General features: G+C 39.2%; 10 protein-coding genes, 3 long non-coding RNA genes, 1 other non-coding gene and 4 pseudogenes across 35 annotated transcripts; 8 read left to right on the forward strand and 10 right to left on the reverse strand.

Annotated features, from left to right (window-relative positions):
- Window positions 1-24158: 24158 nt before the first annotated feature.
- Window positions 24159-25711, reverse strand: LOC123000328 (phospholipid phosphatase 2-like; annotated as a pseudogene).
- Window positions 25712-66840: 41129 nt separating this feature from the next.
- On the reverse strand, window positions 66841-96847 carry LOC130543181 (uncharacterized). 2 transcript variants are annotated; one of them, XR_008958324.1, is made up of 3 exons: window positions 91816-96841; window positions 88221-89307; window positions 66841-67063 (listed from the first exon to the last, which is right to left on the reverse strand). It is a non-coding gene; the product is annotated as an uncharacterized LOC130543181 (long non-coding RNA). The 2 variants fall into 2 exon arrangements; XR_008958323.1 differs by lacking the exon at window positions 66841-67063 and having other exon boundaries at window positions 88141-89307; window positions 91816-96847.
- Window positions 96848-104372: 7525 nt separating this feature from the next.
- On the reverse strand, window positions 104373-138786 carry CLHC1 (clathrin heavy chain linker domain containing 1). 3 transcript variants are annotated; one of them, XM_026485750.4, is made up of 12 exons: window positions 138680-138786; window positions 132806-133064; window positions 128827-129014; window positions 126915-127048; window positions 124501-124702; window positions 124275-124387; window positions 123807-123900; window positions 122301-122407; window positions 114755-114929; window positions 110636-110838; window positions 106038-106217; window positions 104373-104689 (listed from the first exon to the last, which is right to left on the reverse strand). In XM_026485750.4, exons 2-12 carry the CDS (start codon window positions 132980-132982, stop codon window positions 104493-104495), a joined length of 1770 nt encoding a protein of 589 aa, XP_026341535.1. In that variant the 5' UTR covers window positions 132983-133064; window positions 138680-138786; the 3' UTR covers window positions 104373-104492. The 3 variants fall into 3 exon arrangements, with proteins under 3 accessions (XP_026341535.1, XP_057165254.1, XP_057165255.1); XM_057309271.1 differs by having other exon boundaries at window positions 104373-104558; window positions 138680-138782; XM_057309272.1 differs by lacking the exon at window positions 138680-138786 and having other exon boundaries at window positions 128827-128890; window positions 132806-132886.
- A 323-nt stretch (window positions 138787-139109) lies between these two features.
- Window positions 139110-141370, forward strand: RPS27A (ribosomal protein S27a). Its single transcript, XM_026485740.4, has 6 exons — window positions 139110-139149; window positions 139251-139315; window positions 139779-139833; window positions 140217-140302; window positions 140679-140810; window positions 141181-141370. Exons 2-6 carry the CDS (start codon window positions 139268-139270, stop codon window positions 141328-141330), a joined length of 471 nt encoding a protein of 156 aa, XP_026341525.1. The 5' UTR covers window positions 139110-139149; window positions 139251-139267; the 3' UTR covers window positions 141331-141370.
- Window positions 141371-142229: 859 nt separating this feature from the next.
- Window positions 142230-163595, reverse strand: MTIF2 (mitochondrial translational initiation factor 2). Of its 6 annotated transcripts, none has more exons than XM_048222715.2 (15): window positions 163528-163595; window positions 162973-163206; window positions 161289-161514; window positions 160800-160911; window positions 155997-156168; window positions 154469-154491; window positions 154315-154377; window positions 152144-152283; window positions 149959-150083; window positions 148371-148575; window positions 147740-147992; window positions 146752-146892; window positions 144705-144869; window positions 143226-143366; window positions 142230-142606 (listed from the first exon to the last, which is right to left on the reverse strand). In XM_048222715.2, the coding sequence occupies exons 3-15, from the start codon at window positions 161505-161507 to the stop codon at window positions 142434-142436; spliced, it is 1932 nt and encodes a 643-aa protein (XP_048078672.1). In that variant the 5' UTR covers window positions 161508-161514; window positions 162973-163206; window positions 163528-163595; the 3' UTR covers window positions 142230-142433. The 6 variants fall into 6 exon arrangements, with proteins under 6 accessions (XP_048078672.1, XP_044233978.1, XP_026341497.1 ...); XM_044378043.3 differs by adding an exon at window positions 155396-155556 and having other exon boundaries at window positions 154315-154491; XM_026485712.4 differs by adding an exon at window positions 155396-155556 and having other exon boundaries at window positions 154315-154491; window positions 163473-163594.
- A 10379-nt stretch (window positions 163596-173974) lies between these two features.
- On the forward strand, window positions 173975-179661 carry LOC113245563 (prolyl-tRNA synthetase associated domain-containing protein 1). Its single transcript, XM_026485701.4, has 2 exons — window positions 173975-174132; window positions 175187-179661. The coding sequence occupies exons 1-2, from the start codon at window positions 174049-174051 to the stop codon at window positions 175619-175621; spliced, it is 519 nt and encodes a 172-aa protein (XP_026341486.1). The 5' UTR covers window positions 173975-174048; the 3' UTR covers window positions 175622-179661.
- Window positions 177176-300872, reverse strand: CCDC88A (coiled-coil domain containing 88A). Of its 7 annotated transcripts, none has more exons than XM_044378024.3 (33): window positions 299967-300872; window positions 299770-299870; window positions 271115-271223; window positions 258959-259028; window positions 256925-256983; window positions 250322-250405; window positions 248626-248766; window positions 239330-239502; window positions 233469-233550; window positions 231103-231261; window positions 229495-229641; window positions 228264-228408; window positions 225086-225270; window positions 221864-222001; window positions 219602-220672; window positions 218078-218205; window positions 214828-214966; window positions 211614-211778; window positions 206644-206805; window positions 204990-205267; window positions 204624-204767; window positions 201984-202170; window positions 197356-197501; window positions 194183-194275; window positions 193843-194057; window positions 190381-190464; window positions 189182-189385; window positions 188516-188587; window positions 187460-187540; window positions 185411-185679; window positions 184763-185225; window positions 181088-181187; window positions 177176-180543 (listed from the first exon to the last, which is right to left on the reverse strand). In XM_044378024.3, exons 1-32 carry the CDS (start codon window positions 300027-300029, stop codon window positions 181123-181125), a joined length of 5622 nt encoding a protein of 1873 aa, XP_044233959.1. In that variant the 5' UTR covers window positions 300030-300872; the 3' UTR covers window positions 177176-180543; window positions 181088-181122. The 7 variants fall into 7 exon arrangements, with proteins under 7 accessions (XP_044233959.1, XP_057164990.1, XP_026341452.1 ...); XM_057309007.1 differs by having other exon boundaries at window positions 185411-185676; window positions 214828-214969; XM_026485667.4 differs by having other exon boundaries at window positions 214828-214969.
- LOC113247609 (U4 spliceosomal RNA) lies at window positions 206278-206431 on the reverse strand (annotated as a pseudogene).
- On the forward strand, window positions 244323-246418 carry LOC113269073 (sushi repeat-containing protein SRPX-like; annotated as a pseudogene).
- Window positions 300873-366154: 65282 nt separating the features above from the next.
- On the forward strand, window positions 366155-395129 carry CFAP36 (cilia and flagella associated protein 36). The gene is made up of 10 exons (XM_026485618.4): window positions 366155-366516; window positions 369512-369576; window positions 370568-370669; window positions 383294-383408; window positions 387029-387116; window positions 388793-388844; window positions 391107-391209; window positions 393964-394103; window positions 394286-394435; window positions 394962-395129. The coding sequence occupies exons 1-10, from the start codon at window positions 366402-366404 to the stop codon at window positions 395061-395063; spliced, it is 1032 nt and encodes a 343-aa protein (XP_026341403.1). The 5' UTR covers window positions 366155-366401; the 3' UTR covers window positions 395064-395129.
- A 1136-nt stretch (window positions 395130-396265) lies between these two features.
- On the reverse strand, window positions 396266-456691 carry PPP4R3B (protein phosphatase 4 regulatory subunit 3B). Of its 3 annotated transcripts, XM_026485594.4 has the most exons (17): window positions 456091-456642; window positions 454726-454781; window positions 445267-445365; window positions 436313-436936; window positions 429407-429484; window positions 428711-428827; window positions 427288-427404; window positions 417040-417171; window positions 415826-415928; window positions 414517-414593; window positions 413457-413517; window positions 411644-411802; window positions 408144-408313; window positions 405876-406015; window positions 405307-405491; window positions 403670-403863; window positions 396266-398824 (listed from the first exon to the last, which is right to left on the reverse strand). In XM_026485594.4, the coding sequence occupies exons 1-17, from the start codon at window positions 456230-456232 to the stop codon at window positions 398729-398731; spliced, it is 2550 nt and encodes an 849-aa protein (XP_026341379.1). In that variant the 5' UTR covers window positions 456233-456642; the 3' UTR covers window positions 396266-398728. The 3 variants fall into 3 exon arrangements, with proteins under 3 accessions (XP_026341379.1, XP_026341368.1, XP_026341369.1); XM_026485583.4 differs by lacking the exon at window positions 414517-414593 and having other exon boundaries at window positions 413457-413498; window positions 456091-456691; XM_026485584.4 differs by lacking the exon at window positions 414517-414593 and having other exon boundaries at window positions 405307-405470; window positions 413457-413498.
- Window positions 456692-467493: 10802 nt separating this feature from the next.
- PNPT1 (polyribonucleotide nucleotidyltransferase 1) lies at window positions 467494-512317 on the reverse strand. 2 transcript variants are annotated; one of them, XM_026485610.4, is made up of 28 exons: window positions 512100-512317; window positions 505132-505192; window positions 504522-504592; window positions 503721-503826; window positions 502803-502852; window positions 501486-501549; window positions 501338-501385; window positions 500303-500416; window positions 495054-495240; window positions 494035-494086; window positions 493616-493673; window positions 491251-491347; window positions 490691-490793; window positions 486954-487024; window positions 484937-484973; window positions 482710-482776; window positions 482528-482617; window positions 481112-481165; window positions 476677-476783; window positions 476102-476173; window positions 475946-476009; window positions 474584-474667; window positions 474187-474270; window positions 473019-473125; window positions 472885-472940; window positions 471317-471395; window positions 469118-469165; window positions 467494-467769 (listed from the first exon to the last, which is right to left on the reverse strand). In XM_026485610.4, exons 1-28 carry the CDS (start codon window positions 512232-512234, stop codon window positions 467611-467613), a joined length of 2325 nt encoding a protein of 774 aa, XP_026341395.1. In that variant the 5' UTR covers window positions 512235-512317; the 3' UTR covers window positions 467494-467610. The 2 variants fall into 2 exon arrangements, with proteins under 2 accessions (XP_026341395.1, XP_026341387.1); XM_026485602.4 differs by having other exon boundaries at window positions 504522-504596; window positions 512100-512312.
- LOC113245427 (uncharacterized) lies at window positions 473518-900556 on the forward strand. Its single transcript, XR_008958273.1, has 14 exons — window positions 473518-473618; window positions 545516-545693; window positions 545926-546135; window positions 612141-612252; window positions 681150-681298; window positions 683857-683890; window positions 684749-684838; window positions 685081-685207; window positions 832493-832602; window positions 842633-842733; window positions 854393-854493; window positions 854905-855030; window positions 899486-899696; window positions 900241-900556. It is a non-coding gene; the product is annotated as an uncharacterized LOC113245427 (long non-coding RNA).
- Window positions 477504-477675, forward strand: LOC113247588 (U2 spliceosomal RNA; annotated as a pseudogene).
- EFEMP1 (EGF containing fibulin extracellular matrix protein 1) lies at window positions 622537-681934 on the reverse strand. The gene is made up of 11 exons (XM_026485613.4): window positions 681686-681934; window positions 680334-680421; window positions 675933-675981; window positions 675358-675768; window positions 639333-639455; window positions 635266-635385; window positions 634167-634286; window positions 632946-633065; window positions 628978-629101; window positions 628698-628893; window positions 622537-624119 (listed from the first exon to the last, which is right to left on the reverse strand). The coding sequence occupies exons 2-11, from the start codon at window positions 680412-680414 to the stop codon at window positions 623958-623960; spliced, it is 1506 nt and encodes a 501-aa protein (XP_026341398.1). The 5' UTR covers window positions 680415-680421; window positions 681686-681934; the 3' UTR covers window positions 622537-623957.
- Window positions 651204-651308, forward strand: LOC113247671 (U6 spliceosomal RNA). Its single transcript, XR_003313335.1, has one exon. It is a non-coding gene; the product is annotated as a U6 spliceosomal RNA (small nuclear RNA).
- Window positions 763419-784197, reverse strand: LOC125283167 (uncharacterized). The gene is made up of 2 exons (XR_007190824.2): window positions 784059-784197; window positions 763419-772717 (listed from the first exon to the last, which is right to left on the reverse strand). It is a non-coding gene; the product is annotated as an uncharacterized LOC125283167 (long non-coding RNA).
- Window positions 900557-906411: 5855 nt separating the features above from the next.
- On the forward strand, window positions 906412-1096465 carry CCDC85A (coiled-coil domain containing 85A). Of its 5 annotated transcripts, XM_026485566.4 has the most exons (7): window positions 906412-908908; window positions 915648-916605; window positions 1059260-1059336; window positions 1083814-1083948; window positions 1086952-1087071; window positions 1090403-1090501; window positions 1094639-1096465. In XM_026485566.4, the coding sequence occupies exons 1-7, from the start codon at window positions 908642-908644 to the stop codon at window positions 1094726-1094728; spliced, it is 1746 nt and encodes a 581-aa protein (XP_026341351.1). In that variant the 5' UTR covers window positions 906412-908641; the 3' UTR covers window positions 1094729-1096465. The 5 variants fall into 5 exon arrangements, with proteins under 5 accessions (XP_026341351.1, XP_057164965.1, XP_057164967.1 ...); XM_057308982.1 differs by lacking the exon at window positions 1090403-1090501 and having other exon boundaries at window positions 906414-908908; XM_057308984.1 differs by lacking the exon at window positions 1083814-1083948 and having other exon boundaries at window positions 906414-908908.
- Window positions 1096466-1153433: the final 56968 nt, after the last annotated feature.

Genomic DNA, 1153433 nt, shown 5'->3' on the forward strand with positions numbered 1-1153433 from the left:
GGGGAAATATTTGCACCTTCAGACCCTCTGAAAGCATCTCAGGGGCATCCAGGGTCAGGGGAGGCTGAGCTAAGCTGAAGACAACAGATGCATTTTACTAGCTCAGAGCCGCCCCTAACGAGGCTGATTAAAATAGCTATGGTTACTCCAATCGTGTTCAAGAAATCAATTATTTAGGCTATGTAGTTCTAAGCTTTATTACTGAGATGCAAAGAATGTTTCTCATCTCTATCCGCGTTCTTCCGGAAAATTAAAATTAACGTTACTTGGCCCTCTGCACCTCCTTCCTCACAAAAAATCAGCAAGTCCCTATAATACTTAAAATGCTCCTCTTAGAAAGTACATTCAATTCTGCCATTTTCTAAGAGCTGGCTGAAAATATCTGCATGGCCAGAGAAGACTTATGCACAGTCGATGAATATTAAGCAGATAGAGTTACGACGCATGGGGGAGTGTGGAGTGTAATTGTTTACCCCTGTTCCAGGAGAAGAGTAGAAATTTACTTTACCTCTAGAAAAATCAGCCTGTGGGTTTTAAGGCACTCAGGGAAGACTTCTGCTTCCTCCACCTAACCATTCCTCCAAAACTAATAATTGAACTTTTAAGATAGGCGGTCCCCAAGAGAGGCCCAACCAACATTCCCAGGGCGCCTCCTGGGCCTGCGGCTCCACCCAGCAGCCAAGCTCCGCCCAGACTCAGTGCTGGTGAGAGAGCTGGAAAAGAGGGCCCAGCGGGGAGCGGAACCAAGTCAGCCTGCTGGCAAATGGGATGATGTTGGAGGAAGACACAGGAATACGAATGAAGCCAAGCAGATAGGATGAGAACTGGGGAGCGGGGCCCAAGGCAGGGATGAAGCATGAAGAGGAAGCGCCAAATACGGGATATAAGGAACACATGCACCAACTCTCTTTAATTTTAAAGTTTGGTTTGTTGTGTTTTTTTTAAGATTTTATTTGTTTATTTGACAGAGAGAGAGAGCACAAGTAGGCAGAGCAGTAGACAGAGGGAGAGGGAGAAGAAGACCCCCGGAAACCCCCCCTCCCGACCCCCGCTGAGCAAGGAGCCCCATTCGGGACTCGATCCTGGCACCCTGGGATCATGACCTAAGCCGAAGGCAGACACTCAACTGACTGAGCCACCCCAGCGCCCCTAATTTAAAAGTTTGGCCAGTTAGTGCATGTGATTCTGATGGCGGCGACTGTACATGTGACGAATGGAGAGCAACCACCATTAACCAAGGCAGAGAAACGTGCAGAGCAGGGTTCGTCAAGCCTTGGCACTAGTGTCCTTACGAACCAGGTAATTCTTTGTTACGGGGACCATCCTGTGCCTTGTACAATACTTAGCAGGATCCCTAGCTGCTACCTGAAAGATGCCAGTAATACTCCCTCCCGGTTGCGACAACCAAAAATGTCTCTAGACATTGCCAGATGTCCTTGCGGGGAGCAGTGAGGCGAGGGGGCTAAATTACCCCTACTTAAAAACCCCAGGTCTAGATGTATTATTATCTCAGCATATAAAACTCTCCATTCCTTTCAAGGACAAACTGATTTTTTTGTAATGTGACTTTCAATCTCAAAGCTCATGCTGAGTTCTCGGGGATAGTTTCAGATTCTGCCTTAGTTTCTTCAGGAAACAAGGATTGGCTACGAGGGGGCTCCCACCTGTGATCTAGAAGGTAAAGCGTCTACCGGGAGTCGGTCACCCGGGTCCTACTACGGCTCTGCAATTAACCCCTTGGGCCTCACATCATTTCTCAGAGGGGTATGATAGCACCTCACCTACTTCTGACAGGAAATTATAAGGCCACAATAAAAGGAGATGTCAAAGGGCTTTGAAAAGTTAGGAGAAAATATAATCAGACATAATTAACTTCAAAACGGAAACCCATTACCGAATGACTTTAAGGCGTTTGATTTGCCTGGCTGGCACAGGAGTGGGACCCATCTGCCACTAAAATACCGGTCACTTACTTGCTACTGCTTGTGCAGAGAACAACCGTGACCTGATTCTATGAAAAATTACTGCAGGCAGTCACTGACGTCCCACACGCCATTTGTAGACGAGCTCTTCCTAGCAAACAGTAGCCCAAACCCTTCACCAAAGTCCCAGCGCTGCTGCCGCGGCTGTGACTATAATGGGGATAAAGCCCCAAACACCCCAGCACCTTTTGAGAGGTTCTGTGCATTTATTAGTGAAGGCAGGAAGAAGAGTGGTAAAAGCCATAAATAGTTTAGGAGAGAGAACTCCAAATAACTCTGTGACACGGAGGTGTTGTAGTGACTGAGTTAGCTTGACAATTTTAGGATCCGAAAGAAGAGAGAAGAGCAGAAAGGAAAGCTGGAAGATTGTTAAGATAAACTGCATTTTCCAGAATACAGAAAGTAGAAATGGTCACTATCTTCCTCCCTCTGCTTTCTGGCCTCAATGGTTCCCATCACTACTCCATATCATTAAAATATTCTTCCTTTGTATGGGCGTGCCCAACTTGTGTAAATAATTCCTTACTGGAAATGTGCTGTTTCTAGCTTTTCTTTCTTTCTTTTTTTTTTTTAAGATTTTTATTTATTTATTTGACAGAGACAGCCAGCAAGAGAGGGAACACAGGCAGGGGGAGTGGGAGAGGAAGAAGCAGGTGATGTGGGGCTCGATCCCAGGACTCTGGGATCATGCCCTGAGCCGAAGGCAGACGCTTAACGACTGAGGCACCCAGGCGCCCCTGTTTCTAGCTTTTCTTTTTTTTTTTTTTTAAAGATTTTATTTTTATTTAATCGACAGAGATAGAGACAGCCAGTGAGAGAGGGAACACAAGCAGGGGGAGTGGGAGAGGAAGAAGCAGGCTCATAGCAGAGGAGCCTGATGTGGGGCTTGATCCCACAACGCCGGGATCACGCCCTGAGCCGAAGGCAGACGCTTAACCACTGTGCCACCCAGGCGCCCCTGTTTCTAGCTTTTCTATCTTTCCACTTTCTTCCTTTCCTTCTTTTTCTCTTCTAATTATAAATAAAACTGGGTAAACACCATCAACAAACTGTTATAGGTACATATATGTTTCCCTAGATGCTGTGGAGTTTCTGGATGACAGGCACATTTTAGAAGATTTCTTTAAAAAAATATTTCATTTGGTAAGTTTTTTGAGGATTCTTTCTCTTTAATTACCGTGGTGCCATCTTGCTGTTCTAGATATATCTGTACTACTTAGCACTTGAGCCCTTGCCTAATGATACTTGATATACATTCTAATTTTGAAATTATCCAAAGGAATGTTTACGTGATCTTCAAATTTGGAAAATCCCTAAATATAAAGATCACAATTATAATCATTCTTTTTCTTTTTCAGGATGACCATTTGTGCTTTATACTTCTTTAAATGTGCCATATTTATTTCAAATAATCAAAAGAGAAATTATTCCAGTGTTCTTTCTGAAACTCTACCTGCCCCCCACCCAAACAAGCTTGGCCAGTTGCTGGAATTCCTCATTCTGTCATCTTCTTTAATTGCCTCTTCTAATTTCCACCCCCTCCCCCATGTAATTATTTATTTCTGCAATTTTATGAGGCAATTCTATAAAGAGGCTAGACTGGATTTTACATATTTTAAAATTAATTATAAACCAAAGTTTTGCTGTAGGTACTATGCAACCAAGACCATTCTAACTAGCCATCTTTTCTACAGAAACCGTTTTTTAAATGAGGTTTATTGCCACATGTAAACTTCGATGAGCTTTTTCTTTCCTGCCAGGGAAAACCTTTAGCTCTCATTATATATCTCTTTCCATAAATATCAAACAGCCAAGAGCATTAATTCCATATTCCAATGTGCATCTTATCATATGAAACTATTTACAGTAGTGTCTACAAATCACTTTATAGAAAACATAAATATGCGACAGCGTAACAGTCGGTTGTGACTATTATAAGAAACGGTAGCAGTAACTCAGTTTTCTTGTGTTGTCCATAGGCTGAGAGCAGAAGGAAAAAGGCAGCATCTTGGTACACTTAGGGGAACGGCTGACAGCTGCCTCGGTATGTTCTGGGAAGAATTCTGAGAAGGACAACAGAATGCTAACACGTGACGTTTGCATGAAGCGACATCACTATGGCAATGTGCAAAAATACCAGGGAATCTTTTAGGTGCCGCTTGAAAATACAATCTCCAGAATTCCAATTTGTCTTCAGACTGCTCACATCAATGGCTTCCTGGGGTCATCTGCTGTACTGATGTACTGAAAATTGTCTAAGAGCCCGACGCGTGGGTATTGAAAACCAAGAAGAACATTAGAAATAAGGAACAATTTTCTTCACATACAAGCAAAGAGACTGCCCATCACTGGTAAGTGACAGCGTCAGGACCTGAGCCTCAGTCTCTGACATGAGACGTGGTGGACCAGCCACACTACCACAGTCTGAGGGCCACCCGCCCCAGTCACATCACAGGTTAGGCCAAAGCCACAGCATGTCCCCAGAGCAACACACAAGCCTCCTCCATCAATGAAACTAGGTGGCAACTAGCAAGCACAGTCTACCCTTCGCCTGTCCCTCGGGCACTTGCGTTCTCGCGGGTGACATGCTTCGGGACTCACCTGCTCGGCAGGCTGCTGTGGCACTGAGCGACTCTAAAGCTAGCTCAGAGCGGAATAGCATCAAATAAGGAAACAGCAACGTAGAACCATGTTTGCCCCATTTTTCTCAGATGGGATAAAGTAGATTTAGAAATGATACTCCAGTTCTTCTTTTACATTATAGAGGTGAGGCAGCAGTAACCAAGAAAGCAATCGATTTTCTATTACTAAATACGTTTGGGCTTTGTTGGAGATTTTAGCCTGCCTTCTGTCTCCCTTTCTTCAAAGGAAGAACAACGCAAACCTGCTAAAAAGTACTTGCAAGATACCACTCTGAGAATCGTGGGTATACAAAGCGGCCATACAAGATCATTAAAAAATGAACTCTACTTTCCAAAGATTTACCGTCCAGTAGGGACACTATGTGTAAACAGAGTGAAAGGGGTAAGTGCTTTAAAAGGCGGTACGTGCAAAGTGCTGTGGGAATTTAAAGGAAGGAGTAATTACTTCCAGCAAGAAAGATTCAGGGAGAAAGTGAAATTTAAGGCTACTGAAAGAGAGGTAAAATTTGAAAAAGTGGTTAGAGAGGGAGGGAACTTTAGATTACGAGCATGGAATGATGACAGAAGTAGAAAAAGCGAGGGCAGGTACTGGGGAAAAGGAAGTTCGAATTCCACCTGAGCATGGGAATAAGGATGGGACATGGGAAGTGGAAAATAAAGTCAAAAAGATCAACTGGGCCAGTAGACCTGGTAAAATGTTACAGATCAGGATGGTCCAGGCAGGAGGTGAGGAGAGACTGTGTTCAGGCAGCATCTTGGAGGTGGGAGTGGGGAATGCAGAGAAGGTTCTGGACACAAGAGCTCTGCTGGTAGAATCTAGGTTTGGCAGCTGATTGATCGATCTACCAGGCAAAGAACAAGAGAAGAGCCAAAAAGGCTGTCAAGGCTTCAAATCTCAGTGCGTGGGGAGATGATGGGGATAAACCCAACCATCTTGTCCTCTGGAAGCAGAAGGTCACACCGGTGCTGGCGAGAAATGGATTGTGTCCGGTGGGTGACTCGTCCTGAAGGAACAAACAATCTGTCTTCTTCCACCTCTTGGGAGGACAGACGGGGCTTGGTGTCCTGCAGGGCTAGCCTTCGTGGCCCCAGAGCAGAGGTGAGCGACCTTTTTTCCTTCAGGTCTCATCTGCCGAGTCTGTCAGGTAACCTAGATGAGGAAAGAGCCCGATATCGAAACGGTTCGTGGTCCCGTGAGAACCTTGGCAGGGCTGCCGGACTTTCTGATCCTTCGATGCAATCTTTTGGTCTTAAAAAGGCAAAAGAAAGGAAAACAACTTCTTTTGGAAGGAAGTGACATAATACTTCTTTTTCCACATTTGGAGGTCTAAAAAGGGCGCTGGCTTTATCCTTTTTGCAGCTACTACACACGAGAAAATGAACCCCAAACGCATTCCCTGTCCGACCGTGTTGGATGTATACAACACAGCCTTGTGTGTGCGCAGACGCACAGGCAACATTCTGAATATTAACGTTTCTGATTATTGTACTAATTGTGAACCCAGAGAGGGTTTTTTGTCATCCCAGTGATGAAAACGCCCCTTGCCTTTGTGCTCATCAGGACTGCTAATTCAGTTTATCAAGTACGGGGGAAAGAAGACCTCAACACACTTAAATTCTGCTTTGTTCCTCATGCTGATTTTAAATACGACAGCCATTTTATTCTCCAGTAGATGGGTCGTTTACTTGGGAGAAGGCCAAAACCAAATATCATTCTTTGACATAATCACGAAGCATAAATGTGCAAAACTTCATGTCCATTGTGATTGTATCTGTAATCTCTGAAACTAGGAAGATCATTTCTCATTGGCTCTACCATTTGCTGGTCTGGAATACAGGCTGACGGAGCTGTATATATTGTTAATATAGGAACCAAAATGTATTATTTGCCTGGTGCCTTGGTCTACACTGGCTCTCCATAAAAGCGCTAGTAAATAATCACCACTGTAACTGTTTTCTACACTCTCAGAAGTTACACCACAACTAAAATGTTATTGGAGATGCATTTATGCCCCCAAAGTCAAGGACTCAAGAAGAGCCAAATTAGGAGCAACCACTAAAAACTAAACCACCGCACTCCCAAGGAAGGCCGTAAAATAGGCAGTCCCCTGCTGGGCTGCCTTGGCAAGCCCAGGCTTGGTGACTAGCCCCATTTTACCCACTCCCGGCCAGTGTCTATTCCCTTCACTATGGGACAGGACTCCTTTGGTGCCAGCAGGAGTCAAAGTCAAACCCACTGGTTACGACAACGGTCATGATTTATGGCAGATGAGGCCTGCTTTCATGCATAAATGCACTCCCTGTTGGCATAACAACCACTCACATTGATACAATCCTTTTAAGAGACCAACCTGCAACATGTTTCAAGAGCCTTGCCTGTCTCTATCCTTTGACCCAGTAATTCCACTTAAGAAAATAATCCTAACTTTTGGCAAAGCTCACTAAAGCAGTCAACAGTTCAGCAAATATGTACTGTACTGAGCACTACACATCATAAACCAGGTTAGATGTTGGAAATCATAAAATCATGGCAAGCCCTTGGAGATTTCGCGGTTGACTGGAAATGTATTTTTATCATTTACTGAATGCCTGCCATGTGCCAGTTACTCTGCTAGGCATTTTTATGTTTTCTCAATCATTATAACCTGTAAAGTAGTACCACCCACGTCTCACACTAATGTGGTCGAGTAACTTCCCTAATTCACACAGCTAAGCAGCATTTCTGAAATTCAAACCCAGGTCTAGAGGTCTCCAAATTATGTGCTTTACTCACTACACCTTGCTGCATTATAATTTTTTTTTATTATGTTATGTTAGTCACCATACGCTACGTCATTCGTTTTTTGTGGGTTTTTTTGTTTTAAGATTTTATTTATTTGACAGAGAGACAGCGAGAGAGGGAACACAAGCAGGGGGAGTGGGAGAGGGAGAAGCAGGCTTCCCGCCGAGCAGGGAGCCCGATGCGGGGCTCGATCCCAGAACCCTGCGATCATGACCTGAGCCAAAGGCAGACGCTTAACCAGTGAGCCATCCAGGCACCCCGTACATCATTAGTTTTTGATGTAGTGTTCCATGATTCATTGGTTGCGTATAACAACACCCAGTGCTCCATGCATTACGGACCCTCCTTAATACCGTCACCAGGCTAACCCATCCCCCCACACCCTCCCCTCTGAAATCCTCAGATTGTTTCCCCGAGTCCACAGTCTCTCATGGTTCGTCTCCCCCTCTGATTTCCCCACTTGATTTTTCCCTTCCTTCTCCTAATGTCCTCCCTGCTATTCCTTATGTTCCACAAATAAGTGAAACCGTATGATAATTGTCTTTCTCACTGCATTATAATTTAAAACAACAGTAACAACAATCGACATATCAATAACCACCAAAGGTTAACAATAAAGAGAGGAGTAAATAAATTAATATCAATAGGTTGGATATGCAGCCGTTAAAAGTGATGTCTGTGACAGTGGTCACAACACAGAAAAATGCTTGCATGTGAACATACTAACAAAAGCAGGATGCGAATCTCTAAGTGCAGAATGATCTCAAGTATGTTTAAAGTAGAGAGATACACACACACACACACACACACACACACACACACACACACAGAGGAAGGAAAAATACCGTCGTGTTTTTTTAAAATAGGCAAACCTATACCTTCACTTAAATAATACAAAACGAAGGGGATTGTAAGAGAAGTTGTGCTTCCATATGTAACCTGGATAGAGCAGCTCCCCCAAGCCTGCAGGATTCACTTTGTAAAATGGGCACTGGAGCCTCTCTTTTCTAACAGCCATACAGAATTTCCTCCCCCTCCTCTCCTCTTCCCTTTACCTAACCTGGGAGTCAGGTTTCTTCATAGAGAGAGAATCAATAGGATGTACAGAGAGATTGGTGGTCAGGAGATGGCTCGTGCAGTTGTGGGGGCTGGCGGGGTCTGAAATCTCAGAGCAAGTGGCAGACTTGAGACCCTGGAAAGGGTGGATGCGGGTGTCTTGAGTCAAAGGCAGACTGGAGGCAGAATTTCTTTCTTTGGCAGGATCTCAGTATTTCCTCTTAAGGCTTTCGACTGATTAGATTATGTCCACTCACAGGAAGAGTGATCTGCTTTACTCAAAGTCTACTGATTTAAATGTTAATCACATCTAAAAAATACCTCACAGCAACCTCTAAACATACTTGAGGGTACAACTAGGCACCAGCATCAACCAAGCCGACACATAAATCTGACACGAAATCCTTCTCCAATCTACACACACACACACAAAGGAATTTGTATTTCAGAGCCTGTCTGAACTCATTCCATCCTTTGGTGCATTTTGTAAAGGCCCCAGCCCCTAGCAGTAGACGTTATGAGCCATGAATATCATCTTGCTATACATTTGTTGGGTCATAATAAATTGAATTTGGAGCGCCTTAAGGCTTACAAAGTAAGTTCGTGGATACATCTTGTGTGATCTTCACAACAATCCATCCTTGTAGTCCTCGAAGGGCCAAAATTAAGGCCAGAGGATTCCTTTTTTTTTTTTTTTTTTAAGATTTTACTTATTTATTGAGAGAGAGTGAGCGAGCAAGGGGAAGGGCAGAGTGAGAGGAAGGGAAAAAATCTCAAGCAGACTCTTCGCTGAACACAGAGCCCGACTCGGGGCTCCTCGATCTCATGACCCTGAGATCACGACCTGAGCCAAAATCGAGAGTCACACACTTAACTGACTGAGGTGCCCCAAGGCCAGACAGTTCTCATGACATGTCCAAGATTGTAGAGTTAATAGACAACAGAGCCAAGAAAAGTCAATCTTCTGAAATCAAGCCCCTTGTAACAAACATATATCACAGACAGAAATGCCACAGGTCCTCAAGGATAGCAGCTATTTTAATTTAATTTAATTCAATTTCTCAATTAATCTACATTGAAAGCACATAAAGATGAAGGTGCCTGGCTTATTGCCCAGGAATCCAAAGCTGTGTAGCAAGTTCCAGAACTAAACACTGTCCACAAGTAAGGGTTTGGTTTGTTTTTTTAACTTTGACTAAAGTACAGCCTGCTACTCAGATTAGACATTTACAACTTAACACATTTTCACAAAACGAATACCCCCAGGTCACAGTTACTGAGAGCAAGAAATGGGACCTGACTAGCATCTCAGAAGCCCCTTGGGGACCCTTCCCAGCCAAAACCTTCCCCATAAAGGTTACCACCATCCAGAAGTCTATCACCGCCCACCGATTTTGCCTGCTTTTCTGCTTTACATAAGTGAAATTCTCTTATATGTGTTTTTTTGTACCCGGCCTCCTCTGTTCTACAATAGATTTGTGCAATTAATCCACTACTTTGTGCAGCTGTGCCGCTGGTGCGTAGCATCCCATGGTCTCAAAAGGCATACCATTGGTGTATCCAGCCTCCAGATAACACTCTGGGTTGTTTCCAGCTCGGGGATACGGTGAACAGGGCTATGAACGTGCTTGAACGTGAGTCTCGGTCCATCTACATATGTAGTTCTGCTTGGCATAAACCTCGAAGTAGAATCGCTGGGTCACATATCTGCATAAATTCAATTTTACTGAAAAGTGCCAAATAGCTTCCCAAGTGGTTGTACTGACGTACACACCACTAGCCTTTGACGAGATTTCCAGCCGTTCTACACACCGTTAGCAATCGTTGTCTTTTCAGCGTTACGGATGTGTTTTACAACACGTGGATCTCTCCAAAACAACATATACATAGGTTTGCATTTTTTAAACTTCATATAAATGGTATCATGCTGAAAATAGTCTACAATTTGTTTTTGAGATTTATTTCTATTTATACATAGAGTGCAATTTAGTCTCTTTTACTGCTGTTGAACATCCCCATTTTTCAAATCTGAATCCTGCTGATGCCCGTTAAGGTTGTTTCCATTTTTTCCACAATTAAAAATGATGATGCAAAGACCATTGTTCGGGTACCTCTGCACCCGTGTGTGAGGATTTCTACAGAAGGCGACGGCTGACGATAGTATATGCAGAGTTTCAGTTATCCTAGATACAGCCAAAGTGCTTTCCAAAATGGTTACACCAACTCCTGCTGCTACAGCAGCCTCCAAGAGTATCCTTTGCTCCAGATTCTTGCCAATAATTTGTATTTCCGGGATTTTTAAAGTGTTCGTCAAGCAGCTGGGTGTGTAATTTTCTTAACTCTCTGAAGTTTTCCAAATAATTTATAAATACATATACTTGCATTTGCAAGGAGGACGACAGCTTCATTCCCCTTCTCTCCTCCTACAAAGCCATGGTTCTAGAATGTTAGAGCTCTTCACAGACGTGGCCCAGGAAGCTGCTGGATTGTGTGTGACGTTTGAAGATCGTGTGTTGGGGCGGCTGCCCAAGGCCTTGTCCGTACAGCTGGAGCAGTTCTGACAGGCTCACTTCATGCTTCGAGCTCCCTTGTCCCAGGCAGGATGCGTGCGGCTGGGAAGCAGAGACGAACTCGAGGCACAGCCCACAGAAGGAACCCCGCGAGTATCCCAGGACAGAGGGAAGGAAGGCGAAGCGGGAATGACGACTTCCCCGCTTGGTCTGCGTGAAGTCTGTCTAGTTAAAAACTCAAACCCACGGGCATTCTTTTGGATGAGCTGTTAGGTGCTTTGATGATATTCTTTAAATAGTTTTTGACTTGGACTAACTCATGTCCTATGCAAACCCTTTGTTGTATATTCTTTTCTCACACGTTCTGTCAGGAGAGCTCTATGTGGAAGACGGTCAGAGCAGGGCACTCGTTGGATCTAATGGTCAGTGGTACACGATCCGGGATTGAGCAGCAAGGACAAACAGGGAATCATGGTTAGAAGGTACCTTAGAAGTCATCGAACCCAAGCACCTCATTTTACGGACAAGGGACTGGGAAGACTTGCCACGTTTACGGACGAAGAAGCAGGAAGGAGAGTTGCCGGGGCCCCACGCGGCAGCCAGAGCGCGTCTTCCCACAGCGGTGTCTTTGCCCCATCAAAGGAGCAAGTTCATGACTATAAGCCAGGGCTTCTAGCCCCCTCCCCACGTCCTGCAACCACTGAGTCGTCCTTCAGGGCAGGGTCCTTGACATGGGGTTCATGGCAAGACTTTGACCCTCACAATGTTTGTTCCTGTACAGACATTTTCCTTAGGTGAGGGTCCACACCTTTCCTCAAAACATCTGGGGGGCAAAGTACATTAAAAATGACTACTTGATTTGGTGAAAGCGAGAAAGACAAGACTCTCCCAAAAGCAGAGGAACAGAGACACAGAGGGAGGAACAGAGGAAAGGAGAGAGACAGCTAAAACGGTAGAGTCCTACGACAGCAGGACACCAACCCCAAATGGATCCTCATGGGGCAACATTGTTCTAAGGGGAGGCCTTTAAAACCTTATCTGATTTCCCATCCTCTGGCCAGACGATAGCCCAAGAACAAGGTTGTCTTTAGGGTTCTTCTATCTCAGGCCACTACAAAGGAAACAAGGGGCTTAGAAAACTGAAGCCCTAGCACATTATCTATCACTGACTTAAGCATCCATATGAGTACTAAAAGCTGGTACTAACAGAGTGTGCTATTAAAATACCCTCCCCCCAGGACAGCGCTGTTAAACCCACACTCCAGGGTGAGAGGAGGGTCTATGCTTTGGCACTGAAGCCACAGAACCTGGACTGTGACTTTCCTGCTTCTCCAGTTCTTTCCGGTCACATCCCACTTCGATCAACCCAGCCTCTCTCCTGCCTTAGCTGCATGAATGGACGTGTCAGTCGCGTATCTGTCTCTTGCCTGGATGCGCTCACAGTTCAGTGTTGAAACAGCAGAGATGTTCTACTCCAGCTAAGCAAACGGTAGCAACTGCGTGTCTGGTGCTTCAGCTATTTCTGTTTTTAGCTGTCATTTCCTAAATCTGTGAAATGCAGAAGCACTTGAGGTACAAGTCTTTTCTAGAGCAAAATGCCTTCTGGGGCTCTCCCCCTCGCTGTTCTGCAAAGGCCTGTAGTCCTGAGGCCAAGGGGACTTAGTCCAGGTGTGTGGTAAAAAGACGCCCCTGGGGGGCTCAGTGGTTGAAGCGTCTGACTCTTGATTTCGGCTCAGGTCATGACCTCAGTGTCCTGGGATTGAGCGCCATGTCTGGCTCTGTGCTTGGCACAGAGTCTGCTTGTCCCTGCTCCTTCCCCCCCACCGCCCCCACGCACTCTCTCTCTCTCAATCTCTGTCTCAAATACATAAAATCTTAAAAAAAAAAAAAAAAGATGCCCCCTGGGACTCCTGGCACATAGACTATTTTCCTCATTACTGTGATCAGCGGCTGGGGAGGGGCACGTAAACTGAATCCCCCCTGCCCCCCACCCTGGGGGTAGGGAAGCTGCCTGGATATCCGAATAGGCACACGGGGTCAAGGATAGGATTGTTAAAATTGAGAAAGGCTTACTTTCTGTAAACAGCAAATGTTTTCTAAAGAGAGATTGGCTTAACGAAAGTCTGTTTTTTCTGAGTTCTCTCATTTTTTTCTGAGTGTATTCTGATTTGAATATATAAAAATGGATCTGGAGCTGCCTTGGGGGTAGGGTGGGGCTTGGGTGGAAGGTGTGTAGTTCCTCTACCTGGAAAAGTCCAGGAGCTGGGAACGCGAGACATAATAAGGTCATAGAAGTATCCTTACAAAAGAAAAAAGAAAGAAAAGGGGCCCCTGGGTGGCTCAGCTGGTTCAGCGCCTGCCTTCGGTTCAGGTTGTGATCCCGGGGTCCTGGGATCCAGCCCCACATTGGGCTCCCTGCTCAGTGGGGAGTCTGCTTCTGCCTCTCTTCCCATGCTCGTGCTATCCTTCTCTCAAATAAATAAATAAAATCTTTTAAAAAAAAAGAAATATCCTAAAATATGCCTCACATACAGCAATCTAAGACATTTTGAAAACAGGGAAGACTAGTATTCCATTTACTATTATTGATGGTATTTAAAAAATATTATTCATGTCACTATAGTATTACCCCACATTGTCCCCAAACATGCACACTCCCCTCTGTCTCCAGCAAATCTGTAATGCTGTTTCCTACACACTCAACAGCTTGACTGACTATGGACATCAAGGAAGTGGCTCAACTCCCTCTGCGAGGGAAGAGTGCTGCAGAGGATAAACTGCACTGATTCCAAACAGACAGAAGCTGGAGCTAGAGGCGACAAGGAATGAAGCCCCACTTCCTCCCTGTCTACCAAGATGATTCTACCAAATCATCATGAGGGCTTTCGAGTTCCACGAAATGTGGGGAAGGGCTTCGAGGCCATTCTAAGGGGCAAGGAGATTGCAGCTAATGATTCCCAAAGACCCTTCTCCAGCCCTGAGCTTGGAGCCAATTGCCTCCCCAAGTCCTCCTGGTAATATCTAGCAGATTACTCAAATTTAAAACCACCCAAACCAAACCCGACTCCTCCCAACAGGCTCTTCCATTCATCTTCCTCATCTCGTTACCAGCCCCACACCCACACAGCGGCTGAAGCCCCGAACGACAAGGCATCCTGGAATTCTCTCTCTCATTCACCACAGCAGCAAGCCCCGCCAGGCCCACCTCCAAGACCATCCCAAGCCTGGACATTTTGAAAAAGGACTTCCACTACCTCCGCTCTGACCTGAAATTTTCTAATTGATTAAGTTCTTCTTTCTAGCTTATCTCTTAACTCCAGCAAAAGACCCTGCGAGCAAAGCATCCCCTCAAGAAATAAGGACGGCCCTGAGCCAGCAAGCCCCCACCCATGATTGATTCCAAGGCAGGGAGAGATCTGATCTTTACCACCCACCTGAACACACTCACTGACCTCCATCCCACATTTTCCTTATATAATTCTGGAAGTATTTTCAGGATGTTGGAGACAGTCTTCAAGACACTAATCCCCACTGTCTTCCCAATACTGGTTATTGTTTCACTGATCCCACCGAAGTATCAGCCACCATTCCTCAACTGAACTAGTAGTATAAGAACCTCCTTACTAGTCATCCTGCCTCTACTCTGGTCCCAGCGCCCTTTCTTCTACCTAGCAGTAACAGACAGGTAAGAATGTGCGTGTGTCCAAGTCAGAACTTATCACTGCACACTTTACCGTCATCCACTGTTGCACTGCAATTCAACCCCACCCCCCCACTGTAGTCTCTGGGGCCCCAACTGACCTGGCCCTGCTCACCTCCCTGACCTCATTTCCTTCCACACTCCCTGCATTCATGGGGCATCAGGTACACTGGCCCCTTTCTATACTCACGCACATAAGCAAGCACGCGCGCGCGTGCGCACACACACACACACACACACACACACACACACGATGCTGTTTCTTGCTTCAGAGCCTTTGTACTTGCTACTCTTCCACCTATGGTGCTTTCCCCTTAAATTTCTGCCAGGCTGCCGCAGTCCCTGAACTTCTGTCCCCCCAGCCACTCTCTAGCCTTTACTCTGTTTTATTCCTCATAACTCTTATTTGTGGTTTGATTTGCATTTTTCATCTTTCTCTCCCCATTCGGGAGCTCCATGAAGGGAGAGACTCTTATCTGCCGCTCCTAGAACAGTCCCTGGCACAGAATGGGGCTCCGCAGAACCCGTGGAATGAACGCAGCTGAGTTTCACCTGTTTCCTGCCTTCTGTCTCCCCAAAACCATCCCGAACTGCAGCGTCCGGTTGAAGCCTCAGGCGTCAGAGTTTGGTCATGACGGCTCCCCCTAAGTCGGGTAAACCGGACCAGCCGTACCTGCAGGTGCCCTGCAGGCTCCCCTGGGAAAGGCGGAGTCCTCACCGAGCTGGCAGAGGCCCGGGCAAGTGCAGATAAGACACAGGCTTCGCTCTTTCCAGGGATCCAGTTCTGTCCCTTTTCAGACCTCTCTGAAATGTTCTGCTCTTGCCATTTTTCTCTTCTCTTCAGACCTTTTCCCAAAGGGTCAAACCTTTCAGCGTGACCTTTAGTCGTGAACCACAATCAGTGACTACAAAATTTACTTTTTCTGTTCTCAATTCAATGCTGCTTACTGGGTCTGATAACTGACCTAAATAACCATGTGTGTATCTGTGTGTGTGTGTGTGTGTGTGTGTGTGTGTGTGTGTACGTGTGTGTATAAACAGCAGACGGTGAGGGCCTTGCCTTATTCCGGTTGACGGGAACCGTGCTCTGCCAGCCCGGGATGCATTTCACGAGCCTGCAGGTTGCTGTGATAGCTCTGGTAGTAAAGGACTGTTGCGTATGGTTTTTTAAACATATAAACAGAATTTGTATCTGTTCCTAGTAAATACCTATAAATACTTAGTTCAGGGGCGCCTGGGTGGCTCAGGCAGTTAAGTGTCTGACTTTGGCTCAGGTCGTGATCTCAGGGTTCTGGGATCCAACCCAGGGGCCGGCTCTGCACTCAGGAGGGAGTCTGCTTGGGATTCTCTCCCTCTCCCTCTGCCGTCACCAGCCCCCCCCCCGCTCGTGCTGTCTCTCAAATAAATAATTAATTAATAAAATCTTAAAAAAATACTTAGTTCAATGAATTTTATAGTTGAAGTGCTCAGAAATATAATTGAAATACCATTGAACTCGAAATGTTTTACTCACGTATGTGTGTACTTAGACATGTATGTATTCTTATACACACACACACACACACACACACATATATACATTTTGAATAAATTAAGCAATAACCTCCTTGGGCCCCAAGAGAGTGTCATTCTCCTGTGTTGCCAGAAAGGTGTTTATTGTGGTTGAGGGAGCTCCTGGCTCTCATAACCCAAAAGTGATCCCCCAGCACAGTGTAGAGGTGACACTTCCCCTGGAGCAAGCCCCACGGCATGTCCTGTGTCTCCCCTGAGACCGGGAGGAGCCAGGACACCCACAGCTCTCTCCCCACCAGACCAGGCTGATTAGGAGAGAGTCAAAGACAAGAAAAGGAGGAAAAGAAAAAATCGCTAAGAGGAAAAGGATAAAAGGGTAAATGTGGCCAACTCTGATTGGTCCCTCCCCTGATTCCAGGCAGAGAAAGACAGTCTGAGGGCCCTTCAGCTAACTCCTCTGTAAGATCTGCCAAGGAAAAAAATCAGCTTCATTTAGATATGTGTTTGTGGCCTGCACGGTTTGCTTCATCTAAGGAAAAAAAAATTGGAGAAGCAATTATAAAGGAAAAAATTTCTTGCTTTTCATTTTTAAAGAAATATGAGAGGGACATGGAAATACCATAAAAGAGTCCATTCTCCCGCAATCACCACAATCCGACACCAGTGCACCTGGGTAGCAGAGGAGATGGGGCTTCAGTGGATGGAGTCATAATCTCTCTCTCTCTCTCTCTCTGCCATGTAAGGACACAGCAAGAAGAAAGCCATCTGCAAGCCAGGAAGAACGCTTTCACTAGGAACCATATTGACAGCACCTTTATCTGGGGCCTCCCGCCTTCAGAATGGTGAGAAATAAATGTCTGATGTTGAAACCATCCAGGTTACGGTATTTTGTTAGAGCAACGTGAGCTAACAAAGACAGCGTTTTCCCTGAATTCATTCAGAGGAGATGTCCTGAGCCTGCCCAGGTACTGTTCCCGGGCTGCGGAAAAAAGCATGGCTAAAGCACACGAGGTCCCACCTTCATGATGGGACTTCGATTCTAATGGGAGGGTTAGCCACAGACAGTAGGCAAGTAACCAAACAAGTGAATTTTAGACCATGATAAGAGCCATGAAGAAAACACAACAGGGGATGCAACCTGGAGTGATGGGAGGGGCTACTTGAGATCTGGTAGTGCAAGAAGGCTTCCTGGGGAGGGAAGGGTTGAGCTGAATGATCAAGAAGAGGCGATGAGGCATAACCTGGTGGAGTAACATTCCAGGCACAGGGGATCACGTTTGTGCCTATGTAAGACCTGACAGTTACCTTGGAGTCAGGGCAGGCAGGGAATGAATAGACTTGACATAGACTAGAGTATGAATATCCAGAAGTGGAAGTAAGAGATACGTAGCAAGAACATTCAAGTAAGAAGCTTCAGATTTTGAATACCAACGAAATAACGATGGTCTCAGAATGGCCCTCTACTCCACGCGAGGCCGCCTCTGCCTTTTCCACATCATCATCATCCATATGACATGAAACATCTACACGACACCATTATGCTCATCACAGCCTCCAAGTCTGTTTTATTAGACAGTGGGGTACATTTGCTACAATTAACAGACCAATGTTGACACCCATTTAACTAAAGTCAACACTTAATTCAGATTCCTAATGTTTTTGTTTTTGCTTTTGTTTTCTGTTCTACGATCCCATCCAAGGTACCACAGTGCACTTAGTCACGTCTTCTCTGGCTCCTCTTGGCTGTAATTTCTTAGAAATTCCTTGTTTTTGACAACCTTGGCAGTTTTAAGGACTACTAGCCAGGTATTTTGTAGAATGTCTCTCAACTGGGATTTGTCTTGTTGTTTTTCTCATGATGAGACTGCAGCTATGGGTTATTGGGAGAAAGACCAGAGAGGTCAAGTGCCATTTTTAGCGCACCATATCAAAGGTCCATACTATTGACATGACTTATCACTATTGATGTGGCCCTTGATCCCTTGGCTGAGTTCCAAATTATTTTTGATTCTTCACTCTCTCATGCCTAACACCCTGCCAGTCACTGGGCCTCTCCTAGTGGTACCAGGGTCTCTCCCCAACCCCACTTGTTGTCATCATCCCAATGGCCTCTGGTCTACACTCCCAGTCCCTTCTCAGCACCCAGCACCACACTATCAGAGCTGTCTTCCTAAAATACAACTCTCATCATTCATATCCTTGCTCTAACCCCACTTAGGAACAACACCTCTGCTTTAGTTGGAAGATAAAGTCCGAGTCTTCCAGCATTACATGTAGGCCTCTTTCTCAACCTGACCAGAAGCGACTTTCCCGCTCTGTCTCCTATCCGAGCTCTGCAATAACACTCCTTGGATCACACCCCAGCTCGTTCCTTCACGCAGGCCCCTGGGCTGTGGTTTATCACACTTTCATTCTGTGGCAGGCCCCTTCTAGAAACAGCTCACAAAAGGCTCCTGACAGTCAAGGAGTGTGGTGAATTCGAGTGACAAGCATGGTGAGCAGGTAACTTCAGGGTACGGAAGGAGATGCTTGATACTAATTTAGCTGTGTGCAAATTGCACAAGGAGCACCTGGGCCAAAGCCCTTCGCGGTGGCTCTGGGGCTTAGGGGAGATTACACAAGGGACATGATATCCGACCAAAGACTTGAAGAAAGAAAAAGCTCACTAAGTGAACAAGAGGCCAAGAGAAGGTCTAGACAGAAGGTACATCGTGTGGAGAGTAAGTCATGGCCATGAAGCAATTTAATACAGAAGTATTTGCAGAATGTGAATATGAGCTAGAATGTGACAAAACAAGCTAGGAACTTGGACTTTATCGTTATTTTAAAGTGAAATAGAACAGAGGAGAAGAAGTTGGTTTGTGGACATTCATTTCTTTCTGCATGTATAAATATGTGTATGTCCTGCTTTGCAATGTAAACTATATTTCTTACGGGAAATCACTTTAAATAAGTGGTTTAAAACACTGCTGTATCGGGGGTGGCTGGTCAGTTCAGTCAGTAGAGCATGTAACTCCTGATCTAAGGGCCATGAGTTCAAGCCCCATGTTGGGCATGGAGCTTTAAAAAATAAATTTTTAAAAAAGCAGTGCTATGTGGAGGTCTTACAAGGATACGTACCAGAGTTGGGTGTTCCAACAGCATTTTTCAAACTTCCCTGAGGATAATACTATTTCAGGGCCCCAACCTAGACTCACAGAATCAAAATGTCCAGAGGAAGCCTGGGAATCTGCATTTTCATGAGCACTCCATGTATTTCTTGTGAGGGAAATTTGGGAACACTGAGACTCTGAAAGCAGAAGAGAACATAGGTTGGAGTGGAAAGCAGCTGGAAGAGGAAGACCACTGCTATTGTCTGAGAGACGGTGAGGCTTGAAGCTGGCAACAGCCGTGGGCGACAGGGGAGGTGAGGGGGAGGTGGTGGCTGCAGGAGACCTGTAGAAAGCGGGCTATCACATGTGGAGGTGCGGGACACACGGGCACCTAGCTCTCAAAGGTCTGTATCTTGGATGCCTGCATCGATAGTGGCTACAGGAGAAAGACAGTAGGTTTATGGGGAAAATAACGAGTAGGGTTTTGGGACACGAGGATTTTGCAGTGAAATCCATAATAAAGCATAGGCATTTGGGGATGGAGCTCAGGATAGGGGCCAAGAGGGAAGATAAGGATTTCTGAGTCATTAGCATACAGGTTAGAACATGAAAAATTCCCAGGGAAGTGGGTGGGGTCTGCAAAGCCAAGGACGACAGGCGGAGGCTTGTCGCTCTCACCACTCCTACTCATCACTTCGGCCACACGGAACTCCCCCCACGAGAGAGCCCTTCACCCAGTCCTTTTCTCTGCCTAACACAAGCCCAAAAGGTATTTCTCCAACTCTCAGCGCTCCAGCTGGACCGAACCCCAGCGCGGAGCTACAGTATCTCCTTGCACCCTCTCTCCTATCCCCACCCGTTTCTGATTAGGGTTGGTGGTGTCCCATGTTCCTTTTTTTCCCATGAGAGGCAGAAACATTTCTGGAGTCCCAGCACCTAGCACAGAGTAGAACCGTAACAAATGTTTGTGACTTTGTGGTGAAGATTTAAGGGCAATTCATCAATTTGAACTTAAAATGCTAGCATTTAAACGGTAAATGAATCTCTTCAAACAATAGCTACCAAACTATTACAAATTATCGCTGATGATATTTCCTCACAGTACCATCTGGTTTTTATCTTCCTATTTCTAGCTCAAGGATCTCACGTTTTAATATAACAATAGCTACTCAAATTAATCTCTTTATTCCATTGCATAGCTCAGGAAAGGCATACGTTGAAGTCATGAGTGTGAAGTTTGTTTCATCTTAACACGGAAAGTATCTAGGGCTAAATAACTCAGGTATTCTTTGATCAGAAATAGTGTGTACCTTGTGTAGCCCCCAAATTAGTTGCTGCATTTAAAAACCACATTTTATTTAAAATTTTCAAACATATACAATGGTGGAAAGAACATTAATAAACCTATATGTACCCATTATCTACTTCAATAATTATCAACTCACAGTCAATTCTGTTTCACCTCTACCCCCAACTTCATTGCATATTATCTAGAAGCAAATCCCAGAGGGAGCATACTATGTCATCGGTAAAAGTGAAGACCTAAAAAATAAATAAATATATATATATACATACACATATATACATATATGTACATATACATACATAAACATATATATAATTACACCTCAAAATATTTACAATAGCTCTTTAACATTACCAAATATTCAGTCACTGGTCAAATTATCAATTCTTTCATAAATGCAATTTCTTTACAGTCTGAAAAAAAAATTAAGATCTAAATAATACCCACACATTGCCATTGGTTGATATGCCTTTTGAGTCTCTTCTATTAATCTATAGGCTTCCTCTTCTCTCTTTGTTTCTTGTAAACTATTTACTGAAAAGATGAGGTCCTTCGTCCTGTAGAGTTTCCCACAGTCTGGTTATTTGCCGTTTGCATTCCCAGAGTAGAGTGTAACATGCTCGTCCGTCCTCTGCACTTTCTGAAGCTGGGAGTTGGGATGAGCAGTTCGATGAGATTTGGATTTTTTGGCAGGACTTTTTCATGGGCGTTGGTGTGTTCTTCCTTTCTCCATGAAGAGGTACATATTGTTTGGTTGTCTCTTCTTTCGTTTTGTTATAAACAATCAGTGACGTTCAGGGTCGAGACACATTAGTTCTTAGGGAGTTGCAGAAAGGTGTTACTCTAATGTCATCATTCCTTCGTCAGTCAGCAGCTGGAACACTTCTATAGAGAGGAGCTTCACCTCGTGCATTATTCAGTTACCCAGGGATACAAGTGACATCAAAAGGTCAGAAAAAATAATGGAATTTATATACAGTTTTCAAATCAATAATGAATTGCCTCCCAGGCATCTTCTAGATGGGACCGATTTTTTGAGCATCATTACGAACTCAGAGACTTAAACTTATTTGATGTTTCAACTTATTGCCATTTATTATCCTCTTAATGCTCAAAAAGTCCCATCTTTGGCCAGTGGGAACGTCATTGGGTTGGCTCTTGGGTTCTTTTGAAACAAACCTTGTAGTCTTTGATAGCTTCCTCAACTATCCATATGACAAGATGCTTCGAGTTTCTCCTGTTCATTTCCTGCCCGAGACATGAATCAGCCTGGCTCCTTTTAATGGGAGATGGTATTGCAAGACCTTATCAGGGCTCTGGGGGTGCTCGCTGCACCTTGGTTGATCTGATCTTGACTTTGAAGTTTTAAATTTCTCAGACATACCAGTGGCTGGCGGTGCAGACTCCACAGGTAGACTGCCTGGGTTTGAGTCACTTCTCTACCCTTCTTAGGTATGTGACACTGGGCCAGTCTATCAACTTCTCCATGCTTCAGCTTCTTCGATTATAAAAGGGAAATAATAACCATACCTAAATTCATAAGATCCTGGTGAGATTTAAATGAGGAAATTCATGTAAAATGCCTAGAATAGAGCCTGTCACGGAGGGCTGAGTAAAAGTTGGCTATTAATATTCTTATTACTAATTTCTTCGCAGCCTTGTCACTGTTGCCGGCTCACACTGTGGGTCATCTGGGATGTCATACAGACTTACATTTTATTCATATCTAGTGACACACTGATTTATTTTTAAAAATTATTCTGAAGTCCCATCTGCAGCATTCGTCCCACTATCGTGCGGCTCTAAATGATGCAACACTCACACATATTAGAACATTTCCTATAAAAGAATCCAAATTCAACAAAGCTAACGGCATTCGTGAAGTTCCCAAGCACCAGCGTACTTCCTGCTTTTTATACTCGTTTGGAAGGGGGTACATTGGCAGAAGCCTGGCTGGGAGCGGCCCAACCGTGGAGTCGAGGTCTTACTTTGCATTGCCAAATCACATCTCTCTGGTCTTCCCTAGTTGAGCACAGGGAGCTATTAGAGGTGGTATTCCCCAAAGCCTACCGGCTCCCTTTGTAATCAAACTGGTGGAGCCTCAAGACATGTTGCAGATCACATAAATCTTAATACTGGTTCTGTCTGGACGCTCATCTCTATTAAATCTTGATCCATTTAGCCATTTGCAATACAAATCTTGCTCCAGGTTTGAGAGGTTAAAGATTTCAGGGCTGCTGCCACTGACTGGTCAAAATAAAGACAGTGAAAGGGAGGCAGAAGCCCAGGGGGCTGTTTCCTTGCTGGGTCATTGGATTCCAACAAAGCCTTAGGTACCTCTCTAAACCTGAAAACCCTACAGAGCCCTAATACGAACAGTCTCTAAAGTGGGTATGCCCTAAGTTCCTTAAAACAAAGACTTTTGTTTGCAATTTTACACACTTGCATCACTGGCATACGATTGCATTGTAATTGCATCAGCTGGGCCAGGTTGTCTATAGAGCTCTGGCCAGAAATTCCCAGCATGCACCAAGGTCTATCAGTGCTTAAACATTTACTCGCTTGTTTTAATTTTTTTTTTCTCTTTTTGTGTCTTATGGCACTCAGCATTTTTTAAGTAGCTGTTTGCCATTAAGGTGACTTTTAAGGAACTTTAAAAATAATAATTGTAAAAAAAATAATATGTAACGTACATGTTTGTCAACAGGGAAGTGGGTGTAGACAAGTAATGGTAGATTCATATAATGAATCCGTCACTAAATAAAGTGGATCTTCAGGTATTGATATTTAAATGTATCTTTAGGTATTGAAAGAACAGAAACAAGTTTCAAACATACTCAAAAAAGTATGTATAGTAGGATATTTCAGTAAAATAATAAGTATTATATATGTTGGTATATGCATAGAAAAAATCTGAGGGGGCGCTTGGGTGGCTCACTCAGTTAAGCGTCTGCCTTCGGCTCAGGTCATGATCCTGGGATCGAGTCTTGTATTGGGCTCCCTGCTGCATGAGGAATCTGCTTCTCCCTCTGCCCCTACCCCCTGCTCCTGCTTGCTCTCACTCTCTATCTCTCAAATAAATAAATACAATCTTTGAAAAAAAATCTGAAGATAGGTAGCCCAAGCTGTTAATAGGGGTTATTTGGGGGGCACCTGGGAGGCTCAGTCAGTTAAGCCACCACTCTTTAATCTCAGCTCGGGTCATGATCTCAGGGAAGAGTCTGCTTGAGAGTCTTTCCCTCTGTCCCTCCCCCCTACTCTAGCACTCTCTCTTCAAATAAATAAATAAAAGTTTTAAAAAATAGGGGCTAATTTCAGATGTGAAATTGTAATCAATTTTTCTTATTTCTATACTCCTTGAAATTTTTTATGAATAAGTATTACTTTTTCAATCAGAAAAAAGGATTTTTTTGAAAATCAATGCTACAATGTGTTCAAAACATCAAAAGACTCCGTTATTAATTGTAATAATATTTGTGATATTTCTCATGGTAGCTTCTCAGTTAAGAGGTATAATATTAGTAACCTCCCATGAAAATAGTAGTTATTATAACTATAATAACTGATGGAGTTAAAAAACAGTATAACTAGCCCTCACTGAATCCAAAACAATTAGTACAGGGTTTTGTTTGTTTGTTTGTTTTGGGACTTTTGTGGGGTTCGTTCTTTCTTTCTTTCTTTTCTTTCTTTTCTTTCTTTTCTTTCTTTCTTTCTTAATGTCTACCAGTTTATGAAAGGATGTGATAAATATGAACCAGCACGAGGATGAAGAGTCACGCAGACCGAGGCCAGGGCAAAGAGTGCACCGCTCTCCCTATATCTCCAAACGACCATATTGCAACCAGCTACTCTGATACCTAAACTCAGCTGAGGCCCCGACAAGGATTATCTCCCCCACTGCTGTAGGAACAATGCAGCCATAAGGAACAGAGGCTGATGTCATTTTCAAGCACTCTATTTCACTAAAAGTCGACATAGACATATACGTTACACTTTACAAAAACAGCATCTATTTGGATCTCTCGGCCACCCCCAATCCAACAAAAGGGGGTTCTGAGGGAGCTAAGAGGACAAGATCCCCCTTCCAAACACTGCAGCAGCCCGGGCAACCCTAGGCCACCGGGCCAGTGCACAGGAGGTGAGGTTAGTGGAAGCCCCTCTGGCAGCCAGCACTGGGCACCTGGAGCCTGTCCAGAGCCCTCACAGCCACCCCAGGGGAGGCCCTGCCAGGAACAAGAACACACTGACGCTCTGAGCCCTCACTGGCCACACAGACAGGTCCTGCCACAGCAGGAGACAGGGACCCAGAGTGGTTGCAGTCAGCCTCGCCTAGGGTCACTGTCCGTGATAGCCTGGGCTTTCAGTCCAGCTCCTCCTCCTCCAGGCAGCGCTGGGAGACCAGGACTTGAAAGCGAATGGTGAGGCCGGCCACCAGCGACCCCTGCAGGAGGCCAACAAGGACATCCCTCCAGTGCTTGTGGTCAGACCCGCGGGTGTAGCCAATAGAGAGTGCAAAGGCCAACAGGAAGAACTGCACCGTGGGCCGCAGACGTTGTGCCCACTTCCAGGAGAGCTGTGCCTGCACGTGGAGCCCCAGGAACATCATGCAGTACATGCCAAAGGAGGAGTGTCCGGAGTAGACAGTCTGGACTCGGTTAGCGGGGCTTCCCCTGCACACCGTCTCCACCTGCACGTAGACGGAACAGTTGATGGGGCTGGAGTCGGGGTCACACACCGCCAGGAAGCTGGGCCACAGATGGCCGATCGTGTACTTGGCCCAGGTCTATCAGCGACTGACTCACTGCAGCCCCAAACAGGAACTTCCCCAACACCTTCTAGATGGCAGCCTCATAGTTGTTGAAGTCGGAGCGGGAACAGAGGCGGTCTTTGCACACCAGGTAGGCCTCCCTGGCCCAGACAAGAATGGTGGTGGCTGTGACGGTGACCCCGGCCATGAGCCCACAGGTGATGGTGTACGGGCGGTACGGGTACCAGATAGAGTCATCACTGCAGTAGAACCATGCTTCTATGGGGCGTTTGCAAGAGTCAGGACAGCAGAGGGGCTGCACTCAGAGAAAGGCAGTTGGGAGGACGGCAGAGGAGGAAGAGCCTAAGCCACCTCCTCCGAGGCCCACGCCGGGGCCACAGCTTCATATGGAGCAACCTGCTCTGAGAAGAAACCTGAAGAGCAGCTTTTCCGTAGCGGAAGATAAAAAGACAAAGCTACACTGAGAAGAACAGGAGAGGCAGAGACACAACACCCCTAGCATGACGACCCATAAGCCAGAGGGCTATCACAGGGGTGGAGGTGCTCCCTGAGGACCATCAAGCACACCCCACCCTGGGGTTTTGTCCTGGGAACACTAGCTGCCGTAACATCTGGCAGTGAATATCCACAGGGCTTAACTCCGGAGAGCGATACAACCCAAAATGCCACTCTTAAAGGGCCCCACACAATCTCACTTGCTCCAAGATCCAGCACAGAGGCAGTGGTTTTAAAAGTGCCTGGCGCATATGTGAAGATTGACTAATTATAGGGCATGCATCAGAGGGGCAAGGATGTGTAGGAGCTTTCAGTGGGAATGGAAGCACTGATGGGCACCATTTTTCTTACCCTCGTACAGCCTAGATGTCCAGACATTGGTGGGTACCAATTCTAACATTCTCCATCCACCTTGCTAGTACCACTCGCCCTGCCCTGGCATTCCCCTGGGGACCCATCCTGCCCAATATGCCCACCCCACAGGTGCCCCACCAAGGAGGCTCCCATCCTGCCACACCCAACAGGAAGCCTCAGCCAGGACCAGTACCCCTCAAAAGTGACACCAGCCACAGGGAGGAAGAGCAACAGTAATGACCTGGCCTCATAGCCAGACCATACCAGGAGCTAACCCCACCGTCATGCCTGCAGCAGCCACAACTGGGCCTCTAAGCCATCCAGGCCAGGGCCAACTCTACCCACCAGTGTGCCTACAGCAATCATGGCCCCACCACAACAGGAGGGCTCATGCAGCTGATACAGGAGACACTTCTGGAGTGTTTCATTCTAGTGACTGTAGGGGATTGGGCTTCTGGGCCTCACCAGACTCCTATATAAGGCCATACCTTCAAGACCAGGAAACATAACTGACCTATCTGATTCATAGAAATAAACACTACAAGTCAGACAAAATGAAGAAACAGAAGAATCTGTTCCAAATAAAAAAACAAGACCAAACCTCAGAGGGAAAAAAAAAAAAAAAAAAAAAAAAGCTAAATGAACGAAGATAAGCAATCCACCCAATAGAGAGTTTAAAGTAATGTCATAAAGATGTACACCGAACTTGAGAGAAGAGTAGATGAATTCAGTGAGATATTCAGAAAAGAAATAGAAATATAAAATAGAACCAATCAGAGCTGAAGAATACAATTGAAATGAAAAATGTACTAGAGAGAGTCAACAGCAGATTAGAGGATGCAGAAGACATATCAGTGATCTAAAAGACAATAGTAGAAATCATTCAAGCTGAACAGCACAAAAAGAAAAGAATTTTTTAAAATGAGGCTAAGTTAAGGGATCTCTGGTACAACAACAAGTATGCTACCATTCACACTGTAGGGGCCTCAGAAGGCGAAGAGAGAGAAGGAGGGAGAAAACTTACTTGAAGATATAATAACTGAAAACCTCCCTAACCTGGGGGGGGGGGGGTGGAAAACAGATACCCAGGTCCTAGAAGCACAGAGAGGCCCACATAAGGTGAACCCAAAGAGGTCTACACCAAGACACATAATAATTAAAAAATCAAAAATCAAAGATAAAGAGAGAATCTTAAAAGCAGCAAGAAAAACGTAACTAATTACATACAAAAAAACACCTGTAAGACTATCAGCTGATTTTCAGCAGAAATTTTGTAAGCCAGAAGAGAGTGGCATGATATATTCAAAGCACTGAAAGGGAAAAACCCACGAGCAAGAATACCCAGCTAGTTTCTCATTCAGAATTGAAGAAGAAATAAAGAGTTTCCCAGACAAATAAAAGTTAAAGAAGTTTAACACCACTCAACCAGCCTATCAAAAATGCTAAAGGGACTTCAAGCAGAAAAGGAAAGGCCATAACTGGAAGTAAGAAAATTATGAAAGAAAAAATCCATTGGGGGCGCCTGGGTGGCTCAGTCGTTAAGCATCTGCCTTCGGCTCAGGTCATGATCCCGGGGTCCTGGGATCGAGCCCCGCATTGGGCTCCTTGCTCAGTGGGAAGCCTGCTTCTCCCTCTCCCACTCCCCCTGCTTGTGTTCCCTCTCTCGCTGTGTCTCTCTCTGTCAAATAAATAAAATCTTAAAAAAAAAAAAAAAAGAAAGAAAGAAAGAAAGAAAAAAACCCATTGGCAAGAGCAAGCATACAGTGAAGGCAGTAGATCAATCACTTATAGAGCTAATACAAAGGTTAAAAAACAGACAAAAGTAGTAAAATCAACTGTATCCACAATAACTAGTTAAGGGATACACAAAATAACATGATGTAAAATATGATATCATATACATAAAATGTGGTGATGGGGGTATAAAAATGTAGTGCTTTTAGAATGCCTTTGAACTCATACGACGATCAGCTTAAAATAGACTACTATATACTAGGATGTTATATGTGAACCTCATGGTAACCATAAAGCAAAAACCTATACTATATGCAGAAAGAGTAAAGAGAAAGGAATCCAAGCATAACACTAAAGAAAGTCATCAAATCACCAGGGAAGAGAGCAAGAGAAGAAAGGAACACAGAAGAACTACAAAAACAACCAGAAAATAATTAACAAAATGGCAATCAGTATATACCTATTGATAATTACTTTATGTATAAACGGACTAAACACTCCAAACCAAAGACATAGGGGTGACTGAACGGATAAAAAAAACAAGACCCATCTTGCTGCCTATAAGAAATTCACTAAAGACCTAAAGACAGGGGCACCTGGGTGGTTCAGTCAGTTAAGCATCCAACTCTTTTTTTTTTTTAAGATTTTATTTATTTATTTGACAGAGAGAGAGACAGCCAGCGAGAGAGGGAACACAAGCAGGGGGAGTGGGAGAGGAAGAAGCAGGCTCCCAGCGGAGCAGGGAGCCCGATGCGGGGCTCGATCCCAGGACTCTGGGATCACGCCCTGAGCGGAAGGCAGACGCTTAACAACTGAGCCACCCAGGCGCCCCAAGCATCCAACTCTTGATCTCAACTCAGGTCTTGATTGTAGGGTCATCAGTTCAAGCCCTGCATTGGGCTCCACACTGGGCATGGAGCCTACTAAAAATACAAAATAAATAAAAAATAAAGACCTAAAGACATATACAGACTAAAAGTGAAGAGATGGAAAAAGATATTCCAGGCAAATGGAAATGAACAACAAAAAAATGAGGTAGCAATACTTATGTCAGACAAAACAGAATTTAAAACAGACTATTGGAACAATAGACAAAGAACAGCTTTACATAACAATAAGAGGATGTAACAAATGTAAATATCTATGTACCCAACATAGGAGCACTTAAATATGTAAAGCAAATATTCAAATATCTAAAACAGAAGAATACACATTCTTTTCAAGTGCATGGAACACTATCCAGGATCCGTTATATGTTATACTACAAAACAAGTCTCAATAGATTTAAGAACACTGAAATCATAGAGCAGGTTTTCTAACCACAGTACTATGAAACTAGAAATCAAATTCAAGAAAAAAAAAAACAGAAAAAACACAAACACGTGGAGGCTAAAGAACATGCTACTAAACAACCAATGGGTCAATGAAGAGGGGCACCTGGGCGGCTCAGTCATAAGTCTGCCTTTGACTCAGGTCACGATCCCAAGGTCCTGGGATTGAGCCCCACATCAGACTCCCTGCTCAGCAGCAAGTCTGTTTCTCCCTCTTTCTCTCTCTGCCCCTCCACCCCATACACACGTGCTCTCTCTCTCTCCTAAATAAATAAATAAGATCTTTTTTTAAAAAAAATAGGTTAATGAAAAAATCAGAGTAAATAAAAAATATACCTTGAGGCAAATGAAAATGGAAATACAACATTCCAAAATCTTTGGGACACAGCAAAAACAGTTCTAAGAGGGAAGTTTACAGTGATATAGGTCTATCTCAAGAAATGAGAACAATTTCAAATAAACAACCTAACTTTACACTTGAAAGAACCAGAAAAAAAAAAAAAACTTTCTTTGCTCTTTGAAAAAATTAATGAAATTGATAAACCTCGAGCCAGACTCACCAAGAAAAAAAGAGGACTAAAATAAAATCAGAAATAAAAAACAAGTAACAACAAACACCAAATAAAAAAAGATTATAAGAAATGGCTACAAAAAATACATAAAAATAAATTGGACAACCTAGAAGAAATGGATAAATTATTAGAAACATAAAATCTTTCACAATTGATCAAGAAGAAGTAGAAAATCTGAACAGACTGATTACTAGTAATGAAACTGGATCAGTAATCAAAAACTCCCAACAAACAAAATTCCAGGACCAGATGGTTTCACAGGTGAATTCTACCAAACATTTAAAGAGTCAATACCTATCTTTCTCAAACTATTCCAAAAAATTGAAAGGAAGAAACACTTTCAAATTCATTTTAAGTGGCCAGCACTAATACCAAAACCAGACAAAGACACTACCAAAAAGAGAGAAAGAGAGAGAGAATTGCAGACCAATATCAATATCCCTGATGAACACAGATGCAAAATCCTCAACAAAATATTAGCAAACTGAATTCAACATATATTAAAAGGATCATTCACCACAATCATGTGGGATTTATTCCAAGGATGTAAGGATGGTCCAATATCCACAGGTCAATCAACATGATACACAATAATAAGAAAATAAAGGATAAAAATCATGATCACCTCAATAGATACAGAATAAGCATTTGACAAAATTCAACATTCATTCATGATAAAAACTCTCAACAAACTGGATATAGAGGGAACTTATCTCAACATAATAAAGGCCGTATGTGATAAACCCACAGCTAACATCATATTCAATGGTGAAAAGCAGAAACCTTTTCCTCTAAGATCAGGAACAAGACAAGGATGTCCACTCTCACCACTTTTATTCAACATAGTATTGGAAGTCTTAGCCACAGCAATCAGAAAAGAAAAAGAAATAAAAGGCATCCAAATTGGTAAGGAAGAAGTAAAACTGTCATTATTTGCAGATGACATGATGCTATATATAGAAAACCTTAATGATTCTACTAATAAATAAATTCGGTAAAGTCACAGGATACAAAATCAATATGCAGAAAGCTTTTGTGTTTCTATACACTAATAGCAAACTATCAAAAAGACAAATTAAGAAAACAATCCCATTTATAATAGCATCAAAAAGAATAAAACAGGGGTGCCTGGCTGGCTTAGTGGGTTAAGCGTCTGTCCTCTGCTCAGGTCATGGTCCCAGGGTCCTGGGATCAAGCCCCACATTGAGCTCCCTGCTCAGTGCAGAGGAGTCTGATTCTCCCTTTCCCGCTGCTGCTCCCCCTGCTGTTCTCTCTACCACCCCCAAATAAATAAAATCTTAAAAAAATAAAAAAGAATAAAATACCTAGTAATAAATTTAACCAAAGAGGTGAAAAAACCGTACTCTGAAACTGTGAGACATTAATGTCAGAAATTGAAGATGACACAAACAAGTAGAAAGGTATAACATGCTCATGGATTGGAAGAGTAAATATTGTTAAAATATCCATACTAGCCAAAGCAATCTACACATTGAAAGGGACCCCTATCAGAATACCAATCATATTTTTCACAGAACTAAAACAAAAATTCCTAAACTTTGTATGGAACCACACACACATACACACACATCTTGAGAAAGAACAAAACTGGAGGTATCACAATCACACATTTCTGTACTATGAAGCAAATCAAAACAGACTGGTACTGACATAAAAATAGATCAATGGAACAGAATGGGGAGCCCAGAAATAAACTCACACTTACGTGGTCAATTAATCTATGACAATTAAGGCATTAATATACAACGGGGATAAGACAGTCACTCCAATAACGAGTGTTGGGAAAACTGGACAGCTATATTCAAAAGAATGAAAAAGAAAAGCAAAAATTAACTATTGGGACTAAATCAAACTGAAAAGCTTTTGCAAGTGAAGGAAACCATCCACAAAATGAAAAGGCAACCCACTGAATGGAAGAAAATATTTGCAAATGACACATCCAATAAAGGGTTAATATACAAAATATATAAGGAACTCCTACAAGTCAACACCCCCAAAAAATCTGATTAAAAAGAGGTAGAGGATCTGAATAGACATTTTCCCAAAGGAGACACATAGATGGCAAACAGACACATTGACAAGATGCTCAACATCACTAATCATCAGGGAAATACAAATCAAAACCACAACAGGATATTACCTCATGCCAATCAGAATGACCAGTGTCAAAGAGACAAGAAATAACAAGTGGTGGTGAGTATGTGGAGAAAATGGAATCCTCATGCACTGTTAGCGGGAATGTAAATTGGTACAGCCATTATGGAAAACAGTATGGAGTTTCCTCAAAAAATTAAAAATAGAAATAGCATATGATCCATCAATTCTACTTCTGAGTATTTACCAGAAGAAAACAGAAACACTAATTTGAAAAAATATATGCACCCCTATGTTTATTGCAGCATTATTTACGATAGCCAAGATACGGAAGTTACCTAAGTCTCCATCAATAGAAAATGGATAAAGACCATATATATATATATATATATATATATATATATGGGAATATTACTCAGCCATATAAAAGAATGAGATCTTGTCATTTGTGACAACATGGGTGGAGACAGAGGGTATTATACTAAGTGAAATAAGTCAGACAGAGAAAAATACCATATGATTACACTTACGATGGAACCTGGAAAACAAAACAGAAACAAACTCACAAATACGGAGAAAACTAGTGTTTGCCGGGGGGGTGGTGGGATGGGTGGAAGAGGTAAAGGGCATTAAGAGGTACAACCTTACAGTTATAAAATAAATTAGTCATGGGGATGTAAAGTACAGCATGGCAAAGAGTTAATAATGTTGTAGTAATGTTTTATGGTGACGGACTGTAACTACACTATCATGGTAAATATTTCATAATGTATATAAATGTCAAATCACTATGTTATATACCTGAAACCACTATAATATTGCCAACTATATTTCAATAAACAGAAAGATAAACTCGGTTTCATACCATATTATGGTATGAACCAACCTTATGCATATCCTGGGTCATATCAGAAATTAACTAGAATTAATGCATGTGAATAAATAATAAGCAAAAAATTAACTATGCCTTTACTCGAATTTTTATTCCTAAGTGAATTTTTTCCTTTGAATAAGGGCTAAGTGACTAAAATGCATATTTCATTGGCATATTCAAATTTCACAAAATCATCAATCACTGTGATATATATTTTGACACTTTTAAATCAAATATAAAATAAAAAGAACATAAATAGATGAGAAAGCTTATCTTCTTTCCTAGTAGTATTTCAGTTCTAGATGTAACCACTGGATTCTAAGGACATTTAGAATCTAAAAAAATCTAAAGGACACTAGATTCTAAGGACATTTAGAATCTAAAGTCTCTGGTCTTATTTTGAATAAAATTAATGAGTCAATTTTTTAAAAAATCATTACTACCAACTTCCTTAAAAATGAGATATTCTTGGGACAACTGGGTGGCTCAGTTGATTAAGTGCAGACTCTTATTTCTTCTCAGGTCATGATCTCAGGGTCCTGAGATTGGCTCCACGCTCAGTAGGGAGTCTGCTTGAGATTCTTTCTCTCCCTCCGTCCCTGCCCATGTGCTCTGTCTCCCTCGAAGAAGAAGAAGAAGAAGAAGAAGAAGAAGAAGAAGAAGAAGAAGAAGAAGAAGAATGGGAGGAGGAGGAGGAGGAGGAGGAGGAGGAGGAGGAGGAGGAGGAGGAGGAAGAGGAGGAGGAGGAGGAGGAGGAGGAGGAGAGGGAGGGAGGGAGGGGGAGGGGGGAAGAGAAGGAGAAGACGAAGAAGAGCTATTCTTATTTCCTGTCCTACAGTTTCAATCATGCCCAATTCTTAGTAGTCCTTTCTTTTGAACAGATGATGATTTAGGGGGCGAGGAAAGGGAGCATCAACGTGTCAAGTGAAACAGAACTGAACTTATATTTGTAGAACTGGACTTCCTTGAACACAAATGTCTGCTATTACTCTAAGCTAAGGCTCAGCAGATTTTGGCTATGAAGGGCCCAGACAGTAATGCTTTGGGCTTTGTGGGCCATGCAGTCTCTGTCATGATAGGGTTCAGGACACAGTGCCCCAAAATATGTCACCTTGGCATATTAAATATCTTAAGCTAAAGGACTTTTTTTTTTTAATGGCAAAAGCAGGAAGGTCACTCAGACTTCCCCCTGCCCCACCATACTTGTATTTCTTCCCTGAAACAGTCATAAAATTCCCATGTGAGAGGTGCCCTGTACCAGGAGGAAAGAAGGGGGTGGGGGGGGGGGAGAGAGAGAGAGACTCTCAAGCAGACTCCCAGCTGAGTGTAGAGCTGAGTCAGGGCTCAATGTCATGATCCCGAGATCATGATCTGAGCAGAAATCAAGAGTCAGGTGCTAAACTGACTGAGCCACCCAGGCACCCCAAAGAAGACAGACGTTCTTACCACCAGAAGGCAGGGAATTTAGGGCCAAGAAGTCCATATAAGCAAACTTTGTTAAACTGACCCTTATCTTCTGATTTACTTCTTCCCTATTTGCCATCTCTAGCCCAAACATCTTTGTCTCGTCAATTCTTCACAGATTTACTGTTTGTCTCGGAGTTATAAAGGCTTCCCTCTCTGGTCACTTCTGGTCTTCATTCTTGTGAAATCTCCCATGTAAAAATTCAATAGAGCTTGTATGCTTTTTTCCAGTTAATTTGTTAATCCTGACAAGGTTTAGTTTAATTTTTAGACCTAGTCAGGGACCCTAAGAAGGTCAAAGAAAATTTTTTCCTCCCCTACCCTCACAATGACTTAACTCTGCTCTTGTCACACGGAAGCAGCCATAGTCTGTACATAAGCAAACGGCCATGACTGTTTCTCAATAAAACGTTATTTACAGACACTGCAATTTAAATGTTATATAATTTTCACATGTTGTGAATATTAGCCTTCTTTTGGTTTTTTTCAATCATTTAAAAATGTAAAATTCATTCTTTGCTGGCAGGCCCTACACAAATCAGGTGGTGGACAGGTGACCATGGCCATAGGTTGGGGGCCTCTGCTCCAGACCAGAGCCTGGGGCTCAGAACCTACTGCTTCTCTTGAGTCCTGGAATTGAGGGTGGGGAGGAGGGGAAGGGGTCCGAGAGATCTGTGTTACTTTTCCAAAAACAAGTTTAAGCCACTTCATTAATCCAAGAAGTCATTATCATAACATACATTTTTAAACGAAGTTTATAAAACATTTAAAGAAACAATGAGTTTTAAAAGGCAGCCCTGAATAAAAGAGCTGTTCATTCATTCACCCCCATTTTTCTTGCTGGACATTGAGGAATAGTCATTAAAAAATAAAAACAAAAACAAAACTTCACCTTAATTAATAGGTGAGAAATACCATCTCTTGTTGCTTTCATGTACATTTCTTTAATTACTACTCATATGGAATTTTTTTCCTGTTCATAAGCCATTTATAGTTATCTTTTTGTTAATAGCTCATTGCCTTTTCCCCATTTTCCTATTAAGATATTTTTTCTAATTTATTGTGAGTTCTTTATATTGCTATCAACCTTTTATCTACTATACGTAACAAATATTTCCCCATTCTCCCTTGTTCTTTTGTGTAAGATGTTTATGATAGTTCATCTTATTATAGTCAAAAACAGTCTTGTCTTTTACATTTTATTTCTTTTATGCTTAAAATGAACTTCCCCATTTCAAGATCACGTATTCAATTATATTTTCTACTACTTGGGGAACTGCACTTTGTATATTAAGCTGCTGGGATTTGGAATTGAGTTTGGTGTATAAGCTAGGGACCCACAATAGTATTTTCCCAAATGGCTCACCTAGTCTCCTGCGTTCCAACCCTGTCTAATCTTTGCTGTTGGCTCACATGCTCGTCCTCCGCAAAAGCTCTCAGGATGCCCCGCTTGGGAGAGGGCTCATGCTCCTCTCAATTCCTAACTGTTCCTCCTGCCCTTTGTGCCCCATGATTCTTCTCTCTTTCTCAAAGCTGAATTATCTGTGCAATCTCCTCTATGGTACCACACTGTAAGCTCCGTGAAAGCTGCCACTGAGTTTTATTCATCTTTGTATTGCCCAAAGCCCTCGTCCAGGGCCTCACACATTTGTGGAAAGAATGAGTGAGTGGGGGCAGCCCTGAGCCCTACCCCCTTGCCTCTGCTCCCTCTCCCAGAGGGAGGGCAGATCGAACCTCACAGCGAGGAAGGGAGTGCCTGCCCTGCGCCTCTGGGGGATCTGCAGTGGCCCCAAGTCCAGGGCAGCTTTTATTTAAACACGGCTGGTATTTATAGAACCAGGTCACGTACTCCAGGCTGCACAGATACTGAAGTGGAGATGTCAGTCAGGCTCTGGGGAGATAAAGGATACTCTGGGCATGCAGAGCCCTTATGCCCGTGAGCATCAGGAATGTGCATGCCACTCCCTGGACAAACACGCATCCCAAGGCAGGATTTCTCCCCCTTGACCAGTTACAATCACAAAACCAGAGATTGTGAGATACTTTTGGAGTGAGTCAGGAAAGGCTACAATGGACGGTCGGGTGATTCTGGACAACCTCACAACTTTAGAGCCTGGGTTTAACTCCAAATCACACTTTTCTTAACATGTTAAATTAAGTTAATTTGTGTGTGTGTGTGTGTGTGTGTGTGTGTGTACGTATATAGTTTTAGGGAAGTGTGAGTAACCATTTAAAAATATTGGCCTATAGTCTCCAAATTCTAAGCTGTTGAGCCCTTAGTAAGTTGAATGCCTATTTCTTGACAGGATGGAGGATGAGCCTGGAGCTCTACTGGGGTGTGTGTGTGTGTGTGTGTGTGTGTGTGCATGAATTATATATTGAGAACTGAAATTTATTAGGGGCAAAGAGTCCCTTGCTGGCCGTGGGTGGGTGGGGTTGTTGCTGTCATTGTTACTCTTTTGCTTTGACTGTACTTTGAGTAGAAGAGTCAGAGAGAGCAGCTCCAGGGGAGGGACTGGGGAAGCAATGCTAATAAAAGTTGACCATTAGGCCTTGTCTCTATCCTTACCTAGCTCTCCTCTCTTATTACCCTGACCCTGAAAAGAAATAAATAGTGGACAAACTTCTATGGTGAAAATTGTAGAAAACACTAAGAATAGAAGGTCTACAGGCACAGTTACACTCCTCAGAGAATAGCTCCAGGAGCTCTGTGCTAAACATGTTCCCAGGAAAATGGCAGAGGGGCGCCTGGGTGGCACAGCGGTTAAGTGTCTGCCTTCGGCTCAGGGTGTGATCCCGGCGTTCTGGGATCGAGCCCCACATCAGGCTCCTCCGTTATGAGCCTGCTTCTTCTCCCACTCCCTCTGCCTGTGTTCCCTCTCTCGCTGGCTGTCTCTCTGTCGAATAAATAAATAAAATCTTTAAAAAAAAGAAAAAGAAAAAGAAAATGGCAGAGACAAGGTCAAGGCTAGAAGATTTTTCAAGCCCATGGTATTTTCCAGTGACAATCGGCTCTGCTCCAAGTACCACGTCTGAATTATGAGGAATGAAGTCGCTTAAAATCTACAAATTGAACTCGTATTTTTAAATTCACCCACTTATGAAATGTCTCAGCCACAGTTCTTAAAAGATAATAAACTATGAACTCCTAGAATCTTGAAGAAGGAAAAAAAAAAACCACCACCCAGCTATCTACAAAAGAGTGCTGACTTCCTTCAAAAAGGCAGTAAGTGTCCAAAATCACAAGCCATCATGCCAAGTCCAACGAGCGGATGCCAGCCTGGGAGAAAGTCCCCGAACAGCCTGGGCCCGGCGATAACAGGTACAAGGTTGGGGAAGGTCATCGCCGGTACGAAGGGGCTCGGGGTGGCGCGCCCGCAGCTTCTACTGCCCGGTGGCGTCAGTGCCGCCGGTTCCGCACGTTTCCCCCGGCGCTGTGGAGCCCCAGCGCGTGCGGTTGGCGTAGCGAGCTGCGCCCTGGAGAGAACGTGCCCAACGCGGCTTCGAGAAGAATGCCTGTCCCCGGAACTTCTGCCCTCTGACATGTTTTATTACAGGTATTCACCAACTATTCTGAAGAAACACCCTCTAGAAAAGGGAGAGCCTGAGCAGGGTGGGGGTTTCGCTGGAGCAAGGGGGTGTCCCGTGCAGGCGGCCCCTGCCCGGGACTCAGAGCAGGTGTGGCCCGGGCGCCCGGCAGCGCACGGGGTCTTCAGGCAGCGGCCGTATCCTCCAAGCATCCGAAAATGAGAATTACTCAGGCAGGGAGAGCGGAGACCGAAGGAGCACCCGAATAAAACCCTAGACCTGGGAAGGGTGTTATTTATTCCCTGTGAGGGGGGTGGGGGGTGGCTGCTTCTTCACGGAAGAGTGAGACACTCGCCTTACGCTCATAAGCAGTAAGAGAAAACTATGGGTAAAGAAGGGATGCTAAATAGTGGAACAAATTATAAAAAAAAAAAATATGGAATCTCAGTTTCAGGGGGTGTCTCTCATCAACAAAAAGTACAATTGTGGGGGTGCCTGGCTGGCTCAGTCAGTGGGGCGTGCTGAGACTCTTGATCTTGGGGCCATGAGTTCGAGCCCCATGTTGGGGGCAGAGGTTACTTTAAAAAATAAAATGTTTAAAAAAGAAAGTAGGATTGCTGTCGGGACAGGCCAGATGACTCTTTAGAATCCCTCCGTGCCTCCCATTTTCTTATGATAGATTTTTACCCAAGGTTACAATAATGTCAAAAGAAACAGAACATCATGAATACCTTGTGACAATAAAGCCTCAAAAAAATTCTTGCTGATGAAGAAAACAAATGTTCCCAAACAGCATTTCCTGACTACTTATCAATAATGCAGGCCAATGTCAATCCATCTGAAGAGACTTATACATCCATTTAGATCTTTATTTGCCTCATTCTTTAAATAAAGGCCAGATGTGTTCACAATAAAATTGAGAGCCAACCTCAAATCAGGAAAAATACAGATTATTTAAAAAAAAAGAAAGGAGTACATTAGCTTTCTTTTCACTTGCTTGCCTGCAAACCTTGGGAAATTTGCTAGTTACAAAGTTGCTTTTTATTTTCCAACGATTTCTGAGAGAATATTGAAATATTTGTGCCTAAGAAGCCACTTCACTTTAACCTTACTCTTTCAGGATTTTAAAACAGAAAGTAAGTACAGAGATAATGGCAAAGCATTTTTTAGCAGCATCTTCATACCCTGGACTCCAATAGACAGGGGAGTAACATACAAATACCCATAGCAACGATGGAAAACAGTTCTCAGGGCATAGTCCGGATTGCGGGTCACTTCCTTTTGTGACACCTCACTCAATGCCAGGCAGAAATGAATGTTTTCCACTCTTGTTCCCATCATTTCACTTTGAGTGTGTCTGCAGGGAGGGTGGGGGAGGGGAGGATTGTCCCCCGCACCTAGTAGCTTTCCCTTCACGGCCACCTCCCACCCTCCGCTGGCTGTCAGAGACTCCCCACAAGAACCCACTCAGGAGGGTGTCTGGGGCTGTCGGAGGGGTGGGAGTCCCCACTGAGTAGTTTGGGTGGGGATCAAAAAAATTAAAGCCCAACCTAGAGCCAGGTGGGTGGTGTTTAATAAATGGTAACGCCCATCCACCCTTCTTCCTTCCAGACACATTAAACAGAACCATGCAGTAAAAGCCCCTTGAAAAATATTCTGTACACCATAGCCATTCATCAACACGACTGCTGCCTGCCTTTTGTCTTGGTGACTGGCTTCGACCCTGCAGTATGACTCAGCGTGAAGTCTGGCTTTGTGGGCAGGCTCAGCTCTAAAAACTGCCTTAACCACCAGAGGCAGCTGATTGCAGTGGGCCTCTGGGGACCCTGCTCCAATGATGACAATCAAAAGAAAGTGAACCCTGGAGCAGTACCTTCTAATTTAGTGCTATGGAAATCAAGGAAGAGCGCCCCTGGCCTTGTAAGGAGCTCAGGGGCTCCCCAGGTGAGCTCCCCCTTACCAGCCTCCTGTTGGGCTGTGATGACTACGGTGACGGGTGACAACAAATACTAGAACTAATGAAAGCAGTACTGACTGAACGTTTATTCGTTGCTAAACGCTTGCCCTAGGTTGCCTCATTTACCAACCCCCAAACACTCCTGGAAGGCAGAGACTGAAATCCTCATTTAACAGATGAAAAAACTCAGACTCACAGAACCTAACATCCACTGGTGATTAAACGGGAGTTGAGCCCAGACCTGGGGGGCTAAGAGTCCAGACCCCTAGCCACTTCAACGCCACCGGCTTTGGAAAGGCTGCACTATCCACGGCAGTATGGGTCTAAATCTAAGCGTGCAAGGGAAGGGATAGGAAGCCCCCCAGTTGACCTCTGAGCTTTTTATAGAGTAGCATCTCCCCAGGCACTGCCCCCCTCCCCGAGAGAATGTGGAGCCAGGCTGCCTCGGCTGTGTCTGCAGCAGCCCTCGGAGGCTCTTCCGGAACCCGACCCTGCGGTTCACTGCATCCATGCTGCCTCTGGCCCCGGGCCCAGCCTTGCAGCTTGTGCTGTGGAAACAGATTTCCAAATGGGTAAACCCTGGAGTTGCAGGGATAGGCCTGCACTTTTATAGCAGAGTAAATATGGGTTGAAGGAGCAAGGATAATTATAACAGATAATCCCCAACTGTCATTTAACCATGAATCAAAGTTCTCCTCTGCCAGAGAATTCATCAGAGCTGCTCATGACTCTGGCTTCCTTGTTTAATTTCTTCTGCCAACACTCAACTGGAGTTTGTGGAGCAATAAAACAGCTCAAAGCCAAAAAGGGAAAGTGGGAAGAGTCTGGCACCTACCAAGACGGGGGAATTGGTTTCTGGAGAACAAGCTGTAGAATGAAAACCTGTGGTCAGAGCAATGGGAGCACCCAGGAGCTCAGTGGACGGTCCGTAGACAGTAGGCCCGGCCACACCATGATTCCAGGACCTGGATGAAACCCCAAGGCTGGCATGGGGAGGAAGAGGATGGTGACCTGACAGGTGTCCTGTGCTATCACTAGAAAAATAAAAAGTCTCATCAGCAAGAGAGCTCCCTGCTTCTTCTAGGAGGAGGGGGGCAGCTTGGATCAGGCCTGGAGTGGTAGAAAGTATATTCTCTTCTCTGTCGGGGAACATTGTTTACCTACGGAAGAGGACCCCTCAGAGGTCTAGGACCATGGTTTCTAAAGTCTGGGGACACTGTGGAATTGAACTCAAGCCTCATCAGTACTCACTGACAACAGACTCGAACCTCAGGTGAGGTTATGGTGACCTTCCTGCTCATGAGCATCCCTGCCTACTCAGGCCTCCCTTGGGAAGCTTCTGTCAGTCTGCCTACAGTGGGGAGAGGAGACAGGGTGGCGGTGGCAGCTGCTCTGTGGGGACAAAGCCCTACAGTGGCCCTTACTGCACTTGGACAGTATTATGGGTTTCCCTTCAGCAGGTGACTTCTCCCCCCAACCTGTAGGACCCAGGACCCCAGCATAGGTCAACTGGCTCCTCAGCCTGGCTTCATCACCCATACTGCCCCTGACCCCACCTGAGAGTTGTAGGGGCACTTACTACCCTGGTAGGAAGGGGAAGGAAAGGGGGGGACCTCCCGTCCAAAGGGGTTGAGGACCATGACTGGCCAGCCTGGGATCAGACGGCCAAGGAGCCTCCTGCCTAAGTCTGGCGCCAAATGTAGGAACTTCTCTACCCCTAGGAATGTTCTTGGCCATCCCTCCCCTGGCCAAAACCAGAAAATCAAGTACTTCTGATCCTGGGCCCTAAGGAGCTAAGCCAGCTTGTAAAAGAAACACGTCTGTGCTCAGCCTACTGGCCCCTGAAATGGCCTCACAGACTCTCTCAGGGAAACGGTATTTAAAAGGTGATTTGATTTTCTTGTTCCTGTTGAAAGTTTTATTTTTCTTTTAAAATGCTAAATATACAGCTTATAGGAAAATGTAGTAGACTTTTCTCCAGTCTGCAGTTTGGAATTCTCTGTCTTTACATTAATCTATAGTAAGACAGGCACATTTCGAACATTTTGTGATGTCACTTCTTCGTCTGGGACTTGGTGCGTCTTTTGTGAGGATGCTGGTTCGTTCTTCCCCCTGCTTCTGTGAATCAGTCTGCAGCTCCACGCTGCAGTCTGAGACATGAGTCAGCACAAGGAAAACAACTCCCTTGTCTAAGCAGGGGCTGGAGCTGGAAGGGGGGCAAGGAGGCTCCGAAGTCCAGGGCATGGTGGATGAGGGTGACTCCAGAGAAGCATAGGAAGCTAGCACAGCATTCATGGTGCCTTTGAAAAATGGTCCTACTGCGTTGTCCTCTGAAGCCTCTCTGGCTGCAGAGGCTCTGGGGTGGTGACAGTGTGAGGACTAAGAGTCCCCATGCGCCTTCCCATCTCAATCCCAGGGGACATCAGAGGGTGCATCCCCTGATGAGTAGCTTTGAAGACAGCTTCAAAAACTGAGCTCCTTATCCCCTGTTACTACTGTTCGTGCCACACTAACACTTACACCTGGGCGTGTAAGTCTCATGAACTTGAGATATAGAAGCCAGACTGGGAAAGAAGATTAAAAATTGCCCCCCCCAGTCTACCAAATTATATTCTTGCCATATGGGTTAAATTGTGTGTCTTAATTTTCTATAGCTTCTATAACAAATTACCACAAACCTAAGTGGCTTAAACAACATAAATTTATTATCCTATAGCTCTGTAGGTCAGAAGTCTGACACAGATCTCAAGGTGCCAGCAGGCCTGCATTTCTTTCTGGAAGCTCTAGAGGACGATCTATTTACTTGTCTTTTCCAACTTCTAGAGGTACCCACATTCCTTGACTCATGGTCCTCTTCCTTCCTCTTCAAAGCCAGCAATGGCTGGCAGAGTCCTTCTCCCATGGCATCGCTCTGAAATGGACTCTCCTACCTCCCTCTTCTCTTAGAAGAACCCTTGTGGACCCCCCTATATCAACAGGTTCCAGGGGTTGGGATGTGGGCATCTTTGGGGGGCTGTGATTCTGCTTACCATCCTGTAGAAGGTCTTTAGAAACATGAGAATAAAAAGAAAATGTCCTTATCACAAAACTGTGGGAAAAGAAGGGAGGTATCCACCCCCCTGTCTAAAGTTGCCAAGGTTACTGCCCAGAAAGCACAGTCTTTTCCCAATAGCCCCTCAATATTTTACTCCAGGACACTGAGTCTTTGTCACCAATAGAAGGAAAACATTCTGTCAAGCTCTTCCCTTTCTATGTGCTACTGCTTCTTTTACCACATGTGGGCAGAGGAAACTGTTCAAAGCTAGAGTCCCTAATATGTCACTCCCAAATGACTGCCAGTTCCTTTAAGCCATCCTTTCTAGACCATTTTCCAACCCTTGAACCATCTGACTGCTCACTGCTGCAGAATCGCAATCCAGTGAGGCACAATGCTCTGGAGCAAGCCAGGGCTTCACGAAGCGACAGCTAAGCCCGTCTGCTATGCACCTAGCAGGACCATGGTTGTCAGCAGCTTCTGTTGTTGAGGACGAATGAAACAGAGTGTCATATAACAAGCAGACAGAACCATCCTCAGAGTCCAAAGCCAGTCTCATGTGTTGCCCCGGACTGATCCGGGATGGGCAGCTGGGAGGACCCTGGCTGTGCTAGAAGAGGCATGGGAGAGGCGTGAAACAGATGATGAGAGAAACGCACCAATACCAAAGCCTAGACATAAAACAATCAAAAAATATGGAACAGTTATCGAGCCATACCCAGAGTGGGTTAGAGCAAAGACTCTGGCAGTAGACTACTTCCAACACATGCTAGCCATAGGATCACAGGAGGGTTTCTTAACCTCTCTGCGCCTCAGTCCCCTCATCTGAAAGTGAGGGTAACAACAGAACCAATCAAATAGGGTTACAGAACCGGGTGCATTGAAAGCGTTCACTGGGGGCGCCTGGGTGGTTCAGTAGGTTAAGCGTCTGCCTTCAGCTCAGGTCATGATCCCAGGGTCCTGGGATCCAGCCCCACGTCGGGCTCGCTGTTCAGCAGGGAGACTCCTTCTCCCTCTCTTCCCCACTCGTGTTCTCACCATCTCTGTCGCTATCTCTCAAATAAGTAAATAAATAACATATTTTTAAAAAGAGAAAGAAAGCTTTCACTTTTAGCTGGAATTGTTATTAGCCAGATGCTATGTTAAGCATTTTTCAAGCATTTCTTAATTAATCATCAAGATAGAAAAAGAAAAAAAAAGATAGCACCATGAGGTATGTACTATTATTATAACCTCCACTTTTAAGATAGAAAATGAGCTTCAGGTCACATAGTTGGTAAGTAGCAGAGCCAGGACCAGAACCCAGTTAGGTCCGACTCAAAAGGCTATGCTCTTAACCTGGGTGGGGGATGAGAGCCTGGGGGGAAAGACTAACAGTAACTATGCCCTAGATGTCGTGTCTCTTCTCCACTTTCTGCCGTGTGCTTATGCGCAGTTGCTGTTTGTGCGCTGGATCAGAGAACCTGAGTCAAACTACCAGGCAGACAAACATGTGTTGCCTTGAAACAGCCCTGGATCACCCCCTACCTGATCCAGTACCACACATTGGGTGAATACTGGGTTTTGAGACCCCTGGGAGCTCAGGGTCTGAGCACTTCCTTTCATGAGATGCCACCTCCCGACCATCTCCTTGGTCCCATCCCTGCCACGGAGAATACAGTTGGAGTCGTGCAGCAACAATTCCCAGTTCTCGTTCAGCAACATCCTGGGGAATCAATGGTTGGCTCAGGAGCACCATGAAATTCTATTAACCAAATTAATTTTAATTTGCTGTAATTTCAAAGGAAAAATCCGTGCTTCTCTAGGTGTTATTATGGATCCAAAAACAATGAGAGGGCATTGCAGCTATACAAAGGACAATAATTGTTGTAATTGAAAGCTTAATGAAATCCTGCAGACAAAATGTTGAGCAAAAGAAACCAGACACCAAGGAATGTATGCTTTGTGATTCCATTTAGATAAAGGTCAAAAACAGGCAAGACTACCTCGTGCTATTTAGGGATGTATTTTTAGATTGTAAAAATATAAAGGAAAGAAAGGTAGTGACGATCGCAGAAGTCACGAGAGTGTTCCCTTTGGGAAAAAGGTTTGGAATTCCTTTGGGAAATGGACTCCTAGGGTTCTGGCAAGGTTCTACTTCTTGACCTGGGCGGAAATAACACAGGCTTACTTTTATTATAATTCATTTCGTTTTTTAGGGTTCTCTTCCTTAATTCATCTCCATACTTTTCTGTGTGCTGTATTTCACAATAACAAGGTCAGATTTTGTTTTGTTTCACTAATGAAATTTGCAGCAACCCCATCTGAGAAGACATTTAAAAAGTTATAGGAACTAAGTAAGTTTTAATGGGACAGAAAAGACCTTGAGATAGCATCAAGCTCAGCATATAACAGTCATCTAGAGGACATGGCAAAACACAGATTCCTGGACCGCACCCCCTCCAGAGATTGGGATTCAGTAGGTACAGAGCCTGGGCCCCAGGATCCTAAATCCCTAACGAGCTCTCAGATGATGCTGATACTACCACAGCTGGAGTAGCACTGATCTTGTCCACTCCCGAAGTTCTGCCCTGTCCTTTAAAAGACACACAAGGAGACAGTCCGCATAATACAAGTTATAAGATACAGTCCTCTGCCTGTTTGTTAATGCAGATCTAGCTTCTAGTCTTGACACATCACTGAATCTGAGTATTTTTTTTTTTAAGATTCATTTATTTATTTGAGGGAGAGAGAGAGAAAGTACGAGCAGGGGGAGAGACAGAGGGGCAGAATCTCAAGCAGTCTCCCCGCTGAGCATGGAGCCTGACTCCAGGCTGGATCTCGAAACCCTGAGATTATGACCTGAGCCAAAATCAAGAGTTGGAATCTTAACCCTAGGTGCCCCTCTAATTGAGTATTTTTATGTGAAATAATCCTCCTTGCCCCCCCAGATACACACACACACACACACACTTTCAACATAATCAATTATCTGTGTCAATTCGAACTTCTACAAAACCAGGAGTTAGTGTCGAGGTTTCGAAGTCATGCAACTGGCCATCCGTGCAGAGGTAAAAGGATAAAAAGGTTCTAGCTCACGGGATCCTGAAAAGAGACTGCTCTGTAACGCGGACGAAGGCACAGCCATTTTGTCGTCCCTGTTTTCCTGACGGCTACCAGCCTCAGCCATCGAATATGGACGGCTGCCAATGTGTGAGGAAGAAAACTGCCCGGCTTCTCCCTGCCTAAATTCTGCATTGTATTTCCTTATGCCACACAAAATGCAAAACAGAAGCTAAAATTAGAAGCTGAGGTGCTAGTGAGGCTGATACGTGTGGGGAGAAGGCAGAGGGGCGATGTCACAGAGAAGGAGTCAGAGGAGAGCTGCCCGGGGCCGCTTCCTTCCGTGTCACAGGCAGCAGCGCAGAGAGAAACAGACGGGGAGCGGAGGCAGGGCCCCCCCGGACTGCCCAATTACAACACCTGCGGGGAAGCCTGGTGCGTTTTTTGGGTTCCCTGAGAGGGCCCTCGTCTACTTTTTTGAAATGCTGTTTCCTTACTTATCCAAATGTACTCTGAGTGAATCCCAGCCCAGCTTCGGCGGTTTCCCAGCACAAAGCTGCGGCTTCCACGCTGGGGGCTGCTCTGTGTGTGCGTGCGCAGTGGAAACGCACCCAGCCGCTCCACAGGAGGACTTTAACTTGACGGCAGGGAAGCTGCCGTACTCCAGGAGTCCGTCCGAAGAGCTGCGAGCAAAGCCTCGAGTCTACTTCAGCACAGGCAGCGCATGCCTGAGAGCCGGCTGGCTCCACTCCTCGGCGGGGGAACACTCGGGGATGAGTGGAAAAGCCTTCAGGCGGAGGAAGGAAATGTAATAATAATGCCCTGGATTTATAGGGCACTTTTCTTCGTGGAACCTCAGGTGACAGTGTAATGCCATATTCTCTGGGCACAGTGACCAGCCTAACTCGAAACCTCACTGAGCAGTAGTGAAAACTGCATTACAGGGAGCAGAAAAACCGAACCAAAAAACTAGGGACAGGAGACAGTAGGTCCCCGGCGATCTCCCAGGGCGGCGTCGCTCCCAGGCAGGTGGAGGGCACTGAGGACCCAGGGCCTGTGGTTTCAGCAGCGGCCTCCTCCTCCCACGCGCCACTCGGCTGTTGAGAAAATGAGACAGACCGCGTGGACACCCCTTAATTATGCAGGGGTGTGGGGATCAGGCCACTGGCTGGCCGGCGTCTCCTCTCCCCTGTTCTCAGCTGCAGGCGGGCGCATGGTGATGGGACTGTGGGAACCAGCGGGATCTCGGGGGCTGCAGGGGTGCCGCCTCGGGGGGGGGGGGGGGTTAGGGGGCGGGGGCGGGGCTCCCCTTCCGCTTCCTCCCTCCCACAGCCGCAGCGGAGGGGCGGAGCCACACAGCCCAGGCCCTAGGGGCAGAGATTCGCGCAGGAGCAAACCGAGGGTTCTTAGAGGACCACCCTCCCTGCCCCTCTTACTGCCCCCCTCCCCCACCAAGGTCGCTTCCGCCCGTCTGCCGCCCATCTCCCCCGGCCCGCACCGGGGAGCCCCTGGCCACTGTCCCGCAGCTCTGCTTGCCCCTTCCACTGTTCAGCTGCCAGAGGGCGAGCTGGAGGGGAAATTCGAAAACTGGGACCTGAACAGATTGACTTGGAGGTGGTTAAATAAATGTCCAAATGAGTTTTCTGTGTTTCTATGCTCCTTTGACTCCTGTACTAAAACCAGTGAAAAATGTCTATCTGAGTGACGCCCTGGAGCTCTGGCTAAGAATATGGTGTTATTATTAGAGCAACTGGGAGGGAGTCATGCCACCTCCGGGCAGGGCTCACTGGGCCGTGTGGGAGGCGATTGTCAACAGCTGCTGGGAGGAAGGCTGGTTTATTGTCAGCAGCCAGGCACAGAGATTAAGACAGACTTGGTCTCCAGATCACACCCACGGAGCCGCAGGCAACGGCTGCTCCAGACACTGCATCCAACTGCGGAGGTCCCCGGGGTCTCCATTCAGGAATGACGCAACCCGCAAGGAAACCCAAGAGGCCCCAAGGACAGCTGGGAAAATTCCAACCAACCAAAGATTCCCAATAGCAAATTGCAGTATACAATGCCTTGTCCAACAGACTAAACCCAAGAACCCGGAACCAGCTAAGAGTCCCACACAAGAGCTCCCTGTGAAAGTGTTCTTTAATCAACACCAAATACTTATTGCGCACCCACTCGGGCAGACGCATGGACCTGGGAAGAAAGCAGTGAATGAGACAGTCCCAATCCCCACTGCCATGGAGTTGACTGTCTGGAAGAAATCACCTGCAATTAAACTGGTCATTATGTGATGAGTGTGATAATATAGTTACAGGAACCAAGAGCATAATAATAAGGGAAATCTAAACTGAACACAGGAATTGCCTTGATCAGGAAACTGTCACTAAGAGGTAAAGTTCAAACCTATTGGGGTCTCGAGAGAGGTCAGCCTACAGCCATCCCTACTGTTTCTCTTTCTTCAGCTAATTAAACTTTTAGCTAACATTTACCCATCTGGTGTGTGTTCTATTTCATTACCACCCTCTTGAACATAAAGCTCTGAGAATAAATAATAATCATAGAGCACCAACCAAAGAACCCAGAATTCTCTGGGAAGCATGACAGATCCCTTTATCCACTGAGGTCATTATAACCAGCATGCCATTCTCATCGGCCATTATTCTTACTCTTCTTCCTGACAGCAATAATCACCAGAAACGTCTCCCCCAGGAAGGCCCAGCCCCCTATGGCATCATATAGCAGCCTCCTATCAACTAAGAACAGAGGATGAAGTGATACCCTCAACCCCAAAAACAGAAAAAGTGAGGTGATGAGAAGTTTCATGGACTTCCCCAGCACAGCAACCAGGGTGAACTTTTTAAAATGTAAGTTACATGATGTTCCCTTCTCTTTGAAAGCCTGCACTATTCCCCAGCTCACTCAGACTAAAAGCCAAAATTCTGACCATGACCCACAAGGCCTTACACGATTCAGCTCCTCATTACTTGTCTGACTTCTTCTCCTGGCTCATTCTGCTTCAGTCGTGTGTCTCCTTGTTGGTTTTCTCGAACATGCCAAGCACACTCCCTCCTCAGGGCCTTCGTACTCATCATACTCTCTTCCTGGAACTTTCTTCCCCATATATCCACATCCTCACTCTCTCCTTCCTTTGAGCCTCTGCTCAAATGTCACGTTGCCAGTTTGTAAGTGACACCTCCCCTGGCCACCCTATTTATGATAGCAATAGTCCCTCCACAATCTTTCTCTTCCTTACCCACTTTATTTTTCTTCATAATTGGTGTCACTATCTGACACAGTTTACTTTCTTTGCTGCTCCCTCTGCTAAAATGTTTGCTTCTTGAGAACAAAGTTTTTTTCCTGTTTTTTTCTTTTTCTCACCGGTTTCCAATGCCTAGAAAAGTGCCTGGAACATACTACAACCTCAATAAATATTCAATGAAAAAATCATTGAATAATAAATTAGTTGGGAAAGGAAGAACATCAAAAAATGGTGTTGGAATTTTTGGTGTTCCAGATAGAAAATAAATTCAATTCCTACCTCACAGTACGCACCAAAGCAAATTCTAGATGGATTAAACATCTAGATATAAAAAGTGAAACCTTAAAGTTTTTTTTTTTTTTGTTTCTTTTTTTTTAGAGAGAGAGAGAGAGTGCACACCCATGTATGCGAGCGGCCGGTGGGGGAGAATCCCAAGCAGGCTCCACACCCAGCACAGAGCCCAACGCTGGGCTCAAGCCCATGACCTTGAGGCCATGACCCCAGCCAAAATCAAGAGTCAGACGTTTAACCGATTGGGCCACCCAGGCACCCCAAAAAACTTTTAAATGACTTAGGAGTCCATATGATTTCAAGATAGAGAAAGTTTTCTGAGATAAGAAGTAAAAAACACAAACCACATGGAGAAAGATTGATGCATCTGACTACAACAAAAATTAAAACTTCTATCCATTAAATGACACTATAAACAGTACAAAGCAAAACAAAGAAAATAAAGAAGGATAAGAGATTTGTAACATACAAAAAACTGACAGAATTTAGAATTCAGAAAGAATTCCTACAATAATAAAAAGCTAAATTCCAATAGAAAGGGTTCAATAAAACGGAAAGGCAATTCACAAAAGAAGAAACTTGAATGGCTAAGAAATTTGGGGAAAGCTGCCCAACCACACTAGAAAACAGAGAGACATAAATAAAAGCAACAAACCGCTCACGTCCGTTAGATTCGCAAGAATTGAAAATCTGATAAAATTAAATGTAGATGAAATTTTAGGGAAAAAAACAAAACAAAAAAACCCACGAGACCTCTTATTGACCACTAGCTGGGGTCTAAATTTGAATAGCAACATTGGGAGGGGGCGGGGAGTTTGGCAGTCAAACTGCAAATGCCACATTCAACTCCGAAGTTTACTTGTTCTGGAGAAACTGTCACACATAGGCACAGGCCATATGTGAGCATGTTCAGAGCAGTTCTGTTCCCAAGGGTGGACACTGGAAGCAACTTCAACGTCCGTTAGTTGGCAATGGATTATTACAAAGGAATATTACACAACAGGGCTCAGCAAACTTGTTCTGGGCCAGAGGGTACACATTTCGCTTTTGTCAGTCACCTCAGTCTGTATTGCAGATTCTTTTTTTTTTTTTTTAGCAACCTTTGCAAATGTAAAGGCATTCTCAGCCAGATCTGCTCCCAAGCTGGATATGCTCACAGCCGTAGTTTGCCAACCGCTGCTGTAACAGCAATTAAAATCAGTGAATTAGGTATATATGCACCAACTAGAGTGAGTCTTAAAGACAAAAATGAGTGACAAAAGCAAAGTCCAGAAAAATTATATACTTTTTAGGTGTTTAATTCCTTATAAAATATAAATACATGCATGTAATAAATCTATAAAAATGTGTATGTTAGGGCAGCTGGGTGGCTCAGTCTGTCAAGCGTCTGCCTTCAGCTCAGGTCATGATCCCTGGGGGCCTAGGATCAAGCCCTGTAGGGCTCCCTGTTGAGCGGAGAGTCGGCTTCTCCCTCTGCCTCTGCCCCTCCCCCACACTCATGCATGCTCTCTCTAATAAATAAAATCTTTTTAAAAATTAAATATAAAAATATGTATGTTAAGGATATATATAAATTTACAATTGAAGTTGTTTGTAGGGGAGGAAGACGGAAAACAGGATTTGAGTGGGGCACCAAGGGAACTTGAACTTTATCAGCAGTATTTCTTTTATATAAAATAATCTTGAGCAAATACGACAAAATGTAAATACCTATTCAAAATACTGGGTGCATGAACGCTTATCATGTTTTTCCCTGTACTTTCCTATAGTCAACATGTTTTCCTGAAATATATCCAGAAAAACAAACAAAAAGATTGCTAGAGTACATGTCAAAACTTTAAGTGATTATTTCTGCTACATGATATTTCTTATTTTTACTTATCTGGATTTTCTAAATCGACACCTGTCTCTAAAGATTGGAATTGATTCTGTAATGAGAAAATAAAGTTCTAAAAACTTTTCAGGCACCATCTTAACTACGGAATTCATCCTATGTTTGGATTCCTGGATGAAGAGAAACCTCCACTTTCATCTTCAGAGAACTCGTGGGTCACCCTGAAGAGAGCACCTGCCGTAGGGCTAAAACAAGACCAATCGCCTTGCCTGGGCATTAAGAGCAGGTCTGCTTCTCTGTCTCCTGTTTCTCCATCCAGGGAGCATTCTTCTCCTTGGCTGGGGGACCGCTGAGGCCATTGCCCAGCGCTCTCTAGCACTACGACAGGAAGAGGGCTGTGATGACAGTGAAGAGTCAGTGGTCACCCCTTGTGCTCAGCTGACCCCTCACTGGCCTAGGTCACCAGACTGGGGCAGAGATGGGGCAAGTAAGTAGCACGAGGTGCTGAGTAACAGCTTCCTCTCTACCCTGGGAAAAATTAGCCCTCCAACCTGTTGATTCGTAGGGTGCACCTTCTTTACAACTCGGGATGCCCCAGCTATCCCTTTGTAGACCACGGTCCTGATATTTGTGGGTCCCTTGGCTTAGAGTGCTTTCTGGCTCACAACACAACGATGCCACTGCCTCCCCATCAGGGTTTGCACACAAGCTGACCCCATGGGTGTGCGCTCTGTGCCATCCCACAGAGCCCAACCAACTCCCAGATTCAGTTTAAATGCTCTGTGGCCACTATGCCAAAGTTCCAGATGACATTACTTTTGAATATGTTTTGCAAGCGAAGTCTGATGAGAGAACAGAGCAGGTGTGAGCAGAGGAGCTGGTCTGGCAGCAGCGCGCACACACGTGGTTTCAGGGGACCGAGCAGAGCAGGCAGCGTGCTCAAGGCGCAGCCAGGCCCAGCCCTGAGACAGACTGGTGACGGGGGCGGTGCTTGCAGAGGAATCACCCCAGGCAGCAGCCTCTAGCCACGGCGGGAAAGGCTCCTCCCCCCGGAAGCAGAGCAGGGACAGCAGCGGGAGACCAGTGTGCCGTCCTTGCCCCCAGCCCATCCCTGCAGCATCTGCACAAATTCTAACCCTCCAATCCCAGCACCGGGGCTGCCTGAGCACCGGAATTGCCAGTCCTCGGGCAGCAAACTGTCAGTAAACTACTACAAAAGGAAATTGTGCTCATGGACATTGCAATAAAACCTGAGAGTTCTTTGACTTCTTTAAAGAATTTAGAGTCTCTGGGCTTGAAAATTGTCACATCCCGGTAAAGCAAATATCCACAGGCTGAGAAATAGAAAGTAAACCTACAGACCATTACTTTCAACAGAAAGGCTCTTATTTTCATACGAAGCTTGAGCTAAGTCAATTATTAATAAGAAAGACAATTTAAAATTAATTTTTCTTATAATGGAAGATAAAGCAAAAAAATGCATAAATAAGCATGTTTATGAAGCTGCTTTCAATTTCTCGTACAACCTCTACAAGTTACAGGAAATGCCAGAGGAAACATTAAAATGCCATTGTATAAATGTATATTTAAAATTAGACTCAGACTTACATGAAGCTCATCATCAGCTCCAGATGTACTTCTTTTTTTTTTTTTTTAAGATTTTTTATTTATTTATTTATGTGACAGAGAGACAGCCAGCGAGAGAGGGAACACAAGCAGGGGGAGTGGGAGAGGAAGAAGCAGGCTCCCAGCGGGGGAGCCCGATGTGGGACTCGATCCCGCAACACCAGGATCACGCCCTGAGCCGAAGGCAGACGCTTTTAACGACTGCGCCACCCAGGCGCCCCTCCAGATGTACTTCTATTTCTGTTTTGAAATAATTTACCAGAAATTTACCCCAATGTTGTCCCAGCCTCTAAAATATACCTAACATTTCCAGTAACTCTTGTACCAACAGAAAGATCCTTCTCAAAATTAACAATTATCAAAAATTATTTGCAATCTTGCATTTGCCAAGAATGACTAATGTCACTTTCAATTATATCTATTGAAAATGAAATTGCTGAAAGGGTAACTTTTGATGGCCTGATAAGTGAATTCGCAAAAAAACAAACCAGAAGAATCTTAGGATCGAGGTACCATGTTAATAAAATACTATCGGTATTGAATTACATAATATTACATGACACCAAAAGCATTACTCTGTTTGCATTTGTAAGTTTACCTTGTTATTCATGTAATACCATTATGTCTATCATGTTTATAAGTAACAAGGCTTTTTAAAAGAAAAAGTTTTATATTTTAGAGATTTTAATGGCATTTTGTTCCTACTCTTTGAACAAGGGCCCTGAATTTTTATTTTGCACTGGGCCCTGCAAATGATGTAGCCAGCCCCACCTGGACTGTTCTCCAGAGGTGATCGAGCCACGCACCGCCCTTTGTCAAGAAGGCTGGGCATCTGTTAGACAACTGCTCTTGGGAAATAAACTGGCCAATTCAGAGATGAACTGGGGATCTTGTGTCCTCATGCAGTGGCCAGTCACAGGCCTCCTCTGTCAACCACAGTGCAACTGCTGGCCCCCCACATGTGGACTCTGCAGTGAGTTATGGCTGAGCGCATCATCCCATCCTCCCTTTCTTTCGTCGGTGTCTTTTCCTTCTCTGATGGGCATCTGCACTCCTTTGGGGACATGGCGTGGAGAAAACTGAATTCCTATTGACGGAACTCAGCACAGGACACATTACATTTTTGTTATTGAGACGCCCACAGCCAGTTTCTCAACCTTTCCCTCTGAATACTGTTTGGTGACTCCTGGTCAGATACCCAGAAGGGGCCACTTCACCAAGCCTGGTCGTAGTCTTGGCGATGGATTAAAGCCCTGTAGACTGGAGGCTAAACTGAAAGAAAAGAAAAGTCAACCTTGCAGGGAGGAGCCTGGGGACGGACGCTGCATCAGCTGATGCTCCACTGTCCTCTGCTGAACAGGGCAGGACATGGCTCCCCTGGCAAGGCCATCTCCTTCGGACTGCTTCATCTCATTTCACACAAAACACATTTGCCAACTTTCATAAAAACGCAGCCACAAATGGGATTGTACTCGAGCCACCTGAACTCTAGACCCTTCTCCAATTTCCACAACCATACAACTTGACTGTTTCCTGCCTTGTCCTGTTTCCTGTTTCCACGTGCGTACATCACAAACTCCTTGAGGACAGAGACCATATCTTCTTCTTCATGGGTCACCCAGACGTCAAGTGTAACAACAACACTGTAGTTCTTAGAACACCTACAACTCACTTCACCATTCATTAACTTGTCAACCCTCACAGCACACCCCTCCAAGCCACGATAATGCCCATTTTACAGAGGAGGAGATCAAGGCCTCGAGAAGTTCACCAGTTTGCCCAGTCTCACAGCTGTTCAAGGCCAAGGTTAGGACTCACTCACAGATCGGGCTGATTATGTATGACCACACCTTTGTGGAAGGGGCGTCATTAAAAACACACACATCACTCTTTTTGAGCAACCTCAGCACAGAGCATTACAACAGCAGGTATTTCACGAGACCTTGTGATGCTAGATGTTTCCACATTTAGCATCAGAACCACAACCCAGTAACTGTGTTTTCTATTACACGGCAGCACATCCTGAGGGTATCTGTTCTCTTATACCCGCCTGCATGCTTCTGGGACTGCTGAGCATGTCAAGGACTTTGAGCACAAGGGGATAAAGATCTCCCAAACTCGCATCTTCAAGGTGGTCTCTCACTTTCTGCACCTTTAGGAGGTAGAGGGGGTAGCAACGCTACTTTCTTTTTTTTTTTTTTTTTAATATTTTATTTATTTATTCAACAGAGATAGAGACAGCCAGCGAGAGAGGGAACACAAGCGGGAGGAGTGGGAGAGGAAGAAGCAGGCTCATAGCAGAGGAGCCTGATGTGGGGCTCGATCCCATAATGCCGGGATCACGCCCTGAGCCGAAGGCAGACTCTTAACCGCTGTGCCACCCAGGCGCCCCGCAACGCTACTTTCTAAAGGCACTCTGCCTAGACTTGCTTCCTGGCAGCAGTGGCGACCCACAAGCCATGGCTTCCGTTTCTTGCCCTCATCGATGAGGAATATGTGGAGGTACAGGGTTCCAGAGCATAGCCCCACTACACGGGCTTCTTTAAGTGTCTGAGGCCCAGCAGATTCTGGCCTACAGGACAGTCCTGACTCGTTATCACTTTAATAAATGGTTTTCACATATTTATAACCATGGGGTAAGAAAAACCTACTGAAGGTACAAAAACACAGAAGCCCTGAAGAAAAAAAAATGACTCAAAGCCTGGGCAGCCTAAGAATTCAAAATTTAGAACAATAAAATAGATCAGAAAGTGAAAAGAAAGTGGTATATTAAAATATCTGCAGCAGGTATAACAAAGGATTAACAGTCAGGATGAAACCACTTGAAAGCATAAAGTTGAACAAAAATCAAATGGCTGCACTAATGCTTCTTCGAGGCTGTACCACCCTCAGGTGGAACCCAGTACCCATCACCCTCAAGACATGATGAAGGAGGCTGCCAGCACTTACACAATTTCTGTCCAAACTGGCTAGATCCTATATTTCCCTAAAAACCCCCAGCCCCTTCCCCTGGGGCCTTGCAGTCTTTGAAGGCCTTAGCCTGCTGTAGCCTCCTTTGCCCAGCAAAAGAATAAACTATCTTCCTCCTTAATACTGAAACTCCGCCCTTGCATTACATATTTTGGCTCCAGAGCACAGAGGTCAATTTACAAGTACCAGCAATCTTACAATAAGAAAAAGGAAGGTGAACAATTTAATTGCAAAGATGCAAAAAATATAAAAGAAATATAAATGGCAGGGGCGCCTGGGTGGCTCAGTCGGTTAAGCGTCTGCCTTCGGCTCGGGTCATGATCCCAGGGAGCCCTTCCAAAGAAGGTATACAAATAGCCAATAAATCCATGAAAATGTACTCAACATCACTCATCATCAGGGAAATCCAGACCAAAACTACAAAGAGATACCACCTGATACCTGTTAGAATGGCTAGTCCCCAAAAGACAAGTGATAAAACAAATACTTTATGGTCTCACTTATATGTAGAATCTGAAAAAGCCACACTCAGAGAAACAGAGTGGACTGGTGTTTGCCAGGGCCTGCAGGATGGGGAAAATGAGGCGATGTTGGTCAAAGGATATAAACTTCCAGTTATGAGAGGAATAAGTTCTGGGGATCTAACCTCCAGCATGGCAGCTATGGTTAACAATACTGTATTGTGTATTTGAAAGCCGCCAAGAGAGTAGATCTTAAAGGTTCTCACCTTAACAACAACCACCACAAAAGGTGATTGTGTAAGGTGATGGATGTGGTATCTAGCCTTAAGGTGGCAGTCGTTTCACAATATATATGCATATCACATCCCTACATCGGACACCTGAAACTTAAAAAAATGTCCTATGTCAATGAGATCTCGATAAAGCTGGAAGAAAAGAGAAAAAATATCCAGTGTTGGGAGTTAGGAGGGCAAGTAGGTTGCATCAAATTTTAAAATGTCTGTGCTCTTTGACCCAGCATTCTACTCCCAACAGCTATCCTAGAGAAGCACCTGAACTTGTAAATGAAGAATCAAGTAAAAAACATTAATTACAACACTGTTTGTACAAGCCTAACACTGGAAACAAACTTTAATGTCCTCTAGTACAAACATGGCTTAATAACACATGGGGCGGTCACAGCAGGGATCACTAGGCAGCAGTTATGCTGAGCACCCAAATGGAAAGATTCCTAAGACATAAGAAGTAAAAAGGGTGACTTGTTCAACAATATGCATAGAGTCATCTATTTATTTTTCAAACACGTACACCCACAAAAACCACGTGTTTCTATATGTACCTATGTATATAAATGGATAGAAATACATCCAAAAATGAGACATACTAACCTGACAATAACTGTTCTCTCTGGGTAGCAAAGTGGGCTTGGGGATGCAGCAGTGGAGAGACTTTTGCAAGGACTGTTCTGTGAACTGACATTATTACAAGAAGAACGTACACGTATATTACACGTACAATTTTAAAATGTGATGGAAAAGGGAACTACCATAGCCTCAGGGCTGTTCAAGGACAGATCTATAAAATCCATTAGGCCTGCCTTCCCTGGAGGGGACACAGCTAGCCTGATCAGGGCATGGGGTAGAGAAAGGGAACCACACGTGCCCAGTGTCAGCCCCCACGCAGATGCCAGTACGTCTCCTTCCTGACACTCTCCCTAGCCAGGAAGTTTCCTAGAAGTCTTCTTCCCTTTCCTGATTTGATTCCACTGTGTTTACTTGAGTAAGGCCATCCTCCCTTCTGTTTTTGTGTTCCCTCAATTACAATTTTTATAATACTTGGAAAGTAATGTGTCAATTACATAGCATACCAGGGCTCCTAATGAATTCCAGGAATTGACAGATGTTTTTCTATTTTCCATTAATGCTGCAGGTCAAGTTCCCTGGGAAATAGCCTCTGCGGCGCTGAGATTTGCATGCAAGAGAAGAGCTGAGAGAAGCCCTTACAGGCAAGAGCTCTTGGGAACACCAGCGCTGGGGGAGTGAAGACAGGACTGGGCAGAGGAAGAAGGGGTGTGTGTGGCTGTCACAACAAAGGCCTTGGCAGATCCCAGAAGGAGGTCTGGAGCTGAAGGGCCATTTGGAGTTATTCCAAAATGAAGAAAGGGCTCTGGACCTTTGCACCTCCACCTGGATGGGTCATTGGATGTGGGCTGATCTGGGAAGCGAGTGTGACTTTGGCCAAAGCCACTTGTTTCAGTCGAGGGCAAGTCCCAGGAGAGACTGAGCTGTGGGTGGCAGGTGGGGGAATGAGCACCTCAGCTCTGAAGGGAGATCTGGGAAATTGGCCGCGTCCAGAGGAATCTGGAGCTAGGCGACCATTCATCTCTGAGGGTGGAGGAAATGAGACAAGGGTACATACACATCTTTATCTCCATTTTACAGGTGGAGAAACACCTGGTTTGTTTTCTGCTATGCCCTGGAAGTCGGTCACCAGTGCAAGTAGGGAACTGGGCGCCCAGGCTGAGGCATTGTTTACCAGGTTTACCGGCGTCAGCCTGAAACGCTGAGCGCAGTGAGGACCCGCAGTTACCAACACAGAGACATTTATTCTTATGCCACTCCTATTCTCAAAGGAAATAGTCGCTCTTTCCCCCACAAACTCTGAAGAAACCTGGGTAGCCTGGTTTAGACCTTTTGCTTGTATTTGGCAATTCTAGATCACTGTGGGGAGGGGCTGGGGGAAGTAATAGAAGGTCCTGATTCCTTCAAAGATGTCAGTCTGCGAAAACAGGGACGTCGCACTCTGGAAATCTTTGATTTATCAAACTTGGTGTCCAGCAGATCCAGAGCTAAGCCCCTAACATGCATTGTCTTCTTGAAACCTTGCGACTCTGAGGCGCATGCTAATATTATCTGTTTTACATGTACTAATATTTTTGTTTTACAGATGAGGAAATTGAAGCTCAGAGACGTAAAGTAAGTTGCCTGAGGTCACAGAGCCACAAGTAACACAGAAAGTTTTCAGTCCAGGTCTGGCTGATAACTGAGCCACCAAGAAGGAAGGTGGCTTAGACTCAAGGTTAGCCAGGATAGAGAAAAATAAGAGCAACAATGGAGAGGTATTAAGAAGATAATTAATATGATTTTTCTGAATAGCAGGTTGGAACAGAGATATCCAAGAGCCAGCCACACAAAAGTCCTGGGCCCCTTATTTATCTTCACTATACAAAGCAAACCAAGCATTTAATTCCCTACAGATTGTATAATGCTATTTTTAGCACGTTTAAAACAGATATTTACTATTTATTATATTTATGAATATTTACTATTAAATATTGATATATATTATTTTTTTAATAGAAACAAATTAAGTATAAAAACATGCAAGAGAGACAAATGCCTATGCGGAGTGGGGGTGGGGTGGATGAGGAACCTTTTAACAGGCTTCAATTTATATCATACGGATTCTTAATTATTGTCTCCATAAAAGGTAGAAAGAATAATTTAATACCCTTTGTATTTCAAAACAATGTATAACTTTGTCAAAAAGAAAAGCACTTACATAAGAAAACTTATAATAACTAAGCAGTAGCACATTATTTAAATTTGTCCTTGGTGTTTGCTTATTTTGACTCTTACTCTAATGTGGGGCATTATAGGACTTAACCATGGACAGTACACATTAATAAATGTGCAGGTCCCTTAATAGACACTGTTTATAGAACAAAAAGACCGGTGAGTGCAAAGGACAGCCCACGTGCCAAGCCTTTAGCCTATTCTAATGACAGATGTATATGTTACTTTTGTGGTAAGCCACCTCGATCTTTTGTGGAAATAGGATAGAAATTAAAAACACATAGGTAACGTATATATGGATTGACAAGGGCTGTTCTTCAGTGGGACAGGTTTTAACTCCGCCAGCCACTGTGCCTCCCCTCCTCCTGCGCCCAGTCTGCCCCCTTTCCGTTGTGAGGAGCACGGAATGGTAGGCTTCTCCTTGCCAAACATCCTGGCTCCCCCCAGCCCCACCACGGCCCCAAGGCCTCTGCTAGTCCCTCAGGACATCCCAGCTCTCCTGAGCTATCGATGACCCAGCTTCCTTCTCCTAAGATTTGATTGCAAAAGTGCAAGGGGCTGTGGGGAAGGGGGTACAGAAACCAGAGGTGAAGAGTACACCTCACGCTGCTTTCAGGGAGTACAAGCCCTGCGATGCCTGAATTTCTGAAGCAGCCCATTCCCTCAAGAATCTGAACTACCGGGGGCACCAATTCCCCCCTCCTTGGCTACTTCTGCACTCAGGGTTCCTACACAGATCCTTCCCAGCAGGACACTAGGTGGGACCTACACGGTCACCATGAGGCCTCTAGCTCCACAACCAGGGACGGTCCCCAGGCCAGTGAGCACCACACAGGCCCAGGAAGTGATCTCCAGGCAGCACAGCTCATGGGCCACAACAAGAATGGCATTTTTAAAAGTATTTTTTTAAATACTTTTTTAAAGTTTCAAGTGTCCTTTTACTGATTCGAACAAACCAATGGGTAAAAGATACTTTTAAGTCAATCAGGAAAAATGAACACATCATTTACTATATATTTTAAAAATTACTGGTAATTGTGTGGGTGTGCTAACGGCATTCTTTTATTCCGTCAAAAGGGCTTATCTGTTACAGATTTCTATTCAGGTATCCATGTGTAGAAGGATGTGGTATCGGGAATTTACTTTAAAAACCACCAGCACAACAAAGTGGGTGCAGGATGACGCAGTGTGTGGACGCAGTGTGTGGATGCAGTGTGTAAACCGTCAAAGTTGGGGAACGGCTACGTGAGGTTTCATTTTACCAGGCTTTTGATTTTTGTGTGGGTTTGAAAATTTTAAATAAAAAGTTAAAAATGAATATACTTGACACTTTAAGGGTTAGTTTCTCCTACACACAGATACATGCACTTTTCTCTCTCTTTTTTTTCTTTTTAGCTTTTTCTCTTTCTCTGCCTTTTTTTTTTTTACTTGCAAAAGTAATGGATTCTTGTAAAAATGTCAAACAATACCAAGAGCTGTGAATCCATTTTCCATTAATACAGGCGAAGACTGTGTCATGTGTCTCATAAGCTTCTCCTTCCGCGGGACCCTGCCCGGCACTGGTACAGGCTCCACTGAATGCAGTTAGGGTCACTGTTCCTCACAAGACTGGAAGGGACCTTTCAGATTGTCTTTAATTCCTTCACTTTACGGATGGGGGAACTAAGATTCTGAGAAGAAGTAACGGTCAGGGTCCTTGAGCCGGTAGTAGCAGAACCAACCGCAGGCAGCTTTGCTGGGTAACCCCGAGGGGACCCTGCAACCACAGGGCTAGAGAAGCTGCTGTAGGTTCGGCCACCAGCACCTCCCATCCCCTCACCCTTTCTTAGCTCTCCTTGACAGGAGTGGAAGGAATGGGGGCAGTTTCCAGGCTCAGAGAAGGCTTGCGGGGGGTTCAAGGGTGCTCTGCACCAGGCTGTTCCCAGGCTGCCAGATGCAGCCCCCAGACTCACTCCATCCCTCCGAGGCTGATGCCCACCCCACGGACGCCCTCTGTAGCTCTGCACATCCCCACTTCCTGCCCCATACCAACCCCTGCACGCAGTCAGTGAGGTAGAGTTTGCTTCCTAGCGCTAAAGGGAAAGAAAGAATTCCCTTCAAGCAAACAGATATGCAAAGAGAATGCTACATCTCAAGCTTAAACGTCAGAGGGAAGGGAGGGTCGGCAGGGAGGTGGGAATTCACGCAAAGTTCTAGGTTTATGATCTAGACTCTTCAGAGCCACAGCCCCAGAGAGCCCAAGCCTTTCAAGGCCACAGAAGGGGGCTCTTGAGGCAGCTCAAAACTATGCCCTGGACGGACTGCAGAAGTGGTTTGCCCACGGTTTGCCCAGTCTCACAAGAAAGCCACTCCAGATCAGGGGAGGGGGTTTCGCTAGCGGGTCTAGATCTCCGCTGTCCAGCATGGTAGCTCCCAGCCACACGCAGCTACGCTTGCACAGCGGCTCCAGAGTGAGGTGTGCTGTAGTGTAAAATATGCACACCAGATTTCAAAACAGTACGAAACAAGGTAAAAAATCTGTGAATAAGTTTTATATTGATTAAATGTCAGAATGATGTTATTTTAGGTATATGGGATTAAAATATGTGAAAATTATTGTTTCATTTTTATTTTATTAAAGTATAACTGACATACAATAAGCTGCACCTACTTAAAGAATTACAGTTTGGTAAGTTTTGGCATTCTACACCATGAAACCATCGTTAAAGTCAGTATCACACACAGGCCCAGCACCCCCAAAAAGTTGTCATGCCCTTTATATTCCCCCCTGCCCATCTCCCATCACTGGTCTGCATTCTGTTACTACAAAAGTATGCATTTTCTAGAGTTTTATTGAGTACAATCAGAGAGCATGTGTAATTTTTTTCTGCTCGCACTCAGCATAATTATTGGGAGACCCGCTCACGTCGTTCCACATATCAGAAGTCCGTTCCTTTTTACTGCTGAGTAGCACTCCATTATATGAACATATCCCAGTTTGTTTCCCCATCCCCCTGTTGACAAACATTGGGCGGGGGGGGGGGCTATCACAGATCAAAGAGCCATGAACATTTATCTATTTAAGTTTTACCTTTTTTTTAATGTGGCAACTAGATATATTAAAATGTGCTCACATTATATTTCTTTTGAACAGTACACCCCTTGATTCTCTGCTAGGCCCCCCACTTCCCCTGCTTAAATTGTCTGCCTACTAAATGGAGTTTAATTCAACAAACTGGGCCAGGTGCAGGGTGGGGAACTGTTGTCATAGAAGTGAAGGGCCCAAGAAGAGAGGTAGACTGGGTACCTATTCCCTCCGTGCCCCCCAAACCGGCCTTGAGGGACTGCCTCAAGGCTCTGGCCATCTGTAGGGGAAGGAGGCAGATGCATGAATAGTCACCTCAAATCCAACGCGAGAAGCCGGAGAGAGATGCATAAAGGCTCTGGTGACAAAAGGAGGAAGCACTTACGTCTGTCTGGGGAACTCAGGGAGGTTTCCCCAGGAAATAATATTTGAACCAGGTCTTAGAGGAAGAGTAGAATTTACCAAGCAGAGTTGGGGGAGGGCTTTCCAAGTGCAGGAGAAAGTTCAGGAATTCCCCAAGGCAAGGCAGATTCTGGGAACAGGGACATGTGAGCAGAAAGGATGGCATGGGATGGGGGTGGAGGGAGAGCAGGCCAAGGAGGGACTGGCAGGCCAGAATGAAGGGCCTGCTACACCATGGTGAGGGGTTGGTTCTTGTCCTCCAGGCACAGACACTTCAGAACCAGGGAAAAGAGCCAGGCCAGACTATACTTAGGAAGAACACTTGGGGGAAGAAAACAGGAGTGATGAGTACTTGGATGATGCCACTGGGAACAGACAACAGGGACTACATTCTGGAGAGTTCCACAGCAGATTGCACAGGGATTGCCAATGGGATATAAGGCATGCAGAAGAGTCAACTCCAGTGTCCCTCATGGCTGGAGCTCCTGGGTAGTCGCTATCTTCTCTTCCTCAGTTCTGGTGACAGCCTCCCCACAGGTGTTCCTCTCACTCTGCCAGACCACCCAGCCCACTGTTGGCACAGAAAGACTTAAACTCCCTGTTTCCTGACAACTCAGTTTCCCCTGTGGCTTTCCACCACCTGTAGAATGAAATCTCACTTCCCTTAGATGGCCACAAAACCCTGGGTGAGCTGGGCCCACCTACTGGCTGGTGCCACCCTGTCCTGCCACCCCGTCCTGCCACCCCTAAGCAATCAGCAGTTCTTCTCTTCTCTGCCTCCTGGCACCCCCTGCCCACCACACAGACACACACGGTACAACAGTGCACTGATTCTCCCTCTCCATGTTTCCTTCCAGGCACGGCTTGAGGCTCCTTCTCCAGAAGCTCCCCCTAAGGACCCCAGATGCAGGAGTTCACCCCCTGTGTCCCAGTGCACACTGTGTATTGCCCTCTGTAACCTCCTTCACACCCACTCAACTGTCCCGTCTTTAGGACAGTGTCCTCCTCTTTCATTTTTGGGACTGGAGTGCTAGAGCAGAGATTTTAGAGTAAACTGATGTAAGCAGGAACTGCCTTAGGAATGCTGAGATCAGGAGAGTGTGTGGAGGGATGAGGGCAGAGACCCAAGGGCCATATGCTCTGGGCGTGCACCAGGATTTCTGACCCAGAGGTGATCTCTCCGGACAGGGTCGTTACTCTATTCTCTACTCTGAAAAGTCCTGGGGAAGGCTTATTTTATCAAGGGGGGGGGGGCAAAGCTGTATGAAAATAAGAAAAAATAGCCAAAGTTTCCTGCTCTTAATGTATTAATAATTACGATGAAGAAGACATCAAAACATTGGATGTCCAATGTTTGGGCCAATATTGTTAAAGGAGCAACAAATAAATGTGACTTACAGGGCAAATCTGCGTGGAATTAACTAAGTATTTGCTGAGATCTTACAATGTGCTCAGCATTGTCCTCGAGCTATCAAAGATGTTACAGGTCAACCTAAGTCAACTGTTTGTCTTCAGGTGTGAACACTCATGCTGTGGAAGCAAGATGAATACACATGAAGACATTTGGGGATAAATGTATTGCCAGGTGGGCAGGACAAGCTGATAAATGCATGGCTATCTAGGAAGGGATTCCAAACTTTACTGTGCACGCAATATCCCCAGGGATCGTATTGAAACGCCAATCCTGGTTCAGTAATTCCAGGGTAGAGCTCGAGATTCTGCATTTCTTTTTTTTTTTTTTTAAGATTTTATTTATTTATTTGACAGAGACAGCCAGCGAGAGAGAGAACACAAGCAGGGGGAGTGGGAGAGGAAGAAGCAGGCTCCCAGCGGAGGAGCCTGATGTGGGGCTCGATCCCAGAACGCTGGGATCACGCCCTGAGCCGAAGGCAGACGCTTAACCACTGCGCCACCCAGGCGCCCCGAGATTCTGCATTTCTTACATGTTCCGAGAGAAGGCCAGGGCCTTTGGAGCAGCAGGACCCTGGTGAACGGAGAGAGCCATGTGAACCGGAAAGCTCTATCAACAAGCAAGTGTAGAACTGACGGCAGGGTGCACTGGACAAGGCAGGAGGGGCTTTTCGGGTGAGGCGAGGCTCAGCAGTGACCTGGAGCAGAGTGCAGCTCACAGAGGGGCAGAACCATGGCCCAGGAAACGGACATTGGAACTGACTGTTCTTATCAGCCAGTGGCACCAACTAAAAGGGACTAAGTTATGTGCCATCTTAAATGCCACACTGAGGAGTTGCAATTTGTTTAAAAAGGAAATAGTGAGCTGGGGGTGATCCTTGAATCGAATTTTGCTGATACATTTAGGAAAAGTAGGAGGAGAGGAGGAACTACATCCCCATGCAAAAGATACGGAGAACTGGAGGACTGTTTCTCTCACACTGTGCCTTGTGTACTCGAAGAAATTCAGTTCAGCTGCTAGACACCATGCCCCCATCCGTCACCCTTCATCCCCTCACCGCCATCCAGGCCTCGCTCCCCGAGTCCTGGGCTCCAGAAGCCTTTCGACAGAAGAGCTAAGTCTCAGACGATCCAGCTCCAGCAGAAAGAACCTTCCTTCTGCAGTTCGGTGGAGTCTTTCTTTCTCTCCACGGATGTATAAACAATTCGACAGCACATGATAAAAGTGAGGGGAGGGGGAAACCCACATTAATTTCCTCGAGGCAAATGATAAGCTGGCAGGTCTGGCTCTATGGAGGAGATAAAAGCTCCAAACACGGCCGAATGACTCTTGGGATCCGAGCCTGGTACGGATGCAAATTAAAATAAAGACTATATAAACAGCAGCACAATCGCACCATTCAGGGCTCCTTCATTAGCAGCCCGCGCTCCAGTGCCACGGCCCACAAAGACAACTTCCCTTTCTTCTCCCTTCTAACTAGTTGCCAAGCTGGTCAACAAAAGGGGGCTGAGAACAAAAGCAGTCCTAATGGATGAGGCTCTGGGGAGAGGTCGTTGGGGAGATTCATTTTATGTGTGCAAAGCAAAAAGCAAATGTGATGTGTCAGACCAGCCGAGGACAGGCCTCCTGCTGGGGAGTGTGGAGGTGCCAAGCTCCTCCCTCCAAGCTCGCCACGGCGCGATAACAACCCAACGGTCCCAGCCACCGGCCCAGGTCTCCCTGCGCCCGATAGAGCCAACTTCCCCAAGTGCTGCCTCGTGTAGGGGGACCTCATTCAATGATCAGGCCCGCGAGGCAACAGCTCCCTGCCACAGCAGCCTCTACTCTTCCCGGGAGAGGACAGACTCGCTCGTCGTATTACCACGAAGCATACTGTGGTGGGCAGTTACTGGGGCGAGGAGACACCGTTTTACCAATATCCGTCTACGGCTGAACGCTCACGCTTCAGGAGGGAACCGCTGTTCACCAACGACAGGTTTCTCTGTCTTCCCGATCGCCTACTCCATGCCAGGAACCTCTTCAAGTGACCGAGCCCCCCAGCTGTCCCTCACCCCACATGCCTGTCCTCTAGCCACTCTTCCAGATTCCCTCACGCTCATCCGCCATCCTGCACTCCTCCTCAAACTTGGAATCCCCTATGTCCCTGCTCTCCATGAGAACCCTTTCAGCCTCACGAAACTCATGCTTTATCACTTTAAAATAGGGGAGGGGCGCCTGGCTGGCTCAGCCAGTAAAGCGGCCAACTGTTGGTTTCAGCTCAGGTCGGGATCTCAGGGTCATGCTTGTGCTCCACACGCAGCAGAGTCGGCTTGAGAGTCTCTCCCTCTCCCTCTGCCCCTCCCCCGCTCATGCTCTCTCCCCCACGCTCTCTAAAATAAATAAAATCAACAAATCTTAAATAAAATAAAATAGAGTAATAATCCTTGCTCTACCATCCTCACGGGCTACTGGAAGGCTCGTGTGAAATGAAGGACAGGAAAGCAACTTTAAGTGGCATACACGTATTAACAGAAATGTCTTCATTGAGGCTACAGCCTGGACCATTTAGTGACTGCGAAAAACCTCTCTATTGCTGAATGAGACAATTGGAGGAGGGGGGATTCCAGCCATAGGCCAAATGAAAATCCTCGTACATTAACACCAAAATGAACTTATAGTATTTTTAAATGATAGAAACCAAAAGAGCCAAAGTGAACCATCTCCCGCCTTGGCCCCTAAGTGGTACCCCAGAGTATCTTGCCTGCACGTGCCTGGTCCTCATGCTCTGCTTCCTCCAGTTTATGCTTCTGGCCACATTGCTGGCATCAGGTGCAAAGGCTGGTGCCTGGCAGAGGGAAGGATCAAAGAGAGTAGTGAGAGTGGGAAGGTTACTTTTCTCTAATTTTGAAGATTGCTTTACTTTGTCCCTGTAGGGAAGATTCCATTATTTAGAAGATGGATTGTGGCACTGTTCTTTTCTAGCTTATATTATGCTAAGAAGCAAACAAGGAACGGAGATAGGAAAGAGATAGGAAAGTCCTGTGAGCAGACTGCGCTTTCCACCACACCCAGTCAGCTAGGTGGTCACTAAGCTATATGGTTATTCTCTCATTTTCCCAGCTGATAAAGAGAAAAGAAGCAGTATCTGCCACAGGCAGCCCCTGGCTTTAGGGGAGGAGAACCCCAGGGCTGGTGGTTAATAGCATGTGACCCAGCACTGTTTTCCTGGTCTCTTCCAAGCCCTGGTGCATCAGCCTAGACAATACTGTTGGAAACATAACAATATGTGGTTGGAATGCTCAGGTCTTAAGTCCTTCCCAAACCGCACTCGCATCACCACTTGCATTAGTTTACTAGGACTGCCGCGACAAGCTCCCACAACCAGGTGGCTTCAAATCAGAGGCATTTGGGGGCTCCCGGCTGGCTCAGTGAGTTAAGCACCTGACTCTTGCTTAGCGCTCAGGTCATGATCTCAGGGTTGTGAGACTGAGCCCCACGTCGGGCTCACAGGCTGAGCATGGAGCCTGCTTGGGATTCTCTCTCTGCCTCTCTCTCTCTCCCTCAAAAAAAAAAAAAATAAAAATAAAAATAACAAACAACAACAAAAACAAGAGACATTTGTCTGTGCACACTTGGGGAGGCCAGAAGTCCAAAATCAAGGTGTTGGCAGGGTTGGTTTCTTCTGGAGGTTCTAAACTCTTTTTTTTTTTTTAAAGATTTTATTTATTTATTCGACAGAGATAGAGACAGCCAGCGAGAGAGGGAACACAAGCAGGGGGAGTGGGAGAGGAAGAAGCAGGCTCATAGTGGAGGAGCCTGATGTGGGGCTCAATCCCATGATGCCGGGATCACGCCCTGAGCCGAAGGCAGACGCTTAACCGCTGTGCCACCCAGGCACCCCTCTTCTGGAGGTTCTGACAGAGAATCTATTCCATGTGTTCACTACAGGCAACCTTTGTCATTCTATGGCTTGTGACTATATCACTATAATTCCTACCCCCAACTTCATAACCTTTTCCTTTGTGTCTGTGTGTCCTCGCCTCTTCTTTTAACGACACTTGTCATTGGACGCAGGGCCCACTCCAAGTCCAGGATGATCCCATCTCAAAGTCCTTACATTACATCGGCAGAGATCTTTCTTCTAAATAAGGTCACTTTTGCAGGTTCCGAGGGTTAGGATTTGAACATATCTTTTGGAGGGGCCACTATCCAACCACTATGGTACCCAAAAAAAAGGGGAAGGGAGAAGAGGAGGAAACCACCCTGAGCTCCTATTCAAACTTATAAGAATTCATGGGACAAAGTAGGGACTGGAGTTATTTAGTCAAATTATGGTAGCAAAGGCCACAGTAACTGAATGGACCTTCAGTGTGGCTGCAGTAGGGAAGAAGGGGCAGCAGCCTGGAATCTGCCCTCCACTGAGACTGAGGTCACTAGGTGGCTGGAATGACAAAGTTACAGGAAAGAGCCAGGTCATCAATCTCTCTCCCCACTCACCCATCCTCTTCCTCTCAACTCACTTACCCCTGCTGGGTAACCTATGGATAGCCCAGAACTTTGTATCCTCCTGGGGGTGAGCAAGGCAGCAGCCTGCCTGCCCAGCACGTCGCTGCCTGTCTCGTGGAGGTCAGCCAGCTCTGTCCACCCTGGGACAGCTCAAAAGCTTGCCCTTCCATGACTGCTTTGTGAACACAGGATTCAGCATTTATGTTTCTTCTGTTGCGGTTAATATTTACAGAAGGAAAAGCCTTCCAAAACTTAGGTAACAATATTCAATTTAAGGACCAGAAAAAGGCACACTACATACAAAAATTCTAAAAGTTCCTTTCTCCAAGAAAATATTGAATGAATTATCAAGTTTCAAAGGAACCGTTCCTTCAGTTATTAATGTGACCTCCCTCCAAAAATGCTGCCAATTGGGTAAACAGAAGTTGTGTTAGTGAGAGTTACCAAGAAAACTTCTGAGCCCAGAGATCAAGACCATGCCTATAATATACGTCTTATTTTTCAGGCCTGGAGTCCACGAGCTTTTCCCCACCGTGTTAGGATGACGAAGTCTAGCAACTGTTGTCTGAAGAAATTCTTTTGATGAGAGGCTGAACTTGAGTAGGTATTTGTTGAGTGTGTACCTCGTGTCGGTCACTCCGGTAGATGCTAGGGATATAGCCATGGACAGCAATCCCAACATGGCCCTGCCTTCACAGAGAGGGGGAAAGGGAGATATTAAACTATCACACCAGTAATGTGACAAAGCCAGAGTACAGAATGTCATGAGGCATACATCAGGATACTCTGCACACCTAACAGAGGATTTAAATGAAAACACAGGACATAAGTACTTTGTCCCCAGTGATAATGAAACCACCAGTATATCCACTCTAAAGGTTTCATACATATTCTCTTTCCAGGATAGTAGATGGAGTTTCCTGCCCCTCCAGGAGCTACAACAATTTGAAGCAAATCTCCACATACATTTTGGGGCTGCATGCCCAGTGAGCCCTGAGAGGATCCTGGAGCCCCTCCGGGTAGGAGAGAGATGCTCCTGGAAAGATAAATGCAACAGAAACAGGTCTGCAGGGCTGAGATTAGAAAATAAGGCTCTAACCACCTCACAGTTGTTAGAACGGCTAATATCAAAACGGAAAGAATAAATGTTTGCAAGGATGTAGAGAAGTTGAAATTCTTGTACATTGAATGTAAAATGTTATAGCTGCTATGGAAAACAGTATGGAAGTTCCTCTGAAAACTGAATTACCATAGGATCCAGCAATCCCACTTCTAGTTATCCAAAAGCATTGAAATCAGGATCTCAAAAAGGTATTTGTACCCCCGTGTTCGCTGCCACATTATTCATAATAGCCAAGTTGTGGAAACAAATCCAAATGTTCAAATGTTCATCAGTGGATGACGGGATAAAGTAAATGTGGTATATACATACCGTGGAGTATTTCTCAGCTTTAAAAAAAGAAGGAAATCCCGCCACGTGCGACAACACGGGTAAGCCCGAGGACATGATGCTAAGTGAAATTAACCAGTCACAGAAAGGCTAATATTGCACGATTCTACTTACATGAGGTACCTAAAATGGCCAAACTCACAGAAGCAGAGAGTAGAATGGTGGTTGCCAGGGGCTGGGAGGAGGTGAAACAGGTAGTCGCTGTTTGATGGCTACAAAATTTCAGTTATGCCAGTTGAGTAAGTTCTAGAGATCTGCTGTACAACACTGTGACGATAGTTAACAATTCTGCACATGATGCCCTTCAGCATGTGTTAGCAGGGTAGATCTCATGTTAAGTGTCCTTACCACAAGAAAGAAAGAAAGAAAGAGACAAGACGAGGAAAGACAAGGAAAGGAAAAGAAAGAGAAGGAGAGGGGCGCCTGGGTAGCGCAGTCGTTAAAGCGTCTGCCTTCGGCTCAGGGCGTGATCCTGGCGTACCGGGATCGAGTCCCACATCGGGCTCCTCCGCTGGGAGCCTGCTTCTTCCTCTCCCACTCCCCCTGCTGTGTTCCCTCTCTCTCTGGCTGTCTCTCTGTCACATAAATAAATAAAATCTTTAAAAAAAAAAAGAAAGAGAAGGAGAGAAGACTTTAGACCCAGGGTTGACTAACGACGGCGAACAGGTCAAATCCAGCCTGCTGCTTCTTTTTGTAAATACATAAAGCTTTACTGCAACACAGCTACATGCATACGCATCGTCTATGGCAGCTCTCACACTCCCACAGCAGAGCTGAGTAGTCGTGACCGAGACTGTATGACCCACAAAGCCGAAAGCCCTGACTCCTCTACACGAGGGTGTCAGCTGTGGGTCATCTTGGTACTCTCCACATTTTCGTTCTTGATATTCCCTCTGCTAAACTTGAAACATGTCCTACCGCCAATAGTCTTTCACTCAATCTACAAACTAGGCTTAACCTTATTTGCCATAATCCTAATCCACATGCGCCAAGGTTTTGATGTTTAACAAGCTAGTCACCAGCCACACGGCTATTTAAATGTAAAGGAATTACATGTGGCCCTTGACAAGAACACTCTTGCACCCCTGCCTTAGACTCCTCAGCACTCTCATCACCACACCAGAATGTCTCAAACACCTTTACCTGAACTGCTTTAGAGGAAGAGGGGCCAAAACCCAACAAAAAGTCCCTGTACTAAGAACATCAGAGGGCACTCATAAGCACCTACTGTGAGTCAGACTCTGCTTTGAAAATATCATGGCATTTAGCCCTCACGTCAACTTCTGGAATCACATCACATCCTCACATCAGGAATGATCCCCATCCTACACATGAGAAAACAAAGACTCAGAGATGCCCTGCTGAGCTGGCAGAGCCATACGTGAACTGAGATCTGCCTCTCTGTGCACTTCCATACTGTCTGTTGCTTAAACATTCCTATACAATTACCAGGAGGAAGGTCTATCACTGTAGATACAGAGATGATCAGCAGGAACTATGCTAAATGAATTCACTTCGGAGGACCTATGGTATCAGCCTGCCCCCAGAGCCTGATGCCACTGTGTGTGTTCCTTGGAGAGTCAGTTATCATTGGGTTCCTTTTTGAATTTTTATAGTTGTGTGCTGCAGTAAGGGTGTGTGGAGGAGGGGGCACTATTCAGAGCAAAGTCTGCCTTATTCTAAGACCGTGGAAGACCTAGTTGTTCTCTGCCAATTTATTATTGCTCCAATAATCACATGATAAACGTCCATGCTCCTCACCCAAAGGAGAAAACCAAAATTGTGAGGTGGTTCTGGAAACCACATCGACGAAAAACAGTTACAAGACCAGGGGATGCTTAGTTCAGAGAAGAGAAACTCTGATGGAAGCATGTTGGCTGTGTGCTATGTTTTCAGGAAGCTCTGCCATATCAAGAAGGGCAGCCTTCTGTGTGTTCTTCCAGAACTGAGAATGAAGACCAGTAGCTGGAAGTAAAACGGAAGCAGATTTTGGCTCAAAAGTTGAAAGAATATTCCAACAACTACAAATATCTAACAACGCAATGAGCTTTTGAGATGATGAGCCCATCCAGGTCTGGAGATGTCCAAGCAAGAGCTAGATAACGTCTGCTGGGAATACTGTGGCATGGGCTTTTGTAAAGTGTGAAAGGTTATGGGGTGCCTGGGTGGCTCAGTCGTTAAGCGTCTGCCTTCAGCGCAGGGTGTGATCCCAGAGTCCTGAGATCAAGCCCCACATTAGGCTCCATGCTCCTCTGCGAGCCTGCTTCTTCCTCTCCCACTCCCCCTGCTTGAGTTCCCTCTCTCGCTGGCTCTCTGTCAAATAAATAAATAAAATCTTTAAAAAAAAAAAAAAAGAAGGAGAAAAGAAAATTGTGAAAGGTTAGACTAGCTCACCTCCATGGCACCCTCCAATTCGAAGAGCCCACAGTTCTGTGAACAGACACCAGCCCAAGGACCACACTGAGAAAACGAGTGCTTTGAACCAAAGGTGCTCTGTCTAACTCCTTCCACATTCTAATGCCAACATCTCACTCACTGAAGATAAGCTAGTGCTTATTTCCAGCCAACCCCCCGTCACCTATGGTCACAATCCAGGACTAGCCAATATTCATGGTTTACCTATAAGAAGAAGGATTTCTCCATTTGTCAAGCAAAACTGAAGGCTCTGGCTTTGGAGGAGGCAGCCAGGGAGTGGATGATCAAAATAATATTAACTGATATTTACATTAAACTTTGCCATTTACAGGGGACCCATGATCCAATTAATCTTCCCAAAAGCCTGCAGAGGAAGCAAGACATGTTAGTCATTATCATCCATTTGTACTGAGAAGTTGCCTGGTTGCCCCGCAAATGCACATTGCTACAGATCTGAGTGACATCTCAAAGATGGTAGGGACCAGTTTGGTAGACGCCATTTTGATCAATGCCCTGTGGACACTAGCTGAGAGTTGAGGACTATTAGTTAAAATTTGTTCGTGGTTCTCATAATGAAGGTGGTCATTTTGGCACATGGAACATGGCAGAAGGGAACATATTGCTCAGAACATCATGTGCTTACAGTGTATACTTTCTACAAGCCTACCAGCATTTTCCAGTGCTTAAATTGTTAGAGTGAGTTTCACATCCTGAGGATGCATTCAGCTTGGGAGGCTAGATACTGCCAAGTGCTAATTATCAAGGCTTATGCCATTTAAATATAGGTTGCCATTATTGTTCATTGCTCCCGTCAGTGCTACTGGATTTTATATCCTGTTTTCCCATCAGGTCTGGACTGAATCATCCCCTCTTCTGTCACAACACTTGCCTTTGCAGCCTCCCAGAAGGAAAACAGTGTGCAAATGTTAGTTAACCTATGTGCTCATTAGAGGATGCTTGCAAATGATCACCTGGAGAAGCCCTTTGGTGCTGCTGGGGTTATTAGGGTGATCAATAAGACCTCAGAGTAACTGGAGATCGCCCTCACTGCTTCTTAAACTAAAACATCCATCATCAGAAACGTGCTTGCCAGCATTTACAGCAGGCAAATGCTGTACCAGGTGGAGAATTGGACAGACACACAATGGAAGGTAGGGGAGAGCATTCCAGGTAGAGGAGGCATCTGAACAAAGGCAGAAGGCATGAAAATGAAGGGCCTCTTCCGCATACCAGAGGACCGAGTGCACAGACAGGCACTGGGAGGCTGAACAGGTGGCCTGGGGTGATGCTGTGAAGTCCCTCAATGGTAAACTCTAGAGAATACTTAATGCTATAGTCCAGCGCTGGTCAAATGTGCTTGTCAAAATCACCCGCAGGGCTTGTGGTGCCCCTCCTGCAGAGTTTGATTCAGTGGGTCTGGGTGGGGTCCGAGAATTTGATTTCCAGCAAGCCCCCAGGTGGTGCCAAGGCTGCTGGTCCAGGGACCACTCTTTGGGAACCACTTCTATAGTCACTCAGCACTGTTTTGAGTAGGGAAGAAAGACGATCAGAGCTGTGTGTTTACGGTCTTTAACTGACCAGCTTGAAGAGCCCATAATTCTGTGATAAGATATGGAAGGAAAGGAAAAAGACTTAGCCAGGCAGTGGGTCTGTGTTCAGTGGTGAGATGTGATCACAACTTCTCACTTTTCACCCAGCTGGCGCTAAGGCACATGACACATGTTGCCCACAGAAGAACAATTGAACCTCAAGAGTTTTTTAAATTACCAGATAACGCATGCCACTTAATAAAACTCTAGAACGGAGTTTTTAAAAACAGAAAACACATTTTCTTAGTGTCGGTTTTTCTAAGGGCATTTATCATGTTGGTGGTCATCAATGACCCCATTAGCTGATGGAAGGAGTGTTACATAGCTTTTCCTCCTCCTGATCTCCTAGGTGTGAAGAGGGAATGACAGATTGTGAGATTTATTCTGAAACATCTTCAGTTTCACTGCCGTCACAGAAATGCCAACTAGAAAAACACTGGAAGGGCCCAAAGCTCTGCCCTGTCTATAGGAAATCCTGCCATGGCCCAAACAGGAAAGCTAACATGGCATTCTTCTAGGCTGATTATTAGAAGTTGCTGCCCTGACCAAGGAGGCCACATGATTTAGGGCAGAGCAGGAGGAGGAAAGAAGGGGAAGGGTTTTTTGGGGTTTTTTTGTTTTTTTTTACCAGTAGCAGGGATGGGAGCAAGTTAGTCTTAAATCCTCTCCTAGTGGCCTGGTTGATTTAAGAGAAAGCTATCACCATCCACATTAAAGCATTATTAATGATTAGAGCTTAATGCATGGCTTTATGTTATACTGTATACAGGGGCTTCTAGAGTCAAGTGCTTTAGTCCTGTCCAGCTGGAGAATGTTGTATTTCAAGCCCACACTACAGAAGAGCTGACACCCTCACCTAGCTTTTGAAGGACGTGGATTCTTTTTCTGGTTCTGCAACTCTGAATTTGATCAAGAGCTTATCTTCTCTGGACCTCAGATTTCTCACGTGGGAGAGCAGCAAGGTTGTACGTAGTTATCTGTATAATCCTGCCATCACTGATCTTCAGGGATTCTGCACCCCATTTGCTATGAAACCAGCTTTATGGAATCAGAGTCCTGAGCAGTGGTCCTGGTACCAACCCCCCTTGGACAGCTTAGTTTACTTGAACCCGGCTAAGTTTAATTCCCTCATTCCATTAGCATTTACCTCTCTGCTGGCTAGAAAAGACCAGGGTGGAAATGTTTCAGTATAAACAAGTAAGAAAATTATCTAGGAAACGAATGATCTTATCTGGTCAGGATGAATGAAGAAGGTTCAGTGCTCATCTCTTCATCAGCTTTATGGAGAGCATTTATACCACAGAAAGAAACAAACATCATCGATCACTTTAATTGACTTCTACTAGGTCTCAACACTACTCTTCCCCTTCAGATCCACTAAGGTTGGCCAATCCCATCCTCAGCTCACACTCAACACTTTCTCTCCTTATCCATCACCCCAACTCTGTTCACTCCTCTGTATCATGTTTGTATGTGTCCATTTCTTCAACCACTCCATCACAATGTGGTCCTCTCTGAGGGCAAGGGCCACAGTTGGTTCTTCTTTACGTGATCTTTGTGTTCTGTACCCATCAAGTTTGGGGAAACAATTAAGGCACAACTATAATGCCTTTGACCACCAGGGTCATTCCTGGAAGTCCAAACTCCTCATGGAGGAGGGAAAGGAAGGTTGGAGGCCTGCGAAGTCAGATGGCGGGAAAGGACTTGTAAAGAAAGCTGGAACATTAGGGCTGGAAGAGGTAAACGATAACATGGCAAAATGAGACTGGGAAAGAAGCAATCAAGGCAGGAAGATGCCCGGTACCTATTTGGTCCAGCCTGTAGCTGTCTCTCCAGAGAGGACCAGGATGGAGAAGTGTCAGTATACACAAGAAAGCAGTGTGGAATACTGTACAATTAATGACCCCACAAAGACCGGCAGAGGTAAGACGCCGGGCCACCCAAGACTCAACTGTGGGAGTCCTAGTCTTACCTCTGTCTCCATCCGTCTCTCTGTCCTCTGAATCCCAGAAGCCTTATGAGCCCTTACCATGCTCCACCTGTGGGGATGCCACTGCCCCCCTATCTAGAATATAAACTGTTCTTGGCACGCGCGAAGTGGTGAGGAGAGTGCTGACCACAGGGTAGACATTTAGTGACGGGACTGCAACCCCAGAACAAAAACCAGGAAGATGGCACAGACTTCCCACAAGCCCTGTAGGGAGAGCACGAACTCTGCCATCCTAAAAACCGCCAACACCACATCTGAAATATCGCTCTGTCCCCTGAAAATTCTCACAGGGCTGTTCAGATGAGAGTCAGTGAGGGGCCCTCACAAACTTAACCCGGCGGCTATGCTCTGAGTGTCCACTGTGTGTCAGATGCTTTGCGGGGGCTGGGGCCACAGGGAGAAGAGACACGGTCCCCTACTTGTCAGAGCTCAGAGCTCACAGTCTCATGGGGAAGATGGGCATTAACAAAGAAATCACACGCGTGATGAAGGTTACCGGAGCATCCTCACAGCGCTCAGAAGTTGGGTGGCCAGGCCTTTGCTTTGGCATTGTGCTGGCAGCTCCTACCCATCCAAGGAGCAGCCCATCAGACAAAATGGGTCAATTTCCCGCTGGAGACTGAGGAAGGAAAGCTGAGGTTGCTCCGCTAACCTTCAGCGACTTAGTAAAATAGAAATCAGAGCAGTGGCTTCTGTTAAAGGGAGGACAGGACATAGAGGACACTGGCCTTTTCACACATGTAATGACTCCATAGCCTGCAATGTCCTCATACAGGCTGACGTGCATTTCCCCAGGGGCGGCTCTGCTCCGTGTCCGTGCCAGTAACACCCTGGAGAACTGGAGGCTCTGACTTCCTACACCCCGCACCGTCTACAGCGGAGCCCTGAATTCTGGAATAAACGAAGAGGCCCCCTGAGCCCCAGGGCTGCAGTCACAAAACCCACGTGCTTCTTTTTCTCCAGGAAAAAGAAGACATTTCCAAGTCCATAGCCTACTCTGAGAGAAATAAGGCTGTGGACTAGAAGAAGCAGAACATGGCAAAGCCAGGAAGAACAAAAGCGGAGAGTCCGGGGAACAAAACTAAAGGTCCGGGGAAATAACAGCACACAGCAATACGGCTACGTGGGGGACAAAGGGCCAACCCCATGAATCTCAGCTGCTTTGAGGGAGTATCACTGAGCTACAGCAGTATTGTATACTCTCTGATATCGACTGCTGCATGTCATTAAAATAAAAATTATATTACCTTAAATATGTAATATATAAGAAACCAGGACTATCTTACAAAAGTTAAAAATCTTGAATTTTTTTAGTTCAAGAGGTAAATTTTAGATGCTAGGAAAAAATATGCTATTTGGAATACATCATTTTCTGAGAAGCTTATAGAAAGTTGGAGAAATCAAATGTTACCACGTATAAGAACTGGCTCTTAAACTGCTGCCTTACTATGCATCCTTCCCTAAATAACTAAACATCAAGAGGGTGATTACCACAAATGGGAAGAAGAAAAAAATGTCTTACATATACAGTATTGACTGGGATTACATAATACGGACATTTCACAAGTATTCCGGATGCTGTATCCAAAATCTCCTCTGAAGAGCTAATGAGAGGCCCTGGGAAATTCTGGTCCTGGCAATCCATCAATAAGACAAGAAGCTACTCTCCAGGTATCAAAGGCTAGGATGCCCCTAAAGGGGTTAGTGACAGCCTGGCCTCTGAAAAAACAACCCAAATCCATACTGATTCCTTGACAATGACATTTAGAGGACACAGAACACTGGAATGATTGTGTCGGGGCACCGTGTGCCAAAGGCAAATGCTTGCACTTCGGAATGGCAAACCCTGTTCGGGAGCAGATGTACGACAAGGCAGGCCTGGCTGCGCCGAGAGCCATGGAAACTCTGTTGCAAGCTGCTGTCACGAAGCAGTAATAACACTCCCAAAGCCGGCTTCAGTGCATATTTAAGACAGGTTTCAACTCATCAGCCACCACACCCGTTGTCTGAAAGCATCACCGAAAAGATAAGCATACAGGCAATAAAATGAACTAGGGCAAAGTTAACAGCTTCCAGGTAATCCATGTTGCCAGAAAACTGGGCCTTCTGGAAGCAGCAGGACAGAGGCCCGATGCCCCGTGCCCAGGGAAACCACCTGGCTCTACACCTGCACATGGGGTCAGGTAGGAGATAGGGGACTTGCTGCATCCCTAGTCCAAGAGGGGAGAGGGCCCTGAGTGTGAGCCGAGTCTGCCCCAGACAGATTCTTTCCTTTTCTGAGCTCTGTCATCCTCCACACAGCTGCCAACTATGAATGTGCAGGCTTCTATACAAAAAAGGCTGTGTTTGGTCTCAGATGGCATTTCAACCAAAGGCCAAGAAAAGGAAGGAGGGTACTATGTTGTGCCCACCACAGCCAGCCTAAGCACACATCACTGGGTTGAGTGTTGGCACTGCCAGCATTGTGTTTAGTACCGAGCACTGTGCAGTCACCTTTTCTGCCACGAGCTGCTTTCTCTGGGCTGATTCCACTCATTTGCCCTCAGAAATCTGAGAAGAGGGGCCAAGAGCTTGTGGGGCGTAGTGGGACATGGCTTTGGCACCAGTTGGGCCTGAGTTGCAATCCTGGCTCTACTACTTATTAGTGGGTCCCCTCTACCCTTTCCACTAACCACTCTGAACCTCAGTTTCCACAAGTGTAAAGGGAGACTAACAATACCTCTCTTTCATATCTGTTTTAAGAATTCAAGATCATGTAATATCCTGCTGAGAACTGACACATAGGAGTTGCCCGGTAAATAACAGCTTTTATTATTAGTTACCAATATCATCATATGGGGTTCATTACTATGCGGGAATGATTACAAGGAAAGTAGGAAGGGACGAGATATTGGCACAAACAAGGAGAGGGGCTTCACTTATTAAGAAAGATTTTTCAGACCACAACGTAGCTCTCCTATAGGAAATGTTCACCAGGTCAAAATCCTACCTCCCTCAAGGGTATTAAGAGTATATAAATATCACGTATCCTCTTTAAGTTTCCCACAGCCTGTGATCTGCAGCAGGCAAGTTTCGTCCTGTTTTCATGGGTAGGAGAAACTGAGGTACAAAAGATCCCCTAATTCTCTGAGTGAGTCAGAGGCACCTCCCATAAGTAAACCCAGGGGCATCAGTCTCCATGCTTTCTGGACCCGAGCTGTTCAGCAAATGATTCATATTGATAGAGATCCCAATTTAAAAAAAAAAAAAAAAACAATCCTACAATAGAGATCACTATGTTTTTGGCAACCAGCAAGCTAACCTTCAGAAGCCCTGGGCTGGTCTTCCATAGCACGTGCTCCGACACCATCCTGTGTTGACCTCTTCCCTCTTGGTTGTGTCTGCTTCTCAAGAGAGAAAGCAGGAAGCAGCATAACTAGACTGAGCCCCATGGCACACTCTCCCTAGGGCCTTCTGGACTCAACCAGCAGTGGTCCACACTGCCTCACAAGGGATGGTGTCGACTCTAGGCATCTACCAGCTCAAATCTTGGCTCTCGTACCCCACCCGCCAGTTCTTGGGCATACACCTTTCACCCAGTCAGCTAATTCCGATTAGGGTCACCAAGCCTGGGTTGGGGCCATGCAGAGCACCTCTGCTAGTGTAAAGGAACCAGCTTCCTCAGAAGTGAGCCCCCACTTTGCAAGACTCCACATTGGGTTTTGCTCCCTGCTTCGTTAGATTATTTACCTATCTCTCTTGTGCCTCCTGCATACACACGTCTGGACCAAGGCCTTTTCTTCTGAAATTTGGAAGGCTCACAAGGGATGAAGCTGAAGCCTGTGGCCAAATGGCTGCCAGAGGCCATGGAAGAAATCCCTTCTCTCCATATCCTTCCTATTAGGTGGACAGTTCATGCTTCCCCTGGAAGAACTAGAGGCTGGGATTCCTGGTTCATATAGCTGGATAGTGTTCCCATCCTGTGTATTTAGGCGTCCGAGGGAGGCCTTCATAAACAGGCACTTGGTGTTGCACCTAGCAGAGGGACTTGAACGTAATTGGGACAAAAATATCTGCTGAATGAATGAATGTTCTTTTCATGGCACTCATATGTGCTTATTTCATGTCTTGCTATTTTTTAATTGTACCTTAAGTGATGATATCCCAGCTTTTGTAAATGCAAATTCCAATTAAGTTCCTTTAGAGAAGCAATTAGAATTAAGCTATGTTCAGGACAGGCTCAGGTGAGCAAATGCAAGGACCAAAAATCATCTCATCAGTAATTTTTCTGGCTGAAAAGATGCAGAGACCGGTTAAGTGTTACTCTATTTCAGGGAGCAGAGGCATTCCTCTGTGCACAGTGAGAGGAAGCCAAAGCAACTTCTTGTGACAAGTTCAAAAAGCCCAAGAGTTTAGCAACCTAGAAAGGCCTCCCTGGGCCTGTAAGACTCTGCTGCCAGGGTCACCAAGACACTAGCAACATAACAAACATCACTAGCACCAGCCCTGCTGGAGACAGTGCTTTCAAACACATTTGCGCCTGACCCCGGGCTTCTCTTCTTTCCTCTTCTGCTGCCCAGTTCTACTGCAGCCCTTCGGAAGCTCTGCATCACAGAACTGCTCCCTCTCCCTGCACATTCCTCATGCCAATCCTTTGTAAATGTTTGCTTTAGACGTAATCTGCAGCTTTACTAAGATTATGTCCCGAGCACACAGTTTTTAGTCATCCGAATCTCTGCGCCAGGAGAGCAACCGCTTTCCCGCACCCTTAATTCTTGTCCCTGCTTTATTCCTTAGACTCACCCAGGTCTTTCTGTTCTGCTGGGGGCACTTCAGACGCAGAGCCCTACAGAATCCTGGAGGACAGCGATCGCTCGTTACCCTTCCTATCTTCTATGTGTCTCACGCATGGGAGGCACTCAACAAATATTTTTAGCAAACTAGTCTACTCATTGCTCCCTGAACTCATGAAGCACATTCCCATCTCCAGCCCTTGCTGAAGGTCTGCCTCCTGCCAAGAATGCACTCCCTGCTCCTTTCCATGTATGCAAATCTGGACTGTCCCTCAGGACCAAAACCAAGCCCTCAGAGAACCCTGTTCTCTTGGCAATTAACATGGTAATTTTTTAAATATTAGTTTGTTTCTGGTCTTGTCTCCTCAATTAATCTGAGGTTGTTTTTGCTCCATCTGAGCCAAAGCAACTTGCCAGAACCAAGACCAGTGGTCTGGCTGAGGTGAAAAAGGGGGCCTCATACCAAGACTTTTCCTTAGGGGTGAGGTCAGGGATCTTTCCAAAACAGACCCCAGGATAACAAATGAAAGACACCCACGTGGAGGCAGAATCTATGTGAATGATTTAGACTCAAAGGTAGGAGCAAAGGGACAGAACAGGTACAGAAGCTGAGGTTAGGATGTGGCCAGTCCAGAGTGACGGCCTTTGCCAAGGCTCACTTGCCCTGCTCAAGTCCTGCTCCTTCAGGCGGGATAGGTTGGCCCCTGAGGTAGTACTCCCCAACTCTGGCCCTGACACTCTTGAGCAGGAGCTGTTGAATCCCTTATTACAACACCTTCACTTCCACGCAGCACAGTGAGTGGTACACAAAACACAGGTTTTCCATTGGAAGAAAGGGAATAATGAGGGAAGAAAAGAGACAAGTAGATTGTTGGTCCACTCCTCTCTGCCAGTTCAGAAGGCCAAATTGAGCCCATGTAAACTGCAATCCCCACCCCCACCCACTTGCACACACCCACCCACCCAGTTGTTTTGTGATAATCACCACATCTTTCATGATTTGGGGATTGCTTTTTTTTTAATGCATTTTTTTAAGAGCTCTATGCCCAGTGTGGGGCTTGAACTCACAAGCCCAAGATCAAGAGGTTCATGCTCTACTGACTCAGCCAGCCAAACACCCCAATTTGGAGATTGCTTGAATCACTCTGGTAGGTCTTGAGCTCCTCAATCACAAGGACTTTATCTGCTCTTTTTTTGTATCTACCACTGAGGAACAGGCGCTGGTTCCCAGCTCTGAGATGGGCATGGAGGGTCTCAGCGCACAGCTCACAAGCGTCTCTGGGCAAGACTCTGCTTCCAGTTAAGCAAGAGTGGTTGGGACCCGTCTGCGGGTTCCACCCCTCTGTCGTTGTGTAGTTTCCCACAGTTATCTCTTGCCCCACTCCCATCCCAAACACCTGAAGCCAACCATGCCAAGAGAAAGGCAGAGGTCCCCACTCCCGTAAACCTTCCCTCTGCCCCTGCCTATTCAGAGGAAGTGGATAGGTGTGCAACTGTGCCCCAAGGATCCTTCCCATCACCACAGGTCCATGATTATGGCCCCGCCTGGGTCCTGGCCAAGGGAACCAAGAATGGACTCGGCAAGAGTACCCCTGGACTTGAAATGGGTCTGCCTTGTCTCCCTCTTTACTGCTTTTCCAGGCAGAATCACACCCAGGGGAAGACAAAGTTACTCTCACACTGTTGTTCTTACAGTGGCCTCTCCCTCTAATCACACGCAAGATTGGAAAACTAAGTGTGTCAGGGGAATTCCAAGCAGTAAAAACAAAACAAGATTAAAAAACAAAACACACACTCCTCATCAACAAAAGAATGAGAAATTCTGCCCCATTAGGTGAAATCTGATTTCAAATAAACGAGTATAGTTAGAGGAAAAGAGCCCATGTGACCGAAGAGCAAATTAAAGCTGCCAAGCAAAATCCGAAGAGCGAACGGGGGAGGCGTGTGCTTATTTTTATGACCAATGTGAAAGAGAGGTTACGGGAGAGAGAGGGCTGGGAGAGAGAGGGCTGACCCAGTCAGAGCCGCAGGGAACCAAGCTCTCTGACCAGGCAGGCAGGCAGGCCTCGGCTCACCTTTCCTCTTCTAGGCCCGGGTGTTATCTCTGAGCAAACAAAAGCTTGTCTCTTATCAGGTGGAGCACACAGACGGTGTTGACCCAGCACTTGACCCACACAGAGGCTCCCCCTCTGGACCTGAACTACAACCCCATGGGTAGGCAGGACAGGGACTGCTCCAACCATTATACAGATGAGGAAACCAAGTCCCAGAAAGATTTGCTCCAGGTCTTCTAATTAGAAAACTAATGTAACCAGAACTTGAATCTGGTCGTTCTGACACCAAGCTTAGAGCTCCCTGCACTGCCCCCTGGGCCTTGGGCCTCTGCAGGAAGGGAAGGAACTCAGCTGGGTAGTCCGTAAGGTCCCTTGGGCTTCTTTCATCCCTTTTAAACAGGAAGTGAGAGCACAGACTCCTGTCCAACCCCCAACCTGCCCAATTATTTCCGTTAACCCCAGGGCTCAACAGACTTTCAATGGCTACAAACTGGCCCTTGAACCAAAGGCACCCAGTCAGCCACACTCTTTCATGCCAAAGCTTTCTCTGATAAAACAAATCTATAGAGAGAGATTTTGACTAACGGGCCCCACCCAGCTCAGCCAAAGAGAGATAATGGGTGGGTGACAAGGCTTCCTATTTTAGGAAATCTGTCAGTTCTCTATCAGCAGAGCCTGGGCCTTTGGCCAATAAGGCCCTGGGGAGAGGAAGAGTGAGGAGTCAGGGCCGCTGTCGAGAACTGGCGCCCCACCACTGAGGCTGGCAGGCTGGGTGCGTGGGCAGGGCGGGGGGGGGGGGTTGCTCAGCCCCTCTGAGCTCATGCTAGAGCACGGCCACTGTGGCCCAGCTCCCCGTCCACCTCCGAGGGGCAGAGATGCCCTTCCCACAGCCTGGCCGGGGGAAAGGGGGTTAGGAGTCTACCCTGCTCACTCCCAAGTGTCCACAGAACAGGCCCAAACCCGTCCTCTACTCCTATTTCTCCCCGAAGAGGAAGAGGTGGCCCCCTACAGCAGCCGCGGGCCCCTAGGCAATTTCCTCTTCTGTAAAAAAGTGACAGCAACACCTTCTTCATGGAATACTGTGGTGATTAAATGAGAAAATGTGTGTGAAGCACCCAATACATGGTGGGCACTCAAGTACAAGTCATTTGCCCCTTCCTCCCAGAAGCAGTTCTGATTGTCCTGTGGCCTCGGCCCCTCATTGGTCTTAGTCTGTATCATCCATGACAACTTTCCCTAATCCCCAAAGACATGACTCTCCACCCCCGCTGAGTATGCCCATCTCCTTCGGGCCGCTGTGGCCGCACTGCTGCCGTATATCTCACACATCAAGCACAGATAGCATTTGCTCTGTGCCCAGCACCCTTCTACGGCCCTTACGGATCTAAGCTTCCCTGGGGGAGGACAAAGGGGAGCTTCCCACAGCATTTCAGGGCAGGAGGGACCACCCCTGGGTGCAGGCCCTCTCCTTTGCCCATCACAGTGTCCATCCAACGCTCTCAACAGCATGCACGAGGTACAATTTTGCAGGGTACTAACCCTTACTTTGATTTTCAAATACAGCATCTTTCCTTTTATAGGATGTTTTCAAAGTCTTATTCCACCGATTTCTGATGTTAATGCATGGTCTTTTTTTTTTTTTTTTAAGATTTTATTTATTTGACACAGAGAGAGACAGCCAGCAAGAGAGGGAACACAGGCAGGGAGAGTGGGAGAGAAAGAAGCAGGCTCCCAGTGGAGGAGCCTGATGTGGGGCTCAATCCCAGAACTCCAGGATCATGCCCTGAGCCAAAGGCAGACGCTTAACAACTGAGCCACCCAGGTGCCCCAATGCATGGTCTTTCTTTGAGAACTTTCCTTGGGTGGGCCTCTCCCATCCTACATTCCAAGACTGAAGCAACGTCAAGAGCTGAGGCCAAACTGCTGTGCCAATTAGGAGTGTGGACGCCCTCTCTTCTCAGACCTTTTCAAACTCAACAGTAAGAAGGATGGCAGTGGCAGGCTGGGGGCCCCAGCAGAGTTGGTGGGGGCAGCCACAGGAGAGAGTGTCAGCAGCTTCCAGAAAATGAACGCAGACATTTTAGGTTCCAATCTCTGCACGGGCCCCAGGCCAGTGCAGCATAATGCAGTGTGATTACAGCAAGCAATGTAAAAATCAATTTTGAACAGGCAGCCAGCACAGCACCTATGAAAACAGATGACCCCTGGGTCCTTTCCTCCAAAGATCTGGTGGCCACAACCAGCTGCAACTCTAACAAGCAAACTTTCCAAATCGAACTAGTATCCTGGGCCTGAGGAATAATAAAAGACAAACCACCAGAGCTCAGGGAGAGGTTTTAATAAAGTCCTAAAGCACCTGAGCAAAGAACAGCTAAAATAAGACAAATCCCCTGAAGGGTTGTCAACCGTCATCATCATCATGGCCCTGGCTACCTAATGAGAGGAGCCAGGAGGTAAGAGCAAGAAGTTGGCAGCTGCGGGGCCTCATCATCACCCCCATCACCGAGCCATGGCTCCCCCTCCCCACGGGACGCAGTGCCGGCTCGGGGCCTGCCCACTGGTTGATGAGGTAAATACGGAGGCTGGAGTTGTCTGTAGATGGGAAAGCAAGATATAGCGGTGCGGAAGCACAAAGTCGCTGCCCACAAGGCCTCCTACCAGCTATTGGAGACTGCACTGATCGCACCAGGAAACAGGAGGTGATGGGATGGCCCGAGGCAAGGTGTTCGCTGCTGTGTGTGCCCCTACCGGCACCCCCTTCCTGGGATCCTTGAGTTGGAGCACATTTTTAAAGTACCCAGGGACACCCAAGTACCCCAGGCCCTGTCGCACATCTTTTCCTTTCCTATTTCAGCAAGGGCACCCTTTGTTGCTTATTTAGTGATACTTTACAGATAATTTTCTTCTGGAGCAGGGCCAGTCTTATCAGATAATCCAGGCGTCTATGGGGAGTCCACCAACATGTCTTATTAAAAAATGAATGCTGGGGGTGCTTGGGTGGCACAGTCAGTTAAGCATCCAACTCTTGGTTTTGGCTCAGGTCATGTGTGATCTCAGAGTCGTGAGATCGAGCCCTGCATCAGGCTCCGTGCTCAGCGTGGAATCTCCTTAAGACTCTCTCTCCCTCTCCCCCTTCCCCCTCACCCTACCCCCATGCTCTCCAGAATAAATAAATAAATCTTTAAAAAATAGAATGCTGTGTGAGGGCTGATTTATTAACTAAAGAAAAGAACAAAAACAAAAATTACACACCCAGAGATGACGGGTCCAGGACATGGGGGCAGGGTGTGGTTTATCTCAGACCAACTCAGAAGGGTTCCCCTTCAGGACAGGCAAGGAACCCTAAACTGCCCAACCATGTAGGAGCCTGTCTACTCCTATGCTTCTTGCTCTGAGGCTACTGTCCCAAGAGGACCTCCCAGTATGTAAGAACCAAGGCCAGGCATTTGTGCCTTTCTCCAGGCTGGAGCCCGGTCTCCTGCGCTCCCAGCCGTCAGAGGTCCTGCTGCAAGTGAAAAGCCCAGTCTGATGAATAGCCAGCCAAGCTGCATCAGGCACACCTGCCCCTCTTCCCCTTTCCTCCACCGCACAGAACGGGAAAGGGTTTCTTTTCTGTCGAGCCCACAGCCGAAGAGCTGCCGGGTGCCACCTGACGTGAACTCCCTGGTGGCGGTCCTGTGTGGTTGCCATGGTGCCCTGCAGGGCCACTCAGCTCCCACAGCCCCAGCCTGCAGCTCCATAGGCAAAAAGGCAGAACGTCAATAAGACAAGATAATGAGCAGGGGCACTGAAATCTCATTTCAGCCAATATATTCCTCATCAACCCCAACAAGCATTCGACTTGCTTTTATACTCTGTCAACCCTAGGGAGCAGAGGTTAAGACAAAACCATAAAGGACAGGCCTGGTGGATGAAGGCTATACAAAGAACGCTGCCAATCCATAAGGCAGAAAATAAGGCCCTGGCACAGGGCAGGGGCTCAATAATAGCTGTTAAATTGTTAAATGAAGAAGTGAATAAAAGCAACTCAACTGTGATTTAGGCCTCTTGAGGAACATATTCTGAATAGGCACAGTCGGCATTAATAATTGGTATATTTGGTGTATCGTTTTCTGCCTTCGTGCGTTCTCACTTTTGATCTTTGCAATAAGAAAGGGCACTAGAGCTGGGCTGGGCCATCATTTCCATCTGCAGCTGAGAAAAGTAAGACATGGAGAGGTGGCCTGACCAAATGACTCAGCACATTGGTGGAGGCCGCGGGAGGGGGACCTGGGGCCCTGGCCTCCGACCCACCCTTCTCCTACCTCCTCTAACAGCTCGGCCACAGGCTCTCCTCCTCCCCCTTCCCTGGACATCGGACATCTGAGAGGAGGCAGGGGACCCAAGCGAGCAGTGATGTCCTGTCCATGCCTCAGCTCACCGGGGGCGAATGATGAAATATTTATCTGGTGATAAGACTTTGCCCTTCAGATCAAATGGCCGCTCCTGCCTGGATTACCTTACAATAAAGTAAGACCCAGTGTCCGCGTCTGCTGCCTGCTGGCCCAAGCTGCTGAAGGGTCACTCACTCCAGCCTGCCTGTGAGCCACAGCGAACAGCTTCCCACCCCAAGCCCTCGAGCAGGGAAGCAGAAAGACCAGGAGGAAAGTCTGAGTGTCCCTCAGCCCCAACCACAACCCCTCCCTGGGACCGTCTGTCTTCTGGCCTTTCTGCTTCCCTTTCCTCCCCCAGTGATGTCACCAGGGAGCCACCCTCCTCTTCTTCCCTCAGAACACTGCCGCTGCCCAGAGCAACCCACAGGGTTCTCGCCCCTCAGGACTGCCTGTGGAGTAGACAACCTTCCTACTACTGGGAACCATTCAGGATAAAATGCACAAACGTGGGGAAACTACAAAGGCTGAAGAAAGCGGAGACTGTCTACAGTCACTGTCCCAGTGACTTCCTTTCTACTTGGTGTTTTAGAGCACCTGTGGCCTTGAGCTCCACATAATGGAGCCGCACACTTGCCCAAGTCCCCTCTCCTCAGCTCAGCCAGAACATGCCCTCAGGCATGAGTGTGCGCTGTGCCCACTGGCCCCTGGTATTCTCAAGAGCCCCTGGCTCAGAATTGCTTGAGTATCGAGGATTAAATCAGGTAACACGAGAGAAGCTACATTAAGTGTTTTAAAATATATGTGCGATATGATAATAAGGTTAGTTGTCTGTGTTATTCTCCATTTCACTCACCCCCATGTGTTCTCAGTCCCAGGAGGCTGACCCCTGAGAAAGGCATCCTCCTGGGCACCCTTGCTGGTGACTTCTGGCTTGGCATCCAAAGGAAAAGAGGTTCAGGTACCAAACTCCCCTTCTTCTCTTTGCCCTTTAGCCTCGGGAGGTAATGGCTCCCAGCTGAGGGAACTCCCTGGGCACCTCCCTCTTTGTTCCCTTAGCCCTGCCTGCATCTGTGTTCATCTCTTAATTAAAGTCTTTCATTTGAGCCACCTGGGATAAATTGTTTTCCTGCCGGGCCCCTGACTGATAAACTCAGAGACATCCACATCTGTGTCCAATCAGCTGAAAGGGCCACTCCTGTGCTCCTTCATCATTGGGAACAGAGAAACCACAGTGTCCACCGATGGTTAACTTGTCTTCAACACAGAGCCTCCGAATTCCAAGCAAAGCGACCTTGCCCTTCCTTCCTCCTCCCATCTTTCTAGCTGTACATTCTTATAAAGCAGCTCGGCGTGGGCTGCCAGCAGTCTGACATCAGGATGGAAGAATACAGAGGCCTCAGAGGTTCTGCATTTTCTGGAATCTAATGATTCTGCTGATCCTCTGGTGTTTGGCAATAGCTATTTCAATGTCGAGATGCTTAAATCACTTCTTTGTTCTTTCTGCTGTGTAACTAGGGCACCACTAGGAGTCTGGAGGAATTGCTACTTGAGGTAGGTGTTTTGGGGGTGGAGAGGGTTGTTTTTCCCCTTGTTCTGGAGGAGTTAAGCCATGCACTTGGAAGAAGGTCAAATTTGTTTGGGCTTTTCTTTTGCAGTAGGTCCACAGCTGACCCCTTCTTCAAATGGTGCTCCTTCTGTCCCTCCGTCTCTAACATTACTTCTTCCTCTCCCTTCAGAGTGGCTGTCTACTTTGGGAAATATAAGTCCTTCCTTCTTCTTTTGTATTTATCTCCAACTCCAAGGAGCTGCAAGCTTCACTGCCAAGTGTCATTCATTATACATTTATTTATTGAAGGCCTGCCATGCACCCGGTGAGACTCGGGACATGGGTAACATTAGTGACCAAACGCAGGAAGTCTTATGGTCCAGGACCTCACAGTCTGCCAAGAAGGGAAGGCAAGAAAAAGCTCAGGGAATTAACAGAACACCTGGGAAGAGGGGGAACTTGGGGATGGGGGCTCCCCCTCGGCTCTGCCTCTTGACCATGAGTGTTCTAGGGCAGGGATCAGGTTCACAGCTAGCCTATTTTCCACACCTCAGAAAACATGCACTTCATAAATAAGTAACCACACCTGAGTTCCTATGCAAATAAGCTCAGCTCTGCTCTCTGAACAGCCAGGTTCACTTTTCCACCAGCCTTTTCTCTCCAGCTTCCACCCTCTGTGCTATCTGAACTCTATGGCACTCATTTGTCATAGTCTGTCCTTACTGAATGAGACAGCAAGCCTGAAAAAGAAAGGACAATTTGAAGGGTCTTCATCTGGTCTCCCTCAGCCTGAGTTCCCTTCGGGGCCAGTGCAAAACAACAACGACAACAACAAAAACACCATGCGACAACTGCTACGGAAAGCAGCAGCGGGAAGAGCTAAATCCATTTAGATTCGGAAAAGGGAGGGAGGCCAGTAGAAGGAACCCAGCGGGCAGCTGCTCTTGCCGCAGTGAACTCCCTTGCACATTTCACAGGCGGCTCCGCGCTAGTCCCAGCTCACCCTCGCTTACCTCACAGCCAAAGGCAAAGGAAGGCTGCTGGGAACTTTGATTTCAGTTCAGACTGATTTCCAAACTGTCCTGGGGATTCTAAACCTTCAGTACCCCCACCCCAGACACTTCAGACTAGGCCGTAAGGAATCCTACGTCTTGCATTTATCTGGGAGAGGACGTTCCAGGAGTCTATGTGGGTGAGACTCAAAGCGAAGACTAAATAGGAAATCTGACATCCCTTTTCGTACCCGTTTCCTTCTGTGAAAACCCTTCAAATCCAGAAGTCACTGAATGTCGTAGTGAGGAGAGATGGTGGGGGTCGGTCAGGCCAACGGCCCATCCTCGATTTAGGAGCTAATGGAGAACACAGGCGGTGATCAAAGTCCCACGAGCCAGGGGCTGAGCTGACCCTGGGCTCCAGGCCAGCATTCTGCCGGCCGCACGCTGCCCTGGGAATTCCTGCACCAGGCGCAGGCAGAGGGTAAATATGTGGCCACTCAGGGAATAACGGAGAAACTTCAGAGTTTCAGAGAAATCAGCTGATATTTAGTTGGCCATCCAGGCTGGCTGTCACGAGGCTCAAATTGGAAGCAGGTGAATCTGCCTGATGTGAGCTGAAGGAGGGACGTGAGGAAGAGGGAGGGAGGAGAAGAATACATTTCGGAAGGAACAGAATCTGTGACTGCACTTACTCTATGCTCTAGGGTAGCAAGGGTTGGCTCGGAATGAGGTAAGGGAAATGCGTTCCTGCAAAAGGGAAAATGCTTCTTGAATAAATAAAGCTCAAGGCAAGTCTCAGATGGGAGCAGCAGACAGGGAAAGCTGCTTGCGGTGAATGCAGTGATCTGTCCCCCAGATTCCCTTTCCTGAATGAAAGATTTATCCCCCCCACCCCACCCCACACACATGTGGAGTGCTGCTGAAAGGAGACTCTGGGCTGTCAGCCCTCTTTGGGAGTGCCTGGGCTAAAGGAAGCTGCCCCGCCCAAGGTAGTGCCTTCTTCCAGGGGCAGCCCCCATCCAGTGACCCGTCCACAGTACAGAGGCCTGGCCCTCTAGCCCCAACTGCGGACAGCTCAGCAGCTTCAGAGTTTCCCAGTCAGCTGACTTCTTCGCTGGGATTGCTTCAGGCCTTAACTCCTCCCCCTGCCCATCCTACTTTCTCCCCTCCTGTTCACAGCACGGGCACCAAGAGCACACTCCCTCGTGAACAGCCTGCACCCTCAGCTTCTGGGGAACCCAAATGGCAGCACTGCTGACTAAGTAAATATACAAGGCCCCACTGAAGGCAGAGAGAAAACCTCCGTCCATTGAAACTGGTCAAGTAACCTGTCCCTGTGAAAGAACGCGGCCCACGTCCTGATTTAGAGAATGAAGGCGAGGCTCTGTCTAGGTTACAGGTTGCCACCTCACTGCCAGCTACAAGGTGTATATTGAGCCATTCAGGTGCCAGAGCAGTGAGACCAAAAAGGCCATTCCTTCCCTCGTAGGACCACACCCTCTCCGAGCCAGTCAGCCAGAAACAAGTCCAGGCAATTCTCAAAGCCCTTTGAAGAAGATTCCCAAACCACCCCTTGTGCTGGCACCCCTTGTAAAGTTGATAACCCTTAACTATCAGAAGTGTTCTCCTGAAATAAACTTAAATTCCTCATACCTTATATTAATTTTTTTGTTATCTTAAGCAGAGGTAGAAAATATTTATAAACTGCTCTGTTTAGGGACCCTTTATGATTCCTCTCCAATCTTTTTTGTCAAGGTGAATGATTCCATTTCCACTAGTTTTTCCACAAAAGGTCCTGCTTTCAATCCTATCATCACCTCTGTGGCTTTCTGTGAAGGCCACAAAACACCGTCTTTCAAAGCTGGGTTTGAATGTTGGTCAATTTCAGGGCTATGACAATTTCTCACCTTTTAGAATCCATGCGATCATCCTGTGTGAAATATGGCACTTCAGTACACAAGTCACCATCCACAAGCCAGCAAGGGCACTTTTCCTCGGTTACCACTCTTCAAAGCAGGCATTCCCACAGCCTGGAGATCCTAACAGGTTTCTCACTGAAGAAGCAGGAAGGCATCAAGAGGTGGGAAGAAGAAGGTTAAACCTGAGGCCACATGGTTCCCAGGAACAGAGAAGCCACTGTGCCCCAGACAACAGGAGGGAAGAGGGACTCCGCAGAACTTAGCCACAGGCAGGCAGCTCACATTTGGGAGTAATGAGCTTCTGCCTATGTGAGAAATCTAAGCACATTAGTTACTTTTTTCTTGCCAAGAATCCTTGAGATATTTAGATTTCTCAGTTATGAATTGAAAGTGAGATAGTCCTTTTCTATTTGTTTGTTTTCCTGTACTTACCTCAGGATGCTTTCCGGATCTGCAGGGCAAATAACAATTTACAAAGGACTACATTCACTAATTTTGATATAGCAAAATATCTTTGATCCTCTTTGCAGGAAAGCCACCCGGTAATTATTATGTTTTAACTGTGGACTGGTAGAATTTCTATACTCATTAAGAAAACTCACACCAGTGATTTTCAACCATTTGTCAAGGCCTGTAGACATTTCTGCTAGTCATGACTGGTTGCAGTGGAGAGGGGAACACTACCGACATCTAGTGGATAGAGGCCAGAATGCCGCTAACCGTTCTAGAACACAAAGGACAGCTTCACACAACAAAGAATTATTTGGTCCACATGTTGATAGCGCACAGATAATTCCTAGTCCTCCTAAATGTACTCACCTCTTCAGAAGGCTGCAGGCATTGTTCTTTTTTTTTTTTTTCAGGCATTGTTCTTTCTCCTCCTCTGGCCTGGAGAAATTACAAACTGCTTGACCGACAAGCTCACAGGCTTACCTTTTTTTTTTTTCTTTTCTTTTTTCTTGTTTTTCTTGATGGAGTCAGAGCTAAGGAACAAAGACAAGTAAAACCCCAACTGTAAAGTGAAAACAAGCTTGATCTTGGCCCATGGACTCCCTTCAAAAGCTATGTGTTATGTGGGTATCTGTGAATAGGCAGGCCAAGTCAGAAAATAACAAGGAATTCTCACTAAAAACCATAAGATACCTAGGAATAAAACCAAAGAGGTAAAAGATCTATACTCTGAAAACTATAAAACACTGATGAAAGAAAATGAAGATGACACAAAGAAATGGAAAAACATTCCATGTTCATGGATTAAAAGAATATTGTTAAAATATTTATATTACCCAAAGCAATCTACACACTTAATGCAATCCCTATCCAAATATCACCAGCAGTTTTCACACAACTAGAACAAACAATCCTAAAATTTATATGGAACTACAAAAGACCCCGAATAACCAATACAACATTGAAAAAGAAAAGCAAAGTTGGAGGCATCACAATTCCAGACTTCAGAATTATGATCAAAACAGTATAGTACTAGCACAAAAACAGACACATAGATCAATAGAACAGGATAGAAAACCTGGAAATGAACCCCCAATTATATGGCCAACTAATCTTCAACAATGCAGAAAAGAATATCCAATGGAAAAAAGACAATCTGTTCAACAAATGGTGTTGGGAAAACTGGACAGCCGCATACAGAAGAAGGAAACTGAACCACTGTCTTACACCATACACAGAAAAAATTCAAAATGGATGAAAGACCTAAATGTGAGAAAGGAAACCATCAAGATCCTAGAGGAGAACACAGGCAGCAACCTCTTTGACATCAGCCATAGCAACTTCTTACTAGATATGTCTCCTGAGGCAAGGAAAACAAAAGCAAAAATCAACTATTGGGACTTCATCAAAATAAAAAGCTTTTGCACAGTGAAAGAAACAATCAACAAAACTAAAAGGCAACCTACAGAATGGGAGAAGATTTTTGCAAATGACATATCTGATAAAGGGTTAGAATCCAAAATCTATAAAGAACTTATCAAACTCAACACCCAAAAAACAAATTATCCAGTTAAAAAATGGGCAAAAGACATGAATAGACATTTTTCCAAAGAAGACATCCAGATGGCCAACAGACACATGAAAAGATGCTCAACATCACTCATCATCAGGGAAAAACAAATCAAAACTACAATGAGATATCACCTTACACCTGTCAGAATGGCTAAAATCAAAAGCCCAAGAAACAACAGGTGTTGGTTGGCGAGGATGTGGAAAAGGGGAACCCTCTTGCACTGCTGGTGGGAATTCAAACTGGTGCAGCCACTCTGGAAAATAGCATGGAGGTTCCTCAAAAAGTTAAAAATAAAACTACCTTATGATCTGGCGATTGCATTACTAGGTATTTGCCCAGAGGATACAAAAATACTAATTCGAAGGGATACATGCACCCCCACCCCAATGTTTATAGCAGCATTATCAGCAATATCCAAATTATGGAGAAAGCCCAAATATCTGTCGACTGATGAATGGATAAAGAAGATGTGGTGTGTATGTACAATGGAATATTACTCAACCATAAAAAAGAATGAAATCTTGCCATTTGCAGTAACATGAATGGAGCTAGAGAGTATAATGCTTAGTGAAATAGGTCAGAGAAAGACAAATACTGTATGATTACCCTCATGTGAATTTGAGAAACAAAACAAATGAACATGGTGGGGGGAAGAGAGAAAAACCAAGAAACAGACTCTTAACTGTAGAGAATAAACTGACAGTTACCAGAAGGCAGGTGTGTGGAGGATGGGTTAAATAGGTGATGGGTATTAAAGAGAGCACTTGTGATGAGCACTGGGTGCTGTATATACGTGATGAATCACTATTGTACACCTGAAAGTGATATTACACTGTATGTTAACTAACTAGAATTTAAATAAAAACTTAATAAAAAATAACAAGGAATTCTCAGAATTACTTCGTAGGTCAGGTCTTATTCTGAGGCACAAAGCAATGCCTCTTGCTCTCAACTGTGTTATAATCTCATCTCCTACACTTTGAATCAAGGATTGAACACCATGTAAGCAAAATAACCAGGTACCCTCTTCGGCTGGTTTTAAAACCATCCCAGTGATTCTAAGAAAACAGACTTTTCACAATCTGGCTATAAACTGATCAGCTTGGGCTATTTTTATGTAGACATTTCTTGCTTTTCTGAAGAATAGACTGAATGAGTGTGTCAAAAATTTTTGAAGCTAAAATTATGATATAAGCAACATCTTTGCAGCCAGCCTATGCTTTAACCTAGAGTAGCACAAACAGAAAAGTCAGCTAAGTCACGAGGCCCCAGTCAAGCATATAATAGTGTGGGATCACCGCATAACAGGCAGGCTCCTACTACAATATGGCCTTTGAAATGTCTTGAAAAGAAATCCTATGTCTAGAAAACAAAGCCCTCATTTCCAGGACCCAACTCACCCCACTCATCCCACCCTTATCCCTGCTTCAACTGAATGAAAAGCTCAAAAAAAGAAAGTGCTAGAATTTTAAAACATTTTAATATAGAGTAACTATTTTTTCCTTAAAGGACCATCTTCCTAAGAATGCAAATCCCAAGAATGGTTCTCAAGGAGGATTCTGGGAAGGGTGAGGAGCACCAGGAATCTATCTTTCCATCTAGATAACAATTGCTTTGGCAGATTCTGTCTGACAGTCTAACTATTTGGGGACTCTAGAGTCTACTGAAGGCTTTTAACTTCCAGGAGAAGGCTTGGACAGTAAACTGTGGTCAACTCAGGTCAATTTCAGCTGTCAGTACAGTAGCAGCTCCCCCTCCCACATTCCCAGCCCCATAGCAGGCAGCTGTGCACCTGTTCCTGGAGCAGCGTACACAGATTGCAGGAGCCTGGGTAGGTAAAAAGGACCCTGTCTTCCAAATATAGGGTATGTGTGCTCTGATCACTGCTTGCTGCTTCTGATCTCAGAGATGCCAGCAAAGAGGAAGTTGGTTGTTGGTGGTGGTGCACCTCCCTCCATTGTTGCAAGCTTCTCCCCCTTCCAGCTGAAGTGACTTCCAGGGGATTTAAAGAGCCAGTATTCTCTTTTTTCCTCCTTCCATTTTTCTCGTTTTCCCTTTTTGGGAACCGACATGAAAGAGTAGGACATTCAAAAGCAACTCTATACACAGGGAACATTAGAAAGTCATCCTGCACACTCAGAGAAGGTGCAGGCTCAGAAAAGACTTAGGAAGACATTAAGTTTATACCTCAGGCAGATCCTTGGCACAGAGACAGCCTACAACAGTCAAAAACCCAAAAACAATAAACAAAAACTAGAAAACCTTACAGAAGGGAGAGAATCTGATTTCCAGAGTTACCACACCACTAGATTCAAATGTCCAGTTTTCATTAAAAAAAGTCACAAAGCATATAAAGAAATAGCAAAATGTGGCCCATTCAAAGGAAGGAACAAATCAACAGAAATGCCCCTGCAAAAGAACTGATAACAGATCTACTAGACAAGGATTTTAAAACCACTGTCTTAAAGATACTCAAACAACTAAAAAAAAGACGTGAAGAAAGTAAATGATGTCTGAACAAAATGGAAATGAATAACGAGATAGAAAAACTAAAAAGAAACCAAAAAGAAATTCTGGAACCGATAAGTGCAAAAACTGAAATGAAAAATTCACTAGAGGGATTCAGATTTCAGCAGAAGAAAGAATCAGCACACTTGAAAATAGGACAACAGAAATTATCAAGTCTGAGGAACAGAAAGGGGAAAAAAAGTGAGGAAAAGTGAACAGAACCTAAGGGACCCGTGGAACACCACCAAGTGGAGCAACGTATGCTTTGGGGAAATCCCAGAAGAAGAAGAGATAGAGAAAGAAGCCGAGAGAATAGCTGAAGAGATAATGGCTGAAAACTTCCCAAATGTGATGAAAGACAAGCAATAAACATCTAAGACTATCAAGGAATTCCAAGTAAGATGAACTCAAAGAGACCTACACTGAATCATATAATCAAACTTTCAAAAAACAAAAACAAAGAAAGAGTCTTAAAAGCCACAAGAGAAAAAAGACATCATACACAAGAGGTCTTCAATAAGATTATCAGCAAATTTTTCATCAGAGATTTTGGAGGCCAGAAGGCAGTGCTATTTAAAGTGCTAAAAGAAAACTGTGAACCAAGAATCCTACATCTAGCAAAACCGTCTTTCAGGAATGAGGGAGAAATTGAGACTTTCCCAGATAAACAAAAGCTGAGGGAGTTCATTACCACTAAGCCTACCTTGAAAGAAATGCTCAAGGGACTACTGCAGGACACTAGATAGTAACTTGAAGCCATATGACAAAATAAAGATCTCAATAAAGGTAAATATATAGGCAGTGAGAAGAGCTATTATTACTGTAACAATAGTATGTAATTCTACCTTTTGTTATCTGCATGACTTAAGAGAAAAATACATTTTAAAAAAATTATTAGTCTAAAAGCTAATATTACTATAACTTCCATTATAACTCTAATTTTGTTTTCTACCTACTTTAAGAGACTAATGCATTTACAGAATTAGTCTACGGTTTTGGCCACACAGGCAACTAAAAAGTAACATTTTCATCTGTTTAGTTTAAAAAAAGTGAATGACAGTGGTTAAGCGTTTGCCTTCGGCTCAGGGCGTGATCCCGGCGTTATGGGATCGAGCCCCACATCAGGCTCCTCCACTATGATCCTGCTTCTTCCTCTCTCACTCCCCCTGCTTGTGTTCCCTCTCTCGCTGGCTGTCTCTATCTCTGTCAAATAAATAAATAAAATCTTTAAAAAAAAAAAAAGTGAATGACTATAATGGTTATTTTTTAACTAACCCAGGATTTAGAAAAAGTCCTAAATGTTAAGAAAACTTTTCATTAGATTAAATTTTTCTTTCAGAAAACCTCTAAACCTTTCCAAATAGATGAAATTAATGGAAATTCATTTTGATAAATGATAAACATGTAAGTACAATTAAATATTTCTGACTCTGGAAGAAACATTTTCCTCTCGATCGCTGCTATGGTAGAAAGAACACCTAATCTGAAGTCAGAGATTTAGTTTATCATGACCTTTGCCATGTGATCTTCAGCATATTGCTTTGCCCTCTAATCCCTTTTCTTCACCTATAAAAACAGGGATCATAACAAATATTTCATAAAATTGTTGTGAGGATTTTAATGAGAGTGTGAATCAAAATAGCTAGCACAGTGGCTGGCACATAGAAAGCAATTTAAAAATTTCTGGGGGCGCCTGGGTGGCACAGCGGTTAAGTGTCTGCCTTCAGCTCAGGGCGTGATCCCGGCGTTATGGGATCGAGCCCCTCATCAGGCTCCTCCGCTATGAGCCTGCTTCTTCCTCTCCCACTCCCCCTGCTTGTGTTCCCTCTCTCGCTGGCTGTCTCTATCTCTGTTGAATAAATAAATAAAATCTTAAAAAAAAAAATTCTGTTCTTTTCATACATGGGAGGCAAAGAGGTTCCCCATATAAAAAATGAAAAAAAAACTCAGGGCTCCTGGGTGGCTCAGTCATTAAGTGTCTGCCTTTGGCTCAGGGCGTGATCCCAGAGATCTGGGATCGAGCCCCACATCGGGCTCCTCCGCTGGGAGCCTGCTTCTCCCTCTCCCACTCCCCCTGCTTGTGTTCCCTCTCTCGCTGGCTGTCTCTATCTCTGTCAAAAAAAATAAATAAATCTGAAAGAAAGAAAGAAAGAAAGAAAGAAAGAAAGAAAGAAAGAAAGAAAGAAAGAAAGAAAGAAAGAAAGAAAGAAAAAGAGAAAAGAAAAAAGAAAAAAAAAGAAAAGAAGAAAGAAAGAAAGAACCCATGGGGAATGAATAGGTAGAGCACTGAGAATTTTTAGGGCAGTGAAACTATTCTGATACTGTAATAGTGGACACTTGTCATTGTAAATTTAGCTAAATCCATAGAATGTACAAAACCAAGAGTGCACCCTAATGTAAAGTATGGACCTTGGGTGACAATGATGTGTCAGTATAGGTTCATCAAATGTAACAAATGTATCACTCTAGTAGGGGATGTTGATAATGGGGGAGTTTGTACATATGTGGGGATACATGGGAAATCTCTGTACCTTCTACTCAATATTGCTGTGAAACTAAAACTGCTCAAAAAATATTTTTTAGAGCCATGGGTTTAGAAAAATGACTAATTTTAACCCAATGCAAAATTTCTATTATAACTATTTCATTATAGCTGTCAGAGGATAATATTATAAATCAAACATTAATATAGTGCTGACCCTGAAAATTATAGCTACTAGTATGGCCTAATATATACCCATCAATACACAACCTAAAAAACAAAGCACGACTCCAACAAAAATGCACACATGTTCACATACAAGACATGTACAAGAATGCTCTTGGAAGCACTATGTGTATTAGCTCTGCACTGAAAACAACCTAAATGACCATCTCTGGTAGAACTGGTGTACTTATATGATGGAATAATAAATAGCAATAAGAATGAACAATTGCAAATACACATGGCATGGACAAATCTCACAAAAATAATAAAGGGCAAAAGAAGCAAACACAAAAAAATCATTATGATTTCATTTATATATAATTCAAAATCAAGCAAAACTTATCTATGGTATGAGAAGTCAGAATAGTGGCTATCTTTGGGAGCGGGATAATAGTGACTGCATGGGGCTTCTAAGATGAGAGGGGTATTCTGTTTCTTCACTTTGGAGTTAGTTACACAAATGTGTTCACTTGGTGAAAAAATATTGAGCTCTATAGTTCTAATATGGGCATTTTTCAGAATGTATTATTGGGTATATGTATGTTTATACAGCAGTAAAATTTATCAAAAAAATATAGCAACAGTAAATTTACAACATGAACATTAAATATGGAAGATACCAGGTCCAGCCTGGTATTTATTCATGCAATTATTTTTGAAATTCAATTTGTACCCAGTACTATGTTTGATTTTGGTGATACAATGTTAAATGTTATAGGTTGAATTGTGTCCCCCCAAAATCCCCATGTTGTAGCCCTAACCCCCAGGACCTCATAATGTGACCTTATTTGGAAACAGGGTCTTTACAGAGGCAATCAAGGAAAATGAGGTTAGGGTGGGCCCTACACCAATATGACTGGTCTTCTTATAAGAAGAGGAAATTTGGACACAGACATGAATAAAGGAAAGATGATATAAGAGACAGAAGTTGGTCACCCATAAGTCAAGGAGAGAGGCAGTGGCCTAGAACAGATTCTTCCCTTAATAATCTTTATAAGGAACCAACTCTACCCAAAACCTCAGATTTACAGCCTTCAGAACTGTGAGACAATACATTTCTGTTGGTTAAACCACTCAGTTTGTGGTACTTTGTTTCAGCACCCCAGAAAACTAATATATCAACCCTCCCCCATTTCCCACACCCTCAAAAGATATTGTCCTTGCCCTCAATTACACAACCAATGAATCACAAACATTATATCAAAAACTATACGTTGGCTAATTGAATATAAATTCTTTTAAAAAGAACATTAAAAACAAACAAAAAAAGGTGCATGGTATGATCTCAGTCTTCTTAAATCTATTGAGGCATGTTTTATTGCCTATTATGTGATATATTCTGGAGAATGTTCCATGTGCACTTGACAAGAGTGTGTATTCTGTTGTTTTGGGATGGAATATTCTGTATATGCTATGTCCATCTTGTTCAATATGTTATTCAAAGGCATTTTGTCCTTATTGATTTTCTGTCTGGAGGATCTCTCCATTGATGTAAGTATAGTGTTGAAGTTCCCTATTATTATTGTATTACCATCAATTTCTCTTTATAGTCATTAGTAAAATTTATGTATTTAGGTGAAAAAAAAAAGTATTGTCCCTGACCACAACCATGATAGCAATAAAGACAGCCTATAAAAGGGAAAATTAGCACTAAATTAAGGAATTCATGAACGGCTTCCCTGCGGAAGTTTTAACTAAGCTAAGAATTGAAGTAAAAGAAATTATTGACTAGATAAAAACAAAGGGATGAGCGTTCCAGATAAAATAAATAGCATATTTTAGGGGCATCTGGGTGGCTAGTGGGTTAAGCGTCTGACTCTTGATTTCAGCTCAGATCATGATCTCAGGGTCTTGGGATCAAGCTTGGCATAGGGCTCCCTATGCCCGGAAGGGAATTTGCTGGAGATTCTCTCCTTCTCCCTCTGCCCCACTGTTCGCACACACTTTCTGTTTTTGGGCAAAAGGCTTGAGCAAAGGAGTGTAGAAAGGGCCCAGAGCAACCCCCTGGCTGAATACATACAGGCCCATCTGTGACCCACCTGAAAATATTCACAGGCCATAACTGATCAATGGGCTACTTACAACCAGGCACAGTTACCAAAAAAGAGAAGATTCCATATATCACCACACCTCCTCACCTTCCTCACCTTTAAATTCAGCCCCAACCCACTGCCTCCTTGCAGATAGCCTCCCCTTTGCTGTCCGGCTACGCGCTCCCTTGCAGTGTATTCAGTAAACTTCCATCTCCTTTGTTGTGCTTTGGATGAATCCTTTCGCCGCCTGCAGCACTGGCATCTAACTGATCTCACCCCACTTTTGAGGGTCCCCATCCAATCAGGAGAGATACCACATTTAGCCACCGTGCCTTACAAGAGGAACAAAAAGAAAGCCCACATCTGGCCAAGAAAGGGAGGAATACAGTAGGACAGAGGCTGGAGGGGCAGCTGGAATCCTGATCATGCAGGCCATGTTAAGGATTTTGGACTCCATCTCAAGAAGCAATGAGACAACCAAACACTTAGTACATCGTAATATGATCAAATGTGAAGTACTCAACATACCTATAAGTATCCTTGCCAAAATAGCTGAATCTAAATCTAGTCAAGTCTTTAGAACTAACCCCCATTTATAGGAAATATGGGAAATAGAAGAACAAATAAAGTAATACCATATGGAAAAATACCAATCAGACAAATCTGGAACGTGGAACATTCCCAGTTAACAACCAGCCAGTCCAACCAGTCAATGGCAAGAGAAAAATAAGGGAGGGGAGGTGGCATAACTCTAGATGTACAGATACAACAACCTGAACAAAACACTTGAACCTTGCTTAGATCCTAATTGAAACAATTCAACTATGAAAAGGCATTTTTAAGCAACTGGCGAAATTTGAATATGGACTGGATATTAGATGATACTAAGGAATTGCTGTTAATTATTTTTAAAAGTATGCTGTGTCTTGGGGCACCTGGGTGGCTCAGTCAGTTAAGCACCTGCCTTCGGCTCGGGTCATCATCCCCTGGTTTTGGAACGGAGCCCTGATTAGTGGGGAGTCTGCTCTCCCTGTCTCTCTGCTCCTGCCCCCTGCTCATGCGTGCTCTCTCCCTCTCTCTCAAATACATAAAATCATTAAAAATAAAAAAATAAAAAATAAAAAGCATGTTGTGTCTTTCCACTGAAGCCGTAATCTTGATAGCAGACACCATCCACAAAATAGGTATTCAGTATGTGTCGTTGATTCTGATGCTGAATCTTGGCATTTCAAAGGGAGGCAGGTCAAAAAGTACTGGGGAATCATTTGTACCTTTGCAGAATTACAGAATTTTTGAGTTAAAAATGACAAGAGGAATTATCTAGTCAAAATAAATTCATGAGGAAAAGGACACAAAGCCAGGCTGTGGCAGAGCTGGTCTAGAACGCAGGCTCCTAGGCCGAGAGCTCACATTCCACGTCTCTCAGTTCAGCTCACTGGAGGTTCTGACTGCTTCCATGCCCACCCTGTGCAGCTCACAGCTCAACGCCCTCTCCTTCCCCCATGTAACTTCATATTCTTGTTCTTCCTCCCAACTCTATCTCCAGACATTTTAATTTATATTCACTTGACAAGTTTCACATTCCTTGGGAAAACTGCCAAAGGTAATGCTAACAGAGAAGGAATAATAATAAGGGGAAGAAAAACATTTTAAAACCAAAGCAAAATTAACAGTAACAACAACAGCTGCTGTTTCAAGCTTTTTCCACATTTATGTTCCTACTTTGTTCCCCTGGCTTTCATGGACACATTATTTTCCTAAGTTCTGTCAATGTACAAGTCTCAAAGAAAAAAAAAAGTTTTTAAGCCGTTGACATTAAAAATCAATGCTGCTAAAAATAAATAAAAATCTTAAAAAGTTTTTTAAAAAAAATCAAGGCTGCTGAACTATCTTTTCTCTTTCCCTTCTTTTTTTCCATCCTTCATCATTTTTTCAAAGATCACAGCTAATATGGAGGCCAGAAATCAAAATATTGTTAGTTATTATAAACCTTTGAGTAATACATTGCTTTTTAAATTGTGTACATGTATTACTTTAAAAAATATTATGTTTTAGAAAGCTATAATTATGCATTACACAGTCTGTGTTTAGCAAAATGTGGAAAAACTAAGAACTCGGCCAGTATTCTTCAAAATTTGTAAGATAAGCCAAGCGGCCCTAATATAAGCGAGGACACGTAGCTCAATACAGGCAACAAGGTATGTCGACACATCAAATACTCCAAAGAAGGATAATTACACAACTGCAAATGGATAGATATGTGGGATTTAGTAAATATAAGCCAAGTAGAGGAATATGTATTTCCGGGACCTATTACATAGAAATAAGTTTTCTTCTATGAAATTCCTCAATTATGTTATATACTTACATTACACAAACATATCCCTAATCCTCATGGCAAACCTTTAGATGAGATATTACTGCCCACATTTTGCAAAGAAGAGGTAAGACCAGAATTTGAATACAAGACTGTCTGATTCCAAGTTCATATTCTTTCTGCTATAGAGTAAAAAACAGACACACAATTTAAATTAAGTAGGGGAAAATTGACTTTTTACTCTGACTCCATCTAACAGCAGTTCATTGTTACCATGTTCTATGATCAAGGCTTACATTCAGCTGGTATGGCATAAGAGCTAAAAGCTGTTATGATCAGTTGGGTATCTTTTCTGTTTGACTAGGGGTGCCCATGCCATACTCATCACTAAATATTTTTAATATCCTACCTGTCCATGACACAGAACTCTGAGTATTCCATCACTTACTTATTCTGACACTTGAAATCATCCAAAACATATTTTCCATACCTACAGGTCTACATCATGCAAAATTTGGCTGGTCTTCTAAGTAAGAACATGCTAAGATTCCCAATTTTTAGAGTAGAAACCTAACATTTGCCATTTACATATACCAAAGCAAGGGGCACACCTTTAAATCAGTAGTATAAAATTACTATATTGTAGGTTCTCACCAGTGAGTCCAACCTTGAAATGACATCCTGCCTTTCTTGTTAAAAATCAGTCTCAAAGCATTCGTTATCTGGGAAATTAGTCTGACAGGATACTATTCATACCTTCCTCAGTTCTTGGTATAAAATTAGATCCCCAGAAAGAAATACATCTAGACATTAGCTTATGCCCTTAGATAGAAGTGCCTAAACTGAGTTTCATACAAAGTTATACTCTTGGATTTTATCAAGATTCAATATCAGAAATGACCATACAGAAAAAAAGAAAGCAATGGTATAAATGTCATCATAACAAAAGCAGCACAATTTATTTCTGAGAGCTTCATACTTTAGATTTATTTTTAAGTTAGTTATGCCAAAATCAGTTTGCCCAACCAACACACATAAAATGTTATATAAGCTCCCTCAACTGGTTAAGACATAGAACTACCAAAAAACGTGTTCCATTAAGTTGACTGTATCATCCTCTTCAGAAATTTCTGTAACTCCAGCCTGAGATTGAAGAATGGACATGATATCGTGAGATAATTTGTCAAAGCCATTCTGTAAACATATATTTGCCATTTCTTGCCAGTTTTCTAATGAGAAAAATGGATCATTTATCATAAGATGTTCGACTATACCTGAGGGAAAAAATTATAATATTATAGTATGGTACTTATCTTATTTGAAAACACACACTTCAAAAATAGAAAGGGATATCATTTCAACTATTAAAGTTACTATTAAACTAGATCCCTGTAAATTTAATGTGGAGGGTTTCAGCCAGTTCGTGGTAAGTAACCAAGTGTTAATTTCTTCATTTTTTTCATTAACCTTTTCATGTCTCACATCAACCCTCTACTATCTCTCACATTCCCACACTTCTATTCATCTTCTTCTCGGTTGAAGGCTACAAGGGAGGGGCCTCAGAAAATGAAGAACGAGGATTCAGCCTTATTCAAAGTCTCTAAGGCACCACTAAACACTACCACATAACTGGGGGCCTACAGGTCTAGTTTTCATGATTCTTCAAATTCTTTTATAAATTCCCTAGTAGTGCTGACCCAAGGGCTTGAAAACCTCCTTGGCAAATCCTTCCTCCTAACTCTGGATAGAAGGAGACCTCCTAATGATGGGACTTCTATAACAATTATTTTTCTAAAGGAAATAAAAGAATGATTTTGTTTATTAAAGAAAACTAATGATATTACTTACTTTTGTAAATCAATTACAGTGACCCTCTTTGGAATATACTTATTTAGGGAACTCATTTCTTACCTGTTACATGCATTACTTATGATACTTAATGAAAGAGGATCTCTTTTAAAAATATTGTCAGCACTATTATTTTACTTCTACCATGATTATTATTTTTCTGTCAAGTAAAATACTTTATTTGGTATCTGTAATGATAATTTCAAAATTATCTTCCCAAATATGTTTTCATGTAATTTGCTATTCAGTCTTTAACCCCTTATAACAATTTAAAATCAAGCTATCTGCTCAAGTTCCTATATTAAATTACAGAAAGGAAAGAAAAAAGTGAGATGTAATTAGTTATTCTTGATCCCAGTCCAGAGTTACATTCAGAGTAAACATCATATGGAAATGACATTTACATATGTATTTGGTTTAAGAATAAAAATATAGAGAGATTATGTCTAAAAAACATTTTAAATACATAAAAATTACTAAATATATACATTTGTTAATATATGTACAGTTTTTAGAGTAGTTAGCCAGTATAATTATTAATATGTTCCCCTAAAGCTTCATAAAATTCTCTCTTCTTTGTAATTCCCTCAAGAAATACATACTATTGTCAACAGACTATTATTGACATGGTAATCTTTACATTTATAAACTTCTAAAGTCAATTCCTGCCAAGAAAGAACTCTTAGGAAAAATGAGTTAACTCAGACATAATAATCTTGAACCTTTCCCTAAATAACCCACTACTTTCCTTCTACAACATTTTACTATACTTACCTTTCCCACCTTTACTTATTTCTTGAAGTAGCTTAATGCCAACTTTTTTCATATCTACAGAAAACAGATGAAGTGTAACAAGACCAAAAGATAAAGATGGTGGTTTCCCGTTCCATTCTCTAGTGAGACACTGAATTAATTCAGTGTGGGGACATAACTTTATTAACTGCATCAGGTCATCTGAAAGAGAAAAATAAAAAAAACTATGTCTCAACATCCTAATATGACACATCAGCTACAAACAGGGACCAGCTAATGTCTACAACTGCCAATCAACACTTCTTTTTCCAATCCTTCCAAAGCCCTCAATGAACTCAACGGTACTCTCTCCAATAAAAAAAAATTTTTTTTAATTTTAAAAAATCATGCTTGGCATAGCAAAAAATGAAAGAAAACTACTTATAACAGACTATCAGAAAAACAAATTATCAAAGAACTGTAGTAGAACAGAAAGGATTAGATTGGCAATCAGGAAACCTGAGCTCTAATCACAGTTCCATCAATCATTTATTCTTTTGGATCTCAGTTTATGCACCTTAAAAGTGCTAGAATTGGTATCTCCAATTTGTAAGATTCCTTCTAATATTACATTGTGTTTGTCTATATCCTGTTGTTCATATTTGGACCAGTTCCTAGTGAGTATAATTTATTCTTTCTGTGCCTTGCATAGAAAAAGGGTCTCCGTAATTTTTTTCCTAAAATTATCAAGTATTTAGAAACTCAAAAATGAAGACTTTAAGAAGCTATCAACCAGTTCAAGTAGCTGGAGGCTGAGCCATATGAAGTTGCCTGTATTTGACCATTTTTAACTCCAAAAAAGCAAATTTGTACGGTTTAATATACTAGCTAACTATTGAGTTCATCTAATACTGCAATCATGATTTACATTCTTAAATTTATAAACTTTGTGTTAATTTACTAAAGTTTTTCATGTAAAAATATTCTTCTTGGGTCACAGCAGAGGTAGTTTTCAGAATAATTTCTGAGAGCCTTTCAAGAACTACCATAAACATAATTTGCACTCTGACAGGCAATATAAGATAATCTAGTGTTTATTAAATACATATTTACTGTACTGGGAACTTAAATCTATTAAATCACTGAATTTAATATATAATATAAGTGAGATATTATTATTCTCACAGTGAAAGTGAGGAAACAGGCTTAGAGAAGTTAATTTTCCCACAATTATACACATGATATAAAGTAGAACAGTTCATCTGACCCCCCAGAGTCTATGACCTTCCAATCTATAGTAATGGTCCTCCAAAATAATAAATATGTGTATGTGTGTGCATTGTATGTATGTATACACACACACACACACACACACACACATAAATACAGAGACAGAAAGAGAGAGAGAGATGGTAAAAGAAGAAACAAGGAATAACAATATAAATCTATATCAATAAAGTCAAACAATTTTTTTTTTAATTTCCCTAGAGAAGAGGTAGAAGTTTATGATTTGGGTCACTCAAACTGGCCTCCACTAAGTGAAGCTATTTATACAGCACCCCCCAGCCTCCAACATTTTATAACTCACACATCTCACTCTGCTTCATTCAATCAAGTATTCAAATCCCCTTCTCCCTGAATTGATTGATTAACCAATATTTACTCAAAGATGTGCAAGATATGTTCTCTGACTAATTAGAAAGAATACAAACTCAAATCCATGACCTTTCCCCTCTGCTTACCACACTTTGGAATCCATTTCATCATTCCTTGGTTTGACATGTTATCAATCTTTTTTATTTTTTTATCTCATGGATGTTCTGTTTTAGTAGGCCTTTATACCAAATATGATATCTGTTTAACTCACAAATATCTAGAGCAGTGGTTCTCAAAATATGGTCTAGGGTCTACAAAGTCAAAACTACTTTCATAAAAATACTAAGTTGTTATTTCCCTTTTTCATTCTCATTCTCTCACAAATATACATGAGACTACATGACACGTGGTATTACAACAGACTGAATATAGAAGGAGATACGGGAAGCCATCTACCTTCTATTAAACCAGACATTACAGAGATTTACAAAAACATAGGAAATGGAACTCTTCTCATGAAAATCTTTGGTTTTGGAAGTTATTTTTTATAAAAAATATTTTATTATGATAACATGTCATGGGCTTATTGTTACTTTAAAGGAATAAATAAATATTTTAAAATTTTCTGCTTTAATGTCTAATAGGATAAATATCAACAGACAATACCCATGTAAGTAAAAGCTCTTTGGGATGTTCAGTGCTTTTTAAAAGTGTAAAGGAAACCTGAGGCCACAAAGTTTGAGAGCCTGACATCTAGAATAATCCAATTTCCAGATAGGTATATTCACCTATTTAATGATAATAGGAAGGTGAACTAACAAATCAATTCAGGCTTTATTCGAAAAATTATTAGGGGGGAGAATAATTTTTACTTTTAAAACAGATGCTTTTAGTCACACTTAACACTTTTGAAACAAATTTCTTAGAACTTTTCTGTTTTTGTTTTATTTGGGTTTGGGTTTTTTAATTTGTAAATGTATAACTGATAGTCTAAATCTAAGAGAGAACATTTTTTTCTGAAACCAGAAAGTATTAACAAATTGAATCTGTCCCCAAGGCCAATATGATACCATGGAAAGCTGTAGTTGTTTCTAATTAAAAAGTAAAATAAGGAAAGTAATTTTTCAAACTGTTTCCATCTTATAAGCTTAATTTTTTTAAGTTATTATTTTCATCTTATGATGTGCTAAACAAATTCTGAGGATAAACATCAAGATTCTAATTACATAAGTGTTACTGCTCTGTAAATTATTACAATACATATTTAATTATTTTAGATTGTAATTTACAACTAGAAGAACAGAATAATATAATGAGTCAATCACGTTTCTATGCATTTATGCAAGGCAAATTTTGTAAGCAAACCGGAAACTTAACATTTCGGTCAATAAAAATTCTAAGAGTAATTAAACCTATACTCCTTCCATGTCTAAACTGACTAAAATCTCTTACCATGGAAAAATAACACTTAAAACAGAAACTGAATCTATATCCTTAGACAATAAAAATAAAATATATAATTCATTCAATAAATATTAATTGAGTAGTACCTACTATACCAGATTCTGTTCTGTTGCTATGTGTGTGTAGGCAAATTACTTACCTCTTTGAGCCTTAGCCTCTCTGTGGAAACATTGTTTGTTTGTTTTTTTAATTTATAAAATAGGGATAATAACAAAACCTACTTTATAGTTAACATAAGGGTTAAGTAAGATCATGCATGTAAAAAGCCAAACTATAGTATCAGGTGTTCTGCTATATAACAAATAAATTCATAACTTTAAAAACTAGATTCTAAGTAAAATTCAATTTATTGTTTGAAAATGATCAGATTCAACAGCCATCAATGATCTTCTTTCCTGGAAAAATATGACCCAAAAGTGCTATGTTTTATTCCATTTGCAACTTTTTAGAATTGGGGTACGAAGCCTACAAATCAGAATTAAGACATAGGCCTGGGATGTGGGAGATGTCAGGATGCCTGTACATTTAGGTTACTAGTGAACTAGACTCAAAATAAGAGATCAGCTCATTCAACTAAGGTTATCCTAAGGTTGACGATGCTCTCAGATCAATGCCCAATTGCAACCAGGTGTTTCAAAATTTTGAAATGAACATTATTTTACTAATTCTTCATTTCTAATGCTTTTATCGTAGTCCAGAACATTTATGTAACAAATAAGTACAGCTATTTAAAAAAAAAAATCCTCTAAGTAGCATGGTCTAAAATATCTGCAAAATAGGGGCGCCTGGGTGGCTCAGTTGTTAAGCATCTGCCTTTGGCTCAGGGCGTGATCCTGGTGTTCTGGGATCGAGCCCCACATCAGGCTCCTCCACTGGGAGCCTGCTTCTTCCTCTCCCACTCCCCCTGCCTGTGTTCCCTCTCTCGCTGGCTGTCTCTCTCTCTCTGTCAAATAAATAAATAAAATCTTTTAAAAAAATAAAATAAAAATAAAATAAAATAAAATAAAATATCTGCAAATAAACTGTACTTCAGAGGGAGAGAAGCAGTGACACCCAGACATCCACCTTCTCCAAGGCTGCGAGGCCCTCCCCCCAGGACAGCCCCAGGCTCAGTCCCCAATGCCTTTGCCAGACATGCTAGGAAAACAAGATTTCCTCAGCAACAACTGACCTTAAGGCAACGTTCACCCTGATGGGGCTGGCCACAGTTACCCAGGACCATGGACTTGACAAACTTCTCTCTTGGTTCATTGTTCCCTCTTTGCAAGCCATGGCTCATTTCCCTCTCTGGGCCTCAGTATCTCCACTTGTATGATGGGTCTAGCAGTGCCTACCTGATGGGACTGTTGTGGGGACTGGCTGGAGGGATGTGAGAACACCCTACCCAGAGTATGGCACAAAGCAGTACTCAATAAAAGTAAGATAGGTTTTTGTTAAAAGCAAACAGACAAATCTACTTATCAGCATACACAAAAGAGACTTTATAATGTAAATCCAAAATATTGCCTACTATCATGGGTGATATTACAATTAAAGTCTAGAATTCAAATGTATACAATTAAGTAGACTGTTTCACTCACCGTAAGTAAAGTCCTTGAACTGTGGTATGTATTCCATGGCCCTGTGAATCTGACCCTGTTTACATAGGCAAAGAAGAGTTTTCTTGTGCAGGCCACATTCACTGTAGATCATCTGAGCTAACGCCAGGCACTTGGCCTTGTTGTAAGTATCCTGTTCCCCATAATCACAAATCACATCTCCTAACTCTTCAGAAAATGTGACCCTAGAGCAAGCAGATCAATAGGTGTACTTTAGAGAGTTCTGGATGAGTGGATGAGAATAAAGTATTTGAAAATTCAGCACGGTAGGGCTGGATTTTCCATGATCTGTAAGAATTCCAAGTTAATGGGCAATTGATATAGAAGAAATTAAATACATCTAAGATTTAACAACAAGAACAAAAATGATCAGCACGTATTCTTTTGGGGAGGACATTTTAGCAAAACTGAGCTCAAGTTTTTACAAAATCTACAAACAAGGTTAAAACTCTCCTAAAAAGACTGGCGGGATTTAAAATGAGAAGGCAAACAAAAATTCTCTTATAATTGAGGATCTCAATGGTCTTGGCAGTTATCTAATCTAGATTCTAAACCCTGTAGAATGTAAGAACTTATTAAATGTTGGTTAATGACTGACAACAAATTTTAGCTCAAAATTAGTGACAGATCTTGCAAGTGTTTGCAAGAAACATGTGACACCAGTGTTATTTTTAAAATTTTTATAGATATATACAAAACGACAGGGAGGAAAAAGGATATAAGACGCCCCTCCTAGGAGAGACTGAAGAAGTAGTTCTTTTGAATTGGCTCACTTAATAGGTGTCACTTGTCATCATTTAAAAATTTTTTTTAATTTTTTTACTTGTCATAACATTTTAATGCGCCATCTTCAAACCAAATTGAAGTGAACCATCTGCACCAGCACGTTGCACCTAGAAACGATCAGCATAGGCCAAAACACATCTGGATATGATTAAAGATATTACTTCTAATCACTGGTTGTACGGAAATTTTACTTTAGTTATATTTTTGATAGGTACAAAGTTGATCACAATTCACAGAACCTCAAGTTGCAGAAATGGGAAGTACAAACTCCCTGTGATGGTTAATTTTATGTGTCATTTTGACTGGTTCATACAGTGCCCAGATATTTAGTCAAATATTATTCTGCAAGTCCGTGAGAATGTATTTGAAAGAGAGTAACATTTCAATCGGTAGACTGAATAAAGCGGATTGTTGTGAATGTGGATGGCTCTCATCCTATCAGCTGAAGGCCTGAATGGTACAAAACGGCTACCCTCTTTCAAATGAGGGGGAACTCCTCCTGCTTGACTGCTTAGCTGGGACATCAGTCTTTTCCTACCTTTGGACTCAAACAGAAACATTGGCTTTTCTTGAGTCTTGAGCAGCCTGCAACTTACACCATTGGCAGCTCTCTTGGGTCTGTAGCTTGCTGACTGCAGATGTTGGGACTTACCAGCCTCCATAATCACATGAGCCAATTTCTTCACACACACACACACACACACACACACACACACACACACACACACACACATTTTATATAGGGAAATGTATGTGTGTGTGTGTGTGTGTGTGTGTGTGTGTGTGTGTGTATATAAATATATATATATAATTTCCCCTATTGATTCTGTTTCTCTGGAGAAGCCTAATTAATATCTTCCCCAAGTGGGCTACTGGGAGTGATAGCTGAGCAGAGCCTCTCTTTCATCTCCCAGACCCAAGTATTCTACCTCCTGGGGATACACCATATAATTGTCACTAGTTTAAAGAGTGCATTCCATCCTGAAGCATCTTTTTCCATCTTCAAAGGGTAGAGTGACAAGCTGGCATCACCTGGACACAACCTGAACCAACCATGAACCAAGTTTGGGTTTTTTTTCCTTGTCTGTTGGTCTTAGGTCACCCCACCCCTGCATGAGGCCATAGGTATGAGCTGTGGAAGTTGTGTCAGTCAGTTGGTGGTAGTTGACATGGGTTCTGGGCCACCTATTCCTGAAGCTTAACTTGATGCTCGGGATCTGCCTGAGCATGATCTTGATTGTACCTGATTTTAGATGCTCTCTGAGCCCATCTGACCTCATGACTTGGTGAGCCTGTCAGAATCCAGTTCATGATGAGCAGTTCCAGTTCCACAGTCATTGGTGTTCCCTGGATAGACACTCCAACTTTAGCAGGACCCAGTAGGTGTTTTTTTAATAGTATATTGTTGCTTGTTACGGGTGGCAGATAATCTACTGGGATATCTCTGGGTAGTCCCAAGCTAAATGAAAACTGTTAGTGGGTATCAATTATCATGATTTGATAAAGGCACGGCGACCACAGTCATCCTACCAGACAAGCCATCAAGACCAACAGAAGTGTAAAAGTGAAAAGAATATAAAATGTTACAGGAGAAAGATGAGTAATAATTAATATGGATGAATCTCAAAATAACTATAAGTGAAAGACCCAGACCAAGAAGAAAAAATAATACATAATATATAATTCCATTTTTATAAAATTCTAGAAAATGAAACCTCATCTATTATGACAGAAAGTAAATCAGTGGTTACCTGGAAATGGGGTGGGGGTGGAATGAGGTTGATTATCTCAGCTGTGGTGATGATTTCATGGGTGTATACATATGTCAAAACTTGTCAGATTGTACACTACCAATATGTGTAGTTTATTATATGTCAATTGTATCTCCACAATGCTGTTTTCCAAAAACTCAGCAAACTGTACATTTGAAATATGTATCGATTATTGTATGTAAATTATATCTCAATAAAGTTGTGAAAAAACAAATTATAGCCCTAGGATCCATTATCATGACAAGGGCTATAGTATATCCTCCTACCCTCCTCTTATAAGATTCCCCCAGAATTATACCCACAAAACCCTGGAAAAGTTGTGCCTAGACAGAGTGAAATTAAGGTGAGAAGCACATACATAGGTGTTGTGCAAGTGGCTGACTATAGTACATGCTGTTTTAATGTCCTGCCAGGATCCTCCTTCCCCCTTGCTCTGGGTGTTAGCTGCCAGTGGCTTACAGGTCCCCCACTTCCACAGCAAATTGCCCTTCACTGGGGGGAGCCACCATGCCCAGGAAGTAATGCCCCATCCAGGCAGCCCATAGCCCTAATAGAGACTAACAGAGAGGTACAAAAGGCTGGCCCCTTGCCTCAGGGGGACAGCTCTGTGGTGTGGTTTATGCTCCAAAGCCTCTATAAATAAGACCAAGGTTAGAACTTGCCTGAGATCACATCCTTTCTTGGTTTCCCAACACACACACACACACACACACACACACACACACACACTCTTCTCTATTCTGCTTCACTCACTCCCTTACAGGGTTTTCTTGAGCTCTTCCTCTATCAATCATGTACACTCAAATTCCTGCCTGAGGCTTTAGTTCTAGGGAATCTAACCTAAGGGAGCTCTAGTACAAATCTGCCAATCTTTACTGAAACCCAACTCCAAGAAGCCATCTCCTGTCTATCCTTACTGATTTGTATGTTCTAAATGTTACCTTGGTCCACATCCATTCTGCTTTTAAGTTTTCTCCTAGGTTTATTCTTTACATGTACCTATAACCTATCTGGATCCAGATTCCTGCCTTATCCCTCTGAGTAGCATGAGACTGATTAATTCTTTTCTATCCTTACCAATCAACTTCTTTTTTTTTTTAAGATTTTATTTATTTGACAGAGAGAGATACAGGAAGAGAGGGCACATAAGCAGGCGGAGTGGGAGAGGGAGAAGCAGGCTTCCTGCTGACCAGGGAGCACGATGCGGGGCTCGATCCCAGGACCCTGGGATCATGACCCAAGCCGAAGGCAGATGCTAAACGACTGAGCCATCCAGGCACCCCTACCAATCAACTTCTATCCACCATCTAGTGGCCATGAATCATCCTGTAAGCTGCCATTACTCAACTCCTGATCTGGGCTCATTCTGACTAGACCCCATTACTGCATGAATGCTTAGTAAATCCTTTTGACCAATTAATTGTAACAGAGACCTGAGATAAATGTTCAAATTATGTACTAATAAAAAACTACCGAAATCTTGAGAATAAACAACTTCATTAACCAACTATCAAAATTAAGTTAAAAACTTAACTTTGCTTACCTTTCCTGGGTGACCCAATTGATAACTAAATCTAAACGTTTTTCAGATAATCCACATTTGATTCCTTCCAGGGTTAGTTCTGCATCAATAGGACATCTAGAAGCATGACTTGTGCTAAAGATGGCCTCAAAAAATAAGAGTAATGGAAAAGGCTTGCCTCTAATCTTTCCAACAGCTATAGAGAGAAGAAAAGTTTTTGAGTTGAACACTTTATGTAAATAGTAGTTAGTTTTTTCTTACTTCGTATTATTTTCATCTCTTTGCATCTTCGAAAAATTTTAATCTAAAATAACATACTTAAATTTTTAACTAATGCTTATGGATTAAACATTACATTTTGGATAATGACTAAATATTACATGCTATGTGAAAACAGAGGCAGAGGCTGGAGTGATGTGTCTACAAGCCAGAGAATACCAAAAACTGCTGACAGCTACCTAGAAGGTAGGAGAGAAATATGGAATGTAATATTCCTCAGAGCCTTCAATGGAAATTTTAAAAGCTGAAAGAATATACCACCAGCAGACCTGCACTATAAAAAATGCTAAAGGTAGTCTTCAAGCAGAAGGAAAATATCAGATGGAAATATGAATTACATGAAGAAGTGAAGACCAGAAATGTTATGTGCTATGAATATAAGTATTTAGAAGTATATTGTTTTTATGTAATACATCAAGTGGTATAACATCACCTGAGGGTAGAATGTGGTAAGTTAAAGATACAATCTATAAACCCTAAAGCAACAACCAAAGTAAGACAACAAGGAGTTATAGCTCATAATCAGCAAAGGAGAAAAATGGAATCATGAAAAAATTCAACTAATCCAAAAGAAGGTGGAAAAAGGGGGGGAAATGGTAACAAAGAAGACGTAAGAAAAATAGAAAACAAATAAAACTCAATCATGTCAACAATCATATTAAATGTAAGTGATCTAAACACTCCAATTGAAAGGCAAAGATTGTCAGAGTATATAAACAAGTAGTATCCAAGTGTACACTGCCTAGAAGACACTGACTTTATTTGTTTTAATTTCCAGTTTTTATTTATATTCTGGTTAGTTAACATATATGGTAAAATTAGTTTCAGGTATAGAATTTAGTGATTAATCACTTATATATAATAACACCCAGCGCTCATCACAAGTGTCCCCCTTAAAATCCATCGCCCATTTAGCTCATCCCCCTGCGTACCTCCCCTCCATCAACCCTCAGTTTGTTCTCTATAGTTAAGAGTCTCTTATGGTTTGCTTCCCTCCCTCTTTTTTACCTTTCCCCTATGTTCATCTGTGTTGTTTCTCAAATTCCACATGAGTAAAATCATATGGTATTTGTCTTCTCTGACTTATTTCACTTAGCATAATACACTCTAGCTCCATCCATGTCATTGCAGATGGCAAGGTTTCATTCTTTTTGATGGCTGAGTAATATTACATTGTAGGTAGGTAGGTAGGTAGGTAGGTAGGTAGATAGATGTAGATACATATAGATAGATATAGATATCTCCTTTATCCATTCATCAGTTGATGGACATTTGGGCTCTTTCCATAATTTGGCTATTGTTGATAATGCTGCTATAAATATCAGGCATAGGGCTGCATGTAGAAGACAATGACTTTAAATACAAAGACACAAAAAGATCAAAAGTAAGAATATGGGAAAAGATATACCATGCTAATACTGATCAAAAGAAAAATGGAGTCATGCTTCTAATCTCAATGCTTACTACAAAGCTACAGTAATCAAAATTGTATGATACTGATACAGAATGGATATCTAGAAAAATATAATAGAATTAACAGTTCAGAAATAAAAAGTTAACAGTTTAACACCCAAAATGCACAGTGTCATCACTCATTATGTATGAATACTTCTGGAGGGTAACGTGACCTGATTATCAGTCAGTTATCCAATTGTAAATAATTGTTGGAATGGTTTCTTGACTTTGAGTCCACTGAATAAAAGCTACAAGATTATACTCTGTGTTACATCTACTAGGATACAATAATGAAAATCATGCACACAAAAATGAGATAGGTCATTTCCACACAATTCACAGTCAAGCAATCTCTCTAAATATATATGTTTATATGTATCATGTATATGGCAACAAATTTTTCACGTTCAAATAAATGTAAAAGAACATTTTTTTCAAATTGTTGAATTTAAAGTGTTTTTTGGGGAAAACTTATGAAAAATAGGCTGTATATATTTGACATCAAACACTGTCACTTAGAATGAAAATAATAAAAATTATCTGTATCTGTAAGCTCCACTGAGTATATTTCTCCTTATTTACACCTCTCTATTTCTTTCTGAGTTTCTCATCTTTTTATTTATTTTTTATTATTTAGTTTTTTAAATTAACATATAATGTATTATTTGTTTCAGGGGTACAGGTCTGTGATTCATCAGTCTTACACAACACCCAGCACTCAACACAACACATACCCAACCCAATGTCCATCACCCAGCCACCCCATCCCCCTGCCCCCTCCCCTCCAGCAACCCTCAGTTTGTTTCCTAAGATTAAGAGTCTCTTATGGTTTATCTCCCTCTCTGGTTTCATCTTGTTTCATTTTTTCCTCTCTTCCCCTACGATCCTCTGCTTTGTTTCTTAAATTCTGCATATCAGTGAGATCATATGATAATTGTCTTTCTCTGATGACTTATTTTGCTTAGCATAATACTCTCTAGTTCCATCCATGTCATTGCAAATGGCAAGATTTCATTTTTTGATGGCTGCGTAATATTCCATGGTGTATATATATATATACACACCACATCTTCTTTATCCATTCATCTGTCTATGGACATCTGGGCTCTTTCCATAGTTTGGTTACTGTGGACATTGCTGCTATAAGCATTGGGGTGCAGGTGCCTCTTAAGATCACTACATTTGTATCTTTGGAGTAAATAGCCAGTAGTGCAATTGCTGGGTCACAGGGTAGCTCTATTTTCAACTTTTTGAGGAACCTCCATACTGTTTTCCAGAGTGGCTGCACCAGCTTGCACTACCACCAACAATGTAGGAGGGTTCCCCTTCCTTTGCATCCTCACCAACATCTGTCATTTCCTGAGTTATTAATTTTAGTCATTCTGACTGGTGTGAGGTGGTATCTCATTGTGGTTTTGATTTGTATTTCCCTGATGCCAACTGATGTTGAACATTTTTTCATGTGTCTGTTGGCCATTTGGATGTCTTCTTTGGAGAAATGTCTGTTCTTGTCTTCTGCCCATTTCTTGATGGGATTTTTATTTTGGGGGTGTTGGGTTTGATAAGTTCTTTATAGATCTTGGATGCTAGCCCTTTATCTGTCATTTGCAAATATCTTCTCCCATTCTGTCGATTGTCTTTGGGTTTTGTTGACTGTTTCCTTTGCTGTGCAAAAGATTTTTATCTTGAGGAAGTCCCAAAAGTTCATTTTTGCCTTAGCTCCCCTTGCCTTTGAGACATGTCTAGCAAGAATTTGCTGCAGCCAAGGTCGAAGAGGTTGCTGCCTATGTTCTCCTCAAGGATTTTGATGGATTCCTGTCTCACATGTAGATCTTTCATCCATTTTGAGTCTATTTTTGTGTATGGTGTAAGGAAATGGTCCAGTTTCATTCTTCTGCATGTGGCTGTCCAATCTTCCCAACACCATTTGTTAAAGAGACTGTCTTTTTTCCATTGGATATTCTCTCCTGCTTTGTCGAAGATTAGTTGACCATAGAGTTGAGGGTCCGTTTCTGGGTTCTCTATTCTGTTCCACTGATCGATGTGTCTGTGTTTGTGCCAGTACCATACTGTCTTGTTGATTACAACTTTGTAATAGAGCTTGAAGTCCAGAATTGTGATGCCACCAACTCTGGTTTTCTTTTTCAACATTCCTTTGGCTATTCAGGGTCTTTTCTGGTTCCATATAAATTTTAGGATTATTTGTTCCAGTTCTGTGAAAAAAGTTGATGGTATTTTGATAGGGATTGCATTGAATGTGTAGATTGCCCTAGGTAGCACAGACATTTTAAGAATATTTGTTTTTCCATTTCTTTGTGTCTTCCTCAATTTCTTTCATGAGTGTTCTATAGTTTTCTGAGTACAGATCCTTTGCCTCTTTGGTTAGATTTATTCCTAGGTATCTTATGGTTGTGGGTGCATTTGTAAATGGGGTCAACTCCTTAATTTCTCTTTCTTCTGTCTCATTGGTGTATAGAAATACAACTGATTTCTGTGCAGTGATTTTATATCCTGCCAGTATACTGAATTCTTATATGAGTTCTAGCAATTTTGGGGTACAGTCTTTTGGGTTTTCCACATAAAGTATCATATCATCTGTAAAGAACGAGAGTTTGACTTCTTCTTTGCCCATTCGGATGCCTTTTATTTTTTGTCGTTGTTGTCTGATTGCTAAGGCTAGGACTTCTCGTACTATGTTGAACAGCACTGGTGAGAGTGGACATCCCTGCCATGTTCCTGACCTTAGGGGAAAAGCTCTCAGTTTTTCCCCATTGAGAATGATATATGCTGTGGGTTTTTCATAGATGGCTCTTATGATATTGAGGTATGTACCCTCTATGCCTACACTGTGAAGAGTTTTAATCAAGAAAGAATGCTGTACTTTGTCAAATGCTTTTTCTGTATCTATTGGGAGTATCATATGGTTTTGTCCTTTCTTTTATTAATGTAGTGTATCACATTGATTGATTTGTGGATGCTGAACCAACCTTGCAACCCAGGAATAAATTCCACTTGGTCATGGTGAATAAACCTTCTAATGTACTGTTGGATCCTATTGGCTAGTATTTTGGTGAGAATTTTTGGATCCATGTTCATCAGGGATACTGGTCTGTAATTCTCCTTTTTGGCGGGGTCTTTGTCTGGTTTTGGGATCAAGGTAATGCTGGCCTCAAAAAAAGAGTTTGGAAGTTTTCCTTCCATTTGGATTTTTTGAAACAGCTTCAGAAGAATAGTATTAATTCTTTTTTAATGTTTGGTAGAATTCCCCCTGGGAAGCCATCTGGCCCTGGGCTCTTGTTTTTTGGGAGATTTTTGACTACTGCTTCAATTTCCTTGCTGGTCATCGGTCTGTTCAGGCTTTCTATTTCTTCTTGGTTCAGTTTTGGTAGTTTATACGTCTCTAGGAATGCATCCATTTCTTCCAGATTGTCTAACTTTTGGCATATAGTCACTCATAATACGTTCTTATAATTGTTTGTATTTCTTCAGTGTTGGTTGTGATCTCTCCTCTTTCATTCATAATTTTATTTATATGGGTCCCTTCTCTTTTCTTTCTGACAAGTCTGGCCAGGGGTTTATCAATCTTATTAATTCTTTCAAAGAACAAGCTCCTACTTTCGTTGATCTGTTCTACTGTTCTTTTGGTTTCTAGTTCATTGATTTCTGCTCTAATCTTTATTATTTCTCTTCTCCTGCTGGGTTTAGGCTGTATTTGCTGTTCTTTCTCCAGCTCCTTTAAGTATAGGGTTAGGTTGTGTATTTGAGACCTTTCTTGATTCTTGAGAAAGGCTCGTAGTGCTGTATACTTCCCTGTTAGGATCGCCTTTGTTGCATCCCAAAGATTTTGAACAGTTGTGTTTTCATTTTCATTTGTTTCCATGAATTTTTTAAATTCTTCTTTAATTTCCTGGTTGACCCATTCATTCTTCAGTAGGCTGCTCTTTAGCCTCCATGTATTTGAGTTCTTCCCAACTTTCCTCTTGTAATTGAGTTCCAGCTTCTCATCTTTCAAGAATTCAGTTTAGTTTTAAAATAAAAGGAATTTTTAAATTCTAAGCATCAATTAAGTATCACCTAATACTGGTGAATTTCTCAGCATAAGATCCACATACCTAGAAAGCTAATAAAAGTTGGCTGTTTTCCAATTTCGCTGGTAATTTTACCTATTTAAGCATTCCTTAATTGTAAGCTTTGACTTTATTAAAACTTGTAATCCATACTTTGAGCAGATCCAGTCAAGGGGAGAAGAAAAAAACCTTAGGAATATACTAATATCACTTTTAACTTCACCAATTTCAGAACATATCCAAAGGAAGAGTTCCTGGGTACTTGTAAGATGTTTGAAAATTTTTAAGTAAAATATTAAATTTTTCAACATAAAAAAAAAGACCTGAAAACGGAACACTACAAAACACTGCTGAAATAAATTTTTTAAGACCCAAATCAATGTAGAGATATGCCAAGTTTATGGGTTCATCAGACCAAGTAGCCAATATTGTTCAGTGCCTATTCTCCCAAAATTTATCTATTATTTAATGCAATCCCCAGCAGAATTTTTTGTAGAAATTTACAATCTGATTCCAAAAATTTAAAGAGAAATATGAAAGACTCAGAATAGCCAAATTAAATTTGATAAAGAAAAACAGAGTTTGAAGTCTAACACTCTGATTTCCACACTTACTATAAAGCGGCAGTAATCAAGACAGTGTAGTATTAGCGTCAAGATAAACAAATAGATCAGTGAAACAGATTAGACCTAAAAGTATAAGGACAACCGATTTTTCAACAAAGGCAATCATGTGGAGAAAGTCCTTTTAGTAAATTATCATGGAACAATTGGATAGTTACAGGCAAAAAAAATACCTTAACCCATACCTCACACCACATATCAAAATTAAATCAAACTGAATCATAGGCCTAAATGTAAACCTAAAACTATAAAATCCTAACCAAAAATCATAATCATAATCATAGGAGTTAAAATCTGCAGATTAGACACAGATTTCTTAGGTATAACACTAAAGTCATGATCCATAAAAGAAAAAAAAATTCACAAATTGGATCTCAACAAAATTTAAAACTTCTCCTAGAAAGAAACTTCTAAGAGAATGAACAGACAGGCCACAGACTGGAGAAAATATTTTTAAATCATATCTGATAAAGGATTCGTATTCATACAATGTAATACTACTCAGCAATAAAAAAGACTGAATTACTAACAGATGCAACACACGGATGAATTTCAAAATAATGATGCTGAGTGCAAGAAGTCAGTCAAAAAAGATAACTTACTATGTAATTCCATTTATGTAAAATTCTAGGAAATGCAAACTAATTTACAGTGACTAAAAGCAGACTAGCAGTTGCCCCTGAGAGGAAGTTGTGGGAGAGAGGGAGATGGGAAGGGTGAGGAAGAGTCAGAGAGAAGGATCACTGAGGGCAATGAGGGAACTTTTGGGTGATACAAATGTCAAAACTTATCAAATTGTGGAAATACATACACTGTGTTGTATGTCTGTCAACTTACAACAACAAAGCCGTTTTAAAAGGAAGTAGAGCAAATTTGACAAAATGTTAACATTTACTAAATCTTGATAGTGAGTACATGGCTGTTTTATGTTTCTCCACACTTTTCTGTATACTTGAAATATTTCCTCACTTCATGTTGAAAAACTAATCAAGTTCCTCAGTGTGACGCTAAAGAAACTGAGTAAATAGCAGAGATAGGGCTGGAGCCTAGATCTTTAGTCTCGGACTTCAAAACTCTCTCCATTCTATCAGGGGGAAAAGTACAATCTGCATACATACATAAGGTTCAGAGAAAAATGCTTACCCTTAAATTTATTCACTGTCCCAATGTTTTGAAGAATTCTTCTAGGACTGTTTGCTGCAAAACAAGCTGCCTTTTCATATTCACCAAGCAACATTAATTCATTGAACCTACAGCCGTTCCATTTCGTTATACACAAAAAAGAAAAGAAAACTGATTAGAAATGTCTAAAACAGACTAAACACAGTAATATAGAAAAACCATATCTAGATTCATTCACTCGGTAAGATTTTTTTTCACTCTTTCTGTAATATTCTGTCATCTCTGTATCCTCAGAATAAAAATCTCACCTGACGGAAGACTTTGAACCTTACCCTGTACTTCATTCCTATAGTAATTATTGCAAGACATAGAAAATGGAAAGAACTTGACCTGATGCACAATGAGCTCAGATTTTTTCTCTTATATCATCTGCGGATGAAAGGGGATCTCAGGGGAAAGAGGGGCAATCTGCTTAGAGACTCAGCTTAGGGGAAACAGTAACTGAAACACCAAGAAGGTGGAACTGGAGATCAAGAGGTGTCCTTGGTATTCAGAAGCCTATGTTGCTCTGCCAGACATCAGACTCCTGGTTAATTATGAGACTAACACAAGAAGAAAAAATAATAGTTCAGTTAACCTAAGCCTCTACTCCTCTTCCTAGGGCAAAATGTCTTCAACCCAGCCCTTATCCCACAATTAATAAAACTATGGCAAACAGGATTTACAGTGTTGCAAATGAATTTGAAACCCTAGAGGAGAAAAACACTAAAGTCATACTAATAAGCAAAATACATAAAACTTCTAATCTCAACAAGGGTTTTGCTCTCATATCTAAAGCTGATAAACCGGGAGATGCATGCAGTGTAAGGAAACAGCACAGACTTTGGTGCTGCCCCAAAATGACCTTCGCCCCTCTTTGTACCATATCAATAAGACAATCGACAATTAAAAATTGTTTAACATATGACTAGGACTATTACATATGTTCCTTACATATTGGACTCATAGCCTATAAATTAATCTCTTAAAGAACAGTCTTAGGTCTTCTTAAGCCACTATTATACATTACACATAGTAACAAACATTAGGGAGAAATACACCTCTTAATATGTCATAGGATGGAAATGATGAGAAAAAAACGATTGAATGAGTTAGGATAATCTGACTCAAGAAGACATTCTCAAAAACATTTCATAATATCAGGCTAATGGCTAGGAAATGCAAATATATATATAAATAAAACTTAAATCAACACTACGAGCCACCTATATCCTGTGAAAAATCTCCTAGACTACCAATCTAATATTTTTCACACAAAGAATCTATTTTTTAAAATTCTAGTTTATTTTCCAATGTTTGCTAGAGTAAAATTGTAAAAATACAAAATCTAGAGACTATAGCTCATCAAGATGCTAAATAAATGCTAAACATTTAATAAATATTAAATATTTACATAATATTTCAATGAATCTTAAATAAATGTGGTAACATTTTAACAAGGAAAATCAAAGCTTTTAAAATATTTGCCTTTCGATGTAGCAAAGCAAAATTTCAGCTTCTTTTGCCTTGCCCGGATCGTCTTCAAGCAGTTCCTCAACAATGCCTTCGTCACCTATAATTACTGAAAACACCACAGGATATTTAAGGTGATCAATCAACAGAAAATAATAAATATACATGATTAATTAATCAGCAACTTAATGCTATGGTTTCTAACAGCACCAACCTCTTCCTAAACTGAGTGGCCTCCCTGTTCATGTCTCCGTATTTTCAGGTACATTTTGAGGTATTCTCTCTTTGGTTACCACATCTACTATTTACCAATTATCTGTTAGCTGTCGAAGGAAGAAGCTCATAGGGTAATAGAGATATAACAAAGGAAGCACATTTTTTATTTCTTTAAACTCAGCCTAGGTAAACCCTCTCTCTTTAGCTTTCTGAGGGGAAAATGATGTTTTCCATTATTTGCGGTAATTAAAAACAAAGATAAATTACCATGTAAACTTTGAGTTTTCTGAATTTGCTCCACAAAGTCTTGAAATGAGCTGCTCATATCAGATTTTACCCAAGAAGTAAGTGCATTTGAAATAATCAGCAGTCTTTGATGACTACAAAGATAAAAAAAAAATCAATATACTGAATGTAAAATCAAATAGTGGAGTAACAGAATAAACACAAATAAAAGCTTCAAACTTAAAAAGTATATAATCAACTTTCATACCGAAATTGTAATTCTTTGTTCAGATTTTCAGCTAAATCTCTCCGTTTTAATGTCACAATCATTTCCTCATCTAACTCTGCCTTCCTCTGAACTGGTACATATTTTTTCAACATAGCCTGTTTAATTTCAGCATATTTATCTTCAAGATGTTTCAGGTATTTAGTGAGAGCAACTAAACTGACGGAGTCTTGGAGAGTCATGCCTATGGGGAAAATGGAACAAGTCAAAAGTGAAACCGTGTTGGGGACTCTTATGCTCAAATGGCAAGTCTTAACAAAATAGATCATAGTTCGCTACGTTAAGAAATAATTAAGGGACGCCTGGGTGACGGTTAAGCATCTGCCTTCGGCTCAGGTCATGATCCCAGGGTCCTAGGATCGAGTCCTGCATTCGGTTCCCTGCTCAGCAGGGAAACTGCTTCTTCCTCTGCCTCTGCCGCTCCCCCTGCTTGTGCTCTCTCTCTTTTGCTCTCTCACAAATGAATATAATCCTTAAAAAAAAAAAAAAAAAGGAAAAAGAAAGAACTTGTTTAAAAAAAAGAAATAATTAAGAAATGGTAGTAAGAACTTATAACTTACTGAACATAAACAGAATTAGCACACAATTTTAAATGTGTGGCATTTTTAAACATATCATCAAGGAAGGCTAATTGTTCAAAACTTAGCATCTTCAAAAGTTTTTTTAAGCTTTTTAGTTTTTATTTTATTTTTTATATTTGAGAGAGAGAGGGCGCACAAGCTGGGGAAGGGGAGGGGCAGAGAGAATCTTGAGCAGGCTCCACACTCTGCAAGGAGCCCAACTCGGGGCTTGATCTCACAACCTTGAGATCAGGACCTGAGATGAAATCAAGAGTCAAAGTCCATCTGGGTGGCTCAGTCAGTTAAGCGTCTGCCTTTGGCTCAGGTCATGATCCCAGGGTCCTCGGATCGAGTCCTACGTCGGGCTCCCTGCTTAGCGGAGAGCCTGCTTCTCCCTCTCCCTCTGCTGTTCCCCTTGCTTGTGCTCTGTCACATAAATAAATAAGGAAGGAAGGAAGGAAAGTCTTTAAAACAAGAGTCCAACGCTTCACTGACTGAGCCACCCAGGCTCCCCTACATGTTAAAAAGTTTTAATGACCTCACTGTCACACCCCACAAAACTTTAAATATCACTGTTACTCAATACCACAAAGAGCTTCTGCCTAACAATTCAGGGTTTTTGTCCAAAGATTTCTCACTAACCAAAGATTCCATTAATCTACTACAGCAAACCCCACGGAAATCTGTTTATTCTCTCCAAAGCAAAGTTTATGAAACCTGCCAAGCCCTCAGTCCTCTCCCCCTCTTTGCCCTCTGTATTCATTATTCATAACGACTCAATCACAGACACTTGAAATGATTCCCTTATTCAGGCCAATTGTTGGCTTTAAAGGCGTACATCAAAATTCTCTCCTAGAAACACCGCTGGATTAATCCTACTTAATTTTTAATCATTCCCTTACCCTGAATCCTCTCAGCATTTAATCAATTTGACTTATTCTGTGCTTATTCATATGTACCTTATTTGTAGTTTGATTATCACAATTTTATATTTGAAAGTGTATCTAGTCCCTGCTTCCACCAAATGCAGGATCATCGTCCAAGCTCAGGTGAAATCCTCTGGTATGGAGCAGTTCATTATTTTCAAGACACAGCTGCTTCTGTTGAAACCAACTCTGACTTCCTAAAATTTCCACCTATTGATTCTGCCTTTGGATAAACACTGGTTGAAATCCTTAAAAGTTTTAAGTACAGTTAGCTATTCTAAAGTCTCCCTTTTCTCCAAGATGAATATTTACAATTCTATCCATGCATCATACAAACCTGTCACCATCTTCGAATTCCAGGATATACTCCAATTTCTTAAAATGTGGCCTAGCTGAAGATAAAGAACCAGGGAATGCCAACAACAATGGGAATGAACAACATTCACTAGAACCTGATACACTACAGTTTTTTTATCTATTATACCAGGGACTCTCAAACTTTAGAACCACCAGAAGGCCTTGCTAAAACACTGTTGAGTTCCACCCCACCCCCACCCCAACTCCCGTCCCTGGAGTTTCTGACACAGAAAGTCTGCAGTGGGGTCAGAATTTGCGTTTCTAACAGGTTTTCAGGTAACGCTGACACTGATGCAGGAACCAGACTTTAACAGTCACTGCCTTATACTTTATATATTCCAGCCAGTCTGGAACTCTCTCAGGCTTTCAGCGTTGTTGAAGTTGTCTCATTCCCTTGTATCCACCAGGAGCCCGGCTGAAGTTGTTTGTGAAGTCTGGCAAAGTCCTGGTGCCCTAGCAGACATGCACATTGCAGCACATACATACTCATTTGTATGATAGGTAATAACGGAAAACAGTTGGAATTTCAAACATTTTAAACAAAATACAATACCTGGAATAGGTTTTGAAGGATCTTTGGAGAAAGTATGATATCTTACTTCTTTTGCATCATATTCTGCCCTAAGTTGTTTCATTTTGTCTATTTGCGATTGAATCTTTGAGGAATTATTTTCAATAGCCCTCATTCTGAAAAACAGAAAGGCTTTCTTATCTTTCTTTCAACTAGTTTAGTTATTTAACCATAAGATTTAAGGTAAAACAGGTTAAATCATGACTTTATTTTGGCTAATTATCATTTTGAACCATTATGGACTTAAGTGTTTAGTTTACAAAACAATGCCCATAAAAAGTTAACTAACCTCGAAAGTGAGGAACAGTTTTCTTTCAGAGCATCAATAAAATCTTACACTATGATTCACAACCTTACTGGAAATTACCGCGTATTAAACATAATAATCTGGCCACAAAGTACTATGTCTTTCCCTACAGTAGGACCTTTGCACTTACAATTGTTTTTGTAATTACAGTAGCTTCCTGCGGCTGCTTTAACAAATTGCCGAAACTTACTGAGAGCTTCAAACAACAGGAATTTACCCCAGAGATCAGAAATCCACAGTCAGTATCACTGGGCCAAAATCAAAGGGCTGTGCCTCCTCTTAGAAGCTCTAGGGAGGAATTTACTCCTTGCCTCTTCCAGCTTCTGGGGCTGCGGGCCTTCTGCGGCTACAGCACTTCAGTCTGTGCCTCCGTGACCACACTGCCTTCTCCCCTGCTGCCTCTCTTCTACAAGAACGCTTGTGATTGTATTTAAGGCCCACCTGGATAATTCAGGATAATCTCCGTATCTCAAAATGCTTAACGTAGTAACATCTGTAAAGACCCTTTTTCCAAATAAAGTTACAATTCCAGGTTCCCAGGATTAGTACCTAATATCTTTGAGGCCATTTTCAGCCTCCTATAGTAATTTTCATCCTAGAGCTGGAGGAAGAATAGCACCTCTTTGAAATAAAGCTGTCTTATTCCAGAAATGGGGATCTTAAAGACCATTTCTTTTAAGCATTATTTGAAGTTCATTGCCTACTTTATCATTGATATGTTGGCCCTGCGAGGAAATAACAGATTAAGATATATTAGATATATAAAGGCCAGTTTCTGGAAAATTAAAAACAAGTTTGTCAGTAGAGAACTTCTGTCCACGTCTGATTACTATACAGAGTTCCTGGTGACTACAGATGGCTCAGCGTAAGGGCCTGCAGTATTTATGAAAGAGGGACTGTGCAAATAAAAGACCCTTTGGCTTTCATCCAAAAAACTTATGCTTGTGGAAGAAGAGAATGTTAAAAGCAGACAGACTTTGGGGTGTCTGGGTGGCTCAGTCGGTTAAATGTCCGACCCTTGATGTCGGCTCGGGTTGTGTCTCAGGGTGGAGGGATCGAGCTTGTGTAAGGCTCCGCGGTCTGCTTGAGATTCATTCTCTCCCTCTTTTCCCCTCCACTCACGTTCTCTCTAAATAAATAAAATAAAACCTTTCAAAAAAAGAAAGTAAGCAGACTTTCAAAAGAATTGAAAGCAGGGACTCATACTTCTACATGAATGTCCATAGTGGCATTATTCACAATAGCCAGAGGTAGAAACCACCCAAGTATCCATCAACAGATAAATAGAAAAAATGTGGTATATTCATACAATGGAATATTATTCAACCATAAAAAGTAATGAAATTGTGATATATGCTACAACACGGAAGCGAAGGCATCAAATGGTTACTTCTTTCTGTAACTACTTTTAGGATCTCCTTATCTTTGACAATTTCGCTATGATAAACCTAGTTGAGAATCTCTTATTGTTTACAATGCTTGGGATTTGGGGGGCTAAGAACCACTCTTTGTAAGTTCCATTGACTAGGTAATAGAACCAAGTAACAATTATCATCTTTTGGGCTACTTACTAATATACTCACTTACCTGGCTTCAAGTTGGATTGTTCTTTTCCTGTGATACACCAGTGCCATGGGCTCTGCTGCCAAAGCTTTAAGTTTTCCATGAAGACAAAATACAGTTCTTTGGCTTTCCTTCATTGTCTCAATAAAAGCATCATATTCTTTTTTGATTGAAGTAAGAATGGATTTGTATGCAGTGACATGCTCTATTACCTGAAACATGATTTTTCTGCCTATGGTACTGAATTTTTTCTAGAAGATTATAGAACAAAAGCCTTGCAAACAGCATTGTAGATTATTTCTTAAATGAAACATGATGAGCAGTTAGAAGTCTTAAATTTTAATACCCAAGATATTAAAGACAACTAATATTTACTCAATATGCACTTTGTGAATCATTTCAATAGTATGAGCTTAAACATTCTTGCTCTACTCAGTAGGAACACGTACATCACATGATGTCAGTTAAAACCAATAGCAGGTCTAATTATCTCAATTATAGATCTTTGAAATATAATTATCTATCATCCCTTACTATCTCCAAATTTAGTCTCTGGCTTCATTCAGACCTTAAAATCCTGGATTCCCTTCACTTCTCTGTTTTTCTAACCTATCAGCTCCTGCTGGCTTATCAGTACTCTCAATTTCCCAATTACATTTCTATTGCTAAGATGTCAAGTGCAACTATAGAAAACCTGCTACATATTCATGGTTTCCAATGGTGTGTATAAGTACAGAATATCTCTAGACGGGTAATAAAAGAAAATAGAAACAGTGGGTGCCTGCAGAGAAGCAAAGAGAAAGCAGGGTCTGAGGTAAAAAGGACCTGATTTTCCATTGTATATTCTTCTTTATTGGTTTCCTTTCCTTTCTTACCCTCTCCCTTTCCCTCCCCTTTTTTCTTTCTTTCTTTCTTTCTTTCTTTCTTTCTTCCTTCCTTCCTTCCTTCCTTCCTTCATTTTTCTTTTTCTTTTCCTTTTTCTTTCCTTCTTTCTTTCTTTCTTTCTTTCTTTCTTTCTTTCTTTCTTTCTTTCTTTCTTTCCTTCCTTCCTTCCTTCCTTCCTCCCTTCCCTTTCCTTTCCTTCCTATCTTGTGTATGCATTACCCATGCAAAAATAATTAACATTTTAAGTTAAAAAACAAAAAATTATAATTTACAGTTTCCAAATTCCGCACATGAGGATTTTAGAAAGGATCAATATGTATAGGGAATAATGATCAATCCATAGTTTCTTCCGAAAGCTATACTTATGCTGTTTACCCCAGCTACATCTCTAGTCTCTAGTATCCCCCATCGGTTTTCTGTTAGCTGAACTGTATCTAGAAAAAATTATCTGGTCTGGAAAAGATCTGGTCTATCAAGAAATAGTACAAAGAGATTATAGATCGGTGGTAAATACTAGTAAAGGATATGTGAGTGGGAGATACTGGTTGTCTTTTTGACAAGACCATATTACCCATCTACCCAAACCAGGAGGACGGCCACCCAGGAACTTTTAATGAAACAGAGGCCATTAGTCTGTAGTCTTCCAAATTAAATACCCCACTGTTCCTGGCCATTCGCCACTTCACATGCCTCTAAGATATGCCACAACAATCCAATATAATTTGGATACGTTAATGGAGAGAAAAGACTTGAAGTGACACCACAATCAGCTCCCATACCTGCTTGTTAGAAGACACAGATTTCAGAACACTAATGGAAACCGTTAAGAATGCACAGGAAATGCATAAAAGTAAAGGAAGCACACTGGCATGCTACAGGTAGAATCCAGTTTTGCTTGACTCACAAAATATTTTAAAAGGCAGGAAATTTCACCAAAAGCTATATTTCCAGCTTCTCTTGAAAACTCTACCAACATGAACCCCCATTCCTTAATGGCAGTAATCAGCTGGAGCTTTAGACTGAATTGGTTCTTCATTTTGCCACAGTTCTCATGACTCCTTATTCTCTTATAGCCAACCCACTTAACTCTTTCATACAGCCTTCCTGGCCTCTACGTCATTCAAGTTTGAGAGGCAGGTTTGCATTAAACTCGAGAGACTTGGTAAATACAGGGGTCTGAGGGAGATGAGGAAGGGTAGTCATTCCACCTCAGCTCCTATATATGGACATAGGCTATTTGTACAGGCTACCAGAAACACAAAAACCAGCCATTTCCAGAGGACAGTTGCCTCCATAATTCACCCACTTCTGTAGAAGTTCACCCTTCCTAGCTTTGGTCTTCCTTGTTTACTGTCTTTGGCTCTTTCTATAACCTACCCTCTATTCTTGTTACAGGAGTCTCAGGTCCTCCTTGCTTTGATTCAGGCAAAGTTCGCCAGATAAAATCCTCTATGGGTGATTCTAAGCAGAATTTGGTATTTGTTCTCTGATTTCAAGTACTCAGAGATGCAAGTTAATACTTTCATCTTTGCCCAATTAGATACTTCCAAGGAAAGAAGGAAGATTAGAGAAGGCAGTCATTAATAGTTTATTAACAATCAAGTGTGCTGGAATAACATGAAAATGAAAAGATTGATTATCTTGAGAAACTAGAAGAAAAGTTTCTCTAAATTCCAAATAATTTCTATTTCAGACACCCTCTCAGTCCTGAAGAATAGGATTCTTTACAAGGCACAAAGGTATAACTTATAATGTACAATGGACAGAGAGTCCACATGGAAACCTTGGGAGTTAGGGAGAAAAGGACTATAGATGTAGATATTATCTTTCATTTATTCCCATGTCTTTTCTCTGAGAATTAAATTAACCAACACCACCTCCAAAATGACTTCACTAGAACTATACTAATTTAAAGCAAACAACTCTTCCAGTAAGAAAACTCCAATAAGTGTCAGCATTCGAGCATGCAAAGATAAGCGTGTCACCGTCATAACTTTCCTCTGCTGGTTTGAGGTAAGCAGAGTCTTAGCATGATTCTTGATATTGATGAAACCATTCAAAACACTGCCTTTAAACATTCATCCAATATATTCTTTAATGACTCAAAAGCAGTATCACTGATCATAACAACATATAAAATGAAGCTAACCTGCCAATGTGCCAATTCTAAAAGACAGTGCTTCGAGATGACTGAAAAGAAAAGACTGCTTCTTTATTTTTACCCTTATGGATACTCATCAATTTTCTTAATCCACTTGTAGGTATAGATCACTACTTTGCGTTCATTTTTCCTTAGAGTGATGCACTGTTTTTAATTAGAGGAGAAATAAGATTCATAGTGTATAGTGTTTAAAAATTAAACAAAAGACTAAGTTCCTGTTTTGCCTGTGGCTGTTCTACTCAGAAACCAATAATCAACAAAACTCTTAAGATAAATAATTATTTCTTCTGGGTAAGGAGGAAAAGATGCTGATTTCACTTATTTTACTGCCAGGGCATCTTTCAAGGGGGTTTTAAAAAAGGGATGGGGGGAGAACCAAAGGCGAAACTGCATTTGTTTATAGGAAAAACAAGTGTTTCTAAAACCTTAAAAAGCAAAATCAAATGTTATATAAAGCCATAATACTTTCTAAACTCATCTATTTCCAGTGTTCAGTCCAGTCAAACCTCTTGTTTACCGGACCTATCTAGACCTCTAACTCACAAAGGCTTCCAACTTAATATGCTAGTTCAAATCTAAGCCAAGACTTTAATGATATCACAAACCTAAAACAACAACTACCAGGTTCCTGCTTGGCAGCCCAATTCCTAACAAATCAGATATTTTAGATAAAAGGCCAAGTTGATGTTAGAAGGCACAAGTAAGTTGTTGCTCAAAAACTGACAGGCTGCACTCAAGCTAAAACAATCGAAACACTCGTTAACTATCTAGTGATAGAAATCCAGCACTGTATTTTCCCCATTCATCCCTTCCCAATACACTGGATGAACTTCTCAAAATTGACAAATGAAGTGTACTCAAACAAGCGGTGATGTTATTAAGGCAGGAATATTAGTTGTCGAGATAGACCATTGCTACCCCCATGAAAACTCCCTCATCTGAAGAGTGTTATGATACCTTATCAAAAACGTTTCGGTATATGATGTAATATTCATCAGCAGGTCCTTCCTCATCACAGCCCACTCTTTCAGTTTCTGTGATTATGTATCTTTGCATACGTTCCAAAAATTCCTTGTCACTTCTACTAATGATAGGAGGGAGAACTGCATGTTTATTTATTTCTTGGATCGACATATGTCACAATCTGCACACTTGTTCACCAGAGAAGAGTTAAGTCTTGACTTGCTTTTGCAACAAAGCCAAAACTTTGATAAGCCTGAAAGAAAAAAAAGACCATCAATTGATCTGAAGCTTAAAATAAATTAAGTCATTGCTAAAAAATTTACAGTAAATTAAAACTGGCGTAAAATGTGTATTTGTCACGGGAAAAAAATTTCCCATGAATCTTGGAGATAAATATCTCAACCTAAGAATTCAAAGGTCTAACCTAGTGTACCGTCAAGTGCTACGCCTCTGGGGTAGAAATACCGAACACAGTCAGTAAGGACCTCTTGTCTTAGCAACCAAGCCTATGTGTCACGTGACTGGACGGTTTCTTATGCTTAATTCAATACTTTCTAACAGAAGGTTTACCATTTTGTTTGTTTCACATGAGAAACCCGGTTTGGAAGCCTCCTCATGATACAAACAAGGTCAAATACTTCTCTACCGGTGTGCTTACTTGGCCCAGGCCTAGTCATGACAGCTACGAACACCTCATGAATTTATTTTATGATAAACTTTATTATAATTCTTATCTTTCAAATAAACTTACTAACTAAAAAGTAAGAAGTCAGAACTTCTGCTAAAATCCATCCATCAATGATGTCGAAGATAACAGTCCTTTTCTAGCACAGTTTCAAGCAGCTACATTCCATTGCTCTTTAAGTAAAGAATCATTATCCAATTAGAGTTGGACACAGAAGCTGATTCCTGAAAACTTCGTTAACATCAAACAGAACCCATGGCTTGCTGAAAAATGTCTGGCAAGGCAAACATTGAACTCTTCCCAACTTCTCCCCTACCCATGCACATTCAGATATAAAATTTGGAAAATATAAACCAAAGAAAATTAATGAAAAACTAAAAATCATCCAGAATCCTCTATTCAAACATAATGATTATTTAATATTTTGGTATATTTCTTTCCAGTTATAAAAACTGGAATTTTTATAACTATAAAAATTAGGATCACACTTTATATTCAGCTTTGTATCCTCATGCTTTTCACTGAATATAAAAAACACTTTACTACGTCGTTGAATAGTTTTCAAAAACATGACTTCTATGGGCACCTGGGTGGCTCAGTCAGTTAAGCAACTGCCTTCAGCTCAGGTCATGACCCCAGCGTCCTGGGAGAGAGTCCTGCATCAGGCTCCTTGCTCCACCGGGAGCCTGCTTCTCCCTATGCCTGCCACTCCCCCTGCTTGTGCTCTCTCTCTCACACACACACAAATAAATAAAATCTTTAAAAAAAAAACAAAAACAAAAACATGACTTCTAAAGATTGTGTAGTATTTCATGGTATGATACACATACTTTTTTGGAGGGCGAGTACACGCACAATTCGGGGCAGGGGAGGGGAGAGAGGGGCAGAGGGAGAAGGAGAAGCAGACTCCCCTCTGAGCAGAGAGCCTGACGCGAGGCTCCTCAATCCCAGGACCCTGAGATCATGACCTGAGCCGAAGGCAAACGCTTAACTGGCTGAGCCCCCTGGTGCATACTTGGCTTAATCATTCCCCCACTGTTGGACATTTCCACTATAATAAGTAGCGCTGTGATGAATAAATGTCTAAATCAATTTTACCATGTTTTAGTGATATAATTGATGTCTGGTTATCTAAAATGATATATATGGCCTATAAATCCTGCCCACAGGTCATACGCAGGAGGAAGGAGACACCAAAATAATTTCAAAGTTAAAAGATCTAATTTACTTTATATTGATGAACTGGATAATGAAAAACCAATTTATAAATGAACATAAAGTAGTTCCAATAGGTAATAATCCACAAATGGATCAACAGTTTTCCAAAGTGAGAAATCAATTTCCTTATTCATTCATTCAATCAATATTTATTGTTTACTAAATGCCAGCATTATTTTATAACTACAGATTCAGTAATAAATAAGATAAAGTTCTTGGCTCCTTGGGGCTCACAATCTAGTATGAGAAACAGACTATAAATAAACAATGTAATTTCAGATAGTAAAAGATAATAGTCAAAGGAGGAAGGAATGGGTGTGACCACTGGGGAGTTAATGGTTACATGTGAATACCAGTGGCCTCCTATTAACCTTAGGATAAAATCCAAGTTTCTTTACTTAGCCTATGAATGCCCTATACCAACCAGGTAGTCCGCCTTTTCATGCCCCTCCCCTCCTCATAACTGCCATCCCCTCTCCCATCAGTTTGCTGAGAGTCCTGCATAATTCTCTCCCATCTCTGCATTCCCTCTCTCCATCTTCAACACTCCCTGCCCCTCCAAGATAACACTCTTACTACCACTCTCATTTACTTGGCTTTTACTCATTTTTCAGATTTCAGCTTATACAGCTCCAGGAAAGCTGCCCTGAATTCCCTTAAACTTGGGTCAACTTCTACATTGTCCCACGGTCCTGTGCACTTCCTCTATCACTCAGCCACTCTGTAATAGAGACTTTCTGCTTACATTCTCTATCTCTCCTGGTAGGCAGGAACCAAGATGTTCTCACGCCCCATTATCCTTCCCTACGTATATGCATTCCAGTGCATACATAGTAGTTTCTAGCAGAATACATACTCAAAAAATGCTTAATAATCACCGAGCAATAATCTGGTCTGCTCAGAAGACATGACTTGTGGTGTCCTCAAACCAGAACACAGCTAAAGTGATTTTCTCAGCATCTACAAAATGTCCCAGAGTCACATAAACCAACTTAGATTACCTTTCACTCACTCGTTCATACTAGACACGTAGGGATGCAGAGAAAACAAGTCACAAAGGTTCCCAGTCAAGTCCATTGGACTAGTTAAATAAGCCGTTGCTACAGAGCAGAGAGGGCAGTGCGACAGAGGTGGGCACAATGGGCTCCAAAAGTCCAGAGGGGCACCTCACTAGTTTGTGGGAGAGGGCAGGGAAACATGAGGAAAAACATCTAATGGAACAACACCTAAGGCAATGCTTATGTTGTGCTGCATTTATTTATTCAGTAAATTGGGAGGGGCACCTACTGTGTCTGTCGCTATCCTAGATACTAAAGATACAGCGTCGAACAAAACAAAGTCCCTAACCCCCGAGAAGTTACATTCTGAGAGACAGACAACACCCACAAATACAGATGACACATGGGGCTAAGTTGTATAAACGAACAAAACAAGGAATGGGGACTAGAAAGAAGGTGGGAGGGTGCTATTTTATACAAGGCATTAAGTTGGGAAAGAGGAAAGCCCTCACTGATAAGGTGACATTTTAAAAAGTAGTTTGAAGATTCCTGGGAAGAGTGGTTGGTGCAGACAGAGCAGCAAGTCCAAAGGCCTCAAAGCAGGAGAGCATCTCTGACAAACAGCAAGAAGGCCAGTGGGGCTAGAAGAGAATGAGAAAGGAACAAAAGAGGTAAGGTCAGAGAGGTAGCTGCCAGGTCATGTAGGATATAAGGCCTTGAAGGCAGGACCACTACCAGCCCCCTCCCCCCACCATGGTGCATCTTCGCACAGGTTAGAAAAAGGTGTCCCCTTTCACTAGGCAGACTTGGCAAGAGGAACAATGGGCTGGAACATGGCCTTGTCGTTCCAGTGCTGGAGCAACAGCCTCACTTATAGGAATTTATGCTTCATTCTCAGTGATGTGGGAAGCCATTGGAGGGCTATGTGCAGAAGAGTGACGCTGACATACATTTTTAATCTTTCTTGCTGCTCTGTGAAAGACAAGGGTCAAAGCTGGAAGAACTGTTAGAAAGTGACTGCAATAATCTGGGCAAAAGCTAATGGTAGCTTGAATCAGGTGGTAACAGTAGAGGTGGTGAGAAGTGTTCTGTACACTGAAAATAAAGCCAAAAAGAATTTGCTGTGCATTAAGAGGGTATGTGGATATGAAAGAGCAGTCAAGGATGACCATAAAGTTCTGGCCTTAGCAATGAGAAGATGGGAATTGCCATTTACAGAGATGGGAAGAGCAATTTCATGAGATCAGGACTTCGGGCTTGCCTACGAGAGGTGTTGAGTAGTCGGCTGGATATGTGAAGGTAGAGTTCTAGTGAATGGTCTAAGTGAGAGATAAGTTTATCAGTCATGGGCATATAAATGGTATTTAAAAGTTATGAGGCAGATGGGTCACCTGGGTGGCTCAGTTGGTTAAGTGTACGAATCTTGATCTCAGCTCAGGTCTTGATCTCAGGGTCATGAGTTCAAGCCCCACATTGGGCTCCACACAGGGCATGGAGCCTACTTAAAATAAAATTTAAAAATAAATAAAATAAATAGAGTTATGAGACAGAATGAAAATGACCTGGGAAATGTCAAAATGCAGAGGTCCAAGGACTGGGCCTCTGGGGTACTCCAAAATTTATAGAGGTCTGGTAGATCAAGAGAAGCAGCAAAACAGCCTGGAAAAGAGTGTCCATGGAAGTAGAAGTGAGAGCGGTATCCTGGAAGTCAGGTGAAAAAAAATGTTTCAAAAAGGGAGGGAGTAATCAACTGTGTCAAATGCCGACAGATCAAATAAAATTAAATGACCGGTGAATTGAGCAACATGGTGGTGATTAGTGACCCAGAAGAGCTATTCCACTGGAATGACAGGGACAAAAACCTAACAGAAGTAGGTTCAATCAACGGAAGGGGAAAACTGGAGACGATGAGTATAGACAACTCTTTGAAGGAGTTTTCTTGTAAAGATGGAGACAAGTTGGCAGAATATGGGACGAAGAATGTTCCAGGAAGAAGAAATAGGTTTTTCAGAAGTGCCAAAGCATGACAGAGGTAAGCTAGGAACTTCAATTAGCTCAGTCATTAAAGTGTAAAGTGAGTAATGGGTTTGACCAAATAGGCTGTAAGGGAGGCAGAGGCAGAATATCATAATAAAGAATTTGGATTTTATTTTGAAGGTGAAGTAGAATAATGACATAATCATCCTTACTTTTTAGAATGTTTTGGAGGCAAAAGTGAGCATGGGTTAGAAAAGGAGAAAGACTGAGGTGAGAAGTTAGACAACTCTTCCAGGAGAAAATCAAGGAAGGCCTGAATTTGGAGCTGGGGATGCAGAGGAGAGGGCATAGAGAGATAAACAGAGAAGACATTAGGAAGGTATATTAGAAGATTCCGTGGTTGAGCAGTGGAGAAAGGCCAGAGGAAGGTGTAACTTGCTTCTAATTGGCCCGCCTTGCGAGGAGAGAACCCTGCACAAACTCCCAAACTCTTCCTCTTGGAAGATTTCCTTCACAACCACTCCGAATGTCCCGACTTGGAAATTCTACAACTAACTTGTCAGTCCGCAGGTTTCTTGCCCCATATGGCTTCATTTTAAATTTGAAAACTCCTGAGGTTTTCAACATATTAAAATGTTTCACACTAAGGAGTGCTACACCAGGCCCAGAATCTTCCTCAGCCTAGGACAGATGGGGGGGGGGGGGGGTGAAAACGGGGAGGAGCTACAGGTTAGAAAAAGATGAACCCAAGGTTGTAAAGCTACTACCTATCCTTGTTTGGCTGGAGCTGGCCCCGGGAATTCCCCTCCCTTGGAGGCCAAAGCGTCTGCTGGCACATCGCTGATCCTCCGTCCTAACCGCCTCTGTTTGTGAGTGAACGACACTTTCGTTCCCCGATCGTTTTCCTACCTCTTAACCTTTCCTACTAGTCATTTCCGACCCGTTTCCACTTCAAACCATTACTCCGCCTCTCCCGTCCTTCCTTCTCACCTGAACAACTTTCTCCAAACACTGACTCCAACACTTGGAGATAGTTACTAGGGGACCGGAGGGGTGGAACTGCATCCTGGGACACGTAGTCCTAACTAAAAGAAAGCAGTGGAAAACTACAATTCCCAGAAGACAGTTCCTTCTCCTCCCTTTTCCTCTGTGAGGACCCCTTAACCTCGCCTTTTGAAGACCCTCCTAGCCACGTGGCTTGTATGGGAAAAGCCTTTTAAAGGCATTTTTCATTTGTTTAAATCTACTATTTAGAGACCATTCTGAGGGTTAAAATGAGAAACAAGTTCAGGCTAGAGAGAAGGAGTAAGTTTCATGCCCAATCTGGCATGTGGTTAGACAGCCGGTGTACCAGCGGTCCGGCATTTGGCGTGGTCACCTAAGAGGTGGGGCCTCTGGCGGGGGCGCCGGGAAACCCCGTGGGCCGGCGCTTTGCTTTCCTTTCCGATCCGCCATCTGCGGTGAGTGTGTGCTCTGGGGCGTCTCTCTGGCCGCGGGCTTACCGGCTTCCCACTTGTGTGTTTCCAGGTCTGACCCTTCTCTTCCTTTTCCTCAACTTCAGGTGGAATCGCCGCCAAGATGCAGATTTTCGTGAAAACCCTTACGGGGAAGACCATTACTCTCGAGGTACGGGCCCGGTGGCGTGGGGAAGTCAAGGCCGGAATAAGGACCTGAAGTGGAGTCAGGAACCCGTGCCGCTCTCTGCAGTGGAATATGTTTAGGAGTCTGGATTCTGAAAACTGGCCCTGAATTGAGGGTTGTTCGCTGAGGGCTGGCTTCTGATGCCTAAAGTGGCTATCACCTCTTCAGTAGTTCTAGTCAGGTAGCCAAAGCAGGGGGCCCGCGGTTGGGGTAAGGAGACGCGAGCACGTGTGGGGCACCGACCGCCGCTGTTCGCCCTGGACTGGGCTCAGGAAGTGTGCTCGCCGGCGGCATACCTGGGGCGGTTGCCTTCCCCCGGGTCAGTGGCCAGCTTTGCAGTGTAGCCTTCAGTCCTCCACCGGCTTGGTTCTTTGCTAATTTCCAAATCGAATTAGGCGTTCTAGTTTCTTACTGTGTTATAAATACATTTGCATTTTTAAACTCGTAGGTTGAACCCTCGGATACAATAGAAAATGTAAAGGCCAAGATTCAGGATAAGGAAGGCAAGTAATATTTTCTGTTTCAGTGAAGTTAACCTGTAGTGGTGCCAGCCTACCTACTGGACATACTTGCTGTTGGGGTGGGAAGAGGTCGGATTGACAAAGTGAAATGGTTTTGAAATAACAAATGTTTGTGAGCATTGGGCCAACCAGGGGTACTCTTCACATGTGTGAATTCGGGTGAGCTATTTAATTCTCCAGCCTGCTTCATTTGTAAAATGAAGGTAATATTAACGTGTATTAAGGTCAGTTGTGCAAGCATTTAAAATCATGCCTAGCCTATAGTAAGAAATCAGTGACTGCTATTAATACCCTTTTTTGGATTAAGGATTATCCATAAATCTAAGCAGATACACTTGTTCTGATGTGACTTGATTTTTTATTAGGAATTCCTCCTGATCAGCAGAGACTGATCTTTGCTGGCAAGCAACTGGAAGATGGACGTACTTTGTCTGACTACAACATTCAAAAGGTCTGTTTGGAGGAAAGAGCAGTCCTTTAAATGTAAATCTTATTTTGTAAGTTTTGATCAACACACAAAAGTGGGGGAGAATAACATTAGATTAGCAGTAGATGCCTAGGTGACTCCTGCGTTAACATTTCAGAAACACTGCTGTAGTTTCTCACATTCTGGATTGTGTAGATTGCATCCCATGGTGTGACTTAATGTGTTCTTTTATCTCCCTATAAACAAGTAGTTAATCCCCCCCAAAAAAACTTCCTTATTTGTAGTATTGTGTACTTATTGCTTCCAGTTAGAAGGTGCGTGAAGTAATTGTCCCTTTCTTAATGGAGTATGAGCATTAATGTAATTATTTTAAAGCCTGTTTCCTCCTCTTCATTAACAGGAGTCCACTCTTCATCTTGTGTTGAGACTTCGTGGTGGTGCTAAGAAAAGGAAGAAGAAGTCTTATACTACTCCCAAGAAGAATAAGCATAAGAGAAAGAAGGTTAAACTGGCCGTCCTGAAATACTATAAGGTGAGCCAACTTAATAAAAATGTTTTTATCTGTAGGTTAATAAATTTTGTTTGCGTCTCTGGTTTTAGACTTTTAAAGTTTTCTTTTCTGTTTGGTATTTGTGAACAAGCTTCAAATGATGAGGTTCACCTTTAGCTGTTTATTTCAAACTAAGTTCTGATTTTGAAGTCAGATCTGTTTTTAGGTATTACCACTTACAAGGCTAGACTTTAATGGGCTCTGAACTATTTTGTTGTAGTAATTACTAGTGAGGATTTGGAATGCTTTGTTTACAAAAAACTGACTTTAAAGGTTGAATATTTTGAGTCATGTAACTTAGACTTCAGAATATGTTGTAAAATTATCTTAACAGCAGGTCTGTACTTTTTAGGTGGATGAGAATGGCAAAATCAGTCGCCTTCGTCGGGAGTGCCCTTCAGATGAATGTGGAGCTGGAGTTTTTATGGCTAGCCACTTCGACAGACATTATTGTGGCAAATGTTGTCTGACCTATTGCTTCAACAAGCCAGAAGACAAGTAATTGTATATGGGTTAATAATAATAAAAGTCATGAACTAACATTTAATTGTTGAATTTTATTCCAGTGACTTAAAGAGTGGTTTTAAGTATCAAAATTTGACAATCACACCATTTTGATAAACTACATATACTTTGGCAGAAGAATTAAGATTGTATTTAATATCAACTATGTACATATAAGCCAGTTTATGTTTCTGTCAGCTTTTTATGTCCACACTGTTGAAATTTTGGATGAGATAATTCTTTTTTATTTTTTATTGTGGGGGCTATCCTGTACATCATGGCCTCTACCCACCTGGTGCCAGTAGCACGTCTCCCATTCCCACCACCAGGTATATCCAGACTTGCCTGATCCCTGGGATGGTGGGGGCGGGGAGCTGCCCTCCCACCCCCACTTTGAGAAACACTGATTGGTATGAACTGGTGTTACATCTTGCCTTAAAAGGCTGTGACCTATTTGTTTCATATATCAGAAATGTAAAGGCTAAGGTTTTAGTAGTCAATTAAAAAATGTTATTCTGAGTCCCTGGGTAGTTTGGGGATATATGCTGTCCACAGTACAAGGGAACATTCTTCAGTGTTAAGAATGAAATCTTGGAATTTTAAACACTTTGTTCACTAGTGCTGTTAACATTGAGAAATACAGTTTTGAGCAGTATTTGGCACCATATTTTGCCTGTGAGCTAAATTCAGGGAGGTTTGCTTATCTTGATACCACTCAACTAAAACATGCAGTTCGAAGTTTATTATAAACATTACATTCAGTGGCATATCAGTAATATCCTTTTACCATATTCTTCCCCAGGATTTCTACTTGGAGGCATGCTTAAATAAGATTTCCTATTTCTGTAGCATTTTGACATGTTATCCATGTTAACACTTGGAGTAACCACTAGCCTATTTTTTTTTTTACCATTTTTTTTTTATTGAATTCTTACCTTCAATAAAGCAAAACCAGTTGCTCTCTATAGTAAACCAAGATATTTGTTCACAGTTTTTAATTTATTTTTTTAAGTAATCTCCACCCAGCGTGGGGTCTGAACTCTGGGATCAAGAGTTGCATGCTCTACCAGGCACCCCATTCTTTACATTTTTAATACAGTTTTAAAATCCTGGATCCCAAGACGTCTTGGCTGGAACTTCTTTTTCTTCATAACAAACAATTTCATCTCCCACTTGAAATTCTATCTTTTCTTCACTCAAACTGAGACCACAATCCATTCCAGTTTTGATGACTGAAATGTCATCTTTATGGTGTTTCAACGAGGTTAATGAACCTTAAGAAAATAAAAACCCAAGGTACATATAGTCAACAAATAATAAATACCTACTAAGTGCTATATAGTCTGGTGTTAAAAGGATATTAAATTATAAACACTGAAATTCTTAAGTTTTATAGTCCTACCATGTTAAATGATAGAACTAAATACTAGGGAAACCAAAGGAAAATGGTTTGCTGTAAACAAGATTTGGTTTATAGTGAAAGAAATAAATCCCCCATTTCAAAGGCAGACTAACTTTGCAGAGGATTGGCATACTCAGGACTTAATGAGAGAAACTGGGTAAAAGACTGCAGGCAAAAGGTCAAAAGGTAAGCAAATACAATGCTGTAGAAAAGTATAGAACAGAGCTGGCAAGTTAGTTTGGGGCCAATTTTTAGAAGCTTAGAAAATTAGATTACTGATATAACAGTATTATTATTCTAGGTTATTATTACAGAGTTATCAGAATTTAGAACTTGAAAGGGAGGGAGCCTGTCAATGAGACCAGGTTTGAGTTGACAAAAAAGAATGCCTTGAACCAGGATATGGGAGTGAAAGATTTCAGATGGTTATACAGAGTCAGGTTTTGGTGACGATTTGAGGTCTATTAAAAACAGATTGTGACGTTACTTACCCTTCCAAATAACATCTCCATTACGGATTAATTTAAATTTTTTTTGTTTTTCTAATTGTCCCTTTTGGACTCTGCAGCCAGCCACAGGAACTTTTTTCTTCCCTTCTGTTACAGAGAAGGTAGCTAGTATAGAAGCCTCACCTTAAGAAGGAAAAGAACATTAAGTGCACAGAAAACAAGATTCTGAGAAACATAATTTCACGTATTCTGCATGGCAAGAATTAAAAGTGTGAAAAAAACATAAACTCATGCATAGGGAGAAGTCCAGGTTTTCTTTGACTCTGCCAACTATTTTCCCGACCGCTATTTGAAACAAACATGAGGGACGCATGGGTGGCTCAGATGGTTAAGCTTCTGCCTTTGGTTCAGGTCATGATCCCAGGGTCCTGGGATGCAGCCCTGCATCCCCTGCATCACCATCATCACCATCACTACCATCACTACCACCACCACCACCACCATCATCATCATTTATCAGGCTCCCTGCTTGGTGGGGAGCCTGCTTCTCCCTCTGCTCCTCCCCGGCTCCCGCTTTCTCTCTCATACGGTTTCTCTCTGTCTCAATAAATAAAAACATCTTAACAAAACAAAACAAACCCCACCATGAAATCCCTGGGTTTTCTTGGAAAAGAAAATCACAAAAATACACGTTTTTCAAAAGAAAGAACAAGAGAAAAGTGGAATTAATTTTTTTTTTTAGCTGAATAAAATGCACTAGAAGAGAACAGTTTACTGTCTGCTCCATAAAAACCTATTTTTTAGCTGTCAATATATTTTCTCGAAGAGATCATCTGTTGTTACCTGACTTATTTTTAATCTCCCCACTGGTAATTTATATCCACTTAAGAATACTAATTCTGTGACTCAGCTTAATTTTTTTCACTGAAAATTAAACTATAATAATGACATGCTATCACACACTATAATATACCAATTTACTGGTGTTAGTGTAATTTGGCTCCTAAAAACCCTCATAGGACTCAAAAAGTTTCCCAAATTGCACTTAGTACAAGAACATACAAATCTCTGTATGGTCACATTTAGCAGGTCAGAAAAAATCTAAAATCTCTGGACCATAAGAACAGATAAAATGGTTCAATCAGTCTCAGATAAATTTAGGTTTCCATCTGGCCAAAGGATATGCTAGAAAGAAAATTTTTAAAGGCGTGATTCTTAAATGTAAACTTTCTTCTCATGGTGGATTTCCCTGTCAGCTTCCAGGACAAAAATCAATGGCTTCCTCCACAACAGTATATATAATCTTTATCCTTCCCATCCCAGTCTAATTTGTACTACTGCAGACAGCAGGTGTTTACAATACCTATGAAGTTACACTGAATGTATCTATAGTAGTCGCAGGCTGTATATTGGAACAGTGAAGGTTTTTCAAAAGTGAACTACATTTTCCCCTCAACTTTGCTTTCAAGTGTTACTTACAGCACCTAAGCTATGATTGTTTAACATTCAGTGAACACTCACCTATTGGGTGCTCTTCCAAAATGCAGGGCAATCTGCTGCTCAATTCCTCCTGCAAATCCTCAATCAGACGGTAAATGATTTTGTGAAGTTTAATTTTTACTCCTTTTTTTGCAGCAGACTTCTGGATAACATTGCCTGCATTCACATTGAAGCCATATATAACACCTGGCAAGCAAAAATACAATCAATAAAGTAGCATAAATACTGCATTAAACACTTTTCTTTCAAGCAGAAACACACATCTAAATTGTTTTAATTTCTTCTATGTAAATTAAAAGCGGGTAGGGGAGATGAGAAATTCTATAATTTTTTCTCATGAAAACTTACTAGTTTTCAAGTTAATGAAAGGATTTTTATAAATTCTATTGTTTAATAAGGAAAATTTCTTTATGATTTTTAAATCCATACATTTAAGAGACAAAAGTGCCCAGTGTAAGGCAGTATGCTAAACAAAACTTTGGTTTTTATACCAGAGAAATACGAAAACAAAAATTGATTAGGGGTGAAATATTATTACATTATTTTAATAACAACTGTATTACTAAATTATAATCTTATTGTCTACAACTTTTTGTGGCTTACTCTTAAGTATTCAGTTGGCCAAAAGATGAATAGTAACTTAATTGGTAAAGTTCAAGAGTTATTTTAGAAGTGAAAGAAGTTCCATGGAGCTGACCATTTTACCAAAGAATAATGTATTTAGGGGTTCCTGGGTGGCTCCGTAGGTTGGTTGTTTGACTCTTAATTTTGGCTCTGGTCATGATCTCAGGGTGGTGGGATGAAGCTCCGCCCTCAGCCAGGATTCTGCTTCTCTCCATCTCCCTCTCCCTTTGCCACTCCCCCTGTACACACTCTCTTTTTCTCTCTCAAACAAATAAATGAATCTTTAGAGGAAAAAAAAGGAAAATGTATTTAACTGCAAATACTTTGGAGGGAATAAAAAAGCAAAACACTGTTGGGACGCATGGGTGGTTCAGTTGGTTAAGTGTCTGCCTTTGGTTCAGGTCACCTGGGATCAAGTTCCACATTGGGCTCTTGCTCAGCAGGGAGTCTGCTTCTCCCCCTGCCTCTGCCTGCCACGCCCCCGCTTGTGCACACGCGCGCTCTCTCTGACACATAAATAAAATCTTGAAAAAAAAAAAAAAAAGCAAAACACTCTTGCTTTAAGTGAAAAAAAGTAATGCAAACAACTTAAGAGAAAAACACAACCACCTTGAAAGTCTTATCATTAAGAATTCATTCAACACAGTATCAACATTTCATAGTATAGTATAGGCCAATCGGTGCCTGGAAAATACTTGGAATTAACCAGCATTACTAAAAACACCTTTTCAGTAGTAGAGGTAACATCTAATTCTAATCAAGTCTAGTCATGAAGTAGCTCCTTCCTAAGTGATTCATTAATCACTCAATAAAATGTCAGTGCTTTGCTAGGTGTTAGACTTAGTTAAAGTGACAGTCATGAGTCACCTTTTTGTACTTTTTGTATATTTTAAATTCAACTAATAAACAGTCCCCCTGCCTTCCAGGCATTTAAAGCCAAAAAGTGTTCACTTTGGAGCACATATACTAAAGCTAAAAACAGCTTTTAATCTAAGAGAGATTTGATTTGTAAAATTACCAATAAACAAAAAATAGGCAGACAAAAGTGAAAGATGAAATAAAGTACTGAAGAGGGGGATTACAGTATTAAGAACATTCAAAAGTCTAAATAAAAGATAACCAACCTTGGACTGGGTAGGGAACTGCGAGGGGTTAGAAGACAGTAATCTTCAAAAACAAAACAAAACAAAACAAAAAAACAAGAAACACTACTGGGGCTTGAAGGAATTCCCCAAGGTTGCAGTACGGGACAGTAAGTGGAGCTATGGCTGCAATACTGCACATTCCATTTGGCTCCATGGCTGGGGCTCGACTACAGCAGGAAGGGGGAATGCTTGTAAGGGTAAATGGCAGATTGACTAGCCAAGCAACAAAAGACAAAAGCAAATGGTTCACAGTGTGTTCTAGGGAACACGGTTAAACAAATAGGAAAGAGATTCCTTACCACGAAATGTTTCAGCAAGGTTAACATCATTTTCACTGACATCACCAACACCAAAATGTACTAATTCAAGTTCACACTCATGTGAAGCGTCATAGGTATGCATAATGTTCACAATGGCCTCGACGGAACCATCAACATCACCTAAAAGCAGAAGTTTAAAATTACTAGTGTTAAGAGGCATTAATAGACACAAAAATGATAAAAATCTATTTAAAGCCATAACAGGAATGCCACTTACCACTAAATCCACTTTTATTTAGGTTTAGCATTATAAATATCTATTTAACTTTAAATAAAGTATAATGAACCAAATGTATATTTACAACAAAATCAGCAAGAAAAATGTTTATTAAAATCTCCCCCAGTGAGGGGTGGGCAAAAAGGGTGAAGGAGCGGAAAGGCACAAGCTTCCAGTTACAAAATGAGTAAGTCATGGGATGTAATGTACAGTATAGCGACTACAATTAATAATACTGCATTACGTATTTGAAAGTTGCTAAGAGAGTAGACCTTAAAAGTTCTTATCACAAGAAAAAAAATTCTGTAACTATGTATGACGATGGATGTTAGCTAGATTTACTGTAGTGGTCATTTTGCAATATATACTAATATCAAACCATTATGTTGTACACCTGACACTAACATAATGTTATATGTCAATTACACCTCAATAAAAAAAAAATCTCTCCCTGGGGCACTTGGGTGGCACAGTCAGTTAAGCACTGGACTCTTGGTTTTGGCTCAGGTCATGGGATCCAGGCCTATGTTGGGCTCTGAGCTCAGCGTGGAGCCTGCTTAAGTTCTCTCTGCCCCTCCCCTGCTTTTCTGTTTCTCTCTCAAATAAATAAATAAATCTTAAACAAAACAAAACCTCCCCCTAAATGCAAAATAATTTTAGCTTACATTTAATGGCCCAAATTACTTGTGAGAATGAAAAAATACATATATTCCAAAAATGAATTGTAAAGTACAATCTTTCTAAAGTCACCTTTAATAATTACAGGAAGTACGTGTGAATCCCTTTCTTCTTTCTCTTTTGACTTTGAAGATTTTTGTTCTTTTTTTTCTTGGTACTTTAGAAATGATCTCTCCTTCCAGTGCATATTGCTATACTTCTCACGGGCTTTCTGATGTGCTTCTTGGTGTTCCTTTCGCTTTTCTTCTATTACTTTCAGATCCTCTTTATTTTTCTCCTGTTCTAGCTCGTACTTCCTCCAGTCAACAACTGCACGTGCCCTTGGCTATACAGGGAAAAAAACAGGCATTATTTAACCAAATAGAAACCAGTAACTTATGGGTTAAAAGCTTTGTGTTTTTCCCCAACTTAGCTTAGCTTAATTTACACATGAAACCACTAATTTTATAAATTTCAAGAAACTTATAAAACTTTAATCTGGGGGCTTTGTGTATAACAGATGATTTAATTTAAAAATGTTACCTCAAATTTTTAAAAAATTCTATAGCCAAATTCTAAAAGGGCACTACTGCCCCCCCCTTCACAGGCCCTTACAGTCTACAATTATTTGCTAACATAAATATACGTATTTGGTATAACACTATAGATTAATATTTAAAATCACTGTATCATATCTAATATATAGGAATTAAGCTTGATATACCTCAGATTCTACTTCAAGAATTTCATCTCCTGCAGAAGGGAGGTCTCTCCAGCCAACAATTCCCACTGGCGTGCTGGGACAAGCCTCATGGATTATTTTTCCATTCTCATCAAACATTAAGCGTACTTTTGCCCAACTCTTTCCAGCAACCAGAATCGAGCCTTTCCTCAAAGTTCCTCTTTGAATTATAGCTGTAGTAACAGGACTAAAATGAAAACAAATGTATATATTCTTAATGCCATAATCAGGATGTAAGAACACTTTTTTTTTTTTTTTAAAGATTTTATTTATTTATTCGACAGAGATAGAGACAGCCAGCGAGAGAGGGAACACAAGCAGGGGGAGTGGGAGAGGAAGAAGCAGGCTCACAGTGGAGGAGCCTGATGTGGGGCTCGATCCCATAACACCGGGATCACGCCCTGAGCCGAAGGCAGACGCTTAACCGCTGTGCCACCCAGGCGCCCCGTAAGAACACTTTCTTAAGTAGAGCAAAGATATCTTTATAAGACTTAAATATATATAATATGTACACAGAGGGTTAATCCCACTTCTCAAGCAGGTTTTCATACTATAAAAACATTTCTATTTAATTGCCAAAAGGTAGAAGCAAACCATACGTCCATCAACTGAAGAATAAAGAAAATGGAGTACATACAATTATGTAAAATTATGCCAGCTAAAAAAAGAAGGAAAGCCCTGTCATATGCTCCAACATGAATGAACCTATCTCAAGGACATTATGTCAAGTGAAATAAGCCAGTCAAAAAGGACAAACACTGTATGAATCTACTTATATGAAGTATCTACAGTAGTCAAAATCATAGAAACAGAGAACTGAAAGACAGATGCTAAGGGTTGGGGAAGGAAGGAGGGGAAATTAGTGTTTTATGGGTATATGGTTTTAGTTTTACAGGATTAAAAAGTTCTAGAGATCTGTTGTACAACAATGTGAATATACTTAATACTACTGAACTATACACTTAAAAATGGTTAAGGTGCTAAATTTAATGTTATGCTTCTTTTATCACAATTTTTTTTTAAATGGAAAAACAAAAACCATTTCTTATAAGCTTATGGTAGTGGAGGGTGCAGATAGCTGAGTGTTCTGACAGAATCTTAATCCTCCTTCTGTACCTAATTTGTTAAGCATTGAAACTTCTTGCTGATAGGGAGAAAAATTAAAGAAGAGAAGAGCAATCCAAAGACTTTCCTATATATTGTATTAATGCGGAAGGACATAAAGAATTTAGGAACCCTAAAATGCAACAATTGCCGTTTCATTCCAATTTGTTGGTCTATGAGGCTTTATATACCAATTCAGTTAAGTCAGTGGGGAAAAAAAATTCAAACTGAACTACTTACATCATCTAAATGTGACCCGTAGATGTTACAGATAGTTGCTATGACCTACTGATAACTGCATTTTTTGTTCTGTGTGCTAGTGCAAAATGCTTTTCAAAACAAATGCTTTGAAAATACTATTCATATCTAATAATAATATACAATAAAAATACTACACTGTTATATAATCAAGTCATAAAAATAATGAAACAAAATTATTAAAAAGCAAGCATTTTAACAGTCCTACCCTCTTCCTTTGTCTGTGAAAGATTCTATTACTGTTCCTTCTACTGGACCAGTGGGGTCTGCTTTCAATTCTAATATTTCTGCCAAAGCAATCGTCGCCTCTGCCAAAGCCATCAGATTATCACCCTTTAACAACAACAAAAAAAGGGTGTTAATATACAATGATAAAATGTTACCTGTAAATTTATATACCAGAGTCAGAAAGCCAAACAACCCTTTACAGTTTTATTATACTTTTCTCTTAAGCATTAAAAGCATGAATCATCCAATCAGAAAGGAAGCAAGGAAAGGGGGAAGGAAGGAAGGGAGGGAGGAAAGAACAAAGGAAGGAAAAGCAAAAACACCTGAGCCAGGGACAGATCTTTCAAGGAAGAATGGCTATTTTATTAAAAGGATGGCCACTAGTGGTGCTCGTTAACACCCTTTCGTAAACACATGCTTCATTCATTCTCTCTCCTCCATCTGTCTCTACAATTGTGTCTTCTTCCTCTCACTTTCTTTACAATGCTACTTTGCATTTGAAGTTTTTCCAACTGAACAAGCTTTTACATCTATTATTTCATTTGATCAACTTAAGAATGCTATAAAATAAGTAAATCAAACATTACTTACTCTTACTAAATAAATAAGGAGAAAAAGTATGGACCAGACCCAGGCTTTAAGACATACTCAATAATCACCCAGCTATGCAACCTTGAAGAATCACTTCTCTTCCCTGGATCTCCTTTCCTCAATTGTAAAATGAGGAAGCTAGATTAGATGATTGCTTCACCTTTAATGATCTATGTTTAACTATGAGTTCTAGGGCTCCAAGATCGCACAGCTGATTAAATGGTGATGGAATTGGAACTGAAGGGCAAGAGATTTTTCCATTCTCAGTGTCAGCTAAGAGACTGCTCAGTTGTCAGAGTATAAAACAATGGGGACAAATGTAAACAAAGCTGATGAAATACCTTGCTTACCTCTCCACTTACTACTAGTATTTATTCCAATTTACAAAATGCTGCCCTGAAAAGCAGGGTTGGGGTGTTTCTTTGCATGAAGCGTCTTCTATCTCTACTTGGGAAAAAAAGGCCTCATCTTACTTCCTGCCACTCCCTCCCAATTCTCTCCATTCCCCAGGAATCATCTCTGCCATGCCTCCAAGTTTGCCTAAGCAGCTTTACATTTATCTACTCATCCCCTGGTATCTGGGCAGAAAAGGTGACCATGTCTTCAAACGTTTTAATCTTGCCATGCGGCTTTCAGAGTACAATAGCAATTGGGGTACAGTGGAAAGATAACAAAGCAAGGTGGTATTTTATGAGTTTCAGAGAAAAAGAGGCATGGCTTTACTATTAATGGAGGCGGGATTGCTAAGCATCTTAGAGGTAACAAATTTAGGAAAATTAACGATAAAATGAGACCTAACTAGAGGAAGGTGGCCAAATATAGTACCATCCCTTCAGTGAATGATAAGGGAAAAAAAGTATCATATATTATGTATAAACCATGGAATATGGTAAGAATGGACAAAAAAGGAAATTGTTACTTCGCAGCAACCTGTATAGGATAAGAGAATTGGAAAATGCTGTCACAAAGCAGGTACTCAGCTTCCTTGGTGTTTCTCATTCAGAAAATAATAATTGGTCATTTGAAAGAAAATCGAATTCATCATAGTAACGTAAAACTTATAACAATTTAATTCACAGAAACACTGAATCAATCAGTAACACACTGAACCCAAATGTTTTATCTTTGTATCAGCGAAGTTTTTGTTTAAATCTCCCTTAAATGCCCTAAGATCTATTCTAAATTTTTTCCACTATAAAAACAAGCACTTTCTATTACAAATTGGACTTCATTTCTGCTTAAAACAGTCTTTAGCAGCTTACTATTACTCTATCCTCACATCATTTACCATTTGTTCTCATTCTAAGTATCTCATAATAAGAAAAGCATTAGAGCTGGACTTGATCCCCCACTGTTAAGCTGTGTAACCCTGGACTGGCAACTGACCTTTCTGAGCCTACTTTCTAATCTGCCAAACCAATATATACATAATGATACCAGCTTTGCCTGGTACTACAGAGGACCTTTAAACAACAACAGAAATGCCATGTGTCAAGCTGTTGTTTCTGTGCACTATGTACTTGAGGCAGAGCAGGCCCATCTGAACACATCATCTCTGAGGTGCCTGCATTTACCGTGAGCGCAGAGACGTGCACTGCTTGGACGTCACCTCCGTAATCCTCACAGACCACATCATAAGCTAGCAGCTCTTTTTTCACTTTTTCAGGATCAGCCTCAGCTTTGTCACATTTGTTTATGGCAAGGACGATGGGAACTGAAAGAGAGTTAAAAAGAGTGCAGATGCGGACACCTTCAATGCCAGGTATTGACAATCAAAGACACCAATCTTTTCTGGCTTTCTCTTTACTCAGTAGATGTACTAAACTAAAAGACCTAAAAAACCCTGCTTTAGACCCCCTCTACTCTGCTTTCTGCAAGGAGGATTCTGGATGTGAGATGTCAAAACTATAATTATAAGTAGATTCTGAATTAAGAATAGATACCTAAGATGATAAAAACCAAACAAACAAAAAATTGCATTTTGGGTAGAGAAAGGTCTATCTTTAAACCTGAACGGAAGATCAGCAGCTACACTGAAGATAATCTCCAGGGAAAAAAAAATCAAGAGAAGATTCTAATCCAATTCTAAATCACTAGATCATTTATGTCTTCTTTCCAGGAGCTATTAAGTCATTGTTAAAACCCAATATCTCATCCTGGGGTGAAACTAAATAGTATTATTGTAAACTTTCTTTTAGGATTTACAGCAATTCTCTATTCATACATACTCAGTGACTGACACATAGATTCTCAAATAAATGTTTACTTAATGAATGAACCAAGTAATCTTATAATCTACTTGTCAATATTAAACATACCCTCCCATTAGAGAAATCACATAAAATGCTATGAGATAATTCTCTGGTTGGGTTTCACCAACTTTGCAATTTTCTCAGGTATCAAAGAAGAGAAACTGAAAATAGACACAAGAAAGTTATGCAATCCACAACTTACTATTATGAAATAGTACATTCCATACAGATGAGCTGGAACTTAATAGGGACAAGAGAACAGGTATAGAAAGCATAATGTAAGAAATTTATCCTACCTCAACCACCTGCTTTGTTATGCGAATCCCTGCGAAATTTATCACTCTCCTCTTCATTATATTCCCTAGAATCATTATGAACATAGTCCACTCCACTAAGGTAGTTTTGAGGAATTAAAAAGGAAAAAGAGTAACACTAGAAACTAGAAGACCAGATTCCAAATGTGGACATGATACAAATTAACTGTAACTGGAGGCAGTTCTTGCCATTCTCTGGTTCTTAGTTTTCATATTTTAAGAAAAGAACTGGCCTAGATAGTGACTGTCAACCTTTTTTTTTTCTCTTGCCAACAAACCTAGGGGAATATGATGCACTCTCCATCAGGTTCATTTTCTTAAGATAGCAGTATTTTCTCAGGGGGTGTAGGGTCATATCAGAGTAAGAATGAATGTACAAAGTATGTGTTTGGAGGAGGTGGCTATTACTGAAGTTTTTAAATGAAGAAGCAAGGGAGAAGACAGCTAAGTGATTTTCTAAAAGTCACACCTTTGACCAAATAAGAACCTATTTTAAGCATATGAAGGAAAAGTTTTTATTTTTTTTTAAAGATTTTATTTATTTATTTCAGAGAGAGAGCAAGCACGAGTGCGGGGAGGGGATGGAGGAGCAGAGGGAGAGGGAGAAGGAAAAGGAGACCCCACTGAGCAGGGAGCCAGACGCAGGACTTGATCCCGGGACTTCAGGACCACGACCTTAACCAGCTGAGCCACCCAGGTGCCCTGAAAAATTCCCCTTTAGAGAAGCATTCCAGACAATAAATGAACAAGGAATAACAGAATCAGAGTATCACCACTTTGCAACTCCTAATGTATTTAGGTGATGGATACATACAATTTCATTATTCTATTCTTTCTTTTATAACTGTTTAAAATTTCCACGATAAAAAGGTTTTCTAACATTGGAAACCATTAAATTCTCACATACCAAGTAAGTAAACAGTATTGGAAGGACTATATTTGTGATCCCACATCCCCAGTTGAATCCTACTACACTCTTCTTAGTAGTTATGTCTGTGGGAAAACAATTCAACTGTCTTTGAGCCTTATCTGTAAATAGGTATAATAATCCTGGGATTGCCAGAAAGATTAATGAGCTACATGTAAAGGGCCCCAGAACTGCGACTTTAAGTAGTAGAACATTTTTTTTTTTTTAAAGCAGCTTCTTTTCTGCTACACAGTAAGTCAGCCACACGGTACCTTGAGCATCTTTGGCATGCTGAATAGATTCTACGGTTTGTTTCATCACTCCATCATCTGCAGCTACAACCAATACGACAATGTCAGTAACCTGAGCACCTCTGGCTCTCATTGCTGAGAACGCAGCATGTCCTGGAGTATCGAGAAAGGTTACCTTTTCCCCAGAAGGCAGAGAGACTGTGGAAACAGAAATCCAAGAACACCAAGGATTCAAATATGTACTTTCTTAATACAAAGGAATATATGTGAAATTATCAAACAGAATCAACAATTCTTAAAATGACTTATTCCTTCCATTAATCTTAATCAGGAACAATACAGATCATCATTTCACACTGAAAAATAACAAAACAGTGAAACCTTTCGGGGTTTCTTTTCATGCAATAATTTCAAACTAAAACTCTACTTCTAGAATATACTTTTCATAAATATACCAACTGGTATCTATTCTGAAGAGAGAACAGACCAGTAGTTTTACATAGGTAGTCTCCCTTTCATTAGCAAACATCAGCTGCACAACTGCCTTCAGCAACAAAGGCAATTTAATATGGTTAGGAGCTCAGGATTTGAGCCCAAACCCAGGCATGAGTGTAAATCTTGGCTTTGCCACTTACTAGCTATGTACCCTGAACAAGTAACTTAATCTACACAAGCCTCGGCCTCCTTATCTATAAGTAGGAATATTAATACCTACCTCGTGATGTTGTTGTGAAGATAAAAAAGAAAAAACATATGAATAAGGTGCTCACCACAGTGCTGGGCACATGCTAGATGCTCAGTTAATGGTAGCTGTTATTTAATTATTATTAGCAACATTATCACAACCTAGCATTGAAGAATTGTAGGCTCATTAAACCAAACTAAGAATGAGCCAGAATAAAAAAGGTAATATAATTTTCTTCTTACACAATGTACAAAATAAGCTTTACTAACCACCTGCTCTAGATTTCATCAGACTAATGGCTTTAAGCTTTAGGCTTCCCTTCTACTTTGAATTTGTCTATCTCATACTATGACATTTGGTTTAAGAAAATAGCACGTGGGGTTTCCAGGCACATTGTAAGATAATGTGTGTCCATACCAAGAAAGGCACCAATGTGCTGAGTGATGCCTCCAGCTTCCATTGCTGCCACTTGAGTTTTTCGTAGTTTGTCAAGTAACGTCGTTTTCCCATGATCAACATGGCCCATTATAGTAACAACTGGGGACCTTGGGGTTAATAAAGCTGGATCTGCCTGAGGCCTACAATTAACAGCAAAGGAGTTTCACTTCTTAAATAACTTTACAGCCAGTGAATTGGTTTGCAGTCATCTCTGTGAACTACCATTAACAATCAAACCCAACATTCAGCTTTGATTAAAGTATCTTCCTCTTCCATAAATATAATGACCTATGACAAAATATATAATAACTGCCCATGTACAGTTGGCATCTCATGACAATAAGCAGACAGAATAAGATTTTTAAGTTCAGGATCAATACACACTCGGCAAACTAAGAAAAATAACCCTCAGAGTTCTATAACCTGAATATACTAATTTTTTAAACACTTTGAAGAAATGTTTAATCTATACTCCCACATCATTTTAACAGCAAAAAAATTTTAAGGTATATCTCTCCATTATAAAGTGTGAATAAAACTATGTGGTTTCCTTCCCCCAATATACATGGTTAAGCTTTACCTTCTTACAGCATCTTTATTTTCTCTGATTTTGTCCTGTTTTAATTTGCTCCATTTTAACTTCATCCCCGTCATCTTTACCACTTCTTTGATCCTGCCTTCATCTAAACGTGAGTGTGCTTCTAGTGAATCTATGTCAATAGCAGTGTTCATTAAAGCTTCATATACATAATCTGGGTGGAACAGATAAGACCTTTTAGGATCATGAATTAAATGTTTACAAAAGTGACCTCTATTAATAAATGTCAATACATGAACAGTATACTAAATGAAAAGAATAACTATATAAGCTGTTCCTCTGATGTTAACAAATCACAACCTGAAAGAAAATAATCTTTAAAATATGGTTCATTTATATTTATTACATTACTGCATTCATAAATATATGAATATTTATGTACCATAAGAATCATCTGAGCTACCAATAAAACATTACATGTTGTATACATTTATACTGAGTAATTTATCACAGCCTAGTTCTTTGAAAACTTGTAGTTACATACATACATACAAATGTATATGCATATATAGTCGAGTCTCATTATTCACGGTGAGTACGTTCTATAAACCCACCACGAATACTGAATTAACAACTACTAAACCATCACTCCAAGGGGAAATACAAGGTTTGGTTCCTCCAATTCTTGATTACATCTTCATTAGCCAATCAACACATATTATGTGTTTCTGATTCAAGACACCTTATTATATACTGTTGATTTGGTAACGTTGAACTCATAGCCAAAAGCACTAAACCAGTATTTTCTCTGTAAAGCACATTATGGCCTTCTTGCACGTTAGTAACACTAAACAGCAGTTCACTCAGCACTATGCTTAAGAGGCATTTTAATCAACAAAATCAACAAAAAGGACAAAAATGTGAAAACATGACACTAAGCCACAAAATGACGCTTGTTTACAGCGTGTGAGCTAAAGCAAGACGGCCAAATGTTGCCTTGTTGAACCTCAGCTAGGAATGCGTGATTGGGCAACTCAAATTTTTCACTGCTCCACGCATACTCAGGAATGACTATAAAAGCATTCTGAATATTGATTTGGGGGCTATAAATACATTTTAGAGAACTCGGCAATACAAGATCCCCAAATAACAAGGATCAACTATATGTATACGTGTGTGCGCGCGCACACACACACACACACACAGTGTCTCAGAATAAACATACGTACATATATTTATTTATTTATGTATGTATGTATGTACCTATTTAGGGTGTCCAAAGTCTTGAAATATATAAAAAATATTTACTCGGTATTCTTTTTTACATTTTATTTAATGTACTTTGTTTTCATTTCAATCATATTTCCCTGTAGATGATAAATGAATGTATCTGTGGTAATAATGAAATAAGTAGTTTTATGTTTCTAGACTTTTAATCACCCTTTATTTATTTTTTTAAAGATTTTATTTATTTATTTGACAGAGAGAGAGACAGCCAGCGAGAGAGGGAACACAAGCAGGGGGAGTGGGAGAGGAAGAAGCAGGCTTATAGCAGAGGAGCCTGATGTGGGGTAGATCCCGTAACGCCGGGATCACGCCCTGAGCCGAAGGCAGATGCTTAACGACTGCGCCACCCAGGCGCCCCTTAATCACCCTTTAAATATATATTTCAAGAAACAGATGTGAAAGAAAGGGATCCTCAAATAAGAACACTATACGAAAAGAACATCTACTCACTAGTGTGCAGGTAAATGTTTACTCATAAGACTCTCCAAAAAAAGAGAAAAAAAATCCCTGACTGTTATAGCATTTCTCAATTTCCATAGTGCAAATACTCCCACCGTGGTTGATTTCAGCTGCCAACATGAAGTCACTGAACACAGAGATGGAAAGAGACAGGCACACCATTATACAGTACTTCCACCATATAGGTACATGGGTGTAAATAACCTCGAGAACACAGAAAATAGCAAAACACAGTAAAATTAAGAGTGAAGGGGTTTGAGGAGTATTTATTACCCTTGTTTATGATTTAATTTTTGTTAATGGTTGTGTTTACCAGCTCACATACTTCTTCAGAAGTTAGCAATCGGCCCAAAAGCTGGTGGTAGTCAGCCCTACATATCACTGATCCTACCCTGTAATAATTGCCAAGAAACCCTTTCCTATGTATATCCCCACCACACCCTTTCCCAAGAAAGCACATTTTAAAAGAATGATACAGTGCAAATTTTCTATATGGATATTCACTCAGAGAACAATAAAACTCTAAACATATAAATTATGAGTACAATTGTTTCTAATAATGCTAAAATCCCTAATAACCCAGTAGCTACAGTTTTCCAACATTATCCTAAACTTTTCAAAGTAGCTTATACAAAGATAATCTCCTTCCCTCTGTATTAACAGCATTTAGTATCAATATATTTTATCTTTATCCAAAACTTAAATATTTACAAATAGAAAAGTGCCCAAAGCATTTCAACCAGAAATATTACATCTTAAGTTATTTTAATTGAACCAGGGGAGGAAAAAAAATTTACTCACATTGCTAATATAGTAGTTTAAAATATTTACCATCTTTTTTTTTTTTTTTTTTTTTTTTAAGTAGGCTCCACACCCAGCATGGAGTCCAATACAGGGCTTGAATTCACGACCCTGAAACTGGAGACCTGAGTTGACATTAAGGGCCGGATGCTTAACCGACTGAGCCACCCAGGTGCCCCAAAAGTATTCACCATCCTTAATGCAAATATAATATTAAATAGGCTTCAAATAGATAACTTGTATTTAAATCATGGCATATCAGTTTTGGGTCTAGAGCAACAATCCTTAGGATTAAATTTATATTTTAATGACACTATTTATTTGGCAATACAAAAGAATTATTACAGTTACGGGCGGGGGGCAATGTTTAAAAAGAAGAATCCTCCGGGAGCCTGGGTGGCTCAGCTGGTTGAGCGTCCACCTTGTGATTTCAGTACAGGTCGTGATCTCATGGGTCCTGGGATAGAGCCGCCTCAGGCTCCCTGCTCAGCAGGAATTCTGCTTGGGATTCTCTCTTTCCCTCTGCCTCTGGCCCTCCCCCTACTTGAGCAGCTCTCTCACTCTCCCTCTAAAATAAATAAATATTTAAAAAAAAAAAAAAAAAAAAGAGGGGTGCCTGGGTGGCTCAGTTGTTGGGCATCTACCTTAGGCTCAGGTCATGACCCTGGTGTCCTGGGATCGAGCCCTGCATCGGGCTCTCTGCTCAGCGGGGAACCTGCTTTTCCCTCTCCCACTCCCCCTGCTTGTGTTCCCTCTCTCACTGTGTCTGTCAAATAAATAAAAAAATAAAATCTTTAAAAAGAAAAAAAAAGAATCCTCATCTTTAAGTGATAAATACAGAAATATTTGTGAACTGATACATTAATAACTGTCACTGGCTTATGCATATATTATGCTTATTATTCCATTCTTCTGCTTTCATATATGTATGAAATTGACAACAGTAAGTTTTAAAAATCACATCTATTATCAATATTATTTATAAAATTATATCAATACAATTTTCCTTGGAAAAACTGTCAATAATACAGCCATATGTATTTGTTCTCTTAAAGTTTTTTAATATAATGATTACATAATCCAACTGCAAAGTTATAAAAATGCAAAACTGGGTGAATTTTCTATTCTTTGTAAGGATGTACATGTACAAAGAGTGGTAACACTTTCAGGCAGGAAATACATTAAAATTCTAGCTCTGCTGTAATTTACAAAATAACAATTCCTGAGAGATAATTTGGTCTGTGAATAAGAGCATGGCCTCTGTAGCCATACTCCCTGAGTTCGTTTCCCGGCTCTACCACATACTGTGTCAATTATTTATCCTCCCCATGCCTCAGTTTCTCAACCTATAAATGGGGGTAGTAATTACACCTACCTGTAGTACATTGTAAGAATTACATGAGTAATTATATAAAGTACTGGTACATGTAATAGCTCAATAATATGAGTTATTATTTTTTTCTTTTTTCCAAGAGTCTGCCTTGTCGCTTTATTTTGCTACAAAAATAGGCTATTTTTTATTTACTGAATTTTATTTCTTTTTAAAGATTTTATTTATTTATTGGAGAGAGAGAACATGCTCACACAAGCTGGGGGAGAGAGGGCAAAGGTAGAGGGAGAAGCAGACTCCCCGCTGAGCAGGGAGCCCGACGCAGAGCTCAATCCCAGAATCCTAGAACCTGAACCAAAGGCAGATGCTTAACCAACTGAGCCACCCAGGTGCCCCATTTACTGAATTGTAATGTCAGTTTACAATGAGAACTCAAATTTTGTTCCAATAATCGTAAATTGGTAATAAATACACCAAGAGTGCAATGAAGAAATAAAAAAAGTAACAATGATGCTACACATTTATAAATAAAAATAGTATTATTAAAAGTTACTACTGCAAATATTTTTCTGCTGGCACTACAGATATTGTTACAATGAGTGAAAAAAGAAAATCAGGAATTATAGACAACAAAGGGAAAGTAAGTAAGTATAAATACAGTCCCTCAGTCCAAAAACATTCTTTGGACTTACTCTAAAGCCTACAGAATTTCTGAGAAAGAAGGGTTAGTACAGATAAGAAAATCTTTTCCACTTTTATTAAAAGCAAAATCTTAGAGAACTGTACTTGGCAAAGAGACAAGAAACTAATTATAGAGTTCGTGACCTAAAGTGAGAAATACTAGAATGATTTAACATCTTTTAAACCATCAGCCTAATTTTCATCTTTGAATGTCTTAGTCTCATTGCAAATAAAAATGCCAGGTATTCCATTTTCCATATTTTTCCTTACAAAATTATCTGACCCACCTATGTCTTTTTCCATTGCTCTGGCCAGTTCCTCAATGGTCATTCCAATCCATACCTCCACCTCCTTTTTGGATTTTGTTGAAAGTAACTGAGATTTCTGTGATCTCTCTTCCTATTAAAAATTCAGGATGCATACAGAAGGAAGAAAAAACTTTTAACAGTGTAGATTTATTCTGGAATACCTACCACAATAACAGCTTCTATTTATACCAATACTCCCACAAGTAGTTAAACCTCAGACTAAAAATTTACAGTCCTGCACTCCTAATTCACTATTATATACCAATTTCCAAGTAATCAAATTTATCAGCATTACTGAACAACAAACTAGAACTTCCCTTCTTCACAAAGATTTACTGCCTGGACTGCAGCATTAAGGAATAAAGATTTTATAAATGACAAAATACCCAAAATGGATTTCTACTCATGGCTATAGGTATTTCCATCTCAGACCAAATAATATAGTAACTGATAGAAATCTATAACTACCTTCTTTGTTACTAGAAGCCTATATTGAGATAAGGCCGCCCCAATGAGTGGGTCTGTTTGCCAGGGCCGGATGCAGAGCTGAGCTGTCCACACCGGGTAAGCAGATGAAAACACATGATTCCACTGTGCTAATATTCTTCTTTGACCCAGGCTGTGCAGCTGCCTAAAGACAGTATGAAATCGTAGCAAGTTCTCCAATTTCAACAACTTCTGGTTCATGTTTCCCCTGGAAAAAATTTTAAAATAATATTTTGGTTAATATGAAAATCAAGTTAGCAAATATTAATCGGATATCTACTCCATGAAAAACACTGTGCTAGAGTTACAACAATAAGTAGACCTCAATTCCTGCCCTGAAAGAGCTCACAGGCTAATCAGGGAGATGGAATTCCATACTAACTACTCTCTAGATGTTAACTATCATTATTGTTAATGTACCTACTACCTTCAGACAATAGAACTGAAATACAACTTACAAAGGGATTTTTTTAAATTCTTGAAACATCAACTAACCAGATCACAACTAGAGTGATTTTTCTAAAATGCAAATTTGAACTCATCATCTCTTTGCCAAACACCCTCCAGTGGCTGGCTATTATTCTGTTTCCCGAAAACATGCTATATAAGGAGTTATTATCTGCCCTCTGCTAATCTCTTACTTCATCTCTTATATTCTTTTGGTCCCCTCCCTCCTATCTCTAAGCTTTTGTTATTCAGACTCCCCCCCCCCCCCCCCCGCCCCCAATCTCCAATGGCTTTTTGAACCTCTGCATATGCTTTCTCTCCTTGGAATTGTCTTTCAAGCCTTAATATTTTTCCCTCTTCCCACCTCCCCCTCCCCAAAAAAAGATGCTTCTAGAGTGGGAAGAAGGCATCTAATAAATATTTGTTGAATATCTTTTGAATATTATTCTTGGAATGAAAGAAGAGTTACCTAAGAGAAAACTGCAACAGAACTCAATAGTGTAGCTCAGAACTCAAGAGTATAGTTATTTTCCTCCTTTCTGCTCTCAGTACTGCATTTCTACAGCTTTGCTTTTGTTTTTAAAGAAAAGAGCAACTGTGGGGCGCCTGGGTGGCTCAGTCTTAAGCGTTAGCGGCTGGAGCCCCACATCAGGCTCCTCCGCTGGGAGCCTGCTTCTTCCTCTCCCACTCCCCCTGCCTGTGTTCCCTCTCTCGCTGGCTGTCTCTGTCTCTGTCAAATAAATAAATAAAATCTTTTTTAAAAAATTTTTTAAATAATAATAATAAAAATAAAGAAAGAAAAGAGCAACTAAAATAACATAAGATGTACATGTTTTCTCAACAAACATTTCCTGAGTACCATCTTCCAGACATTACATTTGAGGATGTTGATTCAAAGTTTAATGAGCCAGAGTCCCTTCCTTCAGAATTTACTGTCTTTAAAGAGCTCCAATATTAAGATTCTCAGGCACAGGAAAACACCTCAGGAATGGCACATTTTAAAAATCCTATTTAGGTACATGTTTCTGGCCTAAGAAGTAAAGGGATTCCTCTAGGAAAAAAATTTTTAATGAGTCTAAAACCAGATCTGACAAGAGCATAAATTAACGAAATGGAAAGAAAAGCACTACATGGAGATTAACCAAAACACCGACTGAGGCAGGAATCAGATAAACAATGGGGGCAATAATCCGGGTGTGAAAATTGGAAGGAACCTTACTTGTTACTACTTATTCCAAGCTCCTCATTTCATAGAAAAGGGAAATGAAGAGTCCAGAGAGGTCAAAAAGATTTCTCCAATGTCATAACACCAGTTAATGACAAGCCTAGAAGACAGGTATCTGACTCCCAATTCGGTGCTTTCGCAGCGAGGATATCCTTATCATGGAATCTGAAAAGAGATGCTGGAAATACGTAGCTGCGTTGGTGGAAACGGCTGAATGCTGGAATTTATCTGAAAGGTAAAAAGAAATCATTGTAGAAAAATAACGGCTCCTCTGTGACTGCGCCTCGAACCCGGGCCGGGAAAGCTTGGTCCCCAGGCAGGCGGGGCGCGGGGAGCGGGAGCCACTTTCGCCACGCCTGAGGCGGGGTCACGCAGGTAATAAAGGCCTGGCGGAAAGGCTTCCGATCGCTCAGTGTTTACAGCTGGTGCCACTCCCACTTCAGGCCAAACAATACACGACCCCCGGGACGACCCGGCAAAGGAACCCCACTCACTTCGCCGCTACATTAAGCCCTGGGCGTCCGGATCCTGAACCAAAACAGAGATCACCTTGTGGATCCGGGACGGTAGCCTGTCAGTCCGTCCCCGAAACGGTCCCCGTCGGACTTCCGGTACCGCCGGAAGCGGTCCTTCCCGGAATTCGGAAGCCCGAATGCTGCTGCGGCCAGGAGTGGGGTTGTCCGAGGTGACCCAGTGGGCGCCCAGGGGAGGGGTGGGGAGGCGCTACTTCAACCTGTGGCGGTCTCCCGGGGTCAGCTGCGCATCGGCAGTCGCTTCTGCACGTCCCTTCACTTTCTGCGAGTCCCTTACTGCTACCGTGGGACTTGAGCGGCCCTGGTGCTGAAATGTGGGAGAAATGATACGGTTTTAAAAGACACATACCTAACAAGGAGGGAAAAATGCGAGGGAACGTGGTGATGGAACAGTTAGTACAGGGCGAGGGGCGCCTTCTCTTTGAAAAGTCGCCTCATTCGTGGGTAGCCAGAGTTCCAGTCTCAGCTCATTCCCCGTTCTGTAGGCTTGGGGACGTTATGTAAACTCGTGTGTCTCGGTTCTGCACGATGGTAATGAAAGCAGCTGCTCCATAGAAGAGCAGTAAGGTTTGTAAGAACACTGGGTGCGTAATTAGGATTTGCAGTTGGCGGTTATTACAGCCTCCTCCCAGAGCACTCCCACACCTTGATTGGACATTATGTCTTTTGGGCTGTCCCCTTGACCATAACCTGCACCACTTCTCGAGTATAAGTATTGTTTTATCTCTGTCCTCAAGGTCTAACGCTACCCTCAGCTAATGATATGGTACAGAAGAGTTTCTTACTCAAAAACATACTTACCGTTACCTCCCTCCCATAATCTGGCCTCCTAACTCATGCCTCCTCCCCCTTAACTTTTTTATATTATTATTTTAAAATTTTATTTGTGAGAGAGAGCACAAGCAGGGGGAGCCGCAGGCAGAGGGAGAAGCAGGCTCTCCGCTGAGCAAGGAGCCTGATGCAAGACTTGGTCCCAGGACCCTGGGATCATGACCCCAGCCAAAGGCAGAGGCTTAACGGACTGAGCCACCCAGGCGTCCCTCCTCCCCCTTGATTTTTATCTTCCCACTGCCTGCCACAGGTGTGCAATCGGTGTTGCTGAATGATTAATGGAAACCTCTGTCCTGGAAATTTTTTTAATGAACCTAACACTCACTTGAAAACTATTAAAGTTCATTCCACTTGCTATCATTTTACTTACCATTTACAAACACCCACTAAAGTGCAATTTCTGCAACAAATTGTTCTTTGCTTATTTGCTTTACCAAGCCCTTGAGAAACAAGCAGAAATTGGTTGGTAGAATACCAAAGTAGTCGTCATATTCCGCCCCCCCCCCAGTTTTAAGTGAAAATAACTGATACTTTTCTTAATCGTGAAGATCATACTAGTAGAAAATTCAAGCAATATCTCCCCTCCCCCATATATAGAAAGAAAGTAGCTAAAAAACAAACAAAAGGATGAGGGCAGTTGAAAGAACAGAGGAACCAACCTGGAAGACTACCTAGTGGCCAAAGCTGGAAACAATTGAGCAACAAAATAACACCCTGTTGGATTACAATCCAAAGTATCGAGTATATATGCATTCATGTTGATATAAATCAATGATTGAATGAATAAATAGGGGAGAAGGAACAAATTCTCCCTACAGAAGAATTCTGTATTTATATATCTATATCTATATCTAATCTATATTTATATTTATATGTATAACAGCCACTAGGAGGTAAAGCTTAATTCCTCTCCACTTGAGTGAGGGCTGGGCTTAGTGATTTGCTTCGGGAGAATAGAGTATGGAAAGGGAAAAACAGTAACTGGTAGACACCACCTTAACCAACTTACCAAGGTAAACATTACCAGTGATGTCATGTTGATATCACATACCCCCTAAAATGATGTGATAAGGACATTTTATCTCTGTAGAATCCTTCCCAAAACCCACAACTCTACTGTAATCATGGGGAAAACAACAGACAAACCCAAACTGAAGAGCATTTTACAAAATATCTGAGCAGAACTCTTCTAAACTGCCAAGGTCATGAAAAAGAAAGACTATCACAGATCAAAAGGGACTAAGGAGACATGATGACCATATGCAATGTGGAATCCTGGAGACAATCCTGGAACAGAAAAGCACCTTAGTGGAAAAACTAGTGAAATCTGAATGAAATCTGTAGTTTAGTTAATTTTAATACTCCAGTGTTAACATCTTAATTTTCACAAATATATCATGGTTGATACAACATAAGAGAAAACGGGGTGGAGGACATTTGGGGATTTTCCACTGTTTTTGTAACTTTTCTATAATATAAATTTATTCCAAAATGTAGAATTTCTTTTTTAAAAAAGAAAGTGAATCAAATCCTAAATCCCACCTATCCAGAGGTAACCACTTTTATTATTTTGGTGAACATCATTCTATTTATCTCTATGTTTAAATACATGTATGCATGCAATTATATATAAATGAGATTCATAATATAAATGCTGCTTTTTATCTTTACAACATATGTAATGGAAACCTTCCATGCTGGTGAGCATAGATCTATATCCTTTATAAATGACTGCAAAAGATCCCATTATCTATAAGTGTCATATTTACATAGCTACATACATGGGTTGTTTCCAGTATTTAACTTATAAGCAATATTGCATTGAATATTCTTTTTTAAAAAAATTTTTATTTTTAAATAATCTCTACACCCAACATCGAACTTGAACTTACAACCCTGATGTCAAGATTGCATGCTCTGCTCTTATTTCCCTCTGCTCTCTTCCCCACTCTCCATCCCCTTTAGCAACACCTAGAGGGTTTAAAGGGAGGCAGATTTAGATGAAATGAAAAATGATACCTACTTCATGGTGGATGGAAGAACCAGAGATTTTGATAGGGGCCCTAAGCAGGGAAAACTGGACAGAAGACCACAGGCAAAAATGAGCAAAATAAAAAATTGGGCTAAGATTAAGACTCGCTGACAGAGCCTTCAAGGATGAGGTTTTCTCTGTCAGTGGTAATGGGGGGAGAAATACTTTTTCTCAGGATTTCCACGAGGGAATTGAAAGGGATTGGAGTGTTAAGTGTATTGCCCAGAGAAGAGTTCTTTAAAGAAGCAAAGCAACTTTGGGTGCTCTCTCTTGTTTTCATTTGCTTTAATCTGTGCAGAAGATTAATACTGTGTTTTTTGTTTCTCTAGTGTTTAGTAAAATAACATTTTCTGTTTCTGCTTACTGGGAAAATTGAGCTGTATAAGCGTTCTTTTTGCTTTCAATTGGGAATATTTGGAAAAATAACAATTTCACTTTCCTGTAAGATATAGAGACTTAAATGAATATGAGAGTTTTCAACTTCTTGTTTCTGTTAAAATTGTATCCTTAGAAATATAATTTGAGTAACTTAATTTTGTCAGATTCTGAAGACTGGGAATTGTTGTCTTCATGGAAGAATAACCTACAAGAGATGTTTGGCTTGATTGTCTTCCTTGGTAATTTATCCTGGTAACAACTTAGTCATTGATGTGTCTTTTTTCCTAAATATAAATACTTGTGAGATTGCTCTATTAAACTGGAAATGTACAATTGGCATATTTTTTCTTCCTTTTATGTGTCGTAGTAAAATAAAAGCATGTTACTCGGCTAAAGAAAAAAAATTGCATCCCCCCCCCCACCCCCGGCTGAGACAGCCAGGCACTTCGCAATAAATAGTCTCGAGCGCACATCTCTGCATGCCAGTTCAGTTCTTTCTCCTGAATAATGCCTGAAGCTGGAAGCTCTGTTTCCTTTCAGTGGAGAATGGTATTTACTACCTAAGCTCTGGGTGTTAGGTGTGTTCATTGCTATTGGAGTTTCACTGCTATCAATCTCTCTGTGGACAAAGCTAGGGAATATATACACACATATGCACACCTTTCCAACCATATACATTGAAAATCATAAATTCTTACTAATATCACCAATTCCAATCTAAGATCATGAGTTCACTCTGGTCTTTTCCTTTTCCATGTTTGTAACTTCTTTTTTTGGCAGTGAGAAACTTGACTTTCATCAACCTTGACATATTTAATTATTTGAGCAATTCTTAGGATCGCCTTTGCCCATGTTTTATTATTTTCCACTAACAACCAAATTACATAAAGCTTTTCTATGGGTTTCCTCTTGAGTTTCCTCAACTTCACTGATTTCTTCATATGCAATTACATCTCTTTAAAAATGTCTATTTGCTGTAAAGTCTTTGATTTCGTTCTTTCCAGCTTTACTGAGGTATAACTTACAAAACTGTAAGATAGGTAAAGTGTACATGCAATAATTTGGTATACATATACATTGTGAAAGTATTCCCCTTCCATTGAGTTAATGAACACATCCATCACCTCACAAATTTACTTATATTGATTTATTTATTTATTATTGGGAACATTTAAGTTCCACTCTCTTAGTAAATTTCAGTTATACAATACAGCATTATAAACTAGAACCACACTGTTATACATTAGGTCCTCAGACCTTGCTCATCTTAGAATGTTTGTACCCCCGTACCAACCTCCATTTCTTTTTTTTTTTTTTAAGATTTTATTTATTTATTTGAGAAAGAGAGAGATAACACAGCAGAGGGAGAGAGAGAGAGAGAAGCAGACTCCCCACTGAGAAGGGAGCCCAACCTGGGACTCGATCCCAAGACACAGGGATCAATCATGACCTGTGCCAAAGGCAGACGCTTCACCAGTGCGCCACCCAGGCGCCCCAACCTACATTTCTTATTCCTACATTCTTGTCCTATCTCTTTCCCCAGTGAGTATGAAGATTTTGAATAAGACACTTAACCTTTCTGGTGATCAATATCTTTATTACAAAATTAAGAAGGTTAAATTCTTAGAGTATTATTTTTGAAGAGTTTAAAAATGTTGAATAAATACAAAGTGATCATGTGTGTAAAGATGTATTTCACTCATTAACAAGGAAACCAACAAGATGGTAAACCTCATTCAAAGAGAACTGGGGAGTGCCAAGTATTTACAATGGCTGAAAGAATGAATGCTTGAACAAGACTGCTAATACAGACACAAAATCGGTTAATATCCTACAGCAAAATAAAGCTGTAACTTTTGGGTTTATCTTTGCTATGGGACAAAAATTATTCACACCTCTATGGGACAAAACTCAGTTATATTACTACCAGTTTTCTACCCATTAAGATCTACCCTTACAGAGTTGTACAATACGTGTATACTAAAAAATAATGTAAATATTTTAAATAATTAAATATTTAAATAAATATTTTCAATAAATAATAAAAAAAAAATACCAAGTCAAAAAAGGTGACCATTCCTAGAGAATCAGAGAATCCCCAGGAGTGTATGCTTAACAGATCCCAGGAGGACACTGAAAGGGCAAGCAGTAATCCCTTCGCTTATTTCCAGGTTTTGGATAATTTTTCTTAACTAAGAGTCCTATCAGTTTTAAAACAAAGCTTCCTTAGGACCATCCAATTTTAAATGAGTGTTTAAAGTGAACAAAAGGGAAACATGCTACTTCTCTGCTTAATCAACTGTCATCTACTACATGCATTTTGTTTATGTTATATGAAACCAATATTTCTCCAGGCAAGAAAACAAAATGTTTTCACCCATTTCATATTTTAATTGGGAGGTAATTAAATTTAGTCTGCCCACTTATTAATTTTTTTACATTTTTTTTATTTTAAAGATTTTATTTATTTATTTGACAGAAATAGAGACAGCCAGCGAGAGAGGGAACACAAGCAGGGGGAGTGGGAGAGGAAGAAGCAGGCTCATAGTGGAGGAGCCTGACGTGGGGCTTGATCCCGTAACGCCGGGATCACGCCCTGAGCCGAAGGCAGACGCTCAACCGCTGTGCCACCCAGGCGCCCCTAATTTTTTTACATTTTAACTTTCGTTTCTTTTGAAGTCTTTGTTGAAAATACCCTCATGTGATCTTATTTGTGGACACATGGTTTACATTTCTTTATTTCTAATAACTTATTGATTCCCCCCATTATAAAAATACATAGAAACAGAAATTTTCAGAAGATAGAAAATACAAAGAAAAATTTTTACAATACCCACAGTTCCATTAGCGAGAGATAACAACTTTACTTTTTTTTTTTAATATTTTATTTATTTTTCAGGGAGAGGGTGAGAGAGCACAAGCAGAGGGAGCAGCAGGGAGAGGGAGAAGCAGACCCCCACTGAGCAAGGAGCTCAATGAGGGACTCAATCCCAGGACCCTGGGATCATGACCTGAACTGAAGGCAGATGCTTAACGACTGAGCCACCCAGGCATCCCCAGAGATAACCACTTTAAGAAATGTATTTTTAGCAGGTGAGAATTTTAGTTCCCAGCTCTAGCGTGTGGGAACTGGAGCCTTGCTTGTTGAACTCCAATCAACTGACCGTCTTTCAATGCCTCTTCCTTGATTTGCTTCCTCCCACCCTTGCACACAGTGTCATGCTGTTTCCTCTGCCTGGTTCACTCTTCTCTCCTCTCTCTGCCCTCTTCATTCCTACTCATCTTTCAGATTTCAGTTTGCTTTACTTCCTCAGAGAGGCCTTCTTTGACCCACTCCTCCTTCCCCCAGAGGAGGTGAGATTCTCCTATGATGGACTTTCCTAGCATTGCATATGTGTCCTTCTTAGCACTTGCTACCCATGCAATGTAACATTTGTTTCTGTGATTATTTGACTAATATCTGTCTCCTGCAATATACTGTTTGCTTCACAAGGGCAGGGTCTCTGCCTGGTTTTGCTCACTGCTTTCCCTTTAGCCCATAGCTGATCTTCAATCATATTTTGAGTTGAATATAATATGGCCCATGTCCCCACATGTTGGAGCTGCAAGGAACGTTAATCTGAGGCTATTGCTAAGATTTTCTCCTTTCTCCACAGAATCATCCAGGAATCTGAGACTTGGGAGGAGTCAGGGAACTGGACTGTGGGGTTATTGTCTTTTTCTGTGATGGCTCCTCATTGAGCAATGATGCTTAGATGTACTTGTGTCTCATCTTCTTAGGAAGTGCTGCCCCAAGTAGAACTGCCTTCCACTAACAGCAGTTTCCCATCTTGCTACCCACTAGAGGGACAAATTGCCAAGAAAGAGACTCTTCTCTACCCTCCCATCCTTTCCACTCCAGTCCTCACCTTCTTTTCTGACTCTGAGGAAACTTAAATTTCCTCCTAGATCCAGCTGCTTTCTCCTTTCTTATTCTAGGAACCAACCTCCATCTTCTCCTGACCTGGGAAGAATCCTCTTCCATTGGCCTTTAGAAGCCAATTTTTGTAGAGTAGGATTAGGGAAAGATGCTAATTTAGTTTTTTTAGTTACTGTTATACAGCTATGTATATTTTGAAGCAAAATCGGGGCTGTGTTGTCTATCCTCTCCTATAATTCATTTTCTCCATTTACTGAATTGTGTTTCCCTATATTTTCAAATATGGAGAGCATGATTGAGAATATAGAATTCCCTAGGAAGATGTCACCTAATTTATTTAACATGGCCCTTCATGGTGGGATATTCCTCGTTCCTTAATGTAGCAGGTACAATTCTTTTTTTTTTTTTTTTAAGATTTTATTTATTTATTTGACAGAGACACAGCCAGCGAGAGAGGGAACACAAGCAGGGGGAGTGGGAGAGGAAGAAGCAGGCTCCCAGCGGACGAGCCTGATGTGGGGCTTGATCCCAGAACGCCGGGATCACGCCCTGAGCCGAAGGCAGAGGCTTAACGGACTGCGCTATCCAGGCGCCCCAGCAGGTACAATTCTTTGTGCCAACTTCTAGCCTTGTCTTCTGCTGATGGGCCTCTCATTCTGCTCTACTGTCACACCAAATCATACTGCCCCGGGGCATACCGTGCTTTTTCACCTCCATCCCTCAACTCCTGGGGTTTCCTCAGCTGGAGCACTTTTTTTTTTTTTTCCTGGCAGAGTCCTACTTATTCTTCGAACAGGTGCCATCTTCCCCTAATGCTTTCCTTGATGCACCAAATGAGTCTTAGCACCCTTCCTCTGGGCTCCTAAATCATCCACATCATCCCACAAGTCACATTTTCTTGGATTTATCCTCTGTGAATGTTTCAGTCCTCTCTGCTAGATTTTGAAGTCTTTGAGGGCGGAAAGCACAGCACATAGAGATGTTCCAAAAGATATATTGAAGAGACATAGATTAAAGCAAGCACTTTTCCCGATTGTTTCATTTGTTTGAGGTATGTACGGCTTCCTAGGATGGCTTTCAATTTACCTGTTCTGGAATTGTCCTTTGTTTCACTCAATAATGGGGATTTCTAACATTCTTCATCTAATAAATGCCATGATACCCAATCTCCACGGTGTTGATAAATATTTCAGCTTTTTTTATTTCCTTTGCCAGGTAGGCTACAGTTGTAACTGTCTCTTTCACTTTGAGGAAATTTAGATGGGGGTCCTAGTTTCATGGACCCTGACATAACTCCATTTTCCAGCTCTTTTTTCCAGATTCTGTCCTTTTCTGTCAAATATCCATACTCTTCCTAATAATAATGAGTCTTTCCCTCAATATGTTCTTGTATAAATGCCACAAAACTTCTTATTAAGTCTTTTCCTGTTTGTAAAACAATTCAATAAACTGCATTTACCAGCTGCTATTCCTCTCAGAATTGTAAGATTTCTTTAATTTTTTAAAATTCTAGTTCTGTGACAAAATATCTGGCTCCTCAAGCTCATGCTGATCATTTTGAATTTCATCTGTTTCATGTTGTTGTTTCCAGTGTAAATTTGAGATTGCATTTGCCTTGAAGACAAAGGACTATACCAAGGATAGAGCATTTCTTTTGTATTTAAAACAATGTTGACATAAATGCTTAATACATATCAATAAATATTGCACTAAATCGGGGTTAGGATAGTTTTAAAACAGCGATGTGAAGTTCTTTTTACCATAGACAGATTTAATTCCATTTTATAATAAATATCTTTGGTTGTTAAGACTTGCTTGGAGGACACTTGGTCATTCCACTACAGGTGGACTGAAATTAAGAGAACATTAGTATCAGTCAAGTGGGGAAATGATAGTAGTTTGGGCTGGAGTGATGGAGGTGGTCAAGTGAAAGGATTTGAAAAACTGAACTGTGATGGTGTGTGTATGTGTGGTGTGCTGGGCGGGAGAATTCCTGGTTTGAATAACTGATAGATGGCAGTTCATTTCCAGAGACTTGTAGGTCAGAAAACTCCACTGCCTAGACAATATGAGGGAAGCCATTGCCAATTTTGGCTCTTTGCGTTCCTCTTTTGTAGCTGTCATGGAGATGCTACCCTGGGTTAATGTCTTCCTACTTTTGGACATACTTACCTTTCTTGGTTACAATCAGATTCCAGTTTTTCTTTCCTCTGTTTACTCTCAGTTCACCATGATTTGATTTGGGTTTTCTTGAACATCTTCAAATATTTAAGGACAATTATTTGGGATATGTCATATCTTCAAATGAGTGATCTTTCCTACTCTAATGCTAATTTCATTTTTAGAAAGAAACCTAGTTAAAGTGGTGACTGAGGGTTTCACAGGATAATGGAAAACCCCCACCAAGAGGTAGGCAAACTGCCTCCAAAAAAAGGTGAGTTGTGGTTGCCACCGCGAATTATCTGTAGATGAATAATAACAAAAGGTAACTTTCAGGAAAGGTCAAATGTAACATTGTAATTTATAAATTAAAAATTGAAAAGTCGTAAAAGAATAGGCATTTTGGCCCCCTCCTCTCTCCCTATTGGTTCAAAAACCTCTTAAGTTCCTCAGGTAAAATCTGAAACTGTCCCCCTTTCCACACAAGGTAAAGGCAAGGAGAGACTGGAAAAAAGGCAGACCACTCCATAATGACTAGTGCCAAGTTTAAAAAGCAACGGAACTTAACAGGAGGCTTGTCTTGGTCAGCCACAAGACAGCGATCTCTGCACCCACCTGCTATAATCTTGAGTGTACGCAGAGGCCTTAAAGGGATTTCAGGCACAAAACTGGTTTCGATAACACCTTATTCTGTCAAGGCAATGTCCTTCAAGTGGTTCCCGGTACAGGAACAGCGGACAGAAGGTACATTTATTTCAAGAACAGGGGAAAGGGTACGGAACTTCTCTGCCTGGGGATTCGCCCGTGGTCACATCCTCTCCATGACCTTCTCCCACACTCCCTACGCTTAACTTTGTTAGGTGGCCCTGATTCTGTTTAAATGGAAGTTATGCTCTAGGGAACCTGAAGCGGGGTTAGGCTATGAAAAACCATGTGCCTTCCTCCGGTGGAATGCGGAGTAAGGAACGCCTTCGGCTTTTCCGGCCTGGTAGACTTCGCAGACGACTTCCAGAGGCGGTGGGGGGCGGGGAAGACGGAGAGAGGAGCGCGCTACAACCGCATGAGTCCGCCTCCGGAAGGTGCCGCACTGGACTTCCGGGGCCCCCTAGTCCCTCCGGGTACTTCTGCCCCTGCCTCCAGTCGGCCCGCGGAGCGGGAAGTCACGCCCCTTTCACCGCTCTTCCGCGCAGTCTCTCTCCGCTGGCCACGACGGCAGCATGGCGGGCGCGGGATTGCGGGCGGCGCTGGAACAGCGGCTCGGCGCCCTAGCCATCCGTACGGAGGTCGTGGAGCACCCGGAGGTGAGGTGCTTCTGCCGGGACAGCCCTGCAGGACGGGTGGGCTCCGCTGCGGCGTTTCTCGGGCTGGGCCGTGAAGCCCAGATGCCCCAGCGGTAAGGTGCCGCAGAAACGTCCGTTCTAGGACATTTTCCGGGTTCCAGAGCACAAAAGGGACCCGACAGGAACATCAAAGGCCTTTCGGGACTACGATGTTATTGTGAGAAAACAACGTTTTTCTCTTGGAACGATTTGGTCACATTTCAAGAACTTCTGCGTGTTAAACTGGTGTGTAAGTTTGGGTCAGTGTGTCTTTATGGTGTAAGTTACCAGGCGGTAAACCGTCTCTGCAGTGTCAGCGGTGTATCAGGCATCATGCATATAGCAGGACACCAAGCTTAGAGAGTTTGATATGAACATGGATTCATGTATTGATGTGAGGAGTTGCAGACATTTCGCGGAACCAGTGTAACTTGAATGGTGCAGGAGCATAGTAACATAGCTTGAGTAACAGTTAATGATAATAGCTAAATATGGTGATCTTCGAAGGGTTGACAAATGCTTTTAAAATCAACTTTACAAATTTAACATCAAAACTATCATTTTCTCTGACCTTCTTTCCGCCCATATAGCACAGTTACTCTCCCTCTTTACCTGTGCCTGTTGCCAGCTCTTCTGATGTTATTAGTCCAGGTCCCATTCGGGTCTCATTCCCTGCCCATGATCTCAGCCTCACTGTGGTTATATATTTGTAAAGCGGAGGTTGTCCCGTGGTCTGGATGTAATGGAATGCTAAGGAATAGGAATCTGGGCTGGTGTAAATTTTCAGTACCAAAAGTTTAAAGAAAAAAAACTTGAGTAGGAGTGCTTGGCCAGCACATTGGAAAAGAGAACTGGCCTAAGAGGTCTTGAGATGAGGGATTGAAATGGCAAGGTCTATTATTTGGTAACGGGCTGGGAATGAGTCCCTACCAGTCACATCCATGGCATTGAGTACTCCCTACCTTTGCTGTTTTTACCCAGCAAGCAGAGTATGTGTACATGCACATTTTTGACATTTTCATGTGCTATTTTTCAGGTGTTTACAGTTGAAGAAATGATGCCCCATATCCAGCATTTGAAAGGAGCACATAGTAAGAACTTATTTCTTAAAGACAAGAAGAAAAAAGGCTATTGGCTGGTTACAGTTCTTCATGATAGACAAATTAATTTAAATGATCTTGCCAAGCAGTTAGGTGTTGGGAGTGGAAATCTTCGGTTTGCTGATGAAACAGCCATGCTGGAAAAACTAAAAGTTGGCCAAGGCTGTGCCACACCTTTGGCACTCTTCTGTGATGATGGAGATGTGAAATTTGTTCTGGATTCAGCTTTTTTGGAAGGTGGACATGAAAAGGTGTACTTTCATCCAATGACCAATGCTGCAACCATGGGATTGAGCCCTGAAGACTTTCTCACATTTGTGAAGAAGACAGGACATGATCCCATAATACTAAATTTTGATAAAAACAAATAAGTGGGCTGATATTTAGAATACATTTATTTCCGAAAGCTATTTTTCTTATTTGTAATTTATAAAAAGCATTAAAACTGATAAGAATATTTAGCACCTTGGTTTGGTGACTAAATCATTTTAGGAGGAACATTTCATCTAAAAGGAGCTGCTTTTATTTTTTAAGTAATCTCTATACCCAAGGTAGGGCACAAACGCACAACCTTGAGATCCAGAGTCACATGCTGTACTGACTGAGCTGGCCAGGCGCCCTATAAAAGAAGCTGCTTTTAAAAAGATATATTGAGGTAGTTTTAGTCAATTCATAGAGTCCACCTCCCATTCCCCATTAGCACTATTCATTACAGGAATTCCTTCAGCAATTAAGAGGAAATTAACAACAAAACTAAGGCTAGGTAAGATTACCTATCTTATATCTTCTTTAGGGTGTTTACTTGAAAAAAGCAACTTGCAAAAACAGCATATGTAAAATTATACATATATCGTACATATAGGGAAAAAATAAAAAGGGATATAGGAATATATTAAATTGTTGATAGTGGTTCTCTTTGGGGAATGAGGATTAAGGAAAGATTTGTTTAATCTTTTGAGAGGTTAGAAATGTGACCACACTTCCTGTTCTGTAGGCTGTATTAAATTTTACTCATCCCCCCCTTCAATTGTGGCATCTGAAACAGTGTAAGAACTCAGGATTATGTACTGTCAGTTCTATAGAAGCTAGTTGAGAAACATACTTTTTCGATTAAATTAAAACAAAGTCTTCATTAGTTGAAGGGCTGAGGTAGACTATACTATAGAAATAGTCTAGAGATCTTGTAAAGAAAATTCTCTTATTTTCCTCTGGTACAATCAAATGGGATAGTCGTGAGGTAACCATATTTTACTAAGTTTGGTCACTCAAAAGTAACTTCCATCTGGTAGTGATAGTGTAACCAATTTGTGTTACTAAAAGGAAAATAAAAGTAAAAACATTATTTCTTGATATATAGGATTAGAAACTACAAGTCTACTCATGGCCAAATTTCTATAAAGAATGAATTTAAGAGATGTGGGGTTAGTAAATATTTTCTATAAATGATAACTTATTCTACGGTGCCATGTTACTTTTTACCTGCTGTTTACTACATCTCTAAGAGGAAATTTTAGGTTGCTTTGCACATAAAATGAATGTTTAATGAATAGAATCAAAGACTGAGGACAGTAGACCATGTCCTTCCCATCTTATAGTGAGAACAGGCTCAGAAAGACTAACTTGCCCCAGAATACACAACTGGTTGCCTCCTCTAACATTCTGCCTCCCCAAAATCTATAAATGAAAATGAAAGACACTGCTTTGTGCAATATATTGTATTTAAACACCTATGTGGGGATTAACAGAATTGATAAGATTCTATTCTTTTCCCAAACCTCCAATACTCATCCCTAAAAGATTTAGAAAGAATCATCTGAACAAGGTTATGGGTTGTGTCTGAAAAAAAGGTTTTCCAGGGCAAAGGGAAAGGAAAGATGATACTTAACTAAATTATATGTTACAATTTTTAAATGATTATTAACCACTTGTTATAAAAGTCACCTCTTTGTTTTATTTTATATCAATCAGTTTAAGTGAATGTTAAACCAACTTAATTTTTTAGGAGTAATACAGTTAAAACTAAAATGAAAAATAATGAAATGTTTTTAAAAAGACATATCAAACCAATGATGGTTTGTTAGGAACTGGCTTCCTGTGGTTGATAATAGGTATTACCAAGTAATAATCACTGCCATTCAACTCCAAATCCCTCAGTAACATTACTTTTAAAGGAAATGTTACAGCTTTTATATTATTTGATTTGGTATTTAATAACAATTTAAGTACAATGGCAAACATTGAAAGAGAACCCTTGGTAGAAAAGAAAAAGACAATTTAAAATCAGGTTTTGTTAAAGGGTGTTATAAGTGCAACTTTATCCATAAGCATTCCTTTTAAGGCATTTTCATTGTCCAAATATCTCAACATGTACATCAAGGTTTATATCACAAAATGGGCTCCTTTTGTATTACTCATTCAAGGCTTAAAGAAAAAATACATCTCAGGACGAAATGTAGCAGAAAAGAAAAGCACAAAAATTCACTTTTCTCATAAAAGTAACTTAAAATACAAAGTCACTTAGCATACATTATTACTCCTCATTGTAATTCCAGATTTGGTACAGTATCTTTTTCACCTCCTGACATAAACTGTAAAGACAGTGCAGGCTGTAATACTTCATTTGTGAGGTGGCTGCAATTCCGTAATATGCACAGTGATTTTTTAATAGGCTCTTACCATGCCTTGCATGAAAGGTGCTACATACAAACCTGTTACATGAACTCTTTGGTAACCACCAGTTCAAAGACGTGGACCAAACCTTTCCACATGGCCAGATTTGAAGCACTTTATTGGAGCTCTTTGCGGAAGCCATTACCCTGTATATTAATTCTTCAGTTTCCTTGGGGTGGGGGGTGGGGGTGGGGAGTGGGTGTTAGGTGTTGATTTAGAAGACAGCCAGATAAAAGCATGTCAGGCCCCAGTCAGGAAAGTGGCCCCAGTAAGTTTCTCGGTAGCCATACTATTTTGTTTGGCAGAAGCCGTTTATCTAAGGGAAAGTAACTTCCTACTAAGTTTGCTTCCGAATCTTTTGGAGAAAGTAAAATATTCATGGGGTGATTATCTAGTCCTTTCTTGAAATTGTATGAAGGTGATGAACATAACTGAGAGTATTCCTACTTTTATGGTCTTAAGTGTTCCCCCTTGTTTGTCTCTAACTGCACTTTCTCAGGGTCAGCCTCCTCAGACTCAGTGCTATATAGGCTGCCCCTAAGCATGTTCTATGTGAAGCAATAATGTGCTGCTTAAGTCAACAGGTTCTCTATTTTAGGACATTAGTGTTCTGGAAAGGTCAAGCTGTGGTATGATTCACCCTCACTGGGCCACTTCCTACTCATTAAATTCCAACTTTCAGTAATTGTCCTGGGATGTGTCCTAGTTGTGCAAATTAGATGCTAGTTAATATAAATCTAAGTTACCCACTTACTGTATTTAGCTAAAACATAACTTCTATATTTACTTTCAATTTATCCACCTAAAAATGAATTTACATTTTTTACATGCAAGTATCTCTAGACTGCCATGATGCCCATTATCAACTGGATACTTGAATCTAGGGAGTCACAAGAGAGATGTTTCAAAGTCTAGAGAATAAGTTTTAAATATGTCTGTTGTGCAATAGTTGTATTTTAGTAAGAATCCTTTTTATTTACATTTACATAGCACCTTTCATCCAAGAGTTTAAAAGTGATTTAATTTTACAGCATTATTTGGCGGCAAAACCTAAGTTAATGGTGGCATTAAGTCCAAGTTCTCTAAATTCCTTTTTGATTTCTGGTCAACTATACATGCTGTCTTTCTTTTCATTAAGTCTTTCTGAAAGTAGACTATGAACACAATACTGCTAACTGGCCTACCAAAAAGAGAGGGAGGGAGGGAGAGAGAGGGAAGAGGGGGAGGGAGAGAAAAAGAAAGAGGGAAAGAAGACAGGGAGAGAGAGACACACACAGTTCTCATGGCTACTAGGTTAGTGATGAAACACATAGTTCCTAAACCACACACTATGAATATGGAATTATTCCAAAAAGATTTTTAGAGCTGGTAATGAGAGCCTAAGAAGTATACCATTAAAATAAAAAAGTCATTATCTTTCTCATTTCAGACCTTTAAGATTATTCTGATATTTATGTTAAATAATGAATTGGCATTAATAAGTATCAATGCATTTTTTGATTTCATAAGAAAATAAAACTGTGATATAAAATTGGAGCTACAAAAAAACTGATGTATCCCTGGGTTAACTAAATCTACTTTTTTTGTGCTTCTTTCAAATGTTTAAGGTAACAAATGCATACAAATATTTCAAAAGTACCAATAACAGTTACCAACTTTAATGTAATATTATAAAGGACAAAAACAGAAAAGTTCTTATTAATACGTGATAACCTTAAAAATAAATGAGTTCCTGGCAAAATGCAGATCATAGTAAATTATTTACATTTTTTTGCCATAAGAAAACTTCTTAAGCAACAGTCAGCTCTCATGTTAAAAAAAACAAACACACATACATAACCCAATACTAAAGAAGGGAAATGAATTTAAAACATAACAGCATTATCTTGGGAATGCAATTTGCTGGAAAACCACCTTACTAAAAAAGTTTCAGAAAAACTCTTTTTAATTACCTTGGATCCATGTGTGAATGCTTAGTGTTGCTTAAAGGGGAATACGGAAAGATTAATATTACTGTAAATTTTTATAGCTCCTAGTTTTCAGATTTATCTTATAAACTGAATTTCTTTTGCAGTGCATCAAAATAATTGGCTAAAAAAAAGAATACCAACACATGCAGTCTGCTAACCAAATAAGGCTCTGACATGCCAAAACAATGTTCTCTGTATCTTGATATATAGTACATTCCACAACATACTACAGCATTTAATTTAGATTTACACAACTAAATATAAATGGCTAGATTTTGGCTAATACTTAGTAGAAGCATTAAGCAAACATGGATAAATTCATAAACAAATGACGAAAGAAGTAGATTGTTCTTGGAGTACTTCTTGGAACCTTAAAACACTTGGTCCTTAGTGAGAGAATATCCTTTATTCGGTAGATCTTATCAACACAGTGTATAGTAAGTCCTAAAACCTTCTAAAAATTTTGGCAGTTGACTCCAGTAGTGCTCCTTGATTCAAGGAAGGAATGAAGGTTTTGTATTTCTTGCCTGCTCTAGTCACGATGGATTGTTTAAAGTCTCCTTAAAGATTTTTAAAATGATTCCTATAGTTGGGTGTCTTGTTACTTCAGAAATAAAGGCTTCCCACTGAGAAACTGAAGGACACTTTTCTCTCTGTATTTAGTTGGAAGGTAGAAAGAAGAAAGAAAATATAAGAAAAGCTTGAAGATAAGAGAGAGATATAAAACACAGAGCAGCCACTATTAGAACAACATGCACCAGATATTTCTTCTATAGGAATGAGAGAGTGACAGAAAGTCAGAGACAATTTTTCTTTGAGTGGCTCTTCATATAAAAGATATTTAAATTTATTGTTTATTCTCAATTATCAAAAACACTGTGGGAAAGTTGTATTCCTACCAAAAAAAGAAAAAAAGAAAAAGACTTCAAATTAAAAAAGGAATTCCTAAAACATTATTGACAAGTAAAATTAAATTTAAGAAAAAACAAAAAACAAAAAACATTTGTTTCCTGCACTGACAGGCAAAAACTTAAAGCAACCAATAAATCTTGCTTGACTAGTAAGTAGGACAGAAAATCATGAAATAAGCAAGCAATATTTACATCTGTTAATGCAATGTGCACTTATTCTTATAAGTAACACGGTTAGTTTGTATAAATGAGACTAATCCCATTTACATTTAAGCAAGGAACTCACCACTTGGCCCACATGTCATGTAGTGGGAAATAGAATTAGGAGCTTTGTTGCTCCCTAGACCTGCTTTTTGAATTTCTGCTTTCTTGTACTTTGTCCACATCTGCAGGAGAAAAGCATTTCATGTTATTTAATCAAAGGTTAAACATAATGTAATTCATGAAGTTAAGAAACTAATGAACTCTTGTTGAGTAGGGCAAGGAGAAAGAATCTAACTCTGGGAAATTTATTAATCTGATAGACATCTTATTACTTAAAGACTGTTGTATTTTAAAAGCTGGAAATAATATACTTATGTCCTTTTAGTAGCATCAGATAGGTTTACTTGCTATGTTTATTTACTAAATGGTCACAAATAGTTTTAAAGTACAAAATAATCTTGCATGTTGCCACAGAAACATCCACAATGAAGTATTTGTTTTATTTACTGAGAAAAATTTTATAATATGCCTACTTTCACTGTTACAGCTAAAACTGCTTTGGTCAAAGGGGACCCAATTCTTAACAATGTCAGTTTACAATGTCAGACAAATAATAAGGGTATGATTTCTAGAAACCCAGGGTAGGAATGTGAATGCTACTCAGTGTCATCTAAAATCAGGGTACTGAATCTCCAAATAGTTTTCCAAATATTCCTTTATGAAATCGTAGGATATTTATGGAGATGTCTTAGAGGAAAAAAGTGCAGCTGCTCGCCTGACTCAGAGTTGGTTAATTTTATCTTTAAAAACAATAATAAAAAAGTTAAAATACTGGTGCATCTTTGTAAGACTTATAGCAAGTGGTACGATGATTTTTTAAAGTTTGGGAAACACTGGCTGTATATAATTTCTAAGGTTCTTCCCATGCTAAATATTTGATTCCAAGTGCTATGAAGAAAACGTAAGGAAGAAACTGGTATTTTGAGGAAATTTTACGACTCCATAGCCCTGGTGATAGTCTCTGGAGGAAGTCTAGCCTGTTTTCTCACAGACAATCCTCAAGACACATGGACATGGTATGGATCTGTCTTATATGCACAGTGTATATGTTCCTTTTGAAAACATGTTATACTATAAACTATAGCCATATGTATTGGAAATACTGTTTTCCTGTAAGTCTAATTTTGTAAAATAACCACACAGTTTTAATATAATAGGACATGATTTCTCAATATATTTTGCATAAATAAATTTAATATGTTTAATTTAAAGTATGTGGCCAGATTTATAATATGTAAAGAGTTGAAATGGTTATAACATAATTATTGACTCAAAGTGGAAAAGAAGTAACACTAATCATTACATTTTAATCATATGTGGCCCCCCAACTAATCTCACTTATATTTACCGTTAAGTTTTATTATTGTTATAAAAAAAAAGTAGAGATGCCAAAAACATTTTTAATGTTAGGACTAGCAGTGAAACAACTGATAAGACAGATAGATGTATTATTCATGGACAAAATATATTACGTCGTACTAAAAAATATGAAAATTTTCTGATTGTGCTTACGTGATTATTTGCAGTAGAACCATTTTAGTAATAGCTGGCTGTGAGAAAAGAAGCATAGTCAAAGATAAAAAGGGAGAGGGCCTAGCCCCCACAATGATCTTGTGTATAAGTACTAGAGAATGCCTTAATTTAAAGGAGAAATTTTGTTAAGCAAAGATTCTCTATGGATTCTATTTCCTTTGGCCTAATTAATAATAACTTAATGTAACAATATGTATAAAATAGTGATTTCCTCCCCATTTAGAAAGTTACATTTCAAAGCATTCTTTTCCAGATGCCAGGCTGAGTTATTAGCAGTAATATTTAGACTGAATCAAACTGGCAAAAACATTCCAGAGAAAGAGCTAAGATCTCCTCCTCCAGGAGTAAGTGAATCAGGGTTATGGCTTTGTTTTGTTTTTTTTTAAATTCTGGGAGTTAGAGATTCAAGTTTAGCTGATTTTGCTTTAAAAGTGCTACAACCACAGCAAGATAATTTTAAAGTTTATGACACTGGAGTCAGAGTTAGAAAATATTTTCTTTATCTTATATGTTATTTTCTTAGCTAAAAGTTGGTATTTATTTGTAGTTCTAAAATTTGTTCCACTAAAAACACACTTGTTTATTTAAATTCTAATGTTAGTTTTATTTTAGCACAATGTACTCATTTAAAAAGCTGTTTTAAGGAGACACATATAATTTAATAAATACAGAAGCAACAATCTTCACTACTTTTTAAACTTACTACCTTTTTTGAACAGAAGTAAAAATGCAAATTTCCAACACATTGAGTATGATTTGATTTATTTCTCTTTGACTCTATATAAAAAAAGAACTGGCAAAACTAATGTATTAACTGATTCCAAGTAAAAAAGTCATCTTGAAGGAAAGATAGTCCTTGAGCTCTTACATTTATCAGATGAAGGAGAGTGAAGAAACAGAATTAACACAAATGCTCCTAGTCACTGTATAAGTAACATGTAAATCTGATGGGGTTTTTAAAGAAATACATTAGATTTATGAGTATCAATGTTTTAAATCTGAACAATTTTATAAATATGGGCAGTAGTTAATATTTACTACATAAAGTGTTAATGGAGTTACTGACTATATCCTTGGAAATAAAACAGCAGGACAGAAACGTAGTTAAATGGCAAAAGAAGATGACATCTTTTTACACAGTATGTGTGCAACAGGAAGTGCACATTCTGGGGGAGGAAAGGAATGAGGAGTGAGGAGGAAGAGAGGGAGGGAAAGGGAGCAAAAACGGAGGGAGGGAGAAAATGAGCATTCTTTTTTAGGAGCAACAAGGTAAATATGACTTGGAAATGTCTTCTTGGTAATTATAGCATGCAACTATCTTAATATGCTTCCAGGTATCAAAGTAACAATCTTGTATCTGGTGACAAGAAATGTGAAAGAGGAACATGTATTGTTAAGGTTTTTAAAGTCATGCAGAAAGTGTACAATGCAATTAATATTTCATGCAGGCTTTGGTGTGATTACACATTCATATTTATACACATGCCATCATGTACAAGTCAATACTATGCCACAATTTAAAAATAAAAATGTAAGCCTAGCCAAATTATACTTTTCAACAGCAGCTCTTCAAATCAGATTAGAAAAGCACAGTGCATATCAAGTAACATCAGTATTATATTGTGCAGTTTTGATCAAACACAACCATATTCATACCAAACAGTCTGATTATCCTCAGAAACCAACAGTGCAGCTTCTGTGTCATCAGGATAGAAGCATGCAGAAGTGATAAGATTACTGCTATCTGCAGAAGACTGTGGGTTACTGTTACTAAGGTTCTGATTATCAGAAAACTGTTCATTATCTTTCTTTGCAGCTTTATCCAAAGAGGCAGAAGACTGATCAGTTACTCTGGTGATTGGCCTGGGAGGTAACCCACTTATGTTACTAACTAGTTCCGTATTCAGGGATAAAAATGGCTGAGATGGATGAGCCACAGTAAATGACTCTATGCTATCAGCTGATATTCCAAATGCATCATTTGACATAGTAATAATGGCAAAAGTTTGGTTTGGAAAATGTGACTTTTCTGTTCTGGAGTCTCTAGCCTGGGCATATAGAGACTTGGGCTTATCTGTAGCTAAATCATTTTGTGCATGAGAACCTACAGCATGGGCTGCAGTGTGAAGTGTATGAGAGGACCACTGGTGTAAAAGGTACTCACTAGAGGCTGCAGTGATGTTGCTATCAGCAGTAGCTGGTGGTGAATCGACTGATACAGGTAGTCTACTGTCCTTGGTCAAAAAATCATGGATGCTTGTCCTTCGAGTAGTTCCTTCGGCAGTAGAGATCACACTGCTTGCACGAGGTAAAGTGGCATAAGGATTGCTATCTTTTGATTGTCGTGACAGAGAAGTTTCTTTTACTAATTTTATCTTTCCTTGAGTGCCTAGTGTAGGTTTTCCTGGAGAGCTAATGAAGTAGGCATCTTCAGTCTTTCGAGGACTGGGTCTCACAAATTGTTCAGGCTTATTTGTCCGTCTATCGTAGAAGTCTCCTGGGGTTTTTCCACTTACTGACCTGGCCAGACCACAGCTAACTGGTTTGTTTTTTCCCAAAAAGTCAGAAGAAACAGACAAACTTTTCATTACTTCATCTAAAAGATTCTCTTGACTTGAGGACTTTATCTGTTAAAAAAGATATCACAACACATTAGTGAATGCAGCCAAGCTTTTACTTTCCTGATATAGCAGACTGTATGATATAAAATTGCTAAGCACCCCTTAACTTAAAAAGAATCTCTACAGTTCAGTCACAGAAATTTAACTTGCTGTGTCGATCTAAATTAAGGTCCTACTTAGATAAAACTAACCTGTATTGAGGTAAGCTTGTTGCTTTCTTCCAAAAACTGCTGTAGAGTAACAACTTCACTTCCAGGGGAACCAGTTTTGATCTTGTGATGTGCTCGACTCTCTAATGATTCAGGCATTTTGTGCTGGAGCATTGGACTTGATCTGGTCTGTCTTTTCAAATACTGGATTGGACTGCTACCACTGCTGGACCAAGCCTCATGATCATGAAGCAGGCTAAATTCTCCACTGCTGTGGCTTTGTGGCCTGCTTTGGATATTAACTGCACCTGCTTTTGGAGTAAATGGTGTGTTAAGAGTTCGGTAATAGAAATGAGATTAAAACTATGTAAGTAATGACATTTGTTGACTGGATTCTTATGAATAGCTAAACTGACTTTCAAGCTTTATTTAGAAATGCCTCGTGAACTGTATTCATCATTGTCTACCCTAGTCTCATTTTGACAAATATTTTAAGTTCTACAAGGGCAGAACTTGCTTTCACCATTACGCTCAGAGCCAAACTACAAAGCAGGCACTCAATACATTTGATGAATGAGTGAATAAAAAAATAATACATTTTAAAAAATTCAGGTTCAAGTAACTGTAAAACACCTCACGGTTTAGAACAAAACACAATTGTATGGATTTTAAATTATTTCAGAACGTTAAAACCAGAATACAAATTCAGATGTTAAAAATTCTAATTATTTGCTTCTCTATGAAATCTTCATTCCTTATTTGAAGGTTTCTCTGTTCATCCTGAATGAATAATCTTAAAGAATTTTTAAAAAATTTAAATAGCAGACATATAAAGGAAAATCAATGGAGATATGATAAAATTACTTAGCAAGTTCTAGTCAAAATATAAAATGAAGTATGTTTTACATTTTATTCTTTAATGTCTGAATCATCTGCTTGCTCTGCTTTCCACTGTTGGTATGTGGCTACACAGCCTTAAAAGACTCAATTGAGGTTGAGTAACTGTATAAAATGCAAATTACTAGTTCTGGAAAAAAGCTCCCTAATGTTTAATGCTATTCCTTATGTGGATTCTAACTGACAGCAAACTGTATACATACAGTATCATGATGGAAAATACAACTTTCCATGCTCTCCTAATCATAGAGAGTAAAACGGGTCATGAAAGAATTTGGCTCAAGTTATATAACATTTTACAGAAGGAAGATTTTCTTAAATTTTCAAATCAGAAAAGAAATACTTTGTATTTTCAGACTAAATTTTTCTACTGTATATAAAAACATGATTATAGAAATAAAAACAAGATCCCTAAAAACAAAATCCCTTCTTGAGATCAGATATTTCAGACCACTGCAACAGAGTCATAGCATTAATGATAAAATTACAACTGAGACAAAATGATTTTATAATACAAAAAGCAACAGAACACATGCATTATAATTTGGCAATTCTGGACTATAGAGAGTAACTACTTTAACCAATTTTTATAATCTATTAAACAATTCCAGAACCCGAGTAGGCAGTATACCTTTTCAGGGAAAAAGTACTAGTCAAGGCCTCTAGCATTTACATAAAAACCTTACCTTAGAATGCACATTAAAAAATAGAGAAAAAAAACTTGAATTCTTTATATAAGCTATGTGCATCCATTTGTCTGTTATACACAAACACAACTGTCTTCTCGAATTAAACAAATTATTTCCCCTTATTTCATGAATAAATTAAGCTAAAAGTATTTCTAAAACACTTCTGTAATGGGAGTTCATGGTACATGCCTCATGAGAAAATTAAGGACAACCATTTTTATGACGAAGACAAAATGTAAGAAAAATAAGGACCTACATGAAGTTAAAAATTACATAAAAATATTTTATCTGTGAAGATGAAAAATGGCAACCAAAATTACTGCTCCTGTTTTTACATTTATATACATTGTATACACTGTATTACAATGTAAGAAGTATAAAATGTTCCAAGGAACTATGCATAGGTGATTTGGATTTCATACTTTACTCCAGAAACTTCATCAATCTTCTAATTATAAAATCGTGAAACGGATGGACAATATTAATAAATTTACCTACAGCATACCTTTGACTTCATGGAGTGAAGCATTATTATTACTATTGCTAGTGGATGTTCTGCCACTATCAAGGCTGGCTGGTCTTGAAGCTAAATGAAAAGATCAGGAGACAGTGTGATAAAACTCCTAGCTAATGACATTGAACTTTTACATTCTGATCACAGAATGCTCTGAGGAAGCAATCATGCATACTGTCACAGGCTGAGCATGCCCAGAGTTGAATCTTACAGACTAGAGAGCAAAAGCATTTCCAGGTAGTTCAGTTAGATACTTTAGAATAAGACTCTTCTGAAACACTAGTTGAGATTCCAAGAAAAGAAAATAAAGTGCATATTTAGTTTTGGAAATGATTTCTAGATGGATACCAAAACTGTTCTGGTTGAGTAGAATGACATGCCAAAAAAAAAAAAAAAAAAGTGCTAGTGATTAGGTCACTTACAACAGATCAGACAAGGAACCCTGCACACTGCAGAGATGCCACGAACAGGAGGAACATGAGCATCTGCAGAGTTAATGTCCTGCATTCCTATCCGTACAAGGGGAACAATTGCACAGTTAACATGACCCTACCCCGTTTCTTAAAATCCTGCTTACATATGAAATTCCCTCAACATGTTATCCATTTATTATTAATAATTTAGCTTGGTAAGATATGGTTTTGCAGATCTCTCCAAAAAATTAAAAATCTGAAATGCTCACCACTGCAGAAAATGTGGTCTCTTAGAGTTCATCCTTTATCAAACTAAATATTTTTTAAACCAACGGTAAAATGTGTTTCTCATAACTTTAACCTTATATCAAAATGGCAAAATTACCTTCGAGCACTGTGCAGGCATACTTTATAAATGACCTTGACCAAGAGAGAGACTACTTAGATGAAGGAACAACCTTAAAAAGGGGCAAAAGGGAGTATTAGGTTTGAAGAAATGACAGAAGTAGCAATGAGATGCAGGTTAGAGAAAACATGCTTGCTGGCAATGCCACATTCACCAAATCAATGCCAGAGCCTCAGCATTCCCATTCTGTATGGAATATGTACTCTCTAAGTAAAGTTCATATCTTACCATGAACTCTTGATCCCGTACTAGAATCATCACTAATACCTTGTGGACTTATGTCTTCAAAGGATGTAGTATCTACATAAAATAGCAAAATGGATATAAAAATGTTTTTATACAAAAAAATTATAAAATTTCATATATGCAGACATGGATATTCTTTTTCAATCACATGTAATACATCTTGATTTAACTTATTTCATAGACTTAACCAGAAACTGGAACTAGGAATAAGAAACAGAATAGCTGTGATGAGAGTTGACTCGCTTAACACAGAAGCAGTGAAACAATCTCCCCAAAGACCCTGCAAAGCAAAGCAAGAGCCGGGGTTGTTCTATGTGGTTGTCTCTGTTTGAAGTTGTAGTGTTTTTAGTTTAGTTTTTATTTTAAAGCTTCTATCATCACTTTTTCCCTTTCTCACTCTTTACTTGGCTTATTTTTCCTTTTCTTGTTAGTTCATTAGCTGTTTATTATGAAAGGCCTAGGAAAGATTTTAATTATTTGTATATTTAAAATTTTTGAAATGATTTGAAAATTCTCTCAAAATGAATCCAGACTGTTTTGGTAAATTATTTCAGGTTGTTGCTGTCAAAAAAGTATACATGGAAAAGTCAAATTAAAATTCCTGTTGCCAACAGTTACACCACAGTGCAAAGAGCAGACGGCCTATACCTTTATTATTAACCAACTGCTTGGATCTGAAGCCTGTAGAAGAGTTGACAGTTGAAAAGTTGATGGCTGTAGTAGAGAAGGCCATAGCTCCCAATTCTTTTCTCCTTTTACCCGTTGAAATATCATCAGGAACCTCCAAATTTTCAGTACTACCTGTCCACTGTCCTCCTGCTAGGACCATGGACTGCACCAGGTCATTCATGGCTGGGATGCAAATGAAAGCAAATGAATCAGCATGGTTAATGTATCTGCTCTTACTTCTATCTTGTATTATAAATGATCTGGTTTTTGTCTATGGATTAATGCAAGTGAACATCAAAGACTATAACCACAAGGTCATTCAATTATGACATGCACTCAGCTGAATGAAATGAGTAGGCCAAAGGCTGATAAACTTCAGTAAATATTTTTATCCCACCTCCACCCCCTTTAAAGATAGGAAAAGGAATTTTACTCTGTACAACTGCCATGCTTTTGCGCAGTGATGTGCAATATAATTAGAAGCCTTCATAATGTGGTTTTGTGATGACAGAAATGGAATGAATAAAGGTAAGATGGAGAGCAGTTCTTATACAGCATCATTATTGAAAATGACAAAGAGTCCTTGGTCAGAGCAGGTTACTGAAGAAATCATTCATTTTATGAATCAAATAAGTATACCATTCAATAAACACCTGAAAGAGATGATATCCAAAGTGACATTTAATTTGATTATGTAATTAATTACCCATACCACTTTTAAAAAAACAGAGTATTAATATATAAAGAATGACAAACGTTTTCAAGGGTTACAGGCCATTTTATTTATTTATTTGTTTAATTTAGTTCATTAAGAAAATAAATTCCTAATGCTAAAGGTTTTGTTATATCTTAAGTAAATTTCTTTGGGAAAAAAAATCTCTATGGCATAGAAAATTAAAGTTTTTTTTTTGTTTTCTGCCAACTTTTAGAAGGCACTGGAAAATTATATTACATGTATGACTAAACATATATGCATGTATATGTATCAGTGAACATACATATAATGCGAATTCAGTGCCAGTTTTGAAAAAAAAAATTCTTCCAGCTCCTTGAATTAGAGGAAGACTGCACTTTGCAAAATAAGAAAATTGGCACAGTCCAGAGAAAGGTTAGTGAAAAATTAGTAATGGAAGCCAGTGTAGTCATTTGAAAGAAGCTGAACTGTCATAAAGTCTTACACATGGAACGACGGTAGCAGGCCTTCATTTTGTCTTTATCCTTCGGTCTGTTCCTCAAAAAGGGCAGTCTTTTCAGTGCAACCACTTTAATGTCAGAGCATGAGGAAAAACAGAAACAGAAAAAATGAAAGAAAAAAGGGAGAAGAACAGATGGGAGTTAAATGTTGAAATTAAGGACAGAAATGAATGTCTGAGCTTCAGCTATGTATGCTATACTAAGCTATTATTCTCATGCTGCTGAGTGATAATGAAATATGAAATATGTACTTTGACACTTTAAAATACTTGGAAAGCACTGAAGACAATGATGAGGAACATATACTTTGAAGCTTGGATTGGCTAAAGTCCTACAAATACAGGAACTGATTAGAAGTATTTACTGAAGGAACACTTTTCCTAGTTAAGTTGTAAAGGTATACCTTTAAAATTAGGGCTATTGGTGGGCCACAGTATACAGGATGAAAATGTATAAGGCTTTTCAATCCTCTATTTTAACTTTTTAAATAAAAAGACTTCATCTTGGAAAAAAGTTACTCGGGAAAATGCACATTTTACAAGAGTATTCTAGTAATAAATATTAACAAAAACTAGGGTGCCCAGGGAATGTTTAAAACAATCTAAAGAAACTTTAAAAACTTTCATTATTTTCTTAAACTTAAACAAAGAAAATAGGTGATTTTGGGGGGGGGGGTTAATTTGAATTCTGGTGCATTATTTAACAGCACCATGAAAATATTCTTCTGAACAAAGTCTTCCAAAAGATGACATGAGCAATTACATTTATTCCATTTTGCGAAAGCATGGGTGGGAAAAGAGAAAAGCTAGCACTAAGCTCTGTTAAAGCTAAAAGATAAGAGGCACCCTAATGCAAGCAAAAATGACAGAGAAATGTGTACTCATAACATTTTTAGCTATTTTGAAGGGCTTTTTGGGTGAGTTTGTTAAGAAAAACAAAGGTAGCACTGTGCAGAAAAATTCTGTAAATGAAAATTAGGGTTATAAATGTAGGAGGTGTCATTACCATAAAAATTAAAATGCTCACTAGAGTCACTAACATTCTTGAGTTATATTTTAACAAGATTCAAATACAGAAAACTGTTACACCTTTTGGAACTGCAATTTAGGAGTTAGGGAGAGGATGTGAATAAAGACTTAACAGCATACTGTACATAGCCTTACTAACTATACTCCTTCTCAAGGTTTGCCATCATCTTGTAAGTAATCAAAAGTTCTTCTCCATTAAGGAGAATGCAATAGACATACAGCTTTTTAACTTATTTGACTGCTATTAGGAATAGTCATGATTCATTTAGGCTTTTAATTTGACCTATTTCTTTTCTAGCTTGGTAAACACAGCTGTTTTTAATGATTAAAAAGAAATGAACTGAAAGCAATGTAAAAATGGACACTTAGCTAAAACAAAGCTGAGTGGTTGCAGCATGCACGTGTTGTCTTGTTTAGATACTTCTGTTTCAACTGTTTTCCAAAGACTGCTTTACTGACAGACAGGATAAAAGGAGTTTTAAATTTGCCAGTGGTGGAATATGATCCTTCTTATATCAACTAGTTTGTAGATATACAATGTTCTTTTTCCAACATGCTGAACTTCGGGAACATTAGCATTGCTGGGTTTTGTTTATTTAAAACATTCTAAAACTGAACAACTGCAGGAAAGGAGAATATTACTGCCTTCTGATTCTTATTCTGGATGTTCCAGTAGGGAGTATGAAAGAATGTCAGCCTTATATTAAAAACAGACAAGTTGACCTCAAAAAGGACTGCTGTGCCTTTCTTGTGTTACATTATCATATCTGAATTGAAATATCTTTCTTTAGGGTGCCTGGCTGGCCCAGTCGGTAGAACATGCGACTCTTGATCTCAGAGTTGTGAGTTCAAGCCCCATGTTGGGTGTACAGCTTACTCAAAAAAAAAAAAAAAAAAAAAAAAAAAAAATCAATCCCTTACGAAACATCTTCCTTTAATTGGAAAAAAAATTAAGTAGACCTATTACCATTTCTCATTTAATAAGATGTCAGATATTTTATATCTAAAGGTAACAAAATTATGAATTATCTGGCATCTTTTTAAGGTAAACCTGATGGTTTCTCTAGAAGAATACTCAGAGATTTCGTGTAGATTTGACTGATAAGACTAGATAGCAAAAGACCCAGGTAACGATAATCTTGTGTGGAAATACAGAATTTAACCACTTTCTTGAGACTAACACACACACACACATACACACACACACAAGTATGTATGTATGCATGAATACTTATGGATTCTAGTTTTTAGGATGCTATAGTTGTATTCTGAAATATACGCTATAATGAATGTCTCATCTCCTACACCCTAAAATACTGTCTTTTCAGAGTTAATTCCCCTGAGGCCAAAACATCTATAGTTTTTTGACTGTTTTGAGTGTTGCCATAAGAAGAGTCTATCCCTGGGGGAAGTAGCAGCTGTTTTTGCCTACTTACTTCAAAAGAATAGCAGTGAAATTATATAGATCTATTTCATATAGATATACATATACATATATACACACATAAATATATATTTTTTTAATTTAGTGACTCTGGTGATGGTATGAGTGGATTCAAAGTATCTTGTTTACATATTCTATAAGAACGTTGTTAGTAGTCAACTTATTGGACATCTTCAAAGGGCCTAGCACTGGATTCTTTTCTCTTTCTCTTAAAATATACCTCTTTAGGCTTTTATTTTGCTTTTGTTTAGTTAAGCACACTAGTAATGAAATAAAAATATTATGAATTGTATAGGGCATGTTATGATGTGATACTGCTATATTTGTAAATAAAAAAAATTAAATCACAATTTTATACAGTTTATACACATCAATTTTAATCAATCCTTTACCAAGCAATCCTCAACAATTTTTACAACCTTCAGTTACTTCTAAACCACTGAATAACATTCTTTTCATATTCATGTCTATTTTTCTTTGCTTCTCACCAATGTGACTTTGCTCCAATTTGACACCAAAGTATATGAATAAAATCCCATTATAAAATGCCTTATTATTCTATTTAGTTACAAATAATTATCAAGATGAACTCATAAACATTTCTCACTTGCTCTCTGCAATCACCCTGTGCAGTATGACACAAAGGTGAAAGGTGTGCCCATATTAATACAACTAGCAAGTGGCAGAGATATTCCGGCTCTTATCTCAATGTTCTTTCGACATTGTTTTTACCTCCCTGGCTAAATGATGGTATTTCTGTGTTTGGTATATTTCTAAACACATAATACAGAAAATCATGTAGTTATGCAGTACTGCAATACACAATGAATTTTATAATCATATAGAGTTAAAAAATGCATTCATCAGACTATTACCCCAAAGGACTGCTGAAGTTATAAGTTAAAAGAAATCTTTTGAAAGGATTTTAAATCAATACTAGAGATCACAAATGTTTAAAGAGTTTAAGCACTCACTGCTGCTTTTCTTGGTCCCCAAAGTTTGGCCATCTTCTAAAGAGTTTGAACCTACTGAAGAACTATCTTGACTATCTTGATGGGGGAGCTGAAGAAATCCTTCACTGGAGTCTGAGCGGGTAGGTGTTAATGTTAGAGATTTCTGACGTTCCCGATTAATATCTTTCTTAGACTTTATCAATTTTCTCATTTTTAGAGTAATCCAGTTGCCTCTCCTAATAGAATAATTTAAAAAACTCTTATCAGTCTAAAATTCAACATATAAGTCCTTCACAAAATTAAAAGTCTTAACTTTCTTTTTTTTCCAAAATAAAAATGAATAAAATTTGGTTAACAGTACCTTCTAGGAGGAGATGGGTCATAAAATTTGTATTGATCCATTATCTTCTCTTCTAATTTCTCCTTTTGTCGTCTTAATTCATTTAACTTATCACTATAAAAATAAAAATTGCATTTTAGGACATGTACCATATTTTGTACAGTTATGAATACTGAATTATTTTGTGACTACAACCTAACTCCTGTCCAAAACATAAATAAATACAGATAGTAGAGTTGAAAACTAAGTCTTAGGTATTAACAATGGGATTTTTTCCAAGTTTCTCCTTTATATTTACAAACACACTTAATAAAAGGATATAGAATTTAAAATTCAATTCTTTAATACATTATTTGTTTGAAGAAAATTTTCCATATTATATTCTCATTGTGACAAAGGAATTCTCTCAACATCTTTTAAAAGCTGTTAAGTGACATTATATTAACAGTGACTATTCTCCTATTCTTGGATCTTTTAGTATCTCACATCGTTTTTGGAATGAAGGGTGATTTAATATAATTTATATAAGTAAAAAACTAAAATGTTCAATAGTTTGCTTACAATTGTAGATATAATAAATAATCTTTCAACCACATCTTCATGTAAACAGACTTTTTTCCTTTGCGGGAGAATTACTTAGGCTTACTTTACCTTTGGAGAACTATTTCCTGCCTTCAGCAATACGAAATACACTAGTTTCACCATGTCTTAGTCTCATTTATGTCCTTGATGTTATATATTACATAGGCAACATCAAAGATCACAGACTAAAGTAAAATGATCTAAAAAAAACTGTGATGCCAAACTGCGATGTTGTTTACTCAACAAATATTTAGTGATCATTTACAATAAGACACAAAGAATATATAAGACAATAAGGAGCCCAACTCTGCTTATAATACAATAGGAGAGAGAGAACAAATATACAGAAATGACTATTACAATCCAAGGCAGTAGGGGTGCCAAAATAAAAGCACTGTGTTAAGTACAAAAGAAACTTATAAAAAGGAAAATATTTCTATCTTGGATGACCGAAGAAAGCCTCATGGAGAGAATGGCCGTATTAGGTAGACTGAAAAGATAAGAATGCTAAATTAAGCAGTTTAGTTGAGGGGAAGCAGTGAGGGATTTTCAGGTTTAGATTTTGCTCAATAGTAAATCAGAACCTTGAAGGTTTCATTACAAAGTGGTGTTATGAAATCTTCGCTGTAGGTACCTAAACTCCATAATGAAATAGTATCTATCAGAAAGGATGGTAGTAAGGAAAACATCCAGGAGGCTAATGAGGTAGTCTTGTTGAGTGGTTAGGCTGAATCAGGGTAGTGGGAACCGGAACAAATGGATTTGAGAAATTTTTTTGAAGAAGATGCTTTGTGAACAGAGGCTGCCAAGAGTTACCCCACAGCACAATGGTGGATGGTCTATACCTCCCAACTGTTTTCTCTTTTTACCTGTTGAAATATCATCAGGAATCTCCAAATTCTCAGTACTACCTGTTCACTGTCACTCCAGCTAGGACCATGTGACAGAGGCATTCAGCTAGAACTGTCTGACATATAAGATGGATATTTTTAATTTCAATTCAAAAAGTCAAAATAGATACTAATATTTCTAAGTCAACTATATAGATACAGTTACTGAAACTTTGGAAATGGATTATTCACCAAGGCCAGAACATTAAGATATTCTAAAGATATCCAAAGATAAAGCTTTAGATAATGCCTTTGTTTTAGGGACAGAAAACTTAAATGTCAAGAGCTTTACATATATTTACTGCTTCTTAAGCAAAAACACCTCTTAAGGCAGAGAATAAAGGAATACATATCCCTGAAAGGATTGAAGGTATAGTCCAAAGTGCAAGCCACAAATGTGAAATTTCTTTGAAGTTTTGCATTTATTTTGAAAGTTCATGCAAACTCTGCTTTTTGCTCCATAATATGTCTATTAATATAAAAATCATGTTCCTTGCCCCAAATTTTATAAGAAAACTGATGCTTCGAAAAATGTATGCTGTATACTGGTTTCACATGTGTCCTAGCTCACCATCATATATATCATGCCTAAAAGGCACATATATATTATTTCATTTATTTCTTAGGATAATCTTGGAAGTAGATGTTATATCTCTATTTTAGAGAAAAAGAAACCAATGATCAAAGAAACAAAGTAACCCATCTATGGTCACATAGCTAGTGACTAGAAGAACTGGGATTTAAATTAGGAACTGCCTAATTTCAACATCTGTGCTATTTCTATTATACTATAGTGTTTTTCATTTAGAGAATAGGGGAAGAGAAGAATTTAGTAAAGATGAATATTGGCGCAATACAAGAACTATCCAGTGAGTTGATCAGGCCCAAATTCCTGATTTTACCAGATTCCTCTACTACTAATGGAGACATAAATTACCAATATTAAGCCTTGTCAATTCTATCTTTTACATCTAGTATTTGATCTCAATTACCACCCCTTATGAATTATGATTCACTAGATTACTACAACAGTCTTTCTAAAACTTACTCCTTGTCTCTACTCTCAGAACCTCCAATCCATACTCTAAAACGCCATCAATGCTTTTTTAAAAAAACACAAATCTGATGGTTTTATTCCCCTGCTCAATGTTTTCAGCAACTCCTTTGTGTGGCATGGAAAAACCTTTGTGAAGTAGCTCCTAAGTTCTAGCCACTTCTCTATTGCTCCTTCTTCCTCAATTTTGCTCCACCAAGAACTACTAATTTTTAGGTCCTATACCATACCATAATAGACCTTCATCACAGCTCTATGTTATTGCACTTGTGCTCCCTTGGCCTGGTATGTCTCCTCAGGCAAACTCCCATGAGCCTTTAAGTCTCACCTTGAGTAACCATCTTTGGAAAGTCCACTTCGTCCCTGCCAGATTAAGGCATTTCTTCCCCTGTATTTGTTGTATTTCTATGTCCTCCTACATATACTTCCATTACAACAATTATTTGTATTTCTTGCTTTATGTTATTAGTTCCTTAAGAGCAGAACCTATGTGTTTTCATGTTAGTATTTCTGGTTAGTAGCATAGTGCCTAGAACATAAGCATTCAAAAAAATGTGCGGAGAAATAATAATGTTGAAAAATTTTTAAAAATTAGCAGTGAGTTTTCTCTGTTACCAGTTGGGAAAAATGAAATCATGAGTATTATTTCAACATTATTTGGTACCTACATGTACTGTCTTTGTTCAACATGAAAGAGATCCTTGCTCTCCATATTCTGCTCCAACAGTGTTCTGTTCTGTAGCATTAATGTCTGAATTTGATCTAGTAGATGTCGATTTTCTTCTTCTAAATTTCCTTTAAGTTGGCTTAGCAACTGTTTAAACACAAACATTTTTTTAAAAAATCAACATTTACATTTAACATAAATCACCCAAAACATCTGAAAAATATAAAGTCTTGGAGTGCCTGGGTAGCTCAGTTGGTTGAGTGTCTGACTCTTGGTTTCGGCTCAGGTCATGATTTCAGGGTCAGGAAATTAAGTCTGTTTTGGGCTCCACGCTTAGCAGGGAGTCTGCCTGAGATTCTTTCTCTCTCCCTCTGCCCCCCCTCCCGCTCCCACATACTCTCTAAAATCAATCAATCAATCAATCAATCAATCTTAATAAAAAGACTTAGGTGTTCTGCTACTTGAACAATTAGGTGCACTTTGATCAGAACATGAATGATTTTAGTTATAATGACAGCTAAATACTGAGTTATGTACTGTACATATTTTTTAAAATTCTTATAAACGCTGGGTTTAACATATAATAAATTATCTAGTTCCAAAAACACTTGTTTCTTTAAAACTATTTAACTTATAGTCTGAAAGCTACCTGGTCTTCTATTTAAGGAGCTACAAAACACTGGACAAGTAAATTAATTCTCTGGGCTTCGATGATCTCATCTATAAAATGAGAATAACAACTCACACCACTGACTGTTGTAAGGATTAAAGAATACATGTAAAGTATCTTGTGTCATGCCTTTAACATATAGTAGGTACTTAATATACCTCATTCTTTCCTCAACCACCATTTTTTAGGAACCTTAAAAGTTTGTATATAGTTTTTACGATTGATCAAATGGACTCAGGTAATCCTGTCAATGGTTGGTATTACTAGCTGATACTACTGGTAGTTGGGCTGCCAGCAGCATTGGGCTGCTTCTTTGTAGTTAGAAGAAACTAGATATATGCCTTGGTTAGGCAGAGATTCCAGTAGAAGTCAGAAAGCCCAAAGTAGTGATTTTCAAAATTCAGCACCACTCAGAGACTATTAAAAAATGTAGATTTCCAGGATCATCTGGATGGCTCAGTCAGTAGAGTTTCTGACTTTTGGTTTCGGCTCAGGTCATGATCTTAGGGTTGTGAGATCGAGCCCCACCTGGGGCTCCATGCTCAGCTTGGAGTCTGCTTGAGATTCTTTCCTCTTTCCTCTCCCTCCTCTTCTCTACCTCCCCCTGCTTGCACCTGTGCACCCATGTGCGCTCTCTCAAATAAATAAATCTATGTCTTTAAAAAATGTGGATTTCTGGGTCCTAGCATTCAAATTCAACTAGTCTGAAGTATAGCCCAGAGATCTATACTTAAAAAAAAAAAAAAAAGAAAAGAAAAAAAAGAAACAAATATTTTCTGTTTTCTGTAAGATACAGAAAAGCAGACAGTAGGGGCGCCTGGGTGGCTCAGTCATTAAGCGTCTGCCTTCGGCTCAGGGCTTGATCCCGGCGTTCTGGGATCGAGCCCCACATCAGGTTCCTCCGCTGGGAGCCTGCTTCTTCCTCTCCCACTCCCCCTGCTTGTGCTCCCTCTCTCGCTGCCTGTCTCTCTCTCTCTCTGTCAAATAAATAAATAAAATCTTTAAAACAAAAAAAAGAAAGAAAGAAAGAAAGAAAAGCAGACAGTAAAATACTATGAATATCCCTAAATAGCCATTTAGATCTAACCACTATCACTATTGTGTTGTATTTGTTTTATCTATATATTGTTAAATTGAAACACAACATGTGGTAGATTCATGCAAAACTGAACGCAGTTTTTCTCCTCCAGGTATCTATACCCTCTTGTGCTGTGACTTCTTGTTCTTATCATCAAGAAGTGGAATTTATTTTCCCTCTTTTTGATTTTGGAATGCCCTTGGCAACAAGAAGGAAGTGGAAGTGATGGAAGTTCCAAGCCTAGGCCTCAAGAAGCCTTATGTGCTTCCACTTGGAATCCTGCTGGAGGATGAGAGACCACATGGCACAGAGAAGAGTTATGCCATCTGGGGCCACCCTAGGCCGGCCAGCCCTCAGAATATGTGCCAGTTAACTGCAGATGTAGGACAAGCCCTACTAAGATCAAATTACCTTGGTCATATTAATACATGCCATCAGCACATCTGCTCAGGCAATCCATAGATTCATGAGCAAAAATAAATGTTTACTGTCCATTACACCAAGGGTTCTGTGTTGTTGTATAGCATTAATTACTGTGTCAACAATTAATAAAACATATATATATATATAGAAAAGAGAACAAATTTTATGTAGCTGCATCTCAATGAATTAGTGCAAAGTGAACACGTGTGAAAACAGCACCCTGAACAAGAAACATTAACTATATTCCAGAACTCATTAACTATATTCCAGAAATACCTTGTGCTCTCTTCTAATTACTGTCCCTTCCCACAAAGATTAACTGCTATCCTGGCCTCTTACACTCTGGATTCATTTTCCCACTCACTCTAAGTCATGTTATCATTTGACTTAGCCCCTAGCCAAGGGTTAACATTTGACTTGAGTTGGGACTATCAGCCAGAGATAAGTAGGTAGCTAGGTCCTTTCTGGTCTCTCCTGGACAGCTTTCCAGGCCACCAGTGTCAGGCAGGACCTTATCAAGGCTCACTATAGCTGGATATTTCATTCCCTGGATCTCCCAGTTACATTTTTGACTAATTTGCTGGTCTATTCCTTGCAACCAATATTCCAACCTCAGACCATCTGAGAGTTGACCTGTGACAACTCTCCTGGGTATGGGGACTTTTTTGTGCTCTGCTCAAATCAAGTCAGTCTGCTCTGGTAGCAAAATTGGTGATTTTCACAGTATGCCCCTCACCTGAACTACCAGGTAGTGGAACGGGGCAGGGGGAGGGGAATGGGAGAAATCACAAGATAAAATGCCTCAGACAACCATAGTTCCTACACAAAGTCAAGTGGCTTTTCTTTAATAAATGCTTCTCAATTTGTTGTACACCTTTCCTTCAGTTCCAGAGTACTACAATTGTTGTTTTTGACAATTTTGCCCAATTTGTTGTTCCTTGGGGAATTGATTTGTCCTCTTCCTCTTTCTGTAAGTCCATCACTCCAATTATATTTTATTTAGACTTTTATAAATCACAGGCATAATGAATCTTCTATACTTTCTGAGCCATGTTGGGTAATTAAATGTATTATGATTTTAAACTAATTTTTCTTTCTATTGCTTTATCATTTCAGACAAAATGCTTTTAAGTATTACTTTTCTGATAATCTATTCCTATTTCCCTTTAAAGGTTAGCTTAAGTGCTTGTTTCTTAAAAATGCCATTAAATTCAGGTGTTAAGCTATATTCAAACTTCAATGATTTGGGGGCCAACCAATAAAATTTAAGGATTTTCTAAGGCTTTCGGTATCCTTTTATACTTTAAAACTCATTGTTTTACCAAACCATCACAAAGAAAGGCATGGAATTATGTTAGTAACACAAACTGTATACATAAGGCCAATGTCATTTCTGTTCAAAACACTCAAATGGCTCCCCTGTTTTACTCAGAATAAAGTTATCTTTGCTCAAGGATGCCTACGAAAACTTCAATCTATACTCCTTTATCTATATTCAGTTTATATTCCTAATGCTGGAAGTCCTCGTTATCCCCTTTACTCTACTTCATTTTTACTTGCACATAACTTACCTACCTTGTAACATACCATATGTTGCAGACCAATTTTCAAAATAGTTAGAGTAGTATGCCCAGTCCACATGCTCTTGTAAGAATCTTGACATTCTCCACCGAAAGGTGAGTCTATTTTCTCTTTCCCTTGAGCCTGAATGTGACTTTGACTGCCTCAAGGAATGGAATGCAGGGGAAATGATGCTGCATGACTTCTGAGGTTTGATCATTAGAGTAGAGATGGCTTCTGTCTGGTTATCACCATGTTGTGAGAAAACCCAAACCAGTCCTTGGGGAGACATCATGTGGAGAGATGACCGATGCCTCCAGCCAGTAGCCAGTATCAACCACCAAACATTCATGTAGCCTTTCAATCATCAGGCTGAGGACCCAGTTGCAAGTGGAACAGAAACGAACCTGCCCCACCGTCCCTGTCCAAATTCTGATCCACAGATCTGTGAGCCTAATATATGGTTGTTTTACATCACCAAGTTTTGGGGTAAAGTGCAATATAGCCATGTTACAAAACACTGAAATACTATATATTTCACTTACTTGTTGTGTTTATTGTCTATTTCCTTCCACCAGAATATAAGCTCCACAAAGGGAGAGATTTTTACCTTTTTGGTTTACTAGTATGTGCCAGGTGGTAAGTAAACATTTTTTTCATTAAACAAGGGCGCAATTTTACATTTTTAAAGTATGTGGACATGTAAGTTTAAACTAATAGTAACTGATGTTGAAATTCATAATAAAATAAGTTTTTATGAATTACTTATGAATTTGAATTACCCCTGACCAACTCTTTTAGAAATACCCAACCAAATATATACTGCTATTCTCATTTTAATATGATTATTTTTTAGGCATGTCTTGATTCCTAAAGGAAGAAACTTGTCAAAGCTCACCTCACACTGGTTATTTAGCTTGGTGGATGTGATGTCCAACTGTTGGTATTGTTCCTTGAGCTTTGAAAATTCAGCTTCTAATCTTGTTTGTTCCAGTTTGGAATTATTTAGAAGACTTTTCAAGTTTTTATGGTCAGTTTGTAAAACTTCAGTTTCTTTTACAAGCTGATTATATGTATGATTCAACCTATAATTAGAAATCATGATAGAAATATAATTAGATTCCCTTAATAGCTTTCATTGTAATTTATACAACATGAAAATGCTGTGGATCACATTCAGACAGAGAATATAAAAGACTCTTTAGTCAGTGACTAACCTCATTAAAAATCAGTTTCTATTCTGTAAAACTATATTTAAAAAATTCAGACTACTCTTCCCTTGAAATCTTCTAGCATGTTGTATGTTGCATGTTGGCTCATAAAAAGCTATTTTTCCCTCTATGCACCCCCCAACTTTTACAATGCAAAAATTGTTCTTAGTTTGGGAGCTGAACCAAAACAGGATGGAATTGTTAAATTACTATATTATACTACTGAAACTAATATAACACTATATGTTAAGAACAGAAATTAAAATAAAAACTTAAAAAAGTAAAAAAAAAAAACAGGTAGAAGAGCTATACAATAAAATCTGTTTTTAAATCTGAAAAAAGGAACAAAAACAAGAACAAAAAACAAGAACAGGATGCAGCCTGGATCTGGTCTGCTGACCTGGCTCTAGTTAGAGACTTTTATCTTATGGCATTAAGAGATGGTACTAGCTCAGAAACATTTAATAATTTACTTCAACTCAATACCCAAAGAACTGAGTCAGCTTACAAGAATTATAAAATAAATAACAAAATAATATGTTTAAAAAATCAAGACTTGGTAAAAAAAAATAAAATGGCAAGACCAGGAACATACAGAAAATGTTCCATAAATAGGTCGAATCCATGAATGAATGTATGCCATGAGTTATAACAGCTGGTCAGACCTCACTGAGACACACAGACAGCTACGCAGAATTTATCAATACTTAGGGAGATCAAAGATTTACCTATTGATTTACCTACTGCTTCATGGGGGTGATATATGAAAAGATACCATATACAATGTCCTCAACATCATCTCTAAGGCAAATGCTAAAATGAACTCTTTAAGAGAGTTTTTTACACTGTCCCTTCAAGCTGAGAACATGAACACCAAAATGTAATTCAGTGAACACAATTCTAATGAGGCCAAGACGAACTAGTCCATGTAAGAAACTTTCCTGGTTTGGCATTATAAAAGATTAAAACTTAGGTTAGTTAGAGAAATGGGTAAACAAACTATTGTTCTTGAGACAAGTCTTCATAAATATCTTTTTTTGGTGAAAGAGCTCTTTCAGGTTTTACTTAAAGCCTTTTCTTGCCTTACAACATTGACATGAGTGCATAAAAGCTGGGATAGAACAGCTTTGAGAGACAGAAAATACTCAGAACCACCATTCCCTTCCAAGCCTGCAGAATCTCCTGGTTCAAGATCATCCTGCTCAATTTCTTTTTATCATGTAGGCTGAGTTCTTTCTCAGAAGGCTCCTCAGTAATGAATACAATTAGATTCCGAGAAGGCCTACCCAAGCTCACAAACTGTCCTAGTTCACTGTGAATCCCAACAACGGGAAAAGGTTAGGTTTAAGATGGGACTTTGACAGTAAATACCTTCCCCAATGTTAAGTGTGTAATAAAAATGACCCTATCCTTATATTCTATAACTTGTCACAACGTGGTCTTCTACTGCACATACCATAAAGATACATTCTTTTTGATTCTAGCTTGGTGTAGAGCTTATTGAAAGTTTAAATCGCCCAGTACAGTATTTCTATTTGTAACAATTACTAAATTAAAAACTACTGAGCATGGAAATCAAAATAGCTCTAGAAGCTTAGGGATTTTTTTTTTTTTTTGTAAAGGAAAAGAAATACATTCTAAAAATGGATTATATTAAATTCATAATAGGACAAAGAGTCAATGAATGACCCCCATTTGAATTCTGTGTGCTGCCTTTCAGCACTTCAGCAGCTACGGTTAAGTGCAAGTGCAACGCAAATGTTCAGGCTGCTTAAACTTTTCAAAGGTTTCTAAAAACCTTTTGATATGTACCCTTATGAAGCCTGATTACGGGTTGGCAAGTTTTGATTTTCCCAGGCTTACAAATAAAAAGTAACTGCCTCATGGCAATATAAGACCATTAATAACCAAGACAGTTAAAAATAAGAGTACAAATCAGCTAGGATACTGGAAGCTGCTCACTTGTAAAAACTTTGAAAGACAAGAACTGAGATACCAGACTAGCAAAGACAGACAGACATAAAGAATCAGACTTCATTACATTCTGTCACAATAAAGTATGTAAATGCTGTCAAGGTACAGAAATTTCATTATATAATGTGGCTTAAAAACTTAATTAGTTGAATAAATCAAGAGAGAAACAATAAGTGAAAACAAGGGATCTAGGTTTCAAGCCATTTTATAACTAGCTGCATGATTTTGCTGCGTAATTTACTTATTGCTCTGGGGTCTTTTTAAAAAATTTTAAGATACAGATGGTACTGCAAAGGGGCAGTATACACTTTGGATGTAATGAATAATACAAAACTAAAATATACAAATATTACCTATCATTTTCACCACAAAGTTTCTTGTATTCTGCAGCTATAGTCTCATGGTTTTTGTTTTCAAGCAGCATTTTTTCCTGTTCTACTTTCAGTGTTTTTTCCAAATCTTCCAATTGTCCTTTCCGTTTTAGTAACTGATTGTAACTGGAAAAAATATTAGGTATTTGTTTTATAATATTTCCTTAGAAAAAAGAAAATACTTTAGAAATGAAGAAAACAAGAGTAATTTATTAGTAAGTATCACATAAACATGATACATAAATTTCCTATATAAATTATCTTAGATCTGTTTAACATAAAATTTATTATATTATCTAAAAAAAAACTGGTTTTAAACTAACAACACAAGATGAGATAGTAAATTACCGATCTTCAAGGTCTTTATGCTCCACCTCAAGATTTTTGTGGGCAGACTTTAGAGTTCCATGTTTTGAGATGAGAGACTCATACTCTGAAGCCTGCCGTTCATGAAGAAGTTCCAGCTTTTCATGATCTTTGATCAGAGAATCATAGAGAGATTTCAGGTCTTCTCGCTCTTTGATTACAGCTTCATTTTCATTTTCTAAGGAAGACTGCTGGATTAGGAGTTGTGCATTCTGGTTCATAAGTGAAGTACTTTGGGAATTAAGGGTAGAATTTTCAACCTATAAGAAAGTATACTGTCATCAGACATAAGAAAAATAGTTATCTTGTTCTTCTAGAAGAGGCAAATATGTGGTATGTGTTTATTGCAGATAAAATAATTCTCCCATGTTAAAAATTATTCAAAAAAAATTCTAACGGCAACATAAAAAAATATAAAAGATAATATTAACTTTAGGAAGCTCTACATATCACAGCATATATAGTCATATTATACTGAGAGAATCTGGTTTTTAGTATCTGAAAGAACAAGTCTACAATTTAATGTTATCCATTTATATTACTTAATTTAATATTATGAGATACATAGTATTATGTGTTTTGGGTTGAATTATTTTAAATGAAGGTGATCAGAAACAATCTGTATTACACTCAGTACAGAATTTCAAATGCTAATTTATCACTTTCTAAAACTTGAGAGGAGACAGAACTGAAAAATGACTTGTGAAAATTCAACTGGAAATTTTCTCAAGAGTCTACATTATATTAGTATATGTTTAGCCATTTGGAAAAGATTTACAGAAAGAACTTTCAGATTCAAAGATGGAATTTTTTTCTTTGGCTCTTTAAGAGGTTTCAATGAGTTGTACTTTTTCCGACCTGATCATTCTATGTGAAAAGACACTGCAGCATTAAGTGCAAGATGGATCCTCTGAACTAAGGAAAAGATCGAAGACAAAACTGTCATGCTGTGTTGTTTTCTAATAACTGATATGAAAGCTGTAAAAATGAAATAAGCAATGGTATGTTGCAATCATACTCTAAAGTAAGGGTTTCTGCTTAGTTAATTACAATCAACTTGTTGAAACAGGTAAGAGGCCATAAAGTAAATACAAATAAAATAAAGACAAAATTATGTTTTAAATAAATACTTCATTTTGTTTATTTATTCTTTTCTTATGCAGGGCCTTGCTGGCAGGTGCTGCTGCAGCTCCCCCAGCTCCTTGTGCAGTTGTCATGCTCCACCATAGCCCTGGGCACTCCCGTAAATATTTTAAATAAAAATTTTAAAATATAAAAATATTTTTTAAATATTTTAAATAAAGATAAAGTTAGCTTTATTTTATTTATGTTAACTGAGTGATTTATTGGGAATAGTTTTCAATTAGCAATAATTGTGCCTCAGATAAACTTCATTGGCTATGATACTGCCACTGCGCAAAGCTCGTTGAGCGAATTTATTAGTTAATACTTAGAGGCTCTGATATTTAAAAAAATGCTGATATCTGAAAGCCTGGCAGAGTGCTAAGTAGATATATTTTAATTTATCTTCCATTAATTCGGTTACTAAGAAATAATGTTACCAGGTCTAGTTACCCTTATTTTAAAAGCATAATTCAAAAGTTTGATTGCATATCCCCAAATACTACATTACAACCTGAAGCTTTGCATTCTGGGTTTGAAGAGTAGTATTCTGCTCCTGTAAGGACACTGTCTGCCTCTGAAGCGCAAGAATCTGAGCCTGCAAATTATTGTTCTGTGTCTCCAGCTGCTTCAGTTGAGTTTTCAGTGCTTGTTTCTCTGCTTGCAGGGTAGCATTCTTAATAAAGAAACACACATATTTTAAAAAGTAACAAACATATTTCTGTTTAACAGATATTAGAATTTTACAACAAAATAGTTGTTTAGAATAGTTGTTACAATCCAAAAAAAATCCCAACAATCCTAAAAGACTTAACAGTTAACAGTTCCCCTCTAACCCAAATTGTAAAGAGAGATTTAATCTAAGAGAAAGAAAGCACTAATACTAAAACCTTACTCTTGTGTCTCTATGGTGTCTGCTTTATAATGCCCAAAAAATAAAATATTCCATTCTCAATATATTAACACAAGAAACTAGAATGGGGTTGTTAGTTATATGCTTTTTGTGCTGTTCAAAAGTATGTAGGACTGTGTCTAGCTAATAAAGTGCACATTTTCTAACTGCCCAAAGGCAAAAATATATAAATATATAAATATATAAATATATAAATATATAAATATATATATATATATATATATATGAGAGTGCTGGTCCCGGGGGTAGCAGCAAAACTAATTATTTTAATAAACACAGTTTTGGAAGAGAAGCAGGAAAAATTTTAACCATGTGTTTAAAAAATTTAGTCCATAATTGACCTAACAGATGTTACATATTTTCTTTAGAGATTTTTTTTTTCCCATGGTATAAAACACTCACTAAAACTCTATTTTATCTATAGGACTTCTGGAGCAAATCCAAACAAAGCATACGATTTTCAATTCTTCCAGTACATTTGACCGTATTTCAATTTTATAGTTAAACAGTGAATTACTACGCAAATCACAGATTATTAATTTAATGTGACAGATACTAAAATGTTTGTCATGGATATTTTCAGGATTATTTCTAAATAACTTTTGATAAAAAATTAGCATCAAAAAGTATAAACAAAGAACCATCTAAAAAACTGAAATAAAACGTTATATACAAAAAGGCCAGAATTTGTTGCATATAATTGCAATATGCATAAGAAGTTACGACTGAATCACAACATACCACTTTTATCATATCCACATAGGGGACAATGAAATCATTCATTTTATAGGCTTTCAAGTTACATATACTACATGTCACTGTATAAAAGGCAAGTAATGATTTAACCCATATATTTTATCACAAAATCAAAGGTGAGAAAGCAAAATGCTTTAAGATGGGTTTTGATATTTTACTTCTCTTGTGTTCATTTATTCAAATAAAAAGGATGAAAAAATTTATACTGGAAAAATAATATGGAACACTGATATATTTATATACCATCTTGAGACACCAAAAAGTGAACAATTTTTCACTTATATACATTAAGTACTACTGTAGTTCAGCTCTTAAGAAACCAAAACGTACAAGTTCTAATGGCAAGTCTGGGTATCCCTATAGTAATTAGAAACATTCCTACAGTCTATAAAGAGTAAGACAGAGTAGAAAGGATATCTCAGAGCTGGAAAAGATTTACAATGGAAAAGTTAGGAGGTCAGTAAATATACTGGCAAATGCACCAAAATTATCAGTCTAATATAAGGCTAGCCAATTTTATAAACCATTATGTAAAATAAAAGGGCTACAAAATGACAACCAAGTAACTTTTTTCCAATAGAAATTTATAAAGGAATTCAATTGGAAAAGAGATTTACCTTATAGAACTTTTACATGCCAGCTGAATTTTTTGAAATACAACTATTAATCCAAGTGATGGAGGTGTGTATCTATGTGCATATACATATATATATATAAATTACTATATATATAGTGATTATATATGATATACATATAAATCACCAAAGAATTACAAATAGGTATTCATATATGGCTGATAGATAAAAAGATGTAAAATAGCTTGCTAATTTAAAACATGAAAATTAAAATATTTTCTTATTGCTTTAACAAAAGTTAAAAGGCTGGTAACACCAAATGTTTATCTAAAAAAAACAGATAATTGAAAACTGATGTGATCTTCAAAGGCTCACATGATAACATTAAAATTACACATACACACACACACACACACACACACACACGCTTTGGCCAATCAATTCTGCCATCAGGAATTTACTACCCTATCAACATATTATACATGGATTTTCATTGCAGCAAAATCTGAAAATAACCTAAATGTTCATCGATTGGGATTTATATAAATAAATTATGGTAATATCCACCCTACAGAATAATACGTGGTTATTACACAAAATGATATGATCTATAACTGCCTAAATTAGAGAGATTTCTAAGATAACATAATTGAAACATGCAAATAAGAATATTGTATAGCATGATTCCACAGATGTAAATTTGTAAGAGAATTATACTCCTAGACATACAAATGGCTAACAGACACATGAAAAGATGCTCAACATCACTCTTCATCAGGCAAACACAAATCAAAACTATAAATGAGGTACCATCTCACACATGTCAGAATGGCTAAAATTAACAACACAGGAAACAACAGATATTGGCGAGGATGTGGAGAAAGGGGAACCCTCTTACACTGCTGGTCGGAATTCAAAATGGTGCAGCCACTCTGGAAAACAGTATGGAGGTTCCTCAAAAAGTTAAAGATAGAACTACCCTATAATCCGCAATTGTACTACTAGGTATTTACCCAAAGGATACAAAAACACTGATTCGAAGGGATACATGCACCCTCATGTTTAATAGCAGCACTATCTACAATAGTCAAATTATAGAAAGAGCCCAAATGTCCATCAAATGACAAATAAAGAAGTTGTGCTATATATGCATACAATGGAACATTATTCAGCCATAAAAAAGAATGAAATTTTGCCATTTGCAACAACATGGATGGAGCAAGACAGTATTATGCTAAGTAAAATAAGTCAGTCAGAGAAAGACAAATACCATAGGATTTTACTCATGTGTGGAATTTAAGAAACATTAACAGATGAACATGGCTTAAGAAAAAAAAAAAAGAGGCAAACCAGAAAGCAGACTCTTTTTTTTTTTTTAAATGATTTTTTATTATATTATGTTAGTCACCATACAGTACATCCCCGGTTTCCGATGTAAGGCTCGATGATTCATTAGTTGCGTATAACACCCAGTGCACCATGCAATACGTGCCCTCCTTACTACCCATCACCGGTCTATCCCATTCCCCCACCCCCCTCCCCTCTGAGGCCCTCAGTTTGTTTCTCATAGTCCATAGTCTCTCATGTTTCATTCCCCCTTCTGATTACCCCCCCCTCAGAAAGCAGACTCTTAATTACAGGGTTACTGGAAGGGAGATGGCTGGACGTATGGGTGATATGTGTGATGGGTATTAAGGAGGGCACTTGTGATGAACACTGGGTATTGCATGTAATGATGAATCGCTAAATCCTACACCTGAAACTAATATTACACAATATGTTAACTGAAATTTAAATCGTGGAAGAAAAAACAAAAGAACTTTTTTTTTTTTTTCTTTTAAATAAGTAGGCTTCAAGCCCAGCATAGAACCCAACAGGGACTCTGAACTCACGACCCTGATAACAAGACCCGAGCTGAGATCAAGAGTTTGACGCTTAAGTGACTGAGCCACCCAGGCACCCCAATAGAAATACACTTCTATTCACAGATAAGTTACAAACATTTTTCTGGAGGACTGTTAACAGTGATTACTTCTGGATGAGAAAATAGGAATCAACAGTGTAGGAGATTAATTTTTGGCATTATGGCTTAAAGTTCTCAATTCATGCTACATTAAAACAATAACCACCACCACAACTATTTTACTTCTTAGTATATAAATTCCTTAAGCTAATTCATCTTTAAAGGATAAATGTTTGGTGAATTAGTTTGATTACTGTTTGTTGTCAAATATTTCTCTAACTTATTCAGTGAGTATTTACACTGTCTGCTATCTACCAGGCTTAATTCTACATACTAAAGTCACAGTGGTTTTAAAAAAAAAAAAAAGAGAGATAAGCTCCTGCTGTCAAGGAGCTTTTTTCCAGCAGACAACCAACAAATAAATAATATAATTTCACTAGTGAGAAGTGCTACAAAGAAACTAAATAAGGCAGTGGCGTGATAGTGAATGGTTTAGGTTTCAAATAGCTACTTCACTGGGGAAAGGGGTCAGGAAAGACCTCTTGCAGGAGATGTGATTTGAGGCCTGAATGCCAGCCATGTGTTCCAGGTAGAGGACCCAAACATAAATCTCTGGAAATAGGAACAAATGAAAAAGGCCGGTAGGAACAAACAGAAAAGGCAAATGTGACTACAATTGATTTACTTATTATATGCCAGGCACTGTTTTGTGTTTTCCAGGTATCGACAGTAACAATATCTCAAGATTAATAAACAGAAGGGGTGGAAGAGTGGCATGGTATAAGGCCAATAATATAGGCAAGGCGAAGTCAGGAATGAGCTTATAGGACACTGAGAAATTTGGATTCTATTTTAATTGGAAGGGGAAGCCACTGAATATTTTAAGTAGAAAAGTGACATAACCAGGATTATGTTTTAAAAAATAACCGGCTACTGCAAGAAGAATGGGTTAGATTGGGCCAGGAGTAGAAAGGGGGAAGCCAGCCAGTCAGGCTGCTATTCTAATAATCCAGATGAGAGATAATGGTACCTTAACCTAGAGTGGTAGCAGCAATGATGGGACAAAAGTAGATGGGCTTGGGTTACATTTTCACAACAGCATTGACAAAGTTAAGCGTGATGGAGAAAAGTATATTAAATTATTAGTTATTCACTCTTTTTTAATAAAATAAATCAGTCAAGAAAATATAAGACCAGATTAGATAAACTTCAAAGTTATATATACAATGATAATTCTAAAAAAAACCTTTTCCTACTAAAAATTTAAAAATACTTACATTTCTTTCTACTTCAATTAATCTGTCTTTAACTTTCAGAAGCTCTCTAGTTGTTTCTTGACTTTCTCGCTCCCATTTATTATCTTCACCAGAAGTTGGAGGAGAGCTCTGTACCATCCTTTCTTCATCTTGTCTCTGTTTGAGAGCTTCATAATTCTTTTTCACCTAAAATTTTATTTAAAATACGTTAATGGGGAGAAAAAGAATCACCAAAGTTACCATTTCTCACAATTAGACTTTGCAATCATCTGGTGAATGTAAGAGACACTATTTAAAAATGTGATAAATAATATGTATGATTATCATTACTATCATGATCACAATTTACACTTTGTAAACTGCAAATCCTTTTCTCCTAGAAAATATTAAATATACTCTGCTTATGTGCCATACTCTAGTAATATATTCTGTAATTTCAGATTTCTGTTGTTTATGATGAAAATATCACTAAAGAATTGATTAACTGGACATAGACATGTTGTTAAATATTAATAATTATTTTTTGACCCATCTATAGCTGGATTTAGAAATTTCAGAGATCTCCATGTAAAGGACAAATGAAGACTTGACATACATCGTTTCTTCTAAAGAGATACCTAAAGTTGAGGAAGTATCTATATATGTCTCCCCTCTTAAGAAGGATATGTTGCCAGGAATGAGCAATATTAATAGATAAATTGATGACTTCTTTATTAAGATCCTAATCCACATATAATTACTGTAATTTATTTTATAAAAAATGAGCAATCCAAGGATTTATCTTACCCAGAGTTTTCTGGTGTGATTACAACCAAATCCTACTTTAAGAGAGTCAACTCAAAACTAAGAACTTGGTCATCTTACATTACCAAAATTACTGATTAACTTAATAGCTCTCTTCAGTTCAAGCTGATTATTATTACACTTCTCTTGAATCATTAGTTTATCCTAGGAGACATTTATCACAAATTTCTACATTAAAACCAAACTTTATATTAAGTCAAAAATATGAATGTCAAAATAATTCAATATCTAAAGCAAATCTTAAGAAAGCTTATGACTCAACAATAACCTTTGCTACTACTGAGTTAGAAAATGACGTGAGATTAAAGAAAAAAGGTGCCCAAAACAGAATATAATGTAAAGCTTGGCTGAATGATCTAATAGGTGTTCTGGGATCCTAATTTTCCAGTTTTTTAAAAAATTTAATATCCTAATAACAGATGAGTGATATCATTTCCAGTCTCCTATTTTACATTAATTTCCCACAGGATCTTTTCTCTAGGCTCATAAAACCTATGGACATATGCCATTATTAAGAAGGGGAGTGCAGAATAAAACTCAAAGCTTCTTATTTTTAGCCCATTGTTCTTATAACTAAGTTTCAAAAATCGTCCCTTTACCTTTTGTATCCTTAAGCAGAATATCTAATTTATGTTCTTAGAGGCAGCATATAGGTGGGTCTTGCCTTTTAATCTATTTATTAATCTCTGCCTTTCAACTGAGATGTTTAGAACTTTTATATTTAATGTGATTATTGATCTGGTTTAAAACTGCTATTTTGCTATTTGTCCAATCTGTACTTTTGTTCCTTGCTTTATTGTGGGTTTTTTAACTTTTTATAATTCTATTTTATCTCCTTTGCTGGCATATTAGCTATACCTTTTTGTCATGCATTTTAGCAATTACTTCAGGCCTTCAACTCACATTTAACTTTCATAGTCTTCGAGTGATGTACCTCTTCACAGATAGTATTAAAAGTTACCACAGTCTAATTTCAGTTTTATGGCAGCCTAATTTCCTGTTTATGGCAGGTAGCTAGTCTAATAGCTATGCCAAAACTGGCTGGAAGTGGAAAACAATGATGAAATTTTAAATCTCTGCCCCCTAGCCTTGAAATGCATATATACCAACCCATACCCCAACTGGCTGAGTAGCTTCATGAAGCTGACTTTCTTTGCAACCTAGATACCACAGATTAATTAAATCTGGCACCAAATTTTTTTTGGGTAATCCTTTATGTTAACTAAGCAAAATTCTAGAATTTCTCCTGTAACAATATATGTTTCATGGTACAAATACCAAAAATGATGGTGTGGGCAAATGGGGAACAAAATCTTTTCCCTTTTTGTATAAGAAATTCATCTTTGGTAACTGTGTCCTTAGAAACCTGAAAAAATTGGAATGCTCTGTGTTACCAGGCAAGACTGCATACAAGAAAAATGATCCAACTGGTAAATTATATTTAGACTACAAGAACTATAAATACCTAACAGGAAGCCATATCTTTAAACTTCCCTGAGTGCAGCAACTCTTAAAACTAGTATATCCATTGTGGAGATCTTATATCTATGCCTTCAGAGTTTTTGCAAGAGATGACTACTATGGGGTATGAAGTCTCAAAGACGAATCTCATTGTCTTGCACCTGAACTGTCATCTGGTGGGAATATGACTTTCAGACAACTATAAGAAGAGGGACCCATGACAGTGCCCTGGTATATATCTGTATTTCCAACCATGTTCTGAATCAAACGGTTCTAAATGTGGCTCACAGTAATCTTCTCAATCTGAATGTTTAGTTGATTGTAAAACAACTCCTGGTGGTACCACAGAAATGATAAAAGGGAGAAAAAGACCAGAACATGATTCTGCCTATCTACCATATACTAGCCCTAAGGAATGGGCAAGCCCCTTTGATTGCAATTTACTTATGTAAGGGAAAACAGACAGTTGCTCCTGCCTTGCTTACTTCACAGAATAATTCCAAATATCACAAGAAAGTGGAACTAGGGGAAAACCTCAAATTTATGAGATCATGCTTTCTTATACCACACACACTATTTCCCTCTGCGTGGTATCCCCATACCCACATCTCTGCCTATCAAACTTTCACCTGGATTTTCAAAAGAAGTGTGTCAGAGTGAAGTGTCAGTATCACATTGAGAGGTTTTCTAAAAAAGAGATAGTAAGACTATCTCTTCCCCATCCCATTCCACAATACTGATATGTCTCTAACTGCATGGGGGACATATGCACATGAAATAGAATTAAACAAATTACAGTGTATAAACAAAATGTAGTTTGTCATAGACTAAATGACCAAGACCTGTTACTCTCAAATTTAAGAAAAAGGAAGAAATAGAATAATAATGACATTGCTTTTTTGTTTTCTTACTTTACACTTTTCTGACCAAATATTTGACAATGAAAATTCTTTCTAGGGAAATCACTTACTGTTTTAAGTTCTTGGCGCAGCTGCTGATTATAATTCGTGGATTCTTCTAATCGAGCTTCTAAAGCTGCAATTTTTTCTTCTTTTATTTCAAGGGACTTCTTTAGAGTGGATTCTAATTTTGATTCCAAAAGTTTGTACCTACTATCCAAATACAAAAATAACATAGTTCATAGAGGCAGATGTGAATGTCAATATTTTAGTTATCTTTTTGAATGGTGGGTTCATAAATATTATTATTTGTAATTAAACATTTTTTACAGAAAGGACAGTGCATGAATATAGTTTGAGAGTCAGTCACAAACTAGGGATTATGATTAATTCTTATACCTGTGAACCTTGATAACTAAACCAAATAAAACCTAAGTACATATATGAGAAATTTTGTCATATTCTTTTACCGTAATTAATTTGCATATATGTTTTTGGCTCAACCAGTTTTTAAATTCATTGAGAATAGAAAACAAATCTCACTCATTTTGGTATTGGCTTGAGCAAACTGGCTTGAGACATTTTTAAAGCATTTAACGAATCTAACTTTGGATATGTTGAATGCGTGATGCCCAAGTTGCTTCTACACTGTCCAGACAGAGATGTCCACTAAGCGGGGAATAATGTGGCTATCAGGTAAGATAATGGATGGCAATGCATAGCATTCCGAATAAATGATTAAGAGGCCTAAGAACATAACTCTAGGAAACTATATTAAGAGAAGACATAGGAGGGTGGGAGACTGGGATAGGCCGGTGATGGGTATTAAGGAGGGCACATATTGCATGGTGCACTGGGTATTATACGCAACTAATGAATCATCGAACTTTACATGAAAAACCAGGGATGTACTGTATGGTGACTAACATAATATAATAAAAAAACATAAAAAAAAAAGAGAAGACATAGGAAAAGAGCTGTTAAAAGAGAAAGACAAGAGTGACTGCTTAGCACTCTATTTGTAACCCTACCTCTAAATTTATTTCGTTGCATTTTATCTATACATGCAAATCCACAACTTAGACTATTCCTTGATGGCAAGAATATCTTAATTGAATCTTAAAAGGGTCAGAGGGAATGACATCAATGAGAAAGACAAAAAGGTTAGACTAATAATTAGGGACACCATCTGAGATTAGAGGTAAAGACAGATGCAGATATAAATTCCAAGACAGAGGGGATGGAATGTTAAAGGAATTTATGTCTGTGAGCTTTTATTTTCTTCGTGACACTAAGGCTAACGTAATGCTCAAGAAAGAAGCTGGTTTAGTGGCTTAAGACCTTCTTTTCCTGATGTACCAAATTTGATCATGGTCTCAATCCCAGTTCTTAAAAAATTTAGTTCAATATATACCCTTAGCTCCATTTCTAAAGCTTTCATTATATACATAAATGTGTAGATTAATGAATGCATCACATCTTGCCTAGATTATTTTAATAGCTTCCTAACTGGCCTCTGTGCCTCCAATTTGCCCCTCTCCTTTTTTTTTTTTTTGTTTTAAGATTTATTTATTTGAGAGAGGGGGGAGGTAAGGGCAGAAGGAGAGAGAGAATCTCAAGCAGACTCCTCACTGAGCTTGGAGCCAGATGCAGGGCTCTGAGATCATGACCTGAAACAAAATCAAGAGTCAGATACTTAATCAACTAAGCCACCCAGGCGCCCCTGCTCTTCTCCTAATCCATCTTTCGTGTCACTCTTAAGAATTACTCGGCACATCTCTGTGCTTTATTTCCATGGAATGCCCTTCTCCACCATTTCCACCTTGCAAATTTCACTCATTCTTTAAGGTTCAGCTGAAGCATTATCATTTCTTTGATGCTTGATGATCGGCAGATGAAAAGAGCTCAATTAACATTGACAAGTTGTTTGAATTAAGGTTTGGAAAGAGGTGGCAGATAATATGAAGGACCCATCTACAGCTGGGTTCTAAAAGGTCAGTTAGGGTAGCAACATGGTATACTGCTTTCCCCCCCTCTACTAAATGTTTTACACATGATGAGTAATAAATCAGTATGAATAAATAAGTGATGCATATTTAGTATCTACATTAAGAGGTAGTCAACTCAACTGGCTCTTAACTATTTAACCCAAAAATAGTTTCTCATGAAATAGTTGTATGATTAATCCAATTATGGTTGCTTGAATTCATTGCTATAATAAATGCCTCAAATTACTTTTTTTTTAAAGATTTTATTTATTTGAGAGAGAGAGACAGAGCACAAGCAGAAGAAGCTGCAGGTAGAGGGAGAAGCAGACTCCCCACTGAGCAGGGAGCCCGAACGAGGGCTCGATCCCAGGCCCCTGGGATCATGAACTGAGCTGACGGCAGACGCTTAGCCTACTGAGCCACCCAGGCGCCCCTCAAATTACTTCTATTAGTTATTACAGAACTAACCTTTGACTATCAATTTTATTAACTTTGAATATTTTCAAAATTAAATAAACAAAACCCATATAATCAGAATTAATTTTTCCTATATACATTTAATATAGAATATAAATACTAGAACATTAATAGTGGGTAGACAAGAAGACAAAAATTATATTACAAAAATTACAATGAATTAAAATCTAGTCTACATAAAACAATATTTTTAACAATACACAGTTCTAGTCTAGCTGGAGTCACATGGCTGACTGGATGCTAAACAGTAGACTACTTGGAAATCTGTCAAATAGACTGTAATTACCATGGAAGAATAAAAATTTTTAAGCTTGTATTGATCATTCTCAAAATTAAAAGGTATATAAAGTAATTTTTTATTCTGTTTGTCAAGCCTTATTTTTCCACATTATTTTTATACCTTAATTACCTCAGTATATTTTCCTTTTTTCCATGTTTCTCCTCCATCTCTCTTTAAGTCCACTTTTAGCACACAAAATAAATGAAAGAACTGAGGCATTTAAGCACACGATTCAAATAAAAAACTAATTTTGTATTTCAAGAGAGAGGGGTTTGTTTGTTTTCAATGTCTCATTCTACTTTGATAGGTAATTACAGCCTCTGGTGTTCTGCTACCTGGCTGGCATCCTCTTTTCCTATTACATAACTATACTAATATTTTAGCATTTTTTTCTTGTATCAATATTAGGTTGTATTTATCTGGGTTTTTACTTTTTTCTCTTATAGAACTTTCTCTATGGGAAGGAACCAGAAACAGGGTGAAAGACATATATATTCTGTAGTTAGTACAGGAAAGAATGTTTGAGCAAAAAAATAATAATAATGCAACTGTTTGCCAAACAGACTTAATACTCACCTGTCATCAGTACTTTGCTCATCATGTAAGAGTCGCTCTTTATTTAATCCTATCTTCTCAAGCTCATGAGTTAATTTTTCAAGATCATTATTCATTTGTTGAGTCTTCAATTTTTCGCTTACCAAATCCTTATTTTAAAAGGAATGCAAAACTCATGTAAGTGTCATGACCATGAACATCTAACAAATTCAGCCAAGACTATAACTACCATTATCCAGGAATACATATAATTCAAACCAAGAAAAAACAGAAATGTTGTTGAGTTTTTCCTTCATCAATAAAAAGTAGTTAAGCAACAAAATAACCTAGTTCAAACAATGTGGTTTTCCTTTTTTGTTTTTTGCTAATATTTCTTTTAACTTTTTGTGTTAAAAACTAAAAGGAAAAACTCTTTGTGAACATTTCAGGTTTGAAAACTGTGAGAAAAAGGATACATATCTGTTAACTTTTTAATAATGAGCTCGAACTTTAGTGCATATTTCTTCCTATGCAAATATGCTGGATTTAACACTCTTCTTACACCACAAGCACCCCTCTGCCAATGGAAAAAACCTAAGATACTGATCTGAAGAAAAAAAGGACATTTTTAGAAGTTCAGACCCAAGGAACTGGTCATTCATGACTGTAGGACTGCAAAACAACAGAGAAAAAAACCAAAAAATTACTAATGGGTCCCTCTCAATGTCTCTTTAGCAGAAGTGCAGACTTCCCAACAGGACTTTCTGCCAGAATGCTAAGAAACTTTTTAACTCAACTTAAAGGGTTACCATGTATAGTATAGCATATGGATAGCAAAAAAGAGCCTTCTGATCTATACCATGTTTCACAGGACCTATAGCCAGTCTACTGAAAGTTCCACAGTTCTTCTCAACACACAGATCCAAGCAACTACCAACTGTTTAGTGTTCTCTCTTAAGTTCAACCTGATTTGCATTCTCAGGCTTAGAGGTCAAACTTCATTGGGTTTTGGCGTCTGAAAGATCTGGACTTGATTCCAATAACCCAATTTTGCCATTTATTAGCTGCGTGATCCTTAGTAAGTTACTTAATGTCTCTAATAATTTTTAATCTAATGGAGATAGTATATATAGAGGATTAGTTGTAAAAGTTATAGAAATATACATAATTACAACTTATGAAGCCCTTATAGCCCAGTACTTGGCACATAGTTAGCATTCAATAAATAGTAGCTGTCATGCTTCCTATTATACTTTAGCATTTAGTAACAGTCTTGATCAAATATTTTAATATTATTTTGAAACAAAATGTAAAATTATAATGTAATAAGTGAGATACCACATGGAAATCTTATTACTACAATATCTTAAAAAATAAAATTTATGTGTACTTCTTGGTGTAACAAAAGTAGGAAACTTAGAAACTGTTTCTAGATGTAATTCCAAATTTCTACTTTCAACCATAAACAAATGATGCAAATTTCTGATGGGTCCCAATAAAACTTAACAAAGCCCTAAATTAAAAATATAAAAAGTATTTGCCTTAAATTTAGGTAACTATATTTACCTCTCGTAATGTAACCAAAGTTTTTATATCAATAGTTGCTCTTTTCACAAGTTCCTTATTTTCTTTCTCTAATTCTTTCAGACGAATGCAGGATTCTTTATAAATACTGATCTCTTTGAAAAGAGTTTTGTTTTCTTTTTCTAAATTTCCAATTTTCACATTATTTTCTTCTAATGTGGTATCTTTTATTTCTGCTTGTTGTCGGAGTCTTTTATTTTCCTTCTCTAGTTGTTTCTTATCCTTTTCCAGTTGAGAAGTCTCTTGCTCTAATGATTTATTTTCTTTTTCTAGCTGTTCTAGTCTTTTGCTAGATATTTTTAACTCTTCTAGGTTTTTCTGCAATGTTTGATTTTCCACCTCTAAGTCTTGTAGCTCACTCTCTAATTGTTGAATCTTCTTATTGCTGTTTTCTAGAGCTTTCTGTAGTCTTTGATTTTCTGTATCTAAACCCTGGTAGCTAACTTCTAAGCGTTCTGTCTTCTTGAAAGATGCTTTCATGAGTTCCAAACCTTTCTTAAGTTGCTCTTTTTCACTTTCCAGTTCTTTATTTTCTAGTTGTAGCTGAGCCATTTTCATGCTTGCACACTTCAAAGATTCCACATTCCTTCTCAGTTCTAAGTTTTCCTCATCTAGTTGGGAATTCTCTTTTTCTAGGGATTCTAACTGAAAAGTAAGGTTTTTAAAGCTATCCAATGTTTTTTTTAATTTCCTATTTTCTCTTTCTAGCTCTGAATTTTCTTGTTCTAAGGCCTCAATTTTTTCACAAGTAATTTTTAAATTGGTTATCTTTTTCTGTAACAATTCGTTTTCTTTCTCAAGATGATGCAACTCATTTTCAAGTTCTTCTGCTCGTTCTCCTTTTTCTTTATAATGTTCCAATTCTTTTCTAATTTGTCTTTTTTCAAACTCAATCTTGCTTAGCTTGCTACTTGTTTCTTTGATAGATTCATGGAGAATTTTATTTTCTTTTTCAATATCTTTCACCCTTGCTTCAGCACTTATCTGGGAGCGCTGCCTTAAGGAAGACACAGTTTGATTCAGATGTTCATTTTCCTGTTCCAATATTTTAATCTAATTACAAAGAACAGAGGAGAAAATTAAAAACTTAACTGAGCATAAACTAAATATTTTAAATTACAGTTTTTCCTTTCCAAAAACTAAAAGGGAAATCAGAACATAAAAGAGTACCAATGTGTCTATCTTACTTTTAATTCTGACAAATATTTACTGAGGGACCCCTGTGTACATGTACTGCCAGGTCATTAAAGTTCTTTCTTTAGGGAGTTTGTAATGTAAAGAAATGGTTAGAAGAGATGTATTTAATATTAATCAAAGTGATCTCCAGATTATTCATAGTTACATGTTTCAAATTCAAATAAGAATACAGGTGAAATGTACACATATATCTCTTTATGAATATTAGTTTTTATTTTCTTTAAATAAATTTGCAATGCATATACACAGTGGGTTCTTAATAAATATTGCTATATTTATATGTATATATGTGGGTGTGTATTCATTCCCCTAAGAATTCTAATTTGGAAACATCAAAATAACAAAATCCTCTGGTACACTTGAAAACTAATCCATCCAATTTATATCATGGTCTAATTTTATGGTTCTCAAAAGTCAGTGTGTTAAATAATTCCCTGAGAACCTTGTAAAAATACAGATTCATGCTTAACTCTAGAATTTTTATTCTGTAGTTCTATAGAAACCTATATTTTTACAGGTAGCCTGAGGACTATATCTGGATAATATAAAACAAATCATTTTACTTCTAAAAAAGTAACAGAGACTTTAAAATAGCAAGTCACTCAATATATCCAGTTCTCAGTTTCCTAAAGCATAACATGAGAATGACCAATAAACACTGGAAAGCAAATGAGAATGCATCTTAGAGGCTGTTGCCACATCTCCCTCTTAAACAGGGTTGGAGTAAGCTGCATTTCTCCCCAACTCCACTCAGGAAATTTATAATCTTCAGTCCTATTCCACAGACACATGAAAGCACAGGTACAGTAAAATTTTATACCCAATAATTATAAAGCACACTGGCCATTTAAAAAATTCTCAGCTTTCTCTTCACCTTTCCTAAAATAGATAGGAGAGAAAATGAAGTAAAACCATAGTTACTCTAAAATTTAAGCAATTCTAAAATATTTCCCTTTCATGTTATATGAACATTTTTGTTTGCCTAAACTGTAAAATAACTTTTGTTAATGCATTTCAAAGTATATGCTTAATAGGAAATTTATGAACCTGTCTCTCTGAATTTTCTCTAAGTGTTTCAATTGTTTTTTCAAGTTGAGCTTTCTCCTTCATTAGATCCTTGCTTAAATTTTGACAATTCTGAAGACTTTGCTTTTCTTGAATAATCTCATTTTCAAGAATTTCAACCTAGAAAAAATTAAATTAAAAAAATAATGTATCATTAAATACTTTACAGTGGAAACATGTCAAAACAAAAGATAATTTTCAAATAAAAAATTAAATACAGTTTTAATACTCAAATGGTGAAATTTAAGAACTGAATAGAGAAATTCAAGTAATATTCCATGCTACTTTTAGCACCTGTATAAAATATGCAGACACGACTTTCTTAACCTGTGCATCTTTGAAGGGTACATTTCTACTTATAAACAAAAAGATAAATCCAAAAGAATATATGGTAATTATGTGCTATATGAAGACTGTACAAATCTTACTGAAAGACTCTTTTGGCTTGAGGAGATTTATAAAGTAAAATTTTAATTACAGTCCAATAATTTCAGTCAAGAAGGGAGAAGAGAATATAAAAAGCATGAATGAAAGATAAGAAATCGTGATTTAAGTTTAATGAGAAAACAGAACGGGATTAGGTTTAAAATAAAAAGGAAAGAGGGAGAAAAAAGGAGAATAATACTAGAGAAAAAAGGGCTGAACAGAACTCCAGCAAATGTTTATAGTCTAGGTTTAAATGTATTTTCAATTACACATTTTAAAGATATGATCAAGTATGTGGTTCACAAGGATAAAACAGCAAATTCCAGTTTAAATTATGCCAAATTGATTTTCCCATTATTATACAACATATTCAAAGCAGGTTATAAAAGAAAATAAAGATTTAGTTACACAAAATATTCCATTTCAAGTTTAAATATTAATTAAATCCTTATGTCAATAGTGAAGAAATCTAAGAATTTGAATAGTCTTAAATACATAAAGCAAGTTGAAATTTCCTATTTTATTATCAATGGAAGATAACCATATACGGAACACCATCTTCCAGTAATATCTCAAAAGCATCAAGTCACAAATCTTATCCAGTTACTCAAATCAATATAAATATGTTCAAGAAGCTTTTATTTATTATGAATCCAGTTCTCCCATTAAAGCTTGAAACATATGGGTAACAGTTATTAATTAAACTCATTTGTTGTTTTACATCAATGGAATTCAAGCGAAATATTCAGTTTACAAAAGCACCTTTCAGACAATGAATTTATTAAAAAAATTGCTAGAATCACTAAAAATTTATTAGAATTCAAAGCTAATTTTAAAGTCAAATTATAATTTCCAGACCCAGTTATAATGATAACCAAAATAAAACTGTTTCAAGTTCTAAACAGCCACTCCTACTTTTATATGACATTGTTAAATGCTTATTAAGATTATTTGGTTAATGGATTAAAGATGATGGAAAAATGTTTTAAAAGAGTAAAAATCTGGCAAAATAATCAAGGAGTCTTTTGCATTATCTAAGGCAGTGGTTCTCAAGGCATGGTTCCAAAAAACCAGGAAGACCATCACTTTGGAATTTCTTAGAAATGAGAAATTCTTCACCCCTAGCCCAGACCTACCAAATCAGAAACTCTGGGCATGGGACTCAGCGATCTGTGTTTTAACAAGTCCTGAAGGTGACTCTGATGCATTCTATAATTCAAAAACCAGTGGTCTAAAGGTTAGGGAGATTTTCATAAATGATTCTAGAAATCCAGCATCTAAAGAAAAAACTAGACATGGCTGACTAGATACAGAAATGAAAAGGAATACATAAGGACAAATGTATAAGAATATTTATTATAGTATTGTTCACTGTGACCAAGACCCAGAAACAAAAGTGAAAGCACATATTGGGGAGCAGATGTGATGGGGAGTATTCATGATAAAAATATCATGTATGTTGTCATGACAATTCTATTTATCTACAATATGTGTATGTGTGTGTGCAGAAAGATACTCAAAAATAAATTACTTGGTCTGTTGCACAATTGGAATATTTCTGTTGAACCAAAACATAGGTAAAATTCAGGTTTCACAGTGCCTAAATTGTGGTCCTTAAATACTATTTCCCACTAAAAGGAACAAGGGCTTTCTGGAGAAATGGCTATCTCCAGATCTGGGGCAGGAAATGTTTAAGAGAAGCCTACTATGGCAAAAGCACAAAGGTTCACATCAGGGGCTAAGGCTGTGTCACAGGGATTCAGAAAGCAGCTTAGAAAGGTAGGATGTAAGAAAAACAAATGCAGTAGACTGAAACACTTCGAATATTTTTAAATCCATGAGTTCATAAAGACACTAAAACAAAAAAATCACTCATTAATTATCTCAGAAGGATATGAGAGAACCAATTCATTACCAGAAAACTGGTAAATAAAGGGAAAGAATCAAACATTCATCTTGCTTTTTCCAATGAGAGTTCCTCGTCAGGATTTTGCAACCTCTGTTGAATTAAGGGATCCAAGCATTTTTCATGACAATTAACATGACAAAAAGAAAGACAACTAGACATGTACCTCCTGACTGAAACAGACTCCTTATGAATATTCTTACTAAGCCTCAATTGAACCTGATTAAGCCTACAGATAAAATAAGACCTATTAGGAACAAAAGAACTTGCAAAATGACACAAAAAAGATGCAGTAAGCAAAATACAGATTGTGGAAAAACTAGATTAAACCACCTGGTTTCTTTAACAGAACAATTACTAGATAAAAAGAGTAAACCTTACATTAAAAAAGACAACAGACATCAGTTGATTGAGCATATTGATCTTATTCTAATTCAGACTTGAACAAAATGCAAAAAAAAAAAAAAATCCCAATAGATTTGGAGAAACTGAAATGCTAACCAAACTCTATTAAATTTTTAAGTGTGATAATGTCACTGTTCTTGATTTTTAAAAAATTCCTTACTTTTAAGAGATACATAATGAGATATTTATTGGTGAAATGATACCATGTCTAAGCTTTACTTCAAAATCATCTAGTGGTTGTGGGGAGAGCAAACAAGGGTAGAAATTAGATTGGCTATAAGTTAATAATTGTTGAAGATGAATGAGTATAGAAGTTCATTCACCTTCCATTTATGTATGTTTGAAAATTTCCGTAAGTTAAAATAATTAGAGTACATTAAAAACTGGAAAATACACGTTCAACCACAGGGCTATTTATACTTTTACATATATTCTTTAACTTACATTAAACATTAGTTTTTATTTACCTTTTTACTTAGTCTTTGATTTTCTTTTTCAATTTTTAGGATTTTGGAAGTGTTGCCTTCTGCAGAATCCATAGTACTCCGAAGTTCTTCTACAGTTTTTGTCAGACTCTGGTTTTCCATCTCCAATTTCAATAACCTGCTTGATGTTAACTCATTCACCTCATGGCCCAAGGATTTTTGTGGTGCTATAATAATGAAAAATACTGTCATTGGTAAAAATACATTTACTCATTATTATAAATGAGTTTATAATAACTCACTATAAATAGTGAGTGTAAATGTACATCATCTGGTCCTTAACTTCATAAAAAAATTATAGTTATACAAGATAGACAAATGAAAAAAAAAGATAAAAGATGGGTAAATCTTGAATTTTTAATGCACCCATAAGCATTCTAGAGAAAAGAAAGCACAAAATCTAGACTGAAAGGATAAGAGTTTCAGTTCCAGTTCCATAAGAAACTACTTGACAATGCCCAAGCCACTTTAACCTCAGTGAATCTGAGGATACGTGTACAAAACATAGTAATTGTTCTGTGTGTCTCACTAAGCTATCGTGTGGTTCACATAAGTATATAGCTAGCCTATGCTGCATCTTCAAAAATTAAAGGAAGACAGTCTAAGGGGGGAAAAAAATCCTAATTTCCTAATCCTCATTCTGAGGAAGGCAAGACAGTATACACTGGTCACCTTGAAAAAGTCTTTCTCTAAATGAAGAATCATGCTAAACCTGAGTATAAAAAGCAACATGAATACCATTTTGCCAAAAAGTTGTATTTCTAAGTAGATTTTAGCATAATTACATTTTTTAAAATAAGAAAGGTCAGTTTCTAGTTCTGTATATGATGCAAATAAAAAATAATTATTTTAATAACCTTATAGCAGATTCATTAGATATTTTGATGATATAAAAATTAGGATTTAAAGTGAACTATGACACCTAGATTCATTTTGAAACCCTAGATTTCAGGAAGGGAAATGGAGAAGTATAGGAAGGCATTCTAGGTCTATCTATCTTTATGTATGTTTGAAATTCTCCATCATTAAGTAGAGAAACACATAAACACACACACATACACAAAACAACATATTCCCAACAAGTATATAAGCATACATTCTTTTCAAAATTAGGTATGGTAACATATCCCCCAGACTGTAAGTAAAGAAAGCCTCAATTCTTATTTCTAACTTTTGTTCTAGTTAGCATATTATTCTTCAATTGGAAGCTGGTATAATTGATAGTCAATGACTTTTTAAATTCCACTAGTTGTCCAAGTCTTTAGTAAAACTTTACTTCATGATCTGTAGTTATGCATTTCAATTAAACAAGATTAGACTACAATACTCGATATACCTTAGTAATACTTTCAATACTATGACTGTGTTTCAAAGATCCTTCAGGTCAGACTATAAATAATTAAAAAGGATGCTTACAACACATTTTTTAAAAGTAATCTCTATGAGGCAACATGGGATTTGAACTGAAGACCCCGCGAACAAGAGCTGCATGGTCTACTGACCGAGCCAGCCAGGTGCCTCCTTACCACACATTTTTAATAACATGGGAGGCTGCCTACATTATAATCTTAGGTGAAAAAAAGAACCTACATTGTATATATACATTGATCTGATGATGTCTAAAATATCTATTTGTGTGTAGGAACATTTGGTGCTTAAACATTTGTGTGTCTAAAATATCTATCTGTGTGTAGAAACATTTTGGAAGCAAATTTTTTGAAATGTAAAAAATGATTGCAGAAATTTATTAGTGACTTTCATTTCTTTACATTTTTCCACATTTTACAAATCTTCTAGAAAGCAATTCCCTTGTATAGTTAAAAACAACAACAACACACCACATTAAAACAAGTATTTAGGTCTAGGAGCCTAAAATGAATTGCAAAACAACTGTAATGATGATGATGATGAGGATGATGATGATGATGATGACAAAAATAATAATAATAAGCACTCAAATACCTACCATTTACCAGGTATTCTACTAGTGGCTTCATAAGTAGTAATGAATTCAATCCTTGCAATATCCCTACAAGGCACCTATTATTGTTCCCACATAACAGATGAAGAAACTCTTAACTGTGTAACTTTAACTAGTAGAAGTAAACATTTAAGTCTGTTTTCTTTATAACTTATTTCACAAAAAATACAATAAAAAAGTTCCACAAATACTTTTAAGTAACACATCTCAGCAAGTTCACTGGCTGAATATCATCACTTACTGTGTAGTAAATTTACAATGGGGTCCCAGAATTTGGAATTAGGTATCATGTATAAAATTAGGAAAGCCTAATGATAATAAATATGAGGATCCATTTGTAGAAGTAATTATCCTGTAAACATCAGACTATAAGCTCTCTCAAACCTATGTCTACTTCACCACTATATCCTCAGGGGCCTGGTACATTTTATACATGGGAGATGCTTAATAAACATCTGGAAGGAAGGAAAACAGGTGAAATAATCTAACACTGGGTAACTGAGGAATTATGGAACTAATCTAATTCAAATAAATGTGACACGGGCATAATTTCTATAAAGTAAACCAGTATTAACATACTCAAAGCTATGACCCAAATAAGGAAAAAAGAGCCAAAAGTTAAAAATTTATCTGGTGGTCTTTCATTATCTCTAGGGTAAAATTGGGCTGGACTGATTGGTAGGTATAGTGCTAAAATGAAGTACATATATTGATGAAAGTAGCCATAAAGATCCTTAACTTGCTTTACATTGGCTACATACTCGCCTAAGAATCTTCCACTATATTATGACTTCCTCTTTAAGTTTGTCTATAGTTAAAGAACAGGTTGACCAGCTAATATGACTTTTCTATTGAGTAGATGACCTTCTTTCCTAAAATAAATAAACTGGTAATCCCAGCTTCCTGTGATACTAATATAAAACAGTGCCTAAATGACTGATCAAATCTGTTACTATGCTCGTAAAGTTGAGTTGGAAGACGTGCAAAGATAAGGACCAGACCCAGGAACATAGAAATGAACATATTATTCTGTGAAATCATACCTAGGGAGATACCTGGCCTCCTAGGTATCTCCAGCAGGGGAAAATAAAGAATTGTAAAAAAACATAAAAAAATGTAAGCATAAATACAACTTCAGGAATTTATTTACTCATTTAAATAAAAAAATATTGGGAATACCTTCAGAAAGTTCGCTAGTTCTGGATATTTGTTCCAACTCCCAGCCAAGATGTAATGATTCATCCATACTTTGTTTCTGTGCCATTTCCAACGTCATATTTTCTTCCATTAATTCTTCAATCTTTTTTCTATCCATATCACGTTCCTTTTTTATTGTCAGGGAGCAGGAAGAGAAATGAAAGCTGTCAAACAGTGCAATTTCAAGCTAAATATTCTATTACTTATAACTTTTATCAGAAACTGAGTAAAATGAGGGTAAATTCTGAGTTCCTTAAAATTTTCAGTTTGAAGGAGATAATAAGTTATAATTATTCATGCTGGTCACTATATTGATCAGGTGTCTGATATCCTTTTTTTTTAAGATTTTATTTTTAAGTAATCTCTACACCCAACATGGGGCTCAACTCACAACCCTAAGATCAAGAGTCACTGACTGAGCATGCCAGGCACCCAGGTCTGATATCCTTTTAAACTGATCCTTGGGGACAATGAAAACTCTTCTTCATGTATTTCAGTATATATAGTAAATGATTTCTGACCCAATGCTAAATTTTAGCAAATAGTTTTCTAAATTTTTTTTAAAAGATTTTATTTATTTATAAGAGAGAGAGAGTAGGAGTGGGAGGAAGGGCAGAGGGACAGGGAGATGGAGAAACAGTCTCTCTGCTAAGCAGGGAGCCTGATGTGGGGCTCGATCCCAGGACCCGGGGATCATGACCTTAACCGACTGAGCCACCCAGGCAACTCTAATGAACAGTTTTATTTCTGTATTTTATTTAAAAAAAAATTTTTTTTAGATTTTATTTATTTGTCAGAGAGAAAGAGAATCAGCACAAGCAGGGGGAGTGGCAGGCAAAGGGAGAAGTCTCCCTGCCAAGCAAGGAGCCCCATCCCAGGACCCTGGGATCATGATCTGAGCCAAAGGCAGATGTTTAACGGACTGAGCCACCCAGGCATCCCTATTTCTATATTTTAAAGGCATATTCACACAATAGTTTATTAGGGTTTTTTCAAAGCAGAAGACAAAATTAATAATTAATACCACTCTGTAACAAAAGCAGAAATTTATACTAACCTGTTTTTATAAAGAATTGGAAGCATCTAATTTATTTAGCCACTTCTTCTCTGTTAAAGCCACAGGAGCTAGTCATCATTGTCATTATGCGGAAATCAGATGAATCTGAGAGATTTCCTAAGAGGCCACGCAACTGTCAAACATTACCTTACTTACCATTTCCATATCATGCAGTTTAGCCTTTAGTTGTAAATTCTCTTTTTCTAATTCATGTAATTTATCAGAACGAGCTCTAGTTCCTTCTAACTGATCTTCCAACATGGTTTTTGTTTCTAATAAAACTTGATTGTCTTCTTTTAATTCCTATAAAAATTTCAAATAGGTTTTATCACAAATATGTTAATATCTGTTAATTTTTCAAAGCTCTGAAACAAAAAGTCTGTATTGTAAAATAAGACGTTAAGCTGTCTTTATCAAAAGTTCTTCATGCAGGAGTAAAAGCTACTGAATAACAACAGATACAGTTGATGTTTTCCTGGTTTCATTTTTTTCCCTCAGAATTTATGTTATTATGCGAACATAATACTCAGTACTTATGCTAGGATGAGTAACACTACTATAATTTCACATAAAATTGTCAGGGTATATTTAAATTTCTTAGTCACAAGGATAAGGAATTAAGAATAAGTAGTTTTTCTGATATTTAAGACACAAATCTCCACAGAATCAGGGCTAATTCTTTTTTTTGCTGAAGTAGATTTAAAGATTTCTCTCTACTTAAACTATAACTTGAAAGTGAAGTGTTGGGTTTCTGAGTGAAATACCAATACTTGACCTAAGACTCACCTAGATCATAAACTAAGGCTCCTATCAATAAATATTTTATATCAGCATCTTGAGAAAATGCTTAAAATCCATACATATGTTTTGAAGACATGTGTTCACAAATCTGTCTTGCTAAACTACATGTCTGTGGTTTATAAACAAATTTATAATTTGACTTTATAAATTATAAAGTCAAAAGAAAGTATATTAAAACAGTGGCATTTAGAAGGATCTCTTAACAGTGCCATGCATATACTGTTTAAATAAATGGCAAAGAATTAATAAGCACCTTGTGTTTGCTATCTACTGGGTCTATTTTCTGGCAACTTTCAGGCTAAAATATTCTAACTACTTTCTCTTATAATGTTTTCACTTCTTGACTTTGTATACTCCTTCCTTTTTATCACCATACTGAAACTGATAAAACTCTCCTCTGTTTGCAGAAATGAAGAAATTAACTGAGAAAGAAAAACGGAATGTAGAAGCAAGGATTGTCAAATTCTTGCTGTCAAACTGAACTTCATGTAACACTGAACTGCAACTATTAAGAAAAGCTGTCTTTTACACACACACACACACACACACACACACACACACACACACACAACTTGGGGAGAGGGAGAGTGCCTTCATTAATCCTAGTTTAGTATTCTGAGTTTACCAATGATCAGAAACATGCTTTAGTTTCACTTCTAGAAACAAGTTTGAAATTAGTAGAAGTATGTATTTTGATAATGAGGGAAAGACTTCACGTCTTCCTTACCTATCAAGCTAAATAAAAGAATGAAAGAAGAACTCCAAACAGTTCAATAAAATTAATAATGTCCAGAGATCCCTTTTTACAAGTATAAGCAATATGCTGATCGACCATAAAATAAGCACCTAAAGTATTTATAATTTGTTCAACATTTCAAAAGTTGCTTAAGTTTATTATGTGCATTTTGAAAAATCTAACTTTTAAACAAAATAATTGTGAATAGCTTAAATTATGCAACATACCTCAACTCTTGCCTTATAAAATTCAATATCATGTAGTCTTTCTTTGTATCTGCTGACTTCACTTTCAAGCTTATCCACTCTGATTGCTTTTTCTCGAAGTGCATCTAACTCATCTCGGTACATTCTAGCAGAACGAGCATCCGAAAGCAAATTCATGTTCTAAATATAAATAAATATTAATATTTTAAATATTTTCTATTTTCAAACTGATAATCTCTGGTTGCACAACTCAATGAATTTTCTAAAAAACCCCCAATGAACTGTATGCTTTAAAAGTGTGAATTTCAAAGTATGTAAACTATACCTCAAAGATGGAGATATAGGAAAGCTACAGATGATGGCTGGTACTGACGACTGTTATACCTCAGCCAGGGGCTGCTCTGCCACCCTGGGCAACTTCGCCAAGGCAACTTCTGAGGCCATTCCCAAGACCTACAGCTATCTCACCCCTGACCTCTGGAAAAAGACTGTGTTCACCAAGTCTCCCTGTCAGGAATTCACTGACCATTCTGTAAAGACCCACACCAGAGTCTCTGGGCAGAGGACCCAGGCTCCAGCTGTGGCTGCCACATACGAAAAACATTAAGTGAGTTAAAGCCTGTTAAAAAAAATAAAAAAATAAAACAGGGAGATATATGAAGAGTTTTTTTTTTTAATCAAGAACACAAATTATTTTAAAATATGTTCATATGCAAATATAAACATGCTTACATACAAATTTTTAAAGAATGATCACTACTTAGGAATGTAAAAACTACTCAGGATATTTTAAAATAAGCTCACCTCTAGCTAACATAACCATTTGAAATTAATTTAAGGAACAAAAGTTAACTTTAAAATACAGGATAATGAAAACACAGAAGAGGCAAACTGTATTACTAAAGTTGATCATTAGTTACTTTAGAGAAATTATGTTTCTATCCAGATGTGTTGTAACATACCAAAATCCTGCTGAGTTTTTCTAAACTTCCAAATGAATATTGGTTGCACGTGATTAGTGCTTACCTTAATAACATTTTAGACAAATATCAAAAATTCAATCTTTAAAAGCTCTCTCGTAATCCTTTAGAACAATTTATCAAAGTATGACCCAGGGACATCTGTGGGTCCCTGAAACCCTTTCAGGGAGTGCATGAGGTCAAAACCATTTTCATAATAACACTAAAACATTATTTGTCTTTTTCATTCTCATTTCTCATGAGGGTGCAGTGGAGTTTTCCAGGGCTACATGGCATGTGATATCTTAATAGACTGAATGCAGAAACAGATATGAGAACTTAGTAGTCATCAAATAAGCCAGGCATTAAACAGATTGCAAAAATGATTTTAAAAAAAGAGATTTGCAAAAATGTAGAAGAGTAGGATTCTTCTAAGTTTTTTTTTTTTTTGAAAACAATGGTTATAAGCATATAATTTTTATGTTAACATGGAATGGGTTGAGAATTATTTTTAAATAAACATTTTTTAAATGCTAAGTTTTAATTTCAAATACAGAAAATACCAGTAGATATAATCCACATTAAATAATCCTCATTAATTTTTAATAGTACAAAGAGCCTTGAGACCAAAAAGCTTGAGAATCACCGTTTCACAGGGAGCACACATACAAAAAACCATGCTACCAAGAAGAACCACAACAGCAGTCACAGCATATCTAGAAATGAAGATTATGATTCCCAGTCTCATTCATCTGGAAAGGTCCCAGTTTAGGATTCTGCAAGTGGAGTAATCCCTGAATTTAAAATAGCAAGTTAGGGAAAGTAAGGAGAAGAAATAATTGTCTAGCTTTACCACAATCCTTACCATTTATGGGTAAAAGGAGACTTCATTCCTACCTCCAAATAAAAATGAAACTACAAACATTAAAAGAAGTGAATTCTTAAACAATCTTGGTTCAGAACGAAAAAAACCCCACAAAGCTTTAGTAAAATAAAAGTAACTTTGAAAAGGTAAAAAATTTTTATCTTACTTAGAAAAGAGTAAAAAATTAAAAAGCATTCTGTCATCTGAAGTTAACACAGAGCACTATCAGAGACCAGAGACTTAGGGAGATACACATAAAGCAGAACAGTTTACAGTAGAGCTGTTCAGCTTTCCAGCCCACGGAAGCCAAATACATAAAAAGAGAAACTTGAACTACCCTTTGAATTCTAGGGAAGTCTGAATAGCACTGATACAGAAAAAAGTAAAGTCCAAAGACTTTGATTTCTAGGGCTCTGGAATTTTTGAACAGAAAAACACTGAAAAAGTCACCTTTAAGCCTCCGTAACCTCATAAAACATTAAGGTAAAGGTTATAAATTTTAAGCAGAAAAATCAATTTCCAATTACTTACTGGTCCCATATAATAAAAGTTCAGGTACCAACCTCTTGTTGTAGCCTTTTTAGTTCTATTTCCATTTGCTCAAGTTCCTGTTTACAGTCTAACAACTGTTCAGTCTTTTCCTCCCTTAAATGAAAATATTATTTATTAAATAATCAGTTTACTATTTTTGAAAACCATGATCAGCATCTGCATTAACACAAATATATTATCATTACTGAATATCTAGTTGAAAATCCTATTAGCCATACACTAACCCAGCGGGAAAAGACAAAGCAATGGATATTAGGAATGTTTATGATTACATGTCATCAATCAGATTCCCCCTTAAAATTCCCCAAAGGCTAATGACCTCAATGACTGACGTCCTCTAAGTTCCTAAAGTAGTTTCTTTCTCATTTTTCTTGTCATCCCCCATTCTCACTCTCCTTTTTGTCTTTTTCCCTCTCAAAGACAAATACACTGGAACAGTTTTTAAGCAAGGCACTACTATCTGGGTCTGACTCTTAAAGGATCTCCAACAATTTTCAACATTTACAGTGGCCTAAAGGAAAGTATACACTGCTACACAGATACATAAAATCTTTATATCCCTATTGGTTTCTTCCCTATAGGCCATAAACATCTTCAAAGTTCTCCTATTCTTTTTTTCTTCTTACACTACTTTACTTCTCCCATTTTCTAACTCCCTTTCAGAGCCAAGATGCTCAAACTCAAGTTTCCGTTCACTAATTCTACTTTTCCACCTTCTGTTCTTTAATTAAAAAAGGTAAATGTTCATTGTATAAAACAATCCATTGCTGACATCTCATCATACCTGTACTTTTTTTTTGAGAACCATAATTTTTAATGAAGAAATAGTCCCTTTCTGAATTCCATTTTTCACTGTAATGAATAATGTTTTGGTAAATAAACCTCAGTATACATAAAACACTGTATGTTTAGGGGCACTTGGCTAGCTGAATTGAAATAGCATGTGATGCTTGAACTCCGGGTCATCATAAGTTCAAGCCCCTTGTTGGGTGTACTTTACTTAAAACAAAACAAAACAAAAATTTAAAAAAACCCTCCCCCACCCTCCCCCAAAAAACCCTATATATTTCAGGCCAGATTTCTAAAAGTACATTACATGTTTAAAGGTTCTTGATACATACTGTCAAACAGCCCTCCAGAAAGGTCATTACCAATTTATAATGCAACCAGCAGAGGATAAAAGTGCCTATATGGAAAACAATAACTGAAAAATGCTGTGTTACTATTCTAACTTGCATTTGTTTGAATACTAAGACAACCTGGAAGAAATGGGTAAATTCCTAGAAATACATAAACTACCAAAACTGAAACAGGAAGAAATACAAAACTTGAACAGACTGATAACCAGCAAAGAAATTGAATGAGTAATCAAAAAACTCCCAACAAAAAAAAGTCCAGGGCTAGATGGCTTCATAGGCAAATCTACCAAACATTTACAGCAGAGTTAATACCCATTATTCTCAAACTACTCTAAAAAACAAAAAAGGAAGGAAAACTTCCAAATTCATTCCATGAGGCCAGCATTACCCTGATACCAAAACCAGATAAAGAATCCACTAAAAAACAGAACTACAGGCCAATATATCCCTGATGAACATGGATGATTATAAAAAACTAGGAATTATACCCAAGACCTTGCCTTCTCCTTTACTTCTTCTTCTCCAACCCCATTTTTATAACCTTACATCAGGTCCGTACCACTTCTTATCTGGACTGTCCTTCAACCTACCTCACACTGCCATCAGAATTTATTTTCTCAATGTGAACATTCACCAAAAGTCAACCACTAGGCTAGCAACTTTTCAATAAAACATAAAATGGATCTTGTTATTTTTCCTATTCAAAATATCTTCAATTGGTTCCCACTGTTTAAAGTCCAAACTTCTGAGTACTGCATATAAGACCTTTCATGTATCCACACCATCATTTTCAACTTCATTTCTTGTGATGCTTGTCCTATAGCCTACTGAACCTGCTGTAGTTCCTTCTGCTTAGAATACCCAATTGAGCCTTTTCAACCTAGTAAATGCCTGACATTAGCTGAAAGGTAACCATCTCTATGAAATCTTCCTGACACCACTTCCTTATTCTCTTCCAAGTCAGAAATGACCAAAACTCCTGTGGGTTTCAACTGCAGGGTTTCACCTATCTGTTTAAAAGTTTATCTCACAACTCAATTTTAAAATGGGCAAAGGATCTGAATAGACATTTCTCCAAAGAAGATATACAAAAATGACCAACAGCACATGAAAAGATGCTCTCAACATTACTAGTCAGCAGGGAAATGCTAATCAAACCACAATGAGATATCCCTTCACACCCACTAGAATGCATAATCAAAAAGGTGTATAATAACAAGTACTGGTGATGATACAGAAAAACTGGAGCCCTCATACATTGCTGGTAGGAATGTAAAAAGGTGCAGCCAAATAGTTTGACAGTTACTCAAAAGGTTAAACATAGCACTACCATAGGATCCAGCATTTCCACTCCTCAGTATATACCCAAGTAAAAACACATGTCCACACAAAAAACGTGCACATCAATGTTCATAAGAGTATTATTCATAATAGCCAAAAAGTGGAAACAATCCAAATATATATTACCTCATAAATGGATAACCCAAAGGTGGTATATCCATATAACAGAATATTATTCAGTTGTAAAAAGGAATAACATACTAATACTTGCTACAACATGGATGAATCTTGACAACATTACGCTAAGTGAAAGAAGCCAGTCACAAAAGGTCATATAATGTATGATTCCATTTATATGAAATGTTCAGAACAGACAAATCCAAGGAAACACAAAGTATATTAATGGTTTCCAGGAGCCAAAGGCAAAGAGGGTGGGGGGATGACTGCTAATGTGTATGGGGCTTCTTTTTGGGGTGATGAAAATGTCTTGAAATTAGATAGTATGTGATGGTTTCACAACTCAATGAATATACTAAAAATTACTGAATTACATTTTTAAAGGATGAATTTTCTGATATAAATGATCTCAACAAAGCTGATATTAAAAAAAGAATTAATAATTTGTATGACGGGAAAACTGAAAATATAGGATCCATGGAGGCAGAATTATTAAAGGAAGTCTCTGATAGTGTACTAACTACTGCATAAAAGTGAAATTTATAAGAAACTAATTCTTCCATCCAAACTGCAAATTAGGTGGGAATGCAAACTGGTAGAGCCACTTTGGATAACAGTTTGGAGGTTCTTCAAAAAGTAAAAATCCAGCAATTAACACTACTAGGTATTTACTCAAAAGATACTAAAATATAATTCGAAGGGATACATGTACCCTGATGTTTACAGCATCATTATCAACAATATTCAAACTATGGGGGAGGGGCGCCTGGGTAGCGCAGTCGTTAAAGCGTCTGCCTTCGGCTCAGGGCGTGATCCCGGCGTTCCGGGATCGAGTCCCACATCGGGCTCCTCCGCTGGGAGCCTGCTTCTTCCTCTCTCACTCCCCTGCTGTGTTCCCTCTCTCACTGGCTGTCTCTCTGTCACATAAATAAATAAAATCTTAAAAAAAAAAAAAAAAAAAACAATATTCAAACTATGGGGGCACCTGGGTGGTTCAGTTGGTTAAGCATCTGCCTTTGGCTCAGGTCATAACCTCAGGGTCCTATAATCAAGCCCTGCATTGGGCTCCCCGCTTATGGGGGAGCCTACTTCTCCCTCTCCCTCTACCCCTCCCGTGCTTGTGTGTACACACACTCTGTCTCTCTAATAAATGAAATCTTAAAACAAAACAAAACAAAACAACAAAAACAATAGCCAAACTGTGGAAAGAGCCCAAACATCCATCCATGATGAATGGATAAAGAAGATGTGGTGTGTATATACACAACGGAGTATTACTGGGCCATCAAAAAGAATGAAATCTTGCCATTTGCAATGATGTGCTAGAGTGCATAATGCTAAGTGAAATAAGTCAGTCAGAGAAAGACAAGTACCATATGATTTCACTCATATGTGGAAGAAACAAAACAGATGAACATATGGGAAAGAAAAAAAAAGAAAAAAGAGAGGGAAGCAAACCATAAGAGACTCTTAACAATAGAGAGAACAAACTGAGGGTTGATGGAGGGGAGGTGGGTGAGGGATGGGCCAAACGGGTGATGGGTATTAAGGAGGGCACTGGTTGTGATGAGCACTGGGTGTTGTATGTAAGTGATGAATCACTAAATTCTACTCCTGAAACCAATACTACACTATATGTTAACTAACAAGAATTTAAATAAAAATCTGAAAAGAAAAAAAAACCAAATTGCAAATTACATTTTTACTCTGCATATTAATAAACTAAAAGCAATTATATTATAATGTACCACCTGTAAGTAAGTATGCTATTAGTTAATCTGCATGTTCTCATTACAATTATTTATTTCCATTAGGTATAAGGCAACCGGAACTATTTTTAACCACCACGATTTCCATACTTCATTATTTTGGAAAGATCTGTCCCAACAAAAAGACTTAGAACAAATGTTAATAAAAGAAATCTGTGAAGAAACACATTTTCAAAGGACAAAAAGATGGTATTTGATGAAATGTTAGTTATTGGGAATAGTTGCTATATCTGGCATATTTATTTACTCATTAATAATATTCTTACATTTTCCAGTCAGTATATGAGAAACCAAATTTTATCAATCTCCCTAAGTTGTTTGGGATTTTAATAAACTCCATGGCCAAGTAAATTTCATTTAAAAATCAAATTCTAATACAGTGCAAAATGTTAAATGAATTCACAACCATCATTACAGTTCTAATTGCATGCTTTATCTAAAGACTGGAGAAGATTGTGCTAAATTATATGGCACGAACTAGTGTTCACTGTTTAGGCTATCCATTAGCTGCCAGTCAAACTAATAACAGCAATCTCTTCCCTAATTTTCCTGGTGCAGCTGTTTATAGAATATCCTGGGCGTGTTCACTTCAATAGATACATAATAGCGCAGACATCCACAATGAAAGCTGTATTTTTTTTGTTTTCAAATTTTCCTATAGACTGTATATTTTTTCTACCTTGCATATTCAATCACTTTCTTAAACTAACTGCTTTAAATAATCAGTGAATAAACTTAATTGTTATATTGTGGCTTTAAATTTTAAATCTACACTGAAGCCCAAATTCCAGGAAAACAAACCAAAAAGAAAAAAAGAAAAGAAAAAGGCCCCAAACATAAAAATCCTTTGTTCTTTTTAAAGTACAAAATAAAAAATCTCCAGCAGAGACTCGTTATGCCTTTACATGTGATTCACCAAGGAATACTTATGTGACATTTACACTGACTTTTCTCAAATGATCTTTGAAAGTTAAATAAATGTAATTTCATCAGCACTAACCAATCTGAATATTTACTACGTCTAAGTACATGACTCAGGCATTTCAATTACTCAACACAGAAGGTACACACACAAAATTATTTTGTATAATACTGTATACCAACAATTCAGTCTTTTATAATATTAACTTTTAAAGAACTAAGCTTATTGGCTGAATCAGTGGTTGCCAGTATTTTGGATGTCAAAGAATATAAAATTTAAAAAATTAAGGAGACCCCAATTTGCCAAGAAAGAACAATATATTATAAAAGAAAGATCGTTTTAATATAAGAAAGGTAGGAAGGACATGAATTCAGAATAAAGGACAATCTTTAAATTGATAAGATTTAGGATTAGGAAAACGTTATGCCAGTCTCCTTATTTTTCATTTTGACAAATACTAGTGAAAACTATGACACAAGCTAGCAGTCGGAAAAACTGATCTATATTCCATAAGCTGAAAAAACATTTTTAGGTCACCTTTGCAACCATGTAAATTCAATAAGCCTTGAAAATCACCAACTTACAATTCCTGCCTAAGCCTTCTTATCTTTGCCTTAGCATCTGCCAGTTCCACCGACAGATGTTGTCGACTTTCCGTTCGCTTCATGCCTGGAGAACCACAGGGTGACTGTGCAGATGAAGAGGCATGCGGTAAAAAATGAAGACCATCCCGTTCTTCAGAGAGTTCTATGATAGTCTAAGGAAACATAGAAATAAACACAGAATCACTGTTAGTATTCTACATATCAGAGAACGAAACACATCAAAACTATTCACTAAGTACTATCCTATAATACCGAAACCAATTCACCAGTCAAAAATAACTTTGTGATAGTTAGCTCTCTTTTTAAAAAGTTTCATGCAACAGTTCATGGATTAGCTATTTACTGGATAACGTTAGAACAAGACTTAATACTTTTTTTCCCCTTCCTAATTTTTTAACAAAGGGAATCAATTGTAGTAAAATAACTACACTAAACAGCAACTGTTAGGAAGGTGTAAAAGACTTGTTGACATAGGAAAGAAACCAACCCAAGAGCAACAGGTCTACAACTATGCTGTCCAATATGGTAGCCAGTAGCACAAGTGGCTATTTAATTACAAGTTTATTTTTTATAAAGATATTATTAGTTAATTAATTAATTAGTCAGAGAAGAAGGGGGAGAGAGAGAGAGAAAGAGAGCGCGGGCACACATGCGTGCACAAGCAGGTGGAGCCGCAGGCAGAGGGAAAAGCAGGCTCCCTGCTGAGCAAGGAGGCTGACGCAGGACTTGATCCCAGGCCCCTGGGATTATGACCTGAGCCGAAGGCAGACGCTTAACCGACTGAGCCACCTAGGCATCCCTAATTACAAATTTAAAAGGTTAAAAATACAGTTCCTTAGTCATACTAGCCGCATTTTAAGTATATAACAGCCACATGTAGCTAGTGATTCCTGTATTGGACAGCACAGAAATACAACCTTGCCATCACTGCAGAATTCTACAATATCGCTGTAGAATTGTAAAAAGGGATCTCAGAGGGACCAAGAAAACCTCAGAGATTTTGTTCAATCTCTTAACTCTGCAGGTTAACGTAACTGAGGCACAGAGACTGATTTGTCCGTGATCACAAAACTTGTAGCAATGCCAAGACTCCAGGTCCAATCTCTCTCTCTCTTTTTTTTTAAAGATTTTATTTATTTATTTGACAGAGAGAGAGAGAGAGACAGCCAGCGAGAGAGGGAACACAAGCAGGGGGAGTGGGAGAGGAAGAAGCAGGCTTCCAGCGGAGGAGCCTGACGTGGGGCTCGATCCCAGAATGCCAGGATCATGCCCTGAGCCGAAGGCAGACGCTTAACGACTGCGCCACCCAGGCGCCCCCAGGTCCAATCTCTTGACTCTATATTCTATGTTCTCTTTCTTGCAATACTAGTTGTAATCTGCTTCCCATCTCAACATTTCCATTATTCCTTTCTTTAGTCTCTCCATGGGACACAAATCTCATTCTACTTTTCCCAATTCTGAACTTTAAGGGCTACTTAACCTTATATTTACCTCAAATTCCTCCATTCCTCCAATTTTCCTCTTATTGGAAAATTCTCTTATTCTAGACCAATTTCTCAGCTATTCTTTCAAACTTCTCAGGCACACAGAAATTATCTTGAATAGTAATTTCAACTGTTTTACTCCAGGTAGAATAGGTGGGTTAACCACCTCAGGACCAGGAAATCACCATTTTTGCTTTCTTATCACCAAGTCTTATAATGCCCTCACTAAATCATTACTTTATCCTTCTTCTTCTTCTTTTGTTTTTTTAAACCACCCATAAGGATTCATTTCTTCATCCTTGGGATATATTTCAGCACCTAATCAAGGTCTGCCCAACTACTGCTTTCACAAATTCCAGTGGCCCTACTAATAAGCTACAGAACACAACTTCTCAGTCCCTTTTCTCTTTACAACTCCACATCCACTGCTTATTCAATACATACAGACTTTTCCAATGAAGGAACCACTCCTCTTCTCTTGTGCCATGCCTCCTTTACTAGCATTACTCCGATGGCACCATACGTACACCTGAACCCTTCATCACTCAACTCCTCCTTTCTGTACAGATTATTCCTGGCTACTCTAGAGTTTCTACTCAGCTTGAAACTACAGTTAAGAGTTTAACTGTCATCCTTACTTTCCAATGTAACACTACAATGCCATTCTTTGACTACAGCCCACTCTTTGGGGAAAAACAAAAGGGAATGAATATTTATAGAATTCCAATTAGGGGAATTTCCAACAAGATTTCATCCAATACTATAATCTACAATAGAGGCATTATGGCTATTTTAAAATAAGGAAATTGAGGCTCATATAGATTAACTTAACAAAGTCACACATTTAATGACAGGTATAACAGGGATTCAAATTCAAGTTTGACTCAAACACTATGTCATTTTCCTTACCCACCATCATTTTTTTAAAATTCCTTCTCCAAGCTAATAAAGAACTCTAAAAGGAAAACAAACAAGAAAATACACAGTCCTATGACACATCTTGCCATCTATTTTCAGTTAAGCTCTTTTCAATGCCCATCAATCCTTTAATTGAAAATCTTAATTTGACAAATTTCTCTACAATGACTGTTTTAAACATATTTTTTTCTACTTAAGCCTCCATCTGTAAACTGCTATTATCACTTCTGATAAATGACCTCTCCTCCAACTTGTCAAAGAAACAAAACCACCTAAGATTAAATCCTCCATTTTTATGCATCTTTTGCTCCCAACATATACTCCTTATTTCTGGAACATTTTCAGCTTCTCTCTTCCTACTAGCTTTTTTCTCCTTGATCTTCAAATATATACAAGTATCTTCTATCTAGGAAAAAAAAAAAAAAAGACCACATTTCCCTCTGTTACGCTTCTACTTCTCTTTCATTGCTACTTTTTGAAGGGTAGTTTATACATTCACTGACACTACTCATCTTATCCACCTACCCAGCACGCCCAGCCCAAGTGCCTGTCTCTGTGAATAGTGTTACTAGTAATCTCCATAGTAGCCCAGGCTCAGTCTTCATGGAGTCAAGTTTTATTTATTTTCTTACTGTCTCCATTATCTTTAATCTTGTCTTCTAACATCTCCTTAACCTAATAATAGTGCCTGTGCATAGTACTTAATAAATATTTGTTTCATGCACAAAGAAATTAGAATTTAATTATATGCTATCTTGTGTTTTTCATTTACAATGTGGTTTTTCCCCCATAAACCTGATACAATCTTTCTTATACCTCCTCTGTATCTCTGATCTCATTTAGCATAGTACTGAGCCCAAAACAGCTGCTCAAAATTATTGAGTTCAATGATTCACAAAGTGGAAAACTCAAGAAAAGTACAGAAGACATGTGCTACATCTGAACTTAGTACGTGGTATTATGGAGATATCAAGAGTTTCCAGATGCCAGTGTACAAAAGAACTATGGGCTGCGAAATATTTTCTAAAAAGAAAAAAGAAAGAAACCTCGTACTAAGAGTTAAGAATATTCAGAGGCATTTTCCATTAAAGATTATGTAGACAATGTGACTTTTCTCTAATGGTAGTAGTTTCTTTAGCTCAAGGCCTCCAAACATTTTTAAAAAAACCTGACAAAAAATGTTACTAAAGCATAATCTAATTTCATGAGCCTTCTCTGATGCTTTTGATGCTAGACATTCCACTAGCAACTGTAAGTAATGTCTTCCTTCTCTAAATTCCTATAGTATTTAGATATACAATTTTGGGGGGGTACTTATTGCTTTCAAAATTTTATTACAGTAAAGCAAAGCTGGAGGCATCATAACTCCAGACTTTTTTTTTTAAAAAAAGATTTTATTTATTTATTTGACAGAGAGAGAGAGAGACAGCCAGCGAGAGAGGGAACACAAGCAGGGGAAGTGGGAGAGGAAGAAGCAGGCTCCCATCGGAGAAGCCTGATGTGGGGCTCGATCCCAGAACGCCGGGATCACGCCCTGAGCCAAAGGCAGACGCTTAACGACTGAGCCACCCAGGCGCCCCAACTCCAGAGTTTTTATACAGTTATATTACAAAGGTCTAGTGATCAAAACAGTATGGTACTGGCACAAAAACTGACACGTAGGTCAATGGGACAGAAAACCTAGAAGTGAACCCACAACTATATGGTCAATTAATCTTCAACAAAGCAGGAGAGAATATCCTATGGAAAAAAAAGTCTCTTCAACAAATGGCATTAGGAAACTGGACAGTGACCTGTAAAAGAATGAAACTGGACCACTTTCTTATACAAACACAAAAATCAATTCAAAATGGATTAAAGAACTAAATGTGAGACCTGAAACCATAAAAATCCTAGGAGAACACAGGCAGTAACCTCTTTGACACTGGCTGTAGCAACTGCTTTCTAGGTGTGTCTCTTGAGGCAAGGGAGACACAAGCAAAAATCAACTATAGGGACTTCATCAAAATAAAAAGCTTTTGCACAGCAAAGGAAACAATCAACAAAACTAAAAGGCAACCTACAGAATGGGAGAAGATTTTTGCAAATGACATATCTGATAAAGGGTTAGTATCTAAAATCTATGAAGAACTTATAAAACTCAATACCCAAAAAATGAATAATCCAATTTAAAAATGTGAAGACATGACCATTTTTCCAAAGACGGACAGATGGCCAACAGACACAGGAAAAGAAGCTCAATGTCACTCATTATCAGGGAAAACAAATCAAAACTACAAAGAGATGTCATCTCACACCTGTCAGAATGGCTAAAATCAAAAGCACAAGAAACAACAGATGTTGGTGAGGATGTGGAGAAATGGGAACCCTCTTGCACTGCTGGTGGGAATGCAAACCGGTGCAGCCACTCTGGAAAACAGTATGGAGGTTCCTCAAAAAGTTAAAAATAGAACCACCCTCCGAACCTCAATTACACTACTAGGTATTTACCCAAAGAATACAAAAATACTAATTCAAAGGGATACAACAGCCAAACTATGGAAACAGTCCAAATGCCCACTGACTGACAAATGGATGAAGAATATGTGGTGTGGTGTGGTGTGGTGTGGTGTGTGTGTGTGTGTGTGTGTGTGTGTGTGTGTATGTAATGGAGTATTACTCAGCCATAAAAAAGAATGAAATCTTGCCATTGCAACAACATGGATAGAGCTAGAGAGTATTATACTAAGTGAAATAAGTCACTCATATGTGTAATTTAAGAAACAAACAAAAACCACAAATGAGCAAAGGGGGAAAAGAGAGACAGAGGCAAACCAAGAAACAGACTCTTAAGTACAGAGAACAAACTGATGTTTACCAGAGAGGAGGTGGGTGGGGTGATGGGTGAAACAGGTGGTGGGGATTAAGGACTGCATTTCTTGTGATGAGCACAGGGTATTGTATGAAGTGTTGAATTACCAAATTCTACACCTGAAGCTAGTATTACACTGTATGTCAACTAACTGGAACCTAAACAAAAACTTAATAAAAAAACCCCTGAATTATTTTATTAAAATAACTTCCCCAGCAGATTGTAACAATCTTTCATCCTTTTTTGAAAGTTTGTCAGTTTGTTGCTCCCAAGCACTCTTAGCACAAGATCTTGCAAAAAGCAGGTATTTGTTAATATACCCTGAAGAATATATATAACAGAAAAAGATATACCAAAGCTAAGAAAAAAATTCAAGTGACTTAATAACTCTACTTACAGAACTCCCAATTAAAGAAAAGAATCAGAGATGTGCTCAGCACAATCATGGTTTTGGGCAAAGGTTTTAGAAACTGGAACACGGGTTGGAATCAGATTTGGGAAACAGTTTAACTTCCCTGAGCTCAAGTATCTTCTTTTTTTAAGATGGGGTCATTGTACTGACTTACAAAGATAGTTTATTATACACATAACATAATGCTTGGCATAAAATAAAGAGTGACAATAAAGAGATCTTAAATTCATTAAAATCTATTTGGTTTTTAGTAAAAGAGGATTTAAGAAATACATGTTACACAGAATTAATAGGAGTGAAGAATAATTAAAAAGAGTGAACAAATTACACTTTCTAGATGAAATAAAAGAATTACCACAAAAGATCAATCAAAACAGAAAAAAAGGACTCTGTTTTGACAAGGAAGGGCATCCCCTGTGAGCAGCCTGAAGCTTCCTAATACTGACTGAAAGGGATGTCTAACCCTTGCCATGACAGTAAATGGAGGATATTTAAGTGCATAGATGGTGCCTACTTTAACTCCCGGAGTATTACTGCTCATCAGGATATACAACATGTATGGACAGAAAGCCCTGGAGCAGCCAACTAGCCTCCCTTGTTGATATGGAACCTCCTAGAATTAAGTGGCTAAGTATGAAGAAATGCATTGCTTAACTTAATAAGCTGCCAGTCTGGGTTCCTTGGAGACCCCTGAGGGAAGAAACAAGCAGAAAGAATTCTAACTGATGTTATTCTAAAAGGGATCCTCCAAAGCTCAAATTTTCTAGGAGGTCACAAACCCAGTACAGTCTATGACAGAGCTGAGAATAAGGACATTTGCAAATTTCAAGTTAAAGTAAGAGTCAGACAAAAAAGTAAACTCAACACCCTAGGGTACGCTTACATGATGTGTTCCAGCAGCAGCAATAAGTACAGCCACCTGCTAGTTCTCTTGCATAAGTGGCTACAAGCTACAGGGTAACCCTGCTAGAGTCTGTTGATTCAACCTAACCTGGATTGGCATGGAGCCCACCTGCACAGCCATGAACATCAATGTGGGTGTCAGAAGAGCAGTTTTATGACTCCTATACCAGTTTTATGAGAAAAGGAGACTCTTCACTGTGTCCTTATCTACAGCCCTCCTCTACTGGCTGCAGATGGGAATGTCTTCACAAGCACAGTATGGCCTGGATCTTTGACACATCACCGCGGTGGACCTGACAGGCAAGTTCCTGAGCCCCATCAACAGGATAGGAGCAAAAATTATGCCTCCAGCACTAGCTCTGCCAGTCAGGCTGTTACTGCAACTTCTACTCTATTTCTTCAGCATGGTGTTTGTGGATAAGCATGGCACAAACAAGGAGCACACCTTCCCCTTAAGAAAGATGGGTCTGCAAGCTGGAAAGGCCCAGATGTATGTGTAAGACCTGATGTGATGGTTCCTCTCTTGGAAGTTCCATTTTTCTTTCTACATAATGCTACACACATGGAAGGGCCTTAAAGGTATCTTAATGTACAGATTTTTATTTGTAATTTTTAAAGTCTTTTATTGTAAGTTTTCTTTGCACTTAAAAATGAACATGATGCTTTTGTACTCTGAATGTTCCAAAAAATGTTATGAATATGATACTCCTTTCTTTCCTCCAGCATGGCTGGTAAATTTTGTAGAGAAATTAGAAACCACAACCATACACACGCTTTCAATGTGTTTATTCAGTGTGACATATAACTTTCTTCTATTTTATTTTTTATATATAAAATTTTTATATAAAATATTTTGGAGGGAAAAACAGAAGAGCTAAAGGGAAAAATCTAAATAAGAACCTGTTTCAAGCCAATTGATTGCTACAAAATTATTCCATTTATATATTGTGTTTACATTTGTCTAATATTTTTCATAATTATTTTTAAGGATCTTTTCTAATTAGTCCACTGGTGACCCAAATTAAAAAATTTTCCCCTAGAGAACTGGGTTTAAACCAGCTAGCAACTTGTTTCCAAATACCTTGAGACAAGAGAACACGACCACTTTTTTCTTGTTAAAAAAACAAATTCAACCAAAATGCTTAATCAGGCAGGATAATATATTTTAAAAAGTTTTTCAAACAATCAGTATAGTGTTTCATATTCCTTAGTTTTAACATAAATCATATAATGACAAACATTTTGTTCTCATTTCTCCAAAATAATATCCTCCTTCTTCATCCTATATTAATAACTTCATGGAAGTGAGATCAAACAATGCATACATGCCCTCAGAAGCTGGAGGACATCTTATCAAAACACAAATAGAAGAAATACAAATAGAAGAATATTGTAGAAAATTAATAAAGCGGTAAAAAGGTGCTAATATAAGAAGATAAAGCATATGGGTCAAAACTCCGATTGAAAATGAAGTAATCTCAGTATCTCAGGATAAGTTTGATATATATTAGGGCCATTTTTTCCAATTCACACTTCCTTTGCTCTTACTGTCTTAGATTTTTTTAAAAATTTAGTTGTTGCTCTAAAGTATTTATTTCCCATCTTTTGTTCTCTTTTAATGCCTAAAGAAAAACTGAAAATTCCCATCTATATTGTTCAGGAAAAAAAAAAAAAACCTTTAGGAATTTCTTCTATGCAAGTCTTTCATTAGCCCAAAGAGTAATCAAATTCTCTGTAAATAAGCTCAAAACTGTCTCTTCCAGGGGCGGCTTGGTGGTGTACTCAGTTAAGCGTCCAACTCTTGGTTTTGGCTCAGGTCATGATGTCAGGGTGCTGGGATTGATGTCTACATTGGGCTCCACGCTCAGTGCAGAGTCAGCTTGAGATGCTCTCTCCCATTCCCTCTGCCCCTCCCGCTCATGCTCTCTCTAATAAATAAATAAATAAATAAATAAATAAATAAATCTTTAACCCCCCCCCACACACCTGTCTCTCCCATGTAAATGGAAAAACTGATCAAAGCTACACATTCTTCTGAACGGCAGAGTACTTTGGTCTGCTATTAACAAAATACTACTCACCATCACATGCACTGAAGTCTAGACTCCTATAAAATTATTAGCTGTTTTCAGAGAGTGCAGGCAAAATACCTGGTACAATTTTACTCTTTTAAAAAAGCAAAGTACTCTCTTACAGGAGCCTATAATAATTCTTTTTTAAAATCACACCTCATTTACTGACTACAAAAATTTGAGACCTTTTGTGAGACATTTTATTCAGAACACCTGTTATTCTCCTTTTATTAAACTTATTTTTCCAACCTCAAATGTGGCAATAAAACTAAGAAATTAACCTTAAGCAAATTCTCATGCTTCAAGGCAATGATTTTTCCATTTACATCAATAGTATTTTCAGTTTCACACTTTTGTACTGTTGCCAGAGCTGTGGGGATGACTTAAAAACACACGAGAACAAAATCAGAATAATAATTTAAAAGAAAGGACAGCAAAAAAATCTAATCGCAATCTCTTCACTAGCAATTTGGGGCTCTTATCTACCCTTTTTTGGTTCCTGTGTTGCACAAAAAACACACATAAAGTACTTTATTACCTGTTTCTAAGAAACAGAGTATCAATTTTGAAAACCCTCTGAAATCACTCTTTTTGGAAAGCAAACTTTCACAATATACTGAAAGAAGTTTACAAACCTCTGAATGTTCATCTCTCTCATCTATAAGTCTTTTTAGATGTAATGCCATATTTTTCAAGAGTGGTTCTACTTCCTCTTGAGACATATCGGTCACTTCCATCCATTGCAGATCAAACACATTTTCCTGATTATGGGTTACCTTTAGCAAAGCAACCAAAATAAACAATTTTTTAGAATGGCTAATACTTAAAAACTGATTTCATTTTAGTACAATATTAGCTCAAATATCATATATCCCTTATCATAAAAATATGAGAAGCAAATATGATGCCTAAAGAACAGCTGAAATTAATGAATGATGAAAAAGCTAAAAATAAGAATTATTTTTACTAAATATTATCTATAAATAAATTTACATTTGTTTTTCTGCCAACTAAAAAGTTAAACATTTAATTCAGGCATTACTAGGGGAAGGTAATATTGATATGTTTGACAACTGTTTTAACAAAATCAGTTGAACTTTTCTTTAGGTAAGACTAAATTTATTGTGCTTGATTCAAAAGCCAAAGTTTTTTAATCCTGTAGGATATATGTTATTGCATTTTTATACTTGAAAAGCTACATCTTTATAGAGTCTGAAGATGACACTGTCACAGAACCTTAGGAGAAAAGGACTACTAAAATAAGGATTTTTTAAAGAATGGAAAAGTTACATAAATGAAATACTTATTTCTTGCTTTCCTTTTCTCACTGTGATTCTGATATTCTGCTTTAACTTTCACAAGAAACCACAAAAATAACACTTTCAAGAATGATGGCAAATTTAGTAACTTGCAATACTTAGCATTTATTCAAAATAAAATACAAACCACAAAGCTAGCATAAACAGACAAACGTATGTAAGGGGAAACTACCAAAAACCCTCCCTCTATCTTGTGGAGCTCTAATATGCTTACTGTTGACAACAATATTACAGACAAGAAAGCTGGACTCTATGAATGCTAACGAAGAGAAAAGATGATATATGCAACACAGGTCATTCAAATAGAGAATATTTTAAACACTACCAGTTTTTACTATTTAAAAATTCTCTCCCTTTCCTTAGTTCTCTTTCTAATCAACATGTAGAGTTTAACATGCTCTAGTTCTAAAAAGTCTTGTTAAGTGTATAAGATTAAAAGCTCAAGACTAGATAGATACAGAAATAGCAGCTTTTAAAATCCATCTGTTAACTTAATTACTTATTACTGCACAATATGTCCTAGACTTAGTTTTTATATGGATGTTACAAATCACTAATGCGTTATAATTCAAGTAATATCTTCAATAAAAATTATACTGTGTCCATTCATTCAAACGGAAATCACTGGAATGGCTTAGTACTAAGGTTATCATCTTACCTCTCACTTTAGTTTTGAATTGAATTGAAGAAAGTGGTCCACTTTCTGCTGCTTCCATTTACAATACTGTTCATTCTGTGCTAACAAAGACATACACTTCATTCCTTAAACACTTTCTACCTAACGTCCCTATGGATAAAGGCAACAGTACACTGAAGTTAGCACTGTGCCATGAGGATTCGTTTAAGAAGTTACCTCTAAAGAGAAGACGATAATGTGTCTAACGGCAGGGTTCATCTGTATCTGACCTTGATTTGTTCTTGCTTGCCCTAGGACTTCAAGTATTTGGGGAGATATAAACACACCACAAGCTTCAAAAAAATTAGTATATAAAAACTATGTGTAGGTTATTACCTCTTGAATATGTGCTGCAACTGCTGCCTTTGTATCAAAATCTAAACCTTGAATTCTTTCAATAAATTCTTCTTTTTTCTGACACTAAAAGAAATTAATAAAATGATCACTCACATTTTATGCACTATAGTCATAATATGTTGTAAATAACCAAAAACTCATCAGGCCAAAATCTTCGTTATGTTTTGAACAGTACAATGAGGGTTTTGTTTGTTTTGCATTTAAATGGTCTAATATACTTACCTAATGAAAAGATAACAATTTAGAAATATTTATTTAAAAAGCACAGCACTGAAAACCCATACTATTTTTATGCTGTAAAGTTCTAAAGTGGGAAACCATTACACAACCCATCTGAGGTCAGTACAATATTATTATGCTAACTTTACAAACAGAAAAGTAAAGAATCAAGAACTTGTTTCAGGGAGGATAAGTTACTTGCCAAAAAACACAGTGAGTCAGTGGCAGAATTCGGAATACTGCCAAAAAGCTCAGTCAGTCTTTGGCTATCATCAAACAAAACAGCCTTTCTTCTTGGGAAAAAAAAATTGTAAGCAATTTTTACTTCAAGCTTACAATCCATTCTCACATCTTCATCCTATCAATCTTAATAAAAGAAACCTACTTTTGAGGCCCAGTTCAACATTTATAAGGTAGTACAATAAATATTTGATTTGTTTCTACCATAACATAAAGTTACCAGGGGCAAAAATTTAAGAGTATATATACAAGTACACATGTACTGAGTGGAATAAAGGCAGTAGTTCTTTATTGTATAACTTTTAAAAATCTTTATATAAATTAAAAATATTATGAAGTAAACCTAATCTTTTTCTTTCTAGTAAGTACTGAATAACAGTTTAACATGCATCTTAATATCTCTGCCTCCCGTCTACATCTCTTAAACTGCAATCCAACTGCTGGTATAACTGTATTCTTGCAGCTACCAAATGAGAAGTGCATACAAAATAGACAGCAGTGCTTTGTCTAGCTTAGTTGCATCTCCTGGGCCAATTACTCAACTACTAGTGAAGAGAATATATCACAAAAAGAAAAACTGGTTCTTTGATCATTAAGAAACTTAGCAAGGTTCTGCTTTGTACTCTACATATTTATTATATCAAATTATAACATTCTACTTCTATTGCCTACAATTTAACTTAACACATTCCCATCGGTGCAAATAGTTCTGTCCTGTAAAAACAAAATTATTAGAGTGAAATAATAATACTTAAAATTAAATTACTAACAATGTACAATTTCTAGCTGTGACTAGGAAATCGAGTTTTGGGGGGATGGGATGAAAATTAGTCAATTTAAAAACAAAAATTTTTTTTTAATCTAGTAAATAATATTTGACAGGTCTAGTGAGAACAATTAAGAATGACTTTCTGATAGTACATATGTAGCATAACTAACTTTTTAGGAATGGTATGCCCAATTTTTAAATTTAATGCTTCCAAAGATGTTGCCCAAGTGTGGTTTTCGAGCCAATGAGCACATAAAATAGCAGGGTTGTGATGACTATGACTCATTGGAAGGGTCTCCCAATTCAACTGCCATATATTTGTTTGCCTTCAGTTTAAACTTAACACATAAACTTTCCTTCTAAGCCCTATAGCCACTGTTTCTTCACTTATACTATCTTTAGGAGCTCATCTTTAACATAGACTCAACACAAATCAATGAGAATTCTTCTTTTACTCTTAAAATACTCACAATTTCTATTAAATCTCATCTTTATTCAAACTCTAAAAGTTTTTAAGAATTCCAAATATGCTTTATAAATAGGTTAAGCCTTCTTAAAGAATACAGAATAAAGGTTATAGGATTTTGAGGGACAGAAAAAAGAAAAACTATCAAGATGGAAAAGAGAATGAGAGAAGATAAAACTCTGAAGTTGAATAATCGGACCAAACATTTTATATCAGTGTTGCCCAGTACAGTAATCACTAGCTATAAGTGGCTACTGAATATCAAAATGTAGCTAGTGCAACTAGAAATTGAAATTTTCATTTTATTAATAATAATAATTAATAGCAATTAATTTTAATTTAGCCACATGTGGCTCACCCTGGCTACTGTACTGAAGCCCCATTCTAGAGCATAAAGAAGTCTGGTGTTAAAAATAGACATAGAAATAGTTTTACTTCCATCTATGAAGACTCTTGTGAAGACTAAATAATCATCAGCAAATTGGTTTTTTCCACTTAAAATTGAGCTCTCTTTTATCTTTATATAAAGTTCTTAATGTGTTATGGACACTAAAGTTATTTCTAACTATATTATAACGGCTGATACCTAAAGTCAGCAGATTACCATGATATTCCAAGAAAAGTACAGAAAGAAAAGTGCGGAAAAGTTATTTGGGGGGGGTTTGCTTAGGTGGCTCAAGAGGTTAAGCACCTGACTCTTGATTTCTGCTCCGGTCATGATCTCGGGGTCCTGGGATCGAGCCCTGCACTGGGCTCCTTGCTGAGCATGGAGTCTGCTTAAGATTCCCTCCCCTTCTCCTTTTGCCCTTTCCCCTGCTCTCTCTCTCTCTCTCTCTCTCAAATAAATTAATTTAAAAAAAAAAAAGAAAAGTTACTTTGGTAGGAAGTTGGGGCCTGGAGGAAGCATTGCATTAACCCTAAAGTTCTACATCTTTCACCAACTAGTTTAAGCTCTTAATTCCTCAAATTCCTCACGCTTTCACTTGGTACTCTCAGTGCTTTCTCTTATTAAAAAAGACAGGATTATGAGGAAAAACTATACTAAAATAGAGGAAAGAGTACCCAAAACAAAGAAAACAATAAAGTGAGAAACACATTACAGTGTTATCAATAAGAATAAGAACACCAATAACTGAACAGATCATAGTTCTATCAAAAGTAAAACCAAAATAAGCACATAAAATATAAATAAAAATAAAAAACTAAAATCCCCTCTTTAAAGAATGGCTTTCCCCTTGCCCCCAAAACAGAAAATAATAAATGTTGGCAAGGATATGGAGAAATTGGAACCCTGTGTACTGTTAGAGGGAATGTAAAATGGTACAGACACTATGGAAAACATTATGGCAGGTCCTAAGAAAGTTAAAAAAAGAACTACCATATATGATCCAGCAGTTTCTCTTCTGGATAGACAGCAAGAGAACTGAAAGCAGGGACTCAAACAGCTGTTTGTATACCTATGTTTATAACAGCATTATTCACAATAGGCAAAAAGTGGAAGCAACCCAACTGTCCATCAATAAACAAAATGTAGTATATACATACTATGACTATTATTTAGTCTTAAAAGTTAGGACACTGACACGTGCTAAAACCCAGATGAACTTTAAAGACATTATGCTAAGTGAAATAAGTCAGTTATAAAAGGACAAATACTGTATGATTCCACTAATGTCCTACAGTAGTAAAATTCATAGGGACACAAAGTAGAGAATGGTGGTTGCCAGGGGCTGGGAGTAAAAGAGATACAGGGAGTTATTGTTTAACAGATATAAAGTTTCAGCTTTGGAAGATGAGGAAAGTTCTGAGATGGGTAGTGGTGATGATTGCACAACAATGAGAATGTATTTAATGCTGATGAACTGTACACTTAAAAATTTAGTAAAATGGTGAATTTTATATTATTATAAATTTTCCCTGACTAAAAAAATAAAAAACAGTATCAGCAAAAAATTCCCTCTTTATATTAAGCTACATTTGCTATTTTCATGTATTCTCAGACAAAAAAAAAGCCAAGCTATGTACTGTTTTATTTCCTCAAAATGTAATGGGATAATTAATGTTCTAAAATGCTAATTTTTAGGATGCTTTATAGATAACTGGTAGGAAAACAACAGGCTGTAGCCCTCAAGCTGTCCAAGTTCAAAATAGTTTCTGAATCAAATACTAGTGTTAGAATTGCTTGTGAGGGCACACATAAAGGTCAAAATTTTAATTCCAACCACACTTGACACTCAGTTACTTTCAACACTATGCAACCTTGGGAAAGTCCAAAATAAATAATATTTTTGGATACTGAGTAGTCAGTATTAATATAAAACTAAGTTCTGCTGAATTTTACATGGTCTTTGAAGAAAAATATTTGTAAACAACATACACTGCAAACATTTTTCCTTCTGTGTAGGATGATTTCGCATGGTAATCTCTCAACTATTTCATGGATGGGATGCAGAGCGATGTGTCCATAAAAATTTTAGCTGGTGCTCTGACAGCTTCAGAAGATGTGTTATCCACTAAAAAAAGATTCTGGTGGAACTGGACTGGTTTAATTAGTCAATAATGGAAATAGCTAAGCCCTGGCCTTGAAGAGTCTTCTTTGTATTCAAAGTTATTCCTGTGGTTTTATGTATAATTGAGGATAAAAAGTCTTAATTATAAATTTATTCTTAATTATAAATTTATAAATTTGAACAGTGACTGATTTACTGGTTTTTTTTTTTTTAAAGATTTTATTTATTTATGTGACAGAGAGACAGCCAGCGAGAGAGGGAACATAGCAGGGGGAGTGGGAGAGGAAGAAGCAGGCTCACAGCAGAGGAACCCGATGTGGGACTCGATCCCGGCATGCCGGGATCACGCCCCGAGCCGAAGGCAGACGCTTTAACGACTGCGCTACCCAGGTGTCCCTGATTTACTGTTTTTGAATGCTGCTTCCCCTTAAGAATTTCATACTTTCTTCGTCAAAAGAAACAAATTTTTTCCAATTTCCTTATGCTTCCTTCCATTTCTATTTCTTTTCATGAATATAGTATCTCTTAAAACTTCCTGCCCTTTGATGGACTTTAGTATCATATCAGCAAACTTTAACTTACTATTTCTACCTATGAATCACAAGTATAACAGATAAAACTAATCCTGATGTGGAAAAACATATTTCTGCCACTTACATATTATGTTAAACATTAGACTTTTAATCTGTTGAATTACACAAGGACAGATTTTCTGTAACAGAGATTACATTCTAGAAAGTGTTCAAAGAATACTTGTTAGCTGATTGATTTTGTCAATAGTCTCTTGTCCTGAAGTACATTTTAGCTCTTCCGTATCAACAAAGATTTCTAATTGTTCTTATAGACAGTTAAAGACTGACAGGAGATTCTGACTGTTACACATCTGACGTCATTAGCCAATGTTACACATTGATGTCAGTGGTTCCCAAATACCGACAGGATGAAATCTAAATTCTATCTTAAATATAGCATATTACCGTTATAGAAAATAGGGTAGGGGCTAGCAGCTTAGATTTTATAAGCTTTTATTGTTCCTTTTACAGATGGTAATAATGATGGTTTCTTTAATATTTTAGGCTTTCCCTAAACTGTTCATAGAAAGTCCTTAGTTCCACTCCATTCCCACTGTCAACTTTAGTGACCAGAAATAACAACCAAATAGTAACCAGAAGTTACAACCAAAATTTATGCTGTCACTATGTTACTTAAATTTACATAACATCCATCAATAGAGGGTATTTTTAAAAGCAAATACCATATTGAAGGCTGTAAATAATTAAGGGCTGTGTTTCTAATTTAGGATCTGATGACCAAATTGGAACAGCAATGACCACAAACACTATATTTACTGAATAATCAATTATGAAGTAAACACCTGTATATTACAGACCACGGAACTTTAATAACATGCATTGTGTAAGTATATAGCTCCCAAGCAGTTAGCTCCAAAAGCCACGTTCTCTTGGAATTCTAATTTCTGGCATATGTATGTAAAAAATTACTTGTGATCACAGTATTTATTTGTTTACAAATAAATTCATTCCACAAATAATTGAGATAGTTTAACACTGTAATCGCTTATCCAAAAAATGGCCAATTAAAGGAAAAATCAACATAGCGAAATAGGTTTTGAAGTCAGACCAGAGTTTAAACTTAACCCTTTGGCCTGCTGGCAATACGAATCTAGAGCAACCGCCTTGGTTTGTCAGACACAGCCCCAGCTTACAGATGCAGTTCCATTCTAACTGTTAGCAGTACCCTTTCCGACTCTCACAAGTGTCTTAATTGGGTAACTTAAATATCATCCTATCTAAACACCAATCTCCTTATATGAAAAAAGATATAAGAAAACCTATATAAGAATCATACCTGACACAAAGTAGGCATTCAATAAATCATAGCTGCTATTATTTATTATAATCACTCATCAAAAGGGTAATATAATAATAATCCAGACTCCTAAATAACATTTTTCATAATTTCTACCTCTCTCTGTTGTTAATCCTCCCTTCTGTAACATACAAACACGCACACATAAATCATAAGGATATTCTGGGAGAAGTTCTTAAGAATACCTCTAAGGAAATTTGAAAAACTTGAGGCCAGTAAAAGCCTCAAAATAAAAAATAATACAGTAACATTTTTTAAAATACAACTATCTGATAATATACAACTATCTGATAATGTAAGTACAGTTTGAAATAAAATAATGGAGTGTTTTCCTTCAAAATCTCCTTGGAAGGTCATAGTTATTGAAAAGTTCCTAACATAGACTTTGAAAGGCAACAGTCCATCTTTAAGTTTTTCAGAAACTAGAGCCTGAAAAAACATATAAAGAAGTTATTAAAATGAAAATATGAAGAAATATTTTAACTTACCTGAACTGCACAACCCAGTAAAAGTAAAAGCAACTTTTTAACTTCTTCTGTGCCTTGTTCTGCAATAAAAACGATTGCTAAGTACTACATTTTGCTTTAGTTCAACTCTCTTTCTTACATTGGTAGAATCCCTTCTAAAGGTAATATTCACAATAACTTGACCCGAGGATTAAGTATGCAAGTATAATGAAGAAGTCAAAAAAGTAGCTCTGTGTGCACAATGTGGTAAGAGAAGAAATGGGCAAGGATGTCAATTTTGAAGGGCTGCAGCATAGATAAAATGGCTTTCAAGGCTCTATATATTAAAGTATGCTAACTATATAAATCCACCAGTTTTCCATAAATGACTATACCACACCAGTATACCAAATTACCTGCTGATATAGGGACATGCCATAAATTCAACCAAATGGTTCCTAATAGGTCTGGCTTCTCTTAGGCCTATTAATGTTTCTTTCTAAAACACATATCTTATATATGATTCAGCTACCTATAAAATTTAAATGGCTTTCCACTGTAGGCTTATGAGGATCAAAACCTTAAATGTTACAGCAAAGCTGATAAAATGAATGTATATAATAATCTGGATAAAATTAATGATCTGTAACAGAACTGGATAGTACATTTGCTGTTGAACAATACTCAATTCAGATTTTCTCAAAACATACAGCCGGAAAAAAAAAAAAAGTCACTTCTTTGGGCTAAATTTCACCATCAGGGCAATCGTCTATGACAAAGTCCAAATCTTCTTTTCAAACATTTCTTCCTACTCTCCAGGAAACAACCTACTAATTACCACACTAATCACCCTTCCCCAAATATATACACATCCACACTCCTCTGCCTTCGCTTCTGTCACTCTCTTTCCTTGTCTTTCTTCCCTACACTCATCCCTCTAGTGAACTACTTACTAATCATAATCCTAGGCACAGCTCCAACATCTCAGTGTAGTCTTCCCTCGCCAACAGCCCACCAATGGTCCCCAAACCTCACTAATCTGCCAACTTTAAGAATAATGGCTCCATATTTTATATGTCTTAACACTTTTACATAGCTCTATTTTGTATTAATTATTATATGATTTCCCAGTCATCTGTGTATCTCTCACCAAAACACAAGATCCTCCAGAGTAAAGACCATTTTCTTTATATTCCTGGTCTCTATAATTTGGTAGCTAATTCCTAAATGCATGTAAAACTGAAAATAATTCCATTCTACATATAAACTTTTTTCATTTTTTTAATTTATATAACCGAATATCCCAGAATATCTCTAAAGACTATCTAAACTCCTAATTCACTTCATCTAAATGGTAATTTCCTCAGGAAAAATAGCTGCTTGATTTTAGTTTTTATTTTGGCTTTATTTTTGTTTGGTTTGAATGAGAACTGGGGGTGGGGTTTGGAGAAAATATACTTGGATTTGGGTTCTGGGTAGCCTAAAAGAGTAAGTCCATTGTTGAAATGGTTAGTAGCTGCTAATTTCCTAATTATTTAAAAATCAAAACTCTGAACAGGTCACATTTAAAATCTGACAAAAGGCAGAAACTTCTGCCTTAAATGATCTAAGAAAACTGCTTCTCATCTTTCCATTTAGAAGTAGTGTAATATAAACTACAACATCAGTCAGTAAAATCTTAGATTCAAACAGCTCTGGTAATGCAAGCAGATGTAGGAATACAAACCTAGAAATTACTTCAAAATCACTTCTTTCCTAAGGTTATGTTCCTTTGATCTTATACCCACATTATCTTCTATACTTGTTTATAATGAGACACTAAAAATCATTACAGAAAAGTAGCTATTTGGTAGAGTTGAAAAAATACTGGACTTAAACAAAATGTATGTCTGATCCCATCTACATATTACAAATATTCTGTTTATTTTCTCTTTACAAAATGGAGTATCACCTCTGACTTTCCCTAGGGTCATGAAAAACCTGTCGTGTTCATATAAATAAGCAAGATCTTTATAAGCATTACAGTATTACACAAAGTTAAGACTAGTATCACATTATGCCAATTTTAATACTTACCAGAAAAAGGATTTTTGCCAATGATTAAGACATTTGGCAATGACATCATGATCAATTGTTGCAAAGTCTCCTGTAAAAAGAAATCCCAAAGGTTATATGGGTAATGCTGATTAGATAATTATTAACAAGCTATAACTTACGATTTGTGCACTTCTCTGTAGACAGGCTATACTGCAATTAAAAAGCTTTTAAAAATGTGAAAATAGTTAGCCAAGGTCTTAAAGACTTACGGTTTCACTAATATGTGGAATACAAGGAATAGTGCAGAGGACCATAGGGGAAGGAAGAGAAAACTGAATGGGAAGAAATCAGAGAGGAAGACAAACTGAGAGTTACAGAGGGGAGGAGGGTAGGGGGATGGGGCAACCAGGTGACGGGTATTAAGGACCGCAAGTAATGTGATGAGCACTGAGTGTTATATGCAACTAATCAATCATTGAACACTACATCAAAAGCTAATGATGTACTATATGTTGGCTAATTGAACATAATCAAAATAAATAAAAAATAAACAACAACGAAAAAAATGCAAAAGAAAAAAAAAGACACCAAGGTCTTAAACTTTTTGTAACTTTAAGTTAATGAATTAAGTAACAAAAATAATATCAGCTAGACTTAATAACATATCTATTACCTACAAAATAGGGGCGCCTGGGTAGCTCAGTTGCTTAAGTGTCTGCCCTCAGCTCAGGTCATGATCCGAGGGTCCTGGGATCAAGCCCCACATTGGGCTCCCTGCTCAGTGGGGAATCTGCTTCTCCCTCTTCCTCTCCCTCTGCCCCTGCCCATGTTCTTGCTCTCTCTCGCACACTCTCGAATCAATAAAATTTTGTAAAAAATAATACCTACAAAATAAGTGTCCAATTGGAACAGGTCTAATATTTATTATTTGGAAATCTGAGTTTTAGGCATTAGATACTTAAACAACATTCCTCAATAAAAAGATCAAGCATGTGTACTTTCTTTGACCTTTTGTTACTTCTCTTTAAGGGAATTAAAAACCTCTATTAAAATTAAGGAAGCTAGTTACTTCGTTAAAAATTGTGTCTTATGATCATTTCATGCAAGTGAGCTCTTCCTAAGTGTATCATTATTTTTCCCCTCTATTTACAATAGACGTTTTACTTCGATTTCTGTCAAACTTTCAGTGAGAAGAATATATACACATTCTGATAGTATAGGATGATTCAGAAAGAATTGAATGCTTTCATATTACTCCTTTTAGGTAATAAATCAACTATGCATCTTCCAGTTATCATACTCCTTTTTTGAGGAAATGAAGGAACACAATGTGTCTGTCATTACTAATAATGACATGCTACAAAGGGTCTGGAATGAATTAGACTACAGAACTGATAGGTGTCCTGTGATATTACTAAGTCTTTGCAAGATTACAGAAATAACTGTGAATGCCCTTACAATTTGGCTTTCACTACATATTCAAACATTACTAGTTACTGAAGAGTAAGTTTTCTAAACTATTTAATTCTGTCTGAATCACTCTTTACTTAATACTATGATGAGGGAGCAAATACCATGAAAAGTTAACTTGTATTGCTTTTTAAGGTGTAATTCTAGATCCCATAAAGCATTTCCCCATAGTCAGTATGTGACATGTACCACGGGCTCATCAGAATTAACCTTTTATCTTTAATTCTTTATAGATATATATGAGAAAGTTTCAAAACATATTCTTCAGCATTATACTTACTAGCCCTTTAAAAAACTATTACCAAAAACATGCATACATTTAAAGAAAAAGTATATACTCTGTATGTGTATCTGGTTAGATAAATAATTAAGAATAAGTGTCAAAAACTGCGAAAATCATTTACTCCGAAGACTGAGACCAAGTCTGGTTATTTAATAAATGAATTTTCCAGGTCAAAGCAAGTTACCTCAAGATGGAATATGCTATTATCTAAGCAGGTTACAGCTAAATGGACTGAAGGGAATGAATTTCTAATTCTTCTAATTTTTAGTTTCCTTGCCTTGAAGCAAAATTATCAGGACTATCACTGTACATATGTAAAAGAAATCATAAATAAGAGATGTATTAAAAAAGCAATCACTATTTTGTCTCTATTCCATTTAGCGGATAGTCTAAGTCAGAACAAAGGACATTCAAATTCAGTATCATAAAAGGAGGCATTAAATTTTAAGAGATCCTGAATTATTAGAAAAAAACTTTATTTCAACTTCAAGATAAAGGATTAATTCTCATTTATACCTCTTATTTTGGAATAACATGAGTGAAAATTGATAAATCATACTAGAAAACATCAACTTTTCAAGGCAATTTATTATATTGATTTGCGATGTAACATCCTATGTTGGTACACTGTTATAATGAAACTGTCCACGTGAATAGTAATCTTCAATATGGTCACTACCTTGTTCCTCCACCCTCTTCCTCAGTTGGCTCCCCACTCTCTGCCTACTCTGTTACTCCATGTCTAATGCTAACTCAGTCTCTTCACAAACACGAAAGCAATCTCTTATTGGATTTTTTCATCATATGGTGTAATTAATGACCTCATGTGTTTCACTTTTACACTGTGAAATTCTATTATATTTGGATGACACAATTGCTACAGGAAACGACTAAATTTAAACTTATCTCCATGTATCTAAAAATGTACTTTAGTATAGAAGAATCTGATACCTAACATAGCATATTCTGGTGGAGTACAGTCGGAATGCCTAGGCTTAAATAAAAGTTCCATGACTTACTATGTATGTGACTTTTGCTGGGAAGGGTAGGAAATAAAATGAAAGTATAAAGTTTTTTTTAAATGATAAAGGTTACGAAATATTAGTTAATAGGAGAAAATCTACTTTTCTACTCTACTTTTACTTTATTTCTAAGTATTAAGTTTGTTATGTCCAAAAGTACTAATATTAGGCAAGGCAGCTAAAAACTACACAAATTTAAAAAAAACAAATTATTCTAAAACCTCTGTTTGGTTCTATGGGTTCTTCCGAGGATTCTGGTTACATTTTTGTAAAAATTCCTATTTCCCTGTTCTAATCTTACAAGTAACATCAAAAAATATAGAAGACATAAAAGATAGGAGAGGGTAAAAAACCTGATTACTACTGTTAAACATCTATTATATATCCTCAGACTTCCCAGACTTCACCTAGTTCTTAAGATGCGCATCATTAAGGTGCTAAAGAAATGGAAAAATAATATATAAATGAGCCCAAGATAAATATGACGTTAAGTGGTGGGAACAAATTAATTGAAGGGTTAAGGATGATAATATATATATGCATATGAACTAGTAAAGATACTTCACTTTATTAGAAAAGTGTTAACATATTAAAAATGTATGGAGAAAGAATTTTAGCAATACAACTGAAAGAGCTAAGAAAGTTATAAGAAAATCAGGGCTGGGACGCCTGAGTGGCTCAGTCAGTGAAGTGCCTGCCTTCGGCTCAGGTCATGATCCCAGGGTCCTGGGATCGAGTCCTGCATTGGGCTCCTTGCTAAGCAGGAGCCTGCTTCTCCCTCTGCCTACCTCTCCCCCTGCTTGTGTGCTTTCTCTCTTTCTCTCAAATAATTAAATAAAATTTTTAAAAAATCAGGGCAGTTATTCATTCAACAAGTATTTACTGTGTGTTTATTATCTGCCAGGCACTGTACTAGACATTGGAAATATAGCAATGAATAAAAAAAAAAATCTGTGCTCTCATGGAATTTACATTTTAGTAGGGGTAGACAGAGAAAAAGTAAGTAAATCGTTTTGATGATAAGTGCTAAGGATAAAAATAATAAGACAGGAAATGAAAAGGATTATTGGAGGTAGAGAAGGTTGTAAATTTTTAAAGGTATGCAAGTATTCAAATACAAAGAATCTGAGAATTTTCAGGATCATTTAAGTAAAGTTTCATAGACTAGGGAGAAATTCTATCCTCATATGAAAACAGTCTGGAGAACAGCAATACTTAATAAAAAGAAAAAGATCAAACAAGAAAGAACTGGTAGAAATTATGTTAATAAGAAAATAATAGTAGAGGTGCTCTGATAGATACAAGTAATTTTATTCCCATTACTTTTTGTTGACTCCTAATAACTTTTCTATTAAAAAATGGTATATTAACTGTATTTTTAATTGATCATCTAAAAACTCTTTTTCCTGATATACAAGTTTCTGTGAATTAAAGTTCAGTTGCTAAAGCACTGTAAGAAAGACTATTTCATGTTTGTGCCAGACACAGACAATATTTATTCTTTAAAGATAACTTAAACTAGGCTTCTCCTTCTTCCTATAAGTTATCCATAAACTACCTCCACAGTAAGAAATTAAACACTCCTGGCAAAGGTCTGGGTTCATCTCCCTTTCTTGAGTCACACACTTTGCAAAATCTTATTACTTAAACCACACATTACATATAGTACTAAATATAAGTTTCAAAGATTTCTAAAACATAAGAGTGTCTTCTTTAGGACTCTTACAACCTATTTTAAAAATTCAAACATAACTGCATTTATTATAATATTTGTGTTTGTCCTTTTATCTGTGTTACTAGTGAAAAGCATTAAGGGGCACCTGGGTGGCTCAGTCGGTTAAGTGTCTGGCTCTTGATTTTTGGCTCGGGTCATAATCTCAGGGTTGTAAGATCGAGCCCTGCATCAGGCTCTGCACTGGGCAAGGAGCCTGCTTAAGATTCTCTCTCCCTGGGGCGCCTGGGTGGCACAGTGGTTAAGCGCCTGCCTTCGGCTCAGGGCGTGATCCCGGCGTTATGGGATCGAGCCCCACATCAGGCTCCTCCGCTATGAGCCTGCTTCTTCCTCTCCCGCTCCCCCCTGCTTGTGTTCCCTCTCTCGCTGGCTGTCTCTATCTCTGTCGAATAAATAAATAAAATCTTTAAAAAAAAAAAAAAAAGATTTTCTCTCCCTCTCCTTCAGTCCCTTCCCTTTCTTTAAAAAAAAAAAAAAAAAGAAAAAAAAACTTATTTTACCATATTTTAGTAGTCTATAGAAAAGTAAATGGATGGCATTAAAAGAAAGACCATCTGACCAAAGTGTCAAAAATATGATGGAATATAACGTATGTGTTGTATAAAAAACAAAAGGACTCATTTCCTTGGCTACTAAGTTTTATTAATAATCCAAATGTTGCTTGTTATAACAGATGTTAAACAAAAACCTTAAAAAGTACCAGCTTTCTCTGGCAACTAGATTTATGGTACCAGATCATTTTGTTTTTAATATGACATCAACCATGCAAAAACTTCCTAATAAATTTAAATTTCCTAATAGTAAAGTGTTCTTTTCGTTCTGAGCCTCAAATGATTCAGCTTATTATTTTAATGGTGGTTGAAGAACCACCTTGCCTCTTTTAATACTTATTTAAACCGCAGCCAGAGTAGTCAAGGCAATCACTAGCTGCTGACAAGAATTCTAAAAATGGATGAAGATTTTTACTTGTAAACTGTGTCTCTGATAATCAAATTCACTATCTCTTCCTCATTCACAGGAATAAAAATAACTTAAAAAAAATCAAAGACTAGGGGCGCCTGGGTGGCACAGCGGTTAAGCGTCTGCCTTCGGCTCAGGGCGTGATCCCGGCGTTATGGGATCGAGCCCCACGTCAGGCTCCTCCGCTATGAGCCTGCTTCTTCCTCTCCCACTGCCCCTGATTATGTTCCCTCTCTCGCTGGCTGTCTCTATCTCTGTCGAATAAATAAATAAAATCTTTAAAAAAAAAAAAAAAAAAAAAAAAAAAAAAAAAAAAATCAAAGACTAGGAAATTTTACGTAATAGCTATAACTTCCTTATTTCTGACTTGAAAATTTTCCAGACAAAAAGAAATGTTTGCTATATATGGATCAAGTGATTATTTGAAAAGGTCTGGGCTGCCACTTAAACACGAAGAAGTGTATATTCAATAAAATTCTCATAATCTAATCTTATTATTTCTCTCAAGACCTCCTACATTACTCCTTCATTGTTCTTATTTATCATAATCAAAATTATTTTATTTAATTATTTACTCATCTATTATCCCTCTAATAAAACCATAAGTTTCATGAGAATAGGGACATGGTTTGTTGTGTTTACCACTGTAGCCCCAATGCCTTGGCATTCAATTACAAGTAGCAGAACAGAGGGGAAATGTGAATGACATTATAATTTTTTTTTTAAAGATTTTATTTATTTATTTGACAGAGATAGAGACAGCCAGCGAGAGAGGGAACACAAGCAGGGCGAATGGGAGAGGAAGAAGCAGGCTTCCAGCAGAGGAGCCTGATGTGGGGCTGGATCCCAGAACGCCGGGATCATGCCCTGAGCCAAAGGCAGACGCCCAACGACTGAGCCACCCAGGCGCCCCTGACATTATAATTTTTACTGAGCTTTTACATATTCTAAATCAATGAAATGAAAAAAAAAATACTGACACTTAAATTTACCTATCATTACTGAAAAGATACAATGAAATAATTCCTTCCACTAACAATCATCTCACGGTATCTGTCAATTTTCTTTTCTCCCTGGGAATCATTTCTGCAAAATAACCCTGATTCTTACCAACCTATTAAAAAAAAAATTGGAGACACACACTTGTGAATTTTAACCTACCCAAATTCACTTCCCTTTTGTGAATCAGAAACACCATAATGTGCTAAAATATTTTACCTCAATACTTTTTCTGAGGAGTGTATGAAATATAAGACAAATTTTGGGGAAAAATCTGATTTTTCCAACAGATAGGTAATTTAACAGGTGACAAGAACTGCACTGATTTAGACTTTAACTTGAAATCTGTCTTATATTAAACAAGGCCATGAGTGTCTTGGTTACATACATGAGAAAAAAAAATTTAGCAAATCAATTAATTGTGTAAATAAGACGGTTGATCTATTCCGGAAGATACTTTACAAGTGTCTTGGAAACATTTTATCTCAGAATATGAAACACTGGGTTGATGGCAGAAATGATTTTGTAAACTGGTTCTAAAGGAAAAACACAAGGGAATGATACAAGGAGAATTTCAACCTTCACAATATTCTGTGTTTTAAATATCTGAAACAATATTGACAAAATGTTAAGATATTCAATCACTTCTGGCACTAAGGTAATCCATTGGTATTCAAACTTAGATTAATGAAAAGAAAAGGGTATAATAACTGGTCACCCAGCAAATGTTAATGAAGTATTTACAGATGCATCTAAAAAAAATGGTGATAACTCAACAAAAGTAAAAATGTTAATACTAAAATCACCTGGCATTATAAACATTTGGACTTCTCAATTTTGCACTATTAACATTTTGGGCTGGATAATTCTTAGTTTTAGGAAACTGTGCCGTGCATCATAGGATACTTAGCTGCATTCCTGGCTTCTACTCACTACATACCAGTAATATTCCTGTGTATGACAACCAAAAATGTCTCTAATCGCTGCCAAATGTCCCTGAGGGGATAAAAGCACCCTCCATTGAGAACCACTTATCTAAACTGCTGAACTGATAGATTTCAAATTTGCTCCTCCCCAAATTTTTTTTTTATTTATTTTATTTTTTTTTAAAGATTTTTATTTATTTATTTGACAGAGATAGAGACAGCCAGCAAGAGAGGGAACACAAACAGGGGGAATGGGAGAGGAAGAAGCAGGCTCATAGCGGAGGAGCATGATGTGGGGCTCGATCCCATAACGCCAGGATCACGCCCTGAGCCGAAGGCAGACGCTTAACCGCTGTGCCACACAGGCGCCCCCCCCCCTTTTTTTAAAGATTTTATTTATTTATTCGACAGAGATAGAGACAGCCAGCAAGAGAGGGAACACAAGCAGGGGGAGTGGGAGAGGAAGAAGCAGGCTCATAGCGGAGGAGCCTGACATGGGGCTCGATCCCATAATGCTGGGATCACGCCCTGAGCTGAAGGCAGACACTTAACCGCTGTGCCACCCAGGCGCCCCATCCTCCCCAAATTTCTTGATGACTATAACATCATTAGATTAACACGATTAATAAAACTGGGGGCTTCAGAGGGGAGGGAGGTGGGGGAATGGGATAGGCTGGTGATGGGTAGTAAGGAGGGCACGTATTGCATGGTGCACTGGGTGTTATATGCAACTAATGAATCATCGAACTTTACATCAAAAACCAGGGATGTACTGTATGGTGACTAACATAATAAAAAAACATTAAAAAAAAAAAGGTAATTTCAACACCTGGCTTTAGGCAGGAGGAAGACAAAAAACAAGACAACAGTAGTTTAATAAAAAAGAAATACTACTACATGTTACAACATGAATGAACCTTGAAATCATTAAGCTAGGTAAAAGAAGTCAGTAACAAAAGACCACACAGTATATAATTCCATTTTTAAGAAGTCTCCAGAATAGGCAAATCTATGGAGACAGAAAAAGATTTTAGCAGTTGCCTAACACTGGGGTAGTGGGGTAGTGGTGATGGTGGTGGTATATGTATGTGCAGGATAGGGAAAAATAGGAGTAACTGCTTATAGATACAGGGATTCTTTTTGGGGTGACAAAATTGTTCTAAAATTGGTTGTACTGAATGCAGCACAACTCGCTAAATATACTAAAAACCACTGAAATGGACATTTTAAATGGGTTAATTGTACAGTATATGAACTGTATCTCAATAAAGCTGTTAAAAAAAATCCAAAAGCAATAGTATACAATACAGAATTAGGTTGCATTGACAACTGATTTAAGATTCTGATGCAGAAATTCCTTTGCCTTCCAAGGAATCTCACTGAAATTTTCAAGGCAAATCTCCATCTCCCTAAAGATAATATAAAACCAAAAACATAGGATTGTTTTAAATAAGAACAAAACTGATGACTGTCAAAATAAGTCACTGTATCACTTAATTTATTCATTTGTTTCAAATCTAAAAATACTGATATGAAACAACATTAAAAGACAAAACAGAGGTCTTGTTTACTCAAATCAATTTGAGGAAGATGACAGCTGGAATATCGGCCAGTAATACAAAAAGTTTATTAAAATATCTAGCACAGACTTATTTCTGGCAACAAGGAGTACTAGATACTAGAAAGGAAGGAAGAAATCCAAAAATACTAGATAATTTTTTAAAAATTCTTTTCAAATGACTGAACTAAAAAAAAATAAATAAAAAGATAACCCTCAGTTAAAAGATAAAACAAAAAAAATGGAACCCTACAAAAACAAGAAAGAAGTTGTTTTTCTTGGCCTTTGGTAGAGACTGAGGAGGGTTATTTCTCTAAGGATTTGCAATAACGTAGTACCAGCCTAAAAAAAATACAAACACATAAATACATAATTTACATACCCATAAATGCAGAGAAAGAGATCCAGCATACATATATTCAAATGCTAACAGTGGTAATCTCCAGGCACTGGAATTATGTTTGTATTTTCTCAATTTTTTAGTTTTCTATAGTATACAACTATTGCTTCTAAAATAATATAGAGCTACTTAAAATAAATTAAAGTGGTTTTGGGTTGGTTGCACAAATGAAACAAATCCTCTCTGAAGCAATACATCCTTGGCCCAGACACAAAAGTATTCCCACAGATAAATCCCCTCCCACCCAAAATAAGGTCACAATTAACACACACACACACACACTCTTCACTGCCACTGCTGCCACCACTACCATGAGAAATAGCAAGCTGAAAACAAAACGTATATTCAGATACCCACAGATCTGACTTCAGATTTTGGAATTACCATGCATAAAATCAAAAATTTAAAAAAATTAATTTCTAAAGAAATAAAGGAACTAAAAGATAAAAACAAAACGAAAAAGCAAAGATAAAAAGTATCAAACAGAACTTCTCCAAAGGAAAGATATAATTACTGAGTCAAAAGTTAATCAGTGGGTTAAACAGAAGATGTGACACATATGAGAGGCAAATTAGCAAAGTGGAGAAACAGTCCTGAAAAAAATACTCAGAATGCCGCACAAGATTGATAAGGTAAAAGAAAGTTTAATAAACATGGGAGATAGAATAAGAAAGTCTAATAAACATGTAATAGTAATATCTGAAGGATATCAAACTAATAGAATAGGAAAGAAACTACATTAGAGAATATTAGCAGATAAGAGAGAAAAAAGTTTAGGGGCGCCTGGGTGGCACAGCGGTTAAGCGTCTGCCTTCGGCTCAGGGCGTGATCCTGGCATTATGGGATCGAGCCCCGCATCAGGCTCCTCTGCTGTGAGCCTGCTTCTTCCTCTCCCACTCCCCTTGCTTGTGTTCCCTCTCTCGCTGGCTGTCTCTATCTCTGTCAAATAAATAAATAAAATCTTTAAAAAAAAAAAAGAGAGAGAGAGAGAAAAGTTTAACCTAAGTACAAAAATTAGACTGATAGCCGACTTCTCCAGAATAAAAAGGAATCCCAAGGTAGAAGAATAAAATCTGCAAAACACTGAGAGAAAACTAATTGTTAACAAAGAACTGCATACCTAATAAAACTCTTTCAAGAACAAGGGTAAAATAAAGGCATTCTCAGACAAATAAACATTGAGAAACTTTACCATAAACAAGCCCTCTCTAAATAAACATTTAAAGGATATACTTCAGTAAGAAAATGATACCAAAGATAGTTCTGAGATACAAAAAAAAAAAAAAAAAAAAAAAAAAAACCCAAAAACGAAAACCATGAGAGGGCGAAAAAAAAGGAAAACACATAGTTTGCTCTAAAGGAACATTGATTCTATTTATTTAACAGTACTTTTAATATCTAATTTATGAGGTTTTTAAAAAAGCACTAAAATGCAAGACAACAGAAGCTTAAAAAATCATAAAGAGGAATAATATGAGTTAAAGTATTCTAAGATCATAGTACTATTCCATAAAAGAGTAAAGATATTAATTAATTTCAGCCTTTGCTAGGGTAAGAATGGAAGGTATAATTTCGAGAGTGGCCTTTAAAAAAACAGAAGGTGGGTGAAAAGATTAAAACCAGTAGAAAAAAAAATATGTGGAAACAATTATTATAAATGGTATAATTCTCCATAACAACTAAAAAATTTAAAACTCATTTGCATTTAGTCACGTAGCTTTCAAGTGGAAAAAGGCCAACTCGACAAATCCATTATTGTAATGGGAGACTCCAACTTACCTTTCTCAATAACTTATAGATCAAGAGACAAAATTAATCAGGCCACAAAAGGTTGAAAGATGCAATTAACAAACAAGCTTGCTCTGACTCTGCACCCAAACAACTGGACAATACCTATCTTTCTGAAGCACACATCAAACCTTAATAAAAAACTGACAACGTAATAAGCCAAGCCAAGTAATTATTAACCAATGTCAAAGAATTAGTATAATACAAACTATATTCTTTTTTAATTATTATTATTATTTTTTTTTATTTTAAGATTTTTTATTTATTCGACAGAGATAGAGACAGCCAGCGAGAGAGGGAACAGAAGCAGGGGGAGTGGGAGAGGAAGAAGCAGGCTCATAGCGGAGGAGCCTGATGTGGGGCTCGATCCCACAACACCGGGATCATGCCCTGAGCCGAAAGCAGACGCTTAACCGCTGTGCCACCCAGGCGCCCCTACAAACTATATTCTTTAATCAAAAATAAAAACCAAAAAAAGGTTGCTTGAAAAATACTTTATGTTCAGAAATCTAAAGGCATACTTCTTCTAAATAACTTAAGTGGAATAAGGAACTACAACAAAAATGAGAAAATGCACAAAAATAAACATTTTAAAAAATACAACATACTAAAATTTGTGTAATGCAGCTATAGTGATTCTTAGAGGTATAGTGATAGCCTGAAGAATGCTCATATTTAAACTCTGAAATATGCATCAATTTAAGTTTTAAAAAGGACAATAAAAAGTATACTTTTCAAAGGCATAATTCAAGTAGCTTAACAAAGTGCTGCACTACTCAAGCTCTCAGAAACTGGTTTTTAAAATTCATAAAATATAATTATTTTAAAAATTATTTTAAAATTATAATTATGAAGTGCTTGCTTGATCTTTAATATTGCCTAAGAAATAAACTGTCAATACTGCTCTATCTCCAGCAAATGAACCAGTATCTGGCACATAATAAGCATTTAGTATATGTTAGGCGAGTGATACTCTCACCTCTTGTTATTACACAAAAATGTGAATACACAAGCATTTATTAAAATACTAAACAACAACAAAAAAAGGAGCACTTACCTGGTAATAAAATTTTATCTGTCTCACCAAAATGGAAAGATTATGAATTCTAAGTGAGGCATCATTGTTGACTTTTTTATTTACTCTCTGACTCTCCGATTTAGGATTACTGTAAGAAATTAAAAAAAGATGCTTTAAACTAAAATTACACTGAAATATACCTATCAACATACAGATGACTGAAAATAACCATAAAATACATTTTTTCTTGAAAAAAATTGTGTATTCATATGCATTAACAGAGAAAATTTGACATGTATTCTGTGCTTCTAATTAATATAAATGCATCTGATATTTCTAAGACAATGGCAAAGTAAATTTGAAACATAAGTCAGATATTGCCTTTCATTCTCATTTTGCTTCTCTATCTTCCTGAGATGAAAAACCTCTTATTGCCTTTGAATATATATGTATTTCCATCACCCAAAATAAATCTATTTAAATCAAGAATGTAAAATATGAGCTAATAACCAAGAAATGCTGTATCTCCTCACTGAATAATTGGGACTATATTGGAGTGGGCACTGTCCCACAGGAATTAAAGAATGCAGTTATGACATGGGTTAATACTTTAATCTTGGGTAAACTTTATATATTCAATTAAAGCAAATGGCTGAATGATTCTGAGGTAACGGAAACTGAGGAAAAATAGACCATGGTTAAGAATGTGAAATTCAATGACACCAAAAGCAAAGGCAATATAAGCAAAAATAAACAAGTGTGACTACATAAAACTAAAAGGCTTCTACACAGCAAAGGAAACCATCAACCAAATGAAAAGCCAACCTATGGAATGGGAGAAAATATTTTCAAATCATATATATGATTAGGGGTTAATATCCAAAATATAAAAAAACTCCTACAACTCAATAGCAAAAACCAATCTGATTTTAAAATGGGCAGAGGAACTGAACAGACATTATTCTAAAAAAAAGACCTACAAATGGCCAATAGGTACATGAAAAGTACTTAATATCACTAATTTAAAAAATGCAAATCAAAACTATAATAAGGTATCACCTCACATCTGTTAAAAGAGCTACATCAAAAGCATAAGAGATAAGTGTTGTCAAGGATGTGGAGAAAAGGGAACTCTTCCTCACTGTTGTTAGGGATGTAAATTGTTGCAACCACTGTGGAGGTTCAAAAAAAATTAAAAATAGAACTACCATATGATCCAGCAACCCCATTTCTCAAAATATAAGCCGAAGGAAATGAAAACAGAATCTCGAAAAGATATCTGCATATTCACTTCAGTATTATTTACAATAGCCAACACAGGGAAACAACCTAACTGTCCATCAACAGATAAATGCACAAAAAAGATGTGAAATACACACACAAACTATATATATATATATATATACACATATGTATGTATATGTAATATATATATATTAGAATTATTATTCAGCCATGAGAAAGGAAATCCTGCCATTTTCAATATACAAATGGACATTGAAGACATTTGATAATAAGCCAGACAGAGACAGTCATTTATGTTCTTTTTAAGAATAGGAAACCCAAGTACAAATGGCAGCACTAGAACAGAAGGGAAGCTGATGCCACAACATAAGCAGGTATGAGTTAGTTCCTCATTAGGGGCAAGAGGTCAGGCTGGAGGAGGACGGCCAAGTGAAACAGCAGCCATTAAATCAGGATTCCCTATGCAAGGGCTGAGCGCATAGTATCATAAAGTAAGAACCTTAGCAGTTGTTGGGACGCAGTACCATCCTATGATTATGACTTTAACAGCCACACCTCCACACAAGAATGAAGAGAATAAAGAAATTGATACCTATACAATAGAGAAAAGGAACTGAATAGAACCTCTCATTCCTTAATCCTTCCCTTTTCACCTAGTCCATTAGACCCCGAATGCCTTCAGTTTCTTCCCCAGATTAGACTGTATGATGCTTTATTTTAATAATTCTCAAACTTTTAGGTTCCAAACAACTTTTTTGTGGACTATATTTACAGTGACAGAAATTAAAACTGAGAAGATTTCATAGGTAGTTTACGTATTAACTCATTCTTTAAAATAATAAATTGCATGCTTAAAAGTACCAAAGTAAAAAAAAATTAGTGAGAAGAGTAGCACTGTTTTACTATTTTTACACATCTCTTTAATATCTAGTTTAAATTTGAAAAACAGGCTTGCTCATCGTTGTTTCTGCATTCATCCATTGTTTGTGGTATTTTGGTTCATGTACATGAAGAAAATTTAGCATTACCCAGATATGTACTTTGAAGTAGAAAGACCCTACGGAACGAGAGGATCCTCAAACCATACTCTGAGAATTATTGCTTTACTTCAACTATTCTCTTGCCAGCACTTCCAACATATTGATCCTTTGTCATGTGACCAAGTTCACACAGTCCAACCCCAACACTGGATCAGTTCAACCATATACAGTGAGATTGCTCACAACATTAGATGAGAAAATAATACCACCAAAGCAAGCTAAAATATCAAATAGGATGGAACAGCTAGTATCAAACTTGCCCTCTTGCCATAAAAAGCTAGAAAACCGTACAAAACATGAAATAACAGTTTCAGACTTTGGACAGCAGGTAATGCAATGTTATAAACCCTCACAAGGTTCTCTTTACTGAAGCAGTGAGGCACTTTCCAGAATGAGGTATTGGGAAGGGTAGCCCAAGTTTCACTGAATTTAAGGACCCAAAATTTAGAGTTCAAGGAAACTGAAGGAACTAAAACTTTCAGAAAAGAACACTAGAGACAGGAAACTATCCTAATGTGTAAGAGAGTTCCAAATATATGCTGTGAAGATTTTGGCTAAATACTAAGTTGTGCATGTGTACTCTAAATTCTACAAGGCTGAGTAGAGGACAACCACAGGAATGCTATAAGCTAAATAACCACCAAAGCTCACAAAGGGCAGAGAGAAATTCAAGTTCTGACCAGCCAGAGTGAAAAAGAGGCCTTTTTAAACACCCAGAGCATTTAGGAGAGAAACCTCAGAAAAGTATCTTAAAAGTAGGAATAATCGAGCAGTTGAGTAAAAACTATTCCAGAACCTCCCCAACAAAGCTTTAAAAATAAGCCTTGAAAGGATCAAGCTAATTAAGAGCAACTTGACAACATGCCAAAACAAAATTCATAACTCCTTAGAGGATAAGATCCAGACACTCGGCAATGTAATAATCAAAATGTCCACTATACAATCAAAAATTACTAGACATGCAAAGAAGGGGGGGAGAAAAGTGATTCATGACCAGGAAAGAAAAATGCAAAGTTAATAGAAACAGACTCAGAAATGAAAGAGATCATGGGATGAGCAGACAAGAACTTTTAAAAAGCCATTATAAATATAGTGGTCCCTTGAATGACATGGGATTAGAGATGCTGACCCCTTGCACAGCCAAAAATCAACATAAAAATTTTGATTTCCCCAAAACTTAAATTCTAATAGCTTACTGTTGCTCAGAGCCTTACCAATAATATAAAGTTGACTGACACATATTTTGTGTATGTATATATACTACATTCTTATAACAAAGTAAACTAGAGAGAAAAAGAAAATTATAAGAGAAAAATACACCTATAGTATTGTACTGTATTTATTACAAATATCTGTGTATAAGTGGACCATGCAGTTCAAACCTGTTATTCAAGGGTCAATTGTACAGTAAAGGACTAAAAAGAAAACATGAACTTTATGTGAAGAGAAATGGAAACTGTCAAAAAAAAAAAACCAACAAAACCAACCACCCAAATGGAACTTCTAAAGCTAAAAATTACCTATCTGAAATGATAAACTCACCGCATGTGCATAACAGTAGATAGGAAACTGTGTAACAAAAGATTAGTTAACTGGGAGACACACAATAAAATCCAAAGCTGAGGGGGAAAAAAAAATAAACCAGATGAAAAGAATCAAGTCTAAGTGATTTATGGGGCAGTATCAAACGTACAGAAATGCTGCATGGACAAGTAGTCTTTTTCCTGAACCTCCTGAGAATAAGTTGCTGACCTGATATCCAATAATCCCCAAATATTTTAGTGCTTATTTTCTATAAACACATGTAATTATTAAAATCAGTAAATTAACAATAATATCTTCCTTTTTTTTTTTTAAGATTTTATTTATTTGACAGAGATAAAGACAGCTAGCGAGAGAGGGAACACAAGCAGGGGGAGTGGGAGAGGAAGAAGCAGGCTCATAGCGGAGGAGCCTGATGTGGGGCTCAATCCCATAATGCCGGGATCATGCCCTGAGCCGAAGGCAGACGCTTAACCGCTGTGCCACCCAGGCGCCCCAACAATAATATCTTCCTATCATCCAATCTTTAGAATCCATTCAAGTTTGTCATTCCCAAATAATGAATCGATATCCTTTTTGGAAAAGGATCTAATTCAAAATCACACTTTTCATTCAGTAGTCTGAATTTTTATCTTTAGTTTCTTTCAGCTTGCAACAGCTTCTGTCTTTCCTCGAGTTTCATGACCTAGGCATTTTAAAAGATTAAAGCCAGTTATTCATAGAATATTATTCAATTGGGTTTACCTGATTAGACTGTGTCTGACTCATAATGATGTTCAGATTATGTATCTTTCACATCAAAAACACAGAAGAGATGCAGTGCTCTCCTCAATGCATCCTAGGAGATGGTGCATGATTTCAATTTGTCTCATTACTGATGACATTCCCTTTTATCACTTGATTAAACTGGCAACTGCCAGTTTTCTCCATGATAGTTATTATTTTTCTTTTGTAATTATTAATATTTTGTGAAGACATACTTTGTAACTATGTCAATAATCTGATCATCAATTTTTGTATTTATTTATATCAATACACACTCATGGTTCCCTATAACATTTAATGGATCATAATCTATTACTATAATTACTTTGATAACTATTGTAGATTGTCTTTTCATTTTGCTGTTTCTTTTATTGTGTATAAATTTTTAGTTTGATGCAATCCCATTTGTCTAATTTTGCTTTTGTTGCCTGTGCTTTTGGAGTCATATCAATCATTGAGCTTTTCAATTTATAATTTTCTCTAGGAAGAATTATTACATATATGCTTGAATGCCTCCTAGTTTTTGCTGTTAGAGTGGATGTAATATTTTAAAAATATTTTTGCTAATAGGTTATTACTACTATATGAATGCTATCAATTTTTGTGTATTGCTCTTCTCTTTGGAAACCTTGCTAAACCTTCTTATTCTCATAGGTTGGTGCTTTTGGAGGTTGTCTTTAATATAATTTGTAGTTTTTCCATATTGAATTTTCCCAACACCAATTACTAAAGAGCTTATTTCTCACTGATCTCTATGATATATTAGATTCCCATGAAGTGTGGGCCTACTTTTGGAGCCGGTTGTATCCCATTACCCCATTTGTCTATTCCTGTCTTTAAAAACTTTTTAATATTACTACAGGTTTATTAGTATCTTGATTCTATTACAGTAAGCTCCTAGGTTTATTAGTATCTTGATTCTATTAGAGTAACTCCCCTCTTTTGTTTTATAAATTGTCCTGATTACTGCTCTTTTCTCCGAATTTTAGGTTATTTATAAGGTTCTAGGAAAAACCTGGTTGAGAATTATTAAGATCTTATTAATAATAATTATTTGAAAAGATTGACATTTGCATCAGTAAAATTTTTAAATTTCCCCACAAGATCTCATACATTTAAATAAATTTTTTTTCTTATTTGGGTTCTGGTTTGTGAAATGAATTTTTCTATTATTGTGTACTTGGTCATTGCTAGTGTGTAACTGGAAAACTGTAGTTATTGTAGATTGCACTTCTGATTAACCAGCTTTCAAAATTGAGTTTATTTAATTTTCTTGGGTTTTCCAGTATAAAAAATTTTTTTTATCATCAGCAAATAAGTTATTTCCTCTTCTTCAATCTGACACCTCATTTCTATTTCTTTACTTGTTGCATCAACAAATAATGAAGAGCTATCCTTATCTTGTTCTCAAATTTAATAAAACAGCTTTTAATGTTTCACCATTTATGTATAATGTTTGCTGTAATTTTTTGATATATACCTTCCTTCAAGTTAAGTTCCCTCCTATTCTTTACTCAATATCTGAATGGGTGCTGAATTTTACCTAAGTTTTCCTACATCTATTCCCATCTGATTCTTCTTCTTTAATATCTTAATGTAGTCAGTCACATTGTTACATCTTCTAATACTGAGTCATCCTCACAATCCTAGACTGAGTAAACAGTATAACAACCATTCCCCCTTTCTGGTACATACTCTATCATAGGCCTTCTAATATTTAATTACCTTTATATCTCTCACTTTTTCACTTGACTATAAGTACCTTGACAGCAGAAGTCATATCTTATTCACATTTTTATCTCTAAAAGTTAGGACATATCCTAACAACACTGTTTGAATAAATAAAAATAATAAATAATCTGATACTAAGAATAGTGCTTAAAAAATGGGTGCTTCCTAATAAGAGTTATGAGATGACATTCTCCAAGCTAACAACTCATTTGGAAGCCCAGAATAGATACTCCCCACGAAGGTTTGTATCCCAAAGATCAGCTGAATAACAGAGTCCTAACCTACAATTTGAGATCTACGGAACAAGGAAGAATAGTAGTAAGGCAGGCCAAATCTGACCTGTGACTGATTTATGCTTAGTGCAAGGGAATTAATGAGTAGCCCAAGGCAAATGAGTATAACTGGAAAAGTGGGCCTCCAAAGTAAAAGCACCAACCAGAACTAGTTACTTAGAAAAACAAAGAGACTGTATTGCGGAAGTCAGATTATGTGTGATGGCAAACAAAGACAAACAGCAGCATGGTCAGGAAGTCATGGTTAAAAACTCAGAATGCTGAAGGGAAAATCTTGTTTTATATAATCAACTGTGATACACTTAGTAAGTTAAACAAATACTCATTGAGTACCTAATGTGGCCATATTACTTAATGTATAAAAGCATAGTTCAGTCAATCTATCATTGTGGAGAAAAATGTACAGATAATTGTAATTGGGAGAGGAGAGTAAGAACAACCCTAGTAACAAAAATGTTAGGTAAACCTACAATTATGTAAATTTCACTTGCAATCATAGAGATTCAGTAAATATCTCTCTAGCCTTCTTCTATCTTTTAATTTTTATTTTCCTTACTCTATATTTGAAACCTCTTACATACCTCTCACCTGTGACTGCCTCCTATTCATACACTGATAACAGACCTAAAAAACACTTTGATATTTTAATAAACCCAGACATTTAATTCTAACAACAAATATTTAAGAAAGATTTCAATATTGGGATGCCTGGGTGGCTCAGTCGGTTAAGTGCCTGCCTTCGGCTCAGATCATGATCTGGGATTGAGCCCCGTGTGAGTGGAGTCTGTTTCTCCCTCCCCACCTGCCTCTCCCTTGCTCATGCTCTCTCTCTCTCGAATAAATAAAATCTTTAAAAAAAATAAGAAGTATATATAGATTAAAAAACGGTACAAATTTATAGTGCAAACCCATTATTACATGACAATATATAATTTGGATTATACTTTGAAATGGATGCGTGATATTCTAATAAACACAAGTGATTTCATTCCCACTTTAACAAATTTTATAATGTAACTATTACCATTGTCCCTGACAGTTGTTACCACATTTCTCTGCGTTCTTTAAATTGATATACTTCTTAAAGTTTTAAAGATTCTCTTAAAAATTTTTACGCCCAACATTCCTCACATGGTATTTCAAAATGTATTCAGTTGCCAGAAAAGCCTTTGGCCTCCTTTGTATAAAGCTTTTCTAAGAATTAGCAAGTTTTAAGAATTTAGAATTTTGGTTTGCTCAAAATCTTTTAAAAACTTTTTGTAAAGAAAATTTTATTTATCAATTTAAGTTTTTCAGCCTTTGAAAAAGATTCCTTGAAACAAGACAATCCTGACTATAAAAAGGTTTAGTTTTTACACACTAAGTATATCAGATGAAATTATTTTAGCAATCTGGGAAAAACTAAAAACTGAAACTTAGAAAAGCAAGAGAAAGTACTTTGAAAAATTTGCAGAAAAGTACTTCAACACCTAAAATTAACCTCACATTCAACAGGGATTATTAAAGATAGGGGAATGAAAGTTTCCTGCATCTTTCTATAAAACTGTGGAGCTTTGTGTTTACAAATCTTTGCTGTAAGGACCTGGGATTTGAGCGGATTTCTATGAGGGCTAGTAGACTCATTTGGAAAGCCACTAGAATAGTGCAGTTCTTTCGTAGAGCAGGCTAATACTAGATACTCAGAGTCTCAGTTTCGGTTTTTAATCCACACTGTACATACTGAGAGTTATTTTAGTATGCAAACAGAACTGGAAAGTTCTCATTTGTTTAGAATCTGAGTAATACATCACAGCCTATCCATAAACCTGGACTTGTGAGACCAGGATAACTGCTAAGCACTTTTAGCATGGACCAAGAGAACAATAAACTTTCAATTACAAGGCTTGGATTTCCCATTTGATTCATGCCTAATTTGAGTTAGGGTCATAATGACATATGTTAGGATCACAGAAAACAGGCCCTTTTGCCCTAAGAATGCAATCTCTTTATGTGAGAGGGATGGACTACCCTCAGGTGAAACTGCCTGAAAAGTCTTAATCTCCACTCCAATGAAAGATAGCTGATTACTTAAGGATAGACTCACTGAAAATTATGTACATCAAGAAAATCAGTAACTTCAGAGAAAACAGGTTTTTTTTCCCCAAAAAAAAGGTAGGTCTGCAGAAAACATTATACAGTTATACTAATGTGAATACTGATTTGACTAAACTTGTAATAAATATATTAGAAGGATAGGATAAGGAGATATAGAGATGGCCAAAAAAACCCCAAAAAAAGCTAAAATCTCATCTACCATTATCCAGAAGCCAAAAGACAATGTCTCTAAAAGGGATAAATCAAGAAATATGAGGGTAGGCATATTATCACCATAAATGGGACAAAATGACATTAGAGATTGCTTTTAAAAGGTTAAGTTTTTACTCTAAGAAACAGAACTGAGAGGTAAGTAAGGGCAGGGATTACTATTTTTCACTATAAACCTTTTATTTATTTATTTTTTCAAAGGTTTTACTTATTTATTTGAGAGAGCAAGACAGAGAGAGAGAGGGAGCATGTGCTGCATGCACTAGTTGGGGGCAGGGGGAGGAGGGCAGAGAGATAGGGAGAAGCAGAGTCCCCTGATGACCAGGGAGCCAGAGAACTAGGGGCTCGATCCCAGGACCCTGAGATCAGGACCTGAGCCAAAGGCAGAGGCTTAACCGACTGAGACACCCAGGCGCCTCCACTATGAACCTTTTAGTATTAACTAATTCTTTAAATACGTAAAGCATTTATTAAAGAGAGTAAAGATACCCATAAAAAAATCGTTTCATGAAGCCTGTCCATCTTATTTACTTCTAGGAAAAAAGATAAATGATTGTATCTGTTACTTAGCTGAAGCACCTTTAATGAGGCTATAGATGTAGGATTCAGTGCAAGAGATTCAGAGTCATAAGACATTTGTCAGACTATGATAAACATAAGAAAATAAAACAGTATTAAAAATTACATCTGTAAAAGGTATGCATCCCATGTAAAGACAGAAAGCACTACATTCCTGCTTGTATTTTAAGTTTCTTCTTCTTCTTTTTTTACAATAAAAGTCACAGTACAGTAATTTAAACAAACTGGGTATAGTATGAATCCAGAATGCTCTAAAAAGAGATTAGTCTATTACTCTCAATACTCTGGCTTTCCTTCATGTTTACTACTTAAAATGCTAAACAAGGATTAATTCAGAATACAGTCATGATTAATGCAGTTTTGATTAAACTCTTTTTGAAAGCATTCTCTTTTTTTTAGAATTTATCTTTGGAAAAACCTTTTTCTAAAATAAAAGATGAGCTACTGAATGATACACATATGAAATGTGAGCAAGTAACTTTCTAATCATACATAGCTATGTCTGAGCCAACATAATCACAGATCAACCATTTCCTTTTATACAATGAAAACCGAGAAATGCTTTAGAGGCAAACAGCCTAGCAATATAGTTCAAATCTGTCCAGCCAGAAGTTAAATACACCATGGCAATAAAAGGGCCTCAAGCAATTTTACATTTATAAATGACCTACTTATGACAAGATGAATTTCAATAAGCAGGCAATAGTATTATCTACCACTGTACACAGTAATTTTTAAATTAGGGTAAAAGATGAAGAGAAAGTTAGCAAATCTGCAACACTAACATTCTAAGATTTGGTCTTTATATAACCAAGGAATCTGTCTTTACTTATTCATTGACTAATATCTATGAGAAACAGAAATCTGATAGTTTTAATGGCTTTGTGCTCTCCTACCCAGACTGCAAGCCTGTTATGCATCCTCCTGGACCATCTGTTTAGTGTTGGTGCTTCACAACTACATGTGCTCATGTTTTTGATCGTGCCATTCTAATATAAAACTAGTTGTAACAGAATTTTTTTTTTTTTTTGGTAATAGAACCAAACTTTCCAATGGTATCTTTTTTTAAAATTTTTTTTATTATATTATGTTAGTCACCATACAGTACATCCCTTGTTTTTGATGTAAAGTTCGATGATTCATTAGTTGCGTATAACACCCAGTGCACCATGCAATACGTGCCCTCCCTACCACTCATCACCAGCCTATTCCATTCCCCCACCCCCCTCCTCTCTGAAGCCCTCAGTTTGTTTCTCAGAGTCCACAGTCTCTCATGCTTCATTCCCCCTTCTGATTACCCCCCTTTCTTTATCCCTTTCTTCTCCTACCGATCTTCCTACTTCTTATGTTTCATTGATGAGAGAAACCCTATGATAATTGTCTTTCTCTACTTGACTTATTTCACTTAGCATTATCTCCTCAGTGCCGTCCATGTAACAGAATTTTTAAAAAATTTTTGAGATATTTTTATGATAACATATAACTACATAATATTTGCATGTCACTATAAAACATCTGAGGTAAGTATTTGCATATCTAACTTCAAATGTGCATATACCAGAACGATTGCTTTATGAAAAATAATCAACTGGGTAAGCATCATCACCATATAGGGTTATCCAAGCAGTAAGATATCCCTGCCTTGAGTATATCAAGGAAATAAGTTGTTTTGTTTTTTTAAAGATTTTATTTATTTATTTGACAGAGAGATAGAGAACACAAGCAGGCAGAGCGGCGGGCAGAGGGAGAGGGAGAAGCAGGCTCTCCGCTGAGCAGGGAGCCCGAGGTTGGGCTCGATCCCAGGACCCCGGGAACATGACCTGAGCCAAAGGCAGCCGCTTAACCGACTGAGACACTCAGGCACCCCAGGGAAATAAGTGGTTTTTCAAAAAAGTATCCCTTCACCTTAATTTCTCTCCCTTCTCACATCAATCACTGCACATGATGGCAACCAATAAAACCCAGTATCAATATCATCTTGTATATATCTACAGGATATTTTCATATATATTAACTAATTTGATCTTTACAAAGACTGAGCAGTCATTTTTGGAGAGAGATGTAACACATAATTACCACACAGAGATCTCCACACTGCTTTCCTTCATGTGCTTTCTCATAATTTAAGATACATTAAGTTACCTTCAAAAGTTGAAAAACATCTATGACATTTTCTAGTTAGCCCATGACTGAACTAGCAGCATTATACTCACTGATTTAACAAAGAGAACTAATGCTTTAATTTAAAAATTGCAAACGGACACCAAAAAAATAAAAATTCAATACTATACATATAATTAACTTTGGTTTTATGTGAGTTGGATAAAATGACTGAATATCTATCTACTTTTTACTTCTTATAATGAGCCACATGGGCCCTTCAAATACTAAGTTAGCAGTTTTCCAACTTTTCAATTTGAGAATCCCTTTCTTTCCACTCTTAAACATTACTGAGAACTCTAAAGAGCTTTTGTTTGAATGAGTTATATTTATGTATATTTACTATGTCAGAAATTAAAATTAAGAACCAGCAAATAATTTATTAATCCATCTAAAAATAACAAACTCATTGTATATTAACATTTTTTACAATAAATAACTATATTTTCCAAAAACAAAAAATTTTAGTGGGGAGTGACATTCTTTTACAACTTTGTAAATCTCTTTAATGTTTAGCTTAAGAGAAAACATGCGGATTCTTAAATCTGCTTCTGCATCCAATGTGTTGTGACATATTATTTTATTCAAAATATGTGAAAAAAATTGACCTCTCACAAATATGCAGAATATTTCAATAGCTAGCCCTTTCAGATAATTACTGATATTCTTCTTTGATACTACGAAACTTCATTACAGTAGTACTTTCTTAAAGTTTGGTTGCAATATAGAATCTGAAACCCCATCAGCGAACTCTTCTTACTGTTATACATTAAAATCCATTGATCTATCTGGCACGTTTAATACATGTCTTACATATGTGTGATTTCTTATCATGAAAGGTTATTTTGAAAGTATTTGTTCACTGAGTTATACAGATTTTCCAAACACTAAACATTTTATTATTCAATATGAAAAATCACATTGATTAGTATCACCTCCAATCTCATCTGAAGTGTCTTTAAATATTGAGAAGCTACCAAGCTCATGTTTTCTGTAATTCAAATTTTATCACAGACACCACAACCAGTTATCCTTGAAATGGCAGGCTCGCTTTGTTCATTTTGGAAAAAATGTCTGCCCAATAATCAAGCCTGAAGAGCCAGTTTGTCTATTAGTCATTTTTTCAAATAAAAAGTGTTCCACAAAACAGAGACTTCTTCAAAGGCTTGCAACTCAAGAAAAATTTATAAGTACTCTTCCTTGAGATAATCGTCACATTTTATTATGTAACAGAAGTGTTTTATGCATACGTCCCATTTTGTCCTATAGAATATTAAAAACAAATATATGCGAGGGTCAAAGCTCAATACAATAACTTTTACTGCTTCAACAAGAACATTTTAAAGTGAAACTCAATTTCTTTTTAACTCAAAGTACACAGAGTGAAGAATATAATGGCTATCAGACAGCTTGGTACCACTCCTTGATTCATGTTAAGGTGTCAGCAGTTTTACCCATCTTTGCTTTTGCAACACAAGCAAAGAAGGCAGATGACATCTTAATATTTTATAAAAATAATTTCAATCTCGTAGACTAGCTGGGGTCTGTTAGGTCTCACTTTGAGATCCACTGTACTAGGCAAATAAATTCCTGTTCTTGGTATGGAGACCTGAGGATTTGCTGTTATGGCTAATCAGTGTCTTCTTAAGATAAGAGAACCTTCTTTTATATGGTGGTCAACCACATGGTCAGTAACTAAAACAAAGTTTATAGCACCAACAAGCATCACTGATCTGTGATAGAACCTTCATCCGTTGTCCTTAAACTTTATCACAGGGTCACAGAGAAATTTGTTTTAGTTGGTATTTTGGGGTAGCATTTGCTCCAAATCCAATCAGTTCTAGAGACTCAAGAAATCTCAAACTGAGCTGATACACAATTAGGTATTTTACTTGATCAGTGATAGATTTGACTGGTACAGCTTTCACTCACGTACTATCAACTCAATACAGAAAGAATTCTTAATCTTAAATTCATAAACCCTCCTAGGATAATTTCAGTAGTTCACTTGATTAATCACCAGTGACAGGTATAATGGTTATTTTTGAGAAGAAAGCCCTCTAAAATTAAAAAACAAACAGAAAAACTTTAAAAAGTACAATCTCTTCTAATTAACTAAAATATACAGCCATAGAAACCTACCTTAAATAAGAAATTTTAAAATTCAGTAACAAATCTTTTTTTGTTTTAAAGACTTATTTATTTGTCAGAGAAAGAGAGGGAGAACACAAGCAGGGGCAGCGGCAGGCAGAAGGAGAAGCAGACTCCCTGTTAAGCAAGGAGCCTGATGCAGGACTCGATCCCAGGACCCTAGGGGATCATGACCTGAGCCGAAGGGAGACACTTAACTGACTGAGCCACCCAGGGATCTCAAGAAAATCTTTTTGCATCATCAGTTTCTCTAATATTAAACAAAAAAGTCCCTCTACAGAATTACTGTAAAAGTCCCTATAAGAATTCTATTAGAAGCAGAATAAAATTACCACAATATTGGCTTAATTTGCTCATTTCAGTGTACCATAAAAGTGCTCCAAAGGGATCACAAACTAACTCCATTATAAGCCCACCAATTAAAGGGGGGAAAAAGATAATCCAATAAAAAAGCGCTGCTAAAAACAGATAGATATGAAAGAATACAATAAAAAGTAGTAGTAAAATAGAAAGGAAATATAACCCACATATACAAACTAAGTACCGTATTGGAAAATACGTGAACTGAAAACCAAGGTAGAGGAAAGGTACACAAGTAGGGAAGTAAGGAATTATTAACAGACAAATTAAAGACTTTGCAGCATGGTCTACAAATGGCTCAAGAGAAATAAACTGTTTTAGGAACCTCCAATTTAATAAAATGGGTCCCTGGTTCTTAGAAGACAGAGGAATAAATGACATAAGATTTTAGAATATTTTGAAAGCAGGTGGGAACGCAAAGTTGATGGATAATGGGATATTCAAAAGAAAAATGTGCAACACTCAATAAATACTGGACTTAATTTATGCATTGCAGAATTAAAACAAAAATAAAAACAAAACTTCTGGAGAACTATACAAAGACCAAAATTCTCTTCCAGAATAAATAACTCAGTAACAGACTTTTTTCAGAATAAAGTATAAAACAGAGCAATTATATGAATACTCTCAGATAACAGAAAAATTTATTGAGAACAGCACTGCCCCAAAACACTGGCCTGAGCTCTTTCTATAAGCACAGACAAAAACTTCAAATCATTATAGTTAATAGAAGTATAACACAAAGATGGCTAAATTCTAACAACTGAGTAGTTAAAATGCAACTCAATATTTTGGGAATTGTTAAATCTCCTAGATAAGTTAGATCCTATAAATGCAGACTTTAAAGCATTCTGACAATCCAAAAGAATTAAAATAACACAACCTCAAAACTATTTCACTAAATAAAAAAATGAAATATATACTAACAGTAATGAAAATGTAAACAAGAGTACAAATACATAGCTATTGAAATGTTTCTCATATAAAATTAGGCATCATTGTCAAAACACATTGCTATACTACACATTTAAATGTTTTCAGCTGCAAGTTAAATAAAATAAATGTCCTTATTTTCTCACACAAAATTAAGTATCCAAACTTAACATCCTCTTTCCTAGAAATACATAATTTTAAGTCTGTCTGTTCAGCTTTAACCTTGGCATATCATCTTTCATTCTTCCCTTTCACACACTATCTAGAATTCCATCAATTCCTTTTCAAGTTCTTGAATTTGCTTCTTCTTCTCCACTCATATACCCTACCCTGACTAGAACAGAACCTCACCACAAGGACAGAATGCTATCCGTCACTACCCATCTATCTTCCACTATCACCTACTTGTTCCTGCCTATTCCTCATCTTTGTGCCAAGCACTAGCACAATATAAGTTTCACTCATTTGCTGATGTAGTCGCAATACTGCAATAATATATAGTGTATGCTTCATAAATACTGGATGAACAAATAGAGTCCATATTCAATCTATCCTATAAACTAACAGCAAAGTGATTTTCCTAACACTTTTAATTCCCTAATAAGTAATTTTAAATGGCTCTACAATGCCTGCCATGTGCAGCCTAAATTATACTGGTTATTTTTCAAGTTTCCCATAATCTGGCCTACTCTGTCGATGCAAATTTATACTCTATTTCCCAACTTGGATGGATCCTCTACCAAGGCTAGTCTCCTCACCACCTCCCAAATCATAAGTATAATATGCTTTTTCCTCATGTTGATTCCCCAGCTTAAAATACCCTCCTCCCCTCACCTATGGCTGCTCAAGTCCAATCATTTTCAAGGTTTGAATTAAATCTAACTTCCTAGGGCACCTGGTGGCTCAGTGGGTTAAGCGTCAGGCTCTTGATTTCAGCTCAGGTCATGATCTCAGGGTCCTGAGATTGAACCCTTCATTGAGAACCGCATTGGGCACTACGGTCAGTGTAGAGTCTGGTTGTCCCTCTCCCTACCCCCACCTTGCTCTCCTGTGCACGCACCTGACCTCTCTCTCAAACAAATAAATAAAATCTTAAAAAAAAAAAAATCTAACTTCTTCCCCTTGACTTCCCTATCTATACCTCTAGAGGCCAAACCTAACTTCTAACTAACTTCTAAACATTAGGGCTCCCTAATCTACTCACACTAACATACACATCCTCTCTCTCACACACACACACACAAAAAAACATAAAAAATTCATACAAATTAAAAAAGAAAAAAAATAACAAGATATTTGCTTTCAAATACATACTTGGGATCATTCACCATTCATTACAGATTTTTTTTTTTAAGATTTTATTATTTGACAGAGAGAAAACGCACAAGCAGGGGGAGTGGCAGGTAGAGGGAGAGGGAGAAGCAGGCCTCCGGCTGAGCAGGGACCCAGAGGTGGGGCTCCATCCCAGTACCCCAAGATCATGACCCAAGCCAAAGGCAGACGCTTAACTGACTTAGCCACCCAGGTGCCCTTGGATTCATCTTAATTATATATATATTCAATACTTTACACAAAGACCTAAGTTTAAAACAAATGACATGTACATTCTATATACAAAGGTGGAAATACAGTTCATTTGCAAAGATTTAAAATACAGAATTGGAAAAAAATAAAATAACTTTTAATTATGAGAAAACTCAACACTCCATTTTTCCTCAGCATTCAAGTTAACAGAGAATTTACTGTGGTTTACCCTTTTATAACCAGTCTTGGCAAAAATAGATCGGAGTATTGCTTCCATCGTTTTTTCTTCACAATTTCTTATCCTCCACAACGCTGTAGTAATCCAGGTCTTAAACAATGAGTAGGACCCAACACCTAAAACTAAACTATCTTCCTTGGTCCTTTACCACCCAAGGAAAGGAAATAGTCATGTTGTCAATAATAACGTGACGTTCACCTTTTTTTTTTTTCCTAGCCTTCACTAGGAAAGCAAATTACATTAAGAATACACCATTGTTTTAAATTTCCTGAAAGACTACTGAGATATTCCACAAAGTTAGATGTTTAAAACAAGCAGTATACTAATACGAAAAATTAAAATTGGTAGTCTTCTTCCTTCCTATTAAATTTTCCTTTAATTATAACACCGTTAAAATTAGCTATTTATTTCCCAGCTTTCAAAATACTCATTTCTACCTCTAGTCTTAATCAAGGAATCAAGAATAAGGAAATAAATTCTTTCTCAACCTTAGTTATTCTCACTCTATTCCATTTTATCCACCCATTAGCAAGGTCTAACCTTGGCCCTAAATCATCATTCAGAACTGCAACCTTCAAAATCTCAAATTCTGAAAGTCCCCTCTGACTTCAACCTCCTATTCATATTCACCCTTTCTCACCTTCTCCTTCTAATCCTACTCTTCCTTCATCCTATCGTGACCTCCAGTCTATCAGTCTTCTCCTGATGACACCTGCTTTCCTCCTCATTTTAATGCTCACACTCTATTCATTTCAACTGTTCACCTGGATATCCCACCCTACATTATCCATCCCCAATTCGGAGTAAACTCCACAGATCTTTTTGTCAGTTTCTGAGCAGCGAAGTATCATTGGGTAAGTTACTCAACTATGCTAATTGGCTCCACTACAAATACGTGCTTTCCAAATCTCAGATAAGTCATCAACCTTACATGACAATATTTGCATTCATCTTTAACTGACTCCCTTTGTGATTTCCTCTCAGCAGCCTTGTGAATTTTCTTACTTTCCTCAAACTTCCAGCCTTTTAATGTTGCTGTGTTGTTGTTTCCTAGGATCTATCATTGGCTCCTTCTGTGTTTTTTTTCTGACACCATGTCTTTAGTTTCCATCACAAACTTAAAAGCAAATTCCTGTATCTCTCTCGATTCTAGACCTTTCCCCTGAGCACCAAACCTATGAATATCCACCTGCTCACAAGATATTTCTCAGTTCACCAGACACTCCAAAATTAACTCAGAACTTATTTTCTACACTTCCCCTCCCCTCAAATTTTCATCCTCTTGTAATGTCTTACTTAATAAGGGCACTACCATCTGCTCCTTATCCAAGTAAAAAGTAGTCATCCCAGTAATCCCTTTCTCATTCTTCGTATCAAATTGGTAACCAAGACCCATTATTTCCATGCTCTCTTCCCTATCACTTCAACATCAATGCTGTTTCTATCTCTATTCTGGCCCCCCTAAGCACCAAATTCAATCCTTCTAAAATGCAAATGCTATCTGTTTCAATTCCTTTTATGATTTGGATAGCCTATATTACTGTTTTTCAAGCTGGAATAAGGTAATGACACCTTTTTAAAAAACAAAATTACCCATAACCAGGATTTGGGATGCCTGGGTGGCTCAGTCAGTTGAGCCTTTGGATCAGGTCATGGTCCCAGGATCGAGTCCCACATGGGGCTCCTTGCTCAGTGGGGAGCCTGCTTCTCCCTTTGCCTGCCACTCCCCCTGCTTGTGCTCTCTCTGACAAATAAATAAAATCTTTAAAAAAAAAAAGAATCTCTGAGGATTAGTCTACAGATATCCTAAGAGTCCAAAGACCCAGTATGAGAAAGTGACTTAAGACACCAGTCTTATTTATTCTATGAAAAAAAAAAAATCTCTCAATTGTGAATTATCATTGCAAAAGAACTTTGTTATTACCACCTCTGGAAAAAGAATTTAAATTACTGAAATGAAAACACAAAATTAAAATTCCTAAATTACCACAGACCCCCCCCCCCAATATCTGTGGACCTAGCTTAAGAAACACTAGCTTTGATGTTTAATTTTATGTGTCAACTTTGATGGACCACAATGCATAGATATTTGGTCAAATATTATTCTGGATGTTCTGTGAAGGTGTTTCTTTGGATAAGATTAACACATAAATCAGGGGACTCTGAGTAAAGCAGATTACCCTCCATAACGTGAGCAGGCTTCATCCAATCATTTGAAGGCGTTATTGGAACAAAGGCTGACCTCCTTCTAGCAAGCTGCCTTTGAACTCAATGCAATTCTTCCCCGAGTCTCCAGCTTGCCAGGCTGCTAGCCTGCCCCATCAATTTTTAAACTACCCAATCCTCCACAATCTCATGGGCCAATTCCTTAAAATAAATCTTTCTCTCTCTCTCTGTATACACACATGCACGCATGCACACACACACACCCCTTGATAGTTCTGTTTCTCCAGAGAGACTCTGAAGTAACACATGTCTCTACAGGAAAAAAATCCAATCTTCTTAACATGGTATCTAAGGACAGTCTCCCAATCCCCACCTCTTCAAACTCATCTCCTATGTGCAAAAAATCTCTGCTTCGGCTATACAAAATAACCTATAGTTATTTGATTCTACTATTTTTAGTCACATCTCCATGCCTCTTTGTATGCCATTTTCCTCCTACTCCCACTGTTTCTGATTTCAACTTACCAAATTGGTCCTATTCACCGTTTATGTCCTAGTTCAAATTTTCCCTCTTCCTCTTTGTGCCAACATTATTTCAAGAACATAATTCCACTATATAGCACATGTAGCACACTGCAGTTTATTTGCATGTTGTCCCCCTTACTAGTGAGCAAAGATCATACCTTACGCAGCATCATATCCCAGTACCTAGCAGATAGCTTGTGATACAGTGAGCACTCAGAAACTACTCACTGACTAAACTGATCTTTGACAGAATCATCCCTTCATCTTCTCACTGAGTACTGTTATTTAGATTCTGGCAAAACAGATCTCAGCCCTGAAACACACTCTGGCCCTCCTCAGGCCATGCCCCTCACCACTGGACAAGGAATCTATGGAAACAAGAGGATATATCCATCCCTTCCCCTTCTAGATGACACTGCAGTCACCAGGAACTCTGGAATTTCTTGCCCAAATATCTCTAACCCAATTACAGGGCTTGCACAGGAATCTTTCCTAGGTCTGTCCTGAGGATGGACCATGCTACTGATGTATATACCCCTGTGCCAAGGATTGCTGTTTGGAAGAGCTTGGATCTTGGGCATGCATGCAGGATGTCCACAGGCATGCACATGAGACCTCTCTGTGGTGTTAGAGATATGGATGTGGGGAGGTGGTTGGGCTCCACGACATTCTGATGTGAAATTGAATATTGGAATTCTCAATTCTATAAATTCTTAATTTGAATCTTTCCTTTTAAGTCACTATGAAGGTATATTTTTCAAGATAAAAGATCAGAACATAGTCAACAATTTATTAGCCTAGTTTATAACCTTTAAATATTTAGGCCTATTGTGTAAATGAATGCTTGCCCTGAGTCTCACAAATGTCAGAATAAAGTTGATGAGTTTCACCAACCTAGTTTTATTAAATATTGAACTAGTAAAATAGAGCTAAGATAGCACAGGAATAAAATAAGGAAGAAAGAATATAGACGTACCTCTTTTTATTGTACTTCACTTTACCGCACCTTGTAGATAATTACGTTTTTTACAAATGGAAGGTTTATGACAATCTTCTGTTAACCAAGTCTATCGGCACCATTTCTCCAACAGCATTTGCTCACTTTGTGTGTCTGTGTCACCTTTTGGTAATTCTTGCAATATTTCAAACTTTTCATTATTATAATATTTATGATGATCTGTGATCAGTGATCTTTGATCTTGCTATATTGTAAATGTCTTGGGGGTGCCACAAACCACACCCATGTAATATAGTAAACTAATCAGCAAATGTGTGTGTTTTGACTGCTCCACCAACCATCCTGATCCAGGAATTAAATTTATAACTTTCAAGGTAGTTATTTTTCCTCCAAACCACACCAACTCTCTAAAAATAGCTAGCTTGGTAATGACTAAATTAAATATTAAACAGACATCTCTTAATATCAATTAAAATCTCAAATATCATTTTTAAATATTGAAATATTATGCTTAGAGTGGGACCAGTCTGTTTCACAAATCCTAAAAGAAGGTTAACTTGTGTCCTGAAAGAGTGTAGTTAAGAACTGATGTTCCTCGGGGCACCTAGCTGGCTCAGTTGGAAGAGTGTGCCACTCAGTCTCGGGGTTGTGAGTTCAAGCCCCACACTGGGTGGAGAGATTACTTAAAAAAATAAGTAAATAAAATAAAAAATTAAAAAATAAAAATAAAAAAGAATTGCTGTTCCTTTATGAGTTTCCCATATTAATACATATAATACAGAAAATTTGCAGTTAGAAAATTAACAAATACTCCCATATGTAGCAACTACTTTCTGTTCTCTAGGTTCTTATCACTTTTTATAGCTTAACTAGATATGAATCAGAGAATCAAACAATCACAATAGACTGCTCTTAAAGACCTCAGTCCAATATAAGGCTGTGGACAAAAATCTCAATATGTTGGACATCATCAGTAACATTATTGGAAACCAAACTGAAGTCACTGCATATTTTTTTTAAAGATTTTATTTATTTATTTATTTGAGTGAGAGAGAGAAAGAATGAGCACAAGTTGGAGGGAGGCAGAAGGAGAAGAAGACTCCCCACTGAGCAGGGAGCCCAATGTGGGGCTCGATCCCAGGCCCTGGAATCATAACCTGAGCCGAAGGCAGACACTTAACCAACTGAGCCTCCCAGGGACCCCAATCACTGTATATTCTAATACCATATAAAAGCATGGATTATGACTTGTTCTTACAACCTCAACTCAAGCTAGACATAACATAGGTAGGGAAAATATTCAATAAAAGTAATTAAATAACGAGACAGAGAAAGAACAAAAGAAGAGAGAAATAGAAGACAAACTAGGGAGCCTGGGTGGCTCAGTTGGTTAAGCATCTGACTCTTGGTTTCAGTTCCAATCATGATCTCAGGGTTGTGAGATCAGGGATCGCGTCCATACTGGGCTCCCTGCTCAGGGAGGGTCTGCTGGAGATTCTTTCCCTTTCCCTCTGTCCTTCCCCACCACACTCATGCTTACTCACGCTTGCTCATGCTCTCTCTCTCGCTCTCTCTTTAAAAAAAAAGGTAAAACAAACTAAATTCTATAATATTAAAACTAGAGTTCTCAAAATTTTTAAAGTTAATAAAATTCTAAAATTTTTCATTCATTCCTTTGACATTTAATAAAAACTAGTGACATACCAAATCTATGCTAGGTGCTGGTGATACATAACAAAAATCTCTAGCGTCTAAATGCTAACTATCTAGCAGCTGCAGCACTTTAACACAATTTGGTAAAGACAGATATGGGATGATAGGGGAGAGAGCAATTAACTGTGCCAAGAGACTTCAGAGGGTGTTACAGAATGAGTAAAAACTTGCTAGGCAAAAAAAAAGGGGAAAGGGCTGTACGGAAAAATGATTATAATAATAATAGAAATAAAACTAAGATCAATATCTAACAATAATTTAATCATGCTATATGCTAAGCACTGTGCACAAATTATCCTATTTGATTCTCATAACCATGTGATTCTTTTTATCCTGTTTATAAATGAAGAAATTGAGAAGTAACTTGCTAAAGATCATACAGCTATATACAGGTGACACCAACAGAGATTATGCAAAACTAAGCTGTGAATGATCATGATTTGTTTGACAAAACAGAAATAGGTAGGTATGGCCTAGCACATGATAATAATTACGACAGCAACCAACACTGGGGATACAGTGGTCAACAAAACAGAAAATACATACTATCTGTGCCTTATTAGATTAAGTCTACTCCAGGAAGGAAACATCATCGTTCATCTCATAGATGTAGGAACTGAGATTTCAAAATGCTAAGTAAATTGTTTAAGGTCACACACTAACAAGTATCATAGTGAGAATTAAACCCTGTCTGACTTAAAGTCTGTCTGACTCAAAGCCCAAATTCATTCGACTTTACCACATTACCTCTCCATTATTCATTCATTCAACAGAAGTATATCAAGTACCTACTATATGTCAAGCACTATGCTAGGAATAAAGATGAAAGATAGTCCGTGGCTTCAAGAACTTCACAGGTTAGTCAGTGGAATCAGACATACCAAGAGCTGCAATCCAGTGAGATAAATGCTATCACCAAAGTACATTCAGAGTCTTACAGAAGCACATATGATCACAGATGAGAAGAAACTTGAGGAGGGGCAAGCCCAAAAGTAAGACCAGTCAGGGCTACCACATTAATTCAAAAGTCAGCGATACATCTTACAAATATTTGGAAGATAAATCACAAAACTTGGTAATAAGACAGCAACTATGACTATATCATGTGTGTTTTTAAAGAAGCAAAAAACAAAAACTAAACTAAACAAAAAAATATGAGGTCCAATGAGAAAATCTGAGATGCCCATACCAAAATTCAGAGTCAATGCCATACTTGGGTAAGAAACCCATATTTTTTATAAGTCATTTTAAAGTCATTAACTTTATCATCATAAAGTTAGCACAACCTACTTTTGAATCTTTTTTTCAAGTATAATTAACATACAGTGTTATATTAGTTTCAGTTATACAATATAATAATTCAGCAACCTTATACATTACTCAGTGCTCATCAAGGTAAGTGTACTCTTGATCCCCTTTATCTATTTCATCCCTCCCCCATCTACCTCCCCTTACTTTTGAATTTTAAACATTCATAGAACTAAGGAACACGTCTCGGTCAACTTCCTCTATTAGACAAATGGCTTCTTATAGATATACTTTATGAAGCTGTATCTCAGGAAATACTTAAGGAGAATCTACATGACCATGCGTCACTTAATTTTTTGTCATTATTAATTTTTTAAATTAAAAAATTATTTTCCTAATAGAGGACTTCTAAAGTTCCTTCGAACTCAAGATTCTAAAAGAAGAAAAGCCATAACAAGTATATCATAACGGCCAGTATAGATCTCTATAGTTATCTAATGGGGTTGAATCATGTCATTGCTCTGAGGACTTCTAAAGTTCCTTCCAACTCAAGATTCTAAAAGAAGAAAAGCCATAACAAGTATATCGTAATGGTCAGTAAAGATCTCTATAGTTATCTCATGGGGTTGAATCATATCATTGTTCTGATATCATTAAAAATTTTCTCAATACTTAAAACCCTAATATAGCCATATTTTCAACTTCTTAGATAATATGAATACACACTTTTTAAACTTTAGGATTATGAAATTCACGATAATGTTATGAATTTCTTAAAATTTCATAGCAAATAATATTCAAAATGGGTTACAGAACTGCATGACATCTCAAACAGAGAAATGATTATTTATACTGTCACCAAGCCTTATATCCGATAACTAGCACTGAGAAAGAAAGATTTCATTTGGTTGAAGTACGGAAATGCCCTGAGGCATGCAGAAGAGCTGGCCCATCATTCCCAATCTCTAAAGAGCTTTCCCTTCCCATTAAAGAGGACTGATGTGATGTCACAGGCTCTTACAGAGATTCTTTGATTCAAGGAGCTACTCAATGAAATCCAGGATTCATCTCTAAATGCAGTGAATCCCAAGCCAGTGAACAGATTTCAAAATTATAAGGCAGCGGTGGTAAACTGCATGAAGTCGTCGATATAAACAAGGTCCAAAATGGCAAATCCAAAGTCACTAATCAGTATTCTTACTTTTAGTAAACATTGTAGATGAAAAAAAAAAAATTCTACCATAAGCCTTCTATAAAAAAAATTCTATGTCACAACTGAAAGCAGGAGTACCAGAGTAGCAAGCCAAACATGTAAATTATAAGTATATAAATAGATTTCCACTTTGGCCAAGATGGAATATCAAGAACTAAATTTACCCTCTTGCTTGAAACAACTGGAAAAGCAGGACAAAATATATTAAGTGTTTTTCAAGGCAATGGACTTCAGACAACAAAGGACAGTAGATCCCTGATAGATGGGAAACATACCAGATGAATCCTCAACTGCCCCAACTTATTACCATGAAGGAGTTCCTAGGCCACAGAACAGAGATGGAGAACACAGGTAGAGCAATGACCTCCCTGAGGTGAGATGCAACTTAATCTATAAACAGCAAGATGACTGTCATATACAAAGTAGAGTACCTAAGAGTAGAGAGGCTCACAGAAAAATCCAGAGATCTGCCGAGGGTATCCCTCAAGACTTCCGTGAGTACATTTTAGTATCTACATGTGAGGAAACTACCCAAGAACAGTGAAAAAACCACCAAAAAGGATTAGAGGGACCACCACCCAGGCAGGGCTCACACAGGTACAGGAATAGCTCCTGTTCTTACCACCCAGAGTACTCAGAGGGTTTTGCCAATAGAGTGACAAAGTGGTACTATGTGATATAACTTAAAAGCAGGATCTGAAAAGATCAAACTATTTCAAAGTAATTTAACTATATCCCAGAACAAAGCTCAAGAAACCTAATGAAATACAAAAATACCCAGCACCTAAAAAGGTAAAATTCCAAAGTCTAAGATCCAATAAAAAATTACCAGGTACGCAAAAGCAAGAAAACACAATCCTTTATGAGGAGAAAAATCAATCAAAACCGATCTAGAAATGATACAGATAGAATTAGTAGAAATAAACATTAATCCAGTTATAACTATATTCCATATGCTCAAGAAGCTACAGAAAAGACAAAGCATGAAAGCTATAGAAATGGGAGATATAAAAAAGGACTGAAATTCTAGAATAAAACTGTACTGTCTGAAATGAAAAATATGCTGGACACAATTAACAGCAAATTAAACACTATAGGAAAAAAAGATTAATGAAGTTGGAGACATATCAAGATAATCTAAAATGAAACAGAGAAGACTGAAAAAAACTGAAAAGAACATCAGTGAACATCAAGCAGCCTGATTTACATGTAATTGGACTTCCAAAAAGGGAAGTGGGGGCAGGAAAAATACACACACACTTAAATCTTTATAAATATGTATTTTTTAAAATAAATAATGGCCAAAATTTTTCTGAATTTGTTTGTTTTTTTTTAAAAGATTTTATTTATTTATTTGACAGAGATAGAGACAGCCAGCGAGAGAGGGAACACAAGCAGGGGGAGTGGGAGAGGAAGAAGCAGGCTCATAGCAGAGGAGCCTGATGTGGGGCTCGATCCCACAACGCCGGGATCACGCCCTGAGCCGAAGGCAGACGCTTAACTGCTGTGCCACCCAGGCGCCCCAATTTTTCTGAATTTGTTAAAAACTACAAACCCACAGATCCAAGAAGCTCAACGAACTCCAAGCAAAACAAACATGAAGAAAAGTATATAGTTTCATTTAGAAAGGGTTCTCACTCACAAATTCTGTAAACAAATCAGAACAAAGTCAGAAATGACTTAGACTAAGTCTAACTTTTAGTTTAACTTACTGGGTACAATTTCAACTGACAATTTAATAGAGTACATTAAATCAAACATTAACTTGAGTGAAGTACTTACCAGAAATCTTAATGATTTTAAAGTTAGCAAAGTATGGCTTTAAAAACAATGTATATTTTGTTGTTTTATTAGGTCATTAAAATAAATTTATCTTATTTTAGCAAACGATTTTTTAAAAACTAATGCCTATTTCTTTTTTTCTTAATTTTCTTTTCCTTTAATTTATATAGGTCATTCAGAACAGAATTAGGACACTGAAAAAACTTTTAAAGAAACTGAGAGGTGGAACTGAAAACAGAAGCAGATTTGAGGTTTGGAATGGAGCTAGTCCTCCCCCCCAAAAAAAACCAAAAACAAAACAAAACAAAACCTGGCAACCACTATTTTGAACACCATTACTTTCAAAATATACATATGTATTTTTAAATATAAAACTGCACTCAAAGTGGAAACAAGTTAAAGTGTCTGTTTTTAGCACCTCTGCTAACTATTCAGGACTCAAAAAAATTGAAGTATTTTTTGGAAAAAGAATCATTAAAATAAAAAACATTAAAGTGGAGAACAAGGGGTGCCTCGCTGGCTCAGTGAGAGCACGAGACTCTCAATCTCAGGGTCATGAGTTCAAGCCTCATGCCTTGGGCATGAAACCCACTTTAAAAATAAATTAATTAATTAAATAAAGTGGAAAACTAAAATAATGTATTTTCCTATTATGTAAAACATTTTTTTTAAGGGTTCAGAATACAATTTCAAAATTTTCTGTCTAAAAACAAGAGAGGGGAACAAATTCTGAGTATCTACTGTAATGGCTACCCTTCCTGTCATGTGTGTTCCTTAAAATAGAAGTCAATTTAATTATTCTACCATTTTGCTTAGGGAATAGTGGGATATTTCAAAGATAAAAAATAGTTTCAGGGAGAGAGCTGCCAAAAATATATTTACTATCCCTGGAAATAATTAATGTCAACATTCCTTTTTCCTTTCTTAAAGAAAAAAACATATACACACATTTAAATAACATATATATATATATTTCTTTGGGTGCCTATACAAATAAAACACCTTCAGAAAGCGTACAGTAGTATAATACCTCCCTGAAGGATAAACACATACATGAAAAACAGCACACAGACTACAAATATCTCTGAGCACACAGACTGAGAAGTTACCACTGGAACATTTATGAATTTGACTTCTACCTCTTTTAAATAAAAAATCTAAAAAGAAACAATTTTCTACAAAATAGAGAAATGATACTTTATGTTATTAATCTATTCACTGTAAACTTATTCCTTAGTAACAATTATTTATTAATAATGCACTTAATTCCCACATATATAAAAGGTAAGAATGCCTTGAAATTGAAAGTTCCAAACTACTCTTGTAATCAGATTCTATTCAAGAGACAGAAGGCTAAATACACATATTTTGAGTACAACTATAACATTCAGAGTTCGTACTTAGAAAACCTACACTGATGTACTTAGAATGCATGTGTGCTACAACACCTATAATGATAAAAATGGTTATTTCACTGATCTAGCTACCAACATGATTTTGATATCAATTCCCATCCTAAAAACACTTTCCTACTTAATACAAACCCAATATCACAAACATAAAAGACAAAAATTTTCCTACTAAATCATTATTTCATTGTCATCAAGATGTCAGTTACTGGCATTTCACAACTAGCCTTAAAAATACCTTAAAATGATCTCCCAAATATTAATCTGTTAATTCACGTAATAATCTCATAAGACTTAAGTTACTGTACCCACTTAAATTACTTGCTACAGCAACAGTTCTCACCAATCAGAACTGCCATTTGAAATTCTCTCTTCTGAAATGTTATTACTTCACTAGTTTCAAAATTTGAGCCACTTATTTTTAGATACAAAGGTTAATAAGAAACATTTCTGCATCAAATACACACTTCACAGTAGAGGCTTTATTCTCCCTTAGGAAACAATTCTCATATTCTCTCTCTTTTTACCAAATGATCAGAGGACAATGTGGTTTGGATTTCAGCACTGAAGACAATAAGTGACAATATACGGTTTGCAGAATAAAAATTAAAGTTTCACAATTTTAACAGGTATAATTATTAGGTTGTGATAAACGGGCTGGTGGGCACATAAGACTATCACCCCTTTCAAGGTCCAATTCTTAAACCACCTGAATTCCTTTGGCCAAAGATCCAAATTAGGAGCTTCAAACATAAAGTAAGTTTTCAGTATGCCCTTTTTCAAAGAAAACAAGTTACCTAGAAAAGAACACTTACATTTGGAGCATGACCTGGTTCAAGAATACCCCATCCACCAAAGCCACATATTCATCCAGGTTGGTCCCATTTCCTGCAGCCAGAGGTCCAAACGTTTTAACCTAGAACAGAATGATCATAAGGACACGAACGCCCGTCTCCATCTCCGCAGCTACAAATAATGCAGCAAAATATACAATAAATAACACCCTACTTACCCAAGTGACCAAGGGGCTGGTCATAAACTGCTCCAGAAGGGGAGTAAAAATCTCGTTCTCCATTTTACAGATAATGTATTTGAAAAAGGGAACTACCACAAAAATACGCCTAGGGAATAGATCACTAAACGTTGAAGAAGTAAATAGAAATCAATGAAAGTCCATTTTGGCACAGGAAGAAAATCCCATCGCGGAGGGGAGAAAAACTCTCCCTCCTCAAAAAACACCCCAGAGGGGAAGGAGTCGAAAACCCGAGAAACGGCTTCGACAGCAGCCACGAGCGGCAGCTTGCGCTGGAAATGTCTGTACCGGGCGAGGAGGGGCAGAGAAAAGGCATCTGGAGGAGGAGGAAGGGAAAGGGGGCTGGAGCAGCAAGACAAAAAGCCCGTCAAGGTTGCCCAGCTCCTGGAGGAACCAGACCAGCGAAGCTGCCCACAATGAATTAATCCCAACGTGGTCTAAATGAAATACCACGTTAGATACCACGTTACGGGTTCCGAGCGGCAGCCAGGCTGGACCTCCGCGTTCCGCTCAACACGTTCCACCCACCAGTGGGCATGGAACCGATTCGACCCGCGGAGCCTCCCCTGCCCGCAGCCCCTCACCAACGACAGGGAGGGCTCGCCCCTTCCCCCCGAGCAGACACCATCTCTCCGCCGCCCTCAAGCCTCGCCTCCAGCCCCCTTCCCCTCCCGGGGGGTGGGGGCTTGAATGTGTGTCCCTAACCCCCCAGTTTCCTGAGCCCCGCAGCCTTTTCAGCGCGCCTCTGGGAAGCCCTGGCACAAAATCTCCGCCGCGCTCCAGCCTCCTCCTCCGCCCTCTCTGGAGGAGCCGGAGTAACGGCCTCAGAACCGCAGTGCCGCATCACACCCCACTCCTCGCCGCCCAACCAGAGCCACGAGCCCTCCGTCAAAGGGAGCGCGCTTCTCCCTCCGCGCCCATATCCTTCCGCCGACTCTCCGCCCCTCCCGCGCCGCAGCCTCTGGATTGTGGGAGAAGAAAACCGCTGCATGAGCGCGCTCCCGAGCGCGCGCGCCCCCGGGCCGGGCCCGCCGCCGCCCAGATTTTGGCGGCGGGCGCGGGCGTGGACGCGCGCTCGCTGCAGCTGCTGCGGTGACCCGCGCCTCGAGGGAGCTCAGGACTGCTGCCAGGGCGTGGGGGGCGGGGATGGGGAAGGCAGAGCAAGGGGTCTGTCTGCTCGGTCGCTCATGCCTAATTATGGTTTATTTCCTCCCCGAGTGCCTTCTTTGATGTGTGAAGGAGAGGGAACGAAATCCTTCTCTTTTAAACAGGAGGGATGCAGACAGCCTTTTTCGGACAGTTTGATTTGATCTCTTAAGCGTGCTTTCGCCCGCAAAACGGAGTAGGAAAACTCAGTGCAGCAGATAGCAAAAGAGGGACTTGAGCTGCAAACTTGGTTTTGCTTGTTTTTTTTCTTTTTTCCTCTTCTCTTTAAAAAATACAGGTCACTAAAGCATGAATGCTCTTCAAAGTTGCAAGTGAATGTAGTAGGATTTTAAATAACCAAAGCTGTCTTTCAGCATGTTGGTATTCCCTGACTGGAGCAAACGTGATTCAGACATTGTTGTTTGACTATTTGGCTATTGAAAAAAAAAAAAAATCCAAACAAAATCAAGAACTACTAAAAGGAAACATTTGGAAGTCATCCAAGATGGGTGACAGATTACATATTTGTCTTAAATCTCTATGCTATGCACGACTGGAATCATCAAAGTAATTTTAACAGTTCCCCAGCAAAATCAAATGTTACTCCTCATTTTGAAGGAACATAAAAACCTTTTCCCTGGGACAAAATGGGCATGTAAAACAATTTTTTTTTTTGAGAAAATAAATATAGTATTACAGTTTTGTACTGTTTGCTGTTTACATTTACATAAATCTCTACTTTGAGTACTTATATGATATTTTAAAGTAGCAGTAAAAATATTTTATAACACTAAGAAACAGCAAAATTTCTTAATTAGGTAATTGAGAGCATGGGGCTCTAGAGTCTTCCTGCCTGCTTCAATTCCAGGCTCTGATACTTCCCAGCTGTGTGAGCCTAGGCAGGCTAGTGAACCTCTCTGTGCTTCACTCTCTTCATATATAAAGCAGGGCTAATAATAGGGTTAAATTAAATGGCAATCTATAGTAAGTGCTCCATAAATGTTATTGATGTTGTTTTCATCATTATTCCCCCAAATGAAGAATCTTTAGGAAAAAACTTGAAATGTAACTTCTCCTACTTTAGTTAGAGGAGAAAGGATCTTGCTGTAGAGACTAGAGAAATGCCCTTCCAGAATCATCTTCATTAAAATTAGGATGCATTCATGTGGCACTTTGCAAGGCGTACACAGAGTAGAGCCTTGTATTGCCTGGGCTAGTACACAGCTTTGGGTCATCCTGGTCGCTAGCAATTTTTTCCTTTTGCTCTTGATGACTCTTTCTTAACCACAATCCTTTATTTGGAAAGGCAGACCAAGAAAGAGCTGGCACCAAGAAGAAAGCATGGCTTTCAGAGCAGCCCAGTGCCTGACATGCCCACTTTTCTTTGTAATCCCTAGGAAGCTCAACCAAACAACATGGAAGTATTCATGCGTATACTGGGGTTTGTCCTCAGATATACCCACTTGCTTCATCCATAGATGAAAAACTCATAAAGAATTAATACCAGGTACAATAAGCTAGGGGCATTTTGGACAGTGATGACCGAAGGGTTAGCACATTAAGATAGAATCGTGTATTCAGTTTACATGTAGTAGATAGCCCTCACAAATCTGGATTCCCTTCTACAGCCAAATGGCCCCAGATGCTTCCTGATCTAGCTTTAGCTTTTACACACACACACACACACACACACACGCACACACGCACACATACACACTCAACAAAGAAACATGAGGAGTTAATTGTAAAAACAGGAAGCTTTAGACCAGACTGAGGTCTGGAGTAACTTATTTGAAAACCTACCAATTCACAATTCCCTAGTTTAACAGCAGCCTTAGAAATGCTTTATAATATCTCGAGAGTACAATCAGGAAACTTCTTTGTCTGGCAAAAAAGGGATTGTACATTATACACAATTTAATGGTCCTCAAATTGCAACATCCTGTAAGATTAAATCCAAAAGTTTCCTCCTATCTGCCTTTCACTTAGGAAGAGATTACTCAAGATTTCTTCCAGGTATTTTTTTTTTTAACTTGGTAGTCATTTATTTATCCTGAATTCATCCTTTCTTCGAAAGTTAAATCCAACAGGAAAGGACTTTGGAAAAAATCATACCTATCTGACTAGGTCCCGAGTTATTTGTTCAGTCAGCTCTCTTCTGATCAGAAGTTAAATGTTTGTTATGGACCATGATCCCATTTAGAAGTCACTAGAGAAAGATTCCCTCCTGTGTGTTATAATTGAGGCTTCCCCTGCAGGTTACACATACATGATGCTACCTGTATACCAAAAGCATCCATGTTTATCTCCATGCTGATCTACTATAGTAAGTGATAGACTCACCCCAAACACATATTGGGTGACACATATTTACAGAGCTAATCACTCCATAAGAAAGTATAATAAAAATAACACAAATACAACAGAATGGCACCATTGTTTGTAATAGCCAAAAAATGGAAATAACCCAAATGTCCATGAACGATAAATGAATAAACGAAATGTATTATATCGATACAATAGAATGTTTTGGCAATAAAAAAGAATAAAGTATGATACATGCTACAACATGGATGAATCCTGAAAACATTATGTTAAGTTTAAAGAAACCAGTCACAAGGTACTACATGTTGTATGATTCCATTAATGTGAAATGTCCAGAAATGTACAGATATATCTATCTGTATAGATAAAAAGTAGATTACTGGTTGCCTAGATCTGGGGCAGTTGGGAGGAAATGAGGTCAGTGGCTTAGGGATGCCTGGTTTCTTTTTGAGAAAATGAAAATATTCTAAAGTTGTGACAGATGCACAGTTCTGTGAATATACTAAAAATCATTTAACTGGATACCTTACACGGCTGAATTGTCAATTCTCAAAAAAGCTGGGTTGTTTTTTTTAAAAGATTGACACCATTACTTCATGAATATTTAAGAAGAAACGCCATCAAGAAATCCAATCTCTCATACACTTTTCAACAAACTCTCTAAGTCCTCTTGAGCTAATGAATAAGATTTTAAACTCACCTAAGATCACAAAAGGCATATGTCTTAATTATCTAACGTAGTTTTAAGAGAAATGTTATCTAATGAGAAGGAGAGAAGAAGTAGGTATGTGGTTTAACTTCTTTGAGCATCAGTTGAGCGTCAGTTTCCTCAACTGTAAAATGGGCATACTGGCATCGTTTCTTACTGGGCACCTGCTTAGGCAGTAGGCCTGCTCTGTCCCCCATGTAAACTGCACAGAGGGAAAGAAACTCGGAAAAAGATGACGAGGCCGAGAGAGGGGTCCTCCTCTCAGCCCACTTTCAATGGTTCCTCTCAAATGCCCTACTGCTTTGTGGCCAAAAAAGTGAACCCGCACTAATTCCCCACTATATTCCATGCTACCACACCTGTCTGAAAAGGTCTTTTCTGCTTCCTCACCAGGTCAACTCCCATTCGTCCTTCAGGATTCAAGTGCCCGTCTCTGTGAAACATTCCTCTTCCTTGGGTTGAGTTGACCACTTCCTGTTTTGTGCCTTGCATAGTATCTAACCTCCCTTTATTTCTGTAACTTGCTCTAAATGGCACTGATTTGCTGACACGCTCTTCTGAGTAAATGGGGAACTCTTGGAGACTGACATTTTTAAATTCATCCTTGTGCCCCTGGCATTTAGGACAGCGCCTTGCTATTATGGGCACTTGCTGTCAATATGTCAAAGAGTGTTCTTTCAACCATGGTGACCGGTTTAAATTCCTAACAATTGGCAAGAGCTCACAGCAAAGCAACTTCCGAGAAGGACTATTCTAATTAACTTAATGACCTAGAGGAAGCATAAGCAAGTGATTACTGCTTGCTAGTGAATTTGAAGAACTAAAAAGACATTGAGATCATAAAATAAATGGCTTTCAAGATAAGTTTTTCCCAAGTCTATATAACTTTTTTTCAGAGAAAAACTTAGGAGAATATGTAAACATCGTGTATTCTTTTATTTCTCAGCAGCATATAATGGTATTTAACCTTTTCAGCACTCAGACTGTGTTTCAGTTGTTATCATTTTGATGCAAATCTTCTAGAAAGGTATCACTGTCTAAGCTTTATTGGACAGCATACTCTGAACAGAAATTGACCTTTTATTAAAGAAATATAACCTCGCAATCGACCTAAATGACTGTTGTGCTTTTAATATAATTATGCTTTCACAGGCCCTTAAGAAGTGCATGAGTGTTCGACCTACATTCACAAACCCAAGACAACTATGTTTTGAGTTTTTAATTTTACACTGAATAGCTCTCGCTTTTTGTTGCTGACAATATCTCTACTGAAAGTCCCGTTTTAATTTGCTGCTTCTCATTTTCTGTGTGTAGGGAATTCACAGATTGTTAAAACAGTCTAAAAGAATGAATACTTTTTTAGTGAGAACCTGATGGGCTCTCTTATGAGTATAGTCCATGTATTTATGGTATGCCTAAAAGTGTCTCTTGGTGTAAAGTTTCTTCTTTCTTTCAGTTTCTTGGTCTTAGGTGAGGTGGTGCTATCCTATTCCTTTAACTAGTTTGCTGTGATAGGACGTGAAATAATCTTGTAAGTTAATGGTCACTTACCAGGTATTTCCAGGGTATGACTGTCCTATCAGGTGATCAGTTCCTTGTGTTTGCATGGTTCCTCTAATTCCTTAATCCCGTGCAATAGGTGGTGACTCATTCCTACTTCCAATGCTACTGATGGAAAGCTACTAAGCAAATGAAAACCTGATAGAGGAGAAAATAACAAGTATAGAAAAGGAAAAATATTATAAAATGGACCTTTAAAAGGGGGAAAAAATCATTTTCTTATTCTGACTGTAAGCCTACTCCCAACTTCTATTTTCTACCCATTTAATCCTAGAGACAGGCATCAGCATTACCTGATTAAAACAGAACCTAGCCTATGTCAGAATAAATGATGGATCATTAATAAAACAGACAGAAACCAGCAAATAGGTTTCTACAGAAGGCACTGGTGCTTTTAGGCTACTGAAAATAAATGTGGGCTAAAACAATTAAATACTTCTACTCCTAGAAAAAGATGTAGATCTGCAAAAGAATAAAAATGTATTCTCTGAATTTAGGATAAAACTAAGGTTATGGGTTCTATATTTGTCAGTGCATTCTCACCTTCTCATTAATCAATATTTATTGAGCTACCACATGTGCAAGATAGCATATTGAACATACAAGACACAAAGAAGGTTATATCTAAATGAGGCCAAATGAAATAAAATGGCAAATACATCATTCAATCAATTAGTTCAGATGGGGGCAAACCTTTTCTGTAAAAGGCCAGGTAGTAAATATTTTAGGCTTCGTGGGTCTCTGACCCCATAGGGTCTCTGTTGCAACTGATCACCTCTGCCATGCTAGCATAAAGCAGCCACAGACTATGGGTAAAGAAAAAGCTGTGTTGTGGAAAAGCTTTATTTGCAAAAAAAGCTAGTGAGTCAGGTATGGCCCCTAGGCCATTGCTTGTCCACCTCTCAGCTAGTATTCATTCTATTTACACTGGATGCAAAGCAAAACGAAAAATCAGGACTGAATTCTTTTCCAGTCAGTTAGTTAACTTTATAAATAATTAAATTAACCACCCAACTGTATTGTATAATTATGTTCTGGAAGTGCAGAAGAGATGGTCTTCAAGTTGCTTGGAAACGGAATTCCATCATTCTGGCGTATCAGATATAGTTCAAATTGCTCTCAATCTCTTGTGTTACCACGGAAAACCTTTCCCCAGATATGAAGTTATTTTTTGTTGTGGGGGGGGGATTCTCTTGAGTCCCAGCGGGAAACAGGGGGCACTCTGAAGGTGCTTAACTAAACAGAATTTTGTGAAGGGACAACTTAGGCATGGGGAGTTAAGCGAACCAACAGAGGGTAGGTAAAGCGCCCAGGGATGAGCAATAGCGGGGATCCCCTTCAGTCCTCAGCCAGAAGGGGCAAGAGGATGAAACTGTTACCAGAATTCTGCACGACCATAGTCTTGTTAGAGGAGCCACTGGACAGGAGCTAGGTCCACAGAGAATGGGGCCACTGCCATCATCATGGGGCAGAAGAAAAAATTGGGAAAGAATATCCCAATGTCTCTATCCTTCTCACTTATATTAACAGCCAGTGCTCCCCACTGCTGAATGCCATGAGAAGCAAAGAGCAAGAGAACCCAGATGATGCAGGCCACAGAGGTCAGCCTCCTGGCACAGAGAAAGACAGAGGGAGATTGAAACTAAAACCCCCAAATGAAGCTATCTAGCACAGAGTTGCATGTGGAAAGTGTGGATAACACCTAGAACCATTTCTGTAGTTTCTCAGATAGCCAAACAAGAGGGCAATTCTTTTCAAATTAACAGAAGCTTAAATATTTGGTGGAATGCCATGATGAAACAGAGGGAGCTGATTAGCATGTTAAAAATAAAATGCCACACAATTTGTGGCTTATACCCTGACATATATGACCTGTTCATGCAAGGTATAAACCAAAACTTTTTTTTTTTTTTTTTTTTGCTGACAGATCTATAGTACCAGCACCCTGCATAGTGTGTGCTCTGTAGTAGCTGAACGAATAACTTTGTGAAAATAACTCATTTTTCATGACTTTCATTTAAATGACTTGATTTGTAAGTAGCAGGAAATATAATTTATTAAAAGATACTATTTTAAAAGAAAATAACAAAATTTGGCTAATATGACTATGGGGTACTTGTAATTCTCTTACCTGTGTCCTCCACTCACAGCAGAAACTGGAAGCACTACGTACAAACCAGCCTTCACTAAAACCGATTCACCAACGTTTGTTTAGAATGTATTCCAATTTGAAATCCTTAGTCATCATTTTGTTTAATGAAAGTAAAATGGACAACAAATCAGAAGTAGGCTCTTTACTTGTATTTGATAAATTTCAATTAGCCTCTTCCAAAATCACTGTGAAATCAACATAGTAGACAGCCATGGAACTGGCTGCAATAATGTTAGTGGGTAATAATGGCTCCATCTTCTGTATCTCACATTAATCATGTGAAAACTTTGAGTCTAAATTAGGAAGAGATCGTCTGCATGTTAATGTCACCTTTCATAATCACACGCACACCATCTGTGGAAATGTACTAGCATAAGTCTAACAACAGGTTTCCAAGTCCTGCAATGGGCATATTTTGATCCCAGAAGGCTTTAGATCTCACCTTTCTTCTTTTTAGTTTAAGATAGGGCAATAGTATATCAATTATATTATAGCTACAAATGACTTTCGAGTTTTGGTAATTCTGAATTAGTTACCCAGCTGTCTCTCCTTTATTTCTCTCTCTCTCCCTCTCTTTTTACTATGGCCCTCTCTAACTCACACTTGATTTTTTTAAAAATTTATTTAACAAGGGTCATAAGAACAATGGCCATATTTTTCCTGTAGCACAATGTGAAAGCACTTTTCTTTTACTCATTTTGCAAGGGCATATCGAATTACACGGAATTGGCAAAAATCAACATGATTTTGTGAGGAGCAAATCCTGCCAAGCTAATTTCTTTTCTTTTCTTTAACCAACTGCAGAACCTGACAGATGGTATAGTAATGATTACCTCTACAAAACATCATCTGTGTCTACTTACCGGTATATATATCATGTGTTTTTAAACATAGTGTGGTGCTCAAGTCTGAGGTGGAATCATGAAAGGAATGCTTCCTCTCCCCTCATTGTACTCTTGAATGCTGATCTCAGCATAAGGGCGTAAATGAGACTGGAATCGGTTATTGAGCGTGCAGAGTACACACAGACCGTAGATCATCCCTTGTCTCCAGAGAAGCAGGAAAGTGGAATTCCACCTGGCCTAGAAATCAAGTGACGTGGTGCTTCCAGGATTTCTCCACACTCTAAACAGCATAATATCCCTGCACTTCTGTGTGAAAGGACCCTCTCTTGACAAGTACTACATAAAAAAATCTGGCCACTAAGAAGAGGTGAAGAAATTAAAATTCACCAAAAAATTCCTGTATATTTCAAAAAATAACCCTTTGGCAATGCCTGATACTTCCTGAACATGTGAGAAGCACCAGCTACATGCCACAATGTCAATCTAAAATTTTATCCAGTGTGTTTTGTTCAATATGAGAACTTCCTGCTTAGCTCCTTTTCTTCTGGCCAGTGAAAATGCATTTTGAGTATTTATTATGCCCCAGGCACTAGGGATACAAAGATGAATAAGATGTTTCCTTATGACACATGAACCTTCAGAGACATTATAGTCAGCTATTCTAAAACAGTGCAATGCGTGATATGTGCCATTCGAAGGAAAGACAAGGTTCAGTTTTAATGGAATGCCAAGAAAGGCTTCACAGAGAGAAGACTTTTCAGCCAGCCCTTGAATGAAAAGGAGATGTTTAATGGGGAGAGGAGGATCAGGGAATTTTCGGTGGGAAAACTACAGAAGCAATGCATCAAACTACAGAGGAGCACAGGGTGTTTGGGGAGTCATGAATAGGTTCATGTGGCTAAAAAACACACTTTCCCAGGGGTGGAGAATGGTGGGAAATGAAAGTTGAAGTCATATCGTAAAGAAAACAAAATACCACACTAAAGAATTGGCTTTTTCCTATAGGCAATAGGGTTCAACTGCAGCTTAAACACACACACACACACACACACACACACACACACACACACACAGAAGGGAATGATATCAGATTTCTCCTTTAAGAGGAAAATTCTAGCAGCACTGTAGTGCAGGCGTTGGAAAGAGGTGAGACTGTAGGCAGAGAAGCCAGACAGGAGTTCTTCCTACTAAAGTTTTATAGATTCAACTTATGCTGCTTTTGTTTGTTGAAAGTTTAATATTGACTTTCTTGAACTTTGTTGATAGATGTGAGAAGATGAACATGATCACCAGTCCAGCAGCTTGTTCATGTTGCCCTCCATTGGCAGAAAGGAAAGGAAGTTACTGTCTAGGGCATTATTCCATACTTCATTAGCTGACAGTATTGCAGTATTTCCGTTTCTATTGCAACTGTGTGCCAGTAACTGTGCTAAGAGTAGAGGATGAAAAAAAGAATCTCAAGAAATTCATAACGTAAGAATAAAAATAAAATTAAATTACCATTAATGTAGTGGTCCCAATGCATAAATATTAACATGTGTTATACAAAATAGACACATAGCTAATTCACAATTCTTAATATATTCAATAATAAACACATTAACAAAAACTATATACATAGTTATGTAAGTTAACTTGTAAGAATATGTCTTCACTGTAGGAAAATCAGACACTACAGGTAATAAGATAAAAGAGAAAAAGGAAAAAAAATGGAAAAAAATTCCACTAATATCTCAACTACCTAGATGCTTCCAAACTGTCACACAGACACACGTGCGCATGTGCACACACATGAGATCATATCATAGACAATATATAGTATTTTTTCCCCACTTAATAAGATACCAGGGCTACATTTACATGTCAATAAAAAAGCTTTTAGAACATAATTTAGATGAGATGGAAACCAATTAAAATTTTTTCCAGCTTTCTTCAGATATTATTGACATATAACATATGTAAGTTTAAGGTGTACAAGTGATGATTTTATACACATTTTCATTGCAAAATGGTTACAATACAAGATACACCTCCATCCCCTCTCATAATTACCATTCTTTTCCGTGTGGTGATAACATTTAAGATCTACTCTCTTAAAACTTATAAGTACATAATAAAGTGTTGTTGATTACAGTCACCATTCTGTATGTTAGATCTCCAGAGCGTATTCATCTTATGCTGTAAACTGGTACCCTTTGACCAACATTGCTCCATTGCAATCACTGGCAACCACCATTCTATTCTCTACTTCCAAGAGATTTTTTGATTTCACATGTAAGTAAGAATACAGAGTATTTGTCTTTGTCTGACTTATTTTGCTTAGTATAATGCCCCTAAGCTCCATCAATGTTGTCATGAAAGGCAGGATTTCTCTCTTTTTTATGGCTTAATAATATTCCATTGTTTAACCATCTGTCTGTCATCAATGGACACTGAGGTTACTTCCATGTCTTGACAATTGTGAACAATGCTATAATGAACATGGGAGTACAGGTATCTCTTCATGATCCTGCTTTTATTTCCTTTAGATATATACCCAGAAGTGGCATTGCTAGATCATATAGCAGTTTAATTTTCAATTTTTTAACGAAGATTTATTTACTTATTTTAGAGAGAGAGAGTACACACATGCTGGGGAGAGGAGCAAATGGAGAGGGAGAGAGAAACTCAAGGAGACTCTTCGCTGAGCATGGAGCCCGACACAGGGCTTGATGTCATGACCCTGAGATCATGACCTGAGCCAAAGCCAAGAGTCTATGGCCCAACTGACTGTTCCACCCATGGGCCCCTTATTTTCAATTTTTGAGGAACCTCCACACTGTTGTCCATAGTGGCTGCACCAGTTTACATTCCTACCGATAGTGCACAAGAGTTCCAATTCCTCCACATCCTTGCTAACATTTGTTACTTCTTGTCTTTTTGATGCTAGCCTTCCTAACAGGTGTGAGGTGATACCTCATTGTGGTTTTGACTTGTATTTCCCTGGTGATGACTGATATTGAAGACCTTTTCATGTACCTGTTGGCCATCTGTATGTCCTCTTTGGAAAAATTCCTATTTGATCCTCTGCCAATGTTTTAATCAGATTGGGGTTTTTTTGTTTTGGGGGGTTTTTTTTGTTTGTTTGTTTTTGCTATTGAGATGTATGGGTTCGTTTTATGTTTTAGATATTAACTCCTTATTAGATATATGGTTTGCAAATATTTTCCCCCATTCTGTAGGTTGCCTTTTCAATTTGGTGAGTTTCTTTGGCTGTGCAGAAGCTTTTTCGTCTGTGTAAGTTCCACTTTATTTTTGCTTTTGTTGCTTGCACTTTTGGTGCCATATCCTAAAAACCATTGCCAAAGTCAAGGAACTTTTTCCTTATGTTTTCTTCCTCTAGTTTTATTAGTACTACATTCAAGTCTTTAAACTATTTCAAGTTAATTTTTGTGAGTGGTATAAGAGAGAGGTCTAGTTTCATTCTTTCATGTGAATATCCAGTTTTCCCAAAACCCTTTATTGAAGAAACTATCCTTCCCATTGAGGATTCTTGGTTCCTTTTAAATAATAGTTGAGCACATATGTGTGCATTTATTTCTAGGCTCTGCCCTGTGTTCCATTGGTCTATGTCTGTTCTTATGACAGTACCATGCTATTTTGATTACTATAGCTTTGTGATAAAGTTTGAAATTAGGTATTGTGATACACCCAGCTTTGTTATTTTTTCTTAAGATTGCTTTGGCTATTTGGGGTCTTTTGTGGTTTGATGTGACTTTTAAGATTATTTTTTCTATTCCTGTGAAAAATGCCAATGGAATTATAATAGGGATTGCACCAAATCTGTAGATCACTTTGGGTAGTATAGACATTCTAACAAGAGTAATTCTTTTTTTTTTTTAAGATTTTATTTTTAAATAATCTCCATACCCAATGTGGGGCTCAAATCCACAACCCTGAGATCAAGGGTTGCATGCTCTACCAACTGAGCCAGCCAGGCGCCCCAAGAGTAATTCTTCTAATCCATGAACATAAATGTCTTTCCATTTATTTGTTTTCTTCAATTTCTTTCATCAGTATCTTATAGTTTGGATCTTTCACCTGATCTTTCACCTCTCGGTTAAATTTATTCCTAAATATTTTATTGTCTTTGATGGTATTGTAAATGGTATTGGTTTTTAATTTGTTTCACATCATCTTTCTTAGTTTATAAAAATGTAACAGATTTTTGTATGTTGATTTTGTATAATCAACTTTACTGAATTTGTTTATTAGTTCTAAGATGGTTTTTGATGGAGTCTAGGATTTTCTATATAAAAGATTATGTCATCTGCAAATAGAGACAGTTTTACTCTTCCTTTCTGTTTTGGATGCCTTTTATCTCTTTTTCTTGCCTAATTGCTCCGGCTAGGACTTCAGTACTGTAATGAATAGAAGTGATGAGAGCGTGCGTGCAGCCTTGTCTTGTTCCTGATCTTAGAGTTTTTACCCTTTCGCCATTGAGTATAATGTTAGCTCTGGTTTGTCATATATGGCTTTTATTATGTTGAGGTGTGTTCTTTCTAAATTTGTTAAGAGTTTTTATCATGATAGGGTGTTGGATTTTGGGAAATGCATTTTCTACATTTATTTAGATCATAATTTTTTAAATTTTATTTTTTTAAGTAATCTCCATACACCCAACGCGGGGCTTAAACCCACAACCCCAAGATCAAGAGGTGTATGCTCCACTGACTGACACAGCCAGGTGCCCCAAGATCACATTTTTTTTAATCTTTCATTCTATTAGTGTGGTGAATCACATTTATTGGTTTGCATATGTTAAACCATCCTTGCATCCCAGTGAGAAATCCCACTTGATCATGTCTATAATCCTTTTAATTAAAAAAAATTGTTATAGAGGTAAAGTATGAATAACATAAAAGTTACTATTTTAATCATTTTAAACTGTATAGTTCAGGGGCACAAAGTACATTCACATTGTTGTGCAAACATGACTAATATGCATCTCTAGAATTTTTTCATCATTCCAAACTGAAACTCTGTACCCATTATATAATAACTCTCCATTATTTCTCCCTGATCCCCAGGTATGGGTAACCATTCTACTTTCTGTCTCTACGTTGTTGACTAAACTATGTACCTCATATAAATAGAATCATACAGTGTCTGTTCTTCTGCTCTGGTGATTTCACTTAACATAATGTCTTCAAAGTTTATTCCTGTCATAGCATGTATCAGAATTACATATCAGGAGTATGAAAGCCCAGCTCTCTTGTCTCAATCTGGGACAAACTCTGAGGTATAACTAACATCCCAGAGGTCCCCTGTGGGACAGACTACCCTCAGTGGGACTTTGCCTGACGTCATACCTTTGCTTGGCTTCTTCCCCTTCCTTATCCTGCTTCTCATACTCCCATATTCTTTTCTCCAGGGAGCACTTTCTAATTAAATTACCTGCACTAGAATCCTCCTTTCAGGATTTCCTTCTGGGGAACCCGACCTACGATATCAAGAAACAACCCGTGTCCAGAATATTTTTTTAAAAGTTCTTAAAAAAAAAAAAGGAAAATGTAGACTAATAGGAAAAGGGCAAAAGATTTGAACAGGTAGTACATAAAACAGCATATCCCAATGGTCAATAAACATATGAAAAGGTACCCCACTTTGTTAATCATCAGGGAAATGTGACTTGAAATCACTGTGGTATACCACTACACACCCACCTGAAAAGCTAAAATAAAATTGCCAAGGATTGGTCAGGATGTGGAGCAAACAGAGCTCTCATATTGCTGGTGGGAGTGTAAACTGGTATTTTGGAAAACCGTTCAGCAGTATAGACTAAAGCCAAATGTGTATATTCTGTAATATAGTCATTCCACTCCTAAGTAAATATCCAACCGATACGTGTGACTATGTGTCCCAGAGGCCCGTGCTGGAATGTTCATGGCAGCACTATTTGTAATAGCTCCTAACTGGGAACTCCCCAAATACCCATCAACAGTTAAGTTGATAAATAAGGGGTGCCTGGGTAGCTCAGTTGGCATCTGACTAGTGATTTCGGCTCAGGTATAATCTCCTGGGTCTTGAGACTGAGCCCCATGCTGGGCTCTATGCTCAGTGGGGAGTCTGCTTGAAGATTCTGTGCTTCCTCCCCTCCCCATTCTTTCTAAAATAAATAAATCAATCTTTTAAAAAATGGGTAAATAGCATACTATACAGCAACATGAATGAATGATCTACACAGAACAATATAGATGATTCTCACAGTCTAATGTTGAATGAAAGAAGTGAGACACAAATGAGTGCATATTGGAAAATTCCATTGATATTAAGAGCAAAAGTAGATAAAACTAATCTTTAGTCTTAGAAGTAGATAGCAGTTAGTTATCATAGGTAGTGGGGACAGTAACAGGAAGGAAGCACAAGGCAGGCTTTTGAGGCACTAATAATGTTCTGTTTCTTGACCTGGTTACTGGTTACCCTGTGAGTTCCATTTGTGAAAATTCATTGAGCTGTATACTTTGATATGTCATATAATTTGATATGTGTAAAACATTTTTTAAAAAAATGTATATAATTTAAAAGTAACTCCTCTTAGAATAATCGAACAAGCTATAGTGCAGCAACCCAAAGGCATATCACACAGCTATAAAAGAGAATGAGAAAGATCTCTATGAACGGGTATGGATTGATTTCAGGATAAAAGTTTTAGGTGTAAAAAGCAAAATACGAAAAGGTATTTATCTTCATGTAAGAAAAACAGGAAAAGAAAATACATCTCTGTCTGCTTATTTGTGGACGAAGGAGAAAGGGGAGGAGGAGAAGGGACAGAAAAGGAAAAGAAAGGAAGGGGAATGGAAGAGAAGGAAAGGGAGTGGGGAGAGGAAGAATAAACCAGAAACCAGTAAGGCTGTTTACCTACAGGGAGTGGGTGGAAGCAAAGTGCAAAGGATGGAAGAGGAGTAGGAACAGGGTAAAAGGATTGAGAGGGTGCTGATACTTTTGGAGGTAAACTTCCTTGTATAGCTCTGACTTTTAGAACCATTTTAATGTTTCACATACACAAAAAATAAATTATTTAATTCAACCAGGATGTGAGAGGCACCAAAATGGAATCCAAATAGTAACAAATGAACCCAACCATATTACAAAAGAATAACCTAATCACACTGAAGGAACAAGGACAGAAAAAACTCATCCAGGGAACTTTGGACATCAACATTTTGACTACATATTCTAAGGCAGTGTTTGACATATTAAGGCCTATGGGCCACATCCAGTCCACTGGCTACTTTTGCAAGTTAAGTTTTATTAGACACATCTACGCTTATTCATTTATGTGTTGCCTATAGCTGCTTTTGAAGTACAATGGCAGGGTTAAGTAGTTGTAAAACAGACAGTATGACACCCAAAACTGAAAGTACTTCCTATCTGGCCCTTCAGAGAAAAAGTTTGCACACCCTGCACTAAGCCTGAAAAGAAAAAGAACTATGCATTAATATCTTATTAGAGTTAATAATTCTGTTTTTCAGAAGAGAATGAGTTAGAAATTCTGAAATTACTTCATGTCTGTTATGGGATTAAGCCAATAAGTAAATATATTGTGAATACTAAGAGCAAGATTTTATATAGTAATGATGTCAAGTGATTCTTATTTAATCTATTATTTTATTTTATTTTATTTTATTTTATTTTATTTTATTTTATTTTATTTTATGAGTCAGGGAGAGAGGACGAGAGGAGGGAGGGTCAGAGCAAGAAGCAGACTCTCTGCTGAGCAGGAGCCGGACCTGGAACTTGATCCTGGGACTGGGGATCCTGACCTGAGCTGAAGGCAGATGCTTAACCGACTGAGCCACCCAGGTGCCCTTCATCTATTACTTAATGAAAATTTTAAGAGAATTTCTTTTTCTCTTACCTTTTAGCACAGAAAATTTCAAACAGAGAGAAATTAGTATAATAAACCCATGACACAGTTCAATAGTTATCACTATCTTGCTGATCTTGTATTATCTATTTACATCCTGCCCCCATTTTTCCTTCTCTTGGCTAGTGTATTTTAAAGCAAATCTTACTTTTTGCCTCATTGCATCTGAGAGGGCAAGATGGGTCACCAGCAGCTCTATTGGAGCCATCTGAGGAAATGTGGCCTGGGTTCTCCTTGCGTTCTTGCGGTGTCTGCTCAAACTGTCCTGATCTGATCCGGAAATACCGCCTCAATATGCGTTGAAAGTGTTTCCGTCAGTACGTCTAGGGTACTAGCCTCATTCAGTTGGATTAAGTGAACTTCCTTGAATGGTCATCCAAGATACCTACCTTAACTGCAGATATCCAGGATACCTACTATAATGGCAACTCACTGTACATAAAATAAAAATACTCCAAAAAAAGAATAAAGCAAATCTTAGACATGTCATTTCACCCATAAAAATACTTCCAGTATGCAATTTTAACCCAAAGGACCTTTTTCATGGTAACTTTTCAAATCTTTAAAAATGTTTACATATAACTGAATGATTAATCAACAAAATTTTTAAAAAGAAAAAAATATGGGGGAACTTGACCCTCCAGATAATGAAAATGTATTAATTTTTTTTTTTTTTAGAGGTTGGGGAAGGGCAGAGGGAGAGGGAGACAGAGACAGAGAATCTTAAGTAGGTTGCACGCCCAGTGCAGAACCCCGAATGGGGCTCCATCTCACAACCCTGAGATCATGACCTGAGCCAAAATCAAAAGTCGGATGCTTAACGGACTGAGCCATTCAGGTGCCTCCAAAATGTATTATATTTTAAAGCTACAGTAATTAGGACTGTATTTGGCCAGAAATGGAAGCATAGGGGATAGGGAAAAAACAATTTCATATGCCATTAATAAGTGTAAATTGGTGCAATTTTTCTGGAATGCATTTTGGCCATATGAATTAAAAGCTTTTAAAATGCATACACTTTTATGCAAAGTGAAATAAGTCAGTCAGAGAAAAAAACTGTATGATTTCACTCATATGCGGAATTTAGGAAAAAAATAACAAGTGAACAAAGAAAAAGAGACAAACACAAAAACGGACTCTTAACTATGGAGAACAATCTGATAGTCTACCAGAGGGGTGGCTGGTGGGGGGATGGGTAGAATAGGTGAAGGGGATTAAGAGTACATTTATCATAATGAGCACTGATTGGCACATAGAATTGTTGAATCACTATATTGTACATCTGAAACTAACACTGCATGTTAACTATACTGGAATTAAATTTTTAAAATGACTATAAAGCGTACACCTTTTTATTATATGCAAATTACTCTTACATGATTCAAAGAAAGAAAGAGAAAATAAATGTGGAGAAAGTCAATACTTGTTGAACCTAGGCTTCATTGTACTATTCATGTAATTTTTTTGTAGATTTGACAATTTTCAATACACAAAGCTTTGTTTTTAATGTGCATCTACTTGACCTGCAAGTTCTATGAATTTATTCAGAGAACTAAAGAACCATACGAAGATAAACGTACAATGAAGAACATGGAAGGATGTTCACAGCAATGTCGTACATAATTGTGAAGAACTAAAACCAACCGAAAGATTTAAAAGCAGAGGCCTGTGAATCATTGGGGTACAGGTATATAATTAGGTACTGTGCAACCATTTGAAATCCTCTTGGAGAATGTATATATTACCATGCAAAATTTGCATAAAATATTGTTTTGTTCGTTAGAACCCTTTGTATGCAAGGGACAGAAAATGATCTGAGCTGCCAGGCCAATTATCCTCTGACTGTCTCTCTGCTTCCAGCCCACCTTCCTTAGTGTGCTTTGTGCTGCTGGGGCTGGGACCCTTGAAGCATTTCTTCCTGGTTCCTCCTCCAAGCTTTCAAGTTTTAACAGTCCCAACCATGTCCCTCTGTTCCCTCCAACCCTAATGATGGTATCTGCTTCCTGCAGTTGCTACCTCTGTGATACCTTCATGTTTTCTTTTTGTCTTTTCAACTCATCAGTACCTAGTTAGCAATTCTTTATATATAAAATTATTTCTGTAAACATAACTAGTGTGGTGTCTGCTCTTGGCAGCTGGCCGGGGCTGGAAAGGAGAATGTACTCTAAGGACTCAATGTGTCTTCTAGAATCTGAGGGCAGAAGTACCTCAGACGGAGCATGGGATATTAAAATGGTTAGCAACCAGGAACCCAGGAAATGCCTTCTCATATCCTGTCTTGGCTTCTCTGTTGAATTGTCATTTCTTGCCTGGCAACCATCTCTGCTGCTCAATTCACCCATCAGTTTCCAGCTATATTCCTGCTTTGAAGTTTTAAACTTTCCTTCACTCAAGACAGTGGATCAGTCTGAAAAAGAATATTATGGCCCCAATTTCAAATTCCTAGTAGAAAACATCAGATGGAGCAGGGTTGGGTCTGATTTCTACCCATGATGTGATCATCTGTGATCAGGGAATGAAGTCATACAAGTAGAGACATGGTTGTCTGGGGCCCATCTTCAAGGAGAAGGAAGTTAAACTAGGTCATTGTGAGATGAGCCAACACCCAAAAAGAATTGAATACAGTTCTTGAGTGGAAACAAAAAAGTATGTATGTATAATACAATCCCAGTTCTGTAAAACAGAACCAAGCTACCTGTATATAAAATGTCTATTACTAATACATATCTTAGAAGAATCTGGAAAGATTTTGGTGAACAGGAAAAATTTTTTTTTTGTTTTTTAACTTTTTATTATGAAACTATTTCAGACTTACAAAAGAGTTGCAAAAATAGTATGAGGAATTCCTGTATACCCTTAACTCAGCTTCCCCAAATATTAAATGTTGCACAATCACATTAAAATGATCAAAACTGAGAAAATAACACCAATAAATACCACTAACTAATCTACAGACCACATTCAGGTTTTGCCAACTGTCCACTAATGTCTTCCTTTCCTTGGACCAGGAGGCAACAACTCAGGATCACACAACACATTCGGTTATCATGTCTTCTCAGTCTCTTTGATCTGGGATAGTTTCTCAACTTTCCTTCGTCTGTCGTGACCTTGACACTTTTTCTCTTTTTCATCAGTAAGTATTTTCTGGGGAGATACTTTGACATTATGTAAAAATCCCATTTCTTTACACTCTAGCCCACCGATTTTAGCATCCATTAATGATTCTTGGTTGAAACAATGTTTACTATGTGTTTGGCAAATGGTGATTACCTGTTTCCATCACATCTTCAACATTTATTCCTTGAAATTCTACTATAATGAAGAGCTTTCCCTACTCCACCAATTTTTTATGAGATGGCCTCATGGACATTATTTTTATTCCATGGGTTATAAATATGTTATTATCATGATTTATTTTGTTCCTTAAATCATCCCAGATTTGGCCATTGGGACCCCCTTCATATTGGTTCCTATGTTCTTTCAACATGCCCCCATCATTTTTTGACCACCTACCTTTTGGTATTACAAGATCGTTCCAGGCTCCTCTTGTTCTCTTTCTGTTTCAGACCCTGGAATCAGCCATTTCTCTAAGGAGCTTTGGTTTCTCTTTATTTTTTGGAAAAGTGTAGTTATCAAACAAAATCTGGGCACCAAGTATGTTTGTTGCTACTGCGGTATCATTGTTTCTAGGCCCTCTCAGCAGACAGAGCTAGGAAATATATTTTTATGCACATAAATTAATATCTATATCTATATATATGCACACACCTCTATTTCTTTATTTATCAAAAACCATTAGTTCATACTGATACTTTTTAAAACCAGTTTAATTGAGGTATAATTGACAAATAAAATTATATATATTTAAAATGTACAACATGATTTGATACATGTATACATTGTCAAATGACTATCACAATTAGGTCAATTAATACATACACTTCTTCACATAAAAATCTTTTTTGTCTGTGCGGTGAGAATGCTTAAGATCTATAGACTTGGCAAATTTCCAGTATACGATAACAGTAATCTTAATTATAGTCACCATGCTGTATATTAGATCCCCAGAACTTATGCAAATAAAGTAAAACTGTTCTTCTTGCCCTCTTCATTGTGTCTATTCTCAGATTTTTGTTCCAGTGATGTGCTGGAACTTCTCCAATGGACTGCCAGACACCCACAAAGGTATTCTCACCTGTGAATGACTGTCAAAACTGATTCTGTGCTGGGACAACAGCAGAAAACTCCTATTTCACTGTCCTGCTTCTGATACTTTTTATTCCAGTTCAACATCATAGGGCTCATTCCAGCCTTCCTTCTTTTCTTATTTGTAATTCCTTCTGATGCTGCAAATACTAATAAAAGAATTAAAACTTATTAAGTACCTACCTTCTATCAGAACTGTGCCAAGAACAGTTACCTCCTATAGTAGGTAATATTTTTAGCTGCATTTTATAGAGAAGAGAGTGAGATATCAAGAGGTTAAGTAATATTGCCACTTATTGGTGATAGAGCCAAGATTGGGACCCTTGGAGTCTGACTTCAGAATTCATGTGCTTGACCACTATGCATAGCCTATTAATAAAACCTGAAGAAGCTAGCTAGCACAGTATAAACCAATCTCACCCATGCGTATAGATATTATAGTTTAACCAGAGGGGTTAAACACTTACATGTAAAATTTCAAAAAATAAAGCGAGAAGAAAATATAAGCAAAGATTTATTCAATCTCGGAGTGAGACAGAACTCTTTGACCTTACGAATGTCCACTCCCTAGCTGCATCAGTCTCTTCAGGTTATACGCAACTCTTTCAGCAGTAACCAGGTTAAAAAAGAAATTGTGGCTGTATGTATTTTTTGTCAGAGATCATTCTTGGCTCATCTGCCTTCCTCCCTGTTTGAACTCTCTTTGCATTGCCTGCTCTGTCAGACAGATCGGCTTCGAACCTGAGATTCCTCTTCTCCTTGTTCTCTCTGATTTTGGCATCCTGACCCTAGACTATTGGTCTTGGCACTACTGACCCAGTAACTCCATAGGAAACTGACCTGGTAATTATCCTCTTGGCTCCATTTATCACAGCCTCATGCCTGCTTCCAGCCTGCCCACTCAGGGCTCTACCATGCCCCTCAGCCCCCCATCTGTCCAAGACAAGAGTTCTCGCCAAAATATACATGCAAACAAACAAGAAAAGATGGATAGATTTGACTAAACAGTGGCACGTAAAACTTCTATTCTTCAAGACAACTTAAAATTCTATGATTCTATGTACAAATATGCCCAGGCACGTATGCAATAATTGATTTTTAAATTGCTAACATTTCTTAGTATTTAGTCTTTTCCTAATACTATCCTTTTTTTTTTTTTTTACAAATTTAGATTTTGAAAATTTCAAACCTACAAGAACCTTGACAGTACAACGAATACCCACATACTCTTTACCTATATTCAACAATCAAGAATTGAATTTTCTGGGAGATGGGGTAACCGGGTGATGGGTATTAAGGAAGGCATGTGTGGTGATGAGCAGTGGGTGTTATACGCATCTAATGAATCACTGAACTAATCAAAAACTAATGATGTACTATATGCTGGCTAATTGAACATAATAAAAAAAAAGAAATAATAAAATAATAAAAAATAGAAGAATTTAATTTTTCCAGCAGATCTAAATATTTATTTTCTCTACCTACCCCCCAAAAATCGTGTGCGTTTTGAATTTTGTTGCATACCATATGTTTCAGGAGTCCCATGACCACCCCATGTTTGGCGATTCGTTAGAAGGATTTATAAGTCAGTTCAAGTGTCAGGGTTTGAGGTTGTTTTTTTTTTTTTTTTAAAGATTTTATTTATTTTTTCGACAGAGATAGAGACAGCCAGCGAGAGAGGGAGCACAAGCAGGGGGAGTGGGAGAGGAAGAAGCAGGCTCATAGTGGAGAAGCCTGATGTGGGGCTCGATCCCAGATTGCCGGGATCACGCCCTGAGCCGAAGGCAGATCCTTAACCGCTGTGCCACCCAGGTGCCCCAGGGTTTGAGGTTTTTATGAAGGTCTGGTCACATAGGCACCTTCTGGTACATGACTGTACTGAAACTCAGGACCCTAAAAATGAAACCAGTGCACACCAGCAATCTTGTTGTTTGTGCAAAGCAATTCTGACGAGCTGGTAAATCATAGGCCATTGTTCCAGGTGTATATGACAAAATCATCAAAGTTCAACATCAACTTCCAAAGACCATACACCCAGGGGTTGGCGATGGTCAGTTATGGGTCTAGGTGAGGAGAAGGTTAGCAGACCTACTGTATTAACTCCTCATATCACACCTTTGCTCGTGCTGTTCCTGACGTTTGAATTGCCTTTCTCAGATGCCTGGCTCAAGTCCCACATTATCTACAGCACCTGCACGAGGCCCTTCTTGGAGCAGGTATTTTGTAAACATGTGCACAGGGAAGGAATCTTGAGTGAAGCCTGCCCAGATCTATTCAATCCAGTGATCTCTTCCTCTCCACTGACTTTTCTGTTTATTTTCTAATTAATCATATAATGCCTAGAGATAGCTCTTCTACTCCTCCCTGATACTGTCATTAAATTTTTCAAGTTCATATGTTCTCCTTGACTATTTTGTTAAATGATGATCATTTCTGAGGTCCTTTATGTATATTCTGCTGCTCCTAGAACAGCGTATAGGTTGTAACATACACTTAAGTATTTGTTGATGCTGATTGATCACTGGTTCAAAAAGTACCTTTCTACAATTTAAGTTTTAATTAATATATGAATAGTAAGGAGTGAATTGGCTAGGGTTAGCTAGAACACAAGCTGAAATGATTTTGCCCTGGTACTAAGTAACATAGGAAATTCAAGTCTTCCAATCTTGTGAGAAAAGAGTTAAAAATAAGAATGAATTTTCAAAGAATAACTGTTACAGAGAAAAGATGCCTTAGGAGTATCAGCTGTTAGAGACAGCATTGTCTCTATATGGCACTGGTTAATGATCACGGAGTTTAGAACTCCAGAAGTAAAAACAACCTGAGAAGTTCTTGTGGATGACTTACAAAAATGGAGGAGGAAAATGAGACCATCTCAACCCATCTAATGTGTGTGTGTGTGGGTGTGGGTGGGTGGGCGGTTTAGGTGAAAGAAGTCATTGCAACACTAGAGGTCTACTAGAGGTCTACTGCTGCGAGTAGCAACAGCAGACAGGGAGACCCGTGCGTCACACACATCTACATCACCAAGTTCTATCGCTCAGGCAGTGGCACAAGCCACCAGGAGAGTGCTCATCACTAATTAGGATGGTGTGCCTCTGCTTTAGGGTGCACCAGAAGCATGCAGAAGCCTTGTAAAGCACAGATTGCTGGCCCGGCTCCCAGAATTTTTGATTCAGTGGGTCTAGAGTAGGGCCAAATCATTTGCATTTTAAACAAGCTCCTGGGTCCTGCCGCAGGACCCCATCCTGCACTTTGGGTATCCAGGTGCTATACCACTCATGCACACAGAACAGTATGCACTTTCAGTATCCTAAGTGCAATTCTCAGCAACCAACTAGGTCCTAAGTAGCAGAAGTTAGACGTTATCACTTGACACTCCATTTTTATTTTGGTCTGATCCACCTATATGAGGCCACTGTCTTTCATATATGAATAGGAATGTCTTTTTGCTGCAGTGGCACTGCTTTTCAGAATCTATTTAATAATAGAATTTCATGCCAGAAAGTTGCGAATAATGACATCAGAGTGTTTCTGTTAACACTTAAAATTGCAACTGATACCATTTGTCAAATTTTAATCAACCCTGCTATAAATTAGTCATCATAATGTAATGGTCAGATATCTCACCACAATTTGTTGTTTGAATAGCGTTCTTGCAATTTGTTCTCTTTGTTCTTCTTTGAAGCTTCCCAGGAATGGAGAGAAGTGGAAAAATAACGTTGTCCACATTGCATGTGGTCAGTTTTTCACCTGGCACATGGTGTCTGACAGACACGATGTGGAGTGAGCTATTACCAGCAATCTGTTCATTCTACCCTCCAGTAGGCACAGCAAATAGGATGTGTTCCAACTAGGCCGTAGGTCTCCTTGAGAGCTAAATACTACATATGGCATTTGTTGAATCATTTTATTGTCCACAAAACAGAGAGATATTTATCAGGAGCATCATTCACCAGGAAAACCCAGGAGCTTTGAATCTATAGATGATGATTAAAAGTGCAAACAGACCATCTTAAAAAGTCCCCAATTCAATTAATTTCAATGTTTCAAGGACATGTATTTTGGTTATGATATTTGCTGCTATGGCATATTGGCATCTTTTTTTTCCATATCAATGTTAGCCCACCTCTGCTTATGAAAACCTTCAGACTTCCATTGTAATGGTATCGTGGGGGGAAGGGGGAGGAAATCCCAGAAAGTTCTCATGCCAGCTGTTCTGCATGGTCTCTGCAAGCTAAAAACAGGAGGTGGATCAAAGTTTATGTGCTACAAAATCTTAAGACATAAAAGTTTTAATTCTTCTTGCTTTTTGTAATATCCAATTTAACACACACAAGCCAAGGAAAGCAGGGTAAGAATAGGGAGGGTGGGGGAGGCTGAAGTAGGGGTAGTTTGGGGCCATTTGGCTCCACCCTTTCTTTTGATAACAGTCCTCTCCCACCCCCAAAGCACAGGACAAGTGACCCAGACTTGAGGTACCTCAACCTCCTGCCAGAGGGATGATCCAGGGGTTATTATTCAGAGCGGGCGACAGAAATTGAGATAATCCACGTCTTTCCTCATCAGGTACTCAAGATCAAGCCCTGAGTTGGCTCTTCGCTCACCAGGGAGTCTGCTTGAGCGTCCCTCCCTCAGCAACCCCCACCATTGTCGCAGGCACGTGCTCTCTCTCTCATATAAATAAATAAATCTTGAAGAAATAAATTAAAATAGAGGAGCCCCCTGGCTCTGTGTTCATGGAGCTAGAAGGACTTGAAGCTAAAAGGGCTGAATGCCTTGTAAAAAGTCTTTTCAGAAATAGAAGAGAAAGAGGCCAAAATGCAAGAAATAGACCTGTGAGGCAGAAACACAATGCAAAGGGAAAGAGAGAGACAAAAAGAGAATGAGAAGAGATTTCAATATCCTTTGAGTCCTTGGGTCCAGAGTGCCTTGGTTGGATCCTTCCCTATTCTCACCAGGACCACGATCTGCTAATGTCTGCTCTGCTTAAATTAATTTGAGTAGGATTTCTGCCCCTTGACTAATAGTAAGGCACACTGCATTTTCTCTATTTCTGAGTCATGGTAACTATTTTTAAAACCAATCTCACTTCCACCCTGGGAGGGAAAAAAAAATACTGTGAGAAATAAAATTAGATTTAAACGTTATTAGTTAAAGGTGTCTGATATTTTGTCTGGAATTTGCTTAAAAATACACTGGTTTGATGTGAAGGTGTTCGTACATTAATCTACATCCCAGAGGCAATGATTTAACATTTTTAACAGTCTGGTCAGGAGTCCACACCCCAGGTAGAGGTGATCAGTTAGCAGGTCCAAGGACCTTAATCACTAGTCCATCCCCCAAAGGAGGCTCAGGCAGTACTCTACATATTGCTATCTGAACCAGCACCAAGAGATAGCAGGTATTTTTTTTTATAATGAACTATAACTACGGGCATAACCGTACTATCGGGCATAACTATATTACCCAGCTATTTCCACTTTGCATAAATGGAGGATAAGCACCTGGCAGCCCAGAAGCCCAACAGCGGTTGAGCACCCAGTGCCTCTAGCGTTGTTTCCTTCTGTGTCACTCTTCTTAATACAGAATTCTTCTACTTGAGCTGATTGGAAGTTTGGCTCATCCTGTCAGCCTACAGTGTATTGGCCTCCAAGTGAATCTTCCGGCAAGTTATCTTGTTAGATTGCCAAGAACAAGATGTGTGGACTTCACTGAGTTCAGAGGAACTGTGTGTGCGTGACCACTCTCTTCAGCCTCTTGGCTAATACATGTTGGTATCTGTGGAAAATTTAGGTCTGAGACTGGATTATGTCATAAGAAATCATAGTAATGATGCTGTAGGAGAGGAAGCATTATCCTAAGAAGAGTTCTGAACCACCTTCAATATCTGGAATTATTACTGTTATATTTACTAGAAGAAGCTGGCAATTCCTGAACTGACAAATTGGCTTGGACCAGATCTCAAAGATGAGAGAAGTTGCTCCATTCCCCCTGATGACTTAGATTCTCAAACTGTCTCTGGGATTTTATCCAGTTTGGTTTCTTGATGCCTGCTTCTAGTTTCATACTTCTATGATCTCTGTTTCCTGTTCTAATCCAGCTTAGTTCCTGGGCATTAGTTTTTATGTCTACTTGCAGTCCACCTCTGGTTTTGCACTTAGACCAACTCACACATTCATATGCTGTGCAGATCCGCCCCTCCCCTTCTAGCCCCAGACCTGTTTCATCTAACACTGAAAGAGTTTGTTTCTAATTTGAATGTGGAAAACCTCTATCACTGTACGTATCACTAGCAATAATCTGTCCATAATTAGAGTATCCCACATTTTTACATAAAAGCAGAATTTCTATAACTAAAAAAGAGTCTTCAAAGACTCTTTCTTTAAAGACTTATTTATTTATTTTAAAGATAGACAGCACGAGCGGGGTGGAGAGGGGCAGAGGGGAGGGAAAGAGAGAGAGAATCTCAAGCAGACTCTCTGCTGAGCTCAGAGCCTGATGCAGGGCTTGATCCCACAACACTGAGATCATGACATAAGCCTAAATCAAGAGTGAGCTGCTTAATTGACTGAGCCACCCAGGCACCCCAGAAAAGTCTTCCATCTTAAATACTATTTCACCATGTAATTTCTTGAGTTTCAGCTGTAAATACGTGTTCCTAAAGCAGAGACCTTTTTCTTTGGAGGCAGGCTAATTTGCTCATGCAGCAGCATCTTTGGCCCAGTTCTTAGCCATTCACTTTAAGAGACTGAAAACAGAAAGGTTATTCCACCTCCATTAAGAAAACTACATTTATCTTCTCACCTATTAGAGAGCATTTCCAACGTCTTTGTATTGGCCTGAAGAAAAGTATACATGGACCCAACAAGCAATTAAATGGGAGCTGCCCCCAAGGGGATGGGGAGGAGGGTTTGGCAGAGATCTGTGTCCCACTTATACACGAGGTGTGAATGGGGAGCTGTCTGCATGGAGTCCCAGAAGGATGCTGGCTTGGGAGACCTGCCCACGCTTGAGTCTGGCATGAGGAAGTAGAGCCACCTGTTTTCAAGGGACTGTTTCTGATTATGGAACACCTGAAGTCGTAATCACCCTGGCCTTCCCTAAATGTTCTAGACTTTCTAATTTTGCCCCCATCATTTCCAGTATTACCCCAGGACTGCAGCAATATTTATCGTACAACTGTATCATGGAACAAATTCACACATATCATGAGTAAATGCACTATTAAACAAATCTAGATAAAGTTATTTATAAGGTAGTTAAGCCAACAATGACTTCTTGTTTTTCAACAATGGCTTCTTGAGGATATCTTTTTTAAACACTATGTATTATGGAAGGTTGCAACTATATGAAGTAGATGGATACTTTGGCTACATCAGAGATTTCTAAGCAACAGGTCTGGTTCTAGCTCATTGAGATATTGACTGCTCTAAGTCCTTGGAGAAGCTGGTCAGAACCCCTGGCTGCTTATCTTCAGCTGTAAGCTTTTTGCCCCAGTATGCAATACAAACACTGTATTATCATTTCTATGTGTGCCATTTTGTTGAGAAGCATTGGTTCATATGATCAATAATGGTTAAGTGCAAGGGGGAATGATGTTCTTTAGCTGCATCTCCTACTGACCAAATAATTTTAAACAGTTGCTACCTGAATTCAAGAAATAATTTATCAGATGGAAGGGCAGAGCCAGAATAAAAGCAAGATTCATCCTAGGAGTTATCGAAGTTCCTATGGTATTAGATACTCAGTAAAGTTTCTGGATAGCACTTCTATTCAGATATAAAAGTGTCAAATAGTATTTCAGGAAACAGTTTTTTCCCCTAGTTCTATAATCATAGAAAAGTAGAGATTAAAGCCTGAACAGAAGTAAAATTTAGAAACCGAGCAGAAGTAAAATTTAGGAACTGAATCCAACCATTCTTTTCCCACCATGGAGGTCAAACCTGTCAGACAGTCTCTGATTCACCCTGGGACTCTATCTGGTGTTCCTTCCTTCTTCCCTCCCTACTTTGTCATTCAATCGAAGTGTCCTGATTTAGGAGGGTTAGGCTTTCTGTACTCTCTGTCTCTCTATAATTAGGAAATAGTACTAGGGAAGTAATTTTTCCATCCTGGTTACACACTGAAAATCACGTGGAGAATTTTTTCCCCAAAAATCTATCACTTGAGTCTTAGCCCAAATCAGTACTTCTTAAATGTGGCCCCCAGACCAGCAGCATCCGCATTACCTAGGAACTTGCTAAAAATGCAAATTATTGGACCCCACTTTAGTTCTATTGAATCAGAAATTCTGAGGTTGGTGCTAATTTATTACTTAGCAATAAATTTAACCAAGAAGCAGCAAAACTTACTGACTGAAAATTAAAAACACTGCTGAAAGAAGTTACAGAAGACTTAAATAAATGGAAAGATATCTCATATTCATGGATTGATAGACTTGCTATTATGAGGATGACAGTATTTCTCAAAGTGATCTACAGATTCAATGCAATCCCTATCAAAATCCCAAGCCTTTTTTGAAGAAATAGAAAAGCCAATCCTCAAATTCATATATGGTCTCAAGGAATCCCAAATAGCCAAAACAATCTTGAAAAAAAAGGACAAAGATGGGGAACTTACTTTCCAATTTCAAAACTTACTACAATACTACAGTAATCAAAATACTGTGGTTTTGGCATAAGGAGAGATATTTAAATCAATGAAATAGAATTCATAGTCTAGAAATAAACACATATACCTACAGCAAATTGATTTTTCACAAAGGTGTCAAAACCTTTCAATGAGGGAGAGAACAGTCTCTTCAACAAATAGGTCTGGAAGAACTGGATATCCATGTGCAAAAAAATGAAGTACATTTATATACGAAAATATACAAAAATGTATTCAAAATGGTTGAAGGACCTAAATATACAAACTATAAAACTATAAACAATAGAACTCTCAAAACAGGGGCACCTGGGTGATGCAGTTGGTTAAGCATCTGACACTTGGTTTCAGCTCAGGTCATGATCTCAGGGTTGTGAGATTGAGCCCTGTGTTGGGTTCTGCGCTCAAAGTGGAGTCGGCTTGAGATTCTTTCTCCCTCTCCCTCTATCCCTCCTGCTCGTGATCTTTCTCTCCCTCTCTAAAATAAATAAATAAATCTTTAAAAAAAATCTCTCAGAAGAAAACATAGGAGAAATCGTCATGCCTTTGTCTTAGTTAATTCAGGCTGCTACAACAGAATACCATAGACTGGGTGGCCCATACACAACCAAACACCTCTTTCTCGTAGCTGTGGAGGCTGGGAAATCCAAGATCAAGGTATGGGCAGATAAGTGGTTAGCACTCATTTTAAAAATGAGCAAAGGACTTGAACGAACTTTTCTCCAAAGAAGATACACAAACAGCCAACAAGCATATGAAAAGATGTTCAACATCATTAGTCATTAGGGAAATACAAGCTAAAACCACAATGAAATACCACTCCACACTCACTAAGTTGGCCATATTTTTTTTTATTTTTCAAAGATTTTATTTATTTATTTGACAGAGAGAGAGAGAAAGCACAAGCAGGGGGAGCAAAAGTTGGAGAGGGAGAAGCAGGTTCCACATTGAGCAGGGAGAAAACAATCCCATTTAAAAATGCACCCAAAATAATAGTAAGAATAAACTTAACCAAGGGGGTGAAAGATGTGTACTTTGAAAACTATAAAACATTGATGAAAGAAATTGAAGATGACACTAACAAATGAAAGATATATTCCATGCTCACGGATTGGAAGAACCAATATTGTTAAAATGTCCATATTACCCAAAGCGATCCACAGATTTAATGTAATACCTATCAAAATAACAACAACATTTTTTTGTAGATCTAGAACAAATAATTTTAAAACTTGTATGGAGCCACAGAAGACCCCAAATAGCCAAAGCAATCTTGAAAAAGAAAAACAAAACCGGAGGTATCTCAATCCCAGATTTCAAGATTTACCACAAAGCTGTAGTAATCAAAACACCAGTACGGTACTGGCACAAAAAATATACACATAGATCAAGGGACAGAATAGAGAGCCTAGAAATAAACTCATGATTATATGGTCAGTTAATCTTCCACTAAGTATGCAAGAATATGCAATGAGAGAAAGACAGTCTCCTCAACAAATGGTGCTGAGAGAAGAAAAACAACTACTACTCATCCAATTAAAAAATGGGCTAGAAGACATGAACAGACATTTTCCTTTTTCTTTTTTTTAAGATTTTATTTATTTATTTGAGAGAGCGAGAAAGAATAAGAGAGGGGGCGGGGAGAGGGAGAAGCAGGCTCCCTGATGAGCAGCAAGAAGCCTGCCGAGACAGGGCTTGATCCCAGGACCCCGGGATCATAACCTGAGCTGAAGGCAGACTCTTAACTGACTGAGCCACCCAGGCACCCCTGAACAGACATTTTTCCAAAGAAGATATATAGATGGCCAACAGACCCATGAAAAGATGCTCAACGTCACTCACTATCAGGGAAACGCAAATCGAATCCACAATGAGGTATCAACTCACACCTGTCAAAATGGCTAAAATCAAAAACACAAGAAACAAGTGCTGGTGAGGATGTGAAGAAAAAGTGACCCTCGTGCAATGTCGGTGGGAATGCAAACTGGTGCAGCCACTGTGGAAAACAATATGGATCTTCCTTAGAAAATTAAAAATAGAACTACCATATGATCCAGTAATTCCACCACTGGGTATTTACCCAAAGAATATAAAAACACTAATTTGAAAGGATATATGGACCCCTATGTTTATTGCAGAATTATTTACAATAGTGAAGTTATGGAAGCAGCCTAAGTGTCTGTCTGCCATTTGCAACATGGTTGGATCTAGAGTGTATTATGCTAAGTGAAATAAGTCAGTCAGAGAAAGACAAATGCCATATGATCACAGTAAAATTTAAGAAATTTAGGAAACAAAACAAATGAACAAAGAAAAAAAAAAGAGACAAACCAAAAAAACTGACCCTTGACTACAGGGAACAAACTGATGGCTACCAGAGGAGAGGTGGGTGAGGAGATGAGTGAAGTGGGTGAAGGGGATTGGGAGTGTACTTGTGATGAGCACTGGATAATGTGTGGAATTCTTGAGTCATTTGTACTAATTGTACTAATATAACACTGTACGTTAACTATAGTAGGATTAAAATAATAAATATGTTTAAAAATGGCTATTAATTTTGTTACGTGAATCTTACCTCAATTTAAAAAAACCTTTCAGGCAAACATATGAGGTAAGAGATGCTAAAGTAGATGGGAGGACATGCTGGATGCCATTAGATGTCTGTAGTTCTGCCGTTGTTTGTTGAGTATATGGCTCCTCGTCTTTGGGGATGTCCAGACAGAGCGTTATGCAAGGGGAGATGGCTCAGACATATTCAAGTGGAAACACAAACAAGAACATTGTGTTTTGTAAAGTTCAAAGGACAATATTTCTCTCTGAGATAAATAAAGGCTATAATGTTGTAAGAACCTTGGGACATTTATAACTAAAGTTCCAGAGGAAGAAAAAGGAAGAAGCAATCATGTCTTTCAAGGGAAAGTCCAAACTAGCCCAACTAGTTCAGAAGGCAACTTTCAGTGAGTATTGGTTATACAGCTCGTTTCCTCCAATCTTGAGGGTTTCAGCAGTAGGGATCCTTGGGCGGTCTGGTTTGGGTACTTCTCCCCTTGTGTTATGCTGCTCAAAATACCAAGTCCCTGATTGCACAACATTGTGAATGTACTTGATGTTACTGAACTGTGCACTTAAAAATGGTTAAAATGACAGGGTTCCTGGGTGGCATGGTCGTTGAATGTTGAACTCTTTGTTTCAACTCAGGTGGTAATCTCAGGGTCATGAGATCAAGCCCTGTGTCGGGCCCTCTCTCTCCCCCTCTGCCCCTCCCCTCACTCACATGCTCTCTCTCAAATAAATAAATAAATCATAAAAAATGTAAAAAATGGTTAAAATAATAAATTTTATGTTATATATATATGTGTATGTATATATATATATATATATATATACACACACAATAAAGAAAAAATTAACAATAATCTTAATATAGCTGAATACTGAAAATTTCAGTAGAGTAATTTTAGAGCAATGAAACATAAATATATAGCTTTTAATCTTTTTAGGGATTAAATGATACATGATAATATATAGACTTAAATAAATCTGATCAAGTTAAATAAAATTGATGCAACAATGTTTGACTTTGGGAGTGACAGAGATAGACAAACAGAGTTACAGAAACACAGGTCACCAGACCTTGACATTTCTTTTTTCCTCCAGTGAAGAAAATACTTTTTTTCAGGTGTTGTCAGTTTCAGTACTGGGCACTGAAAGGACTTTTAAACATATCATTTCTAGCACAAAGCAGTATTTTCATCAAACTAACTTACATTAGTATAATGGCTTATATTGGTAATACAGGGAAAAATATTCCTTGATATTATATCTGTAAGATTTGCTTCAAAAAACCCTGCAGCCTGGAGGAAATGGAGAAGTATCTAGATAAGTCAGAATAGCCATGTATTAATCATTGTTGAGAATTAGTTAGAGTTTATGGAGATTAATGTATTGTTCTTTCCACTTTTGTATATGTTTAAGTTCTCCACAGTAAGAATTTTTATTAAATCTTTAAAAAAAAAAAGAGTTTCAGAACAGAAAGTGTAGCTGGTCTAGTTTTGTCTCATGCTCACCCCTTGACTACACAAGGAGGTGAGAGGTAAGTGTAGGGGGAAACCCTAGGGGGCTCATTTGGTTTCTGTACCAGGGGAGCACTTGGATTTACTATCCTGTCAGTGAGACACAGGTAATTTCTCCCTCTCCCTCTGCCCCTCACCACCACACACTCCCTTTCTCTCTCAAATAAATAAATAATTACTTAAAAAAAAAAAGAAGTCACCATGCTTTGCTATTTGCTTGCCACCGTCCTAGTTTACACACCCTGTCCCAGTATAATGTAGTATTTATATCACTTTTCACTCTTAAAATGGTCACAGTTTGGGGGCGCCTGGGTGGCTCACTCAGTTAAGCACCTGCCTTCAGCTCAGGTCATGATCTCAGGGTCCTGGGACTGAGACCCGCGTCGGGCTCCCTGTTCAGTGGGGAGCCTGCTTCTCTCTCTCCCTCTGTCCCTTCTCCCGAGACCTCTCATGCTCTCTGTCTCTCAAATAAATAAATAAAATCTTTTTAAAAAAAAACCCCACAGATTACTGAGCCCCACCTTGAGAGTTTCTAATTCAATATGTCTGGGGTGGGGTCCCAAGAACTTGCACTGTTAACAAGTTCCCAGGTGAGATGTTGCTGCTTTTGGTCCAGGGACCACAATTTATGAACCTCTGCTTTAAAGCACTGTGTCCAAATCCGACAACATCTCAGCCTCACCTATAGAACTGTAAAAAAATATTGCAGGGGGGTGCCTGGGTGGCTCAGTTGTTAAGTATCTGCCTTCAGCTCAGGGCGTGATCCTGGCGTTCTGGGATCGAGCCCCACATCTGGCTCCTCCGCTGGGAGCCTGCTTCTTCCTCTCTCACTCCCCCTTCCTGTGTTCCCTCTCTCACTGGCTGTCTCTCTCTCTGTCAAATAAATAAATAAAATTAAAAAAAAAAATATTGCAGGCCCACAGATTTAGACACTCTGAGAGTGGAATTTAAGAATCTGTATTTTTAATAGATTTCATAGGTATTATTTCTTATGTGGTCCTGACACAATTTTTTGGATAGGCATTTGGGGACCATTGTAATAGTCTGTGGGCACTGATTAGCCAGAGTAGCAAAGTGACAGAAGAGCCTAACACGTTTCTTCCCAATGTGACAGAAACAGCCCTGAAAAAAGAGTGCCTTCCCACTGGTTAAAAGATTATGGGGGCACCTGGGTGGCTCAGTGGATTAAGCATCTGCCTTCAGCTCAGGTCATGATCCTGGGGTCCTGGGGCCGAGCCCCTTGTTGGGGTCCCTGCTCAGTGGGGGGAGCCTGCTTCTCCCTCTCCCTCTGACCCTCCTCACACACTCATGTGTGCCGCATGCTCTCTCTCTCACTCTCTCAAATAAATAAAATGAAATCTTTAAAAAAAAATCATGTAAGTGAAGATGAACATAACTTTACACAAATATTCAGGAAGAATTGATCCTTGCTTGTAATTAAAAAATTTAAAACCACCAATGTCCATCTCTTAAATGAACAAAACATTAAAATAATTTAATAGATTAGAGACATTATTTTTTTTAAAGATTTTATTTATTTATGTGACAGATAGACAGCCAGCGAGAGAGGGAACACAGCAGGGGGAGTGGGAGAGGAAGAAGCAGGCTCCCAGCGGAGGAGCCTGATGTGGGACTCGATCCCGGAATGCCAGGATCACGCCCTGAGCCGAAGGCAGACACTTAAGGACTGCGCTACCCAGGCGCCCCAGATTAGAGACATTATTAAAATAATGTAATAGATTAATTTGATTAGATTAGGGGCAAGATGCTGTTGGCATGGTACACTGATAAGCTCTTTCTGAAAAGTGATTTGGCAATCTCCATCAAGAACCAGAAAATGTTTGATTTCGTCATTTTGATTCAGTTACCTTTGACTCAATAATCTCACTTCTGGGAATCAGTCCAAAAAAATAATTCATAATATTTTTAAATACAATAAATCATATTAAAATTATATAAAATACATTAAATTACTACAAATAAATACATAAAAACATTATTGTAATAGTAAAATGCTAGAAGCAATCAAAATATCTAAAAATAGAATATTGATTAAGTAAATATATGCACTTAATGAAATATTATAAAGCAATTTAAATGACTGGTTATTTATTCATTAAAGCAAAAAATAAAATAGTTGTCAAATTGTCCCCAAAGGGTTAAACTAATTTGTACCCTTCCCAACATTGTATCTGTATGCCAATGACAATGCATATTATCATTTTTTAAAAGTTGTCAGTGGTAGGAGTGCCTGGGTGGCATAGTTGGGTTAAGTATTCAACTCTTGCTTGGTTTTGGCTCCGGTCATGATCTCAGCATCCTGATCTCAGGGTCATGGAACCAAGCCCCAAGTCGAGCCCCACACAGGGCTCTGCACTCAGCCTGCAGTCTGAGTGGGATCCTCTCCCTTTCCCCTCCCTCCACACTCGCTCTCTCTCTCAAATAAATAAATCCTTAAAAAAAAAATAGTTGTCAGCAGTATCATGTGTTGTTTTATATATTACTTTCATGATGGAAAAATGGTAAAATTATACTTTTAAAAGATTATGTCAATTAGGGAGGGATGTATATATATGTCATCGTTGAATATCCGTGTTTTTATTTCTTTTCACTTCTATAATTTTATGTGGCTTAAATTCTGAATTGGGTTAATTCAGGACAGTTTTTGTCCTTAAAAGGAACTATTCATTGAGGGTCTAATGCTATCTAATATTTTTCCTCTTACTTAATCCTATATATTTCATTCACTTAATCCTGATTATCCACGAAGAAAGAATTCTCGTTTGTGTATATTTGTATTCGTCTAATTAAGGAATCATATTTAAAATAGATCATGACATTGGAGGGGGCCCTGAACACTGGGACTTGGCTGGCATGCAGACCCCCCCTTGCTGCTTGGCACACGGTGGTTGCTTAATAAATGTAAGTTTTATTGTTAAAAAAATCAAATCAAATAAATAAAATAAAAGAGATCATGAGCCGGAGCGCCTCGGTAGCTCAGTATGTTGAGCATCTGCTTAGGCTCAGGTCATGATCCCAGGGTTTTGAGATGGGCCTGAGTTGGGCTCCCTGCTCAGCATGGAGTCTGCTTCTCCCTCTCTCTCTGCCCCTCCCCCTGGCTCATGCTCTCAATCTCTCTCTCACATGAATAAATTTTAAAATCTTAAAAAAAAAAACCAACAACCCCCCCAATATTCTGAGCCTTTAAAATATTCTAATATTTAGTTCCAGTAATTATATTTCAGAAAACAAATGCTAGGGTTATAATCCAAAATGATGATAGTATTTCAAAAGTATCAAATAATTGAGAAAATTTTAGAAAATTTTATTTATAAGGTGTTTAAGAACATGGGAAAATGTTATATTAAGTAGAAAAGCAGGAGATTAAGCTTGAATATTTATTATAATCATAACTATGCAAAATAAATTTATCATGATCATAACTATGTAAAGCAAGCATTTCAAATACTGCAAAATTTCTAAAATGTTAGCCTGGTTATACCCAAAGCATGAGAGAATAATTTTCTTTTTTCTCTTTACTCACTTGTATCTTCCAAATTCCTTTTAGAGTGAGCATGCATTACTTTTATATCTAGAAAAATAAAAATACATAGAGACTACTTTAGTTGAAATTCACAGAAACACAACCCAAATTAATTTAAGCCAAAAAGGGAAAGGATTTGAACGGAGAGGGAGAGGAGGGAAAGAGAAGTTCATGGAAGGATTTGGTTTCAAGCCCAGGTGGAAATTATATCTACAAGTCTCTCTCTTCCACCCTCTCCCCAAATCTCAGCTCAGCCTCCTCTGTGTAGTGACCTCATTTTCTTCCCTCTTCCAGACTGCCAGAGAATTAGGTTGCCCACAGCTCTAGGCTTACAGCATCTGCTTTAGGAATCTCATTGCAAAGAGACCTGTCTCCCCCAATGTCTACATATCAAACCCTGTGAGGGACTCACAGTCTCTGTGTGGGTCTCATGCCCACCTCTATATTCATCACCATGTCTGAGGAATGCAGGATTAAGATTGGGTGGGTTTCTGGCATGTGCCCATATCTGTTCCAGAAGAAAGAATCTGGTACTGCAAGAAAGAAATAGCATGATGGCCATCCAAATTAAGGAAGGTATCGGGCAGCACTTATGCTATCACAGTTCACTGTTACCATTCACACTTTTGCCTTTCTGAAAGGCAAATTCCAAAAATGTCCCACCCTGAATTTAACGTAACAGCCCCACGTACTGTTCACCTCGCAACAAGACAACGTAAGGTCTCATCCAGTGACTACCTCGTCTTTAAGTCTAGTATTTCTGGGCCATAGGCTTTCCTCCTGGTCAGGTGGAAAGGGGGCTCCTCCTGGACCTACAATAGAAATAGCATCCCAATTGCTTCCCTTGCAGTGAAGTAAGTTCTTCAGTGATTCAACCTTGCTGCCCCTAGATCTGCACATGTGGGAAACAAGTCTCCCTTCCCCGTCATGTTCTAGGATGGCAGCACCTTAGCCCCCGACTTCTTGTTGCTCTCATTATGGAGCCTGGGTATTGCTTTAGGCTTTGAACGGTCAAGGGCTTTGTTTCCAAGTTGAGTTTTTCTGGCAATGCGATCCTCTTCAGATCTCAGCTGGTTTTTTGCCAATTTCGTATGTGGAGATTTCATAAACTAAGCACCAATACCAGAAATATTGCCTTGTCCCCATAGTTTCATTTTCTTAGCAACAGATCTCAGCTTTGCCCACCCTGTGGGCTCTCTCCCATGATCGTTAACCTGCCCCTAGTCTGCCATGGGCATGACTTCTAATTATACTTGGCAGGGAAGAGCACAGCTGTATAAGAGGAAGGGGCAATGGAGACAAGATTCCCTAATTTTTACCGAGTCTCTGGTGTGTTTCCTGCCTCATGCTTTTGTATTAATTTTAGATTGAGACACAGGATTCAGCTTTTTCAACTCAGCAAGAATTATTATTTGACTCTCAGTGGTCCTGGAATACTGGCTAGAGGCAGAAGGGGTCTCACCGTTGGCTGTTGCCTTCGTGCTTTCAGACAGGTGAGCGTGGATTCAAGCTTGTCCCTTCCTCTTAGCCCAGCGGGGTTCTTCCTTGCTCCTCCACGTTCGCGCGATCCTGGTGTGTCCGTATGTCCACAGAAACAGGGCGCCTTTTTTGATTGGACCGGGTCATGTGCCCACCTCCGATCGCACAGGGCCGACTGGAGAGACGCAGGAGGGCTGGACATCCATGCTGAGGCCGACTAGGAGCTACCATTTTACCTTTATTTTTAAAAGAAGTTAACACTTCGTATAAAAATTAGCCAATTTAAAACTGAAAATGTATGAGTAGAAAAGATTCTTAGGATCACACCCTCATGCTTAAAAATTGCAGGGTGATCTCAAACAGAATGAGAAAGAGCCGGAACCAGAGAATGAGGAAAACAGAAGACTTTGCCACCCCGCTTCACAACCTCAGAAAGGCAAGAGACGCTGCTGTAAATTCTCAGCGACTTCCTTCTCTTTGCACAACCGACAGCTCCCGCATGTTTGACGGGTACAGTCTACATTTCAAAAGCACTTTTATTTAAAAGGTGCATCTGTCAGTGCGTGATCCATCATTCTCATCTACATATGTTTTGTGTTTATAAAATATTCTGTTATTAAAATCTTCTAGCTTTATATTAGCATTTAGTGACTTCCTAATCTGACAACCTAGAGGATTTCCTCTGCAGTGGAGAGCCCTCTGTCATTTTTGAACCTCCTCACCCGGAAGCTCTTTCGGTTCCAGCCTTTTTGGTTTTGCATCTTGCTTCTATGCCTTGTTTTCCCCCATAGTCCCGAATCCAATCCGGCTCCCTGGACTTGTGGGTCTGCCCTCTTATTCATGGAGATAGACTGGAAAATATAAATTCAACATTCTGCTAATTTTTTTGAGTTAAAAAAATATAATCTTTTTATTGTGGAGCAATTTTAGATTTACAGAAAAGTCACAAAGGTATCATGGAGAGTCCCTGTATGTCCTTCATCCAATGTCACCTAACGTTAGCATCTTACCTAGCCAGGGTGCATTTGTCAGAACTAGGAAATTAACAGTGGTACGTTACTATTTACTAAACTCCAGGCCGTATATGGATTTCACCAGTTCTCTACTAATGTTCTTTTCTATTCCAGGATCAAATCCAGGATAGCACATTGCATTTAATGTGCTAAATTTTAGAACAAGATATTTTTCAAGTCCTTTCCAGTTAAGCTATGACAATTATGAGGAATGTGGCATTTTAATATTTAAGATAAAATATTCATCAGCAAAAACAACACAAGTTGTCAAGATGCCACTTGTTCTGTGATTATGAGCTCCTCTAGGGAAGAGTCTCTATTATTTGTTTGGCATGTTTTAGCTATATATAGTTTCATACATTCACTTCAGGATGTAGTTTTCACAGCAATAAGAGTTGAGAAAAGTTTAAGAAAATTTAAAACATTCTAACTTAGTAGAAAAACTTTAATTCTTCCTAATGGAGTAGAGTTGGGATTTTATTCCAGTGACATGCTACAAAGGTAGTGGGAATATAATTTCTGAGTACATTACGGATCGGTTCCAATCATCATAGTGTAAGCCAGAGAAACCACAAAAGACCACAGAAACCGATTCCTGTCCAACCAACCTCTCTGGGGGGGAAAGCATGTCAACAAAACCCAAAAGTTCTCGCTAGGAAAAGAAAGCTCTCTCCGGGAGTAATATCTGGAATAATTTGGAGGAAAGTTAAAGTGGCTATGCAATTTTACACAAAGATCTTTAGACCTATAGAAGCTATCTTGATAGAAGAACTTTTAAAAAAATTTGCATGTGTCTTTCATTTTAAGCGAACAATTTCATGGGTATTATAACAAAAGAGCTATAAAGAATTCAACTTGAAGTCAATTCAAGGACTTTTCTTTTTTTTTTTTTTTTTTTTTAAAGATTTTATTTATTTATTTGACAGAGATAGAGACAGCCAGCGAGAGAGGGAACACAAGCAGGGGGCGTGGGAGAGGAAGAAGCAGGCTCATAGTAGAGGAGCCTGACGTGGGGCTTGATCCCGTAACGCCGGGATCACGCCCTGAGCCGAAGGCAGACGCTTAACCGCTGTGCCACCCAGGCGCCCCAATTCAAGGACTTTTCTAACCCAAGAGAAATACAGAACTTTGCTAAGTATATATTCCATCAAGTTCCTGCCACAATTAGTAGTTATTTTCAGCACAGCAATCACATGTAAAACTCCTGTAGAATCTCTTCCTCCATCCCAGAAAAAAAGATTCAAGACTTATTTAAATTATTTTGTAAAACTTAAAGAAAGCAAAGACAGGTGAGAAAAGCAAAGGGAAATAACAAAATATTTTGCCAAGCATTAGCCTATAAGTTAAGAAGGCAAACAGGATATTATGTATTTAGATTTTTGTTTAGCAATTTGTATTCTGGAGGAATAGGGAATATAGTAATTTAGCTAATTAACTTATGAAAGAAAGAAAAACTGAACATTTACATAGCATCTTACTGCTTCTTACTTATTTCTCATTATAATATATTGAATAGTTAAGGGGCCACGTATAATTTAGTCACAGTGGCCATGGTGCTGGCACAACGTATACAATGCCTGCCTAATTGTCCTCTGAAGCCACTTCAAACGTAACCACCTCCGTGAAGTGTTCAGATTACTTCCAGGCCCTCCATCAAAGAAGAATCTGCCCTCTTCCTTCTGTGCTTCCAAGATATGTGACCAATTTTACATACTTCTTTGATAGCACTTATCACATTGTCACCTATTTTAGGAGTACCATCTTATCCAATATTTTATCTTCATAGGTAAGTGGCAGTGTTATAGGCTGAGTTGCTTCTTTCCTTCTTCCTCCAATTCATCTGTTGAAGCCCTTACCCCTAGTTACTCAAAATGTGATTGTGTTTGGAGATGGGATCTTTAAACAGGTGATTTAGTTCAAGTGAGGTCTTTGGGGTGGAGCCTAATCCAATCTGTCTTTATAAGAAAGTTGTGCATGCAGAGAGACATAGGGCTGAGCATGCACACAGGAAAGACCCCATGAGGACATAGCAAGAAGGCTGCCATCTGCAAGGCAAGGGGAAAGGGCTCAGAAGAAACCACACCTGCTGACATCTTGATCTTAGACTTCCAGCCTCCTGAAATGTGAGAAAATGAATTTCTATTTAAATAATCCAGTCTGTGGTATATTGCTAGCCCTAGCAGACTAGTACAGATTGTCACAGGTGAATGATATATAGTGAGTGCCTTAAAAAATGGTAGTTAGCATGTATAATCAGCAGTTATTATTTATATATATACTTCTTCTATATATATTATTCATGCATATGCTTAGCAAGTTTTAGGAATTTATGTGTGTCTGTATTCATGTCTCCTTTAGGGTTGCCTTTAGGTTCTATGGGTGTCTGTTTGTGCATTAGGCAGCTGAGTGAATTATTTTTCTAAAGCTTTGCATTCAAGAAATTTGGAAAGTATGCTTAGTCACTACAAAGACTTCTATCATGGATAAAATGGATTCTCTAAGGTTAATAATTTTGTTCTACAACTCAATTGTACAAACATTTTATTCAAGCAAAGGACACATAAGTTTTTCAAGACTCAGATTAATTCAGGAGATAAGTAGCTCTGGATTTAATTTAATTTTTCCAATTTTTTTTCATAAATTTTTATTTTTTTCAAAATTAGTTTTTCATAAGACAGATGGTGAGGAAGTAAAGTAATAGTCAATAATTTTTGATAAAACCATAAGAACAAAAATCCACAGGAAAACTGGGTCATAAAACTTCAGGTCTTGGCCTGTACAATTTGTGGACCCAAGGAAAATGTAAATGCGATTCTCAACACTGTAAGAGCTTTCACTCACTTGTCTTGAGGGCCTTGAACAATCCTTCTCCAGACTACTTGTTCTGATTTCACTTTCCACCTTGTTCCCCTTTCTGTTCTTCAGCCTCAGAAGCTTCCCTGTGGATCCTGAAACATGATGAACTAATTCCACTTGCCTGAAGGGCTGCTTTTTCCTGAGAGTCATATGATTCACCCCTTCTCCTTTATTCTGCTTTCTACTTCAATGTCAGTGATCAGGGAGGTCTTCCCTAATCATCTGGCTAAAGAACATCCCCTGTCATTCTCTGTCTCCTTACATTCCCCCTCCCCAGCATCTATTAATATCACGGCATTATGCCTTCGTTTACCTGCTTATTGGCTCTCTCCCCTCTACCAGATTTTCAGCTCCATGAGGCTTTGTTTAGAAATGTTGGACAGAAATTTGTACCATCAAACACTAAAGCCTTCAATATTCCTTAGTGATATAATGAATATTGCAATGAAGTAGTCAAACAATGCTGAAGAGATGTTTTCCACTATCGATTGAGTACATTAGGTTATCCCAGAAATCTGTTATTTTGTACTATGTAGTTGACCCCTTTGAGGGTGTCTGTTTTGCTGCGAATTTTTGTCTAGTATCTTGGAACTGCCCCTGTCCTCAGAAATGGATCCTTCATAGCTATAAGAAGAATGCTGTCCAGGAGAAATATACTGTGCACGACATATATAGTTTAAAATTCTCCAGTAGTAATATTTTTTAAAAGTAGAAAGAATAGTTAAAAGCAATTTTAATATTTTATTTAACCCACAATATCCAAAATATTATAATTTCAACATATAATAAAAATAAAAATAAATACAACTATTAATGGAATATTTCTTCTTCTTCTTCTTCTTCTTCTTCGTCGTCGTCGTCGTCTTTTTTTTTTTTTTTTTTACCAGTGTCTTCAAAATCTGATGAGTATTTTCCACTGGCAGCACATCTCAGTTCAGATGGTAAATTTTAGCAATTAAAGTAAAAATGTAGTTCCACCCAAACAGTGAAGTTGTAGGTAATGGAAATATATTTTACATTGCTTCAGTTTCAAAATTTAAACCAATAACAAGTAAAATGAAAAAATTCATTTCCTCAGTGTCCCAGCCACCTTGCAAGTGTTCGGTAGCCGCACGTGGCTGGTGGCTCTGCATTAGAGGTGCACATACGGAGAAGCAACCCTGTCTCCTGGCCATCCTTGATTGGAGCAGCAGCAGCCTGCTGATCACAGCACAGCCAATCAGATCCTCCTGCCCAAGAATTTGAATTTTGAACTGAGATACACAGAGATCAGAGACGTTTGGCTCTGAGTCCTGTTAATGGCAGAATTCCAAAGGGAAGATTTGTGAGCAGCTGTTGTCAGGGTCCCCAGAGCTTTCCTGTCTTCTGCCTTTCCAGAGGCCCGTTTGGTAGTTTAGTTCTTCTTGGATTCCATGAGAGAGCCTAATAGATTTCCAATAAGTTTTCATTTTCTCTTGAGCCAGCTCTAGCTGGTTTCTGTTACTTGTGATGACATTAACAAAAAAATAAAATGAACAAAACCTCTGAGATTTCTTTAAAAGGAGACACATAAGAGAACATAATTACACAAAAGGGTATATACATTTATGCAAAAGTGCTTTTAGTACCTTAGAAAAATCGTAATTGTCCAGAGTGTTATCAGCTCCGAACAGAATGGAGCACTGTGTAGATAATTCAAAACAGTAAATTGTTACAAAAAGAGCATCTATTTGATTTTGGAATGCATTTGTGTGAATTGGGGGTGGGGATGAGGGCAGAGCAGAAATAAGATACAGCTTCCTGATTGTTTTAGGGAGAATTTAATCAGCATGAATTCTCTAAGAATGACGTTGATCACACAGCAGGTGCTTGATAAATGCATGTTGATTAATTGACTTAGAATACACCAGCTGTCGATGAAAGAATGTGATCCACAATCAAACCATTTGACAGAAGAAAGCCAGGATGGCTTTTAAAATTAGTAACAACATGGAATTCTATATGCAAATAATCCCTTCTTTGGTTCCCTTCCTTGATGAGAACAAGATAATCATACTCTGCTTTGAGAGGAAGGTGTTTAGGGTTTAAGGCTGTAAACCTAGGTAAACACATTCTCCATTATTTGTTCCCAGTTTTCATTAAGAATTTGGAAAGCCTTTCGGTTACATATATGAAGTCTGTGTGTGGGTTTGTGTGGAAGGGGTTTGGAGGCTGAGGCAGTGTAATGCAATCATAAATGATCTCTCCTGATCATGGGGAGCTTTGATTTTTATCTCTTAGCATCAGATAATCAATATTTAAATTTTACAGCGTAGAAAAAAAAAAGTAAAAAAGAGTTTCAGAATAACAGGTTTAAATGGGTGGAGGTGAATCTAATTAATCTAGCAGAGTAAAATTACCATACTGGTTATACTCTCCTATAACTACTAGTTTACAGAAAGTATCAGAAATAAGAATACACACGGGGACACAATCACCCAAATCCAGAATATGGAAAATTCTACAGAACAAATGACCTGGCTTTTTAAACAAATAAATAGTCTATAATTATGTTGTAAATGTCACAACTACTGGAGGCTAGTGCCACCTCTGGTAGAACACTGTTTTACTCTAAGTTCCCGACATACAAATTCCTAAGGGGAAGTTGCACGCAGAAGTTTACTAGAGAGATACCTCTGAGGAAGTGAGGAAGATAGGACTGGACAGTGGAAAAGCTGACCTAGTGAAGTTTCAGCTGAGGCCTCAGTCATCCTATGGGGAGTTCTGGAGCAGGAATGACTCTCTGGAGTTGTCCCAAATTTGAGCAAATTTTCTTCCTGGAATTCATCTAACAATTATAGTTGCACATTTGCATACAGATACCAGGGTGTTCTTTGCAGCATTGTTTGTAAAAGCAAAATACCGGAAACCACCTAAATATCCATCAATAGGGGACTAATAAATAAATTATGATACAATTCTAAAGGCTGGTATACTATGCAGTCATTATGAAAGAATGATTTAAAAAATTATCATTTTAAAATCTCAGTGTAGGGGAGGGACATCTGGGTGGCTCAGTCGGTTAAGCATCTGCCTTTAGCTTAGGTCATGATCCCAGGGTCCTGGGATCAAGTCCCACATCAGGCTCCTTGCTCAGCAGGGAGCCTACTTCTCCATCTGCCTGCCGCTCCCCCTGCTTGTGCATGCTCTCTCTCCCTCCCCCCCCAAACAAATAAATAAATAAAATCTTAAAAAAAAAAAATCTCGGTTTAGGGGAGCCTGGATGGCTCAGTCCATTAAGCATCTGCCTTCGGCTCAGGTCATGTTTTCAGAGTCCTGGGACTTCTGCTCACTTCACGCTCACTTCTCGGCAAGGAGTCTGCTTCTCCCTCTCCCTCTGTCCCTCCTCACCGCCCCCCCCCCCGCCCCCGCCACCACCTTGTGCTCTCTTTCTCTCTCTCAAATGAATAAACAAAATGTTTAAGTAAATGAATAAATAAATAAATAAAACCTCAGTGTAACGGATTCAAGCAAGGGTCATCAAGAGATGCTAAAACCATCAAGTCAAAGGTGATTGGGGAACAGGAGATTTACATTGTCTTGAAGAGTCACCCCATAGACTTTTTTACAAAGGGGAAGGATACCTTTGCACTGGAGAAATTCTAGCTGCTACCATCTGAAGAAGATGATCATTAGCATCATCACCAATGAGATGAACTGGCATTTTGTGTCTTCTGATGTGATGCGATGGGAAGTGCATACTTCTACTGGATATTCTTACAAAAAATGTTTAATCTTCAGAATCTAATCATGATGAAGGACTTAGATAAATCCAGAATGTAGGGCATTCTTCTACAGAGCAATTGCCTGTACTCTGCAAAAGTGTCAAATGTACTGAACACCCTCTCTCCCCCATCCAAAAAAAAGCAAGGAACAACAAAGGAGACTAAAGAGGTATTTCTGTTACATGTAATGAATGAGCTTGATCGAATTCTAGATAGAAAGAAGCTACAAAGGACATTTTGGGGGATAACTGGGGAAATCTGGATATGGGTCATGTCACAGTATGTTAATATTAAATTCCTTGGGTCTGATAATGGGATCGCGGTTTTGTAAGAAAATGTCCTTGTTGTAGGAGAAAATGCAAGTGGTGAATTGTCAAGCTGTCTGCAATGTGCTTCCAAATGACTCAGCAAAAACAAAAGCGAAATAAAGCAAATGTGGCAATTTTTTAACCATTTATGAATCTAGATAAAAGATGTGCAGACATTTATTGTACTATTTTTTTCAGCTTTTTTTGTAGGTTTGACATTTTTGAAAATAAACTTTTGGGGAAAAGAGAGTAACAGAGCTCTAGGTACTGATTGTTATGTTATTATCATTGAAGCCAAGATTTTCAGCCTAAGTGAAAAGAGATAGAAATATAAAATCAAACCAGCCAAGTAAAACTGGTATTTTAAATCTGAGCAGTCTTTTTTTTTTACATGATCTCTAAGGGTCCCTGTGGAGAGGAAAATGAAATCTTAGTATCTAATATTTCTATCAACAATATTTACGTAGTTACAATATTTACATTGTTGTTATTGTCAGTAGTTTTCAATTTTTAGAAGCAGCCTATGAAACAAACAGGGAAAACTTAAATATGGGTTACTAGAGAAAAAATAAATGCCAACTTTAATAGGGGCATTAATCTGCTCACCTAATGTACTGATTTACCAATAAATCAAGAGATAGCAGGAAAGGCCCCTTATTTAGAACTAGGGAAGTAACCACTAAAAAACCTTGAAACAGAAACAATTAAAAGTGGTTCCTTTTGGGAAATCGAATTAGGGGTGGGAGAGGATGGGGCAGTAGACAATGGTTTTCATTAAAAGCCCTATTATATTATTGATTTTTCCCATGTGTGATTATCGAGTTTTTAAAAGAAGAAAATTTTAATAAAGCAAGGGGAATGGCCTACAATTCATAGTGCCTGTACCAGCATAATAAAAACCTGATGTTTAAATGTTATCAGTTTCACAGCTTCCAGGGTAGAGTTGGTTACTGGAGGATAAACAAGCATCCACAGCAGAGGAGGAGGGGGGAGGGGCTGGGAGAGAGGGGAAAGGGGAGGGAGAAGGAAAAGGGGGAAGGGGGGGAGAGGGAGAGAGAAGCTTTATTGAAATAGAAGGTTTGGCTGTCAGAGTAATTTTGAGTATTAATCATATTATTCTCTATCCAGTGGTGTCCCAGCAACTAGAAACTTGAGCCAAAGCCCTGGGGAAGGATGGCTATTAATTTAGAAAAGAGTGAAATCCCTGGAGCCTCTGAAGGTGTGAGCTGTGCAAAGCAGCTGTGCTCTGTAGACATCTGGAGGTGGGAGGGAACACTGCTCTCTTCTCAGCAGGCTAGGAAGGCTGCACAGGCCCCTGGAGGGATCCTCCTGGGCACCACTGGACTCCTTGCAGAAGCACATGCAGTGCCTGGTGAGGCTTGAGAGAGAGATGGGGTCTTGCATTGCTGTGAGTGTAGGCTAAGCTAGAAAAACACTGTTTTCCTAATGTTATTATAAGCCATGGTAGCCAGAGCCATGTGTGGCCTATAAAAACATGATCAGCACAACTGATTTTATAGCAAAAAGCATTAAGGGAGACAAACAACATTATAGTGTGATTGAAGATACATTAAAAAGGGAAGCATAAATGCTATAATGGTAAATCTCAGATATAATCCAACAATAAAATAGAGTTTTGAATTGACAGAGATGCAAGGATAAACCCTTCTGGTTGCAGCATCATGGGAGCGAACACAGGCCTAGATTATACCATTGTTCCCTATTATCTGTTGCTCTGCCTATAAATGGATTGTGTTCACCACTGCATGGCCGTCAAGTTTAGCCTTATGACTTGCTTTGTCTGTGGAATGTATGTGGAAGTGATGTATGCCCCCCCATCTGAGCAGAAGCTTTAAGAAACATCCCAGGGTTTAGCCATGAACCAGTGTGTCTCATATAGAGGGCTGCTCCTTCAGTCTACAACCCGGAATGAAGATCCCAGAACAGAGCTTAGCCAATATGTGCGGTGATTGAGTAATAAAACTTTGCTGTCATAAGCCACCGGGAGTTGGGTGGTTGTTTTTCATAACCTAGTGAAAGCTAACTAATGTATCACAATCTTCAAACCCTTTTGCTACCAACACCTAGAAAAGCTGGTTGAATTGTAACAAATATGATTTTAAATGCATGTGTAAACTCCTCCAGGACCTCTAAGTTCAGGGATACTGAAACAAACTATAAGTGTTTGAAATAATGCTGTTGCTATAAATAGCAATAAGGAAAAAAAGGAGAGAGATGCAACATAGAAAACAGAACACTAAATACATGTACCCAGTGACTATTCATTTAAAAATTGTTTCTCCCTGTTGTGGTCCTTCTCTCTTACTGATTATAAACTATCATGGGTTTGATGTTTACTTTCAGAAAACCAATATGTTTTTGGTACATTAATAAATAGCAATAACAAATTAAAGTTACATATAGGAACAAATTAAGTTCTGAACACATGTTTATGCTTCCTTTAAAATAAAACAGAATGTATTCTCCAGCAGAAATTCTACATCCTGACCATAGAGTTGTCATTATCTAGGTCAGTGTTTTTCAGTCCAGGGTTGCAGCCTAATGAATCATGAAATCAGTTTAGTGGATTGCAATTTACATTAAAAACTGGAAGAGAATAGGGGTGCCTGGTGGCTCAGTTGGTTAAGTGATACTTAACCAGGCTCAGGTCCTGATCTCAGGGGTATGATATGGAGCCCCGCGTTGCACTCAGTGCTGAATGTGAACCCTGCTTAAGATTTTCTTCCTCCCTGTCCCTCTGCCCGTCCCTCCCTCTTGAGGTCCGCATGCACTCTTTCTCTCTCTCTCTCAAAAAAAAAAAAAAAAAAAAAAAAAAGGAAGAGAATAGAATTGAAAATATCAGAGTACAGAGCATGTAGTAAAGATTAACACTGTGTCATGAAACATGGGTTTTGAGTTATATAATTGTGTGTGTGTGCGTGCGTGTGTGTGAATTGTGTGTATATCAGGTTGACATCAAAATGTATATCTTACTGTAGGTGGGTTGGAGTCAAAAAAGTTTGAAAGTCACTGATTTAGGTCCCTGTAATCAAAAGTTATGGTCAAAACATTTTACACTGGTAAAGCTCGGACACAGGCCCGTCAGAACTAAAAGCTGGATGCAGTGTCAGAACAGGGCTCTAGGGAACTCTGCTATGCCGGGGTGTCCCCTTTTGTTCCTGGCTTAAGAGTCCCAGTGCAAGGGCAGGATGGCCAAGGCAGCAAGTGGGCTTAAGGCAGTGGCTTTATGTATAATCAGTTTTCTATTGCTGCAATAACAAATTGCCACAAATCTAGTGGCTTAAACAACACAAATTTGTTATCTTATAGTTTTATAGGTCACCAATCAGGCTCATGTCTCACTGAACTGAAATCAAGGTGTCAATAGAGCCTCCCAGAGGCTCTAAGGCAGATTCTGTTTCCTTGCCTTTTTCAACTTCTAGCGGCTGCCCACATTACTTGACTTGTGGCCTCTTCCTCTGTCTTCGAAGCCATCAACATTTTATCTCCCTCTAACTCTTCTTCCATAGTCTCATCTTTCTCTGATCCTAGCTGGGAAAAAGTTTGCTTGTAAAGAGCCATGTGATTAGACTGAGCTCACTGGATAATCTAAAAAATCTAATTTCAAGATTCTTAATCACATCTGCAAAGTCCTTTATGCCATGTTAGGTAACACTTTCACAAGTTCTAGAGGTGGAGGGAGTGGACGCTTTGAGGACAATTATTCTACCTACCACAATGGGTATGGATGTGTTTCATTGTCTGAACAAACAGTATAGCCACACCTGTGCAGATGGCCTGAATGCAAGTAAGTACTGGTAGTGTGTGAAAGCACTCTAGGAGTGTGTCTTGAATGTTCACCCTACTACCTTGAAGAGGAGAGAGGGGAAAGTTTAAGTTACACAAACCAATATAACTTGATCCACTGCTTTTACCTTTCCAGTATTTTCCTAGGAGGATTAATTATTAAATGAATCGACTACTTCAGTTCCATAAGAACTGGGAGAGCATTGTGCATAAACATAAATACCTGACCAAAATATTCTTCTTTTTATCACGTGAAAAATTTAAATGCACATATATATATATATATATATATACACACTTACTTTATTATTTTTATATTAATTTTCATTGGTTATAATAGTATTTCATGATGACAGCAAGTGGCAGCTTAAAAAAAAGTAGTTCCAGAAACCCATTCCAACTTTTATAATTCTAAAATATTTCATAATTCTGACATAAGTCTCTAGAACAACATTTCAGATTGGTACCCCACAAAACATAGTCATTAACTTAAGGTATCTATACTCCCATTTATACACTCTGGCGAGGAGCAGACAAAGTTCATTTTAAAGGCTAATGTTTTAAGTTCCCAAGATTCTAAAAATTAAATGTACTTTACTAAAAAGAATTTTCAAAACAATCTTTGAAATGATCTATACATATTTACTCATAGAATATCCCCCTGCTCAGCATTGCTCATTGAATGTTTTCTATGCCAACTAACAAAATAGGAATGAACTCATTTTTGAGTCAGAGAAGCCACAAAATCCCAGTAAACTCCAACAAAGCATTTTGTGAATCAGAGTGAGGGTGGAGGAAATACAAAGAAGTTTAAAAAATTCCACATCAGGTATCAACTGATGGTAATGTGAGCTTTTTACAAATGCTAGTGGATATCCCTGGGTGGAGTATGGAAGGGAGCTAATTTGGGGACATAACTGTGTTATGCTGGTCTACTTAGTTATCTAAACACATGCAAGGATGCTAACGTATGTAGCTTTTGTATTTTTGGTGACTCATTTTTGTTCTATTTTAAAGGAGATTTTACATATAATTAGTAAGCTAGATTTTTTTCTTCTTATGAAACTCATTGGCTCTTGCTACTCAGACAAAAGAAAAGGTTTTTATTGTTGTTCTTCTACCTCAGTCCTCAATTTTAGAGGCAAAATGTTTTCTCATTAGAAAGGTGGAGTCTTTTTCAAAATGCATGCTGGCCTCTCAGATTAATTATCCAGATGTCTGCCCCTGGACCTGTTCTGTCCTGTCCATTCTTCCCTTTCTCCACCACCCTTGGCTCCCTAGCTGTCTTGTGCTATGGCCACTTTAATAAGCCTCAACAGCAAGATTTCTCAGGAAATAATCAGAAAGTGATTAGTCCTTTACACTTATCCAATCCATTCAGAAGTAATTTTCCCCCAAACAGAAATGATTAAAAATGATAAATGTCTACCTAAATGATGTTATTGTGCCAGGTTTGTTTGTTTTTTTCTTTCTGTTGGCACAATGCCACACTCTCCCTTCTGTAGTCTGTAATTGCAGGGGCTGGAAGCCTATAACTCCATTCCCCAAATCCTTTACCCACTGGCTTCCAGTCAGATGTGGCCAATGGGAGTCACTGGTGGGAGAAAAGAATAAGCCATTCTAGTCTGGTCCCAGTGGTAGAAGAGTCTCAATGGCAGATTGGCACTGGCCATGGGGAGCCCCTTCTGTGAAGGTGGAGTTAACATGGGCCACACAGTAACTTTCTGGCAGCACATGCAGCTGGAGGGCTCCAGGCTGAGTGGTGGTAGCAGCTTGCTCATCTCTGGACGACATTCCTTTCTTTCTCTCCCTTTCTCCTCTAGCCCTTACAACACGTTTGTAACCATTTTCCAGAATTAAATCCCTTATCTGTTTGAACTATGTACAGTGGTTTCTGTTTTCCTGACTGGACTAATTGGACTGACTATATATGTTATCAGGTAGGTTTTAGGCACTTCCTAGTCCTAGGCACATGGAGCTCCACCCAAAAGCAATGGATCATGGAGTTCAACTGAGTCCCGTTTCAAGGGTACAGTTGAGATATACCCAGTGTGTGGTCTGGACACTCTGAACAGTGGCTACGGGCAAGTGAAAAGTCCTTGGCCAATGTGCAATATAAATAGCTAGGTTGATCTACTGTTCAGAGATGCTGCAGAATGAGGTCTCAGGCTCTGGTAGTTCCTTGAAAAGTCATTGAGAATATTTCATAATTTGCAAGTGGGGGACAAAGTTGGTCAGGCAAGAGAAAGTTTAGTTATCTAACTGAATTTGGAGTGGTGGTTTAGGGGCTGTCTTACCTAGTTCTTCATCTGTTTGACAAATGTGTCCAGTAGGACAGTCTTAAAGTCTATTTCCAGCCTTTGTTTCACAGATCAGGGATTTCAGATGGGAAATCCTAAAAGAAAAAGCATTAATTAGGGTTAGATTTCCTGTGGGTGGTTAAGGTCAAATTGAAGGGGTTCCTGTGGCTGCCACAATTTCTGGATTCCTCAAATTCTCCACTCCAGGACCAGATGATGCATTTATCTGGGTGAGCATTTAATGTCTTATCTTCCCTTAAGCTTTATTTTTGCTCATCACTATATCCTCAGGGCATACAAAGTGCTACAGATATTCATTCATTCAATTAAATTAAATGCCTACTTTATTGCCAACACATCAACATAACAGTAACATCTTCAAAAGCTTCAGAAGTTTATGGCAACAAATTCTGAACACCCGTAGGGTAATTTTTTCTCTAACAAAATCTTCCCTATGCATCCTTGAATGTCTAAGCAGAAATTGCTATTTCTTTTTTTAAATCTTTATTTTTAAAGACTTATTTGAAAGAGAGAGATAGAGAGAGCGAGCAGAGGGAAAGGGAGACAAGCATACTCCCTGCTGGCTAGGGAGCCTGACATGGGGCTCTATCCCAGGATCCTAAGATCATGACCTGAGCTGAAATCAAGAGTAGAATATTTAACTGACTAAGCCACCCAGACACCTCAGAAATTACTATTTCTAAGTTGATCTGTAGATATTCTGGAGTACGATTTGCCTTTGTTATCCTAAATCTGCTAGAAAGAGCCTTCTGTCTACACGTGATAGGCCAGTGCTCCCAACCCTAGTAAGTCTCAAACTGTAATAAACATGACATGTATGAAATGAGTAGGTTCTATTCTGATTAAGTAAATAGAAAACAAGGGGTGCCCAGCTGGCTCAGTCAGTAGAGCATGCGACTCTTGATCTCCAGGTCATAAGTTCGAGTCCCACGCTGGGTGTAGTACTTAAGAATAAAATCTTAAAAAAAAGAATAGACAACAAAAGAAACTTCCATTTCAGGGAGAGAAATATAGAATACTTTAAAAGTTTGGGTAAAATGGATGGAAATATATAAAATTGAAATAACATTCATATGTACCAACAATACCCAGTTTGAAATACATAATTAAAAAGGAATCCTGATTTACAGTAGCAGCAGACATGAATATATGTTAATGACCTTTAATGAAAAATATATCACTAATATGAAGAAAATGAGAGGACTTTCCTGAAAGATATTAAGTACAAGAAGAGTTATATTTCAGAAGACTAATATTTTAATACTGTCATTTCCCCCACCAATTAATTAATATACTTCAAGTTATTAGGCAAAATCCTAATAAAAATACTTCTGGGAGAACTTAGCAAGATAATTCTGAAGTTTACCTGAAATAACGAACAGGCAAAAATAGCTTATATTATTAGCTATCATAAAAAATGATCTTACATTACATTCATTTTTAAAATGAGGTAATCATGCAAAAACAGATAAAAAGAATCGTCTCGTGTTTTTTGTTATTTCTTGTGTTCATCCCATTATTTTGTTAGCAAAACTTTTCCTAAGATACAATGCAAACTTAAATTTGTGAGTCAGTGGGGACCCAGGGAATAAGATTATATTTTATCAAAATGTTGGGCTAATCTCAGTTACTGATCCGAGTGAGGTGTAGCATTTTGTTTCTGCTCCTTCCTGAAGAGTTTGCCACCTCTCTCATCCCTCTGAGAGTTGGCCTCCACCACCAGTCTCAGGATCTTGATAGAAACTTGGGGTCTTTTTTTAAGTACCCAGGCAGTCTAATATTTCAGTGTTTTCAGTATTTGGATTCTAGCCACAGGTAATTTCATTAAAAACTAGCTTTTGGTTTTTTATATTTAGGTAGCTACCATTATTCTCAACTGCTGAAGATCACGACTTGAATGATGAATTAATTTATTAAATGATGAAGCTTTATCTTCGAATGAATCGTTGTTTCAACCTCTCTAAAAATAATACTTTGCAATCTGTTAATGAAAAGATAATTCACTGAAATAATTCATTGATCCTATTAGGTCGTTTGGAACCATAAAAAGTTTCCAATATATGTTCAGATTGCTCCTACAGAAATGCAAGAAGCAACTCAATGCAGTACTGCTACAATAATGTAACCACCAAATCTTAAAATTTTAATAATAATGGAGCGGGGTGTGGAGACTACGTGTAAAACTGGTGTATACCGATACACATTTTTAGCAAGTTTAAAGTGTAATTACAGTAATGGATTCAGTGAAATGGCTTCATCTTTGAAAAGGAGTTCAATGATATGGCTGCAATTTCCATACTAAAGTGCCAATTCTATTCTTAAGTTTTCATTACATTTTTTGCCAACTCTTCTTGATCACTCTTTTTTACCCATGCCCGGTTTATTGATATAATTATCCATCATTATACATGTCATATCCATGTTCATGTCAGTATTTAAACCCAATTGCTTTATTTAAAGAAACTAACAAAAATTCAGATGTGAAATTACAAAGACACCTAACAGCAGAGCTGAAAGCATGTGAACAAAGAGCAGCAACAATAGCAAAATGCCAGTGAGAGGAAAAACAGAGACTTCTCAGAATGGGAAAAGGTGTCTCAGACAGGAGAAAAGTATTAAACCAACTTTTTAAATGCAAGCATAAGTGATTTTGGAGGAGAGAGCAGAGACCGATACTGATTTTCAGTTGTCAAAATACTGGCAAGTGAAATTTATTTATGCACAATAGGGAAATGTTTCGTGCTGGAAACATTCTGGGTCCTTAATGTATCTACACTCATTCAATTTCATGCTTTGAAGCTGCGTTGTCCAGTATGGTAACCACTAGCCTCTTGTGGCTACTTAAATTTAAATTAATTACAATTAAATAAAAGTAAAAATTCAGTTCCTCATTGGCATTAGCCACATTTTAAGTCCTCGGAGCCACAACAGACACAGGTATGCATTGCACACACAGAACACTTCCATCATGCCAGAAAGTTCTGTTGAACAATGTTGTGACTGGTCATGAGAAGGGTCATAATGAAGTTTTATCAATATTATTCATGGAGAAGTTTACCACGACTACTTTTTTATTATCCAAGCCATGACTTACTTCCAGAGGCAGGTCATACAGCTAGATAAAACAAGGGTCAAATTCTTTAGTGCTTCCCACCCCCAACCAAGAAAGACTTCCTTGGAATATTATTATCATACCAGAACCTGAGAAATCCAATAGCTTCTTGTGAAAACTATATAGGCAGCAACTTTTGACTTGGTATAACATTTCAGATGCTGAATCACTAGGCGTAATTTTATTCTTTCCATGACTGAGCAGAACAGCTGAGAAAAATAAAGGATTTTGTCTGCTTTATGTAATAGTGTAACCCGTAGCACACCCAGACAGAGATAATCTTTTATAATGGGTTTGGCAGGCATTTCTTTAACATGTTGGGGTGGGGAAAATAACCTTTATTTTAGCTCTTTAAGGTTCTGAATTGTAAAAACGCCTCTACTGTAATACAAGCATTTCTTTATTTTCATTTTTAAATTTTAAAAATAGCATTCTTTCCAGAACTGCCTTGGGAACATAATAATAATAAAACAGATAAAAATCATTATATATTTATTCTGGAACATAAAACACAGAAAATTATTGGATGTTATCCAATTCTTTTATGAGCTAAATATAGCTCTAACACTACAATCCAATAAAGATATGACACTCCCCCAAAATTTACAGACAAAACTTACTTATGAATATTAGACACAAAACACTGGCAATGTAAGGAAACATTAATAAAATAACCACATAAATTGATTAAATAAGAAAAAGTACGTGATCCTATCAGTAGATGTTGAAAGGCCACTGGATGAAATTTAATACCCATTTATATTCTTAATAAAAACATGCCATTATATAAATTTAAAATAAACATGAGTATCTTTTCCAAATAACTCAATTATATGTAATAAAGCTATATTTTATCATTACTATTAAGTTTTTACATTTTTATGTCATTTTTAGCCAATATAATGACACATGAAATAGAAATAAGAGAAATAAACAGTGGAAAGGCAAATACAATATGGTATTTTTCAGATTACATAATTGCAAAGCAAGAAAACTAGAAAGAACTAATAGCTACTTTAATAAAAAACGAAATTAAAATTTAATCTGCAAATACCAATATATTTCTGTAAAATCATCAAAATCCGGTTAGAATATACGTAAAATAAACCCACCCCAAGTAAAATTCTTTTTTTTTAAGATTTATTTATTTGACAGAGACTGTGCACAAGCGTGGGGGCGGGGGGGGGGGGGCGAGGAGCGGCAGGCAGAGGAGAAGCAGGCTCCCCACCCGGTCAAGGAGCCTGACGTGGGGCTCAATCCCGGGACCCTGAGACTCGATCCCGGGACCCTAAGACCATGACCTGAGCCTACAGCAGACGCTTAACAGGCTGAGCCACCCAGGCGCGCCCTCCCCCAGTAAAATTCTTAATGAATGATATGCATGATCTTTATAAGGAAAACTGCAATCCTTACTAAGGGATACAAATGGAGGCCTAAATAAGTGGGGAGAGCATCATGTTCTCTCATGAGAAAAAGAAATACAAAGATCTTGATTTTTTTATCAAATTAACTTATAGGTTTGGTGCAATTCCAATTAAGACATTATTTTTGGAGGCCTTTAGAATGGTAATAACCTTTATAGGGGAAAAACATAAACGATATTTTATCTAATAAAATACATCACATAATAAACCACATTACTATCAGATAATTAAGCACATTACTATGGTTTAAAACAATGCCTCTGACTAATCTCCCGCCCCCCCCCCAATACTAACAGGAAACCAAGTTCTGTAACACTTGGTCATCCTGGAGCTGGGTCTTGGTAGGTTTAGATTTCTTCCTCTCCTTTTTCTTTTTCCCCGTGGTCTGCCATCTGGTGGCCTGCATCAGTAACTTGGTTTTCACTGCGGCAGGACACCTAGGGTTGGCTCTCATTACTCCTTTAGTTCACAGTTTTTCTGGTTAGCCAAGGAATTAGAGGTGAGGGCCTGGGTCAAAGGGCACTAAATGATATCCTCCAGTCTTACTTAAAAGCACTCTTACATGAAATGACATGGTGTTTGAGCTTGGCAAAAATGTTAATAACTGTTGAAGCATGGTGGTTCTTTTGTATATATTTGCAAATTTGAACAATAAAAGGAAACAAAACAAAGAATCTTTGCTCTCACAAATATAAATGGCTGGTGAATATATGAAAGAATCCACAATCTCATTAACAATAAAACATAGGCAAATTAAAACAAGTAAATGAGGTGCTTGGGTGGCTCATTTGGTTAAGGGTCTGCCTTCGGCTCACGTCATGATCATAGGGGTCCTGGGATGGAGCCCGAGCCCCCTGCTTCTCCCTCTCCCTCTGCCATTCCCTATGCTTATGCTCACTCTCTTTCTCAAATAAATAAAATTTAAAAAACAAGTAAATATTTTTTAGCTTTCACATTACGAAAAATCACGAAAACACTAATAGTTTTTAGTGCTGAAAAGGTGTGGAAAAATAAACACACAAATCTTTTGGTGGGAGTATCAGTTGGTATTCCTTTTGCAGGGCAATTTGGTAGTACTGATAGAAAATTTTAATATTCCACAAATGTTTCATATCCTTACACCTGGAATTTCACTTCTCTTTTCTGAAACTACTCAGGCAAGAATGCAGAATTACATGTATACTATTGTTTATTGTAGCATTGTTTATAAGAGCAAAATATTGGGCATGAGCATAAACAAAATAAAGAGATATCCCTATATAACGGAATACTATGCATCCATGTAAAAGAACAATTTCTTTGTATTACTATTGAAAGATATTCTTGGAAAATGAAGTAAAAACTGTTGTATAAATAGGAATGGTCTCATTTTGGTTGAAGAAGACAATAATACATGTTAACATGTGCATTTAAAAAATCTGGAGGCCAATAACCACACAATTACAGTGGTTTTCTTTAGGTGGTAGGAAAAATAGGAGACTTTCACTTTCTTCCTTGTATAGTTCTATAATGTTTGCGCTTTTTTCAATGCACATATATTACTTTTCCAACAGAAAAAGCAATAAAGATACAATTTTTAAATGAATAAATAAAAGAAAGTTTCCCTGCCATCCTTAAGAAATGTTCCATTATTAAGCTAATTCCCTACTGCCTCCCACATCAGCATGGTTCCCAGATAGGATGGTTCTACCTATTCTAAAGGTACAAGAGGCATTTATTACTCTTTTTGTTTGAGAATTTTGATTTCAATGTGCTGGGCTCCAAAGATGACTCTCAAAATTGTCTTTACTCTTTCCTCCCATAATATTCCAAAAGGGAATAGAACAAACAGGTTGCTCAGTGGCTTCCTTACAATGAGAGAAGACCAAACTATAAGTTTATCAAATCCAAACTAGGGGCTTCCACAGTGGGTGCACTAGATGATCCACTGGCACTCAGGGAAAAAGTATTAGAATTTCAACCTATATATTTTTATCTCACCCTTTGTTAATTTCAATTTTTTTTCAAGTTTTGTTTTTAAATTGTCTATTATACAATTGTGTATATTCATATATGTGTATGTACATCTATGTAGCTCATTAGTAAATATATATTTGTATATTAAGGGGAGTACTCAAAAAATTTTTACTGATGGATTATCTGGTCAAAAAAATTTAGAGGCCATTAACCTAGACTGCAGCTGATTTTAAGAGAACAAAAACCAGATATAAAACACTATAAGCATGGTCTATAAATTAGTTACCCTCCCCAAAAGCCAGTAATAGAAGAAAACAAAACAGAAAAATAGGTGAGAAAACACATAGGAGACAAATGTAAGAGTCAGCTTAGTAGGTAATAAAAGGTAGAAGGAAAGAGAAGGGAAAAAAGATATGAAAAATATTTACACACACACAAGTAAAAGAGTGAACAAAAAACCCAATAATGAATAAAGAAAGGGAGGTGAAATAAAAAGAACAAATGCCACGAAAAGACCCTGAACATTTAGAGATGAAATGAAAATAAGCAATCTGTCATGCACTCGGAATTTAGAAGGTACCAGATCCAGAGCTCTTTATTCTGAGCGTCTAGCACAGTGGTTGGCACATAGTATGCACTCCATTAATAAAGAAAGGTTTTTAAGCTATGGCCAATTTATACCAAATGTATATATTTAGCCATGATTTGAAGTCATTGTGTTTTTGTTATTTCTTTGCTGCTATTTTATTTTAAAAAACTTTTTCTTAGGCAGACACCACACCCAGCCTAACATGGGGCTTGAACTCACAACCTGAGATCAAGACTTGAGCTGAGATCAAGAGTCAGATGCTTAACTAACTGAGCCACCCAGGCACCCTTTTTTGCTGCTATTTTATATCAAGCTGCTGGATATTTTATAGATTATGAGGAGCAGAAAACAAAAGACACTGAAAGGAGAATGAAAATTCTGTGATGCCACATCTGCACATGCAATAAAAATCTAAGGATTCATCGGAGAATTTGAAGATACGGTGGGTAATTTTTTATTTGCCAACCCATGGAAACCTCCTCCATCCCTTTGCTGTTACATAGACCAAATAATCAAGAAAAGATATTTGCAAATAACCTATAATTTAGAACTTCTAAAAAGTCGTTCTATAGCCAGGATAAAAGCAATTTATAGGATTAAAGCAGTGACCTTTTTTCCCCCTCTCACTTTACTTGAAATCATACCATTTGGAGTAGCAATTAGATAGTTCATTAGTGATGTTTTACATGTTCTATAAATTATATATGAAGATGACATTTCTATTGCACAGGTATTTTGAAGCCTATTGCTAATAATAACTAAACCATTTGATCTAGAATGGCAAGCATGTTTCGTTAACATTAAAAAAAAAAAACAAAACCCTGCTCTGCCAGTAGTCATGCCTTTACTCTCACTCCCAGGGTCAGAAAAAAGAAATGGATTATTTTTAGGCAAACATGAGGCACTATATGTTCTCATCAATATTCACATGTTCATCAAATACTCACTGTGGGTCTCTTAGCACCAAGCATTGTGTTGGAGATGTATTTGTGAGATTAAAGAGTCTGCTTCCTCCAGAACTCACTTTTCTCTGGTCATACTTTGATTAAACTGGCAATTTCCAAAGTATCTGGGATATATTTGTGCACATGTATGGATGTGTAGACTCATGGATGTAAAGGATAAGAATTACTTAGCATTTAACTGTGATTATTGCAGAATGCACAATACTTTCTCTTAAAAAAACCTTCATGGGTACAAATGTCTTTAAAAACTGCATATGGTGTGATTTAGCAATTCTACTTCTAGAAATTTGTCTTCACAAAATGATAAAGATTAGGTGCAAAGACTTAGTTACAAGGATGCTCACTGTAGAATTATTTTTTAAATAGTGCAAGAAACCGCCTAGGTCAATACGGGATTGTTTAACTAAATTGTGTTATGTTTATACAAGGGGAAAGTAGCTGTTTTTCTGTCCCTAAAACTCATATGTTGAAATCCTAACCCCTAATGTGATGGTATTAGGAGGTGGGCCTTTGGATGGTATTAGGAGGTGGGCCTTTTAGTAGGTGATTAGTGGTCTTATAAAAGGGACACCCTTGTAACTTACACCTGTGAGGGCACAGCTAGAAGACAGCCATCTATGAACCAGGAAGTGCGCTCTTGCCAAACACCGCATCTGCTGACATCCTGATTTTGGATTTCCCAGACTCCAGACCTGTGAAAAATAAATTTCTGTTGTTTATAAGCCACCTAGTCTTTGGTATTCTGTCATAGCAGCCTGAGCTAAGACACTAGATAACATTAAAAAGAATCATGTATTTTCACGGATATAGAAAAATTTCTGTGCTATATTATAAAGTGAAAGTTGGAAAGTACCTTGTTGTTTAAGTATCAAGTACAGGGACGTGTAAACCCTGACTTTGCTCTGACCCTGGGCAAGAAATTGGACCTCAAAAAGTTTCAGTTTTCCCATCTGTTGTGGGCTGAGTTGTGCTCTCCCCAAATTCATATGTTGAAATCCTAACCCCCTACACAAGAATTTGACTGTATTTGGAGATAGGGCCTTTAAATGGGGATAATTAAGTTAAAACGAGGTCATTCTGAGGCGGGGAGCCCTAATCCAGTACGACTATGGAGGGAAGGAAAAACCTTTCCCCCTACCCTCTTAGGTTTAGTAGCTGGGGCCTGAGAATTAAACTGACAAAAGAATAACAGGAGAGAATAACAGGATAAGAAAATACCTAACTTTAAGTATCAACAAAATTGTATATGCATGGGGGCTTCACAGAAAAGAAGTGAAAAAAGTCAAAGAGCAGACAGACTTGGGGGCTTACGTAAATCTTCAAAAAGAAGAAGAATTTATCACCTTTTTAACAGAAGGTGATAAATTGTGGAGAAGTAACTAGACGAAGGAAAGGGGATTTGGGCTTCTTGAGTGCATTAATTGGGCAAAAATGAATAGGAAATATGTGTGGGGGACAAAGATCTTTTAATGTAAGCTAAGGGTTGTTTTAGTCAAGTCTGTTTATGCAAACTCATCTCAGCATTGACTCCTTGCCTGCAGTGATAAGAGTGCTCTCCTCACCTCTCCTCTTCCTGGTACTCTCCTGGAAATTTATGCCCTACTTTTATGCAGATGGCGAGAGAATAGAGAGTTCTCAGTTGCCTTCATTTCAGCTCAAAATAATCAATATTCTGAAAGTGGCATATTTCAGGATATCATATTCTGACTCCCCTTCAACTGATGTCCTTATAAGAAGAGGAAATTTAGATACAGATGGGTAAAGAGGGAAGACCATGTGGACACAATGAGAAGGCAGCATCCACGTGCCAAGGAGAGAGGCCTTAGGAGAAACCAACCTTACTGACACCTTGATTTCAGACTCCTAGTCTCCAGAAGCGTGAGAAAATAAAATTCTGTCATTTAAGCTACCTCATCTGTGGTACTTTGTTGCAGCAACCCTAGCAATCCTATAAGATGGGAAAAATCTTAATACCGTCTTTATTTAGCTTTCAAGGTTGCACTGAGTCAAATAGACATAAATCCCTATGTAAACTACAAAGCACTACACAAATGGGAGCAGTTGTTACTCACATGGTCCCTGAAAAACCTAAAGGAATGCAGTCATCTTGTTGAGACTGGACTTTATAGGGGCACCTGGGTGGCTCAGTTAGTTGAGGATCTCACTCTTGGTTTCAGCTCAGGGCATGATCTTGGGGTCATGGAATCGAGCTCCACATTGGGATCCACCCTCAACACAGAGTCTGCTTGGGATTCTCTCTCTCCCTCTCCCTCTGCCCCTCTCCTTGCTTGCATGCACTCTCTCTCTCTAAGTAAATAAATCTTCAAAAAGAAGAAGATTGGACCCTTTCATAAGGCAGAGGCTCAGTTCCCATACAGAGGATGGAAAGAAGCAGATTTCAGCAGAACTGTCATGAAGAACACAAATGACTTGCAGGGGAAGGAGAAAGGCAAAATAAAAAGAATGGTTTCTTACCGCCACACTGCAAGATGTTAAAAAAAAAACTACACTATATATAACAGTAATAGCCAATATGTATTGAGCATTTACTAACTACTAAGCACGGTCCCAAGTGCTTTTTATGTGTTCTATAATTAAACCCGTATCAACCCTATGGTAAAAGTAATGTAGGGGTGTGTATGTTTATGTGTGTGTGTGTGTGTGTATACATACATATATACATATATATATATTTGTGTGTGAAGAGTATATATATATGTTTATGTGTGTATGTAATCTATTTTGGTCTCTCTTGTTACAACACATACCTGCAATACGAAAATCTGTTTATATGTAGGAGATAAAAAGTAATAAAGCTGCCAAAATAAGAAGTCGTGATTCTTCAAGAGATGACTATGCTTTGCACTACTGTGAAACTGGAAAAACACTACTTGACTGAACAAAGTAACCTATGGTAAAATGCACAACACACATCCACATTGTCTTCTTACTCTTACCCCAGCGCACCCACATGCGCTGCCCTAAGTACGTGCATTGTTCTGATGAGTTTGTGTTCTTTCATGATGAACATGTTGAATATATTTTGTTAAAACTGTATGAGCATACTGGTGCTAAGAATCCCAAGTAGTGAATAAAAAGAAAAGCCTTACATTTTGAGGTGAAAGTTGAAACACTTAAAGGTTTTGAAATAAATGAGAAAAATTCAAGGCCTGAGGAAATCCACACTATCCACATTCAGGAATAATGCCGAGAAAATAAACCAAAGGAGAGCTTGTGCATCCCAGTTATTGTCTGCTTCTAGTGAAATGGGAAAGCACTTGGAAGACACGGAAGATGAAGACTCTAATGCCAAGTAATGCCAAGTGCAGTTGAATAGCATTCTGTGGCCTCTAGGCTCATTAGAAACCATACAAGCAACTTCTTTATGAAAAGAGGAAACTGGCAGAACACAAGTGGGATTTCTATTTTAAGCTGGTTTAGGAAACAGAAAAACAGAATAATAAACTACAGAAATCCACCTCTGGTGTCACAATAGGTTGGCTTAAGAATGATGATATCCTTCTTTCCTTTTACCTCTACTCAGTAATTAAAAAACCACAACACTTTATCACACCCATTTCCAGCAAGTGGTGTTTGGAACATAGCTATTCACTAAGGAAAATAATTAACTTATAATCTCCCATTTCAAGTCTACATGGAAAATACAAAACTTCCATATAGCAAAAGGCACAACGAAATAAATTAAAAGACAAAAGACAAGCATGTCACTGCAACATGTGTCAAAGGGTTAAAATTCTTATAATATTGTATAAAAAGCTCTTATACATCAATAATAAAAAATAACTTCCCAATAAAAAATGGTTGAAGGATATGGAAAGAACCCAGGAACAAAAACAAAGGCTAATCCATGTCAAATAATGCTCAATTTCAAATTAAAAAATGCAAAGTAAAACTATGTTTTATTTTTGACCTAGTAGATTGGCAAAGACATTTTTCAAAAGAATTTTAAAAATAAGTTCAGTAATTTTCCATTTGGGAATTTATTCAAAGGAAATAATGAGATTTGGGTTCAAAAATTTATGTGAAGTGTGTTCATTACAGAACTGTTTATGAGTTTTAAACATTGAAGTAATTTAATCTAGCAGTTGAAGATTAGTCGAATAAATCAAGACATCTATGCTTTCATTTAGCAATTCTGCTGGAATCTACCCCCTCGAATAGTCCATAAAATCAACAGTTCTTAGTGACACACAAGATGTTTATTTCAGCAGTTTGTTAGAAAAAAATGGTAGCATACACCCACAACAGGGAGGGAGAAAAAGACTGCACAGTAATGATCACATTTCTGCATCCACTAAGATACTGTGTGTGTATATATATATACACAAAGTAAAAATAGACTAAATGGTAGTTTATAGAATACTATGCAGCTGCAAAAGAAGTTCTATATTTTCACACGAAAAGTGACCTCATAGTGAGAAAAGTTCCTTGACTGTACATATAATATGATCTCATTTACATAAATATATCGTTAAAAAGAAAACCACAGGCCCAAAATGGGGTCACTTAGGTTAAGGACCAGAACCAGTAAACCAAGACTTAAAAAATACCTAACCTGTCATTCTGCCTAGAAACGTAACTTCTAACCAGTCAACATGGGAATTTCTCGGTCAGCATTAGGAAATCTACCGATAAACCCTTTCCGTCCCCCTCGGGAGGGTGACCTTGCCTCAAACAATGGATTTTGCTAACAATTTCCTTTTTTCCACACCTTTAAAACTTTTAAAAAGCCTTTAAAAACCTTTCCTTTCCTGTAGCCCTTTGGAGCTCTCTTCTACTTGCCAGATAGGTTGCGGCCTCATTCATGAATTAATAGTCAACTAGATCTTCAATACCTAGTATAACAATATATAAGGCTGTTTGAAGAGATTTGGGGTCACCGAACACCTTGGCAGTGACCTCTGAAGACCCATTCCACAATGGACCCTAATTTAAAAATTTGAGTTAGTGTTGTCTGACATAAAGATTTGGCTATTTAACATTTATTTAAATGAATATTAAGTTCGATTTTGCCCTTGAAAATCTCCTAATTCTAGTTGTTTCTATCTACCCGTGAAAGGTGAAAAGACCCGCCTGGAGCTATGAGATGCAAAGATAAAGCCAATCAGCAAATCTTACAGAGCTACGCTGCTCGGCTTTGTATTTTCAAACAACCCTTGTATTAACAAAGATTTCTGGCCCAGTGGGTTTGAAAATGGTTGGCACTGACATGCATTGTATACAACGGTGAACCCAAGCCTCTGAAGCCCTTACAGGGGTAGGACCCGTCACTCCAGGTACCTCACTGCGCCATTTCCAAGCCTTGACTCCCACGCACTTCGAAGAGGGAACATCGAGTCCTGCTAGGGCCTCCAGCCAATGGCTACACTTTTGCTCTCAGCCCTAGCAACTCCGGGCCAATGGGCGGAAGGCTATCTTTTGATCCGGTACAGTCCTTTTCCAGCCAATCGGAAGCGTTCTTCAAATGCGCCTCTCTGAGATCGGGGAAGCTGTCTTCACTTCCGGGAGGCTGTCAGGGGCGGCTGCGCCTGTTGCCATAGCGACCATTTTACGTTAACTGGTTTGTAGGTTTCGTCCAGGTAGCAGGGCGATTGCGGGGACCACTCTTTCTTCTCCCATTCTGTCTCGGCCCCCTGCGGCCCAAGGGCCTTACGTAGGCTCCAGGGGTCTGGCCTAGGATTCCGCGGCGGCCCCCGAGCGGGATGGCTGCGGAAGAAGAAGATGAGGTGGAATGGGTGGTGGAGAGCATCGCTGGGTTCCTGCGAGGCCCGGACTGGTCCATCCCCATCTTGGACTTTGTGGAGCAGAAATGTGAAGGTAAAAGCAAAATCCCGAACCGACAATTCTTTCTCGCCTCTCTCTCACCAGAGATCGGCAGGAAAGTGGTCGCCACGAACTGTCTCTCCTCTCTCAGGTCTTTACCCCTGTTGGCCTTTTCAGAGCTGGTTTGTAGAAGATATTGCTGTCACTGCGCCAGTGTCCTCCTTCGCAGAACTGAAGACAGGGACTCCCCTTTCCCTGGGCCCAAGCACACATCCGAAAATCATTAGACTTCAATCCTCTGTTGGGTCTCTCACCCTATCCTGCACGTTTTTTCCTTGGTCAGGTGCACTGTTTGGGTGGGCTTCAACAATTTCCCCCAGGGACCGGGGAGGAGAGGTGTTGGTTTGCCTATGCGGCTTCTGATCTAAACAGTTAACCACAAAGGGAGGGCATGCTGTTACTCCAGCAGGCCCAGAGCTGGCGACCCAGTGGCCTGTTTGCCTTTACTGAGCACTCGACTCTCAGATATACCAAAAATGGGGGGTATCTTCTAACAAGTGAAGTATATAAAGGTGGCATAATATTCCCAATGAGGGCAAAGGACCTCCAGGCCCTGGTCATTTACGCTTAGATTCTTCATTCAGTTCTCAGAGACAAATTGGAACCCACCTATGGGAAAGGAGCTAGAAACCATGTCATATGAATGAATGCCCAACTGATACCATGGTTGCTTAGCAGGCAGGACTTGTAGGGTGGGAATATCCATCAATCATTTGAACGTCTGCCTTATGTTGGAGGGTTTAGACTTGTTTTGTAAGGCTCAGTGGCATAGAGCTAGGGTCAGTGGGTACAAGCCACAGACAAATTTCTATGAAGAAAGTGCTCCATAGCAGAATGTATCCCAGTTAAGTTAGCGTACCTCAGAAGCTAATGAGTTCTCCAGAGGGTAGCAGTGTTTAAATGGATTTGACAGCAACTTAATGGAGATGTTATAGAGGGGAATTCAACCATCAAATGGTTAGTTATCCTGGATGACCTTTTAAGAGGCCTTTCAACCCTAAGAGTCCATGAATCTGGTAAAGATAAACTTTAGTTTGACCATTGGATCTTTTCATTACCAAATCAAAACTATGCCCTAATAAAAATTCAGATAGTATTTAAGTATTGATTTTATGCGTAATTTCTAAAGAAGTTCAAAATAATTTTAATTTGTGATCTTTTTAAGAATTTAAAATTCTGAGACGGATGAAGCATGTGGAATTCTGACCTCCTTTGGGAGAAAAAAAAGAATTATGTCACTTTTTGATTCATTTCCCCTCTGAGACTAAATGCTAAAATGAAAAAAAATTAAAGCATTGCTCTTGGGCGCCTGGGTGGCTCAGATGGTTAAGCATCTGCCTTCGGCTCAGGTCATGATCCCAGGGTCCTGGCATCGAGTCCCACATTGGGCTCCCTGCTCCAAGGGGAGCCTGCTTCTCCCTCTCCCTCTGCTGCTCCCCCTGCTTGTGTACTCTCGCTCTGTCAAATAAATAAATAAAATCTTTTTAAAAAAAAGCATTGCTCTTTTTATCCCCAAATGTCAAAAGTGGTTGCATCTCAGTAGTAATACATCTGATTGTGTAATTTTACAGGGAAGCAGTAATCCTCAGCCTCCTACATATGTAATGTACTAATTTGGTTTTAGAATTAACTGGAAACAGTTTAAGTTGCTGCTATATTGTGTGTTTGCCCCGTATTATACAGAGAAGATGCCAGTAACTTCCCAGTGTCACTTGAAATAAGTGTTAATACTTCAATGACTTTGGTTGTCAGTGTGCTATTCTTTAAAGATTAGTTTTGTACAACCTGTGATATCAGCATTTATTTCAATAAACACTTTTTGAGTGTTTATTCTGTGGGCCAGAAGCTGGGGATAGAAAGATGAATGAAACAAAATCCTTGTGGTTGAGAAGTTTATGATTTAGTGGGGAAGACAGGCAGGTAAATGGAATTTAAATCTAAAGTGGCAGGTCTTATAATAAAGGAAGGCATGTGGTGCTATCTTAAGAGTTCAGAGGAAGGGATCTAACCAGCCCAGGAGTTGGGAGTGGATGGCAGTTCTTGGAGAATGCCATTTGTGATGTCTTGAAAAATAGTTGGGAGAAGAGGACTGGGTAAAGGCAAAAAACTCTAGGAACACTTGAGCAAATGTACAGGAGTTTGAAGCACTGCGTGTGTTATGTTCGGTGGTATTCGAGTAGTGGTGTATGTTAAGGGTGCAAAGTTTGGGTTTTGGAGTGATGGGAGATGAGACTTGGTGGTTTTGTCTGGCCTTCTAAGGATTTTGCATTTATTATTTAGGCAAAGAACAGTCATCAAAGAGCTTTAAATAGAAAATTAAAGAAGTTAGTTTTGCATTTTAGATCATTTAGGGGGAATTAAAAAAAGTTTATTGTTAACAATTCATGAATTTGGCCTGTTTCCCTAATTAGATTGTAGCTTCTTGATGGGATATAGATCTTTCTAATCCACATTGTTTCACACATATGATCATTGAGTTAACATTTGTTTTGGTTTTATTTATTTTAATTTCGTTACTGATTTATATGGAGCAAAAATGGCCTAGTCACTTTCAGTAAAATTTGCATCAGCATATTTTGAGTATGATGACATAATCTGGAGCCTGTTGTAAAAGGAATTAATGTTTAAAAAGTATTAATAATATTCCATTAAAAGTTTATAAAGAAATTGTTTCCTTTTATTATTGAAAGTGACAAATTAGTGTTTGTCTTACATATGAAATAGATCTTAAGTAGGAAAAAACTTGTTCACAATTAACACTGTTTTATGATATATATATAACATATATTATTGCAAATATACATATATGTATATATCATATAGATATATATACACAGAGTTTTTTTTAATTCAAAGAATTCAAAGCTGAGAGCTATGTTATAAGAATGAGAATTCTCTTGTAAAATGTAAGGAGTGCACTTTTATATTTACATTAATGAAATGATTTGTTTTTGTACAGTATACAATAATATTTTTCTTTTAAATTTAGTTTTTGATGATGAAGAAGAAAGCAAATTGACCTATACAGAGATTCATCAGGAATACAAAGAACTAGTAAGTATTTTTTTCCACTGATTTTTGAAGGTAATTAAAATAATATTAAAAATTAATACTGTTTCTAAATTAAAAACATGGACTTTTTCCATTTTAAAATTCTTTAATTCAGAAAATCCATTCTTGGTACACCTGACTGGCTCTGTTGTAGAGCAGGTGACTCTTTTTTTTTTTTTTTTTTTTTTTTTTTTTTTTTAAAGATTTTATTTATTTATTCGACAGAGATAGAGACAGCCAGCGAGAGAGGGAACACAAGCAGGGGGAGTGGGAGAGGAAGAAGCAGGCTCATAGCGAAGGAGCCTGATGTGGGGCTTGATCCCATAACGCTGGGATCACGCCCTGAGCCGAAGGCAGACGCTTAACCGCTGTGCCACCTAGGTGCCCCGAGCAGGTGACTCTTAATCTTGGGGTTGTGAGTTCAAGCCCCATATTGGTAGTAGAGCCTCCTTAAAAAAAAAAAAAAAAAAAAAAAAAAGAATGAAAACAATCCAATCTACCCAAATAGTACTACCAGTTCTATCAGGCCCTAAGGCTTCTCTGAGCATTTCATCCTTTTGACTTCTTATTTCTTCTACTCTAGAATCTAAGAAATGAATTTAGGACAACTATTTTAAGGGATCTTGCATCTAATCTTTAAATTTTATTCTTAATCTTCTGCTGATGCATCTAGAGAAGCGTTAATGATCAATTTGCCATGGTTGTCTTGTGATTTTTAAAAATGCCTCTGAGTAGCAGAAGAGTTGTACCACATTGACTGTCATAACCCTGACCTCAATTATTTCAAGTAGAGGAAATAAAATTTCATTTGATTCTCTGCAAAAATTTTAACTTTTCGTTTTTTGTGGGGTTTTTTTGAAAGACATTGTCATTGCCATATAATATAATTTTATGTAGATTAATAATTGCAAGCAAATATTTGATTATCCTTTTCTAAACTCAACATTTGGAATTTTTCTGTGTAAACTATAAAAGTTAAACTTTCTCTGTCTAGGTTGAAAAGCTGTTGGAAAGTTACCTAAAAGAAATTGGAATTAATGAAGATCAATTTCAAGAAGCATGCACTTCTCCTCTTGCAAAGACCCGTACATCACAGGTTCTGCTTTTGTGTCATTCTGCTAACATACAGTTTTAATAAAAATGCCCAGTATTTTACTTAAATTTGCTCTATTTGATTGTCGAAGTGTACTATTTTAGACATTGTATGAGTGAAAAGCTAATTCATCACATGTGGGTTCTTTTTTATAATTACCTCAAGGAATGATAATGTGTGGGGCGCCTGGGTGGGTCAGTTGTTTAAGCGTTCCACTCTTGATTTCAGCTCTGGGCATGATCTCAGGGTCATGGATCAAGCAGTGTGTGGGGCTCCCTACTGGGCCTGGAGCCTGCTTGGGATTCTCTTTCTTGCTCCCTCTGCCCCTCCCCCTCCTCCCTCTCGCCCTCTCAAAAAAAAAAAAAAAGGATAATTTGAGGCATTAATGAACTAACGCAGTTAAAAAGGAACTGTCTGAATGCAGAACTATAACAGATCACAGTTTTTATTTATATATACTGTTCTGTTGTTTTGTTTATATACTACTGTTTTATTTATATAGATCTCTGACAGTTTTTCAGTTGCCCCTTTTTTAATCTTAGCAGTTCTATAGTATACAGTTCCTCAGGCTTCCTTCTCTTGGAACCATTTTTATTTTTAAATTTTTAAAATTTTTTAGCAATCCATTTATTTATTTATTTTGAGAGAGACAGAGGGAGAAAGAGAATGCAGGGGCAGGGGCAAAGGGAGAGGGAGAGAGAATCCCAAGCAGAAGCTGTGCTGAGCATGGAGCCAGACATGGGGCTCCATCTCACAATCCTGAGATCATGACCTGAGCTGAAACCAAGAGTCCGACACTTAACTGACTGAGTCACCCAGGTACCCCTGGAACTACTTTTATTGTCTCATTCGTTTTGCAGTGCTGGTTTGAATTAAATATCATGTGTATTTATAACTAATATTTACTGAGGGCTCATCTTAGCCACTGTTTTAGGCACTTGACATGTATTACCTCATTTAATCTTCCTGCTGCCCCTTAAGAATTTGGCACTATTTTATTTCCACTTAGAAATGAAAAACCTAATGCACAGATACATTCAGTGACTGGTGCAAAGTCCACTGCTAAGTGAGTGGTAGTGCAGGGTACGAGCCCAGGCAAGCCCTTCCTCCGAAGTTCAGGATAGGGATGTGTTACTACTACCCAAATAGCCTTCTCAACAAGTTGTTTTAGCTTTCCGTGTTCTACTAAATAAACTGTAATTCCTCGGCCAGGTGATAGTGAGGATTATCTCTGATGTGACCCTAAAGTATATTTTCAGTCTCCTCCTGCTGCAGTTTCCTGATACATTATGTACTGTTGTCATTCCAGGCCCCTTGATCTTGTAAGCACCCATGCGTCTGGCTTTGCTCATGCTATTCCCTAACCCTGGAGTGTTTGACCCTCATCTCCCCACCTCAGTATCTTTTCCTTACCAGATAAATCCCTCTTATCATGAGGGCCTTGCTAAAATGTTACTTCCTGTGGCAGCTTTCCTGAACTCTGGAACACTAGGGTAGACTAGCACTCATTCTACCACACTGGAGATTTTTACTTTTTTGGTACTCTGTCCCGAGTTATAGTTTCTTACAAGTCTGTTTTCCTTTCTAGATAATAAATCCCTTTGAGATGTTTTTAGTATCTTTTCATTCCCAGGGTCTGGCACATAGATGAGAACCTCGTTACCGCTAGGTAGTTCTTAATAAATGTTGATTAACTTAAATTATCTTCCTATCATGGCCTAGAAGAGGATGCTTTGACTACTATTTAATCCAGCGCTTCCTACTATAGTTCTCTGTTGTGCAGGTTTTTCTTATTTAGCGATCATCTCTAATTCTAGAGATAGAACATCCTTAATATAATATGACATTTTGAAAAAATATTTTTAAATATTATTGGTTTGCCCCAACTAATGTAAATAAACATCTGATTTTATTAGCTAATAATGCTATAAAGCGAAAGTTGTTTTACAGTCCACCAATAGCTTTGATTCTATGTGTACTATAAGTTTAAGGAATAATAACAGGCATTATTTTCTTCCCCTTTTTAGGTGGGCAGGAATAATTTGAAAATTATTAACTAGTATTTAGGTTTCTTATAAAATGTTGATATTTGTTTTTATTTTCCTTGTTTTTCAGGAATATTTTCTACTTTGGTTAATATTTGTCTACCTCTTAGTTAAGTCATTGTGAATGAGCCTGAGTTACTTTGTGAATAAAGTTGTTCATGCTAAAAGCAGACATATCCACCTATTGTTTTCATTATTCGGATAACTTTAAATTGAATGAAGATGTTCAGAATTTTAAAATATTGTTTTCAGATCAAGAGTAACACATCTTTCTCTTTTGCTCTGAATACAACACCTTTTGATTCATTTGGAGTTGATTGGTAATATGGTCTTGCTATGTACAAGGAGGCAAGCTTTTTGATACAGACCAACCTAGATTTGAGTCCTAGATCTTTCATTTACTAGCTGTAAGATTGTTGTGCTGTTTTCCTTTCTTATCCATTCCGATTCTCAGTTTCCACATCTGTAAAATCTGGATAGTATCTGCTTTGAAAGGTTTTTGCGAAATTTAAGAGATAATGATCATAAAGCATTTAGCACAATTCCTGACGTTTATAAGGTGGTGTATAAATGGAAACACCTCCTAATTAATACTAGCTATTTTGGTGGTTGATTAGCAGTGTGCTAATTAGGCCAGGGTCATTGGTTCAATCCCCATGTGTACTAGTTAGCTGTGTTCTCTTCTGGAGCAAACACTTAGCATCGGATACTGAATAGCAACATGACTGAATCAGCACAAGGCCATCTCCATTACCAGAAAAATAGCTTAACGCTGTTTTATTTACTGCTTTGCAGCAATAATCTAGTCTTTATAAGAAAGATCAGAATGCTGATTCCATTATGCCAATATAGGGTACCTAAGAATTAACTCAAGGAACCAGTTGCTTGTCCTAGGTTATTGAGGAGGTAATTTTCATTTTGTTTTGGTTTGCTTGGTTTGGTTTTGATTGTTTAAATCAGCTCCCATTGAATTATACTGCTAAAGCCCACTTAACAAACTTCTTTTCATCTGGTTTGGTAGCAGGAGTAAACGGAATGCATCAGATGAAGAACTCTAGTTTAAGACAACAACAACAAAAAACCTGTAAGAGCATGTTTTTCTGTTGAGTCTGTGATTTCTTAAAACAGGCTCATGAATTAACTGTTCAGAAAATATGATACTATAATAACTACTGAGATACTTCTTATTTCAGCCATCTTCAGTTGATTTTGTAATTTTGTGGTGTTTTCCAACTGAAGTAGGCAAAGTGACTTCCTTCATTGTGACTTCCTTGTGATTTTTCGTTGAGGATAAAGTTCATCATTGATTTCTATGTACTGTATTGCAAAAGATTTCTATATGGCAAGAGACAAATGATATTTTTTGCTTTTGTTTCTTACTTGATTTGCTTTGACTTTTATAACATAAAAATTAACACTTTCAGAAACATTTGCGTTATGATAGTGATTTGGCAAAATTATGCTGTTTTTCCAATAACTTGTATTATTGAAATGTTACATATGTGGTGTAACTTTCATTTTGTAAAAATACAAGATAATTAACAATATTTTGTGTGAGTACTAGTAAGATTTTAAGAAATTAATAGGCTTTATTTTATATTTTTTTAAAAGATTTTATTTATTTATTAGAGAGAGAGAGAGAGCAAGAGCGCACATGCACACGGGGGCGAGAGAGCAGGGGGAGGGGGCAGAGGAATCTCATGCAGACTCCACGCTGAGCCGGAGCCTGACATGGGGCTCCACGTGGAGCTTGATTTCACAACCCTGAGATCATGACCTGAACCGAAATTAAGAGTCAGAGGCTTAACCAACTGAGCCCCACAGGCACCCTAATAGGCTTTATTTTTTGGAGCAGTTTTAGGTTTACAGAAAACTGAGCAGATAGTACAATGTCCCTTATTATTAACATCTTTCATAAGTGTGGTAGATTTGTTAAAATTGATGAGTCAGCATTGAAACATTATTATTATTATTATTATTATTATTATTATTATTATTAACTTCAGGTTTACTCTGTGTTCTACAGTTCTGTGGATTTTGCCAAATACACAATGTCATATATCCACCATTACAAAATAGTTTTTTTACAATGGAATAGTATCTTACAAAATAGTTTTACTGTCTTAAAAATCCCCCTGTCTCCCACATGTTTATCCTTTCTATCCTTGCTCCTGGCAACCACTGTGTTTTACTGGCTCTCTAGTTTTGCCTTTTTCAGAATGTCATATAATTGGGATCATATACCATATACCTTTTCAGACTGGCTTCTTTGCTAAGCAATATGAATTTAAGGTTCTTTCATGTTTTTTTTGTTGTTTGATAGTTCACTTCTTTTTATTGATGAGTAACATTCCATTCTATGGATATACCACAGTTTATTAATTTACCTTTTGAAGGACATTTTGGTGTCTTCTTTGGTAATTATGAAAAGGCTGCTACAAACATTCATATTTAGGCTTTTGTGTGGACATAAAGTTTTCAACTCATTTGGGCAAATAAATACCTTGGAGCAAGATTGCTGGATCATACAGTAAGATTAAGTTTTGCTTTGTAAGAAATTGCCAAAGTCTCTTCTAAAGTAGCTGTACCATTTAAAATCTTCACCAGCAATAAATGGGAGTTCCTGTTCCACATCTTCGGCAGCACTTGGTATAGTCAGTTTTTTGCATTTTAGCCGTTCTAATTAGGTGTGTAGTGGTTTACTTTTGCCCATTTAAAATTGAGTTGTTTTCTGGTAGTTGAGTTGTAAGAGTTCTTTATATACAATTCTTGATACAAATCTCTTTTATCGGATATGTGTTTTGCAAATATTCACAACATTTTCTTCTGTGGCTTGTCTTTTCCTTCTCTAACAGTGTCTTTCACAGAGCGGAAGTTGTTTTTTTTTTATTTTTTTTTATTTTAATGAAGTCCGTGATTTATCAGTTTTCTTTCGTGGATTATGCTTTTGGTGTTGCATCTTCAGAAGTCATCGCCAAACCCAAGCTTATCTAGATTTTCTCAATGCTATCTTCTAGAAGTTTTATGGTTTTGTTTTTTACATTTAAGTCTGTGTTCCATTTTGAGTTAATTTTTGTGAAAGGTGTAAAGTCAGTATTTAGGTTCATTTTTTTTGCATATAGATGTCCAGTTCTTGTAGCACCATTTGCTGGAAAGATTATCTTTTCTCCATTGGATTGCCTTTGTTTCTTTGTCAAAGATCAGTTGACTATGTTTGTGTTGGTCTATTTTCAGATTCTTTCTGTTCCATTAATCTATTTGTCTTCTCTTTCATCAGTACCATAGTGTCTTGATTATTGTAGTTTATAGTAAGTCTTGAAATCAGGTAGTGTCAGTCTTCTGACTTTGTTCTTTTTCAGTATTACGTAGCTATTCTGGGACTTTTGACTTTTCACATAAATTTTAAAATCAGTTTGTTGATGTCTACAAAATAATTTGCTGGATTCTGTTTGGGTTGCATAAATCCACAGATCAAATTAGGAAGAATTGACATGTTAACAATGTTGAGTCTTTTTATCTGTGAACATAGAATACCTCTCTGTTTATTTACATTACCTTTGATTTCTTTCATCAGAGTTTTTTAGTTTTCCTTATATAGATCTTCTGTGTATTTTGTTAGATGTATTCCGAAGTACTTTCTTTTATTGTGGAGCTAATGTAAATTGTATTTTGTTTCTTATTTCATTTTCCCATTACTCATTGCCAATATATAGGAAACCTTGTATAGTAACTTCGTATCCTGCAGCCTTGCTATAATTACTTATTAATTCCAGGAGTTTCTTTAAACTGATTCTTTGGGATTGTCTACAGACAGTCCTGTCATCTGTGAAGAAAAACTGTTTTATTTCTTCCTTCCTAATCTTTGTATCTTTAATTTCCTTTTCTTTTTCTTTTTTTATTATTTTTTTAAAGATGTTATTTATTTATTCAACAGAGATAGAGACAGCCAGCGAGAGAGGTAACACAAGCAGGGGGAGTGGGAGAGGAAGAAGCAGGTTCATAGCAGAGGAGCCTGATGTGGGGCTCGATCCCATAACGCCAGGATCACGCCCTGAGCCGAAGGCAGACGCTTAACCGCTGTGCCACCCAGGCGCCCCTTTAATTTCCTTTTCTTAATGCATTAGCTATGACTTCCAGTATAATGTGGAATGGGAGTGGTGGGAGGGAACTCGTTTCTGATCTTAATGGGAAAGCATCTAGTTTCTCACCATTAAGTATAAGGTTAGCTGTCAGTTTTTTATAGATGTTCTTTATCAGGTTAAGGAAATTCCTCTCTGTTCCTCATTTGCTGAGAGTTTTATCATGAATGGATGTTGGATTTTGTCAAATGCTTTTTCTGCATCTATTGATATGATCATATGATTTTTCTTTTTTAGCCTCTTGATGTGATTGATGAATTACATTAATTAATTTTTGGGTGTTGAACCAACCTTGCATAACTAGAATAAATCCCACTTGGTCATGGTATATAATTCTTTTTATAAATTGTTGGATGCAGGGGCGCCTGGGTGGCGCAGTCGCTAAGCGTCTGCCTTCGGCTCAGGGCGTGATCCCAGCGTTCTGGGATCGAGCCCCACATCAGGCTCCTCTGCTAAGAGCCTGCTTCTTCCTCTCCCACTCCCCCTGCTTGTGTTCCCTCTCTCGCTGGCTGTCTCTGTCAAATAAATAAATAAAAATCTTAAAAAAAATTTTTTTTTAAATAAAAAAAATAAAATAAATTGTTGGATTCAATCTGCTAATATTTTGTTGAGTATTTTTGTATCTGTGTTCATGAGAGATATTGTTCTTTCTTATAGTGTCTTTGTCTAGTTTTGATATTAGTGTAATGCTGGCTACATAAAATAAGTTAGGGAGTACTCCGTCTGCTTCTATTTTCGCAAGAGATTGTGAAGAATTGCTATAATTCCTTTTTTTTTTTTTTTTTTTGAGGATTCTTATCTAAGGGCAAATTTTCATATGCATGTTCAAATATATGTAAATCCTAACCTGAATCATGCAGGGAGGGTTGCTGGGACAATAGCATGGACACTAAGTAAGTTATATATAGAAGAGATAGTGGAATTCAAAGTCATACTTTTTCTTCCTTAATAATTTGAATCAGTAGAAAGGCTTTTACATCACTTCTATAGGTTATGCTATTTAACTTCTGCAAATAAATATGTGATCATTATTCTTATGAGAAATAATATGAATCTATAACTTTTCTTCAAAGTTTTATCTTTTTTTTTTTTTTTTTTGGTGGAGAATTGTATAATTTCTTCATTAAACATTTGGTAGAATTTACCAGAGGACCCAGCTAGGCCTGGTGCTTTCTGTTTTGGAAGGTTATTAATTATTGATTCCTTCTCTTTAATAGATATAGATATAGATAGAATATTCCTATCTATTACCTTATTCAGATAGTTTATTTCTTCTTGTGTGAGTTTGGCAGATTGTGTTTTTCAAGGAATTGGTCCATTTCATCTAGATTATAAAATTTGTGGACATAGAGTTGTCAATAATATTTCTGTATTATCCTTTTAATGTTTCTGGGATCTGTAGTGATGCACCCTCTTTCATTCCTGATATTAATAATTTATGTCTTTTCTCTCATTCTTTCATAGTTAACCTGGCTAGAGGTTTGTCTGTTTTATTGATATTTTTGAAGAATCAACTTTTAGTTTTATCGATTTTCTATTTTAAATTTAATTGATTTCTTTTCTAATTTCTACTGTCTTTTTTTCTGTGCTTACTTTGGATTTAATTTATTCTTTTTTGTAGTTCCTGAGGTGAAAGCTTAGATTATTGATGTTAGATATTTATCCTTTTTAAATATATGCTTCTAATGCTATAAATTTCCCCTGAGCACTACTTTTGCTGCACCTCACAAATTTGGATAAGTTGTATATTCACTTAGTTAGAAATATTTTAGAAATTTCTCTTTAAATATTTTAAAAATTTCTTTTTAAAAAAAAAATTTCTCTTAAGACTACAGTTGACCTTTGAACAACACAGATTTGAACTGTGTGGGTCCACTTCCATACAGATTTTTCTTTTATAAATACAGCACAGTACTATAAATGTATTTTCTTTTCCTTATGATTTTCTTTTTAAAAAATTTTAATTCCACTATAGTTAACATGTAGTGTTATATTAGCTTCAGGTGTACAATATAGTGATTCAACAATTCTATACATTACTCAGGGCTCATCATGATAAGTGTACTCTTAATCCCCTTCACCTATTTCATCCTCCCCCACCCACCGCCCCTCTGATAACCATCAGTTTATTCTCTGTAGTTGAGTCTGTTTTTGGTTTGTCTCTTTTTTTTCCTTTGTTCGTTTGTTTTGTTTCTTAAATTCCACATATGAGCAAGATCATATGGCATTTGTCTTTCTCTGACTGGCTATTTAGCTTAGCATTATATTCTCTAGATCCATCTATGTTGCTGCAGATGGCAAGATTTCATTCTTTTTTAATGGCTGAATAATATTCCATTATATCTATTATATACCACCTCTTCTTTATCCATTCATCTATCAGTGTATACTTGGGCTGCTTCCATAATTTGGCTCTTGTTAATAATGCTGCAATTAACATAGTGGTACATATATCTTTTCAAATTAGTGTTTTTGTATTCTTTGAGTAAATACCTGGTAGTGGGACTACTGGGTCCTATAATATTTCTATTTTTTCCATAGTACTTTCCACAGTGGCTGCACTAGTCTGCACTCCCACCAACAGCACACGAGGGTTCCTTTTTCTCTACATCCTTGCCAACACTTGTTGTTTCTCGTGTTTTTAATTTTAGCCATTCTGACAGGTATGTGGCAATAGCTCATTGTGGTTCCGATTTACATTTTCCTGAAGATGAGTGACATTGAGCATCTTTTCGTGGGTCTGTTGGCCACTCCATATGTCTTTGGAGAAATGTCTGTTCATGTCTTCTGCCCATGTTTTTTTTTTTAAAAGATTTTATTTATTTATTTGACAGAGATAGAGACAGCCAGCGAGAGAGGGAACACAAGCAGGGGGAGTGGGAGAGGAAGAAGCAGGCTCATAGCGGAGGAGCCTGATGTGGGGCTCGATCCCATAACGCTGGGATCACGCCCTGAGCCGAAGGCAGACGCTTAACCGCTGTGCCACCCAGGTGCCCCCTTCTGCCCATTTTTAATTGGATGATTTGTTTTTTGGTGTTGTGTAAGTTCTTCGTATATTTTGGATACTAACCCTTTATTGGATATGTCCTTTGCAGATATCTTCTCCCATTCAGGACGTTGCCTTTTAGTTTCCTTATAATTTTCATAATAACATTTTCTCTTCTGTAGCTTATTGTAAGAATGCAGTATATAATACATATAACATATGCAATATGTGATAATGGACTGTTTATGTAATTGGTAAGGCTTCTGGCCATCAGTAGGCTATTAGTAGTTAAGTTGGAGGAGTCAAGAGTTATACGCAGTTATTTGACTGCATAGGGATCAGTGCCCCTAAACCCCTTGAACCCTTGTTCAAGGGTCAACTGTACTTCTTTTACTCACGTGTTATTTAGAAGTGTGTTGTTTAATCTCCAATTATTTTAGGTTTTTCCAGCTATCATTCTGCTGTTGATTTCTAGTTTAATTCCATTGTGGTCTGAGAGGATACTTTGTATTATTCCTATTCTTTTAAATTTATTAAGTTGTGTTTTATGGCCTAGAATGTAGTCTGTTTTGGGTGAATTTTTCATGTGTGCTTGAGAAGAACGTGTATTTTTCTGTCTTGGGAGAAATGTCCATTTGATCAGGTTGACTGAAGGTGCTGTTCGGTTCAACTATGTCCTTTCTGATTTTTCTGCCTGCTGGATCTGTCCGTTACGGATAGAGGGTATTGAAGTCTCCAACTATAATTATGAATTCATCTGTTTCTCCTGGTAGTTCAGTCTATTAATGGAGTAGTGTAAGTACATGAAATCACTTGTACCTTTCAAAACTATGGTATGATGAACTCTAAGCAGATATAATAACAGGATAACCTTAGGCTAAGTGTGAATATATTTGAATGTCTTATAAACTCATGTAAATCAGATTCCTAAATACTCACTGTTCATTTTTTTTTGTTAATGTGCTTTTCTCAAACATAGATACCATCACATTTGCTTTACCTCATAGTCTTCTGTCAAAGTAGTTTGACATTTCAATTAATTTAATGGATACTTATGATTATTGTTGTTTTTAAAGTACTTGCCAGTTTTTTGAAGTAACTCTTGTATTTAGTTCCTCTAAGTGCCTTTATTGGAAGCTCTTATCCATTTCCTTGAACCAGAAGAATCCCCTGGCTGTAAAGTTGTTAGGTTTAGTGCACCATTTTGATATTTAACCAGCCTCAACAGGACCAGAACAATTACTTTTACAGATACTTTTCAGTTTAAAAAGTGCTTTCTCATTTAATTCCAACACGCAGCCAGAAAGTTATTATTATATTTTTTCATGCTAAAATGCAAATTTTTCATATTGTAATACCTCTGAAATGAGAATGTATTTTGCACTGAATGACATTTTATAATTTAATTGGCAGGGTTTTTTTTTTTTTTTCTTTTCTAGTTGGTACAAGAAGTAAAGGCTTATTTTACTAATCTGGAGTCTTAGATGCAACAAAATACTGTATCACTATTATTATTATAGTACCAATTTGCAGATGAAGAAACTGAAGCTCGGAGGACTAAATGACATTCCCAGAGTCACACAGCTGGTGCATGGTTAAGCTGGAAATGGCTTTTGGTATCAAGGGCTCATTTTCTTCCAATGTGTCAATGGTTCTCGAGCTTTAATGTTATAAGAATTATCTGTGGAGATGCACGGGCACCCACCTTCTGGTATATGTGCTGCCGAAGCGAGCACGGCACCCATCCTCTAGAAATTTAGATTCATTATGTTTAGGGCAAAGCTTAGGAATACGCATTTCTTAGATGCATCGAGGTACACATGTTAAGGATCAACTCAAACTCTGACTTGCTGTTAGAAGCTCCAGTTGATACATTGTTAATAGCTGTTAACAGCATTGCCCTTCAAATGTTTATTATTGATGAGGATAAAGTCCTTAAGGAGTCTAGGAAGCCCCAGAACAAAGTTACAGGGGGCATAAGCCCATAAAGGTGTCTTGGCAGACATCACTAATCTATCACAGAGACTGTCCACAAGTGTTTTCAATACTGAGCTTTGGGCAGCAACTTTCAGTCAAGCCTATCTGCTATGCCTTGCTGTGGGTCTTTTGAACAGTGTATGTGAATTTAAGGGAAAGAAACTTTCCATCATTTTTTTCTGCAGTTGGCTCCTCATAAATGTCAGAGAGCTGCTTTTGCGTTTTGTTTTGCTTTGCCATACTGCGGTTGTCTAGGGTGTGAGCCGGTTGCTGGGGGGAGGGCTCCTTCCTCTTTGATTAGAGCTCTTTGATAGAGCTTTTGTTGATGTGTCTGACGTTGCTGCAGCCTGCCTGGTGGACAATAGCACACCCTTGGTTGCCTCTGCATGATTTTGTGTGTTCAGCTTTTACATTAATATCACGTAAGCTTGAAATAAGATTTTAGTCAGGTGCCTAAATTTGAGTGCTTTCTTCTGGGTTTTCATACATTGCAAATCTTATTCTACATGTTATTAATTAGCTTGGGAATTGGTTTGCTCTTTAATACAGCAATAGCTCCCAGTAGTTAAGGAAGTGTTAATTTGGGCACTCCAGGGTAGACGCCTTCATTATTTCACTTAATTTATCACATTTTGTTTCATCCAGAAAATGATTTCACGTCATAATTTCTAACTTACCTCTTACATGAAACTTCTAAATACAAGACAGTTGTGTTCTCACATGACTAATATCTCATTACACTTATTTTCCAGACTCCATTTTTTTCCTTTTCCTTTTTTTAAATTTTTTTATTTTTTTAAATTTTTATTTATTTATTTATTTTTTAAAAGATTTTATTTATTTATTTGACAGAGATAGAGACAGCCAGCGAGAGAGGGAACACAAGCAGGGGGAGTGGGAGAGGAAGAAGCAGGCTCATAGCAGAAGAGCCTGATGTGGGGCTCGATCCCATAACGCCGGGATCACGCCCTGAGCCGAAGGCAGACGCTTTAACCGCTGTGCCACCCAGGCGCCCCTCCTTTTCCTTTTATTCAACTTGGTACTTCTATTAATTAAGGGATAATTTTGTAGTTACCGATTTATTATTCACAGTAAATTTCAGGTGATAGAAAAAAAACCAAATAGGTATCGTTATTTTGGCTGCAAAACAAATCTAGATACTGAAGTGGTGACCTTAAAAAGTAAGCCTAATTTGTGTGTTGTTTTTCAGAGTTACTCAGCACTGGCTCATTCGGAAAATATATCACCATTGTCAGCCTTAGCTTCTTGGAGGCCTGGGGGTTGGGAGAGTCAACCTCTTGAGAACCTTACATGAAAGGCTTTTAGAATCTTAAAAATTTTCCTTTTGAGTCATCTGACCATAAATAATAATACAGCATTCTTGAATTAATAGAAATTATTTGCCATAGAAATGATCTGAGTGTGTGGAAATAGTTTTAAAACTTGAATCTTCGTTTAACTTCCAGACTTCTTTCCGTAGGCCATTTTGCAACCTGTGTTGGCAGCAGAAGACTTTACTATCTTTAAAGCAATGATGGTCCAGAAAAACATTGAAATGCAGCTGCAAGCCATTCGAATAATTCAAGAGAGAAATGGTAAAATGTTGAATTTAGAAATCTAAGTACTAAATGCGGGTTTTTTTCAGTTTTGACTATTCTGATTCTATTATGGTCTTAAATGTAGCTGCTTTGTATAAATGTATTTCAAATTTGCTGACTGGACTGAAGAGATTTAAGAATGTAAACTTTCCTGATCAGTTTGTGTTTGCTGTCTCAAAGAAAGCAGACCAGAATTTGATTTAATGATGTTTTAGGTCTCAGGGAGCTTGATTTTTCTTCCTAGCCATTTTGTTTATGAAATTCAATATTTTTGAATGGTCACAGTTTTAGTTACTGTTGAGAGAAGGTGACTAGTCTTTTCCTTCGTGCTTGTCATTGCTAGGACATTTGTAGGAGACAGTGGCTCTCCAGCATTAGTGAGCTTGGGAGTAGGTGGAGGGCTGCTGAAACACATATGCTTGTTTCCCTCTTCTGATTCAGTAGGTCTGGGGTGGGACCAAATGCTTTGCATTTTTAACAAGTTCCCAGGGATGCTGCTAGTCCTGGGACCAAACTGAGAACTGTTCTAGGGCAATGGGCAGGTATGATCACACTACCATCAGGGAAAGGAAAACAGAACTCAAAGCCCTACTAGCCCTTTTTAGTTAATCTGTTCCCTGACTCTCTTGTCTAATTTCGGTTTGTCCCTAGATTTTCCTGCTTTTGTTCCCTTCTTGTGTATTTGAGTTACATTTGATGTCTTGACTCAACATGTCTGAGTTTCTAACCATACTTCTTCTTATTGTATGATCTCCTTTTCAATCCAGATTCAATCCAGACTCTTACCTCCTTTCAGATTTCTGGCCTTTGTAACGTGACCTTAATATCTATGTGTTCCTTTGCTCGATAAACTGCACTGATATTCTTGACGATGCCTATATACTCGTTAATGGTTTGGCAGCAGGACCTTTTTAAAAATTGTTTCTTGAAGACATGAGAGGTATAGTTTAGTTGTACTGTTTGCTTTTAAGGGTCTGAAACATGCAGTAAGAGGCTTCCATTGTTGCAGGGCAAACATTGCACTGTTGAGGGAGCCCTTGTGGATTCTCCTCTCATCATGAGAGTGGAGACTATCTCTTAGAGCCCAACCACAGCCATAACCATCCTGTAAAATCCTAGGGTGCTGTTCACAGCAGGTGAGAGAGCTGATGTCTGTGCGTAGGAGATAACATCACCCTAACCCTGAATGATGGATGACACTGTGCTGTTGCTTTGGTGTAAATAAGTTTGGAAAACAGTCTGTTTGTCTTTCTACCATGGTTTACTTTATAAAATGGTTTTCTCTGAATGTTTCTGAAATTATGCTTTATTCTGACCTATGGGTTAGAGGATGTGAATAATTATTTATGTTATAGTTAAAATTGTTTGGGGGGAATCATTTTTTTGTTTTTTGTTTTTTTAATTTTTATTTAGTTGACAGAGAGAGAGGCAGCAAGAGAGGGAACACAAGCAGGGGGAGTGGGAGAGGAAGAAGCAGGCTTCCCGCTGAGCCCGATGCGGGGCTCAATCCCAGAACGCTGGGATCATGACCTGAGCCGAAGGCAGACACTTAACGACTGAGCCACCCAGGCGCCCCAGGAATCAGTTTTGATAAAAGAGCTAGTGAACTTGATATTGGCACTCCTTATAGTTATCAGTTTGGAATTAACTGGAAACTCATTTAGACTTTAATATAAAGGGACGAAGTACATATAGCTCGTATCAGCCGGATGCCTCAGGCTGCCATTAGCAGAAAAAGCCTCAGTGAAAATGTCCTAAGCAGTAGGAAACCATCTTCTCACAGAACAAGAAGTCCAGAGGAAGGAGGGAAGGAAGACAGTCCATGTTGGTTAAGTTGGTGACTCAGTGATATCCTCAAGAACGCTGACACTTTCCATCTTTACACTCTGCTGTTCTCAGGACCCTCTTTCCTGATCGCCCTCTAGCTGCATTGGATGAGAGTAGCATCTCCTGAAGAAGAGGGGTATTTCTTCCCATACATCTCTTTTTGTTAGCAAGACAAAACTTGCAGGGAAGCCCCCAGGAGCTTTAAGACTGGGGTCACATGCTCTTCTGAAACCCTCCGGCAGGGGAGAGGAGACGGGACTGTGAATCACTCTCCTGTGGTGGGCTAGGGCTTGGCCTCTGAGTACTTGGCGGCGTGATAATTAACAAATCTGGCTTATATTTGCAAGGGAGATGAGGCAATGACGCGGAATAGGGCTGGTGTCAAACCACAGGGTGGGACTGTTGGCTTACATTCAGATAAACTCTAATACTTAGTTTCTGCCATAGCATTTTTAATACTTGCACTTAAGAATGTTGCTTCACTTAGATCCAGGAGTTAATACCTGACAGCAATGTTGAGTGTACTCAAAACTGCAGACTGTTTGAAAATGGTCTTTGTGGTAAGAAAAATTCTAAGGCTCTCTGGATTCTTGGTTGTATTTTATTAAAGGATTTTGGGGAAATGCAAATCAGAGCATTATTTTGATGGTTTTAAAGTATTGCATACTGTTGTATCATTCTTTCCTTAGTTCTTTTAATTTTCCTCAGCACTACTACCAGAGAATACTCATTGTATATCTTTTGGCTGGAAAAAGTGCAAAAATGCACTTGAGATTGGTTTTATAGATGTCAGTTTTCTGGTTGTGAGGCCATGGGGGGAAAACCGAATAAAGGGTGCATGCAGAGCATCTCTCTGTATTATTTCTTACAACTGCATGTGCATCTGCAATGGTCTCAAAATAAAAAGTTTAATTAAAAAAGGTATTTAAACATCAAGGGGATTAGAGTAATGAAGCTACGTTAATTTAGAGCAGATCCAAAATCCCATAGTCATCTGTGGATGAAGAAATGGAAGGTAAAAATTAAGAGACTTGCTGCCGATGTTGTGGGAATATACTAATTATAGATATGAATAGAACACTGATTACCAGTCTACCTGCTTCTTAGGAAGATGTAGGTAATAAAGTAAATTCAACCAATACTTAAAATTACTTGCCATGGATTATTATTTGCATTGGGCTGAAGTTGGTATTGCCCTGGTTTATAGATATTGGCCCAATATCTGGATAGGAGCTCCGAGGGCAGAAATTGTTTTATTCATCTTTATATTCCCCCTGAGTGCTTAGCACCGTGCTTTTTCCCATGTAGTAAGCAGGGCCCTTTTCAGCAGCATTTGCTGTAGTATGAATGAAGAGTATTAACATGCTGTTTAAATTAACAGAGTATTTTATATTTTGTCTTGTAAACTCTTTTCACACTTAAGAGATACTTCTGAGAGCATACTTTCATTATTAGGAGCTTAATGATTTCAGTGGTCTATCCTCGGTATATGATTAGGGAAGGTGATAGTTTATATTAACTAATTTTAATTGCTATATTATGGTTATTTTTAATAGGTAATACAAATAATTACTAAGAGAATTTCTAGGTAATACTGTGGGGTTTTGGTGGGCCTGATTCTGTAAAACAAGAAAAAGTAAAAAAGACAATAATTAGATAATAGCTTAGAACATTTTTTAAGTGAAAGCTATTAATAAACTAATTCGTACTTCTTGATGAGTTAGAATACTGAGCAATAAATGTTTTCAGTTGAGTTCATATTCTTTTGTGTGGTCTTTGATTTTGAACAGGTGTATTACCTGACTGCTTAACAGATGGTTCTGACATGGTCCGTGACCTTGAACAGGAAGAGATGAAAATCCTGAGGGAAGTTCTTAGGTATCCTTCTTTAATTGTTTTTTGAATGAGTCATTAGTAATATTGTGATATGATCTGTATATGTTTTCTACCCTCAAAATATTATGAACTAGTGAAAAATAACTAAATTCTCTCCTGAAACCCATAAAAAATGATTTATCATTGTATTTGTTTATAACTATGTATAACATTTTTTAATGGACAGAAGAAATGATTTTCAAGTGCCTCATTACCATATCTGCCTAATTGGGAGGGGCTTATCTCCCTCCCTATGGGAACAGGAAACAGCCAATAGACCCAGCCTGGTAAGCAAGACACTCCATGGCTTCTGGACCTTGGTATTTAGAGGTGGCTCATTGCAGGTGTCTAACAGCAGGAGGCTGGACGTTCATTCACACTCCACAGACCAAATAGCTGACGGGGTGGCAGGTAACCTGCAAGGGAAAAGTGGACAGTGGGAAGTGTCCATCCCAGATGACTGTCTTGCCGGTCTCTTCCTTGCCCCAGTTACATGATTCTCAGCCAAATTCCTGGCATGAAGTATGCAGGCCTCTAAAGGAGCATTTCTTTTTTCCCTTGAGACTGTTGTCTCTTGACGCCTCTGGGAGTTTGGGAAGGGAGCAGCAATTGCAATACCTAATTTTTAAATCTCCTTTGAGAATGTATAGGCTTGGGGCAGAAGGATACTTGCAGCCACTGTGTCACCTGCAGAATGTGGCCTTGTCCTTTGGGAGCCCTTCCTTTCTCTTCAGCTCTAACCACACATAGGACCATCTTCTAGCATCCTCTAGTTCTGCCCCTAGCCATCTTGTCCTCAACCCCAAAGCAGAAAGGAGGACAAGGCAGGGTGGTGATTAGGAAGCTGGGTCTAGTGGGGAACTGTGGAAGGAGCTCCATGACTTAGTGATTAATTCCAGGGGATTTGAGTAGTTGTGGGGAGGGAGGTAAGTGCTGGTAAACCCAGCCTCTTCTGGCCACATCCTGTTTTCCACAGCAGGGGCAGATGGGAGCCTGAGACCACACAGAATGCTTTGAGTTTATAGGTTTGAAGAGTTAAGGATATTGTTGATAGGTTTAGAGGACTGGTAGTTTTGACTTGAACTGGTTGCTTCTGTTGGTTGATGGGTGGTCTGAAAATTAATCAGCAATGTACTTTTAGATTTTATTTTCTAATGGCTTTTGAAGGGAATGTACTCTGTAAAGTAGTAGAGCTTAGTTATGAAGGAGAGTTGAGTTGGCTATTTTCCTAAATCAGAGGGCTTCAGTGAGCAGTTTACAGTAGCCGATAGGGCTTTGGCATAATGTATGAGAACTTTGTGATAGCTCTGGTGCCACTGGAAAAACTAAAATGAGGGGAGAGATGGATCCTATCACTTTAAAGTGAGAGATAAGACTTGCCATTCAGATTTGGGTTTAGGATTTCAAATCTGTAGGTCTTTGTTCAGCTAGGGGTCATTCACATTTCCAGAAGAAATGGGTGAACTGTAGTTTATGTTACTCTATTACGCTGTGTATGCCTATTACATATGTCTTTCTCAGTTGTTCTAAGCTGCTTTAAGAAAAGCCTGATTATTTCCATCTTGGTTCAAAGTTCCTTGCACATATTGTGAGCTTAGTTTAGCATGTTGCTTGTTGGATATTTGTTCTTTGACCAAAAAAGAAAATTTACTTTTCTACCTTGTTTTTGTATATTTCAGAAAATCAAAAGAGGAATATGACCAGGAGGAAGAAAGGAAGAGAAAAAAGCAGGTGCCTACAGAATGTATTAGTATAACAGAAGTATTTCATTGCTGTTACCCTTTCTTTTTAAGTAAACTCACCCAGCATGGGGCTCGGACTCATGGCTCCAAGACCAAGAGTCGCCTGTTGTACTGACTGAGCAGCCAGGGGCCCCTCATTGCTGTTATCTCTTAAGTTTATACCTAGGCTTTGCTGCTTCTGTGGGACTACACGGTTCCTCAGAGGATTATATTCTCTTGGCAGTTCTAAGCATTTATATGTGACTTTATAGCCATATTCACTTTATAACCCATGCAGCAACCTACCTTTTAAGTACCCATTAAACACGGAGATGAACTACAAAAAATTGTAATATCATTCATATTATGAGGGATTCCTTATAAAAATTCCCCTTAATTTTATGACTAAGGGACAATTAAGAATAATATTTTACTTTCTCCCTCTCTTTGATTCTTTTACTGTTTTGAAAGAGCAACTACAGTTACCCTTGAGGGTCCCTTGCAGACTTGAACGTTATCAGCCTGAAGCAGAATGAGTCAATTATGATATTCCCTGGCATACTATTTTTCCATTAAGAACTGTTTCCATAAAGTGCCTAATCTTCCCTAAGGATAAACTAAACATGTATCTGGCTGAGATGAAGGAATCTAATAATTATTCTTTCCTCTCCTCTGCTCTAGCTGCCTCTCTTCTTATGTTTTCCCAAATCTCTCTGAAGGGAAAGGGAAACCGAGTATAAACTTTCTCTCGATCACTCAAAAGTCATTCTCCTTCCTTTTCCTTTTTCATGATACACGCGTGTATCATGCGCTGTCTTTAAAAAGCCTTATTTTACTGAAAGATACCCCATGAAGAGTAGAAGAAATAGAGATGTTTTAGGATTAAGAGGTGATTTATGTATCTTTAAGTAAATCTCCTTTTAGTAAATGGAGGTGCAATTCATAGATGCTAATATTTTTAAATGTAAGAGTATAGAACAGGGACGCCTGGGTGGCTCAGTCAGTTAAGCATCTGCCTTCAGATCAGGTCATGATCCCAGGGTCCTGGGATTGGTCTGTATCAGGCTCCTTGCTCAGCGGGGAGTCTGCTTCTCCCTCTGCCTGTGGCTTCCCCTGCTTGTGCTCTCTCTTTGATACATAAATAAATAAAACCTTTTAAGAGTATAGAACAGAAATCAATTATCATATGGTTTCACTTATTTGTGGAACATAAGGAATAGCAGGGAGGACATTAGGAGAAGGAAGGGAAAAATCAAGTGGGGAAAAACAGAAGGGAAGACGAACCCATGAGAGACTATGGCTTCCAGGAAACAAACTGAGGGTTTTAGAGGGGATTGGGTAGGGAATGGGTTAAGCCTGGTGAAGGGTATTAAGGAGGGCACATATTGCATGGAGCACTGGGTGTTATACGCAAACAATGAATCATGGAACATTACATCAAAAACTTATGATGTACTGTATGGTGACTAACATAACATAAAAAAAAAAACAGATCAGCTCAAAACTGCTATCAGAAGACATTAGTATTAACTCTCTGGCTTATAAGCAAACTATGTTTGGCTTCTTGAATAATGTTATGTTTTAGGGGTTATATGTATGGTTTTTTAAAGACTTTTTTTAAAAAGACTTTTTATTATAGAAATTTTGAAGCACACAAGAGTAGAGCTGATAGTATGGATAATGAATATTCCTGTGTCTATTACACAGCATATAGGGGCTTATGACATGAGTTACCTAACAAGCTACATGTGATTAAATTTTCCTCAGTTTTTAGGAAAAACAAATTACCAGTTTACTTAGTTTTTTTCCAAGATTTAAATGATTTATTTGGTTTAAATATACTATCCCATTTTAGAAATGGAAATAAACCCATTTATAGCTTCTGGAGGCATACCATGGTAGTGGTATATAGATTAAGTGGAAAAACACCTTGTAATTCAGTGGATTTCTTTCTCTTATTAGAGTATTTTTGGTCTCTTCCTCAAGGTCACCTGAGTAGTAAGGGTGAAGTCCGGGTTTGAACCCAACTTCTTGCTAAGTCCAAAGTCCTAGACATACTAGTTAGTTACTCTTAGCACTTAGAGAATGTTTATTACCTCAAAAAATAAAAGATATGCTGGAAACATCTTAAAAACTTTGGAAAATCTCTTGTTCATTATCTATTTAGTAGACAATGTATTTTTTTTAAAGTAACGTCTTTGGATCCCTTAAGTAGTGAATTAGTCAATATTAATCTATATGTTTTTCTAAATTGTATTATGGATTTTTGAAGTTATCAGAGGCTAATACAGAAGAGCCTCCAGGGCATGCTAATGAAACTGCAAAAATGAAGACTTCCCAAGAGGATGGTGAACATTTTGCACACCCACCCTCAGGTAAGGTTGAAGTGTATTGAACTTTTGCTAACAAGACGGATACTTAAGCGTTACGTTCTCATACCTACTTAATCTTCAAAACCCCTGGGAGGGAGTGTTGAATGGCCATTGGTATTTAAAATTCTTTTTTAATTTAGCTATGGAGGTTGCAGGTAGGAAATACTCAGATGACAGCAAGGGTGTAGTCCTCAGATTTCTAAGTGAAGCCTGGAACCCAGAGCAGTGAGTGAAATTCCTTGAGAGGGCCACCAGCCTTTGTGCCACGGCCACAGCATCCAAGATATGTGCACGTCGCATTTGTGTTCTCTTCCTTGACCGCAGTTACATAGTGTTTGTGAGTTGGAAGCTGAACTTGGAAAGGTTATATTAAGTTATTTTCCTAATGAATTAAAGCATAACTAGAAAACAAGAAGTAGCCAGTTGATCCAGATGTTTAGTCAGGAAATACTGAAACTAAAATTGATGAGAATCCTTGTGGAAGATGTTAGTGGATGAATTTGTACGATATATGGCAAATCCATTTTCAATATATTCTCATTTTCTTTATAAGAAAACAAGTAATTCTGAAACAGAAGTTGAGTCATGATCATGAATTCAATTCATTTTATCATGCATTTCTCTGGTTTTCAATAAATGTTCTTTTCTCATTTAAAAAGAAAGCCACACAACTGTGAGGTGGGTGTTATGATCTTTATTTTTCTGTTGTCTTATTATTTTTGTTTTAGAAGAAACTCGAGGAAGTTGAGTGACTTGTCCAAAATCACTGAGCTTTTAAGTGGTAAAACTGTAACTTACTTTGGTCTTCTGCCTCTAAATCTTGTGTTCTTTTACACTTTAGAAGATTTAGAAGAATTTTTATAATTGAGATGAGATGGGTTTGATATTTACCCATTGATTTTAAGGAACTGTACTCTTAGTTGATAAAACAATGGGGCATATGCAACAGAAGCAGTTTTATGGAATTACCTTGCTTCTTTCTTCCTAGCAAATTTAACCATTTTTCTTTTTTCATAATCAGATTCTAGGTAGAATAATCTCACTTGAACTGTGTTTATGAAAGCACTGGCTTTAGATTTGTCTGAGCACATAGGTGGCACAGAACAGATGGCAAATAATTTCTAAAGTAATGACTTTAGTTTTCAAAAACGATTCTATTTTTTAAAAATGGGTATATCTGATATTCCAGGAAATCATTTCATACAGTGATGGAAGTCCATTTTGAAGACCTAATTTGGGAAGAATCAAAAAGGAGTCTGACTTCCTTTTTAATTCCTTTTTTTTTTGTGTTTCCTTGGTTCCTGCTAGAAATGGATGGCATCTGTTCTCAGATTGATGCAAAGAGTTGCCAGAGATAAGATGATCTTTCTTTAAGCTCCCTGGTTTTCTGATTGTCTATTCCTAGAAATCAGAGAAGATAAGTGTTTTGGTTTCAAGTACTTTCCTCTCTAGGTGTGAGTTAGAATATACAAGATGTTCATAACTAACACACTCCAGGCAAGAACTATCCTGAACAAGTAGGTGAATTGAATATAAATGCTTATGTGCCTGGGATCCCCCTCCTCAGAAGTGAATGGAATTGTCCCTTCTTTGGGTGTGTGCTTCCATATGTGGGGGCTAAGCCTTCCTCTCTGTCAAGTCACCATCAGTAAGAACGGCATATTTAACTCTTGTTTGCAGTCACCGACTTGCTTGAGCATGTCTTTCTTTCTCAGCTCTGTAGCTCCCTGTCTCGGCTGGTTGGAGCTTAGCTACAGCCTCATCTCTTCTAGGGAGACTTTCCTTCCTGTCCAAGAGCCTGAAGAGCGTTTCTTGTTCCAGCCTCCCTCGCACTGCCCTCAGTGCACTCACTCCATGCTAAAGCCATGGTCCTTTGGCAAGTTTTTTGCTCCTGCAGAGTTGTATTTCCAGTTTTACTGTGCTATCAAGATTTTTAAACATTTTGAGACATGTATATCATGTTCGCACATCCTTTTGGTTCTTGCTATCTTTTTTATGAGTCTTTTCTTGTCTTACTCTGCTTTCATATCATGTACTTACCCTGAAATTGTTTTGTCTTCCAAAAAAAAAATCGCCTTGTCTTATAATAAAAGATGGCTCAGAAAAGCAATTAGCATGTTAATCTTGTCTCTTAGCACAGTCACCAAATAACTGGAAAATATTGAGTGCTCTGTTGTATCTAAGTTCTACTTAACTTTAAATTCTTTACATTTTCTTAGTGTTAGTAGGTTTATTAAAGTTATCTTCAGTATGTATTACAAACAAAAATTATTGATATTATTGGCACTTACTTGTCCAGTACAAAAAATTGTAGCTTTAACTTCATTGTTTTGAAAATACAGGATCATTTACATAAGTTTTTTCTGTAAGCAAAAGTTCGGTAACCAATTACAGTATCAGTAAGGGATTTTATGTTCTGTTTGTTTAGCTTATGAGGCAGCCTTGTACTACAGTATAGTATAGTTGTAATCTTTAGACAAGAATTATACTTCTTGTAGCTGTAGTGCCAAACAGCAGGAGCTTGGTTTGTGTTGAAATGTCATTATTCATGAGTAACAGTTCAAGCTTCTTGAGGACAGAAACCATGTTTTTGTTCCCACCCAGTGTTTGAAACAATATAGGCATTGAATCAGTGTGTGTTGATTGAAAGTGAGGAAAAAAAAGTGAGAAAAAAAAACACTAGGCATTTTGGTGAACCAACCTAATACTTAGTATTTCTTATAATATTCTAATTGGTCTTTATTTAATTACCGCCAGAAGTTAAAGTGCATTTTGCTAATCAGTCAGTACAACCTTTGGCAAGAAAGCTGGAAATGCTGCCTGAAACTTCTTCCTTCCCACAAAAAGGCCTGAAGACCCCTGGCTTAGAACATGCAAGCATTGAAGGACCAATAGCAGTAAGTAAAAAACATTACTTTTTAAGAACTATGAACAAAATGACAAAGTACTGGGAACAAACAACGTGAACAGCCATACTGTTATCTTGAACTCAGATTTTGAGTTTAATCAGCCAGTGGTTATCTGTGCCGCTCATTATGTGGACTTGAATTTAAATAATCCCTTCTCTTTTTTGACCCAGAATTTATCAACACTTGGAACAGAAGAGCTCCGACAACGAGAGCGCTACCTCAAGCAGAAGAGAGATAAGTTGATGTCCATGAGAAAGGATATGAGGACTAAGCAGATACAAAATTCTGAGCAGAAGGGAAAACCTGCTGGGCAGGCAGAGGTATGGCTAGCTTTAGTGTGTCAAACTTTGCAAATCTAGAGGTGGAATTGTCAAGATCGGAATGTGTGCAAGACAGCCTTGATAATGAACGTTGCTTGTAGATGCAGTCACTTTAACCTCCCCGCTACTGTAGCACCTGTTCAGTTTTTTCTAGGCAGTGAAGTGGTTGTGATGTGAAGATTTTGTGAGGCTGAAATGATAGTGGTTTCATTATACATTTTTTTCTTTACTTGTCCTGCCTGCTCTGAGTGCTCAAGGGTGAGCAGTCTGTTCGACCTAAGCCTTTTTAAATATTTTATCCACAAAGCAGCCACAGTACCCTCGCCACCACCTCCAAGAGGCTTTCTTCCCTAAGAAGAGATTTTGGCAAAGAAGAGATTTAGGGAACCCAGTCACCATGTAGCTTTTTAAATTTTGACTTACTGAAAATGCTCTTTGAGGCAGTATGTTGCGAATTTTAGACAAATGAACCCATCTTACACCTTAGCCAATTTTTTTTTTCTGTTTGTTTTGTTTTGTTTTGAAGGAAATGACAGAGAAACCAGAAATGACAGCAGAGGAGAAGCAAACATTACTAAAGAGGAGATTGCTTGCAGAGAAACTTAAAGAAGAAGTTATTAATAAGTAACTTTAAAAACAATTTAGCAAAACAGAAGTTCAAATTTTCTTAAAAATAAATTATTTAATCCTTAAACTGAGCCTGTTAGTTTCAAATACTTGTGTTTGTAAATGCAAATATAGCTCATTATTATTACTTTATTAAACTTTTGAGGTAAAGGGTGGTGGGGAAGACAGCTACTTGGGCTGAGAGAGAGGGTATAGAAACCTGATAGTGCATTTATTCATTCAAACTTGGTTACTATTGTTTGTGCTAAGCACTGTGCTGGGGGCCAAGGATACATTCAACTAATCATCAGGGTCCCTGCCTTCACGGGGCTAGTGAAGAAGGCCCGAAGAGCCAAGTGTACAAAGGGAGAAGTGCAGTAATATAAGCAGAGCTGGCCAAGTAATGAGAAAGCCATGCTTAAGCTGATTGGGAGGCTAGCTGCAGGGAGAAATGGGAGGGAACAACTCAGGTCCTACCGCAGGAAAGGAGGCGGCTAGTGAGGAGCGGGCAGTATGGCGAGTATACACAGAATGAGAGCAGAGGGCTGGCCTATGAAATTGGAGATAGGCAGGATACTGGAGGCTTTTCAATTTTATGTCAGTGGGAAGTCACCACAAAGTTTTAAAGCAGGGAAGTTACATTATCAAAATGTTCAGTTAAAAAAAATGTGTGGCTGCTGTAATGGAGACTGGGTGAGTTAGAGTTGTTGTGGGTATACCAAGAAGGAAATCCAATCAGACCAGTTTTCCTGGGCAGGAGCAAACAGCACTTGGAAAATGGATGTGAGGGATGTTAAAAATATTCAATTACTCTTTCTAGAAAAGCTACCACTAACAAAGGGAACAAATGACTACTGAGGGGAATGCAGCCATGGGTGTAGGTCTTTTATTACTGGGTGTAGGTCTTTTTTTACGTGAAGTGGTCCTGGATGGTTTTCTGTGTTTGCTTAGAGAACCAGAAGAGTAGGAGAGACCCTTCTTTCAGAAAACTTCCTGTATTGTGTCTTCCAGCAAGCAGCCCCTTTTCTAGTCACGGGTTGCTCCTGAAGTTTAATTTATAATTCCATTTTATCTCTTTAAATCTACAGTTACAAACTTTTAAAAAGGATACCAAAATTTGTTTAGCTCCAGTCTTCAACCTGCAGAGAAAAACCAGCATTACATTTGTTACATTTTCATCACTGAGATGGACAAGAGGAAACACTAGTGATTAAAACACAGAAATCTGTTTCATGTAACTTTTTATTAAAAATAGTTTTTATAGTGGATACATGTTTACAGATATAATTTTAAGAGAGCCTCAGGCATACAAATGTGGGCTCTGGCTTGGTTCACTGAGTGAAGATAGAGATATAAAAATCCTGATCTGCCTGAGGGTAGTCGTTAAGACAGCAGCTAACATGTGGAAACTTAATATTCTTTCAAGGATATTTTAAGCCCTGTTTTCATATCATTGTGGGTGAGCATATGTACCATGAAAACTGTTATCCTGTAAGTCAACAAAACATTCACATTTCTGCGATGATAAGGTTCCTAAGATGATGATGATTTAAATGTTTGACTCGTAGCAATTCTTCAGAAAGGAAAATTAAAGAAACTCTTCATAAGGTATAAAGATAATACTTCCTACTGGAACTTTAAAATTACTTAATCAGGAAGAGTCAAGAGTAAATAAGGAAATGCTTTAAGCCTGGTCTTCTTAGATGACAAGAGGAAATTTAAGAGCTAAGAAGAGTGAAAGGGGCCACAGAACTTGCTTGATGGTAACTTTACTAATCTTAGTTTAAATTATCCTGAGTCACTTGCCTTATAAAGTGGAAGGTCCTTTTCATTATATGTACTTTTAATCAAAGAGGTGAGACTAGCCCCATGCTGTGATGTTTTGGTGCTCGGACTTCATTTGCCCAAGGCACATGTTCTGTAAGTAGAATCAGTAATTCTTAAAGTGCAGTCAACCTTCGTTTGTTTAGAATTATTTCATTCAGATTGGTGTAGGACTTAGTGGTTTATAATAAATATCTATGGATAATTTATTGGCTTTTAAAAGATACTATAAAATGGACAAATCTCAAAATGGAGTTAACTTATATTTACAACAAACCAAACAAAAGCAACAATCATAGAATTACAGGGTCACATTTTAATTCCTGAATTTTACAGTTCAGCATTAATATCACCACATGTATACAAATGGTGTAAAACAAGTACAGTGGTATTTTTAATACAAAATAAACATCTGTTTTATGGAAAAACTATACTTCATATCTACACAGACAGCCCATCTTTTCCAAACAATAGCCAAAATTAAAATTAACTACAAAATCTCCAAAACAGGGAAACTGCTTCAGTTTAAGCTATTCCAGGAAAAATGGACCCATAACACATTACAAGGGTGATCTGAAGATTGTAGCTGGAATTCCTGCTTTTAGGTTTTTTTCCCAATGCATTAAATTGTAGTTTGAGGGACGTTTTTCTCACTTCAGCATGATCTCAGATCATAGATGAGCAAACTAACATTAAAATATTTACAGTTAACTTGCTGTTCTAAAAATAAAACCTCTTAACTGTTTGCCTCAACTTATTTTAAATTCATTTACGTACATGGAATGTGCTTTTACTCTTTAAAAAAAAGCAGCTTTCGTATTACACCCTTGTTTGTTTATGGAAAAACTTCATGTGCTGCATACTGACTTTGATACTGAAGTAACTTCTTGGATCAAAATGGCCTCTAGATATTAAATGCCACTTAATTCAGCACTAGTCTTTGTATGTGAGTCTTTATAAATTATACTTTAAAACTTGCTTGCAGCTCTGGAGAGAGAAACTTTATGAACAAAGCAGAAAGTGACTTCAAAGTATCTTGCACAAAAGATTGTATGTACTGGGAGACACTTGGAAACATTCTGTTCAATCCACTCCCAAGTTTCTAGAGAAAATCATTTCGAAATACTACTGTACTGATTCTTGGCATCAGTTATCTCTAAAAGTGCTGTAAAGTTATATTAACAAGACTGTCCATTTTGAATCCAGCTTGTTTTCATCAAAATCATACTGAAAATTCCTGGTGTGGTAAACTCAACATGTACTGTAACACAGAGAGTACTTCCCTCCAACTACCTATAAGGCTGAATTTCTGTTAAATCTTCAAAAAATGGTCCCAAGAGCATAACCTCATTTTTATGATAGTTGAATTTGGTTTTCATAAAAATTTTTTTTTAAAAAGAGGCAACTGATTAAAAGAACAACATGGCCAGCACCATTATACAAGTAATGTTATTGGGTTTGTAACTAAAGTTTTGTAATTGTTTCTAGATCGGATACCCCCCTGGAGCAACCCTGCATTTAATATTATTTTATTAACCTTGTTCCCTCCCCCAAGCCATTCCCAAACCTGAGAGTTTCCTCAGGAAGAAGCTATCTCCCAGGTTCTGGTTACTAACCATTTTCTTTTTTTTTTTTTTGACAGCCTGAAAGGCAAACCCCTTAATTACTAGCAAGCAATCAAGTTCCTGGGAAGCCTGGTTTTTTACAGAACTAAACTCTCCTAGCTGATATACTGAGTATCTTTTGCTACTCCTTGTATATTTATAAGTTCAAGTGAGAAAGCTTTCTGATTCAGATTTTCAGCTCATTGAACAGTTGCAGCATTTTAGTAAGACCACACACTGAGGATCCCCACTAAATATTTTATGAGCCAAGACGAGGTCTTTTCCTGGGAGATGTTTCTTCTTCTTCGTCTTCCTCTTCGTCATCTGGATAATCCACTAAACCAACCAAACTTCCCTATTGAAGAATAAAAATAATTTTTTAACATATGTAACTTTTAAGAAAAAAAATTATTAGTATAAATAGTCACTTTTAAAGACATCACAAATAACTCTTCTGAACTATCTAATCATACATATCTCAAAAACAGATATATTTGAATTTGATAAAGGAACTGCTTGAAAATTATGAACACTTGGTACCACTGGTGGCACTTTAAGTTACCCTCAACTTTTCTATTTATTCTTAGATTTTTTTTTTAAGATTTTTAAAATTTATTTATTCGACAGAGATAGAGACAGCCAGCAAGAGAGGGAACACAAGCAGGGGGAGTGGGAGAGGAAGAAGCAGGCTCATAGTGGAGGAGCCTGATGTGGGGCTCGATCCCACAACGCCGGGATCACGCCCTGAGCTGAAGGCAGACGCTTAACCGTTGTGCCACCCAGGCGCCCCTATTTTTGGATTTTTAACGATACCTCACAATTCAATTCAATTCAGCAAAATTTCACTGTGGAAAAATTTATCTCCAAATAGCAGGACTCACAAATCATCATGACACGGGGAGCTGGAAGGACTGTGGAAATGCACGAGTTCATTTCTCTATGTTTAAACTAGAGATGGTAGTCAGTCAGGGCTTCCTTTTGTCTCCGTACTTCACATATGTATTTCATTACTAAGTGCATACCATTGTTTTCATTATGCTTTTGATAATAATAAACAAATAAATTGGTTCCTGAAACAAACAACTAAAAAATTTAGGGCTACCTCTCTAACCAAAAGGAAAGTAAGGATGAGGTAATTCAGATGTTCGGCCTTTTATGAGTCATGGACCCCTTTGAAAACCTACTAAAGCTCTGGACATTACCCAGGAAATTAAATGTCCTCAGGTTTGCACTCATTTTGAAGCCATCCCATGAAGTTTATACATACGTCCCACAGGTTAAGAGTGCTACAGAAAACACTGGATTTAGTTCAAACCCTTTAGACTCAAGGGGATAAATAAATACAACTAAAATAACTCATACTTCAAAGCTAAGTAGCTTCATATCTAAAGAACCCAGACATCTGGCAGTAACACTTTGCCAATATATAACTGAACCGTTGTAATTATCAACAAAGGCCACTGAGCAGCTAGAAACCGTTCTCAGAAAGTCTGGGAATTAAACTTATTTGTACCATTTATACTTATACCTGCTTTCTCAGCTTAATAACACACAAGTCTTAAGTTTGATAAGCAAGAGGCAGTACAGCTAAATTGGTTAAGAATGTATTGATTGTAGTCTGCCTAATTTCAAATTCCAATGCCACCATTTTTTAGGTGTATTGACTGTGGGCTAGTGATTTAGTATCTCTATGACTCATTTTCCTTATCTAAAATTTGTGTAACAGTACTTAGATCTCAGTGAACTATTTTGCAAATAAAATGAAAAGAAAACATAAAAAGCACTTAGCACAGTGCTTGGTATGTAGTGTTCAATAATTGCCATTTGCTGCTATTACTAATATCATTCTTATTCATTTGGTTTCTAAGCCAAACGGAGGAGATAGAAGATATAATTACCTTCTGAAAAGGCACCAGTCTGATACTCACAAAGATGACGAGTTATCAAGGAAAGTTTTAATCATGCTTAGGATTACAGATTATATATCATAATGTACAAACATTTCAGTTTCCAATGGGTAACATTTAAAATGACTTTTTGCTTAAGATTAAGAAATATTCTATCTGAAACAGCTACACAATTGAATATCAATTTTATCTCTATTATCTATACATATATGCCATAAACAAACTCCTATACATTAAAATGATAATTTCTATTGAAAATAAAAATATAAAATGTGAAATATTAGAAGTTAAATCCAGATATGCACCCTGTAAAGCATCTGACAGATTCCAGACTTTAATATACAAACATAAACATACTTGTTTTAAAATAACTCTCAGATTGCAGTTAAGATCACTTATGCCAATTACCCTTGAGAAAAGTTTCCAATACAAAGGAAGGGATAAAAACGAATGATAATGATAACAAACACCTATGAATACACAATGACATTTTTTCTGAATCAAACAAACGAATGAACTAACAAATTATAAGTTAGGAAACTATTAATATAATTAATCATATTAAAAATACATAAGGAGAGAGAATTCAAGAATTATCCTCTACTCAAAAAATAAAGGACAGATCTTCCATAAACATGATTAATAAAATTTTACAAAATCATCAGGAAAAGTGGTTTTTATATCTTCTAATTTTTATAGCTTTAATTTCTTTATCTCGACTAACTGCATTGACTATGACCCCAGAACAATGGTTAAATAATAGCAATCAGGGGCGCCTGGGTGGCTCAATCATTAAGTGTCTGCCTTCCGCTCAGGTCATGATCCCAGGGTCCTGGGATTAAGCCCTGCATCGGGCTCCCTGCTCAGAGGAAAGCCTGCTTCTCCCTCTCCCATTCCCCCTCTTATGCTCCCTCTCTCGCTGCCTCTCTATCAAATATATAAATAAAAATCTTAAAAAAAAAAATAGCAATCATAGTGGTATCCTACCTCGTTCCCAACTTTGGTGGGAATGCTTCTAATATGTCCATAAGTATTAAGCTAGCTTTTGGTACTGGGCATATATACCATGTTAAGGAACTATCCACATATTTCCATTTTACTGAGTAAATTCAGTAACTACTCAAAACTGTAAATGCATATTCTATATAGAAACACACATGGATATGAAATATTTTGTGTAGAAAGTCACATTTCTTTTAACTGCAAAAAACTGGAAACAACTTTAAAATGCATCAAGAGGGTTAGTTATAAATTAAAGTATATCATGCTTTGGAATTCTATGGAGGAAGTTCTTTTATGTTCTAATACGGAAAGTTCACCCAGGTAAGTTTGTTAAGTGAGAAAGCAAGATTCAGCGTTCTCTTTTGTTAATCTGAGGCAAAAGAAGCGTTCGTTTTAGCACCCACTAATAGTTTTTTATTATGATTTTGTAAGTATTTTTCTTTCTTTTTTGGGGTAAGTATTCTTCTTCAAGGAAAATGTGGTTTTACAGCTAAGTTAAAAAAAAAAAATCTTTGTAATTTCATTAGTAGCTAATGTCTCACCAGCCTTGAAAACTATCAAATTTTCAAAGACTGCAATTTTTAAAAGCATATTAGAGCTTTAGAATGCCTTGCCAAGGAAAACAGACAAGTTCACACCTGATCTATTTAATTTTAAGAACTAATCAATTCGACTGTGGGCATCAACAGATAGTGAATTTCAAACTTTTGTCATAATCTAGAGTGATGAGCAATTTATTTTTCAAGAGCAATCACTGTTTTCTCCTTGTCCCCCCAAAAAGAGGGAGTACAAATGTATTCAGTAATCTCCTGTTAGTGTCAGAAAGGGTGAATAATGTGTTGGTGCTTGAACTTGATTTTGCTTAAAAAATTATTTGGAAGGATAATGAATTAAGAACTCCCAAGAAATAACCCAGAAAACAGAACAAGATGATTAAAAAAAAAAAAAAGAGTAATAGGAGAGAAAAATTATGAAAATTATAAGATCAATACAGAGGGCCCAACATCCAAACAATAAGTTACAGTGAAATAATATAAAATGTTTCCAAACTGAAGGACATGACTATTTAGCTGCTTCCAAGAAGAAAATAAAAACTCAACACACAAAGGATCAGAAATAAGAATGTCTTTGGATTTCTTGGCAATAATAACTTCTACGTTTTAAAAGAAAATGATGTCCAATTTGGTTCTACATTCATTTAAACTGGCAGTCAAGCAGGACGGAATCAACACATTTTCATAGATGCAGGGGCTCAAATTTTACCTCTCCTGGGATTCTTTTCTCAGAAAACAATTATCAGAGCATGTGCTCCACCAAAATGGGAGGGAAAATCAAGAAAGAGTACAGAGACATAAGACCCGGAAACAATACAAGAAAAAGAGAGGCAAAAGAAGTATTAGGATAATGGCCTCTGCAGCCTGAAGACAAGAGCTGAGCAGCAAATCTAGTGAACAACGGATCTAGGTCGGAACCAGACTGGAGACGTTAAGAGAAGGCAGAAACTAACCTGAAAGGTACTAAAGAATTAGTGACAGGCACCTAACTATTGCAACAGATGAAAAAATGGTGGCAATTATTTACTCTAGAAAGAGAAAGTTATCAAGAAATATAGAGAAAAAAAGACCAGACCAATTTGCAGAAGAGCAAATTCAAAAGGCTAATATTCAACTCTGCTACTAACTAAGGACACACAACTGGGAACGAGATCTATATTGTCTCCACTACCTAATGGGCAAAGATTAAAAATAATTATAATAACACTGGCAAAGCTGCAGTGAGCCAAGCACACTCATACAATGTTTACGGTAATGTAAACATGTAGAAACTTCCTGGAGGTATTTGACAGTATGTATGAAAACATTCTTCTACTCATCAATTCAAGAAAATAAAGTGCAACACCACCAGCAATCCTATCAATGAAACATCAGAATCAACTTATGTGCTCCAAAATATTACTGGGTAGGTTACTTAGAAATATTATAATACAGCTAAATAAAATGAAATTCTGTAGTCATCAACAGTGTTTTAGTAACACAGGAACATTCTTTTAACAAATAAATAAAAGCAGGATACAAAACTGTTTATAGAAAGACCTCAATTACACGTCAGATAAACCCATATACCTAAAGAATCAATCAAATGTTATTAGCAGTCATGTTCTCTGATGACAATGTGTACAACTTTCTTTTCTTCTTTGAAATTATTTTTATTATCCAAATTTTCTTTAGTAAACATGAAGTAATTTAAAAGATGGAAAAAGCAAAGTTTGTGTACAGAATAATTTCACATACCTTGGTGGCTGTTACTGATGTGGCCAAGTTTGTAGTTTTGGAAGAGGATCCATTAGAACTTGCTGGTGGTGTCTGGGCCACTACAGATTTACTATTTGTTCCATTAGCAGCACTGGCAGAGTGGGAGAAAGTAAATTTGAAGCCACCAGATGATGTCCTTTTAGGAAGGTTTTCCTTGTCTTCACTTTCTTTTGCTAAAGTGAAAGTAAAATTTTTATCTTTCTCAGTAAATATTCCTAATAAGCAAAGCAACTGAAAATAACAATAACTTAGGAACTTGTAAAACACTGCTTTTGCTTCATAAGAGCTAAGAGTAGAGCATGATGTGTACAGTGGTGAGTCTTTAATGAGCTGGAATCTTAGAAATCTCAGGATTAGAAAAGACCTTAAGAATCATATACCAGAATCAGCCATCCTACACTAGAATTCTACACTGTTGTATCTAGAACGTGTCAAGGATTCATTACCTGTCTGACTCTTCCTTCTACTGTCCCTCTGCAGGGTCTCTTTACTGCACTGACCCTATACTTCTACAGTCCTTGACAGACCTGATAATCTCCCCCATAAGTATTTCAAATGCCTAAAGACAATGATATGATCATGTCTATCAGTCTTTTACTTCCCGAATATTCCAGGTTCCTTTAGCTGTTTCTCTTATGACTTAGGTGTCTACTATCCTTTCATATCTGGTTGCTACTTTTTTGTATATGATTCTTAAGTGGATACAGTACTTCAAGTACAGCATCGCTGCCCCTTTTCACAGTAGTCAGGGCAGTGCCTGTAACGAATAAAGATAGAAGAATTAGGCTACCAAAAGTTACCTATTCCTTAGGACATTTTGGTGGGCTGTTTGCTCTGCCAGGCTGAAGTAAACAGAACTTTGGGCATTAATGAGTAAATGATGAGTGAGGCTGGGAACAACAGTTGCAGGAAAAATGTAATGAATCAATGAAACACTATCTAAGGAGAAATGCTTTTAGAAAATCTCACATTCAAAATCACAAACAGGAAATGCTTTTGCCTTTCAAAATGTAAATTGTTAGTAAACATTTATATGATATATGCAGGACAGTACTCCAATAATGGTGATTTTTCAGGCCATAAAATTAATGTGATTAATTCTTTTGAAAGGTAAGATCTCAGTTTTATAAACTTAAGCATATTTGAAAGATGGGAAATGTTACTTCTCTTGATAGTATATCTTTATGAAATTTTTATAATGATTTTAAAATTTCAAAGAGCAAAGTTACTTCTTTGAACTTAGTTTCCTCACAGCTATAAAAGGCTGAGTGCTCTGGAAAGTTTCTATGGATCTATATGGCCTCTATTATAATTGGAGATTTCAGTACAGAAATAAATCCAAGATTGTTCATAGAAGGCAATGTATAAGTAGACACTGTAATTCTGAATAGCAAATGAAGAGCATCGCAAAATGGCAAGCTTTAAAAGAAAAACAGTTTGAAACATGAAAATAACTCCCAGATTTGGAAAAAGATGTGGAAATTTTAAAAGGTCCTGATTCACTATAAAATTCATGTCTTTCATGCTTTATATACTACGACCAAACCTTCACAAGCAACTGATAATTTCTGTACCTAATAAATGATACATTATTCAAAAATTCAAAATTTTAATACCTTTTTTTGTCTCCATAAATTTTTCGTAAGTATCTGGATAATCATCTTCTGGCTTAGATTTCTCTACTGGTGCCACAACTGCTTTTCCTTCCTCCTCCTCATCTTCATTAAACCACATTTCTTCATCCTCTTCCAAGGCTTTTGCATCTCTGCGAAATCTGTTACTACGCAATATAGATGGTACACTGTAAGAAACATCACAAACACTGAGTAATGATTTAAAGTTTGTGACCAGATTAAATGTGAGAATAAATATGTATAACCAAGAGGAGCTAAAGTAATTTTAACTACGTATAATTTACATCATAATCACCTCAACTGTGATATAAGATGTAACCAGAGAACACTCCAAAACATTGCAAATTAAACTAAAAATTTATCTTGAGTTATGATATGCAGCATTTTTCATATAGAAGATTTAGGGTAGGGAGAATATCCTACCCTTCTACACAACCCTGTAGTATCTAATGATGTGAAAGAATACTCCTGGGTAAATTTCTTATGTCAGATCCACACAAGATTTTGGATATAATTTTATAGACTATAGATGCAATATATTTAAACAATACCTGTTCAGTTTCTGATTCTGTCTGTCTTTTTCTTGCTCATATTTAGTCTTCAATCCTTTGAATGTCTGAACATATTCAATTGATTCAAGTGCTTTATAAAAGTTTTCAACTATATGTGCAGTAAGAGACTTGATATCTTCCTGTATAAGGACAAAATTTACAATTCAAATATGATTCAATGATTGTTAGCGGAGAAAAACTTAAAAGAATTTTTTTATAGTTCCAACGCTGATCAAAAAAGGTTTTTCAAAATCACATTACAAAAATAAATGTCCTAATTTCTTTACACATGAGCCAGGCCTCCTGACAAAACATGGAATAAAAAAGGCACCCTTTTGGGGGGCTACAAAACATCTGAAAGTAACTAGATTTAGTTTATGTCTTCTGTTTATTTTTTGCATTTACATAGCACTTTACAATTTAAAAAGTGCTTTAACGTATAGTTTCACTTGATCCTCCTAACAATTCTATGAACTAGGTTTTATTACCTCTATTTTATAGAAAAGGAAAATTGAAAATGTGAGAGGTTGGATGACCTGATGAAGAGCACACAGCTAGTTAGAAGGCAGATGTTGAAATTACATTTTTAACGAATTTTAGGTGTTACTTAATGACTCCTTAACTGCTATCAAAATGGGATGTCTTACCTAAATAATAAACACAGACTCCTTTGACTATATTACATACACAGATCTGATAAACTATTAACTTGAATTCCACCTATTTCCACAGTCTTCCAATGGTATAATTTTTGTGAAACAAACTCACAGCAGTAACTTCTAAATTCTTTTAAATTCTAAATGAACCATTCTGAATAATAACTGCAAATGCCTGGGTGTGAAGTACGCTCATTATTAATAATTGAAGTTGTGATTCAGGAATTTATTAAGAAGAAACATATATGCCACTTCTTTAAAAGATACACCATAATCTGCTGCTTTTAAGGATTTTAAGTCTTTAAACTAGTTTTGCTGGAAATCTCAATTAAATAATACGCAAAGAAGAAATACTAGAAACCCAGGTAAAATGTTTCTGTGCTGTATACTGAACAAAAAATGAGTTAAGTTTTGGGGCACCTGGGTGGCTCAGTCGGTTAAGCACCTGATTCTTGGTTTTGGATCATTGAGCCCCATGTGGGGCTCCACACTTGGCAGGGAGCCTGCTTGAGATTCTCTTGCTCTGCCCCCACTTGTACTTTCTCTCAAATAAATAAATCTTTAAAAAAAAAAAAGATGAGTTAAGTTTTGGGATTCAATGTACCTTTATCAACCACTCAAAATTATTTTCTGAAAAACAAATTCAATCATATCAATAAGGATGGGGTTGTGAACCCTACTCATTTTATCAGTTTCTCACCAAAAATTTTAAGGAAAAAAAATATAGGTCGATCTCTAGTTCATTAGAACAGTGCATTGTGGAACAGGGTTCAGATACTTGGTAAGCTAGTTAACAATATTCCCTCTTTTCTAAGGCTAAAGACAATACTTTTACCCTCTTCATCCTTTTGATAACCATACTCTTGCCAAGTGACTACTATTAGAAAAATAATCCAGTCAGCCAAATAATCTTTACATGAGAACAGCATGTCATGAGCAGAAATCTGATTTGTAAGAGCCAAAACCAGAGAATGAATTTCTAGCTTTTTCTTTTTTTCAAATTCTAACCATTGGCCATTTTCCCTGGTGGAATGATTTCAGTGTGTGGGAGAGGGTAAATTTATTGTACTCGTTCTACAGTTACCAATCTTAACCCTGTTGTTCACATAGAGCTCTCTTTAGATCTTTTTATGACACATCTTCTGTTGTCCCAAACTGAGCTGTGACCTATCTTCAAACTCTGACTGTGCTCCTAACCAAATGGAGGCTCTAGAATAAATCACTTGATTACTATGGGTGTCTGAAGCCCCTCACCTATAAAATAAGGCAGTTGGAGTGGTCTGCCTAACTTCTTGGTCTCTTCAACTTAAAATTCCATAATAGCCTACCTTTTATGCATCTTCTATCAGTTTACCAAAGTAATTACTCTCAACGTTTTTATTTATCACTACCCCTACAAAGATCATAGAGATCTCATGAATGGCATACTTGACCAAAATGTCTACATATGCCAAATATAATCCGGAAACATTTGGCCAATAAAAATGGAACTGAGAATAATCTAGAGTAAACATGGATTAAAATATTATGCTAAATTTCACAATTTAAAATAGTAATGTCACTAAACATGTAATTATTTTATTTCACTAAAAATCCTTTAGCATAAACTTACCACTCTTATAAATTCAAATAACTCAATAACAGCTGAATTCAACAGATTGTACCGAGTTCCATTATCCAGAAGAGCATTTATAACTGGCTCAAAAAGATTTCCCTTCGTGATGTAACGATTATAAAATTCATCTTTAAGGCCAATTATCCGCCTCATAAAACGAAGAGCACCTAATTAAAAATAATACAGGGAACAAATTAATAATCTCATTAATAACAATTATTATACAGGTATTTGTACATAAAGCAATGTATTCTAAAATAAAAAGTGAAACTGTGCACTAGAAATAATTGGCTTTTGAAGAAAAATAGAGTTAGGGAAAGACCACTCAAATCTGTGTAACTCATGTAGCCAGACCTAGCAAAAAAACCAATTAACTGGTACTTGGGAGATAAATAAAGTACCCAGGCAGGTAGCTCCATGGTATAGATTAAAAAACCCCACAGAAACCATCAAGTGCCAATGATGGCAGTACTCAGAGCAGCGCTGGTAGACATGCAGGCGATGTAGTGACGGCAGCTCAGAACCAGTGCAGGGCTGTCTGTCATGAAGATGGGCACAGGAGTGGTGCAACCTGCCCAAGGCTGCCTCACTTCTCTGCAGGGGGAGCTCTGGAGGTAGGTACTTCTTTTCAATTTTCTGAAAATAAAGCCAAAGGGGTTCCTGCTGCCAGCTTAACAGAAGAGCTGAAGGTCTTTCACTTTTTCTGATGAAGGCTATAGTTCCATTTCCACTCCTTCAGTTCTCTTTGCCTTGGAAAAACCATCTGTGAACCGACACTACCTATGAACTGACACTACCTATACATTATAACATACACATTTTAACCCTATACATTTTAGCCCTTGTTTATCAATTGCTTATGAGCTGTTTTGCCTTTGGTAAACATGAACTGTGGCAGATCAGACTGTATTTGTGAAGGAACAATAGATTAACAAGCAGTATAATGTGGCTTTTCATATTTTAAGTACTGAAAAGAAATGTCTCTCATTTCACCCTGCTGTTCAAAGACGGAAGTCATTAAAAGAAGTTGTGCCTGTCAAAAGAGGTTCCAAATATTATCTGAGAATAAACTGAAACAGGCCACATAAGGTATAAATGTATGATAACTCTAACACTAAACAAGTGTGAAGAAAAAAAAAAACAAGTGTGAAGAGAAGTGCTAGACTTATCATCTCTTTTCATAGCAGGACAAGAAATAGTTATTTAAGATTAAAAAGACTGAGTATTGGTAAAGATGTGAGCAAGCAGGCATTCTCATACCCTGCTGGTGAATGGGTGAACGATATGATACAGTTACAACTGTACTACTTACAATGATGGAAATCTTGAAGCAATGTAAACATTTAAATACTGGAGATTTGTTCAACTATGGTATATCCACATAAATAGGACTACTCTGCGGTCATCCAAAAGGACTACTTACAGAAAGCCAGATAGGAACACCTATCATGAGAACATCAATCTTTCCAAAATTAATATAAAAATTTAACATAATCTCTCATGATGAACTGGATAAAATTATTTTTAAGTTTTTATGGAAGAACAAATGTCCAAGAACCAAGAAAATTATGAAAAGGAAAAGTGAGCAGGGACTTAGCAGATATTAACCTTTACAACAGAGAGGCTATAGTGGCCTAAGAACAAACTTTCCTATTATCTCATCTAATAAAATAATAGATTTAGAAATAATAGTTCAGAAACAAGACACAAGATATATATGGCAATTTACTATATAACAAAAGAAATTTTAATTCAGTAAGAAAAATATAGTTTATTTAATAAGGGGATTGGCACAACTTGCTATCCATCTGAAAGAAAGACCCTCCAAATCAAATACAAACTTCAAATGTATTACATATATAAATAAAAAACTAATAAAAATAGTAGAAGTAAACTGAGAAGAGTATTTTATTTGTATAACCTTAGGACATAGGAGATGTTCCTAAGCAAGCAAAACCCCCAAAACTCATAGGAGGAAAAGAGACATATTTTTATATATTAAAAAAATACTACAAATAAAGGCAAATGCAAAAGACAAATGAGACTGGGACATTTTTTCCCAAAAATGTGATAAATTATTAATATCACTAATATAAAAAGAGCTCTAAGAAAAAAATAACGGGCAATTCGGAACAGATAAAATTCAACAGCACTAAAACAGGAAAATATATTGCCAAGGAAAACGGAAATTAAAACACAAATGGAATACCACATTTTCCAATCATCCTCTTCATAACATTTTAGGAATCAGTAACACAGTGCTGCAAGAGTGTCAAGTGCTTCAATCTTTTGGGAAAGTAATCTGGAGGCTGTATGTGAAACTCAAATTTAAAAGGATACATTAAAACTATATAAACATTTTGTCCTGGCATTATCAGTATTGGGACTCTATACTATGTAAATAAAGAAACCAGTACTTAAAAGATTTATATACGAGACTATTTACTACAGTGTCATTTGGAGTGGCAACATACCCAAACAATCCCATGATCTGTGCACTACAGAACAGCAGAATAAACTGTGGAAGAGCCACTCCATCAAGTGTTACTCAGCTACATTTAGGAAAAAAATTTAGTTGAGACCATATTTGATCACCTAGAGCAATACTAAGGGGCTGAGAAGTATGTTAAAATGATCCTGTTTTTAAAAAAATAAAACAAAAAAACCTGTAAAAGTACGTGAATGTTTATATAAATTTGTACAGATGTAGAAAAAGGAATAGGAAAAACTGTGCACACAGTTAATGGTGGCTACTTTTAAGGCCTTAAGAATAAAAGAAGTAGTTGGGAGATGAATCTTTTTCTCTATACATTAAATGTTTCAATTTTAACTATGATTTTTAAGCTCAGAAAAAACACACAAAGCTTTTTGTATCTGGAGGGTGAAGTAGGCTACTTTATCTCTATTTGCAGGTAAAATTAGGAGAGGAAAGGAAACTTAACAGTTTGCTAAAAATAACACTGACGCAAATATTGGCATTTAAGTTTGCTTATTGTTGGTCCAAGTGGTATACTGAAAGGGACTACTCATTAAGTTATTTTACCAGTTCAATAAATAACCCAAGTTACACAAAAACATTTCAAGGCCCATATCCCAAAGATTATTTAAAAATTAATAAAAATTAATAAAAATTATAAAAATAATTTTATTAAAAATTATTTAAAAAGTCACTATAAATGACAGTTTGACGAAGCAGATGTGAAAGACAGCAGGACTTGTTCTATTAGTGAAATGTCACCGTACACACTGTCACAACAGTTAAGCTAATTCAATCTAAATGTGAGTAATATGTGGGTGGGGAAGCACCATGACCTATTCCTCTTGTCCTTTAAATAAAAGAAAACAAAAGATTAGTACTTCTCATAATCATCTCTTTGATAGTATAAATACTGTAAAAGATAAATCAATTCACATGGGTAACTTCAGGCTTTACCTCTATTACAAATATTGTTCCTTAAAATACTTTATAAGAATGTTCTTTTTAAATTGTTACTTACACAAGGCCAGGAAAGTGTGCTTTGAATTCATCAAGACCAAGACTCTTCTTAGCAAGTCCTTGTTCATAATATAGTTTTTTATATGATATGTGTGATGTTCCACACAAAATGTGAGTAGTTCTAAAATTAAGGCAAGCAGCTGTGCTGTTTGATAATTATCTACAAAAAAAGTCATCAGATGAAAATAAAATAAATATTGTAATTCACCTAAATTAAGAGAATAAAGTTTATGTCCCATATTTGAGAGCAAAAGTAAAATTGTATTTCTTCCTCATTTTTCTATCAATTAAAGAAGACACAGATTTTTACTTTTTCATTAGCAGACTTTCCAATACTATTCAAGCTCTTGTATAAAATATTTATTAGTGTTAAGAGGAAAAAAAAAGCCTAAATAAAAAAATCTACAAACATGGTAAGAAAACCCTCACTGCATTGAGATCTTCTTGGTAATATTGCCTTAATATGTGCTGCTTTCATTATTAATATTAATGAATCTATTAATGGGTCCACAGTAAAGAGCAAATACCTCAAGCTTTTTACCTGACATGGTGCAACAAAATTTCCCAAGAAAAATTAATATGCTTTCTTTAAAGACATCTTTAAGGAAAGGACATTTTTGGCTATTTGAATATAAAGTGAAAAATATTACCTTGAGATTTTTTAACAATAATCTTTTTAACCTCAAAGTGTGATATCCATGAAAGGCCTAATAAAATAAACTTGTTTTTCCTTAAGAGGCCTTGGTATATACATTAATGAAATGATTTCAAACTGGTTCCTGAACATCAAAATTGAATGTATGTCAAAGGGCTTATGTCAATAATTACTGACACCTATTATAAATGTTTTAGGCAAGAAATATTAAACTGTGAGGAAATTTTGGAATCACAGCCTTACAGAATAAACCTAGTCCAACTACTTTATTTTTCAAGAAGATTACACACGTAGATATTTTGTGGAACTATGATGCTATCGGGAATAAATCAGCATTCTTTTGATAACAGAATAGCCATTAAAAATACAAAATACAGTTCTGATATTTAAAAGATCTTTCCTACGTTAGATCCAAGTAAAGAGTTTTACTTGCTTCAGACCAATCTGTGTAACAGCCAACACCATTGCCAGTATTTGAACTAGTTCCTTACTGTTAAACAAAATAAACTGTTAATTCCTCAATTCCTGAATTTTATTCACAAAAGATTTTGTAACAACAATCTACAGTTTAATTAAAGGCCTTGTTTTCACTTTCTCAAACTAGGACAAGAAATTCATCATTATACCTCTAACTAATCCAACCTCTGAATGGTCTCCTCATTTGAAACTGGCTCTCCTAGACCACTGAAGAGACTAGTAAAAAAGACAGGATGCTAGGTGCACACAGCGTATTTTCTATACTCCCAGCCCCATACCTGGTATGCATGTTCCAAGTAGAAGCAACCATGCTTACACTCAGATTCATGAATAATACCTAAGCATAATGAGGTCTGAATACTAACACTAGTTCCTAACTGGCCTTCGTTTACTAGGTTTCAAAAAATAATGAACTAAAATCCTCAACTTTCAGATGTCTTTTCAAAAAAATATCAGAAAACAAGCTCTAAATTTATAGTAAAAAACAAAAACAAAATTTCAACCAGTTTTCCATCTTTTATATTAGAGAAAATGGAATGTTTTTCTTTACAATAAAGGAAAAAGGTAAATTTTTTTGGATTAAAAAAATGCCTTTCCTAGCCTTGTATAAATAAATGCATTATATCTGAGCAAAAAAAGCTTACAATTTGTATTAGTTCATAAAATAAAAATTTATACTTACCAGGGCAAATTGTGCTGTTTTTGTTAGATCCAACTATATTATCTAATAAAAAAAAGTTAAAGTCGGTTAACTTCAGCAATAATTATTTCACATTTTCCTAGTCCTCTACAATATACAGAGAATGTCTTTGGTCATAATCTCATTTTACCTGCTTAATAACTGTTAAGAATTAGTTGTGAGGGGGGTTAGGGGATAGGCAAAATGAGTGAAGGGAGATACAGGATTCCAGTTATGGAATGTATGTCACAGGGATAAAAGGTAAAGCACAGGGAATATAGTTAATGGTACTGTAGCAGCATTATATGGTGACAGATGGTAGCTACACTTGGGTGAGCAGAGCTTAAAAGACTTGTCAAACTACTATGCGGTCCACTGAAAATAATTAGCATCGTGTGTCAACTATACTTCAGTTAAAAAAAATAGTTGCTTCAGTCAAAAAAAAGATATACAATCTTTTACAGAATTGGGTGCACATGAGGAATTGTTAAAAGACAATAAAAATTCTGATAAAAAAGTGAGGTTACAACCAGAGACAAGACGGACATTCTCTTTTATTTCTTAGTCATCCTCCCAACAATTAGGATATGTCTCTGTATAGGAATTTCTTAAACTCCAGAATAATACAAGTTAACAATTATAATTTATGCCTTGAAGTTTTTAAAAAATAAGTAGGACATTATAAATTCTGAATTTTAGGCACCTGTTTTAGAGCACATTTGCATAGGGAAAAATACGAATGTCTATCACAGCATTGTGTGTAATAGCAAAAACGAGAAACAACTTAAATGTACATTAGAAGCAGAATGGCTAAGCTACAACATACTCATAGAGAGTATTATGCAAGACTTAAAAATAAGTTAAGAACTCCAGGTATCAATATGGACAGATTTCAAAAATGCACCGACCGAGTGAAGGAAAAAAATGCAGAATAATGTGTACAACAGAAATCAATTCAGTTTGGAAACATGAAAGTTTGGAAACATGCAAAATAATACATTACACTTGTCATAATAATATAAACAGACATGGGGTAATAAACAAATTCAGTATTCCTTGAGATGGGGGTGAAGTGAGAATGTGAAGGGGTGCACAGGAAATTCCAACAATATCTGTAATTTATTTTCTTTTCAAAAAAATTTGAAAAAAATAGGGCACGTTAGTTTTGATAGTCAACAGGAAATATATGGGTGTCTATTATATAATTATCTAAATATTTCTGTATGCTGGAAGTGTTTTAATCAAAGATTAAAAATGCATTTAATTTATACAAATGAAGCCATTCTGCATGAAAACATTCTACAACATGTTTTATCCAGCTTTATATTTTCAAGAACTAGTTAGTTGAAAAATCAAAATTGTTAACTGCTATATAGTATTTCATTGTATGAATATACCACATGTTCTTTGTTTTCTTACACATTCTTGTACCTGTCATGTATATGCATAAACGTTCCCTTTGAGGATATGCACTTAGAAATTGCATTGATGGTATCATGTAAGGTGTGCCCATTTTACAATTTAATTAGTTTAGTAAACATTCTCTTTAATTGACTCACTTATAAAATGACTCATCAGATTAACCAACACTCTCAGAGAAGATACCCCCCATTTCTCATTTCACCAGTTGAGTTGTATGCTTATCAAAAAGTCCTTTGTTTACACTAATTATTTTTGGCAGTATGATTACATACTTTAAATATCACAGACTGATGAAATATCACAGACTGATGAAATATAAAAATGTAATATCTATGGCTAAGTTGAATATAGTCTAGAAGTCAGTAAATCCAGAAGTTGTAGCTGATGAATTATGAGTGTAGTTTATGCATGAAAGATGACATGGAAATACAATTAAAAAAATACATTAAAAAGAAAGCCTTGCTCCTAAACAAAGTATCAGCAAATGAGTCAGCATTTAGAGTGTTTACAGAGTTTTTTTAAACTGTTCTCTGCTTTAACCAACTTTTTTGATTAACCCATTAACTTTTGATTCTTATGTTGTGAAATTAAAAAGCTTTTACTATATTAATAAATTATTTTCCAAAATGATGGTTCTTGGATTTTCTAATGTAGGTAATATACTGTTTACTTTAACCCCCTTCTAGATAATTAACAGCCTCAGGAATAATCTTTTGTTAAAATGTTTATATTCTCTTCCTCAAGGTGTAATACTTTTTGCTACATTTTCTGTATCATTCTCTAACATAGACCCTCTGAAAAAAGGGAAATCATGACTTTACTGCAGTTTAAATTTTTCAGTAGTAATTTCCCTACCATATAAAGCACTGGGTAGACAGCCTGTTATAGTTACACTATTTATTTCACTCTTTAAAAATGGAAGTCATAAGCAGATAAGTAAGAGACCCTACCCTTTTCACACTTGTCTTCTGAAGTATTGGTCAAAAGTGGTGCTGTGAGAACATGCATACAATGGTTGTAGAAGAAATTTAGAAATTCACTTTTTTCAGTTTTCTGAAACATACAGAATTAAAAAATATTTTATTATCTTTTAATTAATAAATATCTTTAAGAATTAATGCAGGTCATATACAACAGATACTTTAAGATATCTTGAAAGCACCAAAAAACTAGTTATATTCACTTTAATCGTATTTCTGCAGAACTGAAAAATCAAATCTACTTCATATTACTAAATTAAAATGAAAACAAGAAAAAAGATTATAAAAAATTTTTCTGAGGAAAATTGTTCAGAGAATTTTTTTCTAATATGCTTGTGATCTGAAATGCAATGAAGAATCTATCAAGCAATGTGAGAGGAGCAACTTAACTGCTGAAAATTTGAAACTCCATATCCATAGCATATTCAAATTTGAGACTCCATTCATAGCATATCCAAATATGAAAACAATAAATTGATTTATCAAGCCACTTGAAACAGGATAGAATTTAGATATATTTTTTAAATTTCAAAAATTTATTATTTGGAAATTTGGAAAACAGTGCCTTACGATTTTTTTTTGGCTACTATTTTTTATACAATGGTCTCATAAACAAGTAATGATTTAAAAACAATATAGATATTCTTCTCTAAATATGAGGGAATTTTATAAAGAAAAAATATCCCAGCATTTTGAGACAACAATTATTAATACTTCGGAATACTTCCATAAAGTGTTTTCTGAATGACTTCTAGCATGCAGTTGAGATCATTCAGTACATACTAATTTTTTTCATTATGATTAAAGAACGTGTAACTTTATAAAATTATCCATCTTAGCCATTTTTACGGTTTACAGATCAGCAGTGTTACATATATGCATACTGTTGTATATTAATTTTTAAGAAGTTCAGAATGAGGCCCTGGGCCATAAATAGAAATGCTAACATTTTACTAAGATATTCACATAATACAGTCTTGTATTTTGTCACAAATAAACTGCTACAGGAACACCACAGCTACCTGGTTATCAAGTGTATAAGTATTTATTATTTTAAAAAATTATACAAATTTTAAAAGATTTTATATCTACATATAATTCATGTATTTATACATAATTTATTATAGATTAAATCCTCTAAAACTGACTAGACCAAGACATTTTTATCTCAGAATAATTCTTACATTAGTTGTAGCCAGCATGTTCTCTGGATCAATCAGAGTACGAAGAAGTCCCATTAACTGAACAGCACCTCCTAGCTCAGGATCAGTATCACAGATCATTTGTTCAATTACAACATTAATGAGAAGGATATCCTGAAAGAAAATGTATTTCCATTAGAACTGGTTTGGACAGTTCTAAATAAAAACAAAAACAATATGCCAGCTGAAAGAACAAAATCAGAACCAAAGAATAAATGAACTTATTTAAACTTTTATGTTCCTAGTATTTTTCAAAGTTCTATAAACACACTAGAGTGAAAAATGCCCACTAAAAAAAAGCAACATCAATACAGGGAAATGGAAAACAAAATAATTTACCAGTGATTCTTGTTCACTGGAGATTCTAGCAGATTCTCATTCTAGGTTTCAGCCTCATATATGAATTTAGAAGTTGACTGAATAAGGAAGATGACACATCATGTGACCCTAAAACACAGATTATCTGGGCTTCGAATGAGAAAATCCTTTCTAGCAAAAAAGTGAGAAAACCCTAAATATACAACTCTCCACAGGAGGCAAGTGGGTGCACACTGTGTTTTATAGAGATTTGCATTAGTTGCATGCTTTTGGGTCTTAACCCTGAAACTAAAAAGCAGCTTGCAGATACAAAATTTCTTTGCCTTTGCCTGTATTTTTAAGAAATCACAAAATGACTATTCATGTCAAAGAAAACAGTTCTGACATCAACTCAGGTGGTTTGAGAATATGTCTGTTATTGGGGGAAGAAAGGCAGTAACTGAAAGAGATGAAATAAGGGAACTGCATGAAATGAAGATAAATTTCTTAAATTGGGAGAATTTTGTGAAGTAATAAAAATAAATCTTCAGTATAAAGCACTTTAAAAAAAAGATCTTATTTATTTATTTGAGAGAGTGTGTGCACTTGCAGGAGCAGAGGGGAGAAGCAGACTCCCTGCTGAGCAGGGAGCCAGACATGGGGCTTGATTCCAGGACCCAGGGATCATGACCTGAGCAGAAGGCTTAACCGACTGTGCCGCCCAGGCACCCCCAGTGAAAAGCACTTTTTGTTATTACTTTGTTGTGCTAGCCCCTCTCAAACTTAACTTACTGTGGTTTCCAAAAATATTTCCCTGTAAAGTTGTGTTCTTAAATTCCATTAAGAACCAACAAAAGCATGTTACAGCGACTTAGCTGCTTAAAATTAGAACCCTAGTCCCTATCATGTTTCAAAATTTGAACAACAATGAATCAATTCTGTCGTGGCATTAGAAACAGAATAAAATCTCTTCAAAGAGGAATTACAAATTATGAAATAAAATTCAGAGAGCTAATAAATCCAGACCCAAGTCTCATTTCAATTAGAAGAAAATGATAGATTCCACATTAATCTGCTGCTCTTTCTTATTCTGGCATCATTGGCAAAACTTAACTCATGTAAAATATTAAGATATTACAAAAAGGTGTCAGCCAATAAACTTTCTTCAGAACAGTGCTATGACATTTACTTACTTTAAATTTATGTCAATGTGTACTACCACTTACATTCTACCAGTTAATTAGGGCCTCAGATAATTTGCTGAATTATATATAATCCTCTTTCATAAGTTCATTCATTTAAAACTGGGCACAAAAAAAATAAATGATGAATTTAGGTTACATCTAAATAAAACTGGAGTGGCAAGAAATACTTCTTAAGGTATAGCTTATATACTGAAATGTCATTTCAACATACAGTCTTCAAACTTTTTGCTCTGGTCTCTCTCACATGCAGTTTCTCATAAATCCTACTTCCATCAGTATCAATGCCAAACTCTGAGTCCCATAATTTAGTGACTTGTGGAACTGAAAAAAGCTGATTTATATATTTCATCGTGAAACAGACTGCTAAAGAGAACTATAGCCTTTTTAGGAGGTAAGAAAAAAACTGTCTTTCTCAAAGGCCTGTAAGACTTCCCTGCCAGAGAAAGGTATATGAACCACTGAATGTTATTCTTTAGAACATTTTAAGATCCCCAGGCTTCAGATAGGAGGGGCACAGAGGTCAGCAGATAAATTGAAATCTCTAGGTTTAAAGATTATGCTTGGATACGGGGCACCTGGATGGTTCAGTCAGTTGAATGTCCAACTCCTGGTTTCCACTCAGGTCATGATTTCAGGGTTGTGAGACTCCACACTCATTGGGGAGTCTGCTTGAGATTCTCTCCCTCTCCCTCTGCCCCTCCCACAGCTCGTGCATGCATTCTCTAATAAATAAACAAATCTTAAAAAGAAAAAGATTATGCTTGGATAAGATCTTTAAAATCCATGAGAAGCAAATAGCCTGGAAGCCTATTAAATAGCTGAAGAAGCTTCACTGTCAAGAAAGTTTTAAAATAAGTTAACAGTCCATGACTGTTCAATCTCTAAGACCAGAGAACTCACACCAACAAAAAGCAGACTATGAAGATTATACAGGTCCTGGAGGAAAGGCATCTTCTATTGCCCAACTCAGATGGAGCCACAGCTGATAATATCCTGAGGGAAGAAATGCTTTGGGAGAAAAATAGGCAAGGTGGATCCTTTAGTCAGGTGGTTTCGTTAATCAAGAACCTCCTGGGACAAGGAGTCCAAGCTACCGCTATTCAACAAATACCTGATGGATCAGTGCATCATAGTTATGAATGAATGTCTGCTGTATGTATGCTCTCCCTTTTCCCAAACAAAAGCAGTTTCATTGTGATGCTGGGGGCAGATAAATTATCTTTTTATTGTAGGCCACTGATAACACCAGGAGTCTTATCTGGACTTGAAGAGGACTACCTAATACTCAAATATTCCAGATGTGGAACTGGATACAAAAGTGAATGGAAACTTGATTTATCTCCCTTGAGAAAAGGTGGGTGAGGAAAGAAAACTATGTATGAAAGTTAGGTAGCTAGAGAGGTGGACTGTGTGGCTGATACGATGAGATGCCAACTTAGTCTCTATTTTGTTTTGCTAGCAGAGCCCAAATTTTGTTCAGAAGCAATGTACTTGACTAAAACACAATCTCCCAGCATCCTTCATAGCTAAGGGTAACCTACTTTTGGCCAAAGATAATCCAAGCAGAAATCGCTAAGAAGAACCTCCAGGAAAGTGCTTTAAAATGAAACACAAAAGCTTTCTAGCCCTCTCCATTATTTTGCTCTCTGCCTTTCTTATTCCTCAAGGTGCAACAGCAACCTTGCAACCTCAAAGTAACAGACATTAAAAAGAAAATGAGGATGACTGACTCAAAAGATGAAGTCTTTTGGCATCATGAGCTGCATATCTAAGGGCACCATGGAGCTGCTTCATGACTTACTGTGACATTAATAAAATTTTCATTAGGTAAAACTATTCTAAGTTGGTTATTCTTTTTTCGTGTGACAAAAACACTTAACATAGTATCTACTTTCTTAGCAAAATTTTAATTTTATTCTTCACTATAGGTACTATGCTGTACAGTAGATCTCTAGAACTTACTCATCCTATATAAGAACTCTTATATAAGAAACTCTATACCCTCTGTCTAATATCTTCCCCATTTCCCCTACTCCCCATCCCCTGGCAAGCACCATTATTCTGTTCTATGAGTCTGTATTACTCATACAAGAAGTATCATGTATTTTTCCTTCTGTGTCTGGTTTACTTCACTTGGCAAATTGCCCTCTAGGTTCATCCAAGTTGTCAAAAATAGCAGGACTTCCTTTTATTAAGGCTGAATAATGTTCCACTGGACATATACGACAAATTGTATCCATTCATCTGCAGATGGACACTGAGGTTGCTTAAATGTCTTGACTATCGTGACTAATGCTGCAATGAACATGGGAGGCAGGTATCTCTTCAAGATATTTTGGATTTATGGACAGAAGCAAGATGGTTGGACCATATGGTAGTCTACTTTAATTTTTAGAGTAACTTCCATCTGTTTTCCATTGATGGCTGCTCCAATATGTCCCCATCGTCAGTGTAAAAGGACGCTTCTTTTCTCCACATCCTTGTCAAGACTTGTTATCTTTATTTTTTTGATATTAGCCATTCTTTTTTTTTTGAGGACACGTTCCACATTTTATTTACATTTTAAGACTAACTTTAATCTCAAAATCACATATCCATATACCTATTTCCTTTTTGTTCATTACACTTAATCATGTTGATGCACTTAAACGCACAGTTTGTCAAAGACTATAAACAAATATTTGCCATGTCTGTTACATGTAACACACAGGAACGGCTTTTAACAGAAATTCATCAACCTACCCCACAACATTTTTTTATTATAAATAAAATTTAAAAAATAAAAAAATAAAACAATCCTGAACGTATTTCTGATACTACACCACTTCAAAAATTAACACATTTTGTGGCGATATTCATTGTACCTGCTACTTCAGACAGTTTCACCTGAAGCTCTTTCACTAAGCAAGATGGATAAAGCACGTCATTTGTTTTTCCTTCTTGAGATTTTTTACTTTTTCGAAACACACATGCTTCCACAGTATGACTCTTCTCTCCATGCTTTCATCCTGTAAACCTGAATTCTATTTTGAGTACTCCAGGTTTATGCATAAATGACAGTACCATCACCTACTACCTTTTGTCCTTCAAGTTCTTCCAACAAGCGAAAATTACGAAGAATTTTTAACTCCTGTGGAGACCGCCATCTTCTCCTACAGCCCCAATACTAGCCATCCTAATAGATGTGTGTGTACTTAAGAGAAATGTCTGTTCAGTTCCTTTGCCCATTTTCAAATTGGGGTTTTATTTTTTGCTACTGGGTTGTAGGAATTCCTTATATATTTTGAATATTAATATCTCATCAGCAATTGCAAACAAACTACACTTTTACTCCCAACCTACATACTATGTTATTGATGTCAGAATTTATTTTTTTTTTAATTTTTATTTTTTTAAAGATTTTATTTATTTCTGAGAGAGAGAGAGAGCACCACAGGAGGAGCAGCAGGCAGAGAATTATTATAGTTTCATTGTTACAGAAAAGGAAAAAAACCCAGGATAATCAGACTTAGCCCCACCCCCCCAAAGATGCAGGGGGAGAAAAGGGCAAAATATGGGAATTTCTCATAATCAAAATACTAATTGCCACATGAAACGATATAGAAGTCTTTAAACAAGTTGGCTTCTAAACCCTTGTGTCAGATGGGTTTATTTTTTACTGCTCTTAAGTGTCACTTTAACGAAACAATTTATTTAAAGAAAACACAAAAGAGACAGGAATCCACAAATATTCTAATTTTGTAATAAGAGTCAGACTTTTGCAAAATACATACAAAATCAGACTTCTGCTTTTGGTCAAGATGGAGTGACAGGAACTAGATGTAGTATTTACCTGGAACAACAGCAACAAAAAGCTGGACGAAATATATGAAACTATAATTGGTAATATAGTAGACATTAGCCAGTCAAGACAGAAAGATGGGAAAAAATGAGGTAAGCCCTAGGATACATGTCAGGTTCTATTACTATCATTACTATTATTATATTATTGGATCCTGCCAAATAAAGTAAAAATCAATTCCTAAAGTACTAGAATTAACCACAGATTTAGAGATTCTGCCCCACAGAGCAGTATGGAACAGCAAGACAATCTTATTCCAGAAGTACAGCCACTTCAGTAAACAATTAAAATTTGTCTACTACAACGCATGAATGATACACCCACTCAAAAGTACTGGTATTTTTTAGAAACAATGAATAGTTTCGAAACAATTAATGAATGGTTGAACATACATCAATGAACTAAAAGTATTATCAACATTATAAGTTGTCTGTAAGGCATGTTTCATTTCTTAATTAACATAATAGAGCAAGCCTGGTGAACAGAAAGAACAGCTGAATTAAAGGACCCAGCCTCTCTAACTGCAGTACAGTCATCTAAGACACACACTATCTAGGTGACCCTATTAACTTTCCCATGCCTATTTCTCCATTGGCAGAACAAAGGAAATGGAATAAAATCACTATAAGTTGGACCACTCCTTCAAAATTCAAGCCAGCTAGAGTTGAATTGTCTGATTTCTAACTGTTTGCTTGAGTTCTCTACTGGTAGCATTAAAATATTACACATACAAATTCAATTTTCCTTAACTTGCTTCTCCAACAGTGGCATTACTCAGGCTAGAAAAAAACTCATGCTCAAGCAAGTGCAGCTAAATAATGACGATGTAAGAAAAACTACTGGAAAATTCTGTCTTAAAATCAAATGATGACTTGATGTGCAAATATACCATTACAGAGTAACTCCAGTTAATATGTGTCAATGCTGGAGCACCAATCTATTCTAAAGAAAAAATATATATATATATACCTTGTCAATGCTGGAGCACCAATCTATTCTAAAGAAAAAAAAAATATATATATATATATACACCTTTTTTCTCTGCCCCCCCTTACATTTATAGTCTTAATTAAGAGGGCCCAATGACTTTCTTTCCACAGAAGCCTGCTATGTTCTATGTTCTCTCTTTTAACTTCTTTTTACACCACCATAGCACCTTCTGCAATTACAACCTTCAATTCAGAGTGAGTCTTTAAATGTCACCATCACTGTCCTGCAATATTCTGAGAAAGGGGTCTAAGTTAGGGGTTGGCAAACCACAAGACCACTTTGCTGGTTGCCTGCTTTGTAAATAAAGTTTTACGGTAAAACATTTACTAGAACATAGCTACACCATCTTTGGAGAATTCACATTACAATGGCAGGGCTGAGTAATTACAACAGAGACCACAGGGCTCATCAAGTCTTCTTTGTCTTCTGGCCTTTTAAGGAAAGTTTGCTATCCCTCACCTCAATAGCAACCATTTAAGTGAGTTTAACCAAGGTTTCCAAGAGATTTTTCAAGGTTTTAGTTACTTCTAAATCAAAGTTTTAGAGAAATGATACTCTTATTGGTTTCATCACACTCCAACCTCATACTATTCTTAGAAGCACATACTGGTTTTTAAAATACATTTTTGTGGGTTTAAGAATTTTGCAATATTGCAAAAAATAATCAGCAACGGAGGGGAAGTTCTGGGTACCTAACATATGGAATTTAGAGATTATCCAGGTTATCAGCTGGCATCTCTATTTTCTGATTGGGAAAGATAAAGAACATACTTTATTTCACTGATTCTAAGATTTCTTAAAACTTTTAACTTCTTGATATTGAGATACATTTTATAATCTATGGCATTAGACAGTTATGAGCCAAGTGGCAAGCATGACAAAGTCAAATGAAAATTTTCCACTAACACTTTCTGGTAAGATCAAGAAAATATTAGCATCCATGGAGCTTAGATTCCATGAATATAGTAAATAAGAGGAAAAGAAAGAATGACAGGAGCAGGAACATTATTCTGAAATAGAATAAAAACTGATGGATGTTATGGAAATAACTTTGTTTTTAAATGTAAGAATTATTTTAAAAAATGCACATAAAATTCGTTCTGCAGCAACTTGAATGAGGCCTAAAATAATTAGAAAAACAATACTTCTTTTAATCCATCTGACATATCAGAAGAAAGCAAAAACAGCTCTTCAAATTCCACAGAACTGATGGTCCAATTCCTTAAGTCTGGGAAACAGCAAAAAAGGCTAACCAAAAAAACCTTTCAGCTCATTTTTTAAAGTTAAGGGAATTTCTTGATGTGATACACTGAAGGAAACTTTACTTCTATACCATTCCTGACAAAGAAATAACCTAAACTGAATCATGAGGAAACATCAGACAAATCCAAATTGTTGATACTGGACCAGAAAATTTTCAGTTTTGTCTTGGTTAAAAAGAACATTACTGAGACAACTGAAAAAATCTGAATTAGGACTGCAGTTAGATATTAGTACTGTAAAAATGCTAACTTCCTGATTTTGATAATTAAAATAGACACTGCAGTAGATACGGGTAAAAAGGCATTGTGTGATCATTTCTGTACCTTATTTTTCAATGATTTAGAACAAAAATAATTACGTCTGTATGTAAATGTGTACATACAAATATAAGCAAAGAAAGAGAATGATAAAGCAAATTAGAGAAAAAATACTGACAACTGGGGAATCTGGATGAAAGGTATATGGGAGTTCTTTGTACTAGTATCATAACTTCTATGTAAATTTAAAATTACTTCAAAACAAGAAGTTAAAAAATGGATGCAATTTGAAGAAACATGGTATGTTCAATACAAAATATCAAACAGTTAACCCACAGAGATTAGCTTATGTATTTTTTAACTTTATTATGGCAAATCTCATCTTCCAGAACTACTGTAAATTCCACATATATAATTCTGTATTTCAGTATAAAGCTTTACAAAATAAGGACTCTTAAAAAAATAACCCCAATGCTATTATCATATCTTAAAAAATTAACATATGAGTTTATTCTTAAGTGAGAAATACATGAAAATACCTGCCCAAATAAGTGATTCAGTAATAGCTGCATTACTTATCCAGTCAGATTCTTTTATTTATTTATTTATTTATTTATTTATTTATTTTTATTTTAATAATGATTTTTTATTATATTATGTTAGTCACCATACAGTACATCCCCGGTTTTCGATGTAAGGCTCGATGATTCATTAGTTGTGTATAACACCCAGTGCACCATGCAATATGTGCCCTCCTTACTACCCATCACCGGTCTATCCCATTCCCCCACCCAGTCAGATTCTTTAAACTAAGTTTTACTAAATGTTTCAAAGGACATTAGCATAAAATATGTGAAATCTGTGGCAAAACAAAAAGACATTACTGCTAAATCTATCCATCTAGCTCAGAAAGAAATAACGACTATAATAAAAAAATGTTAATATTTCCTATTGCTCAACACACATTTTAATATGTAATCCAGGTTCCTAAAACCAAATCTGCTCCATAATACTGGAAAGAAAAGTTTGAATGCTGTGAATTTACTTTAAAAGGACATCAAAATAGAAACTGCCCACCAAATACACAGTTAAGTCTTTTCTTTTTAAAGGTTACCAGGAACTCAACATAGAATTTAGCATGCAGAATCCTTAATTCTGAAGGAAAAAAAAAAAGAAATTTATCCTCTTTTGTGGGCTAACTCAATTATTTTGAGGCAACAAAATTTTTAAATTGTTAAACTGCTCAATTTCAGAAAATTTGGGGAAATGAAAGACCTTGAAGACTATAAGAAAAAGAAAAACTGAAAAAGGGACTTTTCACAGTTAAAAATCAGTAACTGCTTCTCTAAGTCTCATCCAGCAATTAAATGAAAATAAGGAAATATTTCTAATGAAAACGGAAATAAAAGCTTTCAGAGTTACGAATTCTAGAAGTTTACTATTCTCACCATCTGAAGATATTTTATAATGAATGCCCTTAATCACACACATCACTGATAATGCAGCAATTAAGAGCATTAAATTCAAAGTTACATTCTGTAAAGGATGGCACAAAGATACACCAACAGTGAGAGTATAAACTGATTATAAACTAGGTATTTATTTCTTTGAAGTCATTTTTAGCACCATTTGGGTTTTAAAAAAAACAAACCTTAAAATATACTTAACATAAAGATTTCTTCTATTTCTTTTCTACTGTCTAAACTGTAGCATTAGCTCAAACTGATTCTAAAATAATATTGCTTAAAAAAACCCACTGGAAATATCTAACAAAGAATGTAAAAATCTAAGGAGACATTAAGAGATTAAACACAAAACATATAAAACAACTGTAGTTTAATTCAACAGTAACTCCTAACAAGGATCAAATTAACAACAGAAATCAAAATCTTCTTTAAGATGGAACATATTAATATATTTGATGTAAGAAAGAGTACTTTAAATTGCAGCTATATGTTCATTTTGTTCCTAAAAGAGTTTAAGGGGAAAGTTTAAGTATTTCTGTAGGGGGAAAACACACTAGTCTCATTATTAAACATTTATTCACATGGAAGAAAAGACACGCTTTTGAACAAGTGAAGGCAACTTGTTAGTTATACCAGAAGTGCCTGACCTAAGGGGCTTGAAATTATACATCATCAGCACTTGAACTTTTTTGAAGAATTTGATTCTTATTATAATCTATCTCAACACGAGTTTGAATACAGTTTTTTACAAGAAACAAATCAAAGGCCACATATTCAGGGCTTGCTGAAGTCGCAGCTGATCAGAAATCTATTTTGCTTCATTAAAGATTTAGATTATAGTTATACTTTTTCTTTCAATAGTTAGCAAACACTACAGGTAGTTCACGTAGAATCAGAGGATTATTACTTACATCATCACTCTGCTGGGCTTCTTGCATTACAAATTCTCGGACCATGGATGGACTAAACTCTACTAGATAAGAAAATATATCTGTAGCTGCTGATCTGACTTGCAAATCATCCATGCCCTGGTAAAAGGAAAATTAGGTTAGAGACTGTCAACAAAAATTATGCCATGTTCCCTTTCTTTCCCAAATTTATGCATACCAACTTTTTGGATTTAGACATTGTACTGGAATCTTTTCTTCCTTTTGTTGTATAAATATTAAAAGCTTTTAAGCAGCTCAATGATTAGTTTCTGCCAGTTTTTACCATCACAAAGATAAATATTCAGAGAATTTAGACGTAATAATCAGCAGAGGATTATACTACTATACTTTACAAATGCTGTAAAAAAATTTTTTTTAAATTTATGTATATGCAAAATGTGAATGATGTTACCAGTTAAGACTTCAAAATACTCTTAGTTTTCTAAGGTAGTGATCCTGAATGCTTTTCCCTCTTTAATAAAGGTTACATGACTCATAAGTTACAAAATCTCTAAGAGAGTCTGAAACATTCCTTAACTCAGCATTCTCAAAGTATGGTCCAGGGAATTCTGGTGAGGTGTTCAACATCCTGTTCAGGAAGTACATGAGATTAAAACTATTTTCATAAAAATAAATAACACTAGGGCATTACTGGCCCTTTTTACTCTCAGTATATCACAAGTATAGTGGGGTTTTCCAAAGGCTACAAGAGACGTGGTATCATAACAAATCAAATGCAGAAGTTGCTATGAAAATCTAGCTGTCATCTCTTACAGCAAAGGTTAAAGGGATGGGCAAAAAAAGGTGAAACAACGCCACTCTTCTCACTAAAATTTTTTTTGTTTCTGGCAAATTATTTTTTGATAAAAGTTTTATTATTTGTAACATAAGCTTGATTATCATCTTAAAATGAATTAATAAATATTTTTAAAATTTTTCAGTTTTAATTTTTCATACAATACCAATGGATAAAAATTATAGAAACAAATGTATGACAACCACTGCCCTAAACCATACTGCAGCATGAGCCGCCTTGGTCAGTCTGTCCTCACTCTACTCACTAATCTAAAAAGGAAAGATATATTTTAATAGTTTCTATGAAACATAACATTGTTACAGAAGAAATAATAGTCTTGAAAAAGCATGTGGGATTTTTATTCCCTTGAAGCCACATTATATGCAAGTGCTTACATACTAATAAATATTACAAATTTAAGTTAATAAAAATCCGAAGACTGAACACACACTTGTAGTAATTCACTATCAAGTGAATCATAACCTAATATATATATATTGAATATACATAATTCAATATGTATTACTGTAATAAATATTTTCACACACATAATATAAAACTACCACAAATTCACAACTTCAAAAACATGAAAAGAAGCTATATAATTACCATTACAATTTCAAGAGCAGGAAGAATTCCCAACTTTGCCAAAGTTTTGAAAAATGCATCCCTGTTTTGAGGTTGTAATGTCTGAGAAAATGCACAAAATTCCTTGAAAAAGTTAACCTGTAATATTAGAAAGTATAGTGAGAAGTTGACACACATAAGAGCAAACTTGGGGCACACTTTAATGTGATGTACCACAGTGTAATGTGCCCTTCTCAAGGACCTTGATTTTTTAGGGTGTCCTGGCTTCTTAAAACCTATATTAAAAGAGCATATTAAAAAGTAGCATCCCATTAAAAGTAAATTTTGCATTATTTCCAAACACTGAAGTCTCCAAAGACATTACGGCGTACATGTTATATGCGGAGTCCCAGAGGGTGAATACACATATAATATTCTTAACTTATGATTTATTTCCAAAAATGTCATGTAAGGCATGTATCTTGCATTACAGCATGTATTTTCACAGAAACATGCTATATAACTAATGGTGGCTGGCTTCTCAGGGAGCTCTCAAAAGTACAATTCCATTTTTAAGAATTGGAAAGGACATTAGACATTCCTGAGTTTAAAGAACTAATTTTACAAATGAGAGAACTGAGTAGGCGATCAACTATACCAAGATGACTTGGCTGACTTTAAGTCTGCAATCTTTCATTCCTTTTTAAAAACCCAAGCACCTGATTATAAATAACGTACCAATTCACGCCGTTTATCATCATCTGTAGCCTCATCCGTTAACTGTGCAAAAACTTCAGACAAAAACTTCTCATCTTCCTACATGAGAAGAAATAATTACTATGAAACAGTCTAATAATAGCATAAAGTTACACTCATTTGTATGATTTACACAAATTATAATAAAAAAAGCTGAAAATCTAAGTTTCATCATGAAACCCAAAATTCCAAGGTATATTCATGTTACAAGTTTCAAACCCTGACTACACCATTTAGTATTAGTTATACATACATTAATACCTCATTTAACCAGAAACTTCAGCTATAAAGAACCCTTTGGAGAACAAAAATAACCAGTTATGTTCTAGAAGTCATGCATGAAGACTCCCGTATTTTAACTCTGCAGTTAAAGGCTCTGCAGCTCCCTCTCAGGATCTATTCTTTTTTTTTTTTTTAAGATTTTATTTATTTATTTGAGAGAGAGGGAAGTGAACAGGAGTGAGAGAGCACACACAGGCCAAGGAGGAGGCAGAGGGAGAGAGAAGCAGACTCCCTGCTGAGCAGGGAGCCAAATGAGGGGCTCCATCTCAGAACCCTGGGATAATGACCTGAGCTGTAGGCAGATTACATGCTTACCTGACTGAGTCACCCAGGAGCCCCTATTTATTTACTTTTAATTTAAGTGTAATTCAAACAAGTTTGAAGATCTCATTGTCAGTCCGCCGCAAATTAGAAAGATGAGAATTACAAATATGGCACAGAAACAGCAGTAAAGGAGATTGAATTCTGGCAGCGGTAAGACTGCAAAGCCTTTTAAAACACAAGAACTCGGGTCGCCTGGGTGTCTCAGCCGGTTAAGGGTCTGTCCTCAGCTTGGGTCATGATCCCAGGGTTCTGGGATCGGCCCGTGTTGGGCTCCCTGCTTATCAGGGAGCTTGCTTCTTGCTATCCCTCTGCCTGCTGTTCTGCCTGCTTGTGCTCGCTCTCTCAAATAAATAAACAAAATCTTAAAAACAAAACAAAACAAACACAAGAACTCATGAAATATAATTATCTAGGGCCATTTGGGGTACAGGCTTCCATTTTCTTGTGGTTCCCAAGGATAAAACCAAATGATAAAACACCATAACTGCTTTTCACACTGATGACTCTGAGGTATTAAAGGGCAGATATGTGTTAATTTCTCTAAGCATTGTTTATAAGGGCAAACAAAAATATAGTAGAGTACATACTATATAATTTTATTTTTAATATAAATTTGTATATCTAGAGTCTAAAAGGGGTAAACATTAAAGTGTTAGTTGTGATTATCTTTTGGTGATGGATTATGAGTGCTTTTTTGCTTATCTTTATTTTCCAATTTTCCACAGTGAGTACAGACTATTAAATTACAAAGGAAAAAACTGACATGAATACTGAAATTCACTTTGGAGATTTCCATCAAAACCTGCTAAAAAAACCGTGCTTTTAAATTTCATTTACTTTTAAAATTCACTTTTACGAAATACAACTTGCATTAATTTTAATTAAGGTAGCATATTCTAAGAATGTTTGTAATAGTGATACCTTCATAGTTGATAATAAAATCAAATCATGACATGTTAAGGATATACCTTAAATATCTCCCCTTTTACTTAAGATGGATCACCTATGAAGCGGTATCAATCTCTTAAATAAGTTTTTCTAAAATAAATTAAAGTGTTTATATAAAAAATCTGAGTAAAAACCACTCGATATGATCATGGACGATGTAACCATTCATCAGTGTTACTCAAAGAACACTGAGAGCCACCCCCATTCTTTAGTCTGACTCAGAATGGTGTTTCTTTTGTTCTTTATTTTGTTGACTTCTTCTGGACCTTATACACTGTGGCCTGAACCATCTGTTTCGGAGAGAATTCAATACCATTACACTTATTTCTAAAAATCACTTTTTCTAAATATTTTTCCTCTCAATATTTTAGGTTTTGGTGAATAACTATGCATTTACTTTCACTTATACCTTTTATAAATTTTTTTCTTCTTCCATCTCTCCCAGATTAAATCTTCCTTTCTTGTCTAAAGATTTTTATTTATTTTAATTTTTTAAATTTCTTTATTTTTTTAAAGATTTTATTTATTTATTTGACAGAGACAGCCAACGAGAGAGGGAACACAGCAGGGGGAGTGGGAGAGGAAGAAGCAGGCTCCTAGCAGAGGAGACTGATGTGGGGCTTGATCCCAGAACGCCGGGATCACGCCCTGAGCCGAAGGCAGACGCTTAACAACTGTGCCACCCAGGTGCCCCAAGATTTTTAAACCTTTTTGAGAATACTTTCATAGGAAAATAGTTCCAATTCTTTGATACATGCAATTTCTTCCACGATTCATTATTTGTGTGCTGACAGCTAGAACTGCATATTATGGAGGCAATTTCAAGTATTACAGTCTGTTAGGAGAATGTTTTCTAATTCCTACTCTATGTATTTTTTCTGATTTCTAACCTTATTCTTGATAATACTGTACAAAAGCACTCTGTTCCAATGCACATTAAAGAAGCAATTAATTGGGGCGCCTGGGGGGCTCAGTCAGTGAAGCTTCTGCCTTCGGCTCAGACTGTGCTCTCGGGATTGAGCCCTGTTGTCAGGCTCCCGGCTCAGTGGGGAGCTCTGCTTCTCCCTTTCCCTGGCTCTGGCTGCTTGTGAGCTCTAGAGCTCTCTCTCTCAAACAAATAAATAAAATCTCAAAAAAAAAAAAAAAAAAAAAAAGCAATTGACAGCTTAAAGTTCATCATAAATATAGTTGTAATGTTTCCCCCTAAATACCTGGTTCTCCAAGTAATTAAACTAGTCTCTTTAGATAACTTTAGTTTTTCTTTTTTAGTTTTAAAAGCCTTTGTTTTTTAATAAAACATAACTTTTAAAACAAATTGTGTGGGCTGTTTTTTTGAATTACATAGCAAAACCCTATGGGGGAAAAAGGGAGCCACTTTTAAAAAGTCTGAATCAAACTTTTCTTTGCAGTAATGTAAAAACAGGCACATGCTCAAAATCCAAAAACCCAGGGGTGCCTGGCTTGCTCAGTCAGTAGAGCATGCGACTCTTGATCTCAGAGTTGTGAGTTTGAGACCCACACTGGATGCAGAGTTTACTTTAAAAACAACAACAAAAACCCCAAACCCAGAACCCATTCACCATTATTCGAATCATATAAATGCAGAAATTTAGAATTAGATCAGGCTTTAAAGGGCGCCTGGGTGGCTCAGTCGTTAAGTGTGTGCCTTTGGCTCAGGGCGTGATCCCAGGTCCTGGGATCGAGCCCTGCATGGGGAGTCCCTGCTCTGCTGGGAGCCTGCTTCTTCCTCTCCCACTCTCCCTGCTGTGTTCCCGCTCTCACTGACTGTGTCTCTCTCTGTCAAATAAATAAATAAAATCTTTAAAAGAAAAAAAAAAAGATCAGGCCTTAAGAGATCACATAGATTGCCTAGTCCGATTTTAAATTTCAAGACACTGATGCCCAGACAGTGGACTTATCTGAGTCTGGCTTGTAGCAGAGATGGATTTAGAATCCAGGTCTCCTGCATGATGAGATTTTTGTCACTCCCATGATGTATAATAAGCTATAGGACAGATTCCTAAGTAGTTCATAGTTATGAAACAAACCAAAGTAAAACAAACATACAAACCAGAATAGGCCAAATCTAGTAAAATAAAATTTAATATGTTAAATCCTACATTGAGTCCCAAAATCTTTAAAACAAAATGGAGAACTGTATTATTGTAAGAACTGTATTACTGTAAGTTGTTTTCTTAAAGGCATTAAAGGATTTTATATATTTACTTAGTAACTGGGATGAAATGTTAGAAATTTCTTTTTTTAGTGCTGAAATCTACAAAATATGTCAAAAAACAAACTACTGATTTTACTGGGTTTGTTTTTGGTTCAATTCTCATTCATGGAATAGTGGAAATACATGTGTTAAAATGTCAACATTTGCGAAACCTGTCCTCCACCATTTCTAGTGATGGAAGAAGTTAAAACTTCTTGTTCTGAAAAGGATCTTATCTATAAGCTGTGTGAAAATAACCTCACTTTATTGGCTTTAAGGAATTTAATTTTTAAAACATTTTTAAGTATATTTCTCAATTCTGGGCACATGGGATTTTGATCTGTAATTAGTTAGAAAGTTCAGGTTAACTAAACTCTTATGCCCCATTCAAGCTTAAGAGAATCTCAATATGTATTACAGTACGTACCAGGAGCCAGTGACCACAGTTAAGTGCTTTCATGTAATTTCTGTTAATTAACTCAATTCAGGCTAGGAGTTATTTTATGTACCTTTGCACTAACTCATTTTGGTCCAGATAAATAGAATTCTTACATTTTCACTTGCTTATGTAACTCATACAATAGCAGGTTAATACTCATTTAAGAAGCTACAGATATCAGGGTGCCTGGGTGGCTCAGTTAGGTGTCTGACTCTTGGTTTTGGCTAGGGTTGTGATATTGAGGCCCATGCTGGGCTCTGCCCTCAGTGCAGAGTCTGCTGGAGATTCTTTCCCCCTTCCCTTTCCCTACCCCTCTGCTCCTCCCCCAGCTCATGTGTGTGTGCCCACGCTCGCTTGCTCTCTCTCTCAAATAAATAAATAAATAAATAAATAAATAAATAAATAAATAAAGCTACAGATACGTATCCTATCTAGAAGGCTATCTGTAAACATCTAATAACCTAGCCAAAAAATTTGTATATGGAAACCTCAGAGCTGGGCTTTAGGAAATGAGCCTTTAGAGGCCAATCGCCATAATCCTAATTCCTTTCTTCTTACATACTGTCGAGAATAGAAAACAGAATTCAGCATCACTGCTGACACATAAGAGATAATTAAGTGGTAAACCCTAGATAAACAACAGGTAATTCACAGTATCTGACTATTTCATAAATGTATCTCATGGACCAGAAATGAGTAAGACTTTCCCTTCTTAAAGCTACACTTGGATTTATATAATTTAGCCTTTACAAATAGATCTATGACAAAATATATAAAATGACAAAGTGTTATATTTACTTACAGATTAGTTTGCATAATTTTTTAAAACATAAAAAAGCATTTATTTATTTATTTATTTTTAAAAAGATTTTATTTATTTATTCGACAGAGATAGAGACAGCCAGTGAGAGAGGGAACACAAGCAGGGGGAGTGGGAGAGGAAGAAGCAGGCTCATAGCGGAAGAGCCTGATGTGGGGCTCGATCCCCTAACGCCGGGATCACGCCCTGAGCCAAAGGCAGATGCTTAACCGCTGTGCCACCCAGGCGCCCCTAAAAAAGCATTTATGATTCAGTATTATGGATTTGGAAACCCTTCTGAAGTCAAAAGCAGTCATTTGAAAGCTTCTGCAGTTGAGTTCATGTCAATGGGTTCTCTACATCAGCTATACTGACTGTGAGTCCACTTCCAAACTCCTGAACTGTACCTGTTTTTCTGTTAGCAAGCCAAATGGCACGCTGATTTGTATAGTAAGTATGGTTTTAAAAAAGCAGGTCCCATATATTATACATAAACCCTAATTCATAAGTCTCATTTCCCTTATACCTGTTATTGTGGAATAAGGAAAGACCGTGAGGTGAAAGAATGATCTAGAGAAGTAAATCCTGTACAAAAAAATACAGTAAGAGAAAGGTGAATGCTGGTTGGAAACATCATAAAATGGAATCACATAGCTAAGTACTAAGACAGATATTCTTAACTTTTTGGTCTCAGGACCCCTTTAAACTCTTAAAAATGATGGAGGATTCCAAAGAGCTTTTATTATGTGGATTATGCTTATCAATATTTATAATGAAAACTGAGACATTAAAAACATTTATTAATTTGTTCTAAAAATAAGCTATTAAAAGTTTATGTAAATATTTTCTGAGAAATTTTATAAATTTAGAAAAAATTTTTATAAATTTAGAGAAACGTGACTCTGTTTTACATTTTGTAAATCTCTATAATGTAGAAGAAAGCTATATTCTATCCTCTTTGACATGCAATATGTTGTGATATATTGTTTTGGTTGAAGTATATGAAGAAAATACCGCCTCACAGTAACAAGAAGCTGGAAAAGGAAAAACTTCACAGACCTCTCCGAAAGGGTTTCAGGAGCCCTGAGAATACACTTAAGAACCACTACATTACGTATACAGAAGCTCCTCAAAAATTTTAGTGAGTGATCTGGACATAACAAAGGCAGTTATGTAGGAAATTGTGGGTACAGTGTACTACCACAAGTAAAGCAAAATCTTCAAAATCACCCTTACTACACTGTTAGGGTATAAAGGATTAACATGATAAACGTGGTATAAACTCCTATTTTACAACTCAAGGAGACACAATAAAACCAACCTCACATAGTAAATAATCTAATTATCATTTCCTGAAAATTAACGTTTTTCAGTACTGGTTGAACATCTGAGTTATTTGGGAAGCTTTAAGCCCCCCCCCCCCCCCACACTCATATACATCCCCCCCAGTAATAACTAGGTCTCACATAATGGACTAAAAGATAATCTGAAAATAGCTGCCTTTGCTCAGGATGATGAAAAAGTTCTGGAAATGGACAGTGGTGATGGCTGCTTAACACTGTGAATGTACTTAATGCTACGAATTATATACTTAAAAATGGTTAAAATGATCAATTTTATGTCATATATATAATTTTTACAATACATGCAAAAAGGAAGTTAAAAAAAAAAAGCTCCATCATAGAACACTTACAAAATGTAAAAGGTCGCATTAAGAAATAATTCTCCTTCAAAAACCCATGAGAAAAAGTCCTGTTTTCTATGCTTGACAGTATATTTAAAGTAAACAAAAGAGATCTTTCAAACAGGAATGAATACCAGCTTGAACTATTAAGGGAAGTAAGTATCTGAAAAAATATAAGAACACCTTTGTTTACTTACCTGCAACATGCTGACTATCTCAACTTTGTTGAAGAAAATAAAAGACGTAAGAGTAGAAAGAAAATTCTCTTCAAAAACGGATGGCGTAGGCAAAATGATGTCCTGAATGTATTGTACCCTGTAAGTCTGATGTATTTTTTGCCTTAGTTCAGAGTCTGTTATTGGTATAACTTCCTTAAACTTTGCAGTTTTGGTCAAGAATTCTCTATGCCTTTTTGGCTGAGCCAAAGCAGGGTCATATTCAAGGCATCCCACGACATCCATGATACACTCATCAGAAAACATTACTTCAAACAGAGTTGCCTTATTTAGGAATAAGATTCCTCTAATAATTTCATACAAATGGTGTAAGCCTTCAGTGTTTTCTAGATTCTCACACGCCTGGAACAGCTGCAGTAGTTTTTTAATATAGCCTTCATTTTCCAAGGCCAGGGCCAGCTTTTCCCTACGGATAGGTGAGGAGAGAACTGAGGTAACTAAGTCAGCAATCTCTTCAAGTTTATTGAGTTCACATGTGGGCAGGTCAATCAGATGACTGGTTTCAGGCATTTCTTCAAATCTTTCTTCTTCTGATTCATCAATGAGGTCCTGTGTGACTTCCACTGATGGATCCTTACCTTGAACCTAAAAACATCCAAGTACAGCTGGTTACCTTAAAATACAAAAGAATTCAAAATTTTTGATATCAAATCACTGACCACTGAATTTAAGTAAAAATACCTTGCAAAGAAACAGTATTAGTCACACAGCCATTGTTAAGTGAAGTCTAGAGGCAGAAAACACAGCCAGATTGGAGTCAATTACTTGAGTCTCAATTTCACCTCTAAATTTCCCAACTTGTAACTTGAGGTTAACTCGGATCCCTGACAATGTGCACATTTAAGCTAATGTTACACTGATTTATGTGATGTTATGTAATAATCACGTGCAGTTGTTTAGTAATTTCACTATTCCTACTAATACTGAATTTTGCAGAAGGTTAACTCTTCTGTGGATCCCCCAAATCACTATGTATGACTCTTAATGCACCATCACACTGGCCTGACAAAAACACTACTAAGTTTATTATTTTTATTATATATGTGTGTGTGTGCATGTATATATATATATATATAAATATAAAATATATTTATTTATAAATAAAAATATAAAATATATATATATTGGGGGGGGGGAGAGAATATCTTAAGCAGGCTCCACGCCCAGCCCAGAGTCCCATGCAGGGCTTGATCTCACAAACCTGAGATCATGACCTGAGCTGAAATCAAGAGTCGGATGCTTAACCAACTGAGCCACCCAGGCACCCCAAACACTACTAAGTTTAAACCAAACTAAAACCCAACTCTTTGTATATTCAAGAGTGAGAAGATCTCCTCAAATTATTTTTGAAATTCACTTTTGGACAAATAGCTGCTTTTGCTCTGAGCCTAAAACTGCTCTAAAAAACAAATACTCTTGGGGCGCCTGGGTGGCTCTGTTGGCTAAGTGTCTGCCTTCAGCTCAGGTCCATGATCCTAGAGTTCCAGGACTGAGCCCCACATGGGGCTCCCTGATCAGCGGGGAGTCTGCTTCTCCCTTAGCCCCTCACACCCTGCTCTTGTGCTCTCTAATAAGTAAAAAATTTTTTAAAAATTAAAAAAAAAATAATATTCTTAAAACTGGCATTCATTTAACATCTGTGATAAAGCCTCCAAGTTATAATACTTGGAAAACATAATGAATAAAAAACTTTTAAGATTCATGTTGACAGCTCAAGAAAAGCATGGCTAACTTATAACAAGTTTTCTATAATGATTTCTATAATGACTAACATAAAAACTTCATTCTTTATAAATTTTTTCTAAATCCTAACACAAGAGTGCAATTATCCTTTTTTCACCTCAAAATATCCAAATATCCTGAGATGAAAAAGCTCCAGAAGTTTCTATATCCACCAATACAACATGAAAAAAGACCTAAGAGCTTAGAGAAAGTAGACAGATATACTGGTGCATATTGGATACCTTTTTTCCTAGAGTACTTTTACTTCTGAGTCCTCAACAGAGTAGCTGGGTTTAGGGAGACTGACACATAAATATAAACAGTGAAGGGCAGTTCAGATAAAATACCATGGAAATTCAGAAGAAGGGAATTCCTTCCAGCTTTTGGGGGTACAGGGGGTGGCAAGGAGAGATGATATGGAAGAAATCATAAAAGCAGTGGCATTTGAGATCTTCAAACTGGCATTTGGACTTTCAAAGATGGGTAAGATTCAGATGGGGATAAAGGCATGCAAAGTGCAAAGGGAACAGTAGAGGCAGTGAGATGGAAACATGTGACATGCATATGGCAAACAGCAAAATTGGAAATGTAGATTGAAGTCAGATTATGGAAAGTCAAGATAGAACACTTGCATTATTGTTCAGGGAAGTGAATGTGCAGCCTTGTCCTTTAGAAAGTCAACCTGTCATCACCTGTATGGAATAAATCTAAGAACATACATAAATAGGGTGTTATTCCAACATCTACATGAACAACTGAATTTGGCTAGTAATGGTGGGACAGATAAGGGACAGGTATAAAAGAGAGGAGGAACCACGAATGACCCTACAGTTTTAAATCAGTAATTAGGAAGATTATGGCTCCTTTAATAAAAACTGAGAGCATGGGAAAGGAATGGTTAGTAAAAGTTCAGTTCTATTAAGTTTGAGGTGTTTGAATACCCAGCTGGCAACTAAATCTGTGGACTTACTACTCAGGAAAAAGAGTAGGACAGAAGGCAGAAATTTGGTATTAGGGTAACCCTTAAATCCAAAACACTCTGACAGTAACCAGAGAAACAGAAGTATAGTACAAAGTGGGGAAGGAAGAGGAAGAAGAATCATAGGTTATAAACAAAGAACAAGAAGAAATCAGAGGAGGGGTGCCTGGCTGGCTCAGTCTGTGGAGTGTGCAACTCTTGATCCTGGGGTTGTGAATTCGAGCCGCATAGTGGTTGTAGAGATTACTTAAAAGAAAACCTTTAACTTACACTTCAAATGAATATAGTTTGCATATGTTTCAGAATAAAAGCACAGGTAGAGAAGCATTTACTCAGTTATAGTACATTTATTTGTGTTATCCACTATTACCTTCACAAGCTTCCTGGACTCCCTCCTAAATATAACACTCACTGGTATGATCTGTCAATCCTACATAAACCCAAGTGACTATCTGGATGTCAATGCTGTTCATCAAGTATTTCTGGTTCTCTCCCTTTTGTGGCACGAGTTGTTTCCATGAAGTTAAATGTAGCTATGTGATTTGTTTTGGCCAATGAAATGTGAGCAAAAATGCCATGTGTAACTTCTGGAAGAACTTTTAAAAAGCTAATGTTCTGATTTGCCACCTTTCATTCTCACATTGCAATGATCTTGGAAGTATTAAAATGAACTATCAACCTGGGTCCCTGAGTGGATGTGATAAGCACAGCCCCTCCGTCCAACTCTGTCCGTCATTGGTCAAATAGTAGTAAGGAAATCAAACTTTTGTTGTGATAAGCCACTGAGATTTTAGGATTTTGTTACTATAACACAATCCGACCTTAACATTCTCCCTTTTGTGGCATGAGTAGTCGACCAACTGTGGCACGAGTCCATCAATTAACTGTGTTGAGTGTGTTCACAAAAAATTTACACTATCAGTAGGGTTCTCAACAAAAATTTCTTTTCCATACTTCTAGCTTACTTCCTTACAGCCGCTGCTTTAATTTTTTCCCCCTTTTTAAGTGTCAAACACTATTACTTTCCCCTTTAAATCTCAGAATTTTTCCTTTGAAAAAAGAGACCACTGATATTCAATATACTCCAACACCCTTCTCCATCTCGCAACTTACTTTCACTCATTTCCTTCATCTCTTTCAAAGAAAATGTCCCTACCCTCCCATTTTCTGAGGTTAAAACTTCCACATATACTTTTGACTTTATGCTTTCTAAAAGTTATATATACAGGAACTGTCTTGGTTTTTTTTTTTTTGTTTTTTTTTTTAATAACTTCTTCCTCTTCCACACATTAAAGAATCTGACTGCAGCCAAAAAATTTATAGGGACTTTAAATAGGGACCCCATATCTTTGGGGCATTAAGCACTAATAATGGCCAAGGTGGGTATCAGCAGACTTATACCCTGGACTTTAGGGAAACAGCTCAGAGAGACGTAGGTAGAGCTGCATGACTGCCTGCACCTTAGTGTGGCCTTCTGGGGCTTTCCCACATGCCATGCTCAATCCTCTCCCTCCTTCCCTGTCACGTCTGCCCTTCACCCATTTGCAACACACAGGCATACATCTCCCCTGTTCAAATCTTACAGTGGTGCCTTGCCCTGCCAAAGGGACAATTCAAAATGTGGTATCAACATTGAGAAAGTGAAGGACTCTAATGACTAAGTAATAAATATTTATCTAAGACAAAAAAGAATTATTCACTATTATTCACCATTCCCCTGAAGAAATTTATTGTTCTCTGAGCTATCACACTTTTCAGAGGAGTTTTACTTTCTCATTATAAGGAGTTAAGAAGCGACTGAATAATATGATTTCTGTTGAAATTAAAACTGTTTTTTCAAAAGTCAGCAATGACTTCTCAGAAATGGAAAGTAAAACATAACATATGGTTCTGTGCAAAACCAGGCAGTTATGAGGAGCAATAAACTGAATGTATATTCAGCAACATGCATAGATTTAAAAAGTACAGTACACGGGGCGCCTGGGTGGTTCAGCAGGTTAAGCATCTGCCTTTGGTTCAGGTCATTATCTCAGGGTCCCAGGATTGAGCCCCATGTCAGGCTCCCTGCTCAGCAGAGGATCTGCTTCTCCCTTTCCCTCCATCCCGCACATGCTCTCTCGCTCTCAAATTAATAAAATCTTTTAAAAAGTACAGTACTCAGTTATTTAGTAAAAAATTAAACTTCCTGGACCAGCAGAGTGGCCAAATCTAACACTCCTTCCAAAGGTGGAAAGTGTGAGTAAAAATCAGTGACAAATGGGAAGAAATAGTAACCAAGGGCAAAGGAATGAATAAATGGGTAAATCAACAAGAGAAATCCAATATTAACACTCGTGCTTCAAGAAAGGATCGAAGCAAGAGATGATATTCTCTTAGCTCAATTGTATCAGATGCCTGGAAGGGTAAAAGCCGTATGTTTTCCAAGATCACCTATTCTTGGGGCTTGACAAGGTTCAATGAGGCCTGTAAATAAACTTGATGAATTGAAACAGTTGTTAATGACTGTTACGGATTCTAGTAATGTGCCACACTCCAACTTTTCAGGTTACACCTACTACCATATTCCAATATGATATAACACTAGCATTGCTGCTCCAACTACCTTAGGTACATAAGGCTCATAATATTAATATAATATTAATATTGGGAAACTGAGTTAAAGCCTCCTCAATATCAATGCTGACAGAAAATGGCTGGTAGGTGGTAGAAATGGATTTTGTTAACTGTCAGTTAAATTTCTATGCTAAACACTTCTGTACAAGTTTATCATAAGGTACAAACTGCAACAGACCAAGGAGGAAAATGAGTAATCAGTATAAAATACAAAAAGTAAATCATGGCTTTATCAGACAGATTAGTTGTCTCTTTATAAATATCCCTATCCCTGAATGGCTCCTCCAAATATTAGGCATATTCATATTGATATTTGCTTTGTCATATAAGTGCTATACTAAATATAGATACTTAGACAAATATAATCATTTTGCTGTGATAGTCTTGGCAATGGGCCAAGGGGTGGCCTTTGTAGTCAAGGATTAGTCTTGCCTAAAGAAAGATTTGGCTTGTGCCTAGCTCCTGAGAAATAACCTCTAAGCACTTTTAATACCCTGTCTGATTAAATTAGTGTTTTCTGTTTACTTGGGAGCCTTGGGCTATGCCAGACATTCTATGTGTGGGTAACCAGGTGGTTTATAGTGGAGGTCTTGGGCCATGCAGTATCGGCTCAACCTGTGGAGGTGCTGGAAACTCAAGTCTGTCACAGCAGGGAGCCTGCTTATAGGACTAACATCCAGTGAAAATACTGGACACAAAGGTAGGGGTAAGCTTCTCTGGTCAGCAATACTACGTTCAGGTTGCCACACAACATGGCTGGGTGTAAGTGCTGTCTGCATAAGCATCCTGAGAAAGAAAACTGGAAGTTCATGCCTGGAACTCTCCTAGACTTTGCCCTATGTGTCTTTTCTCACTGGTAATTTTAATCTCTGTCATTTCATTGTAATAAACTGTAACGATGAAATGTAACAACTCTGTGGATTTTTGTGAGACTTTGTAGTGAATTAGTGGACCTGAAGTGGTTGTGGGACCTCCTGAACTACATGAGTGAAAATAGTAAATAAATTTCAGCAAAACTTTCTAGAACAAATGTACCAAGTCTTCAAGAATATATGTATATCCAGGAACTAGTATTAAACAGTATATGCTGATGTGTGGGAAGGGAGTAGGCATAATGTAATATGCTGATCATAGGAAAATTTCAACCACCATATAAATATATGTTCTAGCAGAAATGTAATTCAACACCCTAGTTCTGAGTAAGATGTGTATCTTCTGTCTTATTCATTCCTTCTTAAAATATGTACTGAGTACACACACAACATGTGCCAGTTTGCCATGCTGGTATATTGGAGGAGGGAGAATATAAAATAAAATATCACTTTTCAGGAACTTATAATAAAAAGGTTAATCTCTATATACCATTAATACTCTGAACAGCCTTTAAACATTACAGAAAAGTAATCTTTCCCTCTTTAATTTTTAAAGTTTTATATTCTTCAGTATGCTTTCATTATTTTCATGGACCAGTTTTTTCCAATCATTTTGTAGATGAATGCATGCATGATTCAAGTTTAGTGAATCAAGAACAGAGCAGCAAATATTTGTGGACTGCATGTGTCTGAATTTGCAATAGAGGTCATTTTTAAGTCTTCATCTCACTTTACAGAAAACTTTGCAAACAAAATTCAATCTCAATCTGTGGAGAGCACACAAGGAAAAGAAAAGGGTAAGTATTAGGACCTCATCACTGCCACTTATAGGTTTACAAACAGGCAAAACACGAAGGCAAAATAGTAACAAAACAATTTGGATTATATTCTTATGTGTACTTTACAAATTAAAGCAAAATCACATTTATCAGTGTTTTCACCCATTCATCAATGGAAATTCTTCTATTTAATAGTGTATACTAATAATGCTCCATTAATACATAACATAGTAAGACATGAGGCGCAAAGAAACAAACCATCTACTTCCAGTTTAGATTTGTGACCTAGAGCCAGCCATTAAATAAGCTTTATATACAATGAGAACATTCATATTATACTTTCTTGGGCTACTTTATTGCCCTGTATGGCACTCTTACTGGGAGGACTAAGGAAAAAAATTACTGTGGTCAGATGCATTAAAACTCAAGAACCCTCAGTGATCAGAATCACTATAGAGAAAAGCTGAAAAAAAATGAAAAAAAAAGTGAAAAAAGTGAAAATGACAGTCAAAAAACACTAGAACAGTATATTACACTAGGAACTGCTGAAACAGTGATCCCATTTACAGAAAATAATAGTTAAAATGTTATGATTAATTTAAAATTCCAGCTACCAGCTGTCACAGACTATATTTGCCTAAGGAGACATAACTACTAAATGTAATATGGTATCTTAAAAGGAATCCTGGCACAGAAAAAGGACACTAGGTTTTAAACTGAGGAAATCTGGGGTGCCTGGGTGGCTCAATCGGTGGCTCAATCAGTTAAAGCATCCGACTCTTGATTTCAGCTCAGGGCATGATCTTAGGGTTGTAAGATCAAGCCCTGAGTTGGGCTCTGCGCTGGGCCTTGAGCCTGCTTAAGATTCTCTCTCTCCTTCTGCCCCACCCTGGCTCAACTGCATGCTTGCTCTCCCTCTAAAAAAATAAAATAAAATAAAATAAAATAAAATAAAATAAAATAAAATAAAATAAAACAAAATAAACTGAGGAAATCTGAATAAAATATGGCCTTTAGCTAATAATAATGTATGTATGAATATTAGCTCATTAGTTATGACCAGTGTATCCTACTAATATAAGAGACTATTAACAGGAGAAACTGGAGAAGAAGGTGTTAGGGAGGGAAGTACACAGGAACTCTCTCTGTATTTTCTGCTCATATTTTCTATAAATCTGAACTTCTAAAATAAAAACTTTTCTTTTTAAGATTATTTATTTGAGAGAGAGAGAGCATACACGCACACAAGTGTGCGAGAGCATGGGGTGGGGCAGAGGGAGAAGGAGAAGCAGGCTCCTTGCTGAGCAGGGAGCCTGAAGTGGGGCTCAATCCCAGGATCCCGGGATCATGACCTAAGCCAAAAGCAGATGCTTAACTGAATGCATCACCCAGGTGCCCCTAAAATAAAAATTTCATTAAAAAATGTTCCAGGGTGCCTGGGTGCACAATGGGTTGAGCATCTGACTCTAGGTTTCAGCTCGGGTTGTGATCTCAGGGTCATGAGACTGAGCCCCATGTTGAGCTCTGTGCGGAGTCTGCTTGAGACTCTCTCCCTCTGCTCCTCCTGGCTGTGTGTGAGCTTTCTCTCTCTAAAAATAAATAAATCTTAAAAAAAAAAAGTTCCAATTATCTGAGAGTTACCACCTATCTTATATTCTGCTATATTATAAGTTCTTGCCGAACTGAAGTCATGAGCACTTTTGATCACTAGTGTCTGGCACGCAATATTGATAAACATCAGGCAACAGGTAACCAAGTATTAAAGAAAAACCTCCAAGACTTAGAATGTAATTATTTACTCTGACCTTTTATTAATTATGAATATATGCTATCAAAATCTAAAGTGATAAACACATTCTCTCTCCACATTCTAATACATATCTTTCAGGTAAAAAGAAAAAAAAAAATCAAGAATGCCAACTTAAATTAATATTATTAGAAAAACCTTACCTGACAAATTTTTTCCCAAATCTCATCGCAGCCAGCTTTTTCCTGAAAACTTAGAGCCAGATCATAGTTTTCAGCTTCGGACCAAACAATTAATGTATCCTGTTTAAAAATAAAGATTTTTACATCATCACACTAGAAAAGCCAGAAAAGAAGCAGCTATGAAGTATAAGTAGAAATCAAGAGGACAGGAAACAGCACAGTAATGACAAACGCCCTCTGATGAGTGCAACTAATGTACACTCAATTGACATCATGCAACTGTATTTTGTTATCCTTTAAAACTTGGTAATATACTGGCAATGGAATACCAAAATGGTACTGGTAATACTAAAATGATACTGAGCAATTTTCTAAAACAAAAAATATTAAAACAGGTTAGCAGGCTCTGGCTCATGTTACCAAGATAATGTCGAATGGAAAGTCTAGCCTTCTTGGCCAAGCTGTAATGTAGACATTTTAATCCTCTACTGCCTCTCTCCTCTAAATCTGGAAAAACCTTCAGGATATGAAGGAATTCAAAACAATGATGAAATGAAGATACTCTAGCTCTAAGTATTACCAACAGCACCTATTTCAGCAGCTTAGTTTGTAGAAAAATTAAGAACCCCAGGGTTTAGGTGTTTTTCTACTAATGTCCTTAATTGTATCCCTAAGAAAAAGTCAGTTAAGCTTTTAGGAAAAAGTTGTCAACCCCTTTATTAAAAACTAGAGTTGGGTTTAAATTAAAATAGAGACACATCTAAACACAAAAATCAATATGCAACTCTAAAATGAAATGGCCCATTTTTTAAGGATATATAACAATTAAAATTTAATAGTTAAAACTTTGATTTTCAGAAAATATACATTTGAAAACAAAATATACATGAGTTTATATCCTAATTACCAAGTATATAATCTACAAAAACACCTTATAACGAGTAATTGTTCATCTAATACTTCTAAATATTATGACTTGATATTAAAAAATATGATACTAAGGGCGCCTGGGTGGCTCAGTCATTAAACGTCTGCCTTTGGCTCAGGTCGTGATCCCGGTGTTCTAGGATCGAGCCCCCCATCAGGCTCCTCCGCTGGGAGCATGCTTCTTCCTCTCCCACTCCCCCTGCTTGTGTTCCCTCTCTCGCTGGCTGTCTCTCTGTCAAATGAATAAATAAAATCTTAAAAATATATATATAATACTAAAAGTGAGCCTCAGATTAACACAGTCTTCAAAATGAAAACACTTCATACTCTGATAGGTCTAATCTCTAAATGAAAAATATCCTTCAATTAACTCAGGCCTCAGATTTATATCTATTTGCTGTTTAATCAGGTAAGAATAACAGCTGGTAAGCTGTGCTCTCCCTTCCGCCTGGCTGTGCTCCTTAAAGGAAAATATGCCACCATGTATTCTAAAATTTTATCAGGTCAATCCATTCATTTAAAAACTTTCCGTGGGGCATCTGGGTAGCTCAGTTAGTTGGGCGTCTGCCTTCAGCTCGGGCTTCTCCCTCTGCCTCTCCTCTCTGCTTGTTCTCTCTCGCTCAAATGAATAAAAATCTTTAACAAAAAAAGTCTACACTTTCTAGCTCTGTAACAAAGAAAAATACATTTCACCTTTAAAAAAATAAATAAAAATAAAATAAAATAAAAACTTTCTATGGCTCCCACCATATACAGAAGTTTTGAAATCTTTAAAAAAAACCCAGCAGAACTCTTTACAAACAAAATTTTACTAAGAATCTTCATGTAAAAAAAAAAAAGATAAAGACAGAGCTCCTCTGGTTAAAGGTCTAGAAAGGTCTACACAAGGCTCATGTACTTTACTCAACCCGAGTCAACTTCTTGGAGCTGTCCTTAAAACAGCTTCATAAACAGTGATCTCCAACACTCCATGTGTGTGTCTCGAATTACTTATACATTATATTCAGGAATATATTAGTACAGCAATACTCTATAAAACATACACTAAAATAGAAATAAAAAATCTTATATAAAGATAAAATAAGCAACATTTAAAACGTTTGAACTGTTATGGCTCCCACCATTATTAGTTAGCATTTTAAGACCCAATATATACTTAGGGCACAGTATACCCACGAATGACAGTAGATACAAATCCATATTTAATGCCATCCTTTTAATAACTCTGAATTTTGGGGGAGGGGTAACTTCTTGTGACATCTATTTTATCATTGTTTCTGCATTATTACTTGGCTGACAGGAGTTTAAATGTCAGTTTTACCATTACCATGTCCATTTGCACTTACATTATTGTTTTCAGGCCTTTTTAAGGCATGTGTTCATTTTATTAGGGTTACAGGTCAGTTTAAAATGAAAAATATCTATAAATAGTTATCTTCACATGCAGGCTACCATAATTCATAGTAGTTAGGGAACACTTTTCATGGAAGTGTTACTCTCAGAATACCATGTCTACTTTTTTTTCCCCTAGGGGCACCCGGGTGGCTCAGTCGGTTAAGTGTCTGCCTTCAGCTCAGGTCATGATCCCGGAGTCCTGGGATTGAGCCCCGGCACTGGGCTCTCTGCTCAGCGGGGAGTCTGCGTCTCCCTCTCCCTCTGCCTGCAGCTCTGCCTACTTGTGCTCTGTCAAATAAATAAATAAAATCTTTAAAAAAATAATAAAAAAATTAAAATATCTAAGCAGGCCTCTTCTCAAATCTCAATGCTTTATACTGTGCATTCCATTTTGGAGATAACTAGTACAACAGGATGAAATCCAGAATACTTTATCCAGGCATCCAAGGCCGATTTGGTTCCAATCTATGTTCTGAGCAAAAGTCCAGGTAAGCAATGAAGTCTGACTTAAGGTAACTGAATCACCTTCTTTGTCAGTCTCCTTTTTGTTTCTTCTTCTTTCTTCTTAAAGTCTTCTCCCTAAACCGGTCAAAATCCCAGAAACTAAATGGTATTTATATGCAGAATCCTTATTCAATGTAAATAGGATTGACCTTGGGTGATGGTTAAATATACAAATTCCCATGCTTCTCCCCTCGGGTGAAGTCCCTAAATCCGTATTTTTAACAAGGGTCTTAAATAATTCTTTTGATAAGTCAAATTTGAAAACTAAGTGTCTCTCTGGTTGGTTAACAGAGGATAGGAAACTGCCATCAGAGCAGACACCTTCCAGCTCTACGAAATCTACTCAACATGGGTTACAAATCCCATCCTTTCGTCTTCCCCTCCCTGGAAACCTACTATCTCAGTCAAAAAATAACCCTAAGAAGTACTTCTTATAACTGCTTATTCCAAAGATCCCAGTAAAAGCTCCTAGGTAAGAGAGCACAAAGCTGGCACAAGAATATTGAAAACAAAAAGTGTCAAATGGCAGGGTTTCCTACATATCCCAAAGTCAAGCTCAGTTTTAGTAGTAATGTCTGTTTTCAACTGCTGTGCTCTTTGTATTATATTTTTTGCTCATTTGTGCATGGCACATAAATCTTTGGAACACTATTAATGCCTGTTTAAACTAAAAGAAGCTTAAGAGTTTTCCTCTACCAACTAAACATTTAATCACCGCTATGTCCCCATGGAAATCAGATTTAAAATGAGCCTGCAGGGAGAACAGAAAAATCAGTTGTATTTGGTCTGGTCCTTTAAAAAAATAAGAAAGGTGATTAAGTCTAACGCCAGGATGTAAGTTAAGACATGAGCTGGAGAGGCTTGACAATTTAGCTTTTACTGAATCAGATTTTCACAATGTTGTTTTATTATGAGAAATGGTCATTTCCAATCTTAAATATTAAAAATACATTCTTGAGGTGAATACTGTTTAAATCAAAGGTTCTTAATTCAAGGTCTAAATCACACCATAGAATTGTATCTAAAACTTGGTGCTTTTAACATCTTTTCTATGGAAAGGGTCTCCAGTTTTTACATTATACTCACAAAGGCACCTGTGACACATTTAAAATAGTCTAACCAAGATATTATCAGTTTTGGTTTTTTTTTAACATGAAAAAAAATGCACTCATGAAATATTTGAGATCCTACTCCTTGTCAAATTAACCCTATCTTTGCCCCAACCGCTCTGATGAAATTTCAAAAGGAATATGTATTTATTTAAAAGGGAAAACAGAAATATCAGATTTGTAGACTTCAATTTGCAGATTCAAAATCAATTTAGAAGTCTGAAAATGAGTGAGATTAACCAGACATTCAATGCGACATCTAGCTCTCTAGTAGCTCCTAATGGATAGTTGACCTAAATTTTTTCTGAAATGGATTTTTAAAATATAATATGGTATAACATACAGACTAGAGAGACCTGATGATATTGCTAAAAACAATACTAATATCTTCCTAAAATCTGTGATATATTTGGATATAATGGGAATAACCCCAGACTACAATTAGGACCTGAGCACCACTCAGTTTCACTGTCCACTATTTCTGTGACTCAGCAAAGTATTTAACCTCTTTGATTTTTCTTTCCTCATTGGAAAAGAGGATTATGATGAGATTATTATGACTATAGTTCTCTTATTGAGCTTATGTGTTACATACCACGCTAAAGCATTTTTCATACATTAATTCACAACTATTATGTGATATAGGTAGTATCTTCATTTAAAAGGTTCAGAGAAAATTAGCTTAGAAAATTTGAAATAATGCAATAAAAAATTGATCAGCTCTAAACCATGTCCTTGCTACTATGCCCCATAAAAAATGTGAACAATTCTAAAAGAACACAAAGTTCTCAACAACTTGCTTCCCAACTTCCCACCCGGAGGCATTATATTTATCTAGGTATCTGTCTGGACCCCCATGTAAGAACCCTCTCCATCTGATTTCCAAGGATTCCTCCTTCGTCCCATTCCAAACCACCACCCAGAACATACCTCTACCCATTACGGACCAATCTTTCCACCCTTATAATTCATGTCTTCCACTCATGCTCCTGATCTACAGCTAGAGTGGATTCTACTCATTACAAACTCATGCTGTTTTTTTAACTCAGCATTCAAAGCTTTCACCTCTACCCTGGCAAATGTTTTTCTAGCTAAAACCTAGAATAGTTTCAATCTTAACTTTGAAGGATATAAACAGCCATTCACTGACTGACCCTCCTTTCCTTACCAAAATTCTGTTCTCCCTTGGTTTCAAGACATGTTTTCCTGATTCTCTACTCTTTCCAATTGCTTATTCTTCCCCTTGACTAGATGATCTTCCTGATTACCAAATACCTAACCCAACAGCACGTCCTGTCAATTCTATCTTCTATATATATCTCAAAACCATCCACCTCTTTCCATCTCCACTGACATCATCCTAACCCGACTCAACATTGTATCTTGCTTGGATTACTACTCTCCCAGCTACTGCCTCTCTTCAATAGCACATACTGATGTTACTAGTTTGGGTCATGTCATTCCTCTGCTGAAAATCTTCAAAAGCTTTCAACTGCCCTTTAAAAATCAAAACCACAAGTGGAGGAGGGGTGAAAAAAATAAAAAACCAAACCAAAGGTAACAGTATATAGTATGCTACCATTATGCCAATAAAAGGGAAAATATATATGTGATTGCACACCTATTTGTTTACACATGCATTAAACCTCTAGGAAGGTATGCAAGAAACTGGTAATACTGGTGGCCTCTAGCAAGGGAAACTATAATGGAGTCCAGGGTGGGAGAGACTTCACCAAATACTTTCTGAATTTTTAAAGCTGTGAATGTATTATCTATCCAAAATAAACAAAGAGGGTTTTTTTGCTTTTTGAAATGAACAAGCCACTAGTCAAATGACTAATGTAAACCTGCTTTCTTGTCAACTTTTCAGTTTCTGGAGAGAACCATCATTTTCCTGGCCCCAAGACTCAAAACACTACTAGTGACCCCTGCTTCCTTCTCTTTCATATTTAATCATTCACCCAATGTTCCAGCACTTTCTTGCGAATATACTGGGGCTCTATTTCTTCTTTACAATTCCATTTACTACACTGGAACAGACTTTCATTTTCCTGCATCTGAATTATAATAAAAGGTCTTGTCACCTAAAGCTTTTATTTCCCTCTCCACCCCCAATTCATTATTCATGACATTGCCACACTTGCTTCCTAAACACAGTATCACTTTATTCATGTTAGGCCCTACTCAAGAATCTAGAATAGCTCCCTTTTGTTTAGTAAACCAAGCTCACAAATAAAACCTCTGCTGCCAAAAGCTTAATAACTTTTGTGTTAGGTGTACTATTTCCTTCCCTATCACAATTCCTTCAACAGACCCCACCAGGGAGACTGAAATTTTTCTTAATGATTCTAGCTCAAATCAATCTCTTCCTTCTTTAATTTTCTACTGTCCAAGTCTGTGGAACAAAACTGGCTTTATATAAATTTTGTGTTGGCACATACCTGCTGTAAAATCTCAGTCAAGAAACTTGACCGTTCTGTGACTTAACTGGCTCCTCTGTGAAATGCTTTCATGGGCTTTCAACAAGGACTGGGTTAAAACCCTTTATCAGCTATTTTATTATCATTATGTAATTCTTTCACCTGTTAGGTCTTGTCTCCCAATAAAACCAAGGATGGGGACTTCCTTATACCTCTCTCCTAAACCTAATTAACACAAATTATATTCAAATTGTATTAAATATAAAGGGTATACATCCCTATGACTCTGCCTTTGATTTAGTCAAGATCAGTAGGATGGATTCTAACTAACTTAAAAATTTGACATGTATCAGACACTATTTCATGTTCCACTATATCATCATTCTTTTCTGTTTCCAATGTGTTTAAACACTTAACAAGTTTATTGGCCCCTTTAAATTTATTTTCTTCCCATTAACAACTTCAGTACTCCCCACAGTACTGAAGCAAGAGTGTTGTGAATCAACGACGACCGATCAATAACATGGTCATTTGACATTCACCTCAACTCATTCTAACTTACTTTGAGCCTGTAATTCAGAACTTGGCTCATTTTAGAACTGTAATGTTAAAAAAGAATGTTAAATAGTCTACTTTGAATTTATTCAATGTATTTTGTAGCAAAACATCCTATAAACTATGAGCATCTCATTCACTCACTCAAGTCTTTTTAAACTTAAAAACCCACTAATGATCAATGTTTCATAAAATTCTGGAAATGGTTATTTTCCGGACTCATTTATTGAATAACTAAACAATGACATTTTTAAAAGCTAATTCTAATGAACACAGAGAAATATTAATGTGTTTAGAAATCCCAATTTCTATAATCTGGTAAAAAGTGCAAATTGAACAAGATTTTGGTGAAAAAATGAAAAAACTGTATCTGTAACAAAGAAACTAAGTTTAACAGAATCCCTAAATTGCTCTTTGATTCTATTAGAAAAGTGCACTCAATTTAAAGAAAAATAAATAAAACAAGTGACCCCACTTACACATTTTTCAATCTTAGATACAAGCTTTTCCATGTTATTCTCAGTGCCAAAGAGTTCTCTTATAGTTTAATGTTATTTGGTAAAGGTAATTCAATTAGAAAAAATACTTAAAAATCCTAATAGTATAAACATGACTGATTACAGAAAACATTTTCCCAATAGTCTAAAATTTTCAAAATAAGTACTCTTTTCTCCAATACTCTAGTTTTCTAGCACAGTAATACTACACAGAAAGACATGTTCCAAAGTTTCTAATGAAACATCGTGTACTTTTGGACTAATGTTGGAGGGCTATTTCATACATAAACCTCCACCATATGTGATCCTTTCAATAGTAACAACAGTTAAAAAAACTTATACACAATCTGAGAAGAATCCATATTATAATTGATCTGTAGGAAGTCACATTTAAGAACACAGTTTCTGAAAATTTTATATTTGTGCAGATGGGGGGGGAAGATTACAAAACAGTGTTCTTTCCCCACAAAAGGGGAGGCCAACAAAAAAATAAAACAAAAGTAGCTACCTGGTAAAATTCCATGCAAAGACAGAGAATAACCATCTGCTTGGCTGACTCAAATTAAATTTACTTAAATGTCTAAGGTATAGGAAATAATACAGGACAAATGTTTAATTTGATTCTCCATCAAAGACACGCAGTATTTTCTATGCAGAAGGAAAAGAACTATTAACTGAATATTGAAAATTTAAATATTTCAAAGAAATGAATAAGAATGTATTGTATACACAAAACAATTGTTTAACAGTAAGACTTTTACTAATAACGAGCTGTGCAACAGACATAATTTCATTCCTCCAATTCTGAGTATTTATTCCTGGGCATCCAAATTTTCATTGACCTTGAAGAAAGTAGGTACCGATGATGTAAATATAATCCTAAAATAATTTATCTTTTCTTTCAAAAATCTCTGCCATTTTTACTTTACACACCATACACACACACAACACACACACAAACTGGAAACAATCCCGATGTCTAACAATAGGTGTGTATCATACAGAAGAATACTATACAGTTTAAAGAAAAAACTAAATCTACATTGTTAACATCAACAAATCTTCATATTAACTGTTGAGTGAAAAATGAAAGTTCAGAGTACACGTAAGAGCATGAGTTCAACCGTGTAAAGTTTAAGAACACACAAGACTACATATTATTTATGGATACATACATATGCAGAAAAGTTATATAAGCATGTACAGAAATAATACATCAACTTCAGAACAGTGGTTACCTATAGGGACGATGGAGAATGTATAGAATGAGATGGGCACAAAGGGGGCTTTAACTCTATCCACAATGTTCAACATTACAAAGATTAGAAACGAATATGATATAATGTTAACATTGTTAAATTTCGTGGTGTTACACAGACACACATCATATTTTCTGTACTTTCCAATTTTGAAATCTTTCATAATAAAAATGAAAACATTCACAGAAGAAAAGGTTGAATCACTGCTGCCATTTCCAGATTAAGTGACCGGGTACACTAAAATACAACACAGGTTTTCTTTTCCCAAATAAGACAATAAATATTAACAGAAAACATTACATGATTGGCAATGTACACTTTTCATAAAGTATCCACTGATTATATTAAAAATATACAACAATTAAAGAACAGGATTTAAATGCTTCTACTTCAAAAACTCTACCTTTGCTTGAGTCAAAGGATCGAATTTCACACCACAAACTGGCTTTCTTTGCTTTAAAGAGTACCCCTTTGGATTTTCTTTTATGTCATTTCCTTTAAATGTGATTGAGAATAAAAGGCTTAGTATACAGGGTATAAAAGATACCTGGCTATCTGTAAATAAGACTAATGAATACACTGTATTCTAACATAAACTAACAGTTGCTCAATTCAAAGATAATAAATTACTGCCAGTACCATAACTTTCACTTTTCAGTTTGAAACTTTAGACCTACGGGGAAATACACAGAGTGTGTAACTCTGTTTACCAAACATGTTTTTTCTTGTCAGGAAAGCTTTCCCATCTTTGTCAGATTAATACTTCCTTGATCACAGATGAAGTCTTTCAAATTAAAGATAAACAACTACTTGCCTGTTGTTTCTGATATGCAGTGTTTGGATTTATCTTTGATTCCAAGAGTAGTGATCCTGAAAGATAAAAAATAGTATTTATAAGTTTCAACTTGTAAAATTCTGAATAAAATATCTGAATATGAATTAAAAAAAAAAACAAGAAGAGAACTTCTACTCTCTTCCCCTAGCTAGACATATGAAGTAATCAAATGTATTCTGATACACGTTTTTCTCTTCAGATCTGGGCTTCATACAGAACACACCAACTTATCCCCCATATAACCTTAACGGAAAAAAAATCCACCTAAAATCAACATTCAGACCCAAAATATAAAGAGACTAGATGTCCATTAAAGTTTTATTGAAATGAAAATTTAAAGGTCTAAATGACTACTTGAAGCCAAACTCTTTTTAACAAAGTTATTTTATTGCATTTCCAGTTTAACAAATAAAACAAATTACAAAGGACCACAACAGGAATCTAAGTACTTAATACACAAATTACAGAACTGCATTTAGCCTTTTCTCCTTAACAAAATGAAGGACACTTCATATAGAAATAAATGTCCATAACTGTTTAAAATAAAAGGGAAAGTGCAAGAGTACAAGATACAAGAATAAATCTAAGATTGTTATTTTTCTATAATCGGCACATAATCGCTCAAATCGAGGCGTTCAGATTACAGTGAGAAAGGTTTTAATTAAACTCTACATTTTATAATTTAAAACTACTTCACGTATGACTCGTACAATAAACCAACGGATACAAGTTTACAATCTGTTCTGGTGTCCTAACTCGTTTAGGTTGTTTTTCACGGCAACCTCTACAAAGGCAGCCTGGGGGGATCCCAGACTACAGATATGCTTGTGCGTGCATGTATCGTGGCAACAGTCTGCAAACCATAGGAAAAGGTACCTTTTGGTTTTCCCCAGCACCTGTCGACTGGGGAAAACGGGGCTCGTTAGTAAAACGGGCTTAAAAAAAAAAAGCCACTCAGAAAGTAAAGTTTCACTAAGCTTTTTGAAACAGACAAAATGGATAAGAAAACAAAAAATAAAAGGAGGGGGAGGGTCAGCTCCCTAGGACGAGAAGAAAACTCTTATTACTTCCTCCCTTCTCACTTTCCCCTATTCAAAGGCGAGACTGGAGAGGAAGGGGTCAAATCGTTAATAGGGATAGGAGGCGGGGGAAGAGAATCAACGTTTGACTGAGGGTAAATCCGGACAAAGTAGTTTGTTTTTACCGTACAGAAGTGCAGGCACAAAACCAATGCGCTGTCCCAAGATGTGGTAATAACAGTACCCGGCCCAGGGCCTAAACACCAGGGCTATGCCCAAACCGAAGGCACTGAGTGTCCCCTATCCTATGTTCCAATAACCTTACCGTCGGACTCAGCCCGAACCAGCAGCGACATCCCCTTGAGCTCCTCCACATAAGTGGAGGAGACATGCCCGGTGCCTCTGTCGTCCCATTGACGGTCTTCGTTGAGGGTATAGACCTTCACTCGCCGCCGCGTATCCGACATGGTGGCTGCTGTCCCCACCGCCCCGGCCGCCGCCTCCTCCTCGCTCACCTCGTCCGCGCCCCTCACTCTTGAGAGACGGTTGCGGCGGTGGAGGCAGCGGCGGCGGCGGCGGCTCCGAGGAGGCCCGAGTTGACCATGGCTCCCAAGGTTCAGTCGCGGGAAGGGGAACTAGAGTCACCGAGACCTCTCCGCCCGGAGTCCCGGTAACCTCTCACTTCACCCCCGCACACACCCACCCTCCCCTCCCTTTGCCCCCCAGAGCTCGCTCTCCCGCCGCCGCCGCCGCCGTAACTACTACAGATCCGCCATCTTGTAACCCGATTCTCTCTGCCTTTCTCTTCCTCCTCCAGCAGGCTCGCACGGGCTGTCCTAGCAGGGGCTACGGCGGCCGACGAGCCCAATGCACGTCGCGTCTGCTTCCCGCACGCGCTTCCCAAGCCGGCAGTGCTCGGTATTCTCGCGAGGCGGGGTACTGGACCTAAGTGGGAGGGTCTAAGTGCGACTTCCTTTTTTTTCGGTCCCGCCTGCTGGTGCGGGATCTCGGCCGGGTGGTCTGTTCTCGCGAGTTCCCTGACCCTCTGGTGCCGCGAGATTCCTTTCTGAGCCGGCAGCGAGTGCGGAGTCTTAGATCTTCTTTCCAGCGGTTGCTGGCTGCACCTGGGGTTGTGACGAGCCGTGAGACCCAGCTCTGAGGAAAAAGTAAAGCATACCTGGGAGGTACGCATCCTTGGACGGGACTAACCCTGAGCAAAAAGGAAGAAAATGTGCTTGCACTCCTTAATGGAAGCTAACCTTGTCAGCCTATTGGAAAAAAATAACTCAAATTTCTTTCTGAGAATACGTAGGAACTTTGAGCCCTGTAAGTTATGGGGACCCGAAAGCCACTAAAACTCGTTGTAGAATCTGTTAGAGTTAAACATCTCCTCAGGAAGTGTTCTAGGGACCACCAGGCGATTATAACGTGGTACATTAGTGTGTTGCCAAATTCCTATTTCCCGCCAAAGGCATTTGGTTAGGCATTTGGTAGCTGGCCATTGAAAAGCATACTTTCCACCTGACGAAAATGCAGTGCTTTTCCCGTGTTCGTAACCTCGGAAAACAAGTCTTCAGAGAAGTTTAGGGAAGTGGAGGGGAACTACCTTCCTAACACATCTAAGAGCATTGTTATGATATTTTTGAGTTTCTCTTACGAGCATTTTTTCTATCTATCGGGAGGTCTTCTGCGCTGAATAAGCGAAGGAGGAATTGTCTGGGCATTCACGTTGTCAAACATCACATTAATTGTCAAACATTGCCCGGTGGATACCAGTCATGTGCTGAGCAGTCGTTTATTTCAGTCCCCGTTTGTTCTTGATAGAATCCTTTATGTTTTTAAAGGCATTCTCAGCTTGTTCTGTCAGTTCCTTAAAACCCGTTGGTCTGAAAGGTGAAAGAAAACCAGACGCGATGTACACGTTGCCCCTCCAGCGCATCTTGGAGATTGTAGTCATTACTTATCAGTGGTTTCGTCAAAAAGTGCTTTTGTTTTGACCAGATCATAGGTGGACACTCTTCGGTGATGCACTAAAAACGTGAGACGTCTTACATAGAACAGGCGCCTGATAAAAAATAAATTCTAATTTCAAAATCTGGATACCTCGCATTTGTAAAAAATAGAACCTCAGAAAATGTACTTGAATTAAGTAGTTAGATGTAATAATAGAGCCCATTAATTGCCATGACAGATCTGGACAAAATGCATTTTGAGCCCAGAGAAAATAACCTTACTGCCTTGGGTCAGAGAAAGCTTCACAGATTAAGTTTTGATCTAGGTGTTAGGGGGAGTTTGCACTTTGGCTTGTGAAGGTGTTCAAGGCTGAGGGGACAGGGTGAACAAAGTCATAATATGTTGCTGGCCTAAAAGAACTTGCAGGTAAGTTATATATAAGTTAAAGGAATGAAAACTATACATTAGTCACTTTAACACTCTATGTGTTGAGGTTAATGTCCTACAAATAGAACTCTGGACAAAATTGTGAAATAAGTTATTTCCTGCATTTACTCAATCATTCAAGTATTTGTTGAGCATAAACTATGTGTTAGACACTGTTCTATACAGTGAATAAACAGAAAAGGCCCCTCTTCACATAGAGCTTACATTCTAGTATAGGAAGACAATAAAATACATGCCAGATCCTGATAAATAGTAATACCAAAAAATACGAGTAGCAAAAGGTTAGTAAGCTTGGGAAAGGTAATGGTGTTATTGAGGAAGGCCTCTGAGGGAGGCAGGCAGCCATGCATTTCCCCAAGGGAAGAGAGCATGAGAAAACAGAAAAGCAGATTTAGCCATGAGGCTGTAGTGAGAGGGATAATAAGGAAACCAGTGTCTTTAAGCCTATATATAATGGAATATTACACATATTGTTGTCCATATTGTTGTGCACATGTACCCTAGTTTATTTAAACCATCTATTTGTTCATATGTTATTTCCAGTAGTTCCAACCTAAAATAATAAATGATTTACCACAATTATTTCATGTGTTCCAATATACTTGATGGTAAGTTCTTAGAGTAGGGTTTTTCAAGGTTAGCACCACTAATATTTTGGGCTGGATAATTCTTTGTTGTGAGAGATTGTTCTGTGCTAAACAGGATGTTTAGCAGCATCCCTTATTTTTACCCACCAGATGCCAGTAGTATTGTACCCTCTCTTCCAGCTGTGACAGCTCAAATTATCTACCATCATTGCCAATGTCCCTGGAAGGCACGTTACATTTTTTAATTCTTGAGGGTTTAAAAAAATATCCTGTTAATCTCTATAGGGTAAACTGGGTTGTCGTTTCATTGACTCATGCCCTTGGAATGTCAAACTTTCTGCTTCCCATTCTGTTAGATGTTTTTATGAAAATGTTTTATGAAAGTTTTTTGCTGTATTCACTCATTTTTTCCCTTAAGGTGATTAAGTCTTCTCCATTTAATAAACCATCAGAACTGATAACCTATAACCTCTTAGCCACATTCCTATTTCTTTTCCCCTTTACAGCCAAACTATTTAAGGGTTGAGGTTGTTTATACTCCTTTCATTTCTTCACCTCTCACTTATTCCTCAATTGAACCCATTTTGGTTTCCATCACACTGCCGGCCCCAGCATCTTGCTCTCATCATAAAGCTCCTCATAAACTAACTTAAGATATCTATGTTAATAATGCCACTGGACATTTTTCAACCTGTTTTACTTGATTTAAGTTAAAATTGACACTTTTTTGTATGAACTTTGTTCCATCCAGTCATATCATGGAGATTCTTGCTTTATCCTTCAGATGTTGCCATAGTTACCACTTTCATAAAGGACCCTTCTGACTCCCCTGTCTAGACGATATCCCCTTGGGATGTTACAAGTACCAAAAAACCCAATTCAAAGTAGTTTAAATGATAAGAGAATTTATTCGTTCATATGAAGGAAAATCGGGAGATAAAGAAGAACTTCAGGTAGATTTGATTGACTTGACAGTATCAGTGAGAACTTGATTTCCTTCTGCTTCTCAATTCTATATTCTGCTCTGTCAAATTCATACTAAGGCTGACTCCTTTTATATCCTAAGATAGTGGCCAAGAGCTCCCAAGATTCCACAGTTCTTCATTCACAGCAAAAAAAGAGTTTCTTCACGTATTCCCAGTTGCATTGTTATTAGACTAATATAGGTTACATGCCTACCCTTGAACCCAGAGATATGGGGTCTAGGGAATGTCAAGCACTGATTGGCTGAGGCAAATCAGGGCCTGTCATTGGAGCCTGGGGTTAATCCCACCCAAATCCCATGGATATTACACCATGCAATATGGTAAAACTGATGTAGGAAGACAACTAGAGTATTGATTTTATCTTCTTGTTATACACAGCACTATGCACCCTTCCACTGTAGCATTTGCCATACTTGGAGCTTTAGGTTTATTTGTATGATTTCTGATTAATAACTGTCTCCACATCTAGATGACAAATTTCTGTGAGTTCAGGGAACTATGTTTTTTATCACCATTTTATCTCTAGTGCCTAGCAGAGGGCGTGGAACATAGCAGGTACTCAATAACTGTTGAAAGTTAGAAGTTTACTACTAGAAGTTTACTACTCAATTTGACATTCTCCCTAGCAGATAATTTAATAACTACCGTATCAAATCAACTGAGATTAAATTACATCTTTGAAAGCTCCAGGCTGGTATCTCTAGTTTCTATCTAACTACTCAGTTCTTGACACACTACTGAATGATAGTTCTGAAACAAATTTGATCATATAATATTGTTTTTACATCTTTCAGCAGTTTCTGATTTCTTGTAGGATAAAGTTCTTTAGCATGGCAATACAAAGCTTTTCATGGTTTGGCTCCTACCAAACCCTGGCTGGCTGTCTACTCTCAAGAGCAAGGCTATGGACTGTTGGGGTGATTTTCCCTGGGTGTGATTTTCTTTTTCAATCACAGCCCCTCCCATTCACCTTACCAAATGTTTTTAGAAGTCTTTTCTTTGGGTGAATGTAGTTTCTGTAGGTATTCCCTCATACCCTGACAGAGTAAAAGCAGAAGGGAAGGAGGCAAGGGTCCTTCATCTGTTTGGTATTTAAGCTTTCACTTAATCACTCCTTTTACCCGTGCTGTCACAGTCTCCCACTACTGTGACTAGTGTCTCCAAATCAAGTCTCTCCTATTTCATAAAATAAATCTCAGTCTCCTGAGGTAGTGGTGATGGTGGTGGCGGCAATGTTCAAAGAACTAGTATGGGTATGAGTGTGTGTGGAGGGAGATGGTAGTCCTTTGGTTATGTGGGATTGGGAAGGGGATCCAGTTGTGTGGCCCCTCTTTATAGAGACTTTGACCCTGTCCTCAGATTCTGAGCCCTGATCCTTTCTGATTTGTTGTAGAGGTAATTAGTTCTCTTCTTCTCTAATCACCTATGTAACCATTTAGGTGGTGACTTCCTCTGTTCTGCTAATGTCCACTACTGCTCTACCATCTGCTTGCCATGCAAATGACATTTGTTAAAATCCTTTGTCTGCTATTGTCTCTTTTATTATGTTTGCCTTTTAGACTCTATACTTTAAAAAAATTATATTTAACTGTGATTATTTTGCATTTTTGACAAAGATATTCTAGCATGTTTTTATAATGTTTAGTTCTGTATTTCCCTTGGGGTTTTTTTGTATATGTGAAGTAGGATGCCAATTTAAAGTTTCCTCCAAGTGGAGAGCCACTTGTCAATATCATTTATAGATGAAATAATTTGAAATGCTATTTTAATCATATTCTTTACTAAATCTATACATGTATACATACATGTATGTGGACACTAACGAACTCACTAATCTGTTTTGTTTTATTTGGTCAACTGTAGTATGACAGTTTTAATTGCTATAGTTTTGTTATTTGTTTTGGTATTTGGTTGATGTGGTGGCCATATCAGTGCACCATTTAGATCTCCTTCAAGAGAACTTACTCTGGGGAACATACTTGACTGATAGCCAGCTGCCACCCCTTTGGATCCACCATTGCATTTGAGCTGAGGCCATAAAGACCTCGAGTTGCTCCCAGCCATTAACTGAGCATAGCACAGGTACTATACTTGTCTTTTAGTATCCAGTGCAGAACTCCTTCAATGGGCAGCTTTGGCTTAGGGAACTTCTTAGCAGTCTGGATGAGACTTTATTGGAACTACACTGTAGTCTGCAGCTCTTTCCACCCAGTATTTCCTTATCTTCCCTCTTTTATAGAGGTCAAACTTGTACTATGGTCTGTAGGCTGTCCCTGTCAATTCCTGAGCCTGTCTATTTTATCCTTTACAGACATTTCCTCTAGTCAGTATCTTACATGTTTAATCCCTTCTTGGCATCTGTATCTTAGAGGGCCAGAACTGACATAGGTGGTACAGGGAGTGGTGTAAGAAATCAGGAAGTAAGATGGGGCTTGGGGATAGTTTACTCAGTCCTTGGCACAAGATGGTCACTTGACTACTGATTTGACCAGTAGTGACCTAGGAAAACATCCCACAAGAGGGGAATGTTGTTGTCTATACAGTGATTAAAGCATTTGAAAAATATGGGGAAAACAATGCCTACAAGGATAGTAGAGCTGTCCAATTATGTTGTACTACTGCCTTGCAGAGGGACAGTGGGCTTCAAAAAAGTCTTTATTTCCTGCAACGGAAGAACAGACATGGGATTTGACAGAGTTACAGAGCTCTAAAGATTATTTGAATGCTCAGCTTAAGGGGGGCTACTATGCAGTTAGGGTCTTGGTTGGATAATCCTGAGCTTGAAATATGGAATGGGGGTACCTGTGAAGATGTTGGTTCTGCAGATAACCGTGAACCCTCAGGGATTGCAGAAGTGGCTCATACTTCCTGTAAGAGGTAATAATGCCCTTCTCTTGCAAAAAGACCTCTTCCATAGTTGCTCTCATTTCTTATCCTAGCTGTGAGATTGTGATAGCTAAGGTTAAATCTCAGCATAATCTGCCTAGGGACTGCTGGGCCTAGCGAGGAAAGAGGTTACAGACTGAAGGAATTGAAATAATAATCTAGCATGTACTACCAAGGAGCCAGAGAAGTACACTTGGGATTGGACTCTGAGGGTCCCTGATCATGGGGGCTGGAGGTTAAGATTGGATACCAAGATTTCATTGATTTGGGATACCTTTGGAACAGAAGACTTAACCTTGGCCAGACCCAAGGGGATGGGGCAGACTTACTGCTAAGATAGCTCTTGGAAGCCTGGAAAAAAGAGTGGAAATGAGCTTACACCATGGCAGCTTTTTGACTCCTGGAGAAGATACCTATTTATTTTGGCATACCTATATGGTTATTGCTCACTTATTTGTTCTAATTGTTGTGTACCAGTTCAAAGTATTTTTAAGAAGATCACCTGCATATGTTTTTGTTCTTCTCCTCAACCTCTTTTTAGTCTTATCTTGTTGGTTAGGACCTGAGAACACTGATGAGAGTAATAGTGGTGATCCTTAATTTGTTCCTGCATTTAATGGCAATGTCCCCAGTGCTGTATATGTTTTTAGGAGAGGCAATACATAGTCTTTCAAGAAACCCCACCCTAGGCATAGAGGCCAACATTTGAGAGGAATCTCGTAATATAGGGCTTGTCCCCAAGGAGTGAGGGGTTTGTGCTCCATACCAGGCACCCCAGCCCTTTGGCACTGCATCAGAGATGAGCCCCCGCCCCCCAAGAGCACCTGGCCTTGAAAACCAACAAGGCTTACAACCATAGGGCTTTAGGGAATGGAAAATCACTCTTAAAGGACTCATGCACAGACCCGCTCATCCCAGGACCCAGCACAAAAGTAAGTTTGAAAGACACCTAGACCATATGCTTAGGAAACTCATCTGGCAGAGAGACAGGAATCTGTTGGGACTCTGTGGGGACAGAGGTGCTGGCAGACACCATTTTTGCACACACACCCCCAAACCCCGCCTGCTAGCTCAGATAGAAGTGTCCTGCCCCCATCACAGCCCAGGCCTACCCTGCCCTAGCTGAGTGCCCTGCCCCCATAGTCTATCCTGCCAGCCAGTGGGCATGTGCAGCCCACACAAGGGACACCCCTTGAGCACCTGGCTCTGGTGGCCAAGGGGGATTGTTTTGGACCCCCAGGCCTAAAATACTCAGTCCTTCACAGTTACCACCCAAGGGCACTGCACAACCAGCAGACTGAAACATACCCCCAGAGTTCATGTGAAAAAGGCATATTTTCTTGTCCTGGAGCTTCAGCCTGAGGAGCAGGATTCAGGTTTGCCATATATTCATAAGCTACAGAGGTGCCCCCAAGAGAAGATGGGCAAAGAGATAACCATATTAGTGCTCTCCCATGGCCATATAACAGTTCACAGATGCCTCCCAGAAAGGAGCTTATATATGCCTAAAGCAAGAATTTTGCAGCTGCCGCCCTAGGGGTAACTCCATATTTCCTGGTCTGAAAGTCAGCAGGGTTTACCATTACAAGACTATATATTTACATACCTTGAAAGCTGCTGCCTGTGGATCTGGCTTACTCTATACCTAAAAGAACTAGAAAAAGAAGAAATGAAGCCCAAAGTTAGTAGGAGGAGGAAAATAATAAAGATCAGAGTGGAAACAAATGAAATAGAGACTAAAAAGATAACAGAAAAGGTCAGTGAAATGAAGAGTTGGTTAGATAAGCAAGACTGATGAACCTTTAGGTAGGCTCACTGATTAAAAAAGACAGGGCTCAAATAAATAAAATAAAAAATGAAAGAGACGTTACAACCGATACTATGGAAACACAAAAGATCATAACAGGCCACTACTAACAATTGTATGCCAACAAATTAGACAATCTGGACGAAACGGAAAAAATCCTATAAATATACAGTTTTCCAAGACTGACTCTTAAGGAAATAGAAAATTTGAATAAGACAGTTGCTAGCAAGGAGAGTGAATGAGTAATCAAAAACCTCCCAACAAACAAAAGTCCAGGACCAAATGGCTTCACTGGTGAATTCTACCAAACATTCAAAGATATAATACCTATCCTTCTCATACAAGGACACACAGAGAAAATTACAGGCCAGGCCAATAACCCTGATGAACATAGATGCAAAAGTCTTCAACAAAATATCAACAAACCAAATTCAACAGTACATTAAAAGGATCATACACCATGATCAAGGTTGATTTACAGGATGCAAGTATGGTCAGCATCCACAAATCAATCAGTATGATATATCACATTAACATTTGCATGTAAGAATAAGCTGTTGTATGCAAAGTACAAATGAGAGGCCAGGAGACTCCAAAGCAAAGGGTCGAGAGAGAGAAGGCCTTTGTTCATAATGATGTACAGTCCTGGTGACAGTCAGCCACAGGGAGTGTGACTTGGCTTCTGTGAAATAAATTCATGACCCTGTGAAAATCCCTATTCCACTCCCCCACCCACCACCAATTGCTTTAGTTTATGTTGGTTTCTGCTCCTTGATACCAAGACATATTCTCACTTTTCCATTTACACTGCCAACTCTCATTAGCCTAGAATTTTATAAAAGCCTATTGAACTTTAACATCATTATCTACCTTCTTTTTGCAAGTAACCAAGCATATTCTTGCCTAAGTGCTTTGAAAATATCACCTTGTACAAGCCTCCTCTTGACTTGTATTCTTCAATAAAATTTCATGATTCTGGTGAAGAAAAGGCACAGGGTTAAGGAGTAAAGGACTACGTTAATTGATTTATAATGAAATGGCTGCTCCATTCTAAACATACAATACCAATTGAATATGAAGTTGTTAGTGCTTTCATTTGGAATTCTCCTTCCAGAATAGCTGCACATGTTCCTCCACTTCATTCAGGTGTCTGCTCAAATGTTACCTACTCAGGCCATTCTGGATCATTTTATCTAAAATAGTACCTTTTCTTGATCACTTTATCCTTTACCCAGTTGTTTTTCTTTAAAAAACCTACTACCATCTGGCATGCTATATTCTTTACTGTTAGTTTCCATCCACAAGAATGTGAACATTGGAACTTGATCTGTTTTGTTTATTGATGCATTCCTTGCACACGTGTGTGTCCGGAACATACTAAGTGTTGGCAGAACTATGCTTGGCAGAACTGAACTAAGAAAGATACTGATATTTACACTACTATCTTCGATCTAGAAATATAAGATATTCTGTAAGAGATGTAAAAATTATTGCATAAAAACTGTAATTTATGGGCAGGGGAGTGTCAGTAACAAAGAATATGAAGAAAAAAGTCTTGTAAGTACTCACCGTTGCACTAAGTACCAAAGATGGGCACTTCAGTTTTAGTCATTACAGTGTTTTTAGCATATAATTGCACTTTTACAAGTACTTCATGGGAGTAGGGAAAGCTACCAAGATTTGAATGAAGGCAAAAATAAAAGTTCAGACAGTGTGGGATCTTGGTTTAAGTGGAAATGGAATCTTTTTGGTGGTTTGTGGTTAGTGGGCTATATTGTCACTTTGTGGAACCACTGGTCTCTAGAATTTAAGAACTAGCTTCATTTTTCTTCCAGTAGTAGCTGGGAGTCCCTTAGAAAAAGAAAATAGAAAACTTAAGAAAAACATAAATTGCAGTTTTGAAATGCTACCATTAAAGCTTATGTCTTTTTTTTTTTTAACAGGTCTCAAACTCACAACCCTGGAGATTTAACCTACTTGAGCCACCCAGGCACCCCAAAGCTTATGTCTTGAACAGAAGGCAAGTGAGAATGAAAGATTTTTGTCACTATCAGAGAAAAATCAAATGTACAAAGCATATAGTTTACATTTAATGTCATTTTCAATTAATCTTCAGTATTTCAGAAAATGTGCCTACCACACAATTTTATACACTATATATAAAATCAGTGTTTACTGACTTAAAAATATACATATTTAAAAAATATTTGACCAACTAAATTTTTAATATTTTATGAACTATTTATGAGTCATGAATATACAAACATTTTATCAGATTTATAAAAGGATTGCATATTCTAAATTAGGACTTCCATGAGCCATCTTCTTTTTTGTGGAATTATGTAATATATTAAATCATTAAAATGAACATCTTATAGCTATTACTAAAAATTATGTCAACAGCCTCTATCTAGGACTGTTTCAGACATTAATTGAAAATCATGATTTTTCCATCCTTTATACCAAGAACATCCACACATTTGCAACATATACTCAAAAAATGACCTAGCTCTATTTGATAAGTAAATGGTTTTTCTGTATTTTCTAAATAAATATATTTTCTAAATTTGAAAAATGTACTCCTTCATTCTAGGTAGGATCCCATTTATAATATTTATTCTACTACATTTATGGTTTTGTGACCAATTTAAAAGGTGGTATATCATTAAAAGCAGATCAGATTAGCTCCTTCAACTCATTATATCCGGTAACTGTACTAACGAAACTGGCTTTGAATATGGCAAGTTCCAGTTTGTGAAACAGATGTAGCCCAATACAGCTCTTGTGCAGAGGTGAGCCATTAGATGACTAAGAGTAAATGCTCATTACTATATACAAAGAAGATAAAGAAAACGGGTAGGAAGAGATCCATTACAGTAGCAAATGTGATCTATTATTTCTAAGGTTTTAAGCTATTTCAGAATTATAGGAACTAAAGGGCAATCTTTTTAAAGATGTATAAATGGTTTAGTTTTAATAATATGTATTGATATAATGTAAATAAAAATAAGAGAATATAGGTTAACTCTTGAAATAAAAAAATAGACCACATAAAGTGTGTATTTTAATACAAATCATTAGAATATATTTATGCTATATATAAATCTACACATTACAAGATACTACTGAAATTTTGCTCTATAGAATATCACTCTAGAATTCTCTTAAAAAAAAAAAAATCACCGGGTAGAATTAGATGATGACTGTGAAATAGATTCTCCCATTACAATACTGCTTCTGTCATTTAGAGTTCTGACAACAGATGTAGCTGGAGACTGTAGCACTTTACGAGAAAGCCTCATTCTTCCATCAGCTGGATCACGTCCAAAGTATTTCACCTGTATTAAAGAAGCCAATTTACTTTTACAGTTATAGTACAGTGATCAACATCCAAATTAGAAGATACTTAAATTTACATGGTGCAAAAAAACAATGATTAATGTTTTTTCTTTGCTGAAAGCATAGCTTAGTGCTAAGTAAAGGTATATGTTAATAAATATAATTTGGTTAAATAGTCCTTATAAGAAAAAGAAAAGAGATGGGCATTTAGTTGCCCTATTATAATCATCTATTAGACTCAACTGTGCCATCTTATTTTCTCTAGGCTAGGTCCCTATACTGGAAGAACAGTGAAAACCATGGTGAATGATTCTAGACAAAGGCTTTCTGAGCCTAATGCTATTATAAACTATACAGGATTATGGTTAGGTTATTCACACTATTCCTCAAAGGACTATCACAGTGAGATTATTTGGCTTGACTTTAGACAACACAAGTCAGGGGAAATGTGGCAGTTTTAAAGTCCCTTCTGATGTAAAAACACAACTTGATACAGATATTAGGTCGTGGTTCTTATTCTTCCCTAGAGACTACTTGAACAATGGGACTACAGACTGGGAATAAACTAAAAGCCGTGGTTACTCAGGTCATGGGTAACAGGTATAGCTGGAACAAAATGTGGTATGGACAAACAAAACTATGGACTGAGAAACAAACTGAGGGCTTCAGAGGGGAGGGGGTGGGGGGATGGGATAGACTGGTGATGGGTAGTAAGGAGGGCACGTATTGCATGGTGCACTGGGTGTTATACGCAACTAATGAATCATCGAACTTTACTCAGAAACCAGGGATGTACTGTATGGTGACTAACATAATAAAAAAAAAATAAAAAATAAAAAGTTTAAAACTAAAAAAAAAAAACAAAAAAACCCAAAAACCAAACCACACCAGACTGGCATTGACTTCCTTTATCCACTCACAAAAACTATAAAAAAGGTCAGACAACATGGCTTTCATCAAACTCAAAAGTTTTTAGCTGTAAGCAGTACATAACCAATTAAAGTCTCAACTCAAATATGACATTCAAGGCCTTTAACAGAGTTACATTTTCAGAGTTCTCCTGTCCTGTTTGCAAATCACTGCATAGCTATCACTGACCTCATGTACTTCTAAAAGCTCTAAAGAGTTTGGACTACTATTCTAACTAAACTGCAAGCTCCCTAAGGGAAAAAATTGCATCTTAAACCCTTAGTCTGTTTAAAAGGGAACCTAAAGTTAAAAGAACACAGCACATAAATAATATAAATCACAGATGTTGATTTGGTTCTTTTAGCTTTTTGAAAAAAAAGTAAATGAAACTTCGAGTACAGTTTACAACTTTAAGGCTAAAAAAGTGAATACAAGTACCTGAATTTCTTGGCCAACTTCTAATCCGAGGGCAGTGGGATGTTTAATCTGAAAGAGAACATATTCATCTATTAGTTGTTGTGGATAATTTCTTAATGTCCATAGTAGTACACACTTTTTTAAGTGGAAAGTTTTATTGTTTTTTCTGATTATAAAATCTGTTGATTATAAAGGGTTAAAATAGTAAGTATTCAAATGAGAGCAAAAATCATCCAAACCTCTACTTTTTAGATAACTACTGCTGATACTCTAAAGTATCCCTTCAAATGTCTCCTTAGTGTGTACTGCATTTGGAAAAAATGGACCTTACTGAGCTTGTTGTTTTAGAATATGTTGATTTTTCATTCAATAATACGTTGAGGACATCCTTTTATATCAATAAATGAAACAGCAGAGTGTTCAAACTATGTAATTTGTTTAACTGATCCCCTAAAGATGGTCATTTAATTAGTTTTAAATTCCGGTATTTTTTTAAAGATTTTATTTACTGGGGGCGGGAGGAGTGAGAGCAGGCATACACGAGTGTGTGAGTGCATGGAAGGCACAGAGGGAGAGGGAGAAGCAGACTCACTGTGGTGCAGAGTCCAATGCAGAGCTCAATCCCAGACCTGAGATCATGACCTGAGCTGAAGGCAGACGTTTAACTGACTAAGCCACCCAGGCGCCCCTTAAATTCCAGTACTGCAAATGTTAATAATTACGGAATCTAGACGTAAGGTATATGGGTGTTCAGCGTACTATTTTTTTCAACCCTTCTGTAGGTAACTGCATTGTTGCAACAATTACGTATTCATTTACTCAAATTATCCTCTCAGAACAAAGTCCTAATGTTGAACCTTCTAGGGCCAAAGGTAATACTCATACACATTTACTAAACACTCCAAAAAATTTTTCCCAATTTACATTCCTACAACGGTATCTCAAGTGTATGAGAATGTCCATTTTTTCCTCCATATTTTTACCCACATTGGGAATTTTCAACTATCTGAAAGTAGAAAAATGATAACTTAGTTTTATTTGCATTTAAAAAATTTGCTGTTGGGATGCCTGGGGGACTCAGTGGGTTTAAGCATCTGACTCTTCATTTCAACTCAGGCCATGATCCCAGGCTTGTGAGATCAAGCCCTGCGTTGGGCTCTGCTCAGCATAGAGTCTGCTGGAGATTCTCTCCCTCTCCCTCTGCTCCTCCACCTGCTCGCCCATGCTGTCTAAACTTAAAAAAAAATAAATCTCTAATTACAAAAAAATTGCTGTTGATACTAACCTTTCTTACTGATCCATACAAACTGTGTGCATATGAAGCCTCTCTCATATGTTATATACATCTTTTTCCCCCGAATTGCTACTTGCCTTTCAACTTTATTGTAATTTTGCCATATACTTTTTAAAAATGATGTCAGGGGCACTTGGATAGTTCAGCCAGTTAAGCATCTGACTCTTGATTTTGGCTCAGTTCATAATCTCAGGGTCGTGAGATCAAGCCCTGCATGGGGCTCTGCACTCAGCAGGGAAGTCTGTTTGAGATTCTTTTTCTCTCTCTCTGCCCCTCCTCTCACTCATGCACTTGTGTTCTTTCTCTAAAATAAATCTTTTAAAAATAAATAAAAAGAGCAGATATTCTGCTTTATGAAAACCAGTTATTCCAATACAATGTGTTGAATAATCTTTGTTTCTTCAGACTGAAAACGCAACTTTTAGTATATATTATATTCCCATGTATATAACCGGATGATTTTTGGTCTCTATTCTGTTGTATAAATTGTCTAATTCTAGGTCAGCAATACACTATTTTATTCTGTATAGCCTTATATTTCAATATTTGGTAAACCAAACATTCCTATTATCCTCTGCCCCTTATGGTTTTCTTGAGTAGTTTCATATTTTTAGTTTTATCTTGCCATGCTTGGTTGGCCAAGAAAATTGGCAAGACAGGGCAAGAGCTAGGTATTTTTAAAAAGTAACTGTTATATGTTAATTCTAGATGTGTTAACTCAAGAGTATTTCCATTCCATCATACAAGGACAAACATAAATATCTGTGTAAAACAGTGTAAAAACTTTTGTCAGCAACATCGCTGTCATTTTCAGTTTTCTGTACTTAGGCTAGTAGTGGACAAACTGCCTAATCCTCACCAATCCAGGTAATTTCATTATGATGAGTTTAAGACAGTTTTTAAAAAAATAAGTTACTTTTTTTTACCTTTCGTTGATCAAGTTGTGTGTTATGAAGTAGTACTGCAGTCATATTTGGATATAGTTTAACCATTACTCCAGTGTCTCTGAAAAGGAAATAAGCCTGATTAAAACAGTATCTGTATATCTACTGATAATCAAACTGATTATGTATTCATTGGAGAACAAAGTAAACACACAACATAAAATTGTATAAAGGATTATCTAAAAGAGATACTCATTTTTTCAACTGAACATACACCCTGTATTTAAATTTTTTTTTTTAAGATTTTATTTCTTTGAGAGAGAGTGAGAAAGAGAGCATGAGCAGGGGGAGAGAGAGGGAGAAGCAGACTCCCCCGCAGAGCAGGGAGTCTGACACGGGGCTCGATCCCAGGTCACTACCTGAGCTGAGGCAGATGTTCTGAGCCACCCAGGCGCCCCTACACCCTGTATTTAAATACTTGTGAATGAAAGGACAGAGAAGAGATAAAGGAAAACTGTGTAGTGACAAGCTTTTAGACTATATATTCTTCTGTATTTCTCTTCATAGTATTTTCCCAAACATTTTGAAATGACATTAAATTTTTTTTTTTAAGATTTTATTTATTTGAGAGAGAGACAGCAACAGAGATAGTAAGAGCACAAGTGGGGAGGAGCGGGATAAACATTAAATATTTTAAAGTAGTGTAGATTAATCATCAACCTATTAAATAATGATTTAAGGAAGGGGGTTGGATAAAATATTTATTTCATTAAAAACTTTTGTCTTTTTTTCATTAATCTACTAAAATAAGCCATCCCGTTTCTTAGTTTTTTCACCTGTGATATTAAACAAATTATTCCACTGGCTTTTGTTATTGATTTCAAATAGCTTTGAGCACTCAGGCTACATCTGATACATATGTATTTTTTTCCTTAAAAGAAATTTTCAGGGGCACCTGGGTGGCTCAGTCCATTAAGCGTCTGCCTCTGGCTCAGGTCATGATCCCAGGGCCCTGGGATCGAGCCCTGCATTGGGCTCCCTGTTCGCAGGGAGCCTGCTTCTCCCTCTCCTCCCGACTTGTGCTTTCTCTCACTACCTCTCTCTCAAATAAATAAGATCTTTAAAAAGGGGGGGGGGATTTTCTCACCCCAAAAAGTCAATCTTTTTAGCTGATAAAAAATGCTTTGAGGTTGAAATTGACATTTAAAAAAATCTGCTCCTTAGGCATTAAGTAGTACTACCTTTAAAAGAAACCAAAAAGAAACTATCAGAAAAAGAAAGAAAAAGGAAATATTGCTAGGTCTATTTTGGGCCTAAATGTTTTACTGTGTATTGGGAAAATTTAAATGGTGGGAAATTTGATTCAAGAAAACAATTCACTTAGAAGAACCTATTAGTATAATTATAATCACAGAATCATGTTATTGAAAATCAACAAATGGTACAAAAAATAAATTATACCTTAAAAATAATTAATGATTCTACGGTAGGTAATTGACATAAAATCTAAATACCTTACACTTTCAAAATATATAATGCAAATGTGAGGTTAACATGTGATTATACTGTAAATCCTATAAAAACCAGCATAGCATATTAGTTGATATTACCTGATTTCAGTTATTGTGGCGGTATACACTGCTCCAAATTCTAGTTGCTGCTCTTGCTGTAAGTGCAAAATAAGCCATTAGATGAATAAACAGCAACAAAATGCAGAAAGAAGTATTATAAGATCTATACTTACATCATCTTTGCAGATTTCAGTAATGAAGTCTCTTGCTTCATGCATAGCACTTGGTGTTGGTGCAAATACAGAAAATGTTTCTTCATCCACCTGACTAACAGTTACTCCTTTTAAAAAGATAATTTGACATATTAAAGCTAACTTGCTCACTCTAGTGGAGTCTAGTCTTGGGGAGTAGATATGAGAGCAGGGGACTGACCTGCAAGTAGCTGGGCAGGGTTGTGTTATATATACTCATTGCTTTAGGAATGAAGAGATTCATTCACCAACAAATACACATTGCACACCTACTATGTATCTGACACTGTACTAGGCCCTGGGGAAACAACAGCAAGTCACTGTCTCTATGTTCTTGGAGCTCACAGTTTGGTAGAAGAAAGCATATTTAAGTTAATTTTTGAGGGTTTGGTTTTGCTTTCTTAATTACTATTAATTATATAATTATAATTAAATTATTAATTAATGTTTTCCTCACCTTTTCTTCTTTCTCTTACTCTAGAGTAGTGAATGGATGAAGGACGAAATCATGTCAGTTTCTCAATCTAAAGAGCTGGCTAAGACAACTCTCCTTCTCACTTTCCTTCAATAACCTCAAAGCTGGTAAGTACTAGGTAATTCAAAGATTGCTTCCAGAAAAAACCATGCATACTATTTCTACACATACTCTTTAAATAAAAGAGTCTAAATAAGACTAAGGGAGAAATAGCAGAATAGAAAATGACAGCAAAATCCTCTAAAGTGAAAAACTAAACATTTTTCTAAAAGTTCGATTTTAAAATGTCACAAAGAAATTGATGAATTCTAGGGGATCCTTCTTGAATATACTTAAGAATGCTGATTTATTAAGAAAACTTACAGTAAAGACATGTCAGTGTTATATATTTTCTTGCATATCTCAAACATATTTTTTGAACAGAGATAAAATGGCAATTCACATGGCCTACCATTAAAACCTCAAACTTGGGGTGCCTGGGTGGCTCAGTTGGTTAAGTGTCTGACTCTTGATTTTGGCTCAAGTCATGATCTTAGGGTTGTGAGATCGAGCCCTCAATTTGGGGTCCATGCTGAATATGAAGCCTGTTTAAGATTCTCTCTCCCCTCTTTTCCCTCCTCCCTCTCTAAAAAGAATTTAAAAATTGAACCCCCAAACTTCATACACAACTCTTACCTGTTTCAGCCTGAAGCTTTTTTAAATTATATCCACCCGGTCCAACAAATTTTGCCCGTTTTGATAATGGAACCTGAACAGTTTCTGAAATGCAGCGCAGAGAAAACTGTAAATAATTCAAATACACATATGAACCTAAAACATATCTTGATCGGTCAAGATTTTTTTTTGGCATAGACACATGTAAAAGTATTTCATGGGAAATAGAAAAATAGTTACTTGACTAAAGTTTCTGAAAGTTCTAATATCTAAAAATATCTCCCCAAATTTAAAATATTTTAACTACAGAAATAGTTAAAATATTTTTGTTTTGTGTATTTAAAGAAATTTAAATAATATACTTTCATATATTAATGTTTACCTTATCACGGAATAAATAATAACTTTAATACACTACCTACAACAGGCCCATTTTCTTTTCTAGATGCTCGAGGTTTTGAAATAGTTTTGTTCATAATCTGTATTATCTCCTTCTTTGCCACTGTAAGAGATAAAAACATAAAAATTATAACTAGAGTTGACCTTTGAACAACTAGAGATTAGGTATGTCCACCCCTGCATCAAAAATTCGTATATAACTTTTGATTCCCCAAAACTTAACTACTAAGAGCCTACTACTGACTGGAAGCCTTACCCATGACAAAAAACAGTTAAGTAACACATTTTGTATGTTATATCTATTATACTCTATATTCTTGAAGTAAACTGAAGAAAAGAAAATGTTAAGAAAACCATAAGGAAAATATATTTATAGTATTGTATGTATATTTATTGAAAAATATTTGTGCATAGGTATGGGATAGGGGGCTGGCCCTGGGATGGCAGAGTTCCACAGCCTGGTGGCTTAGGCTCAGCAGTGGCAACCCCTAGATGGCCTGCAGGCTACAACAGTTGCGTGGAGGCATAATATAGCTGCCTTATCTCCCTGGACATGTACCACTGGCCCATGGCTATACACTGGCACCTGTGGCTGCATGTGAGTGTGCTGGACTCCAGGAGGCCTCAAGGCCGAGGTGCCATGGTGAGGAGTGGGTCCCCTCCCAATGCCACCAGCCACAGACGACTTGGTGCAGGGACTTCCTATGCAGTGCTGTCCCTGCACCCTGGGCATGTTTCTCCATTTCAGCCCAGTCTTCTGCTGGTAAGCCCTGGATGCTCGATGGGACCACCCTCTCAGCACAATGGATGATCTGCAGCCCTGCCCAGTCATGGCACCCCCACCCCCAGGGGCTGCTAATTGCCTCAGCAGGCCTCTTAGGATACTCAGTGCAGCGGGCATGACCTCTGTGCCAGCTGCCTTCAGTTGGTCTGGTGGGATGGGCAGTAGTAAATAAATGCCTTGCTGTTGTAAATAAATGCTTTTGTTGTCAACTCTTTAAAAAACATAACGTACGTATAAGTGGACCCATGCAGTTTGAGCACACATTGTTCAAAGGTCAACTGCATATAAAATAAATATGATGATATAACAGTATTCTTAGTTTTTATGAAGTAAAATCCAAATTCTTTAACTTAGTAATCAAAGCTCTTCATATCCTAATAACCTTTACAGTTCTACTTATTGTCCCCTTTCTCCATAAATCTTATCTTATGGAGTCACTTAACTTGTAAAAATTGAATTTTCTCTGGTCTCTCATAAAGATTTTTACAAAGCAGTATTTTATAATAGCCCATTTTTAATATGCCTAATGGGAATTATAGTTTCCATGAACAAATGAACAATAATGGAAAGAGAATCAGGCACACTGGCTTAGCTTACCTGAGGCTTGTTGAATGGCCTCCATTACAATTTTTATTGGTATTCCAGGTAATTTAATATCAGCCTAATGTGGAAAAGTAAAAAAAATTATATAAATATTGATTCATGACATTATTTAAATATTATAAAAGTGAAACAAAATAGGTTTTAAAATACCTGTAATGCAGTTATTCCCTTACTGGTGCCGGCTATTTTGAAATCCATGTCACCATTGTAATCTTCAATTCCCTGAAGGAATTTAAGAAATTACGATATAGTTTTAAACAAAAACAAAATTCACCCAGTCACTATAAAGGAATTTTAGAAAACATCTGTAGAAGTAAAACCATGTCCTCTAAGACTAAAGACAAAGAAATATCTTCTACATTAACTACTGCTTCTAATTTGTGGCTTTTTAAGTTAGAACTGTTTCATCAGAAAATCACTTTAAGATCATGTTGCCCCCACATAAATGCACAGGGATTCATTTATGATCACCCTAAAGTGAGCCATTATGGATATTTATACTGTGTGTCTGTGTGCGTGTGTGTGTGTGTGTATGTGTGTGTATATATATATATATTTTTTTTTTTTTTAACTCACATCGTATAAAATCCAAGGCTAATATGCAGAGGAGGAAAGTAAGAACAAGGACCTCCATTTCTCAAGTACTATTATTCTTCTAAGCATCCAGTGCTTATAAATATGTATCATCTTCACCACTGAATATTTGAAAACATGGATATACTTGCCAGAATATCTGTCAGCAAACGATAATCTTCTATTTCACCCTTGTCAGGATTGTTTTTGGTGACCAATCCTACTGCCACACCTGCGACAGCAGATGAAACTGGAACTCCTGTAATGGAGAAAAAAAGCTTGTATGTAATGTGTACATCAGGCTAACATGCATATTTATCATTCCATTGATATTTATTTTAATGTGAGTGGTGTTTTAAATTTGACATCATCAGAACTAAGCTGGAAAGGTGATCTATCTACCTCATTTCTTCTTAAGCATATGATAAAAGCCCCTTAAAACAATTCTAAACAGGTAATCACTGTTCTCACAAAAACCTGTATAAAAATAGCAAACTTAACTCTTATTGAAATCCATTTGTCTTTTTACTTTTGGTATGTTTATCTTTTTTTGAAAAAGTAACCATTTTGTTGGTAAATCCTTCCAGCCTTTCCATGAAAGCCATCGGTAGGTTTTTTTTTATGTATCCTCCCAGAAAATCTGTGCCCAAATATGAATCCAAGTGTAATCTTTTATTTTCTTTACTTATGGAATCATAGTGAATGCACCTTGCTTTTTTCCACTTAATAACATACCTTGGATTTTGACACATAATGCCACACAAAGTTCCACTTTATTCTTTTGAAAGGCTGCTTAGTAGTCCCTGAATGGATTTATAAAACTGTCAAACTGCCTTCCAGAGTTGTAGCATTTTGTATTTTCACCAGCAGTATGTGAGGGTGCCTGCTGTTCTACTTTCTTGTTAATTCCTGTCATATCTTTTGACTGTAAAGGGTAAAAATGGTAGCTTATTGTTCTTAATTTGATTTTTTATGAATGATCGCTTCTCGGCCTTTTGGCTAAGATCAAGTGTGATTTTTTATGAATGAGATTAAACTTTTTAAAAAATGTTTATAAGCAGATTTATTTATTTATTTATTTATTTATTTATTTATTTATTTATTGGGGCTCCACGCCCAGTGTGGAGCCCAGCGCGGGGCTTGAACTCACAACCCTGAGATCAAGACCCAAGCTGAGATCAGGAGTTGGACACTTAACTATGTGAGCTATCCAGGCACCCCTTATATTTTGCCTGTTCATGCCCTTCAACCATTTTCCTACTTGTTAGTCTTTTTCTTAATGATTTATAAAAGCTCTTTCAATATGGACAACAGATCTTTGTTAATTATAAATATAGAATAGTAAAGGAAATATCTTATTTCCTAGTCAGTTGACTTTGTTTATTGTGATTTATTTTTCTATACAGAATTTGAAAAGTTATATGTAATCATGGTTCCTGGATTTTGCTTTAGAAAGGTTTTTCCTAAGATTTTGATAAAATCTTCCATGTTTCCTTTTTTTACAAAACGTTTAAGGTTTTATCACTTGGAACTTACCTGTTACAAAGGAGTGTGGCAGGGGATCTCATTTCATATCCTGTAAGCAATCTCACTTATGCTCATGGTTTTTAACCTTAACTTTTAATGTTGATGACCTAAAATTCTCTTTGCTAATAAGCACTAGATCTGTATAGCCAATTTGCCTATTGGACATTTCCAGCTAAATGTCCCCAAAACACTTTGTATGTATGTACATATATTCAAAATGTAATCACACCCAATAAATCCTTTTTGTCTTGCCTTTCTTATCTTGGTTGAATGCAACTAAGACACTCATGCCAGAATCAACATTTCTTTCCTCATTTCCTATATGAAGTCACAAAGATCTGATAGTTTGTCCTTTAAATTTTTTTAGGAAGTTGTTCTTTCCCCTAAATACTGAAACATCAATTGCTACTCCTTTAGTCGAAGTCTGCATTGTTTCTTGCTCTGACAACATTCTCCCTGCCTGGTTTCCCCAATTTTATTCCCCCCCACCCCACCCCAAGTTTCCATTCTCTCCCTTTTCATCCTCTAGGTCTATCACCTAAGCTGGGAAAAACTACCAAAAAGAAGAAAAAGTCAGATTCAAATCACACCGTTCCTCTACATAAAATTCTCCTAAGTTCCCAATTATCTGCTTTCAGGAAATTTTATACTTGTTCTGTGGTCAAAAACATTTGGGAAATAGTACATATCCTGTTCCCAGAGATTCAGAATTCACATTAGCATATTAAAGTTTATTTAACTTATATTAAATAAACCTGCTTAACCCTGCTGAAATGTCCTTTAGAACAGATTGATTTTTTTTCATGGTACACAATAATCAACATCCAGCAGGAACACTAGTTCATAGAATCCTGAGTTGTGAAATATTAGCTTTAAGTTCAAAATCCTTAACATAACAATGACCTTTAAAATCTGGTCCCAATTTATTACTTAATTTTTTCAAATACATTTCAGAAACATCCTATACTGCTTCATAACTTTGCCCATGTTGTTCCTTTCACATGAACTATGGGCCCTGCTCCTAATGACAGATCAACTACTCAACCTTTAGAAACCAGATAAAATGTAGCTGTCTCTACGAAGCTAATTACCTTCAACCTAATTCTTCATATTGTACATATTTGTGTCTTTTAGCTGTCTGACTTCTTGATCTGTTAGTATATGTTTTTCACATCTAAAAGCTTTTTAGAAAATGGGTACCATTTGTATCCCTGAAGCAAGACAGGGCCTGATGTGAGGAATGACAGGCACTCATGTGTTTGAGATGAATTGCATACCCTTTGTTGGCTTTTCCCACACAACTTGACATTCATTCTTGTCAAATTCATTTTTTTTTTCCTATTGGGCTTTTTTTTTTTATCCTGTTAACATTTTTTTAGAGATCAAAATTGCCATTTAATATATCAGTCACCCATTCCTTTTAACAGTATCCTTTTTATCAGCAGGCCAGTGTTGTAAGTCAATTCAATAATAAAAACATTGAAAGGGACAGGATTTAGAAGGAAACATCCTCAAGCATTCCACGTGACCAAACCATCCTACAGATCAGATTCGCTTGTCTCCTCTGCTCATGCTTCAACCAGTTATGAAGGTGCACCTATCATCCATCTCCATTTTTTGTATCATTTACAGAAAAATCATGAGCTGCCAAGCTGACTCTAGATATACAATATAAGCAGCAAGCCCCCTCCTCACTCCAAATCTAGTAATATTTTCCAATGTGGAATATTATTTTACTACATGATTAATTTTAAATGAGTCCCTTCTGGTCCCTTCTCTTCACAGCTGCCTCCTTCCTAAAAATACTTACAAACTTTTTTTTTTTTTAATCTATTTAAGAGTTTTGCCAAGGGTCACTGTCAAGTTCACTAGGTTATGCTTTACAGAAAATACCTTACTCTTTCAAAATTAAGAACTTTCGTGTCCTTAGTATACTATTTTCTGATTTTTCAAATACTGCCAACATCGGTCAGTTATCTCATCCTGAAGTTCTCATCTTAGGTTGGGTTTTTGTCTAGACCAAAAGATCTGAATTCATTTAAAGCAGTTAAAGACTCTCTTATGATCTCTTTTTACTTTATTTTTCAGTTCACCTTTTCGAGAACATGTTGTTTTCCAATATGAAAATGTAGGACTGACTGAATGCAGGATAGGGACTTTGTTTTGTTCATTGCTGTGTTCCAAGGGCTAAGTCAGTGCTTGGCACAGGGGTGGCATCTAGTAAAGACTGGTTGAATGAATGCATGAAGGTGAAAACAGAAAAAGTATTTTACCAGCAACCTTAAATATCAGCTTATGTTTTTTTGGCACTGAACACAAATAGAAAAGTACCTTTACTTTTTTTTTGCTTCGGTTTAAGATTTCATCTTTCTAGACAGTGTTATTATATATTCACACGATTCTTTTATCTCATCCTTGGTTATAGTATCCTATCTTTCTGTTTTTCTGTACTATAAATGTGTGGACTTAGACGGAGCTCCTTGCAGCCTCTTGAGTATCTTAGGTTCCTTTTGTCTTTCTTCTTGAACAGCATCATTGGTGAGATACAGAAATTGCTTTCAGAGCCTCTTAAACATGTTGACTCTTTCCCTTTTGGTGTTTCAAACCAAGAGATTATACTGAACCTCCTACAGTCTTTCTTCCTAAAATTCTCCATACCCTTCTGTGGGTGGTATTGTTCTCATGGTGTGCAAATTGACTGGAAGATTACATGGTTACTTTCCTTTACTGGTCCTAAATACTTCTGCTTGCTGGTCCAAACGTCATTGGTGAATGGAATCAACTGCAGAGCTCTTTACCTTTTGGAAGGTGAGAAAGCTCACTGGATCACCAAGGCAAGTAAATAATTTCAGTGTCCTCCCTTTTGCCAAAGATAAGAATTCTAGTAATTATCTGTATACTTGAAGCTGTATGTTTTAACTATCTTGTTCTGGCCTGGTTTAGTAATCTCTAATCTGACTTCTCCAGATCCTACCAAAATCCAATTTTAAAGAGATCTTATATTTTATACTCATCAAATACAGATAAAGCCTAAGTAGTTTTGACACATAATTCTTTTACCTGCGTCCATTAACGCTAAACTTCCACCACATGCAGATGCCATTGAAGATGATCCTATAGAAACAAAAAATACTTGCTTTATAATATACTGACTTTTTTAAATGTAGAAAGCTGATACTACTGGTTATTTCCTTATAAATATTCAGTATTCTTTCCTTCTTTCTTTTTAAAAGCAATTAAGGCAAGCTCTGTGAAACCACAAACTATAGGACTACACAGTCCAATATAACAGCCATTAGGTACATATAGCTACTAAATTTAATAATTGAAATAAACTCAGTCCCTCAACTGCATAGCATAGAGATAACTTCCATTAGCACATGAAGTTCTATTGGACAGCAGTGCTATAGATTCTAAGAAACCTCCCAGAAAAACTACCATGCCTCTTTTGTTGCTTAATCAGAAGGCAGTTAAAGATACAGGCTCTGGTTCTCTCACTGGACCCTAAGTTATAGCCTAGTCATACCCTGTAGAGAATAGAAAGTCTCTTGTTTAAATTCAGAAGGTTTTTTTTTGTTGTTGTTGTTTTAAATATTATGACCATCTCTGTGACCTTTCTGTCTCTAATGGCCATACCTTGACTTGACCTGGGTACTTAATTTTAATTTACATTTGATCCTTTAAAATATATTTTTTAAAGATTTTATTCAGGGGCGCCTGGGTAGCGCAGTCATTAAGCGTCTGCCTTCGGCTCAGGGCGTGATCCCGGCATTCCGGGATCGAGTCCCACATCGGGCTCCTCTGCTGGGAGCCTGCTTCTTCCTCTCCCACTCCCCTGCTGTGTTGCCTTTCTCGCTGGCTGTCTCTCTGTCATATAAATAAATAAAATCTTTAAAAAAAAAAAATAAAGATTTTATTCATTTGGGGGGGGAGCGGCAGACAGAGGGAGAAGCAGGCCTCCCCGCTGAGCAAGGAGCCCGATGCAGGACTCCACCCAGGACCCTGGGATTATGACCTGAGCCGAAAGCAGACACTTAACTGACTGAGCCACCCAGGCATCCCTAAATTTGATCTTTTAGCCCAACCCCTCTCTCTGTGCTGTCTACTTCTATCTGTGATACTTGATAGGTGTCCCCTGCCTAATGGATGACTCTCTTTTGGCCCTTTCTCTCTTGAAGCTGGCCTTGCCTCTATGGTTTATAAAAATAAACAAATAATCCCAACTGGATTTGTTTTAAAAGATACATTAAGATACATATTTGTTTTATATTGGTTTCAAAATATCTCATTAGCTAAAAAAGAGATTTAGGCCGTGTATGATTAACTAAACACATTTTTCTTTTGTTGTGGGTTTTGGGCACTGTGGTAATAAGCACATTAATAAGTTAATAAGTAACATTAGTTATGGAAAGTTAAGAATATAACAGGGAATTCTGGTCTTTTTGACTGGAGGAAAAATTTAATTTAATATCCTACCATTTGACTCTAGGACTTCAGATGTTACTCTTATGGTGAAAGGAAAATCCTTGGGGATAACAGGATACAAAGCTTTCTCAGCAAGAGCACCTAAATTAGAATAGAAAATAATAAGCATAAATGTACTAAGTCCCCATAAGAATACCATAAGAATACCTGTAAGTTTATAGATTTGTACTCACCGTGCCCAAGTTCTCTTCTATTCACACCAGTGACCTTGCCAATTTCATTAGTGGCGTAAGGAGGAAACTTTAAAAACAAACAAAAACAAATACATAAATAGCTGACATGGAAAGATATCTAAGATATAGTACCAAAATAATAAAAGAAGTTACAAAATAGTACAATCCCATTTTTTTTAAAGTTCATTTATATACACAGAAAATATCTGGATATAAAAAAGATAACAAATTACTAAAAGTAGCTATTTTTCTAATGTGTATTTGAACCAGAGTGGGAAATGGATGGTTATGGGAATTCACAACATAAACTTCTATAATGTTTAAATTATTAACAATGATGAAGTATTATATAATAAAAGTATATACAACTTTAAAAAGAAATGCACATTGAGGAAACAGATCTTTTCCAGTAAGGGTTTTCTTTAAGTCAGAGGTTGCAAACTATTTTATTTGACCAATATAGTGTCTCAAAGGAATATGACTTAGTTGCAATCATTTAAAATATTGGAAAATGTCCCATAAAAATTTGGAATTTCAGTTTCTTTAACAAAATATTTTTTGTTAAAAAAATGGTACATGAAGTAATGGTACATGAATCTTCAAGCCTCTGGATCTAGCGGTCAATTTTCAGGAGTGCAGTCAATTTTTAGGAGACAGAAAGACAAAGAAACTTGTTGGATTGCACCATTAGTATGTAATCAGCAATACCCAGACTACAGGGAACTCTACATACAGGTCAAATGGCTCTGGGACTTTAACAAGACAGACTGAAAAGAAAAGAACTTGTTGGAGGAGAAACCTTTAGGTTAAAAAAGAGACTTACAGAAATATCAAATTTTTAAAAAATGGACAAGATTACAGTGTCTAGGGATTTACACTAGAAATGCAAGGAAGTAATTACTATAAAATTTAGGAGAGTAGTTAATTTCAGGGAAAGAAGGGTGTTGAGACTGAGATGAAAAGCATGGAGGGGCTTCAGGGGTGACTGGGAACATTTCTATTTTCTGATTTTGGTGGTGCCTTATAAAAACTCATTATGTCATCCTTTGTCGTTTTTAGTATCCGTGTTTTATTTTACAATAAAAAGTTTTTAAAAAATGAAATGATGTAGCAATAAGTGCCCATATCCTTTTACTGCCCCCTCTTTCACTTCTGTTGCCAGTAATCAGCTAGAGGTGCATTTTTCAAGCTGCCCTTTTTATTTTTTTTACTTTTAAAAAAGATTTTATTTATTTATATGACACAGAGAGAAAGAGAACAAGCACAAGCAGGGGGAGCAGCAGGCAGAGGGAGAGGGAGAAGCAGACTCCCACTGAGCAAGGAGTACAAAGTGGGGCTTGATCCCAGGACCCCGGGATCGTGACCCGAGTTGATGGCAGACACTTAACCAACTGAGCCACCCAGGCGCCCCCACAGCTGCCCTTTTTAAAGACTGCCATTCCATGTGCTGTGTAGCTCATGACAAAGGATATGCTTTACTCAATTGTAATTCCTTTCTGGCTTCAGCATCCAAGTATATACAGAACAGGTTATTTATAAGGGACTCAAAATCTTTGAAAATCTCCAGTTCTGTATATTCTCTATTAATTATAGCATGCTCAACAAAATTGAGATGTTGGGATTCTGGGTAGCCAACAATGGTCACTCAAAAGTGAAGTGACTTGCTACTTTCACACTAGCCTCCCAGCATATATGCTCCAAATACTAAAATAGAAGTGCATATGTCATGTCTAATGCCTTAGGACTTAGTTGTAAATCAAGTCAATCACGAACTATAGTTTCACATAAAGTAATTTAATATTAAATACTTCAGAGTTCTTTTACTACTAATCAACTGAGTAAAAATATGAACATTTAAATGAACTGAAGGGAGGAGGTGATTTGTCATTTGAGGTATTTGAAAAGCCCCACTTTTGTTTGATACTGGTGAATGTGTACAACTCTTTCTTGACTAAAATAAAATTGTCTACTCTACTTTAACTTTTATGTATGATTCAGAACATGAAGTTACTGATTGAACACTATGACTAATTTCTCTAAATTCCCTTCTGCATGCAATAAAAGAACATGCCCAAACTCACCTTAACAGATATATAAAACCAGCATAGTAAAATGTTAATAGTAGAACCTAGGCAGTGGGTATAGGTATTCACTCTAAAGTTCTTTCAACTTTCCTATGTCCTGAAAATTTTTCATAATAAAATACTGGGGATAAAATTCACCTTACCTCATAGTGCAGCATGAAATTTTTATCTTTTATTCCACTAAAAACAAAAAGCATAATATTAAAAACATCATATAGATACAAAAAAATAACTCCAATAAGCAACTAAAAAAGATTTAAGGGGATTTTAAAAAATAATTACATATTAAAGAGAGTTGATCTGAAATTGAAAACCAGAAGAATTAGAAGGATGAGTATCAGAGACAGTATATTTTTCTGGGGTTTTATGAATGAATTTTACAAAAAGTTTTAGAAAAATAATTTTGCTTCAAATAGAAACACTTATTCTATTTGTCTATACTAAGACAACAGACATTTATTTTTAAGCATTAGTGACTACTAAGAGAACCTTAAATGTTATAAACACATTAGTCAAATCTCAGAATGATGATCTTTCTCTCATCAGTATGTGAAATGAAGATCAGTAACTGAAATGATATAGGGGAGAACAACCAGGAGATCAGACAGGAAAAGATTTTTTTCAGGGTTTGAAATGAGAAATATTATGACTGTATCTAGAACAATGGGGAAAATAAGGATGAGAAGAAGCAGAATTCCTGGAAGCAGGAAACCAGATTTATCTTTAACTGAGGAAAAGACTGGCATATACAGTGTCTTAGCACAAATAGTGTCCCCTTTGGGACGGTGTAATTACAAAAGGCACCTCTCTGTGCAGAGAGGCTTGAAAAAGTCCTGGGTTTGGGGCGCCTGGGTGGCACAGCGGCTGGGCGTCAGCCTTCGGCTCAGGGCGTGATCCCGGCGATCTGGGATTGAGCCCCACATCAGGCTCTTCTGCTATGAGCCTGCTTCTTCCTCTCCCACTCCCCCTGCTTGTGTTCCCTCTCTCGCTGGCTGTCTCTATCTCTGTCGAATAAATAAATAAAATCTTTAAAAAAAAAAAAAAAAGAAAAGAAAAAGTCCTGGGTTAGGGCTGAATCTGCATACCATAAACCACAGTCTCAGGAAGAGAAATCTAAAAACCTGATTACAGAAGACAAAGGAATAACAGATTCTGGGGGCTTGAAAGGAGGATACAGATCATTAGCACAGCACCTGCATTTTATAAGATGAAGAAACCAAAGGCCAGCATGGTTGACTGATACGTGCCCTCTCATTTACATAGGTTACAGACCTAAGTAGAACATAAAGAGTTACCCTGGCCAAGACCAGTGCTCTTTCTTATGAAGCTGTGTTGCCTTTTAGAAGAGAAAGGAGTCAAAGTGAAGAAGAAGGGCAGGGCAACCAAGTTTGGGCTCAGATGGGAATTTAAAATACAAAGTTTAAGAGCTCCCCCAAAAGGATTATGATTACAATAACAATCTCACCTATACACACTGTCAATTGCAGTCAGTTGCACTGTCAACTTTATCAGATGTGTGAAAAACAATTAGTGATGCTATCCTGAAGATACTGGGGGTTAGCCTCATCAGTTGAGCAGTAGGAAGAGGAAGGCAGAGTCTTATGGTCTTGAGACCTTTACCAAGGGAAAGGGAAGCAACCCTGGTAGGCACTGAGCAAAGAAAAGAATTGTGGCTGATGCAGTAGTGCTGGTGAGGACTGTAACATAAATTCTCATCATCTGAAATCGATGAACAGGATTTTACTACTGACTCTTTAGGAACAGAGGAGAGCCAAGTATTTCCGAACATAAATTTCAATGTGGCTTGAGATTAGGTAAGCCTTTGTTACTTATTAACAGCCTCCAGATTCTTTCTAGCAACTGAGACTCTTGTTTATCTATTTACTCTCTTATTTATAACAGAAAAACCTACCCATATCTGTCCTGAGGAATGGTTCTAGAGATAGAGACTAAAGTGAATGTACCCATGTTAAAAATCACTATTATGTAAACAAAAAAATAAAGTACAGAAATAATAGGTTTAAAAAAGTAATAATGAATAATAATATACTACATGAGCTTCAATTATAAAGCGGAACATCATAACTTACTTTAAAACATATGAAACATGTTTTAGGACATACCAACATACTTTAAAGCTTAACAAATAACATAACTTACTTTATGGCTGTTATAATTTGGTCTGACTTCATACTGGATTCTAATGAATCAAATGTAACAGTACAAAGCACCTAAAGTAATAAGAAAAAAAACTGTCAGGCTTTAATTTACTAACAATGAAGAGGAAAACTAAAAATATTTCAAGAACCCAATTAGCTATTAAAGGAATGGGATAAGTAAATTCTATACAACGCTTGCCATGCTACTTAATACAGTAAACATTTATTAATTCTATAAATATGAGAATTATGTACAAATCTCAGTAATCCAAAGATCTAACATCACAGACTACATATGTAAAGCACTGTACTCCAAGTACTGAGGGAGGACAGGAAGAGGAAGATATGTTTGTAAAACCTGGCTATAAAGGAAGCTTCAATAAAGGTCCAGCCAGGGAGGGAAAAATAAAATAAGACGGGATCAGAGAGGGAGACAAACCGTAAGAGACTCTTAACTATAGGAAACAAACAGAGTTGCTGGAAGGGGGGAGGGGTGGGGAGGAAGGGGTAACTGGGTGATGGACATTAAAAAGGGCATGTGATGTAATGAGCACTGGGTGTTATATGCAACTGATCTATCACTGAACTCTACCTCTGAAACTAGTAATACACTATATGTTGATTAATTGAATTTAAATAAAATAAAGTTTAAAAAAATAAGTAAAGGTCCAGCCAATAAAACTGCCTATTTAAAAAAAAATCCAGTCTTCTCTGGAGGAACATAATGTAATCCAAACTCAACAATGCATCATTCACAACATCCAGGATACAACCTACAGAAAAATAGGAAATGGTACCCATTCTCAAGAGAAAAGATAATGAGTAGATTGCTCCAAGCTAATTCAGATGTTGGATTAACAGACAAGGATTTTCAATAGCTCTTATAATTATACTCAAAGATATAAAGAAAAACAAATGGAAATTCTAAAAATGAAAGATACATTATTTTATGATGGAAAGGAGATGACAAGAGTCAATGAAAATGGATTAATAGAAATTGCCAAATTTAAAGAACAAAGAAAAAGGGGTGTCGGGTGGGGTAGGGAAAACATATCCTCAGGGACCTGCAGGACAATTTCAAAAGGACTAACATATATACTTACAATCCCATAAGGAAAGATAAGAGACTAAGGTAGAAAAAATATTTGAAAAAATTATAGCTGAAATCCCTAAAGTTTGATGAAAGACACAAATTTACAGGTTCAAGCTCAGGAAACTCTTAGTATGATAAATGCAAAGAAAACTACACTTTTCATAGTTATATTATTGAAAAACAAAACAGAAAGAAAATCTGGAAAGCACCCAGATGAAGACAATAAATAGTAAACAGGGAACAATGATTTGGATGCATCCTGACTTTCTATTAGGAAAAAAATAAAAAATAAAAGAGTAGAGTATTCTTTTAAGTGCTAAAAGAAAAAAGCACCAGCCCAGAATCTAAGTCTTGCAAAAAACATTCTTTGTACATAAAGGCAAAATAAAGACATCTTCAGATAAATGAAATAAAAGAATTTGTTGTCAGAAGGCCCACAAGACAACAGTAGAGAAAGTCTCATTAGATTGAAGAAAACAATACTAGATGGAAATTAGGATCTTCAGGAAGAAACACAAAGCATCAGAAATTATAAATACACAGGTCAATAAAGAAGACTGTCTTTTCCCTCATAACTTCTGAAAATACATGACTGTTTAAAATACAAGTATAACACTGCCTTGTGGAGTTTGTAATATGTACATGTAACACATAAGACAACTACAGCATAGTGTGTGAAGTAGTACAAAAAAGTTAAGGATATATACTGTATTCTCTATAGTAACCACTAAAAAAATAATGCAAAGGTATAGCTAAAAAAACGAGACATATTAAAATGGAATTTAAAAAAATATTCAATTAATCCCAAAAGAAGGCAAAATAGAAAATAAAAAACGGGGCAAACAAAAACAAATAATAAAATGACAGGCTACATTCAATCACATCAATAATTAAATTGAACATTAATGGACTTAACACTCTTTAAAAGGCCAAGATTGTCAGAATAGCTAACAGAAGTATGCAGGATATCTTAATGGAGTTATTTTTAAAAATTTATTAAAAGGCATAAAAGAAAACCTGAATCAAGAGTGAGACTATTGAAAAGACTGTGATTTAAGTTGTAAAAATATAATTTCTCTCTCAATTTATAAATTCAGTGCAATACCAATCTAAAGAAAAGATTTTCCCCCCAGAACTTAATATAATACTAAAATGCAAATGAAGGAACAAATGTACCAGAATAGCTAAGACAATTTTGAGGGGCAAGGGAGAATAAAAAGGGAAGATTTGCTTCTCATCTATTAATACATACCCACAAACCATAGTAGCTAAAACACTGTGACATTGGCCCAGGAAATTCACAGAACAATGGAAGAGAATATAGTTAAAAAATCTATTTATAAACTTTGAATATAGATAAATTGACATTACAAGTCAACAGGAAAAATGAATTATTAGTAAATGGGTTGTAAAATTGGCTCACTCTGGAGGTTCCCATCTCACACCATATCTAAGAGTAAACTGCAAATCTTGCATTAATTGTCTAAATTTGATAGCTACAACTAGAAAGTTAATAGAAAAACTAGGTGCCTAATTTTGTGACTTTGGAGGTAGTAAAGATTTCTTAAATAAGACTTTAAAAACATAAATCACAAAATAAAAAAGGGAAGGATTAACTACATCAAAACTAAAGATGTCAGGTTTACTCTAGACAAAGAGTAGGTTACCACAAGCAAAGTTAAAAGGCTTAGGATAAAGAGGGAGATAATATATTCAAATTGTGGTTACTGAAAAGGATTAATGTTAAAACACGTAAAAAATCACTTAAATATAGGAGGAAAAAAAGGATACAACCAGATAATTCACAAAAGAGCAAACCTGAACCAGGGCCACCATACTGCGCAAGTTCAGGGACACTATCTATGTGACAGGAGAGCCCTGGAAGGTGTGCAGCCCCCCACGGTCCGATTTATGCAGTGACCAAGGTGACTGGCTATGATACAAAGAGATCCTGAGCCTCACAGGGAAATACAAACAAAAGCAAGGAATACCACCTGGTACCCATCTGACTGGCAAAATTAAAGTAGTGATTTATATAAGAAAAAGGAGGAGGTATAAAGCAAATACCATACACAAAACAATTGGATACACATATGTTAAATACAAGAGAATAGGTGCTAAAGTAAGGGAAAAGAATAGGACTAAATACAGAAAACAAACGAGGGCCCTGAACAGACCAAAAATGACAATATGCCATAAACTAAAGAGTACGAGTGACTCAATTTTGTGCATCAAGATTAAAAGAAAAATACGATAAAGATACCAGGTAATTCTAAAAAATGCAAACCGATTTATAGTGACAAAAGCAGTTGCCTAGGGAAGAGGAGGGGACCAGGAAGAAGGGTATAATTATAGAGAAGCAGGAGGAAACTTTTGGGGGTGATCGATATGTTCATTATCTTGACTTTGGTGACAGTTTCCCAGTTGTGCACACATAAAAACCTATTAAACATACACTTTAAGTAGGTGGAGTTTCTTGGATGGCGATTATACCTCAAAAAAGCTGTTAAAAATATTTTTTTAAAAATCAGGTATTAATAAATTCCATAGGATAAAAATCTATAGTGTCTACATAATGTGCTTCTATTAGATCTGATTAAGCAACCCGGAATCAGCAAATAATTATAGCTTTTTACATATATTACCTGTGTTTGTCCCCTCTGAAATAATGCTGATCCATGAAGAGTTTTAAACGTATCTACCTCACAATTTATATTCCTAAGTGAAGTCAAATCCCGACCATCGCACCTATAGTCATAAAGGAAAGAAGTATGTAAAGCAGTGATCAAAATCAGAAATATCACCTATTATCTCTTATTCCTACCAGGAAGTTCTCAACCCCAGTTGTGTGTCGTATCACCTGCGGAACTTTAAGAACTTTAAAAAATAATACAGGTACCCGATCCCTACACTAAATCCCACTGAATCAGAATCTCCGGTTGTGACCCATACACTTGTACTGTTAAAGAAGTTCTGCAGGCAATTCTGATGTTCATTCAGAGTTGGGAAGCACTGCTCTACACACAAGTCCCACAGAGAAACAGTCAGACACATCCACACACTTTTCAACATCTGTATATGAAAGATCATAATTTTTTAATGTTTACTTGAAAAAAACCAGTTCCTTGCTTTGATCAAGTTGCCACTTTCAAGGCAACTTACAGAAGCACATACTTCAATTCCATCAAAAAAGGATATTATTTACCTTTTGTATTCATTCAAAATAATACTTCTAAAAACCTCCTTTGCAACAACATTGAAGGATTCTATTATTTCATATGTATCAGCCTCTGGAAATTTTTCTATAGAGAGAAAGACAAACCAAAACAAAGGTTTTCTCTTTTTGGAAGATAAGATTTCTCTTCAATTCATAGTATCAAATCAGTTAACTATGGGAGTAAACCAAGGGAGTTGATGCTGAACTATTTAGTCCTCAAGCAAGGAAAGTAGATAAATATTCTCAAGTAGGAGAGACACAAGTATTATATCTCAAACATACTGTTATTGAGAACTTAATTTGCTTTCTTTTTTTTTTTAGGGGTATTTTATTTTATTTTAAAGATTTTATTTATTTATTCGACAGAGATACAGACAGTCAGCGAGAGAGGGAACACAAGCAGGGGGAGTGGGAGAGAAAGAAGCAGGCTCATAGCGGAAGAGCCTGATGTGGGGCTCGATCCCATAACGCCGGGATCACGCCCTGAGCCGAAGGCAGACGCTGAACCGCTGTGCCACCCAGGCGCCCCTTAATTTGCTTTCTATCACAGCAATAGTGCTTTGTGATTAGCTCTCTATTGTATTATGTTACTCACAAATCCAGCCATATTATGAAAAGGTCTGAGTAACGCTTTTAAGATTAACAGTAATCACCTTCAATGTTTTACCTTAGGAACTTTCCTTAGTCTGCAAATAGAGAAAGAATTTGCTTTATATGTTACAAATCCCTACTGGTTGCCTTTTTAGTTAACATTTATCCAATTCTTTCAGGACCCATGTACTATACATGTTTTTTTAAATGCCTTTAATCTTTGTAACAACTTAGGAGGTATATTCTATTATTATCACCATTCTAAAGAAGAAAAAACAGGCTTAACAAAGTAAATTGCCTGAGATTACACAGGCAGTGACAGATACAGCTGTGACCTCAATACAGGTCTGTCTGCCTACCTAGGCTTATGTTTTTAAATGTTAAGCTACTTTATCAACTGATTCATGCCGAGTCTTAAGTACTGTTCTCTCAAGCATTTGGTTTATTATATATAACTTTAACCAGAACATAAGAAATGGACAACAGAGCGAGAGATATATTAAGAACTGTATCTTCGTCAGGCAGGAATAGTTTTAAAAATTACACTTTATTTTTTTTATTTATTTTTTTTTTTTTTTAAAGATTTTTATTCATTTATTTGACAGAGATAGAGACAGCCAGCGAGAGAGGGAACACAAGCGGGGGGAGTGGGAGAGGAAGAAGCAGGCTCCCAGCGAGGAGCCTGACGTGGGGCTCGATCCCATAACGCCGGGATCACGCCCTGAGCCGAAGGCAGACGCTTAACCGCTGTGCCACCCAGGTGCCCCTAAAAATTACACTTTAAATGTCATGGTTGGTACACATTGTTTGTGATTGATATTCACATAATAAAATCCTTTATTATATTTAATTTCTAGAGAGCTAAATTTTCTAAAATCTAAATTTTACAATTCCACATATTATTAACAGCATCAGTTAACATTTTTTGAATACTTGGTATGTGGCAGGCACAAATGCAGATGACTTACCTATTTAATAACCATAAACCAGATATTATCAGTATTACAATTTCACAGATTAAGAACTTAAGAATTTTAAAGAGTATTTTTCAGATTTTCAAATGACATGATACAAAGTTTCCCATCATAGAATATAAGAACCTGATCCAGAAAAGATTGGGAATATTAACATTCAACATTTACTGGTACCCACTCTATCAGGTGCAGTGCTGACCACATTCATAAAGTGCAAGATTTTATTAATGAGAGAGAGAGGGAGAGCGAGCAAATATGCATGCGTGTGAGCAGGGGGTGGGGGGCAGAGGGAGAGAGCGAATCTCAAGCGGACTTGGCACTGAGCCCCACGTGAGGCTTGACCTCATGATTCAGAGATCATGACTTGAGCTGAAATCAAGTCAGATACTTAAACAACTGAGCCACACAGGTGCCCCTCACAGAAGTTAATTTTTTTTTTTTTAAAGATTTTATTTATTTATTTGTCAGAGAGAGAGCACAAGCAGAGGGAACAGAAGGCAGAGGGAGAAGCAGACTTCCCACTGAGCAGAAAGCCTGATGCGGGACTCGATCCCAGGACCCTGGGATCATGACCTGAGCCGAAGGCAGATGCTTAACCGACTGAGCCACCCAGGCATCCCTCACAGAAGTTAATTTAACAGTAACCTTGGGATGCATCATTATTGCAAATTTACCAAAGATAAAACTAAGCAACAAGGAAAATAACTGATTCTCCGAGGTCTTACAACTGAAATTTAAAAAACCTATTTTTCCCTTTTAAATATTTTAATTAATAAAGCAAAGTTTACCTCTTAGTTGCTCCTCTGTATCTAATCTTATCTTGTTAACAGCTTCGTCTCTGGAAATCTAAAAGATAGCTGAGGTTCAGTATACATGGCAATATTTAACATTTCTATTTTTACATTATTATACAATTAACACATTGTAATAGTACTCAGATTTCTCTACTGGTAGTATTTTTTAAGAGATTAGAGCTAGTTATTGATTTATAAGAAATATTACCTGTTTAATTCATTCAAATATATTTACACACTTCCCTAAAACTTGAATTAATCAACAAAACGAGAATGGAGATGCAAATAACTAGGTTTCTATTTAGCTTTCTGTTTAGAGATTTTTAATAAAAATTCATAAATAAGATTATGTGAATTATGACAAAAAAGAATTCTCAGAACAATTATTTAAGACAAAATTCAGGTATACCTACTTTATCATGTTCATAATCAGTAAAAACTGCATAGAGTCTTTCCATGGTGAGTCTATTTTAAGCACAAAATAAATGTCAGCATAATAATTCTTATTAATAGTATAATGATACTATTATAAACAAAATTGCAATATTAAATAGTAAGCTAAAATATTTAATAAGCATTGTATAAAGAATTAAAAATGGTATTTGTTGTTCTTTAACCCAGCTAATCTGTTTACTATTTTTAATACAATATACCAAATTTCTTTCTCCCCATCTGTCAGGGAAATCACTCACACATGGTACTATGCCCTCCCTTCTTCTTGTCAATTTATTTCACCTTAGATTTTTCTTACACATAAACTTTCTCTCCCCACTCTTTTTTAACTTCTTGCTTTTTTCTATTCTATCCACTTGGGCTGTTACTGCAGGCAACTGTTTTGTTGGGACAGTTTACATCTCTTTAGTCTCTGACTGATGGCTATAAGACCGATACTAAGGGAAATATTAACTTTTTCAATTTATTTGAAATAAAATGAAATGCTTTTCTGGTAATTTCATTCATTCTTACTGAGTACCTGCCTATATGCTGGCACTGTTTTAAGCACTGGGCATACAGAGGTGGTTATACTTGATTTCTTTTCAAGAACCTCAAGTTTCCTTAGATATTCAAATATCTTATGATTTGTCCTTTTTCCTTGTTTCCTTATGATTTGTTCTTTTCAAGAACCTCAAGTTTCCTTAGATATTCAAATATCTTATGATTTGTTCTTTTTCCTTGTTCTGTTTCCTTATCTGAATCTTAACCAATAAACTCCCTCCCCCTTTCATTTGAGATTCAAACTTAGGCCCTTGAAGTGGGAACTGGGTTTATCCTTTTTAAAGCATTAGATTGGTATTTATGGCGCTCACTTTTAAAGTAGAATGGTGCCATCTAAGAAGTAATGCAAGGATTATGCTTCCATGGGAAGTTTTTTTCTGAGAGGAAATTAAATCTGGTAACAACTTCAAATTTTCTTTTGTACAGATATTCTTACTTATGAGTGTGTTCCACAATCTCTGGTGAAGGGGTAAATAACTTCTGAGGTGTCCTCTTGGTAACACCAATTTCTTTTACCAACTGCTGGATGCCCTGAATTATCTGTTGGGTATATTTTACCCCCACTTTAATAGCATGGCAAAAGTCCTGTTGTAAAATGTTCTCCGCAGAGGCTTCCATCATCACTATTTAAAAGGGGGAAAAAAAAAGATTGCCATTGAATCTTTTACCAGTATAGCATTTGCACCTTGACATGACATAAATACTACAGATCAGTTTTGCTTATTAATGGTATATCTACCTTTTTAATTTCTTTCCTTAGCATCAGCATACTTCCAAAATGTAAACAGCAGTAAATGAATAAAGAAACCTTAATATTTGAAATTAGGTTTATAATTTTCTTGAATTTAATAAGGGATTTCTCATAATAAAGTGAAACAAAATAAACTATGCTTAATTATTAAATAACAGTTTTGATATATAATCCAAATACCATAAAATTCCACCTTTAAAAATATACAGCTGTATTTATTTTTAATATGAATTTAAAATGAAATTTAAAATATCAGCATAGTAGGAATCCAATAAATGTTTTCTGTTTAACAATTATTGGATGTGACCTATTTAATTCTGTCACTGTCACAATGTCTAATGCTTGCACAGGTGGGGGGAAATCTTTTGCAGTGATACTGTTTCAAGTAAGCCAACTAGAGGACCATAGATACTACCATAAAAAGGCTGCTTTTATGGTTTTGTGATAGTAAAACTCCTATGTAAAGCAGGGAAGCACTAAGTAGCACTTCTGACACGGTATCCAGTAAAATCTGCTATTCAGGTTTGGCTTTGGTATCTGTCAGGCCGCTAGACTCCTGCCTACTCATGTGTCATATCTGGCCCGTCTCAATTTGTACAAAAATCATGTAATGCACAGATATGGTAGTAACTATCATATTTAATATGTTTAACCACATCATGTTGTCATTAAGATTTTTATTATCTAAATCATCACTTGTAAAGCTTCTATGTGTAATCTAGAATGAAAAAACATCTCCTTATGTGCTTTGTATTGTATGTTGGAATTCCAACAATCGAAGCCAACCTCTGAAACTAAAAAAAAGATCTAACATCTGTGTCATCTGATTTCCAGAAAGAGAAGATAAATATGGCAGGCTGAAAGTACTGGAAAAATAATAGCTAGAAAACTACCCAAATTTGGCAGACATAAAGGTACAGATTCAAGAAGTTGACCAAACCCTATACAGGGTAACCCAAAGAAATACATATCCTAATTAAACTTCTGAAAACCAAAGACAAAAATCTTAAAACCAGCCAGAGAAAAACACCACCTCACCCATATGGGAAAAGTAAAATAACAGATATATCATTAGAAACCATGGAGGCCAGAAGCGAGTGGCATTTTATTTGTTAGGTGCTGAAAGAAAAGAACTGTCAACCCAAAATCCTATACCCACTGAAAATATTTAGGGAATAAAGGAATGAAGGAAGGCATAATTAGGAATGAATTGAGACTCTTAGATGGAGATTAAGAATATTTGTCACTGGCAGACCTACCCTAAAAAAATGGCTAAAGGAAGTTCTCTAAACAGAAACAATAAAAAAAGAAACCATCGAATATCAGGAAGGAAAAGTACCTGTTAAGCAAAAATGTGGGTAAATACAATATGCTTTCCTTTTCCTCTTGAGTTTTCTAAATTATGTTTGATGGCTGAAGCAAAAGCAAAAATTTTAACATGGCCTGTTGTGGTTCTAAATGCAGAGGAATATTAAAATGATTATATTACAAATGGGGGAGGGTAAGGCAAGGTAAGGTTTCAGTACTTCACTTGAGGCGTAAAGCAGCTTTTCTGACATGATACTGAGATTATACTTATATTATTCTTCTCATCATATTCCCATGACATCCTCTCTCACTTTTCGCCAAATTAAACTGAACTAGAGATTTTTAAAAATGTATTTGACATATGTAAATTATACCTCAATAAGTTGATTTAAAAGAGACTATTCATTTTTAAAAATACTTTATAAGAAAATTCCTTACAGTTTTGTGTTTATAGACCAGTGCTGTCCAATTGGGCAATTACTAGCTTCATATGGTTATTTGCATTTAAATAAATTAAAATTGTGTAAAATTAAAAATTCAGTTCCTTAACTACTCTAGCCACATTTCAAGTACACAGCAGCCACATATTCAGATATAAAACATTTACTTCATTGCAGAGTTCTACTGGACAGCACTGCCACGTAAACTAAAAATTTACACAAAAAAAGGCTGTCTTAAGTGATTGCTCTGTTAACCATTTTCAGTAGTTGAAGATTAAAGATTTTTGAGATTAGTTGAAAACTGTGAATTCTAGATACAAATTTCTTCTTAAAAAGTTTTACTGGTTACTTTTTCCTAAAGTATATCCTAGCATACATAGAAAGATGAGTGGTATTAAGTTTACCAGTTGAAAGCAAGCAGAATGTGCAGCATGATGGCTGCTGAAGTCATCTAGCAGCCAACAGCACAAAGAAATTATTCTTGTCCTTTAAGGTCATACTTTAAAGATTTGGATTACTCAATATTTTAATAATGGAATGGCAGCAATTACTTTTTTTTTTTTTTAAAGATTTTATTTATTTATTTGACAGAGAGACAGCCAGCGAGAGAGGGAACACAAGCAGGGGGAGTGGGAGAGGAAGAAGCAGGCTCATAGTGGAGGAGCCTGATGTGGGGCTCGATCCCAGAACGCCGGGATCACGCCCTGAGCCAAAGGCAGACGCTTAACCGCTGTGCCACCCAGGTGCCCCAGCAATTACTTTTTTGTATTTTTGTATCCCAGAAGTTCCATGATGATGGTATTGGACTTGGGCCCAATATTAACTTTGACACATGGACATGAAGTCAGATGTATATTTGGTGCACTGTTATGAAAGCAGAGAAGTTGATGAATATGAATATCTTCATGGAGACAGTGATGCAAAAGACATAAAATGGAGGCTGGTAATTTCTGAAACCAGTCTTACAGGCTGCTTCTGAATCACTCTCAGCCTCCTTCTAGTTACTCAAAACAAACTTCTAATGCTTTATGCAGTCTCTAGAGTCTAATTCATCCATCTAGAGAGCAAGAGGTAAGAAGAGAAAGCTAGAAGTTGCCTGTGGGGTTTTTACAGCATGCCACAGATGCAGCAAAGATCCTCAATTCATTGCTATAACATCTCCATAAAATTAGAGGGGTTCAAAGTCTAAGGCAGGTAGAGGCTATGTATTTATGACCATTCAGAAGCAAGTTTATTTCTGTGTCTTAATGATAACAGCAGGTATTAACAGTACGCCCATTAGGTACTAGGTATTAATGCTAGGCACTTTACAAACCCTGACTCAAATCTTCACAATGACCCTATGAAGTAGCCAAATCAGTTTACTAAGTGAAAGTAATGAGCACTGTAACTTTAAGCAAAAAAAATTTCAGATGCAGACCAGGTAAACTTGAGACAGTAAACTACTCAAGGCCCTTTCTGGGATGCTCAAATATGTAGGGGTCATCTGTTTCATGGCTTCCCCAAATGTTTGGGATGTTCTCTATACATTGTAATAGTTTCCCACAGTAAGAATCTCACCTTCTGGAGCTAGAATCCAACAATCATTTCCTTGCTTCCCCTGTAGTCAAGAATGCAATCACGTGTTATAGTTCTGCCTGGTGTGAAGTAAGTGAAAGTGAAAATTGCTAGCTGAGGGCTCTAGAAAAGCTCCTTGAAAGGGAAGGTGGCATACTCAGCTGCCATACACCTTTTTGTTATTCCCCTCCTTTTTCTTCCTCTTGCCTATAAATCAAGTAAGTTGGCCAGAGCTCCAAAAGCAATTTCATAAGCATGAAGATGAAGGCCACACCTTGAGGACAGCAGAGCAGAAAACTGGAAGGAATCTAGATTTTTTAAGGTATCATGGAGCCAGGGGTGCCTACATGGCTCAGTCGGTTAGGCATCCAACTCATGATTTTAGCTCAGGTCATGTTCTCAGGGTCATGAGATTGAGCCCCAGGACGGGCTCTACACTCATCATGGAGTCTGCTTGAGATTCTGCTTGAGATTCCCTCTGCCCCTCCCCTGACTGGCTAATGCTCGCATGTACTCTCTAATAAATAAAATGTTTACCCAAAAAAAGAAAAAAGATATCATGGAGCCACTATAACTGTCCTGGACTCCCTTCTTATTTACTTTAGCAACACAATTCCTAACTAATATGTAGATAACGTACAACTCATATGTGTTTTATCTACTATATAGTACCTTATTCTATCTCCATTACAGACCAATATTCCAAAAGAAGCTGGAAATGAGGTGTTTCACACATTAATTGTACACAAAAGTACTAAAAGCTTAATAGTTTATTCCCACATCAGAAGATTCCATGTCAAAAAGTCCCAGACATCAAATATCACACAGAATTAACTGATGAAACCTTAATTAATTTGTCCAAGGTTACACAGTTAACTGTGTGACAGCTGCTCGGTTTCAAACACAGGTCAGTCTATCAAAGCCAATTCTCCTTCAAGAGAACTAGGCCAATTTCCATTCATGCAATTATGACATTTTTGTTAGAAGGAGTGAGGGTGACCTATGGTTAGTTCATTTCTTCTTTATTAGTTTTCTACCTACCAGAAATAGGTCACCTTTTCCTCAAAGGACATTAAACAGCCTCTGAATGATGAATTAGCTAAATTAACATATTTAAACTAATAAAGCAATTTATTACCAGATTTAGAAATTCAATTTTGAAACTAGCTTATTGGTCTAAAAATAATTACCAGGACTGTCTTGGTAAATAAAGATTTTTGTATATTTCAATTAAAGTTATATCAGTCTTTTTAAAAAATTTTTATTTATTTATCAGAGAGAGTGCACAAGCAGGGGGACAGCAGGCAGACGGAGAAGCAGGTTCCCCACTAAGCAAGGAGCCCAATGCGGGACTCGATCCCAGGACTCTGGGATCATGACCTGAGCCGAAGGCAGACGCTTAACCAACTGAGCCACGCAAACGTCTCAAAGTTGTATCACATTCTGTAATTTTAGGTATCGTTTGATATGAGCTAAGAGCACCACCAAAATAGGGCAGCAGTAAAACAGAACAAAAATCTTTATGGCTAAGTGACAAGACACACATACACAGAAGAATATAGATGCATTTTTAAGAAGCCAGAACTTACGAGTAAAATCGAGAACAAATGTACTACTTAAACTACTTACCAATTTGACTTTTAGGTGCTCCAGCAACCACTAAATTTAAAGTACTAGAAGACATTTCTTTCCGTGTTGGGTTAACAACACACTCTCCATCAATCATTCCTATTCGCACTGCCCCTAAAATATATCAAAATACCGGCAGTTGTGTAATAAAAAGTCTCAGTTTTCAAGACACTATTCCAGTGATAGCTTCAATCCCTATCTTCAATTGTGACTACAATAAAATCCATATTTCTATGGTATTTAAGGCCCACAGAACATCCTACACCCTACCTAATAGCCTCACTGGAACACTCTGCATTGCTCAAATACATTATTTTTTCCATACCTCTGTGATTATGCTCATGCTTTTTTCCTGGGTTAGGCTATACTTTCTCCAAGGCAAATGCTTACCATTTGAGTCTACTAAGGTTCAGCTTTTATGTTGAGTACTCTGAGAAGCCCTCCTTGACAACCTGACTTCAAAAGACTAAACCCGCCCTTCTCTATCATTTTTTTTTTGCATTTTTACTATACCTTTATAATAGTCTGTAAATAATTATTTGTTTGTTTCCCCTATTTATGTTGAAAGCAAGAACTATTCCTAGACTGCCTTTCTTCCTTCAGTTCTTAGCTTAGTATCTGACATTTAGGATATTCAAAAATTATTTATTCGATGAATCATTTTTATATTGCATGATTACAACTTGTAAGAGTTGTAAGTTATAAACATACTTGTTTTATCCTGAAAGACTATGTACTCTAACAATTTCCTATCCCCCCCCCACACACACACCAAAAGTCCTTAAACAGAGAGACAACTAAGAAGTCAAAGTATCTAAGAACATAAAATCTCTAACACCATAACATGTTGCTATCAAAAACAAAACCTACGGCAAAGATGAAACTATCTCAAGGAGCTAAAAGGAGTCTTAGAATGTCATCTAATTAAACTCCCTACGAGATAATAAATCAGAGCTAATAAATCTGCTCTTGCTATAATGTGCTCACTAGTATTTCAAGAAAAGACATGCTTCTTATTTTCAAATCCTAACTTACCAATAGGTCCATTCCAAGGAATATCTGATAATGAAAGAGCTACAGAAGCTTAAAAAAAAAAAAAGAACAAAAAAAAGAGAACTGAAGTAAAAAGATTTCATTCCTTTAAAAAGACAGTCATAATTTTAATCTTGATTTTTATACTTACCACCATTAATTGCTAAAACATCAGGTTCATTAACACCATCTACTGCTAACAGATTACAAAGTACCTGGTACAAGGGAAAAAATTCAGAGCACTTAAAAAATAATCTACTTGATTTAGGAGGATTATCATTTTGGTTAACATCTTGGGCTAAAATAAAGGAGCACTCTGTGGTTAAAAGCATGAGGTTTGTAGTCAAACCCCTGATTTCTGGCTATCTTATAACTACATGCTTGACTATGGCAAATCACTTAGGCCTCAAAAGTTTCTCATCTTTAAAAGGGAAAAATAATAGCATTTTCTTAAAAGGTTTTCTGAAAATTATAGGAAACACTATTTGTAAAGCATTTACAATACTGGGCATGTTGAAAATATTTAGTAAATGTTAGCTATTTCTATAACATAAAAATACTGTTTTCTGTTTATAAGCATATACAAAACAAACTGATGAATTCCTTTATACTGCAATAATATGCCTATGTCACGTACTTAAGAAAACGACTTATTAAAAAAGAAAAAACGGGCGCCTGGGTGGCTCAGTCCCTAAGCGTCTGTCTTCGGCTCAGGGAGTGATCCCAGGGTCTTGGGATCAAGGCCCGCATCAGGCTCCCTGCTCCGCTGGGAGCCTGCTTCTTCCTCTCCCACTCCCCCTGCTTGTATTCCCTCTCTCGCTGGCTGTCTCTCTCTCTGTCAAATAAATAAATAAAATCTTAAAAAAGAAAAGAAAAGAAAAGAAAAAACAACTACTTGAGGTAGTGACATCCTTGCAAAGGTATATTTGCAAGGCACATTTATTTTTATGAAATAAATAAAAGTTCATTAAAGCATATGGGTCATTATTCTGAAAGAGAATATTATTAAAAAAATATTAAAATATAATAAAATAGAAGTTTAGAGGACCCAATAAAATAGGTAATAAAGACTAGTTGTATTGATTGTCCTAGCCTCTGACACTAATATGACTTAACAAGCCCCAGCAGGGTCTGTCCCCACCTTCCTCTATCACTCTATAAACTTTAAAACTCACCAGTTTGTTTCCTGCCTCTGGACTTTTGTGCTTCCCATTCCATCTGCTCAGAATGCTTCCCCCACACTCCTAGGTTGGCTAACTCCTACTCATAATTCGGGTATCAACTTAAATTGACATTGAATAAACATTAATTTTTAAAATTATTAATATTTTTTAAAAAGCTTAATGTAAAATAGTAGCATTACCAAAAATTCTTATTTTGTGTTCTAAAGTTTAGCCTAAGTAGTATAGAAATTCATTAAGTAATTTTTTATTGATCTGGAAACAAATAAACCTAAAGCAGAATCTACCTGTGTATCATAAAAGTATCCAGCTGGAAAGAGAGGTCTAATTGAACGATCTGCCAAAAGAAAAGAAAGAAAAGACACTAAATAGTACTGACAAAAGTCGCTTTACAGTTTACCCTTTTCTCCTATTAAACATCAGGCTGAAAAATAATATAGCTAGCTGTTCAATATGTTAAAAAAAAATCCCCTTGGACTGATTTACTGAAAGGATCATAGATAAATGTCAGTGCTTTAATTAATATATACCATGCCCTAATAACAAAAAGCTAGCAGGGCATGAACACACAAGTCTAAACTTGGGGAGCAACTTTTTATTCTGGTTCCATAGGCATCAGTTACATATATAAGCAGAGGAAAGAGACTTAAGGCCAGCAGCAGACCAAGAGAAAATCCTTCCTTGGTATTCTGTGTCTGAAAAATGCATATAAATATACACTAACAATTTCTGTATAGAGGAACTGTATAGAAGAGCTCTTCTGTATAGAAGGGCTATAAACTCAAATGATCCCAGAATATTTAAGATTTGAAAGATTATAGTCCTATTTCAGTACTTGATGAATATAATGCTTTCAAGAATTACTATGCTGAATATGAAAATGAAAAATACTAGGGATAGATTGAACAGAGTAGTAGAGGCACGAGCCACAGAATTTATATGCTCAATAGAGATTCATTCATTTCATCGACATATTTATTGAATGCCGATTTTGTGCCAGGTAGTATAACAAGTACCCAGGATTCAGTAGTGAATAAATAGTTTTTCCTTTCCTGGAGCCCACATCTGAGTGAGGGGATACAGAAAGTAAATAATCTCAGGCAATATTAATGTAAGAAACTTTAAGAGAACTATAGAATATAGATAGAAGAAATGCTAACACAGGCATAACAAAGAGAGTTAATGCCTCTATCTTACTATCTTACCTATTACTCGACTTGTAAGAATTTCTTTATCAGAAGATCCAATCTCTCTTCTGAGATAGTTTGTGGGAATTCTACCTGCTGCAGCAGCCTTCTGTCTATAGTCTACCTGAAGGAGGAATGAAAAAAAATGAAGTTCATTTGACTTCTTTTTATGGCAACAAACGATTCCCCAAGAACCACTACACAGATACTAATTCTCCTGAGGTTGCTAACAACATGGTCCAGATTAAGAATGGAGGATATTTTATTTACTTTTAGGATTTTGTCTCCCATTGGGAAGGGAAAACTGATAAAAATATTTCAGTAAACTGATTTTTAAAAAGTCTTCCACTTAGTGGACTACACAGCCTCATTATTTCCCATAGTGGCTTATTCTGGTCAAATCAAACATTTCCTTTTTAGTATCAACTCTGTTACATAAAACTGCATTCCCGTTTTCATAACAGAAAGAAGCCATAAACTCCTAAAGTACTCCTTACTCTTCACGAAACATATACTTGCAAACTCATAGTGAAGGGAAACCTGTGAAAGCAATGAATTCACTGCTATTAAACATCAAAACCTTCATGCACTTCACTGTTCTTATCAACCTGGACATTCTAAAGCATGCTTACTACTCATATGAGAATTGGTTATGAAGCAATCAGTCTAAATCTTTTAATGACTCAGTATCAAACTACAAAAGAAAATCCTTCGTTGTGTGAAGTTTAGACATTATGTACTCGTTAGACATTAGACAAAAATATTACAAATTCTACATTTATTTCATATTACTGTTCAGATAAATCAGCAAATACTTACCACCAATGGCATGAACTGGGAAGGTGAAGGTTTTGTTTTACTGACCGCTGTGACCATCACTGCAGTGTCACCTGACTTAAACATAAACAACACAGGCAAATTCCTTAAAAACCAGACATTAAAATCTAAATAGTAAGTGAGTGAATCCTTGCTCCAGTTAAATATTACTCCATGACAAAATGATAATAAAAATAATCACAACTAGTCCAATCTTGATCCCTTCTACGAGATCAGGAAAAGGCTTACTGATAGCTTAGTCACATGCAATAGTATTTTCTACTTCTTAAGAAGAAATTTAGGCTATATACAAAGAAAAATTTCTTACTTAGCACAATTAAAGAAAATAGTAAAATCACTTTCACTAGAGAAGCATTACAGAATTTATTAGCAAAATAAAACAGAACCCCAAGTTTCAAACAGATCTTAAAGGTCATTTAATATATCCAGCCCTCTGACTCCCTGGTTCTCTGGGATAGTTCTTAAACTAGAAATGTTCTGTATTAACTTACAATACCACAGTTCTAAGAAGTGACATGATGTTGTAAAGTTAGTCAGTAGCAGTCTCCATAACCATTTTTAAGATGAAAATTTAAAAATTGGGACTTTTTACCTGTACTACAGCAGAGCCATCTGCAAATCTGGCCAGTTTTCCAGAGGATATTTCTAGTTTTCTGTTTAAAAATAAAAATTCAGTACAAAAGGACTTAGGTCATCAATTCAAATCCCAGCTCAGTATAAAATAATCTAAGAGTCTAATAGAAGAACCAAGCCACATAAGCAACCACCCAGCAAAAATACAAACAAAAAAGGGATAGAATTCACAATCGTTATTAAAAGTATCAGGGGAATTTAAGAGCTGCTTAAGGAAAAATACAGAAACCAAAGCACAGGAAAAATCTGAATGAGAGATAAAGTACTTTGGGGGTGCAGAAGCTGTGTTCCTAAACGTTAATTCCCATTTACAATCTTTGTTTAGTCTGTCATCCCTTGCCTTATTGATAAAAGTAGCCTTTTAACAGACAAACAGGATCAGTTCTCTATTTAAAATCCTTTAAAGTAACCCCCAGTGCTTTCAGGACAAAATATAAATTCCTAAATATTGCCTACAAAGACATTCATGTTCAACAGTGGTGCCAAGACAAGTCAATGGGGGGGGGGGAGCCTTTTCAACCAGTGGTGCTGAGACAACTAGATACCCATATGCAGGCAAGTTGATAAAGCTGGATCTCCTTCCTCCTTGTAAATAAAAATTAACTCAAAATGTAGTATAGACCTAAATGTAAGAGCTAAAACTATAAAATTCTTAGGAAAACTCATAGGAATAAATCTTCATAAACTTTGGGTTAGACAATGTCTTACATATGACATCAAAAGCACAAGTGATAAAAGAAAAAATAAATTGTACTTTATCAAAATTAAAAATTTTCATGTTTCAAAGGGATCAAGAAAGTGAAAGAAAACCCACAAAAGAAAATATATGCAAATCATAGATCTGATAAGGGACTTGTATCTAGAATATGTAAAGAATACTTATAACTCAATAAAAAGACCACCTAATTTTAAAATTGGTGAAGGATTTGAATAGAAGTCTATACAAAGAAAATCTAAGTAGCCAGTAAGTACATGAAAATATGGTCAGCATCATTAGCCAGCCACTAGGGAAATGCAAATCAAAACCACAATGAGATATTATTCGCATCTACTAGGATGGGTATAGTCAAACAGATTGGTAACAAGTGTTGGTGAGGATATGGAGAACCCTCATATAGTATTTATGGAAATGTAAAATGGTACATCTCCCTTGGGAAATAATCTGGCAATTCCTCAAGAGGTTAAATACGTAAGTGCCAAACGATCCAGCAATTCTACTCCAAGGTAAATAGCAGAGAGAAATGAAACCTTCTTATGTCCATGCAAAAATTTCATAGGAACATTCATAGCCGCAGCATTATTCATAATGGCCCCAAAATGGAAATAATCAAAATGTATGGCCACTGATGAATGAATAAACAAAATGTGGTTTCACTGCATACAGTGGAATATTATTCAGCCATTTAAAAAATGAAGTATTGGGGCACCTGGATGGCTCAGTTGGTTGGGTGTCTGACTCTTGGTTTCTGCTTGGGTTGTCATCTCATGGGTCATAGGATCGAACCTCCCCTTCCCCCCCAAAAATCAGGCTCCTCACTCAGCAGAGAGTGTGCTTGAAAGATTCTCTCGCTCTGCCCCTCCACCCACTCTCAGGCACTCTCTCTCCATCTAAGAATAAATAAATCTTTAAAACAAAGTGAAGTATAGGGTGCCTGGGTGGCTCAGTTGGTTAAGCGACTGCCTTTGGCTCAGGTCTTGATCCTGGATTCGCAGGATAGCTCCCGCATCAGGCTCCCTGCGCAGTGGGGAGTCTGCTTCTCCCTCTGCCTGCTGCTCCCACTGCTCATACTCTCTCTGTCAAATAAATAAACAAAATCTTTTTAAAAAACTGAAGTACTGTTATGTGTTACAACATGGATGTAACTTAGAAACATAGTAAGTGGGGATGCCTAGGTGGCTCAGCCAGTTAAGTGTCTGCCTTTGGCTCAGGTCATGACCCCAGGGTCCTGGGATGGAGTCCTGCATTGGGTTCCTTGCTCGGTAGGCAGCCTGCTTCTCCCTCTACTCCTTACCCCTGCTTGTGCTCTCTCTCTCTCTGGCAAATAAATAAACAAAATCTTAAAAAAAAAATTTCCATACCTTTAAAAAAAAAAGAAACATAATAAGTGAAAGAAGGCAGTCACAAAAGACCATGTCACTGATTCTATTTTATGAAATGCTCACAATAGGCAAATCCATAGAGACAGAAAGCCTCTAGGTTAGTGGTTGCCTGGGGCTATGAAGGTTGGGGAGAAATGGGAAGTTACTGCTAATGGGCCTCAGGTTTCTTTTGGAGGTGATGAAAATGTCCTAAAATTGATTGTGGTGATGGCTGCAAAACTGTGAATTGTACATTCTAAATGGGTAAATTGTATAGTATGTAAATTATGTATTAATAAAGCTGTCTTTATAGATATTACATAGGTGGTATTATCAGTCTTATTCCCCAGCTTCCGCAGAGTACAAAAAGAGGTTATTGAAGGCTTGAAACAGATCAGCAAAACTTGTCAAAGAAACCAAAATTCATAAAAGAGTACTGTGAAGCCAAACCAACTCAGTGACTCCTGAAGATACTGAGGAAGATATTCTGTCCCACAAAGGCTGCTTCAGAAACACTATCATGGTCCAGTGCTGAATATACACATATACACGCACACTAATGCCCTGCCTGCCCTGTCCTTCATATGCAAAAGGGATAAAGAGGTAACTCAATATTTCTACCCATTAAACACTTTTGTCAGAAGTCTGAGTTCATGAATAGCATATTTATCTATTCAGATAGACTCATTTTGTTAAATTTGAAAACCAAAAAAAAAAAGCATGTATATTTGTACTATCAGTCCTAACTTTGAAAAATTATGAGGTTTGTTTTTTTTTTTAACCACAAGAAATACTTGAGAAATTCTGGATGGGTTTCTATTACTATTCAACACAGATGTTGTGATGACGGCCTACAATAAAATGGGTTTACCCTGACAGATGGAATGATGAGGTGCAGAGATAAGGCTGGAGCTGGCATAGTAGGCAGAGGGAATGAGATGCTCAGAGCCAGTCACACTGTGTAGACTCAAGCAAAGTCCCACCAATCTATCTGAAATCAGTATTAAGATTTTATGTGTAAAATGTAAGTTTGGGGTCTTGAAATTTTGTTTAATCTGGACTTAAGAATATGCTACCAGTACTTCTCAAGACCTAACAGGAATTGGCATTCCACCTAATAATGTAAGTTCTGAGTGATCCCTGTGAAAGGAAGGGGAGTGTTCTCTAAATAAACTGAAGTGGGCCCAAGACAGACAAGAGGAGCTGTGAAAGCTCTAGTTCTAGTCCATTAATGGGGATCTAGTCCATTAATGGGGACCAGAATTTTTGAAATTGCCCACAGTGGCATATTCTTTTGCATATCTATCTCAATGATAGTAAGTCTTTATTCTTTAATGGGGATATAATTTTTACAGGGGACCAAGAGAAGGCAGTAGAGAACAGAGGTTAAAAACATGGGTTCTCTATGAATAATGGTAAGCATCAATGGAATAAAATACTTGAGTCTGCAGATGACATATATCACTTTTAATTAGGTTCCACTGGTGAACACCGGTCACATGGCCCCACCTATGTAGGGACTAGCAGTGTACCAGAGAGAGCACACATACTCACAAAGCTTAAGGCAAGGAGTAGATGGCCCACTCTGCTAACCGGCCCCCCAATTGTATCAGCAGGCAGAGAAGTGAAGCCAAGGAAACACTGCTAAGGTTCTACAGCTAACCTATTTACAATGGAAGCTGATTGAATCAGTGAGAAAAACAAACAGGTGTGCAGTACCTCCAGATAGTCTCATACATGCACACTTCCATTTATATGCTTATTCAAACAACTTGGATTTATGTGTTTATTCAAACACCACATCCTCCTGCCTTCTTTGTTCCCTCTGTTGATTCTACTCAGTGTCTCCAGCAGGGGTCCTAGGCCACCCACCACATCGTCCCAAGTCCTGCCTTGGTGACTGCCCTGATTTGAACTTTCTTCCAGGTGTGTGCAATTTACATTACACAAAGAACCAGGTGGTTACTTTTCATTATATCTCATGATCTCAGCTGGGGTTAACTGACCTATGTAATTTTTTCCTGTTCATGCACTTTGAGTACTGTTTTTGGTGCAAGCTTATTACTTTTATAAATCATGATTGATTTTACCTCTTACTAATTTACTCTTCAGTATTTTACGTGTAAAATTTCTCCAGATACATACAAGATTGATAACACATATGGCGTTTGGGGATTGGAACTGGCTGGCTGTGGAAAGAGATTTTTGAGTTTTAAAATGTTAAGCCATGTGAATGTTTACCTAATATGAATGAATAACTGATTAAAAACACTTGAAAACAATAAATAAAAAGGATTAGGAGGAGCAGTGATTCTACTGGAGGGGAGAAGGGTGGACAAGGTGGCTGAGGAAGAGAAAGGGGAAGAGCAGAGCTAGCTGCCACAGAGAGTACAACTCCAGGCAGAGAGGTGTTTGGGGAAAAAAAAAAAAAAATTTTTTAGAAGCATCTGCAGAATGACGTGTAACGTAACCACCTTCCTCCAACTTCCACCCAGAAAAATTCATTAATACAAAAAAAAAAACAACAAAAAACCAAACATCTTTATGATTCAGCCTCTGCCTGTCACTTGGCCTTACCTTTGATGCTAAACTCACATTTCACTCTTTGCTTCATACACAGTGAGTTATTTTAGCTACTCAAATGTACTCTGTCACCTCCCTGTAACTGCACTTTCACTTTCTCCTTGCTAATTCTTCCTCCTCCCCCTTCAAGATTCACCTTCAATTACAAGCTGTAGGGTGCGATAAATATGCCTTTTGTGCTCCTTTGGCACCCCATTCACATTTCTCCTACAGTGATTTTCCCAGCACCGCATCTGTGTTTATCTTACTCCCTATCAGAATTTGTTTCTACTGTGCCCTGTACAGAGTAGGTGCTCAATAAAAGCTTGTTAAACTGAAAAGTCAACAGTAGTCTCAGAGGTTACTCTGAGTATTAAGTACAGCATTTGAAAAACACAATAGTATATAGTCTCCTAAAGCATTGTATATAATACACATGGTAACAAGTATAAAGTGAATGGTACATAGTAGTCAAATTCAATAAATGTGGCCCCCCAAAAACCTTAATACAAAGATTTAAGAATTGATTTACCCAGAAGGTATGATATTTAGGAATCTAGTTGTTACAACACACGACACAGGTTCAAGAAGAACTAACTACAAGAGATCCAGGGTGACTGATAATGAAATATTTAAAATAGATTATGGAAAATTTGGAAGGCAGGGGCTAATATTGTTGCTTTGAATTCTTTAAGAAAGTCCGTTTAGTGCATAGCAGGTGTCTGTTCTGAGGTATTTATTCAAAGAATGTTAAGTCATTGAAAAATGGAAGAGAGATTCTCTCCTTTAAAAAATCAGAATCAGGGGTGCCTGGGTGGCTCAGTCGTTAAGTGTCTGCCTTCAACTCAGGGCCTGATCCCAGGTTCCTGGGATCGAGCCCCACATCGGGCTCCCTGCTCCGCTGGGAGCCTGCTTCTTTCTCTCCCACTCCCCCTGCTTGTGTTCCCTCTCTCGCTGGCTGTGTCTCTCTCTGTTAAATACATACATACATACATACATACATACATTGAAAAAAAAAAGAGAGAGAGAGAGAGAGAATGCCAGAGGTGGAAAGAGCCTTAGAGATCATCTAGTCTAGGGATCAACAAACTATTTAGCCTGTTTCTGTACAGTCTTTCGGCTATTTTTTTTTTTTTTTTTTTACATTTTTAAAGGGTTTGTAAACACACACCAATATGTGACAGATAGTATGCAGCACACAAAGCCTAAAATATTTACTGTCTGGTCCCTTACAGAAAAATTTGATCCTTGACCTAGGCCAGTCTTCTCATTTTGTGGCAAAAATATTAAGTAACTTGTTCAGGATCAGTCATTCAGTAAGGTCAGGAAGAAGACCTGTAATCAATGGCAGATTTTTCGGCTTTTTGTACAAACTAGGGTCAAAAAATTTTAAAGTACACGTAAAAAATGTAGATATATAAAGTAAGCATTAGCAATTTCATTTACTCTAAAAATCCGTTTTTAAAAAGTGATTTTATCTTTTTAAGATTTATTCGTCAGAGAGAAAGAGACAGCCAGCTAGCACAAGCAGCGGAGCGGCAGGCCCCCAGCTGAGCAAGGACCCCAATGTGGGACTTGATCCCAGGATCCTGGGATCATGACCTGAGCCGAAGGCGGGCACTTAACCGACTGAGCCACCCAGGGGTCCCTAAAAAGTTATTTTAGACTTGAATTATGGCCAACGGACCCATGGAAAAGTATGGGCTTGGAGAGAAATACAAAATCCACCTAGTCTCGAATTAGGTGACTCTGAGAAAGTTACCTTTTTTGAGCTTCTGTTTTAACTATGAAATGAGATAATAGCACCTTTACTGCAGGTTTAAAAAGCGTTTATCACGTAACCAGCGTTCAGTAAACCGTTTCCCTTCCCTTCCTACCCAGAGTCACATTGGCCATGTATTTAGGCAATAAATTGGATAGGAAAACGTACGCATCCACTGTCAACTCATACCTGAAGTGAAATGTTTCCCACTTCAGAGTCCAGGAGTCCCCGCAAATAAAGGGGTTGAAAGTCAGGTGGACTGACTCATCTGGAGAAAGGAGCCGGAACAGGGTAAAAGGGAGGACAGAGAAGCAGAGGACACGAGGCTGAGACAGTGTGGGAAGGGGAAGGGTGCCAGAAGACAGACTCCAAACCCGGAAAGAGAAATCTGACATGTAGGTTTGGGGTAAAGAGGGGTAAACGAGACCTGCGTTGCCGGATTCCTAGCCTGAGAGACGAATGTACTTAGGGCAGCCTGGACAGGACGACTTGTGAAAGGACATAGAACGCACGCTATTCCTTACCTGCTGCCTAAGTCCACGGCCACGGCTCGGAACCTCGCGCCACCCCATAGTGCTCGCACCTGCAACTGGGTGAGGGCCCGATCCCGCCCTGGCAGACGAAGGGGACCATCGCAAAGCGGCCGAAGCCGCAGGCATGAGCAGCAACGCCTGCAGGCCGCCATGACACCCGGCACGCGATCACCCCAGGCTGCACCCTGATTGGCTCCCTGTAGGGCGGAGCCTGATGCAGTTTCGTTTCCGTGGTGCCGGGGGGCGGGGGAACGCCGGGGAAGCGGATACCTTGGTCGCTTTCTACGAAGACAAGAGAGGGTCAAACCTATCTGAACGCAATTGTGACAACCTAGCTTTTCTATTTAAGTCTGTGCCAGTGAAAGTCAATCGGAAAGTTAATGCCTTTTGTGTATGTGTGTGCTATCGTAATTTAAAAGAAAATCCTAGAATAATGCAAATGTTGAAAAAGTAGGGTAAATATAGTAATGATGAAAGTCACCAGACAACACATTAACATTTGGCTTCTGTGAACTGAGAATTAGAGAAGATTTTGTGTAGTGGACCATGGAAAGAGATCTCTCTCTCTCCCCTTTTGTGCCTTGGTTTTTATTTTATAAATTTCACACAAATATTACTGTAAAGGTTTATGTTAATTTATTTCTAGTAAGTAAATTTAACTTTTTATTGACCTATATCATCGTTTTAGATCTTTGACATCATTTGTTATTCATCTTCATTTCCATTGTTAATATTTAGCAATTCATTTCTCTGCCCCTTTTGATCAAGTGTTGTTATTTTTTAAACCAACTCTTATCAAAGGCAAAATGCCAGCTACTATTTAAAATAAATGTTTTGGAAAATGAAGAAAAATAGTTTTTGGAATTTGAATTTGATAAATTTTCAGGGAGTAAATAAATCTCTCCCACCCCTCTTAATCCTGTTAGAACATCTTCATATGGTTCCTTAAATGAATCAATGATAATTTTTTTTTTGTTATGAGGGTCATATTTCTCCTCTGAAGTCATAACCTCCTTCTTCCGGAGAAATCCAAACAACAAAATCCAACATACACTCAAACATGGTTTTAAGAACTAAAAATGTTGAGCTTCAAACAGGCAAATGATTTAGTGGCAAAGCAGCTCCCTGACACCTTGGTTTCCATGAGATATTAATACTGATTTGGAATTTCCATGTCAATAGAAGGAATTACTACTAACACTTCTAGGGATATTTAGTGTTAAAGAAGTTTTTGCCTCTTCCTTTACATTTGACTTTACCTCCTGTTGCTACAGTGTTTTCTAGACCAATCTAGTGAAACCTGCCCTAATGACAAATCTATAATCTACTTGCCATACTACAACATGATTTTGGATTTATAAAATAAGAATAGTAAATCACCTTTTGCTAAAGCACTTAAGAACTACTTAATCATTTCATTCAGGTGGTGTCGCCGAATAGTTTGGAGTATGAACTTGAAATTAGTCTTGAGTGGTCCCAGTCTTAGCTCTGCTGTTTACTAGTTGTCTGACCCTATCTCTCTAAGGCTCAGTTTCCTCATTTATAGAAATGGATACTAATATGAATCTCATAGGGTTTTTGTAAAGATTAAATGCGACAGAGGATGTAAGATGTTTATCACAGTCCCTGCCAACATTGTCAGCACTCGATAAATGGCAGATTCAGCTTTGACTAGCCTTTTCTTAATTTTCCCTCTAGTTTCCTCTTTGAAATACTGAACAACCCTCTTTGCTGTAGAGCCCCATGAATCTGTTAAGGTTTCATCCATCTGGAAATACTGGAAAGCAGTGTTTACACATTAAGCCCACCTGTTTCCTCACACCAACCCCAAATAATTAATATGGTAGTAATTATTTCATAAATTTAAAGGCAATGTGGGTATTGAAATTTGTTATTAAGTAGTCATAAAGGTGATCCAGACTGTGTTTATATTATGTGTGGTGTCCCTCTTGATTGGATGGGGGCCCCCAGATGTGGGGCAATGATCGCTGGTGGAAGCCAGAGATGGGGGGGGGGTGATAAAAGGATTCACCCAAGGCAAAACATAGGAGGTAAAAGTTTACTGAATACACTGCAACAGAGGAGACAGCAGGACAGCAAAGAGACTGTCTGCAAGGAAGCAGTGGGTGCGGGCTGTTTTTAAAGGGGGGAGGTGAGGTGTGCAACTTATGGAATTTTCCCTTTTTTGGTAAATGTGCCTGGTTGTAAGTAGCCCATTGGTTAGTTAGGGTCTATGGCTATTTTGGGTGGGTTGCCTGATCAGCCTGTCTGTATTCAGCCAGGGGATTGCTCCAGGCCCTTTCTACATTCATTCCATTGCTCACCCCGTTTGCCTAAAAGCAGGCAAAAAGCAGGAGTTAAGCATTTTAAGATTAACACAGAAACAGAAGTATAAAGAGTTAAAATTCTTGTGGTTGTGAGATAGGGAAACTGAAGGACTCCATAAAAACATGGTTTTTGCTTTTTTCCCTGCTTCTATTCTTGCTAGGACCTGCACCTCCACTTTACACATGCCTCAGAATGCAAACAGTGTATGTCCCCCTTGTAAGGAGCAAAGAGTTAATGATTTTTTTTAGAATAGATAACAGCTAAAGGAAAGACCAGATGAGAATGAGTGGACAAAGCTATCATATGCATATTCCAGACCACCAGCACTAGACTTTTTGAGGCCAAGACCCCCTGACTCCAAGGAAGCCTGCTGGCTTGCATTTGATTTTCATCCTGCTTGAAGCCAAGCTGGTCCTGGAGACCCTCTCTGGGTCCCTGGACCCAGCCTGCCAGCATCAATTGTATTCACAGAAGCTGTGATCCATTGAGGTGCAATCTGAGATGTCACATTCTAGAAATATAGTTCTGCCAGTTATAGTTTGACAGTCAAAATATAATTTAAAAGGAAATTCTTTACCTATAACTTCTGAAGGACATTAAAGATGATCTAATTTAAATCCACCAGCAATATTTCTCAGATCTCCTTTTTTCTTCAAACTCCAATGAATGTGCATCAAAGTAGTTAATACCACTGCCAGCTCTGAGTAGCAATTTCATTTAAGTAAAACATCATAGCATTAAATTACTGTTAATTAAAATTTAATTTGGCTTATAAAGTATATACAATTATTTTAGTATTATGACTGTGTAAGAGGTACAAGATTAAAGAGTTTGTGTCTTGTTATATATTTGTACAAAAATTTTCAGTGGCCACCAAGGGTGTCTACGAAAACTTTTTCTCTTGACGGAATGTAGCTGGAGGGAACTTTCTAAGTTGCAAACCTAATTGTGTCTCCATTCTGATTAATTTTCTTCAGTCACTTCCTAATCTTTGCTTTGCATTGACTACAAACAGTCCCTATTTAGCCTCATCAATTTGTATTACCTATTTTCTTCCCTTCCTCTCATTTTATAATCCAAGGAAACTAAGCTACTCATTCCTCTCTAATATACAACCCTCTCTCCTGCCTCTGTGTCTTTGTATGTATGATTCTGTGTGCCTGATATATATTCTCTCCAATATGTCAGTCTGGCACAAACAGCCTTCAGATCTTAATACTGGAAGCCTTCGGTATTAGCCTCTCTGACTTCCCCATGCTGAACTGTGGGTACAATCTATGTCCATCTTCCACTTTATTAACTAATTCATACGGTTATTTCATCCATGGAAATGAATGTGGGAGTAGGTACTGTGTAGTGGCTAAAAGTGCCGGGTCTGGCACCAGATTGTCTAGGTTCAAATCTCACTTGTCACCTCCTAAATATGTGACTCTTGATAAATTGCTTACCCTTTCTATGTCTCAGTTTCCTTACTTGCAAAGTGGAAATGATAAAAATACCTACCTCTTAGAGTTGTTAGGCAGATTTAAGTGCAATCTTATTTTTATGGAACTTAGCATAGTTCCTGGCCCATGGAATACCTGCTTTATGACAGGCACTATGCTAGGGTGAGGGGACTTAGGGGTGTCAAGACAGTCATAGGGCATAATAATTCCTGCTTTATGGAGCTTGAAGTTTAGTATGAGAGATGGATAGAAACACAACCAAACAAATAAAAGGAAAAATTAGAGTGTGATTAATAGTAAGAAGGAAATAAACTAGGTGAGAAGATAGGGAATAATGGGATGGAAGAAAATACGGTGGCCAGGAAAAACCTTTCTGTGGAAACGTTTAAGGTGCCCTGAAGGATGAAAAAGAGACAGGTTCTGAAACATGGGGGCCAGGTGGGAGCAGTGCCTTGTGGGCGGAGGGTTGCCCCTGAGTTAGGAGAGAGTTTGGCTTCTGTGAGGACTTGGTAAAGCCAGTATGGCTAGAGAGTAGTAAGTAGGAATGTGGCAAAGATGAGGTAGGAAGTGCCATGACCTAGTCTATCTTTTAAGATGGTCCCTCTGGCTGTTGAGTCTTGGATGGATTAGAGGATGATAAGAGAGAGGTGTTGAAATCAGGAATAATGTGGTGGCAAGGGTGACAAGGAGAAAGGAAGGAGAGATTTGGAATATATTTTAGTGTTGGAATTAATAGGACTTGTCGATGAATTGGATACTGGGAGGTGTGAATTAAGACTATTAACAGGCTTAGATGGGTCACACAGAGTGTGCCCTCTGTTCCTTGCTTCCCTTTGCACTGCTCTGATCTCTCTTCCAGCAGTAGACCACTGTAACTTGTTAGGTGAAGCTTGTTACCCTAGAGGTGGGAAGTGAGGTGCATGCTGTTCTCTGCTGTTCTTCTTCTTTTTTTTTTTTTAAAGATTTTATTTATTTATGTGACAGAGAGACAGTCAGCGAGAGAGGGAACACAGCAGGGGAATGGGAGAGGAAGAAGCAGGCTCCCAGCGGAGGAGCCCGATGTGGGACTCGATCCCGGAACACCGGGATCACGCCCTGAGCCGAAGGCAGACGCTTAACGACTGAGCCACCCAGGCGCCCCTGTTCTCTGCTGTTCTGACTAACTCTCAGTCTTAGGAAGGTACTGTGTCCCTGGATTCTCAGTGCTCCTGCCCCTCTCTTAGCTGTAATTCTGGGCCAGGAGTAAAGGGTTATGTTCTGCTCCTTCTTCTACCTGCAGTGGGTTTTCACAGTGCCTTAGGAGTAAGGGTATTTGTCACATTCTCACAGCACATAAAGCTTTGATTCCTGTGGAGACACAGGAATCCCTTAGGGCTTTTGCCTTCCCCACAGTGGCTGCTGTGTGCCTTCCCCAGGCCTGCACCTTTCTCAGGAGTCTTGCTTTTACCCTAGTCTTTTTTGTGAGCACTCAGTGAAGTCCAAGGAGAAGAGCCTGTGAGGTGTTGCAAATTCCTGTGTCTGCAGCTTCCAGGGGTTCTGTTTACTCTCGTAAGTCCACACTCAGCCCTTAGTGATTGGTTAAAACATCTAGGTGAATTCTTCTTCCCCCTCCCCCTCCCCCTCCCCTTCCCCCTCCCCCCTCCTTCCCTCCTCCTTCTCCTCCTCCTCCTTCTTCTTCTCCTACAGACTCCACACCCAGTATGGAGCCCAGTGTGGGGCTTGAACTCACGACCCCGAGATCAAGACCTGATCTGAAATCAAGAATCAGATGCTTAACTGTCTGAGCCACCCAGGCAACCCTAGTTGAACTCTTCTTACCCTTGTCTGTTGGTGACTATACTGGATGAGCAAGAGCTCATGTCCATTTCTCTTTGAAGGCTCTTATCTTTCCTTAGATTTCAGATTCACTGGTTTTCCTGTCACTTTTAGCTCTCTGATGGGTTCCAGAAAAGTTGTGAATTTTCAGACTGTCTGGCTTTGTTGTTATTGTTACTGTTATGAGGGTGGGGTGCTCTTTCCAGATTTCTGCATCCTAAGCAAAAGCCGGTCTCACATGCTTTTGAAGACCCCTCCTCTCTCTTACTTAGACTAGAGAAGTGAAAAAAAGGATATAAACTGTTTTGTCACTATTTTTTTTTTTTAGCTTGATCCTGCCTCCATAATTTTTATGGTTCTTCCAGGATTGGAACACAAGAACAGGGAATAGAAGAGGGATGGAAGAATTCAAATTCTGGAGCCAGTGGAGTTTTTATTTCACTGACACTAGTTGGTTTCCATATCTACCATTACTGCAGACATCCAAAAGCTGGTGATGCTATGGGGTGGATGTGGAGATTGTCTGGTGATCTCTGCTGGGACCACCAAAACCACACAGTTCCCTGATGTAGGTACTGTCTGGGTGACCTTTTGTGACCTTTCCAGCTTCTACTCCCGGTGGTCTCTTGCATAGCTTCTTACTGCTGAGATCCCCTTGTCTTGGCTCTTAGCCTTCTAGGGTGAAATACCATCAAAATGGCTTTCTTGACTTCTTTTTGCCCACACACATCCACAAACAAGTAGAATTGAAGCCTATCTTAAACACTGATTTCCTTTCTTGCCCTGTCATTGCAGGTGGATTCAGTAAGCCTCTACCTTCCAAATTCTCTTACTGGGAAGCAGGCGCTGGTGTCTATATTGTTAAATGTCCCTTTATGGCCACTTTGTAGTAGCAGAATAGACCCTCATCCAAAATTTGGTTTGGATGTCAAGACTGATGTTTCTTTCTCTCTCTCTCTCTGTCTCTGTCTCTCTCTCTCTCTCTCACACACGCATCCCAAATAGGTATTTTTGTTTGTTTAAATAATTACTTACACTGGTGCCAGAGGAGAGAGCACTCAAACTTTATCAGCTTGCCCAGCTATAGGGCATAAGGGGAAGAGAGAGTGATGAGGGTCAGAAGTTATCAGCAATTAAACATCAAAAAATTGATTCAGATTCTTTATTTATAGTCCTCCAGCTCTAGGGAACATAAGTCAAACCTTCCTGAAAACTCTCTTACTGTGTTTGCTCCTATTTCATGGTAATAGTACAGGGCTATTCTATAGCTTAATAAATGCCAATGTTTTCCTCATTCTCTATCAGTGGTTCTCTTGGGCTCCAGTTGCTTGGCTTGATTGAGGGTGGGACAGACAAGGAAGGTCTCCCTCCCTAAGTCTCCCTCCACGGAGCAGGGAGGAAAGATATCACATCATTCCTAACTAAACTGGAATTCTCTGTCTCAGTGACTTTTCAATTTCATTTCCAAGTTTCTAGTATTCTCTCTTTTGACTGGAATGGAAGATGGGAGCTGATAATTATGGACTCATTCTATTTAAGTGATATATCTTCTTCAATGTTGGCATAATTATCACTCATAATTTTTCAGTTTTGGAGTCTTAACCCAAATTCTGATGCTGTAGGAAAAGTCCCCATTCAACATCAAGGAAACTTCTCTTGACTGTAACAGGAGAGAAGGTAAGGGTAGGAGCAGATGCAGGCGAGTTTTAAAGTTTGTCTCAGGGAGAATTAGATTTGTTTGACTTCAATCTGTAATGAAGTCTGAGGTAAGGCCAGCAGCTGAGAGTCAGGGCAGAATGGGAAGAGAAGGTATGTGAGGGTTAGGAAGGAACTTATTTTGAAGATTATAAAAGTGAATCTACTCAAGAAGCCTAATGGTATTGCCTGACATTGATGAATTGCTGTGTGCTCTTTGAGACTTGTGATCATGAATTTCAGGGGAAACTAGTCCATTCAGTTGGGTAGCAAATTTTACCTGTTTGGTGCAGGAATGGAGAAAGAGAGGGGTAGGATTCACTTAGGCTTGGGATTTTCTAGGTGCTATAGACTTAATTGTGTCCCCAAAATTCTAATATTGAAGCCCTAACCCCCAGTGTGACTATGTTTGGAGTAAGGAAGTAACTAAGGTAAATCAGGTCCTGAGGGTGGGGCCCTGATAGGATTAGTGTCCTTGTAAGAAGAAATATCAGAGTGTTCCCCACACCCTAATATGTGAGGACAGAGTAAGAAGGTGGTAATCTGCAAGACAGGAAGAGTGCTCTTGCCAGGAAGCAACACCAAACTCAACCCTCTCATCGCCAGATATTGTCCTCCATCACTGGCTCTCTGCGTTTTGATGGGACCCTCGACATGGACCTCACAGAGTTCCAGACCAGCCTGGTGCCCTACCCTTGCATCCACTTTCCCCTGGTGACCTACTCCCCCATCATCTCAGCCAAGAAGGTCTACCATGAGCAGCTGTTGGTGGCAGAGATCACTAACTTTAAACCCTCCAACCAGATGGCAGAGATCACTAACTTTGAACCCTCCAACCAGATGGCAGAGATCACTAGCTTTGAACCCTTCAACCAGATGGTCAACCGTGACCCTCGCCATGGCAAATACATGGCCTGCTACATGCTCTACCGTGGAGAAGTGGTGCCCAAGGATGTGAATGCCGCCATTGCCACTCTCAAGACCAAGGGCACCATCCAGTTTGTGGACTGGTGTCCCATAGGTTTCAAGGTTGGCATTAACTACCAACACCCTGCAGTGATGCCTGTGGGAGACCTGGCCAAGGTGCAGCAGGCAGTCTGCATGCTAAGCAATACCACAGCCATCGCCGAGGACTGGGCCTGCTTCGACCACAGGTTTGACCTGATGTATGCCAAATGGGCCTTTATGCACTGGTACGTGGACAAGGGCATGGAGAAGGGGGTTCTTAGAGGCCTGAGAGGACCTAGCTGCCCTGGAGAAGGATTATGAAGGAGTGGAACAGACTCTATGGATGGCGAGGATGAGAGTGAGAAGTTCTCACTGGCACCTGCAACACCCGGTCTCTTTTCCTAGTTTCGTATTTCTCATTCTACTGTTTCCCTAACCCCTACAAACACAATCAGTGTCTCAAGTGAAAGCAAAAACAAAAAAAAAAAGACCTTGGACCTTGATCTGGGACTTCCAGACTCCAGAACTGCAAGAAAACACCTATCTGTTGTTTAAGCAATTCAGTCTATGGTATTTTGTTATGGCAGCCTAAGCTGACTGACTAAGACACTAGGCATGGATGACAGAGAGGGGGCAAAATAACTGTGGCGATTCACAGAGAAATGATTCTAAGCATGAGTCTATGAAATCTAGGCTGGACAAGTAGCTCCCGATATGAAGCCAAGAGGAGGCTGATGAATACTGAGAAATGGTGGGGTCAGTGGATTGAAGGTTGGATTATAGCTGTGGGAACAAAAAATGGTGGATGTTTTCAAGGTTCACTCATGTTATAATATATGTCAGTATCTCATTCCTTTTTATGGCTGAAGATTATTTTATTATATGGATATACCATATTTTATTTGTCCAATTATCAGTTAATGGATATTTGAGTCATTTTCAAGTGAGTCAATAGTTTTTTTTGTTTTTTGTTTTGTTTTGTTTTTGTTTTTGTTTTTGTTTTTGTTTTGAGTGAATCTGTTTTGGGCTTCTGACATTTGCATTTAAAAGAGTTCCAAATAGGGGTGCCTGGGTGGCTCAGTCGTTAAGTGTCTGCCTTCAGCTCAGGGCGTGATCCTGGCGTTCTGGGATCGAGCCCTGCTTCGGGCTCCTCAAGCCCTGCATCGGGCTCCTCCGCTGGGAGCCTGCTTCTTCCTCTCCCACTCCCCCTGCTTGTGTTCCCTCTCTTGCTGGCTGTCTCTCTCCGTGTCAAATGAATAAATAAAAATCTTAAAAAAAAAAAAAAAAAAGAGTTCGAAATAATAAATACATGGTGGCTGTGGATGTATGTAATGAAACAATCTAGACTATGCCACCCTGAAATTTGCCGCTTTGGTTTTGGATTATTTTGAGCTGAAGGAAATTGAGAAACAATAAATACAGGAAAAGTTCTCGGCCCTCTTCTTATCTGCCTTAAAGCAGAGTGTAAATTTCCCTTTGTGAGGGTGGCATAGATTCACCCCATCTCCTATGCCAGGATGAGCAGAGTAACCATAACCCTGAGATGGAGGGCTGGCATCAAGATGAATCTGCATATACATGCCTTACTAAGATAACTCTTCCATTAGTTTCCCTTGTGTATTTTCTTCTCATTTCCCCACAATTTATCACCTCTAGAAGCCCAAACCTCCCTTTACTTTGTCTAGTGGCTTTTTTATATTTTATTAAATATAAAACATTAAAATGTACAGCCCCTGAATCTAACTACTTCCTTAGGCTTTCACTTCTTTTCTGTGAAGCCTCTGTGCCATGTAAAAATATTAACATCAACAACATTTGTATGACTTTTCTCCTGTTGATCTGTCTTTCGTCAGTTTAATTTGCAGGCCTCAGGACTGAAATAAGTGAGTAGAGGAAAAGCTTAAGAAAACACCTTTTCCTCACTGTCCTATATTCATTAAGAAAGCTGTGACTCCCGGGGTGTCTGGGTGCCTCAGTCGGTTAAGCGTCTGCCTTCGGCTCAGATCATGATCCCAGGGTGCTGGGATCAAGCTCCATGTCAGGCTCCCTGCTCTGCGGGGGACCTGTTTCTCCCTCTACCTCTGCCTGATGCTCTCCCTGCTTGTGCTCTCTCTCTCTCTCTCTCTCTCTCTGTCAAATAAATAAATGAAATATTTTAAAAAGCAAGCAAGCAAGCAAGCAAGCAGGAAAACAAGTAAGCAAACAAGCTGTGACTGGTTTCAACCACTGGCTCATTATTTTCTGCTCTGAGGAAAGCAGTAACAGGGGTTAGAACAGTTCTCTCGGGGCGCTTGGGTGGCACAGCGGTTGAGCGTCTGCCTTCGGCTCAGGGCGTGATCCCGGCATTGTGGGATCGAACCCCACGTCAGGCTCCTCTGCTGTGAGCCTGCCTCTTCCTCTCCCACTCCCCCTGCTTGTGTTCCCTCTCTCGCTGTCTGTCTCTGTCTCTGTCAAATAAATAAATAAATAAATCTTAAAAAAAAAAAAAAAGAACAGTTCTCTCCTTTGGAATGGGCACCCAGGCTTGCTGGTATAGATAGCAGGCATCTCTTCTGTATCTTCTCCAGGAACCAAGTGACCTGAGCTGTTTTGAGGTTCTGGGTCATTTGGATAACTGAAAACTCCTACCTGCAGGAAGAGGGTAGGAGTGGATTAGGTAATGTATGGAGAATACTTGCTGCTATGTTTGGACAAGAATTAGAAATAGTGAAAACCCCTTCAGCCTATCTTTGTTTCTTGGTATACTGAAATTTTCCTCCATCCCAATAAAAGAGAATCAGAAAGAGACCTGCCCCAATGAGGAGATCACCCTTAATTTTTTCATACCTTATAACAGCTAGAGCTCAGTTTCCAGATCCTCAGTCTGTGGGTGTCCCCCTATGTGTCAAGATACCTCCAATCACCATTATGGTTATTTGTTTCTTCTACCACCACCAGTCATTGTCATTTTCCCTAGTACATGGATTTTCCTGTACTGACTACACTCCTGGTGCCTTCAATTCATTGTCCCAAATTGGCTCAGAGAAAGTGTTAAACAGAATTGTGATGAATAGAATCAATTTACAAGTAGACTTTGCATGGGTCGTGTGTCCTTAGGCTTTTAATTAAATGCAACCTGCATTAGATTATTTAAATTTTCATGTCGGTTAGTTGTTCTTAGTATAGTGGGATCATTGTTCCTTCTCACAAAACAGTTTCTTTAAAGTCAGCTTGAATGAACAGTTAATTGAGCACAAAAGCCTGACCTTGCCAATGCTGCTTTGCATGCTCAGTCAAATTAGTTCAGACTATTATGGTTTATATTAACTATATTTGTCATTTGTAATTAACATGGATTAAAATTTGGAGGAGATTTTTGGACTTGTTTTTGGTTGATTATGCTGGTGGGAATTTCAGACCATATTAACATTTTCTCTTGCTTCTTAAATTTGTTCTGTGTTTTCTTAACAGAATAATTATGTCTTTGATCTGATTTTGGAATTGGCTGACTAATGTTTGCTCAGAAAGAACATAAAACCATCCCTTACCCCTTTTTCTCCTTCTCACTTTGACAACTAACACAAAAGTTTGATCAGGAGAGAAGCAATCCATACATTTGAGTTTTGGCTCATTGTATAAGATGATGGTATCAATCCAAATTTAGAATGTCATGGAATCACTTAAGGTTTTGTATTAAAATCCACTCACTCTGCATTGGATACGAAACAGGTGGCTCTGCAGACAGGCCTGAGCTGTTGCCAATGAACAGACTATTGTGTGCAAAGTAGCTTTCCATTATCATTGTTAACCTTCTTTAAAATTACAAGCCCTTAGGGGCGCCTGGGTGGCACAGCGCTTCCTTCGGCTCAGGGCGTGATCCCGGCGTTCTGGGATCGAGTCCCACATCAGGCTCCTCCGCTATGAGCCTGCTTCTTCCTCTCCCACTCCCCCTGCTTGTGTTCCCTCTCTCGCTGGCTGTCTCTCTCTCTGTCAAATAAATAAGTAAAATCTTAAAAAAAAAAAATTACAAGCCTTTAGCTTCTCACAGCTTTATCCTCTTTTAAAGAGATGATGTTCAAGGTTTTCAAAATGTTTATATTTTCCTGAAATATCTTCATTGGATCAATCTTCTGAGAGAGGAGGAGGCTTTGAGGCTGAGCAGTAATATTAGCTTTAATATTTTGTTGTCTTTTTTGGTCTTTCATAAAACATTCAAAAATTAATAAATTCGTAAAAAGTCCATTTGGGTATCTGCCTTTGCATTTTCTCTTCTTCTTCTTCTATCTTCTTCTAACTTCTTTTATCTCTACCCCCCAAGATACATGTTGGCAGTCATCCCCCAAGCAAGTGACCCACCAATATACATCTGAAGGGTCTCATGACTAAGGTTTTACCAGACAGTAATAACCTAACAATAGCTAGCCCCCTCAAGGTCTAGGAAACCTTACTTCCAAAATTTCTTAGAGATTTAGGTTCTCCCTACCCCCCTCCCAACTTGAAAGTAAATAATCAGCCAGTGCTCAGGACTCCATTACATCTCTTTATGCCCACAGGTCCTGTCCCTGTGCTTTAATAAAACCACCATTTTGCACCAAAGATGTCTCAAGAATGCTTTCTTGGGCATTGGCTCCGAACCCCAACAATTTCCTACATCAATACCAGGGTGAAGAGGGCATTTGAGATTTCTTTTAGGCTGCAACCTAGTTCTCATTAGGCCTCTTTTAATTTGGTTTTGGCCTTAGAAACATAGCTTAGTTTAATTGCTCATAGCTTGGTTTGCTTCACTTTCTCCATCAAAACTTAACTCTTCTCATCCCTCCAATATTTTCTTACAGAAAATTTTAGTTTGAGTTTTTATCTCTCATAAAGTTTGGTTACTTTAATTGTTAGGAAGTTACATTTCATTCAAACCTTGAATTCTATATAATGTGGAAATGTTGGGGTTTGGAGCCAACGTCCAAAAAAGCATTCTTGAGACGTTTTTGGTGCAAAAATGTGGTTTTATTATAGCACAGGGACAGAACCAGTGGGCAGAAAGAGCTGCCCTGGTATTGTAAGGAGGAACTGATTATATATTTTGGAATTGGGGGAGATGAAGACAAAGCAAGTTTCTAAAAGGACTTTCATATGCCTGAGAAAACTCACAGGATCCTGGAGGCCTCTCACAGGATCCTGGAAGCCTAGCTATTGTCAAGCTAAGGTTGTTTTTCCCTCTAGCAAAGCATTAACATTAAGATTTGGAGTTCCTGGAGGAATGTCACATTCTGACTGTCTCAAGTATTTGTCTATGGGCTGCAGGTTATAAGAACATTTAATTTTATCTACATTTCCTTTTGCCTTTGTTCTCCACATCATATGCAGATTCAAATTGTTACCCCTTTTAATGAAGAAGTAAATTCAGAAATGGTACTTAGAGTATTAGGGTTCATTTTCTTTTCTTTTTTTTTTTTTTCTTTAAGATGTATTTTATTTATTTGAGAGAGAGAGGGAGAGAGCATGAGCAGGAGGAGGGGCAGAGGGAGAAGCAGATTCCCTGCTGAGTAGGGAGCTGATGCAGTACTCCATCCCAGGACCCCGGGATCATGACCTGAAGGCAGATGCTTAAATAACTGAGCCACCCAGACACCCCAGGGTTCATTTTCAACAATAATTTTTATTGAATCTGTTGCGTATAGGTACTATGCTGTTTTCACATTTGTTATTTTACTTACCTATAAAGAATAGGGGATCATGGCCCTGAAGACTTGGCTTAATATAAACTCATGAGCAATACATTATAGGGGAATTCAGATAATAAGAAAGTCTGTCCTCTCTTGAGAAATTTGCCAGGAGGCATGCAAATACAGTGAGATTACATTTTGAGGTACTAATTTATTCTTCTTTTCCAATATTTTCTCCTATCCTACTATTCTCACATACTCAGGAAGTAACCTGAGTGTCGGATTCTCACTGCCCCTAGAAAAGGTTGCTACAAGAAAGAAAATAATAAATACTTTCGTTGTGAGTTTCAAAATAGATGCAGACAATACTTTGAAAGAAATTATTTGTGAGACTTAGGGCAGAGAGTTCTGCGTATTATAAAAAACAGATTAGGAAGAATGCAGGATGATGTAAATTCATTTTTCCAGTTTTTGAAAAGATGACGTAGAGAGAGGAAAAACAGGAAGGCCTGGCAATAGGAACTTCATGGAAGTTTGAGTATCTGTGAGAAGAGGGGACTTCAGTCATATGAGCTCTTTTCAGTCCCCTAAAGAGCCATGCTGGCTTCTGCCTTGATGATTTTGTTCATGCTTCTACATTTATTTGATGTGTTTTTTCCACCTATATTTCTTCTGGCTGATATGTGGTTTGTAAGAATGCATTGGGAAAGCACGAGAATATAGGGAGGTGGACTCCTTAGGAGGCTACCGAGAAATCCAGTTAGGAGATGATGGAGGTCTAAACTGGGGTGTTGGGCATTCATTGGAGAAGAGTGGAAAGATTCACAAGACGCTTAGGAGGTAGAATCCATAAGACTAGGTGATACATTGGATATTGTGGAGAAGGCATGAAAAGAGTTACATGTGACATAGTATGCCTGTTTTCAAGAGGTGTGAGCAACCGCACCTCTCTTAGGGAGGTGTGAAGAAAGTCAGATTTGGGAAGAAAAGATGAATTCAGGTTTGGTCATGTTCATGTTTTTTAATGATTTTCTTCCCTTCTGGTCTAAGCCCCATTTGGTCAGCTAGTTGTCCCAATGCCATTTTTAGAAATATAATCTAGTCTGCTATAACTCAATAGCATCATTCCTAAGATACTTCTCACTCTGTAAAGTATGTTATCAAAACAGTTGTTTCAGTAGAAAAAGGAAATTAGGGGTTAGAGAGTTTTAGATTGGTAATAACCAAGTTATTCTTGCTTCAGGGATGTCAATAATAAAGGAATTTTGAATATAAGTGTATTTAGTTATTAGATGCTAAAAATAATAAATTATATTAAAACTGACAAAACAAACTTTATTTTCTTTACATTCCACTCACTCCAGAGCCTCATTTTCCTCTTTAATCTTTGGCCTTGACCTGGCAATTTTGTTGCTTACAGCACACCTCAGGAATACCAAAGTTAACATAAGAACAAATGTATCGGACATGGCAACAGAGTAGCCAGCCATTCCAGTGAAGTGGCTGCGTCACATACACATTTTCTCTACTCACTCAGCATTAGCTCCCAATCACAATCAAATTATCAAACTATTAATCACATTATATCATATATATGTTGTGAAAATTAACACTTTTGGAGAAATGGTTGCTATTGTCACCCCCTCCCCCGTGCCAATGATGTGATATACCACCTTTGTAATAGGCTCAATTCCAAGTAACTTGGATTTAAAAAAAGCTCTCCAAGATATTTTGATACTCATTCAGCTTTGTGTACAATGACTATGAGAATGTAAAGATATATACTATAAGCCAGGATTCCTCATCTCTAGCAAGTCACAGTCCTGTAAGTGAAATGGCATGAACATAACATTTCAGTTTAACCAAAATTTATTGAATGTGTGAGGCACTGGCTTGGAGTCAGAGTTACAAAGGTAAATAATTCTTTGCCCTCAAGCCTGGTTATAGGAGAGGCAAACACATAACCAGATGATTTTTTAAAAATATGGCAAGATGCGATAATTGAAGCCATGTACACTGCTGAAGAAGTCCAGGGAAGCTTATGGGAGAGATGAATTTTGAACTGAACCAAAACAACAGGTGTGACTTCATTAGGTACAGAAGAGGGACTGAGGGTGGCAGGGCCTATTGTTGGTACAACATATTGTATCCTGTGTGAATGGTACCCCCAAGAGTAATAAAACACAGAAGCCCTGCAAAAGGAGTGCTGAAGGGAAGGTCAGTCCAGGCAGAACAAGAGAAGAGAAGTGTAAAATAGCAGTGTGTTCAGGGAACTGGCATCGGTTTGCTGTTACTCTACTGTAAAGTGAAGGTGGAAAGTAGTAGGATGCAGAGCTGAGGATGGAAGCTTCTCTGCTATGGATCTTAGACTGTGCTCTGCTGGCAGTGGAGTTAAGCAGGGGAGTGGTGTGGCGTTCTGAATTGCCAAGAGATGTCTTGTGTGGTGATGTGGAGGATGAATGTGAAGAAGGAAGTAAGGTCAGATACAAGAACAGAGTTGACACTAATTGCTGTAATTCTATGATCGATGAGGTTGGGTATAAACCAGGACATTATAAGACTCTAAGCGGGAGCAAATGCGAGAGATGTTCAGGGAGTACAAAATCTGGCCCCTGATTTACTGTAAGGGGTGAGAATGAGAAAGGAGGATTCAGGATGACTCCCGAGTTTCTGAAAGGTTTAGAATGGGAGAAATGAGGATGTCAATTTTGGTCATGCAAAGTTTGAGTTACCTGTCAACTACCCACATGGATTTGTCCTGTAACACAAGGCCAGAAATAATAAATGGCACAGAGGAAGTAGAAATAAAACTCAGAGGAGCAGAAATAATTTTTAGTTTGCAGAATCAGGAAAGATGGAATCATAAAGAAGGTGGTATCTGATCTAGGCCTTTAGGAATGGTAAGATTCCCATTTGGGAATATGATGGGAGGGAAATGTCCAAGTGAAGGCATGGACACTTTCAGGATATTGCTTGAGAACAACTGAGACTTCCTGTTTGTAACGAGAGTAAAGAGTTTGCTAAACCCTAACGAGGGGGATGTGGCTGAAGTGGTGGTTTGGAACCAGGTCATGAACAGCCTTCAGGTTCTGTGCATAATGGGCATTGCGTTTGCATTGGGCAAAGATGCTAGTAGAGCCATGGTTTGGGAAGTATGATCTCAGGTGCTGCATGAGACAAAATAGAGGCAGAGAAGGGCGCCTGGGTGGCGCAGTTGTTAAGCGTCTGCCTTTGGCTCAGGGCATGATTCCTCGAGTCCTGGGATCTAGCCCCGCCTCGGACTCCTCTGCTGGGAGCCTGCTTCTTCCTCTCCCACTCCCCCTGCTTGCATTCCCTCTCTCACTGGCTGTCTTTCCCTCTGTCAAATAAATAAATAAAATCTTAAAAAAAAAAAAAATAGAGGCAGAGAGATTGAAGCCAGATAGAAGAGTCCGGATGCTGCACCATGCTAGAAACAGGAATGGAGAGGAGGGGACTCACAGTGAAAAAGATTGGGTAATTCATTGCATTTGAGAATGTGGCTCAGGTCAAAGGTTATAAATGCTTGGATTATAAGGGATTGAGAAGATGGTGCTGACTCATAGAAATAAAGGAGTCTATTAGAGAAACAGGTTTATAAAGATAATGTGTAATTTAAGTACTAGAGGCACCTTCAAAGAGAAGACACTTGTGTCCCTACTAGTCTTTTTCTTTGTTACAGGCAAAGAGATTTTTAAAAAGCCTCCTTTCTCAGTGGGGAACCTGCTTCTCCTTCCGTCTGCTGCTCCCCCTGCACTCTATCTGACAAATAAATAAATAAAATCTTTAAAAAATCTTTAAAAAAATCTTAAAAAAAACCCTTAAATACAATTCATTCAAAATTTTCATCGGCTCTTCTGATGGACTGAAGGGTTGGTAAGAAAACATTGATGTCATGTTGTAATAATCCAGTTGGTGGTTACTACCAACTGTGCACAGTTTAGAGATTACCTCTTGGACTCAATTAATATTTTAAAGATGTCCTGAGCTGAATCCCTTACACCTGGCTCTGAACCTATACGTTTTTGCTGTGAATTCAGAGAGATCCATGCAGTGGGTCAGGACACTTTGCAAAATACAGAAGATAGCTTTACAAAATGTCAAATAAATGGAAACAAGTCTGATGAATTCAACAAAAGTTGTAGGCATTTTCAAGTGACACCAACAGATTATAATTTGAGATAATTTCAAGAGTTTGCTAGTTTCCCAGTTATGTATATTAACATATTATTCAGGTGCTTTGGAATCTATAATGTAAATAAAAATATCTTCTGTCTTCATCATAGTAATTGATTCATGCAAGAATCATCAATGGAGCTAAAACTAGTGGGTAAAAATTTGAGGAGTAAAGATTTGATTTAGATCAATGTCATCTAAAATTTAGTTTCCTTCTGTTTTCACAATGGTTCTCTCCAAAATCTCTCTCCTCCAGTCAGTCTTTTTCTTTATATTTGTCCTCAATACACAACACGTTCACCAATTTCAAAGGATTCAAATAGCAATGGAAATCTCAGTTATTGTTTAGCATGGGAAACACTCCTGCAGCCTTTGGACAACAGAGGATTTCGTTCCCAGCAGAGGGCGCTCGGTTGTTACTTAAGTCACCATTTTGGGTTTGTGGACTTCCTTTGTAACTCAAAAAGTAAAATGGAATTTTTATCTTGTACATTTGTAGGTGAACCTACAGGTTTGAGGATTAATATAATTCTAACATTTAAAACCTTGAGTATGCCTTATTTTTACTTTCAGATTAAAGATAATTACCTGAATGCATAGCAATCAGACTCCCTTACAAACAAAACAAAACAAAACCATAAAACAAAATAAAACAAAACAAACAAACAAAAAAACCCCCAAAAAAACCAAAAAGGAAACTTCCACCACCTAAAAATCAGTTTTTTGTTTTTCAGTAAACACTTCCAGTCCTGGTTCATTGCAGTTTTGAGAGGCACGATTCCTTCTTCATCTCATTCACTTACTCTGGAATCAGGTTATTGAAGGTGCAGTGGGGCCAGGATGGAAGGAACTCTGTTTCAGCGCTTAGGTGCAAGGTGCTAACAGTCCTATGAGTCTTGCTTCCCAGATTGGTTTTACCTTCCACTAGGCTGTCCCAAGGGTTCTCAAAGTCTTCCCACCAGCAACATCAGCATGACCTGGAACTTGTTAGAATGCAAATTCTTGGGCCCCGCTCCAAACCTCCTATGTCAGAACCTCTGGGGATGGGGCCCGGCAATCTGCATTTTAACAAGTTCTGTGAGTGATTCTGATGTATGCTGCAGTTTGAGAACCACAAAGCTGGACACTTTGTTTTTACAAAGCAAGGTGCTTTTGGGCAATGAGAGCCTCAACATTATTGTTCAGTTTTCATTCTGAGAATTAGGAGTACTTTCCTCCAGGCTAGGTCTCAGACTTTTAGGCAAAAGACGGTCAGCATCAAAGTAGTTTTCTACCTGCTTTAAGCCTTTAAAGGAACTTGCCTTTCACTAGCCCATGGAAGGAAGTTTTGGAAATAGATCACTTACATGTAGAGGGAACCAAGAGACTCAGTTAAGAATTTAGCAAGGTGGGTCACCTGGGCGCCCGACTCTTGGTTTCGCTGAGGTCATGATCTCAGGATGGTGAGATCGGTCCTCCATCAGCCTCTCTTAGGCACCATGCTCAGCGCCGAGTCTGCCCGAGGTTCTCTCTCTCTCTCTTCTTTGGCTTCTCCCCCTGCTTATACACATTCTCTCTCTCTCTCTCTCTCAAATAAATAAAATCTTAAAAAAAAGAAAAAGAAATTTAGGAAGGAAGTATAACTTGGTTAGGCCTACAGATTCTGGATCCACCTTGCCTGCTTCAAGTGACAGCTCCGTGTGATATTGGGCAAACTTTCATTTGTTTGTTTGTTTTATCCTCTCTGGGACTCAGTTTCCTGATCTGCAAATTGGGGATAAAAATAGCACCTATCTCATATGCTTGTTATGAGAATTAAATTAGACAAGATTTCTAATGTGCTTAGAGCAGACCCTGGCACTATGTAAGTATTTAGATCTATTCTGCGTTACCATCCTGCCAGCACAATACTGTCCTCTTTGGTCAGCAACAAAACAACCATAATCATACATTTCCTAATTCTCTCTTTTTTTAAAGATTTTATTTATTTATTTGTCAGAGAGAGAGAAAGAGAGAGAGAGAGAAAGCACAAGCAGGGGAGCAGCAGGCCTCTCCTGAGCGAGGAGCCCAATGTGGGACTCCATTCCAGGACCCTGGGATCATGACCTGAGCCAAAGGCAAATGCCCAACTGACTGAGACACACAGGTGCCCCCCCCCCATTCTTATGGGAAAATCTTAATGTAACCAATCTCCATCACATTTACGAAGGTGACAGGAGTCCTAGGAACTTCTTTGGAGTAAACAGAACTTTTCTTTTGATTCCAGCTCTCCGACCTAATAGATGTCTGGCTTTGAGCAAATTACTTAACCTCTCTTCAAAACTCACTTCCACTTTTATTTGTAAAATGGGATTATAATACACATCTTGTAGGGTTTAGTGTGAGAGAAAAGAACACAATCAGTGAGTAAATTGTAGAAACGAAGCACTGTTATCTGTACACTACTGTTCCCAGGAAATGCCATAAAGAGTGTAGGATAGGGCTTGGCCCATAAGAGGGCTCAATACACATTTGTTCCTTTTCATTCACAGCTTTATACATTTTGAATATTAGGGGACCTTTTAAATCACCAAAGTGCTAATTATGTTCTTGTACTGTTTACTTTCCGCTTCACACTTCAGCTCCTGGATTTCTGGCCTGGAGTGACTGGGAGAGCTCTGTTTTCCCTTCTCACACAGGGACCGTTGGGGCTAGATTTTCTAGTCAGTTCTTTCCCACTTCTTTAGGCTGACTTTCCCCTAAGATCACAAAGCTCATATTTTTTATTGTAGAAAATTTGGAACATTTCAATAAAGCACAAATAAGAAAATGAACATTGCCAATTCCTCTCCAAAAGAAAACATCACAAATGATTTGGTGTATTTCTTGCTAGACTTTCCTCCCTTTGCTTAAATAAAATTGCTATCATAAAGTGTGTTTGATTTTTCTTCTTGCCTCAGGGCTTCTATGGTTATGAACCTCTTGGCCTGGTGTGTCCTTCCATGGCCTAGGATGCTCCTTACTTCCCCACCCCTTGCTCCTATCCCAGCCACCTCTGATGTTTCAGATGAGGCTAGGTCTCTCTGTTAGACACTCTCAAAGCATGTTGTCCTCATTCTGGACTTACTTCTGGTTCTTAGTGATAAATTTCTTGTGTGGGTATGTGAGTAGTATCTATCTCCAGGATTAAACTGTAGGAACCATGTCTGGTTTATTCACAACTGCGTTCCAAGTGCCAGCACAATGCTGGACACATCGTGTGTCCTCAACAAATAGTTTTCAAATGACTGAATGAGCAAATGAAAAGTGTTGTAAGCATTTTTCCATGCTGGACATGATCTTGAGTGTCTGATTTTAACTGACATGATTTTAACTTATAAATGGCAGGGTGATAGGCAAGAGGTTCTCTCAGGATTTCAGAGAACTCCATGGGTTTCCAAAGCAGCCTGTTATGGTGGGAGGATCCCTGGGCTGGGAATCAGGAGGACCCATGTTTTCCTTTCTGCTTTACCAGTTCCTGTGATCTTGAGTAAGCCATTGACCTTCACTGAACCACATTTTCTTTATCTGCTCTGCTTCTCTCCCAAGGAATCTCATACATTAAATAAAAAGTGTGTGTAAAGACACTTCTCAAATTATAAAGAGCCATATAAATATATCCAGACCATTCAAAAGATATTTTACTTGACTGATAGATAGAGCCAGTTGCAAATTTGCAAAGAGGCTCCAACTTTCAAACTTGAAATTGATTCTGTTGCCAAGAAAATCTTCTATTTAAAAGCTTAATGATTAGAAACAATTGTGAGTCTGAATGTCTTAAGTAGCTAAAATACATTAACTACTATTTTATTCCTTAAAAGCAGACACAGCAGAGTTTGTTTCAATTTTGTACTTAAAGATTGCACTTAGATTTACATTTCTTTCAAATTTCAGTTGGCTGATGAAGTCAAGATATTTTTGACAGATTGGCCAAAGAATGTAAATTAAATAGATTAAAAAGAAGCTTTAGTTTTTGAATATACTTTATACCTTATTCAACAGTCATGGAATATGTAAGATTTGGAATTTCCGAAGTGGAGTTAATACCTCTGTGATGGGATTAGTGTTCATATTTGAAAGCAGGATGGAAGAAAGAAAATTTCCCACCAGTGTCTTAGATGTTAGGATTTGGAATAAGTCACCCCTATGACTAAATTTTATTGGCTGATTCTTTGGTAGTTTTCCACTGCCTCTTAAGTAATTTCCTTTCCATTTTAAGTTATGTGAAGGTGCTTAAAAGGTACACATTGAGGAGGTAAAATATTTTGGGGAACAGATAAAAATTGACAGTATGATAGAAGGAGAGAGCAGTCTCTTACACTCTGTGGAAATTGTGAGTTCATGGGTAGAATGAAGCAGTTTTTGCTGCAACACACCCTATTGAAAAGTGAACATTTTTCTTTTCCTTCTTCATAATACCAAATAATAAATGCATAGCATTTTAGAAGAGGAAAATACTTTAAAGGTCCAATGTCCTTGTTTCAGAGACAATATCTATCATTTACAGAGAAATTTACAATTGCTTCCAAATTACATGATTTCACAGAATCTTCAGAATTCTATTATTATCCTCAATTAAAAATGAGGACATGAAAACTCAGAGAACTTAAATGACTTGTATAAGGTCACAGAGATGATAATAATAATGATGGATAATATTAATTGAGTACTTGATCTATGCCAAGCCCTCCTCATGCACGATCACATTGAATTCTCATAAGAGTCCTAATACATTATACGTAATACATGACAAGCTGGGATTGTAAGTCAGTGCTAAGAAACTGGCATATTTTTTTCACTGAATGCTCTTCCAGAACACAAGACAAATATTGAATAAAATTAACATGATTCTGTGTTTTTAGCTTGTGTTGTGTACGAAGCTGATCAATCAGGTAAATAGTATTCTCATATTGCAGGTAAAAAAATGGAGAGTTGAGACTACCATAATAGTATTGTGCGAGCTCATACTGACAAGCAGAGGCAAGAATCTAGTTTTCCCCAACAGACTAAGTTCCCTTTATTTGCCATGGGTTTCAGAGCATTGAGTGGACAATTGGCAACTGGGAGCAAAGCTAAGGATAAAATACATCATATTCTGAATACTGGAGACCAGATATCACCTGCAGGATTTGATGACTCAGACAAACTACTGTCCCCCCCCCCCCCGCCCGCCCTCGAAACCTCCTTCCTGAGCCCTGCCCATTGTCATCCGAGACTGAACCAGTCCTCATGTCCTATCCACTTTTTGACTAGATAAGGGGAGATGGACATGTTGTTAGAGTTGTGAGTCTTTGTCCTAGTAGAAAGTACAATGGCTCCCCTTTGATGGTGCTGAGGACCATTTGCAGAGATTGGGATGAAAAGAAGATAATGGTATATTATTTCTTAGTCATCAAGTCAGACGATCAGACCTCAGTGGCTGTATGAGTAACGGAACAGAGAATTGAAGTGAGATAATGGAGCAGAGAGAAGTGAGCCAGCAGAGCAGCCTGTACCTACCTGGTGGCATGGCAGTGGTGTGTGGGTCTCCCAGGAGTCAAGAAGCCTCCGTGGAAAGTAGCTGGACTTGAGCTGACTTGCAAGTGCCCTACACCAGAGGCTGTGGGGGTAATGCCAGGGGTAGCAACTGAGGAAGTATTAAAAGAGCAAGATGGGGACCTTGTCCTGGGAAGGTCCCTCACTAGAGTCTAAAACACCCTCACACACATACACAATGGAAGAGCCAGTGTTGGGATGTCTGTCACCCAGAGGCCAATAAGCAGCATCAGCCAAGAGAAGGCCACAATGCAGCTCTGAGACAAACACTTGTCCCTTTCTACCTCTGCTTCTACTACAAGTTCCAACCTTCAAGCCCACCACTCTAGAGGGAAGGGCAGAGAAGTGAAGGGAAAGACCAGTCCCCTTCCCCATATCAGGCCCTAGTCACAAATGCCTGACTTACAGAAAGGGAGGAGCTGCAAGTGAAGTTTTAAATTGGACTGGATTTCTTTAACATAGTCATTTTAAAACTGTGGGAGCCTCCAGAATGTTGTTAAGTGTTGGAGTTGTACTCTGAATTAAGGCTGTTTAGAATGGATGATATTACATATACTTCAAAAATATACGTAATAACCATGGCTTACCTGGATAGCTTGGCATCCTCTTCAAATACACAGAAAGGTTTATGAGATGATGTTGTCAGGAACTAAGTAGCATCTTTAAAATCCTTCATTATATTGTGTGCATGGGATGAAATTGAGAAAATATGGGCTAGCAAAATGTTAACCTCCTCATTTCTTCTGATTATTCCTTTTGCTACAGTAGGTATCTTGGCATCTGACCTGCTAGCATGAAGATCTCTGATTCCAAGCCAAGTACTTCACTTTTGTGTGAGAAATTCTGACTGATGGGGTCAATCAAACAGTCAGTATTTAACAAATGCCTTCTGTGGTAAATGCCGTAGAAATTAAGAGTATATAAAAATGGTTCTTACTTTCAAGGAGGTTACAATCTGGATAAACATATACTCATCAAAGATGGGTGAGTGTATGACAAGTGCCAAGGGAACGGAAGTGACAGCAGAAGTACTGTTGGAATTGAGATTGCCCAGAAACCTTCTTAAAGTGGTAATCAGATCAGAAAAAGTGAGGCTTGAATAGTGTGGTGAAGAATGGGTAAGAATAAAGTGTACAGAGACAGAGGCTTCTATATGAGCAAATGGGCAGAGATCAGGGTGATTTGGAAGTCACGTTCGATGGTACTGAGTCCCCCCCAAACAAATTCTGCGTTAGCCAACTTTTCTTTGCAAGTATTGGAAACCTCACTCAAACGGACTTAAAAATAAGGGACATTTATTTATTGGCTTATGTAACTAAAGAGAACTAGAGGTAAAATGGGCTGCAGGGGTGCATTAATTAGGGCTGTAGCTACATTTTTCTGTGACCTTCATAGGCCTCTCTTTATCTTCACCTTGGTGTTCTTGCTAGTTGCAAGATGATTCCTCAAGTGTATGAGTTATCTATTGCTGCAAAACAAATTACCTCAAAACTTATGGATTAAGCCATAAATGTTTATTCTCTCATAGTTTCTGTGTGACAGGAATCTGGGCATGGCTTAGCAGAGGGGCTCTCTCTCAGAGTCTCTCACAGGGTAGCAATCAAGGTGTCAGCCAGGCTGTGGTCGTCTGAGGCTTCACTGGGGCTGGAAAATCTACTGCCAAGTTCACTCATATGCTGTTAGGTAGAGGCTTCAATTCCTTATCGTATGGGGCTATGTATGGGTTTCTTATGAAATAGCAATTGGCTTCCCCGAGAGCAAGTGATGAGAGAGAGAGAGGGAAAGGGATAAAGAGAGGGAAAAGGGGGAGAGAGAACCCAGTATGTTGTAACATAATCTCAGAAGTGACATACCATCACTTCTTCCCTATTCTCTTCGTCATACAGACCAACTTGGGGACACTGCGAGAGGGGTATTATACAAAAATGTGAATATCAGGAGGCTGGAATCATTGGGGGCCATCTTCAAGTCTGATTACCACATGTAGCCTATATGACTCCTTGTTCATATCCAGGAGAAGAGAATTGCCTCTTTTAGTTAATGAAAAAAGTTCTCAGACTTACTCGGATTGCACCATCCTTAAGTCAATGACAGTGGCCAGGAGAATAACAGCAACTGAATGGCTTAGGTTTGGGTTATGCCAATGTTTGTTTCAAGGGGGACAGAATAACAATGACTGGCTTAGACAAATTAGAGTCTACCTGTAGCAGGAGTTGTGGTTTGCTGCCACTCAAACAGCCTGGTTGCTCTACAGAAAGGAGTGGGTGATGTTTGGGAGTCATCCACAGAGTCTGCTACAGTCTTTCTCTGGCTACTCAGCCGCCATACATATCTTCCCCCCTACTCATACGCTGTTACATGCATTTACAACCTCTGTCTAAAGAGAAACAATCCAAAGTCCAAATCAAGTTCCAAGTCCAGTATCTCTGGGGGTTGTCCTTTCCTCTCTATCGGGTGTGGATACCATTCTTCACAGTCATGATCTAAGGGGTCCACTTATAACAGCCAATATGGAATTGTGGAGGAAGAGCAGAATAATTTCAGTAAAACTCCCACTGGAAAAAGAGAGGCTAGAATACAATACATAGCTTTCCCTGGTCCACAGCACACATCATAACCCACTGGACAGGAAGAGTAAGCTCCTTGCCCTGGTTGGAAGAGAGAGTCTGTGTAGGGAGGGCAGGAATTGAGGTCCCAGGCACTAATTGCTGCCAGATTGTTGAGGGCCTTTTAGAACTTTAGCCTGTAGGCAATGGAGAAAGAAAGAGAATCATTGAGGACTTTTGAGTAAGGTACTGAAATGATCAAAATTGCTTTCGTAAAATTAATTTGGAGGCATTAGGCAGTATAAATTCACAAATCTCCTTAAACTAATGCCCTGGGGACAAGTTTCCTCACATAAACTGAAGGTGATGCTTGAAAAAGAAATGCTAACAGATTCCACAGTAAAAGTCCATGTATAACCCAGGTTCGTCTTTTTCCAAATAGAAATTATAAGTTGTTTCTAGGCACCTATGTGAAACAAACAGGGTGGCTCACATTGTGTCACTTCCCTGGCATTAATTCCAAATTAAAGTGAATGAGCTTTTAAGGCTCTTCTGAAAAGGTTTGTAATAGAAGGTAGACTTGGTAGGTAGAGAGTCACTGGGACTAAGTTTAACTTGAAAATGTAAGAAAAAAATGAGTAGGGGAGGCTTTTTAGATAGCAATAACCCTTCACTTACCTATGCATGGTAGAGGAAATAATAAAAATCATTGTTTAAATTATTTTACTACTGTAAGTTCTATGCAAGTTGGCTGGTTAGAAGTCTGTGTAGGTTGTGAAGCACTTGTGTTTTAAAGAACCAAGCTGGGGGTAAGAGAAGCCAGGAGCCTGCAGCACCACCCACCATTGCGAGGGGTCTTTACTTGTTCAGGGTATGCAGAAATATCCTCTTCATAGTGAGAAAGCTTATGAGATTTCTCCTCAGATGTCCTGGAGGGAATCCAAGAGGGGAAGTGGTGAAAAAATTGATTATTCCTATTTGAAATTTCAGATATTAGGATTGGAATTGTATTTTGACTTATTCCTGAGACACGTATGATAGAACCCCTTTCCCAATCCCAACACACACACACACACACACACACACACACACACAAAGTTGTTATTTCTCTAGTCTACAGACTTGAGTGAGTATGAGTGAGTGAAATGTATAAAAGAAAACATTTTTTGAGGTAGGAATAGATTCATCATTGACTTTCCCTGCCAAATTCAGAATTAGATAGTGGAAAAATTCTATTTATTTTGAGTTTGTGAATCTGCCAGCAAACTGTTGGGAAAAATAAAGACAAGCCAGATGAGGACTTGGGTTATGGAATGAACCATAGATGACATATGACTGAACTTTTTAAGAGAAGAATATAGTTTTTCCTACTTTTATTTCCCAGTTTTAGTTTAGTGTCTTTAATGACTTTGATTTGCAGCAGGCTTTTCTATTGTACTGAACTATAGCAGCAAAATGGAAAACAGCATATTGCAGTGTTGAAATTGACCTTAAGGGTTGGGAAACTGAAAATATCAAGTTTCCATAGTAACACTAATTTAGTCAGATCACACATGTTGTTTCTGAGCCATTAGTTTACTCTTATGATGTTAAAAGAACATAATATTTACTCTGTAATATGGTTAAGTTAATGTTACAATGCAAAGCAATTTCATATTTTCTCTATGTACATTTTATTATGGTAGGCTTGGCATTTGATTGCTTGTACTATTTTAGAAAACGTGAAAATATTCTAAAGGTTTTTTAAAAAGTTTCTGAAAATAATAAAACAGGATATCATGAACATATCCCACTTAGAAAAATGGTAAGACAAAGATGAACTGGATTTTGAAAGTTTGCACCAGTATTTTTTGCTGAATTCCTGAGAATTTGTTTGGTCTTCCAATTGAACAGCTTTTACGTGATCTGATTTTAATTCTCACAGTTATCACATTCTCTATGGTATATCCTTGACATCTACTAGGAATTTGTCCCAAGTCCTTTTAGAATTCCCAAATCCATGAACACTGCTATAGCTCTGTGCGTTGGCTGATTTTGTGGGCCTATTATTCCACAAAGAAGTCTTTTCCTCCACAGCTTTATGAGAGTTACTACAATGATAATGATCTAGTGAAGGTCAGAGCTTCCTTCTCAGTGGGCCCTCTTCTCGGGCACACACCAAGCTCATCTTTAGGACTGGCCCTCATATATTGGTCTCCTACTGTGTGTGGTTCAGATTTGTTTCTCAATAAAATGACAAAATGCTATGTGTCATATCTTTAAGGTCACTCATGATTGAGGGTATTTACAAAAAAAAAAAAATTGGTCTGTAGTTTTATCTTCTGCAGATATTCATGAATACTAGTGTTTATGCTACCCAAATTTCCATACAGTTTACTTAAATTAAAAAAAAAAAACAAGTAAATTCAATGAAAAGTGACAGTCATGCTTTTTGGTAGAAATTGTGAATATGGATACAATTCACTTGGTTGACTGGATTGTTCACTTCTTGCCTGAGTCTAAGCAGTGCTGAGAAATTTAATTCAATTCAAGAAGTATTTACTGAATGCCAATTATGCTGGCATTGTGTTAGGTACTGGGGATATATTGATAAATAATGTATGGTAGTAGCAGTAATAGCAGTAGTATGGTAGTAATAAGTTTCACAGTGGGTAACAGTGCCTGGCATTTGATAATCACTAGATACACTTCAGCTATTATTACTATTATTATCATTATTTGCATTTCATGTGCAGTGCTTACATTACTTCATTTAATTCTTACAACAACCCTGTTGAAGAAGTTGGCATTACCTTCATTTTTATAGCCCCAAAACCTGGGCATCTGGGAACTAAGTAACTTGCCTGAGATCACCAATATGGTGACTGGTAGAATCAGAATTCACACCCAGAGTATGCTTGACTGCCAAGCCAGTGTTCAAATATATTACTCTACGTAGCCTGTCCCTGGCTTAAAGAAGCTCTCACCTAGTTTTTCCAGGAAGCCCTGTCCAATAACTAGCTTAGATTCTTCAAAGTTTCCAGAGGAGGTCTTCTGGGGCTATATTCCAGTAACTTATTCCCCTAAAGTCAGTTAGAAAAAAAAGTCTAACACAAGTGTCATGTATTGCACTTGAAATTTGTTTCTTCCTTAGTATAAAGAAGAAAATGTATCTACTCATGTTGCAACCTGAAGTCTATACATTCTAGTGTTTTATTGCATGTACTTAGAGACTTCATTGTTCAATGGGGGAGAAGCACAAATTATATTATGAAATCTTTGTTTTTCTGGATTTCTCTTTAATGTTAAAAAGCTCAGTTAAGGAACTGAATCTTTTGTTGCCTATTTGGATACTCTTTCTGCCCTTGATTTTGATCGTGTTTCAACATTATTTTCCAGGGTCTTCTGACTGCCTTCTCATGGGTTAGGTTCTCACCTTGTAGTTTTTAAATGTTCTCAGAATTCACACCACATGATGGGCATAAGAGGTCATGAGAGGGTGGGAAGAGGGTCAATAAATAACGTGAAGGCAAAGCTATGAACATTTAGGGCCAAGTTTGTGCAAAACTTATCTTGTGTAGAAATAGCTTTTCTGTGGTTAAAAAAAAAAGACTATTGGGGCGCCTGGGTGGCTCAGTCGGTTGGGCGTCTGCCTTCAGCTCAGGGCGTGATCCTGGCGTTATGGGATCGAGCCCCACATCGGGCTCCTCCGCTGGGAGCCTGCTTCTTCCTCTCCCACTCCCCCTGCTTGTGTTCCCTCGCTTGCTGGCTGTCTCTCTCTCTGTTAAATAAATAAACAAAATCTTAAAAAAAAAAAGACTATTATTTTTGGGGAACCATGACAGAATTTTAGATGCCAAGGCACCACGCAAAGGAGTTTAAGAAGCCTGAGAGGTAGAAAACAATGCAGAATGAAGGTAGGGTAACTGTTGTGTTGTGCTTCTACTATAGTCTTATATGCCCTTCAGGGTCAATGACATTGTAGAAAACCAACCTGTTTCTCCCAAGAGGAGAAATTGTTCAGCATTTCCTCTTTTTTCTTGTCCAGTGACTCTTAAAAGTTAATGTTTTTAAACTCTAGATTAAGGGATTGGGCTTATAAGCAATATGTACTCAGAATTGAAGTTCTCTGTGAAAGATGGGTGAATACCTAAAAAACTGACATCTTTCTTGAAGGAAAAGTAGTTTTTATTTTAAAGGAAGAAAATTCCAGTGCACACCAAGTATGACACAAGGCTGATACCCACCCAATGGCCAGATATATTTTCCTGAGGGATTTTGTTGTGTTTATTCCTCTAGCATTTTTTCATTCCTGACTTTTGGGGTGGCCCTTCTGTGAAGAGTTTCCTCATCCCAGCTGTTATGATGTTTAATATAGAGTTGCCAACTTCTGATCTGGCGGTTCCAAGACACAGGGTGAGGAAAACAAAGCTTTCCAGTATTTTGAATCCTATCCCCCACCCGCACTGGAATTAGTGCTTTCATCTCTGGTCAATCCTGAATTGTTTTCAACCCTAGCTTCATCTCTGTTCTCCCCCGGAATAGCAGAACAATTACTAATGGTAAAGATCCATGTCCATGTCCAGAGTTCAAATTACTTATGCCTCACACAAACCTCAATTTATTTCTCTTTTCCTTTTTTATTCCTTTCCTTCCCTCCACCCAAGTAAATTAGGTGGTTTTCTTTTGGGGGAAATATTTACTTTAAAGAGCTGTTTTTTTTTTCAAGATAAAAATTAGATTCTGGTTTTTAAATGAAGTAGAGTGTAATTTTTTCTTGGGAAAAACAGGGTAATCATCTGGTTTTGATCCTAATGTTAGTCCATGGGATGGCTTGACATTTCCAATAAAAGAAGTCATGGCATTTCGTTTTAGAAATATACAAGGATGGCTACTCTCTGCTTCCTCCTGCCCTTTAGCCTGAATTATTTAATGTTCAGGTAGAATGGTCCTGACTGGTTCTGTGTTTTATGCCTGGCCTGCTGCAGGATTAGGCAGATAAGGAATTTGGAGTAAGCAGGAAAAGGCAGAAATGCAGAAAGAAAGGCACAGAAATACGAAGAAAACAGCCCATTGTACCAAGTGTGGAAAGGCATAAATCTTATAGTACCGTAACCTGTTGCTTTCTTCTGGCACGTTCAACATGTTATTATACTGTGAATACTTCTGGCAATGGAAAGTATTTGGGAGATCAAATGGTGAAGTAGGAAAATATGGTTCTTTGGTTCTCCTACTATCCCCAAGTGTCTGGTACAACACGGCTTTTCCCACATGGCTTTGTTTAGGGACCCCACCCTCAGAGCCCTCACAAATTTGCCATTAAGCAGTATCCCATGCTCTGGATCCTTTCCTCATCGTTACCAACCACAGGAAGGATGGGATATCCATTGACCTGAAATAATTGGATCTGCTTCCCTTATGCACACCTGTTCCCAGCCATGTACAGCTAGATAGCTGGTTGAAAAATTTTAGCATCAATATAACATTTTACACTTTTACAATAGGAATCTTTTAGAATTAATATCTTATCCCCAAAGAAACTCTGCTAATATAACAAATTAGTGGAAATTTCAGATGATGTCAGGATAATTGGACAGGTGTCTGGGAGCAGGCAGGCCTTCTAGGGTTTTATAGGCCCTAATTCATATGGTCAAAGCTGCCTTGGAATCCTTACTTGTTTTCTATGGAGAAAAGTCCCTCTTACTTCCATAAAAAGGTCTTAATGCAAGCTTAAAAAAAAAATCCAAATTTGTAATGAAGGAAGAGTGGGTCCTTATTTTAAAGACGTTTTGACCATTGTTTATTGTTTGTTTGCTTTTTAAAAAATTTTTAAATCGAAATTCAATTAGCCAGCCTCTAGAATATCACTAGTTTCTGATGTAGTGTTCAACAGTCCATTAGTTGCATACCAAAAAATACAAAGAAAATGCTGTCCCCAATATTTCCTAGCAGGCTGGATGAGGAAAACCCAGATTCCTGTGCCATTTTCACTGTATTATTCTTGGACTTTTGTACGCTTGACAACTCTTGTTCACATTTCTTCTCTTTTTCCTCTTTCTGCCTCATCTGTATTACTTACACTTTGTTTCCATATATGAAAAAATATTCCTTTCAAACAGTTGACATTCCTATAAAGTTTGTTGTTGTTGTTTTAAAGAATGAACATGGCTGCTGAATGAATGTTGTTTTAAAGAAAAGTAGGAATCTACTTTTAGCAGAAAGGAGAATATTTAGGAAATCCAAGTCATATTATTATTGGTATTGACATTATACTTGACTCTTCCCTCAAATATCAAATGTGGTGGAAACCTTTTATGAATGCTTGTGTTGAGTGAATTTGGATATCTCATTTACTGATAAGGATTCGGAATTTTTGTTTATGAAGATATACTTTGTACATCATTTATCTGAATTTGTATAATACTTAACTTTTGCAGAATTCAAGAAAATAATTCCTTCCTGTTTAAACATTCAAATGTGCTTCTTCAATTTTATAACAATACAAGGCATAATTATTTTGTTTAGTATTAAGGTGCTACATTGGGCAAAATATTAAACTATTTTTGGTTTGTTTACTCATTTTCAGTTGTCAAAATAAGTATAATTGGAAACAGCTGCCTTGTGATTATTTTTGACAACTCTTCACATTCAGATCTAACATGGATAACTTTAAGAAAATGAGGCTTATCTAATTATGATTTTTCCTAGAGTATATATTCAGATTGCTGTTCTGCAAATTAGAAGATAATTAAAAACAGAAACTGATCATTTAAAACTAGTACCACAGTTTTATAGAACGACATTTTCCATGGCTTTCTCATTTTTGTATAAATTGATTAGCTTCATTTGGCTATTTTATACATATCAATGTTTTACTATTCTCTGGGATGATTAAAATGTAGTAAAAGATTAATGAAGTGTTTCTCTAATCTACCCTTTTATTCCTGTCTTCAAGCTGTACTTAAACTTCTTTTTATTTCCAGAACAGCTTACTAATATGATTTAATATTAGTAAGAGATTTAGACATTTTCAATATTTTCATAAATTTTGTGATTAAATAAATACATTTATTTTAATAGTTCCTCAGATTAATTTATCTCACTCTAAATGAACTCTTGATTAAATTTAGAAATTAGGAAGCTATTGGAAATATTTTTTAAATACCAGCTTATTATAAAATCTTATACTGTTAGGTAACTTTTTATTCTAAATTTATTCCTATAGTGCTTATAATTTACTTTAGGAATTTAAAAAGGAAATATTGTGTGCCTTTTTTCTCTCCTAGACCAGAGAGTTTGGCAAAGACCAGAATAAGGATAATCAAAGACACCTACCATGTATCTGAAAGTATGGGAACTGCTTATTTTACTGTTCATGCTAGGATTCCATTCCTATGCGCGCATTACAAAACTCACAAAGAAGGAGTTGGGCTCCAGAAAACTTTGATTTTACATGGCAATATGGTAAGGCATAAAGAACACTGGACTATGGGTTGACAGTCCTATGTTCCAAACTTCACTTTTCATTAAGCCATTTCTCTAAGGCCTCATATTTCCCCTCCAAACATACTGATGAGGGTGGGTTGGATAACTTTCCCGTTTTTGGTATTTTGGGATATTTGGAATGCAATCTACAACTGACTCCCTCTCATGTTTCCTACACTGTCCATCTCAAGCATTTTGCATTTTCCTCAAGGTCTACACTTTATCACAGACACATTCATTGACTACAGATGACTGTAATTCTGAGAGCAACATGAAAAGCACCTCATGGACCACAGTAAAAACCAAACCAAAGCAACAACAGGCTGACTAACGTGAGGCCCTGAGTAATGAATTCAGCCTGAGTCCTTACTGAGAAGTCCCTGATGAAAAAATATTCATTCCCGACTTCTGCTATCTACAGGTAGGTGGCGATCCTTGCCCATGTGGTAAACTTGTGAGGAAATGTCTGCTTTTCCCCACCATAAACAGATTTATTGTTACCTTTGTAACCTCGCATTTCCCCCCCCTAAATAGCTGCTGTATTCTTTATTTGGGGAATCAGTTCTATTACTGACTGGACTCCATTATAAGGCATTAAAAGTAAAAATATTTTCTTTTTTAAAAGATCTACTCTTTTAGCAACTTTCAATTATGCAATATAGTATTATTAACGGTAGTCATCATGCTGTAAATTACATCTCTCATTACTTATTTATTTTATAACTGAAAGTTTGTTCCTTTTGACTTCCTTCCCTCATTTCTCCCCACTGCTGTTCCCCCTTTCCCACCTCTTCCTTGCCTCTGGTAACAAGCAATCTGTTTTCTGTATCTATGAGCTGGGTTGTTGTTGTTGTTGTTTTTAAAAGTTTTTAAATGAGATCATGCTGTATTTGTCTTTCTATGACTTAATAAGTGACTTATTTAACTTAGAGTAATGCCTTCAAGGTCCATCCTTGTTGTCACAAATGGCAAGATTTTATTCTTTCTTATTTGTTTTGTTTCTTAAATTCCACATATAAGTGGGGTCATATGATATTTGTCTTTCTCTGACTGACTTATTTCACTTAGCATTATACTCTCTAGCTCCATTCCTCTCATTGCAAATGGCAAGATTCCATCCTTTTTCATGGCTGAATAATATTCCATGTATACATATACCACATCTTTACCCATTCATCTATTGATGGACACTTGGGCTGCTTCCATAATTTGGCTGTTGTAAATAATGCTGCAATATACATAGGGGTGCATATATCCTTTTGAATTAGTGTTGTTACAGTATTCTTTGGGTAAACATCCAGCAGTGCGATTCTTGAATTGTAAGGTAGTTCTGTTTTTAATTTTTTGAGGAATGTCCATACTGTCTTTCACAGCAGCTGCACCAGTTTGCATTTCCACCAACAGTGCACAAAGGTTCCCTTTTCTCTACATCCTCGCCAACACTTGTTGTTTCTTGTGTTTTTGATTATAGGCATTCTGACAGGGGTGAGGTGATATCTCATTGTGGTTTTGATTTGGACAACCCTGATGATGAGTGATGTTGAACATCTTTTCATGTGTCTGTTGACCATTTGGATGTCTTCTTTGAAGAAATGTTTGTTCATTGACACTGAATATTTTTAAAATATGATATTGGTCATTGGAATTTCCTCTTTTGTGAAGTGCTGGCTCAAATCTTTTCACCATTTTTACTCCTGTGTACTTTTACTTTTCCTTGTTATTTGTAGCAGTTTCTTATATTCTGGATACTAGTTCTGTATTAGTTATATGCATGGCAAATATCTTTTCCTACATTTACGATGAATTTCCATTCTTTCTATACTGTTGTTTATAAGTAATTCTTAATTTAAATTTATCACTCATTTTTTCTATTACGAGTACTTTTTGTGCTTGTTTAGAAAAATCCTTCTCTAGTCCAAGGTCAAGAAGAATCATCCCTACTGTATGGTGACTAACATAATATAATAAAAAAAATATTATTATAAAAAAAGAATCATCCCATGTTTTCTAAAATTCACTGGATTTGAGTTTTGTGTATGATATAAAAGAGGAGTCCAATTAAATTTCTCTCATTATCCTAGTATCTTCTTTCAGAAAGTCAATTTCATCCTCACTGCTCTTCAGTGCCATCTCTGTCACAAGTCAAATGTCACACGAACCTATTTCTGTGATGTTTCTCAGCTCTCTTGCTCTATTATTCTTCTACTTTACTGTCCCTGCGGCAACACCATACTTTCCTGATTACTATAGGTTTGTAATAAGTCTTGTTGTCTACTAGAATGAATTTTCCTCTTGGTTCTTTCTCTTAAAAAGTGCTGTTATGAGCTGAATTGTGTCCTCTCCACAAAAGATATGTTGATGTCTCTAAAACCTCAGAATGTGACTTTATTTGGACATAGGGTGATTGTAGTGGTAATTAGTTAAGATGAGGTCATATTGGACTAGGGTGAGCCCTCATTCTAATATGACTGGTGTTCTTATAAGATGATAGCCATATAAAGACAGACACAGGGAGAATGCTATGTGACCGTGAAGGCAGAGATTGGAGTCAGGCAGCTGCAAACCAAGGAAAGCCTAAGATTGTCAGGAAACCACCGGAAGACAGAAAAGGCAAGGAAGGATTCTCTGTAGAGGTTTCAAAGAACACATCAACCTGGTAACACCTTGATTTTGGAATTCTAGCCACTTGAACTATGAGACAATAAATTTGTTATTTTAAGCCATCCAGTGTGTGGTACTTTGTTATATATAGCATCCCTAGGAAACTAATACAGTGCCTTGATTGCTTTTGGACTTTTGCATGTCAATATAAATTTTAGAAGTAGTTTGTCAGGTTCCATAAAAACTTGTGATTTTGATAAGATTGCATAAATCTATAAATAAATTTGGGGAGAAGTTACATATTTTTACTACTGAGTGTTCCTTGAATATGGTATTCTTCTCCATTACCTTGTTTGCCTTCAATGTCTCTGAACAAAGTTTTATGATTTTCTTTATAAAAGTGTTGGAAATATTTTATTGGATTTATTCTTAAGTAATTGGTAATGTTTAATACTATTGTAAATGATATCTTTTGTAAACTTAAATTTTCTAACTATTTGTTGCTGGTGTAAAGAAGAAATAGAGGTTTTGGACATTATTATTCAGTGACTTTGCTAAACCTTTTTGTTCTAAATTTTAAGTTAATTTGGATTTTAAAAAAATATTTTATTTATTTATTTGTCAGAGAGAGAGAGAGAGCATGAGCAGGGGAAGGTGTAGAGGGAGAGGGAGAAACAGGTTCCCTGCTGAGCAAGGAGCCCAACACAAGACTGGATCCCAGGACCCTGAGATCATGACCTGAGCTGAAGGCAGTCACTTAACCAACTGAGCCACCCAGGTGTCCCAAGTTTATTTGGATTTCATATAGAAATTATTATCATCTGTAAATAATGACAGGTATTTTTCCCCCTCTACTTTAGTTTCTTATTTTTAATTTTTTAAAATTTCTTCACAAATGAGCCCTCCCTTACAATGTTGATTAGAAACAGTGATAGCCAGGCTTCCTTGTCCTGTTCCTGATTTCCAATGGGAAAATTTCAGCATTTAAATTAAGTATGATATTTGCTGTATGTTTTGCAAATATCCTTTATCAGATTAAAGAAATTTCCTCCTGCTCCTTGTTTGCTAAGAGTTTTATTTGGTTCAGTCATAAATGGATGCTAAATCTTATTAAGTGCTTTCATCTGCATCTATTGAGATGATCATGTAATTTTTCTCTAATTTGTTAACATGGTGAATTACATTACTTAATTTTTGAATATTAAACCAACCATGAATTTCTGGGATAAATACACATTAATCATGATCTATTATTACTTTTATATGTTGCTAGATTAGTTTGCTAATATTCTATTAGAATTTTTGCATCTCTATGCTCATAAGTGACTTTGGTCTGTAATATTTTCTTCTTTTCTTTTTTTCTCAGTTAAAATTTTTGAAATTAATATACATCAGTTTTTAGAGAAATTGAGCAGAAAGTAGAGTTACCATACGTCTCCCCACCCACCCACAACTTTCCCTATTATTAGTATCTTACATTAGTGTGATACACATTTATTACAATTGTTGAACCAATATTGACACAGCATTTTTTTGGTAATAATCTTTTCTTTTATTGTCATTGTCAAGTTTTGGTATCAAAATTATGCTAGATGCATTAAAGAAATTGAGCAATATTTCTTATTTTTCTATTATCTGGAAGAGTTTATATACAATGGAAATTGTTTATTCTTTGTAAGTTTGTGAGAACTTAAGAGTAGAGTCATCTAGGCCTGGGCAGGCTTTTTTTTTTTTTTAACTGATTTAATGTCTTTAATGGTCATAGGACTTTAGAGTTTTGCTTTTTAAATTTTTTTTAAAAAAAGATTTATTTATTTATGTATGTATGTATGTATGTATGTATTTATGAAAGAAAGAGAGAGAGAGAGAGAGCTTGCGCATGTATGTGCGTGTCCACAGGTGGGCAAGGGGAGGGGCAGAGAGAGAGAGAGAGAGAGAATACCAAGCAGATTCTTTGCTGAGTGTGGAGCCCAGTGCAGGGCTGGATCCCACTACCCAGAGATCATGACTTGAGTTGAAACCAAGAGTCAGATGCTTAATGGATTGAACCACTCAGGTGCCCCTCTATTGCTTTTTATTGCTTTTGATGCCAGTTTGATATATTGTATTTTTCTAGGATTTTTTTCTGCTTCATTTAAATTTTTCAAATTTATTGGCAAAAGTTGTCAATAATATGCTCTTATTATTTGTTTGTGTGTGCAGAATCAGGAGTGGTGTTCTCTTTTTTACTTCAGATATTTGTTATTTGTTCTTTTTTTCCTGATTAATATCATCAAAGTTTTGTCAATTTTGTTAGTCTTTTCAAAGGAGAAACTTTTAGCTTTGTTGGTTCTTCTTCATTAGCTGTCTTCTATCTTTATTATTTCTTTCCTACTACTCTCTTTAATTTTATTTTGCTTCTTTTTGTCTAATCTCTTGAGATAAATACCTTGCTTATTAATTTTCAGTCACTATTTTCTAATATATTCAGTTTATATATTTCCTTCTAAGTGCTGTCATAGCTGCATCTTAAAGTTCTAATATTCAGGTTTTTAAATTATAACTCAGTTCAAATTATTTTCTAATTTCTCTCATTATTTATTTTTGACCATTTGACCCATTTTATAAATCTCAAATGGAGATTTTTGGAAATTATCTTCCCACATTGTATAGGGGTCAGAAAATATTATCTGTATGATTTCAATCCTTTGAATTGACTCAGCATATTGTCGATTTTTTGTAAATGTTTCTGTGTACTTGATAAGAATGTGCGTTCTACAGTTGTTAGAGTCAGTGTGTTATGTATGTTTATTAGATCAGTTTGTTAATTGTGTTGTTCAAGTATTTTGTCCCTATTTTTTTGCTTGTTTTATTGTTTACTGAGATCTTTTGACATAATTATGGATTTATTTGTCCTTGTAGTTCAGCTTTTGGTTTACCTATTTTGTAGTCATGTTATCAGGTGCATATAATTCTAAAATTATATCTTCCTGGTAAATTGAAATTTTTATCATTATGAAATCTCTTTATTTCTAATTTTTTAAAAGGTTTTATTTATTCACTTGAGAGAGAGAGAGAGCACAAGCAGGGGCAGGGGCCGAGGGAGAGGAAGAAGCAGACTCCCTGCTGAGTAGGAAGCCTGACATGGGGCTCAATCCTGAGACTCTGGGATCATGACCTGAGCCAAAGGCAGACACTTAATGGACTGAGCCATCCAGGCACCCCAAACCTCTTTATTTCTAGTACCTTTTCCCTTGAAGTTGATTTTGTGTTATATTTACATATATACACACCAATTTTACTTTGATTATTATTTGCATTATTTCTATCCTTTTATTTTCAACTTTTTAATGTCCTTTTATTTTTTATTATTTTTAAAGAAGTTTTATTTATTTATTTTAGAGAGAGAGTGAGTGAGAGAGCAAGAAATGGGGAGGGGTGGAGGGAGAGGGAGAGAGAGAATCTCCAGCAGATTCCCTGCTGAGCATGGAGCCTGATGTGGAGCTTGATCTCATGACCCTGAGATCATGACCTGAGCCAAATCAAGAGTTGGATACCTAACTGACTGAGCCACCCAGGCACCCCTTCAATGCCTTTTTCTTTCTTTTCTTTTTTTTTTTTTTTTTTTGAACACTTAACACTTTATTAAGAAATCCCTTGGTAAGAAACCTAAGAAAAACATAATGAGATTAGGAGCTTATGTGACTACCTTGGGTTCACTACAAACTCACTTTTATAACAAGTTACATAAATCCTAATTAAGTATTAATTCAATTATCGGAATTCCTTGACAAAGAAACTTTAGAAAACTAGTAACATGAAAATTCAGCAGCACTGTAATGGTCAAAGTTAATCTACAGGGAGTAAAAGTTTAAGAAATAGTTTTCACACTATGAAAATACATGAATTATTACTTTTGAATCTTACCCAAATTCTAAGTGTTTATGTAATGGTTGGTAAATTTTAATAGATGGCATGCTATAGAACTGAACAGGATGCCTGGTATAGACCTTGAGACACAAGTGACAGCTCTGTGTGATGGTGTGTATAAAGACGCCTTATATGTTTTTATGTATTTGCTGACTGGAAAGGATTCTGAAGCCAAGATCGGTAATTATCATCTCAACACATCTTAAAGTATTATTTTCCAACTTTTAAAATATTTTCAGAAAATTATAATCTTTGGCATATATGTTTATATATCTACCTCATTTACATACACGTATGCCATCACATATAATATATGTATATACATAAATGGATACACATACATGATGTTATGCAGTAGACAGCTTTTGTGTTTTCAGTGTCCCTTTAAAATCCAGATTGAAAATCTTTGTTTCTTAAACTGGAACATTTAGTCTGTTTGTATTAAATGTAGCTACTGATGTATTTTATTTAATTCTATCATTTTATTTATTTATTTTTTAAATCTGACAAACCCCATCTATCTCCTTATTTGTTTCTCTCCGAATGACTGAGTATATTTTTAAAAATCATTTTTCCGTTTATTATCTTGGTCGTTATATACTCCAGTTTTATTCATTTAGTCACTGACTTGAACATTACAATAATTTACTTACCAAAGTCCAAAGTTAATACAACTTTGCCCCTCTTTCAGGTAGTACAAGTAATTTAGTATTACACTGCCCCTGTACCCAGCTTTATTTTTTCCTCCATTTTGACTTTCTGAGTTATTTCAACTTTATTACTCCACAGAAATGGAGAAGGCAATTTAGGAAAACATAATAAATTTAATATTGTTTGCTACAATCTTACAACAATTTTAACTAGAAATTCTAAATTTACTTACGTGTGTCTTCTTCTGAGTTTCAGAACTGCTAGGGACGCTTTTCAGTCAGCATATGTAAATTCTTAGGTTTAGACTTCTAGATTTTAAATAAGTCATGCATTCTAAAGGTGGATTTTTTACTTTAGCATTTTTATTGCATTGGAACAGTTCCAGGCCAAATACAGCCACTTTATCCCATATAGCACTTGGTGGGCATGTTTGATCTGAAGACCTCTGTATTTCTTCTATTTTGGAAAAGTTTATGCCATGTCCTCAACACTCTTTTTGTGACTCTCCCATTAGACATATGTTGGAGACTTCCAACTGAATCTCTATAGTTTTGAACTGCTTTTTCAAAATTATGTTTTACTTCTTTATCTCACTTTCGTAGGTTCTGCATTAATTTCCCAGTACACTTCTATTTTATTAATTCTTTCACCACTATCTATCTCACCTATTAAATTTGCTAAAAAGTTAAACTCTAATTTTTATTTCCAGGACTTCTAACTGGTTTTTAAAAAATGCTTGTTCTCCTTTCATTTCGCAACTTATTGATTTTTTTCCATAAAAGTGTTACTACTTTATCTCTTTGAGTATCCTAAAGTCATGTTAAAATTCCTTTGTATTTTCATTTTTTGCTTCTTAGTTTTCCTCATGTGTTATAAACTTTGATTTGTAGATTCATCTTGAGGGCAAATATTTTTTCCCTTTGTCTTTCTTTATTCACTCCTCTACTTTGTCACAGTTGTCTGTACATAGCCTCTGTTGTCCCCTGTTCAGAATCAGGTGGTAGGGACAACTCACTGGTGGTTTGGGAATATAGCACAGATTCACTTGCTTAGCCAGAGGCAGCTCAGCCCATGTCCTAACTGCGAAGCTATCTGCTTTGTCTCAAGAACATGGGCACAGAGCTTTATACAAGCTGTAGCCCCAGGCAGCTCTCAGGTACAGCTCTTTCCAGCCTCCTTTCCATTCCAGTCTGTTATTTCAAGCAGTGGGACTGGCTCTGGTCTTCTGCTTCAGATAGGGCACTTTTAGTCTCCATCGTCATTAAAAATATAAGCTCCTGGCTGCCTTTGCCTGCTGCATGCACCTGGTTTATTGCATTCTGTTAGGAGTTTCTTCTTTTGGAATGTAAGTTCCATAAGAGCAGGGACTTTGTTTTGTTCCCTATAGGGTCCTGTGACTTAAATTGAATGTCTATTATATAGTAGGTGCTGAATTAAAGCTTGTTAAATGAATGAATGAATGAATGAATGAACAAATGAATGTTTGGTTACTGAACCACAGAGATGTTTGTCTCTTTTTAAGCTTGGCTACATTTTTTAAGATTTCTGCTTTTTACATTTTAATCTTCCAATGCTTATTTGGGGTGGAGCGTGAGCGGCTCAAAGCATGAATTTTCAACATCTTGATCTGAAGTTGTGGCCAAGTATATATGTTAATACAGTTAGTCCTTTGCCTATTAGGGATGAATAGTGTGTGCTACAGTTATTAGTACTTATATCTCACACAGCCAAATGCTTTAAAGTTTTAAGAATTTGAGCTCCACAAACTCAAACTAATTTCCTAAGCACATCTTGATTTAATTTTCCTCCATGCTCTAATGGTGGATAGCATTAAAAATTTCACATTATATTTAGTTTGATGGAAACCTGCCAAAAATAGTCATTGAACACAGCTTGTCTAATTAGCCCTTTTCCACATGATTGTAATTGTGAAAGTGGTGGAAAGTTCTGCAGAATATGATATGCCCAAAGAATTAATTAGAAACATGCCACCAAGGAGGATTTGGCATATGTATTAGTTTTCTCTTGCTGCTGTAACAAATTGCCACAAATGTAGCAGCTTAAAACAATATCCATTTGTTCTCTCATAGGTCTGTAGAACAGAAGTCTGCAATGGCATGGCTGGATTCACCACTTAGGGTCCTGAAAAGCCAAAATCGAGGTGTTTGTAGGGCTGCGTTCCATTCTGGAAGCTAGTGGGAAGACTTCCATATCTAACCTGCATTAATTATGCCTTTTTATTTTCTGTGTTTCTGATGCTTTGACATCTGAGACCTTGTTGACCCTGGAGAGACTGCCCCTCTTGGGCTAGCTAATTTCTAGAGATGGTAAATGACTTACCTGGAAGTGTGCCTTTCATAAGCAAATTAACCAGGCCAGAGCCCTTACCCCACCACCTTCTCCATTGCGCTGTCACACTCAGGGCCAGTATTTCCTGCTCTAATAATCACAGGTCCAGGTACTAGGCAACTGGGACAGCCCCTGAGCCTCAGAACCTGTTGAAATTATTCAAACTAGCCTATCCTAAACTTGCCTACCTTGCTTTGCTCATTCCTTCCATGGAAACCACAATAAAGACAATTGCCCACATTTTCCCCTCCCCCTCAGCTTTTGACTGACCCTAGCACTTCCCTGTGTGGCCTTGGGTGGTATGCCTGCCTATTCCTTTTGGAACTGTGAATAACAAACTATCTTTTTAATGGCAGTAGCCTCCTGATTGCTTGGCCTCACCATATCTGTTTTATTTATTTTTAAAGATTTTATTTATTTATTTGTCAGAGAGAGAGAGCACAAGTAGGGGAAGCAGCACGCAGAGGGAGAAGCAGGCTCCCAGCTGAGCAGGAAGCCTGTGTGGGACTCAATCCCAGGACCCCTGAGATCATGACTTGAGCGGAAGGCAGGCAGATGCCTAAACGACTGAGCCACATAGGCATCCCTAAAACCTATGTTTTAAAACACAAGCTTATTCAGGTTGTGGGCAGTGTCCAGTTCTTTTTCATGCCTTCCACAGGGCCCCTCCACCTTCAAGCCAGCACATCAAATCCTTCTCATGCTTTGACTTCCTCTTCCACTGTATCTTTCTGACTTCCTCTTATCCTGTTAAGGGCTCCTGTGATTACACTGGGTCTACATTAATAATCCAGAATGATTTCCTTACTTTAAGGTTAGGTGATTAGTGATCTTGATTACATCTGCAACACCCTTTTATCATGCAGTGTAACATATCAATACCACAGGAGCAATACCAGGGGGCAAATATCATGGAGGCCAAAATTCTGTCTACCATAGTGTTTTAGAAGTTAAATAAGAAAAATACTGGTTTCAAAATTTGCATTGGGAAGACATCAGAACTTGTAATATGTTCTTACTTGTTCACATTGCAGACTGTAGTCTCTGAGTTTATTTGTTTAAAATTTCTATGACTGAAATAGCTTTAAATAATAGTATGATTGAAAGAATTACACTATAAAGACTTACTCAGGTATGAGTCTCGTTTTGCTCCTATCATGCATAAGGCCAAGATTCCATGACATTCAGACTGTGCTCTATTTGAAATTCCTTATATTTCTGTAAGGGAGATCTTAGATGTTTCTGTATCCCTTCATGCACATTCGCTCTCACAAGACACCTTAATACTTACTGTATTTTTCCATCATAGGATCTTTATATAGGTTTTGTCTATTTTCTTATATACTCATTGGGGAAAAAGTTCTAAGGCACAATGACATGTTGAAAGTTTAAAAGATCTGACTTACTCTTTCTTTCTTTATTATATTATGTTAGTCACCGTACAGTACATCCCCAGTTTTTGATGTAAAGTTCCATGATTCATTACTTGCACATAACACCCAGTGCACCATGCAATACGTGCCCTTCTTAATACCCATCACCAGCCTATACAAACAGTTAACAATGCCTTATCCTCTGCAATTAATACAGGACCAAATAATACAAATGTAAAAATCTCAGAGGCAAATATTTTCCAAAATCACTTTACTCCAATATCCACGGGCTCCTTGAGATAGTCAGACGTATGTTCCTCTAGCCTTGTCAGTGCTCCTCCTCACTTTCTCTAACCCTGTTGTACACAAGCCTTCTGTTTTTCCTTTTCTCTTCATTTTTTTTCTTATGTCTACTTCTTGCTTTCCCCTTTCTTCTCCTATTTTCTACTTTTTCCTAAGGTGCATGTTCTGATCCTGCTTTATGGATTTCATCCCTATATGATTTCATCACTCACTTTATCTTAGTTTTCCACTTTCTTTGCATTGCTCTCTTACCTATTTCTTTTCATTGTGTTTTTCCAGCAAACATTGTTGTCTTACATCTTCCGTTCCTTAAACACAGCATTTCCTTTCAAAACACAATAATGCAATCAATTGTTTGGGAAATAGTACCCATTGAAGTCTATTGCTGGGTGAGGAAAGAGAAATAAAATTAATGAAAAATAATTAGCAACGTGACCCTGGATTTACACATAGGGTCTTCCTCACCCATAGTGATTAATCCCATTTTCTCAAGTTTAAGCTTTAATTTTCTAACTTGAGAATATTACAGGTTAGAATAACATGATGAGGACAGGGGTGCCTGGGTGGCTCAGTCGTTATGCGTCTGCCTTTGGCTCAGGGCCTGTTCCCAGGGTCCTGGAATCGAACCCTGCATCGGGCTCCCTGCTCCTCTGGGAGCCTGCTTCTTCCTCTCCCACTCCCCCTGCTTGTGTTCCCTCTCTCACTGGCTGTCTCTCTCTCTGTCAAATAAATAAATAAAATCTTAAAAAAAAAAAAAAGAATAACATGATGAGGACAGGTAACCACTTGAAGGTTAAGCGTTTTTCAATTTCTTGCCAAAGCAGGAGGGCATGGCAGTCTTATGAGTTGGCTCAGGTTCAGAGACATGCTTCTCATGTTTTTCATGCCTTTATAAAAGAAGTTCAGAGTTGCTCCAGCTCTAACATCTCATATGCCAAGAGTTCTGAATTTATCCCTGTAGGGTACACTGTGGTTAGTACACTATGTGCTTAATGAGTCTCCGGGGATAAAGCTTGACTCTGAACTCCCTCAAATATGAACTGTCATTATTTTCCCAATGTAAGTAGATTTACCATAGCTTTGCCATTTGCTTAGTATGTTGCTATGCTGCAGTTTTAACTCCTGAAAGATTGGTGGAGTTTTTGTTTGGTTGTGGTCATTTTAACAAAATCAGATTTGGCCTTTGCAAAATCATTTTGCTTTTAAGAAGTCAGACCAGGTCTTTGAAAATCCTTCGGACCTTTCGTGAGGCTTTTAAGAAAAATATTTTGTGAGAGTCAGGTCCAGTTGTTTTTTCCTTCTTTTTTTTAACAACTGCCACTATCATGGGAAATCTGGGCAGATGAATCAATTCCCTCTGTTTCAGAGTTAAAGCAATGCAATACATAATGCAAATGGTAGCATTTTGCCTGTGTTAGAATCTTTCTACCATTTTATCCTGCTACAAATATAAAAACAAATAAAAAATACATTGTTTCCCACTTAACCAAGTGACTCTGGTCACTTCTCTTTGTCACTTGGCTATTCAGAGTGTAATCTCTTTTTCAGTTGTAGAAATGGGATTTTTTTCTTTGTGTACTTAATGATAATCAGGTGGGACATTTGCTGCGATACGATGAGGCTTCTATAATTGTGGTGCTTGAGAGATGCTTTTCTGTGAGAATTATGGAATACCATACTGTCTACAGAAAGCTAAGGATCAAGATCAATAACTTGAGGCAGGATTTATACTAGATTTTCCTGCTTTCATAGTCTGAAATTTATAGTACACTGGGGCACTGATAATTTTATATATCTACGCGCGCGTGCGCGCACACACACACACACACACAATGTATATATAAGTATTTGTACATTTTTTCCCGCAGTGTCAAAAGAAATAGAATGTAAAATGTAGTAGGAAGGATTTAAGCTCAAAATAATTTCTTAAATACTGAAATTGTTAAGGGATTTAGCATTGACTGAGAGTCTACTATGTATCTACACTTTACACATATCCTTTTATTTAATTCTCCTAACTACCACATGAGGGAGGTATTATACTCCTCATTTTACAGATAAAATGGAGACTCAGAGAATTAAAAGTATTTAAGGTGACTGAGATTCGGGAAGCCAGGATTCAATACCAGGTCTGTCTTTCTCCAAGTTCATGTTCTTTTCAGTACAAAAAGAGCTAGGACAGTTTTTGAGTTTTTTCCCCCCTGAAAGTTTTCATATTCTTATTCCCAGGATCATCTAATTGAGATCTGAAGGTGAAAATAATGGACAGAGAACTCTCCTCAGTGTCAGGAGATCTGGGTTCTAGGGCTATCTCTGGTTTCCACATCTGAAAGTAGACATAGAACTGTTGGCTTTGCTTGGACTTTGTCAGTTGTAAAGCACTGTTCACAGGCAAGGTGCTATTCATGAATAAGAAAATGTCATCCCTGGTTTTCTTGTGGTATAGAAAGCACACAACTTAGGGTTTTCCCACTACCACTCACTTCACTTAATCTTCTACTCTTGGTCAGAGTGGTTACCATTAGAATACACAACGGCTGAGGGCGCCTGGGTGGCTCAGTTGTTAGGTGTCTGCCTTTGACTCAGGGTGTGATCCCAGGGTCCTGGGATCGAGCCCCACACTGGGCTCCCTGCTCCGCTGGGAGCCTGCTTCTTCCTCTCCCACTCCCCCTACTTGTGTTCCCTCTCTTGCTGGCTGTCTCTCTCCGTCAAATAAGTAAATAAAATCTTTAACAACAACAACAACAACAACAACAACAACAACAACAACAACAAAGGATATACAACTGCTTGAATGAAGAAGACATGGATAGTCAGGCTAACTCATGTCTGCTGCCTTGCTTACAGTGTCACAGAACTAGTAGAACAAGAAAAAGAATATAAATGGATCCTGTCTTGTGGCAAAAAAGCAAAAAACTTAATAATTTTTTGATTCGATCCAGGATCACAGGTCTTTGCTAGTCAGATCCTAATGAAGTGATCTGGCTCAGACTACTTTTGGCCAGGCAAGGTTACTTTCCTACTTTCTGGGTAAAGCAACAGAGGCTGAGAGGTTATGCAGGTTGCCCTAAGTCACAGAGGCGTCCTTCTGAGAGGAAAGAGACAGTAGAACCACCTCTGAGTACAATGATCTTCCTCCCGCAAAACACCAAAGCAAGTCTTGGTTTTGGAGATGTTTCTTTTCTATGGGAGCTCTTAGTTTTTCATTCCACAGCCAGGGATTGATCTCTCTCCTCACTTTCTAAATCAACCATTGAGTTCGATCTAAAATGATAACTAATACTCTCTGAAGTAAAAGGATCTTATGTAATAGTTCCCTCTAACAGATGCTAAAACATTCACGTTGCATCTGCTGGCTCCTGATCTCCACATCTTGATCATCCAACGTCTGGATAAATCCTCTGGTTTCAGAACCAGGGTGTTCAGCACCTTTTGACAAAACTTCCTTCAGTAGCCTCTATTTTCCACTTCAGGTGTTTAGAGCCTCCTATCTTATTTGTCATTCAATAAACTAAAATGTGAAAAAAAATGACCAGTCTCTGATTATACTTGGTGTATGTATTTCTATGCACCTCTCCAACACTTACTGTAGCTCTCTGCTGGAACGGTCCTCATTACTGCACGTGCTCTACAGCTACTTGTTAGGGAAGCTGTGGAAAGGATCCATGCATCAGATGAAGTCTTGGTTGAGTTTTTGGCCTCTCTCAATCCTGTGAAGCTATGATTTTGTAATAGCAACATTGGGTAGTTGAGAGAAATAGATAACCACTTGCTGGTAATAGTGATCAATGTAGTTAGCTGTTTTATTGATTTATTTTTTGTTAAAAAATTTTAAAACTTTTAATTCCACTATAGTTAACATATAGTGCTAGATTAGTTTCAGGTATACAATATGGTGATTCAACATTTCTATATATTACTCGGTGCTCATCGAAGTAAGTATACTCTTAATCCCTTTCACCTATTTCACCTATCCTCCCATCTACCTCCTCTCTGGTAACTATTAGTTTATCCTCTATAGTTAAGAGTCTGTTTTTTGGTTTGCCTCAGTTTTTTCTTTGTTCATTTGTTTTGTTTCTTAACTTCCACATATGAGTGAAATCATACTGTATTTATCTTTCTCTGACTGACTAATTTTGCTTAGCGTAATATTCTGTAGTTCCATCCATGTTGTTGCAAATGGCAAAACAAAACAAAACCAAAAAAAAAAACCAAAACCACTTCATCCTTTTTTTATGGCTGTATAATATTCCTCTGTGTGTGTGTGTGTGTGTGTGTGTGTGTGTGTGCGTGTGTGTGTGTGTGTGTACCATATCTTTATACATTTATTTATGGATGGACACCCGGTTGCTCCCATATCTTGGCTATTGTAAATAATGCTGCAGTGAACATGGGGGTGCATATATCTTTCTGAGTTGGTGTTTTTAATTTTCTTTGGGTAAATACCCAGTAGTGGAATTATTGGATCATATGATGTTTCTATTTTTAATTTTTTGAGGAAACTCCATACTGTTTTCCATAGTGGCTGTACCAGTTTACCTTCCCCCCAATAGTGCACAAGGGTTCTTTTTTCTCCAATTTCTTGCCAACACTTGTATTTCTTGTCTTTTTTACTCTAGCCATTCTGACTGGTTTAAGGTGATATCTCATTGTGTTTTTGATTTGCATTTCCTTGGTAAGTAGTGATGTTGAACATCTTTTCATATGTCTATTGCCCATCTGTATGTCTTCTTTGGGAAAATATCTATTCAGGTCCTCTGCCTATTTTTTAAATGTGGATTATTATTATTATTATTATTATTATTATTTGGTGTTGATTTGTATAAGTTCTTTAAATATTTTGAATATTAACCCTTTATCAGTTATGTCATTTGCAAATATCTTCTCCCATTCAGTAGGTTGCTCTTTTAGTTTTGTTGATGTAAAAGCTTTCTATTTCGATGTAGTCCCAATAGTTTATTTTTGCTTTTGTTTCCCTTGCCTCAGAAGACATATCTAGAAAAATGTTGCTACAGCCAATGTCAGAGAAGTTACGCCTTGTGCTCTCTTCTAGGATTCTTATGGTTTCAGGCCTCACATTTATGTCTTTAATCTATTTTAAGATTATTTTTGTGTATGGCGTGAGAGAGTAGTCCAGTTTCATTCTTTGGCAATGTAGCTGGTTTTCCCAGCATCATTTGTTGAAGAAACTCTCTTTTCTAACCCATGAGCATGGAATCTTTCTGTTTGTTTTTGTAGCTTTCAATTTCTTTCATTAGTGTTACAGTTTTCAGAGTACAGGTCTTTCACCTACTTGGATAAGCTTATTCCTAGGTATCTTATTTTTTTGTGTACTATTGTAAATGCGATTTTCTTAACTTCTCTTTCTGCTACTTCATTATAAGGTATAGAAACACTACTGATTTCTGGGTATCAATTTGTATTCTGCAACTTTACCGAATTCATTTATTATTTCCAATAGTTTTTAGGTGTAGTCTTTTGAGTTTTCTATATAAATTATTATGTAATCTGCAAATAGTGATGGTTTAACTTCTTCCTTACCAATATGGATACCTCTTATTCTTTTTCTTCTCGATTGCTGTGGCCAATACTATGTTGAATAAAAGCGGTGGGAGTGGACATTCCTGTCTTGTTTCTGATCTTAGAGGAAAAGCTCTTAGTTTTTCACCATTGAGTATGATGTTAGCTGTGGGTTTTTCATATATGGCCTTTATTATATGAAGTATGTTCCCTCTAAACCAAATTTGTTAAGAGTTTTTATGAATGGATGTTAAATTTTGTCAAATGGTTTTCTGCATCTGGTGAGGTGATCATATATTTTTTATTCTATGCTTTGTTGATGTAGTATATCACATTTATTGATTTGCAAATATTGAAACATCTGTGTATCCCCAGAATAAATCCCATCTGTTTGGGTGAATGATTGTTTTGATGTATTGCTGAATGTGGTTTCCTAATATTTTGTTGAGGATTTTTGCATATGTGTTCATCAGAGTTATTGGCCTGTAGTTTCCTTCCTCCCTCCCTCCCTCCCTTCCTTCCTTTCTTCCTCTCTCCTTTCTTTCTTTTTTTCTTTCTTTCTCTTTCTTTCTTTCTTTCTTTCTTTCTTTCTTTCTTTCTTTCTTTCTTCTTTCTTATTGTGTCTTTGTCTGATTTTGGTATGAGGGTAATTCTGGCCTCATAGAATGTATTTGGAAGCTTTCCTTCCTCTTCTATTTTTTTTGAAACAGTTTGAGGAAAATAGGTATTAACTCTTCTTTAAATGTTTGGTAGAATTTGCCTGTGAGGCCATCTGGTCCTGCACTTTGATTTTTTGGTAGTTTTTTGATTACCAAGCCAATTTTGTACTAGTAATTGGTCTGTTCAGATTTTCTATTTCTTCCTGATTCAGTTTTGGAAGATTGTATGTTTTTAGGAATTTATCCATTTCTTCTAGGTTGTCTAATTTGTTGCATATAATTTTTCATAATATTCTCTTATAATCCTTTGTATTTCTGTGGTGTCAGTTGTTACTTATTTTTTGTTTCTGATTTTATTTATTTGGCTCCTTTCTATTTTTTCTTGATGAGTCTGGCTAAGGATTTATTAATTTTGTTTATTTTTTTCGAAGAACTAGCTCTTAGTTTTATTGAGTTTTTTGTCTCTATCTCATTTATTTCTGCTCTGATATTTCCTTCCTTCTACTCACCTTGGGCTTTGTTTGTTTTTCTTTTTCTAGTTTCCTTAAATGTAAGTTTAGATTATTTGAGCTTTTTCTTTTTTCTTGACATGGGCCCGTATCACTATATATCCTTCTTAGAACTGGTTTTGCTACATTCCAAAAATTTTGGACTGTTGTGTTTTCATTTTCATTTATCTCCATATATTTATTTTTTTAGTTCTTTGTTGACTCATTGGTTGTTCAGTATAGTGTTGTTTAACCTCCATGTGTTTTTTGTTTGCTTGTTCCCTTCTTATGATTGATTTTTAGTTTCACATTGTGGTTGGAAAAGATGCATAGTATGATTTGTCTTCTTTAATTTATTGAGACTTCTTTTGTGGTCTAACATGTGATCTATTCTGGAGAATATTCCATGTGCACTTGAAAAGACTGTGTATTCCGTTGTTTTTGAATGGAATGCTTTGTATGTATCTTTTATGTTTACCTGGTCTCATGTGTAATTCAAAAACACTGTTTCCTTATTGATTTTCTGTCTGGATGATCTATCCATTGATGTAAGTGAGTCATTAAAATCCCCTACTATTATTGTATTACCATCTGTATGTATGTTAATATTTGCTTTATGTATTTAGGTACTCCAATGTTGTGTGCATAGATATTTGCAATTGTTATATCCTTTCGTTGGATTGATCCCTTTATCATTATGTAATGCCCTACTTTGTCTCTTGTTACAGTCCTTGTTTTAAAGTCTATTTTATTTGATAAAAGTATTGCTACTCCAGCCTTTTTTCCACTTTCATTTGCAGGTAAATGTTTTTCCATCCCTTTACTTTCAGTCTGTATATGTCTTTAGGACTGAATTGTGTCTCTTGTAGGCAGCATTTAGATGGGCCATGTTTTCTTATCCACTCCATCACCCTATGTCTTCTGATTGGAGCATTTAAGCCTAAATGTGCTCAATTTTTAAATGCCTCATGAAGTTTCAAAGGGGCATTGGGAACTTTGTATCTTCAAGTCCTATTGTCTGTTGGCACAGAGGCCTGAGGGATGATAGGAACAGGAAAAATTTATTAATTTCATTGCTTGACTACAACCATTCCATCCTTATTTTCTCATTAACTTCATGGTTTGATAAGTGTTCTATAATTTGGTTGTATAAACTTTTCCTGCAAAGGGCCAGATAAAAAAAATTAAGCCTTTCTGAATCTTATAAGGTCTCAGTTGCATTGTCTTCTCTTACTTCTCTTTTTCTTCTTTGTCGTCTTCAATCCTCTAAAATTGTGAAAACCATTCTTGGCTTGCAGGCAGTACAAAAACAGGCTGAGGCTGCATTCAGCTCAGGGTCCATTGATTGCAAACTCCTGGACTATATCTTAGCTTTTATTTGTTTGTTTTTAAACATCTCCTTTTAACAGATAGGTTGCTTGCACTTTCACTAGGTCAACCAATGCTATAGTTAAAAATCCTGCTTGTTTCTTTGTTCATGTGTGACAACAGAATCCTAGAAGTGGAATTAATCACTAAAGTGTATTTGCGTTTAGCTCTTAGACAGATATTGCCAAATTACCCTCTGTAAATGTATCATTTACACTTACAGTAATAGTGTATGAGAGTGCTACTCCCTATACCTTTGTAAAAACTTGATATTATCAAACTTTAAAATTTTTGCCCATTGGATGGGTAAAAAATGGTGTCTCACCTTCAAAAATAATATTTTCCTCATTCCTAGTTTTCATATATTTATTAGACATTTAGGTACATTTTCTGTGAATTTCGTATTAGTTTGCCTTTTTGTTTTTTTTGTTATTAATTTGTAGGAGTTCTCATTAATCTTTCCTCAGCTTTATATGTTGCAAAATTTCCAACTAGTTTGTCACTTGTCTTTTAACACTGTTTAAAAAGTTTCATATTTGTATTTTAGGCAAACTAAAACTTTTACTTTGTGAATTCTGGGGGTGTTATGTCTTGTTTTAGATGCTTTCACTCTCAGGTTAGAAGTATGTCCTTTTAAATAGTGTGCTTTACTAAATTTCTATCCAAATTTGAAAATAAGGTTTATAAGGAAAATAATGGTTTCTCTCTAACATGTTACATGATTTTTTGTCTTAATTGTCAGGCAACAGCTAAATCTGTGGTTCAAGTGTGGTAACTATCCTACTCCTTATGCTATGCAGTACTTACTGCAAGCTGTCAATGCTAAAATGGTAGCTATACACCTGAAAACTGAGGCTGGATATAACCTGGGCAAGTTTGAAAGACTAGCGCCTGAATAGAATTCGAAGGCAGAAAAATAAGTCATTAGGAGACCTCAAATATGAGTGGGACATCTTTAAGAATCTGAATTTGTGAGACAAATTTGATCCGCTGTATCGCGGTGTTGGTCGGGAAACAAAGCTTGGAAATGGGAACAGATGCACAGAATCTGGGGGAATCCATTGCCACAGTTTCTGATCCTGTGAGCTTACAACTTCTGCAGGCTCCTTTACTAGCAATTCTGAAATCCAGAAACCTCTAAAGACCTAGACTTAAAAAAAAAATTATTTTTGAAATCTGACCTAAATTGATGTGAGTCTATATTGAAAGTCTTTATCCCACTTAGTTTGAAAATGCATACATTTTGCTGCATCAATAACAATGTAGTTGATTTTAAGTTATTCTGGAGGGTAATGTGTAATATCTGGTATGTGTGCCTCCTTATCTCCTTACCTTTCTGAAATCCAAAAAATTCTGCATTCTGAAACATATCCAGCCTCAAGGGTTTCTATTAAGGGATCGTGGACTTGTAATAAACATATTACCTGAAGGCCCCAGGTGGAATCAGCTTTCTTCTTGCCTCTTTATGGCTTTGGTTTCACTTTCTAACATTATTTTTAATAATCCTGTTGCATAGGTATTTTTACTATATGCTCTCAATTTATTTTTCATGATAGGGATATGGAAGATAGTCTCCAAAAGAACCCACAATAATCCTTGCCCTTGTATGATTTTCCCCTATATTAACTCAGAGCCGCTCTGTGTATGCATAGCTAATATGGTGACGTGTGACTTCTGAGGCTAGGCCATAAAAGACATTTCAGCTTCTGCCTTGGTTTCTTGGATCCTCGGTTCTAGAGGAAGCCAGTTGCCATGGCATGAAGACATACAAGGAGCCACAAAAGAGGCGCAAATGAAAGGAACCAACTTGCCAACCATGTGAGTGACACACCTTGGAAGTGACTTCTCCAGCCCCAGTTAAGCCTGTAGATGACTACAGCCTTGGTCAACACCTCCACTGGAACCTCATGAGACACTGAGTCACAACTGCCCAACCAAGCTTCTCCCATATATACAGCCCATAGAAACTGTGAGAATAATAAATAATTGTTTTTTTTAACTGCTAAGTTTTTGAGTGATTTGTTATGCAGAAATAGATCACTAATGCAATGAATGCCAACTAATGAATAATTAATTAATTCTAAAACATCTACTGTTTGGAAGTTGTTTTCTGCAGGGCCTCACACCAACCAAAGAATAGACTTAATGTGGTATTTGATCCCTGATTACATTTCCTGCATGATCGTTTATAGACAAAATCTGGGATTTTATCGTTTATCATACATGGTATTTAAATTTTTTCCCACTCTTCTTTCTTTTTTCCCCTTTGACAGAACTGCTGATATAATTTATTTTCATGAAACTCCTTATTGTGCGACTATTCTGATTCTGGTCAAGAAATAGTTTTGCATCAATGATCTATTGCTATGTAACAAACCACTCAAAAACTCAGTATTTTAAAACAATGACGATTTACAGATGGTCCCCTTATAAATGATTTGACTTAAGGGGTTTTTTTTCTTCATTACGATGGTATGATAGCAATATGCATTTGGTAGAAACCGTGCTTTGAATTTTGAACTTTGATTTTTTCCTGAGCTAGTGATATGTGGTATGATATTCTTGTGATGCTGGGCAGTGGCAGCCAGCCATGGCTCCCCATCAGTAAACAGGATCATGAGGGTAAATGACCAATACTTACAACCTTTCTGTACCCATACAACTATTCCATTCTTCATTTTCAGTCTAGTATAAGATAAATTACATGAGATATTCAACACTTTATTATAAAATAGGCTTCGTGTTAAATGAGTTTGTCCAACTGTAGGCTAACGTAATTGTCCTGAGAGTGTTTTAGGTAAGTTAGGCTAAGCTAGGATGTTTGGTAGGTTAGGCGTGTTAAATGCATTTTTGATTTACAATACTTTTAACTTACGATAGATTTATTGGGAGTAACTCTATTGTAAGTTGAAGAAGATATGTACTATTTCTCATGGTTCTGTGGGTTGGCGGGGCAGTTCCTCTGCTATTCTTGGCCAGACTTCCTCATGGAGCTTCATTCATCTGCTGGGTCTGCTGGAGCTGAAGAGTCTAGATGATCTCACCAACATGTTTGGGACTTCAGCAGGGATAGTTGGAAAACTGAGACCTCCTTCTTCACATGATCTCTCAACAGTATTTGAACCCAAGCTTTTTTCCATGGTGGCTGAACCCTACGAGAACACAGGTGGAAGCTACAAGGATTCTTGAGATCTAAGCTTTGGAACTTCACAGTATTACTTCTGTCACATTCTAAAGGTCAAAGCAAGTCACCAGGCCAGCTTAGATTCAAAGGAGTGGAGAAAGAGACCCAGGTCTTTACTGAAGAAGGAGCAATGTCACACCACAAAAGAAACATAGGCTCAGGGAGAAGTGATTCCTTGGGGGACATTTTCATAATGATATACCACATGCTTCATTAGAAGGAATTATAAATATTAATTTACAAGATTTCAACAGCCTGGGTTCCTGAATATAGAACCAGAAGATCCAGGATGATCCATTCATCAAACATACATAAATTAAGAATCTACTATGCTTTGACCCTAGGGAATAAAAATATATAATCCCTTACTTGAAGCAAAAAACAGATTTTTTTTTGTCTCTTCAAATTCAGTCCTTTAGAATTAGTAAATGAGTATTCTACATAGATAAAACACAGCAACAGATATTTCTCAAGTGCCTTCTGTGCTTAGAATTCTGCTATTTATCCCTGAGGTGCTTTGCTAGGAGATAAATATGGCAGCCTTTGTGAGTTATTGAGGCTCTCTGCAGATGTGCCTATGGATCCCATACTCTTGGCCATAACATCTGCCCTCAGGGTGTTTGATAGGGCATCTGAGTCCTATTTAGCTCCACCTGCCTTTCTGTTATACACTCTACCATATGGCAAAGATGGTAGAAGTGAACTCTCATGCCTTAAAATAATTGGAGTAGGTGTCAGAAGAAGGTTATGGAATTGTCTGTCTGTATTTTATGTGTAGAACAAAGTATTGAGCATTATGTTACAGAGACCTGAATAAGATATGACATGGAATCATAAAGCAGGAAGAAAGAAATGCAAATCATCTAGCCATCCCTCTCATTTGACAGATAAGAAAATTGAGACTCAGAGACATTAAATGACACACTCATGCTAAAATATCTATTTAGCAACAGACCTGAAAGTACAATCTAGGAATTCTGAATTGCTGTCTGATGTTCTTCCTATTGGTGCCTTCCATCTTAAGATCTTATATCCATAAGGAAGATTAGTGACAAAATCTAAAATTGATGTAGAATTGAGTTAGTGTGTCAAGCAGGGTGCTTAACTTGGAGTTTCTTAATGAATCCTCACAACAACTGAAAGAGTGGGTATTGTTAGTATTCCCATTTATAAAGGAGGAGAGCTTAAGTAACTTTCCCAAATTCTAAGACTAAACATTTTGGAGGCAGGTTCTTATTCAGGCATTCTTACCCTGGAGACCATGCTTGTAATCGTTGCGCTAGTCCTACTGTATGAATGAGGCTGACAATAATGAAAAAGCCAGAGGAGGCTGGGAGCCTGCTGAGGTTACATGGAAAATCTTCAGGTCCCAAGTAAGGTACTAGGCTGGAGACAGAGGACATGAGCATCTTGGGTGTAGAAACGAGGGCCTGGCTCGTGGTAGAAGTCTAGACTGAGTTTGAATGAATGTCCAAATATCCCATTTCCTGGTCAACTGACAATTCAGTAGATTACACACTATGATTAGAACTTTACTCTTGCACCAAAGACATTGCTGGTGATAGTCTGTTCATGAATTAATTAAATCTAACTATTGTTTGGGGTGGGTAATAAATCCTCTTTTTCATATTCCACTTTATAAATGATTATATTTGTAGTCCATTCATTCATTTATTCACTCGTTTCATTCAAGAAATTGAGCATCAGTTTTGTGTAAGACATTATGTTAGACACTGAGCCACTTCAGGGTTACCTTTGGAAGCTGGCTCTACCTTCCTTTTAGCTCTGATTATGTCATCCTGTTTGTCATGGCTCATGGCTTATGGCACTCTCTTTTCTTTCTTTTTTTTTCTTAAGGTAACAACCAAAATTTGACATTTTCTTTAAGTTCAAGGCACAAACAAAATTAAAAAGTCACATATCTCAAATGATTTTTGATTTGCTATTATTTATTTATTTATTTATTTTTTTAATAATTTTTTATTATATTATGTTAGTCACCATACCGTACATCCCCGGTTTGATTTGCTATTTTTTAAAGGATCCAAGAGAGAAGGAACTCGTGTCTGCCTTAAAGGATCAATTTGAATGAAAAGGTCTTGTATTATTTGGAGTATAGCTCACTGATGTAACAAGTCCAATGATAGATAATGGCTAAAACATGAAATAAGTTTGTTTTTACTCATGTAAAATCCCAAATGGGTATTTCTGGTAAATAGGTGGATCTTTTCCAAGTAGTAATTCAGACATCTAGTTCCTCTCAAGGGTGTTGCACACATCCACATCAAGTTAGCGGAAGGGGGAAGGGTATGGAGGATGTCACACATGTGCGACTTTTATGGGCTAGACATGTAAGTGGCACCTATATTTCAACTAACATTGATTAGACTAGAACTCAGTTACCTGGTCAAAACCTAACTGTGAGGGAGCCTGGAAAAAGTACATCATTGTATGTACAGAGAACAGAGGGAATAGTGGAAAATTGGAAAAGACTGTGAAATCCTCTGACTGAACTCCACTTCTCTTTTAATTCATCAATCCTTCTTTAAACTTATTCCATTTTCTTGAATTTCATATATTTATAAATTTAAGTTTTTCATTTTATAAAATTAAAAAATTCTATTGTCAAGTTTCTTTTGAAATCAAGTTCAATCCTTTTATTTTATAGATGAGAAATATAAGGTCTAGAGAGGTTAAAGAACTTGCCTACTGTCCCACAGTTTGTAGATAACAGAGCTAAGATTAAAGCTTGAAAGTTTCTTGATTTTCTAATGTATTTTTTAAAAAGATTTTATTTATTTATTTGAGAGAGAGAGAGAGAGAGCATGAGCAAGGGGGGAGGCACAGCAGCAGACTCCCCACTGAGCAGGGAGCCCAGATGTGGGGCTCGATCCCAGGACCCCAAGATTATGACCAGAGCCAAAGGGAGATGCTTAGCTGACTGAGCCACCCAGGTGCCCTTTTTCTGTATAATTTGAAATAACATCAATATCTTTCCATGTTCTTATTATCTGTTTTTTATTTTTCACTTCTCACAGAACAGTTTGAATTCATTTTCTGGAGAGCTCGATATGAATATTATTTATTTATTTCACTTATTTTGTAATTTATTTTATTTTTCTTGTTCAAAGAGGTTCTCACTATAGCCTTTAGGTGGCACAAGTTAGCTAATCCAAGGCTGTATTGTAGCTACAATAATTACAGAAGGTTCAAGTAAAGTTTATAGAAAACGGGAGCATTGAATAATAATTTAAACAAAGTAGACATGTTATCAGCAAAGTCTCCTTGCATTTTTTTAAAGATTTTATTTATTTATTTGACAGAGAGAGACAACCAGCGAGAGAGGAAACACAAGCAGGGGGAGTGTAAGAGGGAGAAGCAGGCTCCCAGCAGAGGAGCCCAATGTGGGGCTCAATCCCAGGACTCTGGGATCACGCCCTGAGCCAAAGGCAGACGCTCAAGGACTGAGCCACCCAGGCGCCCCGTCTCCTTGCATTTAGAATCAGTCTTCTGAATGAGTCTTAATGTGCAAGAGGCAAATGTTTGGAAGTTTTTCCAGGAGTTCTCTAACTCCTCCAGTGTCAGGAGTCACTAGGAATAAATGACTCTTGAGATAGATTTTTGTGATAAGAACGGGAATTGGATAAAGGCTTTGTGAAGTAGATAGAATATAAATACGGGAGGTAGGAGGCCTCAGGTTTCCACAAATTCCTAAATATTCAGGATACGTTTTCTATTGATTGGCTGGTGCTACTTATTATGGATCTACATAGTATTTGATAATGCTGTTTGTCTCATGTTCTGAAGACCTGTACATTGATGTCTGGAAAGTATTTTATGTACCAATGTAGGATGGTGCTGCAGCACAATGCTTTGCCTTTGTTAGGGCAATAGCAATGACTTATGGAGTTGAATTTTCCAACTTGATTTTTCTTTTTCTCATTCTTATCCCTGGAGGAATTGTAAACTCCTTTCCCAAGGTGTCAAGGAGAAGTGGTATTTACCCAGTGCCTCCTATGTTGACCAGCACTCCGACAGTCAGTGTGAGGAATCCTAGGAAAATCTACTCTTTCTTGAGATCTAATTCAGTTCTGAAGACAATATTTAGCTAAGAAAAAAAAAATCACAGAAGAAGCAATTTCAGATCAAAACACTGAGTGATCATGTAAATAATTAGTCTTTCTGGTGTGAGCATGTGCAAACAGCCACCATACACCACATAGGTGAAAATGTGTTGAATTGGGAAAGGAGATGATAAAATTTTGCTCTTCTATTCAACTAAAGTATGCTCTTTGGCTTTACCATCTCTAATTTTCCAAGTTCTATGATTTTATAGAGAGTATTGGAATCTGAATTGGAGTTTGAATATGCTAACTTCATTTCTCCTGACAATGTCAGTTGCAAGGCTTATCTAATAATATGAAGTAGGCAAAGCTAACTGTTGGTGTTCCTGGATTCAGCATTGTGCATCCTTTCTCATTTTGGGTGGTATCCCTACCCTCAGCTCATTCCCAGCACCTAAAGTCTTCTTGTTGTCTTCCCATTATTCCTCCCCAAATCCACTCTCTCAACCTTCACAATAAGGTGTATGTAACTGATGCCAGCCTCAATTGTTCCTGATATCCACCAAGTTTTAAATTTTAACTCATCTCAACCATTTTGTAAAAATGTACACATGGTTATTACAAAAATTCAAATGATAGAGATAAGCATATCCTAATTTCTATTTCTCAAAGTTTCCACTATAAGCTCTGTCATGAAAATTCTTCCCTGTACCTTTATATATGCATACATATGCACAAAAATGGAATATGAGGTTTTGTGGTGAAATTGAAGTCCTCCAGAGGTTAGCCTATTCCAACAACTATGTAATTTGCTTTGCCTATAGGTAAGACACCTTGCATAACAGGCTCAGGAACTTAAAATACACTGTATCCAATTATCCTCTGTGGGTTGATGATATATCTATCTTTCAAATATTCTGAAATGTAAAGGTTACTTCTGATGATCTATTTCTATTTTGGTACATCTTACTGTACAATTTTTGGTAGGAGAGAATGGACACCTACATTTGGCCTTTAGTGCCCCATTAGAAAAAATCACAAGTATAGTTCCTATTGACTGCATGAGGGTAAAGGGTTAGAAAATTTGGGGTATGAGTCACTGAAAAAAATGATTAGAAACATTTTGACTTTAGTCCATTGGTCTAGTCACTATTATGTCTTCTAGAACAAAGTTTGATATCTTGAAACTACATTATGGCTTCATTATTCCCCTATTAAATTTCAAAACTTTATTTAAGTTTTTATATAGAAATATCTTCTGTAGTAAGTAGAATTCTGTATACTTGATCTCTTCAATACTTCTCTCCCACTCCAAATACCTGCCAATCTTTATTTTTTATTTTTTTATCTTTTAGGTTTAGATTTTTCCTTTCTCTTTTCCTTATTCTAATCTGGACCAGTATTTTTTCTTCTTGTTTACATTCTGAAGAACAGGATTTTTCATCCAGGATAAACCATTAATTACTTAAACAGGTAAGCTTTTTAGTAGTGTGCCTGGTATATTTCCAGGTACCGTAAAGTCTATGAGAGAAGACACTATTGCTTACTGGTTTAGCACTTGGATTTAAACTAAGGTTGCATGGGTTTGTACACCTGTTTTACTAGCTGTGTGAACATGGGCACTTTTTCTTCTGTGAAGGTGACAATAAGAGTAATTCCATCAAAGATTATTTATATGATTAATAGAAATAATCTATATAGGGGCGCCTGGGTGGCACAGCAGTTAAGCGTCTGCCTTCGGCTCAGGGAGTGATCCCGGCATTGTGGGATCAAGCCCCACATCAGGCTCCTCCACTATGAGCCTGCTTCTTCCTCTCCCACTCCCCCTGCTTGTGTTCCCTCTCTCGCTGGCTGTCTCTATCTCTGTTAAATAAATAAATAAAATCTTAAAAAAAAAAGAAAGAAATAATCTATATAAATCACTGAGCCCAGTACCTGGTACATAATAGTCAATAGATGTAATTATTTTTACTTACAATTCTTATTCTTCATTATTATTAAAGAGTGTTTAACATGAAGACTGTCCCAAGGAAATACACACTTTAGCTGAATTAATATTCATATATAAAACCACAAAGAACTAATAAAGTAACAAAATTGAGTGATGTAGATTGTGAAATTGGCAGTAAGAACTATAACTAAGGAGTTCATGAGCAGGGGATTTAGCTGAACCTTGAAAGGTGGGTTAAGTCTGCAAAGAAGAAAGAGAGACAAAATTCCCTTGTGTAGACAATATGTGTTAAGGTTAGTTTTTCTTGAATACCAAGACTTGGGATCCTTCCATCTTTTATGGATAAGCTACTTCTAAAGGTAGATTCTGGCAAGACCAGGAACACCGTAGATTCAAGGCCCCAGGGTTTGATGAATATGTCCTGTGGGGATTAATAGAGCAGATGAATGAGTAACAGAAATGGTAATTAAGCAATATGATAGGACAGACTGTGGCATAACAATGATTAATGGGATGCCTCAGGTGAGCACTGAGGCACAAGGCAGAACTGAGAGCTCTTGGTCTACCAGAGAAGTGTCATTAATCAGCATTACATCATGCTTGAGAGTAGTTTATTGAAATTATAAAATAGGTACTTAAAATAACATTAAAAGCACAATTTTAAACATGCACAATTGATTCTAGTGAAATCCTATGCCAGAAATGAATTCCAACCTTTCAGAGGACTGTACCCCAAGAAAAAGAAAAAAAAAAACCCAAAAAACAAAAAACCTATGCTCCTTGAAGCTGAAAGTAGCCCATTGACACAGTGTGCCCCTGCCAACTTTACCTTCTTAAAACTGTTCTTTTCATTGGAAACCACAGTAGAGACCAGCAAAAACAGAAACGAAATTTTGCCAGGGCTTCTTCCTGCCTCATGTGCCTTGTAATGTCGCCCAAGCTGTCAGCCAAGGTTGGCTGTTTCTTCCACACCAGATCGCCAGGGACTGTGTAAAAGAAGGGGTTCTGGACAATGCACAAGCATCTGTTGAATTTGGGACAATCTATTGCAACTACTCATCAAAGAAAAAAGATGGAGTTTGGGGGTTGATGGTCCAGGAAAGAGATCAGGTCTTTCACTTTGAGCTGTTACAGTGGGTTCATCCCAGTAGGAGAACAGGTCAGCATTTAGTGTTGAAAATCAAGTGGTTAGACCAGAGATCAACATCCAGAGTCAGATTTGAGTTGCTACTTGGGAACTCAGAATCTAGAGAAAAGATAAAGTTTGGAGAAGGCTTTTGAACAGAGGAGGGAAGAGGAAGTAATGTAGTACAGAGTTGATGCACTTGGCAGGGCCCAAAGAGGTGCCTAGAATATTAGGCCATCAGAAGCTAGGAAAGAGTCATGAATGTGTTCTCTCTCAGAACAACCAGAAGGAACCAAACCTTGCTGATGCCTTGATTTTGGACTTTCGGTTTCCAGAACTGAGAGAATAAATTTCTATAGTTTTAAGCCACCAAATCTGTGGTAATTTGTTACAGCAGCAACAGAGAACTAACAGACTTGTAGAGCTTGCTTCAAGAAGCAATTTTGAGTTAAGGAGTTCAGAAACTTGCTAACTTGCTGAACTTAGTATCCAGTAATAAGCCTCTACGGTTCACTCTGGTAGTCAAAGGTTTGATACGGATGAATGGATGGATCACTCTGCTGGTTTTATTGCAGACCATTTTTTTTTCTGAAATGGGTGGAAGCCTTTTATTTCACAACTCATGCCTACCAGCTTGCTTTGATAAATGTCAAGTTGGATGAGTTTAAATACTTTGATGAATAGCTAAAATACCATCTTAAAATGCAAATTTTTTTTTTTTCATCTGTTAGAAGAGCACAATTCTGGAAACCACAGACAAGTATTCTGAGCTCTGGTTTCATTAATTTATTCACTGAAGTATATAATAAACACATTCAAGGTCTCTGTCTTCTTGGGATTCACATTTCATGGGGTCCTTCCATTTAGTACTGTAAACTTCATTTGACTTAGTTTACTGTCCTTCAAGTTCCTCTCAGTTGATGTATAAAGTTCCAGACTTGCAAAATAGATAAGAGGATGATGATTTTACAGAAGGATCTGTTGCTACATGAAAAAGTTAAATACATGGTTCATTCATTCATTTAGCGAGTATTTATTGAGAACCCTTGTGGCAGACACCTTTCAATGCACGGGGAATGCAAGAGTGAACAAGGCAAACTTCCTCATCAAGCTTGTTTCTATTGGGAGACACAGACACTGAGCAAATAAACTAATTATCTAAATGAATAAACATATAATGTAATGTCAGACAATAGTAAGTTTATGAAGAAGCCCCTTGTCCTCTGGTTCCTGGATATATTTTGACAGGATGTTTCTATCATTTATAACTTTTTCCCCCCAAGGAACCTTGGTTCCTCTAAAGGCAACAATTTCCATTTGAACTCCTGGTTTCCACTCTTGAATGCAAATCTGTCCTTCATCCAGCAGCCAAAATGGTATTTCTAAAACACAAATCAATTCATTTCCCCCTTGGCTTTGCCCTTCAGTGGCTTCTCTTGCACTTACAGAGGAATCCAGACTCCTGCAAAATCTTGCATTATCTGGCCCTGCCAACCTATAGCTTTGTTTCATGCCACTTACCCCTCTGCTTACTTGTTTAGCCACATTGTTTTCTCTCCTTTCCTTGAGTACCCACACAGGTAACTTCCTCTATTGGCAATGCTTTTCACTGCTTCCTCTTTCAAAAAGTCCTTCCTGTTATTTCTTATCATAGCATCTATTACAGACTGGAAATATATTTTTATTTTGTACTTTCTTCCTACCAGTCTTCCCCTGATTTTGCTCATTTGAAACCCCCTGAGGGGCTGGGATTACAGTTGTGTACGTAGAACTTAGCCAAGCACTTGGCATATAGAAACTATAGGCAAATATTTGTTGGAAAAATTTCAAAAAATGGGAAATGCAGTAGTGAGTAAGCTCTAAGCTTTTAAGAAATCAACCATTGCAAAGAGTTACTTAAATTGTTCTTATATTAAATTATATTGCTTTATACATGTGTTATCCTCTAGTCCTTTTGTGCCTATGGTTGTAGGTCCAGAAAGGAGAAAGTTTACTGGGGTTAGGTGATTTGTTGGCTTCAGACATACTTTTATGTTCCTTTCCAGCAACGATATATTGGTTAACAAATAGAAGACAGCCATCTAATAAATACGACTGGCTGTTGATGGTATGTATCACCAATAAAATAGGAAATAAATGAGATCGTTCTTCAACACGTTCTAGTAAGCACGTCTCCAATTTGTGAGATTCAATCTACCAGTGACCTTTACACACTAAAGATTACTATCCCCTTTTTGAACCAGATGGTTTCATCTTCTTTCCCACTATGGAAGCTTTAGGTGCTCATAATGCTGCTTGAAGGAGGAGATGCCCACAAAGTCAATTTCTCTCTCTTTGTAAAGTCAAAGTTAGAAATCACAATTGCTTCACAAGGCAAGAAACAACAATTGTTGGAGAGGATGTGGAGAAAGGGGATCCCTCCTACATTGTTGGTGGGAATGCAAGTTGATACAACCACTCTGGAAAACAGTGTGGAGGTCCCTTAAAAAGTAAAAAATTGAGCTACCCTATGATCCAACCATTGCAGTACTGGGTATTTACCCCCAAAGATACAGATGTAGTGAAGAGAAGGGCCATATGCACCCCAATGTTCATTGCCGCATTGTCCACAATAGCTAAATTGTGGAAGGAGCCGAGATGCCCTTCAACAGATGACTGGATTAAGAAGTTGTGGTCCATATATACAATGGAATATTACTCAGCTATCAGAAAGAATGAGTTCTCAACATTTGCTGCAACATGGACGGCACTGGAGGAGATAATGATAAGTGAAATAAGTCAAGCAGAGAAAGACAATTATCATATGGTTTCTCTCATCTATGGAACATAAGAACTAGGAAGATCGGTAGGAGAAGAAAGGGATAAAGAAAGGGGGGGTAATCAGAAGGGGGAATGAAGCATGAGAGACTATGGACTCTGAGAAACAAACTGAGGGCTTCAGAGGGGAGGGGGGTGGGGGAATGGGATAGGCTGGTGATGGGTAGTAAGAAGGGCACGTACTGAATGGTGCACTGGGTGTTATACGCGACTAATGAATCATCGAACTTTACATCAAAAACCAGGGATGTACTGTATGGTGACTAACATAATATAATAAAAAATATTATTATAAAAAAAAAAAGAAATCACTATTGCTTCATGTCCAATACGCACCAGGGCTGGTGGCTGAGAAATGGCCAGCAGTCTCTGCCTCCTAGAAGGAGACTAGAGTTTGGTGGCTTGGTGTCATAGATTTACCCATGCTGTAGTTCAGTACCCTTATACATTAAGTAGGATTTTGTGGGTAGATCTGGAAACATAATAGCCCTTCATGACATTGTTTTAAAGGAAGAATGCAACCAGAGTGCCAGATAATAAATCTTCAAGGAAAAATTTAGAACTTAATTCACCCACAAAATAAGAATGAACTTCACTTTTTTTATTCTCTGGAGAGAATCTGAAACCAATTTTTTTTGGAGTTACTGTGCCAATTTAGCTAATTTGGAGTTACTTAGCCAAGAACACTTGATTTTTCTATTTTCGAATTTTCTATAAGGAATATGACCTTTTTATTAAGAAAAAATATTTTTAGAAGAAAGCAAAGACATACAGGTAATACAATGGCATAAATATCATAAATGACATAAGGACCCATCACAGTGGAGGTGAGGATAGGAAATGTGACACTGCTGGGACTCACTCACACATGATGCTGGCAATCCGAAGTAGAGCTCTCAGTCTCAGCCTGAAGAGGAATGGACGTGGATGAGCAGATTTGAAACTGGAGTTTACACTGATGTGAATAGCTACTGTTTGAACTCCTGGTTTCCATTCTTGAATGCAAATCTATCCTTCATCCAGCAGCCAAAGTGATATTTCTGAAGCATAAACCAGGTCATTTCCCCTTTGGCTTTGGCCTCAGCTTTTATCCTTCCCTTTGGAAGATGAGTCTAACTCTTGAAAGCTTATTATATTCTCTGTTGGACATTGTAGAGGGTGGCCAGAGAATGCATTTGCAGTCAGCCTTTGAAATTGTCTGATTGTCATGTAAAAACAAACCTGGACCCACTTTCTTCTCCTCATTTCTGTTCTGGGGCTGCTAACGTCCAGATATTGCCAGTTTACACTAGGCTTCTCCTCTTTCCATAATTTATTCTAGATATTCAGAGAAGTAGTAAAAGTAAGCCACATACAATCCCCTTCTGGGGAAACTGCTGATTCATAAATTGTAAAGAATTAAGAACATTTTTAATAGTTTGCATATGTTTGGCACTTTATAATCTACCAAATGTTTTCCTTTTAGAAATTAAAGAAAATTAAATGTGGTAAGTACACATAACAAACAATTTTTCATCTAATCAGTTTTAGGTGTATAGTCCAGTAATATCAAATATACTCAAATTGTTGTGCAACCATCACCACCCTCCATTTTTACAGAGTTTCTCATCTTGCAACACTGGAACCCTACACCCATTAAACCACAATTTACCAAGTGTTTTCTTTTCTTGTGTATTATTTCATATTTAATTCTCTTCTCTATAGCAGTGAAAGTGAGAGGGAAGGTAATATTAGCTCTGTAGAGCACAGTGGTTAATGGGGAAGGCCCTAGCATAAGGCTATCTGGCTTAAACTTTACTCATTAAGTATTAATTGTTAACAATACAGAACTTATGTGATGAGGTTGTTGTGAGAATTACACAATATTATTCATAAAATGTTTAAAACATTGTAAACACAGAAATGGTGGCTATAATTGCCCACATTTTGCAGATAAGAAAAGTAAGACTAGGGAGGGCCAGGGTTGCTTCGTCGGTTGAGTGTCCGACTTTTGGTTTTGGCTCAGGTCATGATCTCAGGGTTCTGAGATCAAGCTCAATGATGGGCTCTGTGCTGGGCATGGAACCTGCTTAAGATTCTCTCTGTCCCTTTCCCTCTGCCCCTCCCACTTGCGTTCTCTCTCTCAAATAAATGAATAAAAAAAAATCTTTAAAAAAAAGTAAGACCCAGAGAACTCAAGAAATTTACCTAAACCCACAAAATTAATAAATGGCAAGTGGAAACCTAAGCTGTGATTGATTTAGTGTTCTTTCCTTTCTATCAGTCAAGAATTAATCAAGTCTTAGCTCACAACCAACACAGGCAGCATGCAATAGTCCAGACTTTAGGCTAGCAAAAGGAAATGATTTGAGCCTTATTTTGAGCCTTATTTTATGATTTTTTTAAAACATAGACTCCAAACCCAGCATGGAGCCCAATGCAGGGCTTGAACTCAGGATGCTGAGATCAAGATCTGAGCTGATATCAAGAGTCAGATGCTTAACTGACTGATCAATCCAGGCACCCTTATGTTTTGACTTTAGAGTCAAGGCCTTGCAAACTTCCTTATCAGCCTTGGAATCCCGTTGGAGGTACTACATGTGAAATTCAGGCATGTTGGGAATCCAGGAAAGCAAAAGCTGGGGATGGGGAAGTTAGAGGAAAGATGGATGAAGATCAAATAGGAGTGAGGTAAATTTAGTCCCGTTCTAAGCTAGGTACTAGAGGCCCAAATGGAACTTCTTTTGAGAGGACTGTCATAGGGAATGATTTTGAATTGCAGAATAGCAATGGTGAAGAAACCAAGCAAAGCTATGTTAAGAAGCCTTTCTCAAAATAAGGTGAGAAATAAGATAGATTCCAGACCTAGGCACAGGTGTGTGTGTGTGTGTGTGTGTGTGTGTGTGTGTGTGTGTACCTGGGATTTAAGGCAGGATTCTCTCCTAACCTTCCTGCCCCACGCTGTACTAGTGCCCTGGGAATGTGGAGGAAACAGCAGAACCCTTCCTGTCCCAAGAGAGGCTAAGGCAGAAAGGGACGGAAAAGTGATCTGGTCATCTTATAGTTTAGGGATTAACACCATGAAAGTGCCTGAAGTCTGTCATTAAGGCATAAGATCCCTACCAATTATTTCCAGATTCCACTGGTGCAGAAATTAAAGGCTCTTAGTTATAGTGTTTCTATCGGCAAGGTGAGGAAGTCTTTGTATACCTGGATGCATCCTTCAGAGCTGGCAGGAGGCTAGGACAGGACAGAAGTCAATATGGGTAAGATTTGCAAGACGAGCTACATGCTTCCTTATCCTATTTCCTGTTTTTCCCCCAGGGACCATCTTCATCAACACCAATCTCCTCCCCACCACACCCTCCTTTTTTCTAGTACTTCTAACCTCTTCTCCATGGCACATTGTTTTTGTGTATAAGCATGTTCAAGTCTCTCATATAATTAAAAATCAAAGAAACAAAACCAACAAAATAGCCTCTCATCCTCAGCTCCCTGTTTCCTCTGGTTGCTGCTCTTCATTCTTGACTGTCTTCATTGTCACATACGCTTCTCACCCCTCCTCTCCACGAAACTGCCGCTGCAAAAAGCCACACAGTTCTCTGCAGTCCCAAATTCCATGGCCACTTTTTCTCCTTTTGATGATAATGATTGGGTCTGCATTTGTTTTTCACTGCTCTATCCTCATTATCCAGTAGCACATACTTGGCACATAGTAGGTGCTTGATAAATACTTGTAAAATCGAATTGACCTCTCTGTGGCATCTTATAGTTTGCCATTCTCTCCTTTCTGTTCTTCTTCAGGCTTCTTTCTTGCTCTCCTTCCCACATGTACCTCAAAGTTAACATTTTCTGAGATTAGTTAAATTCATTCTCTCCCTCCTCAACCTGCCTCTCCTGTGATCCCTTAACTCAGTGAGTGACACCCACAATGCACCCAATTGTCCAAGCCAGAAACCTGGAGCTGGGCTCATTCCTTGTTCTTCCTCATCTCTCACCCTTAGTAAGTCATGAAATCCTACCAATTCCAACTCCTTAATAGCTCTCAGATCCACCTTTTTTTTTTTCTCCAACACCACTGTCACTGGCAAAGTCCAGGTCACAGTCATCTGTCCCTCCATTAATGTGGTGGCCTCCTCATTGTTCCTTTTAGCCTCTGGCCTTCTCAGACTCTTTGTCTCATCTCTATTCTGCATGGATAACTTCCAGTCATCCCTCAACATCACTTCCTTTAGGAAACTTCCTTAAGTCCTCCCTATCCCTTTGTGTTAAGATAGGTTGAGTGAGGGCGCCTGGGTGGCTCAGTCGTTAAGCGTCTGCCTTCGGCTCAGGGTGTGATCCGGAGTCCTGGGATCAAGCCCCACATCGGGCTCCTCCTCTGGGAAGCTTGCTTCTTCTTCTCCCACTTCCCCTGCTGTGTTCCCTCTCTCGCTGGCTGTCTCTGTCTCTGTCAAATAAATAAATAAAATCTTAAAAAAAAAAAAAGATATGTTGAGTGCATCTATTATATGTGTTCCAAGCACTTAAATCATCCTATTATAATTTTTTATTTAATTGCTTAATTGTTTAACTAACCTACTAGATTGTAAATGCTCTGTTTTCTGCTGCTGTATTTTTAGCACCTAGCAGAGAGGAGTGCATAGAATATAGTAGCACATAGCCCATAGTAGATACTCAACAAATATTTGTCAAATGAGTCAGTGAAAAGATCCTCTAAACTGAAGAAGCACCATTTTGTACTTCATCTAAAAATAAACAAGATCAGTAGTTTAGCAAATAAATCTATGGTGTGTGTGCAAACCTCCCACTCTCAGTTCATGTGGTTGATGAACCTCAACTATGTAAGTAAAGCCTTATTTTCCAAATAAAAATATTCAGTGTGAATTGCAGTGTCATAACTTTTGGTGCTCATGGCAACAAGCAGCTGCAACAAACAAAATTAGCAAGGAAACAAAGGTAACAAAACCTCATTTATCTACCAGAATCTTTTCTGTTTAACTCGGCATTCTTAACAGTTCAATAATTAAACTGCAAATTTGTTAAGATTCATTGCTTTCCAAGTCCATCACATGCTTAGGCCTATTTGCTTGTCTCTTTCTGCTGGGAAACTATTTGTCTGTGGAGTGGCCCAGAAAACAAATCTTTTCCACGTTAATTACTCAAAGATTATGAAAGGTAAAATAAGAGTTATGTAATAGAGAGTTTGTTTTCCTCCTGGATTACTTGGTAGTGAGGGTGCATACTTTTCCTTGGGAATGCTTACAGTGATGTTATTTTATGAGTGGTAGATTTTCTTCTTGTGGCTCTATGAATAAGATACTAATTTTCATCTTCTTATCTCCATCAATTAAATAGATTTGTCCAAACCCTTCTGTACCTGTAATTAAAATTTTGGACTACTTACTATGTTTATGAGAATGTGAGAATTGCCAAGCAGTAAGGAGATGTATCCTAGGTCCTAGGAGGATGGGATCCAAACCCTCACGAAGCACATGGGATGGGGTGTGAGGAAGTAATTGTAACCAAAACCCGTAGGCAGGGTTCCTTCCTACTAGCCAATACCCAGTAAATATTGAATATTTCAACTCTAAGAGTGAGTTTTTTACAATCTGAAAAGTTATTTTCTTCTTGAGATGCACGAACTATGGTTGCGTTTTTACAAAACTAGTTGCATTTTTATAATACTTTTATGATTTTTTTAATACTACAACATGTATAGAAATCTAGTTTAAGAGGAATAATTTAATTCTTTTCTCTCTCCTTTATTTCCTTTAATAAAAAATTAATAGTGTCCCGAGATGCTTGGGTGGCTCCTGCTTCTCCCTCTGCTTGCTGCTGCCCCTGCTTGTGCTCTCTGTCTCTCTCTCTGACAAATAAATAATAAAATCTTGAAAAAATAATTAAAAATAAATTAATAGTGCCCTGTTTTTCATCAATATAATATGACCACACCGTTTGAAAAGTCAAATAATACTAAGAGCCTTAGAGAAAATTCAGTATTTTCTTAATTCCTTCAGTCTTCATTGCCTTTTGTCCATTGGGTTGCTCCTGCCTCCCTCCAGTAACTATTTTCAAAATGTTTAGCTTTTTAATTCAGTATATATTTCTAATATCGAAATACTATGCAGATACTGCTATTGTTTAGTATTTTTAGGTATTACTTATTTTGACTTTTTATTTTTTATTTTTTAAGATTTTATTTATTTATTTGACAGAGAGAGAGACAGCCAGCGAGAGAGGGAACACAGGCAGGGGGAGTGGGAGAGGAAGAAGCAGGCTCCCAGCAGAGGAGCCTGATGCAGGGCTCGATCCCAGAACGCTGGGATCACGCCCTGAGCTGAAGGCAGACGCTTAACGACTGAGCCACCCAGGCACCCCAACTTATTTTGACTTTTTTAAAAAAGATTCTATTTATTTATTTATTTGAGAGAGAGAGTGCGGGTGGGAAGAGGAGCGGAGGGAGAGGGACAAGCAGATTCTGTGCTGAGCATGGAACCCAGTGTGGGACCTGATCTCATGACCCAAATCAAGAGTTGGGCGCTTAACTGACTGAGCCACCCAGGAGCTCCCCCCCCCCTTTTTAAAGATTTATTTATTATTTTAGAGAGAAAGAGAGAGAGCAAGACAGTGTGAGGTGGAGGAACAGAAGAAGAGGGAGAGAGAATCTCAAGCAGACTTCCCACTGAGCATGGAGCCTGACATGAGGCTCGATCCCACAACCCTAAGATTATGACCTGAGTTGAAATCAGAGTGGGACGCTTAAGTGACTGAGCCACCCAAGTGCCCCTTGGCTTTCTTACAGCTCCTATCTACATTCTATTCCTTCCAAAAGAGTAAAATCACAGTTTTTGGTTGAATCAATATTTAGTGATTTTTTTTATAACTGTTGTGTAGTTATATATGTATGTAATTGGTATATATATCATATATAGTTTATACTGTGTATAGGTAATAATATAGTCACACTATATATACTGTATAGTTTATACTATCTATATTTTATACTATATGTAGATTATACTATAAACTATGTACACTATATATAGTGTATATATGCTATATAAGTTTAAACATACTAAAATATAGTATATATATGTAGTTTATACTATAATTGCTTTTCTTATACAACTTCTAAGTTTTCTTGCAGTTAATGTTTGCTTTATATTTTCATTTACTTAATTTTTATATTTTTTGAATCTATGGTTGATTCTTTTCTTATGAAGGGTCTCTCAATACAGCTTTCCAGATGATAAAATCTGTAAGATTATCTGCAAGTTCCATTTTATTTGTTTCCTAGAAAAATCCATCCATCCACCTTTCATGTTCCTTTTTCAATCAGGACTGGTTGCTTTTTAAACCTGTTATACATCTGGTTACTAGGATTTGTTTTTGACATCATCTTGAGAATTCCTTCTCAAAAAATTCTTTCTCTACTATGTTGAATCTTTTTCAGCTTATTCCAGCGTTTTAGAGGAGCACATTTCTCAGGAGCTTCCAGAGAAAGGGTGCCTACGAGTTTGCTTGGGAATTTTATGCCTGGAATTGGTTTTATTTTAACCTCACGTAGTTTGATGTTGAAAATTATTTTTTTTTCAGAGTTTGTCTTTTTTTTTAAATTAGAACTTTTCTTCAAATATTTGGCAATTCTTGGCAATTATTCTTGGTTTTTACTTATATGGTTTCTGTGGGACAAGCTTCTCTCTTTCTTACTCTCTTTTTCTGCCTGACTGCCTTCCTTCCTTCCTCCCTCCCTCTCCTTCCTCCCTACTTCTCTTTCCTTCCTTCCTTCCTTCCTTCCTTTCTTTCTTTCTTTCTTTCTTTCTTTCTTTCTTTTCTTTTTTTCTTTCTCTCCTTCCCTCTCTCCCTTTTCTCCCTCTTCTTTCCCTTTCTCTCTCTCTCCCTCTTTCTTTCCAATGTTATTTATTACTTTGACAATTAAAATTGGTTTAAAAAAATAGACTAGTTTGAAGGAGAGGAAAAGACCTGAACACATAAATTTACAGCTGTATTAAAAAAATATTTTTAAGTTTTATACACAAACACATACACGCAAATATTTACATGTGTATATATACATCCATATAATATTTTTTCACATATAGTGAAATACAAGATCTTAAATGAACAATTGATGAGTTATGACAAATGTATACGCCTGTATAACTAACACCTCAATTAAGAAATAGAATATTTCCATGACCCTGAAGTAACTTTCAGTTTGGAAGCTTTTAAAGACAAAGTTGAGGGGTACCTGGGTGGCTCAGTTAGTTAAGCATCTGCCTTCAGTTCAGGTCATGATCCTGGGGTCCTGGGATTGAGCCCCATGTTGGGCTCCCTGCTCAGTGGGGAGTCTGCTTCTCCCTCTCCCTCTGCCCCTCCCCCCACTGGTGCTCTCTGTTTCTCTCAAATAAATAAAATCTTTAAAAAAAATAAAGACAAAGTTGGAAGATAATTTTAACTAAGTATATTTAGCTTAATCAATCTTCTTTTTAAAAACAGTATTGGGGGTCCTGGGTGGCTTAGTTGGTTGAGTGTCCAACTCTGGGTTTCAGCTCAGGTCATGATCTCAAAGTCATGAGATTGAGCCATGCGTGAGCCTCCACACTCAGGGGAGAGTCTGCTTGAGATTCTCTCCCTCTTCCTATGCCCCTCCCCCACCCCCTCACATGCTCTCTCTCTCTCAAATAAATAATCTTTAAAATAAAGAAAAATAAAAACGGCATTAACAAAGTTATACAGAAGTGTTTTAAAGAACATTATTAATAAATTCTATAGCTAAATAAACTTTGAAATACTTTATAGAAGAGATAAGACATTATGTTTTATTTAGACATTATTTTTTCTTTATACCTTAGAGTTACATAAAAGATTACCAAATTCATTAATTGACTTTGTATTGATTGTATTCTATTAATATTGTATCCACTTATTTTCTAATTTGTCTTTTTTTATTCATTAATTTTGGGGGGAGGAGTTTGATCTTTTTTTTTTCAATAGAGCAATTCAACAATTCTATACATCATTCAGTGCTCATGAAGATAAGTGTACTTTCAATCCTCTTCACCTATTTCACCCATCCCCCCCATCTCCCCTCTGGTAACCATCTCCATCGTTCTCCATAGTTCTCTATAGTTAAGAATCTCTTTTAGTTTGTCCCCTTTTTCCCCTTTGTTCATTTGTTTTGTTTCTTAAATTCCACATATAAGGGAGATCATATGGTACTGGTCTTCCTCTGACTGACTTATTTCACTTAGTGTTATACCTTCTAGATCCAGCCATGTTGCAAATAGCAAGATTTCATTTTTTATGGCTGAGTAATATTCCATTGCATGTGTGTGTGTGTGTGTGTGTGTGTGTGTGTGTGTATCCTCCTTTTTATCCATTTATCTGTTTGTGGACACTTGGGTTGCTTCATGATTTGGCTACTGTAAATAATGCTGCAATAAACATGGGGGTGCACGTATTTTTTCAAATTAGTGTTTTCATGTTCTTTGGGTATGTACCCAATAGTAGAATAACTGGATTATATGGTAATCCTATTTTTAATTTTTTGAGGAACCCCCATAGTGTCTTCCACAGTGGCTGCACCAGTTTGCATTCCCACCAACAGTGCATGAGGGTTCTTTTTCTTTTACATCTCACCAACACTTGTTTGGGTTTTTTGATTTCAGCCATTCTGACAGGTGTGAGGTGAGATCTCCTTGTGGTTTCAGTTTGCATTTCCCTGATGATGAGTGATGTTGAGCATCTTTTCATGTGTCTGTTGGCCATCTATGTCTTCTTTGGAGAAATGTCTGTTCGTGTCTTCTGCCCATTTTAATTGGATTATTTGTATTTGGGTGTGTTGGATCATATAACTTCTTTATATATTTTGGATAGTAACCCCTTCATTGATTTTTTTTCATTATTATTGTTGGTGTGGGACTTTGTTGACACTGTTTTAGGTCTGCACTGATTTGAGATTTTTTTCTTTCTCATTTCAAAGAGAAAAGTTAATTTGGGTAGATACTACATTTGTGGTTAGAATTACATTTTTCTTGGAGAGGGAGTTCAAGAGACCTGATTTGTTTTTCTTACTATATGTGCTTTATCTTACATGATTATGTTAATTGTCCTTTGAGGTAGGATTTTTGTACTCATCCTATAGAGTATAACAGAGTAAATGGAACCAAAGTCACATATCTAAGACCAATGGGATTTAACGTAGGTCTTTTCAACTCTCTGACCTTTGCTTTTCAACTAGAAAATTTGGAATTGTCTAAATGTCAATAGTGCTAAGATTGAGAAATCACAGCTTAGACATTTAGGAAGTTTAGGGCAGTCACTTTCTTTAGGTGAATAATATTTCCAACATTACATATGTCAAGTAGATTCTTATCTGAGATTAATTTTGAAGACTTCCTTTTTTATTTTCTCCAGCGACAGTCCAAAATTACACCTGACTTTTTTTTTTTTTTTGATAGAACACAAAACACAGTAGTCCCCTTTTATAGTTGCAGGTATTTACTTTGGCACTTAAAACAAGGCTTTCATTTGAGGCATTTCCAATAGCACATTATTTGTAAATCTTAATTATCACTTTTTTTTCCTGTTTATTCAAGTGACTTCATAAATCAGTGAATAGAGAAGGGTGATTATATTTATAAAACTAACACAATAGGTCTGTACTTAACTTGGCTCTTTTTCTCCAAAATGCTTTTGGATGAAAAATATATTCTCAGCAAAGTCTTTTTAAGACTTGACTATTTTAAAGGGATTCTCAGCATGAACACACCACAACATTTGCTCAAGAAGTGATCCAGCATGTATGCCGAAAACTCTCAAGTTGAGAAACTTAAATAGATCAACTTTTCATTCCCTCTGGTTGAACTTCAAGTACTAATAAACACTATAGCATGAAAACATGAGGATATTTTGGGTTAGGGGTTGGTTTGTAGTCTTGGTGAAAGGTTTTATTATGTTATTTTTTTCTTGTGTGTAGGTTTTAAACTAAGATAAAAAAAGAAGTAGGAGAGTTGATGCTTTGCTCTGAAGCTTTAAAAAGAGAAAAGGGAGGATTTGTATCCACTCTGTACTTGCTGATTAGTGCATCTTAAACTCCAACCAGGCAGATGACTTCCAGACGTCCTGAAAAGAAGTGGAATCTCTGTAACCTTCTCAAGTTTCCTGTGCATATGGTCTTTAGAACACAGCAGTACATTTTACTATTATTTAAATCAAGTATTTATTGACTACATATTGTGCTGGGTGTGGGAAATACAGAGAATGATAAGATGTAATCTTTGCATTTAAGGGATGCATACATTAAAATATTAGTTGCTTTCCAAGTTACAACCTGATAACTGCAGAAAAGACAGGACAGGCAGTTTCTGCTACTGAAATCCCCTTTCATCTTCTCATGCAACCGGTCCTGCCTTGAGCTGTGGGGCAAATTCTATTCTCCCATGGCCGTGCTCTGCATGACCCTCTTGCTTCTGGTGTGCTAGAATCACACCCTAGTTCTTGGATATCCATATGGATACTGGGGTTTTGTGTCTGTGGCTAGGCTTCCTTGGCTTGGTGATTGATCCAGACCGTCTTTGCTGGGTTACTGACCTCTGGGCTTTGCTTGTCTCTTCCCTCTGCAGCCTGGCTTAATTTTGTTCCTTAGCAGCTTCTGGGAGATGACAGCCTAAATTGGGCCCACAACACCCCTACCAGTGTTGAGCAGCTGACACTTCCTAATATTCCTTTCTCCGACCTTGGTCACTCTTAACCTCCTTCCAGGGAGGAGGTAGGAGTTCAACTGAACCTTGTGCAAAACAGAGCTTTGAAAAAATTAATCTGAGAAGGTCATGCACACTGTGGAGTAAAGATGGAGACTTTACAGAAGTTTTGCAGTAGCCCAGGACCAGGGGATAAAGTCTAAATTGGTGGCAATAAGAAAAGAGATTGATGGTAGAGATGTTACTAAGAAAGAATTATCTGTGGGGCACCTGGGTGGCTCAGTTGGATAAATGTCCAACTCCTGGTTTTGACTCAGGTTGTAATCTCAGGGATCGAGCCACCTGCTCCTTGCTCAGCACAGTGTGTTTGGGATTCTCTTCCTCTCCCTCTGCTCTCTCTCTCAAATAAATAAATAAATATCTTAGAAAATTAAAATTAAAAAGAAAGAATTATCTAGACTGGGTGGAAGGAGAAAAAGAAGTTTTTGAGTTTTTGGAAATGCTAGATGTAAAAATAGAAAAATTTTGCTCTAAAGGTAAAACTGACCCCCTGGGGAAAACATGAGAGATTTTGAGGAATCATCCCCCACTAGGGTGACAAATGTCCCAATTTGCCTAGTACTGAGAAGTTTCTCTAGAAATGGGATTTAGGATTTCAAAACCAGGATGGTCCTTGGCACATCAGGATGTTGGTCACTCTATCCCCAACCAGTGTTAACATCACAAAATGTGGTATTGATTAATAGCTTTTATATATATATATATATATATATATATATATATATATATATATAATTTTTTTTTTTTTTTTGGTGTGGGCTCTTTTTACATTCTAAGTCAACTTTGCGTGGGTCATCTTGGACAGGCATTTCAAACAGCTGTTGGGAATTTAGTCAGAAAGGTTGGGATTTTATAACTGGGGGAGATGGCCACATATGAGTGGTAGGTGCCTTTGTGATTATAGCCAAGCTTCCTGCTTCCATTTTGCTAAGAGGCAAATTTAAAAAGTAAAATCTTTCCTTTCGGTGTACTTTCATTTCTCCCCCACCAACCCCTTAACTTCTGCCCCCCTCCAAGAAAAGAAACCAGAGTTCAATTTGTATGGCTTAAAATGTTTTGCTCTTTCCTTTATGGTTTCTTTCCTTATACTGGATAATTTAATACTTACTGACATGGCTCAAAGCAGGAATCAGAAGGACAGAGAAGACAAGTTTAGGAGGAGGAAGAACTCTGAGAGTGAACAAATTGATTGCTGACTGCTGAACGTGGCTGTGCAATACTCACGGACAAATAATCTCTCTGCTGTGAGATATAGATGAAGAGCCGATGAAGAGCTCAAAGGACTTTGAGCAACCAGAGTAGATGGCGCACATTCATATACTGATGCTTATGCGTTTATAGGAGAGGGCTGGGATTCAGAATACCATTCAGAACTAATTTACTTTTTTAAAAAAATATTTTATTTATTTGACACAGAGAGAGAGAGAGAGCACAAGCAGGCAGAGGGAGAGGGAGAAGCAGGCTTCCCGCTGAATAAGGAGCAGGACGCAGGGCTTGATCCCAGGACCCTGGGATCATGACCTGAGCTGAAGGCCATTGCTCAACCAACTGAGCCACCCAGGCACCCCCTAATTTACTTTTAACAGAGATGTCATGTCAATAAACTTGTTTGGGTTTCCAGTCATCCACAAACCGGAAACAATAAACCCAAAGTTTGCTTTTAGGGGCTGACATATGAACGTTGGTGCAAAGTGAACACTGAAAGTTTGATATATGGAAGGACATAGAAATAAAAATATAAAAATTTGCCCAAGTAACCAAGGAAGCCTAGTGGCCTATTTAATGTAGGCACAAATAATTCTATGCATCTGTTATTGTTTTATAACTGATAGTTTAAAGATGACCCTAAATCACCAAGAAAAAGTCAAATACATTTGGCATAACTTGTTTGAGACCCAAGAGAACTACTTAATATCTTAGAAAAAGTTTGTACCAAACCTTTACATTAACAAAGTCTTCAGTTATCTGAAAAATTGGCTTCTGTGGAATACTTTACTCCAGGAACTAACAATAAGGGAATGTTACTGCATATTTAAAACAAACAAAATGGAGGAAACTAAACGAAATTCAGAACTCTATGTTGGGATACCAGGGACCCTGAATTTGTGAGAAAATTGACTTGCAATCTCCCTATTCAGCTGGGGCTGCACAATGGATGCCAACTGCAGGACAAAGCAGGATCTTGTAGACATTCTGTTGCCCTGACTGCCGGCAGAGAGCCATCACAAGCTTCAGTGCAGCCCCAAGAGGCGCATATATTAAAGAAAAAACAAGAGCCATGCTCCAAAATGGCTTATTTAAAATGCAAAGGGTAACAAGAGAGTTACATTTGGGGAAAGCCCAGCTCTCAGAAACAGGAAAGTAATACCAAATCTTGGTTAAAGTTGCTTGCTCTTGAACTAATTAGCTAGGGATTAAATTCAGCATGAGAAGTCAGAATGTGGGTTAAAAGTGAAGGAAAATGTTATTTTTCCTTTTAGGTACCAGCCTGGCACTTCAGAATGTAGTAGCAGGCACCACATGACGAAATTGCAAAATTGTGAAAAACACCATGGCTAATTGAAAAGGGGTTCCAGAGATATAATTTGGGCCAGATGCATGATAAAAGGCATTTTTATCTTCTTTGGTGGTAACCTCTTTGTAATAAGATACGGGCACATTTGTCATTAAAGAAAAAAAAAGAGAGAAATGAATAATACAGAATGCAGTGAAACAACAAATATGTTCTCACCACTTTTGAAATACTATTCCTACCTAGCATTGATCTGCTATTGTTTTCTTTCAAATTTCTTTCTTGTTTTTCTAAGATGGGAGATTTGTGGGAAAATCACGCCAAGATCTTTTGCTTTTATTTAACTTGCAAACCTTTAAGAAAAGCGTAGAACTTTTTAATAAAGTTGTATTACCCATTGATGGCATCCCTCACTGGATATGCACCCTTGACAGAACATATCTGCATATAACAAGATATTTTTTAAAATTTATATTCATTTAGCCAACATGTAAATACATCATTAGTTTCAGATGTAGAGTTCAATAATTCATCAGTTGCATATAACACCTAGTGCTCATCACATCATGTGCTCTCCTTAAAGCCCTCACCTAATAACCCTATCCCCCCCACACCTTCCCTCCAGTAACCCTCAGTTTGTTTCCTAGAATTAAGAGTCTCTCCTGGTTTGTCTTCCTCTCTGATAACTTCCCATTCAGTTTTCCCTCCCTTCCCTATGATCCCCTGCACTGTTTCTTATATTCCACATATGAATGAAACCATATAGTAATTGTCTTTCTCATTGACTTATTAGCTGTGTAAACAAATTTAAATTTAGGGAATCTTCTATGTCACATGGAAGTGAAGGTTTTGAGCCCAATTTGTAGATGGGTCCTCCCCAAATTTGATAGTGTAGACTGTTTGAAATCCATGCTATCCCCTATGGTAGTCCCTTTGACTCTTCTATTGTGTGTCCTGTGTAATTTGGCTGCCGCTTCTGCATTCAGAAGTGCTCACAGTCAGAACCGAGGGTGGACCGACGGTCTCAGGGAGAGAGTTACACTGCCCACAAAGCGCAGGGCACATTTCAGCAGAGGGCACCCAGCCCTCGAGGTCCTGCCCTGCCAAAGCCCAACAGTTATGTAAGGTTCCCATGCCCAGATCTCTGCCAAATCTGGGAATTCTGTGAATTTCTCTTTAGCTTATTGCAGAATGAAAGGAGAAGGAGGAAGAGACTGTGCCAAATCAGGGGTTCGTGAAGAAACGCAATAATTGGTTGTGGTCGTCTATCGGCAGAGAAGACCCACCTCAGCATCAACTGGTCAGGAATCTACAGAGAAGCCAGAGGTGGGGAGAGAGGTGGGGGTGATACAGGTCACCTAGAAGTGGTTTTATCTTCTATGACTGACTCTTAAATGGCAGAGCTCATTTGATGCTGTTCCAGGCTTACTGCTGGGTGTTTCTAACCGTGTATTTTAATTAATGTTTTTATTGTACTTGGGCCCAGAGGCTGTTTCAACAGACCAGCATATATTTAGAAATCTCTGAATAAATAAATGTAAAGCAAGGAAAAACTGACTCTGCTGGAATGATGAGAGTGATTGTTTCTAAAGAGATAGATGAAGGTTTGACTCTACTGCTTGAAACTAACCCCTCTGCAATATCATGGCATGTCACCTAAACACACCCTGTGGGTGTAATGGCATGGCTTCAGGACCTTATCCAATATCTGGCTTTAGACGTCTATACTCTGGGTCTTGAGGCAATTGGGGATACAGTAGAATTTATTGTGTCAATTTTGACTTTAAAAAGTTAGCAAAGAAATAGTAGGGATGTTGAGCTGGCAGTGGTAGCAAATTTCTGAGGTGACATTTATTTGAACCAGTGTAGATCTCTTCCCACTAGTGGAGAAAGGAACTAGTTGGCATGGGCTAGTTCTTTTGTCTCCCCTTACTGTTTGCTCTTGAATTTTTGCTCTTCTTTTTGAAAGGGGCTTATATCTCTTCTCTATACATTTTAAGTAAGTAGCACTGTTAGGGAGTGGATTTAATCCACTTCAGCCAATCTTTACTGAGCACCTCTTCATTCAAGGCAGGAGCTAGACTTTGTAGGGGAATGAGATGTTTACAAGTTAAAGAAAATGTATTTATAAGATACATCTTGCTTCTGAATATGTGTTAAATTTGGAGTAGATAAAAGCATCTTTCTTTACTTGACAGGATCCATTATTAAATTCCCTAGTTGTGATTTCTTGGGGGCTCCAGAGAGCTTGTGAAAGTTAGTAAAGAGCTGTAAGCCTAGGGTGTTAGTGAATTGCCTGGCAACAGTAACCAGGTCTGGTCCTGGGCAGAAGAATAAGGTTCTGCAAGGTCTGGTTATGTGCCATCACTTTTGTTCATCTCTTCTCATAGTGGCACCCCTTTTCCTTCCTTTTCTCCATCTTTAGATGTCCAAATTTTTCAAGATGCTCTTAATTAGTGGTTCTTTTTTTAAAAAATATTTTATTTATTTATTTTAGAGAGAGAGAGACTGTGAGCAGGGGGAGGGGCAGAAGAAGAGGGAGAAAATTTCAAGGAGACTCCCCACTGAGCATGGAGCCCAATGCAGGGCTTGATCTTATGACCCTGAGATCATGACCTGAGCTGAAACCAAGAGTCAGATGCTTAACCTACTGAGCCACCAAGGTGCCCCTAAATTAGTGGTTCTTGACTCTGGTTGCAAACAACATTGAAAAAACACTGATGTTTGGGCCTCACACCCAAACCAATGAAAAGCATTGAAGTGATTCTATTGTGCAGCTGCAGTTGAGGCTATGGTGCCCCTTGCCCACTGTCAACGATTCTCCTCCATGTACAATTTGGCAAACTTGCCCTCAGGAAACTACCTGCTTGCATTATCCTCATTCTTTGATTTCAGGAACTAGGCAAGAACTTCAGTAGGCAACCACCTATTCTAGGTAACTGGGTTGGCCCAGGTGTCCTCTTCACTCCTTATTTACGTTTTTTTAGATTGAGTTAATTTTCCTCTTTCTTTCACTCCATTCTCCTCCCTATTTTCTCTTTGATTACCATTCTTTTCACAAGTCTTCTTTTTCCCTGACCCTACCTCTAGGTTTTCTGGGGAATTGAAGAATATATATTTCATACTTGGCTTTGTCAATAGACATGACATGTTAAGTTGTGACATAGACCATAGATTTAATAACAGCTTTTTTATTAAAAAAAAAAAAAGAACAAGAAAAAAAATCACCACATTAAAAGCACACCTTAATTTTAGGTCATGGCATGCTTTCAGAAATATTAAAATCTGAAAATCATAGAATAAAGAGAATATTATTTTTAATACTATATTGTATGAGAGCAAAAATTCACCTGTAACTTTTTGAGGGCTATTTGCACTGTGAAAAAAGGTACTTTTAAAAACAAAATATTGCAAATATTGCCAATATTTCCTTTTTAAAAAAAAGATTTTATTTATTTATTTTAGAGTGATATAGAAAGAGCACAAGCAGGGGGAGGGGCAGGGGGAGAAGGAGAGAGAGAATCCCAAGCAGACTGCACTGAGTGGAGCCTGATGTGGGGCTCCATCCCAGGACCCTGTGATCATGGCCTGAACCAAAATCAAGAGTTGGACACTTGGGGCGCCTGGGTGGCACAGCGGTTAAGCGTCTGCCTTCGGCTCAGGGTGTGATCCCGGGGTTATGGGATTGAGCCCCACATCAGGCTCCTCCATTGGGAGCCTGCTTCTTCCTCTCCCACTCCCCCTGCTTGTGTTCCTTCTCTCGCTGGCTGTCTCTATCTCTGTCAAATAAATAAATAAAATCTTAAAAAAAAAAAAAAGAGTTGGACACTTAACCAACTGAACCACCCAGGTGCTCCAAATATCGTCTTTTTAATGATCAATTTTCAAATGGGATTCTGGGCTAGAGAAAGGTTTCTCAATCTCAGCACTACTGTCATTTTGGACTAGACAGGTTGTGGGGGGGCTGCCCTGTGCATTGCTGGATGTTTAGCAGCATCTCTGACCTCTACCCACTAGATGCCAATAGTATTCTCAGTTTCTAGTTATAACCAAATGTCTCCAAACATTGCCAAGTATCCTCTAGGCAGGGGACAGAATTATTCCCAGTTGAGAACCATTAGGCTAGTGAAAAAGATATTTTGGGAGCAGCAGCTTGTATCAGTTAGTGTTCAGTTGCAGAGAACAGACCCCACTCTAGCTAGCTTAAGCTGAAATGTATTAATGACAGAGTATTCAGTGTTCTACAGAACTGGTCTGTGGGCTGAAGAAACAGACTCTAGGCTGGTGAGCTTCCAGAAATGAATCCCAAAGCCACACCACAACTGAGCCATAAAAGCAACTGTTGTGCTTGCCTTGATCTGGTTGCTGCCTGTCAAATGGAGAAGCTATGGTTGGGAAGTCACTTCTGCTAAACTGGGGAGTTAACATTCCATCTTCAGGAGCAGACGATGCCTCATGTCCAGCCTCTCTCTTGTTTCACTCAGTCTCCATTCACATTCTGAAAGTGAATCTGATGATGGAGCCTACATTGTACCCAGAACCCTGGTTACAAGGAAGCTGTGGAAAAAAGCAGAAAGCAATTTTTAGTTTACCAGCCTCTGTAATACACAGAAAGGCATTCCAGAAGGAAGTTGGAATGGATGTTAAATGAGTTCATCGCTAGGGTTCTTCTTGGAGATCCTTTATTCACACCACTAGGGAACCACCTATTCTAGGTAATTGGGTTGGCCCAGGGGTCCTCTTCACTCCTTATTTACATTTTTTTAGGTCGAGCTAATTTTCTTCTTTCTTTTACTCCATTCTCCTCCCTATTTTCTCTTTGATTACCATTATTTTCACAAGTCCTCTTTTTCCCTGACCCTACCTCTAGGTTTTCTGAGGACTTGAAGAGTATATGTTTCATACTTGGCTTTGTCAAATGACATGACATGTAAAAAGTCTTTGTTGATGGACTGTGAGCTGAAGCCTAGGATACTGAACTAACACCACCTGTATCTGTAGTTACGCAAGATGCTATGGGAATAGATATTTTGGGGGAGGGGCTTGTATCTTTGAAGTCTAGAATAGACCACCAGTTAACATAAATGATCATATTATCTGATTTGAACTAAATGTTGATCAGTAGCCTTAAGTCCAAGAGGATAAGAATAAAGTTACACTTTCTGTCTCTGGATTATAATCTTTTCCAATTTTAAGAAAGGTAACTCCTCACAGCTGGGCATAATAAGTGATTGCTTACCGTATATCATATATCTTTCTTCTAGTTTATTGCTAAAAATATCCTGGTTTAAGCTATGGGACTTTGACCCAAAGTTAAAATTAAGTCAATATCTTGGGAGAAGTAAAGACATCACAAGTCATTTACTCTTTAGTGTAGAGTTGGTTCGTAAAATGCAGGACAACCAGTTAAATTTGAATTTCAAATAAACAACAGCTAATTTTAGTGTAACTACAGTTTTAGTATAAGTAGGTTCCAAATATTGCATAGGATATAGTTATACTAAAAAATTATTTGTGGTTTATCTGAAATTAAAATTTAACTGGATGTCCTGTATTTTTATTTGCTAAGTCTTATGTGAAAGAGCTGATCAAGTTATTTCTTGAGAGGGACAGAAGATGAAGAAAAACATGAGGGTAATGGACTCTTGAGAGGAATAAAAATGACCAAACTAGGCTACATACAGAAAGGAAAGGGGGCAACTAAAAACAATCAGGCACTTAAACTGGTCCTAATGGTCACTGACCATTCCCCTAGACATGCAAATAAAGCTCTTATGTCGAGATAGAGCTCTATTTCTTCTCTGCAAATGTAGTCACTATCTTAAAGCATTTGGATCTGGTCCCAATGCAGCATTCGTTGCCCCAGTTGGACAAGCCAAGCTTCGAGGTAAGCGGAAGAGATGAGCAGCCCAGGCACTGGATACCTTGGAGCCTTGTAATCTTGCTTGCACAACCTCCAGATTGCATGGTTCTTGGCTTCAGTGCAGCTGGGCACAATTTCAATGCACATCTATGGAGACCATGTCACAACAACAAAACAAACCAATGTAGCTGCAAGTTACATTAAGGGCTTGAAAAAACAAGTCAACAGACTTGAAGACTGCTCTGGGAGCTCCTCCCAGGGAGTTAGTCTTTGGCAGAAAGGGAGTTACTGTGCCTCCTTTTTGACATTTTTTTTTCAGCTAAGATGATTCTATATGATCTGCAGCTTGTCCCTCTCAAAGAGTTTTTGTTTGTTTTTTGGAGATAACCTCTATTTGCTTTATTGTTGACGAGCATTAGATCTTCCTCAGGTGCAAAGTGTCCTGTATTGCGTACAAGTTTCTTGTCCTAAGAGATGGTTTCTCTACTACAGATGTCACACCCATGCAATGATACATCCTTTCCTTACACTGCTGTTGGTCACAGATACATTGAGCCAGATTTTCCAAATATTCTGATACTTCAGTCACTGCCTTGTTGCAAATTGGTTAGTCAGGAAGACTTTATACACCTTGCAGCAGTATCTCATATGAAGTAACCGTTGGAGACATCTTGCTCCTTACAGAGAGTACATGAGTACATATAAATTAAGGTTGGTAGCACCCTCCCCATTACTGAACTAAGAACAAACTGGCTTCTTAATGTTAGTGGAGCAGGCCCAGGACTATATGTGGATTGGAGTCTTGCCAATATCAGGAACCTCCTGTGCTCATATATTTTTTATTTCTGATTTTTATGAAAGTTTTGATTTATGTGCCACTAACATCAGGGCGTGTGGGTGAACACACTGTGAGGAAGTTGGTGAAGAGAAGGAAAAATTAAGCATTTTGGAGGGAATATTCTTAGCTGCACAGTGTAATTTCTCTAAAAACAAATGTAAGGTATGCTTTATTTTGCATCTTGAATCTTTTTATTTGATTTGCATATATCCTCAGACTACTGTATTTTACCTAAAAAAATTTAGCCCCAGACATACAGTACATTATAACAACTCTAATTTTTGCCTTGTTAAGTAACTATAAACTTTTGTTTGTAAGAGAATATTAACAACAAAAACAGCAAAGCCATTCTAATTTTTATTTGGTTGTCTTTTTTTTTTTTTTTTAACAATCCTCTTCTGACTCATATCCTGGGCTATCTCAATTTGTGCATGTTTCCAGAATTTGGTTTTTATTGTTTTTTCATTTTCACTATTTTCTCTAGTTCTTCTTTTTCCTGTTAATCATTCCCCAAGTCCTGTTCCCACATATCCTCCCTTTTCTGTAACACCTCTTCCTATTTCTCTAGATCTTTGTGGAGAGACACAACTTCCTTTGCTCTTTCATCACAGAAACTTCATGAAGTTCTGCTCAAAAGCCCCTTAAACTATGTGGAACAGATGCCCTGGCTCCAGGGAACACACCAGTGAGAGGCATGGAATGACTCGGAGTTTCGAGCATGAAAGGGGATGGGTTAGGATCTCTGTTAGGTCCATTCCACTCTTAGGATGCCATAATTCCATGAAGAGATACTTCGGATTTGGTGTATCAGGTACATTCTTTTTGTGCATTTAGCGTCTCCAACTTAAATATTATAGTTTTAAGTTAAATTATGCTAAGCTGAAAAACAAACGGACAAAAAAATTTCCAAGTCATAAAAAATTTGGCTTTTTTCAGAGAAGCCAAAAAAAAAATCAGTATTGTTTGATAGTCTGAAATCCTTATACTATCTGAGAGGAGATTAACTCACAAGGTAGACTAACTGGAAGGATGAATTCCAAATGCAGTTAACAGGTCTTTCTCTGGTACACCTTGGCTCTCCCAACCTGTTGGTAATTTTAAATTCTCTCAGGGGCACTAGAGGTCATTGATATAGGTAGCATTCAAAGCCCTCCCTTGGATTCCTGTCTCAGCTACTAAAAAGGAAGACTGCAAAATTATGTCACAAGTGGTGAGCATAATTCAAATCTACTCATTTTGTTGAGACAAAATAATATTTGTTTCATAGTGCACCTACTCTATTCCAGGGACACTGTTACTCAGTGGTGAACCATGGTAAGTAAAGCCAGACATAAGGCTTCCACTTACAGGCACTATAGTGTCTGGGGCAGGGAAGAGAGGGAATAATCACAGAAATATATTTAAAATGATATCAGTAATAAATGCTAAAAATAAAAAAAGGGAGTACATGGAGCTACTGGAGCATAAAATAGGTGGGTTTGACATAGTTGTGAGATAGGAAGAGGTCTGAAGGAAGAGAAGGTGGTTTGAGAGTAGAGTGAGTAGTTCCCTAGGGCCAGCAGCCAAGGGTCAAAACTCTGTGACAGGAGGTACAAAGAGAGGGGGTTAGTGTAGTGGGAATAGAGTGAGGATGGGCGGCAGTGGTGGTGGGGCAACACAAGAATGGGCAGCAGGGGCCAGATCATTCAGAGGCTCAAAGGGCATTATTTTTGTCTTTAATTCTGAAAACAGTGGGAAGCCACTGAAATGCTTTGGTGGTAGGATGATGCTTTGCTGGGAGAGGTGATCAGACCTACACATCAAAAATATTTTTTTAGATGTTATACTAAGCATCCCACAAATTATTAGAAGACCTCAAATATTTAAAACTGAGACATGTGTTCTTTTTTTAAAAAATCTTATTGTGATCAGGACACTGAACATGAGATCTATACACTTAAAAAATTTTAAGTGTACAATACATTATTGTTGAATATAGACATAATATTGTACAGCAGATCTAGAGCTTATTCATCTTTTTTTTTTTTAAAGATTTTATTTATTTATTTGACAGAGATAGAGACAGCCAGCGAGAGAGGGAACACAAGCAGGGGGAGTGGGAGAGGAAGAAGCAGGCTCATAGCGGAGGAGGGGCTCTATCCCATAACGCTAGGATCACGCCCTGAGCCGAAGGCAGACGCTTAACCACTGTGCCACCCAGGCGCCCCTAGAGCTTATTCATCTTAACTGAAATTTTGTTTTTTGATTAATAACTTATTTCTCCCTTTCCCTACCCCCTGGTAACCACCATTTCAGTCTTTGATTTCATGAGTTTGACTCATTTATATATCTCATATAAGTAGAATCATGCAATATTTGTCTTTCTGTTTCTGGCTTATTTCACTTAGCATCATGTCCTCAAGGTCCATCTGTATTGCCAAATATTATAGAATTTCTTTTTTTCCTTAAGACTGAATAGAATTCCATTGTATACCACATTTTTAATCCATTTATTTGTCAATGACATTGGTAGTTTCTTCCTCTTAGCTACTGTGAATAGTGCTGCAATAAATATGGGAGTGCAAATACCTCTTTGAGATCCCAATTTTAATTTTTTTGGATATAAATTCAGAAGTGACATTGTTGAATCATATGGTAGTTATATTTTTAATTTTTTGAGGAACCTCCATTGTATTTTCCATAGCAGCTGCACCATTTTGCATTTGCACCAACAGTGTTTAAAGGTTCCAATTTCTGTGTATCCTCTCCAACACTTGTTTTATTTGCTTGTTTCTTTTTTCATATAGTGATTCTGACAGGTATAAGTGATATCACATTATAGTTTTGATTTGCATTTCCCTGATGATTAATGATGATGAACATTTTTTTCCATACACCCATTGACCATTTGTATGTTTCCTTTGAAATTTTTATTCAAGTCCTTAGCTCATTTTTGAAATCAAATTATTAGGTATTTGTTACTAAATTGTAGGAATTCTTTATATATTTCGGAAATTAATCCCTTATCAGATACATATTTTGCAAATATTTTTTCCCATTCCATAGGTTGCCTTTTCACTCTGTTGATTATCTCCTTTGCTATGCAGAAGGCTTTTAGTTTGATGTAGTTAGTCCCACTTGTTTATTTTTGTCTTTGTTGCCTGTGCTTTTGATGTTATATTCATGAAATAATTGCCAATACCGATGTCATGAAGCTTTTCCTTTAGGCTTTTTTCTGGGAGTTTTACAGTTTTAGGTCTTTTGTTTAAGCTGATTTTTGTTTATGATATAAGATAAGGATCCAATTTTATTATTTTGCATATGGATATCCAGTTTGCCAACACCATTTGTTGAAGAGACTATCCTTTCACATTGTGTATTCTTGGCACCCTTGTCAAAGATAGCTGTATGTGTGTGGATTTATGTCTGGGCTCTATTCTGTTTTATTGGTCTATATACCTGTCTTTATGCTAGTACCATAGTGTTTTGACTACTGTAGCTTCATAATATATTTTGAAATCAGAAAATGTGATGCTTCCATCCTTGTTCTCCTTTCTCAGGATTTATTTGACTCTTTGTGGTCTTCTGTGGTTTCCTATACATTGTAGAATTGTTTTTTTCTATTTCTGTAAAAAAATGTCTCATGGATTTTGATAGGGATTGCATTGAATGTGTAGCTCACTTTGGGTAGTATGGACATTTTAACAATATTAAGTCTTCTAATCCATGAACACATGATGTCTTTCCATTTGTTTGTGTCTTGTTTGATGTCTTTCATTGACGTTTTGTAGTTTTCAGTATATAAATCTTTCCCCTCTTTTGTTGAATTACTTTGGTAACTGTAAAAATGTGGTCAAGACAGCCCAGAGTAAAAATGAAAGATCAAAAAGTGGGTAAAATTATTTTGGACCTGTTTTTGCATTTTTAGGTATATCTTATCAGCATTTAATATGAGATCCTGTTCATCATAGGTAGGCTTAGTTTTCATTCTTTTCAAATTAAATTTTTACTTTATCTTATTTGGAAGGTAAGTGAAAAACTAACTATTGAGGTCCATTTGATACTTGGAAAGGAAGCACTAAGAAAAGGTTGATCTTTCACATTTAGTCAATAAATAATCCTTTTTTTCTGCCTGTAAATAATATGGATACTTGTTTGGGATGGCTATTGATTATTTAGTTCATATTGCAGTCACTTAATAAAATCTATTGAATTATAATTATTTGATTACATTATTTTGTAAGTTGGTAGTGAATTTAATTTGTAATTTATGACAGTGATTTATAATTTGACAGTTTAGAAAATTTTGAACAGCTAAAAATACAAGAAGCTGTTGTTTATCATGATCATTCAAAAAAAAATTCAGATTCTATTTCTAAAAGGGCTCACCTGAGGTTAGAGTTAATTTTCCATTGGTAAAATGTGTAGTAATTATTGGAAATTTTCATTTACCCTTCAAGGAAAGCAACCCCATGTATAATCTTCATGGGTTGTTCCCAAACCAAGTATAATTTCCACTGATAAGTTTTGAGAGCTAACTGGAAAAAGTGATGAGTGATGATCAAAAAAATATAGATGCTAAATGTTTCATCAAAAAGAGCCATCTTCTAGAGAAAAAATTAAAGTTCTTGAAAAATATTAAAATAAGTGCACAGCTATAGTTCTTAAAGTGGATGCAGTCTTACATTAATTTGTTACAAAAATTATCTGGTGAAATTAAATGTGGAAAGTCAGCATGAGAATTGTGAGTGTTGAATTATTCTACTGTTTGAGATCAACAGTTCCAAGACACACTACAGAAAGAAGAAAAACTCTGGGGCACCTGGGTGGCTCAGTCAGTTAAGCATTTGCCTTTAGCTGAGGTCCTGATCTAAGGGTCCTGGGATCAAGCCCCATGTTGGGCTCATTTCTCAACAGGGAGTCTGCTTCTCTCTCTACCCCTCCTCTCTGCTCGTGCCCTCTCTCTCTCTCTATTGAATAAATAAATAGAAATCTTAAAAAAGAAGAAAAATCTAAAATTTTGTAGATAGACTGAAACTCTTATTTTTAAGCTCTGGGAAATCATTTGCAAATCAGTCTCATGCATGTTGTTTATGGTTCATCATCAATATGGCATAATGGTTAAGAGGGCAGGCTCTGGAGCCTAACAGTTTAGGGTTAAAAATTCTTGCTTTCTCATTTATTAGCTATAGGACTTGTGAACAATTGGGAAACTTACTTAACCAGCCCTGGCTTCTTCACTTCTAAAATGGGGATCATAATAGTCCTACCTCACAGGATTGTTGTCAGGATTAGATGTGTTAATGCATCCAAAAAATTCTGTTATCATTTTTTTTCCTTTCTCCCATATTCTTTTTTTTATAATAACTTTTTATTATGTTATGTTAGTCACCATACAGTATATCCTTAGTTTTTGATGTAGTGTTCCATGATTCATTATTTGTGTATAACAACCCGTGCACCATGCAATACGTGCCCTCCTTAATACCTATCACCAGCCTATCCCAGTCCCCTCTGAAGCCCTCAGTTTGTTTCTCAGAGTCCGTAGTCTCTCATGGTTCATTCCCCCTTCTGTTTACCCCCCTTCATTCTTCCCTTCCTTCTCTTACCGATCTTCCTGCTATTTCTTATGTTCCATAAATGAGTGAAACCATATGATAATTGTCTTTCTCTGCTTGACTTATTTCACTTAGCATAATCTCCTCCAGTCCTGTCCATGTTGCTGCAAATGTTAGGTAATTGTTCTCTCTGATGGCTGAGTAATATTCCATTGCATATATGGACCACATCTTCTCAATCCATTCGTCTGTTGAAGGGCATCTGGTCTCCTTTCAAATTTAGCTATTGTGGACAATGCTGCTATGAACATTGGGGTGCATATGGCCCTTCTCTTCACTACATCTGTATCTTTGGGGTAAATGCCCAGTAGTGCAATGGCTGGGTCATAGGGTAGCTCAATTTTTCACTTTTTAAGGGACCTCCACACTGTTTTCCAAAGTGGCTGTACCACTTGCATTCCCACCAACAGTGTAAGAGGGATCTCCTTTCTCCACATCCTCCCCAACATTTGTTGTTTCTTGCCTTGTCCCTTTTTGCCATTCTAACTGGCGTAAGGTGGTATCTCAATGTGGTTTTGATTTGAATTTCCCTGATGGCTAATGATTTTGAACATTTTTTCATGTATCTGTTAGCCATTTGTATGTCTTCATTGGAAAAGTGTCTGTTCATATCTTCTGCCCATTTTTGATTTGATTATTTGTTTCTTGTGTATTGAGTTTGAGAAGTTCTTTGTAGATCTTGTATACCAGTCTTTTATCTGTAGTGTCATTTGCAAATATCTTCTCCCATTCCGTGGGCTGCCTCTTAGTTTTTTTTGACTGTTTCCTTGGCTGTGCAGAAGCTTTTTATCTTGATGAAGTCCCACAAGTTCATTTTTTCTTTTGTTTCTCTTGCCTTTGGAGATGTGTCCTGAAAAAAGTTGCTGTGGCTGATGTCAAAGAGGTTGCAGCCTATGTTCTCCTCTATGATTTTGATGGATTTCTATCTCACATCGAGGTCTTTCAACCATTTGGAGTTTATCTTTGTGTATGGTGTGAGAGAGTGGTCCAGTTTCATTCTTTTGCATATAGCTGTCCAATTTTCTCAGCACCATTTATTGAAGAGACTGTCTTTTTTCCACCAGATGTTTTTTCCTGCTTTGTCAAAGATTAGTTGCCCAAAGAGCCGAGGATCCATTTCTGGGTTCTCTATTCTGTTCCATTGGTCTATGTGTCTGTTTTTGTGCCAGTACCATGCTGTCTTTGTAGTATAGTTTTGTAGTATAGCTTGAAATCCGGCAACATGATGCTCCCAGCTTTGTTTTTCCTTTTCAACAATTCCTTGGCGATTCTACCTATTATTATTATTATTATTATTATTATTATTATTAATTCAATGCATCTGAGAATCCTATCTCTTGTTGTTGTTGTCATTGTTGTTATTACTATTATTAGCTACAAGAGAGAATTTTCTGGTCTATTACAAATAGACTTCTTCTCAATTTAATATATAGTTGGTGTTTGGAGAATGTTCTTTCCTATCTAAATCATTTTCTATGTCTAAATGATCTTCATGAAGGAGTTCTAGACAGCTGTGGGGTGTGTGTGTGTGTGTGTGTGTGTGGTTGGTCACTAAGATGAAAAAATATATCATATTATTATATTGTGATAGGAATCTAATATTGCAGGTATTAAAACCGTAGGAACACACAGAGAATAAAATTAATTATGAGAAGGTATTTAGAACTATGTGACCCTAGTAAAGCACTTTCTCTCATGTCTTAGCTTGTTTAAAATTTTTTTCAGTCATGTAAAATGCTGTCATTGGACTAACTCCCTAATTTCCTTCCTAAGCTTCAGATCTGTAATACTCTTCCTCTGAAATGCTCTCCTTACATATCACTTTAATGATGCCTTGCATCCTTGGACACTTATAAGATGGTCCAGTGTAGAGTGGATCATCTGTTTTTAACCCACTCAGGTTTGTCAATGGAAACCACAGTATAAGGGGTAAAAGCATCCAGAAGTGAAGTGCGCAGTATTGTATGAATATTAATATGGAGGCAATGCTAAACGACAAAATGATGATGTAAAGAGGGGATCACCCAAACTCCTTCAGTGCTTAATGTTAATAGGCATTTACTAGCCTCTTACTGAGCTGAAGTTTCTTTTCTTTTCTTTCTCTTTTTTTTTCTTTAAGGATATAGAAGTTTATTGAATACATTGCAAGGGAGGGGCAGGCAGGACAGCAAGGGAGAGGCTGTCTGCCTGAGCTGAAGTTTCTTTAGGTAACATATTCCAGATAGAAGCTGCTGGAAATTTTTACCTTTAACTTTCATCTTCACTCCTCTGTTCTCTCAATTTATAAAAATCTATGGCTTAAAGGGCTATTTGTTACTGTAGTTGAGTGTCGCCCCCATTAAGGACCCACCATTTTCAAGCTACTCTTCTGGGCATTGAGTCAATATTTGCTAATGTTCTAAATGCCAGGGCCTCTTGAGAACCTAAGAGGAATGTTGCTTAAGCAGGGAGAGGGGAAGGGCAGATTGATTCCTGGCCCTGTAGCTGTGCAGCAAATTTTGGAGGTCTGGGCTGAACGTCTCCAAAAAATGTACAACTTATTACCCTGTTAACTGTTACTGTGTTGGTGCCTGCATCTCTCTCAAGCTGCCTTGGAATACTCTTTCGTGTTAACACTGTGGAGGAGAGCAAGAATTCTTCTCTTCACATTTGAAGAGAATTAAGAGAATCATGGAAGTGTAGGTCTGTGGAGGCACGACGAGGCAAGCCATCAAGCTCACAATGAGGGCTCAGCAAGTTGCTTCATGTTTTCCGCTCATAGCTGCCTCTTCTCTGTCAGCAATTGTGAAGCACCCATAAAACAAAATAGGCTCATTAAATATGAAGGGGTAAGTGAAATTGGCAGTTGTACCTATTCAAATGGGCCTTCCTTTTTAAATGTTTACACTCCAGAATAACGAACAGTCAGAGGATGAATGCCTGCTTATCAGTGGCTGCTCATGGCCTCTTTTTGGGATGAGTGTCAGCCAGGGTCAGTGGGCATTTTGCTCCAGATCTAGCTCTAAAATGGTCCAAGAGGTTAATGTCACAGTGAAAAGGTAGGATGGCCTTGTCACCATCATTTCATTCACTAAGTTTGCATATAAGGGTGAAGACTGTCTCGTGTTCTTTTCTAAATAATGAAGGGCATTTCTTCATGACCCTTCCTACATGGGCATAGACTTAGTTATACCATCTTCCTGACAGGGACAAGCAATAGTTACCATCTGTGGACCAGCTCATCCCATCCACAGATTCTCTGCAATGAAATTTTCTCTGCAAATTTGGCTCCTGTCCTGAACCTATAGCATCAACATTTTAATGAGCTGAGGAGGAGGTCAAGATACATAGGAGATATTTTTAACTCTCAAAATCTTAGTTAGTTAATGAGGTAACATGTGATGATGTTCAGTAAATCACTATGCAAATGCGAGGCAGTTTGAGCTGATCCTTGAAAGATGGAAAACATTTCTATGCTCTTTGGTTGTTGGAATAGTTTGAGCAAAGGTACAGAGATGTTTCTAACCAGTGGAAACTGTTTTTGGTCTTTATTTTAATTGGCATGAGTAATATTTGACACCTTTGACCACTTGCTTCACCTTGAAGCGTTCTCTTGGCTTCTGTGATATCACATTTTTCTAGGTTTTCTCCTGTTATTCTAACAGCTTTTTTCAATCTCACCCCCAGGTTTCTATAACCATAGAGATGCTCATGATGCCTGGCCTGTGCCTCTAACCACGTTGCTGTCTTAAAGGTTGGACCTATATATCTGCTGTGCACACCCACATATCCAACTTTTACTTAAATACCTTATGTCCAGCATGGCCAAAACCGAACTCAACATCTTTGTCCCCACTTCTGCATCCCTCAGTGTTTCCTATCTCAGTGGATACTGTACATCCAGTTATTTAAGTCAGAAACATAATCATTGATTCCTCCTGCCCTGTCACTCTCCATATGATTAACCATCATGCTCTATATATTGTAGTATATTAATATTTCCTGAATCTGCCCAGGTATCTCCATCTCCACTGCCACCTCCTTGGGTCAGCTCACCATCATCTTTTGCTTGTATGACTGCAGTAGCATCTACCTTTGATTTTTCCTCCAGCTAATTCTTTCTCTACAGTGTTGCCAGATAAAACTTTCTAAAGCACAGATATGACCATTGTGATTTTTTTTCCCTTAAAGCCCTCTAATAGCTTCTATTTGCCCTAAGGATAGTGTTCAGGTTCTTAAATTAGGCTACTTGCCTCTCTTGTCCTGGCCTTGCTGACCTCTCTTGCTTCTTCTCTTGCCACCACCACTCAAGCTCCCTGAGCTTCAGCCATTTGGAAGTGCACTTGCAGTTCACTGACTCACCAGGTGAGTTTTCTCATCTCTAGGTCCTTGTGCATGCTGTTTCCTATCTAGCACGTGCTTCTCCCTTGCTGTTTCTGTGGTCTCAGCTGGGAAATCACTGTTCACACTGATTCTAATGGCTTGTTTGCTTCTCTGTATCTCTTAAGGTCAGTCAATAACTCTTATAGAGTCTGGAACGTTTTAGATATTCAGTGGATTTTTTTTTTTTTTGATGAATAAGTGGTGATGTATGAGGCATCTTTAAGGAATGGCAGATCGCTCAGTTTGACTGTAATGTAGGATATAGGAAGGATGAGAGTGAAAAATAGATGGCTGGGTGAAAGAAAGATGGCTGGGTGTCTTAGCTTGGGTTCCTTGAACACAAATTCTGAAATAAAGATTCCAGTGCAGGAAGCATATTGGGAAATGCCTATAGGGTCAACCCTTGTGAGGGAGTTAGTGAAGCAGGATAGGGCAGAGGGAAAAGTTGAGTTGAAATGAAGTTGCAACAGGGCCCTCAGCTAATCCCACGTGGTACATAGAAGTTAATGTAACTGTACAAAATTTCCCTGAATTGAGACAAGAGGGTTGGGCCTTTGTATTCACATGGTATTCAGATATTAAATGTGGTCTGCCTCTGGGGAGAAAGCAAACCTTGGGCCAAACAGTTCCTTTTGGTCAATGGCAATTTCTGGGGAAGAATTAAACTATGGCTTGTCAGAAGCCAACACTGCTAGCATCTGGGGGAATGAATGCTTTGGTACTGAAGGGGGATCTGGGTGGCATAGCACAGCATCCATAACACTACGCCTAGTTCATACCAGACTGAGGAATTTATACTTTATTTGGTAGGCCTTGAAATGCTATTGCAGGTATTTTCTCAGAATAGTAATGTGATTCAGAGCTACATGTAGGAAGGTTAATCTGGCTGAGGTGTTTAGATTGGACTGAGATGGAGAAACTGGAGGCAGAGAAGACAGTGGGAATCTTTTGAAATAGTCCAGGTGAGGAAATAAAGACCTGAGCAAGGGTATTGGCATTGGAAATGGGAAAGGCAAATGGTTGGTTATAAGAGATAAGGCAAGGCTAGAATTTGCAGTCCCTGGTGACTGGTTTAATATGGGAAGTATGGAAGAGGAAGGAGACCCAAAAGTGAGTCTAAGGTTATGAGCCTAGCTGAAATGTAAGAATTATGGTGCTGGTAATAGAAGTTTAAGAAAAATATAGGCTTGGTGGTAGATTTATTGAATTTGCAGGATGGTAGCCACTCAAGTAGAAGTAACTTACAGGTGACTGGAAACTTCTTTGGGAGGGCAAAACACACTAAAATAAAACGTTATACAATGATATGAGGATGGTCATGCAGCAGTATCAGTATTAAATGGATAAATAAAAAGTTAATGCTAAGGGAGATCAGAGAAGAGAGAAATCCTTGTGGCCAAGAAGTCATCATGGAGGAGCTGTGTTTTTGAGTTGGTAGATGGAGGTGTGGGATCTAGGAGAGAGGGAGGAGGAATGATAACATTCTAGGTGGGGGGCAATGGTTTGAGTAGAGGCAGAAAGGTAGGAATATATACCACATGTTCATGGTACCATAAGAAGATGACTTTGGCTAAAAGAAAGGATTCATTGAAGGAAATACTGATTTAAAAATTATACAGTTGATTGTGGAAGGATTTGAATTACAGTCTGAATGACAGGGAAGTTAGAGGAATTCAGATTTTTTTTTAAGATTTATTTATTTGAGAGAGAGAGAGTGGGGGGAAGAGCAGAGGGAGAGAATCTTCAAGCAGACTCCCCGCTAAGTGCAGAGCCCAGTGCGGGGCTGGATCCACGACCCCTGAGATCATGACCTGAACCAAAACCAAGAGTTGGATGCTCAACAGGCAGAGCCACCCAGTAGCTCCAGGAATTCAGATTTCTTGTAAAACTTTGTTTCTAAAGTTTGGTTCTATCTACTGCTGAATGTAGGTGTTCATAAACCACAGAACTAGAACTTGAGAGATACTCTGTGTTTTTTTTATACTTAAGTGGCTCTGATGTAGAAGACTACTGGTCATTGGCATTCTTTTTTATGGAGATTATATGAGGACACATGAAAGGAAAGTCCAGCCTGAATGTATTTCTGTGGCTTTTATATTCACAGTCTTTGCTTAGCTTCCATAAAGTGCAAAGAATCTGTGGCCTAATTGGTCAGCTGGTGTACTGGCCCACCCTGAAAAGTAAATATTGTGTGTCTGCAAGTGGAAAGTCAGTATGTGTAATCTAGCTGCCTAGTCACGCCTGCCCCAAACACTGTTGAAAACTTTGACCAAGGGCTATAAAACTGTCAAGAGCTGGGGCCCAAGTTTGCTTCCATATCAAATAGCTTGTTACTGAAGCTATTGGGAAGACAATAGGGCATGCATTTGACTTGCTGGGATCCCTTGTTTGTTACAGAAGCATCTGGCAGAGCTAAATAGCTTTGTATTACATCATTTTTCATTTCTTGTTTTTTATTTATCTTCTACTTCGATTTATTTGACATCGAAACTTGCCACACCCTCTTCTAAGTACACTCATAGAATAAAAAGGATATCTTTTTTTAAAATTTATTTATTTTTTTAAAGTTCCATGATATATTACTTGCGAATAACACCCAGTGCACCATGCAATACGTGCCCTCCTTAATACGCATCACCAGCCTAACCCATTTCCCCCCTCCTCTCTGAAGCCCTCAGTTTTTTTCCCAGAGTCCATAGTCTCTCATGTTTCCTTCCCCCTTCTGTTTACCCCCTTTTCTTCTTCCTTTTCTTCTCCTACCAATCTTCCTATTTCTTATGTTCCATAAATAAGTGAAACCATATAATTGTCTTTCTTTGCTTGATAAAAAGGATATCTTGATATCAATGGTATAACTTCAAAATGGAATCTTCAGATTGGCACTTGGACCATTAAAAAATAAAACAAAACAGAAATTTATTTGGTGTCTATGAGCAGGTGTTTAAAGATTTCACCTTCTTCCAAGGTGATCAAGGGCTGCTATGAGACTCCCACATTGCCATTTTGTGACATTCACAGAATCACTTATTTCCTATTTTCTTTGCATAATTTCAGCACAGAGTGTTTGAAACATCTCTTGGGGAAAGAATGAGAATTACTGCTGAAGGTATTAACTCTTTTTTTTTTTTTTTTTTTTTTTTTGAGCAGGAAGTGAATGATGTTTGCTGAAGCCACATGGTTACTTTTGGAATGGCCTACTAGATTTAGAACAAATGATGGAGAGTATGCCATTGATATGCGAACAATTACTTCTGTTAAGGTAAAGTAACCCAGACGTTGTCTGTAGCTTTTTGTACAGCTAATTGCGTGAACTTTCACTCAACAGAAGAAAACACGTCAAATCTTGAGCAATTAAAAAACAAAGCACCTGAGCACATTAAGTTGCAACTGATATTCAACAGCTCTACATTAATCTCTGAGAAACAAAGGAGTATTTACTCTTTTTGTTCATTGTTCAACTTTTCACAATTGATTTTATTCTTTAGTCCACAGAAATGTTTACTGCACTCTAAAGATTTTTTTATACTTATATATTTAATGGTGTCCTTTAGACACTTGTTCTAAAAGGGGTACATTTCAGTGATCCAAAGAAGAATCATATAAGAGTTGTGTGTGTTGTGTTTTCAATTTTAATTAGAAATCTTATTTGTTTAATGCCTTACTTACTCCATTTAGATCCTTAGTAAATCCAGACTAATTTTCACAGCTATCTTAGACATCCCTTTTAGGAACTTTTCATTTCCTCCCTATTTACCTTGGCTAGAGATGTGGAAGAGTCATCTCCAGACCCATGGTGTGATTTTAAGGGTATTAAGACATCCTCATTTTCCAAATTAACTCTCATAAATAGTATTTTTTTATCGAAGTAAAATTGACATATAGAATTATATTGATTTCAGGTGTACAGCATAATGATTTGATGATGGTGTATATTGCAAAATGATCACAAGAAATCTGGTTAACATCCATCACCATACACACTTACAGATTTTTTTCTTTTGCAGTGCGAACTTTTAAGATCTATTCTCTTAATAACTTTCAAATACGTAATAATTTGTTATTAGTAATATTCCTTTAATAGGCACCAAAGATCTTGATGCAGTTTGCTTATTCATGGTATCTACTAGTCTCATCCCTGGTAGACATGGTTTTTGGCTTACTGACAGGTTTTTTTAAAAAGAAGCACAGAAAATACAAATGGCTACACAGAATTAGCCACTGATCAGTAATGAGGTGTTTAGGACTACAGGCTTTGGAGTCAAATTGACCTGGGTTGTAGACCTTGCTCTACCAAATTTCTACTTGTATGACATCTGTTTCTTATTTCTCTGAGGCTCAATCTCTTCCTCTTTCAAATGGGATGGAAATGCCCATATCATAAAATGAGGTAGTATTTGTAAAGCACATCAAATGTCTAGCACAGCATGAGGCCACAGTTTATGGTGTATAATAGGTACTTAGTAAATGTTAGCTCTCATTATTACTCTTTAAATAACTTAGGCATTAAAAAAATGCCTTTCTTGGAAAAGGCTAACACAGATTTGCTGACACTAAGCTATACCTTGGAGATGTTTAAAGGCATGCCTTAGATTTTCAACTGAGGTACTAGCCTAAATCCCATTTTAGGAAATTAATGTGAACTGCCCAACACCTGAATCCTTACTCCCGAACCTCACTTAAAATGTTTGAATCCAAACTGCTCCAGCAGCTTTTGCTGCATCTACTTACAGCTTACTCTGTCTCCTTCATCGGTCAACTCTCCGTCAGCTTACTCTGTCTCCTTCATCGGTCAACTCTCCGTCTGAAAGCCATTTAGCTCCATGCTAAATATGGTGTAGGACAATAGGGAGGTCTCTTTCATTGTCAAAGACAGGTACACTTTGAAGATGACACTCAAAAGAGATTAAAATGGGTCAACAAGCAATTGTTGGGCTTATGCAAGGGCATGTGAAGCTAATATTAAAGCCACACACAAAAAAATCTTGATCTCAAAGAATTCAATTTTAAGTTAGAGAAAGTGTGGGAAGGAAGGAACTAACATGCAATATTAATTTCATTCCAAAGAAAATTTAAGGGGGGAGGGGATCTACCTCAAGAGCATTAATTAATAGATGGTCTGGGGAAGGTCTTTGCCACTCCAAACATCTACCTACACTGTGTATTAGAAGGATAATAACTAGAATTTAAATAAAAATTTGAAGAGAAAAAAAGAAAGATAGATGTAATTGGGGGCAAAGCGAGAAAATGTGACTCGAAAGATGATGTAAAATATGCAAGTGGAGCTAATTCCATGCAGGCTATTACATTTGTAAGAATTATATTTTCTGTATGCACTTTAGGAAATATGTGCAGTATTTAGTAAGATGACAGGTAAATGGCTGGGGGGTGGGCATATTTAAATACGGTAGTTATTACTTTTGTACAATTTCTTAGATATCCTTAAAAAGAAAAGCTTAGAAACCGTCTGAGAAGAACTGATCTAGAGAGAAGTAGCATGGCAAATTTGAATCAGCCTGCCTGAGTTTATGGTCTGACTTTGCCTTATACAAGTCATGAGACTTTGGACAAGTAACCTAACCTCGCAATTCTCAGTTTCCACTTGTGCAAAAGGAGGTAACAGGGATGCCTGGGTGGCTCAGTCTAAGTGTCTGACTCTTGGTTTCTGCTCAGGTCATGATCTCAGGGTCGTGAGATTGAGCCCCACTCCACACTAAGCATGGAGCCTGCTTAAGATTCTCTCTCTCCCTCTCTCTCTGTGACCCTTCTTTTCCCCTGCCCCCCACTCTGCTAGCATGCTCCCCCCCCAAAAAAAAGAAGAAGAAAAGAAAATTATTCTCTGTTCCAGTGGAACACTCCCATTCCTAGAATAAAGAATATACTCTTTGCTAGCTTCCCCACTGAGGCAGAAACCACTAGTTAGTGACCAAACCCATTTTCTCATCTTCCTGGACCCACAGCTAGACTCTATTTCCCAACTTTCCAAAGGAAGATGAGCATGGTGATGGAAGCCACTTTTAGGCCTGCCCCATAAAAAGTTCTAACATTCCATCCATCATTGATCCATCTCTTGATGTAGATGATAGATCAGCACAGTGACCTTGGAAGCCATTTGAAGATGATAGAGCCCCCAAATGAAAGGAGTTTAGATTTCTGAATCTGTGCTTGGAAACAGTTGCCTGCCTATCAGGTTATGGGAGCCAGAAACTTAGACTCTCTCACCGTCCATGTCCAAGCCATCATTGAATTCTTTATTTTTTCTCCTATGTGTAATGCATTTTTCCCTTCTCTTCATGCTTTCCAACAACACTTTGTCCAAGTGAAGACATCTTTTTTTGGGCTGCTGGCATAACTTTCTAACGTGCATCCATTCTGGCCCTCTTCCAGTCTATCAAAACTTGTTCTTCTTCTATTACCTACTCTGGTTCTGGATGCTATAGGACACATTGTATTGTGATAGGACCCTTGGCCTTGAACCTTTGTGCATGTTGTCAACACAGAGGGTAGTAGGAATATTTCTAGAACCAGACAGGAGCTGAAATTAACCATATATAGAAGTGACTGTGAATTGTATAGATATATATATCCCACTAAACTCAAACCAAATGCACCTTCCTAACTTAATTTTCCCAGGTTGGATTCCCAAAAATGCTTGTGACCACTCCAGTGCCATCCAACATGAAGGGAAATATGATGTGACAAGGGAGGATGGACAGGCGGTGGGGGGCTGGGGGGCAGGGGATAAACAGAAAGAGCAGTCCTAATCAATTCAGCTAAAATGTATAACTTTTGCAAATTTTACAAAAATATGACCATGTAAACACATTACTAGGGTCCCTTCAGGACCTTGGAAGAGACTGGTGTATGGGATGGGTCTTGAAGATTTAGTTTCATTAGCTTCTCTGAAAATTCACCTTTGAAGGGCAGCCAGTTTTGGTGTTTTTTTTTTTTTTGAAGATTTTATTTATTTATTTGACAGAGAGAGTGCACAAGCAGGGGGAACAGCAGTCAGAGTGAGAGGAAGAAGCAGCCCCCCCCCCTCCCGAGCAGGGAGCCTGATGCGGAACTCGATCCCAGGACCCTGGGATCATGACCAGAGCTGAAGGCAGATGCTTAACCCAGCACCCCAAAGGGCAACCAGTTTTATACAATAGTCTGTAATTGGACTTGTGATGTGCTTTGGAATCTCATAGGCTCATGGTGTTAACTATATTATACCACTTTACATAATATCTTATGTGTCTTTGCATCTAATTCAGAACCATGTGTCTTGGATGTGGTTGGTCCCTAATTGTGAGGTAAATGATACTTGGAGAAGAAGAAAACTAGAGTAGAAGAAGAGAAAGATAGAGTAAGAAAGAAAAAAAGATGGAGAACCAACAGAAAAAAAGTCAGGGAAGAGGTTTATGTGATTTGAAGCCATTAGGCCAGTTACACGTGCTTCAGGTGTCAGACTCATCACCACGCAATGAATTGACCTCGGTTAGCAGATTTTCATGCCTCCTTCAATTCCTTTCAGCCACTTGAATTTACTGGGGCTGCAGTAGAAATTTCTAGCTCATTGACAACATCCAACATCATGCCTCTGTTTTCCCGTCTGCCTGAGGGCTTTCTCCAGGGCTAAGGAGCTCCCCCTTCTGCAGGCAGTCATAAGTGGGTGTGGTGTTAGTGCCCCTAGGGGCAACCCCCACAACAGAGTTGGATGTTGGTAGATAAATGGCCCAGCCGAGGCAGCTTCTGGTGGGATGCTTTTGAGGTGAGTTCCACGAGATTTCTCAGAGGCTCCCTAGAGGAAATGTGTACCAGTTGCCCATAGTAGTGATCTACTCATTAACTCATTTATTGGCATCTCTCCTCTCCCTAATTTTCCCCACTTCCTTGCCTGTTCTTTCTGAGTTAAACTCTCAAACTACCCTCACTCATTTCTTGTGTCAGGGTCTGCTTTTGAGGCAACACAAACCGAGACACCTGGTTTAAGTCACAGGCAAGTAATTTACCACTTAAAGAAAGAAATGTAATCTCAATATTAAAATACAAAAACATGGAATACAGTTTTTAAAGGAAATAAACAATTAGGAGATACCAAGAAAACTCAACAAAATTATTTATTTGTGTTATATGCATCTGTTTAATGCTGAGATTCTGCAGAAACTAATTTAGTTTCTATGGGAAGATAAAAAAGAACTGAATTATTGCATTCAGGTCTTTAAAATTCTCTTGCGTTTGTATTCCGACTCTGGCTTATTAAAGGGGTCTGTGCTCCGTTAACATACACATGCGTTTACAATATAAACAGCTTAACTAGACATCTGTGTTGACTACATATAAGAGGCAGTTAACTTTTTGCCTTGTTTCTGTTCAACAATCTTGATATTTTAGTCTGCTGGCCAGATGAAACAAGATTGGTTTTTTGGTACCAGATGTGTCACAGTTTGGGTTTGTATTTTGCAGGTGCTCCCCCCAGCTGGGAGGATGGAAACATGCCATCTTTCTGAGATGATGATTCAGGATAGAAATATAAGTCTGTTAAAAATAATTCGACATATTAATGGAAGGTTTTGTCCCTTGTGGGCTTCTTATGCATACCATATGAGCAGCCTAGCAGCTGTTCTATATTTCAAAAGCAGAGTTAGAAAGTTAGAAGCATACACGGCTATTCAAAACATAAGCAACTGCTTGGAGTCATGGAAACAGGATTCAACAATAAACTTGTATTTGTGAAGCTTCCCCAAAAATAATAATCCCACTGGGCTGTGTTCAGGTGGTCTTAGGATACTGAACAATCTTTCTATTTCCATCATTTGGATTCACTAAAACATCTCCCTTGTAGGGGCAGAGTGGTAGAGATGACTATGTTTATTAGATGTGGGGATCGGTTTCCAAATGATTTCTACCCTTCAATATTTATATTTTTAAATTACAGTTTTAAAAGCCCTACTTGTTTTTGCCATTTTTACTTAAACATATTGTGAAAGAACTAAAAGCCCCACTGAGGACTGAGTTGTTAATAAAATGAGGCATCTTATCTTATTCTGGGTGATGATGTTCATCGTTTGTTCCTTCAAAAATCACCTAATGAGTATTAACCAATGTCAAGGAATGGCAGTAATCTTTACATTAGCCCTCTACTTTACACTAATCTTTTGGAAGAAAAGACTCTGTAAGCTTTTTGGCCCAGCTTCTGAACCAGGAGAGTGTTAGCCTCATTCCCTCTTCACCACTGTTGCTCTCAAATCTCCCCCATGTAGAGAGCTACATCTGGATCTTTAGTAATAGACTTTATCTTTTTGGGAATTGCTGTCCTATCCAGTATGGTAAGGTCTACATGATTGGTTCTTGACTTTGAATTTCTAGAGTTTAGGAGTATTTTGTGTAACATGATGACTTCTGCCTCTCTGGAGTTTTTAAAGAGAACAAATCAGCTAAAGTTTCAGAAGTAAATCAGAATCAGGTTGGTATCTGTGCTATTTCAACACAATTGCATATAACAGCAGTGGTGACAACTGATCATGGCAATCAGCAAAGCTGGTCCACAATTTGGGGTGGATGCTTTGCAGGAAAGAAAGGGATTGCTTGTTGGTGTTGAAATTCGGAGTATGGCCAATGAAAAGAGCCTAATCTAAATCAGAAGACCTGCATTCTAGGCACTATGCTGTTGCTTAACAAACTGTGACCTTGAGCGAGTCTTAAAAATAAGATAAGCTGACTAGGTGGCATCTAAATTTAGAATCCTGTTATTGTTGTTGTTGTTAATATTATTATTAAAAAGAAGTGCATGTAATAAGAGATTTTATTGGAGGGGGTGGAGATTGCAAGTTAAAGAAACCAGTTAAGAGGGAAATTTGGCAGCTGAAGGGAACTTATTCTTTTTTGGGGCGGTCTTAACAACCAAGAGGTCTTTCCTAATCACTGTCAGAATGTAACTGTTCAGTTAGAGAGCATGGACGTCTCTGAGCCCAGGTATGGTAACAGAATGGTGAAATGATGGAAACAACTTCTTGTGGCCTCATTACTGAGACTTACTAAGAATGTAGATATTTCCCTGGAAGCATGTTTGGAAGTGTGGGAACCCATGGCTGGACTTCTTTCACTGGTGAAACAAGGCAAAATGACTTTTAACTTAACATGAGTATTTAGTCCAGTATCAGTGAAAAGGAGCAAAAACATGCATAATTAACCAGATTGAATGGCAAAAAATATATTTTGAATTGTAATTTAAAAATTTATAGCTAAATTGGTCCTTGGCCCCAATAGTGAACCCACAGTGTGAAGACCTATTTTGGGGAAGGCCCTATGAATTTTCCCTTTTATCCATGTCCAATGCTTCCCAATAGCCACTACATACAAAGAATGCTCAGATGCTTTAAAAAATTTGGCAAATCGAGCTACCTTATCTCTCAATGTGGCCCAGGGGTAGGGATTAGTTACAGTTGTTAAATTTGGAAAAGCTCCTTGTTTCAATATCTCAGTTTTATGGATAAAGAAAGCAAGGGCCCCAAAAGCTACGTCTCACAAGTGGTTAATGTTAGAACTGGTTCTTTTATACTACATCACACTCTTCAGTGTTGGAGGGGATTACTATATAAGTTGCTCAATAAATGTTTGCTGCTGAATAATAATGATTCTGAGATGAATTTGTCTTGTTATTCCCATCTATGGGAACTGGTTTAAATCAGTGATTCTCAGAGAAGAGGAGGAGGGAGTCATGTGTAGTTTGAAAACAAAGCAGGTCTTTGTCTTACTGCTTTGGTTTGTTTTTAGTGAAGATGTTTACTTTATTTTGAATTTCAAATTACATTAAAAAGAGAACAGGAGATTTTTAAGTTTACTGAGAATGGTTGTACCTGTAAGGGAACTCATGTGTTAGCTTTCCAAAGCTCTTTCCAGGATTTTGCTTCTGTGAATGAAAAATATATTTTTTTTCACTTGCTATTTTTTTTTTAGTTAAAAATGAAACTAAAAATGAGTGATTTAGGCCATGAAATTAATGGATGAATCATCTAGGAATTAGTTTCCTTTTTGTAGGTAAGACAAAAAGGAATTGCAGGTGGAAACAACATATCAATTTATGTCCATCAACTGATGAATGTGAGACAGGGAAACTTAAGGACTCCATAAAAATCTGCTTTTTACTCCTTTTCCTGCTTTTATTCTTGCTAGGACCTGTACCCCCACTTTACACATGCCTCAGAATGCCAGTAGTGTATGTCCTTGTAAGGAACAAGGAGTTAATGATTTCTTTAGAATAGGTAACATTTAAAGAAGGACAAAGTGAGAATGACCAAACGAAACCATCATATGCATATTCCAGACCACCATTAGAGCTAGACATCCCGAAGACATGACCCTCTGTTCCAAGGAATAACACCTCGGTCCTTGTCTTTGTTCTAACTGGTTCCTGGCTGCCTGAGAAGACACATACACCAAACCACAATCTTCAGTAAAAATCTCTAAACCCCAAGCAAAGACCACTCTCTCCTTTCCTTTCTGAGTCTCCCAGACATTCCATCTGTATCTGCTCTGTCTTCTGCTCTCACCCTCTGCTGGCTCACCTTTGATTTCCATCCTGCACAAAGCCAAGCACCCTCTTGGCTGGTCCTATAGGACCCCTTCTGGTCCCTTGGACCCAGCCTGCCAGCATCAAATGGATAAAGTGTGATATGTCTACACTATGGAATATTATTCAGTCATAAAAAAGAACAAAGTACTGATACATGCTACAACATGGCTGAACCTTGAAAATATCATGCTAAATGAAAGAAGCCAGACACAAAAGGGTGCCTATTGTATGATTCTATTTATATGAAATGTCCAGAACAGGCAAATCCAGAGACAGAAGCTAGGTTAGTGGTAACTCCTACCACAGTTTATGGGTTGGGGAATGAGGTATTACTGCTAATGGATAATATGGGGTTTATAATGGATATGGGACTAGATAGTGTTGATATTTGCATAACATTGTAATGTACTAAATGCCACTTAGTTGTGCACTTTAAAATGAATTGTATTTTGGGGTGCCTGGGTGGCGCAGTCATTAAGTGTCTGCCTTCGGCTCAGGGCATGATCCCGGCGTTCTGGGATTGAGCCCCACATCAGGGTCTTCCGCTGGGAGCCTGTTTCTTCCTCTCCCACTCCCCCTGCTTGTGTTCCCCCTCCCACTGGCTGTCTCTCTCTGTCAAATAAATAAAAAAATAAAATGAATTGTATTTTACAATTAATAAAAAAGGAATCACATCAGTGATCAGTGACATTTCACTATATCAACCCTTTCCATCTGTCTATGACTTGTGAATAGGGCTAGGCTTTGGGATGAAAGGGCAGCCATCTCGCATATAGTTAATGATTTCTTTTCTTTTCTTTCCTTTTTATGATTTATTTAGTTATTTTAGAAAGGGAGGAGGGGCAGAGGGAGAGAGAGGGACAGTCTTAGCACACTCCATCCTGAGCATTGAGCCTGACGCAGGACTCAATCTCACAACCCTGAGATCATGACCTGAGCTGAAACCAAGAGTTGGATGCTTAACCGACTGCCCCATGCAGGCGCCCCTGCATTTAATGATTTCTATATATCCCAGATATGTATGTACATATATATGATTATTTTATTATTATTATAAAAATGTAGTTCATAAATTGTTATATGTTATAATGTTTTATATATTAATTATGCAATACAGAAATACTAATTTATATATTTACATGTGACATAAAATATATTATTCTATAATATATAACATATAATTATATAATAATAATATGTAATTATATAATAATATATGTATGCTTAGAGGTGGGGATGGAGGGCCATGGTTTATATATAAATGTTTCAGAGAAATTTCTGTTTCTTCTTCTGTAATCTTCTGCAGAGTTATAGATGCTGCCATCTTATTTAAGAGTGAAAAATCTGTTGGAAGAAGGTCTTAGACTGTCTTTTTAAACTCTCACCATTCCCATCATTGACTTGAGGACTGTGTCTATATGTAGAAAAATCAAAAGACTGATTAAAAACAGAAAAGTTTAGATCAAGCCTTAATTTACCTGGATTGCAAGTAATCATGTGGATGGAGTGACAGGAACGCACTCAACAGTCCTGCTGTGTTGTGGCTGGCGGTTTATTCTGCTTCCTTGTGTGGCTCTTGGTTAGACCTGTTCTCTCCTCACTGTTTCTATGCCCCTTTAACAAAAGCCCATTCTCTGCTCACACAAGAAGTTTGTGTTTTGTTTCTTGATTTCTTGATGAACTTTATTTTTGACAATTACTGCACATTTAGTCAACTCTGAGAAACACCTGTTTCAGGGTCGAGGTTGCCTGGGTGTCAGAGGTTATTCATATGTGTTTTGAAACTGGATGTAAGAGAAAATCAGATGCACACCTTCTTGTGGCATCATTTTAGCAGACTTTTTGTTTCCTTATCTCCTAGATTACCTATTAGAAAAAAATCAAGTGGTCGTTCTTGCTTCGGCAGCTATAACGCATTTTTTTCCTGGACAAAATTATATTGACTCTTACTGGTTACACTTAAAAAAACCTCCAAAGATAGAGTGATCCTCTAAAAGAATATTTATCTTTATTCAAAAATATGATACATCAAAGTGAAGCAGTTACACTTTAAACAAATTAAACATAAAACCTTTTCTTTGAATTCAGAGGGAGGGCAATTTGCTTTAGTTCCCGATCACTCTGGATGCCAAGAATAAGAACCATTCTCATTTTCTTCCTCTATGACCATCAGATATAAAGATGAGAAACTTCAGTCGAGTTTTAATTTTATTCAGAAGCTAAAGCTTCCTCGGTACAATACCTTTTCTTCATTTTATTCTACATCTTGTGAAAGACCTGAATTCAGGGATATTCTTACATTTACCGAGTGTTATAGATTGAATGTTTGTGTCCTCCCCAAATGTTGGAATCCTAACTTCCAATGTGATAGCGTATGAGTGGAGGCCTTTGAGAGGTAATTAGGTCATAAGGGTGGAGCCCTCATAAGTGATATTAGTGCCTTTATAAAAGGGACCTCTGAGAGAACTCTCTTGCTCTCTTTCTACCATGTGAAGATACAAGTCTGCAACGCAGAGGACAGCTCTCCCCACACTTGACCATGTTGGCACTTTGATCTTAGACTTCCAGCATCCAGGCTGTGAGAAATAAATTTCTGTCATTTATAAGCCACCCAGTCTATAGTATTTTATTATAGCAGCTTGAACTGACGAATACACAGAATTTGCTTCTTCAGGTCAACTCCAATATAGTTTAAAAAGAATTTGTTTTCTCATCCCTCTTTGTAGATTTCTCAATATAATAATCGTTCAGTGGATAACTTATTCACTTTGGGAATTTTGCTTACTTTTTGTTTACATTCATAATAAAAAATTTCTGACAAAATTTAAAATATTCAACAGAAACCAGCATGATATACAATAATTGTTTATTACTAAGTAATAAACAACTGTGTTTAGAGTGATAATGAAAATAAAACCAATACAAATATGGTAGATCCTCATTTTCTAAAGAAATATATCTTTATTGACTTTTTCCATTTTCTTACAAAGCAGTTAAAAAATTCATTCTTTTGAACTTGCATGCTGTTCATGTTATGATGGTTGCCTCCTAATGAGACTGTCAGTGGAGCTGTAGTAAGTTTCCTTAAGCACCACAGAAGATAATCATTGCTTCGTCCCACTTTTACAGAAAAGAATCCAAGTTTCATTGGATAGAGTATGCTTAGCTCTCTTGAAGAAGATAAGTTTAGTAGATTAATGTCTAATTTACATACAGTAATAAAGACAAACTTTGAATCTTTACAGATTAAATGCCCACTTTATACCATGGTGTAATTGTTTGAATTATTTGTGAGTGTACAGCATATAGATGTAGATGTACTAGATATGTCTATAAATAAAATAGTGCTTTATGGTAACAATATTCTTTGGCTGATTTAAATGCCTATAGTGGACTCTTTTAAAAGACTAAAATGCAAATGGCCCCACTATTATTGTCAATCTTAACACTGAGCTTGTGCGGAAGGTTCCTATACTGTTGACTGTTAGCATCTCCAGGTCCACGATATATTCTCTTGGTCCTGATAGCGACTTCACCAGCACAAGCATTGCACTTACAGGACTTGTTTGCTAAAATACAAGAAAAAGAGGGAGGGAGAGAAAAATTTTTCTTAAATTGGAGTTTCTATTATTTGTGATTATACCTAGTCCTTTAAGAATTAGGGGAAGAATTTTGATGGTAGGACAAAACTCACTACTTAATTCCTTCTTGGTTTCAACCTTTCTTGGTTCTTTTCCCCTTGTCCACACATAGTCATTAGAGGTTTAATTTTCCAAGTTACAGGGACCTGCTTTTTTGGTAGTTTTGTGTTTTCTGTTCATTCCTCTCTGTTAATGTTTCTCTTCACTTTCACTGAGTAATACTAGCTTTTATAGAAACTGTAGTTCAGGTAAGAATGTGATAATTTTTGAACTGGTAAACAAAGTTATCATCTTTCACTTCTTAGCATCATGCATTTGTTTACATTTGACAAAAAGACATGTAAATAGTTAATTTCAATAGAACATAGCAAATGCTAAGATATATGAGGTTATGTAGGTTATGTATGAAGATACATAAAGGTGAAAAATATGGGGAAAAAGAGGAGGGAACTTGAAGCATTGAGGGGAGTCACCACAGATAATTGGAAGTTTTGCAAAGAAGTATATTCAGGAGAACTGGATGCAGTTTCATTTTGCTGAAGAATGTGATGGGTGCTGGAGAGGAGAGGAAGATGAGTTGGAGGGGCAGGTTAGTAGATGTGTGAATCTGAATGCCAGAGGAAAGCAGGGGTAGGGACAGTGGATTAGGATTTAGCAGTCACTTCAGTAGGTGGACAGTAAACCAAGGGAGTGAATGTATATGTGATAAGACTGGATGGATCTGGGAGAGGCCAATATTTAAGGAGTGGGCAGAAGAGAAGCTATTGAGGGAAGCTGAGAAGAAACAGATGATTAAGTGGGAAACAGATGCATGGCCAGCAGTATCCAATAGAGTAGTGAGGCTGAGGGAGACTGGAACTGAAAAATGCCCTCTGGAGTTAGCAGTATGGATGTCATTGGTGGCTTTTTTCAGAGCAACTTCAGTAGGGTAATGGGAAAAGAAGATAGAAGGGTGATAGGAAGTGAGAATGAAGAGACTGTGTTTATAGGCTCTGTTTTAAGAAACTTGGGTGGGAAGGGAGAGCAGAGAGAGGGCAACATCTACATGGAGGCAAGCTGAAGATGTAGGAGGCAGATGGGAGTTTGATGGAACAAGGTTCTAGAGGAGACGGAAAGAAGAATACAGGTGGTGAACTGGCCTTGATTGACAGAAGTTAAAACTTATCTTTGGAAAACTCAAGGGATAAGGTATGAAGGAGGACACATGAACCTAAATTTGTAGTGGGTGAATGGGAAGTTCAAGTAATTCATGTCCGTTGGCCTCAGTGGTTTCAGAAGAATAGGAAGTGCGTCACCTACTGAAAAAGAAGGGTCCAAACTGAAAGGATGTCCAGATTGAACTAACCTTCCTCTCTACACTGGCTCCTTCTTCCCTATCTTAATAAATGGCACCACCACCATTTACTGTTGCTCAAGACAGAAACTTATCTTTGGAAGTTATCTTTGGTGCTTCCTCTCCCTCCACCTCCCTATAGCAAATGACTCACCAAGTCATGTAGATCTTCCTATATCTTCATAAATCTGTCCACTGTTTTTGGACTCACTGCTACCACCATAGCACCCTATTCTCTTGAACTATTAACTGGTCTCTTCATTTCTATTCTTGCCCCACTCTGATCCAGGCTCTGCAGTGCAGCCATGCATCATTTTTTAACATGAAAGTCTGACAGCATCGTCTCTACCTGAAACCTTAAAATGATCTGTAAGGCATTCTGTGGTCTAGGCCCTGCTCATCTCTCCAGGCTCCTCTCAAGCCACTCCACTGGCAGCACTTGGGAGTTTCAGACCAAATGGGCTTCTTTTTATTCCTTCTATTTGCTAGTCTTTAATTTTTAGTCTTCAGCTTAATTCCACTTCTTTCAGAGGCTTCCGAACACTCCTATCTTCTTACTGGTTGGTTTGGTAGGCACTCATGAGCACTTGCAACTCCCTATTATAACATTCAGCATACTTGTGAGCATTTGCTCAATGTCTTGACCATGAGCTCCACTGGGTCAGGAATTGGCTTGGTTTTATTCACTGTTGTGTCTCTAGGACCCAGAATGATGCTTGACCGTTGAAGGTAATAGTAATACCTCGAAGGCACTAGCTGAATTAATTCATTCATTTAAAAATATTTTTTGAGCACCTGTTAGGTGCTAAGTATATTCCTTGTGCTGAGTATAGAAGAGTGAACAGACAGGTAAAGTCTGCTCTCATTACACCCACACTGTAGATCACACACATAGACCAATGAATACTATGTAAAGTGGTGATAAGGGCTATGAAGAAAATAGGCTCAATAAGGCGTAGATACTGGGTGGCATGGATGGGGAGGATGGTATTCTACCTTCAATTTTATGTACTACTTCTTTATTGTATGTCTTCTTCTCTAAGGAAGAAGGTTTTCTCAGTACTCTCCCAAAAAGAATTAATGAAAATCCTATATTCTGCAGATCCTTCAAAGATCAGGTTCAGTATCATGACCATAAAGAAACATTCTTTAACTGTTCCAGCCAACATTAATTCTTTGATGTCTTGGACCATGGAATTAAACAAAAAATTGTTCCCTCCCCCCATATATGTTAACTTTTGCCCCACGTAATATTTAAAGCTCTTTAAAATAAGAAAGTATGTATTACACACACCTGGCATGGGGCTGAGGTGCTTAATTAAGGTGCTTAATTAAGCTATAATAGGTGCTTAATTAAGGCCTGATTGATTCTTATGCATCAAATGCCCTCTACACAAGTGGATTTTCAGGAGAGAAATTTTGTAGGATTTAACTCAACTAATTCTTGAATTACATGATAAGAAATAATCTTAAAATGACTTTTTATTTCAAATAGTTTTTGTTTCAAATAACTTAATATTTAACTCTGGGATTAGCAAAATTGCCAATGTTTTATATCATTCATGGAAAAAAAAGATTTTATTTAAGAAAAACACTGTGAGAATTTATATTTGAAAATATCGAGTCGATAAATGCACTGATATGAATCATAAAACTTTTAAAGTGCTATGTTTATTGCAAGGAAAATAACATGCTGGAACTTTGCTTAACTGTTTGCTGATTATGCTAGAAATATTATTTTCTTAAATTATAGCTAAAAGTTCAAAGTGGAAAACTATTTTTAAAAAAGATTTTGAGATGAACCTATTTTATTGCCATGGGTACAAATAATGTTATTTGTTTGGGCTAAAATTATTAAATTGGTATTATCTGAACTGTGTGAAATTCATTTAGAGTGAGCTTCTTACAAATATCTAGTATATTTCAAATTTAAAGCATCAAATGTTAAAGAAGTTTATTCTTAGCTATTAGAAAAAAAGAACAGTAATAAATTTGGGGTTGGATTTTTCTCTTCGGAAGTTGGTCATGAGAAATTAATCATTTCTAATTTACTGGCAAAGAATCAGAATCACATAATTCTGGAGTTGGAAGGGAGCTTAATATATCAAAGAACGGGATAAACACGTAAACATTAAAAATCTGTAAACTTTACCACAAGGATGAATTTCCCAATTTACTTTTCATGTTCTTAAAATGAAATATTGACTTTAAAATTTGATTAAAATGAAGAGTGCCCTAAGGAGTTTTGAGAAAATTGTAACTGGATGAATAACATCCTTAGCGTGAAACAGTTACCGGAACCCTGCAAACTGCTTGGTGGGGTGCCATCATTTGCACATGAAGTGGTGAGCCGTATTTAAAATATGTCAGAATTTTCACCTAAAATGAACTTGCTGAGATTTTGCCTGGGGCCTGGAAGGCTGAGGCACTGGAGTCAGGGAGATCTGCTTGGAAGCCCTTGGAGGGATGAGGGGGTACTAAGAGTTAAGGAAGAGAGGCAGGGGTTTAAAGGTTTAAAGGAAGAGAGGCAGGGGTACAGGGAAGGAAAGATAACCATGAAGAAAGAAATGGCAGAATTCAGAGAAAGATTTCATATAGGCAATGAAAGAAATGGAAAACACAAAGGTGACCTCACATTGTCTGCCTAGAAGTTTGCAAGAAGGGTACAACTACTGGCACATTTGGTGCAGGGGGTTGGGGTCATTGCTCAAGGACTTCCAGGTTTCAGTTTTGGTGTGAATGTAAATTATCTTTTAACAACAAGGAATTTATGGTTTTTGAAAAGCTCTCCATGAATTATTTTTTCTATGTACAATTAAATAACTATCACTGATTTGTGGTATCTATTTGCTCTGTGTGTGTATGTGTGCGTAGACTTGTGTTTTGCTGGTCACACACAACTCCATTAGAGTCTTCAACCTGGTATCTGAGTGACTTTAGAGAAGCTACTATATCTGAGTCTCACTGTTCTGTAAAAATGCAGATGAAATATTTAGTATCTATCTGACAGTGTTACCAAGAGGATTAAATGAGATAATGCACACAGGAAGACCTTACACGATGCTTGCACATAAAAACTTAAATGTTAGCTTTTCTTCCAAGTGAATACTGCCAAACCACAGCAACCTTGCACCTCTCCCAACAGCTATGGCTGCCCTCAGGGTACTACTCACCCTTAGGTAGAACTCTCCATTTTCATTTCCAGATTTAATCCGAAAAGTATTGATGGTGTTGGCATAAATGGTTGTGGCCTGTATCTGGAAGATGTCTGATGGCACAGACCTATCGGATCGGATGCTCATGTACTTGTAGACTATAGACTGGGGAAGTTCTCGGCACACCGCATTTGCGACTGGGCAAACACATCGGCTGCAGAGGAAAACAAAAGTATTTTCCAGTTTAGTGTGGGAAGACCAGAAGGTTCTCACTTTCAAAAGCTCTGATTTTTCTTACTTCTCTGATGTTAGAACATAGGGATCTTGACAAGGATTTCGTGGGTAACAACGGAAGCCGCCATGATAATTCCAACACATTTCATCTTCCCGACATTCATTTGTGGTCTCACACTCATTTATATCTGTAAACGCAGAGGGTCAAAGAATTTACCCACCTAGGTAAATTGTGATAACACTTCATAGCTTCACTTCTTGTGCTGCACTTCCTCTGGACAGTGTAATCCACTTCCAGAGCATCAAGTCTCCACCCGCATCCCCTGCTTACCAAAACAACACCTCTAGGCTTTACCTCTCTTGGAAGCTCCTGAGTCAGTCAAATGCCCTCTCCATTGGTTTTGCTTGCTGCTTTCCTAGCCAAGAAGGCCCTCCACACCCCAACCATGAAAATCCCGTCTAACCAGCACACTTCAAGGCCAAATTGAGATGCCTCTTCCTTCCTGCAGCCTTCAAACCCTCTAGGCAGAATTTATTCTGCTTCTAATCTTCCAGTGCACTTATCCATCTCTTATTTAGTTCCATTTTATTTTATAATTAACTATTGCCGTATCTATATTCTTAACTAAATTACAATCTCCCCGAGGGCAAGAATTGGTGTCTTTCACTTTTATATAAGCATGGTCAATGGCTAACATTTGGCTTTGAATTTAACAGATGAACAATAGGTGCTTGATAAAAATATCATAAAATGACACATACTAATCTGTCTGGAATGACTCAGCTACATCTGTCCTCAATTAAATGCAATGAACTCAGGTCCTACTCAGTCTTGTGTCTAAAAGCACATTAAACTTAGCCCAGATCCCCATACAACCTGAATCTGTCTAGATCTGTTCCACCTTGGGTGGCATAGCTATTTAGAGACAGTGTGGAAGAAGAGGAATTAAAGAAAGGGCTGTGGTGAGAGGCAAGCCAGAAAAAGGCAGTGCAGAAAGCCAGAAGGGGAAAGAGTCCCAGAAAAAAGAGGACTGTAGAAAGGTCAGGCTGGACAAGGACTGATTTTGGATTTGGGAAATAGGAGCCTCCAGATGACATCTGAGAGAACACTTCCATTAGAGAGCCATTGTATTTACTACTAGAACAACAACAATGAAAATTATATTAGTATTCACATCCCTAGCTATGTCTACCTCCCTTTACATTTGAATAACGACTGAGATTTTATCCATTATAAGCCTTTTCTGAATCTTTCCACTTCATAACCAGATACTTTCATTCATTAACTTATTTATTCCATAAGTAATGTACTGAATCCCTGCTGCAAGCCAGGAATGGGCTAGTTGCTGGGGTTCAATCTGTTTTTCCTATCAGAATTCTCATACCCCATGTTCTTTTGAGGGGGGCCTTTATTGCTTTCTGCTTTGCATTATTGAAACCCTTTTATTAGCTTATAAACTTCTTTAGGGCAGAACTACAGTATCCATCTTTATATCCCTTTATTACCTAGCATTAATGGACTCAGGGGCACCTGGCTTTTAAGAAATATTAAAATGAATAAGTTGTTCTTCACAGAAATCATGTAGACATAGATGAGAACGATATTATCTCTACATGACTTGGAGGAAAAACAAATAAGGGTTAAGTAAGTGGCTCAAGTTCATACAGGTAGTGACAGGCATCTTTCCACTGTAAGGTACTACATCCTCTAAATGAAAATAATTCCATGCCTTGTGTTTGGAGGAAAAAAAAATTCTTTTAGCTTCCAAACTGGCCAGAGCTATCTGGAACTCAAGAGGAGACTGGAAAAGTTTCCAAGAGTTTCCAAGAGTCAGTTTTACAAAGTGTCTTCTTTTGGACTGGCTATGGCTAAAGAAAGAATTTAGAAGAATTTAGATTTCTTCTCTTAGAAGAAATCATAATTGACTTGTTCTTTCAATATTCTTCACTTCTCTGAAAAATAAAGATGCTGTGAGCTACAAGGAAAACTAAGACCGGTCTGTTATATGGAAACCAAGAATGGCAAAAGGAAACTTTATGTAATAATTTCAGTTATTACTTCCATTAATTTAGAGTCTAGCATAATCAATATCTTAATCATTCTGGAATGTTTTTCAGGAATTATTAATAGTATTAAAATATTTGATGAATGTGTGTCTGTGTGTATGTATATCCTCTCTCTGTCTCTGTTTCTCTGTCTGTCTTCTTCTCTGTGGCCTCCCCCATCACACCCAAACACACACAGAGTTTTCATTTTTGCAAGGTTGTGGAAATGAGAACAGTTATTTCATCCTCAAAATAAGCCTTTTGGGTAAAAATAAGAATCCATACTCTTTCAGTTTTATTTTAGTCTATGGATGAGGCTTGGAAGAGATAATTTTAGTGGAGAAAACCATTTGCTTTGTATCTTAAAAGAATGTTAAGTCTCTCTCATAAAAAAATGTTTTGGCTTAACCAAACATTCTGGAGCTGCATATCTTCAATATATAACACTCATGAATCCTTTATTTGCAATTCCAGTACATTTTTCACCTTTAATTGTAACAGATATGTTTCCATATACATAGAGTAGAAAGGTAAGATTCCACTGTATGTTAATTTACTTCTGTCTTTTGCTGAGTACCAAATCCAATTTATGATCAAAAACAAATAGACATTTATTTGAAGGACTCCAGGGAAATTGGTTAAGATATCCCACTGGCTAACATTTTCCTCCATGTAATATTCATATTAAAAGTCTCAGGCTTCAGAAAATAAAATCATCGGAATGCAATGTTTTCCCACAATTAACATTAGAGTCTCTAGGAACCTGGAAAGGGATATAAAGGTGTTCATTGTGCAATGAATGGCATTCTGATTATGCCCATACTTAGTGGTTGGAGTCTAGTTGAATGATCATATGCATACTATAAAATTCCGGGTCCTGGGTGTTCCTCTGAGTTAATGTTCTCCTGTAAAATCATGATGTAGACTAGGAGACCCTAGTGTCTCCTTTCCTTGATTTTTTTCCGTTCTTAAAGGATTTTACTGGCCTTGTATGTCCTTTCTTAGTTCTGATTAAAGAGGACTCTCTAGGGCAGATTTGCTACTAGTCACTTACATTGCTAAATAAATTTTATGAAAACATCTTGGATTGTAAGGCTTTATAGTTTATAAATAATTTTTATGTATATTATCTCATTTCATGCTCACAAGTTCCTTTTCCAAATGAGAAAGCTGAGGCTTAGAGACATTTGATAATTTGTTCAAGATTATACAGATAGAAGGCAGTACAGCTAGGACTCAAACAAATTTTCTGTCTTCAAGTTCAGTCATTTTTTCCCACTCTTTCACTGCTTTATGTGAATGTAATTGTCTAAACTAGCTTTTCTAGGATTAACTATACTTTTGGTTTTATCTGAGCAGACTTTTCCCTGTTAAAGAAATTTGAAACTACATGTAGCACTGAAGGTGTGTAGGTATGAAGATCACCTGAATGTTTATTTTAAAACTGGACCCTAATATATTAGCTATTTTTGGATCAATAGTTTTTTTGCTGAAGAATTCAAGCACATTTTAATACACGTGAGGCTGATTTTCTCAGCACCTAAATTACTGCCCAATTCATAATCTTGGTGTTTTAGAGGATATGAGACTGGTTTGAGGTTTGCCTAACCCACATATTAAGTTTATTCTCTAGACTCAAATTCACAGTGAAATATTTTAATAATTGAATCTTTCTGGGCAGGTCATTAGAAGATGTATATCATAGAGATTATGTAGGTTATATAGAAGAGATATCAATATTTTATTAAAATTATTTATGACTTAAGAAAGAAAAATAGTTACTTTAAGTTTTTAAAAAGTCAGTGTTAACTGAATAATTCCCTTTTTATGAGATGTGCATACTGCATGATGAGCAAGGGAAAAAAGAGCTCAGATTTTATTCAAAAGGGAAAAAATGAAAGTCTATGGTAGAGCATCCTGTAACTTTCTCCCTGCTTTTTCTGGTTAAAAATGAACACTTAACAGATATGAAAACAATAAACTTACCCTGACAGGTTCTACTTCTCACCACTTGGTATCCCTGGGGGCACATACATGAAAATTTCCCAGGTTCATTGACACATTGATACTGACACAGGTAGCTTGAGGTTCTGCATTCATCAATGTCTGTTGAATCAGACAAGAGCAGGGACACAGAGTTGAAAAACTTATAGGTCACTCCTTTGTATTATTTGTAAAGATAAGGTAAGAGGGTAAAAATACCACAAACTCTAAAACAGAAATATAATACTTTGAAAAAAACTCAAGGGAAAATTCTATAATATCAGCTCATTTCCTCTAGAAATTCACCAAAGAGTTTTGCTTACAATCAGTTTTACTCAATCATTGCTGAGAGTTTGGCAAATCTTGGACCTAACCATACCGACTGAGCAGACTGAATGAATTGGGAATTCAGAGGAAGAATGCTTTGCATTTCTCAATGGTAATGTCCTTACAGTTTGCTCAGAAAGGCAGAGGCAGCTGTCCAGAGCCAGCCCCTCTTGGTTTTGAACATAGTGGCATGATATGAGGCCTCTCTGGGTGGGGCGTGACCTTTGTGGCCCCAAGTAAAGCTGGGAGGAAGTCAGAGACATCAAGTGTCAATGGCATTCCCCTCAGGATGTCTTATGCCTTCTGAATTGCACAGTGGAACATGCACGGGCAATGGACTCTGAAGGTCATCCTTCCAATTAAATGGCCCTCTTTTTACTCATGTGGAAAGTGAAACTTATGAAATGTGTCCAAGTCACACAGTGGCAGGAGAAAGACTAGAGGACAGGTCTCTTGGTTTATATTCTAATGTTCTTGACACGTAATTAGCTCTCTTCAAATTTAAATGTGCATACCAGTCACCTGGGATTCTTGTTAAATGCATCATCTGACTCAGTAGGTCTGGTCTGGGGCCTGAGATCTGTATTTCTCCCAAATAGAGACAAAGAGGTGTCAACGCTGCTGGCCATCAGATCACTTTGAGAAGCAAGACACTAGAACACCCCTTCTAATTATTAGACGCAGCCTACATCTAATATTTTAGTTATTTTGTTCCTTCTCCTTTTTCTTGATAACATACTAAAAAGCCAATGTTATAATTGAACTTAATTAACTGGGTTTCAAAATAGAATTTCCATGGTGAAAAATTTGTTTTCATAAACAGGTACATAATTGGATAAAGCAACAGCAATTATACAGATTGAGCTGTTATTACAAATTATTTGGAAAGTATTTTACCTTCACAGTTGAGCCTGTCACTGCTCAGCTCATATCCTTGATTGCACTGACAGATGAATGAACCAAGAATGTTGTAGCATTGCTGAGCACATTGATTGCTAGCATCACATTCATTTATATCTGAAAGGAAACATTATATATATTTATATATCTATGTCTTAAAACATATCCTTGCTGTTTTGTACCAGTGCCATCTAATGATAAGTGAATGATTCCCGGGTTGGATTCTTTGCCCTGCAGAAGCTCACTGGAGAGCATCCATTCAGGTTTCATATTTGTTGGAATAACTTCAAACGTTTATCATGCACTTCTTTTAGAAAAACCAGAATATTTCTTTCTGGGAATGACAGTTAGTTTTGTGTTTGATGAATCTTTCCAAAAGAATTTAATGATTCTAATAAATATACATTCCAGTATCTATTTTCTTTTATTGTTGTTCAGATGCAAAGTGCCAAGTCTATAAATAATTGATATAAGACATTCATACTGATACCGTCTCTCAGCATGCTGTGGTGAAGATTTATCTGTGCTATTTATTACTTTTTAAATGGGTTCTGTTAAATTCCATTACAATTATAACATAAGCCGTTGAGACCCATAGAGAGTTTTGCAATGCTCTAAGGCACTGAAAATATTGTGAAAAGGCATTTTTCCTGTACTAGATTCTTTCCATGTCATGCCAATCTTAAAATTGTGTGCCGTGACACTGCATTCTGAAAGGGGAGAAGAAGCATGTAAAAATCAGATGCACTTTCAGTGGAAAATTTATGTACTTGAACTTACAGTAACCCATTGGCACCTTCATCATTTATATCACACACTGTTGACTAATTGGTGTGTGTATATCAATTGATCTGTAGTTTTTTATATTTTTGATACACCCACAGAGAAGAACAAAAACCAAGGTTAACAAAGTTTTCCATTCACATCTTGATGTGTTTTAAGAAACAGATTGGTTATTGTCTTTTCAGCTTTATTCAGGGAAGATAATGGAAACCAGTTCACTCAAGAGCACAGAAAACCAGAAATACTGCAACATACCCTGACATTTGTTTTGGAGACAGAAACCAGTCAGTATGGCAGTTCCCCCAAATCTTACCTACGCAGGTATAGTTGTTTGCGGCCAGCTGAAACCCAGGACTGCACTGGCAATAAAATGATCCTGGTGTGTTCACGCATCTTTGGTGGCAATATGGAGGGATGGCGCATTCATCTATGTCTGGGTTATCAGGCACACAAAGAGAACCACGTTATTGACTATCCATAGCTGTTAGCTCTATATTTCTCAGCAGAACATCATCTAGAAAACCTAGCTGGAGAAAAATCTCATTTTAAAAGTAATTCTCTCTCTTTTTAAATTAGGGTTTATTTTTTAAAAATATACTTTGGTTTGCATTCTGCAGTTGAGTGAGATGTTAAAAATAAGATTTCATAAAGCTGGTTGAGTGGGTTGAGATTTAAAGAGAGAAAAGCAATGAAGACTATTTCACATATATATGAGAATATATTTGTTAGTTCTGGGATCTAGAAGATTATCTGTATTGACAGAAGTAAAAAAGGATTATGGAAGAATAGACTGATGTAGCATAAAACTAAGAGAAAGGAGGCGTGGTCTGCCGCTCAGCTGGTGACATTGGCCAAGTCACATAAATGTTTGGTATCTTGGTTTTTCCTTTTGTTAAATGTGGATAGTAATGCTTTCTATGTGTATCCTATGAATTTTCTGTGAGAATCAAATGAAAGAGCACTGTGGAAGGAGTAGGATGCTAAACAAATGACCTCTTGGGAGCGCCCTCTGACACTCTGATGAAGTGTTCCAGGCTGTGTTCCTCTCAGATAAATATTTCCAACTATAGGACGGTCAGTTGAGAACTTGTGGAGTAGGATTAACATCTTAGAGGCATAATAAAATTTCATGAACTCTACACTTTATGACAACTCTAACACGGTGTGTGTAATTTAAAATAACAATTGTGCATGTACAATGTTAAGACTGTAGTGACACTACCTTATGGTAAAAAATGAAAACAAAACAATACTTTACGCTGAGTTCCTCTAACTAAAACTGTGGGAGGTGGTATGCTCAAGTGGCCTCAGAATAACCTGAGATGAATCTTTGTTCTGGCGATTACTAGCATGGTCTTAACCTCTCAGAGCTTCCATTTCCTCTTCTGTAAGTGATAATATAGCAATGTGGTACACTTCTTGGGAGGATAACATGAAAGTATATAGGCAAAGTTCTTCACAAAAAACAGGTAAAAATAAATGGCAGCTATTATTAATAGGCTACAAAATATATTTGGTTTCACTTGAATATGGAAATAAATGGTAATGACATGGTCATGGCTTTCCACCTCATTTATTGAGGGGTCTGCTCAAGTGTCATCTCAGGGAGGTCATCTCTGTCCATCCATATAAAATGGCTTCTTCTGTCCTCTTTTCCTGCTTTGTAGCCATTTTTCTTTTTTTGTAGCCATTGACACTCCTTCACATTGTATTATGTGTTTATTTGCTTCTTATCTGTCTCCCTCACTATAATGCATGGCAGATAAGACCTGTCTCCTCTTCAGGTGAAGGTAGAATATTTTTTTGTCTGTTCACTGCTGTGTACTTAATACCTGGAACAGGGTATGGCATAGTAGTGCTCGATAAATATTAGTCAAATGAATGTAAACTTTATGCTAATTAAGAGCAATTTTAGCGTAGTTCTTCCTTGTACCCAGTATTATAGCCAGGTGCCAGTGTTGACAGCTGATTTGTATAAATGGTCCCTTCTAATAGCTCCATGAGGGACATGATTCCGTAAAATGTGTTTGTTTACCATGAAGGCCCAGCACTTAGAACAGTCTCTGGTACACAGTCAGCCCTCAGTAAATACTTGATGAATAAATGATTCATGTCTTCTCAACCAGTGAACATCCATTGAGTCATTGTTATTTGTAAGCACTGTGTTTGGCACTTCAGTTTTATAATGATGATAATAAATACGTACAGTATACCCTGTCTAGCATGGAAGAAAGGCATGAAAACACATTATTGCATGGAATGGTAAGATCAACAGTAGAAAGCTATACAAGGGACAGAAAGAACACCATTCCACTCAAGGTGTGACCTGCTGACCACTGTTGGCCCAGGGACTATTTGGACCAGTCTGCAACAAATAATTACAGAAATTGAGAATATGTGTTTAGGAATAACAATTTGTGTTACTACAACATTTTTATTATACTTTATAGTAGTATTGATCTGCAACAGACTGGAAATTTATAAAAAAAAAAAAAGACTCATCAAGGTTTGAGAAGCAGTGACATAGAGGAGGGAGTAACTAATCATGTCTGGGTAAATCATGGAAGACTTCCTAAAGGAAGTGACCCTGACCCGGATTTGGAAATTGAATAGGAGTTTTCCAGGGCTGCATGTTCCTGGTGCTAAAAGAGCTTATGTAGAGGCACTGAAGTGTGACACTGTGTGATGTATGTGGGGAACTATAACTAGTGGACAAGGCTGCAATGTAGTATTTTTGGGGGAGAAGGGTGTTCATAGAACAGAGCTGGTCTGATGGAGGAAAACCTTATATGCTCTGTTGATGAATGTGGAGTTGGTTCTGTGGGTGAGGAGAACAGCAGGGAAGCCACATGATTAGATCTGAATTTAAGAATGTTTCCTCCTAGGTGCCTGGGTGGCTCAGTCATTAAGCGTCTGCCTTCAGCTCAGGTCATGATCCCAGGGTCCTGGGATCGAGCTCTGCATTGGGCTCCCTGCTCAGCGGGAAGCCTGCTTCTCCCTCTCCCACTCTGCCTGCTTGTGTTCCCTCTCTCGCTATATCTCTCTGTCAAATAAATAAAATCTTAAAAAAAAAAAAAGGAATGTTTCCTCCTGACATATCATATAGGGCTATAATCATACATTTTATACCCTTTAATTTTTCCCATAGTAGGTTGAGTTAGTTCTTTTTCTGTACCTTTTATACCCTCAATTGTTTATTTTCCTGACTAATCCATTGGGCAAAACTTTGGTGCCTGTAGAGTTTTCCACACAATCTTTTCCTAAATCACAGCTTCAGTCACACAAAGCCTGGCCCTTCCTCAGAGGCTGGGCACTCACCCCAGCACCTGGGCACAGCCCCATGGCGGGCAGAACTGGGCCAGGGCCCATGAGGAGCTCAGTGTTGAAATCCTGACATCAACAGCGAACATTCTTGGGTGAAAATTAATGCTAGCTTCCTGTCCCCATGTTCTTATCCTCTGTTTCAAAGAGGAAACAAGGACTTTTCACTGATGTATGTTAAAAGGTAGTATGTAAATCGCTATCAATATCATATGGATACAATTGACACAGGGAGTCAGTAAGAAAGTTTTACTCCTAGTGCTGGACCTCATGACTGAACCCAGAACACATTTACTTTTTACTGTTTACTTCTCATTTGCCAGTCAGCCTCCTCATACTGTGTTCTTCCAGGCGTTAAAAAAAAAGCACAGAATATCTACTTGCCAGGCACTTTTCAGGTTCTGGGGAGACAGAAGTGACACAAACCAGACCTGGCTCCTGCTCTCAGGTAGCTTAAGTAGAGCTCTCAAGTAGAGGCATGCACTGTACTTGGCTTTGCATTCCCAACACTGTACCCACATGCAACATAACAAATGTTTAGTACATGTCTGTTAACTCATCACACAATGATGGCACACAGCTCGTTGCAACTCTAAGCACTCACACGCATGAGCTCTTGAGTATCTGTCATTTGCCTAAAGCCTCAAAGTGAGTGAGGGGTAGAGCTGGGATTTGAACCTCACCATGTGCCCTATAAGCTATGCTATTTTATGAACCAGTGACTGAAGGTCACATCATCAATGTTTTGGCGCTATGGCCCCCAAAAAGCTAATTTAAAATTATTTTCTTGGTGCTTTTGTGGTCCCATTCATACTCTAAATTTTTGCTTTTGCTTAGTCTAACATGTAACCAACACTTTGATATCCAGAATATGTTCACCCTTTAAGGTTAGCTCTTTCTTGTTAATGTGGAAAATGGATCCGTAGTCAATGAAAGAATAAGCAGTTGTTAGCTATCATTCTCCAAATAAATATGAGTGCTTTGTTTTGAATGACTGAGGTTTAAACAAATAAGAAGAGGTTTAGGACAGGATTTTGCTTACTGCTCTGCTGTACTTACCTACACACTGTTCTCCTCGCTTCTGGTACCCTGGAGGGCACTGACAGGCGAAGGAGCCTCGTAAATTGATGCAAACTTGGTCGGCTCTACAGTTGTGAGTCCCGGCAGTGCACTCGTCTATGTCTGGTAAAGACAGCCATCACAGAGTTTGAGTTGGTTGTGCAGATGCTACTATTTCCTCCATTTAAAAAAACCCGGAGAAGTCTAGTTGACACATAAGTGACATTAGTTTCAGGTGTACAACATAGTGGTTCGACAACGCTATATGTTACGTTACACTCACTCCAAGTCTAGCTACTATCTGTCACCATGCAATGATACTATTGCAGTATCATTAACTACATTCCCTATGTTGAATTGCCATCATACTTTTTTTAAGAAATAAATTTTTTACTTTATTCTTAAAACAATACTCTGTAATATTATTATATTAGAAATGTTTAAAATGATAAATGATTTCAAGTGTTCAGAAAATAATTTCATAGGTTCCGGTGTGTACCACTCAGATTTAACACATGCTAACGTTAGCCATGCTTGCCTTGGCTTACTTTATTTTCGGAAATGAAACATTCGAGACATAGCTAAAGCCTTACTGTATTCTCATCTCTTTACCTACCCACCTACAACTATTCTGGCAGGTGTGAATCCTTCCCTGAAATTACATCCATCCATTAGATTATACATTGCATCCATTAGAATATACGGTGTTGTTTTGTGTGTTTTAAAGTGTAAACAAATTATATAATACTTGCTTTTTCTACCCAATATGTTGTATTTGAGATAATTTATGTTGACAAGTCTCTAAAGATCTGTGCAGTAACCAGATATAAATCAAACTTTACTACTGTGCATTTCCTGTTGCCTTTTTTTTTTTTTAACTTTAATAGGGGTGCCTGGGTGGCTCAGTTGGTTGAGCAACTAATTATTGATTTTGGCTCATGTCATGATCTCAGGGTCGTGGGATGGAGCCCTGCATCAGGCTTCACGCTCAGTGTGGAGTCTGCTTGAGATTCTCTCTCCCTCTCCCTCTGTTCCTTCCCACCATCCCACAAGCCGCCCCCCCCGCCAATAAATAAATATATCCTAAAAAAAGGAAAACAAACCTTTTGGGGTGCCTGGATGGCTCATTCAGTGAAGCATCTGCGTTCAGCTCGGGTCATGATCCCTGGGTCCTGGGATAGAGCCACATGGGGCTCCCTGCTCAGCGGAGAGCCTGTTTCTCACTCTCCCTCTGCCCCTCCACCCCCCTGCTCGTGCTCTCTTTCTCTCTCTCAAATACATAAATAAAATCTTAAAAAAAACCAAAACCTTTCATTGCAAATTTCAAAATGCAAACGATTCAACTTGATCATATTCCTTTAGGAGAGATAGACTGGTGTAGTTTAAAATACATATTTTCCCAAAACATTTCATTTCAGTTTTAAAAAGATATTTCCCCAAAGCAGTTCTATAATTTACTAAATGTGTCCTGAGGAGTAGGTAGATTATAGTTTTAGAAAAGTAAAAATGCTCAGTCATAATATAATGAATCTGTTATAATGAATTTCTTTGAGATCTAAGTGTGATATGAATTTGTGCATGTGCATTCATATTACAGTAATTTATAAGTGAAATCTAATTTTGCCTTTTCAACATTACCTTTGCATTCAATTAACTCTCTCCCATTATGAAGTTAAATAGGTGAGTTAAGAAGATGAAAGGATTATGTGATTTTGGCATTCTTCAACAACTGAAGAGTCTAGGCTTTGTTAAAAAATATCATCGAACTTGGAATTCCTAGATGACAAATTTTCATAAAAACTGAGAGCCTTAGATCATCACTGTGGTAAACCCAGGGTGGTGCTTTGGAACAAGCAGTGGGCTAAAATTCAATACAAAAGATGAGCCATCAGTAATTAGAATGTATTCCTCAATTCCTGCCTTCCCTTAAAGAAGCTCAGAGAGTGGCTCCTACTGTGTTGCCTTTCAACTCTATTTCCAGGGAGAGCTGCTGCACTCACTCAACCAATGTAAGAATGTAGGAGGTTCCTGTAGTAAGACAGTTGTCCTCAGATAGTGGCTTTGAACAATAACAGGATAACAGAGATTGCTTCCAGAAGAAAGAGGGAGGGGAGGTGAAAAATACTCGAGGGATGTATGGCCGTTTATTGGATAATACCCTATAAAAGCATCTACTTAACATAATTCTTTGAACCTGGTTTCAAAGTTTTGGTGAACTTTTTGTGTTGTTTTTTATTTTTGTTTTGACATCCATTGTCATCATCATTATTTTCAAATCAGTGATTCTAACTCTGTCCTTGTAAGGTACTATGCAGAGGTGCCACGATCTTGCTTTGAAATTATCTGCTCTTTTTTGTGTCTTTTATTATATTCTCATATGCACTTGATGAAAACATTTCTACTGGGGTTTCCTTCAGAGCTTTATGACTCGCTAATGCAGAAATGACAGCAGAATTCCTATTGTTTTATGTCAAGAGCATCTGCCAGCATTTGCAGTGATAACAGCCCTGAGAGATACCGAAATGTGAGATTCAGATGTGGCAAGTTTCCTCAGTACATGCTGGCAGAAGATCAAGGACTGGGGCTGGCTGCTGCATTTTCTGAGGGAGGCCTCACCAGTGACTGCGGCTTTTCTTTCCGAGACCTCTCTGCAAACCGCCTCCACCCCATCGCGTTCCTGATGTCCTACAATTTCCTTCCTACTTTCTTGCTCAGGTCTAAGGCTCTTTGATAAATAGGCTAACATTTCCAGTGGACTTAATATATCATTAAATAAGTTTTAAATATAAATATTGTGCTACCTGGGCCTACTCCTTTTTAAGAACCAAGTCCATTGACCTTCTGAGAAAGATCATCGAATATAAGTATCAGGTCAGTTAAAATAATTTAATAATAAAAAAATACCGCTGCCTCCACTGCCACTATATTCTTTTCCTTTCTCTATCAAAACAAACAAACAAATAAAACTGCAATAGGACTCACCACACCTAACACCGGTAATATTTTTAACACACTTTGTAAATACTTGGACTCACTTTAATTTTTAAGTCTTTTGGATGGGAAGCTTCCTGAAATTCAATAAAACACAATTGCATGAAATCCCCTTCAAGAAATTATTCCAAAGGAGTTGAGTGTGTGCTTTGTCATATACCCAAAGCTGGGTCTGCTAGGAAATGAACTGACTACATTTTCATTTACAGTTTCTCCAACTCAAGCTGAGACTATTTATCCCCTCCCTTGCTCTTAGCAGTTTATCTAATGCTGAAGGACACAGAGTCAGATAGGATTTCTTTGAACTATCTTTGACCATACTGTCAATTCATACCATTATCTAAATAACACAATTCTATTATTTTAAAAGTTATACTTTGAGACCCTGTTATTACTTACTCACAAAGCATTATGAGAAAGTCATGTAAGAATTGTTGCACATTGTTAAACTCTCTTACACTTTTTTTTAAAGATTTTAATTAATTAATTTATTTTTTTTAAAGATTTTATTTATTTATTCGACAGAGATAGAGACAGCCAGCGAGAGAGGGAACACAAGCAGGGGGAGTGGGAGAGGAAGAAGCAGGCTCATAGCGGAGGAGCCTGATGTGGGGCTCGATCCCAGAATGCCGGGATCACGCCCTGAGCCGAAGGCAGACGCCCAACCGCTGTGCCACCTAGGCGCCCCTAAAGATTTTATTTTTTAAGTAATCTCTACACCCAACATGGGGCTCAAACCCACAACTTGATCTGAGATCAAGAGTCGCTCGCCCCACTGACTGAGCCAGCCAGGTGCCTCCACGCTTGTTTTTTCTACTTGTATGCGTTTCAGTTGTCTTAAACATCAGAGAGTTAACGTGGTAAGTCAGTAAAGCATACATGTATGTCAGAGACTTGAAGCAGAATATCCATTCCTATGCTGGTACACCAGAAGACCCTGATTTCCCCAGGCTTTTCGTTTATGAAAGGCCTCTGTGGTGGGAGTATCTCAAATGGCAAAAGCACTGCTTTATCTTAAGGGAAATGATGCGGGTCAGCCATGATTTTCCTTGTAATCTAGGAAAAAGTACTCCGGGGAGAGGAGTTTTTGTTTTGCTTTTAAACTATCTATAATTTATCCTCGACAGTGAAGCTCACCAGGTTCTTAAGCAATCAGTTAACACATTCCCCGGGCCCTAGCCCTAAGCTCTTTGAGGATGGGGTCTACATCTTACTTTTTTCTGTATTCCTAATGCCTAGCAGAGTGCATGAAACATCGTGGGTTTTCAATAACTGTTTATTCATAAAATGGATGAGTGAATGATAATCATTTGCTGGAACCGATGCCTAGAGTTTGAGAGAAGTAAGATCACTGTTTTGTCTTATGAACTAATCATTCACAAGGAAGGGTGACAGGCAAGATGTGAGAAACAGCAAAACCAACAAGATGTCAGCACATGGAAACTGTAGGAAAGCAGTGATGTTGAGAAGTGCAGAAACTAGGAGGCATAAGGTAGCATCGGAGGTGGGTGGCTGTGGAAGGTCTGTTGGGCCAGGGGAGTTTTGAGCTGCATTTTGAAGAAGTCGAGGAGGCTATTTCTAGGCAGGAGGCAGGTCGCATTAGAAAATGTCCTACGAAACAAACGTGGTCTGCAAGACAGCTGGACTCAGCATGGCTGGAAGGGCTGTGTGCGTGGAGCCTGCTGCAGTGCCCACTTGAAGGTGCTCATAAAGTGGCAGCTCAAGCCCTAAGCAAAAATTCAGGGCCTTAAAGGTGGGATTGGAATTTGAATTGGACACCACAGGGAGCAGCTCTGAACTATGTAGACACAGCCTAATGTAAACATAGCCAAAGAACAAAATAATAGAGTGTGCTTCCTAAAATATCACAACACGTAAATCAACTTACATTTCATCATTCTAATGCATTAAGAATAGCTAAGGGCAGTATTTGGTGATTCCCTCATTTTTCAAAAATGTGCCCACACTCTCCCTCCTAGTGATTTATACTGTTGTAGGTCCCTTTCTTGCTGACTTTGGCACCACCATCGCTTCAAATAATGCAGTCTGATCTTTGCTCGGCTCTTGCTCCTAGCCTCTTTATCATGCTGACCCCCAGTCTATGGAACTGCATATTTGGTTTCCTCTCAAAAGTTAATGGAGGCAACTGTGTCCACATCTCTGTGGTGTCCATTAAGTCCCTGCTTAGGCCCTCATTCTCTATGTTTTTGGCTCCTTCCCGTCATTCTGACTCATATTTCCCAAACCCCTGACTCATGCTGCTTTCTCTCTCTTATGCAACATTTTAATCTCTGCAATGTTCTTTTCATAATTTGATAACTTACCACGACATGGACATTCAGTGTGTTTTCATGGGCAAACGTTTTCTGTACCTTAAATGCTTTAGATTTTTTAGATTTAGACTTTGCTGCTTTAGGTTTAAGGAATGATTCAGAACTACCTTGGAATAATCCACCACTGCCCAGGGATGGGAGAACACACTGAAAAAGGAGGAAGGGACTGAAGTGATTTTTGCATCTGTCACTGCCCAGGTGACCTAGGACCATGGAATCAATTCTTTTTCTCTGTTTCTCTATCTATAAAATAGACTGTCCATCCTTAATGATGCAAGGATTTTTTTAAAAAGTTCAGAATCTTCAAAATATATCTTTTTGTTTCTAGACTGTAAATGTTTAAAGTAAAATAGCCACATCTTTACTAGTTCTGTGGGGAGCACTGTACGTGCTTTGTGATTATTACTTGATGGCGCTGTCCTTTGAACTCCTGTGGTTAAAACAAAGGCAGTGGTTAAATTCAAGTTGCTATTTCTTCATCTGTGTGGATTTCCAATCTTATATATTCTGCAACCATACTAATTTAATCTCATAAATGAAGTAAAGTAGAAAAAAAGAGGTCAGGGATTCATGTTTACTGTGAGAAGGAGCTACTTTATTCCTAGACTCTTCCCTTCCCTTCCCTCTCCTTCCCTCTCCTTTCCTCTCCTACCCTTTCTTCTCCCTCTCCTTCCCTCTCCCTCTTCCTTCCCTCTCTTCCTTCCTTCCTTCCTTCCTTCCTTCCTTCCTTCCTTCCTTCCTTTCACATTCTTAACAATTTAGATAGATACCCACTGCTCAGAATGATTGGTCCTAATCCTTTCTAGTGACACAACAATAAATTCGTTCCCAGCACTCTATTTACTCTATAAAACTTTTTAAATAAAAGGGACTTATTGGGTAAGGATCTTATTGTTATTTTGGGTCTTCATCTTATTTTTCAGTATAATCTTGGAAAGTAGGAGCTATCTCAATAAGTGCTGAGAGCATTGCTGTTTTACTACTGCCTCATCCATTCCTGGCTCTTAATGATAATCTGAGTAGTCAAGACATTAAATTACGTTGCTTAAATTTTGATTAGGAAAGAGGCGTGTGATTTTTTATTTAACTTCATATATAAATCTGTTAAAATTCTAAAATTAACTGGTATAAAAATAGGTAAGTGCTTAGCAATATTTAAATATCTATTATTTGATTAGACAATCAGATCTGCAAGGCTCTGATTTAATCCTGATAAGAACTCTGTGAAATAAATGGTCACATCATGCACAATTTATGGAAGAGGCAGGAGGATGTCACTGAAATGTAGATTTGTGAAGTGACTGGCCCAAGGTCACACAGAGTAGAAATTCAAACCCCAGATTTCCATTTTGCCTCTGCAATTTAGGTTTCCAGACAGACTTATTAAGAGCTCTGTATAGCAGACTTTTAATTGTAGTTTTATATATGTATATATATTTAATTTTTCTTAGAAGTAAAGAGAGGGTCGTTCATTTGTAGTGCCTTGATTCCTCCCTTGTGTCTTTCTTCTACATTAGAATAACATTCATAGCTCTCCAAGTCTTCTGTTTCCCTCCCCAGTCCTTAGCCAATTATCAACAATTTTTGTCAAAGACTTTCTATTTCCCTTGCTGCTTCTTTCATAGTACTGGAATCAGATTTATCTGGGCTAAATGCCCAGTTCTAGTTAGCTTTTCACCCTTCTGAAATTATCAGCTAGAATTCACCCAAGCTAAGCAGTTCTAGTGGAGAAAATAAATACTGATATTAAGTAACAAAAGAGAACTGTCTTCATCTATGGCCAGCAGTAGATTTATAGTTCTAGATTCTTATCTGTTCTGGCAAAACAGATTGTTAATAATTTGGTGTGCATTAAATGATAAACAAAAATATCACCAAAATCAACAAACATCAGCCTCCCTGATAGTTCATTTCTTTGTTATAGAGTGGTGAATCAAGTGTCCTGGAAGTCCCTGTCATTGCACTGTGTTCTATCAGAATCTTGAAATATGCTGCTCTCATATGGAAAAATCATTCTACATGTACTTGGAGTTGCTTTTCCAGCAATGATTGATTTGCACTGCAAATCGACCTTTTCTCACCCGGTCTCCTTTGTGGCTAGTGGTGTTCATTTGCAAGATGATGGGATGAGGTTAGACATACAGTTCACGAACATAGGGGAGAAAACCAAGTGGCACACATGGCCAGTTCAACTTGTGACTCATCTGTACTACACACAGACCAAATGCACCAATTGCTCAAAGGCTGAAACAGAACCAGCAAGGAAACAAAGGCCTTAATTATTCTTCAGCTCTTTTTGCAAACAGGCAAAGTGAAGCTTATTGCTTTCAGAATGTTAAGGAAAAACTACTGATCAATGATTGCTAATCACCAGGAGCGTTCTCTGGCATCTCTGTGAATATGTCATTTCCAGCCAAACTTCCTTTTTCACTTCTTAAACTTAATTACCCATTAAAAATATTTTTGGGAAAAGATGACCCTGGTATTTGGAGTGATATTACAACCAGTCATCAATCCACAACCTTGTGAAGGTAAAACAGTATTTTTGAAACAAGTAGCATCATTAATCTTTGCTTAAAGATTGAATTAAAGATGGTCTGTGTGAAAGTGTAAGCCCAGTCCATACAAACTGGGGACGAGCTTCCAACTGCATGGCTTTCAGAGGAATTATGATTCCATCTTATTATGGGATGCCTCTGAACTGACATTTCAATTGTAGTTTTCTGGTGCCTTACCTCTTTACCTCGTTCCTCCCAACCACCTTCCATCCCCAGCTCCAGATCAAACCCCTGGAGAGCGATGAACTGAATGGACACTACATTCAGTTGAGTCCACCAGGCCCTGCCTAAGCACTGTGACTTGATTTCTGGCCTCCTCCTTGAGCCTTGCAGCCAGATTAGTCAGTCTCCCTAGCTCAAAGCACACACATTCTTGGCTTACTCCTTCAGGCCAATCATCGCTTGAGGCCGCACAAGCCCCTGGCTATGGCAATGCCAATTATAACAAGCATGGCTTGGTGACCTCCTAATTGTATGAAACCAATTACATTATACTTGTTGTTCATTCAACAATAAACAGCTTTTGTGCCCACTAAATTGGGGCATACTACTAAATTTGCTGAGTATAATTTGGCAATGCTTCTTCAAATCATTAACTGCTTAAGGCTTTTTAAATAAAGCATATCTTTGTGCTTCTTGCCTTCAGAACATGTTACCTTCTTGTGTATATTTTCCTACCCATCTCATTACATCTTACTTATGATGTTTCTGCACAGTGTTTCCCCATATGCCTCAGGGCCCTTATGTTTTCTGAATTCCAAATGAAGCAGGGAGGTAGGATGAAGGACGGGTGGAACTCACCAAATTTGCACTAAATTCCTTTCTCTTTTTGATTCAAAATTCCAGCACAATGAAAAGCAATGAAAGGATAAATATGTGAGTAAATCTAAATGCATACAGACTGTATAAAACAATAATAGGAAGGTCTTTTGGGATTTATAAAATATTTGGGATTTATAACATATTTGGGATTTATAAAATATTTATAATTAAAATACATGAGAATACATGAGAATAATAAGTTGGCAGGAAGGTAAATAGAGTTTAAGTACTTGAAGGTCCTTGCACTGTTGGGGAAGAGGTAAAACTACTAATTTATTTTAGACTTTGATAAATCAAGGATGCATGTTAAGTAGCCCCTAGGGGAAAAAACTAAAGGAATAGTAAAAGCATAAAACTACAAATCTAATACAGGGGAGAAATGGAATAATACATAATGGTCCATTATTTTAGAGAGAAGGCAAGAGAGGAAAGAAAAGGAAACTAAAATGTGCAGAACAAATAGAAGGCAAATAGTAAAATGGTAGTTTAAACCTAATCATAGCAATAGTTGCATTAATGTAAGCAGATTAAATGCTCTTACTAAAAACCAAAATTCTCAGGCTGATTACAAAAACAAAACCCAAATATGCTGTTTCAAGAGAAACAATTAAATGTAAGGATGGAAAGGAAATATAGGTTAAAGAAAAAAAGATGAATAGTGTACTATGCCAACACTAATCAAAAGAAAGTTGGCTTGCAATATTAATATCAGACAAAGTTGACTTTAAGGGAAAAAGGATTCAGAATTTAACTGCATTTAATCACACAGCCTCCAGATAGACAAAGCACAGATAAGTAAAACTAAAGGGAAGATGAACGCACACAATTACACTAAGAGATTTTAATATACCTGTCTTTGTAACTAAACAAACAAACACATTTTCAGAAATGAACGGAAAATATGAACAACATGATTATAAACTTTGAACTACTTGACATAATATAGAACACTGTATAGTAATACATAACCGATTCAAGCATTGAGTGAGTGTTAAAAGAAAATGATTATATGCTAGCCTTAAGGAAAGTCTAAATACATCTCAAAAATTACAATATACAGATTTTTGTTCCCTCAGTACAATGCATATATGATGGAAATGACAATGACATGACCACAACGAAACTAGAAAAATCCCCTTCTTTCAGAAAAGAAGACATACACTTCCAAACAACTCATGGTTTAAGGAAGATGAAACTGGAATCTGAGACGTCAAACTGAATGAAAATGAAAATATCACATATGAAACCTTGTGGGAAAAAAATGCCAGCCCTTAAGAAGGCCTATAGTCCCTCCTTCTCTCCTTATATCTCCTTCTCTTTGCCCCCACTCTACTCAATTTACAAGAGAAGAAAATACAAATGAGATTTGTAGCTGAGATAGTCTTTTATGAAAGTGAACTTTAGGGTTTTGAAGGGACACTTAGAGAAGAAGGAAAAAAATCTTGACCTTATCTTTCCAAGGACAGAACTAGAGTAAATGGGTAGAAATTTAAGGAAGTCAGATTTTAGTTCAGGGTAAGAGAAGAATATGGTCATTGGACACTTGAATATATTAAGAAGTAGTGAGGTTCCTATCACCAGAAATACACAAATGGTACAATGTGGCTCTCAGTAGCAGGTGGGGATTTGACCAGTCATCTGTGTTGAAAAATGATGTCAAGGCATTGCAAGCAAATATGGCAGAATGTTAACAATTATTGAATCTGGATGGTGGGTGTTCAATATTCATTGTATCGTACATTCAACTCTGAGTTTGAAAATGTTAATTAAGGGCAACTGGGTAGTTCAGTTGGTTAAAAGTCTGCCTTCCGCTCAGGTTGTGAACCCAGAGTCCTGGGATAGAATCCTGCTTCTACATCTGCCTCTGCCTCTGTTTCTCTCTCTCTCTCTCTCTCTCTCTCTTTCTCTCATGAATACATAAATAAAATCTTTAAAAAAAAAGAAAGAAAATGTTCATTAAAAAATTGAAAAATCACGACACCTGGGTGGCTCAGTTGGTTAAGCATCTGACTCTTGGTTTTGGTTCAGGTCACGATCTCAGGATTTTGAGGTCAAGCCCCACATCTCGCTCAGCTCAAAGTGGGCTTGTCCCTCTCCCTCTGCCCCTCCCACAGCTCTCTCTCTGTTGAATAAATAAATAAAGTCTTAAAAAAAAATTGAAAAACAAGGGCACCTGGATGGCTCAGTCAGTTAAGCATCTGCCTTTAGCTCAGGTCATGATCTTAGGGTCCTGGGATCGAGCCCTGCATTGGGCTCTTTTCTCAGCGGAAAGTCTGCTTCTTCCTCTCACTCTCCCTCTGTGTTCTCTCTCTCTCAAATAAATAAATAAAATCTTTAAAAAAATTGAAAAACAGATGCTGCATCTACCTAAATATAGAAAGTCGTAGGGATTCAACAAAATGAATGAATTCTATACCTTCTCTCATTTGACACGTGATGCACGTACATATATCTTTGTACAGTTGTGATGTTTACATTTATACTTGTATAATTTATCCTCTAACATCTGAAAACTTTGCTCTAAGATAAAGTATAGCAAGGAAAGATCTTATCTTAAGTGGTTATTTATTTTATCCCTCTTCCTTGAGCAATGTGACAGTTAAAACCTAGACGTATTATTCCTTGTTCCATATGAATGATTTTTCAGGAAGGAAGGCTCTGCAGCTTTCATCATATTAAAGCATAAGGTTATTCAGTGACTAAAATGTTAAATTTGAACAACTATCAGCTTGTGTCCAAATCCTTCATACGCCAAGTGAGATTTGACTTTTTGGTTTTGTTTCAAATTGATACTATGGTTGCCATTTTCCCCAAGTTACTCATGAATTATCATGCATATTTGAATTTAATTTGCTGATAAATTCTGTTTGACATATGTAGTCTATGGGATATCCCCCCTGTCTATGTTAAAACACTTTCAGTGTTGTGAGGTAATAGCATTCAAATAACTCCTATGAGTTGAAGGAATACCTAAAGGCAATAGGGAACTAAAGAAAATACTGTTCAATGAAACTATTGACCCTGTGAGTGTTTCAATCCTAAAGACTTCTCAAGCTAGCATATAAAATAGCCTTTGGACTTTTAAGTGAATTTGGGACATTTTACCTTACATTTCCATCAGAGACAAAATTATGTTTGGACTATACATTGTCTGTGCCCCCTTCGGCGGGACATGTGGTGGCACATGTACTAAAATTGGAATGATACAGAGAAGATTAGCATGGCCCCTGCGCAAGGATGACTCGCAAATTCGTGGACTGTATGTCCCCTGAGATCTCTTTCAGTTTTAAAAATCGGATATTCAAGCTCACTTTACTGAATTCCTGAATGCTGTTGTAAAAAATAATCATTTTCCCCCTCTTACCTCTTCTGCCCTCTCTACCTTAAAAATATTGGATTCTGGGAAACCTGAACAACATGCTCTTGCTTTTTGGGGACCATGATCATAGATCTCTATTTCTTCTTCCCTTCTTTTTCACTTTTCAGCAGTGGCTTCTGATCTGTAGATTCAAAGGAGGGTCTAAAAATGGACTCATCTTTCAGGATTAAAAGGCTCTGTTAGCTGAGCGGGATGAATAGAAAGTTCTCTTCAATATTTAAATGCACTACCATGTACCTGTAAAGTTACATATTTTCAGGAATTTAGAGTTGCTTAATGCCTGTTTGGCAGCATAAACTCTGAAAAAAATCTCATGGGGAAACACGCCCCATACACAGTTTCTATGTCTGTAGAGTACAAAGGGAGATGGACCTGTGCCCGTTATACGGTTGATACGTTAAAGGTAGATCCCAAACTAAGTCAGTCTTTAAGGGAATTTCTTGGCATGCATAAACACAGAAGGAAAAAAAAAGACTATGTTCTTAGATCTGATGTGTGTGTGTGTGTGTATATATATATATATATATATACTTAAAATGGTTACTGCGTGGAGCACATCCGTAGAGTCTATCATATTCCAAGTTTTCATTTTAGAAGAAAATGGAAAAATTGAGCAATTCATATTGTTAATTTTAAAATTAGCCTGCAATTATTTTTCCCTAGAAATGTAATAATTTATTTATGGAAACCTTTAAATGAAAATCTGGCTTCAGGCATGTATGTGGTTAATGTGGATGACTGCGAGGCTGCCAGAGAGGTGTAGGGATCTCTTTCAGAACTACAACAATCATACTATTTTCTCACTGCACATGATTTTTAAATTCTAAATTATTTTATTTGAGATTGTTTCTTTAGCTGCTTGTACTAGCTTTTTTCTAACCTGTATATTACACCAAGAATTTATCATACCAAGAATTGGAGTTGATGGGAGGATTGTCGATCTTTTCAGAAAGTCTGAGAACCACAGAATAAATTTTTTTCTTGTGCAACTCACTGACAGAATGATATGAACTATAATTGAGACAGAAGAGTGGGTAAGATCACAGGTTTTAGCATCAAATAGGTCTCAGTTCAAATCCAAGCAACACCATGTTTAAGGTGTGTATTCAGGGAAAATTCTTTAATCTTTCCAAGTTTCACTGACAAAGTCTGTCAAGTAGGGATAATACCCATTTCATAATGCTGTTGTGAGTACTAATTGAAGTAACACACCCCTCAAATGGTACCTGGTTGACACTAAGTGCTCAATAAATTGTACTTAACATTGTGAAATGGCTATAAGTCGGTGTACATCAGGTCAGTACTACCGTTGTCTACAGTGCGAGGGAAGCAAAAACCTGCAGAAAGTCAGGGCTTTTAATATAATTTGCTATGCACTTGTATATAATTACCATCCTATCTTTGCTTCCTTGCTCAGTGTCATATTTTGAATGTGGTCTGTTATGACTGAAATCCAGTTGGGAAGAACATCACAGCTTTGAATGATTTCTCTTCCTTTGGCATATTCCAGGTGAACAGATAAGAGAATGGGCAAAATCATTCTTTCTTAAAGCTATTTCTTATTAGGGAAATTGCAAACATTCAAACAAAAGGGATATGGCAAAGCAAAAAAAAAAAATCTAACATCTTTTGCATTTCATAATATTTTGTGATATGAAAGGACAGTTAATGGCTATAGGACCCCCTTCGTGGCAATGGAGTGTTAATGTTTATAAAGACTACTTAGCAAACGTAGCTTTGATTGGAGCTCTAATTAGAACCTATACGTAACTCTCAGAAAGAACTTCTGTGTGAACAAGTTCCAACTACGAAAAAGTTATGACGATATACATTTCAGCAGCAATTTTTATTGTATTGACTATGTGGAGGACATTATGGTCATCATCGTTCAAGGCAGTGATGAAGTTATAAATCAGAACTAAAGAACAGATGGGGAGTATTTTCAAATGTAGTGGAAATAACCACATTGTAAAGTCAGGACAAGTATTTCTGGTTGTTTATTCATAAGGACAAGACTCTAAGATGAACACATCGATGTCTGCCTTTTCAAATGAGTGGGAGTCTTCACAAAACATTACGGTGATCTATGTAATCACTTGTGGCTGATGAAGCATCCATTCAATCATATCATACAGGAGAGTTTGATTTGGAGCCAATTTTTGTTTTGTAAATGCTATGCTAGAAATATGGCAAAACCATGGCATATTAAAAAGTATTCTTTGCATATATTAATTTTGGTTTTCTCCAAACACTAAATGACCTCTTCCCAATGCTTTCATTATAGTTATAGGCAAATTATGTATGTGGATATGACAGACTCTTGTTTCCATATTAAGGGTTTAACAGAGAAAATTAACAAAAAAAGTGAAAGAATTTAAAGCATGAGGAAAAACGCGAGGCTTATGTTGACAGTGTGACAAACCAGCAGGTGGCTAGGCTGACTTCCTTCTGTCATCTTCTTACTTATTCTCTCTTTCTCTGTCCTGCATTTCTGACTTCTTCCTATTTAAATACTCTATTCTGCATTTGCCCTTTCTCAATTTCACTCCGATCAGACAGAGCATTGTTCTAACTTGAGAGCTCTGACCGCTGCCACATCCGAAGTAGTGTTAGTACATCTCCCACTGGTTTGTAGGTCTTGGGCACTGCTACTTCAGCAATGGCCCAGTACTGTGACCCTCCCAAGCACCCTCTGGGAGCTCAGCAGGGTGACCCTGCCATCTTTATCATCTCAGTGAAGGTGAGCTGCTGTCCAGGTCCCCAGAACTCCAACACCTACTGCCAGTCTCATCACTACCCACATAGATGTTGATAAAATGCAGAAGGCTCAAAATTAGTTTGAGCCTCACTGCAACATAACAGATGGTTTAATATAAAAACTAGTCTTTTCCTTAGATTCCAATTTACAAACACATTCTTTTTTTTTTTTTAAAGGATTTTATTTATTTATTTGAGAGAAAGAGAAAGAGTTCATGTGGGGGAAGGGACAGAGGCAGAGAATCCGAAGCCAACTCCACTCTGAGCACGGAGCCAGACGTGGGGCTCAATCCCTTGACCCGTGATCACCCTGATCAAGACCTGAGCAGAAACCAAGAGTCTGTCGCTCAGCCGACTGCACCACCCAGAGCCCTTATCAGTGCATTCTGATATGACCCTCCACATCAGCCAGGCTGCATATCGCCATGTGTAAGACACCTTTTGCCACCTGTCTGACTTTGCCCATGAGCCCCTCCCCAACCTCTCTACTTTAACAGGATAAATTCCTTTTCAAGGTTCAGCTCAGGCCCACCTTTATATGTTTCTTTTCTCAGGTTCCTTTGGTCAATGTAAGATCACTACAGAAAGCAGCTTGTCCAGCTGACTTTGGGACAGCTGTATCCTTGTTAAGAAAGAGCAGTAGCAGCAAATTTGCTATCTCTAGAAAGTCAACTGCCTTGGATAGGTCTTGAATAGCTGTTCCCAACCTCCTCCTTAACTTAAGGGTAAAAGTGTGCCCCTGGCACCTTATCTGGTTCAGGGTCCCAAACAAGTTTTGCTCCAACTACTGATTTCTGGCATTCTTCATTAGGAAACCAGCTGCTGAATAACCCTCGGTATATATTGGTGGCCTTTATAAATTTTATGGCCCCAATTTGTTGAAGGTACCAACTGCGCTCTCCACTGGATTTGATGCATAAATTATGGCACCATTATATTACAACATAGCAAAACATAATAAATAACACTCAGAGCTTCCATAGTATTTATACAATTGTTATTACATTTTTTTTTACAAGACTAAGGAATACCATGCCAAATTGGGTGAGTGTGTAGAACTTCTTGTAGCTTCTGCAAAGGCTGAGTTAAATTTTACTTTCAAATTTGTCTTCCAATAAGTTTTAGTATGAACTTTAAGACAGAACAAACCCCAAGTAGTAAAAATACTTTAAGAACTACAGTTATATTCTAGGTGAATAAAATCACAATGGCCTAGAACAATGCACTAAATGTCGAGTGGATTCTTAATGCTGATGTTTTAAACTTTTCTTTGAGCTAAGATATTTTCCCCACTGCACTCTATTTGGTTAAAAATGTGAGCTGTGCTACTTTTAGAATGAAATTCATACTTAATTTGCCTTGTAGCACTATTATAAGTGGGGAATGAAACCTGTCCTAATTACTTACAATGAAATTATTTAACTGGACTAACAAAGTTAGTATTTAGAAATGTTTTGCAAAGTAAATTATGTGTTTCCCTCCTCTGTGAGCAAAGAGAGTGGACTTCATTCGGATTTGCATACGTTCTGTATTTGTATAGGACATCTTTCACTTGGTGCAGATGAAAACTCATTATGTCACTTTCCAGTATCTTCAGGATAAAATTCAAACTTTTTAATGTGATGTGCAACGCCCTTCATGACTTGATCCTTGCTTACCATCATGTACTACACACTGAATCATGCAGAACACTTGTTCCCTTCTTCTCTCTTTTATTTAGGACCTTAGCAAGTGCTCTCTGCATGGAACATTCTTTCTCCTTCCGTCCCTCACTCCCCTCAATTTGTTAAAGGCTAATTCACACCTTCCTTAGACTGGAGCCTGTGTCACCTTCTCTGGGAAGTCTTTAAAATGGGAGACTCAAAATGTCACACTGTAATTACTGTCCACTCCCTCTTAGACTGTGAGCTTTAGAAGGCGGGCACAATAGGCTTTTTTATCTTTGTATTCGCAGTACCTACTGTGCTTAGCACATAATAGTTACTCAACTCAGGCTTCTTGAATAATCTTACAGTTACAGGATATTTAGTGGTCTTGTGCCACCTTCCAAACTGTAATTAACAAAGCAAATGTTAAAATCCAGTATAAAAGAATAAAGTAAATCTAGGCAACTAACACATCATCTCCAGAAGACCCCACTTTTAAGAAGTATATGCATGACTATTGCTTATGAAATGTTTTAGAATTGAAACTTAAAGAGATCAATACACAGACAGAACAGGTGTTTTACCTTTGCAAAATTCTAGCTGTTGGTTAAGTTTTAAATACACACACACACACAAAGTATCACAACTTAGTGAAGTGAGATCTAAATCCAGTTAAAATTCTTTTGGATTATTTCATAAGGTGAACTACATATTCTTATGTTTTTAAGTCCTTGCTTTATCAGCTTAGCAGTCCAGCCTTACCCTCACTCCCAAACGGCCCTTCCAAACCCCTCCTTCCCTTTTCGTACTCAATTTAAATTCTCATTTTTAATTAAGGTAATTGTGAACTAGGAAATGCATTTCCCCTAGCCATATGGAGAACTTTTTGTTCTCCTCTATTTATAACCAGATTATTCCTTGGTTCATGCTTATATGCAAAATGGATGGTAGAGGACTTAATGGGGAGAGTGGGCCTATGGGTAGTTACTGCTTGCCATAATTTCCTGTAATTGCAAAAAACTTTTTTATAATCAGGGCATGACTCTGCTTAGATTACGTTCATTGAATTTCACAACATCACAGTCTTAACCATATTAGAAATAAGAGCAACTGCTGTTAAAGGTCTATGTTCAGACGTAGTTTATGGTTAGAGACTTACTCTGTATTCCTTCAGCCATATATTATGACTAATGAACATTCTACAGTTTAATGGATGTGAGCATGAGACAGAAAGGCTGATTGTTCAAAAGATCATTTAAGGGCTTGTTTAGCTCCTAATTGGTTATTTCATGGGGTGTAGGAGCTGAAATTATACCAAAATATTATTAATCGACTATTTGATGTTTACCTTTATGATACCTATGAATAAATATATATTGCTAAACAATATTATAAATCATTTATTGTAGTTGGAGTGGAACTTGTTTAGAATTGTCTTTGACTCAGGATTTGACTCATCACTTATTTACAAAAATAATGAATGTGTCTGTTAGAAATGATTTTAAACAAATTAATTATGATCCTGAAAATAGTCCTTGTGGATCAAACTCTTTTTATGCTTCTTATTAGCATTGTTATTATATGTACAGTACTTGAAAATTAATGTAACTCCTTTTTGAGGAACTCATTCACTTTACAAGAAGTCAGATCTGCCCCCATCTCCCATCCCAGTCCTACTAAGGTGATTCAACACATTTAGCCATATGTGTATACTTATTTTTCCCTCTCATCCTACAACTGTTCGGAAGTAGCATTTTCATTATGTCATTTTTTTATTCAAAATCTTTCTCAAGTTATAACATTACTAAATCTAAATGGCTTAACCGAGAATTGGATTCATACAAACTGTCCTCCAATGACTTTTCTTAACTTGATTCCTGTGGTTCCCACAATAGCCCCCCTTTCCCTCACCCCAAACAGTGACAGGATATTGTCACCATTATTCTGCATATAGGACATCTCCCCAGCAAAGCCTGCCTTTTCTCCTCTAAGGATTATTTATACCCAGTTGGTCTTTCATGACCCAGATTATATCCACTGCCTCCGAAAAGCACGTTATGGCCCCTGATTGTAGCAAGCAATCCCTCCTCTGGACTCCCACCTCCGCTTTTACCATTGACTCCATGGGGACTGAGGCCCTCGACTAAAGTTTTGTTGACCTGAATTGTTAAGCTGAATTATTTGTATTATTTAATTTTTTTAAAAATCAACCTTACCTTACCACTACAGATAGACTGAAAAATCCTTGCAAGAAAGGCTATATGTCTAGGCATCTAGTACAGTTTGGATACATATTAACTGAATATATAGTTGCATGAATTGATGAATAAATGACTAAAAATTGAACAAATGAATGCATGAATGGTGCAGATGTCAGAGTATACATGAGAAAATATATCCTAAATTTAGATGAACAATTTGGGGTCTGGTGAGGGAAAGGTGGAATTCTTTAAAACCAAGGCTCATGATATTTTAATGCTTACAGGGCAAAAAGTAGTGGCTCTAGCAAGAATGGCCAGAAATAGGCTTTTTTAGTTCCATAATCCCTCAGTTGAGCTCTGCATGTTTGGGAATTTAAGATCAGCATGATGTTATGGTGACAACCTGGCCACACAATGTCCCTCTTTCCTTCTACGCAAGGAGGGATCATGACTTCATTCTCTGGGAAGGGGACTCTCCTCCAAAGCATTCAAGGATCATCTCTCTGAAAAATTAAATGAAATGCAAAATGGGGGCAGGACAGAACCAATCTTAGAGAGCATGCATGAATTCTGGGGGGAAAAGTCATTGCTGAGTTTTATAATTTTTTTGTCTTTTAAACCTTTGAAAAAAGAGACCAACTCTGGTTTCAGTTTAATTTTTTTTTCAAAAAAAAAAAAAAAAAAACCCCAAAAACCCTACATGGCCACTTCTTCAAATTTGTTCCAGATGGATTTAGTCATAGAATGATTGATTATCCACTCAGTGTGAGCTATGTGGTTAAGCTCAGAAACCTACAACAAACTAGTTTGGAGCTGTGTTTCATGGTAAATGGCAGAAAGGATAATCCTTAAGCTGTCATTTTAGAGTTAGTGATGAGGAAAGAGGAATTTAGTGGGGCTACTTATGTCAAGAGAATGTATTAGCAAATGGATGGTTGAATATGAAGAAATCTTATGAGCGTGATACTTTTTTTTTTTTTTCCTCTGGACTTCATGGTAAGGGGAACCAGATCTGACTGGCAGCCGCCTTAAAGGCTTCCCCAGCTCTCACTGCCTGCTCCGTGGACCAGACCACCTCCCCAGGATGCTCCAGGCCTGAGGCCGGAGGCTGGCGTCTACGTGGAAGCTGGGGCACCCATTTATCCTAGCCTACACAATAGGCCCACAGAGGTTTTTATTATTGGTATCAGAGACACCTGGGCAAATCTGGAAACTAATTCTGGGGAGAGTGAACCAAAGAGAAACTATACTGCATTCCACACAGAGCTGTATCATGCACTTTAAAAAGCAATTTAACAACATTTGGTATCTTTTCATTTAAAAAAAAACACACTTCCTTTGGATTTTAATTACTCTTTTTAATAGCTGTATTAGCATTTTATCTATTCTTTCCATCTGGTTAATTTACAATTTAGCTACTAGAACATTCTTTTAGGAGAGACTGGTTGTGTCTGGTGGCTTTCCCCACCTGCCACCATTTGATTTTACTGGTTCTCCTATATGTTGTTCAACTTTTTGGTTTCCATCTTCACTGATTTTTCTGTTTGTGCTCATATATCTTTTCTCTTTTTTCTTTCCCTTAGAGGGCTCTTCGGCTCTATTATTGTCTTCTTGCTGAAAAACGAGCCACTAACCTTCCTCCTAATCAAGATACCTACCCTTAGAATCCCAAGAAAATCCATGCTGGTTTTTATGGCTTCTGAATTTTTAAGTCTTACATAACTTATTTATTGTAATCTTAGGTTATGCTCAGCACATGTCTCCTAGTAGACTTTTGAGGCAAAAGAAAAGATGTAAACATGTGTAAACATAAAAATGACAGTTCTAGGCACGGGCTTTTGACTAGGCTGAAGGAAGAAAAATGTGACCAAAACAGAACAGAGGTTTCTATGGGAGAGATGGAGAACATTTTCCATGATTCCCTAACAAACACAAATAACACAGATGTCTAGGACAAAAGTTAACATGACGAAGAAGAATTTTTACTAAATTTATTTTATGTAACAGGCATTCAGGTATATGCTAATCTGTAAGAATAAAGGTAGTTCTTCTGCTTGCTCATAAAGTTTTTGTTTCATGGATATTGTTTATTTATAGAATAGATTAAAGGGGTTCTTAATCAAAAGTTTCAGAATCAAAGAATATAGTCATAATTATTTAGGAGTGGTTTTGGAGAGGATTGGTAGCATTTTAGAAGTTCCAAATCCATGAAGGAGAGAAGGGTATACTCATTCAGAAGGAGCTATCAGAAGAGCGAGGTTCTTCTTAACAGACAGTACTTTGCCTATTTCAACCACACCCATCAGGCAGTGTATCTGAATGAGTCATCCAGTCTCCTGTACTGCTGGGGAGGTGGGTGCATTTTGCTTTTTAACTCATATTTTGCTTTTCAAAACCATTCAAAATTCTAGATTTAACTCTTAAAGTTTGGGCTGGAATCGATGGAGGGGGAATTTTCATTATAGATCGTGGTAGGCAGCTACTGACATGGCTCCCAATGATTCCAGACTCCTCACATTCATACTGTTGAATGGAGACTGGATCTTGTGACTTATTTCTAATGAACAGAACATGGCAAAAATGATGGGTTGTCACTTCCATGATTAAGTCACAAAAGACTGTGACTTCAGTCTTAGTAGTGTTCTCTCTCTCTTGCCCCCTCCCTTGCTTACTCTGATGAAGAAGGCTGCTATGTTGTGAGATGGTCTATGGAGAGGTGTATGTGGCAAGGAGTTGAAGGAGGAAGAACTCATGACCAACGGAGGCAGGAAGTAAATCCTGCCAACACCCATTAGTGAGGGAGCTAGGATGTGGATCTTTCCCAGTGAAGCCTAGAGATGACTTCAGCCTTGTGAAAGACCCAAAGCCAGGGGACCCAGCTAAGCCACATCTCAATTTCTGACCCAGAAAAAATGTGAGATAATAAGGGTTTGTTGTTTCAAACCGCTAAGTTTTAGGGTAATTTGTTATGTGGCAACAGATAACTAGTGTGTAGACTTCCTTATGGTTTCTATGTGATGGATAATAACCCATACTCAGGAAAGATTGGTTACTTTGTTGTAAACCTGGTTTGAGTCTGAGTCTGAAAATATCCCCAAATATGAAATGAATAGATTTGTAGAACTTAAACAGATTGTTCTTTGCTGAAAGGTACTTAGGAAGGCAGGAAATCTTAACTGAAGGCAGGACATTTTAATTCAAAATCAAGAAATAATACAGAGCCTTTAATATTTAGTGTAGTCACCTTTACATATTAAAGCAGTTTATATTAATACATGCAAAAAAAAGTATATTTACTGTGCAGCAAAATAAAAATAACTCCTTTTTCTGCTAGGGTTGAAATGGAGTCCTGGGCTATGACATGAACCACAATAATTACCCCTGTCAGTGCCTGGGGAAAAGACTGCAGTGATCTGGCTTGAAAGCTTCAGTGATTTGGTCCAGACCTAACAAAGAACCAGTACTAGGTGTGAACTGTTTTGTCAATAAAGCTTCACGTCATTAGAACTGTCTGGATTTTGTTTCTGAGTCATTAATGCTATTACAATCACAGAATGCACCTGCATTCTTCCCAGGGCAGATTTTAACTTGTTCTGGTATGTTTTTCTGATAAAAATACCATCTGAAAGGCAAAGAACTCCTATCAATAGAAGCAGCTTAAAGGCCAGGCATGTATCAATCATGAGCCACATAGCAACCACACTTCGAAAGCTTATAACCTAGACAAAGTACACTCTTTACCTCTCTCTTAATTTCTCTCTCATTCTTCTACAGTTGTTTTGAATAAGAGCTGGGAAGGGCGGCTTTTTAATTTTAACAGCTGAGAAAACTGAGGCCCAGAGAGGTTAACTGGCTTAATATAGTCAAGTCACTTAGGGGAAGACCCAGATGGAAACCTTTGTCTCTTGCTGAGTTTCCTGGGGTTTCTGCCACTCTTTGCTGCCAAAGACTACTTTCTGGGATCCTCCTGAGCATTCAAGCATAAAAACATTCCACTACAGGGGAAAATTATATTAATTAGTAAGCAAAGGAAATATCTATGTATTACAGCTGTAGCTGTAACAATGGAATTTACATCGGAGAAACTGAGTACTAACCAGAGGAGAAAATATCTTTTTGGAAAAACAAACGAACAAACAAAACCTCACCACATGCAAATTATCCAAATTATACCACATTTTGCTAAAGGCAGGAAATAGAGGATGAAGAATCACTAGACACATCAGCTTCCTGTGGGAAGCACAAACTTTCAACTACTGGAAGACAGGCTCTGTATATATCCACAAAATCTGGGGACTTTGTAGAAATGTGAAATCTCAGGTCTCATCCCAGACCTACTGAATCAGAATTTTCATTTTAATAGGATCTCCGGGTAATTTATATTGCATTAAAATGTGAGAAGCCCTAGTCTATCACACGTAGCATATAAAAGATTCTCAAAAACTTATTAAACAATTGAATCGCAAATTTAAAGACTCCACTAGCCAACTTTATAAAAACAGTAAAACTGATTTATTCAGAGTCACCCTTCCTTTTTTTCTTCATCAGTTTTTTTTTTTTGAGGAAAATAGGCATTTACATGTATGAACGTAAGTGGAAATTTGGTAATTGTAATACTATTTTATGAGATACTTCAGTAGAACCTATTTTCGATTAGCGTAGTCTACACTTACTCATTGTCCTTAAAGCTCCTATCTTGCTCTCCTTTTCCCCTCTCTTCCAGTTCCATTCTACATCTCTTTGTTTCTGCCCCTCATTCTTCTTACAGCTGCTCCTGACTCCCAGGGTAAAAGGAGATTCCTGGAAGAGAAGGTTATAGCTCAGCTATTTGCCCTATCTTGCTTTTTTTTCCTCCACAAATGTGTGAATATGGTCCTGGCCTCTACCCTAACAGGTGTTCGCTGCATTTTTTTGGGTTTTTCCCTAGATGACTGATTTTCATACTGAATGGTATGTGGTGATGGCAGGTAGTGTTGGGGGGAGAGTGTTACCATTACTTGAGTCTCTTAGCAGAGGAGCCAGGGAAGTCCCATAACAGGCTTCACCGTTCCATTCTAATAATATTTGGTATATATATTTACAATCAGTCAATGAGCAAGCAACATTAAGTCACGAATTTTCAGCAACTGCAGTTACTCAGTTGTGATCTGTCTGGATAAGTGGTTCACCTAACTGTCACAGCAAAGAGAAATTATTTCTTCTCCTTTAAGGGAAAGTGGTGTTTTCTTTCTGCTGAGTAGTAGAATTGACATAACAGAGATGTGTCATTTTTTTAAGAACAGTTTGTAAATGTAGCTCTCCAAATCAAGCGCAAAGACGTGGTTTGAACTTGAATCTGCACTGATTCCTCTTTTCCTAACTTGAGAACTATACTGAATAACTAGCTGGTAGTTTTACCCACTTCTCAGGACTTTGATTTGATTTTTTTTAAGCTCTTCAGAAAATTCAAAACACTACTCATATTTAATGAAATAATTCATGCAATCTTCCTTGTTGAGGTCTTCGTTATTTTCTCTTGTCACTATAAACTGTTCCCTTAATATGAGACCAGAAACTGTATTTTACCAAGAAAAACCATGTATTTTACCAAGAAAAACCATGTTATGACCCTATGTAACACTTTTGGTAATGTGTAATTCTGCCTACTCCTGACTTTGATGTTATAACCAGATTTTCCAACAATTCTTTAAAACTTTCTATTAGAACCCTAATACTGTTTGTGGCTGGGTTTTTACAATGGCAACTAAATAGCCCAAGATCTTCTAATAGAGTGATATTCTGATGGTCTATTTGGGGTATTAACCATCTGTGACAGCTTGGTTTCTTGAAAACTATAGCTCTGGCATGCTTACACAATCCATTTTTCCGCTTAAATTGAAAAATCAATGAGAAGATTTTTTAGTTTACTTAGAGCTGAACTCTCATTTACAATGGTTTTGTTATTTAACATCTTTTTTTGAATGAACTATTCACCAAATAATCTTTCCTCGTATTTCAGAACTATCATTAGCTACTTAAATTGCACCATGATTAAGTTTCCTTCTTTCATTTAGCTTCGTTTTTTTTATCATTAGCTTATTTATTTATTTATTTTTCAATCACTAAAGAAGGAAGGTCATGCAGTTGAAGTTCAGAACAAAGCCCTGCATCTTTACCAGCTTGTGTGGGAGTATTCCCCCACCCCTCTGGCTACCTCCCTGGATTAGGGTTCTTCTGATTCGCCAGGTCATGAACTGTTTTTACAAAAGGGACCCACAGGTTTCACTGGGAAGTTTAATTAATCATGAATGACTGGAATTTTCTGCCTTGCTTGTTGAGTGGACTTTTATTCCGGGCTACCTCCTGACTATATAATTTACCAAAGTCTGAAGAATGAAAGAGCATGGGGATTCAGTGTCAGACTCAAATAAGCTATTTTTAAATCCATTCTATGAGGGTCTATCTAAAAAGTTTATTTTGCTAATAATTCTGTTGCTCATTGTAGAATGCAGAGGTGGATCAGGATGGAATCTAGGTAAATCTCTAAGGAAGATTAGTAAAGAAACAGCCAGGGTGCTGTAGAAGCATAAGACAACAGGGCCTTAGAGGGCACCCCCTATCACTTTTACTTCTATTTTGTTGACCCTGTCTTTACTCCATCTAACAAAATTACTTGTTGATTAAATAATGCAGTAGCTGTCCAAGGTGTCCTGTTCTCCTGTGATAGGTAAACACATGAATTTAGAAAGCAGTTTCCAGCGCTGATATTACAGAAATAATGAGAGAGTAACAATCATTTTAGAAGCTTTATCAGCTTGGATCAATTTAATTTGGGTACTTGTTACTTTCCTATCAAAAATGATGGTGCATAATACATGTCTGTGCATGTGCATGGATATGGATATGAACCTGAGTGGGTGTGTGCGTGTGTGAGTACATGTGTGTGAGCGGGAATAGATGCAAGCTAGGCAAGAAAGGGGACATTGGGCCTGCAGAGGCATATTTCTGAGGTGTCTTTGAACACCTTCTTTTAGAATGTCCTTGTCTCTTTTAAATGAGGTATCTTCTGGTATCACAAACTCTCAGGAAAGAACATGGATAAGGAGAGAAAACCATCTTATATAATAATCTCTCCTCAGGCCTCAAATTATGAAACTCAGTGATTAGAAAAAAAATTCGTCAGTGGGTTTAGTAAAATTAAATGGTGCCAGATACCTCAATTGCTCCTGTATTTTGGGAGAATAATTAGAGTTCAAATAGTTCTCTAAGAAGCCTCCTCAACAACAGTTCAAGGGATTCAATAGCAGATTCTGAAAAACAGACATACCGCTCTTCGTAATTAATACTGAGTAAAAATTTGGTAATTTTTTGGTAAAAAATTTTGGTAAAAAATTTATTCTTTTTATTAAATTTATTTTTTTTTACCAATTTTTGGTAAGAAAAATACTGAGTTTTTTTTACTGAATAGTAAAAATGTCAATCACAATTTAATGGCATGCTCATTTGCGAATGTATGTATGAGAGGAGAACTCTGCTGCAAAATATTTTGCAAGTAAAATCTAACTAATCACCATTAAACAAAAAAATCTTCCTTAATCCGGATTGTGATAGACCTGGCTTCCAGGGAGAACACCGAATAGAACCCTGTGAATTGTTTCCCATTTTGGATCATGTTCTACACCTCCACTCAAGGGAGTAGGAGTAGATTCCTTACAGGACACATAGCTGTGTAGGGTGCAAAATTTGTTTCATTACAGTTGCTGGAACTTTTTGGGATTTAACTATATGCACAACAGTAGTTTCAATTCCCATTATGATTCTTATTTTTGCTGGACATACATAAAAGCTATACACACAGGGGCGCCTGGGTGGCGCAGTCGTTAAGCGTCTGCCTTCGGCTCAGGGCGTGATCCCGGCGTTCTGGGATCGAGCCCCATATCAGGCTCCTCTGCTGGGAGCCTGCTTCTTCCTCTCCCACTCCCCCTGCTTGTGTTCCCTCTCTCGCTGGCTGTCTCTCTCTGTCAAATTAATAAATAAAATCTTTTTTAAAAAAAAGCTATACACACAACTTTTTCGGGTGTCTCTGGTTCCATTCCCTACTTGACATTCTTATTTCATCTACAGTTCAAGTATAAGCTAGTTAGTAGCTCCCAATGGGGCCCTCAGTAGCTGGTTTCTTTCTTCCTGGGCCCCTGGGATCCATGGATTTTCTTCTCACCTCCCAAGCAATTCAGCTCTTCCTACCTTGGAACCAGATCAGAACTGTACTTTTTAAAGTCACCTACACCCAACTAAATGACTTTCCTGGGTTCTATCCTTCAGCATTTGAACAAAGTTGACATTAAAAAGGATAATTTCTGGCTGGTAGTTGATGAAAATGACCACGATGGATTGCTCTGATCTTTTCTTCCTTTCTTACTCTTATTTTAGAGAGCTCTTTTATCAAGTGCCCTGAGCTTGTTCACAATATCAGAGAGTTTACATAAATATTTTCCAGCCTTATGATTGTCACTTCAAATCTCATAAATATTAACATTTCCCCTAAACAACTCTATTTTCATTATTCACCATTAGATTTCTGAGGAATTATATATTTGTTACAAAGAGGCATTCACTAGTTAAATGACTTGTCAGAAAGTAAAAGAAAAAAAAATCTAGTATTTCCAATTACTAGTTTTGCCCTAGGGATAACAGAAGCCTGTTTATTCACCAATGTTTATTAAAAACCTAACAATCCAGGATGTAAAGAATAGATGTGATAGCTCCTTTCAAGTTGCTTAAGCTTAAAATGGGAACAAGATATCTAAGACCCCAATTATTAATGAGAAATTTGATAACATATATAGTTGGGAAATATACCTTTATATACGTTTGGTACTTAACAGCTCATTTACAAGGATGGTTTTAGAACTCAGAGTAAACCATAAGCCTGAGCTCTCTGATGCTTAAAAGCCATTCATTTATTCAATTAAACACACACACACATGCACAAAAAACCCCACATCTGCTTAGTGTCTATTCAATAATAAATAAAACAGGACACAGTTCAGGAAGATATTTAGACAGAGCTGGAGGAACATATTAGGATTATATCAGGGAGAGTTACTGAGGCTGGAACCAGTCATAGATGTTGGCTATGCAGTGGCTCAGCATCATGTGTACTTTCTGATGAGGTTTTCGTCTACCTACCCTTATGCCTTTCCTTGTTAGCATTCCTATCAGCAGCACACTATTTCTGGGGGACTCTCCTGGGAAACCACTCTAGAGTAGAAGAAACATGGACACAATGCTGATTCTCACCTATTCTGCTTGGCTACATGATGGTTACTTCCTCTATATGGTTTGGATTTTTTAATTTCCTCATGACACCTCTCAACCTCCCCTCATCATTCTCTTCTAACTGGTCCATTCTAGGCCACCTGGGTGGCTCAGTGGTTAAGCGTCTGCCTTCGGCTCAGGTCATGATCCCTGGGTCCTGGGATCGAGCCCCCACATCGGGCTCCCTGCTCAGTCGGGGCGCCTGCTTCTCCCCTCCTTCTGCCTGCAGCTCTCCCTGTTTGTGCTCGTGCTCTCTCTCTGTCAAATAAATAAATGAAATCTTAAAAAAAAAATAAAGATCCATCCCAGGGAGGAACTAAACTTTTGTTCTTGACCACATTTCTGGTTACAGGTCTTTTTTAAAATTTTGTCCAAATATAGATTTCAGTAAATTGGAAGGATACCTGTATCACACACTGGTGATACTTTAAGCAGTTCGTTATGCACTTCTTGCGATGTCCCGTGTGTCGCATTGCTGGACTGTTGTCGGTTTCTTTTATTGCTTTTTGATGACTGAGGGGTCGATGATGCCAAGTTTCCTAAGGACAATGACCACTCCTTCCTTCCACTTTGTTTCTATCAAAGTGCCTCACAAGAGAAAGTAGTTCTCAAACTTGACTGAGTTTGTTGAGCACTCACTGAAAGGGTTTGTGTTCTGTTTGATCAATTTCACTTGCGGTATTGCCTGGTTACCCTTGAATAGGACAGATGCACAATTATTTGAAAAGTAGTTCAAGGTTTAAAAATTGATTTTGCTCAAATCTTAAGTTTTTCAGTCTATTTAGTACACATTTACATAACATTGATTCACTGTCTCTTCTTCCTTTGATCTGCAGTTATATGAAATTGACAGCAATAAGCTATCCATGCTGCTGCCAGTATCTTGCCACTCAGCCTTCCTTCATGTCATTTCTTAATTTCATCTTTATTAAATGTTTACAAATCAGTTAGGTTCAAGCTACAAGCCTAAAATTGTGGCTAAATGCTTGCAATGACAGCTGTGGTTTTCTGCCAATATTTGAATGCAGTTTTCTTGATCAGTTTTGTTTTTGAGTGTGCAATTTGCAGTTACCTCCTGGAAAAAGAAGCATGCTAATGGATTTCAGATGTGGCGTGAATTACTTATTTGTACGTTCGTGCAAAATCAAACACATTTGGGACAAATTTCGTTTACTCTTTGGTTTCAAAGAATAGAATTGTGCCAGTAATTCAGCAAGTGTAAGGGCAATCTTTACAAATAGGGCAACTTGTTGATTTCAAAGAATACAGTTTGAGACTTTCTGCTGGAGAAAGAAATAATGAGCCAGTAACCAGTGCACATTCCTGAAGTTACCCAGGCTTGCAATTCTACTCTCATCTGCTTCTTTTTGCTGCTACAGGGAGAGGGAAATTCATTCCACAGATTAAGTGTTAACTAGTTTTAACAAGAATCTCGTCTTTGATGAGAAGTAAATCTTTGATCAAGTTTAAATTGAACAGAAGACACTATGGGAACATTCTTCTAATATCTGATGATATTCATAGAATCTAAGTAGAATGAGATGTCAGCTGGGCATCTGGTAGTGGAAGGATCTCGTATCACTTTGGTAAATGAAAGATGTTTTAAAGCCAAAGTCAGAATCAACTTTCTCGTTTGTGACTCTGCATGAACTAAACCTCTGGATGGCATTATCTCATCTCACCAGTTTGTGCTGTGAGCATAAGGGGTGCCTACAGAAGGTATGAGTATTTCTTAGCACCAACCATTGCCATAGCCAGACCAGAACTTATAGATTCACCAACTGACAATTTAAGGACTGTTATGGTATTTCACATTTTCAGGTTTTATAGAGAGATGCAAGGTCTCTTGTTTTTGTCTTTAGATGCTTCCTTTCCCTCTAGACTGCACATATCATACCCTACTAACTAGGACTCATGACCACTCATGTTTAGGAATCAGAGTACTGATGATGACAATAAAAAGGCGAGAGAAGTAAAATAGAAACAGAATATATATTTTTGATAGTTTCTTTTTCCTACTTCACATTTCCCATGTAAAGTATTATAACCCTACCCTCTGATTTTTGTAGCTGAATACAATTCTCCGATGTTAAGATTAAGTTGTGGCTGTGGTTCTCAAACTTGAACACACGTCAAAATCATAGGATTATTAAAACACAGACTGCTGAGTGCCATCCCCACAGTTTCTGATTCAATAGGTCTGATGGAGCCCAGGAATTAGCATTTCTAATAAATTACTGGATGCTGCTAACGCTGCTAGTCTAGGGACCACACTCTATGAAACCACAGACTTAGGCAGTTATAGATCATAGTCTTTTGTTGCAGAAGTGTGATCATACTGACCTCTTTCATCCTTTCACCTCAAATAGTTGCTATTCAATTTTTATGAGGCAATTTTAAGGACACTTCTTGAGTGTGCATGAGTCAGATACATATACATATTGTTCACAAATGTATATTAGAAATAAGTCTTTTTTTAAAGATTTATTTATTTATTTGAGAGAGAGCGAGACAGCATGTGTGCCTGAGGAAGGGGAGGAACTGAGGGAGAGGGAGAGAATCTTAAGCAGATACCCCACTGAGCTTGGAGCCCAAAGTGGGGCTTGATCTCATGACCCTGAGATCATGACCTCAGCTGAAACCAAGAGTCTGACACCTAACCGACTGAGCCATCCAGGCGCCTGTATTAGAAATGTCTTAAATTAACTAGGCATTAAAAGATTATAGTATTTGGAAAAGTAAATTATGAAACTGTGCTTGATTTTTTTGGGAGAAAATCAATTACTTCTATTGCACTGTATCAGCTTATATAAAAAGTAATTAAGTTATCCCTATAAACTCGACCCCCATTTATTTACATGGCTTTAAAGAATTTTTAGATACTCAAAGGCAATTAACAACTAAAACAACAAAAAGCAGTAAGCAGGCTAAATACCCATTTTCCTTTCTGCTTGAAGTATTCGTTTCTGTTAATATCATAATTTACTCAATTATAGTCTTCCTTTTGGAAAATATCTATTTTCTGAGATCAGAGTTCTTCACTGGGTTGTATAATTATATGTAACAAAAATTAGGCATTTCCTCATAAAACTAACCAAAGCAGTAAGAAACCCTAATGACATTAGTGAGGATCAAAAAAAAAAAAAAAAAAAAAAAAAGGGTAGTGTTTGAAAGCTCTTTTGTTATAACAATGCCAGGTATGTTAAGCCACTTGATTACACTATAATTTACAAATCCTCTTTTGGATATGAGATCATTTAAGTTTCAAATGAAAGAGTCAAAGAAAGACGTCCCTAGCATCTGAGAATCTGTACATGTTAGTTCAAGTTTCTCTTTTTAAATGTAGATGTATAGATAATAACTTCTTTCCTTTTCAAAATAGTATTTTAGTTATCCTTATGTTTTTAAAGAAATGTGCAAAAGACAATAGGTGATCCCCAACAGTGTAGAGCTTTTTAAACCCTGAGTATAATTTTTACTTTTTTGTTCCTTTAGGCTTTATAAAAAGGCAGTTTTTCCTCTTTAGCTTTTTAGTTGCTCCTGAATCACAGACAATAGTGATAAAAATGAAATAATTTAAAATACAGCTAAAATTTTTTTTAAAATTTGACAAACAAAACTTTATAGTTGAAGCATGATATTTAATTTGGCCGTGTGGTACATTTTTTCCCAGAAGAATGTGGAAAGATGAGCTACCTATGGTATGACATGTATCCAGATATGCAGATGCTAATGTCTAGGTATTCTGCACATGCAGAAAGTCTAGAACAATGTGGAAATCCACTTATTGACAATCTGGCAAGTGGGATCCTGACAACAGCAAAGAAAGGCTCTGTCCAGGTACTTAAAAATGAGTGAAGTTTGGTTTTTGAAAGTTCAAATCAAATTAAAAAAGCAATTTTACTGGACAAATAAGGCCCTAACCTGAAAAAATGGCTTTAACGTTGAGACTTTCTCACTCTTGGCTGTGAGGTGCAAGAGATTTGGTGAGTGGGGGGGTGTGCTAGGGTGATCAACCATCCCATTTGCTCAGGACCAAGGCATTTCCCGGAATGCGGGGTTTTCATTTATCAAACCAGGACAGTCTTGGGTAAACAGAGATAGTGGGAAACCCTAGGTTGTGTTTTCACATCTCTCAGTTATACCTTATAGAATACAAGCCAGGTACTGCACTTGGCTTTGGCTCCATAATCAGCTTCATTAGGGCATTTGTATCAAGTTGATTTTTTGTTGTTGCAGTTTCTTTGGCAAGTTAGTAATGATACCTGTAAATCCTGACCGATTTTAGTAATGGCTTAATTATCAGCTATACAAAATACCTTATGTTTAATTTTTTGAAAGTTCAATTAAGTAAACAAATTCCTTCAAATTGGGCAATTGATGCTTTCTCTTACTTGCCAGTTCCCAAATCATATTTTTTTCTACAAGAATGAGGCCTTTAGAACATTATATATGATTTTAAAGAAATCTTTTCTTAACTTGAACTAGTGATTTCGAAAGCCATTGCCTTTGAGGAAGATACACAGAGACTATGCAATAAAGTCATAGAAAAATAAAGTGATCCATCAATGGGTTATAATATATTCCCCATTCATTCACCTCCTTTTTGGAACAGATGAATATCTGTTGTCTTTTACCTAGATGATAGCTTATAGAGAAACACTTTCTAAAACTTTATTTATATACGACTCCAGGTATGTGACAATAAAATGATATTCATGTAATTTCTATAGCTGCCAAGGTTGGTGCCTGTCATTTGCAATTCTCAGTGCAAATTGCTCCCCCAGCATCACCCATGGTTAGCAAAAATTGTCTGAAAAAACTTCCTCAGTGTGAATTGATATTTGGATGTAATCTTGCTTTTTAAACCTCTTGCTTTTGCACAAAGTTGAAAAATTCTGGACGAATACATGAAAAGGAGTAAAAAAAAATCATGTTTTCACTGAATGTTAAAACACAGATAGTTGGTTAAAAATATATTTATAAAATAGGGGTGCCTGGGTGTCTCAGTCAGTTAAGAATCTGACTCTTGATTTCAGTTCAGGATGTGATCTCAAGGTTGTGAGATTGAGCCCCGAGTGGGGCTCCACGCTCAGGGGGAGTCTGCTTGATTCTCTCTGGCCTCCCCCCCCTTTATCTCTCTCTCTAAAAATAAATAAATAAAATCCTTAAAAATATATTTATAAAATAGAATACACATAAAATATCTACTGGCATTTAAATTATTAGGCGCCATCTGTAACTCGTAATAGTGTGTTCAAGGTACAATTGACTTTAACATTGAAGCACAGTACAGATTTCAGCGATTACATAAAAAAATGTCCTTAGCTTTAGGTTATGTAATGATAAACTGTACCTGTTGAAAAATATATGTGGAAAAAAGAAATAATTTTAATACAAATATGACTCAGCTGCAGGCATTCATTTATTCCAATCCAGCAACCATGATAAACGTGTTTGGATTATGGGGCATAGTATGAAACATTTAAAAGGGAGTGGAGATCTTTATTAAAACAGAAGGCTCTTCAAACTCCACAATGATGTCAGAAATATAGGTCCTTGGAGCACACTATTGTTTTAAGCGGAGGTCCCCGCACTTTCACACTGGTTATAAAACATTATTTTGTGCTGCTGGCCTGGAATGAGAATGTCATACATCTGCAGGCAATTAGAAGAAGCTGGACCGCATGTTTGATTAGCTCAATAATAAACGGGCACAAGTGTGACTCCACTTATGTTAGTCAGATTCCCTAGACAGATTATCCTGTTGTTATCATATGAAATAACCCCCTTTTATCAACAATTAAGTAAATCCACATTTATGGGCACTTTGCAAAATTGTGAGGTGGGAAGAAATCCAACTTAAGCCTTAAGTCATCCAAAAAACTTTTAACCCTGCTTTCAATGACACAGACCCCAATCCCGTTTTAGAAATTGGTTATGTAGAAATATATACATAGAAATACCGTGTGTGCACACAATCAGTAAGTATGCTTTTAGCATCTATCATAAGCAAGGCATTTAATAGTTTTAGCTTATAACTAAAGAAAAAAATTCCCACAGAAGAATTACAAATGTTTTAATCTGTGAAAAGTAACTTTGTAAAGTAGTCTCAATCTTTTTAAGAAAAATAGGGTTTCATTTTTATTATTCACGTTTTATTATACAGTTTCTACTCTAACCAGTGAATGTCGTTAATCTTGAATATGCTCTATCCTAGAACTTCTTCATTCAGTTCTGGGCATTGTTCTTGAATTCAACCACAATAGTCAATGATAGACTATAAGCCACTTTGGGAAATGACCAATTCATTTATCTGGGTTTTTTTTCCTCCTAAGTACCATTAAAATATACATCTGAAGCATGAAAAATAATTCAGTACATAAAGGTCAATACTTTAAAAATTTTCAGCATAACTTTCCAGTTTCAGGAAAAATACCACCAAACCTTCCAATCCAACTATATATTTAAATAACATGATTAAAAGTTGCTGTCTCAAATAAAGTCAAGATACTTTTTATCAATATTCACTCAAATACATATACATAAAATAACCTCATGAGGCTATCTCCTTGACATAATCCTTAAATTAAATATCGGAATATCAAGCAGATGCTGAAACATTCATCATCATTATTGGAATTCTGACTCATGACAGTAACACGAAACAGATGCTAATATGATGCGCCCTCTTAAAAGTGACACCATCACGGCATGGGTTAGCTCTTGATGTGGGGTACTTAAAAATTTGAACACAAAATATAAAACAATAAAAGTCAGGGCATGATAGGTATCCTTCATTTATAAGCCATTTGAAATCTATCTCATACAGAAGATAAACCTCAACACTGGAACATAAAGGGCAACATCTCAGGAAAACAGAAGATGCTTCTTTCACTTAAAGCAGCAGTTAGGTGATCCTGATTGAACCCCTCAGTGTTGAGGGAGGCAGGTGCTCTCTTCCTCACCCATGAACAGATAGAAAGTTAGAAACTTCTAGACCCTTTCCATTGGCCAATGTGTACCAGGCACCTGTGGTGTAACATGGGGTCTACTCCGTCAGCCCCTAGTGGTACAAAAGGAGTCTGGGGCTCCTATGGCCCATCTTACTAACAAGCTCCACACCAGGCAGTCTGAAAGGCTTTGCTAAGCAGGAAAAGGGAAACAAAATCTCTTAGCACTGTCAAGTTAGCTAATATCCTACACATCTTCGAAGCCCAAGATTCTTATCATTTTGCTAGCATGAGTCTACAGCTGTTTCTAGAATACACAGTGATGTGTACTCTTTGTGAAAATAAACAGAAAAACCCGAGCAGATGGTGCCACAGTGCAAGTGATAGAAGCGAAATGTACTCAGATGAGAACTTAAAAAGATAGAAATATGAGTGGGGGAGATTCCCTCAAAGGTAATGAGAAACAGAGTCCTCTTTCTTGATTCCTCAGTGAGAAAAATAAATTAGTAGCAAGTTCAATGAAAAGAAAGCCTGAGAACCCAAAGGAGGACATTTATGGAGTAGCCTGACAGCACAATTTCAAAGTCCAAATGAGTAACCTGACTGTTCCTTCTGACAGCTGTGACTGTGGCTCCGCCTGCCTGGGTTTGAAAGCTAGTTCTACTCTCACCACCTGGCTGACCCCTGGTTCCCAAACTTGGCTGCACGCTGGAACCATGTGGGGAGCTTTAAAAAATACCAATGCCGGGAACCCACCCCCAGAGACTGTTATTTAATTGGGCTGGGGTGTGGCTTGACTATGGAGAAGTTTTAAAAGCTCCCAAGTGACTGTAGATAGAGGCCACTATGGTTGAGAACCACTGATGACCTCTCTCTGATCCACAGCTTCCTCATTTGTAAAATGAGGACCGTAGAGGCAGCAACCACCTTTTAGGATTTTTGTGATGATTAAATGGTAATTCAGGCAAAGCACTCAGCACAATGTCTGGCGTGTGGGAAGCTGTCAGTAAACGTCAGCTGTTCTCCTCACCACGAGGAGCACTTGGACAGGAACATACATTCTCGTTAGCATAAGTCGTCAAGCTTACCTTGGCACACGTTATGCTCACTCTGTTCGTAGCCTGTTGCACACTGGATCCGGTGAGAAGGGTTGGAGGGGATGCGCTGAGGGTCAGCTGGGTTCCGCCGGATGACAAAGTTATTTCGGCTCGTTTGCATTTCCGGGCCTGCAACCGCAGCAGCACTGGCAACGAAGCCGCCCCCAGGCATCACTCCACTGGCGGCCATGCCACTGGCTGCCATGCCCCCAGCGCCTGCAGACGTGGCGGCTGCATTGGCCGCTGCACCCGCACCTTCCGAGGTGGGTGTTTCTTGCTGAGGTTGTTCATTATTGACAATAATCTGGGCTGTTTTAGGAAGGCAGAGGTATCCTCCGTAGTGGTTGACACATTTCATTCCACCTTTGCAAGCGTCTGGGACAATGTCACATTCATCAATATCTGTGGTCAGCAATAAAATAAATCAGGAATCTTCTCAAAGGGAACTCTGAACATGTAAATATATGCTCATGCCTTTTTGGTAGAATACAAACAGGATAGGAAGAGTGACATGAGATGGAGACAGAAAGCTATATTCAGAAGGGAAGTCTTTGAAGTTGGCTCACCTTTGCACTGCTGTCTTACAGGATCCCACTCATATCCATCTGTGCATTGCTGTGAAGAAAACATCAAAGATGGAGCCAGGAGACAGTTAATTGGTGTGTCCGCTTCCTAAGAAGTCACTCTAAAAGCTTCATTCCTATGGCAACAATCCTTGCTCTAGAGCCCTACATAGATGATGAGATGGGTAGTTTAACATTCCCTAGATTTTCTTTCTTTCTTTCTCCCTCCCTCCTCCCTCCCTCCCTCCCTTTCTTTCCCTTTCTTTCTTTCTTTCTTTCTTTCTTTCTTTCTCTCTCTCTCTCTCTCTCTCTCTCTCTCTCTTTCTTTCAACAAATCTGCACTGCACCATTTCAGGGCTCCTTCTCAATCACCAGCTGCCTCAACTCTTGTGTTGTATTTGTTATAGTTGCCCATCACCATCTTGGAATTCTTTTCTCTGTCTCAATACTGATCTTCTCTAATCTCTCTGAATGCCCGGTTTTGCTTTATTTGCCCTTCTTGCACATTATAAATTTTACCAAAAAAAAAAAAAAAAAAAAAAGGAAAAAGAAAATTCCACGAAATTCCTTTTTTCAGCCCTTGACTCTTCCCCTCCCCTCTTTCATTTCTCTTAGAGCATTCCAGCACCTGCCTTTCCTTATTCCTGTTCAGCTGGGTCCCAAGCCTCCCACTCACACCCTGGCCTGCCTCCTAGCTTCAATTCCTACCAGTTCTCTCTAGTTCACTCACTAAACAAACCATCTACTGAGTACCTTCTCCTGCTGGGCACCGTTCTAGTCCCTTGGCACGCAAAGGTCATGAAGATCTTGTCCTTGTCCTCAATTGGTTCACAGATCAGAAGAGACAGACAGTGCCACAGTGCAAGTGATAGAAGCGAAATGTACTCAGATGAGAACTTAAAAAGATAGAAATATGAGTGGGGGAGATTCCCTCAAAGGTAATGAGAAACAGAGTCCTCTTTCTTGATTCCTCAGTGAGAAAAATAAATTAGTAGCAAGTTGGAGCAAGATGTCAGGTGCTGTGACAGAAGCATGTATGTGGAAAGAGTGTCCAGGGCTGCATGTGGGCATGACAGTGTGGAAGAAACTTTATGGGGGAGGCCACAAATGAATTGGGCCTTACAGGCTCTTTCCAGGAAAATGTAGGAATTCTAGGATAAGGGCGACATGAGCAAAAGTGCAACATTGATAAAGAGAGAAGGAGCTGCAAGTAGTCTGAGTGGGAGGATGCAGTTAGAGGAACAGGCAGGAAGAGATTTCTACCTTGAAAGTCAGTGAATCTCAGGCTTTATGATCAAGCTTAAGAGTCACCCAGGGGGCTTGTTAAAATGCAGATCCAAAGGATCGGATTCTATAGGTCTGGGTAGGAGGCTTGGAATCTGAATTCCTAACAAGCATCCCAGGTGATTCTGACACAGGTTGCCTATAGGTTACTTCTTGAGAAACGCCACTGTAAGTGATAAGAGGCCCCTAAAGAATTTTATTTATTTATTCATTTTTCCCCCAAAAGTATTTTTAAGCTCAGGAAAATATTTGACCAGACGCAGATTTGAGGAAGATGCTTCAGGAAAGATTGAGCAAAAGTAGAGTGAACAAATAAATACACTTGAGTTCTTTTAATAGAGCTGAGAGTTGCTTATGCACACAACAGATGCTAGGCAAGTAAATAGCTGAATGGAGTCAGAGAGCTCAGTTAAATATTTTAGCGATATCTAAAACTTCACAGGGTGAAAACTAAACTCACTTTATCTCCTAAGCTAATTCTTTCTAGTTTCTCCAACCTGTCCAAGGCACTACCACCTTTCTTAGGACCTCGGATTATAACTGTAACATCCACATTGATTTTCCACTTATTTGTCTTCAAACTCTGCTGACTTTGTGTCCATTTCCATACTCACCACATTGGTGTAAGCCTTCCTGGCTTCATGAATAGGCAAGGCTGTTTGGCTGTCCATATCTCTGCATGCTGCTCACAGTCTCCATGACAATCTTTCTCACTCTCTTGATTATTTTACCCCTACATTTAAGAGCTCACAATGACTTGCAGACCTCTCAACTCCAACTTCTGCCATCTCCAGGTTCCCCCCACTACCTAGCTCCAACCCATCTAACCTTGTCATCTCCTCAACTTGTCTTGGTTGTTTTTACCTCTAGACTTTGATCATGTCACTTTCTCTGATTCAGGTGCCTCTTCAGCCTTTCTAGATTAATCTGACGTCATTACTTCTTTCAAGATTCAGCACAGAACTTGACCTCTTCCAATATGCCAGTACTGACATTAATTACTTCCTTGCTTTTCTATCTCTTTAGCAACTTGTATAATCGGTATAATTATATTTGTTCTTGCTTAAGAACTTTGTAGTTCTCAACAGTATTTTCCCAGAGTAAATTCCCTTGGTGAAGGTCTGAATTTTCTTAAACAAATAACCTTAAATTCTTTTGCTGATGGTAAGAACTGCTTATGCACATGGTAGCTACTTGGCAAGTAAATGGCTCAATCAACCCTAACTTTAAAATGGGAGGGGGATATGAGGCTGTCTTGTGAATATGAGCTCAATATTCCAAAAAGTATCTTTCAAGCCAGGCACAATGACAGTTCACTGAATAATCTGTATGCTAACTAGAGAAGACATGCAGATTGTTTTAGGTATTTAGTTCCAGTACATTTAATATGGATCTACTATTAAATAGGCCTAGAATGAGTGTAGCTTCACCCCCTGCTGGCTGTGTAGCCTTCAGCAAGTTAGATACTCTCTCTGATCTTCAGTTCTACTATTAGTGAAAGGAAGATGATACCACCTACCTCAACCTTTGCTGTGAAATGAAAGGAGATAGTGTCCCCACAATGGGGTACTCACAAAATAGTTATATATTATTCTTTAACCATGAATTATCAGGCATACACAGTTCAAGAATGAATAGACCTAATTTTAGAACAAAAAGGATGTCATATATGGAAAATCTGCTATAATAATAAAGAACCCTAATTAGTGGTCTAGAACTCTAGTGTTTAATCCACAGGGGCCTTTCTCTGCTAAAGATGAATGTGATTGAATTGATGAACCAAAGGGAAGGGGGTATAAGACAAATAATTGTAAAAGGAATAAAGTATTTTATTGGATGAATATAAAAATGGGTAGTTAATATTTTAGCTCCCTAAGAAGGTAGTAAGTTTAGCCTGAAAAACAAAACATTCTCATTTGAAGATAAACAACACATGTATTCATTTCTTGTGCTTTATTTATCTTCAGCAGAGGAAGCAACTACATTTATCATTAAGTTAACAAAATATTTATGTGAAACCCTATTTGATTTATAGTTGATCTGAACAACAACAAGGAACATTTTCCAGATGAATACTAACATTCTGGGGATAATAGGATACCAAAAAGTGAGATAATGTTTATTATCAGTAATTGACATTAGCTCACTTTTAGGAGTTTTATTTTCAAAAATTTTTCACATTCTTTTGAGTAGGATTACTTCATTTTAAATTGGGAGCAAGTAGAAAAATATGTTTTTCATATTGTGATCCAGGACAAATGTCACTTGCCTCACGACACCGGTTAAAGACTAGAAAACACAAAACAAAAACAAACAAACAAAAAAAGAAAACAGAAAATGGAGGTGCAAACAAACTCACTGGAAGTGAAGTAAATACTGCCATCTGTTCTCACCCCTTTCATTCCTGATAGTGGGATGGGTCAGATGATGTTTTCAATCTTTTATTAAACATTGGTTATGTCCATGCAATCAACTAATTAATCAAATATTACTTGGAAATAATCAGATGCAATTAATTAGAAAATGCAAAACCAAATTTCGCACAATGCATTTTTAAGACCACTTTAGCCGATATTGGATCCTGGTAGCACATAAATTCTACCTGAAGGGCATTTATATGAATTATCAGTTATATTATAAATGAACATATAGCCTTTATGAATTCAATAAAGGCCACTTACATGAGAACATAAGTCACATATACAAATGAGGTATGTGCTTTTGTGATGTTTGTTCTTATTTGACTTGTCTTGCTCTGCAAGTTTTGGTTTTACCTGCATGTATATAGGAATCCAAGCTTTCCAATTCCTTACCCTTATTAATTTATTAGATGTGTTGGAAACATATAGCTTACTTTGGTTTTTGTTTTAAAAGGGTCTCCTTTTTCAGTCTTGCAAAAATCATTATATTGTGGTCCCTATTTCAATTGGTGATCTAAATGAACTTTGGAGGGACCATGGGCAATTTAAACAAATTAAATGTGAACTGTATTAAAGCGTTGTTTAATTTATTACCCTCCACAGCTTACAGCCCACATACACTGGCAAGAGTGGATAAAGTCTCCCTTGTGTCACAGAATCCCGCTGAACCGCACTTATCTCAAATTCCATCATCCCTTACCGTGTATGTGATGGTTTCTTCGGTGTCCTGTGACTTGACCAGTGCCAGAGTCAGCATAGTTAGGAAAAGGGCTTTCAACATCGTGAATCTCAAAGAAAACACAGGACAAACTGATGCTTAGTATCTGCTGCGGGGGAAATAAAACTTTAGCTGTGCAGTAATAAGCAAGGAAGGGCAGGAGGGAGAGGGCTAAGGTTCCATCATACCCAATTTCCAATCTACTTTCTCATTCCCCCTCCCCCTCCTCAACCTTCCCTGGGCCAAACGAGGCACCAAAGACTGTAAAAGGGCTGCAGAATTACATTTCACTTTACTCCATCCAGCTGCGCTGAACATATACAAAGGATATTCAGCGAGCATTTTATACTGCACCTACACAACGGGCTCCAGAAAGAGGGTGGAAGGGAAAGAATAGAGAGTAATTAATTTCAAAGGAGATGGTGCATTTGTGTGTGGGTGTGTGTGTGTATGAGAGAGACACACAAACACACACACATACACAGAGGGAGAGAGAAAGAGAGAGAGAGAGAGAGAGAGAGGAGGTGGGGCAGCAAATCTCATATTCCTTGAACATTAAGGCTTTCCCTATATGCTCACCTCCAGCTAGTGAAGTTCCTCGCACAGCTCAGCAGAAATACCTGTGCACTAATATGAATTACCTTGGCCTCAAACTTTTTTTTTTTTTAACAAAACACCAAAACAAAACTCAAAGAACAATTTCCCCCCCTAGTAGAATACCTGCCCTTCAGAGTTCCTTCTCATATCCCACAAAACAAACCCTCAAAGTGGTATTTCCATGCCTTTCTCTGCGCGCAGTTTCCTGTGGAGGAGGAGCCCAAACCGTCTGATTCCTTTGGTACCCGACACGCTACCTTCAGGATCGGGCTGCCTAGAGCCAGAACCGGGGGACCACACCGCAGCCCGAGGTACTAGTTTCCAGGCGTCCGGCCTGGCGCCCGGGGGAGGTAAGGTTCCCTCTCTTAACAGTAAACTAACAGGCTGCAGCCCCGGGAGCTGCTCTGCGCTCCCGCTTTTAACCAGCTCCTGTGGAATCCAGGTGCGGCTTAAATCTCTTACATTTAGCCCCCTAAAATTTCAAAACCTCGTTTATGGGCAAAGCCCAGTCGGCTGATTGTCGGCGCGCACACACTTGCCCATCCAAACAGATGTCACCCCGGTACTCGCACATGCTGACAGATAGCATTCCGAGACCGCACACCTCCACCTCCCTCTCCGCCTGAGAGATCCTGCACAGTCTGGGGCAGTTCTCGGGTACCCTGCACCCCTGAGGTTACCCCACTTACGTCCCTGCGCGCGGCCCGGCGGACACTGGGCGCGCCAGGGGCTCCTACCTGCGCGGCCGCGCTGCTCTCCGGGCCTGGGGAGCAAGGGGAGAGCGCAGGGGAGGGCAGCCCGGTGGGTCTGAACTGGCGAGGTCTGGCAGCGGCCGCGGCGGCAGGAGGAGGAGGAGGAGAAAGGGAGGGAAAGGGGAGGGCGAAGGGGGGCGGAGGAGAGAGCTGAGGGAGGCGCAAGGGCTGAGCCAGGCGCTGGAGGCCGGGCCGGAGAGCGCTCTGCGCAGCCGGGTGCGCGCCCCCTCCTCCCTGCGCCCTCTCGGCCGCGGCGCCTGCCCTCCTCTGCCAGCCCTTCACCCCAGTTCCCAGACACGCCGGAACCCCAGGCCAAAGATGGCATGCTTGGCATGTGAGGTCTTGGGTTTGAATCAGCCTTGGTGATGCTCCAGCCTTCCGGACAATATCTCCTGCCCTGTAGAGGGGAAACATCTCTCCGAGAGCTGCTCAGGGTCCTGAGAAATTGCTTAAACATTTTTTTCCAACAAGCGAATCCTAGGACAGTTAATTAACCCCGTTCATTGAACTGGTTCGTTTTGCAGGTTCTTTCAGTTTGTTTGTTTGTTTATGTTTGCGTGGGGGAGGGTCTGCTTCCTCAAATGTAGAAAAAAGAGAATCCATTCGTTCAACAAATATTTTTGACCCACTATGTGCCAGGATTGGCAATGGGCCAGGTATAGCTCATGCTAACAAAATTGTGAGGTCAGGTTTGTTTTTGGTCTCACAAACCTCCTCTGTTTATGGGCCCTTTTCTTACCTACTGCTTCTCTTCTCTCCACTGGTTCACTTGCAGGAGTCCCCAGTACTGGTCATTCAAAGTTGGGCATTTCATTTTCACCTATCATACTAATGGTGGAATTTCAGGAATCTGGAGAGCAAAAAAAAAATTTTTTTTCTGGCTTCTTTAATCATACCACACAGATTGCTGTTATCTCTGAAGGCTCCAACTCTACAGTCAGATTAATAGTTTGCTTCTAAGGCAGTCATGTCTTCTAAGAAGCAAACAGCCAAATACAACTTCATGAATGAGACAATGTACCAACTGAAGGTACTAAGGACTTTGACCCCAAGCAGGAGACAGGGTGGGAGAGAGAGGATCAGCTCCTTTCCTTTTCTGCTGGCCACCAGGGAGAAGGTGGTAGACAGTGCAAGAGAGAGAGGCTGTTGGGTGGAGGCCTCTCTTCTTATCTCTGGGGTATGCAGCGGGTTGTCTAGACCTTGCCAGATTGGTTGCAAGCCACACAATATTGGGCAAGATCAAAGGAACTTCATGGCCCTGAACCTTACATAAGTATGTGGGATTTTGCTAATAGTATTGAAGATTTTTACTACGAAAATTCAAATAAGTTTGTTTTCCCAGTCATTAATGACCTCCAAACTTGGAAAAAAAAAAAAAAAAAGAGGAACTTTGCCTTTGTATAGTAAAAGATCTGTCCAGACATTTTCTCCTATTTTTTTTTTTTTTTAATTCTATCTTCAGCTCTCTCCCCAGAAAAAGTGGGTTGAAACTCCCAAATTTCTCTCTCCAGCCTGGAACTCTTCCTGCCTGAATAGCCAACTGCTGACATTGTTATCTTTATCTGTACATCTAATGGGCATTTCAAACTTAGCAGGTCTGCTGAGTCTCACCCTCTCTCCCAGTCTACTCTATCCACCTGCTTCACCATCTTGATTAATAGCAATTTCATCTTTCCAGTTTGCTCAGCTCCAAGATCATGAGTCATCCTTGATTTCTCTTTTTCTCACACACTTTGCATTCAATTCTTCAGAAAATTCTCTTGGCTCCATCTTCAAAATATATCCAGGAACAGACTACTCTTCGTCACTTCTTTCATTAACACCCTGGTCTGAGCAGCCAGCATCTTCCACCTGGATTATTACGATAGCCTCCTGCAGTTATTTTTCTCAGCAGAAGTTCACATAGATAAATCCTGGGTAGGTACTCTTTGTTGTCTGGCTTCCCTCACTTAGCACGCTTCTGAGATACATCCTTGTTGTTGGGTGCATTGGAAGTTCGTTCCTTTTTATTGCTGAATAGTATTCCAATGTATGGCTATACCCTGACTTGTGTATATGTTCAACTGTTGATAAATATTTGGACTGTTTATGAATAAAGCTGTCATGGACGTTCATGTAGAAATTTTTGTGCGGATATATGTTTTCTTTTCTTTTAGGTAAATACTTGGAGAGGAACTGCTGGGTTATATGGTAAGGATATGTTTAATTTAATTTAATTTAATTTAATTTTATTTTTAAAGATTTTATTTATTTATTCGACAGAGATAGAGACAGCCAGCGAGAGAGGGAACACAAGCAGGGAGAGTGGGAGAGGAAGAAGCAGGCTCATAGCAGAGGAGCCTGATGTGGGGCTCAATCCCATAACGCCGGGATCACGCCCTGAGCCGAAGGCAGATGCTTAACCGCTGTGCCACCCAGGCGCCCCAGGATATGTTTAATTTTAAAAGCAAATGCCAAATTGTTTCCCAAAGGGACTGTACCATTTTACACTCCTACCAGTAATGTGTGAGATCCCATTTGCTCCACATCCTTGCCAATACCTGGTACTGTCAGTCATTTATAGTGTTAGCTGTTATGGGGGTATATAAGCGGCATCTCATTGGTGATCTCATTTCTAATGATGTTGAGCATTTTTTATTTCTTTCTTGTCCATCAATATATATTCTTTTGTGAAGATCCTATTAAAATCTTTTTTTTTTTAAGAGTGGGAGGGTGGGGAGCAGGGGAAGAAGGAGAGAGGGAAGCGTGGGGAGAGGGAGAGAGAGAATCTCAAGCAGACTCCATGCCCAGTGTGGAGCCTGACATGGGGCTCAATCTCATGACCCTGAGATCATGACTTGAGCCAAAATCAAGAGTCGGATACTTACCTGAATGAACCACTCAGGCACCCCCTATCCTTCCTATTTTTAATGATAGGATATCTCTATCTCTTCATTAGCTGAAAAATAGTGAAATTGGCAATGGCATTCTTGGGTTACTGATTCAGGAGTAGGCTATTGTCCCACTTCAAATTAACCAGAACTAAAAGGAAGTACTTCTTTTCCACAGTTGGGGGAAAGGCCTTCCAAGTTCACAGTGAAGGGGAACAATGGAGCCCTTTGCCTCAGTTGTCACTGGCAGCCATGTTACTGCCTGGAGGTAAGCCAGCCTCATCAAAAGGTGGTGCATGCTGTGGGTGGCCAACACGTGGATCAAACGTAGATCCTGGATAGATTGTTCATAGGGCTGACTGATCGTAGGACCCATGATACTTTTAGGGGTCCTCCACAATGTTTTATTTTCTTATAAAGTCAGAGGAAAAAATAAATATCATCCAGCCTGATTAAATGTCTTAATGCCATTGCAGTCATGAAATACTTTTTTTTTTTTTTTTTTTTTAGTGGAGGAAGGGGACCGTGAAGGCAAAAGTCCCCAGGGACCGTGAAAGTCATAATGTGGCCCTGATTGTTGTGCTTCCAAATCATGCAAATGTGGACTCTGTCTACCTCTGCACTCCAGTTTTGTGAGGTAATATATTTTCTTATGATTCAAGCCAGTCTAAGTCAGGTGTTCAGTTACTTGAAGCAGAAAATGTACTCACTGCTAGCGTCCTACTCTGGAAGCTCTGGCCCTTGTGATGTGCTATATTTGTGTCCTGCACTCCAGAGTGGCAGGCTGTGAGTGTTTCTTGGGAGAGGCTGTTGGGAGAGATTCCCAGCCTTTCTGTCCTTGGGCAAGCTGAATGTTCCAGCCACTTCTGCTGGGAACAGCTTCTGAGTTCCTCCCCACCACCCCCTGGCATTGTGTGTGTGTGTGTGTGTGTGTGTGTGTGTGTGTGTGTGTGTGTGAGATTTTGAAAGATTTAAGACTTGAACTCTCCCTTTAATTCAAGAAGACGACTCTGGCTTCTCTCATGTGATTTAAAAAAGTAATCAGTGACTAACTTCTATAAGTGGGCCCTCTGCTTCCTAGTTTACCAACTATTACACTATATGTGTTACAAAGAAAAATTTATATTCTATTTTCTTTAATATTTCCCTTTTTAAAAATTCCCTGAAAATAATTAGAAGTCTCAAGGACCCACAGGCTCTTTAATTAATTGAGTCATGGAGTCAAAAAATCCTGTGGTTAAAACCTGATTAAAAATATTCTCTGATGTGTGGACAATTGGAGAGTTAAATCTGTAAAAAAAAAATAAATAAAATGAATTAAACAAAAAGGTAGTAAAGATGAAACAATTACAAAGGGACTAACAGCAGGGTGATCAATTCACCCCAGTTTACCGAGGACTGTTCCAGTTTTTGCACTGACAGTTCTGTGTCTTGGGAAAGTCCCCAGTTCTAGACAAATTTAAAGGTTTGTGTAGTGGAAAGAAAATAGGACAAGTAGCCAGGAGTTCTTGCCTGGACTTTGCTATGCTCTAGCTGGGTAACCATGGCAGTCACTCAACTTCTTTGAATCAGTTCTGCACAAATGTTGACCAGGCTAACAACATTTATAACTGTAGTTATATTATAATTACTTGTATTTGTCACCTTGTTTTTGCTGGTTCCTCATCTATTCCCTCTTCTGCTGGTAATAATATCCTGATTTTCCTTTGGAAACCAACCCTTATAGTGATAGGCCATGACCAGGCCTGCCCATAGAATGCCACTAAGTATATATAAAGGGAAAACTCATAGGACCTAAAAATAAGGGGAAATGGCCCAGTGCAGTGCAAGAAGAATGTCAAGACCAGAACCTGGTTATTAGTCCCAGTGATGTGGCAGAATTACTGTCTTCTTAAGTTGTTTCCATGTACTGATAATAATGAGGATACAAAGAACACAGGGCCCATAATTCCATGCTCCTCTGACTGGAAGGAACCCATTCCACATGGGCTGTCAAGACTTTTAGCCTTTAGGCCTGCCTCTGTGAGCTATAAGGTAGGTGGAGAGCTGGGGCATACACCCTGAGCCCTTATTTCATTATATCTTTTGCTGGCTGATTCTTTCTGAATCCAGACACCATGGTTTGGTCCAGAGCATTTCCAATTCATATGATTTGCATGGAGCTTGTTTTTCCTCTGACTCTATGGGTGAGCACGTCACCCAGGTTCTACCAGTCATAGCACCAAATCTCCTATACCCACAGTAATTGGGTCAGAAATTATAAATACACCCCAAGATAACCCCCACTGAAGGGTCACTGTGGCATAAGACTAGGATTACAGAGAGTCTGGCTTCAAGTCCTGACTGCCACTCACTGGTTGTGTGAACCTGAAAAAGTTATTTAACCTCTCTGGGCCTCAGTTTCCTCTTAGGGAAAGTGGGGATAATGATATGTCCTATCTTGTAGAATTTTTATGAGTATTAAATAAGAGAATGCACATAAAACCCTTAGTAGAGTTCCTTGCACATAGGTATCGTTGCTATTGTTATTATTAATACCAGGGACATATCACTCATGGGTCTGTGCTGTGAGCTTAGTAAATCAGATTCACTGTACATTGAGATAAAAGAAGTTACTAAGGGGTGCCTGGGTGGCTCAGTCAGTTAAGTGTCTGCCTTCGGCTCAGGTCATGATCTCAGGGTCCTGGGATCGAGCCCCACATTGGGCTTCCTGCTCAGTGGGGACCCTGCTTCTCCCTGTCTCCCCCCCCCACTTGTGCTCTCTCTTCCTCTCTCTCTCTCTCTCCCTCTCAAAAATAAATAAATAAACTCTTTTTTAAAAAAAAGTTACTAAGGTTGAAAATTGTCTTCATATTTTTGTTTGTAACTATTTGTACATTATGAGATATTTAGAAGAAGCAGGGTCTGGACACTTAGTCCACTGCAGTTTTATGACTGAGTCATGGAAATATGTGGCCCCATACTAAGCATCAATGCTGTCCTGAGGTGACAGTATTTTTGGAATAAGTGGCTCTGAGTTACCTAATGTTCTGAATTTTGAACAGCTTATAAAATTATACTTCCTTACTGATAATAAACAGTAATAGCTAACACTTATGTATTACTTACGCTGTGTCAGGAACCATAGTAAGCAGTTCTTATGTGTTAAGTCAGCAGCACTATTATTATGCCTATTTTGCTAAAAATGAAATTAAGGCACAGAGCAGTTCAGTAATTTGCCCAGGTGATACAGCTAGTGAGCAGCACAGTAGGGGTTCAAGAGCAGGCTGTGTGGTGCCCAAGCCCCTGCTATACATGCTCCTTTGTGTCACTTCCTCCCCACCATCAACTGAACTTAGGGTTGCAAGAACAGAGCAGAGGCGTGGATTATTTCTTCAATGTAATGCAACCACAGAGATTCAAGCTGGATTGAGAAGACTGCAATTGAAGATTATAATAAATTCACTTTGCTAAATTGCCATAAGCTTAAGGGAATCTGAGATTTTAAAGATTTGAAGATCTGTTTGGTGGGGGGGGGGAACCCACAATTTCAGCAGAGATTCACAAATGTCGATGACCATGCACTGTGCTTTAAGTCTTCATATGCTTTAGAATGTGTATCTGAATCAAAGATGTACTGTCAGTGTGGATCAGTTCTAAGAGTGGCTGACTCCAGCATAGGCTAACTACAGCCAGCAAGAACCCACAGTGAGTATCCCTGACATTCTAGGGACCAAGACATGAATTGTAGAATTAGCCTACAATTTCTGGCCATGTAGCCAAACCAGGCAATATTTGGGTCCAGTTGGTTTGTAAAAGTATATTCCCTTATGATGCTGTTGAAGGAGAAGCCAATGCCAGAGCCAGAATTGGCTGTATAAGCCTTTGCCTTTCATAGAAAGAGTTCATTTGTTAAATACTAGTATTCTTAGTGACCTGATAAAAATTGATCTCTGTCTAATGATAGCCCTGTAACATACTCTTCCAAGAGTAATGTTGATTAAATTATTTATTTTCTTGGGCTGCTTTCATATTGATGCTTAAAAATTCAATATTTTTGAATAGCTAGGTTTACTGTTATTATTTGTGAAAATGTTTTCTTGGTGAATACACATATGGATTTCTGATATGCTTGCCATTATTGAAACAAGTCCTTGGAAGAGATAGCTTCTAGTACTCTTTTTAGTGCTAAGATACTTTGATTCTATCTTGTCTCTTGGAGTCCGCACTAGGCCAAGAGAAAAGATGAATTTAAGTGGGCTTTCAGCAGATACTAAGTCTTTCCTAATACACCCACTCAACACACACACATACACAAACCATTATAAACTTGTATACAGAAGATAATGTGTATTTATTAAATTGATTGCTATAATACCCCAAACATTAAGCCATGTGACTGGTGGCTTGTGCTTTAGAAGAAAACTCATTGAAATGCCTGGAGGTTGGATTGCAGCTCTGGGCTCAGGGAATATTGGCAAATTTGCATTTATGTGACATTAATTTGCCTCAAGTATGTCATTGGCGAGTTCTTTATTTTAGTGAGTGCCAGATGTATTCTCCTTCAGAATGTATTTGGTGAAACACTCTTGCTGAATGCCAAACTGACATGAGAAAACTTTCAGTCATCTGGAGCTTGTAAATTGTTCTGAAATTTTTGGAATTTTTTTGAAGGCTTGATTTCATCATAGAGCAGAGAATACCTTGGATGAATAAAAAGCAAATCAATCAGAAATGATTGGAACCAGTAATTAAAATTTCCTTGGAGAGATAAAATGTATGATGTAAATCCATTGCCTAGCAAAAAAGATTGCTTTCTAACAAGTTATCAGATCTTACAGAGCAACTTCAGATGCCCACACAGATGTGAAGCTTTATTTTGTTTTTGGCTACAAGTTCCTCCTTCTCCTTTCAAACTTGGCTTTTCCGGAAACTACGTTTAGCTAATCAAGGCTGATGGGGATTCAAGATGATTCATTATGGAGCATGAAATTAGAAAAAATACCCCCTGAAAATTAGTAATTTGATTTCAATATGTAATTTAAAGAAATGGATCATTACTCTCCCACTTTTGTCAGTTTGTAATTTTTACATAATATTTTGTTGACTTTTAGAATTTCTGTGTTCTACTTTCCAACTTTATTTTACATTATATGAATTATTTTTCCCTCACTCTAAAATAGAAAATCCTCCTTATCTGTCCTTTTGTGAATACTTAATCTTGTATCTTGTTACTGATCACCGATAACGCAATGGGTTTTGACATCTCTTTGAAGATATTTAGATTAACTTTTTAGGAAGCAGTGGTTCAAACAAAATTGAAATGTTTTCATTGAAATCCAGAATTTTAAAAAATGTGTAATAATACTAGTAATACATATTTATGATTTTTTTCCTGTTAATATGTCATATCCTATACAAATGGAACTGCTGAGACCAAAGCCTAAAATGGAATAGACATTATTGTTTTCTCTCTGCTCTTTGAGGAATTTTAAGGCATAAATTATTTTGTTTAACTGTCTTTAACTTCTTTCTCAGCGTAGAATGTGGAAAGGCCAAAAAAAACCCAAACCCTTTCCACTTGGAATTTATAGTATGCTGCTAAGGCAAAAAATATAAGGAATGACATATCTGACTTTTATTGTTGATTAAACAGGGCAAATGTGGAAACTCTATTCAAGGTAAGAGGTTGAAAGTTTACATATCCACAAGGGAGATATCACAAGGATATTGCTTAGATTTAAGTGCTGGGTTTTTTTTTAAACTCTGTTCAAACAGATGCTTCGACTGTAGTTGATTTTTAAAAGGACCAGGAGTTATAAAATACTTCAGTTTGTTCAACTCAGTTGGAAGAATGGTAGGATCAGAAAGGACTTTCTAATCTGATTTAAGATCGATGTATCATTTTATGATGAAAAGGAAATGGAAGGTAGAGGGAATCTTTGCAACCATATGTTCCAACTCCCTCATGAAACTTGGAGCTTAGATGACTTGTTCAAGTTAACCCTAGTTAGTGGCAGAGCCAAGGACTAGAACCAAGTGTCTTGACTCCTCATCTTGGTAGTGTTACACCTCCCTACCTTATCTTTTTATCTTTAGCCTCCTTTATCTTTTTGACATAATCTTCATTGTCATCATCCATTCATACAACACAAATCGAGCATTTAACAGAGGTATGTTTCTAGGCATAGGGAACTGTTGGGTGGAACTGACACACACATGTACAGAATGAAATGAGTGTTATCTCTCTTTTCCACCGGGCTGTGATCTTGAAGGCAGGGATTGTGTTTGTCCACCCAGCCCACATTGAGCATATATCCTCTATGAAGCTTTATGCAGAATGCACTTAACCTTAGGAAATTTCTCCACCTGTCTCTATCCTATGAATCCTCTTGTCTGTTTTGATTTCTGTCCCATTGTCTCCTACTAGGAGTCCTCTAGTACCCTCTTTGGACTGACAATTCTCTTGGTCAGCCTGACTTCAATTTTGGTATCTCTCTTGGAGATTACCTTTTATATTATTTATGCTTAACACTATGCTCCTTGGGCAAGTGACCCAAATATCTCCCCCTGTTGCAAACTCCCAGGACATGGTTCCCAGCCCACCCTAGTGCCTAGGCCCCACTTGTCTGGGAGCTGAAATTGATAGTCTTTGTATTGCTGAGAAAATGAGGATAGCCGGCACTTGGTAGATACTCAATAGATGTTTGTGGAATGAACAGTAAAGACACTTTATAGTGTCATCTTTGTCCTTATCTTCTTCATCTTTTTATTGAACATTTAGCTTGGAGAAATGATGTTAAGCACCCTGTGTGATGTAAAATGGCTCATGGTTCATTTGATCCCACTCAGATACATAAATAAAACCTACTCTTAGTCTCGAACCCCCAGATAATTGGCTTTAAATACTTGGAAAATTCTATAAATAACTGGTTATTTTTCTCCCTCCCCGTGTATTGTAAAGACTTAGTTTGGATATAAGTTTGTGCTATATATCTCTCTCTGAAAAAAAGGAGAAAATAAATAAATAAAAATGTGTTAATCAGTTATATTTTAGAAAAAATAAACGTATTTTTCTTCCACAGAAGAATATTAAAGGAGATAACAAAGAGTTTAAAAATGACAATCTTGATTAGAAGCTTCTTTTTCAGTGATTTGCTAACATTTCAACATGAGTTTATGATGTTTCTAAACATTCTGTAGTTTTCTTCTTCCTAATGACTCTCTTAAATAATAGTATTTTTTGTGTTTTAAAAGTAATATATGCTCAATGTAGGCATTTTATAAAATATAGGAAAATATGAAGATGTAAATTAAAGTCATCCATGATGAAATGACTTAAATGTTATCTAAAAGAGAACCAGTTAACATTTTGTTGTATTTCTTTCCAGATTTGTGTATATATATATATATATATATATATATATATATATATATATACACACACTTATTTAGTCTTCTCTGAATTTCTCTCTCCTCCCATATTTATTCTAAGTATATATGCAAATATAGACAATGGTGTTATTTTGGAGCATATACATTATACACATGTACCAAATGTTGTATATTGTTTTTTCTTTATCAACATTTTGTTTTAAACATTTCCTCATATTTGTAATGTTTTGTAAAGCGTTATCTTTTATTTTCCCTATGAGCAATCTCTAGACCTAGGTTCTGGTCACTACTGAATTTCTTGGATAATAATCATGCTCCACTTTCATGGGTTGAAAATCTGGCTTTCATGGGAAAATTATCCCTTCCATTTTATGACACTTACAAATTGGGTTAAATACTTGTCTACACTATAACAGCACCATGTATATTTCCATTTCATTACACTGACCTACAGTCTATGATTGCCATGGGCATATACATCTGTGTGTCTCTCTCCCCTATGGGACCAATAGCTACTTGAGGAATCAGGTCCTTTTAATTTCGATATTCTCAGCACTCAGCAGAGTGGCTTTAGTTGGTGCTCCATATGTGTTTATTTAAAAAAATGAAAAAAGGAGGCCCAGAGACATTACATGGTCCCAGTGAACAGGATTAGTCTAGGTCTCTTTCTAGAGGGCAGGGCTCATCTTAGTTTCTTTGTTACTGAAGTTACTGCTGACCACAGCAGGCCTATGTTGAGAATAATAATTTGTTTTCTGTCCTTTGCAGCTGTTTCTAACTGTTTAACTGTTTTAACCTTCAGTCCCAAAGTCTTTCCTCCTGGGCAGTAATATCTGGGTGTGTGTGTGTGGCGGGGGGGGGGGGGGGGGCGGTGTCCCACATGGACTCATGAATATGTCTTCTCACTTCTGCTGAGAGCTGAGAGCTGCTGAGCCTGAGCCTGCAAAATGGCGTAACTCTCCTGGGAATGCAGTTTAAGGCATTCTATTGGGCACTGAAGCTCCCACGGTTAGGTTGGAGCCCTTAAAGTTTCCAAAGTGAGCTGTGTTCTGGAGCATGCAAAGCTCTGACACTGCCCTGGACCCATGCAGAGGTAAGGGAAATGTCTCTTACTTTCTCCTGAGCTATATTTTATCACATGGGCACCAAAGTGGCATTGCATTGGACTCCAATATTTACACAGTCAATAGCAGAAACAGTATCTTGAGTCTATTCTCTCATCAGCACATTTTCTTAGGAATCAGTGTGTGAGGCTTTGGCCAATAGGACAAATCTGGATGATAATATACTCAAGATACTCTGCTACCCTCTTTTCTTCCTCTCGGCAACTGTGTCTTTGCTATTGAATCAAACCAGGTTCTCTCCAGGAGGCTCCTCAGTCTCCTAGCGTAAATCATCTTCCAGCAGGCCCATGCTACCAGTTCACCAGACAAACTCATATGTCTGGATTTCGATGGGGGAACATGGCATATGTATCTCTGTATCAAATTAAACTTGGGTCTGCAAGGGATCGATAGAAGATAATGAAGATGAAAAGGATTTTGAACTTCCAACACAGACTGAAGAACTTTTGAACACTTGCTATTTCTAGATTTTCTTTTGTATTTTCCTTGGAAAGTTTTGCTATTCTTGCTACATGCTGGCTCTTACTGGTATGCCTAAATTCTATTACCTTTCTTCTCTTCCCCATAGCATCTGCTATGTGTCTTTCTTCCCCAGCATCTTTTAGCCCCTCATTTATTTTTCTCCTAGCTTCTGAGGAAAGCCAGATTTCTTAAACCAACATCATTGCATTGACATGAAATAGGTAACAACTTGGTCACAGACAATAAGGGTATCCTTGTCCCTTTCATTCTTACTCCTTTTTCTATAAATAGCTTTGAAACTGAAGTTGAGCAAGTTAAGAATTAGTTTAAATAAAATAAAGCATTTCAGAGTCTTGATTTCAGCCTGAGGATCATTTTTCAGGCCCTTTCTTATTTCCGTATTCTCATATTTATCAAAATCCTGCAACATTAAACAGGCACTAGATCTTTAATTCTTTGACCTCCTATGCCCCTCATTCTTCTTTTATGATTGTACTTCATATCTAGAGGTTTAATCCCATTCTATTCTGTAGATGAAGAAATTTACCTGAAAAGAAACATAAACACACAGTAAAGAGCTGGGTCTGGGATTCTGTTTTCTCGATTCTTATCCTGTATAACATCCATCCCTTCACTCACTCTTAAGGACGTTTTGAATACCTGCTATGTTCCAGGCCCTGGGTTGGGTGTCAGGATACAAAGAAGAAAGCTCAGTCTGTGGCCCATCCTAATTTGGAAGAAGAGACTGATAATGCTTAATCCTTTCTAGAGGAGTCAAGGGTATTTTTTGAGACACATAATATACATTTATGAGGTAGTCATCCAGGTCTGAGAAATAGTTTATAATACCAGAGTAAAATTATAAATGTATAATATTGGGGTAAGAGTTGAGATTCAGATTTTTTTTCAGTAATAAGGTCCTGTCAAACATACATTACAACTGAATCTAAGCTCTCTAGGGGCAAAAGCTGTTTCTGTCTGTCCACTTCTGTGTCAATGTTTGCCATGCAATAGGTTCTCAACAAAAATGTGTTGGCTGAACTATTGAATGAACAGTTAGTTTTTTTCTTGGAAGCTGTGGTTTCGTTGAAGAATCTCACAGAACACCATGAGGATATTATCAAGAATATGGCTTCCTTCCTTCCACCTTCCACTAAAAAGCGATTGGCTTCAATAAATGTTTATCATTTTCTTTTTGCAACTCTGTTTTGCTACTATTTTTTAATATAAAAAAAAAACCTAAGAGACTCCTTGTTTAACAGACCTTAGAAATAGAGTTAATTTGAGTATGTTTTAGTCTTTCCAACTAGATTTCTTAAAATGCAGATTTGTAAAGTGAGGGTTTATGTCTTTTTCTTTCGATTTCTTACTTTGTCTGGACAACAGTGAGATTTTAAAGCACATAGAGGGGCGCCTGGGTGGCCCAGTCATTGGGTATCTGCCTTCGGCCCAGGACGTGATCCCAGGGTCCTGGGATCGAGCCCCACATCAGGCTCCCTGCCCCAATGGGAGCCTGCTTCTTCCTCTCCCACTCCCCCTGCTTGTGTTTCCTCTCTCTCTGGCTGTCTCTCTCTCTGTCAAATAAATAAATAAAATCTTAAAAAAAAATAAAATAAAGCACATAGAATGTTTAAGACGTACCCAAACTCAAAACTCCTTTCCAAATGAAAGTGAATGTGTATTTCCATTATTTGTAAGTGGTAATACATTAAGTTTGAATAGCTTCCAAATCTGTGGAAATAAGGTTTATGTGAGAAAGCTCCTAGTCATGTATTTGAAACTAATTAACAGGCTGTGTACTAAGTACCCAATACCACATCCTAAGCACTGGCTTTACCACCATGCCTCTAAGGATATTATAGTCTGGAGGAGTGTCAAACACCTAAGCAGACAATTATAACACAGTGTGATGGGGACGAAAGGTTAAGGAAGAGGCAACTAATTCCACCTTGGGAGGCCATGGAAGGTGTACTTTGGAAGGAGAGATATCTAAGGGGGGTCCTGGAGAATAAATTGAGTTAGCCAGGGCAAGGGAGGAAATAGCCCTTCACAAAGCCTCAGAGAGCCTCCAGGGGAGCAGTAAACAGTTCATCTAACAGGTGTAGAGAGAACAAAGAGGGGAGTTGAAGCTGGACAGATAAACTGGGGTTTGATTATGAGGCTTTTTTTTTTTTTTTTTTTTTTTTTTGCCAGACTAGGCAATCTGGACTATTTGGTACTATGTAAATGGGTTTCAAGTATGTTTGTCTTGAACTGGTAAGTGTTGACTGGATTTAGAAACAAAGGTTATTTTTTTACCTTGAAGAGAGCAGCTAATGGGAGGGGTGAGAGTGGAAAGCAGAATGCAGCAGGTTGAAGAATGGATAAAAAATGATGTGTAGAGACAGTGGTTGCTGTCAAGAAGTTAATTCAATTTATGAAACAGTTAAAGTTTGTATGCTATTAGATGTATAGAATTAGTATGGAATTTTAGCTTGGCTACAATAAGAAAGGATAGGATTACTATCATATATCTCCTTTGATGTATGCTAATTTTATTTTCCCAGAGTACTATGAAGAAAATAATGTTAGGTGATAAAAACGTTACCTCCAAAAAGAAGTCTTCATGACCAAGGTTAATGCCTTCTACTTAAGAATTATGGTGCATATGAGATCTGAGAAATTTCTACAAGGTTTTGTCTCATAGTGACTAACTGAGAGAACTTATGATAGATTATATTGTATGTGGAATCTAATTTTTTAAAAACTGAGCTCAAAGATAAAGAGAACAGATTGGTGGTTGTCAGAGGCAGGGGTGGGGGGTGGGTGAAATGAGTGAAGGTAGTCAAAAAGTTCAAACTCCCAATTATAAAATAAATAAGAGATGGGGATATAATGTATAGTGAGGTGATTGTAGTTAATAATACTGTATTTCATATTTAAAAGTGGCTAAGAGAGTAGATCTTAAAAGTTGTCATTACAAGAAAAAAATTTTGGGACTTTAAAATGGTGATAGAGGTTAAGTAGACTTATTGTGGTTACCCTTTAGCAATATATACAAATATTGGGCCATTATGTTGTATGTCTAAAACTAATACAATCTCCAAAAAAAGTTTTTAAACAGTCTCTGTGCCCAGCACGGACCCAACAGGGGGCTTGAACTCATGACCCTGAGACCAAGAACTGATCTGAGATCGAGAGTAGGATGCTTAATGAACTCAGCCACCCAGACACCCCTAATCTCAAATAATTTTAAAGTAGTTACTGCTATAAATAAAGCAGTAAACCAGAATTTAATTTTTGAAAATAAATTATTCATTTTATACAAGAATTCTTGACATTATAAAAGACACTGATTATAGAATTTCTTTGACTCTTTTATACATGTAAAATGATTGATTTACAAGAATTCCTCATTCATAATATTATACAAAGCAGTCTACCTGTACTGTAAATTACCATGCTGCCTTCCTTTCAATAAAAACTTTTTTTCAGACTACAGCATTAAAAATTAAGCCAATAGATGATACTTCAGTTGTTAAAACTCTTATCAAGGGTAGATTTACCACGAAGTTAATGAAACTTCAGAGCACCCTCACTTGCACAGCCTTCTACCTAATTCTGGATTTCTAAATCTTAAGGTCTTGTACTTAATTTTGTATTTATAATTTCAGACTCCTTTTCTTAAAGAGGGTGCCCAAATTATGTAAGTTTCAAACCAACAAAGATCTGGGTCTTCCTCGATTTCTCTGTAATAGATAATCTCTAGAAAAAGAATCTCAGTGTAAGTATTTAAAGCTTCTACTTTGAACTTTATCAAGAAATTGGGAGAATAGACTACTGAAGGGAGAAGCATGCACACTTAAATTTTAAACAAGTGTCAGTGAGTAGAGAATATTCTTGGAAACTAACAAAATAAAACATTTCTACAGCTAAATCATTTCATGTTATTTTTGTGTGGCTTTGCTATACAGTAAGAGGCCACAATTTTAGGGGTCACTGTGAACTAGGCTTGAGTTAATCTACACAGCAAGACTGGGAGATAGGACCTATTTCTGTTCGCATTGTACAAAGATGAGGAGACTGAGGCCTACAGAACTAAGACTGATCTGGGTCTGCCCATTAAGAAAGTGTATAACTTAGCTGTACATTGTTCAAATGGTCAATATGTTCAAGTGGTTCAAGTGGTGAGGTTTTTCTGTTTCATACCTGAAAAAAGTCAACTCTTCACAGAAAAATATATCTAAAGACAAATGCCTTGGTCATAAAGGAACTATTAGGAGCCATGGCTGGCTCAGGGCACATCCATGACCACACAGGAAAAGAGACTCCAAGCATATGTCTTGTCAAGAGTGAATCTGTCTATGGTGTCATTAGCATGCATGAATGATGGCTTATTGCTTTGGTATATTTTAGATAGTTTTTCTACGTAAGGTATTTTATTAATTTTCCATTCCAGGAGAAAATTAAACTACTCAAAACCACTGGTTGTCCATAATCAGAATCTTGTTAGAACATTGGAATGGCTATCAAGAAAATGACTTAAGAAAGGAGGGATAAAGCTATTGTCTTCTGACAGAATAAAATGAAAGAGACGGACCTAAATTAACTATGGCCATGGAAAAAAGAAACATTCAATAAAAATATTCAATAAAAATACCTGTGAATAATTTGTGTATGACGCAGATACCTGGTGTCACACAAACAGCCTAAGATTTATTTTGTCACTAAATACTTCAGTGTGAGGGCGCCTGGGTGGCTCAGTTGGTTAAGCAGCCAACTCTTGGTTTCAGCTTAAGTCATGATCTCAGGGTCCTAAGATTGAGTCCCACATCAGGCTCTGCGCTCAGCAGGGAGTCTGCTTGGGATTCTCTCCATCTTCCCCTCCCCCCACTCACATGTGCACATGTATGTGTTCTCTCTCTCTCAAATAAATAAATCTTAAATAACAACAACAACAACAACACACATTTCAGTGTGCATGGGGCTTGTGGTAGGCATAGCCAGAGTCAGGAATCTCATCTATGCTAAAGCTATCCACGAGTACCTGAAGAACAGGTCATCCCATTTTTGTACGCAGCTGTCAAGGCATTTATATTACCAAAACGGAGTCATGTTATTCCATAGAACCAAATGTATGTTTAATTGAATCCTCCTGTGGTGATTCTGCTTTCAGGCTGATCCCTGGTCTCCAGAATTCTTTCTAGAAACCTGGAAAGGGTTTCATTGTTTATTACAGGCTTTTCACGGACTATTAAGGCTTCCTTTACTTTCCTCCCAGTCCAGCAATATTTTATTTTTAAAGAGCCCTGGTACTCCAAGCATAGTTTATTCTTACATTTCAAATCTGAAATCCGGTTTTTAGAAAAAACAAACAAACAGCTGAGATCAGGCAGAATCTACTAGTTTTAGTAACATTTTTAGGGTATCTGTATTTGGTAGGTTACAACAAAAAATCTGTTAGAAATTTACCAAATCATATTATAGCTGAAAGAGCTGCTTCTGAATGTTACATTTAACCTGAATGGCTGACAGATTTATCCTTTCAATAACCTCCTACTCCTGCCCTTCTAACCCCCTACCTACTAATTTTGTCTTATTTAGTCATGAATAAATAACCTTTATGATTACAGTATGTGATGGCCCTTGGGAACTATGAGATGCTCTCAACTGGAATTTAAATTTCTATAAGCAATAATCCAATTTGTCAGATTTTGGGATCGTAGCCATGTATACTTAGCGTTATTCAATCACCAGAGTCATATCTCTAGGAAAGAGCAGGTCTCACCACATAAATTTAGTCTCTGAATGAAAGCCAGCATGAGTTAAACAGACACAACTAATTGGGTCTTCACTGTAAAGAACATTTCTTAGAAAGTTGAGGCATAATTATTCATTATCTGATAGAAAACTCTTTATTGGTAAGATCTTTTGCTATGAAAATAGAAAATATATGAGGTGGGGGTACTTTTTGGGAGGTAATCATTGGGAGGTTTAAATCATGCTTTAAATGTAACAGAAATCTTAGAATTTTGATGCTAGGAGAACAAATTCAAAATGAACTTGTACTGGTCAAGCTTGTCTTCTAATTATAGCATGGTTTAGTTTGTTCAACAAAAAGCTACCAACACTTGCGTGAAAGTTGGAGCTGGATGATTTTAGGTGGAATTTAAGCCACCTGTTTCCCTGAATTTTTTACACTCTCATTTCCTCTTTCATACATACGGAGTTATTTAGAGAACAGGTAAAAATCAGGATTGATCTCTAATTTCTACGGCATTTGCAGGGTCCTAGTAGAAATGCCACCTCAGTAGGTAGATTTTTGGATTGAATACATTTTCTCCAGGCGAGGGGACCATGTAAACACTGGGAATGAAGTGTAGGTTGTAATTCTTAGTTATTTGTTGATGTAGGCCAAATTCCAAACAATGAACTGGAGGTGAAAGTCCCTAGGTCCTATTATGAATCCCCATGGTCTCTTAGGTTCCTTTCATTTTTCTTCTCATTATGTTATTAACTGTATAGTGTCAGGGGATACATCAAAAGTCCATAATGGAAGCATAAAGTATAAACAATTTATAACTTAGGAAATTCTTCATTTTGGATGTAGGGTTCTATACATAACATTATTGAACTCTAGATAACTTTTTCTTTGTTTCTGCAGATTTTTTCATTTTCTCCCCGATATTGGATTTTAATTTTTATGACTTCTTTACACTTCTGTATATTAAATTTGTGGCCACATCAAATATAGCTTTTAAAACTAATTTCACCTGTGACTTCCTCTGTGTTCCATAGTCGTGTAGTCTTGTATTGGACTCCACAGTACTTCTTGAGCCTCGGCATGTTCCCTTTGGAAAGTGCTGGGTTCACCATAAAGGAAGAGGTGAAGTTTTAAAAAGTGGCAATAGTATTATCTCTGGTGCTGTTTACACACCATATTATTTTTCCAAATACTACATTTAGATTTTTTTTTCTTTTGAAGTTGTTTGTTATACACGACTATGGTACGAAATAAGAAAATAATGACAGGCAAAGAGACATAAATTGAAATCACCTCAAATCCTACCACCCAGAGGTAACAGGTGTTAATATTTTTGTTTGGATGTACTTTATATCCTTCAATATCTTTCCATTTATACACAGGCATACATAAGTATATATAATGGGGTCATAAAAAAACAACAACTGGTTTTTCCCATCTAATATTAATATAGACACATTTTCCTGTCCACAATTAGGTATTTACGATATCAGCTTGTGGTTGTTTATGATAGGTATTTATGATATCATCTAGTGGTTGTATAATGTGTTGTAGTTTATTTAGCTAATCCCTAATTATTGGACATTTAAATTGTTTCTAACTTTATATTTTCCAACCAGTGTCTTTATACATAAATCTTGTGCATTTGATTGATTATTTTCTTAGGATGAATTTTTAGAAGCATCATTTCTGGGTCACAGAGTAAGCACATTTTAAGGCTTTTGATATCTTTGCCAAATTGTTTCCCAGAAATATTACATCAATATGTATGTAGTCCCTCCTGTTAAATATGGGTGATCTTTTATCCCATACTATCCCTTTCTTCTTAATCTTTGGCATTCTCACCGTTGAAAGTAACATCACATGGTTGTTCTGATTTCTACTTCATTGATTACTAGTGAGGTTGAACACATTTTCTATATTTTCTTGTACAGCTATGATTTCTTAAAAAGGATTGTCTATCTCAGTGTTTAGCCTATTTTTCTATTAAATCTATTTGTAGAACTTAAAAATGCAATAACTCTTTATTAGGTATGGCACGAGATTTAAAACATTTTATCATTTGCCTTTTAATGTTTGTGATATTTTTGATTTACAGTGTAAACCTTTAAGTTTTATTTTAAAAATTAAATATTTGTATGACAGAACATGTAAATACCATACACATAGTATTTGAACAACAATAATAATAAAACAAGTAACCCTGTACTCACATCCCAGTTTAAGGATAGTATATTTCCAAAACGCCTATCATATCACATTTCCCCTTCTTTCAGAGGCAGCCAATTTCCTTACTTTTTACTTCTTTTCCTTATAGTTTTGTCACATAAATGATAATTCCTAAATAATATATTAATTTTATATATTTTTGAATAGGTACAACTAGAATCACACTTTATGAATTCTTTTGTGACACCCTTTATTTTTTGACTAAATGTGACCCATTGAGAATCACCCACATGAAGGCATCCTTTTTAATTCATGCAGTGTTCATTATGTGGCCATATCACATTTTATTGATTCAGTTATTTCTAGTTTTTTGTTATTATAAAATAAAAATGCTACCATAAATCTTTTGTACATATCTCCTAGTGCTTACGTGCAAAAAGTGTATTCTTAGTATTAGAATTGTTGGGTTGTAGGGTAGGCATATTTTCTGCTTTAAAAAAACCCAAACTGTCTTCCAAAGGGTTTGTACCATTTTGTACTCCACCAGCAGTGTTTAAGTTTCTGTTGTTCCACATTGTTCTGAACACTTGATGTTATCTGACTTTAAAATCACTAGTGGCCATAAAATAGTTTCTCATTGTGATTTTTGCATTTCTCCAATTACTGATAAAGTGAGCATCTTTTTCATGTTTATTGGTCATTTGTAGATGCTCTTCTGAGGAAAGCTTTTTTATGTCTTTTGGCCATTCTTCTGTTGAGCTGTCTGTTTTTGCTTCCTTTTCTTCCTTTCTTCCTTTCTTTTTTCTTTTCTTCCTCCCTCCCTCTCTCTCTCTCTCCCTCCCTCCTTCCTTCCTCTTTCTTTCTTTCTTTCTTTCTTTCTTTCTTTCTTTCTTTCTTTCTTTCTTTCTTTCTTTCTTTTTCCTTTATATATTCTGGATACTAATCTTAAGTCAGCTTTATTTGTGAAACAATGCCTTCTTTCAGCTTGTGACTTATTTTTTCCACTTACTTTTATGCTGTCTTTTGGTGTCATAATTTAATTCATCAAGCTTTGCTTTCATGACTTGTGCTTTGTGATTTTGTGTTTAAAATTGTTTTTTACTGTGAGGACAAAAAGATACTCATCTATTTTTTTTCCTGAAAGATAAACAAGTTTGTTTTTCATATTTATGTTCCTTTACACACCTGAAATCGGTTTTTGTGAATGGTTTCTTGTGCTGTGGTAGGTTGTTTTATTGCTCCTAGTTTGTCACCCCTCCTCATATCCTCTTTGACTTGCGGCTTCAAGTTCCTCCCACAAAGTTAGATGTTATTTCCCCAGCACTTGAGTTGGGATCAGTCACCTGGCTTATTTTGGCCAACAGAATGAGCAGAAGAGACATCAGTTTCAGGCCTAGGCCTTAAGAGGCCTTGTGTGTTTCTGCTTCTTCTATTGCTATGAGATAAACATGTCTAGGCTAGTCCACTAGTCCCAAGAGGAAGAGAGCTATCCCAACCAAGCAACCTGAGCTGAGCCCAGTTGATTTCAATAGAATTCCAAATAACTGAGACTTGTCAGTGATAATAAACCATCGCTGCTCTAAGCCACTGGGTTTAAGGTGGTTAGTTCTGTAACGCTAGTTAACTGATAAAGGTGCTGATTCAATTTCATTTCTTTTCTGGGTGAAAATCAGTTGTCTCTTTTTTCATTATATATAGTGATGTCTCTAGACTAGGTTTTTTTTCTGGTTAGTGTTTGCCTATTACTTTTTTTTCCCCCATCTTTTTTCCTTACAGGTTAGCTATCTTTTTTCTTTTTTAAATTCTAGTCTAACAATTTTGTTCTTCGATGGAGAAAACATTGTCATTTTTATTTATAGTGATTATTGCGATTTTGAATTCATCTCTACCATCTTAACGTTCATTTTCTCTTTGTATTATTTTTTCTATATTCTTTTTTTCTCCCTTTTGCTTTCTTTGGGACTGGTTTTTTATTATGTTGGTTTTTTTTTTCATCCTACTTTTTCTTTCAGTTTTTAATTATATATACCATTTCTATTAATTCTGTGTTACCTTAAAATTTTTAGCATGCATATTTAACTTAAAAATGTTCAAAGATAATCACTGTCTTCATTCTCTTGGATATTATTTGGACTTTAGAACACTTTAACTTTGATATAAATATTCTGTACTATTTTTTGCTTTTACTTTTGTTCTGTCTTTTTAAAATGCCACACATTAGACATTGTTATCATTGCATTCAATGTCTATTTAGTTTGCCAACATGTTTACTATCATTTTCTCTCAGTATTTCCTCCTGTATTTCAGACCTTTCTTCAGAGCCTTGTCTTAGAGCAGTTCCTTTAGAAGTTCCTTTCATAAGTATCTGCCAGTAATAAACTTTCTCCATTTTTGTTTGTCTGAAAATGTTATTATGCTCATCTTGAAAGGTACTTTTGCTGTGTATATAATTCTAGGTGGAGAGTTATTATCATTTAGCATGTTGAAGGTATTATTTTCATAATCTTCTGGCTTCCATGATTACTCTAATGATGTTAGCAGTCATTTTAATTGTCTGTACATAATCTTTCTTTTCTCTCTAACTTCTTAGTCTTCTCTAATTCAGGTATGCGGCATTTTCTGTGATGTGTCTAGATAAGGATTTATTTACACTGGCATTGTTGTAATTCTTGAATCTGAGGATTTATGTCTTTCCACAATTCTAGCAATTCTCTGGCATCTCCTCATTTTCTTTATTATCTTCTTTTGGCTGTCCTTTTAAACATATTTCTAACTTCTCTCTTCTCCAAGTGTCTTGACCTCTCTTTTATATGGTCGAATTTTGATTCTCATTGCTGCATATGGTTACTCGATTTATGTTCTCATTTACTGGTTCTTTCTTCAGCTTTATCTAATCTGATGATTAATCTGACAATTAAGTTTCTAATCCTAATTATTATAGTTTTCATTTCATTTTTAAAAGCCGGTCTATTTTTTATGGTCTTTTATTTCTTCATAATTTTCAGTACTTTTAAAAACACATTAAACTCACATTTTTTTATTCAATATATTATTTTTCCAACACCGCCAATTTCTGTAGTCTGATTGAATGGCTTGGTTTTTCTGCTGACTCTTGTTTATGGTGACTTGGCTTCTTATGTATTTTGTGATTTTTATTTGTAAGCTCACAATTATTGGAACTCTGTGGGAAGTCTATGAGGCTGGGGTTAAAAGTATCTTCTGTAGAGAGAATTTTCATTTGCTTCTGTAAGCCAATTAGGTGCTACAAAATCGAGAGCTATTTTGGTCTACCTTAATTTTTTTTTTCAGTCCACATAGACAATGTGAGGTCTGTTACCAAACCAAAATGGAAGATGACTAGAGGTTATTAGTTTTCAGGCATTCTCATCTTCTTTTCCAGAATCCAGAATCAAGAGCCCTTTGTCTGTGGGACAGGGGATGGGAATTTATTTTGCTTTATTTGTTTTTTCAGTATATCTTTTTCACTGAGAATGTTTCCTTTTATGATTTCAGTTTTGAGGAAGTATCTTAATCTTAATTTCTGCCTTGAATTGACCCTGTTTCCTATTTCTCATTAAAATTGGAATCTTCAAACTGCCAGAAATCAGAAAATATCAGCAAGTGGCCCCAGGAAACCATATACTTTAGTGCTTGATATCTTTTTGTATTCAGAAGGGGGGATGAAACATGAGAGACTATGTATTCTAACTATTAAGTAATTTTTGCCTCTGAAGAATTCCCTTATTTTCTTCCATTTAAGCTATGCTTTTAAAAGGTTTTAAACATGTTTTATTCTGAAATTTTCTGGTACCCTGTACAGAAACATTCCTTGGGGTACACCATATTGCTGGAATTATAAATCTGGAAATTTAAATAGTTGATGTATTCAAATCTATCAACATTTTCTTTAATAAGTTTTGGTTTTGGTGTTAAACTTAGAAAGTCCTGCTCCACTTCAAGAATATTCAAATATGCACACATATTTTCTTTTGGTAATTTCATGTTTTCATGTTTTAAACGTTTAAATATTTAATTTATTTAGAATTTATCTTGATGAAACACGAGAAGTAGAAATCTAATTTTATTTTTTTTCTTAGTTAACTTGTCCCAAAATCTAGGTGATTTGTCAAAACATAAAAATATGAGATAATTAAGGCTGAAGTATTGATCACCAATCAAAAGGGTTGTGTTGAATAGAAGTTATAAGCATACTTATAAGCTGCATAATATGGAAAATCAATTATGAAAACAAGTGCTTTTGTATTTTTAAAACTATCTTAATTTCCTTTGTACTGTTGCAAAGAGAATAGACTTTTACTTCCTTGGTTTTAGTTACCAGTGCCTACTGTGGAAGATATCTTTTTTTTTCCACAAAAATTCCCAAGATACAATAAAATGGGGCATTAAAATAGCAACCCTGGGGAACTAAAGATTTTTGCTGACCTCATGTACATATTCTGTTTTTCTGAAATCAGAATCTTGCATATATTGAATTTCCCATTGTGACACAATTATTGGTGGTCCAGTAGAGAATTAGAAACAGACACACATTAATTTGGAAGGGAAAATTGGAACTTGAGGGGGGTGCATGGATAACTTCTACAGAAGAATATTAGGCTGTTTTTCATGGATTAAATTGTGCTTTCTAGTCAAGCTTCCCTGTATCTATAGAATCATTTTCATGCAAACTAAAAATTCACTGTTCTGTGGGGACTTGCATTATGGACATAATCTCAGTCATTCAGCAATTATTTGTTGACCCTTCAAAATCTCATGTTGGGTTTTGTGTAGGGTACAAAGAGACTTCATCCCTCATTTATTTATAATGTAGGAGAATAGGCTATTTTTATTAACAGAACTATAAGTTAGTCACATTTATTCCATAAAGTCAAATAATAGGAGTACATTTGAAACTAAAAGTATGTGGAAGAGACTTGGTGCTTTCAGATTTTATAGTGATTTCCACTTACCGCCAGAGCATTGGCTATTATTGGCCTGTGGTTAGAGATGAACAGGCAGTTTGGAATTGAATCAGGATTACTTTTTGATGTGTTAGAAGTTGCTTGTTTACTTGTTATTTTTTTCCTCATGAAAGTGAAGTTATGCAATCCTAAGCAACACTTGTGACATATACTACAGCATCCAAAACAGTGTTAGGAACATAATAGGCATTCAATAAACACCTGTAAATTAACTGAACAGGGAGCATAGGAAAACATCACCCTGTTTGTTTTAACATTCTTGTTGATCGCATTCTAGATAAACGGCAGTTTATTGTAGAGAGAAAAACAGGACCTGATGGAATCTAGGAAAGAAGTGTAAAGAGAAGGCTGTCCAACAGGTCAGGAAATTTGAACCCGTTGTCAAGAGTTGTGAATGTTTTTCCTGTTGAATGTTATGAGGTGCTTACCCATCATTAATTTTAGTTTGTTTTTATGTGAGCTTAAACTTTGAGTGATTTCTTGACTAGCGCTTTTTTATTTAACATCAGGTTTTTTTTAATGATTTGCATTTTGTTTCACAACAGTTGCCCAAAATATCCTTGAAAAAGGAGGGCTGTGTTCACCTTTAATACTTAAAAATCACTTGGAGGCAGTTCAATTGAGCATGAGTATGTGTTTGCAAGAAAGTAAAAACATAACCAGAATGAGTAACCTCTGTTCTCTGAGGCTTATTGCATATCATTTATGCTTGAAAAAACAGAGTGAATTTATTTGTTTTAATGTCCAAAAACTTTGACCCAAGAGTTAAAAAGAGCTAGCTGACCAATATGGTAAAAATAGCTGCAAACTTACTTTTTAACTGGGGTGATATTTAACCTCACATCTCTTTATCACAGAACATGTTGAAAACAGTTTGAAATAATTTTCTAGTGTTAGAGGCACATTTAGAGTATCTTCTCTGGTATTATGAAGCGTAGGTCGGCCAAATTATCTGAATAACGCAGGTCGCCAAACCCACCCTGGAGATAAAGGAGAGTTATTTTTTTAGTTTAAATTACCCAAATAGCTTATCTTTATAATCCCATGACACTCAGTAATTGCTCAATCTTCATCAGATCCCTGCTGCCTTGTGGCCAGAGTTATATTAATAAAATGAAAGGATTTAAGGAAACAGTATGTCAGGAATCAGCAGTGAAAGGCTCATTTGACTTTAAAAATGTTGTTTTTAAATTAGAAATGATACATAATAATTGAGTTAAACCTGAAGAAATCCTGATTAATCTCTTCATATATCTATATTTTGATTAATCCTCAGAGATTTTGCTCTGTTGTTTTCTATTTTCTCGCAAGGAGTGGGTGGATCTTAGCTTGATTGGATGTTCCCCTCCCTGGCCACTAATAAAGGCAGGCCTCTTTCCCCACATGATTTTTTTTTTCTCTAGAAAAATGCTGATGACAATATCTTTTTTATTACCCTTTATGCTGGGCCTCTTCATGTTTCCTCAATTCAATATAACAGTCAATTATTTAATATTTAATGAATAATTTTGGGTCAAACAAGGGCTTTTCCCCTCCTGCCTATCATCTTACAGCTGTCAGTGTAACCTAGAAGGCACAATAGAGTATACGAAAATCACACATTCAGTTATTTCTTTTAGACTCTGAATTTGATAATAGCAAAAGTGATGTGGATAAAATGACCTTTCAATAATTAAACGCTTGTGTCCTTGGTACTGTGCCACATACACTGTGGGATATAAAAGCTTAAGCTGTGTTACTGTCAACAACTTACAGTCTGGATCAAGTGGTCATATTTACATCTGAGCATTTGGTAATTAAATAACGGCATAAGACTGTGCATGACTACATGTGAAAATAAGCACTACAAACGGCGAGTACTGTAAGTGCTTCTCATGGAGGGTAAGTATCAGTAGAGGACATAGGACTTAGCCAGTGGAGTCACATCTTACTTGGGGGTTAGGTGCCAAAGTCAATACACAATATAAAAACTATGTGAAGTCCATATTTTTGAAAGTCTCTTAAATCGCCCATAAATTTGAAGATACATAGTCACAAATAGGTGCCACATTGGATCCTGACACATGCTTTCTCTTAGCAAGTTCTGTTCAGTTAGTGTTTCATTTACTGTACAAACAGGTCACTGAAGAACCTGGCTTGAGTTTATATTCAAACCAGAAAATCAGCCTCAGCATTGCAAGCTGCTTATACTATGAGGGGTGCATGGGCGGTGCATTGGACTGACTTGGCATCTCTTGCTCCTTTATCAGAATAGGTGGCAGAATTGCCCCTTTTATGGCTCTTTGTCTCTCACTCTCTCCTTCCTATCAAGCCTCTAGAGGTTACTTTACATAAGTTAAATGTGCATATGATATGTTCTACTGTGTATAAGTTACATATACTCTTGCCAACTCTTCCTCTATCTACTCATACATGGTACGTTCTGGTATGTTTTTATTTGGCTGCATTTAACATTTGTGTGGTATACTTAGCCTCGTATATTATTTTTTCATGATTATTTTTGTAAGATCAAGGCTCTCTTATTCAGGACTTTTGTATTCTTCTCTATAATTTTCCTATTTCTTCCCTCTCATCCTTTTAGTTTCATGGGAGGAAATATACCCTGTCTTTCCATAAGCTAAAAACACTACCCATCCTGTGTCCCACTCATTTCCTCTAAAATTCCATCCCTTTAAAGTTTTACCAATCAGCAAATACTAAGGAATGCCTACTACGATGCAAGGATTGGACTAAGGTTTGGAAAACACACTTCAAAGTGCAGCAGGAAAGAAAACAGACATTTAATAGCTCAAAGCACCATGTTGTAAATGCCAAGCCGGTGATACAGAAGGTAAGTGATGTGACCATTCAGAGGAGGGAGACACTGCCTGGAGTGAAAAAGTCCTCGAAAAGGCTAGGATTGAGTCAAGCCTGGAACCTTGAGTAGGATTCACATAAGCAGAGGGCAGGGTGAAGTCATAGCCATATTCATTTAGACCGAGATAAGTGACCACTACCTGGTACTAGTCCTCTGTGAGCTCATGGTCTAGTGATGCAGACAGGTAAAAAATAAATTTCAACACAATGTGGCAAATGTGTTCATATAGGGATTGGAACAAAGTCCTGTGAGGGCACAGGGACTCTGCTAGATTCTGATGGGAAGTGAGAATGGAGGGGACATTTGAATTACACTTTAAAGGTAAGTGGGGTCTTCCCAGGGTACAGAAGGAGGAAAGGCACATCAGAAAAAAGAAAGCCTTCCTCCTGGGCTTGATTCTGGAAAGGAAAAAAAAGTTACCCTGGCAGTGACAAAAGGCTGGGGGTAAGGGTTGTGGCACCTGGGGAAGCAGATTATGAAACATCTTTTATGACAAAGGGAGGACATGTGTTTCATCTGGAAAGATATAAGGAGTCAAAAGAGAGCTGTGAGTCACAGCATGACATTATCTGATTTTGTTTCCTTTTTTTAAAAAAATATTTTATTTATTTATTTGACAGAGAGAAAGACAGCCAGTGAGAACGGGAACACAAGCAGGGGAAGTGGGAGAGGAAAAAGCAGGCTCCCAGCAGAGGAGCCTGATGCGGGGCTTGATCCCAGAACGCTGGGATCATGTGCTGAGCCGAAGGCAGATGCTTAACAACTGCGCCAACCAGGCGCCCCTGATTTTGTTTCCTATAAGAAAATGCATTAAGACTGTGGCAGGGAGGCCAGCTGAGATTGAAAACTACACAAGGGCAAGGTTGTGTTTATGCCTTTGATATGCCTAGCACTATCACATGGTAGGTGTTCTAGAATATTTCATTGAAGTAAACTTTTTGGCAGCTTGAATAGTCTAAAGAAAGTTTGAGAGCCCAGACTCAGGCCTTAGCAGTAGAGGTGGAAAGAAGAGGTCAAATTTGAGGGGTGTCTGGGTGGCTCAGATGGTTAAGCATCTGCCTTCAGCTCAAGTCATGATCCTAGGGTCCTAGGATCAAGCCCCATGTTGAGGTCCCAGCTCAGTGGGGAGTCTCCTTCTCCCTCTCTCTTTGCCTCTCTCCCTGCTTTTGCTCTCTCTCTCTCTCTCAAATGAATAAATAAAAAATCTTAAAAAAAAAAGAAGAGGATAAATTGGAATGATGTTTGTGAGATGGAATCCATAGGGTCTATTGTCTGATCAGATGTGGTGGGAGGTGATTAGGAAGACGGGAAAGTTGAAGATGATGCCAAGGCTTTTCACATGGGAGACCAGATGGTTTTATCACGAATTAAAACATAAACCACAGTAGGCACCATCGGTTCTCTTTTGGAAGTGGACATGTTTTGTTTAAAGGGCTTATGGATTTCTCACTCAACCATATCCAGCGGGCAGTGGGACATACAGGATTGGGAAGTGGGATTGAGATTGAAGCTGGGGCTACAGCTTCATGAACAGAGATAAGATGGGTTGGAAGTAGATGAGTCCACACTGGAATGACCACTGTCTGAGGAAAGGCTCAGGATTGTCTTAAGTAGCATAACCCTAAAATTCATGTCAACTGGAATTTCAGACTATAATCTGATTTGGAAATATGGTATTATCTTTTTTTGTAAAGATTTTATTATTTTATTTATTATTTAGAGAGAGAGCATGTGTAAGTGGGGGGAGGGGCAGAGGGAGAGGAAGAGAGAGAATCTCAAGTGGACTCCATGCTGAACACAAAGCTGACGTGGGGCTTGATCCCACCACCCTGAGATCATTACCTGAGCTGAAACCAAGAGTCAGTGCTTAACCGACTGAGCCACCCAGGCACCCCAGGGTCTTTTCTGATGTAACTTGTTAAGATGAAGTTACGCTGGATTAGGGTGGGCCCTACTCCAATGTTTGGTGTCATTTCAAGAAGAAAAACAGAAACAGATACAGTGGAGAAGGCCATGTGAAGACAGAAGCAGAGATTGGAGTCATGCCTGTGTAAACCAAGGAATGTCAAGGATTGCCAGAAACTACCAGAAGCTAGGAAGAGGTAAGGAAGTATCCTCCCCTTGAGCCTGCAGAGAGGACATGGCCTCGATGACACCTTGCTTTCAAACGTCCAGCCTCCAGAATTTTAAGAGAGTAGATTTATGTTGTTTTAAGTCACTCAGTTTGTGGCACTTTGTTATGGTAGTCCTAAGAGACTAGTACAAAGACTAGGGATGGACCCTGGAAACTTTGAGGCTAGCTGAGGAGGAAGACCCATGAAAGAGGCAAAGAAGGAACAGTCCCAGAGGAGGAAGAGCCACGTGAGCTCAGGTATGGATGAGCCCAAGCATGTTTTTATTAGAAGAGACAACTTGTGACAAGGGATGGTTTAGAGATAGGGTCCCACAGGTACGTAGAACCAGTCTTTGGGGCACATTTCTGCCAGATGCTGGCATGTGGTCAACCTGTGACCATTGTGGGCTGGCAGGAAGCAGAATTGTTCTGGGCTGTTTCCATGTCTCTAATCTTCTGTCTCTCAGGGCTAGCCTTTCTTCCCCTGGCCTCCAAATTCACAATGGCCTCCCCTATTCTGTAAAGGATAAAACAAATGACCCTGGGTCAAATCAGCCACCCTCTCTCATCTCTCTTTTCCCTCACTGCCTCCATTTCCTCATCATTCACCCTCAGAGATTTGATTCTCTCTTTAGTCTCCTGATTAGCCATTAACTAGTTAAATCCAGTGACTTCTTTCCTCTCCTCATTTTCCTTGACTTCCCTGCATCTCTGCAGCGTTAACATTTCTGATCTTCTCTGCCTTGTTGAAAGTTTCTCTTCCTATGAATTCTCTGCTGCTATATTATTCCAGTTCTTAAATTACATCTTGGTCTCCCCAGGGTTCATTCTTCCTGCTGCTGCAATATGTGGACTAGATGATTCTTTTGGTTTCACTATGACTTCTATAATTCCCTTCCTCCCTCCCACAGCCAATTTATATACCTATTCATTGAATGAATTAATTATGAGTTAATTCAATACATATTAATACCACCAGAATGACTTCTGCTCATCTGACCTCCCTCAGGCCTAATCTAATTTTGGTCAGGAATATTGAACATTAACTCTAATCTGTGTCTGTTTAGAGTCCCTCTTATTTTACTTAAAATGTTTCCTTAAGGAGTTCATTGAAGAAAATTTGGAAAATATAGAGAAGGTGAAAAGGAGAAAAAAAATTACCCAATCCTTTCAATTTTTTTGACATGTTGAGATTTATTGTTTATTTTTATAAGCCTATTTAAAAGTAAGTGTTTTATATATGTGTGTATATCTGCAATATATGTTGTCTTCTGCTTTTAAATGTAATATTATAATATAAGCATTTTCATGTCATTACTGATGTTCACAAATATTTCTCATGGCTGCATAGTATTCTATTGAGAGGTTATGCTAATTTTTCCTTAATCATTTTCTTTTTTTTCTTTCCTGAAGATAGAAGTATTTTCTTCTTTTTAAAAAAAAGATTATTTAAATTCAACTTAGTTAACATATAGTGTAATATTAGTTTCAGGGGTAGAATTTAGTTATTCATCAGTTGCATAAAACACCCAATGTTCATTCCATCAAGTGTCCTCCTTAATGCCCATCACCCAGTTACCCCATCCCCCACCCCCCTCCACTCCAACAATCCTAAGTTTGTGTCCCTATGGTCAAGAGTTTCTTATGGCTTGACTCCCTCGCTGTTTTTATCTTATTATATTTTTCTTTCTCATGCCCTTTGTTCATCTGTTTTTCCTTAACTATTTGCTTAAGTTCAACATACAAGTTGTTTCTATGTGTTTTTATTGCTGTAGTAAATATCTTCATGCACAAAGCTTTACATTAGTCTAGATTTTTTTTTAAATGCTAAGTTCCCCAAAACGGACTTTTTGGATCCAAGGCATAAATATTTAAAACCTTAATATATATTGTTGAGTTGCCTGTGAGAGAGTTCCACCAACTTGCATGCCAGTGATCTATACCACAGTCCTGCAAAAATGTTTACTTAATTTTTTTGCTCTTTAAATAATTGACTCTTTTCCTCCAAGAAAACTGATGGTGTGTCTCAGTGAGTAGACCTACAATTCGGAAATTTTTCATGATACATGCATTTAAGGACTGATAGTAGAAACTAAGTTGATAACAAAGGTTTGCCTTTCACTAACAAAAGCATGTTTACTTGGAAAGCAGAATCTCAGAAAAAGAAAGATCTGAGAAGAGAATTTGATATGGTTTTAGAGGCAGTCTCTTTGAATCTGTGGGACAGTATTTTGGCTTAAATTTCTCTGTAATTCCTCTGCAGAAAAGAAAATATTCTTAATTTCTTAATTTTAAGCAGAAAGCAATTCCAAGAGAGTATCTTTCTGCATATATGGGGTTCACTTCTCCTTACAGAAAACGTCTTCCCAGAGGCATGTACAGATGATCATTTCTGATGTGCTGCTTTTTTTTTTTTGATGTGCTTCTTATCTGCTCACCAAATAAAGTGACTGTTTAGCAAAACTTTTATGAGAGAAGTACATATTATCCTAATGTAGGTGTGTGCAGCTTGTGCACAGGGTCGGCTCAAAACATTAATTAAATTCTTCTTGCTAGTTTATACAGATCATAGTGTCAGTTCATGGAAGAGAGTTTTATGTGTTTGCAGAGTTCTTTCAAAGAGTCTGAGATTTGATACATTACATAAAATAATCCATGTCTTACCAAGTCTGATTTCTGAAATCACTTTTTCATGGTTTCTGGTTTGTGACACTTGAATAAAAGAAAATATAGGTGCTCGATACCACGCAACTGGTATGTTCAGTCTTCCCAAATTTTGGAAAAATCCAACCACTATTAATATGTTGAAAGCTAAATTTTGTAGAATGTTAAACATTCATGAAAGGAATGATGAAAGAAAGGATAGGTTTCCTGCCAGCATTGCGGTCAGCAGCAGTGCTCTGGCCTGATTACTTAAGCCCATGTTTTTCCTAAATCAGTCATGAATCAGTAATTATCAAGTTTTGCAATACTAGGCAATTCTCTTGAGAATAGCAAATGATTTGTAACGTTAAGTTGATGGCTTTTTTAAAAAAGAAATAATTTGGCTCCTCTTGGTGGGTTTCCCTGGGCACTGGGCAGAACCCCTATTGATTTAATGGGGCTTTGTCTCTGGAAACTTTGTGGATTGATCTTTCCTACACAATCAAATAGCTTTCTTTCCCCGCAAAAATAAGAATCCTGCTGGTGTGTGGTGTGTTGGTTTCACTTCCATTCATTTGGCTTAACTATTTAAACCACAATTTAATCCCAAAAGGGGGGAAAAAAGAAGTCACAGATCAAAATTCAGGAATAAAGTTTTTGCTTTACTTAGTTTTTTCTCACATGTTTTGTGATGACCTGTTTGATAACTGCTTTCTTCAGCTATAAGATGTTCTCCTTTGTGCATTGGGTTTATAGACCTTACTACAGTTGGAAGGGACTTCATGAAAGTTTCTCATTCAGTCTCCTCCTTTGTGAAGCTCAGAGGAGTTAAACTGTCTCAGTCACAGAGCCTAGAATTGGTAAATAGAGATCCAAATGTGGGCATTTTCTCTTGATACTTCCTTCGCCAACATGCCTGTATCAATGCAATTACCTTGTTTAGATATGGGAAACCTGGAGCTCAGTGAGTCACATTCTTTGCAATTTGTTCTGATGTGCCACGTGACACCAGGATTTTAAACAGCTGTTTCTTAGTTTCCAGGACCCTCGTGCCATTGCCTCCCTTTTACACCCACCATCCCGTGACTGCTTATTTCACCCAGTAGGCCTTTATAACTTTGCTTTGTCCATCCCCTGCTTGCTTCACTTTGGAGACACTCTCTTACTGGGCACATCTTTGGCAATACCTTTGCTTGGATGTTCCCAAGGATTTTAATGCCTTAATGTCCAGGAGGGCCCCTTAGTGTGGGGACCAAGAGAGCCTGCATCAGATGAGGCTTTCAAAGTACTCTAGATCCTATATATGCCTTCGCCAAAGGGCTGCAGTTTTAGTTCCTGAGTTAGCCTTTGTCTTGGGGTGTTCCTTGTCTGATAGCCATCATCTCCTTTAAGTACTAATGAATTTTGGTTTTCTGAGGCTCTCCCAGACACTCTGACCTCAGGAGTTTGGTCAGGCTCTTGGTAGAAGTTATATATTCCCATGTTGTCTGTTTCCTCACCACCATTCAGTCTGGGCACTGGTACCCTGAATGAGCCTAGCTGGCGGCTAATCTGCAACATTGTGCCTGTTCCCGAGCAAGGGTTCCCAGATTCGTCTGTTGTGCTATCAAGTGGGAGCTGCAGAAGTTCACACAATCTCAGGATTGGAAGGGAGCCTACTGGTCATTGAATGCTTGAGTCACCTCTACAAATCACTGCCAACTAATTATCTAGCCTGACGGGAAACTTATTACCTCCCAAGGCGGTTCATTCTAATCCGGACAGCTCCGACTGGTGGGAAATTCTTTCTCAAACCTATTCAGTGTTGATGTGTTTCCCGTATTGAGTAAAACAGAATTCTTATTAATTAGGCCCCCCAGAGTCTTTCCAGAGTTGACTTAACCTAATACCTTTGGGAGGAAAACTTATTTGCATTTACAGAACCTGGTGGATGCTGCCTTGTGAAATTCAGAATGTATCCTTTCATCATCAGACCTGTAGTGGGCATTTAATATAAAACACTTGTTGAACTAAACTGAATTATTCTCTGAAGAAAGCAGTGATGGCTAGGAGTATAGTGCTTCGAGCATGTGTCATTCTTTTGGCAGCTACTGCCTTGGGCTCTTAGTTACTTTATATGCACGAGTCTTGCCTATACAGCTAGTTGTTAAAGTCCTTGGGGGTATGGACCTGTGTATTATGTGTAGTCTCTAACAAGCTTTACTCATGACCTTGCATTCTGCTAGTGTTTTGCAAGAAAGTGGAAGTATAAGAATTACTTCTCCTGTTACTGAATTGCTTTTCTTTCTTGCCCCAGATGATGAGTGATGGCAGGGGTGGTGCTGTGTGTGTGTGTTGCCACAAGCCTAGGGCCAATTTTGTCTTATTGAAGGTTTTAGAACTAATCTCCCAACAGAAACAAATTTTTCCAGACCATCCTACAAAAACCTGTTTCTTTCCTGTCTCTGACAGTGCTGCAGCATTGGCAGAGCTACAGTAGGGGTTAAATTGACACTGGGGTGTTGGTCTGGCAGCCTGACAATCACATACCAGGAACACCCTTCTCCACTCATCTGTCTGGTGCACACTTCCTCATTCTTTAGGCCCCATCAGGAATATCTCTTTGTGGAACCTTCTGAATCTCCCCAGGCAGAGGGATCACCTTCTCTTCCTTGTCCTTGCTGTACTGTGGACAGTCCTCTATTTTTACACATGCTGCACTGTGTTCATATTATTTGTTTCTACTACTGTCTCCTTTGTTATTTTGTGAACTTCTGGAAAAAAGGGAACTGAGTCTCATTTCTCTTTGTCTTCCTATGCCAAGGGCAGTGACTAGTGTAAAGTAGGGTGATAATGAATATTTTTGAAGGAATGACTATTAAAACAAATGAGTTGATTGTGAGGGCTTGGGAAATGCATTCCCAAGTGCTAGAGAACCCATTTACAAACAAACTTTTGAAACAGCAGTTTTTGAGGTTGGGCATTGCTTGCCCTGTTTGTGTACTCTCAAGACTCTGCCCATGATGGGCACGACTAAACAGCATCCTTTCAGTTAACTATAGTGAGTGTCGTGCAGTCTGGGATAAGCCATGAGCTGGATCAGGAGCGAAGCAAAGCAGGCCCTGATGATATAAACCACTATAGCTGTCCTGAGGGAGCACAGGGTGACAAGTAGAACATGGTATCCCCTGAGTCTGGCAACCAAGAACATATAAGGCAAGCAGTTGGCTTTACAGAGTCTGATGGAATCAGTGACAAATCCCAAAGGTGGTTAAATAACGTGGTGGGAGGAGTTGAGGATGAGGTGAACCTCAGGAGTGTCAAGTGCTAATTGGTCGGCCAGCATCAGGGAATCTGTCAGTAGGTAAGAGGGGTGTATAGGAAGGGAATATTGGCAAGAGCCTGGCAGAGCTCTAAACCTCGGGGAACAATGGCATTAAGCCGTTTATCATTCATTCAGCAATATTTACTGAATATTTGTATCCTCCCAAATTAAATGTTGAAACCTCATCCCCAGTGTAGCAGTATTTGGAGGGGAAGACTTTGGGAGGTGCTTATGTCATGAGGGTGGTCCTCATGAATGGGATTAGTATCATAAAAGAGACCCCATGTGAGGACACAGTGAAAAGACAGCCATCTATGAATCAGGAAGTACATTGTCACCGGACACTAAATCTGCCAGTGCTTTGATCTTGGACTTCAGAACTATGAGAAATGAATTTCTTTTGTTTATAAGCCACCTGGTCTAAAATATTTTGTTATAGCAGCCTGAATGGATTGAGACAAATGTGTCTTGAAAATGCTTTCAAGAGGAGGTGAATTCCTGATCTGGTTGTCAGTAGGAAAAAAAAAAGGAAGGTGCCTAGTTGTCAGCATCAGGGCTCATAATCAGGGTTGGACTAACTACTGTGACAAATATGAATTCCTTGTTATGGGGCTAGAGCTCCCTTAAATGCCTCTGTTTCCAATCAGAATATATCCTAGAGACAGGATGGGGCAGAGCTTCCAAGGCCAAATATACCCAGCTGGGGCAAGAAGAGGGTCTGGGAGCTGGGTACCAAGGAAGGCTTGACAAATGTCTCTTGACTGATAGAACTGCATCCAGCCTATAACTGTCCATTAAACCATTAAATATAGTTGAGTGGCTACACCAAATGGTGGCTACATAGACAGCAAGAAACACTGATTTTAATATCATCTTGCACTTGAAAAATACTCCATACTTACCAAAATACTTTCACATTTCACTATTTCATAAGACTCCAAAATTCTTTGATATAGGCTGCTATGGGGTTATACCCATTTTTTTGGATGGGTACATTAAGGAACCAACAATTTAAATGAATCGTCTTACTCCTGGTTAGCTAGTGGCAGGAGCAGAACTGGAACTATGAGCTCCTTATTGCTAAATTACTGCTCTTTTCCTTATGCCACTGCTTTGCTCAAGGATGCTGTGACATCTCTTGAAGGACCATGTCCACTGAGAATTCGTCCAGGTTTAACTGATTCCTGGGAAACAGGACCCAGCTGGGTCTAAACTTTCAAGAGGATACTCTCAGCAATAATCGTGAACCCAAGTATTGTTTAAAAGATACTTGCTTTAAGAAATATGCTTTAGGGGCGCCTGGGTAGCGCAGTCGTTAAAGCGTCTGCCTTCGGCTCAGGGCGTGATCCCGGCGTTCCGGGATCGAGCCCCACATCAGGCTCCTCCGCTGGGAGCCTGCTTCTTCCTCTCCCACTCCCCCTGCTGTGTTCCCTCTCTCGCTGGCTGTCTCTCTGTCACATAAATAAATAAAAAATCTTAAAAAAAAAAAAAAAGAAATATGCTTTAATTCTGATTAAGTGGGTTATTTAAAGGAGGTCTCTTTAAATGTACTGAAACAAATTAGGCACTACCAGAGATTTTTAAAAAATCAGTTTCTAGTAAAAATGTTCCCATTTTTTTTGTGATTTCATCATGCTGCTGAATTACTGAGTTCTTATGATGTTCTAAATACTATTGTAAGCTTTGAGAACACAGCAATAGACAAAAGAGACAAAATTTCCTCTGTCATTGTGTTGTGTCCTAGTTGGGGAGAGGGTGTTTGAGGAGGAAATTTATAGAAACCAAATAAAATATAAAGTATATCAGATGTTGATAAATGCTGGAGAGAATAATACAGCAGAGAATGGGGACAGGATATGTGGGAATTGGGAGGGGTTGCAATTTAAAATAGGATGATTAGGGAAAGCCCCATAAAAAAACTTGAAAGAAATACATATCTGTGTACAAATTCAAAATAGTTAACATCCAAACTAGCTATCAGTAATTATTAGTGAGTACGCACACACAATGCACACATGCGTGCACACACACACACACACACAACAACAACCTAGCATTTACTTCTCAAATTAACCCCCAACTCTATTCATCTAAAAAAATGAAATAAATTTGACTTTATGTTTTTATAGAACTTTAAGGATTTGGAATTTAGCTTTCACTAATCTGGGCTTTTTGTTTGCAGACCTCCCACTGTTTAGTTCAGTGATAAAATTCCACAATAAATTTTGACTTGAAAGATTTCAGGATATCACAAAAATGAGAATGATGAACGAAGGCTATGAGATGAGGCAAATATTTGGCAAATCCTGTAAAACACTTAGAACAAGCTTTATTAAGTGTAGAGAAATCAGATGATTATTACCATTTTTATTTTTATCTGGGGTCAAACATAATTAAAATAAAACCTTTTCTGTGGGCTTTCAAAGTAGCCTAATGATTTATTGGTCTCCGAAGATCTTTGTAGACGGTCATCCTGGCACAAAGTTCTAAAAGAGGGCTCTCTAGATCTGGAAAGAAGTTGGAAAATAATTTGTTTAAAAACAAAACAAAAAAGTCCCAAGAAACACCGTGAGAGAGTGTTCTGTGACATATTGAGGATTTGGTTAAAAGGTGCTATCAGTGATCTGCGGCAGGCTGGGCCCTGAAATGTCCAGTTTGTCCTGGTTTGGAACTGCAAAGATCAAGGAGGAAATGTTGTAGCTGCCCTCTTGTGGCCAAATTGGAGGTTTTTGCCTCTCTGTCTTCAACACTTGAAGGAAATGATATCCATCCCACCCCCAACCCTTGAGCTATTCATGAAATCATATAAGAATATTAAAACATTTCAGGTTTCCAGGGGCGCCTGGGTGGCGCAGTCATTAAGCGTCTGCCTTTGGCTCAGGGCGTGATCCCGGCGTTCTGGGATCGAGACCCACATCAGGCTCCTCCCCTGGGAGCCTGCTTCTTCCTCTCCCACTCCCCCTGCTTGTGTTCTCTCTCTCACTGGCTGTCTCTCTCTCTGTCAAATAAATAAATAAAATCTTAAAAAAAAATTTTTTTTTCAGGTTTTCAGATGGGCTCAACAGATCTTTCCCCCAAAGCAAGACCCTGAAAGTCAGTCAACACATATTTTTAGGTTGAGCAAAACCCATGGTTATTGGCAGATTATATTAAAATTGTGACCCCTCCACCATACCTCAATGGGAAGTCATGGGTGATTCAAGGGAGGCTATTAAAGATAAAATCCTCAAGTCTACAAGTACTTTTGGAGGGAATTGCAGAGGTAGATATAAGAAATAACAAGAAACGGGGCGCCTGGGTAGCGCAGTCGTTAAAGCGTCTGCCTTCGGCTCAGGGCGTGATCCCGGCGTACCGGGATCGAGTCCCACATCAGGCTCCTCTGCTATGAGCCTGCTTCTTCCTCTCCCACTCCCCCTGCTGTGTTCCCTCTCTTGCTGGCTGTCTCTATCTCTGTCAAATAAATAAATAAAATCTTTAAAAAAAAAAAAAAAAAGAAAGAACAAGAAAGGCTTTGGCACCTCTCAGCTGGGTAATCAAGGCTAAGTCCCTTAACCTGAGAGCTTGGACCTCAGTTTCCTCAGATGTAAAATGGAAGAGTTCAAAGGCAGATTCCAATATCCCCATTAGTTCTAAAACTCTGTAAATATGTGAGTTGATGAACAGGGCAAACTACTTTTTAGTCCCTGGGATTTCTTTCAGGTTAAGTGGCTTTATGGTTAGTGAACTAAAGAGCCATGGGGAAATTTTATGATGAAACCTTTGAAAATTGCAGGGCTGCAGAGGGGTTTGTAGAACTGCCCCATTTGTCTTGTGAGAAATTTTCAGTTTATTTGTGTAAGTACTGAATTTATTAAGTATCTTCTATGTGCTGTTCATTATTCTAGATGCAAGTAAAGAAGTGATGGAAAATAGGAGAATCCTTGTCTTCAAGGAGCTTATTGTTTGAAAAAAATAAATTCCATCATTTTAATGTATCTTTACATAGTTTGCTTTTATGTTCATATGGTTCTGAAAAGAATAGGAGGATCTACCTTAAACTTTAAAAGCCTCCAAAGATCTTCTGAGTGAGATTGGCTCAAAGCTTGACAAAACTCCCCATAAACTTGGGCAAGAACTGGTTCTGGAATCAAAACTTCAAGGTAAGGAGAAGTGTGCCTTTTGGTGAAGCTTCTAGTGGAAGAGGTACCTGGTTATGCTTTGGTCATTCTGAAAACTGTTCTTTCATGGGCCATTTTTTTTTTAACACAGAAGGAATTTCTAATGGTCCCCATATCTTTTCAGAAAATGTCATTTCTGTGTCCTGTTTTCACATTTATGCCATGCTGTGGAACGGTTAATTAAAAGGCAAGATTGTATTTTAAATGATTCATAATTTTGTTTAAAATTTTTATTTTATCAGGATGAGATTATTTTCCTTATTTTTTTCCCTCCTCAAGTCCTTGTGTATGCTCTGATGTTTAGAGAAACCACCATAAATTTTGAAATATTGTTTTGGATGTGAGAAATCTTAAGGTAAACATTACTAAGATCAAAGTTGACTTCTGTTATTACTTATAAGGATATACGCATATGTGCTATGACCAGGTTACAGGGTCCTGATAGAGATGATTATTTCAGATTACAATAAATTCTGGGAGGACCTCTTGATGACAGAGATTTTTTTTTTCCTTGTTGCCTTGGTATTTTCGGAATATCTTACACATCATCTACTATATGTGTCTTTGTTAAGTTAGAGTCTGGTTAGATAGAACATTTGAACTCTATTCAACTTGGCAGTGCAAAGAGCCTGGAGTCCAATGATTTGTCTTTAGGGCGGTGTTTGGGGAATAACAAAATATTTCAGAATCATTAAGGGTATCAAGAGGGAATTTGGGAGTGGTTGAAATGCTTTGTGTACTTCTAAGAAAGCAGGATGGGAGAGATTAGAGGAGGAAAATGGTTTTAAAAATTTCACTTAGTGATTTGTAAATACAATAAGCATTACTGCAGGTTCATAATAAAATAAAATGATTATAAACTGGTAAAAAGATGAGTTTATTCTGATCTCAGTTTAATAAAACTGGGTTTAATAAAACTGAGAAGGTAAAATGAAAAACAATTCAGATGTTACAAAGGCAGGGTCATTGGTGAGTAATATTAGAACTCCCTCTTGGGCAAAGATGTATCTGTTAGGAAGGCTTTTAAATACAGGGTGTGTGATATCATTTTGGTACAAATGGGGATACCATAGATCACTTCTTTAAACAGGATTTTTAGCTCAATAGGCTCTGAGGAAGGTACTATGAAGTCTTAGAACATAGACTAGGTTCAGAATATGCTGTGTCAGCTGGCTGTGTGGTCTTGGATAACTTTTTGGTCTCAGTTTTTTCCTTGTAAATTGAAGTGATTCCTCTTCTCTCATAGGCTTATACAGAGGAGGCTCCATGCCTTCCCCTTCCCACATTTTCCAGGTTTCTAGGAGAGTTTTGCTATATATCTGTCAGTTTTCCAAGATCACACCAATCACCAAAGCCTAAAGAGCTAAAAGAAAAAAAAAATGGTTTAGAAGTTGTTGCTTGAATTAAGTAGTACATGAAAATTTAAACTACCTTATCTAGCTATGCCAAACAAAGAAGGATGTTTTAAACATTGAAGGCAAATTGTTCTTAGCCTCAGAGCCTAAAAGGAAACCTGAATTTTTTGCTTTTTGTTTAGGTGTGGAAATGTGGAGAGGAACAGCAGTTGTTTACAAGTCTTGCACATACGGCTTGAAAGCTGATCCACCATACATAAGTGGTTATGATTTGAACATGGTTGTTGATTGCTTTTTACTCAGACGTCTTTCCTGCATTCATTTGTTCCTTCATGTCATTCAAACATTTCGACCATTGGGTGTACATTATTGAACATAGTTCTTGTGTCTTTATGGACAAGGCTATGTTTAGAGCACTGCCTCATTCTGGATCACAAGTTCAAGTGCATGTGCAGGTCCGAAGTGAAGCAGGGCCTACCTAATACCACTGTGAGCACCGGTGACTGTGCTGTTTAGTCCAGAGATTAGTCATCAGTCAGTGACTTACTGATTGCTACAAGGATGTGGGCTGCATATTGCCAGATCTTCCAAGGTTTTTTTTTTTTTAAGATTTTGTTTATTTATTTATTTGAGAGAGAGAGAGAGAGAGAGAGCAAGCAGGAGGAGGGAGAGGGACAAGCAGACTCTGCTCTGAGCATGGAGCCTGTCATGAAGCCCATCCCACCACCCTGTGATCATGACCTAAGCTGGAATCAAGAGTGGGCTGCTCAACTGACTGAACCACCCAGGCGCCCCAAGATCTTCCAGACTTTTTTGAGAGAAATCAGAAATGTAGGCTTTAATGTGGACTCTCCTGATTGCTAAAATATTGCCAACCAAACAGAGCCCATTATCTGAGGACTGCCAGTTTGTATACTCAGGTTCCAGCTGAAGTTAGTTCCTTTCTTGGATCTGCCCCTGATAGCATGATGGTTAAGAGCTAGATAACCCAGGTATGAATCAGTGTGTGTGGCCTTGGCAAGTTACTTGGCATCTCTGTGCCTTAGTTTCCTTATCTATGAAATGGAGATGATAATAATAGTGCTTATCTCAGAGGGTTTTGGGAGAAGAATCAAAGGAGTTAAAATGTGTAAGTGCTTAGAATGGTGCCTGGGATGTAGCAGGTGATATTCAAGTGTTTAATATTATTAGTACCTCTTTCATGTCCTCTTATTACACAGGCCACACCCCTCTTCCTGTGAGGTCTGGGAAGAGAGGAGGAAAATGAAAAGGGAAACAAGCGTTTATTGTGTACTAGGAATTATGCCAGGTGCTTTGTATGACATTTTTTCATTTAATCCTCATGCAAATTCTTGAGATGAATTTCATTCCCATTTTATAGTACAGAGAACTGAGACTCTATGAGACTCAGTAGCTTGTCCAAGGCAGAGTTGGGATTTGGACGTAAGTGCATCTGATTCCAAAGCTCACCATTTTATACCAGAAAGCTTACCATTCTTGACCCAGGGAAATTTGTGAATTGGATGCCTGGCTGGACCTTCTTCATAAAGGGTTTTAAGAAAAATTGCCTTCAAATAAATCTGCTTGGGTCCAGATAAACTAGGGAGACTGTTGTTACCTATAAACCCACCCACTTTTCCCCAGGCAAGCATGAGCTCCTTGAGGGCAAGGACTGGGTCTTCAGTCTATATGGAGCTGCCAGTATATTCAGTGAGCTCTAAAGCTTACAAAGAAAGACAGACGGACTCAAAATAGGGGGCCCTCAATCTACAGAGTTTTGAAGAGTCTGAACTCGACATGTGGTGACAAATGATTAATTAATTACTGCACTGAAAGCCCCTGGATGTTATACAACTTTTACCTCCCTTCCCAGCAGGGTTCCTTCTGGTGTCAATGAATAGAATCAGAGTAGATGAGCAGAGTGGAGGTGTTGTGAAGGGAAGGAAGAAGGGAGGAAGAAAAGAATGAAAGTGGGAAATCTGTCTGTTTAGATAAAGAGAGCAGGGGTGTGAAAGGCAAAAGCCATCAAGCAAACTTCCTGTAAGCTACACACAATGACCTTAGGCTCCATGAACTTCCCAAATCAGGATGGAATAAAAAATCACACACAACGGTTTCTTTGGAAAGCCCTTTTCACCTCCAAACGGTCTGCTGAAAACAGCTTTTGTTCTTGGTAGATGGAATAAAAGAGTATGGGAAGTTTACTTAAAAGAATATCTGCTATTATAAATCACATAAAATCTTTCCCAATTAGGGCTTAAGTCACATCCATCTACAACTCTGAAGCAGAAAAACACGAACATCTTTCTGCTGGCTGGTGATATGTTTTTAAAGGATTTCAATTCCTCTTCCCTGTGAGAAGTTTGAACATCCACAGATCATGCTACTCCTTGCCTCATTGACTCAAATGTGTTAGGAGTCAGTGAAATTACAAAAACCGCAAACTAAATTATTAATAGGTTTGTTTTCAAGAATCAAGTGGAAAACAAAAGACCAATAGAACTGTAGTTCCCACTCTGTCTCTTGATCCCTCTGATCTCTCACTAGAGCGAGGGGACTGTCAGACTGCCTCACACTGCTGCTCTTCTTCACTCTATCCAGATGGAGTGCCAAGGCTATGAAGGCCACACTGTCCCACCCCAGGGGTCAGGCAGCCTCACAGATGGGCCTTTGGATCTAATCCAGATGCAGAGCAACACGGAGCCCATCCATCCTGAGTCAAGCGTCCATGTCTGAATGAATGCCGTGCAAGTGCTCTTTAGTAGGCTTAATCTGGCAAGTTACTAAACCTCGCTCCATCTCAATTCCCTCACCTGTGAAATGGAAATAATCTGAGAACCAACTTCACATGTTTGTGATGATTAAATGAGCTTTACTACATGTAAAACACAGCAGTGACTAGCAATGCTCATTAATATTTTTAATATAATAATATCTTTTAGAGGAGATATTGATCATAGGTATAGGTGATCATATTTGTATTAGAAATAACTTCTTTCAAAATGCTCTGACTTTGCAAATGATTTTAAAAGGCCCTTGGTGTGAGATCAAGTACATTTATTCACCACTCTCTGAAAATCAGCCATTTCTAGTATAGTCAGACTTTTATCTCTTTCTGTAAATTATCCAGATTTTCAAAATGGTCTTGTTCCTTGGAGGGAAAGTGGTATAACTATATAGTAACTCCATGTGGATTAATCAGTGGTTGATTAGATGAATTAAACATGACTTTAAAAAATAAATCAAAGGGGGTGAAATTCGCTTTTTAAAGAAGTAACTTTGTTCTCTACTGTTTCTCTATACTAGATTATTTCTCTTTTTCCCTAAATGGGATACAAAATTGTCAGGTCCAAATTAAAATTTCACAAAGCTTGGTTTCCTAGTTCGTACCACAAAGTGTTTTCTGATCAGTGGAATGTATCATTGTCAATTCTCAGGGGCTGTCCTTTAGACATTTCCCTACATCACATTATTGTAGATAGGAGAACTGACTAGCATTATAGTGGCAAAGCAGAATTCAGAATTATGTTCTACAGTCACACTTCATTTAAAATATGTTCCATCTTCAAGATCTTCCTTTGGTAATGTTGGGATGGGGCAGTATAGTTTAACAAAAGGCCACAGGCTTTGGCATCAAATAGACTTGTATGTGAATCTCAGATATACCACCTATTGTTGAGTTTTGAATGTATTTATTACTCTAATAAATTTATGGAACAAATGGTTCTCAAACTTCAACATGGCCCAGAATCACCTAGAAGGCATGTTAAAACACACATTGTGAACATCACCCCCAGAATTTCTGATTCAGTAGGTTTTCTGTTTGGCCTAAGAAGTTGCATTTTTATTTGTTTCCACATAAATATGGCAATGATACTGGTCTGAGGACTATACTTCTGGAACCACTAGGTTACATTATGTGTAGTAAATTAGGTTCAGAAGGTTCAAGTTGGGCCAGAGTTTCCATGTGTCTAAATGGGAAGAATATTGACTTGCAAGATTTTCTATGAAGATTAAAGATATTGTGTAGATTCACCCAGCACTTAGTGGGCAATCAATAAATAATAGATATTCTCTTGAGTTACACAGCCCTGGATTCAAGTTCAAGGGCTGACTGCTGACTGAATGATCCATTGTAAACTCCATAACCTCTCAAAATACCATTTATTTGTAAAGTGGATGGTATGGTCTCAATTGTATTCCCCCCAAATCCATATGTTGAAGCTCTAACCCCAATGTGATGGTATTTGGAGAAAGGATTTTGGGGAGATAATTAGACTTTGGTGAAGTCACAAGGGTGGGGGCTCATGATGGGATTAGTCTTACAAGAAGAGACCAGAGAGCTTGCTTCCTCTCTCTCTCTCGTTCTCCACCATGTGAGGACATAGCAAGAAGGTGGCCATCTGCAAATCATAAAGAGAGCCCTCATCAAGAATCTAAATGGCTGGCACCTTGATCTCATTCTTCTCCAGAACTGTGAGAAATTCCTGTTGTTTAAGCCATTTTATGTATTTTGTTATGGCAGCCTAACCTAATGCAGTGGACATAATCCCTACCCTGTAAATTAGGGATATATATATATAATCTCACCATATATCATTGTCTGCAATGCAATATATATATTGCTATGTGTGCAGCACTTGGAACAGTGCTGGCTATCTGTAATAAGAGGCAGCCAATGAGTATTAATGGTATTATCTAATAATTGCAATCGTCATTATGCCCTTGCTTCCAATTCCTTTACAGGATTTCTCCTCGTGTTAGCTTTCCTAAGAACTCCTCAAATCTGATGATAAACTGATTGCAGGGCATGTGGATGAGATGAGAAGTGTTGAGGACTAAATCACGTCATTGTCTTTCAAGTTTGTTGCTACAGATTAATTTCTGTCCCAGCATCTAATCTTTGGACCAGCATATATTTATATTAGAACAACAATGCTATCAACCTTCTTTCTGGGTTCAGCCTATCCAAGAGAATAAGCCCTCTCATGTGGCTCATTTTCTGGTGACGATCCGACGATCCGTTTGTCAGAGCACAGTTGTCTCCTGGGTGGTATCTTGCACATGTGTTTTCCATTAAAGTAGCAACTAAAGAGTGGCAGCTGTGAATCTTTTCTGGCTGGAGCTCATGTTCCGTTTTCTTCTTTTGTAATTAGCCTAGGGTGGAAGTTTTTGGAGGAAGCGGGGGGAGGGGGGGAGGCTTCTTTGTGAATTGAAAATTGGACTTCATGCATATGACATTGGGTTAATTGCTCAAACTTATCTGTGATGAAAACTTTCCCTGGTTCTCCCTCTCTCATTAAAATTTCCTCGTTTATAAGTAGATTCCTCAGGCTTTACATTTCTACAATTTTCAAGCATCCAATTTTGTTTAAAACATCATGTTAAAGTATTAAAAACTTGGTTGAAGTTTTAAAAGTGAAAAGAAAAGAAGTCAGATGCTTCTGGTTTTTTAGGGACAATATTTTATCGTGGTGAATAATATTGTTGGAATCACCTAGACATGAATGAACAAGCTATCAGGGATCACTTTTAATAGTTTTTATTATTTTACCTATGAAAAAGACATTGTGTACAGCCACTCTGGAAAAAGTTGGGCAGTTTCTTATAAAGTCAAACATATATGTACCATGTGACCCAGTAATTCCACTCTTAGGTATTTACCCAAGAGAAGTGAAAGCTTATGTTCACAACAAACCTTGTACTCAGATGCTTCTAGCAGTTGTATTCATAACTGCACCAAACTGAAAGTAACTCAAGTATCCTTCAGTGGGTGAATGGATAAACAAACTGTGATTCATACAGTGGAATACTCCTCTGCAGCAAAAAGGAAAATTATTAAGACAAGGAACAATTTGGATGAATCTCAAAGGCATTTTTGATGAATGACAAGTTACATGACAAAAGTTATACGACATTTTTGAAAAGATAAAACCATAGTGACAGAAAACAGATCAATGGGTTACCAGTGGTCAAAGGTACTGCTTTACAAATTAGTAGCACCAGAGAATTTGGGGGCTGATAGAATTGTTCTATACCCTGAACAACAGTAGTGTTTCCATGTCTCTATACATGTAGTAAAATTCATAGAAATATGCATCAAAATAAGTCAATTTTACTGTGCTAATTAAAAAGAAAAAAGATTGGTGGTGGGGGCAGGAAGATATTATGTCTCTTTCAGGAATATAAAAGATTGTCCCAGTATGGTATGCAATGAGGTATTTAAGTGTGTTTTGAGTCAAATCTATTATGTAATTTCCATACAGGTAGGAAATGTCGCAGAGATTTATTTGTTTGTTTATTTGTTTTTAGAGAAAGAACGAGCAAGAGTGAGTGCAAGCAGGGGCAGGGGCTGAGGGAGAAGGAGAGAGAATCTTAAGCAGGCTCCACACCCAGCACAGAGCCCAACACGGGGCTTGATCCTGCAACCCTGAGATCATGACCTGGGACAAAATCAAGAGTTGGATGCTTAATGACTGAGACACCCGGGCATCCCACAAAGAGGTTTACTTTTTATTATTATGCATAATGAAGGGAAAGAGAAAGGATGGGTTCACTTTACCCATGGTTTCACGTATAACAACTAAAAATCGTAAGACAACATAATGAGTTAACAATACACATAAATTGCTTTTTGAAATCTCCAATCCTCACCAATTATTAACTTTCTGATCTCCATTGCATTTTCAAAAATGAATTGCATCTGGATTCTGAGATGCCTGAGATGAGAAGTAGTTGGGTCAAAAGTGGGAATTCACTTTCCTTTATACTGTACATCAGCTATTCATATCCTACCATCTGAAACTAATTTGTTTTGTGTGATTTATTCCATAAAGTTGCTGGAATAAACAATGCATGCACAACTCCTCAGATGTGTATTCAGCAGGGACTTGCTTGCCTGTGTATGCTTTGCAGCTTTCTCAGAGCTTTCGGAAATACCATCCAGCACATGGGATGTCTTGTGGGTTCTCAGAGGGCCTATGATTTATAAACTTGGGTACTTGCATGTGTATGTGTGTGTGTGTGTGTGTGTGTGTTGTTGTTGTTGTTGTTGTTGTTTAATCTATGGTTGATGTGATATGGGCCATGTTTCCTATTCCCAAATTTTTCCTAAGTCCGGTTCAGTGAGTTAATAATGAGGAACAGACACGTCCGCTCTATGTCTCTGGTCCAAATAAGCAGAACAGGATTGGGACTGTCAAATGGATGAGAAGTTACAGCATTGTGGTCTGTCACTTGCCTCCTAAGGAAATGAAAAGCACCTAAGATGGTGCATTTTCCATGGTGGCATTTAGTTGCTGGGTGTGGCCTGACTTCACTTAGTGTGATGTGGATGCAAAAGCATTTCACAAAGTTTCTCAAACTCTTCCACCTCCCATTCTTACTGCCAGGAGCTTTGCTAAGTGATGGCATGATATAGAGGAACAAGACACAGTCCTTCTCATGGACCTCAAAAATTTCTTCACAGTCCTTATAATGCAAGCAAGTCCTTATCACACTACATGTTCCAAACAGCATTTTTCCTCTTTTAAAGAGAGGCTATACTAGAGTCAATATGGGTCATATCTAGCGCTCTTTCTCCCCCAAATCCATTTTTTCATTTTGTCCCCATAACTAAATTCAAGCATTACTTAAATATTTCTCTTCTGATTCCATATGCCATCGTCACTTTAAGATAGTACAAATAATCATAGAACGTCTTAGAACACTCTTGTCAGTTCTAGAAATATACTTTTGAGTTTCTCCTTGCAGTGAAAGGACTCCTTCTCCAGGAAGCTTCTGGCTTACCCTTGAACTTTGGCATGTGGTTCCCTCTTGCCTTACGTTCTTAGAGGCCATCAGTCCTTATGGTATTCAAAGGTATTTTTGGAGCATCTTCTATATACCAGGCACTGTTCTAGGTATTGAAGAAATAACAAAAAGTCACAGGCTTCTGGGAGTGAAGAAGAAATAGAATCAATGAGGAGATAAAAATAATGTGTGTGAAATGCTAAGAAGGAAATAAAACATACCATAGAGCGAATGTGTGCGTAAAGGTGGGGAGAATACATTACTTTACACAACAGGTGGTCATGGAAGACTTCTTTGAAGGGCTCACATTTGAGCTGAGTCTGGAAATAAGAAGCCAGCTGTGTAAAGATTGAAGAAAGAACATTCGAGCAGGTTGTTTAATCCATTGGGCACTACACTCTTTGTGTTTGAGGCATGGGGATGGGAATTACCTCTCTTACCATTTTACTTAATTTCCACTTAAGGAATTCCTTCTTCTCTGTCAAGCCTTAGGTTGGGTGGATTTGGAGATCCTAGTATCCATGGTAATATCCACTTCCTCATATCCACTTCAACCAGGGAACCGAGGTCATAATTCTGTGAAATTGGAGGTTGCCGCAGTTCCTGCTTCTGTAGCTGGTCATAGGCCTATGTTGATAATCATAACATCAGTTCTATTCCTTACCCTCTGCCAGAACCTTAGCTGGTCAAGAATTTTTATCAGGTGGGGATGAATCAAATGTTTGTGTCTACAGGACGCAAGTCCTTAGTGGTCTTGTCTTTATTGGGTCATCACTATTTCCACTGACCAGTATTTCTGTGCTTGGGAGTACTATGGTGTGTTCCAATGAATCCCCTGGGTTTCAGACATAGTCTTCCTCGCCCCTATTGTGTAGCAGCAACCCAGTTTCTCCTTGAGTAATTGAGGCCAATCACCTTGGACAGTACAAGGAAGTGCATGTTGGCGTAGTGGTTTAAAAAGCCCCAAGCAGTCTCAGTGCTCAGCTTAACAGAACTATGTTTGAACATTAGTTGTTTCCTTTCCTTCCCTTTTTCTGCTACTTCATTGGAAGAGCACTGGTGGTGACTAACTTCACAATTTAGGTTTGAGGTAGGTGTAACTGAATTAATTGATATCCAGTGTCAATACAATGATTATAGGACCATTTGCGTCCACTATGTTAGGTACCTGAGTTTTTCATCCAGATAAAGGACAGGAGATGATGTGGAGAAACAAAAGTGATGAATTGTACTGGAACTTTGCATTGACCTTTCCATTTATACTTTCTACTCTTCTGTGTGCCAGTAGGTTTACCTCTCAGACTCTATTATCTGGGTTCTTTTGCCTTTTGGCATCCAGGTGAGTTTAACCAACAGGACACACTAAATGGAGTTCAAAATGCAGGAGGAGGAAAGAAGTTACAATATTTTTTCTTACACTCCCACACCCAACCATGCTATCTATGATTTGATAGTGGCTTCTTCTCTCTACCTGAAGGCATATCTCTCTATCCTCTATCTATCTATCTATCTATCTATCTATCTATCTATCTATCTATCTCTTCATCCTGTTAGTTGCTCCTTTCTTAGGGCTCCAGTTCTGGTGACCACTCACTCCATTTATGTCCCTTCAGGACTAGGTATGGTATTGGCTCTCCATTATTGCTATGGTTAAAAGTCCTTGGGTCCTTCAAAGTCTCTCTGGGTTCTTTATCCCTCACTAAGCCTTTGTGAAGTCCCTTCAGTTACCCTTTAGAGTGCCTATAAGGTTCCTGCTGAAACCTTGACTCCTAAATATAGAGAGCAAATTGTATAGCATAAAATTGGGAAGGGTAGACATTAATTAAAACAAGCAAAGTAGGTAACAATAAACAGCTTTTATTATATTACAAATTTAGTGGGAAGTTGAGGATTTGGGGCAAGGGAGTCATGAGCTTTCCTCCTTCACTCCTTTTCAGAATATCTATTGTTCGTGTGTGTATGGAGGTTCTCTCAGTTGTGGTCAAGCCTCATGTCTAGACAGCCAAGAGCAATGACGTCATTATGTATACTCAAATTATATTCTGCATTTTAAAAATTGAGGTATAATTGACATATATTAGTTTCAAGTGTAAAACAATATTTGTACATATTGCAAAATTATCACCACAATAAGTCATACCCCCTCCCTTTTTTAACAATTACTCCAGCTATCTAGGGAGAGAATGGATTTGAGAAACACACGCACACAAAAGTAATAAAGTATGAATAATAAAGCAATAACTGAATAATTATTATACTAATGGCTAACATCTGAGTGCTTATTTTATCCCACACACTGCCTTAGGCACTTAAATGCATGTTCTTCTCTCATCTTCATAACCTCCTCATGAGCTCATTATTTCCATTTTGCAGATGGGAAAACTGAGGCACAAGAAGTCAAGCCACTTGCCAAATAGCACTCAGTAAGTAGTGGAGCATTCTGATTAGAGTCTTCACTCTTAACCATTAAGCAATGTCTCCTTGGGACCTGGAGGAGGTTTTTGCAGAAGTATAGGAGAGAGGGGAACCTGGACTATGATGGAAGCAGTGGTGATGATGAGGGTTGTCAGATATGGTCTGTATTTGGGATGAGCTGGAGGGAATGACATAGAAAGGAATCAAGGTAAATCCCAGCATCATGACTTGAACAACTAGACAGATGTCAGAGCCTTTAGCTGAGATGGTGAAGATGGGCAAAATGGCAAAATTGTGAGTCCAAAAAATAATTTATGTTCTGGTCATATTAAGGTTGTCTATCCAAATGGAGATGCCAACTACATTAAGGTTCTCCAGAAAAATAGAACAAAAAGAATCTATCTATCTCTCCAGCTATCCATAGAGAGACAGAGATTTTTATAAGGAATTGACCCACATAATGATGAAGACTGAGAAGTCCTTAGATCTACAGTTGTCAGGCTGAGGATCGAGAAGAACCAATGATGGAAGTTGCAGTATGACGGCAGGAGGAGACTGATGTCCCAGCTCAAGGTAGTCAGGCAAGAGGAGTTCCCTCTTACATGTGTGAGGGCCAGCTTCTTTTTTACATTCAGGCCTTCAGCTGATTGGATGAGGGCTACCCACTTTCGGAAGGGCAATCTGTTTTGTTCAGTCTCCTGATTCAAATGTTTATCTCATCCAGAAATATCCTCACAAACATACTCAGAATGTTTGATCAAATATGTAGGCACTCTGTAGCCCAGTCAAGTTGACACACAAAACTATCACAGTCCACCGTTTGTCAATGTGGCCACCCATGAGCATCTCCTTAATCCATACTTAATCTCCAGATAATAACAAGGTTATCATTCCACCTAACATGATAGAGCTATCCCGCATGTAACCCAAAATGCACAAACCCCTTCCCCAGAAGGAGTCAGCCCTTGAGTAAAGTTTACTCTTCTTGATAACCTATAACTCATGTACTATGATGTAAAATTAGCAATACTTATGTTACATGATAAAGGAACAAGAGAGAAAACAAAGCTATGTGTATATTTTGTATATACAAAACATATATGTATATATGAATACACATACACAAACATAAGAAAATAAGGAGGAAATTCTCATGACAATTGCAGTGTTCTTTTCTGTAACCGGTTATGTGGTTAAGCTCATATTTATAACTACCTTCTTCTACTATGCATTCTGTATTTTCTGCCTTCAGGAAGCACCTCAGTTGGTCATGGTTCTGTACCTGGTGGGGTGTCCCAAACCTTCTTACCTAAAGGGTCTGAGCCATTGGTTGTCTTGCCTATATTGTTGTTGTAGTTTTCCATTAATTTTAATCATGGGGTATGGTAATACTAAAAGACACATTAAGGGATATCCTGTATTCCAGGCATAGTCTTCCTTTCCTTCATTGTGGAGTAGCAGCCCAATTTCTCCTTGATAGTCAGGATCAATCACTCCAACCAGCCCAGTAATTCTCTTCTTCGCCTGTTGATTCAGAGGCATGAGGAGCTCAAAGTGGCTGGGCAACAGTCTTCACTTCCAGTTCAACGGAATCATTGTTGTGTCTCTTGGTGGAAGCATTCCTCCCTTTGGAACAAAGACCTCTAGGCCAGCAGAGCATAAGGTCATGGGAACAGGAAACAAAAGTTTTGCTAGTGGGTTGCTAGGGGTGATAGTGAGTGGTACCACTCCCATTTCCACCCCTTGATTCCTGGACCCGAGAATCCTGGCTATGGGAGAAACAACACCATATATGGATGCTGATTTAGAGTGTATACAGCCTTCTGGAGAACCTTGCTCCAGTCCTACATGGTATTCCCAGCTGATGTAATGAGTCTTCAAAAGGTCATTAGACCATTCTGTAAGGAAAACTGCTTTGGGATGGTAGGAAACATAGTAAGACCACTTAATTCCATGAACATGTGTCCATTGTTATACTTCTTTTCTGTGAAATGAATCCCTTGCTCAGAAAAAATGCTGTGTGGGGTAACATTATGGTGGATAAAGCATTCTATAAGCCCAGAGAGATGGTAGTTTTGGCAGAAGCATTACATGCAAGGAAGGTAAATCTATATCCGAGTAAATGTCTGTTCCAGTAAGAACAAAATGCTGCTCCTTTTGTGATGGAAATAATCCAATGTAATCACCTGTCACCAGGTGCTGGTGGATCACCCTAGCGAATGGTGCCATACTGAGAACTCAGTGGTGATCTCTACTGCTGGCAGATTGGGGACTCAGCAGCAGTAAGGCTGGCCATAATGAATAGAAATCCATATTGCCGAACCCACATGAACCCTCCATCTTTGACACCGTTACTATGTTTATGAGCCTGTTAGGTGATAACAAGAGTGGCTGGAGAAAGAGGTTGACTGGTATCCACAGAATGGGTATCTTATCCACTTGATTATTAAAATCCTCCTCTGTCGGGGTCACCCTTTGGTGAATATTCACATATGACACAAATATCTTCATGGGATTTTTGCCCATTCAGAGAGGTCTATTTGCATAGCTCTTCCCCAGATTTCCCTGCCACCAATTTTCTAATGTTCCTTCCAAATCCTTGACCATCCAGCCAAATCATTGGTCACAGCCGATGAGTCAATATATATTTATACTTCTGGCCATTTCTTCTTCCAAACAAAGTAAACAACCGGGTAAACTGCTTGAAGTTCTGCCCACTGGGAGGATTTCCCTTCATTGCTATCCTTTGAAATGTCCCAGAGACTGTAATGCTGCAGCAGTCCACGTTTGGGTGAAGCCTGCATATCATGCACAACAACCCATAAACCAGACCTGAGTCTTTGCGTCCTCTATTAACTGGTTATAGGGAGCTCTCCATAAGGCTATATGGGAGAGAAAAGGCAGTGTAGCAGGAAGGGGGGCCATGGGCATTTGGGTCACTTCATATAACTTACTCGTGTCTTTAGGGCCTGTTACTCAAAGGAGAATAGTTATTTGGGGAGGTTGATAGGGGTTTGAACCCAAATCCCAAGGGCCTGCACTGTGACTCACCTATAGGGATATTCCAAAGGCTCCAAACAACATACTTCTCTGCCATTGCCACTTCAGGCACCGTTGGCTCTGTGAACTGTATGGCCCAAGTGAAAGAGCAGCTGGCACAGCAGCCTTGTCCTATTGCAGAGCCTTCTCTTGTTCTGGTCCCTACTCAAAATGAGCAGCTTTTTCAATTACTCAGTAAGTGGGTTTGGGTACCACACCCAAAAGAGGAATAAATATATTGCCTCCAAAATCCAAAGAGGCCTACTAGGCATTGTGCCTCTGCATTGGTTGTAGGAGGGCCCAGATACAACAACTTGTCCTTCACCTTAGAAGAGCTTCCCTAACATGCTCTATACCAGTAAATCCCTGGAAATTTCACTGAAGTAAAAGGCCCTTAAATTTGTTCAGATTTATTTTCTACCTTCTGACAAGCAAATGTCTTATCAATAAGTCTAGATATTTGCTCCTTCTCATTTACTAGGATCAATCAGCATAATGTCATCAATGTAATGGACCAGTATGATAGCTTGTGGAGTTAAAGGGGATCAAAATTTCTGTGAAATTATGTCATAGGGCTGGACAGTTGATATACCTCTGAGGTAGGACAGTGAAGTAAACTGAAAGTAAACTGTTTCTGGTGGTCCCCATTGACAGGTATGGAGAGAAAAGCATTTGCCATATCAATAGCTGCATACTAGGTACCGAGGGATATGTTAGTTTGCTCAAGCAATGAAACCACATCTGGTACAACTTGATTAAGCTTACAATAATCCAGTTATTCTTCTAGATCCATTTGTCTTTTGCAAGACCAAATTGGCAGAATGAATGGGGATGTGGTGGGAATCACCACTCTTGGCTTCTATTAGGTCCTTCATGAAGGTACTATCTCTGCAATTCCTCCAGGTGTGAGGCATTGCTTTTGGTTCACTATTTTTCCTAGGTAGATATGGTTCTTTCTTTTTTTCTAAAGGGGGGTGGAGCAAAAGGAGAGGGAGAGAGAGAATTTTAAGCAGGCTCTAAGCCCAGCATGGAGCTGGACACAGAGCTCAATCTCACAAGCCTGAGATCATGACCTGAGCCTAAATCAAGAGTCAGATGCTTAACCAACTGAGCCATCCAGGCACTCCTAGGTAGATATAGTTCTAATGGCTTCTGCATAACCTTTACCATTGTAGCCATTTATGGTTGGGGAACCAGTGTGAGAATTCTGCCAGTTTCTGAGTATATCTATTCCAATTCTGTATTCTGAAAAATGGGAAATAACCACAGGATGGGTCCAGCTACCCACTGGGCCCACTATGAGACAAACCTGAGCTAAAACTCCATCAAACACTTGACCTCCATAACCCCCCACCCTATTTTGTGGACCACAGTAACATTTTGGTTCTTGTGGAATTAGTGTTAGTTTAGAGCCAGTATCCGTAGTCCTCAAAGGTCTGATTATTTCCTTTCCCTAATGCACAGTTACCCTGCTAAAAGGATGTAGGTCCCTTTGGTAATGACTGGGAGAAAGATAAACAGTATAAAATTTTGACTGCATACTGGAGTCCTTCCTCAAGGGGATCCAGCCTCCCTTCACTCAAGGAGTTCTGGGTCTATAAACTGACTCACATCTGGGAATTGATTAAGTGTGGTCACTTTTTATGATTCAGATTAGACTTTTGTTCACTTGACGTAGAACTTTCTACTTATACATATAAGTAAGAATTTAGTAGTCTTCCTATGTATTTTATTTCTAGGAACACCATGATTGACTAGCCAATGCCATAGTCTACATGAGTTAGACTATTCTGATTGCCCCTCTGAATCTGCTGTCCCTTATGGGAACTGTACCCACCTTGCCTTTGGTGGCTGCCATCACTCAGGATCCAATATCCAAATATTTAGGTTCTCCCAATACAGTGACAGCAGTTCTCGCTGTAAGATCCGATTTATTGAGAAGAGCTCTTCAAGGATCTAGAGTTCCCTCATGAATTTATAGGTCTTCTGGACTCTCCCAGGGTAGGTGAGCAGGTCTTAAATGACAGGTATTCTCTAACTTTCCAGTCTCCCTAAGTCTTTGAACCCTTCCTTTATGTTAAACTTACAAGGTAAGTCTGGCATTTCTAACTCACTCATTGTAGACCACCTTTTGGTCCATGTTTTAGCCAACCAACCAAACTGTTAGGGCCCTTTCTAACTCTCCATTCTGCAATATTAAATTCAAAATCTCTACTTAGTGAATTCATATCAATAAATTTGGCCTGAGACAACTATATGTTCCTTCCAACATTATTCCACACTCTCATTATCCATTCTCACACGTATCCTCTGGATTTCTGTCTATATAAGTCAGAGAACTCAAGTAGTTCTTCTGGAGTATAGACACATCCTCATGGGACACATTGCACCTCACCTTTAAGGGCCTGCTGAGTGCTGGGACTGTGTCTTGTTATAGGTCTAGAAGCAAAGAGGTGTGGGAGCAGGCGGATCCTGAGGAGACTCAGCATTGTCTTGCATGGAAACTACCACAGTAGAGACCATTCCAGTTTTCTCAAGCAGTGCAGGGTTAATCCACTCAAGTTGGAGGGAAGGAGGAGAAGGTGGAGAGGCCACTTTCATTAGCAAATGCTTCAGAATTTAGAGGTTCAATGTCCCCAGCTTCATCAGGGACGTCCATCTGTCCCCATCCCAACTTTCAGGATCCCATTCCATCCAATCAATCCAATCCAAGAGTTGGATATATTGGTCTGGAGCTCAGGGAACAGTTAGGGCTAGAGATATGAATTTGTGATTCATTAGCATATGGATAGTATTTAAAGATACAGGACTCGATTCTAAAACCTCCCACCCTTTCCCATCCCAGGAGAGACTGGAGATAGAGAAAGGCCTGAAGACCTAATTAAGAATCTTTCTAAAATTGCATATTTAGGTATGCACTATTGTTCTGAAAAGAATTAAAATGATGATTTCCAGGACAAAAAACTCATTTATTCAAACAATTACTAAAAGCCCACTATATGCAAGGACATCTTCTAGATGCTAGGGATACCACATTGAACACTACACAGTCCCAGTCCTCAAACTATGTACATTCCGGCAAGGAAGACAAAGAATTCAAAAAACCTAAACAAACAGACAAAAATACACCAAATTTCAAGTAGTGATAGATACTATGAAGAAAAATCAAGCTGGGTATGAGGATAGATAATAAAGGAAATAAGAGGTGCTATCTTATTGTTTTTAAGTTTATTTTTATTTATTTAAGTAATCTCTATACCCAACATGGGTCTTGAACTCACAACCCCAAGATCAATGGAGTAGCTGGGTATGGTAAGCAAGGAAGAATGGAAGGAACCGGAAGAGAATCCAGGGGTCTGATTCTGTAGGGTCTTGAGAGTGAGAGGGAAGAGGAGACAGGAGGGGGACAAGAGGAGGCAGAGGGAGAACCGGGGAGATGGGAGAAAAGGAGAGGAAAGAAGATATAAAAAGCCAGGAGGGCTGAGGTCTTGCAGTTGGCAACTGTTAGAGAATTGAGATTCAGAGGCTCCTGAGCAATTGTGGGGGCACTAAGAATAAGAAAGGAGATTCCTCGAAGTATTGCTGAAGCTTATTAATTTCCTTTCCTTTAATGTTCTTTGTCAGCTATGACTAGAATTGGGGATTATTTTTATAATTAGTTACGGTCATTAGCCTATGTTTCTTTTAATGTACTCTCCACTGGTACTGGGCTGTATGGCCATATTTGGGTTGTTTTTAAATTTAATAAACATTAAATTTATGTCTCACATTAGCTATAGGAATGACTATTCAGAGATCCAGCATAGTAGCCTTTTCTCCCTTTGGGGAACATACTCAGCTGAGTGTATGAAATATATATATATATATATATTTAAGGTATAGTATATGGTAAGTAACTTATTAAATTGCTTATGAAATTTATTTAACAAGTATGTATCCACAAAAGTTATATTATTGCTTGTATACTATATTGCTCAATCCATGTTAAAGCCTGTCTATTTTAAGACTTATTCTTCTGGAAACTTGATTTCACAAAGAATATTATAAATTAATTTTTAGTCTGCTCCCTTCACTAGTATGTAAGTGCCATTAGGATAGTGATTTTTCTCACTCCCAGTTCACGAGCGCCTAGGATAGCAGCTTCCATACAATAGGTGTTCAGCAAATATTTGATAAATCAATTAGTAAGCAAAGTAAAATGAGCTAGCTTATCAAACTCCTGGACCCCTCAACTAGAAAATGTACAAATGACTTTGGGCTAGTTGAAAGTAGAATTTAACCACCAGGTTATCTTTTATAGTAATTGTTTTGTAGCATTTTTTTCTTATAATAACATTTATTTTAGTGCTAATAGTGGGAAATAATCTCTATTCAAATATAAATACCTATTTAACCCCGATAAACCCTTAAGTTAAAAAACAAACAAAAAAGCAAAGATAAGAAAAGTCCAAAAATTTTCTATTAATATTTTCCCAAGTTATAAAAATGATCAGCAACTCTAGGTTGCTTTGTTTAGTAATATATTTAGCAAGGAAAGTACCAGTTTGTTATAAGCACACACGTGGGACTAGAATGACTTCTTGGGTTTCAGTGGTAAATCTCTAAGAGTATAGGCAATTGATAGGTGTTTTAGCATTTTGGGACCATGTCTTTTAGAAACATTTCTCTTCAGGGTTAAATTAAGAGTGCTTCTTTTACTGTATAACCATAAACACATCCCAGAACATCTAACACGAAGTGATCACTGAGGCTTGTTTAGATGCTGAAGGCAATGCATTAGGAACTGATGGTGACCCATTCTTATCCAATCAGTTCCTGATGCAGTATCTGCGACATCAAAAACTGTAGTAATTATATGAAGTATTTATTTCCAAATGCAACAACTTTGTTCCCTTTGCTCCTACATATAAAATTTGCAATTAAATAATCCTTTTTCAACATGTCATGTGATAAAATCAATCCAACGTCACACTAATGAGTAATTTCCCCAGTAATTTCCACACTAATGAGACTGGAAGTTTCACTGATTGCTGTCCGTGTGTCTGTCTTCATTTATCTGAATACCACGTAGACCTGAGCGTTAAGGTTTCGTCATATTTTGAGAGACATCACAAACATGATGTGTATAAGACTCATGTAATATAATCATGTATTTCATGGCAAACTAGTGTGGGTAAGTATTTTTTAGAGAGGATATTTTAAAGATAGCTTTCCTTAAGCCACTGGTTCCTATTTTTTTAATGATTATTTTTAAAATGTTAAAATCTTAAGGTAGATTTGGATGAGACAAACTGGTGAGAATTTAATTTCAGATTCACTAATGAGGATAAATTGTATGTACATGTTCAAGATAGGTTTATCGTGTTTTTAAGTTTTTCTAGAATTCTAGCTCACTGAAATAAGGTTAGAATTAGAATTAGTAGTTATAAGAGGCATAGGACACCAAGAAGAACATAGTGGTTAGATACACCACTCCAAGAATGTGGTTTCCTACCTTATTGATCATTTTGCAGGTCGGTTTTTGATGATCTCATCAGAAAATTCTAATTAGTCCTCTAAAATTCCCCCAAATATAGAATGAATGAAGGGCTCTACTATTACTTAGAAAATCTATCCTTCTATCCAATGGAACTTTTCGTTTACATGGGCTATCTAGGACATAAAGAGGAAATGACTGGGTTGGGGATTTGGAAGTGGAATAGAAGTGGAGACCACAGAATGGAGACTGAAAAGTCCACTGACTTCTGTCTGTCTTCATTTATCTGAATATCAAGTAGACCTGAGAGTTAAGTTTTCACCATATTTTAATTCTACCAATGGTGAAATTTTGGAATATATTAATCCAGCTTATTATTTATTCTCTTTCTAGAGTTCTTATCTATGATCAAGTATGTTATCTCTATCGTTTAACGGGCATTTCCTTAAGGTTTATACGCTTTTCACAGAGAGTATTTCAGTAGAGCCAAAGGACTTGTAAACAGAATGGTCCTGGGGACCCTGAAGACCTCTGTTGGAGAAGAAACCCCAGGAGAAGGACCTGAAAAGTCAGCCCATCATAATATTTTCTTGTAGCTCCCATGGTCCCTCCTGGTTATATGTTTGGTTTTTGCAGGTAGATTTGACAGGTTAGGGAATGCAGTTAACGACACTAGTCCTGGCTGGCAAATTAGTTGGTATTGTGTAATTTGTGAGCTAGAAGGAATGTGATAAGGAAATAAAAATAAGTGAAGAACAGGACTTGGTTCCTCAAGATCTGATTGTTGCAAATATGCAGTGTGATATTTATGTAATGTCATTTATCCAAAGTAACAGAAGTCAGTTTGCCCACGTCATGATTCTAGGCCTCTATGGGCAATTTGAGTATCTAGTATAGGATTGCAACGAGTTTTGAAAACCCTCAGGACTAACATGGTGTTTAGGATGGTTGACTATGGGAATATCACCTTTAATTATAAACTGCTACAAGGAATTAGGGGGGAAAAGAGGGATTCATGGAGGTGGGTAAAAGCTCCTATATGGGCCTGTGGTTATCAAACTTGAGCATGCAGCAGAATTGTCTAGAGGCTTGTTAAAAGATTGCTGGGATACACAGAGTTTCTAATTTAATAGATCTGGGATGGGGCCCAAGAATTGGCATTTTTAACAAGTTCCCTGGTGATAGATCTCAGAGACTATAATTTGAGAACAACTGCTCTAGCCTGGCCCAAGGCTTTATGGGCTATTGGAAACAAATGATCTTAACCAGGACTGTGATAAAGTGAGTGTGATGATTTAGATGGAAAAAGGGCCAGAATGAAGCACCTACAGAAGTTCAAGTCCTAGTAATTATTAGAGTTCAGGAATGTTGCTCTTTAGCCATCATATTACTATAGATCTTTTAGAAATATATTTGCAGCTTCCTGTTTTCATTTCCTTTCACCCCAGAAAATAATAGAATAAAAACTCTTTAGTTCTCTGGACTACTTGACTTTGGAAATAGAGCTAGTTTGCCTGTAGACAGGGCAAAATGCTAGTAAGGAAAGACAACTCAGTAATCTCCAGGGCATCGTATAGGCCAAGGCCATCTCTATAAAAGAGAGTCTATAATAGAACTAAAAAGCAGAGGGTCATTTTTTTCTAGAAGATCTCCCAGAGGTTTTACTAGAATGATCCTCCTGGTATGTCAATTCCAGGTGATAAGAATGTCAGCCAGGTGGTAGAACTTACCGTTTCTAGAGTTGATAAAACTGCTCCCTTCTCCCAAGATTTTCACCATGCTACTCCCACAACTCCTACCCATTCTTCAAATCTTGACCTCACCTTCTGTCCAGATGAGGTCTCCCCATCCTTTGCTCATAGCAGTTAACTGTCTATATTTACAATGGAGATATTTACATGATTGGCTTAACAACCAACTCCTCTACTAAGGTAGAGATGGTTTGTTTACTGCTGCATTCCCAATACAAAGCCTGCTACCTCAACTGGCATTAAGGACTTGTTGAATGAAACATGAAAAGCAGCTGCATCTTATGGTGAGAACTTGAAACCAGGGTTTCTTGGTCAAGCATGTTGGCTGAGCTTTTGGAACTTTCTCCATCCTTACCCCCTCCAGACCATCACGTTCACTGCTAGTGGAGTGTGGGATGCAAGTGAAGCAGATTTTGAAACTGTGAATTACTTAATACCATAACCCCCAAAAGAAAGTGGATTTTTAAGAAGTTTGGACTTCAAAAATTATTTGTAAGAATGGGCTAGACAATAACCTGGCAAGATTACTGATCTTGAGGGGCTCTAGCTGATATAGGATTGAGTCTGTCACCAGGAAAGATTTCTTTAACCCTGCTCTACCTTAATGCAAGATAGCTCTGGCTTGGATAGGATGGGCAGCTGTAGACATCCTAAGACCTTGCAATCGTCACTGGACACAGAAGCCTTTTTTGTTTCGTTTTGTTGTTGTTTTAGCTTTGATTTTTTAATTAATTAGTCATTTATTTAGGAGTAGAGTTTGGCAAAGGAAGACAAAGATGGCCTTTCAGGGCATTCAATGACTGTTTATCCTCCAGGAGTACAGCCTGGGGAGGGCCACAGAAAGTTCTAATCTAGATATAGAGGACAGGACCACTTTGTAGTTTGCATGGGGGTGCTGCTAGGATGCCTCTGGCTAGGATGCTTCTGACTTTGTCAGTGACTTCAGAGCCCTTCTTGGTGGCAGATGGAACTTTTACTGGCTGATTTGAGCCTGCCCACATTCCTTACTATATACGTTCAGATGCAGAGGACATTAAAATCCTTTGAAGGCGGAATGGTGATTTCTCTAGCTAACTGGTTCTCAATAATGGAATAAATAAAACCTGCTGTCAAGTTGGGCTTCCTCACAGCACGGGGCTCCCTGCAGCAACTGAAATGCTAGAACAGCCTCCTGAGCCAGCATCGCTAACAGTCTAACGGGGCTGGTAACCTTGCCTCACTTTTTGAGCCAGGACTGAAATGTTGATTTCTAGCACTAAGAAAGCTCAGTCAAGAGTTGTCCAGGGGAATGAGCTCGGGAAGGACCTTTGCTCATCTGGGGAACTGACAGGCAATATGGAAAGCCAGGAAATTGGTGGGGAAATCATTAGACCTCTGGACCTCTCTCACTCTGGTAGACATCAGAGCTGGGTGGCGGTGGGACACTTCGGGGTTGGCAGTGTATACCTGATGAGGAAGCCAGGGATGCTTAGAGAACACTCAGTACAAGTTTTGAGCACCACAGGTTGGTGTGCAGTACATACTGGGACAACTGGGCAGGGAAGAATCAGGCAGATCTAAAGAAACAGTCTTGGGATACCCTTTGCATGGCGCCCCAAATAGCTAAGGCTGTAGGAGGCACATGGTCCCTGTGGCTCCTAAGGGTAAAGCCAAATCCGGGCGTAGAGGCGAGGTCTGACATGAGCAATGCTTTGAGCCTCAGTGACTTGGGATCTGTGATCAGACAGGAATACACAGGCTGGAGGATGAAGAGATCATGGCCATCTGTACTGAGCAGGAGTAGAATTCTGGGTTAGTGCACCAGCTCAGGATCACAGATTGAGCACATAGCTGAGGTGCGGTCCTACAGACCAGTAATAGGTTCTGCCTGCTTGCTCGCTCTGGGAGAGGGGCCGGCTTCTCCACTTTGACGTTGGTAGTCTTCACGGCATAGGTAGTGAAGGGGTAACAAGGGCCACACTGTAGGTGCTGGCAATTGAGGTGGGGACTTGGTTCCCAGGAACCCTAACAAGGTCTCTGATAGTGAACAAGAGAGAGCCTCCCTATGAAAAGGCTGGGAACCCTATTGTACTCTTTCAGTTTGAAGTTCATACATTAACCCCATCTAACAACAACATTTTGAATGTCTCATTGACAGAGATGCCAAAGCCTTCCCTTATTCTGATGCTAAGTACCACCAGGGTACAATTCTAGAATTTAGGGTTTTATTTTTTCAAGTGAGGTTCTGTGTGGCTTAAAACAGTAACAGAGCTAATCAGGTGCCAGAAGGAGTTGGGGCTCCTAACTCCAAAGCCAGTTTTCTTTTTGTTCTTTTATACTAGCTCTCCTCTTGGTAGGAACCTGCCCATCCTGTGGTCTGTGCTCCTGAAGTTTAATTGCGAGGAAGTTGTTTGGAACCCACAACAAATATTCTTCCTTAGAGTTTATAAATTATGAAGTTCTGAGAAAATCCTATTCGATATATGTAACCTAATCAACAAGTCCTGCTACTTCTCTAATTAAAACTCTCCCCACGCTTCTCAAGTCATTCACAGTAAAACCCCACATCCTTACCATGGCCCACCCAGCTTTTGCTCCAGCTCCAGCTCCTGCCAGTTTCTCTCATCCCCTCCACTCCATCCACAGCCTTTCTGTTGGACTCCTGATTCTCACCTCCCACTGCACATTAGAATCCGCTGGGTAGCTCTTAAATAGTGATGCCCAGGCCCCACGACCAGTCATTCTGATTTGATGCAGCTGTGAGGAAGCCCTTGCCAGTGACCTTTCTAAAAGCTCCCATAGTGCCTGTATGTGTGGACAGTAGTGCAAACATCTACAGTACTTGCTGCCTGTGCCAGCATGACCACAAACACGGCTCCTGATACAGAGTGTGGGCTCCTCTATGTAAAAATGATCTCCTATCCTGTTGAATTACAGTAATTTTCTTTCCTTTTGAAGAAAGGATTTATCTTTTTTGAAAAATTGTCACCAAGAGTTGGAATCGGTAATTTTCTAATGTTTGGGGGAAAAAAGTTTATTTCAACTAGCAGGAAGATACAGATGACCTTTGGAGAAGTTCATAGCTTTAAAGGGCCCTAATGAGCCCTGAGGATTAATACGAAGCCATCTTCCTATCAGGGGTAAGTTATTTTCTGGCTTACAGTTCAGGGTTTGTCCTGTTAGTCTGGGAATAACTAGTTCTCAAAATGACTTCCTACTACCCGACATCAATTTCTGGCAAGGAAACCTAATACATCACAATAGCAGAAGTGTAATTTAGTGAGATAGACGTACAGACTTCTTCTCTTCCTGAAGATACCCAAGGAATAGTTCCTATGCGTCAGCCAAGACCTTTGAAATAGCATCTTTAATAATTTCTGCTGTTAAAATTAATCTTACATTAATTATAAATTCGCTCTGTCTAGTTTGTTCTGTGCTGCTTGGTGAATGAGAAAGAGAACTGGCCTTCATTTTTTTATCCTGAGGAATTACATTTGTTTGCAATCTTTTTCCAGAATATGGTCTTCTGCCCATTTCCAGGGTCACCAAGAATTGGAGTTAGGTATAGCTCAAAAAAGTCTTTGAGGCCAGAGCCACAGTTGATTCTATATTTCAGTTATCAATTAGAATGGTTGAAAGTGAAACGTTCACAGAAGGAATGAGGAGGAGCCACTCTATGTGATAATCTGAGCAGTTGAAGTTTGAGTAGGGCCTGGCAGATCATCCTCTCTTGGGCTGCTTGGAATTTGACAGAGTAGCACCCACAAAAAGAGTGGAAGGAGCTTTCAGAAGGAAAACATTTTAGGTTCAGCTTCTAACACTTGAACCTGTATAGCCTTGAAGGAGTGCTGTAAATGGAACGTGAATCCAACAAAGGCAAATTAATTCCCAAGGCTTGTTGCCTTTCTGGTATAGCAGGACTTCAGAAAGACTTTAGTAAGATTAAAAAAGGTTGAACATGAAATGGTAACCATAGCAGTTTTGCTTTTTCTTTTTCATGAAACAGAAATTTGGTACTGGAATTTTGGTTGCCTACAAGTCTTTTGATCCATGAGGGCAAGGAAATTGCTCTGTTTAGCATAATCCCAGAGACCACTGTGGGGGAGTGTATGAACATCTCACAGTTGCCAGCTGAGATTAAGCCAACTCACAGCCATCCAGGTTAGACCTGCAAGAAGAAGAGAATCATGTGAGCAGAGGCACATGGGTGCCTTGGGTAAAAGCATGGTGCTATTCACTGAACCCATCAGCTGAAGACTTGTGTCTCCCTGCTTTTTTCTTGATGAGACATTATCAAGCTATTTTTCCTGGTGAATGGAAACCTTATTTTCACACATCTTTGTTATGTAAATGTACTAATCTTTGCATTTAGAAAGGATTTGTTCTATTTAATCCTTACATAGTAAGAAACGCATAGGTGGATATAAAACCAATCACTCAAAAACCCATTTATAAGCAAGCTTTCCTAAGAATTTGGGAATGCCAAAACCAACACCCTAAAATAGTTCCTCAGGTAAAAAAACAAACAAACAAAAACAAAACAAAACAAACACACACATACACCAAAACAAAACAAAACAAAACAAAAAACAGAAAAAAACCCCATCAATTATGTAAGTGAAAAAAGTAATGACTGTATACTCACCAAAGGGGCAGGTGTGACAATGGGGGTCCAGGTCTTCACCTTTTTTAGATGGTAGTTTCTGTGTCCTTTCCTTTACCCATGCTGCTTTATTCAGCTAAATCGGATTGGGCCACGAACCTTAGCCCTTTCAATTCATTGAGTGGAGCTGATCAATCATAGGGATAATGATCAAGAAAGGTGGGAGGGAGGGACTGCAGAGGTGCTCCATCATCTGCTGCAGGGGTTGCCAGCTTCAGGGAGCATAAGAAGCATCAGAGGCCCTTGTTACAAACACAGATCCCCAAGATCCATGTCCAGATTTTGATTCTCTAAGTCTGGTTTGGGGCTGGGATTCTCACTTTGGCGCCGATTTGCCCTGCCTTTCTCTCTACTTTCATGGCAAAATAACCATTTCTTCCCCTACATTGTGGAGTCCAGCTATAACAAACTGCTTGAAGTTCCAAGAATCCAATGAGCTGTATTGTGCCTTTGCACATACTCCCCCACACACATATGCACACATGCACACCTGTGTGACTGACATACACGTTGAATCTAACAGCAAATCAGACACTATTTTCTCCTCTCTCCTTTCTCTGTGATCCTGTTCAACTTGCACCCTCTCTATTTTGACACCTGTTATGCACCATGGTGTTTTCCTGCTTACACCCTGGCTCCCTCGTTAGACTATGAACTACTAAATGTAAGGACCACCCTTATTCATCTTTATAGTCTCAGCCATACAATTCTCTGTATGGCATCTGGTACTTAAAAGGTACACAATAAAAATTTGTTGAGCTAAATGTTTGTTGAACCAAAGAATTATAGATTCCAGCTCATAACTTGTCCCTAAATAACTGAGACTTGACAGAATTAGGATAGTGATAATTTGCTAAGTTAGAAAGATGGCTTTTCATGGAAAAAATTCAGGTAGATATGAAGTTACAAAACAATTAAGAAGGAACAAGGGAATATAATGTTGCTTTTCATATGAACTCCTAAGTAAAAGGCTACTTTTTGAAAAGTGAAAATGCTCACTGAAATTTAACATTTAAAATATAGTTCTAAGTCTATTTTCTGGAGTCATATTGCTCAGGATCAAAAAGAACTACAAGATTTTATTCTAAGCAGAAAACGAGGGCCTATGTCTTTTTTTTCTCTAGGGTTTAGGATAAATCAGATCCAACCCCAAAGCAACATGCATGCTGGTTCACTTTTTGTTTTCTCTTAACCTTAGATTTGATTTTCCTTTCTCCTTAGAAGGTTTACCACTGAAAAGTGACTATAAAGAGACAGCAAGAATAAAGATGTAGTTCTTCTTCCCTCTACTGGAAAACGTTAGAAAAAGAAGATCATAAATGGAAATACTGTACATTGATGAGGAAAATGAGTAGTTCCGGTGAACCCAAGACACAGGGCATGTCATGCCCACAACCACAGTGGGGAAGGCTCTGAAGGGAAAGCATAGACACATACTTTGCTGCCTTGCCCACCTTACGGGGTTGTTGTGATGGGCACTTAAAAGGAAAAAGGAGGGAAACGATATAAAGTGGTTCTGGTAACAAAACTATGCTAATGTGGCTAGATAGTCTGATAAATGGAAAAAATAGTACCAAAGTATCGAGAAATAAGCTATTTCTAACACTATTCATCCCATTCAAAGATATTAGGGATATTACCAAAGGAAGTGAGCCTCTAAATCCATAGTAAAGTATTTCTACAGGCATCTTAGGGGGCATTGCAATGTATGCATTTGTGATCTTAATTCTGTAAATTCTTAGGTCTTACTCTATATATTTGTATTGAGATATAAGAGAAATTTGTCAGGTCATTGAATCTGTTCAGATAGTGGCAATTTTAATATTTCTCTGAGGATCATGTTATTTACTCAAAGTTGGAAGTTATTTAGATACCTTCTGAAAACTTGGAAGGATTATTCCTCCTACTGAAAGTTTGACTGTGGAACATAGCATAAGTTGTTGGGAAGCACATGAGCTTTAGAGCAAGGTAGACTGGGGTCTGATTCTTGTTACTGTCACTTACTAGCTGGATACTTTATGTCGCTTACTAGCTGGGTGCTTTAAGGTGAATAAATTCATTTCTTGGAGATTCAAGTTTCTGCATTGTTGATACTTGTGGGTGAGATTATTAATGACTAAATGGGATACTATTGTGAAAAAGTCTACTTAGCCAAAATCTGATACATAGATACTCAATAAATTCTGGTTTTATTTTTACTATGATGTGCTTTGGTTAACACAATTACTTTTTTTTCCCCCAAATTTCCAACCTCTAGATTTTAGAAAAGGTACCCAAATTCCACTTCCATTTTTATGCTTATATTATCTGCTTTGTTATTTTCTTCCTTCCTATAAGTTTTTCAAATCAACTTCTGTACGTTGCTCATTAGTGATTTATTATTGACATACCAGGGTGTTCTAGGGTGTACATCAAGAGGTATCTCTATTTCTATATTGAGGGGCTTCTGAGTTTGCATGATGTTTATGGTTTCTTAGAACCCCATGGTATCCAGAGTTGATATAAGCTATTTTATAATTCGGTTTTCTCTTCTTTATGGATATGAGCATGCCATCATTTGAAACACGTTGTTTAGAAATCTAGTCCTCCCTTAGTCTTCAAGGTGGAATTCTGAAACATCTCAGGTCTTTGGGTCCTCAAACTCACATTGGTGCTGGAGTGTACTAATTTTGTTACATTTGAGTATCTTTTGCAAACCCTGTTTTGGGAATGAACTCCAAACAAAGACAAGAAAATCCATAAAAACCAACTGAAATGGTGCTGATGGGTGAGAGGACTTATAAGAACCCATTCAATGCGACTCTATTCTATATCCCCATTTCCTAGTAGTTGTGGGGACCACCTGAAGTTTCCCCAAACAAACTTCCTCTCTCTGATTTCTGGATGAGAGTCACTCTCCAGGCAATGGCTTTTTTCAGGTCTGCTTCCTTTTTACCTTGCCTTCTTGTTCTTTATGGGATTGGGACTCTGAATTCCCCAAGGCTTGAAAGATAGCCAAACATTATTTATTATTTTTGTAGCTTTGTAGGCATTCAAAAAATGTTTGGCTTCAAATTGGTTTCAATAAAATAGTTGGCTGCAGTTACAAATGAGCATTTTGGCTGGAATTCTGTTAAATACCAGTTTGAAGCTGAATTTTGGTAAAGCTGCCCTGAATACATCTATCTTTGTCAATGGATTTGTTTGTTTATTAAGTGCATACTTTCTGGATTTTTGTGGGAAGAGAAGGTCAGACAGAGGAGCATGAGGATTAGAAGTGATGACGAATAGAGAAAAGGATTCATGGAGAATGGTGTCTAGAGATAAGGCGTTACGAGAAGGGAGTCTGAGTCATACTGTGCATAAGTGGGTGTCCAGCCCAAAGCCAAAGCCAGAACTTCCATTGAGCTGAGCTTCCCATTGGCATGTTTTCCACATTCTGAATGGTGGAGACATTCTTGAATAGGTAGTCACAATTAATGACAGAGCAGAAGTGTAATTGATATAAAGAATGGTTCCCATAAAAAAAAAAAAAGTCTTTTTATACTTCTCTAGTTTAAGCTTCTAGAAAGCCTTAGATAGAAGCCAGCCCTAGTTTAAGAGACATAGTGTATCTTTCATAACTGAAGCAAAGCAGAGGAATAAGTAACCTCTTCAAGGAAAGCCATTAGCAGGTTGGGTAATGATGTTGACATGAGTAACTGGAGAGAAATAAATAAATTGATGTTATTAGAACATTCATTAAGGACTTCCTGTGTATAATTGGGTGTAACTCTAAAGAGTTGGTGTATGCCACCTTCCACTTCTTAAAAAAAGAAAAAAAAAATCTTGAAGGTCCTCTTTCTGGAGGCCAAAGACAGCAAGAACTAGCTTCGGTGACATGAGGCATTGATTATGACTCAACAGGCTTGTAGTCTTAGTGGCTGAATCAGCTTAAACCTACCTTCTTTTGTAGTAAAAGAAGGAGGGGCGTTTATTCTGGAAATTTTTAAGAGAGAGTGTCTAGAATTCCAGACCTGTGGAGATTCTTGAAACAGAGAAGAAACTTTAGTCCCTAAGTTTGTTACAGTTTTCTAAGGTGATACTTGGTTTGGGACCATAGGGGAGATGCTAAAGGCAATAAACACAAAGAGTATGAGATGATTAGGTCCTTGAAGACTGCAAAGCTTTAGGTCTCAAAGACAAAACGCTGGGCAAGGTGGTAACAGGGTTGACTTACCCATTATCTGCTCCTTAGAGGCAGGGGCTGGGTTTGAGAATTCTTCTGTAACTGGGTCCCAGTGGCTGCTTATTGAGGGGTTGAGTGCCATGCCACAATCTGGCAGGACACACATCCTGCAAGAAGGTGGTTATTTCAGAAGCAAATGCATCTCCATGGTCAATTTAATTGGCAAGTGACCAAGACAAGTGGTGTAACCCCTACAAAACTCAGTTTTCTTGGGGCGCCTGGGTAGCGCAGTCGTTAAGCATCTGCCTTCGGCTCAGGGCATGATCCCGGAGATCTGGGATCGAGCCCCACATCAGGCTCCTCCGTTGGGAGCCTGCTTCTTCCTCTCCCACTCCCCCTGCTTGTGTTTCCTCTCTCACTTTAAAAAAAAAAAAAAAAAAAGCTCAGTTTTCTCATTTTAAAATGGGATCCCAAATCTGTTTCGTACTATTATTAGAGGCTTAAATAAGACTATTTGTGTCAGGTGCCTAAGAATGCCTGATATAGAACACTTAACAAAATGGTAGCTGCTACTTTGTTATTCCTTCAACATTACAACAGTTTTCACAAGCTAAGAATTTGAGTTGACCCTACTGTCATAACAAACAAAAACATTCTTAGCTAATCATACTATTAGTAACAATATCAAAAGCTGCTATTTAATGAGTGATTACCATGTGCCTGTTTTACTTAGTATATGTAACTAAGTATTTTATGTAGATTATTTCATTTGATTTTGCCAGCAATCCTAGGAAGGATTCTTATAGAATCTAGGAAGGTTCTTATAGAAACTAAATTGAAAGTGGGAGAATGTCCAATAGCAGTACCTTTCAGTGGAGTTGCAAAGAAACATGGGATTCATTTTCTGGAAATCCAAGCTCCAGAGGTATAATGAAAAAGAGAGAGAGAGAGAGAGAGAGAGAGAGAGGAAGAGAGTAGGAGGCATAGTAATTCTTAATCCTATGAGCCCATCCCGAAGAGGAACCTGAGAAAGCCATCGAGCCAGAACCTATGGAAGGACATCTAAAGTGTTGTGGCAAGTGTGGCTGGAGAGTGTACTGTGAGGAAAAGATGAAGGAAAGAGTTTTTGCACTGTTTTTGAGATATTAAGAAAATATAGGGACCTATTAGGGAAGACAGAGGTCCGGTCAACAGAAGAAATTCCTTGAGGAAAAAAAAAGCGTAAAGGGAGCATATCTGATGAGAGAGAGGCCCTACAAACAATCTCTTGGATTGAGGTGGAAGAGCTAAAGTCCCCGAGGCAAGAAATGAGGGCTCTAGGAGAGGAAACATAAATACTCTCACGTGGAATCAGTTATTCTGGTTGTGAGCTTGCATGTGTTTGGGGAGGGGATGTCAGGACTCTTCATAAATACGTATTTCTAAGTTATTTTGTGAGGTAAATACTTATAGAAAAATGTACAAATCATAAGTGTACAGCTTGATGAATTATCACGAAGCGAACACACCCATGTAACCACCACCCAGGTCAAGAAAGAGAACATTACCATCTTTATAAATATTTACTACTCAGAGTTTTCACATGCTTAGTTTCTTAAATGAATGTGTCCTTCTAACATAGATATTTAAAGAGAAATGGGGACAGTTAGGATGTTTTATATATAAAGTGAGAAAAGAGAGCTTGTTCTAAAAACAAGCTGGGAAAAACACTTAAAATCCATAAAATCCCATAAGAGTGAGGTATTAAAATCTGAATAAAGTATAATTAAATTCTAAAATAAGGGATACTTTTGTGAATCCTCTCAAACCATTGGGGCAATGAAAATTAAGCTTCAGAGAGGAGTCCCCACTAGAAAAAGGAATACCCCATCTTCTTTGCCTAAAGCCTTCAAAAACATACAGCATTTGGCACTGTTCCAAGCACATGGTGCGCTCAGCAAATATTTGTCAATAATGATAATGGTGGTAAGTTACCTTTTTCATAAACTACATGGTGATCCCTGGTTTCCCTAAAGCAATCACCTGTGCAAAGGAGTATGCCTTTTAGTTCTTCTGAAGCTCTGGGGTGGAGCCTCAGGGGAAAAATAATCTATGAATTAGTGGTGATGTGTCTTACACACCAGTTGAAATGATTTTGCCCTTCACCTCCATCCTGTCCCACAATCAAACACAGCTCTGAGTTTTGCAGAGATGAGGAAGAGGACAGCAGGAAGGAAAAAAAATAAGAGGCAAGATGGTCAGGAGCAAGTATAGGAAGGAAAAACAAACCCAAGTTAAAATCACTCAGGAGAGGTCTCTTTGTACTTTCTTTTGCTTTAAAGAATTAATGTTACAACATGGCATAGTAATTAACCACACTTTTTATTAGATATCATTTTGCGCTACTTGTATTTTGGTAGGTAATCATTTGTGGTATGAAGGAAATTATCTATGGCAGCTACCACAGTGGGTGACCACTAAGACCGAAAATTAAAAGGCATTTATCAAATGGAAACATTATCTATTTTTTTACATATTGTAATATCCTTAATGGGCCCTTCAGTTGAAAATTTACAGAAGACAGAGTTGACAAGTGACATGGAAATTTGATGATGAGTAATGAATTGGTAACATTTACCTGTTTATGAGTGCAAATTCAAGCCTGGTCTTACAAAACCCCAAGATGATCCCTGCTGTGCTACAAATAGATCTTTCTTGATTTATAATGGGGTTACATCCCAATGAACTCACTGTAAGTTGAAAATGCTGTAAGTCAAAAATACATTTAATATACATCACTTACAGAAAATTGTAGCTCAACCTAGCCTGCTTTAAATGTGCTCAGAACATTTACATTAACCTACAATTGGGCAAAGTCATCTAACACAAAGCCTATTTTATAATGAAGTGTTGAATATATCCTGTAATCTGTTGAATACTGTACTGAAGTGAAAAGCAGAATGGTGGAGTGGATACAGATGGTTGTAAGTATTTCCGTTGTTTATCCTCGTTTATCCTATGCCACTGAATACGAGAGAGTATTATATCATGTATCCTTAACCTGGGAAAAGATCAAAATTCAAAGTATGTTTTTTACTGAATGTGTACCAATTTCACAGCACTCTAATGTTGAAAAATTGTTAAGTTGAACCACTGTAAATCAGGGACCATCTGTATTAATGATTGGTTTTGCCTTGTTTTTTAGGTTGCCAGCAGAAATTAGGAAAGGCACCTGTTTCATAATGAGTGAATTTGATGATTTGTCATGTCCTCAGGAATGGAAAGGCATGAGTTTAGTACTTACCCATTGGGGTTAAAGTATAAATAGATGGAGAATGCACATGAAACTTTCTTCTTTGGTGCCCACTCTAGCTGGCGGATTATAAGTTAGCAGCTTTGATTTCAAGTCAGCCAATAGGCTTATATGACAGATTGAATAATTCTTTAGGACACTTTTCTAAGAAGATAGACTGTTCAAGTAGTAACAAGGGTCGCATGGTGCAAAGAAAACTGAAGTCTAGTTTCAGGCTTATCACTAACCAGTTGTGTGACCTGGAGCCACTGAACCTCTAGGCCTTAAAATTGGGCAGTTAAGATGATGGGCTTTGGAGTCAAACAGATCTGGTTCCAGGCCCTTATTCAACCTCTAAGAGCTTCATTTTTCTCATCTGCAAAATGGCACATTCATAATTTGATTTCATACAAGGTTGTTATAAAGATTAAATGGGACGGTGCATGTGAAATGCCCAGCATACAATCAGAGCTCAATGAATAATAGAGTTGGAATCAGTAGTCACTCTTTTCCTTTCTGGATCTAAAATATTATGATTCTATGAATGATAGAGCTTATAAGGATTGGATCTGTTAGGATTGGATCTGTTAGGAATTTCCGGTGGCTGAAGAGGTGGTACGTTGTAGCCAAGCTCTACTTCTGAATAGGCTTTTGGGCACTAGTATATTTCAATTATACGTTTATTGAAAATCCTGACATTCCTTCAAAGCAAAACAGAGGAGATTTACTCCCCTGTCAAAAGAAGAAAGACCATGTGAACTTTGTCTGGCACAGCCCTTCAAGAGAGGCTGTTTGCTTTAAAGATGAGTGCCCTTGAAGTCACCAGAATGGGACAAAGGAACATGGCTGGGCCTGGGAGGGAAAGTGATCGAAGACAGAAGGCCAGAGTTTTGGGAGAGGCTGATGATGGGGGCAAATTAGTATTTCCAGCAACATCCTTTCTCTTGCAGTTTCCCCAGCTCTGGATGTAGTTTATGGTGGGGGGAAATAACAAGGGACCAGGCCATCCCCAAAGCTTGCCCAGTTCACCTCAAGCATGATAACAATGTCCTACATCTTTCCAGTTCTTTATCATTGGCAAGTGTTTCCCGGCCATGGGAAGTAAACAGAAGAAGAGGATACATTGTTTGAAAGATGAGGAAATTTAGATGCAGAGAGGCACAGATAGGGAGTCAAATATTCCAAATCCAGGTTTGCTGACCTATAGTTCCCTGTTTGTTCTCCATATTACTTTGTCTCAGATGTATAGTTGTGTACGTTCTTTTCATTCCGTTTATGTCTTTCTCAACTTCAGTTTCTTTGCTCACAAAATGGGACTGTTAGTAATACCTTCCTCTTCAAGTTTGTGTGAGGACTGAATTAGATAATGCGTATTGAGTGTTTCACGTTATTGCTATCGGACAGTTTTGGCTTTCCTACTGCCTAGGAGGATGCTCAATTCCTAGCATCGCTTTTTACTGTTTCCTCCAATTAATCCCATGTTTTGAAATATTTTGTATGTCAAATTGCTTATATTTGTTAATACTTTTTATTATCAAAGACATTCAAGACTGCCAGTTGGGGTACCTGATCAGCAATTCCATCAATACTGAATTGATTTAATTCTAATAAGAGCAGAGAGAATCTTTTTATCCTCATCTAAGGAAATGTACTTCTTTCGGGGTGTTTGAAGTCTGAAACACCTTGCTGTTCTGCAGCACTCTCTTTGCAGATTCTGGACATAGCTGGGCTCTCACTTGTCAACGAATAAGCCAAACCTTATTATTATAATCTGAGTAAGTTGTCATTTTGTGTGTGATCTAATTCAATTTTTGAATGTTACAGTTTTTTCCATCACATCATGGGAAATTGGTGTGGTCCAGAAATAATAAAAATGAATTCATTATGAATGAAACTGAAGAAGAATTTTTAACACGCTACCAGAAGTTACTGATTAACAGGCACACCAACATTTCAGATACTATATTCTAATACATAAGCGCCAATTTGTATATTTTATTCATTGTCATTAAAGGCCAATTTAAGATTATAATTTTTAATTTTTTTTACCCTTCAGCTACGCAATTTTTATAATATCAGAGAGGAAAGGAAAATAATTTTTTTAGTATGCAGAAATTAGATCTTTTATAGCCAAACTTAACTGTTAAGAGGGGAAATTATTGATGATATTGAAAAAGACAAATTCGTATAAACTCATCTCTTATTTTGAAAAGATATATTACATAGAGAACAAGTCTTGAGTCTTTCAGATATTATTGGGTCAGGCTAAAATAATTTCATTGTGAGAGCATTTTCCTTCTCTGTGTGCAGTCTAAGTGCATATTTTGTGCTCTTAGGAATAACTTTCCAAAGCTGTGTGAAGAATGTAGCAATAAAATCTAATAAGAATTATGGCTCATGACTTGAATGATGTCAGTACCCTTTTAATCCTCCCAAACATGAAAACGTTTTCTCCTCCTAAATAAGATTTCTTAACTCTTTATTTCTAAGGAAAATTGCAGAGCTCTACAATTCCATTGGCAAAGTAAGAGTTAAAGGAAGATGTTCCATTCCATTTTTAATACTTACACTTGTTATTAAAATAATTACTTTAGAAAAGAAATGTATCCTAGACAATAATATTTTTGTGAATACATATTCTTTTGTCGGGTTTTTTCATATATTACATAACATCAGAAGATCTCTGAGGTCAGTCTTCCAGCAATAATCTTTTGTTTTCTGTAAGCCAGTGGTTCTCAAACTTGAGTATGAATCAGAATCACCTGGAAGGCTTGTTAAAACACGTTATGACTGGGGCTCATTCTCAAAGTTTCTGACTCAGGAGGCCTGGGCTGGGCATGAAAATGTGCATTTCTAATAAGCTCCCAAGTGATGCTGATGCTGTGATTCTGGGGCGGGTCACACCTTGCTCTTAACAGCTTTAAGCCATTTAACCTTCTTATCTTATAAATTAATTCAATGGGATTCAACCATCATGAGACATGTACGCCCCCTTAGTTTAGAAGAAGCCAAAGTTCAGTAAGTTATCTATAGTTTGGTTATGTGGCCAGTACAGATTTATTTCAAGTCAAGGGTCTGCATCTGGAAAAGCATAGTTGATGAATGGTTTGATGCTTGAAGATGTCAGACTGTAGAATCTCTACAGGTAAGTGTGTGATTTCTTTAGTGACATCACATTTGCCTGCAGAGATTTTCCAGTCTGTCACTTTTGAAGTTGTACTTAAGATGGAAAAAACCTGTCTTCTTTCTACAGTGATCTTTCCAGGAAGGCTAGATTTTAAACCTAATTTATCCAAGATTAAAACTGAATGGGAAAACAGAGTTACGGTTGGGGTTCAGATAAGAGAGTAAACGAGAATGAATACTCTCTGATTCTGGCACACAGCTCCATGGAGAATGAAGGAAAATGGGAAAAGTCAACCTTCCCCAAACCACAACCAATCTCATTCGTAACAGTGTTTTTGCCACACTGAAATCTCTATGATCAATCCAAGTAAATATCCTCAAATTTCAAGCAATTTTATGTAATGGTTAGACTTCTCAATTGGGTTTCTCAGTCTTTCTTAATTTACACACAGGCCTAACTAGTCACAAGAGAGATGAGTGGAGTGAGGAGGTGTGCTTCTCACTTGTTCTCTTCTACTTAGAACGGCTGTCTTATAAATGACATTACCTGCTGCTAATTTTTAAAGTGCTGGAATAAAGCATAATTAGCAGTATTTACTTCAGAAGCTCAATAATCTGTGAATATTGTAATATCATTAAGTTTATAATGTTGGGGTTTTTGTTGTTGTTGTTGTTTTTGTTATTGCTCGTTTGTCAAGACATACTTTTTTCCCAGTTTTAGCTGTAAATTTATTTCAATGACTACAACAGGGACTTGGTGTATTTTGTTCCCCGCTGTATCCCAGCATAGAGAACAGTTCCTGGCACATAACAGGTACTTGGTAAACATTTATTTAATGAATGGACATTAATCTACATTGGTTTTTTTTGCAAATGCTTATTTACCATTAGAAAGGCAATACATATATATGTATATATATATATACACATCAAGCCACATTTTATTGATATCAGAGTGAACATATTTAACTTTACACACAAGACAAAAATGGAACATTTAAATATCAAAAATCTATCTTCATAATAAAGAATATTCCTATTATAAAATATATTATAATGGAGCTTTAAACTTTTTCCCTTATAGTCTACCAATGTTATATTATGCCTTTCTGGCATGTAGTTTTATTTTAGATGATGAGTTTTTAGTTCTGGATTATATCCAAATTTATGTAATGAATCACAAAATTAGGTTGGATTTTGTTTACACCGCACAACACAGTGTCCTGATTATCTGTTAATCTGCCATATACAGATCCTTTGACCTCAAGATGACTTTAAAAGCATCCTATCAATTGCATTCTGACTTTTCTAGATAAACCATAAATACAAACTTAACCTTAAATCTCTCATAAGTGTGCAGAGGATATAACAGGTGGCCCTGATCTGATTGTGAGTGGAGCTAAATAATGCGTTGAAGTAATTGGAGCTTAGAAAGATAGAAAACATCTGGTTTCAAAGGAGGACATTTCCATCCGTTTTACTGCTTTTTAAATAGAGAGCTACATCATTCTGGGTTCTGTAGAAAGAAAGGGCTAGTGTTAGGAACTCCATGATTCTCATTCTGTTCATCTAAGCTCCAAAGGGTGGAACTAGCATACTTGATTATGGAGGGAGGATAAGGCTTCTTATGCCTTTTTTTTTTTTTTTGGTTTTTTGTTTGTTTGTTTGTTTGTTTTATATGTGTTTGCAGGCCTTGGTTAACAGTATCACTTGTTCTTTTGAAGGGAAGTTGAACTTATGAATGAAGGAATCATGGTTGCCATGTCCCTGCTTGTTGACATCTTGTTTATTTCTATGTTCCATGAGAAGGCATGGATGGAACAGATCTTTGGAAGAGCATCATCATTTTAACCCCATAACTAGGCTCTTTAGAGGCAGCCAGCCTATAACACAGGGCTCCCGTTAGTTTAAACACTTCACAGAGACACTCCTTTATAGATGCAAATATTTGACATATAAGCATTATCTGACATTAACATATTACAGATGAACTTAGAATACCACACCTACCAGAGATTAAAGGTGTGAAAAAATCAAGCAGTACAGTTACATTTTGAAAGATCAGAAGACCAAGATCTACCAAGTAGTTCTCAACTTTGACTGCATGTCAGCATCATCTTGGAATTTATGGAATAGACAGATTCCTGTGCCCCAACCAAGACCTCCTGAACATGAACTTCCCAGATGTGAATGTGAGAAGTCTCTATTAAAAAAAAAAAAAAGAACTTTATTTTTTAGAGAACTTTCGTGTTCACAGAAAAATTGACTAAAAAGTTCGGAGAGTTCCCATATGCTCCCATTCTTACCTACCCACAACCTTCCCCATTACGGACATCATGCACCGTAGTGATACATATATTCATTGCAATCAATGAACCTTCATTGACATATCATTATTGCTCAAAATCCATAGTTTAAATTAGGGTCATTCTTAGTGTTCTCGGGGTTTTGACAAATACATGATGACATGTATCTGCCATTGTAGCATCATACAGAATAGTTCCAGTGCCCTAAAAATTCTCTGTGCTCTACCTATTCATCCATCTGTCCCTCCAACCCCTGATCTTTTTACTGTCTCTATAGCTTTGTCTTTTCCAGAAAGTCATAAGGTTGGAATCATACAATATGTAGCTTTTTCAGATTGGCTTCTGTCACTTAGTAATGTGCATTTACATTTCCTGCATGTCTTCTCGTGGCTTGATAGCTCACTTCTTCACTGAATAATATCCCACTGTCTAGATGTCCCACAGTTTATTTATCCATTCATCTACTGAAGTACTTTGTGGGTGCTTCAAAGTTTTTGCAGTTATGAATAAAACTGCTGTAAATATACATTTGCAGATTTTTATGTGAATGGAAGTTTTCTATTTATTTTGGTAAATACTAAGGAGTATGATTGCTGGATTATATGGTAGGAGTATATTTAGTTTTCCAAGGAAACTACCAAATTGTCTTCCAAAGTAGATGTACCATTTTGCATTCCTACTAGCAATGAGCAAGAGTTCCTGATGCTACACATCTTTGTCAGCATTTCGGGTTGTCAGTGTTTTGGATCCTGGCCATTCAATTAGGTATGTAGTAGTCTCTCATTGCTATTTTAATCTGTAATTCCCTCATGACATATGATGTTGCACATCTCTTCTTATGTTTACTTGTCATCTGTATATCATCTTTGGTGAGGTGTCTGTTTAGGTCTTTTACCTCTTTTTTAGTTGAGTTGTTTTATTCCTGTTGAGTTTTAAGAATTCCTTGCATATTTTAGATATTGATCCTTTATCAGATATGTCTTCTGCAACTACTTTGTCCTAGTCCATAGCTTATCTGCTTATTCTCTTGACATTGTCTTTTGCAGAATGGAAGTTTTTAATTTTAATGAAGCCCAATTTATCAATTTTTTCTTTTGTGGATTATGCCTTTGGTTTTGTATCTCAAAATTCATCACCATACCCAAGGTCACTTAGATTTTCCCCTATGTTATCTTCTAGGACTTATACAGTTGTGTATTTTATATTTAGGTGTGTGATCCATTTTGAGTTAATTTTTGTGAAGTGTGTAAGGTCTATGTTTTTGTTGTTGTTTTTGATTGTGGATGTCTGGTTGTTCCAGCACCATTATTGGAAAAGACTATCTTTGCTCCATTGCATTGTCTTTGCTTCCTTGTCAAAGATTAGTTGATTATATTTATGTGGGTGTACTTCTGGACTCTCTATTCTGTTCCATTTTTCTATTTGTCTATTCTTTCAATAATACCAAATGGTTTTGATTACTGTAGCTTTACAGTAAGTCTTTAAGTTGGGTAGTGTCAGTCCTCTAACTTTGTTCTTCTCCTTCAATATTGACTTGGCTCTTCTGGGTCTTTTGTCTCTTCAGATACACTTTAGAATCTGTTGATATCCACAAAATAGTTTTCTGGGATTTTGATTGGGATTGTTTTGAATCTATAGAGCAAGTTGGGAAGAACTAATATCTTGACAATATTGAGTCTTTTCCATTACCATGGGATATCTCACCATTTATTTAGTTTCTTCTTGAAATATTTCATTAGAGCTTAGTAATTTTCCTCACATAGATCTTGTACATCTTTTCCATTGATTTTTATCTAAATATTTAACTTTTTTGAGGTGCGAATGTAAATAGCAATGTGTTTTTAATTTCAAATTCCACTTGTTTATTGCTGATATATAGGAGAGCAACTGACTTTTGCATATTAACCTTATATCCTTCAACCTTGCTCTAATTATTTATCAGCTCTAGGAGCTATTTTGTCAATTCTTTTGGATTTTCTATATTTATAATCATGTCATATGCAAGCAAAGACAGTTTTATTTCTTCCTTCCCACTGTGTATACTTTTCCTTTTCTTTCTTCCTTCCTTCCTTCCTCCCTCCCTCCCTCCCTCCCTCCCTCCTCTCTTTCTTTCTTTCTTTCTTTCTTTCTTTCTTTCTTTCTTTCTTTCTTTCTTTCTTGTCTTATTGCATTAGCTAGGACTTCTAATACAATGTTGAAAAGAGTGGTAAGAGGATATCCTTGTTGTGTTTCTGATATTAGCAGGAAAGTTTCAAGTTTTTCTCCATTAAGTACGAATTTGCTGTAGATTTTTAAAACAGAGTTGAGGAAATGCCTCTATTCCTAATTTGCTGAGATTTTTTTTTTTATCATGAATAGGTGTTAGATTTTTTTACATGCTTTTCTGTACCAATTAATATGATCATGTGATTTTCTTCTTTAGTCTGTTGACAAGAAGGATAACATTTATTGATTTTTTTGAATGTCGAACCAGTCTTGCATTCCTGGGATAAATCTCACTTGGTCATGGCATATAATTATTTTTATACATCGTTTATTTGATTTGCTAATATTTTCATGAAGATTTTTGCACCTATGTTCATAAGAGATATTAGTCTATTGTTTTATTTTCTTTAAAGTTTTTGTCTGATGTTGGTATTAGGTTAATGCTGGCCTCATGGAATGAATTAGAAAATATTCTATTTTTCTGGAAGAGATTGTAAAAAATTGGCATAATTTCTTCCTTGAATGTTTTGTAGAATTTACTATTGAAATTATCTAGGCCTGGTGCTTTCTGTTTGGAAGGTTATTAACTATTGATTCAATTTCTTTAACCAATAGAGATTATTCAGATTGTCTATTTCATCTTTTCTGAGTTTTGGAAGATTGCACCTTCTAAGGAATTGGTCCATTTTATCTAGGTTATTAAATTTGTGGGCATAGAATAGTTCATAATGCTCCTTTATCCTTTTAGTGTTCACAGGATTTGTATTGATGCCCTCATTCATTTCTGTATTAGTAATTTGTATTTTCTCTTTTTATTCATTGGCCTAGCTAGGGACTTACTGATCTTATTGATCTTTTCAAAGAATCAGCTTTTATGTTTTTGCTTATTTTTCTCTATTGATTTCCTGTTTTCAATTTCTTTGATTTCTGCTGTAATTATTATTATTTTTCTTCTGATTACTTTAGATTTGTTTTTCTTTGTCTAGTTTCCTATGGTGGAAGCTCAGATGATTGATTTTAGAGCTCCCTTCTTTTCTAATATATGTATTCAATGCTATAAATTTCCCTCTAAGCACTGCTTTCACTGCATCCCACAAATAGTTGTGTTTTCATTTTATTTTATTTTTTTAAAAAGATTTTATTTAGGGGTGCCTGAGTGTCTCAGTCATTAAGTGTATGCCTTCGGCCCAGGGCATGATCCCAGGGTCCTGGGATCGAGCCCCGCATAGGGCTCCCTGCTCAGCTGGGAGCCTGCTTCTTCCTGTCCCACTCCCTCTGCTTGTGTTCCCTCTCTCCCTGGCTGTCTCTCTCTGTCAAATAAATAAATAAAATCTTAAAAAAAAAAAGATTTTATTTATTTATTTCAGAGAGAGAGAGCACGAGCAGGGTGAGGGGCAGAAAGAGAAACAAACTCCCCGCTGAGCAGGGAGTCCAATGTGGGCTCGATCCTGGAACTCCAGGATCATGACCTGAGCCGAAGGCAGTTGCTTAACTGACTGAGCCACCTAGGCACCCCATGTGTTTTCATTTTAATTTAGTTCAAAATATTTTAAATTTTCTCTTGAGATTTCTTCTCTGACTCATGTTTTACTAAGAAGTGTGTTGATTAATCTCCATGTATTTTGTGATTTTCCAGTTATCTTACTGTTACCGATGTCTACTTTAATTCCATTGTGGTCTAAAAGCACATATCTATTATTTTAAATTTGTTAAGCTGTATTTTATGGCCCACAACATGGTCTATATTGGTGAATGTTCCATGTGCTTGAGAAGAATGTGTAATTTGCTATTTTTTGGATGAAGTAGTCTATAGATGTCAATTATTTCCAGTTGATTGATGGTGGTGTTGAGTTCAACTATGTCCTTACTGATTTTCTGGCTGCTGGATCTGTCATTTCCGATAGAAGGGTGTTAATGTCTCCAACTAAAATAGTGGACTCATCTATTTCTCCTTGTAGTTCTATTGTTTTTTGCATCATATATTTTAATGCTCTTGTTAGGTGCTTACACCTTAAAGGACTATTGAGTCTTCTTGGAAATGAATGCCTTTTCCTTATATAATATCCGTCTTTATCTATGATCACTTTACTTGCTCCGAAGACTGCTGTGTCTGAAATTAACATAGCTACTCTCACTTTCTTTCTATTAGTGTTAGCATGGTATATTTTTCTCTATCCCTTTACATTTAATCTATATGTGTTTTTATATTTAAACTAGGTTTCTTGTAGACAATATACAGTTGGTTCTTATTTTTTGATACACTCTGACAGTCCCTTTTAATTAGTGTGTTAAGACCATTCACATTTTAAATGATTATTGAGGTAGTTGGAGAAATGTTTACCATATTTGCTATAGTTTTTTATTTGTTGCCCTTGTTCTTTGTCCCTATTTTTGTCTTCCATACTTCTGCCTTTCATAGTTTTAATAGAGCATTTTATATGATTCCATTTTCTCTCCTTTCTTAGCATATCAATTATACTTCTTAAAAACTTTTCTTCATTATTTGCCTAGAATTTGCAATATATAACTAACCCAAGTCCACTTTCAAATAACAATATGCCGTTTCTCAGGTAGTGTAAGTACTTTATAATAATAAAATATTCCTAATTCCTCCATACTATCCCTTGCATCATTGTTGTAATTCATTTTACTTATACATAAGCATGCGTATCTATGTAGGTATAGATATATCACACATAAACACATAATTTAATATGTTATTGCTATTATTATTTTGAACAACTGTTACCTGTTAGAGCAATTAAGAATAGGAAAAATAACAGCTTTTATTTTACCTTCACTTACCCATTTTCTATGCTCAGATCCAAGTTTCTGGCTCATATCAATTTCCTCTCTGAAAAATTTTAACATCTTTTGTAAGGCAGATTTTCTGGCAACAGATTTCCTCAATTTTTGTTTGTCTGATAAAATGTTATTTCTTTTTAACTTTTGAAAGATAATTTCACAAATTACAGAATTCTAGGTTGGTGGAGTTTTTTTTGTTTTTGTTTTTGTTTTGCCCTTTAAACAAATTCATTCCACTCCTCTTGCTTACATGATTTCTGAGGATAAAACTAATATAATTATTGCCCTTGTTTCTTTATAGGTAAGGTGATTTTTTCTTCTGAGCTTTTTTGAGATTTGTCATTGATTTTCTGAATTTTGAATATGATGTGCCTAGGTGTAGGTGTTTTTTGTTTTTGCTTTGTTTTGTTCTGGCATTTATCCTGCTTGGTGTTCTCTAAGCTTCCTGTATCTATGGCTTGATGTCTGATGAATTTGGGGAAATTCTCCATCATTATTGCCTCAAATATTGCTTTTGTTCCCATTTTTCTTCTATATTTGATATTCCCATTACACATATGTTAAACTTTTTGTAATTACCCCACAGATCTTAGATATTCTGTTCTTTTAAAAAATTTTTTATTGTTGTAGTCGATGTGCAATGTTATACTAGTTTCAGGTATACAAGACAGTGATTTGACAATTCTATATATTATGCAATGCTTGCCATGGTAAGTATGGTTACCATCTGTTGCTGTACAATATTAAAATATTATTGACTATATTACTTTTTGTTCCTGTGACTTAATTATAACTGGACATTTGTACTTTTTTTTTTTAGTTGTTTTTCTCTCTGCTTTTCCATTTTGAAAGTTTCTATTGTCATATCCTCAAACTCAGAGATTCATCTATTGTGTCCACTCTACCAACTAACTTAAAAAAGGCATTCTTCATTTCTGTTAGTGTTTTTTGAACTCCAGCATGTCTTCTAGATTCTTTATTAAAACTGTCAACTCTCTGCTTACAATAACCATGTATTCTTGCATGTTGTCTGCTTTTTCCGGTAAATCCCTTTTCATAGTTTTTAAAAAATTCCTGATCTGATAATTCCAACATACTTACATTTCTGACTCTGGTGGTTCTTATGTTTGTTTAGTGTTGTCAAATTGTGTTTTGCCTTCTAGTATGCCTTGTCATGTTTTTGTTGAAAGGTAGGCATAATGTACTGGGTAAAAGCAACTGTGGCAAACAGGCCTTTAACAGTATGGTGGTAAGGTGTTGGGGGAGGAGAAGCATTCTATAGTCCTATGATTAGGTCTCAGTTTTTTGATGAGCCTGTGCCCCTGGGCTGTGAACTTCAACAGTGCTTCTCAGGACCCCTATTCTCCCACCTTAGGTGGAACAGGATAGCTATAAGGAGCTAGAGTGGGTCTTATCCAGGTCTGATAAAACCCCAGTAGAGGTTAGGCTCTGGTAAAATAGTTTCACCTGAGGGCAGGCCTTATTAAGAAGAACAGAATGCTCTGGTGTATTTCAAAATGGTTCCTTTTCCCCTACCCCTATTGGAAGCACAAGGAGGTTTTCCTCCGATATAAACCATAAGGACCTGGTCGAGCAACTGGAGGTAAATTTCAGAAAAGTTTGGGGGTCCTCTATGACTGAGTCCTACTGGAGTTTTTAATTCTCAGACTTGTCCACACTGAGCCTCCGACAATTCCTCAATAGCAGTTCAGTTTTTCCTACTGTGGTACTGGTTCCCCCACGTGGAGGTTTCTGCTGTAGTAAGTTGTGATTTTTCTGTATTCACCTGCCTCTCCAATTTGGGGGGCATTGGTTTGTGCTACGAGCTCACTTCTCTGATAAATCTAAGAAGAGTTGTTGATTTTTTTCAGTTTGTTCAGCTTTTTATTGTTAGGATGGAGCAGTGACTTCTAAGCTCTGTGCATGCCAAATGGGAACGTGGAAGTCTAGAAATCTATTTTTCAAGTTGAGTCTGATAATTGGGTTTGGAGCTCATTGACTTTTAAACATTAAAAAAGCAATATGATCTTGTTTCAGAGAAAATCTTTGCGTTTATAAATTTATAAAACAACATAAAATATAAAATTGGTAAAAGTGGAGGCTGTTCTGTTTGGAGTGTGTGTGTTGGTGAGGCAGGGACCCATTGCTTTGTCCTCTCAGACCTTCATCTGGTGGCAGCCCCAAATGCCTTCGTTTAACATTCATAGGGCTTTCTGTAGCCTAGACTAAGCCAATGATCTCTGAAAGCTCTAGGAGGAGAGGGTTGCGTATGTGCACGAGTGTCCTACCAAGGCAAGGAAGGACGGCACCCAAAGGGGCACTGACTTCAGGTATCTGGCCTGTAATTGCCACTGGAAAGTGAAGGGGGCAGGAAGGTGACACAGTTGGAATCGAAGTTAGAAATCTATTTGCTGCGCAAAAAGACCTTTTTGCAATTTGCCCCCCTTTAAAGGTTCCTGCCGGTGCAGGGTATTATTTAGTTAACCCAGCCTAAGGGGATGTTTTAAAGGTGGAGGATTGCCCTGGTGATGAACAAATATGAGAAATAAACTTCCAGTGGGGCTGGGTTGCAGGCTGACTGTGATTTCCTGATGATCTATAACAATGGTTATTCACTAACAGCTGGCGCATGTCTCCCTCAGACAAAGCCACTGGGAAGCGCAGGCGCTCAGATTGGTGAACCAGAACCGTTTCCCTGGTAACCGTTAACTAGCACGTGTTTTATTGTTTCCAACTGCTTTTCCTGGGGTATTTGCAGGTGGTGGGAGATGCTTTCTTAAAGAGGGGTCATAACCTCATGAACTTTCAGATGTTGCAACAAATTGGGGAACAAAACATTTTTTTTTCTCTTTCAAATATATTAAGTAAATCTTATTACATAGCATTTTCGAGACAGATGCAGCCCAACAGTTTTTCTATTTTGCCATTTCCAGATGTTACCAATTTTAAAGTCAGAGTTCCTTTTTAGGATCAGGATCTATAGGAAGGCAATATTAGTGATGTGTATGGCAGCAGTCTACTATTTTGGCTTTTTGGGGGTGTGTTCTGGTTCTATATTTTGCTATAAAGTGGGAAATCAACCATAAATCTGAGACTATTTTTAGCCGGACTTCTAATGGTTCCTTTATTTTGCCTCTTCGTTAATTTCGCTCAATGTTTTTGCCTTTACTGGAAGTTTTCTTTATTGCTTTTAATGCACCAGAAAATTTGTAATGTTGCTATAAAATACAAGACCAAATAGACTAAGACTTGGTCATGTTAGAATTTCCTTCTATATTTATTTGACATATTTTTGAAAGGATCAGTTAATTTCCAGATGGATAGCTCCCTCTTCTGTCTGGTTTCTAGAACTCGCATCTTCTGAAAGATGGAAGATGCACTATGTATCACAGAATTAGTCTCTTGGCTGAAGGTGAACATAGTTACTATCTGTTGAATGGCAAATTCGTGACTGGAATATGGAGGGTGTTTCCATTGTAATTATTTGGTTTAAAATAAAGTCATAAACCCTGTAAGCTGGCTGAAAGTAAATGAAAACATTCTTTTAAGTTAATATTGAACAGATATCCCTGAAAAAAAAAAATGCAGCCCTCATTGATCATTTGAACTCTATGTGAAATACCTGGACTTTGGTCAAATAAGCATTTGTCACCTGATTTGCAAAGAATCCAAACAATACCGCAACTCAAGTCTTCTCTCGAGCCTAATTTCCAAAGCCTTTTCTTGGAAATGTTCTTCGTAGGTTTTCAGACCTGCACCTATTTATAAATTACATCAGTGGAATCCAAATGGTCTCCTCCAGGACCTTAGAATGTTTAAAAGGGTTTTGTTTTGTTTTTTAAAGTACTTAAAAAATATCTTCGTTTCCTTGGGTCCAGTTTAATCACTATAAGCAAGAGTTAGGGTTATGCTCTGAAAATGAACACAGAAACACCTACAACCTAAACTCATAACCATAGAACCAAAAGAGCTAATAAACTATTTATGATGATGAGGGCATGTACATAGAATATTTTTTGGTAAAGATAAAATAAAGTGATAAATTTTGACTGTGGAGGAAAATGTAGATTCATTCAGTCTTAGCCTTCTCATTCCCTCCAGTGGCAGATTTTGGGGGCTTATATGATCTTAATCATGTAAATACATATATGAAATGAGCACTGTTCACAATTCTCTGCTTTGCTTTTGCTGGGGGCAGGCACACCTAAATGAGAGACCTCATTTCCCCACACACAGTCCTATTGGTATTGTGTCATTGTCATCTTAGTTTCATTCAAGGGGTATACAGGATGATTTGAGCATAGTGGAATGAGAATCAGCAAACTATTGATTATCGATATTGGAAGACTGAAGCATACATTTAAACATTTTAAATTACATCCTCATCTCTCAGATAACGCTCCAAGTCCTGAAGTACTACAGGGTAAATCTCATTTGGAATGAGGGATTGTTAGAAATGAGTACACCCAATTCAACCTCCTCTTCCCCAGCACTGAGCCCAGGGAGGGTAGCTGCCTTGCTGAGGGTCCTGCAATGAAGTGGTGACACAGATGGTTTTTCTGGTTCATAGCAGAGTGCTCTTTTGGCCAAACCACACCTTCTGCAGTGATCAGGGAGTTCTTTACTGTTTGGCTGTGGCTCCACAAAGAGGACTGCTGTGATTTCTTCCCTCCTCCCAGTGCACATACTCTCCCCCTACCATTTCCCAGTTTTGCATCCCAATGACTTACTAGCTGAGTGACTTTGGACTAGTTAACCAACCTCTCTGTGCTTCAGTTTTCACTTCTATGAAATGAGGCTAATAATGGTACATGGTTCATAGAATAAATACCAGTGATAGACATGGCACTGTGCCAGCATATAGTAAGCACTTGATAAATATTGGCGATTTTTATTACTATATTTTTCTGCCATTCTTTATCCAGTGTGTTTTGTGGTCTTCATTTAGTCTGTAGCATGCAGTAATCACTTTCTAAAACAAACTGAAGATTGTACCACCATGTTCAATTATTTGAACAATAGTAAAGGTGGAAGCAACCCCAAGTGTCCATACGTGGAAGAATGGATTAATAAAAGGTAATATTTACATATACTGGAATACTGTTCAGCCTTAAAAAGGAAGGAAACTTTGACACATGCTGTAACATGGATGAACCTTGAGGATATTTTGTTAAGTGAAATAAGCCAGTCATAAAAAGGCAAATACTGTATGATTCCCCATATGATAGGTAGCTAGAGTAGTCAAATTAAAAAAGATAGAATGGTGGTTGGCAGAGGCTGGGGAGGAGGGCATAATGGGGAGTTGTTTAATGAGTACAGTTTCAGTTCTGCAAGATGAAAAGAGTTGTGGAGATTTATTGGGCAACAGTGGGAATGTAACACTGCTGAACTGTAGATTTAAAAAGGGTTCAGAAGGTATATGTTATGTTATATATATTTTACCACAATTTAAAACTTTAAAAAATAAACATGACTGAAGGGTTGAGTGCAATTACAGCATATTAGTTACATTAGTCAACCCTGCAGATTCTGACTTCTTGGTCCCAGAGTTCTGGGCCAGTGCTGTGGGTCAGGACTGAGAAGGTTTTGGGGGGTTAAATGTGTGATAGCAGGTCATATCTGTTTTAGTTCTGTTTTCTTCCTCTATGATTGCTGACTTCTTGCCAAGGATGGACTTAATTTCCAGGGCCTTATAGTTTATGGACTCGGATGAAATTACAGAAGCATACGGTCCCCCCGCCACCCCAGACATAAAACCCCAGAGACTTTTCAAAAAATGCAGACACATGAAAAGCAAACTTGATTGAGGAAGTTTACCATTAAAAAAAAAAATGTCTTGGGAGGGTGGTACAGGCTGTTAGAAAGAAGCTTAGAAATCACCTTATTGAGCAAAGCAAGCCAAGAGAGAGAAAAAGAAGAAAATTTCATCTGGGTTTAGGATTTCTTTTCAAAATTCCTGTTTAATTATCATTGTTGTCTACAGAGATGATGAAAACATCATACAGTTCCAGAATAAAAAGCAAGCACAACTGGAAATGAGTTCATGCTAAATTGGCATTTGATCATTTCTTGTCATAATCTGATGTAAAAGTTGTATCCCTTTTATTTCGATTATTGAATTCCTTTTATTCAATTTTAATACCCTTTTAATTTCAATTCAGTAACCTTTACTGAATAGCTACTATACAGTGTCTCAGGAGACTTCTGGTTGGAGTTTAAAAAAAAGCTCAGACCTTTTTAAAAAAAAAAAATTGAAGTAACTGAATATACTGGAAATAACAAGTCATCCTTCCAGATAACATTTCCATTATGATCATGGGACTTATATAAACTAAATATTTGCAGAGGAAAATTTTTCAACTATATTGTAGCAAGACTGTCTTCTTTCAGACACGCTAGTAAGTCACCACACAAGTGGATGGGTCTGCTCAAGCCAGGTCAAAAAAGGGACAAGATGGGTACATTTACAGCTCATCAAAAAGAGCAATGAAAATGCTTAGTAACAGGACATCACTAAAGCATGTCCAGCTATGTCACTTTTGAAATGCCACATTTTAATTTTACTTTGTTATTATGGAACAACAATGGGAAGTTTTACTTTAAATGTTAAAAGTTGTACACTGACATACAATTATTAGCTCATTCAGGCACACTACCACAATCTTAATTTCAGCATCATCTTAATAAAAAGCCTGGGTTTATGAATCTACTAACTGGCCCTTATTGGAATCCGAAGAGGTCAGTAACAATCTGGAAATCACAAAATACGCATGAAGAAAAACATAAGACTTACCAAGAAAAACAGCTGTAACCGCATCAGACAAAAGGCCAGTTTGATGACATTATTCATTCTTTCAGCATCCACTACTTATTCCGACCATCTGAAGGCTCTAGACATAGGTGGGGGGGGGTGGTTTTAATATTAAGAGCTGTGAAAGGTGAGAAACGGACTTTGACAAACACATCTAAACACATCACTATTTCATAATAGAAACATTTTCCTTTTCTCAATATTTCTAGTTGAATAAGTACCCACCACTGCAAGGATCTGTAATAGAAACATTCTTCCCTTTTGAGAGAGCGAGACATTAAGTGCATTTTCAAAGGTTCACATTTAGCTTTTAACCAAAGGCGAACCTTTGGTGGCTTTCCAATCCTTTTCAAGTCAAGAAGCCTTAGAGAGAAACGGAAGTGAAAAAGCTCAGATCTCGGCCTACCTCTTTCAGCCCTTGAGAATTCCTTTTCCAGGTAGTTTCTCAAATAGTGACGCTATATCGGAACCCTCAGTTCTTCTCCTTGGAAGTTATTAAATCAGCAGAGAGACGGACAATAATGGCACATGAAATCTAAGTTTTGTATAGGAAACGGACAGGCAGTCTACACTTTGTTATTCACTTGATAGACAGAGCCATTTTGACAGCCCTAACCTTGGAAACCACAGGTCCTGCTGAGCTCAGCAGGAGTCAAGCGCTGAGTACCATCTGTCAAAGCTTTATTTCCCCCTCCTTCTTATCCACGCCTTTACTACAAGATGCTGAAAAGAGCACTGAATGGAAAGTCTGCTACCTACAGTTAAACTTGCGTGCCTCGCTCGTAACGCTAATGTTGGGGTAAGAAATTCACTCTGCAGTCTACCAAATTTGGGTGAACTGAATTAGGTATGCTATGTCCTTTCTCAATGGTAATCCTCCAACGAAAGCATGGGTTGAGAAACTGTTTAACTGCACTCCAAACAACACACGCTACAAAATTAGGAAATTTCACCTAGTTGTGGTTTTTGCCAACTCTGTGGCTGAAATCATGGATGGCTTGGAAAGTTCTCAGTTCTAAGGATTTGTGTGGTTTTTTTCCCTTAATGTAGTTTAATTAAACCTGTATAACACAACAAATTTGCTTCTTTCCCAAAAATAGAGACGTTAGTGAGCTAACCTTTTGCTTCATAAATAAAATCTCAGAACACATAAATAAAATCTCCCCCTCTGTGTAGCATAATCAACTCTAAAAAATTAACAAGCTAATCATAATAAAAGCAATTAAATCATGCTGCACTTGTATAGAAGACAATGTATCAATTGATAATAAAGGAGTCAGAAATGGCATTGCTTTTAAGTGCTACCAAAATGCTACATGATTTTTGAAGTACAAATTTATTTTATATTAAAAATTTTGTATATTTAATGAGTAATTTTAGGTGTCTATTTGAAATCTTTAAATTTAGAATACCATTTCTAGCATACACAGTTCATTCAGAAATTTAGGAAATTTCCATAAACACAGAATCATAAAATAGAAGTTTTGAATTTAAAAGTTGAAGAAAGGTCATTTTTAGTAGAATTATTCCAAATTGAATTTTTCAGTTAAATTTGGTGCTTAATTCTGACTTATTCTTTATCTAGTCTTTCTTCCCATTTTCCTAAATGCTAAAAAAAATTTAAGAGCCGTGTTATGATAATAATACTATATACACTATATGTACTAGATTTGCTATATTTAGTAAGTATATTCATTGTTTAGTGGATAATTACATTGTTAAGACATTGTAAAATAAGTATTTTAATTAATTGATTATATTTACACAAGGATGTACTTTTTACATTTTATATTTTACTCAAGATGCCATAGGTATGTTGTGCAGAGATTTGAGAGATCTTACATAGAAATGCTTTAAATGCTTTATGTAAAATATTTTTAATAAATTTCACACCCAGAGGGTGATTTTTTTAATTTAAAGTGACCAAGAAATGATTTACTTTGCAATGTCAAAACTAGTTAATAACAAATTGTTTCTAATTATTACCAGATTGAATTTTTGTGCATCAGTTTTGCAAGACACTAAGCTGTACATGCTTTTGTGAATATATGCAGAAATGCATTTGAACAAAGTCTGAATAGGTAATACTTGAGTTGGGACTTGGCCCCTTTTCTGAGCTTCCCTCACCTGCCCTTCCTCCTTGAAGGGGCTGGTCTCATTCAGAGGTTGGGAAGCTGACTTTGCAGGCAGACAGGGTCCCTGCTCTGTAAATACCTCTTCCACCAGCGTGTTAATGTCTGAAATCCCTTCTCCTGGGGGCAGGAAACAACTTTTACCACACTGAGAGAGAAAATTCAAAGGCAAATACCCCCAGGGGAAGACAGCACGTGGATTTAAATTAATCTTGCTGACAGTTATTCTGAGAGCGAAAAGAAGCAGAGCAGAGCCAGAGGGGAGGCCCTCCAGATGGAGAAGAGGTGAAGGCAGGAGAGGCATAGTGGGGCTTCTTCAGGGTTTCACGTAAGGAGGGCCACTTCAAGTGTCCACAGAGTCGCCTTGCTTGGCATCACGCATGTGAGGTTTTCTTGAGTCTCACTGTTACGTTAATTGTCATAGTATCAGAATCTGAGCCTTCAAGGGATGTTAAGGATCGTTTAGTGAAACTCTACATTTATGGAGATGAGGAAATTGAGACAGAGACAGCCCTACCCTATAGTTTATCCAAACCTTGGTTAAAAAGCTGTTTCAATGTGATTTGACTGTATTTAAATCCTTCCAGAGAATTTAACTTAATAATTTGCTTTCCGCACTGTCAGTAACAATTATACCCTGTATTTTATATTTTATGTATATATTTATACTGTAGCTGTTTCTAAAAAGGGTGGAGGCAGGTCCTTCTGTGTACACTGTAATTTGGAGTTTATGAAGTGCTTTTTTCATTGACTTTTTTACTTTCTTAGTTGATCTGGCATAATAGGTTTTCTTTTTCCCTTTTTTTTTTTTTTTGGTGGGAAAGCAGACTCTAAATGTCAGGTTTGTTCTTTCTGTAGTCCAGGTCTACTGGGTTTGTTTGAGCCTGTGCTAACTGCACAGTTCCATGGCAATCTTGAGGAGTCAGATTGATATTCGTTCAGCAAAGATTTATCAAAGACCTGCCATGTGCTAAGAGTTGGAGATACGAAGGAAACCCTCTGCATTCAGAGAGGCTACATTATAGCAGGTAGTGTGGCAATGACGGGACATACAGAAACATGAACTAGACTCAGGCAAATATAAAATTACCACTGCAGTAAGTAGCATGAGGGAAAGAGACACGAAGGGGTGAGTGGGTGCCACAGGGTGAGCTTTTCCTGTGGGACAGGTCTGCAAGCCTCCCTGAGGAAGTGGTGGTGGAGCTGAGGCACCTCGGGGAAGGGCAAAAAGGAGAGAGATACCCAGGCAGAGAGTGCACGAGCCACCTGCGAGAAAGCTGGTGTGAGGGAAGCTTGGAACGCGAAGTGGAGAGAGACAGGGAGGGCCAGACCCCACAGAATTGTGTGGACTGTGCTAGGGATGATGTGGTTCTATCCTAGGGGCAACTGAAAGCAAATGGTTTGAAGAAGAAGTGTGGTGACCTGAGGAGATTGGGGTTTTGAGATGGCCGCTATGGCAGCAACGTGGGAAAGTCTGGGCAAGGGCGGAGCCATGGCTGGGAGGGGCTGACTTGCTTGTTGGACTAGCAGTACCAACCACATGTCCCCACTGCACAGATGGGGAAGCTGAGGCCCAAGAAATGACACAATGAAGCTCTGAGCCCATGTCTCCTGATTTCTAGGACAGATATTACTGGCAGCTTTATCCCACCTTAAAATGTAACACAGATTTCTGCTGTTTAGTGTTTGTGTACTGAAAATGATACTGCCTCAGGGATGTTTGAGGATGCCACCTGAATCCACACCCTTCTAGAGACAGGCAGTCTAGTGTGGTGACAGTGTGTAAGGGTCACCACAATCAGGGAGCTGTTTCTGCCCCCATTGTGACAAGAAAATGGAGAGTTCCCCCCCCAACTCCCACCCAGTATAGTTTCTATCTCTCTGTGGCCTTTTTTATAGAACCGTATAGGTTAACAAGACAATATGTTCATTCTCATAAGAAAACTGCAAGGTACATAGCTTGTATGTGCACTGGAGTTTGAAAGAGGCTGAGCACTGTGTGTTCTGGTATCCTCATCCATAAAGTGGGGTTGATAATATTACTGTTCTCAGAGGACTGAATGAGCCACGCTGATGAAGCTTTCAGCACAGCACCAAGCACAGATGGAGCATTTGGTCATTGTTTATTCTTGTTATCATTCGTGGAGTTCAGGGCCAGATTTAAGGATAACTTGTAATAACTGTATTAGGTCTCATCATTACTACATTTGTTTTCATTTTCTCTTAGTAATACTTATTTTAAAGAAATAAAAGTAATTGAATAAATACTGAAAGTTTAGAAAACAGTCACTTATATCCTGCTTATCCTGATAAAACATGATAGGTTTCACGAATGTGTTCCATTGTTTTCTAGAAGTGTAATTGTCTTGACATAGTATTATGTCAAGAATTATAACGTGCCACAGTTGTATAATCTGCTTTTCCTCCTCACATTATACCAGAATTTTTCATGCTGCTGCCAAGTCTTGGTGAATATCATGTTAAATGAGCAAATGTTCCATAATTTAATTAGCCATATCCTGAACAGAGAGTATTTTGGTTGCTTTCAGGTTTTTTTTCTATTATAAATAATACTGTAATGATCATTTTAGTACATGTAACATTTTCTTCTTTGAGAATATTTTCTTAGGATATGTTTTCAGAAATTAAATGACAAATTAGAACTTGAATATTTTTGTAATATTTGCTACTTACTACTAAATCATGGCCCTACTCTTTTATTTTTAGTTTAATAACTTTATTTAATAAATGTCCTTTCTTTTGTTTGGCTTCCAACCTATTTTTTAAAGAAGTGGTTCATTCAAAGTCATGAGGGTGAATAATGGTAGAAACCGTACTTGAAGTCTTCTTTCCATTATACCTATGATGCCAATAGGAAAAAAATTCTCATGACCCAGATGTGAAAGAGCCATTTTTTAGGACTAGCTGAAGCAGCAGAAAGGGCAAAAATCTAAGATTTGGGAATTTTGAGTTCTGCTACCACCAGTCATCTACTGTTTGACTTTGGTCTTTTCAACTATAACATAGATTCATTGATTTTTGCCCATACATGCTGGGAAGGCTGAGGCTTACATGATGCACTGGAGTGCTCTTGGAGCCGCGTAAATCACTGCATTGGTATAGGGCAGATATTGCTCTCTGAATCCTGAGCCTTGAGTTGCTCTAAGAAGCCGTAGTATAGTGGTGCTTAGGCTTGGATCTGTACAAGAATCATTTGGGGGGGCGCCTGGGTGGCACAGCGGTTAAAGCGTCTGCCTTCGGCTCAGGGCGTGATCCCGGCGTTATGGGATTGAGCCCCGCATCAGGCTCCTCTGCTATGAGCCTGTTTCTTCCTCTCCCACTCCCCCTGCTTGTGTTCCCTCTCTCGCTGGCTGTCTCTATCTCTGTCAAATAAATAAATAAAATCTTTAAAAAAAAAAAAAAAAAAGAAAAAGAAAGTACTTCCTCAACCTCTCTTTTAAAAAAAAAAAAAAAAAGAATCATTTGGGGATCTGGTTAAATGCAGTTTCAGAAGGTCTAAGTTAGGGCTGAGATTTTACTTTTTTTTTTTTTTTTTTTTTTTTTTTTTTAGGTAGGCTTCACCCCCCACCCCCCAGTCTGGAGCCCAGCAAGGAACTTGAACTCAGACCTGAGATCAAGACCTGAGTTGATATCAAGAGTCAGATGCTTAACCGACTGAGCCACCCAGGTGCCCCTAAGATTTTCCATTTCTAACAAACTCCCAGGCAATGTCTCATGCTGTCTCTGCTGGTCCATGGACCACACTTTAAGAAGCTGGCTGAAACAGCCACTCTGAGTGGTTGTTCACTCACACAGGTAACTATGCCCGCGTGCAGAGCACCCTGCCCACAGAGCAATATTAGTAAGAGGAAAAGAATAAGAGTTAATAGTAGTTGGCCAGATGCCCCTGAAGTGAGGTCTAACATGCTGGAGTGTGCGGTGTGTGAATATTGCTGACCTGTTTGTGGAGGAAGCATTCTCTGATCTGTTTCCTCTTGAATGCGGGAGACCTCCTGAACCTAGGAATGTCCCTTTTCCTGAGATGTCATAGGAAGTGGAAAGCAGTAACCTGGAATAATGGAGTAATATGGAAAGGTCCTAGCTTTTATTATTATTTCCCTTATCTGAGCACCAACCTAAGAATGAATTTTTCCATCCTTGTTTCATACTGTTGGCGAGCCCACCAAAGTCCCCTTAAAAGCTGACGGAGAAAATTTGCCAGCAGCAACTTAGAAGCCATAATGCATTGTTACAAATCTCTCCAGACATCTGCTGCATGAAAAGAAGCAAGATCTTGCAATGGCAGAGGGCAAGAGGGCATCTCCAAAGTGGGACGTCCCAAGGCTGCTCTGAGGACGCCCTTTCTCCGCAAGCAGGCTGCCCTGGGAGGCTCCAGCACCTGTTCTTACACGTTCCTGCTGGCTTCTGTTGTTTGCAGTTGCTGTCAAAAGCATCCCAGGAGAGGGCTGGGAGGAGCCTTGTCAGGGAACAAGAAAAGCCTGGAGTGTGGCAGTTGGCCTCACAAATGCGAGGATGTTCACAGTCCCAGTAGGGACTCTCATTTCCCTTTTCACATCACCACATGCCTCTTGTCAAAGGGAAATCCTTTGAGTTTAGGTACTGTGGCAGAGAACATTTCTTTGAAACTCAGGTGATATTGATAGCCTAGTTCCATTTTTCTAAACCTGAGACGCCAGGGGCAGGACCTGGAGGTACACAGCCTTCGGCCTTGTGGAGTTACTGCCCAGAGAGCGGCTGGCACCTTTTCAAGAAGGAAGAAAATATTCCAAGGTTGGAGCACAAGAAAAGTAGCCCACCTGCAAATTTGACTTGAGCCTTGAAAAACTGACGTAACTTTTGAGGAAACATTCAGAGGGAGGATATAATAAGTGTAATTTTATTTTGAATTTTTTCCCTGAAGACCTCCTTGGGAGGACCGCACAGTTCCTTCACTCTGATAGTGCAGGTGGCTCTGTCCTTGAATGTCATTGTAAGTTTGCATTCTAGGACATGTGAACAGTTTTTGATATAATGGAGATACACTTTGGCCATTTTTTTGTATTTATCTTATCATAAGCAGTAGGGAAGTTGGATTCTTGGTCTCAAATTACAGGTTTTTCTTCTTGTTCCTTGATTAGCAGAATCTCAGTTTAAAACTTAAAGTACAGAAAATAGAACAACTTTTAAGGGGATTCTTAGCCAGCAGGTTTTATACAATTAAAAATTAACTCCATAAAAGATACATTTTGGCTAAAAGATAGTGTTTACAGCTTGAAAACGCTGCCTTTCCTTTGCATGAACATCTCTCATCCTCGGACAAAATGAAGTTACAATCTATATTTCAGAATACAACTTATTTATCAAAAAACATAATCCCCATCAGGGTCCTGAATTTTCTTTACTCAAAATATTAATACGATTGTCTTAGTTAAGTTTTGATTGTAATAGAAGTTGTTTGAGCTATGCAGGTTTTCGGAACCTTTAAAAATCTAAATATCGGGAAACTAGTAATGCAAGCTTATTCACTTTATTTAATGGAATACAATTTACATTTAGGAACTATATTCAGAGTAAATCTGCTTTAAGCAAGAAGCAAAAGCTCTGTCTTTGAAATGTTCTTCTCTTTTGTCCAAGTATAATTGTTGGGTTTTGGTTAAACTGATACGTATTAATTCCTTTGGTCCACTTGAGGTTTTATATACATTTTAAAATAGAATAATCTAGAGTGCCTGGGTGGCTCAGTCTGTTAAGTGTCTACTTTCAGCTCAGGTCATGATCCCAGGGTCCTGGGATCAAATCCCGCATGGGGTGGGGGTACAGGCTCCCGGGAGCTCAGAGGGGAGCGTACTTCTCCCTCTGCCTGCCGCTCCCCTGGCTTGTGTGTGCTCTCTCTCTGACAAATAAATAAATAAATAAATAAATAAATAAATAAATAAATAAAATCTTCTAAAAAGTAAATAAAGTAGAATAATCTATAGGTCACTATTTTGTTAGAAAACTATGAAATGTTGTCTTTTACGTTAAAATTAGGTCATGTAGCTATTAAAGAAATCGCTGTTGTTTTCCTTTAGGGTTTTAAAATTCGTTATTAGAATGGTGATATTTTGATGTAGATTATAAATACATGATTTTAGGATGGTTATCAATTGCTCATGAATGTAATATGAATTTAAAAAGTGTTTTTGAAACTGGTATCATTCATGAATAAGGAAATCAGATTTTCAAAATGGCCGGTTTTAGCTGTTGTAGAATCTTGCAGAAGTCAATGTAAAAGATCCATATAATGCAAAGTTCAGAAGAAGAAAATCTGGTTGCCTTCCTCACAAGAAACAGTTGAAATACTTAAGATTTAAACTGTCAGCCTAAAGGCATATGCATTTTCACTCTTCTACAGATAACAGGAATGTCTTCTGCCAGAGGCGATTCTAGCAAGTACTTTGCAAGGCCTCTTCCAGAGGACGGTTGCCCTGTTTCAGCTCCCCCTCACCATCCTTTGGGGGTGGGAGTCATGGCTAAAAGCTTGGTTCTCACCTGACAGCAAATGGGGGAACTCTCCAAACGTAGGGTAATCTGATCCCTTATCGAAGGAGATGTGGAATACTTTCAACTCTTGCCTGTTCTCATGAAGAGGGCATAAACTGCAAGTCTTTCTTTCAAACTTTCAAAGCTCCTCTTGCTCCTTGTACAAGTCAACAGTGGGATATTGACTCAAAACGGGCCTCATCATTTCGGGGAAGGGACTAGGGCTGTTGGATTTTGAAGCATCTGCATCTACTATCCTTTCGTCCAGAGGTGGGAGCACCACAAAGACTTCTGAGTGGAAGCCTGACTGATTCTGGAGGAGAGGTGCCTTCAGATGCGAAAGCCCCAGTGAAGGGATGTCTTGTCTATATGGGCAGCCATACGACCTTCACATTTTTAGATAGTTTTGGAGGAGCTCTGAAAAGAAAGAAATTTTTCATTGTAGGAAAAAGTGCCTATACCCTAGTGTGAACTATTTAAACCAAATTTAGTTTTTTGGTGAAAGTAAAAATAATTTTGGCATTGTACTGCCTAAACTTGTATATTTTTGAAATGCTTTGAAAGCACACGTACTCGTTTGTAAGCTCATGTGGTAAGAGACTTAGAGAAACCTTTCAATATGTTCTGTCAGGGTAAAATCTGTTTCATGGCATTTATTCAGCCTATAGAATAGATTCTTCCCACACAGTATCCTTCCTGGCAATGTGTATGTTGTCATTTATCTGAATATGCTTTGTGGGGTTAAGCACTTCTGGTATATTTTTCATGCCAGACAACCTAAGGAAGCAACAGAGGCATGGCATGATTAAGCGTATAGGTCACAAGATAAATTTACACGGAGAGCCAAGTTTCCAGCTTTAAGCAAATGACTTATCTGTAATGTGATGCAAGTACAATGACTGACCTTTCAAATGTTTGTTGGGCTTCAAGTGTCCGGAACAATCGATATGTACATTATTGTTTATATTTTATGTTCCCGATCCCATTAATGTATGCCTACGGAGTGCCGGGACACCATTAGTTTCTGATACTTCTGAAGCTACTGGGTGGCATTCATCAAACAGAAAGGCAGCACTTATTGACTTGTGACAGTTTTTGAATTTCTCGAGCTCAATGTTTCATGAGCTGCTTATCTAGTTTTGGTAAGCAAGGCTTTTATTGCTCTGAAGCCTCCTCAATTAAATAGTAATGAACCAATTTGTTTAAGGAGAATCTTTAACTTGCAGACTCATTAATTTCTCCATTTGAGTGTCAGAAGATGTGTTCTTGGGCAGGGGAGAACAGAGAAGCTTGATGCAGCGATCGCTGGGTGGGGGAGCTGGGAGTGTGGGACAGTCTCTTGGACAGGTCTCTTAATGTCCCTGAGCCTCTGGTTCCCCAATTGCGAAGAGGGTTAGGGGATCCAGATAATCACTAAGGTCCCTTCCAGGTAATGGACGTTTAACAGGTAATGGAATATCAGTATGCAGATATGTGAGTAGCAGTGCAGCCTTACCAGTAAGTGCAAAACTGAGATGTTTGCAAAGCTGAGATCCTTCAACCACCCTGCGTCCCCTTTGAATAAGGAAATAAGGGAAAGCTGCATTCCTTCTTATTTGCCTGGAACCTAATAGACTCATTGTGGGTGTCTGGGAGACAGGTATTTGTGAAGTAAATATGCCTATAACAAAATACGTATAAACATAAATATACTTATATGGAAATAAATACAAAAATGTATATTTAAATATAAATATACATAAAAACAAATGTAAATAATACCTCACAAATAGATATTTGCAATTAAATGTATATAATTATACATAGGCCTATAATTATATATATGTAAATATATATATATGATATAAAGGCCCCTCTTTTTTTTCCTACTTCGTTTTCTCTCGTTCTACATACCTTATCTTCACCCCACCCCAAAAATGCTCAAAGTGAAAAGTACCACCTGTTATTGAAGCAGAACAGGAACTCTTATTCATTGAGGAGATAGAGGATAGGTACACACTTCTGTATTAATTAACTCTCTCTTTCTAGTGTTTTATTATTGGAGAGTCTAATGACTTAGAATTAACCATCCACGGTCCAATTAAAAAAATCACGAATTGATGAATTGGTTTCTAAATTCTCTGTGTTATCAACAAGTTGCTGCATCACTGAAGCTATAAGACATGTCATCCATTATTAACTTTGATAGAATTAAAAAAGATAAATTAGATCTTTTAGGTAGAAATGAGTTCTCACAAAGGCTTCCCTTCTAAGTGGACACGGTCTCAATTTTCTCTGAATTTCATCCCACTTATTTGTTTGAGTTTATTCTGGTTTCACTTAGATTGTATTGATTGTTTAGTAAACATTAACTGATGATAGAGCCTTCCTAATATGAACAGATAATAGATAATCAGTGTGTAATGCAGTTTAAGTGATAAAATACTTTTGCCAGGAACATAAAACCTGCCATAAGGACTGGAAATGCCTTATTTAAAAAATTAAAATTTACAATGAACATTTTAGAAAGTAAACCTATCTCTTCAATGTACAAAACGTGAAATTTACTTTTAAGACAACAATCCTAGATAGGAACATATACATAAAACATGCTATTTCTAAGGCACATTTAAAGTATAACCATATACCTATAGGAATAAACTAATATCCTTTGAGCTCTTACAGTTTGTGTTAGGACAAAGGTAAAAGGCAATAATAATAAATTCAAACTAACATTTGAAATTTGAGCTCAATAGTTGATTTATTACAGAGGGAAGATGTTCTTACCTTGGCTTTTGCAAAAGTCCTTATTCTTACTATTATTTACTTCTCCAACCTAAAACGGTCTTTTGTTTCATAGCCAGAATCTTATTTTACTAACATTGCCTATTAACAGCTCCAGTATCTGCTGCAACACAGATGTGTTGGGGAAAAAAATGACTTAGGCAAGTTTTTAATACCTCAAATTGGACCCGCCCTTTATCCCACAATCCCTTTTGGTGTCTCATTATTGATTAGACATATGCTGCTTTTTGAAGCCTGGGAATTACCAGGGCAGTGTTTTATTTGACTGTTTATCTCTTTAGCAAAATTGTTGCCATCTCTGACCTTTCAAAAATGTTTATGACAAGGTGTTTGCTGTTAATTGCACACAGGAAGGAGTGAAAAGCCTCCCAGTTAGATCTTGTATTTACCAGAAGATAAGATTTTTCTTGCAAAATCAGCCTTAGAGGAGGCGGATTTGGGTTGTCATTTTTACTTTTACATAGCAATATTGCTTGAGAAAATTACTATTTTCTAATTAGCAGACCTATTAACAGGATAAGTAAAGATATGGCTTTATATAGAGTATGCAATAGCTCTACGGGCCAGAGCTGTTTTCATACCTAGTGAAAATGCAGGAATAGAAGTATAAAATCATAGGCTGGAAAGGACCTTAAAGATCATCTATTTAAATCCATTTTATTTTGCAGATTGCTAAACAAATGTAGAGAAGTTAAGGCACTTGTCTTCTGTCCCATAACCAGTAAGGACCACTTCAAAGTGTATTGACCCCCAACCTAGTGTTTTATTACTGTCTGTAAGATGCAGAGCTCTACATAGATGTGGGTAATTGCTCTGCTTTGGTTGCCTTCCTGGAGACAACAGATTGCTAAAAGTCCATATGGACGGGCCAATTTTGTTTTTTTTTTAACTTACAAAATGGGGAGGCATTCTATATTCTTATAAAGCCCTACCTGATGTGGTCCTGCTCACCACTTTGCCTTCATTTCTTGCCCCTCTCCCCATCGTGCACGATGTCCCACCATACTGCCCTTTCTTCTGTTCCCAGGACGCTCTCATGTTCTTTCCCACCTTGGTTTTTTTTTTCTTCCGTCTGGAACGATCTTCCCCCAAATCTTTCCTCAGCTGGTTTCTAATCATCATTTAGGTTTCAGCTCAAATGCCACTTCTCCAGATAGGCCTTTCTTTACCACCCATTGTAAGTATGATGAAAATAGTAATAGAAGTAGTGAAGCAGCAGCTGATACTGAGCTCTTAATTAATGCCCACTCCATTGTCATATGCACTTGCTGAAAAGTGTTTATTAACTCATTTAACCCTCAGAACAGCCCTATGCGGTATGCTTATTTGGTAGTTGAAATGATCCTGTTCATTTTTTTGCTCCCTTATTATCTTTCTTCCCCGCCACCCCAATAGACTCAGTTCCATGAGAACTGGGACCTTAGCTCTCTCGTTGTCTGCTGTTTTCACCAGGTCTAGGTTAATGCCTGGATCTAGTGATTGCTCAGTAAATACTGCATGAACGAATGAATGAATTTGTGGAAAGGCAGCTGGACAGTGAGAATGGAAGAGGCTGGGGGTTGACTCCCTAGTGAATGTGTGTGAGGAGGATTCTCTAGGAGCAGAAGCCAGACTGATGAGAGTAGGAGTAAGTGAGTGGACACGTCAAGAATAGGCTCAGTTTTCAAGAAGCTTGGCAGTAAGGGGAGTGCGATGCTAAATGGCAGTAGTGGTTTCATGCTTTTGTCAGAAAATAGGAGCCTTCCACCCTTGCAACTGAAGAATGCCCCCTCACTGCTCTTTAATGATACACGGAGACCTGTCTCTGTCTCATTTTCCGACAAAATGAGCTGCTGAAAAACTGAAATAATGGTTTGACCACAGAGCTACTGTCCATCTTCATCCATTTCACCACGAGGGCCCTCCTGGGCACTCCTTTCCCAGGATCATCCTTGGGGCAGCAGACCTTCCCTCGTCTCTGTGCGGTCGGGAAGTCTAGAAGACACACGCAACGTGCCTTTGAATCCCAGCAAACACATCATTCCTCCTTTTCTACACACTCTAAAGTTGCCAAGAGCATTACAATTACTTCTTTTCCTTGATTTTACCCCAGGAGGGAGACCATAGAAATAGCAAGTGGCGACACAAGTGGCTCTAAACCATTCCTGCTTTGGTCTGTGTCCTGCATGGCCACCTAGAAATGTTCCCATTACATTGTTCTGGTTCCCAATTTGTGCAATAAGTCGTCCCTCATCCCCTCGACAGCACTTACTGCCATCAAAAGGAGGACGTGTCAGAAATGTCACATGTAAAAGCTAACTCCTTTAAAGGTGGTTTTGGGTAGCAGTCCTTCTGGTCTCTAATGAGGCACTGGTATGAAATCATGAAACTGCAGTGGGAAGGGACATTTTGTTTTTATGAGGACTCTATTATGAAGTCAGATACTGCTATTACTTCAGGGAAGAAAATATTGCTCTCCCTTCAACTATAGCAAAACATGTTGTCTCTTTCTCAGCATCAATTACAAAGAAAGATTCTCTGCAGAGTTCTTTTCTTTGTGTGTGTGTTCTCTGGTTAGTAATTGGGAAAGGGTAATAATTCAAATGGAACCAGTATTCTAAATCAGAAAAGAAATATTAAGGTTAAAGAGCAAATGTGGCCCATGACACGGTCTGGCCCAGAGTTTCTCAAATGAGGTGCCACAGGCACTCAGGGATTGACAAGTCTTCCTCATGAGCAGGGTTCCCAGGCATTGCAGGATGGGGAGAATTCTTGGTCCTGGGTCACAACTTCCAGTAGCTCCTGCCAGTTATTGTGACACCCAAAATACCCTCACACCTTGCAAAAGACCGGTGGGGGTTGTCAGTATGTCCTTTGGCCATGACCCGGCTCAGGATTCTTTCACGCAAATGCCGGTGGTGCCAGAGGGTGAGGTAACATGAATGTGTTCATCTGGCCCCACGTAAGGGAATGGGAAGTGCGGTGTCTTGTGATTGCTGGGAAGTGTGCATGGTTTGCCTAGAGGTGTTACCAGCGAAAGCTTAATAGATGTTCCTCGCTGCTTTCTCAGTGTGTCTACCTCACCCTTCCTGCCTCCAGCCTTTGCTTTTCCGTCTGTTCCCTCCTCCATCACCCTGACCATTTAACCAGGGTCTGCCCATTACACTGTATTATATACAGTGAATTCATGTTGTTTTTCTCTTCTGAGCTGTGAGCTCTTTGAGGGCTCCTGTCTTATTTTGGCTCAGTATCTCTAGCATCTAATGTAGTACTTGGCACCTGATAGGCTGCCTTAAATACTAGTTGGGTGGGTGAATGAATGAATGAATGAATGAAAATTATTCTAGGTCTTTAACCAATTTCTGAGTTTATGAGGGATACTGATATTTTAAATTTCCCCTTAATCCACATCTGCTGTGAGTCCTTAGGAGGCATCTCTGGGTTTCCTGTAAGTCCTCTCCTGGCACATGGACAAGGGTTTATTTTCATGTCCCTGTGTCTGTTCTGTTTGTTCAGGAGTACACTGGTTTTGCTGCACAATTGGAATGATTGAAACCTGAGATTGTAAAAACTTGTCTCATGAGCTCTCATTGCTGTGCTTTGCCCAGGATCACATTCTGCTTTCTCAGATGTGTGAGGGTTCAGTGACCTGTGATTCTTCGCTACTAGCAATGTGCTCCATTCTTGCTGTAGTACATGGCAGGGGGGGTAGGTGTTGCCTCTGTTCCAGGCAAATCCAGCCCACTTGATGTTGGGTAATGATTTCAGTGGAGGTAAAAACTCTTGCCATTCCAAAGTCAAGACTTTCCAGAGCATCTTCTAGATTCCCTTCCTTCTTACCTTCCCTCCTACCTTCCTAATTCTTCCTTCTTTTTCTTTCTCCCCCACTCCTTCCCTCCCTCCCTCTCTCATAATTCTAATCTGTTCCTTTAGGTTGGAACTATATGAGAAATCAACTTTGCTGATTCTCCACCCTCTTCTTGCCATCTTATTTGACTATAGAGCCCCCGAACAGAGCAAGACAAGTGGCATTCAAAGGTAACATAGTAAACTTCTCCTGTGTCCCCAGGAGCTTAAGCAGGATTTTATGTAGAAAATCTTTTTATTGGTGGTCTCAAGATTCCTAGATGCTTGCAACATACCTCTCTTATTTCCATTCATATTATTCTTTCCTGCAGTGGTTTTAAACATAAAGAGATATTCTTAATTCAAATACTTCTTTTTCCTCACATGGATGCAGTTTGGGGTTTGGTTGGGTTGTTTTTTGTTTTGTTTTGTTTTGTTTTAAGAAAGCACACACTTGACCAGCTGTTTGGTTTCCCACAGCCCACATGCACAGGCCCAGGGTGTTCCCCTGTGATTTTCAAGGCCTGGCTCTCTCCTGATAAGGTCAGCAGCACACACAGTTTTATCCACATCTGCTGTGTTCCTCGAGGTCAATCAAAGTAGTCTCCCTTCTGGGACTAATGGGGATCTCCCGGAGAGAAACAATTATTGCACTCGAAAAATCTATTGATCTACATTGTATGGTTCACCTAGTATTTGGGGTTCAGGGATAGTTTTTGAAACTGGGAGATCAATTCAGGGAATTCAGAACAATACACTAGCAAATACAGACATGCTCTACACTCGCCAGTATTTGCTGCTACTACTGTTAGGGTGGCAGAATGCTGGGTTCATTTGCCACAAAATGTCAACAATGTAGGTCATTTAGCATTATTGACTTCATTGGTTGAAATTTAACTTTATGAGAATTGCATCAAGCACAGTCACAGATCAAAAAACAATCATTGGAATCATGAGTGTTTCTGTTGGTGTGATTTCCCATTTCCCCTTTTTTCTTTGCTTAAATTTGAGGCACGTTTTTGTATCTCCTAACACTGCTCTGGATAGAGATATGAGGAACAAATGACTCCATGCTGCAGAAAGCAAGAGCACTGGGCTGCCAGCCTTTACATTTCACTACTCACACAGTCCATGTTGAAATTTTCAAAAGAAACTTGGGACCAGGACAACATACTCTGTGTTGCCATCCAGATCCAGGAATTGAATAAATAATTAAAACCCTTCAATAAACTATTCAACCCTTCCCCCCACCAAGCCAGTTAACCAGAGTCCTAGTCTCTTATCCCCCTTTTGGAATTGGAAGACCTCAAACTATATTCCAGTCTCAGTCTTTATCAGCTGTGTGTATCTTTGCTCTGCGTTTATACCTGTACACTATGAAAGGTACTGTCAAATAGTTACATTGTGAAAATTAAATAATTCACAAGTTACAGGGATGCTATCTGGCACACAGTAGACCCTTAAAGCATTGGTCTAATTTGTATCTTTACATTCTGGAGAGTCGAAAGAACAACAAAGTAATCCAAATGCTGAAGATACTGAATAAGTCTCAGGGTGTTATCATTGAAGTTTTGTAGGAAAATACTTGGATATGAACTTTTGTTCCTTATGAAGATGTTTTTGAGGGCTTAAGAGGTAAAAAATCGAAAGTTGTTATTCTACTGAGGTATAGAACTAAAGCAGTTTTCTGAAGATTTTGTGTTGGGGCATTTATTCATTGTACTTACACTCTTTTTTTTTTCTACAGAGGAGTCAATAGAATGTTCATTGATCTGTAGCCACAGTCTTACCATCTATGAAATGGGGTTAGTAATTATAACGACCTCATAGGATTTGGTGAGGATTGGTGAGATAAAATATAGAGAGAGCTTTGCATACCACCTGCCACATAGTAAGTGTTCAATAAATACTTGATTGATATTATTACCAGCATTAATAAAGAACCTACCACAGAGGTTGCTGCATTTCCATACAGAGGTTGAAAACGATAGAACAGATTACCTTTAAGCTCATTCTAACGAAAAATATACCCTTTTCCAATTTTGATAAATCTAAGATAATAATTACTAGAATAGTGTTGAAGGCTCTATTTTTTTTTGAATTTGGATAATTCTAAATGACATCTTTCAATATGAAAGTCCATAGTTTTAAATCTCAGAATGTTGAAAACCCCCAAGACAAACACCAAATAGCATCTAGCCATTTCTCCCTTTCAGGTGGTGTCATTTAAAGACAACTCATCCTTCTCACTTGCAGAGATCCTCAGATCTGTTTTAGAAGTTACTCCTTTTTTTCCTAGAAATTTAATAAGAAACAAATGGAAATAAACCAATCAGTATGAATTTTTTCTGCTGATTAGAGAACATGATGGCTTTAGTTGTTTGCAGGGCAAAAGTGCTGATGCAGGAAGGCCTAATTGATTAGAACAATATATGGGCTGGCTTAATGCTTTAGGTCAAATCCTTGGGAAGTTCACATTCCTTATGCAAAATTAAATGTGTTGCAAGCATCTTTCTTGTCAAATGCCATTTTTTTTCTTCTGTTCATTTGGCTCCAGGTTTGACTTGTGGGGATGAATCATGGTAGTCTTGTTACAATAGATTTCAGATGCTGTTCGTAGACAGCAATTAAGTTCTGACTATTACTCTCCCTGCTATTTTTGTATTTTGTTAATGTCTCCTTTTGCCATTTGAACAGCTCAGCATTTCTCATTCTCCCATTTTGGTAGTCTGTAGGTTGTGGTTTGGTCCCCTTATAGAATAGGGTTGGGGGTTTTTTTGTTTGTGTTTTTGTTTTTTTCCCTTTGTCTCTGAGTGATTCACACTTTCATCATGTGTTTGAGCTCCCTGGTAGGTGGGGTATAAGGTTACGCCCAACCTCTTCTTACTGTATCAAGCCCTCAGAGAAGTTAGAGGTGCCTTCACTCAAGGTGGCAGGTTTCTCATTGCTACTGCTCTTCCTTGTGGGTGTATGTCTTTGTTGCTGACTCCTCTGGGTTGGGCTATTTACATGTGACCGAGTGACCGCTAGACCCTTTGTTCCCTCTTTCAGTTCTGCGACTGTCAGAATCTATGCCAGTTCATTGTTGATGGACCCTTTCTGATCTAGGATTGATTGGATATGACAAGTAGATGGATGTAGGGAGGAGGGAGGGGGAAGTTGAAAATAACTCTTAGGCTTATAGATTGGGCTACTGAGTGGATGGGGCTTGCAATAATACTAAGATAAGAAATGGGGAAGTAGGTTGTTTGGAACAATGAGAAGTTCAATTTTGGGGATGAGTTTGCTCTGTGTTCAGATCATCGTTTAGGTGGAGATGCATCAACGGGCCATTGGAAAGAAGAGCTATAGCTTAGTATTAGTAAGGCATTAGAGGACCACTACTCGAAGCAATCATCTGTGCCTTAAGGTTTCTTTGTTTTTAAAAATGAATCTATTGTTTAATTACATGAAATCAGCCATGGGCTGCATGGAACATGCGGGGATCCTCTTTAATAAGAGGTCCCTCTTAAATGTCTCTTCTAACTGATAGAAGCTAATAGCCACAATCTCTTTTTCTCTTTTATCATGGCACATTTCAAACTTAAATGAAAGAGAGAAAATAGTGTAAAGAATGCCATTTAACCATCATCTCACTTTACCAATTTTCAACTCATGCCCAAACTTGTTATACCTGAACAACTCTACCCATTTCTTTATTTCCCAGAATTATTTTGAAGATTTTATTTATTTATTTATTTATTTATTTCAGAGAGAGACAGAGACAGAGAGTACAACCATGAGCAATGGGGAGGGGCAGAGGGACAAGCAGACTTCTTGTTGAGCAGGGAGCCTGATGCGGGAATCTGATCCAAGGACCCTGGAATGATGACCTGAGTCAAAGGCAAACGCTCAACCAACTGAGCCACCCAGGCACCCCTTCACAGGATTATTCTGAAGCAAATCTCAGACATTATACGTAGTATTGAATCTTTAAACGTTTTAGCATGTTATCTCTAAAAGATAAAAATATATTTTAAAAAACAAGCACAATATCATTATTGCATCTAAAAGTTAACACCAATTCCTTGATATTATATAATACCCAGGGGTGTTTAAATTTCCTTGTCTCATAATTTTTAAAAATTATAATCTATTGACAATAGTATGAAATAAGGTTCATACATTGTAATCTGCTCCTATGTCTCAAAGTTCCTTTTAATGTGTGGGTTTCCCTTTCCCTCACTCCTTTGTTTCTTCCAATGTATTTGTTGAAAAAACCAGGAAATAGTCCACTTATAAATTTCAGCACTTGAATACATTAAGTTCTCAAAAACTGCTGGTGCTTTCGAATAAGCCAGTGTCACAGAATTTCAAAGAATGGGAGTCAAGGAAATGCATTCCTAAGCACAGCATAGGACTGTGCATTACAATCATGCGGCAGTAGGGAAGTGCCAGCAGATGGGGAGTCTTTCCGTGTGCGAAGTAGTGTAGGTGGACTGGAGACAGCTCACATACAGGGCTAAGGTGGGTCATCCCGTTGTGGTTTGGGTGACTCTCCTCAACATCTTTCACTCAAATCAAGATTAAATACAACACAATATATTAACATTGATTGAACTGTTGTGTTGTCATCCGAATCAGCATACATTTATGAAGCTTTTCTGACTTTTAGATACTCAGATATGTTGCTGTCCTGGGTTACTGTTGTGAAGGTTTGAAAGTGATTTTCTCTGAAAATCTCAATCTCTTATCTCAAGAAAGGGTGACTAAGTGGATGTGTTGGTGTGGGTTGGTGTGTTAACAGCATTATTTTTCAGAGACAGCGTGAACACATGTGTGGGGGGAGGGGCAGAGGGAGACGCAGACTCCCTGCTGAGCAAAGAGCCCAATGCAGGACTCGATTCCAGGACCCTGGGATCATGACCTGAGCCAAAGGCAGATGCTTAAACCAGCTGAGCCACCCAGACACCCAACAGTATTTTTAAGGACAACTTTTTAAAACCACTTTTATATTTGTGTCCTCATCTTTAGGTTAGGGCATGACCTTGGGTTTTTATACCTTGTAAGACATGCTCCCGTTTCTTTGGTTGAAAACAGGCAAAACTAAATCCCACAGTCAGAGGTGATTACTGAATGGGTTATGGGCTCTTCAAAGAGCCAAGGAGCCTGGGAATCAGCACACTGCACTGAATTCTCCAGGACATTACAGACTAACAGAGGGATGCTGAAGGAATTATGCAATGCTGCCATTGTATGAAAAGTCTTTTATGAAAATGTGCAAGGGTAGACTTTGGGAAATCTTCTTGGGGTCTCCTTTCTTTGGCAGCTAAAGTAATGATGTTCTCATTGTGCAGATGAAGAACTGAATCATAGAGAACTTCACAGGGGGCTCCAGTGACCTGGCCAGTGTCACACCACACAGAGGTAGCAGAGGAGGGTGGAGGGAACACTGGCATATTGATACACGGCTCTCATCAACACCTCATTCTGCTACCCAGAAAATACCACTGTCAGGAAAAGGAGAACGTATGCTTCCTTCCTCTCTCTAGCTTTTGAAGCTCCTGAAGGGTTGTGCACCTGCAACATTTCAGGACTTAACTCTTCGAACCGTATTTCAAGCCCAGCCAGAGAGACAAGAGTGGACACTGATAAAGAACTTGGCCACTGGAGTCACACAGCCCTGGGTTATGCCTGCCCTGTCACCCACCAGTCTTGTGACCTTGGGCAAGACATTTAATGTCTGCAATCCTCAGTTTCCTTATCTGTTTAAAGTGGGGAGAAAATATCTACTTGATTTTGGTGTCAGGGTTAAATATGTGAGAATCTCTGTAAAGCACACAGCATGGAGCTGGCACATTGATGCCTAGAAAAGTTGGCTGCCGTGACTGTCATCCGCTCACCACTCCAGAGTGGTGAAAGGATGTGCTTCGTATCTCACATGTCCGATTTGTGCATCATAAGATTGAACATGCTCACAGACCTCTTCAGCCATTTTTATCTAGTTTTTTCCTTCCACAACTTCAGCTGTTGCTAACATTATACACGGTAATAAAGAAAGCAAAGCTTCCTTGCTTTGTCTTCTGTCTTTTCACCTTGCATTTCTTCTGCCTTCTCTGCCCCTCTTTAGAGATGCTGTGGTGTGGAAGGGTGCTCATGCTCACTCCTTGGTCTCTGGCACCACCCCCTTTGCCTCTTTAAACCCCAGGCCCCCTTTCTTCCTTTTCAACCAATCAAAATTTATCCTTAGATGCCTTTCACCTAGAGGATGTAATTCCTGGTCTGTAGGTTGGATCCAGCCTTTTTTTTCTTTGGTCAGCACAGTGCTTAATTTTTTTTTTTTTTTAAGTATTAGTTACTAAGTTTTAACAGTAGGGAAATTTCATGTAAAAGCCAAGAAATGGTATGTCTGAGGGGGCCCACCCTTCCTAGAGGCAACCAGCAGCTGCGTAGCCGCTGTCCTCTTCAAACAGCTTGGTGCTGCTCAAGTTCGTCATAGTCTCTACCCATCCCTAAAGCCTTAAACCTAGTCTGCCTTATTATTTGCCTCCCTCTTGATGCAAGAGTCATTTGCTTTTGTAACCTAACAAATTTAAATCCTCAACAGGTAGTAACTGGTGGACTGGCTTAATGAAATACATGACTTTCCAATGTTCCCCATATATTCGACATCAATATATATGAACTGCCTTTTTCATGCTGAATTAAGGTGATGAACAAACATTTCAAGTTGATGTGCAGGGGTACCACCTGCCGGTTTAGACTTGGGAATATTACTGTCTCTACCTACGTCAGTATTTGGGTGATATATGAATCTTTGTGTGACTCTTACTTTTTCTATTTAAAATGTTATAAAAATTGGGGAACCTGGTTGGTTCAGTCAGTTAAGTGTCCAACTCTTGATGCTCAGGTCATGATCTCAAGGTTGTGAGACCAAGCCCGGCTTTAGGCTCCGCACTCAGTTGCAAGTCTGCTTGTCCCTCTCCCTCTGCTCCCCACTCCCTCACTTTTGTGCTTTCTCTCTCTGTCTCTCTAAAATGAATGAATGAATGAATAAATGTTATAAAAAATTAATGGAGACAATAAAAGTGCTAATGCCAATGTTAGAAAGTTTGAAATCATGCAGTGCAATACTTGTTAGGCTCATCCAGCCCCTCATTGAGGTTTCAGCTGGAAACTTAAAGAGGATGTGTCAAATGTAAAAAAGATATCATCAAAACCCAGGTTTATAAGAAGAGCTAATATTTTAGCTCTCTGAGAATGAAACTGCTCTTAGGGCACACAAATTACGTTGTTCCACTTGTCCTTTTTCAAATCTGGTGGAAGTTTTCAGGAACATTGCATATAATATGTACTATTTGTATTTGTTGTTGTTATTGTTGTGTTGTTTTTTTAGAGGACTGCTAGAGACACAGGCATTACCCAAAGGGAACAAATTTCATTGGTTGATTTTTTTTAGGGTCTGACAGAGGTCATTGTGAAAGATTTGGGGGGGAATACTTATTGAGCACCTAGTAGCTGTAAGGCCCACCTGAATTGTCACAGGAGTCCTGGCAGTCAGTATTGTCCCTGCTTAATAAGGCAGCACAGTGCCTCAATCTGCGTGGGTCCATTTCCTGGTTCCTCTATTGACTTGCTCGGGAAACTGGAGCAAGTAACATAACTTTTCTAAGCCTCAGTTTTATGATCTGTAAAATGGGTTGTTGTGAGCATTACATGAGGTAATAGGTGTTAGCATAGTTAGTGTAATTCCTAGCACAAAATAAGAACTCAGCAAATGTTGGCTGTTGTTATTTAGTCTCTTGAAATCCCTCCACTTTGGACAGCTTCCTAGTCTTCCTCCAGGTTGGTTTGGGCTTAGCTTCCCAAAGGTAGAGGTGGATATTTCTTGTTTCAGGTGGCCCCTTTCCCCCTTCCCAGACCATCTGTGCAAATTGGTTTGGAACTGGTGGCTTGTGCCACTCTGGTTCCATCATTGGTCCCTTCCTTTCTCAGCCCGACCTTCTGCAGAGCTTGAATTCCAGTGTACTGCCTCTTCCTTGCTTTAAATGAGATTAGTCCCCTCCCCCTGCCATCGACTCCCTTTTCCTCAGTCGCCTACATGCTATTTCCCCCTGAAGTTCAATGATTTCAGTGTTTTAGGGAACTTTTTAAGGTGAAAAACCATGGAACTGAGGGTCCTAGCCTGGCCAGTTTAATTAGAATGACTGTGGAGTGTGCTGTTAATTAAGTAAGGAGTTATTTTTAGATGGAGGTGTTCATTAGTCCTCCTGAGCACCTCTTCCTTCAGATTTGTAAAAAACAGGTTAATTTATGGCCTGGTTACAAGTCATTGACTCTTTATCTTCACCCTGTTCAGCAAAATCACTCATGAGCCTTCTCTCTTGCTAGAAAATCCCAGCGAAGGTGAGATGAGCATCACATTTGGGAAGCAAAGCTGCCTTTCTTCCTATGGTGCATTCTTCCCAGTGGTACCTTCCATAGACAGTGCTCTAGGCTGTGGAGATTTGCTCCAAATACTCTCATATTAGGTGCCTTTCAACTTTATCATAGAATCCAGTTCTCAGAGCTATTGAGCCTTTTTAAAAGCACAGAGCTCTGCTGTCTGTCAGGGAATGATTCACCCTGCAGACCACACTCTGGCAATTTTCTCCCCAGGGCTGTCTCTAATGTCTTGTTGTAGATTGAATCAAACTGAACTTAGAAACACTTTAATAAAATTTGAGGCAAGATTATACCCTGTAAATAAATGAATTTGTGATTATATATGTATAATAAATTTAAAAGTAAATTATATATATATATATATATATATATATGCCATGTATGTACTTTAAAAAATAGGCAAATCTTCAAAAAGAAGGTATATTCTGTATGACTTCACTTCTATAACACTCTAAAAATGACACCATTTTAGAGATAAAGACAAGATAGTGGTTGCCAGGTGTTAGGGACAGGATGTGACTATAAAAGGATGAACAGGGAATTCTCTGTGATATGGATCAGTTCTGTATCTTGATTGTGGTGGTAGTTACACAAATCTTTACATGTGATAAAAATTCACACACTCACACAAATAAAAAAAGAAAAACAATCCCAGCAAGATGATTATATGATATACCATGCATTAAGTCAAATATATGTAACTACAACCAATAAACAAGAGAGCAAATACAACACATATTGCTAAGATTTGGAGCAGACTTATTAGCTGTAGCTGGACAGACAAATGACCACATTTAATCAAGTCATATTTACACTCAATGTCAGTTGAAATAGGTTCACTGAAGTCTTCCGCTTTATTGTAGCTTTTAGTGCCTATTAATGAATAATAATGCATTTGAATTCCCTACAAGTATGTTACATTTTAGTACCTTGCATTTTGCTTTGGGCTTAGTTAATAATTTCACGTGGCTCTGTGATGAGACACAACAATCTTAAGTTAACAAAGGGTTATTTTTTTTGCATTAGAATAAAACAGGGATTTAATTCATGAGTTTATAAACACTCATTCCCGTTGTGGACATTAGCTTCTGAGTTGTCAGTCATCAATAATGTAGAATTTATGGGAAATACCTCTTTTTTCTCTTTCCCTTTATCACCATCATCCCACTTCAATATGACTATTGACTCTGATTGATTTTTAGGGGTGTGGGGGTAACTGAGAAGACCACCTTTCTTTTCTGTTTCTGACTCTTGATTTTCTTGGTAACATTAACTCCTTATACACACCTAGTCAATAGATTGTGAGGAGTTTAAGCTTATTTTATAGGATTCTTTCCCCTGCCTTTTGTGTATATTGTCTCCCTTTTAATGATCCTTCCTTTGCACAAAATTTCCAGGGACTTCATGAGGCAGGGGTCCTATTTCTCATAGTAGAAAGTGACCTGATAAGTAAATAATATGACAACAAGTTAAATCATCTATGAACAATCACATATCTTCAGTGAGATTATCAGAAAAAAGAAATCTATTACAGTAATTTATTTAAGTGATTCTTATATTTAAAATGCCAGCAATTAAATATGCCTAGGAAAACCTAAATAATGACCCATTGGCATTGGAAGGAAATTGGAGCAGTGCTTAATGTAAATAATTGAATTCTAAAATACAGTAGAATTTCAGTGACTATAACACCTGGGAAGGAAAGAGAATTTTTTAGGGATACAGGCAGTTAGGTTTTTCATACTATTTATTGTGATAATCAAGCAATTGCCCTAAATCAAACATGAAGCTTTTCTTACCTCTGAATGTTCAATATGTTAAAACTTATATATATGGAATTTGTATATATATAAAATAGAATTTGGGTACTCTTAGCACCTCTTAGCATCTCTACTAGATTTTAAGTTCTCTGAGAGCAGATGTTATGTCTTTTATATAGCTTTGAGTCTTAGTAATTTAAGATTTTAATATATTTAATATACTTAATATAATAGTAGATAATTAATAAAGATTAATAGATTTAATGAGTATATTGATATCCTCAAAGAATTTAGATGCAAACATACTATTGTACAGGTGAGGTCATTTGTTGCTATATTCATGTTCTTAGATCTCTGATTCACCTTAACTAAGATCACATTCAGCAATGATACAGCATTACTTGCATTGCAATTTTTGCTTTGATATTATTTAAGAGATTGTTTGGGATATTAATGTTAAATTTATATACATGTGAAAAACTTTTATATGTTCATTTTTCAAACATGCTTCCTTGCTTATGAAGAAAATATCTGTCCTTTGGGAGAATACCAGTCTGTTCTATAATGGGTATCCACAGTTAGTGATCAGAGAGAAAGCTTAACATTGCTTTTCAACAGAAGTGACTTATAAACAACCTGTATCATTATCAATAATGTTTTTACTACATTTCTGGGTTTATGTTTCCAAATTTCACTCCTAGGTATAGAAAAAAACTGTATATTATTCTGCTCTAAAGAGAATTCTAAATTCTGAATTCTAAAGCTATAGAAGAGAAAGGTTTTGTTTTCCCTTTTTAGTAAAAAAAAAAAATCTGTATCACAAAAAAAGAGTTCAGCAAACTTTTTCTGTAAAGGGACAAGATGGTAATTATTTTTGGCTTTGGCAGGCCAAATAATCAGCTTCTGGTTCAACTACTCAGCACTGCCCTTGTAGGGAAAACAGCCACAGACAATATGGAAACAAAGGGTGTGACTGATTTTAGCCCACAGGCTTTAGTTTGCTTAGTCCTGTTACAAACACTAGTAAAGGAACGTCAATATATATAATTTTTTTTTTTTTTGCTTTTGCTTATTTTGTGGAGAAAACAGGTGTCATAGAGGAGATTCACCTGGAAGCACTATTGAGCGCTCATAATACTGGTGGTAATGAATGCTTAGGAAGAGATTAATAATAAACCCGTGGAATCTGCAGGATTGGCACACAGAGTTGACACCAGCTTCAAACAGAAAAATTAGGTCCTCTGGTACCCGGATAAAAGGAAGATAATTTTGTTCTTAACCCCATTTTAGTGATAGCAGTTGGCAGGTGTCCATTGGTGCTCTCCTTGGGTGAGGCGTACAGAGCAGATGGTTAAGTACTAGCACCAAGCCAAAGGCAGAGAAGTTGAGTTTTGATTGATTACTCATTGCCACCTCTTTGATACCAAAATGGGTATCAAATAAATATCAAAGGAGGGGACCGTGGGCACTCACTTTCTATATTAGATAGAGGAGGAAAATAGCAATCCATTGCTCGCCCATTTAGACCAATCTAAATTGATTATCTTCCTCCTCTCCCATTTACCCTGCCACATGTCTCTCTCAAACCATAATTTCAGGAGTAAAAGTATTTATACATTTTTGCTGAGTTCAAGGATTTAATGTGCTGAGCAACATATCATTCAAGAGCTGACCTGCAATTTTCTGATTGATAATGGAAATGTTAATGTATTATTAGCCCTCTTATTTTTGGCCTAAAGTGATCTAGTAAATAGAGTCATTACGTGTGCCTGTAAAGTGTGCAAGCAAAAGGGAAAGTGCAGAAATGGAGGTCTGTTTCTCAAGTTAATTATAATACTGGAAAAATGAATTGGACAGCAGGAAATATCCAATTTCAGACCCTTTTGCTGATAAAAAGGGTGATAGGAGAACCAATTCTGAACTCTACAATGCTAGTCTTTGGAGAAGTTTATTGCAGAAGGTTTTACCCCTCAACCCCTGTATTATAATTTTTAGTTCAATACTTGCAACTGTGGAGCCTGAGCTTTCACTGAATGAAACCCACCATTTCTCTGGACTTGTCAGTCTCTCTGTCCCAACACCCTCATGTTGCCATGGCATTGCATGGAGCAGTCACTCAGTCACATTGGGCCTCCTAGCCCTGTGCCTGCAGGGCTCATACTGAGTCTAAAGGAGAGCGAGAAAAAAGAATGAAAAAGGAACCCAGAGGTGGTACTCAGGAAGTGTTCTGTTGCTTCTCAACCCCTGGGGGCAGTCTGTGACTTGCATTCTTAAGGGGAGAGGTATTGCCTCTGGGGAGTGGGGGGGGGGGGGGTGTCACTGTTTGAGGGACCAAAAAATCTGAGGCATTACAACAACCTGTGGCCTCCCAAGGGTCCCAGTACACAAACAGATATACACTGTATCTGTGGCATTAAAATGTCAAGGGGGAGCAATTTGGAAAAAATGTCTAAAAAGAATTCTTAGTGGGGTGATAAAGAAAGGTTGAGAAGAACTGCCTGTGAGGAAGAAGGAGGCCCTTTCCACCTCTCTGCTCAACCTTCCCAAAGCACTGGTTTGATCAGATGAACAATGGCTGCCCTTTTGCTGGCAAATTGTGTCAAAGTCTCAGGAGTGCCCTGTGTTTGCCTTGAGGTGGTGGTGGGAAGAAGCCTGGGTGCCTCTCTTCTCCACCAGACCTGGTCCCCCAAGGTGCTGTGCCACACACAGTGTCCTCGGGTCATGGTTCTCCACACCCGTGCTGGTAGGCTGAGAAGCCAGCCAAATACTAGTTACAGCGTTTGGAGCTATTTGTAAGGAGAGACTACAGAAGACTTGGAAATCCTGGGAGCATTTTTATGCTGACTTGTTTTGCTGTCCTTAGAGGAAAGGATTGGGATTTTCCTTTTCACCAGAAGAATTTAAGCTTTTTGTAATTGTCAAAATTCCAAGTTAGAGTTCCCTTCTCTAATATATTAGTATGGGAGGGCAAAGAGGGAAAAGAAACGCCTCACTAGTCTTTCCTCGTTTCCGTCTTCTCCCTCTGGGAGGATGACCAGTTTTAGTGAAAACTGAGCGCCCTGCAAGAGTGAGGCCATTCTCCCGATCCTGTCTCCTTTGCTTCCGGTTCTCCCAGCTCTGCTTCTTGGGTAAAACAGCAGCTGTGTGGTGTGGACCTTGAACAGCCTAAGGTCCAATTAACAGAGTCTTGGACTGATGTGTTCACACTCAGACACCTCTTAGGAGACTGGCCACATGGCAGTTACCAAAAGTACGTTCTCACCTCTGGGGCTGAGTTCTGTCAGTCAGGAATTGATTAAGGAAAAAAAAAAAAAGCATTTGGTGAAATTCGGGAAGGACATTAGTGTGTAATGATCCCTTTTCTTTGCCATATATTTTCACAGAAAGAATCCTTCTATGGCCTGGGAGAAGATTAATTTAAGGTCAGACAGATATTTCTCAGTGCCAGGCACTGCTTCTGGCATTACCAAGAAGTAAAAAGCAGTCTGATGTGAAGGAGATAAGAAAGTATCAGGCCATCAGGATTAAAAAAAAAAAAAAAAAAAAGCAGAAGTCAAGTATGTCTTAAGAAAGGCAGAAGAAGAGGGCTGTGGGTGATCAAAGAAACATAGAGTGCATCTGGTTGGAAGGACTAGAGGAGGCCTCCTGGCAGAGATGGCATGTGAGGTAGGCCTGAAGGTAAGGGTAGGATCTGAAGGCGTGATGGTGGGCAGCGTATTGCAGAGGGAGGGAGGATGTGAGCAGAAGGCAATGCTGGGAAAGCAGCAGGTGCTTTAAGGGAATGAGCAGCTGCTCTGTGGACTGGGAAGTTACAGGTGGTGTTTGAAGCTGCAGTTTCCCCAAGTGGAGGGCAGAAGCTACCTTGCAAATGTGGAGGAAGAAGGAGGAGCAGACTTGGCAGAAGCTATAAGGTTAGATGGCTCTTTAAAAGGCCCAACCACAGGGGCGCCTGGGTGGCTCAGTAGTTAAGCGTCTGCCTTCGGCTCAGGGCATGATCCCAACGTTCTGGGATTGAGCCCTGCATCAGGCTCTTCTGCTGGGAGCCTGCTTCTTCCTTTCCCACTCCCCCTGCTTGTGTTTCCTCTCTCGCTGGCTCTCTTTCTCTCTGTCAAATAAATAAATAAAATCTTAAAGAAAAAAAAAAAGCCCAACCACGGGGAGTTCAAGGCCAGAGTAGCTCATTCTGTAGTGACCCCCATATACATCTGAATTCTGAAGAGAGTGTGAGCTGACCCCCTTGGTTGCAGCGCCAGGTATCTCCGTGTGAGAGACCCAGCGCTGGAGAGGCATGGAGGAGAGCCTCAGAAAGACTCCTTTCTCTGTCACTATCCAGAGTTCAGCGTGTCTCTCCAAATCCAAGAGGCTGTTCTAGAGGAAGTGTGTGACTCAAGTAGGATAGGCTGCAGGACACCAGCCCGGAGGCCTCTGGTCTTGCTGGAGAAGTAAGACTCATCCACTGGCTTAGATGCTAGTTTTATTGGGTGACATCATCAAGTCCTGACCTCTCTGAGTTCCTTTTTCTGATGCAGTAAATGATGCTATGCCCTTCCCAACATAAGCAAGATCCAGTGAGGATCTCAAGTGATCACATCTGTGAAAGCACCTTGAAAATTTTTATTTTCATGCTAGTATGAGCTGGTGGTTTTGATTCATAAATTATAAAATAGTTTTTCATTAACTCTTTGCTCCATTGGTCTAAAATATAGAAACTGAGTCTTTAAGGGTCATCTGGAACTCATAGATCAATAGAATGTAAACATTAAGAGGGACTTTAGTACCATCTAGTTCTCACCCGCCGCAAGGCAGCTCATCAGAATGCTCAAGAGAGTAGATGCTAGAAATAGATTATGTCCAAATCCCATCGCTGCCACTTACTAGTTGCATGACTCTGAGCAAGACGATTTTTGCTTCTCTGTGCTTCAGTGTTCTCCACCTGGAAAGTAGGTATGAAGACTGCTGTCCATCCCACAGACAGGTTGTGAGGATTAAGTGAGCTACTCTGTGCGGAGCCCTGAGAATCTGCACAGAGTAAACACTGTACACACCGTTATGGCTAGTTCCACTGACTCATTTTTCAGATAAGGAAACTGAGGTCAGGAGAGGCGAAGTGACTTGCTCAAGGCATTTCTTTGACAGCTAGGCCGGGACTAGAACACGTCTATGTGACTTCCAGGGCAGTGCCCTTCTACTTCTTCCCATTTTCCTCTTTCATTCTTCGGTCAGCAAGATTTGCTTCTCATGAACATTTTGAAATGAAGACAAATCTGCCAAAATTGTTTAGGTATCTTCAAGGGAGGAAAAATCACCTATCTTTAGGGAGAAGGAAGAGCCTCTCAGAAAGAACTGCAAAATCACATCCTCACACTGCATACATTTCCTGAAAGCCCTTTATACTGAAACTGCTCACCGCGTTGCCTTTTCTTGCCTGCCCGGGGCCCGGACATCACACCTGCTGGTCTGGGTCTCTGGCAAAATGAATGAGAATTAGACAAGGCTCTCCCCAGGCTAGAGGAAGAAATAAATCGTAAACTGTTGCCTTGAGAGCAGAGTCTACATTTCTTCATGCTTGTATTCTGGGCACCTAGCACAGGGTCTAACAGGGACTCAGTAAATGTTCGCCGAATTGACGTAGAACAAAATAGTGCTCAGCTTTTGACACTGGGGAGTTCGGTGTGTGTGGCCTCATTGTTGCCTGGTAGAGACATTCATTTTATATTATCCCTACCCTGTCCTGGGACTCAAATAAGCTGTAGAGAGGGCAGATTCCTGGGTCCCTGGGAGAGCCTCTTGACCCCTTGGGACCTCAATCCGTGTATCCATGACAGAGTAATAATAATATGAACAACATCCTGCAGCTAAATGAGCATCTGCCTGCAAAATGCTTAACCAACTGAGGTGAGAGAGGTTGGGAGGCATGCGGGTTCTGGGAAGCACCACCTAGCAGCCTGCACCTGGCAGCCTGTTGGACAGAGGTGTCAGCCTCACAGAGGAGGGGAGGACACGGCACAGGTGCAGAGCAAGCGGCTGGGAACTTTGACCTTCCATTCCTCAGAGGCTCCAGAAGGGTGGGTGGCCATGGGATCCAGGATCTGGAAGAGGCTTATTCCTACCCTGCTCATCAGGCCAAAAACAGTAGGAAAGCCAGATAGCGTGCAGGGGAGGCCAGCTCCCAGATGACGTGCAAGTCAGGGGCTCCCGCCCACATTTGTGTGCCACCCGGCGCCCGTGGTGATGTTTTCCACATTAGCAATAAAATGAAAAGACAAGGCAGTGTGTGTATAGGTGTATGTGTGTGCCAGGTGTACTTTTTATTCTCCTGATTTGTGTGCTTCTTAATGACAAAATGTCTTTTCTTTCTTGAAATGTCAGTATTGATAGATGGTAGATAAAAACAAAAACAGGATCTCTTTCTTGAGAGAAAGCTGATGCCTGATCTTTGAGCCCCATTGGGGAATGTATAATATAATTAATAGAGATATAATAAATATTTATGTATTTTATGTATATACATACACTTCCTGGTGTGTGAAATCCCCAAGTCTGGGCACCACCTATGGGAACGACTTGTCTAGGCTTCCGTGAACACAGAAGTTAAGTAGTGGTATTACTTTATATGAAGGCTAAAAGCTGTGGGAGTCTCTCTGAAGGAGCTGTTCAGAGTCTGGAATTCAAAGTCAAAGGCAGAACTTATGTTCTGACCCCAGCTGCATAAAGGGCAACATATTTAATACTATTTGTAGTAGTCATTGGTTCAGCATCTTCTGGAAGAGTGACAGGAAGTTTATGTATCTTTATTTAAAGCCTCATCACAATCCTGGAGGGTGGGTGAATTATCCCCATTTAATAATGAAGAAACTGAGGCTCAGAGATATATTAATTTGTCTAAAATTATCTGACAAGCAACTAGGCTGGAATTTTAAAGCCTGTGCCATTTGTTCCTAATGTGGGCTTCATACAATAATAGCTGCCATTTACCCAGGTCTTCTGTGTTCCAGGCACTGTGCCTAAGCCCTTTTTATGCATTACATTTTTCAAATATTCTCATAACTCTATGAGGTGCGTATGTGTGCATTATTATTCCCAATTTGCAGAAGAGTAAATCGAGGCTAAGAAAGGCCCAATTATTTGTCAGGGGTCACAGCTAATAAAAGGCCTGAACCCAATCTATCTGCCTGGCGCCAAGGTCCATGCCCTTCCCCATGGTACTAAGCTGCCACCCCCCCCCCCAGTACAAGCTTCCTGAGAAAGGGATTATGTCACCTTGTGTGTCTTGGCAATCTCTTAGCTCATTTAAGACTGGAGAAGAGAAAGGATCACCTAAGCCTTGGTAGGGATGAGAAGATTTGGAATTTGTCAAAGGGGGTTCTGCAGATACAGAGGATTGGTGGAAGGCAAGAATATTTTTTCTGCCTTAGTAGTAGGAAACTGGAGTTGCCTTGAAGTTGAATAAACATAGGAAAAGCACTATTTAATCTCAAAGTGAAGTGAAAACTGGAACAGAGAGGTGGGAAAGTGACAGAAAGTTGCCTAGAGACCACTAGTGTTAGTATTTCCGAATAGGTGAAAAAGCCTTTGGCCAATGGAAAGGTGGGGGTACATTTTAGAGGTAGAAGCATGAAATCTGGAGCAGAGAAATCTTTCTTACGCACACTACGACGTGAGCAGTGCTGTGTGGCCATCTTCTTCCCAGGTCGCATTTTGGGTTAGCCTTGGAATGGCTAACATTCTGTGTTAGTCTTGGAAGGACTCCAAGCTTTAGAACACCACATCACCCAGCTGTCAACGCTGGAACCCTGAGCACTCATCACTCATTTGGCCCCCAGGCCTGATGCTCTGGACCATGACACTTCTCAGTCTACGTAACAACTCAACAACCACTAGAGTAGTCTGCTGTGGGTTCTGTAAGACATAGCCTTACATCCCATATCTGAAGACACCAAATCCAAGAGATGACAAGCCACATCTTTCTCTGGCACACGAGGAAGAATCTATTGTGATTGTGAAAACTCTTCTGTGTTAAACCTGTTAGTAACACTTTCCCTTCAAAATGGGAAACGGAGTCTCCTGTAGGACACAGAACCCAGTGGCCCTGGATTTCAAGAGGAAATAAATGAGCTTTAGGAAACAGTACAAAGACACTAGGGCAAGTGCTTGAATCACTTGCCTAGTGAGGACGAATGTTTGTGTCCACTTTGGAATGGAGGAACGCCTGTGACCTGCTGTGCTACAGGAAGCTTTGACCTAATACATCCTGGGCACTTTCCTTTCAGTTTGTCACTGGCCCAGAGAGCACTCAAGGGGTGATCTGGTGGGTCTAGGAAAGTGATAGTTACTTCTAAATATCTCCCTCACCAGAATCCAAATTGCCTGAAATGCTGTCATTCGAGAATCAGTGCTTACGTATTTCATCCAGGCATCTTTCTTACAGATCTGGGGAAAATATGGCCTACTGACATTAAAGCCCATGTGAGATAGGACTCTGAGGAGTTGCAATATCTGAGCATATGATGGGGAGGAAATAAGAAAGGGGAGAAATTATGCAGAAAGGAAAAGAATACCTTCCCTAAGGTTTACCTGTTGAGAGCCCCTCAGTCTCCCTGACACTACTTTAAGCCCCACCTAACCAGCCTAGAGTCAGCTTTAGGAGTCGACAGCCCTGCTTTTGTTGAGTGCCCTTGGCCAGGGAGCCCTGACCAGAGAATGCAGTTGGTCCTTTTGGCTTTGGTCTGTAATTGAGGAAAGGACAACTCTTTGACCAGTGGGGGACACTGTTGTCAACCAGCTGATGGTTCTCTCTGGCTAAGGCCACATAATTGGTTGAGCAGCTCTTTCAGATAGATAATCTTAGCTCCTCCCTTTTGAAGGGGCTCAGGCTCCCTTCTGTGCATCTCTATTGAGATGAACCATCAGCAAAGCCATGGTGCTCAGGGAGCTGAAAGTCTCTGATGGTGAAACAATGGCAAATGCATCCATCGGGCTGGTAGCTGGCTCCATTTTTGGAGGAGCTCATAAAAATCATTCCTTTAAAACTTCAGATTGAAGCAAAGAGCTGAAATCTCAAAGTGGCTCTTCAAACAAGTTAGCAAAGCATTGTAAGTATTCAGTTTCAAAAGACTCCCTCCCCCAAACTATTTTAGAAGCTGTCTTTCTCTGAGAGTAGAGGAGTGAAGAATGGAAGCTCATTTTAATCTGATTTACTCTTAGTTCAGAGGGACAGGGCTGCAGTTGGTGTTTGAAGGGGGAAAAAATAGAGCCCCAGATGCTCTAGGAGCCAGGAAAGCTTCCATTTTCTTCTCAGCTTTATAGAGCACATGCTCAGGAAAATGATTGAAACCTGGGAAACTATGGATATCAGATTAACTAAGAAAACCAGTGAACAGCTACAATTTTCTGCCATGAGGTTTTTTGATTTTTTTGTTTGTTTTTGTTTTTGTTTTTTTAACTTGAAGGCTAGGAAATATTATTTGCATTGGGTTTTCCAAATTGATTCTAAGAGTATATTATGCTAATAGATAGTAGCTTGCAACATAAAAAGAGCTTTGGCTTTCTAGTCTGAATTTCAGGCATAGGGGTGGTATCTCACTGTTATATCACACTTATTCGCTCTGATGAAAGAAAAGAAGATTGAACATTAAGAGCTGAAGGTCATCCATACAGTTGTCCCAATAGCAATCTGTGTACCTTTAACCCTGTGGAGGAAAAGTAATTACCCTTTGGCTTCTCGTGACCTCAACTAACCTTTGTTGAAGGGCCAGAGAAAATAAAGGCTGACCATCAGCCTGCCCTGGCTGCCCTGGGCTTAACCTGCTCTGTGAATGAAGAACAACCCAACAATAGGAGGAGAGGATGTTGCCATGGAAATAGCCCTGGACGAAAGAGCAAAAATCAGAAATTTATCACAATTAATTGTTTTATTAAGAACCTCCAATCTTTTTGGATTATTCCCTGGGGGGATGGAGGGGGAGATGTCCTCTCGTTTAGATCTCACCAGAGAAAAATTCTATTCAAGTAAATGAAGCAGCCCATGCAGTAAACCCATCTGAGTTGTGGCTCCAACTAGACAGCTTTTCGAGAGACGAAAGGATCTATATCTCCACATCATCTATAAAGATGCAAATGCAGGCAGCCAGGAGGAGGGCCTAGGAGGCTGGTGCTACCAGACACATGGGTTGAGGGTGAGGATTTGGGCCTCTGTCTTTTAATATTTTTGGTAGACTGGTGCCTGTGTTTCCATGCCTTGGCAAGGTCTGGAAAGTACAGGTAATCATACATGATAGTTTATCAGTGAACATAAATGCAATGTCACATTTTGCTGTCCTTGTTTAACCTTTCTGTTCAATAGAATCCACCCTCTGCGTGCCTTTGAGGTGAGCTCATTGAGAATAGAGACTAGAAATTTGCTATCTAATTATGTTCAAATTAAACTGGACTACCCAAGACACTCTGGCTGCTGTTGACTAATTGCAGGAAAAAGAAAGAAAGGGAGTGAGAAACAGCTCTTTTAGGGAGAAGCTGCAAGTTATCTCTTAGGTATAAGCAGATTTATTTTTCACATCAGAAGTTTTCATTTGCATCCCTTATATTTATCATTTTTATTTTAATGCGAGGATGAAATTAGCTTTTAGAAAGTAAAAAATGTGGAATTTTCATTTTTTTTAAGTGAATTAAGGAGTTACTAAGTAAATGAGAACCAGGTATCACTGTATCTTTCTTTTTCTTTTTGGGCAGATGTTAGAATGGCCATGTGAAACATTCCTCCGTTGTATTTCCTAAGCAGTGAGTTATTTATGTTAATCAGTTTTTAAAATAATTTGAGGTACTAAAACAAAGCAGGTGGTTAAGCTCAGATATTGATTTTTCTCTTTAATGGGTATTTCATCAGTGAAATTGTAACCACCGATGAAGGAGAAAAAAACCATAGCAGGTGTTCACTGAAGACCCTGTTCACAATGAGATTTGCTTTTTTGGTCACAGCGTAAGATACCAACCTGGGTTCATTTATGCAGTTTAACTCCAGTTGTTTTAGGCAATTAATCTCATATTGGGGAGAGGGATTCTTTGGCTTTTTTTAGAAATTGGGAAGTTATGTTTAATAGACGTAAACTTTTTAAACAAATAGACACTGTTGGCACCCTGTTAACTTACAATGAAATCCAGTTCTTGGGCTTCTTGTTCACCCACCTCCTGCCTACGGTTAGTTCATCACTCATTTTGTGTGTTGCTCCCACTGTTAGAGCCAGGATTTTCTGTCTGCTAGCACGCCGTGTGCCTGTGCACATGTGGCCCTTCTCCAACAATGTAATAGACATGGCTCGACTCCTTAACCACTCTCTGTGGCCTTTGGAAGGCTTTGAATCCTTTTCTCTGCTATAGATAACAGTTTTTGCTAAGTGGCAGCAAACATCCCAAAAAATAAACCTGCAACAAGGTCCTGCTTGTGCTTACCTTATAGTTCAGTAGCACCTTGCCTGTGATCGTGCTTCTTCGTTTCCACGTGCCTCAGTGTTTTGTTGAGCTCATACCTGCCTGTAGGTGCTAAGAACGTTCCTTCTGGCTACGGGACCTGCCATGCTGAGCTTGGTCTTCACAGGCCTCACTATATTTGGACCATGTCCAGGTTTTCTGTTTTTATTAACCCTTTGCTGGACAGCTTGGGTGAAGCAGCAAAACGAGAAGTGAAGATGGTAAGGGGTTTCTGTTGTTTCACCTGTTTGGATCAAAAGAAGAGTGAGAGAGTGAGAATGAAGGTTGGGAGCAAAATGTTAAGAACTGAAGCTCGTCTGTCCTGTGTGGAGGCAGCAAACATCTCCTTGGTCTCGCCCATTCAAGATGATTATGCATAATTTCTGCTGATTTGGGTAATCATCTTGGTATTACAATTACCAAAAGATATTTCACTACATATATAGTTTACTTGTGGAGTTCATTTTTATTGTTCAAATTTTGTTTAGAGGAAAGACAACATATGCATTTATTTCGTTTTCATAGAGATCTTTCCAAAATAATTTTGCAAGGAACAGGATAGGTCAAATTTGTCAATGACTAGACACTGTAATGAAGACATGAGAATATTTACTGGCTTAAAACAGACAGCGCTTAGACTTTAATTGCTCTTCAATAACACCCATAAAAATTGTATTAAAGTACGAAGAGTCATTTACAAGAGGACTACGGAGAATAGTTCTTCATATTTTTCTAATTTTCTACTCATTGCTTCTAATCCTTAGTCCTATGTATGCACACTTAGCTACAATATAAACATACAAACTATGCAATGTAAATGAGCAACTAAATACAGTATGCTAGGAACAAAAAGATAATTATCTAATAAATGAAAGAAAAAGATTAGATAAATATGTATGTGGAAAAATGTTAAAAACTGCCATCCGGTACGCCTTGAACATGCATAATTGAAAAACAACATGGAATTTTGTTAGCAGAGTTTATGATAATTTTACAGGGTTATCACCCCTATTTTAAAAACAACCCGGAATTTTGTCAACAGAGTTTAACATACTCTGTATAAGGTAAATATACGTATTTTAAAATAACACGACATTTTGTCACAAGAGTTTATAATAATGTTAGGTTGAATGTATACTTTCAATGAAGGGGAAAAAAAAAAAAAGCTAAATAGCTTATGGGTGTTAACACTCCCAGCTCCAAAGTCAGCATACATTAACGGCATGGCATTATTCTGCCACACTCAGTATTTAAAATATCTTTCCATGTCTTATGATTCAGTGTAACGAATCATATGGAATACAGAGTGTTTATGGGGAATACCTAGGTATGACGTTAGCACTGTACCCAAGTTAAAGGATGCAAAAACATTATACAAAAATTATATGGCATCAGTGAGCCTTCTAAATGGACACAATTCAGTCTTCAACAGACTGATGGAAATATGATGCTCTCAAACTTCCTATGGTTTCAAGCACAATGCAGAAAGCAGGTAACTTAAAATTTTTTTTAGATCTATTTAAATGCCCCTCAAAAACCAAAGATATTCCAAAGAAATGGTCAAATGAGCCTATCATAGAGTCCTACATGGTTCATCCTGAGTTTGAAGCAGGAGTAGGAATTTTAGAAAACATTTCATTAAGAAATATCTATTATGTCCTTCTAAAGCAAATGATTAACCCAGTTTAAAGTCCCAACCACAGAATTCAATATACAATAGTGCTGTGTACCCAGCCTCAAGGTAGCTGGGTTTGGTACGATTTGCACTCTCACACCACAGGCACCTAACTACAGTGAGTATCTAAGCTGTGAGCAAGAGTATCAGTTAGCCTAAAAGTTACCTTCACGATGAAATCGCTTCATGCTGCAGCGCTCTGGATTTCCAGTTAACCAAACTCTGTTTCCAGCAGAAAGTCCTGAGGTAGAGAGAGTTCTCGTCTGGAAGCCCTTCCCTCTGGTCTTCTTAGGAAGCTGGTGCTGGAACGTTTTATTTTTTTAATCCTGTTTGATAATTGGACTCTCCGTCAACTAGCGCTTGTCGACCCATCACTAGCCTTTCTTAGGGTGGAGATGACCGGAAGGTTGAAGGACTGCAGGCCATACATCATGCTCCCCTTCTCGGTACACCTTAGTGTGAGCATGGCATCGGGACTCTGAGGGAGCTGAGCCATCATAGAGTCCACAGATTGCAGGCTTTCCCTATGTCCTGCAGTGCTGGAGAAGGGGATTATTGCTGCAGGAAAAAAAAAAAAAATCTGGCCACACTGTAGAAATAATCACAGCAGTTCAGCTCGCCCCCCACCTCCCTCTGTGCACTCTCTCTTCCTCTGTCTCTCCCTCTCTCTTTCTCGCTCTCTGTGCGAGGCCCCAGCTGATTCAGGCTGCATCCATCCATACATAAATCATTCCCCTTATTCTATTGGTTACATGGTACATGGCAAGTATTGATTTTTTCCGTTGCCTCATTGCTGGAGAACACTTGGTTTTTGTGAGACAGAAAAAGAAACACACACACGCACACACAAAACAAAACCTAAACCAAACAAAAAAAAATCCTCACCAGAGTTTTGTCTAGACAAAAAATAATGAAGCAGATCTGTATCATGCTAATGATAAGCATGTTGTAAAAAGAGCATACTTTGGGGGGCCTTTTGCTGTGTGTTTGCATGTGCTCACAGTCTACCTTGTCTCAAAATAAGAAAGAATTGTTCCCAGTCGTCAAGAGCTTTGGGTTCAGGAAGTAGGAGCCACACACACAGTCTCCCTCCGTAATTATATGGGGCAAGGAGACACCTAATTGATCTCGCACTCCAGGAAAAAAGAAAGTTAAGTTAAAACATCACTAGCTCAAAAAAACAAGAATAAGGAGGCAAAAAGAATGCCTCATGGTCAAATGGCATGCAGAGGAAGAAAGAGAAGTTGATCTAGGTTTATTTGGTGTGGTGATAAAATGTGCAAGTGTGACTTGTTTGTGTGAAGTATCAATATAGAATGTGCCTCAGCTGTCAAAACAGTGTCTTTCAGTACTCAGAGACAGGACAGAGCAAAAAAGTGAGTACATCTTAGTTTAGGATTCTGACATTTGAGTATCAGAGAGTGAACGTTCTTCAGACCCAAATTAAAACACACAGGAATCTTAATATATGACTTGTCGCGAAGACCAATTTGTTTTAAAGTGGTAGTGGCTCTTGGAGTCTGTCCAAAGGGGTTTTATTCCCGAAATATCAAAATGATTTCTTTATGAGGTAATGCTATCCAAAGAATTGGCCCAATACTCAAGGAGTTTGTTACAATGAGGAAATTGTTATAAGAAGGTTGCTGCGCAACCATAAGGCTTGAAAAGATGGTAAAAATCCCATTTTAAATTTAAAAAACTTATACGACAATTGATTATCAGTCTAACAAAGGGTAAAGTTTAGGAACAAAAATAGTTCAGCATGTTACACAGGTCACGGGACATTTTCTTTTAGGTTCTACATAGAGCAATCAACTAGGAAATCTGCTATGCACAAAGTGTAAGCGACCAGTGTAATGGCTTCTTGAACCTCCTTTTTCCTTTGAACCCAGAATACTTACTCTGTTACATACACAGAGTTTATGAAGTTCAACTGTCACTATCCTCAGAAGTCAGACGAGGACTTCACCTCTTTGGCCTCACAAAAGCTGTGCTGGGGAATTCTTTTTGTCCTTTTCATCTCTGTTTACCTCAGATTACCTTGCGGCCCTTGGCCCTTGGTCCCTGTCAGAGACAGGGTGTCCGACAGAAGATTCTGCAGGGCAGGACTGCCAGGGGTGTGTCCATGTGGAGCTGGGGCCGGCCTGTCTGGGTGTTTCGTCTTTCAGTGCACAGAATTACTCTTCTCTTTCTTCTCATTGTTAACTTCCTTTTATTGAAAGACTCTGAGCATCTCTGTCTGCATAGAAGCATTGGTTTATCTAAATTGCCCTTTCAAGGGAAACTCTGGGACTTAAGGGGTAGGAGGAGGCCAGTGTGGAATTTTGTCCAAATAAATGTTTTGTTGTTTTGTTTCATTTTGTTTGTGTGGATGTTACAGTTTTTGGGCTGCAATCCAGTTGCATGTTCTCTCAATTTCCTTCCCATGCACTGGGGAGGATGGTAAGCCTGCCTGTCTATTTACCTGCATGATGAAGGGGTCCATGAAGGACTGAACATTTTAGATTCAAAAGGAAAACAGAGAAGAAAAACTACAACAGCACCTATAGGAAACCCTCTGAACGTGACCTCTTCCTTTCTCTGCCTCATTCTTTCCTGCTTCAGCAATCTGAGCACATGTTTACGGACCACTTGCTCTGGGCTGGTGATTTACTGGGGCAAGGGAAAGTGGCAAAGCTATATGCCTGTGCCTGCTCCCAGCCCAGGGAGCTTGCTGAGCAAACACACAGGTGTCCAAACTGCTGCCCAGGCAGGGGCGGGCCACTCATGCAGTGAGGTTTCTGCTGTGTCACTGCTTCCTATTCTCTGTAGGCCTGTTTCTCTAGAAAAGTCATATGAAATTACATTGAGTAATGAGCACCCAGAGAGGTCTTTGTTTTAATGTCTTATCTTCATTGAACTTGAATGAGATTTTAAGTGACCCACATAAAACTTTGCCCACCCACAATAGGCATTTATGAGTGTTATTTTAAGACAGCATGGTTCCAAAGGAGAGCTAATTATAATCAAAGCTATCAATTATTATACAGTTAGGGTATCAGTGCATTATGTCATGTAATTTTCACAGTAACCCTGTTTTTAAATAAGCTTATTTTATGCCCATTTTAAAGATAAGGAAATGGAGGCAGAGGTCAAGAAACTTGCCCAAGACTGCCCAGCTAATAAATGGGGGGATCAGGTTTCAGACTCTGCTGCTCTTGACAAGTGTGGAGGACCAGTGGCAGCTGGCAGAGGCTCTTAAATTCCAGCTGAGAGTCCTGACAGAGGGTGTCACCAAGGAAGTGGCTTTCGTGTTGGCCCTGAAGGATGTTGCATCCCATAATTTTTGTACCCTATAAATAAACTTTGATTCACTATGAAAAAAGGAAACATTTTAGATCTACTAGTGGAGATTGCTATGACAAGGAATTGGGAGGCAGAGCGACTTTTGGGAAAGAAAATATTTACCTGTTAACCTGTCTGTCAGGAGAGGTCTGGATATTTATGAATGGGGTTTCCCTAAGGTGAGGCTCACCCCTGGAAGGAGCAGTGACAGGCCCCAGCCAATGGAATCCCAGGGAAAATCCAAACACTGCCTCTGAGGAACAGTGACTTAGCACAAGTGGCAAGCATGCTCAGTTGAATTCATTGGTTTTTAAGAGAACCAGAACATGACTCTTCCTTGTTTCTTTTCTACTCAAACACTACCAGGTGAGACTATAAAAATAGTGGAATTTACCTCAGAAATTCACTTGTAGTATTTCCTGATCTCAAAAATTTTGAGGTAGGAAGAAGTATAGTTGCAGAGCTGATTAGCCTCTTCGCAACGAATCCCTTAGAGGAGGAAGCTGGTTCCCACCCGTCCTGAAGGGGACTGACCAGAGATTTCCCTGCCTGAGTCTCCTCCTTCTCAGAGCTCTTGGTCTCCGTCACACACAGTGATTTACTTAAAAAGCATTCGCTCAAGCATTGAGGGCAAGGAGGTATTTCAAGATATTACAAATAATAATAATGACAATATTATTATTATTATTATTATTATTATTATTATTATTATTGAGTCGATACTAATGTAGACAAAACATCACCAGGCACACATTTTCCTTCCTTTCCATGAAATCTCTGTCATTGGTGTTGGTCTTCTTTGTGCCTGCCTGATACATCAGCCAATCCCAAAACTGAGATCCAGAAGGTATGTTATGACAGTGGCCATCTGAGAGCACACCCCAATAAGCCCTGCTTCCCCGCCGTTGGCTTGCTCCCCGCCTGCATGAGCAGAGAGAAGTCCCAGTGAACGCGGGCTATCCCAAGTTATCACACTGATTTCACAGCCCCAGGAGGGAAAACAAAAGAGCAGTGGGCAGCCCGTCAGGAATACAACCTAACCTATACCCTGTGTTATAAAACTGGACCGATAAGAACCAGGGAAAGGTTGTTTTACCTGAATTTATTGCCTAGCAACAAAGCCTCTACCTCGAGAGAATGCTGTTCTGTGGGTTACCAAGTAACTGGCTGTGACAATTACCAAACAGCTGGCCAACTAATCTACATACCCTTTAACCCCAGCCAGCTGAATGCGGGACTGTGGACAGCTCACTAACAATAGACACAATCTAGCATTTTATTTAAGAATTGACAGAGGCCACAGTTTTATGGGTCCTGCAGGCTTGCGGATTTCACTATTTTAATTTGGACATCCGGTTCCCCAGGATCTGCTGTGCTTAAAGGGTTGTCGAAGCAGGGGAGACACCCAAACCAGTTTCCATCAGAAGGCTCTACCCTGTGGAGCTTTGGGGGAAAATATTTTTTATAACTGAACAAAAGTGCAAAGTTTTGTTGAGAATGAAGAACCTGCAAAGACAGTCATTTAGAGAAAGGCAAAACCAAATTTGGTCCTTCCTAATTTCTTACAGGTAAATACTGAGTTGGCCTGGCTGTAGAATACAACACATAGAGAATAGACTAGAACCTTCCAGTACAGTTAGATGTAGGCAAGTATTGAGAACTATTTCGACACTAGGTAGATTGGATTTAGATGTTCTTGTTCTAATGACTGTGTTATAAGCCATGATTACTTACCAAGTCATTTCTGTTCTGGACTCCAAAGGAAGAAAAGAACACAACCGTAGATATATTTGTTTGCGTACATTATTCACATTTATGTCTTTAGGATTTTTACTTACATCTGGAAATACTTTCCCTGTATCTGTGCACCCCCAAAGTGTCAATGCTTCAAGTGGCAGACTTACACGTTTTCCACCCACAAACAGCTGTGGAAGGTGCATCTGTCGCACAGTAGAATGTCCAGAATAATTTAGGGGAGACCTCATTACGATCCCTCCCCCTCCTGCCTCCACAAGACCCACTGGGGCACCAGAGAGAACCCATTTCTAGGAAATGGAATCATGAGAAAGTGAAACGCATCTTTTTTTTTTTTAAGATTTTTATTTATTTGTCAGAAAGAGAGTGCACAAGAAAGGGGAGTGGAAGGCACAGGGAGAAGCAGACTCCCTGCTGAACAGGGAGCCTGATGTGGGACTCGATGCCAGAACCCTGAGATCATGAGCTGAGCCAAAGGCAGCCATTTGACTGAGCCACACAGGCATCCCAGAAACCCATCTTTTAAAAACAAACATACCAGACAGAACCTCCACATATAAGTCATGAGTGGGTCATTTTTGAAAGCTTGGTTTCTGTTTCAGTTGTGCTGCTATGTGCTGCGACAGACTTCACTGGAACTGTTGAGAATTGGTTTATCATCACTTAATAAAGCCCATGGTCTTCATAGCCACATTTCATCTGGGGCTGAGTAAATAATCCAGCAGCTAGAATGGCTGGCACACAGCTGCCTTCAGTATGTACATGTCGAATGAACAAGTGAATGAACCCAGCTTCATCTACCCGTCTTATTAACTAGGAAGCTCTAAGTGAACTTGATTCAAAAATTCAAACTGACATCCATTAGATGGAGATTTGCCATTTTTGAGACTATTCAAAGGAATCTAATGTTCCTAAGAAGGCATGTTCCTTGCTCTTTTATTCATTTAACAAATATTTATAAGGTACCATCTATGAGAAGGTACCGTTCTAGGTCTTGGGTTACGGTGGTGAACTAGACAGAAGAGCTCTTGGCTTTCAGCAGGGGGAGACAGAAAATGAGCACATATATCATAAAATGGCAAGTAATAATATGTACCAATGGGAAAAACAAAGCAGAGAGCAGGAGAGTGGGGATGGGAGGACAAGAGTCTCTAAGGAGATGGCATTTGAGCAGAGACCTGAAAAGATGAGAGAGCAAGACCTGTGAAATCTGGGAAGAGATATTTAAGGGGAAGCAATGGAAGTGCAAAGGTCCCAATGTAGCTATTATAATTTAAAAAACAATTAGTGTAGACAACTAATAGTATTTTTGTAGTAACTGAACCCCCCCCCAAAGCATCCACTTTGTAGGAGGGAAATATTTACTGCATGAATAAGTTTTAGGAGGCATTTGCTGTATAAATCTTATTAATCCAATCCTAGGACTGCTATGGTTGCCACTGAATAATTTTTCAGTAAGTGTTCTCAACCTTTTTCTTATGTGATAACCTTTGAGATGCCGAGTCCTTTGAAACCATATATTTTCATACATTTAAAATGTATGCGTTGTGACATGTCTCCTGCACGACCCGATGTTGGAGTTGTTTGTGGGTTTTTCATGCTTCCCTGCTAGAGTGGAAACTCCCAACAGGCATGGACCCCATCTTTACCTTTGTATCTTGCCCACTCCCCAGTGTGGGGTCTTCCATACAATAGGTGCTCAGTAAATATGTATCTTAAAAGAGCATGAATATAATAAAACAAAGTGTTTAGCACACAACCAAGCTGACTCCATGCCCCACTCACAATTTCCCACCCAAGTGCACCCATAGCAAGTGCTTTCCCATCTGAACAATGCTTTTGAGAGGATTCCACTGTTTTTTAAGAGAGAGAGGGAGGGAGGTGGAAAGGGGAGGGGCAGAGGGAGGGGGAGAGAGAGAATCTTAACCAGGCTCCATGCCCAGTGTAGAGCCTGGGGGCTTAATCTCACAACCCTGAAATCATGACCTGAGCCAAAATCAAGAGTCAAAGCTTAACTGACTGAGCCACCAGGTATCCCTAAGAGGATTCCATTTTATCCAGAACAGTTTCTTACTGTCTAACTTCCCTTGCTTGGAACATCATATGCCAGGCAAGGAGGTGAATTTCTCTCCCTTCTAGGTCTGCCTATTCATTCCTTTTAGAATGTTCTTATTGATAAATTGTCCATTGTGTTTTGCCTTGGTCACAGCTAAGAAAAAAGGAAAAATCTGACCCCACTTACCAGAACAGTGCAATAGCAGAGTTTGACAACCTGAGGATTGTTTAAAATAATGTGCTTCTGAAATGGTGGGTTGAGTGCTAAAATTCTAATCAGACAGGCCCCTGTAAATTCTAATATCTTTAGGATTTCACATAATTTTTCCAGTCCTATACTAAAGGTAGTGGCTTTTCTATACTTTTATGAATACACTGATTATTTTTAGTGATAAAATCCCTCTAATGTTTTGAGAAATAATTCAAATACTATGTATTTTCTATGAGTACGTAACCCTCTGGGTATTTCATACCTATTTCATTAATCAAATTAATAATCCCAATATGAATAATAGCTGTCATTTATTAAATGTGTCAGCCACTTTATATATTTCACCTTTCATCCTCAAACCAACTCTGCATGAAATATTGTCATCCCCATTTTAAAAATGAGGAAACTGAGGCTCTGAAAAGCTTAACAGGGCATCTGGGTGGCTCGGTTGGTTGAGTGTCCAACTCTTGGTTTTGGCTCAGGTCATGATCTCATGGGTTGTAAGATCAACCCACATGTCTGGCTCTGAGCTCAGTTGGAGTCTACTTGAAAGACTTTCTCCCTCTGCCCCTTCCCCCGCTCTCTCTCTTTCTCTCTCAAATAAATAAATACAAATATTTTTAAAAAAGAAAAGCTGAACAATTGATTGGGATTCAAAATTGGTCTACTGGGCTCTGAAGTTCATGTTTTTCCCAGTATACTGCAAATATCTCGTTCTTTTTCTTAGTTAAAGAAAAAATTGGGGGGCGCCTGGGTGGCACAGCGGTTAAGCATCTGCCTTCAGCTCAGGGCGTGATCCCGGTGTTGTGGGATCGAGCCCCACATCAGGCTCCTCCGCTATGAGCCTGCTTCTTCCTCTCCCACTCCCCCTGCTTGTGTTCCCTCTCTCGCTGGCTGTCTCTATCTCTGTCAAATAAATAAATAAAATCTTTAAAAAAAATTGGTATGAGAACAATTTGAAGTCTCTGACCCTAATACAGAAATAGTTCCCTAAACTTTCAACATTTATTCACCAAGACATTCATTAAGAACCCACTCTTGCTCATGTCCTGTACTATCTGTTGTAAAACAGCATTAGTAAGACAGAACACCTCCCTACAAGGATCTGTCAGTATAGCTGGGAAGACAAAGGTATATTCAGCCTATGAACTTACAGTTGGGATGAGGGTTATAGTGGCGCTACAGATTCGGGACTAAAAGCCACAGGTGAGAAGTTTTGCTGGGATGATGGCAGTTGAGGAAGGTTAACTGTTCCATCCATGCCTTGAGGGACAAGGGGTATCCACTGGGCAGAGAAAGTCTGGCAAATATTCTAATGAACATGACCATGAGAATGGTGGAGTAGATGAGTGTGGGTAGGGTCTTCAGAGAAGTGTCTGTCACTTACTGAGGCTGGACTGTAGCAATGACTGTGGAGGGTGGTGGTGGGGTTGAAATTTGGAACATGTCATGAAAAATGACCTGAGAATTCACCCTAAATGTAATACTTGGCACTTAGTGTCCAACACTGCTGGTTTTTCTTCTTTTGGTCTTTTATTTTCCTTCTTTCTTGATTATTGGAATTATGTAGGTCTGTAGGGGAAATTCTGGAAAGTACAAACAGGTGTAATAAATCAGAAAAATAAAAAATCACCCTTGTTTAGTACTGCGAGCATACTATTCTTCACATATTGGAAGTAATTTTGATGAATAAAACTTTGTAGTAGGCTTTTCTTGCTTAATGAAGCTCCATGTTCGATCACAATACCATCAAATGTATAGTAGATGTGTCTTTGGTGCCTGCCCATCCCATGTCCCTGCCTTTGGGGGTGCCTTGGACCTGGACCTGCTGAGAAGCAATCAGGCCTTACCAGTTCCCTGTCCATGGGACACTTTTTTTTTTTTTTTTTTTTTTTTTGTGGTCCAGTGGCCATATCTGGCTGAACTACGTACAGATAACTGACCCAAGTTGGGCCTGTTATATATTCTTCCCAGAAGTTTAGAACGAAGGCACTGAGAGACAGAGTCATTACAACAGTCTGGATTCTGGAGCCAGATTTGGCATCAAGGCCAGTTAAAGCCACATGCAAACTAAAGTTGTAGAAGAGAGGTGGGCATTGTTCCCTTCAGAGAGAGAGAGAGAGAGAGAGAGAGAGAGAGAGTAGAGGAGGTGTGCATAGTGCCAGAGAAAAGAGACCATGTGGACCAGAGAGAGATGAAGATGAAGAGGGGAGCTGCCTACACACCTTCCTGTTCCCATGAATCCACCTGTACTTCCTATACTTCATTTCAGTTAGATTCTTCATCAGTTTTTCACAGGAAGTCATTGGAATAGATGCCCATTCCATTCAACAAAAAACCTTCTTAATTATAACAATTTATTTATCTTTTTTTTTAACCCTTAAATTTTTTCCCCCTGATTTTTGCTTTTGGTGTTTTTAAAAAATATATATGCTTTGCAATTTTTGATGGTTATGTCTTTGGTCTTTTTCTTTGTCATTACTTACATTGCATTTACACCTAAATATTCTTTCCCTAATCAGAGATTAGGTAAAAATTCACCCCTAACTTTTTTTATAGATTTGAAAAAAAAAATGATATTGCCTTTATTTAAATCTAATCCATATGGAACTTATTTTTCTGTATGTGTGAGACAAGGCTATAACTGAAATATCTTTTAAAATGCAAATAGCTAATTAGTTGTTGCAGAATCATCCTCTCCTTTCCCACTGATTCATGATATCTCCTTGATCATATATTAAGTGTGTATATGTATTTTTCACATGGGTCTCTTACTAGGTTATCTATTCTATTTATTAAAAAAGAAAATATTTTAAAAATAAAATGGTCTGGTCTGTGGTCAGTAATGATCCCTGGAGAAATTGACTGGATTCAAAGGAGGATGATGCTATGTTAGAGAACTTAGGTTAGCATGTCATTTGATGCCTATGACTTTACTATCTGAACTCTGAAAGACAGGCTGATATTTATATTGGAATACTTCCACCTTCTTTCTGGGGCAGCTTGGGTAACCCTGACAATTCTGGTAGTTTTTGAAGACTTGACACAGGTTTTCTGTTACAGAATTTCAACTTATGGGGGCGCCTGGGTGGTGCAGTCGTTAAGTGTCTGCCTTCAGCTCAGGGCACGATCCCGGCGTTCTGGGATTGAGCCCCACATCAGGCTCCTCTGCTAGGAGCCTGCTTCTTCCTCTCCCACTACCCCTGCCTGTGTTCCCTCTCTCGCTGGCTGTCTCTGTCAAATAAATAAATTTTTAAAAAATTAAAAAAAAAAAAGAATTTCAACTTATGAAATTGTATTTTATTTTAGAAAACACAAAACTATCCAGAGTTTAACAGTGTGCTAGATTGGAGCACCTGGCAGAGATGACAAGCACATACTGTCATTTTCTCTTTTTGTTTCTGTAGTAAATACGTTAATTAATTAGGGTCTCCATTTACCACTGAACTTGGATACAACATCAGAATCCCTCTAAACACAGTACTCCAAGTAACTATTACCAGTTAGTATTCCCTGGCAAAATGTAATCTATTTTCAGATTAATTCAAGCAAGGAGTATAAATTCCTAAGTTAAAGGTAAAATAGAGGAAAACTCTCAACAAAGTGGGTTTAGAGGGAACGTACCTCAACATAATAAATGCTATATATGAAAAACCCACAGCTAATATCATATTCAATGGTGAAAAATGGAGAGCTTTTCCCCTAGTATCAAGAACAAGACAAGGATTGTCCACTCTCACCACTTTTATTCAACATAGTATTGGAAGTCCTAGCCACAGCAATCAGACAAGAAAAAGGCAGGCAGGCAGGAAGAGAAATAATGAAGGAAATAAAGAAAAAGACATCCACAGTCATAAGGAAGAAGTAAAACTTTCGTTATTTGCAGATGGCATGATATCAGATATAGAAAACCTTAAACAGGACACAAAAACACTATCAGAACAGATAAATCCAGTAAAGTTGCAGGATACAAAATCAATATACAAATATCTGTTGTGTCGTTCTATACACTAATAATGAAGTAGCAGAAAGAGAAATTAAGAAAACAATCCCATTTACAATTGCATCAAGAATAATAAAGTACCCAGAAATAAACTTAATCAAGGAAGTGAAAGACCTATATTCTGAAAACTATAAAACATGGATGAAAGAAATTGAAGACAACACAAAGAAATGGAAAGATATTCCATGCTCATGGACTGGAAGAACAAATATTGTTAAAATACCCATACTACCCAAAGCAATCTACACATTTGATTTAATCCCTATGAAAATACCAACTGTATTTTTTACAGAACTAGAACAGAGAATCCTAAAATTTGTATGGAACCACAAAGACCCTGAATATCCAAAGCAGTCTTGAAAAAGAAGAACAAAACCAGAGGTATCACAATCTCAGATATCAAGATGTACTACAAAGCTATAGTAATCAAAACAGTATGGTACAGCATAAAAATAGACACATAGATAAATGGAACAGAATAGAGAGTCCAGAAATAAACCCATGATTACATGTCAATTAATCTTTGACAAAGGAGGCAAGAATATGCAATGGGAAAAAGACACTCTCTTCAACAAATGGTGTTGGAAAAACTGGACAGCTACAAGCAAAAGAATAAAACCAGACAACTGTCTTATACCACACACAAAAAGAAACTTGGATTAAAGAGTTAATGTGAGACCTGAAACCATAAAAATCCTAGAAGAGACTCTAGGCAGTAATTTATCTGACATTGGCCATAACAACAGCTTTCTAGATATATCTCCTGAGGCAAGGCAAACAAAACCAAAAATAAACTATTGGGATTACATCGAAATAAAAAACTTCTGCACAGCAAAGGAAACAACAAAACTAAAAGACCACCCACTGAATGGGAGAAGATATTTGCAGATGACATATCTGATGAAACATTAGCATTCAAAATATATAAAGAATTTATAGAACTCAACACGCAAAAATAATCCAATTAAAAAATGAGCAGAAGACATGAACAAACATTTCTACAAAGAAGACATACAGATGGCCAACATCATTAATCATTGGGAAAATACAAATCAAAACCATAATGAGATATCACCTCACACTTGTCGGAATGGCTAAAATCAACTCAAGAAACAACAAGTGTTGGTGAGGACATGCAGAAAAAGGAACCCTCGTGCACTGTTGGTGGGAATGCAAACCGGTGCAACCACTGTGGAAAACAGTGTGGAGGTTCCTCAAAAAATTGAGAAGAGAATTGCCATGTGATCCAGTAATTCCACTACTGGGTATTTACCCAAAGAATACAAAAACACTAATTTGAAGAGATATATGCACTTTGTGTTTATTGCAGCATGATTTACAATAGGCAAACTATGGAAGCAGCCCAAGTGTCCATCGATAGATGAACGGATAAAAAAGAAGTGGTATATATGCATATATACAATGGATTATTACTCAGCCATACAAAGGAATGAAATCTTGCCATTCACAAACAACCTAGGTGGATCTGGAGAATACAGTGCTAAGCAAAATAAGTCAGAAAAAGACAAATATCATATGATTTCACTAATATGTGGAATTAAGAAACAAAACAAAAAAAAAAGAGGCAAACCAAGAAACAGACCCTTAACTATAGAGAACAAACTGATGTTTATCCCAGGGGAGGTGGGCAGGGGGGATGGGTAAAATAGGTGATGGGGATTAAGACTACACTTACCATGATGAACACTGAGTAATGTATAAAACTGTCAAATCACTGTATTGTACACCTGAAACTAATACAACATTGTATGTTAACTGATGATGAACACTGAGTAATGTATAAAACTGTCAAATCACTGTATTGTACACCTGAAACTAATACAACATTGTATGTTAACTATACTGGAATTTATTTAAAAAGGTAAAGTACAGGAGCTATATTATAGGAATAGCTGGAATAGATTTACGGAAGCATTCTTAAACTTTTTTTGACTACAAACCATAATAATTAAGACATTTTACGTTATATTTAACCATATAAAGAGGAGGACAATTGGACAAAAGATTGATGGATTTTTTTTTAAAAAAAGGTACTTTATACTAACTTTGCAACATGGGAATGAATAGGTTAGCCTTTAAAAAAATTCTTATTATTCAGAAATAAAACTCTTATGGTTGATATTCTGAGATTGGTATAATCAGACAGAATGATTTTTGTCCCAGTCTCTTTGTGATTAATCTGAAGGGGAAAATCCAAATTTTTATTTCCCTCAACTTAGGTACCCCCTCAAAGCTTAGAATAAACCTCAGTAGAAATTTGCTAATATGTAGAAAAAAAATTCTACCATCACCAATTTTTAGCTCAGACAATATTCATCTGGTTTGTGGTAGATTTATAGGTTTGAGGACTATCATCTCCCCATAGCCTAATCATTATTTAGTTAATAAAACAATTCCAGACTGGACTCTTCTTGCAAGCTGTGTGAACTTACCCAGCTTACTTAAACATGCTAATTTGAAACCCTACAGTAGTTTTATATTACTTAAAAATCTATGTGCTTTAAAAAAACTATATCAAAGTTGAATGTCTCTTCTTTTAAGAAGTTTTGATCATTTCAGTTATAGTTTGCATTTGTTCTTCTCTCAATATGTTAGCCTGTGTTAAACTAAATATGATGAAGGACTGCTAAGACATGTTAAACCAAGCATAGTGAAATAATGGTAGGGGTGTGTTAAACCAAGCAAGGTCAAGTGAAGGTAGGAGTGTGCTTAGAGGCTGGATGAGGATGGAGAGTGGAGAAAAAATATGGTGACCTTGCATCTTCCAAAGTGAATTGCACAGTATTACCTTTTCTTCTCTGGTGATTCAGCATTTGGCTTTGGCGTTTTAAAGTAGGCAAAGGGGATATTTCTAGGATTTAATAACCATTGCTTTCATCTTTGTCATTAAGGTCCAGAAGTTTCTAAGATTGCAAGTGCTCCAAAGTGTGATCAGTACCCTCTGCTAGGGCTCAGAGTTAGAATGTCTTGTCAGGATTTCAGTTCTGGCATTTTTTTCTTTCCTGATAGTTCCAAAATGAGAAATCCCTGGATTTAATCAGCACACCTTACTGAAGACACCTAGTCAGAGATTGATGATGAGCTCAGTGGTAAGAGAAGATGACATTCACAGAAAATGGGTGACTCTCGCAGGAAAAACAAGCAGACAGTTGGAGATAGCTCCAAAGTATCTGCTTTTACAGTGCACAAGGTAATACGTGCCAGACTTGGAGAGTGCTGGTGCGGCGGCTACTGACATTAGAGTTGAAGACCATAGAAATTTACCCTGCTGTCAGGCTTTGATCATGGTATGGAAGCATTGCCTCACTGGTTTGAGGATTAGAAAGTTGAAAAGGTAGAAAATTTGGGATGTTACAATTCAGCATACTAATGATAATCTTTAAAGTACATGCTAATGGAAGTAAAATTTCCATCAAAGGTAAGAATGCCAAATGAAAAGTATGTCTCTCCATGATGCATAGCCCTATTCCCAAGAGGCTACCACCCACAATATTTTCTGTTTTTAGCTCTTCCAAAAGTTATCACGATAGCTCTAAATATCAATTTTATAAAACTTTAAGTATCTATTTTTTAGCTTATAAGATCTTCTCTTAACTCTTTGCTATAAAAAAAAAATGTCTATATCAGCGCATATCTACCAGCCTTTTCCTTTTTCCTTATACCTTCTCCCAAATTTGTTTTGTTTTGTTTTTGCTTTTGGTCCTCCTCTTCATTAAACTTAAATAATATATTTGGCTTTTATTCTTGTTCCATCAATCTCAGACATATTGGGTAACTACCCATGGTATAAGGTATGTTGGAGTTGATGACCCTGATACTTTCTCCCATCTCTCTCCCTCAACTGCTCTACTGCTGGTCAATTCTACCACCATTTTTACATTGCCAAGGTTTAAAGCATTTACATTCTGAATAGTTACTTTAATTAAGTCTTCCATGCTTTTGCCTATATATTAACTCTGAAAACCAAAGAGAAATGAACATCATTGACAAATTATGATGTTACTTAATATCTACTGCAGAAACAGAGTGCGACTGTAGAGATGTAATTTATGTTCTTAAATCAAGTCTGCTTAAAGTAGAATATTTCAAGTTTCAAGTTCAAGATTTTTTCTTAGACTCCATAAATGTATTATAATCATGCTTCATAATTTTGCCATGAATTTTTGTACAGCATTTTATTTTTCCTGGAATTTCTAGTTACCTTTAATTTTTCTTGTTCACATCAGAAACATAAACTTTCTTCATTACGCACCACCCAAAAGCCAACCCACAGTTTCTTCAGTAAGCTGCATCCGTGTCTGCTTGGTTCCCGGGTTTGTTTTGTGAAATAACAGCTCTCACCTTCATTGCAGCTTCTCTTGTGCCTTCTCTTGAGCTTAGCGACTTTCTCTCTTTTCTATTTTTCCATTAGTGTAATCTCATATGCCATTCATCTTCAAAAAATTTTCTTTTACCTTTGGCCCACTCATGTTCTATTCTTCACTTCCTAGAACTTTTATGACTTCTATTTATTTATTTATTTTAGTTTCTTTACTGTCATTTCAATGGGTTTGAGAAATAAATGGAGGTAAAGCTATTTTGTAGGTCCAATATATTGTGTTGGAGATCCTCAATTCTTGACTTGCTGGCAGACACTGATATCAGAAGGAAAAACAAACATCTAAAATTTACAGATTTCTCCCAGAACTGACTTAGGAAGCATTTACTGTAATGTGCATGAAAGTTCTGTTTTAAAATTGGAATATCCTTTTCATTTATTTGATCTCATAGCCTGTTTAGAATTAAGACACCGCTTGAAATTAATGGACCTGCCAAAACTGCTGGTGTTGCATTGGCCCAATGCAGGTATTGTCATCCTAAGTCCTGGGAATGGAACCTCATTTTATCAATAAAAGAGATTCATCGACTATGACTCCAGAGTTGTCTGGGGACAGAGTACAGTGCCTGATAGAGACTTTAAATATAACATGTGAGTTTATTAGATTCTGGAAATCACCAGATAGGGCCAAGGAGTTTGGGTCTTGACTGGAAAAGGAGTGTGTGTTGCTGCTGGCAGTTTCTAAAAGGAGTTTCAAACTTGTTGAGGAGTTTCTCCACTTTCAGGTATAGAAATTGCCTTCTAAGTGAGATAATGTGGGAATCATTTTATAAATTTAGATTCCAGAAGGAGAAGCAGTTGACTAAAATGATGCCTTGGGAAGTCTGGAGTCAACGTTTGTGTGTGTTAGCCAAGTGGGGAAACAGAAGTGATGAGAGGTGGCTCCAAGCCCCACTGGATTAAGAATATTCTTTATGTGTTCTTGGAAGCGCTCTTTTATTTGTCCATTTTGAAATTGCTTTGTGGTGCTGGGAAAAAGCTGAAAGAGCTATTTATGAGACATATGCACTGACCAGTGATGTTTCTAGAAGTCAATGGTAGTAGAGACTGGAGGGGTGGTGTTTGGAGTAAAGACCATCAATGCTGTTGAAGTGCTTCTCCTAACATGCCTCTCTTGGCTTGCCTAGGTACAGAGAACCAAGTCTGTATCTATACAGACAGATTCTTTTCATGCCCTTGAAGATCTCTGAGGAGTATTTGGTGGGTGGATGGGGACAATGAGAGGACTGAGCGTGGATAGCATTAAGAGACTCTGTGATAGGTAAAAAGGCAGAGTAATATGTGGTATTTATAAAATGTGAAGAAAGTAATATGTGAATTTATAAAAATTCTAAATCAAAGAAACACCCCATGAGTACCTGAATTCTAACTAGATGTAAGACATTGCTTATTAAAATCCTCTGTTCGTGGAGAAATAACTCCCCAACTCCTGCCAGTTAGAAGCTTGTTTAAATCAGTACACTACTAGTTAAGTAGTGCAACAGTCTCATCCTTTTAAGGAAAGTTTTTGTTTAACAAATAAAAGTGCTCACTAACTCAATAAATTTTCATAAAGTGAGCACACCCTGTACCTACTACTCAAATCAAGAAACAGGTGTAATTGGAAGTGGAAATATTGTTTTAAATTTCCTTTTCTGGTAGTTTTTTTTACTAGTGTATAGAAATGTTACAGATTTTTGTATATTGACTTTGTATCCTGCAACTTTGCCAAATTTGTTTATTAGTTTTAACAATTTTTGGTGGAGTCTTTAGGGCTTTATATATATAGTATCATGTCACCTGCAAATAGTAACAGTGTCACTTCTTCCTTTCCAATTTGGATGCCTTTTAATTCTTTGTTGCCTAATTTCCCTAGCTAGGACTTCCAGAACTATTTTGAATAAAAGTGGCAAGGGTATTGGCATAAACATAGACACATAGTCAATGGAACAGAGTAGAGAGCCCAGAAATAAACTCATGCCTATATGATCAATTAATCTTTGATAAAGGAGCCAAGAAAAAATTATGGAAAAGAGTAGTCTCTTCAATAAATGGTCCTGGGAAAACTGGATGTCCAAATGCAAAAAAATGTAACTCTACCTGCATCTTACATCATACACAAAAGTCAACCCAAAATGGATTAAACGTTTTAACACAAGATCTGAAACCATAAAACTGGAAGGGAACATAGGGGGTAAGCTCTTTGACATTGGTCTTGGCAATGCTTTTTCGGATTTGATATCAAAAGCAAAGGGCAACAAAAGCAGAAATAAACAAGTGGGGCTACATTAAACTTAAAAGCCTCTGCACAGCAAAGGAAACCACCAACAAAATGAAAAGGAAACCTATGGAATGGGAGAAAATAATTTGTATACCCATCTGGTATGGGGTTAGTATCTAAAATACACAAAGAACTCATATAATTCAATAGAAAAAAGCCCAAATAACCCAAATTTTAAAAATGGGCAAAAGAACTCACTAATTGTTTTTCCAAAGAAGACCTATAAATGGCATATAGGTGCTCAACATCACTAATCATCAGGGAAATGAAAATTAAAACCATGGTAAGATGCCACCTCACACCTATTAGAATATCTGTTATCAAAAAGGCAAGAGATAACAAATGCTGGTGAGGATGTAGAAGAAAGGGAACACTTGTGCACTGTTGGTGAAAATGTAAATTCATGCAGCCACTATGGAAAACAGTATGGAGGTTCCTCAAGAAATAAGAAATAGAATTATCCAACAATCGCACTTCTGGCTATACGTCCAAAGTAAATGCAGTCACTCTCTCAAAGAGATACCTGTACTGCCATGTTCACTGCAGTATTATTCACAATAGCCAAGGGATAGAAACAACCAAAGTGTCCATCAGTGGAAACATGGATAAAGAAGATGTGGTATACACACACAATGGAATATTACTCAGCCTTAAAAAAGAAGGAAATCAGGTCATTTGCAACAATAAGGCTGAACTTGGAGGGTATTATGCTAAGTGAAATAAGCCAGATTGAGAAAGACAAATACTACATGGTGTCACTAATATGTGGAATTTTAAAAGAAAAAATCAAGTTCACAGAAACAGTAGAATGGTGGTTGTCTGAGGCTGGGAGGTGGGGAAAATAGGGAGACGTTGGTAAAAGGGTACAAACTTGCAGTTATAAGATGAATAAGGTCTGAGGATCTAATGTATAGCATGGTGGCTATAGTTGATAATACTGTATTATATAATTGAAATTTGCTAAGAGAGTAGAACTTAAGTGTTCTCACAAAAAAAAGTTAAATATCTGAGGTGATGCATGTGTTCTCAACTCAATGTTGAGAATCCTTTTCCATACTTGGAAATTAATTTTTTTTATTTATGCATTCGAAACTGTTTCTCTAACACCTCTCAGTTCAAGGCACTGTGTTGGGCGTCAGGGGATACAAAGGGTGAATCAAACATAGATACTATTCACTGAGAACTTACAGGCAGATGGGGCTGAAGAGAAAATTAATTCATAGCTTACATAAAGTTTTTTTTTTTACTTCTAAAGTTGGTTATATATAGTATAAGGTGAAAATCATAACTAGTCAAATCACTATCAAAGGCAACAATTTGGAGACCATTCTCCAACTTTTGGACAGAATGCTGCTTCTACAGTTGGGTCCCCATGTGGCTGGTTGGCAGTTAGGGATAATGCCTGGAAAGGGTAAGTCTTTAAATACTGAAATCATATTCAGTGCACAGGACATGGCAGATTCAAGGCTCCTGGCTCAGGCTCACTGAGCCATGTGTTCTTTGGGTGGGGTCGAGTGGGAGGTAGCACGGGGTGGGGGGGTGTTGCTTGCACCATTTAGATAGGATTTCCTTCTCATGTTGTCACTCTCTTCATCTTTTGTTTGTTTATCTAATTTTTTTTTTAAGATCAGTGGGTGCCCATTAATTCGAGGCCCTTTTCTACAATATGAAAGGTGATTAGGGTGTCAAGATAGACATAGGCAGCCCTGTGTTGAATGAGAGAAATGGTAGCGAACTTCAAAATACCTGTGTAAAAATTGCCAAAAAGAGGAAATTACCAGACTTTGATAATTTTTATTTACTAATGTAGCATTGTGTGTCAACACTACTCAAAAAAAAAAAAAAAGTCTGTTTATGAGGAATAAGATAAAACCCAAGAGTAAGGTTGTTTCGGCAGATTAACTGAAGTCAAAAAATACACCAAGAGATTGACAAAATGTACAGAAATAGTAAGACATTAATGTATAAATGAAAGATTAATGTATTTCTCTCCAAGGGCTCTGAAATGAAAACCAAACATAGCAGAATCATGTTTCACCATAGCCTTGGTTAGACGCTTGTGAATACCCTGCACTGAGCCAGACCCACAGAGACCATCCGGCTACCTCCAAGCAGGGAATTTCAGGGCCTATCAGCTTTAAGCCTCAGTACAAACGGATATGGCAGCCGCTGGCGGGGCTTCTAGCCCCGAAAAGTCCCTTTGCTATTTTCATATCCTTTGTACTTCAGGGAGCCTTTAAGGATAGGCACGAACTACCTCCATCCATACAGAACAGTCCTTTCGGGAACATTTGCAAAGCTGAATTGATTGGTCCTTCAAGGATACTGGTTCCACACGGCAACAGTCTCCATGGACTCATGTACCTGCATGTTTCCACCCAAAACTGACAGCAAGTGCTCAAGAGAAAGCGGGTCCTGACTTCAAGAAAACGGAAGAGGCTTCTTTTCCTACATACCTTGTTGGCTTACTTTGGAGCTTCAGTGTTAACTTTTGGTGACTCGGACACTGGCCGCCCACCCCCTCCACATTTCAGCACCTGGGATGAGAGGACAAACAGAGGCTCACAATACCATATGTCTACATACATGAAGGTTCTAAATCAAGCTAACATACTGCTAAATAAAATACGTTCTTTCTTTCTACTATGTACCTTCATAATGAGAAATAAAAACAACGTGGGTAAAGCTATGTTTTTTATATGGTAGAAAGTTGGCAAATATTAAGAATGACTAAATTTGATTACTATTGTGCATGCCTTGGTATTATGATATGGGCTAATGATGTTTGGCTGAGTAATAAAATACATGCACGTTTTATCAATTGCTATATATTTTTTCTGTAAGATACTTTTTTCTCTTTATTTTAGCAAAATCACTACTTATATTGTTATACCTAATATTTTTCATAATTTAAGTGGTATTTATAAAAATGAACTAAAGAATTAAAAGTGAAATATTTTTGTACTCTAAAGTGTACAATTGATTATATTTTATCAAAAATATAAGTTAGAGTAAATATAAAAATCAAAACATGAAATTTATTTATCATGTGTTAGAAGTTACATTTATCTTAAAATATTCAAGGTTTAATAAAAGTGAGCTAAAAATACAAATCGTAATTTATGAATATAATAATTTTTAAATAAAAGTGTTATTTAAAATTTAAATTCTGAGCATTTTTATAAACATAAAACTATTCCCAATTCCAATGTTGAAAGTTCATCTGGTTGCCAATATAAAGAATTTTTATTATTCTTTACAGATATTATGTTCAGATCTACATGAAGATAAATTTAAGAGTAACGTGAGTTGTGTAATGTTGTGAATGTTCTTCATCATCTGTCTGCAACTACTGCAAATACGGCATTCACTGTGAGTATCTTCAGAATCATAAATTTTGAAGAGAAGTAACTCTTAGTTTTGTGAGAATCTACCAGATTTATTCTATCTGTGAGGGAAGGTTTGGCAAGGGAATTAATTTGTCCTCTCTCTTGCCTTAAGTGCTTTTGCTGCTCAAATTCGATTCTGCTCTTAAGCAATGTCCATTTGGACCTCAGCAGTGTCACAATCCATAAACCTTCACCACTTTTGGACAAAGTTGCCTTTTGTTTTGACAGCATAGGACAAAAGATATAGGGAAGCCTAAATGGTATTAGTCACAAGACAGAAGGTTTAGGGTCTGGGTGGGTACTATGCCAGTACCGAGGGTCAAATCCTGAGTTGTGACAGAGATGCTCATGTGTCTGTCCGTCTGTCTTTCTTTCTTTCCTTCTCTCTCTCTCTTTCTTTCAGAGAATCCTAAGCAGATTCTACGCAGAGCCTAGAGTTGGACATGGGGCTCAATCTCATGATCCTGAGATCATGGCCTGAGACAAAACCAAGGGTCGTTTGTTTAACCAACTGAGTCCCCCAGGTGCCCCAGTGCTTATGTGTTTCTAATACAGCGTGTGTGGGTATACGTGGGTGCACACAGGCGGATGATTTTATGCATGTAAAGAAGAATTCTTGGTTCAGAGATAGCATAGTCAGCGAGTTCCCTGAGAGCAGGGATTCTATTTCATTCATCTTTATAGCCACAGTACTGAGCTCCGTGCCTGACGTTTAGTACATGCTCAAGGGACATTTGGTAAGTTAATGGATAAAGCACTGTCTGATGAAGGAAAGCTTCAGGAAGTGTTGCCTTCTTTTTTCTAAAGCCATGTGCTATTCACATTTTGGTCCATCTCAGTCAGAGACAGAGATTCTGACCAGGGCAGATCCAAAGACTATTCTGGGGTCACCTACTGCACAAGATCTGACCCAGGGACAGCCTATCTTGATCATAGATATAAATCTGAAACTGTCATAGAGGACCTCCTTATATCTCATTAGCTGCAAATTATGCCGAGTTCCATCATTTCTTCTCTTATTTCTTATACCAAGACAGCTTTTTTGGCCAGTGTTTATGTCTCTGGGGAGGAAAAAGAAATAGAGCAGCTAGTGGGAGGTTGTCTCCCTCTTCTGAATCCCGCTCAATTGCCAGGGACTTTCGCAAACCCCTTTGTGAGCATTGGACGAAATGGACCTTCAACAAACTGAATCGGATTGTGGACTGGTAAACCAAGCCTGGGACAGGAAGCAGGGAGACAAGGATTCTATTCTTTCTCTGCTATTCACTGGCTTTGACTTAACTTCTTGGGAGTCTCAGATTCCTCATCTATGAAATGAAGGGATTTGTACTAGATATTCAAGATCACACTTGTTCAAAAATTATGCGATTTTACTTTAATAGTGTAATTGGGCAAAATATTTTTTAGGCTTTGCATATGAAGATGAACTATCATGAGGACCTTATAAGACAGTTAGGTGGGCAGACAGCAGGTTGAACAGATACTTCCAATGTTTATAGAGCTCATGGGCTATGACTAAATGGTATTTGTTCAGTGACTCATTAAGATTAAAAAAACCTATTCTAAAGCCAGTTTCTCACTGCCATTCATGTGAGGTGTTGAGGCCTCAAAGATGAAGAAGCCTGAGCTTCTGCTCTCAAGAAGCACACAAACAAATAATTTTAGTAGAATGTGATCATTGGTGTTACTAAGAGGTTTCAAAGTGTAGGAGTGAGGCACAAAGAATAAAGGGGTTCCTGCTGAAGAAAAGGGGTGAGAGCATCAGGGAAGTCCCCCAGGTAAGGAGATCCTGGAGGGGAGTATTAGATGATTTTCATCTCTCAGCTCCCCAGGAGTACAGGAGCGATTTGAGCAGTAGCTTTTGAGCAGTCTATCCTTTTCAGCACACCACTATGATATCAGTGATTGAAATTACTACAGAGGATGAGCCAGTGAGCATTGGACTTTGCTGCGGGCATTTGATGCATGTACTTTTCTATGGCAGCGGATGGTTCAGGTTTCAAATGGTGCCTATTTTCCTGCAGTGGGCCCAGGGGAGGTCATACTGTTGAGTAGAGCCTTAGAGATGGATTTACGGGCACATTGCTCAAGCTCTCAGATTGCTTGTCTCATTAGCAGTGGCGGGAATGGCTAGGGGTAGAGGAAGGAAGAGGCCAGAGATGCTTGGTATGCAAATTATTTCATAGTCACAGACTCAGGGCTCTGAGAGAAAAAGATTCTCATCTTGGCTTCTGAATCATTTCAGCCAAGGACCTTAACATTGAGTCTGTATATAGCAAGTTCTTAAAAAATATTCTCTGCATCAATAGTCACTAAGTGCTTACAATGTAACAACTAAATGCCTACTGTTGTAGGCACTTAATAAATATTTGTGGAATAAATTAATTTCACTTAACTAATACAATGCCAAAGGACAACCAAAAAACTTGTATGAACACTTAGTTCCCATGAAATAGAAATGAAATATTGATTAACCTCTAACCACACATTATATAAATGCATCCCTGTTTGAATTTGTAGCTTGCCAATGCCATCCAAGGGAACTGTAACTTTTGTCTTAGTAAAATGTTTACTTGTTAAGTAAAATGGGAAATGAAGACACTTGTTTGGCTTTGTATCTCTACTGGGTACTCTGCTAGTGGTCTTTCTCTAATGGTTTTTCTCTTATATCAGACACACATATTTGGGGTCACCTGTGTAATACTGCAGTACTAGAGACCAAAAATTAGCATTCTAAATAAATCAAAGGTAACAGACCCTCCTCTCAATATTTATGCTGGTGGAAGGGGAGGAGAGGTATAAACCAGGTAGACATTTGAATCATTTCAGGACTCTAAGGGGGCAAAAACAAACATCAACATCTTTTTATTGTTTTTGGAAGATTAAGAAAGAAAAAACAAAGAGCTCTGATGCATTGTTCATTTCTTAATCTTTTATTTTAAGGAATAAATGACATTTGCAAACTATACTTTGTATTATGAATATTTTACTTTTTTTTTTTTTTTGTCACAGGAGAATAAAACTTTCATCAGCCCTAGTCTTTAGCTATCTAATATACAATTGGCTTTTGGAAATCACATCCAGTAAAGATAGAAAAGCTCCTTTTGTTGTGTCAGAGAACATTGTCTCCTCAGACATCACCCAGACCAAAATATCACAATTCTGTGTCCAAGGTCTCCAGATCAACCCAAACCCTACCTTTTGTACTGGCCCTTTTCCTTTCAAAGCACTCATAGAAAAACTGGATAGGACCCAGTGGAACAACATTCTTTATCTGAAAATGGCCAAAGCCGTTCTCAGAAATAAATTAGAAAAAGATAGGAATTACCTAGAAAGAAATGGAAGGAAGGAAGCCTATTTAGCTCCTCGTAATCTCAACCAGCTTGGGCTTATCTGAAGAAGGAAAAAGCTTGCGTTGGAATGGATTTCGAAGCAGCTAGGCCCATCTTCAGCTCAATTTACTAACACTGCTAATTCAGTACATTGAGTTTAAGGGCAACATCTGGACCTAAATTTCTTTGCTGAAGGCTTATGCCTTCCTTGGAACTTTGTCTTATCTCTTCTCACCTTCCTGAATTTGCATTTCACCTGTCCTCTCTGAGTTCTGTTTGCATTGCATTTTCCAAGCAGCCTTTCCTTAGCCATTGGGTATCAAAAAGGACTCTCAATGTTTGTAGGTGTTTCAGGGCACGAGACATTTTGCTGGCTGAGAAATGAGGCCACAAGTTACAAACATGGTAGGGAAAGGTAGAGAGAAGGCAATGACCATAGTAAAACAGTGTTTACTGGTCAGAGTATTCAATATTTGGATAATGTTTGGAAGAATAAATGAGCTTCTAAATTTGTACAATTTAAATTGTGTCATGGTGGTGGAGGTGCTAAAATCAAAGTCAAGGGACACCTGGGTGCCTCAGTCAGTTAAGTGTCTGCCCTCAGCTCAGGTTATGATCCCAGGGTCCTGGGATCGAGCTTCATGTTGGACTTTCTGCTCAGCGGGGAGTCTGCTTTTGCCTGACATTCTGCCTTCTTGTGCTCGCTCAATCTCTCTCTCTCCCTGTCAAATAAAGCAGTGTGTTTCAACCTTTAGTGAACCTCAGAACCACATGGAGGGCCCTTAAAATACCCATTGCTATCCCCATCCACAAAGTTTCTGATTTAGTGGGTCTGAGATGAGACCCAAGAATTTGCATTTCTACCAAGTTTCCAGGAGACACTGAGCTGCTGGTCCAGGAAACCATTGGAAATCATTGCTCTAAAATCTAGGGGAATTTGAAAAGGAGAAATAGAGGAGGAGTAGGGCTCAGTCCAACACAATGAGCGAGGTTGATTCATTTTGCATACCAGCTTTTTACTACAAATAAATTTTCCACGTTTTTCTATTTTTTAGTGTTTTGTTTTAAGATACAGTTGGTTCCCTTTGCGTGGCAGGAACATTGTGCCTCCTTGACATTCCTCTTCCAGGGAAAGTCGAGTCTCTTTGCTTTCAGGCTGCCTGTACTCTGAAGTCCACAATTTACCATCAACAGGGGTCACTAATAACCTGGACACCACTAAATAAGGACACTTATGCCTAACTAGGGCTCGGGAGGATCAACAGGCCATTTTTTTACGTTTCTGTGCCCTTAATAAAGCATGTACTTTGTTTAAACAATTTTGTCTAATTATGGACCTCTCCTTTGGAGTTCAGAATGAGTTTGTGAGATAAATTATATGGAGGGATAATCTCTAGGTATCTGGGAATATAGGAGAGAAAAAAGAGCTTATAGTGTGAGAAAACTTAGGGGAGGTGATGAACGTGTGGTCGGCTTGAGAGATGATGCAGAGACATTGTGGCTGGAGGCATTTGGGCTAGGGTGATAATGTCTGTACCATTAGAGAGAGATGGGGCCTGGACAGCAGAAAAAAGCTATTTGAAGAAAAAAAATCAAATCTGAAATTGAGTATCTTCTGCTTTGAGTTTGTGGAGACATTGAGCAGTTTTCACTGTCATATCATAGTTGGAATGTCAGTAGTAATGTCAAGTTCTCTGAATTATTTAGGATTTCTAAACATCTATGCCAGCTGGATAAGGGTCCCTTCCCAAGAGGAATTGTGTAGTTTATTGGTTAGCCTCACAGGCAGCCGAAATGCGTAAATTTCCAGGTTGTGTTTAGAAGCTTGAAGCTCACGTGTACCAGACCCAGACCAATTCCCCAGCCCCACCCAGGTGGTTGGAACCAGCTGGGTCTCGGGCTGCAGTCCCTGTACCTGAAGTGGCTGTACCATCTCCTCTTCCTTAGCTGACCACGGTGCTGACCTGAGCAATTAGAACATCAAAAAGAAGTTACTGTTCCTAGAGGATTTGTGACTAGAACAGTCACTGTGGTCTAGACTGGGGGGCTGGGGGGAGGTACTTTGCTCAGTCCGGTGACCCACATTCTATCCATCAGAGTTACTTGAGGGAACACATGCATCCCTGGAATGTAAATGCACATTGGGATATCTGGGGCTATGAGTTAGTCATCTTGATACTATTTGCTTTAATCAGATCAATATTTAGCTTAGGTAATTAAGACATTGGAGTTTCAAAGTGGATTGGGAAAAGGAAGGAACATGAAGAGAGAAATGCACAGGCTTTTGAAATCAGTCACATTTTTAGGCCTTCCATTGCAAAATCAAAACAGAACCAGAACAATTAATATATTTGCTTCCCACTGAAAGAGTTTATTTCCTTTAATTCTTTGGGAAGGATATTTGAATTTGGTTCAAGTTTAGACAATAATCTTCAAATATATCAGGATTTATTTTCCTATCTATCTTTATAAAGTACAAAATTTATATTTTATCCCTAATTTCAACACGTTTAAATTTGCAAAATCTGAGACATAAAAAAATGGACCTTGAAATTCTACTTACTTTGGTTTTCCCAGAAAGCAAACTTGAGATGCTTATTCAAAACAGCAGAAATGGATCCAATGTCCTTAAAACACAGAAGAATATTTTTAAAACCTACTAGTTCGTAGATGCAAACAAAATCTCAATAATAAATTCCTAGGGAAAATGCAGAAGAGAAAATGTTTCTTTTAGTTGTTATTTATTACACTCTAAAACTCTGATATTTATCATCTGTCAGTCTATCTATTGATCAATTGATCGATCTATTGATCTATGTATATGGATCCAGCACTGGGAGGGAATCGTCTGTCCCTTCTCCTTGCTGCACACCCGACTAGTAGAACTGGCAGGAGGATAGGATGCTGAGGCCTTCCTGATGTGTCTCATCTTGTTTTCTGCAATGTGCAGTGATCTGTCTGGATGGGATTGGTAGGGAGGCTGTGGTTATACAATTTTGTCCCTCATTGAACCAACAATTAGCTATAAAATTTTGACCAAGATCTAACCCCATTTCTCACCCAGCCTTATCAGTTTATGAGCTTCTACTGTGTTTTGACTATTTGCCTTTTGTGGCTCACTTCTTTGAATGAGTTCCCAATTCACAGCAGACTTATGGTGGTGAGCGGACATCACCCTACAAACCCTCCAAGGGACAGTGCTGCTGAAATTCCTCAAAGTCGGTCATTTCAGACTTTCACTTTATGATAGGGTTTTGATCTTTCTTCTACTCTTGAGCTGTGTTCATGAGTAGAGAAGAAGGGGTGTGAGAACCTTTCTGCTTTGTTCACTTGCTAAATGAACTTAGGGCTGTGATGGCTTTGTATCTGAACGACTGCAGTACTAGAAAGAACATCGTCTTTAGGCTGAGCAGATCTGGCTTGGGATCCTTCATCTCCTACTCACTAACCTAGTGACCTTGGGGAACTCCCTGACTAGGCTGAGCCCTGTCTTCTCTAAAGCGGGGACCACAGTGATGTCACTGCCCTTTAACACTCAGGGTTGTCATTGGGGCCAAGGAAGGCACAGGTATGATGTCCTGAGCTACGCAAACATTTTACTGAAAGAGCTGTCATAGAGCTGCTTTGCACCTTTGTCCCTCCCCAAATTCTCTTTTCTTTGCATATTAAAGACCTCATAGAATGTGCTCTCTTGCTCCCTGTACTATTTCCTCCGAAACTTCCCACCTTCTAAATCTGGAAAAAAGAATAGGAAAGTTTGAGAACTGAAAAACTCATCAGCGTGTTTGTACTGTTGGCCTTTGTCTGCCAAGGTTGAGCGAGCATCTTGGTCCAGCTGAGGACCAGCTGCCCTCCTCCCCCACCATCCTCCTGGAGCTCCTGCTGCAGCTGGTTGGGACTGGAACCCAACTGGGAACGCTTGGTTTTCTTCCATGTCTCCCAATCCTGACCCAAGTGCCTTCATTGAGTAGTAGTTCACTGAAGCGCAGTCACCAGGCAGGAGATAATGTGTTACAGGTGAGGTAGCAAGGCCTGGAAAAGGAAGTTACTAAGAAGAGGCTAAGCGAGGGAGCAGGAGGCAGACCTTACAGGACACCGTGCTGTGTTTCCTCCAATCCAGGGAACGAGGGAAGGACAGGAAAGCCAGGGCCTGAGGAGGGACAGAGTTAGAGGAGTAGACATAAAATGAAAAATGGAAGTGGCTACTTAATTTCCTCTTCCAATAGTAAAAACATTTATACCAATATACATAAAGTCTAATGTGTGTATGATATAGTATACAAACAGCTATGTGAGTCCCCCAGCTGCTCAGTACAAAAATTCCTAAAGACCTACCTGGAATCTGAAAGGTCTAGGACAAATTCTTATCTCATATCCCTGGTCCAGCTCTAGCCTTTGCTTTAATTTTATTTTTAAACTTAAAAAATTGCAGAAAAAGCAAAAATGGAACTATAATAATGTCTATTTCCATGACTTAAAATGAACCCTGGTTAATATTCTGGCATTTCTGCTTCCAGTCTTTTTGAAGATGAAAGTACTTTATCATTATCTTTATAAAATTATAAATGCTATTTTGAAGTAAAAATTATTAAATTTAATGTTACTTGAAATTATAGAAGTAAGACCAGAGGAACTACTGTATTTCAAATATGTATTTCCTCATCTAGGGAAATGTTATTTCATGAAAGGGCTCTTGAAAGTTAAGAAAACATGAAACATATTAATGTTGGAATCAAGATTTTTAAGTTATGTATTTTAATTTTCAACATTGAGGGCCCTAGTACCTATATCACACATCTTCACACCTTTCTCTCCTTCACCTCCCATTTTTGTAAGTTTTTTAATTATTATTTGTACATTGTTTGGGTTTATAACATTGCATTTTATGATGTAACTTCAATTTTGGTATGTTAAGAATCAATTTTTAAGTGGATTAAATGTTCACTATTATAGTCCCTTAAAAAAAATCATACCTTCTCTATTTCTGAGTTTTTAATTTTAATTAAAAATGAATTGGCAGGTGTTCATTGTCTAGTTTATTTCAAACAGGCTCATGGGTAACATGCTCCCTTCGTCCTTCCATGGCTCATAATGTTTCTCTACTTGATCACCACCATGGGTATCACATTACTGGGTCATGCAATTCTCACCTCAGAACAATTGTTCCATTGTCTTACAGCGCTGATTGATCTAACACAGCCCGATTTTAATCTCTTGTAGGTTATTTGCTTTTTCTGGTCCAGATGCCTAAAATTGTTTTATTCCTGAAATTCAGGAGCTTGACTAGAATCTGTCTTAGTATAGAGTCCTGTATTTAATTTTCTCAGAATACATGATCTTTCCAACTATAGATAATTTAAAAAAATGTTTCTTCAACTCTGATACATTTTCTGTATTATGTTTTTGAATACATAACCATTCCATGTATTGGGATTTTTTTTAGAACTATTGTCTTTTTCTCATTGCTTCGTCTTTTTAAATGTGCATATACCTTAATTATCTCAAACCTTTATTCTATGCCAGTAATTTGACTATCAGTGATACTTATTTTGTTCCTTGCTTTTCTAACTTATTTGTTATTTCTTTAGTTATTCTGTTTTGGTTTTCCAATTTGTTTCCATGAGTCTGAAGTTTTCTTTTTCATAATATTCCTGTCTCATCATTCTATCTTTGCCTCAATATTGACTTAGTATTCTTGTTAAGATGTTCTGTATCAAGAAGCATTTCTGAGAAAAGTTCTTTGAGACATGTCTCTTCAAGGGTTAGGTGTTGGTTTGGGGGGTTTTTCGGGGGGGGGGTTTTGGATGTTTTGGACAGTATGCTTCTTCTCTGATCATGAAAAAAAAGTCCCACCCAATTGAATTGAAAAAAAAAAGCCCCCCATATGTTAAGAGACCTGTATATTTTCATTCTGATTTCCTAACCAAACTCTCAGATAGAAACCAGGAGCGAAAAGGGCTTTGTACGTAACTAGGGTGAACACAACCTCTACACAGAAGGCTCACACTGGGTCACCGATATTTCCTTATCACGACTTATTAGTTTTTATTCCCCACTCTGTTCAATTCCCAGGCCTCTTGTAGACTTTGTGTGCTTTTTGCAAAAGAACATTTCTAATTTTAGCTTGCTGGCTTGCTTAAGCACATGTACTCCCATAGAGAAAGATTAAAAAAAAAAACCATCCTTTAACCCACATTTTCTTTTGTATGTTAACTAGAAAATAAATACATTAGAAACTTCTAAATTAAAATTAAAACTGTTACATGCTGACAATCTTCTCTATAGAGTAAGTAACTTCATGCATCCAACAATACTTTCTTTTTGGCATCAGAAGCTAAAAAATACCTGATTAGCTGAGAAGATGAGATGCAAAGAAATTAATGCAGAATGAAGTCTTTCTAAAGGAAATACCAACATATTCATAGGCAAGATGCAAAGACTTCAGACGTATATGGTATTTAAACTGTATTCAAGTAACAGCAAGATAATGGTCAGAAAATGAACCAGATTCTTATATGAGAACTCAATTCATCACAATACCCAGTGTTTTTATAGTTTCTCCTCACAGTTAGAAAGAGGCAATCCATTTCGATTACATGTGCTAAATTTTGTGGTCTCTGAAATGATATACAGTAATGGGCTGTTTCAGCAAATATAATCAAATCGTTTCATTTACTTTAGCATGCAAATTCAAGCTCCCTACTGCAGTTTGGAACTGAAAAAAAGTTGCCCGCACGGCAGATGCTGATGGCTTTGTTTTATTCTCCTTCGGCTGAGAGCAGGTAACAGCAGATAATTTTGGTAATTTTATGTGGAAGACTATACAACAGCATCCAAAACATTTAATGGTTTAGCGATTTTTTGCTTAAGGTACATATTCACCAGAATCTCCTTTATCAATTACCAGCCTCTGGAAATATTTTTAAAAGTATGAAATTCAAATTTTGTTAAACCTTGCCTAGGAGTCGATTCTATACACATAAGAGGAGGAAAAGAATCCAACTTTCCTTTCATTGTTAAGATGGGAGAAATGTAAAAACTAGAAAAAATTAAATGTTAAGTAATGTTTCTCTTTTCTGGTAGCTCATGATTCATCGAACATTTTAGTCAGAAGAATTATTGCGAAAATCTGGGCCCTCTGGGATGTAGCAACAGAATCAAAGATGCCCCTGTCTTTTTTCTTGCCCTTTCTTGTGTTTCTCAAACTTTACATTTCCTTTCATTTGGTGTCCTAACTGTGGGCATATGTAATGTCTAAAATATGTGTGTCCCAAAAAACCAGGAGTAATGGAAAGTAAATTTGTCCGCCCAAAAGATGTAGTGCCGATCAGAGGGAGAGGATTTTATAGATAGGAATGGTCATTTATCTCCACTTTCAAAGCCAGACCAAGTATTTGTTTGAATAATACTGAGATGGCCATTTTGCCAAACAATACATATGATAATACTTGCAAAGAGCTTGGGGGCAAACCAACCCCTTCCAGAACCGTACTGAGAATTGAGTGAGAGGGTACGGTCCCACAGTGAGTAGCAGGGGCTACTGCCTCTTTCGTCTTCCGTTTTTTTCTGGGACTCCTTGGTCCTCCTGGAAATCCATGGGCCCAGCCTCAGTTGCTGCTTATCAAACATAATAGTGCCGGAGATCATGTCTGCGGGAGACGGACTGGAATGCTTGGCACGAGGGAGGTGAATGGATGGACTCCTGTGGATGACCCATCATCTTTATGGTCTAATTTCTAAATTCGTGTCCAGTCAGGTTTGTAAGCTCCAGGCTCACCTATTCATCCACCTTTTTGACACATCACACCTCACAGACATTACAAAATGAATGTGTGCCTGAGACAGGACACCTGACTCCCTACCCCCTGCTTTTCTTTTGTCGTGTCTAATTCGTAAATGTGCGGGATGCGTCTACTTCTTTCCCACTGATCCCAGCCACCATCATCTCTCATTTAGGTTACAGCAACAGTCTCCAAATTTACAAGCCATATTTTTTCCCCAAACCTTACTTGTGTTCTATGTGATGGCGAAGGTAATCTTTTATTTTTTATTTTATTTTTTTCTCTTTCTTTTTTTTTTATAATTTTTATTTTGTTATATTAGTCACCACACAGTACATCCCCAGCTTTTGATGCAATGTTCCATGATTCATTATTTGCGTATAACACCCAGTGCACCATGCAATATGTGCCCTCTGGGGGCACCCCTCCCCTCTGGCAAAGGTAATCTTTTAAAACACACATCAGGTTGTTACTACCATGATGAAAACCTAACAAGAACTTCTCAGCAAATTTAGCATAAAGTTCAAGCCCCGTTTGATGGCCTGGCCCTGGCCTAGCCCTTCACCCCAAGCCCGTGCCTTCTCCCCCACGCGCAGCGTCTCGGGGTCTTGTGCTGAGCTCTTCGCCACCTGAGGACTTCTTCCTTCCTTCCTGACGAGCTTCTCTCCAGTAGTCCACAGCTCAGCCTCTTGTCTGTTTTCTTCATTACACTTATTCATGCTGCATCACACTAGAATTATTTTTCTTATTTGCTTGTCTACCTATTCCTTTCTGTCTTTGCCTGCTAGTACATAGGACTGTGAGGAAAGGGACCATGTTTGTGGTTCCGTTCTTACCAGTAGCACTTAGAGGGAGCCCAATAAATGTTTGTGAATGAATGAATGGATGACTAATGTGAAGCAGGCAAGATTGAGAGAAGGACACACTACAGGCTCTGCAGAGGGAAAAGCCTGAGCTAAGACATGGGCAGAATCTATAAAATTATGAATCAAAAGGAAAATGCAGTCTGGTTATCAAATCCCAAAACACTGGGCTGAGGAGACTGCTTTTGACATTTCAGGGAGGTGATTTTAGAACAAAAAATTTGTGAGGCTCATTAATTAAGAGGTAATGTAAGGAGGATACAGAGATGAATGGGAATGAATATCAAAAAGATTGGACAAGTTTGCAAATGACAGTGTCCTAGAAGGCCACTGAGGTCTGGATGACAGGGATCGTCACAGTTGAAGGCCAAGGAAGATCCGCCGTCCATCCCTTTTTTGGAAGGTCATAGCTCTTGTCAGTATGGGTTTAATTCAATATGAACAAAAGTAATCACCATGTTTTTGGTTTTGTTTTAAACCAAGAACCGTACCAAGTGCTTTTTCCTCCCAACTCTATTTGGTGGACACGCCTGTTTTACTGGTGAGGTAGCAGAGTCTCAAGCGGCCACGTAACTGGCTGGAGGTCCCATTTGGTGAGGGGAAGAACCGGGGAATGAAAGTCATAGTGTCACTACAGCTCTGCTCCTCCCTTCTTTCCTGACCCTAATGAATATTCAGCATCCCGAGCCCTAGGGAAAATGGCCAGAGACATTTGCCTTTAGCATTTATTTCTCCATCTTTTACCCTTTTAGGAGGTCCCTACCCAGGCCCTCCCTGGCTAGAGTCCTTTTAGAAAGTAAGCAAGCTGATAAGTCATTAACACCTTAGCGTGAATTAGCTAATGACCCTACAGGGAAACCACTGACCTTTGAGAGGTGAAACTGTTCTACAGTGGCCTTCTCCTCCCCCTCAAATCCCAGACTCAGAGCTGCAACTCTTGGGTCCATGCTGGCTAATGAGCATGTGCGGGCAGAGGAGCTCAATAAAGATTGACTGATTTATTGATCCTTGGGAGTGAGGCCGAGCTTAATCTCCCCATGCAGCTGCTCCTTTCTTTCCATATCTCTGGAGAAGTGTGTGTGGCTCCGCCCAACAGCCACATGCTTGGCCCACCCCACTCTTTTGAACTGGGCCTTAATGGGAGTTTGGTGTGAAGTTAATCAGTGGTAGAGAGACTCCTAGAGGGGAGGGGCTGATGCTGGGATCCTGGCAGGAATCTCATTATCACACAAGAGGAAGGCTGGCCTAGGGCTTCCCCACTGCCAGAGAGGGACGGGGGAGCAACCTTAATCCCCAGAGAAGCAATAAGCCAAGGCAGCTCCGGGCTCCTTGCCTCTGTGTATGAAGCCGGGAAGGAGCTGGGAAGGGCTCAGAGACCCTGGCATGGGAGGAGGAAAGGTGATACTGGTGCTCCTGGCCCTCCTTGCATCCAGGCTAGAAGGGAGGGAGCCAGCATTGGGGTGGGGGGGGGTGGGGGGGGGACACTTAGCTGGTGAGTGGAGAGTGCCTGGCATCTGGCATGGAGCTGGGCCTTGTGGGTGCCTGCCACTGGTGCTGGGGGTGTGGTGTGGCTGTGGCAAAGATGGTAGTGGCGGTGAGGTTGCCCACAATTGGGAATGTTTGTTTTCAAGGCCCACACTGCACATTTTATGTGTAGTTCTGGGAGCTGCACTTTGCAAAGGAGGCATAGCAACCAGCACATACACTCAGTGTGGAGAGGGGTTTCACACTCTGTCATACGAGCAACCACGGGAATAACCTCATCCTCGATGCAAAGAGACCTAGAGGGCACCTGAGAACCAACTTCAAATCCTGGTAAAGTTGTCACACAGAAGACATTTTGACTTATTCTCTCCCCAGGGGCTGGTACTCGGACCAATGAGCAGGAGTTGAAGAGAAGAGGGGAGGGTTTCTAAGCCTAGGTCATCTGAAGGTGAACCAGGCACTCCCTGGGGGCACGGCAAGCTGCTCACTGCTCACTGCTCACTGCTCACTGCTCACTGCTGGAGGCATTCAAGAAGGGGCTTAGGAATTGGCATGAGCATTGTATAAGGTGCTCGAACCCCTGAGAAGAGATTAGGCTAGACCACCGAGGGCCCCTGCAACTTTGAGGTGTAGGGTTCCAGGAAGTCAGGATGGTAGACAAGAGCATCCGTGGGACTCTACCTGTGCACAGGGGGTGAGCACGGAGGCCTTGCCTGGTCCCTCGCAGGCAAAGACTGGCTTTGGAGCTCAAAAATGACCTCTTGGCACTGGGGCTAGAGATGACTTCAGAGTTCATTTCCAAATATCTCTGAAATCCAAGGCCTGGAAGGACAGAGACTTTGTCAAAGGAACATGGCTTTACCTAATATTTACCATGTTTTAGGCTTGTGCGGCCTCATATGGCAGCCACCCTCACAAGCACTTGGCATGTGGTTAGTTGGCATCAAGATGTGTCATATACATACAGATTTCGAAGATTTCATATGACAAAAAGAATTTAAAGATACCTTATTTAGTATTTTATACAGATATTGTTTTGTAATGATAATATTTATAAGTATATGTAAAATTAAGTTTACCTGTTTCTTCACCTTTTTCATAAAAAGGAAACTACTAGAGAATTTAGAATTTCATATGTGGTTCACATTATGTCTATTGGACAGTGTTACTCCAGACCCAGGCTAAGTATTTCTTTCTTTTTTTTTTTTTTCAGATTTTATTTAAATTCAAGTTAGTTAACATATAGTGTGTTACTAGTTTCAGGGGTAGAATTTAGTGATTCATCAGTTGCATGTAACACCAGTGCTCATCGCATCAAGTGACCTCCTTAATGCCCATCACCCAGTTACCCCATTCCCCCACACCCCTCCCTTCCAGCAACCCTCAGTTGGTTCTCTGTAGTTAAGAGTCTCTTATGGTTTGCCTCCCTGTCTGTTTTTATCTTATTTTATTTTCCCTTTTATGTGCATCTGTTTTGTTTCTTAAATTCCATGTATGAGTGAAATCGTACAGTATTTGTCTTTCTGTGACTGACTTATTTTGCTTAGCATAATACCCTCTAACTCCATCCACATCATTGTAAATGGCAGGATTTCATTCTTTTTGATGGCTGAGTAATATTCCATTGTGTAAATGTATGTGTGTGTGTGTGTGTATATATATATACACAGCACACCACCTTTATCCATTCATCTGTCAGTGGACATCTGGGCTCTTTCCATGTTTTGGCTATTGTGGACATAAACATGTGCTATAAATATTGGGGTGCACGTGCCCCTTCGAATCACTATGTTTGTATCCTTTGGATAGATCCTAGTAGAGCAACTGCCAGGTCATAGGGTAGCTCTATTTTTAACTTTATTTTTAACCTCCATACTGTTTCCAGGGTGGCTGCACCAGTTTGCATTCCCACCAACAGTGCAAAAGGGTTCCCCTTTCTCTGCATCCTCACCATCATCTGTTGTTTCCTGACTTGTTAATTTTAGCCATTCTGACAGGTGTGAGGTGGTATCTCATTGTGATTTTGATTTGTATTTCCCTGATGATGAGGGATGCTGGGCATTTTTTTATGAGTCTGTTAGCCATTTGGATGTCTTCTTTGGAGAAATGTCTGTTCAGGTCTTCTGCCCATTTCTTGACTGGGTTTTTTATTTTTTGGGTGTTGAATTTGTTAAGTTCTTTGTAGATTTTGGATCAGGCTAAGTATTTCTGTTCATTATCTTATTTTATCTTCATAAGTACTCCATGAGACAGGTAGTGTTATCACCCCTATTTTATTCATGAAGACACTAGAATTTAGGGAGTTTGAATATCTTGTCCAAAGCCACATGGCTAATCATTGGGTGACTTGGGACTTGAACCCAGATCCCCCAGATTCTGCAACCACACTATCCCGTTATTTTATGGGGCTATATTGACATCCTCTTTAGGGAATTGCTGCTATGTTGTAGAACGCTGGAGGAAGAAGGATCGTGAGAAAGGACTGTGAAAATGGTGACTGCGGCTAAACTACAAAATTAAAAATGCACCAAGGCCTCTGAACTATGTGCCTGAGGGGCAGGAACCGACAGGGAATCTGGCTCCAGGTTTGACCACAAAATCCATGCCCTCAGGAAAGGGAAGCTGTCAACCCAGAACTTTGGAAATGAACATCACTTGGGGAATTTGAAAGTTTCTGAGATGTGTGGAGACTGCTTAAGATTCTCTCTCTCCCCCTCTCTCTTTGCCCCTCCCCCGGCTCATGCCTGTGCTCTCTCTATAAAATAAAATAAAATAAAATAAAATAAAATAAAATAAAATAAAATAAAATAAAAACATTTTCTATGGGGTTATTGGGTAGGATTGCTGATGGAACAGGAAGGGAAAGACAATTAGGAGGTGTTTTGGGGAGAATTTAGACAGCCCCTTCAGTTCTGGTTCAGTAAAACTCTCATAAATAACCATACTGTATTTGGAAATGCTTTACCTGACATAAGAAGGCACTTTCTTTTCTTTTTTTCAAACTAGTGTAGTAAGGGAAATTTGGAAGGAGTTTTTCACATTTCTCAGTACACAAAAAGACCTCTCTCCCTATGCTGCCCCAGTGCCTCCCTTCGAGGAGAGACTGTTGTTTCCCTGGCTTCGTTGTCTGCTGGGGGCATCTCCAGGCCAGGCTGTGGTGGCTGAGGGCTGTGTGTTGGGGGTCCTCCAGGGCTTTGCCTCAGGAAGGTTTCTTTGTGGGGATCATCCACCCTTCACTCACACTTAGGAAAACAGAAGGTGGCCCGAGGCTGTGGAGGGCGGGGAAATCAATGGCAGGCCTTCTGCTGCTCTGAGTTAAATAAATAAGTACAACCCCCCAGCCACTACCACCACCACCAAATAACATTCAGTTGAGAAGATTCATGAGACATGAGGTAAATGGCCTGTATAAATGTCTGGCCGAGGGGAGAAAGGAGCCATGGTAATGATTTTACCTGCCCAAAGGGAAGAGGAACCAGAGTTGGAACAGAGTGATTGACTTATAATTACACTGACTGGGGACCCTGGGGTTGTGACCACAGAAAATTACTCAAGTTTTCCATAGCCTTAGAGCAGCAACAAAACCCCCAATACCCAAGGCTCCAGAGTAAGTTGACTGCGGTCACCTCTGGGTCTCTCAGGAAGCAGTGGGGCACGTGGAGGGGGGCTGTGGGAGGCGGGCCAGTTCAGGAGATTCAGGGCAAGGCTGCAGTTGGAGCATTTCAAGGACCTCACCACCCAGAACCATTGAAGGGGGTGAGGGAGGCAGGGGATGAGTCCGAAAGGGAAAAGTTTCTATTCACAAGCCATAAAGAAAATTTGAAGATCCCATCTTCCCGGCTTTAAAGAACTCTGGAATGGTGTGGTGGGGCCCAGCAGATAGGACAGATGAATGACTCAGTTTAGACCACAGTTCCTTCAGCTCTGTATTCCGGGTCTGGGGGAGACATCCAGGATGGACTTGAGGGAATGCAGCTGTTCTTCTTAATGGTCTCAGAAGGTTAGGGCTCCACCTGCAGACTGACCCTCACAGACCTGGCGGGAATTTTTCCACCCCTTTGGAACTCAACTTTTTACTTCTAGTGAGTTTCCACTAGTAGCATTGTTAGCAGTAAATGGTGTGACCAATTAGGGGTCAGAGCAGGGTGAGGTAGGTCAAGAACAGCATCTTTTGGCCGAAGGCTGCTAAACTAGGTGTTTGCTATACTCTGCAGTTCTGTTTCGGGGGCCTGGGGAGAACAAGGAGAGAGTCCCCAGTTCCCATTAGCCCCAGAAATCCCACATAGTAAGGCTGCTTTGTGGTGATGCTTTTCCGAGGGCCATTCATTGTATTCCCTCTGAAGTAAGCAAGCAGTTGCAAGAGACACTTACTGAACCAACTGCCTTGAAAGTCCTGCTTCCCTGAGAGTCTTCCCTTCACGGCATCACCAGTGAAACATCCATTGAGCTATGCCAGCTCAGCCCGAACAATACACAAGTCCCTCTTTTCTAACAAGGGGAGCACATTCTTTTAGACTGCTTAGTGAGTCTTCTAGAGTTCCAGACAGAGGCTGAGCAAAGCTCATCATTTGACAGTAGGTCCAATAAAAGCATCAACATGAGAGCAATGATTTCAAAGCCCAGTGTGAGATGTCCAAATGGCATCTGGAATTAAAGAGGTCTTACCAGTGAAAACTTGGTCAGCATCTCCCCTCCCGCCCCCCCCTTCCTCAGAACTGTATAGAAAGTAAACTCTCCCCTCCTCACCCTCCCCCCCAGATCCAGCTCTGCCACACAGAGTTAGCGAGCAAAGTGCAGAGCAGGTCACAGTATTTCTAATTCAGATTAATGACCCCATTCGGCCCTGTCTCCTTAGCAGGAAATTAGAAAGTGTAGGAAGGAGCAAATAGTGATTCATAATGCGTGACTCTGAGTATTGGCAGTTGTGCTCGTTAAAAGCTAAGATATTGTTTTGATATAAAATAATTGAGTCTGACTTATTTATGGAATAAAGTGTTCTCCATCATGCCAGATCCCTCGTGCAAAGCCAGCTGGTTCCATACCCATGTGCTCGAAGGACAGGAGAACTGCCCGGTTTGTGTTTGCGGCAACTCTGTGGGAAATAGCACTTGAGGGTAATGGGCTGGTGGGGTGCTGTCCTTCTCCTACACTCTGCTTTTGATTCTGTGTCTCCTTCCTCCCCTGGGCCAGCTCTCCCCACTACAATCTAGTCCTGGCCTTTCACTCTCCATCCTCCTTGTCTACCTCTTCAGGGAAACTTTAATTGGGGGCTTCTTTTGTCACCTGTCTGCATACAGTCATGACCTTTTTTTTCCAAACCTTTTCCCCTACTCCCCAACACACTCTCACTTCCATTTGATTCACACAGACTCAGACCCCTGGTGGTCACCATGTAAATTCCATTCCTTCTCTAAGTCCCCCTGGATAGCTCTGCATATCTGTTCTTTCCCTCCTATGTCTCCATACCTTGTCTGTCACCAAAAGCTCTTCCTTCCTCTTTGGACTCAGCCCTTTTCTTCCATTTCCACGCTCAGTATACAAGCTTGGGTCAGACTCTTGTTTCAGAGGGAGACATGATTTCTTTGAATAACAATCATGCAGAGCTCAGTCCCTGGACATGCCAAATAAATCTTACCCTGGGAGGACACATTGTTTGTTTCCATGCTCCAGGGATGTGTCTACTCTCAGCTCACACACCAAAGTAGTGTTGATGAGAATTGAGTAAAGTTGGATGAGCTTTAGAAGTTAAGTGCAATTGAGAAGTCATTTCCAAACCTGGATGTGTATTGGACTCTCCTGGGGAACATTTTAAAAACGCAGATTCCTATTAAATCTGAATTTCATCTCCTACTACTTCCTCTCTTGCACACCCCCCTCCTGCCACCCGTCTCCTTAGTTCTTGAATATACCGAGCACATTTCTGCCTCAGGGCCTTTGTACTTGCTAATTCCCCTTTGGAACTCTCTTCACCTATACATCCACACTCACACTGGCTTGTTCCACCACCTTTTAGGTCTCTGCCTTGATGGATACTGTCTCCTCAGAGAGGTGAACACTGCAACTAAAATAGCATCCCTCCACCTGCCCACTTTTTTTTGTCTTTCTTTCAATCCCCAGTCACATTATATATTTATTATTTCCGGTTGGCTGTCAGTTCTAGATAGTGAGCTCCGTGAGGGCAGGGATTTTTTCTTCTCGGATTTATCCTCAGAACAAAAAAGAAGCTTCACATACAGTAGACACTCCAGCAATGTCTGCTGAATCAGTGAATCAAAGGTGACTGGGAGAAGCGGAGTTAATCCCGGAAGGCTTGTCCTAAAACAGTGGTTCTTAAAGTATGGTTTCGGGACAGCAGCTTCAGCATCACTTGAGAAATTATTAAAAGTGCAAATTCTTGGACGTCACACTAGTCCTGCTAAATCACAAACTGGGAGGTGGCATGTGGGCTTCAACAGGCCCTCCGGGTGACTCTCATGCTGCCCGAAGCTTGAGAACGCTGCTCTGAGATACGGTTTCAGTGCCATGTTCTGGTCGGCATGTACTAGGAATTATCAAGGCAAAAACAAGTCTCGTGGCCCTTATATCTGACTTTCACACTAATCTTAGACTGTTCCCTAAGTGTTTCATTGGATCACCAAGTGGTGCATTGGATCAGGAAGCTGGCTTATCGTGTGGTCCTCAAGCATTCAGGAAGAGCTCAGTACATATTTGTTGGCTGGTTAATTTTGCAATACCCCTTGGATATGCTTTTTTTTTTTTTTTTGGCTCTAAATGACATAGGGAAAAAGAAAGTTTCTATTCTACTTAGAGTTAGGACAGTATATATTTTATTAGAATATAGAAAAGACATTGCTTAAGAATACTTGTAGGTTGGTTTTGACTCATTGTTTTATTACTTCTTAATAAGTATTAATGTGGTTAGGAGCACGGGTTTAGGAGTCAGGTTTGGGCTGGATCAAACTTTATTTTGGTAAAATGGGCAACAGTACCGGCGCTGAAAAATTAGTAGCACTGGCACACAGTGGGTACGCAAAGTAGTTATTAATAATGATCAAAGTAATTGGCATTTTAAACATATGATATGTAATGTTTATTATGCTGGTGTACGTGTTGGGATGTGTGTGTGTATGTGTGTGTGTGTGAGTGTAATTCTATCCAGGCAGAAAAATGACAGTGGAAAGTATGGCTTAGAGCAGTGGTTCTCACTAAGTGTTCCTAAGACCAGCAGCAGCAGCACAACCTGGAAATTGTTAGAAATGCACCCAGATCTACTGAAACAACTCTCACAGTGGGCCTGCTGCTGTTTTAATGAGCCCTGTAATGACTCTGATGCATGCTCGTCTTTGGGAATCCTGCGCTAAGATCACACACACACACACACACACACACACACACACACACACACACCTCTATGTGGGGTGCCTCTTTGGGGAAATAATCTAACAGGTGGAAGGACTAGGGTAGTCAACGACTAGAAAATTTCTGTGGAGGGACAAGTCAATAGAATCTGAGTCATCTGAGTTTGGAAAGAGACCCAATTCCTGGGTTCTGTATCCAACCCGTTCAGTGGACTAGCTTTCTGACAGGTCTTTGAACAACGAGGTTCCCAATAACAGCCCCCTCTCCCTCAAATGTTTCCCTGGCTGCAGCAATCAAACCGCTGAGCAGGAAACTGGACCTGATGTTTGGTTAACCCTTCATCAGCCGAAGCCCAGAGGCCATCTTTCTCATTGGAGAGATTTTCTCCTCAACTTCTCTCCCTCCCACCGCACTATAAAGGGAAAGGCTCCTAAACCATCTCCCGGTCGAGTTTTTCCCAGTTTCGAGGTTCGTACCATGTCTGTGTGATTGAAACAGCCGGGTCAGAGATCAACAGAGGGGAGAGGTCGTTACAAACTAAACGCGGCTGCATCTCCTTGTGCTTCTCCGTGGTGTCATGAAGACAAATAGCAACAAGAAAAAATTCTCCCAATGACACTCCTTTCTCACCAGCCTCCAAGCATTTCTTAATGAACGACAGCTCAGTCCCCTACGAGCCTGGTGGTCTCCAGTCCGAGCCAAGCCTCACTGGAAATGATCAGAATACAGTCGATGGGGCCAGCTTTCTGAACACTTAGTGCTGGTGTCTTTAAGGTCAGTCCCCGTCCCGGCCCAAGCCCTCCCTCTTACCACTTAATGACAACATCAGACAAACACGTGGCCTTCAGGGCCAGGCAGGACTGGGCCACTGGGCCACCACTTCCTGCTGACTGACAGTTGTGTGTCTTTCCCTCTATCTTTTACAGACATCCATTTTATTATTGTCCACACAGGCTTGATAGACTTTCTCTGTAAACTCTGAATTCTAGACCGGCATCTCCTACCGCCTACCGAGGGGTTTCCCAGCCAATCTGAATGTGAATTTAAGCAAAAGGTAATTCGGATCATCACCTTATTTAAGCCACATCTGTTAGAACCCAGTTGCTCTTTTTGAAGGAAAGACAATCCTGCCTTCCCGTTTCTCTGTTTCTGAAGTTGAGAAGAGTTTTGATTTTGGCAAACAGAATAAGGACCATCCAAAAGTATCCAAACGAGCATCTCTTCAGGGATGAGAATCCCCTGTACTCACCCGAAGCTGATTTTTGTGAGGTCTTTATAGTTGTCAGCATAGTGCTTTGGTCACCAAATGCCCAACACCTTTTTCAGATTCAATATTATTTTCAAATGTAGTTTTAGTCACATAAACATAAAAACCAGAATGGAGATGTAAGAGGTGGAGATATCTGATTTTACAGTAAAATGAGGATTTATTAATCAAATTTGGATTTCTACTCTATTGATACAGATGATAGAAGAAAGAATTGGACTCCTGTTTTTGAATGAAAATATGTATATAAGTCATCCAATATGGACCCACTCCTGTCATACAAGGGAACAATGAATATGACTTCTCTTCTCCTCTCCCTCTCAGGTGAGCGATGTGCCTTCCACATGCCAGGAGACAACCGTACTAAAGAGTGGGCAGGAGTCAAAACTGTGGAGAGTGATTTCCCACCCTGGCTTGTGGACATCTGCAGGCAGGGAGGGCAGGCAGGGTTGGGGGAGGGGTGACGGGAAGGTTAGCAGAGTAGCTGCAAGAGCTCTTAAATCCATATATGCACTGTGCATTGCATATAGACGGATTAAACACTTCTTTTACACAGAGCTCCTATTCTTTCTCAAATATCTATCTACATGTTATTATAGTAAATAAAACATTTATCTATAATCATAGAAAATGAATTGTAATTTTTTTGCCATCCTGTATTTTCTCAACTGCTACCAAGGGATGTGTGAGAAATTTTTTGAGAAAAGCTTTCCTCGTATTGACGAGCAGGGAGAATTGCTAGTCTATAGCACGGCTGAAGGCAGGGCTTCCCAGGTGTGGTCCTACGACTCTGCGGTACTGTTTAAAGATTGCCTGGCCCGATCCCTGATAGTCAGGATTAGAATCCCGCAGGGGAACTGGAAATCCGCTTTTTAAACAAACTTCCTAATGCCAGTTTTTCCCATACATTGGCACTTGAGAACCATGGGTTTAAGGAATTGGAAAATACCTCCACACAATCACGAATCAACTTCAGAAGGTTAAAGCTTTGTGTTTTCAGTTTCACCTGAAGATGGACTCTCTCTTTCCTCTTTAAATCCTTGCATACGGTGCAGAAACTTGCTAGAATATCTATCCATCGTGTCAGATAGTCTATTGACAATTTTAAAGCACAGTATCCCTGCTGGAACTCTGAAACATCAACAACAAAAAATGGCTTTGGATCATCTACAGATGTGGCTTAGTCACATGACTATTTGCCTGCATTGGTGTGCACTGAAATGCCACGTAAATGAAATTACAGTGGGCAAAGGAGCTCAGATCTGAAATCATTAGTAACTCCTGGGGGCATTCACCTGATTTGTGTGTATTTAAATATAATCTTCAATAAAATTAGGAAACCTTTACCACCATCTGTGTTGCCATAGCAAAATGCACGCACAGCAAATATCTGGCCTATGTGTTGACACCCCCTCTCTAGCTGCATGGCAGCTAGACATTTCTAATCAATTCCAGCAGTCCTTCCGCTTGAACCAGGATATTTATGCCTCAAAATCCCCTGCCCCAGGCGACTGTTAGCAGATGGGATGACTAGACGAAGAAATCTATTTGCTGCATCTGGAATGGAGAAGGGCGTAGGCTCTGCAGTCAAGTGGGATTAGAAGGCTCAAACCCCAGTTTTGCCACTTGGAAGCTGTGGGACCCAGAGCAAGATATGTCAGCTATGTAGGCACTCAGGCAGTGTCGTTCTCCTCGTCTGCAAGAGCAGGAGGATAGTCCCACGTCACAGGATTGTTGCGAAGGCGACAGAAAGAACCTTGTGTTCATCACAAGGAGAAAAGAACCCATCTCGAGGGAAGACTTGGGTTCTATAAAGCAAGCATGGAGGGTTTTATGGCAAAGTGCCTCCCTATTGCAACCCCTTCTCTGGGATTATGGCTTACATGGCCCACATTTATTGAGAGCTTAATAAATTCCAGAAATCAGCCTAAGCACTTTATGAGGGGTATCTAATTTAATCCTCCCAAGAACCCTGTGAAGTCAATGTTCTTATCCCCAATTTATAGGTGAGGCACCTGAGGTGTAAAGAGGTTCAGTAACTGACCAGGGATGGAGTTAGACCCATGCTATTCACAGTAAGCTCCCCACCCCCACCCCAGCAGCAGCAGCAGCCCCACTGAAAATTGGGAGAAATGCAAACTCTCAGGCCCCACCCCTGAGCCCAGAATCTGAAACCCAGGGATGTGGGTGCCTTTTCACAAACTTTTCATTCCTATCTGTGTCTCTTCCAATGAACATCCTGGAATTCTGCGTGCATTTTTTTTTCTTGTTTATGAGGAAAATTGGTTGGTTTGTGGTATTGTGTTTTTACTTTGTGTCGCAAGTTCCAGTAGAACAAAGGAGAAAACCCATCTCTCTCTGAATTGTGTAGGAACTAGTGTGAAAAGCACCCAAGTCTCTTTCAAATCCCTGCTCTCCTTACTTTATGCAAGTGTGAGTTCCTGCATTTCCCCCTCTGCAGCCTCTTGTCCTCTCCCTGTCCTTCAGTTCAGGTCAATAACTTCTGACCATCAAGGAAGGTTTTGAGCCCTCTCTGCCACATGAATTTGAAAGGGCCTTAGTTGGAGGCCTGTAGCACATGCTGAAAATTACAATAAAAATCTAAATGTGTTAAGAATCCCAGTGCTAAGGACTGCCCAGTGACTCCTTCACTAACTCTTTGTAAAGATCTTAATACGGCTCCCATTGTTATCCCTGTGCAAACGAGAACACTTACCCACCCTTAGCTTTGGGAGGGACCCACCTGCCCAGCACGTGAGCCACGTGGCCAGGATGCAACCCCAGGTCTGTCTGACACCCAAACCCACTCATAGCCACACACTTTATGTGACGGAGGAGGAAAGATTGATGGAAATCTGAGGCCACTGACATCACTCAGGTGGAAAAGCCAGAACCCACTAGAGAGAAACTGGCTGCTGGGAATTAGGGACTTTCCCTGGTGATTTCATCCTGATCTGCTTTTAGCCCCAGCACGTGATCATGAACCCCAGAAAGCTCTCGAGCTTTCTGGCTTGACTGGGTTCCATCCAACAGCTCTTTAGTTTCAGAAAGAGAGACTCCGTGGACCTGTGTTCTTGTGGGGCATCCTTGTGGGGTGCTCCGGAGGCCGCCCACCTCATGGCCTTCCGGTGCTCCAGGGGATGAGGGAGGAACTATCCCCAAACACTGTGTGTCCTTTCCCGGTGACCTCTGGGGTAACGTGCACTGTGGGGGAAGATGAAAGGAGGAAAGGGATTCTTTTTGAGCCAACCTGCGTCCGCTTTCCTGCCGTCTGTCTCACCGATTTGTCGGCTTCTGCCAACACAAGCTGGGAACACATGAATGCCCCGTCACAGCACGTTAGAAAAGACACAACAAAACCCAGCCACGTGTTGCTGTGTATCTCTGGAATTCAGCAAGCTTTCCTCTCTCTCTCTCTCTCTCTCTCTCTCTCTCTCTCTCGTGTTGGCTGCACAGACCTTCCCTAGCTTGCTGTTTGCTTCTCCAGCTCCGACCTCCTTCACTACGGGGTTTTGGCGCCGGTGTTCATTCCAGACTTCCTTTTCCTAACAACCAACATTGGACCTTCCTCCCCAGGCCTCACTCTCGGCCTGCTCTGGGCATGCTTATGAGGTTTGCCCCCAGCGCATGTGCCCCATCTGTGGTAGGGGCTGTCACAGAGTTCTAGCGCCTTGCCAGAGCAGGGAGGGGGTGAGGGGGAGTGGGCATCAAGTGCCTTGTGGAGTGGAAATTTCCCAGCTCCAAGACCTGGGCAGTGGATCTGAAACTTCAGAGGAGCTAAGAATCTACTGGGGGTTTTGTTAAAATGCGGATTCTCAAGTCTCTTCTCCCTGAATTCTGATTCAGTATGTTTGAGGTGAAGCCCAGGAATCTGCATTTTAGTGAGCAGCTGGTTAGTTCGTATGCTTCACTTTGGGGAATAGAGGTTTGCCAATGGTATGGTGGTATCAGACCATATCACATTGCGCCTTTGGTTAGCAGAGGACCCGAGGGTGTGGGGTGGGGGAGGGCCGTGGGGGGAGGGGAGCAGTGGTGCTAAACTGATGCCCAAACTGGGAGCGTCAGACGGCACTGTGGGAGGCAGGGGAACAAGATGGCACATCCTCATACTCTTCCTCCCCTTCTGTCCCTTCCCCACCACTTTCTCTTCCAAAAGAAGTTTCTTTACAGGATCTCTTACAAGGAAACTTTATTATACGTAAGACAGCTGTCAACAAAGCTATGCCAGTTGGGGCTGAGGGGGTCTGGAGGGGTCCAAGCTGACCTCTCTTCTACTTCATCCCCTGAGGAAACACCTAGGGTAGATCCATGGAGACTTTGGGGTTCCTTGAGGATTCATTTGAAAATAGTCTTAATCTAGCCCCCATTTTACAGATGAAGAAGTTGAGACCCAGAGCAGTGAAGTGACTCACGTAGGGCCGGCTGGAGACAGAACTGAATGACTGCCTGGCTCCACTCTCAGTCCACTGAGATTTTCCAGACAGCTCATTAGAATACCAGTGTCCGATGTGAAGCCACTAGGAGTTCTGGGGGACAAAGGGGTGAGCTGTGGCCTTATAAATACATTTAGGCAACACTGGATATAACCTAGTTAAGCAGGTTTCTTTATTGCAGGATTTCATAGCCCCCTGAATAGTCTAATGGGAGCTATGAATCTCCAATAAAGGTCATGGAGGCAGAATTTTCCAAACTCATTTAATAACAGACACTTTCTCCTCCTTTGTAACTTATCAGAGTCTCAGCAGACACTATTATAGGGAGTACTGTTTGGGGGATTGCTGTAATATGCTGTCCTTCCCCTGAGACCAGCCAGGGAAGGTCCGTAGTCACTGAAGACTTGAGTCCTCTGAGGGTTATCGATCACATGGACTTACTCCGGACCAGCCACCTCTGACAGCTCATCTGCTGCACCTGGGCTCCAGGTAGACCAAGGGGACCCATTCCACGAGAAGGAAGCCACAGGCCAGAAACATCTGTGGGCTAGCTGACAGAGTGGCTCTCAGCCCTACTCCTGCTGGATGCAGAAATTCAGCTCTTGGAATTGCTTCACCTACAGGACAGCATTGAGGATGTCAAGAAGGCATAATCAGCTCAGGGTCCCGTTGAAGACACCAGGATTGCTATGGGCAAGGATGGAGCCAGGGGCGTGCCATGGAGGAGGCCATTACCGAGGAGCACTCCCCAGCCACCTGCTACTGGAGCAGACACATGACCAGGGAAATCAATGGAGCCAAGAGGCTCTGGGGCCTCGGTCAGCAGACAGGCTGGAGCTGACTAGTTAGCTGGTCAAGGGGAAATTATGCAGTTAACTTTGCCTTCTCTGTTCTTTTTTGAAGCTGTGGCTGGGATTTGTGGACCTTTGTAGCCCATCCTTTGAAGGCTACCTAGAAGTGAGCAATGTAGGTTCTGCCTACAGATGAGTCGGAGACTTGATAGTGAGGGGAGGCTAGAAGAGAAGCAGGCAATAAATCAGAACCTGGGAAAATGGAAAGGTTGGTTCAAACCAACAGTGATCAGATCCCTGTCCTATAACCTTAGTTCTGAAGCAGATCACCCAACGTGGGTTCCTAGGGAGGGCATGCACTGAGTGACCATGAAGAAGGGTGCTTCTCATGGCTGGATGTTTGCAGGGTGGGGTGTCCTTCAGGCACTTGGCCTGGGCCCTGTAGCCCAGGTTAACCTGTATGGTGGACGATGCACCAAGCCCACTAAGTTCCCATGTCCTGCCCGGTAATCATGCACTGAAGAAAATTTGGTTCCAGGTCTGATTTTATCTTAATCTTTAATTTTTTGCATGATTGAGAAATAAATACATGTCTGTTATTAGTGAGAGCACCAGAGTATGTGGTTATGAGCAAGGTCTTCAGAAACTGAATTTGAGCCCAGAACTCAGAAGCTCTATGACTTTGGGTAAGTCATTTACCATGTCCTGTTTTGTAAAATGAGAAAAATAATGATATCTGGCCTCAAGTGGTTGTCCTGAGGATTTAATGAGACAATTTACATAATGCTCTTAACAAAGTCCTGAAAGGTAGTAAGCACTTAGATTTTAGCTATTATTATAATCATTATAATTACCAACCCAGATGATCTGTTAAATTCTTTAGTATATCCCTTTTCAGTCTTCTAGTAATTTAATCATGCATTTATGTTTTTAAATAGGTAAGATCATATTGGACATAAGTAACATTGTGTCCTGCTTTTTTCGATCACTGTTCTGTCCTATGTGCAAAGTTTCTACTGGGTAGAGATAAGGGGACTGGTTTGGGAATAAGTAGTACTGGGTTAGAGTTTAGCTTTACCACTTACAGACCCAGGTGTATGGCTTTGGGGAGGCTACTTAACCCTGCTGAGCCTCAGTTTCTTAGCGGAGTTGGTGTGATCATTGAGTTCCTTCACATGTAGTTATGGTAAGGAAACTGAGTTAGCTACAAATGTTAATTAAGCTGACCTATGAGCCTGGTCCAGAGCAGTTGGATCTAATGCTTGCGAACTATTCTTCCAGGAATCCCAGGGTTCCAAAGATGCACCCTAGGGACCACCGAGTGGGAGAGGGCTGGGCACCATATCTGTGTCTGCCTGTCTCCATGCTTCAGCACTCCCACTGTCAGCTCTAAGTAGAGCCCCTCACTTCTGTTTTAGGTATCAGAATTTACATGCAATTTTATTTGAAGACAGTCATGGTGCTTAAAAACAAATTTGAGTATTGCTGCTTTAGAGAATGATACCCAAGCAGGGCCCATTCTCGTAGGAATATTCCACATATTATAAGTGTAATACGTTGAGGGAGTTAGATATTGCTGCAGTTAATAGCAGCATGCAGAAAGTAGGACTAGAATTGTTTGAAAACGCCCCATATCCTACTAACCTGTTACTAATGGAGAAGGCTTCTCCGCTATGGACCTATTCATCTGGGCTGAGACATTGTAATCAGTGTAGAGGACTGTTATCATACCTATCATTGTGTTTGCCCTGCATGCCTCTTGACCCACCTCCTTGTGGCAACAAAACCCCTAATTTCACTGGGGAGCCCTTTCCAAGTGCTTTAGGGTGAGCATATGACATAAGGCCGACTAATTAGAATACACAATCCAACCGGCCATAGTAAACGGTTTAGGGGTGACACATGATTAAGCTAGGTCAACCAGAGTGCGCCCTGGGATTTGTATTGGAATTATTGGGACCACTAGCCATAAAGACGAGGTGAATCTAGAGCTGCTGGTGACCCACTTTGCTAACACATAGGGAAGACGCACCTTAAGATGAACTGAGACCAAAAAGAGGCAGAGCTGAGAAATGGTGTTAGGTTTCTGAGGACATTGTCTAAACCCCTGGATCCAATGATTTCTGGAGTTAGTTCGCCCCTTGAACTTCCCATCTATGCAAATTTCCTTTGTGGTCTAAGTGTGAGATGAGCTTCTATCTGCTACAGCTGAGAGTCACTCGCTGCATGATTCTTGCTGATGGATGTTCTGAGAAGCGCTGTTGGGGAAAGAGAAGAGAGTGGGTCCCTTCATAGGGAAGCAGACAATATGGAGAGTTGCTGCAGAACTGTGGAGGCCGCTTGGAGGCACTGGACACCTGATGGGGGACAGGAGGGGTAGGGCATGAAAGAGGAGGGAGGTGAGCCGAAAACTACTTCCCACTATTACCCTGAGATGTGCATATCTGTCCTTCGAATGCCTCACTCCTGGGCCCTGGAGGTATTTTGCATCCATTTCCTTGCGTATCACCAAAGATCCATCTAACGTGGTATCAGAAACGCCTTGTAGGGGTCAGTGATTGGGGCTGTGAGCACCAGTGAGGGTGGAAAGCAGAGAGTGGGCTGGTTGGAAGGTGCTCTGGTGGTTAGCTGGGGCAGGATGGATGGACGGCATAAGAGCAGTAGAGCCTGGAGGAGTTTACAGAAGGGAGAACAGGGATGCTCTCCCAGATCAGAGACAGACAACTGCCAGAGGCAGCAGAAGATCCAGTGAAGCCATGTCACAAAATGTCAGAAGTCCCTTTGCATTGTGATCAGTGCCCGTCTTTCAAATCTGGTCAGTTGATTAACTTCTTCTTGTGATAAAATGGTTGGGCAAACCTATAGTCACCAGAATTTAGCACTTAAATGTTACCAGTATTTCTAAAGCTGACATGCCGACATAGTTTGGGTTCTGAGTTGTGCACTCTGTGTATGTTAAAACAATTAAAAATCAGTCCCACCTGCCCTATTCCACTCCCCACCTGACCCCCCAAGAGAAACCTAGTTCACACACATCAGCCTCAAATTTCTTTTGCCTACTGCCATTTTACCGTCCCAAGTGAGAGCAATGGTAATCAAGTTCCTGGCAGGAAATGGGTTTCTTCCGTCAATAGCCAGAGTATTCCTGAGTCGCTGTTGCTGGGAGAGGGGCCCGGCTGGGGTATATATCATCTGAATGGTGGGCTGGGCCCCGCAGCTGGTTCTTCACAGAGGCTATCACTTATTTCCATGGTTCCCAATGGCAGCTTCAATAAGATCTCAGGCAAGGATAACTGGGAATAGAATAAATGTTGCAGCTGAAATAAATGCAAGTAAAAATCTGCACGATCACCGGCCCAGGAGCAGCGTGTGAAAGCGAAGACGCTTTCCGTTAATAGACTGGCCGGTTTAGGAGGGTGATCCCATTGTTGGAAATTGCCTATTGTCACAGTCCTGATACGGTAACGACTTTTTTTCTTCCCTCTGAAGCTGGATAAATCAGAGACCAAAAATATCCTTAACATTAATCATTCTATTCCAGCATTTGACAGCCTCTGTCTCAAACTCAATTAGTCACTGGCACAAGGAAAGCCGAGATCATCACAGATTCACATGTGTTTAATGGATAAAGCACGACTGGGGAGAGATTTCTTCTGTTTAATCTCTGCTGTTCGATGTTCGTTAGTAGATCACATGGCTATTAAAATAAATAGGACAGTAGAAGTTTCTTTTGGGCAGGGTTAAGCAGATGTGTTCTATTTAAAAAGATTCAATGAATTGTATCCCAGAGAGACATAAAGGAGACAGAGCAAATGAAAGAGTCACAGGAGAATATAAAGGGCATTTAATCAAAAAGCTTGTCTCATTGCTTGGATGAGGACCCTTTCTACCAGGAAGCTCATTTCTGAACCCAGGAATCTGAGCACTAGTACAAAACCGGACCTCTAGGATACCAAAATCTGATTCAGGCCCCTCTGGAGAAAGTGCTAGACAAGAAACATGGTTTCACTGGTACTAGAAAATTTGAACTGCCTGGATCATTCCTGTGAATCCTGTTTAGTGATTCTCTAGGCCATGATGTCTCCACTTCCCGTGTCCTATTTCTTGGAGTAATAGTGATGTTCATGGTTTTATTATACCAAACAGGGTTTATTGGTGGTTTCTTAATGCTGTACTGCTGATTGGTTCTAGGCTGGAGACATGAATACAAATCAAGTCTGGGAATCGGTTGTAGACAGTACCTTTCTTTTTAACAATTCAGAATATTTACCTAAAGCCTTGTTATTGCTTTGCTTGTCTGGGTCAGCATTGTCTGTTTTTGCTCTCTCTTTTTTTCTTTTTAAGTTTATTTATTTATTTTGAGTAATCTCTATACCCAACGAGGGGCTCAAACTCACAACACCGAGATCAAGAGTTGCATGTTCTTCCGACTGAGCCAGCCAGGCACCTGCTTTGTTTTTAAGTTTGAAATCAAAGAGACTATGTTTAGGCATAGACGAAGGTAATGCTATATAAAAAGAGGTTTTGGGGGCACCTGGGTGGCTCAGGCCGTTGAGCGTCCAACTCTTAATTTTGGCTCAGGTTATGATCTCAGGGCTGTGAGATGGAGCCCTGCATCAGGGTCTGCACTGGGCATGGAGCCTGCTTAAGATTCTCTCCTTCCCTCTCCCTGTGCCTGCTAACCCCACCCTCACCCTCTGTCAATTTAAAAAAAAAGAGAGAGAGAGAGAGAGAGAGATTCTTAGAATCATAACAATCTTCCTTATAGGTTTATGAGGTTGTTCTGAGGAGTCTCAATGTCCTGATGGTGGGCAGGTGCAGGAATCACTCCATATTAATATGGAAATACTGAGACCAATGGGGTTGACCTGTTAATGCCAGATTCTCGATTGTCTGAATCTCAGGCCTGACTCCTGGCCAGCTAATATTGTCCAGCTAAGTAACTGGAAGTGGATTCGATTTTGCAAGGTCAAGGCTAGGTCTGTGAGTTCCTATCAGAGCCATAGGGGACCCCAGGAACCCAAAGGACAGACCAAGACAAAGTCTGTGGCTGAAATCTTGACGATGGAAGATGTTTAAACATCATGTTTACAGGGGTTCAACACAGGGATAAAATTCCGAGGTCAGAGCCAAAAGTCCAGATTTAGGAAAAGATGGATCCAAGCATGGCAAGCTGGAAATGCTCAGGATCTGGGACTCTTGTCTGAAGCTGCAGCTGGGGGGGCATGGGCGGTACGGCTTACCGAAGGACCAGGGCTGACTCTCCTGGAGACTCAAGTCCTTGGCAGGTCCCTTCTTTTACAAGATTTTATGTGCCTACCCAAACTCAGGGAGGCTTGCCATTTGAAATCTAACCAGTTAAGGTACAAAAAGAAGATAAGAAAATCAGGGACTAAAGTTGTTACCTTTCTTCTTGGTTCTTATGAGTATTTTAGATTTGGCAAGATGGAAAAAAAAGACAAGTAAATCACTTGGCTATATCAAATTGACTTTCTGTTTGAGTCCTTTCAGTCATGTATTTATTTTAGCCAAGGTTATTTGTTCATTGTTTTCTCTAAAAGTACCCATAAAGATTCCTGTACATGAAGAACTGGGGCACTAGCTTAGATGCACGGTCCACTTGAGCTGCCATTTTATTGGCTAATAGGGGCCTGAGGGACATCCACAGTGTGACATCTCTTCCTTCCCGCACACCCATCTTAGTGTTGCCAGTCTTTTAGAGATCTGAATTTCAGTAGTTCATCCATGGGGGGAGGGGGTGTAAAATGTTCCTCCACCCTGCTAGGGTCTCCATTTGGGACTGACAACCAGGAGAAAAGCATATGAATTTTATTTTTATGTGTGTGGGAACTATAGCAAGAAAAATGAAGATCCAAAGAAATGGTTATATACTAGATTGAACAAAGAGTGACAATTATGGAAGGTTACTAAAATATGTGGGGAGACCAAAGGAAAATATGGGTTATTTTAACAAAGGTCGGTTTTTACAGATTTCTCTTGGCCTTGACTCCCTGTCCCTGGTGATGAGAATGTTTCTTCCTCTGGTATAGATGGGGCACCTTTCACATGGGAATTTTATCACCTGTTTTCAGGAAGAAAAAGGAAGGTCGGGTGTCTTTCTTGTACCTACTGTTTCTCAAGTGCCTTTAACTCAAAATAATCAATGTGCCAAAGTGGCATATTTTGGCGTAGCATGTTCTGAACTCCTTGATATCCAAACTTAAAAAAAAAAAAAATTTCCTGCTAGTTCTGTTTTGGAGGTACCAACCTTATTACTCTTTGCAAGAACCAAGGATTTCCTTCTTTTGTACTAAAACAACTAGAAAAGCCCCCAGAAGGTGACATAGAGCTTGATGCATAGACCCCCATCCCATGTAAGTGTTGGAGGGAGAGGGAAGCCAATGAAATCAGGAGCTTGTGAACTTTGAGGTTAAACAGGATGCTCTTGGAGTGTCCAGTAGTTCAAAGCAAATCTCAGTTCTTTGGAAGATAGAGTGACAAACCTGTCCCTGTTTTCCTGGAAGCTTCCTGCTCTTTGCACTGAAATTTCCACATGCTGGGGAACTAACTCCTCAGTCCCAGAAAAACTGAAACAGTTGGTCACTCTATCGGAAGACCACAGTGTTGGCCCATCTCAGACATCCTATGCGTCTCTAGATCCTTTCTCTTCCATGTTCCTAAGTTGGTTTGGAAGCTGGTGCTTACCCATATGTTACTGGTTAACCTCCTAAGAGTCTTGGCTTGAAATTTCTGAGTGAAGTTGGGTAACACCTCTTCCTGGGCTCCGTCGCTCCTGCAAAAAGACTTGTCTTGGTCACTGCTGCAAGCCTGATGCCTCTTTATGGACTCAACAGCTCGTGTAATTCACAAACTTGTGTGCGTGAAGCTGAAAAATGAATAGTTGTTGTTCTTTCTGGCTTGCGGCATTTGAAGCAATGTATGGCTATCTTTTCTTCTAAAAATTGGGGATAATAATCATACTAACACCATAAAACTGTTTGAGAATTAAATAAGTTAACACAGGAAAAGTGCTTAGAACGGGGACCAGCACAGAGTACATACTAAATAAATAAAAGGAAAAAAAGAAAAAGTTACATAATACTATAGAAATACAGGTTCTTGGTAGAATTGTCCTTGTCATCCAGTTTGCCAGTTCCCATGGCTGAGGGCTTTCAGGCTGTGGAGCAAACATACTGAAGATTAATATGAAAGTCGTTCAGAATTGGTGAGGGTTTGCCCAAGGAAACCTAACCTGGGAGTCAGGTGGCCTAGTTCCCCTACCACTTACCTGAAACTGTAGCCTCATATCCTTAGGAAGCCTGTGAATTGTGTCCATAAATCAGCAGACCATCAAAACTACAAATTTGTGCAGTGGCCCGTGGGTGAGGCTTAGACCACCAGAGGGAGCCAAAGGAGCAAATCCCTGAAAACCCAACTCAAACCTGATTGGGTGCCTAGGAAACTAAGTGTTCACCTAACCAGAAGTCCAGAAGATCATGCAACTGACCTTGAGAGTTAACTCAGTTGTGAGAAGGAAGGGAGTTAGAGCCAGATGTTGATCTTTTCTCCAGGCAGAGAGCAGAGGGTTAGTAGTGAGGGGATGGGGGCCGCGGGGCCCATCTCTTACCTGGAAAAGCCAGGGTGCCCAATCCCAGGAGTTTACCAAAGCTCACAGCCTTGGGGAAAGAATGTCACCATAATAGGCAGGGCTTGTGGTAGGTTTTAGGAGCTGGAGAATAAAGGTCTTGGAACTTAGCGCCTGAGATGAGAGCAGGTAAGGGCATGTCAGTCAGATTCAAGGTGATTGTTGGTTGGGCTGGGTGTTACATGTTTGCACATTCCCCCATGCATTAAAGGGGCTAGATTCCCCAGAGAAGCAGTTCAGGGCTTCCCTTCCAGAAGCAAAACAGGAATACATTCAAGTAATAACTGACGATGTTTCTAGCTCCAAGGGTATCAGGTAGCCAGGCTGGTCCCAGGAACTCTGGGCTAAGGGCAGCAAGACCAAACCTGGTAACACCTATATGGGTAGGACTGGGGTTCCTAATCCACTGCCAGGCTTGAAGCAGGGGTTGGTTCTTCCCAACCTGAGGCTGGTGAGATCTTTGCTCACCTTCCTTCTTTTCTCAGAAGTTAAATTCAAATTTCTAAGCTCACGTTTCCCAGTGTTAGAGGCCTTTCCCATCTCATTTACTGGCTTCTTTGCTTGCCAGTATCCTAGAATAAGTCTTCCTACAATATGGGCCATGTTCTACCCCCCCACCGCCTCCCCCCATTCCCCACCCCATGGCAAAAGTAGTCATCTGGGAGACAGAACATATGGGCTGAAAATAAGGTAATAAGTGGATGAGTTCTATTCTTTCCAAAAGCATTGAAAGTGAATGGTTAAATTTCATTGACTGTGGAATATTTGCAAATAGCCTTTCCAAGGGGAAATTTTTTAAAAAACCCAAACAACTCTTGAATGTGAGGATTATCCAGGAAGATGGTGCTATTGGGAAGGGATTGTCAAAAGGAGGCATTGAGACTTTTCTGTTGTAGGCTGGAAACTGATCATGAGATTATATTTCTGGAGAATGATTTTCTAAATGTTTTTTAAATGGCAATGTGACAGCATCATTCAATCATCTGTAATTTCAAAGTTTCATCATTTTGAAAGGTAGTACTCAGTTCTAACATACAACAGTCTCATGTGTCTATATCAAAATGTTCTAATTTCTTTATGACACCTTATATGTAGAACCTAAATGATTGTTTAAATTGTAGAAAAATCAATGAATATTTTAGGTGAATGTTTAACATGAAGTTCTTATTTATCTGTGTTTGAAAACAAATTCTCCCTACATGCTTTTCACTCTGTGTTTATTTTCTGGGCTGTCTGCCCTTTGTAGGCAGAAGGTAATTGAAAATTGTAATGGGGTGCCATCTACTGGGGAAATAGAACAATAGAGTAAAAAAAGATTTGATGGGGGTCTCATTTGCAGAGGAATGAATACTTACAAAAAGAGAACTTGATGAATATGTAATAGCAAACGTGGAAAGAGATGGAAAGTACATTTAGCTTACTCTGGAAAATTCTAATTTGAACTCTAATGGGCTTCCTTTAATAAGATATGGTGTTTTACATTAGGTCAAACATTAGTTGTCAGAAGAAACCCTCAGTCTATACTTAAAATCCTGAAACTGTCAAAGAGCTGAGACCTCTGCTATCACCCTCAGGTTACAGATGGGAAGCAGGGGCTCAGAGAGGAGAAGGGATACTCCGTGCTTCCCAGCTAGGAAACGGCAGAGCTCCTTGTCCTCCCAGCACCCAGATGGTCCACACTTAGATGAGTGGCCATTTGGCTCAACATTATGACTGAAGAGACATCCAGAAGTTATCCAGGGGGCAAACCATCGACTCTCTTACTGGCTGGACAGACTATCAGAAAGTCTCATGATGAGAGTTGTCCTTTGAGTGGAAACTGGTGCTTCTTCATTTGCTCTATGTCTCCACAAACAGCTTCACACAGGATTTTTCTGATTAGCTGTTATTTCCCCGCTTATTTAGTAAGTAACCGGCAGAGTTGCTGATTTAGATCTAATTGTAACCAAGAGAGGGTGATGGGGAGTGAGAGCCTTCTGAAAGTGACCCTGGCATTCCAGAGGCAGTGAGAGCCCAGGAGGAAAGCTGACTCTCATAAGGCATAGGCTCTGGGCTCCAGAGTTCCGAGAGAAGCAGGTCCTTGGAGGGAAAGTTGTGCACGAGGGACCGGGAACTCTCAAAACCCCGGAGGTGACTGTGCAAATGGAAATACACCCAATGACGAGTAATTAACTGGGTTAGGTTAGAACATATGAAATTGCCAATATTTGGGTTTTCCATTTTAAACTTGTTTCCTAAAAAAAGGAGACTAGACGGAGATTCTAAAAACTTCAAAGTAGTGCGCTTGGTGTGATTCTGAGCGAAAGGCTAAAGATTACTTTAAACCCCTGGGAAAGGAAGCCCCTGCTCCAAGCACCCTGCAAGGGTTGTTAACACAGTAATTTAGGAAATACTAGGGTGCTGCTCTGTGCCTGTTGCTTGGAGGACACCCTGATAAACAGAGCCCTCCCCTCAAAGGAGTCATGAGCAGCAGGGGAGACAGGCCCACAGAGGATAGCAACACTGTAGCGACACCAGCTAATGCAAGTTCCGCAGCGCAGTGTTGGGAGGTCCCTGGGGGGCACACAAACCAGCCTAGAGGCAGAGGAACAGAGAAGTATCCTGGGGCAATGCATTCCTTTTCCTGTCATTAAAAAGGTTTTTTGAATGAAATTTCTGTTAAATTTTTAGGTGAACTATATGACTATATCGCATTGCCTTTTTAAAAAGCCATAAATGGACAAATACTGGCGATTTCATATGTTCTAACCTAACCCAATGTCTTAGAAGTCCGAGAGCAGGACAAACAAGTGTTAATATGGAAAGGGCAGGAGTTCTCTGTGCTACGTCTCCCCCTCGCAGGCTTTTCTCCCCAGGGCTGCCTCCTTCAACTCCTGGAGCTGCTTTTAGCTATTTGTGGCTACTTTTTGCCACCTACTATGTTTTGCTGTCATTTCTTGCCTTTCCATTTTAACGCTCTGCACTGAATTTCTATTATAAAGACAGGGCTGTCGCCGTCTTATGCCTCTAGGACCATACACACCTGCATTCCCTCACAAGTCTTACACTGCTCTGTTACAATTTCTGGTGAAATCGCTATGTTGGCGTTGTTAGTGTCAGGGGGTGGGGAGGAGCCTGTTCCCTGCTCCTAATGTCTTCTTCCAAGGGGTGGGATTTCCCCTACACATTCTGTGTTCTTTCTTGCCCTTTATTCCATTATTACTCACTTCTCTCTAGGGGAGGAGGAGCAGTCTGGGTGGTAGATTAAGTTCAGCCTTTTGTCCTTCTGCCCGCTGGAAGCTCTTTGTTGCCAAGGAGCAAGCTTTCCCTGGAGCACTGCCCTGCCTGGGTGGGAAAAATCTGCCTAATTCTGGGGTTCAAAGCCCATTTGGCTCTCAAAACTAAACTACATTGGCCAAATAAACCTTTATTATGAAGAAAAACAAAGTGATATTTTGTCCTTTGTCTGAATTCCTTACTTTTACTTATCAAATTATTTAAAACCTGGGTGGGGAAGGAGAGAACGATTTATGAGGTTGCTTGGAAGGACCCTACAATTAAATTATAATTATGTACCTCTAAATTTATCCTTGTTTTCCTGTAGAACCCTCTCTTTTCTCTAGAGCTGTTGATTGGCTCTATTTATTTATCTGCTTAGCTCATCCCTAAAGGACTGAAGGCTGAAGATTCTCTATCAAGTCATCTCTTCCAGTCATCTCAGCACATCCACCCTCCTCCATGCCCTTCTGACCTTTGGACTTTCCCTAACTTACAGAATACTCCTCCCCCTGTTCCTTTCCACCCCGTAGCTGTTGGTTCTCCACTCCCTGGGCCTGAAGCTCGGCTGTCACCCAGAGGCTCTCCTTACCAGCATCCTGGGCATTTTGCTTGCTTGTCTCTGGTGTTGAATCCCAATTTTTTTAGATGACATGACTTTCTCTTTCTTGGTCTACATTCTACCCTCACACTTAACTAATGATTTTGCTGAGTAAGGAATTCTGTGTTGGATAGATTTTCCCTTAGAATTTGAAGGCACTGTTCCATTGTCTTCCAGAATCCTAGAGTTACGAAATTTCACAGGGATGGATACTTGGTAGGTCCTTTCAATTTAGAAACATATTTCTTTGTGTTTGGGGAAATTTTATTGCATTCTTTCTTTTTTTTTAATATTTATTTATTTATTTGAGAGAGCGGAGGCGTGGGGCAGAGGCAGAGGGAGAGAGAGAATCTCAAGCAGACTCCGTGCTGAGTGTGGAGCCTGATATGGGGCTCAAGCTCATGACCCTGAGATCATGACCTGAGTCAAAACCAAGAGTCAGATGCTTAATCAACTGCACCACCCAGGCACTCCTGCCTTATTTCTTTTATAATATTCTCCTCTCTGTTTTCTCTGAACTTGTTGTCTACCCACCTATCCATGGAACTTCTGTTATTTTGATGTTTGACCATCTGGATTGATGCTCCAATTTTCTTGTCTTCTTTCTTATTTCCCATCTCTTTGCCATTTTGTTTTACTTCTGGGAGATTCCTAGACTTTACCTTTTAATATAGAGCATTGTATTCAATTTTCCTGTTTTTAGTTGACCATCTCACTCCTCCCTCTTCTGTGTCTTCGATCCCTTGAGTCCAGAGCCTGAGTCCTGAGCCCAGAGTCTGAGACCTGCCACTTCTGTAGAAAGGAAACCACTTGTTGTTCCCATCAGAAGAAAAAAAATTATAAGTATGCAAGGTGATGGATGTTAGCTAGACTTATTATTATTTTGCAATGTATAAAACTATGGACTCACTGTGTTGTGCACCTAAAACTAACAGAATGTTACATGTCATACCTCAATTTTTTTAGATTAAAAATAAAAAAATAAAAAGAGGAAACCATCTGTCTCTCTCCAGCTAAGGCAGAAGAGTGGGGGTAGGGGTGGACTTTGTAGCCTAGCTTCATGGGTTTAGGAGGGGATTTAATTCCCTCTCATATAAACTTTCAACCAGCACTCCAATTTTCAGCCTTATTCCATACCCTGGTCTTCAGGATTAATTGAGGCTTCCAATTTCTTCAGAAGTAATGATGCCTCCAATTTGTGAGCCTTTCTGGAGCTCTGTGGAGTGTACATATCCCATCCTGTCTTTTCCTACGGGCTTGGTTTTCAGCTTTCCTGAGTCTGCTAGGTCAAGACGATGCACATGCATCTACTTTCCAACATCTAAAATTGTGTTGACATCTCCCCTTTGCTGTGCTTTCTTCTCCCATACAATTTGTCCATGTGGGATTATGTCTTTTTAAAAAATTCTTTTATCACCATTTTATTGGGATTTTGGGGAGAGATAAATGAGTGTGTTTAATACTACGTATTTAAATAGAACTCTCTTCCTCCTTCCCTCGCTCTATCACTTTTTAGTTACAACTTTATTAAGATACATTCACATATCCTACAACTCATCCATTTACAGTTATTTTTAGTATATTCACAGAATTGTGCAACCATCACCACAACCAATTTTAGAATGTTTTTGTCAACCCCCAAAGAAACTTGTACCCATTGGCAATCACTGCTCATTTTTCCCCAATCCCTCCAGACCCAGACAACCACGAATCTACTTTCTGTGTCTATGGATTTGCCTAATCTAGGCATTTCATATCATGGAATCAGACAACAAGTGGTCTTTTGTGACTGGCTTCTTTTGCTTAGCATAAAGTTTTCAAGATTCATCCATGTTGTAGCAGGTATCAGAATTGTATTTCTTTTTATAAATGAATAATATTCCATTATAATATTGGAATGGGATAATCCATTATCCAATAATATCAATATTATCCATCTGGATATATCACATTTTATCCATTCATTCATTGATGGACATTTGGGTGGTTTCCATTATTTGGCTATTAAGGATAATGCACCTATAAATATTAATGTTCATGTTTGTGTATGGATCTATGCTTTCATTTCTCTTGAGTATTTACCTATGACTGGAATTGCTGGGTAATTATATTTCACCTTTTGAGAAACTGCCAGACTCTTTTCCAAAGTGCCTGTACTATTTTGCATCCCTAGCAGTGGTGCCTGAGGGTTCAAGTACTGCATTCTCACCGACACTTGTTATTACCTATCTTTTTTATTTTGGCCATCCTGGTGGATGTGAAGTGATATCTCATTGTGGTTTTCATTTGCATTTTCCTGGTGGATAATCTTATTGAGAATCTTTTCATGTGCTTGTTGGCCATTTGTATGTCTTCTTTGGAGAAATGTCTATTCAAACACTTAATCCATTTTTAAATTGGGTTACTTGTTTTTTTATTATTGAGGTATGTGTGTGTGTATGTGCGTGTGTGAACATGTGTAAAATGCATTCTAGTCCTTTATCCATCATATAATTTGCAAATATTTTCTTCCATTCTATGTGTTGTCTTTTCACTTTCTTGGTGGTGTCCTTTTGCAATACAAAATATGTCCAGTTTACCTATTTTTTCTTCAGTTATTTGTGCTTTTGCTGTGATAGGATGAGTTATGAAGTAGTCCCTTCTCTCCTGTTCTTTGGAAGAATCTGTAATGAGTTGGAATTATTCTTGTTTTTTTTTTCTTTTAATGTTTTTATTTAAATTCCAGTTAGTTAACATACAGTGTAATATTGGTTTCAGGTATACAATATAGTGATTCAACACTTCCGTACAACACCCAGTGCTCATCACAAGTGCACTCTTCAGTCCCCATCATCTATTTCACTCATCCTCCCATCCCCCTCCCCTCTGGTAGCCATCAGTTTGTTCTCTATAGTTAAGAGTCTGTTTCTTGATTTGCCTTTCTCTGTCTCTTTTTTCTCCCATTGATTGTTTTGTTTCTTCCGTTCCACATATGAGTGAAATGATATGGTATTTGTCTTTCTCTGACTGACTTATTTGGCTTAGCATTATACTCTCTAGCTCCATCCATGTCATTGCAAATGGCAAGATTTCATTCTTTTTTATGGCTGAGTAAATTGCATCATATATATATGATAAAAATATACCATATATATACATATTCATATATATACATATTCATATATATATATATGAATGAATGAAGAAGATGTGATATATATCACATTCACTCATATGTCAATGGACACTGGGCTATTCCCATAATTAGTCTATTATAGATAAGGCTGCTATAAACATTGGCAGTGCCATGTATCCCTTTGAACATTAGGGTGCATGTATCCCTTTGAATTGGTATTTTTGTATTCTTTGGATAAATACCTGGTAGTGCAATTGCTGGATTGTGGAGTAGTTCTATTTTTAACTTTTTGAGGAAAGTCCATACTGTTTTCCAAGTAACTGCATCAGTTTGCATTCCCACCAACAGTGTAAGAGGGTTCCTTTTTCCTCTGCATCTTCATCAATACCTGTTATTTCTTATGTTGTTGGTTTTAGCCATTCTGACAGAGGTGAAGGGATATCTCATTGTAGTTTTGAGTTCTGTTTATTTCCCTGTTGATAAATGATGTTGAGCACCTTTTCATGGGTATTTTGGCCATCTCTATGTCTTCTTTGGAAAAATATCTATTCATGTCTTCTACCCATTTTTAATTGGATTATTCATTTTTTGAGTGTTGAATTTTATGTTCTTTATATACTGTGGATACTACTCCTTTATCAGATATGTCATTTGCAAATATTTTCTCCCATTCTGTAGTTTGCCTTTTAGTTTTGTTTTTTGTTTCCCTTGCTATGCAGAAGCATTTTGTTTTGAAGAAGTCCCAATGATTTATTTTTGCTTTTGTTTCCCTTGCCTTAGGAGACATCTAGAAAGAAGTTGCTACGATTGATGTCAGAAAGGTTACTGCCTGTGTTCTTCTCTAGGATTTTTATTGTTTCAGGTCTCACATTTAGGTCTTTAATCAATTTTGAATTTATTTTTGTGTATGGTGTAAGAAAGTGGTCCAGTTTCATTCTTTCACAACAGCACCATTTGTTGAAGAGACTTTTTTCCCATTGGATATTCTTTCCTGTTTCACTGAAGATTAATTGACCATATATTGTGGGTTCATTTCTGGCTTTTTATTCTGTTTTATTGAGCTATGTGTCTATTTTTGTGCCAGTATCATATTGTTTTGATCACTTCTTCTTTAATTGTTTTGATAGAACTCACCAGTGAAAATGTGCTGGCTTGTACTTTTCTTTGTGGGTAGTTTTAAAATTATTAATTTAATCTCCTTATTATTAGTCTATTCAGATTTTCTGTTTCTCTTTGAGTCAATTTCAGTAGTTTGCATCTTTCTAGAAAATTTTCCATTTCATCTCCTTCCATTGATGTGTTTATATGTGTCTTAGACACCAGGAGTAGAAAAATCATAGGTTAAGGCAATATATATGGTTGTGTGTCTGGGCTTCAGTCTGCTGTATGAGATTGTGTAGATTGTAGTCACTTGAGCTATCCTTCTCTAAGTTGTGTGGTATACAAGTTGTGGGCAAACATGGTGGTGATCTTAAATAGCAGAAGCGTTAAATGTACCATCTTTGGAGACAGACCATCTTGGTTTGAATCCTGTTTCCACCACTTTCCAGAGGCTTTGGGCAAAGTACTTAATCCTCTGAAATTTAGTTTTCTTCTATATAAATAATAGTACTTTCTTTAGGGTTTATTATCTGTGAGGATTCAATGACACAATGCATGTAAAATGCTTAAAATAGTTCATGCGTCAATAAATGTTATTTCTTATTTGCTATCTTTATAACCTTCACTAGATGCTTTATGAGGTTAGAAATGGCCTTTTTTTTTTTTTCTTTTTAGGTAGACTCTATTCCCAGAATGGAGCCCAACAGGGGGTCCAAACTCATCACCCTAAGATCAAGATCTGAGCTGAGATCAAGAGTTAGACACTCAATCGACTGAGCCACCCAGACACCCCAACTTCTTTCTTTTTTATTGATGAAATTTTAGTACTTATTAAGATGCCTGGTCCGTAGTAGGAGGTCAAAATTATTTGTTTAATGTTTTCATGTCAAAGAACTAGATTTGAGGGGCACCTGGGTGGCTCGCTGGGGCGCCTGGGTGGCTCAGTCAATAAGCATCTGCCTTTGGCTCAGGGCGTGATCCCAGGGTCCTGGGATGGAGCCCCACATCGGGCTCCCTGCTCTGCTCGAGCCTCTCCCACTCCCTTTCTTCCTCTCCCACTCCCCCTGCTTGTTTTCCCTCTCTCACTGGCTGTCTCTCTCTCTCTCTCTCTGTCAAATAAATAAAAAATCTTGAAAAAAAAAACACAACTAGATTTGAGGGCAAAACAGCTTGTTTGGGTATTGATTAGAGTACTGATTGATAATGAATGTCAACTGGAAGAGACCAGAGGTGTGATGAAGCTAGTTTGGCCCTTGTTGGGCTTCACAGAGTTTAAATGGCTTGAATAAAGTTATGGCGCCTATACCTATAACATTTGCACTTGACATAGTTATGTAGGAGAACAAAGTTTGCATATGCATGTATTTGTGTGTATATATTCCTGTTCTTGGGTCCTAAAATAACAACTGCATAAGCAAACAACAGAAATATGTGATCAGCAACAACATAAAAAAATTCTAGGGGTTCTTGTCAGTAACAAACTCATTATGAATAAACAGTTCAGAAGCAATAGCAATCTGAAGCTACATTCATTATGTGTGGAACAAGGGAGGGGATAGGCACACACACACACACACACACACACACACACACACAGATGTATTGTGGCTTCACCCTGATTTTCAGCTTTTGGGAGGAAATTTTCACCATCTCTTTTAATAAACCAGATGTCGACCCTCAAGCAACAGGCAGTAGACACGGAAACATTTTTTTTATGAATATTATTTATTATGCTCTTAGTAGACAGACTGTCTCCTAAGTACAACACGTCATCATGATTGATATAAAAATGCATTCTTCTATCACTGAATTGTCACTGAATGGGTGTTGGCCTTTTTTCCAGGCATTACTCTTAGGCTCCTCAGATTTCACACAAACATATCAATCCTATTTATAGCTCAGTTGAACTGAAATGTGAAATAAGGATACCTGTTAGTACTCATCGGTACTCAATTACTTTCAAAACTGGGACCAAGAGAAATAATATTATGGAAAACAACCTGAAGTCTATGTAGTCCGTCCATCTACACCCTAACGTTTGTCCCTGAATGAAGCCTGTCAGAGAATGAGACTTGGAAAGCATTGTACTGTGGCTCATGTAAAATTTGCTATTGTTTCATTGACTTTGGCATGAGGGTATCAAACTATGTATGTTAAAGATTATTGTAGGAAACATCTTTATCAGGTATGTCTTTGGCTTTACATTATTCGAACATGTTTCATTAGAACATGGTTTCCCAGAATAATTGTTTGAATTAAGCCTGGAAGATAAAGGCTTTCCTGAGCAAATCTGATAGAGGAGGTAGTGTTGGGGAGGGATGAAGAGGCATTAGAGGTGAGAAAGTACAGTGTGTATGTGGGAAATGATGGGTATCTCAGTTTACCTGGAGTGAGGTATACAGTTAGGACTGGAAGATAGAATAGAGCCATATCGTACTAGGCCAAAGAATGAATATTATTTGGGAATGAACGGAATATCCCTCATTTGAAAGAATATGATTTCAGGGCTTACTCTTTGAGAGGTGCTAGATGTGGAATGAGAGATAAATGGACATAATGCTTTACCCCCTAGAGCTATTATGAGCAGTGAGGCAGATAATAATCCAGTAAGGAAATGCTTAGTTTCTTCTGATGGAGTCAAAGAATAGGGTGCTAAGAGGGAACAAAGTGAAAGAAATTTTTAGAAAGGGTGAACTCATCTCTGAGGAGAGGACATTGAGCCAGAGACCTGAAGGATGAGAGGTGTTGCCCAGATGGAAGTGGGTGGGAAGAGTGTTGGTACAAAGGGAACGGTAGCTGTGAAGGCCCTGGAGTAGGAATTGCTCAGTGCCTGAAAGGAAGGAGAAAGACCGGCGAGATTGGAATATGGTGAGGGTGGAGGGAGGCAAAGTGAAGGTGGAGAGGTAAGCCATGCCCAATCATGTAGGACATAGTATTGATTGGGAATTATTCTAAGTGCAGTGAGAAGTTTTTTACAAACTTTTTGAAAACTGTATGTGTGGGTGTGGCTGTGTGTTAAGATCGTTGGTAGAGTAATTCAGTACACGGTTCGGATTCGTGCATTTTTTTTAAAAAGCAGGGAGAACTGGAAAGAAGTTAAGGCTGGGCAGACCGTTTGCAATATTGTAGGGCAGGAGTTAGCGAACATTTTCTATAAATGGCCTAAGAGTAAACACTCTGGGCTTTCAGGGCCAGTCTCTGTCTCGATCACTCAACCTTGCTGTTGTAGTGTGAAAGTACCCATAGGTGATACAGAAATGAATGAGTATGGCTGTGTTCCAGTAAAACTTTATTTCCCTAAAGCAGGTGGTGGGCCAGACTTGGCTCTGGGGCCCTGGGGCACTAAAGATATGCCAGTGGGCACGAACAGAAAGGATGAGTTAAGAAGGAACTGGGATGCAGAACTGCTAGGCTTCACGACTCCACACAGGGGCTGAGTTGGAAGGCATCTAGAGATGGGGTTCAAAGCCTCAGGTACAGAGAGAATGGTGGGATTATTATTAGCAGTCGTAGAGCTATATGGAAGTCAGAACAAAAAGCTGGTTTTAGAAGCAAATAGTGCATTTGCTTTTAGCTTCTACACAGTTTTATACCAAATTTTCTATTGGATTTGGCCAGTGTGGAAACATCCAGAAGCCTGGCAGTTGGAAATGATATCCAAAGCCCATAGGTTGTGAACAAACTGTATGGGATCCTTTGTCTCTGTTTGAAGGCAGGGGTGACTTCTCTGATCTCGCCCATAAGATGGCTGTGAAATGTTGTCCCCTTTACTGTTGAGGAGCACTTTCTGGAAGGTGAAGATTCAGCTGAAAAATGCTCTTCTCTCCAAAGGTTTTTGAAAGTTTTATTCTCTTTACAGGGATGCATTTATGTTTGAGTGAATGTGGTAAACCATTGCAAGTGCCATGGAAGGTGTCACCAGCTAGACCTCGAGACCTGACCTTTATATGCCCACCTGCTTGTACTCACCAACCTTTGTCGCATGTTTTCCCTTAAGCTCTTCTTTCCAGCTTATCTCTTAACTCAGGCAAGTGGAAAGTGAAACACCCCTCAAGTGATAGGGACTACCCTGCCAATACCTCTGGCCAGGTCCAGAGCACCCAGGCCAGTTTGAACTTAACCCCAGACTCACGCCTGCACAGATGGACCATGGAGTGGCCTCTAGAATGAACGGTTACTACCTTTATCTCATTATAATACTAAAATCTCCACCTAAAGGAGAACAAGCCTCATTTACATAACACACAATGTGTGTATAGGCATGTTTCCTTAAGACACATGCATGACCTTATGCCCACCTCTACATATGATGACGAGGCTTTCCTATCTAAATAGTCATTGTAACCCTAAATTTTTGGAAGCCATTCCCCAGGATCTCCTTAGTTGCTGCAAGTAAAGTTTACTTTGTGCAACAACTCTACCTGGTACAGTTTCTGACCCATCAAGGATCAAACTCACATTGGTTCTATTACGATAGGGCAGCAATGCCTCCAGTTCTATGCAGTGAGTAGCCCCCACCAGATACCACATGTGATTTGGACACTTTGTCTCCCCCCAAGAAAACTGTCTCCTGGAGTGGATTTCCCAGTTTTAGATCTCCTTAGTTTTAAACTATTTGTGTCTTAAAATATGTTTCTATCTATCACACTGATACATTTTGCATTTGTTTATTATTTAAATCCTAGAAAATACATTTGTTTAGTGAAAGATGCAAAGTATGCCTGAAAAATATGCTGAAGCTAATACAGGAGAGGATGGGAATCGGGGTGTGGCTGAGCTTTGATGGTAGTATGGTTCTTACAGAAGAGTTCTGTGCTTTGCATTTTATGGGTGGGTTTGGCAAATTGGGGGCAACTGTATTTTTTGCTGCAGCCCTAGGATTACAAGACTGGAGAAGGAGCAGGACAAGGTTTGGCTAACATCAGTCCTCTTACACATCTTAGGATAGCTGTCTGGTTAAGTGAGACCTTTTGTAAATTCTTGCCCCCACCACCCTTTCCTTAAAAGTCTGTTCTAAATGCTCCCTGTGTCCTATACTCCATTTGGGGTGGCTGACCACAACAGCTACCCTAAGTGGTCATGTCTGAGCCAAGTTATATCTTCCCTCTCCTGTCCCCTTCTTTGGGGCAAACTCCTCTCCCCACAACCCTGGTCATGTGGTCTAAACAAGGACTGCCATCACTTTACATGTCCCTAGTTTCGTGACCGCAGTGATGGGTCCAGAGATGGCCCTGAGTTTCCCCTTGTAAGTTCTTAAATGGGAGCTGCCCCACTCTGGTGATAGAACCACAAGGAGGCTAATTTGCAGGGATGGTACTGTGTCCACGGCTGGGCAAGAGCCTGTGTGCAGACAGAAAGGATAAGAAGCACTCCGGAACAGCGGCACGAAGGCAAGGCGGGGCAAGCCCAGGTGATGTGCACTTTTCTGTTTTCTTCTGAGTTCGTTAGAGCTACCCTCCCTGTCCTGCTCAAAGCTCAGGAGATAAGCTTTCTTTTTGATTCTCTGAGCTACCCTGCAATCTTACAGCAAATCCCCTGTTTGCTTAAGTGATTTAAAGTTGAGGTTCTTTCATCTGCCATTTTATAAGGTTTTGGAGTGGGGATCAGGACAGAGCATCATAACAGTATCCTTCTGCAGCCACACCATCAAAACAAAAGTAGTCAATTCCTTTGCTCTGAATGGACGAGTGGAGGGACCACCTTCAGGTAGTTTATCAGAATTAGCCTCAAGACTTTCAGAATTTTAGACAGGGGCTGTCCCTGAGGGCATAGGTCACTAGAACAGTTGAGGCCCATCTTGTGATGAGAAATCACTTGTTGTAGCCTAATGACAGCTAGCTAAGGAGGAATAAATGGAGGGAAAGACCAGGTCTTTGTCTACCTAGAAAGGGTCTTTAGTTCTGACTTTGTGCTGGGAAGGAGACCTGTTTGACTCTCTTGGTTCTCCTTCAAGTGGCCCCAGGCCATTGGTCCATCTTTATTGTTCACTACTAGACAAGCTGGCTATTAAACCTTCCCGGAAGATGGTTTCTGCTTTCTTGCTTCTGTCTTAGAACAGAGTGCCTCTCCTCCCCTCACTTTTCCACCTACGGAAATCCTACATAGACATCAAGACGTATTGAAGATGCCACCCCTTCCATGTGTACCTTATTGATCCCAGTTAAAATTAACCTCTGCCTCTTTAATTTACAGTAGGAATTTTATAGTTCCTTTAGCATTCATGTATTACTTCTTTCGGTCGTCCCAGGTACACTCATCTTATTTTCATGCTAGCTGGTAAAACATTAGGTCAGGAGGTTGGCCTGTATAATTTCTAGACCCTTGCACTAATTTTGTAATTCTGTACCTTCTGTAATTCCATAACTGATGTGAACTTCACAAACTTAGGGTGCAGATAAAGGCTTCTTATTTTTTTCTTCTTATTTTTTTAATGATTATCTTAATACCTCTTATCCCTCTTTATTTTTCCAGCTTTGTTGGGGTATAACTGACATATAACATTGTGTACATTTAAGATGTACAGCACAGTGATTTGATACACTTGCATATTGTGAAATGGTTATCACTGGAGCATTAGTCAACACCTCCAACACCTTGTAGAATTACCATTTCTTCTTTGTGATGAGAATATTCAATATTTACTCCCTTAGCAGCCTTCACGTATATAACTCTATGTGGTTATCTGTAATCACCACACTGTACATTAGGTCCCTAATGGTCAAGAGGTTGGTATGTCTTCCTTCCTTGAGATTTCCCTTCTTCCTGAAATACCCAATAAACTAGGGAGGCTATTTCCAATAGAAATTTCTGCCATGAGGGTATCTGCATGTAATTATTGAACACTTGAAATGTGGCTAGTTCAAACTAGAAACTCAACTTTTAATTTTATTTAATTGTCATTAATTTAGATGGAAATTTAAATAGCCATGTATGATTAGTGGCTATCATATTGGATAGCACAGCCTTTATGTTTGCTCCTACCTCCGTACCCGAGTAGAGCATCACTGGACCCAGTAACCACAGTAGCTGGTGTTGCTTATTGAAATTCAGTGCTGCACCGCCTTCTTACCGTTGCTGGTTACTTGCTGTAAAGGGAGAGGTAATAGAACCCTGCTTTTCCTACTACAAGTCTTGGGGGTATGATTCTACTCCCTCTGGCTAACATCGGCCACACTGCTCATGGTTGGACTCCAAGGCTGGAGGTCTTCTTATTCATGTTTCCATGCAAAACTACCACCCAGGACTCTTGCAGCAACCAAGTTAGGATCAGAGGTGATTCTGTTGTTCATCATTTCATGGACCGAGGGTTACTGACCCTTCTTTGTTTAGGTATCCATCACTTGGAGGCAGATAGCTTTTCTTTTTGAATCCTCGGAAGTACAAAGGACTTGCCTTTGGATTTTTCCAAAACTGGACTGTTAGACAAGGGTTCAACTATAAGGAGTTTATTTAAGGAGGTGATGAGGAAATACCGGAAAGGGGGTTGAGAAGTTAAATAAGAAAGTGAAGGAAGCCCCTGCAGGGTACATATCAGGTGTCCTGGGCAAGCGAAGCTCAACCATCCCGGGGAACTCTAGGAGGTAACGGAGAACATGCGTCAGAGTTATCTCAGCTGAGAGGCAAATCAAATGCTGTCTATCCACCAGGCCTCATCGGTCATCGGCTGGGTGCTTCTCCTGGAAGCACTACCTCCCTGGCACTCTCGGCACACTCCGCCACCCTCAGAGAAGAAAGACATTAGGCAGAGTTATAACCATCGGCAGTAAGAAGTCACTGGACTATAGAGGTGAATGAGGGAGTGACAGTGCAGGCTCCAGGGTCCTGGACGGAGTACTCGTACTTCCTTTTATAAGATTGACTGCCTTAACTGGTTCTGGGATGCTCACACCTCCCCTTCTAGGGACAGCACCCCCCAGAAGTTTCTCACGAGAGAAGCAGTATCTGCTACAATTGTAAAAGCTGGGGTAGGGGCATCGTCTCTGATGGGCTAGCCCATTTCATTTGTCTGTTAGGTAATATACTGACCATTTAATGTAATAAAAACATCAAATAAAACTTGCATGTGGCCTGAAAAGCACAATAAAAATTAAATTGAAACCACCTTCATGGGTTCTAACAGTAGCACCAGCTTTATATAAAGGGAAGGGGTTTAGAATTTGAAGATATCTTACAATTTCAGATTTTAAATGTACACATTTTCATAAATTCTTGCTTTCCTCAGTTTCAGTAGGAATGAGGAGCATTGTGTTGGCAGAAGGTGAATAGGATAGATGAGGTCCCCTATGCACAAAGTGAAAAAACAATTTTTAAAAGAATAATCTTCTCTTAAATAAAGTCAGGTAGAATTTAGTGATATGAGAGCCACTCCAGAGGTGACTCAGTGTTCCTTCATGGTAAAAGCTTTTAGCTTTGTTTAAAATGGATCATTTTAGAAAGCTCATTGGTGACAGTATCTCCTCTCACTACTTCCTGGGGCCTGAAATAAAAGGCTTTTTAACTTTACATTTAATCACAAATTTAATTTGGCCCATAAGCAAAGATTTACAATCTCTCCAGTTATGCAGGGTATCAATAATAGAGGGGCTGCTGGGCAGTCTGCTGCTTCTCATTGAATATTCAGTGTGTGATATGCAGATTTATCTTGTAAATATCACTGCTTATAGCCTTGTAAATTCAGAGATACATCATCTACAGTTCGGCTTTGAATATAGAGCAGATGAAGGAAGAATGGATTTTTTAAATGAAAAGATCAAAAAGGATAATTAATATTTCATAACCTTAATTAACTTTTCCACTGCACATTGATTTTTAATGCTACTTGGGGTATAAGGTGTGATTATTGCTTTCATAGACAAGTCAGATAATCTGGTCACAAACCCACATGTTAAAAAGGTAATGCGAACATCTTGTTTGGCTTGAGAAATTAGTCATTAAGTTCCTCAATTAGCTCTGTGCTTATTCTGGGGAAATTGCATTACATAAGTGAATAAGCTTTTAGAATAAGAAGCAAGTCATAAGCGTGTTGGGTTGGAACCCAGTGGTGAGAGATGTATGAAGCGGTGGGTTTTGGGGGAAAGAGGAACGCTGCCTTGAAGAGCATGGAATAAGCCCTGTGCATTTCCAAGTGTGATAGGATTTAGCAGATCACCTGGCATGGCAGATGGGTCAGTGCTTCTGGGCTAGTAGACACCTGACCCTTGAGGCCAGCCAGAATTACTTCCGAAAATTTACCCACTGACCCAATAGAGGTGAGCCACATCCACCAACCAGGGCGAGAGGGAATTGCCCAGGACTGTGCACTTTTGATCAGGACTCACTTTCCTTTTGGCCTCCTTGCTCCATCCTGAAGTGCTGGCTCCAAGACTCTAAGACTTTAACTCCTACTTCGGAGCAACTCTGATTTCTAAAATGTCAACTCTTTCTCTACTTTTCCCCTCCTTGCTCTAGTGACTCCCTGCATCAGCTGAAAACTTCCAGTTCCATTCTCTGTTCTGGTGACTTAGGAAATCTCCAGTGGGGTTACCTCCTGACCTCTTTCGGGTTGAGGTCGGATTTGGGGGAGAAAGTGAGGGACGGATGCAAATAATAAACTCCTGGATGGTGACTAGAACTTCACATTCTGCATCTGCTGCAGAGCGTGCTGGGGTCAGAGAGGCGAAACGGGCCCCAGTACAGGAGAAGTGTCCAAGAGCAAGAGACCCAATTCTAGTTTACAGGCAGGGATTGAATTTGATATAAATTGGGACATGCTAGATTGTGCTGTAATAACACACAGCCCCAAATCAGTGTTTTAACAAAATAAAAGTTGACTTGGACAAAGTATCCGGTGTGCCATGGTGTAATGGTCTGCTCCGCACAACCACTCAGGAACCCCAGCTAACCATGGTTCTGCTGCTTTAGTACCTGCTAACATCTGGCTCATGTAGACTTTGTACTCCACAGCAGAAGTCAGGCCAGAGACTCTGGCATCGCCTCTATCTGCCTCAGTGCAAAAGTGATGGATGTCACTTCTCATCCCATTCTACTGGCCAGAACAAGTCAGATGGCCCTGTAATGTTAAGGGAGTCAGGAAATGCGGAAGAGTTAAGTATACTATTTGGTGAGAATTCTGACTCTACCATGAGATCCGTGGGTAAGAACCCCACAGGAGGAGTGGAGGAGGGGAGCTGCTGCTGAAGTACAGGCCGGAAGTTTGGGGGAGTAAGTGCAAAGGAACCCATTCAAAAGAGAGGTGGGGGGAGGCAACAGGAGAGCCTTGTCTGGCAGGAAAACGTTCCCTGGGGCCCTCAGCTAGCTGAGTCCTCAAGCTGACCACTAGGACGGCCCGGGCTCTGACATGCAGGATCTGAAAGTAACTTCGAAAGATCAGTATTTCATGCAATTATGAATGGAGTGTAGGAAGCGACTCCTGAAAGTATAGAGAATGCACCTGCCTTTAAAAGCCACATGGACTCTTGTCTCATGTTTTGAACTAGTCAAGCATCAAACGTGCCATCTTCTGGGAATCGCTTGGTTGAGAGAGTCACCTATCTTTTGAGTCATATACTTCACCTATAAAATAGAGCTAAGTTTTGATAAATTTTTGCTACCACTTTTACATTAAGTACTTTATGTGCATGACCTCATGTAATCTTCTCTATAACCCTGGAAGATTGTTATTAGCAACCCCACTTTACAGGTGAGACTACTTTCAGGGAGGTTAAAATCTAATAGCTAGTAAGTGGCAGAGCTGGAATTCAAATCTAGGTCTCTTCTGACTCCAGAGCCTCAGAGCTGGTTGTTGGAATTAATTAGAATATAACATGTCTGGCATTAACTATGAGCTCAATAATGTTGACTTTCTTCCTCTTCTTTTCTGTTTTCCTTTCTTCTTCTCATCCCTGGGACTCCAGGCAAAGAACTCTACACTTGTTGGGGATTTCTCTTTTGAGAAGAGCCAGAAAACCACTGACACTGTGATTTCTCCAGCTGAGCCGGCGAGGGGAGGGAGACCTGGGGGTGTGGAGGACCGAGCCCAGGCTGGGAGAGGCAGGCGAACAAGGGGGCCAGAAAGACTCCTCTGCCTATTTACCTCCTCAAAAATAAGAATAAGAGCAGTCGCCCTTGCCCCCTTCCTTCTCCCCTTTTGCAATATTTCTGTCCTTAGTGCTGTTTCATTTGTTTGTTTATGACTGGAGAAAGTGATTCTCTCGGTAATAGAAAAATTTCTCCTTTTTAAACAGAGGAAGCTCTACCAATTCCCAGCTCTTCTCAGAAATGAAGTTATTTTGACATTCTTAAAATAGTAGCTCCATCAACCAGATTCCGGTTCCTTTCCTGGAGAGCCAGGTTCCTAGGACAGTGGGGTTGAAGGTCAAGGGTTGGAGGTAGGAGGAAGTGGTTCTACATCTTGAAAACAAGATTCTCTCTGTGCTTTTTTAAATTTAGAGGAAAACAGGAGATGCCTCTTTATGGAGCCCAGCATGGAGCCTGGGGATATGTCTTTTCTTTTATCTTCTTCTATAAATAAACTGGATGACTGCCAGGGAAAAAGTAATATGGGGCCTGACTCAGTGTCTACTACAGTGAACTACTCCAAAAACCCCGGGATGCCACTTGGTACAAGTTTCAGGGCCTTACGGGGTATTTGGAGTCTTCATGCGTGGGAAGCTTAATACTTTGTCTTTTTTATCTCGTTTTCACTTAAAAAAAATCAACAGACTCGCAGAATGATTTAGAATCTCTCTGTAATCAACTGCTAACCAACATCCGCCTCAGCAAAATGTCCTGCTGATTTTCTTATTGCTTATGGTGTGCTGGGTGATCGGCTGTTTTCCTGGTAATTGAAAGGACAGAGATGATTCACTACCACTAGTCCAGCAAGACCAAATTCTTTCTTTTTCTAATTTTATTTTATTTAAATTCATTTAATTAACATATAGGATATCATTAGTTTCAGAGGTAGAGGTCAGTGATTCATCAGTTGCATATAACACCCAGTGCTCATTACACCACGTGCCCTCCTTAATGCCTGTCACCCAGGTACCCCATCCCCCCGACCCCCCTCCAGCAACCCTCAGTTTGTTCCCTATAGTTAAGAGTCTTTTTATGGTTTGTCTCCCTCTCTGATTTCGTCTTATTTTATGTTTCCCTCCCTTTCCCTATGATCCTTTGTTTTGTTTCTTAAATTCCACATATGAGTGAAATCATATGATAATATTCTTTCTCTGATTGACTTATTTAGCTCAGCATAATATCCTCTAGTTTCATCCATGTCATTCAAAAAAAAGGGTAAGATGTCATTTTTTTAATGTCCGAGTTATGTTCCATTGGATATATATACCACATCTTCTTTATCCACTCATCTGCTGATGGGCATCTGGGCTCCTTCCATAGTTTGGCTATTGTGGACATTGCTGCTATAAACATTGGGGTGCAGGTGCCCCTTTGGATCACTATGTTTGTATCCTTTGGTCAGATACCTAATAGCGCAATTGCTGGGTCATAGGGTAGCTCTATTCTTAACTTTTTGAAGAACCTCCATACTGTTTTCAGAGTGGCTGCACCAGTTTGCATTTCCACCAACAGTGTGAGAGGGTTCCCCTTTCTCCGCATCCTGGACCGTATCTGTCGTTTCCTGACTTGTTCATTTTAGCCATTCTGACTGGCGTGAGGTGGTATCTCATTGTTTTGATTTGTATTTCCCTGATGCCAAGCGATGTGGGGCATTTTTTTCATGTGTCTGTTGGCCATTGGGATGTCTTCTTTGAGAAATGTCTGTTCATGTCTTCTGCCCATTTCTTGACTGGATTATTTGTTTTGGGGGTATTGAGTTTGATAAGTTCTTTATAGATTTTGGATACTAGCCCTTTATCTGATAAGACATTTGCAGATATCTCCTCCCATTCTGTAGGTTGTCTTTTGGTTTAGTCAACCATTTTCTTTGCTGTACAAAAGCTTTTTATCTTGATGAAGTCCCAATAGCTTATTTTTGCCTTTGTTTCCCTTGCCTTCGGAGACATGTCTAGCAAGAAGTTGCTGCAGCTGAGGTCACAGAGGTTGCTGCCTGTGTTCTCCTCTAGGATTTTGATGGATTCCTGTCTCACATTTAGGTCTTTCATCTATTTTGCATCTATTTTTGTGTATGGTGTGAGAAAATGATCCAGTTTCATTCTTCTACATGTGGCTGTCCAATTTCCCCAACACCATTTGTTGAAGAGACTCTTTTTTCCATTGGATATTCTTTCCTGCTTTGTCAAAGATTAGTTGACCATAAAATTGAGGGTCCATTTCTGGGTTCTCTATTCTATTATGTGTCTATTTTTGTGCCAGTACCATACTGTCTTGATGATTACAGCTTAATAATATAACTTGGAATCTGGAATTATGATGCCACCAGCTTTGGCTAATCAGGGTCTTTTCTGGTTACATAGAAATTTTAGGATTACTTCTTTCAGCTCTGTCAAAAATATTGATGGTATTTTGATGGGGATTGCATTGAATGTGGAGATTGCTCTGGGTAGCATAGACATTTTAGCAATATTTGTTCTTCTAATCCATGAGCATGGAATGTCTTTCCATTTCTTTCTGTCTTCCTCAATTTCTTCCATAAGTGTTCTATAGTTTTCAGAGTATAGATCCTTTGCCTCTTTGGTTAGATTTATTCCTAGGTATCATATGGCTTTTGGTACAATTATAAGTGGGATTGATTCCTTAATTTCTCTTTCTTCTGCAACAAGACCAAATTCTTAGTTAAAAGTTTAAATTCTGCTCTACTGATGTAACTCATGAATGAGGTTTAGCCCTAGGAAGTGCCTGCCTGCAGGTAGAAGACCAACCAATTTGTTAGTTTTTAGAATTTGGGGCTCAAAGATGGTTTTGTAGTCTCACATCTTTTCTGTTCCTGCAAATTGCTATTGAGGGTGTGGAGACCTTAAATCAGGATGGCAAGACTTTGACCATGGGGCACTGAGTCTTCAAAGAGAGGACATGTTGCATCTCTCAGGCAGCTTAAGGATTTAGAAAATCATTCTCTTCCGTCTGCTTTGTATATGATGGGGTGGGGCAATATAGAAAGTATGTCTTTATTTCGGGAATAGACTAATCTGATAAATCAACAGACGACCGCAGGGGAGCTTGTTATGAGAAAACAGAGGAAAAATAAATGAACTCTGCGGAATTGGTTCATCTATCAAATTTCCTTTTAACTTTAAAGGAAAATATTTCCCTCCTCCTTCTGAACCCTTATGCTCCTATTGTCGAAACCATCCACTTGGCAATGGCACTTGTCACATCCTATTCCTATTGTGAGTGGGATTTTCATGTGTAAGAGCCTGCTATCTCAAATAGATGGGGGGGTTTCTCAAAGCAAGGGCCTGAGCTTTCCAATCCTTTGTGTCCTTGCATCTTCCAGCTTTGAACTTCCTCCATAATGATGCATAATGAGCCAATCATTATTATGAATGATGCATTATTGTTATGAATTATGATGATGATCATTATTATGGCTCATTATTCATACTTGATAAAAATTCAGTTGAAGTTAAAAGTACACAAGATGCTCTCTTTCCCCTGCACTTGTGTAGAGTCAAGACAAGTTTATCTTAACTCAGGACCCAAAACTCCTATGTAGGGAACTTTCTTTATAGAAGGCTTTTATTTAGGATGCAGTCTACTTAACTCAGTGAGAATTTACTCAGCTTCTATCACATGGAGTTTTAGAGACTGTAGAAAAGAAATAAGATAATATCCAAGCACTCAATGAGTTTATAGTCTAATACATGAATGGCAAACAGATCAACTTAAAAGTATATGTCTATTGATGGTGACTGTTTGGATTGCTGACAAGGATTATAAAGTCCAGTCTAGATTCAGTAGGAACAAATGCTGTGATCAATTAGTAATCTACCATTTATTTAGGAATGGAGAATGGTAGCACAAATGCCATATATTCATAAATCCCAATTTGCAGAATGAACTCAAAATCTAGATAGAAGAAGCTTATATATTTAGTAGAATCCAATCAGTTAATACCTTAATCAAATTTGTTTGGTGCACGGTACCAATAAAATATATAAATTACACGCAATTATTATTTATTAGTCTGCTTCAGCCACCACAATGAAATACCGTAGACTAGATGTCTTAAACAACAGAAATGTATTTTCTCATAGTTGTGGAGGCTTAAAGTCCAAGATCAAGGTTCTTGTTCAGTTCTTGTAGGGCTCTTTTTCTGGTTTGTAGACAGCTGCCTTTGACATGAGCATGACCTCTTCTTTGTGTTTTGGAGAAGAAAGAGTGCTAAGGCCCTATGGGATCAGGGCCTCAAGCCTTATAACCTCTTTTAACCGTAATTATTTCCTCAGAGGCCCCATCTCCAAATACAGGTTTCCTCAGCTATCCAAAACTAGAGTGTTCCTGTTGAAACCTTTTGCAAGCCGAAATGGCATAAAGCCAGGATGATATCCTACTTTTGGAAAGTTTTCGTTATACCACTTTGCTTTTACAAACGACCTGCATTAGTACAGTAACTGCTTTTTTTGTAACAGTGAATATTCTCTTTGGATATTTTTCAGCTAGTGAAAGCAGGTACTAATGTAGCTCTTTCATAAAACTGAAGTGGTGTAATGAGAACTTTCCAAAAGTGGGGTATACTCATATAGCTCCATTGGGGGGTTAGGGCTTTGACGTATGAATTTGGGAAAATACGTTCAGTCCATAACAATATGTGATGTGAAAGAGGTTTATGTCTCATATTTGGAGAAGTGAATATCACAGGAGCTGCAGATGTACACAGAGTTATCATTTTTAAAAAAGCAAGACATAAAAATTGATTTCCTAATGTTTTTCACATTAGCTGCAATTATGAATTTTAAACACATATGATCTTATAGACTGTTCATTATAACTCAGGTAATTTACATAATACAACAAAAATTATATCAAAGATGCCAGTAGTTCAAAGTAACAAGTGGTCAATAGATTTGCAAATGCACATTTAACAAAAAATCATGTACTTTTCTAAATCTTAGTGGCACCTTAAAATAAGTACTAACTATTAAAGAATACTGTCCTCCAAATGTTGTTAACTCCAAGCTTTCTGCCTTGGAATAAGCCACCTTTCATCTAATTACCAGCATGCCTCACTTTTGTATTGATGTGTGCTTAACAGGCTGAAAAATCACATTTGTTTCATTGCTATATCCATTACAGTAGAATTAAAGAATGTGATTTCTTAAGGTAACATTTGCTGTCAGTAAAATTTAAATCTGGATCCAGGCTAGTTTTTGTTTTGCATGTGAGGGTTTTTTTCCCCCAAGAAGATCCATTTATTGAACTACAAGATACTACAACTAGCTATCATCTCTAGAAAAATAAAATATATATATCAGTGTTGGACTTTGACTTCATCCAGCTCTTGCTTATCTACCTACCCTTCCAGGGTTTGATATTTCAGAGTAAAAAAATGTTTAAATAACATTATTCTTGATTCGTTAAGTAAAAGCCAACCTGGGTTTTAATATAACTCTCAGCCTCAAATGGGTCATAATGCCTTGTCAGCTTTTGTCTTGAGTGTTACAGTTTCTGTGTTTGTCAGTTTGGTAGGCAAAGGGCGTGACACATCATCCTTCTCTACTTACGGATTTAACTCTGGGCTTAGATCAGAAAGTAGAATACAGAAGTAGAGAAGGAAGACTTGTCAGTTGGTCTTATGGCTCTAAAGACTAATTTTAGATTGATGTCTTTTCATTAGGGCATTCAACAAATGTTTTTGAGTGTCTCTTCAAGCAAGGATAATAAGATGTAAAATTTATATCTGACGGGGTGCCTGGGTGGCACAGCGGTTAAGCGTCTGCCTTCGGCTCAGGGCGTGATCCCGGCGTTCTGGGATCAAGCCCCACATCAGGCTCCTCCGCTATGAGCCTGCTTCTTCCTCTCCCACTCCCCCTGCTTGTGTTCCCTCTCTCGCTGGCTGTCCCTATCTCTGTCAAATAAATAAATAAAATCTTTAAAAAAAAATTTATACCTGACAACTTAGTGTTCCTCAGTCAATGGCACATAGCACCATAGTCCGACTTAGTAGTATACCGTGGTCCATGCCAGGAGGCTCTTTCGTTCTGTCCTTCCGTCCTTTCATCAGGATCCCCACCCCTTTTCCCTGCTCTTCCATAAGCACCTAGTGAGGACGTGTAACATATATAACAGATATACATGCTTCCTTGGAGAATATATAGTGTTTTATGGTTTTGAGAATATGTGTTTTTAATTTACATAAATTGTATTCATACATTTGTGTTAATCTTACATTTTCCACTCCGAAGCATTACATTAAAAGCAAATTAAACTCTATCCTTGTTGTTGCAAGCATGTTTAGATTTTTGCCTGTAATTGCAGCCAAAGATTCCTTGATGTCCACCTGAGGTCCCAAGAAGAAGGAAATTGTGCTCAATTCATTATTCTGAGAAGATCAAGTGCACATTTATGAGCTTGTTATTTCTTGAAAGGAGATCATGATTAATTATGTGGCTACATGTGTCTATAATGGATCTATAAGGTTCTGAGACAGCTGCAAGAACTTTTAGGACGCTTAAATTGGTAGCACCCCCTTACAACATCAGCGTTCCTGGGAAGAGTAGAACTGTTCTGTCCATCCCGCACTTACACCCAACAGGGCATGTGCAGCACGCCATTGACTTGAGGTGGGAGCAGTTGGAGTCTATTTCAGCGCCCTCTACCCCCCTGCTATTGGGCACTGCAGCTTGGAACCCAAGGCTACCTCACGTCATCTTGTATCTTCAGTATCATTCACAATGTCTGACACGTAGGAGGCATTCAAAATATATTTGTTGAGTGGATGAACGAAAAGGAATCACTCTAAGATGAATCTTAGAACAATAATATAGGGAGACAAAAAACTTTACTGCCCAAGCAGTGAAGGATCTCCAAGGAAACAGCTTGTAGTTCATGATACAGAATTCACCCATGTCTTGTTCTCCTTTCCTTCCTGAGCATGTAGAATACTATCCTTCCTAGGCCTCCTGCAATGAGGTAAAACTGTTGGACCACCTGAAGCCAGTCTGCAGGAAACTGGTCTGTGCCATCCCTCCATCCAAACTCTCTCTTCCCTTCCCGGCCAGGAGGTCATGTGTTCCAGATCATGCAGCTACAAGATGGTAAAACATTAAACAGCCTCGGACTCTGGGTCAGCTTGGGGAGATACCACTCCCCCTTCCCCTCTCTGCCAATCCACATGGGGAGGGGGTTACGTTTGAAACAGCGGGGCCAGGGAAGCCCTTAGGGAGATATTGATGTCTAGACCTGAAAGCCTGAAGGGAGTGAGGGAGTGAGGCACCTGGGACAGGAATATTCTGAGCAGAGGGAGCAGCAAGTGCAAAGGCCCTGAGGTGGGACTAAGTTTGGCGTGTTAAAGGAAGTGAGACAAAGTCAGTGAGGCTGAAGCAGAATGAACAGAGGGGAAAGTGACAGAGATAAGGCAAGACAGGTGACCAGAGGTGGGGAGAACAGTTTGTAAGTCCTGATAGGTCATTTTAAAGACTTTGGCTTTCACTGTTGGAGTGACATGATCTGACTAGCCTGTATTGAGAATAGACCCAGGGTGGCAAAGGAAGGAGGCGGGCTGCGTAGTTAGGGGGCTATGGCAGTAATCCAGGAATAGGGTGATGGTGGCTTGGATTGGGGTGATAGCGCTAGGAGCGGTGCGAAGCAGCCAAATTCTGGGTATATTTTGAAAGTAGAGCCATTAGAATTACAGGTGATTAGAGGAGGGGTGTGAGAGAAAAAGTCAAGGATGAACCCATGGCTTTTGGCCTATCTAGCTGGGAGAATGGAGCTGCCATTTGCTGAGATAGGGAGCCCGCAGGGCGAGCCCAGGTCCGGACGTCTGGGTTTGAGGCACTCACTGGACACACAAGTGTGCAGGAAGGGAGGCTATGCCAGGCTAAGCTGGCCAGGAAGCTGGACTGGAGAGTGGGACAGGGATGGTGACTCTCTTCCCTTAGGAGACAGAGGTCTGGGTTCTCCAAGTGGAGGCTCAAATACTAAGGGCATTTGGGAGCCCTGTCCTTGGTTTCTGTTGGGCAGGCTGGCCTGGAACCAAGTTTCCAACTACTGTGATTAAGCTGAGTTTCTAGCAGACTAGCTGTCGACATAGCAGCAGATCCATCTCCGTACAACAGCCATCCATTTGGCCATCTGAAAGCCGGAGGTCCATTCACACTCTGCCTGAAACACGGCCTGAAAGCCCCGTTCTCAAAGCTCCCCCCTCCTTGGATCTGGGTTCATTTCCAGGTTTTCAGATCTCAGGGATGGACACTGAAAGTCTATTTTAAGGCAACGCAATTCATGCTTATTCCTCCAGCGTAAAAGATTCCATTTCCACACCAGAGTCACGTTTGGTTTCTAAACCTGTTACCATAGCAAGTGCTGTATTCTCCAGCTCTCCCTGGTGGCACTGTCTATATTTCTTAGCTGACAACATCTAAACCCTTTTTTTTTTTTTTTTAAACTCACTTGGAACTGCCATTATTCCAGCCCTTTGCTTCATGAAACATTTATATATTGAACATGTGAGCCTTAAATGGGGAATTTTACACGCCCCCCTCTTCTTTTTAGAGACACGATGAAGGTAGGATTGGTTTGCTTCCCACTGCCGGCCCTAAACCATGGTTCTCCCCGCACGGCACGCTCCACTCCTCACCATTGCACACGCGTTCAGACTTGACAGCAGCCTGTCCGTGGCTGGTAAACAATGACTCACCCCGTGTGCTACAGCTCTATTCAAGTGCCGTCTCTGGGACTCGGGACTCATTGAATGCTTTGGCGGTTGTTATTTCTGTTTATCTCCCTGTTCATTTACATGGTTCCTTACTTTGTGGGCTTAATTTTGTTTTGTTTTGCTTTTTTTTGTCCTCTTCCTGCTGTTTTAGACTTTCTCTGTTCTCTCATTGCCTCGCTGAGGGGGGATTGAATGTGTTGTGCAGACCCACCAGTCCAGGGAAATCGCTGTAGCTCCATCAGTGAATGGAAGGGTTCAACATTGTAGCTTTGACCCCTGTAAGTCACGGAACTCAGAGGATTGTCTGGGGGAACCCCGAGTGAAAAATTAAAGAGAGGCTGCATTCAAACGACTCTTAAGGTGAAATGCCCTTTGTTGGGGTATTATGTGGAGCCCAAACAGTGATTGGTCCAGAAACTATGGTGGGATTGAGGGAACCACAAAGGTGGGACTATGGTGTCCCTGATTCTGGAGAAGACGTCATTTCTTACGGCGGTCCTTACCGTGGAGGGCAGGTCACTGTGTGTGTTTACGCAGATCGTCTTCTACACACCTGTGCCCAGCCGATAGGCAGAGGGGGAGTGGAATGCAGCCTGTGGTCCACCATGCACCCTCCTTGTGATGGTTACTTTATGTGTCCACTTGGCTGGGCGGTTGTGCCCAGATATTTGGCCACACGTTATTCTAGGTGTGTCTGTGAGGGGGTTTCTCGATGAGATTGACATTTAAATCAGCAGAGTGAGTAAAGCAGATTGCCCTCCCTAACGTGGTTGGCCCTCATCCAAGGCATTGAAGGCCTGAATAGAATAACAAGAGTGAGGGAGAATTTGCTCTCTGTCTGACTGCCTTTGAGCTGGGACATTGGTCTTCTCTTGCCTTAGGACTTGGATTCCGACCGAAACATACACTGTCAGCTCTCCTGAGTCTGAGCGTGCTGAGTGCAGACCTTGGGACCTCTCAGCCTCCATAACCATATGGGCTAATTCCTTATTTTATATATATGAAGAGATACACTATTTGAGACACCACTCAAGAGAGGGGTGCCTTTTGCTAATTCACGCAAAGGTTTCCAAAGGCTCTGGCAATGGGTGTGGAGTTGGGTATGGAGAGGTGGGAAGGGGGCTGCTGAGCATAATTTGAAAACTTACCTCCCCCTCCACGCCATTGCAGCTTAGATTTGGCTGTGCTGTGAAGCTCCTGGTCTCAGCATGAGTCTTAGAATATGGGGATTCTTCCAGAGGAATGGAAGCAATTAAGGGCTTTCGTTCCTCTGCTACAGTAGTGGTGAACCCTGAAAATGCCTTTGCTTGCTGGAGAGAGATTCAGCAAAGTAGGGATGAGTCATATCCATAGAAATTACTCAGACGTTGCATTTGGTGAGTCAATGTGTACTTTTCGAAACGTGTTCCTCTCATTATATTAATACAAAGAAGTATGACTGACGCTTGTTATCATTCTCATTTTAAAGGTGTGCAGATAGAGCTGCAGAGGGGACACTCAGATGTCCCTGTGGCTAGGTGGTGGCTAGAGATGAAGTCTCTCCTCTGGCTGAGCAGCTGTCCAGCTCCTGGGCTCTTTCCAGCCTTCCTCACAGACCTATGGAACTCTCAGAACATTTGTGCATTCTTTCTAAGCAGTTCATTTTTTTGAAAAAAATAGAACAGTATCATCAGGAGCATACTTTCCTTCAAGAACAAATACTAGAGTTCCTGGCTGGGGCAGAGTTTAATTTTTGTTTTATTTCTTGAGAAGATGGCCATGTTTACTTACGCTGAATTATCTATTTTAGTCTAGTTCTCTCCTTTCACTGTCCTAAGTCTCTTCTTTTCTAATTGCTGTAAAGGCAAGGGTCCACACCTACACAAAAGCACACACACGTACACACACACACACTCGCACCATACACATATATTTCAGGACTGTTTTGTTCTGTAATTTTCTAAAGAAGCTCTCACACTGCACGTACTCCGGGCGCTGCGATAGCACACAGATCCCTGCAGTAGAGGCTGAATGTGAGGTCATGTTTGCAGTCCCTTCAGAATCAGAATTATGGCTGGTGATAATCCACAGCGGGGTTGGGGGTAGGGGGGAGGAGCACAGAGAGGGGTGTGCAGGGAAGGGGAAGAGTACCGGGGACATTATGATACGGTTGAGAGTTTTTTGTGCCCTAGGGAGAAGATGAAAGTCAATGAACCAGAGAACCAACATTTTGTTTTTGTTTTGTTTCTCAGCTGCTACCCAAATTGGTTTCTTGATTTCTTGCACTTTTATGTAACCTTGCCTCTGGGGCATTTAATGCAGATTACAGCAACGCAGCCACACCTCTGATTCTGGAAAGACCCAGCTCTGAGGAATGGACATTATGTTTATGAGCATGAATAACAGATTCCTAAAGCATTTCCTAAAATTCTGTGATCTTCATATTCACGCATCATCCTAGGAGGGCTGGCTAAGGTTCCTAGGCCCGAAGTATTTAAGAGAAAATGGCAGAAGCAGATCTGTCAGCCCCTCGGAATGATCTTTACCTGGTGTCACTGCCTACCAAAACCCAAATTCTAGGTCCCAAGGCTGCACGCTGTGAGGAACCGAAAGGCGTTCAGTGACCACTCCTTGGCCCCTTAGCTTATACCCTCCTCAAGGAAACAGGACATTCAGGAATGCAAGAGTGATAAGCCCTGTTTCCCTGACTCACACTCTCCTTGGATGTGATCAAGGCTTGAATATGTCCACAGTGGAATTTCCTCTAAGCTAAGGAATTCCTAAATTCTAAGGAATTGCCTCTGGTTCACCAAGCTCCTATTTGCCATCGGTGTAAGTCAGCGCTTCTCAGAGGTTGAAATGTTATAGACTGTTATCTAGTTGTTCTAAATTGCGGGGAGATCATCAAAAGGTAGGTTCCCATTGGGTAGTTCTAGAGTGGGGGTGGGGATTCCCAGTGTCCAGCAAGGTCTTTGGCGAAGCTGATGCTGTTGGTCCACAGGCCACACTATGAATAGCAAGGGCCCAGGTGCTTCATCTCATCTCTGCTCTTTCTTCCGCTGTGTAGCTGGAACTCTACACCCTACGGTTACCCATCTATTGCTGAACGAGTGTTTGGGTGTTCTTCCATCATGCAATGCTGCTTTGAGCCCATCTGGTCAACCTCAGGTGCTCCCACTTCCAGTTCTTTCACAAGCCTCCAAAGGATATATGTTACTTTCAGGTTCCAAGCACCTTAAAATGAGTTTCCCAGAAATCACAATTTCTCCACTGCCCTGAATATTCTCCCAAAGACTGTGATGAGTGTTAAATCACCATGTATAGAACTAAAATCGAATCATGGCTTCTCATGGGCAGACAAGTGGGACACATGCAAATAGGATTCAGAGGCTACTCTCAAGGCATCCCAAAGACCCAGAAATGAGTGTGTGAATTAAGTTGTTGCCATGACTGTCACTGCAAAGAGAATAAAAATTGTGTGAGGGAGGCAGGCACAGGGGTTCCACATGCCGTTCTACTGACTGATTACATCAGAATCAGCCCTGAAACAACCTTCAAACACACATTTCCAAGGCCTAGCCCCTGGCAAGATGAATCAGCGTTCCTGGGGGGAGTATGGGTTGTTACAAAGCACAGAGCAGTAGCGGCTTGCTGCACTGATGAGCAAATATTAAACACCTGCAAGTTTCCAGTCGCAGAGTTACTATCTTTTGGGTCAGGCCTAGTACACACAGCACCTTCCTTCATCCCTCTCCCTGCTCAAAGCAGAAAGTAAACAAACCAGAAATAATTGCAAAGGATAAGTGTTATGAAGGAAACAGGCGGTGAACTCGGGATGAAGGAGTAGGTCCTTTAGATGACCTGATTAGCGATGGTGTCTCTGGGGCAGTGACATTAGGCTGTGACTTGAAGGGGTAGTGGTGACTTGAAGGCATCATAGTGGTGCTCGGCCAGAGAGCATGCCATGCAGACATTCCTCTGGGAAAGAGCATGCTTTATGAGTTTCTGCAGATGCTACCAGACAAACCAAAGAAAACCAGGATTCTCTTGCAAGTTTTTCTGCAATGAAGACTCTTTTTTTGTAGGTGGCAAAGGCAAAAGACTCCGTTTCTGTCGACTTCAAAGCCTGTTCTCACTCACTAACGCCAAAAGCCTGGATCTCACCAAACACCCCAATGAAGACCCCTACACCACTTCCTGAAGGTTGTATGGAAGACTGGGGGCCGGAGAGCCACCTGCAGAGTCCTCAGACTCCTCCTGTGTCTTCAGGTGGAGGTGATCACGATCATTAGCTGTGTGAGTCTGGCTTGAGCCTCAGCCGTAAAATGGGATAAGGATGCCCGTCCCAGAGTAGATTCCTTAAGATGAGGTGCCTCATCCATGATAGTTCCTGTCCAGTCGCAATGTGATTATGGCACCTTGGAAGGTTCCATCCTGAAAGGCAGTGAGTGTTCGGTCTGTGATATATCATTTTTAGTGAACGGGGGCAGGATAAGCCAGCATCTCAGGTGATACTGATGCTGCCAGGGTCAGGCTATTCGAGAAACTGCCTCAGAGGGACTTCCTAATCAAATTTGCACACCCTCTGGGCAGCTGATTTCTGTGTTAGGAGAAAAGCTCTCTTATTGAGCAAATGTGTGAAGAGGCATTTTCACTTGTGAGACTCTTAACCACGTCTATTTCAGGCAGCTTAGCAAAAGGACTGGAAATTTCCAGATCGCTTGGGGGTGGGTCTGTGTGGGGACAGGCACGGGTAGGCCAGTTGCACAGGAATTGGCCTCAAAGGTCAGACCTTTCAGCCAGTCCTGCATTTAGTGCTTTCTCCCTTTTCTCTACACAGGGGTCACGGCTTCTCAAAGACACTTCCGGTGGCCAGGGCAGGCAGGCGATCCAGTGGTCATCTGGGATGTTTGTGATCTGTTGCTTTCCCATATACAGACCCCTTTGGGAGGCAGCCTTTCCTTCTCGCTTTTGCTGAATGCACACCAGAATCTGGGCATCCCCGAGGCTGGGCTTCCGGTGCTTTACTGTGCTCCTGCAACGAGCACTTTACTTGCTAAGTGTGATAGAAGGTTCATCAGTGAATAAGACAGGTCCCTGCCCTCCAGAAAAAAAAAAAAAAAAAATCAATATCCAACCAGCAATAAAAGAAGAAAGACTGTGATAACTTCAATCATACAGATAAAAAGGAAGTGCTTTTTTATTAAATGGGCTGTATTAGTTGCCTATTGTGACCACAAATTTAGGAGCTTAAAACAACAGAAATTTATTCTCTCACAGGAGGCTAGAAATCTGCGATGAGTTCTTCAGGGCTAAAATCAAGGTAGCGGAAAGGCTGCGCTTCCTCTGGAGGCTCTGGGGAGAATCTGTTCCCGGACTCTCCCCGTTTCTAGGGGCTGCCAGCATTCTTTTACTTTCCTCATCACCCCGGTCTCTGCCTCTGTGGTTCCATCACCTGCTGTTCCATTTGTGAAATCTCCCTTGTCTCCCTCCTGCGAGGATACATGTGATTGCATTTATCCACTAGGAGAAGTGAGGATGATTGCTCTATCTCAGGGTCTTTAACATAATCACATCTGCAGAGTCCCTTAGTGCCATTAAAGGGTAATGATGATTCGATGGATGTGTGGGGTTGGGTCATTGTTCAGCCCACTCCAGGTGACACTCTTATTCTTCCACACCCTCCCCCAACCAAATGGCCTATGGGGTGATGTCCAATACGGTAGCCACTTCCTAGTGGTCAGAATATTGGCAGTCACTGGTGGCTCTTGAGCGCTTGAAACATGGCTTGTTTGGATTGAGGTATGCTGTGCATGGAAGACACACACTAGATTTTGAAGTCTAACGGCAAAAAAAACGCAAAGGATTTCATTAACCGTTTACGTTGATTACATGTTGAAATAACGTTAGATGAAATCTATTATTAAAACTAGTATCGCCTCTTTCTTTTTACTCTTTAAGTACAACTACTAGGAAATTTTAAATTATATCTGTGGCTTGCATTTGTGGCTTGTGCTCTATTTCTATTGGACACCGCTCTGCACCGTTTACAAGAGTAATTCTCAAATGGTGGCACAGCAGAATCACATGGGGAGTTTTTGAGAACCCCAACAGGCAAGCTGCACCCCAGACTTAGTAAATCAGAACTCTCTAGGGAGAGGCCCAGGCATTGGTGTGTATTAAACTCCCCAGGTGATTCTAGTAGGCAGCCAAGGTTGAGAATCTGTGGGTTAGAGACCTAGAAGAGGGCAAAGAGTGGAAATTGCATTAATGGCCCAGGGACTCTCCAATGGGTCTGCCCATTTTCTTTACAAACAACAGAAAATATGGGCTCCTGAAGGGTCCTCTGCTTTGTTTTCCTCCCTGAGATGCATGCCTCACCTTACCCACAGAAAGCAGATGAGGGTGCAGGTGGGGAGGGAACAGAGCAGCTGTTTTCATGACTCGGAAGACACCTGGGGTCTCAACACTCTCAGGGGCAGGCTGGCTGGACCTCTCTCCCTTGGGTGTTTCTGGCAGGTAGATGAACCCTTCCCTGGCAGTTTCTATAGGACCTGGCAGAACAAAATACAGTAAAGGCCAGCGAGCTCCTTAATGTTTGGTTTGTGGGGCCGGATCTAGGCAAAGCACGTTTGCAGAGGCTCCCAGTGACAGCAGGTCTGGGAGACATCCATCAGTAATATCTAGCACCACCAGAGGCTCCTGGTACTGCTGGGATTCCCAGCTACGTCCCACTTCCATGCAACTACTGTGTTCTCTGGATGTGGACTCAGAATTAGGTAACGGAGCAAAAATCCGGAGCACTTCATTGAGTTTTAAAGTATGGCCTGGGAAATTGGTTCTTAGTGGAGCAAGATGGGACGTTTCAATAGCTGCGTATTGCCTGACACGACGCAGACACAAGGAGACAAACTGCAGCCTTGGGCAGCGGTACCTTTATTACGTCCCGGCATCGTCAGTGGATGAGCCTGTCACCTGAGGGCAGTTTAGGGCCATTTGAGGCTAACGCATTAAACACCATACGATCCTACATTTAGACAATTTAGAAAACTTTCCCGAATTGCATAGCACTCACGTGGCTTCCAAAATAGCATACACTACATGGTCATTAATATTTTCCAAAGGAGGAGGTTTTCTATGTGTGCTGCAGGTGATGAAGCTTTCCAAACGAGGGGGATAAAAAAAAAAAATTAAACAAAGGCCTTGAGCAAGCTCGTTCCCTCCTTCCTTCTCTCTTTTATTCAACGCGGACTCTAGGTTAGCAAGTGAGCCTCATCTTCACAGAGTTTAGGAAGCTACTGGAGGGAGACGACCTCAAAGTAAATGACAGAAAACATTATAGGGTCTATGACTGGAGACAAGACCTCCCTTCCCCTTCTGCCCCTTCCTTCCTTTTTTTGCCACACACACACATACATACACATACACACACAGACATATGTATGTGTATATCGGGGAACTTAGAAAGATTAAAAAGAAGAAATTAAGAGGGAGAAATTTGAAAATAACAAAATGATAAAAGTCAGGTTTGTCAAGTCATATTCCTTAAGTCTTATTTAAATTGCTGAGGGTGGGCCACAAATTTAGATCTGACTTCCCAGCAGCCAGTGAAAGAGATATGTACACCGATTGCATAATTCACAGTGTCTGTAAGATTAAAACCAACGAGCCCCAAGGAACATATGGATTAGGGTGTAGAGTCGAAACAAGGCATATGGGATACACTCAGCAATGTCCTTGACAGCATTTCTGATTGCATCGAGGAGTTTCATAGCGCATGACAGAAGTTCACAGGGTTTGGAAAAAGTGAAAAAGAGATAATATTAAATTCTAGCTAGAGCTAAACTATCGGTTGGGCTGGGTTAATATGAGCTTCCACCTGTAATTTTCTGTAGGTCAATATTCTGTTTTAGGTGCTGGGCTAGAGGTATGCTAGAGGTTATGGGGCTGGAGAGGGATACTCACTTCTGCTTTCGTTGGAGAAGTATGGGCTGATGAGGCAGGTAGAAGGATCCAGTGGGATTCATCCAGGCGATAAGGCCAGGGACGGCCTTCCACGCGTGACAGAATAGCATCAGGAGGCACAGAGGTATGGAGAGTTGCTGATGGGGATCGCTGGGCAGTGTGGCACTGGTAAAGTATGATATGAGGCCAGGTATGATGGGGGTGGAGGCAAGTGCCAGACTGCACCCGAATTATGTTGTCTGCTAAGCAATGTGGCTTTGTTCCGTGGAGAGGTACTGAGTTGCCACCGAAGGGATTTAGGCAGGGGAGCTATACCTGCTAACTGTTGCATTCTGTATCTGGCCAAAACTCAGGGGCTTAAACAGCAGTCACATACTGTGGCACAGAGATGTGCGAGTTTGCGAGGGGAAGGAGGCTCACTTCAGGGTGCAGGTCCGTAGGATGCCTGGGGTGACACTGGGTGGGGCTGAGACCAAAGGAACAGCAGCTGCCCAAGGTCAGCTCTTCTGCCAGTGACATGTGGAAGTACAGATGGTGAGGGGACAACCAGAAGGAATGCACCTCAGGCACACCCACATTCCATTAGCAACACCAGCCCACGGCCAAGCACAATATCCCCAGGGAGGGAAGATAAACGCCGCCCCCTCCGTGGGAGCTACTGCAGTCACATGCAGAGAGTGGCCTGAATTAGACCGCAGGCTGGGAAGAACTCTGAGCCACGACTCTATCTCCACTAGAGGGGAAGCAGCTGCACTTGACTTTGTAGGTAGTTCACTTGGGCAGCTGTGCGGAAAGCAGGTTCAAGAGAAGTGATGGTGTCAGAGCGACCAGTGAGGAAGGTCAGGTGAGACCTAGTGAGAGCCTGGTCTGGGCAATAGTGAGTGGTAGGTGGAACGGAAGTGGTTCAAAACAACAGATGAGATAAAACCGTCAGGGCTTAAGGATGTAGAGTCATTTATGGCTGGTTTTTAGATACCTCCATACACTGTACACAGAATCGACTGCCGGGGTTGCATATGAAACTGTTAGTTGTCCATCACATATCTGTCTTCTTCTTTCTTATTAAAACAACTCTGATTTTACTTGTGGCATTAATGTGTTTATCTTTTTTTTTTTTTTTCTTTCAACAAGGGGCCTGAACTCACGACCCTGAGATCAAGACCCGAACTGAGATCAAGAGTCAGATGCTTGGGGCACCTGGGTGACTCAGTTGGTTGAGCATCCGACTCTTGATTTCGGCTCAGGTCATGATCTGAGGGTTGTGGGATCGAGCCCTATGTCAGGCTCTGCCCTAGTGGTGAGTCTGTTTGAGATTCTCTCTGTCTCCCTCCCCTCCGTCCCTCCCCGCTGCTTGCACACTTTCTCTCTCTTTCTCAAATAAATAAATAAATAAATAAAATCTAAAAAAAAAAAGAGTCAGATGCTTTACCAACTGAGCCACCAGGCACTCCATAATGTGCTTAGCTTTAAAAAGTTTCCTAGCTTCCCTTGTAGGTGGGAGGTTGTTACATGGCAAGCCCTGGCTATTAGGATGGGAATGAGATTCACTGGGTCATATTACTAGGAACACATTTTAAAGGGGCACATGTCCGTTTGCCATTTGCTCCTATCCTTGTCCTGCTCCAAATGTAGATGGATGGCTAGCACTCCAGCAGCCATCTTGTTGCCAGGAGGCAATCATGCTAAGGATGGCTGAACAGAGAGAAGGAGTCCAAGTTTTTTTGTTGTTTTTTTAAAGATTTTATTTATTTATTTGAGGTGGGGGGAAGAGCAGAGGGAGAGGGAGGGAATCTCAAGCAAACTCCACACTGGGTGCAGAGTCCAACCCAGGGCTCAATTTCACGGCTCTGAGATAATGACTGGAGCCAAAACCAACAGTCAGTTGCTTAACTGACTGAGTCACCCGGGCGACCCAGGAATCTAAGTTTTTGATGATATTATAAAGACATCATACGATCCTCAACTGAATGTCGGTTATGTGTAGAAATGCCTTCTTGAAGTGATTATTTTTTGAGTTGTCTGTTTTGAGCAACCAACTTCCCGATACCACATGTGATCTTAGCAACAGGAAGCAACATCATTCATTCAATAATTATCCTGAATCAATGACCAAAATTAGAAACAAAGAGCAAAACTTCATCAAGGTGATCTAGCCCAATAGTAAGTACCTGCTAGTGTATATAAGTTTGTGGAAAATTTTTCTTTGGTTTCTTTCTTCCTTGACTTCTCAACTCACATCTTTTTCCTCCTCTCAGCCATCTATCTGCCTTCTAATAGCTGCTTAGGTGTTAAATGTCCGAGAGAATTAGCAGCCAAGGGCGCTGGCTGTTGGATTTTGGAAATGGACTCTTAAAAAACAAACCTGGTGGAGGAAAAAAACCACCCAGCTATGGTGGTTCCTATTTCCAGAGAGTGGGCTGGGCGGACGTAATATCGGCTGCAACAAAGTAGCATTTCTGTAGGTAACTTGACAAAGCACTTCATGTACATTGCCTTATTAGCTGCCTAAGCCCCATAAGGTAGATGGTTTGTTCAAGGAGACAAATTAACAAGGGACAGGGACAGGACCAGTTTTCTGACTTGTATTTTCCCTTCCTGTGTCAAAAGAGGTCTCAGGAACTGTGTTGAGGAGAGCCTTCTGCATACATGAGAGAAGGGGAGGCGTCAAAGAGAAATTTCACTTGTAGTTAAATTTCATGGGGAGAGACTAAACTCAACTCCTCTAACATAAGAGGCAGGAGGGTGGTTTTTTGTTGTTGCTTTTTGTTTTCTTCTGTTTTGTTTTGTTCTTGTTTTTTAAGTAGGCTCCATGCCCAGCCAGGAGCACAATGTGGGGCTTGAACCCAAGACCCTGAGATCAAGAGCCAGATGCTTAACCGATTACGCCACCCGGGGCCTCAAGAGGCAGTAGGGCTTTTAAGCCCCCAAGGTGGGCTACTGGGAAAGTACTGGAGGACACTGGGAATGGGAATGGGAAGGGGTTGGGGGGGCGGAAGTTGGGTGATTAGATCATTTATATTTGCTAATTGGCACTTAGTGAAGTTAGGCTCCTCACCTTTCAGAGAGATGGAGATATTGGGGAGCTATCTTCCTTGATAATTGCATTTCCAAGGGATGACTCCCAGGTCCTGGAGCCGGGGCATTCCTAGGTGGTGAAACTGGTGAGAAGCTAGGAGGTGATTTACAACTCAAGGCAGCAGAGAAAGAATTCACAGTTCCAAGTTCTCTAAAGGAAGTGCTCTAAGAAAAGAGAGGTCAGGGACCTACAGTCAGGAAGAATCCTGTCTGAAGTTTACAGTCAAGCTGAGGAGAACTTTAAGGCCGTCTAGGTCAGAGGGTTGCACCCCCTTTCCTTGCTCTAAAGAAACTAGGTCTCAGAAGTCCCCATCTGATTGTCTGTTAAAAGGTGGCAGCCTTATCAGGGGGCATACAGTTCCCTGCTGGTGGAGGGGCTCTGATTCAGAGACTCATCCTACCTCCGCACCCTGGCTTCCCAAAGTCCTGCAGGGGCAAGTTCCTGCGGTTTTCTCGCTCTGTCTCCATCCTGGAGAGGACAGTGAGTATTCATCGAAATGACATGCCCAGGACAAGTGCATCTACTTCTTCAGGCAAAAAACAGATGTTTTCAGCTCAGGTTTGATTCCATGCAACAGGAGGGTAAAACTGGGGAGGTGGGAAAGGGAATTCTGCAGCCCAAAGATAGGACTCAGGGACTGGGAATACCCACTTCCAGAAATTACCATCACAAAACGCCAACCCAGTAAGAACTGACTGCCTTCCGCAGGAGGAAAACGGAAATCTCTCTGGCAGGCAGTTCTGGCTGCTTAAGGGGCTGTCCTCCGCTCCGAGGGGAAGTGACTGTGCTGACCTTAAAAATCCAGGCCTGGGGGAACCTGAAGGTGAAGGTATTTTATTTTCCCCTTAAGTCCTTGATGTTTTTCAAATAAAACTTTAAGAGATCCAATACCGTCCCCTGAAGCTTCTCACAAAGCAGAGGATTTTTTAAAAAGACAAAGGCCTGGGGGTGGGGAGGTAGGTGGTCCCTAAAGAGTAGTGCCCCGAAGCGAAGCCTTTCTTTCCTCTTTTCAGAACGCTGGGATTTTCTTAAAGGTTCCTTTCCCACCCCACCTACCCCCCCCAACACTTTTTTTTGGCCATTGACCTTTTCTCCCATTCTGCAAAGCAGAAGCCGACGGTTATCCCCCAGGTCCTCCTATCTATCTATCTAGCTATCTGCCCTGACCTCCGATCCCTGCAATTACCAAGTGTCTCTCATTTTGGTCGCCCGTTGTTCCCCCCGCAGGGTGACAAGCCTAGCGCGCAGGGGGCGGAGGAAGGAGCTCCTTTCGCCACATGGTGGCGCGCGAGAGCCTGCCAGAACCCGGGCCGCACAGCTTCTCATGCTTCTCCCCCTTGCCGCCCCACCCGCGCCCTGGCGCTGGAGGAGCCGCGCCCCCGGCCTTCCCCGGCGGGATAGCGGGGAGCGCGCCTCGGGAGCCCGGGAGGCGATCTAGCGGCAGTTGCGTCCGGTCCGCGCGGGAGGTGCGGCCGGCTGCGGACGGCCCCGGCTGCAGGCTCCTCCTCCCGCCAGTCCTGCCTTTACCCCTCCACCCTCTACCCCTCCTCGGCGTGGCTCCGGCTTTGCAAATCGCAGGCTTCCAGGAGCAGCCTAGGAGCGGCGGCGGGCGCAGCGAAGGCGGCGGGAGGAGCGCAGCAGGCGGGCCGCGCTGAGCCCTCGGGCAGCGGCGGCGGCGTCGCTCGAGCAAAGCCGGAGGCGCCGCGGAGCCCGGCGCGCCCTAGCTCGCCCAGGAGCGCAGTGAAGCCCGGGCTGCAGCTGGGCGAGGGGGAGGAAAGTGCACGGTGTGTGCGTGTGTGCGAGAGTGTGGGGGGCGACGGTCTCGAATCGGAGCAGAGGAGAGGGCAGGGGAACCGGGGCGCGGCCCCCGGGCGCCCCCGCCGCTCCCCGAGGTTTTCCCGCGGCGGCGCCCACTCCCCAGCGCCCCTCACCATGGACTTGCGCCGAGTTGGGACGCGCCTCGGTAGCAGCGCGCGGGTGACTGCCCGGCCCTGGGGGTGCGCGGGCGCGCGCGCGGGGATGGCGAGGTAGGATGGCCGCCCAGCGCGACCCCTGCCGCCCCAACCCAGCGGCCGCCGGGCGGTGCAGCTGACTCGCCCGAGCGCACAGGGGTGTGGGCGGAGGCGGCCCCGCTGCGCCCGCGCCTTCGGGAGTCGCTTTGCCTCTTCCACCCACTCGCACCTGCCACAGCGCGGATATCATGTCGAAGGCGGCCGGAGGCACGGCGGCGGCGGCGGCGGCGGAAAGTTGTCCCTCAGCCTCTGCCGGCCCGTCCGCCGCCGCCGCCGTGGAGGACCTGTCCAAAGTGTCGGACGAGGAGCTGCTGCAGTGGAGCAAGGAGGAGCTCATCCGCAGCCTGCGGCGCGCAGAGGCCGAGAAGGTGAGCGCGATGCTGGACCACAGCAACCTCATCCGCGAGGTGAACCGCCGCCTGCAGCTGCACCTCGGCGAGATCCGCGGGCTCAAGGTGAGCTCAGGGCCGGGCGGGGAGCGGGGAGCCCTGGGGAGGTGGGGCCAGGCAAACTTTCCCTCCCTCCGTCAACAGGTGATCCTCCCCATTCTCCCGGTCAGCACCCCCTGCTCCCCGTCCCCAGCCCTTTGGAAACTTTTCGGAACTTTGGAAGCGATTGGTCTCCTCTTCCCTATTTGGGGCGAGGCAGTGTGGAGCTCTCACTCGGGGTCTTCTGTGGCCGGAGGAGCGGGAGCCGAGGATGCTGAAAAGTAGGGACGGAGGTGATGGGCATGCAGAACCTTAATTTTCCTAGGAAGCCTGGAAAATCAGGGGTTTGGGGAGCCGGGTTACAGGCAGGGGAAAGGGTGAGTGAGGGAGCGAGTCCAGGGCATCTTCGTCTTTGGAGATCAGAGATACGGATGCGCTGGAGCCACGACTTCTCCAGCAGATCCGAGGAAAGGGCGCCAATGCTGGGGAGAAGGGCTGGCGGGGTGCCTAGGGAGAAGTCGCGGGCGCCACCTTCGGAGCTGGCGCATGTCGCCCAGTGCAGAGGAGCTTAAGCTCTGCCTTCACATTTTCTACCTGCCCCTGTGCTTTCCTTCTCTCCAGTTCAGATGGCGTCATCTGGGGTTCCTTGACCCCCCTTTCCCCATTCACCCCCAGTTTGATTATAATTTCATCTACCATTGAGGGGGCGAGGGGATTTGAAAGGCACCACCCCAAGTGTCAGCCGATGATGCTTTGCTTTTTGAACCAGGCTTCCCTCTTTGCTATTAGAAAAAAGAAAAGAAAAAAATTAAAAAGAAAGAAAAGAAGAAAACCAAAACCCCATCAACTTCTTTTCTCCTTGGAGAGCTCGGAGTATGACCGCGGTGTGCCTGCCAGCGGGGCGGTGGGAGCCGGGGCGGGATCCGCCCTGCCAGCGCGCACCGCAAACTTCCTCCCCTCACTGCTTGCGCGGTGCCTGCTGCTATTCCTTCCTCTCATTGTTCTGCTTTTGTTTATAGGAAGCCAGACACAAACGAAAACACTGCAGGGACATCAGGGAGCAAATTCCTGCAGGCACACGCTGTTCTTGTCCCCTTCCACTCCCAGCCCGCTTCTCGGGCTGTAGACACTTTCTTAATTGCCTCAGCGCTCCAGCTCTGGGATTCTGGGGCAAAGAGGCCTGGAGGAGCCGAAGGCCAGATGCTCACCTTGCTGGGCCTAGTGCAGGTGAAGATGGCCTTCTGCGGGGCCTCAACTCACTGTCATCCAGTTCCTAGAGTGGGTGCAGTGAGAAAGATCCCACAGTCAGAAAAATCCCAAGGCTTCCACTCTCCTTTGGTTTAATTCATTAATAATGGAGTATTTATTAAGTACCAGACTCTTGGGGAATTAGAGACAGGCTAGTGTAGTGAGAAGATCCTCTCAGAGGTGGGTTTGCATCTAGAATCCTCATTTGCCAGGAGGGTGAGCTTGGGTAATTAATTTATCAGAACCTTATTTTACTCATCAATAAAATGCAAATGATAATAAGCATCTCCTGGGGGGTTGCAACAATAGGTTAGAATAATGTAGGAGAAGCTGTAATGCTGGACTCAACTACAAAACAATGATAGACTTTGTCATCAGGAGAGGCCGAGGAAATGTATAGGTGTGCACCTCCAGGATTGGGTTTCTTAGGCAAACCTGGACAAAGGTATAGTTCATAACCCTCCAATTTAATCTTCCGTGGTTTGAACTATAATGTAACTTGGAAGAGTTTTAATTAAGTAATCAATATCCTAAGGATTTTAATAGTATGGAGCATTGACATAATAGTTCAGAAATACTTGAAGGCTCTCTTGGGTTGTGTGGATTGCCTGTGCGTGCGTGCGTGCGTGTGTGTGTGTGTGTGTGTTGACAGGAGCTGTGTGTGAGTGGTGGGGGAGCCTGGGCTTCTTTCTAGTAGCTTCACCCCAAGTAGGAGAGTCTCCTGCTGGTCTGGAGTCATGACCTGGCCTAAAAAGACTTTCCTGTCCGCCTCCTTATCAAGTTCAGAAAGGTGGGGCTTTCTGAATACTTTCTGATGCAGCCTCTACTCCTCCTTTCCGTCATCCCTGGTCAGTTACAACATCGTAGCCCCCAAGGCCTCTGGCCCACCCCTGAGGGGCTGTAGTGAAGCCCTGCTGAGGCCAGCCTTCTTCTCCCTTCTATCCATCGTCTTAGCTCAGAACATCCCTGGACACCCTCGTGATCCATTAATGTGGTTGACTGAGTAAATGATAGGTATGCTGATGTATTTTGGCTTAACTAGAAGGACGGATTTTTGGTTTTGTTTTTGGCTCTGATGGTTTGGGACTTCCAGTTGAGGACTGTAAATTTAGGGTTATGAAGGCCACAACACTTCTCTTTTTTATGTTTCTTTCTGTCATCTGCTTTTGAAATTGCAATAAATATTTTCAAGGCTACTAGGTGGTACTGCAACTTTAGAGATGGGGAGATAAGAGTGCCAGGTCTTTCCTTTGAAGGGCCTGTGACTGAGTCCAAGCACCGGCTGACTTCTCTGTGTTTAAACATTTCAGAGGTAGAGCAGTGTGGGGCAGCGAAGAGATAAAGGATTTGGAGTGTGACGATTTGGGCAGCATGGGCAAGCTGTTAACCTCTCTGAGCCTCAGTGTTCTCATCTGCTAAATGGGAATGCGAATTCTGTAAGAGGTTTGATGGGGATTAAATGATACATAGATGAGGTTAAATAGCTCTCTCAAGGTCACACAGATATACAATGTTTAAAATAGGCTGACTTTCTTTTCTTTCAGCTCGTTGACATTCTCTGGTTAGAATGTGTGATCCCGCAAGGGTGGACAAAGGGGATTCTGGTTCTGACGTTATAAGGAGTTGGATTCTGAGAACCATGTCTGTGCACTGCTAGCATACACCAATGCTCGGGTTGCTCTGACCTGGGATTTCAGGAGACGGGGGCAGATTTGGGGGAACTGAATCTGTAGACTTGTTATGCATCACATTAATGTTCCTCTCTGCTCCCCAACACACCAATCCCCCTCTCTGCAATGAAGAAAAATTACAAAATAGAACAATTCTGTAACCACAGATACAGTACTTGAGAGTCTTGTGTATGAAATTTTGAGTGGTACGCTATGAGGTGGCTTCAGTCTTTTAAAAGTCCACTTTAGACAGATGGATAACATCTGGTGGCCAGTGGCAAAGTTAAAAGACACTTAATGTTTTGAAAAGGAAAGCCCAAATCATAATGTGGCAGATTTGAAGAAGCTGGCTTATAAGGTGATTATCAAATCAGTTGCTTAGCTGTTCCACACAGAAGGGAAAGGAAATAACTCAGAATCATCTCCCCAAGGATATTATTTACTCTTAGAAGAAGGCGTGGTGATAAAGAAAGCTAAGTGGGCCATTACCGCTTCTACCCCAGCTGGAATTCTGGGAAGTATATGCTTCCCTCCATTCGGAAAGGCTTTAACTCCATGAAGCCCCAGGGTAGCACCGCTCCTACTTCTCTCCCAGTTGTGAAGAAATCAGGAATAGCTGCGGGACAGTCAAAAGGAAGCATTTTCAGACGGAAGTTCATTTAGATGGAGAAGACTATGACTTGAACTTTCTATGAAATGCCAGGATTAAACTAAATGTAGAATAATTTTTGAAGCTTAGAAAGATTAATTATTTTAATGTTATTTTCTCAGAGTCTCCACAACTTCTGATTTCCCTTGAAGCATCCGTGTCAACAGATCATTTATTCTCTTATGACATAGACTCCAACCTCACAGGGCACTATTGAGACAGTAATAAGAAATGCTTTCGCAGTAAGTAGAGCCGGACCGTGTTTTGGCCACGGGCCTAGAAGCGTTGGTCAGTCCATAAACACATATTGTTTCCTGTATACAAGGCGCCACGCTGGGAGAGTCAGCTACGCAAAGAAAGACTTTAGAATGGACTCTGCCCCCCAGAAGCTAAGATATCTACATTGAAAAGAAAAAAAAAATGATGCCCGATGAGGGCTCCAACTAGTGTCTCTTAGAGGCATTAAGCGGTGAGTGGGAAGGTTACTTCATTCATTCGTTTGTGGTTGTCGCCGCCACAGGCCAGCAGCTGTTCTAGGGCTAGGGGACACTTCTCAGAGGAGTCTCTCCCCTTAGGTAAGTTCATATAGGGAAGAGGACAGTATTTTCTACTTGGGAAGCTAGATACATTCAGGGTTCATAATTAGCTGACAAAGGGAGAGCTAAAGGTGGAAAGTCAGGAGAAAGCCTTCCTGGCTTGGCCAAAGGGTTTATTCATCTTCCTGGTAAAGGGGAGATGACGGGGCTTATGCCGGAGAGAGAGAACATTCAGGGAGTGATTCTGAAGATCAGTCTGGCCATGGAGAGCTTGGCTTGGGTGGGCGAGGAAAGATAGAGGATGGGGCGGACCAAGGCAGGGAGGCCAGGTGGGAGGTGTTCGGAAATGGCCAGGCCTGAGGTCAGAAAGTGATAATGAGAAGGAAGAGGGGGGCATCCAACAAGGAAACAGAATAGTCAGGATGCCAGGAATTAGAACTGGAGTTAAAACCACGCTGCACGAGATTCTCTTCTTCCTCAGGATGACTCCCATCTTAGGCCTCAGCACCGTCAGGGGTACAGGGTGTGGCTGGCAGATGTTTTATAGTTTTTCTCACCAGTATCAGGCAAAGTGTTAGAATGCATCTGAGGTTAAGGGGGTTAAGTCTCCCCTGAGTGCTTCCAGTTCTGGGCTGGATGACCGAGTCACAAGAGTCGGCTTCGGAAAAGCAGGGGAAATCTTAGGTAGCAGCCCTGTAACTGCCCCTGGTTCATCGCCACCAAACCAAGGTGCTTCAAGAAACGGCCCCTTTATTCTAGGTGTGACTGGAGAATAAAGGGGGACCTCACAATGCATTTTCAAAGTTCCTTGGTTCAGGTGTCTACAGTGGGGGTGCTGTGTTCTGGACACACAGAGGTGGACAGAATAGGTGGGGTCTCCATTCTCAGGACCAGAGTTTGGTGAGTTCTAATAGCCACATTCAACCGGATGTGATTGTAATAAGTGCCACAGAGGGGAAATCAAAGGGGTAACGGTAGAGTGTACAAGGCGACCCCCTTTAGATGGGGGGTAGTGGTCAGGGACGGCTTCTGGGGAAGTGACTTATAAAGTGAGGCCTTTAGGTTGTATAGAGGGTTAGGGGAATGCGTTCCAAGTGAAAGACGGGAAGGGCTTGTTCCTTGGGCCCTGAAACCGGGCCAGTGTTGGTGGGGCTCATTCGGCGGGGCTCAGTTGGGGGTCGGGGGTTAGGTCGCACCTTCTCCACTGCTGCCATCTGTGTAAGCCACTATCCTCTCCCTCTACCTGGACTAGCCCGGTGGCCTCCTAGGCTATCTCTCCAGGCTTCCACCTTATCTTGTCTCCCTTTCTTCTATCCACCGCCCCCCTCCTCTGGTCTGTTTTCCACACTGAACGATGGTGATTCTTTACAAAATGAACCTATTGTGTCACCCCTCTATCCTCAGCTCGCCAACAATCCAGAGTCCTTCCCATGGCTGCCAAGGCCCAACGTTACCCAGCTCTGACACCCACCCTCTCAGTCTCATCTCTCCCACCTCCTCTCCCAGCTCTGCTCTCCGTGCTCACCGTGTGCTGCAGACACGCTGGCCTCACTGCAGCGTCAGCCATATTTGTCTCAGGGCAAATACTTGCCCTTCTCTCTGCCTGGGATCCTCTTCCCTCAAATGTTTGCTCCTTCATTTCACCCAGGTCTTTGCTCAAATGCTTTCCTTCTCAGTGAGGTGCTTTCTCTTAAAAATATAGTATTTTTTAGCCTACTTTAGTTTTCTTCCCCGCACTTTTCACGACATGGCATACTGTGCTCTATACTCACCTTTTGCCAGTTTTTCCCGCTAGAGTGAAAGCTGTAGGATGTCAAGGTGTTTGCTGTGTCCACTGATCCATCCCTAGCACCTGAACTGGTACCCGGCACATAATAGATGCTAAGTACTTGTGAATGAGTGAGTAGACCACCATTCATGCGGGAGAAATAGGCCAAGTTAAGGGGATTGGGGGTCTTGGGAGACTTGAAGGATTTTGCACTTTATCCTAAGGGCAGCGAGGTGCTACTAAGCATGGGAGGGACAGGATGAGATAAATCTCCGAGGTAGGGTTCAGAATGCCTGTTTGGTTCAGGAGTGAGAGGTGAGGGAGGAGAAGCCAGCCGTAACCACAGGCTCTTAGGGAGGGCAGCAGGGTGGGTGGAGGCGGTATTTGCTGAGGGGCCGTTTGGGGAGGGGCCTTTGAAGATCACACAAGAGCTTGGCACCGGACGGTGCTTGTGTTTGTGCTGATGGCAGGCCTGTTGCCTCAGAGCTAGTCAGCATTTCTCAGGTCCCAAGCAGCCATTTTCTTCCTGGAAGGTGGGGCAGGGGATCCTTGGTTTTTTAGTGGTTCCTTGTCAATTAACCGGCTGCCCCCTAGATACTGGCCGGATGGTCTTGGGCGAGTGCAGCTTTCTGCGGTCCGGGTCCCCCTCTGTAAAAGAGCCATGATATCATTATCGCCCAATCTGATGAGATAATCCAAGTAAAGCAGTGGGCAGGGAGCAGAACCAATACCCATTACTGTTATTTTCATGACTATCAGCAGCTTCCTCTCAGCTGCCACCTCCTCCCCTCACATCACAGAGAATTCACCGATTCCCGCCTCCCTCCCAGGAGGTCTGAGCCTGATGACGCCTCAACTGTGTACCTCCCTTGAATGGTTCTCTCTCTCTTTTCAGGATATCAACCAGAAACTCCAGGAGGACAACCAGGAGCTGAGGGACCTCTGCTGCTTCCTGGATGACGACCGGCAGAAAGGCAAGCGGGTGTCCCGGGAGTGGCAGAGACTGGGCCGCTACACGGCTGGTGTGATGCACAAGGAGGTGGCCTTATACCTGCAGAAGCTGAAGGAGCTGGAGGTGAAGCAGGAGGAGGTGGTGAAGGAGAACATGGAGCTCAAGGAGCTCTGCGTGCTGCTGGACGAGGAGAAGGGCGCAGGCTGCGCGGGCAGCCGCTGCTCCATCGACAGCCAGGCCAGCCTGTGCCAGCTCACCGCCTCCACGGCGCCCTACGTGCGGGACGTGGGCGACGGCAGCAGCACCTCCAGCACGGGCAGCACCGACAGCCCAGACCACCACAAGCACCATGCGAGCGGTGGCAGCCCGGAGCACCTGCAGAAGCCCCGGGCCGAGGGCAGCCCGGAGCACGCCAAGCACCGGAGCACCAGCCCCGAGCATCTCCAGAAACCCAGAGCCTCCGGGACCCCAGATCACCCAAAAGCACTCAAAGGACCCAGCCCCGAGCACCACAAACCCTTGTGCAAGGGCAGCCCTGAGCAGCAGAGGCACCCGCACCCCGGGAGCAGCCCCGAAACGCTGCCCAAACACGTGCTGAGCGGGAGCCCCGAGCACTTTCAGAAGCACAGGCCTGGGGGCAGCCCTGAACACGCCAGGCACAGTGGAGGGAGCCCCGAGCATCTGCAGAAACACGCCCTTGGTGGGAGCCTGGAGCATCTACCCAGAGCCAGGGGCACCAGTCCTGAGCACCTCAAACAACATTTTGGGGGGAGCCCCGATCACAAACATGTGGGCGGAGGAGGCGGAGGCAGCGGCGGAGGCAGCAGGGAGGGTACCCTCCGAAGGCAGGCGCAGGAGGACGCGTCACCCCATCACCGGAGTGTCTACAGTGGCATGAACGGTGGGTCAGTACGTGCGGGGGAACCACTTTGGCTGGGGCACCTCACTAGAGAGTTATGAACCTCGAAGGGCTTTCCAGCCACATTAGCGAGTGCAGGCGCTGGATAGGGGGTGGGTTGGGGAGAGGAGCAAACGTGTGCTTCCAAGGCTCCATGTGTTTCTTCCCCTGGATTTAAGTTTGTACAGTTCTCAGTCAAGTAAGCCTGGTGAAGAGGTGATGAGGAGTTAGGGGAAGGACAGGAACAGTAATTCCATGGGACTCTGAGTGGTCAGGGTGAGGTGAGTGGGGATTGAAGGTAAAAAGAGAACCAAGCTCAGGTTTTCCCGTCTTGAACTTGAGTGTTTTCCTAGTTGTGTGCAGTGTCCTACTGGGGTTCTCATCCAACGGCTGACCAAAAGGTTTTTGAATCCAGGTTAACAGCTTATGTGCATAAAGAAATGAATGTTTATTATGAAAAAACAGTAACAGTGGAAAAGAAATCTGGTGTCCGTCAACAAGCCCGATGATGCCGTGCTCCCTGAATGCCTGTCGATATGCCTTACTTCACTTCGAGGATTTTGTCCATGCGTTGGGGGTTGGGGGACTTCCCTTTGTAGGAGAAGCACATCAAATGATTTCCTTCCATACTCTCTCAAAACCCACCACCCTCTCCCAGACTCCCTTAAACATACTTTGAATAGCATGCTTTTTTTACACTGTGAGACAGCCGTCCCCATTGTTTGAATGTTCCTCTTGAAAATGTACAGATGTATTTGGACGCTCCTTTGGTTTCCGAAGTGTGATAGCCACTGCATTTGCTGAGACGCCTCTAAACCGGACCCTAAACCTTTTGGAAGGGGTTTGATTTCCTGCATCTTGGTTCTAAAACCACTTTGAACTTCAGAGAGGAAAAAAAAATCACTTCTTAAAACAAACAAACAAAACCCCCTCCCAACCCTTTCATGTTGCTTATGGTTGAGTTAGAAAGAAAACGTTTGGTTTTATAAACTGTGGGGTTTTTTCATCCAAAATACCTGAGGTTTTCCTCTTTGTTTGAAAACTGCTACGGAGTCTATGTGCAGTCAGCTCTGAGCAGTGGTGGAGGCGGCCAGTGTGAGCAGTGAGTGACATGAAGGGGTAAATTTTCAATATTGTACCTGGGGATTTACCTGTTGGATCCCATTTCATCCTAATCCTTTTCCCCTAGTGCTGAAAATTGACTCCTGAAGCTTGGCTCTAATGCAGCCAATACTCTTTTATGCGCAGATGGAATTGGAAAGGGTAGGGAAGACAGGATGCTGCTGCTTTCTGGGTTGGGTTGGGAAGTGAAGGTGGGAGAAGCCAAGTCACCATGTGCTGAGGCCTCCTGGCTGGCTGGGGCTTTTACTACATTAATTGCACCCTCACTCACTGTTTCCAGGACTGGCCCAGAAGCTGCCCTGATGGCGGTGGGCAGCCTTGGCTGTGCACTTCCCACAAGAGATGAAAGTCATTTAAAAAGATACTTTAGTTGTCTTACCGTGATGAGGTGAGTCACTAGCCATGAAGCTTGTCTTCGGGGAGTAATGGGTTAACGGGAAAGTTCAAGTTAATGACTTTTCCATTTCTCGATTACTTTTTAATGAGCATGAGAAGTAAGTATGTGTACTGTTTTAGGGAAACTTTGTATCTGGAACCCCCCCCCCCAATTACTTAGGGGCCAGGTAGTTCATATACAAAACAATTTTTTTCTTTCCCAAAGTGCTCTTTTAAATAAAGAGTTCCTCTAGTTGAATCAAGGCATGACTTAATGGACAAGAAGAGATTTCAAGTGCGATTTTTAAGCAATACCTTGCATAAAGTAAGGTCTATTTCTAGATGAGGATAACATCACATCAGGGCTTATTATTGCCTGGATTCAGATAGACTTCTTGATTCGGCAAGTGATTTTTAAAATTTAACCATTTTATTTAATTAAAAGTTTGGTGTAGCATAGATGCATTATTTAGACTGACACTGTATTTAATTCTTATGTTTACGTCGGGTTTTCTCATTAAGTGACAAATCTCCTGGCAGTTGATACCCTCACCAAAGTATATTTGTAGCGCGTATGCATTGCCTTTTTATTTCCATACTTAATTGGAAAATGAAGTGGTACCATGAGGTGTTTATGGATCATCAGCCTATAAACGTGGGCCTGTGTGTATCCTGCCATTGCAAATTAATTTTTGATATGGATGGTAAGACATGACTTTTCATATTTTTAATCCCCCCACACTTCGGTTGAATCATTGGCCTAGAAACAAGTAGGAACCAGTAGAGAGATAAATCCCAAACTGCAGATTTGCTGAGTCATGTACAGAGTCCTTCGTTTGGAGTTCGTGTGAGATAATGAGTGTTTTGCATGAGCACTCGCAGGTTTTCGAGTGAAGAAAAAGTAGGTGAAAGCAGGTGGAAGTGTGTCTGCATTGTGCCAGAATGAAACTGAAAAGAAACACATATTGGCAGACTATGGTCCTACTTGTAACGCTCCCTCCAAAAAGACACACATATACACACTGAGGGAACATCAGTGAAAACAATTACTGTTTGAGTTGACTGTGCCTTGGACATCTTTAAATCTTGTTACAAGCCCAGTGGAGGAAGCAGCTGATGACCTGGGGGCATCCAAGAGTTTCTTTTGGTTAAAACAGCTTAATTCCCAACTGGATACAAAGGTGAATTTTGAGTATTTTTCTTTTCTTAAAAATAGCTAAGACTATATAGCCATATTTAAATTAGTAGCTGATTGAAAAACAACAAAAGCCAAGACAAAACAGAAAAAAAACAAACCACCCAACCCTCCAAGTTGAATAACATGCTCATGAGTGCGTTTGCTTTTTTACAAGTTATGATCCACCTGTGTTTCAGTTTGCAGAGAATTCCATGTGCAAAGAGGAGGTAGATGCAATTAATGTCTAGTTACATCTAGACAGTAAGGCATTTGTCTGTGCATTCAAGTCGCTTGCTGTATACCAGATTTGTAAATTAAGCAGTTGAATAGCCACTTTTCTGTAGACATGGACCCAAATAGACAGCTGCCTTGAGAATGGGGGATTCGCTTACCTGATGCCATGGAAATCCAAGGTTGGGTCCAACTTTCTCCCATCGCGAAACCAAGGGGTTTTGCTTCCACATACCAGCTGGCAGATCTGTGCTTTTCAACAGGTGGCTTTTTAGCCCAGGTTGTGGGCGTCGTGGAGGACTCGGCTTCTTCCAGCGGTAGCTGTGCGTTGTTGACCTTCCGGGCAAAGGTGATTCTGGTAAGCAGGAGCCCACACGAGTAGTTCACCCACTGGGCGTTATGAATCCAGTTGAAAAAGTCACAAAAGTAGTTTTATTTTCATTCTAGGGGCACATATTGCTGGTTATCAGCAACTGAGAAGGAATGATGAGCAGAGACATTACTCTGTTGTTTATCATCCTTCCAAAAAAATTCCTTAGCCACGCTGGTGGGTCTTGTTTACTTTACGGACTTAGAGCGTGTCCCAGGGACCAGCAGCTTCACATTGTCCTTCAGCATCACCCTAGCCAGTGAGAGCACCCAGGAGGGACCTCTTCATTCGTGTCAGACAGGGTCCATGTGGAACTACCTCCGGCCTTGCTGGATGGAGTGGCAGGGCTGTGAGTGTTCGGCTTCCTCCTGAAAGCTTCTTAGTGCTTCCTTCCTTCTTCTGTGAGGGGATCTCCAGAGACCGAACAGTTGTGTCTCCCCCCACCCCCGTTCTTTCTCTAGAGCAGGGTTTCTCAACAGTGGCACCATTCACATTGGGACCAGATAATTCTTTGTTGTAATGAGTGGCCTTATGCATTTTAAGAGGTTTAGCAGCATACTGGGCTCTACCCACGAGCAACCCCCAGTTATGACAATTGAAGATGTCTCCAGACATTGCCAAATGGTTCCAGGGAGTAGGGAATGGGTAACATTTCCCTGGATTCAAAACCACTGCTTTAGAGAAAGCAGTGTTTTTCAACCTGGCTGCAGATTACAATCACCGTGGTAGCTCTGAATAATCACGAGCGCCTGCGCCCCGCACGCGGATGCGTATTGAATTGGTCTGGCCGTGGGTACGTCGCAAAAGAGCTCTGCAGGTGATTCTCATGATCAGACCAGGTGAAAACCATTGCCCTAGGCGCGTGCGCGGTGTATAAGACGGCTTGACGCGCGGGAAGTGGTGAGGAGTCCGGGCTGCTTGGGAGGAAGAACGCTAACCTCTTTCCTTTGGTTGAATCACGAGCCGGAGAAGGACTGTCCCCAGCAGGTACTGTGAAGCTTCGTCCCTCACCCCCCCGCCCGAGATTCTCAGATAACACGTCTGGGGTATGGGTTGAAAATTGGAGTTTTTGGTGGATGGGATTTTTAGGGTAAGTTGGGGGAGACTCTGGCCTATGGGTAGGTCAGGACTATTTAAGGCCTTCACATGCACACTGAAAGGAAAGTACGTGGATTTCCAACCCCTTTATAGCGGCTGCTGATGGCGCACGTAGATCCTGTAACGTCTGTAATGCTAACGAATATTTCTCACCGGGGTTACTACACTTCCCATCGCCCACCTCCTGAGTTTTACTCGGAGTCTTCAGATTTCTTCTTATTCTCTGTTGAGGTTATTAATGAGTGAACGAAAAACGCTGATAACACAAAATGACCTTGTCTACGAGGGGTAAGATAACCTGTGTGTGGAAGAGCCCAGCAGGAATTCTCCGCAGCAAGGTTGTCTGTACATGAAGCAGTGGTGTGCTATAGCATGAGTAATTGCTCTCCTAAGTCTTTTCTTTTGCTTAGAAAATGTCAGAACAACCTTTTATGAATGAATTTGGACAATAGAAATTAAATGTCTCTTGGGAGAAAAATTTTAAGTTACAGAATACCAGAACCAATTTAAATTGAGGACCTCCGAGTGTTGTTTTCTCTTGTGTGAACTGACATGTAGATGGTTAAAGACGTAGACGATGTTTTTTGATCTTTCAGCTTCAGTATGATAGTCTGGTAGCCTTAGACACACTTCGATAGGACAGCAGTTGAAGAGTTCTGAAAAATAGAATCAATTATCCTATTATACTTGTGTGTGCAAACCATAGTGCATTTTTCATGATAATTCGTCTTGACTTAATGAGAGAGAGCTTAATATTGGAAATATCGTTTAAGAAATTGCTAAATATCTAAGAGGTGAGATATCACTGGAAAACCTAGATGGCTTAGAAAGGTATTTTCCAATAGAATTTAAGGTTTTCAACACCACTGACAATAAAGCTATAAAAATTCTTTAAATCTAGGGCACCATTTTCCTTTTTCCAAAGGAGATTATATCTGTATCTATAATCTATATATGTGTGTGTATATATTTCTGTTAATAAATAAATTTGTACCTGAACAATGCCAAACATTCAGTTTGATTCTGTTTAGTCAAATCAGTTTCAGCTGCATCTGGCATCCAGCATCAACCCACTCGTGGAAGCCAGTTGCTGCTGTGAAGTCCAGAATCCCTTCCAGCTGATGGTGGTTATGTTCTTTAGACCCAATGGAAGTCCATTAAATGGTTGTATTTTTGGTTCATTGCCAGAAGGTGTAACAGAAAAAATTGAATTAGTGACGCATTTATCTTCTTAATGAAAATAATTTAAAACCAAGCAGGAGAAAGTGCAAAGTTACGGTGAGTATGCCATTGGATTGGCTACGTTTTCAGAAGGAATACAAACACAGTGATGGGCTATAAGGCTATATACATTTACTCACAGTGATGATAGATTAATCTGGAGGCATCCGTGAGGGATTTAGTCAAGCTCCACTGATCAGAAAAAAGAACGTGAAGATAAACTTTGCCAAAGTTTTAAAAATAATAAAGTTTTACTCGTATAGCCCCGTTGGGCCAGTGTATGCTTAATGGAGTAAGTTTTCCAGACAAATTTATGACCCTAGGTTCTCAAACGTCGTAAATGTTAGCCTCTTCTGAAGCTTACAGGCCTCAGACTCCTATGTTAGATAGAACTGGGAGTCCTTACAGCAGATGGCCCCACATGCTATTATTTTCTTGCTCCGTATTTACTTTCAAATAATAGGCTTTCAGTCACTTCAAGCACCAGCATGCCCCCAGCAGTATTCCTTGCTGCCCTCAGCAAGCCTGACTTTAACTTTCTTTTTCATTGCTGTTTCTAAATTCTGTTCTTTCTACTGGCTGGTCATACCTTGGGAAAGTGGATAACCACATTGATTAGAATTGTTTTTTTTAATCAGAGTGAATGACCTTAAAGTGTCCTTCTGGCAGTAAAACGCATGAGCTTTAGTGCATGTGTGTTCTGCGTCAGTAAGTACTTTGGCTTTTCAAGGCTTCTCTTGGCTTATTTTCTAGGTCTTGACTGTACTTAAGATAACTCTGCTATTTCTGTAATGTAAGAACTCAGAAATGTTTGCCATTTGGGTCCTTGGGCACAACCAAGTTTCCCTTAATCCTATTTTGGTACATAATGTTTATGGGGAAAAAATGTGTACATTTGAAAAGTTATTTTGAATTTGATTCTAGGAAATAAAGAATATTTTGCCTACTGAATAAGAAATTAAGAATATTTCATGTTGTGAAAAGAGCAGATTTTCAAGAGTTCTAGGAAATGTGAGATCCAGTGTCAGGAGTGGAGCGTGGGACACTTGAGAATACAGGCACGGAGTCTCAGCTGTAATGGAGAAGTCTCTAGTCTGCAGAAGAATGAGGTTTGGGTTGCTGCTGCCCCTGACATAAATGGCCTCCTCTTTAGAGTGCTGTTCATGAGTTGCCAATAAAGAGTGGCTGCTCTTTCTGAGAGCATCTTGGAGAGGCAGAAGAGGTGTTCGAGAAAGTGGCAGAGAAGTAGCAGGTGGCCATTATAGCCCTTCTGAAGGCAATGCTGGTTTGTGCTTCTTAAAAGACCATGACTGGGTCGCTCGCACATGGCTGGGTGGTCACTTACAGTTCTCTCCTGACAAGGAGGTGTATAGTCGAGAGCTTCTGTACCTGAATCCTAATGGAAAGGTGCAGAAGGGCTTGGGATGTGGTCTTGGACATGGTTGAAACGAGGCATGTGTTTAATTACCAGTTAAGTGAAAACTTCACTAATACTTCAGGTTTTTTCTTGAGACCCGTATGTAGGCCTTCGGTAGGCTTTCCCTTTAAGACCGGGTATGTTAGGGAGGAGGGTTGGGTTTGGCGATCTCAGTTACTTGTACTCCGTGCACATACCCACATTGTAGTGTTCTTGTATGTGGATTTACTAGAATATTAAATTGAATTTCACTCTATTGAATGACTTTTTTTTTTTTTATACCCCTTCACTTTCATCTTCAGGTACATAAAAGAAAGTGGTGAATCTTTACATTCTAAAATCTTGCAGACAAGATACTTGTAGCACTACTTTTGCCTGCTGATAGAGTTGAGGGATAGAATGTTTTTACTTTTGGCCGCAAACTCAAAGGTCTCTGCTTCCTCGGTGAGATGGCTTTTCTAGTCCAGTGTGTTCATTATTGCATTAAAGATCTTTAATTTATTTGAGAGAGCACGCGAGAGAGGGCGCATAAGCGGGGGGAGGGGCGGAGAGAGAAGCAGGCTCCCATCCCAGGACCCTGGGATCACGATCTGAGTCAAAGGCAGGCGCTTAACCGACTGAGCCACCCTGGCGTCTCCTTCCTTCCGATTATTAAGGGCTCTTCTGGCTTTTAGGAGAGAAGGCTGGTCTGGAGAGTGCACAGCCTGCTGCTCCCTGACTGCCCGTAATTGCTAGTTGGTTCAGAGATATGAGAGGGACTTGCATGTGGGGGGTGTGGTGTATGTGTGTTCCTCCCAGTAGAAAAACCTAATTAGTGATGAATATTTACATGCAAATATATGCACACATATACACGCTTGTGTATGTTTTATTCGATGGAGAATGGATCGCTTAATGCTGACCAAGAGAATGAAATTCGGACACTGTGGTTGTATTTAGTTCAGGAAGCCAGAGAATCCTAGAATTTAAATCTGTAAAGTACTCTGTATTTTATCTAGTTCAACTTTTCAATGTTTTGAAGGAGAAAATTGACTTCCAAAGAAGTTCAATGAATTCTCCAAGGCCAGTTGCCAGTGAGCAGAAGACTGAAATCAAGCGGACTCACAGGGCACAGAATGCATCTTCTAAGGAAGACCTTTAATCCCACAGACTTTGAGTCCACTCGAAGTAGGGGTAATGTTAATAGTGAAGATCCTGAACGGAATAGAGAACCATTCTTCCTCTAGTGCTGTTGGAAATTCCTGAAAACCAGAGCCCTGCAATGTTAAGAACGAGACAAGATGAACGTCCACAGACTCTGGCTCAGGAGACTTGGTGGTCTGGCAGGTGAGCGCTTATCTGTTGCTCCGGAGCCTCTGGTTAGGCCCGATGGGGTACATGGCTCACAGCTCTGCACAGCTCCTGCAGGCGGTCTCAGTAGAAAGAGTAGTTGGGTCCTAGCCTCAGGCTAAAACCTTACTGCCCTTTTTCCTCCCACGTGGACTCTTCCCCCCCCCCTTCGAGGCCATATTCCTTCCAGATAAATATTCTTGGGAAGATGGACTGACCTTAGTCCTGTCCTCACACATCCCCTTGCATTCACAGCCAAAGTGCTGCGTGTCTGGACTAGTGTCCGCTTCTGGACTGCACGCTACAGAAGGGAGAGAGCCCAGGAGCAAGGGGATGGGCCAGATGGCAAAACCAACTGCTCTCAAGGAGTTGTGTTTTTTAATGACTCAGCTTGCTGCAAACAAAACTAATTAGGCCAGTTTATTCTGATTTATGCTACTATAGGCAGAAGTAGAGTACACGTAGATTGCACTTTTGATGGCACTTAAAAGGTCAGAATATCTGAGCTGCAGATTCCTGTTCGAAGCAGCCTGGTCTGTTGAACCGCTCTTGAGAATTCAAATTAACCGTGCTCATTAATTCAGCATCTCTTCCCTTTCCCTAGACGGCAAGTGCCAGTTCACCCAAACGGAACAGTAAGACCCTGCAAGGCGAGTTGCTAGTCTTATCTGCAGATGATGGATTAGATGCAGCTCCCGGGAAAGTGAGCTAAGAGTCAATGGTAGAGTAAGAGCGCGAACTAGCGGACAAAGGCGGTGTGAGGGTCTGTTTGGCAGCACACGCCCTTAACGGGCACCTGTCTTATGTCGATGGGCAGGCCTTGTTCCGGGGACCAACCAGAATGGTCCTGGTCATGGAGCCTCGGGGGGAACTGGCTGAATTTAGCTGCATATTTGACATGTGAAGGTACTTTAGAAGAGCGTGCATTTAGCATTATAATCAATAAGGGATCTAGAAATCAATATTATCCAGGTGGTTTGCCATGAAGAGCTCCCGCAGCATAGTCATGGTCACGAGAAACCGTTGAGCACCATCAAGTTTTTCAAAATCTGGAAGAACAGGCTTGAAAACCGTTTATTTTTATAGTGTCCCTTTAACACTGAAACTGAAGACCAATACTTCAGTCCTAACACTATGTGCCACGTGGTTTTCACCCTTAATCTCTTTCGCTTGACCTGGTAGTCTCAAAATTGCCCACTTTGGGGTTGATTGGCCGAGCACGTAAATCTGTTTGATGGAAACCTTATTCTCACCAGAGCCTACATAGCCATGTCTACAATAGGCATTCATTTTAAAGAGAGCTAGACTGTACTATATACTTATCAAGGCTTATTTTGTTACTTTTCTATTTGTAGGTATTTATTGAATTTCACCCATCTATTAAAGTGATACGTAGATAACCATCCCTAAATTGGCTTACGGCATTTAAACTTTATTTAAAACTTTAAAGCAGTGAAACAACTTTATAAACCTTTTAGCCAAATTCTGTTTTAACCATGAGTAGAAATGATAGGTCTTTTAAAATACGTTTAAAAACCCTTTAAAATAAAATCTTTCATGGAGTTAAAAAATAGCGTGATGCACCAACTTCTTAAAAGGTGTCAAGACACATGAGAAGCTGCTCTACGTCCCTCATCAGGCAGCTGCAAATCAAACCACGACGAGAGAGCGCCCTGCCCCCCACACCTGTCAGAATGGCTAGCATCAAAAAGACAAGAACTAGCAAGCATGGCAAGGATGTGGGAGAAAGGGAAGCCTCGTGCACTGTTGTTGGGAATGTAAATTGGGGCAGCCGCTGTGGAAGACCTGTGGAAATGAAGGAAGTCAGACTGAGACAAATAGGAGAGAATGAAATTGGGGGATCTAAAAACAAACGAACCAACAAAAACCAGAATCCAGACCTATAAATGCAGAGACCAAACTGATGGTTGCTGGAGGGAAGGCGGGGAGGGGAGGACGGGCCCAAGGGGTGAAGAGGAGGGAGGGATACAGGCTTCCAGTTAGGGAATGAGTACGTCCCGGGAATAAAAGGCACCGCAGAGGGAATAGTCCGTGGCGTTGGTGGACGGCAGCCGCGCTTGTGGGGAGCGGAGCATAATGCACGGGGAAGTTGAATCACTGTGCTGTACGCCTGAAACTAATGTTCTCCGTGTGTGTCAACCATCCTCCAAAGAATTTGAAAAAAAAATTGGAAAAGAGTCAGTTCCATAAGTACAGTGCTAGAGAAAATGACCTCACAGGTGTTCACGTGGGGTCCCCTGGATTGTTAGAGTCCCCACAAATCCAATATGAATAACTTTAAAAATTAAAGGCATCGTGGCACAGTTGCCTCGCTGGTGACTGGCATATACTGAGTTGACTTGGCTACTCTCTTGCTGTTCAGCACACCACCAACTTCTGTGGGCAAAATAATTGCTCCCTCAAGTAAGGGGCTCCCATAGAGAAACTGTAAGTCCATAGTTGCAGAATTTAAAATTTCCAGATATAGAAGACCTAAAAATAAACTTTGAATTGCCAACTTTTTACTTCTGTTAGGCGTGGACTGTAAAATAATCCTCCTCTAACACCATTTCATAGAATATCATTTGGACGTTTAAAACAGGAAATAAATATATTTACCAAAGGTCAGTCTTTCTCCCTAAAGAAACAGCTGGGAACATTGTGTCGCTGCATCTTTGCTGAACCTTTTTTTGGAATAACGTGTAGTCCAGAGTTCGGATTTAACAATGCAATGGCAGATAAATTTCTGGTGTCCGGTACACTTAGGGATTTTTATCCCTGCCATTGTAGGAAATCTGGTTTTACCCAGATTCTGTTGAACAGAATTCTCAGAGTTAACGGAGTTTCACTTAGGCACGGTCTGTGTGACCTGGTGGAATCCAGAAATCGCAATCCAGGTATTCCTACCGGATTCTTGCCTCCTTTCTCTCCAGGACAGGAAGAAAGATGACCCATCAGCCTGTGGGGCTGGCCAGCTTAGATTGGGGGTTCCTCTCTCTGCTGCCGCACCCGTCTTGCTGGGCTGGCTCCTAAGCGAGAGCAGTAAGGATGGTGTTCAAGAGGGCCGCTGTGCTTAGGAGGGGACTTCGCTGTGCGTGGCACGACATGAGGACCATTGAGCTAATGTGCTGTCGGCACCATTCATTGTGCCTTGTAAGGCCCTTGTCAGCGTTGTGGAAATTGTTCTAGCGCTGTCGGAATGGACCCCATGCCCTTTGAGGTGGTCACACGGATGAGTCTGAATGCCTTGTCAGTGAACAAGGAGCTAAAGAGGCCATAGTGGGAGTGACTTGGGCTTTGTACAGTTCTCAAGTCTGGTCTCTTCTGCTCGGGCAGGTCTCAGAGGGCAGCCTGCAAATGCACTGGCCATGTATGAATCATGTGCATTCTGTTTGGACGCGTACGTGTTTTCTCATGTTGCTTAATAGGATAGTGTTCTGGAAAGTCAGAACGAGGAATTTCATTTTCTACTCTACTGTAGACTGGATTTTTCTCAAGTTTCTTTGCTGTCTCTGCCCCAGATGGGAGAGTAAGGCTATCAACTAGAGAGGAAACCAACAAGTCCGTGGCACCAGGCTCTTCACGTGAGGTTACGTCCCATCTAACCAGATTTCAGGGGTCTTTTTCTGAAACCTTTGGACAGAGTGAAGACCTTTTCTCCCTTCTTTTTAATCCTATTTATAGCTGGTGTTTGAACTAGTTTGGAGTAAGGCTGTTGAATGAAATCGGGAGGTTAATATTAAGTGAGGGGAAGGGCAAAATCTACAGCAATTTCATTGTAAATCGTTACCTCGACTCACCAGGCAGCTACAAGTTCTAAACAATGCCAAGGATAATAGAGATTTATTACAACAAATTAAAGGCTAATCAGAGTGTGTCCTGTCGATTAACAACATAGTAAAACAAACATAAATGACAGGAAAAGCATGAGTTGATAAAAGACTCATGAGTGTGGCTGGTAGTAGAAAACCAAATTCCGTTCATGGCTCGCTCACTTTGTATATTTCTGCCCGGTTCCGTGTGGAGATGGGGGGTGATTGGGAATAATACATGCACGTTTGTTCAACAAATATTGTGTGTTTCGTGTGGGTGCAGCATGGTGATACACCCCGGGTGAGGTAGAGCAGAAAAACAAGCCACAGCCCTTTCATGCTGGGAGTTCACACACCCATGGGAGGACGGAAGGGACAGCGAGGGTGTGTGATTAAGAACCAAATAGAAGGAACTCCCCAGGTGCTGTGGGCCTTTGTGGGCCTGGGGGACGGCTGGTGGGCTGCCATGGCGGCGTTGGCTGCCTAGAGAGGGGTGTTGTGAGCTTGAGTCCCAGGGAGTGCTTGGATCTGGGCAAGCGGGCACGAGGAGTGAGGGTGTCTGTGCGAGATGAAATTGAGTGGACGGTGTTGGAGAAACGATGAGGACGTGCGCGGATTTGTGCTGGTGTCTTTGTTAGAATGTGGCAGATCGTTTTAGAGAGTACATAGGGCGTAGACAGAGTGTTAGCGTGGGTGCTTCCACTAGCAGGGTTCCCGTCCAAACGGGGAGAAACGTCACATGTTCTTCATTCTCTAGATGTTGTTATTAAACAAAGTGGACCCGGAAAGCTGGTTTCTTAGCATTAAAAAACAAAACCAAACTCTTGTTGGGATTTTATAACTCAGTTTAATTCTAATGGTTTTTTTATTCCTTAAGTGTTCCTGGGCTAAGCGGTTGTACAACGATCAGGGCTCTATACACCCAGGTTTACGCCATCATATAAACCTCTTCCATTTTTTTTTTTTTTCTAGCAAAGGTTATGCTGAATTACTACTACTTTTCAGTGGAGGAGTTTTACAGTGAGTGTTATCGGTTAAGAAAATCCATCTTCTGACTACTATCTTCTGAGTCAGTAATGAAGATGTTATGAGATTTGGGGGGAAATACGGCCTTGTTGCCTGGAAGGCAGAAAGATAGTGCTAAGTAAAAATCAATAAACTAATTCTGTTAAAACAATAAAGAGAGAAAAATAGTCTTGAAGCCCGTTGACCCTTTGATTAGTCTAGATAGGAAAATTAACCTAATCTAGCTTTTATATTTCATTCATTTTGGTGTTTTTCCTCTTCAGTGTTGTGACCTCATTTTTAGCCCGTGGTGTTGTAGGCTAAGTCTCAGATCATTTTCAGAGCCCTACAGGCTCTGTGGAGCTTCTTTGGGAACAGGTTGAAGCGAATGAGGGGGAATAGGTAGGCTCCGCCACCCCTTTCACCCCGACGACTGGTACCCTTCCGCTGGGGCAGCCCTCAGTCGCCTGCTTGGTTCACACTTCTGCTTAAGCTTTTACTTGAACAGATTTGACTTTACAAAATTCGAAAACCTTTGGTCCAACCCAGAGACACCAAAAGCAAACATTTTGGACCTACCACCCAGATTTCTGGGCCAGTGTATAGATGTCCCCAATCACACCATTTCTGGATTCTTCTTGTCACTGAATGTGTGTACTTGGTCACATATGTCCGAATAGGCATGGGAATTTAATTTAACTTGTAGGCATGGGGATTTTATTTTTCAGAGGTAGACATTCAAAGTGGCACATCTTCGAAAACTTGGACCTTTAGGTTCTTCTCCTTGGTGTCCACCTGCCTTCTGGAGCTGGAGAGGAAACAAAATAGAAGTTCTGTAAAGGAAACCAAGCTTTTGCTAACCTCTACCTGTAACTGCTGAGATGCTGATAATTTTTAATTTTTTTTTTTTTTTGGAAAGTAACAAAATTTGTTGCGTAAGTGTAACAATGTTAATCCTTGAAGCTACCAAATGCCTAGTTGTTTCCTGTTGCACCTTCACTTTTCTTTGTTATGGAACTCTCTGGGCAGAATTTCTATTTTAATAGCTTAATTAGGTAAATGTGAGCTTTATTGTGACCTCAGTGAGGTTCCTTTTCGAAAAGGTTGAGTTTGAGGTTCCTTTAATTGCCTGTCTTCTGAGTTCTTATAGGAAGATTTATTTAAGTGGTAGCTTTTTTTGAAGATTTATTTATTTGTTTATTAGAGAATGTGTGCATGTGCGTGCGTGCAAGCATTGTGGGGAGGTGCAGAGAGAGAATCCTTAAGCCCACTCCCCACTGAGCAGGGAGCCCACTGCAGGGCTTGATCCCAGCACCCTGAGATCATGACCTGAACCAAAATCAAGAGTGGGATGCTTAATCAATGGAGTTGCTCACGTGCCCCAAGAGCCAGTTTTTAATAGTATTCGGGATACTAAGTTTTATTAGCTCAGAAAACATAAAATTGGTAATTTTATCCATAAAATGAAGTTTGTTTCTGGGAGTCTCCTCTCCATTTTACACACACATGTGCACACAAGCATATGCCTCATCTTCTACCAACAGCTACTCGAACTCTCCGAAGATACAGCTTGGCTGTCGCGGAGTGTTTCGGAGCAGTGGCTTACGTTACAGCAACCTAGGATGCTTTACTTCCCTGCACTCACAGCTCCTGGAATCCTCCAGTAATGTAAATCAAGAAAAGCCTGATTTGATGAGTAGAACCTTAGAATTGATGGGGCGCATGGTGAAGCGCTTGCTGTGAGGTCAGGCAATGTTCTTGAGCTCAGCTTGAGTCAGAAACTTTCCCAGTGATTTATAGGCGTTGAGATGACAAGCAAGCTTTCCCATTGTTCTCCTCCAGGCTCACCCAGAATGTGCGATAAAAGGGATGTGGAGAAGAAAGCTGGCAGCCTTGGCTCTTAGTCTCCAGGGTGTTTCCTCCCATCTACTTGTCAACTCTTGGCACTTCGTGGTCTCGCATCCACTCCTAAATACTGAAGAAACCAGAGTTCCTTTGGTACTCCATATCAAATCTCAGAAATTCCCAATTTATAATCCAGACAGGAGATAGCAGAAATTCTTCACCTGTTTTAAGGACTTCCTTATGCGTATTGGTGTGGGGTCTAATGCAGGCAGAAAGGAAGGGAAAAGATCTTTTGGCCATGGCGTCAAAAGTCTGGCCCTTTCGAGCCATCCTTCTCTGAAGGCCTCCCGACCAGATCGTGGAACAGTGGCGGATTTGACTTTGCAATCTGAGTTCATATCCAAGTCATCTTTAATATTCAGTCCTGATAGGGTAATTATACCCTCGCTCACTTGTGCAGATGGCTGTGGTACCGTGATTTCACAGAAAGTAAATAGAATGCTAATTTGTTGAATGCAACCTATTTGAAAGTAAATATTCTTGCCGAGTCTCATGTGACTTCTTTTCTCTGCTTCTTATAAAGAAAATTAAAACAGACAAACAAAACCCTAGTCACTTACAAGATTAATTTAGGCCTGGGTGGTACTTTGTAAAAATGACAAAGATGCAAATAGGAGTCTGTTCTTTCTTTCTTTCTGAACTCAGTGCTGGCTTGGATACAAGACTCCCTACTAAGGAGTTTAGATGAGAATGGCCTTTTATCTTGGGCAAATGTTTTAATCTATAGTGAGCTGTAAGGAGCTGCCTGTACTGGTTGGTCCCCAACAGGTGTAGAAACTTGGGAGAATTGGTCATTTCTGTTTTAGGGACTTAGCAACTTAAATTAGTTTCAGACCTTATGTGAACCTAGATTAGGTTGTGGTTTTGTGTTTTTGGAGATGCCGGAATGCAGTGTGAGGGAAGGTTAGACAAGTCATCTGTTGACATGGTCGTTTATCCGTCTGTTCATTTATACATTTATTTTTTATTGAGCTGCTCTTGTGTCCCAGGCTTTGTGCTCACCTTTGATTCCACCACTGAATCCCTGGTCAGCTTTGTGGGCCTTGGCTCCCAGGCGTGCCCCTTGAGCTCATATTTAGGACTTCCAAACTTGTCCTTGGCTTTTGTTTGTCCTCACCAGGGCTTGAGGTGTTAGCATAGGACCTTCTCATCTGTTGGAGATTTAAAACTAAAGAAAATCCTGGAGTGTTTTTACGAATATTTTGGGGAGTTGCTCAGCCTTTCCTAGAGCTGACTCTTGCCTTGTGTTGTCTAAGAAAAATCAGCAACCAAAGCTGGTCTGGAGCAGAGTGGTGGCGGCAAGGTGACCCGAGCCCTTGGCTCTCTGTGCTCTTTGAAAGCAGCTGTCTGCACGGGCGCGTCTCTTGGCCACCAGAGAACCTGTGTGCTACGTGAGGGCTTGCGAGCTGGTGGGCCGAGGACAAACCCAGTCATAACCATGTTCGTTTGGCCCACACGGTGTTCTAACAATTGAAAAAGACACCTACAAATCGAAGTTTCTGACTTCTTTTAACAAATGGAAGGGTGTCCCGACACGGGCCCTGCGCTCCCTCAGGTCAGCGGGAATAGAGCGGGGGCCAGCTTTCTCTTGAGGTGCTCTAGTTTCCTCCTGCTGTGTAACAAACCATCTTGACTCTGAATGTTGTAAAACAGCAACCCTTTCATTATGTTCATGGACTTTGTGAATTGGGAATGTGGACAAGGCATGGTGGGAATGGTTTGTTTCTAGTCCACAGTGGCTAGGGCCTCAGCTGGGGAGACTTAAACTTGGGGAGCCAGAATCCTCTGGAGGAGGAGTCATTTACATGGGTGCCTGGGCCAGGAGAGCTCAGGGCTCCTTGGGAATCCCCCAAATCTGTATGCAGCATCCAGGCTTTCCATGTGTTCTTTCTAGGCATGTTCTGTAACATGGCAGCCTCAGGGTAGTCAGCCTTCCAACATGGCGACTCGAGATCCAAGATGAAGCTGGACAAGGCAAAAGCCACCTGGCCTCTCAGGACCTAGCCTCAGAGATCGTATTGTGTCACTTTCTTGTATTCTCTTGGTTTGAGCAGCCACAAGTCCACCAAGATAGAAAGAGAAGGAAGGGCCAGATTCACCACCTCTTGATACGCTAATTATACAAAGAATTTGCGACTATGTTTTCAAACCAACCAAGGGGCCAGACTGGTTCCACCTGCTGTCGTCTTCACTCCCTATTACATTGTGTCCAGACTGCTTTAGATTTCTATTATCTGACTGTCCCTGAGGGCATCTGAGTTGGAGATTACTGTTCCTCTTTGGGACTTCTAAATCTAGATGAACTCTAAAACTAGAATTTAGAGTTCATCTTCTGTGAACATTTTTAATGAGAAGTGTTCCCTTCAGGGGAATGAGTGGAAGGCAGTGTGGACTCATGCTGCGAACATCTTTCGGGAAGTGGTGTATGAGTGTTCGCTAGGGGAGATAACCCCCTGAAGTATGGTTCATGCTCATGTTGGCCATGCTCTGGGTTCACATTTGCAGAAATGGGTTCTCCTACTCATGTAGTCACTGCTTTATTTCTTCACCTTGGATACGTGCATTTCCTCTTGCAGTTCCTTTTTCTGGAGACTGTGGGCCAAGCCATTTGTTTATTTTTTTTAAATGACTTAAATATCCTGTGGATGTCGTCCTGTCATTGTAAATAATGAAATTTTAATTAGGAGTGCTACACTACAAGGGGTGTTAGCATTAAAGCAACCATACTTTAAAGAGACTGAAGGAAAAGTATCTAAAATTATAATCCTTCCATTTCCACCCAGCTCTGTCCTTCTAGTGAAGGTATCACAGTTGTCCTGGTTGGGGTACTGGGTATTACCCCAGTCCCTTCCTTGCTCATCATCGTGGACTGTCGATAAATTTGGCAATGTATTCTCCTAAATAGTTTTCTATCTGTTCCTGTCCACTGTCACTCTTAGCTCAGACCCACATAATTGGGCCACCTGCCTAGATGTTCCACTAATCTGTATTATCTCTGTGTTCCATTCTGCTCTGTGTTAAGAGTGATCTTCCCAGAACCTCCATCAGATCATGTTAGTTCCCTGCTAACTGACAGCGGCATCACTATGCCTCTAGATGAGAGGTTCTGTTGTAAATGGCACAGGAGGTCCTACTTGGTCTGGACCCAGCTTTGCTCTTCCACCTCATCTCTAGATTGCTCCTCCCTGCTCCAGAACATTCCCACCCTAAGTTGCTCCAGTCGTAACTGGCCACTTATGTCCAGGCACTTTCTGGATACTCCTGGCTAAATCCTATACTGGAAGCCTTGGCTGGTGTTCTGTCTTTTCCATTCTGTGCCAAATGCTCCATCGTTGGGTTTCTATAGTATCCCAGGGCCTTTACCCATTGTAATAATTATTTTTCACCTGTTTTTTCAATTCTAATTCAGATTTCTTGAAGACAGAATCCATCTTTTGTCTTTATGTATTCACACCAGGCATGGGTAGGACTTTGGGTAAGTGTTGATCGAATGGCGGGCTGACTGAACACCACCAGTGATTCCATGCCAGGATCATTCTTGCTGATTAACAGTCTATTTATAATGAGGTAGAGGACACTATTCTGGTTTTGTATTTGATGGGGGGAGGGAATCCTTCTCTGCGCCTTTCACACCAAAGGGGAACATATAACATGCATTTGGAAGGAGAACAAGGAAGATCTTCTATATATGTATCTTGCTGATATGTTCGTGTATATTACAAAAGGGGAAAGTAGTAAATCCAGGCCTCCTGGTAGATGTCAAGAATAACCTTCCCTTGTGTGCACCTGCACACTTCCTAGTTCCCTCAGCAGCCCAAATTTCCACCAGTAATTCTCTCGAGAGCATCCCGTAGAGTAGGTGGGACCTGAATTCGGAACCAGGCACACTCTGCAGATTCTGGTTCTAGTTTCTTCCTAAGCTACATACTCTAGGGGACAGCTTGCTTCATTTCTCAGAGCCTCCCTTTGCTTATTACAGGCAGGTAGCAGGTAAGAGTAGCCGTTGATAAATGCCAGGTCCATTCCTTCCACCGGAGGAGAAATAACAGTGCACCTAACTCTGTGTGTGTGTGGCGGTTGGATGGCCGTCCCGCTCACATCTCAGCTCCTTATTGTGTCCTCTTAATCTCAGCCGCTTAGGAAACTGTGAGCCTCAAACTGCAAGTTCCCTGTTGCTAACTGAATGTGAAGCGGCTGTAACATCACAGAATCAAGGGAACGGGAGGGGAAGACCTCTCGACTGACTACACTCTTGGGCAGGGCTCCTCACTTTTTTCCGCTGACAGCTGTCAAATGAATCACCTTCGTTCCTATTATTTATAAAAGAAGAAATAAGCATTTGAATGTGCTTTGAGTGTGTCCAGAATTTCGGTTTCAAGCTCACTGCTTAGTCTGGGCCCCTGTTGCCTGCTCTCGGGGTATTCGGTTAATATTTTACATTGACCTGTACTTCGTTCCCTCCTTGTGGATCTAAGCTCAGGAGGCTTGGGTAGCAAGGCGGGACAGCGGCAACCGGGACCCACGTTCTTGCTTTCCGAAGAGTTTAGATTTGGCTGTGACTGGTGGCAGGTTCTTTGTGTTGCCGACAGCTGAAGCTAAAATTACCTGTGTTTCAAACAAAAGTTCTTCTAGGAACTGCCTTTTTCTAGGAGGTTGGAGGAAGAGGGGAGATAGATGACTTTTGTCTGAACACCCAGACTCTAGGATCGAGGCCAAAACAGGAATTGAGCTGCCTCTTAAAATTTTTATTATTATGCTCTTTAGGAGCCCCTTGAAAAGAGACTAATGCACTTTTAATGACTGGATATTAAAGAGTATTTAAATCACGTATAAAAAAAAGTTATATCACGTATTATATCACGTATAAAAAAGTTGAAGTAATTTATTTTTTTTCTTGCCTCAACTCAGACACAGAAGGAGCAAAGTCTAATAACTGAAAATAGAAAAACCAAAAATAGTGTGTTCTCATAACCGTGACCTGATCATGTATGACCCAGTTCGGGTAGGGCACCCCTTCGTATTGAACTGGAATTTTGGCGAGGAGGGCGCACAGTCAGCTGAGTGGATGGCTGGTGGGTGGGAGGCCAAGATGTAGCAGCAGATATGCCCAGTGAGGCTGGAAAGGCTTCGGGAAGTAGGCTTGACTGACAGTACGTGGTGATCTCGAGCGCTTTCTTGAGACAAGACTACACAGTGAAGGCCAGTCCCCTATGACAAAGTTGACTCCAGTGTACATACCACATATAAGGAGCGTAGGCTCTGGCCGGACAGGATTTTGAGTCTTGGCTTCTCTACTAGCTCTTGGTCTGGCCTCTGACAAGTTACCTTTCCTCCTCGGTTTTCTTATCTATAGAAAGAGGAGAGTAAAAACTTCTACCTTCTAGGGACGTTGTGAATATTGAGTCCACGTATATAAAACATTTAGATTGATGTCTGCCATTGATAAGTGCAGTATAAACGTCTAAGATGAATTACTAGGATTTTTCATTGATTGCCACAGGACTTGGAAACTGTAGGTGAGGATCAATGGTAGCAAAGATGAAAGACTTTCTCTGGGTGCTAATTACCCAGTGGGTGAATTTTCTTTCAATTTGTTGGCCAAATTCCTCTACTTATTCCCTGGATGATAGCTAGTATCTAAGATGACCTGAAGATGGCACAATTAAAGAAAAAAAATGGGAAAGGAGGAGTCCGTGTAAATCATGGTCAACAGTTGAATTTATTTGTAAGTCAAAAGTAGACCTGAATTCAAATTCAGACAGTGTGAGCCTCGGGTCCAGACTTCAAACCATATCAAAGTGAAAAGTGATACGCCTACCTCCACCCCCCAAGACAGATGACTTCATTGTTTTTATAAAAATGGCACATTATCATAATAAAAAATTTTCTGAGCAGTCCAGAAAGTTAAAAAAAAAAAAAAGCCAAGATTGTATTATCCAGAAATAAACACCATTCCCATTTGTGAACCTTCTACAGCTCTCTCCAGGCATAATATAAATGAAAGGTAGATAGATAGAAATTATTTTATAAACCGAAGTACGTCTATACTCCCCCACCCTCAACCCTGCCTTTTTAAAGGGTTGCTTTGGACAAAATAAGGGTAACCTGACTTTTTTCCACCCCATGAATGTGACTTGCTTTTCTGCCTAGAAAATTGTCCAGTGAATTTCCCCTGTATATTGTCTTGAAATCGATGCTTCAGAATTTTTTCCTGGGATTTTTTTCCCAAGAGTGGGCCCTCTTGATGTGGCTACTTTTTAATTTCAGGAAACTATCTTTTATTACATCTTTAAAATATTTAGCCTTCTCAGGGTACCATGTAAACAGGGGAATGGAATGAAACTAGTTCCAAGAATTGTTTAGACAGGAAATTCCCAAGTACTGCCCCCTGGGTGAAGACCCAGATCCTATCTGCCTCCCCAGAGGCTCCCTGCTATCTCCTTCCCACCCCCAGCTTTCCGTGGTGGTGCCCTTGTCCTGACCGAGGGGCACCAGTCCCTAGCTTTTCTTCAAGGTCTGTACGAGGTCAGGACATGAGTGCTGGTGGTGCGTTTAGCTTAGCTGAGCCCATGCTGTGTATGCTTTGCCTTACAAATGGCGGTGAACATTTTCTGTGTGTTGGCCACTTGTACATCTTATGGCGAGAGGTCTGTTGGGATCTTTTACGCATTTTAAAAACTGAATTTTTTGTCTTATTTTTGAGTTTTTCAAGGTTCTTTGTATATTTTGGATACAATTCCTTTACCAGTAGGTGTTTTGCAAATATTTTCGCCCAGTCTGTGGCTTGTCTTTCATTTTCTTAAACAGCGTCCTCTGCAGAGCAGTGTGTGTCAGCTTTAATGAAATCTAACTTAACGTGTTTTCTTTCATGGATCCTGCTTTTGGTGGTACATCTAAAAATTCATGGTCAAATCCAAGGTTACCTAGATTTTCTCCTATGTTATCTTCTAGGGGTGTTTTACTGTTACTTTTAGATATAGGATCCATTTTGAATTTTTGTGAAAGGTTTAAGGTTAGTGTCTTTTTTTGTCTTTTTTTGCATACAGACAGCACCATTTGTTGAAAGCACTATTTATTTAATTACCATTGCTTCTTGTCAAAGATCAAGTGACTAGATTGATGTATCCCCAAGTTCTCTATTCTGTTACATATGTGTCTGTCCTTCTGCTAATTCTGTACTGTCTTGATTACTGTGGCTCTGTAATTATAGAAGCTGGGTTTTATGAGTCCCTAAAATTTGTTCAGTGTCGTGTTGGCTCTTCTGGGTCTTCCTTTTCACATAACCTTTAGAAGCTATTCGTTGATGTCCATAGGAGAGTTTGCTGGGACTTTGGGATGCCGTTGAACCCATAGATCAGGTTGGGAAGAATTGATGTCTTAACAAAATTAAGTCTTCTAAATCTATGAGCACGGAATATCTTTATTGTAAATGGTATTATTTTTAAATTGCAAATTACACTTGTCCTTTTTTGGTACATAGGAAAGCCATGGATTTTTATGTATTAGCCTTAATTTTTGTTATACTGGCTTATTCGTTCTAGGAGGGATTTTTCCTTCCACTTTGGTATGTTCTACATAGACAGTCATGTCCTCAGTGGGCAAAGATAGTGTTGTTCCTTTCCAATTTCTATACTTTTTAGTTCCTTATTGCTCTGTCTAGGACTTCCAGTGTGATGTTGCCTAGAGTTGCAGAGAGAGGACATTCTTGCCTTGTCCTGGATCTTTGGGGCAGAGGACCCGGTACGATGTCAGCTGGAGGCTTCTTGCAGATGTCTTTTTATCCAGTTGAGAAAGCTTTCCCCTTTGCTAAGAGGTTGTTAAGGAAGTTCTTATCAAATCTGCTAAGAGTTCTTATCAAGAATGTTGGATTTTGTTTAAATGCTTTTTTTATATTGATATCCTATGATTTTCCTTTTTTAGTACGTATTTTGTACTTGATCACTTTTTTTTTTTAACTGAATCTTTTAAGACTCCCTCGTCTTGTACAAGTAGGTGGAATTTATACCTTTTTATTGTTGTATAACAGGAGTTAGTAAACTCTGGCCTGTAGGCTGTGTCTAGCCCAGTGCTTATTTTTATATGATTTACAAGCTGAGAATGGTTTTCACATTTTAAAGTGATTGAAAAGATTTAAAGAAAAAAATTGTGACATGAAAATTATGACATTCAGATGCCATTGCCATAAATAAAGTTGAAATGGAACCAGCCACATCGACTTGTTTCCACAGCGTCTGCTGCTGTGTCTGTGCTCCCGCGGCAGGGCTGAGTAGTGGTAAGAGATCAGAGTCTCTCCAGGTGGAAGACATTTACCATCTAGCACTTTGCAGAAGTTTGCTGACCCCTGCTGTATAGTAGTCCACTGCATGAATGCTCCACAAAATATGTACCCATTCTACTGATGGGCTTAAGGGTGTTACTGGCTTTGGCATTTTTAAAGAAGATTTTATTTGAGAAAGAAATGGGGGTAATGGGAGGGGGCACATGAACAGGGAGAGAGAATCTCAAGCAGACTTTGCACTAAATGTGGAGCCTGACGGGGGGCTCAATGTCACACCCCTGAGATCATGACCTGAGCTGAAATCAAGAGTCAGATGCTTAACATACTAAGCCACCCAGGTGCCCCAGTTTTTGGCAATTATAAAAAAGCCATCACGAACTTATGCACGTGTTCTGATGCGTTTAAGCATGTGTACCATTGCTGGGTGTGTGCTGAGAGGTGACATTGCTGAGTCGTGGATTGCGTCTGTCCCCGCTGCAGTGGGTAATGCCAGAGTGGACGTTTGCAGCCTCACTGTCACTAGCAGTGGGTGAAACTCCCAGCACTCCACGTGCTTGCCGACAACCAGTGCTGGTAGGACTTAGAAGTTTTTGTCCGTGTGATAGATGTGATCTCGTGTTGATTTGTTCCTTCTTGACCTCCAGTGGGACCTACTTTGGAGTATTTTTCTGCATTCTTTTCTTCCAAAGCAGCAATTACATATACGTTGCCTCCCTGCTCCCAATTCCCTTTTATGGTGACTTAATCCTGTCCACCTTATTTTTGATTGTCATTTTAGACAAGTGTGTGTGAACTTGTCTCTCTGTTTCTGAGCTCTTTTATCTAAAATTTCTCAGCAGACATAGGGAACTATTTCCCTGAGAAAATCCTGTTTCATTGTAGGGTTTTTGGTTTTGTTTTGTTTTTTTTTTTCTTTATGTTCTTCATTTTTGCTCATGGGACAAGAGGAGTGTGAACTGGGCTAATCTGAAGTTTCCATTTTGATTTTTGTTTCAAAAGCCGTCTCACCAAACAGGTTGCCGTCTTTGCCGTGTGGGTCTGTCCTTTAGATTCTAGCCTCGAACAGGTGATGGGATTCAGAGCAAAGACACTGAAGTCAGAGACTGTCAGCTCCCGCTTTCCTGCTGGCCGGCTCCCTCCTCTGAGTGTAGGTCACAGGTGACACCGGGGCAGGTGTAGAGGGTTTGTGTGAGCTGTATGTCCTGTGACGTTCTGTGGCATCTTCCGCAACTTACTTGCCTCCGGATGCACTCCCTCTAACCACCCCTCCATCTGGTTGCCCTAATGCTTGGATGGGCCTCTGCTGGAGGCCTCCTCTGACTTGAGATTTTAGGGGAACCCATTGCCACTAACTTAGGAGGAGGCCTGTGATTACCCTCCATGACTTGGGCGTGCTTAGGGTTTTGCCTTTTGGAGCTGCCACTGTGTTCTTGTTCCAAGGAAATTTCTTCTGTGTTAAATTTTTAGGTTGTTTTCGAAGGAGATGAATTCCTTTGCTTAGTTATTTTCAGTGGGAGGTCATGACATTTTTTTTTTTTTTGATGCTGTCAAAATACGTGAATGTTGGTGTTAGAAGCTGAAATAAGTGGATAATTCTCTTTTATCCACATGTGACGATGCCATATAAAGATTTGTAAGGTGTTTTCTTCCCAAAGTCCTAAACATCAAGAATGGAAGGAAAAAAGATTTTTCTATGTGGAGTAAAAGCAAAATGCTCAAAATAATGATGTTCTTTCTAAAAGCTTAATGCTGTGTATCTTAATTATCTAAGGATTAAAGCCTACAATGTACAGTTGTTATATTGTACATGAAAATCATGGCAAACATCCTCATATACATCTCTGAACGTGATTTGCCAATGTTTTTTGTTAGTCATAATTATCTCTTTCTTAATTAGGTTTGCCTCATTATTGGTTTCTTAAAATATGTGCATATTTTAAGGATCATAGGGAAGTCAATTTATGGAAAAGCATCATTAAATTTGTTTTACAGACTCCGAGTTGTTCCTGCTGAGGTTTGGGGACATATGGCATCTTGTCTGATACAACATCTTGTGTGAAAAATCTTGCTCAGAAACCAAAACAAAAGCAACAAAAAATAAGAATAAACTTCAGCAACGTAAAATTTTCCTCAGTCAAAATGCTTTTAAGTAATTTCAGCCAATAAATTGTACATTGCGACTATGGAGATAGCACTGACTATTTTCTATTTGTGAGAAAGAAGAGTTTAAAAAACAACTTGAAAATGGGAACTCTAGTCTTAATATAGTAATCTGAAATATTTAAAGCCAAAGCTATATTTGTTAAGCACTAAGTCGTTCCCTACTTTTTTTTTTTAAATTAAGAGCCTTTTTATTACAATAGCAGTAGGTAGACATTGTAGAAAATTATGCAAAATAAGAAAATGAAAACCCAGCTTCCTGCCACTAGGGATTACTGTTAACACCGTACATTTTTTTCACGTGCATTTCTGTGTACCTGTTTTTTAGCCAAAAGAAGATCCTACTTTATGTGCCATTTTGTAATTTTTTTTCCCAGTTAATAATCACCAGCTTTTGAGGTTAATAAATTTGCCTCTTACATATGACCTAGTTCACATTCAAAATCAACAATTGTCTCAAATATCCTGGGGAGCTGCTTTGTCCAGTCAGGATTGTGTCTCTGTCTTCTCTTGGCATCTAGCTGCCATGGCCCTTAAGTTCCTTTTGTCTAGCACGGTCCCCACCTTCTTTCCTGTCACACTGACTTGTTGAAGAAGCTTGGCAAGTTGTCTTGTGTCCAGAAGTTTTTAATGTGAACATTTTTAGAAATCGTATTTGACTTCTTGAATCATTCAAGTCACTTCTCAGGAGGTGTGGGGAGCACCAGAAGCATGAGGAGAAGGGAAGGTAGACCTAAGTGTTGTCACTGAAGTGAGAAAATCCTTTTCTCCTCAGGGCATGCTGGGTCTCACTTATATGTCGGGTCTGTGAGAGGTTGTCTCCTGAGCTGTGAGGCTCCGACTTCCCCACGCCCTGCCTGTATTCCTTACCGTACCCGCAAGGCCGATGACGAGCATCAAGTTGTGGAAGAGGTGGCCACACAGGCGTCTTTGTTGAATTTTGTGGAGGCTGTTGTTTGCCCTCGCACTGACTGTGTGCGTGCACACGCAGAGACGTGGCCGTGAGGTCGCTAAAGGCGGTGGTGTCGAGTCGCGCAGGGCGCCAGGCCTTGTTACGTGTTCGCGAGCTAAGGCTGAGTAACAGACTCCTCTCTCACGGCTCTCTGTGGAATCCTTACGGGGGAAGGATCGGCCAGAAACAGGAAGAAAGAATGTTAGCAGAGACTCTTGGCCCAATGCAAAAGAGGGTCTGATCTTGTATTCTAAACATCCCCTCTCTTGAGTTATTATTTACATGCAATAAAACGCACTCATTTTGGGGCACCTGGGTGGCTCAGTCGTTAGGCGTCTGCTTTCAGCTCAGGTCATGATCCCAGGGTCCTGGGATCGAGCCCCGCATCGGGCTCCCTGCTCAGTGGGGAGGCTGCTTCTCCCTCTCCCACTCCCCCTGCTTGTGCTCTTTCTCTCTCTCTGTGTCAAATAAATAAATAAATAAAATATTTTTTTTAAATGCCCCCATTTTAAAGTGTCTAGCCTTATTTCGTGGCCACCCCCTGCTTCATCCTGCTGCAATAACAAAGTGCTTGTGAAGTCGAACACACGTTCCACCCTCTCCTCGCCCTTCCGACTACTCGGTATGTCGTGTGAGTTCGCTGCTTCCGTTTGTCTGGAACGCCTTGTTCCCCACCTGCTGCTCAAGATCCACTCCCCGGCCTTCCGCCTCACGCCTGGCTGTTAACCCCTCCTCTGTGCTCCGACGGCTTCGTGCGTAACACTGTTGACCAAAGTGTCTGCAACGTCTGCTTCCGGGCCACTTGAATAGCACGTTCACTTTACTTTTGACCTTTTATTAGCAACCTTTTTTCTTTTCCTTTTTCTGTTTCATCCTTTTAGTAAATATTTTCCTGTATCCATGAGAGAGCAGGCTTAACGCTCGATCCTGGGGTAGATAAAACTTAGATCCAGACTTTGTCCCTCTCTTCGTGGGACTGAAATACAGCAGGGGTGACAGAAACAATATCAGTACGGTGTGAGAAATGTCACAGAAGGACTGTGATCCATGGGAGGAAGGAGTACAGAGCCATTGATTGGGGAAGAAAGAGCTTCACTGAAGTTAGTTCCAAAGCGTTAAAGATTCTGGGATTTGCTCTAGTGAAGAAGGCGGCCATAAGAGTGTGGCAGACAGTACCTATGAAAGCATGGTATTCTGAAGGCCGGACCCACTCAGGGAGTTCTGAGATACCGTGTTTTTGGAAGATCCTTTCCTGCATGTGAATATTTGTCAGTGTAGATACAAATATTCCCTTCTACAATACCTTTGAATTCCATTTTTCTATTTAATCTTAAGCTCCATTGCCCATCATTATATTCTTTACTTAAAAGGCTGGGAAATCGAGCCACCTCCATGTGCTGAATACACATTTGAGACATTTTTTTCCTCTTAATGAAGCCAGGCTTGTATGATCTAAGAACGTAAAACACAGACATCATGGAGAGTAAGATGTGGTTATTTATAGCAAGTCTATAAGCTACCACCAAGCTTCTGCAAACAGCTTACCTCCTCATAACGATTCTGAAGAAAGATAAATGTGATTTCAAAGAAGAAGCTAGGACAAGAAAACCACATGGCATGGTGCTTTGTTTTCCAGAAACTCCATCATTTAATATTCCTCTCATTGCAGACAGTTTAGCAGGTCAGACATTTCTGAGAAGGCAGCTGTTCTTCATCATTTCTTCTCAGTAGCTGAGTGGCATTCCGGAAGATCACTTTACAGAAATGTCAGTGTGCTTAATGATGGGACAAGCCGCAAATGGACTGTCTAAAAGCTAAGTAAGACTGGCTTTGTCTAACAAAATAGCAATAAAAGTTGATCTCCATTGATAACTTTTTGTCTCCCGGCTACCAAAAATAGCTTGTAATAACTTTCCATGAATTGAGAAGGAAAGCCATATGCAGGAGGCCAAGGAGGTAGGGTCTCTTGGTTCTTACATGGTTTCTCTATTCCCACCAAAGCCAGCCACCTTTGCCCCTTCCCCTGACAGTTGGCCCACTGGATTGGATCATGTGGGGAAGGAGGAGGCAGACTTCACTGACATTAATCCTGAAGATTTAAAGCGTCTGGGTGTAGGAGTGCTGACAACACTGACTCCATCTTTGGCCCTCCGTCTTGTTCTTGCCCACTCGATGACCCCCGTCAAGGCTACCTGTTCCAGGCCGCTGGAGTCTAATGGAAGCCCTGACTGGAAGGCTCGTTCTGGTCTTCCCTAAAGTGGTGCACAAGAGGCGTCACGTTAGATAACTACCCTTTGACCTCACCACACTGCCCCTTGCTGTGGATGCAAGTTCACATACGAGCTGGAGGACAGCTCTGTAGCACTGGCTCCTCTGGCTGCCTGATGCTCCCCTCAGTAGGTTACCCTGAATAAAACCCCACATAAATAGTACGGAGTGGCCTCTTTTTCAGTGTCACGGTGCCTTCTCGGACCCTCTTCTACCTTCTAACAGTGCGATCTGCCCGAGACGCATATCCTCTTTTTCCAAGACAAATTTGCATTCTGTGAAAACCTCTCCATTTAAGGTCCTCATTCTCTTGACGTTTTCTGCGGTTCTTCGCTTTTCTGACTCCATTTCCTGGTACACTCATAACCAGCACTCGCTTATAAATAAGAGATGAGCCACAGATCGTTTCGTAGAGAAGTCTTAGGTGGACCTGGACTCCTGGACGGCCACTCAAGAATAGAATCAGCCTGCGTGCAGGGTCTGTCTGGGCATTTGAGACTTGAAGCTGCCAAGGCGTTTCCGTCCTATCACGGAGTCGTGCACCGCATATGCACTTGCTAGGGAGTAGATGTTTACTTAGCCGGCTGCCACTCACCCTGCCTAATAGACCGATGCTTTCCATTTTTGCTATAAAACATGTTGATGCCCTTGGCACTTGCAGCTGGAAGGATACTCCTTGGTAAGCTTGTGTATTTCCCCCTATTAATTGAATTGTTTGCTTCCTGGGAGTTACCTGTGTGTATTCCCAAGCCTGTGTATGTTGTTTGCACTTGTTATTATTGAAATCTTGAAATTTAATGAAATATCGCATAGATTGATGAACTAGAACTATAAATGAGAGTTATTTTTCTCTGAAAAAGAAATCAAATGATATGGGAAGATTCAGTAAAGGCAATTTGTCTAAGAGTTGTCAAATTACAGATGGGCAAGAAAATGGTAAACTATTTGGAAACAGAATTATAAAAATTAAAGATTTTGCTAGGTTATAGATTTCTGACTCTTTAAAGGTTTAAGTGTTGATTTTTCACTACACTTTAAAGACAGCAAAACCAGAGAATCTGGGTGATGTATTTTGCATTGGCTTTTGTGAGCATTACAGTATAAATTCTGAGAAAAGAACTTGGTCTATATTTATCATTTTAAAAGTGATCGCCAACTTTTGAAATTAATGAAATAACCCTTGTTATGGTGTATCGTAGACCAAAGACTTGGAAAACATCCGAAGTACAGGAACATCCCCCCCCCCTTTGTTTTTTTCATCTGCTGTCATGCACAGAAGAGTATTCCCTGTTAGAACCACTGAGCTGGAACATTTCTCTTTTATAGAAGAATGCATTTCTGGACCCAGTCAGGGAGGAAGATGCGCAGGCCCTCCAGCTATTAGGGAGCCCATCAAGGATAATTGAACCATGGAGAGTTAATGTCTTTGTAAATCTGTTTTCCTGGCACATAACATTCAGGGGCACATCAGACACATTTTCCCACCCGTTGATAACAAATGTATCCTAAGTCCCCAGTATGAGATGTGACTGGGAAGTAAAGAGACCGGTTTAACCAATATGCCAGGATTTATACATCCAAATGAGCTTGTTTTTCAAAATAATGGCAGTAGGAGGTTCAACAATTATTCCAAAGATTCTCTACTCAAAAATCACTTTTGGAACCCATTTGAAATTGCTTTTGAAGGCAATTTACATGCTACATGGGAATGCCAGTTGACTTGTTTCAGAGTTAAACCTGACTTTAAACCAATGGTAGTTCAACCCATCTTGATTTGCCATCTTGGTTCCAAATATCTCCCTACTACTTATAAGTGCCAAGATTTTCTATTGCTAGGATATTAAAAAGCATACATTTCAGGTCTTAAAGACAGCGCCAAAGGGGAGTTTCAAAAAAGACTTGAGCAATGGTAGCATCGCTGAAATAAACATACACCATCTAATTAAGTAGATGTTTTGAAAAGGAGCATGTTGATTTGGATATGCAAATCCTTTGTTTAAAAAGTTGAATTAGTCCTATTGTTCTACAGAAGCCATTAGCAAATTTTTCTGTAGAGGGCCAGACAGTAAATTGTTTCGACTTTGCAGGCCAGGGGTCTGTGTCACAACTATTAAACTATGCACAAGAGCAGTCAGAGACAATATGTAAACAAATGGGCATGTCTCTGTTGCAATAAAACTCTGTTTTCAAGCACAGGCAACAGGTTGAATTTGGCCCATGGACCAAGCACTGCACTACAGAGCTCTGAAAAATGGACGACCCTCAATAGTTAAGTCTCTATCTCATCCTCTGAAAATATAGACTGGAATCATAGCTTCCATCTTTGATACAATAATCACCATTTTAAAGGATTGCTACTTAAGTCAAAGAAGGAAAAAATATCTGACCTTCCTAACATACAATTGCAATCTGATATTTTTAGCCAGTAGCCTAAATCGGAAGTCTAAAAGGGAATTTACTTCCGTATCCAGTCAGCTGAAAGTGCTCACGACCGTGGTGTTACTGTGACCGACACTACCCCAGACATACAAATGTCTGGAATGGCTGCGTCAGAGATTTAAGAAAGACATGATGGACATGGGTTTTCCCATTCCTCTAAATAAATCCTCTAGAATTTACTTCAGCTGTCTGGTGGTACTTATTGTCTTTCCTCTCTTCCCTTCCTTCATTCCCCCTAGTAATTTTCTTCTCTCTCCCTTCCATATCTTTAAGATATAATTCACATACAAAAATCACCCATTTAAATATATATATTATTGTACAAATGTGACTATACTAAAAACCAATGATACATTTGTACAATCATGACTGCAAACAATTTTAGAACATTTTCATCACCCCCAAAAGAATCCTCTTTAATTTTTAATTCCATTAGTAGTCAATCCCCATTTTCCCCACAACCTGGAAGAAACCACTAATCTACTTTCTGTATTTATAGATTTGCTTATTGTGGGTTTCATATAAATCGGACCATATAATGTACGGTCATTTGTGACTGGTTGCTTTCGTTGTAAGATAACGTTTTCAAGGTTCATATATCTTTTAGCATCTATCAGTACCTCATCCTTTTTTATTGCTGAATATACAATAGAATAATCATTGGATGCATATACCACATTTTTAAAATCTGTTCCTCAGTTGGTGAACATTTGGGTTTCCATATCTTGGCTCTTAGAAATAATGCTTCTATGAACATGTATGTAAAAAGTTTGCGTGTGAACGTATGTTTTCACAGTTCTTGGATAAATACCTAGGAGGAGAATCGCTAGGTCATGTGGCACCCATATATGTTTAACGTCTTGAGGAACTGTTGGCTGTTTTCCAGAGGGGATGCACCATTTTTACATTCCCACGAGTGGCGTGCGAGGGTTCCAGTTTTCTACATCCTTGTCAACACTTGTTGATGTCTGCTTTTTTATCATAACTATCCTAATGGGGATGAAGTATCTCATTGTGGTTTTGGTTTTTATTTCTTTGATGACTTACGATATTGAACACTTTTCATGTTTAATGACCATTTGTATATCTACTTTGGAGAAATGTCCATATGTCTGTCCTTAAGCCAATGCCACACTGTTTTAATTACTTTGTGTAGTAAGTTTTGAAATTGGGATATGTGAATCTTCCAACTTTGTTTTTTTTTTCCCCCCAAGAGTATTTTGGCTATTCTGGGTCCCTTAAATTTCCATCTGTGTTTTAGTATCCACTTGTCAATTTCTTCAAAAAAGGCAGCTGAAATTATGACAGGGTTTACACCGAATTTGTAGATCAACTTGGGGCATATTGCCAGCATGACAATATGGCTTCTGATTCGTTAACATGGGATGTCTTTCCATTTATTTAGATTTTCTTTAATTTCTTTCAATAATGTTTTGCAGTTTTCAAAGTACAAGTCTTATACCTCTGTTAAATTTATTCATGTGTTTTATTCTTTTTGATGCCCTTATAAATGGAATTGTTGATTTCATTTTTGGATTGTTCGTTGCTAGTATATAGAAATAGAATTGACTTCTGTGTATTGATCTTATGTCCTGCAATCTTGCTGAACTCATTTATTATGATAGTTTTTAATGGATCCCTTAGAATTTTCTATATAGTAGATCATATAATTTGCAAATTAGGCATTTTTTTAAAAGAATCTATTTTACTGGACTTGGTTAACATCCTTTTTCATGGCCCTCTGTAACTGTTTCAGACTTTGATCACCATGGTTAAGTCTCCTTCCCAGCAGCTATACCCTCTGATCTCAGCAGCTGACCTTCTAGAATGACAAAAAGGCTGAGAGATAAATAACACTATATGTGTGGGAAATCTCAAGCAATCTCCAGTACCAACATCTTAACTGCAAGTCAAAGACAGGATGAAAAAATAAATTTATCTTTTGTAGCTCAAGCTCATTTATTAAAAAAAAGTCTATGTTAGAATAGTAATGAGAGTTTTTTTTTAAAGAAATTATTATTGCTTTTATTAATAGTGAGAGTTGGGGGCATCTGGGTGCCTCATTCGGTTTGGAGACTGACTCTTGGTTATGGCTCAGGTCATGATCTCAGAGTCAAGGGTTTGAGCCCCATCCATCTCTGTGCTCAGTAGGGAGTCTGCTTGAGATTCTTTCCCCTCCCCCCTACTCTTTCCCCCACTCATGTTCTCTCTCTCTCTCTCTTTCTTAAATAGATAAATAGATAAAATCTCGAAAAAAAAAAATAGCTTTTGGCTTTGGGTGGTCTTGCTTAGGACATTTACTCAGAGCAGTGGGCCAGTGAGATTAAAATCATTAATTTGATCCCTGTGTTAGGCAGTCTTATAATGACACACCGTCAGCTGTCATGAGGTGGTGGTGAAAGATAAATTGAGCCTATGAAGCCTTGGGCATCATGGAAATGGAACTCAGTGTGTCAAGCTGGAAGAGGCTCGGTCATGTTCTCTTGGTTTATGAAGGATAGGCAGGGTTGGGCCATATGGCTTCGCAAATTGTGCATTGAACAACTCCAGGGAGTGCAGTTCACGTAGACTAAAATGTACCATTAGCTCATAGTCTTGCGATAGGATTACATATTGTCAGAACTCAAAGCCTTTTAGATTTGCTGGTAGAGAATTCAGTTTTGAATATTCATTTACATTCTACAACTCAACCTAGATTCTCAATTCTTGGGTTGGCTTTAGTCCACTCCTGCCACTTCTTGGTTGTTTTATTGTTTTGGTATTTTCAGCAAGTGTTAAAGGGAGTTGTTAAAGATAAATTGATACTTAATTGAGCTTTTCTCCTTGATATAGTCAACAAAATTTAAAAAGAAAATTTTAAAAAATGTAGAGCTTTTTTTCCTTCTATATACAGAAATATATCCAGCTACCTGAATAGTGTGTGTGTCAGAAAACAAAGTATATGAATTTCTTTTAGAATGCTAGGGTATCAAAGTGGGTAGATTTTGAGAAATCATTCGATCTGACGTCCAGTTAACACACACCCTCCCTACCACCATCAGTGGCTTACTGATCATCCTCCACTTGAGGAACTTTGGTTTGTGGGACCTTATTTTGTTTGAAAGCCACCAATAATCAATTTTGGACATATTTTCTGTCAGAAAGTTATTTTTGTTGGACTAAAATCTGCCCCCTTGCTGTCATTCCCCCCACCTCCCGTTATGTCCTCTCTTTGGTTTATGCTTAAGACTTTATAGAGTAGATCTCATAATTTTTCAAAGTAAAAATCCTTTGTTAGGTAAAGATGTTTATGACATCTCCACCTAAATCTTTCCTGGTTATACAACCTAGAGAGTATTCCTGATACATTTTCCAGATATCTCATTATCCTGATTGACAAAATAGAATGTACTGAGAGCAACACAAGGCCCCTCTTAAAATGCTTCACAGAGAACTGAATATAATTTTCAGGTGTGATATCATTGCAAGGTACAATGGAATTATTACCTGCCAAGTCAGGACATATGTAACGTGCTTAAGACTCTAGGCTTTGGAGTCAAAGACACTGGAATTTAAATTCCAAGCCTGTTACTTACTAGCTTTGTGGGGAAGTTACTTGAATGTGCTTCATTTCCTTATCCATAAAACAAAGCAGCTCCTCTAGCCTGTGGATTTCATGAGGGCAGGAACTGTATCTGTTTTGCTTTGCTTTCCATCAGTTACCCAGTTCGTAGAACAGTGCCCATAGACCATAGTGTGTGCTCATTAAATATGCATTGAATGGGTGTGCGAAACGATGCTGTCGCATAGAGCTGGTAGCATTGAAAGCACTTAGCACAATGCCCAGAACTTAGCATTCACTCATTTTTAAAATGCTTTTTAAGCAACTGTATTATACCTTATATTGAACCTCCATTCAGCTAAAGTCCAAGATCTTTTACTCCTGAAATCCTACTTTCCCGGTTTGATCTTTTTAACCTCAATGCGTATTGTTACATTACATTTGGTGTTAGCTTTGCTATTGTGTCATTTCTTTCTTCTGTTTTGTTGAACTGTTGTACCTTCATTGTATCTCCCAAATGTTACCATTCCTCCGTCCTCCCACTCTCCCCATTGGCTTTATAGGATTAATGAATTCACCCACCATGGTAGTCACACCTTTGAAATCTCTCTAAAATTTCTGCCCACAGTTTTGACACCTGACTTCATAGCTCAAGTAGAGGCTGTTCGCATGGACCGGGACTGTAGCTTTGGGGTTTGGTACCCAGATATTGGTGGCTTTTTCTTTGTTACATGAATACTTGCAGGGATGCATCCTGAGTAATTTCAACAGGCGAATTCTAGCACTAAAAGGTGCAAAAGCTAATGAAAAGCATTCAGTAACTGACAATGCGTGATTACAGCTAATGTGGGAAGAGTGACTTTGCTATGTTTTTACATGGCTGCAGAAATCTGCGTAGCTGCGTAGAATCCTTCTTTATTATTAGTTCTGCGCACTGAGTTTTCGGAAATTGAAGAATCCACAGCTGACTGTGTCCAGTATAAAAATCAAATGATTTGATATGAGTCTTATTTCTTCTTTCTTTTTTCTTTTATTTATTTATTTTTTAAACTTCATTCTGTAATCAAGATATCCTGTTTCTATATCCTTTCTATACAACTGAGAATGTTAATCAAGGTCTCAAATTGTATCTTAGCAAAAGTGTGTTGCTTGGCAACAGAAAGGAAGATATAATGTTTTTAGATTTTAAAAATAATGCAGGGGGTTATTATTCATTTTTTTATTAAAATGATTTCATTATTTGTGGAAAAATAGCCTGGAGGGAGAAGAAAACGGACAACGGTACCGGTATTTTTTTTGCATTTGTTTTCTAAGAAATATTTTAAGCAGGAGTTGGTGTTTGTCCATTTGAGCTATGTAGTTACTCTGGCTGAGACTCGAGCTCCTGGTTTGAAGATTTGCCCAGCCTACTCATTACAGACAGAGGTCTAACCTCTGTCCCCTGTGTGAGTTCAAGGGCCTTGGAGGCCTTTTTCAGAACCACCCCCCAACCCCATCCTGTGGGCTTGAGTTTGTTGCTGGTCTGTCCCTTTTGAAATGTGCTTACCTTGATTTTAAGACTTGTGAAAGACTCAGTGTTGTGCACACCGAGCCTTCCTACTTCAGAATCCTGGAAAAGACTGAATTGCTGAGGGATTGAGATGCTTTTTTCCCCAAGGACGCGGCACAGAGCAGAGCTGAGTACAAAAGTTTCCTCATTGAGCATCAAGGAATAACTATGTAACGACGAACTTCCTTTGCGAAGCTGGCCAGTCCAGTATTACTTTCTGACTCTGCTAATTACAAGCTCTGTGATATGAACAAAATTCTTAACATCTCTGTGCTCTAGTTTCCTTCTCCATAAACAGGATATTAATAGTACATACCATTATAAGGTTGTTCTCAGAATTAAATAAAGCAGTACACTATTTGGCACACGGTAAGTATACAATAACACATTTGCTTTTTTATTATTAGGCATTAAAAGGCAAGAACCTAAAAGCCTATGCATTATCTTCTTTTTCCTCTTATTTCTTTACTGGTACTCCCCTTGACTGTATTAAGATGCAAAATTAAGTTGGGAGAAGTTTTTATATACCTTCTAAACTTTATATTCATTGGATAATAATATGCTTAAATAAGGAACTTTCACATTAAGGCTTGGCGTTTGCAAATAAAGGGATGGGATACTTATGATTGCAAAGCTTCTGAAGACCCTAAACTTCGTCCTGGTGAGGAGTATCTTTGTTATGCAAAACCAAGCCAAGGACAGGATTTTCCCACCATAGACAAGGATTGCTGAGACATAGGTACTTTTACCAGCACAATTAGGACCTATCCCCCATCCCTTCTGTTTGGAAATTTTGGGGGGTTTTTGGATGTATCCAAAGTTTCATTTGTCTATTTCATATCCTGTGTGTGTGTGTGTGTGTGTGTGTTCTGGTATTTGTTTCATAAGGAACTTAATCCTACCTGATCAAGACATAGACTCATGTCTGTGAATATCTGTACTATTTAGCAACTGTTTTATTTCCTCCTTTTGATTGGCTGAGTTTTTTGGACATGTGTAATGTTTTCTCTAGCTTTTTAATAGAGGAACTGGAAGCATTTTATTTTTCAGGTAAGATAATTAACACTGTAGCCAGTAATCATGGCAAACACCATGGGTCAGTGATTGCCAGTCATCTTAGACCTTAGTTTTGCAGTTTTGTTAAAACTTGGATAATGGTGGCAAGTCCAGAGTGTAGAGAAGAGTATGGGAAAAAGTAAGAGAGGAAAAGGAGCAGCACATTTGCTATCATAGACCTCTGATTTTTGCTCAAGGGGACCATAAACTTGTTTGTGTTTTGTTTTGTTTTGAAAAATAGAAGAATCAAGTTGAAGCACGGTTATAAACAGCCAAATCTATAAGTCTAGATTTTTCTTCTAAATGAAACGTGAAAAGGTGATCAATTTTTCCAAACAGTAAATGGGACAAATTCGGCTTAAAGAGGCTACATGGTCTTTGTGTTGTATCTGAGGCAAAGATGAATCAGTCTCAACAAATGGGTTTTCGCCAGGCAATCAATAGAACTTTCACCCTGAGCTCCCTTTGCTTCAGCACTCGCAAGATGTACCTGAATTTGGACTTTGATACTGTGCTAGGAAACTTTGTTTCTTCACTGTCAGAATTTTGGTGATGTCAATGCAGATCTTAATGTTGTCCATAAAATTATGCTTGAGTATTGCTGAAGCAATTTTTTTTTTTTTAATACTGGACAGTGTCATTTTCAGAATCAGCCAGGGAAATTTAGCCAGGTATTGGGCAATACCGAGCCCAACATATCCAACATTCTATTCTCTGTAGCTCATGGCTAGTTTCATTTTCTATGTTTCAAACATTTTCTTAAGGGTGGATGAAATTTGCACAATTATTTAGACTAATCGAACTAAATAAACTCTTCTCTGCTTGTGATATTAGTAACTCATGACTGATCATTTAGGAACATAGACCTACTCTAGGGATAGATACCTAGGGCAGATGATGTAATTCCTGGACACTGGCAGTAAAAGTACAAATAGTTGTTGTTTTTCCATGCTCCCTACTCTCTTAATTAGACATTGAAAACCTCATAAAAGAAATAATGACTCATTCCTTTTTATAGGCAATCCCAGGCGTTCATATTTATTTTCCTGCTATTAGAACTATTGCTGCTTAACTGCAAAGTCGAGATTATTTTCCAGTGGTTTTAAGCTTGATGTTGGAAATGACATGGTAAAAGCATAAATGGAACCCTCTTCCTCTGCTCTTCCTGTGGCCACTCCCTCGTGTCATTCAAGTCTCAGAGTCCCCCCAGAGCACCCAGTTTAGAGAAACCTCTCTGCTTCTGACTCCGGTTTATTTTTTTTGTTCAAAGCAGTAATCCCACTTAAATTTCTTGCGTATTTGTTTATTTTGTCTTGTTTGTTGTCTTTTCATCTACTCAAATGTGAGCTCCATGAGTGGCAGGACCTCAGCTGTCACTCAGCTCTTGCTTCTTGCTCCCCCCCCCCCACACACACACCTCCTGCTCCCCAGTACTGACCTTCTAAGAGGGCATGGTTGGTGTTGGTGCTGGGTAGAGGAATACTGGAGGAAATAAAAGAGTAAGAACGAACTGTTCTTGGTTCAGATAAAGCTTTTTTGTCATACACTTTAGCTACTGAAGGTGACTTAGGTGCTTAAGTGATTTGCAAAGCACGATCTCTTGCCTGCTTCCCTGGCTGTGCTTTCTCTTATGCCTGGGCTCTTGGTCTTCCCTTCTCGACCTCTCAGTGTCAGAGGATGCTCTTCTAGATACCTCCCTTCCTTACCTACGTCTTTAGGTGATTTCCTCTGGTCCCATGGATTTCAGTACTAACTACAGAGGACTCCCAAATCTGTACCTACAGCCATGACTTCTCTGCAGGATTCAGACTCGGATAGAGAAATACCTATTTAGCATTATCACTAGGATGTCTAAGTGTCGAAGGCTCTGGATTTCTTCTCCAGAGCTACTTCTCCCATGGAAGTGGCACCCGTTGCTCAAGCCAAAAATTTACTACTCGCATTTGATGTCTTGCATTTCCTTACTGTCCGCATCCAGTCCATTGAGTCTGCTCCCCACATATAGATTGAAAAATGTTTTCTGTATATGAAATGGAGGGGTGTGTGTGTGTGTGTGTGTGTGTGTACACATTTGCATTAGTGATTTCCCCCCGAAGAGTATGGTGGTTTAGTGCCTTGTCCCCATCGTCAGCAATGTGTCTGGCCCATCGTGACAGCTAAAGGATTTGCTGAGCGAATGAATACATGATTATGCTCAAAGGGATCTGCGATTTGAAAGACATTAAGAATGACTGATACCAAGAAAACAGTGGATTTGTGCTTTGGGATTTGTCTTTTGTGCTGTTGTAGGACCAACGCCTTTTGTGTTGTGCAAATACAAACATCTCGGAAATGTGCCCATGGAAGAAGAAAGGGTTGCATGTGAGCTAGGAAGGCAAGGCCGTGAACTCGGCAGGCTGTCCAGCTTCTGGTAAACCTAGGCTGCTGCTGGGTCGGCGTGGACTGATGGACAGGAAAGGAAACTGAGGCTGTGATGGGTTACGTCACTAGGCAGATGACACAGCTGGTGACTGAGAGGCGAGTCCTGGAGCCCTGTCTTTCTTTCTTTCCTTTTTTTTTTTTAAAGATTTTATTTATTTATGTGACAGAGAGACAGCCAGCGAGAGAGGGAACACAGCAGGGGAGTGGGAGAGGAAGAAGCAGGCTCCCAGTGGAGGAGCCCGATGTGGGACTCGATCCGGGAACGCCGGGATCACGCCCTGAGCCGAAGGCAGACGCTTAACGACTGCGCTACCCAGGCGCCCTGGAGCCCTGTCTTTCTGACTACGGAGCCTGTTCTGTAATGAGAAATCTACACAGCTTTCTTGTCTCATCTTTTTGAGACATAGCAGAGGGAATACATGTTAAACATTTGTGTTGGGGAATCCTGGCACGCTCTAAAGCAAGAGTCAGCCAACTTTTTCTGTAAAAAACTAGATGATAAATATTTAGGCTGGGTTTCTGGGCCAATAGGTCTCTGTCATAACTACTCAGCTCTACTATTATGGTGCCAAAGAAACCATAGGCAAGATGTAAACAAAGGGATGTGGCCATGTTCCAATCAAACTTTATTTATGGACACTAAAATTTGAATTTTAGATAATTTCACGTGTCACAAAGTGTGTTGAAAGAACTTCCTTTTCAACTGTTTAAAAATGTGAAACTCATTCTTTGCATCTGGGCCATACAAAAACAAGCAGTAGGCTGGACTCAGCCCAGGGACCGTCGTTGGCTGACCCCTGCTCTGAGGGACGTTATCAGAGTTTTCAAGAGCTGTATTTGAGAATCTAAGAATGGCCTTCATGACGACCTCTGAATTGTAGCTACTGTAGGCTCCTTGAGGGAAGGCCCATGGGATGTGTTATTTACCATGTTTTTGTTTGTTTGTTTGTTTTTTACCAGTGCTTGCTTGAGCTGACCCCATTTTGTTAAGTCCGTTTTGCAGTCTGCAAGGGAAAAAAGATCCTCAACATTTTAGGTCAAAAGAAGAAGGGGAAAAGTCAGCTGATGCATAATCCAATTGGAAATGTACCGAGGGTGGAGTTATTTTTCAAGTATTATTTTCACACTTCCGTGCGAAGATCTTGGGGGATAAAATTTATTCCCAAGGTTCACTGGCACAGCACCTGACTGAAACGCTGGCTAGAACATCTTTCCCTGGCTGTGCGTGTTCACCAGCCCCTGAAGGATGGATATCTGTCCTTATACTTAACGCTGTCACACAGGTATTGCTTGTTACGGTGCTTTTTTACTTCCAAATTCTCTCTTTCCAGCCTAACCACATTAAAATGAGAAAGTCTGCTTCTTGCTTCTTAATGCAAGGAGGTTTGGGGTGTTCACTTAACTCTCGTTTCTCCATGAATGAGAATAGCGCGCAGGCTCACCTGTGCTGCTGAGTTCCTTCTTTCAGGAGGGAGCTTTCTCCTTTCCCTCCTTACCTCTGGGTGCTTCTCTCCTGACAGTCGTCTCAGTCTGCCATCTGTGGTGGTTTTTAGGTAGGGTGCTAGCTTTGTTTCTGTCATTTCATTGGGCTTTGGAAGGGCAGGTCTTTCTTTTCTGTCTTTGTGGACTCAGCAGCTCTTAGCATGTCTGCGTGGCCCTGCGTGGGACCTCAGGAAATAGCTGTTGAATTGGACTGGCCCCCCTCTGAGCCTGCTCAGCCTTTCTTTTTTAGCTACTGCTCTTATCAAATCAAAAATAAATCTACAATTTTTAAAATTAAACCTCTATGGGGGCACCTGGGTGACCCAGTCAGTTAAGCAACTCACTCTTGATTTTGGCTCAGGTCATGTGATCTCAGGGTCTTGAGATAGAGCCCCTCATTGGGCTCTGTGCTCAGCGGGGTATCTGCTTCTCTCTCTCTCTCCCTCCCTCCCCTGCCCCTCCCTCCACTGGCAAGTAGGTGCATGCTTGCTCTCTCACCCTTTATCTCTCTCTCAAAATCTTGAAAATCCATGAAGGCTTTTTTTTTTTTTTTTTCTCTTGGGTTTCATGTTTACTCCCATCTGGGTTCTTTTGGGGCTCCTTAGTGTTTTCCTCAAAGTTGCCTGTTTCACTTCCATCAGCTATCATTTATCATCCACTTTTTTCTCCTCTCCATGTTTCATTTCCCTTTGAAATATGCATGTCCTCTGGAGCCAGCTTAGACCTTTCTTAAAGATATTCAGAATTGATCTAGTCTTTCTAGCCCCTAATTATGTATTCCTCTTCCTTCACCTGAGTATTTACACATTCTTTTCTTGTCCTGCCTATTTGCTGACTTAGGGAAGACACGATGGTTTAATTATTTGGTGAATAATAATTACCACATTATGAAAGGTTGACCAGTTTTTATCATCTCTGCTGATAGAAATAGCTTAGATGTTCCCATATACCTGTAAGCCTGGGCATAAATGAGTTGATCTCAGGTTGTGGAAAACCGTTTACTAAAATCAGAAACTAGTCAAAACAGATGTAAGGTTTTGGGGTCATTAATCTCCATTAAACTTCCTGGAGACGTATGCGCAAGCTAAAAATCTCTTCAGTGGAATTATATGAAATGCCATCTTCCATGGTGTGCGGTGTGATAGCAGAAAAATATAAAGGTAAATACTAACCGAGGACTCCTAATCTGCAAACTTATCTAAATAAAAATGGATAATCTCATTACTTGGACTAGTTAATAGAGTAGGCGGGGAAAGATTTCTGCATAGATTCCTTCTGTAATTTCTTGTCAAGGTCCTCTTACTGTAGAACCAACCAGAGCCTTGATGAAATAACTGTCATTAGATGTACTTTGAAAAATAATTTAATGGGAGACTTATTTGATACTGATTTTTTACACATACATGAAAAAGATAAATTAGGGGAAAGCTAGAACTAATAAGGCGAGCCTGGGTGGCTCAGTCGGTTAAGTGTCTGCCTTCAGCTCAGGTCATGACCCCAGGGTGCTGGGATTGAGTCCCACATTAGGCTCCCTGCACATCGGGGAGACTGCTTTCCCTATCCCTCTGCCCCCCCCCCCAGCTCTATCAGTCAAATAAATACATAAAATCTTAAAAAAAAAAAAAAAAAGACTAATCAGTGAGAGAAACAGAATACATCAAATACTAAAAAGAGATGAGGTTTTCTCCTCAAAGTTAGTATTTATCTATGTTTCTTGAGCAAATGTGTGTTGTGCACCTAGTGTTGAACACAGGCATTGACGCCATGACACTACGTATCTTGAAGGTTGGTCAGTCTAGCAGAGGAGAGAGAGATGTACAAAATCAAATGGAAGTTCCATCCAGATGGTACTAAAAAGCTCTGTAACAACTGAGAGAGACTGCAAGTTTTGGGAAGTAGGATGAGAAGTCCTTGTGGAAGAGGTAAGAGGTGTGTTTGAGATCCCCTTTGCGGGGGGTGCACGGTAAGTAGGAGAGCGTTCCTGTCAAGAACCAAAAGGGAAGAGCTGCAAGGCAGTACGGAGTTGTTTGGGGTTCAGGGAATATTGCTGAAAACACAAGTGTGGAGTTTGAATACTGTTAGGGATGGTGATAGTAGTAGTAGTAGTAGTAGTAGTAGTAGTAGTAGTAGTAGTAGTAATAATAATAACAACAACAATACGGCAGAACAATATCTTGCTTCCAGGGAGTAAGCACTGGGAGCACTGCAGGAAAAGTCCATGTGCACTCAGTCCCTGGTACCTAGCGCGCGCTCTTCGACTGCTCTTCGGAGGACAGTAGGGAGCTGCTGTCTGTGTTTGAGCAGAGGAGTGGCACGGTCATGTGCCTGATGCAATGGGGAGGGGAGGGCCTTGATGCAACTGGGAGACCAGGAGAGGTGACCAGGTGTGTTCTGGGCCTGACTCCGAGTCCATTTCTGGTCTTGACCTCTCCCTTGAGTTGGAAGTCAAGCACACGTGGTAACGAGAGGGGAGGTGAGAGGATGGTGTCCTGTCCAAACGGAAGAGGAAGAGCAGCTAACTCATGCATGGTTGAGGAGCCGTGACCTCACACTTCTGGACATTTCATGAGAAATTCATTTGCATTTTTTCTTAATTCTCCGCCCACATTTTACATATTTTCTTTCGGGATCTAAAAACATCCTGCACGGTATGGGGACAAGGGGTGATGACTTGGGGCAGACGAGAGAAAACAAGCATGCAGTTTTGTGGAGGAAGGACAAGAACCCGGATCTCCCGAAGGCGTACTTTTGTCCCTGTCAATGGCTGCCCCGGCGTTTTGGCCTCGTATTTGTGCACGTTGGTCAGGCTGCTTCTGTCCCCATGGTTCTTATTCCTAGTCTCACGCCTGAATGTGTGAATGATGCAGTCTAGAGTGTCTTTTCGGCTAGGAACAAAGTAGGGCCCACCCCTGCAGACGACAGATTCTATCCTATTCTTTTTGTCTTGTCCTGCTTTCCTAGGAACTTATTCACATGACTCATCAAAATATTTTCGTTGGTCGTTAATTCGTGCGAAGTGCTGCTTTGGTGCAAAGGGGCATTTCTAAATGGTTCTTATTTCGGCATTTCTTTTATACTGGGATTCCCACTGGAGATAGATCCGTAATCTACAACCTTGCCAAGAGGGCTAACCACAGACCTCGCCCAGTGTGGAGAGCTGCTCATTTAAATACGGATCGGGCACTTCATCAGAGCCAAACAGATGTTCTCTTTAGATGCCTGTCATGACTCAGCACTTGCAATTTACACTCAGTTCTTCAAGCTTATTGCTACAGTTATACTTCAAATAACAGGCCGACTTAGCTCTTTGACTGGAAAGGTGGGTGCCGGAGGCAGAAAGAAGGGTCTGCAGGTGTTTCTGCTGTAATGTCCCCTTTCCACCATGATGGAAATTCAATAGATTAATACCGTAAGGGAATTTAGTAGAGAAAAAAAAAACCACATAAGCATCTTGATCGTTAATAATAATCCCTCATGTTTATCAAGCTCTTTGTTAAGCAATTTACACGAACATCTCCTCCCTATTTGGGAGGTTAAGGAATTCAGTCCCCATCTTCTCAGCTGTGTACAGTGGAGCGAAGATTCACACTGAATCTCATCTCTGTTTTGGGGCAGTCTTCACCGTGGTGCTCCACTGCCTCCAGCCGTTGAACGATAACAAAATGAACAAAGTTGGCTGCAACAGAATGGTTAATGACGTGGCGTTTGTTTGGAGATGAAGAAGGTGATGCGGGCTAGGTGCCTCCTGTCGGTGGCCGGATAGAGGTCGGGAGCTTGCTGCGGCGCGCGGGCCGGGTTACGTGCGAGACCCTTGTTTTCGTGTGGTAGCCTCATGGCCACGTTACAGGGTAGATAGCATTACGTCCGTTTTACAGAGTCGAAAGCTGAGAGTTTAGGAGGCAAAGGGAACTCCTCAAGTTCATCCCCAGCCAGTTCGTTGTGGAGCTGGGCTTTGAACCCAGGTCTGACCATCCCGTTTATCTCTGCTGCTGTGAGGTAGACGGCTGAGAGAAGAGCAGCGCTCCGTGGTCAATGCTGTCGTTCAAAAGATACGTCATGTATCCTTTTATTAAAAATACAACTCGTCCATGGAACAGTCTTGATAGCCCGTAGTTTCGTTTGGTTGAACGTTGTACAAATACATCTAGAATATGGAGAAAAACCTTTGAAAAGTATTTGGAGGCTTTGTGTTTTTTTTTTTTTAAGATTTTTTTAAATTTATTTATTCGACAGAGAGAGAGACAGCCAGCGAGAGAGGGAACACAGGAAGGGGGAGTGGGAGAGGAAGAAGCAGGCTCATAGCGGAGGAGCCTGATGTGGGGCTCGATCCCATAACACCGGGATCACACCCTGAGCCGAAGGCAGACGCTTAACCGCTGTGCCACCCAGGCGCCCCAGAGGCTTTGTTTTTATGGGGGTACCTGCTTAATTAGAGCAATGAAATGGTGCAATTTGTTCACCTGCTCATTCGTTTTCCCTTCAAAGAATGGATCACTTTCTTAATACAAGACCACTTGTTAGGTACTGTGCGAGAAGAATAAACTTGTATTATTTCGAGTCATGGGCACAGTCTACACAGAACCAGCCCTTTTCCTGGAGGATGGACTCATTTGGTAAGTCATCGTGTACTCTTGGAACCGTAGCTGTGTGGCTCTGAGATGAGTGTTAGCTAAAACTGACTTAATTACTTTGTATCTTTTTATTTTGTGTTCTCCTCATGAGATGGGGCATCCGACTCATACGCTGGATACTTATCTAAGAGCAAAATGGATCCTTATGCGTAAGAATTCGCTTGGCAGCTAAAAAATAAATGTAAGGAAACTTGAAAAGAAAGGTAGGTTTCCTCTCTAAATTGTGCCGAAATTTAAAATGTTGAAGAGAGAAGAGTGTGCTTTTGAGGTTCCCGAATAGACATTTTTCATTGAGCTGGTTGTCAAGGTCACTGTATAACTGTGGAGTACGCAGAGACAGCCTCTTTGGGTCAGAAAGATAATGAAATGTCCTGAGACTCAAGGTACATGTCCTCCTGTTTGCTTTGTTCAAAAGTGGGCAGGAGAGAGAAACCTCTGGATGATGGAGCCCAGAAGAGAAATGGCAGAAAGCAACCTGCTTATAAAGGCCGCCCGACGAATGCCTCGTGTTGGCTGACAGACTGCTCTCTGTAGGCTTTATCTGGCATATTCCTGTTTCCTCTTTGAAATAACTTTGCAGGAAGCTATGTGTCGCGGGGAGCTGGCCACATGCATCTCAGTTGGAAGCACGTAGTGAGGGCCTGGAGCCTTGTAAAACAGCTCTGATATACACTGAGACATAGAGCTTATTTGAGAAATAAATTGGCAGTGTTCGTTTTTATGATGAAGAATCATTTTAAAGTATTTGGGGGATGACTTTTGCTTTCCTAAGGGTGTTCTCATTGATTCTTCAGACCAAGCTAAAGATCTTTTCCAGGTTTTGGATTTTGGAAAAGGCCTGGCCTGGCCTCCTTCAGTGACCACGTTGTTCCGATCGCTCAGTGACGGCCACTGGCAAGATGACGCGGTCATTTGTTTGAGGATGTCCTCGGAAGGCTTTTGGAATCCTACTTTCAAGGACCGTCATAACTTGGTCCTTTTATCAACTTGTCGCTTTATGTACTTATCTCTGTTCTGTGGCAAGTTTTTAATGGAATTGCTTGATTTTTTGTTTTAACCAAGATTTGCATAATCTTAAAATCTACATAGCCCTAGGGATCAAAACTTCTTAAAAATTGAGATGTAATTCACATACCGTAAAATTCACCTTTTAAAAGGGTGTGGAGTAAATTCACAGGATGTGCAACCATCAATACTGGGTAATTCCAGATCGAATCCTTGCCATCGCTCAGAAAAGAAACCTCGTACCTATGAACAGTTGCTCCCTGTTTCCCCCTCTCTCGATCCCTAGCACCCACATACATACTTTCTGTCTCTATGAATTTGCCTATACTGGGCATTTCGTGCAAATGGAATCATGCAATGCATGATCTTATGTGTCCACCGCTTTCATTTAGTATGATGTGTAAGGTTCGTCCATATTGTAGCAGGTCAGTACTCTAGTTCTTCTTCAGGCTGTGTAATAGTCCACTGTATGGATGTACCATCTTTCATCCATTCATCAGTTGATGGACATTTGAGTTTCCTTTTTTTTTTTTTTTTTTTTGTGGCTATTAGAAATCATGCTGCTGTGAATATTTGTGTACAAGTGTTTGTGTGGACATATGTTTTCAATTCTTTAGGGAGTGAAATTGCTGCACCATATGGTGACTCTGTGATTAACTTTTTGAAGAACTGCCAAACTGTTTTCCGAAGTAGCTGTACCATTTTACATTCTCACTGGCAACATATAAGGGTTCCAGTTCTGCCTTATCCTTGTCAACATTTGTTCTTGTCTGTCCTTTGGCTCATTGCCATCCTAGCAGGTGTAAATGGTATTTCTTGTAGTTCTGATTTGCATTGCCCTAATGACTAATAAACATCTTGGCATGTCTTATTGGCCATTTCCATGTATTATTTCGATAAATGTCTATTTAAATCTTTTGCCCATTTTTTATTGGGTTTCTTTTTAAGAGTTCTGTGCATATTATCTGATTACATGTTGCTTATCAGATGTAATTTGTAAATACTTTTTCTCATTCTGTGGGCTTTTATTTTCTTGATTGTGTCCTTTGAAGTGCAACAGAACTTTAATTTCTATGTAGTCAAATTTACCCATTCTTAGACTGCTTGTGCTTTTGATGTCATGGCTGAGAAACCACTGTCTGACCCACAGTCATGAAGATTTATGCCCATGGTTTCTTCTAAGAGATTTGCAGTTTTGCCTCTTACTTCTCATTTTTTGATCCATTTTGAGTTAATTTTTGTATATGGTACGAGGTAGAGGTCCAGCTTCATTCTTTTTCATGTGGATATATAGTTGTCCCAGTACCATTTGTTGAAAGATGATTCTCTCTCCATTGAATTGCTTTGGCACCCTTGTTGGAAATCAATCATATATAAATGTGAGAGTTTATTTCTGGACTCTGTTTTATTTGGATCTATATGCTCTTACGGCAGTGCTAAACTGTCTGGATTATTCCAGCTTTGTGGTAAACCTTGAAATTGGGAACGTGAGTCTTCCAACTTTGTTGTTGTTGTTTGTTGTTTGTTGTTGTTTCCAAGATTATTTTGGTTGGTCTGGATCTCTTGAATTTCTGTATGTATTTTCATATGGGTTTGTCAATTTCTTCAAAGAAACCAGCTAGATTTTTTTCTAAAGAAGATTTTATTTATTTATTTGAAAGAGAGACAGAGAACACAAGCAGGGGAAGGGGCAGAGGGACAAGCAGACTCCCTGCAGAGTGGGGAGCCTGACATGGGGCTGGATCCCAGGACCCCGAGATCATGATCTGAGCCAAAGTCAGACACTTAACTGACTGAGCCACTCAGGTGCCCCGAAACCAGTCAGGATTTTGATAGGGATGGTGTTGACTGTAGATTAGTTTGGGGAGTAGAACCATCTTAGCAATATTAAGTCATGATTGGTGAACATGGACTATCTTTGCATTTATTTAGGTCTTTAGTTTCTTTCCACACTATTTTATGGTTTTCAGGGTATACATTTTGCATGCCTTTTGTTAAATTTATTACCAAGTATTCTTTTGATGCCCTTGTAAACAAGTGAAATAGTTAATTTCACTTTTTTTGGATTTTTTATTACTAGTGTGCAGAAATGCACTTGGTTTTTGTATCCTGCAAACTTGCTGAACTCACTAATTAGCTCTAATATTTTACTTGTGGATTCTTTAGGGTTTTCTAAATACAAGATTATGCCATCTACAAAGAGAGTTTTTACTACTTTTCCAATATGGTTGCTTTCTATTTCATTTTCTTGCCCAATTTTTCTAGCTAAAACCTCCAGTACAATGTTGAATGGAAGTAGTGAGAGGAGATATCCTGATTTTTGTTTCTAAATTTAGAGGGAAAATTTTAGTCCTTAACTACTAAGTATCACATTAGCTGTGGGTTTTTCATAGATGCCTTCTATTGGGTTGAGGAAATTTGGCTTTTTCCTGGTTTGTTGTGTTTTTATTAGGGCATTCGATTTTATCAGGTGTGTTTTTGTCCTTTATCCTATTGATATGGTGTATTATGTTGATTTTTATATGTTGAACTAACCTTGCATTCCTGAAATAAATCTTCCTTGGTTATGGTGTATAATTTTTTTAACTTTAAAATCAATTTGATGTTCAGACTGCTGCCTTAAGAGGAAAAGGTTTTATGTTGGAATTCCTTCTGTACTTTTTAACAAAATTCAGTGGAATTTGGGCTGTGAGGTGAGATGATGGAGTTATGCGATCTGAACTGGCACTTGAAGGCAAATCATAGCATCGCTATTGGGTGGCCTTTAGAGGATAATTGCTTCATTTGGTTTTAGACATTCCAGATGAGTCACTGGAAAACCAGGCTATCCTCAGGGTAGAGAGAAACTGTGATATTGCCAAGAAACTTCTCCCTGGAGTGTGTGTTACTTTTTAAAATCTGTACCCACCATTTAAATCTTAAATGGGGACATTTGGGGAAAGAAAGAAGGTTTTTGTTATTTGCTTTTTAACAATTTCTTGGAAAGATGGTAAACTTAGTGTAAAGTAATGAAGGAAAACACATAAGAGGACGAGGGGACTCAGGATGTTATAGGATAGTCTATTTAGATTTCAGCATTGTAGTTTTCAATGCATAGATAGACTTTTTTCATTGAGGTTAGAAAACAACATAAAAAACATTGACTTCTGGATTTGTTTCTGCCCTGAAGGTTGATGGTTTCAGGCCCTTTCAGTTCTGACTTAATGGCTTGAAAATATATTTATTTTGAAAAAGAACAATTGATTCTAGTCATCCTTACAGCCAAAGTATGTGTGAGGGACTTGAAGGAGTTGTGATTTTTATGATTTTCAACAATATTTTCCTATGAAAATTCAGTGAGGCTCCACTCGCTAATGTTTTTATTAGAAAGTTTCAGATATGCTATGTGCTAAATGATGTCCTTTCCAAACATGAGTATGCCATAGTACAAGTTCTCCCCAGGAGCCGAGACTGGCCTGGTGTGTGGCTGCCTAATAATATGGGGTAATCGAAAGGTGACCAGAACACAGTGAGTTTCCAGAGCTTTTCCCATTGGTGTCATCATCCCTTATTTGGGTTGGCACTGAGGCTCTCTGACATCGGGTCGCTATGAGCCCATGTTGCTTGGGAGAAGTAACAGTAACCCACTGGTATCCAGTGAGAGCGAGTCCTGAGAAATTTAAATTTGATTTCAAGACTTACCTGGGGATTATAGCCAGGAAATATAACAGGTCCAAGGAATAGTTCCTTGGAAGGAACAGCAAAGGAACTTGAAAGATACATCTTTTTTCTTGAGCACGTCTGCCTTGTGTAGATCACATGTCTGGTGGGACTAAAAGGGTGTTCCTCTACGATCTTAAAGTATTGGGACTGTTGTCCTGCTTTTTCTCATTAAAAGTGTTCAGGCTTTTAATGCAGCAGGAGTCCACAGGGAGAAATGGGCTCCTTGAAGCCACCTTATTTAAATGTGAAGTGTTTTGTTTGGGTATTTCCAAACTGTGTCTTGTTTTGGTGGGGACTGATAAGTGTCTCCTTTTATGCTTTGATAGAACGGTGAAATGGAAAAGACCAGACTATTAAAAAATATAAACAAATAAAAAGACATCAGAGAGGATATGAAGGACCCTGAAGATGGAAGTTATATTCTCTCTTTTAATATAGTTTTGTAAAATACAACCCTCTTAAATTCTCTCCTTTGGATCACAGGAGGAAGGAAGGAATGCTCTGATTCAATAAACAAGTGGAAAATCTGGGGATATTGGAACTGGGGCCAGTGTTTTGCTGGTACCAAAAGCTATTAAGAGTGGTACAAGCCATTCAGAGAGGAAAGTGAGAGTGCTTCAGAAGTGCTCCCCTCATTTGCTGGGGAGCATGGAGACTTGTCAGGTGTACTCACGCTTTACCTGCTTGGGAAAAAGTTACAACAACTTTGTCTTTCTCACTGGATCATTTCAGAAAGTGACAGAAGATATAAGTGATATTACTCAGATGCCTGTTTCTAGATGTCTCAATTTCTGAAGTCAGGTTATATCACTGTGATAAATGCTTTTTGCTCTCTAACTATTCTACAGAAACATTGGCTCTGGAGGGAACATGTTTTGCCAGCGGGCAGAAAGGATGATGGATTTAAGGTGAAGGGCCTCTTCTGGGCATGGCTGGCCCTGTGTGGGGGTCCCTGACTCAGGACTCCAGCCTGGGTGACCTTTGGTTTGGAGACAGCCCTGGCCTCCTGATCGGGTGCTAAGGTGCGGGTGGCACACTCCTCAGGAGGCAATGTTTCTTGGCCCCATGTGGCTTGCCCTTGGGAAAACAGGGAAGCAGATAACACAGGCCATTGGTGTCTATCCACCTTCCTCCCAGTGATGGCTTCTCTGCCTTGTGGCCAGCTTGTCTCTCAAGGCTTCACTTCCCACTCAAAGGCCCTGGCATCCCAGGGCTCCCGTTGTGGCAATCCACTGAGTCCTGACTATCCAGGCCCACATGCCGGTCACGTCTGGTCAGATTTCTGCTTGGACTGGTAGCTTTTCCCAGCTGCTGAATGTGTCTTCTCTTCTTGAGGTAGTTTTATTTTTATTTTTCAATAGAGCATATTTTTTAGATCAGCTTTGGGTTCACAGAAAAAATTGAGCAGAAGGTACAGAGACTTCCCAAATATCCCCAAAGCATTTCTATTTTAACGGTGGCTTCTAGCAATGTAGGGTCTTATCACAGAAGTGTGGATTTCAGGCAGTAGTAGCAATTCAGGGAGGAGCCAGAGAGCGATGGCTGTAAATAATTGTGATAACAATGACTAACGTTTATCAAGCACTTTTACATGACAGGAGTGCGGTAAGTGTCACACACGACTTATTGTCATGACAACACTCTGAGCTGGGCTCCATTAAGATCCCCATGGTGAGGAAGCTTGAAGGGGGCAGATCACTCGTCCAAAGGCACAGAGCTAATGCCTGGCAAAATCAGAATTTATATCAGGGAGTCGGACGCCAGAACCCATACTCCTCGCTGTTGCAGTTGTCCTGGACGTCACATCAGGTGGGTGCCTGTTTCAGTCAGGGCCTCATAAGAACTGGGGAGTTTCTAGGCAATGTGGATAAGGGCAGGGACTGTAACCTCAGTCAGGGGATAGACACACCAACCCAAGGTGGCACCGGAGGGAGGGCACTGAGGGAACAGGGACCAGAATCTCACTCTCTTCCTTCTGTCCATTATCTTGCAAGTGCTGCTCAGTATACTAGGGGAAAGCCAGAGGCCAGGAGGGCCCATGGCTGCAATCCACATGGACCAGACATGCAGGGAGAGGAGGTGGCTGACACAGGGGAGAGGGGCCAGCAGACGTGAACTTTGCCTTAGGTAGAGGGAGGTACCCACTGCCACAGCACAGCCTGGCAGGGAGAGAATCCTTCTTATACCCTTTCTTGACTCCCATCTCTTGCTAGGGCTTCCTTTTGGTGGATCCCAGTGAGAAGCTAGGATGCAGTCTTCAGGGCACAGAACAGGGCAGAGGAGGGTAGAGAGAGTCTAGAGGAGCACGCACGCACACAAACACGCACACAAACACACGCGTGCGTGCACACACACACACACACACACAATCTTGCTCATGACCCGTCTGTGAGCCCGTCCCTGAAGAGCAACCTCAGAAGCCACACTGGGGCAGCTGCCAGGTCCCTAGGTCCTTGGTCAGCAGCTGTATTGAGGCTGATTGCCTTTGTCTAGACAGCATCTTTCATTTGACCTTGTTACATACCTGTTTTCTCGAAGCCTTCTGGAAGAATCCTGCATCAATTTGCTTTGCCTTGTGAGTAAAAGCCAGCATATTTGCAGAGGGCTGGTCTTCTCACATCTGGATGTCTGTATAGTTTGCAAATTCTTGACCTTGAATGGCCCTGGCATGTAGTTATCCTTCTGTGTCTACACCTGGGCCCTGGGGCATTTGTGTCCTTCAGATGCCCCTTCGTTTGATAAACTTTCTGAAGCTTCAGCATTTTCTGTGTCTCATTAAAATTTAATTTGCTGTAATATTGCCAGGCCCAGCCATAGCTGGTGCTTAAATGGCTTCATTGTCTCATTCTCTGCTCTGCCTCTGCTTTTGAGATTTTTGAGGCAGTAAATGTGTCCGGCGTGCCAGCAGCCATGAAGGGCAGGCCAGGCTGTGCAGACGAGATCAGTGTGTTCACGGGTTTGCTTCTCAACAATATGGTGAGAATGAGGTAGATGGGAAGGGCCTGTAGGACAGCAGGAAGCCTCTGGAAGCAAGTACTCCTTTGTTAAAGGCTTGGTACTTGTTGGTTCTGGGGATGCCCACTTAAAATAAGCAAGACTTTACATTGGAATGCTTTTCTAAGCATTAGCAATAGAAATGCCCCTGGACCCAATTGTATAATTGGCATAAAGTCTACAGCGGATTTTTATAATTATTTCCATGCATCCAGGGCTATGTATATGCAACCTTTGGAAAATATTCTTAGTTTGAAGTTGGAAAACAAAGTAAATTTTCTGTTGGGGATGTTGTTGAGAAGGATGTTACACTGTGTACCAAGAGTAAGATGGCCAGGGAAAATAGGGAAGGAAAAGCTCTCCTTGGACTTCTGGCATGGTGGTTGACATGGCAGCCAGCCTAACCAGCAGAGACACGGGGGTGGGGGGTGGGAGGTGGGGAGAGAGCTTCAGGGAAGGTAAGGGGGCCCAGCCAGGACATTGGAGGACTGAGAATTCCAGGTCTTCTAAGAAGCAGTGAGTTAAGGATTTCTTTCCTGGGTTTTGAGAAGTAGATGCATTGGAGGAAGGGGTTATACCATGTTTCAATTTTCTAAAATATACTTCTTAAAAAAAAAACCCTAAACATCCTGAAGAATTGAACTTGGTTAATAAGCAATCAGATCTCTGTTCATTGAGTGACCACTGGACATTGCCACAGCTGGTCCCTTGAACCAGAGCAGACAGAAGAATATTAGAAGGGCATTTGAAGGATTTTAGATGCAGAAGTCTCTTAACTGTAAATGTCATCTTTTTTCCTTTCTTTCCTGCCAGATTCTTAGTACATTGCCCTGACCTCCCGTCTCTCCTGTTCTGTTTTTCACTCTAATCCCTTTTTATTTGTTCTTTCCACCCTAGTTCAGTTCTCGTGTGTGTGTGTGTGTGTGTGTGTGTGTGTGTGTGTGTGTGTGTGTATTTCCTTATGGGATGTTTTTGGTCCCAAACGCTTCTTCATCTATTACCTGTGCCGGCTGTCTCATCACCTCCTCCCTCAAACGTGTCCCCTGGCACCTGGAAGTAATGCCTCAGTATGTTGCAGACTTTGGGGAAACTACGGGCAGGCATGCATGAGACCTTTGCCAGGCTCTTCTGCCGCCTCCAGTTCGGGTGCCGAAGCTTTGTGGAGCCGCCCCCGCCCCGCCCCGTCAGCCCATTGCCTGGCACAGGTTAGGTGCTTCGCGAGTGCTTGCGGAGCCGTGGCTGTGTTCTCTGAAACAGTCGGGCCAGCGGGAGCGGAAAGCGGGGACCTCTGTTTAGGAAGATGTGGGCAGGTCCTGCGGCTCCCGTCTGGTGTGGTGGCTCAGCCGTCCTGGCTGCCGCTTTGTCTTGGCACTCGGTTTCTTTCTCGCTTGCGTATTTTCATTCGTTCTGCTGTTTCTTTCCCTTTCTCTGTTCTTATAGTAAATTTGATTCTGAATGTTTTATCCAGTTGCGCCTTCCTCTTGGCTCCGCCACCTGCAGGCTGTGCTGCTGCGGGCGGCCGGCCCGCGCCTGCCCTCCTCTGCCCGCTCTCCTCGCCGTGCTTTCCCTGGCCTTGTTACTGTGCCGCCTCCGCTGCCCTTCGGTTCTTCCGTTCTGCCTGAATGACCCAGGTCTGGTCTTTTTAAGATGAAGAGCTCGTGCTTTGTCACAGGCCTGAGCCCTGGTGTGCGGGAGGGACCGGTGAGAAGAGAATGTCCACGACAGGGGGGAGCGCAACTCGTGTTTCTTCCGTCAGATAGCCTGTGCCCCTGTCTTGGACCTATTTTCTTTTTCTGTGAGATTCATGCCATCAGAGGTTCACCGGCCACAGCCTCTCGTATTTCTTGAGTGCTTTCCGAGGCCCGGCGTTGTAGGGTTATGGTGAGCAACCCCAGCTTGCCTCCATGGAGCTTAGGGTCTAGTGGCAGACGATGAGACATAAATCCAATGATGTAAAATTGCAGCTGGGCGAAGACATAATATGTAAAAGGAGACATAGACTAGGATCAAGGTGCTCTGGGAGTTTTTAAAAGTGTTTTATTGAGGTAGGATATACATATAAGAGAGCACACCTCTTAAGTGTGCAGCTTGATGAATCTTCACGAACTCAGCAGTTCTGTGTGGCTAGCAGCAGATGGAGAAACCCAACTTTACCAGCCCAGAAGCCCCTGTTGAATTCCCTTTACGTCCTTACACCCTCTCTAAGGATTGCAGCCTCCGTAAGTGCAATTTCTAACAGTGCAGGCTGGTTTGGGGCATGGGTCAAATACAAAGCCAGGAGAGCCTTCCTTAAAGAAGTATGGCTTGAGCTTGAGAGCTGAGGATGAGTGGGACAGGAGTTAAGGCAAAGACCGAGGGAAGAGTTTCTTGGTAAGGAATTCTGTGATAGGAGGAAGGGAGCAGGAAGCTTTTGAGGAATAAAAGACAAGCATGGAATGGGAAAAGAGGTATTTTTCGGTACAGGAGAAGGCTGGAGAGGAAGGTAAGGCTGGACCATGCCGGGCCTCATGGACTATCGTACGGGGTTTTGACTCATCCCAAAAGCAGTGGAGTTGGGAGATCACATGTGTTTTGTAAAGGTCATTCTGGATGCAGGGGAAGGAATGGATTGAAGAGGGGTCATGGTGAATATGGGGACACCAGTTAGGAGGTCCTGGCAATATTCTAGGCTGGGGACGAGGTGGCTGGTCCAGGGTGGTGGTAGCAATGTAGGGAAGTGGGTGGATTTGAGAGCTGTTCTGTAGCAAAGATGGACAGGACTTGTTGATGATCAGCCACAAAGATGAGAAGGGAGATGTTAAGGATGGCTTCCACGGTTCTGGCTTAGAAACGTGAAAGAATGGTGATGCCAGCTGCTGAGCTCATCTGTCAGCTCAACCAGAATGGTTTTATAGAAGATAGGTCTGGAACAAAGTTGGCAGAACAAAGGACAGGTGTAATTAGTTTTGTGTCCATCCAAGCAAAATGTACAGTTTGGTACATTGGATATTAAAAGAATGGGCCTCTTCTCCTCCTGTGTGTCCTAACTTACTGCCCTCTGCTCTGCTGGTGAGGAGGAGATGCGCACACACAGAGGTGCACACGCACATGTGCTGTGTAGCTTACGCGTGCTTTCCCTCTTCCCAGCCCCGAGTTCACTGGAGTGGTTGTATTTGAAGGGATGATGATAAGGTTTTATTTATTTATTTGAGAGAGAGAGAGAGCATGTACACACACAAGCAGGGGGGACAGGTAGAGGGAGAAGCAGGGCCCCCGCTGAACAGGGAGCCCAATGCGGGACTTGATTCCAGGACCCTGGGATCATGACCTGAGGAAGGCAGACGCTTAACCGACTGAGCCACCCAGGCGCCCCTGATAACTGTTCGCAGCTCATAAAGCACTCTTATCAAGTTCTCAGAGGAGCTCCTACAATCCCACAGGTGACTCTCTGCGGGTCTTAGTGATGCTCTTTGTCTCTACTTGAGGCAGAGATAGTAGCAGTGGTGTTTAGGATATAAATGGGGAGCTTGCCCTGAAACAATTGAATAGAGGTGATGAGACATTTATGCCGATGTCTATTGTGTACGATGGTGCCATGCTGATTAATTACCTCCTGTTAAAAACCCAAGTATTGTACCAAGTGCTTCGTTAGACACTGGAGGTAAAGAGGATAAGTAAATGTCGACTCAGTTTGCAAGTGCTTGTTAATTTCTTTATTCTGTGCTGGACCTTGGGTCACAGTGGTGAATTAGAACAAGGATCACGGGGCGCCTGGGTGGCACAGCGGTTGGGCATCTGCCTTTGGCTCAGGGCATGATCCCGGCGATCTGGGATCGAGCCCCACATCAGGCTCTTCCACTGTGAGCCTGCTTCTTCCTCTCCCACTCCCCCGGCTTGTGTTCCCTCTCTCGCTGGCTGTCTCTATCTCTGTCGAATAAATAAATAAAATCTTTAAAAAAAAAAAAAAAGAACAAGCATCACGACCTGCTCTCACAGAGCTTCTAGGCTCGTGGTGGAAATGTACATTAGGTAAAGAAAAAGCAAACAAATGACAATGATGTGTACTGTGAGGGAGAAATATATGGTGTTATGAGAACATATAAATAGGTCCTGGCTCTAGTGAGGGGCATCAGCAAAGGCTTCCCTGGGGAAGTGGTGATTCTGTTGCAAGAACAGTGTGTCACTTGGACGAGAGAGGATGTGAGCAAAGCATTGTCTTAGTGTAGGGCAGTTTGAAAAACAAGAGACGAAGCAGGCCAGGTTATGTGTGAGGAGCCCGTTAAGCTCCAGATTCCCGGCACTTAACATCACAGAGGTTTCTTTCTTTGTTCCCCCATGTGAATGATGGAGCTGGGTAAGGTCCTAATCATAGGTAATCAGGGACCCCACCAAACAGAGGCTTCTCCTTCTAAAGCATTGAAAGTCATTGTGGCATGAGAAGAGAAGACATGGAGTTCTCATGCTTTGGTTTTCTCTCTGCCCATTCAGAAGTAAAATACTTTTCTTTTTTTTTTTTTAAGACTTTATTTGAGAGAGAGAGAGCGGGAGAGAGCATGAGCAGGGGGAGCAGGAGGTAGAGGGAGAGGAAGAAGCAGGCTCCCTGCTGAGCAGAGAGCCTGAAATGGGGCTGAGATCATGACCTGAGCCGAAGGCAGATGCTTAACTGACTGAGCCACCCAGGTGTCCCATAGAAGTAAAATACTTCTCCCCATGGCCCATTGGCCAGACCAGTCACACTACCACACCACCTTTGGGGGACTGGAAGGTATAGTTTTCTATGTGAGGTGATAATGATGTTCACTGATATGTGATTATGGCTATCTCAAAGGAGTAGAACGTCTCAGTGACCATGCAAACGACATCTCAGATCAATTTGGTAGCTTATAAAATGTGGATGGTAAAAGAGGGGAAGGAGTCAAGAAGAAAGAGAGGGTTTTTAGCACTGGGTGAGTGTAGAATTAAAATACAGTTCACAAGGGTAAGGAAATGATGGAGGTTTTTAGAGAGAGGGACAGTAAGTCTGGTTGAGATCATGTTTAGTCTGGGATATTTTTAGGGAGAAAATGTCTAACAGGCTGTTGGAAATTCAGGACTCGAGCTCTAGAAGGGAGGGTTGGAGATGGCATGTCGAGAGCAGTACAACAAGGAATGACAGGTGAAACTAAAACAGAAGAGGGTAAGAACTGTCCCTTGGGGAACCATTCCATGCAGCTGTACCGGGAAAATGCAGACTCTTCCAGGGAGAGGAGGAGCAATCAGGGGACAGCACGTGGAGTTGCAGTAGCTCAGGTAAGGGGCACTTCGGAAGGGAGTGGTGGCCAGCACTGTCAATGCTGTAGACATCAAGGATGGAGAATGAGGCCAGGTCCCTAGGTTGTAGAATTGAGGGAAGTCATTGATGATCTTCTAGGAAAGAGAAACAAATGATGGAATTCTGGGAGATTATTGAAGTCATGGGTTAGGGGCTTTTAGTGGGAGGGGGTGAATCCTGGGCATGACGGTTGGCCTAGAATCGGGATTCTATGGACAAAGAGAAAATGAAAACACAGGAAGATGAGGATTTAGGGGAGACAAGAGCAGACAGAGTCCTGAGTTAGCCTTGGTCACAGGGCGGGTGTTTCTTTCTTATAGATAAGAGTGGTAGATGGGAGGAGACTTCAAAAAGAGATATCTTTGGGGCGATGAAGGGGATGACAGGAGAGATGAAAAGATATACTTATTCTCTATAGAATTCAAGCCCCTTAGAGGTTTCCTGTTCATAACCCTGAAATGTACAGTGAGTTGCATGGCAGGACTCAGTATTCAAGTTAGCTCGTGATGACCATAATTCAGATATATCTTGATTATAGGCCAGGACTACGAAGGACCCTATGAAGGGCCGCTATTGGGAAATGCAAAACAGTAGTCCATGTTGCATTTTGAATAATTGTGCTTTTATTATTATTATGCTGTTTTTCTGGGAATAGAGAACCAACCTGCTGGGTGGAATTGACTACAGATCTTCTTAAGTGGAGTCAAGGTACCTTGTAGGACTGTGTGTGAGAATTAATTAGTGGGAATCTTTCAGATGTCAGGGACCTGCTTGTTGTTACTATTAAGTGGGCACACTGTGTCCTTGGTGGCCCATTGATCAGTGTTATCACTGTAAAACCTGTCAGTCAGCCTAGCTGTGAATTGCCTAAAGAAAATTCAATTATAAAGTGGTTGGCTAAAATAACTCATGCATAGGGAGGGAATGAATTACACTCCTAAGAATTTCGTTTGCAGTAATAAGTCTGATTTTTTTTTTTTTTTTTGGAGGATTAGGTTTTCAGTATTCACTTTAAAAATTCAAAGGAGGGCAGGCCATTCTTATCCCAATTTAAGAGCCACACAGGTGACTGAGGTATTGTTTGGCTGGATTTGACTCCCTTGTCCAGCCAGATAAATATAGACCTCCTGGCCTGATGCCTAAGCTGTGTGAATGACTGCCACATGCATTTAGTAAGCTCCCTGTGACTCCAGAAGTTGTGAAAAGAGTAAACAGCCCTGCAGACTCACTTGAAACGATTTTTTTTTAATCAGACTGCAGTTGTGAATTGTTGCTAGATGAATGCCATTTATTTTTCACTTTGTGCTTGAAAGTAAAAAAAAGTGGTAGTAATCTCAGCCAGATTCAACTTGTCAAAAATATTTGAGAGGGAAAAGGAGGGAGCTCATGGGGGAACGTTCACCTGAAGTCAGCACAGGATCACCCTTCCCAAACCATGAATGTAGAGTAACTCGTGACCTGTGGCCTTAGAAGTTACCAGGTGATAGACCTCTGTTTGCTTTTCTTCACTTGGCAACATGTTTGACGAGTACCTTCCATGGGCGAGGTGTTGTGTTACGTACCTTCTGGAAGCATAAACTTAAGACCCACTCTTTGACTTAAGAGAGCTTGAGGTAGATTATCATATATGTACATGTATTGGGGAGATGGTGGCAAGGCAAAAAAAAAAAAATGCAATGGATGACACAGATGAGACCCAAAGTACTGCAGGAGTTCAAAAGAGGAAGGTGATGTCTTGAGTTGGGATCAGGGAAGTTTTTATGAAGGAAGCAGCATTTAAAGTGAGCCCTCCTGTAAGCTGAACCTACATTATGGGGGGTGGGGGGAATAGTGAGAGAGAAAGATGGGGAGGTGGAGGTGAGGGCAGAAAGCAGTGGTACACACAGGCAAGGTGTCTGTCGTCCTCAGCTGACAGAAGCAAGGTACAGGAGTAGAGGAGTCACATGAACAAATGTGGGAGGAAGGGAGGCTTGGGCCGAAGACGGCAGCTCAGCTGCCTGCGTGAGGGGTGGTACATTTGAGTGGAGGAGCTGCGTTATGTTTAAGAAGAGGAATCAGGTGCTTATTCAGGTTATATGTAAGATGGGTTACGAGAGGTGCTGGGGGCAGGGAGTTGAGGTGTAGGGAGCTATTTTGAGGATCTAAATGAGAAATTGTAAAGATAGAAACAAGGAGAGTTGTACTCTGAACCTGACACGAAGGAGAGGACGGATACAAAAGATGTCATGGGTGTCAAACTTCTGCATATCAGCTACTGATGGAGGGAAAGGGAAAGGAAGTGAAGATGGGGTAAGTTGTTGAAGTCTTTTCCATCCACAGAAATAGGTAAATCAGGAGGAGGGGCTGTCTTTTATTTGAGATCAGCTAAGGTAAAAAGTTTGGGTCTATAATTCTTAAATCGTAGACACATTAGCATTTGTCAGCTGTTCTCCCTTGAGATGGAGCCCTGGGAGCCATGGACATGGCAGAGAAGGGCTGAGTCGGTTCTGAGGATGGGGGGTGTGGAGGGAGAAGCAAGTGGAGAGCAGGGCCAGCAGCGCTCCTGTGGTGAGGAAGTGAGGGAGGAGGTGTGGCTGTGGAAGGAGATCAAGGAGGAGTGGCCATGAGGGAGAAGAATGAAGCCAGGGGAGTGATAGAGAAGCCAGTGGAAGAGTTTGCAGAAGGAGGGTACCGAGGAAAAAGAAAAATCAGAGAATGTCTGGATTTATCCATTAGGATCTCACCGAAAGCCGGGAGGTAAGAGACGCAGGAGTGAGTGGGGGCAGGAAGACGAAGGGTGTGTTAAGCGCTTCGTACTCTCACCACTGCTGCCTTCTGTCCTGCTTCCCCATTGGCTGTGGCCTGGCCTTGGCTTGAGTCCTTTTCCATCGAGAATGATGGACACAGGGGTCCCTGGGCTGACTGCTTGACATCCTGGTATAGATTCTGGTGAATATACCAGAATTTTGATGGAACAACGTGGTAGTTGAAAAGGTAAACTAGGACATAGGACAGGAGAGACCTGAAAGTAATTAAGACAGGGATGAAGTCATGAGAAAAAAAAAAAAATGAGGTTGAATTATGAGAGAAAAGAACTAACGAATAAAGTTGTGACTTTGCCAAGTCCAGAGGGGGAGAGACGAGGTCTGGGTCCGGCCAGGCGAGAACAGGGGATATTTCTTCCTGAGATACAAGGGGGGAGGTCAAGGTAACAGACATTGTGAAGCAGAATGGAAGGAAATTTGGAGCCCTGTAAATTGGATTTCCTCGATCTTCTCAGTAAAATGTGAAAGTTCTCTGCAAGAATGAATAGGTGGGGAAGACGTAGAGCTAAGGCCTTTGAGAGAGTTTAAAGTAAGTGCTACGTGTCAGATGGTTCAGGGTCTAAGAATAAAAATAAGGTTTGGGCAACCTCAAAGGCAGGTGAGGTTGGAGAACCCTGGATTTGTAGTGACCTAGGTTCTGGCTTTTTCCTGCAGTGCTGGGCTTAACCAGTTGAGGTTCTGCAGGACCCAGGATGAACAGAGCCAGGAACATTGACAATGGGGACTGGGGGACGGGGGGTCATAAGAGTACGTTATCGATTGCGTTTTTGGATGAGACGTACTTCCTATCGACTGGATCACAGGCGCTGATGGCTTCATTCCTTCGTGCTCCTAGAGGCTGACCTATTGGCATTAATATCTTGATGGTAGAGAACAGGAGAGGCCCAAGAGAGCTGGTGGGCCCTGGGGTCCCCAGTACCAGTCCTCCAGCCATGCCTTCTAGACCTCCCTCTCGCATCTCAGACCCATCCAATCCCTGACCCCCTGAGTAGGACAGCAAATGTGCACACTGGGAGCTGCCAGTCCACTGGTGGGTGGAGGTGGAATTAATTCTGTTTCTGTGCCCCCTCATCTGATAAAGATGTGCTCGATCCTGGCCTCTGCATGTCCGTGGAGTGGTAGTCTGCAGTCAATGCTTCAGTTTCTGTTTACTGCTCCTCTCTGAGCTTGGGATTGTCTGAAACCCTGCCTGCATGACTCATCCTCTGTCACCTTCCTGGGTCTTCCGAGAGCCTACTCTCCAGGGACTAGAAACCTCACCATTGACCGAAGTCCTACCCTTCATGGACTAAACACCATGAAGCTACCTCGTCCCTCTTGCCAAATTGGGCCTCTTCAGGTACTGATGATGGCACAGGATCTGATTTCTCCTTGTGTCTTCAGACACTGAATGCTCAACTTCCCATGACTCATCTTGGGGGCCAGTCTGATAACTGGATCGTCTTCACCAAATCCATCTGGTCCCACTTCCTCAATACTCCTTTGGTCAAACCTGCTTAAATGCTAGCATTTAAGATAAGAGAAGTAGGATATGAAGGGAACCAGAGAATCAGAGAACAGGATGACTGATGGGAAGCAGTGAAATACCAATGTGAAAGTCAGCATGCATCTTGAAGTCTAGAAAGATAGTATGGAACCAAAAAAACCCAAAAAACAAAAACAAAAAAACCCCACAGAAAACAAAAAACCAAGGACAAATAGGGCAACAGACAAAAGATGGTGACCAGTAGTGCATGCTGTCCCCAAAATACCCTTTGGCCTCCTGCTGGAGAAGGGATTATTTTGAGTTTGGCTTTCCTAGGGGTTAGGTTGGAGTAGGGGGCAGTGGTTAAAAAATAAATAAATAATGGTGGATTCTGAGAAGGAACCACAGGAATCTTTCTTTTGGTCAGTGTTCTTTTCAAGATGATGTTTGCCACTGCCCGTAATGTGAGAAGTCATGCTTGAAATAAAACTTCAGTGGAACTAATTTATTCAAACCTGGGCTTCCATGAACATGATACGTTTGTCCAGTTTTCCTCGAGCTGCTCTCATGTCATGGTCCTTATCTGCCAGCAGGAGTGGCCATGTGCTGTGGCTCTGCAGCGTGGCCTGATGAGCAGGACAGGGCTGCGGTCGTCATCGTGTTGCGTTCCTGATGCGAGGAATCTCTGCACTCGGTGCTGCTGCCAGGAAGCCTGTGTTGGGGGTGAGGTTGCCTGGAGTTGGTGTAAATCCACCGGCTTTGGAAGTATATGTGCCGTGCCCGGCCAGGGTATTACTTCAGCACTGGGACGAGGTGGTTTGGACATAAACGAGTGTCATTTTTAAAACATTTCCAGTCATTCAGTGTGTTGGCTGAATATCTCATTTAGCCTGAATAGTCTTTGTGTCCTGTTTCAGGGTTTCTAATCTTCATTAGATTTCTGTTTCTCATAGATCCGGCTTTCACAAAAATGAAGAATTTTTTACATGCACCTTAGTGGTACAAATCTGTCTTGTGCATACCTAGGTTTGTTTTCATCTCTTAAGGAACATCATCTGGGAGCACCTGGGTGGCTCAGTCAGTTAGGCATCCAACTCTTGATTTTGGCTGAGATCATGATCTCAGGGTCGTGAGATCGAGCCCCATGACGGGCTCTGCTCAGCAGGGAGTCTGCTTGAGATTCTCTCTCTCTCTTTCCCTCTGTCCCTCTCCCCCACCCTCTCTCTTTCTCTCTCTCAAATAAATAAATAAATCTTAAAAGAAAAAAAAAAAGAGAACATCTGATTTACTGATGAAGTTGCCACATCCTTAAATAGGCATCAGGACTCTGGATTTCCACCCCAGATCAGTCTCATTCTGGGCGATGTTGGGCAAATTTGTGAAATGTAGCTTTCTTATCTCTTAAATGAAACCTCCTTCATCAGGGAGATTGTGGAGAAACCTGTGATAGCACTTTGAAAACCACAGGGCTGTACAAACATATGGTGCTATTCTTAGGCTGGAACTGAAACCCTCAGCTTTGCAGAGAGAAATAGAGCAGCAAGATAGGTAGTCTGTAAGCTCGGTGTTCTCCTCCTCTTTCCTTCCTAAGTGTTGTGTGTACATCCTACTGCATCCAGAGTGATTCTGGCACAGTCCTGCTGCCATTTTGAACATTCATACATCAGTTAACCAAATTCATATGCTAAGAGTTATCTCATTTAAGCCATCTGAAGTTCTGCATACATCGTACCCCAGTAGGATCCTTTGGGTTGTATTCACAAAATCTGTGCTTCATTTTACTTCAATTTACCCAACATTTAATGAGTGAGCATCAAACATATGCAAGGTATGATATACGGCATAGGCACGGCACAGCCCCTGTTCTCAAGGACTTGCTTACCATCTGCTGAAATGCGAATACGCTTGCTACAAATTTGCCATTGGAAAAGTAGAGACAATGCTAGTGACTTGATGCAAATTGTGTTGTGGATGAAATGAATTTTTGTAGATCTCTTCATATGCTCTTTTACTCCCAGACTGTCGCACTCCCTGGCCCCGAGGCCCAACCCCAGCCATGGGCTGGCCCTTCACACTTAACCCCTTTCCAGAAAGCATCCACTGCCCTAGCTCCTCTGGCAGCGAGGAAAGAACGAATGAAACCAACTACCCATCCTCTCATTCAGCATGGATTTCGTGAACATCTGCCCCGCGATGTGTTGAAGGGTCTTGGAGTACATTGAAGCCGAGAGGAGACAGCTGTGCGTGTGCCCAGTTCCACTGTCAGGGTGCAGTTTCACATGCCTGGAAGGGGAACGGGATTGTAGAGATTTGAGCGGGTCAGTGGAGCTGTGAGCTAATTTCCTGTAGCTGTGCAGTGACCTCTACCGTAGGGTAAACTGATTCGTTTCGTCAGGAGGTTCGCCTAACTGAGGGGTAGGTTATTCAGAATTAACCTAATATTGATTTTGGATTTTTAAACAAAATTTGGTCTGACAAGGAGTGCATCAGATATTTGAGGGACTTCTTTCCAACAGAATAATATGATTGGCTCATAAAGATTTGTTTCACTCTTTCCTGTGACTCATTGCTGGAAATGTCTCTCTCTTTCAGTCTAATATGAAATTGCCTTCTCTTCAACTTGCCTTGTCCTGTAAGGTTTTTTTCCCTATGTGAGAAAGCCAGGATTGGGCCATTAGATTCTGCTGAATAAGCTGGTGTAACTCAGTCGCCCCCAGGTAATCAAGAGTTGTCTTCACCTCCCTGGGAGATGCTCATCCCCAATGGGGGCCATCAATAAACAATCCACACCTTGCTAAGGGGTCGTTAAATTCTCTGTGGTATCTGGTAACTGGCAGCAGTGTATTTGTGAGAGACCACAGCAGGGTCAGCCCTAACCTTAAAAATAAGGTTAAGGCGGGGCATCACGGTCTCTTCTCAGTTCTGTGCTTTCCAGTGGAGTCTTCACAGGCAGGCTGCACAGCACAGTGTCCGTCCGATTGATGCCAGCACCGTAGCTCACAGATAGAAAATGGGATAGGCTGGTGATGGGTAGTAAGGAGGGCACGTATTGCAAGGTGCACTGGGTGTTATACGCAACTAATGAATCATTGAACCTTGCATCAGAAACCAGGGATGTACTGTATGGTGACTAACATGTAATAAAAAAACATTAAAAAAATATGTAACTGCTCAGTCCTGTGCCTCTAAACAGGGCGTTTGGTTTGCCCACGTCTTCCCGCACTGGATCGTACCATTACTTTGGCAAAGTATAACTACAGCTTCAATTACATTGCTTGGAAAATAAGAGGCGCCTCAGAACATTTTTTTTTTTTTCAAGACCACTTAAAGCGTTGATTAACAAAGAGACCAGCAGGGACCAAATGAATACTTAGTTCAGAATAGCACCAGGAATACTGCAAGCAGCACAAAGCAAGGGAAAGTACTTAACTGGAGTGTGTAAAACTTGACCTTTCCTGGGCACTGTGACATCTTACACAGAAATGCAGTATCATCCAGAAGTGCGGACTTCCTCCAGGCAGCCCAGCGCCCTCAGGGATTGCTGAAGTCCTGATGCATGAGGGGCGTTGATATCCTGGACCTCTTTGTCTTGCACTCCCTATACACCTAAAGAGGGCTTCTAGATCACGTTAGGCTCTGTAAGTATGAAAACTTCATGAAGATACAAATTCTCCTTTTAAACTTGCAAGAGTGTTTGGGGATAGGTAGGATAATTTTCTTTTTGGGTTTTGTTCCCTTTGGGAAAGCATCCTGTGCGATTCAATCAGGACAGGGTCTTGAAGTTGACAGTGAGTTTCCCGATCCCCTCCCCCACCCTGCCGGCCTCCTCGGGTTTGTGGAGTGAGGCCCTCCGAGCCTCCTGCCTCCAGGGAGCCCTAGCCGGCAGAGTCCCTAGCGTATTCGAAGTTGGCACTTGAGCTGTATTTGGGCTTGTCCTGGGGAGGTACGACCTGGATGTGAGGGTGTGTGTGAAAGTGTGTTCTTGAGAGCGAGAGAGTGCGGTGTGTATGGGCACGGTTTGTGTTGGAAAGCGAGGAGTGGGACCGTATAGACACTTGAGCAGCCTCCTTCCCGCAGGACAGAGTTTGGCTCTTGAAAACCGGGAACTGATTCATTCTCCTTTTACAGTGGGGCACACGGAATGATTTATGAGGGACTCCTTCTCAGCCCTTTTTCCCCAATTTATTTTTATCTCCTCCAACTTACAGATTGAAACCCTGGACTGCCCAGAGTTTGAATCCTTGATGCTCTTCCCTTTTCTGAGCCCCCTCGTTCCCTGGGTGATTCCGTCTGGTCTCACGTGTGTATACAGTCCTTACAACAGGTCTGTGCTCTTGACTTTCAAATTTTACCTAAAGCCTTAACCTCCCTCCAGACTTTTCTATCTGCTTCCTGGATATTTCTTCCTGACCATCCAATTGGATTTTCAAATGTAACATGTCCCAAACCAGACTTCTAATACCCTCATCCCTGCAAAACCCACTTCTCTCCCTGCCTGATCAGTCCTCCTGCATAGTAATGTCATGTTTTTCATTTTCCAGACCAGGAACCTGTCACCCATGACTCCCACCCTGTCAACCTCTGAAATTCCATACCCAAGATACCAGCAAACCCTATGGGCTCTGCTTTCAAAACCTCTTGAGAATGCCCCCCCACTTCCCTCCCCATCCCCCAGCCAGCACTCCTGTCTCAGGTGCCATCATCTGTCTCCGGGATCATTACATCCGTGTCCTCACGGGGTCCCGGCTGGCAGCCTTGCTCCTAACTGCCCTTCACACGGCACCCAGCGCCATCCTGTCCTTATGTCACTCTTCTCTGCACAACCCTCCTGACTGCTTCCCTCTTATAGTCTGAGAGCAGCGGTCCTGACAGGACTGCAGAGGCAGGCCTTTTGTGATCTGGTCCCGTTTCTGTCTGACCTCCCCTCCCAGCGGCTTCCCCTCCCTCCTCTCCAGCCCATCCTTGCAGTCTTGCTCTTCAGTCACGCCTTGTATGCTTTGCCTCAGAGCCTTGGCGAGTGCTGTTCCCTCCGTCGTCTAGCTACAGGTACTTTGCATGGTGAGGCCCTCATAAATTCAGATCTCTGGTGAAATGCCACCTCTTTAAGGAGGCCTTCCTGGACCCGCCTATATAAAATGACACAATAATAGCCTCTTCATCCTAGGGTGACCTCTGCCCCTCCTTTATTTTTTCCCGTAGCGCAGACCACTATGTGATGTAACCAGAGTGCCATTGGTGGAGGGTGGTTGGGGGGAGGCGCAGGCGGCCATTGCTCGTGGACGCCACCAGCAACCCCAAGGAGTAGGGAGCAGGAAAGGGGGAAAAGAAGGCATGGACTGGGGAAGGACAAGCTGTAGAAAGAAAAGCTGTCTTTCCTGCTGGTGCCTCTTTGCTGCCAGTGTCCGAGTTGCCTCTGCTGGAACCCACTTACTAGAGTAATCTCTTCTGTGGAGAAGAGTTTTCATAACACAGCTGCTGGCAAAGATTAACCCTGATTTCTATGGAAAGAATGGAAGAAAGCCTTGAAATGTACACTTTAGCATTCATGGCTTTGGCTTTTCAGAGTCTTTCTTGGGTTAACAGCTTCCTGATTCCTGTTGCTCAGGCCCCTCTGCCCCTGCTGTCGTCACCCACTTGCAGCCCTGACCCTTAGCGATACCCTTCGCAGGAAGGATTATTAGTCCTTTGTACAAATGAGGACATTTAAAGTACATTAGCAATTAATGAAGCCTTCTCTGCTACTGTTACAGAAAGAACAAGATGGCAGGCTGTTAACGTCAGGGGTGGGGGCAGGCAGAGGGGCACGTTCACTTATGCAGAGAAAGGGAGCAGCGGTAAGACCCATTTCCTCCTGAGAACAAGATCTTTGGAGACTTTGTTTGTGAATCTTCATGTGCTTGCACGCATGAAGACAGCCTTATCAATTTTTTTTACCACGTTATGTAGAGCTAGTATAGTATGTAATTACGGACCATGAAATATGTTCATGGGCTTGGTTTGTGGTATTTCCAACTGAGAAGTAGAAGCTGTTCTAAAACGGAACAATTTTCGCTGGCCCTAAAAATAGAGATAACTTCTCCACCCCCCAGACCCCACTTTTCTGCCAGTTCTCACCATCCCTGGCCAAGGCTACAGAACAGGATTCAAGCCAGCTCCCTGGGCAGAGCTTGTTAACAACCAGTATTGCTATTTCTGATGCTTTTTTTTTTTTTTTCTTAGACCCAAAAACTCAAATCTGTGAAAAGACTGATGAAACCCGTTGGGAATGGTGTTTCAAGTGACTTTTTTCATATATGGTCCATACCTGAGTAATTTTAACCTGTTTTTATCCATGCACGTTCTAGTTTCTTCTTCAAAAAGATAATTGGTGTGTTCATCACAGCGCATAGGCCCTTGCGTTCGTTCTGACTGGGACCAGATGGGACATGGCTCTGCCCTGCTGGCATCCAGGGTGAGCCCGGGGCCTTTCGAGCACGTTTATTGAGTGCTCACAACCCTCATAAAGCATATAACGGGTCAAGTTGACCTCAGAAGGCAACCACATAGACCCATTTTTCATTAGAAACAGTAGAGAGCTAGATTAAGTATAATTCAGGGCTATTTAGAACCTCCCCCCTCCCCCCCGAATTACACTTATAATGTAAACCTATTGGTCGATATCTAACTCCCAGGATTTAGGAACATCTGGAATTTCTCCTTGAACATAATTGAGAGAAAAAGCCTAAATGGGCAGTGGTGTAACGGCTCATGATGTCCGGTGTGACGTTGGGTGGTCTTAGGAAGCCTATGCCAATCATTTTTCTAAAATTCATCTCAAGGATAAATCTCCTAGACTTTCTCTGACATCTGTGTGATGGTTAAATGATGCCCTTGAAGCTTGATATACAAAATAGAAAAAATCTACACTTTGATTTTAAAACATTTTAGGTTATTGTATATTTTTAGAAGAGCTCTGCAGGCTAATACTAAGTCAACGTTCTAAGTTGCTGGGGCTTCCACATATATATCAGGATGCTGTTCATTCACTGTATGGAAGGTTGAAGACCAGGATCTAATACACAGAGGCAGACCTAGGTTTCGTGGGGCTTAAAACATAAAATTTTGGAGGATAAAGGAAAACAAAAGATTAGGTAGAGTGGAATATTTAGAATGAGAAAAGAAATCACAGCAAGTTACACATTTTTTTAAAAAGTGAGAAATACCATTATCATAGAATATCCAGAAAAAGCATGTAATATGTTAATTAAATGCCTCCAGTGTCTATTGTCTGAAAAACTAGTTTGGGCCGCATGGTTTTTGATCACTTCATACAACAGTGATTTTTGTAATTTTTTTTCTTCTTAAGAAAGTGAGAATGCAAGTGGAGGGGGTAGAGGGAGCTAGAGAGAGAATCTCAAGCAGGCTCCACGCCCAGTGGGAGGCCCCACAAGGGGCTTGGTCTCATGATCCTGAGATCATGACCTGAGCCAAAATCAAGAGGCAGTTGCTTAATCAACTGAGCCACCCACACGTCCTGATTTTTGTAATATTTTCTATGGAGAGATTAGAAAGATAATTGTTTTCCCTCTGTCAGGGTTGATTGGACTTTGCTTTTTATTGCTAGTTGAGAAGAATTTTATGGTCTATTAATAACGTCATATACATTTTTTCAGCATTGCTGTCAAATTGGAAACTTAGTCAAGTTTCTTTCACTGTAAATACGTTTCTGTAAGATTTGGAGACTTTTCCATAAACTGATTTCTGGCTCTGCACATTTATTTCAGCTTTGTTTTCTCCCTCCCCACTCTATTTCCCTTTCGGTCCTGGGCAGTTTATTTAGCCATCTCTCGCCCTGTATCTGTGGGTCATGATGCAGCGGAAATTAGGACAGGAGCATTCCTGGAAGCCATTTCTCCACCAGGACACCTAGCAATAACTTACCTCGCGTAGAAACTTACAAGTGTATCCTACTAAATCCCAACCTCTTGTACTCCCAACTCAACTGCTCCTTAGCGGTGTTCCAGATGCCCATAGACGTTACCACACCACCTGGCAGGGTGTATGGAGAAGGAACACTTGGAGGAGAGAGGAAGAGAGGGAAACAATCTTGACAGTAGTGGTAATGTATCTCATTCGTGCAGGTTTTACGGAGACGGAAGCCTGAAGATCACACTGCTAGAGCTCCTCCCAAGCTGTTGGAAGAGTCCCGTGCAAGTGGGAATCCTAAAGCTTGAGCTCCTTACAGTCACAGTAAATCTGCCTTAGCTAATACGTATTGATGATTCATCAAATCCATCATTAAGAGTGCTCTCCGGAGAAAGAATGTGGCACTTCCTCTCACCAGCAGCTATCCCCAGGGTCACATTCAGTTTTCATAATTTAAGCGTGTGATTGAAAGTCCCCTTGTGTTTAATTGAGGCTATCTCCCTCCTCCCCCTGGCTAAAAAGCAACCAGGATAGAAAGCTGTTACTTTTTTTTCCTTTTTTTTTTAAGTGAGGATATGCAAATGTTAGGCTGATTCCTGGCACAAGACGGGAGTTAACACCCATTCATTCCCTTGGATTATCTCTGATGATCCATTACCATAAACAGCACTATTATATTTTCCTTGCATATTAGCTTTGCTGGTGATTTTTATTTTATACTCAACATGGGGTATGCATATCTGTCAGTTGGAATGCTGTTAGGAGTCTTGTCTGCTAAATGCTTTCTCATAGTAATGCGTTGTCAGGCTAAGTGAGTGGCAGTTTCGTTTTGTGCAGAAATAGCCTGTCATGTATGCCCCAGCTGTTTTCATTCCACTGCGGGAATTACGAAGCTCTTGGTCGGTGAATGTATACATGTATTTATGTCAATCCAGATTGACTGATTTGCACCTTTCTGTTATACTAATTAGTATAGATAGGATCCAGAAGGTTTTGAAGATTTATCCTAGTGATTGGAAATTGCCAACTTTAGGAATTGTGGGAGAATTAGAATTAGCACCATTTTCTTAAGTATTCATATAATTTTGTAATTTAACAGCAAATAATAATACCCAAAAAAAAGTTCACGCTCCTATTAATTCATAAGGTATATTTGAAGGCTGATTTTTTTTTTTTTTTAAAGTTCTGGGTGATTGGGTAGAATGTTGCTACTACTCAGATTTCCAAAGAAAATGTGATCATAAAATACCAAAGAACAAGAAAAGCGTTGAACGGAATAGTATCCTACATCCCATTTAAACACCTGGGATGAAAAGTAATAGATACTTTGTGGATACCTGCAGTATTATGTCAATTACTGTATACCCCTGAATAGTTTATTTTCCATTTAAATCAAGAACTGTTAAACCTGGAGGAGTTATTTTTTAGTGATTTTTTACAAGTTCAAAATAACTAATAACCTCCCATTTTTATGTTTTTGCTATTTTAATGTGCATTTCATATTGTAGTGGGTCTGAAAGATTGGCTTGCTTTGTGTATTTGAAGGTCAAGGGATTTAGAAGCAACCAGAAATTAGCACTAAAGATAAAGGTGATTAACTTAGGAACTCAAGCAGGGTCCATGTGATGCTTCTCAGATAGTCTATGCAGCCCACCATGGGAAAATCACTAAATTTGCTACTATTTCAGTCAGCTTTGATGGGGCGGATTACTATGTATCACATGCTTATTCTGTTTCATGTGCTCTGTTAATTGATAGTTGCTATATTATTTCCTTGAATCCTCACAACTTTTTGAATTAGAATTTATTGTTCTTTCCATTTGCAGATGAGGAAATAGGCTAAGGAGATGCAGTGACTTGCCCAGCATCCCACAGCTAATGAGTGGCAGAGCTGGCATTGGACCCAAGTCTGTCCAGCTTCAGTGTGTAACCTATTACTAGTACATTCCATCACCTCTCCTGCAGGATTTCCTAAACTGGAGTTATGAGGCTAGAGTCAGATTTGGGTCAGATCTAGGTCAATTCTGAGGAGCTATAGTTTTTTTGGCCAAGAACTGGTGCTCAGTAGAGATACGAATAATTGGAGTAACGAATTACTACTGGACAGAGCACAGTGGGAGAGCTGGTAGATCCTGTGTGTGATTAGGCAAAGCACAGGATCGCGTGCAGCAGCTGAGCTGTAGTGGAGAGGAGCAGACCGGTATCCCTGGCCGGGCTAGCCAGGCTCAAATGCCAAGACGGCAGGAGCGTTAACGGGAGTGTGGGAAGCGCTGTATATGAGCCACAGCTGCTCCCTGCCCTGGTTTATGCCGCCTTTTGCTTTCGATCCGCAAACACTACCCTGCAGGTATCAGAGGTATGTGGGTGAGTTTCAGGGCAGAGATGCTGAAGGTTGTCTTATAAAGAAACAGGCCAGGGGTATTAAGTCCTTTAGGTTTTTTCCTCTCGCTTTCAGGCTGCTCCCAATCCATCATTCTATCCCAAAAGTTTGTACTAATTAGGAGGTCTCTGTTGCTGGAGCTCTCCGCGCCTGATGGGAGGTTAGGCACAGAGACAAGGGCAGGATCTCCTCTGTGTCTGGGAAGGAGGGGAGCCCCGGATCAGGTCAAGGGCTGGGCTGCTTCAGATACAGCATAAAGACCATATGCTCAGGGGCAGAAATAGATCAGATCTGGGCTCTTCGGTCAGTGGCAGACCCTCTCTGGCTCGGTCCTTGCTGTCTGACCAATGACGACATTGATGAGGTGAAGGGTAGAGGTTCAAGTTTTGCACCATTTGGAAGAAGCTTCCCTCCCGGCTTCTTCCAGTTTCTGCCTAGAGGAAGAGCCCTGGTGGAAAGCTATGAGGCGTCGGGGTAGCGGCCAGTTGGTGGTGTTCATTTCCAAATAGGTTGTGAGACTAAGATAGTCCAGGGCTTTGAACATAGTTTAATACAACAAATTGACCACTTTTTTCCTCCTTTCCCTCTTCCCCCCCAATACTATCCAAAATAGTAAACTCATGAAGTGGCATTTAGCCCCAAGGCTAAAGAAAATGGGCACCAGTGGGTGATAGACTTTAATAAAGTTTAGCAAGGTCAAATGCAGCAAGAGGAGTGGAAACCAACTTAGCAAAACAAAGGAAGCTCCCGCCCACCATCTGTCAGAGGGGTATACTGACCAAACCAAGTAGATCCGACGCGTATAGCCTCTAACGGCTTTGGAAGGAGCGGGTGAACTTGGTTTGAAAGCTGCCAAAATACATTTATTCAGAAGGTTCTTAAGGAACAGGTTGGTTTGGGCTCCTTGGCCGCCTCGCCACCTGACACAGTCACGTGATCCTCACTCACCAGCCTCCCGTCCCTTTCCCCTAGCCCTTAAGTGGGAAGCTCCACACGGAGGGACATCACATACAAGGCAGAGGGCAAAGATAAGTCACCGGACTGATGACGTGGAGACAGTAAATCTACGGGGTAGGTGCTCCTGAGGCAGGAGAGTAGAAAATTAGTGTCTTGAGAAACAGAATGACTCCTGGATGAAAAGATTTGCAGATCCTTATATTTGAGAGCCTCTCAAACAAACAAACAGAAAACTTCTCTCTGGCTGATTGCTCTTCATCGAAGGCTCCAAGGCAAAGTACCCAGCCCATACATTTCAACCGTCCACAGAGACTGTTAGTGCCTCAACTTGTAAATGTGACGATGCAGGCGAAGACTACAGAGCATTAGAGGAAAGCTTTCAACGTGGGAGAAACACTGATAGGAACAAATTGGGGGGAAAAAAAGGAAATATAGAAAATTGAGATAAGATGATGTCAAAATAACCATATTTGATATTCCTAAAGAGATTTGGGATGGTGCTGCATTTATGAATTAAAAGAATCCTGTGAGAAAGGAACAATTAAGGAATAGATAAGTCTCTTAAATATATACTTAGCCAAAATAAAAGGAATATTTGGAAGATAACTCTCCTTGAAAGCAAAAAGAAAACATGGAAAATAGGAGATGAAAGATAGGAAAATAGGAGATCCGTTTGTGAGGGTCAAATCCAATATTCTAGAAAGACACCACAAAAAAGAGGGCAGGAAATCAACATAGAAGCATTTTTTAAAAAATCTAAAGACCTGTGTTTTTTGAACACATCAAAATACAGAAAGATGTGTGTACTTGTAAAGGGCACCTGGGGTGCCCTAGTCTATGGGGGTAAAACCTAGACCAAAGAAAACCACCATGGAATTCCATAACCGGGAAGGGAAAAGAAAGAAACAGAAAGGAATTGGAGTCAGACTTGTCAGGAACAACACTAGATTATAGAACACAAAAGAACAGTGCCTTTAAAATAGAGGGGGATTGTCTTCGACTTGATATCTTATACTCAAGCAAGTGATCAGTCAAGGGTGAAATAAAAAGATATTTTCAGAAATAAAAGTATTTTAAAATATACCTTCCATCTCATCTTTCTTGGAAAGTTACTAGAGGATGTCCTTCAACAAAATGAATGGATAATGGGCGCCTGGGTGGCTCAGTTGGTTAAGCATCTGCCTTCGGCTCAGGTCATGATCTCAAGGTCCTGGCATTGAGCCCCATGTTGGGCTCCTTGCTCAACTGGAAGTCTGTTTCTCCCTCTTTCTGCCCCTCCCCCTGCTTGTGCCCTCTTTCTTTCTCTCTCTCACTCTCTGTCTCTCAAATAAATAAAAACTTTAAAAAAACCCAATAAAATGAATGGCTAAATCAAGGAAGAGGAGGACATGGCTTCCAGAAAAAAGACAATGCCATGCTGGAGAAAGGAGAAGGGCAGTCCTAGGATGATGACGGCTGTGTCATGGAACTGGCTCTAGGAGTAGGGTGACTGGGAGGTAATGGTGAAGGAGGACTCCATGGGGGGGAAAAGTGGAGTTGACAAAGTATCTGATATTTGCTTATTGGAGGGGGGAGAGCCTTTGTCAGGTATATGGGGTGTCTGATGGTAAGTAGCGAATGAACTGAAAACTATGCAAGTGAGAAAACTGGGCCATTATTATCTCTAAGTAAAACACGTTAATTAAACATGATCAGAGTAGGTAATACTAAGTTTTAATTTAACTATCTTAGACTTATCAATCAAATCAGCTGATAAGTCTAAAATACTATCCTGTACTTTAGTAAGCTCTGTAAATTACCCCAACCCTTGTGGGTAACATGGAAAAGATCTGTGTGTTGTTTCCTTTCTCCTTGTTCCCTCCCCCCACTCCACTCCATTGTTGATTATTTATTGCATGTTTGCATTCTGTCCTTTTTCTTAGCTTGTATATTAGGCAGGGTTCTACAAAGAGCATGTATGTATGTGGGTGTATGTACGTATATATGTGTGTGTTCTATCTATGCACAAACAGAAAAATATAGTATTTATTTTAAGGAACATTTGGGGAGGGGTGGCAAGTCTGAAGTTTATAGAGCTGATCAGCAGGCTGGAAATTTAGGTAATGTTGTGAGTTTGAGTCTGAAATGTGGGCAGGCTAGTAGGCCGGAAACCCAGGCAAAGTTTATGTTGTAGTTTTGAGGCACAATTGCTGCTTTTATTGGGAAACCAGTCTTTGTTCTTAGGGCCCTCAACTGGTTGGATCCACACTGTGGAGGATAATCTGCTTTACGTAAAGTTTATTGATTATAAAGATTAATCACATCCATAAATACCTTCATAGAAGCATCTAGGCTAGTGTTTGATCAGACATCATCAAAACCCGCTCAGCCACGTTGCTAGAAGTCCTTAACTAACATCACAATCTTTTAAGCATCATCTGTGTTGCAGGCTGGGCTGCCAAAACAAAACACCACAGATGAGGTGGCTTAAGGGACAGGAATTTATTTCTCAACATTTCAGGAGACTGGAAGTCCAAGACCAAGGTGCTAGCAAGGTTAGGAGTCTGGTGAAATCTCTGTCCCCGGATTGCAGATGGCTGCTTTCTCGCCGTGTCTTCACGCGGCCTTCCCTTGGAGTTGTGCAGGCAGGCAGCGGGGAGGGACACGAAGCCAGCTCTCTGATGGCTCTTTTTATTAGGGCACTAATTCCACGGTGAGTGCCCAACCCTTGTGACCTCATCTAAACCTTATTATCTCCTACAGGCCTCATCTTCAGATACCATCACATTAGTGGTTAAGGTTTCAACATAAGAATTGGGGGGAGGGCACAATTCACTTGATAGCAAACAAAATATAAGTTGGTTGTCCTTTCTGTGAAACAGGAGGCAAAAGTTCATCGTGAACCTTCTGAGTAAATCTGTCCTCTGGTTTCGGTACCGTTCGTAGGTCTAGTTTTGCAATTTAGGAGAAAACACGGATTCAGTGAGACGGAAAAATTAAGCTCTTGTGGGCTAGCCTCATGATGTTTCCTCATCCTCTGTAAGGGTTCGCTTTAAATTTGGTTCAGGAAAAATATTTCACACTTAATCACTTGAGTGAGATTGATAGCTTGGAGACAATTTCACGCTATATGAAATAGATATAGGGCACCTCCCTTTCTTATACTCTTATTAGGTAAATTTAGAAACTCATTAATTTTTTTATTTTTTTACTTAAGCTTTTGGGTGTAAATGTAGAATTATTCCCAGGAATATGCACGGATTGGGTTGCAAGGTTATAGGCCAAGGAATTCCTTTTTTCTTTAGTGCTTTTCATTTTGCTTATTGGCTCTTGGTACACTGCTTCCTGAGGATGACTGGGCAGAGTGACCGGGCAGTTTTTAAGTCTTAGTATATTTTTAACTAGAAGGTCGATGTACATCTGGATTGCGAATGCAAACCGTGACCACTTAGGCAAGCGTCATCCTGCTTCAGCGGCTAACATTTTTAGCTTCTAGTCAGTGCAAAGAACCCTAAGATCTCAGCATTATTATACAGCCCAAGGAGTGGAGGTTATAGTCTCCAGACCTTCCTGGAGCAGACAAATTCTAGATACTCTGGGTTGCTGGGTTGCTGTCAGGGCAGAGTCCTCTCACTTTGACACGTCTTCCTGCCTTCAATGACGGCTTTGATTCTGTCCTAAAAGCAGCTCAGGTGAGGAAGCTGGATCCTGGTGCCGAGCTGGCAGCGAGAACGTTCTCCCTGGTCTTCCCTAATGGGGAACTTCTGCCTGTGCCTTTGATGTCTGTGTCCTCAAAATTTCAAAGTGGGAAAGGACATAAAATTTAAAAATAATCTTGCGTGTTTCCTCATTTGGGGGGCGTGATTATACCTTTTAGAGCTGGTGGTTGTTTGGTTTTCTCTTGAAAACTCTGGGAGCAGAAAACCTTCATTTTCTTCCTTGAGGGGTTCTTTCTTCTGTCCAACTAAAATCCTGCTTTTGATTCCTTATTGATTCTCAGAATCCTAGCACTGTAGAACTTAAGAATTGAAAATAATTGAGGTTATTTAACCAGTCTCTCTATATGACGATGGAGACGGGGAGCATAAAAAATTCATGTGGCTTGTGTAAAGCCATAGGCGGGATTCAAAGCTGACCTTGCTGTATGATGATTGCCTCAGATATTACATTTCAGAATTTTCGGGAAGAACTTCTTGACAGAGTCCGTATCTTCATTGGTTCATTCATGTCTTTGTTTTCAGCTAACGTTGAGCGCCTTCTGTGTACAAGACACTCAGCCCAGCGTAGGGTGTGCTAACCTGAGTAAGATTAGGCTCTCGATGGTCAGTCTAGTCTTCTAAGGAGCTGCCTTTTAGTAGTTTCTTCTTAGGAAACACCGTAATGTAGTGAGAATGGCCCCTTCACTCAACTGGGTTTCTGAGATGTGTTGATTTTTGCTCAGAGTTTCGGAAGATGAGTTGGAGTGACTCAGACGAGATATTATGAGAAAACTTGGGAGAGACAGAGCAGCATGCAGGGAAGTAAATCAGGAGAGGTCATGGGGTTCAGACAGCGTGGAGGGACTAGGGCAGCATGCAAAGACATGTGGGAGATACAGCTGGGGAGGTGCGTGTGACCCATATCTTCAAGGACCTTGCATGCTGAGGAAGGCACCAGGAAGTTTTCGAAGGATTGTAGTTGAGGATATGATGTAATCCTGTTTGCCTTTTGGAAGTGTCAGTGTGACAGCAGCATGACTCTGCGATGACTCTGAGAGGAGAGCTGGGAGGAGGGGTGCAGGGGAAGCAGCAGGCCAGGTGAGAGCTAATGAAGACCGGAAGGGCACAGGAACTATGCTGCTTGGATCAACTGAGAACATAGGAGGAGAACGTGAGGTGAGGGTAGGTGACGACAATTTCAATCTTAAATATTCTGACTGTGGCGAACTTAAAAAACACTAGAATGAGATGCCCAGTAGACAGTCAGATATAACAGTCAGGTACTGAGGACATCAGCTCTGGCTAGAGGGTTAGTAGGCGATTGTCCGAATGGAAGTATCACTAGAACCTGTGTGTCTTTAGCGTCTTTCCAGCATGCCAATTTCTAGATCCTCTGTTGCTTTGGGTATTTCCCCTCCTCTTCTCCCCTCCCCCCTTTTAAGAAGAAAACCAAGAAAATGATTTCTTCATAACATAAACTGGTTGTTTGAGGTGAACAGGACTGGGTACATAGATGAAATGGTTTCATTTTTCTCTACTCACAGCCTTCTCCCAGGCTATGTTGAATTGCTCTTTTAATGATAACTTGAGTTAATGATAACACGGAGCTTTCTGGTCGCTTATAAATATCCAAGAAAGCGCACTCCAGTCTGGTCCTGCCAGATTCTTCAAGCTGATACCTGGCTTGGGGCTCACCTCATTCTCCTGTCCTTATAAGCAGTGCCCAACACGCAGTCTCGGGGGCTTGGCATGGGAGGGACATATTCTGCTTTCTTAGTCCTTTGCTCATTTTTTAATTGGATTTTTTTTTCAATTGAGCTGTGTGGATTCCTTATATATTTTGGAGATTAACCCCTTATCAGATGGTTTGCAAGTATTTTCTCCCGTCCCATAGGTTGTCTTTTCATTTTAATGATTGTTGTGTTGTGCCGACGCTTGTTAGTTTGATGAATTTCCACTTGTTTGTTTGCTTTCACTGCTTGCATTTGTGGTGTCCCAGCCAAAAAAAAGTCCTTGCTAAGAACAGTGTCAGGGAGCTTTTTCCACTGTGGTTTTTTTCCAGTAGTTTTTCAGTTTCAGATTTTACATTTAAGTCTTTAAACCAGAGCTGATTTTTTTTTTTAAGTAGTAGAAGATAGGGGTCTAATTTCATTCTTGTACATGTAAATATCCAATTTTCCCAGCACCATTTATTTTTTCCACTGAGTATTCTTGGCTTCTTTGTCAAATATTAGTTGACTGTATATACACGGGCGTATTTCTGGGCTGTTTATTCTGTTCCACTGGTTTAAGTGTCTGCTTTTATAACTAATACCATACTGTTTTGATGACTAGGGCATTGTAATACAGTTTAAAATTGGGAATTATGTTTCCTCCAGCTTCATTCTATTTTACCTGGATCACTTGGGGTTCTTTTGTGTTACCATAAAATTTTAGGATTATTCTCTTTTTGTGAAAAATGCCATTAGAATTTTGATAGAATTGCATTGCATCCATAGATGGCTTTGGGGAGTGTGGCTATTTTAACAATATTCTTCTAATCCATGAGCATTTACTATCTTTCTGTTTATTTCTGTCTTCTTCCATTTTTGTCATTAATATCTTCCAATTTTCAGTGTATAGACCTCTTACCTCCTTGGTTAAATGTATTCCTAAATATTGTTTTTGATGCTTGTAAATGGGATCATTTTCTTTATTTCTTCTTTAGAGGTTCCTCACTAGTGTATGGAAGCAACTGGTTTTTGTATGTTGATTTTGTAGCCTCTACTTTGCTAAATTCATTTAATACACGTAACAGGTTTTTCTATGGAGTCTCTAAGGTTTTCTGTGTATAAGATAGGATCCTCTGCAAACAGACAATTTTACTTTTTTGTTTCCAATTTAGTTGCCTTGTATTTCTTTTTCTTGCCTCATTGCTCTGGCTAGGATTTCCAGTGCTACACTGAAAAGGAGTGGAGAGAATGCACATCTCGATCTGTTTTTCTGATCTTAGTAGCAAAGCTTTTGACTTTTGGTGAGCGTGATGTTAGCTGTGGATTTGTCATTTATGGCTTCTATTATGTTGAGGTGCATTTCTTCCATACCTAGTTTTTTGAGAGTTTTTATCATGAAAGGTTATTGAATTTTGCCAAATATTTCTTCTGCATCTATTAAGAAGATCATATGAATTTAATCTTTTATTCTATTAATGTGCTGTATCACATTTATTGATTTGTGTATGTGAAGCCATCTGTGAATCCCTGGAGTAAATTCCACTTGATCAGGGTGTATAATCCTCTCAGTGCATTGTTGAATTCTATTTGCTAGTATTTTGTTGAGCAGTTTTGCATTTATATTCATCAAGGATATTGGTTTGTAGTTTCTTGTAGTATTCTTTTCTGGCTTTTGACTCAGTGTAATGGTGGTCTAGTAAAATGAGGTTGAATGTGTTCTCTCCTCTTTTTTGGAACAATTTGGGGAAAATTGCTGTTAATTCTTTAAATCTTTGATGGAATTCACCAGTAAAGTCTTTTGGTCCAAGACTTTTCTTTGGTAGGTTTTTGATAACAGTTTCAGTCTCCTTTCTCATAACTGATCTGTTCAAATTTTCTGTTTCTTTATGTTTCACTCTTAGTAGTTTGTATGTTCTAGAAATGGATCCACTTCTGTTAGGTTATCCAACTTTTTTGCATATAATTGTTCATAGTAATCTCATGGTGATTTGTATTTCTGTTGTGTCAGTTGTAATGTCTCTTCTTTCATTTTTGATTTTATGTATTTGAGGCTTTTCTCTCTTCTTTCAATTTTATCTTTTCCAAAAACCAGCTCTTAGTTTCATTGGTCTTTTCTATTTTTTTTTTTTCTGGTCTATTATGTTAACTTATGCCTTATCTTTATTTTCTTTCTTCAGCTTATTTTGGACTTTACTTTTTCTTCTTTTTCTAGTTCCTGGAGCTATAAAGTTAGGTTGTTTGTGATCTTTCCTTTTCCTTAATGTAGGTATTCATCACCTAGAACTTCTGCATCCCATAAGTACTGGCACATTGTGTTTCCATTTCATTTCTTTCATGATATTTTTTAAATTTTTCTTTTGATTTCTTCTTTGACTCATTGTGCATTCAGGAGTATGTTAACATCCACACATTTCTGAATTTTCCATTTTTCCTTCTGTTATTGATTTTGAGATTCATACCACTGTGGTTGGGAAAGATACTTGGTGTGATTTTTTTCTTTTTTAAAGATTTTACTTATTTATTTGAGAGAGAGCAAAAGTGAGAAGGATCACAGGAAGGAATGGGAGAAGCAGACTCACCATTGAGCAAGGAGCCTGATGTGGGACTCAATCCCAGGACCCTGAGATAATGACCTGAGCTGGAGGCAGACACTAAACTGACTGACCCACCCAGGCACACACCCACTTGGTGTGATTTTGATGTTATGTTTGTTAAAGCTTGTTTTGTTGAACTAATATGATTTATTCTGGAGATTGTTCTGTGTTTGCTTGAGAATTTGCATTGTTCTTTTGGGTGGAATGTTCTGCGTATGTCTGCTAGGTCCAGTTAATCTAAGGTACAGTTCAATCCCGTGTTTCCTTGTTGATTTTCTATCTGTATGATCCATCCATTGTTAAAAGTGGATAATGACGTCCCATGTTAGTAATGCATTGCTGTCTATTTCTGCCTTCAGATCTTTTAATATTTGCTTAATATATTTTGTTGCTTCAGTGTTGGATGCGTGTACATTTGCAATGTTATAACCTCTTGATGAGTTGACTCCTTTATCGTCATATAAAACTCTTGTTACAGTTTTTTAACTTAGTCTAATTTTGTTTGATAAAATTGTAGCTACCATTGCTCTTTTGTTTTCTGTCCACATGGACTGTCTTCTTCCATCCCTTTACTTTGAGCCTACATGTGTTCTTAGAACTGATGTGAGTCTCTTATAGGCAAGACAGAGTTGAGGCTTGTTCTCTTAATCCATTCAGCTACTTTATGCTTTTGATTGGATAATTTAATCAGTTTACATTTAAAGTAATTATTCATGGGTAAATACTAATAATGCCATCTAATTGTTTTCTGATTATAGTTCATCTCTATCTTTTATGTGTGTACTTTAGGTTTTTCCTTTGCAGTTACTATGAGACTTACATAGAACATGAATGCAACAGTCTGTTTTAAGCTGGTAACAACTCAGCTGTAATCACATACAAAAATTCTACCCTTTCATTTCCCTTCCTGTATTTTACTCTTTTAATATCATAATTTACTTGTTTTTACATTGTGTATTCACTAACAATTGTAGCGTTTGTTCTCTTTAATACTTTTGTACTTTAAACCTTTATACTAGAGTTAGGTGATTAACACACTACCATATTACTATATTAGAGTACTCTGAATTTGATTATATGCTTACATTTAACATTGTGTTTGATATTTTTATATGTTTTTGTGTTATTAATTGCTATGCTTTTATTTCAGCTTGAAGATCTTTGAGCATTTTGTAAGGCAGGCTGAACTATGCCATAGCTTTTGTTTGTTTGGAAAAGTTTTCATCTTTCCTCATCCCTGAAAGATCGATTTGCTGGGTAAAGCGTTCTTGGTTGGCAGGGTGCGTGCGTACGTGTGTGTGTGTGTGTGTGTGTGTGTATCTTTTTTCCAGTACTTTGAATATATCATTCCATTTCCTCTTGGCCTGCAAGGTTTCTACTTGAAAGAGAAATCTGCTTGTAGCCTTAAGAGGGGGTATCCTTACATGTGAGAAATTCTTTTTCTTACTGTTTTTTTAAAATTCTTTTTGTCTTTGTTTTCAGACAGTTTTATTATAATGTGTCTTGGAGAAGATCATTTTAGGTTGGTATTTTGGGGTGACATATAAGCTTCAATAACTTGGAAGTCTGAATTTCTCCCCAGATTTGGGAAGTTCACAGCCATCATTTCTTAAATAAGTTTTCTGCTTCTCTCTCCTGATCTTCCTCTTTTGGGACTCCAGTAATGCAGAAATTGTTTCTTTTAATGTTATCTCATAATCACATAGGCTTTCTTTATTCTATTCATCTTTTTTTCTTTTTGTTCCTGTGAGTGGATGATTTCAAATGACTTGTTTTCTTGTTCATTAGTTCTTCTCATTGGTTGAGTTTTCTGTTGAAGCTCTTTATTGAATTCTTCAGTTCGATCAGCCACCTGGGGCTGCAGGAGCACACAGTTATAGGGATGAGCTGGGGTCCTGGGTTTGTGGGAGCTCGTCTGATACCACCTGTGGCTGTAGGAGCTGGCCTCTTGCTGAGGTGGGCTAGCTGTGAGATCCATGGCGACATTGAGCTCTGACTTCACTCTCCGTCTTCCATAGGGAGAGTGTGTCTCTGTGTGTGGTTCTGCCTGGGCATGGGAGACGGGTGATGTGGGTAGGTTCAATCTATCTTTTGTACCCTCTTCAGTGTGCTTGTTTTTGAACTTCACCTGGTGCTATAATCTCTCACCTGAAATCTTTGGCTCCTATGAAGGTATTTTATTGTGCAGACAGTTCAAATTGATATTTCTGGGGAGGAGGGATGAGTACTAGTGATTCCTGTGTTGCAATTTTGCTGATATCACTGTCCCTAATCCTGAAAAATAAAAACCTGAAAAAAGGATCCAAAAGTTTTAAAATCCCTTTCAAACTACTTTGCAGACTGTGCTCCACCCCTTCTGAACTCAAGGCGTGCACTCACTCAATACACGGTGCCTATCCTTTCTTAGAACCTTTTCACTCTGTGCGGCACTTTCCACCACTTCTGCAGAATTCGGTGGAAATTCATGCAATTTCACTGGCCTGGTATTTGGAGTTGGCTCTGCCTTAAGCCAGCTGGACAGGGGTGCTTCATTCTTAACCTTGAGGTTATATGGTTCAGTTAGAGTCCTTATTCTTTCTGGACTTCAGTTTTCTTATCCATAGACTGAGCAATTTAGATCTTAAAGACTTCTCAAGTGAAGTAGAGCTTAGTGTTTGAAAATGCTTCACGGCTTTGGGTGAGCCATTTCTTTGTCAAAGAGAGTGAGATGCTTAAAAATCTAAGCAGTTCGCCAAGAGCGATAGGAATTGGGATCCAGCTACAGAGAAAATCCCTATTTCCTTCTTAAGTGTTAGACCGTATCAGTGAAGAATGATGTGGGGGAGAGGCAGTGATGTTAGCAAATACATCTAACAGAAAAGTCATTTCTGGTCCATTCTTTCCCCCTCCCCCCGCCCTTTCTCTCTTTCTCTCTCCCTCTATCACACACACACACACACACACACTCACACTCACACTCACACACTCACACACTCCCTCCCTCAATTCTGGTGAGGAGGCAGTACCACATCCTAATGGAGCTGTATTATTAAGTAGGTACATTCACAAACTAATGAAATTTCACGTTCTCCTTTAGCATTAAAAATTAGTATTTGTAAGATATCCTACATTCTGACCTTTTTTTTTTAGGTAAAAATTTCAAGAGTGAAATCTATGTATCATGAGTATAATTTGATGAATTTTGAAGAACAGCATTCCCATAGAACTAATACTTTAATGAAGATGTAGGGCATTTCCATCACCCCAGAAAGTAACCTTGTACCCTCTCATGGTCAATCTCTACATCACTTGGACAACCACTTTTCTTATTAACAGCATCATAGATCAGGTTTGCCTTTTTGAGCTTCATGTAAATAGAATTATACAGTATCTACTCTTGTGTCTGTAGTCTTTCACTAAACATGTTTCTAAGATGAAACCATGTTGTTGTGTGTATGATCAGTTCACTCTTTTTTAAAAATAATATATGTTCTGTTCAGTTATATAAATATAACACATTTTTTTATATGTGATTGTATTCATTAGATTTTGTGTTTCCAGTTTTGGTCTATATAAATAAAGCCACGTGCACATTTTTTGCAGACATATGTTACCATTTATTTTGGGTAAATACTTAGGAGTGGAATTAGAGGTCAGAGGGTAGGTGTATGTTGAGCTTTATTAAAAAAAAAAATTGGCAGATAATTTCTGAAAGTTGTTGTACCATTTCATCCTGCCATCCTCAGGGTATGAGAGCTCCCGTTGTTCCACATCCTCATAAACATTTGGTAGTTTCAGGCTTCTTAGTTGAATCCATTCTGGTGGGTGAAAACTTTGCAGTTTTCATTTTCATTCCTCTGATGAATAATGATGTTGAAAACTTTATGTTGCGAGTATTGGTTATTTGTGTATCTTTTTCGTGGATTGTCTGTTCATGTATTTTGCCCTTTTTATTGGATCGTTCATCTTTTTTACTGAGTTGGAATTCTTTAGATAATCTGTAGTTGTTTGTCATATATGTCCCAAATATACATATAGCTAATATTTTCTCAGCCTTGTCATTTTCTTAGAAATGTAATAATAATTTTCTTAAAAGATGAACAAGAAATCTTAATTTTAATCAAGTTCAGCATATTGAATTCAAAATTTGGGGGTTTGTACTTGCTTTGTCCTTTCTAAGAAATCTTGCCTGCTCCAAGATTGCAAATGTTATCCCCTATATTTTTAAATAACACTGTCATTTTAGATTTTACCTTTAGATCTATGATCCATTTCAAGTTATTTTTTCTTTTGTTATGTAAGGAAAGTTTAAGTCCCCTTTTTTTCTTATATGGATATCCAGGTTCTGGCACAATTTGTTAAAGAGTATTGTTTCTCCATTGAATTACCATGGCACTTTTGTCAAAGATCAATTGGCAATATATTTTTTCTGGACTCTGTTCTCCTGTCTATCTTATATTAATACAACAATGTCTTGAAAACTGTAGCTTTATAATAAATCCTGGAATCAGGTATCATGAGGTCCCTAAATTCGTTGTTTTGATTTGTTATTCTTCTCATTTGAAGTCAGATATATTTCAAAATCAAATTCTCAGTTTACCTTAAAAAAAAAAAAAGCCTAATGGGATTTTAGTTTATGTTGTATTGAATCTATATATCTTAATACTGAGCCATTCTTTTTACCCTCCATTTATTTAGGCTTCTTTGATTTCTTAGTTTTTTGTATTTTTCAGAGTAATGACCTTGCAAATCTTTTCTTAAATATATTTCTGAAGACTTTTTTTTATACTATTGTTAATGGCATTAAAATACTTTCTATTTTTCTGCAAATATTGAGAAATACAGTTGATTTTTTATATATTAACCTTGTATCCTGTGACCATATTAAATTCTCTTAGTAGTTGTAGTTTAATAGTAGTAGTTTAATAACATATTTAGGAATTTTGTGTAAAAAAATCATATACAAATGAAGACATTTTCATCTCTTTTCAATCTGTATTATTTATTTTTATTGCCTTAATGTACATGCTAGGAACTCAAGTATTACATTGACTAGAAATCATGAGAGTCCTTTCTCATCTTAGGGAAAGCATTCAATATGCCACTATTACCTGTCACTTTTTTTTAGTGTGATTGAGATTTTAAAATTTCTCTTTCTTTTTTGTTTGTTTTTGTGAGCCAGTTAAGTACGTAGCTGAAATAACCTTTGCTGCATAACAGGTGATTTTTAGAGTTCTAAAAGATGGAAAGCCATTGGTCATCAAATCCTATGGGGCTGTCACCTCAAATCTTGACATGGTTAGCTGTCCTTTTATACTTTAAATTTTGATTGCAAAAGTTATATATAAGTATGCATCTAGGGTGTTTTAAATGAAATCCCTGGTGTAAATATTAGCGTATCTAGTGTATCTTCAGATATAGGAGAAGTAAGGATCTTTTTCCCCATATAACCATATAGACCATATAACCAGATACCAAAATTCATATTAGTTACATTGTTCCAAACATCTTCTCTGCTCCTTTCTTCCTTCTCCCATTTCCAGCCCCCTGGCAACCACTGATCTTTTTACTGTCTCCATAGTGTTTCCTTTTTTCTTAATGTCGTATGGTTGGGATCATACAGTATGTAGTCTTTGCAGATTGCCTTCTTTCACTTAGTAACATGCATTTATGTTTCCTCCATGCTTTTTCATAGCTAGCTATTTGATTTCTTTTTATTTTTTTTAAAGATTTTATATATTTATTTGACAGAGACAGCCAGTGAGAGAGGGAACACAAGCAGGGGGAGTGGGAGAGGAAGAAGCAGGCTCCCAGTGGAGGAGCCCGACGTGGGGCTCAATCCCAGAACTCCGGGATCACGCCCTGAGCCGAAGGCAGACGCTTAACGACTGAGCCACCCAGGCGCCCCTTGATTTCTTTTTAGTGTTGAAGAATATTCCATTGTGTGGATGTACCACAGTTTATCCCTTCACCTATTGAAAATGTAATGGATTCCTTCTAAGTTAGGACAGTTATGAATAAAGGTGCTATAAACATCCATGGGCAAATTTTTCTGTGGATGTACATTTTCAGCTTCTCTCCATAAACACCAAAGACTGTTTTTGCTGGCTGGTGTTGTGAGAATATTAGTTTTGTAAGAAACTGCCAAATTGTCTTTGAAAGTAGCTGTACCATTTTGCATTACCGCAAGCAATGAATGAGAGTTCCTGTTGCTCCACATCTTCTTCAGCGTTTGGTGTTGTCAGTGTCCTGAATGTTGGCTGTTCTAGTAGGAGTGCAGTGGTATCTCACTGTTTTAATTTGGATTTCTCTGATGATATATGAATGATGTGGAACATTTTTCCATATGCTTATTTGCTATCCATATATCTTCTTTGGTGAGGTGTCTGTTAAGATCTTTGGCCCTTTTTAAAAAAATCTGGTTATGGGGCGCCTGGGTGGCACAGCGGTTAGGTGTCTGCCTTTGGCTCAGGGCGTGATCCCGGTGTTGCGGGATCGAGCCCCACATCAGGCTCTTACGCTGTGAGCCTGCTTCTTCCTCTCCCACTCCCCCTGCTTGTGCTCCCTCTCTCGCTGGCTGTCTCTATCTCTGTCGAATAAATAAATAAAATCTTTAAAAAAAAAATCTGGTTATTTGTTTTCTTATTGTCGAGTTTTCAGGGTTCTTTGTATATTTTGGAGAACAGTCCTTTATTAGATGTGTCTTTTGCAAATATTTTCTCCCAGTCTGTGGCTTGTCTTCTTATTTTCTTGACATGGTCTTTACCAGAGCAGAAGATTTTAATTTTAATGAAGTCCAGATTATCAGTTGTTTTTCATGGATCATGGCTTTGATTTTTATATCTAAATGGTCATCACCATACCCAAGTTCCTTTAGGTTTTCTCCCATGATATGGTCTAAGAATTTCAAGTACTGAATTTTACATTTAGGTCTATGATCCATTTTGAATTTTCATGAAGGGTGTAAGGTTCGTGTCTAGATTCATTTTCTTACATGTGGATACTGGTTATTTCAGGACTCTCACATTTTTGCAGATGTCCTTTATAACGCTATATACTCTGCCCAGGTTCCTGAGTTTTCATCATATATAGGTGTTAATTTTGTCAAATATTTTTTTCTGTGTCTATGTTTTTCTTATTCTCTGAAAGTGAATTATATTGATTTTTTTTTAACTATTTACCCAAATGTGTATTTGGAATAAACCCTACTTGTTCATGACTCTTTTATTCTATATCTTACTGGGTTTAGATAGTCCATTAAAAATTTTTAGGCTATTTTTATGAAGAATTTTGATCTGCAACTTTTAAAAAAATGATTCTTTGGTTTTGGCATCAGAATTATGCTAGTTCTTCTTGAATCAAAATTGGTAATTTGTGTTTTTCATGTCTATTTCATCTGAGTTTTTAAAATGAGCTGGTATGCGGTTGCTATGTATTAGGATCTGCAGGATCTAACACGCTGCTTTCTGATGTTTGCAATTTGCGATTTCCTCTTTTTTTTTTTATCAGTATTGATAAGGGTTTATCAGTTGTAGTAATCTTTTAAATAAACATTTATCTTTTTCTTTATTTTTGATTTCATTAATTTTGTTATCTTTATCCATCTAATTATTTGGAGTCTATAATGTTTTTTTCACTTTGGCTTCTTTAAAAAGAAATTTAGATAATGGACTTTAAGCCTTTTATCTCTTCTAGGTATTTAAAGCTTTGTATTTCCCTCTAAACACTGTTTTATCTGTATTCCATACATTTCAACATATTGTATGTTTATCACTCATCAATTTCAATTTTCTCTATGATATTTTTCTTTGATAAACAGATTTACAATTGTCTTTAATTTTTAAATATTGAGGAATTTCTTGATAGTCACACTGATTTCTAATTTATTTCATTTTCATATGTTCTCTGTAATGTTTCAACAATTTGAAATTTATTTTGACTTTAATTGCTCTTTCTAGAGATTCTATTTACATGTAAAGATAATGTAAGTTCTGACATTTCTGGATGTAATGGTTTTTAATTTTCTTTTCTTTCTTTCTTTTCTTTTTCTTTTTCTTTTTTTTTTTAGAGAAAGAAAGAGAAAGAACAGGTGTTTGCAAGCAGCAGGGAGGGGTAGAGGGAGAGAGAGAGAGAATCTTAAGCAGGCTCCATGCTGAGCGAGGGGCTCAATCTCACAACCCTGAGGTCATGACCTGAGCTGAAATCAAGAGTCACTTGCTTAACTGACTGTGCTACCCAGGGTTTGGATGTAATGCTTTTTAAATGTCCTTTAGTTGATAGTGTTCAAAATGCCTAAATTCTTACTAGTTTTTGATTTACTGTTTTTGTCAATTACTGACAGAGATGTATTGAAATATTGAACTATGATTCTGGGTTTGTCTCTCCTTTAGTTCTATCACCTCTTTCTTCCCTTATTATTTTGAAGTGTCATTATGCACATAAGTATTTATAACTGTTTTATCTTTTTGAAAAATCTACCTTTTTATCCTTATGAATTATCCTTTATCTACAGTGTTACTCCTTGACTTGAGGTCTTTGTTTTTTATTATTGTTAGTATATTCATACAGTCTTTTAAAATGCATATTATTTACATGGTAAATGTTTTTCTGTCCTTTTACCTTGACCTCTTGTATTTTTACATTAGTCCCTTTCTGGTAGCCTATAGTTGGATTTTCTTTTTTCAATCTGTCAGTTTCTGCTTTTTAATTAGAGCATTTTGTCAATTTCAGTTTAATGTGCCTTTTAAGTGATTGAGTTGAGGAAAACCATTTGTTTTCTATTTGTCCCATCTTACTTTTTTCTCCTTTCTTTGCTTCATTTTCCTTGATATTTAGATTAATTTACTGTTAATCAAAATTTTTAGCTTTAACCCTTTGTATTCTTAAATCATTGCCCTGAGAATCACACTGCACATTTTGAATTTCAGTGTTCTCAGAACTTATACTATATACTTCATGTACAATGGAAGAAATTTTTGATGATATAATTACATTTATCCTCTTGTCCTTGTATGTTGTGTCCTATATTTTCCATATGCATTATAAACCGTGCAGCATAAAGATATCATTTTACCTTTACAAAGTTCTCTTTAAAGGAAATTAAGAAAGGAAGGTTGTATTTTGTATTGACTCAGATATTTACCATTTGCAGTGCTCTTCTTGCCTTCCTGTATTGTGGGTTTTGAACCGGTATTGTTTTCCTTCGGCCTGCAGAAAGACCTTGTTGTAGCATAGGTTTGCCGAAAATGGATCTTCTTAGGTTTTATCTGTTCTGCACATGTCTGTCTTTCACCTCCGCTTTTGAAGGATATATTCACTGAGTATAGAATTATGGGTTTACAAGGGTTACAGGGTTTCTTCCCCACTCCGCCCCCCAAAAAAGTGTAAAGACAGCTGTTTTATTGTAGTTCAGTCTTCATTGCTTCTGATGAAAAGTCAGCTGCAATTTGAATCCTTGTTCCTTTCGAAGTAATGTCTTTGTTTTTCTCTGACTGCTTGTACAATTATCTTTGTATCTTTGGTTTTCAGCAGTTTGACATCATGGGGCTAGTTGTAATTTTCTTTGTATTTATCTGCTTCTGGTTCCTGAGCTTCCTGGATCTGTAGGTAGATGTTTTTCATCAAATTGGAAAATATTCAGCTATTATTTCTTTAAATATTTTTCTGCCATGTTCGTTCTTTTCTCTTCCAACAGTTACCTGTGCTAGACCATTGGTATTATTAAGACTCTCTCCATTGAGGCTTTATTTTATTTTGCTAATACTTTTATCTATGTTCTTTAAATTGGATAATTTCTATTGATCTGTCTTCAAATTCACTGATTCTCTATTCTTTAGTGTCCAATATGCTCTTAAGCCCATCTGGTGAATGTTTAAGTTTAAATTTATTACTTTGCAGTAGTAGAACTGGTTTTCTTAATTTTTTCTATGTATGGCGAAATTTTTTCATCTATTCAAGCATATGTCCATATTTTCCTCTAAGTCCTTGAACATATTTTAAAAAAACTATTTTAAAATCCTGTCTACTCATTCCTACATCTGGGTCATCTCTTGGTTTCTTTATATTGAATGCTTGTTTTTCTTTATTATGAGTCACATTTTTCTACTTCTTTGTATGACTTGTAATTTCTTATATATTGGACAACTAGGATAATTCTTGTAAGGAATATTAGGTGCATTGTCTTCTTTGAAGGAGATTGGCTTCTTTTCTGGCCAGTAGTTAAATTACTGGTGGGTTCTCTAGATCCCGTCAGACTCACTTTTATTCTCTGTGGCCCGCACTAGTTTAGGTTTTTTCTTAGAAAAAGCACAACTCCTTACTTTAGGGAATATCTTGGTTTGTTTGTTTTTTCCCTCCACAGGTATGGCCCTTCTCTGGTCTTAACTGAATGTGAAGGCCTTAGGTCAGGTTCTTCCACTCTGGCCACAGCAGGGCTCCGCTGTCGTTCAGCTTTGCTTCTGTCTCAGCCTTGCTTCATCTACTGTCTGCTAGGCCTGACAGAGCCTTACTCCACACTTGTACACCACAGCGGTGAGTCAAGGACCGTGGGAGACTGCCAGACTTCCCCAGAGAGTCGCCACCTCCCCAGTTCCCAGCCCCATGGAATCCAGTTTCCTCCGTGGCTGCAAGCTCCATTCTCCAAGTTCAGGGACACAGTGCTCTGCTTGGGTTCTGCCTCCCTGTGCCAATTACAGAATGTGCTCCTAGGTTTAAAGCCAGGACAAATGTGGGCTCACCTTGTGGGCTTCCCTTTTCTAAGATTACTATTTTCCATTTCCTGTTTGTCTTAGTCTGGAAACAGTTTATGCCAGGAGGGCAAGTCCAATTCCAATTTATTCGATCATAACGAGAAGTGATATTGTCTGTGGAAGGCATGTCGGAGTTCCATGAGTGATTCTCTGTCATCCTACATTCTCCTACCAGATCTAAGATGAGCTCAACTTTCAGACCCAGTATTTATGTGGGTCTCCTTTCCTGGCTCTTTCTTGGCATTTCTCCTTTATTTTCTCACCTTTACCCTTTTCAGATTCTTTCCTTTTTTTGCTGTTAGCCTGATTTTAATAAGTGGGACATGGAGCACCTAACACACAGCCTTCTGTACATGTAAATGTGAAATACTTTTGGGAGTGTGAAATTTTCTTCCCAGTTTGGAGCAGGGCTTTAGGGCTCTTCAGTTCCTTTCCTGTTATCTTCTGGTTTTCTCTTTTCCCCACAGAACTGCCATGAATCATGGCAGGGGCTCTCTGCAGAAGCTTTAAGCCCTGTCTCTTTCTAGCCCTCCTTGGAGGCTCCTTTGCAGAGCCTGGCGTCAGCCTCACTTCCTCACTTCCCGAGGCAGGGTCTTTGGGGGTGATTGACAGCTCGCTCCCCAAGCTGAGAGAGGGCACTAATGCCATGGGAATTACTCATTGCAGAGGGATGGAGTGGACTGAGGGAGACTGAGGTCTTCATATGGGCGTGATGGATAGTTTTGTATCTGGTCACAATGCCAGTGTTTTTATTTGCAGCAAGCTCATCATGACTCATCAGGCTTCATCTTCACTTGCCGCCTCCCCATACTTAAAATTGCCTGTGTTCTTTTTTCCCCCCTTTTAGTATCAAAATAATCCGATGCTTATATATTTCCCAAAGCAGAAAATCAGGAAGGAATTATAATGAAAATCACTGCCAGTTTTTAAGCTCTTCTTATAAACACAAGTGAGTTTAATGCTTTTGAGTGACACTTTTCAATAAATAAATAATGAAATTATTATGAAATCAGTTAGAACTAGTTGTGTCTGTCTGCATATTTTAGCCTCAGAGTGCTTTAATTAGGTACTTTTGATGTATTACACATAATTATGTTTACTTTTAATGTGGCATGAAAATGACATTTCCAGAACCAAGTTTAGTGGCATATTTTAGGACACGCCGGTAAAGAAATACATTTCATCTCCTGGGGCCCTGTTTCCGCTTCCCCCTACCATCATTAAAGTAAAATCAATATATGGATTTTTAAAACCACTCGGATTCTGCCTAAATTGTAGATCCTGAAACCAGAGCACCACAATTAACACCATTTTCCTGGTCAGTGAACCTTGCAAATCTGCAGTTCAGTGTCTGCACAAATAGTTCAAATGACTTGGGGGGGCCATTACATCTGCTCTTTGCAGAGGAAAAGTGATAATTATTTCTAACGGTCTGTGTGCAGACAGCCTTTTGCCCACTTATGGTGACGCTTTAGTTGCTGAGAGTTTCACTACCATGGCGATGTGTCTCAGTAGTTTAAGCAGAGAGGGCATAAGAGTAGCACAGGGAAGAAAGTGGAGCCTGGGACGTAGACCGGGGTTCCTGGGTATAGGCAGAGCTGCCCAAACTAGCAAGTCAAACCAAGGACTCCTAAGTCAGTAGGCACCAGAACCCACGAATTCTGATTATTGACTGAATTCAGTTTCAGATTCACTCCTCTGTTTCTTTTTACAAATGGATTTTTTCATGTGTTCATTCTACCTGTATTTATCAATCACTGTTGACTATTCAGTATGGCAGACACTGAGGATATAAGCCTGACAGATAAACTGCCAAGTAAATAGGCCATATAATGTAGTATAAATATTCTGATACAGTTGTGTAAGGACTGGAAGATGCACTTAGCCCGGACTGAGAAGGAGGGGAGCTCATGGAAGGCACCGGAGCTGGGCCTTGAAAGATAAGTCGGATTTCACTGGGCGAGAGAGGGTGATGTGGTGGTAGAAAGGCATTCTGAGCGGCGGGAGCAGCCTGAGAGAGCACGGCATGTGTGGGAAGCAACGTAGTTTGGGATGCTTGGAGGATAAAGTCCGAAACAGGGCAAAGGTGACTGTGGGGCATAACTGGGGACTGGGGCTGGGAGTAAGCACACACCAGATCCCCAAGAGCCCCCTCAGCCGGCACCTCCGCCATCTTCCCACGGTTCGTCTGTTACGTGCTCTGTGGGAGCGTGTGGTAAACTTGAGCTCTGTTGTTGGAATTGTCACGAATTCTCAACTAGTGAAGTTTAATAGTCTTATTTTTGAGGGGATAAAGTAATAGCCCACCATGACCTTCTTTCCAGTCCTATAAGAACATGCTAGTAGTAAAATATAATCTGTCAGGTACTTTCTGTTCTAATATTTTATATTTCAACTACAGATCAAGTTGAAGAGCGAATTCTGGTACTACGTTATCAGACCTCATCCTAGAGGGGTTGAGGGGTAGTGCTTGAACTGGTTCTGACCCAGACCCTCCTTCCCTGGTATTACCCAGTTCTGAGTTACTCTCCTGTCTGCTTCTCTGTTCTGCGCTACTGTGGGCTGCATCCTTCTACAGTTCCCCGCTCTTGTTCTTATATCAGTGCTGACATTTCAATTGTAGTGAGTTCTTAATCTCTCTGTCTATAATCAAAGATCAGTCTCAGATTTAATCCATTATCTTTCTGTCATTCTAGCTGTTTTGATTCTTCATTATTAACTATGTAATCCACGTTAATGCTAGAGGTGTAACTTTTTGCCAATGCTAACGTGACATCTGTTTTCTTCCTGGTTTTGGTGGGAGAGGCCCTGAGAAAATGCATCTTTTGTGGTGGAGGGAAAGAAAAGCTTTTTGCTATTCCTACATTGATGATTAAATATGCATGACTCTTTGCCTCTCAGCTATGGCAAATGAGGTCAAATGAATTATGTTTGCATTCATGGTGAAATTTTGCTGTCGAACCTTTCCAGGCTTACTCAGCTTTGGGTTGAACTCCTAGTAACATCACCGATGGTGACTATTGAACTGTCTAGAAGATAAACAGAAGATGTAAATGGTGTAGGTGATAATCATCCTGTAATTACGATAGATGACGTCATCATGTAATTAACCTCTGGTGTAGAGATCATGACTTTTAACTATCATTGTTAGTGTTTCAAAATTTTATCACCAGTATCTTTATCTTAAACCTGGTGAATGCCTCTTAAAAACACTACATTTGAAATTTTATTCTATATATTTATCTGAAAATTGTTTCTAAAATGTATTCTTGGAAATGCTAGTCCTTGGGGATATTAATTGGTAGTGGTAAAAATGGGTTCTGCTGTCAAGTATGGGAAATGTTGTGTTAGATACAGTTAATCAGGCTTCTCTTCTATAATTCTTTTGGAGCTTTAATATGCTAATGTGCATTGTGAATTTCCAAGGCAGAAAAAGAAATAATGTGGAGTGTTTCCTAGATTCATTTGAACATGTCTCTCTTTTTGAGGGGATAATTGTCAGAACTGATGTTGTAGGTTGTATAGTAGTCATTATTAGCACAACTGATGATAAATTGGGAAATTCTGGTCTTGAAATGTATCACTTTCTTATTTAGAGACAAATATCGAAGAGTCCAATAAAATAGAGAATTAAAAAAATCTTGATTGTCTTCATCTTGGAATAAAGGCTCAACAACAAGAAAATAGGCATCGGTGGCTCCAGCCATATTGTGGGCTCTCATTTATTCCTGGGTCAGTCATTCAACAAGTTCTGAGAGAGTCCTTGATTGTGAGGCACTGTGCTGGGCACCAGGGACAGCCGGGTGAGCGACAGGACAGCAGTGAGTGAGTTGACAAGAAAAAGGACTGAAGCCCCTGTAGAGAATGCAAACAGCAGGTGGTAAGCGCTGTGAAGAGACCCTGGCTGTGAGAGGGAGCAGGGCTGTCTGGCTGGTGTGGGCCGAAAAGGCCTCTCTGAATAGGTGAGGTTTAGGCTGAAACCTCGAGGATGAAAGGATTGTATTCCCTTGGAAATGTGGGGGGAGATCAGAGGACCAGCAAGTACAGCAGCCCTGAAGCAGGGGAGAATGTTTGAAGAGGCTTCAGAGCCCGAGGTGGTTGGAGGTTTGCAGACAAATCCTTGCATTGCATGCAGTGAGGTTGGAAATGGAGTTGAAAAATGTCTGCAGACCATGCAGACGGAGTTACCCGTTTTGCGTTTATTCAAAGAAAAATGGGAAGCCTTTGCAGAGTTAGGAAGAGCCGTAACATCACCTGATTTGCATGCTGCAAGCTCACACTGATTCCCGCACAGACAGAGTGGCGGGCAAGGAGTAGAAGCTGGGGGGCTGCTTGGAGGCTGGTGCAGAGCCAGGTGAGAGAAGGCCAAGGCTAGCGAGGCCGGGGGAACGCTGCCGGAGATGGGGACGCTGGGGCAGATGTGCGGCAGTGGCGCAGGGCAGCCCGAGCCTCCGTGGTGACAGTGAGTGTTGCAGTGACAGTGTTGTCAAAGGCACATTTTGAGCTGCAGGGAAATTCTAAACTTGAGAAAGGATAGACATTTTTTTTCTCATTTCCCCCTTTTCTCAATCTTTCCATCTTGGCCTTCAGAGGGGGTTACAGATCCTTCTACTGGCCCCAACCCTGTCTTAGTCCCCTGAGAAGAAAAGGTGGTTGTGAATAAGCTCTTTGATTTCAGGCAGGTTGAGAGAATGGAAATTGGTCTGGCCTGCTTGTGTAGTTGCAGGCCACATGGACCCCCCTCAGACCCGGGCGGAAGTGAGCGGAAGTACTGCCCGTGGTGCCTTCTGTGCTACCTCGTGCACCCTGGGCGCCCAGTTCCCTTAGCTACGCCATTTACACATCTGTCTTACAAAGCGGCCGTGCAGGCGTTGATGGATAGGACAGGATGTAGGCTTTGTGCATTTTGGTTCCTGGCTAGATATCCTCCCATCCCGTTATGGTGAACATTGATGAAATTTTCTATAAAAAGAAGCTGAAAATGAGGTAGCATGCAAGCCTATAAAGGTGTCACTTTTCCCAGATATTTTAAATAGAATGGCTAATCTTATGAACGCAGTTGACAGCCAAGTTGGAGGAGAAGACGGCAGAACAGAGTGGCACCGTAGCCTTTCTGCATCGTGGCCCACAGGAAATGAGCATCTGAGTCCAGCACGGTGGAGTGAGTGGCCCAGGTCACCCCCAGCTGGAGAAGACCAGTCAGAGCTCAGCCCCCTTGGCCACTGGACGGCTGCTATAATGGGGGAAGGGAGCACTATCTGTGGCATATTAGTGACCCATTTGCTGCCCACCAGGTGTACCAGTTGGAATGTTCTAGTCTGGAGGATTCTATGAAGATAAAAGCCAAAGGTACCCCGGAGATGGAACTTTAAAATCACTTTTCCAGGTCCTGGTGGGGTTTTTTATTCTGTAGGAATCGTTGCAGTCAGTGGCATCCAGTCCCCCACACACTTAATCTAGGAGTGGCCTCGGAATTAACTGCTCATCCCAGTGAGATAACTGTTCAGAATCGAGGGTTTATATCTCTCCCCGCCCACCGCCTGCCACCCCAAGTCCCTTGCTGTATGATCCTGGAGGGACTGACTGACGGCGACAGATAAAACATATACCTAAGCACCTTCCATACGTGGGGATTTATATATGAAAAGATGATAATGTGTCCATGTTGCTGGGCCGGAGGAGAGAACTTCTGGAAAATCCCACAGTTAAGACACTAAGTCCAATACAGGACTTGTTGTCGCAGGGAGTTGAGCTGTGAGGAAGTACATGGTGGTTCCTAAGGCAGTACCTGCAATTGCTAGGTGCCTCCAATACCCAGTGTGGGTTGGTGGGGGTAGTGGTAGTGATAATTCAGCAATCGGGACGGTCATGAGGACTGAACACGTAAGAGCAGCAACCTGAGTCATTGACCCATGCGCATTACCCGATGTGAGTGTGGGATTCAAAGCGGCGTATTTACCACGTCCGGACCGCTGAAGGAGCATGCCTGATATTAGTTGCTGAGTTTGTTTTTCCTGCCCACGTTTTTTAAAACTGATCAGTTGTGGTTTTTTTCTTTTTTTCTTTTTCAGTTGCTGTTGAATGAAACAGACACCTGCCTAAATGCCACTGCCTCAAAAAAAAAAAAAAAAAAGTCATAGCTTCAAAGAAGCCAATTGACTAGCATACTTATTGCATTAATTTTCCCCTTGCACTTACTTCTAAGATCATTAGAACATTGCTTCTGATCTTAATCCTGAACTGTTTTTTCCTTTCGTGTAGTAAGACCTAAATCAAGGTTTCCTTTGTGTTCTGTTAAACTGTGATTTCCGAGATGGGTTGGTTTCTTTACAAAGGGCCAGACCAGACATAGGGCAGTAACTTAAGCCTGACTGATTACTACACGCTGAACTGTTCCCTCTTTGTGATGCAGAAACTCAGCTTAGACCTGGTTAAAGGCAAGGAGGTTGACCTCTTTCTAAAGGATGCTGCTGGAGTCTACCCTAAGGGTCCTCACTGGGGCAAATGGTGCCCGGGGCTCCAATAAAGAGAAGTGACCCCCTCCCTTTGGGAGTGTAAGATTCTGCTGTTGCTCACTCTGGTTCCGAACATTTCTATCCAAATTAAGAAGGTGGTGTTTGTGTCGTAACTTGTTTCCATGAGTTTTAGCATCATTATTTAATGGCAGGGAACTCTTTGGGGGTTAGGATTAAGAAGGAGGTGTTGGGGGAATCTCTCCTGGTCCCACACCATACTGGCTTTTGGCTTGGGGGTTGGGGGGCGGGGGGTGAAGCTGTCAGTGTCACTGCCCAGGTGCTGTGTGCCTGAGGATTTCTGTCTCAGGATTCTGCAAATCTAGCTGACAGTGTATTCTACCGCTTTCTAATTAAGTCTGTAAAGTGTTGACATCTTTCTTACTTATTGATAAGGAGAGGGGAGGCAGGCAGCCTGAAAAATGAAAAAGTCAGTTTCTAAAATGTGAAATCTACAAGCAGCAATTTTCCTTTTCTCTCTGTGAAAATAGCATCAGGAAGTTCAGCACACTGCCAGGATCTCATGGGCATAGCTTTCGTTGCCTTTTTGCTCTCCTCCCCAACATTTCCCACTTAATAGAAGCTTCTAAATATGTGTCTGATGGCCATGTGTGCCACTTGGGCTACCATAACAACACCTGTGTAAAAGGTTTATTCTAAGGAGACGTTAATAGTTTAGAAAAAGATTTCTTTTTGCCCAACTATGCCAGGTTATTAGGAAATAACTTGGTAACATAGCTACTGAGAACTCCCTAGAAGACAATAGTTTTTCTTCTTTCCCTTTTCCACAGATAGCAAATGTAAATGAGGAAGAGAGACTATTGAAACATACCTAAGCCTGTCACAGGAGAAGGCAACTCAAGATCCCAGGCCCCTGGGCATTACTCCACAAAGGCGTTGGTAGTCCCCAACCAGTGCTTTGCTCCTAAAGCAAGGGGGTAGCTTCTGAGTAGGGAAGAGAATTTTGGTGGGTTTTGACCTTGAGTGAGCATTAAGCAACCATTATACTGAATGCTTTTCATCAAGTTTATGGTGTCTTTGTGAGATAGTCATGGGACAGAGCACCTGGATGGTGTATCTGGGGCACGAGGGAGGAAACCCTTCACTTTGGAAGGGAATTTTCCATTTTCCTTGGGAAGGAATGCACCATCTCTAATAATGGAAAGAGGAAAGAGTTAGCAATTTAAACAATTTACACAACAAATTAATAGCGCAATAATGATCCATTTGCTTATTTAAAATGGGCCAGAAATGCCTCCCTTTTTTCGTGGAAGATCATTTCGTTGCATGTACTAAAATAGAATAATGCCATACCGAAAAGCAGTAAAAATGAAATAAGACTTTTGAAAACATATTAATACATAAAATATTTATTACAGAGTCTCAGTAGTGTTTGCATTTAATCATTTTTATTGTATATCAGGGGTTAGTCACTTCATTCTGAATTCTGAAAAATGAACATGAGCTGTTTTGCAAGCACTGCTTTTTCACTCTCACTGGGATTTACTGAGGAAATACTTATTTGTTGAGAGGTGGAGGCACGGGTCCGTAAGCACATTACGCATGCTTCCCACAGTGGCACTAAAATGATCAAGGGAAATGAGAAGCAAGCCAGGCTACGTTGCTTCATTGAAATGGATGTTAAGTGGAGTAGAGATGAGTTGGGGAAACTTCCTCAGGACAACAGAGAGCCAGTGTCTGTCTCTCCTTTAGTTCTGTGCTTAGAAAACCACATTCTTCTCTTAGGTTTTTTGGACACCAGTCTTTGTACTAGCCTATGTTTTCTATCGTGTGACCTCTGTGTGACATAGGTATATTTCTGTCTCCAAAGTATGTGTATACGGTTGTTCAGGTTTTCGGGCCAAGAGTTGGGGCATTTGGGATGCAGTTACTTAATAAACAAGAGTTCATTGACTGAATGAGGATATATTTTGAGCAAAATCACAGTGGAGGGCCGTGGAAAGTGACTCCTCATGGGTAGGTGTCCTGTGTCAGACAGTGAGGTCCCTAAGGACCAGGGTATGGCCTATTCTCAGCCCATTCCAATAGCACAGACTGGTGGAAGAAATATGTGTTCACTAAATCCAGGTGGGTGTCAGAACTTGCTTCTTGAGATAAATTGATGGCGTTGGATGGTGGTGCTTAGAACTGGGTCCAGAGTTTCCTTCAGCCGTAGCCATTTGGCCAAATTGGGGGCATTGGGCAGATGGTTAGCTGGAGCTTGACACCAACTACCAGAGTGTTTAGGGCTGTGTAAAAAAAATAATAATACAAAATTTAAAAAATGGCCGGGGGGGGGGGGACTGTGAAATGGTCAGACTTTCCATCCTGTTCCATGTTGGAGACTCTGTGATCTGTCACCCACATGTTCGTCTCCAGGAAAGGTTGGAGCTGTGATTTTCCAGCTGTGCCATCACACGTCCTACAGAAGAGATTTATGGGGTCATGCCCCAGGCACCAGAACCATCTTGCATAACCACACCTTCCTGAGGTCACTGTCATGTTGAGAAACGATGATTCCTTGTTTGTGGACGCACTAGCTGAATGGCAACTTGTGCTAAGGAGATATTTTCAGATAATTTGAAGCTGACTGAATAGTACGGGTTGAGAAATTGTGGCAGGAGAGCTTTCACAAGACCGATCCGATACCCAGGGCTTGGAGTCTCATACAAAAGTCACTGTAGAAGCGAAGGTTCTGGTGTGAGACACCCACACTGTCTGGGGAGCATCATGGAATTTCAGATCTGAAAGGAAGCTAAATGCTGTCCACATGGTAGGCTGCCTTATAGAGAAAAGGTGATCTTGTTCCCCCGTTTAGTTAAAGGAAAATGCGAATACCCTCAGTAAGTACTTAGATCTGAATTCTATTTGGGGGCTCAGCTGAATTTTCCTTAATTCAGAAATTCTTAAGGAAAATTGTTTTAATATATATGGTGTCATGTGTTCTGGGAGGACGTGATGAGTTTAGGGAATCTTTTAAGCCTACTATCCCTTTTCCGGTTTCAGATTTTCTTCAACTCTTTCTAGGATAACTAGAGTCCAGAGATCACTGGTTTGTGGTGACATCACTACTCTAAAGATTTGAGCACAGTTGGAAAATAGGAGAGGCATCTAACTTACTTGAGAATAAAGCTTTGCAAGGTTGGGAATTTAGGACCTTACTGGTAGAGTATTTAACCACACAAATCACTTTTATTTACTTTTGTGGCCTTTGAAATGCTGTGATTTTATTACCTAGCCAAATGTCCCAGGTCTGGAGAGGAGAGATCTGAGAGGAGGGGCAACAGAGTAGACAACAGCTGGAGAGGGTCTAAGGACTGGATCACGGGTCGGGATTCTTCTTCAACTCTGTCATTCTCATTACCATCTTGGACAGAGTAGCAAATCCAGTTACATTGTAGCAAATACCAGGCTTTCACAAGCATTAGCGCGCGGCAGGTCTGAATAAAGCTTTCCACACCTGTAGTTCTCATGCATTATTTATGCTTGTACCTCCGCTCTTACTCCTCTTAGAACTGCACTCAGTCTGAAAGAGTAAAGGGTGCACAGGAAATCCTCAACTCGTGGCCTAGAGCACTTAGAGAATATCACCTGCCAATCTGCTAACTGTGATAACTGCAGCAATATTCTTGGGTAGCTTGTTTGCAGGGCATCTTTAATGGGAGGAGAGGCTATAGGGAGGCTATTAGCCTTGACTGTGCTAAGTTTAGAGTGCTGTCAGTGATCTGCCGCACAGATGCCCCCCTACTGATTTCTCCCTTGATTAGCCTGTTCTGATGTTCTTGCCTGGGCACGGCTATGCTGCAGTAGAGGATTAAAATTCATAATCTCTGCTTGGGATCCCAAAGCTGTACTTCGTTCTGGAGCGCAGACGTCTTTTGTTTCCTAGCTTTGCCACTGGAAACAAATTTCCTGGCAATTTGGCTGATGGTTGGATGAGCAGTGTGAATGCGAGAAAGAAAATGCTGGGAATGGAGGGTGGTCAGTTACAGTCTGTCTGACTCAGAGGATGAGGCCCCAGCTGTCTTGTAGATTACAAAGGACAATAGCCAGTGACGACTTGTCCTGAATCAGGAAGCTGGGAAGGGTGAGCAAAACATCACTCTAAGCAAAAAGACAAACTGAATTAGATCCCTGAAGTCATTTGTTAACTGTGGTTCCCCCCCCCCCATTGTCCTCATGAAATCAGCTGATGCTTCCTCCCCCAGCCCCATTGCTTTCTACCGCTGTGTTCCTACGTGTTTGACGTGGGCATGTGAGTTTTTACTAACTAAAGACTTGCAGTGATTCATTTCAAATATGAGGATACATTCTTAGAGTTCCCAGGTGCATGACTCAAAAGACATGATGGGGACTGGAAGAGTTAACCAGGATGGGAAAAACTAGAGAGGTGAGCAGCTGGTTGAGGAAGTTGGCCTTTGGCATGTTCGATAAGCTTTGTTCTAGGGAAGAAAGGAGAGAGTGTTGGGAGAGAGTGGTCGCAGGGAGGAGGCACCTGAGTGACATAAAGGTGTATCCTAGTGGTGGCCTGTATTCAGAAATAGCACACATAAATACAAGCTTCAGGCCCCTCCAAGGTGATGAGGATTCAGAGAAAGGACTCCATAGGTCCCAGACCTGGAAGAACTGTCTTGCTAAACAAGTTATCAAGGTACAACATCAGATATTAGGGGAATAAGATAGGACACGACATGGTTCTTCTATGGGGAAGGGATGACCGGAGTTCAACTCTGTGGTCTAGATCGAAAGACCCTTGAGGATAAATACCATACATTAGAAAAAGTAGGTTCGAAGTAAATGTTTGTTGAAAAGGTGAATGAACTTGAACAGCATTTCTTGATGCTGAAAATAGACTCAGATGTAGTCTATCAGCAAGTGTAATTTAAAGCTTATTTGTTAGTGAGTTGACTTAGGTTTTCCCAGCAATCCCCCTCTCCCCTTCCCTGACTTACGGGCAACTTGAGTCACCTGAGGGACAAGGCTGAGCCAGGTTGGGGGAGGAGCTGGCTCATTTCTGATCAAGTGGTCTGGTTGGGTGGAAAAGAAATATACAGAAAACACAGGTTACTCCAGCACACTGCTGATGGACTATCAAAGATGGACTACTTTTCTGTTTGTAAAGTCTGAACTTATACTTTAATTTTTTTCTCAGAGCATTTGAGGAAACAGTCCAAAGTATGTATAACATACTCAACATGATAAAAACAGATGACAGTGTTGGCCATTGCAGTCAGTGTGCATGGTCCACTCTCGTCCTCTCTCATGTGGGGATGGTGTTTTTTGCGAGTATGATTGCGTTTATGATGTTTGCCCTGGGAGGTCTGTGAATCTTGCTTTACAAGTCTGTGCTTTGAATCACATTGAATCACAATTCTTCCTACAAACACCAGCTATGGAGTTCAGCCCAGAGTAGTACCTAAGTAATGTGTGTGGATTTTGAAACCCTGGTTTTATTTTAGAAGCAGTAATGAATCAAAAGAGCAATATTCAACCCCTTCTTTTTTTGTTTTAACCTGTCCGAGCTGCTAATAAGTTTTTGCACCAGAAATTTTGTAAAAACAGGGGCGCCTGGGTGGCACAGCGGTTAAGCATCTGCCTTCAGCTCAGGGCGTGATCCCGGCGTTGTGGGATCGAGCCCCACATCAGGTTCCTCCACTATGAGCCTGCTTCTTCCTCTCCCACTCACCCTGCTTGTGTTCCCTCTCTCGCTGGCTGTCTCTATCTCTGTCAAATAAATAAAATCTTTAAAAAAAAAAAATTTTGTAAAAACAAAATTGAACCTCTGGACTTTGGATGCTGAAATAATAAAAAGTTCTACCCTAAAATATTTTCCCACTCAAAATAATAGTCGTTTATGTTGTATGAACTATTTATGGGACGAATCAAATTACTGCGTGATCACTAAATGTGTCGTGTGAGGGCGTTGAGTGTGTTTTGAGTGTGTGTAAACACATGTGAGCGTGCAGAGTTCTGTCGCGGGATGAGTTTACGGCAGCTGGCTGCCTCTGAGTGGGACCTCCCCACCGCCTGCGAGAATCACCTGGGGTGCTGGTGAAATTGTTTCTCTGGCCACATCTTCCCAGTCAGGATTTCTTGAGGCTAGAGTTTTAAACACACACACGCCTACCGCCCATGATTCTGATACACAGGGGTTCCAAGGCTGTATCATGATTTTTTGGACAATAGGTGATCACACCAAGTGAGTAGGAAGTGAGAAGGGAAAGGTCCCCAGAGATGGTGTTTTGGGGGGTTGAGAAACTTTACAGACAGTATGGAATTTGAATTTTTCTTTTGGTGCTGAAGCAGAAGATGGACATCGTATGCATATGGCTTAAAAGGTAGAATGTAAAAGAAAGTAAATAGAACTGCTCCTTCTAGAGCGAAGGCTTTGTGTGACCTAGGGCAGCAGTAGAAGATGCTCGGCTAGACCAGGTGAGGCAGCAGACAGTGAGGGGCTTCTGAGAGAAATGGACCGGTGCTGACGGGGCGGGCGGGAAGGAGACTGGGTTGTAACACCACTGCGAATAACATGCTACTTTGGCCCCTAGAGATTTCCTTTCTCTTGCCCACCTGCCAGAAAATGACATAGGCCTGGCGCCCGGTATTTTGGACCAGAAAAACTAACCACTTGATTACAGGAGGAAAACAATCTGAGAGAAATGCATTTGTTTTTGTACTGTTTGCTTAGGACAAAGAGATCCAGACAGAGATTAGGGTGTCTAGATACCATCTTTCCAGTACAAAGACATCTTTGTTTCTACGGTTCTCTGGTGTGAACCTCATCTCAGACCAACATCGCAACTTCACTGTAAAGCGCATTTTTACAAATACCTATGTGAGATTCACACTGTGCGTGTCACTCTATTTGTTAGCGTCCGTTAGGTCCGCTCTCCTAAGCCTTCGTCTTACCTCATTCTCTACAGCCAGCTGGCCCCATTATGAAAACTGAGAATGGAATTTCAGTAAATTGCATTTCCATCCTTCTCCTCTCATTTGATGCTCAAATGAACCCTGTGAGATAAATGAAATCGACAGGCCTTGTCAGAGCATTTAAACTGAGACCCTGAGCGGGAGAGAAGTTAGGCCATGTGCTCCGCATCCAGCTGAGCTAAGACAGGGAAGAGTCAGGCCAGGCCTCGGGATTCCCAGGCCAGTGCTTCTCCACTTTACACCCCATGCCTCCTTGGGATGGACCTGCTGATTTCTTTCCTGGAACTCTGAGAATATTCTGTCCTTGACACAAGTGTGAAGCCTGTAGACTGCTGGAAACAATGGTAACTGGGTTTCCAGTCAGGGATTTCTCACAAAATTCGGAGTTAGAATATTCTTTGGACTTTTATCATAGGATTAGGCTCATCAAAAAAATAATAATTATAGGAAATATTGGACACTTAAACGGTTTTTCTAACCACCTTATACACATCGACTACTTTAATCCTTATGCTAACCTCATAAAGTGAGGACTGTTTCTATCCCCATTTTAGAGATAAACAGAAGCCCAGGATTCTTAAGATTTAAGATTGCACAGGGGTCAAGGAAGGGGAAGAGAAACAAAGTTTGTTTGGGGCTGTCTAGGCTGGGATAAAATGTTGCTAATGGGAGCACTCCCTGGACTTTTCTTCCTCTTGTGTGACTCCCAGATGGACTGTCTTCTGAGAGGCTGATGGTAGTATCTAACTCGTAGGACAGACTGATGATTGTAAAGTAGATGATCTTTGGTGGGCTTAGAGATTTCTGATCGAATATACTTCTGATAGTTGCAGTGTTACATGTTTTATGTATTTATTTTTTTATTTAGTGATTTCCACGTACAAGGCATTTGGGGCACATATAGGATTCTAAATCACAGATCCCTAAAAGCTTACCATAACATTTTAAATATATATCGTAGGGCTAAAAATAAGGAAGGAGATTGAAACTTTCCAGGGAATAATTTCTTTGACATTTACAATAAAATTTCAACAATTTAGAAGTGATATTACTATTCGATGTCTTATTAGAATTTCCCTCATTATTTCATCGATTCTTAGTGCATTTGGTTTTTTTCTCCAGATTGAGCTCAAACCAGGTAAAATAAACATTTTGCTGGTTTTTTTTTTCTTAAACAATCAGTTGGCTACGTTGTATGGAAGCCCTGTTGACTGGGCTGCACCCTGCCGCAGGTGAGCATTGCCGTACAAAGGAGGTTTGAAACATGGCGCCCACCGTCACGGGAGGTAAAGCGTAGATGGGAATGTAGATCCCTCACGTTCAGCATCTTCCTCCTTCACCCCCGCCCCCCGCCGTGTGGACTCTGTCCTCATAAACTTCAGTTCTCTGAATTTTTCTCTTCCTTCCCATCAGCTACTTACAGAATTATACTGTCTTCCCAACTATTTTACTAGTTTCTTAACTTGTTATACCCTTAGCCTGCCATCTGGTCTAGTCTTTTTCCATTTATTACTTTCCAAAGCTCTCCATTGCCCTGGCCGAAGGTCCTGGTAAAGATGGGCAGGGGTTCTTCATCTTCTGGCCTCTGCCCGTATTCCTGGCCTGTCCGCTACTTCCCTGGCACTGCTCTTGCCCCCTTGTGCTCTGTGCCATGGCGGTCACATCTCAACACGGCGCCTTTGCCCTTTGTGCGCTACCACTGTGAAGGCGTCTGCACTCTCCTCCTCAACCCACGAAGGATTGCATCTCATTGCGTTGTAGTTCTTTACTTGTCTGCCTATTCCCTGTACTAGACTTGGAGGAAATCGCTTCAGGCCTGACGTTACATCTTCCCTATGCCCTCAATCCCCCACGCCCTGGCACAGAGTAAGTAATCATTATGTCATGTTTGTTTATTTTTTTTTAAAGATTTTATTTATTTGACAAAGAGAGACAGCCAGCGAGAGAGGGAACACAAGCAGGGAGAGTGGGAGAGGGAGAAGCAGGCTCCTAGCGGAGGAGCCTGATGTGGGGCTCGATCCCAGAACGCTGGGATCACACCCTGAGCCGAAGGCAGATGCTTAACCGCTTTGCCACCCAGGCGCCCCTCATTATGTCATGTTTAAGTGAAAGCATGTGCATGGTTTTGTGGTTCAACTAAAGATAGTTCAAAAGACACAGTACGGGACTCCAGGAACCTGGAGGGCATCACTTGTTCTCCTCCTGTCTGTTGCACTCTCAGTTCTTGGCTGGTAGAGCTGGCACAGAGTATGCATGATCGGTATTTGTTGCATGAAGAAAAGGAGGAAGGTCAGCAAGGACTGCTACAAGTAGGAAAGCACTTGATCTGAACCCCGAACCTGGAAGAATAAGTAGGGCTTTTGAAGGGCACCGAGCAGTAAAGGCATTCAACGCATGGTACTTGCTTTGAGCAAAAAATTAGGGGAAACAAGGAGTTTGTCTTTATTAGGAATTGAACTATTTTCCCTTTGAATGGTGGGTATGTTTATAGTGCAGATGAGAAAATACCATGAGCTTTTTTTTTGATTGCAGGAAGAAAATTATATTCATAGAAGTCTTGAAAGGTCTTTGTTGACTGCAAGGAGCAATTATTTGTGAAGTGTAAAGTATGTTGTGTTCTGGCATCATTAATGGACAAGCAGTGTGTTGGTTGATACGAGTATCTCCCGATGAAGGTTGCTTAGACACTCACAATCTGCAAGGATGTTTTTGGGATCTGACATCAGTAAGAGTTGAGGAAGTTGAGGAAGTTCCTATTACCAAGTAAAGCCAGGAGGAGCTGTGAAAGAGATAAAGACTGGGACAGAAAGCAGAAAGAGTCGATGTTAGATCTCTGTGTCCTGGTGATTTTCATCAAATGAAATCCATTACATATGTTATTTCAATTAGGTAGCAATTGTGAGGGTTCCTTGCACGGCTATGAACTGGGCTGTTGTCCGTGCGCTCTCACTGGGGGGTGAGGGCATGTTATCGGGAATCCCATCACATTTCATGACCAGTGCTGCTGACAGTAAGAGTCACCTTCGATTCTGCAGTTTTCATTGAAGACAGCACCTATCATTTGGGCTTTCTGCACTTAAGGGGAATTCACAGAACTGACATTTCAAATGCCTCATGTTTTTGAAACACTCTCACGCTCACACTAAACAATGGCACTGACGATGGGCTCTGAGATGAATTTTCAATCTGACGAATAGGATATGCAAGCAAGCCCGACTTTTGTGCAGGGGCATCGCTAATTCCTTTAGGTCTGGTGCATTTATACGAGAGTTCACCAGGCCACGTAGACTTAATTATGAGGTGAGATAACACTTGTGATTTTATTTGCATCTGTGCTGGTAGCAGAGTAGGAAATCCAAATTATGGGAAGAACAGTCGGGCTGCCCACAATAATGTTCTGATGCAAATGAAACTCAGAAATGTTAAAATAGCAGGGGCACCTGGGTGGCGCAGACGTTAAGCGTCTGCCTTCGGCTCAGGGAGTGATCCCGGCGTTCTGGGATCGAGCCCCATATCAGGCTCCACCGCTAGGAGCCTGCTTCTTCCTCTCCCACTCCCCCTGCTGTGTTCCCTCTCTCGCTGGCTGTCTCTGTCAAATAAATAAAATCTTTAAAAAAAAAAAAAAAAAAGAAAGAAAGAAAAAGAAAGAAAGAAAAAAGAAATGTTTAAATAGCAAACGTCCCCCCCCCCCAAAAAAAATAGAATTCACCTGGTGCTCACTCTAAATTTTATCCGTGGGAGAATCTAGGAGATAGAAACATATCTGAAATACTTGAAAGAAAATGTCTGATTTTAGTTGGGCTTCCTTTAAAAAAAAGTTTACAAATTTTTTAATGTTTATTTTAACAATCCATGGAAGATTATCTTCAGGATTATTAAGAAAATTTAGAGTAATAACAGCTGTCATGAGTATATTTAGTACATGATGCCATCGACCCATTGTTACTTTAAGGAATGGAGGTGAATACAGAGGTTTTTTAGTAATGGCTAACATTTACTGAACAGTCACACTTTAGCAGATGCTGTTTACAGTGTTTCACAGGTATTAACTAACTTGATTTTCCAGCAAGTATGTGAAGTAGATATTATTCCCATTTTATTGAAACACAGAGATGTCAAGTGACCTGCCCTAAGCCACACAGCTTCTAAGTAGTGGAGTTGGGATTTGAACTTGGGCAGTCTCCAGTTCCTGTGTTTACTTCCAGTATAATTAACATACAGTGTTACATTAGTTTCAGGTGTACAATAAGGTGAATCATCAATTCTATATATAACTCAGTGCTTATTGTGGTGATTGTATTCTTAATTCCCATAACTATTTCACCCATCCCCCCAACAACCTCTCCTCTCTGGTACCCATCAGTTTGTTCTCTAGAGTTACCTATTTTATTCATTTGGTTTGTTTCTTAAATTCCACATATGGGTGAAATCATATGGTATTTGTCTTTCTCTGACGTATTTCACTTAGCATTACACTCTCTAGATCCATCCATGTTGTTGCAAATGGCAAGATTTAAATTTTTTATGGCTGAGTAATATTCTGTTATATATATGCCACATCTTCTTTATCCATTCGTCTATTGATGGACACTTGGGTTACTTCCATCGTTTGGCTGTTGTAAATGAGGCTGCAATGAATATAGGATATATCTTTTCAAATTAGTGTTTTTGTATTCTTTAGGTAAGCGTCCAGTAGTGGAATTACTGGATCATAGGGTAGTTCTATTTTTATCTTCTTAAGGAATCTTCATGCTGTTTTCCACAGTACCTGCAGCAGTTTGCGTTCCTCCCAACAGTGCGTGAGGGTTCCTTTTGCTCCACATCCTTGCCAACACTTCTTTTTGGTTCCTGTGCTTTTAAATGCTAAAATATATTGCTCTGTGTTTGCAATTGAGAGTATAATCTTTGTAGTACCCAACCTCTGTTTCCAGATTTATTCAAAAGATGAGGGCACAGCCCAGTAGGTAAGGACTCTGAAAGATTCTGTAATTTCAGTATCTACCTCAAAGGCAGCAAGATCAAGCTTGTTCAAGTTTTTAAAGAAGGAGACCATTACTCAAGTCGCTCTGACGTCTTGGTCAGCTACCTAAGCGAACCAAAAGCTAAATCAGAATCAATATGCTTGAATACGAGAAAGTGAAACTAAAGAACAGCCATTTACAAGCAGCTAACTGGACTCGGCAAATACAGCAACTGCTTAAATTATAAGCAATCAAATAATTGCTTTGCTTCCACTTGTTCGCTATAAAAACCTTGACCCTAGTTCTTGTTGGAGCGCTCCTAACTTTCTGTTTAATGCTGCCTGATTTCGGTTGATGTTTGCTCAAATAATCTTTTCAAAAATTTTACCTTGCCTCAGTTTGCCTTTTATCAGGCTTCAACAATGACTTTGGTTTCATTACTTGGAGAAAACAGCAAATCGTATCTCAACATTCACTGATTAAAGTCATGGTCTTGGTGTTAATCGATTGGCTGGTTTGTATGCTTAAAATTCAATATCGATATTTACAAGCAGGCACATTGGCTTTGATTAATTGCTGAATTTAATTCAGCATAGAGTACTTCTGATTCTGTAATCAGCATTGCTGATTTAATAATCAAGTACTCCTGGTTCCCAGATAATGACATTAGGTACTCAAAATGACAATTTGAAGACTGATACATTTCTTTTCAATTGAACTGTAAAGTTGTTCCATAAGAGAGATTCCCTCCTGTCTCTTGCTGTCTTTTCCTTATTTCACTTTCTTCACAAAAACTGTGTTAAATGCTTGCCAGGTGCCAGAGCTGCACAAAAGATACGACTGCAACAATGAACATGAACAGGAAGGTTGCAGTCTCTCCCCTGTTCTGTAAGCTCTGTGAGGTTTACAGAGCAGCAACAAGAAAGGACATTTTCCTAAACAACAGTTTTTCAGTTGGGTTGAAAATGTTTTATAGAAATATTCAAATTTTAATTCTGTATGTAACCATATCCATACTCCCACATCCAGTTTAATCAGAGAAATTCTGGTGGTATAAGTTTAAATTAGTAAAAAGTATGAATTAGAAATGCTTTCTTTACTCTGTGTTTATTTTTATAGTAAATCCATGTCATGGCTTTAGTCAGCTGGTGCTGCTCTCACAGAAATATCATAGACTAGGTGACTTAACAGCTTAACTTTATTTCTCACGGCTCTGGAGACGAAGTCTAAGCCGAGCGAGCCCACATGGTGTCTTTCTGGGGAGGGCCCTTTTCTTGATTGGTGTCTCCTCACATGATGGAGGGAGAGCAGAGTGATCCTCGTGTGTTTTCTTATAAGGGCGCTAATCCCATTCATGAAGGCTCAAGCCTCATGACCCAATTACTGCTCAAAGGCCCCACCTCCAAATGCCCTTGCTTTGAGGGTTAGGGCTTCACCATAGGGATCTGAGGGAACATGAACATTCAATCCATAGCATGACCCTTCCTGTTTCTAGCTGGAGATCTGCCAGGTAGACTGAAATTTCAAGTAAGTGTGCTTGCCACCTGGTTAGGCACAGATATTCTTGACTACCTACTATGTGCCCTGCCCAGCCTGGGTGCTGAGTTACAGCAGTGAGCCAGATGTATCTCCTGTCCTTCTGGACAAGATGCTGGAGTGGGATACTGCTGGACTCAATGACGTTGTTGTCCGAAAGGGGTTACAGCTTTCCTTTCCTAGCTTTCTTATGTTACGAAAACATTTTGCCTAGTTCAGATTAATTGAAATTTTAGAATGAGTGGTTTTACTAGATTCAAAATTTATGTGACTCTTTTAATAATACAGATTTTTAAGCTGGATATAAGGTTAAGGATTTCTAAAATATTAACTATAGCCCAAACCAGAGAAATATAGGGGGTTATCTTTATAATTTACTTCCTGTGCTTTAAATAGAAGAAATTGGAGTCTTTGTAAATAAGTACTGTAATATAAATGTTTAACTCATTTTCCTTAATTTTCTTACACATTATAGTCTTACCAGTTGAAGGGATTGCCTACTTTTAAGTATGCAAAGCAAGAAAAAAGATAGGTAATGAAGTTTACCATGATGAAATACATTAATTCCATAGTACAGAAATTATCTGTATTTAAAAAAAGAAAAACCCAGCTGGGCTCAAGTCCAGGCAATAAAATCAGTTTCCTCTGGGAGTTAAGCTCCATGCAGGCCTAATTCATAGTAGTAACCCTAGTACCTAAACCAATGATAAGAGGTAGCATAGAAATTTAATGAACTAATGCTTACTGAATAAACTGCCCTTTTTCTTATATTGAGAGACACGCATGGAAACTTTGAGTTTGCTCTTCTTCACCAATGTCTGCACGTAAAAGTAATAATAATTAACATGTCATTGATTGTTATTTTGTGCCAGTTATTCATTTCCTATTCTGACAGCAATTCTACAAAGTATTGATATCTTCATTTTGCAGGTGAGGAAACTGAGGCAATTAAAAACTGCCCAAAGTAGTGTTCCTAATAGTCAGCAGCCTTAGGAGGAGAACCAATGTATCTATGGCATCAAAGCCCGTGCCTTGTTCACATGCGACACCGTTTGCCTCGGCGAGCCAAGATGGCGGATCCAGTGATAGCGTGGGTTGCACATACAGCCCGAGTGTATTCCAGCATTGGCCTGCAGGAAAGCAAAGTTGATGGAATAGCCTGTAATTGTTGATATCTAGTTCTACTTCCAGTGCCATGATGTTCCTGTCTGCTTCTGCCATCGCTGCAGAAGATAGGATACCTATGACAAAAGCAAACCTTATATAAAATGATTTGACATATAGAAACTTTGATTTACACAGATCTTTTCCAAATATGTCTGTTATGTACGAACAGGTGGATATGATTCATATATAAAACTGACTTCTTGGGGCACCTGTGTGGCTCAGTCAGTTAAGCGTCGGACTCTTGGTTTCAGATCTGGTCATGATCTCAGGGTTGTGAGACTGAGCCTCGAGCCAGGCTCCATGCTCAGCACAGAGTCTGCCTGAGGTTCTCTTTCTTTCTCCCTCTGCCCCTCTCCCTGCTTGTGCATGCTTTCTCTAAAGAAATAAAATATTTAAAATACATGTCTACACACGTATGTATTACATGTATGTATAGACTGACTTCTTGAGTGCTTTGAGCAGTGGCTGTTGACAGCTAAGGTAAGCTTGGTTGTCAGTAACAATGCAGGAAAGAAAGGACTTTCTGAGCACAGCCGTGATGACATCCCTGTCAATAGCAACAATTAAATGTCTTTAGGAAGTACATTTTCTATGAATCACTCCCATCCTGAAGTTCTTTCACTCCAAGATCATCCTGTTTTTATTTTTGTAGTGCGACTAGATATTTAAGGGGGATCTTTGATGACCTGGCAGTTTGACCCAGCCCAGACCATCTGGAGCATATCTTGACATATCCCTGAACTAGCTATGAGAAGCCAGTGTAGTTCAACGTTTTCAGACTTTTTTTTTCCCCCCGCAAGACTTTTTTTTTTTTTTAAGACTTTATTTTTTGGAGAAGTTTTAGATTTACAACAAGATTGAGAGGAAGGTACAGAGTTTTCCCATTTACTCCCTGCCCCAACACATGCATAGCCTCCCTCATTATAAACATCCCTCACCAGAGTGGCACATTGGTTATAAAGGCTGAACCCAGGGGCACCTGGGTGGCTCAGCCGTTAAGTGTCTGCCTTCGGCTCAGGTCGTGGTCCTGGGGTCCTGGGATCGAGCCCCCCATTGGGCTCAGTGCTCGGCAGGAAGCCTGCTTCTCCCTCTCACACTCCCCTTGTTTGTGTTCCCTCTCTCACTGTCTCTGTCAAATAAATAAATAAATAAATAAATAAAATCTTTTAAAACAAAACAAATGCTGCACCCACACTGACACATCATAATCATCAAAGTCCATGGCTTACTTTAGGGTTCGTTCTTGGTGTAGTACATTCTGAGGGTTTGGGGAAAAGTTGATAATGACAGCTGTCTATCTTTATGATATCATAGAGGTTGTTTCCGCTGCCCTAAAAATCCTGTGCTTTGCGTCTTCATCCTCCCATCCCACCCCTGGCAACCACTGATCTTATTACTGCCTTTATTGTTTTGCCTTTTCCAGAATGTCCTATAGTTGGAATCGTAGAGTACGTAGTGTTTGCAGATGGGCTTCTTTTACTTAGCAGTACGCATTTACGATCCCACCATGTCTTTTCAAGGCTGGATAGCTCATTTCTTGCTAGCACTGAGTATTAGTTCATTGTCGGGATGGGCCACGGTTTATTCATTCACTTACTGAAGGACTTCCTGGCCACTTCCACAAGACAGAGAGTTATGTTCATCAGAATGTTCCTGTTCTGAAGCCCACTCTTCAAGCTGTATGTATCTCTCTAAAAAGAGCTCCCCCTTACCCCCCCATCTCTACTTTTGAACTAAAATGGAGAGCAGTGTTAGGGGAGTTCTCATCAATACATTTATCCAAGCATTCTGGATTCAGCCAATGTCATTTTAGGGAGTGGATTTTATTCAGGCCACTGTGGAACTGTGAATATCTACTTAAGATGCGTTTTAGCAAGACTGAGCTTTCTTTTGGACTCATAAAGACCTAGGTTCAAATCTTGGCTGTGCTGCCGTCTAGCTGTGGGAACATTGGTGCGGGGTGGGCAGACGACATTTCTCTGAGCTGCAGTTTCCCTCAACTGGGAAAGTGAACCTTATAATACCAACCGTGTTTTTGGTGAGGCTCTCCTTCTGTGGATACTAACATTTACTGAAAGCAAAGTGGGGCCTTTAGTCCAAATGGCATGTATTTGTGAGCAAGAGGAAAGAGTACTTGTGGTTATTGGGTGTCTACTGAGGCCAGTCCTTCAGCAGATCAACATGTCCTGTCTCCTTCAATCTGCGTGCATGTATCCTGCACCCCAAAGCCAACTTCTTTGGCTTTGGAGTCACCCAGACTTGAGATGGAACCCTAGCCTTGTAACTTAGAGGCTATTTCAGGGAGGGAGAGGAAGATGTACCTTTGGGAAGACTGAGAGGAAGAAGACCGAAGTCTTGTCTAGAAACCAGGACTTCCTTTTGGAGGTGGAAAGGAAAGGTAGGTTCCCCAGCTTCCAAAGTTCCAAACTGTCAACTGGACCTTAAGCCTGCTTCCTCCAGAAATTGGGAAACTATTATTCATATGATCATTTTGTGCTTAGAGTTAATAAGATTTATTTTGGTCAGTTGGGAACCTAGACATTCCTTCTATGGGGAAAAAAAGAGAAAACCTAACATAAGAGCTTAGGTAACAAAACTTTTTCATAGGAAAATAACTGCAGCATGAGATTTTAGATTTTGTGTCTTGCTCAAGCACTGTTCAGAAGAAAATACGTGGTTTATGGCGTGAATCCTTATAATGGTTAAAGTTAAATTTTTGACATTAGACTCAGCTCTTGAATCTGATAGGTGGCTCCACAGGTCACGCAGTTTTGTAAATATGTTTTACGAGCCTCAGCTTCCGGCGTAGTGATGCCGCCGGCTCGATGATCACAAACGCTCCACAGACCCTAGTTGGCATGATGGGCTTGGTTTCTAAAATATTTTATGGTACCGTGATAGCTTGCTTGATGCCACAGTGTACAATACTGCTCAGAAGATAACAGTGATGCTGATGTGAGAGGTGCGAGATTGTGTGTGATGTCTGGGTAACAACAGAGGTGATTTTGAAAATAAACGTTGAGACGGTTTGGTGAACTGGGGAAATGAGCCTGTTTGTTAATGGTTCATCTTTCGATGGTCTCATTGAGACAATAGCTTAGAGAAGGATTTAAACAAATAAGCTATGGTGTATCCCGGAGTGAAAGGTTGGCATTGACTTTGACCATCATGCTGGCTGAGGCCCAAAGGATGGCGATGGGGTTGGAGGCTGGCTTCACTGCACCGCTGGATGTCGGCTGGATGTCAGCCCCGTGCCTAGACTTGATGGTTGCTGCTTAAATGGTTATAACAATGTGTACTTTGCCTAAGAGAGAAAAATACTGTTTTTTCTCCTTCAGTTTTTGGCCCTCTAAACATTTGTACGAGGCCCTGGAGGAGTCACACTACTCACACCATCAACTTTTGCCTCGTTTTATCCCATCTGGCATAGGAAAAACCAGGGGCCTGAGGATTTACATACTCCTGGTCCCATCCAGGTGTGACAGGGGTAGAGTCATTTGCTGTCTCTGGGTCCAGCCACTGTTTAAGCCATACTTCCTGTCATGGGGGAGGCAGGGGCATGCCTTGGGTGAAGTGTCGTGGCCACGTCCCCTGGTGCTGCTGGTTGTCGAGCAACGTTGGCTTATTTTGACAAAGGTGATGGGATGCCCCCCAGTGCAGGTTTCTGATGGACCAAGAACAGGGTTAGGATCCTGAGGAGGTGAGCTCCTGTGCTTGCTGGAACTAGCTTTCCGTTATTCCTGTCGACTGCCACTACCAGACGCAACAACAAATCCCAGTGTTTATCTAGGATGCAACAAAAATCTCAGAATAGTTCTTTTTAGGCAAAATGGATTTCCTCCATTCTAACTTACAACAAGGCCTTTGCAAAGTTGGACCACAGTGATGATTCTGCATTAAGAACCGAATCAGTGCCACCAGACCAGCCAACCACACGAACAACAAAAAATTGATCTGCTTCAACTTTATTTTATCGGATCATCTGAGCACATTCCTAACTGATTTCACATTCCCTGGGCTTAGCGTTACTCTGACTGATAATTTTTTTAAGTCTTTATGTGGCTGCATCTGAGAATGCCCATTTAAGAATTGCCCCAATGGTGGGATAAGGGGGGGGGGGATTTCTATTATCACAGCTGTCGTCTTAACATCTGCCTGTGGAAGGGCTATAGCACTCTGAACCGTTGAGGAAAGAAGCAGCCGGAAATTCTTCCAGGAAGCAAGATGGAAGCAAGGTTGTGTAGACAACGGCACATCCTTTTCAGGAAGAAAGGATTAGTTCTGTTTAATTTTTCCCACTTCAGGTTTGTAGGTCTGAAGAGGCAGAAAACGAGACTGCTCCCACACTACTCCTCCCACAGCTTGAACCGTTGGTCTCTCTCCTGAATTCAGATCTTCCAGGAACTCTTGATCCTTGCAATGCTGGTGACTTTCAGGAGGAAAATGTAAAATTGGACCTTTTCCACCCAAATCTCGTACAGGTTCAATGGCAGTGTCCTTATCCATTTCCATGGATGCATTACTGTTAGAGGCTGGCGTTTTGACTTACAACATGGGAAGGAAAGAATAATTTTGATTTAGATTTTGTTTCAGTTTCTAAAATTCTTCAGAATTCTTGGTAATCTCTGGTGATGAGGTTGAGGGGAAGAGAATACAAACTCGAATGTCCCAAACTCTAGAGTCAGTCACTGGGGACAACCTTCCTCTCCGCTTCCTCTTTTTCTCCTGCCCTCATTCACACTGCATAATTCATACCTTTCCTCAGGTCTCAATGCCTTCTCTGTGTGACACTTTTCATCAGTGCTTAAACATAAGATGTTGGTGTTTTGTGGCTTTTAGCAATTTTGGTGAGAGTTGCTTCCCGTCTGCTCCTAAAAGCTCAAGCTAATGATCTCTTAATCATTGTGGTTGTGCTTGTTTTTAATGACTTTGCACTAAAGGGAAGGTAACTAACATTTAATGAGAGTCTATGTGTCAGAAGCTTTTACGTGAATTCAATTTATCTTTACAGTAATTCCAAAAACGTAGCAGTAGAATTTCCCTTTTGGAGATGAAAACCAGATCTGAAGGCTGCGTGAGTCCCTCAAGTTCTCAGAGCTGGTGCAGGGCGGAGCTGGGAGCCCAGCATCCCCAGTGCTCTCACGCCTGGCCTCTCCCAGGGTTGTCCACAGAGCAGCCACAAGACTGCCAGCCCAGCCCAGAGCCCCTGAACCGAAATCTACAGTGCAAGGAGATCCGTAGGGGATTTGAATGCTTGTGAACATTGGAGAAGCGTGGCTTCACCCGGAAGGTGAACGGCAAGCTGCTGTAGATCACAGGGTGTCAGGAGCACCTGCTTCCTGGGGGCTCTGTCTGTTTAGGGGTGATGTTGGGCATCTGGTTTTCTAGCTTTGACGGAAGCAAGAGGTTGGGGAAAATGAAGAGTGGTGTTGCCGTAATGGTGACCTCCAGGCTAATTTTGGAGGTGTAGAAACACCACCATCGCCGTCATTAACAGTGGTAAATATCTGTCAAGTAAACATCTGCTGTCGCTCTCTGTTGATGAAATGCTTTAGAAAGCCTCTGTCTGTGGTGAGACATGGTTCAGGAGAAAATGGGGGCTTAAGTCAGAATTTCTTGGACTATGTTTGAACACCTGGAGACCATGCTAAAAAGGCAAAAAAAAAATTGATAATTGTTTCATGTTGATTATAGTTACCATGGTAGCTTGGGTTTGAATTTATAACGTAATAGGGTTGTATTTTGTGATGTGGGTACAATTTATGATGCATTAGGGCCCTGCGTCTAATCAATGTGTACCAAGCACGATGCCCATATCATATGGTTTGAAGTCTAACTTTAGTACTTTCCACGACTGTGAAGACTTATGATCATTTTATCTTTGCTTTTGTAAGCCCGTAGGTCATATTTGTGACAGCTGTAATACTGAATCTTTGGTCAGAAACAAACACCAGTTATAATACAGTCTCAATGGGAAAGGCGATTTGCTTTTGGAGTGGCCACTTCACAAAGTGATTTTAAGGACTTTAACGTCACAAAAGGAAATACTGTCTGCACAGCACTTTAATTTTAGCGTTTATTTGAGATTGAGTGCTTTCTATGTACTAATTGCGTTTGTCTCAAATTTTTGAAAATCTGAGGATATTCGCAAGTCCTGAAACTGAGTTGATGTATTATTTCTGAAGTATTTGTATAAAAAGGATAGACTTGTTAGCCTGTGGTTTGATCCTGAAATGCAGAAACATGTTAGCTAAGTGTGTAGAGCTCTTTATGCTTCTAAATGCTCCCTCTGTCCCGTCTCATTTAAGCCTCACATGCATTAGGTCTTAACATGCCCATTTTAAGGAAGGATGGGTGAGTCAGAGGCTCTTATTGCCCTTCGCATTCTGAAAGTCTTTTATTATGTTCGTAGACGGGGGATTGTCATTATTGCTCGGAACATTCATGGCTGTTATTGTTTGTACAAGCCGGTTGGCAATTAGTCATGTTCCCTTGTGTGATAACTTTGTCTTCTATTTTTATTTTAATAGCCATTTAAAGTATATTTATCGTTTTAGACATATTGGCTTTATTTTTCTAACTAGCCTGTTCAAATCTCGCGTGTGTTCTACTTCTTTATATTCCTCATATTACCTGGCACATCGTGGGCCATCAATAACGTTAGTGAATCTGAAGTGGGAAGAAGGAGGACTGATTGCCTGATTTGCATCCTGCCTCATTTGCTCCCTTTCCCGGGCAGGGTTTTGTTCTTGAGGCCAGGCAAGGCCCGCGCTGCGGTCTCTCCCTTCCAGGCTGTCACTTGAAGGCATGTCGTTGCCCAGCAGACCATGGTGAACAAAGAGGATTTGGAGCCCCCTATACTCTGTTTTGCCAAACATTCACTGCTCTGATAAATCATCTATTGGCTAAGCTAACTTTGGGGAATTGTCTGTGGACTTTAATTCTATTTGCTGGCCCCATCTGGTTGCCATGGATACTTGCTGTGGCAGAAGCTTGTCCTACAGGCATTGTACAGGATGTTGCCTGTGGCAACAAATAGCTTGGTGGGCGGGCGGGCGGCAGAGGAACAGGGATGGAATGTGAGCACCAGGTATTCGCAGCGAGGGCAGGGACTTTGGTTGGGTGGACCCAACAGAGGCCACGGGGCGGGCGGGCATTCTAGGCAGGTAGTCAGGGCTGGGCCTGTGAAGGGAGTGTGTAGTATCGTTGCGAGCAGTGATCGTGATTGAAGAGGTCCATTAAGGGCAGCGGGTGTGTTTTGGCTGGTGGTCAGCCACGTTGTGACGGGGATTCTGGACGCAGGTAATCTGCAGAGATCCAGGTGAGCTGGCAGTTGAGATTGGATTAGGTATTAAGTCGAAGAGATGAAGGACAGTAGTCAAGGGCAGTCTTCAGTGAGCATGGGCATTTAGCCATGGAGGGAAGGGGAGAAGGTGGGACTGAGGCACGGAGACCTACCAGTTGAACCTGTGGTCAGAGCGGGAGTTAAAAGCTGTGTGTTGCCATAGAAGAGGGAGTACGGACCTGGAGTAGGAAAATCCTGAGTTTTGGCCCCTGCCCTTGCACATAGAACCTTGCCATCTGAAGAAGTTATTTTGCTTCTCGAGGTCTCCATTTCCTCATCTGTAAAATGCGGAGATTGGGTTGATGTGCATTTTTCAACCTTTGACCTGCATATTGTCACCTTTTGTGAAAAGCACTCTGTTACAATCTTTTGGGGAATGCTTATGGTGTATCTCCCTCCAACACTACCAATATTTACAATGTTCATTATTACCTTAAAGGATCCGATAATGACCTATGATTGATTTTTCATTTAGCCTAGTGGCTCTCAAACTCTCTGACCATGGAATGTCTTTTCCCCAGAGCAGCCATTGACCTGGTGAGGGGATCTAGAGTCTGGAAACTCACAGTTTGAGAAGACTGGGCTGCATGGTTTCTCCGATGCCTGCCAGTTGAACATACCCTCAAGTCTGTCTACCGTTCATTCATGAGGCCGCTGACACACTAATGGCCTGTCCACCCATGGCTCCTTCCACTCAAATTTACCTTGGTTTTTCACTCTCTCTTTTCTCTTGAAAGTTACAGTGGGGACTCTGCTGCTGTTAGGGATTTCCTGTCCCTCAGCAGAGGAACACTGGTCCCTATTTCCCAGATCACAACACAGAGGAAGGGGTGTGGCGCGTGCCTGTAATTGTTCCTCTTTCCCTTCTCAGAGCCCTGCTGGTGGGTGTAAAGTCAGCGTCCCCAGATCTGCTTCTCTTCCAGCCCCTTTAACTTCAGCTCTTAGAGGCTTCTGGAAAACTTACCCCCACATCGGGCATTTCTGTCAGTGGGAAAGTGTTTTCCTTTTTCTAAACAACTGATTTACAAATGAGCTTCTGGAATTCTGCCCATCACCCCACGTCCCATGGGGTTGGCTGAGGTAATTCCTCAATACAATCTGTTGAAACATTTTGTCATCAAGAGTAGGAAAAAATGCTAATTGTTTTATCAGACTGCATTTTGCATAAATAACTTAAGAACAGCTTGACTTTTTTTGCCCCCCCCCCCCCCCAGCAGCCTTTTGGGATTGGGAAAATTTCATAAAATAAACGGTGGAAGTAAACATGACTGTGTTTTAGTGGTTGAATCTACTTACGCTAACGGCTTGAAGACTGGCGATATTGACTCAGGTAGCAGGCGTTTCTGCGCTATACCACAGGTCTAACGCTGCGTCAGGCACTGTGGGGCGGCAGCCAGGCTCTTGACCTCAAGGAATGTGTGCAGCAGAGGAGGTAGGACCACGGTAAGGCCACCTTCTCTGAGGTGGCAGGTGGATACGTAGGACCTGGGAAAATGAATGTATGTAAACAGAGTAACTGCGGACGAAAAGAACAATCGATCCAGCTTCCCTGCTTAGAGTGAAGTTGGAATTTTCCCAGCTTGGTGGGAATGGGCAGACAAGCCCGCTCAGTGGTGGACTCCGTGTCGGGAGACCTGGGGCCAGAACTGAGTGGTGATGGGAATATGAGGTTAACAATTAAGTTATCATGATAATTAATACATTCCTGAGATGTATTTGTTAAAAGAACTTAGGGATTTGGAGCACTGACTGCTAATGAGATTATAAATTTCAAGCAAAATAAATTTCAGGTTTTCATTTGGAATCATCCTAAGAACTGTCCCATGCCAAATTTGGTTTGGATGGCTTTATTTTTTTTTTTTTAAACATGTATTTATTTGAGAGAGAGAAAGAGCAGGGCAAAGGGCAGAAGGAAAGACTATCCAAGGGGACTGCTGCTGAGTGCAGAGCCAAAGTGGAGCTCGGTCCCATGAGCCTTGTGATCAGGACCTGAGCCGGATCCAGCTCACTGAGCCACCCAGGCGCCCCTGGTTTGGGTAGCTTTTAACCATTAATCTTTGCCAGGACACTTCTGTGGTTATGGACACTTACATGTTTATCATCTGTTCTTGGATGTCAGGGACCAAATGATCCTATCCCATCTTGCATTTTTTTTTCTTTTATATGTTTAGTTAGGCAAAGCCTTGAAATTGTAGTTCTGCTTTTAACTGGGTCCAAGGACCCACACAAAGGGCCAAAGGTCCTGTTGAATGCATAGAGAGATCAGTCCAGTGATTCACCTGAGTTTCGTTTTTGGCTTTGTTATTATTTACAAAAATTGAGAGCTATCGATGAAGCTAACTGGTCAGTTCTTTTGAAGGTGTGGACTGGCTTGCATGTGTAGACGCGATCTGTGTAATTGACTTGGAAGGAGTCACTAACCTTGGCTAGATCCCATCCACCCTATCTGTTGAGTCATGATGCTACGATTTTGGAATAAAACAGAAAGTGTCCCGAAAGTACGTAGTAATGGGGTGTTCTATTAAATGTACTCTATTAGTATTTTGGTTTTTTTCAGTACAGACACATGGTTGACTGCCCATAAGTGTTTGTTAAATGAATGTGTAGTTAAAGGGTCCCACTTCTGTTTCAGGCAGTTATTCACAAAATGGCCAAACAGCACTTTTCTATAGTAAACAGACATGATTGACATTCAGTAGATTGGAAGTATTTATAATAGTTGTCAAAAGGTTTTTACAATGTCTTTTTCTTTTTTGTGTGTCTTATCCATGGCTGGAAATCCATTCTTAAGCCAGAATTATAATTTTTTTTTGTCTGTTTTGTGTTCAAGTGGGCTTTCTATTCATAGGGCTAATTTTAGCTTTATGCATATCGGAAAATTAACTCAAGCTATCTAATAGAATATAAGAGATGCTCATAGCAAATGGAAGATGGTGAAGGGGAAGATTTTTCCTTTCCTATTATTAAAAGCCTGTATTTCCCATAGCTAAGCCAATTCAGCCAAGACATGTAGGTACCAATTATGTAAGATTTTCCTTGGAAGCAGCAAACTTTAATTAAAATATATAGTTGCTATGGTTTTCAAGCCACCTATTTGAGCAATTTATCTGTAAAGATATTTTCACAAAATAAATTCCATGTTAATTGGAGGGTTCCTTCTGTATTGCGGAGCGCACTTACACCAGCACGCAGCAGTTCGGAAAGCCGAAGCCACGTTGCTGCATGTAGCCTTTCCCCCACATCTCTCCAAATGAAACATTATGCCATTTTTTCATGAATATTAATGTCTGAATTAAGGCTGTCGATCTCGACTTGCAAAGCTAAGTGGGAAATTAAATACTTAGCCAAGCAACCCAGTTCATCTGTCCCCAGACTCTTCTCTTTCCTCATTAAGAGGAAATTCTACCTGAAATATCGGAATTGTGTTCATAATAGGAAATGAGTTTTTCAGAAGGGACTTGAAAAGGGTGCTTGTTTCAAAGCCCCCAGCAGAGTAGTCTGACTGATGCTCTTAAACAGTCTTTGGAGTTTAGACTTTTTAAAACCTGTCTCAGTTTACAAAAAGGAATTAAAATGATTTTTAAATTCCAAGTGGTTCATGGATCTGCTTGCCTGTTGCTGTGTAACCTCTAGTCCCACTTTATGCACATCACCCCCGTCCTGAGCCCCTCTGCTGATGTCCAGTGCTCCGCGCGGTGGTCGGGGTGCTCTCCGTGACAGTTGCTGCTCCTTGCCAGTGTTCGTGTGGGTGGTTGAGACCGAGCAGCCCATGAAGGTCTAAGATGGGAAAGCTAGGCCGAAGATCATGTATGTGGACCGCAGTGGCAGAGAAGGGGACACAAATGTTGCATAGTCCTTTCTGCCATTGTGGCTCCCGCAGAGGGCCAGCGGTGGTCGTGTTATCAAACCCAGCTTCGGCACTAGAAGGGAAGCTGGTAATAGTAACAGCTAAGGTTTACTGTCCTGGGTGCCTTACACTTAGTCACTTACTTAATCTTCTACCTAGGAGGTAGATAGTGTTATTAACCCATTTTACAAATGGGGAAACTGAGACACAAGAGTTTAATAACTCCATCAAGGGGGGGGGGCCAGGATTAAAATCAGGCAGTCTGTGCTCTGAACTACTTGTCTCTACCAGACCCCAGATGAGTGTCCTCAGGGGAGTGATCCTTACAATTGCATAAAGAGAATATTGCCCAGACAGAGCAGGATCGGGTAAGAGCTGGAGCTGTTGGAAGATTTCTAGTTAAAGTGAGTAGAAGCAAATGAACAGGAAAGATGCCTGGTCCTGGAAGGCAGGCACAGGACAACCGCAGTAATCTCCAAGCCTGAGCTTTGTCCCTAACGTGCCTCCTTTGAAGGTCTAGCACCTGCGTTCCTACCTGGCCTTTGCTTTCCTGGAGGGCGCAGTGCTCCACTCCCTGGCCAGACTTTGGGTTTGTGGCTTGAGTCCAGGTCCAGTTCCTGAGCCTGGAATCTAGTTTGTCAGAACAGGTTGAAAGCATCGGCACACAGTACACGGACTCTCAGGAGTACAGCAGGTTGGGCTAAATCTTCCGCAAGTTAGGCAGAATCTTCCGGCCGTAGATAGTAACCCTTTGTCCAAGGAGGAATATCCTAAGACTTTGGATCTGACATGTTCCATTTTCCTGTGAAAACAATGCATAAAAATGTATAATGCAGTGGCGTACATTAAGAGAATTTTTTAAAGCCAGAAACCTTTTATTTAAGAGTAACTGCTAGGGGCGCCTTGGTGGCTCAGTTGGTTAAGTGTCTGCCTTCAGCTCAGGTCATGATCCTGGAGTCCCGGGACAAAGCACCGCATCTGGCTCCCTGCTGAGCAGGGAGCCTGCTTCTCCCTCTCCCTCAGGTACTCCCCCTGCTTGTGCTCACTTGTGCTCTCTGTCAAATAAATAAAATATTAAAAACAAAAACAAAAACGTAACTTTTAAAAGGCCAGTTAAAAGAACACAATATTGGTAAATGTTGTTTTGAAACAAATATTGCATGTACTTTCTAGGTGCTGATAAAAGTGGAATAAGATACATGGAAAACACATTAGAACAAATGAAACGGTGGGCACAGCTCATACCGCGGTGATGCTGAAGTCATGCAGAAGACCCATGTGCTCAAGGCCGGACCCTGTGAAATGTCCTGGAAATTGGCTAGGAAATTCACTAGACCCCACACAACAGGGTGACCGGTAGTGAGCGTAGACCTCGGTGCTGGGAGACTGAAGAGCAAGACAGAATGTAGCTCCTGACAGTGTAAGAAATGGAGGCTGAGTCTAGCAACTGGGAGGGAGGCTGGGTTAGGGCTCCAGGGAGGCTCTGTGTTGAAGTTAACTTTGGAGCTCCTGTGCGGCGACTTGCTATTTCGATCAGAGTCAGCAGAAGACAGTAACAGGCAGTTCCTGACCCTCGTGGGTTTGCACAAGTCCCATTTGCAATTCCCTTCCTGGGGTAGCATCTTCTCTGACCTGATGTGGAGGACTTGGCTAAGCTTGGAAACTTTTTTTTCCTCCCTACGTATATATCAGATATGTCATGACAGTAGTGATCACAATGCTAGTATTTTTCTAGGCCTCTCTAAAAATAAGGCTGATTTTACCTTATTTACATAGAATCGAGGAGCACTGTCTTCAGAATGATTATACGCACTCCTTCCAAGTAATTTATTTTTCTCCATGTATGTTGGAGCTAAATTCTTGGCTTGATAGGAGTGATGGAATAAGAGAAGTTGGTGTCTCTTGGTAATAGATTGACTTCTCTGTCATCCCTGCGTAGACAGCTACAGGAAAATAAATTTCAAGTGAGTTGTTATTTAGATGGAGAAGATGAATCTATCTAGATCAGTTTGTTAAAATGCTCATTACGAAAAGATATATATATTTGGAAATGTAAGAGGTATCCATCGTTTTTTATGGATTTGAATATACATGGGCACATGGGATATTGTTTTTTTTCTACCTTAATGTTCCTGGGTACTTCTTAAGGACAGAATGGAAATTAAAAACAATTCATCTTGTCCCATTCTTGGGTCTAATGTGATGATTTAAAGAAGCTCTTTCCCTGTAAATCTGCTAAGCCAGGAGCCTCACACAGAAGCCCCGTTTGGGTTGTTGGTGCTAACAGCAGTGAGCTGAGCCAGACACAGAGGGAAGAGGGGAGAGGGGTGTGTTTATAAGCAGTTCTGCCAGCAGACCCTCTGCTTTACGGCACCATTTTAAGTTCTTGCATAGCTTGGTTTATTCTCAGGGAGAAAATAGACTTGTAATTCTGTTTACACAAGGACGGTGCCCCTATAGCTGTGTATTCCTAGAGGAGCCAGGATAGAATAATGTTAATTATTAATTAAAGGTATACATAAGCAGGAGATAGCTCTTTGACCAGCCTCCCTCCACCCAGCCTGCCCTGAGATACCTTATTAGAATGGAATTTTCCCAAGTGTATAAAAACATTATTATTATTTATTATTATTTTTTAATTCAAGTGCCCACTCAAACCATTTGGGACCAGGTAGACCCCCCCGCCTCCATTTTTGTTTTTTTGGGTTTTTTTAAATCTTAATGTGCTCTGCAGGGGAATATTTTTACTGGGAACTTATTTGTACTTCTACCTACTTTATTTACAGTTTTCTTTCTTCCCTGAAGCCAACTGCTTGCATTTTGTCCTACTTCTCATACACTTGAACTTTAGGGATTTTTTTAACTCTTAAAATACTCCAGGGTCATTATTTTCATGTTGAAGAAAATGCCCCTTAGTATAACGACTATTTAGAGTTTAATGTTAGTGCCAGACTTGGAGTTACAAACATTGAATAAAACACAGTTCCTTCCCTAAGGAATGTGGAGTCCACAGTCTATTTTAGGATTTCACAGCTTATTTCTTCTTCAATTTTTATTTATAAATTTATTTATTAATGATTTAAGGTTTTCCCTAAACAGTTAGAATGACTGTGCAGTGACAAGAAGTAACTCGGTGAAAACTTAAAGATTTTTAATTCTATCTGCTTTGAAGGTTAAGGAAACACTCTTGTGTTTTGTGAAGGTGAATAAAAAATCATTGTCTTAAGAATGCCATTTCATAATACAGCACGTAACATTGTAGGGTGATACGTCATCAATCTGAAAATTAGTATCAGCAGAACAGAATTTAATAAATTCATTGTATGCCAAAATTAATTTAAAATATCCTTTTTGAGGGTGCCTGGGTGACTTAGTCTGACCCTTAGTTTCGGCTCAGGTCATGATCTCAAGGTTGTGTGATCAAGCCCTGTGTCAGGTTTATCACTCAGTGGAGAATCTGGTGGAAATTCTCTCTCCGTCTCCCTTGGCCCCTCCTCCCCAGATAAATAAATAAATCTTAAAAAATATATTCTTTTGATTTTTGGTATAATTTTGGGCGTGCAGAGCTTGAGAAACCGTTATTTGAAGGTTACAGTTATTTTAGGTATAGAAATTTATTGTACCTACTTGTTTTTCCTGTACCATAAATATTGATACATACTTGCAGAGTCCATAGGATTTTGTGGACAAAGATGATTACTTTAAAAACAGTGCATTGAGATATTCGATTTGGAGGAAAAAGTAACCTCTGTCCGAATGCCTGGGGTTACTTCTATTAGGTGATTTATATCAAATTGTCTTTTGTTATCACCAGGAAGAATGTTAACAGCTTTGATAGTGGTGACATTGAATTAAGCAGAGTGAACATTTCCTTGGGTTGCCTAGCTGTCCAGAAGAGGATCCGGGGGAGACTCAGGAAAGCAACTATTTTGAAAACAAAAATTAGACATTTACAAGCCAGGAGAAAGTGCCCTTTGCCTCTGTCAACATTTTCTTTCAAGACTGGAGATTTCCGAGACGTGGGTTGTAAGAAGTTTGTGAATGTTTCTAAAAATTGCATTGCGAGTGGCGTCTGCGTTAACTAAGTGCACTGATGACTTGGCAGACCCAGGCATTTAGCTTGGGATGGTTTGGTGGTTTTGTTGACTGTGAAACTTTCTCCACTTTGGCTGACTCCTGTTGACTTGAAGGCACCACCATATGAACCGAAGAGGTGATGCACTGATTTGCGTCTTAGAGAAAAATACAGTTCCATTCTGTCAATAAGTGCATCAATTGAGTAATGGTATACTGCTCCATTATGATAAGAGAATTTAGGTCAGACCGTACTGGTGCTGGTCAAAGTCTTTGATAATTGCTTTATTTAGCTTTCACTGTCTCTCTGCAGGACCTGTGTTCTCCAGCACACTGGAGTAATCACAATGCCGCAGATGGTGGGCTTCAGGGGGCAGATCTCACGTTGAGGTCCAGAGTTGTGCTCCCTAGCTTTGGGACTTTAAGGAGTTACTCAACATCTTTAAGCCTTTAGTCTTTCATCTCTACGATGGGGGTAATAATACCTGCTTCATAGTTTTGCAGTGAGGATTAAATGCATTAACGCATGTGAAAAAATGCATATGCCTTTTTGGCAAAACGTTTGATGCATGATATATCCAGTTAAAGTTATTAGCCATTATTTGTATCATCTGATTTACTTGCTTGACCAAATTGCTTAGGCTATTGTTGCCTAGCAACTGTTTAGTGAAGACAAAATGATTGAATACTTGTGAATCTAGAAGAGCCCAAATGAACTTTGAGGTCAGCAGGAATTTTCCTAGCTAGAATGCCGTCTCACTACCATTCCCTACTTTACTATTGTAAAGTGACTCTAAAAATCAAAGGATGTGAAAAACAGGATGAGCACGTTCAAGTCGCCCTGCATTGGCTGTGTTTAATAGGACTTCGAGATCTACTTCCTATATCAATTTCACTAGTGGCAGAAAAAAAGCTATTAAGTTTAGAGTACCATCATTTTATTTAGATTAAGTAACACTTTTATAGTTTTTTGAGTCCTTGTTTTTGCAGACATTCAGTACTTTGTTCTCGTCTGCGGCATCAGTTAATATTCTTTTACCCTAAGACGGTTTTTTCTTAACCTGATGATTTTCTTGAGTGGAAAGAGTTTTTAAGTGTACAGAGTTGGGACTGAAGTCTGTAAGGAGGTATTCTGAAAGGGACAGTATTTGAAAATGTGAACAAACTTCAGATAAGCATGTTGAGCTGCCGAAGTCAGAACTGGTTATGGGTGTGCTTTCCCCCATTTCTCAGAACATTACAACGTCGTGTTAAATATTCTGTTTCCCCAAGGTCTCATACATGGTAGATATTCCACTGACTTCTGTTGAATGAATAAATGAGACAGCAGACATATATATCTGCTGTTAGAAATCCTATGTTGGCTGCCTGTAGTGGTTAAACCAGGATTTTGGAAAGTGCCTGATCATTGCTACCCAGGAATCGTGGGTCTTAAGAGTCTGAAAGACCATCTGCTGCAATATTTGTGTTCGATAAGGGACAATTAAACTCACCGAGCTGGGAGCGCTAGCCACTGTGCTCTTCTTCCCTCCTTCAACATAACTGTGGGAGGGCAAGGGGTCCCAGAAGGTGAAGAATGAGGGGGCCATGCTAAATGCATTGGCAGGAGATCAACAAGAAAGTGGGAGGATTGGATGTAGGAAATGAAACAGAGGTGAGAGTGAAGACGGATAAAGGGGTCTCATTGAGCCAGGCTGTGTCCACCAGGGAGGCTGGGTGGTGAGTCAGCTTCCCGAGGCTCAGGGCTGCGGAGAGGGGGGATTGTGGAGGGGTGTCTGCGCTGGGGCTCTGCCTCCTCCCCCAGGCTTCTGTACTCACACCCGGCTCCAGCCCTCAGGCTTCCTTTCCACAACAGCTCTCTGCTCTTGACTTTGATATTTATACCAAAACCCCAAGTCTCTTGTCTGAGCTCCAGACTTACGCATTTAAGTCACCCTCTGTGTCTTACCTCACCTATCTAGTACAGATGTCAAGCCTAACATGAACAAACTAGATTTCTCAATTTCGGACCCCCATCGTGCTCCTTCTCCAAGCCGTCTCGCAAGTGCCACCACTACCCCCCTTCATGTCAAAACTGTAGCTGTATCTTTGATTCCTTTTCGGCCCACACTACCTCACCTCTACTCTGCATGTGCTTTGCGGCTGCCTCCTCTAGGAGACACAGTGACGCCAGTGCCCTCTGCCCCACTGCCGCGGCTCTTTTGCAACCCGCAGTCCTCTCCCCGCACACCCAGGGGCCCCCTCGGCCATCACTCCGCCTTTACCTACGGTCTTCGCCACAGAGCAGCCAGGAAGAGCATTCGAAAGTAGATCAGTTGGGTCACATGATAGTGGCAAGGCCCCTTCCGTAGTGGCTTCTCGCTGCGAACAGTAGGAAACCCAGGCTCCTTGCGTTGGCCCAGTGACACGCGGAGCATCTGGTCTCCTCCCTCCTCTTCCTTCCCAGCGATATCCTTTCTCCTCTCCCTCACCTCTTGACCTCGCTTGGGCACTCGAGCCTTCTTTCTGCCCTCGGAGTGCCTCCGGTTCGTTTCTGGGGACCTTCTAGTTCAGCTTTCAACTTGGATGCGCAGATGTTTCTCAGATGATCCAGGTCTAAGCCAAGTGGTGGAGGGTGTCTGGGAGAGCATCGTCGCTATTTATGCGTCTGTGTGCATGTCTGTCTCCCATACCAGAATGTTCCTTGAGCAGAGGAGCCCTTTTTGTTTTCGATGAGTGTCTGTAGTCCAAGAAAGAGTGTTTAGTGCCTAGTTAGTACTCGAATATATGTTAACTGCCTGTGATTACAGAGTGCGTTTCGATAAATATACCAGAAGAGCTAACACACACACACACACACACACACACACACACACACACACAATGTTCCAAAGCCTGTGGTCTTTCCAGTTTCATCTAAATTCACTATCCATTCTCTGACTAGATTTATCCACCTATCTGCTTCACTTTGTGTGTGCACGGATAATGCTAAAACACTGGGTAAACTTAGCTTTTCTTACGTGAGGAAACTACTCCCTAATTGTCATACCGTGAGTTTGTTTTGCCAGCTGTTTCATAGCCAGGGTTGAGAGCGTATACAGGCTCAATTGAACAAGATTTTTATGAATTCCCAAATGATGGGATCCAAACTAATGATGCTTTGCTGTAAAATTCGATAAAAATTAATTTATTTTGCTGACAAGTATGACAGTAGAAACAACTGTAGACAGGCTTTTAAAAAGATCTAAATGTTAAAAAAATCTAAAAATACATAAAAAGTCAAAATAATTGTCGGAAGAGAGTAACATTTTTGTGGGTTTTACAGTCCTTTGAAAAAATTTTTTTTACAGATTTACTTCCTTATGCATTCATTGACAATACTGACAAGATATGCTTACAAGGGGGCAACCTACATTGAAGAAAATTGCTACATTTATTAAAATGACATCGGTTTTTGTGCTCTGGCCTTGGGAAAAGGCAGTTATTTTCTCTGGGAAATGACAACAAGGACAGCAGCAACGTAACAGTGGAAAGTAAGACACATTTGAGCCCCGAATAGCTGTGAAAATGGTACTCATGCTAAACAGCTCTTTAGAGTTTGAAATATTTTCCATGTAGTCCCCCGTCCTTTTGCCAATTTATTGCTATTTACCTAGTGCCTCCTTTGTGGGGCTGATGCTTTCAAAGGGAGTAGTAAAAGTGAAGGCAATTTTAGGGCACAAAACGTTGCTCTGAACCAGACTCCAATTTAGATTGCATGTTATTGTGTATTTTCTAAGCGGAAATCTGACTCCGTTTGGAGTTCCCGGCTTCAAACTATCTGGGAAGCACAAACTTCGAGTAAGAGTGAGAGCTTTTGGGAACAGGGTGATGGGACCGACCTTCCTTCCTTCCTTCCACAATAAGTCATTGAACACCTTGTAGCTCATAATTCCGTGCTAGTCCTAAGGCAGCTCAGAAAGGAACTGGAAGGCAGGACCTTGCGACACGGAGCCTCCAGCTTATACACACACATAGAGAGAGAGAGAGAAATGGAGACTGAAACCATCACGTGTCCTTTACCAAGGACGAGGCCAGGTGGATGACAGCAAATACGCCACAAGGGCCATTTTCTCCCATTTGAAAAACTCTTTTGGGAAGAGGAGAGACTAGGACAAATCTATGGTGATTATTTTCTGGTACAAAAGTTAGGATCATTTTTTCTGATTTCTAAATTGACTTATATGTAAAGCATTGGGTTTCAATATCCATTTGATGATTTACTCTTATAGAAAATAAATGAAACAAAATCTGGACTGTTTCAAAAAAATATGGCACTTGGGTGGCACTAGGAGAATAGCACACATGATGTTTTCTGTCAACGCATTGTTAGATGCGGTATTTTCAGCCTTCATTCTAATTGAAATAAACAGGACAGCGCCTTGCTCTGGTTCCTTTAACTTTGAAATGACAGGTTTTTCCCTTTGCAAAGAAGCATAACCTGTTTTGATATGGACTGCTGCCCACCGCCCTCTCTGGCTGCCCTCCGACAGCTTAGAGCCCCTCCCCCAGGCTCAGCAGACACCTGCTGGTGCCCCACAGCTGTGTGAGCTCCTGCACTCTTGGGACGCCCCTCACAGAGGGGGGCCGGGAGGAGATTTCGGGGGAAGGCGCCATGCTACCCAGAAAGCAACCTTGCTGATTAGAGCAGATTTCCAGCTGCAGGGCATTGATACCATGTTCTAAGCTATTAGTGGTAGAAATGGTCCATTTTTTGCACATCCCCACAGCTGTTCTCTGTCTTTGCTCTGCTCTCTATTCTCTTCCTCTCTCTCTCCTTTCCCTCTTTACCTCTCTTTCCTGCTCTTTCTCCCCAACCACCTAACACACACACACACACACACACACACACACACACACACACACCATTTTTTTTAGCCTGCTTGGCACATTTCACATTTTCTTATTGAAGTTACCCACCAGTGATTTGGTCTGGCGTAATATGAGAACCTCTGCCAAGTTTCCACCCAAAGTTTAGCGTTCTCTAGTATATTTCTCAAATGGCACAACGGAATTGATATTAAGCTCCATTTAAATACAAATCCTGCCTTGCCTGGAGTGATTGAAAAGTGGACTTGTACTATTAAATAATTTTCTTTTGGGGCACTGTCAAATGTGATTGGTCAACACATTCAATAAATTTTAATTGTACCAGACACTATTCTAGGCACTTGGAGGGCATCACTCAACACAACAAAGGTCCCTGCCTTGGGGAATTGACAGTCTGATGGGGAGAGACAGAACTTCTACAGTAAGATAACACATGCACAGATGAATTTCTATGATAGAAGGTGATGAAGTGTTTTCAGAAAAATAAGTACAACAGGCTTGGAACTCAGGAAGGTAGGGTAGAGGTGGGGGCAGGTGGCGGGATTAAATGAGGTGACTCCGTGAGTTGTGTGGAGAAGCTGAGATTTGGACAGTGACTTCTGGGAAGTGAGGAAGTCAGTCGAGCAGCTCCCTGGGAGAAGGAAGAGCATTCCAGAAAGCAGGGACAGGAGAAAGCAGGAGCATGCTTGGGGTGTTGGGGACAGAAGGGCAGCAGCGTGGCTGGAGCACGGGGTGTGGTGGTGTGAAGGCAGCCAGCTACTGCGTGGCCAGATCATATGGGGCCCTGCCGGACTTTTGAAGGACTTTGGCTTTTATGTGGAGCAAAATGGTGAGTTCCTGCAGAGTTCTTAGTGGAGAAAGAAATGAGCAGGCTTAGCATTTCAGAAAGAAAACCCTGGCCGCTGTGGGTTGAAACAATTTGAATGAAAATGGACCTGGGAAAGGAGGCAAGAACAGAAGCAAAAACACCCATTAGAAGCCTCTGGTGAGGCTGGGTTTTCAGGATATTCTGGGGGTAAGGTCAACAGGATTTCCAGGTGCATGAGAACCAGTGTGTGTGAGAGAGCGGAAGCGAACACAGTGCAGACGTTTCTGTCACAAGAGAAGCCTATTGATCAAAAGGTTTAAGTCTAGGCCTAAGGGGTAAAAACCAAAAAGAGGACAATGTTTTAAAAACTTAAGGCGTGGAGGAAGGTTGACAAGACAGAGGGATCCGTCTGGGCAGGAAGCTGTCACTTCCCCCTTCACAACTGGATTCCAGAATGTCAGGCTTCCCAGCCTGGGAAGCCTGTGCACTCACCTTGCGTCAGGCCTAGAACTCTCTTCTCCCAGGTCCTTACATAGTTGGCTTATTTGCAGGGCCTTAGCCTCAGAGCTCTAACGGGGCCACGCTCCCTAACATAGCTGTACTTCCCCAGATCTCGCTACACCAGTACTCTGTCTCGTCCTCATTGCACAGATCACCTTCCCAAAACATCGAATTTGCTTTTCATTGCCCGTCTTCCTCCGCACCCCACTGCCCCCAAGTGCTCCACGAACTCACAGACTCTTATCGCTTTGGCTTGCTGCTGTATCCCCAGTATCTAGGACATCGTCTGGCACACAGCAGGACACTCTCTGTTGGGTGAAGAAGTCTCGGTATTAAAGTAAATCAGCACGTCTGTATTAAACCCCTGCAGGGAACACCACCAGTCTCCGTGTGAAGTTGAGGGAATATTTTCATGTAGCATATTTGGGTAAAAAAATGAAAACATGAGAAAAAATAACATAGAAGAAAGTAGATAAAGAGAAATCATAAGGCACTCAATACATGATTTATTAGCAAGTGAGTTGAGAAGAGTTTCATGAATGGGAAGAATTTAAAAATTCAGGATCACTGAACTTCAGAAACGGCCCGAGAGCATGCTTAGGTAGAAATCTCTGCAGCCACTTGCTGAGCTTTCTCCAAACACCTCCGATAACGTGAAGCCCGTTATCGTACAAAGCAGTACACGCCAATCTTGGGATATTTTAATCATTAGGAAGCTAGTTTTCATTCTGTGCACAGAAGAATAAGGAGTGTGGCACTAAGCAGAGTGGAGTGAGTATTTGGCCAAGGGAAGGTGTCGGAGAGACTCAGACCTAAGGAAATGTGGGGCCAGTGAATAACCAGTGCCCAGGTTTCTACGTGGGAGAAACAGGATAGAAAATATTTCCTATCTCTTTGAGGCTGGCACAGTGGGAAGGGTCTGAGAGTAAAATCAGCCCCATAGATAATGGACTGGAGCAAGACCTGACATCATTTTTTACTTATTTAGGACAATTAAACTTCCTATGTTTAAAAAAAAAGAAATCCCATTTCTGCCCATGAATAAGGCAGTCAGAGTTAATTATCCACGCAAATCTGAGAATGCTGATTCCAACAAGATTTTTTTTTTTTAATAAGAAAGGCATCAAATTATAGTGAGAAATGTAATCACTTATATTTCTGGAGCTAATATGAATTCTAAGTAGGAGGGTGACCTTTGCTTGCCTGAGGGAAAAGAGAAATACTTCTAGTCAGAACAGTAATAATTTTTAAAAATAATAGTTCTGAAGTAATTTCCTTAAGAATGTGCAAAAGCCTGTGGATGGTGGGATTAATTTGGAACTAATCCAAGCACTGTCTTCAGAAGTTGGGGTTTATCAAAGAGATTACCTCCGATTTAAATCATGTGGTCATTGGACTCTTTCTGGCTGAGGGGGCTGACTCTGAGTGAGCCACCGAGAAGCTTCTATCTGTAAACCCATGGCCGCCAACGTCTTCCAAGTGATTTTCTTTCTGTATGCTCTTCCAAATGCTGTAATTTGTCTTAGAATGGACCATTACTAGATTTTATTTTCTGCCCTGAGATTTTGGAGACCCGATGGTACTTCATCTAATCAAAACCACTCAGAAGTTTGACAAACCTTAGACAGTAGCAACTACCAACAATAAACCTTTTATGTACAATAATCAGAGTAATTCGTGGGTAATTCCAAGGGTGGGTGTTCCCCTACGAAGAGAAACGCTGCTTCAGAAAGCAGGGGGAAATGAGAGGGCTTAACGTTTTGAGCAGAGTATTTTCAAACTAACAGAGGAAAAAGTCCAGCTACTTTGTATGATTGAAAGCATTTCTGCTAAAAATGAAGTGAAATCAAGTCCCGGATGTTGTCCAAGGAAAATATCAAGTTGTTTTAAGTAAAGATTCGTCAAGAATGATGAGGTTGTGGAATATAGGTGAGGTTCAGTGGGGTAGAGTCCGGAGCCGATGACCAAGAAAGAATTCTTGAGGCGTCTTTGGCGCAAAATGGTGGTTTGTTAAAACACAGGAACAGGACCTTGCACAGAAGAGCTGCTGCCCCGGGTTGTGAGGGGTGGCCGATTATATACTATGGGGTTGGGGGAGGTAAGGAAAAAGCGAGGTTGAGAAAGTACTTTGATATTTTAAAGAAGGCTCAAAGGGTACCAGAGGCCTTGCCATTGTCAAGTTAAGATTGTTTACCCCTCTAGTAAGGCATTAACGTGAAGATAGTTGGGAACTTCCTGGAGGAACATCACATATCCCATCCAGGAGTGGGGGTGGAGAGAGGTTGCAGGGTGTAGGCTTATGCTTTGTCTTCAGCCAGCCTTCTGTTCCCTCAACAAAGAATATCTAAAATCAGGAAGAAAAAGGGAAAACTTGTCATTTATCTGTATAAGAAGCTTGATATCACTTAAGAATTAAAAGACCCCAGATGGCAATCACTGTGATGCCCTAGCAAGAGAACAACATTTTCTGAATATATTTAATCCCCAGTGTTAGAGGCCAAGTTTCCTACCTTCTGGGTTTTATTCTCTTATATGCCTAACGAGTCAGGGGATCAGGGATAGGCTGAACTAGGAAACCTCTAAGTTCTACATCTCAGTTCTAACACTGGCTCCGTTTAGAAGATACGAACTTAATGGAATTCTTGTGGCCGTTGACTGTTTTGTACACTTGTCTCGTTGTGAGAGGTGTTGTGGACTTTCACATGTAGGTCCAAAGAAAAGTAAGATACATGGTGATGAATTGTTTCTGCTTTGGAAATACGCCCAGCATTTATCCAAAGAACATCTTGGCATTGTCATTGGATTTTCACATCGGTATTGTTAGCTTAACCTTTTCTAGTGGGTCGATGTCCTCAGTTGCCCACAGTGGGAAGAGAAAATACATTTTGGGGACGTTAAAAGCAAATCACCATCTGCATAACTGGGTTTTGATGTTGGCTTTTCATACCCTGGATTGTGGGAAGTGGCTTGGCCTCTCCTCCTTCTCCCCAGTGTGTCCCTTCCTCCTCCTTCATGTGCCTCCTTCCCTCTTCCCTGTTTATACCAGGATCATTCTTGGCTTCTGGTCCTTGTCCATCCTGTGGCTACGCTCGCATCTCTCTGGCCTGTCAACTTCTGTTGATCCGTGAAGGTCAAGTTTCTCTTTCCCGAGAACTGCAGCCAATATTGATCTCTTTCTGGGCTCACGTTTCACATGATTTCGCACTGATTTTCACATTACCTTACCTTTCCCTTTATTCTCCCTTCTTCCCTCCCACGACTGGTTACATACTTCTGAAAGGTCGTGTCCTTCTGGAACATATTAGATCTGTGTAGATCCAGTATAGCCTGATGTCTGGCTGGTTTTCGGAGCCTCATTCTCAGAATTCTGAAAGCCAAAATGACGTTCTGAACTCCCCAGCTGTCAGCCACGGGTAGAAGATGTGATGAGCAGTTCAAATCATTGGACATTCTACTCAGGGCTTCCTGTGCATGTGTGTGCGGGTATCACTTAATAACAAAGAACACCACGAGCCCGGCGTCACGTAGAGAGCTGTGGGACACTACGTTGTCACCCGAAACAAATACAACATTGTACTTCAGCTGTACCTCGGTTAAGAAGAAAAGAACTCCAGTGCTTGCCAGATACTTCTCTTAGGTTAGTGCACACCAGTAGTCCTCATCCTCCGTGTGAAATGGAAAACCACCTTATCTCATAGGTGACACCACCTTGGACGTCCCCGGAACGAGGAAGAAAAGGGAAGAAGCAGCCTGGGGAAGGGGTTGTACCTATATGGACAAATATGTGGTAGCATAAAAGGGGCTCCTTTTCTTTCTTACAAGAAAATTATTCCAGTGTTCTATCCAGTGTTGAGCTAGGACTGGCATGTACCTTGTGACGTATTTTTAAAATATGGAGTTTTGAGGTGCCTGGGTGGCTCGCTCCGTGCTCTCTCTCTCAAATAAATAAATAAAATCTTTAGAAAAATAAATTAAAAAAATAAAAGTATGAGTTTCTGACACTTTATCCTATTACATCTTGCTTTAAAGTGGTTACATATTTTCTATCCCATTGTGGGCTATGTACTAGCAGTCAGGCTTGGCTAGCCTATGAAGCAGTAACAAATAAATCTTTCAATCCTAAAAGCTGAACAAAATGTTTCTTGTTTGTTCCGTCACAGTGGAAGGGTTGGGTAGTTTCTTCAGTGGTTTTTTATATAGGGACTTGAGGACCCAGTGGTATTTCAGAAGAATGTTTGCCTACCCCACTCCCCTTAAGGAATTGTATAATCAGGTTCTTGATGAATAAAAGAACTAACAGCGTGAATTTGCTTATTTATGCATGCACTTCAGCTAGACTTCCTGTTCCGCTCACCCTCACCCCCTGAGGCGTTTTCTCATTGTGGTATCCGGTGCACTGTTAAGTAATAATTGCAACAGAGACAGCCTGGAACAACAGGGCCTTCTGGAACACCGCGCCTGTAATCCTAAAGCAGAATTTGTATTCTGAGAAATGTTAAGTCTTGTAGTAACTGGCCTTCTCTTCGTCTGGACCCTAGAATAGTGCCTGACCCGAAGCAGTGACACAGTCAATATGTTTGAATGAATGAATTCAAAACTCTCCTTAGCTTTGCCTTTATCTTGTAAAGCTAATCTTTAAAAATTATTTTACCAGTCTAAAAGTGTTTCCTATCTTTTTCCTGTCCCAGCCTAGATTTGCAGTGAATGCTTGGAAACGAAGATGCGGACTTCATCTATTTTAACTTGATATTAAAAATTGGACTTAAGTGGTGTTTTCCAAATTCAGGAATTTACCCCGTCTTTTTTGAACTGACATGCTGGGTCTTTCGTAATGTAGGTAGACACTTTGTGAAACCATCGAGTGTGTAAACTGAAAAAACTTTAAGAAGAGAAGTAGATTAAAGTGACTGAAGATAGTTACTGAATTAAAATCCATTCAGTGGCATTTTCAAATGTCACCCGAAGCACTCTGCATAGAGTCGTTTGAGCTGCTTTAAGTATCATGGCTTTGGGGATAGTGCAGTCTCGGGACAATAAAGATAAGGTATAAATTATGAACAAAGGAGAAAGGAATTATATCTGTTCATGGTGTAAGTAGAACATTTCTGAGCAACTTTTCACTTGGACGGCCCTTATCAAGTGGTGGTTTTTCTAGAGTAGAGAGTGGGGCTTGCAAAACTGTAAATCAGGCAGTTTACATTCATATTCTGATCTGCAAATCCCTCGTTCATTTGCTAGGGTAAGACAGGTTCATAAAACTAATACGTTTGTTCATTTATGCCTCTTTTTTTTTTTTTTTTTTTTTTTTTTGGCATTTGGAAGAGGCCATAGAGCAAACTCTTAACATTTTATTGAGCTAAAAAATGAGAGCATATTTCTAGGAAATGTCTTCAGTTTCCTTTACCTTGTGTTTCTGGCTTGTATGAGGGATGCTCAAAACTGAGTCTTGCCCACTGGTACGAGATTGGTGGGTGGTTATATTAATGTCAGTGATAGGGACTTTCTGCAGACATTTGTGAAAACAGGCATGCTGTCGGGGCGCCTGGGTGGCGCAGTTGTTAAGCGTCTGCCTTCAGCTCAGGGCGTGATCCCGGCGTTATGGGATCGAGTCCCACGTCAGGCTCCTCCACTATGAGCCTGCTTCTTCCTCTCCCACTCCCCCTGCTTGTGTTCCCTCTCTCGCTGGCTGTCTCTATCTCTGTCAAATAAATAAATAAAATCTTAAAAAAGGAAGAAAGAAAGAAAAGAAAGAAAGAAAGAAAACAGGCATGCTGTAAACCCACCAGGGATGAGCTTAATTGTTACGTCTGCAAATTATGGACTGAAGTTTCTTACGTATTTTAAGAAAATAAAATGCTATCTTACTGCTTTGAAGGTCACAAAAATGGAATTGAGTTCGTATAACCAATTTCCATATAAAAATTACAGCGTTTCCGTGATGATTTCAGATCAAGGTATTAATTGGCATCAATATCCATTCTCACTTCAGATTATTAGAGGCTCCAAATATTTACCATTTCAATGCACTACCGTCTTGGTCTTGCTTCTTGCTGTTTTATGTTTCTGACGCTGAAGAACATGTGCTGAAGTTTAATATTAACGATGCCACTCTAAGATTAACTGGAAACACGGTGGAGGAATTCTATCATCATGTACATTTTACTTTACCTGAAATATGTGTATTTTTGGGTAGTGAATCCATGGCCGCTATGTTGCTATGTGATGCATGTGAATATTTTTGCTTTAATGAAGACTTCCTGTCAGCTTGTTTCTCAAAGTGAAACTCCTTTTGCCTTCACCTGTGAATCCTTTCCTGATGTAAAGCTATGAACTTTAGAGTTCACATGGAACAGACTCTAAGCGTAATGCTGGTTGTTACCAGTCAGCACACACCTGAGCTCCTGAAGAAATGAAAACAAGAACGAGATTTAAAGTCAGCCCCTGGCTTACGTAAAGATTTGGGAAAAACTTGGTTCTGTGTCACATTCAGCCAAAATCAAAGTAAAAATTTAGCCTCCCCTCCACTTAGCCCTCTGGTAGCTAATCTCTGGACTATATAGTGGTAAAACCTGGAGATCGGGGAGAAGAATGAATGTTGCATTTAAGACTTGAAGTATTTATTGGGAAATGAAGGGAGCTGGATATTGGAAATATTTTAATTTTCTATTTTTAATATGACTTTGTAATTTATGTTGGCTATAATTAACATTACAAAAAGCCTTATGTGGGGGACAGCGCCTTGAAAGCTCAAAATGCCCAAAATAAGTAGAAAAGGGAGTAAGTGTCTTCAAGATGTCTGATGTTCTGAGGTCTGCGTGGTGTGGGAAGGCCTGCAACGTCACCCCCAGTAAATTCCTCTGATTGTCCTTAACACGGTACGATTGTTCAAAGTGCTTGTGGTTTCAATGGCTTTTGTTACTGTTTTTCTGGGGAGAAATCTTTTTTTTTTTTTTTTTTTTTTTAAATAACAGACTACGTCGTCGCTACCTGATTTGAATAAATCAAACCAGAAATATCCTGACAGTGCACTAAACAAGACCTGTGTGTATAATGTGAGTTCTTTCTTTTTAATTTTAGAATCAACCTTGTCCTATGTTAGGCAGCTGGAGGCAAGAGTCAGACAGCTGGAGGAAGAAAATCGCATGCTGCCCCAGGTGGGTGACTTCCAGAAGCTTGTAGCTAGTCAGTGTCATTTGACTTGTAACATTTTATCTGGAATTTAAAGTCTCAATTACATTTTCTCCTTTAAATGATAGGAATCATTTTGTAAATAGTCATTCATCAATGTAGAGTGTGATTGCTTTCCATAATGACCATCATATTATCTGAATTCTTAAGTGTGATACCAAAGGAGGCAGGTGTCTGAAATCAGAATGCAAAGTCATTTTGAAGGAAGAAAACAAGAGAAAGAGAAAATGAAGAGAAATGGAAAATATTTTGCTAGTACTAGTCATATACATCAGGCATGTAGTCGGTGAATATAGAGAAGGGACTCTTCTTTATATAAAAAATTTGCTAATTTATGAGCTAGGGAAAGCTGTAGGTAGTTTGAAGATTTCATATTTTAATTAAATTAGCACTTGCTAAAATTCTTTGTGATATAAATGAACTCTTTCAGTGCAACAAAGCAATGACAGTAATTGACAGTTTCACTTTGGGGTTTAATTTCTTTTCTCTGGTGAATATAAAGTGGCACTTTTTCCGGGATTTAATGCCTCACCATATATTTTACTTATAATATTATTTCTATGGGCCGAAATATCTTGGTGAGAATGATGTTGGCTGAGGTGGTGGTTCTCAGGGAATGTTTGGTTGAGGAGATGAACAAATCCCCTGATTCTGGGTTGGTTTCCTTTATAGACATGGAGGCAGTAAAGTATTTTAATATTTTATGAACGGAGTTTCTAAGCATTTAGTCACTAGTGTTCTTTCCACATTTTGGTGATTATTTCTACTTCCTGAGTGACTAAGGGAAAATTCACCCCTAAAAAACTAAGCAAACAGTAGTTTAAATTAAAAGACAGAGACTGGTTATAATTCAGGAGAAGACGCATAAATGTGAACACTTGGCAAAGATATTTTAGGTCTTTTAAATCTCGTTTTGTTTTCAAACTACTTTCACTCCTTAATGATGATTTGGTCTGTCAGGCACTGCGCCTAAGAATGCCTTTCTCTTTCTTCCATTGGCCAGGCATCTGACTAAAAATCATGATTAAATAAAATGAATCTACCTCTCTCCTTTCTCGAACTATGCACACGTCAATACCCATGTTGACAGAAGGGATTATTTGCATCATAAAATAGGTCCTGCTGGTAGAGTTTTCTCTCACCTCTTCTGTACTTTCCATTTTAAAACTTTTCTTTGCCATTTGTCCTTTTATATGGGATTCACAGTATGACTGTGCCAGGACCCTTGACTGAAAACATCTCACTTCTTTCCGTTCCAAGAAACCTAAAACTATAATCAGGGTTTGTGAGTATTCTGTATGGTTATACCATCTCTGGGCAACTGGGAATGTAGATGAAAAGAGGGAAAAGATCTGTTTCTTAATTTCCCTCTGAGTGGGAATTGAGGCTCGTGTGGAACATTGAAATGCTAGCGTGTGTGCTATGTTATTTAAAAAGAGGCACAACAAATATGAAAATGATTACAGGATTGATTTGTAAAAATCTGTACAAGTGTTAGAAGTCTTGAAGGGAAATCAGAAGAGTCTTCAACCGTACTCGATGTATCGAGTGTATGCATATTTAAATACGAAGTACTTGCACAGTCGAGAAGTAGAAGAGATTAAACAACTTTTCAGGCTAAAGTCTTAAAACGTATGTTTTTAAATGCATTGCTATTTTCTATCAAAGAAAGTTTTCTTTCTCCACAAGAAAAGGCTAGGAGGGATCATGTTTTACTGAATCTTAAGATGTTATTGGTGTGGGATGCACCATTCTCATATGGACCACTGAGAACGAAAAGAGATGTTGTCGATTATACCATGCCGGATTCTTGCTGATTTCAGAGATGTTAAAATGGAGAAACCATGCTTTAGAATTAAACAGCTTTTTACATGTCCAGGGTACTTTCATGAAAAGAAAATCAATTGTTTGAAATGCAAAGAATACAATAGATCTCAGTTCAAAAACAATATTTTGTTAAATTTCTAAATCTGGGAGTGTTCCCTTCATTTATAGCTAAGATAGGTATGATAGGACCACCAATTGCAAGTACTTGTATAAATACAACTGAAATGAACAGACAATAGACGAGGTCTGAGGATGGAAAACAATAAACGAATCTCAGAGCAGTGAGAATCCTGTAAAGGGAATATTCGTGGAAGGCTGAGATTGGGACCGGATAACACAAAGGTGCATGCAACTTATTCTTGGATGTTCTTGGTACTATCACAAATAATTATATGCTTTCCCTGCAGAAACTATTTCTGACTGCATGATGTTAGCTGATTTGCAAGGTCAATTCAATGTGACTAGCTGACATCCCTGCATAAATTAGTCTCAATATCTGAACACTTGATTTTCCCATTGTAGGAAATTGCTCATTGTGCCTTGATTAAAAGATAGTCTGTTTTACTCCCAAGTTTATAAAAAAAAAAAAAAAAATCCTCTTGACTGGATAAACAGGAAAAAGAGTATAGTTGGCGATTGGAATTCCAAGTGTATTGGATCTCTTTTATGGCCCCGGCCAGGTTCTTCGTTGATAGTGTAGCATTTAGACTAATTATGTAAAGCATTTTCCTGGAGGAAGAAATCTCCTTAATGCTTATTTTTATACTTTATGTAAAATTGTGTATAATGAACTGAGAGTTACAACTTTGCCCCAGCAATACATATTTAAAAGTAAACAAGATGAGTGTAATAAGTGCTTGTGGATTTCTCTCCGGTTAGATGAAAAGGCTTCAATTTCTTAATTTATAAATGACAAGGTTCCCCCTAGCCTCTTGTAGGCCTAATTATAAATAAAGCTTGGGTTCAGTTTTACATCCGTGCAAAGTTACCAAGTCCCAGAATGAAGGGTTTTTTATTCAAAAACAGAAAAAGGTAGTGAAGATTGAGTCGGTTCTAGCCAGTGGTGAAGAGGAGCCTCCAGGAGGTGTGGTTGGAATATCAGCACGGAGCCCACGTGGGATGTAGCTCTTTGCTCTGCCATGATCTCTACGATGTCTCACGAGAATCACCGAGCAGTACTTTAAATCCAGTTTGTGAACACAGTATTTCAAGAGAATCCTAAAATAATAACAGAAAACACAGTATTATTTGCTACGTTATTACTTGAAAAGAAAATGTCTTTATTATATATTAGATAGGAAGACAAATGAGACCTACCCTCCTATCAGATTTTCAAGGGCATAACAATTATTATTTATAGGTGTGATGTACATTAGATCTCTAGAACCTAATTCATTTTGCATATCTGAAATTTTGTACATGGTGATTAGCAAAACCCCATCTCCCCGTCCCCTCAGCCTCGACAACCGCCATTCTAGCCTTTGCTTCTATGAGTTTGAGTGTTTTAGATACCTCATGTGAGCGGAATCATGTGGTATTTGCCTTTTTGTGACTGGCTTATTTCATTTGGCATATTACCAAGTGATCATTACCATATGATCCAACAATCCTACTTGTGGATATTTACCCAAAAGAATTGAAATCAGGATCTCAAAGAAATATTAGCAATCCTGTGTTCACTGCAGCACTGTTCACAATAGCCAAGATGTGGCAGCAACTTAAATGTCCATCAAGAGATGAATGGATAAAGGAAATGTGGCATATACCTATAATAGAATATTATTCAGCCTTAAAAAAGAAGGAAATCTTGCAACACGTGACAACATCGGCGAATCTTAATGCTTTTTGGAAAGTTGGTACAAATGATCATTAAATTAAGATCACCTGAATTTAGGATATTCTTCCTTGAACCCATAAACTAATGTGGATTTATTTTTCTTATTTTTATTTTTTACTGATTACATACAAAAATATTTCATGGGATTGCAATGAACCTCTCATAATACACAGAGTGCTAAAGCTGCTCAGACTGGCCTGTCTGCTCCCCTGTGTACATACTTAACATGATGGGAGCCTTAAATGAAGGTTGTATGTGAGTGAAATAAATGTAGCTGCTGTGTATGAAGTTTTATTAATTTTTAAATCTAATGAGGCGGAGTCACACACAATGATGTAAATAGGTATTTATAGATAAAAGACCCAATATGGTATAAAGTAGATGCAAGGAATTTTATATCAAATTTAAAAGGAATGTACCTATTTTGTGTATAGACATTTATGCATAATCACAAACTTTCTGTGGATAAAGAATCCTAGATTTTCAAAGCTGGATAGAACCCACGTGTCACGTTGGACAACACCAGTTTTTAGGTAAAGGCTTACAAGATTCACAGAATGTTAGGAGTATAGTCCTGGTCAGACAGCTAATGAAGGATGGACTCAGGCGAAGATGTGGGCCTATTCAGTGTCCTTCTGGCATGCACAGCAGCTCCTTTAGTCATTTCATACCATTTATGTAATTCAGTTTAAGTAAGCTGCGAAATCTGTTTTTATCTTATTGTCGTTCTTTTTTTAAACATTTGTTTTAATTAACATTGGGTTTGCTTAGCTCTCTAAGATTTATCAGACATTCTAGTCCTGATTTAAAGTAAATATTCCATTTTTCTTAGAGCCATGGATGGAATCCATCAAAAATGGGGGAAAAAATGCATCTTACAGAGCCTTCTTTTTCTTGACACATTTCCAAAATACCTCAGAATCCTAGTTTTGTACATACACACCCATATCTGCACGAGAGATTCATACTAAACAGAATGAGGTCAGAGAGGGCCTTGCTGTTCCGAGTGAATTTGGAGGTCGGTGGTGGCTAGGGGAAAAAATAGTTATAATCGTTTTAAAGGTACCCATGAAATTTGTTATTTTAGCCCAAATTTTAAAATCTTGCTTGGATATCTCAACTCATCCCATGATCCTTTTCTTGACGGTCACAAGGATTTTAATCCAGACCTATGTACTATGTTTATATGCTATATTCGCGATGAAGTCTATTCAGCGAGAAATTAAAGTGGGTGACACAGAGCACCTCGCTGATGATTTTATTATAAATGATACTGTCTTTTGAAGGAATCAGTCCCTCTTCAGACATCACCGTGAGGTAAAAACTATTAGTTTTTTAAACTCTTCTCCCCTATTCTGTGTTGAGTTTGGGTTTTACATCAAGAAGAGACCAGAAATAAGCAGTTTGCTCTGATTCCAAAGTCAATTAAGTACATTTATTAAAAGTCCTGCTGGGAAATCTGTTCCCTCTCATCAAATGCTTCAGCCCGAGCATCTGCCTGGAAAGCACTCTATGTCCTTTGTGCCCCAGAGTTGCTCTCCCAAGCAAACCACCCACTCTTGAGACTAACTTTTTAGAGATTTGTTAGAATCTGTAAAGGTGCCCCTATCTGTCTGGTGTCATATGCCTGCCCATGTGCTGTGGGTTCAGCAAACGTGCTCGAAAGGCATGGCAACTCAGATCGCCACTGCGTGGGCTCCTTTCAGCCAGTGTGTCTATTTCTGTTGGGCTAGCACACACAGAGGAGTCTAATTTTAGGAATGGAAATGAAAAATCTTCCTCTGGTGTAATTTGGTTACAGTGTGGCCTCACGATGCAGTGCGTTGGGAAGGAGGAAGGGCCTTTTCCAGAGCACTTTCTGAACAAAGGAACCTGTCACCATGGCCAGGAATGCTGAGGAGGGTACACGGGTTCTGAGGAAATTGAGCTTGTCACTTCCATGGCAACACACACCCCAGGTCCAGCACTGCATCTCTGAGAAGCTCCCTCACCCGTGTGCCTGTGCAGATTACCCGTGTCCCGGACAGAAATGAGAGGGGTCCTTCTGACACTTAGATTTCCCTCATGGGCTTCTCCTTTCGTTGCTGTGGAGATACTTATTTTGTTGCTCTTTCTCTTTTTCATATTTTCTGACTTTGTTTTTCAAGTCATTTTTGTCTTACAGGGCCATAAATATCTGGCTTTTCTAGGGTTTGGAATTGCTCTGATAAAAGGAAAAGATCAGGGAAAAGAAAAAAATTGCACAAAAACCAGGCACAGAGTAATGCTCTGAAAAAAGGAAAAAATCAGGGAAAAGGGGAAAAAAAAAAAAGAAAAAATTGCACAAAAACCAGGCACAGAGTAATGCTTTACAGGCTGTTTAAAGCAAGTGGTGCTATCCTTCAATTGTTACTTGCTTGGAAATTGCCATTCTGGCACTCCTGAGGAGTAACTGGTGCAAATTTTTTTTCCTGGATAGCAACTCTGTGTGGCACAACTAAAGTAGAATCTGGATGCTACTGATAGAAGAAATGAGTTAAATCCATGAAGGGCGGGCTGCTGCTAGAGTCCTATTTTGGGGAGGGGGGGAAGGACTCCACCAGAGGAATAATGCTTGTGGGTTGCCATTTCCTCCAAATCACTGTGATTTATATAATTAAAAGAAAAGAAGCTTTTATGTATAGTTCAATAGAGTTTTCAGAGGACAGATGGGAGCTGCCCAAGTGGGTGTGGGTGTATTGGAATAAAAGAGACAAATAGATATGGAAAATAAGTTTATGGGGAAAAAGCCATGTTGGAGAACCTGAATACATGGAGACTGGATTAAGAAAAGAGGTAAAATGTATTAGCAAAAATGCCGAGGAGAGTGAAATTCATAGGAAAAACATTGAAATCAGCCTGGAGGCTCTCACGGTGAGGAGGTTGACAGCATTCTTCTGTGCCCCCCCCCCCCCCCAATGCTTGAGGGTTCTTGTTTGAGAATCTCAGATGCAGGATGCGAAGTCTTCATTCTAATGAGAGAAAATAGATGAACTAGAAATGCAACAGAAAATACAGCTATGCCACTTACTAAACTTATTAAGAGAATTACTGAATTTAAAAGGCACTCAATGGTTAGGGACTGTGGTATCCATTCTTATTTAATAGGACTGCCTTTTTCTCTGTATACTGGCATGATGATAATTCTACCACGAGGGCATATTTAAAAAAATTTTTTTTTAAAGATTTTATTTATTTGATAGCCAGCGAGAGAAGGAACTCAAGCAGGGGGAGTGGGAGAGGAAGAAGCAGGCTCCCAACAGAGCAGGGAGCCCGATGCGGGGCTTGATCCTAGGACCCTGGGATCAGGCCCTGAGCTGAAGGCAGACGCTTAATGACTGAGCCACCCAGGCGCCCCTAAAATTTTTTTATGTTATTTGGAGTAGCCATAAAAATAGCATTTTGATTACCTGTCCTTGGCAGAATTTGTCACAGAAAAAAATGATAGGACTCGCTCAGCAACAAGTTTTGCTGTGTAGTAATATCAACTAGGATCATAGATATTTGAATGAGAAACAACATGGAGGAAACTTGAGACGGGGGATAGTTTGTAAATACATTATACATATTTTGGGGGAAAACTTGAGACAGAACTGTAAGAGAAATTAATGTTGTCTTGGAGAAATGGCTTTCTACTCTTTATTTATTTTTTGTCTGAAGTAAAGTGGAAAATCAAAAAAGATGAAACAGTCTTTCCTTTTGTAATCATGTAAGGAAACAGTCTCATAGAAAGCAATAGAATAGATTGTGTAGTGTGTGACATGGGAATTAAATTAGTTAAATGTAAATACTATTCAGATATGGAGATATATATATATATATATATTTAAAAAACAATAAACTGTGAAAACTTGGGTCTAACAGAAGCCTGTAAAGATGGGAAGATCCCTAGCAGCCTCACTTTGCTTTCCATTTCCATTTCCCACTGGAGGTCACCATCCCTCTGCTGTGAAAGAGGCACCCTATCCACCCTGTCATCCTCTCCAGTTCAGACCTTTCCTACAGTGGGGTTCAGGCATTTCTCATTTAAAAGTCTCTACTTCTAGTTGTGTTTTGTTTTGTTTTTTGTTGTAGCCTGAGCAAAGTGATCAGTCATGCTTATAACACATTAAAAATTAAAGTTGGTGCCTCTTAATATCTTGTAACTGTAAAGTAGACAGATACAAATGTAATACAAGCAATATCTGTATTGCCTAAATGTAATATAGACAATCACTGTAATAGAGACAATAATGGGGTTCTTTGACAGAATAGGACAGTTTAAGTAAATACATTTCTAAGTGGTTTGAGATTTTCCTAAATTATATTTAAGCTAGCATTGTGTGAAAAATAAAACATAACGGAGTTAATTTTAGAAAGCTGAGACATAGTCAACAGTGACTTTGGACTCTTAGTTACCAAGTAATTAAAGGAGTCCCCACGAATATGCTAGAACAAGCAGAGAATCGGAATTACAAGAGCTAGGACTTAGCTAATTAGCCGTTGGACCAAGATGATGCATCTTAACCTTTGTGAACTTGATATGTTTTGAGTAACAAAGAAGATTGCCATAGGTGATATGGAAGGTTCTGCTCAGCTCTGCAAATCCATGACTCTCTATTCAGAGAAAGTTTGTGTATATGTATAACGTATTTACAAAATAGGTGTGTCCTTTCTATTTTGATACTAAATTCCTGAAAACTACAACTTTATACCTTACTGGGTCTTTTGTTTGCAGGTGCATATTTATGTCATTGTGGGTTATTCTACCTCATTGGGTTCTAAAGTTAATCAAATTTCATCAGATAGCTATTTATGCAACAGTCAAGGGTATATATCTTTGAGGCTCATGTGACATTAATATGCATATAGAGGGGCTCAGTCGGAGTAGTGTTAGCTTATGTGTATTTTGAGAGATAATGTGCATTAATGTCCCTTAATGTTCATTTTTATTCTTTCTATAAGCCCTCCGTAATGAACATAAAGGCCCTTGTTTTCCCTGAGTATATACATGTAAAAATAAACAAGATGAGTATGTAAATGCTATTGATTCCTCTCTGGTCAGGGACAAAGGTGTCTGTGTCCTCATTTGGTAAGTGTGGTCCCTTCCAGCCCTGAACATTCTGAGCTCAGGGATTAAAAAAAAGAAAACAAGGTTGTGCCCGAGTCCTAGAACGAAGGGGTCTTTAGTCAGTCACAGTAAGAGACATGCAGTGGATTGAGTTGGTGCTACCAGTGGTGAAGAGGGGCTCAGAGGAGGTGTGGCTGGAACGTGAGGCATCACCAGAGAGCACAGCGCTCTTCCTCGGCCGTGCTCCCCGTGGGATCCTGCGAGCATCGTGGAGCTGAACTTTAAATCCGGTGTGTGAGCACGGCGTTTCAAAGAGAGCCCCAAAGCATGGATCTTCTTATTAGATATTATTTACGTATTAGCCGTCATGACTTGGGAAGGAGCTACCTTTTAAAAGTTGACACAAATGATAGTGAAAGGTCACCTAAACTTAGGATGTTCTAATATAAACATTTTTAAAAAATCACATTTAAAAATATTTTATAGGATGAATGGAGACCTGACATTTCGGAGAGGATTTTTTTAAATGGTGATGAAAGTGTATACCGATATAGGAAATGTTTAAAATGTAACTTTCATTTACCTGCAACTTATATGGAAACCATCTGTATTCTTTATTTTAAAATATAACATACTTGTCAGGAGTCCAATTCTGAGATAAGCCAAAAGAAATTACTGTGAAAAAGAGATGACAAAGATCTGATATAACATACATTTTTTTTTTCCAGTGTGATAGACTGAGGAGAATAACAAGACAGCTTGCATATGAATCAAAGTCAGCTAGACTAGGGATACACAGAAGGAACAATGTCCAGAGGGGGAAAAAAAGGTTTTTTTCAAAGGATAGCTGATGTATTGGGTTCATTCTGTACACTAAAACATCTGAAGTAATAGCTAGCAATCAGGACTGGGCCTGTCTTCCAATTTTCTCGTTGACCCAGAGTATGAAAGAGGAATCATTGTGGGTACACTGTGAGACAATGATCCGTGCTGCCTTTACAGTTCACATGGAGGTTTTGTGGACTCTTTTTCAGACTGTGTGCGTTGAGCCTGCATAACTGGGTAGCATGTTATCATACGAAGCTGATTAAAGGACGTGTGGAGGAGCAGTATGAAGAGAGCATAGGAAATAAATTACGGGCTTCCCCTCAATTGTTATAAGTCTGAAGGGCCTTTGGTGGCTGGGTAAACAGGTCTTAGAAGATGACTTGGGGTTTATTCTAGAAATTCTACAAAGTAGTTTCTACATCAGTAAGCAGTGGAGTTTTGGGGGAAAAAATCCACGTTTGTAGATGGTGGCATTACTAGAAAGTAATAGAAGTCTGTGTTTCTTCAGGCCACACCAGCACCGATTAGGGTCAAACAGATGGAATCCCTCTCTCAGTTTACCTTCAAGTGGATGGGTTTTCACCTGTCCTCCTAAGTCCGCTCCTGACTTTGGCTGTTGACTGGCTGCTACAGTGATGTCCTGGCCATTCCCCTGACTCCTCTGATCGGGGCTCCCAACATTCTTTGGGCTGAGAAAATTCCCCCAGTCTTGTTTGGGTTCTGCCTTGCTCCAGGTCCAAAGCCTGTGTGACAAGTACTCCTTCCCACAGGTTCTGGTGGTAACCCCAGAAATGGAGGGGGGGAGGAAGAGTTACTCTTAGCAAAGGGTCGATCTATTCAAAAAATGTTCCTCCCTTTTCAAAGTACTCTGTTCTTCATTCAGGTGTCTCTCTCTGGTCTCATTCTTTCCTTTGGGAGAAATTCTTGTCCTCAAGTTCATCAGTACCTCCCCAAAATTGACTCAACTGAGATATTTGTGATTTCAGGAGTGGCCTAGTCAAGGCATACAAATACGCCCTCTTTCAGAATTTTTATCTTCTTTGAGATTTTTCTAACTTTCATAATGTAGGTTAGAGGAGTAGAAGCAGCTTTTGAATTAATACTTTTTAAAAAGAAAAAAAATTAAGCACAAAAAGGAGACAGCTAACCACCTTGCTTAAAACCCTTGGACTAATTATTTGCTAGTTTTATTAATCTAGCTGCTACTGTTAGCTGTTTATTAGGAAAAAGATTGCATATACAAATGTAAGGATCAACAAGAAGTGTAATTCTGACTCAAATGTAGTATAACAAAGAAATTTGGTACTGTCTTGTCTTTTTTTTGACCTGAAATGCCTCTCATTTGCAACAGAACAACATGGGAGGCAGAAGTTCTAATGTTTGACAGATAACAAATAACTAATAAACCCAGGACCAGATGGGAGCCATCCTGGACTTACATAAAAGCTGGCTCTAAGAAAGGGAGGCTTTTTAATAGCCAAGATATTTCTGCTGTTTTTGACACCCAAGGCTGGTGTATCTTAATGTCAAAAAGGTAATTTCTTAATTGAAACAGTTTCATATGCAAGAAACTGTAATATCCGTAACTACAGAAATCTCATACAAGAAAAACATAAAATACACACTCAGAAATAAATGACAACTCCAGCAAACTTAATCACAAGTGAATTGTGTGGGAATGATAGGTCTTTATCCTTTTGGGTGGCAAGCATGTTTTGAGAGCCAAAAGTTAACAGAAGCTACGGTTCGAATCTGGCTGACGTCTATTTGACAACGAGTTTTAGACAAAGGGAGCTTCAGCAACTTTGCATTTTGAAATGTGTTGTTTTGTTTGGAACCAGCCCCATTCACTTTCCATTCCCTGTTTCTATCTCACTCGTATTTTAACGCGTGAGTCCTTAACCAGCAAAACTCATGCACTTTTGTCAGTAAGTTCTCCCAGTGATATGAGAGTTGGTGGTGGCAGCTCAGGTTCTTTGCCAGTTGAAAAGGATTTGGAGAGGTCGATTTAAGACCAGACACTCTAAATGCTCACTTGTGAAGAGGGTGGCTCATGTGGCCTCACGGGCATTCATTTAATTGAAGAGGACTCTCTTGGTTAGGGAAACCAGTTTCACTGAGCCTTTGACATTGGAGAACGAGATTAAGATGGACATGAGGGCAGGTAAGGGCAGTTGCCTCTCCAATGTTTTTCACTTAAAACAAGTGCCCTGCTCATGATCTTGATATTGACAGAGTTCTTCAGAATCAGTCATGAGAGTGTCATAAGACAGCTCTCAATTCTGGGTGGTTTCTCAGGGCTGGAAATGATGCTATAGTGACTTACAAATCGATAGGACTTTGGTCTTTAAGCCTGGAAAATGTCCAATGTCGCTATCATGTTGATTTTTAATACTTTATTGCCTTATTAAGTTATGTCTTTTATTTTAGGTGTATCTTTTATGTTCATTCTGTCTAAAGGCATCAATCCTGTTGGTCTTCAGTATTCAGAATCTTGAGTCTTTAAGGCCCAAGGAGAGACACCGTAGGTCACGAATGGGTAGTGCCCGATTCTTTTATTTTTTATAAGCTCTTAAATGATGGGGCTGCAGCCTGAAATGGACCTTTCTCCCTGTGAGAAACACAGCTTGGGCCACAGCAAAATGGCTGATTTACAAGAATCTATCACCCTTGCAGTTGAGTCAGCCGCAGGGTGCAGACAGCACACAGGATGGGGCTGGTTGAGTCGCACGTTCCCCCTTAGAGTTCTGTTGCTGTCACTAGCCCTAGAACCACATCCTGAGTATCAGCTGAGGTCCTGCATATTGGAGTAACACTGAGGCCATCTTGATGCTGATGACTCATCCTGACCCTGGCCCCTATGATGATCTCTGTTTTGCAGGTGAGAGAATGTTCACTCAGGGGCAGAGGCAAGGTTTGTGCCCAGATTTTCTGTTACCACTAGTCTAGCATTCTTCTCATGTTGCTGAAACCTGTTGCACAGCAAGTGTATTTCTTTTGAAGCAAGATAGTGGTGAAAACACCACCAACCACCACCACGATCTCCACCATCACCATCCAGAGCAAAGCTCTGGTGTAGTATCCTTGGGGTCTGAATTGGGAATTAACCAAGAAACCCAGTTGGGTTGTTAGTCCATCTGTTTTCTAGTCACTGAAAGATTTCATTGTTCTGATAATGATTTTCTCAGCATGGGAAGATCTCATCATTTTATTAATCTTAAGGACATTTCTAGCCCCTAGATAACTGATTAGTCAGGAAAGAATATTTGTCTACTTAATACTTATCACTTCTGGTTCAATTATAGTTTCTTTGTAAGCCACTTGCCTCCTCCTCCAAAAAATTCCAGTCTGTCATGATTTTCTTATCCTCTCAACCAGGGCTTGGCACTTTTTAAAATGGCCAGATAGTAAATATTTGCAAAATTGTGAGCCATATGGTGTTTTTCAACTACTCCTGTCTGCCATTGTGGCACCAGAACAGCCAAAAACAGAGTATCTAAATGAACAGGTGTGGCTGCATTCTAATAAAACTACCTATGAAAGAGGTGAAAGAGTCTGGATTTAACTCCAGTAGTAGTTTGCTGACCCCCTACTCCACATTGAAATCATTTGTCAATTACTTGGGTTATCTCTTAATATCATTTTTAAAATTGGTCTCTCATATTATGTAAATTTTCATTTGTGTATAAATAACTTATTATATGATGGCATCTTTATATTTTCATTGGCTTAACTTCCTTTGTCCTGTCATCCCCAAACCTGCCCTAAGTTATCAATATGTGGGATTTGAAAAGTGCTGTGAGTGAACCAGAGGAGTAGTTGGGAAGAGGTAAAGCTATTCTTTCCAACAAACCACTTAGCTTTGGGAGGAAAATTTGTTGGAGATCAAGATGCTTGCATTTGACCTGAAAAGGCAAGTCCTCCCCTACAGGACTCACAGTTGTTGTGGTACTGATGGATAGGGAGTTTGTAGGTTTCTAAAACGTATGTCTGGTGATTGAAGGTGTACTTTAGTGAGTGATTGATTATATTGCTTTTGTGTCCTTCCACGTCTTAGATTGCTGGAAAGATAACGTGGGGCAGGCTTGTCTTTAAAATAGATACCATGTGTGGCTGGTAGCTTGGAAAGAATATGAAACGCTATCTAGTCCTTCACAGACAAGTGAAATCCTAAATCTGTCTGTCAGTGAATGAGGAAAACCATTTCTGGCTTGGAGGGAGGTCAGAAACCAATTAATCTCCCTTTTTCTGTAAGTGAGGACATCACATGATAGGATGAGAAATCGGGAGATCACTAGTAAGAATAGAGTAAATTCTGTATTTTTCAGGTCATTCATATTCTCTTCTCCCATGATCTTTGTCAAATCTGTGGTGTTTAATGATGATCTGTGTTATGCTTGAAAAGGACAGAAAGGAAAGGCCTTCAGCTGGCCATTCATGCAGTCTCTCTTCATGGGAATCTGCAAGGTACTTTGGAAGGAACAAAGGAGTGCAAAGGCTAGTTTGCATCTCCGTCATGGGTCCTGTGGATCAGGAGGAGACCTACAGGAGGGTGAGGAGAATCCTCCCTCATCTTTTTGTCTTTGTCAGTAGGACTGATTGACATCAGAAGAGCCAAGGGGTGGAAAAGAGCTTAAAAAGAGCCAGATGCATTCGCAATGCTTTCATGGCAACTGATGGCGATCTGGCAATTATGAAGCTTCTCTATAGCACTTAATGTCTTCAGAGTGCCTTGCAATCAGGTTTATTAGTCACCCTTCACAGCCGCCACGTGAAGCTAATTGGTAGGGCTCTCCATGTTCGCCTCTCCATTGAGGACAAGTGACTTGCTGAGGGTCAGGCAGCGGCTAGCTTATGGAGCTCGTTAGTCTCTGGGTCATTTCTCTCTGGAGCTAGCAAAAGACTTAACTTTTTTTGTGTTTTTTTTTTTTTAAGACCACTCTGGCTAGCTTAGGAAAACTTATTACTGGTTAACCTGTTTTCCTCTTTTAAAAATTCCTTTTTAAAATTTGCCTTTTCTCAAGCTTTATGATGTTGCTTCTCAGAACTCTCCAGGAAATTTTAGCCATGCATTTTAAGGTTCAGCCAGGTCGTTTACTTGGGGAATGGTCTCAGAATTTTGGCCCTAGAGACTTGAAGAGAAACAAAAGTTTTTAACCAGGCAGCCTTGGTTTGTGGCATTAGCTGTGGTCAGAGTTTGTGTGGAGGGATGAGGGGAAACTTCTTTCTATATCAGCTTTTTATGCTATCTTTTACCCCCAGAACCTCAGAGAGACTAGACAAAAGCAGTGACCTGCTATTTGGAATGAGAAATGTCGTTATTTATTGTTAGATTAATGCAGGGATAGGCATTCAAAGATAGGTGATTAGTGGGCTTCCCCTGCTTTTCTTAGTATAAACAAAACAACCCCTAACAAATGTGGAATGGGATTTCTGTAGATCATGGAAAGCTGATTGCTTATATTGGCCATTCTTTCAATAGTTTACCTCTCAAATATTTTTTGAGCACCTCCTGCTTACAGATACGGCTTTAGACAATGGGGATACAGTCCTGAATTCATGCAGCTTACATTTTAGTGGACTATTATTTTTAAAAACGTTAAATATGTAATACTGTGGAAGTAATAATCATTTTGAAGGAAACAAAAGCAGGGTACAGAACTGGTAAGTGACTGGAGTGAGAGGGTGTTTTGCATGGACTTAGAAGAAGCCTCTCTGAGGAAGTGACATCTGGAGGGACGGAAGAGTATGGGAAAGCATCGCAGGGATTGAGAACAGCAAGGGCAAAGGCTTTCAGTGGGAGTGAGCTAGGTGTGTGTGAGGAAACAGGCTGCAAGAAAGCTAGTGTGGCTGGAATAGAGTCTGTGAGACAGAGAATAACAGGCGGTGAGGTCAGAGACCAGCAGGTAACAAACCTTTGGGCTTTGTTGACCAAAGTCAAGTGTTTGGGTTTGGGTCTGAGTTCGTGGAGAGCCACTGGAGGAACTGAGCAAGGGTGTGATACAACTAGTTACGTTATCAGAAGGTCACTGGGAATGCTGGGTAAAGACCTGACTGAAGAAGTTAGAGGCAGGTGGGGGAGGACATAGGGACATTCATTAGGGAACTAGGTTGGTAGCCTAAGGGTTGTAGGTTGTATCAAGTGGAGGACGGAGAGGGTGAGAAAGTGTTGGAGTCACAGTATATTTTGAGGTAGAGTTGAGAGTGCTCCATGATAGACTGCATCTGGAATATAAGGGAAAGAGGCTGCATGTGGCTTCATAGTTTGAGTACTGACAACCCCAGGAGGGACTATTACAGTGAGTGACAGCCCAGGGTGGTCCAGTGTGGCGGCCCTGGGAAGAATCCAGGATGACTCCTTGGATTTTGATCGAAGTAATTTTGTATGGTGGGTGGCGCTGTTTAAGGTGATGGGGAAGCCTGGGGGAAACAGGTCAGGAGGTGCAGGGGAGTCGAGTTCTGTGTTGGACACGGTACATTCGAGGTGGGCGTCTGTGAGATGTCACCTGCAGGGTTAGATGCATACATCTGGAAGTCCGGGGAGAGGTCAGGGCCGGAGGTACAACCTTGCAAGCATACGTGGGCTGTGGGACCAAATTAGAACTTCTTGTTGAATGAATGTTGAGGGAAAAAGAGGTTTGTGGGCTGTGCCCCAGGACACTCTAAAATTTAAAGATAGGGAAGGAGAAAGTGCAGTCCAGACTGGAAGGAGAGGCTCACTCAACTTCTTTAATCTCCTAGAATTACAGATGACTTGTGTACTAATTCTGCAAAGTGGTTTTACCCTTTATTTTTAACAGGTCCTCGACTTCCTTTCTGAATATTATTGACTTAAATGAACATTTATAGTTTGCATCCAAAACTCTTGCTTTTCATCATGTTATTTATGTTATGAGGTAGGGCACACATAAACCTATTTGTAAGTCTCTTTCTTTCTTCCTCATAAGAGCTATCTGTGAAAAGAGAGCTCACAGTTTTCGAGATGCTTCCTTTTGTGCCCCGATGGCGTTCTCACTGATGCGGGGATTTCAGTGCTCCTAGCTAGAGTAGCCCCCCTGGGATGAAGCTGGCTCTAGCTAACTCTCTCTTAGCTTGACCTTCCCATTCTATGCGGGAGCCTTGTGGACTGGTAGACTCCTGGAAGGGAAAGAAGATTCTTCCTTTTGCCAAAGCCAGGGCAGCCAGCGCCACCTCACAGAGTAATGTTTCTTAGACAACTTAACACGGATCTGTCTTAAATAGCTGTTTGGTCCCCGGGGCTCGAGCTCTGTGGCATGTCTACCACCGGCTCCCGGGAATGCTGAGGAATTCAACACCAGCTGCGGCTGGCTCTGTTCAGCAGCCAAATGCAGGGTTAACAAGCACTCCTTTTTGGCTTTGGAGTCTACACTGGCAATTCAGCCGCAGGCCCTGACTCCGGGTCCTACTCCAGCCTCCTTGACCCCCGTGCTTACAAGCATAAAAGTATTCAGATCTGTTTTTCTCAACAAAAATGCCATCAATTTTCACTATTTAATTGATGTCAACGTGATTGGAAAACCATTTAGAAGTGTTGTTGGTTTTTTTTTTTTTCTAGAAATTTCCGTGTTTCTCACTGGGGATTGTATGGATAACAAAAGACAAGAATTAAGCACATAAACTCATTACCTAGAAGCAGAATGTACGTAAATGTAATTGTTCACATTTCCTGCCTATTGTTTAACAGCTTTTTTTTTTTTTTTTAACCGGGCCTTCATTATTATTCTCTGTCTGCTGTCACTCTGGCTACAGAGATACAGGGTGTTTGCCGTCTCAGCCCTTTCATGATATGGATTCTTTTCTTCTGGGGCTTGCCCTCTCTAATTCTTGTAAAAAGGCATCCTGTTAACCTCTGTAATTACTTTCATTTATTTTTGAATCTGTGTTTATATATCTGCAAATTTCACCTGGAGTCACAGATATTTCAAAATTACTTAGTTGTTCTCCCAAGAACTCTATTATTTGAGGGGAAATTTTCATCATGGCATGAAATCACAATCAGTTTTAATTTAAAGATTTTGCGAACTCTCACATGTCAGAAGAAAACCGTTGTGGGGGTATCTGTGAGAGAGATGTTTTGGGGCTTTATATTGTTAATTCCCTCTTCCATTAGATACATGACTTGCCTGGCACTTTCTGGCCTGGCTCACGGCATGACCATGTAGCCAGTGCCCAGCCAGAAAGCCGGGAGCCACCCTGGGTTCAGGTTATCACGAAGGCTCACAGGGTCCTGCCCTGTAGTCCATCCGTATTATCCTTTTCATTCCTTCTGCTGTTGTCTGTGAGCAGGTGGTCATTTTTCATTTGGACTTCTCTGTCCATCTCCTGATTGGACTTCATCCCAGCTAGTCTTGTCCCACCTAGATCATTCTCCACATTATTACTAGAAGGGTCTCTAAAACACAAATTGGGTCTTGTCACCACCCATGCCTTAGCACAGGATATATTTTAAATCCTTCACATGGTGTAGAAGGTTCTCCACGATCTGACTCCTTTCATATCATCCTCATTCTTGCTACTCTGCCCCCCACATCTTTCTGAACCACTTCTGTTTCCCTGAAAGTGACAAATGTCTAAAGTTTTAGAGGTTTTTTTTTTTTTTTTTTGAATTAAAGCTCCTTGCCATCTCTTCTGTGACTCTGCAGATCTCAATCTGAGCCATTATTGGGCACAAGAAATGAAGAATGAGTGAATAAATATTACCTTCTGGTTTCCCTGGCTGGGAACACCGGGACACTTACAGATTGGCTTACACTTAACGGAGTTGAGAATAGTATCTCTTTTGATGATATTTTATTTTCACCACTTGATGTGTGGCCTTATGTAATGATTTTAATGAGAACCAGCATATACTTTGGATGCCCTGGTCATATGTCTCTCTCTACTTTGGGCCTACTTACCATCCCCAGTGATCTTTTCAGTTGCTATTTTAACATATTTGAGCTTTACTGTAGCTTTAGAAATAAAAGTGATTCAGGATTTTCAGGATGAATTTATTTTGCTCAAATATGAGTAACTGGGTAATGAGAATAAAAGAAAATAATGAGAATTATTTGGAGTTTAACTTACCAAAATATGAACCATCACAGAAATGGAGTTTCACTTCTTGACTCGGGCCATGCTAGCACTCTAGAGGTGTGCTCTAGTTACTTGACAAGTAGTTGAGTGGCTTCTAATTACCCAATGTACAGACACACAAGTCGAGCACTGACACAACTATTCTTGAGATGATTAAGGAAGAGCCACAGTCTCACACCTAGGTTTTGACCATCCAATAATATACTAAGTTTATTGAGCAACTACTATGTGCAGATAGGGTACTAGTCATCACAATTACAAAGCTAATAAAGGTCAAGTACAGTGACCCCAAGGAGCTCAAAGATACATGAACTCTTACTGTAAAATGTGATAGGGCTTAAAATTGAGCTATGAACCAGATTCTTATCAGTTCACCTTAAGGTGAGTGATCAGACTAATTATACTCATCTGTTAAACAATGAAAGTAGAGTTCACATGATCATTACTTATGCATCAGCAAAGCCAGGATTGAAGCACGTTTTTAAGATACCTATTCTGGGATCAGAGAGGCAGAATATGAATATGAATGAACAGTAACCAGAATCAAGAGCGTGACATCCTGGATCACACTGGTATGGTATCAAGAAAAGCATGAGATCCAGAAAAGTATCACTGAACCCAAACTCAAACGGAAGAAAGTTAGAACAGGAAACAGACTGTTCTCTTGACAACTGTATTTATCTGGAGCCCTATCGTATTTCGTTTATAGCATGACTCATAATATTCCAAAGTGAATTGTCAGTAATTCTCAACAAATTCTTTAGGAGACTTTGTAAAATTCCAAGTTTCAAAATCCTTGGGTTAGGATTCTAGATGCAGAATTGAACTAACCGTTACACTGCGGCCACAGTTATGTGCCTTGAATGGAGAAAGTCCGATGAGCACAGAGCTGATGTTCAGCTGTCGACCCTGGTTCATCTGTATCAGTTATTAACATTAAAACACTTTTATTCTGATTGCCCCCAGACCCTGGGCCTTTCCAGACAACTGGATCCTGCCCAGGATCTCTTTGCAGCCCGGGAACTAAGCAGTGGGTACAGAAGGAGATCTCTAGGACCCCAACACAAAAATTATGGAGCAGAAATTATTATTGAGACCATCACCAGTTAGTGTCTTAACAGGTATTCCCGTGTAGTAGGAGCTCATAGTAGCGAGTGTGAATAATCTCTTAAATGACAGCATTTAGTAGAGTCCAAACAGGTAGCCGGAGCTCAGTGGCCGAGCACGCTGAGGACTCAGACGCGCCCTCAGGAAGTCTTCCACCTGTGGAGGAGGCAAAGCTGTAACCAGAGTACAGCCCTTAGCCACCTGTGAAGGAGACGGCAGTCGCCGGTCAGGTAGGGATCTCTCTGATTGCCCTCTGCACGTCACGCGATGCACTCATCTGCCCCGGGATGTTGTTTCCCGGGTCAGGGCCCTCAGTTCTAGTTGCTGACAATTGTATTCTTTCCTAGTGTGACTGCTTAAAATTGAGTGCAGAATCTCTACCTGCCATATTGCTAAGGCAGCTTTATTTCCTTTCATCATTTCCACAAAGCACCTTCTGCCAGTTTTACTCTGTGGGATTGGTGTCTCGATTCGTAAGGTGCTTGCAGCATGCTCTCTCCTCCGAGAGCTCTTTGTTCTTTGGGCCGCTGCCCTGTGCTGCCTGCTTGTATTCTGTTTTTGCTAGCGTTGTTAACAAGAGGTTGTTTGGGGTATTTTTCATTCTTTCTCTTCTGTTAGAAAGAGTAATTTCCTATTTGGGGTGGGAAGATAGATGTCTTTATACTTAGACCACTTGAGGGTGGAAGCCGAGAGAGTTTCCTTTAAAATCCTCACAAGCTCCCAATCATGGGGGCGACTTGGCCTCATCTGCAAAATCTACGAAGCTGTCAGCAGAAATTTGGCTTTGCCGTTTTCCAGTATGGTTCTCCTTCTCTAGATCGGAGTTTCTCGGCTTGAGCACTGTTGACCTTTGGGGCTGGATAATTCTTTGTTGTGGGGCCGTCCTGTGCACGGTCAGGCCTTCAGCGGTGCACTTGGCTTCAACCCATAAATGCCCGCATTTTTGCCAGATGTCCCCATTGGAGGGCCAGCTCACCCCAGGTTGAGAACTACTCTCAATAACAAACATGTGAAAGTAGGTTGACAAATAAATTATAAAATGTGTCGATAAGCAAAGCAAACACATTCATGACAAGGACAACAAAGAGCTGCAGAGCGCTGAATGTGGGCCAGCCGCTGTGTGAAGAGCTCTTCTCATGTAAGTAGCCTCATCAAGGGAGGTACCATTGTACCAGAATTACCCACACTTTATAGATGGGGAAGCTGAGGCTCAGGGAGGTCACGCACCTGCTAGCTGTCGGATCAAGAATCTGAGCCCAGGCAGTGTGAGCCCTAGAGTCAATGACTTGAACTTACCGTGCTGCTCTGTACACAAAAAGTTATGGGATTGGATATCTACCTCGCGTAGCACGGGAAATTACTTAATATTTTAAATCAGTATTGAATAGATTCCTTTAGTTCAATTAAATTTTAAAAATGCACTTTTCTTTGAATATACTCAACTAAATATCATGTATGAGAGCAAAACAGCGGGTCTCTTAGCATTTCTAAGCTCATTCACAGAATCTTTTGGAAAAGATTTGTCAGGGTGACCTCTAAAGCTTCTGTTTGTGGGCTAGTGCAACTTTGTAGTTTGTCAGAATGAAGACTGGTCAAACTGAACAAAAGATTATTTTCCTGATGAAATTAAGCAAAGCATCTGCCTTTGACCCATAGTAAGGAAAGAAAATTCATCCTCCTTCCTGAACTAGGTATGCGGTCTGATGCACTGTATGATAGTTTGACCTAGCTTCAGATCTTATTAAAAATTGAACATCTTTAACTAACAGGAAACCACTTTAGCCGATCAATCTTTAGCTTTCCGTAGTTGGCTTCCTATAATAGATAAGAGGGCTGGGCTCCAAGGTTTGTTACAAATGCATTACATCTGATTTATATCTAAGTGGGAAGCCTGCATTTTATATGATAAAATATAAAAACATTTTTGTGTTAAAGACTTTTTTAATATGTACTTCTATAAGGCCAAGGAATGGAAACTCCTAGAATGTTAATTAAAATTATAATAAAACCATAAAATAGCAAGAAGACAACTTAATTACAATAGCTTCATCTTGTTGGTTCTCTTAAAATTCCTATTATGAATTATAATTTTATTCAACGAGACCATAAGTAATATATTTTATCGTTCAGATGATCTTTTAAGTGGAGCCATTCAAGTGGCTCCTTTTGTTCCCTTAATTCTGAGGAGAAGTCTGTTATTGTAAGGACAATACTAGAAAATATCTCAAGTCTCAACTTTCTTGGCTAAACATCTTCCAGATATCACGTAATAAAAGGCACAATAGTACCAATACATTTTCTCTTCAGTGATAGTAAGGGATATTTTTGTCTTGATCTAGGGTGTTTGCTCACAGCATTAGATTTCATGATCTCTATAATGAGTACTTACCACATAGTAAGTAAACTGTAATTTACCTCCCACGCGGTCTTGACGTAGAGCAGTACTTAGCTATTAGCGTTTAGAGTGGGTCCTCCTGATACATAAATTAATTTATGGTTTACGTACCTGAATATAAAGTGGCTGTTGAGTACACAGATTTCTAGGAGAATAGTAGGGTCATTCAGGCATTCTTTACAAATTTGGAATTTGGGGAAACTGCAGAAAATAAAACTAAGCAAAATAGAACTCCTCAGAAAATAGAAAGTGACTTTTTTAAGGTTTGTTCTCCCAGTTGGCCAGAATCTGGGTTCCCCCACTTCAAGCTCTGAAGTTGCCAGAAACAATTCCTCCTACAGAGTGAGGATTATTATGTTTTATGAAGTAGCCTTCAGAAAATAGCACGATTGACAACTGTAGAGCTAGCAGAGAGCTAAGCTTTCATTAGTACATAAATACCATTCAATTTACTCGGTCAAAATGATGACCAGTCCAGAATACATTTTTCCATGACCTAGAGTGTTTTATAAAGTTGCCAACATGAGTAGAAAGTCAATCATCCTGATTCTAAGAGTATCTTTCCCTTTAAAAATGGTTATACCATCAAGTAGTTTATTCTTCCGTAAAAATCTGACCCACGTAAAAAGAACCCTTTACAACATGCTGAGAGGCACAACTATTATTTCATGTTGTATCTACTTGACAAAAGTGGGGGAATATTGTAGCTAAAAGGCTGCTCCTTCCAGCAGGCTTCTAAATGGCTATAGATGTTACGTTAGATTTCATGGTTATGATGATGAGCTTGTTGCAATGGAGCAGCATTGAGATTCAATCTCACTACACATTAAGGAAGAACGAAAGTAGGAATCCCTATATATCTTACTCAGTCATTGAATCTGAAAATGTAAGATCTGAGAGATGTGTTAAGTCGTGCAGGGAACCAAATCTGGAAGATAGGACTCATTTGTTTAAAAAAAAAAAAACGAAACTGTGGTACTTTCTAATGATCATCTCAGAAATAGAACTACGCAAATTGGGGTGAGAGGTGGATTTTAAGCCATAAACCATACTATAAATTATTGGATGGAATTCTTTTAATGGGAAGAAATTAGACACTGACGCATGAGATGATCACTGAAAGAGCCATGTTCAAATCCATGTTGCTCACAATGGAAAAAATCAAAATAGTTCAAATACATAATTCTTTCTGTTCTATGTGAGGAATACGTGTGGCTGACTTATTTAATAGGTAACTGCTTCTACTGATTCCATAGATTCAGAAGAAAGATTTGTGAGTACCAACTGCTGGTCATCATTACCGTTACTTTTTTTCATTGTTCAGCCTCTAAACATTGTGGAAGAGTGAAAATTAGACCAGTGCTATTCACAGCACAGCACACGCTTCTAGGAAGAGAGATCAGTGGGAACTGAAAAATTATGTTGTCATTTTTCAGCCTCCTAAAATTAAATATTCAGACACTGGAATTTGGGGACTATTTGGTGAATTTTCAATATTTAAAAAGAGATCTTAATCCTTAGGACTTAGCAGTCTTAGATAAGGGTCTTAGTGGAAGTTGTCAGGAAGAGGAAATTATGTTCAAGTGAATTCATTTTGCGTCTGATAATTTTAATAGAATTATGCTGGTTAGTCATAGAAAAAAATGAAAATTAGGGGAAAATTTTTTACTTATCTGCTATCTCTAGTTCTAACCAGTGTAGAAATTTGGAGGTTAACTGATTAATAGAAATTTTACTAATGATGTAATAATTAATTTAATGCAGTGATGACCTCTCAGCTCATTACACACTCTTCCGTGTGCACAAACGTTGCTGAGAATTTGATACAGTGTCAGTTTTTTTTAAGTATTCCTGAATAGATCTACCCACCTTGTGTTTAACAAAAGAACGTAGTACTCCCAATTGCATTTTGAATAATTTCTGTTAAGTTCTGAAGTTACACAGTTTTAAGTACTAAGAAGACTTAATTCTCTGTTTCTCGCAAGTAACACCAACAAAACAAAGTTGTTTAAGTAGCTTCAGTTTTTTGCTGAAATTTTGGCATTATCATCTACCTCTTTTTGATAGCTTAAAAATTAGTCAAAAGCTTTTTTTTTTTTTTTAAATCAGTATTAGCTCTAATAGGACTTTGTTTTTAATTTTTTCCCTAATTCGAGGTGCATGTTATAGCTTGCCATTGTGGTCATTGTGGTTCATTTCATTAAGCTTCTTGTTCTATCTGCTTTCTTGAGACTTGGGAAAGAGTATTTTTCTGAGTGATTGTACTATATTGTTCCAAATATAAGGCCACCCAGAATAGAAGGCAACCTCCAACTAGAAACAGCTCAAATATGGAGAAAGGCTGGGGGCCCAGAGCCCGGCGGGTCTTGCAGTGGTGGCAAGGGTGCCGAGGAATAGGACGATGCCTGCCCACTCTCCCGGTGAGTGAAGACCAGTCAGCTGCTGCATTTGCTTGTGCATACAGATGGCTTCTGTTGCTGGAGGAAAAGTTACAGTGGGGGGAGAGAGCAAATCTGTACACATGAAAGAAAGTTGCTGTGTGTGTCTGAATCTGGGGAGGGAAGCTGGGAGTAGAGTCTTTGATCTCCTAAATGGTCAGCATCAGTATTTTGTTTTGTTTTCCTGAACTTGGGGATGAAAGTCGAGTAACCCTAAGCACTGGAGAAAAGCAAAGGTACCCTGCACCTTTCATGAAAAGTTTAAAAGGCCTGTGGCCATGAAAATGAATTGTCTGTCGACCAGCCCAGAAAGTTGTTCCCTGCCCTTTAATAGGAATCGCTGACCCAAGACGTGGTGCGTACACTATGCGATCATGTGTTGTTTGAAAACAAGCAACCCTCAGGCTGGGAGTCTTATTTCCAATTTTATTAAGATTTTCTTCTTTTTAAATTCCCTGTCTCCGGAGCCAGCCAAGTTACAATTTTAAACAACCAGGCTTACTGTTATTGTAATAAATTCCAAGGGACTGTTTAAAATCAGTTGTTTCACTAGCATTTCACTCAGCATATTTTCAAAATAGTCCCGTGAAAATGTATTCGTCAGCTGAGAGTAGGTATTGATTGAACCTACATAATTCTCCAAATATCGTTCACAAAGATATATAGCCTTTTATTTTAGAGTAATTACATGGGATGTGATAGAATGAAGTGCTAGATTGTGTTATAATCTAGAAAACAACAGAGCACCCATTGGTGTACAACTTCACCAGGCATTTGCTTACCTTTGCAAGTTTACAAAAACCACATAAAATATGAACCTTGATCTTTCTAGTGATGACTAGTCCTTGGCCTACCAAGCGGACTTGAAGTAGAACTTTAATCCCTGAATAAGTTTCCCCACTGTGCAGTTCCTACTTTAGCCATTGTTATTATTAAAGAAATAAAAGAGTGTTTAAGGGAAGAACAGGACTGTCCTTAAGTTTAAACAATGCCAGCTGGCTCAAAGGATTTGGTTTAGGGAAACCAGTTATCATTGATTTTAGAAATTCTTTTAAATCAAAATGCCCTGAAAGATCGGAGGCCCCATGCCCAAGCAAAAGCATGCCAGGATTGAGATGCCTACCATTTTGCCAGTTCTGGGAAGGGGACATTTGAAACAGAAGGGCTGCGCAGCAGAAGGTTGGAAAGGAAGAGCTGGAAGGGGGGATAGCCAAGGATTATGGCCTGCCCGGTGAGATTACCAGTCAGAGGGCAAACTGCTCTACATTGGTCCTAAATAAGAAGTTTGAAGTGACCTCTGCATCACCTCAGAGGCCTTTTCAAAACCATTCATCAGGGTGGTAACAGTAGGGAAAGGGAATAGAAGGGAACCACAGCTATTCAGAGAAGAGCTTCCTTTAGAACTCCTTCATTTCGGAAACGTTTCATCTTTACAGAGGAAGAGGATGTCCAAAATTTGGTGTTGACATTGGGGGCAATGGTAGGCCCTTTCACCACCTTTAAACTTACTAATAAGTTCCCTTCTATTATTTGTTCGGGCACTATTATGTCTGATTTGATCTGAATTACAAATGCAGAAAAACAAAGACATTTTTCCCCCAGAAGGCGCTGGGGCTATTATAATTGGCTTTCCTATGTCATCACCTGCTATTAACATAATCATTCACAGCAATGGAGGACAGAGCTGGAGAGGTCCCCCAAATGTCCTGTCCAACAGCTTCTTCTCCCTGGTGACTAGTAGGGGTGGGGGCAGGACCTGATTTGGTTGTATTATTCTTTGAGCAAGAAAAAGAACATGGCTCCAGTTAGCTTGTGAGGTGGCAAGGATAGCCTTCAAGGACGTAGGAAGAAAGGACAGTGACAAGGGAAGGGGGAAGATACTCCAAACTGCAAAAAGGATAATCTTTGTAAAAACCAGTGGGAAATGTCAATTTCTCTACGAGTAGTATGGTCTGCATAAAACCCATACTTACACTGTTGCTGCTCTCGGATTCTCCCTCCCATCCCTAAAATGGACAACACAGAAGCTCTGCTGTAGGTGCTAGAAAATAAATGTCCCTAATCGCCGTGTGTCTTCCCTTTATGAAGCCACACATGAGGTACTTTCAGTGGCTCCTTCTCGGGGTATTAGAGTCATAAAATCAAGGTAAATGGAGCAGTTATTAATCTGTGATGCAAGAAAAAAATATCGGTAGATTTGTTGATGGACCGAAATTAAAATCTCTCACGCACTTCGAGTATCATGATCTCCATAAAAACAGGTTTGGGAAATTCTCATTTGGCTGCTTTTCTAGGAGGGAACATAACTGAAGTTTCACTTTTCCCCACTTCCTGCGTGGGTGACCATGACTCTCCTAGGCCGAGTTAATCAGGCCCAAGTGCTGGTTTTTCAGCAACGAGGTAAAGAGTCACCGAAGTACAAATATGTAATTTGCGGCCATAGTTTATTTTTTAAAAAAACCAAAAAACAATGCTTTCTTAAAGAAAATGCTGAGTTTGGTTAAATCTCTTTGGAAATGCTCTGCTATAGGTCTTTGCCTCCAAAGACACACCGTTTCTCCAATGCACGAATGTGATGTGTGCGTATTTGCTGAGACATATGGAATATAGCGTTTGTCTTGCTGACTGAGCATGTTTAATTCAGCTGCTGAGAGACTCACAAATTCCCTACGCTTGAGTATCTTTAAGTTTTAAAAATCATTCTTGAAATGTTCTTAATGGGCATTCCTGAGGGGGCATGGTTCTCTGTGGCAAATCAGAAATGACATCTGGACATGCATGGAGGTGGCTCTTGGTTAAGTGTTCTTGCTGGTCAAGCAGCAAGTGTATTCCAATTAACAGGTTGAGAGCATCTTAGGACAGGCTAGAGAAAAACTTCACCAAGCGGCTGATTCTCATTTGGCAGTGAAATTGAATACTGAATGACATCTATGCAGTTATAAACGACTTTTGTTTTAATAACAAAGTTGTTGATTTTCTACTAAGGGTTCTTTTAGGTTGTCATCAGGGGCTGATGGGAGTAACAGTCCACCCACCTCTCCAGCTAGCTTCAGTGGACATACCACACCTTCTCAGCAGCCTGAACCCGTGGTACATTCTCTTAAGGTAACCAACTGTGTCCCACCGTTTATCCAGAACTTCAGTTGTGTTGTGGCTTGTTCGCTATAGTCTGGTAGTCCTCACAGTCTTGTTTTAACTGTAGATACTTTAATTTTTGAAGTATTTTTTTTTTGAAATGACGAGTTCGAGTACTTCTGGTTGAATCTCTAGCTTTATCATTTCGTTTTGAGTGATGTGATTCATATCAGTCTGCATCGAGGCTGAAGTCTGTGCATGTATATATCCATGTGTGTAAACTCTCGTTCTGGGTACTTGTGCAGTGTCTGTAGCATGCGTGTCTGCAAAACGGAGTCAAGCATTGGCCAAAATAAGGAAGGATACCCGATTTTTCTTTCTTCCTGCAATTGAACTACATGGTGCAACCAACTGAAAGAAAATCTTGAACTAAAAACCTCCTCTGTCCCCCATTAAATTAGGTCTTCAACCTCTAATTAATGCTCTTTCATAGGGGATTAGAAAGTAGAGGGTCTTATTCATAAAGCTAGTTTTATTTTTGGCTCTTACTTCAGATCCTCCAAGGAATTCAGAAAAGATTTAGCTGAAATGTATAAGTAAAATTAATAATATAAATATGAGCTATGAGAAGAAACTGACGCAGGCAGTAACACTCACCTTAAAAATTAGGACAGTTTATCAATTCCAAGTACGCATCACCGTCCTTCACATTATCTGTAATTCCTAACACGTAGCCTTGATCAAACCGTTCTGAGCCATCAAGTAGGGAGCGTGCTCCAGCCCCGCGCTCGCTGTAGGAGTTTCACAGCTTTACTAAAACGCTTCTGGTTTCGGAATGATTTATCAGCAGCCTGAAGATGCACTCTTTTGGAGTGGGCCACACTTTCTTTGGCACGCATAAAGCAAGTAAGCAGATAAGAAATTCAAAATATGTATTGGATTTGGTTTTAGCAGGAGATTGCGCTCCCTTGTATTTTGCTGTAACTTCCATGAAATGCGCTGCTCCTCCCAAGCATATACTGATCGCAGGTGAGGGAAGGTAGCCGAACCGCGCCGCTGGCCAGCGCAATCCTGTCCCGGTTGGAATGCCTCAGCCAGTGAGCGACCGAGCGGAATTTGTGCGGGGAGGCACACGAGAATGAGGGGCGCCCCCGGCTCCGGTGGGCGCCTGCTTATCGACTGACCAGCACCTTGCTCTCTGCGGCAGCATTTCGATGCGGCTAAGCAGGAGCCCCATGCTAAGCGTGCTGTTACTTGAGCACGACCCAGACGCTGCTATCTGCAAAGCATCTTAGAACGAAAAAGTGAGCCGCTTCAAACCTGTAGTGTTAGCGTCCGCACTTGCTCCAGCAACACACGGCTCTAATTTTTTCAGGTTGAAAACGGTTTCCACCTGTTGCCTTGTTAAATGGCAAGTGTAGTTTGAATCAGATCAGCATAGTGGGTAGCTCTGCAACCTTTCCCAAATTTTTCACTGCACCTGTGCTCCTAGGGCCTAAAAGGAAGGGAAGAGCAAGGAGGAGCTCTTCAATTTTCTCTGCATTCGTTCTCTAGTTTTCATATAAAATGTTTATCTCAAGAAAGCTGTAATAGAGCACATTAAGTGTCCTCACTCGGCAGGTGGGTGGTACCGAGCGACTGAAGCATCCTTATTGCATACGGGGAGGCTCTCGAATACAGAATATGATTGCTTCCCTGACTCAACTGTGTCATGAAGCAGAAATATGTGCCTGTGGGAAATGCATCGTAGAGATAGCACAATGTAAAAGGAGAAACATAGCCACTCAATGCGTTTTGTTTTTCAGAACCCACAGATCCTAGAGTTGATTTATAGCATAAAATTTTTCTGTTGTGAAAGAATTAGAACAATGGCTCAGTTTCTCACCTGAGAGATCCGCCCTGCCCTGCCCCGCCCCGCCCCCAAATCTCTAGGCTTTAAGAAAGACCTCTGTGGTGGTGGTTTGGGAGGAAAGCGTTGTAATTCAGTGTGAGAAATTAGCCCCCTTATACTAACACCACATTTATCTTGCTTTAAAATTCATGCTATTAATTGGAGCTTCACTTCATTTGGTAGAAATTAACTGATTTGAAGTACACTTCTCTGAGGTGCATTAGAAATTGTAGGCAAATGAGCTTGTTCCAGGAGTTAAGTTTTCTATGCATCTTCAGTGAGCACAGTCAGGATTTCCTCGGAGTAGATGGAGAATGCGAACGGACTCTGAAGTAGTAGTAAGAACGGCTAGCCGTTTTGAGTTAACAAGGGAGTAGTTTGTGAATCAGATATTTCAGGATTGAACTCCAGTAACTACCCATGTAGACGATCTATGAACTTCACCTGAAGGTCCCACTTCATGCTTAAGTCGTAAATTTTGGCTCAAGTGTTCACTGGTGCCCGTTCGCAGGTGTGACCGTCAGCACTGACCACGATGACAACAGAACCAAGCAGTTCAGCAATGTCACAGTTCAGGGGGGATTCTTAGGAAATGCATTATTTTGGGGGTTTTGTTTGTTTTCTTGGGTCTTTTTTGCTATATTAGTGCTTTGGCTTATATGCGGATATGGAGAAAAATAACACTCAAAACCAAAGTTTTCTCCCTTTTTGACCTATAGAAAGTATGGCATGAAAACTTCATAGATTTGAAGAAATATTATTTTGAATCCATTTAGAGATAACAGAGAAGTGGAATCCTAGGCCTCTAAAATTGCTTAAAAGCATCCCCTCCCAACACTGTCTTTGCTCTAAAGTGTTGCTCAAATATTTTCACTGTAAGGAGCCAGTTTTTCTCTTTGATATTATCTAAAAACCATTTTCATAGTCCTTTTCTAGGCCCTGGGAACATGTCCAGGCAAGAACTGTGACGTCAGTAGTGTTCATGTTCGCTCGAGTTCTTTTGTACATATTCCTGGGTTCTGACCAGTTTCACCTGTCAGTATCATCTCTTTCAGTCCTCTTTTCTATAGGCCATGTCTACATATCATTTGGATTATTTGGCACATCATTAATTATATTGCTCACCTTTACAATGGAGCAAGAGTTACTTTCTCCAAATGGTTGCTATCGTTACATTCTCTTAATGACCCAATTAACTAAATTCACTAATGTCTACAATAATTAGATGCATTCAGTCGACTATTAGATTGCTTTTCAGGGCCATTCGAAAATCAAGTAGAATTGATCCCTTTTAGGTTGCAGAATAATCAACTATTTTAAAAGAAAGATTTTGCCATATATTAATCCACTCTGATATGCAGACACGGAGAAAACCAAAGGTTTTACAAAGTGGAGCTCCTTGATGGTTTAATTCATAACTAACAAGTTTTTTTCCATGTGAAATTTGCTTTTCTTTTTCAACAAATCCAGGTCTTGGATGTTCAGGAAACTGTAGATCGTCAACAGGGTAAAGAGTATGAAAATGACCTTAGTGAGACAGAAAAAGCTATAGTCAGAGAAATGTGCAATGTAAGTTTAATGTGCTTTATTGTGTATTATGTGTCGAAAGCCCTATTGTAGCTTAGTTACCACTTTATGAATATCTACTTTTTTAAAATGCTGGCCAAATGCTTTTATATTTTTATATGAAAATAAAACCTATTCCCCTGGTTTTTATCTTTAGCATATTTTATTGCAGTTTTATTAACAGTCATAAAATATTCAGGTAAGCGATAATCAGCCAAGTCTGGATTCCAGAATGATCCATGAACATTTTTAAATAATTTATTGTCTAAAATATTGTGCTAGTTTTGAGAAATGGGTTTCTGTTTCAAGCAGTACCTAAAAATCAGTATTTAAAAGCCTGTGATAAAACACAGCCTTCTTCAGACTTCTTTATAACCATACTTGGGGGGAAAAATCATGTGATATGGGCATTTCATGTCATGCAAAGTAGTATCTTTACCTTTCAGTAGTGGATTAAAGCTCAGAAAAGTTTAAATATGAACGTGAGAGATAGACACATAGAAATCAGAACACAGTAAAAAAAAAAAATGACATGCTATTTTCATGATGCATACCAATAATGTGATTTGGATTTTATTAATCTCTGGCTAAATTTTGAGTAATATGCATGGGTATATCATTTAATCAAAATATAATTGGTGAAGTTTGGTAAGAAGCTAAATAGAATATTGTAGAGGAATACATTTGTTAAAAGAAAAAAAAAAACACCATATTAAGCACTGATTTTAATTGGCTCTGTATTGTACTTTTATCCTCATATTCTTTATCAAAATTGCTCAGTAATACCTTTAAGCTATTAAGACCAGATATTCTCATTATCTACTTCCTTGAGGTGTTCTTGAAATCCAGTAAATGTTTTAAGTCCCACAGGCATTTTATATGTGGTGGGGCCACAGTTTTAGTCTCCTGCTTCTTTTGTTGTTAGCCGTTTTCCTTTTGAAACTCCAAGTTATTTTTCTTTCTTGCATATGTTTTCATCAGGTCATTCGTTCTAGAAGTCATAATTTCCGCAGTGCACCAGTCTTCACACCTGTAGCTTTTCAGCCTGGCCTTAGTTTTCAATTTGAATATTTCCTTCAGATCAAAAAGTTAAGCCAAATGCCTTAAAAACAGCCTGTTGCTTCTCATCTGTTTACTACAGAATGAGAAATAAAGTTCAGACATTAGGAATTGTAGAAGTGACCCCAGCTATCATTCCACAGGTTCTCCAAGAGTAGTACAACTGGATCCTTTGTAATTCAGAGGGTGGGTTTCACCCCAGCCACTGCGCAGGTGGAGAGGAAGCTCTGGGTATGATCCCCACATCTGCATTTTATGTTTGCAGAAGTTTAAAATCCCCAAATAAAGTTGCTCCCTCGAATTGTTCTCTAATGAAAAGTCAGGACTACACCCAGCTGTCCTCTGAGTACCAGCAGTCACCACTTTCCAAGTGGGATAAATCTGAGGACTTCCATTTACTTTTCCCAAGCATGAAAAGCAATATATCTTCCACAAAGGACCCTCTCCATTTTTCATAATGAGTGAAGTTCTGTAAAAACACACGCCAGGTTTGCTTGTTTTCTTGCCTTTTTGTTCTGGATATAAGACTTCTGTGACTAAGAAATGAATTTTCTAATGTCCAGAAGAAATGTACTAATGGACTGGGTCTTGATTAGTTCATGGTGATCTTTGTGTTGGACTATATTTCCACAAATGCTTCAGAAGACCATATGCAGTGGTGTGTTTTTCCCTGCAGGATATTACCAGGAAGCCAAAAGCTTGCCCTCCTTGTTTGCCTTTAGGGCTTCTGTTTCTTTGATTCCCAAAATTTGACCAAAAAACTGCAAGCCAACCCAAATCTGATATATCACTCTTACATTTGGAAACTCTTTAAATCCACACTTTTAAAGTATTTTTGTCACCATTATAAATTACATGAACATCCAACACACATAATGCATACTGGAGAATAAAGAGAAAAACAGATTGTGAGAAATTTTCATAGATAAGTAATTTTTTAGAAACTATCTAAGGTTATTAAACCTAGTAGAGGAACTATGTGCTTTTATAATGTCACAAAAATGTAAAGTTTTCTCATAAAGTGAGATCACTTCAAAGACTCCGGCTTTAGGATAAGAAGTTTTGCCTCTGTTCGGTGTTCCTCCTGGAGGTCAGTTGTCAACATCTCTACAAGGAAGTGACTGTTAGCCTCATGTCGATTAGTAAGAGGTGCTTTTATTCTCCTCCCAAACTGTGCCACAAAAATAGATTTAGTGTTTCTTACAATGCAGTACCTTTATCTTTTTGTGTTTTTTTTAAAGATTTTATTTATTTATTTGACAGAGACAGAGACAGCCAGCAAGAGAGGGAACACAAGCAGGGGGAGTGGGAGAGGAAGAAGCAGGCTCGATCCCATAACGCCAGGATCATGCCCTGAGCCGAAGGCAGATGCTTAACCGCTGTGCCACCCAGGCACCCCCCTTTATCTTTTTGTAGTAATGGTATTTTTTTAGGTCTGTTTGGCTCTTGTAAATTCCCTGAGGACAGCTGGAATACTTGACTGGTTGACTCAGACACCCACCTGTTGTTTCTTTTCGTTAACAAGTCACTACTCTGTGTCTACCTTAGTATCACTGGCTCATTTCAGAGTTCTGCCTTCTTGGACTCTCCTTTCACCACATAGTCATTTCAGGGTTAAGGGCCATGGTATTCTACTTTGAGTACTGGGAGAGTGCTTGCATTTTGGAGTTGTAACCATCTAATGCTTTGTGTCTGTGCTTCCGGAGGTATTTGGCTTAGAAGCAGAGGACAGATTCAGACATTCAAAGCATTTTGGTCAGCTGTATGTCTACATACCATGTAAGGGTTAGAAAGGGCAAGTCCATATCATCCCTTGGCTTCCTGATTCAGTGTTTGCACCTTTCCACTATTTATTAAGAAATGAGACTTTGCCTAACTCCCTTGTGGGAACCTTGAGCCCTCCCTTGCTGGATCATTCCTTTCTTATTATTTAAAGACCATAAGTACAACCCTCTTCAAATAGGACTGGTAAATTCTACCACATAGTGGTGTCCACTAAAAGACAGACTAATGGTTTCATTGCCTTAGAAATCAAAGTAGACAGAACCCTATATTCTTATGTATAACAATGACTGGTATTGGGTTTCCCTAGAGTATCTGCTCTATTTAAAATAAATGCAAAAACGAAAAAAAAATATCAATCATGAATGAACTGGTTTTGTGTTCATGTTAGAGCTATGTAAATTTTTAGGGAATAAATCAATCTGAAAATAATCTTTATAATGAATCACCCTAAGGATGGTAATGACTGTTAATTGGGGGAAGGCGGGTGCATTTTCCAATTAGCATTAGCATATTGGTATATCATTGGTGAATTCCGTGGTTTTACTTTCTATTCTTAATCTCATCTCTTGCTATTGTCCCTCTAAAATGACCCAATTTTTGACATATATCTGTTGATTCTTGAATGGATTCTTAATATTTTTCCTGCATTTGGATGCTCTCTGCTTTGATAACCTGAGAGATTGTACTGTTTGGTAGCTAAGATTTATGACTGAAGCTCCTCCCCCACTCTGTAGGAAAAGCCAGGGAAATTTACTAATGGCCCTAAGGCTAGTAGCTCAGGGCTTAAATAGCTCAAGAACTCCTTCATTTTCCTTAGTGGAGTCAACATTTCGGAATCCGTGGTTCAAGATGTAGGATCTAGAAACCAGGATGATTTTGCTCATGTGTTCTTAATTCTGGCTATACATAATTGGGAGCTTAAAAAAAAACAACGGAGGACCATGCTTCCCCTCTACCAGTGCAGTCAATCTGAGTGGCTGTACACTGTACTTGAAGAAGCTTACACGGTAACTCCCAGAGTTGAGGACCACTCATGTAACTAGAGTAAGCTGGCACATCATTCTTGAATTTTGACCCTGATTGCTGACAAAGCATAGTAGTTCCCTCTACTGAGCAGCTCTTGTGACTTTAGAGACTTCATCACATTTCACTGTTTGAGCTCATTCATGGAGATACTTTGTCTTGTCTTCACATTCCTCTTTGCCCTTTCATAGATACCCCTTTAAAAACCACAGATCTCTTTGTGGATGGAGCAGTTAAGATGCTTATTTAATTATTTATTTTACCTGTTTTAAGGTTGTGTGGAGGAAACTTGGAGATGCTGCAGGTTCCTGTCCTGGAATTAGGCAACATTTGTCTGGAAACCAGTACAAAGGACCAATGTGAGAGGCACTCTTTCGAACAAGAGATCACCACTGCCAGAGAGAGAGAAAAGAAGGAAAAAGTGGGTTTCCACAAACCTGGACTCATTGAATAACCTAGAGTGATTGTACATTGCACATATTTTCCCTCTAAAACCTTTAGTATTACTCACACTCTATTTCATGTCTCTCATTTCCATGTCCACAACAGTTCATCGCAAGTCAATTTCAAATAGCTTTGAAAATCACCATTTGGGTACCAATATTTTCATTAGAACTAAAATGTTTTTGACTCCTCAGATCTAAGATTGTAACTGGGAAATCTGCACGATTGAAGAATCCAGTAGGGCCGCAGGGTGTTTGATAGAGTTGACTCATTGCACAGAATGGTGGGACTTTCCTACCATGCTGTGTTGAGGAACAGGTGTCCTCCAGCTTTCCAAGTTTGAGAGTTGGGCACCCATTTCTTGTATTTTAGTCAACAAATTACGAATTCCTGGTGCCTAATGAATTTGGATGTAAGATAAGATTAGGTTTCTGGGATTTTGTTTTGACTTTTGAGGTGCTAAAAATATCACATAAATTCTCTTTACCAGCTAGAAGGGTAACAAGACTTTGTAGAGTGCTTATCAGAGCATACCATTTATTTCAAACGATCAAGATCAATATGGCTTTTCTTTTAATCTTGCTATATTCATGAAGACACATCTTGGGGACGTACCAACTTCCATATTCATTCAATGTATCCATTGATGTTAATATTAATTCCAATTAAAGAACAAGCAAACATAATTTTTCTAAGTGTTTCCAGCTGTGAGATGTCAATTTCTACAATTTAGTTTCTAGATCCGCTGTTATATTTAATAAACTTTATGTAAACTTTAAAATATTGCACTGCATTTATGAAAAAAGCTTTCTTTGCCTACAGCAGCTAACGTTTTATGAAACTGACGCATGTCCTTCATTATTGAGGCTAAAAGCTCTTGTTCAGATTGCTTGAGGTTTGAAAAAGAGGTGTGCTAGCTTTGCTTAGTTTCTTATTTTTGGTATATATATATACACATAATATTAGACTGTATTAGAAATGCTATGATAGGTATTTTGTGTTTTTTTCCAAATGCAATGATAGTTTCTTGTATGAATGTGCAAGAGGCCTGTGACAGAATGCTAAGTTTTTATTGTAGTTTAAGATTATAAAAGTAGGAATGCAACAATTCCCAGTTTTTAGATTTCTTCTAAATTACTCAGATTGGATTCATAACAGATATTCATTGTTGCTGTTGTTTTTTAAATAGACTCATTACAGTGTATTAATTGTCATTGGTGAAGGAATTTCGTTATACTTTTTAAAATGTTGCTGTGATGAAAAAACAGCCTGTTTTCAGAAAATATTTATGAATTAATTTACTATAGAATTATCTCCCTAATTATTGTAATTGGGTTACCAGTTAAGCTTATCTTTCTTTTGAAATGTTATATTATTAGTCTGTAAAAGAAAATCGCTTGCTCTATTTACACCTTCTCTTGTAGAAAAGCTTTCATCCTTAAATTGTTGTATTCCTACACTCTGAAGACATTTAAAACAAGTTTTTGTGCCTGCAGTAGACACTGCAGAAGCTAATACAAGGAACACTGGTCTTTTGACAAAATACTTGTGTAAATTTTGATACTGTATTAAAACTATTTTTTTAAAGTTCTGCATAAAATTGAGTATCAAATATATGTGTTCATCTTAGCAATGGTAATAAATTATTTAATCTCAGTGTTTTTTTTCCTTCAAAATGTTTTTCCTACGTTGAGTAGATTTCTAATACTAAGTAAAGTATCACAATGTTTCTGTACGATGGTGTTACTGGTGGTAATACAGATGATTCATTATCTTAAATATAGAAGGAATCTTTCAAAATATGCTCATAAAGGATTTAATATTCAGGTTACTCAATTCATACCATTCTGTTATAAATTCTAAATTTAGAATCGTCTTTATAATCTTTTTTTTTTTTTTAATTTTATTTATTTATTCGACAGAGATAGAGACAGCCAGCGAGAGAGGGAACACAAGCAGGGGGAGTGAGAGGAAGAAGCAGGCTCATAGCGGAAGAGCCTGATGTGGGGCTCGATCCCATAACGCCGGGATCACGCCCTGAGCCGAAGGCAGACGCTTAACCACTGTGCCACCCAGGCGCCCCTAGAATCGTCTTTAAGAATATTTAAAAATCAGTGTTATAAAATCTTTCACTTGTTATAATTCATGTAGATTTAATTCAGTTATTGTTGTTTTAAACAGTCAATAGGAAATATACTAAGGGGAAATACTGCAGAGTGGAAAACTGGGCCTCTACACTTCAACATATATACATATATGACCAAGACAAATTGAAAAATGCACACATACACATGCCCAGAGAACACACCTGCTTCTGGGAAACCATGAAGAAGACGGGAATAAGGCTTCCTACACTGAGCATTAGCCCAAACTTTGACAGACAGGCCAGGGCCTGAATCTTGCTAGTGCCTACAGTTTATCATAAAAATGTATGGCATCATTCTCTTCTGTGATCAGTCTATGATCTCCTTTTCTCCAGAAAAAGGTTAATTTATACATCTTGGCAGAATATTTTTACCAGCCTTGAAGCTGACAGACTGACGATCATAATCTAAGCTTTACAAATGAAGGCCTTTTAAGTTTCCAGCGCATGCTCAAGGCACAACAGAAAACTCAGATCTGATGTGACATCCAGTGATACATCATGGAATGTGAGCGTGTCATGCATCGCACTGGCTGGAGCCAACAAAGTCGGCTTTACTGAGTACAGCACCGAATAAACGCTCTTCGGCTGAGCAAAGCAGACTTTGGGCCAGCAAGTTCAGCACTGGACTCTATAATCAGCACTGTGGGTTCGAACAACTTACCCGTGCTTAGCCTCTGTGTCCTGACACACTGAAAGGAGAGAACATCTAGCTCACTGACTTGCTTTGAGGTTCTTTAGAGTCTGCACAGTTCCAAAGTTCATGGTCTTGGCGGTCCACAAGGAATAATGACAAGTCTCCCAAGACGTAGGAGCCTAGACCCAGGAGCTGTGGCAGTGTTCTACCATTAGGCTGGGAGAGGGAACCACGTCAACATGAAAGGTCTATGACCCACATAAGAGATTCTAGCTGCACAGTTCGCACTTTCAAGCTCCGTTTTCTGTAGATCAGCCTATGTAGCCGCAGGCCTTATCCTGGCCAATTACAGTTGGTAATGGTGGAAATGGAGAGAAAAAAGGGGTAATAGTCTGATTCTCAAAGGAATGATATGTTTGAAAAACAAAATTTCCACAACTATTTAATTCTGTAATTTTCATATCACTGAAAACATTTAATAAAGACATTCACTTTAAAATGGTAGAGTATCTGCATTAGCTCCCTCCTCTTGCCCTAAACTCTAAAAATGGTGGAAGAGCTATTTAATTTATAATCCCACTAGAACATAAATAGTATACTGTGTGAACCAGCAATTAAGATAAATTCTTAAAAAATGGAAGACAAACAGTATCTGGTTGAAACAATGGGTTCATTATTCAAAGTACGGGATGGAGGGTATCGTTGACAACAGAATGGCTGCAAGGGTGCTCCAAATTAGGCAGAGTTTGAACGTGCACTGCATGGGCTTCTGGGGCAACTGACAGTAGCTAGGAATTTTGACTCCTGCATATCATCTCTCCCTCCTTGGGTCAGACAGAGAACAAAAGGTAATTTCTCCTAGGCCAGAGTAGAGAGTAAGGATACTTGAATTGGAGGCACAGGGCCAAGTCTTCTGTTTGTGAAACACCCAGAGGAAAAAGGACCCTCTGTGCCCAGATCATTAGGTGCTGAAGTTTGTCCCACCATCCCCCTTACGCTTAGGGTCAGGTATCTCCCAAACCCAGCATCCCAACAGGTTTCTTCAAGCAAGTTGTATGGTAAACACAGCACGTTAATGAGGAAATATCTGTACTAAGATGGGTAGACAACCAAATATCACCCAACATTGGCGGGAAGCCATGACTATGAATTAAAAGCACACAACTTAATGAATATATACCAAGGAAAAGAATTAAAATGAAGAGAATTTCAGAAGTAGGACCAGTATTCTCAAGAGAATAAATATTGTATTCACTATAAAGAATTTCACATCTTGATAATAAAATATTAGTGTGAAAAACTCAATACATTGGCCATATAGAAGAAAGGACACTGCTGAGAGCAAGTTTGCAGGCTTGAAGCTGAGAAATTTTGCCAGAATTTAGTGGAAAATTTTTAAAAGTCTGAGGGTTAAGAGAATTGGTTACTATTGTTCCCATACTGCTTTCCCTTACTTCCTCTACCATTTTCCTTCATTCTTCCATCGTTCTCTATGTAGTTGTTTTTTAATTGCCTTATTTTAAGTTTTAATGTCAAAGGCTATCTCAAAACCACTTGGAAGTAATGATAAAACACACGAGAAGTATAGTCTCATTTCAGTGAGATTTAAGGATGTCCCTTTAGAACACAAGGTCCTCTCATTTTTACAATAGGATTTTTCATGCCTAAGTTATAATTCCATCTGGTCTCATTACCAAGAAGAATTTCCCGTTCCCATCCTAGGACTCTTAGCGTTCTAGATCCTGTTCTGAAGTCATAGCATACAATATACAACATCATAATGTCCATGGCAACAGATTCACATGCTAATCAGGAATGCAATTTATAGAAGCAGAAAGTGTCTGAAATTGGCCTTTGATTCTGTGGATTCATTGCTGGATTAGGGCCAAGCTGCATGAGCTTACCATGGCATTTCAGATAGGCATTAAAAAAAATCTGTTTTCCCTTTGTAGTCATCTAGGTTAGGTAGGAATGGGTTTCTGACAGACCAAGTAACAGTCTCCAGGATATTCTTTTCTTTTTTTTTTTTTTTAACCATCACCATTCCCCAGGCTCAGTCTAGCCCTTGCATTAAAAAAGTGAACTCATTGATTGGTTACCCAGGATTCATTTTTCTTTTCCTAGGAGAGCCTTCCTTTGCTTTAGAAAAACACCCCTCCTCTACACTGTTCAAGTGAATCCAGAGAAGCAATTTCCAGTTCCAGAGCTAAATCTTGATTAATGCTTAGACTCAAAGCTGGCCTTGGTAATCTCATCCTACATGTTAATAATTGGCTCAAGAAGCCAGTCTTAAGCCAATCAGCACATGGCATTCCTATGGTCCAACTGCAGCAATAAGACCTAACGACGCTCATTTAAATTTGAACTCTTGGAAGAAGTTTTATTGGATGGGAAGGGGAGAGGTTTTTTTCCCTGTCTAGTGTTGGATGTGCTAAGAGTTTTCTGTTGCCTATAGTCATGTTGGCCGTCATTAGAAAAGTTATCCTGAGGAGAAAGCATACAGGAAAAGGTAGAGCCAAGAGAATAGTGGAGAAAGGTGGCTGAAACACCAATTATACCTTGTCTGGAGTCCACTCTAATTCTGGACTCTCAGTTAGATTCGGTTTTTTCTTATTGTTTTAAACTAGTTCGATTTAGGATTCTGTTAGACTGCCCAAAATCTGATTCAATAAAATTGTACACTGCATATGTCCATGACTTTCCTATATGGTCTCCTAATACGGCAGATTGGAGGCTACGACAATAGCTTAGTTTTATTGAAATAAACAGTGTGTCTAAACAAGTGATTCCTTTAACTACTGTCACACACAAAAAAGAGGTTCCATACTCTCTTTATGTGATAGAATAAAAAGAAATTAGCAAGTAGGGCTTCATGGCCTTCCCCATTCCTTAGGCTTATTTTCCATCTATTTTGCCACTCTTCTCCTGATGCCTCCCATCCTCCAATCCATCTGGGAAACAAGGTAAAAACAGTGCTGAGGCAAAATCTCAATAGGAAGGGAAGACCGGCCAGTCCTATATATCATGGCCTTTGAAATGTGACCCTGATCACCATCTATTTGATGAAGGTATCCATGCATAGTACTCAGCTTCCCTAATCCCCTAATAGTGGCAGCCTGGTTTGCACAACAGGGGAAAGCTTGGGTTAGGTCAGATACAGCGTCCACACAAACCAAGACATATGTATAACCCCCACTCAGAGGAAAGAGAGTCAATATAATCAATCTACTGATCCCTCACCAGTTGGGAACTTGGGTGGATGGACTCACAGTCTTTTGGCAGCTGCCTTGAGCACCATTTAGAATACATAGGAAATGGTGTTGGTCCATTAACCAAGTCAGTGTATTTCTAGGGTAATCTGGCATCCCTGGCAATATGTCATCCCATCCAGCTGCTCTGGTGGACATTTTTTCTGTATACCCAGTCTGCTATATTTACTGAAGTGTCAGTTGCTAGAGCTCATACCTGGGCTAGGGCATCGCTTCCTGACTGCCGAGAAGTGTCAGTACCTTATGAACCAGGACACAGAAGGCAGTGAGGACTGTCTTAGGCTTTTACAGGCCAACCCAAATGTCTTTCCATGTATCCTGACCCCACTAGGGCTTAATCATGATCATTCACCCCTTAGTATCTCACTGTCCAAGCCATAGGGTTAATCACTTGGAATAGCCTAACTGTCAGTGCAAAGGGTTAATGGCCAGGGCTCATGAGTGATCACTAGCCAAACAGTTCTGAGTTCAGCCCAAGGGCTGCTGTGGTCCATTCCTGCTTCCATCCAGATGGCGTCAGTGTTGGGCAGAAGAGTAACTGTAGTCCATATGGACCCATCTGTAGACCCATATGAGACAGGAGCTGGAATTTCCCCCAGTCCCTCTCTACAGGCCACAGGGGCCACCATAAGAATAAGAGTGCAGGCCTTTACAGGGTCTACCCACACAGCATTTCTAAAGAGAGTAAGCTGGTAAACATGGTGTTCCTCTGCTGCAAATAAGCATGCCACCTAGTCAAAGTGGGGTTTGAGCCATGGGAGAGGCGGATGAAACATTCTCAACCCACACACTGACTCAAAGGGAAGTTCTTACCATGATAGGCTGTTCCTTCCTGAGCAGCTCTACTGAAGGAGCTGTTGCTCTATGGGATATATCAGGCTTCTGCCCCTGTCCAAAGCTCACCAAAATTCTAAGGGTACTCTCGCGTCCTGTTGTCTCTGCCACAGCACCTAACCCATACATTTTAGAGTCACAGATACATCTGACTCAGAGGGTGACCCTGCTTGGGAGATGCCCAGAGCTTTAATCTACTTCTCAAGTATTTCTCTGCCTTCACAAATGTTGCTTGCTGCTGTGATCCCCAGTCTCATGTGTGTTCTTTCTTTGCCAGACAATATAAGGGTAAAAAGGTACTGTGCTAAATTCAAAATAAAAGTTCTCCAAGGCACCCAAATCCTATAAAGGTTTGCACTTTTTCTATGTTCGGGTTGGATAAATGTGTACCTTATCAGTATGTAAAAGATGAAATGAAATGGGGTAAGTTATGGCAAGGGATTAAAATGGAGCCAGGGGACCCGTAAGGAGATGGGCCTTATGCAAGTTTTCACTGGAAAAACCATGAATTTTTGAAATGGGCCAAACCACAGTATTCCAGAGACTCGTGAATATGCAACATACGCAACTTGCCACAGTAGGACACTTTGCTTAGTGACAATCTTAGCAACAAATTATATTCAGTCAAGATTATATTCAGTCAAGATTAGTTTTCTGTCACTAGTATCAAAATTCTTTGTAAATAAGATATACAAGGAAATCCAAGAAAAAAATGGGAGAGTAGAAGGGTCCTGAGCTCACCTAGTTTGATAAACATAATGAAGCAATAACTACATCTATTACGACTGACTCTGAAAATGACCTGAAAACTGGCAGAACAGATCTTCCACAACTAGTCAAAAAAGAGAAGGTCCCATCAAAAGGGGCAGGAGGGGCAGAGGCATGGTCAAAAACCAAACCACCAGCACAACTGACCACAAATGGAAGGGACATCACGAGCACAGAGGCACAAGAGGATCAGACCCCATATCTGCCCTGGGGACCTACATTGGGAAGATGGATCCCTGTAACATCTGGTTTGAAAATCAGCAGGGCTTAAATCCAGGAGAGCCTAAGGATTATAGGAAACGGAGTCCCTACCCTTAAAGGGCCAGCACACTAAATAACTTGGCCTGAGACACAGCATAGCAGCTGCAGTTTGAAAACCACCTGGGGTATACATCATGAAGGAGATTTGACTAATCTTAGGACGTGTGCTGCAGGGCAGGGATCTGCAGGAGATTTGTCCTAGTAGGCACCACTCTTCTTGCCCTCCAGATATCTGCTATCCAGCCTAGATATCTGGACCCTTTCAGAAGCCAGTTCGAACAATCTCTATTTAACTTGCTAGCACCTCCATGTCCCAGCCTCATGTTTCCCTGCAGACCCTTCCCACACAACAACCCCCCTTGAAAGGCATAGCTCCTGCCCCAACCGACCTGGCAGGCAGCCCTGGCAGGATGGTGTCATTCCAAAGTGACTCCTGCCCTGAGAAGCAGGGGAGATAACCCCACACACCAGTATGCCTGCATTGCCTGTAGGCAAGCCTCCCAGCATGCTGCGTAGGGAGAAAGCCCTGGCCTTTGGTGTACCACAGTTGTCCCAGGACTAGATGTAGATGGCCAGGCTGAATTACAGCCCTGACCACCAGGAAGACTACAGAGGCTGCAGCTAGGCCTCTCAACAGTAATCAAACCTTGGCCAGTGTGCCCACAGCAAGCAAAGAAGATCATTGCAGCTGGCTGGGCTGAAGGCCAGTCCAAACCACCAGCATGCCCACAGCAGTTGTGCTTAGCCACAACAGGAGTGAGCATACAGCCTACTCGGATGATGTCTGGAGCACCCAGTCTTGGTGATCAAGGGGGGTTGCACTACAGAGCACTTCTATTGCACATCACTATTTTCAAGACCAGGAGACACAGCTATCTACCTAATACACAGAAACAAATAGAGCGTTAGGCAAAATGAAGAGACAGAGGAATGTGTCCCAAATGAAAGAACAAAACAAAAATCACAGGAAAGAGCTAAGTGAAATGGAGATAAGCCATACGCCTGATAAAAAGTTCACAGTAATGGCCATAAAGATACTCACCAGACTTGAGGAAAGAGTAGATAAATTCGGTGAGAACTCCAACAGGAGATAGAAAATGTAAAGAAGAACCAGTTAGAGATCAAGAATACAACAGCTGAAATGAAAAAATATACTATATACTATAAATATACTAAATACTAAAAATATACTATATGCTATAAATATAGAGGGAATCAATAGCAGATTAGAGGATGCAGAAGAATAGATCAGTGATTTGTAAGACAGGGTAATGAAAAGAAACCAAGCTGAACAGCAAAAAGAAAAAATATAAAGGACCCCTGCGAGACCTTCAAGCATTGTGACATTCGCATTATAGGGATCCCAGATTGAGAAAAGAGAAACAAGGAGGCAGAAAACTTAATTGAAGAAATAATAGCTGAAAACTTCCCTAATCTGAGGAAAGAAACAGACCTCCAGGTCTAGGATTCATAGATAGTCCCAAACAAGGTGAACCCAAGGATGTCCACACCAAGACACATAAAAATTAAGATGGCAAAAATTAATGATAAAGAGAGAATCTTAAAAGCAGCAAGAGAAAAGCAACCATTACATACAAGGGAACCCCCCCACCCACCCCCATAAGTCTATCAGCTAACTTTGCAGACCAGAAGAGAGTAGCACGATCTATTCAAAGTGCTGAATGGAAAAAAAACAAAAACAAAAAAAGAACATGACAACCAAGAATACACCACCCAGAAAGGTTATCATTCAGAATTAAGAGAGAGTTTCCCAGACAAACAAAAATTAAAGACGTTCATCACCACTAAGTCAACCTTATAAGAAATATTTAAGGGAATTCTTTCAGTGAAAAGAAAAGGCCATAGCTAGAAAACAAATTATAAAAGGAAAACTTTTCACACGTAAAATCAAACACGTAATAAAGGTAGACCAATCCCCTATAAAGCCAGTAGGAGGTTAAAACACAGAAGTAGTAAAGTCAATTATATCTTTAACGATTAGTCAAAGGATACACCATATGACAAGATGTAAAATATGGTATCATATACATAAAACATGGAGGGGGGGTAAAAATTTAGTGCTTTTACAAAGTGTTTGACCTTAACCATCAACTAATACACACTGTGACATATATGTTATATATGAACCTAATGGTAACTACAAATCAAAAATGAACAATACACAAAAAATAAAGAGAAAGGAATCCAAGCATAACGCTAAAGAGAGCCATCACACCACAGGGGAAGAGAACAGAAGAAAGTGACAGAGAGAACTACAACCAGAAAATAAGTAACAAAATGGCAATAGTACATAGTGATCAATAATTACTTTAAATGTTAATGGACTTGGGAGGCCTGGGTAGCTCAGTCAGTTGAGCATAGGGCTTTGGCCCAGGTTGTGATCCCAGGGTCCTGGGATTGAGTCCCACATCAGGCTTCCTGCTCGGCAGGAGTCTTCTCCCTCTCCCTTTGCCCCTCCCCCTGCTTGCTCACTCGCTCTTTCTCAAAATAAATAAAATCTTTGAAAAAATGTTAATGGACTCAATGCTCCAATCAAAAGACACAGAATAACTGAATGGATAAAAAAAATAAGACCTGGAGAAGCCTGGCAAGATGGCAGAGCAGGAGGACAGTAAGATCACCTCATCCCATAGATGCAACTAGTTAACACTCACATCAGTGTAAATAACCCAGAAAATGACTCCAAGACTGGCTGAACAAGCTCCACAACTAAAGACAGAGAAGGGCAGAGACACAGGAGCTAAATGCACCAGCGGGACCATCTGAAGGAAGGAAGTAGCCACAGGCACAAAGAAGGGAGAGAAACAGACCCTCATACTAAGGAGCCTGCAAGGGGAAGACAGCCCCATAACACGTAGCTTTGAAAACTAGAGGGGCCAAATTTCTTGAGTTCTTACAACCAGTGGGACTTAAAAATCAGTGGGCTCAGTTCTGGGGAGCCTGAAGGTGAGAGGAAGCCAAGTCCCCGCCCTTAAAGACAGGGCACCACAAACAGCCATGGGAGATAAGCATAGAAGCAGTAGTTTGGAAAATGCCTGGGGCACGTGGAAGGGAGTTATTTACTAAACTCAGAGCCTGTCCCAGAGGTGCAGAGGTTCCTGAGGGACTTCTCCAGGAACAGAGGAGCTGGCAGGTGCCATTTACCTCTGAGCCCTCCAGCATAAACACCCAACACCTGCAGGAACCAGCCTGGGCACCAACATTCACTAGCTACATTGCTTACACAAAGCCCCACCGTCCTGCACTTCAGGAGTCTGATTGCAGGGCCCACCCACCAATGAAAACTTCTCAAGAGACAACACAAGCAAAGTGCCCTGCAATTTGGTGCTACTGCATCTCTGGCAAATCAGTGGTCTAACTAAAGCCAAGGTGGCCCCAAACTGGTCAACTAACACCACAGGAACCAAATACTGCCTACGACAGGCAAAGAGAGACGCTGCAGTCAACTGGCCTGGAAAATAAAGCAACCAAGACAAGGCAGCGGGACACACCAGCGTGCATCCAAGACACTCCCTGAAGTGCCAGGCCCTGGGGAGCAGAGAATTCTACATTGCAGGGCACTATTGGACCTCTTCTTCATAAGGCCATTACCCTTAAGAACAGAAGTAGCAGACTTTCCTAACACACAGGGCATGCACACAGACTTAGACAAAATGAAAAAACAGAGGAATTTGTCCCAAATGAAAGAATAGGACAAGGTCGTGGCCAGAGATGTAAGTGAAATGCATGTAAGTAACATGCCAGATAGAGAATTTAAAGTAAAGATCATAAAGATACTCACTGGACTTGAGGAAAGAGTAGAAGACCCAGAAATAAGGAATAACATAGGCGAGATAAAGGGCTCAATAAACGAAACAAGAAGTATGTTTGATGAAACAAATAGCAGGCTAGAAGAGGAGGAACAAATTAATAATCCAGAAGACAGAGTAATGGAAAGTTATCAAGGGGAACAAAAGAGAAAAAAAATTATGCAAAATGAGAAGAGACATAGGGAACTCAGTGACTCCATGAAACATAACAATATTCACATTATAGGGATACCTGAAGAAGACAGAGAAAAGGGGGGAGAAAATTTATTTGAAGAGATAATAGATGAAAACTTCCCTATCTGGGAAGGAAACAATATCCAGATCCAGGAGGATCAGAGAGCCCCCCAAAAAAATCAACAAAAATTGATCCACACCAAGATATATTATAATTAAAATGGCAAAAATACAGTGATAAAAAAAAAATTTAAAGCAGGAAGACAAAAGACGACAGTTATATACAAGGGAAACCCTGTAAGGCTATCAAGGGATTTTTAGGAGGAACTTTCCAAGCCAGAATAAAGTGGCATGATAAATTCAAAGTGCCGAATGGGGAAAGTTTGCAGGCAAGAACCTTCTATCCAGCAAGAAAATCATTCAGAATAGAAGGAGAGATAAAGAGTTTCCCAGACAAATAAAATCTAAAGGAATTTGTGATCTCTAAACCAGCTGTGCAAGAAATATTCAAGGGTACTCCTTAGGTGGAGAGGGAAGACCAAAAATGATGTAAGAAAGTAGGAAACACAAAAGCAATAAAAAATGAATATTTTTGTAAAATATCAGCCAAGGAACTCACAAAATAAATAGACGTAAAATAGGACACCATATACCTAAAATGTGGGGAGGAAAAGAGTAAAGAATGGATTCAAACTTAAACGATCATCAACTTAATATAGACTGCTATACGCAGAAGACGTTAAATACAAACCGAGTGGTAACCACAAATCTAAAACCAGTAATTGATGTGCAAAACAAAGAGAAAGGAAGGCAAGTATATACCAAAGAAAGCCGGCAAACCCTGAGAGGAGAGAGGCAGAGAAGAAAGGATCAGAGGAGAACTACAAAAACAACCACAAAACAAGAACAAAATAGCAATAAAAACATACCTCTCAATAATTACTTTGAATGTAAACAAACTAAATGCTCCAATCAAAAGGCATCAAATGATGGAATGGATTAAAAAAAAAAAGACCCATCTATATGCTGACAAGAGAGACTCACACTTCACACCCAAAGACACATGCAGACTGAAAGCAAGGGGACTGGAGAAACATTTATCATGCAAATGAATGTCAGAAGAAAGCCAGTGTGGCAATACGTAAAGTCAGACAAAATAGACTTTAAAACAAAGACTGAACAAGAGACAAAGAAAGATAATACATACTAATAAAGGGGACAATCCAACAAAAAGATATAATAATTGTAAATATTTATGTATCCAATATGGGAGCACCAAAATACTTAAAAGCAATCAATACAGTAGTAGGGAACTTTAACACCCTACTTACATCAATAGACAGATCATCCAAACAGAAAACCAACAAGGAAACGATAGCTTTGAATGACACACCGGACCAGATGGATTTAACAGATATGCTCAAGACATTCCATCCTAAAACAGTAGAATACACATTTTTCTCAAGTGCACATGGAACATTCTCCAGAATAGATCACATATTAGGCCACAAAACGAGTCTCAACAAATTCAAAAAGATCAAGGTCATTGCATGCATCTTTTATTTATTTATTTATTTATTTATTTATTTATTTATTTATTTATTTTTTAAGATTTTATTTATTTATTCGACCAAGATAGAGACAGCCAGCGAGAGAGGGAACACAAGCAGGGGGAGTGGGAGAGGAAGAAGCAGGCTCGTAGAGGAGGAGCCTGATGTGGGGCTCGATCCCAGAACGCTGGGATCACGCCCTGAGCCGAAGGCAGACGCTTAACCGCTGTGCCACCCAGGCGCCCCTTATTTTTTTAAGATTTTATTTATTTGACAGAGAGAAAGAGAAAAAGCATGAGAGTGGCAGAGGGAGAAGGAGAAACAGGCTCCCCGCTGAGCAGGGAGCCCAACACTGGGCTCAATCCCAGGATCCCGAGATCATGACTTGAGCTGAAGGTAGACGCTTAACGGACTGAACCACCCAGGAATCCGCCTGCATCTTTTCTGACAACAACACTATGAGACTAGAAATCAACCGCAGGGGCACCTGGGTGGCACAGCGGTTAAGCGTCTGCCTTCGGCTCAGGGCGTGATCCCAGCATTCTGGGATCGAGCCCCACATCAGGCTCCTCTGCTATGAGCCTGCTTCTTCCTCTCCCACTCCCTCCGCTTGTGTTCCCTCTCTCGCTGGCTATCTCTGTCAAATAAATAATTTAAAAAAAAATCTTAAAAAAAAAAAAATCAACCGCAAGAAAAAAATCTGAAAAGAACACAAAAACATGGAAGCTAAATAATTTGCTAAAGAATGAATGACTCTACCAAGAAATCAAACAAGAAATAAAAAAAATTACATGGAGAGAAATGAAAATGAAAACACAATGGTCCAAAATCTTCAGGATGCAGCAAAAGTGGTTCTAAGAGGGAAGTTTAAGGCAATATAGACCCAATTCAAGAAGAAAAATTTCAAATAAATAACTTAACCTTAAAGGATCTAGAAAAAGACAACAACAAAACCCCAAAAGCAGTAAAAGGAAGGAAATAATAAAGATTGGAGCAGAAATAAATGAAATAGAAATTAAAAAACCAATAGGGTAGGAAAATGAAACCAGGAGTAGGTTCTTTGAAAAAATTAATGTTGGTAAACCTGTAGCCAGACTTATCAAGAAAAAAGAGAAAGGACTAAAAATCATAGGTGAGAGAGGAGAAATGATAACCAACACCACAGAAATACAAACAATTATAAGAGAATATTATAGAAAACTATATGCCAACAAATTGGACAACTTAGAATAAACGGATAAATTCCTAGGAACATATAACCTACCAAAACTGAAGCAGGAAGAAATGCAGAATTTGAATAGACTGATTGCCATCAATCCTATGTAAACCTGGACGAATGTTCACATTACAGTTTCAGCATTTTCTAAGCATACCACAAAAGTCAAATTTCAGAGTTTAAGATACGAAAATGATCTTTATACCAGAACATTGTGAAGTAGTATGTGCGCGTATGTGTGCTCACATACACTGCAGATCGATCTTGCTTATGAATATTGATGCAAAACCCTTCAATAAAATACCATCAAATAGAAAAAAAAAAAAAAAACCTGCCAACAAAATTCCAGGAACAGACAGCTTTGCAGGCAAATTCTACCAGACATTGAAAGAAGAGTTAGTACCTGTTCTTATCAAACTCTTCCAAAAAATAGAAAAACAAGTAAAACTTCCAAATTCATTGTATGAGACCAGCATTACCCTGATACTAAAACTAGATAAACACATCACAAAAAAAGAGAACAGGCTGATATCTCTGATAAACATAGATGCAAAAATCCTCAACAAAATACTAGCAAACCAAATCCAACTATATATTTAAAAAATCATTCACCACCATTAAGTAGTTTACGCCTGGGTTGCAAGTGTGTTTCAATATTCACAAATCAATCGACATGATACATCACATCAATAAGAGAACGGATGAGATCCCTATGATCATTTCAACAGAGGCAGAAAAAGCATTTGACAAAGTACAACACCCATTCATGATAAAAACCCTCAACAAAGTAGGTTTTGAGGGAACATACATCAACCTAATAAAGGCCATATATGAAAAACCCACAGCTAATGTCATACTCAATAGGGAAAACCTGGGCACTGTTCCTGTAAGATCAGGAACAAGACAAAGATGTGCACTCTCACCACTTGTATTCAACATAGTACCGGAAGTCCTAGTAACGGCAATCAGGTAACAAAAAGAAAGGAAATCTAAATTGTTAAGAAAGAAATAGAACTTTCACTGTTTGCAGACGACATAATATTATATATAGAAAACCCTAAAGACACCATGAAAAAACTACCAGAACTGAAAAATGAATTCAGTAAGGTGCAGGATACAAAAATCAATGTACGCACTTCTGTACAGTAGTAATGAAGCAGCAGAAAAAGAAATTACGGGAACAATCCCATTCAGAGCTGCACCAAAAAGACTATATTACTTAGGAATAAATCCAGCCAAAGAGGTGAAAGACCTCTACTCTGAAAACTATAAAACACTGGCGAGAGAAATTGAAGAGGACACAAAGAAATGGAGACATTCCATGTTCACGGATTGGAAGAACAAATACTGTTAAAATGTCTATACTACCCAAAGCAATCTACACATTTAATGCAATCCCTATCAAAACACCAACATCATTTTTCACAGAACTAGAACAATTCTAAAATTTGTATGGAACCACAAAAGACCCTGAAGAGCCAAAGCAATTTTGAAAAAGAAAAGCAAAGCTGGAGGCATCACAATTCCAGACTTGAGTTATATTACAAAGCTGCAGTAATTAAAACAGTACAGTACTGGCACAAAAATAGACACAGATCAATAGAATAGAAAATCCAGAAATAAATCCGCAGCAATATGGTCAATTAATCTTTGACAAAACAGGAAAGAATATGCAATGGAAAAAGGACAGTCTCTTCAACAAATGGTATTTGGTTTGGGAAAACTGGATAGCAATATGTAGAAGAAAGAAACTGGACTTCATTATTACACCATACACAAAAATAAATCCAAATAGATTAAAGACCTAAGTGTGAGACCTGAAACTATAAAAATCCTAAAAAAGAATACAGGCAGTAACATTTCTGACATTGGCCATAGGAACTTTTTCTAGAGAGGTCTCCTGAGGCAAAGGAAATAAAAAAAGCAAAAATCAACTACTGGGACTGCATCAAAATAAAAAGCTTCTTGCACAGCAAAGGAGACAATCAACAAAACTAAAAGGCAACCTATGGAATGGGAGAAGATATTTGTAAATGACATATTCAATAAAGGGTTCCAAAACATATAAAGAACTTATACAGTTCAACACCCACTAACGAATACTCCAATTAAACAGGAAGACATGAACAGACATTTCTCCAAAGGAGATATACAGATGGCCAACACATCAAAAGACGATCATCTCTTACCATCACAGAAGTGCAAATCAAAAACTATAATTAGATATCCCCACCCCTTTCAGAGAATGGCTAAACAACAAACAAACAAACAAGATACAAGATGTGTGGAGAATATGGAGAAAAAGGAACCCTTATGCACTCTGGGTGGGAATATGAACTGGTGCAGCCCCTCTGGGAAACAGTATGGAGGTTCCTAAAAAGTTAAAAGTAGAACTAACCTACCATCCAGCAATTGAACTACTAGGTATTTACCCAAAGAGTACAAAAACACTAATTCAGAGATACATGCACCCCATGTTTACAGCAACAGTATTTACAATAGTCAAGTTAGGAATGCAGCCCAAATATTCATCAACTGATGAATGGATAAGGAAGAAGTGATATGTAATGGAATATTATTCAGTCACAAAAAGGAATGAAATCTGGCAGTTTGCAGCAACATGGTTGTAGCTAGAGAGTATTATGCTAAGCAACATAAATCAGAGAAAAACAAATACCATGATTTCACTCCCATGTGGAATTTAAGAGACAAATGAGCAAAAAGGAAAAAAGAGCAACCGAGACACAAACCAAGAAATAGACTCTTAATTATAAAGAACAAACTGACGTTTACCGGGGGGGGGCGGGGGGGGGGGTTAAATAGGTGCTGGGAATTAAGGAGTGCACTTGTGATGAGACCCAGGTGATGTATGGAATTGTTGAATCATTATCCTGTACACCTGAAACTGATAACACTAAAAAAAAAAATAAAACTAAAAAAATAAAGTTTACAAAAGGGAAAAAAATGGTGAGTCAATTCCTTAATATTCAACATGTAATCTAGGTCTTTGAAAAAATATTACCAAAAAAGTCTTTCTTTTGCAAATCTCTGCAAATCCAGAAATGTAACTCTGAAAAAACAAATCCAAGCCTACCTATCTTCACTAATCTCAAAACCTCACCTTTTCTTCTCAAAATGCTTATAGATATTACAAAAAGATCAGGATATTAGAACAAAATTATCTTGTACTTAAGGGAAAATTTTTTAATAGCAATTTCCTCAAATCTCTTTTAAAAACTTACTTTTTCTATTGCCTACAGCTATACATTCTTTCATCTTTTTGAAATATAAACACAGTCTACAATCACCCAAGACTGAAAAGGGACAGAGGAAAAGGCTTTTTTAAAATACAAACTGCTAGACGTGTTCTTATTCCCAGCCTCTGACACCTCTGATTAGAAGCCATTATGTCCCAAAATGTCCCCCTGGAAAAAATTCAGATACGGTCCCTATGCCTTTATGATGCAAATTTTCTACCTCTACCTTCTCTAGAACCTAAAAGCCATTCTTTGAAATATGGACTTTTTAAGGAGTTTTGTTTTTTTTTTAAATCGGAAAAGAGAGAGGTATTTGGAAATCAGATCTGTAATTCCCTCTCCACTAATATTAGTAAAACCAAAAGGCATGTGTTTAAATACATGCCCAAACATATGTAATAAATGCTATATTATTTTCTCTATCTCTGGATGGTATTGCTAAATTAATTTATACAAGAGTTGTATGTAGTTGATTTAAAAGCAAGCACTAATAAGGGTCAGGCATTCTAAAACTTTCAGAAAGAAACGAACCCAAATGTTTTTCAAGTTTGTGTGCTCTGAAAAATTCTTCAATATTAAAGCTAATTTAAGGTTGTCTGCTTAATTTAAATAGACATGTCTTCAAAGTTATCAGCTTTAAAATTAAAAACTTTACTTTGCCCGGGTTTACTTAAAGTTACTTATTATGTCTATTATAAAATGTTTAAAAGAAATATTAGCTTGGGAAGAGGATTGGCTTTGAGGTTTCAAAGGTTTTATGGATAATCTAAGCATAAATCAAACAGATGTAATAAATAAGTTTTTAGGGTTTTTGGTTTTTTTGGAGAGAGAGTGAGAGCATGCACACGAGTGTGCAGCACACACAGGTAGTGGGTGGTGGAGAGGGAGAGAGAGAATCTTTTTTTTTTTTTTTTAAGATTTTTTTTTTTTAATTTATTTATGTGACAGGGAGACAGCCAGTGAGAGAGGGAACACAGCAGGGGAGTGGGAGAGGAAGAAGCAGGCTCCCAGCGGAGGAGCCCGATGCGGGACTCGATCCCGGACCGCTGGTATCATGCCCTGAGCTGAAGGCAGACGCTCAACGACTGCGCTACCCAGGTACCCCAGAGAGAGAGAATCTTAAGCCTGTGCCATGCCCAGTGCAGAGCCCAATGTGGGGCTTGATCCCATGCCCCTGAGATAGAGCTACACACTTAAACAACTGAGACACCTAAGCAACCCTAAATAAACTTTTAAAACAGCTTTCCCAAATTGTTTTGGTAACCTAAAATCCTGAAATTTTGCTAAGTGATGAATTAGGCTGAATTAGGTTGAATTCATTGAATATCTAGGTCACTACCAAATAAGACAAATAATAAACCTTAAGTACTTAGCATAGGTTTATCTACCTTTGGTTTCCCTGTTACAGAGAAACTAAAAATAAAATTGGGTCCATTAGTAAACATGTTCAGTGCTTTATTAAGAAGATTGCACTATGAAGCAGGTTTCTAAAAGTTATGAAATATATCCATAAACTTGCCAATCCAAAAAATGCTGCTGAAACAGACAATACACAGTTACTACTACTCTTTTTCCTCGAAGTTAAAGCTTTATGGAATTAAGAATTCTAATTAATATATGAGGTTAAAGCTGCCAAAAATAATATGGGAACAGCTCTGTATGCAAGAAAAGATGTTTTTAATAAAATAAAGTAGGAGGAATGGAAATAGATTTTTGTTGAGGAAATTTTTTTTTTGGTCCTACAGTGAGGCTAGTTAAAGACAACACAGGACAAAATCTGAATGTAAAAAAGAAAGTTGTAGAATGCTTATAGAAAAGGAACTTTTGGTATGAAATTTTATACATGGTCAGTACTGGCTAAGATTAAAGTAAATTTAAGAATGAGGTTTAATATTAAAAGAACACTGGTGCAAGTTCTGAGGAACACGGCAGAGTAAGAGGAACCTAGCCTCACCTTATCCCAGAGATACAACTATACAATCCAAAGACTAGCAGAACAAATCCCACAACTAGCTATAGGGAAGAGGCCACATCAAAGAGGGTAGGAAGGGTGGAAAAATGATCAGAAATTAAACACGTGGGGCTCTCCAAAGAGAGGGAGGGACTCTGCCCACGTGGAGGAGAGAAACAGACGCCCACACTGGGGAGCCTGCATGGAAAGACGAACCCCATAACATGGCTTTGAGACCAGGGGAGCTGAAGTTCATGAGTTCTTAAAAGCAGCAGTACTTAAAACCTGGAATTAAAAAAAAAAAAAAAATCAGTGGGCTTGGCTCTGGGAGAGCAGATGGGTGAGAAGAAAGGAGTCCCCACTGGGGCATATGAGAAGGAGACTTATGTGGACAGAAATCCTTGCAGAACTTCTCTAGGAGCAAAGGAACTGGAAGGAGCCATTTCCCTTCCTCACCACCCAAGGTAAACACATGGCCATCTGTGGGACTACCTACCTACCTTCATAGTACTACCACTGCCACACTCTCCCCCCTTCCATCCCATGCTGAGCTTCTACAGGTCCATCCTTTCCAACACTCCCTAGGCCAGAGCCCATACAGGGTGGTGCCACAGGCCTGACAATGTTTAAGTAGCCCCTACAGTAGCCATCCCCACTCCAAAGTGACTCCTGCCCCAGAGACAGGGAAAGGTAACCTTACACACCAGTCAGACAGAGACCCCAGCACTGGCCTGGAGGCAGACAACTGGTCCCCACTAACCAACAAAAGCTTCTTAGGGTACAACACAGGGAAAGTACCTTGCAGTTCCATGCTACTGCATATCCAGAAAATCCCTAGTCTGGCTCAGCTGAAGCCCAAGATGTCCCAGACTAGCCCACTAACACCACAGGGACCAAACACTGCCCACAACAGGCAAACACACCCACTGTGAGGGTGCCTGCCTGGCTTAGTCAGTAGAGCTTGCAAATCTTGATCTCAGGGTCATGAGTTCAAGGCCCATGTTGGCTGTAGAAATTACTTAAACTTAAAAGAAAACCAGTACAGATGACTGGACTAAAGGAAAAAGTGGCTCAGCCACAAGAGCAGGGAGCATAATTCACACATAGACAGTCCTAAAGTACCAGGTTCTGGTGAACAGGGGACACTGCACTATAGGACTGCTTTTTCATAAGGTCATCACTTTCAAGAACAGGAGACATAGCTGTCTTTTGTAACACACAGAAACAGACACAGATTTAGACAAAATGAGGAGACAGAGGAATATGTCCCAAATGAAAGAATAGGACAAAAGCAAAGCAAGAGACCTAAGGGAAATGGAGATAAGTAATATGCTTGATAGTGAATTTAAAGTAATGATCATAAAGACACTCAACTGGACTTGATGAAAGAGCAGAGGACATCAGTGAGACCCCTAACAATGAGATGAAAAAGAACTAATCAGAGATGAAAAACACAATAAATGAAATTAAAATTCACTAGATGGAATAAGTAGTAGACTAGACAAAGCAGAATGAATCAGTGACCTGGAGGACAAAGTAATGGGAAGTAATCAAGCTGAGCAAGTAAAAGGGAAAAAAAAAAAAAAAAAAGCAAGATGAGAAAATACTCAGGGAACTCAGTAACACAGAAAGCATAATGGCATTCACATTATAGGGATCCCAGAAGGAGAAGAGAAAGAAAGGGATGCAGAAAATTCATTGGAGAAAGAATAGCTGAAAACTTCCCAAATCTGGGGAAGGACACAGAAATCCAGATCCAGGAGGCACAGAGAGCCTCCCACAAAAATTAACCCAAGGAAGCCCACAACAAGACACATAGTAATTAAGATGGCAAAAAGTAGCAATAAAGAGAATTTTAAAGCAACAAAAGAACACAGTTACATACAAGGAGAAACCCTATAAGGCTATTGGCTGATTTTTCAGCAAAAATTTTGCAACCCAGAAGAGAATGGCATGATATAATTCAAAGTGCTGAAAGGAAAAAAATCTGTAGCCAAGAATATTCTATCTAGCAAGGCTAACATTCAGAATAGAAGGAGAGAGAAAGAGTTTCCCAAACAAAAGTTAAAGGAATTCATCACCACTAAACCAGCCCTACAAGAAATATTAAAGGGGACTCTCAGAGTGGGCAGGAAACACTATAAGCACGAGTAGGGAAAGTAGGAAGCACGAAAGAAGTAAAAGTAAGTCTATCTGTAAAAATCAGTCAAGGGACTCACAAAAGGATGTAAGTATGACGCTGTATACATAAAACATGGGGAGGAGAAAGAGTGGATTCAAACTTAAGTGACCATCAACTTAATATAGACTGCCGTATACACAAGATGTTCTACACCAACCAAAAGAGAACTACAAATCTAAAACCAGTAATAGATATGCAAAAGATAAATAGAAAGGAATCAAGGGATGTCATTAAAGAAAGCCAACTACTGAGGGAAGAGAGCAAGAGAAGAAAGGAATGGAGAAACACTACAAAAACTGTAAAACATGTAACAAAATTGCAATAAATACATTCCCATCAATAATACTTTGAATGCAAATGGACTAAAGGCTCCTATCAAAAGTCGTAGGGTGACAGAATGGATAAAAAAACAATACTCATCTATATGCTTACTACAGGAAACACATTTCACACCTAAAGACACAAGCAGATCAAAAGTGAGGGGATGAAGAAATATCACGCAAATGTATGTCAAAGTGGAGTAGCAATATTTAGACAAAATAGACTTAAAATAAAGCCTGTAACTGAGACAAAGGACAATATATACTAATAAAGGGGACAACCCCAAAAAAAAGATGTAATAATTTTAAATCTTCATGTACCCAATATGGGAGCACTGAAATACTTAATAACAAACACAAAAGAAATAACTGATACTAATAAAATAATAGTAGGGAACTTTAACACCCCACATTGATGGACAGATCATCCAAACAGAAAATCAACAAGGAAACAGTGGCTTTGCCAAATGTCCATCAACTGATGAGTGCATAAAGAAGTGGTATACACACACACACACACACACACACACACACACACACACACAAGAATATTACTTGGCCATCAAAAAGAATTAAATCTTGCCATTTGCAATAATGTGAATGGAACTAGAGTGTTATCTGCTAAGCAAAAAAAGTCAGAGAAGGACAAATACCATATGATTTCACTCATATGTGGAATTTAAGAAACAAAACAAATGGACATATAGAAGGGGTGAAAAAAGAGGGAAACAAACCATAACAGACTCTAAACAGTAGAGAACAAACAGGGTTGATACACGGTGGTGGGTAGGGGGTGGGCTAGATGGGTATTAAGGAGGGCACTTGTTATGATGAGCACTGGGTGTTGTATGTAAGTGATGAATCACTAAATTCTACTCCTAAAACCAATAATGCAGTGTATGTTAACTAGAATTTAAATAAAAATTTTAAAAAAGGAAATAGTGCTTTGAAAGACACATCAGAACAGCTGGATTTAGCAGATAGAGTCAGAACATTCCATCCTAAAACAGCAGAATACACATTCTTCTCAAGTGCACACAGAAGATTCTCCAGAATAGATGACATATTAGGCCACAAAGTAAGTGTCAACAAATTCAAAAAGGTTGTTGTCATTCATGCATCTTTTCTGACTCCAACATTGTGAAACTAGAAATCAACCACTAGAAAGAGCACAAATAAATGGAAGTTAAATAACATGCTACTAAACAATGAATGTGTCAACCAAGAAATCAAAGAAATTTAAAAAAAATACATGGAGACAAAAGAAAATGAAAACACAATGGTCCAAAATCTTTGGGATCCAGCAAAAGCAGTTCTAAGAGGGGCGCCTGGGTGGTGCAGTTATTAAGCGTCTGCCTTCGGCTCAGGGCATGATCCCAGAGTTCTGGGATCAAGCCCCGCATCAGGCTCCTCCGCTGGGAGCCTGCTGCTTCCTTTCCCACTCCCACTGATTGTGTTCCCTCTCTTGCTGGCTGTCTCTCTGTCAAATAAATAAATAAAATCTTAAAAAAAAAAAAAAAAAAAGCAGTTCTAAGAGGGAAATTTTTTAAATCAATACAGACCTGTTTCAAGAAGCAAGAAAAATCTCAAACAACTTAACCTTACACCTAAAGGAGCTACAAAAAGAACAAAGAAAACCCAAAAATAGTAGAAGGAAGGAATAAGGATTAGAGCAGAAATAAATGAAATAGAAACTAAAAAAAAAAAAAAAAAACCAAGAGCTGTTTTTTTAGATTAATTAAATTAATAAAGCTCTAACCAGACTCATCAAAATAGAATTCAAAGAACGAAATCAGAAATGAAAGAGGAGAAATAACAACCAACATCACAGAAATGCAATTATAAGAGATTATAAATAACTATATGCCAACAATTTGGACAACCTAGAATAAATGGATAAATTCCTAGAAACATATAACCTACCAAAACTGAAGCAGGAAGAAATAAAAAATTTGAATAGATTATCACTAATAAAATTGAATCAGTAATCAAAAAATTCCCAACAAACAAAAGTCCAGGCACAGAAATCTTAGCAGGTGAATTCTACCAAACATTTTAAAAAGAGTTAATACTTTTATCAAACTATCCCAAAAAATAGAAAAGTAAAACTTCCAAATTCATTGTATGAGACCAGCATTACCCTGATATCAAAACCAGATAAACATATCATTAAAAAGAGAGAGAGAGAGAACTATAGGCTGATATCTCTGATGAACATAGATGCAAAAATCCTCAACATATTATTAGCCAATTGAGTCTAATATAAAAAAAAAAAATCATTCACCACGATCAAGTGGGATTTAATCCCAGGATGCAAGGGTTACTCAATATTTGCAAATCAATCGATGTGATACATCACATCAATAAGAGAATGGATGACATCCCTATGATTATTTCAATAGAGGCAGAAAAAACATTTGACAAAGTACAACATCCATTCATGATAAAAACCCTCAACAAAGGTTTCGATGGAATATACAACAACCTAATAAAGGCCATATATGAAAAACCCACAGCTAACATCATACTCAAAGGTGAAATACTGAGTGCTTTTCCCCCAAGGTCAGAACACGACAAAGATGTCCACTCTCACCACTTTTATTCAAGAGACTACTACACAACAATCAGATAACAAAAAGAAATAAAAGGCATCCAAATTGGTAAGTTAAACATTCACAATTTGCAGAGGACATAATACTATATGTAGAAAACCCTGAAGACTCCTTCACACAACTACTAAAACTGATAAGTGAGTAACGTCACAGGATACATACTTAATGTACAGAAAATTGTTGCATTTCTGTGCACTAATAATGGAGCAACAGAAAGAGAAATTAAGAAAACAATCCCATTTACAATTGCACCAAAAATATTAAAATATCTAGGCATGAACTTAACCAAGGAGGTAAAAGACCTGTACTCTGAAAACTATAAAACACTGATGAGAGAAATTGAAGATGACACAAACAGAAAGATATCCATGTTCATGGACTGGAAGAACCAATACTGTTGAAATGTCCATACTACCCAAAGCAATCTACAGATTTAAAATACAGTCCCTATCAAAATACAACAGTACTTTTTACAGAACCAGAATCCTAAAATTTGTATGGAAACACAAATAGCCTCAGATAGTCAAAACAATCTTGAAAAAGAAAAACAAAGCTGGAGGTATCACAGTTCCAGATATCAAGTTATAGTACAATGCTTTTTAAATCAAAACAATATGGTACCAGCACAACAGAACTGGATAGAAAGCCCAAAAACAAACTCACAATTATATGGTCAATTAATATTCAATAATAGAGGCAAAAATACGCAATGGGAAAAACATGGTCTTTTCACGAATGGTGTCAGGAAAACTGGACAGCTACACACAAAAGAATGAAACTGGGCCACTTTCTTACACCATACACAAAAATAAATTTAAAATGGATTAAAAACTTAATGTGAGACTTGAAGCCATAACAATCCTAGAAGAAAGCACAGGCAGTAATTTCTCTGATATCAGCTATAGCAACATTTTTCTAGATATATCTCCTCAGACAAAAGAATAAAAGCAAAAATAAACTATTGGGACCACATAAAAATAAAAGACTTCACAGTGAGGGATCAACAAAACTGAAAGACAACCTACTGAATGTGAGAAGTTATTTGCAAATGACATATCTGATAAAAGGTTAGTATTCTAAATATATAAAGAACTTATACAACTCAACACTCAAAAAACAAATTATCCAATTTAAAAAAGGGGAAGATGAAATGAACAGATTTCTACAAAGACACAGAGATGGCCAAAAGACACATGAAACGATGCGCAACATCGCTCATCATCACAGAAATGCAAATCAAAACTATAATGAGATATCACCTTACACTTGTCAGAACGGTTAAAATCAACAGCACAAACAACAAGCATTGGCAAGGATGTGGAGAAAAAGAAACCCCTGTGGGATATAAACTGGTATAGCCTCTGTAGGAAACAGTATGGAGTTCTCTCAGAAAGTTAAAAATAGAATTACCCTATGACCCTGTGATTGTACTACCGGGTATTTATCCAAGGAATACAAAAACATTTATTCGAAAGAATAAGTGCACCCATATATTCATTGCAGTGTTCTACACAATAGCCAAATTATGCAAGCAGCACAAGTGTCTGTCGATTGATGAATGATAAAGAAGATGTGGTGCAGATATACAACGGAATCTTAGCCATAAGAAGAATGAAGTCTTGCACTTACAATGACATGGATGGAGCTAGAGAGCATAATGTTAATTGAAATAAGTCAGAGAAAGACAAATACCATACAATTTCACTAACACGTGGAATTTAAGAAACAAATGAATAGAGGGGGAAAAAAGAGAGAAACCAAGAAATAGACTCTTCACTACAGAGCACTGATGGTTACCAGAGGGGAGGTGGTTGTGGGGATGGGTGAAATACGTGATGGGAATTAAGGAGTGCACTTGTGATGAGCACTGGATGTTGTGTAGAAGTGCTGAATCACTATATAGTACACCAGGAACTAATATACCCCTGTATGTTAACTATACTGGAATTAAGATAATACAAAAGTACACTGGAGCAAAATTAGAATTTTTTTTCTGTTAAAAGGAAAAAGCTTTTAGATTATTGGTTTCAGTTTATAAGAAATTATGAACAATTTTTTCTTTAACTTTAATATAATCTGTCTAGAAAACAAAGATTCTATGCTTTGTCTTTATCAGATGTTTGATTATTCAAAAACAAAAGAACCCCAAAAAACCCCGAGTCTTCTAAATACTAAAAGAGCTAATTTTTATTCACAACTATTTAACCCTTCTGTTTTTGCCTTTAAAATCCTTGACTGTCACTTTGGTTAAAAAGACAAATATTTTTTCATGATGATCTATGATCTAATCACATGTTCAAACCTTTTAATTTTTAAAATAAATGTTCCAAAATCAAATTCTAAAATAAAGCCTTTTGACGGCAATATAACTGAAATATTCCAGGTCACTTGAATATTTCAAAGATTTTGATTCTCATAGAGATATTAAAATAATTATGCTTATTTTTTATGTTAAATTACATGGGAAACATTCTTAAATAAGTGATACTAAACCCTCTTACATTATATTTGTATATTAAAATCAATGTTCTAAAAATTTTATGAAACTCCTAGCAATTTGGATAGGTCCTGGTGTGTTACTGTCTTGAAGGTCAAAATAACCAAATTTCTTTATCAATTGCATTGTGATGAATTCTAATCAGAGCTTTAACTATGGCCATTTTTAGTCTTTAATCTTTTATAGATACTTATGCTTTTATTGAGATGCTTTACAAAACCTTCCTGCAAATATGTTTCATCTGCAGTTAGACTTACGGAAAGAACTCTGAGTGCAAGTTTGTGATAAGCTTAAGATCATAAAACTAAAGTAGGTAGGATTTCTGGAACTAGTGGAAGAACCAAATTAAGCAGAAAAAGAATTAGTAACGTAAGACTAAACGAACTGAAGAGGAAAAATTATAATTTTTATGATTTTTGTTTGAAATATTGCCGATATTCTTCATCTTTGTTTTTCCAGATTTAAGAAAACTTTTTCTCTTAAGCTAATTCTGACTTACATCTATTTGATAAAATATACCTTTGTGAATAAATTTGAACACCTATCCTTTTCTTCCCACTTGACCCCTCTGAAGAGGAAAATTGACCAGAGGAGGCGCAGGCCAGGAGGTCCCAGAAGATGGAAAGTTACTAACAATAAGCTAGAAATACCTAGAAGCCCTTCTAGGAGCAAGAGATAACCAGCCATTCCTGCTTCTGTAAACAGGCTTCCTGCCACAGGCTCCCTGCACTACTGCTCCGGCTGAAAGCAGCCCCCACTCCCCCAGTTTAAACCCACCTACCAGCAGTCAGCATAGCCCTTGGAACCTGGCGGCCTGCAATCCCCTATAAAAGCCCTGTAACCCCATTGCCCGGGGTCCAGAATTTGGAGCAGGAGCTCATCTGGGTCCGCCAGCATAAAATAAATCCAAGTTCTCCTATTTCTCCGAGTGTCACTTGGTCTCTCTTCATTCTGATTCTTATTTTTCCATAACACCTCCAGAATTCAAAAACTCTAAGTGAATATTCTTGTAAATTTTCATGACAATATATTTATTTGCATACGTTCAATAAGAATCTGTTCTTCTTATGACCAGATCCAACTGAAAACATTGGTTATATTACCAAGGCTTTGACTGGAATGTCATTTTGAGGAGGTACGTATAGACTTGAATATGACCAAACAGTTTTTAGGAACTAAGGTTGACTGTACAGGGTCAACAAAGTCCCTTGGAAAAACATTATACCTTGCTTACAGGTGTTGGGGAAAAAGAACTTCTTTATCCTTCAAGGTTCGAACTGGACTAAGAATCAAGTTGACAATGATACAGATTAACAGGAGAAAATCAAAATTTTAACAGGGTACTATGAGGAAATCACACAGATGGAAATTCCAAAGACAGCGAGGCACCATGATGCTTATGCGAGCTAAGGGGAGGAAATAGGGTCTGAGGATACAAAGGGGAATAGACCATTATCAGAACTTGAAAGGAGATCTTGAGAAAACAAAGGTACTCTATTATGCAGAGAAGTTTCTTAGGTAAAGAAGAATCAATGTTAATAGCTCTCCTCCTGGTACAAACAGGCAGTTGAAGGGGGAGGTAAAGGCTGGGTTTGGGTTGCTTTTAACTCAAAATAATGCTCATGCCAAAGTGGCCCATCTTGGTCCTGCCCTTGGTCCCTACACAAGGTTCCCAGGAACCTTACCGGATGTGTAAAGGTGGCCATTTCTTAGCAGGTGCAAGAACCTCAGGATATTTGGGGGAACCTGAGAAACGAGAAATTCATCCAAATTTATCTGAAGAGGTTTCAAGCTGGACATTTAAAAAATCCTCTTGATTGGCTCTCTTTGGAACCCCAAAACTGGTTTTTAAGTTTGATCCAATGATTAACCATTGTTTTTCTTTTGTTTCCATAGAAATACTTCTTATAACACCTGATTATTTGAACCATAGGCTTCAATTTGAAAACACACTTGCATCACCACTTCCTGATGAATTTAACTGAACTGACCTATTGTCAGTTGAACTAAGAGACTAGTTTGTTGAGACAGGACAACCTACCAACTCATCTTGTGTGAAACTTCCAGGGAAGGAGGCGCCAAAGGCAGGCCACCCAAAATGTGCCACTTTGGTCTATTACTTGGAGTAAAAGTTACTTAGGAGGCAGCTGTTCAAGGACACCAGACCCTTTCTTTATCCCCTAAAAAAAGAAAGTAAGTTTTCCATTTGAAAGATAGCTCCCCTATACTAGGAGGTAAGGAGACAGCCTTGTCACCAAAGGCAGGAAATTCAGGGCCCAGAAGGCTGTATACGCAACCCTTGTTACTTTTTCCTAATTTTACTACTGATGAGGGAACAGAAGGCAAGGTGAGGACAAAGCAGAAACTGACACCCCGCAATACCCCCCACCCCATGGGATGTACGTGACATTGCTCAGGCACTCCTGGCTACCCTAAAGGAAAAAGAATAGTTAACCTATAGAGACCACAATCCTGCAAGACTTGAGTCTCCCTCAGTTTACAAATGTTTTAGCAGTTTACAAGAACAAAACTATCAGTAACCTAGCTTCCAGGATGAAATGTAGATACAATTAAATGTCTTTATAATCTGCAGCCTCCAGGAAGTTCCCAACTATCTTCATGTTAATGCCTACCTAAGAGGAAAAACAACCTTGACAATGGCAAGGCCTCTGGTATCCTGTGAATTTTCTTTAACATAAAAAATTCTTTTGAAAACCTCCCATTCCCTTACCTCCCCCAACTCCATAGTATGTAATCAGCCATGCCTCACAACCTGGGGCAGCAGCTCTTTCTGCACACGGGTCCTGCACCTGTGCTTTTGTACCAAAGACGTCTCAAGAATTCTTTCTTGGTCGTCGGCTCCGGACTCTACCCCACTGAACCTCACCTATATTCCACAACCTCATCATACGGCGGCCGAACATGGGGCTTTGAGTCTTTACATCTGGACTCTGAGCTTCGGTGCAAAATTGGTGATCACTTTCTCTCCTCTTTGCTCTCATTCCAGGGGCTCTTTAAGGAGTGCGATCTAATTGGAACACTTTCATGCTGACTGCTCAGGCTGCAGTCCTCTAGCCTGCGGCTAGGCAGTCTATGGGGAGGAGAAAGCCTGCCTTCTGGCTGGAGTTAATACCCTGCCGGGGATGATAATAAGACCCTTGATGCCCTCTTTACTGCTGTCCTTATACAAAGTGAGTAGCACGGCTACCTATCTTAAGACTCCCGTGTGAGGTTTCCTCCTGATTGATCTAATGCAATCCCCTCCACATCCCTGGTCTAGCCGCTTCTGGCCTCGGGACCTCCACTCTGAGCCGGCTGAAACCAGTACCCGATGGAATTACAACCCAACCAGGGACCATTTCCTAGGGAAATTGGCTGTAAGGACCACATGTGTTGGAATGTCACTTAGACCATGATGGATTTCCATCTTTACTGTTTTCCGTCAATGTACTCTACTAACTACTTAAGTTACAAAATTCGGTAATTTTCCCTTGCAAAACTTTTCTAGTGTTCTCCATGGGTTAAAAATAGCGGGTTCTTCAAGGCAAGGTAAGGCATGACCTTCTCTGGCATGACCTTCAAGGCAAGGTAAAATAGGAATAAGGCGTGACCTTCAAGGCACGGCCTTCAAGGCATGGTATTTCAGTCTGATGAAGGAGCGGAAGGCAAGCTGAGGACAAAGCAGGAACTGACACCCCGCACACGCCCCTCCCCCCCCAATGTATGCAACATTCCTTGGCACTCCTGGCTGCCCTAAAACTAAGGAAAGGAAAAAACAAATGGATCACAGCCCTTCAAGACCCATAATTCTCCCTCAGTTTACACATGTCCTAGTGATTTACAAGGAAGAAGCTTTCTTATCAATAGCCTAACTTCCAGAAACCCATAATTCAGTTTCCTGGAGCCCTAACATTACCACCCCCTCCACAAAATTGAGGGAGGCTGAGGCAGAAGGGAATGTAAATAAAATGGAATTTCTTTTAAACCTGCAGCCCATTGATAAGGACATGTGATAGGAGGAAAGTAACATTCTCCTGGGAAGCTCCCAACTGTCTTACTATTAACACCTTCTAGAGGGGTCAACAACCTTAACTTGACAATAGCAAGGCCTCCAGTGTCCTTCAAGTCTTCTTTAACATAAGAAAGTACTTTCTCAACCTCCCTTTTTCCTTACGTCCCCCAACCCCATGGTATATAATCAGCCACCCCTCACAACCCCGGGCAGCTCTTTCTGCCCATGGGTCCTGTCCCCGTGCTTTAATAAACCATTTTGCACCAAAGATGCCTCAAGAATTCTTTCTCAGTCGTCGGCTCCGGACTCCACTCCACCGAACCTCACTGATATTCCACAACCTCATTAAGTCCATAGGCCAGGCACCCATCTGCAGGCTAGGATGCAATGGGGAAGTGGGGGGAGGGCAGGCCTCCCTCCTACAGAGCCCTTTAATGGCGGCAGTGATCATAGTGATTTTGTTAAGGGACGCCCTGGATTGCTTTGACACCAGGAACCTCTGACATATCCTGTGCGTGGGATGCCACCCGGGAGTCAGGAGGGGATTTTCTTTGTTAACGGACCCTCTCTAGCATGGGATGCGAGCTTCTTCAGTCCCCAAGGATTTTCCCTTGGGATGCCTTTTAACCCACTGGAAACAATTCGGATTGCAAAATTTAGGACAATACTGATCTCCTGTAACACTGCATGGCCTCATAGGGATCTATCAGATCTCTTCTAGGGCAAATGGACCTAGGGTATCTCAATTGCTTGTACCTAGTCCTGCATTGCTCTACACCAGGACCCCGACCTAAGGGCCTCTTGAGAATGTTTGCCCAAATGGGTCAGCTGGTAAACTTTCTCCTGACATTGGATGATATTTATCTAAGTAGGCCTCCTCCTAGTAAATCCAGATTGTTGGAGGAAACACAGGCCATCCCAGACAAAGGGGACTCTTGACTCTCTTCTCTCTCTGTTCCTTCTAAAAGATGTGGGGGCTTCTCCCTCACTCATTTCCTGGGTTAATGGCTATAACTGGAGCCAACTGTGGTTAGTCTACCTGGGGACGGGGACTCTAAGGAATAATTCCAAGCAGCTGCCAAAACTCCCTTTGTTTCGGGGAAATTCCATTCTTCTCTGGCCTGACATGGACTGCCTATTCCCCCTAGTTGGCAGGAAAACATGGCCTCTGCTCCTGTTGGAGCTGGTGAGCTCGGAAACCGGAAACCCTAAACCCTTTCTCTGCCTTCTGGCAGCACTCTGCCTCCACTGTCTCCCCCTCCCCCTTCTTTCTGCACCACCTTGGGTATCACGTGCATAACTGGCTTCTGTACCATCCTCGGTGCCTCCTGAACCATGGCTGCTCCTCCCCTCCTCACCATCAAGGAGCAAGAAGAGCACCCCCAGGACCTAACCACCCACTCCAGATTTGCCCACTAGTGTCTCAGGTAAAAATTGACAATGGGGAGGATGCAGGTGGAACATAATTCAGTATTTAAACTAAGTTTGTTGGTTTAATTAAGATAGATATGGCTTTTAAATTATCAGCACTAAATGTGAAACTTTTATTCTATCGAGCTTTAGTAAGGGTCAGACAAACGTGTTAATCTCTGTTGTGAGTTGTTAGTAAAAAGATGACTAAAATGATGGTTAATTGTCTCAAAGTTTTCATGGGTAATTGTTAAAATAGCTTTCAAAGTCTTTGGTAGCCTGAATCTTTAAAGTTTAGCTTGGATGAATTCATAGGACATCTAGGTCTTTTCCAAATAGGATAAAGTGCTAAGTCATTGATAACTGGACGTAGGTTTGTGCTTTTGACTTCTTATTGCAAAGAAATGAAGGATATTTAAATCTGTTGGTAAACATGTTTTGTGCTTAATTGATTTATAAATTTGCCATCTAAAGGTTTCGGTGTACAGTTCATAATGGGTTACTAGTCTTCACTCACTGGAGACTAGTGTTTCTAAAGAATGCAAAATTCTACTAAATGTAATGAAGGCTGATGGAAATAAGGGAAGCAACTCTGTGTGTAGAAATGTAGGAGATACGTAGGGAGGATAAGGAATGGGAATGTAGTTTTTGTTGAAGGTAAAAGAATGTAATTTTGTCCTAAATAAGATAGTTGTTTGGAAAGATGGCATGGAATAAAATCTGAATACAAAAGAAAGTTGTGGAAGGAAAATCCTAGGAAAGGAATTTTAGGTGTGGTCGGGACGACTAAGATTGAAATGAATGGATTTTTAAAGTACACTGGTATAAGATATATAAATCTGCTTTCTCTCTGTTCAAAAAGACAAAGGTTTCTTGAATTGTTCATCTATTCTGGATAAGAAAACAATGGCTTTTTTCTGCACAGAAAATAAAGTTTCTATGTTTTGTCATTATCAGATTACTTGGTTAAAACTTCTCAATATCAAAGGAGCTAAATTTTGCTAACAACTATAGAACCCTATATATTTGCCTTTCAAATCTCTTATTGTCACCTTGGTTAAATAAAAACAGTTTTGTAATGATCTGTAATCCTATTCAGGTATGTGCTATAATTTTAAGGTTTTAACAAACTTAACCAAGATTTAAATTGTAAATGAAGTCTAACTCAATAGGCCTTTTTCTTTGGTGTGCTGAGTTACTCCAGAAGTACTGTCAAACAAATGATAAGCCTTAGGTTACCTTTGGGTAAACGGTTTAACTATTCTAGAGATAATATGCAATTCCTGAAGTTTTGGCGTGTTAATATTAGGTCATCATCACTCTTTCCTGGTTATCGAAGTGTTACATGTCACAGAGGTAAACTAATTTCCTTGCCAGCTATATTGTAGACTCTCATCTCACCAGATCTCTAACCATGCCCATTCCGTGTTTTTGTTATTTATAATTGTTCTTATTCTCCTCTAAAATGAGTTTCATCTTCAAGGAGATTCATATAAAGGACTTTTGGGACAAATACAGGTATTCGAAATCTTTATAGAATCCTAAAACTGAAATGGGTAAGAATTTCCAGAACTAACTAAAGCTGCGTTCAAACTAAACAAGAATTAGTAACATGGGACTAAATAAACTAAAAGATTATACTGCTGTGACTCTTGTTTAAAACATTGCTGGTTCTCTAATGTTTGCTCTTCCAGATTGAGGAAACGTTCTCTTAAGACATCAGTGATGTACAGAAATAATAAAGCAAATTAAAACATTTAACCTCTCTCTACCTGAACCCTCTGAAATTAAAAAGGTCTAAGTATTTTCCCTTCCATGGCAATCATAATCATTTGCATAAGTTCAATAAGAATCTGCTCTCCTTATAACAGGACACCACTGGAAAACACTGGTTATTTTATCAAGGCTTTGACTGGAATGTCGTATTTGAGAGACATGCATAGACTCAGATATGACCAATCAGCTTTAAGGAACTAAGGTTGACTTTATGAAACCTGGAGCCATAAAGCCCCCTGGAAATGGCCTGACACCTTGCTAAAGAGTTCTCAGCAGCCTCACCAGGTGAGTAAGGAATGTCACTTCCTGGCAGGTGCAGGAACCTCAGGCTACTTTGGGGACCTTGTGAAGAGAAATCCCCCCAAATTTACAGGTAGTGCAGGCACCGCTGATGGCAAGTGCTTGGCTTGGCTTCTGGGCTGGAGAGGCTACTAAAAGTTCAACCTGGAGATCCCTTGTAAAAGTTCAGCAAAGCAGATTCTCTAAGATCTGTATGATCAATCACTATTCTTGCTGAGCTTATGTAAATAGTTATGCCAGGTTTGCTAAAATTGGAACTCTTTTTCAAACAAATTAGTCCTGATTTGGTTATCTCTGGAAATGAGGGTTATTTTAGAGAGAAAAATTACATTTAAATAACCCACCTTTGTGGATGTTATTCTAGGTCTGATTGTCCTTAAATGTTTGCTTAAGCTAGACAACTTGAGGTAAACTTCAGAGAAATAGCTTTTTTCCTATTTCTATATGATAGCTCATATATAGATAATCTTCATGCTTTCTATTCTATGGGGCTAATAACAGGACCCCATGGGCATATAATTATTTGAACAACTGGGAAATAGGATGGATTCCCCAATGATTGTATAACTCGGCTATCACCTTGACCAATTCTATGTGGCTGGGATGATGAAATCGTTCCTTAAAAGCCAGAGCATACCCCACTCCATAGGGATAACTATGGGCTTGTGGAGATAATGGATGACCCCACTTTCCTTGTGATTGGACCGGATGATGACTTGGGGGTGCCCTTATCTCTTGACAAGTCTTCCCCCACTTGCCAGTGATTCTTGTTAAAATATTAAGGCTAGACCTCAAACAAAGAGGGCTTTTTTTTTTTTTTTTTTAATTTATTTGACAGAGATAGAGACAGCCAGTGAGAGAGGGAACACAAGCAGGGGGAGTGGGAGAGGAAGAAGCAGGCTCATAGCGGAGGAGCCTGATGCGGGGCTCGATCCCACAACGCCAGGATCACGCCCTGAGCCGAAGGCAGACGCTTAACTGCTGTGCCACCCAGGCGCCCCCAAAGAGGGCTTCTTAATGGTTTCATGCCGCGTAGTTACATTTGTCCTAGAAGCCACCTCTATGGATGTACACTTACAAGGAGCGGCTTTAGCCAAGCATACAACAGCCCTCCTGGTAAAATGAGCCTCAAAGGTCACTATGCGACAGTCTTTGACTATAATGACTTCACATCAGGTCCAAGACCAAAAGCCATCAATGGATGATGGGAAGCCAACTTATTAAATACCAGGCTATGCTTATAAATATGCCTAAAATAATACTTAAAACCTGTCAGACTTTAAACCCAGCTACCCTTAAGTACATGGTCAAAGCCTAAATGACATTCAATAGCATTTCTCTATTAAATACTGAAGTAATACAAATATGTGAAGCAGTTTTACAAAACAGAATGGCATTAGATGTTTTAAATTACACGAGGTGAAACTTGTGCTAGCATAAAAACAATGCTGTGCATACAGTCTAGATTACCACCTAGATTTCTGGGTTTCTAATTGACATATTCAAATTGGCACTTTACATGATCACTTTCCTTTAGTGATTGCTTTAAACTCCTAGACTAGAGGAAAATTACCAAAGGTCAACTATCAAAGATCTTTCTTTCTCATTACAATATTAACCTTGTCATTTCTGGTGTCTCCCCAGTGTCAAGACTCCTTCACTGCCATAACTTCCAGCTAACAGATGATCCCTTCTACTCAAGGAGACTCAAATATGGAGGTTCATCTATGTTGTCCGTGTTGGATTCAGCTGCCTCCCCTCTTGTAACTCCCCTATACATTCCTCAACTGACCAATATTGACCCATAGATAGGGACATCTCCACGCCCCTATTCAGCAGGAAGACATTACAGAAGATGAGACAGACCTTCCACCTTCAACAACCTTAAAGATTTAAGGGTCAAAATTGTTCAGGGGGGAAAAAAATTGTTCAGGGCGGAAATGATGAGGGAACAGAAGGCAAGGTGAGGACAAAGCAGAAACTGACGCCCTGCAATCCCCCACCACCACCACCACCACCATCCTCCCGCCCCTCCTGCCATGGGTTGTATGTGACATTCCTCAGGCACTCCTGGCTGCCCTAAAGGAAAAAGAATAGTTAACCTATAGAGACCACAATCCTGCAAGACTTGAGTCTCCCTCAGTTTACAAATGTTTTAGCAGTTTACAAGAACAAAGCTATCAGTAACCTAGCTTCCAGAATGAAATGTAGATACAATTAAATGTCTTTATAATCTGCAGCCTCCAGGAAGTTCCCAACTATCTTCATGTTAATGCCTAAGAGGAAAAAACAACCTTAACTTGACAATGGCAAGGTCTCTGGTGTCCTGTGAATTTTCTTTAATGTACAAAATTCCTTGTGAAAACCTCCCATTCCCTTACCACCCCCAACCCCATAGTATGTAATCAGCCACGCCTCACAACTGGGGCAGCAGCTCTTCCTGCCCACGGGTCCTGTCCCTGTGCTTTAATAAACCACCATTTTGCACCAAAGACGTCTCAAGAATTCTTTCTTGGTGGTCGGCTCTGGATTCCACCCCACTGAACCTCACCTATATTCCACAACCTCATCACTACCACAGCTCAAATTCTGTTTAGAACTTCTTACCAACTGAAGCTCCCAACGTTAAATTCTTTGTCCTGTCAATTCTTCATAGACTGTCTCTTTGTCTAAAACGTATAAAAACTGCCTCCTTGGTCATTTCTTTAGGTCTCAGTTTTATTATTTGGCATCTGGGTATATACAGTAAAACTTTTTCTTCTCCTGTTAATCTGGCTCATATAAATTAGATTTGTTGTCTAGCCAGAAGGCCTTGAAAGGTAAAGGAAGAATATTTTCCTCCATACTTATGCTTTGTGGAAAAATCTTTTCATAGCATACTCCTGGAAGATGAAAACATCCTCCACTATTATCTGCAACCTGGAGATTTTGTCTTCTGGAAAAGACAGCACCACAAAGTTGCCCCATAACCCTAATGGAAAGGACCCTAACAGGGATGCTTAACTAACCCTCATTCAGCTAAACTCAAAGGCATTGATTCTTGGATTCATGTTTCTCATTTAAAGAAAGCTCCAGCCACGCACTGGGCTCCAGAACCTATTGCAGACCTAAAACTGAAACTGACCCAGAGTTAAAGCAGAGGACATCTGGGTAGACAACTTTCTCTACACATTGGACGAGGCTTGTATATTTCCATGTTTGTTTTTTTTAAAACCAGTAACTTATTGTCCTTATAACCTTTTTCCTAATCCTCTAACTGGGAAAGCTCTTTTGTCAGCTTTTCTACAAAAAAATAGGATATCATGTGTAACATATATCCTCTTATTCCTTCTTGTAGACCTCTTTGCCTGTAATGAAGAAAACCAAGAATGGGTTTATGCTTGACATTTTAACTCGGAGAGCACATCTAAGATTCTTAGGGAAAGTCACGAAGGACTGTTGAAGTATTTGTTCTAGTAAGTATCTTAACACTTTTTGCTATATTACATAAGACTCCTTAATTGATAAATCCTTATAGTATCAGAAAAACTCACTACTTTCATATTGGTTATTTGCCCTCTGGACTGAATCCAATATTTTAGTTGCTCTATTCTGCATAAAACTCATACTAGCCAGTATCTTTTTTTCCACGTTCTTACAATGGCCTCTGTTATTAGGAATGATTTTTAGTCCTGGGTTAATGTTTTATATATTCTTGTGACGCTCATTATGGATGGTCAAGCCTTATTACACCCTTTTGTCCCTACCCTGCAAAAACTTTGATTCTGCAAACCTAATTGTTGGATTGGTGTCAGAGAAAATCATACTCAGGAAATGCCTGAATTAATAGCTTGGCCTCTATCCCTAGAAGAATGGAAAACTTAACTGGCAAAAATGTAAGATTCTCTTTTGTTGTCAGAAGAATCTATCCCCTTCAAGGTCCTTCTTGCTGGACTAAGAATCAAATTGGTAGGAGAGAGATTAACAGGAGAAAATTAAACTTAATTCATACAGGGAATCCACAGACACGGAAATTCCAAAGACAGGCAAAATGAGGTATGTATGTCATCCTGAACTAAGAAGAAGGGGGTAAGGGTCTGAGATTTCAAAGAGAAGGAACACAATTTCCAGGAAATAAGAAGACCCCCAATGTGGATTCTTCAATGGAGTTAAGAGAAGGATATAAAATTTCTCGAGCCAGCAGGGTTCCTATTGCTTTTAGCTCAAACTACGCTCCATGTTAAAGTGGCCCATTTTGTGTTGGCCTGTCCTTGGCCCCTACAGTTTCCTCCTCTGAAACTTCCCTAAGTTTTCCATATTAAGAGTTAAGCTAATAGATTGGTTCAATAAGATGAAACAGTCTCAGTCTTGACAATAGGTCTGTTTAGTTCATCTCCTTTCAGGCGGCAGTGATGCAGGTATGTATTCAAAGCTAGGCCTAGGATTCAAGTAATCAGGCATTAAATAAGATGCATTTCTATGGAAACTAAAATAATGCTTAATAATTGTATCAAATTATTAACCAGTTCGAGTTCTGAGGGTAGCCAGTCGAAAAGATTTGTAGATGTCAAGCTTGAAGCATCTTCTGATAGAGTGAGGGCAAGCGGTGGCAACCTGATCTTTCTCCTTTATGGTTAAAGGTCTCTGGTGATTTTTGTGTGGCCCACAGAACAACAGGCCCCAAGATGGCCTATACTGAGCTATTGTCATTTCTCTGAAGTTTCTATTACTTTGTTTATCCTCATTTTGCGGCTTCAAGGAAAAGGGTCGTTTTAGTTCTCAAATAATTCCAAGTCAGAAATATGGGAGAAATTTAAAATGTTAGTTTTGAGAGTTGTAGACAGGCATTGGAGAATACTAGAAGAAATTAGGATCTAGTCTAGTTTATAAGAAACTGTACTAAAATATAATACCTACGAAAGGTGTGTTACATTTTCTCCCTATAATCACCCTTGTTTCTATCAAAAATAGTTTGCAAAATAAGTCTAGTTTCAAAAAAAAAACCACTTTGCCTGATTGGTTATGTAAGTGCAGCAAGAATAGCAATTAATCATATAGGCTCTTTAAAACCTGCTTTGCTGAAACTTTTCATAAGGAATCTCTAGACTGAACTTTTTAAGCCTCTCAGGGCCAAAAGCCAATCCAAATACTTGCCATCATACTTCACCCTCAATACCTATAGATTTGGATAAATTCCCCTCTTTTCAAGGTCCCCCATGTAGGCTGAGGTTCTTGCACCTGCTAGGAACTGACCTTCTAAGGCAGTTGGGAACTACTGAGTATGCTGGGAACCCTGTAAGTAAGGCAACAGGCTGATATTTCCAAGGGGATTAATTGGCTTCATAAAGTCAACCTTAGTTCCTTAGAACTGTCTGGTCATATTTGAGTCTACACAGGTCCCTCTCAAATATGACACTGCAATCAAAGCTTTGGTGTAGTATGTTTTCAGTGCATCCTGTCACAAGAACAGATTCTTATTGAACTTATACAAATATATTGCCATAAAAATATAAGAATATTCAGAGTTTCTTAATTCTGGAGGGATTAGGTAGGCAGAAAGAAACATTTCGATTTATTCAGAAAGGTTTATTTTATTTTTAAGATTTTATTTATTTGACAGAGAGACAGCCAGCGAGAGAGGGAACACAAGCAGGGGGAGTGGGAGAGGAAGAAGCAGGCTCATAGCGGAGGAGCCTGATGCGGGGCTCGATCCCCGAACACTGGGATCACGCCCTGAGCCGAAGGCAGACGCTTAACCACTGATCCACCCAGGCACCCCCAGAAAGGTATATTTTAATTGTTGTGAGTCAGCTTAAAAGAAGTTCTTAAAAACAAAACAAAAAAACCCTTGTTTTTCCAGATTTAAGTCTGTTTCAGACATCATAAAAATTATAGTTATCCTCCTTATTCAGTCCCATGTTTTAATTGTTTTGCTTGAATCCAGTTTTTTCACTACTTCTGGAAATTTTTATTTTTTTTATCTAATTCAGTTTTACGATCTTAAGGTTATCAGAAACATGTACTCAGCTTTATTTTTCCCCCCTCCATGAGTCTCACTGAAGCACATTTGTAAAAAGCTTTTGTACGATTTTTAGAACACATATTTTGTTTAATTTCTCATGAAATTTTTGAAGTGTTCCATAGGTCCTTTGGAGCACCTTACACCGTGGTCAGAAGACTTTTAGAATTTAATTTTGGGAAGGTCAAAATATTAAAAAAGGTTTGATCATTAAATCAATTACAAATCATTATGAAACAATTACCCATTGAACAAAAGTGACAATAAAAGACATCAAAAGCAAATACAGAAGTTACATAGTTGTAAGCAAAACTTATCTTTTAATATTAAGACTTTTTTTTAGGTAATCAAAGACTTGATAAACAGGAAGTTTTGGAAAAACAGAAGTTGTTTTTTTTTTTTTTGGCAGATAATTTAAATATAAAATTTGTTTATAAAAATTGATAATTCAAGAAAACTTTGTCCTTTTAACAAAACCAATTTTTATATCAGTGTACTTCTGATGTTGAAACTCATTTACTTAAGGGGCACCTGGGTGGCACAGTCGGTTAAGTGCCCAGCTCTTGATTTTGGCTCAGGTTGTAATCTCAGGGTCATGAGACAGAGCCCCACAACAGGCTCCGTGCTCAGCATGGAGTCTGCTTCAGATTCTCACCGCCCTTCCCCCCTTCTCCCTGCACACACTCTTTCAAGCAAACCTTTAAAAAACCCTCATTTACTTAAATTTATCCTAACCTTAGCCAATACTGACCATGTATAAAATTTCTTTCCAAAGATTCTTTCTCCATAAACCTTCTACAACTTCCCCCCCATTCAGATTTTGTTCTCAGTATTCCCTCTCTAAATAACCAGTCTCACTGTAGGTAAAAAAAAATTTTACCTCCTCAAAAAACAATTATATATATATATATTCCTTATGCTTTCTCACCAAAAACCCGTATCTCACTTTCCTTGCATAGAGTTGTTATTTTCAGTAATCTTATTTAGTAGAATTCTTAATACTTAGAGATATTATTTTCTAGTAATAACTAAGTAGTAAGCAATTGGGAACAGTGTTTCATCAGAATTCTTTAGATTGGCAAATTTATCAATATATTCCTAACTTCTAGAAACATGTTTTTTCATAGTAAACTTGTTTTATGCTAAATTGAAAGACTGTACTAAAAGATTTGTCTTGAGTTTTTCTCAAAGTAGACCAACTTATGTTCAGGACTTCATGTTTCATTATTTTACCTTATTTGGAAAGGATATAGTATTTGATGAATTTAAACTTACTCATCAATTAACTTAGTAAAACTTACAGTTTCAGATTACCAAAGATTTTAGAAGCTATTTAAAAGTTTACCTACAGACGTTTTCATTTTATTTATTTACTTGTTCTCGATTATGTTTAGACTATCCACAAATCTACTGGATGTTAAACAGAGTAAACATTATTCTAAATTTTTTCCTGACAAATTTTGCAAGAGATAACATGAATTTATTTAACTTTCAGTAAATATATGCAGAATAAAAGCTTTATAATTAAACACTGATAACTCTAAAAAACGTGTATTTTAATTAAATCCACAACCTTCCATGAGCTTTAATGCTGAGTAGTTTCTCAGATCACAGGAATTTGAAAAACATTTACGTTAGTTTTTATCTTTCTGAATTTTAGAATGCCCAATCTTTACCAGTAACTTGCCTTCAAACCAACTAGAGCTCTTTTACAGATTAATTTCAGCAACACCATCTGGAGGTAAAGAAAAATCACATTTACAGCATACATGGACACATACAAATACTGAAGCACAATGCAAACAATCTTAAAGCTTTTGTTTTTATTTGTGGGAGGGACATTACAGGCCCCATTTTCAAATACATTTTTCTCTAATGAACAACTTCTCCCTAAATTTTGCATTTCAAAGAGTGGTTCTTAGGTCCTAGAGAAAATGGGGGAAGGTGGTGTGTGTAGAGAATTTATATCATAAAACAGAGAAAAAAAATCTACGTTTTCTCCAGGGTGCACAATTGGACATACCTGCCTCTTATCAGAGGTGATAGAGTCTGGGCATGAGAGCCCTTTCAGCAGTTTATACTTTACATAGGTCCCTTCCTACCTTTTTTTCTTCCTTCGGTCTCAGGTAATTGTGGGCTATGTTTACATTTCAAAGGCAAAGTTTATAATTTCAGGGGGCAGAGAAAGAATGTAAAAATAAAAACAAAAGATTCCCCCTAGGGTTTCAGGATAATTCCTATTTAAAATCTATCCCCCCCACCCCCCTTAAACAGGATGGTTTTGTTCCCATATCCTGATCAAACATTTTGAGAGGAATAGGGGAAGTTCTGAGATTAGTAAAGATAGGTGGGCTTTAATTTATTTCTAGAGTTGTACTTTGGTTTTGTGGAGGTTTGTAAGGCGAAGACTGTTGTTTCTAATTCCCCAAAGACCTGAATATTAAGGGACAGGCCGATCTTTTTAACTAAATCTGCACTTCTTTTTATCAGGGAGATTTTTTTTTTTTTTTAAGATTTATTTATTTATTTATTTATTCGACAGAGATAGAGACAGCCAGCCAGTGAGAGAGGGAACACAAGCAGGGGGAGTGGGAGAGGAAGAAGCAGGCTCCTAGCAGAGAAGCCTGATGTGGGGCTCGATCCCACAACGCCGGGATCAAGCCCTGAGCCGAAGGCAGACGCTTAACCACTGTGCCACCCAGGCGCCCCTATCAGGGAGATTTTTTTGTTATTGGTGTTTTGTGGGTTTTTTGGGGTTCTTCTTTTTTTTTTTTGGTATCGTGGAGATTTTGTAACTAAAATGAGAATGAGAAAGATTTGCGCCTTTGTAAAGTTTATATAAAGCATTTTAACAAGACATTTTTCTGGATATACAATTCATCCTTGTTTCTATTAGCCCCTGAACACTGGCCTTTCACTGATCATTTTTAGGAGGGCCCAAGAGAAATTTTGGTCACCTGTTTCCACTGTGAAGGGAAGATTGTGAATATGGTCAAATAATCTCTCTGCAAATTTTGTAGGAAAAGGCAATTTAAAACCGGCATATGAGGGTAGATTTTGAGAATGGGATCTCACATTGGATATGGATATTTTTATCTCAAGTCTAATTTCTGTTTTTATTTTGTCAAGGGAGTCCCTGTGGCTGTTATGCTAATAAGAATTTAGAGCTCTTCATAAAAATATGTATTTTAAATATAACCAATTTAAAGGATCCATCATCTGGCCATTGATGAGTAGTATCTTATTAATTTCAGTAGTAACTCAAACCAATAAGCCTTTTAATGGCTTAACCACAAACACAAGAAGTTTCCAGAGAGGGCATTGAAGATGCGGCCCACACAATTCAAAAGTTTACTTCCAAAGTCAGCCTAACTGTTAGAGGCAATTAGTTAGGTTCTAACAGGATACCTATAGACCAGCAAAGAAGTAGTCATGGCCAGCTATCCAGAAAGTCAGACACCTGTCCTGGCAGCGCTCCAAAACAAAGCCATAAGAAGCCGGATCAAAACACACAGACCCAAAACGGCTGAAAAGGAGGCCAGAAACCCCTGACCAAGTAAGGAAAAAAAAGGGGGGGGGGGCCTGAAACCCTGCCTCCAAGTAATCCCGCCCCAAGTCATGAATATTCCACCTCCTAGTTAACAGCCGTCAATGAAAGATAGAAACCCAGGGCATGCAGCTCATGTTCTCCCTCAGGCTTGCCCACTCTCCCATCTTGTGAGTGAACATACTTTAATAAACTTTCTTGCTTGTATCACTTGTCCACTGTGTTGTATATTTCCTTGAGTTCTTTCTCTTGATGAGACCAAGAGTCTTCAGCAACATCTTTGGGATGGGCTGGATTGAGGCCTCAGGGCCAGGTCTCCCCAGTTCACCAGGCAATGTAAGGGGAAAAAGGCCTTCTTTGCATAGGCAGTAAGGATGATGTAGTGAAAACGGAGTCTCCGGTCTCCGAAAACATCAGATGCCTCCAGTCACACACCCGCTAATGTGGGACACCAGGCAAGTGAGGTTCTCTAGCACTAACAGGGAATGAAAGTTCAGATAACAAAGATTCTATAGGCTCGGACTTCTCATGACACTCCCTTGATAACTGGCATGGCCAGAGACTCAGAAACCCACTCTATTCAACTGGCTATCAAGGAACACCCCAGGAAGGGCACTCTCCAGATGGCAGATACCAAAGAGAATATTCTCGGTGGTCACAAAGCCAAGCTGTTAGGACATGAGCAAGATGAAAGGAAAAATCTTATCCAGTATATGCACATTAACAGTTCTGTCCAAGCCTTGCATCTCTCAGAGCCAAACCAATGCCTAGAAGGATGCGCTGTAGGGTGGGAACTATGTTGTTTTACAGTGTATTTCCATGCATCAACATTTTCTTGAGGTTGGCAGATGACCTAGTATCAATCTAACCCATTCTATGACCAACATATCCTAATACTGGAATCTCTGAGTTAGGTGGCAAGTGCTCTAACAGCTTTTAAGTGCTCAACCAGTGCCTATCAATTTTGTAGCATTGGCTTCCAAGAGGTCTATTAGCAACAGCCTTTACCTCCTCTGCATATTATGACAAACATAGAAGACACAAAGCAAAACAAAGTCTAACTTTGGGAGAAAATGGGTCAGTAGCTGGAGAATATTCTACCGTATTTACCAAAGAGTCTATAAGCCCGAGGAAATAGTTCACAAATATTTTCTGCTAACCTAAATTTAGAGAACAAGACACTCAACACACTCACTCCAGCAGTCTCCACAGATAGATTCAGGGAGACTGACATGGTAAGAAATCTTACCTTCTGCTGGCCCTAGGTAAGATAGCCTGAACTAAGAGTAGGAGTCTAGGACTTGAGGGAAGGATTACAAGTCCCAGGCAATAAGAAAAGCAGGTGTTCGGCAATTAGATGTTTGCCCTGCCATACAGGTGGGTCACTCATAAAATTTATCTCTAGTAATAATCATTAGTCTGGGAAAGACTCCCAATTTGATTCTTCTAGGTGGTTAAGGGAGGCGCACTAAGTTTCTCTTGAGCCTACGGAGTCTCAGTTGCCTTCAACTCAAAATAATTTTCATGTCAAAGTGGTTCATCTTGGGGTGGCCTGCCTGTGGCCCCTATCATCTTTGAAGTTACTCACCAACTTCTATCTGAAAACATGCCCTAGATAGAATTGCCTTCCATTGGGTTGTTCCGGCTCAAAAGAGAATACCTCTCAAACCTGGACATTGACTAATGATCTTTCCTTATGTTTTAAAAATAAAAGTGGCATTGATGGGACATTAGGTTATCTTCCCTTGAATGTTTGGTTTTTATAGGATTTAGATGATCATGAATTCATTCCACATTGAAATCTACACAACTGCAGTATAATTTTTTTAATGTATTCTTACGGTGGGGAAATGAAATTTATAGGAGAACTGGATACTGGGAAGCAGATGTACTTCCCCTAATGGATAATAGGGAGAATTAATCAGAAATCTGAAAAATGGTGGATGCTTAATTCCACCTATCTTTTTCTTGGAAACATCCCATAACTTAGTCCAAAACAGACTGCCAACAATCAAACTCAGTTATTGCTTCAAGTACTTGAAATAGAAGATGTGCCTACAATCACTCACATAATTCCAATAAATCGGATTATCATGTACTCTGAAGAGGACCACATTTTTAATCATGAGATTTCTTCTTCTGAAGCTGATAAAAGGGAGAAGTCCCCCTTATGCTTTGTCCCTAGAAGGTTCTTGTATTTCCCTTGGTATTTCTGTGGCACCAATATTTACTCCAATCTATTACATGGAAAGGGTGTGTTGGAGTTGTTATCCCTGCCCCTGATGCCACCATTAGAAAGGCTGTTCCTTCCACTGCTCCTATACCAAATCTGGGATCCTTCTCTTATCAATTAAAAAGGCTTTGGAAAGGCTGGGAAGATTACACTTTTTAGATGGATGTCAACCAATAACCCAGTTGTAGACAGAAAGTGTCTTGGTCATGCCCTTGTCCAAGACTTTTTTCCTTGGATTGGTGTATCAGACTTGGAAAAGGCAATATGCAACCTATCCATAATCATGGCCACCACATTCAGTACTTCTGTTCAAGCATTTGAGTACCAACAAACTCAAATTGATGGACTGGCAGAACTTATCTTACAAAATAGAAGGGCACTTAGTATCTTAATGGCCCAACGAAGATGTACTTGAGCCCTACTAGAAGAATGCTATTTTTATGTTACTCAATCTAGCAAAATAACACAAGAACTAAAAACTATAAAGGATATTATCAACCTTTTAGCTGAGGTAGAACACATGCCAGCACTTGGAGATTACTTCCATCTCTTTAGCTGGTTATCATCAGGAATAGGATCACGGTTAAGAAGGAGGCACAAACTGGTTTATTACTTTAATCTTAATACGTATGGTTAGGCAGATCAAAGGCTTATGAAAAATTGTAATCACTGCTATAACTTGCCCAACTGCACAGCTTAGGTTTGCACAGATGACCAAGTTAGATGCTTTTCATCAGGATGGATTTATGGACCAAAAGAATTGAAGGAATTAGCAGGTGGTTTTTTCACAACCCCCCGCCCCCCCCAACCAAGGGACTAAATGGAACTGGAGCAGGTAATGAAACCACTCTGGACTCAAGGGATTGAGGTTTTCTCCAGGAAATTATGGGCAAAGAGGAAAACAATATGAGGAGAGTTGCCAGCAAGGATTCCATTTTTACTCTGGACTCAATCTTGTTACAATATGAAATATGAATTTGCACTGGCCTTACCAACTTGCCAACAATTGATAGGTTTCACTTCCTTAGATCTGCTCTAGCACACTGATAAGTTCATTGAGCCTTTAGATACTTAATAAACATTCGTAATATCCTGGATTAATGCCTACTGTCCAGGAGGATTTTAGGTTATTGCTAATTGCTCTTATGTTCGTCACCTTGCTAAGAAAGGTCCTTCTAAAACTCAAACATCTGCTCACGGTCACCCAATGAACTGATTCACTTAAATCTCCAGGCAGTTTAACAAAGCCCCGGATGAGGATATGACCTAGAAGCCATTTCCAGACTGCCACCTTGTTGCTCCATGTGGCCTGACTTTAATAACAGTGACTCCTTAAAACAAACTATCCAAAATTTAAAAATCCTCCTAATGTGGGATAGGATTTCCTGGGACAAGTCCAACCCAGTGACATGGGACTAAAGCAATAGTTGATCAGATGTTTGGAGAGAAAGATCTTGATCAAATGGGGAAATGTGAAAGGCGAAATGAATCGGGGTCATTTATGTCAAGGAGTTTTAAAATGGAGCCAGGAGGCTACTAAGAAGATAGGCCTTATGTACGTCCTCACCAGAGGAACCACAAACTTTCAAACTGGGCCAAACCGCAAATATTCCAAGGGCACAGCCTAAAGGCCAAGCAACTTGCTGCAGGAGACTTTGCCTAGTGATAGTTTTTGCAACCATTTATAGTCAATCAAGATTAGTTTTCTGTCACCAATACCAATCAGAACTCTTTGGAAATAACACACAGCATAGCATTCCCTTTTGTCTTTAAGAACCCTTGACTTTTGTTCCCAGAGAGAGGCTGGGGGGAGGGGTGCACAGATGACTATTTGGATTATTGTCCAAGATCAGTGTTCCCTGAATTGCAATTCTGAGACCCCAAATAAATGCTTTATTTTAGCTCTGCCTCTTTTTTTGGCGAACAAATTACAGCTTCTGGAACAATGCACATCTTACCTTAACCAAATCACTCCCAAAACTTTAAGGTGGCACTTGGGCATTGAATTTTCTGTGGGTTCCCTGCCCACCCTCTCCCTCACAGATGCTGCCAGCAAGAAGACAGGGAGTATACCCCCGGCTCGGCTTGTGTGGCTATGGGACATGGGGTGGGAATTGGGATTTCTCGGGCAGGGCAGGAGGCAGAGAAAATGACCACTTGTCCTACCTGAAGGCAGTGTCTGCAGGGTGCTGGGGTGAGGAGAGGGGAGGATTAGTCTAGCCTGCAGGGGAGTTTGGCCTGTGAAGGGGAACTCCAGGGGCACGGCGGATCCTGGCTGTTGCTGGAACTTGGCCGCTGCAGCAATTAGCCAGTAGGCATACCTTCTCTTACCCTGAATGGCTCCTGCACTGGGGGCTGCCCTGCTGGCTGGGGTTGTTGGTTATGCTGCTGCTCTTGCTTTCTCTTGCACTAAAGGTGACATGGGACAGTTCATCCGTTTCACTATCAACACAACAGCCTCCTCTTCGCTCTCCTCACTTTCCCCTAGGTTCCACCTCTTGGCGTCCTAACCGGGCTCTGTTACAAGCACTCAGACCCTAATCTAGGGCAGCCTGAGCACCCGCCTCGTTCTGCAAACCGGCACGCAAAGCTCTCCAAATTATCCTGCGCTCCCGCCTTGTCTGCCAGCCCCAAAGTGTGCAGTGTGGTGGAGGTACACGAGTCCCTCTCGAACCTCAGCCCTTCCCAGCCTCCAGTCGGGCCTCCCTGGCCAGTCCGCCGGCCCCCAGCCAGCAGCCTCCCTTCCCCGCACAGTGCTCGGCCGCGCTGGTCCTCAAACCCGCGCATTAGACCAGCTGGCATTGTCGGGGCATTCCTCTACTCATGGGGGGATCCATAAGCATCTAACATACCGACCCCCCCTCCGCCCCCGAGGTCTAAAGGCCAGTTCAGGATTTCCCTCGCAGACGCCATTCCCCCCCCCCCCCCCCCGCCAAGCCGTGCCGCGGGTTTCCTGGCTGGGTCCCCAGTTGCTGGCTCGCAACCTCTGAGAGTCCCCGAGTGAAACCTGAAACTGGCTTCACACAGAGAGGGCACAGAGACGTTAGAAAGGGGCAGGCCAGCCCAGACTGGTAGGTGGCAATTTCGATAAAAGAGCTTACTTACGGGGCTGGTGGTGGGCGGCCGCAGGCTAAGCACAGCTTCACACCTGTCCGCCAGACTCAGGAGTTTATATAGAGAGGCCTTAATGGGGCTTGGTCACGTGTACCATCCAGATGCTCTCAATAACACAGGGCTCTCTCAAAGCTACAGTGCTTGGAAGTGCACCCAGCTGCGGGAACAGTGTCGGGGTCCTCCGGGGGAGGAGCCTCCGATGGCCCGGGTCCTGCTCTGGGGTCAACCCGAGGTCACATCTTCTTCTTGAGCTCCTCCAATACTGTTACTTAAAATTCCTATGTCTTCTTTATATCTCGCCAATTTGTTTTTCTTCAATCCGGACTCTTTCTCTTCCAGATGAGTTTCAGAGACTAACCTATCAACATTCATAAATAATCCTGCCTTAGAGTTTGATTGGAATGGATCGATCTAAAATAGAGCAATAAGTTTTCCCACCCATTACTCTTTAAATTTATTTAGATTTGTTTATACCTTTTCATTATGCTTTGCAGCTTTATTCATGAAGGTCTGACACATCTTTTGTGGCATTTATTCCTAGATGCTCTATGGTTTTTGTTGATTTTGTGGGTGAGATGTTTGTTCTATTACATTTTTTCCTAGTTGGTTATTACAGAGGGACGAGAACCCTGTTTATTTTCCTTTGTGGATCTTCTATCGAGTAACCCTGGAGAATGGTTAATTTGAGTATCCTGTTGAATTTCCACTGTAGACTGGCCGGTGGTTCTTGGGAAGTATTACATGATAAGTGTGTTTCTCCCATTCTAATTCTTATAGCTGCTCTTTTTAAACATAGTGGTTAAGAGCACAGTCTTTAAATTATACTTGCTGAGCTCCAACTCTTATCAGCTGTGTGACCTTGAGCTTCCTGCTTCAGTATGCTCATCTGTATGGTGGAGATAATAATTCAAATAATTCACATATTTTTTGTGACAATTACATGAGTTATTTGTAAATCACTGGAAACAGTGCTTCACAAATAAGTTTGTGATAAATAATGCTATCACCACTACTATCGCTATTGTCATTGTTACAGCTAAAGCATATTTGGTCACGTAGAAAGGGAAGCAGTGATCACTGGCATCATTGTATTTTCTCAAAAAGAAAAGTGCTATAAGCTAACATCATGTTTTGCAAAGTAAGGGTATCAAATTCCATGGTTTATTTAAGTATTGGATCAGATCTAAAATCTTCTCCTAACAAAATTTACTGGCTTTCTACCAAATGCTCACCTGTGGGCATTGATGGATCATCAGTGAATCCAAAAGAGAATAGTAGGTTGTGTGTCAGCTCTTAAAGGAAAAGATCATTTTATCCACTTGCTCATTTAGTTTCCAAAAAATGGGGAGCTTTCTTCAATGCATAGTCAGTATAGAAATATGATTTTCAATCTTGGTCAGAGAGTATGATCTAATTTTTCAGTCATCTAGCTCTAAATAAAAACCTGGCTGACTAAATTCCATTTAGGAAAAATAAAGTATTCACTATTTTTGGTAATTTTAAACTGTTATTAAAACAAATTAGGGGGGATCTGGGTGGCTCAGTTGGTTAAACGTCTGACTCTTGATTTCAGCTCAGGTCATGATCTCAAGGTTGTGAGATTGAGCCCTGCATCAGGCTCTGTGCTGGGCGTGGAGCCTGCGTAGGATTCTCTCTCTCCCTCAGCAACCCCCTAAAAAAAATTAAATAAAAAAATAAAAAACATAACAAATTAGAACACCGGAGTTTGCCATATAAGCTTGGTTCATGGAATCACCTTCACCCAGCTGCATTAAATAATTAACCAAGTATGTTTTTGTGAGATGGCCGTGTGTTTGCTGTAAAAATGTTACCAAGCATAATGTCCACTAATCAAATAGGATCTGTTATATATGCTCTCAAATGAAAACTTCAGTCTAAAATTTATAATTGGAAAATATTTTTGTCTCATATAGTGAATTAGTTGGGTTTTTTCCCCCTCTCTTATTTGGTGTGTTTTACCTTACATTTGGGGCACCTGGGTGGCTCAGACGGTTAAACAGCTGCCTTTGGCTCAGGTGCTAATCCCAGGGTCCTGGGATCAAGTCCCACATTGGGAATCCCTGCACAGTGGGGAGTCTGCTTCTCCCTCTCCCTCTGCCCCTCTCCCCTGCTCATGCGCTCTCTCTCTCTCTCTCTCTCTCGTGCGCTCTCTCTCAAATAAATAAATAAATAAATACATAAATAAATAAATAAAATCTTTAAAAAAATATTAAAATAAATAAACTTACCTTTTGTCTGGCTGTCAAGAAGTCTAGAGCCAATTTTAGAAGTTCAGTCATGTAACAACAATAACCACTATGGTTAGCATCCTATTTTTTTCTCCGTCCTTATTTTCCTTTCCTGATTTATTAATCTGTATTCACCATTCCAGCATCTCCTTTTTTAAGCTCATTGAATTTTTTGACAGAACTAGAGTATAAATTCAGGAATTAAAAACTTAACCATCAGGCTGCCTTATCAAGTGACTATCAAGCCACAGGGGCAGCATGAAGGAACTTCTACATCAACCACAATAAAAGCAAAACAAAATAAAACTACACTACTACCACTAGACCAAGGGATTTTATTTTCTTTTTACATTTGCTTCGGTGAACAAACCTTTCATCTGAAGTTTGGAACACATAAATTATTTATATTTTAAGACAGCTAATTTGCATTCATACTTAAACAAAGATGTAATTATTGAGTTAAAAGTTACCTGAATTATCTTTTCTTTTAGTGGATAAAGTCAAGCATAGTCCTCGTTCTTTTCTCAGCTGCTATAGCTCTTTCTGAAATGTTAGCATGGGGCTTTTATAAAGAAAACATCTTCGCAGCCAATATACATTGACTTTTTCTGCCCTGAGAATCTCTTCAACTTGCAGGAGGGACCCTAATTTCTTTTATCTTACCAAAGTTTCTTTAGCTCCCAAAGGAAGATGGTGCAAGTTGGAGCCAAGTTCCCAGGATTAACGAACACATCTTTTTCCATGGTACAACTCAAAATTGGCATTTGTATTGCATGAAGTATATTCATCTCACAGAGGAAGAAGAGGACTTGAAAAAAGATTTAAAAAACAAAGAATTCAAATTGGCTTAATTTGGTAGTTAAAATTCTAGGCAGACTAGCAGAGAAAACTGACTCTGTTTTTTTGTGTTTTTTTTTTCCATGTGTCCTTCTCTTCTGTATTCTTTGCCTTAAAATTATTCAGGAAATCTACTCGCAGCAATATGGTGTCATTAAGTGACTGAGAGCACACACCAAGAGATTGTCAGTTCCTTTTCTGGCCAATGAAGAGCTCCCCATGTGTCGATTAATGTGCAAGTTTTCTCTCCTGTATTTACTGCTCTAATGACCTGAACCATTTGCTGAGGCCTCGCTTAGCAGACATGAGCAGCAGCAGTGGTAATTTGGGGCTCTCGCCATGTGTTCTGTCTTGCTGATGTGGTTCAAAGAATCAGATATTCTGAACATCATTCAGTTCATTGTAGCTATGAGGATGGAAACTAAGGGGAAGAATGACTAGAATAACTTTGGTACCCAGTGCGATTGGGTACCTGCTTGGCTCCTGTCTTGATTCTGTCTTCTCTTTTAAGAAAAGTGATCAGAGTACACAGTATGGAGAAAGAATGCCCAGAAGGTTGGACACCGACACGCATATTCCTAAGGACTTCCTTCTATTTTTCAGTAATAAGGGTTGCTTATCTATCTTTGGTTAATTAATTAAATCTACTTTTAAAAAATAAAGCATTGTTTCTTTAAAAAAAGACTTACAAAGGTGTCATTAATTCACGAATTAATCTTGACCCTCTTGGTTCGTACATTCATTCATTCATACATAATCCGGTATGTATTTGCATCTATGTGCCATAAACTAGATTAGACCCAGGAATGCAGCAGTAGGGACAATCCAGTCCCTCCACTTATGCAATTAATGTACCAGTAGAAGGATAGACTTTGAACAATCAATTGCCCATGAGTTGAGTAATATGCAGTGGAAGTACAAAGTGCAATGAGAGCTTAAAGCAAAATGTTTTAGGTTAAGCTTCCCAGAAGCAGACTCTGAGCTAAGAATTGTTGTACAAGGGAAGTGCTCTGCAGAGAAGCCAGAAATTAAATGAAGGAAGGGTAAGAAGACAGGAGAAGAAACCAAGCGAGGTCATAATTTGTGGAGGTATCTTAGGCCTGATGCTTCAAGAGAATGTTGGAGTGTAAATGAACACTTCAGAGTTTGTCCTGAGCCAAGGCAAGTAAGCTGGTTTTACCCTGCCACACCAGCTCATCCCTTGTGAAGGACCAGATACGGAGCAAGTGCATGGGCATGGTGAGAATGTTAATTCCATGTACTTCCAGCTCTCTGCACAAGTGGCTCAGGGAGCCTGAGGACAGTAGGCCAAAGAAGAGTCACAGTTGTAGGCCACCGGAGGCAAAATTGCATAAAAGCTGGGAGGTGGGCAGACAGAAACGATAAAGGGGATCCAAGTGGGGTCTGGATACAACACGAACAATTTCCATTAGTGTTGCATCCTGCTCATTGTTCTGATCATTTGCATCTAACATGTAAGTCACGGCTTCTTCCAGATGGTGGTCATCGTAATTTCTAGGGAAAAATCTACAAGAATGAACAGGATGAACTACAAGCCTTGTTGGTGCAGTGGGTCCCAAGGCTCTAGTTGATTTTCATTACCTTTTCCCCTGCCACTTATTTTCAGTTCCTCTCAATCTTAGCTAGTGCTTCTGCTAGTCCAAGTGGCTTACCAGGTGGTATGACCTGGATTTTCCTCTTTGCTTTTCAGTTTTGAAATTTTTATTGTCCTGTCCAAGCTCAGAGAGTCTTCCCTCAGCTGTATCAAGTTTCCTAATGAATCCATCAAGGGTATTCTTCATGTCTGTCACAGTGCTTTTGGTAACTACTATTTATCTTTGATTCTTTTGTAGAATTCCATATCTCTGTGTTTACAGTATCCATCTTTTCTTAGATGTTGTCTACTTTTTTGCATTAAATCCTTTAGCATATTAATCATTGTTTGTTTGTTTTTTTAATTCCTGGTCAAGTAATTCCAACATTCCTGTCATTTCCGACTGGTTTTAATGCCTTGTTCGGTCTCTTCAAACTGTGTTTTGTTTTGTTTTTTTCCTTTTAGTATGTCTTGTAAAATTTTTTGAAATTTTTGAAAGGTGAACATGACATACTAGATAAAAGGCGGCTAGTAGGGGCACCTGGGTGGCACAGCGGTTAAGCGTCTGCCTTCGGCTCAGGGCGTGATCCCGGCGTTATGGGATCGAGCCCCACATCAGGCTCCTCTGCTGTGAGCCTGCTTCTTCCTCTCCCACTCCCCCTGCTTGTGTTCCCTCTCTCGCTGGCTGTCTCTATCTCTGTCGAATAAATAAATAAAATCTTAAAAAAAAAAAAAAAAAGGCAGCTAGTAATGTAGTGATGAGGTGTGAGGAGAGGGGAAGCAGTCTAATGTCCTGCGGGTAGGTCTCAGTCTAATAGTGACACTGAGCTCCTGGACTATGAGTTTTATCAGTGCTTCTCAACTTTTTTCTTCCCTTAGGTGAGACAGAATGGCTAGAGGGGGTAGTTGGGCATTTCCCTTCCTCTAGGAGGCTGGGACGTGATAAAACCCCAGCAGGTTTTTAACCCCAGTAAGCAAGCCTTACTAAGAACAGAATGATCTGGCATATTTTTAAATTAAAATTAAAATTTTAAATTTAAAAATTTTCCTTTTCTCCTTCTCTGTTGAAAGCACAAAGAGATTTTCCTGTGATGTTCACTGTGAGGACCTGGTAGAGTTTCTGGAGGGAAAACTCACAAACCTGTGTGGGTGCTCCTATGACTGGGTCCCCTGAAGTTTTAAACTCTCAAACTTGCCTGCCCTGAGGCTCCAGCAATTCATCAACTACAAGTCAGGTTTTCCAACATTGGCACTGCTTCGCATGGTGGTTTCTGCTCATGAATTTCTTCTCCAGTGAGTTGTGATTCTGTGCATTCATCTGTCTGTCTCCCCAATTTGGACAGTATCAGTTTGTCCTGTGAGCTTCCTTCCCTAACGGATCTGAGAAAAGTTGACGATTTTTCAGTTTGTTCAGATTTTTACTTGTTGTAATTGAGTGATAGCTTCTGAGTTTCCTATGTGCCAGACAAGAAACCAGAAGTCCAATCTCCACTTTTCATTAGACTTCTTGCTCCACTGAAGTCTACTCTTTGGCTATGTGTTTTACAAGTGGTGACGTCTCCATCCTTTTGGTTGCTTAAAACAAAACCCTTAGAGCCATCTCTGACTTCTCTTTTGTTTTTCCTCACATCAATCTGTCAGCAAATCCCACAACATTACCTTTAAACGTATCTATTATCCCACCACTTCTCATCGTCTCCACAGCTGATTTTCCGGTCTGTATCACCATGTTGTCACGTCTGGAAATGGCAGCAACTTCCCATCTGACCTTCCTGGGAGCCTTGGCCTGTCTATGGTCACCACAGAGCAACCGGGGCAAACCCATCACAACTTAAGTTAGATCATGTCGCTCCCTACTTCAAAAACGTCCAAAGGCTTTACATCCTCCTAAGAATAAAATCCAAAGAACTTGAGGGGCTCATGAGTCCCCCTATTATCTCCTGACCCTTTCTCCTGTTACTTTTCTCCTCACACACTCCATTATAGGAACACTGGCCATCTTTCCCTTCCTTGAACTCAGGAGATGTAATTCCACCTTACGTCGCTTGCACTGGCTGTCTCTCTGAGAAGGCTCCTTCCTTGCTATCCCCACTGCTAATCTCTTACACTCCTTTAAGTCCTTCCTCATCACCCTGTGTACGATTGCAACTGCCTCCACTCATATTCTGTCTTTCTGGGCTCCATTTTATTCATTTTTACCATAGCACTAATCACCTTTGTACATACTAACATACAGTTTACTTTTTACTTACTAGGTAGTATATAGAATATAAACTTATGAATTCAACAATCCTTTTTGGTTTGTGTTCCAAGTGCCCAAAACATGCCTGGAATGTGGTAGGTGCCCAAGAGGTGTTAGGCTTTTTTAATGAATAAATTAATTATTGTGGTCTTCAAATGGATCTTGAAAAATCTCAACTGCAAGATAACAGTTCAAATTATTTAATACAGCAGATGAAGGAGCAGGGTGTGTCCCAAAAAAGTCGACGGGACTAGAATTAGGTAAAACCTTGCCAGTGTCCAGAAACAGAGAAACTAAACTGATAAACAAAACAGAAACAAAATCCTATAAAACCAACCAACAACAACAACAAGGGACAACAAAAATCCATCATTCTGCTGTCCTAGTGTGTTTTATCACTGTAACTATTGACTCACATTATAAGTTCTTCTACAGAAAATTATTTCCATGGCAAGATGTTCAGTTTCTAGCTTATGATATGAACCCATAAAAACAACACCACAACCACCCCCAGCCACAGAAAAACACAACAAACAAAACTTGGTAGCATGCAGATGATTATATATACGACTATAAATAAGAAAGTAATACATATGAAGCTATACATTATACTTATTTTAAAATTAAGCAATTTGGGGCGCCTGGGTGGCACAGCGGTTGGGCATCTGCCTTCGGCTCAGGGCGTGATCCCGGCGTTGTGGGATCGAGCCCCACATCAGGCTCCTCTGCTATGAGCCTGCTTCTTCCTCTCCCACTCCCCCTGCTTGTGTTCTCTCTCTCGCTGGCTGTCTCTATCTCTGTCAAATAAATAAATAAAATCTTAAAAAAAAAAAAAAAGAAAGTATAAAAAAAATAAAATAAAATTAAGCAATTTATACAAAGAAGGGACAAATTAATAAGTACTAATGCTTTAAAAATATTACAATGTAATTTTTTTTGCAATTAGCATTTGAAATTAAATATTCATGCACACTGACACTTTATATGCACGTGTTAGCTTATTATGTCGGTTCTGGATTTCTTACAGAAAGATTTCAATCCTGAGTGAAAGATCAATGGCATCCAGTGGGGGTTGTCTTTAATTATCATTTCTTTCACAGTCTAAAGGGACTGTTTCGACTAGAGAAGCAACTAGCATTTTATTTTGACAGTTATTTGAATTATAATGAAGAATAAGAGGCTCTTATACATTTATGGTTTTGGAGAAGCAATCTGTGGAGAAATGCATTTTGTGTAGCTTCAATCGAATTCAGTGGGGCTTCTACAAGAGAGAGAAAAAAGGGAGTTATTAGAAGATATACAAGTCATTTCATTCTTAAAGTAGTGCTTTTGGTCTTTGATGACACTGGAAACTCTCTCTTTATATTCCGTACTTCCTACCTGGAATGAACCACTTCTTTTTTCACTGCTAAGTCAACCCTTCTTCATTTTTAATTCCTCCTCCAAAGTTGTCCAAACAGTAAATAATAATAATAGTAGTAAAAAATAATAATAACAATAATAATAATATTTCTGGTGTCTGTGTTTTGTAAGCAACTGTTGTTGTGAAGGCTCTCGTCTCCCTCTCCTCTCTTTCCTCCTTTAGGAACGACTCTGAAACTTTTCTCGGATGTCTCTACCAGACCATGTCGATTACTCCATGATGACAGACCCCATTGTTACTTCTCAAGCTTCTCACTTAACGTACCAAAGCTCTATGGGTTTTGGGACCAAATGAAGTAGGCTTTGGCACTCTCTTTGTATGTATGTGGCTTTCTCTGTTACACAAAGACAGCCCGTACTAAGTCCCAGTTCCTTATAAGGGTTTCATT

The sequence above is a fragment of the Ursus arctos genome, unplaced genomic scaffold, assembly GCF_023065955.2.
Source record: "Ursus arctos isolate Adak ecotype North America unplaced genomic scaffold, UrsArc2.0 scaffold_8, whole genome shotgun sequence".
In the NCBI taxonomy this organism is placed as follows: domain Eukaryota; kingdom Metazoa; phylum Chordata; class Mammalia; order Carnivora; family Ursidae; genus Ursus; species Ursus arctos.

What these genes read in the sequence shown, in the direction of transcription:
- CLHC1 (XM_026485750.4), bottom strand. Translation starts at nt 132,982, where the DNA reads ATGTCGATCCAAGAAATAAATAAACATGCAGTTCTCCCTCCTATCATT. An exon ending in ACAATCCAACTTGAAGCCAG is followed by an intron (nt 127,049 to 128,826) that starts GTAAGTGAGTAT and finishes TCTGTTTTTCAG; the next exon opens with AATGAGGGCTATTGAAAATA. An exon ending in TCCTTCAAAACCTATTCCAG is followed by an intron (nt 124,703 to 126,914) that starts GTATTGTATTTT and finishes TTTTCCCCATAG; the next exon opens with GCATGACTCTCCAAGACTCC.
- RPS27A (XM_026485740.4), top strand. Translation starts at nt 139,268, where the DNA reads ATGCAGATTTTCGTGAAAACCCTTACGGGGAAGACCATTACTCTCGAG. An exon ending in CTGACTACAACATTCAAAAG is followed by an intron (nt 140,303 to 140,678) that starts GTCTGTTTGGAG and finishes CTTCATTAACAG; the next exon opens with GAGTCCACTCTTCATCTTGT. An exon ending in CCGTCCTGAAATACTATAAG is followed by an intron (nt 140,811 to 141,180) that starts GTGAGCCAACTT and finishes TGTACTTTTTAG; the next exon opens with GTGGATGAGAATGGCAAAAT.
- MTIF2 (XM_044378043.3), bottom strand. Translation starts at nt 161,507, where the DNA reads ATGAACCAGAAGTTGTTGAAATTGGAGAACTTGCTACGATTTCATACT. An exon ending in AATAAAGATGCTGTAAGAAG is followed by an intron (nt 155,557 to 155,996) that starts GTAAAGCTTAAC and finishes TGTTAATTGTAG; the next exon opens with GCCTCAGGCAGATCCAGCTT. An exon ending in TTCTTGAAGTAGAATCTGAG is followed by an intron (nt 147,993 to 148,370) that starts GTATATCAAGCT and finishes TTCCCTGTATAG; the next exon opens with CCAAGGGCACGTGCAGTTGT.
- LOC113245563 (XM_026485701.4), top strand. Translation starts at nt 174,049, where the DNA reads ATGGCGGGCGCGGGATTGCGGGCGGCGCTGGAACAGCGGCTCGGCGCC. An exon ending in AGGTCGTGGAGCACCCGGAG is followed by an intron (nt 174,133 to 175,186) that starts GTGAGGTGCTTC and finishes GCTATTTTTCAG; the next exon opens with GTGTTTACAGTTGAAGAAAT.
- CCDC88A (XM_057309004.1), bottom strand. Translation starts at nt 300,029, where the DNA reads ATGGAGAACGAGATTTTTACTCCCCTTCTGGAGCAGTTTATGACCAGC. An exon ending in AGAAGGCTTAGGCAGGAATT is followed by an intron (nt 233,551 to 239,329) that starts GTAAGTTGGTGA and finishes TTTTCATTTAAG; the next exon opens with GGAGGAAAAGACTGAACAGT. An exon ending in TAAAAAGGCTACAACAAGAG is followed by an intron (nt 231,262 to 233,468) that starts GTTGGTACCTGA and finishes ATTTATATTTAG; the next exon opens with AACATGAATTTGCTTTCGGA.
- CFAP36 (XM_026485618.4), top strand. Translation starts at nt 366,402, where the DNA reads ATGGCTGCGGAAGAAGAAGATGAGGTGGAATGGGTGGTGGAGAGCATC. An exon ending in AATAATTCAAGAGAGAAATG is followed by an intron (nt 383,409 to 387,028) that starts GTAAAATGTTGA and finishes GATTTTGAACAG; the next exon opens with GTGTATTACCTGACTGCTTA. An exon ending in GCATTGAAGGACCAATAGCA is followed by an intron (nt 394,104 to 394,285) that starts GTAAGTAAAAAA and finishes TTTTTGACCCAG; the next exon opens with AATTTATCAACACTTGGAAC.
- PPP4R3B (XM_026485594.4), bottom strand. Translation starts at nt 456,232, where the DNA reads ATGTCGGATACGCGGCGGCGAGTGAAGGTCTATACCCTCAACGAAGAC. An exon ending in TTTGGGAAAAAATTTGTCAG is followed by an intron (nt 436,937 to 445,266) that starts GTAAGGTTTTTC and finishes GGATGTTTTTAG; the next exon opens with GTTCAAGGTAAGGATCCATC. An exon ending in GCACACTTTCCTGGCCTTGT is followed by an intron (nt 408,314 to 411,643) that starts GTAAGTAACAAT and finishes ATTTTTAATTAG; the next exon opens with GTGCTCTTCGTTTTATGAGG.
- PNPT1 (XM_026485602.4), bottom strand. Translation starts at nt 512,260, where the DNA reads ATGGCGGCCTGCAGGCGTTGCTGCTCATGCCTGCGGCTTCGGCCGCTT. An exon ending in TCTTACAAGTCGAGTAATAG is followed by an intron (nt 502,853 to 503,720) that starts GTAAGATAGTAA and finishes TTCTTTTGGCAG; the next exon opens with ATCGTTCAATTAGACCTCTC. An exon ending in CTGATTATGAACATGATAAA is followed by an intron (nt 493,674 to 494,034) that starts GTAGGTATACCT and finishes GCTATCTTTTAG; the next exon opens with ATTTCCAGAGACGAAGCTGT.
- EFEMP1 (XM_026485613.4), bottom strand. Translation starts at nt 680,414, where the DNA reads ATGTTGAAAGCCCTTTTCCTAACTATGCTGACTCTGGCACTGGTCAAG. An exon ending in AAGAAACCATCACATACACG is followed by an intron (nt 675,982 to 680,333) that starts GTAAGGGATGAT and finishes TTTTCTTCACAG; the next exon opens with CAATGCACAGATGGATATGA. An exon ending in TGAGCATAACGTGTGCCAAG is followed by an intron (nt 639,456 to 675,357) that starts GTAAGCTTGACG and finishes TGTCTTTACCAG; the next exon opens with ACATAGACGAGTGCACTGCC.
- CCDC85A (XM_026485566.4), top strand. Translation starts at nt 908,642, where the DNA reads ATGTCGAAGGCGGCCGGAGGCACGGCGGCGGCGGCGGCGGCGGAAAGT. An exon ending in TGTCTACAGTGGCATGAACG is followed by an intron (nt 916,606 to 1,059,259) that starts GTGGGTCAGTAC and finishes TTTTAATTTTAG; the next exon opens with AATCAACCTTGTCCTATGTT. An exon ending in CCGTGGTACATTCTCTTAAG is followed by an intron (nt 1,087,072 to 1,090,402) that starts GTAACCAACTGT and finishes CAACAAATCCAG; the next exon opens with GTCTTGGATGTTCAGGAAAC.